Below are 1142058 nucleotides of genomic sequence, written 5' to 3' on the forward strand. Positions count from 1 at the left end.
GCTGACGGTTGCCATCTTCTGTTAGTATCAGCTTCCATTTTGATTTTTTAGTTTTGTTTTGTCTGTAATATATGAAGATATTGCTTTCATATATTTATGTTTTATGTATTGGATTCCACAGACAATGTTATTTTTATTAAAGATATTAATATTTCCCTTATAAAAATTATTTTTGAAAACCACTATTTCAGATGAGCCAAAGCTTCAATGTTCAGGAAAAGCTTAGGCTGCTTTTTTCTGGATCTTCTTGTCTTTTTCTTGACCCTCTCTATGTAGTCTCTTTCCCCCATTTCTACCTCCTATGACAGGCAGAAAGGCTTCTCTACATGTCATTTTCATAAGCATCATTTCTAATAACAGCACAGGCATAACAAAATTTAACTAACATTTCCTCTATTAGTAAATATTCACTTTGTTTTCAATATATCTTCATTACAATGAACAATATCTAAAGATGTTCAGGACTACAAACTATTTCCTTTTTTAGATTATTTTCTTATGACAGACACAAAGTAGTAAAGTATTGGATTAAAACTACTATTACCCATTTCTGAAAAGACTTTTAGCAAGACAGTTCAGTAGATAGTAAGAACCACATCAAATTAGAAAGCAAATGCTATCTTAAGTCATCTGCTCCAATCTAATTTGAGCAGAACCTCTGCCTTTTAAGTCATAGATATTAACCTGTTAAACGTTTGTGTTTCATTCTTTGCTTCAAGGAGTTTCCCTTACCACCCCCAAGGCTGGGGTTATGTTCCTTCCTGGGCGCCCTGAGGGGCCTCTTTGCTTTTTCCTGTCACAGCACTAACTGTTTCATAAATGCGCACTCATGTTTCCTCATCCCCAGACTATGTACGTGCCACCAGCAGATTTACCTTGTTCACTGATATATTCGCAGAACCTGAAACAGTGGCACACAACGAGGATGCTATAATTTTTGCTAAATTAATTCCTTATCTTTATTAAGGAAGAGACTACATACCCTTTTCCATCACCTTAAAATTCACAATTTGGTAGGACAATTTTGTCCTACCAGGTACAGCAGTGCTTAGCATACTTCATGGCACATAGACATACAAAAAAAAATAAGTTTTGAATGAATTATTTAACTAGTTCATTCACTTTTTAAAAGGACATGATATTCCAGAACAAACAAAATCTGAAAAGTGTACTGTATTAGGATTGGGGGATTAAAAAGAGATCTAGCAGTCAAGGTAAACATTTGCTTACTTGATGTGTCATTTGCATTTCAGACCTGAAACTACCATTGTCTATGTGTGACCTTAAGAAAGTCAACTATTCTTCTTAGTTTCAGCTTCCTCATGTATAAAATTATGTGGTTAGATCAGATAATTAGTATGAGTTCTTCTAGTTCATTCTAACTTTACTTTGGAAGGGAATTTATTGAGTTATAATTAAGATAATGTGACACACAGAACTCAATAACCCTGTGCTTTGTTTTTCTGGTTTGTTTTGTTTTACTGTAAGTTCTTAGTTACAACATTTCTTTGCAAAGATATAACTACTTGTGAAAGCCTCATAAAGTTAGATGATGGTCCACTGTTAAGAGACAGTAAATGTGGTGTACCCCTAATGGTCATCAGAGGTGTTATCTGGGCCATAAATGTTTGTTTTGATGAGCAGGTTGTTATTGTGGCTGTTGCATAATCAACTGACATTAAAGCTCAGTGTAGCTCTTTCAAGATTCTGGCAGGCTTTTCAGAGGCAGGACACACGGCACTGTATGTCAACTAACTTTAATTAAAAAATAAGGTAGGTTACTCTCCATACTCATCTCCTTTTGAAAGGTGTAAGACTAGATATCTTTGATGACTCCAGGGGTTAAATCAAATTATCTGGAAATCTAATAGTTTTGCTCCTACATTTTAATTGCCATTTCAATTGGCTCTAATTCCTCAGTAGACCAATAATTATATATCTGCACAACTGAATGTGCTAGTCTTGGGAATGGTAAAGGAATGACCATATCCCTCCATCTGCCCCCTGGTTTCTCATAGAGATAAGGCGCAAATACATCACTTGGAGTGCAAGTCAGTGATTAGCGATGCCAGAAGGAAGCCCACTGCAAAGTCAAGAGTGGTTGCACAGGTTTGTACACTAGATGAACACTCCGTAAAGGACACATGGAAGAAAGGGAGACAAGGCATTGTGCCTAACACAGGTTAGAGGGCAGCACCTCTGAAAAAGGAAAGGGGCGGGGGGAGGTCTAGCAAACTGAAAAAATATACATTTTTATTGTTATAATTTTATTACTATTATCATGTGCTTCTTGTTCAACAGCTTGAGGCTATGACTAAAATATATATGGTCAGATTATCTGCCATCTTCCTTTCCTCTCCTCTTTTACCTCCTCATCATCGTGTTTTTTTCCTTGCCTTTCAGGTACCTTCAGATTTATGAAGCTCAGTCTTTAGATTCATTTATGACTTTTTGACATTTTGTGTTCAGATTAAGACTTTGTTCAGTATGTATTGTCATATTTTCTTATATGTAATTGTTTTCCTAATTTTGGAAAATTTTTAAATATTTGAAATTGTTTTTATTGTAAGTAATTTAATGATATATCTAATCAGAAATTGCTTTAATAAAGGGAAAATTGTTCAAACTTCCTCACACTTGAAATGCATTAGTTCAGTTCAGTCGCTCAGTCGTGTCCGACTCTTTGCGACCCCATGAACCGCAGCTCGCCAGGTCTCCCTGTCCATCACCAACTCCCGGAGTTTACCTAAACTCATGTCCCTTGAGTTGGTGATGCCATCCAACCATCTCATCCTCTGTCGCCCCCTTCTCCTCTTGCCCTCAATCTTTCCCAGCATCAGGGTCTTTTCAAATAAGTCAGCTCTTCACATCAGGTGGCCAAAGGACTGGAGTTTCAGCTTCAACATCAGTCCTTACAGTGAACACCCAGGACTGATCTCCTTTAGGATGGACTGGTTGGACCTCCTTGCAGTCCAAGGGACTCTCAAGAGTCTTCTCCAACACCACAGTTCAAAAGCATCAATTCTTTGGCGCTCAGCTTTCTTGATAGTCAAACTCTCATATCCATACATGACCACTGGAAAAATGATAGCCTTGACTAGACAGACCTTTGTTGGCAAAGTAATGTCTCTGCTTTTTAATATGCCATCTAGGTTGGTCATAATTTTCCTTCCAAGGAGCAAGCATCCTTTAATTTCATGGCTGCAATCACCATCTGTAGTGATTTTGGAGCCCCCCAAAATAAAGTCAGCCACTGTTTCCACTGTTTTCCCATCTATTTCCCATGAAGTGATGGGACCAGATGCCATGATCTTAGTTTTCTGCATGTTGAGCTTTAAAGTCAACTTTTTCAGTCTCCTCTTTCACTTTCATCAAGAGGCTCTTTAGTTCTTCTTCACTTTCTGCCATAAGGGTGGTGTCATCTGCATAATACATCTTAAATGCTTTATTACCCCCAAGTTAACTCCTCAGAGACACATTTAGCATCTCAAATCATCTCTAAGTCTGGTCTGAGATGTCATTAAGAAGAGTTCTCTGGGGAAGGCAGATGGGTTCATGCTTAAAATCTATTCTTTTGGCGATGCTGGAAATTCAGATATGCTCCAGGTAAAATTTCTCCCATAGGAAGTCCTAATTCCAATGTCAAATTCTCAGAATTTCTAAAGCAGAATAACTGCATCCAAATCTCCTCTCTACTGAATCTCTATTATTTATTTCTTCACAATACTGACTTCTTAATCAAAGCCTTTCTTCTGTCAAATAAATCTGCCTAGAAAGTACTCAAATCTAAAGAAAACTTCTCAGTATATATATTGGTCAGGATGAGCTAGTCTACGCTGCAGCAACAGATAACCCTACTTTGTTTATAGCTCACATCAGGGTAAGCTGGTCAACTCTCCTCCAAAAGATGATTCATGGACTTTCATTAGGTACTCTATTAGGAATATATGAACTCTGTAGTCTCCACGAGGAGAGAGAGAATAAATGGAATAAAAGGTCAGACACAAAAATGACTTAAATCATTTCTGCCCTCATTCCACAGCCTCATCTTAACTGCAGGGGAGACTAAAAAATATAGCTCTCAAGTGGGTCCAGAAAGAGAAAATTATGTGGCATTGTCACTGCTACACACTATAATCATTGATCCCAAGAAGCAAACATGGAATTTCAGAACCACAGACTCTGTAATACATATAATTAAATTTTCCCTGACTCTGAAAAGATTCGATTTCCCAATGATTTTCCTGGAGCCTAGAAAGATAGAAAAAGCAATATATTGATTCATACTGATATACCTACCTACCTTTATTCATTCACCCGTACATTCACTCAACAGTATTTCTTTTATACAAGCAAAACCACATCTGATTTTCCATGTAATAATGCATCTTAAAGTCTGTCCCACATCCATGTTTATATACTGTATATAAATGGAGATGCACCTAGTATAGAACCATCTCAATCATTTTAATAATAATAGCTATTCACTGTACTTCCTATTAAAAGGCAAATTGTCTCCAAAGAACACACTTAAATAAGAACATTTTTTAACACATTTGCAATTATGTATACCCAATTCAGATTCCTAAAGGCAAACAAAATTGTTAGGACCCAAAGCCAAAAATTAATGTTAGCACATATATGTGATCATTAATTCAACCAAAATGACTGATATGTATTTTCTAACTAGCTTTGTTCTGTCCTAATTGTTTAACTTTAATTATCTTTTTGCATATGTATTTTATTATAAGAATTTATTGTATACTTAGCAGCTAGGGTACTGCTTATAGCAACCGTCAGGTCTAGAAGTAAAGATAAAAGCAAAGGCTGTAAGGAAAAGGAGAATGATTGAGAAGAACAAAAAAATTAGTTTCAAAAAGTGAGAGAGGAAAATAAGGATAAAATAAAGTTAGTAAAACAAAAAATACAGATAGACAAGTAGACATTCAGAGAAGCAGGTAGGAAGGAGCCTTTAGAAAACTGAATGATGTTTTCAAATTATGTTTCCAAGACCAGATTATCACTGAAATCAAAACCAAAAAAAAAACAAAAATAGAAAACTACAGACCACTCTCATTTGGGAAATTACTCCCCAAATCCTAAATGAAACACTGGCAAATAAAATAGGGCAATGTATTAAAGAATTATATTCCATAACCCAGTGAAACTCATGCCACAAAAAATCCAATATCTAGATTTCCTGAATACCTTAGTATCTCCAATACCTAGAAGAGTGCTTTACACTTCGAATAAACCTGTACTAAACTGATGAACAAATGTGTGAATAGTGAAAATCTTTGAATATAATTCATCATATTAACAGATTCAAGGAGAAAAATCATACAATCATCTCTGATGCCAAAGAGGCACTGATAAAATTCAGCATACATTCCTGATTAAAAAAAAAAAACAGGAACTCTTGATAAAATGAGATCCTGCCTTAACATTGTTATAGGTAGGTAGATTGAGAAGCAACTAAAAATTCATAAAAAGCAATAACAAAATTCATTAAGGTGATCCTACCACATTACTACATAAATCAATGGTTTTGATATATACAAATAATTACTTAAAAATATAATAGAAAAAGTATCTGATTTATAATAGCAATAAAAAGATATAATACTTAAGAACATCCTTAATAGATAATGTGAAAAGAAAGTGAAAGTCGCTCAGTCGTGTACGACTCTTTGCGACCCCATGGACTATACAGTCCATGGAATTCTCCAGGCCAAAATACTGGAGTGGATAGCCTTTCCCTTCTCCAGGGGATCTTCCCAACCCAGTAATTGAACCCAGGTCTCCTGCACTGCAGGTGGATTCTTTAACAGCTGAGCCACAAGGGAAGCCCCAAAATACTGGAGAGTGGGTAGCCTACCCCTTCTCCAGCCAATCTTCCAGACCCAGGAATTGAAATGGGGTCTCCTGCATTGCAGGCAGATTCTTTAACCAGGTATACTTATACTTAGGTATAAGTAGATTGCCCTGTGAACACTGCTATATGAGCCTCAGGAAAGTAGCCAGTGAGATTAAAATATATATATATATATATATATATATATATATAAATAGAAAATGTGTCACCACAGATTCAGCTTTGGAGTCAAACTCATAAGATCAAGAACTGGAGGTGCCTAGTTTTCTATTTGAATGGCATAGCTTTGTTAAATACTAATTAAATGTATTAATATCATTCTGTAGTGAGGTTCAGTCTGTATTTCAAACTTCCATAGTGATGCATAGGAGACTATCACAGTAGTGTTAACTTGCCACAAAATGTTTACCTAGAAATTCTAAGTGAGCCTTGATCCATTAACTATACAAGCTGGGAAATAAATTTCATAACATTGAGTCAGGTATCAAAGCATCATGGAATTTCAACAATAACTTTGTTACAAGAATATCAAACACACCTTAGTCTGTACATATACAATTATTTCAGTCATGAGGTCAATAAAAGCCATTTCTTCGGAAATCTTCTTGAAATGAGGAAGGGAATGAACCCCTCAGAAATTTTCAAAATCAGGACACCTCTCATAGCAGTATTCCTTCAGTCTTTACCACTGTCGCTATCTGGTCCAAGAGTTCTCTTTTCTGTATTGTCTGCTGTTGTATTCTGAGGCTGCATAAAGTGCTTGGCATATAGTAGGTAAAAAAAATCCCAAATCTTAGTCTACTGAAACTAGTTGGAATATGATGACAAAATTTTGCTTCCTCGAGGGCAAGTCTCATAAATCCATGATGTGCCATTGCCAGAAGTTATGCTAAGCACTTTATAGTCACTATACACATTCACACATTATTCTCTAAACCACCCTGAAAAGTAGTTATTATTACTTCCATCAGACAACTAAAAAAATCAGGCTTAAACAGGTTGAGTAACTTGCCCAAGGAGATCAATCCTGGGTGTTCACTGGAAGGACTCATGTTGAAGCTGAAACTCCAATACTTTGGCCACCTCATGCGAAGAGTTGACTCATTGGAAAAGATCCTAATGCTGGGTAGGATTGGGGGCAGGAAGAGAAGGGGACGACAGAGGATGAGATGGTTGGATGGCATCACTGACTCGATGGACATGGGTTTGGGTAGACTCCGGGAGTTGGTGATGGACAGAGAGGCCTGGCGTGCTGCAACTCATCGGGTCACAAAGAGTCGGACACGACTGAGCAACTGAACTGAACTGAACTGAACTTGCCCAAGGGCTTTCTCATTGGAAGAACTGATGCTGAAGCTGAGGCTCCAGTATTTTGGTCACTGGATGTGAACAGTCGACTCATTGGAAAAGTCTTTAATGCTGGGAAAGATTGAGGGCAGAAGGAGAAGAGGGCATCAGAGGATGAGATGGCTGGAAAGCATCACCACTCGGGCAAACTCCGGAATATGGTGAGGGACAGGGAGGCCTGGTGTGCTGCAGTCCATGGGGTTGCAAAAAGTCGGACACGACTGGGCAACTGAACAACAATTTACCCAAACATACACAATGAAAGAGACAAAATTTGAATTTCTGCTCAAACCCCTAGGCTGGTTCTCCACTCAGGTCTGTATAGGACTAATAGCTATCCATAATCTCACAGCCAACCTTTCCCACTTCAAGTACGTATATTAAAAAGAACAGGCAAGGTGACACACAAAAACTCATAGATAAGCCAATTTATATAAAAGAAATCTTTTGAATATTTATCAGGCCATTTAGAAATGCTGACAGTCCCATCCTAAGAATGCCTCTGGTATTCTCTTGCATCATTGCATTAATGATTAACTTTTACTTCTGAATTTCTACAGCAAGGAAATAAACAGGATGTCTCCAGACCCCTAGCATGAACATCACTCCCTGAAATTTCGTCCTAGAGGGAAAGGTCTGCAAGGGCAAACTGTATTCCAAAGGCTTATATGCTAGTCAGTTCTTATTTTATGGTCCTTATTATTTTCCTAAACTAGGTTATATAAGGAAAATTACAAAAATTGTTATCAAGTAACTCTAATATTCAGTTTTGCATTATTAAAGATCAAAGGCTTAAATAGCTACCTCTTAGTTTGTACATTTCATTTACTTCTTTAAAGAAGAAAGTCACAGAAAGAGGTTTCTGTCTCAGCATCCAGAGAGCAAGCTAATCAAGTCCAGGGAGGACTACAGTCAAAAAGATACACTCTCAGGTCTCACAGAAAGACAGTTTTCAGTGGTTAGATCCATTCTTCCACTAAGTTGTAATTTCACTTGTGTACTGTCTTCAAGTGTGTGGAAGAGTAGACAAGGACATCAGAAAAATGAGAATCTGAGGGGGCTGGTGCTTAACAAAGTTTTCTATCATTTGACTTAGTCTATAATAGCAATTAATCTTTTGCAAAAGGCCATTTCAATGCCTTCAATTCTGTTTCAGTGACAATATATTTGCACACACAGGTCTTTTAGTGTACATTTACTAACTGCGGTAAGGAGGTTTTAGAAAGAAAACACTTTTGTTTCGTTGTATATTAATAAAGGTTAATGCAAATCTCAACGTATTCCTGACTTTTATAACTAAAAGTGAACTTAAGTAGGCAGTATAGTTAAATCATCCACTGCCTTCAAGGGATATAAACATCAATTGCTGGCACCTCATATTTGCCAATGAAATTACATTAAATGGTGAAACACTAGCTCTTTTAGCTTTCACTTGCTTCCTCCAACGTCATGATAAAGTACTGTATCACTTAGTCTGCCCCTTCCTGCTGCCAAATTCATCTCTGAGTCTCCGGCAGGACTAAAAGAATGTACCTGAGGTGATTACTAATGCGATTAGATTATCAAAAATTAAACCTTCTGACATTCATTTTTCAGGACAACAGTCCAGAATCCCTGAGTTAAAGGCAACCCCTTGATCATCTTAACCTTGAACTGCTCATTCGGAAGACTGAAGACCTATCTCACAATCTGGGCATTTTAATAGTGATGTAAATTACTGACTTGAAAGAAATAGACAACTTCTAACAAGGGGCAGCTGACTACATCCTGGAATAAATTAGGCTCAATGTTAATCAAATAGAGAACCAATATGATTCAGAATTCACTCTCTGCATCACATGTATCTTCAGCAAAGGTGGTTTTTATCATGGTAATTGGCATGGATTGGGTGAATAGATTTTAGGCTGCTGCTGCTGCTGCTGCTAAGTCACTTCAGTTGTGCCTGACTCCATGTGACCCCATATACGGCAGCCCACCAGACTCCCCGATCCCTGGGATTATCCAGACAAGAATACTGGAGTGGGTTGCCGGTTCCTTCTCCAATGCATGAAAGTGAAAAATGAAAGCGAAGTCGCTCAGTCACGTCCGACTTGTAGCGACCCCATGGACTGCAGCCTACCAGGCTTCTCTGTCCATGGGATTTTCCAGGCAAGAGTACTGGAGTGAGGTGAGATTTTAGGCTAAATGGACAAAAACCTTAACAGAAATAACCACAAATAGCAAAGCCAACCTCAACATAAACGTCTGATATCTAATCTTTTGTGATGTCCTAGGAAAGGCAGGAGATTCCAAGATATTAATACATATTCAAAGATGTTTACTTTCTTCTCCTATATTCGTAGCAAGAGCTGGTGCTCAGATGATGTAGTAAAAATCATCAAACAAATTTTGACTTCTGTTCCGACACTGAGTGGCCTTGTGGGAAGTTACTTAAGCTCTCTCCCATAAGTCTATTTGGTTGTGAAATTATTCTACTTTACTATATCTTCTACTTTCCCTTACTGTTATAAAACTTCAAAATTCTGCAATAACTAATTATGAAGCATGTAATACAAGATCTTTGCTTCATTCACTGCTGAATTTGAGCACTTAGAATTGTACCCAGCACTCAGTAAATTCCCCATAACTATTTCTTGAAAGAGTATCAGCATACTTAAGTGTTTGTTGAATGAATGCATATATAAAGTACATATCATTTCAATTTCTTACTGGCTACTTTATTATTTACATACAGAGAATATGTTGTGAAGAATGTTTTTGAAAACTCCTGAAGTACAATAAGTTAAAGTTCATAGTATAAAAAAAAAGAAGTTAAAAAGTAAGGACAGTCCGTTGTCTAATTTTTTCACTCCACAAAATACCCAGAGATTAATAAGCCAGCGGCCACATGTAATATAACAGATCGAGATCAATTATATATAAGACCATGTAATACTATAAGACCAGATACCATAAAACTGAGAGAGGAAAACACAAGTAAATCATATTTTGACATAAATCCAAAAAAACATTTTTTGAATCTGTCTCCTAAAGCAAAGCAAATAAAAGCAAAAATAAACAAATGGTACCTAATTAAAAACTTTTGCACAGCAAGGAAACCATCAACAAAATGAACAGACAACCTACTGAATGGGAGAAAACATATGCAAATGATACGATTTATGAAAGATTAATATCCAACATATATAAACAGCTAATACAACTCAACATCAAAAAAAAAAAAAAAACCAGTCCAGTCAAAAAATGGACGAAGAACTGAACAGATAATCTGCCATAGAGGAAATGCAGATGGCCAACAGGCACACAAAAAGATACTCAATACTGCTAATCATCAGGGAAATGCAAATCAACACCACAAGATATCATCTCACACCTGTCAGGAAGGCTGTCATCAAAAAGAACACAAATGATAGATGTTGGAAAGGATATAGAGAAAAGGAAACTCCTGCGCTCTGTTAGTCAGAACGTGAGTTGGCACGGCCACTACAGAAAATAGTATGGAGGCTCAGACGGTAAAGCGTCTACCTGCAATGCAGGAGACCTGGGTTCCATCCCTGGGTCGGGAAGATCCCCTGGAGAAGGAAATGGCAACCCACTCCAATACTGTTGCCTAGAAAATTCCATGGATGGAGGAACTTGGTAGGCTACAGTCCATGGGGTTGCAAAGAGTCAGACACGACTGAGCAACTTCACTTTCGCTTTCTCAAAAAGTTAAAAATAGAGCCACCATATGACCCACCAACTACACTCCTCGGTATATAGCCAAAAGAAACCAAAAAAACAAAAGCACTAATTCAAAATGACATGCACTTCAATGTTCACAGCAGCATTATTTACAATTACCAAGACATGGAAGCAACGTAAGTGTGCATCAACAGACAGATTAAGAATATGTGTCATATATAGAAACACACACACACACACAACAGAATACTACTCAGCCATAAAAAAGAAATTTTGTCATTTGTGGCAACAATGGATGGAACTGGAAGGCATTATGCTTTAGTGAAATAAGTCAGATAGAGAAAGAAAAACTTTATGATATCACTTATATATGGAATCTTAAAAATACAGCAAACTAGTAAATATAACAAAAAAGCAGAAAATACACAGATACAGAGAACTAACTTGTGGTTACCAGGTAGGAGGAGGAAAAAGTAGGAGTATTATTAGGGTAGGGGAGTAAAAGGTAAAAACTATTAGGTATAAATAAGTTACAAGGATATATTGTACATGTGGGATATAAGCCAATAATTTATAATAACTACAAATGGAATATGACCTTTAAAAGTTATGATTCAATACAATGGAGAAAAGACAATCTCTTTAACAAATGGTGCTGGGAAAACTGGTCAACCACCTGGTAAAGGAATGAAACTAGAACACTTTATAACACCATACACAAAAATAAACTCAAAATGGATTACACATCTAAATGTAAGACTAGAAACTATAAAACTCCTAGAGGAAAACATAGGCAAAACACTCTCTGATGTAAATCACAGCAGGATCCTCTATGACTCACCTCCCAGAGTAATGGAAACAAAAGAAAAAAGAAACAAATGGGACCTAATTAAACTTAAAAGCTTTGGCACAACAAAGGAAACTATAAACAAGGTGAAAAGGCAGCCTTCAGAATGGGAGAAAATAATAAGCAAACGAAGCAACGGACAAAGAATTAATCTCAAAAATATACAAGCAGCTCATGCAGCTCAATACCAGAAAAATAAACGACCCAATCAAAAAACAGGCCAATGAACTAAACAGACATTTCTCCAAAGAAGACATACAGATGGCTAACAAACACTTGAAAAGATGCTCAGCGTCACTCATTATCAGACAAATGCAAATCAAAACCACAATGAGGTACCATCTGATGCCGGTCAGAATGGCTGCTATCAAAAAGTCTACAAACAATAAATGCTGGAGAGGGTGTGGAGAAAAGGGAACCCTCTTACACTTTTGGTGGGAATGCAAACTAGTACAGCCACTATGGAGAACAGTGGGGAGATTCCTTAAAACACTGGAAATAGAACTGCCATAAGACCCAGCAATCCCACTGCTGGGCATACACACCGAGGAAAGCAGAATTGAAAGAGACACCGACGTTCATCGGAGGACCATTTACAATAGTTAAGACATGGAAGCAACCTAGATATCCATCAGCAGATGAATGGATAAGAAAGCTGTGGTAACGTATACACAATGGAATATTACTCAGCAATTAAAAAGAATGTATCTGAATCAGTTCTAATGAGGTGGATAAAACTGGAACCTATTATACAGAGTGAAGTAAGTCAGAAAGAAAAACACCAATACAGTATACTAATGCATATATATGGAATTTAGAAAGATGGTAATGATGACCCTATATGCGAGACAGCAAAAGAGACACAGATATAAAGAATAGACTTTTGGACTTTGTGGGAGAAGGCGAGGGTGGGATGATTTGAGAGAATAGCATTGAAACATGCATATTACCATATGTGAACTAGATCATTATCCAAGTTCAATGCAAGAAACAGGGCACTCAAAGCCGATGCACTGGGATGACCCTGAGGGATGGGATGAGGAGGGAGGTGGGAGGGAGGTTCAGGATGGGGGACACATGTACACCCATGGCTGATTTATGTCAGTTCAGTTCAGTTCAGTCGCTCAGTCGTGTCCGACTCTTTGTGACCCCATGAACCACAGCACGCCAGGCCTCCCTGTCCATCACCAACTCCTGGAGCCTACCCAAACTCGTGTCTATTGAGTCGGTGATGCCATCCAACCATCTCATCCTCTGTCGTCCCCTTCTCCTCCTGCCCCAAATCTTTCCCAGCATCAGGGTCTTTTCAAATGAGTCAGCTCTTTGCATCAGGTGGCCAAAGTATTGGAGTTTCAGCTTCAACATCAGTCCTTCCAATGAACACCCAGGACTGATCTCCTTTAGGATGGACTGGTTGGATCTCCTTGCAGTCCAAGGGACTCTCAAGAGTCTTCTCCAACACCACAGTTCAAAAGCATCAATTCTTCGGCGCTCATCTTTCTTTATAGTCCAACTCTCACATCCACACATGACCACTGGAAAAACCATAGCCCTGACTAGACGGACAATGTATGGTGAAAACCACTACATAATTGTAAAGTAATTAGCCTGCAATTAAAATAAATTAATTTTTAAGTTATGATTCACTATATTGTATACCTATAACATATAATATTATATAGCAACTATACTTCAATTTTTAAAAGATCAATGAAAATTGGTGAGTGCTTGCGGAAAAGAAAAAAAGTATACAAAGATTTTTTTAAAAAAACCTTTGATTCTTTGGACAAATATTTCCCAGACTTCTAAGTTACAAAACATGAAATTCTAAAATTTTAAGACTAGATATTGAGACATCTAAACTGCAAAGGAATCTGACCATGGGCATGTCTGTTTGACTTCTACTATTCACATGCCTAAATATGTACTTCAGCTTGAAACTAGGACTACATGGTGACTGTAAGAGAAATACATCTTTTTCAAGCTGAATGAGTTAGTTTCTGGCTAAATGAGTTGATCTTTTGAGTTAAATCATTTGTATTTGTCTACCTAAAGACTGGAACATACATTCTAAATATTGGTTTAAGTAGAATTAATGCCAATCTTTTGTTGCTGGCAATATATAATTATACATTCGATTTCTACATAGAGCCATTTCTTGTTTGTGATCATTAATTGCATTAATCACAGTACTAAATTCATTTGCTATATTTCACAATACAGAATAAAAATTAGCTTAACATTCCTTTGAAAAACCTGTAATTTTTATTTCTAATTTGTCTTCTGTAATCTTATTTCCTTGCTTCCAAACAAGCTGAGGTCCATGGATGTTTCAAAGGGTTCTCCTTATGTGTCTTGTATCTCCCGTCTCTTCACTGTGGCAGCAACCCCTCTCTCTCCATTCCCTGCATCTGTTCACCTTCCTCACTCAGTTGCAGCTCACTGGCCTCCATGCTGTTCAGCAAGCACGCCAGGATGCTCCTGCCTGACGGTTTCACCTTTACCGTTTGACTTTTGCTTTTTCCCGGAATGATATTCTCACCAGATATCCACATGACTACCTCCCATCCTGCCTTTAAACCTTCTTCTTCAGTGGAAACTGCTCAATGGGACTTTGCTAAAAGCTACTTACTTTTGCAAACTGTTCCCTATATCCTACACTTACCCTGCTCTACTTTTTCAAAGCATCACATTCTAACAAACTAAATAATTTACTTTTTATTTTGTTACTTATATTTTCTCTCTGCTCCTCTACAATGAAAGCTCCATGAGGGCAGGGAGCTTTGTCTTACTTCCTGATATATTCCAAAAGCCTAAAACAGTGCCTGACATATAAAGTGAAAGTGAAAGTCGTTCAGTCATGTCTGACTCTTTGCCACCCAATGGACTATATCGTCCATGGCATTCTCCAGGCCAGAACACTGCAGTGGGTAGCCGTCCCCTTCTCCAGGGGATCTTCCTAACCCAAGGATCAAACCCAGGTCTCCCACGTTGCAAACAGATTCTTTACCAGCTGAACAGACTCTCAATAAATATTAGCTACACGAAAAAGCATCTCATTAAAATAAATTCTTAGAGTGAAACTTCTTAGTCAAAGAGTAGGCAAATCTAAAAATTCAGATGCTTATTAGTAAATTAATAAGTAAATTAAAATACTTCTTGTAAATATTGCCTAAGCCAATAAAAATGTATGGTCTTAAAATAGAAGTGCTTAGCACTCTGCAGAGGACTCACTTCCTCTCAACTGTTACTCCTCTTATGAACATCAGCTACAATAATGTACAAAACTCCATCACTGAGAAGCAGCAAACATCTTCCAACTTTCATCTACTCAACCAACAAAGGTGCTTAAAAATAAAAGGTAAGGACAGACCAGCACTGATCTGGGGCTTCCCGGGTGGCACTAGGCATAAAGAATCTGTCTGCCAATGGAGAAGACGCGAGAGACGTTGACTCAATCCCTGGGTGGGGAAGATCCCCTGGAGTAGGACAGGCAGTATTCTTGCCTGGAAAATTCCATGGACAGAGGAGCCTGGCAGGCTACAGTCTATGGGGCTGCAAAGAGTCGGACAGGACTGAGCACACACTGATACAGATGCAACAGTCATACCTCAGGTGTTTTATTCAATGGGCCTTCTCATATATGCAAAACCCAAAGAACATTGTCCTCACCTGCCCTTTCAGATTGTATTTATTGCTAGTTTAGACATACCTGGTTCCAAGCTAGGATCCTAAATCTTGTCTTGGAGCCAGCCCTCTGCTAACCCATCTGCCTTATCTGACGTGGAGGTCTCTTCTTGTCTTTTTTCTTCCATATTGTTCTGACAATGGAAACAGTGACAGACTTTATTTTCTTGGCCTCCAAAATCACTGCAGATGGTGACTGCGGCAATGAAATTAAAAGATGCTTGTTTCTTGGAAGAAAAGTTACAACAAACGTAGACAGCATGTTAAAAAGCAGAGACATTACTTTGCCAACAAAGCTATGGTTTTTCCAGGAGTCATGTATGGATGTGAGAGCTGGACTATAAAGAAAGCTGAGTGCCAAAGAATTGATGCTTTTGAACTGTGGTGTTGGAAAAGACTCTTGAGAGTCCCTTGGACTGCAAGGAGATCCAACTAGTCAATCCTAAAGGAAATCAGTCCTGAATATTCATTGGAAGGACTATGCTGAAGCTGAAACTCCAATAGTCTGGCCACCTGATACAAAGAGCTGACTCATTAGAAAAGATCCTGATGCTGGGAAAGACTGAAGGCAGGAGGAGAAGGGAACGACAGAGGTCAAGATGGTTGGGTGACATCACCAACTCAATGGACATGAGTTTGAGAAAGCTCTGGGAGTTGGTGATAGACAGGGAGGCCTGGCGTGCTGCAGCTCATGGGGTCGCAAAGAGTCAGACACAACTGAGCAACTGAACAACAGCAATAACAATTGCTCTGACACTCAGGAGGTGGGCCTGTAAATTCAGAGCACCCATGATCCCTCTTTCTATAGAATCCACATTCTATAATCTATCATGCTAGCTGACCTGCCCTCAACAATTATACTCCATATTCATGCAACTACAAATAAAATACAAATGGAAAAAATATATATATCTATGTAACACATAATTTATACATACCCCCAAACTGTATGTTTTCCTACTATCCTTCCCAGTCACAGTTATTAATACATGTATCTACATTTCCTTCTCCCATGTTCTTCCTAAGCCTGGTTCCCATTTGACATTCACTGCATATTTCAGATAGTCCTTTCTCTACTTTAGCATCTCTCTCATTACTGAGAAATGTCAAACTTGCCCTGAATTGTTATTTACTTGTTTTGACTCTTTGAATCAGTGAAGCAATGAAACTAAAACTCTACTCTCTTTTTCACATGCCAAGTGGTACTCCAGCTTTGCAAGCCTCCATACATTTTGTGTTCCAGCATGCAAGGCTGAGCTCAATGTGAGATGAACATTCATCTCACAAACATTCTAGTGACAGAGTCAGCATAACTGCCACATTAATCCAACCAGATGCACACAGATTCAAGTTACCATTAACTCCCTGATGTGCTACTATCCAGCACTGGCATATTTTTTCTCAAAGCATTATCCATACATTAGGTACCCTCTTTCACCATCCTACACTAACTCCATCACTGCAAATTCCATCCCAACCTCCCCTTTCTCCAAAAGAAAGCACAAATTGATACTGATTTAGTGGATTGGTTCAGATTCCCTTGCTTTTTTCACTTCTAAGTCTCCCTGAACATAAGTTCACTTGCCCTTGTCTTATACTTATGGCATCTCTGTTTTCTGTTAATTCCTGATCATCTTTTTACAAAAGGCCCACAGCCAGACTTAAGGGTGACAAGGCTGGTTTTCCTTGTTCCCCTTCCACTCACCTTCTCTGGCTTCCAGGCTGCACCCAGCTGCCTCAGGTAGCCCACCATTCTAGAACCTCCACTCACCCTTCTCACACCCATTCTAGGTGACACTATTTCTATAAAAGCCTTACGTCAAAGACCTCTGGCTACATCAGCACCACCATCAATCTGTGACCTATAACTCTTCTATGTAAGATTAGAAACTTCAGACAAGGAAAACAGATCACAAATTACCAACAAGCCAGGGCCTATTTGGGATAGGTGGGATAAATCATATCAGAAACAGACCCTCTGACTTGATAATATTCAAATTTGTTTTTTTTTCTTTACAGATATAGCCCAAGTCTCCCCACTCTCATCATTATATCTTAAAACTGAGATTTTGAATGCCAATAAATTATCTTTTCAAACTTTTCTCCTGGCTAACAATATGTGCTGCAGTGATTAGAATTTGATAACATCTACTTGGCACAGGCTTGCAGTCACTGGGTCCTAGTTTCACAGTTACTTAGTTTGCACGTGGAGAAGGCAATGGCACCCCACTCCAGTACTCTTGCCTGGAAAATCCCATGGACGGAGGAGCCTGGTAGGCTGCAGTCCATGGGGTCGCTGAGAGTCGGACACGACTGAGCGACTTCACTTTCACTTTTCCCTTTCATGCACTGGAGAAGGAAATGGCAACCCACTCCAGTATTCTTGCCTGGAGAATCCCAGGGATGGCGGAGCCTGGTGGGCTGCCGTCTATGGGGTCGCACAGAGTCAGACACGACTGAAGCGACTTAGCAGTAGCAGCAATAGCAGTAGCAGTAGTTTGCACGGCTCACTGGCTGTGAGAACTGCTGCAAGTTACCTAAGTGTTCTTAGACTTTCTTTCCTAGTGTAAAATGGAAATAATAATTGTAGCCTTTGGGGATCTGGTCACAGTTTAATAACAGAATTACTTATAAATGTGTAGGCAGAGTTTAGAGAATGCAATAAGGAAAGATGCAATTCCCAGGGTTACTAATGGCAGGAGTTACTATTCCTGGGCCCAAGAGGCAAAAGACAGAGCAACTACCAGAACCAGAGAGCTGAGGGAGATCTTGGTTAGAGAAAAGTAGCCAACCCAGTATAACAGAGCAGGCAGAGAGCTGGGCAGACAATACACTGACACCACTCTCCTTCCTTTTCCCAGATGCTACTGGCATCTTCCATTGGCTGAACTCAACTGGAAGCCAGAGGGTAAAGGAATCTAGTAGAAACATCCATGAGTCAGCCTCTGGAACACTGGAGTAGGAAGTAAAGGGTGAGGCATAGATCTGGAGGGGAAGCAGAAGAGATTCATCCCAGGACATATTTTCTCCTTATCATCCATTCTGACCATTTATCTGGGTGAAAAAAAAATCCATGTCCCTAATATAGATGACAAACCATTAGCTATTATATTATTGCCGAATGAGGCCAGACTCTCACCTAAAGTATAAAACATTAGCTTCTACCAGCACTCTAAATGGAAGAGTACAGAGGGAGGCAGGAAAAGAAAAAACTAATTAACATGAAATTTAGGTGCTATGGTCACTGCCTTTATAAATAGCCGTGAAGCTATTAATCACCACTTCCTTTTCCGCCACCAGTTTTGTTTAACTTACCTTCTCCAACACCCAGGGATAGAAAGTGTGACTCAAGCCTTCATTTATGAGTCCTAATTGGTCCACACCTATTGAGTTGTCACAGTTTTCCACTGACCATGACTACTGGGCAAAACGAGCACTAAAGGATGTCCAAGCAGACCCCCTAGGTTACAGAAACAGCCATCTTTGCCCTGATCACAGAGCTACATCCCACTTCTTCCTTGGTATTCGGGCTCATTCACTCTGGCAGGTACAGTGACCTCTTTTTCTGCCTGTTGCTCTGATGCCAGAGTATCCAGGGAGCTGAACTTGCAGTTCTTCAAGACTATGACTGGGTTCTCTGATGGAAGCATTTCTTCATTGGGCATTTCTCTCCTGGACTTCCAAATCCGTCAAGCCCAAAAATACGTACATGGGAAGAAAAAACAACTTTAGCATGCTGTTTGGTGTAAATGTGAGAAAGGTCACTCCAGCCTCCCAGAGCTTGCATTCCAGAGCCCCATATTCTGACTACAGAGACTAACATACATGGGCTAATGGTTCAAGATAAACACCACTATCTGTATGTATATATATATAGCACTGAACCTTACAGGGTGTTGTATTCGAGCTGGTAATGTTACTGCTCCTAGGTCATGAGGGTGAGAGATAAAATCAAAGAATTCTCTGGGCACAAACCCCTCCCTGCCCTTCCTCTGCTGTAAGGTATGCCCCAATGGTGGAGGAAATGTTTTGTGGAACAATGTGGTCATGGAAACAGCACTCTGTGAGTCTGTAACTGGTGATGCAGGTAGAGGCACTGTGGGCAGGGGGACAAATCTGTCCCAGTATATGTGTCTACTCTGATGGGATCAAAACACTGCCTCCTCAATGCTGAAAGAGGACTGACATAGTCAATGTATTGCCACATGACTGTAAGGTACACCTGGGGAATGATACCAAGTAAGGGATCAGCCCTGGTGAGGGAAAGACCATGTTTCTGAGCTCATGCAGAACTTCCAGTACGGCTACCATTGCCGTATTTGCACATAGATTCAACACAAGATGAAGGAAGAGGCAGATCGACAGCCATCTTGCTATGCTGGTTACTGAGGGCCTCCTCCACTGCAGATGCCCTCAGGTGGCACGGAAGGGAAGTACAAGGTCCCCGTGCTCAGTGCCTACTGTGAGAGAAGCATCATACACCTCGCTCTCACAACTCCTTCCTATCAGACTCCAGCTCTGACCCTGAACCATCTGCTCCATAACTACAGGGGAGGAGGAACTCTTCAAAGTGGCCACTGAGTCTGATTTTCCACTCATTTCAGAGTTCAGCATTCAAGTACTTCATTTTTCCCTTATCTCATTCCTTTGACAAGAAGTTTGTGAATATCCAATCTCAGAATCTCACTTTAAGAAGAATGAATTCTAGGGCTGCTCTCAATCCAACGACTTTATCAGTCAAGGCAGTCAAGCTGGGTAACTAAGGAGAATTAAAGAGATGCAGGGAGCGGCTTAAAGCAAGCAACAAGGAATGAATAAATACTAATATAATCAAAGGAGGTGGGATCCAGAAGGGATAGGAATCAGGGAACAACAAGAATACTTAAGGAAACCTATTATATACCAACCCCTTTATTTGTATCACCTTATATAATCCTCACAACACAAAGCAGACATCATTATTGTTTTGTAAGCGGGAGCCTCAGAGAGTCAAGAGGAGAAGGAAATGGCAACCCACTCTAGTACTCCTGCCTGAAAATCCCATGGACGGAGGAGCCTGGTAGGCTACAGTCCATGGGGTCACAAAGAGTCAGACAGGACTGAGTAACTTCACTTTCACTTTCAGAGAGTCAAGAAGCTGGCCCGAAGTCCACAGTTACTCAGCAAGAAAGCCAGAATGTGAGTCTAAGAATTTCTGACACCCCAGTTCCTGTCCTTTCCCCTGCCTCATCCCACAGCAGAAATGCTAGAATATCTTCCCTCCTGGTACAGACCCACTCCCTTTCTCCCTGTCTGGATTCTTTTCTGACCCTTTTCCCATTACTTAGTTGGTCCAATCTAAACTGCCCAGTTAAACACTAACAACTCAATTCCTTCCTTTCTGCTAATATTCTGCTTTGGCCTAGGCTTTGAAGAAGACCCAGAAAATAAAGTCTCAGATGGAGGCTTTTCTCATAAACATCTAAAAATCATATTAACATAACATTTAACAATATCTAACAATTGTATAAAGACCACACACATACACACACATTTACTTTGTCATTCATTGTGTCAAAATGCCTTAAGGTTCTACTATTGGCATGTATGTTTTGCGTAAAGGAGGATAAATTAGTGAATAAATCCCTGCCCTGGTGGGGTTTATATTCTATTAGGTGAGGGAGATGTTAGGGAGGAAGCAGACAATAAATAAAATAAACACAAGCAAACACATGGTGTGTTAGATGGTGATAAGAAGGAAAGACAGTGGGTGGGAGGAGAGAAGAGGGACAGCTGTGAGAAGGTGATGTTTCAACAAAGCATGAAAGGGAAGAGAGAGTCTTCATGTATTAAGGTGGGAAGAGCATTTGACGAGAGAGCAAATGCAGAGGTCCTAAGCAAGGAACGCACCAGACATCCACAGGAAATAGCAAGGAAGCTAGTGTGGCTGGAGAAGAGTGATTCAGTGAGGGCCTTGTGAGATAGTCAAAGAGGCAATAAAGGCCAGACTGTGCAATGCCTTACAGCATTAGGAGTTTGGCTTTCACTCTGAGACAGGCAGGCATAAAGGCTGAAACCAAAAAGAAACATGATCTGATTTCTTTTTTAAGAGAATCACTCTGGCTGTTTATTTAGAATGGATTGTAGGAGTACAAAGGCAGAAAGGGAAAGACCAGTTAAGAAGCCATTGAAAATACACACACACTCCAATCTACTGATAGGAATTTAATCATCTGTTCCTTTTCTCATTTAATAAATATTTATTTGTGGATTCATTATCTGCAAAGAACTATAACTGATATGATATAAACCTTCTAGCCCACTGCTACCCCTAACCAAGAAAAGGAGACTGCTATAGACTGAATATTTGCAGCCTCCCAAATTCTTATGTTGGAACTTTATCCCAGTATGATAGTATTTGGATGGGGCCTTTGACAGGTGACAGAGTCATAAGGACAAGAGCCCTCATGAATAGGATTACTGCCCTCATAAAAGAGGCCCCAAAGAGGTCCCCTGTCTCTTCCACCATGTGAAGACACAGCAAAAAGACAGCTCACCAGGAAGCAGCCCTTCACCAGACACCAGATCTACCAGAACCTTGATCTTGGATTTCACAGCCTTCAGAAATGTGAGAAATAAATTTGCTGTTTTATAAGTCACTCAGTCTTTGGTATCTGTTAGGTTAGTCCAAAGGGCCTACTATTTACAACTATTATAAAGCACACATCTTGCCTGCTAGGAAGACCTGACAAAGCCTTGAAAGAATTTTTGCCTCCTTAATGCTTATCAAAGTAAAGACACACAACAAAAGAGACCAACTTTCTGGATTGTCACACAATCAGTTTATTACATTTGATATTGTTCTCAAAACTGCTGCATGTTTCCGAAGTAAAACTGTAGCATTCATATAAATATGACTGCAGCCCTTAAAAAAGACACAGATAATATCAGCAATTATTTTTATTGAAAGAGGAGATTTCCACGGAATTCAAGAGAGAACTGCAGTCATTGTTGCTATTAGAAAATACACAGAAACATAATTCAACGTTTTTACATCTTAAGATTCCAGGAAAAGGAGTTTGTTTTTAAATACCACTAAGATGATCTGAAGGCTCAAAGCTCCACAGTAATCCTGATGCTGCCTAGGACTAAGGTTACACAATAAGAATTTCTAATTAGAAAGCAAGCAGAACAGAGAAGTGTGAGGCAGAGTCACCGGGTTTTTTAGCTTTGGCAGGTTTGTTGTCTTGAAGCATTGACTTTAGAAACTGCATACATGTTCACTGCTCCTGGGATCTTAAGATCATTTCTATTGTGGTGTCCTCTGGCTTGAGGTAAGAGGCTGTGGGAAGGGAAGAAATAAACAACATTCTGGGAAGAAGTATGATGCTGCAGGTTGAATACCATCTTTTCACATTGACGTCTTGTTAATGAAGTTTCCTTTCTCATCTCTCCTCAACCGGCTCGTGCTTCTTTATCCCTAAAGACTCCTCTTGGGCACATCTGCAGCAGTCTTCAGTGAACACTGAACCTCCTTGAACCTCTCTAGAATCTTGTGAGTCTATCTTATCACTTACCATAAACTGTATTTGTCTTGTCCATTAGCGTATAAGCCCCTTGATGAAAGGCACCCTGTCTTACTCATCTTTGTCCTCATAGAAGCCAGTCTGGTATTTAAAAAATAATGTGTTCAATAAATGTTTTGAATAGGATTAACAACTTAAACATAGGGATTGACACCATAAAACTCTCAGAAGAAAACATAGGGGAAAAAAAAGAAGAAAACATAAGAAAGAATCTTCTTGACACTGATCTTGGTAATGATGTTTTTTAGATGTGACATCAAAAAGCACAAGCAACAAAAGCAAAAATCAACAAATGGAACTACGTCAACTAAAAAGCTTCTGCACAGCAAAAGAAACAATCAATGCAATAAAAAGGCAACCTACAGAATGTGAAAAAATATTTCCAAATCATATATTGGATAAAGGGTTACTATCAAGAATATATAAAGAAATCATACAAGTCAATAATAACAAATTTAAAATCTAATGTAAAAATGGGCAGAGGAACTAAAGAAATACTTTTCCAAGGAAGATATCCAACAGATATGTGAAAAGATTTTCAACATCACTAGTCATCAGGAAAATGCAAATCCAAACCACAAAGAAATATTACCTCACATCCATTAGAATGGCTATTATTAAAGAGACAAGAGAGTGTGTGGAGAAAAAGAAATCTTTAGCCACTATTAGTGGGAATGTAAATTGGTTTAACAACTATGGAAAACAGTATACAGTTTCCTCAAAAAATTTAAATTAAAGTTACTATATGATCTAGCAGTTCTACTCAGGTATAAATCCAAATAAAATGAAAGCAGGATGTTGAACAGAGAAATGCACTCTCATGTTTATTTCAGCACTATTCACAATAACCAAGATGTGAAAAAGCTCGTGTCCATCAGTGAATGACTGGAAAAAGAATATGTGGTACATACATATGGAATATTATTCAGTCATGAGAAAGAATATTGTGCCATTTGAGATGACATGGATGGATCTTGAGGGCATTTTGCTAAGTGAAATAAGTCGGATAGAGAAAGAAAAATACTGTCTGATGTCACTTGTGTGTAGAATCTGAGAAAGCGTAACTTGAAAAAAGAGTAGAATGTTGGATGGGGATATTGGGAATGAGGGTTGGGGGAACTGGGAAGATATTGATTAAAGATATAAACTTACAACCACTAGATACTTAAGCCCTGGAGATCTAACAAACTGCATAGTGACTTTAGAGACAATACTGTATTATAACTGTCAAAGAAACTAGATCTCAATTGTTCCTGTCACACACACACAAAATGATAAGTATGTGATGTGACAAAAGTGTTATCGAAAGCTCCAGTGATAACCATATTGCAATATACAAATGGATCTAATCAACATATTGTATACTTAAACTTAATACAATGAAATATGTCAATTGTATCTCAAAAAATTAAATATTGATTAAGTTTCTAAACTGATATGACAGTGTTATTCTCCAATTGATACCCAGAGATATTCTAGTATCTCCTAATATGTATCCCAAAGATATTTATAATATTTTGCTCCTGGGCTCTCTATCCAATTATCCTTTCATTCCTCTTAGCAATAAACAAAATGTTTACCTCAGTTTGCCTTCCAAGCTGGCTGAATTATGCTATCTACATCATGATTTCCATCAACTGCATTTTCTACTACCAACTCAGTTGTACAAAAGTAACAGAAACTGCACATTCTATCAGTCTCAGCAAAGAACACTCAAATTCTGTCTTTTTTTGGTCTCTTTTTAACTTTCATTTTAATATATGGTCTTAAAATCAAAAATTTTAAAGCTATGAGAAAAGAGAAAGCTACCATTACGTTTAACATTGTTGTTTTATTTTATTGTGACCTCTTATGTGCCACTTTTCGTTATAATACCTCTCCCATCTCTCTTCAACTCCTCCTCAAGATTTCCAGTTCGATACATCTTCTAGTCTCCCAAGTCCTAAATCTAGAATCTGCCATTGACTTTTCCCTCTCCACAAAATATTTAATCAAGTTCCTATATCCTCCAATTCTCCCTTCACAGACTCGCTCATATCTGCCCTTTCCTTTCCACTGTAATTGCTCAACTCAGCTACTACAACAGCCCCCTGAAGAGTCTCCCTGATTTCGGCCTCTTCCTCTTCTGGGTAACAACAAGACCAACCTTCTTAAAAGATCATCAAGAGGATGTCACTTCTGTGTATTAAAGACTTCTTTGGGGTATTCCTTGGTGGCTTAGTAGTAAAGAATCCACCTGCCAATGCAGGAGACACGGGTTCAATCCCTGATCGGAGAAGATCCCACACGCCCTGGAGCAACTGAGCCTGTGCACCACAACTATTGATCCTGTGTTATAGCCCAGGAACTGCAACTTCTGAGCCCACGTGTCGCAATTACTGAAACTACATTCCTAGAGCCCGTGCTCTCCAACAGAAGCCACTGCAATGAGAAGCTCACCACAACTAGAGAAAGCCCATACGGTCAAATAAATAAATAAATAAAATATATATATTTTAAAAAAGACTTCTTTGGTTTCCTTGTCTGATATCCAATGCCTACATGATCTGTGTTGGTTCACAAAATGGAGACTTCTCCAGGTGAAATATGAAACTGGCCCCCTTGCACAGAATCTTACCGTGGGATTCTCTAGTCTATTTTCCTATCCAGTGTGACAAACTTTCTGTTGAGAAGTTTAAAACAACTTAAACCTCCTCCACTATTTGAAGGACAGCCGTCCATTTGCTATCCCAACAGATTTTGTATCAACAAGACAAAACCTTTTGTTGCACTAAAACTGGAATTTGGAGGATTGTTCATTACTACAGTTTAGTCTATCCTGACATACACAGAGTCAGAGGGTAGCTCAATTCCTGAGATGAGATAAGCAAGACTTCTAAGAAGGTAAGATGAATTCATAGACATCCGTTTCCAAGTTCCAGTTCCAAGTTCCAAGGAAGCTATATGCATTCAGGGTATGTGAACAGTCAGTCGCAGCATTGTGACCTCTGGAAAATAACTAGATATAAATATCTTGATTTATGCAACAAGGATTGACCTAGGTTATCTCCAAGGCTCTTGTTAGCTGTAAGGTTATCAGGAAAGTTTGAAATTTCACATTCTCTTTGAAGACTATTTCAAACAAAAGTATATGCAGACAATATTCAGTTAACTGGAATAATTCCTTTTTATTAAATTATTCGTGTAAGGTAAAGTCAGCCCTACAAGAACAGAGTCTTACATCTGTTCACTGAAAATCTCTTTTATTCCTATAAAATAGGAATGTCTCAATAAAGAGGCTAAAAGCTTTGCAATGTCAGAAGTCTTATCTGTGCCCTTTACATGAAATATTTGGGCTAAATACTGGTCTTTGGGTTAAAAAAATTAATCTAAGAATAATTATAAAATGACTCCTCTTAAAACCAATGACTCCCCTAGAATTATGTCTCTTATAAAAAGCCTTAGGGGAAAAAAAATACTATGTCCAGCTGAGCTAAAGGGTATCCCACCTTTCCTTCACATGTGTGGCCAGTCAGATATTTTCCTCTTAATGAGAAATTGCCTCAAAAGATATTTCTCAGAAGCCTTTTACAGTTTTAATCTCCACATAGCACTAAAGCTTTTAGCTGCATCTGACAAATTTACCTACAAATTTTTGTCATTGCAAAAAAATAGTGTACATATATTCTAAATTGGCTAAAACCCAACTGATTTTTTACAAAGTAATAACCACTTAATTTATTATATTTTTAATTCTTATTTAAACATTAATTTAAATCATTAAAGATTAACACAATGGCTCACTCCCTCATCTATTCAGGTCTTTATTCAAATGTCACCTTTTCAGTAAGTCTCTTCCTGAGTGCACTATTTAAAAATCAAATTCTCCCTACTCCAAGGATACACAATCTCCCTCTCCTGCTATATGTTCTTCCATAGCCTTTATCACGTTCTAACAATACACTATTTTACTTACTTATCACTTGTGTTGTCTCATTAGAATGTAAGTTCCTTGAGGATAGGAATCTCATGTCCATATCTGTATCTTAAGAACTCAGAAGAATATCTGGCACATAGTTCAGTTCAGTTCAGTCGCTCAGTCGTGTCCGATTCTTTGCGACACCATGTACACCAGGCTTCCCTGTCCATCACCAACTCCCGGGGTTTACTCAAACTCAAGTCCATTGAGTTGGTGATGCCATTCAACCATCTCATCCTCTGTTGTCCCCTTCTCCTCCCGCCTTCAATCATTCCCAGCAACTGGGTCTTTTCAAATGAGAGCTCTTTGCATCAGGTGGTCAAAGTATTGGAGTTTCAGCTTCAGCATCAGTCCTTCGAATGAATATTCAGGACTGGTTTCCTCTAGGATGGACTAGTTGGATCTCTTTGCTGTCCAAGGTGCTCTCAAGAGTCTTCTCCAACACCACAGTTCAAAAGCATCAATTCTTTGGTGCTTAGCTTTCTTTATAATCCAACTCTCACATCCATTCATGACTACTGGAAAAAGCAAAGCTTTGACTAGATGGACCTTTGCTGGCAAAGTACTGTCTCTGCTTTTTAATATACTGTCTAGGTTGGTCATAACTTTTCTTCCAAGGAGTAAGCGTCTTTAAATTTCAGTCACCATCTGCAGTGATTTTGGAGCCCAAAAAAATTAAGTCTGTCACTGCTTCCATTGTTTCCCCATCTATTTGCCATGAAGTGATGGGACCAGATGCCATGATCTTAGTTTTCTGAATGTTGAGTTTTAAGCCAACTTTTTCACTCTCCTCTTTCACTTTCATCAAGAGGCTCTTTAGTCCCTCTTCACTTTCTGCCATAAGTGTGGTGTCATCTGCATATCTGAGGTTATTGATATTTCTCCCAGCAATCTTGATTCTAGCTTGTGTCTCTTCCAGCCCAGCATTTCTCATGATGTACTCTGCATATAAGTTAAATAAGCAAGGTGACAATATACTTGATGTACTCGTTTCCCGATTTGGAACCAGTCTGTTGTTCCATGTCCAGTTCTAACTGTTGCTTCTTGACTTGCATACAGATTTCTCAGGAGGCAGGTCAAGTGGTCTGGTATTCCCATCCCTTTAAGAATTTTCCACAGTTTATTGTGATCCACACAGTCAAAGGCTTTGGCATAGTTAATAAAGCAGAAGTAGATGTTTTTCTGGAACTCTCTCACTAAAAAGTGAGATGATCCAACAGATGCTAGCAATTTGATTTTTGGTTCCTCTGCCTTTTCTAAATCCAGTTTGAACATCTGGAAGTTCACGGTTCACGTACTGTTGAAGCCTGGCTTGGAAAATTTTGAGCTTTACTTTGCTAGCATGTGAGATGAGTGCAATTGTGCGGTAGTTTGAACATTCTTTGGCACTGCCTTTCTTTGGGATTAGAATGAAAACTGACCTTTTCCAGTCCTGTGGTTACTGTTGAGTTTTCCAAAGTTGCTGGCATATTGAGTGAAGCACTTTCACATAGTAGATACTCAATAAATATTTCTTGAAATAATGAGTGAAAAAATGAACTCCCTTCCAGGAGACCTTTAAATACAGACCAGATAAACCACTGTGTAATAGAATCTTTGCTGTTGAATGATTCAAGCCCAGAAAATGAACTGGCTCTTCCACACAAATTCTAGCAGGAAACAGCACAGACACTAGTGAACCTAGGTTAATATTATCAGAGAATTGCTTCTATTTTACCTACAAATAGATCTTCTTAGAATAAGGGAAAGGATAGCAGGTTAGCCAAAGTCTTGTCGAACACTATAAACCTAGTAGCAACAACAAAACATTACCCAGAATTTGACAAGAGCACAGTGTTCACAGGCTGATATTTCTTTCTCAAAAGAACCATGTCTAACACTTTTTCAAATTGTACTTGGTATAAATTGTTTGCATAACCTAAAGTGTTAGTTGCTCAGTCATGTTCAACTTTTTGAAACCCCATGGACTACAGCCTGCCAGGCTTCTCTGTCCATGGAAATCTCCAGGCAAGAATACTGGAGTGGGTTGACATTCCCTTCTCCAGGGGATCTTTTTGACCCAGGGATCGAACCCAGGTCTCCAACATTGCAGGCAGATTCTTTACCATCTAAGCCACCATGAGGTAAACGTAATAGAACTGTCAATATTATAACAACTTAGAAGACACAATAAAAAAAAGTGACATGAGCATGGTTAAGCTTCCCAGGTGGCTCAGTGGGTAAAGAATCTGCCTGCAATGCAGGAAATGCAGGCAGACGGGAGTCCAATCCCTGGGTGGGGAAGTTTCCCTGGAGGAAGGCACGGCAACCCACTCCAGTATTCTTGTCCGGAGAATCCCATGGACAGAGGAGCCTGGTGGGCTACAGTCCATTAGGTTGCAAAGAGTTGGACACGACTGAGCTACTGAGCACGCACTCAAGCTTCCAACAGCAAGTTCTGCTTTACCAATCTCTAAAGATTTATTTTCAAGAACTAGAAAATCATTTGTAACAAAATGGGCTCTGTGAATTTGTCTGCTCTTACCTATTACCAATAATTAGCTTATAAAAGATTGATAACGTCCCAGGGTTTGGGTTATTGCTTTTAGAGGACTAGGAGAAGGAAAGTGGTTTAAGTCAAATATATTACTTAGAACTACGAGATTGCAAGTGTAAATCAAGTTCAAGCAACAAAGATATAATGCCTAAAACCAAATACAGAGACTTAATATAGAAACACTGAACTTTCAACAAGTAAAATTGGAATTTACAAAGCCTGTTTACAACCTTTCATTTATTTATTCATTCAAGTAGGTACTATATTTATTCATTATTTTATGTACTATGCACTGGTAGTGCAGTGGTGAACAAATCACCTGTTTCTTAAAGAATAATTCCAGACACTCCAAAAGCATAAGCAAAGAAAGAGGAAAGAGATTGTACAGCTCAAGGCAAACTTAAAACCTATAATCTTGTCTCTAAATCAAATAAAAATGATTCACAGAAAAAAGAATAAAAGAAGTATCGAAGGTACTGGGGAATAACACATCTTTCTTAAAGATTTTTGGGCCATTTTTAAAGTCTTTATTGAATTTGTTACAATATTGCTTCTGTTTTATGTGTTGGTTTTTTGGCTGTGAGGCATGTGGGATCTTAACTCCCTGACCAGAGATCAAACCGGCACACCCTGCACTCGAAGGCAACGTCTTAACCACTGGACCTGCCAGGAAAGTCCCCAGGGGTGTAACATGTCTTACCAAGCAAAAAAAAGAAAGACAGTTAGTACTGGTTTCATATAACAAGTACATTGTTTAATACAGTATCTCCCCTTAAGAATCCTTGACAGTATGTGTCTCAGCTTTTCTTTATCAGATCAAAACAAATACATTTTACCATACAAGAAATTTTAAAAAGTTACGTCTAGCTGTGAAACACTGCAGGGATCCTCAGACTTTTCTTATCCAACAATTCTCTTTTTTCATTGGCTGGTTCCAGATAGGAAAAGGAGTATGTCAAGGCTGTATATTGTCACCCTGCTTATTTAACTTATACGCAGAGTACATCATGAGAAACGCTGGGCTGGATGAAGCACCAGCTGGAATCAAGATTGCTGGGAGTAATAGCAATAACCTCAGATATGCAGATGACACCACCCTTATGCCTTATGGCAGAAAGTGAAGAAGAACTAAAGAGCTTCTTGATGAAGGTGAAAGTGGAGAGTGAAGAAGTTGGCTTAAAGCTCAACATTCAGAAAACTAAGATCATGACATCCAGTCCCATTACTTCATGGCAGATAGATGCGGAAACAGTGGAAACAGTGGCTGACTTTATTTTTCTGGGCTCCAAAATCATTGCATATGGTGACTGCAGCCATGAAATTAAAAGACGCTTACTCCTTGGAAGGAAAGTTATGACCAACCTAGATAGCATATTAAAAAGCAGAGACATTACTTTGCCAACAAAGGTGTCTAGTCAAGGCTATGGTTTTTCCAGTGATCATGTATGGATGTGAGAGTTGGACTATAAAGAAAGCTGAGTGCCGAAGAATTGATGCTTTTGAACTGTGGTGTTGGAGAAGACTCTTGAGAGTCCCTTGGACTGCAAGGAGATCCAACCAGTCCATCCTAAAGGAGATGAGTCCTGGGTGTTCATTGGAAGGACTGATGTTGAGGCTGAAGCTCCAATACTTTGGCCACCTGATGCGAAGAGCTGACTCATTGGAAAAGACCCCGATGCTGGGAAAGATTGAGGGCAGGAGGGAAGGGGATGACACAGGATGAGATGGCTGGATGGCATCATCTACTTGATGGGCATGGGTTTGTGTGGACTCAGGGAGTTGGTGATTGACAGGGAGGCCTGGCGTGCTGCAGTTCATGGGGTCGCAAAGAGTTGGACATGACTGAGCGACTGAACTGAACTGAACTGATATCACCTCATATTCTACCATACGCTATAACAGCAAAGAGCTCTGGACCAGAAATCATAATGTCTGGATTTTAGTTCTGGATCCATGTACACGTGCTCGGTCATTTCAATTGTGTCCAACTCTTTGCGACCCTATGTACTGTAACCCACTAGGCTCCTCCATACAGGATTCTCCAGGCAAGAATACTGGAGTGTGTTGCCACACCCTCCTCCAGGGGAGCTTCCCCACCCAGAGACTGAACTAGCATCTGCCTGCATCTCCTGAATTGCAGGTGGATTCTTTACCCACTGAGCCACCTGGGAAGCCCAGTTCCAGATCCATCAATCATTAATTATCTGTGTGAATTCTATGTGAACTGTGACAGGTTACTTAACATAGAACTAACCTCAATTTTCTCATCTGCAAAATAAAATAATATCTATCCTAACCTAACCCTCAAGTCAGTTATAAAGAACAAATGGCATAATGTATTCATTAATATCTCACTAAACCACTATGGGGCAAATATAAGTACAATATCCATGTTTTCCTTCAAAGGTATATTGACATTCAACCCTGTAAGCAACAGAAAGTGTGATTTTATATCACTGTATGTTAATCAGAATCTTAGTCATATCTTTTTATATATCATTATGGTAGATCTGAACAAAAGTATTTTTTCAGTTGACATTCAGTCAAGAACTCCCAAAGTTAAAAAAATTATTGGGTGTATAGTGAAGAAGCGGGAAGCCTGGCATGCTGCAGTCCATGGGGTTGCAAAGAGTCAGACACAACTTAAGTGACTGAACAACAACAATTATCTATCAAGTTATCTTTTTAAAAAAATCTCCATATTTTTGCAGTGCTAAATTAATTAAAGAAGATCATTAGACTGAGGTGGTTCCAATGACTTGGTAGCCTATGTATGCAAACCCAAAAACCTATAATGCCTCAAGGTTAAGAAACTGAAACCTGAGCAGTACAAACCACACACAGACAACCAGGCTTTCCCAAATAAGGCAACTACTTAAATTTCAACCAATTAAATCAGTTCCTTGCTCTGCTTTTAAATCTCCTTACAGAAGTCTCGCCCCTAGCTCCTGTCAATGAGGACTCCTAACCACATCTAATTTGGTGTTGCTCGATGCAAATAAATTTTTGTTCAAATAAACTTTTAACATCTTTAATATGCTTCAGTTTATCTTTAAACAACAGAATGCCTCACTTTAATACAGAAATCTAAGAATGTTCTTAGACACCTACCTCTCCCTTTCCATCCTGTCTCCCTCTTAATTCATCATCAAGTTCATTATTCTCAATATTTGTTTGTGCATGCGTGCACAGTCCCTAAGCTCTGTGTGACTCTGTGACCCCATGGACTGTAGCCTGTCAGGCTCCTCTGCCCATGGGACTTCCCAAGTAAGAATACTGCAGTGGGTAGAAGAATACTTCTCCAAGGGATCTTCTGGATGCAGGGATCAAACCCATGTCTCCTGCTTGGCAGGCATATCCTGCTTGGTAGGCAGATTCTTTATCACTGAGCCACCTGGAAAGTCCATTACTCTCCCCAAATCTTCATGTGTTCACTGATCAAGAAGCTGTCCAAACCCCCCTCTTCTGGGTTTTTATGGATGCATCATTACTAGGAATAATTGAATACATCATTAATCACTGGCAGCTGATCTAACCTCCAGCCCCTTTCCCCTCTTTAGAGATCAAGGAGTTAGGGACTGAAACTTCCAACTCTTTAACCATGTGATTGGCTCTCTCAGCAATCAGTCCTCCTCCTTAGGTACATCCAAAAATCACCCCATTAACATCAAAGACAGCTTTATTGGTCTCTTCACTTTGAAAATTCCAAGGGTTTAGAGAGCCTTGTGGCAGAAATAGTGACAAACTACCAAGTATACATATTTCATATTATAAATTACATCACACCCTCCATTCATTTTTCCTACTGCAGGCAGAGTGAGCTTTACCAAAGGCCTATGTTACTCTCTTGCATAAAACATTTGAGAGACAAGGACTTAAACTTACACATTACCATATGTAAAATAGATAGCCAGTGGGAGTTTGCTTCATGACACAGGGAACCCAAAGCCAGTGCTCTGTGATAACCTAAAGGGGTGAGATGGGGGTGGAGGTGGGAGGAAGGTTCAAGAGGGAGGGAACATATGTGTACCTATGGCCAATTCATGTTGATGTGTGGCAGAAACCATCACAATATTGTAAATTAATTATCCTCTAATTAAAAATAAAAAATTAAAATTAAAAAAAAACATGATGATGATCTTCCATTTATCATATGATAAATTACAAAGTGAACTTCCCTGGTGGCTTAACAGGAAAGACTCTTCCTGCCAATGAAGAAGATGTGGGTTCAATCCCTGTGTCAGGAAGATACCCTGGAGAAGGAAATGGCGACCCATTCCAGTATTCTTGCCTGGGAAATCCCATGGACAAAGGAGCCTGACTGTGTACAGTCCATGGGGTTGCAAAGAGTCAGAAATGACTGAGTACAGGACACACTAAGCATGATATAAAGTACGTCAAGGCCCTCAAAATCTGCCCTAGCTTCTCTCCAGTTTCCATCTGATGCCACTCTATCACTGTCTGCATGCCAGCCCATTTCCTTCAGTTCCTCCAATGCACCATATTCTTTTCAACCTTGGGACTTTCACACATGTTGTTTTCTTCTCTCTGGAGTATTTCCCCAGGACTATACTCCCCCTGCATTGCATATGAACTTTCTTCTCTGACCTCTCAGACTATGTGATATTCCTATAATTTAATCCTTCAACACATACTTCCTTTTCAAAGCATTAACCCAGATTATTATGAAATTATTAATCCTCCGCTTATACATTCGTCTATATGCTCTTCCAGAATATATGCTCAACAAGGCAGGAACTATACCTTTCCTGTCCATCACTATGCTTCAACACCTACTATGTCTTATGCAATAGGCCTTATCCAAGCTCCTGAGACTTGGGTATGATTTTTCATGGTATCCTGTCTACTAAAGCCCCTTCTCTCTACTCTATCTCATGCAATGTTTCCACCTGGGACACCCTCTATACTATTCAAGGTGAAACTCCTTGTAATATTTTACCCTATCACCAATAGGAAGAAATAACAAATTCCATTTTGCTGCCCAACAACTTTATACATAGCTTATTACAACAAGTGACAAATTCTATTTCAGGTATTTCTATGGGCCTTACTTTCCTATACAAGACTGTGAAATCCCTGAGTGCATTAATCATTGTTGAAGTCTTTCATTCTGTTCCTTAAATATTTGGTTTTCTCTTTCTGAGCATTTGGTTAAATTCCCCCACCCTCTCAGAGGTTAACTGTGATCATGTCACTTGCTTCAAACAATGGCATACAGGTGAACAAGATCTGTACTGCTTCCAGGCAGATGCTTACAGAGGTAACACACACTTTTTCTCTCTGCCATAGACTTAAAATACTCCAGTAGTGGCTATTATCCTGGCCTGAGTCTTAGAGTAAGGAATGAATGGAGCATAGCCCCAAGACAAGCCACAGCAGACATGTAGCGTGAGGAAGAAATAAACTTTGCTTCAAGTCACTGCTATTTGGAGGTTGTTTGTACTATAATCTATATAATCTAGCTTAATCTGACAGTTCACTTTTTTACATCATTATATATCCAGGACTCGGTCCAAAGCTCAATACACAGTGTTCAAAAATGTTTAATGAACTGACTTGAAATTGATCATGTATATACAGCATAGATTAATCACAGGCTTTACAACTGATTCCTCTTTTTCAGTTCTCAACACTGCCAGCAGTGGTGTTTAACTGAGCAGATCCAACACTATACAGTCAGACTAAATTAATTTATCTAAAAAGAAAGACATTTAGTTCAGTTTGTATTGATTAGTCAGTGATCTCATTCACTGCATTTCAACCCTTGATGTGCATTAGAATAACTTTACAGTGAATTTTCAAAACATAGATGCTTCAGTTCCATCCTCAGAGTCTGAACTGGAACATCTGGGCTGAGGGCTGGCCCTCTAAATTGAGAAAAACCTCCACAGGTGATTCTTATGCACATAATGATTGAACCATGGTTGTTATCTTTTGTTTAAAATCTGTCTGAACATAATGCAGACTTGGTTTTTTTCCCCCACATTTCTTTAACAGCAGAAAAAAGTTTCATAAGAGAACACAAAAAATAGATGAAACAGAAAGAGTGGTGGAAAAAACCTTAGCCAAAACTTATTAGTTAAAAATTCTAGTTTATGTATCTGGATAACATTTTCTCTTAGTTCATTTCCCAACTTCTCTTTCAAATCCCTTTGAGTACTTTAAATTACACAATTTTTATTAGAAAATAAAATTTTTGTTTAAATCTCCTGAGCCAAAATATCAGATGTTGGAAAGGATATGGAGCAACTGGAGTTCTCAGTTAGCAGTTACACCTGTCAGCAGTCTTGTAAATCAGTACTGCTGCTGCTGCTGCTGTTAAGTCGCTTCAGTCGTGTCGACTCTGTGCGACCCCATAGACGGCAGCCCACCAGGCTCCACCGTCCCTGGGATTCTCCAGGCAAGAACACTGGAGTGGGTTGCCATTTCCTTCTCCAATGCATCAAAGTGAACAGTGAAAGTGAAGTTGCTCAGTCGTGTCCGACTCTTCGCGACCCCATGGACTGCAGCCTACCAGGCTCCTCCATCCATGGGATTTTCCAGGCAAGAGTACTGGAGTGGGGTGCCATTGCCTTCTCCGGTAAATCAGTACAGTCACTTTGTAAAATGATTTGGTAGTATTTACAAAGGTGAATATATGACAGTTCAATGACTTGATAATTACACTCATGGATATATAGCAAAAATATCTGTACATTTATACTTTCAAAAAGACATGTTCTAGAATGTTCATAGCAACACTGTTAATAATAGCCAAATACTGGAAACTATCCAAATGTCCCTCAAGAACGGATAATGAATAAATCATAGTAAATTCACTCAAAGGAACACAGTAAGGGAATAAAATCTGCACTCTCACATACACAATATAAATGAAACTCACAAACAATATTGAGTAAGAAAAGTCAAATACACAAAAAGAACATTCTATAAGGTTGCTTTTAGATAAAAGTACAAAAATAAGGAAGTATACTGATAAAAGTCAACATAGACTTCTAGGATAATGACTAGGAAAAAGCACAACAGAGACTTTCCAGATATTAGTAGAATTCTGTTTCTTGATCTGAATACTATTTACTTGGATGTGTTTAACTTGTGAAAATTCACTGATTATTTATGATTCACTTACATGCAATTTTCTGTATTTAAACTATATTTCAAATTTTTAATTATTTTTAAATCCCACAATTAACAAAACTTAAAAGATAGCTCTAAAGATAAAACTGACAGAGTGTTGGGGATGAGACCCATACCAAGGAGAGGCAGAAGAAAAAAGGAAAATGAGAAAAGAAAAAGAGAAAAATCTATAAGTCTTAGATCTATTATCTCCCTGATTCATTCTCAAGTAATTCAAAATTACTCATTTAAGATTCATCATTTAACGTGCACCTCTTACACCACTTGTAAGAGGTATCCTCTGACACTCAACTCTATCACAAGACTGAATTAAGTCTTCTTTCATATTTCTGTAACACTTAATACATACCTTCTTTAATAAACTTATTGTACTGATTTTTAATCATATACTTATGTATCTGTTATCTCCATTAGACTACAAACATCTTAAAAGCGATCACCATGTTTTATTCATTTTTGTAACCTCAGAATCTAAAAACATTAGAGACTATTCCAAACATATTAAAGTATTATAAATGATCATTTGGAGGTTGTGTACTAGTAAGTGGTATTTATTCTCTATATTTGTTATATTTGCAGGTGTTTTACAAGTTATTTAAAAGTTTATTATTTAAAAAAAAAAAAACTATTGACCTGAATTTGTTGCATTTCCCTCATTGAGTATCATACCACTGAGGATAGAAAGACAATCTTAACTGTGACAGGCCCCTATCTATGTGAAAATAGAATACCTTATCAATAATTTTTCTCTTGGTTATCTTCTAAAAGAGAAAAAAACTATTGAGATAGTACTTGAGAAGCTTAATTTTTTTAACTTTATATTCCTTTCTCCCTTCCAAATAAAGGAAACTTTCTCACCTTAAAGGATGATTCAAGCATAAAAAGGCCTGCAAACTTTACTCACAGTCAGTAGTCAATAAAACCACCTAACAAAAATCTATTGAGACTATAACACCAGAAGACCAGTTAGAAAGGATTAGAGCCTCAATGAATGCTCCCACGGAAGTCATAATATATCTAGTTTCAGCTTAACGACTTTTCCAACAGTGGAACTTACCAGCTATTTTAGTGTTTTCCCAAGATCTCACAAAATGATCTAAATAGTAACATTCAATTCTAAAAGCTAGATGTTGAAAATTTTTAAAATAAGTCAAATTTTAGGGAACTTCCCTGGAAGTCCAGTGGTTATGAATTTGCCTTGCAATGCAGGTGATTTGGATTTGATTCCTGGTCAGAGAACTAAGATTCCACATGCCTGAAAGCAATAAAGTACAACTACTGGGCCCACGCTCCATAACTAGAGAGTCCATGCACCACAGCAAATGATCCCACATGAAGCAATAAAGATCCCACCTGCCACAACTAAGACCCAATGCAACCAAATAAATAAAGGTCAAATTTTAAAACTCATATGTCATAAACATCAATATCAAATGGGTATATCTGTGTAAAGATATTATTACTCCTTCATTTAATCATATTATTTATGTGGCCTAATATTATTTATATTACTTATTATTGCATTACATTATTTCATAGAAATATTTGAAAAATTTTAGTACTCCTGTTTTAAGAATAAGAAGAAACTTTCAAAAGTGTGAAAGGATTTTGAGGAGCATTACTGTGAAAGCCTAAGTTGCCTTGAACAGGCTATTAACAGAAATATGTATTTGAGAATGCTGCCAGTGTTATACCACCAGCCACCATGCAATAAGGAGGACAAGCAGCCACACAAGAGAATATTTAGAGGTGTCTTCTGACAACCCCAGCTGAGGTCCCAGCATGAATTGTTTCATTTTCAGTATGAAAGAGAATGAGAAAGCTTTCTTATGATTCCTGACCCCAGTTTTCAAGTTACTCACAGAGTTTTCCCACAGATTTCAGACATCACGGAGCACAGATAAGCCATTTCTGTTGTGCCCTTTCCAAATTCTTAATTCATGGAATTTGTGAGTATAATCAAGTGTTTGTCATTTTACTCCACTAAGTTTGGGGTGGTGAGTTATTAAGCAATAATAACTGGGACAGATCACATCAGTGAAAATTGCAATGGGATCAGAAGGTGATACTCAAAGATCAAGGACAAGAAGACATCTCAGTGAAGGTCACCCAGGAAACAGGACAGCATGTGCACCAGACACTTCTTGCCTGGTGCTATGATGTCATTTGCATAAGCTATAACCAGATGGCATCGCCACGAAATAAGAGGGAAAGTTCTTGAAAGGAAAAAACAGTCTTGATAGAAATGTGAATTTGGTTTTTTTTTTCTGATTCTCTTTATTTCTTTTCACTTTTTATTTTGTATTAGGGTAGAGCCAATTAACAATGTTGTCAGTTTCAGGTGAATAGCAAAGGGACTCAGACATACATATACATGTATCCATCCTCCCCCAAATTCCCCTTCCATCTGGGCTGCCACATAACATTGAGCCAAGTTCCATGTGCTGTACAGTAGGACCTTGGTTATCCATTTTACATACAGCAGTATGTACATGTCAATCCCAACTACCCTATCCCTTCTCCATAAAAAATGTGAATTTTGAACTGAATATAAATCTTTAATATAAATTAACTAAATGTTTATTTAAAATACTCTCTATGTTCTACATCAGGAATGACTGAGTTATCTGCAAGTGGCAAGATTGAGAATTTCAACTGTTTGTGAAAATGGGAATTCCAGAGCAAAATTGAGCTCAGTTATAAAAAAAAAAAACTTGCACTTATGAATTCTTGAGTTGTCTCTGTAAATTTTAAAACCCTCACACAATTATTTATTTAAGTATCTACTGACAATAAACCTTTCATACAACTGGGATCATGACTGTATTGCCCACTGTTATATACCCAGCTCAAAGCACAAGATTTATTATATAATAGAAGCTCAATAGATATGTGTTGAGTGAATGAATGAATAGAAATACATGCTAATGGACAGTCACAGGGATCACCATGGTAAAATTCTATCACCAAGCAATAAACAATTTTAGCAAGTATAAATCTTCTGTTCACAATAATAACATTATTTCCTCCAAATTAATTTAATCTCAGTTCTGAACTCCCTAGCTACTGGACTACGAAGAATATTGTCCTGGTCATTCCCAGGGCTTTCTCCCTCTTCTGGTGTCACACCGGCATATTTGGGTCCTGAAAGCAGGAGCAGGGCTTCTGGTCCTGAACCATCATGATGGCCACTGCCTTTCTCAGAGTCCAAGCTCTTGAAATCTGTCAGCTCTTTGATGTCTCTGTACCTCACTGTAAGCATGAGAATCTTAGGTGAAGCTGGACTGTGATGCCATTTCCCTGGATGCATTGTACAAACACTCCTGTCTGAATGCTGCCATTGTGATGAAACTAAATAAACTACTGGTTCTTTGACAAGGATCCTCAGGGGACTCCTCAGAGGCATGAGTTATAGAGGATGAAATGTAAGTAACTGAAAGCATTCAGGCTGGAAGCTTGGAGGGTCCAGACTACTTTTCCAAGATGCTCAGTACAAATTACCACAATACTTCTCAATTGAGGGCAAAATATCCAGCACTTTTGCAGTAAAGGCAATATTATCCTAATGACTACATAAATCCTCCCACAGCAACCTCATTACATTGTAGGTCAATTTTCTAGAGGTAATAAGTACACTCTGGAAAACCGCTGTACAATCCCCACACGGGAATGAATACTCATCCTTTACCAGCTACCTTGGTATATAAAGGGATACACCACCAACCATGCATGTCACAGTGACCAGAACAGCTTGTCTCAGGTCCTCATTTTGGTGATGCTGAATCAAGCAGGACCTGTGATTTAGCACGTGTTAGGGAACACACACTTCATGTTCTGCTAATTAAGAACAAAGCTATCAGGTATATCTGTTAGTGGAGTTCCCTCCACATGCCATACAGAGACCTAATTTAGTTAATTTAAAGATGCAATCTTTACCAAATGATAAGCAATTTAAACGAAATGGTTATGACTTTTATTATTAAAAATATTATGAATGTAAAATAATATCAGCTTCCATAAATATTTCACATGGATTCTTCTTTGTGGTTGTTTAACTGTAGTCAATATAACTAGCACACTTTCTGCTCCATCATCACCTGTAATTAAAAATTACAGATATGAGAAACAAAATTTTTTAACAAAAATCAAAGAGGAATCAAAAGAACCTCCCCAGGTTTACTGTCCTGGATTTATCTGCATTAAGACTAAACATCACTACAGAAAGAGGAAAATTCAGTTGCCTTTACATATAAAATTGACTACATTTTTTTCACTATTATCCATTTATTTGGCTCATGTATTTACTCTAGAAGCTGTCCTTTGAATACATAAAAACTGTATTTAAACAAAAATTTCATCTTAGTTTAAGGAAGATTAACACGACTATCCTCTAGTACCTTCCTATTTTCTGGTCTCAATAGGATGTTTTTAATGTATTTCAAAATAGATCACATTAATCCTAATAAAAATCCTTAAATTGATTTTTTTAATTGACTAATAAATGAATGAATAAATGAGGAGTGCCCAATAGCCAATATCCATAAGAAAGGAACAAGCCTGATGCAGTGTTAACAGCCTGGGACCGAGAGGGAAAAAAGGGTGGAAAAGAACATCTCATTAAATAAACATGAATAACTATTACCACTATCAACACTATTACCACTGTCACATGCATCCAGGTACTGAGTCTTTGCATTATAAGCTATGTGACTTCACTGTATTTCCAGGACTGAAAGGTTAAAATCATAATTTATGTGGGCAATGGACAACTAACCAACTTCAAACTTTTTCTTGGTGATCCCAAGGGTTTCTGCTATTAAAGCAAATTTCTCTGAATGCTAATGGGAGTAAGGGGACACATTCATGATTCTCTTACATTCCTGTATATCTGGCAAGTAAGGCACTGACTACCCTGTTACATACTTACCTTCCCCAAAATATTTGCAGAACTATAGAGATAGTGTCTCTCTGAAGCAAAGGGCACTATGCTTATTGTCTATCATAAAATACACAGATTCCTTAAGCTGAAAGCTCTTCTCCTAAAACACAACCACTGTACATACAGGCATCACCTGTAATTCTTGGCATCATAATGTGGAAACTGGGGCTCCAAAACTGTTGATTGATGCTCTAGCTATTGCTATTGCTGTTAGCAATAAATCGCCCTTTGTCTCTGACTCAGGACTCTCATGTCTTCCACCAACATCCATGAGATAGTGTGGCAGACAAACTTGTTAGCTATAAGTAGCGTAAAACCAGACTCATTGCAGATGCTGCAAATGAGATGTCCAAGAATAAAAGGAAATAGTCTCTGTACATTTTCGTAAAGTATCGCTAAAGATACAAGTGTGGCCGTATATGGTTTACTATACTAACTCTATTACCCTGTGATTCTTCCTTGTCTCAGGGAGAGTGATGAGTTAGCAGAAAGGCAGCTACTGCCTTTGAGTTTCAAAACCCAACACCTCATTTTCAAGGTTCTGAGTTTCTGAGGTCACAAAATCTGAGCTCTTAAAAATATAAAATATATGTTTTAAATAATAGATTGGAAAGAATGATGGAAAAGGCACATTATATCACCATACTAGACAAAGCCTCCCTTTGACAGTGGAGATGTGGAGAGGAACTTGACAACTGTGTCCTCTGCCTGCAGCACAGTAGGAACATAGTAGACAGAATGCCGTTGGGGTTTGCCTGGATGTGTGTGGGTGGGGTGGGGGGCGTTGCTCAGTCACTCAGTCACGTCTCACTCTTTGCGACCCCATGGACTGTAGCCTGCCAGGCTCCTCTGCCCATGGAACTTTCCAGGCAAGAATACTGGAGTGGGTTGTCATTTCCTACTCCAGGGGATCTTCCTGACCAAGGATCAAACCCATGACCCCTGCATCTCCTGCACTGGCAGGCAGATTCTTAACCACTAGCGCCACCTGGGAAGTCCTTGGGATTTGCCTAAAGGGGAGATTTTCCCTTTGCCACTGCAGTCCAGGAACAGAGCCAAAGGTGTTTTACATACAAAGTAGGATATTGAGACAGTAGAATGTAGTAGTGACACACATGGACCAGTTACTGAGAGTGGAAAAAATAATACACATCTCAGCTAGTGTCACAGTGGATGGTTGACAATAACCAAGAATGAGAAGTTTTCCCAGAGCCCTCCTAAGTCCTCTGGAACTTAGATACAATATGAGGTAAATGTGTAGGAGAGCAGGTACCCATAAAATGACTGAATTGACTAACAGTTAATCTCTACCAGCAGGCAGAAGAAGGGTTTACAAAATCACTATGAAAAAATTAGTGCTTTTTTATTTGTCTGTTTATTTTATACATTGTTTGTGGCCTGAAATCTGTGCTTGCTAAACCTGTATTCCTAAAACAATATATCTTAAGAATGCATTACTGTGTTCCTCATTTTTAAAAAAAAGTTTGGCAGAAACCAATACAATTTTGTAAAGCAATTATTGTTCAATCAAAAAATAAATTAAAAAAAAAAAGAAAAACTGTGTCTTCTTTTGTGTTCTTAGCCAGAGTCTCCAGAATTTCCAGTTTATCTATGAATTCCCAGAACTTCAGTGAGACTGAAACCATGATGCAGTCCACCTGACATTATTTCTACAGCAAAGGGATTTTTAAATTCTACCTCCAGCTAAGCAACTGGGAATCATACAAATAATGGAAACTGGGAATCATATAAATAATAGAAACTCTCTCCAGCCTCAACCTACCCTCCTCTGACTATTATTACTGATACTTTGAAGACACAGAGAATTGGCAATTTCAACTCAATCCACATTTCCTCAGCACAATTAAGAAAGCAAATGAAATTGTATTTACAAGAGTCTCAATTTCACATGTAAAATGTATACCTATATTGTATTACTCAGAGCCTGGAGAACTTGAAAATCCTACATATTTTTTGAATCTCTCTGCACTTGTTCAAAATTATATCTTACGGGGTCCATTTTTATTTCAATATATTGTGAAAATAGGAATGTTAAATGAAATTGAAAAACTAAATAAATTTGTAGTCTTCTCTAAAGCTTTTTCTTCTAGCAACATTTAATCAGTTTTTATAACAATAAAGCAGCAATTCCAAAGGTTAATCGTTTTCAAAGTTTCAACCAAGCCAAGACATGCTAAAGAGGTTACTTATTTAGCTATGTCCATAAAGGCTTCTCTGGTGGCTCAGACTATTGTCTGAGTCCACCTGCAATCTAGGAGACCCAGGTATGATCCCTGCATCAAGAAGATTCCCCTGGAAAAGGGAATGACAATCCACTCCAGTATTCTTGCCTGGAAAATTCCATAGACACAAGAGCCTGGAGAAAGCTGTTACTGTCCATGGGGTGGCAGACACAACTGAATGACTTTCACTTTTACCTTCTTTCATAATGGAACTCAAGGTGACAAGAGCAAAGGAGAGAAAAGTTATGATTTAACAAGGGTTTTTGATAGAAAGCAGTCACCAGTACTGGAGCTTCCCTGATGGCTCAGTGGGTAAGGAATCTTCCTCCAACACAGGAGACGTGGGTTTGATCTTTGGGTTTGGAAGATCCCCCGAAGGAGGAAATGGCAACCCAGTTCAGTATGCTTGCCTGGGAAATCCCATGGACAATGGAGCCTGGGGGGCTGCAGTCCAAGGAGTCACAAAGAGTAGGACACAATGGAGTTACTAAGCAAACAAGTCACCAACCCCAAGTAGAAGCTATGTTCCAGAGACAAAAATAGAGAATAAAATTGTATTTCCCCAGTGTAAACCTTCCACAAACCAGCCTGTACATGAACCTCTCACTCTAGTATCTATGATATTCCTGCATAATACTGACGTTGTAACTCTTCTATGAAATGTTCCCTAACTTGTGACCCCTCCTCTGACTCTGACTTTCTTTTCATGCATATATAAGTCTTAATCCCTTAGGATCTAATCCAAATACCTTTCTCTGTCTCACACACACACACACACACACACACATACACCCCTAAGCCCTGATACACAAAACACACACACATGCCCTTAAGCCCTAATTGATAGCTCCCCACTGAGAAACCCAAAAGACCTCTACAGCTCTCATTGCCAGACCAGTAACACCTTTTTGATCTTCCAATATGTCACTTATGTCTGGCCTGTCCAATGGACTTCGATGTTATTGAAGGGTTGGAAATGTGATTAAATATGTTTCTTATTCCCAAAAGAGCCAAGACCCCTGTTGGTACTCAATAAACCACTTGTTGAATTGAAGCAATTCTAAAAAGCTTCCAGAGCATAAAAATTAAATTCTTTGACTCTGCCAGGACAGTATCTTGCAATATTCTGCAAAAAAAAAAAAAAAAAAAAAATGTACCAGAATAATAACCCTAGTTTAAGTTGTTGACTATGGGAATTTTATATAGTAGCTAACTTGCAGAGAAACCCATAGATACCAGCTGCAACTTTTTGTTTACAGTTTTTGTACTATGATCTCCAAGTTTTTCATTATGAGAGGTAAAGCACAACTAAATTTAGCTCTTCTTGAAGCCCTCTGTAAATGAGTAAAGTGGAAATGAACCAGAAACAGATGTATAATATTTCTGTCAAATCAGACATGACTTTAGAAGTTTGAGACAAGATGACTTGGGGGGGAAAAAAAAGCATCACCCTGAGTATACTTTCCAGAAACTTTTACAAGATATCTTGATAGCACAAAGCCATGTAGATTTATCCATCAGTCCCTGACAAACAATACATAAATATAACCTGTAATATCTTTCTTCTTTGTTAGGTTCCAAGATATATTCCTCCTTCAGTAAATACACATTCTTCCCTTCTAATCTAATCTCTCCAACTTTTTCCCAATTGTCCATTTTTTGTACTTAGCATCATGACATTTTAGTAAGCAGCTTTACAGAACAAATAAAAGTTTTTTAAAAGCCAAAGATTTTTTTTCTTGCTTCATAATTTTATTTCAGTTGGAGCTCCGCACAAAAAACTGTGCACAAAGGTTAAATCAATAACCTAACCTTATTCTGACTCCAGTTTTCAGATTAAGGGGGAAAAAAAACTTATTTGTTTCCTAACATTTTAAAAAAATAAATCATTTACAGTAAAAATAATTATTTATTTTCCCTGAAAATTATGTTAAAAAATATTCTCATCTTAGGAAAAAACTTTTAGTGCAAACATGTTATTGAAACAACAACAACAAAAATGCTTACCCTACAATGATGGTGATGATTACACAGGATGTCAAAGACCAGGTTTCATATTCAAATTCCTCTATATACTAGTTTGGTAACCCTCAGCTAGTTACTTAGATTCTGAGTCCCAGTTTCTTCATCTTTTAAAATGCTGCTATAAGGATTAAATAAAATAGTATATGTGAAGCTCCTAATACAGAAGCAATGAATGCTAGTTTCCTTTAGTATGAGGCAGAGGTTTCTAGCAATCATATGTTACAACTGTCATGTTTTACTCAAGTGGGGGGTATTTTTATCATATAACAAGAAGACTGTAGGCAGTACTTAAGGAAGGCATCCAAGACCCAGGCTCCTTGTAGATCTAGCCACTTAGGCAAATGGCTTCATCTTTAAGTCAACAAGATGGCTGCTCTACTTCCAGACAACAGCTGGAATTCATGTTAGTACAGTATACCTTTTCCCAAACCTTTACTTTTAATCTTTCTGTGTCTTAATATTTAAAGTGGATTTCTTATAGACAATATTGTTGGATCAATTCTTTCAAATTTGTACCCAGAAGTAGGACTGCTGGATCATATGATAATTCTATTTTCAGTTTTTTGAGGAACCTCCATACTCTTTACCATAGCAGCTGCACCAACTTACATTCACACCAACAATGCACAAGTGTTCCAATTTCTTCAAATCCTTGTCATCACTTACCTTTGTTTACTTTTACTTTGATTTTGTTTTACATGATAGCCTTCAGACAAGTGTGAGGAGATATTCCAGTGTGTTTTTGTTTTGCATTCCCTCATGATTCGTGATGTCGAGTATCTCTGCATGTATCTGTTGGCCAGTTCTATATCTTCTTTAGGAAAATGTCTATTCAATTCCTTTGCCCACTTTTTAATCAGGTTATTTGCAGGGTTTTTTTGTTTGTTTGTTTGTTGCTATTGAGTTACAGAAGTTCCTTATATATTTGGGCATTAACTTCTCCTCATATATTTTCTCCTGTTCCATAGTTTGCCTTTGTATTTTGTTGTTTTCTTTGCTATGCAGAAGCATTTTGGTTTGATATAGTATCACATTATTTTTGTTTTTGTTGTTTGTGATTTTGATGTCATATCCGAGAAGTCTTCTCTAAGGCCAGTGTTACACAAAGTTTGTCTCCTATGTTTTCTTCTAAGGGTTTTCCAGGTGGTGCTAGCAGTCAAGAAGCTGCTGCCAGTGCAGGAGACATAAAAGATGTCAGTTCAATCCCTAGGTCAGGAAGATCCCCTGGAGGAGGGTATGGCAATCTACTCCAGTATTTTTGCCTGGAGAATCCCATGGACAAAGGAGCCTGGTGGGCTACAGTTCATAGGGTTGCAAAGAGTCAGACATGACTGAATGACTTAACATACACACACACAAGAACTTCATAATTTCAGGTCCTACACTGAAATCTCTAATCCGTTCTGATTTGATTTTTTTTATATAGTGTAAGAGAAGGGTCCAACTTTATTCTTTTAAAGATGGATAGACAGTTCTCTCAGCACCACTACATGTTCTTGACACTCTTGTCAAAGGTCAGTTCACCATGGATTTATTTCTGGGCTCTCCATTCTGTTCCAGTGGTCTATATGTTGTCTTTATGCCAGTACCTTACTGTTTTAGTTACTGTAGGCTTGTAATGTATTTTGAAACTAGAAAGTGTAATGCCTCCAGCTTTGATCTTAAGACTGCTTTGGCTATTCAAGGTAATTTGTGATACCATATGAGTTTTAGGACTGTATTTTCTATTTTGATAAAAATATATATATAATTAGGATTTTGATAGGGATTACATTGAATCTGTAGTCACTTTGAATAGTATAGACATTTTAATCATATTAAGTCTTTCAATTTGTGAACACAGGATGCCTTTCCACTTACTTGTGTCTTTTATTTTATTTAGCAATGTTTTGTGGTTCTCAGTGCATAAGTCTTTCACCTCCTTGGATAAGGTAATTTCTAAGTATTTTATAAGTTTAGCCATCCCTGCTTTATTTTGGTTACTTTTTGCATGAAATATCTTTCCCATCATTTTACTGTCAGCCTACTTGTTGTTGTTGTTCAGTACCTAAGTCAGGCCCAACGCTTCATGACTCCATGGACTACAGTATGCTAGGTTCCCCTGTCCTTCACTATCTCCCAGAGTTTGCTTAGATTCATGTCCATTGAGTCGGTGATGCTATCTAGCCATCTCATCCTCTGCTACCCCCTTCTCTTTTTCCCTTCAATCTTTCCCAGCATCAGAGTCTTTTCCAATGAGTTGGCTCTTCGAATCAAGTGGTCAAGGTACTGGAGCTTCAGCTTCAGCATCAGCATCGGTCCTTCCAATGAATATTCAGGGTTGATTTCCTTTAGGATTGACTGGTTTCACTGACTGTCCAAAGGACTCTCGAGAGTCTTCTCTAGCACCACAATTTGAAAGCATACATACTTCAGTGCTCAGCCTTCTTTATGACCCAACTCTCACACCTGTACATGACTACTTGAAAAACCATAGCTTTGACTATAGAGGCTTTTGTCAGCAAAGTGATGTCTCAGCCTATATGTATCCTTGTATCTACAGTGAGTCTCTTTAGGCAACATATAATTGGATCTTGGTTTGTTTTTAATCTAGTAGCCACTCTGTCTTTTGAAGAGTGTTTGTTTCTCCCTGCAAAAAAAAAATGTGTATGTTGAAATCCTAACCTCTAAAGGTATTAGTAGCTGGAGACTGGGGAAAGTGATTAGGTCATGAGGATGGAATCCTCATGAATATAATTAGTTTGCTTATAAAAGAGATTCTGCAGAGCTTCTACCCTCTTCCATCATATAATACAATGAGAAGTCTATACCAAAGAAGAAAGCTCTTACCAGAACACGCTGTCACCCTGCACTTGGACTTCTAGCATGCAGAACTGTAAGAAATTACTGAGTAGTTGTAAGCTACCCAGTCTGGCATTTTGTTATAGCAGCCTGAAAGGTCTAAGCTATGTCACGAAGATTCTTTCAAATTCTGGTTAGGTAATTCATATATTTCCATTTCTTTAGGGGAAGTTCTTGGAAATTTATTTTCTTTATGTCATGTTTTCCTGATTCTTCATGTTCTGTGATTTTTGTGTTGATATCTATGCATATCAGGGCTTCCCAGGTGGTTCAGTGGTTACGAATCTGGCTGCCAATGCAAGAGACGCAGGAAATGTGGGTTCAGTCCCTGGGTCGGGAATATCCCTTAGAGAAAGGAATAGCAACCCCTCCCAGTATTCTTGCCTGGAAAATCCCATGGACAGAGAAGCCTGGCGGGCTACAGTCCCCGGAGTCCCAAAGACTCAGACACAACTAGGCACACATGCATATACTATGCATTTAAAGAAACAGTTACCTCTTTCAGACTTTATGGACTGGTTTTGACTGGGAAAGCTCTTCAACTTGGCTAGACTCTGGGGCTTTGTACCTAGCTGCCCCAGGTGTCCGGTCTCTTTTTTTTTTTCATTAATTTTTTTTAAATTAGTTTATTTATCTATTTTTTAACTTTACAATATTGTATTTGTTTTGCCATACATTGACATGAATCTACCATGAGTGTACATGTTTTCCCCTTCCAGAAGCCCCAGTCTTTTTCTTTCTCTCTCTCATTCTCTCATTCTCTCTCTCCCCCTGCCCCTGTGTCTGTCTGTCTGTCTGTCTCTCTCTCTCTCAATGATCCTGTAGTCTATTGCTCCCTCTGGTGTCCAAGTATACTGCTACTAATTCTTCACAAATGAATTTCCTCAGTAATTCAATTACATTCTAACTTATACAGATAAACATCCAAGAAATGTGAGTGACCCTAAAGGAATTAGACTGAATCAAAGAGAATTTTGGTAATTCTGTCCTTGTTCCTTTTTGTTAATTCTTCAGTGTCTTTGACTATCTAGGCTTGCTCTATAGCCAAAGTCATAAACCCTGTCATTTGAGAGATAAGAAAATACACACATTTGATTACATATTAGAGACTGCTGACTATTCTTCACGTTTAGAGATAAATAAGCTATCTTTCATTTTTCTTGAAGTACATTAACTTTGGGGTATATTTTTCATTTTCCCACTTTTAGACATAATATAAAGAGTTGTCAACGGTGAGAAAACTGACTGTGCAAGTACAATGATAAATGGCTACAGGCGCTGGCAACTAGAACTGGAAAGCCAACTGTGAGTGCTTGTGTCTGTAATACATCGGAGAAAACAGCCTTATGTAGAGGGGATCCTACTACCCAGAGCTAGACACTGATTAACGTGCAGAAGTTCAGATCCAGTGTTGCCAGATTATGTTTAGGATCCAAGATGTTATATGAAATTTCCTGAGTTTTAACTGTTGGCTAAAAAAAAAAAAAAATAAACCTTAAGAACAATGTAGACATATCAGATTTGGATTATGATCTATGAGTTGGAAGTTTCTGCTATGGAGAATGGGCTTCCCAGATGGCATTAGTGGTAAAGAACCTGCCTGCCAATAAAGGAGACTTAAGAGACATGGGTTCAAGCCTTGGGCCGGGAAGATCCCCTGGAGGAGGGCACAGCAACCCACTCCAATATTCTTACCTGGAGAATCCCATGGAAAGAGGAACCTGGCGGGCTACAGTCCATGGAGTAGCAAAGAGGTGGATGTGACTGAAGCAACTTTGCACAGCACACAGCATAACTCTAGTGAAAAGCCCAGAAATCTTCCAAGACGCCAGGTCACTGGAAAGCAGTACAAGAACATCAGATGTTTGGACCTGGTGCAGAAAGAACATAGAACCAGTAGGCTAGATTTGAGGGAGAAGGGAAATAGAGATCACACATGATATTCCTTGATGTCATGAAGGTGTAATAGGTGCTTTAATTATATTTTGCAAAGACTGTAAAGACTGCTGCTGCTGCTAAGTCGCTTCAGTCATGTTCGGCTCTGTGCAACCCCATAGACGGCAGCCCACCAGGCTCCGCCATCCCTGGGATTCTCCACGCAAGAACACTGGAGTGAGTTGCCATTTACTTCTCCAATGCATGAAAGTGAAAAGTGAAAGTGAAGTCACCCAGTCATGTCCAACTCTTAGCAACCCCATGGACTGCAGCCCACCAGGCTCCTCTGTCCATGGGATTTTTCAGGCAGGAGTACTGGAGTGAGTTGCCATTGCCTTCTCCAGTACAGACTGCAGACCCATTTTAAGTACTTTTCAAATAATGATAGTAACCAATGCACTCAAATAATAGCAAGAGTGGCCAGAGTGGTTGATAACAGTAAATGCTAATTAGGGCCAATAACTGTTTTGCAGACAAAGTCTTCAGTCTTAACTTCTGATCTACAAAAGTCTCCAAGACTATATATTAAATAGGAGCAAAAAGATGTTTGTGTGGGGGTTGGGAGTAGAATAGAAAACTATTAATACAAGTTGGATAAATAAAATTTTGAACTGAACAGCAGGATGGTTTAAAAGATAGGCTTTGGAATCAAGCAGACCTGGTTTAAAAGCCAGGACTTGCCACTTTAATAGCTCAGTTGGTCAAGAATCCACGTGCAGTGCAGGAGACTCCATTTTGATTCCTGGGTTGGGAAGATCCGCTGGAGAAGGGATAGGCTACCCACGCCAGTATTCTTGGGCTTCCCTTGTGACTCAACTGGTAAAGAATCCGCCTGCTATGCCGGAGACCTCGGTTTGATCCCTGGGTTGAGAAGGTTCCCTGGAGAAGGGAAAGGCTACTCGCTCCAGTATTCTGGCCTGGAGAATTCCATGGACTGTATAGTCCATGGGGTCCCAAAAAGTAGAACACAACTGAGTAACTTTCACTTTTGCCACTTAATGTGTCTGCTCAGTTGCTCGGTCATGTCTGACTCTTTGCAACCCCATGGACTGTAGCCTGCTAGGCTCCTCTGTCCTTGAAATTTTCCAGGAAAGAATACTGGAGTGGGTTGCCATTCCTTTCTCCAGGGGATCTTCCCAACCCAGGGATTGACCCACATTTCTTGTTTCTCTTGCATTGGCAGAGGAATTCTTTACCACTGTACCACCTGGGAAGCCCCTTAATAGTTATGTATAATTTAATAAGATCTTTATATATTTTTTAATTTACTTCATGAAGCATCAATTTTCTCATCTGCAAAATCTTGCTAATGATAGTTCCTATTGTAAGGATTGCTCTGATGCTCAAGTTAATGCTTAGACAATATTATGTGAAGCACTTAGCAAAGTACCTGACAAAGATTAAGATCTTCAATCCCTCATACATAGACAGATGCTCTGAGGCTACGCGTATCTTCTATGTATATCTATATATACAATATTCAAGAAAGTCTCTATGTGCAAGGAAATTCCACCAATTTTACCAGTTCAAACTGAAGACTTGAAATGTTTATAGTATACTCATTCTGTAGCACTTGGTTTAACTGCAGGATATTGATTTAATATATGTTTCCTCTGGTTACCCCAGCATTATTTTAACTTAAGAAGAAAAACACATCTCCTAAAGAACAGCTTAAAGTTTTGCTGCGTTTTAACCACAGTCTCATTTTTGCATGGATTTAGCAAACCTGGGGCATTTTTCTTTCAAGGAAAAAGTGAGAAATTGAGTAACAGTGTGACAAATATGGTGTCAAATGCCCACTGACGCCTAGAAATCAATCGACCCTGTGTTTTTCTCACAGAACAACAGGAATAAGACAGCATGGCTGTGAGCACTGGTCTCCCCTTAGGGTTCTTTTGAGGACTGAAGAAAAGAGTATCACCTTAGTCATGACTTTCTGAAATCTCAGAAATTGCCTTTCAGTAGAAGACTCTGTTCCTTATAAAACTTTTATTTTTCCAGCATCACACAGGCAGGGACTTGTTCACAATTATATTCTATTAATGTCTTATACAGTAAGTGCTCACCAAGCATGTGTAGTGTGAATGAAGCAGAGTCCCATCCTTTTAGGTTGGTAACTCCCCTGGTAGACAAGAGAAAAACTGAAATGTCCAAAAGAGCACTTATTTGGACAATTAATCACTCATGTTAATTTTGAGTAAAGTATGCAAAGTCATTTCTTATGACTCTTTTTCCCTCACAACAATGAGCATATTCTAGATGTTCAATAAATATCCACTGAACTTCTAATCTTTTCTATTTTCTTTCAACAATGACTAGCAAAGTCAAAGGATACACAGCTTATTACTGAAAAGAAAATGACACTGTAATGAATTCATAGACTGAAAACCCACAAACCACAAGAGCAGAGTACAGGCTTTTAATAAAAGAGGCAGAGTACAAGTTTTGAGATGAGAGAGAATAAAACATTCTTATTCTAAATTAATACTAATTTTTCCTTGTTTATGAGGCATGCTGAAGACAGAAGACAATGAGCCCATTTGGTTTAAAGTCCAAAATCATTGGGTTAAATAAGGAATTCAGAATATTCTATGACTGCAAAACTCATTTGGTTACCTATTACAGCATTCAGTGGCGACCTAGTTTGAGTAACTTGAACAAGGGAATCAAGATTTCGTAGAGGAGAAAATAACAGCAATCCCAGTTACATAAATGTAACTAATTCAATAAAATAGAATTTTTCCCCTAGAATTTATTAGCATATCAAGTAGATTAAATGTCTATATACAGACAGTTCCCATTAGTAACCTCTCTAATAATAAAACAGATGGCATCATTCTGGATAATGAAAAACACTTGACTTTAAAAAGAACAGATGTGGCTACAAAATATTAAAGTACAACTAAACCAAATCCAAACTCTAAAATTTTAGGAAAGGCATTTTGTTGATTTATTAAGTACATCTCACCGATTCTTGTATATATATCTAAAACATTCCATTTATGCTTCAACTCACACTGAGTAGGAAGTTGGTTTTTGCCACATATATTTTCTACTTCACTTCTCTGTGAGGAATGTATAATGAAATTTGCCTTAGATATATCTATTTAAATTTACATTTAAAGTGTCTTAAATATTTTGCTTTGAATTTGTAGTGGGACAAACACACTTGAGAAAATGCATTAGGAAATTTATTCACTTCCTAAACCATGTGAATTCCTAAAGAGAAAATATTTTCTTATTTCTCAGAAGGTAAAGTTACATTAGAAAGTAGAGAAGGAAAGACATCTGTGTGATTAGATAACATGATGGTAGTGGTTTAGTCACTAAGGCGTGTCTAACTCTTGTGACACCATGGACCATAGCCCGCAAGGCTCCTCTATCCACGGGATTTCCCAGGCAAGAATACTGGAGTGGGTTGCCATTTTCTTCTCCAGGACATCTTCCTGACCCAGGGATGGAACCTATGGACCCATGTCTCCTGCACTGCAGGAGGATTCTTTTACTGCTGAGCCACCAGGGTGAAAGCCCAGATAACATAATAGAGACCAAAAGTTCACTGGAATATTCTGAAATCCTCCTTTTTGAATGTACATCTCTCCCTTCTTTGTCTCTATGAGAAATCATTAGAAAATATTTCACATATATCAAATGTTATAAATAGAATACTGGAGTGCATTGCCATTCCCTTCTCCAGGGGACTCTTCCCAGCCCAGAGATCAAACTCAGGTCTCCCTCATTGCAGGTAGATCCTTACGGTATGAGCCACTAGGGAAGCCCGTAAATAGAACCTAAATCTTAATAAGGAACCAGCTTTTGGCTTTTGTCGATCTGTTTCTGTTTCCTATTTCATTCATTTCTCTTTTTTGTTTTTCATCCATTTTTTCGCCTATTTGAGCTGATACTACAATAATTTGAATTATTTTCAAACTGAGTTATAAATGAACCTCCATGTGCTTTTTTTATCACAACTTCAAAGAGCAGAACTTTGTCATTAATTCTAAAAATTTACTGTAATTTTTCCACTGTGATCTCCCCTTTTTCTCATTCAGTAGTCCTTTTTTAGTTTACAAATCCATGGAGTCTTCCTAAGTAATTTTTTATTCTTCACTTTTAATTTAATATATTGTTTTCAGAGGACATACTCTGCTCTTCATTGAGGCTTCCTTTGAAAATAATACCTGTGCTTAATGCCAGTGTTTATAACTATTTTATGTATCCTTAAAAAGAGTATATATTTTCTACTTTAGGGTACAGATCAAGCTATTATTTTTGTTTAAGTTCATTACTTTTTACCTACTTGATCTATCAATTTCTGATAAAGCTTTGCTAAAAATCTCCAGTATCTTTGTGAAATCTGCCTTATAATTGTGTCAATTTTATATTCTGAGACAATGTTGGTTACTGAGAAGTTCATAATTTTTCTATCTTCTTAGGTAATTCTTCCTTTTTATTATGTAATAATCTTTGTCCCTGCTTAGGATTTTTGCCTCAGTTTCTATTAGTACTTTGTATGATTTTGCTTTGCCAACTTTTTTAATTATAATTTTCCTGATATATATTTTAATTATCCCTTTATTGTCTTTCTATTCGGTTTTGTTTCAGATTTGGCTCTTGGATACATCATATAACTGGAGTTTGTAATGTTTATCCAACCTAATCATGTCTTCAATAGTGAAGATTAATCAATACACATTTATTGAATCTTCGTATGTACTATCACACTGGTCATAGTCCTAACATTTTCTTTTTTGTTTTCATTTTTCTCCCTTTTGCTGCATTCTACTGGATTAATATTAACAGTTTTATATACAACAATAATGATGATGGTAAATAAATTTTAGCATTTAGTATAGGGTTATATTATAAGGGCTTTATGTGTGCAAATTAATTAAACCTTCACAACCACTGTATAAGGGAAGGACTATTAAGATCCCATCTTGCTTTTGAGGAACTTGAGGCCCCAGAGGCTAAGTTAACAAGCTCCAGGTCACCAGGCCAGTAGGAGATGGAGTGAGATTTGAATTTAACAAGTCAAGTTCCAGAAATCACACACATAGCATTCTTCTTAAGGTAACTTTTACAACGGTTTTTAAATTACTTTTTGGTCCCAGAAAAGATTTACACTTAAATCTGTAAGAATTTTCAAACTATGAACATTTTAGAGATTCTAACATCAACAATGGAAAATAAGTACAAACTTTCTGAAAAACTACTACAACGTTACCCTTCTATTCATTGCCTACAAGTGATAAACAGCAGAGAATCACCACATTGCCTCATGATTCTTTTAAATTGTATTTTCAAAGTCCAAACCATTAACAAATTAAATCCATTTAAAAAAAAAAAACAAAACTATCTTGACTTAGAGAATACAGAGCAAATGACGATCCAGTACTCCTTAGCCTAGGTTTTAAGGTCTAGCAGTTTCTGCTTTATGCTCTTTAGACCCTAAGTTGGTATGTAAGGAGTTAAGTAACTAGAGGGAGAGGACCTGAGGATGCAACACAATGTGGAACAAGGGCCACATGAAAAAGCACAAATGCCAGAGATGTGAGTGAAAAAGCCATTCTCAATATTCCAGTCTCCAGTAAGTCTAAGGCATCCCAGCTTAGGGACATCATGGAGGTGAGATAAACCATCCCCATTCTGCCTTGTCTACCATAAGAAATATTTAAATGATTGTTGTTTTAAAGCCACTCCACGTCTTTTATTTGCACATCAAACTTTCACACTGGTACATATGGTTGCTGAAGCTTATGTCACATGCCTTTGGTAGCTGTAACTGCTGTTGTTTAGTTGCTAAGTCGTGTCCAACTCTTTGCAACCCCATGGACTGTAGCCCACTAGCTCCTCTGTCCATGGGCTTTCCCAGGCAAGAATAGTGGGGTGGGTTGCCATTTCCTTCTCCAGGGGATCTTCCTGACCCAGGGATCAAACACGAGTCTCCCGTTCGGCAGGTGGATTCTTTACCACTAAGCCACTAAGGAGGTCCACTAATCTGTACCCTGACTCCAACATTAGTGGGTGGGAAATAACATGAAATTTTCCCTTGTGTATGAAAAGATAATGGCACCCATAAATAGTACAGATGAACACTACCCACACCTAATAGCCCTGATTCAGAAATGTGGCCAACTAAGCATGGATCCTGCAACAAACTCAGATGCTACTTGAGGGCAGGGACTTGATGTGCTGAATAGAGAGATCTGAAAAGAATCTAGCAAATTCACAGTAGACACTATTTGTTAAATAAATGACAGAATCATGACATGTTGATCATACTTTGCATATCTCTCATTTCAACAGATATTAATATGTCTTTCATGTTGAGAAGAGTTCCCTGTATATATATATATTTTTTTTTTTTGATGATTGCCATAAGGTAGGGATGGGGGAAGTGGAAGTAGTAACAGCTTCTAGGGACTATTAATGAAATTGTTTAAGTGGAAATGGACATAGAATAATTAACACAACCTAAGTAAAGACGTACAGACTTGTGGCTGTTGGTGGGTGCATGGGGGAGACTGGATGAGGGATGGATTGGGAGTTTGGGGTTAACAAATGTAAACTATTACATACAGAATGTATAAACAACAAGGTCCTACTGTATAGCACAAGGAACTATATTCAATATCCAGTAACAAACCATAATGGAAAAGAATGTGAAAAAGAATATATATATATATATGTCGCTTTGCCACACACCAGAAACTAACACAACATTGTAAATTAACTATACTTCAATAAAAAAATAAAAACATATACAACCTAGTTAAGCTATTGATTTCAAGGACAAAGAAATAATACTTCTGTCACTCAAGGAACAAAACACATGTGATAGTTAATTTTATGTGTCATATTGACTGGGCTACAGGGTAACCCAGGCATTTGGTCAAACATTACTCTGGGTGTGTCTGTGAGAGTATTTCTGAGTGAAATTAACATCTGAATTGGTAGACTAAGTAAAGTGAACTATCCTCTCTAACATGGCTGGGCCTCATCTAATCAACTGAAGACCTGAATAGAACAAAAAACTGAGTAAAAGGGAACTTTACCTGTCTAACTGATTGAGCTTAGGGACGTCAATTGGGACATCAATCTTTCACCCTCAGACTAGAACATGCATCAGCAGGCTCTCCTTGATTTTCAGGCCTCTAGACTCAGACTGAAACTACTCTACTAGCTCATTTCGGTTTTCAGTTTGTCAACTGCAGACCTTGGGACTTTTCAGCCTCCAAAATCATGATATATCTTTTTCTCTATATATAGATATATATCATGTTATATACATACAGTGGGCTTCCCTGGTGGCTCAGATGATAAAGAATTGGTCTACAACGCAGGAGACTCAAGTTCAATTCCTGGGTCAGGAAGATCCCCTGGAGAAGAGAACGGCTACCCACTCCATTATGCTTGCCTGGAGAATTCCATGGACAGAGGAGCCTGATGAGCTACAGTCCATGGGTTTGCAAAGAGTCAGATGAGACTGAGCGACTAAAACTAACACACACACACACACACACACTATTGGTTGTTTCTCTGGAGATCCCTACCACAAGTCACCTACAAAGAAAAAAAATCACTTGGCCTCAACAGTTCCATGATATTCAGTGCTAAAAAATAATAGAGAAAATTTCTGAAGGAAAGAAACCCCATGTTCACAGAATCTTGAGGAAAATATGTTCAAGAAGTTCATACATTGCCAAATTGTATGGAATACTTCAAACATAAAAGTAATAAATATTTTCACATATGCAAGATCTCAGGAACACATATCTATTTGCCTTCTTTGGACAGAAAATCTACTGGACAGTGAAATCCAACCAGCCAAGAGATGAATCAACATAAAGATTTTCCTAAATAGAGAAGCTGTGGTGAAACAAGTGATGGCAAGACCTGTGGTTCCAGAACAGCACTGAAATGTCATAAACTTAAAAACACGAAAATGACAACTTACCTAAGAAATCAGCAGCAGGAAGAAGGGATGGGAGTAAACATAAAAGCACAAATATTTTCATTTATCACAATAGTGAAATAGTAGATAACATTAAAAAAATACATCATGAAAAAATGGTTCCAAAGACTTCACTTTTTTCATAATCTTTTGCTATTAGCCTTAGAAGGATTCTTTACAAAGTAATATCTCTTTCCATGGATAAACAGTCATTTAAATTTAGCAATTCTTTCACCCATTTCTTTCCCTTCCTTGAAAATTACATGAATTTAATATCAACTTAAATTTTAAATGTTAAATATAAAAAGTAATAGATATAATCTTATTTTTAAAAATTATTTCTCTCTAACATCTATATACATGTGTACAATGGCAAAGATTAGGAAACATTTTGTATACTTCTGAGAAAAAGAAAACTTGCCCTAAGAACATTATATTCCACCAAAATGTTTTCCACATTAAAAGAGCAACAAACATTCTCAAGCATGAAAGAACCCTGGGAATATAACAAACTTGAGACTTTCCTGGGGGCTTTAATTATGTATGCTTTATGTACGCTTTTATTAATGTATGCTTTAATTAACTATATGTGTGTTCAGTTGTGTCTGACTCTGAGACCCCACGGACTACAGCCCACTAGGCCTCTGCCCATGGGATTCTCCAGGCAAAAATACTGGAGTAGGTTGCCATTTCCTCCTCCTGGGGATCTTCTCCACCCAGGGATGAAATCCACATCTCCTGCATCTCCTGCAACGGCAGGCAGATTTTTTACCACTGTGCCACCTGGGAAGCCCCTCTGATGGTGCCAATAAAATTAAACCAATATAATTCAAATTATTTCTATTTTAAAATAGAGTGGAATGCATCTTCATCCACACAGCTTAATGTCTACTTTCACACAACTTTATTATCCCACAGTCCTCATCAATATAACTTTACTATTCCAGGAAACTCTTGCCCAGAAAGATAAAAATAACTTTTTTGTTCATTCCAAGAATTTTATGAAATATTCACAAACTCTTCCATAAAAAAACCAAAATGACAGTTTACATCTCCAGACTCTGGACCCGGCACCTCAAAATACACCAGTTCTAAACTATTAGATCATGACTCTCAACCAATTCTAATTAAGCCCCTGCACTGGAAGTCCAGGCTTAAACAGGACTTTCAGGCTCTCATAAATATTCCCCTTTTGTCCTCCTACCTCTAAGATCCTAAGACACTCTCAATGCAGAGATCCCCTTACCACTGTTAAGAATAAATTCGTCTTTGTCTTCTCAGTGAGTTGTTTCGGTGGTATTTCAGGGTAGCCAGCATTCAACAAAAGTCACGACTAAAAGAGAAAGAACAACACAAACCAAGGTAAGAAAGTAATGACATGAAAATCCAGGCACACCTCAGAAGGTAAGTAGAGGAATGAGGAGGGGTGGGGTGCTTGAAAGCTGGAGGCGAGTAAGACCAAGATTCCTTAAGAAAGGTCTTTCTTATAAATGGGGTCTTAAAATAGCTGCCGCATTCCTTCTTGGGAGACTGAGGGAACAAAGACAAACGTAACACCTTTGCCTTCTGTCCTGAGCAGTATTCATCAAAAGTGTGGTTCGTGTACTGCCTACTTAGAATCATCCGTAGTGTTTGATAGCAATGCTTTCTTATAGACTCTATCAACATCTCTAGAAGGCGGCCTTGGAACTGGCACAAGAAATAAACTCTGTGCATTAACAAACTCTCACACCAATTAAAGAATCACTGAGGTAAAGGGTGGCTTCCCAGGTGGCACCAGTGGTAAAGAACCTGGCTGCCAATGCAAGAGATGTAAGAGACAACAGGTTCGGTCCCTGGGTCGGGAAGATCCCCTGGAGGAGGGCATGGCAACCCACCCCAGTATTCTTGCCTGGATAATCCCATGCACCAAAGAGCCTGGTGGGCTACAGTCCATGGGGTCGCACAGAGTCGGCCACGACTGAAGAGACTTAGCATGCACGCAAAGGGTACAACCGCCATATTTAAATTACCCTTTCCAGGGGCTCCGGAGGCGGCGGCGGTCGGTACTGCGGGAGCGGTGCGGCAGGGCGGAGGCGGAGGCGGAGGCGGGGACGGGGCGGAGGCGGTGTCGACCACGGACCAGGATCGGCGGAGATCCTGGCTGGAGGCACAGATAGACAGGACCATGAGAAGTTCGAGGCTAAGGCAGTGTCTGCTCACAGAGAGCTGGGCTACAGGTTTCCGTGGGCCGCAACCATAGACATTTCAAGACTCGCACCAGAAGCCACGGAAGGATGGGTACCACCGCTGCAGCGCACAGCGTCGCAGTTCTTCGATTGACACTTCCAAGTTCGGCGGATCACACTTCCAAGTTCCGCGGATCACTCCGCGCCCTGTGCAGCGTGCGATCCATGGTGATGAGATGTTGGATTCTCTTCCCATCACTGGGTGTGGTTTGATCCCTCATATCCACAAGTATTTGATTAAGGGACAGCAGAGATCTGCTTGAGAATTGTTTTAAACGACCCTCTTCCTCCCGCTGATTGCACTGTAACTGAGACAGAAGAAAAATGATGGGTGTATGTGGAATTTTTAAAACAATTAACTGGAAAGTCATAGTTAGCTGCTGTAGACTTGATAGAAGAAGCATTTGTAAGTTCTTAGACTCGAAGTCTGATTAAAAAAAAAAAAAAGTACCTCTTCGGGTGGCAACGGTTGTGTGTTCAATGACTAGGTTTCTTCCATGGGTTGTATACAAAAATGGAATTGATAAGCCATACTTTTAAAGTTACCCTTTCCAACATCACCTTTTATTAAAAGAGCTTTAGTTAAAACAGCTGAAAACTTTTGGATGGAATAGATAGTGGTAAGGTAACCTTCAACAAATCTCGTGGCTTAATACAGCTCCTTTCTCAACTCCAGACACTAGGGCTCTCCTCCCCTCCCTAAGGGTTGACTGATTTATGGAAGCCATTTTTGAGTAACTCTACAGCAACCTGACTTATTTGCCATTCCTTTCATTTTTTCAATTATTTGTTTTAAGTTTGTTTCTGGATGGTGATTTCTATGAGTATTAAGGAAAATTTATCTTATAGCTTGGCATTTTTAAAGAAAAAATTATTCATGACACTGGTTAAATAAAAGTAAGGCAGAATTTATTCAGGAGAACTATCATGATAGAGCTAGGGACCAAAGCAATGGGGTATTATAGGGCAGGAGAGAGACTGGACTCAACTCTGAATACAAGGGAAAAGTGGGAATTTATAGAAAAGGAGTGGGGCGCATGGGGGCAAGGGAGTCAGGAAATGGAAAATTACTAAAAGGAAATATCAGGGGTAAAAAGAATTCTAGCTAAAGTGATCTAACAGGATTCTTGCTGAAGGCAGTCTGGAGTGATAAGACATCACCTGGAGAATGGAGTATGAGGGACCCAATTGGGTACTGAAGTCAATCAAATAATAAAGATGGTATATTCTGGTTAAACTGATTTACCAGTGTTTTTGCTAAAATCTGGTAATACAGAGACCAAACAGAAATCCAAAGTCAAGGCCTAGTTGAAAAAGAGCTCAGAAGAGCCTGATTAGAATTTGGTTAAAGAAAGAATCTTTGTCACCATATCTCCATATCCTAGCTTTGTGCTCGTAGATGTTTAATGAATATTTGTTTATCTCCATACTGGACAATGTTGGTCAAATGCAATGATTTCAGTTTTGGTAGAATTAAGGGTTAGATAATCTTTCCAACAGTACTTGGTCAACAAGTTATATTGTTACTTATTATCATTCTTCATTTGTGATAATAAAATAAAGGATAACCAACAAGGACCAGGGAATTCAAGGAATACATATGTGTATAGCACAGGGAATTCTGCTCAATGTTATAAGCAGGGGCAGCCTGGATGGAATTTGGGGGAGAATGGATATGTGCATATGTATGGTTGAATCCCTTTGCTGTCCACCCAAAACCATCACAACATTGTTAATCAGCTATACTCCAATACAAAATATCAAAAAAGAAGCTAAATCTAAATACGTTTGAAAAAAAAAAAGAAATTAAGCTGTCCATATAAAAGTTCAAATTTGAAAAGGACCTAGTACAATGGAAAGATTAAAGTGTTTAGAATCTTACAAGAACTTTTAAAAATACAAAATAACACATTAGACCTCAGGCAGGTTATTAAACCTGTCTGAGACTCCAAGTATCTGTAAACTGATGGTTTACAGATAATAAACAGATAATAATACAGATAATAATAGCTACTTCACTTATCTGTGGGCTAGAAGGGTGACAAACTATAGTGCATGGGCCAGATATGGCCTTACAGCTTATTTTTGTACATTCTTGGAGAAAAGAATGGTTTTCACATTTTTAAATAGTTGAAAGGAAGAAGGGTGGGGAGACTAGGTTAGGTGTGGCCCACAAAATCTAAAATATTTACTATCTGGCCCTTTACAGAAACAATCTGCTAATCCCTGTGTTATGGTTAAATTTATGTGTCAACTGAATAGGACAAGGAGCACCCAGGTTAAATACTGTTTTGGGGTGCACCTGTAGGAGTATTTCTGGATGAAATTAGCATTTGAATCAGTGGATTCAGTGAGGTAGATTGCCCTCCCCAGTTTGAGTGGGACTCAGCCAGTCTTTCACAGCCTTCAAAAAGAATAAAATAAGGAAAAAAGGCAAAAGAAGGGGGACTTTGCTCCTTTTTGCTTCCTTCTCTGTCAGTCTGTTGAGCTGGGACAGTAGTCTTCTTCTACCCTTGGATTGGAACTTACACCATCAGCTCCCTTGGTTTTCAGTCCTTTTGACTCACACTAGAATTCCATTACCAGTTTACCTGCATCTCCAGCTTGCAAACAGCAGATTGTGGTACTACTTTGTCTTCATAATTATGTAAGCCAATTCTTCATAATAAATCTATTATATTTATGAAGGGGCTTACCTGTGGCTCAGACAGTAAAGAATCTGCCTGCAATGCAGGAGACCCAGGTTCAATCCTTGGATTGGGAAGATCCCCTGGAGAAGGAAATGGCTACCCACTCCAGTGTACTTGCCTGGAGAATTCCATGGACAGAAGAGCCTGGCAGGCTACAGTCCATGGGGTCGCAAAGAGTTGGACACAACTGAGCCACTAACACTTTCACTTTCATATATATGAAGAGAAAAAAACATTCACAGCCCAATTACCAGGTGCCAGAGGCTTTGAACCACATCCTTATATTATCTTCCCTATTTCTCTAGTGACCATTCCAACACTAATGTTCCACTCCAACACTAATGTTCCACCCCATCCCCAGCCCCAATGTGATCTCTGTGAGATCCTCCCTCAGTGCAGGGCCTGGAAAGATCATCAAGATATTGGGTACCAAGACTGCAAAAAATACTGTAAGAGCTCTAATCTTCTTTCTGATAACATTTAAGTGACAAGCAAAATTTTTGTAAAATGAAAGAAGTTCAAATGAAAGTCATTCACTTGAGAACAAGCTACTTGTAAACATTGTCAGTAAGAATTTGCAGCAGCCATGACTGAAGCCCCTGCCTGGTAAGTTTGGTGCCCTGATATACCCACAACATGTTCAAGCCCCAGCAATGGGTACTGCTTCTTAGCACTGTGTGTATTCACCTGGTTAGGTGGCTTTTCTTCTAAGAATGTATGAAAGATATACAGATCAAAAATTATAATTGGGATCAACTTCAGCAATGCCCAACCTTTTATTCCTTTCACTTTTTAATACCTATATTCTTCCCCTTCCTCACCTTTTTCAAAATTAACATCATCTCTATAACCTCTCCAGTAAAGTAGTAGAGAGTATGTTTTTTTCCAGAAGTACTGAGTTTCAAAGTCTGATGCTAATGTGAATTGTGAACCTTCATCTAGTTACTCTTCATCTCCAGATGCTATCAGTAAACTGGAGAAGTTAATTTAACAAAAATAAAAAAATGAATCAAGACTCTCCACACTTGTTTTCCAGTAATTGTTCTGTCAGTGGCTGGACCTTATGTTTCTGCTTTTCCTGATTCTTTTAACTGTAATCTTTTTTTGTTTTTTCCAATCAGTACTATATCCATCATAGTTAACTATTTTAGGGTCAAAACAAAAATAACCTGCCTTAGGCTTGATAGGAGGGAATTTGGGGGAGAATGGGCACATGTATATGTAGGGCTGAGTCCTGTCACTGTTCACCTGATACTATCACTACATCATTTCTCAGCTGTTGCTTCCTGGCTGGCTTGCTTGTTAGTTTCTCAGTCATGTTCGAATCTTTGCAACCCCATGGACTGTAGCCCACCAGGCTCCTCTGTCCATGGAATTCTCTAGGCAAGAATATTGGAGTGGGTTGCCATGCCCTCCTCCAAGGGATCTTCCCTACCCAGGGATCGAACCCAGGTCTCCCTCATTGCAGGCAGATTGTTTACCAGCTGAGCTACCCTTGTCAGCTATACCTCAATACAAAATTAAAAGTTTAAAAGATAAAAAAATTAATGACCTGCCTTTTCTGACTCTGATTTCATCTTGTAAGTTTTTGTCAGAACTTTATTGGTAAAGTATTCTTTGGGTTCAACATGGAAATATAAAACAAAAGACATGGACTCTTAGGATCTGAAATATTTACTTTAATATCCTACAGGCTTTTCAAGGTTGGTTCACCATGTTTCTCTACTAATTCGCTTACCTACCTAAAAATTGGGGAACATTTCCAGAGCATGGAGATCAAAAGTATGGCATTCAGTTGGGATCTGGCTTTTTCTTCCGCTCTCCTTTATTTTGGGACACTATTTTGGCTGCTATAAGAAAATACCATGAACTAGGTGGCTTAAACAACAAGCATTTATTTCTTACAGTTCTGGAGTCCAAGTTTAGGATGCCAGCATAGTCTGATAAAGGCCCTCTTCTGGATTGCAAACTGCTTATTTCTCCCTGTGTCCTCATATGGAGAATGAGTGAGCTAACTCTCTGCAGTCTCTTTAATGAAGGATATTAAATCATGATGTAATCGCCTCCCAACGGCTCCCCTCACCCCCCACCTCTTAACACCATCAACTTGAGGTTATGATTTCAACATATAAATTTTGGGAGGACACAAGCATTCAGACCATCATTAGGACAACAGCCAATTTATGTTCTGCATCATTTTCACTATGTCTTTCTTCTTCTGCTTCTGGAAGATCAACATTGCCCCAGAAAAATCACTTCTCTTGCCAAAAGAAAATTGGTTTAATGCTGCATACATTATTTCAACTCATAATTTCTTCAATAGATCATCCTAGGGAAATCATTCTTGAATATTCATTGGAAGGACTGATGTTGAAGCTGAAACTCCAATACTTTGGCCACCTGATAGGAAAAACCGGCTCATTGGAAAAGACTCTGGCGCTGGGAAAGATTGAAGGGGATGACAGAGGATGAGATGGCTGGATGGCATCACCGACTAGATGGACATGGGTTTGGATAAACTCTCCGGGAGTTGGTGATGGACAGGGAGGCCTGGCACGCTGCGATTCATGGAGTCGCAAAGAGTAGGACACGACTGAGGGACTGAACTGAACTAAACTGAGGACTGCAGCTCAGGAGGCAGCATCTCGGATAGCTCTGAGAGACTGCTCCAAAGCAGCAGTGGGGGAAAGACAATATATAAGGTTTTGATGAAGGGGTAGTTCAATACCATGAAGCACTCATTTTACAAAAGGCTTTTTGTTAGTCGTGAGGATCTGATATCACCATGAAGGGATTTAGTGCTTCTCTAGACATGAGGAGATGCAAGGATTGAGATCATAAAATGTGTTTCTAAAAACATCCAGCTATCTAAAGACCTGTCCCACCAGACTCCCTGGAGCACAGAGTGCCTCACTCCACCCTGAACTCCCTCAGGGGGTGTTGAAGTTCAACAGCTATAGCAGCATGGGGTTCAATCTCTGTAGAGGCAGATGGCAAACGCCTTTGTTGTTCAGTCATTGGCAGTGCTCTTGGTAAGTGCCAATTTGTAGTTGACACTGTCATCATGATGCTTTTAGCCCTCTCTTCTCCTGTGGCAGGGTAGCCCAAAGGCATCTCTCTTTTAACCAAAGGAGAGATTCTAAATACTTCCCTGCCACAATAACTTGGCTTGCTGCTGCTGCTGCTAAGTCGCTTCAGTTGTGTCCGACTCTTTGCGACCCCATAGACGGCAGCCCACCAGGCTCCGCCGTCCCTGGGATTCTCCAGGCAAGAATACTGGAGTGGGTTGCCATTTCCTTCTCCATAACTTGGCTTAGTAGTCTCCCAAATGCTCTCTTTTATGTACACAATAGGTGCCTTCTTTCATGTAAAAACAAGTAATTATTTTATGCATGTTAATGTGTACCTGTGTGCTCTAATTTCAGGGAGCAATGGAGTTCTTACAGACCCCAAGACTAAGAGCACCTAGGGAAGAGTCATGGCATTAAAAGTAATGGTTTGGGACCCACCAGTAGACTGTAGGTCCAAAAGGCTGTCCGTGTCCTGGCCCCTGCCAATGACTTCAGCCTTGTTTCCTGTTCCCCCCAACCCTTCCCTTCACATAAGTTCAAACCTGTGGCCATACAGTACATCATCTGTACCTCATCACACTTTAAGTTCAGGGTGTATTCTTGTTTCTTTCCTCTCCACTAGAACTCTTGAGGGGAAGGCTGCTAGAGTAATATCCCTTCTATCTAACAGTACATATCATAAGTATACAATGAATATAAATGAATGACTGAAACAGATGAACATTGCTCATCACATACTGGATTTATTTTAATTGTAGAATACTGACATTACCTTGTTTCCTGACAAATAGATATCTACTCACTTCCAACCATTGCCACCACCTAGCCCCCACTTCCATCATTACCACTGGACAATGAAGTCTTTGAAGATAAGAAAAACATAGCATTAGCTGTGTCACCTGAAACATATACCACATTGCTTGGAACAAAAGTAATATTTTGACTGAATTCACAATACTTTCTCAGGTAGGCTTTGCACTTTGTATGTTACTGAGTGGACACCACTTCTATCCTCCATGAAAGGCTTTAAAATGTATTTTATAGTCTTCTCACTTTATCTCACAAGGTTTACAGCAAAGAGAAGTCATTATGAGTGAGTCAACACACAATGGACACCATTTCTATCCTCCATGACAGGCTTTAAAAGGTATTTTATAGTCTTCTCACTTTATCTCACAAGGTTTACTGCAAAGGGAAGTCACAGTGAGTAAGTCAACACATCACTGAGCTATTACGAAGATTTCCGAATGCTTTAAAATTGTTAAACTTTTCTCCACTGCTCCTTGGAGAGGCTCAGGAAATCTTCCTCTTTTCCATCTCCCTGTGATTTTATTTTGTTTTGATTTCAAAATACTTTTGCAGGATATTAAAACAAACCACTGAGAAAAATCTATGGAGCATTTTAAATGAGTTGGGAGTTGTAAGAACGTTCCTTCTTCATCTGCGACCTCCAGAGACTAGTATAGGCAGCATTTTGCTCTTGGAATTAAATTCATTCTATCTTTTTTTTAGAAGCAATAGAAATTCAACTATCAGGGCTCATTATTTCAACTTCCATAAGAGGCTAAACACATCCAAAAACATGACTAGTATTGAGACGTCTGAGGAATAGGGAAATCCATGACATAACATTGAAGTTGAACATACAAATCTGATAGCCAAATAATTTATTGGGAAACTACTGGGTTTCATCAGTGATGGGGTTCAGTATTATACTGAAGAAACAATTCTTGTACAAAGGCCAGAAATGGCTGCTTTTCACTTTTTGTCCTCTCCTCCAATCTTATCAATTTCCTCAGATGGTATTTGGGTCCACTGTCAAATTACACCATATGTGGGTGGGCTTCCAGACCTGTCTACCAACAGTGGCAATGGGATATCTGCCTTGAAAGTGCCCAAAGAAATCAAATAACCTTAACATGATATAGAACTCAAGATTCTTAATCTATAAGAGTATTTCAATACTCTGTGCAGGGAGCTATATCATAAATTTAGCATCTATACTAAATATGCTTTATCTTTTCTGAAGTTAAAAAAAATTTTTAAGAAGTTGTGTTTGAAGAAATTTACTTTAATTTGCAAGTCCTAAAGAAAAAAGTTCACATCATAATAAAAATGAAAGCTCTCTTTTATTATACAACTAATTCACATCTCATAATGGTAATTTGATAATCAAACATTGTGAAAAATCAAATTGTTGGATTTCATTAAAGAACTAAGCATTTAAAATATAAGCAAACCATTTTGACTTAATTAAGGTAGAAAGTGCTACTGCTTTATTTTAGTTATCAAATGTGTCACATATTAAACCTTTTTTGAGAATTACTGCTCAAGTTAAGCAAATACAAAACTTCTAACACAAACCCAGAAGGACTCTCTTGAAAAAAATTCCAGGAGAGGCAGGTACTGTTACTTAACTGAAAGGAAGGAGAAGTTGCAAGGTTTAAAGCCAAATGATGTTTGTGGCACTGAATGTTTGAAAGTTAATGTAAACTCTTTCTTCTTTGTCCACCAGAGTTAACCATTCGCCTCACTCCCAAAGACTCAGTGTCAGCAGAAGCCTCTCTTCCTTGAGGAAGAGAAAAGGAATAAAAGAAACCAAATACTAAAATTATATCATTATTTTCAAAAGAAAAACGTTGACAGAATTTTCTCCAGCCAGTTTTCTGTTTGTTGTTTGGTCTTGTTTTAGGGAGTAGAAATGCAATCTCACCTTCAGGATCTAGTTTTTTTCAAGTGCACAACAATATATCTTGTGTTCTGAATTTTAAAAATCTTGGTAGAAACATAAAGAATCTTAGAGACAGCAATTCATCTGAAATATTCAGTGATTTTTCTTATTTGCATTTTGTGAAATCAGAAGAAATAAAGTTTATTATTTTGTAAAACTACTAGATTAGGGATAATCACCTACAGAATGTCTATAAAAAATTAGCTATCCAATTTTATATAAATATCTGTATAAAATTGACTTTCTCTGAAGTAGATCATTAATTTTTCTATCAGTGAGTCAAAAAGTGATGCTGAAGTTTATATGGCCTTTAGAAGGACATGAATCAACCTGAAATAGCAATTCAGGACCCAAGAACTCAGAAGTTTGCAAACATGAAATAAAAGAGAGTGAGCAACATGTTTCACATTTATGCTGCTCCTGAGTCTTTGTGATATTCTGGCTAACTGTAATCCCCACACCTGAAATTTAACTCATTAAATGTTTAGCATAAGAACCTGAAAAATATAACTGTGTGCTTTTATAAATATTCAATTAACACTCATTTCATCATTTTGAGATTTTTGCCACTAAATAAAGATGCTTAAGTGAAAGTGAAGTCGCTCAGTCGTGTCCGACTCTTTGTGACCCTGTGGACTGTAGCCCACCAGGCTCTTCCATTCATGGGATTCTCCATTTCCTTCTCCAGGGGATCTTCCCAACCCAGGGATTGAACCCAGGTCTCCCACATTGCAGGCAGACACTTTAACCTCTGAGCCACCAGGGAAGCCCATCCTGCAATAATTCTGTTTGGTCTACCCTTTTGCTTTAAAAAAAAAAAAAAAAAAAGGTTGCATCACAAAATGAAACATCAAAAAGAAATACTTTTGGAAGATGGTATTAACAGAAGAGAAATTCTCTAAACAGATAGTCTAAATAAATAGAGAAAAATTTATTATTTTTCTCTTCTTATTCACTGGAAAAGATCTACTCTCCAAAGAATCAGTTTTTGTTTATCAAGCAGACAAACAAAAGAATCCACAATTTATAATGTAATAATGATAATAAATTAAAGTGCCATCGTGTATATTCCCTGTGGCATTTTTTAACTAACAGCTGGCTCCTCTGTCTCTGGTAATACTCAAAAACAAAACTAAATCTGAACAGTCCTCTTATAAATTATGACATATTTCTGGGAAAATAGGAAAATCTTCAGTTACACTGCAAATGGTGTCCCACTAAATAGAGTGAAAAGCTTACGGTGTTTTTATTAATTTCCTTGTAAGTACGGGAATTAAGTCAAGTTTTTGTGAAAATTGGCCCCCCCAAATGTAATTATAAAATTACTAATTGAACAACTGATTATAAATTCTAATTTTTTCTAGTAATTTACTAATTTAAAAAATTTTATAATACTACTTTGCTGGGCATTAATAGAGACATTTTGTAGTGCTTAGTTAAGCACCTGATATACAGTTGATATTCAATAAATGTATTTTTTAAAATGAAAGAAGATATTCCTGATTCCTCTTTGTTGTCTACCTCCATGTTAAACAAAGCTGTGTTTTCCCCTGTTACCATAATATAATACTTGAATTTTAAATTTTTTTATCTGATTTTAACCATTAGCCCCACCTTAAAATAATCTGAATCTTTAAATTTAAATTGCCAGTGCAATTAAGCCAGATCCACTATATCCTTATTGAACACCAATCTTACAGAAAATACCACAGGGATATAACATGGCCAGTCAGCCACTGGCCCTGAAGAGCTTATAAAATAGTAGAGACAGCAAGTGCATTAATAATTACACAACAAGCGAAAACATAAGCATCAAAAGACAGGGGAACATACAAGTGTGAAACAGGGATCTCAGCCAAGATGGCATGGAAGAAGTAACATTTAAGATAAACTTTTGAAAAAAAAGTAACAAGTCTCTGACAGATGACATTAGAGAAATAGAGGCTTCCCAGGTGACTGAGTGGTAAAGAGTCTACCTCCCAATGCAGGAGACACAGGAGACCTGGATTTGATCCCTTGGTCTGGAAGATCCCCTGAAGAAAGGAGTGGCACCCCACTCCAGTATTCTTGCCTGGGAAATCTCGTGGACAGAGGAACCTGGCAGGGTACAGTCCACAGGGTCACAAACAGTCGGACAGGACTGAGCATGCATGTACAAGCAAAGAAAACACAGCAAGCTTTTTTAGGTCCATTCAGGGAGCTATGACTAACCCAGTTTTACTGGAGTGATGAGTCAATGTAAAAATAAAGTACAAGAGTAACCTGAGTGTTTACGTTCAGCTTGGGGTTGGAGGTGTGGGGTCTATACTTATTTTAATAGGTAATGGAAAGGCATTTAAGTTTTGTATTAGTCAGAGTCTAAAGCTAATAACACATTCAAATAGGTTCAGTGGGTGGAGTTTGATAAAGAGATGATTTACAAAAGGTACGGGCTGAGGAGTGGACATCAATAAGGGATGATGGACAATTTCCTGCCAGCAGCAATGGGAAGTATTGTCACCACCAGTATTGTCCCAGTGTTGTCACAGAGGAAGTAAAAGGAGATATTATTAGAACCTGCAGAGAAAAGTTATAATTTTAAGAGTGTATCTCCTGAACTGAGGCAAGACTCTCTGTGAAGGAGAACAGGCAACCCATAGCTGAGTAAGAAGAGCCAGGGGGATAAATACCCAACTTACCTCTCTGCTTGCTCCCTTCAGTCTCCTGCTAGTGCCCCCTATTGGATAAACCCAAGTGGAAGTCAGAAGGCAAGGGAGCCCATTGATTAGAGTCTATATAGGCCTTCCTCCCAGAGCACAGAGCAGAACAGAGAAAGAAAGGGAATGGATCTGAAGGGGGAAAAGGAAAACATAAGGCACAAGGCTTTTGAGCAAAACAGAGACATATCTCCTAGCAAAATTAATCCTACAGGTATAGGGATAATCAAGAGTTATATAGATGAAGAAACGAAGAATATAATAGAGAAGACTGTAAGGTCAGAAATAGGGTGATGGCAGTGGAACAAGAAGTAAAAAATTGCCTGTAAGAACTTGCAAGGCTACGAGTCAGCTCTTGGAATGGTGCCAGGCATGGATCCAACATGACTTTTGATGGCTTCTGGTGGACAGGTGCGTAGTAAAACGATGAGAACCACAGCTGGGGTCCTAAAGCGCAAATGTAATGCTGTATCTATGAGCAAATAGCCGCTAAGCAGAATTAGCTGGAAGTTAAAGGGATACTGGGTATATGTTTTTAGCTGTGGATGGCTTTCTTGAGCTGCAAATTTTGGAAACCTTTTATATAAAGGTGTGAAGAGAAGTGTTGGCTATAAGATAAGGAACTAAAAGTTTTAAGCAAAAGCAGATGTTCTGTTATCCTGAAGATTTCAAGGGCATTTTATGACAGCAGTCATGCATCTGAACAGTTGACAGACAGCTTTATGGATGCTCATGGGTTAGAAGAGCAGGCAAATTTAAATTTTAATAAATATTTATCAACAGAAAATTTGCCTGTAAGAAACACAAGAGTGATAAATTGTGGGGCTTCTAACAGATTAGACGGAGGGGAAAAGGAAAATTAGAAGTTCAAAGTTTTGTATCTTGGTTCCTAGGAGAACAAGATAATTATTTAAAACATAAAAATTAAGTGCTGGATTTTAGATTTAAATGGAAGGAATTTCTAAGTGCTGCTCACAGTAATGGGAAGGCCAGGGAAGTGCGTACTATGAGGGGTATCCTACAGGTCAGCACAGTCCAGGACAGGGTTCTACCCAAGGTCACAGCAAAAAGCGCAGCAAGAGGAAGAGTCCAGATGCATTTGGGGCCCCATAGCACCCTTATGGTGGTTTAGTCTCTAAGTCGTGTCCAACTCTTTGTGACCTCATGGACTGTAGCCTGCCAGGCTCCTCTGTCCATGGGATTTCCCAGGCAAGAATACTGGAGTGGTTTGCCATTTCCTTCTCCAGGGGATCTTCCCGACCCAGGAATTGAACCCCGGTCTCCTACATTGCAGGCAGATTCTTTACCAACTGAGCTACGAGGGAAACCCATAGCACAATTATACCCTTCATGAAAAATCTTCCCTAAAAAATAACACTGCTGAACTATCTCCCCCCAAAATATCATTCAAAATAACACAGGTCATAGGGGAAGACAGATGGGAAGTATTGAGAACAGAATGCAAACCAAACAATTGCAGTCACTATGGTTACAAAACAGACTGCAGAGTCATAATTCTTGAAAGAAAGGCTGCGTAAAGTAAAAAAATAGCCATTTGGCAATAAAACAAATTAAAGTCCAACCAAAGCATGGGTTAAGAGAGGCAGGAGCAAAGAAGTGTCAGTGTCAACAACTGAAGCAATGTGGTATTGGGGTAGAACTAAAGGACTGATGAAGAGACAAGAATGATGCACATGGACCAGGTACAGGAGTATTAGGAATTAGTACATGATACATATGTAGTTACTACTGGAGGGGGAGTAAAATTAGGAATTACTACGGGATACAAATGTATTTAAAGTTAAAGGAGGATACGGACTTTCCTGGTGGTACAGTGGCTTTGACTTTGCTCTCCCAACATAGGGGGCCTGGGTTCAATTCCTTATCAGGGAGCTAGAGTCCACGTTAGCAAATAAGCATTCACATGCCACAACAAAAGATCCCATGTGCCGCAACTAAGACCCAATGCAGCCAAATAAATAAATAAAAAAATATTTTTTAAAATTAAAAGGGGATAAAATGAACTTTGAATTCCCAATAAATTGCTTGGGAACAATTAACTAATCTTTTGGTAACTATTAATATGATTTGATACCATTTAGGAATGACTTCTTATGCAAATAGCAGAATCCCCAACTCACAGCTGCTTAAATAAGTTGGAGGTTTATATAGCTCGGCAACAAGAACTCTGGGGATAGCAGTTCAGGACTCATGACAGCTCAACGGCGTCATTAAAGACTCAAGTTGTTTCTCTTTTCACGCCACCATCATTACTGAGCAAGCTGTGGTCCTCAAGTTTGTCACCTCAGGATATAGATCCTGGACACCCCATGACCTCGGGCCTGCATTCTAGGCATGAAGAAAGTGGAAAGACAGGGTCAGAATGAGCAAACCAGTCATATATTCACCAAATCCTAATGGTGGCATCTGCAACTGGATTATTTTTATCTCTAGTTTTATTGTGTGATCTGAATTTTTCCAAAGATTGTGTATTGAATTGTGTCAGAAATAGATGAGGAACATATTTCCGTTTTGCAGAAAGATTAGTTAACAAAGAAACCATAAATCTCTTTCAAAATCAGTAAGCCTCAAAAAAAACAAAAACAAAATCAGTAAGCCTCCATTGCTCTATGAGCCTTAGTATCATCCTACATTTTATTTTTAGCACAGACCACTTTCTAGATTTCTTCTTATGGAAAATGAGCTGTGAAGAAAACTTACTTTTATGTTCCAAACCCCTGGGAACAAAAAAATTATGGGTTGTCTTTTAAATAATGCTCAATCTCTAAAAACGTTATTTAATGCATTTAGGTAAGCCGTGTATTTTCAAGCATCTAATTACAATTGCTGAGAATCATTCCCAGCATGATCTTCACAGAAAGAGAAAAAGGGGGGGTAGGGGGAGGGTGTGCTCAGAAGAGAAAAATCAACCAACAAAGAACTTTTCAATACTTACCACTATTTCCAGATTTTGCTTAAGTATTCTGTTCTACTCTAGGATGTTCTCATTTCTTTGGCCATACAGATTAATATAAGTTTTAAGAATTCAATACAGTTATAGAGTCCCAAAAAGGTTGCAGGATTTTGGATAAAACGAAATGTCTGTGCTTGAGTTAGAAATAAATCTTCACTCTCCCCTAAGCTTGAAAACAGTTCTTATGAAAAATAAAAACAAAAATTGTCCTTATGATTATGATATATGATACACTGAAGATTTTAAAGATTTTAGCGAAGTTAATTATTTCATAATGTGTAGACTAGACACACTAACATTGGTGGTAGAAAAGCATTTAAAATGCAAAAGAAGAAAATGGTATTTAATTTGGGGTGACAGATTTTTTTTCATTCATGGTTTTCAAAGAACTCAGGGGAGCAATTTTGCACATGCCATTTTCTAAGCGGTTAATACACAGTCCTTTAACAACCATCCTGCTCATCCTTTTAATTCCTAGGAATGATGAAGGGAACAGGCAACTAACCAGGCTACTCTCCAGCCCCTAGTCTGCAGCTCAATGTCATTTCTTGTAAATAGAAAGAGATTGAAAACCGCCATTTCATTTTCCCTTCATTCTTTTATCTGCCTATGTGATTGTATCAGATACATGAAAAAGTATAATTTGCTGCATTAACCAAAGCCAGTTCTGTTATCCCTCTAATAATAGTCTGAATCCTAGCCCTCTATTCAAGATATCTATGATTTTTAACAAAATATTTAGCATCTTTCACCCTCAGTTTCCTCACCTGTAAAATAGGTGGTATTGTGAAGATTAAGAAAGATTGTGTTCCATTAGTGCTCTGTGCATAATAACCATTCAACACATTTTAGCTGCAATATATTATATACTGGGCTTCCTAGGTGGCGCTAGTGGTAAAGAAGCCACCTACCATGCAGGAGACATAAGAGATGCAGGTTCGATCCCTGGGTAGAGAAGATTCCCTGGAGAAGGAAATGGCAACCCACTCCAGGATTCTTGCCTGGAGAATCTCATAAACAGGGGAGCCTGGCAGGCTACAGTCCATGGGGTCAGAAAGAGTCAGACACAACTGAAGTGACTTAGCACACATATTATATACTATGTTATATACTTAAAGTCCTATCCATTTTTCAAGACTCCTACATTCTTGCTCAGCTTTCACAGTGAAATTATCAGCCCTATAAGGTAGTCTAAGCAATCTGTCCTTGCCGTAAGACAGCAGTCCCCAACCTTTTTGGCACCAGGGACCAGTTTCAGGGAAGACAGATTTTCCATAGATATGAGGGAGGTGGTTTAGGGATGATTCTTACAAACACTGCGCAGTCTCATCCCTTGAATGCACAGTTCACGATAGGGTCTGAGCTCCTATGAGAACCTAATGCTGCTGCTGATCTGACAGGAGGCAGAACTCAGGCTGTAATGCGAGCATTGAAGAGCGGCTGTAAATACAGATTAAGCTTCATTTGCTCACCACTGCTCTCTTCCTGCTGTGCAGCTTGGTTGTTAACAGGCCATGGACTGGTACCCAGTCCATGACCCAGGAGTTAGGGAGCCCTGCTATAAGACATTATATATATTATTTGATAATTCAATTATATCGTGTTTTACAAGCCATTCTCTAGCTTTCCCATGTTCTTCCAAGAGGAAACTTGCTTCTAGAGAGTCTGATGTCTTACCCTAATCCTGATCAAAGTAGAATAAGTAAATGCTGCAATCCAGCAGCCTGTGTGCTCTGGTGTCCTTCTGGGCTCTATACCTTGTATAAATGGATAAGCTCCATCCATCCAACTTGCTTGTCCACTAAGCAGGTTTCCTTCTGGTTTAGGCCTCAGTTTTTTTGCCTGTAAACCAGGTGTCCAGATCCCAGCATCTTTACCTGAACCCAGGCTTCCTGGTTTGCATCTCTCATGATCTCTGGCCAGTCTTGTCCATCAAAAGGGATGAAGTTATTCCTGCTTCCTACCCTCACCCCTCAGTCACAGGTACAGATTATGTCAAAAATGTACTGATCCCTTAAGATCAAAATATATATCCAGCCATGCCTATTCAAGCTTTCCTTGGTTTCTAAATTCTCTTTGTCATATTCCATCCTCCAGATTGGGCATCCCTTGATATAGGTGCCCTGCGATTTCATCATCATAACCTTAAAGTGAAGTGAAGTGAAACTTGCTCAGTCGTGTTTGACTTTTTGGACCCCATAGACTTGAGTACTACCTATTTAACTTGACCACGTGCGCACATGAGACTAAGCCTCCAGCCTAATAAAAGATTGTGACCAAAAGAATTGAGATTATACAGACCCTTAAGGAGAAGTAACATAGTTTATACTTTATCATAATGAGAAGCCTTTGAGGGCTTTAGAAAAGGAAGTAGTGTGATAACATTTGCCTTTTAGGAAGATCGCTCTGAGTGCAGTGTGAAGACATCTGGATAATATCTCTTTATTATAAACATCAAACCTGTTATGAAAGGAAGGAAAAACTTTAAGAGCAGGAAGGCCCAAAGAGAATAAAAAAAATCTGATATTGGAAAGCAATGTGCAGGTGAAGAGAAGTGGACGAAGTGGAAGGAAGTTACAGAGGTAGAATCAACAGAATTTGATGATTATTTTGACTATGTTGTGGCATAAGAAAAATGAGAAAAGTTAAATAAGTTGCTTAAGGGCAAATATCATAGGTGTGTTTCTTGCCTCATCAATTTGATTGTATTTTTTTTTTTGATGGCAGGAACTATTCCAAATATTCTTATGCACATTTTGATGTCCAGTATGTGTTCAATTAACCAATACAGACTCAATAAATCTGTCATGTTATCTGTCACAAGACTTGTCTACAAGGAATTCTCTTATCAAAATCTAGAACCTAAGTTGTGATTTTAGTCATTTTTCCCAAGTCTGAATATAAAGAAACACTGACCAAAATTGCACAGGTGCCTGGAAACTAGGAAACCAATTCACTCATAGTTTGGAAGGTAAGATACTGACTTGATCTTTTTCTATGTTATTAATAATCATTAGAGTTCATTTGGATAGGTACTAGTTAAATTTACCTAATTTAAACCAAACTTCAATTATCTAATTTAAGACATCACAGTTCTCAAACTTTTGTGAGGATCCAAATCTCTTGGAAGGTTGTTTTTTTTTCTAAATAAGATTGAAAGACTCAGTGACTTCCCTGGTAGTCTGGTGGTAAAGAATCTGCCTTGTATTGCATGGGACACGATCCCTGATGGAGCAACTGAGATTCCACATGCCTTGGAGCAACTACTTAGTCCGCTGATCCAGAGCCCACATGCTGGAAGCCAATGCTCCACAACTAGAGAATCCGTGCTCCGCATAGAAATATCCCAGGTGCTGCAACTAAGACCCACTGCAACCAAATAAATAAATATTTTAAAGAGAAATATAATTGATTTAAAAAAAATGATTGCTAGCTCAGAGTTTTTGATTCAGTTAGTTAGAATGGAATCCAAAAAACACAAAATCACTTTGAGAAACACTGCAGTAAACCAATGTTCCCCAATTTTTTATTATAAAAATCACCTACAGTACTTATTAACAATAAAAATTCCCAAGCCCTCTCTGATCACCTCCAATTCAGACAGTTCAGGAAAGGTGAGCAGGGATGTGTATTTTTTTTAAGTGCTTCATGTGATTCTTATGGTCAGTAAAGTTGGGGAAGTGCTTCCTGAGAGCATCCTATGAGATAAGTACTATTATTAATCGTTTTTTATGGAGGGAGAAACAGAGGACTAGCAAAATTTAAATAAATGGCAAAGCTCTTAAGCATTCCTCCAGAAGACTTAAACCATCGTTCACTCTGAAATATAAAATGTTTCTTATATGAAGGTACTGTGAGCATCTTGGTGACAGTGACTTTAATCGTGTTTATTTTAGTATCGCTAAAACCTGACAAGAAGATCACTGGATGGATGGTTAGAACCAAGCCCTGTGAAATAATTCTACACCTAATAAAATTTAAAACAACAAAGCAGCTAACAACAAACAGACAAAAGTTCAGTCCAATGAAATGAAGGCAGAATCAAATGACCATGTAAATGAATTGACTAGTGGGACAGAGAAAGACAAATATCATGATATCACTTATATATGGAATGTAAAATATGATACAAATGAACTTATTTACAAAACAGAAACACACTCACAGATATAGTAAACAAACTTATGGTTACCAAAGAGGGAAAACGATAGAAGAAAGATAAATTAAGAGTTTAGGATTAACAGATACAAACTATATAAAACAGATAAAGTCCTACTGTATAGCACAAGGAACTATATTCAATATCCTGTAATGAACCATAATGCAGAAGAATATGAAAAAGAATATATATCTACTGTACACTAGAAATATATATATCTCTACTGTACTTAGAAAAAATGGAGTAGCCACCATAGTCAACAAGAGTCCGAAATTCAGTACTTGGATGCAATCTCAAAAATGACAGAATGATCTCTGTTCATTTCCAAGGCAAACCATTCAATATCATGGTAATCCAAGTCTATGCCCCAACCAGTAATGCCGAAGAAGTTAAAGTTGAATGATTCTCTGAAGACCTACAAGACCTTCGAGAACTAACACCCAAAAGAGATGTCCTTTTCATTATAGGGGACTGGAATGCAAAAGTAGGAAGTCAAGAAACACCTGGAGTAACAGGCAAATTTGGCCTTGGAATACAGAATGAAGCAGGGCAAAGGCTAATAGAGTTTTGCCAAGAGAACGCACTGGTCTTAGCAAACACCCTCTTCCAACAACACAAGAGAAGACTCTACACATGGACATCACCAGATGGTCAACACTGAAATCAGATTGATTATATTCTTTGCAGCCAAAGATGGAGAAGCTAAATACAGTCAGCAAAAACAAGACTGGGAGCAGACTATGGCTCAGATCATGAACTCCTTATTGCCAAATTCATACTTAAATTGAAGAAAGTAGGGAAAACCACTAGACCATTCAGGTATGACATAAAACAAATCCTTAACGATTTTACAGTGGAAGTGACAAATAGATTTAAGGGACTAGATCTGATAGACAGAGTGCCTGATGAACTATGGACAGAAGTTTGTGACATTGTACAGGAGACAGGGATCAAGACCATCCCCAAGAAAAAGAAATGCAAAAATGCAAAATGGCTGTCTGAGGAGGCCTTACAAATAGCTATGAAAAGAAGAGAAGCAAAAAGCAAAGGAGAAAAGGAAAGACATACCCATTTGAATGCAGAGTTCCAATGAATAGCAAGGAAAAATAAGAAAGCCTTCCTCAGTGATCAATGCAAAGAAAGAGAGGAAAACAACAAAATGGGAACGACTAGAGATCTCTTCAAGAAACTTAGAGATACCAAGGGAACATTTCATGCAAAGATGGGCTCAATAAAGGAGAGAAATGGTATGGACCTAACAGAAGTAGAAGATATTAAGAAGAGATGGCAAGAATACACAGAAGAACAGTACACAAAAGATCTTCAAGACCCTGATAATCATGATGGTGTGATCACTCACCTAGAGCCAGACATCCTGGAATGCGAAGTCAAGCGGGCCTTAGGAAGCATTACTACAAAAAAAGCTGGTGGAGGTGATGGAATTCCAGTTGAGCTATTTCAAATCCTAAAAGATAATGCTGTGAAAGTGCTGCATTCAACAGGCCAGCAAATCTGGAAAACTCAGCAGTGGCCATGGGACTGGAAAAAGTTAATTTTGATTCCAATACCAAAGAAAGGCAATGCCAAAGAATGCTCAAACTACCGCACAATTGCACTCATCTCACAGGCTAGTAAAATAATGCTCAAAATTCTCCAAGCCAGGCTTCAACAATATGTAAATCATGAACTTCAAGATGTTCAAGCTGGATTTATAAAAGACAGAGGAACCAGAGATCAAACTGCCAACATCCACTGGATCATCAAAAAAGCAAGAGAGTTCCAGAAAAACATCTGTTTCTGCTTTATTGATTATGCCAAAGCCTTTGACTGTGTGGATCACAATAAACTGTGGAAAATTCTGAAAGAGATGGGAATACCAGACCACCTGACCTGCCTCCTGAGAAAGCTGTCTGCAGGTCAAGAAGCAACAGTTAGAACTGGACATGGAACAACAGACTGGTTCCAAATGGGGAAAAGAGTACGTCAAGGGTGTATACTGTCACCCTGCTTGTTTAACTTATATGCAGAGTACATCATGAGAAACGCTGGGCTGGAAGAAGCACAAGCTGGAATCAAGATTTCCAGGAGAAATATCAATAACCTCACATATGCAGATGACACCACCCTTATGGCAGAAAGCGAAGAAGAACTAAAGAGCCTCTTGATGAAAGTGAAAAAAGAGAGTGAAAAATTTGGCTTAAAACTCAACATTCATAAAACTAAGATCATGGCATCTGGTCCTATCACTTCATGGCAGATAGATGGAGAAACAGTGGAAACAGTGGCTGACTTTATTTTTTTTGAGCTCCAAAATCACTGCAGATGGTGACTGTGGCCATGAAATTAAAAGACGCTTGCTCCTTGGAAGGAAAGTTATGACCAACCTAGACAGCATATTAAAAAACAGAGACATTACTTTGTCAACAAAGGTCCATCTAGTCAAGGCCATGGTTCTTTCAGTAGTCATGTATGGATATGAGAGTTGGACTATTAAGAAAGCTGAGTGCCCAAGAATTGATGCATTTGAACTGTGAAGTTGGAAAAGACTCTTGAGAGTCCCTTGGACTGCAAGGAGATCCAACTAGTCCATCCTAAAGGAAAATTAGTCCTGAATATTCATTGGAAGGACTGATGTTGAAGCTGAAACTCCAATACTTTGGCCACCTGATGAGAATATCTGACTAATTTGAAAAGACCCTGATGCTGGAAAAGATTAAAGGTGGGAGGAGAAGGGGACACAGATGATGAGATGGTTAGATGGCATCACTGAATAATGGACATGAGTCTGAGTAAACTCTGGGAGTTGGTGATGGACAGGGAGGCCTGGTGTGCTTCAGTCCATGGGGTTGCAAAGAGTCAGACACGACTGAGCAACTGAACTGACCTGAACTGAACTGTACCTTAGAAACTAACACAGTGTAAATCAACTATACTTCAATTTTAGAAATTGAAAAAAAAAAAATGAATTGACTAGAAGATTAAATCAAATTTCTCAACCCTATAACACTTGGTAGAGGAAATAATAATAATAGATACTGACTTTGATGCCAGAAACACATTTCCTACGTATTCTATGGACTTCCCTGGTGGTGCTAGTGGTAAAGAACCTGCCTGCCAATGCAGGAGACTTAAGAGATGTAGGTTCAATCCCTGGGTCGGGAAGGTCCCCTGGAGGAGGGAATGGCAACCCACTCCAGGATTCTTGCCTGCAGAATCCCATGGACAGAGGAGTCTGGCAAGCTACAGTCCATAGGGTTGCAAAGAGTTGGACAAGACTGAAGCAACTTAACACACACACACACAGTACACACTAACACACACACACAATACACACACAATACACACAAACACACACACACATTTTGTGTAACTGGTTTGATATTTATAATAAAAATTATTATCCCAATGTTAAAAGCTTGAAAGTGCCTTATAAATTGTTTTATTTGATTATTCCATGATATTCAGAAGATAATATTGATAACACTATTTTCAGCAGAACTACTACACATGCAAAGTGTCCTTGAAAATGTTTTCTCTGGGAACTTCCATGGCAGTCCTGTAATTAAGACTCTATACTTCCAGTGCAGGGGGTATGGATTTGACCCCTGGTTGAAGAATTAAGATTCCATATGCCACATGAGGCAGTCAAAATTTTTTTAAAAAATAGCTTTCTTTGAAATGTTCCACAATAACATTGAATGATTTTTTAAAATTTACAGTATTTAAAATTATTTGATTGTTCAGTTCAGTTCAGTCACTCAGTCATGTCCAACTCTTTGAGACACCATGAACCACAGCACACCAGGCCTCCCTGTATATAACCAACTCCGAGAGTATACCCAAACTCATGTCCATTGAGTCGGTGATGTTATCTAACCATCTCATCCTCTGTCGTCCCCTTCTCCTCCCACCTTCAATCTTTTCCAACATCAGGGTCTTTTCAAATGAGTCAGCTCTTCCCATCAGGTGGCCAAAATATTGGAGTTTCAGCTTCAGCATCCGTCCTCCCAATGAACACCCAGGACTGATTTCCTTTAGGATGGACTGGTTGGATCTCCTTGCGGATCAAGGGACTGTCAAGAGTCTTCAACACCACAGTTAAAACGCATCAATTCTTTGGCACTCAGCTCTCTTTATAGTCCAACTCTCACATCCATACATGACCACCTGAAAAACCATAGCTTTGACTAGACGGACTTTTGTTGACAAAGTAATATCTCTGCTTTTTAATATGCTATCTAGGTTGGTCATAACTTTCCTTCCAAGGAATAAGTGTCTCTTAATTTCATGGCCACAGTCACCATCTGCAGTGATTTTGGAGCTCAAAAAAAATAAAGTCAGCCACTGTTTCCACTGTTTCCCCATCTATTTGCCCTGAAGTGATAGGACCAGATGCCATGATCTTAGTTTTCTGAATGTTGAGCTTTAAACCAACTTTTCCACTCTCCTCTTTCACTTTAAGAGGTTCTTTAGTTCTTCTTCGCTTTCTGCCATAAGGTTGGTGTCATCTGCATATGTGAGGTTATTGATATTTCTCCTGGTAATCTTGACTCCAGCTTGTGCTTCCTCCAGCCCAGCGTTTCTCATGATGTACTCTGCATATAAGTTAAATAAGCATGGTGACAATATACTGCCTTGATGTACTCCTTTTCCTATTTGGAACCAGTCTGTTGTTCCATGTCCAGTTCTAACTGTTTCTTCCTGACCTGCATACAGGTTTCTCAAGAGGCCTGTCAGGTGGTCTGGTATTCCCATCTCTTTCAGAACTTTCCACAGTTTATTGTGATCCACACAGTCAAAGGCTTTGGCATAATCAATAAAGCAGAAATAGATGTTTTTCTGGAACGCTCTTGCTTTTTCGATGATCCAGCGTAAATACAACAATACAGCGTAATTAAAACACATGTTAATAATAATGGCTAACATTTACAAGTACTCTGTATCTTTTAACACATTTGATCCTCACAACAAACTTTTGAGGTAGATACCATTATTTTCAGGCTTCCCAGGTGGCGATACTGGTAAAGAACCTGCCTGTCAATGCAGGAGAGATAAGAGATGTGGGGTCTATCTGTGGGTTGGGAAGATCCCCTGAAAGAGGAAATGGCAACCCATTCCAGTATTGTTGCCCAGAAAATCCCATGGATAGAGGAACCTGTAGGGTTATAATCCATGGGGTCAGAAAGAGTCAGGAATGACCTAGTGCAACAACAGAACAACAACCACTATTTTCATCATTTACAGATAAGGAATTTAGGCTCAGAGTTCACTTAGCCAGCAGGCCAAGAAGCCAGGCAATAAATTCTGGTGTCTTAACCACACTGTTACGCCATCTCCTGTATTTTGATTGAAAAAGAGACATCCTCATTTCACTTACTTATTTGAATAACCGAAGCAGATTCTAAATGGAATTGCAACAATAAGGAATAAATAATAAGTTGAAGAATGATCTTCCAAAGGACGAGGTGCTTAGTTAGGGCCATGCCTCCACAGACAAAGAAGGAAAAGGATGTCATTGCACTTTTAGGGAAGAGAAAAATGGCTGCCCATTACTTTTCAAAAAGCGGTTCTACAAAAGCAAATGACTTCTGCCAAACCATTTTGAAAATTTTCTTAATACAGAACTTGCTGCACCTCGAAGATCTACTCCAAGGATAACATTACAGGTAGCTTGATGGATTCTAATCTGTGGTGTTCAGTCCCACATTCATCCTTTGGTTACAAAACTGCAATTTCAGCTGAAATCACCGCACCGCCTCTCAGAATTGGAGTGAAAATTTAAATGATTCAGATGAATCTGAGAAACAGATCTCCAAACCCATGTGAAAGCAGACCTTCCTCATCTCCCCTGTCCTGCCTGAAGATCTTAAAATAACCCACTTAGAAAATGCCAGTTCTTTTCAGTTTCTGATTTCCTGACTGAAAAAACAGAATATAGGTAGAGTAACACTTTAATAATAATAACAGTAATGATAATAAATTTTGTTAGCTTTATGACTCTAGATACACAGCATGTTCATAATCAATATTTATTGGATGAAGTGTTTAAAAGGCTTAAGGATTTCCCTCGTGGTCCAGTGGTTAAGAATCCACCTTGCAGTGCTGGAGGACGTGGGTTTCATCCCTGACCAGGGAACTAAGATCCCATACGCCAAGGGGCAACTAAACCCACATGCCACAGAGAAGACCCAATGCAGTCAAAGAAATTTTTTTAACTTTTAAAAGAGTTTTTAAAAGCCTTAGATGAGCCCATACAGTATCAAACTGCAGATTCCAGTGATGTATATCATAGCAAGAATCTAGTAGGCCCCAATGTTAACTTCCAAATCTTGTTTTTCTAAGTCCAATCTGGTTAAAGAGAAGATAATTAAACTAAATTTATAAATACTGAATGTCCTTTCTGAACAAAAATTTCTCCACCTCCTATTAATAAAAATAAGAATGAAGGACAGATGTTTATAACACAGAAAAGCTCTTCAGTAAAATTTATTAATTCTTCCCCCAAAAGCTTTTTATTTTTTCAAATTTTAAATTTTTATCAAAGCAATACTTAAATATAATTCAAAAATAAAATGGGATAAAAAAGACACATAAAGAAAAGCAATTATCTCTGCCTTGCCTCTTCCCCCCATATCTATCTTTCTCTAAGAGGAAACACTTGTTAAGTTCGTGCCCTATTTATTTTGGCAGTTCACATCGAATCTCAAAATATTATCTGCAGGCTGCCATTTCTTAATTACCTATTTTAAATTTACTTATGTACAACTATAATGTACAACTATTTAGTTCTCTTCTCCCACCCTCTATCTATTCTCCATCTTTTTCTCCCAACACAGTTATATAAAGTTTCACTGAAATCATTAACATCTGTTTACGCTTTTAGGAATTTTTGAAGCCAAGAACTTTACAGCGATTATATTTCCTTTCCTGTACTGATTTCCTGAGTTTCTCATTGTTTTTCTTTCCTTCATAAAATTTACTTTTAATAATAATTCTCCTGTTGTAAAATTCAATAGAGCAGATCCTCTATGTAACCTCTATTTTTCCGAAGACCTCCCTCTCAGAGTCTTCTATCTTCCTGCTGCAAGCCAGGCTGTTTCTCAGACTTATTTTATGATTATCATTCTAAGGATTGTCTCAGACTGCACTTACTGCATCCCATCCTTCCTCCCATTAGTTTATTTCTTCATTTTATTGGAGTATATTGAATCACAAGCTGGAATCAAGTTTTCCAAGAGAAATATCAGTAACCTCAGATAAGCAGGTGATACCACCCTAATGGCAGAAAGCAAAGAAGAACTAAAGAGCCTCTTGATGAAGGTGAAAGAGGAGAGTGAAAAAGCTGGCTTAAAACTCAACATTCAAAACCCTAAGATCATGGCATCCGGTCCCATCACTTCAGGGCAAATAGATGGAGAAACAGTGACAGACTTAATTTTCTTGGGCTCCAAAATCACTGCAGACGGTGACTACAGCCATGAAAATAAAAGATGATTGCTCCTTGGAAGAGAAGCTATGACAAACCTAGACAGCGTGTTAAAAAGCAGAGACATCACTTTGCCGACAAAGGTCCATATAGTCAAAGCTATGGTTTTTCCAGTAGTCATGTAAGGATGTGAGAATTGGGCCATAAAGAAGACTGAGTGTCAAAGAATTGATGCTTTCAAATTGTAGTGCTAGAGAAGACTCTTGAAAGTCCCTTGGTCTGCAAGGAGATCAAATTAGTTAATCTTAAAGGAAATCAATCCTGAGTATTCATTGGAAGGACCGATGTTGAAGCTGAAACGTCAATACTTTGGCCCTCTGATGCAAAGAGCCAACTCATTGGGAAAGACCCTAATGCTGGGAAAGATTGAAGGCAAGAGGAGAAGGGGGTGACAGAGGATGAGATGGTTGGATGATTGGATGACTCAACGGACATGAGTTTGAGCAAACTACAGGATATAGTGAGGAACAGAGAAGCCTGGCATGCTGCAGTCTATGGGGTTACAGAGAGTTGGACATGACCGAGTAACTGAACAATGATAATTGTCATCAAATTTCTTAAAGAAATAAATCTCACAGGGAAGATACATTTTTGCATACCTAAAAATATGTTTGATCCATTCCTCTGCTTGAATTACAGGATTACTGAGCATAGACACTTAGTTGAAAGTCATATTTTTTTCAAATCTCTGAAGATGATATCATTGCTATATCCCCAGCACCTCTTAGAATGATTTCTGGTACCTATTTGGATTCAGTAAAGATTTGTTGAATGCACGAATGGATGAATGTAATACTTTCTCAAAACTTTTAAACTGCCTTCTGTTTCCTGCCATGTTTCTGTCTTTACTTTTCTTTTTCATTGCTGAAGCCCCCCCCCCGCCCACCCAAATATATAGCAATTCTCTTTTGCATATTCACATGTAAGGAAAAGACTCTAAAAGCTGATTAAGAGTTCATGCTGCTGTTGTTTTTTAGTCTCTCAGTCGTGTCCAACTCTTTTGTGACTCCATCGATTGTAGCCTGCCAGGGTCCTCTGTCCATGGGATTTCTCAGGCAAGAATACTGGAATGGATTTCCATTTCCTTCTCCAGAGGATCTTCCCGACCCAGGGATCAAATCTACATCCCCTGCTTTGCAGGCAGGATCTTTACCAGTGAACCACCGGGGAAGCCCACTATCCACATGATTGATTCTCAAAATAAGGTTCTAGGCATTATCTGGGAACCTTTTAAAAAGGCAAGTTCCCTGGCTTCAACTCATATCTAGTGAAACAGAAATTCAAAAGATGAGTTGAAGCGACCGTGTTTTAATAAACCCTCCAAGTGATCCTAAAACGTTAAGAATCACATAGATAGGGCCAAGGCTGGCAAGCCACTGCTTTGGGGTTATCTAGAAGGGAGTGAACGTTTACACAGGAAGATCATTTCAATGCGACTGTTTAATTTCTTCAGGGAATAAATTTTAGGTCCCCTACACATACGATAGATACCTAATGGTGTACTCCTAGATGGTTGAGAGTGGGACACAATGACCCAAGCACCTCATATGACAAGATGAACAAAGTGATTCTTAGATCGGTAGAACTGCTGTAACTTCTGAACAGGAAGCCCTGGTTCCAACTCTCGAAGAGATAATGGCTGTTTGGACTACTAATTAAGTTTTCTGTATCTCCTTTCTTAGACATATATCCTTTTCAAAAACTCATCACCTGAGGCTGCCTGAGTGTGTCTCTGCCCTTACTATCTACAAGAATCTGACAAATGTAGTTTGAAATGACCAGTACTTTGTCATGACATGCACTCTTTGAATTACTTGCAACTCAAAAAACCAAGCAAGTGTATCGCAAAAGCTTGGGAAAAAAACAATAGTAATTTCCGCTCTTCACTGTAGAAAGTACATTTCCTGTATTTTCCTCAAAGACCACTAGGTGGCACTTTCGGCTCTATTTATAATCATTATTGACTGCTTTCCTTTGGGACAAACCTTTAATGGAGTTCCTTTTGGCATCTCCTCAAGATTTTGCCAGGCTTCCCAGGTGGCTCAGTGGTAAAGGATCTGCCTACCAAATAAGGAGACTGGGGAAGCCCTAGGAAGCCCTTTATAGTGCACAATGGGGTTCTGGTTAGATTCATTTGGAAAGCAATACAGGTTCTTAATTATTTAATCAGAATCCTTTAATGTTCATTTTTTTTCTTAAGAAGCCAGCAATCCAATTAATTTATGAAGTGTATTACAAAGTAACACTAGTTAAGGGATTTCTCTGCTGGTCCAGTGGCTAGGACTCTGAGCCTCCTTTGCAGGGGCCCAGGTTCAATCCCTGGTCAGGGAACTAGATCCCACATGCAATAACTAAGATCTGGTACAGCCAAATACATAAATAAATATTAAAAAGGAAAAAAAATGCAACACTGATTAATGTAGGGTGGGACAGACAAAAAAGACAAGTTTCTTGGAATGGTGGAAGTGGCCAGAAACAGACTTGGATTTGCCTAAGTGACAGGTTATTTGGTTGCTTCTTGTCCTCTAAAATGTCATGGGGTCTCTTAAAATAAACAAGCTTGGTGACTAGGGGTTTTTCCTTAAAACCCTCACCTTATGTCACTAATTCATATTTTACTTGAATGACATAATATTTTCATGATGAAGCATGGCAAAACACTCATACAGTTGCTACAGTTTTCCAAAAATCCAACAACATTGAAATCAGGCATACAAATTATCACACAGTGGCAGCTTCATAAGGTAAATATTACTGTGCTTCCTTTGAATTTCAGCAGATTATCTATAATTGGATTTGGGGATTTTAGCTATTTTTATGGAAATGTATAGAGACATTCCAAACAGAGATCTCAATAGAAAAAAGGAATTTTTTTAAACATCTCAGAGAATGAACTGTGAGCAAAACTGACCTAAAGATAAAATATTGTTAATAACCCCATCTGTGTCTTGTCAGATGAAAGATGTTGAGCCTGTCTAAAGAGATACTAAAGGAACATGAGACAGTAACCAGTCTTCTTGCTCCGCCAGAAAAACCCTGCTTTCTGTGTTTAAAAATGTGTGAAAGTGACCCAGAAAAGATTCTCTCACTGGAACATAGCCCAGTTTTCTGTCTCACTTGTGCCAGCTTCTAGGCGGCCTGACAGCAAGACTAGACAAGAACCAGAACTGAGTTGGGAAGAAAAGAGAATGAAGAATGTTAGTGATCAGGACTTTACTTCTGTTTATATGAAGCTTCCCTTCAGCAAATTCTTCTCAACAGTTTGTCTAGTATGAACCCAGGAAAAGTAAAACTGTATAAGACAAACTCCTTATATGGTTTCAATCGTATCTTCACTAAGAGGCATAACAGGCAGATTTACATGTCATTTTATTTCATTTCCCTGCCTTGTGTTGTTTGGAAGGGATGCAATGGACTGCATAATCCCCATTCTGGGATGGATCTTGGTCTCCTGAATGACAGCGAAACTGGTGTCTTTAAGTTGTAAAAGTCAGAAAGCTCATAAGCCATGGGTTCAAGTTCTGGTACTGACGTGACTCTGTGTGCTCATGCCCAGTCGTGTCCGACTCTTTGCAACCCCTTGGACTGTAGCCACCAGGCTCCTCTGTCCATGGGATTTTCCAGGCAAGAATACAGGAGTGGGTAGCCATTCCCTTCTCCAGGTGATCTTCCTGACCCAGGGATCAAACTTGAGTCTCCTGCATCTCCTGCTTTGGCAGGCAGATTCCTTACCACTGAACCGTGACACTGACATGATTTTGAGCCTTGGGCAAGTCATTCTATGAGTTTTGATCTCTCTTAAAATACTAATAATGGGGCAAAATATTTCACAGAACTACTGAGTGAGTCAGGAAAGGTAATAATAATAACAGCCAAACTTTGTGGTCTTGGAATAAATATCCAAAGAGCAATTGTTCATGGAGAGTTGGAATTACAGGCTGCACCAACTGCTTTAGTCAAAAAGACTCTTTGACAACACCTCTTTTCAGAGAATAGGAAAAAAAAAAGAGGAGAAAAGGAAAACACTTAACTGGATTCAGTTGTAAGTCTGTGCCCAAGAAAAAGTAAGCATATTCTGACAACAAAGTTCATAAAGATCCAGTGTGTTGTTAGGGAGAAATAAGATAAACTGAAAATGTGGGCTTTCTATTCAAATTGTATGCCATAAGGTATGCATTCCTGAAACCAGGCTTGTGAATTTTCTTCAAAATACCTTAAGTCTCACCCTCTAGTCACATCCATCACTCAGAGTGGGAAAAAATTAATCTTTTGCTTTGGATAATGTGTCAAAAATAGAACATTTATACCTATTCCTTCAAACTGCAGTGCACTAATACATGTAATAATGTTGACAGGCATTTAAAATGTTTTGTTATTTCATAACATTTTATTTGATAATCATAGTTATATTTTATTTTGGAAATCTATGTATGCAGATTTTCTCAAGTATACCCATTTTGACAATGACAGGAAACATCCCTGCCAGGTCCTCTGTTTTGGAACTAAGCCAATGAAGCAGACAGGAGTATATTTATTTTTTCCCTCAATACCATTTCACATCCTAATGTAAATAATTAAGTCTGACACTTCAACAGCCAATACAATCATTTCAGACAATGTGTGTTATTGGTGTGAAAATTCGAGAATGGAAAGGTTAAGCTCTGAAAACTCAGTTTACTTAACCTCTTGCAATGAGCAGAAATAATTCAGTTACTCCCAGCGTCATCTGTGTAAGGATTAGTTCAGAGTAGAGCTAAGGACCTCTGGGGCTTGAGTCATTTCTCTTCTCAGTATGACCTGAGGATACCTCTTTTCCACCATAAGAAATTGCAGTGCTGGCCACATGATATATACTAACAAGAGCTCCCCTCATTTTTAATTGTCCAAAATCTGTAACTGCATTCAAAGAGCAATTTTAAAATAACAATTATCCTTTTGAAGAAGGCTGTCCTCAAGCACTAGTTCAATTTACTATTGACAGAATTTAAGGAAAATTGAAATGTCACAAGAAACCTCTTTTTTAACATTAATTTTCATTATTGATGAAAAGTGAGGCATAAAGTGTTCAATGTTCACTAAAAAACAGCTTGAGTCACATAGAACAGTACATCACATATTCAGTAAAAATATATTCTTTAATAGACTATATTAGATGCAATGGTCCCAGTTACTTGCTACAATTCTGATATTTATTTGACATTTCAGTATATAGAATCTCTACAGTGATATAGCATTATAGAAACATGTGTGGTCTTTGTCTCTGGTTCTTGGCACACAGCCCTAAAACCTTTGGAACATCCTGATGAGAGTAATAGGTGTGGCTCTTGTTCTAATGAAGTAACTCTTGGCCCCTAAATAGCTTCAGAAGGGAGGCTGGTGGCCAAGAAGAAGAAGCCTTGATTAAAAGTTGAGAACTTTTAGCTGTATCTCCCAACTTCCTGGAAAAGGGGAGGGGCTAAAATTGAGTTAATTATCAATCACCAATGTAATGCAATTTTCATTAAAAACCCATGAACAACAGGGTTCAGAGAGCATCCAGATTGGTGATCGTACAGAGGTGCTGAGATACCTCTTCAGAGATGGCAGCCATTCACCCTCTGTACCTTGCCCTATACATCTCTTCTATTGACTATTCTGTGTTGCATCATTTTATAATAAACTCATGATAGTAAATGCCTTCCTGAGTTCTATGAGACGTTCTTGAAAATTATCAACTCTGAGGAGAAGGCCATGGGAATACTACTCAACAATGAAAAAAAAAAAAAGAATGAGTTACATATAGATACACATAACAATCTAGAAAGTCCTCAAGGACATTGTGCTGTAAAAAACAGTGGATTTCAGAAGGTTGTATTCTGTATGATAGCATTTGTATACGCTCTCGAAATGACAAAACTACAGCAATGGAGAACAGATGAGCAGTTTCTCAGGGGCAGGCAAATCCAAAGAAGTAGCATGATTGAGTTCTTCTGCAGTGATGGAACTGTGTATCTTAACTGTGGCTCCATGAATCTATACATGGGATTAAATTGCATAGAACTATACACACATGGGATTCCCTATTAGCTCAGTTGGTAAAGAATCCACCTGCAATGCAAGAGACCCCGGTTCGATTCCTGGGTCAGGAAGATCCACTGGAGAAGGGATAGGCTACCCAATCCAGTATTCTTGGGCTTCCCTTGGGGCTCAGCTGGTAAAGAATCCGCCCGCAATGAGGGAGACCTGGGTTCCATCCCTGGGTTGGGAAAATCCCCTGTAGAAGGGAAAGGCTACCCACTCCAGTATTCTGGCCTGGAGAATTCCATGGACTGTAAAGTCCATGGGGTTGCAAAGAGCTGGACACGGCTGAGCGACTTGCACTTTCACGTTCACTTCATATGCACGTAGGGCTTCCCCGGTAGTTCAGCGGTAAAGAAGCTGCCTGCAACGCAGGAGTCTCAGGAGACGCAGTTTCGATCCCTGGGTTGGGAAGATCCCCTGGAGGAGGGCATGGCAACCACTCCAGTCTTCTTGCCTGGAGAACATGGACAGAAGAGCCTGGCGGGCTACAGTCCTTAGGCCAGCAAAGAGTCAGACACGACTGAAGTGACTTAGCATGAGTGCATATACTCACACATGTATTCAAAGGAATGCAGGTTAAAAATTGGGGATAGCCTAATAAAGTCCATACTCTGGTAACAGTAATGTGCCAGTGTCCTGGCTTTGCTATTATACCATAGAAACATAAAGTGATGTCACTGAGGGAAACTAAGGAGAGGGTACATGAGACTCTGTACCATTTTATAACTTATGAGTGCATAGCCGCTCAGTTGTGTCCAACTCTTTGTATGAATCTATAATTATGTCAAAATACAAAGTCCAAAAATGTTTTTAAAATAGTTAAAATAACATTCATATCAACAGGGATTTAAATTTTTATCTTTAGTTTCTTTCTAACATTCTCTTTCAATTTTATTAATTTTTAAGAAAATAGAGTATTTTCCCCATGTTACCCCAAGATAACATATGTTATCTTTCCATGAACTATCTCTGATTTCACTTCATTCTGACATGAAAGTAGGAGTCAGCATTTCACTGACTCCTCCATTTAAAAAAAAAATAGTCCATTTCACAAGGCATTAGTGAACAATACGAATTTTACTAAAATGTTCGCATGTGAAACATTGCATAATACACCCAAGTATGTACATTCATATGTCATCTCAAATCTGTGTTCTCTGCTGTCCTTACCTGTTCACAGCCTCTTTTGTACCAGCGTCTCTTACCACTCTTACACCCATGACTGTGGCTTAGGCTTGGGTCAATATAAGTCAATACATACAAATAGTCTTTTTTTTTTTTCACAAGAAGTCCAATCACGTGAAATTTGTAATTTTCTTAAAGCTTAAAAGTTTGTAATTTTTATTAAAAAGTAAATCCTGGAAGGATAATTTTACATGGTACATTCATTTTTGGCCAATTCACTAGTTCTACTCCTCATATTTTTCTGCCTTCCAAAAGCCAAGATTCTCAATGTAGACCCTTGTCTGTAACTTGCAATAACCTGAGAAATCTTAATATAATCCAGTTATCTCTCTTAACCAAGCTCTAGTTACTTCTCTTTTGGGGAACAGCTCTGCCATTTTATGTGCTATCTCAGCCACTACTGAAATTAAGGACACCACACTTTCTCTGTCTCATTTCACACACAGAGGAGTTCTAATTTGCTGATTTATCAGCTTAATTTGACAAGAAATATCAAAGTCATAATCATCACATTTTATTATTTATCTTGCCGAATGTGTATATTCCAAAAGCTAAAATGCTGTATGTTATGTTACTACCTTAACTTTAAAAAAATGAGTGAAAAGAAATCATATATTGGAGAAAATAGCAGCTGTATTTACTGTACAGTGTAGGTTGTGTTATACACATTGATTCATTTGTCCAAAATCTCCTCTTTCTTGAGAAATGTTCTCTCATCCACATGGTTACTATGGGAACAGTCATTTTCAGAGCTGCTCCCTGTTATTGTGTGAAAGCTGATTGTTAGCCCCTCGTCCAAATCCACATTAGTGATATCCCATTGGGAGCTTGAAAATGGCCGTGATGAAAGTATTTACAACTCAAAAATGGCAATCACCACAAATTGGTCCCTCTGTCCGCCCAGGTTCCCACTTTCACACCCCTCAGCCCACCTCCCTCACTCCTGCCTTACTCTGAATTAGCATACCACTGCATTTAGTACACTGCGGTTCTGGTTTTGGCTACAGTTCATATGGAGGAGGACACCTGAATCCAGCTGAATCAATCGGTTCTTTTCCCATAACTTGTGAAACTGGAATTGAGAATAAAAGCTAATTTCTCTTCAGTGGCTGAAATAGTATAAGTAAATATTAGGAGAGAAAGGAGAGATGTTTATTGCTGTTTAGATCAGAAAACCAAAGACAAAAGGCCTACAAAAATAGAAAAAATTATGAATTATGCTTTACAGAGGTGAGCAGAAATGAGAAACGGTGAGATGATTTAGGAATATTTAAATCCTCCTACTTATTCCTTGAAAACATCTGCATTTCTATCCATGGGTTCCATTCAACACTTCATTTCTTTTATAACAAATTATTCTTTGTGTTAATTAAATTTTGATAAAATTTCTGATCTTTGCAATCCAGGAAAGTCCTAATTAACATGTGGACCCTCAATTATTTGCTGACTTAATCAGAAAAACCTCTCGAAGCCTCTCATTTAGTAGTAGCCGATATATAACCAAAATTAGAAGCATCAACCTGACACTAACCTTATTTAAAATTAGAAGGAATCAAAATGAAGTGATGTGTGATAAAAAGCATTGAAAAGATAGAAACTAATCCTTCCAATGTAAATATGGTATGAAATCCTGTGTGGGAATTCCCTGGCAATACAGTGGTTAGGACCCCATACTTCCACTGCTGGGGGTTGAATTTAATCCCTGGTAGTGGAACTAACTACTTTGCCACCTGATACGAAGAAACGACTCATTGGGAAAGACCCTGATGCTGGGAAAGATTGAAGATGGGAGGAGAAGGGGATGACAGAGGATGAGATAGTTGGATGGCATCACTGACACAATGGACATGAGTTTGAGTAGGCTCCGGGAGTTGGTGATGGACAGGGAAGCCTGGCGTGATGCAGTCCATGGGATCGCAGGGTCGGACAGAGCTGAGCCACTGAACTGACTGAGTGAAACTAAGATTCTGTAAGTTGCACAGTGCTGCCAAAAAAAGAAAAATTGTGCTGTGCCATTAATTACCATCTCTGAAAGTTAAAGTAAAGAAAGTTACAAGGTATTTATATTTCAGTAATTCACAAGAATATAATAACCAAAGAGAAACTTGGGAAATTATTCAGGTGAGGCAAAGCTACTTGCTCTGTTTATTATTATTGTGTTAATAGTTTTACCCATGTTTATTGATACTTAACGATAAGTTGGAAAACCTGCATAACTTTTTTAGCAGCAATTTTTTAATTTCCAAGAAATTTTACATCAATTTTGTTTCGTGGTTTCCCAAAAGCTTGTAAGATACATTTGTTAAAGTTAACTTCATTTGATTCATAATAAATGTTTATTATAGAAAATCAAATTCTCTTAATTTATAAATAAACTCACCATTTCATACCCGTTCTGTGAATTTCCTTGAAAATAGGAAATGTGTGACTTCATAGTCCACACTTTCTCTCTCTCACCAACTTAAAATGGGGAGGGAGTTGGAAGGGGGGATCTGGAAGGGGAAAACATGTACACTCATGGTGGATTCATGTCGACGTATGGCAAAACAAATACAATATTGTAAAGTTAAAAAATAGAAAATAAACTAATTAAAAAAATAAATAAATAAAAATTAAAAAAAGCACCACTAGGAAGTACTAATCCAAATAAAACTGGGAGCTTTGATCTACTTTCACGATTCTTAATTTCATCATTCATAGTTTAAAAAATTAGGTCTACCACTCTCTCACAAAGAATAGTGTTTAAGATCCCAGATTTTAGAGTCAGAGTGCCTGGTTTCAAATCCTAAATTCATGCTGACTGGATGTGTGGCTTTAAGCAAGTTACTTCACCTCTACATATCTCAGTTTTCATGTCTATATAATGAGAATAGACATATTGATAGCATTTATTTCTAGGGTAGTTGTGAAAATTAAATGAGTTAACATGTGCTAAGCTTTCAAAACAATCCCTGACACATCATAAGCTATATGAGAATTTGCCATTAGCTACTTATCCATCTTTAGACACTTTTGCATAAATAAGTTGCTGAAACTATGTTCACCTAAAATATTAATGAATATTTCTACTTGGTGAAGTATTCAGTGTTCTTTTTTTTCTTCTTTGTAACTTTTTATAATACCTTATTTTTATAGTATGTGTTTGCTGTTTATATAAATACAATAAAGCTTTATTTTATATATAAGTAATGTAAATAAATTCATCTGGAAAGAAACAGACACATTATGGCCAAGAATGTTTCTATTTTTAAGAAAAAAGTGATAGGGGAATGATTCTTCTGGACATAAAGATAAGCTATAAATTTGTACTACAAAAAGAAAATTAAACGTGTAAAAATAGATAAATAGATCAATGAAACAAAATAAATTGCCCAAAAATATTGACCTATCATATCAACTGGAAAAGAATAGCTATTCAACAAATGCTGTTAGACATCTTGAGGAAAAGACTGCCAGATTTCTATCTTACTTCAAACATAAACATAAAATTTTAAATTGATTACATTGGCATTTTACAAGCAAAAATATAAAAGTCCTAAAGAAGGAGATCATATTAGTTTCCTATTGCTCCTATAACAAATTTCCAAAACCTTACTGAATACAATATAAATTTATTCTGTAAAAGTTCTGGAGGTCAGAGTCTGAAGTGGGTCTCACTGGGCTAAAAATTAAGGGCCAAAGTCCCTTCTAAAGCTTCTAGGAAGGAATTCATTTTCTTGATTTTTCCTCCCTATAGAGGCTTCTGCACTCTTTGGCTCATGGCCTCCTTCCATGTTCAAAATCAGCAATTACCAGTCAAACCTTATCCCTCTGACACTCCCCCTCTTCTGCTTCCCTCTTTCATTTATGAGAATCCTTGCAATTACACCTTGAAATCCAGGATAATCTCCCCATTTTAAAGTCAGCAGTTTAGCAATCTTAGTTCCAACTACAATATAAGTTCTCATTTGTCATGTAACCTAACATATTCACAGGTTCTGGGGATTAGTAGATGGACATATTTGGGGGACTATTTACCAGCCTACCACAAAGATAAAGAAGAGTATTTTGGTAGTCTTACAAAAATTTTTTAGAAATAAAAATTTTCTAAACAAACAGAAACTCAAGATAACATAAAAATTTCAACAGGTATGACTTCATAAAAATTTGGAAACTTCAATGAGCAAAATGCCAGTTTGAAAAATAAATTAAATACCGTGATTAAATATTTTTTACTACATGGAAGAGAGAAAGAATTTATATACAAATATTTTTTAATTTATTTAAATTCTCTGATAGATTTTGTTTTCTAGTATTTTGTTGAGGATTTTTGCATATACATTCTTCAGTGATATTCATCTGTAAGTTTCTTTTTTTATGGTATCTATGTCTGGTTTTGGTATCAGGGTGATGGTCACCTCATAGAATGAACTTTGGAGTATTCCTTCATCTGTAGTTTTTTGGAAGATTTTGAGAAGGATAGGTATTAGCTCTTCTCTAAATATCTGATTGGAGAAGGCAATGGCACCCCACTCCAGTACTCTTGCCTGGAAAATCCCATGGATGGAGGAGCCTGGTAGGCCACAGTCCATGGGGTCGCTAAGAGTCGGACACGACTGAACGACTTCACTTTCACTTTTCCCTTTCATGCACTGGAGGAGGAAATGGCAACCCACTCCAGTATTCTTGCGTGGAGAATCCCAGGGACGTCCGAGCCCGGTGGCTGCCGTCTATGGGGTCGCACAGAGTCGGACACGACTGAAGCGACTTAGCAGCAGCAGCAGCAAATATCTGATAGAATTTGCCTGTGAAGTCATCTGGTCCTGGACTTTTGCTTGTTGGAAGATTTTTATTCACAATTTCAATTTCAGTACTTGTGATTGGTCTATTTATATTTTCTATTTCTTCCTGGTTCAGCCTTAAAAGTTTGTAGCTTTCTAAGATTTTGTTCATTTCTCTAGGGTTGTCCATTTTATGGGCATGTATTTGCTTGTGGTAGTCTCTTATGGGGCTTCCCTCATGGCTCAGATGATAAAGAATCCACCTACAATGCAGGAAACTTGGTCTCAACCCCTGGGTCAGAAAGATCCCCTGAAGAAGGGAATAGCTACCCTTTCCAATAATCTTGCCTGGAGAATTCCATGGACAGAGGAGCCTGGAGAACTACAGTTCATGGGTCACAGAGTCAGATAGAACTGAGCAACTAACACTTTCACTTTACTTTTTCAGTCGTCTCTTATGATGCTTTGTATTTCTGTAGTGTCAGTTATAACTTCTATATCATTTCTAATTTTATTGATTTGAGTCATCTGTCTTTTCTTGATGAGTCTGACTAAAGGTTTATCAATTTTGTTTATCTTCTCAAAGAACTAGCTTTTGGTTTCACTGATATTTGTTATTGCTTTCTTCACCTCTGGTGGTGGTTTAGTCACTAAATTGTATCCAACTCTTTGTAACCCTATAGACTGTAGCCCACCAGGCTCCTCTGTCATGGGATTCTCCAGGCAAGAATACTTCTCCAGGGGATCTTCCCAATCCAGAGTTTGAACCTGAGTCTCCTGCATTGCACATGGATTCTTTACCATCTAAGCCACCAGGAAAGCCCCATAACGTGACAGAAAAATATTAAATTCCAGATAAGACAAGATAAAGTTATAAAGATCTAATTTTCCCACAATAATCTTCAAAGTCAAAGCAATTCCAGTTAAAATCACAGGAAGATTTTTTTAGAGAATTTGATAAACTTATTGTAAAGTTGATATGGTAAAGAAAATGCATAATAATAAGATGAAGAATGGCTAAAATTTTTGAGTACTTAATATTTTCCATTCACTGAATTATAATCTTCATTGTAACACTATTAGCAGCATCACAAATGAGGAAATTGAGACTTAAAGAGGCTAAATGACTTGTCCAATATCACAAAATGAACAATAGGCAAAGCATTAGCGCTGATCCCAGCTGATCTGACCCAGAGTCTCTGCTTTTAGCCACTAAACTCTCCGGCTTCAAAAGACACATGTCAATAAATTCTTAAAAAGAAGAACAAAAATAAAGGACTTGGAATTATAATTCGATTGTTACAGTAATTAAACTAAATAGAGACACTTAACCCAACTCCCTATGTGGACTAGGCTACTAGGCCATTCTCCCTGAGCTCTTATGCTATGATTCATATCAACAGCATCATGAAGCAAGAGCAAGCTCCAATCTATGATCTATATCCAAATGAGGATGTGTCAATTTAGTGCCAAAGATTGGACTACTGGGAGCTATAAAGTTAATAACCTCCACAGATCATATTTCAGCATAGCAGCCAACTTAATTAACGTCCTCTGGTGCCAGCTTCCTTGTACAATGTTTGTGCATGTTTGGAGCATCAATCATTCTAGAGAGCTCTGGATACTTGATCTTTATTTTTAAATTCCAGGATTTAGTACCAGGATATCAGGTGACTATAGAGTGGTTGGAATGAAAATTATTTAGACAGAAGCTAAATCCTCCTGCAATGTCTTTGCCAAAATGCACATATTGATTTATTGCCATCATTTGATAATGGTTAGAACCATACTTGATTGCTGGTTGGCAAAATTGCCTAGGAATTGGGCTCAAAATTTCCAGATAATTTTATTTGACCTCTACAGTTTAGGTCCAAGAACTAGCTTGAAATCAGATGTACAGAAATAAAAATGACCTCGTTTGCATCATGAAAATAGTTAATTAGGAATTAAAGTCCGGAAGGTGTATCATTTTTACTTCATTATATTTTAAAGCAAAAAAGCATATAAAACAAATAATTTTCAAAGCAGAAATGGCAGATTTCCTTCCGAGGCCAGAGCTGGGCCCTTGGACTCAATTCCTTGGTATATGCCAGTTCTATCAGTGAGTAATCAATGGTCCATGGAGTCCATTTCTACCTATGAGAGAAGTGGATGCAGTTTTTCTATTATTCTCATCTTGTTCCTACAATTTTCTCACATTCCCCACCCTTTCTAGAGATTTTTCTTTTCTTAGATACCTGGATTTTGATTCTTACTATTGCCACGCAGGAAATCAATAGGTAAACTAATTCACATTAAGATATACAATACTAAAATACTTTATATTCTCTTCTCTCATACCCTTAATTTTGATTTTAGCATTGATGGCACTTCAATATGTTACATGCTACCTCTTTCCCTGTGTCTGTGTTTTCAAAGTCTCATTCTTTTATGATCGCTCTACTCTTCAATTCCTGGTATAGGGGAATAGCAGCATCATCTCATACAATTCTTTTTTCCTGCTCCACACTAATTTTAGGGTTGAATTTAGCCTGTTTCCTTGATTTTTATTGAGGCATTTCTTATATAGCAGAGTTTACCAAAGTTCAGGGAAATGCACAAGGTTTATGTTAGTGTAATGCAACATGAGTATACTAAAATTGAACATTAGGCTTACTTGTTTTGAAAAACAGTTCTTCAGCTTTTTTCCTACCAACCAGAGCTGCAACATTCAGTGTTTTCACTCAGTAGGTTTGCTTTCCCCTCTGTTACTCCCGGGGTTCCCAGGTGGTGCTAGGGGTAAAGAACCCACCTGTCAATGCAGTTGACATATGAGACATGGGTTCAATCCCTGGATCAGGAAGATCTCCTGGAGGAGGGCATGGCAGCTCACTGTAGTGTTCTTGCCTAGAGGATCTTGCCTAGACAGAGGAGCCTGGCAGGCTACAGTCCACAGGTTTCGAACAGAGTTGGGCACAACTGAAGCGACTTAACACGCACACCCATGCAAATATGCTCTTACTCCTGCTTGATTGCCACGGGCAATTCCTCAGTCTTGGGCAACCAAGTTTTTTTCTCTAGCCCCTGCACTAACTGAGGCCTCCCTTCTCATAACGCAAGGTTCAGTCATTCATAAGCCATTATCTCTCCTCCATCCATATCTGTAGGGAAAAGGGACCAACGTGGAGATTATTTCCCCACTGATCTGAAGCCTGTCATTGCTTTACTAGAGTCAGCTTCAGCTCCAAGTATCATTTTTTTTCTTCTGTAACTGTGTTCATCCTTTAAGACTTAGCACAAGTTTATCTCTCTTGGATAAACTTACCTGACTCTCAACCTCTAACCTCCCTGTGCCTCCACCCCTACTTCTATCAAAGTAATTTGTCTCTTCTCACAATGTACAGCTTCCCTGTAGCACAAACTGTAAAGAATATGCCTGCGATGCAGGAGACCTGGGTTCGATCCCTGGGTCAGGAAAAATCCTCTGGAGAAGGGAATGACCACTCCGATATTTTTGCCTGGAGAACAGAGGAGCCTGGCGGGCTATAGTCCATGGGGGCTCAAAGAGTCAGACACAACTGAGCAACTAACACTACTCCTCCTCCTCTCACAATGTATTAAAAATAAATATTTCATAAATTTTTTCTTCCCAAAGATGCAATGTATTCCTCAAGAAAAGAATCATGTCTTTTTTGTTGTCTTAATCCCCCATTTACTGGCGTGTTCTTAATGCATGTTTTCTAAACTTTTCAAATCTCAGAAGTATTTGCATGTTGAGAGGGCAATATTTAATCTCTTTTAAACCATAACTCCTAATTATTCATCAAATTTCATTCAAATGTTATCTCTTCTATGAAACTTTGAGTTTTCACAGTACTTTATTCACATTTTTATTATAACAATATAATCTTTTCACATAAGATTCTAGGTGTCTTTTTGCTAAATTAAACACTGGATTCCTTTGGAGAAGGAATGATTTCTACTTTATGACAATGTCTCAAGCTCCTCAACTTTTATGGTGTCTGGGTCATGAAAGGCATTTAGTAGATTAAAGGAAAAAAAAAAAAGATTACTAGAAGGTTAGAAATTCTCTGGGTTTTCCTGGTCCTCAGATGGTAAAGAATCTTCCTGCAATTCAGGGAGACCTGGGTTCTATCCCTGGGTCTGGAAGATCCCGTGGAGAAGGGAATGGCTCCATCCCAGTATTCTTGCCTGGAGAATCCCATGGACAGAGAGCCTGGTGGGCTACAGTCCATGGGGTCGCAAAGAGTCAGACATGACTGAGCAACTAACACTTTCACTTCACTTTAGAGATTATTTCCCCACCAATATGAAGGAGTCTTCCATCTGCTGGAGTCAGCTTCAGTTTAAGGGAAGGGAAGGAGGAGTGAAGGAAGGAGTTAAGAGGGTCCTTTCAGATAGCATTTGATCTAAAAGGTGTTTTCAGAAAGGCAGACTTTCCAGTGCTTTTCAAATGAAATCATACTGCTAACTACTAATAACATCTGTAAATGAAGTCAGTCCAGCAAGTTTATTATAAACTTAACTCAGCAGAAAAAATATCTTCTCTGATATCTTATGTATCTAACATGTATCTAACAGAAAATCTAGCCAAAAAATCAGCAACTATAACAACACATTGATATATCATGAAGTCTTCACAGCTATCTCCGAAATTTTTATTATTGAATAAATATTTTTATACCCCACCTGAAGATATATTCTACTATAATGATAGCTACTGGCTAGACCATTGAGTTAAGTGGGTAATAAAAAGCAGTGTACTGCCATGTACAAACTGATACAAGTAAAAGCTCGAATGGTAAAGTAGCATTAAGATGGCACCAAAGTAATGTCTCAGATTTCCTGGAACATATGAGAACCTCATTTCTTAAACATGTAAGCAAATCCAGTCAGGACCATTATCCATAGTTTGGCGAACTTTTTCTCTAAATAGTAAGATACTGAATATTTTAGGCTTTGTAGGCACAGGCCATGTGGAATCTGTCAGTTATTCAGCTCCACCACTATACTACAAAAGTAGCAATAGACAACAATAAATAACTGTGCATGACTATGTTCCAATTAAATCCCGGATATCATGTAACTTGTAAAAATGTTAGTATGAGTATCTAAAAGCATAAAGACTCATTTTTAAAAACATAGCTGTATTTTGCTAGTTGGTGGGTCAGGGGCTATTGTTTGCAGATTCATGCCATAACCTGTTCTGTTCAAACAACATCATTTTGAAAGTCATGAGTGCATAGTCCCATAAAGTTAAATAAATGCAAGTGAATCATATCAAGTGTGCCTTTAAACATTTCTGTGTTTAAAATTGTCCTGTGAATACAGTTCAGAATCACAAGACCTGATTCAGCCTCTGCTAATATGACTTTCTGCCTGAGTGCTTGCCGCTGTGATTCAGAACAGTACATGTCATGAGATAAGAGCAGGCTCTAATCTTTGGTCTATATTCCAAACAAAAATCTGTTGAGTCTCCTTAAAACAACAACTTACTTGAAGCTCAGTAGTCAGGGACCTGATGTGTTACCCAAAGTCAGTCTGGCCAATCACCACTCAAAAACCAATAAAGAGGCAAGGTTGGTGGAAAGGAAAGTTTGCTTTATTTCTGAGGCCAGCAAACGGGAGAAAGAAGGGCAGATTCATGTCCAAAGGCCAACTCCCCCCACACTGACAACCAGTGAACAAGACCTTTTAAAGTGGAGTTTCAAGGGTATATAGGTGGAGGGAGGGGACTAGATGCAGTAACAGCACAGTCAGCTCTGATAGTCATCTTGAAGTTGGTCATGTGTTGATCTGATCAACATCATCTTGATTGTTTTAAGTACAGTTAATCTTTAGTTCCAGGGTTGGCTTATTCCCATTTCTATGAGGTCAGTTCTCGGAATTACAGCAGCTTATGTCATGGCTACAATCTGGTCATTGTGTAGTTAACGTCTTCCATCTGGAGGGGTTTCAGTATTTACAAGACAGCTCAAAGGACATGGCTCAAAATATTACCGATAGCCCTTGTAGAAAAACTAAAAGCCTTTTGTTTACTGACTAATCTGTTATTATTCGGTCTTATTTTCCTTTGCTTTTGCCTTTTCTCACTTCTCTGATTATACTTAGTCTTTGGCTAAAGTTTTCCTACAGACAAAAGACAGATGGAGGACATGGGGGGAAGACCAGAGGATCCTGCTCCGTTTCAGCAGGGTATTTTATTTTAGCAAAGAGCGCAAGAAATTAATCCCTTAGTTGATAATTCAAATAGGGTTGAGAGTACAAAATGTCTGGAATCTATGTTCTTGATCTTCCTTTCAGAGAAACAGGATACAATACACAGATATAATGATTAAGCACTAGCTGTAGGGCATGCCCAGAGCATATAAAAATTACTTGGATAGAAGCTGAATTTTCACTTGACTCAATAGCTGAGAGTTGTTTACTACAATTTACTTATTTTATTCAAAAGCTGTTTTGGCTACCAATTTTTTGGTGTAAAGTTATTTTTCTTTAATGACAATATTGTCAAGTGGATGGATTCAGAAATTTTATTGACCAACACAATTTTAGCTTAAGAGCCAGTTCAAACAATTGCACAAAGCTAAACTATGCAATTTAAATGATTAAAGTAGTTGGATGAGGATCAACATTTCCAAAGGGATTCCATATTGATTTCTTCTTAAAGCACATTTCAAAGTAAACGAGGATTGAAAACAAATATTTCTGCTGGATGGTAATTGCAGTTTTCTGCAGAGGTTATTGCTGGGCCATCAGAGTCAATTGTCTTATGGCGCTGGTGGTAAAAACATGCCTGCCAATGCAAGAGATATAAGAGACATGGGTTTGATCCTAGATCCAGGAAGATCCCCTGGAGGAGGATCTTCATTCCAATGTTCTTGCCTGGAGAATTCCATGGACAGAGGAGCCTACAGTAGACTACAGTCACAAAGAGTTGGACTGAAATGACTTAGCACAGCACAGAATGAAATGAAGTGGAGACCAAAGGCCCAGAGAGCACCACATTTGAAGGAAGGGCTCTCTTTTACTACTCTCCTTCTAGCATTTTCTGTCTTCTCCTCAGAAACACACATGTCCCTTCTGGAGACTTTTCTTCCTCAGGGGCATCTGGAGCATTGACGTTGTCCAGAACCCTTACTCCTTGCTTAAAAGAATAAAGCACCTGAAAAAGTATTTCCAACAAAATACTGGTGACTAAATTTCATTGGCTTCCTTCTCCTTTTTTTACACAACCAATTCCAATTTTAACCCACATGTCAGCATATCCAACCTCCAGTCTAATCCTGGATCCCTCCTCCTCACGTCTATGCATTCCTACGGTTAACCCTCTATGTCTTAAAGTTTTCTTCCCAAGAGTTCTTCAATATCACCTCCCATGACTGAGGTGTTCCATCTTGTGGCACTTAGGTTTATTTCCTTATGTTTTGCAAAAGGGAAAACAGGAAAAGAACAAAACAGGCAAATTATTTGTGTCATAGCGTTTTGTGAAGACCTGGAGACAATGGACAAGGTTGTATAGCAGCAATACACACAAGCAGTTCAATATGATGTCCAGTGAGAATACCTTGGCAGTCCAGTGGGTAGGACTTCATGATTTCACAGCTAAGGATGCTGGTTCCATCTCTGGTTGGGGAAATTCCTACAAATTGCTCAGCATGGCAAAAAAAAAAAAAGTTGTCCACTAACTTTGATGAAAGCATCCTCTACTGTTGCTCAGCATTCTCCTTACCTCTTTACAAACACCAGCATTTCAAAGACACCAACTTTGGTTTTGATTTTTGTATCCAAAGACTCATCCATATGCTCTGATTAGACATGGGTCATTTTTTTTGAATCTAATTTTTCTCTCCATCTCACCAGTCTCTAAAGACAAAAGGGTCAAATGGAGATATATTTAACCAATGAAGTGAACTATGTCACACCCTCTACACTGTAGAATGGGCTAGGGCTCATTTTATTTTAAATAGCTATTATTTCATTCTATAACACTAGTCTTCCTTTCTTAGTGCAATGCATTAAAACAATCTCTTTGGATCTCTCTTTCCAAGAGACTATAAGCTTTTCTAAGTCAGGAATCAAGTCTAATTGTTTTGTTTTTACTGTTTATTATGAAAAATAGTTTCATGAACCCCTGGTACTCATCACCCAGCTTCATCAATAACCAGTTTATGACCAATCTGACCATCTATACCTTGCTCCCTTGCTCTTTCCAACATGATTTTAAAGAAAATCCCAGACACCATAAAAAAAATTTAAAGGTACCTTGTGCTTTTTTAAAAAAAATAGTTCTGCATTTTTTTATATATTTTATTTGTTTATTTTTGATTGCACTGGGCCTCCGTTGCTGCACACAGGCTTGCTCTAGTTGCGGTGAGAAAGGGCTAGCTACTCTTCATTGGGGAGCACAGACTTCTCATTGCGGTAGCTTCTCTTTTTGTGAGCACAGGCTCTAGTCACTCTGGCTTCAGGGATTGCAGCATGCAGGCTCAGTGACTGCGGCTCATGGGCTCGAGGCTATTGGGCTCAGTAGTTACGGTGAACAGGCTTAGTTGCTCTGAAGCATGTGGAATCTTCCTGGATCTGAGATCAAATCCATGTCTGTTGCATTGCAAGTGGATTCTTATCCACTGTATCACCAGGGAAGTCCAACCGTACATTCTATCCGTAAAAATTTTTGTATGGATCTCTTAAAGATAATAGAGAAAGAAATGGCAACCCACTCCAATATTCTTGCTGGGATAATCCTCTGGACAGAAGGAGCCTGGTGGGCTCTAGTCCATGGGGTCAGAAAGAGTCAGACATGACTGAGCAGCCGAACACTTACATAAAGACTTATTTTACAACACATAACCATAATGGCCCTCTCACAGAAATAAAAGCAATTGTTTTATTTAATCATGATTTGTTTTCTAAGCCTCCCTTCTATTACACAGCACCTGGCACATAGAAGTGCCCAACCACTGTTTCCTGAACTACTAAACTTTTAGAAATTTCCAGTTTTAAAAGTCAATGTTCAATCTCTCCTCTCTTCTCAGCTAGTTCTTGAAATAGCTCAAAACTCAAATTCAGTATTACCTTTTCTTTTTCAAAAATTATTTAACCTTTTAAGTAAATAATACTTAGAATATATATATATATAATATATATATGTATATATATAATTAAATAAATACACACACACATGCATATATATATACAATTACCTTCTCCATAAAAGCGTCCCTCATTCTGTGTTTGGGAGAACACAGTTAATCACCTCATCTCAAGAGTTCTCAAAAAACACCATCCATACCTCTAATATTATTATCTAAACATTATGTATTGTAGTTATTCATTTAGTTGTCTCTGTTCCCAAATTTAGGCATCCCTCAAGGCAACAACTGAGCTTTGCTGGTATCACGGTAACCTCAATGCCCAGAGTGCCAGGTTTTAAGAGGAATTTTATAAGTATTGAGGAAAAGAAGGAAGAGAGGAAGGACACAGAAGCTGGTCCTTAGTTGTGCTCCCTGTAGTAGGAAGTCCTCTAGAGCATCCCCACAGCCCCACCTAACCCCCACCCCACTGTGAAATAAACATAGATGTACAGAGATGCTTGTTTCTTTTAGATATTTTTCTATCTCTAGCATCTAAAATAGTACCTATAAAAGTTTAATACATCTTTTTTGAAATACATGAAGTAAAGGCCTTTGCCCTACACAAAAGATTGATGCGTTGATGTGCATTAAGTTGAAAAGTTTACTAAATTAACATTTTTCACGATTACCTGCTGCCACAATTTTTTTGATAAATCAAGCATTTCTATAAGAATGTGTCACTTATTTTCAAGCCAGGATTTATTCTCCTCAAAATATATATTATTCATTGCCTTAAAGGAAAGCCTACCTAATAACCAGTGACCTCCTAGGAATTTTATTTCAGTGTAAAAGCCACCAATGTAATCAGTGCCTTTGATTGCCAGATCCAAAAGTAGAGATATTTCTGATCTTTATGCAAAGGGCAACTCAACAAACAGAATTCTTATTCCTTCCTTCAAGAAATGCATTACCCAGATCTGGCATGGAGAGCAAGCATGTGGTAGACTGATCTGTATAAATTTACTGAGAAGGAAATTATATTCTCCTTATCCTTGGCTCAGGAGCTCAGTTTGATTTACTCCGACCTGGAGACATTATTTGTGTATTTGGCTGGTTGGCAATGAGCTTTGGGCAACTGAGTCAGAAACCTCTAATAAATTCTATTGATTTCCTTCATCTTGGCACCAGCTTAAACAGACACTCAAAGGCATATCACCTGTTTACCTTTTAAAAAGACAAATATCCCTAACTTTCTAGAGAAATTTCCAAGTTTCCATCATATCCAGATATTGAGCCCTCAGCTGTCAATTTCTTGGCACTTCTCAGTCTTAAGCAAAAGAAACACAAAGGGAACAAAATGTAAGAACAAGTATATGAGATTTCTGACAACCCCCTGCCTGTTTTTGTACCCTTTCCACATGGCCCACCCTCTTCTCGTCAGCTCTTCTTTGCTAAAATACTTCAAGTTTTGATTTGGTTAGATTCTGTTTTGTCATAGAGTGAAACAATCTGGTAAACAAATTCATGCCAAAATTTTCATGATATCCTCTTTATTCTACACACACATGCACATACATACTTTTTTAACCAGGGGCTTCCAATTCATCCTTCAATTCTGAACTCTATAATCATTTATCTGAGCTACCCATGACTGAATAAATCCCCATTATCACTAGACCCCACGGACTGTAGCCTGCCAAGCTCCTCTGTCCATGGAATTTTCCAGGCAAGAATACTGGAGTGGGTTGTCATTTCCAATTCTAGAGGATCTTCCTGACCCAGAGATCAAACCTGTGTCTCTTGTGTCTCTGCATTTAGGTTTCCCAGGTGGCACGGTGGTAAAGAATCCACCTGCCAATGCAGGAGAAGCAAGAGATGAAGTTTCCATCCTTGGGACAGTAAGATCCTCTACAGTAGGGAATGGCAACCCATTCCAGTATTCTTGCCTGGAAAATTCCATGGACAGAGGAGACTGGCAGGCTACAGTTCATGGGGTTGCAAAGAGTCAGACACACGTAAAGTAGGAAAACTATTTGCAAACTGCGTATCTTTTAATAGACCTATAACCAAAATATATTTTAAAAAAAACTCTTAAAATTCAATCATAAGTAAAAAACAACTCAGTTAAAAAATAAATAAAATATTTGAATCAATACTTCACCAAAGAAGATACAGAGATGCCAAATAAGAAAATGAAAATATTTCATCATTATTAAAAGTTAGGAAATGCAAATTAATACTATAATGAGGTACTACTCTACACCTGTTAGATTATCTAAAACTAAGAAGACTGACCATACAAAATGTTGGCAAGGATACAGAGCGGAACTCTCATATGCTGGTGGTAGGAAAGTAAAATGGTATAATCATTTTGAAAACAGTTTGGCAATTTCTTTAAAAAGTTTAACATATACTTGCCATACAACTCAAGGCATTTACTGCCTCCACAAAAAAAAGAAAGCATTATTTAAACAATTTTATTTATAATAGCCCCAAACTAATTATGCCAAGCAAAAGAAGCCAAACAAAAAGTACAGTCTGTCTATTTATATAAAAGTCTGAAAATTCGAGGTTAACTGTAGTGACTTAAAGCAGACCAGCAGTTATTTGGGGAAGGGGAAAAGAAAAAAGAAAACAGGAGGAATTATAAAGGAACACAGAAAATAAGTACGTTCATTATGTTAATTGCAGTGATGGATTTATAAGTGTCAAAACATGTCAAAAGTTGCCAATTGTACACTCTAGCTATTTGTGGTTTATTGTAAGTTCAATTAGGCCTCAATAGAGCTGTTCAAGCAAGAAATTTCCATGGTCCATTGCTTAAGAGTCCAGCTTCTGATGCAGTTGACGTGGGTTCAATACCTGGTCAGGGAACTAAGATCCCACATGCTGTGGGGCAATTTAGTCTGCACACCACAAAGAAGACTCTGTGTGCCACAATTCAGACCTGATGCAACTAAATAAACAAGTTAAAAAAAAAAAAAGCTATCTCTTTAGGGATGGGGCCAAATATTAACCACATTTGCATCCCTGTGTTCTGAATGCTGCCCTGGTACATCATAAGTACACAGCAGCACAACCAGAAATAGCAGTTGGTAAATGAGATAAGACAAGGATAGTGTCCAACTCCTGTGGTCATGTAGACTGACTTTGGACAAGTAAATTCATCATATCTCAGTTTCTGCAAGTGGCTATATAATATTTTTGCTGAAGCCTGGATCATGGGATTATTTTTAGTTTTTAATAAGTGTTTATAAAAGACTTAATATCATAAGTATCATTGTAATTCTTTGGGTAAAACTTTACAAGATTATTTCTTTTTTTTATTTATTTTTTATTTTTATTTTTATTTTAGTTGGGGGCTAATTACTTTACAATATTGTAATAGTTTTTGCCATACATTGACATGAATCAGCCATGGGTTTACATGTGTTCCCCTTCCTGGACCCCCCACCCAAGATTATTTCTATAATGAACTCTAGGTGTCCATTGCCTCTTGACCCACTCTTTATTCAGAGCAAAGGGGAAAACTATAATCTGTTAGTTATAAAGCATGAAAAGAAAGAAGAAAAGCAAAATTATTTTATCTATTTTATCTGCAATTAGAACATAATAGAATATAAAACCATAGTGTGTTTAAGCCCGATGGGAAGTAGTATTTTGCAATAGATGCAATACTGAATAATTCTGTCACTTCACAACACAAAAAGAAATAACTATGAAATATATCCATTTAACCTGGGTTAAAAATTTTATAATAAAAATGTAGACTATCAATGTGCTGAAGTTCACTCTTTGGCATCTCCATATTAAAAAAAATCATCTCACTCTACAAATCTATATCTATTGCTATTGAATATAGAATAATAATAATGCTATTAATTCAACAGAAACTCTCTGCCAAGCATTCCTCACCCAATAGGAAAGTGAGACAGAAAGTTGGTATAAAAGGAAATACAATGATTCAAATATATGAAAGATGTTCCCTAAATGCAAGTTAAAAGTATAATGAGATACCATTTTTCATCTATCAGATTGATAAAGACCAAACATTTGATAAATTCTTGTGTTGGCAATTGATAGGGAAAAAAACACTTTTATTCTTTGCTAGTAGGAGTGCAAAGTGACACACAACATCCATGGAGATATTGGGCAATATCTCTTAAAATTAAAAAGTACAAATCATTTAGTCTAGCTAATATATAGCCTGCTCAGTATAGTACTTTGATGTTCACTGGGAATAAATGTCAATTATGTACATATCCTTGTTCTTAATATATCATTTTCTATTAGTTTAATTGTAAGAATATAAGAGAGACTATCAAGGGCGTCCCTGGTGGCTCAATGGTAAAGAATCCACCTGCCAATTCAGGAGACATGAGTTTGACCCCTGATTTGGGAAGATCCCACATGGTAAGGAGCCACTAAGCCCACACACCACAACTATTGACCCTGTGCGGTAGAGCCTGAAGCCCACACTCCCTAGAGGTCATGTTCTGCAACACAAGAAGCCACTGCAATGAGAAGCCCGTGCACCACAACCATAGAGTAGACCCCTCCTGCCACAACTAGAGAAAAGCCCATGCAGTAATGAAGTCCCAGCACCATCAAAAATAAATAAATAAATAAGAGAGACCATACAATATAAAATTTAAACTATGATGTAGATGGCTGATTTTAATGTTTCCACATCATATTGTTTTTATTTAGTCTATAAATTTTCATCATGTGTCCATTTCTTTTTCTTACATGACCTGGCAAACTTAACTGAAAAACAGAGACATTATGTAGCCATAGTTACACAATACTGGACCCAAAATGTCTTATTTATCTTTACTCCTGTGCTTTGCACTGGCATTTCATAACACATCCAAGGATTTCATTACAGGTTTGTTAATCTCTAGTGTTGAGATTACAAGTTTGTTCATCTTTAATGTTTAGAAACACTAAAGAACTGATACTAATGTCAGGGAAATTTTAATCTCATGATATCAGTGATTTTACATAGAGGCAAAAGGGATCTCTTTTTGATTCAGAGTCCAAGCAGAATTTGCCAAAGCAAATTTAAAATAACCCTCCCCCAGAAAACAAAGCACATAAACAGAGCAGAAAACTATAACATCAGAAAGTTTTCTTTGTATATAATGCAAATAAATAAGCAGCCAGTAGCTTGCTGAACATCTTAAAAGAAAGCATATCCTTTTGCAAAATGCTGTTAATAAGAGCTTGATACTTAAAGACTGCACTTTGAGTAAATGCATGATCAAAGACTGGCTTTGTAATAATAGCCCTAAAGGAGAAAACTGACATATCATATTATGTGGGACAAAACCCACATGAGACATACAGAACAGAATAAAGATGAAACCAGAATGGAAACTATTTCTCAGCTATTAATACAATAGATAATGATGTCACTAGATTTTTAGAAAAGGGAACAGGGGGATTATTTCTGAAACCATTGAGAATCCTTTAAAAGCTGTTATACATAAACACATGAGGTAAAACATTTCTCGCTACAAAGTCTCGGCTAATTCACTCCCAACAATTCATTTTATTACCCTTGTTTAGTCTCCTACTGTAGATATCAAAGTAGTATAAGACTTCTGGCTTTGTAATTGTGATTAGGGATACCCTGCCTTGCAGAATTCTCTTGTGAGAATGAAGCCTATTTCAATCTTGAAAGGCAACACGTTATACTAATGTAGATTTTTGCAAAGTACATGCTCTGAAAAATTAGACATAGCTAATGCTCCTTAGTTTGGAGGGTAAAAAGTGAAGGGTCAAAGGAGAATATGGAATATGAATTCCGTGGTTCAAAAATGCTTGCTATAGACCTCTCTGGAAATTTGTAAAACACATTAGCTTTTTAAAGATGAAAAATTGTTGCAGTAAAGAAATCTCTTTAACATGAAACAAAATTAAATGTTCGTAGCTCCAACTCTTTGCAACCCCATGTTGTCTGAGCATAGCAACCAATTGCATCTACTTTTACTCTCAAAAGTGTTTCAACTTGGATAATAAATTGGGGACTTCCAATCTACTGAACACCTGCCATGTGCCAGGTATACTAAGAAGTCACACAAAAAAATTTTTTTTAATACAGCATGACCCTTGCCATCAAAAAAGTGAACAATCCCATTATAGGGACAAGAATTGTACATCTGAAACAATCTGAAAACAATAAAAGGTTTTCTAGCATAAGGTCAATATCTATATCTAATATAGTAGTTACCCTACCTATGAACCTTCAAGTTGTGAATTTTCAAAGATGCGAATGTATGTTCCATCAACGTCAGGCTTGAGTGAAATTGCAGCTTGCCCTCCATCTCCTGTTGCTGACGATCCTTCAGCTCCACCGCCCCCTCCACTCCCTCTCTGTCTTCCTGTCAGTAACTTTTCTTGCCTGTTCACTCAGTGCCAGCCCCTGTATGCCAGCTGTTGTACTGTACTACTGTACTTTTCAAGGTACTGTATTATAAGATTAAAAATGTTTTCTTTATTTTTGTGTTTGCTTTTATGTATTATTTGTGTGAAAAGTATTCTAAATCTATTACAGTACAGTACTATATAGCTGACTGTATTAGTTGGGTACCTAGGTTAGCTTTGGCGGACTTAGGAAAAAATTGGACTTTCGAACACTCTCGGAATGAAACTCATGTATAGGGGACTTACTGTACAAAAAACAAATTGCATAAGAGTAAGTTCCCTGGTGGCCTAGTGTTTGAATTAAGGGCTTTCAATGCTCTGGCCCAGGTTCAATCTCTGGTGGGGGAACTGAGATCCCACAAGCCATGCAGCATGCCAGCTCCCCCAAAAGAGGGTAAAATGCACAAGTATTGGGGAAGGTAGATGGATAAGCTGGTACCTGGAACTCAAGCTTGAATCCCTGTGTCCTTAGGTAGAAAAAGAACGCATACAGACATGACTGGCTCCAGCAAGGGACCTTCAGTTTGCCTCTCCTGCAGCAAGGGAACTAAGACTACATTCCTCAAGGAGTCTCAATTTTTTTAACCAATTTCTTCAGATTAAAAGATCAGACACTCCTTCCATATCAAATGTACTACCCCGAGCACAAATCAGGACTTTGTCCTCTATCTCATCCAGATCACAGGTACATCAAATTCTGAATTTTATGTATGACCCTTTCCAGAAAAGGACATGTTTTTGACATCCAGAAACCAAACTGTAGGACTGTTTTGCCCCCAGAACCCTTTCCATGTCTAGGGGAGCTTCTGGGTCTTGGCTTCTGCTTCATTTTTCACCATGTTAGCAGTCACTTGCTGAACATCAGCTTCTACGTTCAATTTAGTCCCAGTGCTCTCTGGAGTTAAATTATGCTAGTTTTCTAAAAAAGCTAATTCATTTGAACAAGTCTAACTTTTGAGTGGAGGCAGTTCTGTACTCATAAAAGCCATATTTACCTGACATTCTGTGAAATTTGGTGGCCTAGGAAGATAATGCATGCCAAGTATGGCACAGAACCCCACAGTATGTTTTCACAGGGAAAGAGATGAATGATGTGTTACAGTTACCCCTCTGCGAGCAGCAGACCTAATAAGAAAATATACCTTTCACGTGTGGGCTTCATAATACTTTTCATTGACTTCACACAGCAACTTCAAAGCCCTCCTCTGTCAAGAGTAATTATCTCCAATTTGCAAATCAGCACGCACAGTCTTTTCACAGATCATACAGTCGCCTTCAGCTCTCAAGCTGTCTGGATGTGGATGTTGGCTAGCACTTCATTTCTTGTACAGGAAACAAGATCCTGATTCAGACAAGAGGCTGAGAGAAGAGGGGGGAATACCTCCAGTTCAAGACTTTCCCAAAAACCAAGTCCTTGGCACTGGCAGACTACTCACAGTGATCCCAGAGCCCAAGCAAGTACAACTTGAAATTAAAAGACAGCCCTAATACTCAGATTACTCAAATGGGATCCTAGTGTATAGGGAACCTCTCGTGAACAAGTCAACCCCAATCTTACATAAGACAGAATAAAAAAATGGACAAAACAGTGACTTGTGCAACCTTCGCTTAGTCCCTCCAGTACTACTGTGTAACAAACCACTTGGTTCTTCATATAATCAATTTCTGGTTGTGAAACAAAATTCACAGCATTTTATTCAGAGCAGTTGACATTTCTTCCACATAAGATATTTTTTAAAAGAACAAATGATAAAATATAAAAGGATTTCTAGGATCCCATCTTGGTCTAATATGCCTTCTTTTACACAAGGATTTTGATCTCGGAGTGCATCCTGCTAAAAGGTATGAGAAGTGTGTGATGGCTCTTGACCATTATGAATTGACTTTCCTAGGATTTCTAGCTTCATTTTTAATTATCTAATTGCATTGAAATTGTAGGAATAATTGCTAAATTTCTACCACCATTTGTTTTGTTTGGAACAGATTTGAAACCAGCAGAAATTGACTCTACACAGACCCTTTTCCCCAAGACTGTTTAAATTAATTTAAATTTTCAATCAAAGCATCACAATGCTTTTTTCTCAATTTTCTCACTTACTTTATTGAAGATACATTTTTCAGTATCTTTCTGAGGAAGAATGTATAGGAGGTAAACGCTTGGGAGCTTCCGTGTATCTCAATAGCTTTGTTCCACTATAATACCTGATTGGTATGCTGTTATATATAAAATAAGTCTTTTAGCTTTTTATATTCCCACTGAGATGTCTGATGTTATTCTATTTTCTGATGCTATTCTTTGTAAATAAACTTTTTCTTTCTAGAAAATTTTGCAAGTTTTTTTTTTTCTGATATTTTAGTGTTTTTTTGCCCCTGAAGAAAGTATGTCACTAACCACACTGCGTAGCCCAGAGTATGACCAGAGGAGTGGTTTTCTAGTTAAGCAGAGACCTTTTGAGCTTTCACACGGAATTAGACTGATGCTAGAGAGGTTATGGTAATGGAAATCTTTGAAAATAGATAGAACATCTAATCCAGTTCTGCAAAGACTGACTTATACTTAAATCTCATGTTCTACTCTGAAAACTACTCGAAGCTCAGAAATGTTGGCCTCACAGCATGTAAATCATTTTGCCATAATTTTAGTTCCAGTTAACCACAAGACAAAGGAGAGAGAGACAGACAGAAGGACAGAGACAGAGAATAATACAGTTTAATAAAAGACGTCTCTCATGAAATGGAGCAATCATAGACCTCCATTCAAAGACAATTTACTTTTTTAATTTCTAAATAAATAATTGAAGAATGAGACAAGACCGTTGCTCATATGCAGCCTAAGGCCTAGTATAAAGAAATAAGATGCTTAGATCAAAAATATGGGCTCACAGAGGAGAGAAATTATTTCCAGCTAAAAATAACAGAGATGGCTTTATGGAGAGATGATTTGAGCTGGTGTGTAAAGGATGGGTTGCATTTTGATAGATGGTAGTAAAAACAAAGGACAGCAATTCTGATTTCAAAGAAAAGCAAGGCTTCTTACAACTTGAGACATTTCAATTTTAAGTTTCTCAATGTACTAAAAAATAAACAAAAAAATATAAGGTTGTAAAAACCTGGCACATAGGAGGGTTTTTCCTCCTATATCTTTAAGAAATGTTTAATCAATTTTTTTCAGGATAAAGAAAGCAAAGAAATATGACTTTTTAATGGCTTAAAAGCATTTACCTATCTCCTTCATGCATCACTCCCCTTGTCAGCTGCAGTAAAACTATCTCATATATTTTCTTCCACATCAGTTTTTATTTTCTAGCAAATGGAAAGACTATCAAAGCACAGCATGACTTTCCTTGAAGTAGCAGCCAGCTTGCACGGCATAAACACCAGATGATCTCTTCACCAAGGGTCAGATCGACAAGAGAAGAAACTGCTCTGCAGAGAAGCCACTCATCTTCAACAACAATAGCCTCCAATAAAAACCAGTGTCGATGCTAAAATTCACCAGCTCATAAAATCACTATTTCATATTTTATAAATGCTTTTGTTTTATGTACTATATTTCACACAAAACTTGCTTCCCCTGGCTTTTTACCTAGGAGTATTTTCCTGGGATTAATCATGGCATGGTAGATGATGTTGGTGAACAAATCAGAGTTTATCAGGCAGAGAAATTAGCAAATCTATGATTATTTCTCTAGATCTTAGAAGAGAATGGGTTGAAAAACAATAGACAAGAAACTATTGAAGGAACTAGAAATGGGCAAGGACCAACAAAGTCGCAACAAATAAGCTCCGAAATACATCAGATGATTTCCCAGGAGCAAAACAAATAAAAATGGAGACCCATGAGTCCTACATGATACCCATGTAACCAGGGTATTATTTGAAAGTAGAGGTGAAGAAATTATAAACAGTCTTTCTTTTGTTAGTTTAAATATCTAAGTATTATCTTTTTAAGTAATGCAAAATGAACTTGTTATTTGTTAGGTTTATAGAGAATGCACACTTAATCATCAGTCTTTTACAATATTTTTCTCCATTGATGGAGTGAACGTACTGTCATTGTTGATGATCCCTAATACTAGTATTTTTTTCGAAAATAAAATTTAAATTACATATTCACTTTATATGCGTTTCTTTTTGTGAACTTACCTGCTAGGCTTGTCTCTGCTAGAAAGATCTATTGGCTCTGCCTCTTCAGTGTATCTAAGAAGCACTACCATGCCAGAGGATGGTACCTGGTAGATTCCAGAGGAAGATATGTATGACTCAGAGGATGCTCAGACAACTCCCGCCATGATTGTGAGTTATTTATTGCAAAAAGGTCCCCAATGGTTTACCTCTTTCCAGTAGAAGTTCTCTTTGCAATGTGACTTTTAGCTTCTCCTAGAAAGACATGGAGTATATCTCCCTCCTCCTTGAATCTGGACTAGCCTTATGATTTGCTTGGGGCAACAGAATGCAGTAGAAGCAATGCCATGCAAGTTCCAGGCAAATATCTCAAGAGGCACTGCACATTTCCATCCTCATCTAGAATTATGCCAATGCCATGTTAGCAAGCCTGAACTAGCCTGGTGAAGGATAAGAGTCATTCAGGGAAGGTGGAACTAATGCTGGGTAGAAAATTAAACAGAAATATCCACAATATTGATCAAATTTGGGTTGAGAAAATGAAATAAAAAATTAAGGAAAAGTCAAGAAAATATAGCATATATATACTTTCTTGCAGTTATAGATCCTCCTCTTTGCCATTTTTATTTTGATATAATTTGTACAAAGGGGGTTAACATTTGAGATAATTATTTTTTGTAAATCAACTCAGCAGACTTTGTGAATATTTTATTTCATAAGTTCTTCATTTTTCCCCTTTTATTTATCAAATATTATCCCATAAAATAAACTATTTGGGTGAATAATTAAAAGAAGGGAGGAGGAAGAAGGGGGGAAAAAGTTTTCTTAAATAATCTCTCCTAGCAACTGAGAATGTACTTATCTAGAAACAAACTTATTGATCATATAATCTTATTACATGTATTTGCTGAGAACTTCAGTGAGACACATCTCGTCAGTGGGTTCTTCTGTCTGAAGTTGGGGGCTTTTTGGTTAGGGAGCGTCCTCAATCTTTTATGAGCCAATTGCAGTTTATTTTTTCTAATACTATTAATGAAGCTTTGGGCATCCTGGTAGCTCAGCTGGTATCATCCGCCTGCAGTGCATGAGACCCCAGTTCTATTCCTGGGTCGGGAAGATCCTCAGGAGAAAGGAATAGCTACCCACTCCAGTATTCTGGCCTGGAGAATTCCATGGACTGTATAGTCCATGGGGTTGCAAAGAGTCAGACACAATTGAGAGACTTTCACTTCACTGGACACCAGATCAGATGTTCTTGAAGATTTACCAAAAATTATCAATATGATAAGTTTTTTGGGGGGGAAGCAAAGAACCAAGGAAACACATTGTCACAATTTCTGGCAACTTTAAAAACATTACCAGTTTGAAAAAATGAAAAATCAGGATACAGAGTGATTTTGAAGTGTTGTTTGCAATAACAAAGCAAAAATGCAGTCAAATTTGGTTATAGCTTATTTGGGGTATGGAGTGACAAGAAAATGCTTCTCTCCTATAGATTTTTTCTGAGACTGGGAGTAAAAAATTTCACCCAATATCATTGCATACACAGGCTATACTGAGTTCAGAAACAAGAGCATGGATTAGGATGGAGCCAGGAAATGGGTTCTGGTCTTGGATCCACCATAACTGGCTGTGTGACCAGCTTCAAGTTCTTTCCAATACCTTGGAGACAATAATTACGCGTTTTCAATAATGAGTTTTTTATTTACTTTTTTGGCTGTGCTGGGTCTTGGTTACTGCATATGGGCTTTCTCTAGTTGCAATGCACAGGTTTCTCATTGCCATGGGTTCTCTTGCGGCAGACCCCGATCTCTAGGGCACACGGGCTTCAGTAGTTGTGGTGCATGGGCTTAATTGCCCTACAACATAGGGAGTCTTCCCAACCCAGAGATTGAACCTGTGTCCTTTGCATTGGCAGAGGGAGTCTTAACCACTGGACCACCAGGGAAGTCCAATAATGAGTTCTTATTTTAATTTTTTAAAGCAACAATATAAATCCAGTAATGACTATTAATATGTAGGGAGTGCTTAGTATATGTCAGGCACTGTGCTAAGCAGTTCACAGTATTCTACCTGTTACTGTTCAAAATAATCCAGAGACGTAGGTGCTATTATTATGTCTATTATTATATTATATCATGCTATTATTATATTATTATTATTTGCTTAAAGCCTCATGAGAAATAAAAACAGGATTCAAATTCCGGCTATGTGGTTCCAGAGTCCATACTTGTAAATTAATTCTATATTTGAAAAAAGTATGATCTATTCCAGAGATAATATGTGACTTATGAATTCTATTTCACAGTATTGCAAAATGTGTGGTCTTGCTAGTTAAAATAATTATATATCATAATAACTGTATCTAAACTGTGCTTGCCACAATTCTTCCCTTTCATTTTTTTGATAATACATCTTCTAGCAGATTAGTGAGTGTAACGGTGGAGGGATGTCTAGATCTAGAGGTTCTAATTTTTCTTTTCCATATGTATCTGTTTCTTCCATGAATTTGGGAATATGGTCTCTGGCTTTCAGGTTAAAGAATTAAGCTCATTGGTTCAGGTTAGTTATCTTCCACCAAAATGTGGGTACTGGTCTAAACCACATTGCTCCTTCCTACCACCAGGTAAGATCCAGCTCAATACTGGTCCTGGTTATTGTAGGTCCGAGGAGTAAGGAGGAATCCAGCAAGGTCTGAGGAAGATATAAAGATCCAGTTAACTAGGCTTTGACATGGGAGTAGAAAGGAAGCACTGTTGTAGACCATCACCCCAACTTCAGTGAGTGCTAACCTGTCTAAAACATAATTCATTTAACTCAGCAACCTGAAGACCGGAAGCCAGACTAGGGAGTACATAAATAGTCATAAAACTTTCCAGAAGAACCTGAAGATAAAACACACATCTCACCAATTAGTGAGATCCTTCAACTCTCCCCAAGCTCTTAACTTCTAGAATACTCCTAGAAAGGGGAGAACCTTCCAAATGTGTAGAAGTATCTAGGGTTACTCCAGACCATGACGTCTCCCTCCTGCTCAGGAAGAACTTTTATCTACAGGTGTAGATTATTTTAAAAATTGGAAACCAAGGCATTATCTCTACAAATTTTCTCTTATTTCATTATTAATTCTCATAAAATAAGAAAATATATGGTAAGTAGAATAATGACTCCTCCACCCCAAGATGTCCCTATCTTAAACCTCATAACCCATGAATATGTGATCTTACATGGTAAATGGAACTTTGCAGATATGATTAAGGTTAAGGGCCTTGAGATGGTAAATTACCTTGTATTACCCAAGTGAGGGCAATCTAATCAGATGAGTTCTTAAAAGTAGAGAATCTTTCCCCACTGGGTCAGAGAGGTGAAATGCAAAAAGAAGGAAAGATTCAAAGCATGAGAGGAACTCAACCCACTTGTTGCTGACTTTGAAGATGGAGAAAAGAGTCCATGAGACAACAAATGTGAAGAAGCTAGGAACAGCCCTCAGATGACAACCAGAAAAGAAATGAGGACCTTAGTCCTACAGCTAGAAGGACTGAATTCTCCCAACAACCTGAGTGAGAAAGAAAATGGATCCTGCCCTAGATCCTCCAGAAAGGAACACAGTCTAGCTGATAACAGTTTAATTTTAGTCCAATGAGACTCATGTCAGACTTCTAAACTTTGGAACTGTAAAACCATGAATTTGTATTGTTCAAGTTGCTACGTTTGTGGTAATTTGTTATAGTAGCAATAGAAAACTTATATAGAAGGGATCTTAGAGATTATTATTATTTTTTTTTTTTTTTAGCTCTATCCCTAATATTGACTGATGCTTCCTTCGTAGCTCAGTCGGTAAAGAATCTGTCTGCAATGCAGGAGTCCCAGTTTCAATCCCTGGGTCGGGAAGATTCCCCTGGAAAAGGAAATGGTAACCCATTCCAGTATTCTTGCCTGAAGAATTCCATGGACAGAGGAGCCTGGCAGGCTACAGTCCTTGGGGTCGCAAGAGTAGGACATGACTTAGCAACTAAACCACCACCACCCAATATTGACAGTGGTAAAACTGAGTTCTACCTGTGCTGTAAAACAGTCTTCCAATTCTGTCCATCCGGCTAACACCTCAGGATTCAACTTGGACTCCTTTTCTTCCAGGAAGTTTTCCCTGGCCCTCCAGGACACATAGCACCCTGTGCATAATTTAGCACACTGTCTACCTCTCAGTACTCCTACTACATTTTTGAGGTCAAGGACTTTGTTTTACTCAACATGCTGCTAGGGTATTCTGCTGAAAATGACCAAAGTGTGGCAAACAAATTGGTAGCCTTGAAGGGCAGTCTGTCTTATCTGTTAAAAGCATGGGCTTTAGAATCACACAAGCCAGGTTCATGTCCTGGCTCCAGTATCTATTAGCTGTTTGACCTTAAATTCTTTCTTTAATGTTTAATTTCCTTCACTGTTATTTTCTCATAAAAAGAAAGATAGTAGCAGCACCTTGCTCAAACAATTGTTATGAGAATTCACTGAAATAATGCTTGTAAAAATCTTAGCCAGATACCTGCTGCATATGAAGAGCTAAATAAATGTTGGTCATTATTATTATTAGGTATCTGTATTATCATTAGGTATCTCTGATGGTTAAGGGCTTCCCTGGTGGCTCAGTGGTAAAGAATCTGCCTGCAATGCAGGAGACATAGGAGGTGCGGGTTTGATCCCTGGGTTGGGAAGATCCCCTGGAGGAGGGCAACACAACTCACTCCAGTATTCTTGCCTGGAGAACCTCATGGACAGAGGAGCCTAGCAGGCTACAGCCCATAGGGTCACAAAGAGTCAGACACAGCTGAAGTGACTTAGCACGCACGTACAAGGTGGTCAATTTTGTGTTAACTTGGCTGGGCCACAGTGTCCAGATATTTGATCAAATATTATTCTGAATTTTTTGTGAGGGTATTATGGAAGAGATTGACATTTAAAGTGGTATGCTCTGAGTAAAGCAGATTACTCTTTATAATATGCATGGGGTGGGCCTCATCCAAACAGTTGAAGGCCTGAATAGAACAAACGACTGACCTCCTCCAAAAAAGAAAGATTAGCCAGCAGATGGCCTTTGAGTTGAATGGCAACATTGACTTTCCCTGAGCTATACACACATATGCACACATACACATTGCTTTCTTTGGAGAACACTCACTTATACAATATCAAATCTGTAACCTGCAAATATGGTAATATCACTATGTACAACATGTAAAAATAAAGATGTGAGGATAGGTAAGACTCACCTTACCCATTATAAGTAAATTTTCCTTCATTTTAATATCAGATGGTACTCTTTCAGTTAAGAGTGACAGTAAGAAGACAATGAAAGGGAAGCTGGCTTAATGCAAAAAAGGGATGGGGGAGGAAGGAGAGGAAGGTGGGAAGGAGGAAGAGGGAGTGGAGGAGGAGAAGAAATGGCTTGACTCCTGTGACTGATATGTACAAGCATAGGCCTAGCTTCTAGGATAACTGTATCCACATTTCAAAAATATTGGCATGGCTCAGTTTCTGTCCATCTCTCAGAGATGCCTTCTCCAGGGGGTTTCATTCTCAGATAGGTGTTCCCCTCAAGGTGGTGAGATGGGCTACAGCAGCTCCACATTACACACATCCAGGCTCAAGTCACAAGGAAACGAGAATGCATCTTTTCTGATAATTCCCATCAAGGTTCTGAGATCCATTCTAAGTCATCTTCCTTAGATCAAGTGTTCATCTGGAACCATCATTGTGGGCAGGAGACCAGATGTGTGCATTGGTTTAAATTAGTCCGTGCTCTCTTGCTAGAATTCCTCACTAAACCAGTTATCAATCATGGGGACAGGGAAGCTTTCCACAGGGTATATATTGCCTAAAGAAGTTTTTAATAGATAAATGCCAGGTAGTCAAAACCAAGAAGTGGCCACTCCAATTGCTTAACAAAATCACTCTTTACAATTGTGGTTATTTTGCCTTTTACAAAAACTATTTGATTTCTGAGAATCAAAAGCACAAGAGGATACCTGGCATTGAATATTTTTTAAACATCCATGCTATAAATTCATCCAACATGGAAAATTTGTAACAGTGAATTTCTTTTCTTGGTTCTTTAAAAACAAGAACAATTTCAAACTTTTCCACCACATTACAATTATCATTGTTGCCATTTGGTGATGGCTAAACTTCTAGGCTTACTTTATCTTTTCATAATATCCTGTTATCATTTGTATTAGCTATCACATATGGGTGAACCAGATCCTCTGGCATTTATGCAGTATTCAATTTTAAAAACAAAGAAAAAAACAAAAAATTATCACTCTAGTTGGTTGAAGCAGGCTGTGGCTAAGCTAAAATGAAAACTACATCCCCTCCTTCATACAACTAGGATAACAAGTCTGTTACTTAGTAACAACAGCAAAGTTTCTAAATCTAAACTACAACAGGAGTTAGGTGGTTAGTTTTTATCTGCCATTATTCCAATACTCAAAATACTAACTTAGAGAAAGAACCCAAAGGCATACACCCAGAAATTTTACAATGGTTATTACTGAGCCAAAGGGATAGCTAACAATTCCTGGGCACCTACTGTATATGTGTTTTACAAGCATTATTTAACCTCATTCTCATAACAACTCTATGAAGCAAACATTACTACTAATCTCCATTTTACTGATGAAGGCAAATATTGAATCTTAGAGTGTTTAAATAAGTTGTTCAAATCAAAGTAAAATAGCTGGTTAAACACCTGACCTTAGTTTTGAACTCAGAAAGTCTACTTTTTACTTTTCTATTATGGAAGCCTGTTTTTAAAAATTTCCTTTTCCCTCTAAAACCCTAAATTCATTAGAAAAAAATCATTTTTCCACAAAAGAAAAAATATTGTAGAAGGAAGGAGGAAGAAAGTAAGGAAAGAAGTCAGGCAACAATTTCATCATAGTGTAATAATCACATTATAGCTACGGGAGGCTTCCCAGGTGGCTCAGTGGTAAAGAATCCACCTGCCAGTGCAGGAATCGATGATTGGATCCCTGGGTCAGGAAGATCCCCTGGAGGAGGAAATGGCAACCTACTCCACTATTCTTGCTTGAGAAATCCCTTGGACAGAGGAGCCTGGCGGCTGCAGTCCATGAGTCACAAAAGAATCAGACACGACTGAGCAACTAAGCAACAACAACTTAACTTGGAGGTTGTTAGATATTAATGGAAGAAATTTTCAAATATTGAGTTGCAGGGAAGTCATTCTGGCTTCTATATGATTTAACTTGAATTTCATACTAACTAAAATAGCCTGTGTGTGGCCTATATATAATATATATAAAACATATATTGTACATCTGCTTTAGTCATTAAAGAAAAGGTATCGACCATAAGTAAAGAATGGCCCTGTTAAAAATCAAGATTAAATCCCTCCAGTCCTGGGACACCAGTGCTGGTACTCCTTCAGTGATGAGACCCTTCCCCAGGTGTCAAGGTCATACTGACTCACTGGGTACATGCTGATCGTTTATTTGCTTGTTTGTTTTTTGGAAATATTGAAGGAATGTATTGCTGACTTTTTTGATGCTCTTTGTCGTGACAACGTATAAAGCTGTGTGAAAACCATGCTTCCGTGGAGCACTTCCTCAGACTTATCTAAGAGGCTGTCTCGGAGGCTATAGTCCTCAATTTGGCTCAAATAAAACTCTTTTTTATTCATATTATAGTTTGGTTATTGATTAACTGCATCAAAAATGTAAATGGATGAGTCATGACGTTACTTGCAGTGGGTGTATAGTACCAGCCTATCCACCCTTGTCTATAGAACTGCCCTCTGTGGGGTAGAGCCACATAGGGTGGTTACCCAACACCCACTATCGCCCCCCATCAACTTCCCTGCCCCTTCCCATCCCCAGGCCACAACTAACGAATGAATAATACAGGACTATAAAACTCCAGACCCACATCTACAGGGCATTTATTTCAGAGAACTTCCCTTGAGGAGCTGGCCAAGGCAAGACTTTGCCAAACCCTTGTTCAAAATAAACTAAGGACTTACCTGGTGGTCCAGTGGTTAAGAGTTCGCCTGCCAACACAGAGGATACAGGTTTGATCCCTGCTCCGGGAGGATTCTACATGCCGCAGGGGAATGGAGCTCATGTGCCACAACTTTTGAGCCTGTACTCTAGAGGCAGAGAACCGCAACTACTGAGCTCACGTGCACAACTATTGAAGCCCAAGCGCCCTAGAGCCTGTGCTCCACAAAGGAAGCCACCACAGTGAGAAGCCCAAGCATCGCAACTAGAGAGTAGCCCCCACTAGCCACAACTAGAGAAAAGCCCATATAGCAAGGAAGACCCAGCAAAGTCTAAAACAAAATTTTATTATTAAAAAATTAAATATTATAAAATTAGTAATGAACTCAGAAATCTCTCATTCCCCAGTGCTGTGCTCTGTGTGTCCTATTACAGGCATACTACTCGAAAGACAGGAATATTTGCAGTATCTGACCATTCTCATGGGAACAAATTTAAATTGATTTTGTGAGCCATGTTGACATTTAATCAAGTGCAGTTATTAAAAAAAGAAATACCACAATCTGTTCTTCAACAAACCTTCAATTTCTATTCCAAAGCAATTACATTGCATAATTTCTTTCAAAGTTTGTAGTTGTATTATGAACCAAGTGGAATCAGAGTTTCTTTAGTTGTGATGAGAATTCTTTCTTAAATATTTATCTTTGGATAATTACTAAGAGAAGTTTTCCTATTTTTAATAATAAGACTTTTGTTATCCCTTGATGACTTTGGTTTAATCATGTTTGCCATATTTCTTATTTCTTTTGATACTGGCCTCCTAAGAGAGGTTTCTTATGAAGCATTTTTGTTCCCTTTCATGCATTTCTAAAGTGCGTTACAAGCTTTATTTCTTTTTCCCTGAAACTTTCTTTAGGTTCACCTGAGTAATTGATTGTATTATTTTTACTTTACAAAAACATAGGGTGTGAGATTTCTATCTTTGTGTAAAATCAATTTGAAGTTCCCAACTGTTTTCTGGCTCCTCTGTGGAATTCAGGTAATTGGTAATTTAAGGCTATGCTGTTGCTAAAAGGAATGTCTTAATTTTTTTAATGCCAGATTGCATTACTCTCTTATTTACCCCTCACATCTCAGAACTGGCCATCCTTGGCACAATATTCCAAAATAATGGACCATTTTATGATCCTTACCTATAATAGAATTCACTAAAAATCTAATGAAAATGTATGAGGCAGGATTGAATTTTGACTAATGTGCCTTATAAAGCAACTCCGAATATTTGTGTCCTAGAAGCCTGACCTCATCCAACCTGACCAGTACGTGGCTGTCTGGTTATGTTATAAAGCCAGATGTACTATGAAGTGGGGTGCAGTGTTTAAACACTGAGTCATCATCTCAGTGTGAACTGTGCTAATGGAGACATACTTGCAGATAACCAAAAGTGTAGATAAGCTTCTTAAACCCCAATAAATATAACGGTGCCTTCTCGGGCAGTAAAGGACAGTGCCTAGAACACGGTTTTGACAGTTAATTCTATACATCAACTTGTCTGAGCTATAATGCCCACTGTTTGGTTAAATGAATACTCATCCAGATGGTGCTGTGAAGATATTTCTTTAGTGATTAACACTTAAATCAGTAGCCTTTGAGTAAAGGAAACTAGTCTCTGTAATGTGGGGTAGCCCTGACTCTATCAGACAAAGACTAAGCAATTCTGCTTCAAAAAGAGTAACACAGAAACCTTGCCTGAGATTCTAACTTGCTGGCCTGCCCTGCAGATTTTGAACTTGAGATTGCAACAACTCTTAGATGAATCTCCAGCCTGCCCCACACACATTTCAGACTTACCATACCCCACCATCACATGATTAAATTTCTTGAGATAAATCTCTCTAAATCTCTCTCTCTACATATGCATGTGCGCACACACACACACACACACACACACAGTCGGTTCTGTTTCTCTGGAGAACTTTAATAAAATGGTAGTTACTTATTGCTAATCAGAAACTCCACGGGACTGAATATACAAATGGGCAAAGGATAGACCATATATAAAAACAGAACTTTGACCTACCATCTGCAGCAACCCCCTCAGAAACCAACTCCTTTTCTACAATAAACAACCTAGGAAGCCAGTTGCTATAAGTCAGATTTATAGGAAATCTGATTTCTATCTTGAGTGACAATCCAGGAAGCTAAACAATTCCTCCTGTAATAATTAGCCCCAAATGGTTAGGATTTGATTAATAACTGATTGCTTCCCTAATTTTTGTCCCTGCTTTTAACTGAGGACTAATCCTAGAAAGTCAAATATGCTCTCCATTCTTGCCTGGGAAATCCCATGGACAGAGCAGCCTGGGGGGCTACAGTTCATGCGGTCTCAAGAGGTGGACATCATTTAGCAACTAAACTACCACCACCACCCAATCACGCAGGATGCCCACGTTAAGTCAACCAGCCGAAGCTTTCCTAGGCCAGTAACCTCTAATCAGGGCACAAGTGAAGCCTTCTCTCTTTACACCACAAAGCTTTTCCATTCTTCTGTCTGCCTTTATTTTACTTAGCCGTTTTTTGTTTTTTTTTTTTTTTAATATTTATGACAATGATTTAATGTTATTCATTCAAAAGTTATCTATCAGTTTTAAACATAAAATTTGTTTCTTATCACAATAAACTGTGGAAAATTCTGAAAGAGATGGGAATACCAGACCATCTGACCTGTCTCTTGAGAAACCTGTATGCAGGTCAGGAAGCAACAGTTATAACTGGACATGGAACAACAGACTGGTTCCAAATAGGAAAAGGAGTACGTCAAGGCTGTGTATTGTCACCCTGCTTATTTAACTTATATGCAGAGTACATCATGAGAAACGCTGGGCTGGATAAAGCACAAGCTGGAATCAAGATTGCCAGGAGAAATATCAATAACCTCAGATATGCGGATGACACCACCCTTATGGCAGAGAGTGAAGAAGAACTAAAGAGCCTCTTGATGAAGGTGAAGGAGGAGAGTGAAAAAGTTGGCTTAAAGCTCAACGTTCAGAAAACTAAGATCATGGCATCTGGTCCCATCACTCCATGGGAAATAGATGGGGAAACAGTGGAAACAGTGTCAGACTTTATTTTTTGGGGCTCCAGAATCACTGCTGATGGTGACTGCAGCCATGAAATTAAAAGACGCTTACTCCTTGGAAGGAAGGTTATGGCCAACCTAGATAGCATATTTAAAAGCAGAGACATTACTTTGCCAACAAAAGTCCGTCTAGTCAAGGCTATGGTTTTTCCAGTGGTCATGTATGGATGTGAGAGTTGGACAGTGAAGAAAGCTGAGCGCTGCCGAATTGATGCTTTTGAACTGTGGTGTTGGAGAAGACTCTTGAGAGTCCCTTGGACTGCAAGGAGATCCAATCAATCCATCCTAAAAGAGATCAATCCTGGGTGTTCATTGGAAGGTCTGATGTTGAAGCTGAAACTCTAATACTTTGGCCACCTCATGCGAAGGGTTGACTCATTGGAAAAGACCCTAATGCTGGGTAGGATTGAGGGTGGGAGGAGAAGGGGACGACAGAGGATGAGATGGTTGGATGGCATCACCGACTCGATGAACATGGGTTTGGGTAGACTCCGGGAGTTGGTGATGGACAGGGAGGCCTGGCGTGCTGCAATTCATGGGGTCGCAGAGAGTCGGACACGACTGAGCGACTGAACTGAACTGAACTGATCCACATTAACAGATATTAACCTTTCTATAATTTCTATGCTCTGCCTTCCTTTGAGTCTGATAAAAAAAACAAGTGACAGTAACGGACTCCCTTGCAAGCTTAGAATAAAGAGCCTCTGCTTTTCTCATTCAAATGGTCATTTGTTTATCCCCACAGCCAGTAACGTACTGAAATAGAAAGAAGTTAATCTTCCAGAAACCACAGATGGATATAACCAGCCTCAAAATATTGCTACCTACAGAGACAGAATTTCCAGGTTCCATGTACATAATTTGGAATGTGCACAATACATAATATGTATACATATACATAATACATAATTTGGAATGTGCACCATACATAAAAATACATATTTTTATGTATTCTCCTATCCACCACTATTAATCAAGTTCAATAACAGGATTTTTTTTTTTTTTACTATGCTCTGTGGCATGTGGGAATCTCAGTTCCCTAACCAGGGATCGAACCCATGGCCCCTGCAATGAAAGCATGGAATCTTAATCACTGGACTGCCAAGGAAGTCTCAATGATAAGTTGTTTTTTTTTTTTTAATTGAAACAAATGGTGATAGCAAACATGACTGAAAGGCTTTAGTACAAACAATTTAAAAAATCCAATTATTTGACTTATGACTTATTGACAGTAACATCCTGATGATGCACCTAACTATGAAAGATTTTAAGTGTTTCTTATTTTAGCCTCAACAAATTAACTGTTTCAGATAAAATTTTCAGAAAAGGGTAATATTTCTCTATAAACGTGGCTTTTGACCTGCCATATATGAATTTTTTATAACTAATCTGCAAACACTAAGATTTGAGCATGATTGTTACACAATTAAACTTATAAGTTAAGTGGCTAAGATCTCTAAGAGTTGGGAATTAAAAGGGCCCAGGAATATAATCTAATGCCATATAATACAGAAATATCACAATGGGATGCATGTGGTAATTAGATTTATTCTTAAAAAAATTGTAAGTACAACCTTAAATCAGTAGAATTTCACACACTTTTCAGATATTTGATTTTTGGCTTATGATAATTAAGTGTAAACCATTGCTTTGCGTGCTATTTTTAACAATACAAAAATCACACTTGACTTAAGAACATTTATTCAATAATTTAAATTCATCAGAAAACATCAAAAATGAATTACCATGATATTGTAAACATGATCAGTATAAATCTTAAACTTGAAAAAAAGAACACAATCCCCAGTAGCAGCACAAATCTCACCTCCTTCAGAGGCACATGTATATCAAGATTAATTAAAAGATCTGAAATGAATTGACCTGTCAATTACAATAAGGTAAAGAGGAGATTTTTTAACAGGGATGATCCCAGGAAGGTTACAGCTGTGAAAGGTAATGAGGTGCCTTAAAATTTTCATTTGAAAATTCTGTGGAGGCTCATTAATGGTCCATTCAATTATTCAGATTTGATCGTCTCAGGAAGCAATCACCAACAGCAGTTCTGGGATGCTAGTTGCAACTTGCATTTGGAGGGTGCTGTATTAATGGTGCACAAGAAAAATATGTTATTAAACCTCCAGGCACAGACTTCACCTCCTCCAAGAATTCTTTTCTGACTACTACCTTCTTTTAAATCTGCACTTTGGACTGAGTCCCCTGCACGTTTACACATGCTATTGTAATAAGAGAAGAAAAAACCTTTACAGAGAACAGTGGGGCCACTCTATAAACATAGTGACTCCCCCCCGCCCCAAGATTAAGCACACACACGTATGCACACACAAACACACACATACTAAAACAAAACTTACAGCTGCCTTCAAAGCTTGATCTAGATCATCCAGTAGGTCTTGTTTATCCTCTAGGCCCACTGAGAGTCGAATAAGTGTGTCACTAATTCCAAGGACTTCTCTGTCGCTCTTAGGCACTGATGCATGGGTCATGATTGCCCTGGAAGAAAGAGTGAGCAAATTTCTGATCACTATATTGTAGCAGGGGAGGCATGTTTCTGTCTCATAAACTGCAATTATTTTCAAATTTTTTTCTATTCTAAATATCAAATCCTTCATACATACACCTGCAATGTTTTGTAAACAAAAGATTAAGGAATTGTGAAAATTATCTTTTCTAGTTACACTTTTAAATGAAAACCATGATCTTTTGTTGTTTTTTTACCATCAGTGAGGTATACTCAATCAGAAACTGAAAGTGCCAGTCAACTGCTAGCATACAGGAGGAAAAGACATAGCTTTCAGTGTGTGAATTTTAACACCTACCTGAATGAGGCCTTGGCCAGAAGTCAACACCCCATGACCATCTAGCTGTACTTATAAGAGGCCTATTGGACCAAGAGCTGGTCAGAATTAATTCTGTTTGGAGCAAAGGATCAGTCCAGAACTGGACCTTCTGAGGCAGATCAGGAAAAAGACAACCTAGGATTGCTAGTAGCAATCACTAAGCACTAGGAATTAATTTCAACTCACAATTCATGACACAGAGGCCTCAGAGGATATTTAAAACCATCTAGCAACTCACTGTCAACATCAACCTGTGTAAGGGTAGAGCACCTACAGTAAGGTCAGGCACTACAGTAAGAGCTGGGAAACCAAGAAGAAGGAGATATTATTTCTACTCTAGGTAACAAAGCAGAAGCTAAAGACTATGACAATTCACAAAACAGAACAGTCTACAGTGAATGTTAAACAAGTATGGACAACAAGGGTTGCTGGAATACAGTGGAGGCTAAATCTCTGTGGGCTGAGGCATCATGGAGGAGAGGCTTACAATCTTACTGAGCACTTGAGTACACTGCCCCCACACTCAACCCTCGCTTCCCACGTTTAGCAGAAGGAATTACTTTCTCCTACCCACTTCAGGCGGAGAAGGCAATGGCACCCCACTCCAGTACTCTTGCCTGGAAAATCCCATGGATGGAGGAGCCTGGTAGGCTACAGTCCATGGGGTCGCTAAGAGTCGGACACAACTGAGCGACTTCACTTTCACTTTTCCCTTTCATGCACTGGAGAAGGAAATGGCAATCCACTCCAGTATTCTTGCCTGGAGAATCCCAGGGACGGCGGAGCCTGATGGGCTGCCGTCTATGGGGTCGCACAGAGTCGGACACGACTGAAGCGACTTAGCAGCAGCAGCAGCAACCCACTTCAGGCCCATGGAAAGAAAATCTTAGTAAATGAATATTAAACGAATAACCTCTTTTATCACTCTAATGAAGTAATGCTCATAGTAAATGAATATCCTCTTCTATCATTCTAATGAAGTTTCACATGCAAACGTCCTCCTTAAAAATTTCTGCCTTTTTAGGTTTTTAATTCCCTGAAAGAGAGTGAATACTCAGAAACAAGAACTTAGGCCTCTGGGAGCAAGAGACTTGGGTATATGAATCTCAGCCCCTCCACATACTGGCTGTGTTGGACTTGTAAGTTACCAGTCCTCAAGTCAATTTCCTCATCTGGTACAGTGTTATTGACATTTTACAACCAAGGCAACTGAAATGGAGAGTGGATAAGTGAGTTTTCTAAGGCCACCGAGATAACACATGTTGTTAGGCTGAGAGACCGACCCAGTACCCGTTGGCTCTGCTTCTCTCTCACTGATTGCAATGCTTCACTGGTTGCAGCATTATTGGGAGACTCGAAATGAGGAGGACAGAACAGACAAGCTCTGACCTAAATTTATTCTTCCACTGGCATTGGGGTTACAGCCTAGCTGGAGTGCCCAACGGCTGAGCAACTTTAAACCAAATCCCTAAATAAATCAGGTGAGGTCTACTTTTAAGAGAGTCTTAAACTAATACACACTATATTACTAAGAAAAGTAAACCAATTTCATATGCTGAGTGTGCCCTCTTGTGCATCCAGACTTACTAGCAGGCATCTTCCTAAGAGACTAACAAAAACTTCTCTGTCTTATCTTAATTATTTGAATCATTATTTGGGCATCATCTTTTTAAGATTATGAAATTGCCTGACTCTCCCCGTGAACTGTAAACTACTATAACAGGACAGGAAATGTGCCTACATTCTTAATCCCTGACATTCCTCAACACATAGTTATTTCAGAAATGTTTATGAAAATTAAAACATAGAAATATACCATGCATCTAATACAGCCAAAAATTAATAAATAATGATACTGATTTATCCCTGCAATAATTATAATATACGGTCATAGAAACTTACCTCCCTGCTCACTGTTTTTGATGCAAAGCCTCAAGAGTGAAGTTGCTAACATATTTCTGTGTGACATTTGATCAATCGCAAAACTTTCTGAATCTTTCTTTCTTTGTCTGTAATGTAAGTTGCTGGACTCCTTGATCTTTAGGTTTCTGTGTTCTAACATCCTCTGGTGCTTTGATAAAATTAGATGAATTAGCTAGGTTAGATAGTGAAAGGCCAGGAATACTAAGTTAGATTTGAGGGTTTATCTTGTAGAGCCTTTTACCACAGAGAAAAGAAAATAAACGGACCTGATGGTAACTAGTAGGGCTCTCCTCTGACAAATAAGAAAGTGGAGGTATTTTATCAGAAACACATTCTCCATTTCCCTGGGAGCTTTGAAATCAGCCCTTCCAGTTCAAAGTCTTCAACCTCCCTTCTAGGGCAGAATCGGGTAGAATAAGTAGCCCTGTTTCAGAGGTCAGAGAACCACTGCTGAAATCTTTTTCAGGCAAACAGAGAAAAAAACCAAAACTTGGGAAAACACAGCTTACTGATCCCAGTAGATTTTTAACAGGGTCTCCATACTCTTGAGTTAAGAGTCCATTCCAACTGGACAATGCCATGCTGCCCTTATTGCTAAAGAACTTAAACAATCACTGATTTTATCCTATTCCTTTCTCAAACAATCATTACAGCTGAAATCAAAGTTAAAATACTGAGAAAAACAGAAATATACTTACGGAAGCTCAGCAAGACTTTCGTATCCTCCCAAGCTCTCAGCCAGAGTAAATAACTATGACAAAAAAATATATATATATATTATATATATATATATATATAAATTTAGATCTTCCACTAAAATAAAAATACTAAAAAAAAAAACTAAAAATAAATGTTTTTAATACAATGACCCTGCAATGCGAGATGGAAAATTGTGGCAATTATGAATAATTACTACAAAATAATTATTATAAAAACTACAAACTGGATAAAACCTTGGAGAAAAAATGAAAATAAAATCCATAACAATGAGGCCATTAACAATTGATCTCACCAATTAGACATACTGTGTGTTAACTTTTAAAACATTAAAAGTTGATCAAAGTGAATATTTTATACCTTCCTCATTTGACCTCATACAAAAGTAAACCTTAACATGAGCTCTCAAACCTCAGAATTATTACATTTGAGACCCAGCTCTGTGGTTACCCTTTATATAAAAATCTCTTAATGTCTATTAAGTTACTCATTAATATGTATCATTTATCAAATGAATATATCCATTTAACCCAATCTTGGAGTAGAAGGGAAAAAAACTCAGTCGTTGCATTTAGTGTTACTGTATGTTACAGAATTTTACAAACATGTTAAAAGTTTCACAACTGTATGTAATTAAATGTACACTACTATATTTCTGATTTTAGAAGTGGACAAATTTTAGAACCAGTAAGACTTTGACTAATCTGGCAGCATCTTTTTCTTTTCTTTAGATCTGTAGCATTTAAAACTCAGAGTCTTAAATACATGACTGCATGCGCTCAAAGTAAGCCCAAAGCATGGAGTTAAACAGGCCTCTCTCCCAGGGCTCTGGAGAGACTCCTGCCTCTGTGAACTTCAAACAAAGGCCGCCTTTCCCTCACTCTAGGCTGACACAGCCTGAGAGGCACAGGGTTCGGGAAGTCATTCCTAGGCTGGATTTCAGTACAGTTTTTCAGCAGTGCATTGACACAGTACTGAGGTTTTTCATAATATTTCATTTGAAAAGGCAGTTAGTTCACTATAAATTTAAAAACAAATGGTTTAGAACATTCTGTCTCTCTCAAAGGGATGAAAGCCTCTGCAGAGTTAAGAAAAGGAACATGTTCTATCTGCTATCGCATCACTCTTGCTTCAAGTGATTTTCTAACCCAATGGATTTCATGACAAAGAGGCTTGTGGGTGTAACCTGCAGATCAAACACATTAATCTGAGTTGGGTGGAAGTGAGAAATAATAAATATCATAACGCTATAAGAAGGCCTTAATGTCTATAAATTAAAAAACGATTTTGTAAAGTTACCTTTAGGTTCTTGAGGAAAGTTTCAGCATGTTGAAGAGAGCCCTTGATATAAAAGGTGATCATCCCCGGGCAACCTGTGCACTGACGCTTGGCCAGCTCATGCTGAGGATGAGAGGGCAGCCCTGCAGTCATAAGGTATAATGAATATCTTATTTCAGAGTCAAACATGTAATTTCAGGACAACAACAACAAAAAAATCACTGTTCATTTAAGTCAACTGCAAATAAAGCTAATAACAGGCTTTATGCCATGTTCACATCTGACCTCTTGTTCTGGCCCCTGTCTATCTTGTGAAAGTGGTTCAGTCTTGTCCAGCTCTTGGCAACTCCATGGACTATACAGTCCATGTTTTTTTCCAGGCCAGAACACTGGAGTGGGTAGCCTTTCTCTTCCCCAGGGGATCTTCCCAACCCAGGGATCGAATCCAGGTCTCCCGCTTGCAGGCAGATTCTTTACCAGCTGAGTCACAAGGGAAAACCAAACTGCCTTCATTTTGACCTATCTTTTCTAGTCTCTCCTCGCTCTAGCCATGCCAGATTTCTTTACACCAGTGGCACTGTACTCTTCTTTTATCTTGGGACTTTTGCACATGCTATCCCTTTCAGCTCAGCTCAGTTGCTCAGTCGTGTCCGACTCTGTGCGATCCCATGGACTGCAGCACACCAGGCTTCCCTGTCCATCACCAACTCCTGGAGCTTGCTCAAACTCATGTCCATCGAGTCAGTGATGCCATCCAACCATCTCATCCTCTGTTGTTCCAGCCTGGAACATTCTCCCGCTCCCTGTCCCCTTCCCTCTGTTAATTATACCCTCTAATTTCTTGTTTAATATCTGTCTTACCCATCAGGCTAGCTCCATGAAGAGAAAGCTATTTCTTTTGTTAATACTCGAATCCCAGATCCCAGTACAAAGCCTGACCCATGGTTCGCAATTGATAAACATTTATTGAAGAAATCTGAATTGCCTTGTCCAGGCCCTTTTAACAAATGCTAACCCATTTCCTCAGGGCACAGTCCAAAACTTTTCTCCCTCTCTCCATTCAAAATACACACCAGTCAACAGCTCTTTATCTAGTGTACATATTAGGGCATGTAGTCTCATTTGTAATTCTTCCGTGGCTTACCTAAATGCCTTAAAGGCAGGGATCAAACATAATTCTCCTTTACACTCAAGACTCCATGAATGCACACCTCAAAAGGGTTTAAAATAACTAGTTACTTATGACCACAACAATATAAAAGTCTGGTAAAATAAATTCAAAGAATAACATGTAAGTCTGCTAACTCACATTAGCACTTATAGATGTTATGAGAAGTGAAGGAATTCCAAAAATGGTAATAGAATTTCAGGGGAATTTTGGTATCAAGTTTTAACTTGATAAGTATGACGTCTCAATGTATATCAGATAAAAGTTAGAGCTAGTACAGAACAGCAGACTGATAAGATTATAAGCAAATCAACTGGAAAGTATAAGGTTGTAATCCTGGAATGTTGTTGTTCAGTCACTAAGTCGGGTCCAACTCTTTTCAAGCAGAGTCCAAGCATCCACTAGACTATTAGATAATGCGAGGCTAAAGAGCATATCTATCTTCTTTACCATTAGACCCACATACGGCAGCACTCAATGATAAGTGGACAACAAAAAAATACATGAAAGCACCTAACTTACAAATGTTACATAAACAGAATGCAAGGGATAACATGTAAAATCCTAGAGTAACCACATGTGCTTTGGAGAAGGCAATGGCACCCCACTCCAGTACTCTTGCCTAGAAAATCCCACGGACGGAGGAGCCTGGTAGGCTACAGTCCATGGGGTCGCTAAGAGTCGGACACGACTGAGCGACTTCACTTTCACTTTTCCCTTTCATGCACTGGAGAAGGAAATGGCAACCCACTCCAGTATTCTTGCCTGGAGAATCCTAGGGATGGCGGAGCCTGGTGAGCTGCCGTCTATGGGGTCGCACAGTCGGACACAACTGAAGCGACTTGGCAGCAACCACATGTGCCTAGAAAGCAGATTAACATACCAGGATAAATAACCTTTTCCACCCGAGGATTCGACTCCAAAAACTGAGCAACTGCCATTCCATTTTCGAAATGCTTCTCCATGCGGACTTGTAGAGTCTTCAGACCTCGATTGCAGAGGTAACAGTCAATAGGAGATGGAACTGCTCCAAGAGCTGCAAAACAAATATGTCCTGGGTTAGTTTGAAGGTGAAGACGGACCCAGAAAAGCCTCTCACCACTCTTTTTCATCATAGTGACTATGGGAAGCTAATGACAAAGCCCAATATTTGAGTTTTAGTGGGAAAAATTAATATATCAAATAAGAAGCATGAGAATGAGGCATAAAACATGCTTAGAGAAATGGGCTTTAAAATGAGAAGGGAAATGAATATCCTAAAAACGAAGTACAAACACAATCACATAAATTTTTCAAATAGGAGCATCGATAGTCCTTTCCATGATTTTAATCAAAGGACACATTGCACATAACTTAATCTTGTATTTCTTTGAAAGAGTATTAAACACACAGAGAAAATAGCGGTTCAGCCCCTATTATTCCTGGGTGTTCTACCAACATTCTATTAATATTTAGCTTCTGTCTAAGGCAGCCTGTGGTTTCCCAGGCCTCCAGGATATATGCCTCATTCCTTCTTTTTGTAAATGAAAGGAACTTAGCACACAATAAATTCTGGTTTCCTTCCTCAGTGCCCCCTTTTTCTGCTCTAACATTTATTCCCTATACGGGGATTTTTATTCCTAATTATACTGATCTCTGTCAAATCACATTGGTTAAAATCAAGTCTTTTTCAATAAACCCTTATCAACACCTGAGATACTAAACAATCAAAACAGAAAACAGATATTTCTGTTGAAAAATACAAGTGTATATCTTAAGGGCCATTTAAAATTAGATATTCCAGATATAAAAGGTATAGCATAAGAAAGCCATCATTCCAAATGTTTTTTAAAAAAAAATCCATTGTCTTAAAACTAAAAATTCACTTGGGCTTTACTAAATTGTGATCAAAATTGACATGGATTTGAAAAATAAGAAAACATCCATTGGCCATGTTGTAAACCTCTATTATGCTATAACTGCATTTTTATAACCCAATTTTTCTTTCCTCTAAAAAATCAGAATTTTCCTTCTATACCCCATTTCTTTGTAAATTATTGGAATGCTATCACTTCACAACACTTAGTGGAAATACAATATCAAATGTAGTCACTTTGAGAGCACGAGGGGAAATTCAAGCTTTTCAATACTTACAGTTTTGCAAGAAACGGAGCCTATTATGAAGGCTCTCAGAATTTAGCGACACTAAGCCCATTACAACATCACTGTGGCCTAAAAACAAAATCAAAAAGCTTTAAGTTAAAAAACAATGTATAAACATTATTCCTCGGCTTATAATTTCTAAAATTAGAATTTCACTTGAAAAAAATCTCTGGGAAAAAGCCTCATAGAATAAGTTTAAATATACTTTACTCAATTTGATAGTAGCAAAGGCTATATCTAAAATAATAAAATTAAAATTCTATAAAATATAAGTGTTTCTTTGTAAGCTGTCGGCAGGATAAAATCTTTTACAGTAAATTTTAATCCTTTGTTGATATATCATGAGCATAGTTTTGTCTGCTATAAATGAAGTCCTATATTTAATCTGTGTCTGAGAAAATCTGTATAATAGTAGAAGAAAAAGGATAAAAGGATAAAGCCTTATGCTATTATCATCTATCCATGGAAAAGAATGAAGTGTAGACTGTGCGTGTCTTACCATTCATGTATTTTGTTGCTGAATACATGCAAATATCAGCTCCCAGAGACAAAGGCCGCTAAAAGGAATAAAAAAAGGTTTTTATTTTAAATGGAAAATCACTTGAAAATATCTTGCATTATTTACCTATTTACTATTGTAAATTCCACCCCATTTTAATTTTTCAAAAATATGTATATCTTAAAACTTTCCAGGACCTCTATTATCTTTCCCTTGGTATCATCTTTCCCTTTCCTCCTCACACCAAATAAAACTGCAAACATATTGGATTTATTATTCAATCCAGAGGCAGACATTTTCTGGAAACAGCAGATAACTCAGGTCAACAGGCCTTCTGAACTTCTTTCTTTAGAGCAGTTGCTGACTAACCCTTAAATTTATTACCTACAGCAGACATGCTGGCATTTTATGACTCAGTAAATACACAGAAAGGTTGACACAAACATTTAGCAATTGTTATGTCAAGTAAATGTAAAACTAATTTGCTTAGGTTTTTAATCATTAAAACCTTACTGTGTATGCTGTGGTTATTCATCTGATTTGTCATGATCTTGACTCTTAATTACTCTTTTATTATACTAGTTTTGTCTAGTGTAAAATCACTTGTGCAGAAATTTGTTTAGATTGGTTTCCCTCACCCAATTTTCCTGCAAAGTAGTTCTTTAGTCCTAGATGTCTTTGTTTACAGTGAAAATTAATAACCAACTTATTCACTAAACAATATAATATCAACATCTTTTCATTTAAAATATCTCTAAAATAAAGTGTGTGTACGTGTAGGTGTGTGTATGTGTGTGTGTTTAACCTCACCACTTGGAGGCTGCGGGATTTTTCATTTAAGTTCTCAAAAATAGGACATTTTAAGTACAGTACTACTCAAAGCACTCTCTGCATATGTGTTTGTTCATCTCTAAAGTGATGGGTCAAATTAGACAATGTGTGAAGACTGTTCCAGTGCTGACATTCTGTAAACCCTATGGTCAAAAAGGAAAATAAAAGCCTGTAACTAACATCTGTTGATTTCATCATGCTCCAAAAATCATGTTAAATGTTTCACATAACTTAGTGACGCAGTGTTCAAAAATACTTCAACTAGGTAAAATCAGTATGTTTATGACTCTAATTGTACAGAGAAGGAAAAGGAACTGAGAAAAATAAAAGAGATCACTCAGATTTTAAAGACTGGTAAAGTCAGAACTCAGACTACCAGTAGAATCCAGAGATTCTACTCTGAAACTTTATGCTAGTATGTCCATTTTGCCTTTTGTGAGACTTACAGAAGATCAAGAAGACAAAAGGCAGGAAAAGAAAGAACATACCCAGTTTTGATGAGGGTAAAACAAAGAGAGGATCTCGTCAGAAGATTTGCTTTGTGGAACCAATGCATGCGGTTGCCAAGGGACAATGTGATTCTGATTAATTCAACTGGAATGAATCCAGATTGAAATGAAGCAAATTGCAGTCACTGGCAAATGGAATATGATGTGGGCTTCAGAAAAGTGGAAAAACTGGCTATTTTAGTGACAGTAATATTAGAAAAAGGGCCAGGCCTGATGAGTAACCTGGGCAGGCTCAAGCTGAAACAATTCATGCAATCTCTTTGAGAATACACAGGACTAATGATGACTCAGCCAGAGCAATCCTCTGCTGTATTAACTGCCCTACTCCAAGTGGAAGATGGAGTAAGGAGCGGGTATAAAACTCCCAGAGTGAAAATCATCTGGGACAAACAGATGATGCCAGGAGATTTTTACTTGGAAACAGACTGCTTTACTTGAGATAAGAGTCAGCTTTAGCTATATTACAAACCAAAGATAGACAGATGGCACATGAAACCATCTGAATACAATGTAACCAGGAAATGTGTTTCTGGAAAGAAAGATAAAACACAGTAGTGCCTTCTGAATGAAATGGGCTATGGTGAAAACAGCTTGGTGCAAACTCCCAGGGAGTCAGTCCCTCACATGGACGCAGCAGCCTGTGCCAACTTCAGGGACCCAGAACAGAAGAGGGGAATGTAAACTGCTGAGCTTGTGAACATCAGCCTGACTGAAGAGCTGAAGAAAATGAGCTGGGGTTTTAGGAACTCTACAGAATAAAAGTGAACTACAGGAAGTGCAATAAGAATGACCACAAGGTACAGACAGAAAGGAGAGAGCAGGGAGATGGTCACTCCTAATAAGGAAAGGAAATAGAGTTAAGTTACTTAGGGAAAGAGAAGAACATGTGGGGAAATGGCAGCAACTTGGCAATTACAGAAAGATTCCCAAGATAATCTACCAAAAGAAGCAAAACAGAAAGGAAAAAGAACCTGGAAAAAAGCACAAGGGAAAAAAGAAAGGGATTGAGGATGAATGGGAGGGTTTGAGTTGGGAAGAGATATATGAAGAGGGTTAGGTAGGAAAAGAGTTGAAAAGGAGCACTATAAAGGAGCTGCACTTACAGATACAAGGTGATACATAGAATAGGAATTTATGATACAAGCCAGGGAAAGATACAGAGGGCCAGGAATGGTCTATGAAACACCAAGAAAAGACAAACTAGAAAGAAGGAAGGGAAATGGAGAAATAGCATGTGTTTTACCTGGCTAGCCTTGCAAATAAAAGGAAAAGAAAAGCTATACTCAATGACTTCTCAGTATATGTTGGACATGTGCAGGACTTATAATGACATGTATGTATATATATATATTCACAAAACTGACTTAGAACCAACACATAAACATTGAAGTCCCTACTATGTGTAAGGCACTGACATATACAATCATATAATAAGGGCAGGTCTTCAGAGAGTTTACAGAGAACCTAAAAGCTTTAATGAAGATAATATTTAAAAAACACAAAGTCCCATACAATATACTAGCCTAGGGTTGAAAAAATATTAACTAATGGTAGGAAAGATCCAATTTTAATTCTTTGTCTAATCAATAATTGTGATTAGGTTTCATTTAACTTAATGTAAACAAGTCCTTCCTCTCCTAATTACAAGTACCTGTGTAGTCTACCAATTATGCCAAAAACATTACTTTCATTTACCTGGAAATATGCTGACATAAAAGTGTTATCCACAACCAAAATGATGTCTCCATGTTTATGGACAGTATGTGCACAGGCTTCAATGTCAATCATCTTCAAGCTAGGGTTTGTGGGGGTTTCAATCCAAACAAGCTGAAACAATTCAGTAAATGACAACCATTTGTAAAAATACACTGCACAAACATATATCTCATGCACTGTAACCATCTGGGAGGCTACATGGGAAGACCATGGAGGATAAAGTTTAAAGGTCTGAATCTGAATCCTAGCCCCATGAATTTCTGAGAGGTCATCACAGCTAAGTAACTAACCCTCTATGTTCTCCCAATTTTTCACCTATACAATAGGATTGATATCATTTACTTTATATGGTAGTCACAAGGATCAAATGAGATAACATACATACAAGCAGAAGAGCACTCAAGTTAATTACTATAATTATTTTCCATTAAAAAGAGGATGAATTCCAAAGACATACTTCAAAGTCTGGGAATTTTGCTCTTAAAGATAAACAAAAGATTGTGTAAGACTACATTCTGGAATTTTCAGTAGAAAGAACTATTTGATGCCAAAAATATTTTGACTAGCAACTTGAATAATGTCAGATGCACTAGAAACTACAAAATAAGTCCTCAGAACCTGAAGAAGAGCATGGGTTTTGGAGTGAGGAAGAGAACTGACACATACACAACAAAAAACCCAGCCACAGCTCACTTAAGAGATGGTATCATACTATCTGTCTATTCCAAAACCTAGCACAATCCCCACATCATGAATGTTTGATAGCTACTGAAAAGACCAAAGAACAGAATTCTGTTTGTTAAACAAGCTGCTACTATTTTGATTGGCATTATCTACCGTGCTTTGTTTTGCTTCATTGCTCAGTCGTGTCCAAAACTTGGCGACCCCATGGACTGTAGCCCGCCAGGCTCCTCTGTCCATGGGAATTCTCCAGGCAAGAATACTGGAGTGGGTTGCCATGCCCTCCTCCAGGGGATCTTCCCAACCCAGGGATCAAACTCAGGTCTCCCGCATTGCAGGCAGATTCTTTACTGTCTGAGCCACCAGGGAAGCCTGACATTATCTACAGCTTTCTTTTTAAAAGGGCTAATGATTTTTTCTTCACTGCCTATATAAATGAGCAAGTGATCTGGTTTAACACTCATCCTATTTTAGTTTTACTACAGAAAAGATAGGGTAGTTAAAATAATGCATATTCTACAAGAGCAGAATTACTTGAGAACCTATAAAAATTTATTCCTGGGTAAGAATTTATCATTTCCATTCATAATTTTAAAAAGTTAATTAAAATAAAATTAAGTAAATGAATACAAAGTAGGTTTTACCTAGACTTTAAAAATCTACTTCAAATGATGAGGCAGATATATCAGGGGGAAAAATGTATTAATTCAAGTTGGTAAGGAACCACTACATAAAGTTCTGCTGACAAGAATTAATATACACACAAATTGCTTTCCTCTCTTAGAAAGACTCAGACCATCTATTTTAATATCTTTTCTCCCAAGAAAAAAAAAGAAAGAAAATAAGTTCCTTTGAAAACAAACCTTAATCACTCAAAGAGCACCCCGGAGTTAATCTTCAAAGTAATTTGTATGAGAAAAAGTTTTCCCTTTTTTAGCATTCACAGCAACATAATCTTGAGTACAAAACTTTTAATCATTAGCAAAAAGTTGGGAAAGGCTGATACTTATAAAAGACGCTGGTCCTTCTTTTCCCCATGCAGAATTTCAATGAGGTTCCAAGAAAGAATATCACATATGCCACTCATTCCAGCACAAAACACCTTCCAGGGGCATACAAGCCTTCCCACGAGAGGCTAAGGATCGCTTGTTGCCCTTCTGTGCTTCTATTATTTTGCTGAAGTATCCTTCAGAACCCTTAAACCTATGCTTAGTAGGATTTGGGAGTTTACAAGCTTCCTTTCTGTAATCCAAACTCTGTGATGACTTCTGTTACCCAATACTAGCTTGGTAATGCAGTTAAGAATTGTCTGCTTTTGCTAACAAATTTTTTAACTGTCATCATGTATTGGGTACCATAATAAGGATTTCATATGCCTTATTATCTCTGGAGGAGGGCATGGCAACCCACTCCAGTATTCTTGCCTAGAGAACCCCATGGGCAAAGGATCCTGGTGGGCTACAGTCCATGGGGTCACAAAGAGCTGGAAACAACTGAGCAACTAAACACAGCACATGCCTTATCTTATTTAATTCACCCAACTACCTTTTAATAAAGCAGGTAAAATTACCCCTATTTAGTAAATGAAAGAAACGAGACTGTGATTAAATAATTTGCCCATGATAATACACCAACTATGATATAGAATTAGAATTTGAATCCCACTACCGAATGCATGTACCTAATCACTAGGCTATAGTACCCAACAGAAGTCAGACCTATCCTAATCTTGATGGCTTCCAATGGCTTCCAGGAAAATTGGTTATTCAGATTTAAACTATGCCCTCAAGTAAACAGAAATGATGAAAATTTAAAAATCACAAGGAAAACAGACAAACTGAAAACTAAGTTACCTTGGTTTCTGGTGTAATAGCTGCCTCTAGCAATTTGGTTTTGGAACAATCAACAAAAGAAATCTTTAATCCAAATTCAGTTGCCACCTGCCTGAAGTACCTGTTTGTACCTGAGGCAGAAGAGAATCAGATAAAATGAAAAAGAACATTGTATTCAGAAATATCCATTCCTTAAAAGTATAAACACTTTAAAAATATGAGGAAGTGTCAATCATCAATAAAGAAGCAACCAAAAGAAAGTCTACTTTATTTGAACAGCTGGACCTTCTTGTATGGTAAAGAATGTACTCAGTCGCTCAGTTGGGTCCATGCCACCCCAGGGACTGCAGCCCTCCAAGCTCCTATGCTCATGGGATTTTCCAGGCAAGAATATTGGAGTGGGTTGCCATTTTCTCCTCTAGTGGATCTTCCTGACCCAGGGATCGAACCTGCATCTTCTGCATTGGCAGGTAGATTCTTTACCACTGAACCACTTAAAGAATATAGGGCTTTGAGCAATACTAAAGAATATAGGGCTTAAATTTTAAATTAAAAGAGTCAAATAAACGCACTTGATACCCACACCAAGTGGCATGAAGCAGAAAATGTTTCTTAACAGTCTCTACTCTTCAAACATAAAGTGGCATGCTCCCTAAAACATCAAATCTTTTTCTAACAACTCCTTCCCAGTACTTAAATCTAAAATAAATGAACCAAAGTCAATGAAATGTTCAAAGTAAATTCTCAGACTGATTATACTTTGGTAATAGAAAAGAACAAGTTATTATCCTTTGTACTTTCTCAATCTTTTTGTTATGTGGTTCTGAAAGCTTTAATAGAAAAATGAGATCATTTAAACCAAACAACTAGAGTTTTATAGTGAAAGAAGATAAATCATTCAATTCAGAATAGTTAACTTTATAAATACTGGTCTGGATTTAAGGTTTATGTATGCAAAATTAAAGAAAAGTTTACCATTATTGACAGTAAACCAAAAAAGGAAAAAGAACTTTATCATCAAAGATTCACTAGACCTTTGCTAGACTGACCCTAGGTAATGTAAGATTGAAAAAAGAATGTAAAGAATTGTTAAAAAAAAAAAATCAACAGCAATTTTCAAGATTTTGTACCTAGGTTTATCAAGAGGTTTTAATAGTGCATTATAATAGCATCTAAAGGTTTGTTTTAGTTTCAATTCATCAAACTATCATAGACCTATGATAAAATAATACAGCATTTTACAAATTTCTGAGAGGGATAAAATGATTACTAAGAGTAAGTCTCTTCTTTCAAAGAACTTACAGATTTAACTTGTTCAAACAGGAGACAGATTAAGTGATAACATTCTAGAAGTGATCTTTTAATTATCTAGAAGCATTTGGAATATATATGTACACTTAAATTTTTTTTTTGCTGCTATTGTGAACACAAAAATCAGTCTTACTTAAAGATAAGGGAAACTTGTTTTCCTTACCTTCCCACTTATCACTTTATATAACTAGCATTTAAACAATTTGGAATAAAAGTTCTTAAATTTGTATGCACAGATAGGCTTCAAAGAGTAAGGCCCTTTGACCTTAAAATTAAAATGATAAATGTTGAGTATAGTCTTAAGCACATTTTTTGGAGAAAAAGGACCACAGCTTTCAACAGGTTTTCAAAAGGGTCCCTAAAAAAAAAAAAACAGGGGGCAGGGTGCTTAAGAGTTGGGTAGAGTTAAGCCCTTTGAGAATGATCTGGACTATAGACATTTTCACTGCAGGTAAAATTTTTAAATTATAGTAGAACACTATCACTCTAAATACTATCTTCTCTAGAGCAGAGTATGTCTCAAATAGGTTCATCCCAGCAGCTTAAATGGGCTTCCCAGGTGGCACAACAGTAAAGAATCCACCTGCCAGTACAGGAGATACAAAAGATGTGGGTTCGATCTCTGAGTAAGGAATTTCCCCTGGAGGAAGAAATGGCAACCCACTCCAGTATTATTGCCTGAAGAATCCCATGGAAAGAGGAGCCTGGCGGGGTACAGTCCATGGGATTGTAAAGAGTTGGACACAATTTAGTGACTGAGCATGCATGCAGCAGCTTAAATAAAATTGTTATTAAACAATCAGTCTTATAAGCAGTTCTAGAGCATAGACCCCAGGTGTTTCTGCTCCTCCTTTATCAAGAGTGGAGCAGCATGGAGGTGTTCATCATATTTTGAAAAGATAATCAATAATCCAAGTAGCAATGTTAATATAATTCAGGACCCATTTTATTGTCTTTAAAATAACAGCTGAAACAGCATGAATGAGAGAGGTCACCTACCTCCATACACATCATCCATACAAATAATTTGGTCTCCTGCTTTTAAGAGATGGGTAATAGTCACAGTGGCTGCTAAACCTGAAGCAAAGGCCAAACCTAAAATAAAAACCAAGCTAGAGTAAGCCAAAATGCCAGACCCATAGGTTAAAAACACCTACAGTATTTATTTGCATTACTTTATATCCCTCTCTCTGCTGACTGAAGGCCAACCATCACTACTGAGTCATCAGAAATCCCCTGATTAATACCATTACAAAATACTCCTTTCTATTTCAAAATAAAAAATATTTAATTCTGCTTTGGTTATAACAACAGCTCTCTGAAAAGCTTCAAAGAAATAATTATTTACAAAATTCTGAGTCAAACGATCAACTGCCAACTAAGTTACAGTTTAAAAAATCAAACTCTAAAAAAATTTCAAATTTTAGGAACAGAGCTAAGATATGATTCATCCATTAACTATACGATATTCAATTGAGCAAACATTTTAACAAAATTCAAAATCATACCTGAGATGTGTCTGATAAATTTAAATTTAAAAAAATTTTTTAATGTGGATTCTCTTCTAAACATACATGATCCGGAATCACATATTGAATAAAAATAGTGAAACTGAACAATAAAAAAAATAACTGGCATTGTACATTAGACACTGTGAAGGAAAACATCCTACAAAATATCAATATATCACCTTGATGATAAAAAATCACCTGTGACTGATAGATGGGATATCCAATTAACTTGGAAAATGTAATTATTGCAAAATTTTCTCAGAAAAGTTGAGGTTGGCATTGCAATTTTCTACTAGGCAGATTCACAGTCCAACCACAAATTCATATAGAAAGCTAACCTTGAAATCCAATTCAAAACAACCATGTTTTCTGGAGCCCACCTGCAAAGTGTCTAGCATACGAACCCTCAGCTTTTATACCCTCTGTGGGAACTGTTCCCCATACAGTATTAAATTTCAAAAGTTTGGTGTTTAAAACATTCTCTCATCCCCAAAAATAGAAACCCCAACAACTCATATTAATATTTCTAATTCCTACACTCTTGCTGTGAGAAAACTCCTAAGACTCTTATTTTCTAACTCGTTATTCTGCCCTCATTTAGTATCATTTGCATAAAAAATACAAAGATGGTTTAACAGCCATCCATTCTATTCACTGAAAGAATACAAGATCTGAGGAGTTAATCTGTAAATCTCTGAAAGCACAGTGTCAAGGGGACCTGGCTATTGCAGATGTTCCTTGGTCCTATTCTCGGGCCCCAGTAGCAGCTGACATGAGATTCCCTAGAACTTACTCATCAATTTCTCATATTTTTAAAAGCCATCTATACTTTTATTCCTATGGAATGACTATTCAAATCCTGTGTTAATATTTATATTGGTTGCCTTCTCATTAACGTGTAAGAGATTTTTATATATTGAAAAAGTAGCCCTCTGCTTAAGAAATACAACAACACAATAGCAGGTGAATGAACCAGAGCATTAAAAAGTTTATGTTCTCATGCATGGTGTTATAAAACTTGGTTAATTTTTATCTATTTATATTGACAGCTCCAGGTGAAGAGTGAATTTACATGAATGTTAAGTGACACATTCTGCCATTTTTGCCTCTATTCAGATTTACTTTCACTTTATAGCTACACATATACATATGAAGTCCACTGTGCAACCTTGGGCAAATAATTCAATGTCTTAGAAAAATAAGAGTTTTGAACTAGCTGATTTCCTTATTTCTTTCCAATTCTACATTCTGTGCCTCTATGATTTTCTCTATACAAGTAAGAATGAATTCTAGATTTTACAAATTTTGAAATGAAAATCACTTACTGTACTTAGCCCCATCTAGTGCCGCCACTGCTTTTTCCAAGCAATTCCGGGTGGGATTTCCAGAACGGCTATACTCAAAACCCTGAAGGAAAGAAGTCAGAGTTCACCCTAAGAGATTTAAATTTATTATCAGAGTCTTAACATGGACATCTCCACAACTACAGAGGCATCCTACCATAAGGATTTTCTGTTGTTTATCTATGACGTGTCTTGCCATTAGACACAAGAATGAGTGTTATGGCTGTAGTAGTAAGGAGAAGCTCTGACGTCAGCCAAACTGGATTAGAATTCCGTGTCTGCCACTTAGGAGCTATATGCAAATAGATAAGTTACTTAATATTTTCCAGAATCAATCTCTAGACCTGTAAAATGGGAATAAAATACAGGTATCTAGTTCATAAAATTGACGTGAAGATAAAATGAGATAATGTATAATAACTTCTCTGCATGATGCCTGGCATGTGCTAACCACTGGGATAAATGGTAGTTTTTATTATTAGCATTATTATTATGTTAGACTCACCTCTACCCATTAATCTAGGGGTATTAGGAAACAGGAATCACCTGAATCAACAAAGTAAACCTATTTCTAACCTGCATGTCATTTCCTAAAAAATAAGTGATGCAAGTTCTGTTTAGCATCCAGCAGGAAGATACGCTTACAAATGCCTGAAGTTCAGGTCTTAGTTCTACAAAAGTGACTCAGAAAAGGGAGTCATTCTTAGCAAAACAGCTCTACACAATCCTTTTTAAAAATTTGCATTATATTCCTTTTACACACATGGTACTATACTAGCTGAAGTCATCCAGTCATTTTATTTATTTTTTTTTATTGAGGTCTAGTCGATGTACAATATTACCTTGTTTCAGGTGTACAACATAGTGACTAACAATTTTTAAAGGTTATATTCCATTTATAGTCATTATAAAATATTGACTGTATTCCCCGTGTTGGTACTATGTATTCTTATAGCTTATTTATTTCATATCATAGTTTTTAACCTCTTAATCCCCTGCCCTAACTTCCCCGTCCCCTTTCCCTCTCCCCACTGGTAACCACAAGGTTCTCTATATCTGTGAGTATGGTTTTTTTCTTGTTGTTGCTATAGTGACTAGTTAGTTTTATTTTTTAGCTTTCACATGTAAGTGATACCATATAGTATTTGTCAGTCTCTGTCTGCATCCAGTCATTTTATTTAATCCTCACAACCTGCTCTGAAGAAACTAAAGCCAAATGTCACCAGGTATGTCAGAGTCAGAATTCAAAACCAGGATTTAAACACTGACTAAAAATCCTATACACACTTTTCTCCTCCTGCTTCATATAGCACATGACAAAACACAACCAGCTCTTTACACCTGTTTCTGATTCAGGAGCTCCCAGTACTAGTTACACACACATGTGCGTGCATGTGTGCTAAGTCACTTCAGTCACGCCTGACTCTTTGTGACCCCATGGACTGCAGCCCACCAGGCTCCTCTGTCCACGGGGATTTTCCAGGCAAGAATACTGGAGTGGTTTGCCATACTCTCCTCCTGAGGATCTTCCCAACAAACACACATATATTACATAAATGTATATGCTTTATACATACATATATATATATATATATAATCTGTGGCTTATTATTTAAGTTTTGCTGCCTTGTTTGTTGCCATGTTTTTGACAAACTGAACAGACATATTTTATAGGGCTCCAGGATATCCTCATCACTCTCCACCATCACCTCCTTGATGGGACCTGTAGCTGTACTCCAGATGCAAAAAAACTGTTTGGAATCATTTGGCTACTGCCACGGAAAGGTTGCCCATGTCTTCCTAAATATTCATGGCAGGGATTTAACTTTGTGGAGAGAAAAGAAGCATATTTCAGTGGCAAATTCTCACACTATCACTCATTCAATGGTTTTCCAAATGGAACTGAAGAATTAGATGCTTCTCATTTCAGTTCCTTGCATTCTCTTTAGTGCTCTTAACTGATATATTAAAGCCAGTAAGAGGAGTTTGGGGGGACTTCTCTGGTGTTTGAGTGGTTAGGACTCCCTGCTTCCACTGCAGGGGGCACAGGTTTTGTCCCTGGTTGGGGAACTATTAATAAGATCCCACAAGCAGCATGGCATGGCGGAAAAAAAAAAAGAGGAGTTTGTGGATTTTATCACCTGGTTGGCTCTCTGAAAACATTTAATTATTAATATCATAGCTAAATTATTAACTTTTGCATTAAATATTAAAACTTGGGCAGCTACACATTCATGAAGGCTTACACTGGGAAGGAACTTGAAAGACAGATGGTGTACACATTTTGATTACAAGTTACAGTAGCTCAAATATCCTAAACCAGTTGTAGAAATGCCCTTAGAACTCCACCTCACAAAACAAAGGGCCATGTCTAAAAGAATTTCCTCTACTTATATAACACACTAAAGAGAGGTTTGAAGTATTGATACAACCAAGGTTTTAGATCTACAAAGTTTATTTAGTTACATTTGACACCTGAACAACTCTTGAGTTAGGGTGCCAACCCTCTGCTCAGTGGAAAATCCATGTACAACTTACAGTCTGCCCTCCATGTCTGAGGTTCAGCCATATCTGTGCTTCTGCATCCCCAGATTCAACCAACCACAGGTTGTGCAGCACTGTAGTAGTTACAACTGAAAAATATCAACGTATATGTGGACCCACACAGTTCAAACCCCTGTTGTTCAAGGACCAACGGTAATTTCTTTTGGACCTCAGCAACTTTTAAATAATACAAGATCCATCAAGCACACTTCCGATAAAGAAAAAGCTATATGATTAACACAGAGGGCTTTCTCATCTATGACTCTGGGTAGGTTCCTTTTCTATTAAAAACTATACAATACCTGTCCTGCACTCTAACCTGGTTGTTAAGGATCAAACGGAAAAAATGTGAACACGGTGAAACTACTAAGCGATTATAATGTATCATACCATATAGCTTAACTTACATATCAACAACTTACATGGCATGTACTATTATTAAAACATTTATTTACACAGGATCAACCTGAGACCCAGATAAGTTAAATTACTTCCTCAAGATTGCCCAGCTCAGAAGAGGTGCTGTTAGAATTCAAACCTAGGGCCTCTGACTACATGATTTATGCTCTTAGTCACTAAGCCACACTGATGCAATGGGTTAGATGGTTGCTAACATAACTGTTAGTACAGCACAGTGTGGATTAAAGCCCAGGACTGGGTGGTGTTCTAAAGCAAGAATGAATCCCAGCTCCATTACAGTGGCCTTTGCAATAGATGCTTAACATCCCTAAACCTCAGGTTTTTCATGAGAGAAATGAGAACTTAGTTCAGAATAGAATTGCTATAACGATTATCTGAGGTAATATATGTAATACATATGATATAATGTAGGTATGTACTGATATCTGACATACAAGCAGTACTCAATATCTATTAATAACTATTGGAATAATATTGGGAATTAATAGCTATTGGGAAGGATCTTGATTTCAGGTGAGTTATGACTTAGTTTTTTAAGTTGACTTCTTACCATATCTGTATAATTTTTGTTGCTTACGGTAACTCAAGCAAGTTATGATAATTTTGACCTGCAAATCTGCCTTAATCACATGAATAGCAGTCCAAATCTATACAGCAAGTTAGACAAATGTTCCCTCCAGTCCTGCTTATCAAAAGAAATATGATCACTGAACCATCCAATACAAAGCTTTACTACAAGGAGGTTTACAGGTATCATTCTTACAGTAAACATCCTTCGTGATAATACACAAATTACACCTTACAAATTTCTTGCGTGTTTCTTAATTTATAAGCCATCTCTCTTTTACCGCCCAACACTGGACCGCCCCAGACAGACCCAGCTCACCGAGTGCTGGCCAGGAGCCCCTTGCTTGAACGTGGTGGACAGCGAGATGGGGGGCACTACAGCCTGGGAGGTCCATTGCTCCGGTTCTTGGCCCACGTGGATGGCCTGCGTAGCGAAATGCTGGAACTTAGGCAGGAAACCGTGTGGGGAGGCTTCATTTTCCTGCATGCTGAGCTGCGAAGAAAGGAAAGAGTAAAAGAGCGAGGAAGATAAAACTATGAAACTGATATGTCAGGACTTGAAAAGGACAGAAGAATCAGGTGAAAGGGCGGTAAAGGTACGCCAGAGGAACCAGCAGCCAGCGCACAAGAGCCGAACCCTACGCCTCTGTAGCTGGGACTTGATTAACCGGCCGGTAGCGTTGCTTCACCCTGGGGCGGAGCCAGCACGACCCAATGAGCGCAGGCCCCAAAGCGGCCCCCACTTCTCATTGGCTGGCAGCAGAGGCGTAGCCTGGAGCGTCACCGCCAAAGCTCTTGCCGGTGCAGGCTGTGCAGTGAGGCTGGAGTCACTGTTAGCCCTTTGGTGTTGGTTCCTGCGGGTGAAATTCCCGAGTCCTGACCCTGGGAAAACTTCCTTGCTGGCGCCTTGAGCCACCTGGGCGTCACTGTGACCTCAGACCGGAGGTTCACGGGAGACGAGGAGAAAAACTGGCTTGACATTGAAACCCAGTAACCTGAAAAGAGGCCACACAGATAGCCTCCTCTTAACAGCAGCCCTTGCCTGGACCCTTCCCCACCTCCACCAACCACCCTTTGTCCTGAGGGCGGTTTCGAAGGACGCAAGCGACAAAGTGGAGATCGGTGACGAAAACGGCGGCCCAAGCTGCCAAATGCGCAGCTTGCATTCTCGTTAACAGCGGGCAGCCTGCCTTTGAAAGTACGCTGAACTCGGTAATGACCCAGTACTTAACGTTGATTGAAATCGGAGTGTGAGTCGTATTTTTAAGTAATAGTAAAGCTACTGTAGAGAGGCTCTCTAAGGAAAACTCTGGCAGCTTTCTAAGAGCTATTCAAACATCATTATCTTTTGAAGTATCCAGAGAAACCTCTCTCTGATGAAATACAAAACACAGTGTGGCTTTGAAAAACTTATTGGAGCCTTAAATCCTTAGACAGAATGCCTTCATTGTTACACAGTTGACAGCAACATCCTGGTAGGAATGGAAGTTGTCCTGGGTAGCAATTTATTCACCTGTATCCACAGCCCTACTCTCACAAGGATCACGCCTCTAAAAAACAACAACAAAAGTCTCCTTGTTCCCTAAATAATACAGACTTGACCTATTTAGTGTGGCTACTATTTTCTAGGACTAGGGAATTTAGGAATACTTCTCTTCCTGCAAAGTATTAGCTAAATATCTGAAACTTTATTAAACTAATTAAGGAAGAAGAGAATACAGAATAGATGGCTCTTAACATTTTACTGAAAGGACTGAGGCAATTTGCTTTTCAGATTAACTACCGGGATACAGCCATTAAGCACTGGGGAGCAGTGCCTAAGGACCTGCAAACTTTTAGGAAACCAGGCAAATTTTTAGCCCTGGGGAAAAAATGAATGGACTTCAAAGCACTAATAAATATTAATGTACATTTAATCAACATTTTTCTGTTAAAAATATATCAACTGCAACTCATCTCAAGAGTTATATATAGCTGTATATGGGTATGTTTTTATGTGTTATGACGCTTAGGGACCAGGAGGGTCCTAATTAGCTTATCTCCTAAATGAGCTTACCTCCTAATGGCTGTGAACAAACACTGAGTTTCATAAATATGGATATTGTATTTAGTATTACCATAACAAAAGATTCTTTTTTAAATAACACTAATATAAATGCTCTAAATCAAGCCTTTTTCACTCTCATGAATTGAGAAAACTTTAATAGGCAGCAGCTCAGTATTATGTATCAAGGATTCCCATGACTTAGTAACTTCACTTGTAGGAATTTATTCTTCAAATGTATTCCCGTATATGTGTAAGGATGAATAAGAATGTTATTCATACCTATTTTTGCTATTTTAAAAGCAAAAGAATGGGAAACAGCTTATGTATCCATCCATAGGAGACTGATGTGTTAATGACACAATTCTGTGAGGGGTACGGTATAGTTGAGAAGCAGGAGATTGATCTGAGTTGGTATGTCATGATCTCTAACTTCTGAGACAGCAAAGCAAGGTGCAAAGCAATGTGTATGTTATGCTCCCACTTTTTCAAGAGAGTTTATACCATGATGCATTATTTTTAACAATCAAAAAATATGTAGGTTTAGAGGAGCATACATAATTTAATGGGCTTCCCAGGTGGCCCAATGGTAAAGAATCCACCTGCAGTGCAGGAGCCGCAGGAGATGAGGGTTCTATCCCTGGGTCAGGAGGATCCCCTGGGGGAGGGCATGGCAACCCACTCCAGTATACTTGCCTGGAGAATCCATGGACAGAAGAGCCTAGCGGGCTACAATCCATGGGGTCACAAAGACTCAGACGGGACTGAAGCGACTTAGTGTGTGATTTAATGTGTAAAAATCATTCTGGTAGTTTAAATCATGGATCTGCAGTAAAAAGGTAACTTTCTAAAGATAACGTTTTATTTGCTTTTGCGTTTAAGTTTTATACCATGGGCATATGCTACCTTTTAATAATAAAATTAATACCAGCCATCCTAATTTGAAAATAGCAGTTAAGCAAGTTATTTAGAAAAAAATTTCTTAAGTGAAAAGAAGACAGCTACTTTAAATATAGTAAATGCTATATAGTTTGGAGTGTGTGCTAATTTTTCATGTAAATTAGCTCATGAACAGCGAAACAGCATTATAACATTGAAAAAAAGATTAATTCCTCTTGGAGTGGGATTCTACATGAATGTGTTTTTTTGGAGGAAATGAGAGATTCTTTATTTTTTACATTTCTTTCATTACACAAAGTTCACTAATATTTTTATAATAAATACTTTTTACACACTATGAAAATAGCATTGTCATTAAAGTCAGGCTATGGATAAAGATCGGAGAAGGCAATGGCACCCCACTCCAGTACTCTTGCCTGGAAAATCCCATAGACGGAGGAGCCTGGTAGGCTACAGTCCATGGGGTCGCTAAGAGTCGGACACGATTGCGCGACTTCACTTTCACTTTTCCCTTTCATGCACTGGAGAAGGAAATGGCAACCCACTCCAGTATTCTTGCCTGGAGAATCCCAGGGACGGTGGAGCCTGGTGGGCTGCCGTCTCTGGGGTCGCACAGAGTCGGACACGACTGAAGCGACTTGGCAGTGGCATGGATAAAGATATTGTGACAGAAAAGCAAAAACAGTGAAGATCTGGGAGGGATGTTTCTGACTGTAAAGCATAAATATAGGCAGTGCTTAGATCTGTTTTGTTTTACCTCAAAGGAAACAAAATTGCTCTTCCTTGGCTTTTGACAATGAAGTTTATGAGAAGGCAATTTGGGGCTCAGGGAGAGGAGAAAGATATTACAACGCAAGTCCTTAATTTGGGTTTTGTAGATCACTACAGGGGGCCAAAGCCCTGAGGATATCACTTAAGACACCTACTTTTGTTTGCTAGTAAAATTGCTGTTTTCAAAATAGTAACAGAAAACCCCTTAATCTAGTTTTGATATGAAATAATTGAAAGTGATAAGTCTTGAGAGTGAAAGTCTAAATACTCTTGATAAAATTATTAAATTCGGTATAAACAGAAACACTAGAGATCGAGTTTCTAATACAATTTCTTTGTTTTAGTGATGAGATGAAAAAAGTTGTGGCTTGCTCTTGCTGACATGTACAGTGAATATCTAATCTGATAATAAACAGAGTCTCAGACATTTGGGACAATAAAGTAGCCCATAAATCATTAAGATGCATTCCATAATAATATAAAAGGAACAAAATATGACTGAAAAATGTAATGAAGTACCACCTGGCGTATTTTAACAGTGAAGCTCCTGAGTTTGGGAGTCAGAATGCTTGAGTGTGAAGCTCAGTTCTGGCACCTGCTATCTGTGTAACCTTGAGGAGTCAATTTACTGAACCTCTAAATCTCAGGCTCCTCCTCTGTAAAAATGAGAAAAATAATAATACTTCACAGTTTTCAAAAGTTAAGTCCTTAGAAGCTCATGGCAGACCAGGATAGAATGTGTGGCAAGAAGACCAAGTGGATAGCACTTAGGTCAGAAAGGTTTGATCTTTTGATATTACAGCTTCTTTGCAGAGGTATACTATACATAGGCCATGGAGAAAGTTGATGATGTCTTTCTGCACAGCTCACAGAGATAAGATAAGAGTGATAGGTGACTTGAACTATTCAAATGTGCTGAAGTCTTGTTCAACTGATAATACAGCAGTTGAAGAGCTCTTGACTTTCTTGTTAGCAATTTTATATCATAGGGAAAACATTTTAGGGGGAGTTCTTCAAGTTTCAGGACTGTGTGGCTCACCGCAGAGCGACTGACCTCCCTGGCGGCTGATGACACACTCCTACGTATTTCCACAGACTTCCAAACATGGAAAGACTAACCCCAGTTGAGAACTATGACTAGAGGAACTAAGGGAATTCTCTGAACATTATTGCACCAACAGGAGAATGGATTGGTAATGAAGACATACAGAGAACTTTGGGAGAAAATGACCTGTTATCCTGAAGATTCTGTTATCTAAGGAATGGAAAGCAAGATATTTAAGATATACTGCCTAGACCAAACCTCCCCAAACTATGTCCCTAAGAATGTCTATACAAAACAAATGGCTTGTGGCCAAAAAATGTTTTGGAAACACTACACACTTAATCAGCCATCTTTAGAGTTATAATACATACTATTAGCATAATAAAGGGTCAGAGAAATCTTAGAATAGGAAACCAAGTATCAAACATTTCAAAAAAGATGACTCTTCTCTATACATCTATTAGCATGATCTCTTCCTTTGGCATATCTTCCATTTCTACTGTAATAGTTTTCTCAACAGTAATTTTAAAAGATAAAAAAATAAAATTTTAAATTTAAAAATAAATAAGAGCTTCTCGGAATAGGCTTTAAACTACAGACATATCTCAGAGATACTGTGGGTTCAGTTCTAGATCACCAGGATAAAATGAATACCACAGTAAAGTAAGTCACACAAAATTTTTGGCTTCCTGATGCGTATAAAACTTTTACTTACACTATACTATAATCTATTACATGTGGAAGAGCATTATATCTAAAAAATAATGTACATACTTGAATTAAAATACCTTATTGCTAAAATACACTGATCATCATCCGAGCCTTCAACGAAATACAATCTTTTTGCTGGTGGAGGATCTTGTCTTGAGGTTGATGGCTGCCGACTAGTCATGGTGTGGGTTACTGAAGTTAGGATGGCTGTGGCAATTTCTTAAAATAAGACAGCAATGAAATTTGCTGTATCGATTAACCCTTCATTTTGTGAATGATTTCTCTGAAGCATACATGCTATTTGATAGCATCTTACCCACAGCAGAAATTCTTTCAAAACTGGAGCCAATCCCCTCAAACCCTGAGCAATCTCAAAGTCAACCATAAGAGTTGGAATCAACTTCTTTCAAAGTCCTGTTAATGTTTGCATTTTGACCCCTTCTCATGGATCATTAATATTGCTAATGACGTCCATTCTGGGACTTCCCTGGTGGTCCAGTGGCCAAGACCCATGCTTCCATTTCAGGGACACAGGTTTGATCCTTGGTCTGGGAACTAAGATCCTACATGCTATGCAATGTGGCCAAAAATAAATAAAATAATCTTTTTCAAAAAACTACATCCATTCTATACATAATAGTTTGCATATGCTAATCCAAAACTCCCAATCCATCTCTCCCCCAACTCCAACCCCTAGGCAACAACATGTCTGTCTTCTATGGTTCTGTTTCTTAAATAATAAGATTTTAAATACAAAATTACTCCTTGATCTGTGGGCTTCAGAAAGGATGCTGTGTTCAGTTCAGTTCAGTTCAGTCGCTCAGTCGTGTCCGACTCTTTGTGATCCAATGAGTTGCAGCACGCCAGGCCTCTCTGTCCATCACCAACTCCCAGAGTCTACCCAAACCCATGTCCATCGAGTCAGTGATGCCATCCAACCATCTCATCCTCTGTCGTCCCCTTCTCCTCCTGCCCCCAATCCTACCCAGCATTAAGGTCTTTTCCAATGAGTCAACTCTTCGCATGAGGTGGCCAAAGTATTGGAGTTTCAGCTTCAACATCACAAAACAACACAAATCTTGCTGTATATCTCCATCAGGGTTCTTAGATTACCAGGTGCATTGTCTATGAACTGCATTAGTTTGGAATAATCTTTTTTTTCCCTAAGCAGTAAGTCTCAAAAAGTAGGCTTAAAATATTCAGTAAACTATGTCATAAATAGATGTGCTAACCATCTAGGCTTTGTTCCATTTATAGAACACTGGGAGCAGATTTAACATAATTCTTATGGGCCTAGAATTTTTGGTAAATGAGCATCGACTTCAACTTCAAGTCACCAACTGCATAAGGCCCTAACAAGACTCAGCCCGATCTTTGAAGCTTTGCAGCCAGGCACTGATTTCTCCTCTTTACCTATGTAAAACCCCAGATGCCAACATCTTTCAATATAGGCTGTTTCAGTCTACATTGAAATATAAGGCTGTTTCATATACATTGAAAATCTGCTATTTAGTGTTGCCACTTTTATAGTTATTTTAGCTAGAGCTTCCAGATAACTTGTTGCAACTTCTACATCAGCACTTGTTGCTTCCCTTGCACTGTTATGTTATGGAGATGACTTTTTTCCTTAAACCCCATCAATTAACCTCTGAAAGCTTCAAACTTTTCCTCTTCAGCTTCCTCAGCTCTCTCAACCTTCACAGAATTGAAGAGAGTTAGGGTCTTCCCTAACTCTCAGGGAGAGTTAGGTGCCTCAGACATAAAGAATCTGCCTGCAATGCAGGAAACCTGGGTTTGATCCCTGGGTGGGGGAGATGTCCTGGAGAAGGGAATGGCTAACCATTCCAGTATTCTTGCCTGGAGAATTCCATGGACAGAGGAGCCTTGTGGGCTACAGTCTCTCTTCTGCATGCCCACTGCAGTATCCTTGATCAGGTGCTACTGCATGCTCCTGCCTGTTCCCTTTTCAGTTCACCTTGTACATTACAGGCAGAATTATTCTTCTAAAATGCAATTTTGATCATGTCAGAACTCTTAATCTACACTTTGTCCCTAGAGCTGTACATACATGTGTGACCGTGAACAACACTGAGCTATATTCATTCTTCGCTGATATATTCATTCAACAAACAACCATTCAGTGACAATTATGTGCAAGCATACTGATTTGTCTTTGCTCAAGTCTCTTATTATGTGTTACCTAGGCTATCTATTCTATACATTCTATCCTCCATTCTAGCAGGAATAACTTTGAAAATGAAGATGCAAAACTGATTATGATATGTCCTGACCAGAAAATGTTTAAACTCCTTCACCTGGCATCTATAACCCTTGTATCTTGCCAGTCCTTACCCCTCCTCAGCCACACCAAGCCACATCCAGCTCCTTGAATGTGCCAATACACTTTCGTGATTATGGGTCTTTATACATATTGTTTCTCTAGTTTCTCAGTTGGTAAAGAATCTGCCTGCAATGCAGGAGACCCGAGTTCCATCCCTGGGTCAGGAAGATCCCCTGGAGAAGGGAATGACTACCCACTCCAGTATTCTTGCCTGGAGAATTCCTTGGACAGAGCAGCCTGGTGAGCTACAGTCCATGGGGTCGCAAAGAGTCCGGCATGACTGAGCCACTAACACACACATACACACATTCCTATTGTTATCCTGAAATTATCTTCCCCCTTCTTCACCAGATGAGCTAGCTGCTTTAGGTTCTATAAATCTCAGCTCAAGCTTTCCCTCTTCTGGCAAGATTTATCTGAGGTTACTGTCCCCAGAGTTGGTTTTCATCTCACAGATGTGAGTTCTGTAACAATTCTTATTGTTTTTATTTGAAATTGCTTGTTTAAATGTCTTTTGCTGGGTTATATATTCTGGAAGGAAGGCAGCAGTATCATCATGTCACCAGCTCCTAGGTTTGAATCTGACATACAGAAAACATTCAATGAATATTTGTTAAGTGACTGAATCCCAAGATTTCATCTCCCTTTCAAGAGGTATAAAGAATATAAGTAGTGGAAACACATCAGTACTATCATACTATTTATTGTGTCATTCATTTGTTTCAAGTGAAGAGAACTTCTTTATAAAAGAACTTTGCTCCCAGATGAATTATTAACCAGTGTATTATAAGTAATCTATTGATATATCCATAAATCTCTTGAGGCCTACTACTGCAGTGATTTTTCTGAAGGATAAATCTGACCTTAGAAAGAAGTGAGTAAGAAGATGGAGGGATAGTTGTTAAGAAGTAAGGGAAAATGAAAGAGTAGGAAAAGGAAATTAACAGGTTAAGCTGTTTTGCCTATCGCTGCAGTTCAAGAAAAGGAGGAGAAAAACATAATATCAGCAGCTACTCCTAAGTCTTCTGTATTCAGATTTTTACTCATAAACAAGAAATACTTTGTCTTCTACATGACTACCTTATCTAATCATCAAAAATGAAATGATTCAACCTTTAAGATAGTTGGATAAATATATCCGATTATATGTAGGCACTGTTGAGCTCCTATTATAATACTTCTCATTAGAAATAGTCTTGAGGACCTCCCCGGAAGTCCAGTGGTTAAGATTCACCCCTGCCAATGGAAGGGGTACAGTTTGATCCCTGGTCAAGAGCTAAGATTTCACATGCTGCACAGTCAAAAGATAACATAAATAAGAAACAGGCCTGAAAGTCAAGGTCTCTTGTTTATAATTCCATGGTCAATTCAGTTCAGTTCAATCACTCAGTCATGTCGGATTTTTCTGACCCATGGACTGCAGCATGCCAGGCTTCCCTGTCCATCATCAACTCCCAGAGCTTCCTTAAACTCATGTCCATTGAGTCGGTGATGCCATCCAACCGTCTCGTCCTCTGTCTTCCCCGTCTCCTCCTACCTTCAATCTTTCCCAGCATCAGGGTCTTTTCAAATGAGTCAGTTCTTCACATCAGGTGGTCAAAGTACTGGAGTGTCAGCTTCAGCATCAGTCCTTCCAATGAATATCCAGGACTGATTTCCTTTAGGACTGACTGCTTTGATCTCCTTGCAGTCCAAGGGACTCTCAAGAGTCTTCTCCAACACCACAGTTCAAAAGCATCAATTCTTCTGCACTCAGCTTTCTTTATAGTCCAACTCTCACATCCATACGTGACTACTGGAAAAATCATAGCTTTGACTAGGTGGACATTTGTTAGCAAAATAATGTCTCTGCTTTCTAATATGCTGCCTAGGTTGGTCATAGCTTTTCTTCAAAAGAGCTAATGTCTTTTAATTTCATGGCTGCAGTCACCATTTGCAGTGGTTTTGGAGCCCAAGAAAATAAAGTTTCTCACTGTTTCTGCTGTTTCCCCATCTATTTGCCATGAAGTGATGGGACCAGATGCCATGATATTAGTTTTATGAATGTTGAGTTTTAAGCCAGCTTTTTCACTCTCCTCTTTCACTTTCATCAAGAGGTTCCTTAGTTCTTCTTTACTTTCTGCCATAAGGGTGGTGTCATCTTCATATCTGAAGTTATTGATATTTCTCCCGGCAATCTTGATTCCAACTGTGCTTCGTCCAGCCCAGCATTTCGCATGATGTACTCTGCATATAAGTTAAATAAGCAGGGTGACAATACACAGCCTCGATGTACTCCTTTCCCGATTTGGAACCAGTCTGTTGTTCCATGTCCAGTTCTAACTGTTGCTTCTTGACCTGCATACAGATTTCTCAGGAGGCAGGTCAGGGGGTCTGGTATTCCCATCCCTTTAAGAATTTTCCACAGTTTGTTGTGATCCACACAGTCAAGGGCTTTGGCATAATCAATGAGGCAGAAGTAGATATTTTTCCGGAACTCCCTCGCTTTTTCTATGATCCAGTGGATGTTGGAAATTTGATTTCTGGTTCCTCCATCTTTTCTAAATACAGCTTGAATATCTGGAAGTTCATCGCGCATGTACTGTTGAAGCCTGGCGTGGAGGAATTTGAGAATTACTTTGCTAGTGTGTGAGATGAGTGCAATTGTGCGGTAGTTTGAACATTCTTTGGCATTGCCTTTCTTTGGGATTGGAATGCAAACAGATCTTTTCCAGTCCTGTGGCCACTGCTGAGTTTTCCAAATTTTCTGGCATATTGAGGGCAGTATTTTCACATCATCATCATTTAGGATTTGAAATAGCTCAACTGGAATTCCATCGCCTCCACTAGCTTTGTTCATAGTGATATTTCCTAAGGCCCACTTGACTTTGCATTCCAGGATGTCTGGCTCTAGGTGAGTGATCACACCATCATGGTTATCTGGGTCATGAAGACCTTTTCTGTATAGTTCTTCTGTGTATTCTTGCCACCTCTTCTTAATATCTTCTGCTTCTGTTAGGTCCATACCATTTCTGTCCTTTATTGTGCCCATCTTTGCATGAAAATTTCCCTTGGTATCTCTAATTTTCTTGAAGAGATCTCTAGTCTTTCCCATTCTACTCTTTTCCTCTATTTCTTAGCAGTGATCACTGAGAAAGGCTTTCTTAACTCTCCTTGCTATTCTTTCAGTCCAATTCAGTTCATTCACTCAGTCGCGTCCGACTCTTTGCTACCCCATGGACTGCAGCACGCCAGGCCTCTCTGTCCATCACCAGCTCCCGGAATTTACTCAAACTCATATCCATTGAGTCAGTGATGCCATCCAACCTTCTCCTACCTTCAGTCTCCCCCAGCATCAGGATCTTTTCCAAGGATCTTTTCCAATGAGTCAGCTCTTTGTATCAGGTAGCCAAAATATTGGAGTTTCAGCTTCAGCATCAGCCCTTCTAATGAATATTCAGGACTCATTTTCCTTAGGATTGACTGATTGGAGCTCCTTGCAGTCCAAGGGACTCTCAAGAGTCTTCTCCAACACCACAGTTCAAAAGCATCAATTCTTCAGTGCTTAGCTTTCTTTATAGTCCAGCTCTCACATCCATACATTAGTACTTGGAACTCTGCATTGAGATGCTTATGTCTTTCCTTTTCTCCTTTGCCTTTAGCTTTTCTTCTTTTCTCAGCTATTTGTAAGGCCTCCTCAGACAACCATTTTGTCTTTTTGTGTTTCTTTTTCTTAGGGATAGTCTTGATCACTGCCTCTGTCCATAGTTCTTCAGGCATTCTGTCTATCAGATCTACCCCTTGAATCTGTTTGTCACTTACACTGTATAATCATAAGGAATTTGATTTAGGTCATACCTGAATGGTCTATTGGTTTTCCCCACTTTCTTAAGTTTAAGTCTGAATTTGGCAATAAGAAGTTCATGATTGGAGCCACAGTCAGCTCCCGGTCTTGTTTTTGCTGACTGTATAGAGCTTCTCCATCTTTGGCTGCAAAGAATATAATCAATCTGATTTAGGTATTAACCATCTGGTGATGTCCATGTGTAGAGTCTTCTCTTGTGTGGTTGGCAGACAGTGTTTCTATGACCAGTGCATTCTCTTGGCAAAACTCTATTAGCCTTTGATCTGCTTCATTCTGTACTCCAAGGCCAAATTAGCCTATTACTCCAGGTATCTCTTGACTTCCTACTTTTGTATTCCAGTCCCCTATAATGAAAAGGACATTGTGTTTTGGGTGTTAGTTCTAGAAGGTCTTGTAGGTCTTCATAGAACCATTCAACTTCAGCTTCTTCAGCATTACTAGTTGGGGCATAGACTTGTGGTTGAGAATCTGCCTCGCAATTTGGGGAGGGGGTCACGGGTTCCATCTGGGAAGATCCCACATGCTTCAGGGTAACTGGGCTCGTGCGCCACAACTACTGAGCCTGGGAACCCCAACAAGAGAAACCACTGCAATGAGAAGACCTTGCTCCCCGCAACTAGAGGAAAACCCTCGAGCAGCAGGGAAGACCCATAAATAAGTATTTGACTTCCCTGGTGGCTCAGATGGTAAAGTTTCTGCCTACAATGCGGGAGACCTGGGTTCACTCCCAGGGTCGGGAAGATCTCCTGGAGAAGGAAATGGCAACCCATTCCAGTATTCTTGCCTGGAAAATCCCTTGGACAGAGGAGCCTGGTAGGCTATAGTCCATGGGGTTGCAAAGAGTTGGAGACAACTGGGCAACTTCACTTTCACTTTCATAGACTTGGATTACTGTAATGTTGAATGTTTTGCCTTAGAAATGAACAGAGATCATTCTGTCATCTTTGAGATTGCATTAAGTTTTGTTAATGCAAATGAGGCTAAGTACTGCATTTCAGACTCTTTTGTTGACCATGAGGGCTACTCCATTTCTCCTAAGGGATTCTTGCCCACAGTAGCAGATATAATGGTCATCTGAGTTAAATTCACCCATTCCAGTCCATTTTAGTTCACTGATTCCTAAAATTGCGATGTTCACTCTTGCCATCTCCAGTTTGACCGCTTCCAATTAACCTTGATTCATGGACCTAACATTCCAGGTTCCTATGCAATATTGTTCTTTACAGCATCAGACTTTACTTCCATCACCAATCACATCCACAACTGGGTGTTGTGTTTGCTTTGGCTCTGTCTCTTCATTCTTTCTGGAGTTATTTCTCCACTCTTCTCCAGTAACATATTGAGCAGCTACCGACCTGGGGAGTTCATCTTTCAGTGTCCTATCTTTTTGCCTTTTCATACTTTTCATGGGGTTCTCAAGGCAAGAATACTGAAGTGGTTTGCCATTCCCTTCTTCAGTGGACCATATTCTGTCAAAACTGCCACAGTCAGTGCCCTCGACCCTGCACTCAGCCACTGCTGACCTACACCTCCACCAGAGACTGCTGGACACTCACAGGCAAGTCTGGGTCAGTCTCTTGTGGGGTCACTGCTCCTTTCTCCTGGGTCCTGGTGCACACAAGGTTCTGTTTGTGCCCTCCAAGAATCTGTTTACATGGTCACTGATTTAAAATTCCTTCAGTCTTTACAAAACATCTTCAAGACTAGATGCATCCTTTGAGATATTTCTTTCATAAGCAGAAATTCCAAGTTTACTTATTTTTTTCCTGCTAAATGTTCACTTACTAACAGAGCCTCAAGCAAAAGCTTTGAGTCACAATCATTAGAGTGAATAATATCACCATCTAGTCATTCATTGAATATCAGTTATTCAATGCCAACTGTGTCAAGCAGTGTGCTAGATGCTGCTTATATTAATAGACAGTGATAAATACAACATTTTCAAATAAGAGAACTGGACTTCTAGCAATGACAGAGTATTAACTGCTCCCTGACTTCCTCTCTTGATATAGCCAACTAAAAAACTGAACAAACTGTGATTTTTAAAAACTATTATCATATAACAGGCAATGCAGAACTATGATGTCTTGGAGAAAGGAAACAAACAAGATGAACTGCAATGTCATCCCAGCAGGAAACATGGAGGAACTTTTTGGACTAAAGAGAGAGGGATCTCAAGCAGAACATGATGACTTCATTTAGCTGAGAAGACAGAGGCTCAGAGGGCCAAGGCAAAGTGTTAGAGAGGGGAGGGAATTATTCAGGGAAAGAGCTTTAGAAATCTGTATGGGTCATTGCTTTGTGTCTTTGCATGAAAATTAAGCTACAAGTTTGTAAGTGAAATTCCACGAGACTGGGAAGAGTACAACTACTGAATAACTGAAAACAACAATTCCCAGAGTTCACATGAGGCTGGGAGACCTCAGGGTAGAACCACAGGGTAGAACTCAAAACTTCTGGGACATTCAATAGTGAATCTGTGAAAACCAGCCACAAAGTAAAGGATACTTTATGACCAACCTAACAAAGCTTAAAAACAAGCCTTTAAAGGGACAAGCTGAATCAGAGGTAATTTTATCATTTCCACAATAAACTTCAACATTCTCTAAAGGAAACAAAATCTAGATATTCAGCCACATCAAAATCCGCAGTGCTCAGAATCCAAGCCAAGCCAAGATATGTGGAGAAGATAATTGTGCAAGGAACTGAAAAGTATTACAATGACTGTTTATAATGACTGTTTTACTATAGATTTCCTGGAAACTAGAGAAAATAAAGATCCGTGTGAAAGGGCCATTTAACTCTTCATATCAGTTTAAATGAAATTTGTATGTTTCTTTTGATAGAACACACAAGTTTGGTAAAAAAAAAAAAAAAAAACCTTCTTTGATAGAAAAATTTTATTCTAGGCACTGAATTCTGGGAGATATTTATCCTATGGATTGTTTCATGTGAGCTACTAAGTATCATAATGTTAAATGCTAGATATCATGTTGTTAAATGTATACAACTTCAGAACATTAAGTTTTGAGAATCGAAAGCTTTCATTTAAAATTTTAAAATAGTCATTATTAGTTTCATAGATGACTCCTCACTTCTCTCCAGCTCTTTGAGGAGATGTCCTAGAAATCTATGCAAGATATAGTCAAAATCAACTGCTAGAACAGCAGCTAAAATAATAACAAAACAAAAACTACAATAATATGTACATCCATGTGTTTAAAACATCAACTCTTCTCCCCTTCCCCTCTTCCTGTGCATCCTCATTTCCCCTCCTCTTGTGAATTTCAGGGAACTTCTAAATGAAAATTGTATAATAAAAATTAAAGGACATAATTTAATTAAAATATCTGACATCTGAAAAGTTTTTGATTACTTGTATTGAAAGAATTTGAAAAATTAAACAGGGTAAGATCCTGGAAATCTGAGTGAGATTTCTTGACCTCCACTTCTGATCCTATCCACATTTCCCTCTTGAGCCTGGAAACAAAACAGGAGACAATATCAGCCCCTGGTGGGGATGCCTGGTCCTCCAGAGCTCTCTATCCTATGATAGGGTAAGTATGGAGAGATTAGGGATCATGGAAGGAGTAAGACCTCACTGTTACCCAGGAAACGGGGCTCACGTCTTAAAGGTATCAAGCCAAAATATGATGTGAAGGCAGGGCGCAACCTTTAAAAGAGTGACACAGCCATTGAGGAGACGACAAAAACTAGTTAGAACCAACTATACCCAAGATGGTGGAAGATTTGACTTCTTATAAACCTTGAGCCTCATTATAGTTTCATTGTAATAATTAGCATGGCAAATGACACACCCACAGGCATCATGACTATATAAAGACCCAAAAGTGGGCAGTGGCTCAATTCCTGTAAATCTCCACCCTTTCCCCAAAATAGTTGGAATAATCTTCCCACTTATTAGCTTGTGAAATTACTCCACCCCAAACCCTAGGGCCACTCTCACCTTCTGAGATAGTCTCCTTTCTGCCTATGGAATGTGTATCTCTCTAAAATAAACTTGCTTTCATTTTAGTATGGCTCACTTTTGAGTTCTTCCTTACATGAAGATAAAAACCCAAACATGGCAGCCCATCCAGGATTTAACCCAAGACCTGGGATGTGACCGTTTTCTCTCTCCTCCATTCTCTTGCAATAAATAGACACAACCAAGGCAAAAGCAGGAAAAGAAAGGATTTATAACTTGCAGCAAGTAAAGAGAACACTGGGGATTTTTCCCAAAGCAGGAAAAGGAAGGATTTATTACTTGCAGCAAGTAAAGAGAGCACTGAGGATTTTTCCCAAAACAGTGTCTCCCTGAACAGCAAAATTGGGAAAGTTTTAAGCTAAGGGCACATGCATACTCATGAAGGGGTTTGTGTGCATGTATGAGGGCTAAGTTGCTTTCTTTGCAGCCCTATGGATTGTAGCCCGCCAGACTCCTTTGCTTGTGGGATTCTGCAGGCAAGAATACTGGAGTGGGTTGCCATGTTCTCCTCCTTGGGAAAGGTGATCTTCCCAACCCAGGGACTGAACCAGGGCCTCTTAAGTCTCCTGCATTGGGAGGTAGAATCGTTACCACTAGCACCACCTGGGAAGCCCATGAAGGGGCTTCAGCAGAGGAGAGAATTTAGCATATAGTTGAGGCAAAGGTCCACAGAGTCCAAGCTTTAGTTGACTGAAGTCAGAATTAACATCAGTCTTCCATCCTTCACCTGAGTGAGAGCCTTAGGTCCTGCGGAACTAAAAGACATGTATCAAATTGTTACATATATTCCAAAACTAGGATTACTTCATCACCGAACTATTGTTTCTTGACTGTTTTTTCTTTACTCCTTCATTCCCTTGCCTCCCTTAAGATCATTAATCACTGAGACCTGTTCATGGACAAACATTGTGGCCAGGCTTAGATCATAAAATGGCTTGGCTAAAAATGACTTCTCTTAAGCCAACAAAGATATGCCTAGTTCTCTTCATTCCAGGGATCTCATACTCTATCTGCTTATACCATCATCGACTGGTGGATTACCTCTAGTTCGTGCAGGAAAAGAGAGAATTGCTTCCTTCATCTGCAGCACTGCCATAGCTCAGGCTGACATTACAACCAGACTTAAGACTCAAAAGCTGACAAAGGAAAATACAACACATTCAAGGGAATATGGTATGTCAGGTTCCCCTAGAAACAATCTTTGCAACTGTAAGATTTGTGTACAGCGAGGTTTTTAGGGACTGTTCTTGGGAACAATATTTATGATGGGTAAAGTAGAGAGAACTAGGCAGAAGGAAAATTTGTTCCTTGTGCAGTTGCAACAGAGGCTTTAGGAGTAACCATGGGGCACTTGGGACCTAGAATGAGCCTTCAGAATTTTCCTACCTTGAGGCCAGGGGGATGAGCAGTGAGGTGTGGGCTATCCTGAGTAAAGAGCTATATCCATGGGTAAGGTTATTAACTTTTGCGAAGACAATCCCCAGAAAGAGAGAGAATTGCAAGCAGCAGCCTCCAACATTCAAAGTGAAACCATCCACCTCATATTGGGACTCAAACCCAGCCAAAACTCAGTTTGGGACTTGAACCCTTGAGGAATGGACTTGAACTTCGACAGAACCCTGCCTGGGACTCTAACTCACATGACTGGGACTTGAACCCAGCCCAAACCCATGATTTTCCAACTGAAATCACAGACTTGGTTTCAGGACCGAATGAAGCTCAGATTCTTGATGTCTCATTGCAGAAAAAAACTCAGTGAGAGACAAAGTGACAGGTAAGAAATGGATTTATTAAAAAAAAAAAAAAGAAGAAGAAATGGATTTATTTAGACAGAAACATACTCTACAGATCTCAGAGGGTGAGTGTGGCCTTGGAAGAAACATACTCCACAGAGTGTGGGCCATGGCAGAAGACAAGAGCGGCCTCAAAATCTGGTGTGGTTAGCTTTTATGTGATGGGTAATTTCATATTCCAACTATCTGCGGGAAGAGCAGGAGATTTCCAGGAGTTGAGCCACTGTCCACTTTTTGTCTTTAATGATCAGCCTTGGAACAGTCTTGGCACCTCTGGGTGTGTCATTTAGTTTCCTGATGTGTTATAATGAGCATATATGGAGGATCAAGGTCTAGTCAAAGTTGACTTGTCTGCCATCTTGGACCCATTTGATTCTAATCAGTTTGCTATATCCTTAGGCTATGTCATCCTTTCAAAATTGTGCCCTGCTCCCTTCCTTCCTGTTTCAAAAGCAGCTGGGAGAATGAGTGCCTGAGAACTGGGAATCCAGGTGGCTTACTGCAGCATCCAACCAGGGCCTGGGAGTAAAAGACAGCAAAATTAGTCTGGTCAAATAGAATAACCACTCAGTGAAAAAGAACTGTTAGAGAAGCTGATGCCATAACTCAGGTGAGACTCAAACCAACAATTTTCCTATTGAAACTACACAGCTTGTCTCAGGACCTAATGAAGTTCATGTTCTTTTTGTTTGTTTGTTTTTTCAGAAGTTCATGTTCTTTATGTCTCAGTGCAGAAGGAATTCAGCAGGAAGGGAAGTGATAGGTAAGAAGCAGATTTATTAATATCTTTTGTAAAGAGGTTGCAGGGAAACAGGATTTGAGAGGATGATCCTGTCCCAGGTCTCAGGCAAATTCCTGAGACGGGCTACCAAGGGAGGGTCCTTGGTTCATGCAGGAAAATATTCAAGAGTAAGCCATAGTAAAGTGAAAGCAGAGATACACATTCCATAGGCTGAATGCAGGCCTTCTCAGAAGGTGAGAGCAGCTCTGGGGTACAGGGGTGGTTAGTGTTTTTGTGCTGAGTAATTTCATAGGCTAAAGAATGAGAGGATTATTCCAACTATTTTGAGGAAGGGGGGGGATTTCTAGGATTTGGGGCACTGCCCACTTTTTAGCCTTTTATGATCAACCTTGGAACTGCCATGGTGCCTGTGGGTGCATCATTTAGGTTGCTAATGTATTACGAGCATGCAATAAAGTACAAGGTCTACTGGAAGTTGAATCTTCCACCAACTTGGGCCTAATTGTTTCTAATCAGTTTATGTTGTATCCTCAACAGCTGTGGTTCTTTCATCAATTATACCCTGCCCCCTTCCCTCCTGTCTCCAAGCTAGACATCAGCTTAAATGACAGAGATATAACTACAAAGGTAAGAGATGTTAAAATAATTATGAAAATATTAACAGTAACTATGGAAACAGATTTGATAAGACAGAGGAAAAGGATAATATTCTAGCAAAATAAGCATTACCAAAATTGACTTAAGAAAGAGGGCAAATTAAATAGAGATTAGAAAAGTGACAAAGGTTTACCATCGAACTGATCACACACCTAACAGCTCAGATAATTTCAATATTACTTTAAACAATGCTTCTAAAACGTTAACATTTATAGGAAACTCCTGAAACTGAGAAGGACCCTGGTGGAGCTTCTGGGCACAGGAAATTTTCAAACAGTTGCTAATCAGGAAAGGGAAAAGACCCTGATGCCAGGAAAGATTGAAGGCAGGAGGAGAAGGGGAGGACGAAGGATGAGATGGTTGGATGGCATTGACAACTCAATGGATGAGAGTTTGAGCAAACTCCGGGAGATAGTGAAGGACAGGGAAGCCTAGTGTTCTATAGTTCATGAGATCACAAAGAGTCAGAAAGCACTGAATGAACAACAATCAGAGAAGGGAGGGGATGCAGAGACAAGGGAGGAGCAGTCAAGAAACAATAGTGCAACCCTAGGGCAGGGTCCTGGTTCCCCCTCAAGTTGTTCAGTCACTAAATCCTGTCCAGGTCTTCGCAATGCCATGGGCTGGAGCCTACCAGATTCCTTTGTCCATGGGATTTTCCAGGCAAGAATACTGCAGTGAGTTGCCATTTCCTTCTTCAGGGTATCCTGCCAACCCAGGGATCAAACACATATATCCTACATTGGCAGGTGAATTCTTTACCTGAGCTACATGGGAAGCCTCAAGGGATATACATAACAGTATCTTTGAGCTCTGAGCACTGAAGAATTGATGCTTTCAAACTGTGCGGCTGGAGAAGACTCTTGCGAGTCCCTTGGACAGCAACCAGATTGAACCGGTCAATTCTAAAGGAAATCAACCCTGAATATTTATTGGAAGGACTGATGCTGATGCTGAAGCTGAAGCTGAAGTTCCAATACTTTGGCCACCTGATGCAAAGAGCCAACTCATTGCAAAAGACCCTGATGCTGGGAAAGATTGAGGGCAGGAGAAGTGGGCAACAGAGAATGAGATAGTTGGATGACATCACCAACTCAATAGACACGAGTTTGAGCAAATTCTGGGAGACAGTGAAGGACAGGGAAGCCTGGGTGCTGCAGTCCATGGGGTCCCAAAGACTCAGATATGACGTAGTGACTAAATAACAACACCAAAGAAGTAATCTGTCATGTGGACCCTTTTCAGCCCCACTTCCTTCCCCAAGGGAAGAAAAGGAAATCTGTATGATAAAATCCTTGCATTTCCTTCCCCATCAAAAAAGATGTGCTAGCCCCAAATCACAGTTTCTTTTCTTCTTTTCTTTTCTGATCTTCCCACACCCTTCTTTTAAGACTTCCATTTTGTATCACTTCTTGCCTTTGTAGTTGCCAGATGGGATGCTGCCAGACTGATGAATCACCTAATAAAGCCAACTCAGTTCAGTTCAGTTCAGTTGCTCAGTCGTGTCCCACTCTTTGCGACCCCATGGACTGCAGTATGCCAGGCTTCCCTGTCCATCATCAACTCCCGGAGCTTATTCAAACTCATGTCCATTGAGTCGGTGATACCATCCAACCACCTCGTCCCTTTCTCCTTGCCTTCAATCTTTCCATCATCAGGGTCTTTTCCAATCAGTCAGTTCTTCGAATTAGGTGGCCAAAGTACTAGCTTTGGCTTCAGCATCAGCCCTTCCAATGAATATTCAAAACTGATTTCCTTTAGGATGGATTTGTCCGATCTCCTTGCAGTCCAAGGGACTCTCAAGAGTCTTCTCCAACACCACAGTTCAAAACATCAATTTTTTGGTGCTCAGTTTTCTTTATAGTCCAACTCTTACATCCATACCTGACTACTTGAGAAAAACCATAGCTTTGATTAGACGGACCTTTGTTGGCCAAGTAATGTCTCTGTTTTTAATATGCTATTTCATAGCTGCAGTCACCATCTGCAGTGATTTTGGAGCCCCCCAAAATAAAATCTCTCACTGTTTCCCCATCTATTCACCATGAAGTGATGGGACTGGATGCCATGATCTTAGTTTTCTGAATGTTGAGTTTTAAGCCAACTTTTTCACTCTTCTCTTTCACTTTCAACAAGAGATTCTTTAGTTCCTCTTCGCTTTCTGCCATAAGGGCTGTGTCATCTGCGTATCTGAGGTTATTGGTATTTCTCCCGTCAATTTTTTTTTCCAATTGTGCTTCATCCAGCCCAGCATTTTGCTTGATGTACTCTGCATGTAAGTTAAATAAGCAGGGTGACAATATACAGCCTTGACGTACTCCTTTCCCGGTTTGGAACCAGTCTGTTGTTCCATGTTCAGTTCTAACTGTTGCTTCCTGACATGCATACAGATTTCTCAGGAGGCAGGTCAGGTGTTCTGGTATTCCCATCTCTATCAGAATTTTCCACAGTTTGTTGTGATCCACACAGTCAAAGTCTTTGGCATAGTCAATAAAGCAGAAATAGATGTTTTTCTAGAACTATCTCGCTTTCATGATGATCCAATGGATGTTGGCCATTTGATTTCTGGTTCCTCCATCTTTTCTAAATACAGCTTGAACATCTGGAAGTTCATGGTTCATGTACTGTTGAATACTGGCTTGGAAAATTTTGAGCGTTACTTTGCTAGCATGTGAGATGAGTGCAATTGTGCAATAGTTTGAACATTCTTTGGCATTGCCTTTCTTTGGGATTGGAATGAAAACAGACCTTTTCCAGTCCCGTGGCCACTGCTGAGTTTTCCAAATTTTCTGGCATATTGAGGGCAGTACTTTCACAGCATCATTTTTTAGGATTTGAAATAGCTCAACTGAAATTCCATCACTTCCACTAGCTTTGTTCGTAGTGATGCTTCCTAAGGTCCACATGACTTCATATACCAGGATGTCTGGCTCTAGGTGAGTGATCACACCACTGTGGTTATCTGGGTCATGAAGATCTTTTTTATATGGTTCTTCTGTGTATTCTTGCCACCTCTTCTTAATATCTTCTGCTTCTGTTAGGTCCATACCATTTCTGTCCTTTATTGTGCCCACCTTTGCATGAAATGTTCCCTTGGTATCTCTAATTTTCTTGAAGAGATCTCTAGTCTTTCACATGCTATTGTTTTCCTCTATTTCTTTGCATTGATCACTGAGAAAGGCTTTCTTATCTCTCCTTGCTATTCTTTGGAACTCTGCATTCAGATGCTTATATCTTTCCTTCTCTCCTTTGCTTTTAGCTTCTCTTCTTTTCTCAGCTATTTGTAAGGCCTCCTCAGACAACCATTTTACCTTTTTGCATTTCTTTTTCTTGGGGATGGTCTTGATCACTGCCTCCTGTACAATGTCACAAACCTATGTCCATCATTCTTCAGGCACTCTGTCTATCAGATCTAATGCCTTGAATCTATTTGTCACTTCCACTGTACAATTGTAAGGGATTTAATTTAGGTTGTACCTGAATGATCTAGTGGTTTTCCCTAATTTCTTCAGTTTAAGTCTGAATTTGGCAATAAGTAGTTCATAATCTGAGCCACAGTCAGCCCCTGGTCTTGTTTTTGCTGACTGTATAGAGCTTCTCCACCTTTGGCTGCAAGAATATAATCAATCTGATTTAGGTATTTATCATCTGGTGATGTCCACGTGTAGAGTCCTCTCTTGAAAGATGGTTTGCTATGACCAGTGCATTCTCTTAGCAAAACATTGTTAGCCTTTGACCTGCTTCATTCTGTACTCCAAGGCCAAATTTGCCTGTTACTCCAGGTATTTCTTGACTTCCTACTTTTGCATTCCAGTCCCCTATAATGAAAAGGACATTGCTTTTGGGTTTTAGTTCTAGAAGGTCTTGTAGGTCTTCATAGAACCATTCAAATTCAGCTTCTTCAGCATTACTGGTTGGCGCATAGGCTTGGATTACTATGATATGGAACGGTTTGCCTTGGAAAAGAACAGAGATCTTTCTGTCTTTTTTTTTTTTTTTCATTCTGTCATTTTTGAGATTGCACCCAAGTACTGCATTTCAGACTCTTTTGTTGACCATGATTGTTACTCTATTTCTTCTAAGGGATTCTTGCTCACAGTAGTAGATATAATGGTCATCTGAGTTAAATTCACCCATTCCAGTCCATTTTAGTTCACTGATACCTAAAATGTTGATGTTCACTCATCTCCTGTTTGACCATTTCCAATTTACCTTGATTCATGGACCTAACATTCCAGGTTCCTATGCAATACTGTTCTTTACAGCATCAGACTTTACTTCCATCACCAATCACATCCACAACTGGGTGTTGTGTTTGCTTTGGCTCTGTCTCTTCATTCTTTCTGGAATTGTTTCTCCACTGTTCTCCAGTAGCATAGCATATTGGGCAGCTACTGACCTGGAGAGTTCATCTTTCAGTATTATGTCTGTATCAAGTCTTGACATCAGGTAGTTTTTCAATCCTATAATATCATACATATTCACTCTTTAATTCTCACAGTAACCATTGATATAGAAACTACTATAACTCCCACTAGATAAGAAACTGTTTGGTGATGTTACAACTGCCATTTATAGATAAGGAAACCAAAATACAAAAAGATCAAATAACTTGCCTTCAGGAAGTCATTTTGAGCCTGAGCCAGCTGACTTCAGTGCCATTGTTCACATGCAATTAACCATTCTGCTTTTTGAGATGATGCCATTTTGTTGTTACTGGATCAAGTCTGATACAAATATTAGAAACTTTCTAAGTCATATCAGAATAGTATTTATAACTCATTGTGTAGGGTTATTTAGAGAACATTTAAAGATTTTATTTACCAGAAGATGAGAGATCAACTTTTTAGTTAATTCTTACAGTGGGATAGTTGTTAATTCATTATTTTGGAAGAAATTTTTGAATTCTCTAAGTTGATTACTATGTATATGACCACCAGTATTGGGCAATTGCTGGATCCACCTTCTGCTTCGTTATAAAATATTACCCATGGAGTTTATCAGTCCATTTGATTCTGAGACAGAATCTTTTTTTTTTTTTTCTTCTGGAAACTTTTGGTCCACTGAGAGTTCCCTAGTCAAGGTAATGGTCTTTCCAGTTGTCATGTATGGATGTGAGAGCTGGACAATAAAGAAAGCAGAGTGCCAAAAAATTGATACTGAAGTGTGGTGCTGGAGAAGACTCTTGAGAGTCCCTTGGACAGCAAGGAGATCAAACCAGTCAATCCTAAAGGAAATCAACCCTGAATATTCTTGGAAAGACTGATGCTAAAGCTGAAGCTCCAATACTTTGGCCACCTGATTTGAAGAACTGACTCATTGGAAAAGCCCCTGATGCTGGGAAATATCGAAAGCAGAAGGAGAAGAAGGTGACAGAGGATAAGATGGTTGGATGGCGTCACTGATTTAATGGACATGAACTTGGACAAACTTCAGGAGATGGTGAGGGACAGGGAAGCCTGGCATGCTCTAGGCCACGGGGCCGCAAACAATCCGACGTGACTTGGTGACTGAACAACAATGAACAACAACAATGTATGTTGTATCTTGCTTATACTTAGAAAAAAGGGCCTGTCCATATTTTATAGACACATACTTAATGGAATAAATAAAATGTACCTATATATTAATGTTTTCTATTTATATTTAAGTCAATATAAATTAACATCTAATATTATGGTCACACAGTTTAAAAATGAGTTAATTTTTCTTTTTTCAGTATCATTACTGAGTTTCTAATGCTCAAATTGTTACATGTTGGTGGATGGAAATCCCTTTAAGATGGCACCTTTGTCCTTAAACCATGTCCCTGACATTCTTGAAATCATCCTCACTTTCTAATAATAACAATAGATAAATAAATAATAGATAAAATATTTTCAACTGCCCTCTATTCAATCTTATTTTTTCCTAAAATAACATTAGAGATAAAAATCTGGGCTGCTAGGATTGCCCGTGGCTTTTTGTGGCAGGCAAAAGTACTGCTACAACTATTGCTGCTGGATCATTTTTAGTATAGAACTAGAACCCAGTATTTCTTTGTAAGTTTATGAATTCACACTGATTTTTCTAACTCAATATTTTATGGTGTTGTATAGTACTTTTCTTACTGTATGAAGTTCCAGCAACCACCAAGCCTTCTAACTATGCACTAGCGCTCTGTAAATCTGTTTTCTCTACACCCTTATTTGCAAACTTGGTGTATTCAAAAATTTGTTTGAACAACAAAGAAAATAGGCATGTAAATGCCTAAACATGATTGGTAAACAGTAAACAAACACTCAACGTTGGCTATAGCTATAGATACAAAATTCATTACTATTTCCTCTTCCTTGGCAATTTTCTTCCATTGATCCATATAGGCTCTGCTGCAAGGCTGTCATGTTAGTTCAATTCAGTCTTAATACGTAACTATAGCTGTTTGATTTGGAGCTGACTCTTTGCAGGACTCTAGGTCAAATTCTCCTTTTCAGGCCTTAATTACTATTTTCTTTTCTCTTGAGAAATAATTGACATTAGTAGATTGTGAATGTTCTCTTTTCACCAAGGTAAATCACTTTAAGATGCGTGCACCTTCTCCTAAAGATAAAAAGCACATGTATTTGCCTTGGCTGCGGTTCCGCAGTGATCTAATACAGCTCATGGCAGAAACCCTGTCAGGGGTTTATACCAACCTACCAACAGACTTCCCTGGTAGCTCAGATGGTAAAGCATCTGCCTACAATGTGGGAGACCTGGGTTCAATCCCTGAGTCAGGAAGATCTCCTGGAGAAGGAAATGGTGACCCGTTCCAGTATTCTTGCCTGGAAATTTCATGGATGGAGGAGCCTGGTAGGCTACAGTCCATGGGTTGCAAAGAGTCAGACACAACTGAATGACTTCATTTTCTTTCTTTGTAAATTGTCCACAGCTGTTTCAGTCAGCCATGACTGAAGAGGTGGGGCAAATTCATGGAGGATAAAAACTGCCTTGTTTTGAGGAAAGGGCAGCTTCTTGAAGAAGAGGGGATAATTGTGTGTCAAGCAGGCAACCCCAAAGTGTCTAATAGTAGCTTACAAATGAGGAATTATTGGTATTCTAGAGCAAGACAGTTCAATAGTATTTTCTGTAAAGATGCAAATTTTGTCTGTACTTTTCCATACAGTAGCCACTAAGCAACTATATGTGGCTTTTCAGTACTTGAAATGTCACTAGTGCAACTGAAGAACTGAAAACATGAAGTTAATTTTATATAATTAAAATTAATTTAAATTTAAACAGTAACATGTGGGTAGCAACTGTTGTATTGGATGGCACCATTTTAGAATTGTCAGTGAAACCATACTTATTTATAACTTCAGAATTTGAAATCAGTCTTGGTTACAAATTTGGTCTTTGCCATTGATTATCAGAGTGAAATTAAGTAAATTATTTTACTTAGCCAAGTATTCTTTTTTAACAGAAAAGTGGAAATAATAATCCCTACTTTGTATAGGATGTGTTGTGCTGTACTCAGTCGCTTCAGTGATGTCTGACTCTTTGCAACCCTGTGGATTGTAGCCCACCAGGCTCTTCTGTCCATGAAATTCTCCAGGCAAGAATACTGGAGTGGGTTGCTATGCCCTTCTCCAGAGGATCTTCCCAACCCAGTGATTGAACCCTTGACTCATGAAGGATTTCCTTAAGACCCAATAGTTCTTAAATAATATTACAAATAACCATATAAATTTCAAATGCAGCAAAGGCTAACAACCTTTTTTTTCTCATTAATTCAGAAAATCTATGTCATTTATTTTTCTGTGTTTTTTTTAAGATTTTATTTTCAAGAGAACTTTGAGGTTCACAAAAAATTTAGAGGAAGATTCAGAGATTTCCTATTTACCTCCTGCACTACATGTGTGCAGCCTTCTCCAATGATCAACATCCTCACTAGAGTGGTGTGTTTGTTATGATTAAACCCATATTTTACATTAGCGTTCACTCTCAGTATTGCATATTCTATGGGTTTGGACAAATGCCTGACATCACTATAATACTGTACAGACTATTTTTATTACTCTAAAAATACTCTGTGCTTCACTTCAGTTAATAGTACAATACTCTTTTTACTCACTCAAATACAAATTTTCATTAAGCACTCAGAGTAACAAACTTTATTCCTTACATACATTTTTAATACATTCTTCAATCAAAAGTACAGTCAATCATTACAATGAATATATTGCTATTAACATATAGTGACTAATTTATTGTACCTTATGGCTGTTCAAGGAAAGAAAGACATAGGCCTGGACATAGATAGTGACAGAATCAATCAATGGGATTCTATTCTGAGCAACCCAAAGGAGAAATCCTTTCTATTACCTTGAAAGTGGAAATGTTAGCTGCTCAGTCATGTCCTACTCTTTGGGACTCCAAGGACTGTAGCCCACCAGGCTTTTCTGTCCATGGAATTCTCCAGGCTAGAATACTGGAGTGGGTTGCCATTGCCATCTCCAAGGGGTCTTCCTGACCTAGGGATCGAGCCTGGGTCTCCCCTGTTTTAGGCAGATTCTTTACCATCTGAGCCAACAGGGAAGCCCAAACATAGGGCTGTGAGTGTGTGCTCAGTCATGTCTGACTCTTTGGGACTGCATGGACTCCAGCCTGCCAGGCTCCTCCACCCATGGAATTTTCCAGGCAAGAATACTGGAGAGGGTTGCATTTCCCACTCTAACCTAGGTATCAAACCCACGACTCCTGTGTCTCCTGCATTAGCAGTCAGATTCTTTACCACTGAGTCACCTGGGAAGCCCAAGACTGACATTCACAAAAATAGCCATTCTTTCTACTGCATAAAGATACCATTCTAGACCCTTTACCTTCATCTTTGCAGTGAGTCTGCATCTCCTGTATTGTAGGTGGATTCTTTACTCCACAGCCACCAGGGAAACCCCTTTGTATAGGATGCTAAGCTGCTTCAGTCATATCCAACTCTTTACGATCCCATGGACTGTAGTCCCCCAGGATCCTTTGTCCATGAGATTCTCCAGGCAAGAATACTTGGGTGACGCCATTTCCTCCTTCAGGAGAGCTTCCTGACCTAGTGATTGAACCCATGTTTCTTATGTCACCTGCATTGGCAGACAGGTTCTTTACTGCTAGCACCACCTGGGGAGCCCCTATAGTGTAGGATAGCACTACTCCAAGTGTGGTCTTCATAGCAGTGTCTGTCAGCAGACTATTTGTTGCAGGTTAGACATGAAATGTGAGCAATAGAAACTACTATAAAAATTTGACAGAGTAAATTGATATCTTCTGACTATAACAAAATTTTGTATGACATTTAAAATTTTCTAACTATTTGTTTTTGTTATATTTTACAAAATACTAGTCTGCAACAGATTGGAAACAAAACAAAGTTGGTACATATATGCAAGGGAATATTCAGCTCAGTTCAGTCACTCAGTCGTGTCTGGCTCTCTGCGACCCCATGAACTGCAGTATGCCAGGTCTCTCTGTCCATCACCAACTCCCGGAGTCTACCCAAAGCCATGTCCATTGAGTCAGTGATGCCATCCAACTATCTCATCCTCTGTCGTCCCCTTCTCCTCCTGCCCCTAATCCTACCCAGCATTAGGGTCTTTTCCAATGAGTCAACTCTTCACATGAGGTGGCCAAAGTATTGGAGTTTCAGCTTCAACATCAGTCCTTCCAATGAACATCCAGGATAAATCTCCTTTAGGATGGATTGATTGGATCTCCTTGCAGTCCAAGGGACTCTCAAGAGTCTTCTCCAACACCACAGTTCAAAAGCATCAATTCTTTGGCGCTCATCTTTCTTCACCGTCCAACTCTCACATCCATACATGACCACTGGAAAAACCATAGCCTTGACTAGACGGACTTTTGTTGGCAAAGTAATGTCTCTGCTTTTAAATATGCTATCTAGGTTGGCCATAACCTTCCTTCCAAGGAGTAAGCGTCTTTTAATTTCATGGCTGCAGTCACCATCAGCAGTGATTTTGGAGCCACAGAAATAAAGTCCGACACTGTTTCCACTGTTTCCCCATCTATTTCCCATGAAGTGATGGGACCAGATGCCATGATCTTAGTTTTCTGAACGTTGAGCTTTAAGCCAACTTTTTCACTCTCCTCTTTCACTTTCATCAAGAGGCTCTTTAGTTCTTCTTCACTTTCTGCCATAAGGGTGGTGTCATCTGCATATCTGAGGTTATTGATATTTCTCCCGGCAATCTTGATTCCAACTTGTGTTTCTTCCAGCCCAGCGTTTCTCATGATGTACTCTGCATAGAAGTTAAATAAGCAGGGTGACAATATACAGCCTTGACATACTCCTTTTCCTATTTGGAACCAGTCTGTTGTTCCATGTCCAGTTCTAACTGTTGCTTAGCCATAAAAAGGAACACATTTGAGCCACTCCCAATGAGGTGGAAAAACCTAGAACCTGTTATACAGAGTGAAGTAAGTCAGAAAGAGAAAAACAAATATTGTATATTAATGTATATATATAGAATCTAGAAAAATGGTACTGATGAACCTATTTGCAGGGCAGGAATAGAGACACAGACATAGAGGACAGACTTATGGACACAGCAGGGGAAGGAGAGGGTGGAATGAATTGAGAGAATAACATTGAAACATATATATCACCATATATAAAATAGATAGGTAATGGAAAGTCGCTGTATAACACTGGAAGCTCAACCTGGTACTCTGTGACAATATAGAAGGATGGGATGGGGTAGGTCATGGGAGGGAGGTTCAAGAGGGAGGAGACATAGATATACTTATGGTTGATTCACATTGTTGTATGGCAGAAACCAACACAACATTGTAAAGCAATTATTCTCCCATTAAAAATAAATTGAAAGAAAAGCAAAAAAGCTAGATGGTGTTTAAAAATTAGAGACTGATTGATCAAAATGAAGCCATTCATATATCATAAGTGAAAGTAAGAGTGTTAGTCACTCAGTTGTGTCTGACTCTTTGTGACCCCATGGACTGTAGTAGCACTCTAGGCTCCTCTGTCCATGGAATTCTCTAGGCAATAATACTGGAGTGGGTTGCCATTCCCTTCTCCAGGGGATCTTCCCAACCCAGGGATCGAACCCAGGTGTCATGCATTGCAGGCAGATTCTTTACCATCTGAGCCAGATGCCATATATCATAACATTTTGTTTAAAGTTAATCTGGACAAGTTTCTTCTTCTCCTTATGCTTCCCTTCCTCCTCTTTTTTCTCTTTTCTGTCTTCCTCCTCTGCCTCCACTTCCTCCTCCTTTTAAAAATCATCTATGGTAATTTTAAAACAAATTAGAAAAGCTTTAAGAACTAAGTGTGCGTGCACGCATTCTAAGTTGCTTCAGTCATGTCCAACTCTTTGCGACCCTATGGGCTATAGCCTACAAGGCTCCTCTGTCCATGGGATTCTCCAGGCAAGAATACTGGAGTGAGTTGACATTTCCTACTCCAGGGAATCTTCCTGACCTAGGGATTGAACTTATATCTCTTATGTCTCCTGCTTGGCAGGCAGGTTCTTTACCACCAGTGCCACCTGGGAAGCCCAAGAACTAAAAGTAATTGTCCTATATTGTGTAGGTGTTTGTGTACACGTTCAGAAGGATAGTCTAAAAAGTCTAAGAAATATTTCAACTGATAAATCACATCCATTAGTATTATACCTAATCCTTATTTCCTGAGATGAAATATTAAAAATATTTGGCTTTTATGTGTTAACCTTATATAGAAACCATGATGAGGAGCCTCCTCCAGGAAGAAAAATCACAGTTACAAGTAAGCAGAGTTATTTTAAAGTTAAAATTCGAAATGATCACATAGTGAATTTGAGTAGAGATGTATAAAGTCAGGGAAAGAAACAATGGCTTCCAGGCTTATACTTGACAATGATCACAAAAAATGTTATAATATATATCCATAGAAAAAGTGACAAGGGGATGCATATGAGATCAGGGGATAGCAGTGTTAATCATTCAGAAATTCCAGGAAAAGAAAGGAATCACAAATGCATAAATTTGTATGGCAATCCAAGCATTGTGTGCTGGTGAGGCATGGGCTGGTGCTTCTCAGGTCACGTAAATCTCCATCTGCCTCACAGACAGAAATTTCATTCCTGCGGCACAGAACACAAAAGGCTCACAAAACACAATGCCAGTAAACATTAGAATCAAATAATTGGCTCCACTTATTCTGATTCCATGCTCACCAAGCAGCCTTCTGCTTCTTTGGCTTTGTATGAGATTTATCTACAGGGGGGTGTGCTGTTGAGTAATTCTAGCCCACTCCATCATTAATTTTAGATTGGAATTCTGATTTATCAGTCATTTATCTTCCGCTGTCTCAAGTTCATTCCTGCAAAATGGACTGACTGTCAAGAAGCTGACAAAAATAGGTTTCTTTACTTGTCATATTGGGGACCAGTTCATGGACTATGGTGAATCCGTTGTAGCATGTTCCACTATTGAAGGCTCTTGATTATCAGCCAACATTCTCCAAATGGTAACTCTTTGCATTCCCTGAGCCAAATGTTCGTAACAGTCAGGGAAGCATGGTAGGTTGGATTTTAGAAGTAGAGGATCCTCAATAATTATATAATCACTTGACTTAATTTTTTTCCATTGATATTGCCTCAAAACAATCCAGATGATATTATTTTAGAAGTATCAAGAATAGAATGTGAGGATAAAACTTAACTGAGTGTTGAAATTATGAAGTTTGAGGGATGGAAATAAATAAAGAGGGAGTAGTTAGAATAAAGATGGGACCCTTTAAAAAAAAAAAAATTTTGGCTGTGAAGCATGTGAGTGACATCTTAGTTCCCCACCAAGGATCAAACGCATACCCCCTGCATTGGAAGCACAGAGTCTTAATCACTGGAGCACCAGGGAAGTCCGAAGATGGCATCCTCCTGATACATACTGTTTCACATACTGTTTTTCCTTGCGCCAATTTCTCCCACTTCAATGCTTTCCCAATATCCACCTTTTTTTTCTATAAATGAGAATGGGAAAATGCTGAGGAGCAAAGACTCTAAGAAGTATCTTAAAATCAGAATTGAAGGAAGAGTACTAGTCAAATTAATAATTGTATCCAGAAAACAGATGATAGGAGAGAGAAAACTCAGAGAGGCAAATTTACATGGTAAAGGAAAATTGTATTATTTTATTAAGGTATAATGCATTGATTATTACACATGGTTAGGGGTTAGGAGCTCTTAGTAAATCACAATTTTTGTTAGCACATGGACTTTAAAGGAAATGAAGGAAAAGAGCAGACTGAGCAGAAGATATAGGTAACAACAAAATTTACACTAGATTTCATAAATGCAAGTAGTATAAATATATAATACCTATTGCATAATAGAATGCCTACTATATTCACTAAATTGAATGTAGAAGTATAAAAAGCAATTTTCAGAAACATCATATATGCCTAAGTGTAGTTTGTAGAAATTGATGAATGTTTATGATATGCTAATCCTAAACAGCAAAAGCAAAACCTAGTTTAGGTGACAGATGATATTGAAACCAAACTTTGCAATATGAATGACAGAAGAGAACTTTATTCCAGGTAATGATTTCCAATCTACACACCATGAGGTGGTAAGATTTTATGATTCCATCTAAATACTGAGTATAAATCAGGATTCATATTAAAGGTAAAATTATAGCATGCCTTGAAGTGAAAGTGAAAGTGAGAGTCGCTCAGTCGTGTTCAACTCTTTGAGACCCCACGGACTATACAGTCCATGGAATTCTTCACGCCAGAAGAATGTTAAATAAACCAGTCCATCATTCATTAATTAACTAATTCCTATTGCAAGTATTTTTTTTTCTCTATTGCAAGTATTTATTGAGGATTCATTAATACCAGGCTATGGATATTAGGGTGAACACAACACAGTCTGTACTTGTAGGAGTTTACATTCTATGGGATACATAGGGAAGTCAGTCAGCAATTACACTGTGATGTGACTAGATGGTAAGTGGTGGTAACAGTACTCAAAGCGCTGGAATTATTGCTTGGCCAAAAAGTTTGTTCTGGTTTTCTGTAACATCTTATGGAAAAACCCAAATAAAATTTTTGGCCAACTCAACACATAGAAGAAGAACCTAACCCAGACATAGATAAGGACATAGATAAGGTGTCAGAGAAGTTTCCCCAAAGATATTGATAATTAATTTGAGACTTAATGACAAGAGGATGAGGGTGGGGCTGAGTATCCTCTGAGAGGAAATACTGTGGACTAATTCTTGGACATCTTTTGCAGAAAATTGTTCAACATGACCAAACTGTTGAGTACAAGCTGGAAATGGTACAATTAGAGAGGTAAACAGGGTCAGTGGACCTGTGAAGGTGTTTGTAGTCCTTGTTCTGTTCTTTGGACTTTATCTAGAGGGCTATTAGAGATTTTTAAAGTATTTATTGCAAACATTTGAGACACACAAAGAAGCATAGTAATATAAAAAGTCTGCATTTGCACCATTCATGTATTATGAAACATAAATACTCTTAGAGAAAAACCCCAAAAGCAAAAATTTAAAAATATACTCAATATAAACACACATATGATAGAATTTCCTTCCGTATCCTTAATGGATGACATTTCCCTCTTCATACTCCATAGAAACTACTGTCCCAAATTTAGTGTTATTATTCTTACACATTTGGTTTCGTACTTTAGCTACATATATAACTCTCAACTACATGGTTGAGGGGTAAGTTGGTCCGATAAAATATAGTTAAGCTTGAATTTTAAATTAAAAAAATGTTTTTTAGTATAAGTATGTCTGAAATGTGGCTTCCCTGGTGGCTCAGACGGTAAAGCGTCTGTCTACAATGCGGGAGACCCGGGTTTGATCCCTGGGTGGGGAAGATCTCCTGGAAAAGGAAATGGCAACCCACTCCAGTATTCTTGCCTGGAAAATCCTATGGACAGAGGAGCCCGGTAGGCTACAGTCCATGGGGTCGCAGAGTCGGACACGACTGAGCGACTTCACTCACTCATGTCTGAAGTATTGAATGACTATTTGTAATACTTGCAACATTGTCCCATGCAATATTTGGGACATATTTATAGTAAAACTGTCTATCTGAAATTCAAATTTAACTGGGAGTCCTGTAATTTTATTTGATAAGTCTGGCAATCCAAGGGGTGAGTAGATGTGGGGTTGAGATGTGGGGTTCTGCATAAGCATGCACACAGGAGTAGGAACTGGGAGCCAGAGACAAAAGAATTTGGGAACAGTTCAAGTGAAAATGGCCTGAACCTAAGTTGGCCAGTGGAAAATCGAGAGAAATAGTTCAATTTTAGAGCTATATGGGAGATAGAAAAGTCAAGATTTGGTGACTGGCTGAATGTGTGAGTAAAGGAGAGGGAGGAGTTGAGGATAATAAAAGTGATATACAGGTTTGGCTAGTGGCATTGCTGACAGAGGTAAGTTCTATATTGGACATGTTGAGTTAGATGTTCTCTTGAGGAATATTTAGGCTAATTTATAACAGCATGTACTTGGATGTATCCCGGGGAAGTTAAGTAATTTAAAATAAAGCAGGACTATAAAACTATGCACACAAGTATATTCACCCTAATCTGTCTATTCCATTTAATATCTTACATATATACCTATTGTGTACACCGCTTCTTTTACTAAAATTCCTATTCATACCCTTGTTCTATCTCTTGTTCCAAGCCCACACTGGTGATCTAAAAATAATCTTGTTTATATATGGTGCACTTTATCTTCTCCATTTCATTTCATACTGACTTGCCCTCTCATTAAGGTCTTGGCATCTTTCCTCCCTGCTGTTCCCTGCCCCTCCTCCCTCAATAAAAAGTCTGTGTGTTTTACCTGTCTCAGAGGATTTGCTTCCTTCAAGAACTTCCACAGCTAGTGGCTCTGGTTTCCTTGGCAACCCTTGCCTCTCTTATTTTTTTCTGATTACTCAGATTTCTGATTTCTGAGAGAAATCTGACTAAATCACTGATAATCACTGACCATAAATAGTAGAAGGAATTAAAGTGCTCAGCACCTCTCTGAGAAAAGGAGTGGGCAAATTTAGAGGAAATAAAAATACTGAGACCCAAAGGGATGGGTGTAAAATGTGTGAAGGTATTGATTTACAAGGTTTGTTATTTTCATTGTGAGTGCGCTGTTTGGAGTGTTGTCGGGGCTGATCAAGACAATAACCTCAAGAGCTAGGCAGCTATACCATCTATCCAAGCAAAATTCTCCTAGGCCTGGGTAAACCAAAAAGGAGTGTAGGAAATCATATTCTAGGTTATTGTGGAAGTATAAAACACAAACCTTGAGAGGAGAAAAAAAAAGATGTAGACTAAACTTGCTCTAATGTTTACATTAGAAACTTATTAGTATACAATATAAAGAGGATTGCATAAGAGTTGTAATGATCAATCTTAATTTTAGGTTTGTTGAAGTGTTAATAAAATATAGCAGTGAGGTTTTGTTATTTTATACCGTATATTCTATATTCATACTCTGATAGTACTGCTTTTATTAAATAAAGATACCAGGATGGAGATTAGATGTTTGTCTAAAGCTAATACAGATACATAATTTTCCCCTAAAACTCAGAAATAAAAGTGTGGTTCAGCTTAGAACCACACTTAATCCTCCAGTTGTTGTTGGATGTTGGTGAACAATAAGCTATTTAATAAAATTTTCATTAGAAAAAGTTGGGACATCCAATTGTCAGAAGGTACTTCCTCCTTCTAGTCAAAGCAAATTGGTCATCATTTAGATTCTTAGCCATATCATGATGGAAATTAAGAAGTAATTAAAGAGTAAATCTAGTTTATGCAATAGTTAAGTTATACAATAGTAGAGTCGTTGGGTCGAATGCTCTCTCTGTGACATTTGAATAAAATGTAAATCTATTGTTTGATGGTGAAGTTATTTACTCATTATTTATTGCTATAATTGATAATCAATGTATTTCATCATATTTAGTCTTCACACTGTGGTAACAAGCCAGTCACTCCCCGCCCTATACACACACACACACACACACACACACACACACACACACACACACACACACACACACACACACACACACACACACACGAGACTCTGCCAACGGAAAAACCCCACTTTAAGCCCTCGGATGTAGCACTTTTCCAGACTGAGCTTGCATTTGTCTCCCCCGTCACCTTTCCTAACTCATTCTCATTATAAAATAGTTTTGCCGGTTGGAGTGCTTGCCCAGCCCCCAGCCCCACACTGTTCAGAGATGAAATCTGATTGGGCAAAACTGATCAGGGTAATGTCATTGGCCACAGGGCTTTATTGGGGGCCTGAGCCAATCAACACTCTCCAGGACATGAAGACTGGACAGGGTCATCTAAAGAATGCCGAGCACCAGAGTTGTGTGGTCCTGGGCCCTCCTTCCGGACCGGAAGGAGGAGGCAGGAGGCCAGTGTTATTGCTGACAGCCATCTTGGGTCCTTGAGGAAGCTGGCCTTTTGAGGACGTTCCTAACAGGGAGAAGGTGCCCTGAGTTACCGAGAAACTGACATGCAGTTTGGAAGGTCACCTCTTGAAGGCCTATCTCTGTACCTTTTTGTTATGTAAGTCAGTAAATCCCTTTAAGACCGTTCCAGTTGAATTTACTGTTATTTGGTAAAAAAAAAAAAAAAAAAAAAAAAAAAAAATCCAAAGTTATATTTATTTACTCTTGGGCCTTACATAAGAATCCAAGAAACTAGTAGTCAACTGAAGTGTAGTCAGGTTGGGATTATTTAATAAGTTTATTTAGCCTCTCATCACTTAGTTCTCTTGGTACATTTTATATACTTTGGGGTTTTATGTTCTGGCTGATTGATTCAACCACTGTTCATTATTAATATTAAGCATTCAATATTTCACTGTCAGGCACTGTGCATATAAGAATGATAAACAGTTTCAGTACTGAGAAAGGTCAAAGGATTAGTTGAAGAGGTGGGCAAGAATATCAAGGAGGCATGCAAAGTTAAAATGCGAAATCAGAAAGAAAGCAAAGAAGGGACACATATTCAGAGTGGTGTGGTGTTGGAGAGGAGAGGAGAGGGAAGGGTAGGTATCATTAGAAACTCCTAAGAAGGAGTTACCAACTTCTGTTTGTGCCCTGGACCTCTTTGGCAGTATGATGAAGCCTAGGCACCCATTTTCAGAACAATGTTTTTAAGTGTGTAAAAATACTTTGCATTAAGAAGGAAATTTAGAGTAATGAAATATCTATCAAAATATTTTTTAAAAATGTATGATATAGTAATATATGTGCTTCTTTATTAACTCACAGAAGAACAAAGTTTTTCAGTGGGCATAAATATTAACATAGTTTTGAGGTAGTGATGAATGTAAATGATATTTTGAGTTATCTGCAGCAGCTGTAATGTGATACAAAAATATCTCTGGTTTCTCTTGATTGTAAAGGCACAGGTACCTCTAGTACTGTTGTGGTTTGTGGCAGACATTCATAATAGAAGGATGTGCTGAATTTTATGTAGTAGTTTCATTCAATATAATTTCCTGGACCCCTGAATTCTATGCCAAGTTAAAAAAAAAAAAAACCTGTGCGAAGAAGAGATATAATTTGAACTAATTCTTTACAGATTGAATAAGGTATTTTGGTAAGTGAAATAGAAATGAATTCAGGGTATGTGGAAGAGCATATTCAAAGGCATAGAGGCATAAGAGCAGATAAGGACTGTCAACAGGTTGCTTTGGTTAGAGTTAAGAATTACTTTGGCATAGTGGGAGTAGGTTAAGCTGGAAAAATTGGTAAAATCCCCTATCTTTGGGATACTGGTTGACTGTACATTATAGTGTTAAGTGATTCTGACTTTAATGTGTTTGAAATCCTTTGCAAACTCTCTACTGCCTAGCATATATAGTCCAAGTTTCATATAGTTGCTCCTTGTAATCAAGTCTCAGCTTTCCTTTCTGGTGTCATTTACCACTTTTCCTGACATATTATGCTCCAATGATTCTCAAATATCATTTTATATTTACACATACTATTCTCTTTATTTCTATTTAGCATTTGGATCATCACTTCCTGTGCCTCAGTTGTTTCATTTGTAAAATAGGGACAGAAAGTACCTCATAGAATCGTTGTGGGGATTAAACAAAATAGTTATAGAACTTGTTTGGAACAATGCCTAACATGTTAAGCTCTCAATAAATGATAGCTATTATATTATTGTAACTTTTATTATTACGTATAATTTTTTCCTCTTGCCCAGTTGGGGAACTCCTATACAGTCTTTAAAACTTGGTCTGGACATTACTTCCTCCAGAAAGGTTTTCTGGTAATGCAACTTTAATATCCTCCAGATAGAATTAATAACTTCTTCTTCTGTCAATTCAGTTCAGTCACTCAGTCGTGTCTGACTCTTTGCAACCCCATGGACTGCAGCACGCCAGGCCTCCCTGTCCATCACCAACTCTTGGAGTTTACTCAAACTCATGTCCATTGAGTCGGTGATGCCATCCAACCATCTCATCCTCTGTCGTCCCCTTCTTCTCCCGCCTTCAATCTTTCCCAGCATCAGGGTCTTTCAAATGAGTCAGTTCTTCAAATCAGGTGGCCAAAGTATTGGAGTTTCAGCTTCAACATCAGTCCTTCCAATGACTATTCAGGACTGATTTCCTTTAGGATGGACTGGTTGGATCTCCCTTCAGTCCAAGGTACTCTCAAGAGTCTTCTCCAACACCACAGTTCAAAAGCATCAATTCTTCTGTGTTCAGCTTTCTTTATAGTCCAATTCTCACATCCATACATGACTACTGGAAAAACCGTAGCCTTGACTAGATGGACATTATCACATATAATTTTGATTCTTGTGTTTTGCATAATGTATTATGTAGGAGTTATTTTTGGCGGGGGTTGGGGGTGTTATGGAGGTAGTGATGAAGTTGGTTTAAGAAAGAAGACATTTGAGAGAAGCAGCTGTCAGGGTAAATGGGACCTTGGAGAGATAAAGTAAGATCTTTAGGACATTGCTAACTCCTCTCCCCTCCAGTTCCCTACAGCTTTAGTTATTTTGTCAAAGTCAGATTTATGTCCTTTAGAATTTGACACTAGGTCAAGGTTGGCCATGAATTAGTCCAGTGATATTTCAATTACACTAGTATTGTTTGCCATCCTTCAAGTTGCACTCCTCATGCTTTAACTCTGACGCTTGCTGGAAATTCATTCATCCAACAAATATTTGAGTGACCTACTCTCTCTGTCTGCTGAATAGCCTGTTTTCCAAGGTCAGTTTCTAAACTTTTGTGGTGATTTTACACTTCAGCATTAAAATTTGCCACTCCTGTTTTTTTTTTCGTTCATCCCAACTCTTTGCACCCACTTCATTCGCAGTTATACCTTGTGCTCAAGTGCTTGAGTATTTTTCCTCTTCTAATGACACATACACACACTAACACAATGTATGGCACGAAGTAGATGCTTAACAAATGCTTATTGAATTAATGTCCTGTTGTGCATTTCAGTGACATCATATCCTGTGTGCCTGGGTGTCAGTCTGCACTCATCTCCGGGAAGCCCGGAGGTCGCAGGGTTTAAGTCACTCTTTATAAGTGCATCGAATATCTCAAACACAGGCTCAGGTTGCAGACTTCCCACAAGAAGCGCAGCCATCGGGAGTGCTGGATCTTCTCTTCTGGTTCAGAGACTCCAGCTGGGGGCCGAAAACGGCTGCCTGGTAGGCGCCGGCGTTCCGCAACTCTGGGAATAGAACGTGCGAGGGCGGGAGCAGGCAGCTCACTTATCGCGTTGTTTCCTCCCTCCTCCCTCCCGGGGGAGTTCTCGCGAGAGAAGCCAGGGGAAGATGGCCGTGCCCTGTTTTTCGGAGTGAGGCAGTGGCGGTGGCTGCGGCGGTGGGGACAGGAATCCTAGTGTCGTGGGCACTTGAGCTGTAGCTCCCCCCAGCGAGCGCGCGTCCCTTCGTGCCTAGGCGAGAGCCGGCTCTTCTTCCTCCGGGAGATGCGTTTGTCCCGGGCTTGGGGGCGCTCTGGGAGTTCATGCTGCGCTGGAGTATCCTGGCCACCGCTCTAATCGCCTTGTGCCGCCGCAGCGCCAGCTTCATCGCCAGCGGTGAGCCTCCTGGATTCCCTCTCTGCCCGTGGCGGCGATGACCGGGGAGAAGATCCGCTCATTGCGGAGGGACCACAAGCCCAGCAAAGAAGAAGGGGACCTGCTGGAGCCCGGGGATGAGGAAGCGGCGGCTGCCCTCGGCGGCACCTTTACCGGAGGCAGGATTGGCAGTGGCGGCAGCGGCAAGAGCAGTAGAGCCTGTCATAAGATCTTCAGTAACCATCACCACCGGCTACAGTTGAAGGCAGCTCCGGCCTCCTCCAATCCCCCCGGCGCCCCGGCCCTGCCGCTGCACAATTCCTCCGCGACTCCCATCTCCCAGTCCCCGGCTCTTTTAGCGGGCACCAACCCCATTGCTGTCGTCGCAGGTGGAGGCAGTTGCCCTGCACACTACCCGGTGCACGAGTGCGTCTTCAAGGGGGATGTGAGGAGACTGTCCTCTCTCATCCGCACGCACAATATCGGGCAGAAAGATAATCACGGTGAGGAGTGCTCGCCCCTGTCCACCTTTCCTTCCTAGAGCCTAGGTTGCGCCTCCTCAGGCCTCTCAAATCCTAGGCTTCTATAAATCCTAGGCTTCCATCGGACTCTTCTTTCCTCTCCTTTGCCCATCATCCGAGCCAAATGCCCGTAAATCATGTAATAGCATGCCAGTGGTGTGGGGATTGGTTCTTGTGGGTGCAAAGGAATGTCTCTTCCTTGCCTTCTTCAAACTGTTAGAAGCTGTTTTATCTTTGAGTCAGGGCTTTAGTTGATTCTTGACACTAAGAAATTTTAGACTGCCTCTCATTCAGCCTGGTCGTCATCCTTGTTTATTGAATTGTATCTTCTTTTTCTACCCCCTTTTCACCTTTGGGATCTTGAATTTTGAACGTATAAATTGCCCACCTCCCTTTATTGTCCAGGTACAGAACCCAACCTGGCTGCAACTGGTTATGATTTCTACACTCCATCAGGCTGTCTGTTCTTTCTTTTTCCTTCCTCTTTTAGGAAGCTTAGTTTGGTACAAAATGTTTACACTTTTGCAAGTGTTTTGTTTTCTGAAAGCAACAGTACCAATTTGTTGGCATTTGATAACCTAGAGCAAGTAGTGACTTCCAGGTGGCTAAGATTTTGTTGAAGCAGAGCTTAGAGTTTTACACTTATTTCATATTGATAATTGCTGATAGTAATTCAAACATTACTTGATGACCTGTGATGAAAAATAGTACTATGATTTTTCATAGTAACTTCCTCATATCCTACATGACAACATGTAGTGTCATTTGTTATTCAAGGACTGTATTTCTACATTTTGCTTTAACTTATTAGCTGATTTTTTTCTGTTTCTTCTAAAAACATAATGTGATTGAGTTGACTGTGATAATGTGATTGACTGTATTTTACTGTGATTTAAGCCACAGTAAAATAAAGCTAATGTAAACACTGATATTTTCAGCATTTAATAGATAGGCCATTTTAAACTGGGTACTTGGCAAATATTGTTAATAGTTCAGCTTTTAACCGAACATGAGAACTGTATACATGCAATTAGAACACACTCAATTCTGTGCTCAAAATAGTATAACACATTAATGAAATACATGCCTGTTGAATAAGCTTCCTTAATTCCATTGGACTCTAGGCTTCTTATCTACAATTAGGGCAAAAACTGAGGTTAAAAAAAAAAGTAAGATTTCCACTGTTCGTATAATTCTCTGACAACTGCATTTGTATTCTGAATTCACAATATTGTAATATTACTGTCATTTATTTAAAATCAAACCCCTCAAAATGTTCCTAAAAGCTACACCCAGTTTTTCATTCTTAAGTTTATTTAATTACTTTACTATTGTTGCAACAGCATCATATTGTTTGTTGATAGTAATTATATTTTAACCCTTTGGGGAAACCATTTTTAGTGGGAGATCTATTGTAGCTTTGAATGTTTAGAATGTTTTTCAGATTTGATCTTCATAGTAGCTATATAAAAGGTTTATCTTATGGCCATTGCCTTTAAAATATTGCCATTTAAGTGTTCCATTATATTGAAATATACCTGAAAACAGTTGAAACTTTGTTTTTGAGGGATGATTCCCTTTGGAAGAATCGAGAGGTGACTATGACTAAGTATGATAGTATGATGTTAGAACTGATTTTCTTGATTGAGCGCAGAAGGTACTGAATTGCAGGATTATTGAGCTTGCATGTCTGTCATCTAGCAGATGAGAGCTGGTTGGTTAAAGTACAAATTCTGCTCAAAGTAATTAGAATCCTAAATACCTTTAAACTCTTTTCCATAGCCTACTGAAATTCTTTTTTAAAATCATTTTAATATACTAAATGCTTGCATTGTACTTAGCTGCCCTTACTTTGTTGATTTTTTTAAATTGAAGTATAGTTGACTTACAGTGTTCAGGTGTACAGCAGAGTGATTCAGTTTTATATACACACACACACACACGTATTTTAGATTTTTTTCAGATTCTTTCCTGTTTTAGATTATTATAAGATACTGAATATAGTTCCCTGTGCTGTACAGTTCAGTTCAGTTTAGTTCAGTTGCTCAGTTGTGTCCAGCTCTTTGCGACCTCGTGGACTGTAGCACGCCAGGCCTCCCTGTCCATCACCAACTGCCGGAGCTTGCTCAGACTCATGTCCATTGAGTCCGTGATGCCATCCAACCATCTCATCCTCTGTCATCCCCTTCTTCTGCCTTCAGTCTTGCCCAGCATCAGAGGAAAGTGCTATACAGTAGGTCCTTGTTATCTGTTTCATATGTAGTAGTGTGCATCTGTTTATCCGAGTTTTTACCCCCCCCTTCTCCTTTGGTAATCATAATTTTTTTTTTTATGTCTGAGTTTATTTCTGTTTTGTCAGTAAGTTCATTTGTATCACTTTATATTTATTTGAATTCATTAATTTTTGGCTGCACTAGGTCTTCATTGCTGTGCCTAGGCTTCTCATTGTAGTGGCTTCTTTTGTTATGGAGTACAGGCTCTAGAGCACTGGCTCAATAGTTGCGGTACACGGTCTTAGTTGCCCTGAGGAATGTAGAATCTTCCTGGACCAGGGATTGAGCCCATGTTCCCTGCATTAGCAGGTGGATTCTTAATCGCTGGAGCACCAGGGAGGTACATATCACTTTTTTAGGTTTCCCATATAAGTGCTGTCTTATGATACTTGTCTTTCTCTGACTTATTTCACTTAGACTGATAATCTCTGGGGTCATCTATGTTGCTGCAGATGGCATTATTTCAGTTTTTCTTATGGCTTAGTAATATTCCACCGTCTATATATACCACATCTTCTTTATTCATCTATCTATCCGTGGACATTTAAATTATTTCCATGTCTTGGTTATTGTAAATCATGCTGCTGTGAACTTTGGGGTGCATTTATCTTCAAATTATTGTTTTTGTCTTTTCTGGATATATACCCAGGAGTGGGATTGTTGGATCCTCTGTTAACTCTAGTTTTTTTAAGGACCCTTCATATGGTTCTCCTTAATGGCTGCACCAATTCACATTCCTACCAGCAGTGACATTGTTGATATTTTTCATGAATATAACCAGTGTTTCACATACTGGTGGAAAGTGTAATTGTTGTTTTCTGCAATATATGGGTACATTCTCCTCTCCTACAGTGAAGACTCCTAGAAAGAGTAGCTTCTATTTAATGTTGTTCTTGTTTAGTTGCTAAGTCATGTCCAACTCTTTGTGACCCCATGGACTATAACCCACCAGGCTCCTCTGTCCATTTGAGTTTCCAGGCAAGAATACTGGAGTGGGTTGCCATTTCCTTCTCCAGGGGATCTTCCCAACCCAGGGATCAAACCTGTGTTTCCTGCTCCACAGGTGGATTCTTTATCACTGAGCCTCCGGGGAAGCCCATTTCTGTTTAATATGCTACTTCTTCAATCTTTTCACTTATAGCTGCATAATTTCCCTACTATGTTTACATTACTTTTACTCTTGAGAGTTTACTAACCTGGATATTTCGTTAATTTTTTTTGGAATATTTTTCCTTTCAAATTACAGAAGATAAAGGCATTTTAAGTTGCCTAACAAAAACAAGCTATGTATTATATTTGGATTGTTAAAACATGATAAATACATAGCAGAATCATCTACTCATTCAGGTGCATAGCAGAGCCGTACAATTATACCACATCATATGACATAGTTGTATGTTCACTTGACATTCCTTCCATAATATAATGATGATGATGCTCATGATCATAGTTTATTGAACATGTCAGCACTATGCTAAGTGTTTACATACATTATCACATTTAATTCTCACAATAACCCTGCAAAGCAGATAGTTTTATTCTTGTTTTAGAGGAGGAAACTGAAGCCTCGAGGCACAAGAAAACTTTGCCAAAGTTGCATGCTTAGTATAAGTTCCAAAATGGGGAATTGAACTAACAGTGAGGGCTTCAAAGCCCATGATCAACCTCTGTAAATTTTCTGTTAATCAGGGCCCACTAATTTGCAAAGAAGTCAGTTTTAATAATGTGTATGTGGCATTTTATGGCAAAGTTCTTTGATATATATTTTCTCATTTAGTACCTATAGAAAGATAATGCTATTAAACAGCTCTCAGAGATTTTCCATACAGCCCAGATCTCTCTCTATTGTTTGTTATTTTTCTTTTTCATGTAATGGCACAGATAAATGCGCTGCCTTGTCCACATGATACCCCTTTAGATACTTGACAAGCAAGAGCTATCATGTTCTTCCTATCTTCAAGTTAAACATTTCTAACTTCTGTATCCATTCTTCATAGGACATGATTTACAAAGTGCTAAGAATGGTCCCTGAAACATAGTGAATACTATAAAACTGTATTAAATAAGTAAATGAAGATCTCAGTCATCTTTTAGTGAAACTCTAGTTGCTTAGTCTTTCCTTTGAGGATGGAAAGAACCAACCTCAGTGTTGAAGTTATAGTAGCCTCACAAACAAAGACAAAGAGATTATATTTATTGCTCTAAGTGATACACATTTAGTAATGTGCATTACTAAAGGGCACACATTAAATAATACAGTGAAATAATATGTGGATTTTTTAAAATGTTGTTTATTCTCAAGTGGTTGTCTTCCTATTCTAATCTCTTCATGTGCTTTTTTTTAAACCTCATAACAGAACTTTACATTTATTATTATTTATCTTGTTGGTCTTGATCCTTTATTCTATCTACCTTGAAAGCTTTTTGAATTCTAAAGAGAGTAAATAGTGCGTGGTCATCTGTGTCTGACTTTTTGTGACTCCATGGACTGTAGCCCACCAGGTTCCTCTGCCATGGAATTTTCCAGGCAAGAATACTGGAGTGGGTTGTCATTTCCTACTTCAGGGGATCTTTTCAACCCAGGGATTGAACCTGCATCTCTTGCGTCTTCTGCATTGACAGGCAGATTTACCACTGTGACACCCCTTATTGGATCCTAATTTGGTCACTGTTTAGCTCACTATTCATTAGCTCTTTCAGTTTGTAGTGATCTTGGAATTGAAACACTTCCTTTGGGGGGTGTGTGTGTGTGTATGTGTGTATTTATAAGTTATTGTCAAATTGAATAGGGGGAGGGATAGAGCTTTTTTTTTGTGGAAAAATGTTAGTTTAGTTTGAATTGCTTTTTCTGAGCCATCAGTTATACTAGGGAATATTGTATTTGGATCCAAACATATTGCTTGAAATATAAGTTAAATACAGTAACAGTCATAATATCATCTATATACTGTGTTCAGAAATGGCAATGATTTTGACTCATGGTATATTTAGTAACAGTTTTGTTTGAGTGGGGAAAAAGATACATTAAACATAGAAAAATTGATTCAACTCGATATCATTAGTGTATCTTTAGCTTTATACTACTTTTTAAGTATAGGATTAAAGTTTAAGTCTAAGCTTTTTTTTCACATTGAGTGTAAAGATTTTTCTGACTTTTTTTGCCATTAGTATTTAAAGAAAGCATCATGTTAATGTGCTTTTTTTTTTTTTTTACGGTTGGTGGTAATGATTTTTATTTCTTCTTTAGAACTGAGAATGATTGTGAAGTTTATAGAAGACTTTCTTGATTTTTGACTGCATTTCCTATTTGTTAAACTTGTAAATTTTTTTTCCCTTAATTGAGTTAAATATCTTTGGAAGTTAAGCACCTTATCTTGGAAACTAGTCAAAAGCTTTTAGGTGCTAAAGTGATGAAAATCCTTGATCTATGAATTGCTTAAACCAGCCTTTCCTGGATATGGAAAAATTTTGATCTATTCTGAGAGATTTGGCAGTTTGTACTGCCCTTAATTACATTATCTGGCATGGGACAAGCCATTTTCTCTATACACAGTTAATTTTCATTTTTTTACTGAGTTGTAATCTTCTTGAAGCTGTTTTACATAGTGATTAGAGATTTCAAATTCAAGATAAAATTCGTTTTGAGACTATTCCTACCAATGCAAGTGACTCAGTGAAGTGATAAAGAAACGGTCAGCTTGTGTCTGGTGGCTGGCAGGTTTCTTCAGACAGAAATTTTAAAATATCTTACATTCAGAAAGTTTAAAAATGTACACTTGAATATGGAGGCAATAGGATAGTCTGTTTGGTGCCCATGCAATATGTTTATTCTGGCTTATTCTGTATAAATTGATCTTCCTTTTGATACTCTTCTCTGTTGTTAGTCCCTAATATTCATGAGGGGTGATGCACAATAAGTTGCTTGTTTGAGAGGAGGCGACTATAAAGAGAAACTTTGCATGGCAAAAAAAATCTTGAAGTCTCAATTTAGTCAAGAGGCACATCTTTAAATGAACACTAGTGGTTTTGTATCTGTTCTCATGTTTTGTAGTCTTTTCTGAATTTTTTTTTTTGGAAGACATGCCTCCTTTTTCCTCAGATTAAAAAAAGTGGTTTCTGGAAGCCCAAGATAATCCATTAAAGTTTTCAGCACTAACACTGGGTATGAGGCTGATTTGGCTGTGAAATCTGTCACGCCACTGATCAGTGGAGTTGATTAATTGATCTTCATGATTATATAAATAATGACCATCCTCCTTTCACCTTTCCTGTGTGTATATATCCGACCAGATAGGACTGTCCTGGGGTTAAATGACTATGCTTCCCAATGCCATCATCATTAGCACTGTAGAATGTGAACTGCTGCTTAAAACTGGGATATGAACACATCTTCTGGAGACCTACTTTCACTGAACTACGGTAGAAGTAGGAAGGTCTGACCTTCCAACTTGGCAAAAAAGGAAGCAGAAATGAGCAGTTACTGATGATGATGTGTCCTGGGCATCAGCAATGAGGCAGGACAACTTGGAAGGACTTACTGGAGAACTGAGTATGTTGGTTCCAAGTTAATGACATTCTTAAGTCATAGAAATCTAGAGTACAAGGTCATTGTCAGGATGCTTTGTGTTCTAAACAGTGAGTGTAGTTTCTCAAAAATTGGTTGGGGGTTGAGCAGACAAAGAATATATTCCTGTTCATATTCATATGTCATCTGTTTTATCTGGAGGGAGATGGAAGGTCAGTTTTAGAGCAAGACAGAAGCGTGTCAAATGAGTAGGAAAAAGAGAAACAATCTCTTTTCTAACTGTTTCAAGATTATGAATACTGTTCGTTACCAGGATATGTGAGGTTTAACTCTGTGGTTGGTTGCCTTTCATCTGTTTTTGAGCCTGTTAGTCTTGTTGATATCCCAAAGATTATCTGCAAAACTAGAAGGCATTTTTTATGTATCAGATCTGAATTTGAGACCATGCTTCTCTACAAACTGGATTTTATGTAATTATACTATTTATTTACTGCTGAAATAAGTAGATATAATAATATCTATGTCTTGGGGCATTATTTTCTTATATGGGAGACTGTATTTGAACATAATGTTGAAGGCTCATATCACAGTAGTAGCAGTTAATATAAATAACCTTGCTCTCACATTTGCTATGACGTACCTTTCAGCAGAGGACACTCTAGTTTTTGGGGTTTAGATAGAGCTTCATTCAGTTGAGGTTTTATCTGATACTTGAATTTATACTGCCTATCAGTTTGCTACAAGGTTAGGTTTATTTGTCTCTCCTGTAAGTCATCTTTAGTCTACTACTGGTATAACTCGGTTCATGCCTGTCATATACTGTCATCACTTCTGTTTGTTTTGGGGTGTTTCTAATTTGGATTTTATTTTTCTGCATATATCTTTCAGTTGTTTCTGTCTTTCTCACTTTTTATCTTTTAGTTGAGATCCAAAAGAAGGGAAAATCTGAAGAAATAAATATACTTTAAAAAGAATTCACTAGATAAACTTTCTGAAGGGAGCAGTAGATAAAGTCAAACACCTAAATAAATGTTAAATTCAATATCAGGTTAGCGGTATATTCCAGTTTACAATAACTTCATATACCTTCCAGGTATATGAACAACAACAACAACAAATTGCATTTGGATTCTTGGGTGTAGATATCTGTCAGGTTTGTTAATTCATCCTCTCTTAATCAGCATAGTGCTGAACTCTATAAAGCCACCAGTGCTATGTTGCTCATCCTTTTGGACATTGGTTGGCTTTCATAGCGAATCATGTGGAGACTTGCATTGTCCTGGGTAAAATGCTTTTTGGAGAGTAAAAACAGATTTTAACACTATTCTGATGGTTCTTTATGGGAAGATCCCCTGGAGGAGAGCATGGCAACCCACTCCAGTATTCTTTCCTGGAGAATCTAATGGACAGAGGAGCCCAGTGGGTCCTTAGGGTCACAAAGAGTCGGACGTGACTGAAGCAACTTGGCTTGCTCGCTAATGGTTCTTTATAGTTTTTTTCCCCCCATTTTTTTGGTTCATTCATTCCTTCATTTAACTGATATATACTGAGCTCCTGATAATGTGAAAAACAGTGTTTTAGGTTCTGGGGTTAATTAGAGCAGTGAACAAAATGAACAAAGTCTCTGCTCTCAGGGAGCTTACATTCTAATGGGGCAAGATAAATAGTAAACAAACTAATAAATATATGGTAATATTCTTTGGTGTCTCAGATGGTAAAGAATCTGCCTGCATTGCAGGAGACCCAGGATCAATTCCTGGGTCGGGAATATCCCCTGGAGAAGGTAAGGGCTACCTACTCCAGTATTCTTGCCTGGAGAACTCCTTGGACAAAGGATCCTGGTGGGTTACAGTCCATGGGGTTGCAAAGAATTGGACACAACTGAGCGACTGACACAGCAACAACATGATGATAAATATTATAGCATAAAATAAAGCAGAGTGAAGAGGACAGAGAGTGCTGGCAGTATAGGGAGGGGAGGTTAGGGTCTGGGAAGACATCAGGGATGAGACAAATTAGAGCAGTTACTTAAAATTAGGGAGCTATTTTCTAGAAGAAACGAATTTCAGGCAGAGAATTACAAATAGAAAGGTACCATGTTCAAGGAATAGGAAGAAGGCAAGTATGACTGGAACAAGGCAGAGAGTGGTAGGAGATGGGAAGTTTTGAGATGTGGGGGTGGGAGACATAAGCATGCAGAACTTTTTGTAGACCGTTCATTGCTTTTACTTCACTCAACATAGGAAGTGATTTGAGGATTTTGAGCAGCCAGGTAACATGATCTGATTTTAAAAGGCTCTTTCTGGCTGTTATATGAAGCAAAAAAGAAACTTACATGGGCATGGATCAATTTAATATGCCATTGTAATAAATGGGGTAACTGGAAATAATGAGAAGGTAGACCTGGTTAAGAGTTGATGATATTTTGAAAGTAATCTACTTGTGAATTTTAGTAGTATAGTACCATTCATGAGAGAAAATACAAAAATTCTCCCTTTTTATTGCTTGCTTGGATGAGACTTGAAGGTATCTGTAGAAGCTGGAGCTTTGTTGGTTGTGTGTGTGTGTGTGTGTGTGTCTGTGTTAGTCACTGTCGTTTCTGACTCATTGAGACCCCATGCCAGGCTCCTCTGTCCGTGGGATTCTCCAGGCAAGAATACTGGAGTGGGTTGCCATTCCTTTCTCCAGGGGATCGTCCCAACATGTAATTTCCTGTTTTGCTCCCTAGTTAGGGGGCACATGAAGTCAGAACTATTTTTGTAATAATACAAAGTCATTGTTTGCCTTTTTTTCACTGCAGTGACATTTTCACTGATGGTACAAAAGCAGTGGTGGGTAAAATTGTTGGAATGTTAGCATGAATTAAGGCACTGAACTCCTAGTAGTCATTGTATTATTCACTGCCTGTACTTGAAGTGGGGTGGGGGTGGGGAAGCCAATTTCACAACATCTTTGCTGAAGCTGTAGAAATTGTTAATTTTTAAAGTCTTAATCTTGAGTACTGCTTTTTATATTCTTTGAGACATTATGTGGATTATGCATGCTTTTCTGCTACATACTGAAGAGAAAATAAGGGAAAACATCTGTGCATTTTGAGTTGTAAGCCAAACTGGCTGCTTTTGTCATGGAACACTATTTTTATTTGAAAAAACAGCTTACACACAAATTATGGTTATTCCAATTTGGATATTTGGGATACATTTTCTGGAAATTGGAAAAGTGAACCTGGGACCTCAAGGAAAACAATTGGTAGTCTTTGCTGCCAATGAAAGAAGTTCAATTTGAAATGAAAGAATTTGGGAAACTTGTCTTTGTCACTCTAAGCTTGACAGTTTCTTAGTATTTAAAGACTGTTTTGGTCATATTGGTAATATTACTAAATGTGATTTAAAAAATTTTGTATAGTGAAATGTGTTGACATATGGAAGATCTGAATGACTCAGTCAACCAGTATTTTTTAGACTGATCAGTCCATTATGTTACAGAATCATGCATCAGTAAAGATTCATTCAAAGTGCAAGTGAAACCAATGAATTTTGGTGTGCCACAAAACAAAAAATTTATTGATATGGTTTTAGATTTCACATGACAACAGTCCATTAAGAAATGACCACTTAATAAGTTTTGGTGTCGTATCACAGAATACACCTAATTATTTGAAAAGGCTGTTAAAATGCTCCTTTTTTTTTAATTGCACGTCATCTGAATCTGGATTTAGTTATAAAAACCCAGCTGTTTTTTATTAAGCCATTTAATTTACTTTAATTTTTAATTAAAGAATTTAAAATTGTACCACTCATCATTTTTTTTATTTGTTTTGGAAAATTGCAATTATGTTTTTCATAAAAAATTTATATTAGCATGTAATGAGTTTATTGTAATTTTAAAATTAGTAAGGAAAAATTTAAAACAATTTAATGTGGTCTTGAAACCAGAAAGTCTGAAATCTATTGGTATGGTAAAAAGAATACTGATTTTAGAGTCATGACTGTCATGATTTCTATATATGTAATTTTAGGAAATTAACTGTTATTAGATGTCTTTTTCTTATGACATGTGAAATAGGAATAATCTTTGTCTCATGGGGTTAGGGAGCAAATTAAATAAGATATCTAAAGTATACAGCATAGTGCTGGGTCTATACTAATATATGCCCTATAAATGCCAGCCATTTGGTTAATAATTTGTATACTTTTAACACTGCAGTGTTCTTAATGTTACTGGAATGTTTTTTTAATCATTTAGCAAAACAGAGTTCAGTTTTGTTTACCAAGTTAGAACCAAGGCATCCAATTTCAGGTTTAAAAGTTTATTTTGAAAAGTTAACAGAGTTATTTTTAGGATTTTTAGCATCCTTTGTGTAACAGATTAGCTTAAGCAGCAGATTGAGGACTTAGATAACTGAGGGGATAGTAGATAAAGGTTCAAACTAGGATGCTTGAGCACTTAGTTTCATGATACATTTGGTCATACGGTGTTGGGTAGAGAATGATGTTGACGAATATTTTGCATTTTAAGGTATTGAAATCATAGTGTGACATATGGCATTCTTGATTATAGGTAGTATGTATTTTTGCTCATGTTCCTGCCTGTGAAGTGAGAGGGATTGGATTGTTGAACTCAGAGTCATTTCTAGTTCATAAATCTTTTGAAATTGTGATTACTTTGGACTTGTAAAAGGAAGTTTCATTTGTAACTTCAGTAGGTACTAAGGTTTTACCTTTTCATCTATATGTTCTTGGAGGATTTAAGAAAACAGTAATTATCTAGGTGCATAAATGCCTTGATTTCTTCACCTTTGTGCTCTGTCTAGACTCTGGTGGGTCTTCCTTAATTTGTGTAATTTTTTGAACAGTTACTATGTTTCAGTTCAGTTCAGTCTCTCAGTCGTGTCCGACTCTTTGGGACCCCATGAATCGCAGCATGCCAGGCCTCTCTGTCCATCACCAACTCCCAGAGTCTACCCAAACCCATGTCCATCGAGGCAGTGATGCCATCCAACCATCTCATCCTCTGTCGTCCCCTTCTTCTGCCCCCAATCCTACCCAGCATTAGGGTCTTTTCCAATGAGTCAACTCTTCACATGAGGTGGCCAAAGTATTGGAGTTTCAGCTTCAACATCAGTCCTTCCAATGAACACCCAGGATTGATCTCCTTTAGGATGGATTGATTGGATCTCCTTGCAGTCCAAGGGACTCTCAAGAGTCTTCTCCAACACTACAGTTCAAAAGCATCAATTCTGCGGTGCTCAGCTTTCTTCACCATCCAACTCTCACATCCATACATGACCACTGGAAAAACCATAGCCTTAACTAGACGGACCTTTGTTGGCAAAGTAATGTCTCTGCTTTTAAATATGCTATCTAGGTTGGCCATAACCTTCCTTCCAAGGAGTAAGCGTCTTTTAATTTCATGGCTTCACTCACCATCAGCAGTGATTTTGGAGCCCCAAAAAATAAAGTCTGACACTGTTTCCACTGTTTCCCCATCTATTTCCCATGAAGTGATGGGACCAGATGCCATGATCTTAGTTTTCTGAATGTTGAGCTTTAAGCCAACTTTTTCACTCTCCTCTTTCACTTTCATCAAGAGGCTCTTTAGTTCTTCACTTTCTGCCATAAGGGTGGTGTCATCTGCATATGTGAGGTTATTGATATTTCTCCCCGCAATCTTGATTCCAGCTTGTGCTTCCTCCAGCCCAGCATTTCTCATGATGTACTCTGCATATAAGTTAAATAAGCAGGGTGACAATATGAGAGAGGGCAACAGGCAGGAAGGCCAGGGGTCTCCAAACGGAGGAAATAGGCTGCAAGTGTCAGACATTATATCTCTCTTAAGCGGCAGGAGGAAACAAACTAGCGATATTTTTTTCCCTTCTCTATACAAATTTGAAAGAGGTTTCTCTTTAAATACTGTGTTGCCATGACACCTGGTTTCACCTGAAGTTAACTATTCTCAAACTTTGAGTTAACCAATGCATTTTTCTTATGGAAATGTTTGTCTTAAGCTATGTTAATATACTGTGCATTTACCCCAAACGCTGTCTTCCACCTATTGGCTCAGAACTTACTTGACAAACCAGTATGTTATACTCAGACATTGTTCCCCTAATCTATGTAAATGAAACTATTTGCATAATCTGCCTTTCTGCAAAATTCAAGTCAATCGTTTTATGACCCGGAATGTCCAGTGCCCAGATTATTCCAAAATACATCTTATGGATGAGGGGTCTGGTGCCATTCTGAGTTTAAGACATTCCTTTCTTACATTAACAAACTGCTAGTGACTATATAACATCCAGCTGAAGACTAGCCGGGGGATGCTCTTTCTGCCCCCTTCTGATGCCTATGTCAGAAGCTTTCTCTATCTCCTTTATACTTTAATAAAACTTTATGACACCAAAGCTCTGAGCGATCCAGCCTCGTCTCTGGCCCAGGATTGAATTCTTCTCCTCCAGAGGCCAAGAATCCAGGCCGTTTTTCTGTGGCTCAGCAACAACCTTTCAAATATACAGCCTTGACGTACTCCTTTTCCTATTTGGAACCAGTCTGTTTTTCTATGTCCAGTTCTAACTGTTGCTTCCTGACCTGTATACAGGTTTCTCAAGAGACAGGTCAAATGGTCTGGTATTCCCATCTCTTTCAGAATTTTCCACAGTTTATTGTGGTCCACACAATCAAAGGCTTTACTATGTTTACATGCTACAAAACTGTAAAAAGATATACAAGGATATGATGTAAAAGTAAAGTTTCTCTCCCACCTATCTTTATCCACCCAGTTACCCTCTTTGCAGCAACTAGTGTTATCAGTTCCTTGTTTTCTTTGTCTGTTACCATTTAGAACATTAGAACTTTTTTTTTTTTTTCCTGAAAGAGAAGTGAAGAAAGAGAACTGTTGCTACCTTTTCTATTAGGACAAAAATAGATATTCAGAAATTTATTCGTTTGATTTTAAATGTCTTTCTCTTTTTTAAATTTTGAATTTATATCTCCAGTCTAGACTTCTTGGAGTTCCAGATATTATAATTATCTCCACTTGAGAATCTTAGAGATATCTCAAAATTTATTTGTCCAAAATGGAGTTATCATTTTCTGCCTTCCCCCTGGCCATCGCCTAAATCACATCATTAGATATCCAGTTCTCAGGTGTCAATCATTGAGATCATTCTTTGTCTCAGTTAAGTTCAGTCGCTCAGTCATGTCTGACTCTTTGTGACACCATGGACTGCAGCACACCAGGCTTCCCTGTCCATCACCAACTCCCAGAGCTTCCTCAAACTCATGTCCATTGAGTCGGTGATGCCATCCAACCATCTCATCCTCTGTCGTCCCCTTCTCCTCCCGCCTTCAATCTTTTCCAACGTTGGAACTTCTCCAGTGAGTCAGCTCTTCGCATCAGGTGGCCAAAGTATTGGCGCTTCAGCTTCAACGTCAGTCCTTCCAATGAATATTCAGGGATGATCTCCTTCTTTGTCTCACCCCCTCTTTTTATCCACACATATCTAATTAGCAAGTTATTTTGAATCAGTCTACTTTCTGTCTCCGGTCCACTTTGAGACCGACCAATTTTTATTATCTTTTCCCTGGAATACTGTACCAGATCTGCAACTAGTCTCCCTATGTTCCCCTCAATTCCATTCTCTGTGGGGTAAGAAAAGTGATCTTAAAATGTAAGTTGTATCATGTCATGTCCCTGTTCAAGATCCTTTAATGCCTTCTCCACTTCAAAAGAAGTTCATATGTTTTTAATCATAGTTAAAGAACCCTTCATGATCTAGCCCTTTCTTACTTCCCTGATATAATCTTGTACCAATCTTTCCTTTTTTACTGTGTCTGGCCATACTTGTTTTCTTTCACTTCTTGAATATGCTAGATTATTTCTGGCTTCTGTCTAGAATGCATTTCTTCTCATTCTTTCATTTCTTATTTCTTACTTAGCTTTTAGATCTCATTTTAAACATTATCTCTTTAGAGAGATTTTCCTAATTTAAATATCAAAAAGTATGCTTCTCATTATTTTCAGTCTTAGCCTTTTGTTTTTCTCAATACTTAAAAACTATGTTGTTTTATTTTATATTTCTCTTCCTTTTATGAATATAAACTCCATGAAGGCAAGAGTTTCTGGCTTACTAGCAGTTGAATCTCTAGTGTCTAGCACTATATGCTTAGTTCATAGTGATGCTCAGTAAATATTTATTGAATGAAAATGAATGAATTTTGCTTCTGGGTAAAATGTTAAAGAAATAACAGAACCTATGAACTCCTCTTCTAACTTTATATTAGGATACAATGGTGACGCTAGAATCAAGCAAACTAGATTATGAGAGAAATTTTTAATAACAGTAATGTAGTATGATTACATATAGAAATTATATTGATGAATGACAAGTGTTCTATCCTGGAAGCAATATAATGTGACATGAAACCCTTAGTATTTAGAGCATTGGTCTACAAATAATTTCATTATAGAACAAGATAAGTAAATATTACAGGCTTTGCAGGCTATACCATTTGTTACATGAAAGTAGCCATAGACAATTCATAAACAATCAGCATGTGGCTGGGTTCCAGTAAAACTTTATTTACGTCATGTCCCTGAATTAGAGGATAAAGAAGTTTCTAATATGGGACAAGATGGCAGGATCAAGTTTGTGCCAGAGCAAGCTTACCCCTTCTTCTTGCCTTCATTTATTGCTATCATTAAGACTCATAACAGTCGAAAAAAATAAAGCTTTTTTACAGTACCTTATTTTGAATAGAGAAATTCACACTGAAGAAGCAAGTGGGCAAGAAAGCTTATTTTAGTTGAGAGCTATACTAAGCTGGGTGTGATGGTTGTTAAGGTAAAATAAATCTGGTAAAAAGACCTTTTTAAGGAAGATTTTTTTAAAAAAATTATTTGAGTTAATAAGTTTTAACTTAACCCCCACTTCCTTATTCTTCTTTATTTATTTTTAAACAGTCCTATTCTGATATAATTCCTTTAGTGTACAATTGAACCATTTAAAATATACAGTTAAATGGTTTCTGGTAAATTCTAAGTTGTGCAGCTATCGCCACAATCAATTTGAGAATATTTTTATCACCTTAAAAAGAAATCATGTATTTTTTACCTTTCAATACTCCCCACTCCATTTCCTCCAGCCTGCTGCTGCTAAGTCACCTGAGTCATGTCCGACTGTATGTGACCCCATAGACGGCAACCCACCAGGCTCCCCCGTCCCTGGGATTCTCCAGGCAAGAACACTGGAGTGGGTTGCCATTTCCTTCTCCAAGGCATGAAAGTGAAAGTGAAGTCAAGTCTCTCAGTCGTGTCCTACTCTTAGCGACCCATGGACTGCAGCCTACCAGGCTGCTCTGTCCATGGGATTTTCCAGGCAAGAGTACTGGAGTGGAGTGTCATTGCCTTCTCCATCCTCCAGCCCTACACAATCACTGATCTACTGTCCCTTAAGATTTTATTATTCTAGACATTTCATATGAAAGAAAATGACACAATATGTGGTCTTTCACTTAGCACATTTTTTTAAAATTTGTGTTATAGCATGTATCAGTACTTGATTCCTTTTTATTAACAATTAAGATTACATTGTATGGGTATTTCTCATTTTATTTATACTCATCAATTAATGCAAATTTGAGTTGTTTCTACTTTTTGGTTATTTTGAGTAATGCTCATATGAGCACTTGTATAAGTTTAATGTGGAGATGTTTTCATTTTCTTGGGTGTATACCTTTTGCTGGGTCGTGTGTTAAGTCTGTGTTTACCATTTTGAGGAACTGCCAAACTATTTTCCAAAGTGGTTGCACTATTTCACTGGCCCAAGAACAGTGTTTGAAGATTTCAGTTTCTCCTCCTTGCCAACATTTGTTGTTACCTGTCTTTGGTAATAGGCATCCAAATGAGCATAAAGTTGTATCTGCTTGTGGTTTTAATTTGTACTTCCTTAGTAGCTAATGATATTGTGCATATTTTCATGTGCTTTGTGGCCATTTGTATATCTTCTTTGGAGAAATGGCTATTCATATATTCCCATTTTTAAATTGGGTTGTCTTTTTATTATTTAGTTGTAAGAGTTCTTTATATATTCTGGATACAAAACTCTTATCATGTATATGATTTGCAGAATATTTTCTTCCTTTGTGGGTTGTCTTTTCCTCTTCTTGATGGTATCCTTTATAACACAAAATGTTGTAATTTTGGTGAAATCCAATTTCTTTTCTTTTTGCTATGCTTTTGGTGTATCTTAGAAACCATTACCTAATTAAAGATCACAAAAATTTACTCCTTTGTTTTTTTCCCTAAGAACTTTAGAGTTTTAATCCTTACATTTAGATCTGTGATCTTTTTTTAAATTAATTTTTGATGGTGTGATTGAAATATACTTCTGTCCTTATGCAAGTACATACTATATTGATTATTGTGGTTTTGTAGTAAGTTTTGAAATTGGAAAGTATGAGTTCTTCAACTCTGTTGGTTTTTTCCCAAGATTGTTTTGAATATTTTGGGTCCCTTGATTTTTTGTATGAATTTTTGGGTCATCTTGTCAATTTTTTACAAAAAGCCAGCTGGGTTTTAATGGAGAGTGCTTTGAGTTTATGGACCAATTTAGGGAGCATTGTCATCTTAGCAATATTTAATCCATGAGTTTGGGGTATTTAGGTATTATTTAATTTTTTTCAATAGTATTTTCTAGTTTTTGGAGTAGAAGGCTTGTATCATTCTTCTTATCTTTTGAGTTACATGCAGCAACTCTTCAATCCCTCAGCTGTTTGATTTCTTTGTATTAGTTAGAGTGTTATAGGAAAGTACTTAAATATCAGTTTGTTCTTTTAGCTTCAGCGTGTAGAGGAGTTTCTGCTACTTTTTCTCTTGGACATTGAGAGAAAAGCAAGGGCAATATGCTTGCCCTTTCCCATACTAGACTGAATGAATCATTCCAGGATGGAAAAGCAGAAAAAAAAAAATCCATTTGAGAGTCTTTGAAAATGGTTATTATAAAAGAAGCATCAATATAAGTATCCTAAGTCTCTATTAAGAACTGTAAGAAATAGAAGTTTAGAAAAGAATTGCCTTGTTTTTTAGTAACACATAAAGCAGTTTGTTTTTATAAAACTGGTAAATCATGATGTGAAGAAAACAGTCCAAATTATCAAGATACTATGGAAATTAAAAAAAATATAGTCACTTCATTTTAAAATATCTAAATTAAATACAGTAAAAAAGACTTGACAGTAAAGGAAATTAAATGCTGTACAAAACTAATTTGAAAACAAAGACTGTAGAGGAAATGGAAACAGATTAAAAGAATGAAGGATGAGTTACAAATATGGAGTATATATGTATAGATTTTATGCTATGAATAATATGTATTTCCAGAGAATAAAACAGAAGAAATGGATCAGAGGCCATACTCAAAGCTATAAATAGAGAGGAAAAGAAGAAAACGTTTTACCTCTGCAATGTTAAAACATACTTGATAAACCATCTTATAATTGTAGAATTTTTTCTAGTCAAGTACTCATTTGTGAAAGCAGCAGTAACATTCTAAAAGATAGGCCAATCATCATGATACCATTCCTGAAAAATACTCAAAGAAGTATCCTACATCATAAGAGGTCAATTTACCTGGCGAATCCCAAAAAGGGGAAGTGTGTCAGAAAAGGGCTGACAGTGAACATTAAAACAAGTTAAATATACCATAGATAAGTCTAATAAAAACTATAGCATATATGATTATAATCTTGAGAGCAAGTTTCTAAAAAAAAACTTTTGTTTCAAATTTTGAGAAACATATAATCCATAATAGGTAAGGAAATGGCTTATAACCACTGAATAAATCAATGAAGCAAAAATGGACCTAAAGGAGAAATAAAAGTACTGACCTCTTTACAACTGCATCAAAAAGAATAAAATAGCTAGGAATAAGAGTTGCTTCCTTGGTACCTCAGACAGTAAAGAATCTACCTGCAGTGCAGGAGACCTGGATTTGATCCCTGGGTCTAGAAGATTCCTTGGAGAAGGAAAATGGCAGCCTACTCCAGTGGGCTTTCCTGGTAGCTCAGTCAGTAAAAAATCTGCCTGCAGTGTGAGAGACCCAGGTTCGATTCCTGGGTTGGGAAGATCCCCTGGAGAAGGCAATGGCAATCCACTCCAGTATTCTTTCCTGGAGAATTCCATGGCCAGAGGAGCCTGATGGGCTACAGGCCATGGGGTTGGAAAGAACTGGACACGACTGAGTGACTAACACACACACACCTAGGAATAAACCTACCTAAGGAGGTAAAAGACCTGCACTAGGAAAACCATAAGACACTGATGAAAGAAATTGAAGACTAAATAAACAGACAAAAAGATATACTGTGTTCATGGTTTGGAAGAATTAATATTGTTAAAATGGCTGTACCATCCAAAGAAGCCTACAGATTTGTTTCAATCCCTATCAAAACACCAAGAGTGTTTTCCATAGAACTAGAATGAATAATTCTAAAATTTGTATGGAAACACAAAAGACCCTGATTAGCAAAAGAAATCTTGAGAAAGAACAGAACTGGAGGGATCAAGCTTCCTGACTTCAGACTGCTATTAAAACTGCAGTAACCAAAACAGTATGATATTGGCACAAAAAGAGACATTTAGATCAATGGAACAGAACAGAAGGCTCAGAAATAAACCCATGCATGTTGGTCAATTAGTCTATGACAGAGGAGGCAAGAGTACACAATGGAGAAAAGACAGTCTCTTTAATAAGTGATGCTGGGAAAACTGGACAGCTTACATGTCAAAGAATGAGATTAGAACAGTTTCCAACACCATATATTTACTAAAATAAGCTCAAAATGAATTAAAGACCTAAATGTAAGACCGGTACTTCCTAGAAGAAAACATAGACAAAACACTCTTTGATGTAAATAGTAGCAGTATTTTTTTGATCTGTTGCCTAAGCAAAGGAAATAAAAATAAACAAATGGGACCTAGTTAAACCAGAAATCATTTGCATAGCAAAAGAAGCCATTGACAAAATGAGAAGACTACTTATGGAATGGGAGAAAATATTTGCACATGATCTGACCAACAAGGGGTTAATATCCAAAATACATAAACAGCTCATACAGCTCAACATCAAAAGAAAAAAAGCCCTAATTAAAAAGTGTGCAGAAGGACTGCATAAACAGTTTTCCAAAGAAGACATACAAATTGCTAAAAGGCATGTTAATTATCAGAGAAATGCAAATTAAAATCACAATCATCTCACACTTGTCAAAATGGCTGTCATCAAAAAGAACACAACTAGTAAATCAATTGCACTCTAATAAAAATTAATTTAAAAAACACGAATAATATGCTCACAAGGATATGGAGAAAAGGGAACCTACACTGTTGTTAGGAATGCAGATTGGTGCGGCTGCTATGGAAAACAGTAAGGAGGTTTCTCAAAAAAACTAAAAATAGAACCAGCAGTTTTACTCTTGGGTATTTATCTGAATGAAACTGAAAACACTTATTTGAAAAGATACATGCACCCCCAGTGTTCATAGCAGCATTCTTTACGATTGCCAAAATATGGAAGCAACCTAAGTGTCCATCAAATATGAATGGATGAAGATGTGATTTATATACAATGATAAAAAGTGATATTTTGTTATTTGTAGCAACATGGATGAACTTCAAGTGAAATAAGTCAGACGGAGACACATACTGTATTTTATTACTTATATGCGGATTCTAAAAAGTAAAATAGACCAGTGAATATAACAAAAAACAAACAGTCGCAGATACAGAGAAAAAGCTAATGGTTATCAATGGGGAGAAGCAAAAGGAGACAAGAGGAGGGTAGCAGAATAAGAGATACAAACCACTATGTACAAAATAAATAAGCTATAAGGGTATATAATATAATACAGGCAATATAGCCTATACTTTATAATAACTATAAATGGAATATAACCTTTAAAATTGTGAATCACTGTGTTATACACCTGAAACTTACATACTATTGTACATTAGCAGTTTTCTAATTGGGTATCAGACTAGTTGGGTTTGAGTCATGTGTTTTCCCTGGTTCATGTTCTTAAGGTATGGCATTTGTTACTAAGAAAACAGTAGTGAAGAAATTCCAAAAATAGTAACTGACATCTGGTAACTAAAGCAAAGAAAAGGACTTTCCTATATACATGGAGAATAGTGAAAATTGTAAGTTTTACTCTTGTGTTGGTGGTAAAGAAAAGAAAGCTATGACTATCAATTGCTTGATAAAATTGAGGTAAAGTGATTTAAAAGTGCTAAGAGAGTAATTATATTTTGATAGAAGGTATGATCATTAGCACTCATAAAGTTATTGCATCTTTATGCACTCATCAAAAAAGTATAAAAGAATAGCAAAGTATTAACGAAGATAGAGAAAAGTTAACAAAATCAAAGTAGGACTTCTGCCTCTAGTAATGATGAGCTAGATAATTAGGACCAGTCTTGTTTAGAAGTAAATAAGAATACAATTCCAGCAGAACTATTCAGATCCCTAAAGGATGATGCCATCAAGGTTTTACATTCATTATGTCAGCAAATCTGGAAGACCCAGCAGTGGCCACAAGACTGGAAACGGTCAATCCTCATCCCAATTCCCAAGAAGGGTAGTACCAACGAATGTGCTAAACATTGGACAGTTGCGCTTATTTCTCATGGTAGTAAGGTCATGCTTAAAATATTTCATGCTAAGCTTCAGCATTATGTGAACCAAGAACTTCCATATGTCCAGGCTGGGTTTAGAAAAGAAAGAGGAGCTAGAGTTCAAATTGGCAACATTTGCTGGATTATAGAGAAAGCAAGGGAATTTCAGAAAACATCTATCTCTGTTTCATTGACTACATTAAAGCCTTTGACTGTGGATCATGACAAGCTGGAAAGCTCTTAGAGAGATGAGAATACGACCATCTTACCTGTCTCCTGAGAAACCCGTGTGCAGGTCAAGAAGCAACAGTTAGAACTCTGTACGGAACACTGATTGGTTTAAGATCGAGAAAGGAGTATGGCAGGGCTGTCTGCTGTCATCGTGTTTGTTTAACCTATACACTGAGCACATCATGAGAAATGCTGGGCTGCGTGAGTTAAAAGCTGGAATCAAGATAGGTGGGAGAAATATCAACAATCTCATGTGCGAATGATACCACTCTAATGGCAGAAAGCAAAGAGAAACTAAAGAGCCTCTTGATGAGGGTGAAGGAGAATGAAAGAGCCGGCTTAACTAAATATTAAAAAAAACAGATCATGGCATCTGGACTCATTACTACATAGCAAACAGAAGGGGAGAAGGTGGAAGTAGTGACAGATTTCCTCTTCTTGGGCTCCAAAATCACTGTAGAAGGTGACTGCAGCCATGAACTCAGGTGATTGCTTCTTGGCAGGAAAGCGATGACAAACCTAGACAGTGTGTTGAAAAGCAGAGACATTACTCTGCCAACAAAGGTCCGTATAGTCAAGGTTATGGTCTTCGCAGTGGTCACGTGTGGTTATGAGAGCTGTACTGTAAAGAAGGCAGAGAATGCCAAAGAATTGATGCCATCGAACTGTGGTGCTGGAGAAGACTCCTGAAAGTCCCTTGGACAGCAAGGAGATCAAACTAGTCAATCTTAAGGGAGATCAACCCTGAATATTCACTGGAAGGACTGATGCTGAAGCTCCAGTATTTTGGTCATCTGATGCAAACAGATGACTCTTTGGAAAAGTTTGTGATGCTGGGAAAGATTGAGGGCAGGAGAAGAGGGTGTCAGAGGATGAGATGTATGGATGGCATCACCAATGCAATGAACATGAACTTGGGCAAACTCTGGGAGATGGTCAGCGACAGGGAGGCCTGGCATGTTGCAGTCCATGGGGTCACAAAGAGTAGGACACAACCTGGTGACTGAACAACAACAACAACAAAGAATAAAATATTCTGCTTTAAGAGCATTGAAGATCTAATGAGGTAGGAAGGAATGCTTGGTCCAAGATCTGGCAGAAGATGAAAACCCAAAGAAGTGAGCCTAACACTTCAGGTTATTTTTCCCCAGTAGCTTTTGTGAATCCTGAAGAAGTGGTTAAGAGGCTGAGTGGTATTTTTGACAGTTTCAGTGAGCTAAGAGGACAAAAGATGGAGATTGGGCTTCCCTGGGGGCTCGGTGGTAAAGAATCTGCCTGCAGTGCAGGAGACCTGGGTTTGATCCCTGGATTGGGAAGATCTCCTGGAAAAGGAAATTGCTATTCACTCCAGTGTTCTTGCCTGGGGAATTACATGGACAGAGTAGCCTGGAGTGCTACAATCCATAGAGTTGCGAAGAGTCGGACACGACTGAGCGACTTCACTTTCACTTTTCCCTTTCATGCACTGGAGAAGGAAAGGCAACCCACTCCAGTATTCTTGCCTGGAGAATCGTAGGGACGGCGGAGCCTGGTGGGCTGCCATCTATGGGGTTGCACAGAGTCGGACACGACTGAAGTGACTTAGCAGCAGCAGCAGCAGCAGCAGCAGCAGATAAATCAGCTCTGATACAGGGTGAATCATACTTTTGAGTCATTAGGGCCAGAAAAAAATGTCAGTCCCTGGGTTAGTCTAGTACCCCCAGCCATATGGCAGAAGCAAATGAAAATCTCTGAAGGATTTGTTTCTTAGGCTTCAAGATTTTTGCATAGGAGTTGGTTAAATATCACATTCAGCTTATAATTAAAGATGACCAGCATTACAGGGAAACTGGACAACATGAATGACAACCAGAGAGAAGCAATAAGAGAAACAATCATCAGAGCTTCATTTATTGTAGTTATTATTAGATAGAGACTATTTATTATTTAATAGAAGTATAGTTGATTTATAATGTTATATTAGTTTCTGGTGTATTGCAAACTGTTTCAATTATTGATATGCGTACTCTTTTTCAGATTTTTTTCCATTATAGTTTATTATAAGATACTGAATATAGCTCTCTGTGCTATTTACAGTAGGACCTTGTTGTTTATCTGTTTTATGTATAGTAGTTTGTATGGACAGAGACTTTAAATGACAATGTTTATGATTTTCTTGGAGGATGAGAGACAGGGATGAATATTTTAGTAGAGAACTGGAAACTGAAAATTGAAATAAACTATCTGGAAAAGAACTAAGTAGAAATTCTCAAATTAAAATGTATAATCCTGAATTAAAAACTAAATAAATGGGTTTAATAACTGTTTAGAACCTGAAGAAAATTGAACTTATGATCTTGGAAATATGTCAGAAGAAAATACAATGAAAAAGGAAAAGAAATTTTTTTAAAAATTAAAAAGGTAAGAGCAGTTCTATGTTAATTGAACACCAAGAGAGAGGATATGGGGCTAAAGGAATATTTGAGAAGACAATTGCTGAGAATTTTCAAAAATTGATGAAAGATACCAATTCAGAGATTTAAGAAGCCCAGTTCAGTTCAGTTCAGTCACTCAAGTTGTGTCTGACTCTTTGTGACCCCGTGGACTGGGATGCACGCCAGGCTTCCCTGTCCATCACCAGCTCCCAGAGCTTACACAAACTCATGTCCATAGAGGCTGTGATGCCATCCAACCATCCCATCCTCTGTTGTCCCCTTCTCCTCCCGCCTTCAATCTTTCCCAGTCTCAGGGTCTTTTCTAATGAGTCAGTTCTTCGCATCAGGTGGCCAAAGTATTGGAGTGTCAGCTTCAGCATCAGTCCTTCCAGTGAATATTCAGGACTGATTTCCTTTAGGATGGACTGGTTGGATCTCCTTGCAGTCCAAGGGACTCTCAAGAGTCTTCTCCAACACCAGAGTTCAAAAGCATCAATTCTTCAGCACTCAGTTTTTTTAATAGTCCAACTCTCACATCCCTACGTGACTACTGGAAAAGCCATAGCTTTGACTAGACAGACCTTTGTTGGCAAAGTAATGTCTCTGCTTTTTAATGTGCTATCTAGGTTGGTCATAGCTTTTCTTCCAAGGAGCAAGCGTCTTTTAATTTCATGGCTGCGGGCACCATCTGCTGTGATTTTGGAGCCCCCCCAAATAAAGTCGCTCACTGTTTCCATTGTTTTCCCATCTACTTGCCATGAAGTGATGGGACCAGATGTCATGATCTTAGTTTTCTGAATGTTGAATTTTAAGCCAACTTTTTCACTTTCCTCTTCACTTTCATCAAGAGGCTCTTTAGTTCTTCTTCACTTTCTGCCATAAGAGTAGTGTCATCTGGATACCTGAGGTTATTGATATTTCTCCCAGCAATCTTGATTCCAGCTTGTGCATCATCCATCCTGGCATTTTGCATGATGTACTCTGCATATAATTTAAATAAGCAGGGTGACAACATGCAGCCTTGATGTACTCTTTTTCCGATTTGGAACCAGTCTGTTGTTCCATGTCCAGTTCTAAATGTTGCTTCTTGACCTGCATACAGATTTCTCAGGAGGCAGGTCAGGTGGTCTGGTATTCCCATCTTTTTAAGAATTTTCCACAGTTTGTTGTGATCTACATAGTCAAAGGCTTTGGTGTAGTCAATAAAGCAGAAGTAGATGTTTTTCTGAAACTCTCTTGCTTTTTCGATGATCCAGCAGATGTTGGCAATTTGATCTCTTTCTTCTGCCTTTTCTAAATCCAGCTTGAACATCTGGAAGTTCATGGTTCATGTGCTGTTGAAGCCTGGCTTGGAGAATTTTGAGCATTACTTTACTAGCGTGTGAGATGAGTGCAATTGTGCAGTAGTTTGAACATTCTTTGGCATTGCCTTTCTTTGGCGTTGGAATGAAAACCGACCTTTTCCAGTCCTGTGGCCACTGCTGAGTTTTCCAAATTTGCTGGCATATTGAGTGCAGCACTTTCACAGCATAATCTTTTAAGATTTGAAGTAGCTCAACTGGAACTCCATCATCTCCACTAACTTTGTTCGTAGTGATGCTTCCTAAGGCCCTCCTGACTTCACATTCCAGGATGTCTGGCTGTAGGTGAGTGACCACGTCATTGTGGTTATCTGAGTCATGAAGATCTTTTTTTGTATGGTTCTTCTATGTATTTTTGCCACCTCTTCTTAATATCTTCTGCTTCTGTTAGGTCCATACCATTTCTGTCCTTTTGTGTCCATCTTTGCATGAAATGTTCCCTTGGTATCTCTAATTTTCTTGAAGCGCTCTCTAGTCTTTCCCATTCTGTTGTTTTCCTCTGTTTCTTTGCATTGATCATTCAGGAAGGCTTCTTATCTCTCCTTGCTATTCTTTGGAGCTCTGCATTCAAATGGGTTTATCTTTCCTTTTCTCCTTTGCCTTTTGCATCTTTTCTTTCTCAGCTATTTGTAAGGCCTCCTCAGACAACCATTTTGCCTTTTTGCATTTCTTTTTCTTAAGGATGGTCTTGATCACTGCCTCCTGTACAGTGTCACAAACCTCTGTCCATAGTTCTTCAGTCACTCTATCAGATCTAATCCCTTGAATCTATTTGTCACTTCTACTGTATAATCATAAGGGATTTGATTTAGGTCATACCTGAATGGTCTAGGGGTTTTCCCTACTTTCTTAAATTTAAGTCTGAATTTGGCAATAAGGAGTTCATGATCTGAGCCACAGTCAGCTCCCGGTCTTGTTTTTGCTGACTGTATAGAGCTTCTCCATCTTTGGCTGCAAAGAATATAATCAATCTGATTTCAGTGTTGACCATCTGGTGATGTCCATGTGTAGAGCCTTCTCTTGTGTTGTTGGAAGAGGCTATTTGCTATGACCAGTGTGTTCTCTTGGCAAAACCCAGAATAAAAAAAAAGAATTGCACATTGGAATGAGATGGCTGAAAAAAAACTTAAGTGCTGCCACTTTAGAAGGAACAGTAGAAATTCCTATAGCTGACTTCTCAACAAGAATGAAAACCGTAAGACCATATAGAATACTGAAGAAAATAACAGCTAATCAAGAATTATATACCCATTACAGTACCCTTTGAAGTTGAATAAACATTTACAAAGAAAACCTAAGAGAATTCACTTATCAGACCACCACCAAAAGAAAAACTGAAGGATGTATTTCAGATAGAATAAAAGTGATTCTGAAGTAGAAAGGAATGAAGAGCAACAAAAGTGGTAAGAAATCCTAAATGAATATTGACTGTAAGATTCAAATACAATCTCATGAGACTAGATAACAGCATGTAAGTCTGGTTGGAGGGAATGAAGCTAGTGTTCTAAGGTCATTGACTTGTTCTCAAGGGTAATGTGCCATTTACCATGAGAATTTGTTAAATCAAGGATGCATATTGTAAACTTTAGAGCTGTGCTATCTAATAGAAAGCCAGTGCAAGCCTCTCTTAAAACTAAATTTTCTATTAGCCTCATAAAATAGAAAGAAGTAGGTTAAATTAATTTTAGTACTATGTCTTATTTAACCCAAAATATATGAAACATTATTTTAATGTGATCAATATAAAACATTATTGAGATATTTTACATTCTTGTTTTTCATACTAAAGTCTTAAAAATCCCACTTATGACACATCTCAGTTCAGAGCAGCCACACTTCAAATACTCAGTAACCACATGTAGCTACCATCTAGGACAGTGCATGTCTCGGATAACCACTATAAAAATAGTAAAATAAATATATACCTTCCATCCACAGATAGAAAACCAAAATGGAAATATGAAAATAATTTAGAAAAAGGTAGGAAGATGAGAAAAATGTGGAACTGGCCAGATAACTATTGAGAGCACAATAGAAAGCACAATGCTGGATGATAGAGTTAAACTCCAGTAATATCCTTAGTGGCTCAGCTGGTAAAGAATCCACCTGCCATGTGGGTAGACCTGGGCTCCATCTCTGGGTTGGGAAGATGCCCTGGAGAAGGGGACGGCTACACTCCAGTATTCTGGCCTGGAGAATTCCAGGGACTGTATAGTTTGTGGGGTTGCAAAGAGTCGGACACGACTGAGCAACTTTCACTTCAATATGATTAAGCATAATATGTGAGACTGGATTAAATGCTCTAACAGTTAAATGATAAATACTGTCTTACTGTATGAAAAAACACCCAACTGCATACAGTTGGAAATACATCTGAAATACAACAACATATAAAAATTGAAAGTGAAAGGAGTGAAAAATATATTCCATGTAAATACCAGTCAAAAAATTGATATAGTTGTGTTAACATCATGTGGTTGTAGTTTAGTAACTAAGTCGTGTCTGACTCTTGCACCCCATGGACTGTAGCCTCCCAGGCTCCTCTGTCCATGGAATTCTCCAGGCAAGAATACAGGAGTGGGTTGCCGTTTCCTTCTCCAATATTAACATCATAGAATTTAAAGCAGAAAATACCTGAGATAAAGAGAGGTACTTCAACATGAAAAAATCATTCATTGAACCAGGAAAATATTTAAGGATTTGATTTGTAATTAATAACATAGGCTGAAAATATACCAAGCAAAAACTGCTAGAAATATAAGAAGATATAGAAATCCCCATTATAGTGGGAGATTTTAGCTTTCCTCTTTTTTTAGCAATAAACTGACAAGAAAAAACCAGTAAGGATACAAAAAGTATGAACAACACAAACTGGACCTAGTATGTTTATTTGAAATGTTGTACCCAAAACCCTCAGGTTACATGTTGTTTTCAAACATACAGAAAACATTTACAAAAATTGACTAAACTTGACCATAAAGCAACTTTCAACATGTTTCAGATTGAAATTATATGGAGTCTGTTCTCTGATCACATTGCAATTAAACTAGAGATTAGTAATCAAAAGATAAAGATATTAGGAAAAAGTGAAAAACCAAGCATCTAAGAATCCTTTTTGAGAAATTAGGAAAAGAACAACATAATTTACTTAATTTCCCAACTTAAGTTTATTTTACCCAAATAACAGAAGAAAAGAAATAATAAAAGCAACAGTTATTTAGAACAGACGTTAAGTAGCAACATGCCAAAACTTTGTTCTTTAAAAAGATGCGTAAAATTAATGAACCTCAGAGTGATCAAATAAGAAACACAAATAACAGATGTGAATGAAAAGGGGCATCTGCATAAATTTTAATGTCATTGATAAATCGTAGAAGGATGTTTATGAAAAAAATGTATGACAATAGATGACAATTTAGATGACATGGACAGAATCCTAGAAAAACATTGTCAAAATGTACATAAAAAGGAATTAGGAAACATCAGTACTCTTGTCATTATGAATCCATAAGGAAAATGTTCACTCTAAGGAAATTCAAGGGCTAAATGGTTTTATAAGCATATTCTTATAAACATTTAGAAAAAATAACATGAAAACTTCTACAGTTACATTACCCAATTATGGAAATATTTGAGTGTGCAACCCTTGCCTAAGGTAATGCCTGTTGCATTTTAGTGATATTTTTAGGGTTTGTTGCTATCTCTCAGAGCTTTTTCTCATGCCTTCATTCACTAATGCTTATTGACTGTATTTGGAATGTTATATGTGTATTGGAAGCATTACATATACATAAATGAATAAAATATGTATCTAGTTGTACTGAGGTTAATGTCTACTGAAGGGGACAGATGTTTCTACATAAAATAAAAAGTACAGTTTAGTGTGAAAAGTGCTTCAATAAAGAGATGGGCATAGAGGGCTCTGGGAGCAGTGCAGAGGGACATCTGATTGTCTAGAGAAGGCTTCAGTGGATAGATGATGTTTGAGCTAAGCCCTAAAAGGTGAGTATTAACTTGCTAGGCCAATGGGAAGGAATATTTAGGAAGAAATAACAAAATGTGTGTAAAGTATCAAGAATCTCAGCTATTGGAGAATTTATTGCATGCAATTCAGATGAAATATGGGGTAAGAAAGAAAATAGGAGAAGAAAGGAAGGTAAGGACTTATCTCAAGAACCTTTAATGCCATGTTAAAGATAAAATGGGGACCACGGCCAAGCCTTTTAAGTGAAACTACAACATGGTACGGTTTTTGTTTTAAAATTATTATTCCAATTTAGAGAGGAGATTGCAATGGGAATTAAGAATGAAAGTCCAAAGTAAAGGCTTTGGTTTTGGCCTAGTGTTGAGCTGTTTCTGGCATCAGTTTGTCAACAGGTTTTGTTTACTTTTTGTGACTACTTTTTGGTTTTGATAGAGATTGTCATAGAATGTGAATGCAACACATGAAATTAGTTCAATATTTAGAAAAGGTGGAAGACGATCTTATTCTAGACCAATCAAATTAGAAATTAATACTTGTATAGGTAGATTTCTTGTTCTCTGGAGCTGATCAGAAACAAATGTTTACAATAACAAGGTACTGATTTTAGCAAAACAGAAAATGTATCTTCTATAGACCCACCTAGATTTAGCATATTGAGACAGAGGAAATTGTTTACCTTTGCAGTATACTCTTTTTTTTTAATTGAAGTATAATTGATGTACAACATTTTATTACTTTCAGGTATATAACCTAATGTTTTCATGTTTGTATATAGTGAAATGATTACGACAAGAAGTCTGATTAATATACATCACCATACATAGTTCAAAATATATTTTTTCTTGTGATGATAGCTTTTAATATCTATGTTTAACAACTTTCAAATGCAATATAATAGTAACCATTGCCATATGTTACATCCCCATGACTTAATTTTTTAACTGAAAGTTTGTACCTTTTAATTTTCTTCACCCATTTCACCTACTCTCCCACTCTTCACCTTTGGCAATCACCAGTTTGTTCTCTGTGTATGTGTGTGTGTGTGTGTGTGTGTATACACATATATATATATGTATTTTTAAAAATTCCACATATAGGTGAGATTGTATGATATTTGTCTCTATCTGACTTATTTCACTTAGCATAATGCCCTCACGGTCCATCTATGTTGTTGCAGATGGCAAGATTTCATTCTTTTTTAATAGCCAAATAACATTCCATTGAATGTGTAATACATACAGACACACACATTTTATCCATTTGTCTGTCGATGGGCACCTAGGTTGTTTCCATATCTTGACTATTGTAAATAATGCTGCAGTGAACATGGGGGTGAATATATTTTTTCCAGTTAGTGTTTTCATTTTTCTTATATTTTTTAAAACTTGAGGACAGGATTGAATCTTACTGAGATAAGCAAGGATGAGTGTGTAGTAGGTATTTAAACTGTGTGCTGAATGAACAAAGGTTGATACAGAGAAATTAGCAGCAAAGGAATCTGACATCTATTTGAAGAAGTCCCAAAAGCAAAATGGATATTTTTCTTGGGAGGTAGGGGAAAGACAAGTAGGATATGCTGTGTTTAGAAACCATTGCATCCTCTGACCTTGACTTTACCACATAAACAGAATCATCTTGTAGTCACATTATGTTTGCTTAAAATTTGTCAGTGAACTTTCTGAAAGAGCTGAAACCATTTTAAAATAATTTTTCCAGTGTTTTTATACTAATTTGATTTGTTTTTGTTTCTGTTTTAGGAAACACTCCTTTACATCTTGCTGTGATGTTAGGAAATAAAGGTTAGTAAATATTTTCTTTTTTTTTGTTGTATAGTCATGTATAATCAGTTTTATTACTGCAGATGGTGACTGCAGCCATGAAATTAAAAGACGCTTACTCCTTGGAAGGAAAGTTATGACCAACCTAGACAGCATATTAAAAAGCAGAGACATTACTCTGCCAACAAAGGTCTGTCTAGTCAAGGCTATGGTTTTTCCAGTGATCATGTATGGATGTGAGAGTTGGACTATAAAGAAAGCTGAGCGCCAAAGAATTGATGCTTTTGAACAGTGGTATTGGAGAAGACTCTTAACAGTCCCTTGGACTGCAAGGAGATCCAATCAGCCCATCCTAAAGGAGATCAGTCCTAGGTGTTCATTGGAAGGACTGATGTTGAAGCTGAAACTCCAATACTTTGGCCACCTGATGCAAAGAGCTGACTCATTTGAAAAGACCCTGATGCTGGGAAAGATTGAGGGCAGGTGGAGAAGGGGATGACAGAGGATGAGATGGTTGGATGGCATCACTGACTCAATGGACATGAGTTTGAGTAAACTCTGGGAGTTGGCGATGGACGGGGGGCTTGGCTTGCTGCAGTCCATGGGGTCGCAAAGAGTCAGACACAAATGAGTGACTGAACTGAACTGAATCAGTTTTAAACTGACTTCACTCATGTATAGTCAGTTTTAAAATTTTAAGATGAATTTTATGTTTTGAATTTTAAAACATTCACCTGATTATTTGATTTGCTGATTGAATCTAGGATTCAGTGTATTGAAAAACAAATACTTTCTCATTTTTAATAGCACTTTTTTCAAAGAGTTAGTGGAAGTCTTATACTAACCTTTATGCCTTTTGAAACTTTTTCTGTTGTTTGGTTATTTTTCAAGTAAGTATAATATCAGGAGACTCTTGTTTCCAAATATTAAGTTTTATTAATTATTATAATATTTTTAATATTCAAGAGTTTTGTAAGATTCTTTAATATGGACTATTTTTTTATAAACTCATAAGTCTAGAATTATTATGATAGATAATAAAAAGTTAGTACTTGTTTATTCTTCAGAACAAAAAAACAGCACATAGATGATTTAAAAGATCTCCCCTTTTTTTTTTTAGTTATTTATTTATTTGGCTGTACCGGGTCTTAGTTGCAGGATGTGAGATCTTAGTTCCCCAACCAGGGATGGAATTTGTGCTCTCTGCAGGGGGAGCATGGAGTCTTAGCCACTAGACCACCAGGGAAGTCCCAGAAGATCTACTTTTTAAGCCTATTCCTAGATGCCATAATTATCTGGGTTCCCAGTTTTCTTGAAAAGTGAGGATTCTAGGTAGCCAATTGGCAACCTTCTGAGGGCTAGATTTTAAAATTTTGGATGTGTTTGATAAAAATCTTTGGAAAGCATATACTGTTGAATTTTTAAACAAGATAATTTTTTAACACTCTTCTGATGTTCTAACCATAACATGAATATCTGTTATTGTTATATACTATAAAATAGCTGTTGCTGTAAACGTTTGATCTGAAAGATATTACTAGAACTTGCTTTGTTGAAAAACAAAATTCTTTTGCTAGTTTAAGTTTATGTGCTTACGTGAAACATGACTTGTAGAAAATTTAATTTAGATTTTAATACTACATAAGTTGGCCACCTGATGGGAAGAGCTGACTCATTGAAAAAGACCCTGATGCTGGGAAAGGCTGAAAGTAAAAGGAAAAGAGGGCAGCAGAGGATGAGATGGTTAGATAGCACCACTGACTCAGTGGACATGGATTTGAGCAAACTCCAGAAGATAGTGAAGGACAGGGAAGCCTGGTGTGCTGCAGTCTTTGGGGTTGCAGAGAGTCGGACATAACTTAGGGACTGAACAGCAACAACAAAACTGGGGACTCAAATTTTTAGTTAGTTATGCTGTTTTTTTCCTCCTTACAGAGAAGAGACTCACTCAAGTAACTTTTAAGTAAAGAGAGATTCATTAAGAGGCTATATATTAAATTCAAGCTATGGGAACTCTCTGTGTCTCAGGAAGAGTAGTAACAAAGACACTTTGGGAGATCAGCTGTCATTTCCCCCTTCCTCCTGTCTCTCCCCTCCCTTCCTTCCTCCCTCCCTTCCTTCCTCTCTCTCTCTTCCCTTCCTTCCCTCCCTCCCCCCAACAAACTTCCTCCTTCCTTCCCTTCATATATGTATGTATATCTATCCATCTATATCAATCATCTTGTCTGTTTCTTATGGTGTATCTACTGTTCTTTATTTTATATATAATATTCTGTCTTTTCTTGATTGATTTTTCTCTGTTTATTGAAATTGACCATGACCCAAAATAACTGTTCTAAGTTCCTAAATCTTAAAGGCTTTCTGATTTCAGTGTTCTCCACCAAATAGTTCAATTTCTTAGGTTCCTGAATTTCTGAACAGAAAGTTTGATTGGGCTAGTTCATCTTCAGCCAAGTCACAGTGATGAGTGACTAGCGATCTCATGAATTGTGTTTGGGATATGTAGTTACTCATGTAAAATTAGCTTTAGTGAGACTGACTCTGGGAGAGAGTTGAGGTAGAAGAGAGTATCAAGAATATCGAGGAAGAATATTTAGCAGGACTATTGGTAGGGCAGACCATGTTAGTCATCTCTAGTATAGCTACCTTGGTGAAAAGAAAGACACAGTTAGCTAAATTTGACCAATAAAGGCTTATGCCTTCTTTTGAAGAACATTGGATCAGAACTTTAGAAAATAACTGAAATGTATTCATTTACAACGTGCTAGATGCTTTTTCAGTGCTTTGTACATGTTTACTCATTTAAGTAGCAACCATGTGAGGAAGATACTATCATTGTCCCCATTTTACAGATGAAAAAAGTTAGCTCTCAGATGTTAAGCAACTTTCCCAGGGAGAAGTAGCAGAGTTTTGACTTGAACTTGGTGTATCTTACGTCAGAGCCTGGATTCCTAATCATTATGGTGACCTGCATTACTCTCGTTTCACTGTGAATCATTTGAAAAGAAAATGGTCTAAATGAAAGTTGGCTAACATGTAGCCTGCTTCCCTCCTGTCTTTGTGATAGTCATAGTTAATTTGATGCTATGTCTGATTGCTATTCTAAATTTAACACTTTAATAGTAAATATAGATTTACCAGAATTTGAATGTGAAATGAAACATATTTACTGTCCTAGGTCCTAATTTTTGGTGGAGGAGGTTTTGCTATGTGTCATCATAGGATTGTATCAGCCTATCCAAAATTGCTTCTCAGAACATTTGTTTCATGGGAAATAATTTTTAGAGGAAAATAGTGATTTGGAAAATAGTGGCTTAATACAGATTAAGCAGGTTTTTTTTTTTTTTTTATTGTGGACCTTCTTAGCACTTTTGAGGTGCTAATTTTCATCATGACATTCTGAATTGGAGCCTTCTTTTATAGAGTCATTGTTCCCTGTAGTTATTTGGTATTTTATCTTTTTGACAAATATCTTGAGAAACTAGAGTTCTGTGGAACATATTTTGGAAAACACTTGGTTAGATTATTCATGATATGAAAATAATATCAGTTTTTGCTCTTCCTGAGTCCTTTTCATGTAGACTAGGTACAGCCATTAATATACCTATCATTTTATAATTTTCCATTTACATTTTTCCAGTTGTATATTCTTTTTCTACTTTTTCCTATTTGACCTTTTAATATTTTTGGTATTTGGTTGCATAGGCATGAGACTGAAATAGGTAGTGGAAGATAAAACATCTACCTTATATTTAATTCTGTACAGCAATTTTACATTCTACCACTGTTCAGTTTGTGCTACTCTGTTCTCTTTTATCTTCTCCTTTAGAGATATGCTGTGTCTTTAGTGACTTCATTGTTGAAGGGCACTTTTTATTTGTATAGGTATTTGTAAACACAATAAAAATTCCCAGGGCCTTCAAACATTTGTTGATTGAATTAGAGAGAGCAATGGCAACCCACTCCAGTGCTCTTGCTTGGAGAGTCCCATGGATGGAGGAGCCTGATGGGCTGCAGTCCGTGGGGTCGCTAGGAGTTGGACACGACTGAACGACTTCACTTTCACTTTTCACTTTCATGCATTGGAGGAGGAAATGGCAACCCACTTCAGTATTCTTGCCTGGAGAATCCCAGGGATGGGGGAGCCTGTTGGGCTGCCGTCTATGGGGTCGCACAGAGTCGGACACGACTGAAGCGACTTAGCAGCAGCAGCACCCTACAGCTTATACACTTGTATTTACTTCTTTCACTCATCTTAACCTACTGAATAATCTGTTTTTCACTAGTGAAGTCTTAATTTTTTCTGAATTTCTGATGGGTATATTGGCCATGTTGGCTAGGAAGATTTTCACTTACGGATTTGAGTTGAAATGGAAAAGAACATTATACTTAAAGGAGATTTCAGTGTACATATATTTTTATATACTACTAGCAGACTTTCTTAAACACCTTTGTGAAATTTCTGTATTTGTTTTACTTACTTAGTATAATTTCCTGCTCATGCAGATGTTTCTTCTATTACTAGGAATAGTGCTAATACCGTTCTTCCTCCACCTCAGCTCACTTGCATTACATTACAACTGTCATAACACTCTTATTTCCTTCAGAACACTTAACATTGTTTTTTTTATTTACTACTTTACTTAATTATATTTTAACATAATATGTGAGCTCTCTGATTATCTTTCTTCTCAGTGCTTGTATCTAGGACCTAGAACTTAGAAATGACATAATAGGCACTTGATAAATACATGCTAAAAGACTGATTGAATGAATGAATGATTCATTTAGGGAATTTAAGTTGGATAGCTATCTTAAATTTCCCATGAGCCTTGTTTCAGATGTTTTTCTGCCTGTTAGTATGCTTATTATTTTTAATTTAAGAAAAATTTCCTCAACCTATACAAAGGTCTATACCTTAGACTTTTTTTTCCTGTTGTAGAAAACTTTTATTCATGTTGTCATATATTATGTTAGTTTTTATTGTAAGACTTGCTTCAGATTACCACATATCCTCAATGTTAAATGTTGGAAATGCCCCAGCCACTGAGTTTGAAACAGCAAGTATTATATAGATAAAACAGTTGAAACCACAAAATCCATTGATGAAGTACTATGTAAATTAATTTTCCCATGAATAACTGGAAATGTTGACAGTGATGATTTAAAACCACCACCCCTGAACTTACCAGCTAAGATCTAAGAGGCTGAGATCCCTCAGTGCATCTTAAAATATCCAGTGTTGAGCATTCCCTGGTGGTCCAGTGGTTAGAACACCATGCTTCCATTGCAGGGGTGCAGGTTTTATCTTGGTTGGGGAACTAAGATCCTGAATGCCGTGTGACCAGTCCCCCCAAAATCCAGTGTTTTGGAAACTTTTGTTCTGATCATAGATTTTTTTAATGTAGTTATCCTGTCTCTTGTGGCAGTCTTCAGTGTTTCTCTTAAGTTTCAGCAGGCAACTATGCCTGGGCTGGATGGTGAGCCAAGTATACCTCTTTTTAAAATTACCTTTTTTGATTATTTTATTACCTTTTTTTTGATTACTAGAAAGACTGTCCAGATTTGTCCTTATAATCATAAACAAGTTTTTGTCCCCTTTGGGTATTTTTCTGAACTAAACAAGCTGTAAAATTTGAAAAATAAGAGCTTATGGAAACATCAGTGATTCTTTTTGCAAATACTTTTTTCCCCCTTGAAATAAATAATGAACTTTTCCATTTGACCTTGCAGACAGTCCTCTTCTGGGTCTTATTAGTTAGTAGAAGTTTTTATGTAAATTACTTTTGAGTTTCTTGGGTTATTTTTTATAATATGGAAACATTCTCAAAATATCCTTGGGAACAATTATTAGGGAACATAATATTTTCTTTGCAGAGAGATCCAATTTATTTTTAGGTACTAGAATAGATAATTCTTGAATCTAAGGATTTGAAATAACATGGTTAGATACATAGGAATTTAAAAAATTACTTAATTCTCTATAGTACAGTGCTTATTTCATAGATCTGTTTATATTAACTTGATACCTTGAATTTTTACATGATTTTTTAATTTAGAGATTCTGAAAATTACATGATGTTTGATATTATTATCGTTCTATGTTTCAGAATGTGCCCATTTACTTTTGGCTCACAATGCTCCAGTAAAGGTGAAAAATGCTCAGGGATGGAGCCCGCTGGCGGAAGCCATCAGTTATGGAGATAGACAGATGAGTAAGCAATATAAATTACTATTGTTATGTATTCTAAAAATATGAAATGATGCACTTGACATATTTTTCATTTGGTGTAACTTTCCATACTATGAAAAATTTGCAGCTACTTATAAACATGTATGAATTATTCTTGACTATATATTACCATATATATATAAATGTACCTAAATAAAATATTTAGACATACAAAATTATATTAGTTTCAGTTATGCAATATATTGATTATTTTTGTGTATTGCAAAATGATCACTGCAATAAATCTTGTTAATACCTGTCACCATACATAGTTACAGTACTTCTGTTTTTCTTGTGATGAGAGCTTTTAAGATCTACTCTTTTAGCAACTTTCGAATATGCAGTACAGTATTGTTAACTATAGTCATCATGCTGTATGTTATATCCCCATGAATTATTTATTGTATAACTAGATGTTGGTACCTTTTGATTCCCTTTATTTGTCTGTTCCCCGCACCCCATCCCTACTTTTGATGGCTCTAATTCTTAACTATATGGAGACCTAGTTGTCTTTTGTCTCTCCAGGAGTTACTCATGGTTTATACAGATATATATATATATCATTATGATATATTTGTGTAACAGTAGCTTTAGGATTCTGTTAGCCTCTATCTTATTTTTGTAGCACATCAAAAGTTAGTTTGGAGGGAAAGAGAGAGCAGTGTTTGTTGGTTTGCAGCCGTATCAGGAACTGATAGTTTTCATTTGGGTTTTAACTTTGTATTTTTTTTCCCCAGCTCATTAAGTCTTAACTTCTCTTACCTATTTTCAAAGTGGTCCACTCTTTTCCTTTGCAGTATTCAGCACACTTCTAAATAATGGTTCGGTTTTTTTTTAATTAATTAATTTATTTTAATTGGAGGCTAATTACTTTACAATATTGTAGTCGTTTTTGCCATACATTGACACGAATCAGCCACAGGTGTACATGTGTTCCCCATCCTGAACCCCCCTCCCTCCTCCCTCCCCATCCCATCCCTCAGGGTCATCCCAGTGCACCAGCCCTGAGCACCCTGTCTTATGCATAGAATCTGGACTGGCGATCTATTTCACATATCATAATATACATGTTTCAATGCTGTTCTCTCAAATCATCCCACCCTTGCCTTCTCCCACAGAGTCCAAAAGTCTGTTCTTTACATATGTGTCTCTTTTGCTGTCTCGCAATGTCTTTTCCTCATAGTATATCATATAAGCTTTGTGAAAACTCAAGTCATCAATATGTTTCTTATTCATCCTTTCATTTCTGGCTCCTAGAACAGTGCTTGGCACATGTATTTGTTCAGTGAATTAATGAAGAAAATTAAAACTGCAAGGAAGATTTGAGATTAATCAAGAATTAAAATTTTTCTGAAACATATTATATTAGATTTTTATTTATTATCACTCTCCTGAGATGCTCAAAACTTTAACATATTTTTTTTAAAGAAAGTAACGACATTTGTTGTAGAAAATTAGGAAATTAGTGAGGAAAAAAGCTGGTGACTTTTTGGTCACTTGGTGACTCAGTTGGTAAAGAATCCACCTGCAATTCAAGAGACCTGGGTTCAATCCTTGGGTCAGGAAGTTCTGGAGAAGGAAGTGGCAACCCATTCCAGTATTCTTGCCTGGAAGATCCCATGGACAGAGGAGCCTGGGGGTTGCAAAGAATTGGACATTACTCGATGACTAAATCATCACCAATGACATTTGTTGTAGAAAATTAGTAAATTATTAAGGAAAAAAGGGTAATAATTTCACCCAGTGATGACCATTGTTTATATGTTATTATATTTTCTTCTAGTTTATTTTTCTAGTCATGTTATTTTCCTATTTAAAACTCTTTTAAAAATTCTTATTCTTAGGATAGAGACCAAAATCTTTAACTTGGTTTATCAGATCCAGTGTGGTGGTGTCACTTTTTCATCTCCATCCTTATCTTGTTCTTTCCACATGGTTTCTGTATGTCAGTTACTGACTTTTCCGTTTCTCATGTTCATACATCCTTCCCCTTTTGCCCCAGCTCCTCATAATTCTTCAGATCTCAATTCAAATATAAGGAAGCCTTCTCTGCCTGTGTACTATGCCAAAACGCTACCTGTCTCTTCCATTCAGCAGTAAGCTTCATTAGAGTAGGGATTATCTGTTGTCTCTTAAGTACCTAATAGATGCATCAGATACGTGGTAGGGATGTGCAATTAACTTTAACGTTGATCTCATCTTCATTGATGGAGAGAGACCAATGAATATTGTGCAGCATTCTGAAGTATTCACAAAGTACTAGAGGGAAGCAGATGAGGGAGAAAGTAATTTTGGTTTTGGCAAGGTGTTTGGTTTATTTAAGCTGAGTCTCAAAGGATTTTAAGAGTTAATAAGGCAGATAAGGACATTCTAGGGCTTCCCTGGTGGCTCAGATGGTAAAGAATTTCCCTGCCAGTGCAGGAGACCTGGGTTCAATCCCTGGGTTGGGTAGATCCTTGGAGAAGGGAATGGCCACCCACCCCAGTATTCTTGCCTGGGAAATCCCATGGACAGAGGAGCCTGATGGTCTACAGTCCATGGAACCACAAAGAGTTGGACACAACTGAACGACTAACACTCATGCAAGAACATTCTAGCCTATGGGAGCAGAATGTGTATAAGGCATGGAAATGTAAAGAACAAGGCACATTTTAGGGCACAATGTATACTTCATTGTGGCTCCCTAAATGAGGCTGTATGACTACCATGGTGAAGGCTCCTTTACCATTAAAGGAGCCACACTGACTGAGATCTGCTTTATGTGCTTTTCAAGGTTTTAATGTCAATCTCCAGTCACTACAAAACCTCAGAAGACTTTAAAGCAGGATTGACATTATTAGATAAGCCTGAAGACTTTTTAATTGAATAGGGAGACAAGAGATTTTTAGGAAATCTTTAGAACAAATGTGGTAAACTTGACTTAAAGAAGAGACAGTGTTTAGAAAAGTAAGGGATAGATTAGAAAGACAAATGAAAGAATCAACAGTGGTTGATTGTCTCTTGGATATGAATAGTAATGGAAGGATTTGAAGTAATTCCAAAGCCTTGATCGTGGGTCAGTGGCTGTTTCATTAATTAACTGATATACAGAAAATAGGAAAAAGAACAATATGGGTTTTAATTAATTTGGGGTTAGGTTTGTTGAGTTTTCTGTAGTATATCCAGGGTGCTCTGCTGTGCTGAGTTGCTTCAGTTGTGTCTGATTCTTTGCAACACTCTGGACTGTAGTCTGCCAGGGTTCTTTGTCCATGGGATTCTCTAAGCAAGAATACTGGAGTGGGTTGCCTTGCCCTCCTCCAGGGGAATCTTCCCAACCCAGGGATCAAACCCATGTCTCCTATGGCTCCTGCATTGTAGGTGGATTCTTTACTGCTGAGCCACTGGGAAAGCCCAGTATATCCAGGTAGAACTGTTCAAATAAAAAGAGGGAAATAGTTAGACTGGAGCATAGAAGGAAGTGGAAGGCAGAAGATACACATTTAAGTGATACTCAGAGCTGTAGGATATAGCTCCAAAGGCTTTAGACACACCAACTGGAAAATTTAAAAGTACTTTGCATGAGGCAAGAAGGAAAGAGAAATTAATTGTGGTTTATTGGCATTCTTCATTTGAGTCTTTGTGTGAATTCTGTCTGTGTGTGTGTGCTCAGTCTTCAGTCATGTCCAACTCTTTGTGACCCTATGGGCTGTAGCCTGCCAAGCTCCTCTGTCCATGGGATTCTCCAGGCAAGAATACTGTAGTGGGTTGCCATGCCCTCCTCTAGGGGATCTTCCCAACCCAGGGATCAACCTGCGTCTCCCGTGGCTCCTGCATTGCAGGCAGATTCTTTACCGCTTAGCCACTGGGGAAGCCACATGAATTCTAATACCATCTAAATCCTCTAAAGTGGAGAAGCCACATGAATTCTAATACCATCTAAGTCCTCTAAAGTGGAGAAGCCACATGAATTCTAATACCATCTAAATCCTCTAAAGCTAATTATATTTTAATTGTCAATCACTGTTAATAAGATTCTTATAATATGGGAGTACAAATATTGACTCCCCCAGATATGCTAATAATTTTGTCTGATTGTGTTCTGAGCGTCTCCATAAGTTGATGTTAAATTTTAATGTGAAATCTCATAGAATAGGAATCTCTTTGCAAACATCACTATGTTATATGTAGTTGTTGTCACTACATTTTTAATAATATTTGGTCATTTTAATAATTTTCTGTGTATTGAATGTCTTCAGTCAGTTATAGTATATTTAATTGATGGAAACTGTATGGTTTCTGCTTTTAATTAAGATACCTTTTCTTTTTAGGAAATTAATTATTTTTGTTCTTTATGTGAATGGAGGTCTGTTTGAATTTGAAGGCAAGGTAGATTGAATAAACATTTATTAAACTATTTGCATTTATAGTGGAGAAGAATTATAGAAAGAATTCTACTACACTTAGGTAATATAGTTTTGATATTAAATTATAACAGACATGAAGGTTAGTCAGAGTCATATAAATTTGAATCTGTAAAGAATCCTAATTTATCTAGGTAATTGGTCCTTAGACTATTTGGATTTTATAGACCAGAAAAGAATTTTATTTGAGGATTGATATAGGTAGCTGAAGTTTTCATTAAAGCATCAGTTCAGTTCAGTCACTTAGTTGTGTCCGACTCTTTGTGACCCCATGAGCTGCAGCACGCCAGGCCTCCCTGTCCATCACCAACTCCTGGAGTCTACCCAAACCCATGTCCATTGAGCTGGTGATGCCATCCAACCATCTCATCCTCCATCGTCCCCTTCTCCTCCTGCCCTCAATCTTTCCCAGCATCAGGGTCTTTTCAAATGAGTCAGCTCTTCGCATCAGGTGGCCAAAGTATTGGAGTTTCAGCTTCAATATCAGTCCTTCCAATGAATACCCAGGACTGATCTCCTTTAGGATGGACTGGTTGGATCTTCTTGCAGTCCAAGGGACTCTCAAGAGTCTTCTGCAACACCACAGTTCAAAAGCATCAATTCTTCGGCTCTCAGCTTTCTTTATAGTCCAACTCTCACATCCATACATGACTACTGGAAAAACCATAGCCTTGACTAGATGGACCTTTGTTGGCAAAGTCATGTCTCTGCTTTTTAATACGCTGTCTAGGTTGGTCATAACTTTCCTTCCAAGGAGTAAGTGTCTTTTAATTTCATGGCTGCAATCACCATCTGCAGTGATTTTGGAGCCCCAAAAAATAAAGTCAGCCACTGTTTCCACTGTTTCCCCATCTATTTGCCATGAAGTGATGGGACTGGCTGCCATGATCTTAGTTTTCTGAATGTTGAGCTTTAAGCCAACTTTTTCACTCTCCTCTTTCACCATGTATTGATGTATACATTGTCCACCCCACTAATACATTTTTTATCTTATTTTATTCAAGGCTAATATTTTCCCTTATTTCAGTAAATGTGAGAGATTGATTGAGTTTGCTGGTATATTTTAGACCTTCATTCTAATAAACAAAACTTCTATTTACCTAATTACAGGCACAGTAGTAAGCAGTTTATATTAAGCCTCTGTAGTAACTCTTTATAGTGGATTTTACTTGAGAGTTACTATAGATTTTAATATAGATTTATTCTTACTTGGCAAATGAAAAAAAGAAACTGAAGTTTAGGGAAATTAATTAAGTATTCCATATTGACACAGCTAATAAGTAGTAAAGCTGTGGTTTGCACTTAAGCAATTTGTCTAAATATCTGTTAACTATTGAGAAGACTTTGTGGAAGGTTTCAGGTTTTTTTTTTTAGAGTCAGAAGTTCTTTTTACAGTTAGAATAGGATTCATTTTAGTGTTTTTTATGCTATGTTGGTAGTATGTGAGAGAAAGTACAGTCTCAAGTGAAAGAAGAACAGATGCAACTGGTAACATTTTGTAGATAATTACATTTTTAGAAAAATAATATCTAATATGATTTTTGAGATTTTCTGTCTTTGAGATCATCTTTTAGATCAGTGTTAACAACAGGACACTGCATCATCTGACTGAGGTTGGTAATCTTGACTCAGTCAGATGAAGCCTTGCTGATGATTAAAAACTACCAAAGCTAGTATGTCTGTAAGTTGATGTTGAGGTATCTCCTTTCAGTTTTTCTTGAGAATCATAACAGCTTTGCCAAATGTATTTTCTAACATATTCAAAATATCTGTATTATATCTGTGTGTAATAAGCCAGTGGTGTTTCTTAGCATGGTGACATTTTTTTTCACAATTTTTTTTTTTTGAGGTATAATTAGCAGTCTAACATGGCAAAATTTATTTTAAATTAAAATTTTTTTTAAAATTTAAATTTTAGTTACAGCTCTTTTAAGGAAGCTTAAGCAGCAATCCAGGGAAAGTGTTGAAGAAAAACGACCTCGATTATTAAAAGCCCTGAAAGAGGTAAGCTAAATTTCTTGACTGATTTTGTACCTAAACTGTAATTGCAAGTGTACTTTTAAGCATTTTAAAAATGCAGTTTAATTTTTTGCTAATTATTAAGGGTCAAGAAATAGTAAAAATCCTGCTTCAATTAAGCAATAATGACATTAAAAAATACTCTTATTATAGTGTGTAATCTTATGGGAAGCATTATTTGCTTTGAACTTAGAGGGTAGATAAAGAATTATTGCTTTCAATAAATTAGGTAACAGCTCTAAGAAAAAATAAGGTATGTGATAATTAATGGAAGTAATTTTCCTTTGTCCTTTGGATTCAAACGGAGAAGGCAATGGCAACCCACTCCAGTACTCTTGCCTGGGAAATCCCATGGACAGTGGAGCCTGATAGGCTGCAGTCCACTGGGTCGCTAAGAGTCGGACACAACTGAGCGACTTCACTTTCACTTTTCACCTTCATGCATTGGAGAAGGAAATGGCAACCCACTCCAGTGTTCTCGCCTGGAGAATCCCAGGGACCGGGGAGCCTGGTGGGCTGCCGTCTATGGGGTCGCACAGAGTCGGACACGACTGAATCAACTTAGCAGCAGTAGCAGTTGGATTAAAAAATTTTCTATGAGCAGAAGCCGCTACTGCTAGTAGGGGCAGTTTGCATTTTCTGTGTGTAACAAAACTTTTCATCTATCCTACTTCTTGATGGTAGAGCTGGGTGTAGTGGTACAGAAAGGGAGAGAAGTTTGTCTTCTGTTATTTTTTTCTCTTTATTTTGGATACCTGAAAAAACTGTGGGAGAAAGACCCATGACTATGTCTTCTTTTAGGTATGCTATATTTTGAAATCTCAAGGGATAAAATTTTTTGAGACTATTTGATTAATAGTTGCTTGAACAGTTATAGTTTTTATTGTTTAGCTTCTAATTTATGAAATAAAAACATTGTCTATAGATAATATGATGACATGTTTCAGATTTAGAAAACTTGTGTTATCACTTTATAGAAAAAAAGTTTCTGTTGCAGTGAATGATTTTATTAGATTATTATGAGCCTACACAATAATCATTTTAGAAGTTTTTTTTTGCAACACTTCTAAAGTTATTAACTATTTTCACAATACTACTCATTTGTTTTGGTTATACTGAGAAGTAGAATATTTATTGATGCAAATTTAAATAAATGCCTATCAGTTTTATGTGATTAAAATGTTCTTGTAAAATCTAGAGTAGTATGTATTTTCTTTTGTAGATAAGTGTAGTAACATCTGCTATTGTAATATTATTTTAAGTAATAACCATATATATATACTTTTGTTCTTTTTCCAACCCCATAATTGAAATTATTTCCTATTTCTGTCTATAGATCTTTAATAATAACAGATTTTTTTAAAGCAAAATGTTAAGTAGGTATAAAAGCTGTTAACTAAGGTATGCATTTACTAATTATGCATATTTCATTTCTCAGCTAGGTGACTTTTATCTTGAACTTCACTGGGATTTTCAAAGCTGGGGTAAGAATGTGCTGTGTTTTACTGTAGAATATGTAGGTATGCAAAAATGTAAGTGCAAAAATAACTATTATATAGAAATGTTAAAATAACCAATACTTGCTGTAAGGAAATTTAAATATTTTTCATCATTTTGAATATAACGGTTATAAAGCCCTGTGTGTGTGTGAGTTGCTCAGTTCTGTCTGACTCTTTGAGACCCCATGGACTATAGCTTGCTAGGCTCCTCTATCCATGGAATTCTTCAGGCAAGAATACTGGAGTGGGTTGCTATTCCTTTCTCCAGTGGATCTTCCCAAACCAGGGATTGAACCCAGGTCTCCCACAGTGCAGACAGATTGTTTACCATCTGAGCCACCAGGGAAGCCCATAAAGCCCTTTAATTATCCCATCCTGATTAGTAACTTACATAATTATTTTTTAAGGTAAATTTTATCTTTTTTAAAAATGAAATGCTGGATCAAATATAATAATTTAATGTAAGGAATTTTCAAAGAGAAGAGAAGAATAACTATGGGATTATTAGATTACCGAATTTAGGGAAATTTGACATAACAGTATTTAGATACCTAAATGTGAAGAATTTGGTTAACGTTAATGGATTTTGTATATTTTGTCATCTTTCAATCACTTTTGCTGCTTTTATTGCATACTTGATAGCCACTGTCTTAACACACTGTTTGGTTGCACACTATTCCACTTACTTATAAAAAGATATTAATTCCTAGATATTATATAGTCATTTTTGATTTACCTCGGTAAGGTAAGTTTTCTCTCTTCCTCATTTTAAACATGAGTCTACTTAGGAAACTTTTGTGTCCAAATAGGAAGTTTGATCATAGTGACCTATATTTTACTAAATAAATAACTATCCAAACAACTGACCTTTGGGTTAAACATTTTTTAATGTAGTCTATATATAAATTGGATATAGTGTGCTTAGGTGTGTTTTTTAAAGTATCTGAATTAATCTTTATGATATAAACATTTGAATGCTTGTTATCACCAAAATAATCATAAAAATAAATCATAAAATAATCACAACAATAAATCAGATATTGACAGAGACCACTCTAGAGACGACTATTAATGTTTCATATGAATATTTTCAAACTCTTTTCAATGCTTATGAACATGTGTTTGTACACACATATAAATATAAATGTATATATGTATATATAGCCTCAGCATTAGTTTTTTTAATGAAATCATACAATTATGCATTTTGTCATTTTTACTTAATCTATCATTAATATCTTACATTTTAGTTCATGAAGGAGTACTTCCTTTTTAAAAAAAACAGCAGCGTAATACTTTATGAGATGGGTTATTAAGATGTTTCTGGTTTGTTTAATCTCTAAATATAAAATTTTAATCCCTAAATGTATTCAGTTACAAATTTAGCTTATCAGGCTAGTTTTGGCTCCATCAAAATCACACATGCAGGAGTTCCCTGATGGTCTAGTGGTTAGGATTCTGGGCTTTCACTCCTGTTGTAGGTGTTGTTGTTGTTTAGTCACTAAGTCCCATCTGACTCTCTTGTGACCTCGTGGACTATAGTCCACTAGGATCATCTGTCCATGGAATTCTCCAGGCAAGAATACTGGAGTGGGTTGCCATTTCCTTTTCCAGGGGATCTTCCTGACCTAGGGGTTGAACTCTGTCACCAGCATTGTAAGTAGATTCTTTACCACTGACTCTGGCCCAGGTTCAATCCCTTGTGGAGAACTGAGATCCCACAAGTGCCATGGTGTGGCCAGAAAAACTCACCCAAGATTTTCTTATCTCTGATAATGCTTAATGCTCTATCATTCAGAAGTCCCAGTGGCCTAGAATACCAAAAGAAAAAGAGATGTAATAGCATTGTAATGCTATTAGGTGTAATAAAAGAGCTCTAAGTTAGATTGGTCTAAAGTCTGGATACTATTTTTTTCACTGTTTTATTTCTATCTATAAAGACCCCAGTCATTCTTGGTGATCCTTAAGTATACTGGCTCTTTAATTAACTGTCTTAGTAACTGTTAGTGTTTTGAATTCTAAAATTGTCACTTTGTCTTGCTGAGCAAAATATTCTAAAATATTTTTAAAGTGACATTTCAATTACATGAACAAATTGAAATGGATATAATTACTCCTGAAATTGCACATATTATCTGTAGTTGTAAACACATTGTTAACTTTTGCATAATCAACTTTAGTATGTAACCACTGAGGTACTTGTTTAAAGTATTGCTTCTGGGACTTCCCTGGTAGTCCAGTGGTTGAGACTCTGAGCATGGGGCATTGGGTTCAATCCCTGATTGGAGAACAGAGATCCTACATGCCCCATGACATGGTCAAAATATAGTAAAAATTATTTTTGAAAAAATGTACTGCTTCTCTGAGAACTTGACTTTGACATAAGAAAGTTAGCACATCTGGTTCATTGTTGATACAGGTTTTTTACTGATTTCATGTCGCATTATTAGCACCTGATGGTTGGATGTCATCTGTCATTCTAAAAACTAAACTCATTGGCTAGATTTAGTTTAGATGCTTTGGGTTAAAAAACATTGGATAATCTCTGTTATAAGATTTGATTATCAAGCTTTTTTTCTAGAGTTTAGGCATGCTTCCTCCCTTGTGAAAGCCCCTGATATAAAAAGAAAAGAAAAGAAAAAGGCAACCCAGAAATAAGGGCAAGTTAAGAAATACTGAGATCCAGGGCTAAGTCTAGTTTAGTGGTAGTGGAGCACAAAAACTCCACTTTCTCCTTCAGTGTTTGGCTGAAAATAGCCTCAAACTTAATAGCAAGTCTGAAGGCAGCTAAATTATTCCAGAGTGAGTTTTTAGGTATAGAAAAGCCTTAAAATGGAATCAGAAGTACTGGCTCTTGCTTGACATGGAAAATCACATATTTTTCCTGAGCTTCAGTTTTTTCATTTTAGAAGTGGGAGTAAGAATAAACACCCCACCTATTTTCAAGTCTTTGTTTTGGTGTAGATGAAATGAAATCATGTTTTTGAAGGAAGCACTTTAGATGCTATAAAGTGTTAAATAATTTATAGTATTATAATCACTACAAACTTAACATTATGTGTATGGCATGTTTCAACAGAAAAAGTAATAGTTTTTTTCTTTATCTCATAATCTACAGAATATCTGTCCTGTTTTTAGGACTTTTTTTTTTTGCATATTATAGGTGGAAAACATCAGGCCTAGACTCTTCTTAAAATCAGGGAGTAAGTGATAGCAAAGCCAGAATGAAAACTTAGAGACTATTCATTTTTCAGTTCAGTGGATTATACTGCCTTTGGAGTACTGTGTTAGACTCTCAGATAAAGTTGAAGTAACTTAAGATATAGAGAGCCTACTTGTTCAGTTTACATGGGGGAAGAAAAAGTCATCACAAAATTGGGAAAATGCAAATTGCTCTATTTTTGGAATGCATTGACTCTTTTTTTTTCTCTATGATATACCTTCTTTTTTTTAACTTTTGCTTTTCAATCTTCAAATTCTTTTTTTCTCTACATTCCCCCTTTCTTCCTTTTCTGATAAGTGGGCATTGGTGTGTGATTCTGAATTTTGCTTTTGTAGTTTACCATACTACTTTAAAAGATGTAATAAATTTAAATTAAGTTAGAGTGCTGGCTTCTTGTAATCATCTTTTTCTTACTATATCAAATATTTAAGAACAGAAAAATAGATCTCAATTAATAAGTAAGAAAGAGGAGCTTTGATCATTTATATAGATTTATGCCATTATTGGAGAAGGAAATGGCAGTCCACTCGAGTATTCCTGCCTGGAGAATCCCATGGACAGAGAAGCCTGTCAGGCTACAGTCCATGGGGTGGTAAAGAGTTGGACATGACTGAAGCAACTTAGCACACACACACATATGCTGTTATTACTCTTCTTAACTTCTGTTGTTTCGTATAAGGAAAAATTTGATTGGAAAATGACTTCTTATGTTCTTTGACAGGGTAACTTTTAGTTGATATTCCTTCTGGGCTATAAACTTTTCTTATTTTTATAAAATAAAAAGTCTAGAAAACTGTCTGTAATGATGTAATCATTTTAGATTGAATAACCTCTAAAGAATTAAAAAACTTTTAATGTTAATTAGAAAATATTCAAAAATTTAGAAAACTTTTGAAAAAGTTAACTAAAAACCTAGCCTTTAGTTTTCTCCAGGGTCTTTCTTTCTAACCAGGTTGATTTTTATCACCCATTTTTAAAACACTTGAGTTTTGTAAAATATACATGTAATACATCTTACACAGATAAACACACACACGCATACACCTGTACATGTGATGAGATCTTTAATTTTAAGAATTTTGAGTTTCACATTCTTTTCTTTTTTGGTGTATATGGTAGTTTAATTATATAGCCTGTTATATAGATTTATTTATCCATAGAATAACTCAGCTTTCCTCAAAATATAGCAAATAGTGAATAATAAAAAACTATAAGAATATAGCTTATGATATGAATGTGGCAACACTGGAATGTAGAAATGTATAAGTCAATAGTATGATTGCATTTTAAGAATTTTAAAACTAATGTACATTGAGCTTATTGAGTAATCAATATATTTAGGATTCAAACTCAAATTCAACTAGCTCTAAAAGTGTATTTTTTTCTATTACACATATTACTTTTCTGGTATTTTATGCAGTTATATATAAAGAATTAGATGGGATCCAGGTTTATCTGGTTACCCCTTCAGGAGGGTTTAGTTACCAAAAGGCCTTGTTTTCTCACTAATAGTAGCATCCTGCAATATGTACCAAGAATGGCATTGCATCAGTTCTGCTACTCTTATTTGTATTTGGTGGTGGGTGGTGGTGATGATAATTACAATTAAATAGAAGATATTTGCAGTTGCTCAAAATTGCTTTGTGTATTATTTTTCAGTGGAAAAATATTATTTTAAGGGAAATTATGACAATTTTGATAAAATAGTAAAATGTTACATTACTGTTCTTCTAATTAAAAAATTTATAATGTCTCAGAACTTTAGGTGGTTATTTCTCACCTTTTCTTTTTACAAATACAGTGCCTTTACTTTCCCGAATTCTGCCTTCTGATGCATGTAAAATATACAAGCAAGGTATCAATATCAGGTAAGGTGATTTGATTTTTCTCTGAGTAACAGATAACTGAGATTTAGAGGAAGCTTTTCTTTCTGTAGTAAAAGCTTATACATGGATGTAGTATTTTAAAACTTAAACATGTCATAATATATTCACAATGTTTTATCTCCTTTGAGGTACTAGAGATAAGTAACCAAAGGCGTAAAATCTTGACTAAAACAAAGGTATTATTGTTCAACTACAGACTATCTAGACGGCAAGTAGAATGAAGATCAGGATACAATACCAAGACGATTTAAGATGATCATGCCCCTCTTCCTAGCTTTTTAGGGAATAAGGAACACATAGAAGGACCCAACTCTTGTCCTTTTTTTACTGCATCCCTTTCCTACTGTTCCCTCCCCTATCTACCCACCCATGCTTCTAGCCATTCATCTATCCAATCTAGTGAATATTTTTTAAGGCTAATTTTAATTTTCTTCTGTTTTCTTTTTAAATTAAGATTGATATTTGGATCTCATGGAGAATCTATTTATTTTACTCATTTCAGAATTTTATCATTATTTCTTTATCTTTATATTAATATAGGTATATTTATAAATGATCACTTCTTTGGCACTCAGCCTTCTTTATCGTCCAACTCTCACATCTGTGCATGACTACTAGAAAAACTGTAGCTTTGAGTAGATGGACCTATGTTAGCAAAGTGATGTCTCTGGTTTTTAATACGCCATCTAAGTTTGCCATAGCTTTCCTCCAAGGAGCAAATGTCTTTTAATTTCATGGCTTCAGTCACCATCTGCAGTGATTTTGAAGCCCAAGAAAATGAAATCTGTCATTGCTTCCATTTTTTCCCCTTCTGTTTGCCTTGAAGTGATGGGATGACAATATGCCATGATCTTAGTGTTTTTTAATGTTGAGAGTCCCCTGGATAGCAAGGAGATCAAACAAGTCAGTCCTAAAGGAAATCAGCCCTGAACATTCATTGGAAGGACTGATGCTGAAGTTGAAGCTCCAAAACTTTGTCACCTGATACAAAGAGCTGAGTCATTGGAAAAGACCCTCATGCTTGGAAAGATTGAAGGCAAAAGAAGTGGGTGGCAGGATGAGGTGTGGTTAGTTAGCATCACTGACTGAATGGACATGAATTGGAGCAAATTCTGGGAGATAGTGGAGGACAGAGGTGTCTGGTGTGCCGCAGTCCATGGTGTTGCAGAGTTGGACACGACTTAGCATTGAACAACAAATTACACATATGATACCTATTTAAGCTATATAGAATGCTAGTGAATATGCCAACTTTTTTTTAACTGGCTGTGCTGTGCAGCTTGTGGGATTTTAGTTCCCCAACCAGGGATCAAACTTGGGCCCTGAGCAGTAAGAGCGCAGAGTCCTAACCACTAGACTGCCAGGAAATGTCCCTGTTTTAATATATTCATATTAGTATATTTACATATGGATGCATATAATTTTATATGCCTATGTTTATAAAAATTCACATTATTAATTTGAGTATGTAGAGGTCTAGAAGTAAAGATGTCTTAAAAAGTTATATAAACTCTTCACTTTATAGATTAGAAAGTCAGAAAGGTGAAGTGATTTTTATGAGCATATTGCAAATTAATGGCTGAGCCAGGACCTCTCTGATTTCCTGTCTTCTTATCATGACTTCTTATCATGTCACAAGACAGAAATTTAAAGAAAATCAGCTGTTTATGAGATTAATTATTAAGTATGATGAATTATAATGAAGAGATAACCTTTAATTAGAAGTAAGTTCTAGGGTAATTATTCTCAAGCAAAATTCTGTTGGTTAAGGTAGAGTTTTCTGTGTTTTTGTTTTTTAAAAATAACCTCCTCAGATATTGCTCATCATAAAAGTTCTCATGCACATTAAATTCATGGTCATTACAGAAACCTTGGAAAACACAGTAAAGTATAGATGAAAAACTATGAAAGGATTTGTTAATGATGTAGATTTAATTCAGTAGCCTATTGTTAGCAATATATTATGGATTTCAAAAACTTATTCATCAGTTTAAAAATTTTTAATATAGGTACTTGCCAAAGTTAGTAGATAACTTGGGAGAATAGTATTGTCTCCCATATGCTGTGTTAAAGGTTAGTTTTAGTTCCATTTGATTCTTAAATTTAGGAGAAAAGGAGCTTCTTTCTTTTAAAAAATTATTTCACATTTATATATACCTTTTAAAAGTAAATGACATGACACATATTACATAATAAATATAGATGATACAAAAAAACCCACAAAATGGCTAAGATAGACATATGAGAATAAGAGCCCGAGAGAATAATTGTGTCAAAGAATGTAGCTTAAGGGAAGCTACCGTAATTTAGTAAGACATTGAAACCTGGGGCTTACTAGCAGGTAAGCTCTTTACTGAGGTTAAAGGAGGGATAGGTTCAAAATGCTGGTTATCAAAGTTAGCTAGAGTAATGGAGAAGCTGCATTTTAGAATGTATGGTAAAGGTTTTTTGCATAGATGAAAAATTAGAAGAAAAACAAGTTTGTTAACATTAAAAGCATTCACATTTAAATATCATGAGATAATTAGTGCTTTTAAATATCACTTCAAATGACTTTTACTTGTATCTCATGACAGCAGTGTGATTATTTAAAGTATCTTCTTTGGGAATTCCTTGGCAGTCAAGTAGTTAGGACTCCATGCTTTCACTACCAAGAACACAGATTCCATCTCTGGTTGGGGAACTAGAATCCTGCAAGCTGTGTGGGCAAAAAACAACACAGTATCTTCTTTGGTGTCTAGGAGAAATTAATATTTTAGTACAAATAGTAATATGAACAACTTTATTGTTAAGAATACTAATAGATATTTTCACTATTAATAATTTTGAGATAATATATAACCATTGACCTAAATAATCTTTGTGAACTGTCTCATTTGAGCTCTTCCTATCTCAAGGGTAGGCCCTATTTTCTTTTCACTGTTACTTGGGCATTTATCAAGTTTTTATCTGTTAAAGAACATTTTCTATTTGAATCTTTGCATTTGTATGAAGAACTTTATGTCCTTCATGGTGAATTACATGGTAAAAATTAGAAGTATTTAGGCTCATTAAGCTGAAAGCCAAGGACTAGTTAATACATTAAAATATCACCATGCTAAATTATATCATTATGAGGCATGTTTGATACAGCTTACTGTGCCATCTAATATGTCTAATATCTAAGTTGTATTAGATAGTCTTTCAGTTGCAAATTATGAAAACATGAAAAACATAAAAATTGACAATGACTGATTTTAGGTGTGGCTAGATTTAAGGGCTCAAATGTTGCCAGTGTCAGTCTCTCTTTGTGTCTCTGTGCATCTCTTCTCTCACCCCCACCCCTTGCAACCCACTACTATTCTCACCCAGGATGGGCAAGAAGGAAGTGGAGGCAAAAGACTCTTCTGGCCCATGTCTTCTTTTTTTGAGGTGTATAGAGTTCCCTGGTAGCTGAAGTGTGGAGTCCAAATAGGCCACTCATAAAATGATCTGTCCCCTTTTTGAGACTTCAGTAGCCCACATCTTATAGAGGTAGGACATAAGCCCCTTTTATTGGCATCATTTTCTCTTGTGCCACATGTACAAGCAATAACAGAATATGTTTAGTAGTACAAGCACCAATAGTGCAGTAGCATGCCACTGAAAGTGGACCAGGAGCAACAATTCAACTATAAAGCAGCAGGTCGTGTTCACTCCTACAGTAGTTGGTGCCTTGCTATTTTTTTAGGATTTCTTATTTGACTCTGAGGGGTGTATATATTTTACATGGCTCAGAAAAGAGCTTCTTATACATAGGTTAATCATACTTCCCTGTTCATCTCTGTTGTCCTAGTAAAATTATTAATAGTGTCACCTTTACTTTTAAAAGTTACTAGTTTGGGTGATAAATTATATGTAACCTTGGTTACTCTTTTGATGCTGCATGTGAAATATGTTCCATTTTTCAGCTTTTACTATAAAGGGAAACTAGTAATGCCCACTCATTTGCCTTGTCTAAGGTGAGAATGGAAAATCCTATGAAGTAATGAGTTCTTATATTGTGTTAGAAACTCAGTAGCCAGGGTGGACCTCTCACAAAGACTTAAAGACATTTTCTTTTGGGTGTGATCAGCATTTCTTAGCTCCCTCAGATTGCCCTCAGGGCATTCAGGCCAAGTCCTTACCCTAAGCAGTACTGCCTGCTCCTCCCCATTCAGCCCCTGCTTGCTGGTGGCAGATGCTAGCGTCTGGGGTACTTCTCTGCTGGGAGTTGCCGTTAGGCACATAATCTGTGGGTTTTATTTATTTATTTTTCCTCCCAGTTATGTTGCCCTCTGAGATTCCAAAATTCCCCACCGACCTGCCGGTGAGAGGGTTTCCTGGTGTTTGGAAACTTCTCCTCTTTTAAGACTCCCTTCCTGAGACAGATCTCCATCCCTACCTCTTTTGTCTCTCTTTTTATCTTTTGTATTTTGTCCTACCTCCTTTGGAAGACAATGGGCTGCTTTTCTGGGTGCCTGATGTCCTCTGTCAGCGTTCAGAAGTTGTTTTGTGGAGTTTGCTCAGCGTTCAAATGTTCTTTCAATGAATTTGTGGGGGAGAAAGTGGTCTCCCCGTCCTATTCCTCTGCCATCTTAGGACCGCCCCTGATCAACATTTCTTAATAGCTGTGTGAACCTATTTCTTAGATTAAGGACTGTTTTGAGCTGGCAGTCAGAGAGGTCCTGATATGGTGATCTGGAGACTACAAAGCCTTGGGCAAGATTGAAGCACATCAGGGTACTTGTAAACTTTTCCACTTCATTATTCTCTCTAATTTCACCAAGTAGTGATTAGTAGAATTTATTTGAGACCAATCCATTGGATCTACCATGTCAGGTCTTGGATACAATGAACACAACAAACATACAGGTGTTTGAATACATGAATATTTGCCATAGGAAAGATCCATAATGTTTCAGGCTGTGGAGATGTTAGAAAAGAAAATGTTGGGAAAGAGAATGCTAATCTGAATCTGAGAAGTCAAACGAAAAGGCCAAGAATTTGGAGTAAATTAAATGGTTTATTGAGTTGAAGGATGAAGCAAGGTTTAGTACTGTATGATTAAGCATCAGCATCCATGCAGCTCACAAGGACAAGACTGTGGACACACAGTCCCTAATCTAAGAATGTGGTCCATCCATTGCTATACTCTTCATATATACAGCAGACCTTTGAACAACACTGGTTTGAACTACTTGGACCTTCTTATACACAGATCTTTTTTCAATAAATATATATTATAGTACTACATGATCCAAGATTGGTTGAATCTGAGAGTGTGGAAATGTACATATGGAGGGCCAACTGTAAAGTTATATATGGAGGGGATAGGAGTCAGTGCTCCAGACCCCTGTGGTCAAGGGTCAGCTGTACTCTGCTGAGCTAGCAACTTGGTCTTAAAGGGATCAAAAAATGTTAGACGGGTTTGCTTTCCTTTTCTGCCCTTCTTCCTTGAGGTAAATTTTATGGAGTAGCTATGGTAAGGGAAATAGAATGGGGTACAGGTAGAGAAATGCATCAGCAATGGGAAAACAACCTTTCTCCTGCTGGATTAATGAAGTTACATATTGAGGAAAATGAAATATAGGTAAAATTGAATATATATTTAAATATTCTTTTGGTGTTTTTTAATGAGATATTTTAAATTTAGCTCTTATCTATAAGTTTGGCTTTGAAATATCGTATTAGCCTCTTGGTTTGAGTTTAGGAAGAACAAAGCTTGTTTCATTAATATGGAATTTTACTGAAATTTTATTTGTCAGAATTTCTCATCTATCCATCTTTCACAGGCTTGACACTACTCTCATAGACTTTACTGACATGAAGTGCCAACGAGGGGATTTAAGCTTCATTTTCAATGGGGATGCGGCACCCTCTGAATCTTTTGTAGTATTAGACAATGAACAAAAAGTTTATCAGCGAATACACCATGAGGTGAGCATGTTGAGTAAATTCCTGTAAATGGTTTAAAAAAAATGTCTGTGTATTCAGCCAAGCCTCAGTGTAATTGTTTTGAAAGGCATAAGACATAATTATGAGATGGTTTATTCCTAAAGTTTCCATTTTCTTACCTCTAGTTTTTTAAAAAAATTTTTTATCATCTGTTCTTTATCCTGACTAAACTATTGAGTCTGTTTGCTCATAATTCACTGATGATCTCCTGGTTAAATAAACTCTAACTTCTTGTAGTTCTCATTTATTGAAGCTGTTCTGGCCCTACTTTGTTTTAGGGTTGTGAACCATATCTGTCTCTTTAGTATGAGCACCTCTTTTGGTTCTTTGTCTGTACACTTTTGCTTTTCCTAACTCTGTGGCTACCTTTCTTTTCTCTTTCTTTTCACTCTTAAAGTGTAAAATTATATTCCTTCTAAACACTGTATCTCCATATTGGTTTTGCCTCTACAACCACCTTTGAAAAACCATGTGCACCATTATCTTGATCCATTGTTCCCTGAAAGTTGCTTTCCCTCCTATAAACCAAAGAAACAGCTCTTATAGTATCTATATATATCATTGATAGCCCTACAGATATTCTTAGATCAACATTTTCTTTTATCACTGTTGCTTTTATTTTGTTTTTATTTTTATTTTATGCAGGCACACATAGTTGATAACAGAGAAAGATTCTTAAACAGCATATTGATATGATCAAAAAGTAATTTAAGTGAATTAATTTTACATAGTTCTTTGACTTTTCCTCCTTCCCTCTCTTCCTTCCTTAAACATTTATCAAGGACTTAATAAAATGTGTCCAGACACTGCTAGGTGCTATGTATGGGAAAAGGAAATGGCAACCCACTCCAATATTCTTGCCTGGAGAATCCTGTGGACAGAGGAGCCTGGAGGGCTGCTGTCCATAGGGTCGCACAGAGTCGTACATGATGGAAGCAACTTAGCATGCATGCATGCATTGGAGAAGGAAATGGCAACCTACTCCAGTATTCTTGCCTGGAGAATCCCAGGGACAGAGGAGCCTGATGGGCTGTCATCTATGGGGTTGCACAGAGTCAGACATGACTGAAACGACTTAGCAGCAGCAGCAGTAGCAGTAGCAGGTGCTATGTATAGTGGCATTGTATTAATAGTATACAGTTTGTCCCTTGGTATCTGCCAGGGAATGATTCTAGGAACCCTGAGGTTACCAAAGTCCACAGACGCACAATTCAATAGTTGTAAGCACAATGTAAATGCCTTGTAAATAGTTGACTGGACTTCGTGGCAAGTTTAAATTTTCGATTTTGGAACTTTCTGGCATCTTTTCCCCAAATATTTTTCATCCTTGATTGGTTGTATCTATAGATGTGAAACCTGCAAATATGGAAGGCCAACTGTATATCTATTACTATCATATATGAATTCAGAGTTGCAAAGAATAGCAAGGAGAAAGAAGAAAGCCTTTCTAACTGATCAATGCAAAGAAATAGAGGAAAACAATAGAATGGGAAAGACTAGAGATCTCTTCAAGAAAATGAGAGATACTAAGGGAACATTTCATGCAAAGATGTGCACAATAAAGGACAGAAATGGTATGGACCTAACAGAAGCAGAAGATATTAAGAAGAGGTGGCAAGAAGACACAGAAGAACTATACAAAAAGATGTTAATGACCAGATAAAATCCACAATGGTGTGATCACTCAGCTAGAGCTAGACATCCTGGAGTGCGAAGTCAAGTGGGTATTAATATGCATCACTACGAATAAAGCTAGCGGAGGTGATGGAATTCCAGTTGAGCTCTTTCAAATCCTAAAAGATGATGCTGTCAAAGTGCTGCACTCAACATGCCAGCAAATCTGGAAAACTCAACAGAGGTCACAGGACTGGAAAAGGTCAGTTTTCATTCTAATCCCAAAGAGTATGTCAAGGCTGTATATTGTCACCCTGCTTATTTAACTTATGTGCAAAGTACATCATGCACAGTGCTGGGCTGGATGAAGCACAAGCTGGAATCAAGATTGCCAGGAGAAATATTAGTAACCTCAGATATGCAGATGATCACCCTTATGGCAGAAAGCAAAGAGGAACTAAAGAGCCTCTTGATGGAAGAGAAGAGTGAAAAGGCTGGCTTAAAACTCGACATTCAGAAAGGTAAGATCATGGCATCTGGTTCTATCACTTCATGGCAAATAGATGGGGAAACAATGGAAACAGTGACTTTATTTTCTTGGGCTCAAAATCACTGCAGATAGTGACTGCAGCCATGAAATTAAAAGATATTTGCTCATTGGAAGAAAAACTGTGACAAACCTAGACAGCATATTAAAAAGCAGAGACATCTCTATGGACAAAGGTCCATCTAGTCAAAGCTATAGTTTTTCCAGTAGTCATGTATGGATGTGAGAGTTGGACCATAAAGAAAACTGAACGTCAAAGAGTTGATGCTTTTGAAATGTGGTGTTGGAGAACACTCTCTCTCTGAGTCCCTTGGACAGCAAGGAGATCAAACCACTCAATCCTAAAGGAAATCAATCCTGAATATTCCTTGGAAGGACTGATGCTGAAGCTGAAGCTCCAATACTTTGGCTATCTGATGGGAAGAGCTGACGCATTTGAAAAGACCTTGATGCTGGGAAAGATTGAAGGCGGGAGGAGAAGGGGACAACAGAGGATAATGAGATGGTTGGATGGCATCAACAACTCAATGGACATGAATTTGAGTAAGCTCTGGGAGTTGGTGATGGACAGGGAGGCCTGGTGTGCTGCAGTCTATGGGGTTGCAAAGAAATGGTCACGACTGAGTAACTGAACTGAACTGATGAAGCATTAAATGTCAGTATATCGGGACTGTAATCTAAATACTTTAAAGCTCTTCTCATTAAATCCTTAAATAACCTGTCTAAATAGTCTCATTTCTATTTTATAGACAAAAAAATTGAGGCTTATAAATGTTAAATGATATCTCTAAGGTCACACAGTGATTATGCCAGGTGGGTTAGAAAAGGAGAGAATGGAAGGGGGGAAAATATGTGTTTTTATGGTTATAGGCATACTTTATTGCATTTCACAGATACTGCATTTTTACAAATTGAAGGTTTGTGGCAGCTCTGTCGAGCAAGTCTATTGGTGCCGTTTTACCAACAGCATTTGCTTACTTCATGTCTCTGTGTAAAGTGAAGAAGAACTAAAGAGCCTCTTGATGAAAGTGAAAGAAGAAAGTGAAAAAGTTGTCTTAAAGCTCAACATTCAGAAAACTAAGATCATGGCATCTGGTCCCATCACTTCATGGGAAATAGATGGGGAAACAGTGGAAACAGTGGCTGACTTTATTTTGGGGGGCTCCAAAATCACTGCGGATGGTGATTGCAACCATAAAATTAAAAGACGCTTACTCCTTGGAAGGAAAATTATGACCAACCTAGACAGCGTATTAAAAAGCAGAGACATTACTTTGCCAACAAAGGTCCGTCTAGTCATGCCTATGGTTTTTCCAGTAGTCATGTGTGGATGTGAGAGTTGGACTGTAAAGAAAGCTGACGGCTGAAGAATTGATGCTTTTGAACTGTGGTGTTGGAGAAGACTCTTGAGAGTCCCTTGGATTGCAAGGAGATCCATCCAGTCCATCCTTAAGGAGATCAGTCCTGGGTGTTCATTAGGACTGATGTTGAAGCTGAAACTCCAATACTTTGGCCACCTGATGCGAAGAGCTGACTCATTTGAAAAGACCCTGATGCTGGGAAAGATTGAGGGCAAGAGGACAAGGGGACGACAGAGGATGAGATGGTTGGATGGCATCACTGACTCAATGGACATGAGTTTGGGTAAACTCTGGAAGTTTGTGATGGACAGGGAGGCCTGGCGTGCTGTAGTTCATGGGGTCGCAAAGAGTCGGACACGACTGAGCGACTGAACTGAAATATTTTGAAGCCTCACCAGCAAACAGATTATGACTCGCTGAAGGTTCAGATGATGGCTGGCATTTTTTAGCAATAAAGTATATTGATATTTTTAGATAAAGGTATGTACTTTGCTTTTTAAGCATGATGGTATTGCACACTGCACAGACTACAGAATAGCGTGCGTGATGGTGGTGTCAGTGATACATTGGAGATTTGGAAAAGGAAGTAGGGTTTGGGGTTTTAGATAATGTTCCTAATGAATACGTTGCTGATATCAGTGCACTTGTTTCAACCTTCTCTTTATATAGGCTTCTCTGAAGTGTTTTCTATTACTAGTAATTCAGTACTTAAAATTTCATTTCCTTGTGATTTGACTTTGGCTAATAGATGTTCTTTTTCCATGTTTCCGTCTTACTCTCTTTTGCCTCTTCCTTTTTCTCTGCTTCAGTTCAGTTCATTTCAGTTCACTCAGTCATGTCCAACTCTTTGTGACCCCATGAACTGCAGCACACCAGGCCTCTCTGTCCACCACCAACTCCCGGAGCCTCCCCAAAGTCATATCCATTGAGTCAGTGATGCCATCCAACCATCTCATCCTCTGTCGTCCTCTTCTCCTCCCACCTTCAATCTTTCCCAGCATCAGGGTCTTTTCAAATGAGTCAGCTCTTTGCATCAGGTGGCCAAAGTATTGGAGTTTCAGCTACAACATCAGTCCTTCCAATGAACACCCCGGACTGATCTCCTTTAGGATGGACTGGTTGGATCTCCTTGCAGTTCAAGGGACTCTTCAAGAGTCTTCTCCAACACCACAGTTCAAAAGCATCAATTCTTTGGCGCTCAGCTTTCTTTATAGTCCAACTCTCACATCCATACATGACTACTGGAAAAACCATAGCCTTGACTAGATGGACCTTTGTTGGCAAAGTCATGTCTCTGCTTTTTAATATGCTATCTAGGTTGGTCATAACTTTCCTTCCAAGGAGTAAGCGTCTTTTAATTTCATGGCTGCAATCACCATCCGCAGTGATTTTGGAGCCCCCCAAAATAAAGTCAGCCACTGTTTCCACTGTTTCCCCATCTATTTGCCATGATCTTAGTTTTCTGATTGTTGAGCTTTAAGCCAGCTTTTCCACTTTCCTCTTTCACTTTTGCGAAGTCCAGCTCCAGCAGCCAGGGAAACGCCCTGAAGGGATGAACGGGGGTCGGCGAACGAAAATGATGCAGTCTCTTGCTCAAAGCACTGGGCTGCATGTTTATTTTAAGCATCAGGTTTTCTTTTATACTTTTACAAAAGCATTAGGTCAGAGGTATGACATCTTCAGTTTCCCCTCACCCATATTTACTGTCTCCATAAAGCATTGTTGTCCTTCAGAGTTTCTTCTTAAGTGTCCTTGTGATAACATTGTAACTCAAGTTTGTCTCTGGTCTGTATATTACATTCCTCAGTTTATTTCTTATCTCTTTAAATCCTGCTATCCCCTAGTAACTTAAGCTCATCATCTCCTAAAAAGGCTTTTGGCTATTAGTATCTCTAAAATACCTAGTTTCCATAAGTTATAGTAAAATATGCCAACACTACAACATACCTTAAACCTTTAGCTTCTAACTATTCTTAATTATTCCTAACCCCTAAAATCAGCAAACTTCTTTTGCCATAAACATTCCCCTTACAGGCAGGTTTCAGATAACAATGTTTCCCATGATCTCAGGCTGCAGCCTATGTGCTCATCCTGGAGCATTGTAAAGATCCTTGAACAAATGTCAATAGTTAACGTTATGGATGATAACATTCTTTCCAGCCAACTCAACCGGAGGAAGGAAAGGACAAGTCAGAATCACAAGATCTAACTCCTTCATCCCGGGACCGTGCCTGCGGGATGAGAAGAGGGGGTTGGGCCATACCCCATTTTGTCAGTAATGCCTATCGCGGCTCCTGACACACTTTCATCAAGAGGCTCTTTCTCTGCTTATTTCTTGAATATTGATAGGCACTTGATGTTCCCATTTTTACAGATTGCCAGAATATCCCCACAGCTCTCACTACCTCTTATTGGTTGATAATTCACAAGTATTTATTTGTAACTCAGATCTTCTGAGTGTGGACCTGTTTAAATGCCTAATGAGTATCATATGTATCTCTTAAGTACCTCAAAATTCAGTTTATTGAAGACTTAACTCATTATTTTCCCTTCAGGATGCCTGTTCTCCCATTTTCTTTTTTTTGGTGATTGACATCATTTACTGTTTAATGAGAAAGCTTGGAGTGTTTTGGACGTGTTTTCTTGTACTCTCAGGTTTCCTAATTAGAGAACATGTGTGGTTATTCTTGTTTCCCTAATGCCTAATGGGTGCATGCATGCTAAATTGCTTCAGTCTTGTCCGACCCTGTGCAACTCCATGGACAGCAGCCCACCAGGCTCCTCTGTCTACAGGATTCTCCAGGCAATAATACTGGAGTGGGTTGCCATTTCCCTCTCCAAATGCCTTATGATTATCCCTTTTTCATTCATGCTGTTATTGCCATAATTTAGATAGTCACTATGTCAGCTGGACTGTCACACATGTCTCATAAATGATCTTCTTTGTCCCTTTCTTGTCTGCTTCTAAATTATCTCACATATTGGTGATAGGTTAAACATTGAAAACAAATTCATGAAACTTGTCTTCCTTAAAGACACTTTAAAAGTTCCTTATTGCCAAGAAGAATGAAATCCAAATTTCTCCTCATGGCATGGTTCCTTCATGACGTGGCTTTTGCTGACTTTTCCCATGTTTGCCTTACCTTGTTATCATAGCTATCCTCATGCTGAACTCTTTGCAGTTTTTTTTTTTCCAGGCTATTTAGTATTTCATTCCTTTGTTCATGTTGTTTCCACTTCCAGGAATTCACTTCTTACACTCTCACCCTGTGGGATACCTATTTAGTGTTGTTACTTCCTCCCCTCCTGGGTGACCATTCTTTTCTTGATGCTCCACTAAATCTGGTACTGTAGAGCTTCTAGTGCTATTTCTTTCTTTTTTTTTTTAATGTATATGGCATTCTTCTTTTGGGGGGCTAAGCTCCTCAAAGGTATGGGGTTCTTTTAGTTGTATTCTCTGGTACTTAATACAGCATTAGTGCACTCTAAGCCAGAGTTTGCCAAACTCTTTCTGTAAGGGAGAGAGTCAATATTTTAGATGTTTAAATGTATTTGTGGGTCATATGGTCTCTGTCACAGCTACTTACCTCTGCTGTTATTAACGTAAAAGTCACCTTAGACAATATATAAATGAATGAGTATGGCTGTGTTCTAACAAAATTTTACTTATAAAAACAGGTGGTGCACTGGATTTGACTGCTGTTCATAGTCTGCTGACCCTTACTCTAGACTCTCAGAAATATACTAAATAATTTGAATTCTTGTGTCTTAAATAACAATAGGATAACTAACGAGGCAATAGATGAGTTAGAAAGATGATACTAAAAGAGAAGCCAGAGATTAAGGCCAGTGGTATAAATATTAGCTGATGTATTTAGGGTATATTTTTTTACCAACTGAGCTACCAGGGAAGCCTTTCACTTTCACTTTCACTTTTCTCTTTCATGCACTGGAGAAGGAAATGGCAACCCACTCCAGTATTCTTGCCTGGAGAATCCCAGGGACAGCAGAGCCTGGTGAGCTACTGTCTATGGGGTCGCACACAGTTGGACACGACTGAAGCGACGTAGCAGCAGTAGCAGTTAGGGTATATGCGTGTGTATTTTATGTCTAAAAGAATATAGAAAAGTTAGATAGTGAGCAGTAATTCTCAAGGCAGGGAATGCTTTTTTTCTCCAATATGTATATATAAGTAATAACTTCATTAAATGTTTGCTGAATGAATGTAATTAATAACAGATCATTTTCAATGATGTGGTTAGAAGATAGTCAGTATACAATTTATAGAAGAGTTCTGTTTCAAATGTTTTTTGCGGGCTTCCCTCATGGCTCACTGCTAAAGAATCCGCCTGCCAGTGCAAGAGAGAGACATGGGTGTGATCCTTGGTTCAGGAATATCCCACATGTCAAGAAGCAACTAAGCCTGTGTGCCACAACTATTGAGCCTGCGCTCTGGAGCCTGTTCTGCAGCACGTGTTCTGCAACACGAGAAGCCACTGCAATGAGAATACTGTGCGCTGCAACTAGAGAGTAGCCCCCACGCACCTAAACTAGAGAAAAGCCCATGCAGCAACAAAGACCCAGCACAGCCAAAAATAAATCCATAAATAAAATTATATAAAAAAAGGTTTATTTGAAATGGGATGTTGAAACTTAATGCAAATTTCTTCATAGGTAGTGTTATATATAGTGTTGGTCCCAAGCTAATACATAAAATCCTAATTTATAACATATTTGCATCATGAGGATTAATTGTTCTATACAATCTATGCCAGCCAAAATTTTGCAGTTGTGTTCAGAATTAGTTTGGGTTACCAGGAATACATTTGTATCTGTTACAGCCTTAGCATTAATGTCAAGATTTTCCATTCCTCACTTGCAAGGGTAAAGTAAATCTGGGTGAAAGTTTGGTGGTGAAGAATAGAAAATGGGCCTCTTGGGAATCGAGAAATCAGGAGATATGGAAAATAGAGCCTCTAGTTATTGTAAACCCTATGAATGGTTCTCACTCTCCACTAAGGCTCTGGGTTCTTCCTTTTTTCTGCTCCTCTCGTTCGGATTCTGTGGTCCTAAGTATCAGGGAAACTCTCTTAGCCGATTAGAGAATAGAACCTCATTTATTACCTACTCAGTTACTTTTCTGTACTTGGTCATTTAGTTATGTTTCTGTACATTAAACAAGCGCAAAGCTTTCTCTTTTAAAAAATAATTATTGATCAATTATTATATGCCAGCACTGGGGAATATGTTGAAGCAAGGCTGCTAATTGAATTTGGAAACCATGGGATGATATTTATGGATTCCTTTTCTTTCTATGATGAGTATAGAGAAGATCCTATACTCCTTTCCTTTCTTTCTTTCCTTCTCTTCCCTTCCTTCCTTCCACTTAAAACTATTGGGAAAGAAGGGCTCAAATGATAGCAGTGGGTCTTCAGGTTAAAAAAACTAAAGTAAGATTCATCTGTATTTAAAGAAAACAAAACCTTTGTATAGGCATTTTGTCTCAGACCTGTCTACTTAATTCTTAAATCTTCTGTAATTACGTACTCTGTATTTATGTAATGGGTAATCTAGTATTATTTCCATTATATATTTCTGTGTGGGGTGAACTATTATTATTTTCATTACAAAGTACATTTTTCATGTGTCCTGTATTTTTAGATTCATAATTAGTTATAATTCTAACTTATTTAGATGAAAGTGAAAGTCACTCAGTCATGTCTGATTCTTTGCAACCCCATGGACTATCCAGTCCATGGAATTCTCTGGGCCAGAACACTGGGGTGGGTAGCCTTTCCCTTCAGGGGATCTTCCCAACCCAGGGATCGAACCCAGGTCTCCTACATTGCATGTGGATTCTTTACCAGCTGAGCCACAAGGGAAGCCCAACTTATTTAGATATATGAAGTTTAAACTTCTGTAATTGTTTTTAGAATCAGTCCTTTTTACTTTTTGAAATGTGTAACATTTTAATTGTTGATATTTTCATTTGTGGCACTAATAACCTTTTAAAACTTAGTCTCTTATATTTACCTTTTGCCTCCACCTCAGGAGTCAGAGATGGAAACAGAAGAAGAGGTTGACATTTTAATGAGTAGCGATATTTACTCTGCAACCTTATCAACCAAATCAATTTCTTTCACGCGTGCCCAAACTGGATGGCTTTTTCGGGAAGATAAAACAGTATGTGCAAATCGAGATTTTTTTACACTTTAAAAACAGTTCAGAATTTAATATTGCCAAAATAATGCGGTGGAAACGCATGTAGAACAAGTAGCTTAATTGTCAAGTCATGTATTCTTTTCTCCTTGAATCCAAATAGGGAATTATAATGGTTGGTTACAGAGTTGGAAGATCATCTTACAGAAGCCAGGAGAGAAAGCTCCAGGAGAGAAAGCTTAGTTCATTTGAATTTTATGTTGAAAAAATTCTTGTCAGTTGCCTTGTTGTTAAATAGGAAACAATGTCTTCACATGGGTCTGTTATATTTCTAATGGTTTAATTTTAAGAAGACCATAAAGAAGCTACACTTTTAAATTCATTTCCCTGGACCTTTTTTCTACTTTTTGACTTAAAACTATTTACTTACCCATTACCTATTCCTGAGTATTCCATATATTTGACTAAAGCTAATTAAGCTTACATTTCTACAGTACTTGTTAAATTAAATTTCAGTGGAGGTTTCTCCATTAGTAAATTGTAAATTCTTTCCATAATTCTTATTTCATCTGCTCAAAATATACTCACACATTTTTTAGCTGGATGTATGAAGAAGCATTTTATAAAATTTTAAAGAATAAATAACATTGGGTAAGGGCCAAGATTTTATGAATTTATCTTTTATTACACACAACAGAAATATATCCTTATTAGAAAGACAAAAGTAAATTAGTCAGGGTTCTCTGAGAAACAAAATCAATAGGAGATCTATATCTATCTGTATATATGTATATATCTATATATATATACACATATAGACAGAGGGAGAGAAGGATGAGGAAGAGGTTGATTTACTTTAAGGAATTAGCTTGTGTGAATGTAGGAGCTGGTAAGTCTGAAATTTGTAGAGCAGTCTAGCAGGCTGAAAATTCAGGAAAGAGTTGTATGGTTTTGAGTCTGAAATCTATAGATCAGAATCTCAGGTAAGGTTTCTGTGTTGCAGTCTTGAGGCAGAATTGCTTTTCCTTTGGGAAACCTTAGTCTTTGCTCTTCAGGCCTACATTTGATTGGAAGTGGCCTTCCCATGTTATGAGGGTAATCTGCTTGACTCCAAGTCTACAGAGTTAAATTTTAACTAATCTAAAAAGTGCCATCTTGGAATTCCTTGGCAGTCCAGTAATTAGGACATGGTTTCACCACCATGGCCTGGGTTCAGTCCCTTCTTGGAGAACTGAGATCCTGCAAGCTGTGTGGTGCACCCCCACAACATCCAATGTTGGCTTTGTAGCAACATCTTGGCTGGTGTTTGAACAGTTGGGCACCATAGTCTAGCCAAATTGACATAAAATTAACTACCACACAATCTTACATATAAAGCTGAGAAATCCCCCTTGACTACTGCTTATAGTCCCAGAGTCTTTTGCAGAAGATTATCCAGCCGTATATCTTCCTGACTTTTTTTATATTTTATGTACATTGTTGTTCAGTTGCTCAGTCATATCCAACTCATTGTACATAGATATATACCTATAATAATCAATATATCTCAATGTATATTGATATATATCTATAATAATATTTAGTTGTTGGTACAAATATTTTTTTCATAAAGTGTCATTGCATTGTATCTATGTTTTGCAACTCCTCCGACCCCCTGCCCAATTTTTAGTATGTCTTAGAAGTGTTTTCTTTTCAGTAGTACTACTTTATTCTTCTTAGCTACTGCATTGTATTCCATAGTATGGATATATTGTAATTTATTTACTCAGTCTCTTATTTTTGGATGTTTAGGTGGATACACATTTGTGTCCAGTTTTCTCCCACTATAAATGATGTTACATTTACCATCCTTTTATATCCCTTTGCATTTTCTTTTATAGCTAGCAAGAAATGGAATGGTTGTATTATGGGAAATATAAATTTAAATATTTTTATTGATATGACTTTTTTTTAATTTATTTTTAACAAATGCTTTTTCATTATAAGATTTCAGAAATTGATCATTATCACCTGAGTGTTTCCCAACCACAGAAAAATTCTCACTTTGAGATCTAGGTTCATCAGTTTTCATCTCTAAGCCCATTTGGCAACAAGTAACATTATAGGATTTCCAGATGTGAGATCCTATACTGCAATCCATTTGTTGGCCTGAGTCTTATTTGTTTGTACTCTGTTCTTCTGGACAGCATTAGAAGGACCACTTCAAGAGAAGATAAAAATTGAAGCTGCTGTTCATCTAGTACTACTGCTAAGCAGCTCAAAGCTCTTGAAGAGTGTCTAGGTGATCTTCTTAACTCTTTGACAGGTAAGGAGGGAGTCAGTAATTGCTTATAGTTCCCATTTTGTAGGTAGAAAGAGGTGCAGAATGCCTTCCTTTCTAACGATTGGTAAGGAAGCCACAAAGCAAAGTAGAAACAGAAGCCACTCTAAACACTTAGTTTTGGAATGCCAGAAAGCAGCAGCAAGAGAAGTGATTTGCATACAGGTAGAAATGGGAAGCCTGTTTTAGTAAGTTACTGATCATGTTTGAGGTAAGGTATTTCAAACTGACCACCTGTGGGTCTAAAAAAGTGAAGGTTAATGTTGAAGGAGGACTCTTCTTGATGTCCTTTTATTCCTTTTGAGTTCCCCATTCCCAATCCATAATATAAATATAAATTGTACTAGTGAGCAAGACTGCTTGGTTGTTCTCTTTTTGTTGAAAGAAGCAAGCAACTGTATCTTGGAAGTTTGGGCCTGTTAGAGAATATTGGAACGGGTAATTAATTTTAGTTGTACTAGAAGTTTTTATGTGACTTAGTTTATTTCTTTTTATTCTAGTTTTTATTTCTATCTATAAAATGGGAACATTATTTATCCCTGACCCCTCCTTATAACTCATGGTATTTGACTATTAGCTAAATTTAGTTTTCTGTAGATTTGTGCTACTTAGTAGATTCTAAAGGAATACTATGTGCTGTTTTTACTTAGTCTTAATTCATTGGAGATTAACTACCTGCATTTTATGTGTTTAAAAATTTTCCTTTACAAATTTAAAATGTGTAATGTTATGTATTTTTTAGCCTAATAGAATGTATAAGATAATTTGATAATTTTAAGTACCAGAGGAATATTTATTTTCATCTAAATGTTACATGTTTATGAAGAGACTGTATATTTTACTTTGAAACTTTAAAAAAAAATCTAAGGTAAACTTTATTTATTATTTTGAAATATTTGATTTTGTTTTAGGAAAGGGTAGGAAACTTTTTGGCCGACTTTTATCTGGTGAATGGACTTGTTTTAGAATCAAGAAAAAGAAGAGAACATCTCAGTGAAGAAGACATTCTTCGAAATAAGGCCATTATGGAGAGTTTGAGTAAAGGTGGAAACATAATGGAACAGAATTTTGAGGTATAATTTTACTTTTCTTTATTTATAATGTTCTAGGGGAGGGGGGTATACTTCATTCCTGGCATTCAGTGAGTTTATATAAGTATGCTCATAGATTTTGTTTACCATGTATCACCTTTTATTTTTCTGTGATGGTCTGGTGATTTTTTTGTGAATCTGTTGTTGGTTTTTGAGTCTTCACTAATAAATAGATTAAAATCATTTTGTAAGCATGAAACCAAAGCATGATCCCTTTTCATATATTTTTTTATACTTCATCAACTGAAACCTGCTGCTGCTTTGAAGGCCTTGCTAAAAATCTGCCTACTTTATGAAGTCATTTTTAGCCAATACCATCCCATAAATTTTTTATTCAGTATGTATTTATTGAAAACATGCTACCTGCAAAGCATTGTGTGACAGTTAGGAAAGGGGAGGGAAATCAAGGAAATACTTAGGTACAAGACACGATAACTTGCATCTGCAATCTTATTTCCTTAGTAAGATGAACTGGACGGGTTCTTAAGTGTTTTTTATTTTAACAATTTTAGATTTTAAAACTGGAAAAAAAAAAGATTCTCAAAGATTAACATTTTATGACATTTTTTATAGCAGTGTTTTCTAATTGTAGAATTGGGACCCTCTAGTGGATTATGAATTCAGTTTAGTGGGTTGTTATGACTCCTGCTTTTTTTTTTTCAAGTAGAATCTAAATTCAGATAATAAAAACTAGAGCACATAGTGTGTGTGTGCTCAGTCGCTCAGTCCTGTCCAACTCTGTGACCTTATGGACTTGTACCCTGCCACGTTCCTCAGTCCATGGGATTCTCCAGGCAAGAATACTGGAGTGGGTTGCCATATTTCCTCCTTCAAGAGATCTTCCCGTCCCGGGGATCAAATCCGTGTCTCCTGCATCTCCTGATGGGTCCTTACTGCTTTATCAATCAGTAGTTTCAGGGGTGTGTGTGTATGTTGTGTTTATGTGCATATGTGTAACTGCTCGGTTATAGTGTAAAACATGTCACAGTCATAAAAAGATCAAAGGCTACTATGAGACGTGAATTCCTTGAATGTTTAGTCTCTCCCCTGTGGTGTTGTGCCAAATTACATTTTCAGTTCACTTCAGTCACTCAGTCGTGTCCGACTCTTCGGAACCCCATGAACTGCAGCAAGCCAGGCCTCCCTGTTCATCACCAACTCCCAGAGTTTACCCACTCATGTCCATTGAGTCAGTGATGCCATCCAACCATCTCATCCTCTGTTGTCCCCTTTTCCGCCTGCCTTCAATCTTTCCCAACATCAGGATCTTTTCAAATGAGTATCAAGTGGTCAAAATATTGGAGTTTCAGCTTCAACATCAGTCCTTCCAGTGAACACCCAGGACTGATTTCCTTTAGGATGGACTGGTTGGATCTCCTTGCAGTCCAAGGGACTCTCAAGAGTCTTCTCCAACACCACAGTTCAAAAGCATCAATTCTTCTGCACTCAGCTTTCTTTATAGTCCAAGTCTCACATCCATACATGACTACTGGAAAAACCATAGCCTTGACTAGACGGACCTTTGTTGGTAAAGTAATGTCACTGCTTTTTAATATGCCATCTAGGTTGGTCATAACTTTCCTTCCAAGGAGTAAGTGTCTTTTAATTTCATGGCTGCAATCACCATCTGCAGTGATTTTGGAGCCCCCCCAAATAAAGTCAGCCACTGTTTCCACTGTTTCTGCATCTATTTCCCATGAAGTTATGGGACAGATGCCATGATCTTAGTTTTCTGAATGTTGAGCTTTAAGCCAACTTTTTCACTCTCCTCTTTCACTTTCATCAAGAGGCTCTTTAGTTCTTCTTCACTTTCTGCCAGAAGGGGGGTGTCATCTGCATATCTGAGGTTATTGATATTTCTCCCAGCAATCTTGATTCCAGCTTGTGCTTCATCCAGCCCAGCGTTTCTCATGATGTACTCTGCATATAAGTTAAATAAGCAGGGTGACAATATACAGCCTTGACATACTCGTTTTCCTATTTGGAACCAGTCTGTTGTTCCATGTCCAGTTCTAACTGTTGCTTCCTGACCTGCATACAGGTTTCTCAAGAGGCAGGTCAGGTGGTCTGGTATTCCCATCTCTTTCAGAATTTTTCACAGTTTATTGTGATCCACACAGTCAAAGGCTTTGGCATAGTCAATAAAGCAGAAATAGATGTTTTTCTGGAACTCTCTTGCTTTTTCGATGATCCAGCGAATGTTGGCAATTTGATCTCTGGTTCCTCTACCTTTTCTAAAACCAGCTTGAACATCTGGAATTTCACGGTTCACGTATTGCTGAAGCCTGGCCTGGAGAATTTTGAGCATTACTTTACTAGCGTGTGAGATGAGCGCAATTGTGCAGAAGTTTGAGCATTCTTTGTCATTGCCTTTCTTTGGGATTGGAATGAAAACTGACCTTTTCCAGTCCTGTGGCCACTTCTGAGTTTTCCAGATTTGCTGATATGTTGAGTGCAGCACTTTGATCACACCATCGTGATTATCTGGGTTGTAAAGATCTTTTTTGTATAGTTCTTCTGCGTATTCTTGCCACCTCTTCTTAATATCTTCTGCTTCTGTTAGGTCCATACCATTTCTGTCCTTTATTGAGCCCATCTTTGCATGAACTGTTCCCTGGGTACCTCTGATTTTCTTGAAGAGATCTCTAGTCTTTCCTATTCTGTTGTTTTCCTCTATTTCTTTGCATTGATCGCTGAGGAAGGCTTTCTTATTTCTCCTTGCTATTCTTTGGAACTCTGCATTCAGATGGGTATATCTTTCCTTTTCTCCTTTGCTTTTCGTTTCTCTTCTTTTCACAGCTATTTGTAAGGCCTCCTCAGACAGCCATTTTGCTTTTTTGCATTTCTTTTTCTTGGGGATGGTCTTGATCCCTGTCTCCTGTACAATGTCATGAACCTCCGTCCATAGTTCATCAGGTACTTGTCTATCAGATCTAGTCCCTTAAATCTATTTCTCACTTCCACTGTATAATCATAAGGGATTTGATTTAGGTCATACCTGAATGGTCTAGTGGTTTTCCCAACTTTCTTCAATTTAAGTCTGAATTTGGCAATAAAGAGTTCATGATCTGAGCCACAGCCAGCTCCTGGTCATGTTTTTGCTGACTGTATAGAGCTTCTCCGTCTTTGACTGCAAAGAATATAATCAGTCTGATTTCAGTGTTGACCATCTGATGATGTCCATGTGTAGAGTCTTCTTTTGTTTGAGGGATAGACAGACGGAGAATAGTATGCCAGGTTTCAACTAATTCATGATGATACTGTGTGTGTTTGGAAAATTATTTTAATGTTTAAGAAGTTTATATATTGAGCAAATCAGCCATTGTTTAATGAGTACAGGATGTAAAAGTACTTAAGAATCCACATTAAATGTTTAAGTTAAAATTGTGATCATATCAGTTTAGCATGATCCTATTCTCTTCCTGCCAGATCCTCTTTGCAGTCCTCATTTTTCTTTTGTCCTTGGAATAGAGCCTCACTAGACTTTATTTTACAGACACCACTTGGTATTTCTTGATCTCTTGATCAGTAGGAGATGTAGGATGTGTTATGTTCAGGTAATAGATGAATTGAGAGAGGGAATGATGAATTTAATCTTTGACGAAGCCATTACCCTTTTTCATTGTTAAACAGCCAAAAAAGACATTTCTTTGGACTTTCATTTTTATTTACATTTTATTACAGTTCTTTTTAAAAAGATGACATTGTTGTGCTTATTTCTTATTGCTTATAGGTGCCTACTGCTACCTTTGTTTAATTTTGGCAGCAAACCATTTTGAGATAAGTACCCAAGTTGTTTTCTTTAGGGCAGAATTTGTAACTTGATGCAATTGAATTGTTAAAGGGGTCTTTAATTGACATAAATTACAATTTTACACATTGAAATTAAAACTTAGTTTAATCCCAGTTGCCTATATAATAGAACAAAATAATGAGAGTTAAATAATTAAGCTTTTGACTTCTAATTAGGAATCAAAGGAAATGGTTCCTGGATATTATGTGAAGTATTTTTTCATATATTTTCTCATTTAGTTATTAATTATTACAATGACCTACTGAGATTGAAGGCAGGAGGAGAAGGGGATGACAGAGGATGGGATGGTTGGATGGCATCACCGACTCAATGGATATGAGTTTGCGTAAGCTCTGGGAGTTGGTGATGGACAGATAAGCCTGTCGTGCTGCATTCCATGGGGTTGCAAAGAGTTGGACATGACTGAGTGACTGAACTGAACTAAACTGAGATGACTATCATTATGCAATTTTATAGAAAGGAGAGTGAAGTTTAAAGAAATTAATATATCTGAAATCATAAAGCTATAATTAGCAAGATGGGTTTTGATTCTAGGACCCTTACCCCAGGTTCTTCTTCTTGTTTTAAGTATATTGCTTCCCAGTCTGCCTTTGTTATAGCCTTTTCTTTGTATGTATCCACATATTTAACTTATCTTAGCAATCCTTTCAGAATATTGTGAAGTTGAACCTGGAAAAGGAATAAGGGAAGTTTGCTATTGAAATGTGTACTAAAAATTAGTATTGTGGTGTTTTTTTCAGTGATGTGTCTAAAACATATTAGTAAAAGCCATTTTTTTGGCTTCAGAGCATTATTGAAATTTTTGCAAGCCTAGAAAACATGTATGACTATTTTTATTATGATTGTTTTCAAAAGACATGAAAATATTGTATATATACATATATATATATTTTTTTATTCATTTTTGGGTGGTATTGCATAGCTTGTGGGATCTTAGTTCCCTAACACAGGGATTGAACCTGTGCCCTCTGCAGTGAAAGCGTGGTATTGTAACTGCTGGGTTGCCAGGGAATTCCCGAAAATATATTTTAAAGCCACATTTTAATAAGATTTCAGTTCTTAAAAATAAATATGCTAGTGTTTTTCAGAATGAATTTATGTTCTTTATTCTAAATAATTAGCTTTTGAGTTTCTTCTTGTTTTTATAGCCAAATATTTTTTTTAATTTCTATAAGAAATAGCTTATAGGTAGCATTTAGGAGAAATTGCTGTTTAACTAACTTTGCCATGCCTACTTCTTCTTCTCCCCTCCTTTCCAGACATAGTTCTAATATTTAGTATATATTTTTAACAATATTTTTTATAATAAAATTTAAGTGTTCAGAAATTCTTAAGTCATGGCTACTTGCTCCTATACTTTTGGTGCTGCTTTCCACTTTGTTCTATCCAATTGGAGGGAGCAATGTCCTATTTATAGCTTAGACAGTCATTGATAAAAGTATTAATTGTATGCCAGCTAGATATATATATATATAGAATATTGAGTTAAACTCTGTTAGTGATTATATATTTTTTAATATATAAAATCAAAATGGGAACACATAGACATAAAATACATGAATGCCTTAAACTTCCAGAAATCTTTGCAACATAAAATACTAGAATTTAGCAAATCTAGCAATAAATTAAAACTCTTTTTTTATGCTTTAAGAAAAACAGGCATTAGAAGTTTGCATTTAATTATGTAGGAAAGGTTTGATGTCATTTCAGTTACAGAGCCTATTGACTTGGGGAAATAACAGAAAGCCATCTGGTGTCCTGTGGCAGCCTTCATGTCTTCTTGTTCCATTAAATAGTTGTGAGAACTGCATGGAGGGAACACGATGGGTTCCACTGCAAGTATCAGTATATAACAAAGGACAAGTTAGAATAAACTAAGTCAGAGCTTATTAAAATGTAAACAACTGATTTTCATAATGATGAGGTTAAGTGTTCAGTAAAAGGTTAAATTAGATTCATTACAGTCTCTACTAAGATGGGGGATGTATATTACATAGTTTAGAAAGAATTCTACTGGAAATAGTAGAAACTGCTTAGAGAAGTTTATTACCTGAAAAAAATACATGACATGCTACATTAATCATGCCAGGAAAATGAGTCTTCACTAAGATTTTGGGGTCGCACTGAGTCGGACACGACTGAAGCGACTTAGCAGCAGCAGCAACAGTTATAGCCAAATATATATACAAGTATTAAATATATATAGGTATTAAATAGACTGGTGGTTCAGTGGTAAAGAATCTGCCTGCAATGCAGGAAATGCAGGTTGGATCCCTGGGTTGGGAAGATCCCCTGAAGGAGGGCGTGGCAATTAATTAGAGGGAAAGGCCATGCCTGTTCTGTTTGAGAACCCACCTGCAAGTTGCACACATCACTGCTCAAATCCCATTAGTTAGAACTTAGTTACATGATAACATTTACTGGCTGTAAAGATGGCTAGAAAAGAAGTCTTTTATGGAGGAAGTAATGTGTCCAGTCAAAAATTGGTAGGAAGGTTCTTTTACAACAAAGAATAGGAAAGTAGATTATTGATTGAGTAGACATCTAGTATTCTCTAATGTCTCTTTGTTAGATACATAACTGATGCTTCAGTTACCACATAAATACTAGTAACTCTCACCCAATATATACCTTCAATTCTGACCTGACTTTTAATCACCAAATCTATAGTATTTTCCTTCCTCCACATGGATAAACATAGGTATCTAAAATTTAGTATGTTTAAATCTAATCAGACAATTCTTTTCCTTCTCTGTCTTGAGTGGTACCACCATTATCTGCTACCATTACCTAAGTCAGCACCCTGACATTTGTCCTTGAATTTTTTAACTTTCCTTACCTCTGTGTCTATAATTGATCACAAAATCCTAAAGATCTCATGAATCTCTCTTCTTCCACTTTGAAATAGCTCCCCTTATCATTTCTCATTTGAATTACTGAGATAGCTTCCTAACTTACTGCTACCAGAATGAGCTCTCTGAAACAGATTGAACTATGAAAAGCCTCAATAACTAAAATGTATAGAATATTTACTATTTGTTAGGCACTGTTTCACCCCACTCCAGTACTCTTGCTTGGAAAATCCCATGGACGGAGGAGCCTGGTAGGCTGCAGTCCATGGGGTCGCTAAGAGTCGGACATGACTGAGCGACTTCACTTTCACTTTTCCCTTTCATGCATTGGAGAAGGAAATGGCAACCCATTCCAGTGTTCTTGCCTAGAGAATCCCAGGGACGGCAGAGCCTGGTGGGCTGCCGTCTATGGGGTTGCACAGAGTTGGACACGACTGAAGCGACTTAGCAGCAGCAGCAGCAGGCCCTGTTTTAAGTATTTTAGGTTAACATGCCAGTTTTATCCTTACAACAACCCTGAGAGGTTATAGTTAACTAAACTTGAAACAAAAGAGGTTGAATAATTTTCCAAAATCAGCTAGTAATTGGCAAAGCCAGGATTTGGTCAGTCTGGCTCCAATGTTTGTGTTCTAAAAGCTGCATTATATTGCTCAAAATATTTGTCCATTGCTTTTTGAGTAAAATACAGTCTACTAACTGCATAAAACCCTTTCAAATTGCTTTTTCTCTTCTGTCTTGCCCTTTTACCCTGTATCTTGCTGTTTTTCGTTTCATGTATGCTACTTATGCCAACTAGACACACCACACTTGTAATTTCCTAGGACAGCATGCTTTTTCTCACCATTGTTTGTTCTTCAGTGTCCTGCAATTGGTTATTTTGTTCTCTTTCTTTCAGACTCTCCACTAGGAACCAGCTGTGCTCGCACATCTTTTTGGCTGCCTACCCCAGCCTGGGTCAGGCAGATCTCTTCTCTGTGCTCTTTATGCCATCCTCTTGATCTCTCTATTATAATAACCATCACCCTGGGTTATAATTATCCACTTCCTGTGTATCTCTTTTTTTTTTTTCAGATTTGTGTTTTTTTATTGTTTGTTTTTCTTTCCCAGTAAAAATTCCTATATATCCTAACTCTTCCCCTTACCTTTTATTTATTTTTTTTATTTTTATTTTTTATAAATTTATTTATTTTAGTTGGGGGCTAATTACTTTACAATATTGTAATAGTTTTTGCCATACATTGACATGAATCAGCCATGGGTTTACATGTGTTCCCCTTCCTGGACCCCCCACCCACCTCCCTCCCCATCCCATCCCTCTGGGTCATCCCATTGCCCCGGCCCTGAGCCCTTGTCTCATGCATCGAACATGGAATGGTGTTCTGTTTCACATATGATAATGTACATGTTTCAATGCTATTCTCCCAGAACGTCCCACCCTCACCTTCTCCCTCAGAGTCCATAAAATTGTTCTATGCATCTGTGTCTCTTATTCTGTCTCGCATATAGGGTTATCGTTACCATCTTTCAAATTCCATATATATGCATTAGTATACTGTATTGTTGTTTTTCTTTCTGGCTTACTTCACTCTGTATAATGGGCTCCAGTTTCATCCATCTCAGTAGAACCGATTCAAATGTATTTTTTTTAATGGCTGAGTAATATTCCATTGTGTATATGTACCACAGCTTCCTTATCCATTCGTCTGCTGATGGACATCTAGGTTGCTTCCATGTCCTGGCTATTGTAAACAGTGCTGCGATGAACATTGGGGTACACGCGTCTCTTTCAATTCTGGTTTCCTCGGTGTATATGCCCAGCAGTGGGATTGCTGGGTCATATGGCAGTTCTATTCCCAGTTTTTTAAGGAATCTCCACACTGTTCTCCATAGTGGCTGTACTAGTTTGCATTCCCACCAACAGTGTAAGAGGGTTCCCTTTTCTCCACACCCTCTCCAGCATTTATTGCTTGTAGACTTTTGGATAGCAGCCATTCTGACTGGTGTGAAATGGTACCTCATTGTGGTTTTGATTTGCATTTCTCTAATAATGAGTGATGTTGAGCATCTTTTCATGTGTTTGTTAGCCATCTGTATGTCTTCTTTGGAGAAATGTCTGTTTAGTTCTTTGGCCCATTTTTTGATTGGGTCATTTATTTTTCTGGAATTCAGCTGCAGAAGTTGCTTGTATATTTTTGAGATTAATTGTTTGTCTGTTGCTTCATTTGCTATTATTTTCTCCCATTCTGAAGGCTGTCTTTTCACCTTGCTTATAGTTTCCTTTGTTGTGCAAAAGCTTTTAATTTTAATTAAGTCCCATTTGTTTATTTTTGCTTTTATTTCCAATATTCTGGGAGGTGGGTCATGGAGGATCCTGATGTGATTTATGTCGGAGAGTGTTTTGCCTATGTTTTCCTCTAGGAGTTTTATAGTTTCTGGTCTTACATTTAGATCTTTAATCCATTTTGAGTTTATTTTTGTGTACGGTGTTAGGAAGTGTTCTAGTTTCATTCTTTTACAAGTGGTTGACCAGTTTTCCCAGCACCACTTGTTAAAGAGATTGTCTTTTCTCCATTGTATATTCTTGCCTCCTTTGTCGAAGATAAGGTGTCCATATGTGCGTGGGTTTATCTCTGGGCTTTCTATTTTGTTCCATTGATCTATATTTCTATCTTTGTGCCAGTACCATACTGTCTTGATGACTGTGGCATGATGACATGATCCTCTACATAGAAAACCCTAAAGACTCTACTAGAAAATTACTCGTGTTAATCAATGAATATAGTAAAGTTGAAGGATATAAAATTAACACACAGAAATCCCTTGCATTCCTATACTCCAATAATGAGAAAACAGAAAGAGAAATTAAGGAAACAATACCATTCACCATTGCAACAAAAAGAATAAAATACTTAGGAATATATCTACCTAAAGAAACAAAAGACTTATATATAGAAAACTATAAAACACTGATGAAAGAAATCAAAGAGGACACAAACAGATGGAGAAATATACCGTGTTCATGGATTGGAAGAATTAATATAGTGAAAATGAGTATACTACCCAAAGCAATCTATAGATTCAATGCAATCCCTATCAAGCTACCAATGGTATTTTTCACAGAACTAGAACAAATCATCTCACAATTTGTATGGAAATATAAGAAACCTCGAATAGCCAAAGCAATCTTGAGGAAGAAGAATGGAACTGGAGGAATCAACCTGCCTGACTTCAGGCTCTACTACAAAGCCACAGTCATCAAGACAGTATGGTACTGGCACAAAGATAGAAATATAGATCAATGGAACAAAATAGAAAGCCCAGAGATAAACCCACGCACATATGGACACCTTATCTTCGACAAAGGAGGCAAGAATATACAATGGAGAAAAGACAATCTCTTTAACAAGTGGTGCTGGGAAAACTGGTCAACCACTTGTAAAAGAATGAAACTAGAACACTTCCTAACACCGTACACAAAAATAAACTCAAAATGGATTAAAGATCTAAATGTAAGACCAGAAACTATAAAACTCCTAGAGGAAAACATAGGCAAAACACTCTCCGACATAAATCACAGCAGGATCCTCCATGACCCACCTCCCAGAATATTGGAAATAAAAGCAAAAATAAACAAATGGGACCTAATTAAAATTAAAAGCTTTTGCACAACAAAGGAAACTATAAGCAAGGTGAAAAGACAGCCTTCAGAATGGGAGAAAATAATAGCAAACGAAGCAACAGACAAACAATCTGTGTATCTCTTTATAAGCTTCTCAAGGGCAGAATTTTGTTTTTCATACTGCCCAATGCTCAAAAACTATGTTTCCTTTCGTCCCACATTCTTCTGCCGTTACTCAGGGATCATCAATGATTTCTAGCCAACAAAATCTATGGCCAGTTTTTCAGGCTTCTTTAAAGTCTTTGTGTTATGGTACTGAAACAGTCTTTTCACTTCCATGCTATCTTGGTACTGTTTTTTTTTTTCTTCTCCTTATTGATTAATATCTCCTTTAATTTTAAAGCCTTTTAAAGTCTTCTTTCTGTCATCTTCCTGCACTCCCCCTACCCCACCACCCCCAATCTGTGTGATTTTTAGGGCTCAGTCTCAGTCCTATTTTCTTACTCTTTATTTAGTCAGAGAATTCTTAACATTATTTCTAAATATGATTTCCTTCCTTCTTTCCTTCTCTTTTTGTAACTGCCCTCTAGGAACTTCCAGTATAAAATACTCACTATTATTTACTGAATCTTTTCTAATGTTCCAAGCATTAACCCTTTCTATACATTATCTCATTGAATTTTTAACTATGAGGTGATGGTCATATTCCATTTTGCAGGTGAGTTAAATTGACAGTTATATAAAGTTACTTGTCCCAGTTCACAGAACTACCAGCTAGTGGAGCTGGGTGGGATTCTGGCTCATTTTTGTGTCTTCAGAGTCCTTGGTTTAACATGCTGCCTACTAACATCTTAAACTCATTATATCCAAAACTATACTTCTCTGAATGGAACCTCTCCCAGTGGTACTGTTTTTTTTTTGTTGTTGTTATTTATAGCAGTCTTTCACTTATTACCCTTTTGCTGTATATAGTTTGTCTTGTTCATTTTTCCTTAGCAATTTCTACTCTACCCCCTTATTTCTTTATTGCCAGTTTATTGTTTAGTGATCCAAATTCTTAGTTAACAAAGACAAGGGGTAAGTTTTAAATCTGATATGACCCTTACCACTGTTGTTGATATTCCTTTTGAACTTTCCTCCCTAGTTCAATCAGTCTAGTATTTTCATTATTAATTCTGTCTAAAATATTCTTTTTATTTTATTTTCTTTTAAATTGGAGTGTTAATCTTCTAATCTCAATTTATTGTCTGTAGAAGACTGCCCTGTTTTCTGAACCCCTGTATTACCCAATTTTTTGTAAGCAAACTTTGTCTTTAATCATTTAATATTTTGTATTCCTGATTAACTGTTCATGTTTGTATATGTTTTTTCTTTCCAGCTCTGAACTCTGAGCCCCATGAAGTCAGGATTAGTTTTTATATTTCTCTGTAGTTCCCATGTTCAGCATCTAGCATAATGTCAGAAACATTTTAGATGATTAAAGCATTGAGTAGATTTTATCTCTTTGATACTTTTCTTATTTAAGATTTTAAAAATGATATTAATAATAAATATTACCAATGGAGCTTATATCATCATGGAACTCTCTCCGAATAACCTCTTAAAGCATTATATTGATGATATGAAGGAGATTGTAGTTTACTGTATGTTTTAATTTTATATTTTTTTAAAATCTGATAATTTTCTTCTCTCTCCCCCTCTTGGTCTCTCTTTTGTCTCTATTCCCCCCTCCTCTTTCTCCCTCTCTCTCCCCCGCTTACTCTTTCTTTGTTTTTTTTTGGCAGCCGATTCGAAGACAGTCCCTTACCCCTCCTCCTCAGAACACTATTACATGGGAAGAGTATATATCTGCTGAAAATGGAAAGTAAGTGTTGATCTTGTTGTGTTTATGTATTTTTTGGTTTATAGAAAAAGTTGTATAAAAATTTTCTACAGAGAATTCTCAGTACAGTTTTGTCTGAAGCACTTCTTTTTTCTTTTAAAAATGTGGAGGAAGTGTGATGAGGGAGAAGCATCCCCAGTGACATTCTCTCTCTGAGTAAACTGTAGAGCTGCAGTTCTACATCCCTCTTGCCAGTTTATATACTCCCAAAAACCCATACGACGTTATTCTAGGGAAACAGAATATGAAGACTGCCTAGTGAAATTGCTTGAGTTTTTTCACTGTAAGATGAACTTTATATTCTCTTATTATCCAGAGTCTTTTGCAAGGTGTGTAAGGCCACTCGTTGTTTATCTGCTTTTTACCTTTCCATGTCATCATCCCTTTGTTTCAGCCTCTGCCAGACTACTTCTTATTATCCTTACCCAAGACAACTGCTTAATGTTATATTGCTTATAATTAAAAGTACCTAGTACATAGTTTGTAGCCAGTAAATGTTGATTGAATAAAAGAATGATGAATGAATAGTTTATTTTGAATGAATAAATAAATAAATTTTTCTAGCTGACCATATCAAAGAAAGTACTGTCTTTCATAGAAAATGTTCTTTTGTTGGTGAATAAATATTACTTACCCTCATGCTTAGGAAGAAGTTGTCTTCTTTTTAATGTTGAAAGGTTTGTATACTTTTTAATTTTCTATAAAATGTTTCCTTCTTATAATACTTGATAATATAAAATTCTTTATTCTTTACCTTCTTATTGATCAGTGCTGAGAAACATAGTAAAAAGAGATTGAATTGAATAAGTGATTTAAAAGATATGGGATGATATTTTTAAAGTTTGTTTTTTTCTAGGATTTTGCTTTGTTACTAAAAATAGTGATTATTAAAATTATATTCAGTGTGAAATTAACTTTTTATACCTTCTTATTCTCCTTGTTACCCTTGTCTCAATTGTTATACATGTCTCATTCTCTTTTAGCATAATTTTATTTCTATGCTCAGACTAAGAATAGTTGAAATATTAATGAATGTCATTGGAAGATGACAGATTCTTCTTAGGACAATGATAGAGTGTGGAAAAAATTTCCTAATATTTTCTTTTTCAATTTAGAGCTCCTCATCTGGGTAGAGAACTGGTATGCAAAGAAAGTAAGAAAACGTTTAAAGCCACAATAGCCATGAGCCAGGAATTTCCCTTGGGAATTGAATCGTAAGTTTGTTACTAACTGCACAAGTTTATGAAAGAAACTATTAAAATCTTAAGGCTATATTAATGTTTGCATCTGAGTGGTAGATTTGAGGCCTTTGAAATGTAAAATAGCCTTTGCTTTGGCAGTGTCTGCACCCTTCGAGCAATTTTCCAGCTCTCAAAATATTAACATTTTAATTATTTCAACTAGATAAGATTTTGAATAATTTTTTTAAATTATAAAAATAATACATGAATACATGCTTATTGTAGAAAATCTAACAGTATGGAAGTTTATAGAATAAACATGGTAGTTTTCTTTGACCTTCCTAATAGTTGACAGGTAAAGAACTAATGTATTTTTGTCTAAATTTTGCTCTGTGTTATTTTAGCATTTTTTGTAAAAATGGGGGAATAGTCTGCATTTTATTCTGTTTCCTTTTTTCTTTTAAAAGTGAGTTATCTTGGAGTTCTTAAAATAATTACATTATCTTTTTTTTTTCTTTCCTTGGTATTTTATGGTATTAATGCCCCGCCATTTATTTTGTTATCCTCCTACCGATAAACATTTTAATTATTTGTAGTTTGTCACCATTACAAACAATATTCCCATGAATATCTTGAATATATCCTTCCAAACCTATATTCATCAGTTGCTCATTAAAAAAAAAAAACAACCAGTTTGGAGAGATGTGTGGAATGGGAGGTGAGTAGCTAGAGCCGATTCTGACAGAACTGTAAATTCAGGCTTCTCACTAAAGCAGGGGATGAGTTGAAGCCCTAGGCTTTCCTTCCTAGATCCTTCTACTTCCAGTCTGACCTAATACATTAAAAAAAATTTTTTTTTGGAATAGAGCAGGACCCTTATTTTTCTACAGATTCTATACACATCCTATAATCCTCAATAGCCAAGTTTTAGAAGAGTAGATAGAATTCCATATCTAGTCTTCAAGCTGTTGATCAAAGAAGAAAATAAATTAATAGTTCTTAGAAGATGTAGGAAGGGAATTAGCCATATATACAAGTCTGCAAAATTTATCTTACCTTGGACCCAAAATGACTCTAAGATACTCTGGATATATATTGTAAGGAAAAAGAAAAGTGTGGCAAATTATAAGATGCTATCAATTTTAGGAGTTATTCCAATTTTAGAGATGTTAATATGTGAATAAAAGTTAGATATCTTAGAATTTATAAAATATAGCAATTATAACCATTCCCCCTTAAAAAAGTAAAACAAGGAACATAGATAGTATATAAAAGCTAGACAAAGAACTCATTCTAGAATAAAATATAAGTCAAAATATAAGTCTTAGAAATACTTTAGGAGAGCATAAAAGAACATGATTGGTAAACTAGATCACTCTAAGATAAGACAATAGAATGAAATGAAAAGGAGATTATAAAGCTAAGGAAACAAAGTAAGCACTAAATAGCACTATTGAAAAACAAATACATTAGAGACAACAATGAACAGAACAGATGTGGCCAAAAATTAAATTTTGATAGCTTATAGTGAATCCAGTGAAAGAATTGCATGTGCGTGTTAAGTCTACTCAGTCGTGTCCGACTCTTTGCGACCCCATAGACTGTAGCCCACCAGGCTCCTCTGTCCATGGGATTCTCCAGGCAAAAATACTGGAGTGGGCTGCTGTGCTCTCCTCCAGGGGAATCTTCTGGACCCAGGGATCGAACCTGCATCTCTTGTGTCTCCTGCATTGGCAGACGGGTTCTTTACCACTAGTCCCACCTGGGAAGCCCAGTGAAAGAAGAGGCTAAAGGAATTTGAGAAGTAATATTAATAGAGGATAATAATATTCAGTCCTGAATATTCATTGGAATGACTGATATTGAAGCTGAAACTCCAATAGTTTGGCCACCTGATGTGAAGAACTGACTCATTGGAAAAGACCCTGATGCTGGGAATGATTGAAGGCAGGAGGAGAAGGGGACGACAGAGGATGAGATGGTTGGATGGCATCACCGACTCAATGGACATGAGTTTGAGTAAGCTCCGGAAGTTGGTGATGGACAGGGAAGCCTGGTGTGCTTCAGTCCGTGGGATCACAAAGAGTTGGACACAACTGAACAACTGAACTGAACTGATTTATGGAGGAGAGTGGTTCAATATAAGGATCATTGCTGTTCCACTTAAATAAAAAGCCTCCAAAATGTAAACAAAATAGTATTCAAAATATGATAGAAATTTTCTTGTGTGAAAGAATTAAGTCTATAGTCTGATTAGGCTCCAATAAAAATTAATAGACAAAAAGTAGTAACAGTGATTATCCTGATTAAACTATTGCATTTCAGTTGTTAATAGAGAACTCTCTAAAGGCATTCGGGAGAAAAAGTGTAAAAAAAAACAGCCTGACCTTACATTTTTTCACGTCTTGACATTGCTGAGGCAAAGAAAGTGTGATACCATAATTAGTTAAGATGTCATTTATATATCAAGGCCATTGAAAAGGACACAGAAGAATTCAGTCAATACAGCAGCCATGGGCCCTTTTTGAGAGAAAAATACTACTACTTGAAATCAAATTCATCCAACCAAAGGCTAAAAGGAGGAGTGCTTGCGAACTCTTAGCACTCGCTGAGACCTTGTGAAATTGTGTTAGTTAAGAGGGAAATAGTATAAACTGAAACTTTATGCCAGTCAGATTCCCCTTTCATATGCAAAAAAGAAACACTCATTTATCAAATCTGTAAGAAATCAAGGAATAATAAACACTTAAGAGCCCTCTCACACACAAAATTGACAGTGAAATTCAGGCATCCAAACAGTAGGCTAATTGAAGAACTTGGGAATGTATAGACTTTAGGAGGAGGACTGTTGTGAGCTTTGAGTCTGCTGAAATGTAGATCTAAGATCAAATAACTGTAGAAATTATGGCTGCACAATAAAATGTAAAAGTTATAGACTCTGACACAGTGAAAAGAATAATAAAACAAAAAAAATGAGGTAAAGGAGGTATCATTTTTTCATCTTTAATATCTGTTATTAAAGTTTGGAGCTGTGATACTATAAGTTTGGAGCATGTAGTTATAAAATATAAGGACACAATAAATGTGAAAATTTTTTTTCTCCTTCCACATTTCAGATTATTGAATGTTTTGGAAGTAATAGCTCCCTTCAAGCACTTTAATAAGCTTAGAGAATTTGTTCAAATGAAACTTCCTCCAGGCTTTCCTGTAAAACTAGGTAAGAGAAGAATTGTCATGTAAGTTTAATGTCTATTAGAAATATGGAGCTGTTTACTAACATTTAAAAAGAAATATTCTTTGAAGAAATATGGATTTCCTAGATTTCCTAGTTTATAATTTTATATGGTTTTTCTGTAATTATGTGCATTGATATTCATATTTTGTCAAATATATAAAATGCTTGATGAAAACTCTCCTTGATTTAAACCAAATGTAAGTGAGGGATATACAAATATTTCATTCAAGAGGGTGTGAGTGAACTTATGCATTGTGATAATATTTTAATGTGAAATCGAGAGACAGGATTTTACCCCATATTTTATGCAGATTCTGAGCTTCTGAACAGTGGGAATATTTATGGGGTCAACAGTCATTATTCAGGGATAAAGTAATACTTGTTACATTTTATTTTTCAGTCTTAAATATTTAAACTAAATTTCACATTAAACAATGATCTTTCAAAACAGTAAACTCATTTTGTATATATTTATCTTCTTAACTATATTAGAAAAGAGGAGTAAGAGACTATACAGGTTCTTCAGGAGTTGAGGCTTAGATTTAGCAGTGATTTAAGCTCCATGGGGGGCATCCCAGGTGGCTCAGATGGTAAAGTATCTGCCTGCAATGCAGGAGACCCGGGTTCAATCCTTGGGTTGGGAAGATCCCCTGGAGATGGAAATGGCAACCCACTCCAGTACTCTTGCCTGGAAAATTCCATGGATGGAGGAGCCTGGTAGGCTACAGTCCATGGGGTCACCAAGAGTCAGACACAACTGAGCAACTTCACTTCACTAAGATCCATGGAGGCCTTCAATACCACCCATCGATCCAGCCACCAAGTATTTAATCAGTGCTTACTGTGTGCTGAACCCTTTTCTAATGATGAGAGACAGTGAAAATCCCTGTCCTTTTGGTGTTTATATTCTGGATGGGGTTGGGGGTATTATAGAGTAAATATAACTTTTATATAATTACTCTGATATATTTATCTTGTTTCACTCAATATTACTGAAACCACATCTCAGAACAATTAGGGCAGGTGCTATACTTCCAGAAGTAATGCTTTTATTACTAAAAATTAATCCCAACCTTCTCAATTTTTCAAATTTGGGAATATGCATATTGTGAATTAAAATTGATTTTAAAACATATTCTCAACATGTCATTCTAGATTCCCTTTGTGATATAAAAGTGCTGAGAACCCAATATCTACTTGAGTAAACCAATGATAAGATTGTAGGCAGAAACTGTTAAAAACTAAAGCAAAGAAGAGCTGAGTGTTTGAGTTATGGATCATCACATAACTTTTTCTGCAGAAGCTTAAAATCCCACTGTCATTATCTATAGCCAGAAAATAGTTCAAGCATTGGACTCTCTTCTGTATATTGTATTTAAGAGGCACAGTGACAAACCTGAATAGAGGGCAGGAATTAAATATAATACAAGTTTTTGTGAAAAAGAAACACCTTGGTTATATGGAAAAAAAGGCTACAGCACTTTTTTGCACCCACTCCAGTGTTCTTGCCTGGAGAATCCCAGGGATGGAGGAGCCTGGTGGGCTGCCGTCTATGGGGTCTCACAGAGTCGGACACGACTGAAGCAACTTAGCAGCAGCAGCAGCTCTGACATAAAGCTTTATTGACAAGGGATTTATAATTTTTTGCTTATATACTTATAGGGAATTTGCTTAAGTATCTCTCTCATCTCTGTCCTTCTTTTACAATGACCCTATAAAATCTAGTCCTTGGTCAGTTTAATCTTCAGTCATTTCTGTTTCTATATTTAGGATAGAAGGTACAACTGAGGGGAGAAATTTGGAAATTGTTAACAAAACTGTGTTTTCAAAATGAGCCAGAGCTTTTTTTTTTTTTTTGGCTGAGCTGCACATGGACTGTTCTTGGCTGTGAATGGGGCTTCTGTAGTTGTTTCTCTTGTTGTGAAACATGGGTGTGGGCTTAGTTGCCCTGTGGCATGTGGGATCTTAGTTCCCTAACTCCAGGATCAAACCCATGTCCCCTACATTGGAAGGGGGACTCTTAACCACTGGTGTGCGTGCGTGCTAAGTCGCTTCAGTTGTGTATGACTCTGTGCAACCCTGTGGACTAGCCCACCAGACTCCTCTGTCCATGGGATTCTGCAGGCAAGAATACTGGAGTGGGTAGCCATGCCCTCCTCCAGGGGATCTTCCTGACCCAGGGAACGAACCTGTGTCTCTTACGTCTCCTGCATTGATAGGTGGATTCTTTACCACTAGTGCCACCTTCTCTGGACCACCAGGAAAGTCCTCAGCCAAAGCTTTAAATGCTAATTTTGAATGATCTTTTCTCTGATTTGCTGCTTCTCTCAGTCTGCTTTCAAAGGCTAAATTTGAGCCTCCTTCATCAGTCCCCATCCACATCCCCTCCATTACTTCCTCCCACAGTCTAAGCAGATGAGTTTTTTTTTGTTTTCTTAGTTACAAAAAGAGGCCATCAGAAATAATGAGACCTCCCTCATTACTCCCAACCTCTCATACAAACTTTTTTGCCCCAAGCCCTATCTTTTCCTCCAGCTTTTCTATCTCAGTGGAAGTGGTGTCCCTTTTCTTAGCTTGAGTAATTTCTTCATTTGTACTATGGATCTGTTCTTCTTCCCACTTTTTAAAAAAGCTTGCTCTGTTTTCCTACATTTCTCCTTTACCTCCCAACTGCTTTAGTACAGCCTTCTAGGGACGGCGGAGCCTGGTGGGCTGCCGTCTATGGGGTCGCACAGAGTTGGACACGACTGAAGTGACTTAGCAGCAGCAGCTTCTCTTAGCTGTTACGCTGTGTTCTGGTCTTCAAAGTTCAACCAGCCAAAGGTCTTTCTCCTTCTAAAATTCAACCAATCTAGGAAACTTCCTAGTGGCCTGGTGGTTAGGATTCTGGGCTTTCACTGCCATGGGCTGGGTTCAATCCCTGGTTTGAGAACTGAGATTCCACAAGCTGTATGGTGTGGCCAAAAAAAAAAAAAAAAAAAGTCAGGGTCAGGGAGGTGAGGGAAGATGGCCAAACTTTAGAGAAAAATTCAGACAATCTAATAAAACAATCCCTTTAGCTCCACCCTACCCAGCACTTGCCTTTAACCTTTGCTTTTCATAGCCAGGTTACTCCAAGTCTACTTTTCTCTCTCCATTCTTTCAGTTTATAGTTATATTATAAATAGGGGAAAGTGAAAAGGAGATAAAGGGAGGCAAGGTTTTTCTACATCACTTGAAGTGCTAAAATGACATCAGGAGCCAATGATAAATTAGTTATATATAATGTATACTTAGAGCAGCCACCAAAAAAGGTATACAAAGAGATATACTCAAAAATACTATAGATAAATACAAATAAAATTCTAAAATGTCATCATGTCAGGACTCTTTGGTGGTCCAGTGGTTAAGACTCCATCCTTCCACTGCAGAAGGTGTGGGGTTTGATCTCTGATTGGGGAAGTTCTGCATACTGCATGGCCTAGCCAAAAGTCAACAAATAAATAAATAGTATTCCTGTAATCTACAGGAAAGCAAGAAAAATACATGAAAAAAGAGACAACAAAAAAAGCAATGAAATAGCAGAATTGTCTTAGTATATAAATAATTCCATTAAAAGTAAACAGTCTAAACAGACCATTTAAAAGATAGATTGGAAAAACAGATTAAAAACTATGACTCAACTACATGCTCTCTTCAAGAAGCTCCCTTCAAATATGATTTTGGCAAGTTGAGAATGAAATGAATGGGTGGAAAAAGATGTATCATGCAAACATGAATCAGAGGGAAACAGGACTAGATATATTAATATTAGACAAAGTAGATTTCAGAGTAAAGAAAATTACGGGGAGGGGAGGGGTATTATATAACAATAAAGGTATCAATCCATGAAGAATAAAGCAATCTTAAATATGTAGACACCAAACAACAGAACTGCAGGATGGTGAAGCAAGAACTGAAAGAAATGAAAGGAAAAATAGATTTTCAATTATAATTAGAGTCTGCAACATCCTTCTCTCAACAGTTGACAGAACAACTAGAAAGAAAATCAGCAAGGATATTATAGAACAGCTCTGTAAGACCATAAACCAGAGCACCTTGTTGGCATTTATGGGAACACTTCACCCAACATCAGCAGAGTACACTTTTTTTTTAAATACTCATGGAACATATACCAAGATAGGCTGTATCTTGGGCTATAAAACAAACCTTAAGAATTGAAAAGGAATGGAAAACCAGTCACAGTGGAGTCAAACTAGAAATAATAACAGGAGAATCTCCAGTTGTGGTATTCTGTTATGCATTCTTCTAAATAATTTATGGGTCAGTGGTGAAATCTCAAGGGAAAAGAATATATTGAACTATATGAAAATAAAATTACAAACATTAAAATTTCGGATACAACTTGGCAACTGAAAAACAACAAAAAATTAAAACCACAGTGAAACAAATAAAGTGCAAGTTGGTCAGTCATGTCCAACTCTTTGCAACCCCATGGATAGTCCATGAAATTCTCCAGGCCAGAATACTGGAGTGGGTAGCCGTTTCCTTCTCCAGGGGATCTTCCCAACCCAAGGATCGAAACCAGGACTCCCATATTACAGGCAGATTCTTTACCAGCTAAACCACAAGGGAAGCCCAGGAATACTGAAGTGGGTACCCTATCCCTTCTTCAGAGGATCTTCGACCCAGGAATCGAAGCGGGGTCTCCTACATTGTAGGTGGATTCTTTAGCAGCTGAGGTACCAGGGAAGCCTAAAACCACAGTGAGATCATTATATACACCTAACAGAATGGCTAAAATAAAACATTGTGGGGCTTCCTTGATGGTCCAGTAGTTAAGAGTCTGTCTGCCAATGCAGGGGACACTAGTTCTATTCCTAGTCTGGGAAGATTCCACATGCCACAAAGAAACTAAGCATGTGCACCACAACTACTGAGCCTGCGCTCTGGAGCCCGCGAGTCAGAAGAAAAGCCACTGCAATGAGAAGTCTGTGCACCATAACTAGAGAGTAGCCCCTGCTTGCCACAACTGGATGAAAGTCCATGAGCACAACAAAGAGCCAACACAGCCAAAAATAAATAATACTATTTTAAAAAACCAGAACATTGTGACAACTCCAGATGTTAGTGCAGATGTGAAGAAACTGGATCGATCGCTCATACATTGCTGGTGGTTATGTAAAATGGTACAGCCACTCTAGAAAATGTTTTAGCTGTTTCTTTAAAAAAACAAAAAACATAAAAACTAACCATCCAGCATCCATGCAGTCAGGCAATTGCATTCCTAGCCTTTTGTCCCAAAAAAATGAAGATATACTCACATAAAAGCCTATATACAAAAATAAGTTTGTAACAGCCTTAAGCTAGAAACAGCCCAGCTTCTTGGTGCAGATTCTCTTCATCTCTTCCGATATAGAGTTCTCTCTCGATTTTCTTCCTACCGCCCTGACTGCTCCTTCTGGAACACATCTCCCCTGTTACTTTTGTCACCCTACATTATATTCTCATTCAGTTCAGTTCATTTCAGTCCCTCAGTCGTGTCTGACTCTTTGCGACCCCATGAACCAGGCCTCCCTGTCCATCACCAACTCCCGGAGTCCACCCAAACCCATGTCCATCGAGTCGATGATGCCATACAACCATCTCATCCTCTGTCGTCCCCTTCTCCTCCTGCCCCCAATCCTTCCCAGCATTAGGGTCTTTTCAAATGAGTCAGCTCTTCGCATGAACTGTACAAAGTATTGGAGTTTCAGCTTCAACATGAGCCTTCCAATGAACACCCAGGACTGATCTCCTTTAGGATGGACTGGTTGGATCTCCTTGCAGTCCAAGGGACTCTCAAGAGTCTTCTCCAACACCACAGTTCAAAAGCATCAAGTTTTCGGCACTCAGCTTTCTTTATAGTCCAACTCTCACATCCATACATGACCACTGGAAAAACCATAGCCTTGACTAGATGGCAAAAGTTGGCAAAGTAATGTCTCTGCTTTTTAATATGCTGTCTAGGTTGGTCATAACTTTCTCTGTCCAAACTTAATTCAAACGTGTTACTAGTATGCTCACAACCATCCATTGATTTCCATCTCATCCAGAGTAAAAGCCAAAGACTTCTCCTTGCCTTAAACCCCACTTGATCTGGCTGCCTACTTCTCCTCAGACCTCATCTTCTGCTCATCTGTCCCTTACTCATTTGGCTGTAGTCAAACCGATCTTCCACCTGTCCCCAGAATAAACCATACTGTTTGATTTTAGGGCTTTTTTTTTTTTTTTCACTTACTCCTTTTACTTAGAATTTTCTTCCTCTAGGCAACTGTATAGTTTCTTTTCTCAGGTCTTTGATGAAAGGTCACTTTATTGAGGTTTTCCTCTGAACCCTAATCAAGAACTCTTACCCTCAAAAATGAAATTGCCTATCCCCCAACTTGCTTTGTTTTTTTCTGGATCCTCACTCACAGTTACTCTTATTTGTTTGGATCTCTTAACCAGAATGTAATCTCCTTAAATGCATGATTTGTTTTCTCCTGTTTACTGGTGTATATCCAGTGCCTAAAAACAAGGGTCAGCAAACTTTTTCTGAAAGATAGTAAATATTTTAGACTTTGCAGACCATATGGTTTCCGTCACACTATTTATCTCTTATTAGAGAATGAAAACAGCCATAGATAGTAAGTAAACCATGTGTTCCAATAAAACTTTACTATGGACAGTGATGTTTGAATTTCATGTAACTTTATCTGCATAAAACATTTTTTTTAAATCATTAAAATATATAAAATCTTTTCTAGCTCATACACCTTGCAAGGCCCAGGCAACAGGCCTTAATTTGCTGACCTCTGAATCAGAGCAGAATCTTCACTAGTAGGCCCCAATGAATGATCTTTTCCTCAGAAATAACTGTAAAAACTCTGTCATCCTTATGTTTGTGTTTTTTTTTATGAGAATATTACTTTCTGCAATAAAATACTAGGTTTGTAACAGTCAGACTTAGTTTATGGTATGCCTTTATCCTAGACATTCATTCAACTTAGCTTTCATAAAATCGTTTCAGAATTTTAAGGCGGCTTTCAGGTTTATTTTGTAGATGGAATCCTTGAGCCTGACAAGTTAAACGACTGGTAGGAATCAACCCAGGTTTTATAATTTGTGTTCTTTCCAATAAATTGTGTTAGGAATAAAACTAAGCAGAGTGATCAAATTTTGAGTTTTTAATTTTTTTAAATAAATTTATTCATTTATCTATTTTTGGCTGTGCTGAGTCTTCGTTGTTTTTCGTGAGCTTTCTCTGGTTACTGTGAACTGGGACTACTCTTCGTTGCAGTGCAAGGGCTTCTCATTGCAGTGGTTTTCTTGTTGCAAAGCACAGATTCTAGGCGCGCAGGCTCAGTGATTGCAGCTCGTGGTCTCTAGAGCACAGGGCTCATTAGTTGCAGTGCACCCCTTTAGCTGCATGTGGAATCTTCCCAGATCAGTGATTGAACCTATATCCTCTGCTTTGGCAGGCAGTTTCTTATCCACTGTGCCACCAGGTCCCGTTTGGTCATTTTTGATGTTAGATTTAACTCACAATTTCATCTAGAAATGTGTATTATTTAGAAAAAATATTAGGCTGTGGTGGTATGATATTACTCCAATTTCGACAAGATTGTTTTTATCTCATATATTGAAGTGATAGATTGTTTTTAGTGTTTTAAAAACAAAAAAGGATGAATGCATTTCATGTGTTAAATGAAAAAAAAATCAGCTCAGATGCAGAATCTATACACTACATTCTACAGAAAATATATCAGAATGCAAAAAAGTACAAATGTAGCCAACCCTTTGCCCCATAGAAAGAAAAAATAGTCTAGTGGAATCTGCCATTATAGTTCTAAGATTGGGGAGCAGTGGGACCTTGATTTTTTGATGTAACTCTTGATGCCTTGGTGTCTTTCTTTCCTCATGATTAGCTAAACTTCTACCCCCATATCCCTCACCCCTGCCAAATACTCATATTAGACATGTATTAGGGTTTGTCTGGTCCCTGAATAATGCTTTTTTACATTTTAAGGAATATATATATTTCTCTCTCTTATAGTATTTCATTGTCTATGAATAAGTTACCATTTTACAGTGTTACCATTAATTGTCCTCTAGATATACCCGTGTTTCCTACGATCACAGCCACTGTGACTTTTCAGGAGTTTCGATATGATGAATTTGATGGCTCCATCTTCACCATACCTGAAGACTACAAGGAAGACCCAAGCCGTTTTCCTGATCTTTAACTGACACAGAAGATGATGCCATTCAACCAAGGAAAGCTAGAGAATGCAGAGACCCCAGAGTGAATCCAAATAGAAGGGACAAATGCTTTCATCGAGGAAAAGGGAATTATGTTGACTTGACACATCAGTGATATAATGAAATGGGCCTCTAATAAGAATTTCAGCAAGTTTCCTGATGTGCCATTTTCAGTCTTTTTAAAAATATACATATTATAAGTGTAATAGTTTGACACCTTAATGACCCAAGTCCTTCCTATGTAAAACAGCTATCAGTGCTGTGATTTGTTTTTAAAAATTTTTACACTTCTTGTTGAAATATATATGCATATATCTATATCTAAAACACTCCTGGACCATTAACATAAATTAAATGTCTTAAGAGATATGAAGCCCTTTTAAACTTGTCATCTTATATTCAAGGTGACCTTTATAAATATTCCTTCAAGCTTTGTTTTCATAAAATGTAAAGTATGTAACATTATGTATAGTTCAGTAATTTGAATGTTCGTTCAATATAATGAACTAGAAGGAATGCAGTTTTCTGTAGATGAATGAACCAAATGGTAACCATTAAACAGTTGCATTTATATGTTGCAATACATTTCAGAAGGAGCGTTCACTCTGCAGGGAATAAGGTACCTCCTTTAGCACCTTAGTGCAATTCATTGTGGTGCTATTTGTTTTTACCTGAATTCTTTCTTCAATGGAAAATGTTTGTTACTAATCTTCCTTTCATAGAACCTCGATTTTTTTTTTTCTAAACTTGAGTTTAAAAGTCCTTTTTTGTGTTCATGATAAGGTACAGTTAGCATGCTTAAAGATACTCTTCTTCCAAATCTGAGCACTTTAAAGAAATTCCAAATATTTAAACTTGCTTCCTAATAAGTGCACATCATTCTGATTATTTCGTTTGTTTTTAGTGGTATATGGATTCATTTGTGTCAGTTTTAAAAACAATCCACATATTTTGGACATCCCTACATATTTAATGCTTTCAAAATAAGGTAAAAACATTTTATATGCTAACAGAATATATTTGTTACAAGTTAAATTCCAGAAACGTACTCAAGACTGACAATTCCTACTGTTATTTTTTTAAGTCACAAGAAAATATTTATTGATTTTAATTACCTCCACAGTGTTTAAATCATGCATTATTCATTTTTGCACTTAAAATCTTTCATACTTATTCCAAGATGGTTTGAAGGTCCAAGAATGAAAATAAATTAGGGACAATAATGTATTAACAGTCATAAAATGTTATGTTACCTTAAAGAACTTAGCTGAAGAAATGTTTTTTAAATGTATCCTGAGAAATGTGTCAGAATGGATCTGTCAAGTTTTTTAGAATGATCAGTAATTTAAACTTTTTCCAGGATTTTAAGTAATTTGAATGACTTTAGAGACCTTTATTGAAGAGATGATTTATTTAAAAATCCAAAGCATCAACCATAAGAAAAATTTTATAATAAACATCTTTGAAGCTGCATCTTCCATGCTGATACCTACTACATTGCATATGTTGACAGTTTATTAAATACATTTTATATGATGAAAAATAATCATAGTTAAAAATTCAAAGACCAGTTACTACCTTATGTGGGTCTGTTGAATTCTGTGGAAAGAGTGGGTAAACCCATACTAGGTTTATTGAATAGAAGTTGATCCCTATTATTTTGGGAATGTTTGATCAAGTGACTTAGAGTCTATTATCCTGTCAATGATTATATGAGGTTTTGAGAGACTGAAAGGCAATGAATGATCACTGTTGCTTTTAGGCTCCCTTACTTTGTGCGAATATGGTATACTTTCAGGAATATACTGCAGATCTTTTTTGTACTGATTAGTTCAGTGGGGGTAAAAAATGGTACATTGCAGCTTAGGACTTATCAGTTCCCTACAAGCTGTGACTTTTGCCGGGGTACACTGGAGGTAGGAAGACTACTGAAAACTTTTGCACTTAGATTTTGTTTTTAACTTTCTCTCGTAAATAATAGTCGAAATTATCCATTCCAAAATGTCTTTTATCTGATCACAAAGGACAGGTAAATGTCAGTATCTCTTATGATGGTAAAAACAAGGAGCTATTTAATGCAAATAAACTTTTCACAATATTAGACTTTTCAAAATGTGCCTTTTAATCCAGCTAATGAGTGAAGCTATATGCTGTTTCAAGTAGATAAAAACTTTGTATTTTGATACTCTTACATGAAAATCTAAGTTTTATAATGCAGGTTCATAAAGTTCTCTGCACCTTCCATTTGTGATTAAAAAACTTGTTTAAAAATTGAACTATAAAATGGATAACCTTAAATGGCCACTTAAAAGGCTCAATATACCCTGCCACCACTATGGTTTCAAAAGAATATAGTCTTGTCTTAAAGAAAATTCCCTAAAGACAATTTGCCTCTCTCTGTAGACTAGACATTCATGTACAGAAAATCATGAAGCTTCATTAAGAGGGAGGCACAAAGCTGATGCTCTTATTTTGAGTCTAGCTACACACGATGGTCTGGAAATGGAACACATTTCAGAGAAGCTGGTAGACAACAGAAGCTGAAAAACTTTCTTTCTCCGACTGGGAACTGGTATTGAGCCCCACTCACACAAATAAAAAAAATCAGTGTTATTCATGCACAGCTTATCATTCACATCTTGAGGGAAGGGTGGTGAATAACAAGTGTTTTACTAAAGCTTCTCCCTAGTTTCCACTTAGCCTACAGCAGACAGAGCTTGTTTCGAGGCCACAAAGGACTAAAAGAAAATACTAAATTAGGGGGGTGCTTCCTTTTGTCCATTCATACAATTTTTTTATTTGCCAACATGGTTTCCCTGGTGGCTCAGATGGTAAAGAATCTGCCTGCAATGCAGAAGACCTGGTCAAAAGATCCTCTGGAAAAGAGAATGGTACCCACTGCACTACTCTTGCCTGAATTCCACGGACAGGAACCTGGTAGGCTACAGTCCATGGGGAGGCAAAGAGTCAGACATGACTGAGTGACCAGCACACAACATGATTGACAAACAGTTGTAAAAATCTAGGTGAATCAGAAGTCCTATTTGTTGTATGCTAACCTTTACTATTGAGCTGAATTACTGGTTAGTATGAACACAATATGCCTGTGTTGTTAGCTCCAGCAAAAGGTATCTTTAATGATCTTTTCCAAAATACCTAAATTTGGGAACTTTAGACAACTGACAGTGAAACTTTTTTGATATGACTTACTATCTGTGATGATCTTTAATTTTAATTGGAGGACAATTACTTCCCAATAATGTGATGGTTAATGCCATGAGGGGATACCTGTGATGATTTTTCAAAATTGTTATAGCTCATTTTAGAATAGTACTTCTGGCTATGGCATGTATGGTACGTAGACTTTTAGCCATTTTAATTCACCCTTGTGGGTTCCAGCTTGTGGTTTCAATTTAATCTCAACCCCTCCAACCAGCCTGCTTTTCTTGACTCCTGTGGGCTTGAGTCTCCAGCATCGGATGCATAATATAGACAATTTTGAGACCATTATACCAGCTCCCACAATTAAGGTCAAATCTCTGTAACAAATCTTTTGAGTCATTCTGCTCTCTGGATTGAATGCTGACTGAAAAAAAGAGCTCAACTATACGATGCTAACCTGACGCTTGTCTTCCAAAACCTGGTATTTAACACCTACTGTAAATTTTAAGTATATTCTTACGGATATCCCCACTGGTAAAGAATTAGCATGGTTCACATGTGAGTTATTTTGCTAAAGAATGTCTGAATGCAGTTTAGGTATTCTTTGATACTCAAATAGGAACAAAAATAGAACACTCAGAATCAACAACTCAATAGTCTCATTTAAAAACTACCTCTGTAACAGACATATTCTGAAAGTACCAATAGCATCTCCATTACATCCATATTTAAATACAACTACATGTACTTGATTAGAGAAGTATTTTCGATAGGAGTGAGATGCATTAGCTTAGACTTGAGGCAGAAGGAAAAGAATACTAACCTTAATCCCAGCACAGAACACTTCAAACAGCATAGACCACTTAATCAGGTGCCCAAGTGAAGAAAGTGGTATTACTCTATCAGAGGAAAAGCTGGCTTATGCAGGCTATATGGTAACAAGAGCAGAACCTGTTTTAAGATGCAGCTCCAACATAAATGTAAAATTAGTTTTCACTGTGCCCGGTGAGTTTTTCTTTCCCTTAAATGACTATAGTTTTTTCTACCTTCCACGCAGAAATCACTACCAGGAAGCTTATTATCCAAAATCTATATTCACAAAAACATAAAGCGCAACATAGCCATCACTGCGAGAAATTTATCCTTGTGCTTTTGCTAAACCATTACCCCAAACTAAAATTTTATATAGCTTTGAAAAGCGCCATAATAGTAGGTACCCAGGTGTATAGGGCTACATTTTCAACTACTTTACAAGGTAAATACTACTACCCATTTTACGAAGAGAAAAATGAGTAAGACAGACAGGTCTCCCCAGCTGTAACTGAAGCTGAAATTCATGACTGGACCCTTACATGGCCACTACCTTCATTCCCTCTTGAAGAATTTAAGCAAATAAATAGCACAAACATTTTTCTAACAAAACCACTTTTATTTTTAAATCATTTTTACTATCAAATACAGAACAAAACTCAGTGTGGAGGCAGTGTTCACTTGATTTTGACTCATCTGTATTAAAGGCTCATGTAACCTGCAACTCTACCTTTGTGCATAAATGTTCACTGAAAAATAACCTAAACATAGACTCCCTTCATGATAGCATCTTAAGTCAGTAGCACTCGTTAAGGCCAAAAATTTCTTAATCCCTTTTGAGAAATTAGCGTACTTTGTATTCAGAGACTAAAATTAGGCTTAACCAAGTGAAACTGCCAATATTTTACTTGTTTCTGACTTACAAAAGACAATATCATATGGTTCAACCTTTTAGATTTTTTTCTAATAAATTTTTTAAAGTTTAAAGAAATGTCATTTGCGTTCAACTTTGTGTTTAAAAATGCAGTGATTATTTGGACCACTACTACAATGTCTTACTATAGACAAAATTCCTTTCCATAAAATCTTTAAAAAGTTACTACAAACTGTAAAAACAATGGTGCTTTTCTATATGGCATTTCAATTTTAAAAGATTAAAAAAAAAAATCATACTCCAACTTGGATAAAAGCTACAATTCCAAGTCTCATTTTCCCCTTAATCCCGGCCACTCAAACACTACTCATTTCATAAATGAATAAATATACTATTTAGTACTGTACAGTAGATACATACCATTGAGTTTCTATACTATCCCAGAAAAGTTATGTTTATATATTCACCAAAAATATAAATTTACTAGATACAGGTGGGATCATTTGTTAATCCTAAAGTTCATTGCTTTACTCAATGCAAATCCTACACCCAAAATATGAGATAAAATTACACTTAAAAAGACTGTTTTAGAAATTAAACTAATTTTGACAATTCTGATGGCAACTAATCACTACCAATGGATTTCACCTTACTGCTATATTAAAATATGTGGTCTGCAAGGAGAAAGAACTTGATTTGTAAAATGAGTGAGGTAAATGCCATACATTCAACAATGTAAATAAATACAAATACGTTTTTACAGAACATAAACGTAAGTTTAAGGGTTTTATTATCAAAGTCATGTAAAACAATTTCAGAAACTGTACATCAACATGGCACAGACTGTAGCCTACTTTTGTTTTTACTGCACAAAAGTAAAGCTTGGAAACTCCTGTAAGAAAACAGTTGCCTAACTACTTTGCATTTAACATGGAATCACTGTGCATAAGATTACTACCGCAGTAACAGTAACACAAAATTTATTGGTTTTATACAACTTGAGATCAAATAAAAAGTACATTATCAAGTAGATTTGTCTTATTTTTAAAAGCATATGAAGGTCAATTTAAAATGCACTATCCCCCTTTTCCAACAATGAGATTAAAACAAATTAATAAAAGTGTGGAAAACAAACTCAGGACAAGAGCTAACTTTCTTTTACAGATGGACTTCAGGATAGGCAAACAGCTTTCACTGATGTAAATGTGGAATAAATTATTTTAGGAAAAAAAATTCCCAAACACCTTATGAAAAAGTATACAACTCTACTTCAAAATATGCTATTTACTTACTGCCAAAGACAGTTTCATTTGAAATCTTGTTTCTGTAATTAAAGCCTAATTATAGCCATCAAAAAAGGTTAGTGCATATATAACCTTTCAAAGTTAAACAAAAGCCACAAAAATTTAGCCACAAGGCTTAAAGGATTATCTATTTCAAATGCTCATTTCCAGATGTAACTATAAGGTTAATTTGTCATGTCAACAAACGACCATAAGTAGATCCATCATGTTGAAGGATTTTAATGACATTTAGGATATTCCTGCCACAATTAACATGCAATCAGTGCATTCCCTACATGGCTCTATTACGGCAATGAATCAAATTCTAGAAATACTATTAGTGAACTTACTTAATAAAGGAGATCATACAACATAAACAATCCATGCCTGCTGTAGATGCATGCAGCTTTTCATTTTTGTTATGAAGCAGCACCAGAATAGTAAAACTGCTTGGTTACTCAATCAGATTTCACCCTGTCACGAACTGGTTACCCCTGTATCATTTTCCTAAAAGCTTTTGGATGTAAATAACTAATATCAACATCAGGAGTTTTAAAACCATTTATGACTCAGAGCTGTATACATCTAGGTTTGAGATGAACAAACACAGCATTAAGAAATCACACAGAGGAATGACACTGATGCATGTACACAGTTAGCTTCCCACAGAGGCATGGTCAGTCACTCATATCCATGTCTTCTTCATGATGATCATCCCCATTCACTTTGGATTCTCTTAGTGAATCACCAGTTCCCTTTTCCACAGAACATTCTTTTGTTTTAGGAGAACCTGGTTCTGCTGGTTTCTTCTCCTCCTTTTTCTCCTTTTCGCTGTCATACCCCTGTTCCTCTTCATCGTAGTCCCGTGTAACCTGCTTTGCCAGGGAGAATAATAAAAGTAAACGTCTTCACAGGAAAATCACTTCTTTAAAGTACCAACACCAAACAAAACACAAAAATAAATTAGTTTGTAAACATACTTTTACATCTTTATCACTCTCTGATTTTCTTTCCCGTTCCTTTTCTTTATCTTTACTTTTTTTCTTCTTGCTTGTGGATCGCTCTCTTTCATCTCTGCTTCTTTCTTTGTCTTTATCTTTCTTCTTCTCCTTTTTATGTCTAGGATGACAGTAAAATGCTCACAAGATGCTGGAAACAAAATTCTCAAGAATTTTTGCCATTATTTAAATAGCAGTAAGTTTAAATTAGTTTAGATGGTAAGCTTGATGTAAATTCACTGCTACAAGGAGGTTAACAAAAATCCAATTTCAAATCACTGGACACAAGCTGTATACAAGTAACATAGGGAAGAAGACTGTAACTTGATTACAGGTCTAACATGCCCATAAATAGTGCTTATTATTAACAATCTCAAGTCATGAAGAGAATGTATCAGCACATTCTTAAGTATTTTAATTCCTGAGAAGAAAGAAAAATTCTAGGACAGTTCCTGAAACACAGGATAGATCTAATAAAAAATTAACACTTACCTCCTGGGGGATGGTGAGCGAGACAACTTTCTTTTGGGAGACCTAGGCTTTTTAGGAGATCTTGTGCCACTTCTACTTCGTCGTCGTCGTCTCTCTCTAGAACAAATGTGCAAACTAGACTTTAAAATAAGTGTTATTCAAAAAATGCAGGCACATCATAGCAGATGTGTCTACAATGGAGCTCCACTAGAAACAGAAAACTCCATTTTCAAATATTGTTTTGAGCTGAAGAAGCAAATGGGTAATAAAAGTTGGCAACTTTTTTGGGGCAAACTATGTGCCTTTTGTTTAACACCCTTAGGAAAACCCAAATTTCTAGCAATGCTTAAAGACATGACGTCATCAAAACATCAGAAATGTTAAGCTCAAGGAAAAACTGATTAACAAAGGTTCTAATTCAAGTCTGAAGTAAATTATTATTCAAAGAACCAGCTTTAGATTCAGTCAATGGACAGAACATGTAAAGGATTAATATGTTGTGTTATGGAAGACAGTTGCTAATAAAATTCAAAACTACTTCTAAATCATTAGGTAAAACTTAGACAACTGAGAACTAGAGTTAGTGGTGGTGGTGGTCGTTTAGTTGCCAAGTTTAGTCGGATTCTTTTGCAACCCCAAGCACTGTAAACCCACCAGGCTCCTCTATCCATGGGATTTCCCAGGCAAGAATACTGACGTGGGTTGCCATTTCCTTCTCCAAGGGATCTTCCCAATCCAGGGATCAAACCCACCTCTCCTGTACTGCAGGCCGATTCTTTACCACTGAGCCATCAGGAAACGGGGATCAAACTGACTTCCTGTTGTCCAGCAAACCACGCCCCTAATCCAATCCCTATTTTGAGCAATTAGCTTTTTAAGATATACCTCCTCCTCTGTAAACTGACTTAAAAAAAGTTGTGCTTCTACAATACAAAGAGATGGAAAGTTTTGCCATGTTTTTGGACTGGAAGCACCAATACTGTTAAAATGACTACACCACCCAAGGTAATCTATAGATTCAATGCAATCCATATCAAAATACCAATGGCATTTTCTGCAGAACTAGAACAAACGATTTTAAAATTTGGATGGAAACAAAACAACCTTGAATAGCCAAAACAATCTTGATAAAAAGAAACAAGAGCTGGAGGAATCACATTTCCTGGCTTCAGACTATACTACAAAGCTATAGTAATCAAAACAGTATGGTACAGGCACAAAAACAGACACATAAATCAATGAAACATAATTTAAGAGTCCAGAAATAAACCCACACACTTATGGTCAGGAGGCTAGAATATACAATGGAGAAAAGACAGTCCCTTCAGTAACTGGTGCTAGAAAAACCAGCTGCGTGTAAAGGAGAGAAATTACAACATTCTTTAATACCGTATCCAAAAATAAAGCGGATTAAAGACCGAAGTGTAAGACCAGATACTATAAAACCGGAGGAAAAGATAAATAGAACATTCTCTGACATAAATCACAGCAACATATTTTTTGTATCCATCTCTTAAAGTAAATAAAAGCAAGAAAACACAAATGGGATCTAATTAGAGATTTTGCACAGCAAAAGAACCATAAACAAAACAGACAACCTACAGAATTGGAGAAAATATTTTCAAACAATTTGACTGATAAGGCATTAATCCCCCAAATATACAAATAGCTCATACAGCTCAGTATCAAACAAACAAACTAATCAAAAATGGGCAGAAAACCTAAACAGACATTTCACCAAAGGAGACATATGGATGGCCAAAAGTGAAGATGTTCAACACAGTGCTAATTATTAAGAGAAATGCAAATCAAAACTACAATGCGTTATCTATCACCTCACAGTGGTCAGAACAGCCATCATCAAAAAGTGTACAAATAATAAATGCTGGAGAGGGTGTAAAGAAAAGGGAACCCTCCTACACTGCTGGGAGAAATGTAACCCCAATATTCACAGTACCATTTTTTAACAATTCTCAAGATATAGAAGTTATGTAAGTGTTCATCAACAGAAGAATGGATAAAGAAAATTGTTATTTTTTATACAACAGAATATTAGTAAGCCATAAAAAAGAATAAAATTGTGCCATTTGCAGCAACATGGATTGACATGGAGGGCATTTAACGAAAGTGAAATAAGTCAGACAGGGACTGACAAATACTGTAGGATATAACTTGTACGTGTAATCTAAAAAACACAAAAAAACTAGTGAATGTAACAAAAAAGCAGACTCAGAGATACAGAGAGAAAACTAGTGGTTACCACTGGAAAGCGGAAAGACAGGGGACATTATATGGGTAGAGAATTGAGAGACACAAACTATTAGGTATAAAATAAGCTACTAGAATATATTTTACAACGTAAGGAATATAGCCAATATTTTATAACAACAATAAAGAGAGCATAATCTTTAAAAATTGTGAATTGCTATACTGTATATCAATCATATTTAAAAACCCACCGAATGACAAGCAACTATTAAGACAGACTCAAGGATGTCATATACAACATGGGGAATAGAGTCAATATTCTGTAATAGCTATAAGGGGATAGTACACTTTAAAAATTGTATAATAATAAAAAAAACTGATTAAATGAAAAAAGTATATGATTTAGACACAAATAAAAAAAATTAAGCCCAATACGCTTTGTCTTCATTTCAGCTGCCAAATGAAGCTTTAAAGAACAAAAAACCACAAATTGTCTGTGACCCCTGTCCTGGAAACATTACACAGAACTTTTCCTTCATCAAATATTTATTAAGCTTGTCAGGGTTGTATACCTAACACTTTTTCATACTACTTTGTGTAACAAATATTCCATATTCCTTAGAAAAGATGGGCTTTAAAAAGTTATATTTCTGTGATCTATGGTAGACTGTACGACAGCTGCAAACATGTTAATACGTATTCAATAAAAATGTATAGAATATGCCATAATTTAAGAATGATTCAGGTTCCCTGGTGGTCCACTGGTTGGGAGTCTGCCTGCCAATGCAGGGAACATGGGTTCCATCCTGGTCTGGAAGAATTCCACATGCCACGGGGCAGCTGAGGCCTTGTGCCACAACAATGGAACCTGAGCTCTAGAGCCCACATGCCATCACAACTACTGAAGCCTGTGTGCCCCAGAGCCTGTGCTCTCCAAGATAAGAAGCCCACACAGAGCAACTAGAGTAGCTACTGCTCGCTGCATCCAAGAGAGCCTGTGCACAGCAATGAAGACCCAATGCAGCCAAAAATGATAAAAAAAGAATGATTCAATAATTAAGCAGAGTAAAGAAACAAATAATATACACCTCCAGTTTTTAAGGTAATAGAATACATATTGCACATCTCATCTTTTATGCCCCTTTGCTGCCTTAGACCTATTTTGGTATTCCTTTAGCACTTATTATGTAATTTCACTTTCTTTATATACACATAAAACTTTTAAAAAGACAATTTTCAATAACCCAAAGAGATCCCATGTCTTTAGCTATCATACTCCAACTACTAATCTACTTTATAGATTCATCCATTCTGTACATTTCATATTAATGAAATCATACAATGTGTGGTCTGCTGTGACTAGCTTCTTTAACATGGCATGTTTTCAATACTCATTCATATTGTACTATCATTACTTTGGTTCCTTTTTACAGATGAATAATAATCTATTGTAAAGAGTGTACAATTCTGTTTACCCGTGTTAAGTGGATATTTGGGTTGACTTCTTGGTTATGAATAATGCTGCCAAGAACATTCATGTGTAAGTTTTTGTGCAGACATGTTTTTGTTTCTCTTGGGCATATCACTAGGAACAAAACTATGTTAAAGAGCTCTTAAATTTAATTTCTTTAGGAACTGCCAACCTGTTTTTACAATGCAGCTGCACAATTTTACATTCTTTCTTTCTATGACTGAGTTTTAACAGTTTTTTTTAATATATTCTAGATAGAAGTCCATTATTGGAAACATTTTTCTAGCACTCTGAGGGCTGTTTTTAACAGTGTTCTTTGAAACAAAAAGTCTTCAGTTTGTATTATCCTCAAACTTGTCTATTTCTCTTTTGTTGCTTATGACTTTTGTCATATGTAGGGAACCACTGACAAATTCCTGGTCATGAAGGTTAACTTACATGTTTTTTTCTAAGAGCTTTTTAGTTTTGGCTTTTATGTTTAAGTGTTTTATCCATTTTAAGTTAATTTTTATAGACAGTTTGAGCCCTTAGGTGAATTTAAATAATCAAGATTAAGAAAACAAACACTGTAGTAAAATGTGTAAACAAGACAGGAAGAAAATGGAGTTACGTATGGCCAGTCCTTTCTACCATCACATCCATGTTTAAGTACGAAAAATACATTCTCTGAAACTTTACAACACTAAATTTTTACCACAGCAGGTTAACTACTCTAAGAATGACACAAATTAGAACTTGCCTTGCCTCCAATTATTTTATCAACAAACCATTATGTATGGGAAAAAAAACTATTTTGAGTATTAACATGTAATAAAATGAATCTAATATGATAACGCAGTATACTTTAGCCATTAAATGCTTAGGGGGAAAAAAACATACAAACAGTTCAAATTAGGATATGAAATGCATAGAGCAAACATAAAAACTGACCTTTGTTGAATTCTATGTTATTTTAAATGAACTCTATACCATAAAGTATTAATTGAAAACTTACTCTTCACAGATTGCCTTTAGAAAACTTCACCATTAAAGTATGTTGTTCTGTACTGGAAAACATTTCACGTTCATAGCCTAACGAGTCTTTGCAAACAAAGTTTAAAAAACAACGCCAAGAATTCATAATGCCACCCTACCTGCTAGCACTTCTGGAACGTCTGGCTGTGCTATAACTTTTTGGTGGCGTTTTGGAACGTTTCTTTTCTTTGTCTTCTTTCTTTTTGTCTCTAATAAATGAACACAAGTTATTAATGTGTTAGAAGATTCAGTTAATAGAAGATTCAGTTAAGTAAAAACAAAAGTACAATGAAATGGAATCTCATTCTTAAAGTATGTTATTCTGATAAAAACTTTAAGTTATTCTTTCAAAGCACACACCTGATGTAAACATCTATCATGAATGAAGCCAACCTTCTAACTGTTGCCCTGCTATTAGATATTCTGGGCTATTCAATACTATTAGAAAAAAAAATTCAAAATGGACTGGTACTACAACCATACCTCAACTCTTAAATCTTTTCACAGATTTTTCTAAGTTTACTTTTATTCCCCACAGCACTTTTTCTCATCATACATATATAATGTCTCTTATACCCTTATACTCATAAACACACACCTATTTTCAACTATTTCATTTTATAATTTTAGAGACTGAAGTATCTCTTTAGTTGTTCTAAACTAATTCCACCCTATATTCTCTATTTCATTCCCTCCCGTCTTTGCTCACTCTGCTCCATCAGTTATATTCTCTATTCAGTCAAGTCTTTATTATCTAATTCCAATATTACTTAAATGGTCCCTTAAGTGGTCCCAGTCATGTTTTTCACAAATTCACATTATACCCCTTTATCAGAAATCTTTCAAAGTACAAATCTGAAAATATTAATTCTCTGCTCATCACTTTTCAATTCATTCCCATTGACTTCAGTATCAGTTGTAAACTCCTTAGTGTGAACAATAAAGCCTTTTATGTGTGATCTGTCTCAACTGTCCAGACCTCATTTCCTGGTCCTTCTACACCAACATATTCCTTATTTCAAGAATTCATGCTAACTTTGTAAGTATTCTCTACCGGAAATCATGCTTTTGAGTCCAGTCAAATCTATCAGAATTTAATACTCAAGTCACTTCTCAATAAACCTCTTCCAACATCTCTAACAATGCCTCTTCCATGTAATTACATTCATTTCTCCCCTAGTATAAACAAAGTTCCTCAAGGGAAGGAATGCCTAATTGCTCTTTGTATAAGAGATGGTTCATTAAGTAAGCTTGTTTGATTGACTGAATTAAGAGATGACTAGCTGAATATGCAGTAAAGCTATCATAAAACCCAAGTCCCAAGTTGAGTTATATGCTTACCAAGAATAAATTTTGGAAAAAAAAAAATTTTGTTGCTTTTTGCTGTGATTCTTACCACTTTTAATCACATAATTAAATACATAAATGGGTAAAGTATAAAATATAGGGCTGTTTCTAGAAAATTAAGGCAAATATTTTAGGAAGAGATAAAAGACAGCAGTTTAAAAAAATAAGTGTTGCAAAATTATACTGTGTGACAGCTAAAAATGGAGGGAAAAATCTAAGTACTTTCAAGTAACAAGAGTTCTTGATACTTTAAAGGTGGTTTAAACAAAAAGAAAGTGATTTTCTATCTATTACTCAAGACTAGGCCTACTAATTTCAAACGGTTTGGCCCTGTATGAAAAACAAATTACTGAATGAATGTTTAAGTCAAAATACAATGTTAAGGTGTGGATGTTTTTGGTTTTTAGTGAATCCTCACTTTAATTCTTTATTGGCCTTCAAATCACGGGACTAGACTCTTAAGTATGGTTCAGTGTCAGGAATACAGCAATACTAATTCATACTTAAAAGCTGCTCATGATGAGATATATAAAGAATTAAGAAGGCATGATTGTCTGCCAAAAACTCTGGCATATCAAGAAGTTGCTGGGAACACAAAATTCTTAACCAATGGTTGAATGGAAAAGATGAAATGAAAAAAGGCAGTAGAAACAGCTAAGAATTCTTACTATAGAGAAATTTTACTCACTCATTGTTAATAGTTTTTTCTACTGTACCTGTTTTTTGACGTGCTCCTTGACCTTCTACCCCTCTCTCTGGAATGAGATCTTCTCCGTCTTGGACTTTTGGATCGCCGTCTACTCCTTGACTTAGAATGTGATCGCCTTCTTGATCTGCTTCTTGACCGCCTTATAATGTAAAAGGAAGCAGACATATGTATATAAACCTAAAAAGACTAGCTCTACTTTTGATTATTTCATATAAGTGTAGGACCAAAGATTCAGACATGTTGGCTAGCCATTAGTAAGTGAGGGTAATTTCCTGCCATTATTTATTTATTCCACACAACATCTGATAATCCCAGAAGTTAGAAAATACCTTTTAACACCTGGAATTCCTCACCTTTCAATCGTTTGTTCAACTTGTCAAACTAATCCTGCTTTGCCCACTGAAACTACAATTCCAAACTTAATTGCTAGAAAATGAAGGAAAATAAAAAATGATTCATTTGCATCACTTCATAATTACACAGCGTTTTAGAATGTACCTAATTTTATTCCTCACTATTACAAGTTAACTCCATTTACTACTTATCAAGTACTTACTTATGCCCATTACATGCTTTACCAATATTCACTCATTTACTTTCATAATAAACCTAGGAACAGTATATACTTTTATTATTCCCATTTTGGGCTTGCCAGGAGGCAACAGTGGTAAAAGAACTCACCTGCCAAAGCAGGAGACTTAAGAGTTGGGAAGATCCCTGGAGAATGGGCACAGTAACCCACTTCAGTATTTCAAAAGGAAACCACACAGTATATTGGTTTCTATGATTTCTAATTGCTATTCTCGGATACACATTCCTCTTCTTTAATTTCCAGTTTAAGAGAAATACAAGTCATGCAGGCCAGATACACATATATACAATTCAGTATAAACTGCCCTTTTTACTGTGTCCTCAATATTGTATGATCATCTCTTTCCTGCCATGTAAAACATGTTTCTCTGTGTCTACTGTATTATCACCTCCACTCCCCATGTTTTCTCTAAAAGGTTAAGTGCAATTAACCTTTTGGTGTTGTCATTGATCCTTTTCCCTATTTTACTCCTTCCTATTTTAAGAAAAACTGAAAGCAAATGGCAGTTCTTTGCTTAGACTTGGTCATTTACCTTTAATGAACCATTCAACCTCTTTCCATGTAAAACTTCAAATACAATTTAAACTTTTTGCTTTCATTATTTTCAGAGTGCCAAAGGATAGACGTTTTAGTAATGCAAAAGATTTGTGTTCAAATCTCCCTTTTAAAGTCAGTTAATAACAGTATTATTTAACCTGAGCCTATTATTTCAGAAAAAAAATAGCGCCTACATCACAGAATAGTTGTAATTAAAGCAAAATTATAAAATCCAGCTCCGCACCTTAGTGTAGTCATATAAATTAAATACTGACTCACTCTTCTCTTATTGCTGTGCTAACAGTGTTGCCATCATTCTCTAGCACAGCTGTTTCAAAACCCATTAGGAGTAATGTCTCATCAAATTCAGTAACTATATTTTGTACATCACTTATTTTTGACCATATATGAAACTAAACAATCCCACTCAATAACATGTCTATATCCCAGGAAATTTTCATGTAATGCTTACCTACCTTTCTTTAAGCTCCCTAAGGATAAAGGTATATATGTCTACCTTATTCACCAACTGTACCCTTGAGCAGCTACTACTATACTGTGTAATGAAAGGTACTACTAATGTATTTTGAGTGAAACACTGACCCTCTAGAACATCAGAACCATCACTTTCTTATGAAGAATTAAAAAAAAAAATTATGGAAAACCAAAATCGATGCTGTTTGAATCAGCTACTGTTCATCTTTTGAGAAATTTGGCTTTAAAAAAAATTAAACAACCATTTTAGCAAAACCATGTAACACATTTATCTTACCTCTGATGTATAAAAAAATGGCTGTAAAAAATTATAAATGCATTCTCGCATGTTTCCTTCTAAATGAAGTGATTACTATTAAGATTTAAAAAATCTAATAAGCAGAAGTATTACATCTATCAGTTTACTATAAGGTCCTGAACACAGTTATTTTTCAACAGCACTGCACTACAGTCACTTCAACATTCAGTTCATATAAGCTTTTAAAAATTAGAGAAATATCAAGATTACCATATATTTTATATAACAAAGCTAGTGGACGTGACGGAACTCCAGCTGAGATATTTCAAATCATAAAAGATACTGCTGTTAAAGTGCTGCACTCAGTATGCCATCAAATTTGGAAAACTCAGCAATGGTCGGTCACAGGACTGGAAAAGGCCAGTTTTCATTCCAATCCCAAAGAAGGGCAATGCCAAAATAAGTTCATACTAATGTACAACTGTGCTCATTTCACAAGCTAGCAGGGTAATGCTCACAATCCTTCAAGCCAGGCTTCAACAGTACATGAACCAAGAAATTTCAGATGTACAAGCTAGATTTAGAAAAGGCAGAGGAACAAGAGATGAAATGGCCAACATCCATAGATCACAGAAAAAGCAAGGGAATTCCAGAAAAATTACTAATTCTGCCTCATTGACAACGCTAAAGCCTCTGACTGTATGGATCACAACAAACTGGAAAATTCTTAAAGAGATGGGAATACCAGACCACCTTACCTGCTTCCCAAGAAACCTATATGTAGGTCAAGAAGGAACAGTTAGAAATGGACATGGAACAACAGACTGGCTGAACACTGGGTAAGTAGTACGTCAAGGCTGTATACTGTCACCTTGCTTATTTAACTTACATGCAGAGTACTTCATGCTGGGCTAGATGACTCTCACAAGCTGGAATCAAGATTGTCAGAAGTATCAAAAACCTCAGATTTGCAAGTGATACTACCCTAATGGCAGACAGTGAAGAGAAACTAAAGAGCCTCTTGATGAAGGTGCAAGAGGAGAGTGAAAAAGCTGGCTTAAAACTCAACACTCAAAAAAATGAAGATCATGGCATCTGGTGCCATCACTTCATGGCAAATAGATGGGGAAAATAGGGAAACAGTGGTAGATTTTATTTTCTTGAGCTCCAAAATCACTGTGGACAGTGACTGGAGCCATGAAAGGATGCTTGTTCCTTGGAAGAAAAGAAATGACAAATCATTGACTTCCCTGGTGCCTCAGATGGTAAAAGCATCTGCCTACAATGTGGGAGACCTGGATTCGATCCCTGGGTTGGGAAGATCCCCCTGGAGAAGGAAATGGCAACCCACTACAGTACCCTTGCCTGGAAAATCCCATGGATGGACAGAGGAGCCTGGTAGGCTATAGTCCATGGGGTCACAAAGAGTCAGACACGACTGAGCGACTTCACTTTCACTTTTTCAGACAGCGCATTCAAAAGCGGAGACATCACTTCACTGACAAAGGTCTGCATAGTCAAAGCTATGGTTTTTCCTGTAGACATGTATGCACGTGAGAGTTGGAGCATAAAGAAGGTTAAATGCCAAAGAATTGATGCTTTTGAACTGTGGTGCTGGACAAGACTCTTAAAGAGTCCCTTGGACTGCAAGGAAATCAAACTAGTCAGTCCCAAAGGAAATCAACCCTGAATATTCACTGGAAGGACTGATGCTGGAGCTTCAATACTTTTGCCAGTAGAAGAGAAGAGCTGACTCACTGGAAAAGACCCTGATGCTGGGAAAGATTGAGGGCAGGACGAGAAAGGGCCGACAGAGGATGAGATGGTTGGATGGCACCACGGACAACAGTCTGAGCACACTCTGGGAGATAGTGAGGGACAGGGAAAGCTTGTGTACTGTAATCCACGGGGTCACAGAGAGTTGCATACAACTGAGCAACTGAACAACAATTATTATTATATATTATTAATTATTATTTACATATAAGTAAAAAGTATATTGAAAGTAATGGTCATTTTATATGTCAAGATGCTTAAAATACTACAATTTATAATAACTTTCTGCTATGATGTGTTAATACAAGTGTTCCAAAGGACTTTTCTCTTATGGTCATAATTAAAATTAATATTTGAAAGCCTTAGCATGTAACTTGTATATACAAAAGATGTAAGTTCTCCTTTTTAAGTCTTTTTAAGTATTAAACAAAGCCATAAAAGTACTTGTCCTGGAAAGTTAGTACTCTTAAGTATAGGCATAGCTCACAGATATTGAGTTTGCTCCCAGACCACTGCAATAAACTGGATATCACAGTAATAGTATGTCACAATGAATTTTTGGTTTCCCAGTACATTGAAAGCTATGTTTACACTATAGTATAGTCTGTGAAGTATGCAATAGCATTATGGCTAAAAAACACTGTACATACATTAAAAAAATATTGTTGCTCAACTGCTAAACATCATCTGAGCCTTCAGTGAGCCATAATCTTTTTGCAACAGTAACATCAATGATCACTCATCACAGAGTACAATAACAAATATAATAACTAAGTCAGCAGTTTTGGAATGGCAAATGTTAAAATGTGGAAAGATTAAGAGAAAGTAAGGTTTTGTGTGTCATCTTATTAAGGCAACAGGGAACTTCTAAAGGTTCAATGGCACCCTCAGATGTTCTAGATTTGGGTTTTTGAAGAACAAAAATCTTAAAGCATGAAATGGGCTGGGATGAAGGTGGATGACACAGACACACCAGAGAGAACCACCCCGTAACATTCTGCTACAGACTGAAGCTTTGTGTTCTCCCAAAATTCTTACAGGAAACCAAATACCCAATGTGATGATGTTATGAGGTAGGAGCCTTTGGGGTGATTACGTTATAAAGGCCCAGCTTTCATGAATAGGATGAATGAGTTTATGAAAGACATCTCAGAGGGGGCTTCTCTGGTGGCTCAGTGGTAAAGAATCCACCTGCTAATGCAGGGAATATGGGTTCCATCCCTGGTCCATGAATATCACACATGCCACGGAGTAACTAAGCCCGTGAGCCACAACTACTGAGCCTGTGCTCTAGAGTCTGGGAGCCACTACTACTCAGCTCATGTGCCATGACTACTGAAGCCCCAGCATGCTAGAGCCTGTGCTCCATAGCAAGAAAAACCACTGCAATGAGAAGCCCACACACCGTTAACTACAGAGTAGCCCCACTCACTGCAACTAGCTAAAAGTCTGCGCAGAAACGAAGACCCAGCACACTCAAAAATAAATAAATATAATTATTAAAAAAAAAAAATCTCCACCCCTGGTCCATCCTTCCATGTGAGGACACAGTGAAGATATAGCACACTATCAATATAAATGAGGAAGTAGGTCCTCACCAGACAGCAAATTTTCTGACACCTTTATCTTGAACTTCCCAGCTTCCAGAACTGTGAGAAGTAAATTTCTACTGTTAATAAGCCACCCAGTCTATGGTATCCTGTTATAGCAGTCAAATGGACTAAGGCATAGTCTAAGAAATGACTTAACAATGCTATGGGAGCTATAAGGTCAATATTTCCCCCCACAGAATCATAACAAGGTAATACCTGCCTTTGCCACTTTGACATTTGCACCAATGGTGCAAAAGCATCTCCTTATTACAAATCAAGATAGTGGCAACTGAACCTGTTATTTACTGTATTCTTCACTGGCATTTGTTGTGAAGATTTTGTAGTGAAAATCCTGCCATTTTCACCAAGGACATCTTTGATAGAGCCAGTAAAAATTATTAATTTTATTAAACCTAGTTCGTTGAGGACTATTAAAGTAGTATCATTATTGACTAGAAATGTTAAATCTGGTCCCTTCAGCAACATTCTGTGCAATCAAATGAGCAGTATGCATAAATCATTTCTGATACTTTTAAGTTCAGTGACTGTCAAGGAAGACACTTGTGTGACTGAGTGTGAGCTTAGCTAATTGCTTTTGCCATGAAACATCTTTACTTGAAAGAACTGACAAACCATGGTTGTTCAGACTTGGGTATCTGCTAGACACTTTCATGAAAAATGAATTGTTTATCATTTCAAGGAAAAAAAATTGATGCCAAAAATCAAATCTCAGCTTTCAGGAGAAAATTAAACTTTGGAAAACTTAAACCCACCATTGTGAACCTGACAGCTTCCTAACATTTTAAAAGGGTTTACTGGTAAGATGTATGGTGATATTACCAAGTCATCTTTTGATATTGTGTAAAAAAGTGTCAACATTTGAAAACTTGCATATTGCAATCAATCAATCATTTTCCAAACCATTAATGTGTACTGTACAAAAGGATGCCTGGGGAAAGAGCCACTCAAAAGTATAATAAAAGATCAACAGATTTTACAAGTTTTGGTATTATATCAAAGAATACTACTCCCAATTACCCAAAAAGACTATAAAATTCCTTTTCCCTCTTCTCACTATATATTTGTGTAGTCAGATTTCCTATATATATTAACCAAAATATACTACAATAAGCTAAATGCAGAATCCTATACATCTTCTATTAAGCTAAATGTTAAAGAAATTTGCAAAGATGTAAGATGTAAACAAAACCATTCTTTTAATTTTTTGGGGAAAAGCTCTGTTTCAAAGCTAAGTTAATACGAATGGGTTTTAATATTCATTATTATTTCAAATGATGGTTTCAAATTTTACTATGGCCAACACTGATGCTATAAACCACATAAACAAAAGCTCATTGGAGTTCTTGTATTTTTTATGAGCATAGAGGTCCTAATACTAGCAAGTTTGAGTCATTGGTCTAGAAGGATCCTTACAAATCTACACAAGTATGTCATTTGAGGAAGAGAATACACTGGTCCTTTTACACTGCAGTCTTACTCTAGGTAGGATAAAGAATAATAGTTACCATCATGTAGTTTATCCAGTAATACAAAGAGCAATCTCAAAACACGTCATCTGCAAATATTCAAGCTTTAGATGGGTAAGCTAAAGTTGCATAACAACCCTCCATGTTGTAAGTCAGGAGTCTAGTGAAATGTCAGAACTAGAATTCAAGTCAAAAGCTTCAAGTTCAGTGTCCTTTTCAGAGTACTAATTCATCTCAGTGCTTGAATTCCAGTGGCTTCTTCCTATCCCTGGATTTTTTTTGGGAATTTTAAAGTATCTACCATCTTTTCTCTATTTATATACCTGTGAACAGTAATTTACATACTCTGCAAATAGCAGTAGTTATCAAAACCACTGTAGCCATGAGCTAATTAGGTTAACAGCAGATGTGACACAGGGAAATTATCTTTGTCTAAGGAAGAACTTACTGCCAAACAGCAATCAATCTAATTACCTGTGCCTAGAAGATGAGGGAGTCCTCCTCCTCCTAGAACGTGATCTTGACCTTGAGTGCCTTCGTTTTTCTTCTTTCTTATCTGGATTTAAGTGAAAAGGAATCTGGATTTAGAAATCATGAAGCAGAAATATTATTTCCATTTAGGAGTCACTCTAAGAGTTTATTACCCTTCCATTGAGGAGTCACTCTAAGAGTTTATTACCCTAATTTTCAGGTTTAATATATGATTTTTAAATTCAGGTATCTAAAGGTTTCTGAAGCTGTGACATGTCATCCATAAAACAATCTATGAAAATAATTATTTTCTCATTCTTTACTCTTTAGAGGTTTCTAAATCATGAGTCCTTTTTGCATACCTTGGGTTCTCCTACCCCAAACATAGCTACAATTCACCTAGATTAAAACTTTACTCTGTATATGTTCATGTATTAGTAACACCTCCCCAAACTGTACCTAAGTGTAAAATATTTATATTTATAATAAAAACATAAGAGAAACATTTAAAATTCTTGGACCAGCAAAATGTTCCTTTTTCAGTCATCACTTAGCTCTATGCTCCTTTCCTATATGTCTCATTCAATCACTCATTTCTATAATTCAGGGATAGAACTGGATTTTACTAAACCAGCTGTCTTTTAAATCTTTCTGTTCTGCTTTTGCACTCAGTTTCAACACTGTAAGTTTACAGAGCAGAGCAAGAATGATCTGTTACCATTTAGTAGTTTAAAATAACACATAAATTCCTTTAACTAAGGACTTAATGAAGGAGAAATGTAGCCATTGCATTCTTCATATATGGACTATCACTCAAAGTGAGAATGCTGCACCCCCTACCCCGCCTCCAGCAACTGAAGAGTAAAGAATTCATTTGCAATGCAGGAGCTGCATTGGGTCAGGAAGATCCCCTGGAGCAGGGTATGGCAACCCACTCCACTATTCTTGCCTGAAGAATCCCATGGACTGAGTATCCTGGTGAGCCATAGTCCATAGGGTTACAAGAGTCAGTCATGACTGAGGCGACTTAGCCTGCATGCACAAAGTGAGAATGAGTTCCTCTTCTACATTTCTATCATTTCATTAATAGAATTCAACTTATTGTGAATATCAAATTAACAAAAATTTGTGCAGCAAAAAAAATTTCATAAAGAAGTAAGTCGTTTTCAGTCATTTCAGTTATGAGTTTCCAATGAAAACAGAAATGGTGTTCTGTGTTTTGGAGTCATACAGGTCCAGTTATCTAAATAAACTGCTTGCCATGTGACCCTGGGTTAATTATTTCATAACCTGGTTAAATGAGATAATACACATAAAGCATTTGGTATTAATTTATCCATTATACTTTATAATTATTTGTCTAATACCATATATAATAAAAAACATCCCATTAAGAATTGGAATGAAGAAAATGAATAAAGCATTGTTTATGATGGAATAAAAAAAAATCAAGACCTAAGATCCAAATACATATATGCAGAAAATGGGACACTCATTCATCTCATCTCAAAAAGACAACCTGCAAAGAATAATATATTTACTTATATTTAAACAAATGGTGTAAATAGAAGAACCTTTATTAGGCTTTCTTGGGCAAATAAAGGACGATATATCAGGCTACCCCAAACAATTCAGTTCAGTCGCTCCGTCTGTCTGACTCTTTGCGACCCCATGAACCCCAGCACGCCAGGCCTCCCTGTCCATCACCGACTCTTGGAGTTTACTCAAACTCATGTCCATTGAGTCAGTGATGCCATCCAACCATCTCATCCTCTGTCGTCCCCTTCTCCTCCTGCCCTCAATCTTCCCAAGCATCAGGATCTTTTCAAATGAGTCAGCTCTTCGCATCAGGTGGCCAAAGTATTGGAGTTTCAGCTTCAACATCAGTCCTTCCACTGAACACCCAGGACTGATCTCCTTAGGATAGACTGATTGGCTCTCCTTGCAGTCCAAGGGACTCTCAAAAGTCTTCTCCAACACCACAGTTCAAAAGCATCAATTCTTCGGCGCTCAGCTTTCTTTAAGGTCCAACTCTCACATCCATACATGACCACTGGAAAAACCACAGCCTTGATGAGATGGACCTTTGTTGACAAAGTCATTCTCTGCTTTTTAATATGCTGTCTAGCTTGGTCATAACTTTCCTTCCAAGGAGTAAGTGTCTTTTCATTTCATGGCTGCAGCCACCATCTGCAGTGATTTTGGAGCCCCCCAAAATAAAGTCTGACACTGTTTTCACTGTTTCCCCATCTATTTGCCATGAAGTAATGGGACCAGATGCCATGATCTTAGTTTTCTGAATGTTGACCTTTAAGCCAGCTTTTTCACTCTCCTCTTTCACTTTCATCAAGAGGCTCTTTAGTTCTTCTTCACTTTCTGCCATAAAGGTGGTGTCATCTGCGTATCTGAGGTTATTGATATTTCTCCCGGCAATCTTGATTCCAGCTTGTGCTTCTTCCAGCCCAGCGTTTCTTGTGATGTACTCTGCATATAAGCTAAATAAGCAGGGTGACAATATACAGCCTTGACGTACTCCTTTTCCTAACTGGAACCAGTCTGTTGTTCCATGTCCAGTTCTAACTGTTGCTTCCTGACCTTCATACAGGTTTCTCAAGAGACAGGTCAGGTGGTCTGGTATTCCCATTTCTTTCAGAACTTTCCACAGTTTATTGTGATCCACACAGTCAAAGGCTTTGGCATAGTTAATAAAGCAGACATAGATGTTTTTCTGGAACTTTTGCGATGATCCAGTGAATGGTGGCAATTTGATCTCTGGTTCCTCTACCTTTTTTAAAACCAGCTTGAACATCTGGAAGTTCACGGTTCACGAATCCCGAAGCATAGCTTGGAGAAGTTTGAGCATTACTTTACTAGCATGTGAGGTGAGAGCAATCGTGCGATAGTTTGAGCATTCTTTGGCATTGCCTTTCTTTGGGATTGGAATGAAAACTGACCTTTTCCGTCCTGTGGCCACTGCTGAGTTTTCCAAATTTGCTGGCATATACAGTGCAGCACTTTCACAGCATCATCTTTTAGGATTTGAAAGAGCTCAACTGGAATTCCACCACCTCTCCACTAGCTTTGTTCGTAGTGATACTTCCTAAGGCCCACTTGACTTCACATTCCAGGATGTCTGGCTCTAGGTGAGTGATCACACCATCATGATTATCTGGGTCGTGAAGATCTTTTTGTACAGTTCTTCTGTGTATTCTTGCCACCTCTTCTTAATATCTTCTGCATCTGCTAGGTCCATACAATTTCTGTCCTTTATTGAGCCCATCTTTGCATGAAATGTTCCCTTGATATCTCTAATTTTCTTGAAGAGATCTCTAGTCTTTCCTATTCTATTGTTTCCCTCTATTTCTTTGCACTGATCGCTGAGGAAGGCTTTCTTATCTCTCCTTGCTATTGTTTGGAACTCTGCATTCAGATGGGAATATCTTTCCTTTTCTCCTCTGCTTTTCGTTTCTTTTCCCAGCTATGTGTAAGGCCTCCTCAGACAGCCATTTTGCTTTTTTGCATTTCTTTTTCTTGGGGATGGTCTTGATCCCTGTCTCCTGTACAATGTCACAAACCTCCATGCATAGTTCATCAAGCACTCTATCAGATCTAGTCCCTTAGATCTATTTCTTACTTCCACTGTATAATCATAAGGGATTTATGTCATACCTGAACTTAGGCAAACATAAATGACTAAAAACAATAGTAAAACCCCCCAAATTAAAAACAACCAAAATACCACATGAAATATTAGGTAATCCTAGGCACCAATGTTTCAGAATGAGTTGGGAGATGCCTGTCTTGAACACTAAGATGTTTAGCGTATCCCTGGCCCTCTACCCACCGGATGCAGTTTGTACCAGCATGACAACTAAGTTTCTCCAGGTATTTCCAAATATGCCTGGGTGACAACACTTACCCATACCACCCATCCCCCTCTGAATGAGAATCACTGCCCTAAATGATCTTTTATCAAAATATGGGGAAAAAATGACTGATGTATTATTCAACATATTTCCAAACATAATTGTATAAATCTATTTTACCTGGTTCTATAGCAGCAGAAATTAGGGACTGTGCTTCTCGTACTCTCTTCATGGCTTCCTCTATTTCTTTACTAGAGGTATCTGATTTCAGACTTGGTGAAACAAGACCAGCAGCGACATGATTCAATCTGGAATAGAATCAAGAATTGTATATGACATTTAAAAACACATTTATATATCCAACTAAATACACGTTTCCCATCATTTTACTAAGATACTCCTTGAAAAAAAGTGAGAAGACTTTATGATAACTCTGACACAATCATACACAATATAGTAAAATGGCACTATGCAAAATGGCACTTGCCATTTTAAAAGATGCAGATATGTCAAATAAGAAAAAAAACTAATTTTGCTGAACATCCATGAACTTTCCATATACTTTCTAAAACTGTTAGTAAATGAGAATATAATAATGCTAGTGATTTTTGATTAACAGAACTTTGCTTCACGTGATTTAAATAATTTTTCTACTTCATCCTAATTTTGTTGGGGAAGAGAATTACTTTTTAAGCTTGTAGATGACAAACTGAGGCAGAAGCCAATGACATACAAAGTTACTTATGAAATTCCTGACTGAAAAGGCTAAAGGGTTTAAAAAAGTGAGAAAAAACTATAGACACCAAGTTGAGGATGGTAGTTATTTGTGGGCAGTGTAAAATGTAAACAAGAATGGCTATGGGGAGGTTTTTTATTTTTTAACTCTATTAGTCATATTTTATTTAATAAGCTTCATGGTAGATACATGCTTGGATTTCACCTGGTCATTTTTAGAAAAAATGCCAGTAACTACTATAATCAAATGATTCTGTTCTGCCTCCCCCACATGCTCTCCTACTTACTGACAGTGACTTTCACCCAGTTAAAAAGAAAATCAGTTCTAATGAGGTGGATGAAACTGGACCCTATTATACAGAGTGAAGTAAGGCAGAAAGGAAAACACCAATATAGTATACTAATGCATATATATGGAATTTAGAAAGATGGTAACAATGACCCTATATGCGAGACAGCAAAAGAGACTCACATATATAGAACAATCTTTTGGACTCTGTGGGAGAAGGTGAGGGTGGGATGATTTGAGAGTATAGCACTGAAACATGTATATTATCATATGTGAAACAGATTGCCAGTCCAGGTTTGATGCATGAGACAGGGTGCTCAGGGCTGGTGCACTGGGATGACCCAGAGGAATGGGATGGGGAGGGAAGTAGGAGAGGGGTTCAGGATGGGGAACACATGTACACCCATGGCTGTTTCATGTCAATGTATGGCAAAAACCACTACAATATTGTAAAGTAATCAGCCTCCAGTTAAAATAAAAAGAAAAAAAATGAATTTAGCTCGGATTTAATACACTAAGGTGCTTCCCTTGTGGTTCAGCTGGTGAAGAATCCGCCTGCAATGCGGGAGACCTGGGTTGGGAAGATCCCCTGGAGAAGGGAAAGGCTACACACTCCACTATTCTGGCCTGGAGAATTTCATGAACTGTATACTCCATGGGGTCGCAAAGAGTCGAACACAACTGAGTGACTTTCGCTTAACACACTAAGAAATGACTAATGAAAACATCTCAAGAATCTGTGATATGTCAAGTAGGAAATATAAATGGCAGTGTGAATGAAATTTTTCAAAGCACCGAAATGACAGTGACTTTTAGTATGTGATGTATATTACTCTTCCTCTGGGCTAGTGCTTCCCTCACTCTGTCTTTCTCTTATTCATCTCCCAGGCTTCTCTGATCTTCAAGCCAAGTTCTTCTCCTTGTTATAACGTTCCCACAGCATTTCTGGACTTCCTCGAGTTGGATGCAGATGCTTCACTGTAGTTAAAGAATGTGTCCCTTCCCGAGTATAAATGCCATGAAGGTCAAGCTTATAGGAGGTAGTCAAAATAATTTTTTAAATGAACCAACTAAAGACAACATTTAGCTCTCTATTCGTCATCCTGAGAGAATCCTTAGGGTAATACTCATGAAGTAACTCTGAGAAACAGCTTGGCTTGCAGTAGAAAGGCAATCTTGATTCCAGCTTGTGTTTCATCCAGCCCTAGAAAGGCAATCTTGATTCCAGCTTGTGTTTCATCCAGCCCGGCATTTCTCATGATGTACTCTGCACGTAAGTTAAATAAACGGTGACAGTATACAGCTTTCACATACCCCTTTCCTAATTTTGAACCAGTCCATTGCTCCATGATCTGGCTCTAACTGTTGGTTCTTGACCTGCATACAGTTTCTCAGAGGCAGGTAAGGTGATCTGGTATTCCCATTTCTTGAAGAATTTTCTAGTTTGTTGTGATCCACAGTCAAAGGCTTTCATGTAGTCAATGAAGCAAATGTTTTTCTGGAATTTCCTTGCTTTTTCCAAGATCCAACGGATGTTGGCTATTTGATCTCTGGTTCCTCTGCCTTTTCTAAATCAGCTTTACATCTGGAGGTTTCTTGGTTCATGTACTGTTGAAGCCTGGCTTGAAGGACTGTGAACATTACCTTGCTAGCATGTGAAGTAAGTTTAACTGTACAGCAGGTGAACATTCTTTGGCACTCATCTTCTTTGGGATTGGAATGAAAACCTACTGTTTCCAGTCCTGTGGCCACTGATGAGTTTTCCAAATTTGAGGGCATATTGAGTGCAGTACTTTAATAGCATCATCTTTTAGGATTTGAAATAGCTCAACTGGAATTCCATCACCTCCACTAGCTTTGTTCGTAGTGATGCTTCCTAAAGCCCACTTGACTTCACATTCCATGATATGGGGCACTAGATAAGTAATCACACCATCATTTTTATCGATGGCCTTAAGACCTTTTTTGTACAGTTCACCTGTTTATTTTTGCCACCTCTTCCTAGTATCTTTTGCTTGTGTTATGTCCTTGCCTTTTCTGTCCTTTATTGTGCTGATCTTTGCATGAAATAATCCTTTAGTATCTGCAACTTTGCTGAAGAGATCTCTCTAGTCTTTCCCATTGTATTGTTCTCCTCTATTTCTTTGCACTGTTCACTTAGGAAGGCTTTCTTATCTAAGTAATCTTTGGAATTCTGCACTATTTTTCCTTTTCTCCTTTGACTTTCACTTCTCTTCTCAGCTATTTGTAAGGCCTCCTCAGACAACCATTTTGCCTTGCAGCATTTCTCTCGTAGATGGTTTTGGTCACTATGGTTTAAGCTATTTACGATGATCCTCAAAGATTAAAAATTACACCAAAAGAAAACCCTTTGTAGATGGGCTTACTTCTGGATTTTTCTTTCTAGAAAATGGAGTATGTATTGCATGCCTTGAGATAAATTTCATTTAGCTATCAAAAAATAACTGCTATCTATAGACACTGACATATTTCTATCATCAATGGAAAGAAGAAGAAAATAGTTCTTACTTGGGATCAACAGTACTCATAAGTTTCAGCAACTGATCTGCAGCGAGAGACTGGAAAATAAAAATATTAAAAATGAGAACACACAGAATAATACATGATTACTATTTTAATTTTTTTTAGTATGTTGAAATGTCCTAGAACAATTTGGCAAACCTATAGAAGCTAACATATCCCAAGCACCACAATTACCAACAGAAATATAATGCCAGCCAAATACGTCACAGTAAATTTTCTAGCTGCAAAAAAATTAATAGATGACAATAGTGACTACAGTACTGGATATCCAGTTGCTTTATCAAGTTAAATACAAAGATGATGAAGCCGAGAGTCCAGATTTTATAGATTAGCTCCTGCTTATTTAAAGATTTCCTGAGGATAAGTAACATTTTAAGCAAATATGTAAAACAAAAATTAAAGTGCTCAGTCAGTATAATAATCAAAAAGTTTTCATAAAGAACTTCAGAAGTTTATCTAAATTGCAATGAGGGAAAACAAAAATTTTCAAGTGAGTAAATGACAAGAGAACAAGTTATGAACACATTGCTATCTTTTCATGACTTGTATTCTGATTTTGCAACACTGATGTGGTAGTGGCTTCCTATAAAACTAGTCTTTACTTTGAACATCATAAAATAAGAAATTCTTTGATGGGCAAGGGGCTAATGCAGTGACCTTTTAAATCTCTCATTAACAAGTTTATGTAAGAAAAAATCACTACAATGTTAAGTCAGTTATCTCCTGCTGCTGAAATGCAAACTAAAATCTAATTAAACAAATTCTTTAATTACAAAAACAAGATCAGAGTTCAAGGATATTAAATTACCTGTGAGTTCAAGTTTGCTCCAGGAAGCCCAAGTGCAGCAAGGGCAGGATCAAGGGTAGGAGCTCCCAAAGCAGCCAATGGAACAGCGCCAATCTGTGAAATTTCAAATTGTATTTATTTAAAATTTTGTTTCTGTCTTATACTGTCAGGCTGGGAAAGTATGTCAACTTTTTTTTTTTTCCTCTAAAGGGTCAGATGATTACTAGTTTAAGTCTGTAAGCTGTGGGGGCTCCTCTCCCCAACTAAATGTGTATCTTAAGTTTATTCCTTAGGGCTTTCCTAGTGGATCACATGGTAAAGAATCTGCCTGCAATGTGGGAGATCTGGGTTCGATCCCTGGGGTGGGAAGATCCCCTGGAGAAGGGAATGGCAACCCACTCCAGTATTCCTGCCTAGAGAATCCCATGGACAGAGGAGCCTGGTGGGCTACAGTCCATGAGGTCACAAAGGATCTGACATGACTTGGCAACTAATACTTAGTTACATTTCTTAGCCACAGCAGTAGTGGCTCTTTCTGTACCTGAGATTCTTACATTCATTAAGAGTTCCCTAGTAATTTCCTGTTGTATGTTCTTAATCTCTCAGTCATGTCTGACTCTTTACAACCCCACGGAGCATAACCCGCCAGGCTCCTCTGTCCATGGGATTCTCCAGACAAGAATAGTGAAGTGGGTAGCCATTCCCTTCTCCAGGGGATCATCCCGACCCAGGGACTGAACCCAGGTCTCCTGCGTTGCAGGAGGACTCTCCCCTTTCTGAGCCACCAGGAATTCCTCATAATCAGTCAATTTAATGCACACAAACAGTGCAAAATCTTACAACTTTGCAGGCAGTTTGACCTTCACAAGTACTGTGCTTAAAGTTCTCCTAGTTTCATTATTACTTATTAAGTATAGGTAGCAAACATACTGTAATTTAACCGTTCACTGAGTTAAAATCCTGTTAATACAGTTGATCCTTGAGCAATATGGGGGCCAGGGGTGCTGACTCCTCATGTAGTCGAAAATAGACCTGTAACTTCAGTCAGCTCTCCATACCCACTGGCCCATATTTCGAATCAACCAATCTTGGGTTGTGTAGTACTATACGTACTCAAAGTGAAAGTGTTAGTCGCTCAGTTGCGTCCAACACTGCAAACTCATGGACTATAGCCCGCTATGCTCCTCTGTCCATGGAATTCTCCAGGCATGAATACTAGGGTGGACTGGGTAGCCATTCCCTTCTCCAGGGGATCTTGCTGACCTAGTGATCAAACCTGGATCTCTACACTGCAGGTAGATTCTTTACCATCCGAGCCACCAGGAAAGCCATGTAGTAGTTAAAAAGAAACCCACACATAAATGGAGCAAACAGTTTAAACTCATGTTGTTCAAGGGTCAACTATTATATAAAATTGGCTTATTTATTACACAATTTTATACATCAAAGGTATCTATGAATTAGCCAGATCTTCAAATTCATCTTCACGTCATCTACTTAACGTAAACCCCAAGACAAAAGATAAAAGGGTATGAGGAAAGAAAAAAAAGTCAACTTCACTTTAATTTTCTCAGTTCAAATGAACATACTATTTTAAACAACATGTGCAACAGAAATATGCCTCAGACAAAATGGTAAGATATATATTATTTTTGAGAATGTCCTTAAAATGTAAACTACCACTTTAATACTTATGATTACAATACAACAGCATTTTACAATACCCTGACCATGTGACAATAGTCTGTGAAGTGGAATCACACAGCACTCAAAAAAGGCACACATATATTGAGCTTTATCCACCATTCTGTGTTCCTTTCCATGCTTTAAGAATTCAATAGAACTAATACCTGGGTAAGTGGGTTAGGAGTAGGCAGGAGTCCACCACCAGGCAGAAGACCTGCCACTGCATTAGCTGGTGCCAACAGAGACAAAGCCTTAGTCTCATCAGGAATAACTCCTGCAGAGAAACACCCATGCATTAGAACACACTCTTCTCCAAGACAGAAAACACACAAAAACACCCAGAAAATGTCTCCCTGATACACCACCTGAGTTTGTTGAAAGTACTTATGTTCGCTAAAATATAAAGCTTGATTTCTATGATTATTTATCATTAATTTTATGTCAGAATGAAACTTCAATGTGTGAAAATTTGTTTCCTTTTTCTCTACAAATGGTTAAGTTTCTAGAGTAAAAAAAAAATAGCACAATACACACTACTTTTTTGTTAACACTGCCAAGATTTCATCACCTGTACTCGATTTTTAAGTCATGAACCAAACGTAAGCAAGCACAGTCGGTTCTCCAGGGGTGTGCTCTCAACTTTCAAAAGCTGTTTTATGAACAACGACTCGTGTCGGCTGCTTCACTATAAAGCACACAGAAAAATCAAGATACACAAGACAAAAAAAGTTTGATTTAGGGGTTAATAATATGGTACAGTTACTATGATTTTCTTTTACACCTACCATACAATTTTGTAAAAATTAAGAGAAAAAAGTATGTAAAGGAAATATTCTGTTGAATCAAGAGTAGGGCTTTTGCTGACTCATGAAAATGAATATGAATGTTTCTGAAGGTCTCTGAATACACACAGGATGTGTGTGGGAGTGAGTGAGAGGGAAAGAGAGAGAGAATAAGTAAAACATGGCACATTCCTTACCTGTACAGTAAAATGCTTTATGTTCCAATATGTGCCATGCTAACCATACCAAAAAATGCTGCTACATAGTGTCAGTTCAAAAGCTAACTTAGTCAAACTCCTAAAGCCAAAAACAACATGTGTGTCTGTTTTTAAAGCCTAATCTGTGTATTCAGATAAAATCTAAGGGTCCTGAGACAAATATTTATGTAGACAATTTAAATTCTATCCAACAGCAAAAGCCCTATACAGATGGATTAATCTGTTAATGTGCCCAAGCCCCCAAAATGAGAGTTCAATAATACAATTAAACTACATATTTGCAAATACCAGTAGTATTTCTGTAATACATATTAAGAAACTGCATCTCATCATAAAACATACAATATGTACAGGGCACTTAAGAGAAACTGGATAAGCTGCAGAAGAAAACTGTTGGGTGGTATTTTCAGCAGGGCCTGGTATATAGTTCAGGCTGAACCAGGGAAAAGAACTGTAAAACACAACAACAAAAAAGAAAAACCACTGTTAAATAAAGGTAATGGTTCCTTCCACCTAAACTGAGAAGTGCCGATAATATAAACAAATGTATACTACACAGCACTGTTATCTTGCTTGTGTCAGAGCTGTCATCAATTTAGATACCAAGAGTTATGGAGGGGGGGGAGAAGGGAGAAGATTTAGATATAGGGCATTAATGCATCATTATTAACAAACCTACAAAGATTATGGGATAATTTTGCATGCAAAATTATGTCTCAAGAGGATAATATTAAGTATCGACATCTTGCTAAAATTAGTGCATTTGCAACATTTCTGGCAAACTAAAATCCTCTTGAATTTATTGTGAGACACCGGATAGAAGATCTGCATCCATTAAAAAAAAAGTCATGCATCTGATCCTCTGATTAAAAAAAGACTATTTAAAAATAAAACTACAATTTAAAAATAGCAATGAGGCCCCTCACCAGTTAATTTTCATGCGTCAAGAGTATTTTTTTTACTGCTGCTTTGATAGAACCATGAAATACTGCATGAATGTGTAGAAACGAAAGAAAAAGAAACAGACAAAAGAAACAAACATTAACCAAGGAACCTAAATAGTCCCCAAATCCATTATTATTAAGAGTTCCTTCCAAATTCAGCTATCTCAGTTTTATCGGTTAAAGACTATTCCTTACCGTAGACTTTGTGTCTATTGTTCTAAAACACTGACCAAGAAGCAACGGCATAATGTAAGAGCTAAAACCAGGGTGAATGGTGACAAAAGGGTTGAGTACATCAGTTATTTAGTTGAGGCAACATTAATACAGCATACCATACCAGTAATTACCAGTAATATACTAACAGATTCTGTAACTAAATATTTCTGTAACTCTAATAATCTACTCCCTAAATATGTTTCAAAACAAATCCAAAAAAATTAGTATGGTCTAAAAATATTTCTGAAGTCTAGTTATATGATATACTGTATTATGTTCAGGGCTTGGGAACTATGACATAATATCTGGCCAAAAAGAATTTTTAAAATTATAAGGCTAACTAGTGCTTTGCAAATTACTCACATGATTTGACCCTTGTTCCAAAAGCTATGTTCTACATTTACTTATCCTAAATTTGAATTCTGTAAATTTTCTCTTGATGGTAAGTCATCCTACAACAGGCACACTGACAGAAAATGCTTAATCAAAACACACTAACTCACAAGTTTATCACTATATATATGTATATATATATGTATATATACTTTAAAACCTTAAAACTGGGCTCATACACTTTTAATATCACGGAGACAGATTTACTGTTACATAGCATGCCTTCATTTATCCATGAATGCAACTTAATTTCTTTAGAAAACCACAGAGGAAATTTTTCTAAGTTTTAAGGACTAAACATTTCACAATTTTTACAAGGAATGGTTTAAATGTTCACATCAGTATTCAAAGATAGCAACTAAAGTTAACAGTATCTAGATTCTGTTTCCACTGACCAGTTCACTAAGGAAGGGGAAAGCATTTATACCCTGGTCAGCATATATGTTAATAAAATCCAGTAATTTTAACATATTCCAGTGATTTCTTTGACTAAATTTATAGTTACCAAAAAGCAAATAAAGTAGCAGTACACTGGGAACAAGCTAAGTATAAAGTATGTCTTAGAAAATTTCACAAAGTGGAATAAAAAGTGTTGTCTTGTCACAGTGGCTTTTTAAGATCCAAAAACCCTGCTCATTATTTTTCTGCCAAATTACTTTAACAGCCTAAAATGTAAAAAGAGAGAAAATGTAGTTAACAAATGGTTACACCAGGAAAACACTTGGGGGACTTGAGTGCTTGCTGGCCTTTAGTTAATGTCTAGAATCCCCTGTAGCTGCAGAGGACCCACTGTTTTTCAGTCATCTGGAAGAGTTTTGCATTTGCCTTCTCCACTACAAAAATCACACACACAAATAACAGAGAGAAGAATTTATTATTTAGAGATATTCTAGAAAATATAGCAAGAATGAACAAGAAAATCTGGCATTAAACAAAACACCCAGTGCCCATTTGGCACCTAAGCTATAGGAAATATTGAACTTCATAAAAACCAAAACCGTTGCGACCCTTGGTATACTGAAATTCAATGTGGGATATATTTTTTAAAGTTATTGATAAGAAGAATCACTAAGAGGAATCACTATGGAAATAAAACCAACCTGGTCACATTTATTCAAAATAGAAACATCATCATGCATTTATTTGAAGGTTTCTGTGTAAATGTTCATGAAGTGAACTGTTCCCCTTCAGGACTTTTATATAAAACAATATTAAATTAACTAAGTAGATGTATCTTAAGGAATTACAATTAGGGAAATGGTTTTAATGAACTTAAGATGTTTTAAAGTAATGCAAAAGGTTAAATATCTTATAAAGACAAATCAGATTTTGAATTTTAAGTTAGAAAGCCTTCATGTAAAAAATATGGACCACAGTATAACAAGGGTTTCAAAATGTTAATAGCTTAGATTTTTTTTTAACATGCTACTAATGCTCACTCTAAAACTACACTGAGGTAAATGGTCATCATAGGATGCCCACATAGGTAGTTAAACAAAGCACAAACCTTCTGCATATGGTACGACTATCAAAGCTCTGTCAACGAATACAGTGTTTGTCAGATGCTGTGCCACAACTGCTGAGTCCGGATCATGGAACTTAACAAAGCAGACTCGGGAGGAGACTGGTAAAGGCGAATCACTAAAAAATACACAGATAACATAAGAGGAAATTATAAGCAAAAACACAAATGAATGACTCACAAATACCTGCATTCCAAAAGTATGAGAGGCAGAGAAATATATAACTGCACACATATTAACCAGTTCAAAAATACATGATGTTTTTCAATAAAGTACTATCCACAGAACTATAGAAAATTACACCCAGAACAATCACTGTTTAAATTCATAACGCATCAAGTTAAAAACAGTTTGAAATCAGTCTGAGTCTGAACAGATCACAAAAATGTCAACACTTATTTCATAATATCAATACCAGCCATTTTAAAATACAAATAGCAAGTAACTAATTTTGGCTTGGAAAACTTTTCATTATGGCTAACTTTTTAGAGTTAAAAACAAAAATTTTCCATTTCAGGGACAAAAGAATATTATGGTCAAGTACATCTATTTGACGATCAATGAGTTTTCTTGACCTGCCTACTAAATGCCCTGTCCTCTTTCATCTACAGCTTATTAAAACTCCCAGGCATTATATATAGTTAAGGGTCCCTCAGGGCACTTTCACACAGAGAAAAAAATTAAGCACTCATGGGACTAATACTACCCCCACCAACTATTACCCCAAATTCCAATTAACGAAAAGTCCCTTTCCTCGGCAACTTGTTTATGTAAAAAACAAGCTAAGGTACAAGCAACAGTCGCTCTAAGCAAGATAAGATTAGGAAGGGAGCAGAGTTGTGTTTCAAAAATGTAAGACAATTAAATTTCTGCCACTAAACTTTTTGTGGAAGGAAAGATTAAATAAAGTAGGGGTTTCTCTGCTCTCTAACACCAAACCAAAAGCTATTTGAAGATCAATGAACTAAAGCAATCACATTATCCCAGGTTTATATTAGAAGTGGGGGGAGGACTACAATTAAATCAATATCTCTGATGAAAGAAGTACTGAATGATGCCATCTTTAATTCTCCCTGATGATTTTAACATGCACCCAGTGTAAAGAACCACTGCTTTGTTTTAACAAGCCAATTATACCTTGAGACTCAATATTGAAGAGAGAAATCCTGTAATACTTTTGAATTATTAGAAAGGGGTAACTGTCAACTTTTCTAAGTAAATGAGATTTTCATGTATACATAAAAATTGGATTACATCAGATTGGTCACACTAAGTGTTTCAGATTAAGTGTTGTTGACAACAAACATTTTCTTAGAATTTGGGCACGATATGAAAATAAAAACTTCTTACCAACATCAATCTATAATCTGAGAACTCTAACCTCTTAGAATGTTAAGTATTCTTAAAGGCATTGCCCTTATTAGCACAGATGCTAATCTAGGTTCAAAGCAAAGCTGTCAATGTATGTACTGAAATGTATTTAAGCCATATTGCTATAGAAGTTTACTGGAAAATGGTTTTTTTTGAAAGGATGCAATTTTTTTTAAGTGAAGCATCACTATTCTGAAACTGAAAAATGCTGCACCCAGTACAGTGAAAATAATGCTTTTTCATCATTAGTACTAGAGCTACATAGCTCTTCCTATTTCTGACAGCCACATTTTTACAACTAAACTAAAAAGCTCTTTAAATGCTATCATTTTATGTTCTAAAGTGTAAGCACTTACATTTCTCAAAAAGTGACGCTACTATACATCTCTACCAATGACCCAATTTTGTTCCTACTTGCAGGGCAGGTATAGAGATGCAGACATAGGGAAGGGACATGCAGTGTAGACATGGGTGGGGACAGTGGGATCAACTGGGAGAGTATGATTAACACATATACACTACAGCTAGTAGGAAGCTGCTGCATAGCACAGGAGCTAAGTCCGGTGCTCTGTGACAACCCAGATGGGTGGGATGGAGATCCAAGGAGGAATGGGTGGGTATATGTATACACACAGTTGATTCACTGTTGTACAGCAGAAACTAACATGACACTGTGAAGCAATTATACTCCAATAAGAGAAAAAGGGACCTCTATTTGTTTGACACCATCTATTGTCATTTAACTGAAAGAAAATATGACTATCAAATATTAGATTAAAGAATATATACAATCAAGAGTTCTTTCTAAAAAATAAGGAAAGTATGCCTACGTGCTCCCAATATATTTCCATTTAGTGATCTTAAATGTTCACATTTTTTTCTACCCACTCATGTCTGTGCAGCATTATTTGACTATTCCATCATACCTGTAAGTGGTGGTAAGGTAAAGATAAAATATGAACAATTTAAATATTATGGGAAAGTACAATAAGAACTCAGAAGGGCAAATAATTCATCTCTCTCCACGTTAAATTGTCGTTTAAAACCACTGTCATTTGGCCCTGCAATTTATACTGTCACATTTTCTCAGTTAACATCAATAAAAGAGACGTTAAGAACTGACATCGGAAATGAATTTTCCCACCCTAGGGTCTTGTGCAAGTACCACTGCTAAAAATATGACTGTTGAGAATTAACATAGAATTATGTTTAAGAATTAAACATAATTTACCTTTAAGAATATCCTTACCTTTAAGAATTAATATAGAAGAGGCAGTGCAGTTGAAAAAACTGAGGAACAAGATAGGGAAAAGTAAGCCTTGTGTGATGCTTTCATCCTTTACCTAAGAGTGGTGGTGGTATTGTGTCTTGTCTAGTTTCTTACAGTGACCTCTGAGGCTTGTATTTCAGAATCTTCTGGGATGCACACATTAAAATTCAGATGACCGTTTTCCACCTCAAGCCCACTGAATGTGAGAATCATTTTCATAGGAAGGCTCTGATTCTTAACAAGATCCTTAGCTGATATTCATGACTGCTAAAGTAGAAATTCTGGTCTGGGTCAGTTCTTTCAACCTCACCTTAATATTGAGCTAACCATTTTGGAGCAGAGAATTTTGAGCTTATAAACAAAGTATCTCTTAAGCCCCACAAAACAGCAAGTCTGTGACAAAATTAACAACTCTGTTGACCTCACATCCTCATTCCCTCATGTGTTCTTATTTAGTTCTAAAAAAATACAGTAAATTGTTGCATTTAGTTTTAAATATAAATTTTATATTTTTAAATATTTTATATTTTTAAAGATAAATTATGTTCTCTCCCTTACCTAACTATATACTAAGTTACTTATATGATCATTAAAGTATGTCTTTTTGGTCTCTGAAAAGTCAGTAATGGATTTATCTGCAGTGTTACAGAAGTCTTCAGTTACTGAGTAACTGACATATGCTTCTCACCCATCGTTACCTGATAAGCACTCCAGTGACTTTCTCCACTGATACCCCACTAAAATCAAACATTTAAAGAATACCTATTAGGTGTAAAAGAATGATTCCACTCACAAGTTCCTTGGCTTTGAAGGAAATCATGATGAAGTGGTAGAAAAGAATCACATTAGGTTTCAAATACTAGTTCTGACACTGGTAGAAACATATGTGAATTTCAGTTCACTCATTTGTAAAACAGCATACTAGACTTAGTGCCTCTAAATATACAAGGCTATCATACTGAAAGAGGGATAAAATACTACTTGTTATGAAGACAGGTCATATCACTGCATGGAATTGTAAGTTAGCAATTTCTGGCTTAAAAGAACCAAGAAATAGGTGGATTTGATAATAAAATAAGGGAATACACCTTCTTGAGGTTCTCAGTGAAATGTCTGTGATCCTAGGAATTTTCCCCACAAACAGGAATTTGGGGCTAAAATTAGAATTTCAGTAGGTGTGGGTCGGAGCTCAGTCACATAATACTTAAAAACTGCCCCTCAAGTGATGTTGATGACCCCAAGGAACCTTATTCTAGAAGACAGAGGAGTTAAACTTGTCAGTTGGTGAACAGCTCTACAGAGAAAAGGCAATTAAATTGAATAGAGAAGGCAGGGAGCAGCTGCAATTTTTATATAGTGTGAATCGGTGACATTTGAACAACAAAGAAAGTAAGCATGTCAGAGTTCCAGGTGGATATGAACACCTTCTGGGAGAAACACACACCCATTAAAAAAAAAAAAAAAGAAAAAAAGAAAGCAGCAAATATATTTACAATCAATAGGATTTCAAGTAATAAGTCATTTAATCTTATTCTATGAGTAAGAGTAAATTTTTGGAGTACTTTTGGAAAGATGAACCCCTTTTAGACTATTAGGACTCCACAGCACATTATCTGCAACAAACTACTACTGAAAACTGTAGAGAGCTTAAAGAAACCGTCAATGAAGCATTTCCAAATTGTGCAGGTCGGATTAGCTATTAAGACTTAAATTAAAAAAAAAAGACTTAAATTAGTTAAAAAAACATATATATTCATACACACATATAATATTAACTGACCAAAAGGATTTACATTTATTCGAACTATTCAATTTGGAAAGGCCACTAAAGTAAAGTAAAATTCACTACATTATAACCTTACGTATTTTCAGAAAAGAAAATGATCTGTACATGGGCGCATACATGAAGGAGTCAGAGCAAAAATGTGTCAATATTTATTCTTCCCAATGTAGGAAAAAAATCCTCTTAATGCATAGCACCCCAAAGATCAAGTTACCTGGAACACACAACTCTCCCGGTTAAGATGGAAACACTCCATTGACTACAAATCAAAAAGCCAGTCTGTTCTATCATGACTCCCCCTTGAGACACAGACAAAGTAACATCCCACACTTCTGTCATCTTTTTATGAAAGTACCATAAAAACATTTTCACAAGAAAACCATTTTGTAGTCAGCAACTCTAAAAAAAAATTCTTAATGACTTGTGGGACTGGAAATAATTTTCTTATAAATAAGTCCAGCATCTCATATACTTTGAGAAATAACATGATTACAATCAAGTAATCAATAATAATCAGATGAGTCACTTTCACTTCTGTCATTGTACCATTTATTAATAATACTAACGATAACAGGAATGTTGGGAGAAAGTAACAGCAAAATATCCATTTCTGTAAGTTCTTATTATGAAAGCCATTTTCCTTCACTGTCAAAATAAATACCTGTTCAAAATAACTTCAACAAAAAGTTTGTTCCTAGAATTCTACACTTCATGTAAATTAACTCTAAACCCCCTCCATATGTATAGTACCCCCAAATTAAAGACAACACACACTTGAACACACTATTATCTGAAAATACTTTAAGGTAAACATGATGAAATACAGTAATAAATACCGACTGCAGTATGATCAACTTTCATTATTTTAGAGAAGCGCAAAGATTTATCATGCCCAAGTTATTAATGATTTATTACATCCACAACAGTGGATTCTTTGAGGATTCCAATCTCCTGTTTAGTACTTAAGTGGCATCATAAAAAACTTATGGTACAGCTGGAACTGAGTACCCACTGACAGTAAAATCTGAATTTTCACTCTTCCCTAGGAGCATTGGACTGTTTTATTATTTCAAATTTTTGCTCTAGTATTTATCACATCTTGTTATAGCTTCTTTTTTTTATATAATTATTGCACATTTAACACATCTGTGGTAAAAATAAATGTAAGACAACAGGATAAAAACAAAAACCCGTACACCCCAAATTAAAAAATTTAACATTCTAAAAAATTCCTTCTGAAGAACAATTCTAGAATATAAAAAATGTGTACGTTATTTAAACAAAGGAAAATATGAGATTTCAGCTGTAACTCTTCTCATTTTAAAAAGTACTCAGGCTCACTGAAAGTCTGTCAGAGTATTAACTGAATTATGTTCAAAGGGCCAGAATCCCTTAACAATATTTAGCAGGAAGTGAACAGTTTATAAAGTTTAATGTCTAAATAACACAGAAACGAAAATTTTGTTACTTTTCAAAGAATTCAAACGCTTGTTTTTTTTTTTGAGAGATTAACTTACACAAAATACATAAAATGGAGTTTGTCTTGCTTTTAAGGGCCCCAAGAACGACCACGCAGGCACCATTTAAAGAGAAAAAAAACCAACCAAGATTAGAAGCCAGTGTCTTCTAAACCCCCAAACCCTGGCCCTGCCTCTTTGCATCAATAGTAGGCATAATGCACAGATTTCTTTCATAAATAAACCCAACAGCCAACCTCAACTGAAGCAGCCTAGCCCAGGGAGGCATCGACAAGGGCCTGCAGGAAATGGTATGGGGTAGGCCCAGGCTGGGGAGGAGTTAGCAAAAACCGTGATGGTGGACGATACTCACTCCGGCGGGAAGAGGCGCAGTTCGTCGATCTTGCCTAGGAAACCGAAGAGGGTCCGCATCTGCTCTGAGCTAGCGCTCGGGGAGACATTAGTCACCTGGATTACCTCGGTGCCGCCGCCTCCGCCGCCGCCGCCTCCGCCCCCTGGCCCGCCGCTGGGGCCCGGGCCCGCAGTGCTGGGGACGATTGTAGTGTTGCTCATGGCGCTGCTCGCGTTCTCACTCCTGCTTTAACACACCAAACACACAACAAACAGTGAGAGGGAGGGGGAAGAGGAACCATTCGCCGGAAAAGGCACCGGACGGTGTCCGAAGCTACAGCTGCTCCTGCTGCCGTCGCCGCCGTTTCTCCGCCCCGCCGCTCGCCGCGGGCAAGGAAGAGAACGCGCGAGTTCGAGACCACGAGAAAACAAACGGCCGCCCCCACCTCGCCTCCAACCACCTCACTCGCGGCCCGAGCTTCCCACAATGCCTTGCGGCGCACGGGTGCGTCACCGTCGGCTCCGCCCCCTGCCGGCCCAGCAAGCCCTGCTCGCAACCGGAAAATACGCGAGAAGGGACTGCTCTCAAGTGAAAGGCCTTATCTCCATTCCTCTTCGCTCTTTTTTTTTCCACGAGGAGAAAGGTGGAAGGCATTAACTTTTTTCTTTCTTTTCTTTTTTTAAAGCACGCCTTCACTCTCCGGCAAAAACTGCACACTTAGGCAACTATTCTTATTTAAAATGCCCACGGTATTTCTTTGTAGAGTATCTTCTACACATCTGGTCAGTTACTAATGAAATTTAACCCTAGCTGTCAAGATTTTCTTCCCCACTACTATAAAATTTTCTCTTTACTATACACACATCCTTGTAATACTAAATTTGCAACGAATTTGCTTTGGCAGTAAAATCTTCAGAAATAATGTTACACTCACTAGTGCTTTAACAAATTCAACTTTTTTAAAGAATATTTTATAGAACCCAAATATGTTCAAGTATGTTATCTAAAATTTCTACAGAAAAACTTCCTTGACATGCATTTCTTGCTTAAAATAATTTTGACCATAAAAAGATCCTTGCCTAATTTTTCAACCTCATGTGAACTATTCTCCCACTTTCATCCAGTGTTATCTAAAGACTTGCAGCTCCCCAAACCTGACAAAGTCTTTTACTCTGCTGTGCCTTTCCACAAATTATTAATGACCTCCCTCATTTCATCTGTTATCCTTCATAAGGCTTTCCTCACCTCACTGCCACCACTTCCTCAAGCAGAGTTAGGGTTTCCTTCTCTCCACTCAAGGACAGAGGCATGTATTCCCCTGCCAAAAGCTCCCGAGTTTCCTGGGTCAGTTTAGGATCTAGCACAATGTCTGTCACACAGCCAATGCCCAATAAATGTGTTGAACACACGCACAGTTAAGTGTTAATTAAATAAGTGTCATTTATTCTGACAATTGTGAAATAATTACTTGATCCTAAATACTCCTGGAGGCCAAAATCTGAGCATTTACAGATTTTTGTTAGTAAATACTTCTATGGAATAATGCAATTGAGTGTGATTTGTGAGAGATTAGAAACTAAAGTTATTGAGATTTGGATGTAGAGCCAACTGGCTAGGTTTACTTACCAGTTAAGCCATTTCTCCTAGCTCTTATACAAAGGGAACGGTAAGTTGACCATAAGTCTGCCAAAATTACTAATTACAACTAATTGCATGTTATTCGTTAATGTCTATCTGTTAATATAAAACATGTCAAGTAATTTTCTTATTTTGAATAGTACATATGTAACTGCCAAATACAGATTCTTGTTTGATAAAGTTAATCAGTATATCAGTACCTACGAAATGGAGGCTGCCACAGTGACCTGGTCCGTGCAACAAATCTAAACCTAAGTCAGCCTGCACTTACAGGAAACACCTGTTAAGGAAAACTAACATACAAATTCGCAATCTTCCAACTCAGTTTTAGCTAGCTTTCTTCGTCCTAGAAAATAAGACCTGCTAGCTAGAAAATAAGACCTGCTAGCTTATAAGGTAATTCTCCACCTCTTGGCCAATGTCTCTTCTAATCTCTATAAAACTCCTTCTTGCCCAGAAGCCCTTGGGAAGAGTGCTCCATGCTTGTCAGGCACTGTATTCCCCCAATCCATGGATTGTTTTCCCTTGAATAAATGGCATTAAACTCCTTACTAAATTGTTTCAGTTTTGTCACCTGACAAGTTTAACTCTCATTACAAGGGGCTACCACGTACCAAAGACTTCCCTGGTGGCTCAGATGGTAAAACGTCTGCCTACAACGCGGGAGACCTGGGTTCGATCCCGGGCTTGGAAAGATCCTCTGGAGAAGGAAATGGCAACCCACTCCAGTACTCTTGCCTGGAAAATCCCATGGACGGAGGAGCGTGGTAGCTTACAGTCCATGGGGTCACAAAGAGTCAGACACGACTGAGCGACTTCACTTTCACCACGTACCAAGGCATGCTACAATGTTCTATGACAAAAGGACAAATAAATACAAGGGCTGGGTTCATGCTTGTCTTTTTTTTTTTTAAATGTTAACATCTTTCTATTCTTTGTGGTGGATACACAGAAATCTTTTTCTATTATTCCACAGTTTTCTGTATGTTTGACACATTATATAATAAAAATTACAAACTCAGGCCAAAAAAAAAAAACCCCCAAACCATATAGTTTTGTGATAAGATGAATCTCTTTAATCATCAGAAGCCAGGTTATGCATAAAAACTTACTGGACATACAGATAGATGGTTCTTCCAGATGGTGAAACAGAGTGACAAAAAAGAATCATTCTAATAAGGAGGATTCCTGAGTATTTTATTTTCGAATTATCTAGCAGCTAAAAACAATACTGGACTTAGAGCCAGAAGACTGGCTTAAGATAAAATACTACCTTGTTATTAATTAAGTGTGACTTGAGGAAATTTCACTTCACTTTTAAGAACCTACTTCAGTCAGAAGCTGAGTAAGGAGGTGAATTATAATTTTGAAGATCCTGTTAGGTCTAATAGATAGACTGAATAACTACGTAATTACCTTGTGTTATTATTGCCTGTTTCCCATAGAAATGAAATAGCTAAAGGCAAATAACTAATATATGAAAGCAAATAACAGATATATCCAATATATACTAATTTTAAATCACTTTATACTCATTTAGGCTTCCAATTAAACACAACTGCAGCTGGAAAAGAATCTGCCTGCAATGCAGGGGACCTGGGTTTGATCCCTGGGTTGGGAAGATCCCCTGGAGAAGGGAACAGGCTACCCACTCAAGTATTCTGGCCTCGAGAATTCGCAAAGAGTCGGACGCAACTGAGAGACTTTCACTTCAAAAAAAAGTACAGAACCTGGACACAGGTATTATGCCTGTCTTATTTACTTTAACCCAAGGATCATGAAAATGTTAACAAAAACAAACAAAAACCTCACAAATTCCTTCAAATATTATGTTTCAGGATTTTCCCAGACCCTAGAAATAAAGCAAGGAAAAAGTTAGGCAATGTTTCTGATCTCATGAAACTCCAGCTTCAGTATGGCAAACTCTCAATAAACAAAAACAAAGACGGAAGAGAGTAATGGGCTATGGTGAAAATAAACCAGGATAGGACTTCCCTGATGATTCAGTGGCTAAGACTCCACTCTTGTAATGCAGGGGGCCAGGGTTTGATCCCTGGCCAGGGAACTTGATCCCAGAAGCTGCAACTAGGAGTTCACCTGCCACAACTAAATCCTGCTTGTGGCAACAAAATCAAAGATCCTACATGCCGCAACTAAGACTCAGAGCAGAAAAATAAATAAAAAATAAATATATATTAAAAAAAAAAAAACCATGATGGAAGATGGGGGAGGTGTTATCTGAGCTGAGACTTTATTAAAATGAGGAAGCAAGCCATTTGAACTTCTGGGGGAAGAGCAATCTGAGCAAAGGAAATAGCCAATTAGAAACTTAATGGTGAGAACAAGTTTTAAGTTTTCAAGGAAAGTAGGAAGACCATTTTCCTTTGTTGATTAAATGCTTTACAACTTATATTTCACAGAGAGACCGGTAAAAAAGATCCTTTTGGCATCATGTGGGAACTGAAGTGAAAGAAGCATGAAGAGGGAAGAGCCACAGCTCCTTTTTGGGAATGAGTTTGAGAAGGCTTCCAGTTATATTTGATTGACGAATATGGCTCAAACAGTAAAAGAATCTGCCTGCAGTGCAGGAGACCTGGGTTCAATCCGTAAGTCGGGAAGATCCCCTGGAGAAGGAAATGGCAACCCACTCCAGTAATCTTGCCTGGAGAATTCCATGAACAGAGGAGCCTGTTGGGCTACAGTCCATGGGATCGCCAAGAGTCAGACACAACTGAGCTAACTTTCACTTTCACCAGTCTTACTAGTGGTTAATGCTATTTCTAATCCAAAGCAAAAAGCAACCTGTCCTTTTGGCCTTTCTAGTCATATTATGGCCTACTAGTCATGTTTGGCCTATACATGCATATTGCAGCACATGATTTCTGATATATTTTTGAAACATGAAAAATAAACTCCCGATAGTAGGGCCCTATTGCTCACAGGTGAGCAACTTCTACTACCATCACACCACTAGGACAAATTTACAGTGGTGCTTGATTTTGGAAAGAAAGTCTCTCAAAGAATATTATAAAATACTTTATGGAAATTCTCAAAAACAGTACCAATCCTCTCAGTCATAAAGAACAAGCTTTTAGTTCTTTCCAGTATCAAGGTTCTAAAAGAGCTCATGTATAAAAGAATGACACTAGACCCCTATCTATACCACTCACAAAAACTAACTTGAATGGACTAAAGGCTTAAATGTAACACCTGAAACAATGAAACTACTAGAAGAAAACACAGGAAAAAAAAATACCCTGATGTAGGTCTTAGGAATGATACTCTGGACATCTAAAGCATAAGCAACAAGATTAAAAATAAACAGGTGGGACTACATCAAACTCAAAAGCTTCTGTACAGCAAAAAAAAACTATCAATAAAATGAAGCGACAACCTACAGAATGGGAGAAAATATTTACAAACCGTATATCTGATAAAGGATTAATATCTAAAATAATACAGAGCACTCCAAAACACCTCATATCTGTTAAAATGACTAGCATCAAAAACGCAAAAGAGCAAAAATTAAAGAGGATGTGGCGAAACGGGGACTCTTATGCACTACTGGTAAGAATGTCAACTGTTGAAGCCACTATACATAAACACCATGTTGTGGTATCTGTATCCCCATGTTTATAGCAGCATTATATACGATAGACAAGACATGGAAAGTGCTCACTGATGGATGAATAGATAAACAAGTTATATCTAAAAAAACAAAGAAACAAAACCAAATTCATAAAAAAAAAATGAGATAAGATTTGTGGCTATCAAAGGTAGGAGTGAGAGGAAGAAGAATTGGAAAAAGGTGGTCAAGTGATAAAAACTCCCAGTTATAAGATAAATAACTACTAGGGATGTATGACATAAATATACTTAACAATGTTGTATGATATACATGAAAGTTGCTGAGAGAGTAAATTCTAAGCATTCTTATTACAAGGAAATTTTACTTCTATCTTCTATCTATATGAGATGATGGATATTAACCCACTTGTGGTAATCATTTCAAGATATATGTAAGTAAAACTTTTATGCTGTACACTTATACAGTGCTTATGTCAATTATACGGCAATAAAACTGGAAAAAAGAACAACTGCAGTAAAGATAGTTCAAAGGAAAAGACTTCATATGTTTAGACGGAAATTCTTTAATTAAAACATAGAATAGCCACAAATATGTATAATAACTTTATCCACTGGACACCATGCTCCCAGTTGGGGAAGTTACCTGTTACTACTAGCCACCTCTGTTTACACTATTGGAGAAGACTGTAGAGTCCTCCAAATTTGACATAATTTTGCAAATATGCACAAGCAACAGGTCTTTTACCAAATTAGTTGTTAAGCAGCTCTTTCCCTCTAGCAAATATACTTTTTTGAGGAGAGGGAAGACAATGTGTTTATCTCTGTGTTTCTGATATCCAGCAATATTTTACTGGAACAAAGTAAACATTTGACAAAAACTTACTGAGTATCGTCTATGTCCCCTGGACAACAAGGAGATCAAACCAGTCAATCCTAAAGGAAGTCAACCCTGAATACACATTGGAAGGACTGATGCTCCAATACTTTGGCTATCTGATGTGAATAGCTAACTCATTGGAAAAGACTCTGATGCTGGGAAAGACTGAAGGCAAAAGGTGAAGAGGGTGGCAGAGGATGAAATGATTGGATATGATCACCGATTGAATGGACATGAACTTGGGCAAATTCCGGGAGACAGAGAGGGACAGGGAGGCCTGGAGTGCTGCAGTCCATGGGGTCACAAAAAGCCAGACATGATTTGGCAACTGAACAACAAATGTGCTAGAAACTTTATGCCTTATATAATCCACTCAACAAAAGCTTGGTTGAGAAACTCAAACTATTTTGCTATACATTTTTCCTCTATAGCTACAGAAAGCAGTAAGAAAAACATAGGAAATAAATTGCTGCTTACAAACTAAAGTTAAAAAGTTAAAAAAACAAACAAACTTACCTACAGATCTATTTTGTTTTTCTGCTTCTAAAAATCATACAACTGAATTTTTCTATTTCTAATTCAATAAATTAGATAATTGTATAATGATTAATATCTATTTTCAAGTCAAAATTGTAAATCTCATGCTCCCTTTTCAGAGACTAAAGGACACGTTAGCATTAGGGACAGATGGACAGATGGATGGACAGACACACCAGAAAAGGAAAAGTCTACTTACTTCCAAATACTTGTTTTAATTTGTGTTGGCTGTCAATAGCAGACATTCCGTATCCACGTTATAAGACTGACAGAGTACTTCAAAAATGTAGGCAAAAATCTGTATTTTTCATTTCATTTTTCAAAGCTTTGTTTATGATTAACATAGAGGGAAGAGCAGTTAGAGCATTAAGATACTATTGCTTGTATCGATATGCACAGTACTCTTAGCTGTAGTCCATACACATTGTATGTTTTTGAACTGTGGTGTTGGAGAAGACCTTTGAGAGTCCCTTGGATTGCAAGGAGATCCAACCAGTCCATCCTAAAGATCAGTCCTGGGTGTTCATTGGAAGGATTGATGTTGAAGCTGAAACTCCAATAGTTTGGCCACCTGATGTGAAGAGCTGACTCATTTGAAAAGACCCTGATGCTGGGAAAGATTGGGGGCAGGAGGAGAGGGGGACAACAGAGGATGAGATGGTTGGATGGCATCATTGACTCAATGGACATGGGTTTGGGTGGACTCCGGGAGTTGGTGATGGACAGGGAGGCCTGGCATGCTTTCGGTTCATGGGGTTACAAAGAGTCGGACACCGCTGCGCAACTGAACTGAACTGATACACACTGTTTGGAAAAATCACAGTCAATTTATTTGTAACAGATTTGTTTGGCTTTTGGATTGAATGGGGTCAACAGAAATATTTGGAGGGTGAAGCTCTAGGTACTGACTACTCACTGCTATCCTCTATGTTTTATAAGATTTTTTAGAGTTGCAATTGAGAAAAAGGTGGTTTGAGGGACTACTACTTAACCTTAAAAAAAAAAAGAAAAGAAAAAAATGCAGTTATTTACATGTATCTTTATCTAATAAATAGTTTCAAGCATTTTAATATTAAAGAGTTTTCCCTGATTAAGGAATTAGAGATTTGGACCATCTGAGCTCTTTTCCCCCTTATGCTATAAAAATAAATTGTCTCTTCATAAAGAAAAATTATTTCTAAAAAATCTTAGGAAACTGATAAAACCCAAAATGTACTCAACTAAGTAATTTGAAGATCCACATTAACTGTATGCTTTTGAAATGCCCTTTAATCCTCACAACATTTAAAAGGTGCTACAGTGATTAACAATGCAGGCCCAGAGTCAAACCAAAGGAACTCTGCCACCAGTTAAGATATTGCAATCTTTGGCTTATTACTTTGTGCTTCAATTTCCTCATTTGAAAAATAGTGCCCACCTCACTGGGTTGTCTTCTGGATGAAATGAGAATATTAATACAAATGCTTAGAAAAAATATCAACTATTATTCCTACTCTACAATTTAAAAACTTTTTGTTTGAAAAATGGTAACCTCACCTGGGTTCTATTTTATACCACTCTATCTTAGGCTAGTACCTTGAACTATTTCTACTTCATCATTTACATGAAAGATATGAATCAGAAGAGTTAATTTATATAGCGGGAAGAGTTTCTTACTTAAGAGCTCACATTCTAATATAGGTTTTTGGTGGTATATTCTCCTTTTAAAAGATTATAAAGCATTATGGATATCAAACACATATCACAGTGCCCAGCACACAGGTACTCAACAAATGGAATATACCATCACAAAAAAGTCTGTGTTCAACTTCCTCTTCTTTTAACAGACGAATAATAACAGTAATACTTCTGTCTAACCTTTGAGCATTACTGTCAAATGCGAAAACACTTTGTAAGTGGTAGTAAACGTGAAGTACACTATTATTAGTTGTTCTTTCTCTCTTAAGAGGGTGCCACAAAGGAAACATGACAACAAATTTCAGCTTTTCATATTTATTTTGTTCCTAAAGTAGCACTTTACCAATAGCATGTGTAAATAGATGATAGCTAAACAGAACATTCTTTTTTTGATAAAATGCAAATGCTTCATGGAAAACTCCTTCTAGGAAGGGTTCAAATACTTGTCTCTATTTTTAGAGCAAGATCACTCACTATTCTAATTTTCAAAAGACAAACAACTCCACATACACTTGATCAGTTTTAAAAGTACACTGACATGGGTCGGAGCAACAGACTATCAAATCACCAAAGCATGGATTGGAAAAATAAAAAGGCAAACATTAGGAAAAACATAAAATAAACTGAATTTCTGACACATGCTAAAGCTAAAGACCACAAAGATTTTTTTCCTTCAATTTCCATCTCAGCTACTTTTAACTATGAACAACTATTAGTTTCAAGCCATAATTAGCTCATGTTGAAGTCTAAAGCACCTGGAGACATTGATCAAATTATTCTGAAGGAAGGAACAGATGGGGGAAAGATAACTTTTTAGGAAATGAGGAATCAAAAGAGAAGCAAAAAAATCAGCAGCTCTAAAATGGAAAAAAAACTAAAGCCGTATGTGTGTGTGTTAGCCACTCAGTCGTGTCTGACTCTTTGCGACCCCTTGGATTATAGCCCACCATGCTTCTCTGTCCATGGGATTCTCTAGGCAACGATACCGAGCGGGATGCCACTGCCTTCTTCTCTATTAAACGTCAGGTAAATTTATTGACAAGTGGAAAACATGTTATCTCTAGAAAGATGAAAGCAAAAGCTCTGGTTTCACAGATTTGTATTGTGAAAACCAAGTATTTAAATGTTCACTAGGATTTTACCACACCCTCCCTGGCAATAATAGTACCATTCAAATCACGTAAGTGTAAGGAACTGTGATATTTTAAAGGATGGAAAAAAATGATTAAAAAAAAGTAGTGGACAGTTGAACGTATTTTGAAAGTTAAGCTAGCATTTATCTGAATTGCAATTGTGAATATAAATATCCCTTCTGCAAATTCACCATCGAATTTTTAAATAAAAATCTATTAGTTGTGAATGTCAACAAACTATCAAATTAATATTTTCCCCCTTATCAACTTAAGTTGGTATTAAGAATAAAGTCTCAGGAGTCATATCTTGTTTTATTAAAGCTGTTGGGGACGTTTGCTCATACAGAACAACATTTACCATATATAATTATTGAGCAAATTTGTCTATTGGACAAATCTAATGTTGGCAGCGATGATATAAAGTCAAATATTAAAATAGTGGATTTTTATTAAAATGATTTTAAAGAAACATTTATTTGGTATTGATTTTGTGTTTGTTAACACAAAGAATGGTGTGAAGTACATTCTCAGGTTTAGTGTCCTAATTTTATCTCTATTATTACTTTACTACTTTAAGATAAAATCATAAAACCTATACAATTAATATTAAAATTAAGACTTTAAGTCACAATCATGGAAAAACAAGCAAGAAAACAGCTATTAAATGTTAGGAGTTAAGAATCTCTGGGGATAATGAATCCGCCTGCAATTCAGGAGACCTGGGTTCAATCCCTGGGCTGTGAAAATCCCCTGGAGAAGGGAAAGGCTACCCACTCCAGTATTCTGGCCTGGAGAATTTCATGGACTGTATAGTCCATGGGGTAGCAAAGAGTCAGACACTAGACTGAGTGACTTTCACTTTCACTTTTCAGGGATAATGGAAACATTTTCAGCTGATTTTAGAAAAAGAAATAATACCATAAATGCTTCTTATTTAAGGACATAAAGCAAGACTTCTTTAAAACCTCTGTTTTAACTTCTTTTCAAAAGATAGACTATAAGCAAAAAACACTAAAAATAATCGAAACATAAAAACTTAAAAAAAAAAACCCTACTTCCTCCACTTCATGTGAAAAACAGTAGCAATGTAAAAGCCTCTTTATAAGAGGAAAGTAAAAATATTTTCCTAAATCTAGTGGACTTTTACACTGAAAGTAGAGAGAAATAGAAGACAACATTTATATCAAATATTAAACCTCCTAGAACAAATTCACTGCTTCCTGATTCAAAACTAAGAAGAGAAACAAAGGGAGCATACAAAGGATATACAAATGAATAATCTAAGTAAAACGCACTGTTTTCAGAAAAAATTACCAAACACAGCTCCAGTAAAAATAAAATACAAGTCAAAGCCACATTTGAAACTGTGAATAAATATGCAAAATATGTACTGCCTTCAAGGAAATAGTATGTTTTCTACCAACTACTTTTAAAAGCTGGCAGTTGTAAGTTTAAATAGAAAACAAATGTGCAAAATGCAATTTTCAAAGGAAACTAAAGACATGTAACAAGCACCATTGAAGTTGAGTATTTAAAACATGATGAGTCCATGTGCAAAATAATTTGTTCTCCATTTTGACAATTTAAACCGATTTATTTATAGAGTAAGGACACACAGAAAGAGAATTCTGAATAATAAGTATATGAGAATATAAAACATTCAACTCAGAATATTTAATAAGCAATACCTGTTAGGTACAACAGTTTGTCAATAATGACTGTTAAAAAGTAGAATGTTCTTAATAAATAACTTTAGCATAAAATAGCAGTTCTCATAGATAAGGCAATATTCTGAAAGGTGAACATTATACTGATTCAATATAGGCTAAATCTAAATCTGCCATTTTACAGAAAAAGAAAACTTCCCAGACATTTCGCCTGCAAACAAATTCACTTAGCTCCTGATGACATTTAAAAAATTGTGCTTAAAAATGTGCACAAATTAATGCCATTTTCCTTTGTCACAATTTCTCAATCTGCCTCAATAAATTCATCTTATCAAATGTACCTTTCAACATTTAAAATATCTAACACAAAGTAATGTTCATAAGAATAACACAGCCATGTTTTAACATCTTATTAAATTTTAGTGGTAGTGACAAGCTGCTCTACCTTACTTTGATAAGTCTTACACAGAACATTATCTTTGGCTGATCTAATTCTTAAGCTCAATACATATTTGACTTCTTCATTTTCCGTTTTCATTTAGCAAAGCTAGAAGAGTGAAGCCTTCCATACTTAAATAAAATGAATATAATAAATTGTAGCTAGGGAAATTCTATTATAAAGGTAACTATGCAGTCTCTAGCCCTTATACAGGATATACATTTCACATTGTTTTAATAATCGATTTTTTTTTTAAAGCAAATACTTTAGCTTCATTGCCCATGTTGAAAAAGGATTGAGTTTTTTGTTTTAATGTATTCTTTCGGAAGCATTACAATTTATATACAGTGCTAATTCCCACAAATATAACTACACATAACTACACTTTCTCATCAAGTTCAAGTTGATAAACTTTCAGTTTGCATCAATTTGAGACAAAACCCATGATTTTCCTGACTGCATGAAGTAATAATTTTCACCTTTACTTTTTCAATCTGCACTTGCTACACAGGTATAATACATGGTGTATTATAGACATATACTTGTTAAATTTTTATACATGTCAATTTATATCTATTGAAGTTTACCACAAGTGTGCAGTCACATGGATTTTTCAGAATTACTCTGCCATTAGTTAGAATATGCTTCTCATACAAAATGCAACAGTTTCAATATAATACTATAATTAGATGTCAATAATGAAATATTTAACGTCAAGTAAAAGCACAATAAATCAAAAATCTATACCTTGCCTGTAATTAAAAAAAAATGCTGAGCTATAAAAGTTTTAAGGGGGAGAGGTGGCTACTGTAAATTTTTACATTCAAGCAATTAATCCTCCAAAGGTAGGCTTCTACACCCTAAAAAAGAGAAAATAAGAGTTTTTTCTAATAATTATCTCTTAAAACATAATTGAAGTCTTCCTAAAAATGGTTGGAGGACAAAAGCCAGTTGAAAATGATGAAATAAAAGCCACTAGGCAAATCATAATGATTAACAAGAAAGGTTAAGAGAGCTAGGTTCAAATGCTTGGTCACACCACTTATAGAAACTTGTGACCTTTGGCAAGTTTCTTAATCCCTTCCACTTTCAACTTATTGGGTGTTTATTAGCGATCTTGCAAAAACTACTATGTTCCTTGCTTCAAAGCCCACCTTTTCTTGCTTAGGAGTGTAATTACTAGTAGTGCTGCTCGCTTTCCATGCAAATGACTCCAGAGAATTAAGAGAAATAATCGAGGGGGTGGGGGACTAGAAGCCAAATTTTATGGGTGGCAAGAACCTAGACTCAGGAAAAACTGTGTGTGCTGCAGAATTCGTCAGCGGGCTCTCATATTACCTTTTAAATATCCTAAAGATCCCCAGCCTAGTTGAGGGGGCTTAGGAGAGTATTTCCTGGTGTATGCTTTTTAAGACAAAATTACTTTAGGCAAAAGAAAAATCTACCACCCAAGGCAATACTAAAGATGATGAGTTGTTAATTACATATTGAAAGACTCATTGAAGCTTTACATTTCAGATAGAAACTAACTTCCCAATTTAATCGACTTTGAACAAAATTTTCATCTTCCATTCGGAACTGGATGGAGTTCCTTTCCCCACCAAGCGCTCAATATTTAAAACTTTATTTTCACTTAATTATTTAAAAAACCGAATGAGAGATTAACCCTAAATTAATGAAGAAGGAGTTAACTTTAAAAGCTGTCAAGCAAACTGCCTAAAGTTACACAACTTGTAAGCTACAGAAGCAGCTGGGATTCGAACTCCTGTCTCTCGAGCTCCGAAGAGCAAGCTTTTCTCGCTACACTCAAGCTCGCGCTTACGCTGGGCACCTCTCAACTGTCTGGCAAAGACGACATTTATTATGAAGCTCTTTTTTTTTTTTTTCCTTCCCTTCACTGTGGCCAACCCTTCCCTTTCACACAGCCTCCTATGCTGGGCTACAAATTCCATGCAAAACAATCAAGGCGCACTAAGGCTAAGAGTCGGAGCAGAGATCAGAAGAACCTAAATCGGCTTTACTTCCTACGCGGAACAGAGATCTGGCGCCAGCACCACAGGCGACAAACACAGGCAGGGGTCCAGAGAGGCTGCAGACCGCGCCCAGGTCTCAAGTTTTAGTCAAGGCCCAACGTTCCAGCCAGGCGAGAGGCGCAGAGAAGGTTATCCTTTCCTGACACCCTCGCCGCCGCGGGAGCACAATAGAGTCGCAGATAATAGTGCACACAGTAAACTCAACACCGTTCTTCAGCCCGTTAAACGCACTTACTTGAGCGAAGTAATTCCAAGACACAAGGCCGGCACCGGCAACGGGTAGGGCTCCTCTGTCCTCCTGCCCCAGGCGCTGGCGATGACGACATCCGAGTCGCGCCGCCGAGAGCGAAGGCCCGGCGCACGCCGCGCGCGCTCCCGATAGAGGCGGGGCGTCCCAGCGGCGCCACCATTAAGCGTCACGGGCGGGGCTCTGCTGCGGAGCCCCGGGCTTTGAACATGTCGCGGCTGAAGGGGATAGCGGGGAGGGATACCCGAGCGGGTTTCCGAACTGAGAGCAGAGACTGCAGTGTCTGCGTAACCCAGGGACTCTTAAAGGCGGCGAGGAAGAGTGGCCAGTTAAATCTGTCAGGCCGCAACCTCAGCGAAGGTAAGATCCAGAGGTACGACCCATTTGTGCGACGTGGCACAAAGCACTTGCCCCTGGTAGCCTCTCTTTCCTCTGGCCTGGCTTTGGCTACCTTTGGCTCCGTATCCTAGCCAGGATCCCGGTGCTGGAATTAGGGCTTTTATCACATTTCCACTGGTTCGGTCAGCTCGTTCGGTTTCTACTTTTCGTTCTAGGAAATGTCTGTTGCAGGTAATGTGCTGGGGATATGGCCAAAATTTAAACGGGGCGCTTTCTGGGATTCCCACATTGTGTCGGATAAACAACATAATGTTTGACTAAATTAGCTGGCACATGATGGGCACATGTTTGTTTCGTTGGCCCTCTGTTCCTCTTAATTTAATCTCTTAATTTAACGTCAAAATTCTGTATTTGATCTGCTCCTTTGTGCGTTTAGAGTAAATGACACTGTTCTCTGTTCAAGTCCCTTTTCTGTCTGCATGTGGACAGAATCCTAAATACAAGGACTATTTAGCATTATTTCCTAAATTGAAGGTCAAGATGGATGCCACACAAACTGAATTTGGAGCCATCCTGAAAATCTAGTAAAGATCAAATGCACAAATCTGGATACCGTGAGTGAAATATAGTCAGATGCTCTTCTCATTTTCTGTTGTGTAAGGGAGGGTGTGGAAAGTGGGGAGAGAGAGATTATGGCATTATTCCTGTAATGTTTTCCTTTACTTATATTTAGGTTTTAGGCCATCTGGAATTAAAAGTTTCCATTTCCTTGTAATGATTGCTTTTTTGAAATTGTGCCATGTATAGAGTTGACCATTAAAACAAATACTTGCTGAGTGAAAGGATATATGATAAAATCTCGGCTCTACTTAGAAAAAGTTTTCATCAATGGAAACATAAATATTTTAAAATTATGGCTGTGCTTGTACACATGCTTATTCCAGAGCCTGGAACTATCTACATGATAACTGACTAGGGTTCACTTCTTGACTTCCTCAAGGACTCTGCGTACATAGGTCCTTCCTCACTACCCTATCTATAATAAATTCTCTTGCTACATTGTATTCTCTAACCTGTTTTTAATAGCATTTATTATTATCAGAATCTGTATTGTGTATTTATTTGTTTATTGTCTTCTCTGCCCTCTGCTAGAATATTAGTTGCATGTGGTCAGGGACCTTCATTTTGCTCATTGTGTCCTTAACACTCAAAGTCATGCTTGTTACATCAGTTCAGTTCAGTCGTTCAGTGTTGTCTGACTCTTTGCAATCCCATGAAGCGCAGCACACCAGTCCTCCCTGTCCATCACCAACTCCCAGAGTTTACCCAAACTCACGTCCATCGAGTCGGTGATGCTGTCCAGCCATCTCATCCTCTGTCGTCCCCTTCTCCTCCTGCCCTCAATCCTTCCCAGCATCAGGGTCTTTTCAAATGAGTCAGCTCTTTGCATCAGGTGGCCAAAGTTTTGGAGTTTCAGCTTCAACATCAGTCCTTCCAATGAACACCCAGGACTGATCTCCTTTAAGATGGACTGGTTGGGTCTCCTTGCAGTCCAAGGGACTCTCAAGAGTCTTCTCCAACACCACAATTCAAAAGCATCAATTCTTCTGCACTCAGCTTTCTTTATAGTCCACTCTCGCATCCATACATGACTACTGGAAAAACCATAGCCTTGACTAGATGGACCTTTGTTGACAAAGTAATGTCTCTGCTTTTTAATATGCTGTCTTGGTTGGTCATAACTTTCTTTCCAAGGAGTAAGCGTCTTAATTTCATGACTGCAGTCACCATCTGCAGTGATTTTTGGAGCCCCCCAAAATAAAGTCTGCTACTGTTTCCCCATCTATTTGCCATGAAGTGATGGGACTGGATGCCATGATCTCAGTTTTCTGAATGTTGACCTTTAAGCCAACTTTTTCACTCTCCTCTTTCACTTTCATCAAGAGGCTTTTTAGTTCTTCTTCACTTTCTCCCATAAGGGTGGTGTCATCTGCATATCTGAGGTTATTGATATTTCTCCTGGCAATCTTGATTCCAGGTTGTGCTTCTTCCAGCCCAGCGTTTCTCATGATGTACTCTGCATATAAGTTAAATAAGCAGGGTGACAATATACAGCCTTGACGTACTCCTTTTCCTGTTTGGAACCAGTCTGTTGTTCCATGTCCAGTTCCAACTGTTGCTTCCTGACCTCCATACAGGTTCCTCAAGAGACAGGTCAGGTGGTCTGATATTCCCATCTCTTTCAGAATTTTCCACAGTTTATTGTGATCCACACAGTCAAAGGCTTTGTCATAGTCAATAAAGCAGACATAGATGTTTTTCTGGAACTCTCTTGCTTTTTCGATGATCGAGCAGATGTTGGCAATTTGATCTCTGGTTCCTCTGCCTTTTCTAAAACCAGCTTGAACATCTGGAAGTTCATGGTTCACGTATTGCTGAAGCCTGGTAGATTCTTATTAAACATTTGTGGAAGGAATAAGTGAATGAATGAGTTATTGCCAAAAACTAAGTGTATGCTGGAATGTACTTATTGATTGGACCCAGATGGTTTAGTCTACTAAAGTTTCAGGGAGCAAATGAATTTTGATTGTCTAATGTTATAGCAGCCTTTCATTCCTGATAAAACTCATGCTTGGTCATGATGTTTAGATGTAGTTTTTGTTTTTGGAGTAACCCCCTGTTTTTAATGTCTCTGATTTTGTTATCAGAAGAATGCTGACTTCATAAAATGAGTTGGGAGTTTTTATTTCCTTTATTTTCTGAAAGGTTCTGTAGAATTGGTATTGTTTCTACTCTAAATGTCTGCTAGATTTCACCAATGAAGCCATCTGGTCCTAGAGTTTTCTTTGTGGGGTTGTTTTAAATAGCAAATTCAATTTCTTTCATAGATGTAACATGTGATAACACATTTGCTGTAGAACTGAAGCAAGTTAATATCTTCTAGAGCTTCGGTTTTATAGTCGTAAACCTGAACTCTTTCTGTTTAACTTGTACAGACTTATTTGCTATGTCAAAGGAATTGCAGTATTTGCTGCAACAAGAGTAACAATGTTGTGTTGTGTGTCAGATAAAATAGAGAGCAGCTACCGGAGTCATATATACCTTCGAAATATTCACTGAGAAGCAAGATAGTTTAGCTTTTCCAGGGTTTAATCTTATCTAGCTGTATGCTGCTGCTAAGTCACTTCAGTCGTGTCCGACTCTCTGTGACTCCAGAGACGGCAACCCACCAGGCTCCTCTGTCCCTAGGATTCTCCAGGCAAGAATACTGGAGTGGGTTGCCATTTCCTTCTCCAGTGCATGAGAGTGAAAAGTGAAAGTGAAGTCTCTCAGTCATGTCCAACTCTTAGCGACTTCATGGACTGTATAGCCTACCAGGCTCCTCCGTCCATGGGAGTTTCCCGGCAAGAGTACTGGAGTGGGGTGCCATTGCCTTCTCTGTATTCTAGCTGTATAACCCGGGGCAAATGATACATTCTCTCTGTGTCCCATTTCTCTCATTTATAAAGTGAGAATAGTCATAACATCTGCCTCATGGAGTTGTTATGAGCTACAGGAGTTTGTTCATTTGATTTCCGTATCTTCTCTGTTATGGTAGTATAAAGATAGAGCCCATTCTTTATTTGTCTTATATGTCCAACCACTATGTGCTATGTAGGAAATGTATATAGTAAATATAGTTGAATGAAGATAAAAGTGAGATCTAATATGAAAAATGCATATCCCCTATTCTGTTTTGGAATAAAATCAAACTTTCACTTTAATGTTGTAATTCATTGCTATTTGTTTGATTTACTTGAAAGTTTTTAATGTTTCAGAAATTTCATTAGATAACTTGAATAGCTGTTATCAACTTACGTACTTAGTATCTCACTTGTTTTTTCTTTCCTTGTTTTGGTGTGGTATGGTGGAAATAGTGCCTCAGTGTGTTTGGAGAATAAATGTGGATATTCCTGAGGAAGCTAATCAGAATCTTTCATTCAATGCCTCTGAGCGATGGTGGGAGCAGACGGATTTGACCAAACTAATCATATCAAATAATAAACTTCAGTCACTTACTGATGACCTCCGACTCCTTCCTGCACTGACTGTTCTTGATGTAAGTTGATTTATGAGTCTATTGTTTGAAAAAACTCTGAAGCTAAGTTTAGACTTTAAGAAGCAGAAAGCCCAATTGGTAGAGTGCAAGAAGAATAACAAATTATTGTGTTAGGCAAAGCATCATGGTTAAGAATGCAGAATCGGAACCTCAGACTTCCATTTCTGACTCTGCTGCTTGATAGCTGTGTGATCTTGGGACAGTTACCTCTCTGTGCTTCAGTTTCCATATCTATAGATGGAGACTGTTGGTACTGCCTATCTTTGAATTAAATGTGTTAACACATACAAACAGAATTAGAGTTAATGTTTAACCTAGTGGCTTCTGCTGCTCGTCCTTTTTTTATTGCTATTTTATGATCATTATTATTCTAGACATTAAAGCAAGTACTTAAGGTTATTATTATTTTGTTACTTATCTCCAATACTGACTTAAATTATTGGGCTTAAGTTTTTGTGGATTTATTCAGGAACTTTGTTTTTAGTCCCTAGTTGCTATGTCATGTGGTAAAGTGAAACATGAGTAGTTTATTTCACAATCCACAGACTTCTATATCACAATCCACTGTTTTACTTAGGATCACCAAAAATCTTCCAGTTTTTGTCTGAAAAAGTTGAATGTAGTCAGATTTCTAGAGAAGTTTTTATTTTCTTCATTTGTAAAGTGAATCAGTTGATGTAGGTGTTCTCTTGAAGGTTCCTTGTACCTTGAAAACAATATGATTCTATAAAAACATGAGAGAAGAAATCTGCCTCCTCGTTTATTTTTTGTAAATGTTGCCATAATCATACCAACAGAGGGCTATGCATTCTAACCCTCTCGTCTCTCATTTGAGATTGAAATTCCACCCAATGAGGTGAAATTTCCTTTTTTTTAACTGTAATATTTAAAATTAATGTCTTACCACTTCATGATCTCTGAACAGCAATGAGGTCAATTTCAAACTCCTTTTTCTCTTCTATGCTCAGAACAAATTACCAATAGTCCAACAGTACTATTGAATTAGAATAATTAGAGTATTGTCAGCAAACATTTTGCAGTGACAAAGTTTATGGTTATTTATGAGTAAGATATTGACTGTGTCTTTTAATAACTTTCAGATACATGATAATCAGCTGACATCCCTTCCTTCTGCTATAAGAGAGTTAGAAAATCTTCAGAAACTTAATGTCAGGTAAAATTTAAACTTATTTCAGTATTGCTAGTATAAAGGTATAAATCTAATATTCTTTAAAAAACTTTTTCTAACATTTTTTCTAGCATGTAAAAATACTTTTATATTATCTCAGAAAGTGATTAAACAGGATAAGAATTTTAAGCTTTAATTCTCTGATTATTTTATTTTTTGTTTTAGAATTGCCTACATGTTTTCTAGTTTTACAAATTTAAGACCAATTTTTTTTTTTAAAAAATGCTCTTTATATTTTCTGTGAAATAATTTTTAGTGGTTATTTTCAAAATCTTTGTTGACATCTCAAGTTTTATGTTACTTTGATAGTCTAAGATACATATGTGTGAAACAGTAGGAAGAAATTGAAAACAATTTTTTTCATCAGTGAGTAAAATTTCACGTTTTTAATATTAGTAGTTTTTAAACCTTTCTGAGGACTCCTGAGATTCCATGGGTGCCTCTGGTACTCTTCGATAGGTACATGGGAGGCCAGCTGGCTGAAACTCCAGCTACCTCTGTTTGCCCTTCAGTATGCATTCAGACTTTCAAAAAAATTACTGCCTTATATGTTATATATACACTGTGGAAAAGGGATTAGGGATGATTTAATTTAGGAGAAAAAATTAAAAGGGTTTAAGTGTTAAACATTGTTTGAAAAGCTGTGGCTTATAAAACAAGTATGGTTGTTGATCTGTCTAACATAGCATGATCAAGTCTCAGTTTTCTGAAGTTAACTAGTTTGAGGGAGAACACTTCCTCAAATAACAGTCTTTATTTGATGAAAAACTTAAAATTACCATAAATTAACAAAAATATGTGTACCCAGAATTGTTTAGGACAGTTAGTGAAGATACTTATTGTTTAGTTGTACATCAGAACCTCTTCCCATTGCAAGCCAACAGCATAGATATGCCCTGCGAAAAGAAGAGTGGGCAGGGTTGAGAGGAGAAGGAGTATGCAGCAGGTGTGGGTGGCTTTAGCTTTAGCTTCTAGCACTTAAGAGTATGAATGTTAGGATGGAGGGAATAGAATAAGAGAGGAAAAGAAGGAAATATATAGAAAAAATTACATTTTTGCCCAACTAGATTCCTGTCAGATATGCAAAGATTACAATTAAGTAACTGACAATGTCAACCAATTTTTAGTAGTTTTTGGTGGTTCATATTTTAGAAAACATTTTTTGGCATTTTTGTTCCAGCTAGTTTTATTATAATTTAAGATCATTGTTATATGCTTATATTTCCCATTTCCTGCCTGTTATTTGTGAAGAAACTGTATATGGCTAGACAGTAGAGTAGAATTCCCAAGCAAGTAGTTAGCAATCTAAGAACAAGTTAAATTATCTCTTAATTATCAGGGAATGTATTATTCTAAGTGACTTGGGACTTCTACACCAATAAACTGGAATCTCTGCAGGACTGAACTGAAAATAATGATTCAGTACAAATAAGATTGGAGTTGCATATTACACATTCAACTGAATATGCTATGCCCTCAAATAGAAATAGCTATTTTTGTCTTGAGTGCTAGATTGAAGCCTAATCCCCATGTAAAATGTGACTTCATTGTAGTGTGTGTATGTGTCTTTGTCAAAATCTTAAAACTCTGATAGAGTGTGAAAATTTAGAGTCCAATGTATTCTTTCACATTGCATGTAAAATGAAGTTGATTAAAAGGAACCAATCAAAATTTCACAAACTATCTTTGCTTCAAAATCTTTATTTCTTTGAAACACTCAATTTAATTACATTACTGTCATTTTAATGGGTGTATCCTTTTAGGATGTAAAGTTTGATAAGTACTTAAAATTAGAAACCTTCCTTGACTTTTTATAATGAGCCCAGGTAGTTGATTAGCAGAAACGCCTTGTTAAGTATTTATTTTGTTGTCACCAAATTATTTAGCATTTGTTTTATCAATCAATAGCCATAACAAGCTGAAAATACTCCCTGAAGAAATTACAAATCTACGAAATCTGAAGGGCCTGTATCTCCAGCATAATGAACTCACTTGCATACCAGAGGGGTTTGAACAACTTTCCAACTTAGAAGATTTAGTAAGTTTTGATTTTGCAATATTTGTATAATCTGGGGCTGGAGGGATTTTTCATTTGGCTGAGAAATTGGATATATGATACTAATCATGAATACATGGGCACCTGTTTGTATGACTACATTATCAGAACTATATATTACAATTAGATTGCTAAATTAATAATTGCAAATTTCTTTTCCTACGTTTTTCTTCTTTTTTCCTATGTTTTTCTTATGATAGAAATTACCTTAGATTTTAATTTCAGAATAGAGTTTTAGAAGGGGCCTGATGATGATGACTTTGCTATGCAGAGGCTTTTATGACTTAGCAAAATAGAGGAAAGGTGTTTTTAGCGTATACTTACTCCCTTTTTTTTTTTTTTAATATTTTTGGCTACACAGGGTCTTTGTTGCTGCATGCAGGCTTTCTCTAGTTGCCGTGCGTGAGGGCTACTCTCTAGTTGCGGTGACTGGGCTTCTCATTGAGGTGGCTTCTCTTGTTGAGGATTCCCATTACCTCCTTTTAAGCCCTTATGGTCCTTCTGTTCCCTAAGTGTCCAGATAATACCTTCAGGGCCTGCCTTTTCTTCCCTGTTTTCCAAAGAGGCCACATTTCTTGGTGAAATTTTCATTCCATCTGTTTCACATCTTAAATAGAGATAACCATGAAGCAGTACAAATATCGGAGAAGGCAATGGCACCCCACTCCAGTACTCTTGCCTGGAAAATCCCATGGACGGAGGAGCCTGGTAGGCTGCAGTCCTTGGGGTCGCGCAGAGTCGGACACGACTGAGCGACTTCACTTTCACTTTTCACTTTCATGCATTGGAGAAGGAAATGACAACCCACTCCAGTGTTCTTGCCTGGAGAATCCCAGGGATGGCGGAGCCTGGTGGGCTGCTGTCTATGGGGTCGCACAGAGTCGGACACGACTGAAGCGACTTGGCAGCAGCAGCAGCAGCAGCAGCAGCAGTACAAATATTATTTTAATCATATTATTAAGAATAATACAGACAATAGGCACTTTGCTTTACATATAGCTAAGTAGTTTCATCCTGTTACAGATTTTTAAAAAAATAACATCCAAAGTCATACAACTAATTAAGGAATTCAGGATTTTACTATCAGACAATTTGATTGCAAAGTATACACACCCCTCCGTCCCAAATTTACCACAGAAGGAGTAAGACTATACTATAAGCTATCCTATCTGAAAGACTTTAGCTGTATTAGATCACATGTTCCAATATAAATCTCTACTCCATGTACTTATTTCATAGTACATTCTTGTTCTGTTCACTATTACATGTTTTGAAAAACTCATTAGTGTCATTTTAGCCTTGCAGTTTATTTTTTATTGAAGGACAAATTACTTCTTTTACTTATTTTTTTCTTGATATTTTCCCCCATCTGCTCTAGTGGTTGAAATCAAAATTTATACTCTCTTCAACCATTTCTTTAGTATCTCTGTTTTTCAATCTGATCAGATTGGAAATAAATTTTGGAAAGTAAAATGTAGATGAAATGAATGGGAAGGAAGGGAGCCATCAGATTTTCTTATAAAATTTAGTGGTAAAAGATAGCAATTGATTAAAAAAAGAATCTAGTAGAAGGCTTAATGGAAACCTTACAGACTTTTGTTCTGGGTTCCCAGATATTCATTTTCTTAATAAAAGAATGTTTCAGTTGAGAACTGTGTTCTTAAGGACTAATTATCAGATAAATCATAAATGTGAGCAACAATAAATTAAAGCATTAAAAGTGTAAGATATGTAATAATTTAAGCTAACAATATTTCTTTTTTTTTTAATTTAGAAATTTATTCTGTTTAATCCATAAGCTTTATATAGCTATAGTTTAAAACAAAAACAGTGAAAATAAGACACTTTTTCAAATTCTGGGCCCTTCCAATTTTCCAAATACAAGAGCTCTGAAAGTTGTATATACCAGCTGAAACAAGACAAAATTATTAATGGAGTCACGACATTTCATGAAACAAAATTTTACATAACTGAAGGATCCTTCCTGGGACTAGATAATTGCCTTTACAAAAAAAAAAGGAAAGAAAAGAATGGGATTCCAGTGTTCTAAATCAACTTGTTACACATCAATATAAACCCACAGTGTCCTGGCAAACAACATACTTTCATTTTCTGTCTCATCCTAGAACTGGAATCCTAATTCATTTCAGCAGAGACTCCACAGGCAACAGGAAAGATTGTGGCATTAAAATATTAATTTATTCTTTTGTGGTAGCTCAACGGTGGTCTTATTTCTGGGCAAGAATTTAAGTGAGTAATATTTCTTAAGGTTACATAAAACTGCTTAGCACAGTGCTAAATAAATATTTATTGAAGAAATGTGTCACATAAATAATGATTAATTCATATGCACTGTACTTATTTTGTATCCAATTTAATCATTAACAGCAATAGTTTAATATTTAACTGTTAGTAATTCTGTTTCTTTAGGTTCTTTAAAATGTCTTAAAAATTTGTGAATTAATCTTCTTTATCAGAAACTTTTTATTTTTAGCTTTTGATATTGGAATAATTTTAGATTTATAGAGAAGTTGGAAAGATAGTACAGAGAGTGTCTGTATACCCTTCACCCATCCTAATGGGTGAACATTTTACATAACCATGGGATATTTGTAAAAACTAAGAAATTGACTTTGGTTCAATATTGCTAACTAAACTATAGATTTTACAATATTTTCCCACTGTTTTCACTAATGTCCTTTTCTTTTTGTTCCAGGATCCAATCCAGAATACTACATTGCATTTAGTGTCAGTAAATTGTGATATCGCAAAATATTTATTAGTAATCTGTTGATTCTTAGACCTTAGAGTATTTGAGTTGTAGAGTATTATGTTGTATGTTGTAGATTATGTTGTTATTATAATAACAGTAGTCTTCAGAGAACAGTTCCTTTAAGTCATTTTTTTCTTATTCACTGTTGCCATTGGCCCTACCTAATAGTTTAGTGATAGCTGGTGGAATACTTACATTTAATTTGAATATCATAAGAAGAATACCTGATAGCATTGTCTTTTAAAGGGAGTTGCAGAAAAATTCTCATAACTATTTAGAGAAAAAGCAAAGACTTATAATGCAAAAGTAAGCTAGAATCAAGATTGCTGGGAGAAATATCAATAACCTCAGATATGCAGATGACACCACCCTTATGACAGAAAGTGAAGAAGAACTAAAGAGCCTCTTGATGAAAGTGAAAGAGGAGAGTGAAAAAGTTGACTTAAAGCTCAACTTTCAGAAAAGAAAGATCATGACATCCGGTCCCATCACTTCATGGGAAATAGATGGGGAAACAGTGGAAACAGTGGCTGACTTTATTTTTCTGGGCTCCAAAATCACTGTGGATGGTGATTGCAGCCATGAAATTAAAAGACACTTGCTCTTCAGAAGGAAAGTTATGACCAACCTAGATAGCATATTAAAAAGCAGAGACATTACTTTGCCAAAAAGGTCCGTCTAGTCAAGGCTATGGTTTTTCCAGTAGTCATGTATGGATGTGAGAGTTAGATTACAAAGAAAGCTGAGCGCCGAAGAATTGATGCTTTTGAACTGTGGTGTTGGAAAAGACCCTTGAGAGTCCCTTGGACTGCAAGGAGATCCAACCAGTCCATCCTAAAGGAGATCAGTCCTGGGTGTTCATTGGAGGGACTGATGTGGAATCTGAAACTCCAATACTTTGGCCACCTGATTCAGAGAGCTGACTCATTTGAAAAGACCCTGATGCTGGGAAAGATTGAGGGCAGGAGGAGAAGGGGACGACAGAGGATAAGATGACTGTATGGCATCACCGACACAATGGGCATGAGTTTGGGTGGACTCAGGGAGTTGGTGATGGACAGGGAGGCCTGGCCTGCTGCTGTTCATGGGGTTGCAAAGAGTTGGATACGACTGAGCGACTGAACTGAACTGAAGGTATAGGGATTAATCAGGCAGGGTGAATGAGTGAAAACTAAACAGTAGACTTTTGTATTTAGTTAAAGCAGACTTACTGTGGTCACAGAAGAACCTAGAGGGAATATTTTTTCCTCCCAAATTAAAACGGCCATGTTTTTCAGCCTTACTTTTTCTCTTTCAAGCATTTTTCTTTTTTGCAAAGATGTTTTTCTTTTTATATTACAGTTTAACTATACATTTCGCCTGACGTATCATAGATACTCAACAAATATTGGATGAATAAATGGATTTTTTAAAAACACGATGCAAGATACAGCATGGCTTAGTACTAATAGAAACCTTTCTGTAAAATATTTTTAAAATCAATTCATTTTAATTTCTCTCTGCTACATTATTAGACATGTAGTAGGTCTGCAGAAAATATTGAGGCAATGAATGATGATCTGTGAAATTGTCAGTGAATGAGACTTACCGAGTGTATCTACTCTAAATAGTTTTTTTAAGTTTTGCAGTGCCCTTAAAATGCTAAACACCCCCCTTAGGGATCCTTCATTTATTTTTTTATTTACTTGTTCATCCATTCATTTTGTCTTTCTCTTTTTAAAGGATCTTTCAAATAATCGTCTTACAACTGTTCCTGCTAGTTTTTCTTTTCTATCCAGCCTGGTGCGTCTCAATCTTTCCAGTAATCAACTGAAGAGTTTGCCAGCAGAGCTAAGTGGAATGAAAAGTAAATCTTCTCTGTTTTAAAAATTGAATAAATTTGAAGTTTGTGTAACTTACATTTAGAAAAATAAATTTTTATGTAGTTACAGAGAAGTAAAACAATAGATTTTATCGTGGTAAATGCAAACAATAACAACTAGTCAGATTTTCTCTAGGGCATTATCGTCTAGCAACTTCATTAAGATTTACCACCAAAACAGTTCAGTTCAGCCTCTCAGTCGTGTCCGACTCTGTGACCCCAGGGACTGCAGCACGCCAGGCTTCCCTGTCCATCACCACCTCCCGGAGCTTGCTCAAGCTCATGTCCATTGATTCAGTGATGCCATGCAACCATCCCATCCCATCCTATACTATTCATACTACCAGAACAGTAGTTTGACTCATCAAAAAGATAAAAGAAAATAAGATTATAAATTGTGGGAAAATTATATACGTGAGAAATTGATTAAAGTTTTGAGCATGCTGTCTCTTTCTCATATTCAGCATTCACTGAGAGGTCATGCCCCTCTCCTAGGTGATTCCACCTATGATAGGTTATGTTGTATCTGTATCCTCCTTGAGGTCCGTAAGTAATAACGTCAAGAGATGTCTAGTTTTGCCCAAATTGTCAATCCTTTTTAAAAGCAAGTTAAATTTAGTGTTTCTATTTTATTAAAGTTTACCATTGAATCAGTACATTTGAAGTATTGTAGAACTAATATGAAGGATGAAAAAAATAGAAGGTACATTTCAGTAATTTTAAATAAGTATACTTGTTCATGTTAGAATTCTTGAGTCCAAAATCAATCAACTCTTTTTCACCTAAAGGCGAACTATGATTATTTCTTAGTTGATGATCACTATGTGTCAACTGTGGACTGTTTACCTCATCTACTTTTTTTGCTGATCATGTGTGAGCTCTTTCATTTTTTTTAAACCTCCCCTTTTTGGAGGAAATCATAGATGTGATTTTGAACACTTGGTTACAGATTATTTAGAGATGAGTTTGTAAAATTGTGCTGTTTGACATTTAAAAGAAATACTGTATAAGTGACTAACAATGTTATTAGTTTCAGGTGTGCAAAAATAAAACTGATATTTTTATACATTACAAATGATCACTGCTATTTTACTGTAGATTAATGGTTATTTGGGCTTCTGATTTGGTGCTAGTGGTAAAGAATCCGCCTGCCAGTGCAGAAGTTGCAAGAGATGTGGGTTTAATCTCTGGGTCAGGAAGATCCCCTAGAGTAGGAAATGGCACACTACTCCAGTATTCTTGCCTGGAAAATTCCATGGACAGAGGAGCCTGGTGGTGTACAGTCAATGGGGCTACAAAGAGTCGTACACAACTGAGCAACTGAGCACAGCACAATGGTTATTTGTCATTTATTACAGGAATGCATAAATTAAATGCCATAAACTGAATTGACATTTTAGGGGACCCTTTACTTGTGATACCAATAGTTAACTCTGCTTGTTTTTGCCATTTTTCAATAAAAGTATTAGAAAATAGAGCTGAACATAAAATATACCTGGAATGAGTAGGCAAGAAGCATGTGTTTTTTGTTTTTTTTTTAAACTGAGTAGAAATATTGAGAGATAAGAATAGATATTGAAATCAATAGAAAAATGCTTTAAACTTATAGCAGGTTTTCTAATATACTATATAATTTGTCTCAGGTATTTCTGTGCTTTAGCCATTACAAAGATACTTTTAAGCTATCACCAGTAGAACATTTAGTTTTTTTCACTATTCATGACCGAGATTCTACAGTTTCTAACATTTGTGTGGTTCTTTGTAATTCAAAATGCTTTAAAATATATTATTTTGCCATCACAATAGTTCTATAAGTTAATTGGGGGTGCATATTATTTACATTTTAAAGATTCAGGAACCTAGGTTTAGAAATTATACAGCAAATTGTAAAGCCAGGGTTTTCATTTTCTTACTTCATCCCTCTTGCTTTTTCTGCTACTTGCTGCTTGTATTCTCAACCAGGGCTCTTAAGTGCAAAAACTTGTGAAAACTAGTTTCCAGATGTAAAACAAACTTCTTTATAGAATTCACTGGATTTAGGGTGGATCGGATTATGATATTTTCCTCAGTGCCCTAGCCAAATAATACGTAAATTATCATATTATAAATTGAAAGTACTATTAAAGTTGTTTTGAAAAGCTGTTAGTTTCTGTAAACACTGAAAGTAGTCTAAATTCAGTCTTGAATTATGTTAAAATTGACAAGCTCAAAGTACATGAAAAATAGTTGTAAAATACATATTACCTATTCAAACTATAGGGTTGAGAATAGTGGAAAATATAAGTGGAAGAGGGCTTCCCTGATGGCTCAGTGGTAGAGCATCCACCTAATAGGATAGAAGGTGTAGGTTCGATCCCTCAGTTGGGAAGATCCCCTTGGAGAAAGAAATGGCTACCACTCCAGTATTCTTGCCTGGGAAATCCCATGGACGGAGGAGCCTGGTGGGCTGCAGTCAGTCCGTGGGGTCATAAAAGAGTCGGACACAACTTAGTGATTAAATCAACAACAACAGTAAGTGGAGAATCTGCGATATGGATTAGGGAGAAATTGCTTATTAAAGTCTTAAGAAAAAGAAGACCTTTACTTTTCTTCTGTTTTTGTTTTCCATTCTGCCTTTTATGAGATATTCAGGAGGTAAAAGAGAGATGCCGCAAGTGAGAACGTTCTTCTTATCAAGAGCATGAGCTAAGGTGTTAGAAAAAGCATGTAACTTAAAAAAAGTTAGAAAAAAGGAAGGAAAGAAGACAGGGAGAGAGGCACTGTGAGTGGCTGAAAGAGTAAGAGAGAATACATAGAAATCCATGGGTTTTTTGACAGAACAAATACGGGTGTGTAAGCTGCTACTGGCCAGAGTTACTTGACATTCGTTCATATGAGTAGTATGCATGTATATTTATGACTTTAATAATTTAAGGTTTTCTTTAAAGATGTATGATACTGAGGTAAATAATCTCATAGTTTATATATTTTAGAGTACTTTAAGGGAGTACTAGAGTATTTTGTTTTTTAAGTCTTTGCAAAGATGACCTGGACTGTTATTAAACATTGACTTTAGTATCATTGTTTTTCTTTAATTGTAACTAAATGTAAAAATGTTGTAGTTTACATTTATGTAATTCAGTAGTATTCTAGGATTATTGATTATTACAGCAGTGTAGAAAATCACAGTTTTGTGAGTCCTCGTGATTACATGAACATTCTTTGAACGTATATAGAATTGTAAACCAGTATTTTTCTCTATTAAAGTATCTTTGTGTTTCACTGAACATGTATTACAGGATTAAAGCATTTGGATTGTAATTCAAATCTCTTGGAAACTATTCCTCCTGAATTGGCCAACATGGAATCACTAGAATTGCTATATTTGCGAAGGAATAAATTACGTTTTCTACCAGAATTTCCTTCTTGTAAACTATTAAAGGTACTGTTTAGTTGTTTATTAAATATACATTTTCTGAAAGTTAATCATGAAAATGAAAATTTAAACTTATTTTACATTGAGAATATGTATTAGCTATGTGTTTTTTTCTTATAATTTTATTTTTCAAAATTTTATTATGATTGAATATATTAATGTTTTTGTTAATAACAGATTTTTTTAAAAAAAAATAATCGGTTTTAAAAATAAGAATTTGCCCATTTCATCTGGAAGGTAGTTTATAACTCAAGAAGTAGTATTAGGTTGGTGCAAAAGTAATTGTGGTTTTGCATTGTTGAACTTTGCCAGTTGGTATAGGAATACATTTTTAAATAAATGGTTATGTTATATATCATTTTAATGTACATTTCTTTATATTTTTGCCAGTGACATTGCTTGCTGTTTGTAATTATTTTAGACTATAGAAATGATGTTAGACAAAGAGCAAATTCAAGCAATTTTTTTGAGTTTAGAATGGGTTGGAAAGCAGCAAAAACAACTCGCCACATCAATATCAACAATGCATTTAGCCTAGGAACTGCTACCAAACGTACAGTACAGTGGTGGTTCAAGAAGTTTTGCAAAAGAGATGAGAGCCTTGAAGATGCAGAGCATAGTGGCCAGCCATCAGAAGGTGACAACAACCAACTGAGAGTATCATTAAAGCTGATCCTCTTAAAACTACATGAGAAGTTGCTGAAGAACTCATTGTTGACCATTCTATGGTTGTTTGGCATTTGAAGCAAATTGGAAAGGTGAGAAAGTTCAGTAAGTGGATGCCTTAGGAGCTGACTGAAAATCAAAAAAATCATCTTTTTGAAGTGTCTTCTCTTATTCTATGCGACAGTGAATCATTTCTTGATCAGATTGTGACTTCTGACAAAAAGTAGATTTTATACAACAACCAGCAATGACCAGCTCAGTGGTTGGACTGAGAAGAAGCTCCAAAGCACTTCCGAATCCAAACTTGAACCAGAAAAGGTCATGGTCACCATCTGGTGGTCTGTTGCCTGTCTGATCCACAACAGTTTTCTGAATCCCGGCAAAACCATTACGTCTGAGAAGTATGCTCAGCAGATCGATGAGATGCACTGAAAACTGCAGCACCTGCAGTTGGCATTGGTCAACAGAAAGTGCCCAATTCTCCATGATAGCGCCTGAATGCACGTCATACAACCAACACTTCAAAAGTTGAATGAATTGGGCTATGAAGTTTTGCCTTATTTACCATGTTCACCTGACCTCTTGCCAACCGACTACACTTCTTCAAGCATCTCGAAAACTTTTTGCAGGGAAAATGCTTCCATAACTAGCAAGATGCAGAAAATGCTTTCCAAGGGTTCATTGAATCCTGAAGCACAGATTTTTATGCTATAGAAATAAACTTATTTTTTCATTGGCAAAAATGTGTTGATTGTAATGGTCCTATTTTGGTTAATAAAGATGTGTTTGAGCCTGGTTATGAGTTAGACATGACTAAGCGACTGAACAACAGCAAAATAATGATTTAAAATTCACAATACAAAACCTCAATTACTTTTGTACCAACCTAATAGATGATGAAGCTAACAAAGTAAGTTGGGACCATAGTGTAGGAAGCCTGGAATACCAGGAAGAAATACGTGTCTAATTCTTTAAGTTGCCAATTCATATTTACCTCATCGTAAGATCTGTTTAAAATTAATAATTTTTTTTTGATATTAAGTATATAGCATTAACATTGTATTTAAATTTGCCATGCTTTGCTTTCCCTTATGTATACTTTTATGCATTAATATTGAAGTTTCTTTAAACAAAATGGTGACAATGATATAAATAACTGAAAAAATTATCATTTAATAAGATTAATTATCTGATAATCTTAGATTCTGCTAATGGGAAATCAGTATGTATTATAACAATATGTTATTAAAAACCATGGATACAAATTTTGAGTAACAAACATTTATTATAAATAACTTTTTAAACATATACTGATTTGTTTTAAAACTTTAATCTTTCATCAGTATAGCTCTTGGATTTGTATTCTATAAATGTAACTACTAAATCATTTCTCTACCTTGGTTTTTTAAAGTTTGAACTTTCTGCTGGATTAAGCCTTTAATTATTTTTAAGTTACTAGGAAATTCTTGAAAATTTTCTTTTTTGTTATTTTTCTGTAACTGTAAGATAGCTTAAATATAATTAAAAATTTAAGCAACTTAGTCATTAGAAAATTATGCTTTTTCCATGTGTTTTTCAGTGATTTGAAATTAAGATTTCAGTTTTACTTTCATTATCTAGTATAAAATTGAATTCAAGAATACACATGATTGATCTTTGGTTTTCTAGGAATTACATGTAGGAGAAAACCAGATTGAAATGTTAGGGGCAGAACATCTTAAGCATCTGAATTCTATCCTTGTGCTAGACCTGCGGGATAACAAGTTAAAATCTGTTCCAGATGAAATTACACTCCTGCAGTCTTTGGAAAGACTTGACCTAAGCAACAATGATATTAGTAGGTAAGTTTAAGAAGGAATGATATGAAATCATGTCTGTATTTGATTATAATTCATAGGTTAATACATGCAGAGATCTTTTTTATAAGTTGAATTCAATAAATGTGTATTTGGTAGGTGTCATGTGCAGACCTACAAAGGGTAATTAGATTTTGTTCTTGGCAGCAAGCTTAATATACTAATGCAATCAGTTATATTTACAAGTGACTCCTGCAGAGCTCAGTCGGTAAAGCATCTGCTTGCAATGCGGGAGACCTGGGTTCAATTCCTGGATCAGGAAATTCCCCTGGAGAAGGAAATGGCAACCCACTCCAGTATTCTTGCGTGGAGAATTCCATGGACAGAGAAGCCTGGATCGGCTACAGTACATGGGATTGTAAGAGTTGGACACAACTTAGTGCTATCTTTCTTTCTTTTTTTTCTAAGCCACTAGAACATGAACTCTAGGATGGGTAGGTTTTTATCTCTTTTTTTCACTGCTCTAACTTCTATGTCAGTGCCTGGGTTCATGGAAGCTGCCTGATAAATATTTGTTGAATTTGTTAAATAACTATAAAACCATGGGAAAGATATGAAATACTTTGGGGACTTAAAGAAGATACAGGGATCACAATTTATTGAGAAAAATCAAGGCAGACTTTGTGTAAGAAGTAAAATTTTTAGATGATGTTATAGAACTGGGACCAGAGTGAAGCAGGTTAATTGGCTAGAGCACAAAATTTAAAAATGTACTCACTGGGGTATGCCTCACTTTAGTCTCACCATGTGATCTTTCAAGGGTGACCACAGTTTTCAAGTGCATATGTAAAGAGGTCAGAATGACTCGCTTGGCAGGAGAAAACTGCACAAACAAAGCTCTGAAAGTTTAGAAAATAAATTACAGGTATATGTTCAGAGGACAGTGAGGAATCAGGTTTAGTAGGGTACATGTAGTGAGATATTTAGGTCTTGAAAGATAAACTGAGGCCATGTGAAAGAGGTCCTTGAAATCCCTATGAAGAGTCAGTTTTCATTGGTTAAGAGATGAGATAAAAAGCAAAACTAACTTGATTGTAACCTTGTAAGATGATGATAGTGGGTTGAATGGTTTGGATAGGAGTGGGTTTATAGATGAGAATTCTAAATAAGTTCCATTAGATTAATCTAGTAATAATTAACCTGAAAAGGCACACTTGCTATGTCCCGTTTACAGTGTTGACAGCTTTTTAGATTCCTCTCATGTAGTAAGGACCTAAACTGTAGTGACAATGAGAATGGAAAGACAAGAAAAAATGTGAGAGATGTGATGAGTTAGATTGAGTAGTATTTAGCAATTGATTGTGTTGGAGATGCAGAGGAAGAGGATAGTGAGCAGAGAATCATAAAAGCTTATAAAACCATAATATTTAGAGATGGAATTATTTTACAGATATATAAAAAATAACCAGTTAGGTGTCTGCAGTTTTGTGTTTGGATGTCAGAAACCTGGTTTGCTATTAACAGGGAAAAGTTTAAGCAAAGTAGACTTTGTTCTTCCAATGAATACTCAGGACTGATATCCTTTAGGATGAACTGATTGGATCTCCTTGCAGTCCAAGGGACTCTCAAGAGTCTTCTCCAGCACCACAATTCAAAAGCATCAATTCTTTGGCGCTCAGCTTTCTTTATTAGTCCAAATCTCACATCCATACATGACGACTGGAAAAACCATAGCTTTGACTAGACAGACCTTTGTTGGCAAAGTAGTGTGTCTGGTTTTTAAAATGCTGTCTAGCTTGGTCATAACTTTTCTTCCAAGAAGCAAGCGACTTTTAATTTCATGGCTGCAGTCACCATCTGCAGTGATTTTCAGTTCAGTCGCTCAGTCGTGTCTGACTCTTTGCGACCCCATGAATTGCAGCACGCCAGGCCTCTCTGTCCATCACCAACTCCCGGAGTCTACCCAAACCCATGTTCATCGAGTCGGTGATGCCATACAACCATTTCATCCTCTGTCGTCCCCTTCTTCTCCCGCCCCCAATCCTACCCAGCATTAGGGTCTTTTCCAATGAGTCAACCCTTCGCATGAGGTGGCCAAAGTATTGGAGTTTCAGCTTCAACATCAGACCTTCCAATGAACACCCAGGATTGATCTCTTTTAGGATGGATTGATTGGATCTCCTTGCAGTCCAAGGGACTCTCAAGAGTCTTCTCCAACACCACAGTTCAAAAGCATCAATTCTGCAGCGCTCAGCTTTCTTCACCGTCCAACTCTCACATCCATACATGACCACTGGAAAAACCATAGCCTTGACTAGACGGACTTTTGTTGGCAAAGTAATGTCTCTGCTTTTAAATATGCTATCTAGGTTTGCCATAACCTTCCTTCCAAGGAGTAAGCGTCTTTTAATTTCATGGTTGCAGTCACCATCAGCAGTGATTCTGGAGCCCAAAAAAATAAAGTCTGACACTGTTTCCACGTGTCCCCATCTACTTCCCATGGAGTGATGGGACCAGATGCCATGATCTTAGTTTTCTGAACGTTAAGCTTTAAGCCAACTTTTTCACTCTCCTCCTTCACCTTCATCAAGAGGCTCTTTAGTTCTTCTTCACTCTCTGCCATAAGGGTGGTGTCATCCACATATCTGAGGTTATTGATATTTCTCCCGGCAATCTTGATTCTAGCTTGTGTTTCTTCCAGCCCTGCGTTTCTCATGATGTACTCTGCATATAAGTTAAATAAGCAGGGTGACAATATACAGCCTTGACGTACTCCTTTTCCTATTTGGAACCAGTCTGTTGTTCTTGATTCCAGCTTGTGTTTCTTCCAGCCCTGCATTTCTCATGATGTACTCTGCATATAAGTTAAATAAGCAGGGTGACAGTATACAGCCTTGACGTACTCCTTTTCTTACTTGGAACCAGTCTGTTGTTCCATGTCCAGTTCTGACTGTTGCTTCCCGACCTGCATACAGGTTTCTCAAGAGACAGGTCAGGTGGTCTGGTATTCCCATCTCTTTCAGAATTTTCCACAGTTTATTGTGATCCACACAGTCAAAGGCTTTGGCATAGTCAATAAAGCAGAAATAGATGTTTTTCTGGAACTCTCTTGCTTTTTCAATGATCCAGCGGATATTGGCAATTTGATCTCTGGTTCCTCTGCCTTTTCTAAAACCAGCTTGAACATCTGGAAGTTCACGGTTCACGTATTGCTGAAGCCTGGCTTGCAGAATTTTGAGCATTACTTTACTAGCATGTGAGATGAGTGCAATTGTGCAGTGATTTTATAGCCCCGAAAAATGAAGTCTGTCACTGTTTCCATTGTTTCTCCATCTATTTGCCATGAAGTGATGGAACCAGATGCCATGATCTTAGTTTTCTGAATGTTGAGTTTTAAGCCAACTATTTTGCTCTCCTCTTTCACTTTCATCAAGAGGCTCTTTAGTTCTTCTTCACTTTCTGCCATAAGAGTGGCACTGTCTACAATTTAGGAAATGTTTTATAGCTCACATTCTTTTTCTAGTAATCACAATATGACAGTATTGAAACAAGTCTTATTTTTTTTTTTAAACATGTTTGGCATCTATCTCAAAAGGAAATATTTTAGGCCTAAATTACTTGGATTTTCTTTGACACTATTTTATGATGTATAACTTGTCATATGTTGTTTGTTTTATAATCAACTACTTTGTTGAATTATACTTATCCCTGATGTTTTCCTTGAAATGCATTTAATCTTTTATAGTCTGCCCTGTTCATTGGGAAGACTTCATTTGAAATTGCTGGCACTTGAAGGAAATCCTTTGAGAACCATTCGAAGAGAAATTATAAATGTAAGCATGTTTAGAATTCAGCTCTTGTTTTTAAATTTGATATTGAAACATACACATGATCTGTTAATATAAAACTGCAGTGTATGTCAGGTGAATATGTTTTTATCCCCCTCTTTTCAGAAAGGAACCCAAGAAGTCTTAAAATACCTACGAAGCAAGATTAAAGGTACTCTTCTATTTTCTCCCATATTTTGAAAGATAACATGAAAAGTGGTGAAGTGTTAATCGTATATAAATTTACATGTAATTAGTATAAATATTTAGAGGAAATGGCCCCTGATAGATGTGGCTCTAATCTGAATCCATGAGACCACAAATATGCTGAAATTATTCAAACACTCTTAAATTCACAGTAATACTGTTCTGTCCTTAATCTCTGAGTTGTGTTATAGGGTACCAGTTAGAAATTACAATAAAGATTCTGTCAGCACCTAATGCTTTACCTTTGTAAAAGAGCAAACCTTGACTATAAAATAAGGATTCTGTTGACTGGGAAGTATATTAACAGGTTTGAATAATGATGTTGAGCATCATTTGCTTATTAGCCATTTGTACACCTTTGGTGAAATATCTCAAGTTCTTTTGCCCAGTTTTTAATTTTTTAATTGTTGATGTAATAGTTCTTTATATTCTAGGTATAAGTCTCTTGTCAGATACATAATTTGGAAATGTTTTCTAGGCATCTGTGTGTTTATTGTCTTTTCATTTTTCTCAATAGTGTCCTTCAAAACACAATTTTTAAAAAAAATTTTAATGGTCATTTTCTTTTTTTGCTAATGCTTTTTGTTTCATATCTAAAATTTCTTTGCAAAATCCTGTTTTATGAAGATTTTCTACTTTTTTTCCTTCTAAGAGGTTTATACTTTTGCTCTTACACTCATGTCTTTGATCCACTGTGAGTTAATTTTTATAAATGCTATGAGATAAGGGTCCACTTTCATTCTTTTGCATGTGATTATGCAGTTTCTGTGTACCATTTGTTGAAAAGTCAGCTTTTCTCACTGAATGGTCTTGGCATTTCTTGTTGAATATCAGTTAACCATGAATGTAGGGTTCATTCTAGACTCACAAGTTTATTCCATTGATCTGTATTCCAATCCTGTGCCAGTACTACAGTATATTGGTTACCACTGCTTTGTAATAAATTTTGAAATTGGAAGGTGTATAAGTCCTCCTGCTTTATTCTTCTTTCAAAATAGTTTGTTTTGACTATTCTGGGTTTTTTTGCAATCTCATAAACATTTTAGAACCAGCTTGTTAATTTCTACAAAGGAGTAAGTTATCATTCTGATAGAGATTGCATTGAATCTAGATCCATTTATGGAATATTACCATCTTGGTTTTTTTAATCAAAAGGCAATAAATGTAAATGTACAAGAAAATATAGTGCAGAGTAAATCTGTTTCTCACAATAGTTCCCTGCCCCCCAAGAGACAATTGCCTTCCTTTTTACATTCTCTTTGATGCTTATTATTAAAAGTAGCTCTTTGGAAAGTATTGAGAATATTCTATTTTAATATATAATCATGCTAGTATAAATGTATATTTAAAAATAACGCTGGGTTTTGTTGCTGGTTTAATATTGTCTCTGCAGATGTAATTTGACAGTATATATTACATATTCTTTGAAGTGGCATAACCAAACCACTAGGGAACTTCTAAATAGCAAAGCATTTCACTTGAAATCAGTGTTTCCCTCTGTGTCGTTTATCTCTATTCGATAGTCAGTCGTTTATTATGTTACTTCTGTAAATAAAATATTTATATGGATGTATTTGTGTGGAAAAAATAGTTTAATAATTATTGACTAGTGAATATCTGATGAGCTTAAGGCAAGAGAAATATACTTAGTATCATTCAACAAGTTTCATTAAATGCCTGCTGGATTGAGGAAAGATCAGGGATACTACTAATTTTTTTTTAATGTTTTTTTGGCAAGCCTCTGTTCTTAATGTGACTATTAGGACTATTCCATCATTTTCACATTGCTAAAAATTGTCTTATTTTATTTATGTCTAAATGGCTGAAGTCTCTTTTGCAAAAAAAATCACAAAGCCGTTTCTTTTAATTGTGGATGATTTTTGTTTGTTTTGCTTTTTATGCTGTATGATGACAGTGTTAAACATTAAACAGTCTCTAGAGGTTGGTGAAGGAGTTGATTGTATGTAAATGTGAGTAGGTATGCGTGTTAGGAAATATCTATTGAAAATACAGTCTTACATTTGCTAAGAAAAAATCTTAATAAGTATAAGTAATGTACCAAAAGCTTACTAGGCTATGCAAATTGCCAGATTTTAAATGATTGGGGATAATCAGCTTCATTGTGTCCTAAACTGAAAAGATAGGCAGATGCCTGTTTGGTAGACATTTTTGGAAAATAGTACTTTTCCTTTGTTAACAAATTCCTTCATTGGAAGGAATACTGTATTATTTTTGCTTGTTATTGTTTCTTCTGAGACATTGTAGTTATTCTTTATCCTTTCCTACTCTTAAATTTTCTTATGGTAAGATTTATTAAAAGATTTTGAACCTTTTATCTTTTTTCTATTAAATAAAGATCAAACTCTATACCTAGATATGAGTTATTGGAAATAAAGCATATGAAAAGACATTTTCACCAATAATATCTAAAAATCATGTGTACCATTTTTAAGTATTTTCAGGAATTTTTAAATGACTTTATGTATAAATATTAGTTTTATATAACTTTTCTTTTGCCAGATGATGGACCAAGCCAAAATGATTCTGCTACTGAGACTGCCATGACACTGCCAAGTGAATCTAGAGTCAATGTGCATACCATCATCACATTAAAAATGTTAGACTATAGGTATGTAATTCATTTTCTTAAATGTTGTAAAACACATAGGTAACTTTCAGAAATAATTCTTCAGAAAAAAGGACAGTTGGTGAAGAATTCATCAGAGTGCATTAGTACTTAGAATAATAGCAATTGCAAAAAAAGTGATGAGATAAAAGCATATTAAAAGTACAATGAAGTTAAGCCCATTCCTTAGATGATTTGTGTTTATTATGCTTAAGGAGGTCGATATATGGTTATTAATGGTAAATTTTTTATAATAACATTTTATAATTGTAAAAAATGAGACGCAGTATTGTTTGGTAATAAAATTTTCTGACTTAGTAACCAGCATCCAGAGAGAATTTTATATTGGAGGGAGGTCATATATTGGTAACTAAGAAGTGTAAATATCATTTATTTAATGAATACCTCAAGCAGGCAAAGCTTGAGAGGTTGTACTCTGTATATATATCTGAATTCAAGTCATATAATATGTTATAATAATGTGCTCTGGTGGCACATATATTAAACCTGAAATAGTTACAATGTTGGTATGTAAACTGAGGCAGCAGCCTAATGATGTTTATATATTATGGGCATGTGTTTGACTGGAGAAAGAATATACGTATGCAGAAATCAGAAGTGGTTGTCAAGGATTTGTCAGTACTAAGGCAACAATGATAAAAACAGCCAGTACAGTCAGAAGTCTTTCAGTGATTAGCTCATGCTTTGGTATTGTAATGAAAAGAATACATTCTCAAGTCAGATAGTGACAAGGTTTATTCAGTTATCCACAGAACCATCATCAATTCCTGGCCTCTTTTCCTTAATGTGTAGTATCAGTGGGTACTACCTCCTCAGCAGTCAGGATACAGTCTCCATTTCATATTTGCTGTGTTTCATTCACATGCAAATCACTACTCTAAGCCTTCCTTCTTTGACACTGTAATACAAGATAGTACTCATCCATAGTTGTAGTTGTGTCCTTTTCATAGCATACTAGTGTAGTAATTTAGCATGTTTTATTTTACACAGAATATACCCATTTATTTAGTAGATATTTTTGGAACCCATAGGTATCAAATTCTATGTTAGGTTTTGTAATATACCAAATGTTCAGACAGACTTGATTCCTGTCTTGGAATTTCTTAGCTTAGAATTCCTTTTATCTCTGGCTTCCACTCCTTCTACTCTGCATGGATATGATTTATTGAGTTTCTCTTCTATGCTGAACACTGTGCTACTTTACACGTACTCTTCTTTTTAACTGTTTTAAGCAATCTATAAAGTAGTATTGATACTTTTTTTTAATTTTGGTTGGGTTAATCATTCCCATTCTTTAAAGGCACAGATATCACAAAAGCGTAATAAAGGTAGCACTTGAGACTATACATCTTAGATTGTTTTGATTCTAAGTTTATTGTAATTTGTTTTCCTTGGAAACTTGAATTGGACAGAAGTATTCTATTTAAAGTACAAATTATTTCCCAGTCTTAAGGCATAAATGCCTTCAACTGAAGTTTTTAAAATAGCATAACTCTTCAAACTCTAATTTGAATAAATCAGTTCTCTGTGACTTGAGCAATTCTGATTGAAAAGGTAAAAGTGCTCCATCCACACAGCAGATAATGGAACCCAAAAGCAAAAGTGGAAGCATAATAATGGCAAAATTTAGGCTTTTTATCTTGTATTATAGTACTTTTCTTATACAGTTCTCCAGTATCACACATTATATGTAATATTGTTTTCTTGTTCATACAGTCATTCATTTTTGGCATTCCTCTGAAGATTCTTTTTAGTGGATGAAGTTAGGAATTAAAAATTGTAAAAGAAGAACATAAGCATAATGCCTCATTATAACATCAAATTGTTAAATTTGCAAATGTCAGAGTTCTACTATACTTTCTTACTAAAATTATATTTTATTGAAAATATAACTGAAAATTTTAATGGAAAAGAAATGTAATGAAATTTAATGAAAAGAAAATGCCTTTAGATTCTAACTTCATAGAACTGAGGTTTAAAGAAGGTAAATTAACAAAGTGTATTAATGGAAGAACCAGAAATAGTTTAGTCCAAGGCCATAACCCTGTGGACTTTGTCACATGCTAAGTAAGGGAGAAACTGTTTCAGGTTATGAGAAAACTAGCTTAGTACAGTGTTGAACTTTTAAAAATTGATTGTTGTGTGCAGTTAACTCTGTATCCAGAGAAAGTTGACAGCTAAACTCTATTAAGAGATTTTTAAGAAAGGCGGCGAGATAGTCTTAAAATTAGAGATTAAGCTGTACTCTGCGGTACAGGAATCCCAATTGCTGTTCCTTTACTGCATGACTCTTGGACATCTTAGACTTTAAAGGTATCTGTTTTTATTCATATTGAGTTTATGACTGTGAGTTTATGTCACACCAAAGGTGTGACACAAGGTGTTATGACACAATGGGTTGTCTGAATTCCTAACATTTTGTGAGTTGGTATGTTTTTGTGGTATTCTTTATAGAACTTCATAATAAACTACCTTGAAAAATCTCCTTATGAAATCTTTAAAGGCCTTTAAAATGAACAGCAATAATCATGTCTTTCCAGATTGCTAAGAATGATGCACTTTAAAAAAAAAAAATTATTTGTTTGGCTACACCAGGTTTAGTTGAGGCTCTCTGGATCTTCAGTCTTAGTTGGGGCATGCGGGGCCTAGTTCCCTGACCAGGGCCCACTGCATTGGGAGCATGGAATCTTAGGCACTGGACCACCAGGGAAGTCCCAGAATGATGCATTTTTTAAACCATTTTTCATTTAGTGATAAACAGACAGCTTTGATTCCTGATGAAGTGTTTGATGCAGTAAAAAGTAACATTATCACTTCGATTAACTTCAGTAAGAATCAGCTATGTGAAATTCCCAAAAGGTAAGAACTGTTCATGATGCTATTTCTATTAAGCTGTGACTCATTCTCAGTTGTACTTGCATCTTAGTTGCAATAATAATTATTTTTCATAGTTTCTTAATTAGGAAGTATATGTAAAATACCTTACATTGTTAAATTTGAGGGATTTGGTAAAATTTACTTAAGTATTTCCTGAGACAGGAATTAATAAAATATTGCTTAGATTTTGGGGGGGAAGTACAGAGAGTCCATAATTAGTTTAAATATAAACTGAATGGTTTCTTAAACTTCAACATACATTTAAAGTCAAATAGAAATTCTGGGATAGATAATATTGCAGCTGTTTTTAAAAATCTGTTCTTATCAGTTACACATCCAAACTGACTGTGATTTTTTGTGAGAAAAGTAAAAGTTACAGAAAATTTTAACTAGCAAAAATAACAAGCTTTTTTTCTCTATGGTCAGCTTGTAGTTTTAAAGTTCTGACAGTGAATTCAAGTATTAATATTTAAAATTATTATTGTTTCAGGATTGTGGAACTGAAGGAAATGGTTTCTGATGTCAATCTCAGTTTTAATAAGCTTTCCTTTATATCCTTGGAATTATGTACACTTCAGAAATTGACTTTTTTAGATATCAGGTATTTACTGATACTATTGCTTCCCTTTTTTAATAATAATTTGTGTTTTACCCGGTTTTTGCCCTTTCCCTCATGTTTTCCTAAGAAACAAAATTGTCTTTATTAATAACACTTTAGGAGAAATCTAAAAGTAAGCATTGAGGAAATATTTTAATCAGATGTCATTTGAAGTTATGTGGTAAGACAATTATTTAAAATATTAGGAAATACTGACACTTTATTAGATTCATACTTAAGCAAAATTAAAATAGCACATGGAAAGTATTTGCTTCATATTGCTTTTTTCTTTTTTAACATAAAACTGTCCAAACGCTATGCTGGCACAATAGCTAGCATGACTTTATCATAAAAAGAACCTATTTGGTTTCAAAATATATTAACCACGCAAGGCAAGATAAAGAAAATACTGTGATTGACAGCAAAAATAAAGGAAACTATTTAAGGCTCTACAGAGGTAATAGGAAGTTTAATTTAAATATGTCCTAAGTTGAAGTGACAGGATCAAAAGTGTCACAGGGTTTTGAGGGTGATAATAGGTATTTCAGGGTCAGATAGTCGTTTATTTGCATAGGCTTTAAAACTTGATTTATAAAGTATATTTCTATTACCTGGGCTTCTTAACTGCTCATGTATGTTGTTTAGGTGTGGTTTTAGTTTATTAAAATATAACTGCTCTTTCTCCACTCACACAATAGTTAAATTACAGTAAGCTAATTATATCTGTTTGAAGATTTAGTCTTCATACAGAGACAAAAATTTTTTCCTTACACAGTTAAAACAAGTATACTAGCATGTATGCTCTTGCTAAATGTGGAATTATTTCTATTTTCCATGGGCAATTACACTGGCAAAACAGTTTAAAATCACATTTTAGCTCAGCATTAAATGGAACAGTGAGGATGAATTCCTGCTCCAGTGCTGCTGACTTTATTTCTTTTCATTCCATCCTAGTATGTGTGTGTGTCTATCTATGTGTGTGCCTCTGTCTATAACTATACCTGGACATTTCTAATTAAGTGACTAAAATATGCTTTTGTGTTTGATATCAATATGTATAAGACTCTAGGAGAAGATATTAACCAACAGCTGGTATTCAGCATGAATTAATAAAGACAATAAATAATGGAGAAAAATACAGAGAAAAGAAAAAAAGGGCATATGTTGAGTTGTAGAAAGTATGACATATTAATATATTAGGCTTCACTTCTGAATGCAAAGATAGGTTAGAGAAAATTACTCGGTGTGATAGATAACCATCTAGTTGGAGATAATTTTCTCACAAATGTTTTCTATTATTAGTAGTTTTGGGGCTTCTCTCTGGTGGCTCAGTGGTAGAGAATCCACCTGTGGATTCCACTGATGCAGGAGATGTGCATTCAGTCTCTGGCTTGGGAATATCCCCTGGAGAAAGAAATGGTAACCCACTCTAGTATTCTTACTTGGAAAATCCCATGGACAGAGAAGCCTGGTGAGCTACAGTCCATGGGGTCACAAAAAGAGTCGGACATAACTTAGCAAACAAACAGCAATGACAGTAGTAGTTGTATGGGCTCTAGAATACTTCTACCTTCTTGTTATCCTTCTAAATTTTTTCCCAGATCATTTCAGTGGTAAATGAGATTCCCTTTACTTCTGTGTTTTATTATAAGATCTTGAAAAGTTACACATTGTGCAAATTAAAATTCTGAACTTAAAGTAGAAATGGTCTTCCTTAATACTTATATAGTAGAAAACTCGAAGTTTCTAAGTATACAGAATCTCTTTACATTTCTGTTTCATCTTTTTCATGTGATTTTTCAATTATTCTTTGATTATTCTATATATGAAATATTTGTATTAATCAAATACTTAGAATACTTGTGATGTCAAATAATATAGTATTTATAGGCATGACCTAAAGGGTTCTTGACTGTGGAAAGTATTACTGATTGCAATTTGAAGTAGATAAGAGATTCGTTTACAGTGTTTACTCTGTTAAATCTATTATTAAAGAGTTGTTTGCATTACCAGTTGGTTGGACTTTGGTATTAGGATTAGGCCCATTGATCAAATACTAAAGCTGCTGACTGATTTAGAATTCTCAGGACATAGTCTTAATGAAATCAACAATTGACAAACTGAGCTATGTGAATTTTTGTCCAATCAATACTTTAATTATAAAGTTGGACAAATTTTCAAATTTTGTGAATCATCTTTTTCTTTCTAATTTAGGAATAATTTTTTAAATTCTTTGCCTGAAGAAATGGAATCATTGATAAGGCTACAAACAATCAACCTTTCCTTTAATAGGTAAGAAACATCTTACTCAGAATTATTCTGTAGAAAATTTGTAGATCTTACTGGAGAATAGTAGAGATTACTAGAGAATAAAGAGACTAACAAAAAGGCTATATGTTTTTTCGTTTAAATATCCAGGTTTATTGTCACTTAGTTCCACTTAGAGTTAAAAGTGATGTTGCCTTTTTAGAATTTTCACAACTGATTGTCCACATTTTTTTTGTTCTATTTTAAGAAACCTATATATAGCCTAGTAGGAAGACAAATATGCAAATAATAGTTCTCATTGCTATAGAGGAAGCACAGTGCATACATAGGTATTTCCAGAGATTACTTGAAGGTAGAGGAGGTAGCTTTGAAACTGAGGCTTGGAGCATGCAGGGACATGGCATCATATGTAGAGCAAGTAGCATGTATTAATGCCCAAGGATGTGAGAAAATGATATGTTTGGGACCCTTCAAGAAGTTTAATATGGCTCAGACCAAAAAGTGAGGTAGCAGGAGAGTAGAAGTAACAAATGAAATTGGGTGGGTAAGCAGTAGCCAGCCCTTTCAGAGCTTTTTATGCTAGTGAAATTTAGATTGTATTTTGTAAACACTAAGGTATTATAATAATTAGTGAAAGTCGCTCAGTTGTGTCCAACTCTTTGCGACCCCATGGATTATATAGTCCGTGGACTTCTCCAGGCCATAATACTGGAGTGGGTAGCCTTTTCCTTCTCCAGGGGATCTTCCGAAGCCAGGGATCGAACCCAGGTCCCCCGCATTACAGGCGGCTTCTTTACCAGCTGAGCCACAGGGGAAGCCCAGTGTAATAATTAAGAATAACTAATTTTTATTGGGAGCTTATTTATTAATATTTATTGTCTGCTGACACTGGACTAAGTACTTTACAGTATTACCTCATTTAATCTTCACAAAAGCCCTGCACGGTAGGTTCTATTACTATGTCCATTTCGAAATCGAGGAGTGTAGAGCTGGGATTTGAGCCCATGTGGTTTGACTCCAGAAATTGGGCTCTTAACAAGTATGTCATATTGTTTCCTATGATGAAAGTTGATTCTGGTAACAATTTAATATAAATAGTAGTGGCTAACATTTATTATATTACAGATACTGTCCCATGGCCTTCGTATACATTCATTTAATCCTTGTAACAAGTATATAATTTTAGTACTATTATTCATCCTCATTTACAGATAAAATCTAAGGCACAGTGATGTTAAAATACTGCCTATTAAATTTTTGTTCTGCCTACTCAGTTATTTGTGTTTTCTCAAGTATAGGTTATACCTTTGCTGTCATTGTTTAAAAATATAAGTACTTCTCAGATTCTTCTAATTTTTATTTGTGAATTGAACTATCAGTTCTCTATTGATATGAACTATCAGTTCTCTATTGAGTCGTCCATTGAGCTATCAGGGCCTTCCCTGGTAGCTAAGATATTAAGAATCTGCCTGCAATGCAGGAGACCCAGGTTCAGTCCCTGGGTTGAGAAGATCCCCTGGAGAAGGAAATGGCAACCCATTCCAGTATTCTTGCTTGGAGAATCCCATGCACAGTGGAGGCTGGAGGGCTACAGTCCACAGGGTCACCGAGTCCGACTCGACTGAAGTGACTAAGCATGCACTCACGCATTGAGCTATCAATTGCATTGTTAATTAATGTCTTTGGGGAGCTGGCAAAACCTAACCTTAACTTCTGTGTTAACTGGTTAGCGGCATCATTTTTAATTACCTTGTTCATGGTTTGTGGGAGAAGAAGTTGGAGGGACTACTCAAGATGATTTGGTCCATCTGTACTTCTGGTTATTGACTCTTCTGTCCCTCTCTAACTTCAGATCTTCCTTAATGAGTTTACCCTTCATTGTAGTTCATTTTTTTAACATCAAGGCAGCAAAGGAAGGGCAGTATGGGGAAGTGAAAAGGCTACCCCTATACAGTTCTCCTTCACCACATCCTTCTCTTTTCCAGTTGAGGCAGCAGTTTGCCTCACGGTAAAACAAAGCTAGTTTCTTTCCCCCCCACCCAGAGATCCTGAAGGATTTTGTGTTCCTGAGAATTGCTCTGAGAGCCATCAACTTTCCCATTTCTCTTGTGGCATCTTCAGGGTTACTTTGGATAAGAAGCCAGCAACCTAGAGTTGTTTTATAATGTTTTCAAAAACCAAAATGAATGTATTTTTGGTTGTTGGACTCAATGACTGAATTAGTCATTTTTGAAGCCTAAGTCAAAGCAAAGTATACATCTCTTTTTCTTTTAATATTGGCAGTAATTCTGTTTCATAAGAAATAAAAGTAAACTAAGGAAGAATACCTACATGGAGACATTTCAGGAAGATTTCCTTGTCTCCTGAAGGAGAAAAGAAAAACATGGGGGAATTTACTCCAAACTTCTGTTTGATTTTTTTGTATAGTAAATGGAAACTGCTACAAGTCTGTCCACTTAACATATATTTCAAGGTTTCCAAAGCTTATCCAGTTTTAAGAATTTTCTGAAAAATTTAAGTGCAGAACTTATACCAAAAAAACCCCAAAACCCTTACATTAAGAAAGCTTTATGTCATGAGATCAAACCTGCATCATCTTAGGGGATGATTTTGCCTCTGATTCCTGTTTGTTCTATTCATATTCTAATAGGTTCAAAATACTACCTGAAGTTCTGTATCGAATTCCCACACTTGAAACAATTTTGATTAGTAATAATCAGGTTGGATCTTTGGACCCTCAGAAAATGAAGACAATGGAAAATCTGATCACATTGGACCTTCAAAATAATGACCTCCTACAGATTCCACCAGAGCTCGGTAACTGTGTGAACTTGAGGTAAACGCACTGTTCTGCTAAGTTTTTCCGTTTATTCAGTTTGTGAAAGTGTTTTTGTTTCTTTTTGTTTGTTTGTTTTTTGAGGTACTCTTGCAGACAAGTTGAAATAAAAAATGTAATGTCCTGTTAACAGGTAACAAAAATCTGAATCCAAATTCTGTTTTCCGAATTTTACCAAATGTATTTTTTAGTTTAGCTTATATAGCATGATGTATGTGCAAATATAGTACACATATATCATACATGTTGATTATTTTTAGTGATACTTTTCTCATCCCTCTGTATGTGTATAACCTGAAACTACTGCATGAAAACATCAGGGAAATATCAACTCCTTAACTGTGCAGATAGGGATTTTTAAAATCTGATTATAGACTACTACCACTTGTTTCAAGCCCTGCATGGTCTTTCTTACTCTGTGTTTGCTATTCAGCCTCAAGTGCCTTTACCCTGCTTCTGTCAGTAATCAACCTAATTATCACCTTTGAAAACTTTTCCAAACTCCAGGCAGAGTTAGTCCCTCCTTAGATTTCCCATCCTGCTTTGTTAGGACTCGTTTATACCATTTCTTTGCCCTCCTGTACAAGAGTTATCCCAGTGCAAAGAAAGTGGTCAGTACCTAATGAGTGCTTGTTAAGTGAACATAAAGGGAATTTGAGACATGAACAGCAAGCCTAGTAGTTAAACAGAATGTGTCAGAAAAATTTAATTATTGAAAACTGCATATAATGGTTTAACATATTTTACTTTACTAGGACAGCACTGATATCTTTGGTACCTCAATTACTGAGTTATAGAAGGCAAGTGAGTTGATTCTGGTTATGTTCCATAAGTGTATTCTATAAAGTCTCTGTGAAAACCAACTTAGCGAATACTGAACCATTACTCCCTAGGGGAGGCACAGAGTTAGGCTCTTTCAAGCTTCTGGTCACATTTTCATCAACCAATCAACACATAATCTTGTGTTATGTGTGTTTCTGTATTAAGATGCCTATTTAATATTGTTGATTCATTCATATTGAATTGTGGCCAAACAGTTTTATGCCTGAATGAAGCTTATCTAACGTGTATATTTTCTCTGTAAGATACATGACATCCTTCGTGTACTTAGAAAAGCTAGAAATAGTAAGCGTTATGCTTGCAGGCTGTATTAAACAGCAAAATCACCAAGAAAAAATACAATAATACAAAATAAGTCACACTAAATAGACTATAGAAAGAACACTTGTTTATGGTATGAGAGCTGAAACAAGACAGAGCGTCACGTTTTTTGACCTCAGTGTCAAGTGACGCAAATTTTTTGCTGTTCTGTGCATGTCCAAAATGATCTTCAAAGTGCCACGTGTATTGATTTGGAGGTGACTAATAAATTTTAGTGAGCAGGCAAATTAGCAAATGTCTGAGTAATGAAGATTGACTGTAATTAACTTTTTTTCTATAAATTAAGAAAATCAGTCTTTAAAAGAATTCCCATGGCACACAAATATATTTGAAGATATAATTTAGATGTACTGTATAATATGTTGTGAATCCTTTGACATTTGTTTATGTAAACACTTAAGTTATTGAAAATTAAGAAAAAAATCTCTTATAGTTTATTTCAATAAATTAAGTAAGTAAATCAACCAGCCCTTAGATATTAAACTGCACTCATTTCAGAACATTTAAATAAATTTTATAAGTGCATCTGGTCAAGGGAGGAAGTACGAAGGCAGACATGTTAATGTTCCTGGTGTGGATAGGATATATTGACTATGTTATAGTTTTTGATATGAGTATTTGTCAGTTTGTTCATTCTAACACATGTCTAAATATAATTCAACCATTTAGTATATGGTCATTATAAGATTGAGGAGATGATAGGTAAAATAATGGTTCATATCGCAGCTCTTCTATTTAATAACCGTAATCTTGGACAAGTCTTTCTTATCTTTCTGAACTTGTGTTTCCTATTTATAAAATCAAAATATTAATGGTGCCTACATCATAGAATTGTTAAGATCATTAAGGGAGTCAGTGAATGTAAGTTACTTAGAACCATACCTTTCACGTAATGAGTATTCAATTAATGTTATTTCAGTCATTATTATAGTTACAGTTCTAACTGTTTAAATGCTTAGACTGAAAAGGGACAATTAAAAAAAAATACACATATTTTACTTATGAAATAGTAAATGAAATTAGAAGAAATGCCTCCCTGATGGAAAATGTTAAAATTCTGATTTCTCTTTTTTGTTTAGGACATTGCTGCTAGATGGAAATCCATTCCGTGTTCCTCGAGCAGCCATATTAATGAAAGGAACAGCTGCTATTTTGGAATATTTGAGAGACCGAATTCCTACTTAAATTGCAGTTATTACTTAATCTTGGTCATGTTAATTCTTAGACTTCTTAAATTGATAACTAACATTTTTCTAAGGTATTATCTTCATTTATGGTGGTGTAAACACGTATTGTGTTCATATATTTGTTCTAAATGTTTTGCATAAGATTTATGCAAAAAAAAATTCACTCATTTCCACATAGCAGTTTCTTCAAAAGTGAATTTTTATTTATTATAGTTAAATATTTTTATAATGATAAAGCATTTTTGTAGAGATGGATTTTTTTTTCCCATTTCTACTTGTGTTATGTATATTATGACCAACTGACTTGGATATGACCATCCAGTTTCTATCTTCTCTTTAAACTTTTTTTTAATTTCTATCTTTTCATTGACTATACAATTGAATTGAATTTTATTTAATACTGTTCTTTGTCATTTAAAAAAAATAAGGCTTTTCATTATCCATGATAAGACTTTTGCAATATGGTTGGTATCAGTATAAGTTTCAAATTAATATTTATTGTCTTGTTTTGTTTTAATATAGTTGAAATGTTTTTTCCTACTCTTTTTTCCATGTTTCATGAAATCATTTTACCAGGGTTTCTAATGTCACAGAAATGGTACACAAGATATAGTTATTGGTGGAGAAAATAGTAAAAGTGTTGTTTTAATTGCTGTCACAATTTTGAATTTAAAACTTGATTGGACTTTTTTTTTTTAAGATGCTTTAGTACTAAGTTTCCATACAACAACCTAGTATTTCTAGATTCAACACATTAAAAGAAATTAGATCTGCATATTTTTCCCTCAGAGTGTGAGCATTTAAACGATACCTTTTGTTCGTTAAAAAAAAATACTGAAATTTTATTAATTTTATAGATAACAGCAACAGAAAATAAGAGCATATACTGCATAGAAATCTTGAAATGTATTTTATTTAAATACTAAGCAGGTATTTGTATATAGAATTACTCTGTTGATGTGTTTGAATCCTTCCTTTTGCATTTTTTTTAATTTCCAAGGTCTTAATTTTTAAATTTGCTAGTAATGTTAATAAGACTAAATTTGTAGTCATGCGGTAATTTTCTAAAAAGTAATTTGTTATAGGTGAACTGGATTTAATAAAAATTAAATATAAACATTTGTATTTACACCAAAAATATCAGAAGTAGGCTAGTCAGTCATTATAAAATGTACTATGTGATTCTATTAAGTAACCAACTGATAGACGGTATTAACTAGTTTATATAAATAGATAGGTGGACAGGTAGGTAAGTAGGTAATGGATGGATAGATAGCTTTTGGGTGATTGAGACATACTCATATTATGAAAAAAATCATTGCTAATAAAGATAAATACTACATGTTCATTAAAAAGTTACATTTTTCAAATAATGATTACAATGTTTATGTTTTTGGTTTAAAAGAAACATTCCCTTTTCATACAACAACTCTGTTGCTGCCTAAGAAATCAGCTTCCATATTAAACAAAAGACACTTTACAATAAGGTGACATTTTATTATTTATACAGTAAAGAGACTTTTATGTTATTCAAAACACTTTTTTAAATACTGAAAAAGTTGAGTACATCAAAGCCGAAAAATGGCTTTGCTATACACTGCACAGCATTATTATAGTCCCTGTATTTTGTATCTGTACAGAAAGCATCTTCAAAATGCATTCTAATCACATTGTACACCTTTACTGTTCAGTGTCAATACATAAAATAAAACTGGAGAATACAGCTTGCATTTGCAAATTAACTGACAAAGTAATTTCATTGATTCAGTAAATTTAAAATATAGATCCATAGGAGTTCTTTGCACATAAAATGAAGCAGCTTTCAAGGTTGTCATGGTCTCATACAGCAAAAAAACCATTAACTACATTCACAATCTATGTTTATAAAGTAGTAAATATGTCTTCATTCAGTTTTTATTTACATCAATATGTAGTTCAACTAAAAAGTACTGTTAATTGTGATATAGTAGTTTTTTTAACACATACAAAAATGACAATTTTTATATATAATTTAAGCTCAAAATCACAATTATCTCAAAATATTAATTACAACACAGCCATTTCAATTAAACATGTCATGATTTAACTTTTTATAAAATGGTAAAATTTTTTATTAAAGTAAGCAATTTGTTTTGAATTGGCTAGAGTTCACCATGTAGAAAACCTTAAATGATAAGAGGTGTTTCCAGCCCCTCCCACCCAAATTTGTATACAGCCACCTAAGCTAGCAAAGAGACAGAAAAGGCCCCAATTTATAAAGATTAAGCCTCTTTTGCTATACTGCCGTGGCTTATAGTTTCTTCCATAAAAGCTTTACAAGGGGAGTGTCAATAAACTATGCAGTGAAATGCATGCATTAATATACAGTATGTCTATGTAAAATGTTAGCATTTAGTACACATTAAAATGTTCACAAAGACTGCAAAAGAAGTCATAAATAAAGAAGCACTTCTAAGATCTACCAGTTGCAAATTGTAAACTTGAAAAGTACTTAATAATATAATGGAATTTCTTTGAACACAGATCCCAATTCAAGTTCTTTCTCTGGCTAAAGGAGCTTTAGTTTCTTGGCCTTAAGATGTCAGTGTTGTGCTGCACATATGGTAGAGAATTCAGATGTCATAAAAGAGTATGAGTCTAGAGACCGTCTTCATTTTATTAAAACTGTAGCCCAATGTTGCATCTCTGCTTAGGATTTAGTTTTTAAACTTACAGAAGAGTGAAATATTTCACTAACTGAATTATATGACCTCAAATGAAAAGTGGAAAATGTGTATGTGTGCATGGGTTTAGCATATGGAAAAATATTAAATAAATAGGTGGAATTAGAGCTTCATTATACAATAATAAAAGGATTATGCCCCAAAATAACTGAGGTCAAAAGAAATCAACTATAAAATATTTTAGGAATGAAAGAGTTTTCATGGATACTTAAAAATCCTAAAAAAACATAGTATCTAGTATCCTTTTAATTCTTAACAAGCCAATTAAAATTTTGTCATCGTCTTTGTTTAGAATTGCTGTTGTTAATTTAAGATTTCTTCTCTGAATAGAAAGAGACTATAGTTCATATTATACTTTATTTTTATACAGCTGGGTGGGGGCGTGCCCTTAGGTGGTTATAAAGTGGGAAAAATAAAACTACAGTACCTGCAAATCTTACTTTTGCAAGGTTATTTTTGGTGTTCTTTAAAATTTATAAACAGAATTCAGTAGCTTTTTACCTCTCATTTTCAACTAGGAAAAAATTCCTATTTCATACGAAGACAGTGTCATTCTCCTTAAGCTTCCTTTAGTCCCTTCTATACCCTGAATACAGAGAGAAACTTGATTGGCTCTTGAGATTAAAAATATCTGGTTTATGTATCGCTTATTTTTTACATCAGTACTAAGGCTTGCGTTTTTGAGGAGGAAAACGTAGTTGAGGATGTTAACGAGAAATGCCTAAACATCATAAAGCAGTATTAAACATTTATTGCATTCCATTGACACTAGGTGTCATCAAAGCTAAAACCAAATTTTCTAAAGGAAGACTTAACATAAAACATTTCTTTCTGCCCTGAACAGATCCCTTTCCACGTTCAAGACCGATAAGAGTCCTCTGTGTGGAAAGACTGCAAGTATTGAAAATAAAACTTATTACAGCAGTACATTCTGAAAATAAATTACCATGGCTAATATGGGAACTGCTTTATATTCTATCTGCCTGAGAGTTTCATCTTGGTTTTCCTGTGGACTAATCAAAAATTACATAAGATTTCCTGACTAAATAAGGAAAGGGGAAGAGGGACAGAAAGACACAAAGAAATATAAGGTGATTTTTTTTTCCTCCATTCATCAAATACTCTTCCTAATCTAGCTAACATAATGGTCAGTTGACCTGCATACCTGGGTATTATTTAACTCATTACTTTACCTGTGCAAAACGAATGTGCAAAGAAAAACACCTATGTCTGTCTATACAGAGACATAAAACCTGAGTTTCAATAAAAAGTTTCTAATATAAGAAAACTTCTTAATGTAGGAAAATAACTTTTAAAGGGCAAAAAATACCTTTGTACAATATAATCTGCTAACTTTAAAATTTCAGTGTGCATAAGCATCACATATTTTATAGGACCCAACAAAAAAGCAACCATTTACAATTTTCTTAACTATAGCTTAGATACCCATATTTTAATTTCTAATGTCTATATTCATTCCCCTGAATTCATTAAGTTAAAAGCACATTCAGATATGAGGACTGTGATGAACAGTTCCTGCTTTTTTCTAAACATTGAGGACATAGGAGATTTGGGGTTGCTAGGCATATAACAATGCCAAGCCACAAAGGAATTCTAAAATTCAAAAGAAATATAATCTATTTTTAAAAGAAACTATTTGGAAAAATATTTTGTGGATAGAGTTGGGCCAAAGTCTGCAAGAAGCCATTCTTACCTGCAGGCTCCCTTTCTGCAAATGATTCACTCTTAAAAACTCCTTTCTCTACACTCCATGTCCTTAGCTTTCATTTTATTTCATTTCTTTAGCTTTCCATTCTTGAACCCTGAATTGTGCCAACTGAAGCTCCCCAGTTCATATTCAGCCACCAGGGACAATGTCCTCTTCATTTATCTACTTTATTATCTCTTTCTCTTCAGGAACTCAGTTTTCTGGGATGACTTGCTGGCCCCCTCTCACATACCACTTAACTACATATTGGGGGAAACTCGGTTTAAATGTCCCCACTTACCATGAGATACTGATTTAAGGCTATTTCAAGACCTACATAATCCCTGGGCTGTAAACATCTCAGAAGCACACAGAAAATTTTATAGAAAAATGAGTGCAAGTTGCTTCTCGACTTTGTCCCCAGATGACATTGTCATTAATTATGCATTCATGTCAGTTAAGTCACTGACATTTAAAAGAGGAAGCCACCTGAACCAAAAGATTTCAACCCTTGCATCTGTAGTTGAATATAAGGGCCCTTTGAATCCTTGTATTGACAGGTGAAGGGACTCTACACAGTTTTCTTGAGTGCTGACCTTCCTCTCTGGGGTCAGCAGGCCTGGTTTGGGGAAAAGGGTGGGAAATGCATATGGCAGGGTAAGGGATTAGAGGCATTAGCTTAGGGAACTGTGCTCTCTTGCTTCCTGTTTATATGACAGTTGCCTGAGGCTCACTAGAAAGATTTTGAATTTGTGCAGAAAGCTAGAATCAGAGTCACACTTTCTCTGCCAACAGACTTGTTACCATGGGAACCAATGCAGAAAATGAAACAAGCTGGGAATTAAATATGGAGAAAAACTGATAGAGAGTTGGTTTTTACATGGCAAATTGAGCACTTGAAATGTAAAGAAACAATATTCATTGTGTGGCCAAACAAATGAAAGCAGACAAAAGGACTTGTTGGTATCTGGTCCTGGAGACTTATCTGGGGATATAGGAAGAAAGCAGTAAATGTGTTGTAGTTTGGACAAGGGGGGCCTTGTAAAACCTCTGGTGATGTTGATGGACCTGATGATGAACAGCCCAAATGTTAACTTTATGATCAAAGGGAGCTTTCAAAAGGCGCATCCATGCTTAGCTTAATAAATGAAACCAGCTTGCTATAGCAAGTTTCACCTTTCCAAAGCCCCACACACTGCCTGGCAGGAGTATTGCACACCTAATATGTTATTGCTTGAAACATCTTTTCAAATACTAAAAAATTAACAACAGCAAAAACAGCTTTCAAATCGGTGGTTCCCCTTCCCCTCCACAAGACAGCTTTTGTAAGTAGAATTTAAGTTTGTTTTATTTAGGAAACAATTATTTTATCTGATACAAGTCCTCCTGTGTGCCCCCTTTTGTCATTCTGGATGGAGTTGATAAACTGATCAAACCAGAGTAGGATATCAGGACAATCTATAACAAGGACTTGGAGTTTCAACCTATCCTGAGAAAACAGACCTACATATTACACTTTCAGAGGCTCTAAGGAGACAGCTGTCCTATTCTCTAGTTGGGCTACTTTCTGAAATCCCATGATTAAATACCTCATGTTGTGACTTCAGCTTTTGGCCTGTGTTTTAAGTATAACTGCCCTAAGGAGAGGAGGGAAGGTCACACTATAGAGGAATTGATTTCACCTTTCATGGAGAGCTAGTTCTTAAATAGTAGTGAAACCCTTCACCTGACTCACCCTCCCAACATACGCAAAAGCTAAAAACAACGTTACCCAGGAAGTAGGAGACAAGCCACTATTGTACAGCAGTCTTTGGGCAGGGGGTGTGTGTGTGGGGGTACATCTAACTTCAAATGGTCTGAATAACATATGCTCTGTACAGTGCCAAAGTCCCCTGGACACAGATTTCACTAGAGATGCTTTTTTCTTTCTCACTAATGACTTGCTGTTCTAGTTGTTAGAATTTCTTACTGAAACCTTTGACAGTCTCAACAACGAGTTCTTGAAATGCCAGAAGCCCATTAAATTTCTGCTTTTCCAGGAGTGCCTACAGGGTTCTGGAATCCAGTTAAACACCTTATTTTCTACTATTTGCAGAGTTTGGAGGTGATCTTGATAATAAATTTGAGTACAGTGTTCTTGCTTATGCTAAGATAACTTTTTACATCAATATTTCAGTGAGTTTCAGGATTTGAGACATCCATGCTTGGGTTTTGCAGGTAGGAAGCATTAGAATAGACTGATGCAAGACTAATCTTTAAAGCTACATGAAGCAGTAAGGACAGTTCAGCAGATCTCTTTCTGAAATAGGCAAATAAAATATGCTAGGATCTTCACAAGCAGTTATACCTTTGAATTGACATACAAGAGACTGCTTCTTTTAATTTCTGTTGTCGTCTCTAAAATCAGTCAGCAGATGCCTAGAGGAAGACTAAATAGTCTGCCTTAAACTAAACAATGATTAGCTTTTTCTGCATCTTTTTATACTGACTGGACATACCTTGGACAACCTGAGCTCCTTCAGGCTGAGAGGCCACCTGATACTAATTAATAGTTCTACATCATCTGTTCATTCTTCAGATAAGAGTGTGAAACAGTTAACATCTCATGATGTACTGAGAATTTAAATTTGATTTCTTCATTTTTTTAAAACAATTTGATTTCTCAATTTCCTGAGGTTAAGTGACTCCCTGCTACATAATGTACCTTAAAGAGTTATAGACATAACTTTTACATAGTTTTCTCTAGTTTATCATACAGTTCAGCATATAGTTCACAAATAGCCAATCTTGCCAGTATTAGTACATTTTTTGCTCTCAGCTACCACATGCATTTGGAAATCAAGAAAAATTGAGTGGAATGATGGTGTCTGCATGGAAGGCATGTGATGAAAAGTCTAGAGATCTAATATGCATTGATGACTAGTTAACAGTATTGTACTGAACATTGGAAATTTGCTAAAAAGAGTATCTTTCAGGTGCTTTCCCCACACACAAAATGGCAACTATGGTGACCAAAGTGATGAGACGTTAATTAGACTGACTGTAGTAATTATTTCTCTATGTATTTGTACATCAAATCATATTGTACACCTTAAATATACATAATTTTTATGGAAAATACCCAAAACGTCACACGCCATTGCAGTTCTTTCTGGATTAAGGTGAGATGTTGGCTAAATAGTTCAATTTAATAAAGTAAAAAAAAATATATATATATATATGACCTCACATATGGACCATTGACATATGTAGTTACTGGGCTTTTTTCAATACCTTTTAACCTTGATCTTTAGTAATATGCCCAAAGTAATATCTGAAGGTCAAAATACCTCTGATTAATTTAATAAGCACAATCTTACTTTGAAATTCAAGCATGCCTCACAGTCCATTGCATAGTTTTAGTAACTCCTATTGTCTGAGTTGCTGCACAGAGACACTACATTGTTCAGAGATAAAACCCATCAGCCACTTCAGCCACAATAGCAGCTAATTTTCCAGACCATGGTTGAACTCATACTTTGAACCCACCCACCTTTATTATACCATTGCTGTCCCACCTCTAGGCTAATCCTAACCTGAATTTGAAAATCCTTGATTTTTCATCTCAAATAGCAAACAAAAACTCGGAAGTTTTGTTGCATAAAAAGCATATCTGTTATTTCTCTGGCCAATGTAATCTCTGAGGAGATTTTCCCCTCAGAATAACTAGAGGAAGTTTATATGACTTCCACTTCTTGGTGCTTAGGAGATGATGCCAGTGCAGTTGCAACGGTCGACACTGGGGGACCTTTAGAGAAGGGTGTGAGGACTGGCCACATAGGCATTTCAGCTGTCCATCTAAATGGTACATGTGAGATTTGGTCTATATCTCCATAGTTCTAGGCACTCTTTAGTCTACTTTCTAGAAAATTTTATCATAAGTACACTGCTCAAATGTATTTTTTTTTTTTTCTGAATTCTCATGGGCCCTGTTCTGTTCTTAAACACAAAGTATCTCCAACCAGTCCGTCCTAAAGGAAATCAGTCCTGAATATTCATTGGAAGGACTGATGCTGAAGCTGAAACTCCAATTGTTTGGCCACCTGATGCAAAGAACTGACTCATTTGAAAAGACCCTAATGCTGGGAAAGATTGAAGGCAGGAGGAGAAGGAGACAACAGAGGATGAGATGGCTGGATAGCATCACCAACTCAATGGACATGAGTTTGCGTAAACTCTGGGAGTTGGTGATGGACAGGGAGGCCTGGCGTGCTTGCAGTCCATGGGGTCGCAAAGAGTCGGACACAACTGAGCGACTGAACTGAACTGATCTTCCTAATATGAAGGTCTTTATTAATACAAAGAGTGTGATCTTTTCTTTCTGTATATGTGCATAAGTATTTAGAATATGCGAGTCCACTAGAAGTATGTACATTTTTAAAGGTGTTTAAAATACAAATTATTTTAAAGCAAAGATTTCAAGAGACCCTAAAGTTTAACTGTTTGATTCTTCCCTTTCTGAGATTGAGCTCTTCAAGTGGAACAGTAGGCGTTTGTTATCAGGCTTTGGCTCAGTGGTAAAGAATCCGCCTGCCGACGCAGGAGATGTGGGTTTGATCCCTAGGTCAGGAAGATCCCCTGGAGAAGGAAATGGCTCCCACTCCAGAATTCTTGTCTGGGAAATCCCATGGACAGAGGAGCCTGGTGGGCTATAGTCCATGGGATCGCAAAGAGTTGGACAGGACTTAGAGACTGAGCACGCATTGCACACATCCTGCAGTGAATTATTCTCCCTGTCACCTGAGACTTTGTCCTTTTTGAAAAAGAGCATGTATGAGGGACAGGAACCTTGCCTTCCTAAGGGAACTAAAAAATATTCTCTGTCCACATTAAAAAAAAAAACACAATAAAGCTGAAAGGAAGTGTTTGCATTTTTATTATCCTGGGAGAGAGAGTGATACTGCACTGTCCTCTGTTATCACCTTATATTTTGTACCTGAAGGCAATGGCACCCCACTCCAGTACTCTTGCCTGGAGAATCCCATGGACGGAGGAGCCTGGTAGGCTACAGTCCATGGGGTCGCTAAGAGTCGGACACGATTGAGCAACTTCACTTTCACTTTTCCCTTTCATACACTGGAGAAGGAAATGGCAACCCACTCCAGTATTCTTGCCTGGAGAATCCCGGGAATGGTGGAGCCTGATGGGCTGCCGTCTATAGGGTCGCACAGAGTCGGACACGACTGAAGCGACTTAGCAGCTTAGCAGTAGTATTTATTAGGCAGGTTATGTGTCTGTCTTTCCATTAGATTGAGCTTTTAAGAGGAAGGACCATGGAGTATTTATATTTTTATTTCCCACTCTTTTCAAAATCCTTTGCTCATTAACATATGTTTATTAAATGCACAGCAAAAGAGATAAGTTGTTTTAATCACTGATAATTTTTCTTAAAGGATAAACACATAGATTGGCTACAGGACAACTCTTAGGATGGCTCAGAGAAAGACTTGGGAGGTAATTATTTAATCACCTCTCTAAGCTATAGAACTATTCAAACGTACATATAGGCCTGGATGAATATTCTAAATATGAGTATATATTATATGGGAAGTTCAAAAAGAAAAGAACAAGAAGAAGACATAGTCCCTTACCTTTGAGTAGTTTATGATGATCTAGGTCATTTGGAGAAACATGTGAAAACCTAAAAAAAAAAAAGTAGTACCTGATGCTGTGTGTGTCTGTGTGCCTCTGTGTGTGAGAGAGACGCAGTGAGAGGAGAGAGAGAGATTGCAAAAGAGAGAAAGAGAGTCTTGAGTTTGAGTTTCTCTGAGAAGTGGTCACAAACAGATTGGTAACATCTGCTAGCAACATTCATGGTTTCATGAAGAACACAGAGTGATGGCCTGCTAGGGAATCTGTCTTGATCACAATAACACTGTGTGATTATATCAAATGTAAAACTTATTGCTAAATTGGACAACACCTTTAGTATGGCAAAAAAATTATGTCCAAAGGCTGGCTATCAGAGATAAAATAAATAGAAGGACAGCAAGTAAAGACAAATGTTGCAAGTCAGGAACACTGTGTATAATGATAACATAGAGGAAAAATCAAATTTGGAAAATGGATCTTGCCCACAACCTAACAACTCTCTTTTATGGGTGATTTCTGGCTTCGTGAACATCAACAGTGGTAAATGGAGTGTCAAATATATCCATCATTCACTTATTTTTCAGTGAGGTGACACAGCTGGACAATCGGCATCCTATATGTGGGGGGAGGCATGCAAGGAGTGTTTCAGAGGGTTGTAGGCATTTTAAGCAACCGTTCTTCACAACTTTGTTCTCTTCCCTCAACTGCTTAGGGCTCCACATCCAACTCAACCTTGGTGATTTTCCCATTTGTTTTAACTAAAACCAGAGCTTCTCAACCTCTTTACATCATGGCACTGATAGAAAATGGTTGCTTGTTCTGCATAATGGGGTATAGGTGGGTAAAACAGATAAGGTCTCTCCAGGCCCCAAGTGAAAGCAACACGTTACAAGTCCATGTACTCTCAGGGGATCAATATCTCAGTACTTGAGGGAACTAAACTGACTGCTGGATAGAAAGCCCTCACCTAGAGTTTCTTCCCAGGAATACAAAGTTAATACTCTGTGTGTGTGTGGATGCTCAATTGCTCAGTCATGTCTGACTCTGAGACCCCATGGACTATAGCTTGCCAGGCTCCTCAGTCCATGGGATTGTTCAGGCAAGAATATTGGAGTAGGTTGCCATTTCCTCATCTAGGGGATCTTCCTGACCCAGGGATCGAACCCACGTCTTCTGTGTCTCCTGCATTGGAGGCAGATTCTTTACCACTGAGCCACCAGGGAAGCCCTAAAACACTCTATACGTGAGAATACTTTAGGTGCTATTTGATATTAAAAATCTAGAAATTAAAAAGTACCACAAGCATTAATAAACAAGACAACCCCCACACACACTATTTAAGTACAGAAATAGCTTTCAAGTAACTTTTCTCTCATTCTCAGTACAAATTTCTCCTAATTTTTGTTCCAATATTTAGTTCAGATTTCACAGCCAAAACTGTCATGAAAAGCTCTTGAAAATCTAAGAAAAGAGGAAAAAAGATGATGAAATAGAAAATAAGGCAAATATAACGAGGCAAAAGCTGTATTAAAAAGAATGAAACCATGGTGAACATCTGTATTTTCCCTAAAATGTGTGGCCGTGTTGTGTACAATTTAAATTTGTTTAGGAGATATTTTTCTCTTCTGAAAAGAGAGAAAGCACACTTGGTGAGCAAACCCAAGACGGTGCTCTAAAATCAACATGCTTCGGGTCATAAAGAATTTATTGAGTTGGCCAGAAAATTCGTTTGGGTTTTTCCGTAACACCTTGTGGCAAAATCCAAGCAAACTTTTTGGCCAACCTAATATAAAGCACCGACCCCTAAAGAAGGTTGACTGAATTTGCTAAGAACAAACTGTATTAGTAGTGGGTTGATCATGTGGCCAGAAGGAAACTGTTTCTTTTGGAGGAAAACACCAGAGGATTAAATAGTTTTACATAGACTTCGGGAAAGAACACTATGTGTTCTTTCTACCTTTGCTTGGGTTTAGAAGAAACAAAGAGTAAATGGTTGGCAGAGAAATACCACAAACAGGAATAAATAGGCCTTTGGTGGAATTAGCACAGAGGAGGACCAAACAAGGACAATGGCTAAGCCATTGCTAAGCTGTGAGAGCGAGGATATAATTAGTTAGAAGAAGTAAACAGAAACATTCGGTTTTTAAAACAATGATCTAGCCAGTAGAGGCCCTTACATTCCAAATGTCTAAGAACCAAAATAGCTTGAGGACACGGGTCACCAAGGCTGCTAGGGGCTTTGTGCCTTCAACACCCAGACATTCTGGTTGAAAGAAGGGAGGTTGGGGGAGATTTTAAACCATCCCCTTGAATCTGATTATCAGTTTATGAGATGTATTTTGAAATACATTCTGTATTCAGTTTATAATACCTAATATTTGATGATGTGCTCAGTCGGATTCGACTCAGTCGGATTGACCACATGGACTAGAGCCCGCCAGGCTCCTCTGTCCATGGGATTTTCTCGGCAAGAATACTGGAGTGGGTTGCCATTTCCTCCCACAGGGGATCTTCCTTACCCAGGAATCGAACTCTTATCTCCGCGTGTCTCTTGTACTGCAGGCAGATTCTATACCACTGAGCCACCAGGAAAGCCCAAATCTGATTAGAATATTATGCTAATTTCTGTACGCATAGATAAAATGAAAAATTAAGATTTTATGCTGGATACCTTGTTACTACCAGGTGTCACTTGGAAATAAAGCTGTATACGTATATACACATATTTGTATTTGGACTAGTTTTATATTTACATAATCAAGATTATGCTCAGTTCAGTTCAGTTCAGTTGCTCAGTCATGTCTGACTCTTTGTGACCCCATGGACTGCAGCAGGCCAGGCCCGCATAGTTAATTCCTGATGTTTAAGTTTTGGAGAGGTCATCTAAAAATACTTTAAATAATTTGTGGTAAATACCTTCCCACATATTTGGAATGAGCATATCGGAAGGAAACTTGTTAAAATATCTCTATAAAATATTTGGAAAACCAAAGGAGGTTTAAGAACAATTAAACTGGCAGATGTCATAATTAAACTGAACTGGAATATCAGAATTTTGAATCACACACTCACTTGAGGTTGAGAGAGAGACTCGTTCTTTCTGTGATTGGGTGGTTGGTAAAACCTGAGAGGTGTAGTCAAAAATATAGAAACTGATTAAAATAAGCTTAAAAATTTTAATTTTTTGCTTGTATTGTTTAAATTTAGAGCATTATTTCAAACTAATTCTCTCAAAAGAGTATTAAAAAGGGTGTTAACAGTTTTATCAATAGTTTATTAACACTTACTTATTGTTATATCAGCAGGACCGGTATAAAAACGGACTGTCCAGAGTGTGGTCATCCAAGCTACAGACTTGTTGATTGCGATACATAAAATTGTACTATAGATATAAGGGCTCCATCTGGTGGCAACTCTTCAGAACTGCAGACGTATTCCTACGAAGTGCGGCTCTGTTCAACCATGTATGAGGATACTGTATGTTAGACGTGAATCCTAGTTTGTTACCCTCCGTAATTTAAAGGGAGGGTCTCAGTGGGATGAAACATATGATTTGTTTCCATATCAGGGTGGGCTACTGAGGGAAGCGGTAGCCTCCTCTTTGGAGGAATGAAATTCCTTGAAGGTCGATAGATGAACCATCCTCTCAAGGTCCTCTTCTGTCTGTGATAGAACAATAATTTTCCTCATTTCTTCGCTGAACTTTCACCTAGGGCTATATTGATATTGGCCTTTATTTCAGAAGAGGGCTCTGGTAATTTTTCTTTTTTTATGAGCTAACTTTTAGTGATTTTTTTTCCTTCCCTTACTGAGAAGTTAACATGACTAAAAAAATTATCCACCACATTACAAAAATAATTTGTTATAAATAATGATGAAATGAAACATATTTCTAATATATGCCTTATTTTTCATCACTTTCTGCCAGGAGAGAGGGAGGGAGAGGAAGGGAATTCCAGGGATGTCTGAAGGGGGCGTGGTCACCAGAAGATGAGGGTGTGTTTGAATATCAGTCTGATCTCTGCCATCCAGTTCCTTCCGTTCCTCTCTACCAGCCTTTCATCACCATTCGTTCCCCTTTCTCTTTCTTACTCCCCTAATAACATTAATTTCTCCCTTTCATCCAGCCCTTTATTACTCTTCCTCACTTTTCTAAAAACTCTTACTTAAAATAGGGTACTCCTACTCTTCTGAAATACTCTTATCCACTTGCTAGTCTAAAATAATGTTGCTCTCTCGATTAATACTACCCTTTTCATTTTCACTTCATTTTTGTTCAAACAGAAACTGGCATTCTTTTCCTCATGTAAATACATACACAGTGGGCTATAAGACCAAGCTGGACAGTTTGAGGCACCCTACTATCAAAGAAAATGATTTGAAATTTCCTTCAGGATATACTAATGGCTTCTAGATACAAAACTTCATTAAAAGAAGCCCTACGCAGCCTGTTAGCAAGTTCTACCCATACAAAGAAATTAAAAGGCAGAGACAAAAAAAAAAAAAAGGCAGAGGCAGATGGAATAATTAGTATTATTAGGATAAACACAATAGTAATGAGAAATGGATTTAATGTTTGAGATTGATTGAATTTTGTAATTCAATTTTCTATGAAACCCAAATGGGAAATACTGTTGAGAGAAAGCTAAGAAAGAAATGCTTTATTTGTAAGGAAAGCAAGATCCTATGAGGTAATAAAGGAACTCTGGTTAGGAGCTTATCAACCTAATGTTCTCCTAACTTAGACATTTTTTTTTTCCCCAGGGGTTGAGTTTCAATTTTTTTTTTTTTTGCCCCTACAAACAAAGTACCTAATGAAACTAATAGCAATGGCAATAGAAATACTTTTCTTTCTGCTTTGAGATCAACAGGCCAGATTCTGATCTCTATAAAAGTTTGGGAGGGGGCATGTGGTTTTATTAAGGTAATCAGCTTTTCTGTGATCTTTGTACACAGTTAATTATGTTAATTTTAAAGCTTTTGCAGTAGCCTGAGAATTCTGGAGTATATGACATTTTACTTTGAGGATGAAGATAATGGAATATCCCCATGAAAGGATCCAAAGTACAGTGTGAAAATATTGTTATGCTGAACTATAGCTAAAGGCTGTGGACAGATTTGTCTTTATTCTAGAACAGGCAGCATTAGGCAGTGGTTTCATTAAATTTTAGAGCTAAAATAGGGTTAGGGATTTGCTCTTCTCAACTACCTTTCCCTAGCCATCCCTATCACAACTTCTTTTACTACAGCCCACTCTCCAAACTGTAAAGCTTGATACAGTGATCTACCAAGTCACAGTGTATAGCTGGAATAACCCTAAATAGGGACCTAAAGCCAGTTCTAAGCATGCACTTTTGTCTCCTTGGTTCACAAAATCACTTGACCTCTCCAAGTCTTGGGCATCTGGTACAATGTGGAAACAGGGCTTGATTATCTCTAAGATCCTCTAAGACCAAGTCCGTGGCTCTATAAGCTCAACCTTATGCATTCATTTCTCTGGGAGATTTCTGGCATCCATCTGCGTGACTTCTTCCAAGAAGAGAAGACCCAAATGAATCAAAAGGATTGATATGATGTACTCCAATTAAACGAACAGAAGTAGTTTCTTAAACTTTTTGGATGTTGTCTAAGGTCCTTAGCTTCCCTGGTAGTTCAGCTGGGAAAGAATCCATCTGCAATGGTTTGATTCCGGGAAGATGATCCCCTGGAGAAGGGATAAGCTACTTCAGTATTCATGGGCTTCCCTGGTGGCTCAGACGGCAAAGAATCTGCCTGCACTGTGGGAGTTTGATCCCTGGGTTGGGGAGATCCTCTGGAGGAGGCCATGGCAACCCACTCCAGTATTCTTGCTGGAGAATCCCCATGGACAGAGGAGTCTGGCGGGCTACAGTCCATGGGATCAGAAAGAGTCAGATATGACTGAGCAACTAAGCACATCACAAGGTCCTTAGAAAATATAAAAGGGAAATCAAATACAGCTGTTAAAACACAGCACAAGAACCTAAAGGGTCTTAGAAGAAATACTGAGGAGGAGAGGAAGATTGGGTTAAAAGGAAGAATTGAAGAAAGAAAAGAATGAACTGAGAAAGTGACCGTTTCATGGTTTAAAGTTGTTATGCAAATTGAACATCAACTTCTTGTTTAATCCAGTAAATGTGTTTATGTGCCAGGCCTATCATCCACTTAATCACTGAACAAATATTTATTGAGCACCTGCTATGCTTCTGACACTCTACAGGCCCTAAGGATACATACAAAGCAAAACCAGATGTGCCTCCTTGAAGCTCTTCGGTCTAGAATGCCTCTTTTAAGTATTGTCTGATCCTCCCAAGAAGCATCCAGGTGATAAGAGAGGAAAGAACAAAGGTATATCAAACCTCTGTGACTGAAGGTAGAATGTAATAAGTACTATAAAACATACAAAAAGCAATATGATGGTATTAATATTAGGGAGAGAAACTTCTTCCAATTAATACTTGGGAAAATTTCATGGTGATAATCTTTGAACTGGATCCTGAAGGCTGCATATAATTTTGATACTTTAGAAAGAGAATGGGGAGAGGAAGACATTTCAACAGAGGGACCACTGTGGGCAAAGGCTGAGATCAGAAATTATTCAGTGAAAGGTAAAGATTTTAGGTGTCCAAAACACTGGGTATGGGGGCTTCCCTGGTGGTCTAGTGGTTAAGACTTTGTGCTCCCACTGCAGGGGGCGCAGGTTTGATCTCTGGTCTGGGAATTTACATCCCACATGCCACATGGTGCAGCCAAAAAAAAGAAAAAAAAAAGACAATAACAACAAAAAAACCAAAAACAAAAAAAAACTGGGGACAAATTCTACCTCAATAAAATTGTTTTAAAAAAAATAAAACACTGCATATGTACCGATTGAATGAAGAAAAACAAGTAATTCCTAGATTCAAATAATCAAACTTTTTTTGAAAGAATAAACAGATATCCACTATATGTGAATGTCTGATCCTACTTAATGCAAACAGTATTTTCATGGGCTAGTCTGAACAGCACTCAGTAAAATACTTTTCACCTCACTAAAGTAAGTGAGGTAAATAAACATGACATGCAGCCAGCTGAATGAATATTCAACTCATTGCATTTCTCCGTGGGTCATGAGTGATTCTAATATTGATCCTCTGGACTCACATGGTTTCTGATGGTCTGTAAGAAGCAGTGGTCATAGTAGGGATCCTTTGGGGACATTAAGCATAGAAGAATCTCTTCAATCAAACACATCAAGCCTTTAAAAATACAGCTTCTATCTCTTTCTTCCATCATGTCAGGGACATACAGGCACAGTGCAGAGCCAGGTTGAAGGATATCATTTTTTCTAGTAGTCTCTCTCTCCTTTGGAGCAAATTGGTAAAATTTTCTTTCATAGATTCAAAGGATTACAGTTGCTATTTATCTTGTCCAGTAAGGCATCCACTCTTGCCACTTCTAGCCTCTCAAATATTGTCCTAAATCTTGGGAAATACTCATACAGCCTCCCAAAGACCATAGAACCCAGTAGGAAGACCTATCTATAGCTTCAAATGTAACATGTTCAAACCTCAAAGAGATTTGACTAGATAAGGATGCTGCTTCCTTTTGTAATGCATGGGCTGAGGGCAGGGACACAGGGACTCACCATATGGCCTTGTACTCTCTTTGATCTGGAAGTTCTCCCATCTTTTCACTTGATTGTGAGATTCTGTGTAGAGGACACCATGTTACAGCCCTTGTAGTGCCTGGTATATAGCTGATGCTCAACAAATATTTGTTAACATCACATTTCATGTTTCTGTTATATTCTTCAATAAACTGTCCCCAAATGTTTTGAATTTATGAATGACATACCTTAGGCATCTGAGATTCAGCTACAGTTCTCCTATGGAGGAATTACAGAGTTTGATGGTGAAAGTAAGTCTCTATACTAAGATGTTTTTACTCTAGGTATAGAGTTACTTGACTATTTTTAGGCTGCTTACTCATCCTGTTATTTTAAAGAAGGGAAAAAAGAAAAACTGACACAAATAATACAATTGTGTAACAGGGATAGATTTGAGAAAAAATATACTTTTTCAAAAGTAGAGAAAAATTGGATGATTCATTTAACTTTTTTCCTCAACATCCTTTCCAACACACATTAAAAGTTACACTAGCTTAAAGAATGAAATTTTTTAAAAGCTTCCCCACCCACAAAAAAAGGGATAAGACTTTCACCCTCAGAGTCACAGGATTTCATTGCTTTCTACATAAACACTGCTTGAATTTCACAATCTTCTACTCTGAGGTGCTGCTATTAACAAAATACAAAATTAGGCCAAGAAAAGTGAGTTTTGCAGCCCAGGAAAATTGGGGGAGGTTGGTGTGGCTGTAGAGAGAACCTTCTCATCTGTGCCTGCCTTACATCCAGGTCTACTTCTTATCTTGTTCAGTGCCCGTTGGGTTGTTGCAAAGCAAGAGCTCACTGTTACACATCAAAATCCAACAGGGAAAAAGCTACCAGATAAAATAATGCTTCTAAAGATAGGGCGGGTGAATTATTTTCCTTCTCTGTTTTTCTCTCTTTACTTCCTATAGAACTGCTCTCAGAGAAGATTATGATAATCACATAGGTAAAAGCCCGAGGCATTAACAAAATTCCTAGGTTTTCACTTACCCTCTTTATTCAAAACTTAGAGCGGACTTTCCCCCTCAATTTATCAGAAATCTTTGAATTCTCCAAAGTTAAAATCATGGAGTTTATACTATCATAGGATAGTATTTCCCAATCATTCTCTTGCAGACAGTGTCAAAGGTGAGGACGATTGGAACCTGTCCCCATGACAATCAGCTGGGAGCCTCAGAGAGTGTCCTCAATGTAGTAAAATCCAGCGTTTCAAAAACAAAAGTGGAAACAGTTCTGTTGAAGCACTGCCAGCTTAACTCTTGCACACGAGCTTTGTTTGATGCTGTCAGAGACATGATACATGCTCCACCTTTGAGCCTTGGTTAATGCTACTACGCTAGGTTCCTCGATCACACAAGAAATTTCCTCCCAAACCGGAAGCTGGAACCATCAGTTGGTAATCAGGGGTCTCCAAACAGAACTCTAAGGGGACCTCTTATCCTTGTGTCAGCAGGACAGAAGCAGTCATCTGCCTTTGGAACGTCATGGGGAGTTGGAGGTATGGATCTATAGCAGCAACAGTAGTGAGGAAGAGAGGTCAGTTTTTCATTCTAGAACCAAAAACAACCCTAGAAGGTTCATAATATAACTAGAAAACTTGATTATATCTGCCTTAGTTTTGTATGGTAGAGTGTTTCAAAAAACATTCTCTGAAGAGTTTAGATCAAATGAGGTTGAAAGGATGCCTAGGAGAGGTGATGACCGGGATCTCCTATAATATTGACCTGCATGCTTGCTTTATTGCACATTTATTTTTCCACAGCCCACACTCTATTTTCTTGCTATAATGTGTACTTGGGGGATGGCTGTGCTGAGAGTGATGGGGGCAATACTCTGGACCAAGCCAGGATGCTTTTCTTAATGGAAGGTGTATTACTAGGGAAAAAAGTTCATGCAGATTGAAGATTTCCTCCCAATTCCCAGATGATCAGGCAACTCTAATACAACCAAAAGAGAGGGCACATCACCAACCCAGTGTTTGAACATTTTATTAAGCCTCAGAATGATTTAGCATTTCTGTGAGAGGAAAAGTCAACCTTGTTTTTCTTGATACTACATAAAGGACCTATCTTCTTAACTGATTAGATTTTATTATTTGCATAACTTTTTACTGACCCAGTGTTTCAAAAAAACCTGTTATTTGGTCAGCATATCAGGAATCAGCCAAAGATGTTGACTGAATTTACCAAAGACTTAGAGTGGTGGTCCTCTGCCAACATGGTTTTTTATCTGGTTATGTTGTGGTGCCCTTTGCTAGGTGTGAAGTTGTAAGAATAGACTCTTGATCTGTGTGCCAACAAGGGGCAGAAATTTACTGAGGACAGCATTAAAAGTCAATAGAAAGGCAAGTTGGCAAACACACACTGTTTTACAAGGTTTTAGATTGTGGTGGAGATATTAAATCGATTTTATGATTAAAAGTAAAATGTTTTCCTTCATCAGTCATTTTGCCAAATTCAGATACTATTCATGTAATGTATGAATATATAAAATTAACTTTTTCAAAGTTTTCCTTCCTTTGAATACTCCCTCTCTTTAGCTCACCTAGTAAAACATATCTCAGTCTTGCTTCTAATAAGTAATTATATTAGTGATACATGTGGAATCATCTTTAAGGTTAAGAACTAATCAATCCTGATTTGTCACTCTCTCTTTAAAACTGCTTTCCATCCTGAAAGTGGTAATCCAACATAAGGCCCAGATTGTTTGACATCTATGTAATTACAGTTCTTATTAATTAGGACACATATATTTGATAGATTTCAATGAGCAATAAATTATCATGATATAAATATTTGTATGTTATACTGACTTTCAATATTTCTTGTCAAAAAGATCCTTATATTTTGAAATTGTTATGTTTGTAGGTAGCTTGTGTTGTCTGGTAAGCTAGAATTATCATAAGAGAGCTTTGGTGACAATGTATGATAAGCCATGTAAATAGTAAAAAAAAAATGTCCACTAATATCTATTCGGCTTGCAAAATCTGCAACAATTCTACTAGTAATTTTCAGCGCTTATTCTTTTCACCTAATACTTTTCCCATTCCCTCCCATTATGTCTTACTCATGTCAGGTATAAGACAGCTTTCTCAGCAGAAAGATCCTAATAACAATCAGAGACCAAGGTGAGTCTATTGGAGTCATCATGAATTCCACTCCTTTTTGTGTAGCTGTTGATTTTTCTTTTTTAAAGGCACACCCTTAACTTTTACTTGTTCATTTTTTTTTTTAACATAAACCAGATGCTAATTCAAACAGCAAAACTAGTCCTTCCAAAAAAATCAGTACCACAAATTTGTGTATTATTGGTTTTGGTCACCCATGGAATCAATAAGACTCTTTTCCCCCTTAAGTGATCAATGATTTTTTTCAGTCAACCTAAAAAAAAAATACCTCTTTTCATTATTACCTGCCTTTTTTCAGTATGCAGCATGGCAGTACAATTGACAATGCTTTGCACATCAGCTTTCCTTTCCAGTTGGTCAGGGGTCCCTTTTCTCTTGTTCTCATTTCCTGAGAACAGGAAGGAGTAAAGCATGGCCCAAGACAATGTTGTCACATCAGGAGTGGCAGAGGGTTTACTAGATCATGGTTCTCTCTGCTTGGCCTCAGAAACATCTCCTGAGACCCTGTGTTTGATGTGGAAACCTGACATAAGAAAAAAAGACTTGGGAAGTCCTTTATCTGGCTCTTCTCCCAATTATCCCATGAAAGATTAAACAAAACGAATGGGATGACTGGAGCTGCTTCATGGCTACCAAACTACACCCATGAGTTTGTTTCTCCTTTAAGTGATCTTGGAAAGCCAGTGAGGGCCTCTATCTTGACTATTGATGATCATCCTAATATAGTAGCTGGTATGGTGGTTTGGTGTGAGTTTTTGGCAAAGAAAAAATTAGGCTTCGAAAGACATTTCTCATCAGAAATTGTCAATATATTAAAATGCATTTAAAAGTTACTTCTGGGAAGCATATTAAATAGGCCAATCACTTAATCATTTGCTAAATATCAAAGCCTATAAAATCATAGTATAATGTCACCCTGACATAAAGCAACATCAAAATTAGTGCATCATCTATAAAGTGAAGTATCATTTGCCTTCAAGTGACAAATTCTATTGCCAAAAAAATACCACTGTACTTCTAATAAGTGACACTCATTTTAATAGACCCTACAAAAATACAATATTTTCAATGTCCCCATAAAACAGTTAACTTACAAATATTACTCTCAGAGCTTTGGTGACATCAATATGTGATACTGTTGTGAAAATCTTAACAAAATACTTGGAACACATGCATGTAAAGTAAATTCATTATATATATTTTAAAAAAGAGAGCTATGTCAAAATATGAGAGAGAATGCATATAACCAACTCTGGGAAATTATTCTGGAATTTGAAATTAACAGTTTAATCAAATGAATGACTAATATATAAAAGAAACATTTTTAAAGGGTTATAAAATGAATTTTGATCATTTGTAAAGGAAAACAGTTCAAATGTAAAAATAACTAATTCTATATTAATGATGCTCATCTTTGTCTTCAGTGAGACAGAGTTTAAGATTATATGTACTTTGCAACTTTTGGGGGGAAAAAGATATTTTCTCTACTTTGCCCTCCAAGGTGGGCATGGAAATTAGTAATACAGATAGACCATGGCTCTGAGAAATTATATTTGAAGTTTCATATTTAAATACCAAAGTTTATATTATCACCCCCATAACTTTCTAACAATAGTCTTTCTTAATGATAAATTTTATCAATACCCCAAACTCATTTAAAATGATTCAAAAGTAGCAAATTGGATAAAGCAACACACAAATAAATTCCACATTTACAAGTAAAGAAATCACAGGGCTACAGTTTATAATCAACATAAACTTGAAAGAAATAAAGCAATACCTTGCTGCCACCCATCATTCACTGCTTACATTTGTGGTGAAAAAGATTTATCTAAAATGACCTTTAGTCTGTTTCTTAACTCTGTCTGTATTGTAATTAGCTAAAGGCATTGAACAAATTAGGTTGTTCTATCTTTTATTCAGGTCCCAGAGGTAAATGGCTAACTGATGAAATATTTCACTCTGTGTTATGAGAATTTAGTAAATGAATATGGAACCAAATATAAACACTTTATACCATATGTACAGTTACTTTCATAAGGCATTATCTTGTAATTTTTATTGAAAAAGATTCAATATAGTAAAGTCTTATTTTAAGATATATTTTCTTTCTCAATCCGAGATGTTTAATTTATGAAAATATTGTTTTTTTCTCTATATTCTTGTTGTTTATATGCCAACATATATTTTGTGCTAGAAATATTTTATGGGAATTACAATTCTTTATATTTGTATTTTCTATATAAAGGCATATACAACTTTGAGGCAGTGTTTCTGATGGAGAGCAGAATTCATAAAGAGCTTGTGTGTGCTTCCGTGCTCCGAAATTATATGAAATCCACTTTGAGAAGAAACTTATTCAATTTAAAAAAAAACAAAAAACAAAATCAAAACCAAAACTGCACCAATGCACAGCCAGAGGCTGACAATTAAAACTAATACATAACCACATGAACGTCATATTTATATAGTTAACATTTTTAAGGATGATCAGTGCTAACATTATAGTATTATACATTTGGCACTAATGTTTGCCATTGGTCCAGCAATTGGCAAAATTTGTTTCTATGTATAAATTTATTTGAACATTAGGTCTGGCTAGACGTATCTTCACTATTTATAAAAAATATTTAGACAGTAAGCTCACGTTGAATAACTAGGTCTACTGTGTTCTGGAAACTCTTCAGTAGTAATACAGCTTTTTCGTGTTCCATATGTACAAAACTATGTCCATTGGCCTGTAAACACACAAATAAAACAGTGTCATCAATGCAAGATACTTGTTTACCACATTGTTGTTGTCTCTGATGATAAGACTCAAGAGAGTATGAGCAACCAAAAGTCATATGTTTTTAAAATTCACACCAGAATTGCAACTATGGAAACAACTAATTAATTTCACCCAGCGTCAACTCAATTTATTAATTCAACAAATACTTATCAAGTATCTAGTATATCCTACTTAGGATTGTCCTAGGATAATGATAGCCACTATGTAAATCACAGAGAAACACTGGTAAGTACACTTGAAATATGATAGTTATTTTGTTCTTGTTCTGATTAATTTTGTTTTTGCAGCAACTCTGTTGACGTGGTTTGGAAGTATTCACAGGACCATTGCCTTTTTGTCATATAATCACTGATATAAAGAAAGCTGAGTGCTGAAGAATTGATGCCTTTGAACTGTGGTATTGGAGAAGACTCTTGAGAGTCCCTTGGACTGCAAGGAGATCCAACCAGTCCTTCCTAAAGGAAATCAGTCCTGAATATTCATTGGAAGGACTGATGCTGAAGGTGAAACTTCAATCCTTTGGCCACCTGATGCAAAGAAATGATTCATTTGAAAAGACCCTGATGCTGGGAAAGATGGAAGGCAAGAGGAGAAGGGGATGACAGAGGATGAGATGGTTGGATGGCATCACCGATTCAATGGATATGAGTTTGAGTAAACTCTGGGAGTTGATGATGGACAGGGAGGCCTAGGGTGCTGCAGTCCATGGGGTTGCAAAGATTCGGACACGACTGAGTGACTGAACTGACTGACTCACTTCATTTTAACCATAACAAAAATGTCTCCTCTTCACTTTTTGTGGCCTTTTCTGGGAAGAAATTGTAAAGAATTCAGAGAAATAAACATACTCAAACCCATTCTTAGTGACTCATGATAATAATTATGAATGTGAACACTTTGGAATAAAGCCAATTAGTTGCTTCCATGAAAGATATTCACTGAACTGAACTGATAAACCCACCAACTCTGTCAAATGTTTCACTTGTGCAAAACAAAATATATGGTATAGTTGAATCTTATTCTGACTCACTGAAAAGTTCTTAATTTAAACATTTTAATATTAAAAAGATAATTTCTATTCCCCTCATTGTTAAAGGCAAATATATTCATTATTTCTATCAGTGGTTCTCAATCCCACTCAGAAATGAATTAATTTCTGGGTGATCTAGGCTAGTTTTGTTATTTTTATAAATGAAAGAGTTATACCTGAGGTCACACAGCTAAGCTAGGGCTGAATCATCTGATACCATAATATTCCTTCTTATTATTTCTTGCAATACTTTACTGAAATAGTAACACTATAATTGCTCCCAGTGATTTGAACTGCTATTTCATTGATCATGATAAATTAATCAACATTTTATCCTTAAAATAGTTGCTATATTATCTCCTACTGCAATTTTTTTTACACCAATTTTCCACTTCTTTATTTTCAATTTATGCAGAATCTCAAATAAGAGAAGTGGCTTTGGCAAGGAAGGAATGTTGAAGTCAAGGGAAACTGTGGTGATGCCTAGTACATCATGGTTTCAAAGCTATAATTCTCATTCAGATTCCTAACAGGTTTAATTTAACTTGAGTACTTGTAAGAATAACACTTAGTCCTAAATTAGAATCCAAGGAAATGCTGAATCTCTCATTCTTATAGTTTTAATTTTTAACTCTAGCTTAATTGTTGTTGTTGTAGTTACATGTGAACCATCTCAAAAGTAGAAAGACTAAGTGAGACCGTCTGCTAGGGTGGTGAGACCTGAAAGGGAATGTTAAAAAGGAGAAAACTTTTAGGCATCTGATTGGATAAGGGCATAAGAAATATATGAAAAATCAAATTATGCTGTTAACAGAAAATGGAAATCTTGGAGAAGCAGCAGGCTTAGTCAGGAAAACAACGGAGTTTGTGGTACTGGCGACACATGCAAGGAAACATTGATCATACATTTAGTAATAAAGGACTGGAGTTCAGGAAGGAGGCCAGAGTGGCCCTTTAGCAACAGGCATTAGACTGGTATTCACCACATGGAATGCTGAGAGACTTGTCAGAAAATAAGTTTAAAAGGGAGCATTGTGAAAGAAGGAAAATCTAGGGAGGGGAGCAGTATTGGCCGTAGCTTTGGATTCGAGGAGCAGAACTGAAGGACGGTGTTTGCTGTTGAGTTTGTTGTTCTTGCTCTGTTGCTAAGTCATGTTCGACTCTTTGTGACCCCATGGACCTGGGCATCTAGGTAAATCTGTCTAAGTGAGGGAGGAAAAAGTGAAAGAGGGCCCAGTCTTTTCTGCCAGAGGATGACAGAAAGCTGACTCGGGCCTGGTGGCTGAACTAAAGGAAGAAGATACAGGTGCATTGAGTGGAGGGAACAGAAAAACTGGCAGGAGGAGAACTGGAAAGGGTTGTCCTGATGGGGATCAAGGTAGAGGGCTCATAATGGCAGCAGGAGATCCAAGGTGATCAGTATTTTCTAGTGGCTTCAGTTTTCTGCCTCACAGAGGAAACAGCAGGGAAAAAAACGTAGCTAGATGAACTCTGGTATGGAATCTGGGTCCGTTCCCAATAAATCAGGCTTCAAGATGTTCAGACCCACCATCCAGGTTCTGATTCAAGGCTAGAGAAATCCCTTGTATAAATTTAGCTTTTAATACTGCTTTAAAGCATCAGCTTTTAGTTTTCATGCTTTGTAAGTACAAAGTACATGGTTTGTAGTTACAAAGTACATGCTTTGTAACTATATAAATGATAGTTGTATAGTTGGAAACACAAAGAACTGATTTCCCAGAAGAAAATAAGCAAGTTGATAAATTAGATCATTGAGTCAAACAAACAGTAGGACTCTACCTGTAATTCTAGTCCCCAGAAATGTTTTGGCTCTAAGCCAGAACTTTGGTGAATCTCAAGGGGCCTATTTAAAAGACCACAGCTAGAGACTTCCTGGGAATGGCTTCAAATTACCAAAAGGATTCTGAAAGACCAGAAAGCAAACTATTTTAGAGAGTTTATTAAAGATTAAATGAGTTGATATATGTCAACTGCTTAGGGACAAGGCCCGGCACACTATAAACAATCAATAAATGTTAGCTACTACTATTAATATTGCTTCACTATTACTTTCTTGAATTTCAGAAATACAATTTTCATTAAGTAACAAGAATAGTAACAAGAACAGAAGGGCAAAATGTCAGAGGAAGGAACTATTTTAGTTAATCTTAGCAATTTTTAATTTTTATTTTGTTGTGTTTTTTTTTCTTAGCAATTTTTAGATGAAGATTGTGAAGATCAATGAGATTACATGAAATATCCAAGCTCACACAGCTAGTGTCTCGATGGGAATTTATGTCATGACTCTGTATCTTGACACAATTCATTTCAATGGGTGCTGTGAGGTTGAAACAAATGTTTTTAGGTTCATTAAGTGTCACAGACTCATTCAGTGAATTCACTTTTTAAGATTAATTGAGCTGTTTCTTGATATGGAACATTATGGTAGGCATGATGCCAGGAGAGGCAAGAATAGAGGGGTTTGAATGGAAGGAAAAGATACAATCTCAGTTGTAGAGAACTTTCTTCTCCCATTGTTAGAAGAGCCAAAAAAAATTTTATATTGTATGTGTTAAAGTGATTATGGCTATCTGGCTTATATCTTGGATGGTTCAGACAGGCAATCAGACAGTTATGTTACTACATGTATGTGGGACTTTTCCAATCCACATGAAGTTTAGAAAAATCACAATATTTCATTTAGAAAAGTTTTGTGGCTGTTTCATGTGTGTAATTAGAAGAAGATCCGAGGAAATAAAGGAGGATTCTATTCCATTTAATTGCAGAGTATAGATCTGATAATGCTTTGAAATGTAAATGCATATAATCTACATTTATGCATTTGATATTTTGAATATATATAATATATATATACAAAAGACAATTTGAAGAACAAATCCTGTTACTAAATTAATGAAGCTTTAAAATATGTTGTCAAATTTGGCTACATATACATTTTATATAAACACAGACTATCATGGATTATAATAAAATATGTCCAATTTTGAGGAAATTGCAGCTTAACTGAATGGTTTATTAAGTAAAAATGAAGTTAAAAAGAAAACAGTCTACAAAAGAAAAGATACTCTGAAAATTTTATGCTTCAAGAATACATAATTCATTGATTTCAGACTTTAGCTGATTTGAAGTATAAGGGGTCATTTTACTATAGTAATACTATTTCCAGAAGGTATCCTTCCTTATTTTAATTCCAGTTAACATCTGTGCCACAAAATGTTTTTAAATTGCTCCTTTGCATGATTTAGACATGAAAAGATGGAAGGTTAATGAACATAATATTTGCAATTCTAACAAAAAGTAGAGCTCGGCAATTACAGCTTATCAATTTACTGTAAAACATACTCAGTTTCTGGATTTCATCCTCTTGTTCCTTTCTGAATTTATCTTTGATTTCCTTCTGGTAAATGTTTTGCTAAGTGGCTAAATTATGGATGTTTATGCCATAGAAATTTTCCAGAGGGTGCTGTAATTCTCCATGAATTTCACTGTATTCTTATTATTCAAAGCTTTATATTTAAAAACTAGTTTCTGAGAAGGTTTGGCCACAAAACTGGTGGGATTAGCCAATAAGGAGGACAGCATGACTCTTCTTAGAATCCAAAGGAGAAAATGGGATTAGAGATTTGTTATGATTTCAAATTGATTTAAACTCCCCTTCAAGGGACAAACATTTAAAAGGCCAGTGCACATATATCTTACGTATTAGATCTACACTGCTGCTGTGCTCAGTCACTCAGTCGTGTCTGACTCTCTGTGACCCCAGGGACTGTAGCCCGCCAGGCACCTCTGTCCAGGGGGATTCTCCAAGCAAGAATACTGGAGTGGGTTGCCATGTCCTCCTCCAGGGGATCTTCCCAACCCAGAGATCAAACCCAGGTCTCCCACGTTGCAGGTGGATTCTTTACATTAATATAGTGTACTTGGAATGTGTATAACCTTTAGGATGAAGGAAAATGAAAATATACGGCAATCACTAGAGTTAATGGACTTCATGTTGTCTAATCCTGAGAGCCAGACATTAAGAGACAAAATAGTGGGTATCTTAAGTAGTTACAATTACGTTTCACATTAGCTACCTGAATTTATTTCCCATTGTAGAATTTTCATCTCATTAAATATTAGGATATATTTATGGCTGAGTATACTGTATAATCAATACTACATTGACTGTATGCCAAGTCATTTGAAAGATTTTCCTTTCTATCAAAAATCTGAACTACAGACCTTTAATTCTTAGAGAGTTCTAATGAAAATTTTACACTGCACTTTTTAAATGTGAGAAAGTTTGATGTCTCAGTGGCTTTTATTATAGTATAAAAATAGGTAATTTCGGACATGTCTACTTCCTGGGCAGAAACTTAGTTACAAATCCCTATTACATTGTTTACATTGTTTACATTGCTTGGCATGATATTTTGTACATCATCAACATTGAATGCATATTTTCCAAATCAGTAAGTAGCAAATGTGATGAACAGGTTGCTATCAGTAAAATTTGCTTCAGTAGAATCAGCATGGTATAATGGAAGAAGCTCTAAATGATTTAGCCTCTGTCAACAAAATTACCTTGCAGGGTGGTTGTGTGCTATAAATGACATAATATGGGTACCTAATTGATGCTATTTTCACTTTATTCAAATTATGGAAGTTAGAGCCAGCTTAATGAACTTAATTTGTCTTTATTGTTTTTTGTGTTTTACTTAGAACATAAAATCATTTTTTTGATTTGCAAAAAGTATTTACCCAATCTCTAATTAGTTATCTGTGCTGATCTATACAGATTATGAACAAAGCAAATGGATAAAGATATGCAGTGAAATTCTGGCATATAAAACCATATACATTTAAATAATTATTTTTGGTTGTCTTTTAACCAAAAAGTATTATAAAAAATGTTTTTCAAATGTATTTTATCATTCTCTGAACACTAAGCATTACATAATACTGAACCCACTCACCACCTACCCCCCTGCCCACCTTTCCCCAATCCTCTCTGATGTTTTGATTTTCAACCACCAAAAGAGATCAACTATAGAAAATGTTAACGGATTTAGCTTTGTTTGGAAATGCCTTAGTGAAATTTCCAAATACTTTATTTCTTTAAGGGTCCTATACTTCATGCAGATGGTGACTGCAGCCATGAAATTAAAAGACGCTTACTCCTTGCAAGAAAAGCTATGACCAACCTGGACGGCATATTAAAAAGCAGAGACATTACTTTGCCAATAAAGGTCCATCTAGTCAGAGCTGTGGTTTTTCCAGTAGAAATGTATGGATGTGAGAATTGGACTATAAAGAAAGCTGAGCGCCGAAAAATTTATGCTTTTGAACTGTGGTGTTGGAGAAGACTCTTGAGAGTCCCTTGGACTGCAAGAAGATCCAACCAGTCCATCCTAAAGGGCATCAGTCCTGAATATTCATTGGAAGGACTGATGCTGAAGCTGAAACTCCAATCCTTTGGCCACCTGATACAAAGAACTGATTCATTTGAAAAGACCCTGATGCTGGGAAAGATTGAAGGCGAGAGGAGAAGGGGACGACAGAGGATGAGATAGTTGGATAACATCACCGATTCAATGGATATGAGTTTGAGCAAACTCTGGGAGTTGGTGATGGACAGTGAGGCCTGGGGTGCTGCAGTCCATGGGGTCGCAAAGAGTCGGACATGACTGAGCGACTGAACTGACTGACTGACTTCGTTTTAACCATAACAAAAATGTCTCCTCTTTACTTTTTGTGGCCTTTTTGGGGAAGAAATTGTAAAGAATTCAGAGAAATAAATATACTCTAACCCATTCTTAGTGACTCATGATAATAATTATGAATGTGAACACTTTGGAATAAAGCCAATTAGTTGCTTCTATGAAAGACATTTCCCTAAGTGTATTCTGTGGAAATAGCTAATTGATGTTGCTGGTCAAGATGGCTGTATGGTTAAGTATGTTGGGAAATGTAAGATTTTTCAGGTTCTTAATATGCTTAGAACATTGTGAAATTCTGAAACAAAGGATAGACTCTGAAGTGGCTCTGAAATGTATTTGAGTAACGAACTCTTTTAAAAAAAATATTTTAAAAGATTCCACTGAGAAACAGTATTCTAAATTGAATAGCGCTTTTTGAATTTTGTTTCTTTCTTTTAAAAGATGTTTCTCTTTCTTCCTAGACAGCAAAGCTGTTGGTTATGACTTCTTGCTTCCTACAATGTGCCTGGATCCAGAGGCTTTCCCCTCGATGGTCTGGAAAACTAGACCAAAGACTCCAAGTAAGTCTCTCTTATGAGTAAAAGGCATGAGATTTAGTGCATGGAATTCGTGACAATAATATGGCTTCTCAAAAGAACTTTGTTTGAGGTTGTTGAGTAAGTAAACTCTGAGTAAGATAATACTGTTAGCAGCTAACTACACCTACTGGTCATTAAAAGAGGCATAAAACTTTCCCTCAGACAAGGAAGGTTTGACTCAGTGACTGTATATAGATATAGCACTGTATATCTGTATACAACTGACCAAGGCATTCATGGACATTAATTTCATTTAGATTTATGGGAAATCTAAACTTTCTTTTTCCATTTTGAACCTTGAAAGCTGTAACTCATCATCCTATCCTAACCCCCATTCTCACTCCAAGCCATGTCCATGTTTGAATTCTCCAACTCAGTGAGAAACTATAAAATCGGAGGGTTTTCTTTCTTCATGCTTGGGATCTCTCTCCTCTCTCACTGTACTCCACACTCACCCGTTCTGGCATAAGGCTTTCACCTCTGCTCCTGAAGACAGACACCAGTCTAGCCCATGGGTATTCTTCCCCTGGAGAAGGAAATGGCAACCCACTCCAGTATTCTTGCCTGGAGAATTCCATAGACAGAGGAGCCCAGCGGGCTACAGTCCACAGGGTCTCAAAGAGCTGGACATGGCTGAGAGACTAACACTCACTTTTATTCTTCCTTGTATTCATCCTCTTTTCTCCTCTCTGTTAAACCTGGAATAACTCCTGCTTCATCAAGATACCATATGCTCTGACCCAAACAGCTTAACAATAGCTAGTGAAACTTGACAGATACATTTGTTGAGAGTGGTTTTTCAACTTGTCTGTATGAATTGTAGGGACAAGGTGTTTCAAGTTTAGAAAAAAAGGGATATATCTGGTTTGTTTGAATTATCATCTCTTTGATTACTCTATATTGGTATCTCTGAGAGACAGCCATAGACCAGGAATATACTTTGGATTATAAATTTCAAAGCTATTAAAATTTTGGAAAAGTAGAACTAGATATCATAAACTAATTATAAATCATTTAATTTCCCTGCTCCTAATGAAGTTAGGCTCTTGTCTTGGGAAGGTGAGAGGGCAGGTGAATGAAGAGGATAGGAATTGACTACTGTGATAGACTAGGGTACAATGTACTTACAAGTGGCCTACAACTGTGAGTCATGTTATCAAGTACAATACATTTTTTTTGCAGTCTATTCATCTTTAGAACAGAGTAACTGTAATTAATGGATTTTCTATATTTAAATATATTTTAAATTGTAAAATGTATAATTAGGTTGACTTTTTTAATTGGAAAGAATATTATGAAAAAGAAACTTGATGTTAAATGAACAAAACTGTCACTTCAAAAATGGTCAAATATTGGCAAGTTCACATGGTTCAATTGAATAACATTTTTTATGGTCCATGTGCTTTCCCTTTATCTCTCTCACTCTTTTATAATTCGACTTCACAGAAGATAAAGCTGTAAGGGGTCAGTTCCCCTAGCAGAGTGCTCTTTCCTCATGCTACACTGTCTAAAAGCAAAATGACTTACTAAACTTTAGCCAGTTATTTGAATATTCTCATGAATTATAGTATCTATTCTAGGAAAATGAATAGTAAATGACAGAATAATCATGTGAATATGTTTTAATTAACATCATTTCTTAATGCATACATTTTCATGTAACTCAAATAACATGCTCATAATACAACAGCAGAATAAGAGAGTTGTGGGTAAAAAGAGTTACAGAAAAAGAAAGAGATAGCTCTTATTTAATAAATTCTGGGTTTGGGGGAGGTTTGGGAAAGGTACATCTCTTGCCATTTTATATATCTTTTGCTACTTGCTACTGATTTAGCTCAAACCCCAAACTGCCCTCACATTAAAGAGGAGCTCATTCATTAATTTTATTCTTTTCTTTTACCTTGATTTTCCAGGTTGTATGCGTTCATTAAGATTTATAAATAAATTTGCTCCAGTGAGGATATATTCTAATGATCTTGAAGTGACAGATTACTCAATGTTATAAGTTCATTTTTATCCCAGTGTTCTTTAAACTAAGAGCTACAGTATCATTAAGATATAAAAACATAATTTTCTCTCTTAACATCTGATGTTGGAATGATTCCAGTTTAGAATTAGTCATTTTTATTTCCTTCAGAAAATATAATTGGCCACTTGTGCTTTTTAACTAGCATGAATGAAACTGTAAATACAGCAATTTATTTGATGAAGGTCTATGTACATTTTTCTTTTACTGAAAATGGACTTTGATTTTATTGTACTAGACACAAATGAGTTCTACAGCAAAAATAAAACGTTACATCCTTGAGACTCCTCTGTGGAGAGAATAGACAACCCAGGGGCAGCTCTTCTGACTTTGATTCCACTTTCAATTCTTTTTTACTTCTTGTGTTAAGAATTTATTTCTCTGTGCACTTTGTGTTGCTGTATACTTCTCAGGGACTAGAAACACTTACTAAATTCTCATTTCCCCACATGAAACCATTCTAGAATTTCACAGCCAGGAGCATATTCTAAACCTGCAACTAGGTATCACCTTAATTCGCATTTCCTTCTGTAGGATATCTATATGTGTATCTCTCTATCTATAGAATATTTTAGTATCTATTTAAGTATATTTCTTTTCTCAGTTTGGAGAGAAAAAACTTTTGCCCCCCTCTGTCACAGATGAAGGCAAAATCTCCAAACTTGTTTCATGCTATGGGATAGTTCTCTATCCAGCCTGGCATTCTAATAGATCAGAGATCTGAGATGAGCTGGCTTCATTTTTTGCAGACTCTGACATCTGAAATAATTTGTTCAAAATTCAGTAGAGGAAAAGAACTAGCTATGTGCTTTGTTAAATAGCACCATGTACTAAATGTTAGGTAGTTACATTGTGAGTTTATTCATAGCTGTTTTCCATGGAAATTGATAAAATTAATGAACAGTTGAATTTTTGAGTTAGGGGACCTCAGCTGTAGTATAAACCACAGTTCATTTTACATATACTGAGTGTGAGTTCTATAGAGATGATATAAAATGCTGAAGACCAAAGGGCTAGCTATGCAATTAAAAAATAGAGGACTTTGATAATAAAATGGTAAAGAAAATATTTAGCTTTTATGTCTCTCTTTTGTTTCAATGTCTTGACTCAAAAGATCATCTACCGGTTTGGTCTTTTTTTTCACATAACATAACACAGTTTTATATATAAAATGTACAAGTATAATCACACAATATAGATCCAAGAGATGAACAGGTAGATACAAAAGTGTTCATATAACTCACTCTTATGTAAGCTACTTCTGCCACTCAAGAACATATCACTAACCTCTCTGCATAGATAAATAAAAATTTGGTTTGAATGATGGCTCTTAAACTCTATATACAGTGTTTCACAAAAGAAATGCCTTGTCATAAGCTACTGAACCTTCTTCATATTAACTGGATAGTCAGGGTGTTTTCTGTTTGCTATTATTATAAACAGCACTTTGATAGCCATCCCTGTACAAGCAAGTTTGAAAATCTGTTGGTTTGGTCTTCTGTCTACAAGAAATTGACATGGACCTTTTGGGTGGTATTTCTACTGTGACATTGCCAGAGGTTGGAGTGATTCATAGTCTTTTCAGATAATTATCATTTTTGAAAACTTAAGTTTTCATGATCTTTCTAGTTAGTTTTAAATATTTGTGAGAATAAGATTCCAAGACAATTTATCTATATAGAGTTTTTACTTTTCTGCAATTCTTTGACAGAGTTCAGTAAATAGAAGGTAGAGGATCACTTCTGAGCTGAGTTGAGTGGGGTCTTTCTATTTTGGTAACTATCTGAGCAGGGAAAGTAGAGAGAACTAACCATGTATTTCATACTATTAAAACAGTAACAAGATTATTGTTGAGAAATTAAATATGAACCAGTCCCTTCTCCCTCATCTAAAGTTACATCAATACCTTATTTGGGTGCTTCATTCTTCTTACCTATACTTGATAACTATGCATAGATTCTTGTATATATCAATTCTTACATTCCCAAAGTAACACCATTCATTTAAAAAAATATGCAGAACACTTGCCATGTGCCAGGTACTGAGAATATAGGATTCTACCAGGCTGAATTGGTTTCTGATTTGTCTCTCAACTCCAAAACAGTAAAGGCAAATAAGAAATGTAATAAAAACTTGTTTTCAATCATTTAACTCAAGTCACTTATTTGTTTCAATATTGGTCTTGAAAAGCATTGCTTTGTATCTGTCTTACCTGAAGGATTTTATCGCCAGGCTGTAGCAGGTTGGATGCTGGTCCATCAGGTTGAACCCTAGTAACAAAGATACCCTATAAGTCAGAAGTAACAGAGGTTAGGATTCTATTTTCAAGACCTAGACCTACTTAAAAACTTTTTCATTTACATAGAAAACAGTGAAAACATTAAAAATAGTTTACACATATAAGGTTCAAAGTTATTATGGTATTTTAAGCAAGGCACCTCTAAGTCAAGTTTAAGGAAAATGACATTTCTATTTGCATAAAAAGCTCATATTGTTTTTAAAGTGCAATTATGATTTATAAGTTAAATTCATGGCATATTCTTAATTTCTTCCTTAAATAATTTCATATATGGTACTAAATCATTTTTTGTGTAACTTCTAAAGTTGTCTAAAGTTGTTCCTCATTGAAAATGTCTCCTATTTGACAGGTTGTAAATTCAATATACACTTTAAAAACCTTACTAGAATTACATATAATACTGGTTTATTTTAATGAATATTGCTTCATATGTTACTGAGGATTTTAAAGTAAAATGAACAAATTAAACCTAAGAAAATTCCAACACGAATATTAAATACAAAGTTTGCATCTACATAGTTACAAAATTCCTAAATTGGTTTAGTTTTAAAAAAAGTCAAATTTCCAGTGATAACAGAACAGACTGTATGACTTCAAAACCTTTATACCATGAAATTTTTGCATCTTGTTCTATGTCCCTGGATATGTTCCAGTGTCTCTGGGTTTATGATCTACAGGAACTTGGATAGAATTTATCCCCTGCTGTTGTGTGAAAATTGTATAAATCTTAATTATGTTAAATTGGTTCATAGTGCTTTTCAAGCCTACCTGTGTCCTTCTACTCTTCTGTCTATTCATTTTATTAATTTTTGAGAGTTTGATATTGAAACTCCAACTAAAAATCTTAATTTACTTTAAAAATTATTGTAATATATAGTAGAACTATATGTAACTTTGCTCTGTATTTTTCAAGTTTTCTGTAAATGTTTTATCATATACTCATAATTTAAAAAATTAAAAAAATTAGACAGACTTTATCCAGTCAAGGGGAAAAAAATAGTTTTATTTATCACATACACAAAGCAAACATTTATTGCATTTTACCATATGTGAGGCCCTGATCACATGGACCACAGCCTTGTCTACCTCAATGAAACTATGAGCCATGTTGTGTAGGGCCACCTAAAATGGATGGGTCATGGTGGAGAGTTCTGACGAAACACGGTCCACTGGAAAAGGGAATGGCAAACCACTTCAGTATTCTTGCCTTGAGCATCCCATGAACAGTATGAAAAGGCAAAAAGATAGGACACTGAAAGATGAACTCCCTAGGTCAGTAGGTGCCCAATATGCTTTCTGGAGAACTAGCTCCAGAATGACTGAAGAGACAGAGCCAAAGCAAAAACAACACCCAGTTTGGGATGTGGCTGGTGATGAAAGTAAAGTCCGATGCTGTAAAGAGCAATATTGCATAGGAACCTGGAATGTTAGGTCCATGAATGAGGTAAACTGGAAGTGCTCAAACAGGAGATAGCAAGACTGAACATGGACATTTTAGGAATCAGAGAACTAAAATGGACTGGAATGGGTGAATTTAACTCAGATGACCATTATATCTACTACTGTGGGCAAGAATACCTTAGAAGAAATGGAGCAGTCATCATAGCCAACAAAAGAGTCTGAAATGCAGTACTTGGATGCAATCTCAAAAATGACAAAATGATCTCTGCTCATTTCCAAGGGAAACCATTGAATATCACGGTAATCCAAGTCTATGCCACAACCAGGAATGCTGAAAAAGCTGACATTGAATGGTTATATGAAGACCTACAAGACCTTCTAGAACTCACACCCAAAAAAGATGTAAAAAGATGTCCTTTTCATCATAGAGGACTGGAATCCAAAAGTAGGAAGTCAGGAGATACCTGGGTAACAAGCGAATTTGGCCTTGGAGTACAAAATGAAGCAGATCAAAGGCTAACAGAGTTTTGCCAAGAGAATGCACTGGTCATAGCAAACACTTCTTCCAAAACACAAGAAAAGACTCTACACATGGACATCACCAGATGATCAGTACCAAAATCAGACTAATATTCTTTGCAGCCAAAGATGGAGAAGTTCTAAACAGTCAGCAAAAACAAGACCTGGAGCTAACTGTGGCTCATATCATGAACTCCTTATTGCCAAATTAAGACTGAAATTGAAGAAAGTATGGAAAACCACTAGACCATTCAGGTATGCTGCTGCTGCTGCTGCTAAGTCGCGTCAGTCGTGTCCGAATCTGTGCTACCCCAGAGATGGCAGCCCACCAGACTCCTCCATCCCTGGGATTCTCCAGGCAAGAACACTGGAGTGGGTTGCCATTTCCTTCTCCAATGCATGAAAGTGAAAAGTGAAAGTGAAGTCCTTCAGTTGCGTCCGACTCTTGGCGATCCCATGGACTACAGCCTACCAGTCTCCTCCGTCTGTGTGATTTTCCAGGCAAGAGTACTGGAGTGAGTCGCCAGTGCCTTCTTGGATTCAGGTATGACCTAAATCAAATCCCTTATGATTATACAGTGGAAGTGACAAATAGGTTCAAGGGATTAGATCTTATAGACATAGTGCCTGAAGAACTATGGAACATTATACAGGAGGCAGTGATCAAGACCATCCCCAAGAAAAAGAAATGCAAATAGGTGAAATGGTGTCTGAGGTGGCCTTACAAATAGCTGAGAAAAGAAAAGACGCAAAAGGCAAAGGAGACAAGGAAAGATATACCCATTTGAATGCAGAGATCCAAAGAATAACAAGGAGAGATAAGAAAGCTTTCCTCAGTGATGAATGCAAAGAAATAGAGGAAAACAATATAATGGGAAAGACTAGAGATCTCTTCAAGAAAATTAGAGAGACCAAGGGAATGTTTCATGCAAAGATGGGCACAATAAAGGACAGAAATGGTATGGACCTAACAGAAGCAGAAGATATTAAGAAGAGGTGGAAAGAATATACAGAAGAACTATACAAAAAAGATCTTCATGACCCGGACAACCATGATGATGTGATCACTCACCTAGAGCCAGACATCCTAGAATGTGAAGTCAAGTGGGCCTTAGGAAGCATCACTCCGAACACAGCTAGTGGAGGTGATGGAATTCCAGTTGAGCTATTTCAAATCCTAAAAGATGATGCTGTAAAGTGCAGCACTCAATATGCCAGCAAATTTGGAAAACTCAGCAGTGGCCACAGGACTGGAAAAGGTCAGTTTTCATTCCAGTTCAAAAGAAAGGTAATGCCAAAAAATGTTCAAACTACCACATAACTGCACTCATCTCACATGCTAGCAAAGTAGCACTCAAAATTCTCCAAGTCAGGCTTCAACAATATGTGAACTATGAACTTCTAGATGTTCAAGCTGGATTTAGAAAAGACAGAGCAACCAGAGATCAAATTGCCAACATCCGTTGGATCATTGAAAAAGAATGAGAGTTCCAGAAAAACATCTACTTCTGCTTTATTGACTATGCCAAAGCCTTTGAATGTGTGGTTCACAACAAACTGTGGAAAATTCTTACAGAGATGGGAATATCAGATCTCCTGTCCTGCCTCCAGAGAAATCTGTATGCAGGTCAAGAAGCAACAGTTAGAACTGGACATAGAACAACAGACTGGTTCCAAGTCAGGAACGGAGTACATCAAAGGTGCATATTATCATCCTGCTTATTTAACTTATATGCTGAGTACATCATGCGAAATGCTGGGCTGGGTGAAGCACAAGCTGGAATCAAGATTGCTGCGAAAAATATCAATAACCTCAGATATGCAGATGACACCACCCTTATGGCAGAAAGTGAAGAACTAAAGAGCCTCTTGATGAAAGTGAAAGAGGAGAGTGAAAAAGTTGGCTTAACTCAACACTCTGAAAACTAAAATCATGCATCTGGTCCCATCACTCCATAGCAAATAGATAGGGAAACTTCGGAAACAGTGAGAGACTTTATTTTGGGGGGCTCCAAAATCACTGCTGATGGTGACTGCAGCCATGAAATTGAAAGATGCTTGCTCCTTGGAAGAAAAGTTATGACCAACCTAGACAGCATATTATAAAGCAGAGACATTACTTTGCCAATAAAGGTCCGTCTAGTCAAAGCTATGGTTTTTCCAGTAGTCATGGATGGATGTGAGAGTTGGACCATAAAGGAAGCTGAGAACTGAAGAATTGATGCTTTTGAACTATGGTGTTGGAGAAGACTCTTGAGAGTCCTTTGGACTGCAACGAGATCCAACCAGTCCATCCTAAAGAAATCAGTCCTGAATATTCATTGGAAGGACTGATGCTGAAGCTGATACTCCAATACTTTGGCACCTGATGCAAAGAACTGACTCACTGGAAAAGACCTTGATGCTGGAAAAGATTGAAAGCTGGAGGAAAAGGGGACAATAGAGTATGAGAAGGTTGGATGGCATCACTGACTTGATGGAAGTGAGTTTGAGTAAGCTCCGGGAATTGATGATGGACAGGGTAGCCTAGGGTGCTGCAGTCCATCAGGTCGCAAAGAGTTGGAGACGACTGAGCGAATGAACTGAACTGAACTGAGGCCTGATTGCTGGTATTATAAAGATATATGGAATATAATTTTTTGCCTGAATGAGCTCACTATTCAGTAGAAGAAAAGTTAAGAAAACCAGTGAGTATAAGCAGTGTGACAAGTGTTATGATAGAGGGATAATAGATTATTTAAATAGCTGAATCAGCTTATCCTGAGTGCGTTGGGGCTTCTAATTATGATAGAAATATAATAGATTATTTAAAATATTGCATTCATATCAACCTTAAAGTTTGGAGCTTTCAAGAAGAGGAGCTATCTGGCAACTGATCATAAAGGAAAATTAAAGGGTCCACACAGATAAGGAGAGGAAAGATATTCCACATAGAAGGGATAGTATATACAAAAGTGAGTGCCTTTTATATTGAGGAAGCTGCAAGTAGTTCTATTATGCCTGCAGTGGTTGTGGAAGGGTTCAAGTGGGTTGGGTTGGGAGTATTAGAGAAGAACCCATAAACCCCCAAATTAAGTAGGAGCCAGATCAAGACAGGCCTTTAATGGACATCTTTATCAGTTTGGGGAGCTAGTGAAGTATTTGAAGCACGATGATAAAATTTTAATTAATATCCTAAGAATGAGCATTTGTCCTAAGAATGGACAAGCAAAACGTGTGTATTCAGTGGAATATTATTCAACAATCGAAAGAAATGAAGTGCTGACATCAATGAACTTGAAAACAATGCTAAGTGAAATAAGCCATTCACAAAAGACCACCTATTGTATGATTCCATTTATATGAAATGTCAAGAAGTGGCAAATGCATAGAAATAGAAAGCAGATTAGTGTTTGTAGGGGGTTGGGAAGCAGGGGGCTAAGGAGCAACTCTTAATGTGTACAGATTTTTTTTAAGGTAATAAAAGGATTCTGAAATTAGATAAGTGGTGATGATTGCACAACTCTGTGATTATACTTATAAACCACTTGACTGTACATTTCAAAAGGGTGAATTTTATGGTATGTGAATTGTATATCATTATTGCTTATTATTTTTAAATTATTAAACATAATTCCTATTAAAATAAGTATTAATATAAGATAATATTATAATGGCTTTGCCTGTTATTCAGAAAATTATCTCTCTTGCTAATCTGTAGACTTAATGACTCACTTACACCCATAACTTTGTGTGTATGTGTGTATGTGAGTGGTTTAACAAGCAGACCCTAATTAAAATATTTCCATGTATTTTACTTTAGCAATTCAGATCTTTATGAGACATTAGGCTTTTGAATTATTTTTATCTTTCTGATTTTAACTCATTTTCTTTCCCATTCAAAGATGAAACTCTAGATAGGCATTACATTTTCGGAAAAGTGCATAACTTTAACCAGTAATTTGACTTCTAGAACACAGGCTAAGGAAATAACTGGATAAGTATTCAACAAGGATTTACCAATATGTTCATATGATATTATTTGTAATAATAAAATTAGAAACCACACCAAAATATCTAACAATAGGAGATCGATTAAATAAATTATGGTAAATCTATATAATAGAATGATATGTGGTCATTAAAAAAGAAGTCCTAGGTGACAGATATAGAAGTATACTGGTGCTTAGCAAAAACAAGCAAGCTATAAAACATGTGTGGCATAGTACTATTTTCAATAAAACATATTTAAATGTTTATTTTTGTGGGAAAGTGTCTGGAAGGATATACTCCTAAACTTAGCAGTGGTTGTATTGGGTAATGAGACATTGTATATATGTGTAAATATGTGTGTGTATACACATATATATGTATATTTATATATGATGTTACATTACCTAGTATAACCACTGTTAATGTTTAGGGGTATACCCTTACATATATATATATATTTCTCTTTATTTTTGCTTATCTGAACTTTGTAATTTTCTTATTTTTCTACAGTAATTAGACACTACTTATAAGAAAAATAAGGTACTACTATTTTAAGAAAATAGTAATAAAAACTTAAAAAATTTCAAGTTTATGGTGTCACAATTCGGTGTCATGTCCACACAGCTAGTGCTTTGGTCAGTTCAGTTATACAAATGCTCAGTTCACAAGGAAGAAGAAAACAGGTTGTTCGAAAGGGACAGTTAAATAAAACATAACAACTAATCCACTAGACCAGTGAATGGCATAGGCTGCGAAAACAAAGATAATCCTTACAGCCCTTTTCATACTGAGCACATAACGCTCATACTCCGTCAATCCAGGAGACTGTATGAGTACTCAGTTCCCTTGGTGGTCCCCTCTTTTTGCTGCTGAGGTCACTGTACAACAGACAGAATGACATTATTGCCCCAAATAAGGCACTGCATCTCTGGATGCTGAAGGTGAAGCTGTTTTTACTATTATATTTTGTCCCAGCAGTCAAAGTCTCTGCTCCCTAGTTAATTTTGACGGCCTTTTCCCAGCTCATTGTACAGGAACGGTTTTAATAATGTTTGTGTGAATCCAGACCGTAGGAGCGAAACTGTGACCATCATATCTGCAATGCTGGGAGGAACCAGCAACACCGCACAACCGGTCTGCCGGAAGAATACAAATGTCATGTCTGTGGCAAGTTTAATTTCATTCATCACAAAGCTCTGCAGAACTCAGCCACTGTTCTGAAGACTTGCTTTGAAGCTTACTCTTATGATGGCCTGAGTCTTCCTAAGTATTTATCGCTGTCTTCTAAAGCTCTAATAGTTCTTTTCAATCAATAATTTTTTTTTTACCAACTATGAAATTGCTACTCTCTTTGATATAGTTTCCTTTTTTCTGTATATACATATATCCTATCAGCCTGCATATTGCCTCATTAGTCAAAACAGATAGCAATGAGAGTCATGTTTGATAATGGTGTGTAGCATTCATTATTTTTGGAGGTGGACTGTTTCCCCAAAGACTGCTTGGAAAGGCCAATGCCCTGATTTTCCACTGTATTTACGTATATAAACACTGTCATATGAAAGAGACCAAATAATTCTGAGCTCATTTTATGGTCTCTGTTATGATGAATATAGATGAGAAATATGAAAACTTTGACACTTTTGAAAAAGTTCTTTATAGCAGTGTGCCACCCTTTCAACAAATTCATTATATTCTGAGATTTCAAAGAATACGTTGACACTGACAGATACCAGTGAGGAATCACCAAACTATTTGTATTCTTAAAATTAGAGCAAAAACTTCCCACTGACTGGTAAAGAGCCGTCTCCTAAATTCCAAGTGCAGTAAGCCATCCTGTATGTATCAAAGATCCAAATCATGGCATAAGACCAATTTTATAATTCTTTGGGCAAGATCTAAAAAAATTCATTTCTTGTAACACTTAGGAGAGTGCTAAATGTGGATCAGACTATCATGCAATACATCCAAACTAGTGAAACAACCTATATACCTAAGGCTATAGAAAATCCATTTTGCCCAAATAAGGAAAATATCTCAGTAACTGTTTTTCAATGAGTAGTGTGTATTAGGTTTTTTGCTGCTACTATAATAAGTTATCACAAACTTAGTGGCTTAAAACATCACAAATTTATTATCTGACAGTTCTTTAGGTTAGACAGTTAACTCAGTTCTCAATGGGCTGCAACAAAGGTGTTGGCTTGCAGGTGTGCGTGTTCAGTTGTGTCCAACTCTTAAAGTGCAATCCATAGCTGGCCAGGCTCCTCTGTCCATGGAATTCTCCAGGCAAGAATACTGGAGTGGGTAGCCATTCCTTTCTCCAGGGGATTTTCCCAAGCCAGGAATTGCACCCGGGTCTACTGCATTGCAGGCAGATTCTTTACTCTCTGGGCCACCAAGGAAGCCCGCAATAGTGGATTATACCTCATGGTTATTATATTAAGTGAGTGAATACATATAAAATACTTAGAGCAGTGGATGGCATTCAGTATGGGATCAATAAATGTTGCTATAATTATTGAAAATTTGAAGACTGAGCTACAATCCAATGTCTTTTTATCCAGCAAAGCCCACTTTAAGAGACTTCCGGGTCTCCCAACTGTACTAGATTTACTGACAGGAAATTCTTCTCTTTACTCTTAGTCTTGGAGTGTAATGAAAGACCAACATTTGTTATCTTTCCCTCAAATTCCCAACTGATAAGAGGGAATATAACAACATTTATTGACCTCATACTGAATGCCATCTTTATTTAGGGAAGGAGATGGCAAGAGGGCTGGAAAGTCTTTCCTATATCATCTGTGGTTTCCTAGTGGTGGCTCTCAGTGATAATGGCTCCAACTATTGTTTCATTCTTAATAGTGGACATAGGTCCCAACAAGAGGGTTTTCTGATAGTCCTGAAGAACGTTTAGAGGTTATCTCCTCTGGTCAGTCCAAGTCAGTAGAGCATCGGATCCACAACAATGGCAGAGTCTAGTTATTGGCTAATGGCTTATCTGAGTGTGTTTTTCTAATATTTTGCACCTCATGTTCAGCTCATGTTTTTTAGTGGCTTCAGCAGCACAGTGGTCCTCCCTCAGCACCACTTCTAGAGGGCAATTTGCAGCCGAGCAACAGTATTGCAGTCCTTTCCAAATAAGTCTTTTCTCCTATCAAACACCAATATCTAAATGTGTTTGAGACAGACACAGATCCAATGGACTCAGGAATCACAGAGGAGCTCCCACAGTTTTGAATCAAAGCTAATCTAGAGAGTGCTGGCCATGTGCTGCAAAATAGGCATGACCTGTTGCCATTTCATATTTCTACCCCAGTTTTTGAACCAGTTTTCATATAAGTTTATAAATGATTTTTTCCAAAAGTACCCATAATGGGCTTTTAGAAAGTTTTGCATTTCACAAGTAATTCTGAAGAAAGATGGGTATGGAAGGTTTTTCATAGTGTTAAGATCTGACCTTGTCTTATTGGTTACCTAGCCTGCACACCACTGGACATAAACCTTGAAGGACTCAGGAAGTGAGTCTACAACGCAAACATTTAATATTCTAATTTTAGAGGAGAAAGGAACTTTATATGACTGTTTAATGATGAAGGTGAATGACTGTGACAGTCTCAGCCATTGTAAATGTAGACACCAAAATAGAACTTGTCTTAAGGGAACTGCAATATCAGTTTGTGAAATATACTTTTCTTTAAAATTCTGAAAAAAACTTGGCTCTAGCTGATGCTAAGAAATTGGTTTCTAGGAAGGCCATATGTCAGATAAAAATTGCATACTATTGCAATTATAATTTAGAACATATTGGTTATATATTATAAAATATGATATTTTATGCTTTCATATAACTATAAAAGTTCAGAGAGTGTTTCTGGAGGAAAAAATTGACTCATAGAAATAGTAAACCCAGCCACTGATTCAATAGCTTGTAAGGTGTAACTTTTTGGGGGGTCAAATATTGGTAAATATTTTTTTCATAAATTGGGCAATATTAATATTAAGCTATGATGTGGCTCAAAGGAGCAGCATTACAAATGCGCAGTAGACTGCGTTTACTTAATCCCTGTGATTATTAGACCACTTGACATATCAACAATAAAGGTGTTATCAATAGTTTTACTCTATGAGTCAAAAGTGTGAAAACAAAATATTCTCAGGTTAATTGCTGAGAGTCAAATCTTGAGCTCTGAATAGTTTCCTAGCTTAATAATTGAAGACTTTATATGCAGCAAGAGAAGAGATTTATCCAGTGATCATTAGAAACTAAAGAAGAGGGGAGAGAAAGAGAAGAGAGGGAAGGAAAGGAGAGAAAAAAAAGAAAAAAGAGGGCATTGGCAGCTGAACATGATGCTTCAATGTATGACTGAACTTTAGCTGACAAAACAATGAATATGAAATCCATAAAAAATGAACAGAAAGAATTGCTTTAGAAACCTAAAATAATTGAGCCTCAAAAGACAGAGATTACAAATTATACAACTGACCAAAGTCCTCCAAAAATGTCACAAAAATCTTATCCACAGATTTTAAAGGAATTCAAAACTCTCTTTCATGAACTTTTATATAAAGAAATATTAAAATAAAAATCACATATTTATTAATAATCCATTGGAGCAACAGGAGACTATTAAAACCCATAGAAACTGGTTATGTGATTACAGATTTCTTAGTAACAATATAATGGAGCAATCCTAACAGAAAAAATACATTTGCATCATTCTTTTATGTCACTGTAAAGATTTATTTAGTAGCCAAAAAGAAAAATGTATATAGATATACAGTTTTCAAGATACTGCCCTTATGACTTGATAAAAGCAACCCAAAAGTTTATTTTCTTTTATCTGCGATTCCTGTTAGAAATGACAAATTGGCTACTAAAAAATTGAATTTTTTTTTTATAGTTTGATGCTGATTATCACACAATATTCTCTTTTGGGGAATCTGAATATAAGAGTTAAAGTTATGTTTGGCTTTGCCTACTTTATGTAGGCATACCTTGTTTTACTGTGCTTCACTTTACTGCACTTTGCAGATACTGCTTTTTTTTTTTTTTTAACAAATTGAAGGTCTGTGGCAACTTTCTGTCAAGCAAGTCTGTTGATGCCGTTTTTCCAACAGCATCTGCTTACTTCAATGTGTCACATTTTGGTAAGTCTCGCAATATTATTATTGTGTTTGTGGTCTGTGATCAGTGATCATTGATGTTACTCAATGAAGACTTAGATAATAGCATTTTTAACAATATTTTTAAATTTTTTGATTGAAGTACAGTTGATTTACAATGCTATGTTAATTTCTACCATACAGTAAAGTGATTCAGTTTATATATATATATATATATATATATACATATATATATATATATACTCTTTTTTAAAAATATGCTTTTCCATTATGATTTATCATGAGATAGTGAATATAGTTCCCTGTGCTATACAGCAGGACCTTGTTTATCCATTCTATACATAAAAGCTTGCATCTGCTAACTCCAACCTCCCACTCCATCTCTTCACTCACTATAAAAAAAAGGCAATAAAGTATTTTTACCATCTGAGCCACCAGAGAATCCCCTGGCAATAAAGTATTTTTGAATTAAGGCATCTATATTATTTTTAGACATAATGCTATTGCACACTTAATAAAATACATTATAGTATAAACGTAACTTTTAAAGGTATTGGGAAACCAAAAATTCTGTGAGGCTTGCTTCATTGCAATATTCATTTTATTGTGGTGGTCTGGAACCAAACTTTAATATCCTGGAGGTATTCCTGTAGGAATCGTAATTGTAATTTTTCTTTAATTGATTGTTACAGTATTCCAATTATTACCTAAAAATTAAAAATCTCTGGGAGTCTCTCTATTGTGACCTAAACTATCTTTTTATTTCTGTTTATTTCTTGGTAAAATTCTTAAGCTTAAAAAAAGAATCTTCTTTCATTTGATTTTCATATTTTCTTTTAAGAGATCACACTCCTTTTCATACTGTTTTTCCAGATTTCTTGCCTATTTGGGAAAAACAGGTGAAATATTTTCCATTTCTTTTATTTTATGACTTCTTTAAACTTTAAAGCCTGTATTTAATATGAGACCTTAACTTGTGGTGAATAGTTGAGTTGCTGAGTTTCATACAGTTTACTGATTCTATCAGAGCTCCTACTGGCTTTTCTTCTTTGCTTTATATACAGTATAAAATAGTAGAAGCCATTAAAACCAAGAGTGAGTAACTGTAGGTGGCTGTGGATTCTCCTTCCTAGTTATTCCTAAAATAGTATCAGTAATCAGCTTTCTGATTATCATCCCTGCAAGCTTCCCCAAAGCCCCTTCAATTGTCGAATTTTTTGACACTGTAGCATTTCAAAATAATGGATTGAGAAGTGAAAAATTCAGTGAAGTCTTTTTTGTCACTTATGCTAAAATAAGGTTTCTAAAGTGAAAAATTGTTCTCTCGTGAGCTACATTCAGTCAAACTATGATTCTTTCAGATAAAATATGGCTTTATGTAGAGTAGACCATGCTGGAGTATTGCTTAGAGCCGGCAGTGAAATCAGGAGGTCAAAAGGACAGCGACAAATATCTCGAAGGCTCTACAGTTGTGGATTTCTGATACACTGATTGACAAAGTGGCTCTTAGCCATGGCTGTGCGTTGGCAGTGTGAGGCAGAGAGAAAAGGAAGTTTCTTTTTTTTTAAATACTTTTTAGTCTCTATATTTCTATATTATTTAATTTTTATAGTGACAATGTTTTCATTTATTACCTGTCTAATCTTTCTGAGGTTTAAGTTAAAGAAAAAAGACTGCGGTTGTACACATCTGAGACTAAGACTGTATTTATTATTTTTAATGGAAAGAAAACACGTTTTAGTAATTATAAAATATGTACAAAACTTCAACATTCCCGAAAGATACAACTCAAGTCACAACTGAATTATAAATGTAATTGGATACTTTAATATAAAGGAAAAGACTGAGGGGCAGTGTGTACTTAGTTGTGTCCGACTCTGCAACCCCATGGATTGTAGCCTTCCAGGCTCCTCTGTCCATGGCATTTTCCAGGCAAAAATACTAGAGTGGGTTGCCATTTCCTTCTCCAGGAAAAGTCTAGTTGGTTTGCAAAAAGCATATATAAACCATAAAAGATAAAAATCATTTAAAAATATATAACAAATGCTTAAGAGCCTTTTTATTTCAAGTTATCCTGGTAATAAAGATCATGTAAAAATAACAAATGTGTGACATTTGAAGATTGTCTGTAATACGTGTTTCCTTTTTAAAAAAGTTCAAAGTTTACTGGTTAGAATTTTGTTGTATATTTTTAACTGAATTATGATTTAAAAGGATGACTATGTTGTCCAGAGTAAAAGCACTGAGAATGCCCTAGTTCACAATCAGTAGAGGATACCTAAGTGAAAGTGATTCTCAACTGTCTGTCTCTTTGGTGACCCTCACATTGTGGCTCAGAGACAGACACCGTCAGAGAATTGAAGCTGTTTCCAGCTGGTATGTGCAAATCACACAAAACCCAGCATACAATAGGGTCTCCTCGCAGTATAGGAATAAGCAAATCTTGTACCTTGGTGGAGGTATTCTACTAAATTAGTCTTTCAGAGTTGAGGTAGAAACCTTTTTTTAAAAGTAGAGAACAGGATGAATATATGATTTTTTTCTCAATAAACAAATAAATCTTGGTACAGCTCAATAAACAAAGAGAAACACAAATTTAAGATGTGATTCTTCTTTAATTATTTTAATGTATAGTCCAACACTTCCTGTTTTCTATTAATAACTATCCTTGGAGGTTAAATGATAGTGCCTTGTTATTGGAGTGTGGTTTGTATATGGTGATGGGGTTTGACCCAGTGGGCTTCAAATATGGGAAATAATTTCCACTCCTTTATATTTAAAAAATAGAATTGGTTACTAAGACCATGCATAGCTATGCTGATTATAAAGATGATAGACAATTAAATAAAATCTTACTTGCAATTTTGTATCTTATGCAGTAATCCTACTGTAGTAACAGTAATCCTGTTATTACGTGCTCACTGCTTAATGTAACTGTGGATTTACTAACGATTTATATATTTTGGGGGCTTCTCTGGTAGTCCAGTGGTTAAGAATCCACTTGTCAATGGAAGGGACACTGGTTCGATTCCTAGTCTGGGAAGATCCCACATGCCGCGGAGCAACTAAGCCGGTGAGACGCAACTACTGAGCCCACGCACTGCAACCACTGAAGCCCACATGTCTAGAGCCTGTGCTCTGCCATAAGAGAAGCTACTGCAATGAGAATCCTGAGCACTGCAACTAGAGAGTAGCCCCCGCTTGCAGCAACTAGAGAAAAGCCCTTGTGTAGTAATGAAGACCCACCACAGCCAAAAAACAAAAGCAATAAACCCCCCAAACCCCATAATATATATTTTGAAAATATACATACTTACATATATGTGTGTGTGTATATATATATATGTATATATATATATATAATGTATTTATATGTATACATTTTAAAATAACACAATCTAAAAATTCTGATCTAGTAGTCCAACTTTCCAGCAGAGTTCTGGGACCTTCAGGTTAACTTGGTGTCTGGAAATCTGTTCTCATCTCTTTATGGCTTTCCTTCAACTCATTCAAAAGATCTTAGGGAAAACTTAAGTTGGAACTTACAGCACTTAAGAATCAACTCTTTGTGTTCTCATGATTTTCTTTACACACCCAGAAGAGAAAAATGACCCAACAAAAGTGTCTTGCAGTTACTTGGGTTTTCTTTTTAGTTGTTTTAGATTTCTCTGATCGTACCTATTGCTACCTCATTTTTTCTTCCCACCTAAGTGTGCTCATGCCTAATTTCCCTGCTCCTTGTGATCAATATTATTTTGTGAACCACTTTCTTTAGCTATCAAAGAACAGAGATTTGGCTCAATTAGTGATTACTATCTCTTAGAGAGACTAAGACCATATTTGTGGGATATAGCAGTCTTTTTTGTTTAAGAGAAAGATTAATCAGAAAAATTACAAGGATTTAAAAGCAGATTTAATGGGTCTTGTTGAAAAAATAAAACACAACAAATTTCAGGATCCATACTGAAATATCAGTTGCTTTGGCAATCCCTCTCAGATGTCATGGTTGAAAGCACTCAGGCTCTAGGGAAGTAATTCTCACAGAGTAAAGCATGTCAGAATTACTGGTACTGAAGTACTTTCAGTTTGAAAGATAAAAAACATCCATTATTTTCATAATAGTATAATGGACACTTTTGGGGGCCTGCCCAGATTCCCTTGATCAGGTTGGTGCTCTCACTTTGCAGGTGCTGCTGACAGCTCACATCTAATACTTCTTTTGAAAATTACCCTCAGCCTGGAGCATCCTTACTGAGAAATGCTGGGTAGGTCATGCTCCTTCCCACGTAGTCAATGACTGATGATGCTGTTTAGTCACCAAGTTGTATTTGGCTCTTTTGCGACCCCATGGACGGTAGTCTGCCAGGCTCCTCTGTCCATAGGATTTCCCAGGCAAGAATACTGGAGTGGGTTGCCATTTCCTTCTCCCAACCCAGGGATCTTCTCGACCCAGGGATCAAACCCACATCTCTTGCATTGGCAGGCAGATTCTTTACCACTGAGCCATGTATGAAGCCCTCAATGACTGATACCAGGGTACAAAAGGCTGTTTCCTTCCTCAGGGTGAGACAACTCTGTGGTACCCTATTTTTTTAATTCAATTTTTAAAATTTAATTAAAATTTCCACTAAATCCATATCTTTGCCCAGTTTCTTCACCTGTTATACTGCATCCCTCATTCTCATATAGATTTCACCTAACAGCAATTCTTCAATTAACTTGCACAAAAATCTCCATCTCTGGTTCTGCATCTTGAGGATCTGATTTTAGAAAAATATAAACTACAAAAATTAAAGCTCTACAGTATCTTCTTGCCTGGAAGGTGTATGCAGATTCTATATTTTGCTTACTAGTGATTCTTTGGAAGCCAGTATCAGGCTCCCATGCATACAGCAACTTTGGAGGTGGATTGGAGGAAAAATGGGTAATACTGTTATTAAATACATGCTATTGAGATACATCTCAAATGTTAGATGGGTAAGTTTTTAAAAATTAAACAATATTGCTACAGGAAGAGACATGGAAGATTACTTTTTACTTTGTTTTTGTTTTATTTCTATTAATCTGACTTCATAATAGTTTCAAGATTCTAGTTAGTTATAACATCTTCAGGCAGAAATCAGAAATACTATGGGAGTCCCTGGAATACCATTTACAACTTGTGGTGTAAATTTATAAATGGAATATAAAAGATTTCACACATTTCTCAAAGATCTTTTGGACCCTCAGTAATAAGCCTTCTCTAATTGATGGACCTGTTAATTCTTATTAGTTATTACATAAGATATTATTTACTAACTAATTTTAAGTGTTTTCATATTTTGACTGAGAAGTCTCTGATGTTTTTCCAAAAATTGAAACAAACTTAAAAAGTCTCAAGTCCTTTCCCATACCATTTCTGCCTCCTTATTTAGTTTATTTTGTTCCATGCTAAATAGCTGACATTATGCAGCAGACAAAACATAGATAACATTTAACTATAGCAACTAATATAACTGGTTATGTATTTGGACTTCAACTTTATTGAAAAATGTTTTACTGATTGTTAAAAAATATCACAAAGTGTTATTCAAGTGTTTTTCTAAATATACTGTTGAATTAAAATGTCCCAATCAATGTTCTTATTTGAAATGGTTCTTTTAAATCACCTTATTTTTTCATATGTAAAATAGAATGATATTTTCTTAAAGAATCATGTCTGTGTTGTTATATTTTATTATATCCCTTTGCAAGCTGAAATCTTGTATCTCTTCTTTATAACATAATCTCTTGATATCAAAATCATCAAATTGGCTAAAGAACACTGCCACAACTTCTTGAGTGAGTGTTAGTCGTCCAGTTGTGTCCAACTCTTTGAGACCCCATGGGCTGTAGCCCACCAGACTCCTCTGTCCATGGAATTCTCCAGGCAAGAATACTGGAGTGGGTTGCCATTTCCTCCTCCAGGACATCTTCCTGACCCAGGGATCAAACTCAGGTCTCCTGCATTGCAGGCAGATTCTTTACTATCTGAGCCACCAGGAAAGCCTTGGAGCCTTCTTAAAACACTTCATATAGGTGATCATACTTGCAGAATTCTATTAAAAGGAGATTGCGAAGACTGCATTTCTATTAATATTTCTGAATAGATTTAGGGTCTTTTCAACATATAAGACAAAGAACAAAATAGGCAAAAATGCATTTTTATTAAAAAAAATCCTTGCTTTTAATGCCCTTCAACAACCAAACGGTATTCTAAACCTCAAACTGCAATGTGACTAAGATACAGCTGGAATAACCAAGTAGTACAATAATTTATGCTTGTTATTTGTTTTTAAAAATTCAACTTTATATAAAAATTGCACATATTTATATTTTATCTATTTCTTGCTTCTGAATGTTACTTTCACATAATTAATAGGTTCTCCACATTACTTTGCATTACATAAGCACTCAAAGTAGAATTAAGGATGGAACAGACATATAAGCTATATTATAAAATTAATTTAGAACTATATAAAATAAATCATCTTTAGGAATTATAAAAAATTAAGGAAATATTGCATGTAGTTTAATATTTATGCAGTAAATATAAATCATATGCTATGTGGAGTTCTAGATAAATGTGTTTGCTATTCTTGATTTTTATATCCATGGAGAATACATGACAGTAAATAGGTTTATGATATGTACTTTTTTCATAAGTTGAGAACAGATTTTTGCAACTTTTTGTTTGTGATCCACCAGTGTCATGAGACTGAACAAACCTGGAAAATTTTTCTTGTGTGTTTTCGAACTTGCTACTGCCAAGCACGCCTCTGAGTATTATTATCCCCAGTAAAGTTATCAAAGATATGCTTTGGATCCGCACAGCTAACTTTTCTTCTCTTCTTAATATTAATCATATAAAAAACCTTTATTTGATGCAATGCCCATCTGCATACAATTTTTTTCTAGGGGTGGAAGGTGGTGTGTAATTAAGAGGGACCTATATCCGGTTGCAGGCTGTTTGGCATCTGGAATTGATCTTTTAAAATTTATGTACAATTAAGCACAGTAATTTATTCTGAAATTCCAGACCATTTAGAGTTTATTGGTGATTATAGAATCTTACAGTTGACAAGCCTCTCATATTCTTCTTTGGCTTGGGATTTTCCCTAAACCATGGGCAAATTAAGGCATTTAAGAAAGAACATGAATTGTTTCTTCTATCACTTCTGTCTACACGCAGATTGTCCAAATTCATGGAAATATAAGTAAGGTCTCCGGCATCTGCTGAGCATGAGTGTTTATGATAAAACTGTGGAGAATAAGTGATTCTTTGGTCTCAATATCCTAGTATGTGTATTTCTTGCTATCATGTAATTTGAGGATATGCATAATGTAGCTTCCATTTGATCCTGTTTCTAGGTAATTGTTCATGGGATTATTCAGTGCTATACTTTTAGAGCATACAGAAAAAGGGGCTGTCATCTCCTTTAATATCTTTAAAATCCAGAAGCTTCTTAGCCCATCCTTCTCAAATGAAGCAAGGAGGGATATCAGTCCTTGAATGAGGAGTTATGTGAATGCAACATTAAAAATTTATTTTAAGAGTCTTGGGCTGCCTTATGAAGTCACACAACATGATATCAATCATCCATTAATCCAATCTCTTCCCAAGAACATCTCATAGAAACTGTATTGGTATCTTAAATTTTGCAATCATGAGTTATTATTTTATGAACACTTAAATAGGGAAAGATTATTGTGGTTTGTTCCATTGGCACAATCTCCACTGTAATAATACCTTAGTCCAAAAGTTATACAAATGCTTAGCAATCCAATGTGTACTGTATGCTTCTAATTATCTAAGTTCAATAGAGAAAATATGCTGACTTTCGAGGATTTGTTGAAGCAAATATCTAGGCTATAACTAATTAGAGTGTTCTGTAATACCTTCAATATTAGATTATTATATTAGTCTCAACTCTACAGGGTATAAATTTTTCATGTGGCTCTTCCGCTAAGCGGTATTTGCAGATAGAGGTGTGCATCACAGGGCTTATTAAGAGAAAAGGATTTGGAATCAGATCAATTTGGGTACAAATCTTGTCTGCCACAGATCAGCTAAATGACCCTGGGCAACTTAATTAACCCCTCTGGGCCTCAATAAAATGAGGAATAATAATATTCAACTAACATAAGTTGTTATGAAGATCAGATCAGTTCATGTATTTAAAGAGCCAAATATAGTGACTAACACATTACAGATACTCAATAAAAGTCTATATACTTTTATTATTATTATCAGATTTGTTACATCAAAATCTTTTATCTCTGTGGAGTATCTTGCCATCCTGATAGCAATGTTCCTCTATAATAATAAACCAGATAATGGCTCCATCCCCTTCACTGGGAGGGCAAAGGCAAGTATTACATAAGGTCATTTGTATCTGGTTTTCTACAGTTTTCTCTTTTCAAGTATGTAAAAGCAGCTTTCACCTGGCAGTGAACCTAAAATAATGAACTCTATGATGAGTGAGTTGGGTTGTTCAACTGTGAGTAGTTGTTCTGTTCACCACTGTTCTGACAACGATATGAACTGTAGGACTAATCATGCTCCATCCGTTTAATCCAAGGAGACCATGGTTGATTCAGACTACCTTGAGGTCTTTGAGAGGAGTTACATTTGCAAGACCAGATGCTGTTTTCACCTCTCAAAGTCTGGTATAATACAGTCTTCCTATCTGCCTTGATCCTCAATTCTCTCTAAAGCCTCAGTCAACTTTTGAGCTGTAGCAAGAGTTTTTCTGCAATATCTAAATTGGAACAGAATCTAAATTGGAACGTCTGACAGACTGAACAACACAACTCACTTTTGCCCCCGTTCCATCCTCTCAGCCCTTTGGGATGACTACTTCATGCTTTTCCTACCTGGCTGTATACCACGTAAACATTTTGGATGCTATTTCACTTTGGTCATTGGCATTTGGCTGAAACAGTGGTTCCTAGCAATTGTAATAAAGAGAATGGAACAATTCCATTGGCTGCTTTAGTACAGAAAGTCTTCAATGACTCTAAGACATTCATATATCTTGGATACTTAGAATTTTGAGTGACATTATAAAACACTTAAACATTTATAAATAGTAAGTAAAATTATACAGTGTGCTTGAAAGACCATTTTAAACCCATGAGCTGTTTATTAAAAGAGTTGTTTTTCAGTCACTAAGTTGTGTCCGACTCTTTGCGACTGCATGGACTGTAGCCCGCCAAGCTCCTCTACCTATGGACTTTTCCAGGCAAGAATACTGGAGTGGGTTGCCATTTCCTTCTCCAGGGGATCTTCCCAACCCAGGGATCAAACCCACATCTCTTGTGTCTCCTGCATTGGCAGGTGGTTTCTTTATCCTTGAGACATTAGGGAAGCTCTTATTGGAAGAAGGTATATATTATATTAAAGTTTAAGTTTTTTCCTAACATTACTAGAACTCCTTATAAAGAAAGCATCAACCTCTGATCCAGTTACTATCTGCTGAATTAAAACATCAGTTGAATTGGTTCTCCTCATCTCTCTTCACAGCTGCAAATTAACCAATTTATGACAAAACTTGTTCTTCAACATTGGAGAGAAGAGTATTTTATTTTGTCTGTGCCACATGGCTTGTGGGATCTTATTTCCCTGCCCAGAGATTGAACCTAGGGCCACAGCAGTGGAAGTGCCAAGTCCTAACCATTGGACCTCCAGGAAACTCTCAAGAAGAGTATTTTTAAGCTTGATTTTCATTTTCTTGCTGTTTGATGCTTTCAGGTTTTAGGCACTGGGTTGTACACTAAATTTTATGCAACCACTACAGGAATGGAGCACGGGGGATAAAGAAATGCAACTGAATTTTTTTGAGATTAATCCCTTTCCTTGTGAGAAGATTAAACTCTTATAGAAATTGCCCAGAGCTAGTGTCTTTAGATCTTCTTAACACTTTTTACTGAGTATTTACCATATGATTGATGTGGTCAATAAATTAAAAGCAATCTTAGAATCTTCTATAGATTTGGAACTGTAGAAGAAATTAAAATTAATTAATTTTTAATTAATCTGATCAATTTGCAGTAATAGAGACTTTTCAGATTTTAAATGTTTTAGAAAGTAATCAGGCAAAGAAATGCTTTTGAGGGGAAATCTTTCAGTGGATAGATTATATAAGATCATAGAAATAATTCAGCCTCACTAGAGTCATTAAAATATTACAAATGAGAAATTAAGTTAATAGTTATAAACTGCTCATATTTCCTCATAGAGGAAGAATCACAGGCAATGATTTGAAAGCCTCACATCTACTGTCCCCTTCAGTTGAAAAAAAAGCCAAAATGTAACAGCATTCTGACATCTTGACTACTTAGTAATTTGTTCATCCTTAATTGAAAAATATCCAGTACCCTGTGCTTTCCAAAAATATGGTGGAAAAGTGTACACAGTGGTGAGAAAGGAGAGGAAAACATGTCTTTTGAATTTCAACTGTCTTATGAATGATAAAGTTGTCAACTTTTCATTGAAAGAGCTCATGGAGGAGATGAAAACCAGAGACAAAAAGAAGGGCCAAGATGAATCAGAGAATGATTTGAGGCTTTTAAAAATATCATATGTTTCTGATGAGTTTGCATTTTCATGCTTTTTGTCTTAAGATATATTAACTTATTAAAATTCAGTAAACACTTGGTCCTACTAAGCCACAAATATTTAAATTCTACTAAATCAATGATTATCATTTCAAAAAGGAAACACAGCAATTATTTATACACAAACATTTTAAACTGGAATTCCCCTAATTATATAGGGCTGCTTGATATACATTCCTTATCTGGGAATACCTGTTCCAATCACTTAATCAAAGAAACTCTTATTTATGGGCACTGGGGATTTGTTTCTCTTCCATCCTAATACAATATGTACAGTAAGAATAATTCTTCCTCTTGGTCCAAACTCTTCCTTTCTTCTTCTTCAAAAAGAAAAAGAAGGGCATAATGGATGGTAGGAAACAAAAAGAGTGGGAAGAAGTGGAGGAAAATAAGGGATTAAAGGCTATGGAAATCTCCAGAGTAGGGGCATACAAGTTTTTTCAAAAATTGGTTTTTTGATCAGAAACTGATGTGTGGGTTACCTTTATAACAGTGACACATTGAAAAGGTCTGTACCAGCATGTGACTCAGAAGCAAGACAAGAGCCTGTGGAGGTTTTACTTATATCCAATTTGTCTTTCTTCATCACCCAAAGTTTTATGATGTCGCTTAATGCAGTTAAATTTGATGAGGTCAAAAGCAGACAGTTTCAATTACCATCAAATTATAATTACTAATTGTTTAGAAGCTGAGAGTATGAAAACACTGATGGCAGAGGGCAGATTATACAGCTCAGGGTACATTTTTTTGAATAAAAAAGTCAAGTGTTCTTCAGTGGGATCAGACAGGCAAATGTGAGCAAAAGCAGCATGGTGGATATCCGGCAACGGTTGAGGTTAGAGTTGGGGGAGGAGGTGAACCTTTATCCGCGGTTTGGCAAACAGGGGTGAGCATGAGAGGAGGACCCGATCCCTCTGCCATGGCTAACTGATGTTCTCACAGGATATTTCTTTTCTCTGGTCTTTCACGTCTACAATCCTATCAGTGAAATACTTTACAAATATGATGGATTAAATATAAAGATGTCAATTAACTGGCCCTGGTGTTGAATCAGTATTTATTCATTCTGTTACTATGAGAAAACATTTTCTCAAATTAGTGATCTACAACTTTTGGCAACAAATTGTTAAAAATTACCTGTGTAGCTTACTTTACAGATATATACAGCGGCGAACAAAACAAAAAGTAAAAAACAACTTCCTTTTCAAAGTGAACGCTTAAATTTATTTCTTCTTATTCATAGGATTTGTCAATCACTGCAGTGAATTCTTTTTTCCCCTTGCTGAGAAAGTTTCTAACTGGTTTCACAGTTAGCTAGCTTATTAAAGCACAGTAAAACCACAAAATTTTAAAAATCTTTTTTGCTACAGTACAGTGTTTTACTAATTAAAATTGTCAATAAGAAATTCACTTCTTACCTTGTCAGAAGGTTTAAATGGATTTCCTTGTCCACTAATTCCACCACTGATACTAAATCCAAGGCCCGGATTCTTTTCTATTCTCACACAAAACTATGTAAAAAAAAGATACAAAAAAGTAATCAAATACATGTAAAGCTAAATATCTTCAAATAATTGCATCCTACTAGAAAAGATTCAAATTTCACTTAAGTTTTCAGGGTTAGCCTATGTTAACTTGGTACACAAAAGACAGTATAAACTCTGACCAAATAGTATTTCTCTGGTGGTGATATTCAGTTGCTAAGTCATGTCTGACTCTGTGGGCCAAAAAACTGCAGCACACCAGGCTTTTCTGTCCTTCACTATCTCTTGGAGTTTGCTCAAATTCATGTCCATTGTGTTGGTGATGCTGTCTAAACATCTCATCCTCTGTTGTCCCCTTCTCCTTTTGCCTTCAATCTTTCCCAGCATCAGGGTCTTTTCCAGGGAGCTGGCTCTTTGCATCAGGTGGCCAAAGTATTGGAGTTTCAGCTTCAGCAACAGTGCTTCTATAGGCATCAACTATCATAGGAATGAACTTAAAATTACCTGAGCAAGCAGACATGATTAAGTATTCATTCATTACCATGTGCAGGACTAAATTTTGATTAGCAGTTTGTAAAACTTAAAAATCTGTTAACAGTAACAATTGCATTAATTATCTACTTTAAATGCACATATATTCTGACTAATTAGAAAGAGCTGTGTGACTAAGTGAAAGAAATTTTGCAAATGTAGAGTGAGGGAAAAGATGGCTATGTAATTTAAACTAGTTGCTATTGTTTTCTAGGTGAGTAGAACAATTCATCTCCTGGGTAGATAATTCTATTGTTTAGATACAGCAGAGGCTTTAATTTGAGAAAGGGGTGAAGTTTTAGCCACAGTTTGAGTGAAGGTGAAACAAAAGGGAAAAGAAAGACTCTGAAAAGAGTTCTGGGTTTTGGCAGCAGCTCCTGAAGAGACAGTTAACAGGTCTTAAAGGAAAGAGGAAAAGACTGAAAAAAGAAAGAGGTCAAAAATATGGAGGAACTGTTTGTGATAGAGAAGAGCCAGTAAATATTTAGGACTGTGAAGGCTAATATTCTAGTATTTTGTGCTCTGTTACCTCCCTAAGCCCCAAATCATAAATGAGATCTGTTAAACATCAGAGCCCTATGTTTTCCAATGAAATGATGGCATTAGAAATAGGTCCAGCTTGGGGTAAGGAGGTAGTAAAGGTAACAGCCATTATAAAAGTTGATGCAAAGATGCAGATCAAGAATTCAGTGGAAGGGACATCTGTGCCAACATTGAGCTAGAGCAGGGGTCCCCAACCTCCAGGATCTAATGCTTGATGATCTGAGGTATAACTGATTAAAATAATGGAAATAAGTGCATAAAAGTAATGCACTTAAATCATTCTTAAGTCATCTTGCCCTCCCTCCACCCTGTCTATGGAAAAACTGTCTTCCACAAAACCGGTTCCTGGTGTCAAAAAGATTAAAGACCACTGCCCCAGAGAAACTATAAAAAACCTAGGAATTCTTGATGATTCAGAGCTGGGGATGTGTGTGGGGGGACTGTGGGAAAATGTTAGTTTTCCATCTGAAGTGGGACAGGGTGACCCCAGATGACTGAAAGACTTGGGACTCCCAGAGGTAGCATATAATTTGATTACATAACAGGAAAAAACTTTTATAACTTTAATGTACTGAACGAGTACTGAAACTAGGATGAACCAAGTATTAACAGAGATTAGCAGGCAAACCGTTAATAAAGAGTTAAGAAAAAAAAATTAAAAATACATTAGCATATATTTTGTATTTATATAAATACATACTGGAAGGGCTTCCCTGGTGGCTCAGTGGTGAAGAATCTGCCTTCAGTGCAGGAGACCGCCTGCAATGCAGGTGACACAGGTTCGATTCCTGGCTTGGGAAGATCCCCTGGAGAAGGAAATGGCAACCCACTCCAGTATTCTTGCCTGGGAGATCCCATGGACAGAGGAGTCTGGCGGGCTACAGTCCATGGGGTTGTGAAAGAGTAGGACACGACTTATCTACTGAACCACAACCTCCATCATACTGGAAATGTTCTTTAAGGTGATTTGAAACATCAGCTTAACGTTTTCTCCAGCAACACTTTTAGCCTATTAATTTGCTTATGGGCAAATGCAAACGCCCAAAATGTTCTCTACATCTTTATTTTTAAGGTACATTCAATCCTTACCTCTTAGACAGTTCAAGGCAAACTTGAATTCTATTCCTGACTTAATTAGCATATATTGTGAGTTGATGGGAACTGGATCAATTTGTTCCCATCAAGTCTCATTAAATGGGAACTGACCATTTAATGAGACTATCCTTAATTCACTGTCATACTCTTTAATAGTAAATACAATGGTTAACTATTATATGCAGTTCACTTGCAGCACAAGAAAAAAAACCTATCCACTAATGTGATTTTTATGGTGAAGTCATTAATGAACAGTTTCTAAATGATGAGTAACTGCAATTGCCATAAGTACTCTGTTTTATTTTAAAGATACATTTAATTAAAACTCTTCCTTTAGTTGATCTAGATTTGTTAAAACTAGTTATCATATGGTGGTAAAAACTACGATTTTGAATAGTTTTGTATTTAAATGGCTCACTGTCTATGAATATGAACATATAACAGCTTGATGTAGCTTGAAGGAATATTTTAGCTTTATTCAACATACCATTTCACCTAGTAGTCCTTTTTTGTTATTTGTCATTAATTAGAAAATGAGAAGAAAGGAACTAAACATAACTTAAATATTTTACCTTTATATTTTCCAGTATATCTGTGCATTTCCAATTAAATTATTTAAAATTTGGGTTGTATTTTTCGAATGTGAAAATTTTATATTTTACAATGTAATATGTGGAAGGTATGCATACTTCCAGCTTTCTCCAGGCCACTATAAAAACTGAAAGGAAACATATGCAACAGATTTTACTTACAAAGTAAACTGCTGAGAACACTTTTCAGCTATTCTCCCGTAGTGACTATATCTATTTTATAATATTGTCAATTTGGACGGAACTAAAAATCTAAGGAAAACAAATTTCATATGTGCCAGGTATATGAAGAACTGCTTCAATATATTTTTTAAATAATAGAAATAATAAAGATGACACTGTGGTTTTATAAATGTGACAAACAGCCATACATTCTGATCTGAAGCTAGACTCCTCTTGGGCATGCTATGGTATGGTTAATAGGTTGTGTTGCGGCTGTTGTGTCCCATAAAGCATGTCAGAGACAGTACTCATCTCATATATAAGGAGTTTCACCTGTCTGCTAAGGCCCAAAGGGGCCATGAAATATAAGAGCAGAGAATACTTCAAGAAGCGGTCTGAAAGTAAAGAAGTTTGCCAAGAGGAAATGCAGTGTTCTAGCAAAAGGTCAGATCTAGGAGGCTAATAAATAGCTTATTTAGTGAAAATCAGCTTTTCTATTTTCTATCAAGTTACTGATATCAATGAGTAAAATTTCTGACTGAAGATATTGGCAACAGTTTGGCAATAAATGGTGCATTTGCTTCTTGTGGAATCTGCTTCTATCATGACTACTTGATAATTCTGGTTTATATTGATCTTGTTCCAATTAAAATACTGGGTCATAACTTGGAGAGGCCTGTGACAAAATGGATTGTTATGTAGCAGTGAGGCTCTGTGAATCATAATCTATAATCTCTGGAAGGCAGTGATCTGATTTGGTCTTGAAGTGCTCTAAAACCTAGTAACAAGAATAAAGGAAATTGTTGCACCTTGTGTGTATATATATATGAACAACATGTGTGTGTACGTGCACATGCATGGATGTGTGTGAGGTGTAATTCAGGATTAGAGAGTTGTATTACAGAAAGGTACCTGGTGATGCTGTAGTTAACTTGCTTACTGTGCTTTGTTCTAGGGACCATTCCCTTTCCTGCTGCTAAGTCGAGTCAGTTGTGTCCGACTCTGTACGACCCCATAGACGGCAGCCTACCAGGCTCCGCTGTCCCTGGAATTCTCCAGGCAAGAACACTGGAGTGGGTTGCCCTTTCCTTCTCCAATGCATGAAAGGGAAAAGTGAAAGTGAAGTCGCTCAGTCGTGTCGGACTCTTAGTGACCCCATGGACTGCAGCCCACCAGGCTCCTCCGTCCATGGGATTCTCCAGGCAAGAGTACTGGAGTGGGGTGCCATTGCCTTCTCCGATTCCCTTTCCTAGTAGTGTGTATTTGTGAAGCTTTCAGTGGATACCTGCTGTTTTTGCTGCTCAAGAGCCATTCATTCTTTGTCTGGCAGCTATCATTTCCAATTCTCTTTGAAAACCACCCACTTCTCTATTCTTAGCCTCTATGCTTTCAGTGAATCATGTTATCTAGACCTAAAACAAAGCTCTGTATCCCCTAAAAATATCATTTATTATAGGATGGGCAGGTAACCTGGTCAAATAGGAGTAATGAGAAGCCTATTGGGATTTTCAGGAAAGAGAATCTTGCTCTGTCTTGCTAGTTTTAAGTCTGAGAGAGTCTGAAGCTCTTGAGCTATCTTTCTACCAATAAAGAAATAAAAAAAGAGTGGCTAGCCTCTTCACTGTACAGCAGAAACTAGCCATTCTTTCTTGATTTCTTTATTGGCTCCCCTTCTGTTCATGACCTTTAAATGATAGAGTGATTCAGTGCTCAGACTTTGACCCCATTCTCTTTTGTATCCATACACACTTGGATGGTATCATCGACTGAATGGACAAGAGTCTGAGCAAACTCCGGGAGATAGGGAAGAACAGGGAAGCCTGGAGTGCTGCAGTCCATGGGGTTGCAAAGAGTCAGACACAACTGAGTGACTGAACAACAACAACACACACCTATGTGGTTTCATTCAGCTCCAGGATGGATGACTCCAAAATTTATATATCTCTACCCCTGGCCTCTCCTCTGTACTTTAGATGTTTATATTCAATTACCCACTTGTTGATGTCTCAGTCTGAATGTCTAGTGAATTTCTGAAACTTGTTTAATTGCTAAGTCGTGTCTGACTCTTTTTCAATCCCGTGGACTGTAGGCCACCAGGCTCTTCTGTCTTTGGTGGTTTAGTCGTTAAGTCGTGTCTGACTCTTGTGACCCCATGGACCGTAGCCTGCCGGGGCTCCTTTGTTCATGGGATTCTCCAAGCAAGAATACTGGAGTGGGTTGCCATTTTCTTTTCCAGGGGATCTTCCTGACCCAGGAATAGAACCCAGGTCTCCTGCATTGCGGGCAATTTCTTTATTGACTGAGCTACAAGGATTCTTAAATTTAGCATGGTCAAAAGAAATTGTAAAGCAACTATATCCCCCAAAAAGAACAAAGAAATTTGGCTCAGAGAACCCACTCTTGAGTGAAACATCTTAATGGAAAAAAAAAGGAAAGGCTAGTGTGGAAAGAGGAAAACCAGTAGAATAGTGATAGCCAAGTGAAGAAAATTTAAAGAAAGAGGTGAAGCCACATGCTGAGAGATGATGATGGGGATCTGACTTTGGGACTTGACAAAAGTAGAGAGAATCCTTTCTTGGTACTGAAATTAAGCTTGGAATTAAATTTGCTGCTACTTTTACTTTTAGTACCTGGTATTATGGGTTATTATATAACAGGGCTTGTGTGATAAAGAACTCTATACAATTATGAGGTATTATAATTTTTGTTGTAACTTACGCTATGTGCATAGCACAGCCAATATAAAATCTACATAAAACTCTGCATTTCCGGAATTTCTAAGAAGCCTATGTAATAGGCTCAAAAAAGTATAATAATTAGAAAATATATAAATATTTAAGAACAATTACTATTTTTGATCCTTCTATTTTCATATTTTTTTCTGTTGTGAATTAGAGATGCAAGCCCAACTAAATTGCTAATTAAATCTTTTGAAGAAACATCCTAATAGAGAGATTGATGAGTAGGGGCTTTCCTGGTGGCTCAGGGGTAAAGAATCCAACTGCCAGTTCAGGAGACACTGATCCCTGATCCGGGAGGATACTGCATGCCTCAGAGAAATTAAGCCTGGGCACCACAACTATGGGGCTCGTGCTTTAGAGCCCAGGAACCACAACTACTGAGGCCACGTGCAGCAACTACTGAAGCCTGTGCTCTGCAACAAGAGAAACCACTGCAGTGAGAAACCTGTGCGCTGCAACTAGAGAGTAGTCCCTGCTCATCACAACTTAGAGAAAAACCCACGCAGCAATGAAGACCCAGCACAGCCAAAAATAGATAAATAAATAACATTAATTTTTTAAAAAAGAGAAATTGATGAATAAAATCCTTCTAGTAGCATTTTCTAGATTTTCAGGAAAAAAATTGCCAACTCTATATGTTTCTAGAAAATAGAAACTCAAATTTTTTTAGTATGTAAATGAATTTAAAAGGTTATTCACTTCATTTCCTTCATTTTACACTTATGCAAACCAAGACCATACACATATTTAGTGGAACACTGAGAGAGGCCTTCTGATTCCTACTACAGTGTTTACTGAATCCCACTATCTATAATAACTGCATAAAATTCATGTCAATTTGTAGAATTTGTTGTGATGAGTTAGACATTATTTGTGTTGCACTAGGATTTGTAATTTCAGAATTGCAGTACCAAGGTTACTGAAGAATAAAATTCTATAAGGAAAATATGAATTAATAGCTGTATTTTAAGTGGAGCAGGATGAGGTATGGGATGTCCCTGAAATCATTTGAGTAAATTATATACATTAAAACCATCTTAATATATATTTTCTATAATCTTTATTAAATTATTGCCTTTTAATTTAAAGATTCATAAATAAAACCCCCAAATATTTCCAAGTTTTTCTTCTTATATTAAACTATTAAGCATTCAGAATATCGGTTTTTTTCTTCACTTGGTCCTGATAGATGAAAGCCTCATCTGGAAACCCTGTGACCCCTTCAAGCAGCTGATCAGAGTATCTAAAGAAATGTCTGAAATCATGTCTTAGCCAATTGCTTCATGAATTATTATATGCTCCACATATTATTAAGTATTAAAAATGATTTCTTCCAGGGTACACTACAGCATCTCCTTCAGGGAGGGTTTCTGAGCTTTGTTTTTTTTTTATCCTTGAATATGATGGATGTGAACTGCTTTGTATAACCCACAGGGCTTATTCTAATGTAATTCTAATGTAATGTTACACGTCCTCTTTCAGGCACAAATTTAGTTTGAATGTATACTTCCGGTAGGAGACAGCTCTGCAGCACTGGCCATCCTGATGTGTTAGGTTCATTAGCAGATATGTCCTCTTTCTTGTCTGGGGCAGACAGGAACTCTAGGGTGTATTTTTTATATTTTTATTCTTCCAGTGTGAGCTTACTCTTGACCCCTGTGTTTGGCCATAGTGCAGCAGGCTGTAGCTTATATGTGGTAGACTCATGAAATTGGATTTTAATTCTAGTTCTGCTTCTTCAAATCTTAGGCTTCTAGTCAATAAACCGGAGAAGGCAATGGCACCCCACTCCAGTACTCTTGCCTGGAAAATCCCATGGACGGAGGAGCCTAGTAGGCTGCAGTCTATGGGGTCGCTAGGGGTCGGACACGACTGAGCGGCTTCACTTTCACTTTTCACTTTCATGCATTGGAGAAGGAAATGGCAGCCCACTCCAGTACTCTTGCCTGGAAAATCCCATGGACGGAGGAGTCTGGTAGGCTACAGTCCATGGGGTCACTAAGAGTCGGACACGACTGAGCGACTTCACTTTCACTTTTCCCTTTCATGCACTGGAGAAGGAAATGGCAACCCACTCTAGCATTCTTGCCTGGAGAATCCCAGGGACGGTGGAGCCTGGTGGGCTGCCGTCTATGGGGTCACACAGAGTCAGACACGACTGAAGTGACTTAGCAGCAGCAGCAGCAGAATATCTCAAGTATCACTTCTCAGCCTTAGCTACACAATAGAATCACCTGGGGAGTTTCAAAAATTCCCATCACTCAGCTCACATTCAGACTAATGAAATCAATTTCTTTGGGAATGAGGCCGGGACATTAGTGTTTTTCAAAGCTCCTGAACAACCTCCCTCCAGAAGTATGGAGGTTCCTCAAAAAACTAAAATACAACTATCATATGTGTGTTAGTCACTCAGTCCTGTCCTATTCTTTGTGACCCCATGGACTGTAGCCCACCAGCTTCCTCTGTCCATGGGATTCTCCAGGAAAGAATACTGTAGTGGGTTGCTAGGCCCTTCTCCAGGGGATCTTCCCAATCCAGGGATCAAACCCAGGTTTCCAGCATTGCAGGCAGATTCTTTTACCATCTGAGCCACCAGGGAAGCCTAGAACTATCATATGATCTAGCAATTCCACTCCGGGGCCTATATCCAGGAAAAATGAAATCACTAATTCAGAAAGATGCATGCACTGCTTCTTCACAGAAGCACTATTTACCCATATCCAAGACTTGGAAATGACCCAGGTGCCCATAAACAGACAAATGGATAAAGAAGACGTAGCAAATATAAACGATATAAAAGGCCATATAAAAGGATAGAATTTTGCTATTTGCAACAACATGAATGGGCTTAGAGGGTATTATGCTAAATGAAATAAGTGAGCTAGATAAATACTGTAGGATATCACTGACATGTGGAATCTAAAAAATAATACAAACGAATATATATGCAACACAGAAACAGACTCACAGACATGGAAAACAAACTTGTGGTTACCAAAGGGAAGAGGGGAGGGGATACAGATAAATTATAGGTATGGGATTAACAGAAACAGACCATTATGTATAAAATAAATAAACAACAAGGATATATCATATAGTATGGGAAATTGTAGCCAATATATTACAATAACTTATAATGAAATATAATCTGCAAAAATACTGAATCACTATGCTGTATACCTGAGACTAAAATAATATTGTTAATCAACTATACTTCAATAAAAAAGTTGAGAAGATTCTAAAGTACAGCTGAGATTGAGAAAAACTGATGTAAAGTATTATTTTACTGAGAAGAAGAGGATAAGGTAAATAATCAGTTGGACTGGGAAACAAAGGGAGGAGCTGAGAAAATGGATATGATGGCTAAGAGTTTTCATGTGGAATGCGAAGGAGTCAAGTCTTCACTCTCTGGTTTTCTTCAACTCACTGTTTAATACAATTCTATGATTCTCTATTATATTTGTCAATAATCAAAATAGTTTATGCATTATAATCCCTTATGTTTTCTTTTTTAAAATTATTTTTTGTTGGAATAATTGCTTTACTATGATGTGTAGTTTCTACTGTACAGCAAAGTGGACCAGCCATGCATATACATATATCCCTTTCCTTTGGGATTTCCTTCCCATTCAGACCATCACAATGCATTAAATAGAGTTCCCTGTGCTATACAGTTGTTCTCATTAGCTCTTTATCTTATACACAGTATCAATAGTATATATGTATCAATCCCAATCTCCCAATTCCTTCATTCCTTCTTTTCTCTCTTGGTATCTATTTATTTATTCTCTATCTCTGTGTCTCTATTTCTTCTTTGCAAATAAGGTCATCTATATCATTTTTATAGATTCCAACCTAAATATGCATCAACAGAGGAATGGATAAAGATATGATACATATATACAATGGAATATTTATTACTCAGCCATAAAAAAGAGCAAAATTGGGGAATTTGTATAATCCCTTTTCTAAGTGGAGTTCCCTGATAATGAATTTCAAGTGACATGCACACAAGTTTGTTGAAGGTAATTTGTTAAAAAAGATATCCATTATTATACATCAGATTTCTAGTTTATAGAAACTAATACCTTGAATCTGGATAGTACTTTGTACTTTAAAGATCACTTTCATATATTTTATGTTAATTATAGAGTTGAAAACAGACTTTCTACTTAATTTCTATGAAAAATGAATATGTAAAAATAAGTGTATTAAATTAGAATTCTTTGATATTTTGCCTTGTCTTATTGTGATGGGTAGTTTGAAAGTTGAGATAGTTTCATCATTCAGGAGGAACATCAAAATTTACTAAGTTTACTTTATGGTTAAAAAAAGTTAAGTGTGCTGGCTAGCTACAAAATGACATTCATTTAAATCCATTCAATGTCATTGGTAGTAGAATTTATTATGTATTTTCAGGGGTATATGGAACTCATTAGTTCTTTAGGCCACACTAAGGGATACAGAGGTAAATTTTTGTTGATAATAAAACTTTCCATTTGTTGAGTATTTTTGCTTTTCAAAGGATTGGACATGTTCATGTGAGTTCCAGTCAGTATCTGTTCCATCTACAGCAGTTCTAAAACTCTGAACTGTAGTTGAAACAGGTTCAATTAATATTATTTGACAGAAGGGGACACTGAGGCCACAGCAAGTGTCTGATTCATATGGTTAATTTAACAGTAAAACTGGCACACAGCACCTGGGTTCTCTCTCACAAATTATTTTCTTTGTGCCTTGGTTTCTTCATTTATAAAAAGGAAGTAACATTATTGTGAGGACTAAGTGCTAGAGTATGTGTAAGCAGGACAAGCTATATAATTAGTGTGGCCTGATGCAAAATGAAAACGTGAGGGTCCTTGTTTAATGATTATTGAGAATTACAAGTTGGTGACTGCAGAGCATTAAACCAAATGCAGGGCCCATCCAAGGGCAGGACTTTGTGCCGCTGTACAGATCACACATCCTGAAGCCAGGCCTGTGTGCAAGGTACCTGGTATATATAGCACAGATACACTATATGTAATATAAATAGCATAGTAGGCACTTAATGTATGGCAACTGTTGTCCCTTCTTTTCCTATTTTCATTCAGACTTTTCTTCCCTGAATTAAAAAAAAAAATGTAGATTCATTGTAATTGGTTCTGTCGTTTACACCTATAGCATTCCAATAAGTGATTACTTTTTAAATAAGTTTTGTTTATTCATTTATTTATGGCTGTGCTGGGTCTATGTTGTTTTGTCTGGCCTTTCTCTAGTTGTGGCTAGCAGGGTCACTCTCCATTGCGGCGGCTTTTCTTGTGCAGCACCAGCTCTAGGTATGTGGGCTTCAGGAGTTGGGGCTCACAGGCTTAGTTGCTCTGCAGCATGAAGAATCTTCCCAGACAGGGATTGAACCCATGTCCCCTGCATTGGCAGGTGGATGATTATTAAGAATTATAATCTTAATGAAGAATTATAATTAAGCATTATCCACTGCTCAACCAGGGATATCCCAAGTGATTATTTTATAATAGTAAAAATCTCCAAACTTTAATAGAAATTACCGTACTTTATTATGCTATACCTAGCGTATTTATTGGTACTATGTTTATGATGTTTCCTTGCACTTAAAAATTATGAATGACTTAGGTTTTTTCTATACAGTACTTGATCAAATTTTACACTGTGGCTGTAATCACTTAAGAAAACTGTTTTACCCTTAATGGTCTTTTTAATGCACCACTAGAAATGTCTTACGAAGATACAGTATTTTGATTTATATGTCTAAAACCCAAATTGTCAGTTACTTTCTGGGTCTTTGCACTTCAATCATTGCTGTATAATTTTCATGTGAAACTATATAGATCTTAAATGTTTTAAATATTCTTTTCCATTTTTTCTTGCTAAATACGGAAAACATCTTGCTTTTAATGCATACACACATAGAGAGGTCTGAGTATTCAAAAAAAAAAGACTTAGGAATGTAAAAAATACATAAAGTATTTTTATTACAAGAGTGAATTACATAACCTCCTCAGTCTCTTTTTGTTTGTTTTCTATCTGTATAGGGAGGTTGGTACTGATAATCATTAAGCAACATCTAGTATTTTAATTCTTAAAATCTTGTATTTCTATTCCTTTTGTTTCCAATTTCTTTAGTGCCAAACTTATTTTGCATGTGCATGTGTATGTGTAAAATTGTATCATTTGACTGTTCCAAAAACTTTTTGAATGTTGTTGGTGGGTGGTAATGTTCTCATTTTATAAGGAGAAAAACAGAACCTCATGAAAAAGTTCAAGCCTTGGCCAGAGTCACACACTTGAATAAAAGGAAACATTAAACTCAAACTCCAAATTCTGAGACCTATTCCTAGGATCTAGCATTCGTTGAATGCTGTAGAGCAGGAAGTCCCCAGCCCCTGGGCCATGGACTGGTTCTGGTCTGTGGCCTGTTGGGAACTGGGCTGCACAGCACGAGGTGAGTGGCAGGTGAACAAGTGAAGATTCATCTGTATTTACAACCACTCCCCATTGCTCACATTTCCACCTGAGCTCCGTCTCCTGTCAGATCAGCTTTGGCATCAGATTATCACAGGAGTGTGAACTCTACTGTGCTCAAATCATCCCCAAACCATCCCCCAGCCTAGGTCTGTGGAAAAACTGTCTTCCATGAAACCAATCCCTGGTGCCAAAAAGTTGGGGACCCCTGTTGTAGAGCTAAACAAAGAAGTGGAGAGGTTAGAAAAAGACAGATATGAAAGAAAACGGTGTAGTAGTTGGTGGTGTGCTGGAAAATGTTTAAGAGCTGGCTGGGGGAAGGTGAGGGCCTTGGTGTGTAGTGTTCGCTGATTTCCCTAGTGTAATTATCCTCACAATTTCAATTTATCAGTGTGATGTCACCGAAGGTAGAGTTGGGAAGAGATGCACATTGTAATGAGCCAGGATGAGTATGGGTCAGCCTGCCACTAGCAGTGGATAATTATTAATCTGAATCATGAAAAATGTTCTGAGAAACTGTCTCTGGATTTGTAACTCAGGGAAGTGGGGAGCATCGTTTGGGGACTAGTACTATTTGTTTAAAGTCTCCTTAGACTTTCTCATGTACACTCCAAAGTTTTTATCTCAGGATTCCAAACCATTTCAGCCTGAAACCAAGGCAGAAAAAAAACTGGGACTTTAAAAAGTAATTACACTTAAGTACTTTTGGCATCTGGTCCCATCATTTCATGGGAAATAGATGGGGAAACAGTGGAAAGAGTGTCAGACTTTATATTTTAGGGCTCCAAAATCACTGCTGATAGTGATTGCAGCCATGAAATTAAAAGATGCTTACTCCTTGGAAGGAAGGTTATGACCAACCTAGATAGCATATTTAAAATCAGAGACATTACTTTGCCAACAAAGGTCCGTCTAGTCAAGGCTATGGTTTTTCCAGTGGTCATGTATGGATGTGAGAGTTGGACGGTGAAGAAAGCTGAGCACTGAAGAATTGATGCTTTTGAACTGTGGTGTTGGAGAAGACTCTTGAGAGTCCCTTGGACTGCAAGGAGATCCAGCCAGTCCATCCTAAAAGAGATCAGTCCTGGGTGTTCATTGGAAGGACTGATGTTGAAGCTGGAACTCCAATACTTTGGCCACCTCATGCGAAGAGTTGACTCATTGGAAAAGTCCCTAATGCTGGGAAGGATTAGGGGCAGGAGGAGAAGGGGATGACAGAGGATGAGATGGTTTGATGGCATCACTGACTCGGTGGACATGGGTTTGGGTAAACTCCGGGAGTTGGTGATGGACAGGGAGGCCTGGCCTGCTGCGATTCATGGTGTCGCAAAGAGTCGGACATGACAGAGCGACTGAACTGAACTTTCCTTAATGTAAACATTGAATGTTTAAGTTTTCACCTCTCAGTTTGAAAGACAACTCATGCTTTTAGAGCTGCAAAACACTTGCAATGACTATAAATGCATTCTCTATGATGTTTTAAATTTAATAAGTATGTGAATTACAACTTAGCAATCCTCTCATTAAGTCAAGCTATACAATTTATGTATTTTTGGAGAAATAATGTTAAAAGGCCTTTTAATTTAGAGTGTTCAGAATAATTGCATACTAATACTAACCATTGGGGAAGGAGATGGCAATCCACTCCAGTATTCTTGCCTGGAAAATCCCATGGACAGAGGAGCCTGGTGGTCTATAGTCCATGGGGTCCCAAAAGAGTCAGACAGGACTTAGCAACTAAACAACAAATAACAATACTAACCCTATCACTAAAAGAAGGTGAAACAGAGGGCATTGATCTCAGTGGATTTAAATGTGCTGATTCTGGGAGAAAGATCTTTTGTAATAACTTATTTTATTAATTATGCCTGCTAACAACAGGAATAATTAAATCAGAGAATTAGATTGAAGATACAATATTTGTAGTGAAGAGGGTATGAACAATTTTTATCCTAAGATGCCTGTGGTAAAGCATAATTTAAAACTTTATTAACTTTTAAAAATCTCTAGATAATTAAAAACCTCAGCTCATTACCTGATTAAAGACATCTGTCTGCTTTATTTTACCTTAAATCTAACACTTGGCCTAGATCAAGGCAAGATAGGAAGAAAATTATCATAGAAAACCCATGATTCTGAGAATGATGAATATATAATCTCAGGTTCAAGAAGGGTATTAGGAAACACAGGAGATTTCTAGAGCAGCTGGGATCCAAATAATAAATGACTCTTAATAGCATAAAGGAAAAAGCTGGACAACGAAGATAATCTTATTTGATATGTTTAGCAAACGAGAAGGGTGATTTGTGAAGATTTGAGTAAGCAATAATAAAGTGAAACCTTTACAAACCATATTAAGGGGTTAGTGAAGTCAGTAGGAGCTTTGCCTTATTATCTGCAGAATGAAATAAGGGAAATTAATTTTCTGAGAGTATTAAGATCTCGATGTCTTACTTTCTAAGCTTAATATGACTCAAAAGATGAGAGCCTATTCAATGTTCTAGCCTTAAGGAAGAAAATAAGATTTTACAATGGAAAACAAAATCCTAATTTTAGGTAGGTCAAAAGAGCAGCAATTTTTTTTTTTTTTACTACATGGTATTTATCAATAGCTTTTGGAACATTTCAGGAATGTTTCCCTCCTAACTGCTTTATCATTTTGATCATGGCAAAGATTTATCTCTGTGTTATTCAACAATCAGAAGATAAAACTTTAAAAAAAAAATGTTCCCATAATTAGAAGGGAATATACAGTTTACTTTATGCATTGTTAATTTCACCAAAGTCCTTGGTAAATACATCTAATTCATTAAAGCACTTTGTAATGTTCAAAAGCTGTGCTGAAAAGCTAAATCAGGGTTAAGAGTAGGTAGAAGAAGGTGCAGGATACACCAGAAAAACTATCCCAATTCATCAATTTTTCTCTATGTGAAATGGGCATTTTAACCAACCATCAATTACTATATGTTGTAGATCTTAACCGCTGAAAATCACCGTAAAATCGCTACAAAGAGGGCTTCAATCCATGCAACATGGTGACGCGTTACCGTGTCTCAAGCTACATTAACGAGGGAAGGCAACCCACGGACTGCTGAGACTTATCCAAACATTTCCTAAAAATTCATCAGCTATAAGAACTCCTCTCACCTGCTCTGGATATCCGTCCATACTCCTTTGCCCTTTAGTTTGAATTAAGCACCGTCCAGGCTGAGGCCCCCGAGTGGCCTGTGAAGAGGGGATCTGAATGGGCAGTGGTGACTGGAATTGCTGGATGGTCACTTTGTTTATGTTTCCCTCGTATGGCTGCTGCTCCCGGCTACGATGCTGGAGGCTTTGGGAGCCCATCAAGGTCTGGATGTGGCTGCCTGCCTGTGGAGAAGATAATCTGTCAGAAGATTTGTTGTGTTGAAAGGATATGATTAAAGTAGAGGGGGGAAGAAAAGCACAGAGTCAGTAAAGTGGCATCATTTGGGCTTTCAGCCATGGCTGGAAAGGATAATGAAAAAACAGTAAGGGTCTGCCTACTGTGGTCTGTGAGAATGTTAATGTCAGAGCAAGGTCACATTAAATACATTCATAGTCATCTGATGGCTTATCAAAGGTAATTTTAACCCCCATTTTAAGGGAACAAAGTTCAGTCTGAAAAATTTCAAGAAGAAAAAGTCACAACTGAAAAAATAAAGAGGTGAACCATCTGGCATTTCATTTTGAATAATGGCAGGGAGAGAAATGTAATAGGTGAAACATTGGGGGAACTGATAGAAACTAATTCCTAATTCTGAATCAAAAGAATTGAATTCCATATTTGTCTTTATGCCACACATATGTATAGGAAGCTTGTTTTGGTGAGTATAATCGATATTTATTAATTTACTCTATTATTAAACCAAGAATACTTTTTTGGGAATCTTTAAATTCCATTAAAATTAATCACGTGAAATTCTTGTGTCTAGCCTGTAGAGGCACCAGTTATGCAAGTGGAGTGAAAGTCGTTCAGTCCTGTCGATTCTTTGTGATCCCATGAACTAAACAGTCCATGGACTTCACCAGGCCAGAATACCGGAGTGGGTAGCCGTTCCCTTCTCCAGGGGATCTTCCCAACCCAGGGACTGAACCAAGGTCTCCCGCATTGCAGGCGGATTCTTTACCAGCTGAGCCAGGAGGGAAGCCCAGTTATGCAAAGGTCTTTAAAATGAGCTCTGCAGGCAGATCTTAACATGAGCTTTCAGAGATTCATCAGTACCACATTTAAAGCAACAGCGATCATTTATCAATCCACGTGTGGTTGCTTTCCCGGGTAGCTCAGCTGGTAAAGAATCCACCTGCAATTCGGGAGACCCCAGTTTGATTCCTGGGTTGGGAAGATCCACTGGAGAAGGGATAGGTTACCCACTCCAGTATTCTTGGGGTTCCCTGGTGGCTTAGCTGGTAAAGAATCTGCCTGAAAAATGCGGGAGTCCTGGTTCGATCCCTGGGTTGGGAAGATCCCCTGGAGATGGGAATGTCTACCCACTCCAGTATTCTGGCCTGGAGAATTCCATGGACTGTATAGGCCTTGGGGTCACAAAGAGTTGGACACGACTGAGCAACTTTAACAAGGGTAGTTGCTAGAGGAGAAGGGGCATGGGAAAGTTTGGTCTCCAATCTTTACATGAAACAATATCTAATCCAGTTCCTTGTTAACTCCATTTTCTCACCTTCATTCTAGCATGGGTTTCTTGAGTCATCCTACCTGACATCTTTTCTTGCAAGGAGGCAGTTCTGTTTGTGAGTTGATAACCAGATCATGCCTTTTATTTATTGATTGATTGATTTGGCTGCACCAGGCATCTTGTGGGGACCTTAGTTCCCTAACCAGAGATCAAACCCATGCCCCCTGCAATGGAAGGGCAGAGTCCTAACCACTAGACCATCAGGGAAGTCCCCTAGAACATGCCTTTTAAAATTAAGTATGGTTTAACATGGAGGTCTAACTTGGGAAATGAATGTCATCCTTAATACTTTTGAAACTATATTTTAATGTTGTGCTTGGGACTACACTATCATTATGAAAGGATCTGAGGGATTACTTTCTGAATTCATTGTCTTTCTTATTGATGTTTTAAGCATAGGCAATTTGGAATTTAAAAGTAAATTTCACCTAAGAATTCATTAGTTATGAAAGTTTGTGAATTTTCCTGACTAATCAAGATTTTTGATTACTATAAAAAAGTCAGATTGGAGGAACAAGGAAAATTTATTTAACAAGTATTCAAGGAAAAGATGACTTCATTACTTTAAAATTCTTAAAGAAGAGCAACATAAGGGATATAAGGAGATGATAGTGATCATTGGAAAATCATTTGGAGAGGGAAGGCATGTTGTTTGATTTCAAACAACAGGTATTTCAGCTAAGAAAATATTAAAAATTACTATTTGGCAATATGTAAGGCAAAGTAAAATATCATTTGATTATATTTTAGATATCCAACTGATTGTCTTATCATGTACAATTTTTTTACATTCAAAAAAGTAAAGATAGTTCAGTCACGATAAATTGGAGAAAAAGATGCAAAAAGAAGTTTCAGGCACAATATCAAACACAGCACAATATCACAACAATTATACCAATACTGTCTAATGTAACCAGGGATCACAAAACTATGACATCATAAGCACAACTAAGATAAACTCATAATAGACAAATGTGTATTTCTCTAATATATCTCTTTCCTTCTCAGAAATCTAAAGGAAAGATGTCACAACTTTCTCATCCATTCTAGAAGACTCAACACACTTTTGGTCAAGTATTTCCTTTTTGCAAATTCCATTCTCTCGTACCTCCATGGAGTTTCATGTTCTCTTGTTAGGTAGGAGAGGAAAGCCATGATAAGCCCAGTATCACATTTTGAGCTACTGTACTCTGAATGAACTCACTGGCCTGCTGAGTTACTTAGAGAAAATGGTTTCCTGGACTTAGAGGAGCTGGAGATATAGGCTGACTAAGACTGACTGGCTTGACTTCTAAAAAATCAGTTGACTTTATATCCGCTTCTTGTCTCCATTGATGTAGTATCTATGGGTCTTCAGTTACTGCTTGAGCCAGTGGGAAAGAGGAAGACTAGCTGTTTAATTGAAAGTGACAGACAAGCAAAGAATTTTTATACCCCCCAAATTTAGAGCAGGAGGAGAAGGGGACGACAGAGGATGAGATGGTTGGATGGCATCAACGACTTGATGGACATGGGTTTGGGTAAACTCCGGAAGTTGGTGATGGACAGGGAGGCCTGGCGTGCTGTGATTCATGGGGTCGCAAAGAGTTGGACACGACTGAGCGACTGAATTGAACTGAACTGAAATTTAGAGGGGTCCAGAACATAGCTTGAGTCCCATGAGCATAATTCACATGAGATAATCAATAATGATTGCTTAGCCATAATTTCATTGATTAGAATATTCTGATAATGGTCTATTCCAGGGTAAAAAACTGTATGCTATAGTTTTAAAACATATTATAGCCTTTAAAATTATTTTTATGGTTTATTTTTTCCTTCTAATTGGAAAGTTTGAGCTTTAATTATGTTTTGATTTGAAACCTTTGAGGGCAAGCACCATACCATACTTAACATCGTTAATAACTGGCACTGTAACTTACATTTAATAAACAATGGCTACCATCCAAACACTACGTGCCAGACAATGTGCTAAAACTTACTTTATACATATTATCTCCTTTAACCCTTACAATAGTATTAAGGGATTAATTATTATTAGCTGTCATTATTTAATTTTACTGAGGAGGAAACTATGGCTTGGAGAGGTTAAGTAACTGTTCCAAGTAATTTGCACAACTGGGAAACTGGCTGGACCAGGATTTGAACCAAGGCTGACAATCAGAGTTCATGTTCTTAAATGCAAAATTATAGTGCAACAACCTTTTCCCCCAAATTGTGTCTCTCCCTCCAATAGTTGAACTATCAAATGAAAGGGAATCACAGAAAGGAACAAAAGTACCACGTTGTTGAGGAAGGGTATATCAAATTTCTTTAGCAGTTCTTTAATTTGCTAAAGAGCCATTCCTACTGTTTGAATTAGGTCTATTATCTGTTTTTAGATCCTATGTATGTGATGTAGAACTTTATACTTAAGCAAATAGGAGGATGCTCTGTGTATTTAGTAATCTTTTCATGATTATAAAATAATAATGCTCATGTTCTCAGATGGCTTGGCAAAACATAAAGTGGGCATGGAAGGAACATTCTGTAAAATGATTCTGCTCATATCAGCAGCAGTTCTTTCACCCTCTGTTGGGGCTACAGGGCACAATAAATGGGGATGGGTAAAGGCATCTATAGAAAGCAAAGAATTAACACTAAATTTTATGTGAAGTTCACCAAACATAAATGACACAACACATCTAATGGAACAATTATGGTGTGGAGGGACTAGAAAGAGGAAGTTTTTTTGACTAGCACAGAGGCTTGAGAAAAGTAATAAGGATGCTCATGAAGAAGTATAAAGGACGGATGAAAATGTAGAAAATGTCAAGAGACTGGATTTGTTCAAGTAGAGGGTTAGCTATGAGAACATTGACTCATACTGAAGGAGAATTTGAACATGAAGGTTTCTATAAAGGTTGAGTTGCACATTTTGAATGATAAAAAGAAATAGAGAAGATTTGACATTTGTTTTGAACTTTCCAGGGGAGGTTGAACAGAATAACATGTACTTGAGGAGAACAGTACGGAATATGATGTTTTCAAGTTGACCCAAAAACATACTGTCAAGGTTTACAGAGAAAAACTCCAAACGTCCCAAGGAAATATTTATGTCAAAGCCACAGGAAAAAAATGTGATTTGATACCAAATGGCACTGTTCATATGCAATTTGTCCCACAGCTCATTATTCTGTGGAAATCTGAAGTGTTTGGGGGTTTTGTATGATATAAAATAGATGATTTTTTTCACTACAACAAGTTGTGGTTCACACTATTTTCTTGGAAAAGACTGACAAGTGTATTACTCAATTTGGCTATCTGTTTTACTACTCATCTTGGCTCTTGGACCACTTGTAATTGCTTCCAAAAATTAAACACAGCCTCAAAGGATGACAATTTATGCCACTGAGAATATTCAAATGGATACAATTTATTGTCTAAAATTAAGTTCAAAAGAGTTATAAAGATATTTGGGAGCAATGTCAACAACACAGAAACATCTACAAGGAATAATTAAGCAACTGATTTCAAGGAAACAGCAGTACTCATTTAAATGAGTCGGTTTCAATAATTTTGTAAAACAACAACAAAACAGTTCTATCAGTTACTATCTATACCATATACTCTGCAGTACCTTTTTTAAAATTTTTACATGTAGGGTTAAGTGTTAGAAATCAGGACAATAGGATTTCTACTTCAAGTAGATGGAGTAGACACACTTTTCCCTATTCCCTCCATTAAGAACAATGAAAATCTCTGGACATTATAAATAAACAAATATAGGAAAACTCTGGAATGTAGACTGAAGAGGCTAAGGACCAACTAACAACATGGTGGTAAATTTCTCAGGTTTTATTTTTGTGTCATATATCCCAGACTAGAAGTTGAAAAAGTGGACACCCCCCAAATGCCAACTAGTATAGATGAGGAAAGCCCCAACAAAAGCCTATTCTCTCTAGCCAAAGGACAAGGAAAAAAGGGCATCCTAGCAAGACAGAAAACTTTTAGATAACAGTTGCTCTACTATAGCCAAGCACCATGGAAAGGACTGTGGTCCCACCATGACAATGCCAGCAAAGACCAAGTGGGAAGAGGAGACGTCTACCCTTATAAGGATTTAACAAAGCACAACACTTCTGCTGGGGTGGTGTCAGAGAAGGCCAAGTGAGGTGTTAGTGAATGCATTCTCACTGGCCAGTAGTAAGCCACTTGCCACCCAATGGTGTCAGCAGAGACCACGCAAGGAGCATGGACTCACATCCCAACCCAGCAGTAATGAGGCACTCATCTACCTTCACGTTAGGGTGGTTAGAGAGGTCTTAGTAGACAGTCAAGATTTTCTCCATCATTTAAGTACAACGAGGCTACTCCCACTTAGGTATCAGTGGAGACCTTCTGGGAGCCGGAACTTCAATCCCCTAACGACAATGAGGAGACTTTGCCTCAAGTGTCACTGGATTCTAAATGAAAAAATTGAACTTGTACCCCAACTTGGCCAAAATGAGGCAACTGGAGTGGTGTCAGAGAAGATTAGCTACAACAGATGATTTAAATATAATTTAGAGTTTTGCAACATAGTATGAAAATGTCTAGGTTTTAACCATACCAAGAACAAGGAAGATCTCAAACAATGAAAAAAAAAAAACCCACAATAGATACTAACACTGAGATGACAGAAATTAGAACTAGCTGACAAAGATTTTTAAGACAACAATAAAAAAATGCTTCAGTGATCAATTACATACATGCTTGAGACAAATAAAAGAACAGAAACCCACCAAAGGAGTATAATGTCTTAGTAAAGAAACAGAAGATGTAAAGAAGAAACACATGGAAATTTTACAGTTAGAAAATATAATAACTGAAAAGCTCTGTGTATGGGCTTAACATCAGAATGTAGAGAACAAAGAAAAAAAAAACAACTGAAAGGATGGAAATTATCCAGTCTGTAACAAAGAGAAAACACACAGAAAAAAAATGAACAGAGTCTCAGAGACTCTGTTCAAAGGTTCCAACACTAATATTGTCAAAACAGATGAGAAAGAAATCAGGCTGAAAAATTAAAAGAAATAATGGCAGAAAAATTCTGAAATTTGGGAAAAGAAAAGTCCTATAGATTTAAGAAGCAGAGAGAAATCCCATACAGGGTAAACACAAAGAAATCAATGCACAGACACAGGATAATTAAACTTCTGAAAACTAAAGAGAAGGAAAAACATCTCAAAAGCAGCTTGAGAAACATGACATTCTTACCTATAGAGGAAAAACAATTTGAATTACACTGGATATCTCATCAAAGACCATGGAGGACAAAAGAAAGTGCCACAATATTTTTCAGTTGCTGAAGAAAAAGAACTGTCAACTCAACATCCTACACTCCTGAAAAATATTCTTCAGCAATCAAAGAAAAACTGAAATATTCTCAGATGAGGAAAATGAGGAGAATTTGTCACCACTAGATTATCCTAAAATAATGGTTAAAGGAATTTTCTAAACAAAAAAGTGATAAAAGAAGAAACCTGGAACATTAGGAAAGGAAAAAGAACATGACAAGCAAATATATGGGTAAATAAAATGAGCTTTCTTTCTCTTCTTGAATTTTCAAAATTATGTTTGATGATGAAGTAAAATGATGGTACTGAGGCAATTCTAAATGTATGTAGAGGAAATATTTAAGGCAATTGTAAGTAGAGGAGGGTGAAGGGACATAAAAGAGGCAAGGTTTCTTACCTACTTCACTTGAGCTGCTAAATGATGATGCTAATGGACTATTGTAAGTTATGTTTGCAGAATGCAATACCAAGAACAATCACTAAAAAAGCTACACAAAAAGGCATACTAAAAACACTGTAGATAAATAAAAATTAAATTCTAAAAAATATTCAAATAACTCAGAAGAAGAAGGAAAAAGAAAACAGAGAAGCACTAAAAGAGAACAAACAGAAAGCAAAAACTTAAATTAAAACTTAAACCTTAATGTGTCAAGTTAAATGCAAAGATATTAAATATGCAAATTAGAAGACAGATCTTGGAAGGGTAGATTAAAAAACATTACTCAATTATATGCAGACTATAAGAAATAACTTCAAATATAATGACATAGGCAGGTAGATATTAAAAGGGTTGAAAGTAAATGTCATGCAAGTATGAATTAATGGAAATGAGATGTGGCTGCATTAATACCAGATAAGGTATATATCAGAACAAAGAAAATACACTAGGAATAGAGAGGAATCTTATGTGATGAAAGAAGAGTCAATAGACCAAGGAAACATAGCAATCCTAAATGTATACACAACAAAAAAAACAGAGGTGCAAAGGTGTAAAACAAAATTGATGAACTAAGAAAATAGACATTCATTATTGTTACAGTTGGAAATTTCAACATGCTTCTCTCAATAACTGATAGAAGAACTAGACTGAAAATTATGAAGAAAAAGAAAAATTCAACAATATATCAACCAACCAGATCTAATCATCAGTTATAAACATTCTTCCTGATAGGAGCATGATACACATTCTTTTCAAATTCCCACAGTATATTCACTGAGATAGACTATATCCTGATTTGGAAAACAAATTGCAACAAATTTAAAAGAGCTGAAATTACACAAAATGTGTTCTCCAATCACAATAAATCAAACTAGGAATGAATGATAGAAAGATAAAAAGAAAATATTTAAACACTTGGTAGCTAAAAATGTAGTTCTAAATAACTCATGGATCAAAGAAGAAGTCTCAGGGGAAATAAAATATTGGACTGAATGTAAATGAAAATTCGTGAAACAAAGCTAAAGTGCATATACTAGAAAAGAAAACACTTTAAGTCAATAATTGAGATACTACCTCAATAGCTTATAAAAATAGGAGTCAAATTAACCAAAGCAAGCAGAAGGAAATATTAAAAGCATAGAAATTAATGGAACTTAAAATTAACTACAAAATAAAATAAATAGATGTTTTTTAAAAGATCAATAAAATTGACATACATCTAGCAAGATTGAAAAAGAAAAAAAAAGACAAATTACCATAATCAGGAATGAAGGGGATATCACTACAGACTCTGCAGATATCATGAAGATAATACAGTAACACTACAAATAACTCTACAAAAAATTTGACAAATCATATGAAATGGACCACTTTCTTTTTTTTTTTAATGTCTATACTTTTTGTAAAAAATTTTAATTGGAGGTTAATTACTTTACAATATTGTGGTGGTTTTTGCCATACGTTCACGAATCAGCCATAGGTGTACATGTGTTCATAACTCACACGATATAGATTAAATAATTTGAATAGCCCTGAATCTATCAAGGTTAGCACCGGTAATTTAAAAATTCCCAGGAAAAAAATCTCTAGGCCCATATCGTTATACTGGATAATGTTATGTGATGAATCTTATTTATTCTATCAAATGTGTAAATAAGAGTTAACAGTAATTCTATACATTATGTTCCAGATAACAGAAGAGGAGGAAAAGCTTCCCATTTTATGAACAAACCACAAAAGGACAGTACAAACAAACAAAAAGCAGAATGAAAAAAGAAAGGAAGAAAGAAAAAGAAAACTATAGACCAATATCCTTTAGAATACAGATGCAAAAAATCCATAACAAAACAATGGCAAAATAGAATTAAGCAATATATAGAAAGAATTAAACATCATGACTACATGGGGTTTATTTGAATAATAAAAAGCTCACTCAATATTTGAAAATCAACCAATGCATCATATTAATGGCTACAGAAGAAAAATCATGTGATCATATCAAAGGAAGCAGAATAAGCTTGTTGTGAAGATGAGTGTATTTATGTCAAGCACCTTAGTACCATACCTAATATACTGTAGATACTATTTCATGATTATGATAACCAAACTATCTTATTTTATTTCTGTTCAGCTAGGGGTAATTTTGATGCCAAAAATCTATGTTCTCTCATTTGTGTGTTAGAGGACAAACTCGTACAAAGTCATGGAAGGGAGCCCTGAAGGTTGAAAGAGAGGTGGCAGGAGGTTGTGTCTCTTGCCCTCAGGACATGGTGACAGCGCATTCTGCTGACACAATGCAGTATTATGTGGAGGATTAAAATCTGCTGGACTTAAATTTTTAGAGTCGAATACTGGTGGTATACTCCAGTACTTCAAATGACAGATAAAAAGGTGAGGCAAAAGGGCCTTTCCTTTCAGTTCATAAGCCTTAGGATGGCAGCTGACTGATATGGCTTATTGAATCTCTATAAGCATATTCTTCTGTGATTAAAGGTCAACTTACAAAACACAGCTCTGTAATTGGAAATTATTAACCACAATAAAAAAAAAAGAGGATCCATAATAGTAAAAGTGATGAAATTAGAGCTAAGTCAACACTTTCGACCTAAAATTTGTTCTATGATGATGTTGACTTTAACATGCCTGAAATAAATGAACAGGAAGATGTTAGCAATAACAGTAAAAGTTTGATAATCATTTATTTCACCCTTAAGATTTCTAGGAACCTATAGGTGATGGACCTAACCTAGAAGCAGAAGATATTAAGAAGAGGTGGCAAGAATACACAGAAGAACTATACAAAAAAGATCTTCATGACCCAGATAATCACAATGGTGTGATCACTCACCTAGAGCCAGACATCCTGGAATGTGAAGTCAAGTGGGCCTTAGGAACCATCACTACAAACAAAGCTAGTGGAGGTGATGGAATTCCAGTTGAGCTATTTCAAATCCTAAAAGATGATGCTGTAAAAGTGCTGCACTCAATATACCAGCAAATTTGGAAAACTCAGCAGTGGCTACAGGACTGGAAAAGTCAGTTTTCATTCCAATCCTAAAGAAAGGCAATGCCAAAGAATGCTCAAACTACCGCACAATTGCACTCATCTTACATGCAAGTAAAGAAATGCTCAAAATTCTCCAAGCCAGGCTTCAACAATACGTGAACCATGAACTTCCAGATGTTAAAGCTGGTTTTAGAAAAGGCAGAGGAACCAGAGATCAAATTGCCAACATCTGCTGGATCATCAAAAAAGCAAGAGAGTTCCAGGAAAACATTTATTTCTGCTTTATTGACTATGCCAAAGCCTTTGACTGTGTGGATCACAATACACTGCAGAAAATTCTTCAAGAGATGTGCATACCAGACCACCTGACCTGCCTCTTGAGAAGCCTGTATGCAGGTCAGGAAGCAACAGTTAGAACTGGACATGGAACAGCAGACTGTTTCCAAATAGGAAAAGGAGTACATCAAGGCTGTATATTGTCACCGTGTTTATTTAACTTATATGCAGAGTACTTCATGAGAAATGCTGGGCTGGAGGAAGCACAAGCTGGAATCAAGATTGCTGGGAGAAATATCAATAACCTCAGATATGCGGATGACACCACCCTTATGGCAGAAAGTGAAGAAGAACTAAAGAGCCTCTTGATGAAAGTGAAAGAGGACAGTGAAAAAGTTGGCTTAAAGAAAACATTCAGAAAACTAACATCATGGCATCTGGTCCCATCACTTCATGGCAAATAGATGGGAAACAGTGCAAACAGTGGCAAATTTTATTTTTTTGGGCTCCAAAATCACTGCAGCTGGTGACTGCAGCCATGAATTTAAAAGACGCTTACTTCTCGGAAGAAAAGTTATGACCAAGCTAGACAGCATATTAAAAAGCAGAGACATTACTTTGCCAATAAAATTCCATCTAGTCAAGGCTATGATTTTTCCAGTAGTCATGTATGGCTGTGAGATTTGGACCATAAAGAAAGCTGAGCGCCGAAGAATTGATGCTTTTGAACTGTGGTGTTGGAGAAGACTCTTGAGAGTCCCTTGGATTGCAAGGAGATCCAATCAGTCCATCCTAAAGGAAATCAGTCCTGAATATTCATTGGAAGGACTGATGTTGAAGCTGAACCTCCAATACTTTGGCCACCTGATGGCGAAGAGCTGACTCATTTGAAGAGACCCTGATGCTAGGAAAGATTGAAGGCAAGAGGAGAATGAGACGACAGAGGATGAGATGGTTGGATAGTATCACCGACTCAATGGACATAAGTTTGAGTAAGCTCCGGGAGTTGGTGATGGACAGGGAGGCCTGGCATGCTGCGGTCCGTGGGGTCGCAAAGAGTTGGATACGAGTGAGCGACCGAACTGAACTGTTAGGTAGTGGAGTAATCAGATAAAAATCAAATGGCACGAAATGGAATCTTATCATTTTGATAGTCTCTATTGGGTAGCAATCCTTAATCACCTGCCAGTTATCACGTTGTTTAGGTCTTCAAACTACATATTCAATCACAGACATTTTCATTGCAATGTATCAATTTCACATTTTCTTTTTGCTCTTAAATTTCTTCTGAAATGAAGATAGTATAAATATTATTGTTATCTCCATTTTTGAAGTCAACTGTTTGTTTTAAGGGACGAACATTAAGAATTGATGAAAAAAGTAGTTTTAATCTTCCACTGTTTCTATTGCTATAATCTGTGACGAATTTTTTTACCTCTCATTTAAGAACCATTTGATAGACACTCTTTGGGCTTTCACTTTTATTAAGGAAGTAATTTAGAATCAGTCTGGATGAGAACATTCTCCAGATTTTATGACAGTGATGTCCCTTACTGTTGGATACAGCTATATTTTTTTGCACTGGCATTAGGAGATAAAGTAATGTGCTTTATAAGTTAAAGAATTAATGCTGTATTAAGTAAGAAAGTCTAATACAAAAAAAACTGTGGAACTACCAATACTTTATTCACCTGTCACTATTCCTGTAAGTTAGACAAGAAATTTTCCATTGACATTTCTACAACTTCCTACCTGCATTATTTTTGAGAACAAATTTAATTGTGTAATAGAAGTAGAATAGGTTTTAAATAAACCTATGACTGAAATAATACTAAAGTTAACTGATTAAAATATATCATCCTGGCTGTTCAGATTAACAAAAGAAGTATTTGAAATGGATCATTAAACAGAGGAATTATTTCATTGATTTCTTCAAGCTTTTCTTCCTGATTCAGCTACTAAGTGTGTGAAACTGCCTCTGAAGGACCCCATTTTCATGGAAATTTTGACTTCCTACCAGCCATGTACTCTTACTTTGGCAATTAATTCTCATTTAGCAAGGAAGTCTTTATATATTTTCAGCCTTCTCTCTCATATAAATAATTACCAATTATAGGGAGATTTGAATCTAACTGGATACATTCATTCTTATTCCTCTAGTATAGCAAAAGGCATGGCTGCATAGACTCACTGGAACAGGTAACATGATAATCAATTAATGACGTTGTTTTAAAAGTGTACATTCAGTTCATCTGAATAATAGTTCTGATCCTAGTAGCCTGAAAGAAGTGCAGTTTAAAATTCTCAAGGCTAAATTTGAACCCTTAGTTTATAATTCCTATAATCATTCTTTGGATTATTTGACATATTTTAATTTGTAGAACTTTAAACAGTGCATTTTTATCCTATTCTAGAACAATAATATATTTATTCCATAAAGACCATGCTGAGGCTAGCCTAATAGAGACAGAAGCATGTATTTGTTAGGGAGGGGGAATTAGTGGATATTTCTTAATATATAGTCACTAAATATAAGCCTCAAGAATTTCAGTGAGCTCTCAACAGGTGTTTGATGTATGCTCGGTCACTCAGGCATGTCTAACTCTTTGCGACCCCATGGACTATCGCCCACCAGGCTCCTCTCTCCATGGTATTTTCCTGGCAAGAATACTGGAGTGGGTTGTCATTTTTCTCCTCCAGGGGATCATTCTGACTGAGGAATCAAATCTGCCTTTCCTACATTTCCACTGAGCCGTCTGGTGTTTAATGTATGCTTAAAAATATCATCAATAGTTGATCCTTAACCACAAAAGTCTTATAAGATATAATTTTCACCTACTTACTTCTATTCTTAACCCTTCCTAATCTGTGATAATTATGACAGCCCTTCAGGCAACTGATGCGTTTGGAACTGTTGCTTAAAACTCCTTTTTTAACCGACGTGTGAAATTAAGGTGTGAATACATGCTATTCACACAGATATTCAGTTCTAGATTATTTCTGAAAACCCAAACTCCAAGAAAAGTAGAGTTGTGTTATCATAGATCTAGAGAGCCATATTCAAATTTCTGTTAGGAATAGAGGTTCTTTTTCATTTGGACCCATTTGGTATCTTGCCATGGTTACACTTTCCTTTTTAAACTTAAGTTCCTGGGAAAAAGTGGCTTTTGGTCAAGAGAACAATTCTGAATATATCTGTGTAAGAAATGTCACTCTGGGGGCAACAGATAGGTCAAAAAATTTTTGTTTATCTGCTTTTAATAATTAAAGAAATCTATAATTGTCAATAAAGGGCAGAAATGGTATGGACCTGACAGAAACAGAAGATATTAAGAAGAGGTGGCAAGAATACACAGAAGAACTATACAAAAAAGATCTTCATGACCCAGATAATCACGATGGTGTGATCCTCATCTTGAGCCAGACATCCTGGAATGTGAAGTTAAGTGGGCCTTAGGAAGCATCACTATGAACAAAGCTAGTGGAGGTGATGGAATTCCAGTTGAGCTATTTCGAATACTAACAGATGACGCTGTGAAAGTGCTGCACTCAATATGCCAGCAAATTTGGAAAACTCAGCAGTGGCCACAGGACTGGAAAAGGTCAGTTTTCATTCCAATTACAAAGAAAGGTAATGCCAAAGAATGCTCAAATTTGGAACAATTGCACTCATCTCACACACTAGTAAAGTAATGCTTAAGATTCTCCAAGACAGGCTTCAGCAATACACGAACCGTGAACTTCCAGATGTTCAAGCTGGCTTTAGAAAAGGCAGGGGAACCAGAGATCAAATTGCCAACATCTGATGGATCATCGAAAAAGCAAGAGAGTTCCAGGAAAACGTCTACCTCTGCTTTATTGACTGTGTCAAAGCCATTGACTATGTGGATAACAATAAACTGGAAAATTCTTCAAGAGATGTGCATACCAGATCAACTGACCTGCCTCCTGAGAAACCTGTATGCAGGTCAGGAAGCAAGTTAGAACTGGACATGGAACAACAGACTGGTTCCAAATAGGAAAAGGAGTACGTCAAGGCTGTATATTGTCACCCTGCTTGTTTAACTTATATGCAGAATACTTCATGAGAAATGCTGGGCTGGAGGAAGCACAAGCTGGAATCAAGATCGCTGGGAGAAATATCGGTAACCTCAGATATGCAGATGACACCACCCTTATGGCAGAAAGTGAAGAAGAACTAAAGAGCCTCCTGATGAAAGTGAAAGAGGAGAGTGAAAAAGTTGGCTTAAAGCTCAACATTCAGAAAACTAACATCATGGGATCCAGTCCCATCACTTCATGGCAGATACATGGGGAAACAGTGGAAACCGCGGCTGACTTTATTTTTCTGGGCTCCAAAATCACTGCAGATGGTGATTGCAACAATGAAATTAAAAGACGCTTACTCCTTGGAAGGAAAGTTATGACCAACCTAGACAGCATATTTAAAAGCAGAGACATTATTTTGCCAACAAAGGTCCGTCTAGTCAAGGCTATCGTTTTCCAGTGGTCATGTATGGATGTGAGAGTTTGACTAGAAAGAAATCTGAGCGCCGAAGAATTGATGCTTTTGAACTGTGGTGTTGGAGAAGACTCTTGAGCATCCCTTGGACTCCAAGCAGATTCACCCAGTCCATCCTAAAGGAGATCAGTCCTGGGTGTTCGTTGGAAGGACTGATGTTGAAGCTGAAATTCCAATCCTTTGGCCACCTGATGCGAAGAGCTGACTTATTTGAAAAGACCCTGAGGCTGGGAAAGATTGAGGGCAGGAGGAGAAGGGGACGACAGAGGATGAGATGGTTGGATGGCATCATCGACTTGATGGACATGGGTTTGGGTGGACTCTGGGAGTTGGTGATGGACAGGGAGGCTTGGCGTGCTGCGGTTCACGGGGTCGCAAAGAGTCGGACACGACTGAGAGACTGAACTGAACTGAACTGATAATTGTATGACTTCATCAATCTACCCTTTCACTGACTCTCTTCTCATTTTGGTGGCAGAGCTTACTGACAGCCAATGTATTCAACTGCTATTTTTTCTAGAAGTCCAGAAGCCTCAGTATAAGTGATACCAACATGAGTATGAGTGACAAGAAGAGGATGGTTGAAGGAAGCAAAGAGAATCTCAACCTACCAACTGACTCAAAAAGATCTCCTTTCCGACTCCCCAGTGAGCTCATTGGGGCTCACAATGACTCTATATAAGAATTCCAATCTGTTGCTGAGTTTCTGTGATGACTGAGTCTACCAGATGACCAAATCTACCAGAAGAAAAATATACTCCAACCAGTGCAAAATTTGCTTCTGTCAGAGGAGAAAAATGAGGCTTGGGAAAGAAACAGAAAAGAGGAAGCCAGAATTGTGCTTGGCATTACTCACAGTAATAGAGAACATTGTTTTCATTTGCTTATGGACTGATGAAGTCAAGACATTACTCCTGGGTATTCTTCAAAGTTAATAATGTATATTGCTTTAGGGGGGAAAAAATACAAAGCCTCAGGCAGAACTTACACTACTTGACACATTTCTTTCTGTACAAAAGGAGAGTTTAGCTATAGCATTAACATTCACTAAAGTTTCAGAATTTTTTAAATTTCAATTTTACTTTAAACTAGAACAGATACTCTTGACTCTTATGTTTGTGACAGAAATAGGAAGCATTTCTATTTCCCTGTCTCTTATCTCTCCTATGTAAGGTTTACTCAGTTGATTTTCCTATCTGCTTCATCCACATCTGTCTCGCTCTCTTATAGCCTCAAAATTTATTCTACATACTGCCATCCTTATGTTTTCCAATATTTAAATCTTCACTTCTCTTTCTTATCTATTCCAGACTTTCTCTATTTCTATGTACGTGAGCTACATCCACCCTCCACCCCTACCCCACTTCCTGCCTTTGATATAAAGGATTCCAACAGCAACATTGCCCACTCTCAGCTAAACTGATAAAGCCAGGAACTGTGGTTGCGTTTATTTCAGTTCTATATTTATATAGACTACTGATAGCAATATCTGTTTTTAAAGGCAAAAGTTTTGGAGAAAATTACTTTTCAATGACTACAACTTTAAAGATTATATATTTTAGATAAGATTTTTTATGTGTGTGTGTGTGTTTTTCACTCAGTCATGTCTGACTCTTTGTGATCCCATGGACAATAGCCTGCCAGGCTCCTCTGTCCATGGAGTTTTTCAGGCAAGGATACTGGAGTGGGTTGCCATTTCCTTCCCCAGGGGACATTCCCAACCCAGGGATTGAACCCAGGTCTCCTGCAATGCAGGAGACAGATGCTTTACCATCTGATCTACTAGGGAAGCCCCAAGACTTTTTATAGCACAGCAATAAAATTATTTTATTTAAATTACTAAATGTATGGGTGAAGTTGATTTTCTTTTAAACATCTACTTCTTATTTAAAAAAATGACATAAATCTATTTTTACCCTGTGAAAAATTCTACAACAGACGGATTTTCATTACGAAGTGAAAAATTAATCCCAGTAGTAATTTGATTTGGTTGTTTTAAACACAGACAATGATGTGGTTGCATGGTATTCAACAGTAAAACAATTTAAGATTTTCAAAATATATTTTAGACATTTTCTAAATAAGTATAAAAAGAAACATACGTTATACTAAGTAAAATGCATTATACTAAGAAATATGACAAATGGCACGATTATAATAAGGAGTGAATATTAATGAATTAAACAAATTTTAATATTAATACTTTATACAGTCTGAAAAGCAAAAATTCTGATTTGGGGGTCTATGAAAGAAAGGATTAAAAGAACACAAAAATGACCAAACCTCGCATAAGTGAAAGTGAAAGTGGCTCAGTCGTGTCCGACTCTTTGAAACCCATGGACTATACAGTCCGTGGAGTTCTCCAGGCCAGAATACTGGAGTAGATAGCCTTTCCCTTCTCCAGGGGATCTTCCCAACCCAGGGATCGAACCCAGGGATTGAATCGCCTGGCTGATTCTTTACCAGCTGGGCCACAAGGGAAGCCTAAACCCCACATTATTTCTTTCAAATTTCTTTTAGTTTCTTCTAATGAGTTTCTGGGCATGCCTCAGAGATGATGAGCATCTGGAAATCTTGAAGCTCTGAATGGTTGAGCAGGCATTGTAGATTTGGGAAAAGCATGCACAAGCTCAACTGAACTCATCTGTGAGCCAAGACTTAATTAGCTGCATTTTTATACCTTTTTCTTCAATTATGTTCATCCTGATGTTGACCTTGAAATCCAGCTTTATTACTCTAACTGCCAAGTCATTATGCCCTTAGAACAAAAGACACTTGAAAGTGGGCAGATTCACTAATTCTGCAAGAGATTTGAATGTCTAGTCTTTACATATTAATAACTTTCAGATTTAATATCACTGAAATTTTAAAGTTTCTTGGTTTACTCTTTCAAGAAGTGAAATAATTTAAGTTTCATTTGTTTTAAAGAATGCTTCTGCAATGCAGGAGACCTGAATTCAATCCCTGGGTCAGGAAGATCCCTTAGAGTAGGAAATGGCAACCCACTCCAGTGTTCTTGCTGGGAAAATCTCATGCACAGAGGAGCCTGTCGAGCTATAGTCCATCGGGTCACAAAGAGTCGGACAGGACTGAGCATGCATGTGTGTGATCTTGGCAAGTGACTTAACCTAAACTCCAAGTCTCTAACTGAGAAAGTCTAAACTCAGTTTCTTCTTTCATTAAAGTGGACAAAAATAATAGTGCTTACCTCATATGATTGCTGTGAGGATAAGATGAACAAATACATTCAGGTATTTAGCACAATGCCTGACATGGTACCTCATAGCTCTTCCCAAGGTGACTGCAATATAATCCGACAGACTGAAGCAGTAAAAGCAATGACGTGATACGACGACTAAAATACAAATACTCCTTCTGAGAGCACTGTTGTTTTCAGTCACCACCAAAGTTTTCAACTAATTCTCAAAGTGCTCAAGTAGTACTGCCTGGAATTCGAGGAGTGGGGGTGGATTTACCTCACTGTGACATCTTCTAGCAGTGATTCACAGACTTTTTGAAATAATGGATATCAGAATTTAAGATTTTGGAGACTGACATAGCAAGAGAGAATTTAAACTACCTCCTATGATTACACCACTAAAAAACAGGCTAAGATTTAATACCCTCAACACTTTGCTATATATTATCCACTCTCAGATATATAGAACAAGACAGTAGATGCAGGAGCAAAATTCTTTCTGATAGATGAACACATTTTGTTTATTTTATATATCTAAATCTCTGGATCCACAACTTGGTGGGTACCCACAATTTGTTCTCCTATAATGCTTGGAGTACTGCTAGGCATAGCTATGCTTGTGTGCTAAGTTGCTTCAGTCATGTCCAATTCTGTGACCCTATGGACTGTAGTACTCCAGGCTCCACTGTCCATGGGATTCTCCAGGCAGGAATACTGGAGTGGGTTGCCATGCCCTCCTTCATGGGATCTTTCTGACCCAGGGATCAAACCCGTGTCGCCTGCGGCTCCTGCACTGCAGGTGGATTCTTTACTGCTAGCCACTGGGGAAGCTCTGCATAGCCATAGGTATCACCAAAATTAGTTCAAAAGCTACAGTAGCTACAATCGAGAGTCAAAGGTTCAATCCAAGTCTTCCTAAAATGGATTCCCCACTGAATCTCTGCAGTATCGCAGTAGTTTCTGATCACAGTAGTATCAAAGTATTAATGGTACATAGTAGGATTATCACAGTAGAAGCATCACAGTAGTATCTCTTGACATAGAGATGAAATTGAAAAAAATCTTCTACAGAGACTTTGAGAAATGCACTCAAATGGGGTACTGGCTAAGACTTCACCAATTAATATCCATTGATTCCCATTCCACTTGTAGTTTAATTTCTGATTCTTCATTCTCATCCTATTCGGGCTTCCCTGGTGGCTCAGACAGTAAAGAATCTGATGGCAATGCAGGAGACCTGGTTTCAATTCCCTGGATTGGAAAGATTCCCTAGAGAAGAGAATGGCTACCTACTCCAATATTCTTGCCTGGAGAATTCCCTGTACAGAGGAGTCTGGCGGGCTATAGTCTATGGGGTTGCAAAGAGTCGGACACAACTGAGCTACTAACACTTTCACACTTTCATTCTACCCAGCCTAATGACTACTCATTTCAGGACAACTGTAAAAATAACTCTGACTTTAAAAAACATTAACTGTAGAATAAAATATAACCTCAAATAATAATAGTATCATCTCACACCTGTTTCAGTCAATCTGGAAGCCCAGGCTAATAATCCCATTATCATTTTCATTTCTTTAGGTTGATTCTCACTAGAATCTTAACTTGATATCCTCAATTAATATATAATAAAAAACTAAAATTGAACATTTAAAGGAATCATTATTCTCTTTACTTTGTGAGGTAATAGCAAACATATCCATTTTAGGTTCTGAAATTTCAGATTTTAGGCAAAAGTGCTATACAATAAAGGGTAGTCAGAAAATGCTTATGATAGTAGGAAGAAGATATAAATGAGTTTACACATGAAAGATACAGAAAGTTAAAAGACATATTACATTATTTTATAAAATGATTAATAAAGTTTTCAGATAGATTAAACAATTATTTAGCTATTAATAAGAGGGACTAGCTCACAAATGTTTAATCAATAAGTAATTGCATGGGATTCTCAAAGCAAGGAGAGAAACAAGCAAATGATCATCATGAGTTGTACTGGTGATATGATTAAATATAATATCATGGACTTTGAAAATAGATTTCATGTAAAATGGATGTATGTATGGATAATGTAAATATCTATTCATTCCATTTAGAGTAATAAATGAATAAAACTTTTCCTTTTATGGGAAAAATATTGAAGTCCTTTGCAACCAAGTAAGTGATATGGTTCTTTTCTTTGGTCAGGTTATTTAAGGATCCCTTGGCTCTGATAGATATTTCTTCAATTTCTCCTCTTTCTTCATAAAGAAGTAATTTTCCTACTTTTCTGAGATCTTTCGACTTCCTCTTCACCAATCATTACTCACCAGCCTTTAAATATAACCAGGTGTTTGCCATCTTAAATATCACTTCTGTCTTTCTCATACCCTCTTCCAGAGTCTACCATAATTCCTTTTTTAAAAGGAAACTACTTTTTGAGTTTTCTAAGTTTCTATCTCTATTTCTTAACTATTTCTTATCTCTATTTCTTCTCTATTTCTTGGTTAGTATGGATTCAGCCCCATTGATTAAATAAATTACTTTTGCCAAGACAACCAATAACCTTTTTTTGCTAAAGTCAAAAAGTCTTTAGTCATACCTTGCTTGATGTTTTTGGCACCACGTGATACTGTTGACCCTTCCTTTTAACATTTTTTTTTTTCTATTTGAGTTCCAAGGTGCCATCACTTTTCTTTGTTTTTTTCCTTCTACAGCTTTTTACTTGTCATTGGAGTGGAAAGCCCCATCTATTCTACTCCAAATGACCAGTCAAAGCCAATCATATAGTTTTATTCATCTTGCTAGGGGTGAGAAATCCTTACCTATTTTGGATCAGTAGGTGTAAAAAGAGGCTTGTTGGGAGATTTAGGGAAGAAAGGCTTTGCTTGTAAGAGACAGCTACTGGAAACTTGGTTTTCTCTCCTTATAAACTTGAAAGAGGAAGCTTGTTATCTTCAATTGTCATAGGTAGCCATCTGATAATTATGAGAGGAACCAATTTTAGGATAGAGCCAACAATATGAATGGAAGAGTGGAGAGGGGAAAAGCCCCAAGTATTTAAAATTATCTTTGTTGTTCAGTTGTCAAGTCCAGCTCTTAGCAACCCCATGGACTGCAGCATGCCACGCTCCTCTGTCCTCTACTATCTCCTAGAGTTTGCTGAAGTTCATGTCCATTGAATTGGTGATGCTATCTAATGATCTCATCCCCTTCTGCCCTCTTTTCCTTTTGCCTTCAAGCTTTCCCAGCATCAGGGGCTTTTCCAATTATCTAACTGAAGATTAATCTGAGGCTCAGCCTAGATTTTGTCTACTTATGTTAGCTAAATATTTCTTTAGTGTTCAAGACTAAAATTTTCTATGGCTTGTGGTAGAAAAAACCTTATTGATAAAATCTTTAGCCATTTCTTCTCTGTAATTATAAGAACATGTCACATGTTGGTGTTCTGTGGCACTCCGTGTCTTCTGTCTTATTCATGACTCAGTTATGACTTATGTTTTAATTATTTCTAAATTTGTATCATCAACTAAGATTTCTCTCCTGAACTCCTGAAAAATATGTCTAAATAGCCACTAAAAATTTCCACTCAGATTTTCTAGAAGATACCTCAAATCAACATTTTAACTTTTTTTGTTGCACAGCATAGTATGTGGACTCTTAGTTCCCTGAGCAGGGATTGAACTCCTGCCTCCTGCTTTGGAAGCATGGTATCTTAAGCATTGGCCTTCCAGGGAAGTCTTAAATCAACATATTAAAACTTAAACTCCCTCCCTCTCTTCCACTTCCACTTGTTACTCTTTTTGCCACCTCCCTCAGTGAATGGCACATCATGACTCATACAAATTAGAAACCTGGTTATCACTCTTAGAACTATTATCTGTCTTTTACGCCCTATGTACAGTCAATCACAAGGTCATGTTGGTTCTATCTTTTAAGAATATACCAAATCTTTGCATTTTCTCTCTACCACTCATTGCTTCCATCCACTCTACCTTGGATTATAAGAGAAGCTTTGTAACTTGTTCCATGGCCTCAAATCTTTCTCCTTTCCAATTCTTTCTCAGAAAACCTGTCAAAGTGCTCTTTGGATAAAAATTTAATGATAGCTCTCCCCTGTTTAAAACACTTCTCCCCATTTCTTTCAGGATAAAGCTCAGCATGGTCTGGTTTATGCTTATACTCCTGGCCTTATTTTTCATACCATCCTTCTCTCTTAACTTTCTTCAATTCCTTTACTAAATAGATGTCCTTTCCAGGTGCTCTCCGAGCCCTGTATTCCATCCTCTCAGGACTGTATTTATCTGCAGTGCTGGATATTGCTCAACAGGCAGATTAATAACATGTATAACACCTGTAAACCAGGATATTAACAATTATTTTGGGTAAAAAAATTTGACATTTAATGTATATTTTTAAAAAAGTACTGAAGCATTCATCGAGGGGAAAAAATCACGTAAGTTACAAAGAAAGTATGTGATTGTGTAGCGTATATGTTATGAAGCACAATTACAAAATGAACATTCATGAGCTTAAGAACTAGAGTGTAAATTTCACAATTCAGCTGAAGAAACAAAATACTACTACTACTACTACTATCAGCTTCCTCCCTGACCATCCTATCCCTAGATCCTATCTCTTTAGAGACAACCATAATCCTAAATTTTATGCTAACCATTCCCTTATAAAAAGTTTTCTCACCATATACTTACGCCTAAATGATATATTTTAGTTTTACTTGTTTTTGAAACTTATAAATATGGAACTCTTTAATTGATTCAGTTGCATTTGCTTTATTTTTTGCTCTTGATGTGTGCCATCACCTGAAACTTGTTCCTCACTCAAACTATGCTTCTAAAGTTTATACATGTTATCCCAATTATAGCTAACAAGTGTTCATTGCTGCAAAATATTCCTTTGTGTAAATAACAGAATTTATTGTCTCATATTCCTTGTAATAGACAGGTTTACCCATTTTCCTACCATTGTAAACTTTACAAGTATCTTGAATGACATACACAAGAGTTTTGCTAGGATATCTTAGGAGGGCAATTGTTGGAATGTTGGATATATTCATATTCAGCTTTTATAAGATAGTTTATTGTCAATATTATTGTGCTTTATACTCTTTCAAGAAGTATAAAGGAGCACCCACTACTCTTATACTTGGAAACAACTTATATTTTCATACTTCTTAATTTTTGATAGTCTAATAGGTTTAAAATAACATTTTTGCTTTTTCCTGATTGATAAAAAGTTCAGTTTTAATATTAATTTACTCTCCCGATTGCTTTTATTTTACCATACTTTTGGTATTGTGTTATCCATCTTTGCATATTTTTTGCAGGAGTTTTAAAAAATATATTCTGGAATATTAGTCTCTCGTCCTTCATATATGTTGCAGTTGTCTTCTCGGTTAGAGTTTTCTTTTTACTACTTTTATGGTGATTTAACATGAAGTATGATAATCACCTACTTATCACTCAGCCTATCTCACCAGACTAACAGGTTCTAGAGGTAAGCCACCATACTATATCTTATTCATTTTTGTCTCCCAACATCCAGCGAGTACTCAACACATAGTAGTGCTGCTTCATACATACAGTTGCTCATTAAGTGTTTAATGAATGGATGACAGGATGAGTGAGTTGCTATGATTTTACAGGTGGTGAATCAATCTTTTGGTGGTCAAATTTGATTTTATACAAATTGGTTACACTATGCTGCTGAATCAGATTTCAGAAAGTATACACTACACAATTTCCTGTACTTGTACTTCAAAGGTGGGTGTCAGGCATTAATACGAGGTGATAAATTTTCAGAGAGGTGGCAGGATGTTGTTCATAAAAATTCATTACCAGCTATGAACACTTGGCAATATTCACTTTTCATATTTTTCAACACACTTACAGTTAGTCAAACTCCCTATTGTGGGATAGTATTTAGCCTAAATTTATCACAAAGTTAGAAATGATGTTAAGACACAAGATATGGATTACATATTACAATGGATATGCAAGGTTCATGGTTTGTGTCATTAATTTGAAATTGGTTACCTTTTTAGTAATGGTGTCCGGAGGTACATCCCGCCTCCCAAGAGGATAAGGATTCCATTGGCCACTAGGAGATACATCTTCTTGTCCATTGTCTAAAATGTTGCTTTGCTGGGACGGGGTCTATTGCAAAAATGGTATGGCATTCTTTAGTGATGTAATAGAAGTTTATCATAGTTTTCTGAAAAGAGTCCCTAATGATTATGGTAAAATTACTTTTTTTTAATTGCAGAAAAACATATATCCTAAACTGGAGGTACTTTTATACACTATTTACTTGGTAAGAATTGTAAATTAATAGCTTTTTGGAAGCAATGAGAAATTCAATTAAAATAACCATCTTAGAGTTATTTATTGCATTTTAAAGAGAAGTTTAAATTTGCGGTAGTGGAATAAAAATAATCAGAATAAAATTAACCAATTGTTACAAACCACATTTAAAAGTTGCTTTAGTTGCTTCTTTAGTATGATCTTAGCATTTAGAATATAAAGTGAAACCATATAATACACAGTATGTAACTTCTAATATTCCAAACCATAATCTAAAACAAATTTTATAAAGGTGTACTGATTCTGGGAGAATGTGTCTTGCACTAATCTACAATGATGTTAACACTAGCACAGTGTGGGATTCATGGTACTATGACATTATCTATAGATCACTTAGAGGAAAAACTAACACATCAAAAAGTATTGGGCTGTTAGATTTTTGGTTTAAATAAATCATAATTGTTTTGATTCCAAATTTATTTGCATAGATCATTTATATATTAAAGATTAAACTCTTCATATATATTTTATTTTTGGCAGGTTTACTGCTTACTATTTTTTAACAAATAACATAACTCCTGTCTCTGTTATTATTACTACTAGATATTTTGGGAGGCATTTGTAATCTGATCTAAGTAACAGAGGGTAATCATACACCAAGAGAAAGACAGCCTCCTATGGAGAGCTACAGTAGTGGGATATTTTTCCTGTCAAAGCAGATTAACTTTTTGCATAGACTTTTTTCTCCTCTAGCCTATAGGATATACAAGTACTGCCTGATTTTCTGGGGAATTCTTATGTGGTGAGATATTATAGTCAGTGTTTCTTATGCCATTTACCTCTCATATTTTGGAGGATCCCTATGGATAGAGAAAGTCTGGTTAGAGTGTCCTCCAACCCTGGAATGAGAGAACTGGGCCATTCTGCTCATAATATGGTGCAGATGCACTGCTTGCCAGGCTTCATCCAGTTATATTGAGTGGTCCTAACTGTTCTCCTTTACAAAACAATTATATAATGATCCTATCTGCATTTTGATTACATGCACTTTTTTTTTTTTTTTTTTTAATTTTAGTTGGGGGCCAATCACTTCACAACATTGCAATAGTTTTTGCCATACATTGACATGAATCAGCCATGGGTTTACATGTGTTCCCCCTCCTGGACCCCCCACCCACCTCCCTCCCCATCCCATCCTTCTGGATCATCCCATTGCCCCGGCCCTGAGCCCTTGTCTCATGCATCGAATCGAACATGGAATGGTAAAAACCATTGCTTGGAAGTGTTAAAAATAATACTTATTATGACAAAATTAATTAAAATTAGGTGAAATTTTTCTGGGGTCTAATGGATATATATAGTGAAAGTAAGGAAATAATTCAGTTTTCTTCTTGTATTTTGACTGTGTGAATTTCTTTTTCCTAAGTATCAGAAAGTATGAAAAAAGAGGAAAAAGGTATTGAATTGAGGCTCCTGGGTTAGTTAGGAATGAATTTACCTGTGTTTGCTTGAAAATCAGATATAGGTTAACATATTTAAGAGGACTTCCCTGGTAGCTCAGACGTTAAAGCATCTCCCTACAATGCGGGAGATCCAGGTTTGATCCCTGGGTTGGGAAGATCCCCTGGAAAAGAAAATGGCAACCCACTCCAGTATTCTTGCCTGGAAAACCCCATGGACGGAGGAGCCTGGTAGGCTACAGTCCATGGGGTCGCAAAGAGTTGGACACGACTGAGTGACTTCACTTTAACATATGTAAAGTACATATTACTTGAAAATAACCAGACAGCTTTTCAGTGACCATATGCCTGATTTCAAGCATTAGTTTTCTAATCTTCATCTTTTAGAGATTAATGTTTGTACATGCCCACAAATAATTTTTCTAGCTATTATTATGACAAGTAAAATTCTTAAAATTAAGCAATTAAAATACAATTATGCAGAGTGGGCACTACTGGACAGTTTTCTTTTTGAATTTTTAGTATGCATGTCGTTGCTGGCTTGATTTCTTTGCCAGTAAAGTGGGATTACAAATATGCTCAACTTGCTTGGTCTGTGGAACACAGAGTTTTGCAAAGTGGCCAGAATTAAAGCACAAATAATCCTTTTTGCCTCCATTTCATCCCTATCTTTATCACTATTTTCTCCATTAAACTTTCTTCAGCTGCCCTGACATGACTCTTAGTCACAGAGAACAACTGAAATTGCAAGATTCTTTTTAATGTTAAAAAAAAAGGCTAAAACCCTTAGTCAAAATCCTAAGATCATGATGAGATAGATTCTTCATCCATTTACCAACTAATCTTTCTCTTTTTAAAATTAGAACAACTGCACCAATTTCTGTATGTTACAGGGGCCAAAGAGAACATAAATACACAGACACATGAAAAAAAAATACTTTGACTAGACAATGAGAGTAAAGGAATTTCCTGAAAGCAATTTCCTTTATTCATTTCCAGAATGCTCTGGCTTCTTTGTTTCTCTTAAGTGAGACACCCAAGGAGTGATTTCAGTTTTCAAACGTGGAAATACTGTGAAAACATTTATTTATGTTTGGGAGGGAGGTACCCCACAGAGAATTATGTAGTGGGTTCACATTCTTTCTCAAAAGGAATGAGTATAGCTATTTACCAAAAAAACACTTTTCAATAAAGTGCTCCTGAACTGTCCAAAAATGCAGTTGTTTAGTTGTTAAAATTTTATGAAACGTTAAAAGGAGCAACCAAATAGTGTAAAAAGAATAATGAAGCTATCATTTATTATTTCAAAGAACATAACCAATTGAGTTCAGTTTTCATTCAATTATTTTTAGTATCACATTCGAGTTATTTTCTTTAGCTACTCTAAAAGATTAAGAATTAGTCTTATTTTCCTCACCACATATAACCAATTAAACATAAAATATGTGGAAAATCATCACAATATAGCATTTCTTCAGCTTCTAAATTCTGCAGATCCTTAATATTTCAAAATAAAAGAGAAAATGGTCAGTGTGATTTACTTAAAAGTCAGAAATTACTCTTGTTAAGAAATTCAGTAATGTAGAAGAAGTTTTGCTGAACAGACACTAGTCTGAAAAATGACTGCGAACATTTGCAGATTTAACATTTGTGATTTTGACTACTGCGAATGATCACAAGCATCCACTGGAAGAAGTAATTTCTGATTTTGCTGAGACATAAATGTACATGAATATACGTGTCTGTGTGTCTATATATCTGCGTATGTATGAGCATGTATATGAGTGTATGCATGCATGTGTGCATACATGTGCCTCTATGTGAGTATATGTGTATGTACAGGATTTGCATATAAGAGTAAATGGGCTTAACTGATCCAGAAGGTTTTCTCTTTACTGGGACAAGCTTGGGAAATTAACTTATGGCAATTAGCTGGAAGAATTATATCAGAGTAGTAGAATCTGGCACTTTGCAAAGGTCTTAGGATATATTACTTAAGAACTCAAGGATTATTTTGCTTAGTAATTGGCACATAGTTCATAAAGGCACACAGTTAAAAAATGTGTTGAAAACAACTTTCGCCGAAGTATTTTCAGTGAAATTATTGTTATATTATTCTTTCTCTGAAAAAAAGTAGGTCATAAAGACAAATATACATCAAGCTTGAATCTATATCATTATGATTTCACAGATCTCAATCTGAAGATGGTAATGTAATATCCAGATGAGCTTTAAGCTATTGTTTCTTTATAATGGTGAGGAAGCATATGTATGAGTACAAGATTCTTTTGGTAATTTTAGTCACTGTCTGTGAGGAATTATGTGGATTTACAGACTGAAGGATTTTTTCATAATTAGAAAGATAAGTGAATCCTTCCCTGAGCGATAGGTAGCCAATAATAGATGCAGCAAACTCAAGAGAAACTATAGGCATAAATTACCCCAAGGTTCTACATAAATCTTGCTTTGCTTTCAGCAAACAAAACAGAACTGGAATTAAATAAATAACCCTTGGAACTCGGGTGAATGAATACATGTTGGATACTGGAACTATCTGATCCTGAGTAATCTGCATATATCTATAAGAAAGGACATTAGAAATTTAAAGAGTTCACGTGCAAACATTGCCTAATTCAATGATAGTTGAATGAGTATCAACTAATGAAACAGTGAGGTCATCTTCTTCCAGGCAAAATTATATTAAAATATTATTTAATACATGTTTCCATAATTTCAACTTCTTTTCCCCTGAAATTATAATTTATATTAGTGTCTGCTTCAATAGCCAATAAGTAGTAGGAGCTATGGAATAATATTATGGTGGTAGAAGTTAAAAAAAGGAACAAGAAAAAAATTATCAATTTCTCCAGTGCAGAAGAGACCACACTATTTATATTGGCAGCCAGACACCTGCAGATAGGGTGTTGGAAAAGGTAAGTGATTTCTTTCCTATGCTTGCACATCTCTGGAGTAGAAGTAGCATGGATGATTAGCTTGCAATTTTCTTAGGTTCACAACCTTTGGTCTTTTATTGCTACCAAACATATTTCTTGATGATACTGAGTGCTCAGGAAATGCAAACATGTGTTGAGGAGTGAAAGGTAACTAGTAGCATTTGCTAAACTCAGCTAAATAAGCAAGGACAGTTTCTATAGCCCGTAGGGGGTGATTTGGGCTGTGGTATATTTCGGATTAGTTAATACATTCTATTTGTGTATTCGTTTGTGTTTCCTATTCTATACAATGGTGATAACACTTCCATTTAGGGTTTTTGGTGAGGGCTGTGTGAAAAAATATATTTAAAGTATCTCATGGTACTAGGTACATAGTAGATTTTCAATAAGTCCTAGTCTTTATTCTTCTCCTGCCAAGATATCTATTTTTCCCACCATTAATGTGGATAATAAAAATGACAGTTTGAGCTGCCATTTAACAATATTATATTTCTTTTGATAACATAAAATTTCAAGACATTAGCTAAGCTCATTTACAACAGAGCACATCCAAAGAAGCACACTGAACCATCAACAAAGTCATAGAAAGCTACCTTAAATGCTTTTTGGAGAGGCAGTTATAAATGAAAAATGAATAAATGAATGAATAAATGAATAAACAAAGACAGAATACTAATAATTTATAATTCAATAGCACACGTGTATGTCTTACATGTTCTGGTAATAAATACTATTAAATCTTTTAGGAAATTAGAATAAGCATCAAAAAAATGAAAATAATAAAAAACAAATTAAATTTATCAAACTAATTTTTGTGGTTTTTATTTGCATTCTGTTAATATCAAGAGATTCTATAAAGTTACCATAGAAACTGTAATTTACTATTTACAGTACAGAAAGCCTATATTTAGCTTGTAATCCATGAAAAATGTATAATACTAGACTTGGAATATAATAAATATAAAAAAATAGAAATACTCAAAACACATATCAAAATCTGGGAGAACCTTTTCTTTTTGTCCACATAAATATTCATTGTTTAAATGCTTTATCAAGTGCAGAGTTCTTTACTCTTCATCAAAAGACAGTTATATCCTCTAACTAGTTTATTACAAGTTAGCTTAAAAGAAAATTTGGAAAAAAAGAATTAGACACATTTTGGTAGCCTTAAAAAAAAAAACAACAGCAAATCGAAAAAACCAAATAAATTGCTGGGTCAGGACTTCAGGTAGTATTAATACAAATAGCGCCTTTTTGTCAATTACCATGAGGAAATGGAGAGGTAGCAATCACACAAAGGGGCTCTTTCTGGGTACATAACTTGCAAAAAGACAATTTCAGTGTAACAGATAAAACACAAAAGGATTCTCCTTTCTCCCAATTACAAGAAGTTAAGTCTTGTCAGCAGAGAGTGTGGGGAAAGGGCCTGGGTTTCAGCTTCTGAATATTCCCTGGCAAAGGCACCATCTATAAAAAATGGAAGCTGCAATTCCCTATCCAGTGCTTAATTGGCGATATATGAAAGCGTTCATTTCAGTTCCTTAGGATACTTCATTCATTCTTTGTAGGACAACTCAGGGTCATTTACCATAGCACATAAATAGAGAGGCAGTGTTATCATTCAGGAATTTTATGAATAAAAAGACAGCTCCAGTATTTTCAAGGGGGAATGAACAGTTTTGTTAATTTTGCCTATTGAAAATGTTTATATTTTGATCTTACTTTATATTTTAGTGCAATTCTCATGGCTAACAGTCATTTAGAGGCTCTCATGATATTTAAATAGCTGATGCTAATATTAATTATCTTAAGTGGTAAGGTGAAAGTGTCGTAATAGGTTTTTATATATTTGTAAATCAAAGGGAAATAATTTTTGCCTATCTCCTTTCCTGGTGAGAAGAGTTCCAGGAAATTGAGCTTCAGTTATAGGACTGATTATCAATGGATCAGTGGAGCCAGAAGGGAGACTCTGAGAGGTTATACCTTAAGAAAGGTTAACCCTAAAGTTTCTCAGGAAAACCAAACAAATTTTATAATTAAGAAGCTCTGTGGGAAAGATGTATCTGAGCACAAAGGCAAAAGGGCAGAGACCTAGGTTGGAAAGAAAGGAGTCCCTGGAGTAATTCTGAAACTGATTAAGCATCCAGTGCATACACCTGATAATGTTTTTGCAATAGCAGCAGGAGAGGAAAGTTGTCCAGATGCCTAAATACCTACATTTTATAGGCCTTAAAGTGATCATTTGGGTCATATAATAGTTTGGGGGCAATGGAGTAGTAACCCTGTTTCTTTTCCATCCTTGCCTTCTCTCTTCTCCTGTTGTTGTTTTTGGTATGAATGAAAAGTGTTAGTTGCTCAGTCATGTCTGACCTTTTGTGACCCCATGGACTGTAGCCCACCAGCTACTCTGTCCATGGGATTTCCCAGGTAAGAATACGGGAATGGGTAGCCATTTCCTTCTCCAGGGAAACTTCCCAACCCAGGGATCGAACCTGGGTCTCCCTCATTGCAAGCGGTTCTTTACCATCTGAGCCACCGAATAATACAATATTAGTGATAATTCATTTTGAGATAGGCTATTTCAATACTTGATATTCTTTTTTTGATGTGAAGCTGGATGGCAGCATAATAATTTATTTATATTGAAGTATAGTTGATTTGGGGCTTCCCAGGTGGTAAACAACCTGCCTGCCAATGCAGAAGACATAAGAGATGTGGGTTCGATCCCTGGGTTGGGAAGATCCCCTGGACAAGGGCATGGTAACCCACTGTATTGTTCTTTCCTGGAGAATCCCATGGACACAGAAGCCTGGCAGGCTATAATCCACAGGGTCCTAGGTTGGACATGACTAAAGTGACTTAGAACACAGGCACCATAGTTGATTTACAATATTACGTTAGTTTCAGCTGTATGCAAAGTGATTCACACACATATGTGTGTGTGTCTACATACATATATTTTCAGTTTCTTTTCCATACTTTTTTATTCTTGTTTTGCAATTTCATACAGTTTCCAAAGAGAATTCCTTTAGATCATCTCTTTGCCCAATTGGGAAGTTTGCAATATCTCCAAGTATTATAATTCTGAAACATTTCTGTTATAGATCATCTTGTTGCTGTTTAGTTTTTAAGTAATGTCTACTTCTTTTGTGACTCCATGGATTGTAGCCCTCCAGGCTCCTCTGTCCATGGAATTTCCCAGGCAGGAATACTGGAGTGGGTTGCCATTTGCTTCTCCACAGGATCTTCCTGACCCAGGGATCAAACCCACATCTCCTGCATTGGCAGGTGGATTCTTTATCACTGCGCCACCAGGGAAGATCTGCGCCACCCATAGATAATCTTAGAGCTACAGTAGAATGGGAAAGACTAGAGATCTCTTCAAGAAAATTAGAGATACCAAGGCAATATTTTATGCAAAGATGGGCACAATAAAGGACAGAAGTGGTATGGACCTAACAGAAGCAGGAGATATTAAGAAGAGGTGGCAAGAATACACAGAAGAACTATACAAAAAAGGTCTTTATGACCTGGATAACCATGATGGTGTGATTACTCACCTAGAGCCAGACATCCTGGAGGGTGAAGGCAAGTGGGCTTGAGAAAGCATTATTACAAACAAAGCTAGTGGAGGTGATAGAATTCCAGCTGAGCTATTTCAAATCCTAAAAGATGATGATGTAAAAGTGCTGCACTCAATATGTCAGTGAATTTGGAAAACTCAGCAGTGGCCACAGGCCTGGAAAAGGTCAAAGAAGGGTAATACCAAAGAATGTTCAATTGTACAGTTGCATTCATTTCACATACCAGCTAAGTAATGCTCAAAATCCTTCAAGCTAGGCTTCAACAGTACATGAACTGAGAACTTCCAGATGTTCCAATTGGATTTAGAAAAGGCAGAAAAACCAGAGATCATGCTGCCAACATCCATTGGAACAAAGAAAAAGCAAGGGAATTCCAGAAAAACCTCTGCTTCATTGACTACACGAAAGCCTTTGACTGTGTGGATTACAACAAACTGTGGAAAATTCTTAAAGAGTTGGAAATACCAGACCACCTTACCTGACTCCTGAGAAACCTGTATGCAGGTCAAGAAGCAATAGTTAGAACTGGACAGGAAAAATGGACTGGTTCCAAATTGGGAAAGAGTACATTAAGGCTGTATATTGTCACCTGGCTTATTCAACTTATATGCAGAGTACATCATGTGAAATACTGGGCTGGATGAAGCACAAGCTGGAATCAATATTGCTGCAAGAAATATCAATAATCTCAAACATGCAGATGACACCACTATAATGGCAGAAAGCAAAGAGGAACTAAAGAGTCCCTTGATGAAAGTGAAAGAGGAGAGTGAAAAGCTGGCTTCAAACTCAACATTCTAAAATCTAAGATCATGGTATCTGGTCCCATCACTTCAAGGCTAATAGATGGGGGAAACAATGGAAGTGACAGACTTTATTTTCTTGGGCTCCAAAATCACTGAGGACAGTGACTGCAGCCATGAAAGTAAAAGACGCTTTTTCCTTGGAGGAAAAGCTATGATGAACCTAGACAGCATATTAAAAAGAAGAGACATCATGTTGCTGACAAAAGTCTGTATAATCAAAGCTATTGTTTTTCCAGTAGTCACATATGAATGTGAGAGTTGGACCATAAGGAATGCTGAGTGCTGAAGAATTGATGCTTTGGAACTGTGGTGTTGGAGAAGACTCTTGAGAGTCGTTTGGACTGCAAGGAGATCAAACCACTCTATAATAAAGGAAATCAACGCTGAATATCGATTGGAGGGACTGATGCTGAAACTGAAGCTCCAATACCTCAGCCACCTGAAACAAAGAGCCAATTCATTGGAAAAGAACCTGATGCTGGGAAAGATTGAAGGCAGGAGGAGAAGGGGATGACAGAGGATGAGATGGTTGGATGGCATCACTGATTCTATGGACATGAGTTTGAGCAAACTCCGGGAGATGGTGAAGGACAGGGAGGCCTGGTGTGCTGCAGTCCATGGGTTTGCAAAGAGTCAGACACAACTGAGCAACTGAACAGCAAGAATAGTTAATGAGTCCATTCTATAGGGTACCCCAAACAACATCATCAAATTAATATAGCAGCAAAGAGATACTTAATTTATATCTGGAGAATAATGTACACAATGAGAAACAGTGCTTCAAGTATATTACCATTTTTCAGTCACTGAAATGAAAGTCTCTCAGTCACGTCCGACTCTTTGTGACCCCATGGACTATACAATCTGTGGAATTCTCCAGGCCAGAATACCGGAGCGGGTAGCCTTCCTCTTTTCCAGGGGATCTTCCCAACCCAGGGATCAAACTCATGTCTCCTGCATTGCTGGTGGATTCTTTGCCAGCTGAGCCACAAGGGAAGCCCTTTCAGGCACTGAATATGTGTATATTATTCTATAGATTGACAAGAAAACCGGGCAAAAAACTAAGTCAAATAATTTTAAGGAGTTCAAGTGATAGCTTCTTTCATACCAAGACCTCTCTAATCTGTTCTTTGCATTCTGAAATTCTGTCATTGTAACTTAGGGGCTTGATTTCTTTTTAATTGACAAGCCCTGCAGGAAAGCTGTCTGTTTAAGTTGGTGATAGCTTGTCTGTTCCTTAGTGCAAATGAGTTTAAAGGCCCTTATGAACTTTGGTTATTTTTTTAGGGCAGAGAATGAGCCCTGGGCATCTAAGAGGACATGAAGAACAGACTCCATTTAATGGAGAGGCTCCAATTTAAAGGAGAGGCTCCGGTGAAAAGGATCTTACTGATAGTAGTGTGCTGGAGCCAACTACACTCGGTCTCAATTCTGAGTTCAGTGATGTCAAGTTACCACTTTGAAATTGCTCAGAGAGCGAGTGCTCTGTCACTGACATAGGCACTGACCAGAGATCAGGCATTTTTCTTCCTGGAGAGACTTTTGCATACAATACTGGCTCTGCAACAGGAGACTGAGGACAGAGAAAATAACTTACAGAAATTCTCAATTAAGTCAGTTTTTTTTAAGTGATCATGGGTGATAAAAAAAAAAAAAGCTATGAATAGAAATGTCTCATTGATTTTATTACTCTCCTCAGAGTAGGAAGCAAAGTATCCAGAGTTAGGGACTGTTATTAAGACTAATTTGACAATAAAACATGGTTGAGGTCTTATGACATTCATTTTGCTGGGAGGGTAGTTTGTTCCATATGTTCATTAATTGATTAAGAGAAGAGGGTTTGGAGGCTACATCATTCTATTATCCTTACTTTGGCATTGCTTTTTTTTTTTTTTAATAAAAACTTACTAGGTTAATGACTACATTAATAATATAGTCATAATGGCATATTGTGTGAAAATGACTCATTAGTCTCCATTGAAATGCAACTAAGACAGATTGCATTAGTCAATTTAAACAGGTAAAATGGACATTTTCTGTTTTGCCTGAATAAAACAAGCTGAAATGGTCCTCGGACAATGGAAATATTTTCTCTTATCGTATATGCCCTTTCAAATGAGTCCACATTTTCATTTAAAACCATGTCAACTTGCTACTTTCCCGTTAACCTAGGATGAGTAAAAATTTGCTAGTTAAGCCACAAATTTGTTTCCCATGTTTTACTTCTGTGTAATATTTCCCACAAAAAAAATGGGCTAAAGAAGCTTTTAGAAGTGCTAATGACTTAATTGTCATTCTAACCTAGGACTTTTCCAACTAAAATCCAATCATAATTTCTATTTCTGTTCTCAGAATGCATCAGTAAGAGAATATGACTGTCTCCAAAAAAGTAAAATAAAAATTTCAACATATGTATATATACATATACACACACATGAAAGAAAGAAAAGCAAACAATAGAAGAAAAAGAAAATGAATAATAAGAAAAATGAGTCTTAAAGCAACACAAGAAGCCATGTACCTGCTCAATCCAAAAAGCAAAGCTATTAAGTAGGAACCTGATAATCAGTCTAGCTATCAATATTCATTTAGCAGCTAAGAGTATGGGCTCTACATTATTTACCCTTATGCTTTTTGGACTCCTGAGAGTCTGTAAGCAGGATTGTACATACAGCCTAAACACATTATGTGAACAAACAACATTAATTGGCTTTGGTATGCTGACACATGTAGGGCAGTCCATACTTACTTTCTGAAGAGGTAGTTCTTGTAGATCAAATTTAGACTTAGTCTGCAAGTTTAAAGTCATGCTTCTGCCTGCATGCATTGCTGAAATACCTCCATAGGGCAGCATGCCAAGGTTAACTGTGTTGTGTTTGTAAGCAGCATTCTGAGTAGAGGAAATAATCATGTGACAGGATGTGAACACATGCTCAACAAACTGATTATTACATGAACATGTTTAAATTTATAACATTTAACTTTATGCAGGCAAACGGTAACTTTCTTTTTTAAACATGCACTTGATCAGACAGAAGCATACAGTCAACAGTGTTAGTTATGAACATAATGAGTACCATCCAAAACTACAGAAAAGACAGAAAGCAAAGATAACATTCTGTTTTACATTTGTTGCTATCTCATAGGCATAGAACCTATCTTTTACATATCATGATTGTGGTGACTGGACAAATGTTTATCGGTGGTGATTTATTAATTCAAAAATTTCAAACAGTGAGGTCTTAAATTTTGTCAGCTGAAAATCTCATGGTCTCTTTCACATTGTGAGATTAGCATACACAAAAGACAAATACTAGCTTCTAATTCTGCCTTAAAACTAATGCCCTGCGAAGTTAAAGTGAAAATCAGTCGCTTTTATTTCTGTCTTATAGGCATAATCATGGCAACTCAGAAAAAGAGCTGGTCAAAAAGTCATTCAATCTCACCAGTGGATGATTGAATTTATTAATTTAGTTAAACTACTCATTTTGTATGTGAATCCAAATATCTTCTTTTGTTCTTTCTTAAAAATTACATTTTAAACTGATGAAATTTCATAATGAAACTAAAGGAACTATGCTTTGAATTATTAATGCTATTTATCTGACATACCTAAACATTTATAGAATATTCTAGTGATATCTGCACTGTGGCTACCCTTCAGTAAGTGCATCTGAAGTTATTCCAAGTGGTTCAGTTTTTTCTACAGAACTTCATTTAAAAATTAAGTCATTTTGCATATCTTGTCATCAGATGGTTTTCATCAGTATAATCTCTACTTTCCACCTATCATGAAAATACAATAACTGACAGCACTTGGCCCTTTTAATTAATATAAAAAAATCTATAGAAGTTAACTTAATACACTTTTAAAAACCAAATGTTATTGAACATTAACAGGAGACAGTTATTCTATTCTGAGGGCATTATTTGCAAATAAATGATTATTAGGATCAGAATTTCATTAACTGAAAGATGATTACACTCCTGATGGTGTGCTGTCAACTCATCATATTTGTTATGGATCCCTGATTATTTCATTCAGAGGATTTTTTTCATTGTCACCATGCCAAAGTTGAGAAGGACATTGAGCATTTCAAGTTAGCACCTGAAGGATTCCTTAAGGTTTAAAATGACTTCAGTCTAGTGCTTTCTCAGCAGCTATGGAAGAGTAGCAGTCTTAGACATACGGGTTCACGTTTTACTATCTCTCAGTCAAGTGGGGTTCTGTAGTGGAAGCATGAGCCTTAAGGTCAAACCAAAGGAGAAAACAAGCACCTTTAATCTATGGTAGTACTCAGAGCTGCCTCTCCAAGGTTAACACCAAGCAAGGTCTTGAACCAACATTATGTAGAGCTGTTAAGCTTATCCAATGTCCAGGCTTCTAGGCAGTTCTCTTTTATAAGGGATGGACAAAGATCTTGTAGTTTCCAGTGTAACTATTTGATTCCTAGAGTTCAAATCACTCAACTAAATTTTACTGGGAAGGAAGCAAGCTGTGCCTGGTGCAATCTCATTTTGGGCAGAATGTGAAATACCACAATACAGAACTATTTTTACATAATAAAGCTGTGCTCCAGTACCCTGATTTATGTTGTATGTAAGTTTTAAGTAAGATACAACCTGAATAACTCAGCAACTCGACTGAGAGGGGGAAGAAGTTACTCAGAGAAAGGAGTAAGAGCTTTCAGGATTTGATGGCTTGAAGCAGTATTCTAAGGTAATTTACTTTCTTTGAATTAAATGAGAAGCTATTGAACATACATTGAAATTGCTCTGAAAAATGAAAGACAAACTGAGGAAGTTATAAACAGACAGGGCATATGTGAAGACTAATTAAAAAGGGAGGTGCTGTCACAACAAGGGAAAATACATACAAATTTACTTTTAGTTATCTGCATCTGGGATGGGAAGGGTCTCTAGAATTCTGCTGATCTAAATCCCCCTCCTCCAGTCCTATTTTCCTCCCTCCGAATTCCTGCTCCAACTAGGGGAGACTCCTACTTTTCAGCAGCTCTGATCAAGAGAAATGAAACATTTATCTGGGAAACTAGTGAATAAATGATAGTACCAAATACTTAAAATTTCATCTTTTTTTTTCATTATCTATTTTCATTCACTCCTTGTTGCCTCAATTTACTAGTCATTGTATATATGCTCCAAAAAGCTTCTGATAACCTTTCTCAGCTAGTTCACCTTACCCTGTTATGTATGGTCGTGTCTACATGAGGCCAGAGTTCCCAAACTGTACTGTTTATTTGGCCCCAAATATTTTCACCCTCCAAGTTATCTGTCTACATGGAGGGTAAAACTTGAAGTAAGGCATGGTGACAACCGACCGGGTGTCTCCCACTGACAGCCAGTCATGAGGCTTTGATAAGGCTCCCTTCAATGGGACTGAGCACACCTATTTGAAACAGACATTCTGATGAAATATTTTGCAAGGCAGAACCAGTTTCCACATTGAGAAACTAACACCCACACACACATTTATTAGTTCACTCTTTCCCTATTAATAATTGTTTTTCTTGTCATGTAGACACGACCTACAAACAATATAATTATTTTAAAAGAGTACACCTGAAAACATAAAACTCACCACTAAGAAAATATATAATAAATGCAATGACCTATGCTTTTAATAGTTTTAACTAAAACTATTGAGTGAAACATTCTAATGGTATATTATTACCCAGATTACCAATTTATGCTGAGCATTGAAACCTAGAAAATCAGAACAAAAAGCCCTATTTTCACAAACTAGAGTTTTAAGATTGTAAGGTCAATGCAGAGTATACAGAGTCCTCTACACCAAAGCTACAAAGTACACTCAGTGGTGATGGTCAATTGATCATAGTTCTAGAAAATGAAATACCAGATTTGTCTTAGATATAAATAGCAACAAAAATATAATTCAGGCCTTACAGAAAGTTTTTTTACTCTCTTCAATTACTATGCATTCTATGATTTATTGTGATTCAATTTTAACTGAATTGGGCTTATTTTCCTCTTTTTTTCTGCAATATACACACACTAATTTGTATGTTTATAGTCTTCATAAAGACATCATCTATTTTTGTTGTCTGTAGCATGATTAGAATTTAAACATTTCTTTCTATATGAAAACCAACATTCTAAATGGCAGGATTTTCATTAAACAAAGTAATGTGTGGGAGGGCATTCAATCTCTGCTTATTTTATTTTTCTGTTTCTTGCTGGGAAGATTATTGCTCATTAGAAGTAACAACTTTAGGAGTCCCATAGCAGTAACTATATGCAGATTTTATAAACAAATTAGGTCTGACTTCAGTATATGTGAGTCTGTGCAGAAAGGAGCAGAATACTCACTTTCTATAGATTCAATAAAGATCATTTTCTCTAGGTCACTAGAGAACAGTTTCGTGTCCTAGGAGAGGCATTTTGCCTTCATGGCTAGAAAGCAATTGAAGCACCATCCCATATAATAGAATTGAATTCTTTCTCACTAACCACTTTTAGGATAGTTTTGATAAATAATTGACCTACAAGTTATGAACTCTCGAAGAGCATTAAATAGTATCCACGAAAAACTATTATGATCAATTTCCCCACATATAAAGATAAATAAAATGCTCATCATCTATTCATTCATGTAGTTCATGCTTCACTACATGTGCTCAGAAATGCCAATAAAGTAAAACTAAAGGCAGGAGGGATATTCTTACAGAGAAATGCCAAACATACCCTGTCTAACCTTCTAGCTTCTATATGTCTAAGCAGCTGTTGTCTCCAGTCTGCAGGCATTTTACCACAGCTCTCCTCTCCCTTGACAGGAGTGGGCCTCGTCTTTATATCACTGTTATCTGATGGCTTGTCACCATAGTTACCCAAGTTATAGTCAGATGGTATTTTTTCCAAAAGAGCTGCCATAGTAGGCCTAGCTGAAACTGGCCTGGTTTGGGAGGCACCGTAACTCTCTGTACTGTAGCTTCTTGCAGACAATGGCCTCCTTTGGGTAAGGTTTTTAACTGGAAAACTTCCCGCCTGAGCTTTCACTTCTTGATATGAAGGGTGTTCATCTTCATACCTGCCATTCCTTTTCAGGAACTGGGACTCAGTCACTGAAACGCTGCTTTGGCGATCCAGACCACCCCTATACGGAGGTCGGCCATACCTATCACTCGGAGTTAGCTCATGAGGTTCACTGACCCTTCTAAACATGGCCATTTCTGTAGAGCTTGCCAGGGAGTCAGCTCTTCTCAAGAAGCCTGCCCTGGCGCCTTGACTTGCAAACTGGGCGTTGACCACAGCATCTTCGTTAACAGATGGCTGAGAAAATGAAAATATTTGCTCCACTGGTGGGTATCCTCGGTAAGCTCGAGGGCTAACCAAATCCTTGGCGATGTTTTTCCCGGGTTGTTGCACATACTCAGAATTGTGTTGAAAAGGGGGCGGTATCCTCTTTTCAGCTTTAACTTCCACCGCTCCTTGGGGATTGAAGCTTTGGTCAAACTGATAGACTTTTTTGGTCATGGATGCTTTCTGTTGTTGAGGCCCTTTACTGCTTCCGTAGGTGAGCATCTCATCATCCAGCATTGGGACTGACTGGCTTCGAGACATACTGGACATACCATGCTCTGGTCCCAACATTTTGTCAGGTCGTTCATGACTTCCTAAGTGGTCACTTCCAGTAGCATAGTTTTCTAATGGTATATTATAAACCTTGTATGTACCAATGTCAATCTCATCAATACTCTGTGACTTTTTGAATTTATTGGACTTGATATCTTTCATTAGTGGGGAAAGCCTCTCTGTGCTTTTGCTAATCGAAATAACACCTTTAGAAGAGTCTGGGCGGCAGTGGATTTGAGAAAAGACATTACTGAGACTCCTGTTGGGATTAGAATCGTGATACTCCCATGGTACTCCTGGAGAAAAAGGACTAGGTATTTCAGTAGATTCTTTTATATGTTCTTTCCTTTCAGGCAATGGGCTGGTGGTAGGGGTTGTCTCTAATTTGGAAGGGAAAGCAGTCCTGTCTTCAAAAGGACTAGGGGTTCTGGTCCAATTCTGCCAAGGATTGGAAGGAGGCACTTCTGTTTCTGGTGTGTGTCTGTGTGTAGACTGCTCAAGTTCCAGGGGAACACCAACAATCCTATCCTGCCTAATCAAAGGCCTGCGTCCATGAGAAGATGTGCTTCTAGCTTTCGAACTCAGGAGGGGATTATTGTTGGCATTCTCGCCTGTGGTCTCCTCGGCAACGAACCCCGTGTTATCATAATGGGAGCCATCGGTCCAGTTGTCTGTGAACGCTTCACTCATTGGCAGCCGGTCAGGACGCTGTGGTAGGTTCCCTGGGGGGACAGCCTCCCGCTGGCTGAGTAATGGCTTTGCATCAAGAGGCTGTGGGAAAGATTGTGCAATCCTGTGAACACAACGGGAAGAAGAAACATGAAAATGAGGAAGAGCTGGGTCTTTGCCACAAAGAGAACAAGCAGGCAGGAATACCCGCATCCTTTGTTCAACTGATCATTCAGCCACACCTCACTTATGATTAAGAATAGCATTATTATTTCATGTTCAAAAAAATTCACCCCTTTACCCTGATCTAACTTTTATTTCTTTTCAGTAACCACCTTCCAGTACATATAGTTTACTTACCTATTATACTTATTGCACATTGCCTTGTGTCCTCTGCAGGATGTAAACTCATGAGGGCAGAGGTTTTTTTCTCTTCATGCCTAACATAGTGCTTGGCACATAGCAGGTAGTAAGTACATATTTGTCAGATGAACGAATGAATGAATAAATGAGTGAATGAAGAAATACAGAGATTTTCAGTAATGGTCCTGAAACCTGTCTGATAATTAGAACTACCTGATTCTTGGCCTCCATCTCTGGAATTTCTGATTCAGTACACTTCCAAACTATTGGCTGAGGGTAACTTTCTTATCAATTTCTGATATGTCAAATAAATTCAAATTGTCTTCAAATAATATATTTGAGGGGCAGGTATTGGAAGACATTAAATCCATTGTATAGTGAATGCATTCACATATCTTTTTCTAGAAGGTAAATTAAATTATGAGTTTTGGTCATTGGTATGTTTATTCCAGTGACCACAGTATCTCTAGATGATGCCCATTTTTCTAAGTTTATTTTAAACCATTTGCATACTAATCATATCAAATTATATATCTTTTATTACAGCCTTTTAAGTGCTTTCACTAACTGAAAAAAAAAGTGCATTTAGAAGGTATTTTCCAAAAGTATCTAAATCAGTCTCGGCTTGTATGACAAATAATAAATTTATGAACTGAAAGAGTTAAATTTTTATCATGGGCATCAATGAGTAGAAATAGTCGTTCATTAATTACCAAAGAATATATAGCAAATGGTATTGATATTATCAGTAAAATCTGCGTGGAAGTCATTGATTATCTATGTCATATGACAATTTTTATTTGCTATTTGTAGTGTGAAATATAGCAACAAGCTATAAAACAAAGGAATCAGAACTGGGCAAATACTACTTCTCCGAGTCACTTTGTTGCCCTCTATGGCTTTTGATCTTAATATATCTGTAACAATGAAAGTAATACAGAGTAGAAGCCATTTTGGAAAGATTAAATACTTTTACTTACATTCTAACTTTCCCATGTGGTGATAAAATGATGATGATGAAGAGGCTGATGACAAATTTACTGAGTATTCACTTCGTACTCGGCACTTAGTGCTTTCCAAGCATTTTACTTTCGTTTGTAACACCATTTGGGATGGTGAACGCCCAAATGTGTCACAATTATGTAATGATGGAAACACAACTTTTGACTAATTATTTTTGGTTCTATCCTTTCAATCTTTTAATCTCTTACCATCTCTACCATAAACAATGGTTTTGCTTCACAAAATGGATTCATCCGCTCTTGGAAATCCCAATGGGACTACATTTGCTTACCTGCCCCTTAGGTCTTCTATGCCACTCATGTGCTGAACATAATTCCCAAATTAGGAAGATTCCATTTTTTAAAAAGTTGCTGAAAATAAGCATTTGGGGACAGAAAAGAGGGAATTCTAAACACACCTGTTACCCCACAAAGAATTATGTACTGCATCTTTAGCTGTTGTCTGCAAGGACCCCACTTTAACCCGGGTGTTAGAGGATCCTGAGGAAGCCTGGGAAGGTGAGTAGTCTGAGTAAGTGCCTGAGGAAACACTGTTATTCAGACAGTGAGTTTTGTCAACTTCAGACTCATCAGTTGATTCTGAAATGCAAAGGGAAAAATATTATAATGCTATGAACATTGCCAAGTATAAACAGAAAAGCAAGTATGAAAAATAGCATACCAATGAATGTTAGAAATACATATTTATAAAATATTTCTATAGACTATGGTGTATCATAATTTACAACTGGTGATTCATCATGCACATGCATTTGTGGCATATTTTCCACACCAGGTTCACAATGTTACCTTTTTTGTCCTTCCCTAGCAGAACAAGTTTGGGTGGGTACAGAGGGGTCTCAGCTAATGAAGGGTGAAGTTCCCCAATCCTCATTTCATTAGCTGGATGAACAAAAGAATCCTGAGAGATATAATAATACAGGACAAGGAAAGTAAACATTTAAATACTGGTTAACCAAGAAGGCAATATTTTTATTTGGCTCAAATATAATGGGAATCTAGAATCTAGTTCACTGTGGCATGCTAGGAGAAGTGAATCATATGTATCTCTGAGGTAAGCACTAAAATGTTTTGTTTTTCTAATTTGAATGAGTCCATTTATCCCTCATTTTTTGAAAGCTATTTATATGTCTGGCACTGTGCGAAGAACTGTGGAGTTTCCAAAGAAAGACAAAATGTCACCCATGCCCTGTGGGGATTTACAGTCTAGTTAGGGAGTTAGATATAACTCATAAAACAGGATTGAATTATGATAAGTAATACATAAGTAATATAGTACATAATATATGAGATAGAAGCATGTAAGAGTTCTAAGGGGTGAACTCTTTTAGAGTTCTAAGCGGAAAGTATACACTGACAAACTAGATTTTTTTTTGATAGTTAACAAAGGTGATGCACAATAGGGCCTATTTTAACCACCACTCTCTCTCTCAATGCCTACTGTTTTCCAAGTGATCATCTCAGTTTCTTTAGTTCTGTCATGCTTTCTTCCTGAGATTTCTGGTTTTCTCATGATCAATCTAACCTGCTAAATCTTCACTCTAAATCCATTCACTGAGTGTAATGAACAACACTGGTATAAGAATATAACTTTATGACAAATAATCATATTAAAAAACCAATGGATTTTAAACTTCTGTAGCAAATTTGGAAAACTCAGCAGTGGCCACAGGACTGGAAAAGGTCAGTTTTCATTCCATTTCAAAAGAAAGGCAATGCCAAAGAATGTTCAAACTACCACACAATTGCATTCATCTTACATGCTAGCAAAGTAAAGCTCAAAATTCCCTAAGCCAGGATTCAACAGTAAATGAACCATGAGCTTCCAGATGTTCAAGCTGGATTTAGAAAAGGCAGAGGAACCAGAGATCAAATTGGCAACATCCATTGGATCATTCAAAAAGCAAGAGAGTTCCAGGAAAACATCTACTTCTGCTTTATTGACTACGCCAAAGCCTTTGACTGTGGATCACAATAAACTGTGGAAAATTCTTAAAGAGATGGGAATCCCTGACTACCTGACCTGCCGTCTGAGAAATCTAGGCAGGTCAAGAAACAACAGTTAGAACTGAACATGGAACAACTGACTGGTTCCAAATAGGAAAAGGAGTACGTCAAGGCTGTATATTGTCACCTTACTTAACTCAGCTTATATGCAGAGCACAGCATGAGAAACACTGGGCCGGATGAAGCACAAGCTGGAATCAAGATTGCTGGGAGAAATATCAATTATCTCAGATATGCAGATGACACCACCCTTATGGCAGAAAGTGAAGAACTAAAGAGCCTCTTGATGAAAGTGAAAGAGGAGAGTGAAAAAGTTGGCTTAAAACTCAACATTCAAAAAACTAAGATCATGGCATCTGGTCCCATCACTTCATGGCAAATAGGTAAAAAATGGGAACAGTGAAAGATTTTATTTTTGGGCTCCAAAATCACTGCAGATGGTGACTGCAGCCATGAAATTAAAAGATGCTTACTCCTTGGAAGAAAAGGTATGATCAACCTAGATAGCATATTAAAAAGCCTCAGAGACATTACTTTGCTGACAAAGGTCCACCTAGTCAAATGTATGGTTTTTCCAGTAGCCATGTATGGATGTGAGAGTGGGACCATAAAGAAAGCTGAGCGCCAAAGAACGGATGCTTTTGAACTGTGGTGTTGGAGAAGACTCTTGAGAGTCCCTTGAACTGCAAGGAGATCCAACCATTCCATCCTAAAGGAAATCAGTCCTGAAGATTCACTGGAAAGACTGATGCTGAAGTTGAAACTCCGATACTTTGGCCACCTGATGCGAAGAGCTGACTCATTGGAAAAGACTCTGATGCTGGGAAGGATTGAAGGTAGGAGGAGAAGGAGACGACAAAGAATGAGATGGCTGGATGGCATCAATGACTTGATGGACATGAGTTTGAGTAAACTCTGGGAGTTGATGATGGACCAGGAAGCCTGTCCATGGGGTTGCAAAGAGTCAGAAACGACTGAGCAACTGAACTGAACTGAATTCAATTTATTATTTCCAATTAACCAGGTAGCAGGAGAACATTAAGAAATGCAAAAATACTAAATTTTCATTTTTCTAGGTATAAAAATGGCTTGTTTATTCTCACGAGTAAGTAGTGATATAAATTTATGCACAATAGTTCTCTTTATGTCTGCTACCCTAGGTAGCTCTCAGTTTCAAAATTCGATTGCACACTTCTTTTGATTAATAATCTTCGTGAGTTGGGTATTTGTTGCTTGCTGTGATCAAAAAATCAAGTGCCACCCAAAAATCAATGTGAAACAGAATTTAGAATTGTGGTATCCAACATAATTCCAAGGTTTGAGATGGTAGGTGGTGCCTAAAAGGTGCACACATTTCGTTAGTAAGTAGTTTGGTTATTTAAGAGTGAAAACTGTTATTTTTTCTTTCAGTTTATGCATGTTGTTTTTCAGTCACTAAGTCATGTCTGATTCTTTGCGACCCCATGGACTGCAACATGCCAGGCTTGCCTGTCTTTACTGTCTCTCAGAGTTTGCTCCAACTCATGTCCATTGAGTTGGTTTTGTATACTGTTTCTCAAATAACCACTAAATGGGGCATAAATATTTACTAAGTTGTTCAGACCTAACACTAATAAATGGAACTGTTAGGTATTTCTTGGCTGTAATAGTTCACTAACCACTGATACTTTTGAGCCTTTGAAATTTTAAGTCTCTTAGGCTTTGATTTTTATATATAAATAAAATCTGGTTTCCTTAAAGACTGTTTCTAAGTCACCCAGTTTATGGTATTCTGTTTAGCAGTCCCAACAGACTAAGATGCTAGGGGAAAAACAAATGTAATCTTCGCAAGGCATGTATAAAGGGAAATCAGGGCAGAGGAGAACCTTCATATCTCTCTGACCTCTTTGTTCTTATGGCTTTCTTGGCCATAGTCTCAGTCTAGATTTAGGTTAAAACTATTGGCATAGGGCTGCAAATAGAAAGTGATCAATAATTATATTGATATATCTTTCCTTCTTCTTCTTTCTCTGTTGCTTTTACCCTGTTTTTTCTTTCTGTTTTCTGATTCTGCCTACCTCTATTTGCTTTTTTTGTGGTTTTCCATATTTAACAACACAGATAAATATATCATGCAGTGTGTGATACCCTCTTCCACATTCTTGGCAGTATGACCTAAATAATGATGATTCAAAAATTGCATACACAGGCAAAACATAAAATAAAAATGCATAATATACACTGACCAGCTAGACACTTGGTTATTTGTATTTATTATATCTGAAAGTAGAATAGATAGAGTGCGTGGGTGCTTAGCTTCTCAGTCATGTCTGACTCTTTGTGACCCCATGGACTATAACCCAGCCAGGCTCCTCTGTCCATAGAATTCTCCAAGCAAGAATACTGGAGTATGGCCCCTTAATTTGGGTGTGGTAATTTGAAAAGGGAGGATGATACGGACAGCAACATCTTCTCATTTTAGGATGTCTAACAATTGAGGAAAGATCTAGAATCTTGATTTCAGGAAAAATGTTGATATTATCAGTGAAATTTCAAGAGGAAAAGGCTTGTAGAAGAAGAAAACTAAGCAAGAGTGGGGCAAATCACAGAAATAAATATGAAGCTGAAAGCTGAGCTTCAGTCTCATTTAGTTTGTCTACAATAGCTAATTAGGAAGTTCAGATAGCCAGTACCAAGTCACTGTAGTGTTTTTTTTAAGGATAGCAGGATTAGACTTGTGTTTTATAAAGATCATAAGCAAGGCAATGAGGGAGCTTGGGACCAAGTAAGCCAAGAAATTGACAATTTTTACAGAAATGCAGGACAGAGTTCAAGACCTGAGGAGTGTTAGGAGACACACTCAGATGAAAACATATAGGTGTTGGTGATTGTTTGGAAGGGGCATAGAGAAGGGATAAAGAAGGAAAAAGAAATCAAAATACCTTCCAAATGTCTAGCTTGAGTGAACTGGTAAATAATGGTACCAGCTGAGATCAAGACCAATTATACAGAAGGAGAAATAAATCTGAAGTGAAAACATTAAAAATTTTTTTGGATTTGTTAAGTTTGAAGTCCTTGTGGGACAATTTTAAGATTTTTTTCTCTACTATAAGGTTATTATTAAATTCATGATCAAAGCTACTTTCTCCTTGCCTCATGTCTCCCTCCCAGGTATAAAGCAATTTTAGGATCTATGTATTTTGCTATAATTATTCAGCTTATGGATTATCATGACCTTACAGTTATGTGATGACAGGAGAGCTAAATATAAAGTGTATGTGTACTTAATGTGTACCCACTAACTGTTGATTTTTCTCCTTTTTATATTATTGCAGTATCTTAGAGATAAAAGTCTGTTGCTTTATTATAAAATATCTGTAATATTTTAGAAATGAAAAAGTACATTAACATGGCTTTTGTAGGCAAAATAAAGAAGTGGTGAAAATGAATATTTACTTAAATTTTCTTCCCTAGATATCCAGCTATATATATTCTTCTTTTCTGGGACAGGTTTGTATCGATACTTCAACTGGCAGATGTGCACACCATGCTTATTTTTGCTTATGCCTTTTTTTTCTCTTTGCCAAGAATGCCTTCCTCTGTTTTTGACTTTAAAAGAGTTACCCAATCTTGAACATGGAATTCAACCTTAAACACTTCGTGTAACTTTTAAAGTGACTGGCAATGATTGTGTATGTCTCCAGTTTCTTAGAGTACTATACTCTCCATCACACAGACAATCATGTTATCACACTTCATATAATATGTTCTCTAGTTGCTTCATCTGTCTTAAATTTACCTGGTTAGTCTCTAAATTATTTGAGGACTATTAATACATTTTATATTTCTTTCCTTTCTCTCACAGTGTTTAGCACAGTGCTAAATATACAGTTGGTGTTCAATCAGTGCAACAAACTGATGCTTTGAAATGCAGATTTGTAAAAGAGTTTTGTCAACCTATATATTTAAGCAGCAGGTATAGGAATTTCTAGATATACTCATGTCCGTTATGTTTCTAATGAAGATAAAAAGATGATAATAAAATTAATTGAAGAGTAGATGAGATAGTACAGAGGTGGCATAAATGTAGTTGAATTCTTTTCAGACCCCACAAATTGCTAAGGATGAATATCTAATTCATTCTAAAATACAGGAATTAAGCTTCATATCAGATTCCATAAAGCTAAATTTCAAAGTTATTGCCCCTTTTTTGCTGCTTATAATAGTGTTTCCTATAGAGGGTGAAACCCAAACACAAAAATATTTTTAAAAATTGGCCCTAAATCTGATCAAGAATTTTACTAAGATCTGCAGAATAATAATAAAAACTTCATTTATACTTTTCTAATGACTCATACAATAAAAGTTAGGGATAGTCAAAGGAATATTGTGAAAATGGTTTAACTTACTGACCAGGAATAGCCAAGTGAGAAAACTATTTCTTCTGTGTGTTGGAACTTTCGAAGCTGTATTAATGGTTTAATGCCATGAAGGTGTCATTTATTAAATGCAACCCTCAGAGTTAAAAAGAGTAGACAGATTTATTTATATATCAGGAAAAAATGCACTTAATGAAGATCTGCTCAGTTAAAAAAAATGTCATTTAGTAATTTCAAAAAATCCAAACCACACTGGCAATTACCAATAACCTTGAAATACCTCCACTGTAATCTCCTTTGGGGCTACAGGCCACTTGTGTTCATATTTTTCTTTCACAGTTTGTTCCGTGTTAGCAGTTGGATTTGAATTCTCAACACGCACTCCATGGCTTGGTTTACCCACCAGATTTTGAACAGATTTTACCATATTCTTTAAATCCTCTGGATAAGGAGTTGGATATCGTTTTAGGTTTATTTCAACCTAGAAGTTTATAAAAAGAAATTTAACATAAAAATACCTTCAGCAAGCATGTTCATAAAACTACTCCATTTTATGTGCAGTAGTATAACCAAATGCAATATAGTGAGTGTTGAGCTGGCTAAAAAACTGTGCTGTAGAGTAGAACACAGTGTTCTTTATACATTCTGCCTCCTAGGACTTCTCTCCACCCCTGGTCACCCTTCTAGATTAAAAACAATTTTTAGATTTTATCCTATGTTTAGACCTACTCTATAAATAGTTGAAATAGCAGTAGGTCAAACACTTAAGTGATTGGTAATCTCTGAAAAATTTAATCAGGTTACTATCAGCTGTATTTATACTTTAGAGGCTATTCTCTGCACTATCTTAATTATTTATAAATAACCATTTTGACATTAGAAATATCTTTGAAATATCAATGCAGGTGATGCAATGAGACGCTAAAAGATTTACAAGTAGAGTTATCATTTATTGAAAAAAATGGGGTGTTGACAGTATCTATTAGTATCATCAAATATGCACCAGCTCTATGTTAATCAGCATGTTACATCAAAAGATAGGGTAGCTAATTCTTGTTAATAACTTAAAGAAACACCTTTAGAGAGGTTTTTATGTTAGTTTTTACCCTAATAAAGTAACATGCATTATAGGTTACATCTTAAAATAAAGAGAAAAAAACTGAGACCTTTGTCTAAGATATTCTAGGTAAATATGTAAACTTTGGCTGCTATTTATTGAGAGATTTATTTCCATTCTTGAATTTATTTTTGGCATATGAATCTCACTTTAGGGAATATATGTATATTAATTATTCTTCTTCACATTTAATTTAGAGAGAGAAAATATGAGACATTCCATATAGAATATTCTACCATCAGAGTGCTTAAAATATATTTAGAATGTCATAGATATAAATTATCCAGGCTGATTAAAATGGAGTAGGAGGAAAAATAGGGGCATATTTACTTGGCTTGGTTTATTCTAATAGCCATGTCTTTTTGCATCTGAGTAGAATCAACTTTACAAAATGGAATGATTTATGTGACTGTGGTGAGTATGTGTTGTGGAAAATGCGTGTGAGGGAGGTTTAGAAGTGGGCAAGAACCAACTTTACAAAATGGAATGATTTATGTGACTGTGGTGAGTATGTGTTGTGAAAAATATGTGTGCGAGTGGTTTAGAAGTGAGCAGAGGTGGAAGAGAAGCTGAAAGAGGAAGAAGAGAGGGAATGAGAGATTACAAGAGGAAAAGGGTGGGGCACACACATCCCCCCCATACCTATGTAACACATGGAATGTAAGAAACTATGATAGTGGTATAGATCTGAGGGTTATAAATATGAATTCAAACACTTTTGCTCATCTGCAGTTTAGCATATCCACCAACTTTGTTATTCTAGTATATTTTCCTGTGGCTCACTGTCCATATCAAATATTGGGATTAGACTTCATTAGATGATTTTTAACATTCGCTTCAGTACTAAAATTAAATTATTTTTTTCAATTAACTTTTGGAAAGCTTATGAAAAACCAGATAATTTTGTTAGCGTAAATATCATTGAAATGTGATTTAATCCTTAATATGCTGAAACAAGGATGAAGTTAATAATATAAGAAATAAATCTACAAAAATATAACCCATGAAAAAAGTTAGACTTTACCAAAAAAAGTATAAGCTGTTAGAGTGTAATATAAGTATATCTCAGGGTACTTTATAATGCATTCTTAAATAAACATAAAAAGAATGATAGCCATGCTAGACAAAGTCTATTGGGATGCATGCATTCTTGGATCTGCTGTTTAAACTGGTATTAGAAATATTAATCACAAATTCAATCTAAGTTTTAAATTATATTATTGAACTTGTTTAAAAGTACTTGATATCAGAGGACTAAAAGTCAAAAAACTACATTTAGAAAATGTAAATTGTAAAATGGTATGCCTAGTATACCAATTAAGAACACCTTTTAATTTTTAATAAGTGGTGGTATATGAATGAAAAGTAATTTTCAAATAGGGCATTAAATTAAAATTCTACACATCTTAAAATATCTTCAATGTAAAATTACATTTATAAATTGAATCAAAGGCAAAAATGGGATGGGACATTTTCCTTCTTAATTGAATTAAATACTTCATTGAATTATGTAATCTAATTTTTGAAGATGCTGTGTATCTGCTGACACGATTAGATGACGGTTTTCTTATGACCATGGTGCTGAAAATTACTGGTTATTTTATAAGCAAGTTAATGTTATATTTTGGTCACATCACTGAATATATATGGGTACTTTATCTCTGTAAAAATATTTAAATGTAGAAATAGAGTAGATTTGCCATGAAGCCAAAGAAGCTTAAGTTTTAGGGTATATCACCTTCATGGGCTGTTTCAAAGCCTTATAAGGGGCCCTACTTATTTATTTACATGGTCATTTTATATTCTTTTCCTTAAAGAGGCTCTTCTCCAAATTGTGGAAAGTCATGAAATCTGGAATTGTTCCACCTATACAATAAGTTCCTTGCTTCCCATATGCTAGTCTACCAGCAGAATTGACTTGAAGACCTAAATTTTACCGCCAACTAGTTGTGAGCCACAAATATGACTAGTTTCTATTTGTGTAAAATAAGTAGATGGAATGATAATATTTAGGGTTAATTCAGAACTCAAATAAGATAAATGTGAAAGTTCTTTGAAAATATACAATTTCTATGCAGAGATTAGATACTATTTCTAGTATCAGATTCTACTTAGGTATTTTTAAAATCTGGAGTCTTTCGGCAATTTAGATCTATTATACATATATGTCTAACCGTAATATCTATAACTGGATCTTTTTCACGTTGTATGCACCAACTATTATTTATTCAGTATTTGCCATGTGCCAGGCACTATGCAAAGTGTTTTATAAGGATAGATAATTTATTATTAGTTATTATTTTTATATAAGTAATAAACAACTTATTATTTACCAAATAGATTTTAATATAAATAATAGTCATAATTAATAACATTAATTAAAATCTATAATAAATTACATTTCATAACCCATTGTAGTATCTGCTCCCATTTTACAGAAGGAAAACAGGACTTCAGATGGTGTAAGTTGAAGGTCATACAGCTTTAGGTATCAATGCCCAGATTCAAGCTCAGGTTTTTGACTCCAAAGCTTATGCTTCACAAGTGTTACTTGGCTCAGAGCTATTCTCTGATATAGGTGCAGCACATATTTGTACAATCTTGTGGAAGAAATAGTGTAAATCTAAAATGTGGATTTTATTGAGTTAAATAAGATAATGTCAATATTTAAAACATGAAGTTAATATATTAAACATGAAAACAGTATTTTATAATTCTGTTATGTTGATAACCTCTCTAAAAGCATGTTTTATACCCTTTTACAGATTGTTTTGCCTATTTTCCAACTTATGTGTGATGTGCTTCTGAAATGAATAAACATGACCATAAATACAATTATATTTATAGTTCAGTAAAGCTCAAATACAAAAGTAGTTTCTTTATATTTCTAAATATATAAGCTATAAATATTCCCTTATTCTAATATGGGGCATATATAATATGGTAAAAATTTGTCAGTTACGTTCTTAGTAAAATATTGTGTTTATCACTCACCATAAAGTATTTGCTCATTTTACATATACATTTTATTAAAATGCAAGATTTTTACTGAAATGTTATTTTATCTTAATTTTGAAAAATAGAAGTGTTTCACAACATTATATATATCTTAGACCTTAAAAAAGTGCAGTAAATGCAAATAGTAGCTGCAAGATGTTGGAGACTCCCAAAGATTTGGCAATGAAGAATTAATGTTAACAGCTAAGGGATTTAGAAATGATATCGCGAATTCACATAGAAGTATGCTTTTCTTATATAATGATTAAAATATAATTTGATTTGATTGTAAATTCCAGTAAGAGAAATAATAGTTAATGCTTTGGTTGTTAGTTGTTAAATATCTTATTCTAGGAATTAATTGGAACATTTTATAGAAAGGAAACCTATAGCAGTTTCAGTTAGGATTCTCAGCTTGCCTTATGTTGTAGAAAGAATATAAGCCACAGAATAAGAATCTAGTCCACTATATGTGGATGATAAAGTTTATAAAAAATAGTGCTCTTCTACATCCCATTAAGATTTTCTTTTTCATTAAATTCTTAAACATCCCACCCACTGAGATAAGAAAGTCCTATTTGCCAGAATTCCCAGGCCAATCTTCTCTTACAGGAATTCTCACTATCTGTGCCTTCAAATTAAAGGGAAATTGATGCTTTTCAATAGATGTCCATCTTTGTGCTCAAAATCCACTCTCAGCAAATTTCAACTGCAATCTCATGCTGTTTTAAGAATCTAGCTTTAGTTATTCAGTCTCTCCTAGAATTGATATTACAGAAAAATGTGTGTATGTCTGGGGACAATTTAGATTGCATCAGTAGTGTCATCAACATTCTGCCCAACTATTGGTATTCCCACACTTTAAGATAAAAACCTTGAAAATAAAAACATAAACAAAAATGAAGTACCCAACTCAAAAACCATGCCAGCTATCCCACCAGTAGGTATCTCATATTGATGTTCCCTCCCCCTCTGACTCAGTTCTTCCCTCCCCATTGCCAATGTCAATGAACAAAAGTTAAATTGGGATCAAACACTGGCAATTGAAAGGTTTCTAGATGATCAACATTTCTTACCCCACATCATGCAGAACATACCCCATAAACCACTGTTCCAAGGTTGCTTCTACATAGGGGATTCTCCTACCCCAAACACCTAGGCCTACCTGTCTGCCACTTAGAGAGGGAAGAGTGGTGGATTGTGCTGCAACTGGCAATGGAGTACACATGCTCCTTTCCTGCTGGAGGCCACTTATACAACCCCATGCCAGCTGTGGGTCATTCTGGGGGACAGGCATTTCTTGGATCTGCTGATCACACCTGGCCCATGGTGTGCAGCAATCGCCAGACAGTCTGGCAGGTTGGAGAGTAATCCCACGCTGGCCCCTTTCCCAGGGGGCTTGGCAAGAGTGATCCTGTGGGAGAAGGAATCTCCATTTTCTGGGAGAAAGAGGAGCACTGTAGCAAAACTTTCACTTTATCATTTTTCTATTCTTGATTTTTTTTTTTTTTTTCATTATGGGTAATGCATTTAAAACAACCATGAGAAAATTAGTTTTAACTCTGTGTGATAAAACAGTACCAGTGTCACACGAAATCACAGGGTCTCAATTTCTTCACACAATGCAGCATTCATACTACACTAAACACACTGTAAGTAGGGCATTATACTCTAGTCCATTTGGAAGTTAATGCCATAGGTCAGCAGTTCCTTTTAAAATTTTATGTAAATTAAGGGTAAAATGAAAATGGTGCTAAATTTAATGTATATGTAATGAGCCAGAAAAGTATAATTTCATGTGAGATTTCAGCATATTCCATTCATCATGTTTCCATAATGATTTATTTAGACGTTTGCTTGTATTCTAATTTGTCCAATAACCAATGGCATTGGAAATACTCAAATTAGTCAAAACCAAGTAGTCTGAGATTTTGGAAACATGTATTATTTCCCCAATATATAAAATAAATCAAATATAAATAAACATAGAGAAAATGTACTCTAAAGTATAATGAGCCTACTCTCATTATAATCAAACCTGGTCATATAACACACAAACAGGGCTTCTAAATGTCTGTTTGCATTTACTATATTTTATGTTTTCATTGACACATATACCAAAGTATATTAAGTGTACTCTTTTCTTCTTAGAGCCTTTGAATTAGGTTTTTTTTTCTTTTTTTAAGGAAGAATTATGTAGTTTTTGACATTCAATGAAGTAAAAGAATGAATCAGAGGTCCAGGATAGAATGCATCATCCATTGGTTCCGGATTTAACGTATAAAATCCTTACAAGAAGAACTGAAATATTCTAAAGTTCTTTTTCCTTGTTTTAGTTAAAAATGTCTCTTTGGTTATTAGACAGCACTAATCAACCATTCAGAAACATTTTTTTAAGCCCAAATCTTTAACACAATTGTTATTTTGATTTGGGAATCTATTTTGAGTTCTTCACAATGATAGAGGTAGGCTTTGTCAATCACAGTAAGGTTCTAGGGTGTGCTGGTTCAAGGCAAAAGTTTAGAAAATGTGGGAAGGAGGAGACAGAGAAGAACATATCACACAATCCAGATCTATTAATAGGATGCATATACAATTACTTAGGTAATTAGTCACCAAGGGTGAGAGCTGTTAGTACCCGTGATGGAAAAAGTGCAAAAATAATATAAAAATGATGAGAGAGTCAAGATGTTGCCATGATGATAACATGAAGACTTGATGTTAATATAATCCATATAAATTCTGACATTTTCAAATTTATATAATAGAAAAATACATATTTTAAAATTCTGACATTGTTACTTAGATTAGTGCCAATAAAGGATTTTTAAAAATATGCTTTAGGGTGAAAATTTTTAAGTAATTTTCCTTAAGGGATACCACCTGCTATCAAGCACTCACCTAAGTTTAAATGAAAAACTTGTTCTCACACTTAAGAAAATTCACAATGTCTTCTCAAACATTCCAGAGATGTAGAATCCTTCCAAAATTTTAATGATGCAATGTAATATATCAACCCACTGGCTCTTTCATATATGTTTCAAAGATGTAGAAAGGTATTAGGTAAAGCCCATTACCCAGGCTTTTTGTTACTGGTTTGTTTTTTTTTTTTGCTTTCTCTCAGCTTGAATCTCTCATGTTGCTATTCTGTAAGATGGGGTGGTTTATGAAATTTGCTCAGTCAGGATGTTCGCCTTATTCTGAAGCACAGCAGTGCTTCCAAAATCACATCCTGCTGTAAGGAAAAGTACCGCCATGAGACTTGAAGATGTATCTGACCTTCTAGCAGAGGTCAGTCAGTGAGTCCCAAAGTCTATCTGAATAATAACAATGAACAAACAAAAATAATGAGAAGAAAGAGGAAACAAAAATTAAAAGGTTCACCTTAACTTTCCCAGCATCTTCGTCATCTTCCTTTTTTTCCTCAAACTCAAAGGCAACGGTCATGCGTTGTTGTCTCTGTTCTTCCCACAGTGTAGGGTTAAAGCTGTCACTGTCTGACTGGAAATCTACGGTTAGATTCCAAAGTGTTACTGTTTTGTTTTTTTTTACATACATTGTTATTTAATAGAACTTAGTATACCATGCAAAAAAATGGTGATAGGTACTAAAAACAAACACAAAAATAAAAAAAAGAAAAGAAAAAATAAAGGGATAGAAAGAAAGAAGCAAGGAAAGAAAGAAGGAAAGAAAAAAAGGGAAAAATTCTCTTGATATTTGTTATATAGTCTTTTAACATCGTAACTCAAATTCAGCTTTGCTAAGTGTACATTAATTATATCTTGGGGTTGAGAAGTTTTCCAGTGTAGAGAATGGGCATAGCGTAATCGTGATACAAGTGAGAGCTAGATTAAGTATTTTAAACTATTATCTCCTTTAATTTGCAAAACAGCATAATGGTAGTACTAATATAATCCTCAATTTAATAATGAGAAAACTATCGCTGAATTCTGAGAGACTTGTTCAAAGTTGTGCAGCTTTTCCATGGCCAATGCTGGATTCTATTCCATGTCCTGTAACTACAGAGTCCATAAATGTAATCAGTAATCTGTATTAGGGTGTTACAAAAGATACTATGTAACGCTGCTTTGCAATAAATGGTCCAAGATTTCAAACTTTTTTGTTGTAGTTTTGTGTGTCTAGTTGGGGGGTAATGTAGTGGTGCTAGGTTTTACCATGCTAGGTACATGGTAAAAACATGTGGAAAATGAAGTCTTTAACATTTGGGCCTCAGTTAGTTTAAATATGCCTCAAATTAACAGGGAAAAGAAATGGCTTATCAATCTTTAATTTACATGCTGGTTAATAGACATTAAAAGGCAATAAAAGCACTTTTGTTCTGTTGCTAAGTCATATCCTACCCTTTGTGACCCCACGCAGTATAGCACTCAGCCTCCTCTGTCCTCCACTGTCTCCCACAGTTTGCTCAAATTCACATCCAATAAAAGCACTTAGTTTAGGCTAAATTCTTTCCCAATGCATGAACTTTATTATATATAAAAATTTATTACAAGGAGTTCTGAAAGTTGGTTTTCTGTATGAAAAGTGAAAAAAGTGACTTGCTTAAAATTCAAGAAAAGTTTTCTGTCACCAGCTCTGCTCTCCTCAAAGGAAAACAAAACAAAACAAATTAGGTTAATTTCTTAACATCCCATCTTACCTAATTAGGTCTATCCCACTCCCTGGAACAAATTAGGGATTTAATCTTTGAGGCTAGATCTCAGAAATAACTGGCAAATATGAGACACACTTTTCATTTTCTGCTATATCCTTTCAAAATGAAATATTTTGTTAATCTAGGGATGTTAAAAAAGAAATGTAGGTAAAATTGCATGAATAAAACATAATCTTTACTTAAGATTCTTCTTATAACCTATGTAAACATAGTGGATTTTCTTTCATAAATTCTAAAAGATCAATTTTACTGAAGCCTGAAAAATATATATGAAACAAGCTTTTCTTTTCCTACTTCTGTAGATCAAAATTTGAAGAAAAATATCCACAAATGATTCACTTTCCTTTTTAACTAAAACAAACAAACAAAAAACCTAACAACATTTATTGTAATTATTCTGTAAATAAGAACTCCACAAAAAAAATTTTCTCTTAAAAATGGATCTTTTAAATGGGCTGGGTGGATTTAACCCTTCGGTGGATTAAAGTGAGTTTACTCTTTCAACGTTAGGTCCATGAATCAAGGCAAATTGGAAGCAGTCAAACAGGAGATGGCATGAGTGAACATCGACATTTTAGGACTCACTGAACTAAAATGGACTGGAATGGGTGAATTTAACTCAGATGACCATTATATCTACTACTGTGGGCAGGATTCCCATAGAAGAAATGGAGTAGCCATCATGGTCAGCAAAAGAGTCTGAAATGCAGTATTGGATGCAATCTCAAAAACAGCAGAATGACCTCTGTTCATTTCCAAGGCAAACCATTCAATATCACGGTAATCCAAGTCTATGCCCTGACCAGTAATGCTGAAGAAGCTGAAGTTGAATGGTTCTATGAAGACCTACAAGACCTTTTAGAACTAACACCCAAAAAAGATGTCCTTTTCATCATAGGGGACTGGAAGGTGAAAGTAGGAAGTCAAGAGATACCTGGAGTAACAGGCAAGTTTGGCTTTGGAGTACAAAATGAAGCAGGGCAAATGCTAACAGAGTTTTGGCATGAGAATGCACTGGTCATAGCAAAAACCCTTTTGCAACAACACAAGAGAAGACTCTACACGTGAACATCACCAGATGGTCAATACCAAAATCAGACTGGTTATATTCTTTGCAGCCAGTGATGGAGAAGCTCTATAGTCAGCAAAAACAAGACCAGGAGCTGACTGTGGCTAAGATCATGAACTCCTCATTGCAAAATTCAGACGTAAATTGAAGAAAGTAGGGAAAACCACTGGACCATTCAGGTATGACCTAAGTCAAATCCCTTATGTTTATACAGTGGAAGTGAAAAATAGATTCAAGACAAACACTGTCTACCAGGCATTCTGTCTATCAGGAACATTTCATGCAAAGATGAGCTCATTAAAGGACAGAAGTGGTATGGACCTAACAGAAGCAGAGGATATTAAGAAGAGGTGGCAAGAATACACAGAAGAACTATACAAAAAAGATATTCACGACCCAGATAATCACGATGGTATGATCACTCACCTAGAGCCAGACATCCTGGAATGCGAAGTCAAGTGGGCCTTAGGAAGCATCACTACGAACAAAGCTAGTGAAGGTGATGGAATTTCAGTTGGGCTATTTCAAATCCTAAAAGATGATGCTGTGAAAATGCCAGCAAATTTGGAAAACTCAACAGTGGCCACAGGACTGGAAAAGTTAAGTTTTCATTCCAATCCCAAAGAAAGGCAATGCCAAAGAATTCTCAAACTACCACAGAATTGCACTCATCTCATATGCTAGCAAAGGAATGCTCAAAACTTTCCAAGCCAGACTTCAATAGTATGTGAACTATGAACTTTCAGATGTTCAAGCTGGTTTTAGAAAAGGCAGAGGAACCAGAAATCAAATTGCCAACATCCATAGGATGATCGAAAAAGCAAGAGTTCCAGAAAAACATCTATTTCTGCTTTACTGACTATGCCTAGAGCCTTTGACTGTGTGGATCACAATAAACTGTGGAAAATTCTTCAAGAGATGGGAATACCAGACCACCTGACCTGCCTCCTGAGAAATCTGTATGCAGATCAGGAAGCACCAGTTCTAATTGGACATGGAACAACAGGCTGGTTCCAAATAGGAAAAGGAGTACATCAAAGCTGTATATTGTCACCCTGCTTATTTAACTTATATGCAGAGTACATCGGAGAAGGCAATGGCACCCCACTCCAGTACTCTTGCCTGGAAAATCCCATGGATGGAGGAGCCTGGTGGGCTACAGTCCATGGGGTCGCTAAGAGTCGGACACGACTGAGCGACTTCACTTTAACTTTTCCCTTTCATGCACTGGAGAAGGAAATGGCAACCCACTCCAGTATTCTTGCCTGGAGAATCCCAGGGACGGTGGAGCCTGGTGGGCTGCCGTCTATAGGGTCGCACAGAGTCGGACATGACTGAAGCGACTTAGCAGCAGCAGCAGAGTAAATCATGAGAAACGCTGGGCTGGATGAAGCACAAGCTGGAATCAAGATTGCCAGGAGAAATATCAATAACTTCAGATATGCAGATGATACCACTCTTATGGCAGAAAGCGAAGAACTAAAGAGCCTCTTGATGAAAGTGAAAGATGAGAGTGAAAAAGTTGGCTTAAAGCTCAACATTGAGAAAACTAAGATCATGGCATCTGGTCCCATCACTTCGTGGCAATAGATGGGGAAACAGTGGAAGCTGTGACAGACTTTATTTTTTGGGGCTCCAAAGTTCCTGCAGATGGTGACTGCAGCCCTGAAATTAACAGACACTTACTCCTTGGAAGGAAAGTTATGACCAACCTAGATGGCATATTAAAAAGCAGAGACATTGCTTTGCCAACAAAGGTCCATCTAGTCAAGGCTATGGTTTTTCCAGTGGTCATGTATGGATGTGAGAGTTGGACTGTGAAGAAAGCTGAGTGCCGAAGAATTGATGCTTTTGAATTGTGGTGTTGGAGAAGACTCTTGAGAGTCCCTTGGACTTCAAGGAGATCCAACCAGTCCATCCTAAAGGAAATCAGTCCTGAATATTCATTGGAAAGACTGATGTTGAAGCTGAAACTCCAATACTTTGGCCACCTGTTGCAAAGAACTGACTCATTGGAAAAGACCCTGATGCTGGGAAAGATTGAAGGTGGAAGGAGAAGGGGACAACAGAGTATGAGATGGTTGGAGGGCATCACCGACTCAATGGACATGAATTTGAGTAAACTCCAGGAGTTGGTGATGGACAGGGAGGCCTGGCGTGCTGCAGTCCATGGGGTCGCAAATAGTCTAACATGATTGAGCAACTGAACTGAACTGAATGTTTAGTTAAGAAGTCTAGTGCCTTTCAATTCACCAAGATAAGATATTGCTCCTAAAAGTCAACGTTATTTTCATGATAAATATAAAGAGGAAGAGTTTTGTTTTTGAGTTTCACTTATTAATAAAATATTATAGTATGGAAGATAAGATTTGTGCTTGGAGTTAGCTCCCAAATGATTTATGTGACATGCCCATGTATTGGCCAGAATTAGAATAAAATTAATCCCTTTTATCCATAATCATACAAGTATAGGAGAAATTTCTACTGAATGTTTACCTTCATCACCACGAGGTTGCTGGGGAAACATGTAGTTAGTCAATACTCTTTGCTTTGTTTCTGGATGGGCTTCAGTTTGTAAAGGGATAAGGGCTTTGGACTGGAAGCAAAGGATATAAACTAGATTAATAATATTAGAAATATAAAGAATATTTCTTTCATATAAGATAAAGGTCAACAGTCTGGCTTCATTGTGTTGAATGAACAATTAAAAGAAAAGTAAGGAAAAAATAGCAAAAAAATAAAATATAAGATAAAATAAGACTACTGTAGAGGAATATTTTGAAATTATAAGGGTTTCATAGTGAGATTTTCTTTTTCTTTATTATATTCTTTTTCAAAACCTATTCAATTGATTGAACAATGCCTGTTTTTACCTTGAAGAGACCAAAATGTGTCAAACTGTTTCAACTAAGTAAACTTTTGGTATAGTTCTATATGTTCATGAACTGTTGCCTTAAAAAGGCAAATGGAATTTGCTATTAAGTTCATACTATACAAGATCACCTATGAATTCAATTAAGTTAAAACGTAAGCATTTACTTTTAAGAGATTTTTGTAACCAGAGTCTACATATACGTAAGCAACTGTCCTTGTATCTGATATATCACAAAGAATTTACCTATGGATAATAATATTTAATTCTCTATATTAATTTTATTTCAGAAATACAATTTTTGAAGGTTTTTAGAACTTTGATTTTAAATACAATATATAAACATTGAGAATAATCATATTCTTTAATAGTTTATGCTTATTTCATGACACTTATTAATAAGAGTAAGTACAATGGCAATTTGGGATGCCAACTTGTCTCATGAAACTGAGTCAGAAACACATTAACTCACTGTTCTAAATAAAAGGTAAATGATGCAGCCACTGTTCTGTTCATTCTCCCATAAGAATAATAAATCCTGATATTATGGGACTTTTTTTTTACAGTGTAAGACTGTAGAAAAGACTGTTCCATTAGCATAGTTTGTACTGATTCCAGAAATGATTTATTTTATAATGGTATATTGATGATTTGAAAAATCTACAGCTCATTGATGACTTGAATTTGAATGACAATCTAATTTTTTACTTAGTACATGGAAAGAAAGTGCTGTAATGACTGTAGGAATATAAACATTATTCTCACACTTACATTTAACATTTTGCAGAGGTTTAATTTTTTACAAAAATTGCCCAATACTTATGTCTGAACAATTCATTTACTGGTAATGCCACTTTTATGCTCAGAAAATAATCATAACAAACTAAATCCAAGATGATTTGTTTTCATTTGGTAATTTGTATTGTGGGGTTGGATATTTTAAAATTTTAAGATTACAAAAAAAAAAAGCCAAAAGAAAACAAAGTATGTCAAAATGGTCTATCACTAGTTTTTGTGGTGGCAAATCAGATGCCTTTGACTATTTTTATTTTCCAGTTAATAAAATTATTCATTAACACTCAATTACTGATTCAATTATAATCTAATTTCATAAGTGTAAGAATTAATATCATAGCAATTTCACAGAAAATATTGATAAGAGCAACAAAAGGTATCACAATATTTTTCAATACATTTTTAGAATTAAGTTGATTATAATTAAAAGCATGGAAAAAAAGGAACATGGAGGATAGTAACTCCCTCTGATGGGGATTGTAGTAATGATTTCTTATTCTTTACCTTCAGAGGTATAATTAAAGTACATCCTCTAAGGACATGTATGTATCACCTAGAAAAATAATCATTTTGTATATTAGATTTCTGAGAAAGAAGTAGATACTAAATTTAAGTATTTTAAAGAGATGAGAATTATAATACTGTTTGTCCATAGCAATGGAATACTTATTTGAGTTGCTACCCTTATAAAAATCTCTCCTCCAGGGGATAAAGAATCTATATTTTGTAGTAATTGTCAAAGGTATCTATTGAGAATAAATTAGTAATTAAACATTTCAATTATAGTTCCTTTTAATAAACAAAATAAATCAGGTAATAAAAAATTTTACCTGATTGTCAGAAAGCCACAAAGCTGCAAGCTCTTTCAGTTTGGTAAAGGAGAATGGTAAATTCTTCAATCTGCAAAAACAAGAAATTTCTAATAGCATGGGTGAAGATGGATAAAGATCATTTAATGAAGAGTATTTTACTTAAAATACTATAACTTATTTATTTCATTATTCTCTTCACTTCTTTCTCCACTGAGTAGCCTGAGCAATCATTTAAAAGTGAAAATCTTGAGTCTACAACTCTTCAAATGATAGGCTAAAACCCAAAAGTGTTACCATGCCTCGTCAGACCCTCTAAGATCTGGTCCCCTCAAACCTCTCCACAGCTTCTTTGCTACTCTTTTCCTGACAGCCCTGTCAGTGCTACTGGCCTTCAAACAGCCTACTCCCAGGAATAGCCAAACTCCTTTCTCTGCCTGGAATACTCTTTCTTCCATACTTCACTTAACTAAAATTCCACAGATTCTCTAGCTTTCAGTTGAAATGCCAGTTTCTGCAAGAAGCTTTTCTTGACTCCTCACTTAAATTTCTTTCCCCAATCTAGTCTCAAAGCACTTTTACTTCATGGACATATCTCAGTTTGAAATTATCTACAATATTTATTTTTGTAGTTGTTTTTTTTTTTACTGTTACTGTTTAATATCTCTTTAAAGCTGTAGACTCTATGAGGGCAAGAGCCATTTCCATCTCATTTCTAAATGAATTTACAGCTCTGAATTTTACATTGATTCTTGAAAGTGTGTCCTTTTGTTCTTCCACCCTGTATACATTGTGTAATAGATATTCAAAGAGGCAATCTTTAAACATAGCATTTTTAGTTATGTGAAATTGTATTCAATCAAAATTATCTATTAAGCTTTGGCTTCAGCCTGTGGAGGGTCAAATCACCAATTGTGTACTTCAACATATATATGATATACCTGAATTGTGCATTATCAATATATTGTTATTACATGAACTACCATCATAGCTAGCCAGCACAGTGAATAATACAAACAAGGCACACCAGTGAATTTATTGCTACTTTCTGCATGTTCACTTTTGAATACACACAAACATTTTAGATATGACTTGGAATGAAAATTTCTGTTAAATCTTTAATATGTTGGAATTCTATCAACCAAATGATGAATAAATATGTTTTGTGAACGGAGGTGGAAAATATCACAATAATGAATAAGGATTTTGGAAGTAGTTAATTATATCTCCAAAGGCACTATTAAATAATTTAACAAACATGACAAGATATTGACAAGCCTATAAACATATCAACAGAGTGTGCATTGGCTAGGAAACTTTAGGAAGGATATGATGACCTTGCTGAGCTAATAGGTACTTGTAAAACATAAGAATATAAAGAATAAGAGATCAAATTATATCACAATTATTTTTTAATAGAATTATTATACTAGCGTTTATAATATTAAACCAAACTGCCCATAAAAGCTGTTTCTAATTTTAGTTATTTAGTTTAATTTGGAAATTATAAAGTAAGATGCTATGAGAAGTTTTTATATCATGTGGAGATGAATTAAAAGTAAAATATCAATTCTGCCCCATCAAAATTACATGAGGGGATAACTCTCCAGAATCATTTACAATATCGACGATAAATCATCAGGCAAATCATAAAAGTAGAATATGGAAAGAAACTGTCAGAGAAGATGTTACCTGTATTTTTTTTCCCTCTTCCTATGACCACCATTGAAAATGAGGCTTTATTTAGTATTGTAACTGTCCAGTAAATTGATCACAGGAGCAATCCTACAGTTGACGGTATAAAGGAATCATTGTACCTTAACTCTAATGACAAACTTCTAAAATTTAGTGTATTGAGAATATAAAATTGGAATAATCATGACTTTTAAATAACATGTAATATTTAATCTTTTATTCAAGCAGTTTATTCTCTGATAGTGATATTCAACTTTTGCCTCAGCTTTGACTGAATATTGATTTTAATCTCAGGTTAAGATTCATTTATTGCACAACATTGTAAAGCGACTATACTCTTCAAAATTTAAAAAAAATTCACTGATTAATTCATCAATTTAAAAATATTAGTTTGGTTCTATATTATGTTCCAATCACTGCATTAGGAGATAGATGAGCTTATATTTCTGACCTGATGAAGTACTAAAGTTCCTAGTATTATGAGATTCTCAATGTCTTATTAATATCTTTTGCACTAGCTTTTAGCAATGTACTGTCCCATGGTAAGCACTCACATATGCTATATTTGTTGGATAAATAATTGCATTAGTAGTCCTAACTATGGGTCACTTAAATATTTTATAAGCATATTTTCCATATTGTGTGAATTATTAATGTATAAAATTAAAGTGGACCAAGAATTTAGGAAAAACTTCCAGCTCATCATGAAAACTCTTCCTCCAGTTTGACAATAATGGAATTTTGTTCTAATGGGGATGGTAATTGAATCCACTGGAACCCGTCTTCTTAAGATATCTCTATGATTGTATTTCTAATATTGTTCACAAGAATATAGTTAGAAAATTCTGAAAAATGTCTTACTGAAAGTTGGGCACAATATTTAATGCATCTCCTTCATTTTCTTGTCAAAGAGTCAAAACAAGAAATGGGTTGATTTGAAATGAATTACTCGTGTTGCAGCAAGCTATGAAGCTTCTTAGTCACCTTGAATTTAAAAATAAAATTCCAAAGCTTTTAAAAAATGTTTAATTCTTTACATGAAAATATTGTTGAGCTGCTGCTGCTGCTGCTAAGTCGCTTCAGTCGTGTCTGACTCTGTGCCACCCCATAGACGGCAGCCCACCAGGCTCCTCTGTCCCTGGGATTCTCCAGGCAAGAATACTGGAGTGGGTTGCCATTTCCTTCTCCAATTATTTAGCTACTAAGTGCATTATTAGTTCTTTCTCCTCAGACCAACAAATAACAACTCCCACACTCACTGAAACTTCAGAATCTAAACATTCTCCATGATTCCATAAAAGCTAATCTTTGATAGTTTTGTTGCAGTCTCAGCTTCTCATATTATCATTTGTCTGACTGAAACTTAATGAAAACACAGAGTTCAAGTAGTCTGTTCTGTTCCATAACCACTTTATCTTTTTAGCAGTTATTTTTAGTCAATATTGATTTTTGTCCTTTCCTATTTGAGAACATTTGTGGTAGAGATAAAGATGAATTGCATCCCACCTTTTCTTTCTGCCCGTTCAACAATGTAACACTTTAGTCACAAGAAGAGAACCTATTCTTTCTTTGTCCCTTCTGTTCTGAACATGGCTAAATAACCATTTGGTTGTCCTTACTATAATGCACAAACCTTATGACTCTTTAGTATTAGGTTCTTGGCATTATTCTTACCAGTGGTTTGGTAGTGTGGACAGTATACACATAGCTCAGTTAATTTACTGGAGACATAAATGTATACATGAAAACATATATGTGCATACATACATACCTATGAATATATTTTTATTATCACATTTTATAGATTTTTATTATAATTATTTTCCATGTCTTCATAATATTATGCTTTATGCCTATGGGAGGGTTTTGGCATATAATTTTTGAAATATAAGTTTAAAAATAATTTAGCTTCTTCTATTTTCTAAATGAATATTTGCATATTTATATAAATTTTTGCATCCCATATATATCATAAGACATAGAAAAATTTTTCAAAATTATTGATAAAAAGGAATAATTTGCTTTTAGAAAATAATGTGATTGTGAAATGTTTCAAAAATACCTGTTGTCACTCAGATTTAAGACTCTTAGTTTCTGCATCTGTCCAATCTCTTCAGGAAGAAATTCCAGTTTATTGGAGCGTAGAGACATGACCGTTACATTCTTACAGCTTCCAATCTATAGGCAACAAAAAAGTAAAGGATCACAGTGTAAACTATTCTATATTAATATTTATAATTTATAAAGTGATTTCATTGATTTATAGATTTCCTTATCACTTCTAAGACTCAATATGTGCATTGTTTAATATTTTATAATATGTGTATCTTTAAAATATGTTTATATAATATATTCCTTTAGATATTAAGGCAATGTGTATCTCATATTCTTATACACGTTACAAAGGAAAAATTTTCCTTTAAATTTTATGATTAGAATACTTGTCAGCTTCATTGTTTTCATAAATCCCTTTTTTGTCTATCCAAATAAGCAATAATATTGTTTATAAAAGATCTTATATACTCAAAAATGAAATCTTATTGACATTTTCTTTGCAAAATTAGTTTAACTTCACATTACAATGGTACTTCCGCTTTTATTTATAACTTTTGTCTCTAAGACAATGATATATGGATTACTGCTCCTGATTATGAAAGCATTTAATAGAAAATATTAAATTTAAAATATGCTTCACAGTTTTTTCTTGACATGAATAAATGAAAGTCCCTTTTGGAGATGAATGCTAATGAACCCTTTTGGTGGATCCTGAAGTTAAAATAATATTATGCAACACGATACTTTAAAAAACTTATATACATTAAAACTTTCACTTAGAAATGAAAATATAATTATCTCCAAATTTACTTAATAACTGTTCTTAAAAGCAAAATATATAAATTGTTTGCATGAATTTATTTTATTACTATTTTCGGCAAGCAATGTTTAAGTCAAATGCATTTCCTTGGTCAAATATAAGAACTTAACCATTGTTATTTTAAAAAGAATGATTAACAAATATATAACTCCTATATGCATTCGCAGCTTAACTCACGAAGCTACACTGCTAATGCACCTGTTAAAATTTATATCCAAAACAGAGTCACTAAAAATTAATTAATAGAAACAAGTTTATTCCTCACTTCTCTGGGCAATTCTGGAAGGAAGTTCTCATCGACTGCTAATGTTCGAAGACTGTGAAGGTAGCCAATAGTAGAAGGTAGAGACTCCAGTTCATTACAGCTACAGTCAAATTCTTCTAATAAAGATAAACTGAAAAGTTAAATACATAAGTTAGACATTCTAAAAGGTCAGATGGCAAAAAAATTTTGAAAAGGCCACATATTAAAATTCACCAACAAAAGTTATTTATGTAGTGACTGCTTAATATTATGTAAGTTAATTTATCAGTTCAGCCAAATGTTTCAATATCACTTAATAAGTGGTTCAATTTGGTAAAATAAATATAGTTCATTTCTCTCCTTTCTTAATTCACTTGTCATATAACTGAGCCTGAGAATGACAAAAAGTTTTGTCTGCTTTTATACAACTTAGGTGTCTCTTATAGTCAGATGCTCATAATGTATATCCTTAGAATGAATGCATGTAGGTACATGGGCAGGTAAAAGGTATAGATGGCAGGTACAAGAAAGAGAAGATAAGGGGGACAAAATATTAACAACAAAACTACTGATTAAATGCAAAGAATTTTACTAAGCATTTTAGAGATAAAAGTAACTATTTTCCTAAGAAACTCTATCAGATATCTATTGTTTTAAACCTCTCTTACATACAAGGGAATAGAGGCGTAAAGAGGCTAAGCAACTAGCCCAAGGCCACACAAAAGTAGGAAAGCTAGTACCTAAATGCAGACAGTGTGGCTCCACTGTATCTTCTTGCCTCTCTGCCTGTGCCTTTCAGTAGCAGATGCTACAGACAGGGCACATTTCTGCATGCAGATGTGTATTGGTTGCTTTACAAAGTATTTTAAAAAGTGGTAAACTCTATATAATGACCCAGACTTTTGGTGTCTTTTGAAAAATAAGGATGATCTGCCAGTACTAGACCTTTATTCCCCCATGACAAGTAAAGAAACCAGTGTAACAGCAGCTGCCTTCAAATAATCACAGTTCTCCAATTTGCCAAGGTCCCCACCACTCCAAAATTAGTGCACTTTACCCCAAATCTACACAAAGGAATCCTATGATTACACATTCAAGCTATCACAAGGGAACAAGACATTTCATTGCTTGGTTTGAGACAGCTGGGAAAGAAAGAGGGCCTGGCACAGAGTAAGCACTAGCTATACCTAAGTTTCCTTTGATGGTAATATTATTACACTGTTACTACCATTCATATCATTGCTTTGCTGTAATAGGAAGGAACCCTCAAGGGTAATGATCTCACCACTGTAAGGGGAAGAATGAATTAGAAGTACTTGGAGTAAGGTTGTAGAATCCTCTTCCTTTTTCTTTATCTTGGAACTAGCTGGCTTGAAAGTAATTTATTCCCATCATTTAGTTAACGATTGGACACAGAAATTAAGCATTTGAGTTTTAAGTTAGAATGGATTTGTGTCCCAGCTCTGTCACTTATTAGATGTATGATCTTGGATATCAAAAAATAAAACAAGGATCAGAGCTCAAAAATCAAAGCTGATTTTATTTATTGCCAGGCAAGGGAATATTCCCTGCTTACACTCAGAAGAAATTCACTTAGTAGTGCACTGAGGTGAGGGAAGTCAGTGCCAAAAGGGGGTGGCAACAGGGCATCATGATGATCATGTTCATTAAAGATGAAAAATTTGCATTACGGAGAGGGTAGAATAAGTTCACAAGTCTGTGTACAATTGGGTAAATCAAGTCCTATTATTCATGGGAAGGGAAGAATCTAATTCAGTCAAGTCCAGTCTGACCCTGATCAGGGTAACTCATGATTCATGGTTCTTAACAGCTTCAACTGGTTAGAACCCAGAAGTGGGGAAGCACAGCATTCAGCTGTGAATAATAGCTTTGGTGTGCATGCTCAGTCCTGTCCAATGCATGCTCAGTTCAGTTCAGTCACTCAGCTGTGTCTGACTCTTTGAAACCCCATGGACTGTAGCACACCAGGCTTCCCTGTCCATCACCAACTCCTGGAGCTTGCTCAAACTCATGTCCATTGAGTCAGTGATGCCATCCAACCATCTCATCCTCTGTCATCTCCTTCTCCTCCTGCCTTCAATCTTTCCCAGCATCAGGGTCTTTTCTAATAAGTCAGTTCTTTGAATCAAGTGGCCAAAGTATTGGAGTTTCAACTTCAACATCAGTCCTTCCAATGAATATTCAGGACTGATTTCCTTTAGGATGGACTGGTTGGATCTCCTTGCAGTCCAAGGGACTCTCAAGAGTCTTCTCCAACACCTCAGTGAAAAAGCACATCAATTCTTCGGCACTCAGCTTTCTTTATAATCCAACTCTCACATCCATACATGACTACTGGAAAAGCCATAGCTTTGACTAGACAGACCTTTGTTGGCAAGGTAATGTCTCTGCTTTCTAATATACTGTCTAGGTTGGTTATGACTTTTCTTCTAAGGAGAATGTGTCTTTTAATGTTATGGCTGCAATCACCATCTGCAGTGATTTTGGAGCCCAAAAAATAAAGTCTCTCAATGTTTCCATTGTTTTCCCATCATTTGCCATGAAGTGATGGGAGCAGATGACAGGATCTTAGTTTTCTGGATGTTGAATTTTAAGACAACTTTTCCCTCTCCTCTTTAACTTTCATGAAGAGCCTCTTTAGTTCTTCTTTGCTTTCTGCCATAAGGGTGGTGTCATCTGTGTATCTGAGGTTAGTGATATCTCTCCCAGCTTTTGTTAATTCAGCTTGTGCTTCATCCAGCTTGGAATTTTGGATGATGTATTCTGAATACTAGTTAAATAAGCAGGGTGACAATATAGAGCCTTGAGGTACTCCTTTCCCAATTTGGAATCACTCTGTTGTTCCATGTCTGGTTCTGACTGTTGCTTCTTGATGTGCATACAGATTTCTCAGGAGGCAGGTAAGGTGGTGGATCATGTACTGGTGAAGCCTGGCTTGGAGAATTTGAGCATTACTTTAAATTTTGTAGCATTACTTAAATTGAAGAAAATAGGGAAAACCACTAGACCATTCAGGTATGACCTAAATCAAATCCCTTATGATTATACAGTGAAAGTGACAAATAGATTCAAGGGATTAGCTCTGATAAACAGAGTGCCTGAAAAACTATGGACGGAGGTTTATGACATTGTACAGGAGGCAGTGATCAAGACCATCCTCAAGAAACAGAAATGCAAAAAGGTAAAATGGTTGTCTGAGGAGGCCTTACAAATAGCTGAGAAAAGAAGAGAAGTGAAAGGCAAAGGAGAATAGGGAAGATATACCCGTCTGAATGCAGAGTTCCAGAGAATAGTAAGGCGAGATAAGAAAGCCTTCCTCAGTGATCAGTGCAAAGAAATAGAGGAAAACAGTAGATCGGGAAAGATTAGAGATCTCTTGGATAAAATCAGAAATACCAAGGGAACATTTCATGCAAAGATGGGCACAATAATGGACAACAATGGTATGGACCTAAAAGAAGCAGAATATATTAAGAAGAGGTGTCAAGAATACACAGAAGAACTATACAGAAAAGATCTTCATGACCCAGATAACCATGATGGTGTGATCACTCACCTGGAGCCCAGCATCTTGGAATGTGAAGTCAAGTGTGTCTTAGGAAGAGTCACTACGAACAAAGCTAGTGGAGGTGATGGAATTCCAGTTGAGCTATTTCAAATCCTAAAAGATGATGCTGTGAAAGTGCTCCACTCAATATGCCAGCCAATTTGGAAAACTCAGCAGTGGCCACAGGACTGAAAAGGTCAGTTTTCATTCCAATCCCAAAGAAAGGCAATGCCAAAGAATGTTCAAACTACTGCACAATTGCACTCATCTCACACACTAGCAAAGTAATGCTCAGGATTTGTTAAATAGCATTAGTCTTCCAACAACACGGCTCAAATTCCAATTACCTTGGGATATTAGTTGTCAAAGTGTTAGATGCTCAGTTGTGTCTGACCCTTTGCGACTCCATGGAGTTTAGCTCATGGACTGTAGCCCATGGACTATAGCCTTCCAGACATGGAATTTTCCAGGCAAGAATACTAGAGTGGGTAGCCATTCCCTTATCCAGGAGATCTTCGTGAACCAGGGATTAAACTTGGATCTTCTGCATTGCAGGCAGATTCTTTACCATCTGAGACACTAGGGAAGGTCTATATTAACTGTGAATAACTACATGAAGTAAAAGTTTTGTTGCTAACACTTCAGCCCACAGATCACAATGTAAATAACAGATGTGCATCATGATCAGTGATGAGTCTCATTACTCTTTTCAGTCTGTCATTGATCAGCCTCTGCACATCTGCTGTTCAGTTCACATATGGACAGTAAATCCTGTAGTTGTGTTGTCTTCTTGTGAATCAGCTGTAAAGAGATACTATTGGCACCAAAATTTAACATTTAAAGCACTACTCCTGTTGGGTAATGCTCTTGGTCATCCTAATTCTCTTGGGGATTTAAATGAAAATATGAAAACTTTCTTTCTATCACCAAGAACAGCTTCATTAACTCAACTGGTGGATCAAGTATCTATTTCAATTTTGAAAGCCTATTATCTTACACACATTTTGGAATAAATTCTGATGCTACAACTGGAGATCAGACAGTTTCCTTGACTGAGTTTTAGAAGAAATATGACATAAAGCATTCAACTGAAAATGTACAAGCATCATGGCAGGAAGTAACAACAAGTAATATGGATGCAATATAGCAGAAATTTTCAGCACAATGTGCAAATAACACTGTAGGATTTGAAGTGGACATATGTGAGATTATAGAAGAAACAGCTGACTATGAGAATGTTGCTTGCCATTATTCAAGAGCCCGTAGATCTACTGCCAGAGGAACTTAGTGAAGGAAAACTTGCTGACATCAAGGAGGAAAGTGGTTGTAATGAAAAGGATGATGTCCCAGAGGAAGTGACCCTGGCAATAAACTTTACATTAAAGAAACTCTTAGAGATATTTCATGGCGTTGAAAGCACAAAGGATAGAAGTTTGGAAGCTGCTCCAAGCTTAAAAAGAGGATGACATTTCACTGATGCTTACAAAGGATGTCCACTCTGAATTATGACTCACACAATGAAAACAAGGCAAGTACTCTTCAAAGTAATTTTGATAGGTTTTTTCACCAAAACCCACTTAAATTCTTAATGCTCCTAATGTTTACAATGATGGTACATTAAATACATGTTGGTTTTATTATTTTTCCATTTTCCAATACATTTATAACCAACAGTAACAGTATTTGATGTTTTGAAAAGGTTTAAAGATCCTTCATGAAAACTATCATAATTTTCCCCATTGATTAAAAAGATTATTTTGTACAGTTTCAGTGTGCATGGTTGTTTTCATAGTCCCCACTACAATGTAAAGTGAGAACTTCCTGAAATAAAAAGGTAACTTTTTTACTAGATTATGGACTATGTTGAATTAATAATTTATACCCTGAAAGTATTTTACACCTTTGTGTTACAAAGAAAACTATTAGGTGCAAAACACACATCCTTCAATTATCTTTGAAATTCAAAGGATGCAAACTCAAAATATAACATTTCAAATGACTTTATTGATGGCTGTCTTGCTATAAATCACCTAAAATATTTTATTACAGGATCCTGAGTACAGTTGTACCATATTACTTACATTATCACTGGTGTCCAAAGGATAGACCAAAATAAGTGAAATAAGTCTAACAGAGAAAGACAAAGATTGTATGATTGTACTTGTATGTGAAATTGAAAAATAAGTTAAAAAATAACCAAGCTCATACATACAGTGAGCAAATTGGTGTTTACCAGAGGTGGGGTTAGGCAAGCGGGAAAAATGGGTGAAAGATATCAAAAGGAACCAACTTTGAGTTATAAAATAAATAAGTCATGACGAGGTAATACAGCATTGTGCTGTTGGTTAGTTGCTAAGTGATATCTGACTCTTTTGTGCCCCCATGGACTGTAACCTGCCAGGTTCCTCTGTCCATGGGATTCTCCGGGCAAGAATACTGGAGTGCGTTCCCATCCTCTCCTCTGAGGGATCTTCCGGACCCAGGGATTGAACCTGCGCCTCCTATGGCTCCTGCATTGCAGGCAGATTCTTTACTGTTGAGCCACCAGGGATTTGTAACTATATATGGTGACAAATGTTAACTAGACTTATTGTGGTAACCATTATGCAGTATATACAAATATCAAATCATCCTATAGCACACCAAAACTGCATTATCTTTTGTGCATAAAAAAGACAAAAATCTATCTTTTTAAAGAAGTTTTTTCTATTGTCTATAATAGTGCACATTAAAAGTAAAAACAAGCTACAAAGAAGTGTAGAGTACTTTAAAAAAGTGCTTTCCAGGGAATTCCCTGGTAGTCCAGTGGTTAGGACTCCATGTTTTCACTGCAAGGGTACGGGTTCAACCCCTGATTGGGGAACCAAGATTCCAGAAACAGCGTGACCGAAAAACCCAAAGAAACAAAATACAAAGCAGTACTTCCCAATCTTTTCCGTGTATATGGATCCCCAGGCGAACTTGTTAAAATGCAGATTCAGATGTAATGATTTGGAATGGGGCCTAGATTCTGTGTTTGTAACAAGCTCCTGGGTAACACAGAAGCTGCTGGTCCTGGGACCACACATTTTTAAAGTCCTTTGCTAATATTTCAAGGATAACATGAAATACACACACAAAATATGTCAGTGACAGCTAAAATCCATGTATACATATTACAAGAGTTGCGTCAGTAAAATTTTGCCTTAAACCACATGTCAGTACTAGTGACACTATTGGAGGTAGTAACGCTTGATGTTAAACAACAACAACAACAATATTGACTTAGTTTTCTAAAGCTATTCTCTACATTGTTCTCTAGTTCAGTCTCCATGAATTAGTCTTGGATGAGAAAATATTGCCCTTCTCAGGGTATCATTTGAGGTTATTATTAACTCTCAATTACTGAGCTAATGAGGAAGAGGGATTGTGAATATATTACATAGGTAATGTATAATTTCACTTTAACTTCATGTATGACCATTAGAAACCATTAGATGCCATTAAATCTTCTGTTATGTAGGTGGTAATAAACATAAAAGTAAATGACTTTGGGCTTCACTTTCTCAGTTCACTTTTAACTCAATAGAAGTAATGCTGGTAATGTGAAAAATGTTGAGACGGGCTTGCATAGTCGCTTAATAGTTGAGTGCACTTCATCTACTTATTAATCCCTGTGTTCTCATCTATAAAATTGGTTTATAATGCCTGCTGTATGGAGTATCAGGGACAATTCAAGGTATGCTACCTTGCTAGCATGGGGCTGCCAAGGTGGTGCTAGTGGTAAAGAACCTGCCTGCCAATGCAGGAGACATAAGACACACGGGTTCAATCCCTGGGTTGGAAAGATACCCTGGAAGAGGGCACGACAACCCACTCTAGTATTCTTGCCTGGAGAATCCCATGGTCAGAGGAGCCTGGCAGGCTACAGCCCATAGGTTGCAAGTAGTCGGACACGATTGAAGCGACTCAGCATGCATGCACCTTGCTAGCATACTGATTTTGGACTTCTCAGCTTTCAGAACTTAGAGGAATAATTGTCTGCTGTTTTAGCCACTCATGTATGGTTATTTTGTTATGGCAGTCTGAGCAGAATAATGCATTATTCCATCATTATATATATTATTATATATAATATATATTTATATATAATTATATATAATATATATTTTTATATATAATGGCATGCATTATTATATTTTGTACATAAGTATTTAACATTTTCTTTTTAAGAACTGGATGTTTCACTCATGTTATATTACTAATCCTCACACAGATAAACATAAGCAAGAATCAATAAAGAAATGTCTTTTTGCTTATTATTGTTGATGACTATTATGATCTGTTGAAGGCTATCTAACATTAAGTCTGACAATAACCTCTGAGATGTATTATTACTTCCCTTTTACAGATGAGAAAACTGCAGCTCTGAGATGCGATTTGACATGCCCAAGGTCAATTAGTTAATGAATGGAGAAGCCAGTCTAGTTCCAAGGTTTGCAAATATTTCCCCGTGAAGGGATTAAACATGTTCAAGACATGTTATCAACCATTAAGGAGCGCATATTCTAGTTGGGAAGGCATGATATTATAATTGAAAAGTTAAATGATGTACAAAAGATAAATAAGGGACCAACATAAGAAATGGAAAAATACCACATCAAAGTGTTCTCTAACTTGTGTAAAAAGTTCCCTAAACTTATTTGTCCATGAAGCTTATTTTTATGTCATACCTATTAAAATCTCAAGTAATGACTATTTTGAGGAATTAAATTTGGAAAATGCTGGTTCATTTAGTAGGTATACTGAGCTTTGAATTTAGAGGAAGCTGCAGTGGTCTGGGTGGGCAGAAGGAGAAGAATTAAGTAGCAAAACAAGTAAACATATTTTTTGAATCCAAATACCCTCAATTTGATTTGTCAATAACTCTTTACCTTATTAGATTTTATTTTTAAGAAGCATTTATTGAACATGTGAGTACTTTCCATTTAATTCTCACAACATTCTCATGAGGTAGGCATTATTATGATTTACGTTTTACTGAGGAGGAATCTAAGGCTATCTACTCAATAGTACATTGAAAAGCCAGATTTTGGACCCAAAAGGTCTGGCTCCAGAGCCAAAGCAGCCAACCATTATGTAAGCTTTTTTAAGGGAGCTTTGTTTTAAACCATCATCTCAAGTAATTCTGGTAAGACAGTTTTCTGATAGCTGTTTAAGAAGCTGAATCCAGATATTGGTTCTTAAACTTTAGCGTGCATCAGAATCCCTGGAACGTCTTGTTAACACACAGATTGCTGGTCTGATGTCCAAAGTTTCTGATTCAATAGATCTAAGATTGTCTCTGAGAATTTGCACTTCTAACAAGTTCCCAGTTGGAGTTGATGATGTTGGTCAGGGGACCACATGTTGAGAATCACCAGTCTATACTAGACTATGGAAAGAATTGAATATTAGTGTGAAGGAATTTGTGTTTTATCAAATGAAGTATGTGTGTGTGTGTGTGTGTGTGTGTATGCTGTCTAAGTTTTTGACTAGAATAACTTTATATGTTAAGAAGTACACTGGGGATACAGTAAAAGGAAATCTCCTATTGAGTCTATTGCCCAGCCCCCAAGTTCTCCTCCCAAAGTCACATACATTTCTAGTTCCTTGCGTATCTTTCTATGATTAAAGAATAGAGGGAGGCACAGTTTTTAGCATTCAGGCACCCAGAATGCTTATTTTCTTGTCATTATAGCAGTCTAGTAAGTGGACTACTGAAAGTTACCATCTAGGGTATTAATGTTATATAAACTAACCATCTAGATCAAATAATTAGAATTTTAGACATAGGCGGAAACTACAAATGAAGAAACTAAGCCACTGAGAATTTAAATAACTTGTCCAAGTTCACATAGTTAAGTGGTGTAGCGAGGGATCACACCCATGCTGTTGGACTCCAAAGCCAGTGCTCCGTGTATTATCCCTCAGCAGTCAGAGGCCAACAGGAAAGAAGTGATTTATCCAGCTTTGCATAGTTATTAAATTTTCTGATTCCAGTCTTTCTCTTTGGCCATACGCTATGATGGAGTGACTTTTTAAAATATCCATTCAAATTTTTGAGCTTTCATTGCTTTTCTCCAAAACTATGAAGCTAACAGAGAGAAGGCTTAGTGTAGTTTCTCTTCCTATGGAAGATCCTTTAGAGTAATGGAGCTCTTAAATGACCAAATATTGCAAAATATGTGACTCAAGAAGCATTATAGCTCAATTAACAGTTTAGCTTTGAGATCTGATAACTTCTCTCAGCCTTTGTTTCTGCATTTGTTAATGGGGAGAAAATAATACACACTGAATAGCGTTGATGGGGTCTTTAAATAAGAATACATGTAAAGCACCAAACATGGTATCTGGCACAATGTGAACACAAACAAAAAGTTGTTTATTACTATTTTCATTGCACATTCAGTTCTTAGAATGGCTGGAACTCCTAGGCACAACTTAAGATTTGACAACAAAAACAACCAATTTTACAAGTCATTTGGCACAAAAGTCATGGAAACTATTTCAGCTGTAAAAGACAGCTGAATTCTTTCAGCAATTTTTACTAGTTGGACTATTAAAAATTACCAAAGATAAGTTTAATCTATGAAACATTCTATATGCAGAATGAGAATATTTTTGCTCACTGCAGCTGATCTTAACATTTTGGTGAGCAGAGTTCTAGATAGAATGTCTCATAATAAAATACAGACTATTCCACTGATGCTGAAACTGAAACTCTAACCCTTTGACCACCTGATGCAAAGGGGTGATGGCCATCTGAGGCTGACTCATTGGAAAAGACCCTGATGCTGGGAAAGATTGAAGGCAGGAGGAGAAGGGGATGCCAGAAGATGAGATGATTGGATGGCATCACCGACTCAATGGACATGAGTTTGAGCAAACTCCCAGAGATAGTGAAGGACAGGGAAGACTGGTGTGATGCAGTCCATAGGTTGCAAAGAGTCAGACACAACTGAGCGACTGAACAATTACAACAATAACTATTCCACCACTTACAAAACACTTTCTGCATGTGACCTGGGGTGACATTAAATAGTATTCTAATCAAATTTATCCCTAGCCTTGAGCTAAACCTCTGATCTATAAGTTCTGAATTCCCTAAGGAAAGCAAAGCCATTGTATCATTATTATTTTTACTTCATAAAGATTGTTTATCAAGGTGTACTATAAAAGTTTAGATTTAGCTTACTTTTTGCACAAGTGCTCCATTGAAGTGAGAATGTAAGTGAGAAAATGGCTGTCATAATTTTACCAACCAAAAAATGTATTGTAGAACTGAAATCTTTGAAATTTTTCATTTTAGGACTACTTTACACTCTTAATCATTGGTAACCGTAAAGTACTTTTGTTTATATGGTTTATATCTATTGGTATCTATCATATTATAAATTTAAAAAGGCATTTAAAAATAATTATTTATTATTCAGTCTTAAATAACAATAATAAACCCATGACATGTTAATGTAGGTAACATATTTTTATAAAAGTATCTATATTTCCAAAACCAAAACATTTAGTGAGAAGAGTGACATTGCTTTATTTTTTCAAATCTCTCCAATGTTTAGATTAATAGAAGGTAACTGGATTCTCATATCTGCTTTTGTATTCAATATGCTGTTGTATATTATTCTGGTTAAGTTATATATATATATATAATCCAATATCACACAGATATGTTGTTGGAAAAGGGAGGGAGGAGTATTTTTACAGTTTTTTTGGATAATTGTGACTATTCTTTGATACTACACCAAAACTCAACAAATGATGGTTTTTTAGGGGATACAGTAATTGCAATATGGAATCTGAAATATATCCGTGAACTTTTCTTACTCTTCATACCAATACATTAACACCAACTAATCCTCTTGCACTTTGAATGAGTCTATTTCTCATGTGTGATTTTGTAGTTCATGCATTGGTCATGGAAAATGTTGCTTTACAAAATTAAACAGATTTTCCAAATGTTGATGCATTTCATAGACAACCTCAATAAATCACATTCATTATCACACCAGTGATATCAGAAAAGCCTTTAAATGTATGGAAGCCATCAAATTTATAGTGGCAGATACAAATTTTCCTAAATTCCAACTTTTGCTTGATAGCTCAAATTTCACTGTTGGCAACAAATACTGTCAGTTGTTGTCCTCAAAGTAACAAAGCTCACTTGGTTCATTTCTGAGAAAATGTCTGCCACATACCCAAGTCTGACTAACCACAGTTTGTCAATCATTCTTCCTCTTTTTAAAATAGGCTTTAGTTTTATAGCCATTTTAGGTTCACAGCAAAACTGAGCAGAAGGTAGAGATTTCTCATATACTGCCTACTGCTTTTTTTATTCTTTTTATTGCAATAAAACATAGTATTATAGTCCATTTCCCTAACACTTCCATTCATGGCTTTATATGAATGTCAAAACATCAAATTGTAGACTTTAAATATGTGCAGTTTATTGTACATCAATCATGTCTAATAAAACCGTTTTTTAAAAAAGCTTTCTCCCCACCCCAAGTATACCCAAATCTGTTAAAATGTGGATTTATATAATTCTTCACTTGAAATGTGGGACAAGATTCCTATAAAATGGCCTTACATAATTTTAGAATGAAGACAGCTTATGGATTTCTCACTTTACATAAGTTATAAACAAAATAATTCCAATGAAACATTGATAATGGCATACATACATTTCTTAAAGAACCGTAAGTCAAACATTAATGACAACATAAAATTAGAAATAAATCACTTTCCGATAAATGGAATATATCTTTTTCTTAGAAGGCAACAATGATCTTTTACCTTGAAGCTTTTTATGCAAGCTAAAACATGTTTATTTCCTTAAGAAATACATTAAGTTTCTATAAATATCAAATTTTACTAACAGTGTAATGGTAATATATACTTAATGCAGTTCTTATAAAAATTGATTTGATTTTGTAAGACATTCAAGTGAATTTGGAGCTGCTACTCAGTCAAAAGTATCTGGAAAATTACAGGCAATGATATAATTGAAGGTCTGGGTAATCATTTTGCTTGTGAAAGGGTAATGGTCAAGTATTTCTTATCCTATTATATAGTTGGGTGTCAATGTAATGTTCACATATAAAACTAAATTGATATACACAACTACATAAGTAAATAAAATGTGGTCTAAAACAAGTTTAAATATGAACAAAATTGTTGAGATCTCCAGTGGAAAATGTGTTAAAGTAGAAAACTCAATATATTCTTTTGTCTCTGGCTTTAGAGAAGCAGACTGGTATGAAACTTTGGCACTTACTTTCCGAGTGTATTGGGTAGCATCGTAAGTTGATTGTCATCTACTTTTAGAGTAGTTAGCTTTTTCAACAACCCTAAAACAGAGAACATGTATTAATACACAAGAACAGATTAGTGATAGAAAATACAATATACATCACAATATAATTGGGATGAATGTTTGTCATGCTAATTGGCTCCACTCTGCTTATATCAACCTACAAACATATTCGCATGTCTAGTTCTGACCTTCCAGTTGCAAAAACTTCACTTACATCAGTGGGAGTTCAAGTACAATGATGGAGAAAATTAAGAAAATATAGGGTTCCATAGAAACCTGAGTTGGTGATACTACTACCACATTTTCCTTTTCTATTATATAGCAAATGGACAAGATGAAATTTTTCAAGCCAGCTGTGATTCAATATTTAATTAACTCATAAGCACTAATAACTAACATTCCTGTTGTGATACAAATTGAAAACAAATCTGAATTAAGCCTAATAACCAACAAATGGGTACTGAAGTACTGCAGTGTAGTTGTTATAATTATGGACTTGGAAAGTTACAACATATAACTTCATACTCTTTCAGTTATCATAAATCCTTGACTGGGATCAGTAGTAAATACAAAAACCCTCAGTTTTTAATATATCAAGTAGAACTGGCTAATAACTGACATTCCAACTATTCATATTTCACTAATTTATGCCCTTCATAAACTTCCTGTTTTATCTACTCCTATTCTCAGGGTATTAATGAGCAAAAACTGCAGAGTAATAGAAGAACAGCTTCCTTTACCCAGCCATAACAGAACCTAGAGTATCAGTATGGCCTAAATAGCCAAAATTCAAGACAAAGCATTAACAGTGGCTGATTTTGGTTTTACATATGTTTTGCAGAAAACTTGTTCTGACAGATATCGTAGGTTCCATGGTCAAATGTGTTTGGGAAATGCTAAATTAAACAAAATCAACCAGATTTCTTTAGTGAAAAATGTTAAGGAACTTTTAATATACTAATGTAGCAGGATAACTCCAAAGTTATTGTAGAACTTCTGTGTGTGTGCAAGAGTATCTTGTACAGTGGTGTTTCACAAACATGCTCTGAGAAGTGCTGTTACAGCTCATACCTACCCACCTCAAGTATTTTGAGCATAGCTTAAAGGCAAAATGTAAGTCACTGCTGCTGCTGCTAAGTCACTTCAGTCGTGTCCGACTCTGTGAGACCCCATAGACGGCAGCCCACCAGGCTCCGCCATTCCTGAGATTCTCCAGGCAAAAATACTGGAGTGGGTTGCCATTTCCTTCTCCAGTGCATGAGAGGGAAAAGTGAAAGTGAAGTCGCTCAGTCGTGTCTGACTCTTAGCTACCCCATGGACTGAAGCCTGCCAGGCTCCCCTGTCCATGGGATTCCCAAGGCAAAAGAGTACTGAAGTGGGGTGCCATTACCTTCTCTGCAAGTAAGTCACAAGAAGTCAGAAATAAAGCTGTTGTTGCATTTGAAGTTTCAGTATGCTCATTACATAGTCTACCAAAGCACGCAGAATCTCTAGTGAAGAGAAATGTCATCACTATCAGACTGCTGTGAGAAAATACCTACAATATTTGGAGATTAATACATCAGTTTGTGCCCATATGATACACGGCTGAAAACAGTAGCACCTGGGAAAGAGGACAATTCTCACTGGGGTAATTCATCTCTGAAAAGTGAACACCCACTGCCTATTCATCTATGTTCAAAGGGTGACTGAATCACTTTAGCTTCTCTACTGTATATGTAAAAAACCATCAACCTTGGAAATATAAAAGAACTCTTGAGCTTCCTCATCAATTGTGAAAAGAATACACAAGAATCATGAATTACAACTAAATTTTTTATGAGCTGTAGTTGTGATCAGTCCCTGCCCACAGGTGGAGTCAGAGGAGGGCTGACAGTTTCCACATCACTCGGCTGGGTTATGAGAAGTTTGGGGTTGGGTTACAGAGGTGAGAAGTTTGGGGTTGGGTTACAGAGGGCTGTGCAAACATCTTGAAGCCAGGTTGCCAAGCAGTCTTTAAGAGAATCACAGTCCCCAGGTCTGAAGTAGTGGTGTGAAGATCTTGAGGCAGGATAGCGATTAAGGTCAAAAGAGTGATGCAACAGATTTTTTTGAAATAATGTCTCTTTGACAGCAGCTTCTACAACTTTTGCCAACCCACTACAGTACTCTTGCCTGGAAAATCCCATGGACAGAGGAGCCTAGTAGGCTAGAGTTTATGGGGTCGCAGAGAGTCAGGTACGACTGAACAACTTCATTTTCTTTCTACAGCTCTAAATGCTGAAGCAAGTTAGGGCTCCCTCCTTTGTTCCACATATGTGAACTAAAGGGATCATCATTCATTTGAGCTATGGCTACTTTGTTATTCACATATTCCATACAAGGGTGTGCTCTCTGGACAGATTCCAGAACTTCTGTAGCAATCTGGTTGTTCTTGGAATAGAAATAGGCCATCAACCTCAGCTCTGTTACTCATGACTCCTGCTGACAGATATTTCCTTTACTGTCTAGCTATTGATATATCTGTTTGGACTGTCTTCTACCCTCAGGAACCAAAGGTATTTTATACTATTTCTTCCTCAATTCTCCACCTCTTTATCTTATATTCCCAACTCAGATATACTGAAGAGAAAGGAAAAGGAGGTTTTTTACTACGATTCTGGCTACTACATATAAATATATAATAAGCAGCAATATGATAAACATTAATATAATTTGCTATCAAAATAGCTAATATTTATATGACATTTACACTATATATTAGAATTTTGAAAGCCAAATCGCTGTGTACTCATCAAATCTAAGATTATAATAATTATTATACTATCATAGTACCTAACATTGATTGAACATTTACTATACACTGAGTTCTGTTCTAAGCAATTTTACATATATTAATTCATTATTTCTCAAAATAATTCCCTGATGCAGGTACTATTACTTTCCCATTTAAAAGATGATAAAACTGAGGCACACAGAGATTAAGTAGCTTGCATAAAGTCAAACAGCTAGTAAGGTAGAAAACTGGACTCTGAATTCAGGCAACTTGATTGCAAAACCTGTGTCTTCACCCAGTAAGTGAATAGGATAAATTATTTAAATTATTTTGGAAAGTAAATATATATATTCTCCTTTATTGAGTTTCTCCACTGTCCAAAGAAGCTGATTATGAAAATTCTACCTAGAAAACATAAAGCCCTCTTCATTTTCCCTGGAACCAGCACACTGAAAGAGACTCAGCATACAGGGTTGTTTGTTGAGTACATAACTCCATTCAAATATCCCACAGCTAAAATAGGTGTAAACGAACTAAAGATTTTTAGTTTCTATTTCCTTTTATTATTAATAATACTATGACGTTTCTTGTATTTTATTCATTTAAATGTTGGTAGTCCAATAGACAACTCAGGTTCAAATAAAGAATACAAGGTGTAATTTACCATCAAATCAGAATCAGTAAATTATTTTAGGACCTTTGAACAGAGTTCCCAGGTATTTCTCTTGACCAAGAGAAAATTTTTCAAGGAAAGCCAGCCTTTCTGCATATACAATCAGGTACTCTAGCAACTCTGCAGATGGATAAATGTAATTTTCCCTAAAAGGTCAATAGGGTCCAAAGATAGTTCCAGCAGGAAGCTACTGACAAAGTTACCTTCTTAATTTAAGGATCACTCAGCTTCCCAGGTGGCGCTAGTGGTAAAGAAACCATTTGCCAAAGCAGGAGATATAGATGTGGGTTTGATCCCTGAGTTGGGAAGATCCCCTGGAAGAAGGCATGGTAGCCCACTCCAGTATTCTTGCCTGGAGTATCCCATGGACAGAGGAACCTGGTGGGCTACAGTCCATGGGGTCGCAAAGACTCGGACATGACTGAAGCGACTTAGCACACATGCATGCACAGATTCTAAACGAAGATATCAAATACATAATAAAACTTGCCTGTGCTGGTCTGCTTAATGCCAGCCAAGCATCTAATCTGGTATTTTCTATCATCTGTACAGGCTATTTCCCCCAGACCAGAAGGTTAACTCCCTAGTCCACTTTCTTAACAGAGGATATTTTAAACAAATAATTACATCATCTTTTATTTCACTATGTGACCTTTTCATTTCCAGAATTTCTAATTGGTTCTTTTTTTTATAGCCACCTGTTCTTAGTCATCACGCCTGTTTTGTAAGTTCTTATTATTTTTATAAATATTCTTCTTCCTTTTATTTATTTGAGAATCTACACATACTTACAATAATTTTTTAACTTGCTTGATAACTTTGGTTTCCCTTGGGGTAAAATTTCTATTGTTTGAGTTGTTTTAAAATTAGTTTTCCTTTAAAGTATTTGTTTTCATGCCCATTTGTGTCAGTGGATATTTTCTTACCTATGTTCACTCCTCCATGTCTGACACTGGTTACTTCCATCTGACCCTCAAGTTTCTGGGGTTTAGAACCAAATCTTAAATTAGCAACTTAGCGCTCTCATTCAACCTGGATATTGCAAATTCAGTCCAAAGCAGCTGGTATGTGTTGTAATTTTCAGTAGTGAATCTGTATCTGTTCTCTCCTTTCACTCTAGCTCTAGGTTCTTCAGTCTCTCTTAGCAGAAAAGCGTTTCCGTCCCCAATCCCTGTAAATTTGTATTCTCCTGTTATGCTGAAGGTGTTTTTTTTTTTTTTTTAACCACTCAGTATCAGAATTTGTGGCTACCACTTCTGTTTGTGGTCTGGAGCCCATCATGTCTGTAGGCATTATTGTGTTTCCATTATATCTCAGTTCCAGGTATATGCTCATTCTCTTTAAGCAGAGCTAAATTATGTCATTGACTCAATACTTAAGGAGTACTTACCATATACCACCCATAATTCTTTGTATGGAGAAGACAGTAATGAAGAAAATTATGTTCTTCTAATATAAATAGCTTTTTTATTTTCATTATGCATTTGAAGATATGGAGTGGTTTTTGAGTAAGGAGAGTAAGAAATGTATTTTGACCGGATGGCTATCTTGACCAGATGATCATCTCTAGCATCTTGATCAGAGGATGCTCTTTTACACCATTATATTTCCTTACTTTCTACAACATAAAATAGTACTTTCTAAGCTTATCTGATCATAAGTTTCATCTAAGATAATTAATAAGAATACAGAACAGAGGGCTTATTACATACTTATGGGGTCAGAATTTTCACAGAAAGAGCCTGGAAATGTGGAAGTGTTTAATTGAGCTTAAGATAAGTCTTATAGAGGAGTAAGTTGAAAAAACACTCTTACAAAAATATATAACTATGTAAATAAAAACATCATCAAATCTATAAAGAAAGTAAAACTAATCTGTTCTGTTAAAAGTAATATTCTCTATTAACCTAAAAGAATAGTGAAAATGGAAGCAACAAAATATTGGAGAACAATTTTGGCTTGTGATTCAATTTTCAGAAGCATTAATACGTTCCAGAACATATGACACATCTAATTCAAGGAATGTTAAAAACTATATTCCAAAATTAAGCAGTTTGATGATTACTCTCCTATCTGTGTCCTCTCATAAATAATAACAGTAGGATATCTATACAAAGGTTTACTCATTATTTATATTCTTTCATTGTTATGCAGATAAAAATTTATGACAAAAAAGGATTGAGTAGTTAATATACAAATTTCTACTCTTATGACTCTTGACAGCATGCAAAAGATGAGATGTCATTTTTAAATAATAGAACTATGAAGATATTTTATATATTTTTTGTGTTATTCTTAAATTAGAGCAAGGTTACAATAAACTTAAAGTAGAATAGAGCAACACTGTGGATAGAAAGTGTTAGTTGCTCAGTCATATCTGACTCTTTAGGACCCTATGGACTGTATCCTGCCAGGCTCCTCTGTCCATGGGATTCTCTAGGCAAGAATACTGGAGTGGGTAGCCATTCCCTTCACCAGAGGATCTTGCCAACCCAGGGATCGAACCAGGCTCTCCTGCATTGCAGGCAGATTCTTTACCATCTGCGCCACCAAGGAAGCCCATGTTACTGGTAATTCTATAGTGACAAAAGAAGACATACATAGTCATCCAACTACTTAAATCTAAGATAAATCCTCCTTTTAATAACACTTTAAACTTAGTAGATCTAAAATTATTTAAAGTATGTCAATTTAGTAAGATCATTTTAATAGGAGAGTATTTTGACAGCTAGAGTTACCATTTCATTCTAAAATATTGGTAAAATAATTTTTCATATTGGATAATGATTATGCTAATTTATTAATATCAGGCTAACAGTATATTCCCTACATCTGCAAACAAACTATACTGCTAAAAATGAAAACAGTATATTTGACATAAACATTGATAACAAAATATTATGTTCTCACCTATAGAGTCAGGCAACTGTTGCAACATATTGGATGACAGTAAGAGGTCCTCCAGGGCTTCACATCCAGAAATGTCCATGTCAACGGTTTCTATTCTGTTTTTTGACATATCCAGGTATACCAACATCTTTAACTTCCCTATAGACTTGATGACATTGAGTAAACTCAGGGTTAGTGAGAAACTTTCAGGAAATATTTTAAAGTTGTAAAAACCACAACACTGTAAAATTAATTTCAAAAGCAAATGCAACAGTAATAAGTATTGGTGAGAATGTGGAGAAACTATAACCCTCATACATTTCTAGTAGGAATGTAAAATTATGCAGCCACTTCGGAAAACAGTTTGGCCATTCCTCAAAATGTTAAACAGAATTTCCATATGACTTATCAATCCCTAGGTACATGCTCAAGAATGAAACATTTGTCCACACAGAAACACAAATATTCAAAGCAGTGTTATTCACAACATTCAAAATGTGGAAACAACCCAAATGTCCATAAACTGATGAATAGATAAACAAAATGTGATATATCAATAAGCTGGAATATTATTTGGTAATAAAAAGCAATAAAGTACCAATGCATGCTACAAAAATGGATGAACCTTGAAACAAATGCAGTGAAAGATGCCAGTCACAAAAGATCACCTATTGTAAGATTTTACTTATATGAATTGTCCAGAATAGATAAATCTATGGAATCAGAAAGTAGACCAGGGTTGCTAGAGGCTGGGAGATCAGGGGGAAGGAAATAACTGCTAATGGCGTTCAGGGTTTCTTTCAGTGGTAATGGAAATGTTCTAAAATTAGATTGTGGTGATGTTTGTTCAATTATGTGAGTACTCTAAAAACCATCAAACTGTATACTTCAAATAGATGAATTTTATGATATGGGAATATATCTTGCAACATAGATATGTTAAAAGATAACAACAACAATCTCAACGTTGCCAAAGACTTAAATGAATATAGAAAAAAAAGGAAGGGAGGATGGAAGAGAAAGTTGTCACCCAAACAACATATGCTGACATAATGATTCTTATAATTTCAAATGCATGAGAAAGGTATTAAATCATGATTTGAACTTTACTCTACTAAGGAGAATCAATATTTTGTTCATTCAACAGTCCTTTTTGAGGATCTACTACATACCAGAGCTTGTATTATATACTGGAGAACAATCATGAATATCTTAGCTAAGTATGGGGAGAGACTTGTCATGATAACAGACAAAGTCTTTATCTTTAAGGTGCTCATACAGTGAAGGAAACTGTCCAATAAACAAATAATTATAAAACCCCATGATATGTGCAATAAAAAAAAAAAGCCTATAGAGAATGCCATAGAAACTGCAAGGCTGCAAATTGCCTGGAAGGCACTGCTTGTCCAGAAAAAGAGAACTTGTACCAGGAAGAGAGAAGAGTGCAGAGAAGTGTGAAAAAGGGAGTATGTTTGAGGAAGAGTGGGAAATTCAAAGTTACTGAATATAGTGATGAAGTTAAGCATTAGAGGAAGTCATCTGCTAAAAAGCCTTACTTTTTATGTGGGGGTTATTTGAACTCTATCTTATTGGCAAGGAGAGCTATTCAAGGCTTTTAAGATGGTGAACAACATTATTAGATATTTGAAACTGAAATAATAATCTCAGGGAAATGTGAAGGGAAGATTCGTGACTAGAGTTAGAGTAGAATTGAAAGGATCAGAAGGATCTGGAAGCTGTTTAGCTAACGAGATGAAAGGGACCCGAGTTAAGGCAGTAGAAGTGAGGATGAAGTGGGGATGGCTCAAGAAAAATTTAGAAGTGGAATGACTGGATTAATAACTGATTTCTGAGGACAGGGGTGGAATCAGATCATATGGTGGGCAAGGGATGAACAATGGTTATTTAGCTTGGACATGAATTATGGGACCTAGAGCAAGATGAAATTCTTCATTTTCCTTTTCTTTAAGGGCATGCTTTGCAAATAAATGTCCCACCCCTATCTGTGTTCAATGGTTCATCTGCTTGTTTGTCTACCTGTAACACTTTGCTATATTGTCTCTAGTTATTTGACAGAGTATAAGCAAATAAACACAACATCAACAAATTAATTACACAAGCACATACTTGGCACTATGCTAAGTACCTTATACATATTACTTGATGCAATACTTTATGTTCTTGTTGCTCAGAATGTGTTTTACACAGCAGCCGTATCAGCACCACCTGGGAGCTTGTCAGAAATGTGGAATCAAGATCCACTCCAGACCCACTGAATTGGAATCTGTACTTTAACACACACTAAAGCTTAGAGGTTAACTAATATCACACTGGGTTCCCTGAGAAATGGAGATAAAGAGAAATTTTTGAGAGAGAGTCTAGGGATTAATACCAGTGAAAAGAAAGAAGGAAGGAAGGAAGAAGGACTGGGCAGGTGAAGGTAGGCTGTGATGGTTCTGAGGAATTACTCAGCTGACTCTTCAAGTAGTACTGCAGTTGTCTTGAGTAGCAGTGAAGGGGCCAGAGCTTCATACTCTTGCACTGATTGATCACTGAATTGGTGGTCTCCTGGAATACAGTTATAACCCTACGTGAGAAAGTTCTCTCCAGCTGAGGAAAGTCCTGAAGAGGGTGGAGAGTTGCAAGCAGTATTCCCAGAGGTTGAGGGAATAGAATAAGCTCTTCATTCCAGGAGGATGACACATGACTGGATCCACCACAAGTAACATTCCAACATTGCCCCATAATAAGGAGTGGAGCTAAAATTTCACACTCGATTTTATCGGATTATAGACTATAAAGCCTATTGATTAGATTAGCAGTTCCTGACCTCTAAATTGCTTATTAACCCAGCTCATATCTCTAGCCCTGCTTCTTTGCTTCCCTTGTAGGCAGAGTCTGAACACAGTTAGGGTAGGTGAACAGTTGCTAGGCTAGGAACTGGGTGCTCTGGATGAATCAGGCCAGAGGGCTGAGTTTCTTCTCATGCCTAGAAATACGTCAGTTGGAAAAATACTGTCACACTTCTTAGAGCTGTCCACTCCAAGGAACTATTATACTAACTTAGCTCATCTCTTCTGATGAGCACACAAAGAATAATATATGTGTTTACGTTTGTATGTGTGTGTGTGAGGATTTCTTTTTTTCGTTCCTTTATCATGAGAAAATTTCTTTTCTCTTTGAAGCTTCTTGAATTGCTATCTGTAGCACAACTCAATATGTTCGTGTGAAGTTTCTAAACATCTTTTTTTGGAAGCAAAATAACACTTCGGTGTTTATTTTTGAGTCTTTCTAAACCCTCACTTTGAAGCGCCTTATAAAGGCAATAATAGCCTGGAGTGATAAAGGCCTTTGTAGCCCAATGACTCAAGAGTTCTTGAGGATATTAAATGTTACTCCAACATCCAGACATAGAGGGATCTACAGATGAGCAGAGGGAAACAAATTAAAAAAGGGGAAGCCACTACAAGAAAAAGGAGATATTGGAGTTTGCTGTTCAATTATATTTTTATTGACTGATCTTAGAGTGATGGTTGTAAGACAGAGCTATGTAGCAAACAAATTTTTGATCATTATTTATTTGCTTCTCTGATTTGTGAAAAGTAAAGTGGAAAAATGATAATCCAGGCTTCTAAAAGTATTTAAAAATATATTAGCTTAATGTATTATGGTATGTGAACTAAAAACAAAAGGAATGTGCTTTTTTCTCCTGTATCTTATGACACTAAATATTTAGAATTAATCCTTCTGTGAAACTGATAGACACGGGCTGAAGACTGCATTCAAGCTTAGCCTTTCAAGGGCAAATGTTTCTAGGTAATTGTCTAACAACTTTTTGCCAGTCTTAGGCATTCAAAAAACCACACCTGTTTACAGGCGGGAGGTGTAGGAGTATCCCATAAGTATTCCCATAAGGAGAGTCACAAAATTTGGAATTCAAGTGTACTAAGTAAAGCAAGAAACCCACTTAAAGATGGTGTATACAAGAAAAAACTACTTTGTAACGGACAAATTAGACAGCACTATCTGTTTTACAGACGACTGAATCACTATCTTGACATTTAAATAATACATTGACTATGGAATTCATCCATCTTCCCTCATAATTCAGTTGGTAAATCATCTGCCTGCAATGCAGGAGATCCGGGTTTGATTCCTGGGTCAGGAAAATCCCCTGGAGAAGGAAATGGCAGCCCACTCCAGTATTCTTGCCTGGAGAATCCCATGGACAGAGGAGCCTGGCGGGCTACAATCCATTGGATCGCAAGAGTTGGACACGACTTAGTGACTAAACCACCACCATGGAATTCATCTGCAAGGTTGGATTTTGGGAACAGAACAAGTGTGAAAAGTAGGATAAGCCCAATTTTCATTTATACCTTCTACTGATTCCCATAGCAACAGCATTTGGAGCATCAGAGTGAGCAAGAGCCTCTGAAGCTGGTTTGAATGACAGGTCCACCATTTACTGACTGTATGACCTTGGCCCAGGTACTTACTCTTTCTGTTTCAGTTCCCTCATCTATAACATGGGGTTGGTAATAAATTCTGCTTCACAGGGTTGCTCCGAGAATTTGGTGAGTCACTTGTAAAATGTCTAGATAGTGCCTAGCCCCTGATAAACGCTATGTAAGTAGTTTTGAATAAATAAATACACTGCAGGTATAAAATTTTCCCACTAGACATGTATTCTGATTTCCACCAACATGATGGACATGAGTTTGAGTAGGCTCCGGGAGTTAGTGATTGACAGGGAAGCCTGGCGTGCTGCAGTCCACAGGGTCACAGAGAGTGGGACACCACTGAGCGACTGAACGGAACTGAACTGATATACACCTTGAATATGGCTATGTGTAGTAGAATATAGATTTGTCTCTTCTGTTATATGCAAACCCCTCAAACAAATATGTTCAAGGTCATTGAATATATTATTTTTGTAACTTTGACATAAGCATGGTTTCTAATTCATAGAGGTATATTTGTATATGGTTTTTAATAAATCAATAAACAGAAACTATGCATGCTTTTCTGTTTTGTATCTGTGAGGATAGTAGAAATGTATTCTTTTGGTGAGAGAAGAAAGTATACGTTTCCTAATCTTTTGTCAGATTTTCTTCTTTATGTGGTCCCATACTTATTCAAAAGAGAATAGCTTCCTCTTCTTGCTTTTGCAATCATTTTAAGAAATGTTTAATGTCAATTCAAGCAAAGAATCAAGTCTGGCTTTCGGAACACACATTTAAATCTCAGTGGCTGAAGAATTATTCCACAACCAACTGCCCTGGCTACTTAACCCCACGCAAGGAGTTTAGAGTGGCTTTCACCACTGAGACCTTCTAGTTGTTTTGTGTGTGTGTTGTTTAGTTTCTAAGTTGTGTTCAACTCTTTTGTCAGGCTCCTCTGTCCATGGGATTTCCCAGGCAAGGATACTGGAGTGGGTTGTCATTTCCCCCTCCAGGGGATCTTCCCAACCCAGGGACTGAACCCATGTCTCCTGCATTGCAGGTAGATTCTTTACCATTGAGCCACTTGGGAAGCCCTATGTATGTGTGTACATGCTTATACTTGAGTGCACGTGTCATGAGTGGCAACGAACAGTGTTATATGGAAAGCCATTCTTTCACTGGATGGAAAATGAATGGTCACACTCAGTGAGGTGACTAGTGCACCTATGATTCAGGAGATGTTACTGAATTTTCTGTTAAAGAAAGATAATTTGACTTTAACTTCCTATTTTTAACAAGTTATGTTCCTTGCGTTTTTCAAAAAATCAAATAGATCTACTGGAAATCATCTGAACTGAGAGAGAAATTTTTATCTTGTGGAAGAGCTCAAACAATATGAACAGAAACCATTATCTAATTACCTATAAGAAGAAAATTGATTTTGTAAAACTAAGGCTTGGTATTATGTATAGCATTTTTTTCATATAACAATATAAATTTGTTCAGATTTGAAAAACAGTAAGTACAGAAGGAGATGAAATGTACTTCTAAGAGTATAAGAAAAATCTTTCATATATGTTACATACTCATTTTACACACCTATAACACACATAACACTAGTAACACTCAATATTAAAAAACAAACTAGTGAAAAACACTTGATGGAATACTATTATCAAATGTTTAACTTTGAAATGAAAACACTGAGTTTTAAGATGTTAAGATTAACCATTATCAGTTACAATTAATATACAACATAGATGCTAGACGACATGGCATAATAAAAACTTACATACCCCAGGTAGCACTTGCAATGCATTATTATCCATCCACAACTCCCTTAAATTTTGTATTTGATCCAGAACTTCAGGCTGGGGGAGAAGTAGGGAGAAAAGAGAGAGGAAAAGACAACTAAATTAGTCTTTTCTTGTCACAGTATAAGATGTAATTTATTGGATCTGAAACTTTTATTTGGGAATCCAGTGTTAATCCTCTAAGAAATTCCAAGCTTAACGTATCTCTTCTAGAAAAACTGGTATTCCCTGAGGTAGCCAACCTATAGTTGATGTGGGAACCATTAGAACAAGAATAATAAAAGTTAAAATCTGTTACTCTCCCTTAACACGCAATAACTATTCTCTGCAATATTTATCAATGTCTTCTTCACTAGAGTATAATTTTTTGAAGAGCAGAGTAATATTCAGTTTTTAATCCCTGTGTCCTCAGATCCTCATTGTTTGCCATGGTACTTGGTAAATAGTAGGTTTTTATCATAACACCATACACACAAACATCTTCTGCTCCATGATGTAATAATAGTATAGGAGCTTCCCAAGTGGCACAATAGTAAAGAATCTGCCTGCCAATACAGGAGACACCCTGAGTCAGGAAGAGCCCCTGGAGAAGGAAGTGGCAACCCATTCCAGTATTCTTGCCTGGAAATTTCATGGACAGAGGAGCCTGGTGGGCTACAGTCCATGGGGTTGCAAGGAATTTGACACAAGTGACTGAACGAACACACACACACACAATAATAGTATAAGACCCACTCATTTCTTATCCTTTCATTTACTCAACAAAAATTATTTGTTGAATAATGGGGAGGCCTACTATGCAAAACATACAATGCAGGATCCACAGTTATTCAAAGCTAGTCCCTGCCTTGAAGTAGCTGATGAGCTAATTGGGGAACTAAATGTATATAAGTAACAAAAACACAAGGCATCACATGGGAGAAAAGAATAATGTAGAGAAGTTCAGAGAAGAAAAGTTCAGAGAATATGAATATGATCAAGGGATAACATACTATGCATAATAAATACTTTAATTCCAAAATTAGAAGCTGTCTCTAAATTCTGTCTCCTAGGAAGCAGACTATTCAGTTCTTGATTTATGATGACCTCTTCCTGATTTCTTTCCAGAAATTATCTCCCCTGTCCCCACTCTAAGGCCACCTGCTTCCCTTGAAGTTGATTCCTTTTTTTTTTTACCACTCCAGGGAATTGACAATGGCCTAAATTAACTACTGCATTATATTCACCTGCCCACAGGGTTTGGCTCAAGGAACCATTCAGAGCGGATAAGAAACAATGATTCTCTGACTGAGTTTGGTCTTTGTTTAGTTACTAAGCTGTATCCGACTCTCCTGTGATCCCATGGACTGTAGTCTGCCAGACTCCTCTGTCCATGGAATTCTCCAGGTAAGAATACTGGAGGGTTGCCATTTCCTTTTCCTGGGGATCTTCCTGACCCAGGAATCGAACCCATGTCTCCTGAATTGACAGGTGGATTCTTTACCACTGAGCCACCAGGGAAGACGTCTCTGACTGGGACTTGGGGAAAAGACTCTTGCTCTTGTCTGCTGGATTTGAAACTGGAAGGGTTCAGTTCTGGGGGCTTCAGGCACGAGGTAAGAAGGAGAGCCTGTTTGAATTAAAAGATGGATCCTGATGGCATTATTTAAGCTTAGAATTAAGCCACACCTTGTTGTTAGTCACTCAGTTGTGTCCGACTCTTTCTGACTCCATGGACTACAGCCTGCCAAGCTCCTTTGTCCACGGAGTTCTCCAGGCAAGCAAGAATGCTAGAGAGGGTTGTCATTCCATTCTCCAGGGGATTTTCCTGGCCCAGGGATCAATCCCTGGTCTCTTGTATTGCAGGCAGATTCTTTACTGTCTGAGCCATCACCTTAAGTCAGATTTTTTTTTTTTTTGTCTCCAACTAAAAAAATTATCACTGAAATAAGATATAACTATAGTTCAGTAAAATTTGAGACCTAATGAGGAAAGCTAGTATATTTGATAGGATATCCAGTGGAAAAGAATGGAATGGTATCAATGTTACTACTGGACTATTGATAACTGTGGGTCAGTACAATACACTTCAGAGACTTCTGGACTACTTTGGAGATAAGTTTCTGATGCCTTTAGCCTGCAAATGCAATGGAACATGGTGCTATTCCTGAGAGAAGTTTCACTTGTAACAAGGATCAAAATCTAAAGTTTCAACTTGGAAAATAGTTAGGACTACATGAGCAAGGTGGGGGGTGGATTTTTGTATAGGAAAATGTTCCCACTATTGCTTAGCTCCTGGGGAACAGGGAGTGAACTACTCTATTGGAAAACTCTGTCTCTGTATCAGTCATACGGCATAATTTTTCTAAGCTCAGGCATCATGCAGACTTTAGGGGAAGAGAAAAAGTTGCATACCTAAATTCAACGCAAGTTTATGGAATAAGACAGAGGCTAGTGTATAAACTTGAAACAATGAGCATTATTCAGGAAGTCTAGCTGTGCTGTGGTAACAGTTTAATCCTGAAATCTCAGTGGCTTAACAAACAGGATTACTTATTCTTACTTCATGTTCACTGTGGGTTTCTGCCCCCCACCAACTGGTCTTGTGTTACCACCAAATCAAAAGACTTTCAGAAGAGTCAAAGCAGAGAGAGAGAGTATGGAAAACTAGCCACTGCTCTTACAAATCTCAGACTGGAAGTGACATTTAATCACTCCTTTTTATAGCTCGTTGTCTAGAATTGTTTATACAGCCTGGACCTAAGTTTAGGGAAGGCTGGGGAATGTGGGAGGAATTCAAGGAATATTGGGTGACTACTAAAAAGAGTCAGACACAACTTAGCGACTAAACAACAACAACTGCCCCTCCCACACAGTGACACCCTATGAAAAAAAAGCATGACCAGAATGAAGATACAGTACTTTCATAATTTAGTTATCCCTTAATTTTATAAGTACTTATTAAACAGCTTCTAAGTCCAGGGACTTCAGTAGAGTCATAAAGTGTGCTATGATCTCTACCCTCAAGGAACCCATGGTCTATTTCTTGAGCAAACATATAAAGAGCAATTCCATGACATTATGGGAATACACGGAGAAGGCAATGGCACCCCACTCCAGTACTCTTGCCTGGAAAATCCTGTGGACGGAGGAGCCTGGTAGCCTACAGTCCATGGGGTCGCTAAGAGTCAGACACGACTGAGCGACTTCACTTTCACTTTTCCCTTTCATGCCCTGGAGAAGGAAATGGCAACCCACTCCAGTGTTCTGGCCTGGAGAATCCCAGGGATGGTGGAGCCTGGTGGGCTGCCATCTATGGGGTAGCACAGAGTCGAACACGACTGACGCGACTTAGCAGTAACAGCAGCAGCATGGGAATACAAAGAAGGAGGGGTCTATAATGCTTTAGTATCAAGGGAAACCAGACATGGTTTCCTGAAGCTGAGATGAGAAGGAACTGGTCAGAAGAAAGGAGAGGAGAGGAAGCATATTTTAACCAGAATCACAGTGGTGAGAAACAGCATTATGTATGCAGGGGAACCATAGGCAGTTTGCTTTACTGAATTGTCAAGTTTAAGATGGAGTAACTAGTGTAAGCAGCAGAAAATGAGGCTAACAAAAGAGGGTAGGGTCTGTCAAGGCCTAACCTTTTGTTAGGGAGACAGGAATTTATCTTATGGGTCAAGGAGCATCACTAAAGATTTTCTAAGAGGAAGCTATATTTTATATTTATCACTCTGCATGCATGCTAAGTCACTTCAGTAGTGTCCGACTCTGTGCAACCCTATGGACAATAGCCCAACAGGCTCCTCTGTCCATGGATTCTCCAGGCAAGAATACTGGAGTGGGTTGCCATGCCCTCCTCCAGGGGATCTTCCTGACCCAGGGATCAAACTCCTGTCTCTTACATCTTCCACATTAGCAGGCAAGTTCTTTATCACTAGTGCCAACATCCTTTTGAAAAAGGAAAGAAGCCAGAAAAGTTTATTAGGACTAGTAATAAAGAAATAATGAGAAATAAAGAGAAGTTGGATTTAGGAAACCTTTGGAAGATGCATGTCCCTCAGTTACACAGCATATGCTACTGACGACTATGGAGGTGCAGAATATGGAGGTAGGAGTAGATTTATGAAAGGGATTGGATTCATTGTTGTTTTTTTTTTAAATTTATTTATTTTTAAATGGAAGATAATTGCTTTATAATATTGTATTGGTTTCTGCCATACATCAACACAAATCAGTCACAAGCACACATATATCCCCTTCCTTTTGTATCTCCTTCCCACTTTCCCCTCTGGAACCTCCCTCCAATCTCCCACCCCTCTAGGTTATCACAGAGCACTTAATTCAGTTTTGATCACGATTAGCTTTAGGTTCCTGTGAGACACAGATGGACACATCCAGAAATCAGTTGGCTATTAAAATCTGAAGCTTACGGGATAGGTCTGAGCTAAGGATGTTCAACTTAGGTATTTTGTGGACATAGAACTCTTGTAGATGAGCTCCCTATGGGGAATGTGAAGAAAATCAGAGGTACAGGTGACCGAGGAAGGAACACTGTGGATACCAACACTTGAGAGTTGAAAACAGAAAGTGTCACCAGCAGAGCCCACTAAAAATTTCCAAGAAATAAAAGTAGAATCTGGGTAATAAAATAGAACCTTTTTTTTCCCTTTGAACTTCATCTAGTTACACTTCTCATAGGGTGCCATCTACAGAAGCCTTGCCCCAGGCACTTCAGAACAGAGTTGTCTAGTGTAAAATGGCTGTACCAGTTATGCTGAACACCTCATCTTGGGGCATGTGCAGAGACACTGCACCTGGCACTGTGATATGGAGCCTATGCAGCACATCTGTGCCCTCTAGAGCATGTGCTCTAGAGTGTGAGCTCCACCTCTTCATTCCCCGATCAAAGAATAAAACTTTCCTTTGCTCCTGAGCTGAACTCAGTCTTGTTCTATTGGCTGGAAGGACACCAGGCTGGAGGACCCTTATTGGGGTCCAACTGGAAAGGGTCAGTAACAGAAGGGCAAAATACAGAAGAAGGCAAGAAGAAATGGAGTCCAAGGAAGTAAGGGCTTATTAAAGTCCAATGAACAGAGTTGTATTAAAATAAGGAAGTAAAGAAGAGTATTATACACTGGAGAGGTGTCCGGTAAAATAAAAGATGAAGAGGGGCACTCAGTTTTGGAAATAGTAACATACTGGTAAACTGGGTGATAGTAATTTCATGAGATAACTATATTACAGTGGGTTGAAGATAACTAATAGGCAAATAAATGGGGACAATACAGATAGAATATTCTTTGTAAAGTCTGGGTGAAATGAGAGGAGAGAAATTGAGGAGCTAGGAAGAAGTTGAAGAAGCTGAGGAAAAAGAGGAAGCTGACAGGAAGATACTAAATGAGAATGGTTCATACTGGAATCGTCTGAGGGGAATCAAAGAAGAAACTGAGGGGACTCGAAAGAGCTCTATCAATGACAACTGTTATTTGAACTTTTGGGGGAGCCAGGTGGGAGACTGACAATCTAGGAAAAAACAGAATAAGAGATTTCAGGTTTCCATGAGGCCAGAGAGAAGTGTAGTAGGAGTGAGGGATTGAGAGAAGTAAAAGGATAAAAAATTAGAATGGGAGAGCAGAAGTTAGGAGATCAAGATTTCTGAAGTTTTTTCAGGCAATGACAAAATTCAAGCTGTAACCCTGGGTATTATGACACCTTGGTGTGTGTGGGCAAGGGAGGATGCTGTGGAAACATAAGACCTTGAGTGATCTCTAAGGATCTGTGTAACCTTTGGTGGACTCCATAGCTTGCTCCCTTGGCTGTGTCAGGTAAGGTGAAAGTGAAAGTGTTAGCTGCTCAGTCATGTCAGACTCTTTGCAACCCACAGACTGTAGCCTGACAGGTTCCTCTGCCCATGGTATTTCCCAGGCAAGAATACTGGAGTGGGTAGTCATTCCCTTCTCATATAGGTTCTTCCCAACCTGGGAATGGAATCCAGATCTCCTGCAGTACAGGTGGATTCTTTACCATCTGAGCCACCATCAGGTAAAGTGGCAGATAAACTTGACCAATAATACTTCTAAAATATCTCTCATGCTGGGTTCTTCTGGGGACTCTAGGCATCTAAGACAACTTGGAGAGGGATTACTGATGCTAACCTATATTTCTACTTTATTTCGAAAGTTCTCATTTAATCAACTTAAAAACATAATAAGGTAACAGTAGTCCTACTTTACAGATGGAGACTCTGAAAATCATTTTCTGGGGAAAATAAGAATAGGTGGATAAGGGTTGTGTAACTGCAGCTGGGATCATTGCTCAGGTCTCCTGACTCCAAAGATGACATCATGTTACAGCTTAAAACCGAAATTCTGAAATAATGAAGAATGCTGGTGATCACAAATGCCCAATAAAGAAAGTAAAGCATATGCTGGATTTCTAAAAAACAGATAATGTTTTCATTACTGGATGTTATAATAAAATGTGTCACAGAGGAAATCTCAACAACTTCCTAATAAAAGAAGAGACCAAATATATTTAGCAGATCAATATATAACCTTGCTGAAACAACATAAAGATGGAATATCTCATGATCAATAGACAATTTTGAAATGGATCTTGGAATTAAACTAAATGGCTTACACCCAACCTAACACATAAATTGCCTTTTATTCATACCACTTGATTTCATTCTCAAAGTCAATTGTTTCCATTAAAAATGAGCGAATTAACTGAAGAATGGCTTGGCATACTTCATGCTCATGAAGGTATTGTGAACTGGACACTCACATAAACTCCTTTAATGATTATAAATTAGTGTAGTATTTTAGGAAAACATTTTCAAATATGTATCTCATGTTATGAAAATATTCACATTGGTTGTAGGACAGTTATCGTACTGAAATTAACTGAAACATAGAAAAATCTTATTGCAGAAAATTTTTATTATAGGATAATTAATAATATTAAAAACTTAGTCACACTTTAAATAAACAACAGCATAAGAAAAGAGATAACCAAATTACGATAAAATCATAAGTTGGTACAGTGTAAAACTAAGATCATGGCATTGGTCCCATCACTTCATGGCAAATAGATGGGGAAACAGTGGAAACAGTGGCTGACTTTATTTTTTTGGGCTCCAAAATCACTGCAGATGCTGATTGCTGCCATGAAATTAAAAAACACTTACTCCTTGGAAGGAAAGTTATGACCAACCTAGACAGCATATTAAAAAACAGAGACATTACTTTGCCAACAAAGGTCCATCTATTCAAGGCTATGGTTTTTCCAACGGTCATGTATGGATGTGAGAGTTCAACTATAAAGAAAGCTGAGAGCCAAAGAATTGATGCTTTGAACTGTGGTGTTGGAGAAGACTCTTGAGAGTCCCTTGGACGGCAAAGAGATTCAACCAGTCCATCCTAAAAGAGATCAGTCCTGGGTGTTCACTGGAAGGACTGATGTTGAAGCTGAAACTCCAATACTTTGGCCACCTGATGCGAAGAGCTGACTCATTGGAAAAGACTCTGATGCTGGGAACGACTGAGGGCAGGAGGAGAAGGGGACGACAGAGGATGAGATGGTTGGATGGCATCACCGACTCAATGGGCATGGGTTTGGGTAGACTCCAGGAGTTGGTGATGGACAGGGAGGCCTGGCGTGCTGCAGTTCATGGGGTCGCAAAGAGTCGGACATGACTGAGCGACTGAACTGAACTGTACTGAACAACAATGAGAATGAATTATCCTTATTTTTATGTAAGATATACCTTGCAAATAATATTGAATGAAAAAGCAAGTATGGAAAATTTGTATAACAGAAATTAGCATAGATTTTAAAGTATTACATATTTATATATACATATACATACAATAAAAATAGTAATATTGAGTAGATACACATAAAATTAAAAATAGTAATTGTCCTAGAATTGGAGTAGGACTAGGAGGGTGACTTTTACTTGGGGTCTGTTGTTGTTGTTCAGTCATTCAGTCATGTCTGATTCTGTGACCCCATTGACTGCAGTATGTCAGGCTTCTCTGTCCTTCACTATCTTCCAAAGTTTACTCAAGCTCATGTCCGGGAGCCGGTGATGGACAGGGAGGCCTGGCAAGCTGCAGTCTATGGGGTCGCAAAGGGTCAGACACGACTGGGCGAGTGAACTGAACTGAACTAAACTGATGTCCATTGAGTCAGTGATGCCATCCAACCATCTCACCACTGTTGTCATTCTCCTCTTGCCCTCAATCTTTGCCGGCATCAAGGTCTTTTCCAATGAATTGGTCCTTGGCAAAAGAACCTTCAGGTGGCCAATGTATTGGAGATTTAGCCATCTGAAGGTGGCCAAAGTCGGAGAAGGCAATGGCAACCCACTCCAGTACTCTTGCCTGGAAAATCCCATGGATGGAGGAGCCTGGTGGGCTGTAGCCCATGGAGTCGCTAAGAGTCGGACACGACTGAGTGACTTCACTTTCCCTTTTCACTTTCATGCATTGGAGAAGGAAATGGCAACCCATTCCAGTGTTCTTGCCTGGAGAATCCCAGGGACAGCGGAGCCTGGTGGGCTGCTGTCTGTGGGGCTGCATAGAGTCGGACACGACTGAAGCGACTTAGCAGCAGCAGCAGCAGCAGCAGCAGCAGATGGCCAAAGTATTGGAGATTTAGCTTCAACATCAGTCCTTCCAATGACTATTCAGGGTTGATTTCCTTTAGGATTGACTGGTTTGATCTCCTTGTTGTCTGAAGGACTCTCAAGAGTCTTCCCTAGTACCACAATTCAAAAGCATTAATTCTTTAACACTCAGCTTTCTTTATGGTCCAACTGCTACATCCATGCATGACTACTGAAAAAACCATAGCTTAGACTATATGGACCTTTGTCAGCAAAGTTATGTCTCTTTTTAATTCGCTCTTTAGATTGATCACAGCTTTTCCTCCAAGGGGCAAGCATTTTTTCCTTTTACCAAGGAGCAAGCATTTTGTGGCTGCAGCCACCATCCACAGTGATTTTGGAGCCCAAGAAAATGAAATCTTTCACTGTTTCCACTTTTCCCACTATTTCCCATGAAGTAATAGGAGCAGTTCAGTTCAGTTCAATTGCTCAGTTGTGTCTGACTCTTTGTGACCCCATGGACTGCAGCATGCCTGGCCTCCCTGTCCATCACCAACTCCCAGAGTTTACTCAAACTCATGTCCATTGAACGATGATGCCATCCAACCATCTCATCCTCTGTCATCCCCTTCTCCTCCTGCCTTCAATCTTTCCCAGCATCAGAGTCTTTTCCAATGAGTCAGCTCTTCGCATCAGGTGGCCAAAGTATTGGAGTTTCAGCTTCAACATCAGTCCTTCCATGAATATTCAGGGTTGATTTCCTTTAGGGTGAACTGGTTGGATCTCCTTGCAGTCCAAGGGACTCTCAAGAGTCTTCTCCAACACCACAGTTCAAAAGCATCAATTCTTTGGCTCTCAGCTTTCTTTATAGTCCAACTCTCACATCCATACATGACTACTGGAAAAACCATAGCGTTGACTAGATGAACCTTTGTTGGCAATGTAATGTCTCTGTTTTTTAATATGCTGTCTAGGTTGGTCATAACTTTCCTTCCAAGGAGTAAGCATCTTTTAATTTCATGGCTGCAGTCACCATCTGCTGTGATTTTGGAGCCCCCCAAAATAAAGTCTGACACTGTTTCCCCATTTATTTGCCATGACGTGATGGGACTGGATGCCATGATCTTAGTTTTCTGAATGTTAAGTTTTAAGTCAGCTTTTTCATTCTCCTCCTTCACCCGCATCAGGAGGCTCTTTAGTTCCTCTTTACTTTCTGCCACAAGAGGGGTGTCATCTGCATACCTGAGGTTTTTTATATTTCTTCCATCAATCTTAATTCCAGCTTCTTGGTCTATAGTGTTTTATTTCTTTCCCTCCCAAATCTAACTCAGATACAAAAATTAGTTAACAATTGTTCCTTTTAGTTGGCAGTTATTTGATATATTACTTTGAAATTTTTATATTTTTATATTTGCTTTCATTTTTTAAAACACTAGAAACAATATGATAAAATAAAATTTTTTTCTTCATAGGCATTATTTCTGTGTTTTCCAAATCCTATAGTATATTGTTGTTTTTCAGTTGCTAAGTCATGTCTGACTCTTTGTGATATAGGCATTAATTTAATACAAATATTAGAGAATATTTCAGTGTCTTGGCTTACATTTATACTTACCTATACCACTATAGTATTATCTTAAGTGATCTTATTTTTATTAGTTGAAGTGATCTAAGAAAATGGTTACATCAGTTTTAACATAAATAAAGCATACGGTTTCCGTTACTACAACAAATTCCAAAAACTCCTGTCATGTACATGCAGCTTACTCTGTTCTCTTTATTTGACTATATGTGTTACTTTTATTCCACTAATTTGGATACTAGAGTTTGATTATATATTTATACCTCTATTAGATGTTTTCTTCCAATAAGGCTAAGAGAAATGTTCACTAAAAAATATAACATCTGACATTTTTCTAATTTTGCCAAAATTAAACTAGGGAACTTTAAAATTTAAAAAAGAACTTTGCATTTGAAATGTCTTAAAATTATTGAGGTTATCTAGCAGATACTGTAGCTAACAAAAAATTGTTATTCTCAGAAATAATGCAGAACTGGAAGGCAACATGGAACCTGGTTCAAAATGCTGTTAATACACAAGAAAGTGGTTTCTCAAATCAGTATATGTAAAATATCCAATGCAAATTGAAAAAATTATATTCTCTAACCAAAGTGACCCAATTATGACATTTTGTTGAGTTATCTGTTATTACATTCTTTCTAAATTTTGAGATCAATATTTCAAAGTATCATTTATTTATTTTTTACTTTATCATTTTTGCTTGATAATGTTAGAGCTTGCAATTTGCCAAGGAAGCAGGGCTTCCCAGGTGGCTCAGGTAATAAAAAATCCACCTGCCAATGCAGGATCCCTGGGTTGGGAATATCCCTGAAGATGGCAATGGCAACCCACTCCAGTATGGCAACCTGCTCCATGGGCAGTCCATGGGGTTGCAAAAAGTTGGACACAACTGAGCACACATGCCCCTCCAAGGAAACACGACTGCATTTTAAGAAACTTTTCCTCATTTTCCTTCATATTTTAATTTCACAACACACTTAGCTTCCCTGGTGGCTCAGGTGGTTCTGCCTGCAATGTAGGAGATCCTGGTTCAATCCCTGGGTCAGGAAGATCCCCTTGAGAATGGAATGGCTACCCACTCCAGTATTCTTGCCTGGAGAATTCCATGGACAGAGGAGCCTGGAGGGCTACAGTCCATGGGGTTGTAAAGAGTCAGACATAACTGAGTGACTAACACTTTCACTTTAGCTTATTACCAGCTCTATAGTTCTCACAACTAGGAAATCTTTTATTTATGAATTCCATGATGCACTGTTGAAACTCTTTCTGATACACAAAACTGAATAACTAAAATTGTTCAGCTCTTGATGACAAACCTGCTTGTTCATTCTCTCAATAGTCCTGTCGAACATGCCTTTAGACTGTTTAACTTCTTCAGTTAATTTCTTTTGAGATAAAAAGGTTAGCTCCATATGGTTGAGCATATTTACAGTTTATGTTAGTTTCATGTTTCTCAATTTCACTTCAGATGCCACTCCTACTAATATGTTCATAAATTTTAAAGTTTTGGTTTCAATTTAACTACTACAGTTAGGTAACATGTAGAAAATATTTTTATATTTTAGAAATTATTGAATGAATAAATACATAGGCATTCTTAACAACAATAATAAAAATGCATGGCTGAGAAAATAAGATTAATTTATAATTAATTAAAACATTTTCAGCCATAAACTATTAGGTTTATTATACCAAATATATGAGTGTAATACATTTCATTTAAATATTCAAATCAATATATTACTGTCACACAGGAAGTAATCCACAGATGACATGATGTTGAGAGGAGACAATGCATTAAATGACTGAATTAGTTTCCAAAATAATCTGAAATATTAGAAGACTCATTAATTCATTTGTTTATAAATATATCCACTCAATCAAGAAATGTTACCTACCCCATGATAAGAAGGCATTTTATAAAGGTCTTTGGGATTACAATACAGACTGTTACAGGATTGTTTCTCCATCTTCTTTATCAATGTCCTGTTCCAAATGCAACATATGTTGGTTTTTCCCCTCTAAGTTACTAAACATTAAGTGTCTTCAACAAAGAGGAATTTATTCAGAATATCTGGAAACCATTCCATGGGAGAAATGGTTAAAATGCCTCAAACTGTTGGACTGAAGATATAGGTGTTAAAGATTCCCATCTTTGAGGATTATTATAAGGAAGAGGGGCTGGGTTTATCCTCTCTTTATCCCCAGATCAGAACTAGAATCCATGAGGAAAGTTGCAGGAAAGTGGATGTAAGTAAGCATTATACAGGAGTGATTTTTTCCAATTCGATCTGTCTAAAATGAAATCATCTAATTTCCTTTAGGAGATAGTGACTCTTCTCTCAAAGGAACACTTAGCTCCCTGAGAAGATATAAATAAAAAAGAACAAAACAATAACAACGACAAAAGCTCATTTCTATTGATCACTTGGGACAGTAAGGCACTTTTAAAAATGCTTTTACATAGATTATTCTCCTTGAAACTTCACAGTTATTATTGGACAGGTGGTACTATCATTGGACAGGCAATAAGCAGAATGATTAAGAACATACATGGTTTCAGGAGCTAGACAGAGTCCAGATCCAGGCTTTGTCACTTAACTTGCTTTCAAATATTTGCTCATGTTCCTCTTCTGCAATAGGTAGAAAACAGTAGTAGTCCCCATATAGGGTGATAATGAGTAATAGCTGTGATAAAACATTTCAAATACATAGAACAGTGCCTGGTTCTAAGTGTTAGAGCTCAGTGCTCAGTTAGTGTTAGCTCTTATTCCTATTTAAAGACAAGGAAATTTGGGTATAAAAAAGCAAATTACTGTGTCCAGAATTAAATGACTAATATACAGCGAAGGCAAGAGCATAATCTTGAAGTAAGATACGATAAATATGGTTCAAAAGGAGATGAGTACTCCGGAGAAAAGGTATGGTTTTCAACTACTTGGCTTTAGAATGAAGGTGCCAAAGGAGATTAGATGCTTAAGACAGACTTATTTGATAATTTAATTTAATAAATTAATGTAATAGTTTAACTTCATAATTTTACTCAGAAAATGTTTATTAAGAGTCTATTATGAGCCCAGCACTGGAGAAAGAGTAGTAAACAAAACAACCAAGTCCTCATGAAGATTACATTCTGATGTTTCATGTTTACTAGGCTGGGTCCTACAAAATGTTAACAACTGGGCATGACAAACAATTCTGGTTTCATGACTTCCAATTTAATGCACTGCCCATTACCTAGATTGCAAACCTTAGTGACCTTGTCTAAGCCTAAATTTAAGAGTGAAAACTGAATAACACGCATTCTTGTCTCATAATTCAAATTTATTTTCTTGTTTTCTTTCTCCAAAAGACTTCCTCCATCCTCTATCTACAATGCAGCCAGTAGGCCATTTCATTGTGTCCCCTTTTGCAAGGCCCACATACCTTGACTGTATCAGACAAAATGACTCTCATCTGACCTTGTTTACTTCTCAGGCTTTTCTTTCACAGTACTTTCAGTTAAAGTGAGCCTCAAGGAAAACTCAACTCTTTGCTCTTCTCAAAGGCATCAAGATTTAGTTTATAATTGCTCTTTGCAAATGTTGTTCTTTAAGCCTGTTCATCTGATCCCTGAATGGGTTAAGTCCTTCCTTCAATGTTGGTAAGCCTATTGTAGCACTTTGTAAATTACAGTGTGAGCTCTTGTTCACCTCTGCATCTTCAATTCCTTTCATGGTAATCTGTGTAAGGTAGTGCTTCAGAAAGGAGTATATCAAGGCTGTATATTATCACCCTGCTTATTTAACTTACATACAGAGTACATCATGCAAAATACCAGGCTGGATGAATCATAAGTAGGAATCAAGATTGCCAGGAGAAATATCAACAGGGGAGAAATATCAACAAACTTAGATATGCAGATAATACCACCCTAATGGCAGAAAGCAAAGAGGAACTAAAGATCCTGTTGATGAAAGTGAAGAGGATAGTGAAAAAGCTTGCTTAAAACTAAACATTCAAAAAACTAAAATAATGGCATCTGGTCCCATTTCTTCATGGAAAATAGATGGGGAAAAATGTAAACAGTGGCAGATTTTATTTTCTTGGGCTCCAAAATCACTGTGGATGGTGACTGCAGCCATGAAATTAAAAAATGCTTGGTCCTTGGAAGAAAAGCTATGAGAAACCTAGATTGCATATTAAAATGCAGAGACATCACTTTGCCAGCAAAGGTCCATAAAATCAAAGCTATGGTTTTTCCAATAGTCATGTATGGATGTGAGAGTTGGACCATAAAGAAAGCTGAGCTCCAAAGAATTGATGCTTTTGAGCTGTGGTGTTGGAGAAGACTCTTAAGAGTCCCTTGGTCAGCAGGGAGATCAAACTAGTCAATCCTAAAGGAAATCAACCCTGAATATTCACTGGAAGGACTGATGCTGAAACTGAAACTCCAATACTTTGGTCATCTGATGGGAAGAGCCAACTCATTGGAAGAGACCCTGATGCTGGGAAAGATTGAAGGCAGAAGGAGAAGGGAACAACAGAGGATGAGGTGGTTGGATGGCATCACTGACTCAATGGGCATGCATTTTAGCAACCCCTGGGAGATGGTGGAGGACAGGGAAGCCTGGCGTGCTGTAGTCCATGGGGTTGCACAGAGTCAGACATGAGAGTGACTGAACAACAACAACTTTCTATGCTTCTAGTTTACTTATTCCAACACCCTAGAACTCCCCAACAGCAGTAATTGATAGGTCACTGATATTCTAAATTTAACCATTATTTGTCTATGTTTCCTTATCACACTGAGATTCATGATAAATGTTCCATCATTATAAACAGTTTTTTTCTCACAAACATCACTTGGCAAATATGTCCTCTTTCTTTTTGTCACGTTTAGCTAAATGAACTTAATGTTCATTGCATCCAACTTTCTGCTTTTTCTGCTACTGTACCAAGATTAGTTGGAGAAAATCACACTTTGTTTGATTGGTTTTACTTTAACTTTATGACAAGTACCTGATATGTGAACCACATACTGATAGGCGACCCTATTTCTTTTCACTGAGAAGTTACTTTTCATCTCTCTGAAACTATTTCATAGTTCTTCAATCTTACATCCTTCTCATACCCCAGCTCATAACACCCTGTTGTTCTCTGAAACAAATGAACAAACATGTGATCTGAGGTGGATTTATTTCAAAGGCAATGAAGCTTTTGTTTCAGGCCTCCCACACACATAATTAGAAAAATTTGCAGAGGAATATATTTTTAAAACAATTAGCTAAGATTCCTGTTATTTGCTACATAGATTTTCCCTCTATCATACTTCCTAGGGTGTAACATGGCACAATTGGGCTTGGGTTTAGTTGAAGTTAAGTTTGGGATACATTTACTTTGGATTTAGTGCAATATGTTTCTGTGTTTTGTAGTCATTTCTGGAGTTTTCTTTCACTAAGCACCTCTGGCTCTTCCAAATTTGTGACTCCCTTTGTCCTTGTGATCTCTGGATTATATATCTTTTCCACTTTTTTTTGTGTGTGTGTGTGTCTTTTCAGGGATCTAGGCCTAGAGTAATCTTTTCTCCTCCTACACAACATGAATTTTTCTGTCTCTATTAGGTGACTTCCAGCAGCATTCAAATATGCTTTAGTTTGTCTCATCATTTAAAAAAAATACTATTTTCATTGCCTCCATGGTCTCTTTCATCTATTTTCCATTTGTTTGCTTTTCTTCACAGAGACACTTTAGAAAAAGTTTGGCTACTCTTTTTACCTTTGCTTTCTTATCTCCCATTTACCCTTGAAGCCACTGTGGTGTGTTACTGAAAATCACTCTTGTGCCAGTCATCATGAGCTGCATTTTGGGACTGGGGTCCCTAAATTACAGCTACATGATTGTGACTATGTATTTAGCTACTAGAGTCAGAAAATAAAGGAAAAGTAGAAAATCAGGGAAGAAAAACAATATTAAATGTAGAAATGAAAAACTTATATTAAAGGGACAATTGATTAAAGAAAATTTTATACTTGTAAGTATTTTCAATATACATAAAAAATTTGCAGCTGCCAATGCAGTTGAAAATTCCAGAATAGTTGGGTGATATTTGAGTTTTCATTAATAGAAATTGTAATTATGGTAAACTATATAATTTCTATGTTATACTTATGTTCTCTATGTCTTGTTAGTGTTTGAAATGCTGAAAATATGAACATATACTTTAGACACATCATATTTTATAATTCATATATTCCTATGAGATAATCTATGAAAATATCTAAAATTGTTTTCTTTCTTCTGTATTGGATAAATATTTTTTTCCAATATAGTTGTTTCACTGAATGAAAAACAATTCCGAATACTATTTTTTATTTATCACTGTTAGTCAACTCCCCAATGTGGATTAATTTACAAGCAGTGAGAAAGAAATGTTTTTAATGAAACTGCTAAGATGTACATAAGAATCTATGTATAGCATTAGTCTTATTTTCTATAGATACTGGGAAAATTCTTTATATGTTACTACTTGATGATAACATTATTGGATTTTACTTATTTAATACCGTGAAAGTTAGTTTATTTGGCAAATCAATAACCTGAAATCTGTTTACACTGTTAGTTCCACACTTATTATTGTGAGCTTCTGGAGCAGGGCTTACATCTCTGAATTCCTAACACTTATTATGTGATTAGTCACTCAGTCTTGTACGACTCTCTGCGACCTCATGGACTATAGCATCCCCACCCTCCAACCAGGCTCCTCCATCAATGGGATTCTCCAGGCAAGAATACTGGAGTAGGTTGCCATTTCTTGCTCCAAACACTTATCATAGCAGTGTGCTTCTTGCATAAATATCAGCAATGACCCTTGAAGGTCATAAAGTTGTACTGCAAAACTGATGTACCTTCTGAATCATAAACGTCTACTTCTATTCAGAGTAATTTAAATGTAATTAAGAATTTAAATTCTTTGAAAATCAGTAATCAGTATTTAGTATATAATATAATTACCTTTCTATTAAACTTTATAAAACCCAATTACTTGAACAGAAAATAGAGAAATGTCACCGGTCTGCTAAACAGTAAGAAATGCATCTATTAAGAAACTAGATTGTCAAGTATGCATGTCTATTTTTTCTGCCCAAAAGCCAATAAGTGATAAGGCAGATCATTATTTTTACATCACTTGAAGTGAGAACCTATATTAAAAACTCTAAATTTTTCCATGTGAAGATACTTTTGTTAAGTGTTTCATAGCCAGAGTAGCTCATTAGAGGTAGACAAGAAGAGTCAAGAAAATACCCATTCATAGTTGGGTTCCAAAGTTATCCTGATTTCAAGCTGTAGTAACTATGAAATGTTAAAAGTCCATTATCACCATTATATTCTTACCACGTAGGTTTCTGCTTAATAAATATTTGTTAAATTAAAAAAGAAAAAAATAGTGTTACCTATCAGTAGAATTAAGAGAGTCAATTCCTAGGCAGGCTGATAAGAAGTCCGGGGGTCCCCAAAGAGAGAGGAGTCTGAGGTTCTGGAGGAGGAGATAGGGGTCTGGAATTCTCAAGGAGGAGGAAAGGACAAACTTTTTTTTTTCTTCTCTACATTCCTTAGTCTTAGTCACATAAAACCATTTTTTTCTTTAAGCCCAGAACTGATGATTACATAACTCAATTTAAACTCTGTACTAGGGATTATATAACAACAATGTCTTCTGCTTGAGGACAGTTTCTCCTTCCTGAAAACCTTCTGGCTAATCCTGTTATCTTAAAGTGTAAATTATGGGAGTGGGTCTAGTAAAATCTTTACAATCTTGAGACATTCTTTTGATTTATTGTAATAACTAATTAAAAAAAGTATATAACTCCCTTGCTAAAAACTAGTGAGGGGGGCACTCTCCATCCTCCTCCTGGTTTCTGTGTCAGAAGCTTTCTCTGTCCCTTTTCATATTTTAATAAAACTCTGCTATACAAAAGCTCTTGAGTGATCAAGCCTGGTCCCTGGCCCCGAAGTTAATCTGACACCTTTCACTGTAAGCTATCATTTTGTGGGCCCATCCGGGATCTTCAGGACAAGGTAAGAACACTCAGAGCTCTAGCCTCTCTGGTTTCTCAGTACCAACATTTTCTGCTTTACTTTATTAACTCGATAGTATGCTTGTGTGAATGCATGACACGCCCTGAGTGAAGCAAGTGAGGAGCCCTGCTCTGTGGTTTCATGGTGCTTCATAATGACTGAGTTCACTTCAGTCACTCAGTCGTGTCTGACTCTTTGCGACCCCATGAATTGCAGCACGCCAGGCCTCCTTGTCCGTCACCAACTCCCAGAGTTTACTCAAACTCATGTCCATTGAGTCGGTAATATCATCCAACCATCTCCTCCTCTGTCGTTCCCTTCTCCTCCCACCTTCAATCTTTCCCAGCATCATGGTCTTTTACAATGAGTCAGCTCTTCTCAACAGGTGGCCAAAGTATTGGAACTTCAGCTTCAGCATCAGTCCTTCCAATGAATACGCAGGACTGAATATGCCAAAGCCTTTGACTGTGTGGATCACAATAAACTGTGGAAAATTCTGAAAGAGATGGGAATACCAGACCACCTGAACTGTCTCTGGAGAAACCTGTATGCAGGTCAGGAAGCAACAGTTAGAACTGGACATGGAAAAACAGACTGGTTCCAAATAGGAAGAGGAGTACGTTGAGGCTGTAAATTGTCACCTTGTTTATTTAACTTATATGCAGAGTATATCATGAGAAACACTGGGCTGGAAGGAGCACAAGCTGGAATCAAGATTGCCAGGAGAAATATCAATAACCTCAGATATGCAGATGACATCACCCTTATGGCAGAAAGTGAAGAGGAACTAAAAAGCCTCTTGATGAAAGTGAAAGAGGAGAGTGAAAAAGTTGGCTTAAAACTCAACATTCAGAAAACTAAGATCGTGGCATCTGGTCCCATCACTTCATGGGAAATAGATGGGGAAACAGTGGAAACAGTGTCAGACTATTTTTTTGGGCTCCAAAATCACTCTAGATGGTGACTGCAGCCATGAAATAAAAAGATGTTTACTCCTTGGAAGGAAAGTTATGACCAACCTAGATAGCATTTTAAAAAGCAGAGACATTACTTTGCCAACAAAGTTCTGTTTAGTCAAGGCTATGGTTTTTCCAGTAGTCATGTATGGATGTGAGAGTTGGACTGTGAAGAAAGCTGAGCGCTGAAGAATTGATGCTTTTGAACTGTCAAAGAACTGATGCTTTTGAACGTGGTGTTGGAGAAGACCCTTGAGAGCCCCTTGGACTGCAAGGAGATCCAACCAGTCCATCCTAAAGGAGATCAGTCGTGCGTGTTCATTGGAAGGACTGATGTTGAAGCTGAAACTCCAATACTTTGGCCACCTCATGCGAAGAGTTGACTCACTGGAAAAGACCCTGATGCTGGGAAGGATTTGGGGCAGGAGGAGAAGGGGACAACAGAGGATGAGATGGCTGGATGGCATTACCGACTCGATGGACATGAGTTTGCACGGACTCCGGGATTTTGGTGATGGATAGGGAGGTCTGGCGTGCTGTGATTCATGGGGTCACAAAGAATCGGACACGAGTGAGTGACTGAACTGACTGACTGACTGATTTCCTTTAGGATAGACTGGTTGGATCTCCTTGAAGTCTAAGGGACTCTCAAGAGTCTTCTCCAACACCACAGTTCAGCAGGCAGGTCACGTGGTCTGGTATTCCCATCTTTTTCAGAATTTCCCACAGTTTGTTGTGATCCACAGTCAACGGCTTTGGCATAGTCAATAAAACAGAAATAGATGTTTTTCTGGAACTCTCTCGCTTTTTTAATGATCCAATGATCCGGATGTTGGCAGTTTGATCTCTGCTTTCTCTGCCTTTTCTAAATCCAGCTTGAACATCTGGAAGTTCACAATTCATGTACTGTTGAAGCCTGGCTTGGAGAACTTTGAGTGTTACCTTGCTAGCATGTGAGATGAGTGCAGTTGTGCAGTAGTTTGAACATTCTTTGGCATTGCCTTTCTTTTGGACTGGAATGAAAAGTGACCTTTTCCAGTCCTGTGGCCACTGCTGAGTTTTCCAAATTTGCTAGTATATTGAGTGCAGCACTTTTATAGTATCATCTTTTAGGATTTGAAATAGCTCAACTGGAATTCCATCACCTCCACTAGCTTTGTCCATAGTGATGCGTCCTAAAGCCCACTTGACTTCGCGTTCCAGGATGTCTGAATCCTGGAATGACTGAAGGCAGCTCCAAAAAGGGGAGCCTTGTTGGAGGTTTATACTGACCTGCCAATGCCAGAGACACCCAACATACCTGCGAGGGGAGTGGCCAGAGATGGGCAAAGTATGTGGGCCGAAGTTTCCTTTCTCGGTCACCTTTTCCTGGTCTTTTTGACCATTTCATAATTGCATGGGAAATTAGAACTACTCCCCTAATCTGTCGGATCATAGATTTTCAATGGACTTGTGATTCATACCGTTACTATGTACTTTGACTTAGACTCCAAGCTTGGAGTCATGGGAACCCAGACTTGCTAGGAACCTGTTTAGGAACTAAGGGGAACTAGTGAGTCCTTGTCGTAGCTGTGCCTCCAAACTATATGGATGGAAGTGCTGCTAGTGAGCATGAGGTTTCTAAGAACATGGGTCAGGAATCCCAGTTTGGGAGTATAGTGGGCTTTTCCTTTGGTAGTACTAGCTCTTAGTGGACTAGATAAAGCTCTCCAGTGGCTTACTGATGTGGCAATGATTCATCGCTTCTACTGCGGTCAGGACTGTACTCAGGAATGCGAACAGGCACACGTAAGATGGATGCTTCCCCTAGTACTAGTACTAGTACTAGTATTAGTACTAGCTTGGGAAACATTCTGGGAAACTACTCTGGCAAGTCAAACAAATGTCTTAATGGTGAGGAATTGGACATTAATTTGGGATGCCATCAGGTCTACCCTTGGTGCATCTCCACCCCACCTCAGTGATAGAACCAGGAGGAATGACTAAGACGCCTGCATCAGTAAGGGACAGACTAAGTCTGACCAGGGAAGGAAAGCTTCAGTGGAGAGTCTGTCTATACTCCCATCTAGAACATGGAAAGACCCTTCCAGTAGAAAAAAGCCACAGCTATGAACGCTGCTTTTTTTCTTTCTTACAGATGGGAGCTAGCAGTTCCAGAACCACTTCTTTAAAATGTATTTTAAAAAACCCTTAGAATTAACTATGTGATTCAGCTTTCAGCCTTTTCAACAGACATTGCTGCTGCTGCTGCTGCTGCTAAGTCAACAGACATTACTGGGAGGTTAACTCTTGACCCAGCTTTTGTGTCAAACAAGCTGGTGTTTGAGCCAGGAACTGAGAAGAGCCTGAGAATCTAGGTGAGCTTGCTTCTGCTGACTCCAAAAATCCTGAGTCTGCCTTTGACCCTCAAGACAACGCCTTCCTGTCCTAGACTTATTCCTACACTGCATTCCACAATTGGTCTAATTGCTGGGTCTGTGGAGCTCTCTCCTCCTCATCAACTGAAGACTTCCCATGGTGGGTTTCTCTGCTTCAAGCAAAGGACTATCTTCAATTCTGTGATATATCTGACAACCCTAAAATGGACTGGTGCAACACTTTGTACGTTAACTATGGACATAATGTGACTTTTAATTTTGATTATACATTGTCTTGGTTTAATGACTATTTTGCCTTACATCTGTAACTGTGTAACTGGATTTGTTTCTAGCTGTTTGAAAGCTTTTAAGTTACAGATGGTTGTCCAGTCTCCTATGAGTGCCACAGCCTCCTCCAACTATTACTTGGGGCCCCCGGATCAGAGACCCTCAATATGAGGGTTAGGAGAATATGCTGTCTCAACAATTTAGGTACAGCGCCTCATCACAGCAGGAAGTATTTATGAGATGAAAACAATGCCCCTTTCCCTTGGCAACATAATTCTCCTAAAATAAAAGGGGGGGAATGAGAGAGTCAATTCCTAGGCAGGTTGATAAGTCAGGGGGTCCCCAAGGAGAGAGGGGTCTGAGGTTCTCGAGGAGGAGATGGGGATCTGGAATTCTCAAGGAGGAGGAAAGGACAAACTTTTTTTTCTTTTCTACATTCCTTAATCTTAGTCACATAAAAGGTTTTTTTTTCTTTAAGCCCACTGATGATTACACAACAAACAACTCAGTTTAAACTCTGCACTAGGGATTATATAACAACAGTGTCTCTTGCTTGAGGACAGTTTCTCCTTCCTGAAAACTTTCCGGCTAAATCTGTTATCTTAAAATGTAAATTATGGGAGTGGGTCTAGTAAGATCTTTACAATCTTGAGACATTCTTTTGATTTATTATAATAACTAAGTTAAAAAAGTATATAACTCCCTTGCTAACACTGGCAAGGTGTCACTCTCCGTCCCCCTTCTGATGTCTATGTTAGAAGCTTTCTCTGTCCCTTTTTATACTTTAATAAAACTGTGCTACACAAAAGCCCTTGAGTGATCAAGCCTGGTCCCTGGTCCTGAAATTATATCTTCTTTGGAGATCGCGAATCTGACATCGTTTGCCGTATGTTATGCAGTGAAGTAAAGTAGGATAAGTATAAGTGTTTCCATTTCTCTAGTGGGAAAACTAAAGTGTCACAAGGTTAAATCTATTTATTTGTAAATATTCTAACTGGCCACCTCTGAAGATTTAACAAGCACTTTCTGAGCACCACCCTCACGTCCAGCTCTCTGTGATGGGATTTAGGTGTATGTGTACAGGGCAGAGGGAAAACTCCAGAGGATCCTAATATGATTTTAACATTGCATTGTTTCCATATTTGCTTTAAGACACTTTAAAATGCTTGGTTTTATTTTTCTCTGCACAAATTCTATCACGTGAACTATACCAACAAATTATACATATGTTTAATAGTTTCATAAAATAATTGAATGAGCTGTTCACTAGGGTGCATTAATCTGTCAGTAGAGTTCTACATCAGTACACCCAAATTATTCTTATGGTTCTGTGTTGATTCCTTTATTAACCCCCATTGGAGGGCTAATTGCTGCTATGTACATAATTTAGCAAAATTATAATATTTATTGGGGCAATCTACAAGGATCAAAGTTATGTAATTTGAAGTTACATGCTCAATTGTTTTGCTTGTCACTATAAAAATTTTGGTATGTTTTATCAGACAAATTTTTCTATTACAAAGGAGCAATGAATTTTGAGGTTATAACTCAAATCAATTTATATTATACCAACTTTAAGCAAGAAACTTTCTTATCTATATAATCTAGCCTAGTATTTGTAATTCTGTAACTCCCTGAGTTGTCCTCACATACTTATACCTTACTTACCCAGCTTTCTACCCACATTTTTGTGACTCTGTCTCAATCTATGTTGCAGTCACTCCCCATGCTCCATTCTACTCCTCTTTCTGCCCAAAGTGCTTTTCCTTCTTTTCTTCACCTGGCTAATTTCCAGTCATCCCTTAGATTTCAGCTCAAGATCGCTCCTTGAGAAAAATGTTTGTATGGCCAAACTCCATTAGGTGATCCTCAACACTCACCATGGCTGGAATTTTACATTTCTGAGTGCACTAGATTAATACTTGCTTTCCTCGTTACATTATCAACTTCACCAGGTTGGAACTCTCTCTCTTTTCACTTTATTTTGGATACTGGGAGTCTGACATAGTGCTCAATAAATGTATTCATCCACCACATTTTATTCACCACTTAACGTACTTCAAGCATTGTGGTTAGTGTGTGGGATATGACAGAGAATAAAACAAAGTCATAGAGCTATACTCATTCATCCAAGAGTTATTGCATAAAAGGATGAATAATGACTTGTTGATACTAATTATTCCGTATCAACCTTTCTTCCATATAAGAATGAACCTTTGTCTCATGCACATGCTTTACCATTAACATTTTTTTTTTTTTATGCAAGTTTATGTCCTTTATTCACAGGATAATCTCTTTAGAAGCAGAAGCCCACAGGTTTATAAAGTTCAGTTCAGTTCAGTCACTCAGGCGTGTCTGACTCTTTTGCAACCCCATGGACTGCAGCAGCCCAGTCCTCCCTGTCCATCACTAACTTCTGGAGTTTATTCAAACTTATGTCCATTGAGTCGGTGATGCCATCCAACCATCTCATCCTCTGTCATCCCCTTCTCCTCCTGCCTTCAATCTTTCCCAGCATCAGGGTCCTTCCAATGAATATTCAGGACTGATCTCCTTTAGGACAGACTGGTTGGATCTCCTTGCAGTCCAAGGGACTCTCAAGAGTCTTCTCCAACACCATAGTTAAAAAGCGTCAATTCTTCGGTGCTCAGCTTTCTTTATAGTCCAACTTTCATATCCATACATGACTACTGGAAAAATCATAGCCTTGACTAGATGGACCTTTGTTGGCAAAGTAATGTCTCTGCTTTTTAATATGCTGTTTAGTTTGGTCATAACTTTCTTTCCAAGGGGTAAACATCTTTTAATTTCATGGCTGCAATCATCATCTGCAGTGATTTTGGAGCCCCCAAAAATAAAATCTGACACTGTTTCCACAGTTTCCCCATCTATTTGCCATGAAGTGATGGGACCAGATGCGATGACCTTAGTTTTTTTTTTTTTTTTTATAAATTTATTTATTTTAGTTGGGGGCCAATCACTTCACAACATTGCAATAGTTTTTGCCATACATTGACATGAATCAGCCATGGGTTTACATGTGTTCCCCCTCCTGGACCCCCCACCCACCTCCCTCCCCATCCCATCCTTCTGGATCATCCCATTGCCCCGGCCCTGAGCCCTTGTCTCATGCATCGAACATGGAATAAACCCACGCACCTATGGACACCTTATCTTCGACAAAGGAGGCAAGAATATTCAATGGAGAAAAGACAATCTCTTTAACAAGTGGTGCTGGGAAAACTGGTCAACCACTTGTAAAAGAATGAAACTAGAACATTTCCTAACACCGTACACAAAAATAAACTCAAAATGGATTAAAGATCTAAATGTAAGACCAGAAACAATAAAACTCCTAGAGGAAAACATAGGCAAAACACTCTCCGACATAAATCACAGCAGGATCCTCCATGACCCACCTCCTAGAATATTGGAAATAAAAGCAAAAATAAACAAATGGGACCTAATTAAAATTAAAAGCTTTTGCACAACAAAGGAAACTATAAACAAGGTGAAAAGACAGCCTTCAGAATGGGAGAAAATAATAGCAAATGAAGCAACAGACAAACAATTAATATCAAAAATATACAAGCAACTTCTGCAGCTGAATTCCAGAAAAATAAACGACCCAATCAAAAAATGGGCCAAAGAACTAAACAGACATTTCTCCAAAGAAGACATACAGATGGCTAACAAACACATGAAAAGATGCTCAACATCACTCATTATTAGAGAAATGCAAATCAAAACCACAATGAGGTATCATTTCACACCAGTCAGAATGGCTGCTATCCAAAAGTCTACAAGCAATAAATGCTGGAGAGGGTGTGGAGAAAAGGGAACCCTCTTACACTGTTGGTGGGAATGCAAACTAGTACAGCCACTATGGAGAACAGTGTGGAGATTCCTTAAAAAACTGGGAATAGAACTGCCATATGACCCAGCAATCCCACTGCTGGGCATATACACCGAGGAAACCAGAATTGAAAGAGACGCGTGTACCCCAATGTTCATCGCAGCACTGTTTACAATAGCCAGGACATGGAAGCTACCATTAACATTTTATGTGCAGTGCTTTGCAAGTAGTAGATTGCTAATAACCATTTACCAGCTTGATGAGTAATCTAATGTCCCACTGGATTAATTACGATGTATAGGTTAATGCTGTCTATGTCACAGGAACAAAGGACTATATTTTAACTGCAAATTCATTATCCTTTTTGTAACAAGTTATTCTCTTCATGTGTGAACATAAATATTTTTAATAATTTTTAATAATAGCCTATCACTATTATGGTTATTTAATATTCTAATTCATATTAGGAAGTCAATAAGGAATATTGCTAAAATGTAAATTCTGACAAATATTATGTGAAAAAAAGGTTTCCCAGGCTTCAACTTGTAACATATGCTATGGTCTATTTTTTTCTTTTTCATATGGAGTTGTGAACAGATGCTTGGGCAGGTTAATTCTGTACTAAATCTTTTACTTCTACACGTGCATGGAGGTGGATGCTCGCCAAGTCAGCACTGTAGCTCCCTTGTTGGTCATTAATCACATCAAAACCACTTATTTTTGCTATTATTAAATTAAAATGAAAATGAGAGTTCTGCTAACAAAGGCTTATTTTATATGGTGGGGAGGCAGCCTTATCTCTCATTCCTCTGCCACGAGAACCTTTGCTCTTGTTACACTAATCTAATAATCAACCCTCAGCGTGCTTGCACTTCCTCATCTCTATCTATTCTTGTGATCATATCAATTTCTTGGCCAGGTCGCTCTCTCCCCTCCCCACTCATCCAAAACCAGCTCATTATTCATGGCCCAGCAAACCCTATGCCTTAGGAAAAGCTTTTAAAAATTATAGTAGTTATCAGTCAACCCATGAATATACATCAATTACACAGTTTTTGAGATTCTATTGTGTTCAAATAAACCAGCCATATACTTAGGGGAAATGTGAAGATTATGTAGTCACATGTCTTTCCCCTATGATGCTATATAGTTTAAGAGAGAAAAAAAGTTAGCATTCATCCAAAAAATACTTGTTAACTGGTGACCACTTTAAAATTTATGGTGGATAAGAATCATCTGGAGAGTTTGATACAGTGTAGATTCTTGGGCTCCACATGAAACCCACTCAGTCAGAATTTCTGAGAGTGTGACCCAAAAGTAAAAATGTTGATGGTAATTTGAGCATGCTTCTCTAATATACAATTCTTGGACAGATGAATGCACAGATTCTCTGCCCCTAAGGAGCTCACAGTCTAGTTAGGGCAAGTGGGTTAATCACAATGCAAATCAAATATTATGTAATTATTACATCAAAAATAGAACAGGCTTGTGAGATAGTTTTAGGGACCCTAGGGGGTGGAAAGAATCAATAGTACTGGATACACTAAAACTACAAATTAGCCTCATTGGGTTCTGAGGGATTAAAATCCTTTTGAAGACAATATTCACCAAGCAGTGGAGGAGGCAGAAGGAAGGGTGGTATTCTGGAGCGTGCATCTACATGGATGGGGACAACTATGACATAAGAAAGTAATGAATGCAGTGGAGATCTCCTTAGAGAGGGATTTATAGGAGGGAGAGATTATTTCTTGCTAGTAACATCAGGAAATTTCTGAGGAGGTGCTGCATTGGAACTGGGCCTTGAGGAAGAGTAAGATTTACAAACGATAATATACACATGACCATGAAGGGAAAGCAATATATGCCAGAAGGAAAAATCAGTACAAGCAAGGACACAGAAGCAGAAAAGCAAGCCGCATGCAAGGAGAATAGCAAGCAGTTTAATTTGGCTTGGAAAGGGTAGAAGAAGGTTAATTTTCTTGTAGTTGTAGATTTAGGGAAATACTTTAGGAAGGTAAATTAGACTAGATCTTAGGGGACTTTGAGTATTAGACTCCAGAGTAGCATTTATTCCTTGGATGACTTATTTGACATTTAATATAATATATATTGTATATGCAAGCTAAGTCACTTCAGTCACATCCAACTCTTTGTGACCGTTTGCATTGTAGCCCACCAGGCTCCTCTGTCCATGGGATTCTCCAGGCAAGAATACTGGTTCAGTTCAGTTCAGTTCAGTTGCTCAGTCGTGTCTGACTCTTTGTGACCCCATGGATTGCAGCACACCAGGCTTCCCTGTCCATCACCAACTCTCAGAGTTTACTCAAACTCATGTCCATCGAGTCAGTGATGCCATCCAACCATCTTATCCTCTGTTGTCCCTTTCTCCTCCTGCCTTCAGTCTTTCCCAGAATCAGGGTGTTTTCCAGTGAGGCAGTTCTTCACATCAGGTGGCCAAAGTACTGGAGTTTCAGCTTCAGCATCAGTCCTTCTGATGAATATTCAGGACTGATTTCCTTTAGGATCGACTGGTTGGATCTCCTTGCAGTCCAAGGGACTCTCAAGAATACTGAAGTGGGTTGCCATGCCCACCTCCAGGGGATCTTCCCAACCCAGGGATAGGACTCATGTTTCTTATGTCTCCTGCATTCGCACGCAGGTTCTTTACCACTAATGCTACCTGGGAAGCCCAAAATACACATTAGGGCATCCCCAATGCCTCAATGATAAAGAATCAGCCTTCCAGTGCAGGGGACACAGGTTTGAATCCTGGGTTGGGAAAATCCCCTGGAGTAAGAAAAGCTATAACCCACGCCAGTATTCTTGCCTGAAGAATAGGCAAGAACAGAAGAGCCTGGCAGGCTACAGTCCATCGAGTCGCAAAGAGTCGGCATGACTAAGCAAGCAAGTATATATATATACGGAGAAGGCAATGGCACCCCACTCCAGTGCTCTTGCCAGGAAAATCCCATGGACGGAGGAGTCTGGTAGGCTACAGTCCATGGGGTCGCTAAGAGTCGGACACGACTGAGCGACTTCACTTTCACCTTTCCCTTTCATGCACTGGAGAAGGAAATGGCAACCCACTCCAGTATTCTTGCCTGGAAAATCCCAGGAACGGCGGAGCCTGGTGGGCTGCCATCTATGGGGTCGCACAGAGTCGGACACGACTGAAGCGACTTAGCAGCATATATATATACAAGCAAGTGTATATATATACAAGCAAGTGTGTATATATGTATATATATATATATATATATATATATATATATATATATTCCATTTTATAACTTGTCTGCCCAATAAACCTATTTTTTCCTTGAAGGCTGGGACATGTTTCACACTTTCTTTGAAATCCCTCAAAATGTAGGACAATGACAGCACACAGCAGGAGTTCAAAATATTTCTGTTGGCTGATTAAGAGATTGGTTTTGTTCTCAGAAGGAAAGATTTCATAATGTACAGGAGAGCCATACACCATTGACAAAACTTCACTCTGTTGGCTCCATGTTAAGCATATTAGAAAATTTTCACCATTGATAATCACAGAGGTCAGGCCATGAATATGTGGAGGTATTTAAAAATGCAATTTTAGCCCATTGGGAACTGTATTACTGATACATACTTCTTTTTCATTTTCTGCACAGTAACTAATAATATTTTCTTAAATTTGTATTTCTGTCTTATTAACATAAATAAAAATGTGCACTTGGAATGGAAATATATAGTAATGACTACTCTGTAAAACAACAGTTTTGAATATTTAAAATGTAATGACTGATTGCTGTAGTTTTATTTGGGTTACAAATTTAAGCAAAAAACCTTTTGTATTGCTTTGTTTCATTGTTTTTGTTTTTTTTTTTTTTAGAGTTAAAGAACTCACCCTCAGATTCTTTATGGATTGAAGAATGGTCATGAGTTGAAGAAAAATCATGATTTCTAATTCACCTCCATAACAAATATATGCCTAAGACTTTGAATAAATACATCAAGACAAAAAAATAAATATCTATTGAAATCTATTACATGTTTGAAAATACTCTAGGTTCTGGCATAGGCTTTGTAAAACTTAAATTCTAATAAGACCCAGTAGTTTGGTTGAATTGTTCCAATAACAACAATAGCAATAGTAATAATAATAATTAATTATATTGTACAGTATTTCAAAGTTTGTAAAACATTTACATATTTGTTGTGTTATTTTTTCACAACTGTCTTTCTTTTGGATTTTTCAAACAGTTTTATTTTTATCCATTTCCATAGGGTCTACTATGTCAATGATTCTCAAATCTCTATTGCTAGCTCAGACACACTTACTAAATTCCAGATCTATATTTCTAACTATTTTTCAGGCACCTCTACCTATGTGTTCCAAAGGTAATTCACACTCAATGTGCTCAGAATTTCCATCTTCTACTCAATTTCCTCCTCTTCCTATTTTCCTCTTATTTCAATTAACACCAACATAACCCACCAAATCACCCCAATTACAACTACACACAACAAATCTGATTCTTCTCCATTTTATCTACTGCCCCCTATCTGTGAATTCTTTATTTCCTGCATCCATGAACTTTTTCTTCATTTCTTCTGTCTCCATCTCTTACTTCTGGCTATTTAATTTGTTTACTAAACTATTTTAGTAATCTTTCACTTATCACAGTTTTTAATTTGTTCTTATTGAAGTTCTGGCTCCTATCACAATTTCTAAAACATAGTAGGTTACAAATTGAAAAAAAATGTTGATAGTGATTAATTCATCCGTCAGATCAAGGGTGAAATTTAAAATGTAGACTTGAACATATCTCCTACTTAAAAACTTCCAGGCTGTCATTCATGAGATAAATAACAAATTCTTAGCATGACAATTCAGAATCTAACGCTTTAACTTCAGTTCATTTTTCTAATCTTGCTGCCTTTTATCCTACAAAAGTATCTGTATGCCAGTTATATCTAACCACTTAAAACTCTCCAAGCCTCTTCTGTTTCACCCATCCATAACTTCCATGAGCTGTTTTCTCTCCCCTACTTACCTTTCAAGTCTTTCTTTACCTTGAACCTCTCTGTCTTTCCCTCTGAAAGTCACTCTTCAGTTTTATTTTATTTTCTATCTATTTAAGCATCTACCTTTTGTCTCTTAATTGTGGTGCTATCATTTGCATTTTTCTTATTAGGCTTGAATTTCTAAAAGGCAAAATTTATGTTTTATTCATCTTTGTATTCTCAGTCTTTGCAGAGTACCTGCATAAATAGTATAAACATAATGTGAATGAATAAACAGCAAGTGGATTCAAATGTCAAAATGGGTTTATCTCTCATTTTTTCCCAAGTTCCACTGAAGAAAAAAAACAAAAACAGAAGAGAAAAAATGCTGCTGCTAGTAAACAGGAAATGGTAAAACTAAGAAGCCAGAAACTTAGAAAATTCTGTGGAGGATACAAAATAGACTCAATTATATTAAAAAAAAAATCAATGCCAATCACCTGTCACTTAATACAAACCAAAAAATGTCCCTTTGGGAAGTCAGAATTGCTTGGTTTCTCTAATGAGTTCCAAAAGTTTGTGCGAATTAGTTCTGGTTTTGAGAGAGAAAACTTGCAGCATCTATTAAAATGAAATATGTATAGCTAGTGATCCAACGTTTCTGCCTCTAAGAAACCATTCTTTGCAAGTATTTGCATTTATATGTGAAGAGTTGGTCACTACATCTTTAAAATAGCAAAATATTGGAAACAACATACATGTCCATCTATAGATTACAGATTAAATAAGTAATGTTCACCCACTATAGGAAACCACATATAACTTTTAGAAAAGAATAAAAGATATACAATGGTTGTGATATATTCTTAAGTGAAAAATATGCATATGCATGTGCATATTTGTAAATGCATAAAAAAAATGTGAGATGACAGATATTAAATAGCACCTCCTTCTAGGGAGTGGGATTGGAATTTGCTAAGGGGGATTTTTCTCTTTTTCTTTTTTAACTTCTATATTATAATCACTTTTATAACTTGCTGGGAGTATCAACTGATACAGCCACTATGGAAAACAATATGGAGTTTCTTTTAAAAAATTAGAAATAGAATTATCATATGACCCAGCAATCCCATTATTGGGTATATACCCAGAGAAATCCATAATTCAAAAAGATACATGCACCCCAATGTTCACAGCAGCACTATTTGCAACAGTCAGTACATGGAAGCAACATAAATGTCCATCAATAGAAAATTGATAAAGAAGATGTGGTATATACACACACACACATACACATACACAATGGGATACTACTCAGCCATAAAAAATGAAAAACTGGGTCATTTATAGACACATGGATGGACCTAGAGAGTGTCATGTACAGTGAAGTAAGTCAAAAAGAGAAAAATAAATATCCTATATTAATGCATATATGTGGAATCTAGAAAAATGATAGAGACAACTCTATTTGCGAAACAGAGATGCAAATGTAGAGAACAAATGTATGGCTACCAGAGGGGAAAGGGAGGAATTGGGAGATTGGAAATGACACATATACACTATTGATACTATGTATGGAACAGAGAACCAATGAGAACATACTATACAGCACAGGGAACTCTACTTAATGCACTGTGGTGACCTGAGCGGGAAGGAAATCCAAAACGAAGAGGATATAAGTATATATATATATGTATATATATATATACACATATATATATATGGCTGATTCATTTTTCTAACAACTATGCTTCAATAAAAATTAGTTTTAAAAAGAGCAATATAAGCAGTTTAACAATTTAAACAAAGAAAATTTTCAGACATGGAATAGGAGGGGCTAAGAGCAAAATAGGCCATAGTTAGTCCATAAAGAACAATTAAAGGATTTCTAGGATAGTTAAGGATTAGTACTTGAGTTATTTCACTATCTGGTTATTTCAATATCTAGTTATTTCACTGTCTGCTCACTACAGATCTGCCCCATTGGTTCTAACATGACGGGCAGGGTCAGATAGAGGAGACAGTATTCCAGCTAACTTCAGTTTGGCACAATAAAAGCAGCTATAAAGTTCCACTATGGTTTATCCTCATTAGTAATTCTTCCTCAACATTTTGCTAGCAAGTACAGTTTTAGCCCCTAGGAATCCCCTAACCATGGTTAGAAGAGATGGTGGGTTGACAGAACTCAACTAGACTGCCTCACAGCAGGTAGCTGACCACAGCATTGATTATCCAGGCAGGGACTGTAAAATGAAGATATGTCACCTACATGAGGCCCCTCTGCTGCCATCCACCTTTCTTGAAGGCTCCAAATGATGCCTACCTGCTCACTCACTCATAAGAGTCAATACATAGTATTTGCTTATGCGGAGTGAAGTAGGAAAAGGGAAACAGGATGGTATGAGATAGAATTATTTTATAGTTGGAGTGGTTCAGGGCCATACTTATCTTTGGAGTTGATAAGTCTGGCACTGACTCTTGCTGAGATAAGGGCAGTGGGCTAATTAATAATTTATACTGAACTAAAGTTTGAAATTCCCCTAGTAGTACTCATGGCTAATTTGCTTATTGGGACTTATATCTTGCATCATAGGATGAATAGCCTAGCTTGGCTATGTGTACAGAAGGGCATGAAAGATCCCACTAGAGACTTCTAGGGAGGCCTCTCAAAAATAAGGTTTATCATATAAATCTTGGTGGTTTTATCCAGAGATGCAGGATGTCTTGTGTGAATAATAAAGACTTTGGGAAGCTGTACTGGGAAGGCTCTTGGGTCCCTGATGTTTGGCTGCATTCTATTTTTACTGTCCTACTGCATAATTTGCCTTTATTGAAAATCTTATATGAGAAAGCTCTGTGGAGTCTCGCAAATATTTTCAATTATCTGTGTTGTAATTTTTGTAAGAATCATGAATAAAATATAGCTGTATTAGTTTTTTAGCGCTGCATAACAAATTACTGACTCGTAGCTTAAAGTTACAATACTTTGGTTACCTGATGTGAAGAGCTGATTCATTGGAAAAGACTGATGCTGGGAAAGATTGAGGGCAAGAGGAGAAGGGGGCAACAGAGGATAAGATGGTTGGATGGCTTCACTGACTCAGTGGACATGAGTTTGAGTAAACTCTGGGAAATAGTGAAAGACAGGGAAGCCTGACATGCTGCATTCCATGGTGTTGCAGAGTCAGACATGACTTAGAAACTGAACAGTAACAGCAGCAGCTTAAATCCATATTCACTTATTACTTCACAGGTTGTATATCAGATATCAGGGCATGATGTACCTGGATTCTCTGCTTAGGATCTCAAAAGGCTAAAAGGGTGGTATTATCATCTTGAGCTTGGCATTCTCTTGCAAACTCATGCAGATGTGGCAGGATTCAATTCTTTGGAGTTGTATGAGGGAAGTCCCTGTTTTCTTGTTGCTGTCAGCTACTTTCTTGTTGGGGTCACTCTCAGGTCTAATGAATCCTATATTCCTTGAACATGGCTCCTTCCAAGAGCCCTCTTACACTTTCAATCTGTTTAATTAACAAGAGTCCATTCCCTTTTTGGGGATAACCCAATTAGGTCAGATTCACTCAAGATAATCTCTTTATTTAAGGTCATCTGATTTGGGACTTTAATTACATCTGCAAAATCCCAGTAGCACTTATATCAGTGTTTGATTGAATAACTGAGAGAAGAAGTCTGTATTCCAGATGGTGTGGATCTTGGGGGCCATCTTAGAATTCTGCCTTTCTCAACAGCCCCCAATTGCTAATTGAGCCTGGTAATACAGATCAGAGAATCATGTTCTGTGGAGGCACAGGAAGCAGAAGAAGATTGATGGATGTGGGAGCCCTCCCTCATTTTACCAGAGCAATCCCGTTTTTATCTATTATACACAATTATAGTCTGTAGATTTGATGAAGGTGAAAGAGGAGAATGAAAAAGCTGGCTTAAAACTCAACATTCAAAAAACTAAGATCATGGCATCTGGTCCCATCACTTCATGGGAAATAGATGGGGAAAAAATGTAAACAATGACAGACTTTTTATTTTCTTAGGCTCCAAAATCACTGTGGATGGTGACTGCAGCCATGAAATTAAAAGATGCTTGCTCCTAGGAAGAAAAGCTACGACAAACCTAGATAGCATATTAAAAAGCAGAGATAATACTTCGCCGACAAAGGTCTGTCTTGTCAAAGCTATGATTTTTCCAGCAGTCATTTACTGATATGAGAGTTGGACCATAAAGATGGTTGAACACAGAAGAACTGATGCTTTTGAACTGTGGTGTTGAAGAAGATTCTTGAGAGTCCCTTGGACTGCAAAGAGATCAAACCACTCAATCCTAAAGGAAATCAACCCTGAATATTCATTGGAAGGATTGATGCTGAAGCTGAAGCTCCAATACTGTGGCCACCTGATTGATACAAAGAGCTGACTCACTGGAAAAGACCCTGATTCTGGGAAAGATTGAAGGCACGAAGAGAAGGGAATGACACAGAATGAGATGGCTGGATGGCATCACCAACTCAATGGGCATGAATTTGAGCAAACTGGCAGATGGTGAAGGACAGGAAAGTCTGGCGTGCTGTAGTCCATGGGGTCACAAAGCGTCAGGTATGACTGAGCAACTGAACAACAACAATAGTCTGTAGAAATTATAGCTATTGTATTTTGTTTATACTCTTTCTTTTGGTAATCACATCTAGCCTCATAGTTTTAAAATGTACATATATACTGGTATTTATTAAAGTTATTGATCTGCCCTGAACTTCTGCCTAGACTCACAGTGAATATCTTTCTTGATATCTTCATTTGGAAATACAAGGCATATCAAACTTAAGATTTTCAGAATAAAACTAATATTTCCCTCTAAAATTACATCTGCTGTCCCCAGAATCTCTAGTTGGCTGACTGGTGAAGATCTTCCCCTATACAAAGCTAGTCTATACAATGGGAAAGGTAGGTGTTTTTCCAATGTGCAGACACCAAAACAAAGTGTCATAGAATGTTAAGAAACAGGGAAATATGGCTTGAAGAAAGGACCAAAATAAATCTCAAAAAACCAACACTAAAGAATTCAAAATAAATGTCATAAAAATGTTCAATGAACTTGGAAAAATGATACATGACAAATGAGTAAAAAGTTTTTTAAAGCAGAATCAGATAATAAAAAAAGCAGAAATTTTTGAGCTGAAAAATATAGTAGCTGAACTGCAAAATTCACTGTTCAACAACAGACTTGATCAAGCAGAAGAAATGATGAGACATTTAGAACTACATAATCAGAGGAACAAAAGGAAAAAGAATGAAAAGAGAGTGAAGAAAGCTCAAGGAGCTTATGGGATACTGTTAAATGTATCCAAATATGCACTATTAAAATGCTAGAATAAGAAGAGAGAGATAAAGGCAGAAAGTCTACTTAAAGAAATAATGGCTGATCATAAAAGTCTACACAAAACAAATGCTGGAGAGAGTGTGGAGAAAAGGGAACCCCCCTACACTGTGGGTGGGAATATAACTTGGTACAGCCACTTTGGAGAACAGTATGGAGGTTCCTTAAGAAACTAAAAATAGAGCTACCACAGCAATCCCACTACTGGGAAGATATGCAGACAAAAATATAATTCAAAAATATATATGCACCCCTATGTTCATAGAAGCACTGTTCACAGCAGCCAAACCATGGAAACAATCTAAATGTCCATTGATAGATGAATGGATAAACAAGATGTGGTACATATATACAGTGGAATACTACTTAGCCATAAAAAGAATGGAATAATGGCATTTGCAGCAACACAGATGCAACTAGAGATCATCATACCAAGCGAAGTAAGTCATAAAGAGAAAGGCAAATACTATACGATATCACTTATATGTGTAATCTAAAATATAGCACAAATGAACCTACCTACAAAACAGAAGCAGGCTCATAGACATAAAGAACAAACTTGTGGTTGTCAAGGGCAGCGGGACAGGAGTGAACTGGGAGTGTGGGGTTGGTAGATGTAAACTATTACCTCTAGAATGGATAAAAAGCAAGGTACTAATGTATAACACAGGGAAGTATACATAATATCCTGTGATAAACCATAACAGAAAAGAATATTAAAAAAGAATGTATGCGTGTGTGTAATTGAGTCACTTTGCTCTATAGCAGAAACTGGCACAACACTGTAAGTCAACTATGCTTCAATGAAAAATAATATTAAATAAAAAACAAAGAAAAAAAAAAAATAATGGCTGAAAACTTCCCAAATCTGGGGAAGGAAGCGGACATTCAAAAGTTGAAGAAGGCTATAGTTAAAGATACTGTACTGAATACTTAAAAATTTAAAAGATTTAGTCTAACGTTATGCACTTTCTTTTTTTTTTTAACCACAATCAATCAAACAAACAAAACCCTTGCATCTTATGTAGTATTCTACTCAGAAGTAGAAATGTCATCTTTTAGTTGCTTAGTCTCAAATCTTAAACTCATCCTTAACTGCTCTCCCTTTCACTCCTGACATCCCATCTGTCAACAAATCCTATTGCTTCTACAGAGAGGCAGGTTTACTTTAAACTTAATGAAGTTCAAACTTTCAGGCCTCTTACTTTCATGAACTCCTTTCCAGATCATGGGAGGCAGCCTGGCAAAGTGTTCACATGGCCATATGTTTTCATGCAACTTGCACAGATCTTTTTTTAGATTAAAAAATTAAAAAATAATTCACATACCATACACTTTACCCTTTTAGAATGTAAAACTGAATGATTTTTAGAATATTTAAAAAGTTGTACAACTACCTTAACTATATAATTCTAGATCACTTTCATCATCCCCCTCTTCCAAAAAAAGCCACATTCAGTCTTTTCATTCTTCCCCCCTCCCCGGATCCTGGCAACTACTTATCTACTTTCTGTCATTGTGAATTTGTCTATTTTGAGCAGTTCATATAGCTGGGCTTTTGGCCTTTTGCTTTTAGCTTCTTTCTTTTAGCATGATGTTTTCAAAGTTCATCATTATCAGTCCTTAATTCTTTGTTATTTCCAAATATTATTTCATTGTATGGATATACTGTATCACGTTTATCAATTTATAAATTAGTAGACATTTGGATTTTTTCCATTTTTAGACTATTATGAATATGCTGCTATGAATACTCATGTACATGTTTTTGTGTGGATATATGGTTTCAATTCTCTTGGGAAGTGTGGTAGGGTGAATAATAACTCCCCACAGAGGCACACATCCTACTTCCAGGGGCCTCTGAATATATTACTTTATATGGAGAAGGAGACTTTGCAGATCCAATTAACATAAGGACCTTGATATGAAGAGATCATCTGATTGGCCCAATGTAATCACAAGTGTCCTTATAAGAGGAAGATAGGAAGATCAGGGAAGGTAGAGGAGGAGACAACACCTACAGAACTTTAAAATAATAATTTTGTGCTGTATTGTATTATATGTGTTGCTTTAAATCACCACCCTGTCATAATTTGTTACAGTTCCACAATCGGAATTAATTTTGGAATTCTGAAGTGGGTTGGAACAAATACCTAAAAATGCAGATGTGGCTTTGGAACTGGGTAGTGAACAGAGCTGGAAAAATTCTAGCTAAAAATTCATTATCGAGAAAGCCTAGACTGCCTTGGACATGGTGCTAATAGAAATATGGATGATAAAGAATTCTGCCAAGGAGGACTTAGAACAAAGTGAAGAGCATGGTACAGAAAATCTGTATCTTCTTAGAGTTACAGCTAAATTATCATGAAAAGACTGCTGGTAGCAACGTGGATTATAAGGACACTACTAAGGAGGGCTCAAAAGGAAATGAACATGTTGACATGAAAAATGGAGTAAAGGGAGTCTTTGTTATATAGTAGCTGAACTGTGTCATATACTCATGAGGAAAGCATAACTTGTAGGAGATAAATTTGATATTTAGCTGAAGAGATTTTCAACAAAATTTTGAAGGTGTGGCTTGATCTCTACTTGCTTATGGTACTAGAATACAAGAGAAAAGAGTAAGCTGAAAGAGTTATTAAGCAAAAAGAAACCAGGACTTGACTTGGTAAATACTCATCCTATTCAGACTACAAAAAATGCTAAAATGAGGAGAGTCACTGCCAGGAACAGTGCTTTGGAAATAAAGTTGGGGTGTATGGGGGCAAATTTTTACTAGTTCCTTGTAAGGATTAAAGTGCTTAGATAAGTGTTTCATGGAACCTGACAGACATCTTAGCAGAAGCCAAGAATAAAGATGAGATTATCCCGGAATTATCTGTAAAGAACCTCTTGCACACTGGAAGACTCCTCAAGATATAAATGGGAGACCCATAGGCTCTTTAGACTGTTGTATCAACAGAAACACAGCCAGCATGGACTGAAAGGAACAGAGAGAGGACAAAATGAAAGAAGACTGTCAGACTCATAAAATTTTATAGGTAGTAGTCTGATAAAGCTACTGCAAATCCTTGCTTTCCTTTCAGAAAAAAGAACAGTGATGCAGAGGGTAAAGCTACAGGCACAGAAAAATGAGTCTTGAACTGCAGAGGTTATTCTCAGGCCTTGAAACCTCATGGAGTTTGCCTGGGTGAATTTTGAAACTGATTTTGAATGTAGACTCTTTCTGTGCCTCCATTTTCTGCCCCCACTTTTTTTTGCATGAAGATATCTATAACTGTTATCCTTTGCCTATCACATGGTCATATTTTGGAAGCAGATTACCTATTTTCTAGTTTTATAGGTCTACAGATGGAAAGGGATTTAGACCTAGGATAGATTATACCCAGAACCTTACCTGTGTCTAACTTCTTGTTCAGTCACTAAATTGTGTCTGACTCTGTAACCCTCTGGACTGCATCATGCCAGGCTTCCCTGTCCTTATTCTAATAAGGATGGAATTTGGAACTTTTGAGCTGATGAGATTTAGATGAGATTTTTATACATGGGTTGATTTTGTAATAGTGAGAATTTTGGAGAACTTGAGTTGGGATGGGTGCATTTTCATGTGGTTAGACATGAATCTTTGGGGATAGAGACCTTACTGGTAGGCTGAACAACGGACTTTCAAAGATGTCCATGTCCTGATCCCCTGACGCTGTGAATAGGTTACCTTACAGGATAAAAGTTAATTTGTAGATATGATTAATTTAAAAGATACTGAGAAAGAGATTATCCTGAATTATCTGAGTGGTCCCAAAGTAATCACACAGGTACTTAGATGAGGAAGGCAGAGGAGTGGGAGAAGAGAAAGAAAGAGATGTAATAATAGAAGTAAAATCAGAGTAGGAGACATGATGACAGATACAAAGATTGAAGTAATGTGAGAAAGGGATCACTAGCGACCGGACGAGGTAGCCTCCAGGACCTAGAAAAGATAAGGAACAGATTCTCTCATGAAGTCTCTAGAAGGATCAAAACCCTGACGACACTTTAATTAGGACCTCTGACCTCCAGGACTGTAAGATAGTAACTTTGCATTGTTTTAAGTCACTTAAGTCTGGGGTTATTTGATCAACAATAAGAAAAGAACACAAGGATGTGCCTAGGCCTGAAATGCTGGGGAAAAGTGAAACCTTATAATTATAATTTCTAATCTGACTTCCTTTGTGTTGCAATTTCTCTCATGACATGTGCTGATGAAATGCCCACAGGCATTTTATGGAGATATTAATAGATAAATAATAATAGATTAATAGATAGAATAATAGATAAGAAGAGAAGCAAAAAGCAAAGGAGAAAAGGAAAGATATACCCATTTGAATGCAGAGTTCCAAAGAATAGCAAGGAGAGATAAGAAAGCCTTCCTCAGTGATCAATGTAAAGAAATAGAGGAAAACAATAGAATGGGAAAGACTAGATATCTCTTCAAAAAAATTAGAGATACCAAGGGAAGATTTCATGCAAAGATGGGCTCAATAAAGGACAGAAATGGTATGGACCTAACAGAAGCAGAAGATATTAAGAAGAGGTGAAAAGAATACACAGAAGAACTGTATAAAAAAGATCTTCATGACTCAGATAATCACGATGGTATGATCACTCACCTAGAGCCAGACATCTTGGAATTTGAGGTCAAGTGGGCCTTAGGAAGCATCACTATGAATAAAGCTAGTGGAGGTGATTGAATTCCAGTTGAGCGATTTCAAATCCTAAAAGATGATCCTGTGAAAGTACTGCACTCAATATGCCAGCAAATTTGGAAAACTCAGCAGTGGCCACAGGACTGGAAAAGGTCAGTTTTCATCCCAATACCAAAGAAAGGCAATGCCAAAGAATGCTCAAACTACTGCACAATTGTACTCATCTCACACGCTAGTAAAGCAATGCTCAAAATTTTCCAAGCCAGACTTCAACAATACATGAACCATGAACTTCCAGATGTTCAAGCTGGATTTAGAAAAGGCAGAGGAACCAGAGATCAAATTGCCAATATCCGCTGGATCATCGAAAAAGCAAGAGAGTTCCAGAAAAGCATCTATTTCTGCTTTATTGACTATGCCAAGGCCTTTGACTGTGTGGATCACAATAAACTGTGGAAAATTCTGAAAGAGATGGGAATACCAGACCATCTGACCTGTCTCTTGAGAAACCTGTATGCAGGTCAGCAAGCAACAGTTAGAACTGGACATTGAACAACAGACTGGTTCCAAATAGGAAAAGGAGTACTTCAAGGCTGTATATTGTCACCCTGCTTATTTAACTTATATGCAGAGTACATCATGAGAAACGCTGGGCTAGAAGAAACACAAGCTGGAATCAAGATTGCTGGGAGAAATATAAATAACCTCAGATATGCAGATGACACCACCCTTATGGCAGAAAGTGAAGAAGAACTAAAGAGCCTCTTGATGAAAGTGAAAGAGGAGAGTGAAAAAGTTGGCTTAAAGCTCAACATTCAGAAAACTAAGATCATGGCATCCGGTCCCATTACTTCATAGCAAACAGGTGGAGAAACAGTGGAAACAGTGGCAGATTTTATTTTTGGGGGCTCTAAAATCACTGCAGATGGTGACTGCAGCCATGAAATAAAAAGATGCTTACTCCTTGGAAGAAAAGTTATGACCAACATAGACAGCATATTTAAAAGCAGAGACATTACTTTGCCAACAAAGGTCTGTCTAGTCAAGGCTATGGTTTTTCCAGTAGTCATGTATGGATGTGAGAGTTGGACTATAAAGAAAGCTGAGCCCTGAAGAATTGATGCTTTTGAACTGTTCTTTTGGAAAAGACTCTTGCGAGTCCCTTGGACTGCAGGAGATCCAACCAGTCCACCCAAAAGGAAATCAGTCCTGAATGTTCATTGGAAGGAATGATGCTGAAGCTGAAACTCCAATATTTTTGCCACCTCATGCGAAGAGCTGACTCATTTGAAAAGGCCCTGATGCTAGGAAAGATTGAAGGTGAGAGGAGAAGGGGATGACAGAGCATGAAATGGTTGGATGGCATCACCAACTCAATGGACATGAGTTTGAGTAAACTCAGGGAGTTAGTGATGGACAGGGAGGCCTGGCGTGCTGCAGTCCATGGGTTTGCAAAGAGTCAGACACGACTGAGCTACTGAACTGACTGAACCTGACTTCCTTTGTGTTGCAATTTCTCTCATGACATGTTCTTACGAAATGACCACAGGCATTTTAGGGAGATATTAACAGATAAAAGGAAGTTACATGGGAATACGTTTAGTATACATTTCATGGAATATATTTATGTAGTTTGCAATCAAGTCTCTATATAGTTAACCTGTTGTTAGCCATCTAGAGTAGAAATATCTTCCAGAAATACTCTGACTGTGTTTATTGTTCAACTCCCCTGACCCTCGTGACATTAAGGTACAAGGCCAAGGAAAGTATTGGAATATGAATACGTTCTTTGGTTCTCAGTACCAGATATATAAGTGAAGGAAGAAAAATGAGGCTTTAACTATAGGGAGTCAGAGGTTTTCCCAAATTTGACAGTCCTAAAATTTTACAAGGTGTACCAATTGAAAATTATAAAGATGAAACAAATGTTTCCAAGTTATCAGTAGTAAAAACTATGGTAGAGATAAGCCTGGGTTAGTTTTCTATTATCACAATAGAAAATAATATTACAAAATATTTGTCATGTGAAAAGACTGTTAAAGAGCATGAGACCATCATATAGAGGTGAAAAGGAGTATTGTAGATGTGTGCATTATTTTATTTTTCTGGATTTAATGATATTTATGACATTTATCAGCTTTTCAAAATTGTATTCTGTTAATTTTAATTTGTAATGTAAAATTCATAGTTTTTTTTCATCATAAGTAAACATTAACTTTTATACTTAATTATCTATTCCTAATTTTGTATCAGTTTTTGAAAGAAGGTGTTCCTAATTTCCCTGTAGGAAGGCATGGCAACCCACTCCAATATTCTTGCCTGGAGAATCCCATAGACAGAGAAGCCTGGAAGGCTACAGTCCATAGGGCCGCAAAGAGTCAGACACAACTGAAGTGACTGAGCACGCACATCCCTGATTTACAAGTTCAGATCCTCCTTCTAGCTATATCTTTAACATTTACCCAGAAATCAACTCCTTCTTACCACCTCCACTGTTACTACCTCATTCCAGGTCACTAGCATTTCTTGCCTATATTATTGCAATAACTTCCTAACTGGTCTCTTGGACTACACCTTGCCCCACTTTCCATGATACTCAACACAGCAATCAAATTATCCTGGTGTGATATAATGCAGTGTAATTAATGTAACATACTGTAACCTAATGTAACATAATATGACATGACAATATAAATTGGACCATGGGTTCTACTTGTTCAAAACCTTCCAAAGGGCTTCTACTTTACTCACAGCAAAAGCCAAAAGCCTTGAAATGTCTTCCAGGATTCCACCTCTCCCTGTGCATCTACCTTCAAATTCCCTCAATTAACTCATCACCTACTCTTCTCACTTACCCTGCTCCAGGCCTTCTAGTCTTCCTGCTGTCCACAAGTCAGGCTTGCTTTCATCTCAGGTGTTTATACTTCCTGTTCCCCCTGTCTAGAATGATCATACACCCAGATATTAGCATGATTCATCCCCTCATCTTCTTTAGGTTTTTTTACTAATATGTCACCTTCTGTGTAAAGCTTCCCTGGCCACCTTATCTAATAATCATACTCTCCAGGCATGTATACACACACACCCAGACCCACACAACCACACACATACTCTCTCTTTCCACTCCTCTTCCTTTATATTTCTCATTAGTATTTTCATTGTCTTCTAGTTTCAGTTGGTTGTGAAGCTTGAAATCAAATAAATTTTTGATTCAATTTCAGAAAATACAACCTGATATTCAATATACAAACATAGAAGATGGCATTTTGAATTTAATTATTTTAAATACAGTTTTTGTTAGTTTTTGGGTTATTTGAGATCCCTATTCACAACTCAAGAATATTCTTGTGGGTTTATTACATAATTGCACAATACTCCTATTTTTTGGTAAAGTGGTGACTATAGATTTGTATTCTTTTTTCACATAATTTATATTGGTTCAGTCAGCGAGCATTTTTTTTTTTTTCTTTAACTCTCTGGTTGAAACTACTGACAGAATCATCAGGGCACTTGATTATACTTAGATACATGCCACTCAGAAAAAGTTATTTATGGAAAGGAAAACAGAGCTATCAACAACCTTAGATATGCAGATGATACCACTCTAATGGCAGAAAGCAAAGAGGAACTAAAGAGCTTCCTGATGAAGGTGAAAGAGGAGAGTGAAAAAGCTGGCTTAAAACTCAATATCAAAAAAACTAAGATCATCACTTTGCCTATCACTTCATGGCAAATAGACGGGGAAACAATGGAAACAGTAACAGACTTTATTTTCTTGGGCTCCAAAATCACTGCAGATGGTAACTGCAGACATGAAATTAAAACATGCTTCTTTCTTGGAAGAAAAGCTATGACAAACCTAGACAGCATATGAAAAAGCAGAGACATTACTTTGCTGACAAATGTCCATAAAGTCAGAGCTATGGTTTTTCCAGTAGTCATGTATGGATGTGAGAATTGGACCATAATGAAAGCTGAGTGCTGAAGAATTAATGCTTTTGAACTGTGGTGTTGGAGAAGACTCCTGATAGTCCCTTGGACAGCAAGGAGATCAAACGAGTCAATCCGAAAACAAACCCTGAATATTCACTGGAAGGACTGAAGCTGAAGCTGCAATACTTTGACCACCTGATGCAAAGAGCCAACTCATTGGAAATGACCCTGATGCTGGGAAAAATTGAAGGCAAAAGGAGAAGAGGGTGATAGAGGATGAAATGGTTGGATGGTATCACTGACTCAGTGGACCTGAGTTTGAGCGAACTCCAGGAGATAGTGAAGGACAGGGAAGGCCCATGTGCTACGGTTCATGGAGTTAAAAGAGTTGGACAGGACTTAGCGACTGAACAACAACAAATAGTGCTAGTTAATTCCATTTATAGTGCCCAGTCTTATTGCAATAATGAGAAATGGCAATGAGGGGAAAGCTTCTTCCTCTGAAAACAGAGTCAAAGATAACTTATTTTATTGTTAGGAAAAAGAAAGTTTAAAGTGAAAGAAATGAGGTTTGTATGTGCAGCATTGTAGATTGCTCCTTAAAGTTCTAGATCAACAGATGTTGCACTTATAAAAATGGACACCCCAATTTGATCCTCCTATTGAAAAAAAAGAGCCATAATTATGTTCAGTTCAGTTCAGTCGCTCAGTCGTGTCCAACTCTTTGTGACCCCATGAACTGCAGCACTCCAGGCCTCCCTGTCCATCACCAACTCCCGGAGTCCACCCAAACCCATGTCCATCGAGTCAATGATGCCATCCAACCGTCTCATCCTCTGTCATCTCCTTCTTCTCCTGCCCTCAATCTTTCCCAGCATCAGGGTCTTTTCCAATGAGTCAGCTCTTCGCATCAGGTGGCCAAAGTATTGGAGTTTCAGCTTCTACATCAGTCCTTCCAATGAACACCCAGGACTGATCTCCTTTAGGATGGACTGGTTGGATCTCCTTGCAGTCCAAGGGACTCTCAAGAGTCTTCTCCAACACCACAGTTCAAAAGCAACAATTCTTTGGTGCTCAGCTTTCTTTGTAGTCCAACTCTCACATCCATACATGAAGTGAAATTCTGAGTTAAATTTTTTTTTGACAGGTGGCTCTGAATCAGGCACTGGCAACTGGTTATAGGAGACAGACTAGGAGGTTAGAGGAGGAAGAAGGGACTTACTTGCTCTTTTTACTTAATGGCTGGACAGTTAGCATCTCAACAGTAACACTGCTCCCTGCAGTGACACTAAAATTCAGCAACAGCAATTGTTTACAGCTTGCAGTTGTTCCACACAACTAGAACTAGCCTTATTAGCCCCTTGAAGACATCAGGACCAGCTCACTGGTGACCCACTTTATAGGCCTGAGTCTCAGCTTTAAGTTTACATAATTCCTTAGACTATTGTCTTCCCTTTGTCCTCTCCATTAGAGGTGGTAGCTGCTTCCTAGAGTTATTACATCTCTGGTCGTTCAGAGTCCCCCTTCTGTCCTTCAGTTTTCTAATATGATTGCCCATTGTTTATATTAAACTTTCTTTGTTAAATGCTTGATATAGTTTCCATCCCTTGTTTGAACATTTACTGGTACAGAAATTGACGTGCCTCCAATAATTTTAAAACTTGAGTTACATTTCTCAACTTTCTCTTGATATATTAATAAACTCTGGCAATGTTTGTGATATATATAAATTTATATGTGTACACACACACAAAATCTATGGCATCAATCGTTTTACAAATACAGGAAATGGAAGAGTTAATAATTAGGATGTTTTAAATATTTTTCCCTGAAAATGGGATTACTGGTTATATGATGACAAATCATATTTTTATTACTTTTTTCTTTCTTATAAGTTTTACTTGAGGAATAATTAGCAAAATTTTATTAGTAGGTGTGGCAAACCTGGGACTTCCCAAGGCACTAGATGTAAAGAACCTGCTTGCCACAGCAACAGATGTGAGAGATGCGGGTTTGATCCCTGAGTTGGGAAGATCCCCTGGGGGAGAGCATGGCAACTCTGTTCTCTCCTTGCCTGGAGAATCTCATGGACAGAGAAGCTGAGTGGGCTACAGTCCATAGGGTCCTGAAGAGTCGGATGCAACTGAAGTGAGTTAGCATGACATGGCATGTGGAAAACCTATGTTGTAATTATCTATAAAGGAAATTGCTGGATATGTAAATATAATGCTTGCCTCATGTATACATGCATCCTAGGTAATTAAAAATGAGCATACTTTGGGCAAACTATGCAGGTGAACTCATTGGCCATTAAGGTAAAGCTTAATTAAATTCTAATCAATTTAAATGACAAGTTAAAACCGCATTCAACTGCCTCAAATTTCTATGAAAACACATTCATATTATTTTTAAAGCCAAACGATCTATAAAACTATTGGCATTTCTTCTACATTATTTTGCTCAGAGTGTTTCCATTCTTCATTTGATTTATCCATTTGAAAGTTTTGTTTGATTCCATGACATAAAGTGAAAAAATTCAAAAGAAACAAATTCAGTTTGAATACTGAGACTAGAAATTCTTGTTTATTGTGATCTGTAGCCTTACTAAGTATTTAAAATGGTGACTTGTAAAGTGCAGACTAGTTTTGCTTTTCCACAAAGAAGTTTAATATAATATAAATACTCTAATACAGTCCACTGTTGTTGTTTATTCACTAAGTCATGTCTGACTCTTTGTGATCCCATGGATTGTAGCCTGACAGGCTCCTCTGTCCATGGAATTCTCCAGGCAAGAATACTGGGGTGGGCTGCCATTCCCCTCTCCAGGGGATCTTACCAACCCAGGGACTGAACGTGGGTCTCCTACATTACAGACACATTCTTTCCATCTAATCCACCTGGGAAGCCCTAATACAGTGTATGGATGGCCAAATTTATGAAATCTATAAAGACTACTTGACATACTGTTTCAAATATTATACAGTTAAAACAATGCAAACAATGCTAATTTCCCGATGAATCCTCTGAATCTTTAAAAGCAATTCATCCTTGCTGTTTAAAGAATTGTTTTCTTATAAAAAAATTTTTTTACACTATAAATATTTTTGTTGCTGTTGTTTAGGTGTTTTGTTTTTTAAAATGCATGTTTTGTTCTTGTATCCTGAATTTGAATCACCTGTAGTTTAGAACTATCTCTGTCACTAACTGGTACATTAAACTGCTCAAAGAGTTGAACATACTCTTAAAATGATTTCATCATCATGCCTTAAACTCTGGAGAAAGAATACTGGCTAATTTTAGGTACAGTGGCAGAAAGACTTTCTTTAAGGACACGAAATACACATTTTAGAATTACCCTTTATCTGATTACTTTTCCAGAAAAAAAGCTTACAAAATAATTAATAAAATGGTTATTCAAAATCACTTACTTCAAAATCACTCATATACATATTTAAGCCAGATTTTAGCAGAAGAGACATAAGATAAAGATAAAAGGCAACATTTGAGGAGATAAAGACTGTTAATCTTCCGAAATGGGTGAAAAAAATGAACCCACAGATAAAGTACACAAGAAAAATGTATACCAACCTCATGCATGAGCGTAGATGTAAAAACAATTCTCAAGATTGAACTGAATATAGTTTATACAGAAGGTCATGATCGTGTTGGATGTATTTCAGAGATGCAAAGGCGGTTTTCACTAGAAATTCTATGTAATTTATGGCATTAACAGTTTAAAGGAGAAACAATATTATTTGAATAAATTCAAAAAGAGCATTTTATAGAGTTTGGCATAGCCTAATAATAAATTCTCTTAGAAATAGGAAGATATGTTTGAACCTAATAGAGTATCTATCTAAAACTAATATTAAAGAGCATTTTTAATAATAAACACTAAATGTATTTCAATTAAAATCAAGAATCAATGACACTTTCTTCTATTCAACTATTCACATTAGTGACTAAACCATCACTAAAGAAATCTACAGCCAAATTAGAAATCACTTTAGAAATCTCTAAAGAATCTACAAATTATTCATATTTTTGAGAGAGTTTGGCAAGTACCTAGATATAAGTAAAAATGCAAGAATCAAATGGATTACTACATGCTGCAACACAATAGTTGGAGACTATATATTTTTTTAAAGTGCATTTATAACTACAACAAAAAAATAAGGCATAAAGGAGTAAGCTAAGTAGAAATACATAAAAACTTGTTAAAAAAATTACAAAATTATACTGAAAGATACAAAAATAGATAAATGAGTGGAGATATGTCATGTTGATGCAAAAAATTTCAGTATCATAAAATATCAATTTTCTATTTTTAGTCCAATCAAAATTGATTTATAGACTCCATTTCTAATCAAATTCTAACTATGTTTTTTCCCTTTTGAGAAACCTGAAAAACTCTTTCTAAAATTCAAGTATCTAAAATGTCCAAGTGCCTAAGTTGGAGACCCTTGTCTTATTAGATATCAAAAATTTATTGTTTGTGCTAATTAAGACACTGGTTTTAGCATGCATGCACATGCAATGATAGCTGGGTGATTGCACTTTCAGCAAGAGGGAGATGGCCAATGCTACCAGGCGGGTACTGCCTGAGCCCAAAGAACTGATTGCAGGTTCAGAACTGCAGACTGGACATAGAAGGTAGTATCAGCTGCAGACATCAGCCTCAGAGGCCAACACTTTTGAAAACCAGTCTGAGACCAAGGGGTCTCTTTCCCTCAAGTTAGAAAGACATGTACCTCCCTTTGCACTCACCCAAATTCCATCTTAAGGAGACATGCAGAGAAAGGCAAGAGATGACAGAGCATTTCTTTGCAAGAAAGATGAACACAACCTAAAGGGACCATGTAACTCCTAAAATTAGATTAAACTTCTAATCACAGAGGAATAAAAGTCAGTTTTTAGCCTCAATAAACTGGTTAAAGGCTGGGATAATGACCAAATTAGTTATGGTCAAAGTTTAGTTCAGTTGCTCAGTCGTGTCTGACTCTGCAACCCCATGGACTGCAGCACACCAGGCCTCCCTATCCATCACCAACTCCCGGAGTTTACCCAAACTCATGTCCATTGAGTCAGTGATCTCATTCTCTGTCATCCCCTTTTCTCGTCTTCAATCTTTCCCAGCATCAGGGTGTTTAAAATGAGTCAGCTCTTTGCATCAGGTGGCCAAAGTATTGGAGTTTCAGCTTCAACATCAGTCCTTCCAATGAACACCCAGGACTGATCTCCTAATTTAGGATTGACTGGTTGGCTCTCCTTGCAGTCCAAGGGACTCTCAAGAGTCTTCTCCAACACCACAGTTCAAAAGCATCAATTCTTCGGCGCTCAGCTTTCTTTATAGTCCAATTCTTCCATCCATATGTGACTACTGGAAAAGCCATAGCTTTGACTAGACGGACCTATGTTGGTAAAGTAATGTCTATGCTTTTTAACATGCTGTCTAGGTTGGTCATAACTTTCCTTCCAAGGAGTAAGTGTCTTTTAATTTCATGGCTGCAATCACCATCTGCAGTGATTTTGGAGCCCCCCAAAATAAAATCTGTCACTCTTTCCATTGTTCCCCTATTTATTTGCCATGAAGTGACGGGATCGGATGTCATGATCTTAGTTTTCTGAATGTTGAGCTTTAAGCCAACTTTTTCACTCTCCTCTTTCTCTTTCATCAAGAAGCTCTTTAGTTCTTCTTCACTTTCTGCCATAAGGGTGGTGTCATCTGCATATCTGAGGTTATTGATATTTCTCCCAGCAATCTTGATTCCAGCTTGTGCTTCATCCAGCCCAGCATTTTGCATGATATACTCTGCATATAAGTTAAATAAGCAGGCTGACAATAGTACTCCTTTCCCTATTTGGAACCAGTCTGTTGTTCCATGTCCAGTTCTAACTGTTGCTTCCTGACCTGCATACAGATTTCTCAGGAGGCAGGTCAGGTGGTCTAGTATTCCCATCTCTTTCAGAATTTTCCACAGTTTGTTGTGATCCACATAGTCAAAGGCTTTGACATAGTTAATAAAGCAAAAGTAGTATGTTTTTCTGCAACTCTCTTGCTTTTTCAATGATCCAACAGATATTGGCAGTTTGATCTCTGGTTCCTCTGCCTTTTCTAAATCCAGCTTAAACATCTGGAGGTTCACGGTTCACATACTGTTGAACTCTGGCTTGGAGAATTTTGGGCATTACTTTGCTAGCATGTGAGATGAGTGCAATTGTGCAGTAGTTTGAACATTTTTTGGCATTGCCTTTCTTTGGGATTGGAATAAAAACTTACTTTGCTAGACCTGTGTCCACTGCTGAGTTTTCCAAATTTGCTGGCATATTGAGTGCAGCACTATCATAGCATCATCTTTTAGGATTTGAAATAGCTCGGATAGAATTCCATCGCCTCCACTAGCTTTGTTTGTATTGATGCTTCCTAAGGCTCACTTAACTTCACATTCCAGGGTATCTGGAATCCAGGCCACAGAATCCAGAATATCTGGAATCCAGGCCAGAAACTGGCTTGGGTAGCCTTTCCCTTCTCTAGGGGATTTTCCCAATCCAGGGATGGAACCCAGGTCTCCCGCATTGCAGGCAGATTCTTTACCAGCTGAGCCACAAGGGAAGCCCCAGAATACTGGATTGGGTAGCCTATCCCTTCTCCAGTGAATCTTCCTGACCCAGGAATCAAACTGGGGTCTCCTGCATTGCAGGCGGATTCTTTATCAACTGAGCTATGAGGGAAGCCCTGTTCAACCACATAAAAGATATGTAAATCAGTGACCACTTTCAGCTTGTTTCTATAAAGTTAATATGGTAACATGGCAAATCAGGATTAAATGAAGCAACATATGTAACACACTGAACATGGTGCCTGCTACATAGCTGGTGCTCAAAACTGACAATTTGCATCTGCCTATCTACTTACCCCACCCTTTTTAAAAAAGTTAATCCTAATATTATTCTGTTACCTGTAGTTTACTATATAGCTAAACAATCACTTTAATTTCAGATTTTATTTTGTTTTTATATTTAGCAAATGTAAATGTGTACTCGATTTAATACCTGGGGTTCCAAAGAGCAACAGAAATAATCTTCTGGTGTATATTGGTCATGTTTAGAAAATGCATTCACTTACCAGCTCACTGAATTCATTATTGCCTAGGTCAAGTCTTTCCAACTGGGCCAGTTTGTGCATTGACCTATAACAGATGGAGAAAAATCATATTGTGAGGCAGTGTATGACAAATTTCTCCAAAAGACATTCTAGCCACCTTCTTGTCAGATTTATCTGGGTATGTTATGTACAGATATGTTGGGTATTTTTCAGGGAGAAGTAAATTTCAAATATACAGAAATATGTTCAAACTGTTGCCTGAAATCCTTTAGTAGCTTACCATGTTTCCAAATGCCAGTCTGTTGATGGAGTACAGGCCTGACTGCTTAATGAAAGTCTGAGAAGCTTGTTAAATATCTGTACCAATACAAGGTACCAGTTGAGGCTCTAACATCCATACAGGTTTGGGAACCAACGGATAAACTCAGCTCTTGGTGAAGCATTTTAAAATTCCACAGTATGGCCACAATTTCATCATTAATCTTGTCAATTTTTACTTTCTTAAATGAATTTCTGTTATAGACAAACTTTTTTCTTTTTTATTCAGGTATAGTTGATTTATAATATCATGTAAGTGTCAGATGGACAAGGCTGTTATTCACAATTTTTAAAGGTTATATTTCATTTATAGCTATTATAAAATATTGGTTATATTCCTTGAGATGTACTATATACCCTGGTAGCTTATTTTATACATAGCAGCTTGTACTAAAATCCCCTACTCCTAACTTTCGTATTCATCATCTCCTAAGCATATTGGCTTGATGATGTTACAGCTTTGAATAACTATAATCCTTGGGCAAGAGTTGGTCCCAAAGATTAGAAGTAGTCATGCGCATTACATACATAATCAGTATTTATCAAGCCATTTTCAAGTATAACAAACAATATAGGAAAAGGTAGTAGCATTCTTCTGATTTTCAAGTTTTTTATCTCCCCACTAAACAGAATGCTATCTTCACGTCTTGACTACATACAGAAACTCTGGAGGCATTGTTGACTCAAATCTTAAAAAAATTTAGTTCTTTCATCTTTAAAATTCATGTAGCCATTATCTTATAGGGCTTTTATAAGCAGCAAATGAAATACTACTATAATTCAGACTATTAGGCACTCAGAAATGCAAAAAAAAAAAAAATCTGTGTACTGTTTCTCTACTCAGAAACTGTTTTTGAAAGATTATTCTGTGCTGGAGAGTCTTCTGGGGCCTGGGGAATAGCACTGTATGAAAAGAAAGAAAAATTACTCCTTGAAAGAACTCTACTTCCAGTGCAGATGATAATGACAATAAATAAAATGATTAAGTAAAATAAAATACTAGAAGGTTGTAAGTGCTATGAAGAACACTTAAGCAGAGGAGGAAGATAAGAAGAATTCTTATAACAGGATTGCAGTTTCTAACAGGGTAATCAGGTCTCATGGAGAAGAAATGTGAGTGTACTCATTAGACTGTACACCTTTGTCCTTATGGTAAACACACGTGGGCCTGGGGTCTATTTCCCTGTCTCCGCACAGGGATCTAACTGGTATGACTTCCCCTTACAAATGACTGGCCTAGAAGGCATGATCACAACCATAGGTCAGGGAGAAAACATCAGGACTTGGTTATACAGTTTGGGTCTCATTCTCCATCAGTTATGCTGACAATTTCATCATCACTTGTCTGAACCAAGTAACTTGCTGATTATTCAGATTCATTTGTAATGCTCACCTAGTTATCTGAAGTTCTAATGAGCAAGTTCTAATGAAATTGGTACTCAATTGTGTTAAATGATGTTTACCAACCTATGTTCATATTATATACGTAAAAGTGGTAGAAATGTGTAAAATATCCATGACTGTTACTTTTATCATTGCTACTTCTCCTGCCTATAACATTCTACCCATAAATCTTTGCAAAGCTGGCTCCTTTTCAACTCAGCTCATATGTTGCCTCCTCATATCCCCAAATTAAATCTCCCTTCCCATCTTCACTCTGTACATTGCCCTGTTTCATTTTCTTAACACTTACCATTGAAAGTATTTAACATTTTTATTTTAATATTCAATACTGAAAATTAAAATACTTTTTGTTTACTTACTAATTATTTCCCCCCTGCTAGATTCAAGCTTCATGAGAGCAAGTAAATTGTCAGTCATACAAACAGCTTCTCAGTCAGTGTTTGTTTAGTGAAGATATTCATATGTGCATGAGTGAATGATTCTTCACTAGTGAGATGTTTGAATTCTAGAAATATTTACAAAGAAAAACTATTCAATTTTTACCAGGCATCTACAATTAATTAACAGTTGCCAAAGAGATATCCTAATAGGCCTGATTTAATGAATATTGTAATGAATATACATTGGCTTACTTATTAAGAATTATGCATAATGTTAAAGGCAGATAAGGCTGAAGTTCATCCATTTTAGAGTATCTATATCTTGTGTTAAGTTTACTCTTGACATTTCAACTAGTAGGTTTTAAAAATTTCAAATAATAAAAAATACTAAGTGAAATATTTAGTTGAGTTTCTCTTTTTTTTTTGATATTTCAAACATAGCCACAAAACTCTAAAAGGAAAGCAGTTTAGGACACAGAATCAGTTCAGACAACCTGGGCCTAAATCCCAATCCTACCTCTCACTAGCTGTTTGACTTTAAACCAACAAGAATATCTTTGCTTCTCATCTGTAATATGGGAATGCTAATAAGCATCCTTACATTATAGGGTTATTCTGATAATTAAAATAAATTAATAAGTTAAAGCACATAAATAGTGCCTGACATATGGTAGGTGCTCTTTAAGAGTTAGGTATTGAAAAACTTAGGGAAGAATTTCAGAGTTGGAAATATTTTAAGAAATTATTGAGGTCAGATTTTCCTGAAGTTTTCCTAAGGACTTATGTGCTGCATGATTTTAAAAGAATTCAGATGGCCAGTACATTTTGCAAATCTTGCTTAAAAAATGTCAGATAGGTTTCTTATCAGCAGGCTTTCTCATAAAATATACAAATGCTTGTTATGATTATTTAATAGATTCATTTTGACTATTTCCCATATATATGATCAGAAACATTTCTCTTTTCTACAGGACATTTCTTAGGCTAGGAGAACACTTTAAATGATTTTTTGCAGATGATGAAATTGTGTTCTTCTCCATCCTAGTCCATGAAATCAGAGACATATACTTAGTGCATGAAAACACGAGCCTGTGTGTTTTCCGATCATGAGTACAGGATTTAAATTTGAGCAAATCGGCCTCATTTGTCTGCTTGAAACTCTGACCAATCAGGCTCTGCCTCTCAGCTCCCAATATTCACTTCAGGCTCTCCTTGTATTTATAACTATTTTAGACCCTGGTTTGATTTTCACATTCTTCTTTAAAAGACCATGTTGATTTTTGCCATTTGCTCTTATGCACTGCAACCTCAGGAAAAAGGAACGTTTCCTTGTCCTCGCTAGAGGAGGCTTGGTGACTTGGTTAAGGTCACATGGAAAGTTAGTGTCAGGGCTGACACAGGACCTCTTTTTCCAGCAGTGGCGAGTCATCTAAATCTGGCCTGAATTATTTGGCTTGACCATTGCTTAAATATGAATGTTTTTAAGAAAAGTATATGCTCTAAAGCTGACTGTAGTCTACGCCAGGGATCAACAAACGTTTTTCTATTTAAGGCTAGATAAGAAGTGTTTTATGTTCTGTGGGCCATATTGTCTCTGTCTCCATTACTCAATTCTGCCATTGTAGTGCAATGCCACATATGACATGTTAACACATGGAGATGTTTGTTTTCCAATAAAGTTTTATTTACTAAAAAGGGGTCACCAAATTTGGAACACAAGCCATAATTTTCCAACCCCTGATCTACATCAGTCTAGATAGCTCCATGCGTTTATGAGATAAGCCTGGTCCCTAAGAAATATCTAACTCTTCAAAACTTGATATAACAGATAAATTAAGGACTGGAAATATTTATCATTAGATAATTGCCACTAGATAACTATATTTATATACTATTTGAAATTCTTATTCTTAGGGTACATGTTACTGGAATCTAGGGGCATTTGTTCTTAATAGTGTCATTTGGTTGCACTTATGAAAATTAAATCCTTACTAGAATGCTACTACTTTATAGCATTTATCCAATTGCAAATCTGGTAAAAGATTCCAGTTAGAGCAATTATGGGAAATAATTCAATATCTTGGTACATCTGTCACTTTGATAAAATTGTATAATCTGTGATTTGCTTTTTATCAGATTCAGAGGTTTTATCTATTTAAGTGTACAATTACTTCTGAAGCCACATTAAGTTGGCAGGATTTTTGTTTCTCCATAAATTCCCAGTGCAGTAACTTGGGTTTGCTGACTCTTGCAAGATTCTGCAAAGTTTTGGCATGGGTTTATTCATTCCAGCTTTTAACTTGCCTTTCAAATGTTCTCAGACACTCTCTAATTAGTGGCTATTCATGTCACAAGGATAAGAGAACTCCCCTCAGTTCCTACTGTCTGATGTTTCTCTCTCACTGGAACTTAGGGAAAGAATATACCATCTTTCCACTTTACCTAATCCATCTCGTATGTTAAATGGACATTTGCATTTTATACTTTGGACATGCCACACTATTGGGTCCTTCTCTTGTCCACAATCTTTCTTTAAATGAACCTTATATTATACATTTTGAGATAAATCATTTCTTATGACACATGTACTGAGGACAAGAAGGCCCAGAATTGATATTCTTTAAAAATGCAACACTGGCATACCTCATTTATTTTGAAGAAATGTACATTCATTATCTTTACACACCAGAAAAAAATGTAAAATCTAGTATCCAATAACATAATTTCGATGATAAAATATTTTCTATAAAAATTCTCCCTTAATGGCCTGTGTAGGAAAAGAATCTTAAAAAAAGAATGGATATATGCTTATGTATAACTGATTCACTATGCTGTATACCTGATACTAACACAACATTGTAAATCAACTATATTCCAATAAAAACTGAAAAAATTCTTCCTTGATTATTGCTAAATCTTAAGCCAATGTTAAAGTTACAATATTTATGTACTCTCCATCAAATCCATTCAATTCTTCCTAAGAAGAGCAACAAAAAGCTAAACTGGCTCCTTGGATGTCCCAGAAGGACATGTAACCACACAAAACATCTATTATTTTGTTGAAGAATGTTGAGAAGACTTAATTTTTAATTCTAATTAAGCAATTTGTGAATGCTTCTAATTAAGATATTTCTCCTTATAGTATTTAAAATATTAGAAAAATATTTAAAATATATAACTTACATCAAACTGTCACATATTTTCAGTGTGTCCTTAGGAAATATTTTTTTCCTTTTAAATATTCAACATTTAAAAGTTTAAGCTAATTTCTAGATGTCATATTGAAAAATTTTTCTTTCCTATAACTACATATCTCTAATTTAATGCATAGCATGAAAAAATATTCTGTATGAAGAAATAAACTCACAGGTAACTTCTAAAGATGACCTCTAGTTCATATAGTAAGATAAACTTCTCCAATGAAGTGTAAAATAGTACCTTGTGAACAGCAACCAGATATAAGACAATTTCTGCACTGCTCTAATTAGATTGAGGAGAAAGCCGAATTTCATTTACTCTCTCTCTAGTCTTCTTGGGTTTATGACCAGAACCAATCATTCATTCACTCTGAACATGAATTTTCCCACTGACCAAAAATTTTTGTGCATTTCTAACTCATGACAATGCAACAAAGAAAAAATTGTACAAGACTTTTTGAACACTTTCTGGAGGGACGGTGACATATGAGCAGAAACTACAACAATTATCTCTGTAGATGACCACACTGGAGAAACTGAAGCTCCTAACTTGCACTGAAGCAGTCCAATCAAGAGGTTATGGGAAATACAGTCAACTATGAAGATGTTCATCTGCACTAGAATATGCTGCAACCTACACTGTATGCTCTTGAACAGGTTTCAAATCTACTGAAAAAACACTCAGCCAAAGCCTTTGACTGTATGGATCACAATAAACTGTGGAAAATTCTGAAAGAGATGGGCATACCAGACCACCTGACCTGCCTCTTGAGAAACCTGTACGCAGGTCAGGAAGCAACAGTTAGAACTGGACATGGAACAACAGACTGGTTCCAAATAGGAAAAGGAGTATGTCAAGGCTGTATATTGTCACCATGCTTATTTAACTTATATGCAGAGTACATCATGAGAAACGCTGGCCTGGAAGAAGCACAAGCTGGAATCAAGATTGCTGGGAGAAATATAAATAACCTCAGATAGGCAGATGACACCACCCTTATGGCAGAAAGTGAAGAAGAACTAAAGAGCCTCTTGATGAAAGTGAAAGAGGAGAGTGAAAAAGTTGGCTTAAAGCTCAACATCCAGAAAACTAAGATCATGGCATCTGGTCCCATCACTTCATGGCAAATAGATAGGGAAACACTGGAAAAAGTGGCTGACTATTTTTCTGGGCTCCAAAATCACTGCAGATGGTGATTGCAGCCATGAAATTAAAAGACACTTACTCCTTGGAAGGAAAGTTATGACCAACCTAGATAGCATATTAAAAAGCAGAGACATTCCTTTGCCAACATAGGTCCATCTAGTCAAGGCTATGGTTTTTCCAGTGGTCATGTATGGATGTGAGAGTTGGACCATAAAGAAACCTGAGTGCAGAAGAATTGATGCTTTTGAACTGTAGTGTTGGAGAAGACTGGGGTTTTTTTTGTTTGTTTGTTTTTTACTTTACAATATTGTATTGGTTTTGCCATACATTGACATGAATCTGCCATGGGTGTACATGTGCTCCCCATCCAGAACCCCCCTCCCACCTCCCTCTCTATCCTATCCCTCTGCATCATCCCAGTGCACCAGCCCCGAGCACCCTATATCATGCACGGAACCTGGACTGGCGATTCGTTTCACATATAATAATTTACACGCTTCAGTGGCATTCTCCCATATCATCCCACCCTCACCCTCTCCCATAGAGTCCAAAAGACTGTCCTATACATCTGTGTCTCTTTTGCTATCTCTTTTACAAGGTTATCATTACCATCTTTCTAAATTCCATATATATGCGTTAGTATACTGTATTGGTGTTTTTCTTTCTGGCTTACTTTATTCTGCATAATAGGCTCCAGTTTCATCCACCTCTTTAGAACTGATTTGAATGTATTCTTTTTAATGGCTGAGTAATAGTCCATTGCGTATATGTACCACAGCTTCCTTATCCATTCGTCTGCTGATGGACATCTAGGTTGCTTCCATGTCCTGGCTATTATAAACAGTGCTGCGATGAACACTAGGGTACACGTGTCTCTTTCAGTTCTGGTTTCCTCAGTGTGTATGCCCAGCAGTGGGATTGCTGGGTCATATGGCAGTTCTATTTCCAGTTTTTTAAAGAATCTCCACATTGTTCTCCATAGTGGCTGTACTAGTTTGCATTCCCACCAACAGTGTAAGATGGTTCCCTTTTCTCCACACCCTCTCCAGCATTTATTGCTTGTAGACTTTTGGATAGCAGCCATTCTGACTGGTGTGAAATGGTACCTCATTGTGGTTTTGATTTGCATTTCTCTGATAATGAGTGATGTTGAGCATCTTTTCATGTGTTTGTTAGCCATCTGTATTGAAGAAGACTCTTGAGAGTCTCTTGGACTGCAAGGAGATCTAACCAGTCCCTCCTAAAGATCAGTCCTGGGTGTTCATTGGAAGGACTGATGTTGAAGCTGAAACTCCAATACTTTGGCCACCTGATGTGAAGAGCTGACTCATTGGAAAAGACCCTGATGCTGGGAAAGATTGAAGGCAGTAGAAGAAGCGGATGACAGAGGATGAGATGGTTGGATGGCATCACCAACTCAATGGACATGGGTTTGGGTGGACTCTGGGAGTTGGTGATGGACAGGGAGGCCTGGCGTGCTGCGGTTCATGGGTCGCAAAGAGTCGGACACGACTGAGTGACTGAACTGAAAGCTATTTTAAAACTCCTATAGTTTTAAACTGAGCAGGGACCCTGTGTGTTTTATTAGACCCTTTTCACATACAGACACACACATGCACACAGATACACAGGCTAATTGTTTCAGGCTCATTATTTCTTCCTATTCTTTGGTGAAAAAATTATAACTTGCCACATTGGGCTTTCTAAATATTCATGTACTTTTAGATAGATCTGGCTTTAGAGTGTTGATACGCTGACTGATATATAATACAGAAACAACCCTGTGACTAAGATGTCATAGAATTTGAACTTTAGCAGATAAAGACCTTTGAAAATAATCTGCCAAGGTAGCCATGGCTGGTTTCCCAGGCAACTGTCATTTCCTTTCTCTTTCTTCCTTGCCAGCGGTATCAGCCTGCATCAGAAACTGGAAATGCCAAAGAGTTATTAGGCAAACCTCCTCTGCAGCTAGAATATAAGCATATGACTCAGTTCTGGTTACTAGAACAGAAAGAGGAGGAAAAGAGATTCTGAGGGAGATCCTAAGAAAAATTTTCCCCTTGATTTATAAAGAGGGAGAAAGGCATGAGAACTTTCCCCCATCCCTCTTTCTCCTCTTTTTCTCATGTTTGAATAAAAATGTGAGGTCTGGACACTGTGAAACCATGAGGCAACAAACACAAGGATGAGAACCAACATGCTGGGAATAGCATATAGAAAAATCAAAAAAGCTTTTAGTAAAATCATTAAGCCACTGAAACCAACTCTGGAACTGCTTATCTCAAGGCTTTGTTATGGACAACAAGGTACCTATTACTTAAAAAGCCACTTTTACTCAGAATTCTGTTTCTTACTGCCAAAAGCATATTTCTAAATACACTCCTTCTACCAAGCTATTAAGTACCTCTAAGAGTGTCACATGGCTTGTTGGTGGCAGATCTAAAGTAAAAATAGAGATCTTTTAAATCACAGAAGTGTCTGATATCCCACTCATTTAAAAAAAATCCTAAAAAAATCCTGATTTATTAATTTGAGTTTTAAGCAAAAGTATAAAAGAAATAGTCTTAGCACTTTTGTTCTTGATTAGAAAAGACATTTTTTGACAATACTAAGCTAGTGCAGAAATGAATATTTTACTACTTAAATTAAGTACAAAGGCACTTTTGGGACTTTTAGAGATAATATGCAATTTAGATAATTTAAAAAGAAATAGAAAATATGTATAAAATTATTTGTGTAACTTTTGCAGCTTCAATTGATTTTATTTTTTGGTCCACTTTTATTGAGCTATAATTGAAATACAGCACTGTATAAGTTTAAAGATATACAGCAAGATGATTTGACTTATTTATATCATGAAATGATTACCACAATAGGTTTAGTGAACATCCATCATTTCATACAGATAACAAAAGAAAAGAAACAGAAAAAAAAAATGTTTTTCCTATGATGAGAGCTCATACATATAGTATGTATCTTTCTCTGTCTGACTTATTTCATTTATTAATAACATAATACTTCAAGGTCCAACAATGTTATAAGTAGTTTATGTTTTATCCTTCCTGAATTTGACTTATCAAAATTCTAGTTTTTTATTCTGACAATTTCATTTTCATCAACTATTCTGTGGGTTTTGGTATGATTTCTGATGTTTACAATTTCAACTTTTCAGAAACAATGACTGTAGGTCTATATATATTCTGTTTCATTTACTTTTTATTACTTTATAGTTTCAGAAATAAGGTAAAGATAATATTTTTCAAATCTGCATATCTCTTCATTTTTATATTTGTTATATATTCACAATTTTTTTTCTAAATTCAGCTTCTTCTTAAAATATTTGCCTCAGACTCAACTTGATTTTTTTCTTCTATGTATTTACTATGAGAGATTCTTCCCTTAATATTTGAATGCTAAAACCTACATTACTGGTGTTTTTTTTATGGTGTCTATCAACACATAGAAATAACATTTGATTTTATTTAATAATTGGAATGATATATTCTTTCAGCTGTATATGATCATTAAAATAGCCATTTAAGAACAAATTCACTTAGGATAACTTTTTGATTGGCCTTAAACAGGACTAATTTTTCCCCCATGGATATAATTTGGCATAAAGTCTATCATGCTAAAATATAACAATCAGTAGTCAGAAGTTGTGAAATAAAATACAATACAATAGCTACCAGAAATAATGGACTGTACAAGAGAAACCAAATAGAACAATGGGTAACAAATAAACTCCAGATGAGACCATTGTGAAATGTGCCTCATAATGAAGACTCATTTCAATCAAAGAACTGCTGCTGCTGCTGCTGCTAAGTTGCTTCAGTCATGTCCGACTCTGTGCGACCCCATAGACGGCAGCCCACCAGGCTCTCCCGTCCCTGGGATTCTCCAGGCAAGAACACTGGAGTGGGTTGCCATTTCCTTCTCCAATGCATGAAAGTGAAAAGTGAAAGGGAAGTTGCTCAGTCATGTCCGACTCTTTGCAACACCATGGACTGCAGCCTACCAGGCTCTTCTGTCCATGGGATTTTCCAGGCAAGAGTACTGGAGTGGGGTGCCATTGCCTTCTCCGCAAAGAACTGCTAAAGACACTAAGTTCTAATACCACTATTTCTTATGGGTGATTATATAAAATCAGTCTTGCTTTTAAAAAGTCATAAGTTCAAACAGTGCTTCTCAACATACTGTCAAAAATTATGTTTTTGAACCTAAATTTTACTGAGGAAAGATTCACTTTTTGTCAGTGTTACAATACACTTAGCTAAGTGCCCAAAGAGAAAGAAAGGTCTGATACTTCATATCATCACTGTCATTGTAGACAAAGTAACAAGTTGATTATCTCTCTTTTGTACTACCCTGAAACTTCACAAATTCCTTGTAAATTAAGCCTTTTAAATTTATTAAACAAACAATTATTTCATTAATGTAACACACATCTATTGAACACACATCAGATGCCAGGCTAAGGGCTGGGACTAACATGTGGTCACTTCCTTCAGGTACCTCACAACTTAGTGAAATGGATGTAAAAACTTAAAATTGACAATAATAATGGATAACTGGAGGTTTTTCTTATGTGTTTAATAGTAATTCAAGGATTTATACAACACACATAGTCCCTGCTCTGATGGAGTTTATAGTCTAACAGAAAATTCAGAAGTTCAATGATTTTGAAATTAATGTGTTAATTTATTATGCCTGGGTCTCATGTTGCCCAGAAAATGTCAGTGTTGTGAGAACTTGTAATTCAGGAACTGACCCAGAGTTGGCTTCATATCAGATAATATTGGAATTGGGGCTAATGAGATGAAGAGTTCACAGGACAAAGAAGGCAGAAAGGAAATTGCAAGCAAGGAAAAGGACACAAGCACCAGCATTCTCCTAGGTATTGAAGTATTTGACATGTTTGGGAAATAGAGAAGTGTTTTCTCAATAAAATTCTTGGCAACAAGAAGGGACTCCAAGGAGCTCTTTGTCTCCTTCACGTTAAAGCCCGAGGAAGACACAGAAAGTTCTTTCTCAAAGCAGTTCACTCATGGGGAAGACTGGTTCAGAGAATTAACTCCCTGTGAGGCCACAGTGGGTCATGTTCCCAGAGTCAAAATGGACCTTCACACTCTGAGTAGGTCTTGGGGATGGAGAACCGTCAGTGCCAAAATAAGAAGATGTAGCCCACAACACTTTAAGAAAAGGAAGGAATGATTGTCCCAGTAAAGCTGCTATAAAGAACTTGCCTCCAGTGTCTCTATCTCCTATTTTGATAAATGGAAGGACTACCTTCCTTGTAGTCTAAAATAGAAACCTGGAAGCTACTCCTAACTTTTCTTCCTCTATCACCCTCCAAATCAGTCAATTTCAAGCATCTGTTTATTCTATCTCTATTATATGTCTTGAATATATGTTCTCTTTTCATCCTCTCTGCCTGACCCAGAAAAGGCTTCACATCAGATAACATGCTGACAAAGGTCTGTTCAGTCAAAGCTATGTTTTTTCCCAGTATTCATGTGAGAACTGGACCATTAGGAAGGCTGAGTGCTAAAGAACTGATTCTTTTGAATTGTGGTGCTGGAGAAGACTCTTGAGAGTCCCTTGGACTGGAGAAGGAAATGGCAACCCACTCCAGTATTCTTGCCTGGAGAATCCCATGGACCGAGGAGCCTGGTGGGCTGCAGTCCATGGGGTCGCAAAGAGTCGGACACGACTGAGCGACTTGACTTGACTTGATTTGAACTGGAGATCAAAGGAGATTAAAGTAGTCAATCCTGAAGGAAATCAACACTGAATGTTCATTGGAAGGCCCGATGCTGAAACTGAAGCTCCAATACTTCTACCACCTGATGTGAAGAGCTGATTCATTGGGCAAGACCCTGATGCTGGGAAAGACTGAAGGTAAAAGGAGAAGGGGGTGGCAAAGGATGAGATGGTTAGATAGCATCACCGACCCAACGGACATGAATTTGAATAAACTCTGGGAGATAGTGGAGGACAGAGGAGCCTGGTGTACTGCAGTCCACGGGGTCACAAAGAGCTGGACATGACTTAGAGACTGAACAACAATAACATCAGATGATATTAGAATTAGGGTTTAAAAGATGAAGAATCCTTTAGCTGCTTTCACTTGTTAGTTTACTTACTTCTTGGTTTAGCCCCTCTTACTTCATGGGCTATGGTGACCCAGGACTTTGTAACAGCCTCTTTGCTAGTCTGCCTACCTTCAGCTTTCAGCTTTCTCTAATCCATATTTATCACTGTCACAAGAGTAATCCCCCAATTCATGTCATTTCTGGGCACAGAAATCAAATTATTTCAGGAAAAGGTCCAAATTCCTCAACACTGTATTCAAGAAAATTATAATTTGACACCAGTCTACCTTTCTGGTTTTACTGCCTATAATCCCCCTATAGATATTATTATCTACAGCCATTTATAGTATCCTAAATTAGCTACATTCTCTAATGGGAGACATTCTCTGGTAGATTTAGCTTTGGAGGTCATGAGACTAAATTGAACCCCTTTAAATATGTCTCAGAAGACTCTGCAGATTAAAAAATCAATTGACAAGAACTGCATTTTTATGAAAGGAAATTATTAGTGAAAATATCATTATGGTTTTGCCTCTTGAAAAGTATTATGCTATCAAAGGAAAATTATAAGAAAAACTGCCATAATTTTTGTAGATTGGAAAATAAAACCCCATCAAACCATTTTGGTTTGTATGCAACCTGTATGTAGTCTCTTATGAGAAGCTGAGCAATAGAAAATAATATTTTAAAATCTATGTAAGAGGTGTAATATATAACATGATGACTATAAGGGAACACTGCTATATGCTATATATGAAAGTAGTTGAGAGGAAATCCTAAGAGTTCTTGTCATAAGGAAACAAATTTCTTCTATTTTTACTTTTTATTTTTATACCTCTAAATGAGATGGTAGATGCTAACTAAACTTACTGGAGAAATAACTTCAGTATATACATATTATGTATATATATACATATATATGTTGTTGTTCATACCCTCAATCTTTCCCATATTGTCCTTTTTCCAATATGTCAGCTCTTCACATCAGAATGGCCAAAGTATTGGAGCTTCAGCTTCAGCATCAGTCCTTGCAATGAATATTCAGGGTTGACTTCCTTTAGGATTGACTGGTTTGATCTCCTTGCTGTTCAAGGGACTATCAAGAGTCTCTTCCAGCACCATAATTCAAAAGCATTAATTCTTCAGTGCTCAGCTTTCCTTAAGGTCCAACACTCACACCCATACCTGACTACTGGAAAAGCTATGGCTTTGACTATGAGGGTCCTCTTGTGGAACAGAATTGACCGATACCTTGATCTTGGTCCTCCAACTTCTGTAACTATGAGAAATAAATTCCTGTTGCTCAAATCATTCAGTCACAGCAACCTGAGCTGACTAATAATATTTGGAAATTACAGGCTTGGTAATTTTTTAAATTGGATGCCCAACATCTGGCATTTTGGTAATTTCCACTTTAGGAATCTTGGTAGGAGGCAAAGCTTACCTATTGAGAAAGGAACAGCAGGCCTGACAGCTGACAGCTGGTAGCTAGCCTGGATCTTACCACCAAACCATGATATTTCCCTGCTGATCATAAGCAATTTCACAAAATTATCAGTTGAGGACTCTTCAGACAATGATACAATAAAACAGAAATAAGTTGACTACAAAATCAGACCCAGATAGAGACAAAAGCAGACTCGTGCTTCTATTACTATGAGGTATTATTATCTCTCCCATGACAACTCCAATTCCTTTCCATTCTCCTGGTCAAACAGGTTAAAAAATGCCCAAATCTCCAATAACCAAGTGTCCCACTTTCAGAGAACATCTGATCCAGAAAAGACAAACATGTACTCAAACCTTCCCCAAAATCACCTAGAAGTCTGTCCTAACTCCCTCTTACTGAGATACTCCATGGTTCTCCATGGTATGCAGCTTCCCATGCTGCAGCAATTATAAACCTAATGTTGATGAGTAAGTATACATGGTGGTTTTTGGCTGTTGGGGATCAACATCCCTTTTAGAAGCCAGGTATCTTGTTTTCAAGTTTCTCTGGCTGGCATCAGTGAATTGGGTACAGGGGCTTTACGTCAGACACGTGCTCCTTCTTGCCACAGAAGCTAACCGTGGAGAATTCTTTATGGTTTAAGGAGCAACAGCAGCAAAAGTAACACTGCAAGGCGATGGTTCAATATGGGTGGTCAGAACCCAGTGCTGGCAGGGTGCCGGGACAAACAGTGGCATTCAGCATTCAGTGGTGGCAATAATGGTATTACACCACAGTGTTCTTTTTAACATTGCTTTTGCCTTTTTTCTAAGTTTTACGTGTTATATCGTCTGTTCTTTCATTTATCCAGTGTCCTATCACTAAAGTCTTTTTCAGCTTCAATCACACAGAGTGGGCTTCTCTGATGGCTTGCAGGAAAGAATCTGCCTGCCAACCCAGGAGACACAGGTTTGATCCCTGTTTGGGAAAGACCCCATATTCCACGGAGCAGACTAAACCTGTGTGCCACACCTAGTGAGCCTGGGCTCTACAGACTGGGAGACACAACCCTTGAGGCCCGTGCTTGGCAACAAGAGAAGCGATTGCAATGAGAAGCCTGCACACTATAGCTAGAGAGCAGCCTCTGTGAGCAGAAACTAGAGAAAAAGACCTGCTTGGTAACGAAGACCCAGCACAGCCAAAAATAAATAAATAAATGAACAAAATTTTTAAATCATACCGAGGTGGTCAAGAATCTGTTGATACTGGAACAATATTCTACACAGTATCCCCCTATGCAAACTCAAACATTTGATGACTGAAATGTGACTATCTAATCACAGATGCTCCTAAGTTCCAGGTCTAAATTTTTATTTTTTATTTTTTACTGAACACTCCAGTTGAGCTATTTCAAAACCTGAAAGATGATGCTGTGAAAATGCTGCACTCAATATGCCAGCAAATATGGAAAACTCAGCAGTGGCCACAGGACTGGAAAAGGTCAGTTTTCATTCCAATTCCAAAGAAAGGCAATGACAAAGAATGCTCAAACTACTGTACAATTGCACTCATCTCACACGTTAGTAAAGTAATGCTTAAAATTCTCCAAGCCAGGCTTCAGCAATACGTGAACCGTGAAATTCCAGGTGTTCAAGCTGGTTTTAGAAAAGACAGAGGAACCAGAGATCAAATTGCCAACATCCGCTGGATCATCGAAAAAGCAAGAGAGTACCAGAAAAACATCAATTTCTGCTTTATTCACTATGCCAAAGCCTTTGACTGTGAGGATCACAACAAACCGTGGAAAATTCTGAAAGAGATGGGCATACCAGACCACCTGACCTGCCTCTTGAGAAACCTGTATGCAGGTCAGGAAGCAACAGTTAGAACTGGACATGGAACAACAGACTGGTTCCAAATAGGAAAAGGAGTATGTCAAGGCTGTATATTGTCACCATGCTTATTTAACTTATATGCAGAGTACATCATGAGAAACGCTGGGCTGGATGAAGCACAAGCTGGAATCAAGATTGCTGGGAGAAATATCAATAACCTCAGATAGGCAGATGACACTGCCCTTATGGCAGAAAGTGAAGAAGAACTAAAGAGCCTCTTGATGAAAGTGAAAGAGGAGAGTGAAAAAGTTGGCTTAAAGCTCAACATTCAGAAAACTAAGATCCTGGCATCCGGTTCCATCACTTCATGGCAAACAGATGGGGAATCAGTGGAAACAGTGGCTGACTTTATTTTTCTGGGCTCCAAAATCACTGCAGATGGTGATTGCAGCCATGAAATTGAAAGACGCTTACTCCTTGGAAGAAAAAGTACGATCAACCTAGATAGCATATTAAAAAGCAGAGACATTACTTTGTCAACAAAGGTCTGTCTAGTCAAGGCTATGGTTTTTCCAGTGGTCATGTATGGATGTGAGAGTTGGACTATAAAGAAAGCTGAGTGCCGAAGAATTGATGCTTCTGAACTGTGGTGTTGGAGAAGACTCTTGAGAGTCCCTTGGACTGCAAGGAGATCCAACCAGTCCATTCTAAAGGAGATCAGCCCTGGGTGTTCATTGGAAGGATTGATGTTGAAGCTGAAACTCCAATACTTTGGCCACCTGATGCGAAGAGCTGACTCATTGGAAAAGACCCTGATGCTGGGAAAGATTGAGGGCAGGAGGAGATGGGGACGACAGAGGATGAGATGGCTGGATGGCATCATTGACTCGATGGACATGGGTTTGGGTGGACTCAGGGAGTTGGTGATGGACAGGGAGGCCTGGCGTGCTGTGGTTCATGGGGTCGCAAAGAGTCAGACACCACTGAGTGACTGAACTGATCTGAACTTGGCTACATCATTTGCACTTCCAATTTATCATGTTGAAAACACAGTTAGTCATCTTCCCAGACCTCCTCTCTTTCCTGAATATGAGTTGATACTACTTAAATCAGAAACCCATAACTAATTAGTCACAAGTCCTATGGATTCTACTCTCTGAAACCTGTTTCTTCTCATCTCTATTTTCACCATCATAGCTCTAGTTCAAATCATTGTTTGTCCCATGAATTACTTCCATGGCGTTGTCAACTGGTTATTGTGTCCACTATAATACACTCTCCACTTAGAAGCTGCAGGTTCCTTTTAAAAATGCAAAAATTATAATGATGTCAAATAAAACTTTTCTTTTGGCTTCCATTGCCAGAACAAAGTTGCTTCCACAATAAAAATTCACATGATACTGGCATGTTCAGAAATGCTCTTGAGTTACTATTTCCAGGATATGTTCAATTGTGCTTCATGGAATGTGTAATGATGTCTCATAGTGACTCTTTTTGGTCTCTATTCTGAACAGGAAGTGATTCTGCTAAAGAAGTTTTTAGAAACCTTTGCCAACTCTGTAAGCATCAAAGCATCACAGTATAAATTGATCCTATGAAGCATTTATTTGTTCATTTAATATTTATTAAGCATCTACTATGTATTAGGACTTAATCTGCGATAAAAGAATGTAGATAAAAGTAAAACAGATAAAGTCTCTGCCCTGTGGAGCTACCATTTTAGTGGGAGAGATGTATGAGAAGGAAATAAACATAAGTATACAATACAGCTGGTGTCCCTGGTGGTCCTAGTGGTAAAGAATCTGCCTGACAGTGCAGGAGACCTAAGAGACATGGGTTCGATCCCTGGGTCGGGAAGATCCCCTGGAGTATGGCATGGCAACCCACTCTAGTATTCTTGCTTGAGAATCCCGATGGACAGAGGAGCCTGGAGGGTTACAGTCCATAGGGTCTCAGAGTCGACACGACTGAAGGGACTTAGCACACATGCATACAACATACCAGAGTGCTATGAAGAAAGTAAAGCAGTGTGAGAATGATTGAGAGTATTTGGAGAGTTGCTATTTCATATAAAATTGTCAGAGAAAGCCACTGTGTAAAGCTAACATTTTATCAAAGTTCTGAAAGACATAAAGAAATGCAGTGACATAATGTGGTAGATATAAAAACACAGAATACTATACTGTATAAATCATGACTTCTGTAGTTAAGACTGTCCAAGATCAAATTTGAGCTCTGTCACTTATAAGACTTATAATTTAGGGCAAGATATTGAGTATCCCTGTGCCTCAGTTTTCCCATAAAATGGGAACTATATGAGTATCTATATTATTGGGTTGTACCTCTTAAATAAGTTAATAGCTGTAAAGTGCTGAAAGCACATGGTAAACACTCAATGACAGAAGTTATTATTGTTTTGAAAAATGCATGCTAAAACAAATAACTGAGGTTATGAAGAAAAAATATCACACAATACAATCCATAATTTATAGACATAATTTAATCCATATTTATAGAAATAAAATATTGGGGGAAGCCAAACCTTCAGTAGAAACTAAATAATGAAGACTCAGAGGCTAGACTGTGAGCAGACGCATAGGAAACCACAAAGAAAAATTTCATATCATTCATCCAAGTATTTATCAAATACTTACTACATTTCAAGCACCATGCCAGATAATGGACATGGAGGTAAGAAAGTTAGACATTATCTCTTTTTTTACAGAAATTTTATAGTATAATAAGAAGACATAAAGTAAAATAGAGTAATCACAGTAAAAGGTATAAATGTAATGGTATAGAACATCCAGAGAGGATACTCAGTTCAGTTCAGTCGCTCAGTTGTGTCCGACTCTTTGCCACCCCATGAATTGCAGCACGCCAGGCCTCTCTGTCCACCACCAACTCCTGGAGTCTACCCAAACCCATGTCTATCGAGTCGGTGATGCCATCCAACCATCTCATCCTCTGTCATCCCCTTCTCCTCCTGCCCCCAATCCTACCCAGCATTAGGGTCTTTTCCAATGAGGATACTACAGGAATATATAACCAGAATAGCGCAATAAAAAGTATACATGCCAGATAACATATAGAAAATCATCTAGACGGAACCAAAACATTTCATTATCCTCACTTTTATTTTAACTGCTAATCACAGTGTAAGATACCTATAAAAGAGCACATATCAGATGTATAATGAATTTTCATATACTGAACTGACTCTCACGTAATCAATATCAAGATGAAGAAATAAAATGCTTTCAGAGTCCAAAACCAGCAGTCTCCCTCATGCACCCTTTTAGTCATTAACTTACCTCCCAAAAGATAACCACTATTATAATTTCTGATAAATTTTGAAGCAAGACTAGTTTTGCTTCATGTTGTAGCCTACATAAATTAAAACAAAAATATTTCTTGTGCCTGACTTCTTTCCTTTAACATTCATACAGAGACTTGTACCTGACTATTTATAGCAGCCTACTTGTAACAAAAGCAGCCTGCTTAGAGCAAAAAACTGGGAAAACCTTTCAACTCAAATATCCACCAAGAGGTGAAGATAAAGAAACTGTGCTATATTTACACAATGTATACTTTCAGCAACAAAATTTGATAACCTTTAAAATGTAGACAAAACAGTAATGATCAATGATTCAAGAAGTCAGACCAAACAAGAAAATATGTTCTAAGATCACATTTTCATAAAATTCTGGAAAATTCAAATAAATCTGTAGTGATAGAAAGCAGAAGAGTATTTGCCTGGGTGGGGAGTGGGTAAGCAGTGTCATGAGGAAAACATTTTTGATGATGGACATGATCATTATCTTGACTGTGGTGATGTTTTTATTGGTGTATATATGTCTCAAAATCCATCAAATTGTTACTTTCAATATGTGCAACTAGATCTCAATTATACTTAAATAAGGGCTTCCTAGGTGCTCCCAGGTGTAGTGATAAAAAAAAAAAAATCTGCCTGCCAATGCAGGAGGTACAAGAGACACAGTTTCAATCCCTTGGTTGGGAAGATCCCCTGGAGTAGGAAATGGCAACCCACTCCAGTATTCTTGTCTGGAGAATTCCATCGACAGAGGAGCCCGGCAGGCTTACAGTCCATGGGGTCGCAGAGTTGGATGCGACTAAGCACACATACCACACGCACGCACACAAAAATACTCAAATAAAACTGTTTTTATTTATTTATTTATTTTTTAATATTTGGATACTTTGCTAACAAATGTAAAGCTTTCCTGAACTCAATATGCATTTAAACCTACAAATATATCATCAGATACCCTCAGAACTTCAATCCAGTTTGAGTGGACTCTACCTTGCTGAGCCATGGTAATTAAGAACAAGGCTTCTGAGTCAGGCTGAAAGGGTTAGAATCCTTCCACCTCACCTTACCAACTTTGTGACATTGGGTAAGTGATTTCTTTATGTGCCCTTACTTATAAAACAAGGATAGTACTAATACTTCAGAGAATTAATGTGAAGATCATATGAGTTAATATAGGTGAACTCAATAAATATTAGCAATTATCGGAGAAGGCAATGGCAGCCCACTCCAGTACTCTTGCCTGGAAAATCCCATGGACAGAAGAGCCTGGTAGGCTGCAGTCCATGGGGTCGCTAGGAGTCGGACATGACTGAGCGACTTCACTTTCACTTTTCATTTTCATGCATTGGAGAAGGAAATGGCAACCCACTCCAGTATTCTTGCCTGGAGAATCCCAGGGATGGGGGAGCCTGGTGGGCTGCTGTCTATGAGGTCTCACAGAGTCGGACACGACTGAAGCGACTTAGCAGCAGCAGCAGCAGCAGCAGCAGCATACTACTTATGAGTTAAATTTTTGTGCCTATATTAGGTAAAATTAAATGTCCAGTATTCCTTGAAAAATTGACTGAATTAAACTTATTTCTCTTTATTTATATAACCATTATACTGGCATAGAAAACTTGATTTGAATAGGCTCTACCCTACCTTTCAAACCCAATCTTTTGCTATGCACAAGTCAATACATCCAACACAAATGAATCTCCCAGTATTTTGCATAATTTATCCATTTTCTCAGCTTTAGCATATGAGTTTCCTTGGCTAGAATACCTTTTCTATGGAACCAAAAGCTCAATAAAAGGACTCAACATATCTTTTTGAAATTCTCAACACATAGTACAGTACTCAATACATTATGCTGGGCAAGTTTTCCTTGATTCTAATTTTCATTCTCTTACTGAGTTTTCTGTCACTAGTGTTAAATACATTTACTTCTTGTTCCTTAAGCTTGGTATTAATGGAATATACTCTTTTGCTCTTCTGTTAGCATTACTAAGGGACAAAATTAGAATGATTTATAGATTGTCATCTCAATGTATCCACATTTATTGCTGCTTTTTAATCCTCCTTATTTTCAAGACTTTTTTTTTTTTTACAATTGTAGATGTCCAAACCTGTTGATCTAGAGAAGACTGATGAGAATTACATACTTTTGCTTTTCCTAAAAACTTTCCACTTTCTATTTGTTTTCCTAAAGAGTAAATTGTATATCAATTATGTATATCACAGAAATAAGTTTGATTTCAAGCATGATAAATATTACATTAAAAAGTAAATTTAGAAATATCTTAAAGTAACAAATATTTTAATATTAAAAGCTGCAGTTTCTATATTTACTTACATCAAGGAATACTGAAAGCACATTGTTCAGTAATTACTATAGAAACATCTTGGACTACTTAACTGTGTTTCACAGTAATTACTGTAGAAAAAATTTATATCTCAAAGTTTCACCAATTTTTGCAAAGTCCTGCAAAGCATCAACTTGTAACGAAAATTACAATTCTAAACATTTGTCCTCAAGGAGAAATATAATATAGAATTGATGTATATTGTGTTCTGTGTGATTAGTCGCTCAGTCATGTCCGACTCTTGCGACCCCATAGACTGCAGCCTGCCAGTCTCCTCTGTCCATGGGGTTCTCCAAGCAAGAATACTGGAGTGGGTTGTCATTTGCTTCTCCAGGGGATCTTCCTGACTCTTTACCAACTGAGCTATGAGGGAAGCCCTAATAAACAGCATAAAATTGACACAAAAATCAGTTCATTGCCTGTGGTACAAATAATATTATTTATATGGTAGCAAATAACATTAAAGTTCTTATTACCTGAATGAAAAATATCTTTTATGTTTTCCTTACCAGGTTAATGTGCAGATCAAAAAATTACCATTGAAAGTTTTGAAAACTGTAATGTATGTTGACTGTGTGAGGTATTGGTACTTTTACAGTCTCTTATGTTAGGAAATGCTAAAGAAGAAATCAGCTTGGTTTTAACAGGTTGGAAAGGTAAAACTGATAAAGACAGTGAGCCATAAATTTAAAGGAGGAACAAAACCTTACATAATTACAAATAAACTAATACTCTTACAGTCTTTGAAACTCATTGATCATCTGCTTAATTTGTCGTTATGAGGACTGAATGGTTAATCCGTGACATCAGAACCCAAAATGTATCCTGATGTATTTTTTAAAATGAAAAACACCTCTAAATAGTAGCAATTCTTGTAATATGTGATGCATATCTATAATACAGAAGAGGCATTAATAGGATATGATATTTAATCAAGTGCCTTGAAGATAAGTCAATTAAGAACAACATCAGCATAAATAATTTGAAGTTGCTAAAAGTATAATTTAAACAGAGCTATAATCTGTAGGCAAAACAGTGAAGTCAGTACATTATGGATTACTAGAAAAAGAAATGGGTTTGAATTCAAGTTCTGCCACTTTCTGCTTAATTTCTGAGATGCAGTTTCCCAGTTGGTTAAGAAAAGTGACAACACATACCTTACACTGTTAAAAGGTTTAATGAAATAATGTTTGTGGATAAAAGAGCCTGATGTATCCACTAAATAAATATTAATTCCCTTTCACTGTCAATGAATATAAGATCACCTACAGTTTGAATCAGTTTTGTCTAGATTATTGTCTTATTGGAGGGAAAGACAGACAAAGACTAAGTTGTTAAGCATATGACTTTATCTATCTTCAGGTCTATCATAGTGCCAGCCGCTCAGAAGAGACTTAAAAATGTGCATAGCACTGTGCTTAAGTACATCATATGCTTTATTTATGGAAGGTTGCTCTAACATTCATTTTCTTACTTAAGTTTTTAACTCCTCTCTTAAATACCAGCTCTTCCTTGTTGCTCACATAATCAAAAATTTTTAGTAGTCACTAGTTAGCCAGGTCCACCTCAAACCACCTTTCTACTTTTACTTCCACTACTCATCTTAACTTATCCAACTGTCAGCAAAATTAGGACATTCCATAACTATGCTTTGTACTTTCTGACGTCCTTCATTTCCTCTGCAAATATACCACTGCTTTCTTCCCAGTAGCTGAAATATAACTTCCCCTTTAAACCCTAGGTCAAATGTTCTCAAGTACGATCTTACCTCTCAACTAGAAGTAATCTTATTTTCTCTAAGTATGGGGGGGAATTACTTTTTTTTCTCTTTCTTTTTCATTAGCTATGCATACCAATTGTAAGCCACTATTTTAGCTACTCTGGAGAGGTGATAAGCAACATACACATCTTCAGGAAACCTACAATTTAGAAAAATACAAAAAGTACATCAATAAATAAGACAGAGAGATAGACATGTAGGCCTGAAAAAGTGGAAGATTAAAGGATGGATAGTAAGAAATCAATCAAGTAGGTGAAGATAGATGAGAAAGGTCAGAATCATTGCTTGATTTAAAAGATATTTGCTAAATTTTAGAATGATTATACTTTAGTAATTCAAATGGAAGTGACATTTATATAAGTACTCAGTAATAATCTAGTAGCTTGAATAACAGACTAGGAGCATGTAAATATGTTGATTTCACTGGAAGTTCGATTAGCATAGTTCTTGCAACAATTTCACAATTTCTGGATAGAGACTGCCTTTAGAATTTGTGTTGTTTTTATTACACATAATAGTACTTAGACACTAAGCAGAAAATTATATGGATGAGATGGTTGGATGGCATCATCGACTCAATGGACATGAGTTTGAGTAAGCTCTGGGAGTTGGTGATGGACAGGGAGGCCTGGCATGCTGCAGTCCATGGGGCTGCAAAGGGTTGGACATGACTGAGCAACTGAATTTAACTGAACAAAAAATTATAATTCCTTCAACTGCCATATCTTCTCTGTTCATTCAACAAATCTAACTTCGGACAAAGTACTAGTTACTGGAGATGCAATGGTGAAGAAGATAAAGATGTAGTATTGTCTTCAAAGAGCTCAAGGAAACAGACCTTCAAACAACTAATTATTACGATTTTTTAGCAATACTGTAATCAAAGTCCACATGTATTTGTGGTAGAGTTATTATGGATGGGCAACCATAATTTTCACAGAGGTATTAACTTTCGGGGGCTTCCCTGGTGGCTCAGCAGTAAAGAATCTGCCTGTAGTGCAGGAGACACAGGTTCAATCCCTGGGTCAGGAAGATTCTCCTGGAGAAGGCACTGGCAACCCACTCCAGTATTCTTGCCTGGAAAACAGTCCATGGGGTCGCAAGAGCCAGACACGACTTAACGACTAAGTCACCAGCACTGACATTTGGACTGGACCTTAGTTAAGTACTATATGGAAGAAGAGCTATAGTCAATCAAAAAGTGTTAATGTCTTATGTTTGGCTTTACAGATTTGTTATTAGTTGTATTTGAACATGCCTATGCCTGTTGTATGGAAAATCTTTTTCAAATCGAATCATAAAGCCACAAAGTGAAACCCTGATTTAAGGAGTAAACTGAAAAAGCAGTTTGTTTTTGTCAACTTTTTCCCATTTTCCTTATACATATCAAGAGTAAACACTCTGATGAAAGTCCTTTGGATTTCACTTCCAAAAGTGCTTCTCAATTTTACTTACTTTTCTTGGCCCTATTGTCATTGCATTCACCTTCTCTTTGCCAGATTATAGCAACTGGTCTCCCTGCTATCTGTATTCACTCTTATAATACTGTTGTAAAGGATGTTCAAAGAAACACATCTTCTAAATAGAAGCTTCTTTCCTCGAGTTATTTGATGGATAAGAGAATCATGCTGTGAGCTTGTTTCATGTGTTGGTATGGGTGTGTGCTCAATCGTGCCTGACCCTTTGTGACCGCATGGACTGTAGCCTGTCAGGCTCCTCTGTCCATGGAATTTTCCAGGCAACAATACTGGAGTAGATTGAAATTTCCTCCTCTAGGGGATCTTCCCGACCCAGGGATTGAACATGCATCTCTTGTGTCTCTTGCATTGGCAAGCAGATACTTTACCACTGAACCACCCGGGAAGCCAAAATTTGTTTCACAGTATTTCTTATCGATATTTTCTATTTAACCCTATATGACACCAACTCCTAAGAAAAGCTTACTCTCTTATCCTTTGTAAAATCTTCCTCTTATTTCTGTTATCATGTTCACCTCATCTTGTACCTTTGATCATACCTTTCTCAGTTCAGTTCAGTCTCTTCAGTCCTGTCTGACTCTTTGCAACTCCATGGACTGCAGCATACCAGGCTTCCCTGTCCCTCACCAACTCCCAGACCTTGCTCAAACTCATGTCCATCGAGTCAGTGATGCCATCCAACCATCTCATTCTCTGTTGTCCCCTTCTCCTCCTGCCTTCAATCTTGCTCAACATCAGTGTCTTTTCCAATGAGTTAGCTCTTTGCATCAGGTGGCCAAAGTATTGGAGTTTCAGCTTCAGCATCAGTCCTTCCAATGAATATTCAGACTGATTTCCTTTAGGATTGACTGGTTTGATCTCCTTGCACTCAAGAGTTTTCTCCAACACCACAGTTCAAAAGCATCAGTTCTTCAGTGCTCAGCTTTCTTTACAGTCCAATTCTCACATCCATACATGACTACTGGAAAACCCATAGCTTTGACTAGATGGATATACACTCTTTCTCAGTTCTGGATAAAAGTCTCACAGTGTGTACTCCTGATGTGTCATGTCCCCTCACCGCTAGCTTCTACATGAGGCCCAGATGAGAGTACGATTCTTCTCTTTTGACAACTTTTCTTTAAAAGAATCTTCCAGTGGTTTATCTTTTCTCCTCTCAATATACAGATGTGGGGGAAGAAAACTAAGTGGGTAAAGAGAGAGGAAAAATACAAAAACCTCTATCTTATCCAAGTTTGTTTTAATGTCTCTTTTCCTCCCCCCACACAAAGTATGCGGATACTTCTCCTGTGTCTGGACATCTCATTGAGAAATAGCAACTTCTCATGATATAAGGGTATTAGTACTGGTTTCACTCTCTTCTCTTTTCAAGACCAGAGTTTCCATTCTGCAGCTGGTGGATACCCGTTATTACTCTAACAAAAGCAAACAGGCCACACCAACATTCAGGTTCTGGATTTGTCCTGCCCACTCTGGGCTACATCAGGGCACCCTAAGACTGTGGCTTTGGAACTGAGTTCTAGTCCTTACCTGAAATGACTGCAGAAGGACTCTAACTAGGACTGAGCAAAGTCTCTCTTTGCCTCCTTAGGTCACACTATACCACAAGGTCCTTTAGTGGGTGAGCGGCGGCAAATTCACGTCTAGCTTCCCTGGCAATGGAGCCAGGGTTTCTGGGGATGAAGTTCTCTTGATAGGGCCTTGGGAAACCAGAAGAGCTGTTGTGCTCTGAGGCTCTGATATTCATTTATCTGGTTCTTGGACTGAAGTCAGTCAAGACATTAAACCTGGAAATCTTTGTCAGGCTCTCTTACTTGGTTACTTCTTTGTTTCTGAGCTTGCCCTTCTAGTACACTCAAGTGGTGGGCTACTTCAGTCAGCACTTAAGTCTTTTTATTTCATCAGCTACACCGTTAATCTTCTTATTTTTCTAATACTAGTAGTCCAGCAGGGGAGGCCTTCTCAGCTATTAAGGTGGAGCTTCAAAATAGATCCAGAGAATGTGCCAGTAGCCTTCTCTTCCTGAAGAAAGAATTTTATTTATGACTTCAGTGGCTTTATAATGAACACAAATTCATAAACCAACCCTGCATACTTAAAAAAGTGTAGTTTTAGTGCCCATTATAAACCTTTAAAGAGGGGAGGAAACAGCAGTTCAAGATTTAGTCTTCAATAAATTTAATTAAAATATCTTGACTTTTTTTGTTTCTACTTTCATGTTATTCTACACTTCTGACTCTTCCACTCTGATTGAACTCTCTTTACGTGCCATCCTGTCTCACACTGTTGGTCCCCTTGTATCCCTCACACTTTGGACAGGTTCACAAAACACCCTTCTCATATGTCTTGCTTCTGCCATAGTCACAATCTTTTGAGAAGTGAAATACTTCTGTTCTGTTTGTCTCACAATAATCTGCCAGAAACCTCAAAACATGATGCTAAGTGAAAGAAGTCAGACATAAAACATTACATATTGTGTGATTCCATTTACATGGAATGTTGAGAAAAGACAGATTTATACAGACAGAAAACAGAATGGTGATTGCCATAGGGCTGGAGTGAAAACTGAGATCAGATGGAAGCTTGACCGGGAATGCCACATGGGACTTTGGAAAGAGACAGAAATGTTGAAAACTGCATTGTGGTGATGATTACACAGCTCTATAAATTTACCCAAAATCATTAACTTGTGTACTTTAATGGGTAGATTTTATGTTGTGTAATATACACCTCAATAAAGCTGTTAAAAAATACACTGAGTGGCTTTCACTCTCTGCTTCCTTAGTGAAGAAGTCACCTATAAAACTTTACAAATTTTATCCCATAACTCACAAATTCATCATTCTTCAACTTAAAGCCCTTTCACTGAAATCTCAGGGTTACCCACAAATGAAGTCCAACCGTGGCACATAGGCCCTTCATGAGATCTTCTCTATTTACTTCCTGGCTAGTCCTCCCTCACACATGTGATTTTACATGTTCAATTCCTTGTTCCATGTTTCCTCTTTAAGCAAACTACTCCTTCTGCCCACTTGTTACTGATTGATTCAAATTTATTGTTCAAAAGACTCTTTGAGCTTCACCTCTTTTGTACGTTTTTACCTGGACTTTGCTGATAGGATTAAGCATTACTCTATTCATCACGTTTTTATAATCTTATGCAAATGCTGCATAGCTTGTAATGCTTTACTTGTCTATATTCCTTACCAAAACATGATCTGCCTAATTGCAGGGGCTCTATTGTACTTGGTGTCTCTGATGTTAATCACAGTGCTCGACAAATGTTTACTGAGCTGGACTGAATTAAAGGTTTGTATTCTCTCCAAAATTTGCCCAAGCACAAGAGATGACTGAGTCCTGTTTTAAATGGTATATAATCCCACCCTTATGCATCATATAGCTGCAATCAAAGCAGTTGTATGTGTTGAGTGAGGGGTAAGGGGAATTACTGGATTTACAGAAGATTTTACTTCACTAAGATTTTGAGCAACTGTGTAGTTTCCACATCCTCAGGCTCTTCTAACCTCTTCTGTCCTGAACCTGTTACTTTTACTGTAATGACATCAATATGCTATATCTTTGCCCTATTAATATTTTCTGGGTTTATGCTAATAAATACACATAGACTATTGGTCTTTACCTAATTTGTATTGGTTGCTGTGGCAGAAGCAACTAACATGAAGTAAAACTGACAACACATAATGTAACTTTGCTATGTTTTGTTTATGACTAAAATTTGTAAAATAATTGTATTCTTTGGTGAGAAAATTTGAGGAAGGAAATGGCAACCCACTCCAATATTCTTGCTTGGAGAATCCCATGGACAGAGGAGCCTGGTGGGCTAAAGTCCTTGGGGTCACAAAGAGTTGGACATGACTGAGTGACTTACATACTTTTAGATCTGCTAGCTTTGTTCCAGAGAAAGTTGACTTGATTTAAAATAGAATACAAAATGGCAGAAATCGTAGTTGGTAAAATTTGATGCAAAAAAAATATAGGAATGGGAGAGTATATGATATTCTTAATAAACATGGAGGAACCTATAATTTCTAAGAAATATAAGGCGATGTATTCTATTTTCTAAGATACTGCTGCTGCTGTTTAGTTACTAAGCCATGTTCGACTCTTCTGCGACCCCATGGACTGTAGCCCACCGGGATAGGATCACGTGTCCATGGGGTTTCCCAGGCAAGAATACTGGAGTGAGGTGCCATTTTCTTCTCTGGGGATCTTTCTGACTCAGAAATCAAATCTGCATTGGCAAGTGGATTCATTATCACTGAACCAGCAAGGAAGGCCTTACACACTGCTAAGAGCCATTAAAAATTGACTTTTCTTCATGAAATGTCAATAAGATGTTGAAAGGCAATTCAATATATTGCTCACATGATGGCCAGGTTCCCAGGAGGGATACTTATCTTACAAGGTAGGAAGGGGTTCTGTCGTACAATACTTGGTATCCTAGACAATGGGTAAGCACATATTGTGTTGCCTTCTTCTTAAGAATTATTTTTCATTTTAATTTTTATTGTATATTTAGTCAAATTCTGGTTTAATAAGCATATCCCACCACCCATGAAAATGTAATCAACTGAATATATTTCTAAATGTTAGCTCAATGAGATTACTGTGATTTCAAGAATAACAAATGCTTATGAACACATTCTTTTAACAATTTATCTAATTTAAATAATATATATCTAGAGGCTAAAAAATATGTAACTTTATAAAATAAATACATTTAATATTTTTGTTAAATTGACACATGTGATTCCTCTTAGCATAAACGATTAGAGTGCCATAAATATTGTCAAGGAATTTACAATCAGTCCCACTTGTTGGAACACTACAGTGAAGTAGCATTAACGGTTGACAAAAATGAATCAAGTATCATATTCAGTGGTATATAATTTAAATTTTTACTTCTGCAATCACTTCTACTGATGCAGTTTTAAACCATTCCAACTAGACAACGATTCTTTGTTACTTGTTAATGTCTTTTCATTAAGAGAACTTTCCTTTATCCTATACATATAAGCTCTCAATTGTATTTAATATGCTATCATAAGACCAGAAATGCAACATGGTTCAGCAAAATAATTATCCAACAGAACCACTGCATGTTGTTGCCGAGTTTAACTGCAGTTCTGTAAGACTTCTCAAATTTAACAATAGAAAATTCAGTTCCTTACTTGGAACATGACAGAGGCAGAAATATTTAAATACTTTAATGCTATTTTCATGCAGAATGTTTTAAATAATCTTTAAAATGGTATTTGAAGGACACGGTGGGAGCATATTATAAAACTACACTAAAATAGCACAATTTGTTCTAAAGCAGAGTCAGACATTTATGTTCTTAGGAAAGCAACATACGTTTCAAAACACAGTTTCTAGAGATATGTGCAGTATATGTGAAAATGACAGAAGTCAATACGTATATGCCACACAGCTGAAAACAATGTTGTACAAACTCAATTAAGTAGGTTTATGAAACTTCACATAAGATCTTCATAAGTACACATGGAAGAATCCATATTTACACAATTTGAACTAAAAGAACATCCACTTTCAAATATATACGTGCTTTTTACAAAAGGCTATACATTTAGGGTCATTATTTTATAAATCATGTAATTAAAATGCATTAAAAACAGAATAGAAATATTCAGAAAATTACATTTCAATTCCATAGTGTAGATTTTACAAAAAGTGACAATTTGTAATTTCCTAAGAAAATAAAATAGAAGCAAATGACAATAAAAAACAAAAACACTATTAAGCTCAACGTATCTATACTGCTTATATTTGGTTTATGAAAAGAACCTTCAAATTATATTCAATCAAGCAATAGTTCCAATAGAACTGGTATAAATTCTTTGTATCTTGTCTTGTTCCAAAAAGAAGTGAAGACCAGGTGAAGAATGAATATGTGGTACTGTACCAAGATGAAGATCTCTGGATGCTGAATTTCAAACTCTTCAAAATTTCACTATGAAATATATCTTACTCTTTGAAGTCAAATGTATAAAGTGTTAAAAGCAAATGCACCCATTATGTCAATTGTTATTTATTTTGCAAAGACATCATTACAGAGATTCATTTTATATGCAAATTGAAATGTTATAAGTCATTGAACTGCATAGATAAAGCTAATGTGGTTAATTAACAAATGTGTTTTATAGCTACAAAATAACTGTATCACATTAAATTACATAAAATGTAAGGAAACATAAAACCAGTCAGTCACTGGTTTTTCATATTTTAATAAGGGCCATCTGGGAATAGTCATTCACTTTGCAAAGTAAGTTCACAATAGAACATAACTAGGGGGTAATGACAGATAAACTGGGCAACCCTATTCAGCCTCTGAAGTATGTAAATGGATAGAGAAATTCTCTTGTTTACTGCTTTTGGATGCTTTCTAAATGATGGTTTATTTTGATCTATTCAAAAATATTTATACAAAAATTATATGTGACAGCAGCTTTATATCAACTAAGTGAAATAAATTGGACAAAAATATGTGTTAATGTTTTTCTAAGACTGATAAAATTTCATATTAATTGGAAATTAAGGCAACTGAACACACTTGGGAAAAAATCAGGTTGCTTTATATTAGCCAGAAATGTCATTGTTAAATTTTAACAAAGACCAAACATTTTGCATTACACTAGGCAGTAAGAAGGCAGCCCCCATCATCAGGTAGCACACCAAAAATGTTTGGTTTCATAATACAGTTTGGGAGAACTACCTCTACAAAGTCTATTCGTGCTGATGCTCCTGATGCTGCCATTTCTGGAGCCCGAAAAGCTGCTGCCTCCACATCCTCTGTTGTAGGTGTCACTGTATAGTCTCAGGCGATTGGGCAAGGGGCACACTCTGGATCTTCAGATGCTAAGATAAGAAAAATCAATTTCAATGCCCAAAAGATGGAATTCCTAATGCAGAAGGTGATTAATATAGCTATTTCAATTGGTCTATATTACAGGGAGGTGCAATGTTTGCTTGTTTCAATATAATTGCATATAAGTAGGTTATAAACAAGAGTTTTGTAAAGCGGTACAGTTCTAGGATTAGACAAATACTAGATAGGATAGAAGCAGAAAATCAAACTGAGTGGTATTGGACAAGATGACTAAAAAAATGCATACTTCCTAACAGAAGAAAGCAAAACACTCATATAAGAATCATTGAGCAACAGAGCAGTCTCATGAAAATAACTTGCTTAAACTTTTATTTTCAAGGTTATTTCTACTCATTTAAATTAATTCTACAATAACAAGCATTATTGATGCATGATGTTCAAGGCAGAACACAAATGAACCCATTAGTATTTTACTCTGATTTTTCAGTGTCCCTTTCCCTCTGAAAATAACAAAATTTGGTTTATTAAAGTTTTCTGTTAAGAAAAATTTTCTTCTCAAATTTATCAGTTTACATTATATGTAGAATAATTCAGCTTAATCTATAGTGTTTGACAAAAGCTCTTATGGGGACAACAACACTGAAGAAATCAGTGAGCTACAGAAGGGAACATACTGTAAAAGAGTGTGTTTTATTATATTCAAAGAATTTTGAGTAGAATCATGTTTTGGGTTATAAAAAATAATCATTCAATTTATTTTTTACTAAATATCTAACAACAACTTTTACCGAATGTCTTCATGTTTTAACAAAATATTTGTAATTTGTATCTTGAAACATATTTTTTTTAAATTGATTTGATTTTTAAATTATATATATGCATATATGAGAACAAAATCATTTACAAAGTAAATATTTACTGGAAACACATAAGTAGCTCAAATTAATATACAATGACTATTTTAAATTAAATCAGTTAAACAACCATCTTTTTTATTTTAAAAATTGTCATATTTAGGACAATCATTTATACAGCTTGTGAACCTGAATCCATTATATTTGATTTACTGTAAAGTGACAAATGATCACAAATTATAATGACAGACTCTTATTGAATAATTTTTCAGCAGGAGGCCTCCTGAATCAATTAACCACACTATTAATTTACTTTAATTCTGCTTTTCTTTTTTTCCAGAAAAGTCACCAATTGCATGTTTCAATTAATGACTTATACGTATTTCACTTACAACTTTGATGTACATTTTATTCAAATTAGTTAAATGCTCTATTTTATTAACATATGATTTAAAAATTGGATATGCTTAAATAGCAAAACAAAGCAAATTACAGTTTTTCAGATAAATGCAATTATGGTTATACAAAATATTAAATAATGATTAAATACCTTATCTTCATTAGAAATGTCTCTTTGCTCCAGTTAGGGATTTACATTTTCAATTAAAAACAGAAACATTATCTTATGTTACAATATTTTTGCATACAACTGAAATTAATGCACATTAATCTTCAAGCATTTTTGCAGTAGAAAGCAAGAACAAGAGTCTTTAAATCTATATGATTATTAATCACAGTGTAACTTTGGAAATGCCCTAAATGTTGAACTCAATACTTACATAAGGTGGATTAAAAATGCACATAGACCATTTGAGCAAAAATTGCCTATAGGCAAACTTAATGTACAGGCAATACATACGCAGATTATCTGTGAGGATTCTTTGTCTCAAATTTTGCTCGAATTTTAGTTTCATTTATTTTCTTGGTATAATATTAAATAGTTATTTAGAGAGGTGTTTATGGACAAATTGATATAGCTATTTCACAACATTATCTTAATTCTCCCAATATATGTTTATTAAATTCACATTCTTAGTATAAGGGAATATATTGGCATGTGCAAAATGTTACAAAGAATATTATATTTCTTATTTTATATGTATGACTGTAATTTATAATTTAGATGAGGATAATGCTATACAGCTCAAGTTGAATATAATTGTTCACTTTGTGTATTTTTCTAGATAATCTGAAATATGCAACTGGATATCTGCCAAACTCAAAGCAATGAAATCTTACTGCTTTGTTTCAGATCTTTCTGCCTTATCATTTGACCTTCTCGTAGGGCATACAGATTATTCAAGAATGAATTTGTCTACAGAATAGTAATACAGCAGTCAGTAATCTCATCCCACTATTGAACTAGCCAAAATTCAACACTGAAAGCTTAAAGTGTTACAGCACACAATTTGACTTTGAAGTGAGGGCACAAGAACATATCATTTTATTTAAACATGACAGTGAGCAATATGTAAATTTTTATAATGGCAAGTAACACTTCATTCTTTAAATACATTGCAAAATATTTTCCAACCTATGTGTCATTTGCAGTGAGACTATTAAAACTCAATGAATTAAAACTTATGAATGTGCTTCTATGACAAAATACAGTCATCTGACAGAGTAGTCTTTAGCTAACTAGTAAGAAAATGTAAAACATTATTTTGTATATAAAAGGTTGAATTAATAAATACGATGTGTCAAAGCTAAATCAATTTATGAAATTCCTTTGCTTTGAAACACATTGTATAATGTTTTGAAATATTTTGTTGATATGCTAAGGTATTTCATTTCATAAGGTATTTCATTTATTTACTTAATAAATAAATGTAAGAGTGTTTTATCTATGGCCTTCAAGTCACTACAGGAGTGCATGAATAGGTAGAAAAAAGAAGGAATGACAGATTCTGTTGAGAGAATTGAACAAAAAATTTGAAGGGATAACCTGTGATCAGAGCCATTATGTTGCAATAAGAGACTGCCATACAGTGAAAAAGAGGGAAATCTAGGCAGAGGTCATTACAGATATGAATTTATTACTTGGAAATGGTGAGACAGTCTTTCTTGAGGGAGCTTAATATGGAGAAAATTGTTAAAAGATGAAGCAACTTGTCCTTACACATTTATTTCTCTACTTTGCTTTTATTCTCCAACCTTAAAAAAGCAGTTTCAGGTGAAATTCTTACTTGTGCACTTGATCTGGAACTCTATCAACCGTTTCTAGGAAGCATCTGGTTTAAGCTTTCCTCCCTTTCTTCTTTGTGTTACCCTCTCTACTTTTTCCCCCCTTGGGCTGCGTGCCACCTACATCTCTGCTGCCTCCACTTCCATGTATACCATATGCCTAGCTCAAGTCAATATTTCTTTCTTGTTCACTGAACTAAAATTTATTGACCATCTACTGTGTTCCAGGCAATGTACTAAAGAAACGAGAGCAAGACGAGCTGACCTCCTTTCTTCTCTTCTGGAAAGGGTACTCTATCTTACTTACTCATCTAATATTCACTCATCAACCCACTGCTCTGTGGAATTCTAGTCCTTCCAACTTAATAAAACTGCCTCTCTTTTAGGAAGTTAGTATTACTAGCAGTTAATCATGCCAATTTGGGTGACACAGAAAGAAATCTAAAGCTGACTTCCACTGATCTTGGGTTGTCCGTTGACCTTAAGACAGTTATTTGACCTAAGACACTGCTTTCTTATTATATAAAACAAACATAATGCTCCTTTCCTCAGTCTTAAGTGAAGCTCAAAATGAAGTATGATTATATGCTTTATAATGCTTCACCCAGTGCCTTGCACATAGAAGTTCAAGGAGCTTGTTAAGTGTCCATGTCCAAAGTCCTTGTAATCCCAAATCCAACTAATACTTCCCCATTTTTGTCTTTGGGATCCCTTTGCTCTCTTTGACTTTTTGATTATTCCCTTCATCAAACCTCTCTATTTCCTTAGGTTCCATGATGAGGCACTCTTCTGCTTTACCTCATACTTTCGTTTCTCCATCATGGATTCACTACCTGACTAGTCTGTAAATGTTGGTTTTCTGTTTTAAGTCTATTGCTTTCATCACTCAGATTCACTGATTTGTTCTCACTGTTTCAAATAACATCTCTACTAATGATGCCCAAATCCAGATTTATAGCCCAGCTATTTGTCTTTGAGCTTCAAACTCCCATATTTAACTCTATACTAGGTATAGAATTGAATGCCTCAAAATTGAATTCATTGTTTCCCCTCTAGACTAGCTTATCTTTAGGGAAATATTATTATTATATTTATTTTAAATTCATTTATTTACATTCACTGTTCTATACAACATCACGATTTCTGGCCTGGATAATTAAATCAGTCTGTTCATCCATCTATTCTCCCTCAAATTCATATTCCACATGGTTGCCAAAGAAATTTAACCATATCACTCTCTGTTATGTACTAAATTGTGTCTCTCCTTCCTCCAAATTCATGTGTTGATGTCTTTAACACCTAGTACCTCAGAATATGACTATATTTAGAAATAGGGCATGTAAACTGGTAATTAAGTTAAATTGAAGTCACTAGGGTGGACTTTAATCCAATAAGGACACAAATAACTGCTTTCCTTAAAAGAAGAGGAGAGATGGGCACAGATTCACAGAGGAAAGACCGTGTGAAGACTTAGAAGTTGGCGATGTACAAGTCAAGTTGAGAGACCTTGAAGAAATCAGCCATGCTGACACCTTGCTCTTAGACTGCTAACCTCTAAAACTGAGAAAAGAAAATTTTATTGTTTAAGCAATTCAGTCTGAAATACTCTGTTATGGTGACCTTAGCAAATAAATGCACTACCTTGGGCAATACACAGTTGCCCAGAGTGCATCGGATAGAATCTCAAGGTCTCACAGGGCTACCACACATCCCTATCTAGCTTCCTTGCTGACCACTCTATACTATCATGCTATGTTTTAACAATCCTCAACTGTTTGCAGATCCCTGTATACACTGTATTCCTTACCTATGTACCTCTACTGCTGCTACTACTGCTATCTCTATTACTACTAGAGGATCTTTATCTGATTAATTCCTATCTAGTCCTTTGTTGGGAGAAGGCAATGGCACCCCACTCCAGTACTCTTGCCTGGAAAATCCCATGAACGGAGGAGCCTGGCGGGCTGCAGTCCATGGGGTCACTGAGTCGGACACGACTGAGCGACTCCACTTTCACTTTTCACTTTCATGCCCTGGAGAAGGAAATGGCAACCCACTCCAGTATTCTTGCCTGGAGAATCCCAGGGATGGGGGAGCCTGGTGGGCTGCCGTCTATGGGGTCGCACAGAGTCGGACACGACTGACGCGACTTAGCAGCAGCAGCAGCAGTCCTTTGTTGTTTAGCCGCTAAGTTGTGTATGACTCTTAGGGACCCCCTGGACTGCAGCATGCCAGACTTCCTTGTCCTTCACTAGATCCCAGAGTTTGCTCAATTCATGTCCATTGAGTCAGTGATGCTATCTAGTCATCTTATCCTCTGCCATTTCCTTCTCCTTTTGCCTTCAGTCTTTCCCAGCATCATTGTCATTTCCAAAGAGTCAGCTCTTTCGCATCTGGTGGCCAAAGTACTGAAGTTTCAGCTTCAGCTTCAGTCCTTCCAACTAATATTCAGGATTGATTTCCTTTATGATTGACTGGTTTGATCTCTTTGCTGTCCAAGGGACTCTCAAGAATCTTCTCCAGCACCACAATTAGAAAGCATCCATTCTTTGGTGCTCAACCTTCTTTATGGTTCAATTCTCACTTCCACATGTGGTTACTGGAAAAACCACAGCTTTGACTATATACACCTTTGTTGGCAAAGTGATATCTAGTCCTTTAGAATCAACTTAATGACTATCTTTTCAGGAACCATCCCTTACCCTAAAGTGATTTTTGAGTAATGCACATAGAAATCTTATAAAATATAAATAAACAGAAAAATGAGGAAAAGTCACCATAAATGTTTAACCCTAGTATGACCATTGTAACTCTAATGATTTTCTTTCCAGTCTTTTTAGGTTAGTTTTTACACAATTGAGATTTTACTGCACAAGCAATTTTGCTTACTGTTTTTATTTGATGTTATATTGTTATTTGAGCATTTTCCTATTAAAACATGATTTTAATAACTTCATATTTCACCAGGTTGACTTATCTCAATTAATCTAATCATTCTCCTAGAATTAGAAATTTAGAAGTTATCAGTGATTGCCATAAGCTTAATAATCTGTCCATCAATTGGACCTCATCATCAGAGCATCTCACTAAAACTTAACCAGTCCAAACTAAATCAACATTTCTAACTAGGATCTGTCCTATCCCTTCCTTCTCTCCAAAACTTATGTATCTGTTTATAGCACAAAAATTCAACAAGTCTGTTAAACCAGCAACAGTGGTTCATCCTGATGTCTCATTTCCTTCAAAACTTCCCAACTCAAATTCAATCATTAAAGTGTTTCTGACTCTGTCTTTTAACTATATTTTGTGTCTTTCCTCTCCACTCCATTGTTACTCATTTAAACTAGTTCACATGATCTCTATGCTATTCAAATGTTCTCTCAATCTATCTCTCTATCTCCAGACACCTCAACTCCATCTTCTAAAAATTTGCTTCATTACTGCTAATATACCTATTAAAGATTCAAACTGATGTCACTCCTTAGCTTACTGGACTTAAATGCATCATTGAATCTTTCAATACCATGTTTTGACCCTTTAAATGGTTTTGTGCTTAGTGTGTTTTATGTATTACTCAATCCTTCTTGCACTCTTCTGAGGGAATCAGTTGACTTTTCCATTCTTAAAGAAGTTTGTTTTGACTGTCTACTTATGTGTCTGTTCTCAGACTGGGAACTTAGAAGAAGCAGCTATAAAACTAAAAAAAAATTGCTAACAGGTCTAAATATTTATGTTGATACAATCTTCATGTAGGCTCAAGGTAGGAAGGATATTAAAAGAGAAAGCAGAATAAAATATAAGAAACTTGTAATAGAATCACCACCAGAACTGAAATAATTTTTTTTTTTTTTACATTTCTAAGTTCCTCTGACATGGAAATGTATAATTTTGTAACAGAGCCTTTACTAATGTATTTATACCAGAATCCCTAAGGGCCTGAAAAAAAATATGACATAGTACACCTACTGTGAGTTTAAATTTTATATACAGATATACACACTTTTTATTTTACACGTATATGAATATGTATGTATCATACATATTTACGTATACTTTTCAAACTTTAGTAGATTCACAAATCTTGGAAAAACAGTAAACATATTGCTAAAAACATTGTTATTCTAAGAATAACTCAATAAATCACAAGTAGTAATCAACAGAGTTACACATTCATTATTTTAAACATGGAAACGTAATGGAGCGTTGATAGTAAGCAATAATTACCAAAGGAGCACTAATGCAGAATTGATATTCAGTGCTAGCAAATTAATTTTGAAGCTAATTGAAAAGAAACTTTGTTTTAAATAACACCACTATAAGTAATGGTTATTATTATGATTTTTAAGAATGTTCTGATGTATGCCTTATATGGGAAACCAGGTAATACATATATTCTTAAGGCAGGATAATAGTAAGATGCTTTAAAAATAGAAAATGGTAAGTAATCCTTGAAGACAGAAGGTCTGTGTTCTAAAAAGTCTGGAAGCCATCAGATCCTAACCTCTAAATGCTCTTTAATTTTACTTTGGGGAGACGAAAAGATATACCATTCTACCATTGAGCCTGTTACTGTGAGCCACACAGTGTTGGTTTATCACATTCTCTTTAGCTTTACGGTTATTTTCAAATCCTGTAGCTTCCCCACTCCTGGCACAGCAATCCTGTCTCCCTTGAAAACCACATATCCCATAAAGAATAATTAGTTTTATTGGTGGGCTGCTGTCCATAGGGTTGCACAGAGTCGGTCACGACTGAAGTGACTTAGCATGCATGCATGCATTGGAGAAGGAAATGGCAACCCACTCCAGTATTCTTGCCTGGAGAATCCCAGGGACGGAGGAGCCTGGTGGGCTGCCGTCTATGGGGTCGCACAGAGTCGGACACGACTGAAGCGACTTAGCAGCAGCAGCAGCAGCAGTTTTATTGGAGAGGAAGTAAGGTGAAGATTCTACTTTCTCTTATTTTTACCATCTATTTGTTTCAGACCTAGTGACTTACACACACACACACAAACACACAAATCCCAAATCTCCTTTTTCTATTAGAAGATTCACTCATCTCCCTTTCCAATGTTTCAATGCTAGAAATAGTAACAGACTTACAGGAAAAACATCTTGTTGACTGTATCTTAGGTTTCATTCCATTGCCATTTGAGAATTTGCTACCTTGACAGATACAAATAAACTCATGATTAAGTATTAGATGAGATGTACTAGTTGCTATTCAGTCGCTAAGTCATGTCCAACTCTTTGTGACACCCTGGACTGCAGCACACCAGGCTCCTCTGTCCTACACTATCTCCAGGACTTTGCTCAAATTCATGTCCATTGAGTCAGTGATGGTATCTACCCATCGCACTCTCCATCACTGCTTTCTCCTTTACCTTCAATCCTTCCCAGCATCAAGATTTTTTCTAATGAGTTGGTTCTTTGCATCAGATGGCCAAAGTATTGGAGCTTCAGTTTCAGCATCAGTCATTTCAATGAATATTCAGGGCTGATTTCCTTTAGGACTGAATGGTTTGATCTTTTTGCAGTGCAAGGGACTCTCAAGAGTCTTCTCCAATACGGCAATTTGAAAGCATCAATTCTTTGGCCTTCTTTATGGTCTATTACACATCTGTAAATGACTCCTGGAAGACTGTTGCTGGCAGAGTCAACAAAAGAAGATGTCTCTTCTTTTTAATATGGTGTCTAGGTTTGTCATAAATTTCATTCCAAGGAGAAAGCATCTTTTAATTTCATGATTGCAGTCACCATCTGCATTGATTTGGGAGCCCAAGAAAATAAAATCTGTCATTGCTTCCACTTTTCCCCCTTCTACTTGCCATGAGGTGGTGGGACCAGAAGTCATGATCTTAGTTTTTTTAATGTTGAATTTTCATCCAACTTTTTCACTCTCTTCTTTCACCCTCATCAAGACGCTCTTTAATTCCTCTTCACTTTCTGCAGTTAGAGTGCTATCATCTGCATATCTGAATTTCATATTAACAAATATCATTGTTGATATTTCTCCTGGAAATATTGATTCCAGCTTGTGATTCACCCAGCCAGGCATTTTACATGATGTACTCTGAATATAAGATAAATAAGCAGTGTGATAATATACAGCCTTGTTATCCTCCTTTCCCAATTTGGAACCAGTCAATTGTTTCATGCCTGGTTCTAATTGTAGCCTCTTGACCTGTATACAGGTTTCTCAAGAGTCAGGTCAGGTGGTCTGGTACTCCAATCTCTTTAAGAATGTTCCACACTTTGTTGTGATACACAAAATCAAAGGCTTTAGCATAGTCAATGAAGCAGAAACATGTTTTCCTGGGACTCCCTGCTTTCTTCATGATTCAACAAATGCTGGCAATTTGACCTTTGGTTTCTCTGCCTTTTCTAAACCCAGCTTGTACATCTGGAAGTCCTCAGTTCACATACTGTTGAAGCCTAGCTTGAAGGACTTTGAGCATTACCTTGCTAGCATGTAAAATGAGTACAACTGTACTATAGTTTGAATGTTCTTTGGAATTCCCTTTCTTTGGAATTGGAATGAAAATTTACGTTTTCCAGTTGCGGTCATTTCTGAGTTTTCCAAATTTGCTAACATATTGAGTGCAGTACTTTAACAGTATCCTCTTTTAGGTTTTGAAATAGCTCAACTGAATTTCATCATCTCCACCAGCTTTTTTCATGGTAATGTTTCCTAAGGCCCACTTCATTTCACACTCCAGGATGTATAGCCCTAGGTTAGTGACCACATCATGTTGGTTATCCAGATCATTAAGATCTTTCTTGGATAGTTCTTCTGTGTATTACTGCCACCTCTTTTTAATCTCTTCTGCTTATGTTAAGTCCTTACAGCTTCTATACTCTATCATGCTCATCCTTGCATGAAAGGTTCCCATGGTATCTCCAATTTCCTTGAAGAAATCTCTAGTCTTCCTCATTCTATTGTTTTCCTCTATTTCTTTGCATTGTTTAAGAAGGCCTTCTTATCAATCCTTGCTTTTTCTGGGATTCTCCATTCAGTTGGGTATATCTTTCCTTTCTCCCTTGCCTTTTGCTTTTCTTCTTTTCTCAGCTATTTGTTAAACCTCTTCAGACCACCACTTTGCCTTAGTGCATTTCTTTTTCTTTCGGATGGTTTTGGTCACTGCTTTATGTACAGTATTATGAACCTCCATCCATAGTTCTTCAGGCACTCTGTTTATCATCTCTAATTCCTTGAATCTGTCACTTTTCACTGTATAATCAATAAATATTTGATTTAGGTCATACCTGATGCTGGGAAAGATTGAGGGCAGGAGGAGAAGCGGACGACAGAGGATGAGATGGCTGGATGGCATCACCGACTTGATGGACATGAGTTTGGGTAAACTTCGGGAGTTGATGATGGACAGGGAGGCCTGGCATCCTGCTATTCATGGGGTTGCAAAGAGTCGGACACGAATGAGCGACTGAACTGAACTGAACTGAACCCTATTTTTATACTTGTGGTTGATACTCATTCTATCTCTAATGGCAAACTGCAACAGGCAACTTTCTGTTGCAAACAGATGCTGAGAGTTTCTCAAGGACCAGCTTATCTTTGAGTCCTCATGTTTTTCTTCACTAGAAAAAAAAATAACTTCAGTTGCAAAGCAGTTTTTGCCATATAGTACTTAGTAAGTCTATATCTGTATTATATTTTATTTGTTTAAATATTCAAGTTTCTCTAACATATGATATGGTATTAGCTCCATGATTCCACATATCCAGTGACAAAAAGATTGTCACCCCACCTTTTTCTTCTTTGGTTACAGAGTTCCCACTGAAGTCTAGAGGTTTTTTTAATATGTTTTGAGCTCAGTGTTCATATCCTTTGTTTAAGTTTGTGTTTTGTCAGTAGAATAAATCTTACAAACTGTCCTTTAATTGTGTGAAATGCTGGGCAGGATGAAGCACAAGCTGGAATCAAGATTACCAGGAGAAATATCAATAACCTCAGATATGCAGATGAGACCACCCTTATGGCAGAAAGTGAAGAGGAACTAAAGAGTCTCTTGGTGAAAGTGAAAGAGGAAAGTAAAAAAGCTGGATTAAAACTCAACATTCAAAAAACAAAGATCACGGCATCTGGTCTCATCACTTCATGGCAAATAGATGGGGAGACAATGGAAACAGTGACAGACTTTTTTTATTGGGTTCCCAAATCACTGCAGATGGTGACTGCAGCCATGAAATTAAAAGATACTTGGTCTTTGGAAGAAAAGCTTTGACAAACCTAGACAACATATTAAAAAGCAGAGACATTACTTTGCCACCAAAGGTCCATATAGTCAAAGCTATGTTTTTTCCAGTAGTCATGTATAGATGTGAGAGTTGGACCACAAATATAATCAATCAAGAATTGATTCTTTTGAACTGAGGTGTTGGAGAAGACTCTTGAGAGTCCCTTGGACTGCAAGGAGATCAAACCAGTCAATCCTAAAGGAAATCAACCCTGAATATTCATTGGAAGGACTGATGCTGAAGCTGAAGCTCTAATACTTTGGCCACCTTGATGTGAAGAACTGACTCATTTGAAAAGACTCTGAAGCTGGGAAAGATTAAAGGCAAGAAGGGAGGCAGACAACAGAGGATGGGATGGTTGGATGGCATCACCGACTCAATGGACATGAGTTTGAGTAAACTTCGGGAGTTGGTGAAGGACAGGGAACCCTGGCATGTTGCAGATCACGGGGTCACAAACAGTCAGACATGACTGAGCAACTGAACTGAACTGATAATTGCTATGTTGCCTTATCTTCCAACACTTCAACATTGGGTTCTGGATAGTTAATATTCTTTTCTTAACAACAACTAACATGAAATATATTTAGTGACAAATTACTGAGTGCTACCCTCCACAGTGCTGAAAGATTCATAATGGGCTTCTTCACCAGCCTTTGGTTCTGGCCAGTATGTTTTAAAATACATTCTTAGCAGCATATGTTTGAAGTTTTGTTGAATATCATCTTAGAGTTTTATTTTTAATTTTGTCAAGAGAACTCATCCATACGTTCATCCATCCTACCAACCTTCTTTCCATTTATTGTACACACTTGTTACTGCTCTGGCAACGGAGATAGAAATAGTAAAGACAGTCTGCCATAATGGAAACTGTTGGCCTGCAAGGGAAACAAGCAAGTAAATAAACAGTTATAGCACAACAGGATAATTTTTTTTTTCTAAGAGAGCACAGAAAAGGAATGGCTGTGCCAGTCTGACTGAGTTTATAAAAGGCTCTCTGGAGGAGTTTATCTCCCCTGAATTATAAAGAATATGTGAATTACTTACTCAAAGAGTAGGGAAACACGTGCAAGGCGGAAGGAATAAAATACATAAAGGCCTAGAGATAAGGGTGTAATTCAGGGTGAATCAAGCATAGAGTGTGAGGAGGGAAAAAAGAGACAGTTAAAGGGCAGGTCATAAAGGGTCATTATCTTAAGGAGCTTAGATATTTGCTCTTGAAGGTCATTGAAGTTGTTAAGGATTTTAATGTAGAAAATGACTTAAAATTTGCACTTTAGTTTTGGGAGAACAGAGTGGAGGGTGCAAGACTGGAGGCAGGGAAAAATGTTAATAGCTGAAGCACGAGACAATGATAGCTTGAACTAAAGCAAGAGTAATGGAAATAAAGGGAAGGGAAAACAGATGAAAATCACTACTTATAGTTGCCACTTTACATTTATTTATGTGACTGTTTGATTAGTATATATCTCTTTTATTAAATATAAGTTCCATGAGTACAAACATAGGATTCTGTCTGCCATCAGATTTCCTGTGCCTAACACAGTGACTGGCACACAAGTGCTTAATAAGTATCTGTTGAGTGAATTCAATAATGAATGAATTTTAGAAGTACATTCATATTAAATGTATACTATGAACTGGACAGGATACAAGGCAGTGAGGACTCAGTGATGAATAAGCTAGGCAAGATTCCTGCTTTCAAGGAGAAATTTTAGAAAGGGAGAAACAAGTAATAAGAGAATCTGTGATAGTAATCAGTGTTACAAAGAAATTAAAATAGGGTTTTAGGGACGTGCTGGAGTGGAGAGCTGACTTTAGATGGAAGGGTCATCAAAGAGTTCTAGGGCAAGTGACATGTGATTTAAGATACAGATGATAAGAGAGGAGCCAGCCATGGGTGGATCTGGGGGCAGAAAGTTCCAGACAGAAGGAAATGAATAAGCAAATTAGACAGGTTTGACAGAACTTGTTGACTGATTGGATGTGGGAGTAAGAAATAGGGCTAGGATGATTCACAGGATCCAGAAAATGTTATTTCTATTGTTTCTAAATGAGCTTGGGGATACTGGTTAAAGTACCGATAGTGACGTAAATGTTCAGTTCAGTGATGGAACTGTAGATTTTAAGGTACTTGAGATGCACTGAAATAGGTAGATGGTAATTTCTCTCCAAGAAATTTATAAGAACAGAAAGAGTAGAGGCTGCAACTCTAAAGGACTGTTAGGGTTCTTCAGATTAAACTTCTATGCTGACAATATTGTCAGTTGACTACATGTGCTGAAAGTCTTCCCAATACCTCCTACTCTTCAGGACCAGTCAACCAGGTTCTGTTTAGGATTCTCTAACATGAACATCCAAACACAACATGACTATTAGTTACTGGTAGTCTTTAGACAGGACTAATTATTTCCAGGCAGAAATCTGGAAATACAGACTCTTCTACTGCACTCTTCAATACAATGCTTCAATACGATTTTAATCTTTGCTTTCTTATAAAAATAGTTTTCACTTCTATTGAAAGATGGCCAAGGTTTGAAGGATCTCATCCACTAGTTTTGCCTAAATGTCATACATAAAAACCTAATACTATTTTTTTTCCTGTTCAACCTACTCTTGGTGATTAGGTTCACATAGATGTGAACCTAATTACAAATGTTTCAGTACTAACTTGGGCCATAGACAGTTCCCTTTAGGCCTTTGATGAGAAGGGAGAAAATAAAATTTCTTTACTGAGGATATTTTTGTGGTTAATTTCATAAGGTGTTATAATGACTAAAGACCATTCCATGTAATAAGTGTCCTGTGTGTACAGACATAGCAGAGACTGTCTTACTACATACACAGCTGCTGCAACTTCACAATGAAATATTATCTAAAAAGAGAAGGCCCAACTACAAGGAATTTGACCCGATAAACCTGTCCTATTGTTCAGATAACTTTTAAAAAGTACCAGAAAGCTAGACTTTAGCAACTGATTTTATCAAGTGTGGGTAAGATCTGGCAGCCTCTTGTCTTTGAACTGCTAACACCACAATTTCTAGCTCTGCCACACATAGACACTGCATGATATAAGGCATAAAGCAAATGGATTCTGGGCTAGAATTAAGATTCTTGATTAGCTTCTTCTGCCATTGCTATATGAGTTGGACACTTTCACTGATAGCTGGATCCTGCCCAGTTTAACACTTCGTTTTCTTCAGCTTAATTTTCTACCTTCTTGGATGTTCAGTTCCATTCAGTTTAGTCACTCAGTCATGTCCAACTCTTTGTGACCCCATGGACTGCAGCATGCCAGGCTTCCCTGTCCATCACAAATTCCCGGAGCTTGCTCAAACTCAAGTCCATCGAGTCAGCGATGCCATCCAACCATCTTATCCTCTGTCATCCCTTCTCCTGCCTTCGATCTTTCCCAGCATCAGGGTTCTTTCCAGTGAGTCGGTTCTTTGCATCAGGTGGCCAAAGTAGAGTTTCAGCTTCAGTGTCAGAATCAGTCCTTCCAATGAATATTCAGGGTTGATTTCCTTTAGGATTGACTGGTTTGATCTTGGATGTACCTAGCTTTTATCAAACCTGTTTTCTAGGCTCCTCCTTTTTAGTCTGATTATTACTCTTAGCTTTCTGTAAACTCAATTGGGTAAATTGCTTGTCATGTCCAGCAGGCATACTGTAGATTGAATCTATTACATTTTAGGAGTCAAAATCCGGTAAAGAAAATTTGCAATTTTCATGTTCTCACTGCTAGATTTTTAATGATACTCTCATTTTTCTAAAGCAATATGTTGCCACAAAGTCATAGCAAGTTATGTCCATTAAATATTGTTTAAGAATCCCATTTACTGAATTTATTCAAAGAACATTATGTATGACCCTAGAGAAATATCAATATGGTTGAAGATGTGGCAGATTATAATGCAAAGAGTTGCAAATTGCTGATAGCAATTGAAGTAATTAATTTGTAGTTCTTTTCAACTTGTTTTATATTTGAAATGCTTTATATATATACATAAAATAAAATATCACTTTCTTAAATGTATAAATATGATCATGTCATATATAGTCTTTTTCAGTGCAGTTTTTTTTTTTTTTAATTCATCTGTATTTGTTACAACTTTTTAAAGCAGAATGTGACTTGAGCGCTACATTTCCATTCACAAAACTTGCTCCAAGTTACTTTTCCAGCGGCTTTACAACATGCCTGGGCAGGCTTATAATTTTGCTACTCTAAACAATATTTTTCTTTGGAAAACAAGCCCTATGTACGGACAATGACTCCAATCAAGCTGGTTCAGCTTAACACACTAACTTCTAGAGGCCTGGCACATGCAGTCGTAACTACAGGGGATGGAAGTTTTAAAAAGTATATCCCAGAAGATGAAAACTTGCTTTAACAACTATTTCTTTTAAACATCAAGGTATATACTTCAGAACACTTCAGTGACAGAAAATTTTGGTCTACTGAAGAATCCGCTTGATAGCTAAACACTTCAGACCACAAAGTTAACACAGGTTACATATACACCTTACAACAAACGTAACTACTTCCACCTGTTAAAATAAGCCAACATGAAACTAGGAAAAAACAACTAGCTTTGCTTTAGTGCTATAAGTATCACAGTATCACACTTAGTAGAAAGAAATCTTATCTTCCCCTTATGCAGTTGTCATGCCATACAGATTCTTAAATGTTAACAAAAATAAAGAAACACTTGAAAACGTATTAGAGGGCACGGAGGCCGAGAGCCGAACACACAGCCAAGCGACCCCCAGGCAGCGCTTAGTCTACTTCCTCCATGCGGGACGTGTCATCATCCCCTTCCAGGGGTGGCATTTCCTCCGTGACAGCAGCACTGCTGTCATCAGCAGTGGGGTCATCCTCGTCAATTCCGAGACCCAGTTTGATCATCCTGTAGATCCTGTTGGCATGTGTCTGGGGATCCTCCAGACTGAAGCCAGAAGACAGGAGAGCTGTTTCGTACAGCAAGATGAGCAGATCCTTCACAGACTTGTCATTCTTGTCAGCCTCTGCCTTTTGCCTCAAGGTCTCAATGATGGAATGGTCAGGGTTGATCTCCAGGTGCTTCTTGGCTGCCATGTAACCCATTGTTGAGTTGTCTCTCAGGGCTTGAGCCTTCATGATCTGTTCCATGTTTGCTGTCCATCAGTGCAGTTTTAATTGAATTTATTTATTTATTTTTTTACTTTGTGTGTCTTTTCCTTCTTCCTTTTAACTGTTTTACTCATTTCTCATCTTAACTCCAGTCTCAGGTGACCCAAATATATAACCTAGTATGCAGCCTATATTTTTCTTGATGCTTATATAATTAGATACAAATACATACAAATATAAAGAGTGTTGGCATTGTTATAAAATAATTAAATTACACTATATGCCATCTTCTGAATCTTTCTTTCTTTATTCAATAATAACTTGTAGAAGTCATTTAAATGACTTTATCAACTCATTGTACTATTATTTTAGTTTGCCTTCATTCTGTTAATTTTTATTTTTCCAAGTTTTTTTTGGTTAGTGCAAACAATGCTGCCATAAACCTTGTAAGTTAAGTAATCACCAACAATCTTAGATACTAAATAGATACAGAGTCTAATTCCATTTTATTTCAAATGAATTATCAATTGTACCAATAGTATTTATTAAGTAATATATCATCTTCCACTGCTTTAAAATACCCATTTTGTCATATTTAAAATTGTTATAGATACTGAGATCTAATTCTACCTTGCATTTATACATTGACTTGCTTTTTATTTTGACACTATTTGATAAGAATGATCTTGGCCAGGCAGCAGTGAGTGGTGGTATGAAGCAAGATCTTAATTCCCTGCCCAGAAATTGAACCTGAGTAACCTGTATGAAAACCAAGAATCCTGGCTACCAGGCCAGCAAGGGTTAGTGTTTAGAAGCTATTTATCCCTGGATCTTTGCCACCAGTGAAAAATGCACTTATCACAGTGACAGAAACTATAAATGCTGGTACAAAGTTTATTATTGGAGCCATAGCATAACAACAAGTGGGAGAGCTCACAAAGAAATGGTTTGTTTAGTTAAGACCGAAGGAAGGCAGAGATGCACACCCGGAGAGAAAGGGTGTGGGCGTCCCCCTTAGTGAGGAGGAATGCAGTAATGAAGTGGTTAAGTCATTTATATAGGTCAGTTCTTCCAGGTCTTTGTCTTCCTTCAGGCCAATTATCTGACTTCTTTTCCCACATCTGCTGTCCCCTGGGACCCTACCCTAAGTGTACACGCACCTCTCAGCCAAGATGAATTTTGAAGTGAAGGCTTCTGGAAGGAACAGACTCATATGGCCTGGCATTATCCCCTGACTTTTGATCCACAAGGAATCCTTCTGTGCATGTGTAATGTCTCTCTTGTCCCAAGAAAAGGGGGATGGAGATTTCTTAATCTTTCACTCAAACAGGGTTTGGCCCCTCTTTGTCTTTGCCATGATTATTACCTTGACTATTCCCATGACTATTACCTTAGGGTGTTTACAAGAGACAAAGACTGGGTGGGTACTCACTCTGGTTCTGTTGTTACTTCCATTTCAGAGGGGAAACAGGAAACTTATTATAAATGCCTTAACTGGAGCCTATCTATCTCTTGCCTTGGGAAATGCTAAAAGTTATAAGAATCCAGTCTGAAACCCACTTCTTTGTGCTCCCTGAAATACAAACAGGAGGCCAGTTGTAGACATCTAACCTGGAGCCCATCTACCTCCTGCCTCAAGAATAGTTACTACTATATTCTGATATTTGACAAGGCAAGTTCTTCTATCATTAATACCTTTTGTTATACATTCTTGACCATTATACATAATCCCTTTTTCTCATATAAATTTTAAGATTATTTTATCCAATTAAAAGCTTTTGGAATTGTAAGAGAAGATGAGTTAAATATGAAACTTCGTTAGTAGTAATTTGAGAGAAATAATATTTTTATGATATTAAACTTCCCATATAAAATATTTTTTGTTTTCATCCATTCAGATCTACTTTTATACCTTTCAATAAGAATTTACAGTTTTCTTTATAAGCATTATGACTTTCTTGTTAAATTTATTCCAAAATATTTGACTTATTAATAAAGAAAGATTAATGCAGTTTTTTCAAATATTAATACATCTTATTGAAATCAAACTAACTGGAGTAAATTCTCTAGGAAACTTTTTTGTTTATTTAAAAACAGGTCAAAATGAACATATATTTTGTCAGTTTAAAAAAACTTCCACAGTTTTGGATTTTTTACTCCTTTCTCAACTTTGCAAGTTCTTAATAAAAGCATTTTATGTAGAAAAAGATTGACACTTAAAATTTTATAATTTAGCTAAAAAAAGCTTCGCCCAAAGTTATTAATTTACACTTGTCAAAAGAAAGAGATTTAACATCAGAATTCATTAACCCTAACTGACATCAGAGCAAAATCAAAGGGAATAAAAATTCCCTTATAATAAACTCAACTTTAGTATAAGCTTTACTAACCAAAATGGTAGACAAGATATTCAGATTTAGTTCAGTTCAGTTTAGTCACTCAGCTGTGTCTGACTCTTTGCAACCCCATGGACTGCAGCATGCCAGGCTTCCCTGTCCATCACCAACTCCCAGAGTTTACCCAAACTCATGTCCATTGAGTTGGTGATGCCATCCAGCCATCTCATGCTCTGTAGTCCCCTTCTCCTCTCTCCTTCAATCTTTCCCAGCATCAGGGTCTTTTCAAATGAGTCAGCTCTTCGTATCAGGTGGCCAAAGTATTGGAGTTTCAGCTTCAACATCAGTCCTTCCAATGAACACCCAGGACTGATCTCCTTTAGGATGGACTGGTTGGATCTCCTTGCAGTCCAAGGGACTCTCAAGAGTCTTCTCCAACACCACAGTTCAAAAGCATCAATTCTTCGGCTTTCAGCTTTCTTTATAGTCCAACTCTCACATCCATGCATGGCTATTGGAAAAACCATAGCCTTGACTAGATGGACCTTTGTTGGCAAAGTAATGTCTCTGCTTTTTAATATGCTCTCTAGGTTGGTCATAACTTTCCTGCTAAGGAGTAAGCGTCTTTTTATTTCATGGCTGCAATCACCACCTGCAGTGATTTTGGAGCCCCCAAAAACAAAATCTGCCACTGCTAATACTCAGATTAGCTGCCTGGTATAGTGTGTTGAATTTGGGAAGCATAATTGATACAATAATGATAGTTTTGATAATGTATATAGTAAATATGCTATATAGGTATGTGATACTAACATGACATGTTAGCTACTGAATAAACAATCTGAATAATGAAAGACTGATAATGCATGTTTTCATTGTCTGAAAATTTAAAAAAATTATTGTCTTCATCTTGTTGCTGGAAATTATCAAAACTCTCTAATTGAGAATCACATTTATTAATGTGAACCTTATATATACAGAGAGTACAAACTGAGCCACTCTCAGCAGAAGTATGCAATGTTATGGGTTGATGTGAAGCAGTGTATTTGAGTTTGAGTTGATCTGGGGAAACTCCTTTGGGGGAAGGGGTGGGAGCTTATTTTTGTTTGTGAATAATGACATTGATTTCCCGATCAGGGTTAAGAGTAGCAATTTATATTTGTAAAACCCATTTCCTTCCACTTAACTCTTTCCAGATAATTATATAAAGTTTTTCCTTAATTGCCTCATTAGTCTCATTTTTCTATTAAACACCTTATTACAATATGAATACAATCCAAATTTTATCCTTCTTATTTCTATGTAAAGAGGCTCCTTGTTGCATGTCAACACAGAAGAGCAACTAAACTCTGTTTTTTTGATTATGAAAATTGTAGTCTTCCTATAAAAAACAACAGTAAGTTATCTCGTCCCTTCAAAACTATGTGGAGTAGGGTCATCATTCAAATAACTCTATTCTTTCTATATCACAGAATTAGGAAAAAGAATCTTCACTAAATATTTTTCTTATCACCAGTGAATATCTATTGAACTTGCTTAACAGGAAGAATCACCAGAAAATGAGAAGAACTGGATTATTAAATCAAATCAAACATATAAAACTACTCCCAAAGTTTTCATAAATTCAAGTGGGTGATTTTAAGCAGAAGTTCTTACAATTTTTGTGTGTCCTCTCTAGGTTTTCTCATACTATAAGTTGTAGAGGCAAACTTTGAATGTATTAAAGGATTCATGGCAACATTAAACAAGTCAACAATAAATAATGCAATGCAATGGCTATGAGAGTAAAACAATCTAACACAATATTTATGAAAGCACCCAGAATGTTCAACTATTCCTGCTCATTCTTATGTTACTGTTTGGCTGTTTGAATAATACTGCTCACTGCCTTTATCTGAACCAGAACTTGTTACAGCAGATTATGGACCTAAGCAAGGCATAGCAAAAATAACATCTAAATGTCAACTGGAATATGGCATGAGTGTAAAGTGTTGATGGGGTTCTCTACAACTTTTAAAAATTGGCTAGAAATAATTCTAAAGGTTTTGAATTTATCTTCATATGATCTTCATGGATATTCAGGCAATTATTACTTTTATTTAAGACAAAAACTTTTTGGAAACATAATAGATCTTACTATATTTACTATCAGGTAAGTATGGAAATACAAGGAAATTTGAATACTTGACTTTAAAAGTGTCATAAATGTATAAATATTAGCAAATAACCAAAATATACATATGCTCATTATTCACTGTGTGAACAAAAATAATAATTTGAAATGTTTCTAAGATTGTTTCTGTAAATAAACACATCTTTCTTCAGTCACATTAATGATCCATGTGTCTACTCAAGGCTTTGATTAACTGTTTTGAATTGAATAAATCTGCCAGATTTCAGCATATGAACATGAGACACATAATATCTGAATTGGAATGTGGTATATAGTGGTGCACATACAATATTACGTATTGCAATTAGCTACAGGTGTATTGCCTTCTGGTTATGTCTTCTGATTCCAAGATAAATATGCATTCTCTGAAAACAAATATTTATTTCTTCATTGATTGAATAATAATTGATTGACTGTTTAAATTTGTGTAACGTAGGATGCTAGGCATTGAGGAGGTTACTATGATAAAGAGGACAGTTCTCAGGAACTAGAGGTCAGATCACTCAGGAAATGCAAAATGGGCACTTTCACTATGGCATTTTAGTGCAAACATGTTATGACTCAAGGTTTAGTGGGCCAGAGGGGTGATTCTAATATCAGTATTTTGGCTTCCTGGATCCTGCTTTATAATTGCAAGTGTGCGGTACAGCGGAAAAAGCCGGAGCAGAATTGGTAAACTTGGAACCCAGGGGCCCTCTCAAAATTTTCAATTCAAAGGTTGAAAGAAAAAAGAGAAAAGGGAACACTCAGAGAATGGTACTTCTAGTATGAAAAGTATGGTAATACTGTGTAGCATACTTGGGTATAGCCCCCTTTCCTATGAATTTCTTTTTATCTTGACCAAGGACTACTGCATATTTGAATCCCTCTGAGAAGCTTCTCTTGGCTTCTTTTTTATTTCCTCCCCCTGCAAGCTTAAGAACCATTTATCATGCATCTGCTTCATGCAAACACTATTAGGTATAATACATACATACATATATACACATAGTCTATAGTGCCTAAATATATGATACAAGTGGGAAATAAGTTTAAAGAGGATAAATCAACTGCTCCAAGGCACACATTATTAAGGGGTGAAAGAAATTTCAATTCATATTTGTCTATTCTAAAGTCCAAGCCCCCTTCTCTTGGCATGATGGTTTCCTGCTCCTGATGCAGGCAGGGAATCACAGGTTGAGTTAACAAAATGCATTCCAGATTTTACTTTGTGAACTCCAAAACAATCACATTGATATATTATGGAAATTTGAATTGGATTTTAAAGGAAGATTTTTGAATTTTACTATTAAACTGCTGGAATAGCTCATCTAACAGCTGCTTTTTTTCCCCCAAAACAATATTTATTTTTTATTACATAATTTTCAAGCAGTAGCTTCCTTATGTATGAAATTAATAATGATTTCTGGATTTCCTTTGCATCAGGCCACCCCAAGTATGATGATTAAAAAATAGTTGATGATATACCAAAAATTCTATTCCTGTTTAATTTTACTTGTTTAGTAGTAACAGAGGGAAAATCAGTATGGACTTTTGTAAGAAAATGCAAATAAAGAAAACAGAAAAATGCTTTTTTTAGAAGAAATTTTTAGGAAGTCAGTTATCCCTGTTATTATTACATTCAAAGTTTTAACTTAAAAATAACATAGATTTACTTATTTAATACTTATTTTCCAGGCAGAACAAGAATAGCAAACACAATCAGCTTGTTAAATGGGATTTTGTATCATCTATCCAAAACATTATAAATGGAATGTCTGCCGGATTTTATAAGGGAGTAAATTTTAATCATGAACCAATATTGAATGGTAGCCATTGTAGTTAATAGAAAAAAATATTGGGTAAGTTACTGAGTTACAACTGAAGAAAGAATTTCAGGTTTCTCACTGTTACTATAAAAGGTAACAGTTATCCATTGTCCAAATCAATTGAGTTCATATTTCTCCTCTACTTTCTCCCACACTTTGCTGGGTTTCAGTTTTGCGTTAATTTTGGATTGGATTCTTTCAACATACTTCCTCCTATGATGGCCCAAATACTTTTAAATGAAAAATTAACTATCATGAATTATATCCAAAAGGAAGAAATAAAAGGTGCTAAATTTCTTAACGATAATTCAAGTAGGGCAGAATTCTATTAAAATGTGGCTTATTTTAAAATTTAAGATAGGTCACAAATCACTCAATAGTGGTTCCTTCACTACAACAATGAAACACGTTGTGTATCATCTAGTGTTCTTTCTTTGTTTTGTTTTACTGTTCATATCAAGGGGATATGTGGTAGTTGCATATGGGTATCAGGAATAATTTAAAGATTTTGTAAACATTTCCAAGCAGAATGAATTTAATAAGTTTTATAAACTTCAGTAAAATATGTCTATAGAAAATTATAATTGCTTTATGGATATTCTGATACTTAGTGTTTTAAATGGTTTGCCTCCCAGGCAACATTTGGCACTCTAGAAGAGGCCATATTGTCTCACAGTACACTGTTTCTTTGTTATCTCTTTCTTTAGAACACATTTTCATTTTACATAATGCTATGGAAACTTATTCCATATAAAAATTATAATAATAAATTTCCTTACAAGGAAACATAATCAAAGAATATATCCAGAGATGAATTTTTTAAATTAAAATATTAACACACAGATTAGTCCAAAAAAGTAAATAAAGTTATAACTAATTTTATTAGTTTAAGCCAAATTTTTATATTGTTAAAATTTTTTTAAATTGAAATATAGTTGATTTACAATGTTGTGTTAAGTTCTGCTGTAGTGCAAAGTGATTCAGTTATGCATTCTTTTTTTTCGGCACGGCATGTAGGATCTTAGTTCCCTGACTAGATCCCTGAAGCTGTGCCCCTGCAGTGGAAGTGCACAGTCTTAACAATTGGAGTGCCAGGGAAGTCCCCCGATACATTCTTTTTTATTATCTTTTCTATTATGGTTTATCACAGGATATCAAATATAGTCCTCTATGCTACAGTAGGACCTTGTTATTTATTCATTCTATATATACTAATTTGCATCTGCTAACTCCAAATCATACCTGCTTCCTGAGAAACCTGTAAGCAGGTCAAGAAGCAACAATTGGAACCAGTCATGGAATAACAGACTGGTTCCAAATAGGGAAAGGAGTATGTCAGAGCTGTATATTGTCACCCTGCTTATTTAACTTATATGCAGAGTACATCATGTGAAATGCAGGGCCGGATGAAGCACAGGCTGGAATCAAGATTGCACGGAGAAATATCAATAACCTCACATATGCAGATGACACCACTTTTATGGCAGAAAGTGAAGAGGAACTAGAGAGCCTCTTGATGAAGGTGAAAAAGGATAGTGAAAAAGCTGGATTAAAACTAAATATTCAAAAAATGAAGATCATGGCAACTGGTCACATCACTTCATGGCAATAGATGGGGAAACAGTGGAAACAGTGACAGACTTTTTTCCTGGACTCCAAAATCACTGCAGATGGTGACTGCAACCATGAAATTAAAAGATGCTTGCTCCTTGGAAGAAAACCTATGACAAACCTAGACAGCATATTAAAAAGCAGAGACATCACTTTGCTGACAAAGGTCCATATAGTCAAAGCTATGGTATTTCCAGTAGTCATGTATGGGTGTGAGAGTTGAATCATAAAAGAGGCTGAGCACCAAAGAATTGATGCTTGTGAACTGTGGTGCTGGAGAAGACTCTTGAGTCCCTTGGACAGCAAAGAGATCAAATCACTGAATCCTAAAGGAAGTCAACCCTGAATATTCATTGAAAGGACTGATGCTGAAGCTGAAGTTCCAATACTCGGGCCATCTGATGCGAAGAGCCGACTCATTGGAAAAGACCCTGATGCTGGGAAAGGTTGAGGGCAGGAGAAGAAGGAGGCACCAAAGGATTAGATGGTTGAAAGTCATCACCGACTCAATGGACATGAAATGAAATGAAAGTCGTTCAGTTGTTTTGATCCTTTGTGACCCCATGGACTATACAGTCCATGGAATTCTCCTGACCAGAATACTGGAGTGGGTTGCCATTTCCATTCCCAGGAGATCTTCCTGACCCAGGGATTGAACCCAGGTCTACCACATTTCAGACTGATTCTTAACCAGCTGAGCCACCAGGGAAGCCCCAATGGACATGATTTTGAGCAAACTCAGGGAGATACTGAAGGACAGGGAAACCTGTCGTGCTGCAGTCCATGGCGTCACAAAGAGTTGGACGTGACTGAACAATTGAACAACAATATCAAAAACTCCAAACTCTCCCTCCGTCCCTTCCCTGTCCCCTCCTTAGCAACCACGTTGCTAATTTATTTTTTAAAAAACAAAATACAGCAACACCAACTTGATATCTTAATATACTCTCTTCAAAGCTAATGGTCAGTGGGGTGACTAAAATGTATGCAAGGGAAATTAAAATAAAGAAATACAATGTGCCTTATGCCTGAGTTAATTTTTAATAATCAAGAGCCAGCTGCAGTGGACAAAATATTTAATGAGAAAATAACACATAGTTTAACTTTCTATTCAATTCTGGTTTTTTCAATCCATCAGGTTTTCACCAGGTGCTCACCAAATGCTTGGCAATGTTTAAGGAAAGGAAAAACTTCTTTCCGCACTACACTGCCTGCATTCATTCATCAAATGTTCTTTGAAAGCCTTTCTTATACCTCATTTTTTTGCCAATAAAAAGATTAATAAATAAGATATAATTCTTTCCTTTAAAAATTTACAGTCTTCTTGGGGATATACTGATAGGCAACAAATCCAATATAATGTGATAAAGACTATCATAGAGGAATGTACAAAATGCTGTGGTAGCAAAGTGGAAGGAATAATTACTTGTATCTGCAGAGTCAGCAAACACTTTATAGAGAAGTGGCATTTGGACTGTACTTTAAAGATTCATAGTATATCAAAAAAGAGAGAAGGTCAAATAAAACATTTCTTCCTGACCCTTTCACATCCTCAATTACTTCCATCTCCCATTTGGATTCTGTAGCCCCAGATCCCAGCCACTCTTCTGCCAACATCCTAAATTCCCTTGCCCCTCTCCTCCTCCATCTGGTATGCCTGGCCAAACCCAGCCAGCTGTCTCCTAAGCCTGCAGCAAAGTAACTGACTTTCTGAAGTCTGCTCAACGTTGCTGAATGGATTTCTTTCACATGTATAACCTTAAATTTCAAATGGGGAGTCAACACTGCCAGAGGATTCTATGACACTGACCTAGTGTATTCACTTTCCCATTTTCTAAGAGAACTTATTTCTCTTTCACACTTTCTCTGATCTCCTCAAATCTCCATTATCCCCTACTCCCTCTCAGGTGATGACTCTTCTTCATGCCTCATAGAGAAAATTAAAGCAGTTAGTTGAAAACATTCTTATCTTTCCACTTTCAAGGCACCAATCTATGTATCTACCTTAAAATCCATTTTCTCTAGAAGCCTTATGTTTCTGTGTGAGAAGCATCCTTGTATTTCTACAGCCACTTCCTCCACTTGTGCTCTGCAGCCCATTCCCTCATGGCCTCGTAATTATTTTCCTTCTCTCCTGCATCATTAATTCTTTCGTTTCTATTGTATCATTTCTATCAACTTGTAAATACGCTTTAACATTATTCTTCTTAACAAAATCTTTTTCCTAGCACCATACCCCCATCCAGTTACTGCTACCTTTTTGCTGTTCATTCTGCACCTAAACTCCTTGAAGGAACCCTCTGTACTTGCTCTCCTCTTTTGCTAATCTCTGCTCTTTCCTCAACCCCTCCAATGAGACAACAGATAATGCATTACTGAAATAGCTCTTACCAAGCTCCCATCAATGCCCTAGATCTTGCTCAGTTTTCTGTTGCCATCATACTTGACCTCCAACTAGTGTTTGGTACAACTGACTCCTCCCTTTCTCTTTTATTCTTCCTGCAATTGGTTTCCTTCTTAACTCTCTGGTTATTCATCCTGAGGATCTTCTGTAGGATCCTCTCTTCCATACTTAAACTATAAATATTAAAGTGTCCTAGACTTAACTCTGGGTTCTCATCCCTTCTCTATTTATACTCTCAATTGGTTACCTCGACCAATCTCTTATTTTTAAATATCATCTATAGAGTGATAACTCTTATATCTGTATCTCTATATTCCTGAGCATATCATTTATTCAAATGCCTACACTTCATTATCTAATAGGCATCTCCAACTTTTTATTGCCAAGATCAAATTTATAATTCCTGTATCTGTTCTTCAGATTTTTTCCATATGAGGAAATTATGCCACTGGCCATTTTGTTAGTCAAATGTAATCTTTGGGAATTCTCTTTGATTTCTTTTTATATCCTTATCTACTCCTCTCACCACAAATTCATCAGCAAGGTTCTACCTCCAAATGGATCCCAAATCTGACCACTTACCATCTCCAGAGTACTATCCTAGACAAAGCTACCATAATTTCTTATCTGCACTATCACAGTTACTTCCTAATTGATATTCTTTCAGTTTTGTCCACCAGAACCCCTTCACTGTGAAGTGGCCAGACAGATCTTTGAAAAGCTTTGGTGAAATCACACATCATCCTTGCTCAAATCTTCAAATGATTTTCATTATAGTTAGACTATATCCTAATTTCTAAACATGGCTCACAAGACACTTCATCATTTTGCCCCACCTGTCTCTCCACTTAGTGTTCATTATGTCTGGCTACACTGGCCTTTTTGCTCCTGACATATCAGGCTTTGCTCCCATCACAAGTGTTTATACTCCTGCTGTTCCTTTTTGGTTTTTGCTGTTCCTCTAGAACTTTGTATTACTTTCATCATTTAAATCATGCAAAGGCCATGTTTACACAAAGGTCTTTTCTGGCCAGTCTGGCCAAAAAATAATTTAAAAAATCCAGAAAACCATTAACCAATTAAACAACTACTCCAAACTCAATCACTTCCTATAATGTCATCCTGTTTTCTTTATAGCAGTTACTTGTCTCATTCACTTATTTATTTATGTGTTTGTTGTCTGTCTCCCTCAACTACACTTGAATAGTTGTAGTTTTTGAATAAAAGAGAATCCATCTTTATAGTTCATTGTCATATTGTCATATTGTCATATCCTCTAACACATAGAATAGTGTCTGACATGTGCTAGGTATATACTAAAAGTTATTTTTAAACTGACTTGTTCATTATATGAACTGAGAATTTACTGCCAAATGTACAGAGGCACACACTTGCATGTTATTTTTAGGGGAGTAACTGGGGGGGGGAACGTAGGGAGTCAGAATGTGAATGGTCTTGAATTCTATGTTTAGTGGTTTGGATGTTATTGTAAAATCAATGGAAAGTCAAAGATTTAAAACTTAGTATTCTCTCTTAAAGTCTGTAGTTATGAGATCTTTCTTTTATAAAACTAAAGTATGTAAGTATATTTTAAAATTATTTCTACTAAGTTAGGTTTAATATTTAAAGAGATGCCTTTAAGAGTCTATTTAGTATAAGCAATGTTTTTGCGTTTGAAAATTTCATGAAATATTTAATCAAAATAAAGCTTTTGCCTCCAGAAATCTGTTTAATTTAGAAATGTTTTACTAAATCAGAAGAGTCAATAGCTTTAATGTAATTAAATCACATAATTTATTTATCTAAGTTGCAACTTAACATGTCTTAATAGAGAATGTGTTATTATTACTTTTTAACCACTCCATTTGGTTCATTTTCTACCCCATTGTCTTAGAACAATCCTAAATCTGAACACCTAAGGCTTGGTAAGAATCATAGTGCTTTAATCTGATTAATTTTATTTTTAATCTTACTTATAAAATTATACAGTATTTACTTTATAACTAGAAAAGTTATTATGTTATGTTGTACTACAGGTTAACTGAAGTTCTTTTAATATACTGAAATAAATTTAACTACAAAAGAAAATGAATAGAAACACAATATAGCTAGGTAAAAGTTTGGTATCATTTTGAGCATAAATAATGTAAAACTAAACGTAATGAAATAGGAAGTTTGGCAAGGAAGAATTCACAATTTTTAAAAGCCATAAAAGGGCAAATAAAATCTTGTGTTATTAAAAGGAAGTATAAAATATACATCCAAGGAAATTAATGTCAGGAAGTTAATATCTTCTGTGAATTTTTACTTTTAATATTGCTCAGGCACTGATCTTAAATGTCACAGAAACTGTGGAAAACTATAGCAATTTAGAAATATTTCCCTTGTGTCTGTTCAGCAGAAAATCAAGTTTTTTTAGGATCTACTTTGCATATTGAAAGACCTGAATTAACCTCAACCTGAGTAGAGAGAAAAGTGGAGACATGAAGAAAGCAGGAAATCTCTGGAAGTTAGATATATTTCACTTGTTTTCATGTGTCCTATTGAGCCAATTATCAGTAATAGCTTGTTGTTTACTCATCATGAGTCCTTTTTAAAAGTGAAAATCAAAACATGGGTGGCAGGGAAATCTTTTAAAATGCTGGAATAAAGCATATTTCCCAGCAATCAGTTTTTTTTTTTTTCCCCTGCACTTTTCAAAAAACCAGAGGAGGACCCTAGTGAAAATCATTTTACCAATTTCTCTTGCATGTGCAATGCTGCTGAGACTGTGTCATCCTAAAGTTAGTAACTGGAAAGGAAAAAGCATACTGCTCAGCAGTTGCTTCCTTGAGAGTTGGACTGTAGAGTTGGGGCTTCAAATGACATACTCAAGATGACAAAAAGTTTCCCACAAAATGAAGCTTATTAGAATTCTGAGTCAGACTATAATCAGATCAAAATTCCTGTGAAAACTTAGCCTTGAAAAAACTCTAGCAGATTTTTAAAGCTACCAGTATGGATGCAGAATTCATGGCTAATTTCACAGGACAAGTGATGGGAACATTAAGGGATGACTTGGAGTTTTTCAGAGAGAAAAAGGGAAGATTCCAAGAAAGATGCTTGGAGATACAAAGGTGAATTGTAAACTGTTTTCACCTGAGATTCCCTGTGGGACAGTGAATATTGAAAGATGATGACACTGGAAATGTTGGCTCCCAGTTATGTAGGGTCTGGACATATTTGTCTTCTGCAAGCTGAGAGTAGTCACCATGAGCTTTTACATTGACGTATGTCATGGTGTATTTTGGTAAGAAGCTCTGACAATAATAAGGAGATGGATTCCAGTGGAAGAGATAGGATGAAGGAGGAGTTTATGGTATTGAAGACCACAAGCAGGGCAATGACAGAAGAAAGAGAAGAGTGACATAAGTTGATGGACATAAGTGGATTTGTGGGTAGTAGGAGAGGAAAATAATGTTGAGATTTCTAATTTCTGTAATTAGGTGGATGGTACTGTCACTAAAGAGTATATAATAAGATGCCTAGAATTTCTGTTTGGTTTGGTTTTGCTTGGAGTGGTGAGCAAAGGGGTATGAAGATGATTTCAATTTTGATACGTGGTGAACATTCCATCTGAGATCCAGCTATTAGAAAATGGAATTGGAAATCAGATAGATGTTTGCAACACATCATATCTGAAATCACAGGAGTAAATCTGTTAGCTAAGTCCTTTGTGTCTTTGTATATTTTTCTGGGCCAAGGCTCTGAGACCAAGATCGATACTAATGTAAAGTTCAGAATATATCTTTAATGAAGACACTACATTTTTCCATAAAGGGGAGAGCAATCATCCACATTAAATTGTCTGAATTTGCAAATCTGCAAATGGTGGGTATGTTCCTTTTGGTTCTAAGATAGAAAGCAGGAGAAGAAGGGGATGACAGAGGACGAGACAGTTGGATGGCATTACTGACTCAATGGATATGAGTTTGAGCAAGCTACAGGAGACGGTGAAGGACAGGGAAGCCTGGCATGCTGCAGTCCATGGGGTCATAAAGAGTTGGACATGACTGAGCAACTGAACAACAAAGAGTTTTTATTTATTTTTTATCATGCCTTATTATATGAGTTCCATTCACTCAAAGAAACTACAAATCTTAAAAAGAAAATAGTCATTAATAGTTGATTAGTAGATATTTAAAGTTTTTATATACTTTACTGAGATTGAGAGACAATCATTTATACAAATTCTTGTTACAGTACTATTTGAAAAATACGAAAGACATATTAGCATTAAACACTATTTTAAAGATTTCAATATTACAGAAAATACAAAAAAACCTTCTTTTTCCTTTCTAATAAAGATATTTTTTCAGATAAAAAGAAAAAATATTTAATTCATTCCAGTCTTTTCTTGAACCCTCTTAAGTTGTCTGAGTACCATAGTATACTACTTTCGCTTAAACAGTTTTCTGGTTCTAAATGATCACAAGACTCATTTTCATCAACAATTACCAAAAGTATATTTCACAGTTTAAAGAAGGCAATGACCACCCAATATTCTTTTAAAATAATGACACTGAAGTTCATAGAAGCTAAATAATTCATAAACAAGAAGCAAGGTCCTGGATACAAATCCAAGTCTGCTTGCAAAGCAAATCCTTATTTAAGTACATTCTGGCTCTTCTCAGGTAAAATAAAACAAGGTACAGGCTAATTGTTCCATGAGAGTCTAAGTCTTGAGATCTTATGAAACTGAAGCACTTTTAACCTTGCTATTATATCAGGCAGTTTTCAATCTTTTGGTAAATTTAATCATCAGGGATCAGAGTGGCTATTGATTTGAAATCCTCTGAAAACAGCGATTTGATCCCACGGTTTTTGTGGCTTTTGTGCCCTCCCCCTAGCTCCTCACTGGACTTGACACAACACTTCCTAACCTTAATACTCTCAATCTTAATCTTATGTTGAAAATATAAGGCTAAGAAGAAATATAATCAGTTCACAAGACAGAGACCTCACACTCTTGCGAATTGTCGGAAAGCATGCCGTGCCCTGCCAGTGCTAAGTCTCTTCAGCTGTGTCCGTCTTTTTTAGACCCTATGGACTGTAACCTGCCAGGCTCCTCTGCTCATGGGATTTTTCCAGGCAAGAATACTGGAGTGGGTTGCCATGCTGTCCTCCAGGGGATCTTCCCAACCCAGGGATAGAAACCATGTCTCCTGAGGCTCCCGCATCGTAGGCAGATTCTTACTGCTGAGTCTCTGGGGTGAAGCCCGTGGGAAAGCATATGTTTGATATTTTCAAAGGGAATCTAAAATAATTACATTGTTAGGATGCATTATAATTTATAGAATGTTTTTAAAATCTTAAATGTCATAATTATCACTTCTTTCAGTTGAATTTAAAATATAAGACCGTGTGATAAGAAGTAAAAAAAAGTCCTAATTCTAAGTGCAATTCTCTAAAACCAGAGGGGATTAATATGGTTACCCTTGAGTAGGTACTTGTTACATTGTCACTTTTGATAAAAATAACCCAGAATGGGATGGAATCATGGGTTTAACAAAACATCAAGCCTTATAAATTGATAAAAGTATAATTGGTAAGATATATGTATGTAGTTTGCTTCAAAAATAGGGTTGTTTTTTTTTTTTTTGCAAGTTAATAGTGGGTTATGAAAATGAAAGTTAAAGGTGTAATAGAGGACTTGAAGAAAAAGGAAAGAAGAGAAAAAAAATTGTTTTTTTAATTAAAAAAAAATTAAAAAAAAAAAATAATAGTAAAAAATATATATATCCCGGACTTTCTCTGAAGCTGTTGTGAGCAGTGTGGGATCTGCTCAGTTTTAGATAGATCCTTATTCCTGCTTATACTTTTCAAGATCTATGGGACCTTTTTAATGCAATCGGTATTAACTACAGGGATCTTAATCTGTTGGCCTGTCCCTTCCAACAGTATAAGGTGATACAATTATAAAAACACATTGTATCCAATATTGTATTATTGTCACAAAACTAGTTAATAGAAACATCAAAAAGCTATTCTGTAAGCTGTGCCTGAATATAGAATTTTTTTGTTATAATAGCCCCAAGGAACCTATTGATGTATTTCATTGTAGTAACTAGTACAGTAATGCCAAATGAGATAAATTCATTAATAGGACACTGAAATGAGACTAGAAAATGACTTAGTCACACCTGTACAGTTCAGAATACATATTATTTTATGGACTTTTCTTCATTATGCTGATAATAATTGGTAGGAAATAAATAACAAAGGAAGAGAGGCTTTTAAAAAGAAAGCATGTCAAATACATTACATTTTTGTTAAGTCTGACTAAAGAGTAACCTTATTTTAAAAGAATAAATGAATTTATATGAAAACTAAAAATGTAATTTGCAAATAAATAGAAATTTGAGTGAAAATTATGAATATGGAGTGTTTATTGCCATTCAGGTTAGGAAAAGTCATATATATATATTCATATATGTAAAATCTCTATCACTAAAATTCTTATTTTTACGAAGTTATGCATTTTAGTACATAAATACATATTCTTCCCTTGTACACTATAACTGCAAATATTTCAGACATGAAACTGATAATTTTCTGTGTTGATACTGACTTTTTTAATTTTTAAAGAGCTTCTTTGAAAATAGTTTTTTTTTTAAATAATTTTTTATGTTGAAACAATACAAAAACTTACAAAAAAATTCAAAGTATCATACAAATAACTTTTCTGAACTGCTTGATAGTAAATTCAGAACTGGTGCGCCAACATTTCCCAATACTTTAGTGTGTATTTCCTATAAATTAGAACATTTTCTTAACAAACCAAAACACAACCATCCAATTAACATTTATACATTGTTACTATTTAATTCTCAGACACCATGCAAGTTTTGCCCTTGTTTTGCCAAGAGTCCCAATAGTGTTGTTTTGTTTTTAATAGCAAAAGCACCAATTCAGAATCACTGCTTTTAGTTATAATGTCTCTTTACTCTTCTTCAATCTGAAACATTCTCTCCATCTTTTCTTGACTTCCATGATCTAGTGTCTTGTTTCAATTTATATTTATAATTCAATTTATATTTTTTCTTAGAGTACATCCAGATAAGGTATAATGTTTCTGCACCTTCTGTGAATGTATGTGTGTGTCTTTAGGCATTCACAGTAGAGTTTCTGAACCTTTGTTTTTAGGTGGAGGAAATACTTTAAAAAAGTAATGGTGCTCAAGGAATAAAGTCATGTAAATAATAGATGCATCATTTATTAGTTTTCAAGCATATATATTCTAGTAGTTTCAAAGCATCATTCATGCTTGTACTAGGGAAAGTTTTCTTTTCAATTTTTCCCTAATGAGTTTTTTCTATGGAGAGTTCAAAAATTGTCATAGAAGATAGTGAAATAGAATGATATTTTAACAACTCCAAGGAAAATTTGCTCAGTAAAATATTATCTTTTGAGTGAATATGCTAGAAGCAGTTACACAATTAAAATAATCCATCAACAAATTTGATCCTTTAAAATTGAGAGGGTCCCCTTTTTGATGCTCTGTCATAGTATACTAGGTATTTTGGTATGGCTTATTTTACATAAATGCCAAATAATGTGCTTCTAGGTAAAAATAAAAATGTGAAAACTCACAATGGGCCATGAATATATTGAAAATAGAGACAATTTGGCTTTTACAATTAATAAGCGTCTGGATCCCATAGCTTTTGTCAGCTTCACAGACGAGTCCAGGATCTAAAAGTTGTCCCTACTTCAGACATCATTTCTCTAACCTGAATCCCTTCCTTCAACAACTCTTAAAGATTCTTATCCACCAAATTCATTCATTTTTCCTTTTGTGGATTTGTTTACTAGGGTTTACTTATTTATTGATATTGCCCCAGCAATTCTACTGGAACATGTTTGAAATATTCCTCTCTTAGTTGCTGTATTATGACCGCAGACCAAGGAATCACACTTTACGCCTTGTGTACTCAAGTGGCAGGGCAAAAAAAAAATTAATATTGGCTTAAATTGTGTTTCCTTTTCTTCAAACTATTTCATATTTTAATCATTATCACAGACACATTTATACAACATCATATTTTAGTTCAAGCTGAAACAGTCATAGTCATAATAAATTATCAATGGACAGGCCATATTTTAACTTTAAGGTTTTAGAAAAATTCTCATAAAATGGAAAATTTTTGTTTAAAGATAAAACTCACCAGTATTAGTGACCATTTGTATGCTGTTAAATTACTTTCATGGAAATGGTTCCTAAATTTCATTTAAAATAATTGTCTTATTTCTTGTTTTTATCTTGACAGATGTTTCTTAGCTAAATGTATCACTTTTTAATGACAAAAAAATAAGTTATACTACTTTTGGATATTCTTCAGTTATAAATATTAATGCCTTAATTTGAAATTATTTTCTTCCCTTGTCATGCCTTGCCTGTTATATTTAACTTGAAAGCACCTGAAGTAATGTGTTTGTGTGTGTGTGTGTGTGTGTAGGTTTAAAATTCAAGGCTCACCTATCAGCCACTGAGAACTCACTAACCATTTATCCTTTTTTGCTTTCTTGATGCTCGTCAAAGACTCATTTTAATATTTGGTATCCCATATTATTTTCTATGGGAAAAAATACAAGTGACACAAAATGTTCAGGTCATATGACAGATATTTCTCTCTGTGAATCTATGTATCAGCTTTCTTGTTTATTCATTAAGTGGTCCCTATGCACTGGGCACTGTTTTAGGCACTGGAGATTCAGCAGTGACAAAACAGAGAAAAACCTTTTTCTTAACAGAACCTAATGTTCTCCTGAGGAGATCATTTCCAAGCAAACAGAGTCAATACAATTCAGAGAACCATAAGTGAGAAAATCAAATGTAATAGTGAGATGATATAAAGGCAATGAGGGAGCAACATTATATGATGTGATCAGGGATAACCTCTGAGGAGGCACCATTTGAAGAAAGATAGGAATCCTAAGGAAGATCTAACCTGCAAAGATTTGAGGTAAGAGAATTCCAAAGAAAATAGCTAGTGCAAAAGCTCCGAAATGGGAACATACTCATTTTTGGACTACTCTTCAAAAATATAATTAAGAGGATAATTCTGCTATGAGGAAAAATTTTATCATAGAATTTAAAGTTTTTTTCTTTATGGTTATATAGTTTTTTTCCAGATGTTCAATGTCCTCAATTATTACACATAATCAAAACTGAGTGTGTCAATGATTTTTCAGCAAATGTGTACCTGAGGAATTTAATTTTCTCTCTCATTGATATATCTAGATATGTGATTGTAAAGAAATGGTGTGAAAAAATTTATAATGCTAAATCCTAATTAATAATAGAATTTGTTCTAGAATCTGCACATATCAAGATGTCTCTATCAGTTTACTTTAAAAAGTCATATTTTAATTCTCTACATTTTTACATTTTTTACACCTTGTTAGGCATGTGGGCTTTAAGACAAAAAGAAGAAAAAAGTCACTGAGGACCTGCTAAAGACCTGACATCATGTTTGTGTCCATGGAAAAATCATGAGCTATCTGTTCTTGCAGTAATTATTTAAAAATTAACTTTCTTCCTAAAACTCTCTTCCTTTATTTTCAATGAAGTGCAAAATAAAGGACAGTAGAAAGCTCTCACATATCTCTCCATTAGAGGCCTAGACTGGTGATCAGAAAGCACTATGGATAAGGCATATTGGAAGCACAGTTTACTTTTTTTCAAGACAGAACTTTTTGCAACTCTAATGTTTATAGACATCAAAATAGGATAAAGTTCTCCATATATTATGCATGTCCTTGGTTCTGTTGATTTTTGTTTATAAAGTAAAAATTAAGCACACTAGATTGAAAATAACTGAAGATATTTTAAATGTAAAAACTGTAACAGCTATACTAATGGTACAAATGCTAACAGTCTACCAAGAAGACCCAGTTTCATTTCTACACATCTTTACACTTTTTAAATGACAAAGTTAAATGCCTATTATTCTACTTGCTTGAGTTTTGTTTGATACTGATACACAGTCTCACAGTCTACAGAATACCCATGTACCAATTATGAGCATTGTTATTCACTACTCTGAAATTTCCACACACCTATCTTATATAAAGACTGTATTAACAATCTATAGTCAAGCTTTAATTTATATTTAAAATGTATATTTAAAACATACATATTTGAAAACCTGTGTAATATTTATTTATTATTTTATGTCAAAATTTTTATTTAAGAGCAGAAGGGAAGGGAGTCTTTTCTACACCATCAATATTTTCTCCTTAACTCAAATGTTTATATTTAGAGGAAGGAGACAACTGCTGTTTCACCAGAGTTTAGCTTGTACTTAGCCTTGTTTCCACTCTACTTTAAATGTAGACATTGAAAACATGGGGGATAGAAATGAATTTGCAGTAGATAGATGCTGAATAAGTAACACTCAATCATACTCACATTTCTGTTTGTGCCCCCAACGTGGAAGAGGGGCCTTCCATTAGACCTATGTATAACGCTTTGGCTTAGAGAAAAATCACTCAAAAATGCAGGGTGTCCAGATACAGAGATATCTCCTACTTTTCATGTTCTCCCCTTGTCTACCACTTATGGAGGAATGAATAAATGTTTAATCTCTATGTATATATTTAAATGAAATTCATATAATTATTGGAAGTTTTATATTGTACTGATAGAATTTTCATACATATTTATGTATCAAAATGTATTTGAGAGTATTTTATTGCTATATTGTCTGAAAAAAATCAATGAAATTCAGTGTAGTTTGCATAGAGAAAGAATATAAAAAGAGGAAAATAAAATTAAGTTTTGGTTCAGCAGATGAAACATCGGTAAATCTTGCTGATATGCTTGAAGAATTAACCACTGCACTCAATGTTTTTCTGCAATACTACAGGAGGGTTAAAACAGCAAGATAGTACTTTCAATATTTTAACTGTAACATATAGAAATCATAATAATTTATCTGAGTAAAAAAAATCCCCACTTTAAATAAATTTTGACTTTCAAAAATATTTTTTCTATATAGCACACATTCTATTATTAGGTATAAATAAGGCAAAACAGGATGGAACAAACAATTCTATTAAACTAAACATTGTATAAAATTTGGTGATTGTTTTATATAAAAATATTCTGTGTTTGTATACAAAGCATAGTTTACATAGACTATTATATACAGGTACAGTTTGAAGAATGTATAAATACAAATTTTCTGCCAAGTCATTACAGGATCTCTAGAAAAACTTTAATCATTTTTATGAAGTATCTTTGTATATTTTTTATTTAAAAACTGAAAACTATCACAATCCATAAATTAGCTTGAAAAGTTAAGCATTTGAAACTAGTGATTGTTCGAGGGTAATAGAAATGCCAGTTTCAGTTACTTCCTGGTATGTATGTTCAGCTATGACAAGAATCTTAAATGGATTCTTCCCATTTTTACTTGCAATTATACAATTTTATAAAGCAGGATACATTCTTACTTAATATGACTCTCATATAGTATACTGTACTTTTCAGCCCCTAGAAAAATATTGTAGAAAAATATTGTAGAAAAATTAACTCAATCATAATGACAAAACATAGCTAAAATAAAAATAGTCCTTTTTCTTCCTACTAGTGAAAAATCACAATTAAAATTTCAAAAATATTCAGTCACTTACTTTGGTAGAGTTTTCAAGTGATTTTCTCTCAACTCCAATATCCGCAATTTGGCAAGTCTGTAGAAATGAATTTAAAAATTTGTTTCTTGATATTCCTCTATAAAAAATTATTTTTATGGTAAACCAAATTGTTACTGTGTTAACCAAATGACTATGTACAAACATTAAAAACCATGGTTATAGATCTTTAAGAATTATTCAAATTGATTATGAGTAGGGTTGCATCAATACTGGAGAATGATAAATACCACTTTCCTAAACTTTCCTAAAAATAAAATCTTTCAAAGGTATCACTGTCTTAGTCATCTAAATTTTCTGCTTTATAAAAATACATTCACTGTTGTTTAATCATCTGCATTCAAATTATTGAACATTTACTAAATATGAAGTACTGAGTTCACTGAAACATGGTAATAATTTCCCTCAAGAGATGACAAATGAATTTTTAAAGCAAATGATAAAGCAAAGTGGTTAAAAGCTTGAGCTTTGTGGTCAGATATATCTGGGTGAAATCCAGACTCTATATTCTATCCCTATGACACTGGGCAAGTTAATTAACCCCTCCTAACTCCAGTTTCTTCATCTGTAATGAGTATGTAGTAAGAGTACAAAATTTATATGGTTTTGAATGTTAAATGATTTCATCATACATGTAAAACCATACTTGGCACACCGTAAGTTTTAGTGAGTGTTACTTATTACTGTGGAGCCCTATACCAAGGTCACAGTTGTAAAGTCTTGTTACCAAGGCCACAGATCTGGAACTCCGTACCAAGGTTATCTGCAGAACTGACTGAGCTCTAGTTTCAGACACCGACTGTTGCTATGAGCTGCACTGATATAAACTGGCTAACTCCTTGAGCCCATAATTAGGTAAAAATATCCACCTTCGTACTCACCCTATAGCACCCTAACCAATCACCTAATGCCAGTCTTCCAGTAAGAATTTTCTTTGTCTTGAGACTATAAAAATTGGCTACTAAACCATGAAAGGGGTTGGCTCTCCCTTGAGCCAGCTTTCTGTTCTAACAGCATCTCCCGCTCTAATAAACTCTGTTCTACTGTCATTCTGCCTTGTGTCTGGAAATTCTTTTCAACCTGCGCAAAGACCATGACAATTACTATTACCTTTAATTAAAAACTGGGAAACGTGTCATATATATAGCATAATATACCATATTTAATTGACTCTGAGCCTGAGATGTGAACATATCAAATAGATGCACATTTAAAATCCTGTCGTATCATCTGTCCTGTGATAGTACTGGAGTTGGGAAACTAATGTGAAGTGGATGAGAGTGCTTACATTTTCTGATGCTTGCAAAATACTTGGGTGATTAGGAATGCATTTCACACTTAACTACTTGTTAATGTTTGCAATCTGGGACAGTGTTGTTACTAATGTCTATGTTGTGTTGTGGTTAGTCGCTCAGTCGTGTCCAACTCTTTGTGACCCCGCGGTCTCTAGCCCACCAGGCTCCTCTGTCCATGGGGATTCTTCAGGCAAGAATACTGGAGTGGGTTGCTATGCCCTCCTCCAGGGGATCTTTCCAACCCAGGAATCTAACCAGGGTGTCCTGCATTGCAGGTGGATTCTTTACCAGCTGAACCACCAGGGAAGCCTACTAATGTCTATAGTGAGTTTTACAATTTACTCAGTTGGGGTTATTTTAGGACAAATATTAATTGACTTATCCAAATTCTCAGTGTTGTGGGAATATTTCACTATTTGAACTATTTCACTTACAATGTCCCATATTTACTGTGCTTTTAGGTATTCAACTAGTTCTCTTCCCGTTTCCTTTTTGTTTTGAGTTCTATCAAGTTTCCAATTTAACTTTAATCTTATAACTCTTAATCTGTATTTGAAACAAATTGTCTCAGTTCTTCAGAGCATGGGATATCACTAGTAAAAGATGTTTCTTAAACATTTGTATATCTCAAATCTTAGCATCTGTACTAGAGTAATAATATTTTATGACGTAGTTTGGCCTTTAGGGATACTAAATCTTAGGTTTTTATAAAGTATATTAAACATTCTTTGTCAAAGTATCAAGCTGAAGGGTAAAAAGCATTTTAGATTACAATAATAAAATAGAGCATTTTTTGGCAGATAATTTACATAAAATTGAAATCTAATTCCAAGTGGTTTGGGTTTTAGTATTATGTTATATATTTGCCCAGATTTCTTCCCTTATATTAGGACTAGTAACGAGAACTAACAAAATGCTAAAGTAAACAATGTATTTTAGGGAGATAATGAAACATTTTATGATTTAATAAACCAAAAGTATACTTGTGGTTGTGGCCAGTACCAACAGGAAAATCTACTTTATATGAACAAACGGTGAAATATTAATTCATTTAGAAACTAGACATACACTCTTGTGAATATCTGTGAATTTTCAAAACTGTCTGAATGTATGGTATTCATAGGTATTATGAAATCATGATCCACAAAAGTAAGAGAATTTGGAAAAAACTTTTGAGGTCATTTCTGTATGCAAATAGAGGCTGCTACCTGTTAAAGGACTTCATTATTTCACTGAGTTCTTCTTCTTAATGTCATGTATTAACTTCTGCCCAGAGGTGGAGGTTGAGGTATACTCAATTGGTTAGCTGAACAATTTGAGATGATCACTTAGAAAAAGGCAGTTAACAAAAAACTTAAAATATCTTAACTTTTAAGGTATATCTTTTATGTTTAAAATAGCCTTGATATGGAAATCAAGTTTCCATTGATACATGAATGGATACAGAAATCCTGTGTGTGTGTGTGATGGAATATTATCAGTCATGAAAAGAAGAATATCCTGCCATTTGTAATGACATGGATGGACCTTAAAGGCATTATGCTAAGTGAAATAAGTTGGGCAGGGAAAGACAAATACTCTATGATCTCACATATGAAATCTAGGAATAAAAAAACTACAGAAAAGAGGTCATATTTGTGGTTATCAGAGGTGGAGGTAGGGGAAGAGGAAATGGTTGATTGTGGCCAAAAGACACAACTTATGCTTATAAAATAAATAAGTACTGGAGATGTAATGCACAGCATGATTGCTATAGCTAATACTGCTATATGGTGTCCAATATATCTCAAAGTAACTAAGAGTAAATTCTAAAAATTTTCATTGCAAGGAAATGTTTTTTCATAATTATATAAAGTAATGGATGTTAACTAAATTTAATGTGCTAATCATTTTGTGATAAATTTGTCATTATTATGTTGTATACCTTAAGTTCATACAGTGCTATATATCAATTATATCTCAATAAAGATGAAAAAAGTTCACTCTAGAACACCTAGAAAATATTGAAAATTTAAGATGAAAATAAAAACCTTCCATAATTTCCATTCGAAGGAAATTGTCTTTTATTTCTTGCATATTCATATTCGTATGGGAAACAAAGTTTATATATAGTTATGATAAGCTTTAAACATAACATCATAGGAATTAAAAGATATGTCTATAGTCAAGATTATAAATTGCTACATTGTCATATGGATGTACCATAATATATTCAAGCAATCTCCTAGATGGATGTGTGCTTCCATAATTTTCACATTGTAAATAATGATAAACATCTTTGTCCATAAATCCTAGTGTGATATATGATGGTACATTTCTAGAAATGTATTACAAAGGCAGTGGTTATAAATATTTTCAAATCTTTTAAAGCACACTCTCCTGCACAGAGTACATGACATTCTGCAATTTCATCAGCAGTGTGAAGTTATCTCTTTCCTCACACTCTAAACAGTTTTACAGTTTCTGTGATATGCTTAGAGCACAAAGGCCCTTTATTCACATATTAATTTGTATTATTTTATTATTTATGATGATAAACACTCTTTGTGCTTTCAACTTGTACACTTATTATGAACTGCTTGCACATGTTATTTACCCATTTTTTCTAATGAGATCTTAACTTTATGCTCCTTTGAAAGAATTCTTTATAAGTTAAGGATCTAATTTGCCTTCCATATATGGTAGAAATATTTTCCTATTTATTATCTTAATATTTAAAATATTTTCTAATGTTATTTTATTTTAAAGGCATGTATGTATTCAAATATATCCATTTATGGTATTTTCCTTTTTTTCTATGCTATAAAAGTATTATCTAATCCAAGTGTCAAAAATATACATATGTATATTTTTCCAGATCATTTCTGATTTTATTTTTTTTAATATTTAACTCTTTAACACATCTGGAATCTGATTATTAATGACATGTAAAAACCTAACTTTACTTATTTTTTTCAAAATGTTTCATTAATTGGCATGGTCTCATTTATTGGATAAAAGTGAGGGTATCTTTAATTACAGGGGTCACTTTTGAAGCCTCACCTACTGATGGTGGTTAAGTACTTACCTAAAGTGAAATAAAATTGTATCATTTAAATTTCTTATTCTTACCTTCCAAAATTGGCTGGAAGAAATTCAAGAAAGGCATCATTCAGGTAGAGCTGGGTCAGATTTAGAAGCTGCGTGAAGCCATCAGGGAGTCTAGAAAGGAGTTAAAGGTTTAGTCATTGCGTAGATGTTGCCATAGAAACAGAACAAAAATATGTATCTCTAAGGAGAAAAAATAGAAGTGTAATACATTTTTCAACTCTCTTTTGGTATCACAGTAATGGAAGAATTTATTGAGCATGTTGTTACAGCTTGAAACTTTTGCCTGTTATTAAAATAAATGGCATTCACCCCTCCACACTGCTCTCCTATGCTGAGATTTATGTCACTGCCAAAGTCAGCAGCATCATTTCTTACTGTTACCCTAGCCTTATACACACCAGTGAGATGTTTTTATGGAAATTTCAAGATGTAAGCTATCTTTTATAATTTCAAATTTAATGTTTTTCTCAATAGAAAATTCACCTGTATAGTCAGGCAAGGTTATCTACTCTTTCACTTAATCATTAGAAGTTGTGTGCAGTTTGTGACCTGATGGCTAAAGGTGCCCAATATGAGAAGAGAAAGAGTGTTGTGTCCCTTAATTGATAATTTCCTTAATGCATGCCCAACAGATATGTGTGTTATAATTCAAACTGACCTGATTCATGCACACTAAAAATGAACAAGAACATTAAAATAATAAACCGAATTCTAAAGACTTTAAGAGTCATTTAAAAGTTGAGAAAATATCCTTTGGGAAAAACCTTATCAGTGAGATAAAGTAATTACTTGAAGTGTTTAAATCATTTTTACCAAAATGATTTTACTCAAGGATTTTTCTTAAAAGGATATTGATTTTTTAATAATTAAATTTCTATTTAAACATTTTAATGCCTTTATCTACACTTTAGACAAGACTATGCTCTTTCACAGAATATTTTTAAACAGTGTCCAAATTTGCCTTCTCCTCAAGTTACAACCTATGACCTTCCTTGTATTTACTGACAAAATTATTTAAAAAGCTGCCTCCACTGACTACTTTTTACTACTCCTCAAGATATTGCTTTCTGGCATCTACTCCAACTCTATTACTGAAACTGCACTCGCCAAAGCCTCTGCTGCTGCTGCTGCCAAGTCGCGTCAGTCGTGTCCGACTCTGTGCGACCCCATAGACGGCAGCCCACCAGGCTCCCCCGTCCCTGGGATTCTCCAGGCAAGAGTACTGGAGTGGGTTGCCATTTCCTTCTCCAGGGCATGAAAGTGAAAAGTGAAAGTGGAGTCACTCAGTCGAGTCCGACTCAGTGACCCCATGGACTGCAGCCAGCCAGGCACCTCCGTCCATGGGATTTTCCAGGCAAGAGTACTGGAGTGGGGTGCCATTGCCTTCTCCGCGCCAAAGCCTCTGATGACCTCTAAATCCCAATTTCATTAACTTGATTTTATTTCATAACCCACACTGCCCAGCAACAGTTGTCATCACTGATTGTCCTCTCCTTCTGGGCTTCTACTATACCACTTTCCCTGCTCTTTTTCCTACTCCTGGAACACTAGATCTGAGTTTCATTCCATGGTTTCTCTTCCTCCAACCAATCTTTTATAATGAAATGTTTTATGTATATAAAAGAGTATATGCGAACCCACAATATAATTTAACAAATAGAACCAGTATCTTTAAAACCCTCTGGCTGTCCCTCCCTGACAACATCTTTCTATTTGCTCCACAAATTCCTAAATGATGGTTACTTTTTTGTTTTTTAAGGAGTTTTACCACACCTATTTAAATCCCTGAAAAAAAGTCATGTGGTTTGGTTTTTTAATATTATCTCAATCAAATCATACTATGAATATTTTTATGGAACTTACAATAATTCACATTATTAAATAATTCATTAGTTAAGTGAAATTCATTCATTTTGATGTAGATGACTGATCACCATACCATGGTATTCCATTGTACGAAAATATCATAATTTATTAATCATTCTTCATCTAATTGAACATTATAGCTGTTCCTAGTTTTTGTTTGTATTTCTATTATGTATTCTATTTGTTTTTGAACATATATTCTGGTGTACAAGAGATTACTTGAGTTATATTGCTGCTTAGAAGAGATTAATATCCTTATGAATAGCTCTCAGTGTGTGGATCACAATAAACTGTGGAAAATTCTGAAAGAGATGGGAATAGCAGATCATCTGACCTGTCTCTTGAGAAACCTGTATGCAGGTCAGGAAGCAACAGTTAGAACTGGATATGGAACAACAGACTGGTTCCAAATAGGAAAAGGAGTATGTCAAGGCTGTATATTGTCACCCTGCTTATTTAACTTATATGCAGAGTACATCATGAGAAACGCTGGGCTGGAAGAAACACAAGCTGGAATCAAGATTGCTGGGAGAAATATCAATAACCTCAGACAGGCAGATGACACCACCCTTATGGCAGAAAGTGAAGAAGAACTAAAGAGCCTCTTGATGAAAGTGAAAGAGGAGAGTAAAAAGTTGGCTTAAAGCTCAACGTTCAGAAAACTAAGATTCATGGCATTTGGTCCCATCACTTCATGGGAAATAGATGGGGAAACGTGGAAACAGTGTCAGACTTTATTTTTTGGGGCTCCAAAATCACTGCTGATGGTGATTGCAGCCATGAAATTAAAAGATACTTACTCCTTGGAAGGAAGGTTATGGCCAACCTAGATAGCATATTTAAAAGCAGAGACATTACTTTGCCAACAAAAGTCTGTCTAGTCAAGGCTATGGTTTTTCCAGTGGTCATGTATGGATGTGAGAGTTGGATGGTGAAGAAAGCTGAGCACCGCAGAACTGATGCTTTTGAACTGTAGTGTTGGAGAAGACTCTTGAGAGTCCCTTGGACTGCAAGGAGATCCAGTCAATCCACCCTAAAGGAGATCAATCCTGGGTGTTCATTGGAAGGACTGATGTTGAAGCTGAAACTCCAATACTTTGGCCACCTCATGCGAAGGGTTGACTCGTTGGAAAAGACCCTAATGCTGGGTAGGATTGGGGGCAGGAGGAGAAGGGGACGACAGAGGATGAGATGGTTGGATGGCATCACTGACTCGATGGACATGGGTTTGGGTAGACTCTGGGAGTTGGTGATGGACAGAGAGGCCTGGCGTGCTGCAGTTCATGGGGTCGCAAAGAGTCGGACACGACTGAGTGACTGAACTGAACGAATGATTAGCAGGAGTATAAATACCTCAGCTCTCTCCCTCAAATCTGTGATGTGTGTTTAAACTCTTTCCCAGAGTTCCCCAGAAAGCTTACGGTCCAGTGTCCATACTAGTAAATAGCTTGTTAACATATCCTTAATTGATATTTCCTGATATCATTTTCTAAATATATTGCTTGAATTCTTTTCTAAAATTTTCTCTGAAGAAACCAAACTAAACACAATGAATATTTTTATATCAATTCATTAGGAACTGATTATATGCTCTTAAGACATTGATCTTATAAGGGTTTTTTTTTTGCTACAAACATGTTGCTTCACTTTGTATTTTGGAGCTGGATTGTTTGTATATGACCTCATAGAGGATGCTTCCATAAATTTGCTTCCAAAGGGAGGTAGGATTCATAAAAGCAGAAAAGAGGGAAAAAGGAGATTGGGGAAAGTGAGAGCTACAATGAAGAGGTAAAAATTCACCAGAGATGGGTTACAAAGAGAACACGGGCTCTAGAGAGACTATTTTATGAATAAGAATATTAGTAGTTAATATTTGAGAGTATCAGTAGGGGACAGATTTTAGAGAATATTTAATGCTTGATTCATAGGTATACACTTTATTTTATAAAAGTAAAAAAGAATCTACTGGAGATCTTTATTTTTCTCTATGTCTTTCTTCCTTAACTACTTTAGAGCTCATATCCTGGCAGTATAATAGTTTTCACGAAAATGGCATAGATGATCAACAGATTACAGTTCAATTTAACTACTATTTTACTTTGATATTCTTTTGGTTCCTATACTCATTCAAGAAAAGAATTTATTTATGATTTCTCAAAAAAGAATATTAATATGTGTAAAATGAGAAGAATGCTAAAACCTTTGATCTAAAATTTTATATTAACATCATAACTATTAGTAAATAAAAATCCTTTAAAAATACAAATTTTTTAGTTATAAGGACAGCTTGAACTACCCAGCTTACCTTAGTCTATTATTCTACCCATGTATGCACTAAATGATATTACTTTATACTACTTATTTTGATGACAAATATATTTCTTTATGCTGCTTCTCTGAGAAAGTTTATGATGCAGAAAAATCTGTCTGTTACATAGAACACTTCTCTAAGGATTTAAGAATTGACTACATTGGGAAGATTCCAACTGCAAGACTGGACTGCCAAGACTAAGTTATATGAAAAAACTAGAATGAGATGTAAGATAGTTTTTTCAGTTGGCTTATAAACAGAGATGTGCTGACATTTTATGTCAAATCTTTCTTTTTTAAAAATGCAGGAATAAGGGGTATATTTATACAGTAGGCCTTGTTTAATAGCATGTGTATTTTTTAATTTCAATTTACTTAAATAAGAATTTGTTGAATGGTCACTCTGCACTAAGATTCAAAATGAATGCCTTCTTCCTCACCTTCTCCACAGCATTACATTCATAGATTTAGCAAAGGTGACTGCAGCCATGAAATTAAAAGACGCTTACTCCTTGGAAGGAAAGTTATGACCAACCTAGATAGCATATTAAAAAGCAGAGACATTATTTTGCCAACAAAGGCCCATCTAGTCAAGGCTATGGTTTTTCCAGTGGTCATGTATGGATGTGAGAGTTGGACTATAAAGAAAGCTGAGTGCCGAAGAATTGACACTTTTGAACTGTGGTGTTGGAGAAGACTCTTGAGAGTCCCTTGGACTACAAGGACATCCAATCAGTCCATCCTAAAAGAGATCAGTCCTGGATGTTCATTGGAAGGACTGATGTTGAAGCTGAAACTCCGATACTTTGGCCACCTGATGTGAAGAGCTGACTCATTGGAGAAGACCCTGATTCTGGGAAAGATTGAGGGCAGGAGGAAAAGGGGACAACAGAGGATGAGATGGCTGGATGGCATCACTGATTCGATGGACAAGGATTTGGGTGGACTCAGGGAGGTGGTGATGGACAGGGAGGCCTGACGTGCTGCGGTTCATGGGGCCGCAGAGTCGGACATGACTGAGCAACTGAAATGAACTGAACTGAATGACAATTATGTTTACACAAGTGTTAAGAATTTTTTATTCCTGAACTAAATTACACATTCTTTGAGGCGAAGGAATTTTTTTAATCTCCTCGATGACCTAGTATTGTACTTTGAAAACATATTATTTGAAAAATATATAGTCAGTAGATATGCTAAAAAATATTCAACTTTTTTTATTATTAACTTTATGGTATGGTTTTGTAGCTTTAATGGTCTCATTTGTCAATATCACCATGTCTAGAGGAACACACGAGAACCTGTGAGGAAGAAGATGTTCTTTAGCAAGCTGGGTTAAACTTAAAGAAGATGAAAACCACGGGCTGTCTTTATCCCCCTCCAAGATATTCAATGAAATCCAACAGTTTACACTAAGTAAGTGAACTCTAATGAAATACTTTCATGTTCCTAGAGTAACTGGTAGTTTCCCATAGTTGACAGATTTATTTCAAAATTCAAAGCATTTAAAAAATGTATATACTGATAAATAATTCTCTCTCTAAGGAAATGTTTTCATTTTATTAATGGCTTAAATTAAAAGTGGCATATTCAAATTACAATAAATAAACGATACTAGAATCAGACATCCCAAATATTTAGTGCTTGAGCACGTGGACATTGATGTCAGAAGATCTAAGTCTGAATCACAGTTCTTTGAATTGTTCATTTCTGTGACTTTTAGAAATTACTTAATCTCTGTAAGACTCAGTTTCCTTTTTTTTGGTAAAATGATCAAACTAATATCCTCTTTCAGAGTTGCTCCAAAGAGTTAAATGAATATCTGCCCCATATTAAAGCCTCACTATATAGGAGTGATTGTATTACTTTTGTTTTTATTGTTTTTATTCTAATTTTTCAATATTAACTAGAATACTAATTTAAATACTTTTGTCAGTGCTAAATTTATTGTTGGAATAGACAAATTAAGATTGGCTGCAGACATCCTTGTTTCAATATTTTTCTTTTCTAAATGTGTTTACTTTAGAAGTTTAATGAAAACATATTACAGGCATTTGACCTCCATTAGAATGTTAAACCAAATTAAAATTTTAGGAGCTATAAGTTGTGATTAAGAAGCCAATGTAAAATCTTCTGTTCTAATTGGAAAGGTATTTTGCATCTAAAGATTTTAATTTATAACCTTAAAATTATAAAATTAACATAACATTATCAGAGAACATTTAAACTATTATTTTCATTTAATGCATTTGTTTTTTATCTAATTTCCAATTAATTATTTTAGCATCACTGCAAACTTCTATCATGATTTCTCCCTTTACTTTGTAATTATCTTTCAATTTTGCTGTAAATCAGAGTGACTATAATCTATCAGTCAAACTAGGACATTTTTGAGAGTTTAGAGGGAACTATTATTAATCATGCCACATCTTGAGGTATAAACTGGGAAGACTTGAGCAGAGACATATAATCACCCTATATACAATCTTCATATCCATGTGGAAGATGTATTGTAATTTATTAGCAATTTCCTTATTGCTGAGCATTAAGAATGTTCAATTTTTTCAAAATGTATCTTTTAATTTTTTTTTTTTAATAAATTTATTTATTTTAGTTGGGGGCTAATTACTTTACAATATTGTAATAGTTTTTGCCATACATTGACATGAATCAATTTAAGCAAAAATCAAACTGTTCCCCCAGCATTTGTGAAATATAATAAAAGGAACTCAGGAATTTATACTATCTTTGTGTATTTCCATATGTAAAAAGGAATGTAGATAATATTTTTCTACTTTATATTTTCTGTGAAGATAAAAATGAAACAGTGTATCTAAAAGCGTGAGATATGCTAGTTTCTCAATAAATGATGGTCCTTAACTTTTTCATTGAGAAGTTGTTATTTTTAATTTTACTATAATAATTTTCACCACTGACTCAGTTAAGGCATTCAGACTATACGATAAAGTTCACATCTAAAACTAAACCTAGAAATATAACACGTAAAACTGTAACTTCCATATTCTAGGATTTTCATGACTTAACTACTTTGTAGATTTCTTGTATCTAAAAAAACAAACAGAAAGCATGAAAGAAAAATGAAACTCAAATCTATTTTTAATAGAGCAAACTAATAAATCTCTAGTATAACTGATCAAATAAAAATGAAAAAAGACACAAAACAGAGAGCATCACTAGAGAACTTATAGAATTAAAGGACTAATAAAATAATATTATAGAAAATAAGATGCCAGTAAGTTTGAAAATGTATGAAATGTACATATTCCTAAAAACACAAACTACCAGAAATGATTCAAGGAAAAGTAGATAATTTGAATAACACCATAGCTATTATGGAAATTAAATTTGTAATTAAAACTTTCCCATAAAGAAAACCTCAGGCTCGAAAGCTCCACTTGCAAATTCTATCAATATTTAGGGAAGAAATAATTCCAATACTATACAGCTTCTTACAGGAAATAGAAGACAGCATTTCCCAACTATTTTAATGAGGCCAGTTTTATCTTGATTCCAAAACCAGACAAAGAAATTATAAGAAAAAAATTTCAGACTAATATGCCTCATGAATATAGATGGGAAAATCCTTAGAAGATACTATCAAATCAGAGGCATTCATGTATAAAATGCATAATATTTCATGACCAGGTAAGTTTATTTATATCATTGTGGCAATAGATAATATTTAAAAAAAAAAACCAAAACTTTGACAAAACTCAACATCTATTGACAACAAAAAGTCTGAGTAAAACAGATACTAAAGATCGGCTATATTCTAAGGTGGCCCCCAAGATCTCTTCTAGAAGTTTGCTGCTGTTGCTGCTTAGTTGCTAGTCATGTGGGACTCTCTGCAGCCCTATGGACAGTAGCCCGCTGGGTTTTCCTGCCCGAGGAATTTTTCTGGCAAGAATACTGGAGTGTGGTGCCATTTCCTACTCCTGGAGATCTTTCTGACCCAGTTCAGTTCAGTTCAGTTCAGTCGCTCAGTCGTGTCCAACTCTTTGTGACCCCATGGACTGCAGCACACTGGAATTCTCTATCCATCACCAACTCCCAGAGCTTACTCAAACTCTTGTCTATCAAGTCGGTGATGCCATCCAAAAATCTCATCCTCTGTTATCCCCTTCTCCTCCTGCCTTCAATCTTTCCCAGCATTAGGGTCTTTTCAAAAGAGTCAATTCTTCCCATCAGGTGGGCAAAGTATTGGAGTTTCAGCTTCAGCATCAGTCCTTCCAATGAATATTCAGAATTGATTTCCTTACAATTGACTGGTTTGATCTCCTTGCAGTCCAAGGGACTCTCAAGAGTCTTCTCCTACACCACAGTTCAAAAGCATCAATTCTGCGGTGCTCAGCTTTCTTTATAGTCCAACTCTCACATCCATACATGACTACTGGAAAAACCAGAGCTTTGATTAGACGGACTTTTGTTGTCAAATTAATGTCTCTGCTTTTTAATATATTGTCTAGGTTGGTCATAGCTTTCCTTCCAAGGAGTAAGCATCTTTTACTTTCATGGCTGCAGTCACCATCTGCAATGATTTCAGAGCCACCCAAAAATAAAGTCTCTCACTGTTTCTATTGTTTCCCCCTCTATTTGCCATGAAGTGATGGGACTGGATGCCAGTCTTAGTTTTCTGAATGTTGAGTTTTAAGCCAACGTTTTCACTCTCCTCTTTCAGTTTCATCAAGAGGCTCTTTCATTCTTCTTTGCTTTCTGCCATAAGGGTGGTGTCATTTGCATATCTGAGGTTATTGATATTTCTCCTGGCAATCTTGATTCCAGCTTGTGCTTCATCCAGGCCAGCATTTTTCATGATGTACTCTGCATATAAGTTAAAGAAGCAAGGTGAGAATATATAGCCGTGACACACTCCTTTCACAATTTGGAACCAGTCTGTTGTTCCATGTCCAGTTCTAACTGTTGCTTGTTGACCTGCATACAGATTTCTCAGGAGGCAGGTCAGGTGGTCTGGTAGTCCCATCTCTTTCAGAATTTTCCACAGTTTGTTGTGATCCACACAGTCAAAGGCTTTGGCAGAGTCAACAAAGCAGAAGTAGAAGTTTTTCTGGAACTCTCTTGCTTTTTTGATGATCCAGCGGATGTTGGCAATTTGATCTCTGGTTCCTTTGCCTTTTCTAAATCCAGCTTGAACATCTGCAAGTTCACGCTTCATGTTCTGTTGAAGCCTGGCTTGGAGAATTTTGAGCATTACTTTGCCAGCGTGTGAGATGAGTTCAATTGTGTGGTAGTTTGAACATTCTTTGGCATTGCCTTTCTTTGGGATTGGAATGAAAAGTGACCTTTTCCAGTCCTGTGGCCACTGCTGAGTTTTCCAAATTTGCTGGCATATTGAGTGCAGCACTTTCACAGCATCAGCTTTTAGGATTTTAAATAGCTCAGCTAGAATTCCATCACCTCCACTAGCTTTGTTTGTAGTGATGCTTCCTAAGGCCAACTTGACTTCACATTATGGGATGTCTGACTCTGGGTGAGTAATCACCCAGATGTGGGATCCTGACCCAGACATGGGATCAAACCCACATCTCCTGTGTCTCTTGCATTGGCTGGCAGATTCTTTACCACTAGTGCCACCTGGGAAGCCCCTATAAGTTTCGTTGTTGTTCAGTCTCTCATTTGTGTCCCACTCCTTGCGACCCCATCGACTGGAGCATGCCAGACTTCCTTGTCCTTCACCATCTCCTGGAGCTTGCTCAAACTAATGTCCATTGAGTTGGTGATGCCATCCAACCATCTCGTCTTCTGTCATCCCCTTCTCTTCCTTCAATCTTTCCCAGCATAAGGATCTTTTCCAATGTGTCAGCTCTTTGCATCAGGTTGCCAAAGTATTGGAGTTTCAGCCTCAGCATCAGTCCCTTAAATGAATATTCAGGATTGATTCCTTTTAGGATTGACTGATTTTATCTCCTTGCAGTACAAGGGACTCTCAAGAGTCTTCTCCAACACCACAGTTCAAATGCATCAATTCTTCAGCACTCAGCCTTCTTTATGTTCCAATTCTCACATCCATACATAACTATTGGAAAAACTATAGCTTTGACTATATGGACTTTTGCTGGCAAAGCAATGTCTCTACTTTTTAATATGCTGTCTATGTTTGTCATAGTTTTTCTTCCAAGGAGCAAGCGTCTTTAATTTCATGGCTGCAGTCACTATCTGCAGTGATTTTGGAGCCATAGAAGTTTATGCCCTTGCAAAATCTTCTCCTCTTGAGTACTGGTAGGACTTGTTATTTGCTTCTGATTAATGGACTGTGGCAAATAGAATGTCATTCTCTAAACTATAGTACATTATACACCTCTATCTTACTAGGATGCTTACTCTACTCATCTGCTGGCCCTGAAGAAACAAGATGCTGTGTTGTGAGCTACATATGGCGAGGGTCACCTGACTGGGGATTGCACCAGAATTTAGGATTCAAGAATGGCCTCTAGCTGTCAGCCAGAAAAATGCTGGGGATCACAGGTTTATGACAGCAAGGAAATGAATTCTGCCAATAAGCTGAGTGAGGTTGAAAATGGATTTTTTTCCAGTTGGGCCTCCAGATGAGACTACAGCTTGACTGTTGCTTTGATAGTAGCCTGGTGAACATCTCAAAAAGGGAACCCAGCTATAGCATGCCTAGATTACTGACTCCCATAAACTAAAAAATAACAAATATATATTGCTTTAAATCACTAAGTGTGTGGTAATTTCCTGTACAGAATTATAAAACTACACTGATTTTGGTATCTGAAATTGGGATTCTGCTGTAATAAATTCCTAAATAGTGTGGAGTGGCTTTGGAGTCAGGAAGTGGTCAGAGACTGCACAACTATGGAAAAGCATTATAGAGAAAGCTTAGATTCTCTTGAAAAGTTTGAAAGTAGGAACCTAAGCTTTGAGACCCTGTTGGTAAGAGCTTAAAGGAAGTGAAAAATAGGTTATTTAAAATTTCCTCAGCCTGATAAAGGGAATGTATTAAAAAAATATGTAACTATCATACATAATGTAGAAAATCTGAATGCTTTCTCCTTAAGACTGAACACAAGGCAATGGTGTCTGTTTTCACCTCTTCTATTCAACGTTATACAGGAGGTCCTAGCCAGGACAATAATGTTAAATAAATAAATTAATGAATTATAGATTGGGAAGAATGAAATAAAACTGTCTTTATTCCCAGGTGACATGATGACCTACTAGAAAATTGCATGCTTTCTCCCACAAATCTACAATATATTTATTAGTACCATTAAATGGATCTATTCAAGTTGTGGGATTTAAGATCAACATACAACAATCAAGTGTATTTTTGTGATAGATAAATCATTTATAATTACCCCCAAACATGAAATACTTGGAGTAAAATAGATGTGCACTATGTTTAGGGAAAGGAATACTCAATATTTTTGACATGTCAATTCTGCCCAAATTTATCTACAGATTCAATACAACCATTATCAAAATTCCATAAGGTTTTCATATTTTTGTAGAAACTGGCAAGCTGATTAAAAAAATATATGGGAAAGCAAAGGGAATAGAAGAGCCCAAATAATTTGATTAAGTAGAAAGTGGTTGAAGGACTCACATTTCCTGACTGTGTGAATTATTACAAAGCTACAGTAATTGAGATAGTATAAAATCGGTATTAGGCGAGGCACATAGATTAACATAAAAATAGAGAATCCAGAAATGGATCCAAACACATATGATCAACTGACTTACAAAACAGATACTTGGATAATTTTATTTACAAAAAAGGATAAAATTTTCAACAAATGGTACTGGAACAAATAAAATGCAATAAATAAAGAAAAAAAGAAGCACAACACACACACACCATACATATAAACAAAAAGCAACTTTAAATGGATCATAAACCTAATTGTAAAATCAAAAATACAACAGTTTCAAAGGAAAGCTTAGGGGAAAATCTTTATAACTATGATTTATCAATAGTAAAGATCTCCTAGATAGGGACAAGAAGAATAAATAATAAAAATTTATAAATAGGGCCTTATCAAAATGAAAATCTTTTGATCTTTGAAAGTCACTGTTCAGGAAGTGCAAAGATAAGTCATAAGAGCAAATATTTGCAGTTTTAAAATCAAATTAAATTCTGACTAAAAGTATCTGATTTTTAGCCAGAATTTATAAAGAATTTCTATAATTCAATATTAAAGAGAATTCAATAAATATGAAAAAAACACCTGAACTTTTCTCAAAGAAGCAATCATATTTTAAAGAAATACAAGGAAAGATGCTAATTTGATTTTAAAACTGTAAATTAAAACTTCAGTGAGTTATAACAGAGATACTGTATCTACTAGAATGGCTAATATAGAAAAAAAAAATTAAACAACTGATAGTATCAAATCCTGACAATAATAAGGAATAATGGAAAATCTAATAGATTGCTGATGGGAATGCACAATGAAATAGCTATTTTGAAAACAGTTTGGAAGTTTCTTATAAAGTGATACATACACGTACCTCACTACACAGAAAACTACTCCTAGGTGTTCACTAGTAGAAGTGAAAACAGATGCCTACACAAACACCTGTACAGAAATGTTTATAGCTACTTTATTCATAATAGCTCCAAACTAGAAACAACTTAAATATCTATCAACTGAGGAATATATAAACAACTTGTGCTATATTCATACAAAGGAATTCTACCTAGAAATAAATGGGAATGTAGTACAATTCTTGAAATGGAAGGAATAAATCTTAAAATCACTGTGTTAAGTAAAAACACACAAAGTATGGCACTATTTATATGATATTTTGATAAAGGCAAAACCATGGGAATTTGATTTTTATTTTGAGTAATTTTTCTTTTCCTAAACTGACTTTTCTTTTGAGTAATTTTTTAATGAATTCTCAAACTTGCTTTTAGTGTTAGACATTTTATGATGAAATTGGTTATATTCATTTATCTTTTGAAAAGTTAAATATATGAAAGGAATTCAGAGACATAGTCAATAAAACTATAGATTTTAAGCTTTTGTAATTTATTATCTGACTTCCACCCCCAAAGACCTGATGATGATTCCTAAATACAGTGAGCTATTAGAATTTAAGAACTAGAAATCAAAACAATTCGTCATCTGCCCCGGATTATGACTTAAGTCAAGGCCATATTTATAGTCTTGTTGTGATAAGTCAGCAATATTTATTTCTTTTATGAGAAAGTTGCATTTTGGTCTAAATTTTTGGAGGAATACTTTTCACATTTTTTTCTCCACCATATTTTACATTTGAGGTAGAAAATTTGTATCTTTCAATCATAGTTTGTTCCTTAATGCTCCATACTTTCTACTAAAGGCCTCAAATTGTTTCACAAACCATTCACTGTGAAGAGCCTCATCTAAACTTATCCTTTTACATTCTATTTCATTTCTAGTCTCACTTATATCCTCTTTTTATGATCTATAGAGAAACCATCCCCACTACTATCTCTCCTCAACCCTACTGTAGAAAAATTTCCCGTTAAATGCCTTTTGATACACTTCTTTTGTCTTCTTCTGGAAACACTAGGTTGATTAATTGAACTTTATAGTTTCTCCCTGTCTCCCTTTCTCTATGTGGACAAAGGACTGAAGGAATTGTCTCAAATCCTTCTGTCAGTCTTTGTATAATTAAAATACCAGTCTTACTTTGCAACTCATTACCTGCATCTCAACACCACCAAATAAATTCAACCACTTCCAAATATTACTACACCTTTCAATAGACTTTCTAGATTTTACATTCACTTTCATCGTTAAGTAACTTTAATATTCAGGTTCATGACTCACTGAAGCCATTCATGTCTTAGTTTCTTGACCTATTTGATTCCACAGTACACTCTATCACTATGACATAATTGTAATTTGAAACATGGTCACATGCTGAATTTCACTTTCCCATCACATTGCTCTACTAACAGATTGTAACACACAAATATACTACTTCTGGTCACAGCATCTTTACCATCCATGTCTTCCATTTGGCTATCCTCATAGAATTATATTTTTCCCTCTTCATGTAATCACTGGTCACTAAATAGTCCCTTTTTCTGATCATACTTAATTCATTTTCCAGCTTGAACCACATTATCAACTAATTTCATGCACTTTATATTCTTTACTTTCTTGAACTTTCATCAGAACCTTGATGCTAATTTTTCAGCATGACCACAACTAATAACTGTTTTCTTAGTTTTGGTGCTTTTCCATGGAATGTCATTTGAGAGCCACAAAAAAATGATATAGTTTGCTGTAAAGTAATGCCTTCTTGTGCCAATTAGGCCTTCATTGTTACTCAGCAATGCTTTAATCATCTTTTGTTGAACTATTCTGATTTGATTATTCCTTTACCAATATTCTATTGAATTTTAAACACGGCATTTAAAATTCATTTACTATGTGAGCTTCTTTTATCTTTTATCTTTATTCTTTTATCCCTGGAAACACAAAGATAAATAAAATGTGATGACTCATACTCACTTAGAAATGGGATTGACACTGGCTTCAATAATTGTTAAACACTTACAGCACTTTATATTTTCTGGAAATTCTTGTACACCTAAAATTAGAAAAAGAGTACATGAAAATATACTAAACGATAGTTTAATATTAAGAATAAATAAATACATAGTGTAAATACCATATGGATAATCATTAAGTAAGAATAAAAACTTAATAATACATTAGTGTCATATAGTACACGTATACATTTTAAAAATAAAATGTGAACACTATTATATTTTATGAAGTAATAATTGGAAATTAGACAAAAACTGAGAAAAATTAGTATAAGATAGATCTTGGCTATTTACTAGTCTAAAAAAAATAGTTGGGCTTATTTAGTTATCATAGAAACTAACAAAAGGAAGGGGAAACCAGCGGATATAAGAAAACAAAATAAAATCTTTGCTTGCTCCCTTCATTTTATAAGATTGGGAAGACTGAACATGCACAATGGAAAGACAACTAAGGAAAAATTATAAATCAATAGATATCCCCAAACTATTAAGAAGCCCTAACACATTTTATGCAACTCTTCCTTGTTGGCACACAGTGCAGCTCTGCATCTGCCTGAGAGGGTGACTAGGTGAGCAGCCCTTTCTGGGATCCTCTCTGGAGTCTCTGAGGTAGCCAGCTGGCTGATTGCCCTTGGAGAGCTGCTCATCTGCTGTCACAGCTGTGCTGTTGGCTTTGTGACAGAAAAACACTAATTTCTCTTCCTTAAAATCAGTAAGCCACAACTTAATCCATAAATGTGATAGTCAGAGGAATAAAAGATGTGGTGGATGTTACAATCAGTTGATAAAAATGAGTTAAACAAATAGTTGGCCTCCATAACCATGAGTTCCACATTGACGGATTAACAAAGAGCAGGTAGGAAATTTTTTTTTTAATAAAACCTCAGAAATTTCCAGAAAGCAAAACTCAAATTTGCTACACACTGGCAATTATTTACATAGCCTTTATATATCATTAAGTATTATAAGTAATCTAGAGATGACTTTAAGTACACAGGTGGATGTATATAGGTTCAGTTCAGTTCAGTTGCTCAGTCGTGTCCAACTCTTTGCGACACTATGGACTGCAGCATGCCCAGCCTCCCTGTCTATCACCAACTCCTGAAGTTTAGTAAAACACATGTCCATTGAGTAGGTGATGCCACCCAACCATCTCATCCTCTGTCTTCCCCTTCTCCTCTCATCTTCAATCTTGCCCAGCATCAGGGTCTTTGCGAATGAGTCACTTCTTTGCATCAGGTGGTGAAAGTATTGGAGTTTCACCTTTAGCATCAGTCCTTTCAGAGAATATTCAGGACTGATTTCCTTTAGGATTGACTGGTTGGATCTCCTTGCAGTCCAAGGGACTCTCAAGAGCCTTCTCCAACACTACAGTTCAAAAGCATCAGTTCTTTGGCACTCAGCTCTCTTTATAGTCCAACTTTCACATCCATACATAATTACTGGAAAAACCATAGCTTTGACTAGATGGAATGTTGTCAAAGTAATGTCTCTGCTTTTTAATATGCTGTCTATGTGGGTCATAATTTTTCTTCCAAGGAGCAAGCATCTTTTAATTTCATGGCTGCAGTCACCATCTGCAGTGATGTGGAGCCAAAAAAAATAAAGTCTGCCACTGTTTCCCCATCTGTTTGCCATGAAGTGATGGGACCATATGCCATGATCTTAGTTTTTTGAATGCTGAGTTTTAAACCAACTTTTTCACTCTCCTCTTTCACTTTCATCAAGAGGTTCTTTAGTTTTTCTTCACATAAGGGTGGTGTTATTTGCATATCTGAGGTTATTGATATTTCTCCCAGCAATCTTGATTCCAGCTTTTCCTTCATCCAGCCCAGTGTTCCTCATGAAGTACTCTGCATATAAGTTAAATAAGCAGGGTGAGAATATACAGCCTTGACATACTCCTTTCCCTATTTGGAATCAGTCTGTTGTTCCATGTCTAGTTCTAAACTGTTGCTTCCTGATCTGCATACAGGTTTCTCAAGAGGCAGGTCAGGTGGTCTGGTATGCCCATCTCTTTCAGAATTTTCCACAGTTTATTGTGATCCACACAGTCAAAGGCTTTGGCATAGTCAATAAAGCAGAAATAGATGTTTTTCTGGAACTTTCTTGCTTTTTCTATGATCCAGCACATGTTGGCAATTTGATCTCTGATTCCTCTGCCTTTTCTAAATCCAGCTTGAACATCTGGAAGTTCATGGTTCACATATTGTTGAAGCCTGGCTTGGAAAATTTTGAGCATTACTTTTTTAGCGTGTTAGATGAGTGCAATTGTGCAGTAGTTTGAGCATTCCTTGGCATTGCCTTTCTCTGGGATTGGAATGAAAACTGACCTTTTCCAGTTCTGTGGCCACTGCTGAGTTTTCCAAATTTGCTGGCATATCGAGTGCAGCACTTTCACAGCATTATCTTTTAGGATTTGAAATAGCTCAACTAGAATTCCATCACCTCCACTAGCTTTGTTCATAGTGGTGCTTCCTAAGACCCACTTGACTTTTCATTCCAGGATGTCTGTCTCTAGGTAGGTGATCACACCATCATGATTATCTGGGTCATGAAGATCTTTTTTGTATTGTTCTTCTGTGTATTCTTGCCACATCCTCTTAATATTTTCTGCTTCTGTTACATAGGTTATATGTAAATATCTCACCATTTTACATATGGAGCTTGAGCACCTGTGGATTTTGGTATCCACAGGGCCTCAAGAACTCATCCTTCATGCTTACTGAAGAATGACTGTAAGAAGCCCTACAAAAGTTAGAAGAGAAAATGGCTCTATGAAGCCGTTGCTATATCCCTGCAGTGCTGATTGGTCTCCAGTTTTGAAACTGCTGGGCTTCCTCAGTGATTCAGCAGTAAAGAATCTGCCTGGAATGCAGGAGATGCAGGAGACGTGGGTTCCATCCCTGGGTTGGGAAGATCCCCTGGAAGAGGAAATGGCAACTCACTCCAGTCTTCTTCCCTGGAGAATCCCATGGACAGAGGAGCCTGAAGGGCTATAGTCTATTGAGTCACAAAGAGTTGGACATGACTGAGCAACTAACACTTTCACTTTGAAAATATTATTAAGCATGAAGCACTAGTCCTGCCAAGTACTTCATATCTGACAGAAGGATAAGGAACAGTTTGTGGCAGGATTTAGTGGAATTTTTTGATGATAGATAATCAGGAAAGAAAATCCTTCACCTTCCTAGATTCTGTTGATCTAGACCACCATGCTCATAGGATCTTGAGGTCGAGCAAAGCAGCAGGAGGATAACCAAACCAAACAGGTCATTTACCACTGAAAAGTAAGGGTATGAAAGTGTTGTGGGGATGTTTCTCAGCCACTTCTTTCTGTGTGAAAATCCATCAGAGACTATGCTGTTCTAAAATTACTGCTGAAGTGTCTGGTTTCTTAATGAAAACTCAAGAAGTCTTAGGAGTGCCATTATGTATGAATTGGATGAGAAAAGAAATTCTCTTTTTTGGAAAGGTCATAACACCCAGTGCTGCCCTTATTAACTAGATGTTAACAAAATGGCACCGAAATCAATAAGGTAACCTTTGAACTATCCCCAACATTTCTCCTGAGTATCCATAGTCACTCAGGATAGCTGCAACCAAAAAGGGTACAAGGCTTTTTCTTTTCTCCCTTTAGCTTTTTCTGTTCAGTCACCAGTCTGGGCTCATTACAAGCTGCTGTGATGATGCCTTATCTCCACAGGTGCCTGCCTTAGGCTTATATTGGCTGAAATTATGTGTAAACCAAGATATAGAGGCAGAAGCAAACTAAAGTAGGATTTTAAAGAAAAGACTGTATCTCTTTATCTTCTGCTGAAAATGGAATCCTCTGATGTGGTGAAATGTTGCCACGTTATTTGTTAAAAACTTGTATTATGTTGTTTACAGTTTAAACATAAAAAACCATTCAGAGTCTAATCTGTTGCATTAAAGTGGAATCCCATAAGTGAGTTAGAAGATAGAAAGCTGGAAATAATTGAAGCATGGAAGAATAAGAAAAAAGAATGAAAAGAAATGAGAACAGTCTCAGAGACCATGGAGACAACATTATGTACACCAATATTTGAATTACAGGGATCCCAGAAGAAGAAGAGAAAAAGAAATGGTATGAGAAAATATTTCAGGAGATTATAATCTAAAACTTTCTTAACATGGGGAAGGAAATAGTTACCAAAATCCAGGAAGCCCACAGGGTCCCATACAGGAAAATGCAAAGAGAAACACACCAAGATAGATATTAATCAAACTAACAAAAATGAAACACAAACAAAAGTATTAGAAGCAGTGAGGGAAAAGCAACAAACAGCATATAAAGGATTCCTTTCTTTCAGGAGAAACTCTACAGGCAAGAAGGGAGTGGCAGGATATACTTAGAGCAATGAAAAGAAAAAAAACCAACAACCAAGATTACTGTACCCAGTAAGGATTTTATTCAGATTCTAAGGAGACATTGAAAGCTTTACAGATAAGCAAAAGTTAAGAGAATTCAGCACCACCAAACCAGCTTTACAACTTCTAAACTTTACAACTTCCTTCCTTTACAGCTAAAGGAACTTATCTAGACAGGAAACACAGAAAGAAAAGGCCTACAAAAACAAATCCAAGACAATAAAGTAAGTGGTAATAGGATCATACATAGCAATAATTACCATAAATGTAAAAGAATTAAGTGATCCAACCAAAAGACACAGATTGGCTGAGTGGATACAAAAACAAGATCGTTATATATGTTCTCTACAAGAGATCCACTTCAGACCTAGGGACACATAAAGATCAATGTGAGGGGCTGGAAAAAGATATTCCATGCAAATGGAAATCAAAAGAAAGTGGAAGTAGCAATACTCACATCAGGTAAAATAGACTTTAAAATAAAGACAGTTATAATAGACAAGGAAGAACACTATGCAATCATCAAAGGATCAATCCAGGAAGAAAATATAACAATTATAAATATATATGCACCAAACATAGGAGGACCTCAATACATATGGCAAATGCTAACAAATATAAAAGGGAAAATCGATAGTTACACAGCAATAATGGGAGACTTTTAACACCACACTCACACCAATGGACAGATCATCCAGACAAATTAAAATTAATAAGGAAACATAAGCCTTAAATGACACATAAAATCAGATGGACCTTAACTGATGTCTATAGGACATTCCATCCCAAAACATTAGAATACACCTTTTTCCCAAATACACACAGAACATTCTCCAGGATAGATCACATCTTGGGTCACAAATTAAGCCTTGGTAAAATTTAAAAAAATGAAATTGTATCAAACATTCTTTCTGACCACAATACTATAAGATTAGATATCAATTACAAAGAGAAAAAAACTATAAACAACACAAGCACAAGGAGGCTATACAATATGCTTCTAAATAACCAAGAGGTCACTGAATAAATCGAAGAGGAAATTAAAAAAACCTAGAGACAAATGACAATGAAAACAAGACAATTCAAAACCTATGGGATACAGTAAAAGCAGAGCTAAGAGGGATGTTTATGGTAATACAAGTCTACCTCAAGAAATGAGAAAAACATCAAACAAATAACCTAACCTTACACTTAAAGGAACTAAAAGAAGAAGAAGGAAAAAATTGCCTAAGTTAGTAGAAGGAAAGAAATTGTAAAGATCAGAGTAGAAATAAATGAATAGAAAATGAAGGAAGCAATAGCAAAGATCAATAACTAAAAGCTGGTCCTTTGAGAAGATAAACAAAATTGACAAGCCATTAACTAGACTCATTAAGAAAAAGAGGGAGAAGATTCAAATCAATAAAATTAGAAATGAAAAAGAAGTTACAACAAACAACACAGAAATACCAAGGATTATAAGACACTACTAATAATATGAGCAACTATATACTAATTAAATGGACAACCTGGAAGAAATGGACAAATTCCTAGAAAAGTACAGCCTTTCAAGAATAAACCAGGAAGAAATAGAAAATATGTACAGACCAATCATAAGCACTGAAATAAAAACTGTGATCAAAAATATTCCAACAAACAAAAGCTCAGGGCCAGACAACTTCATACATGAATTCTACCAAATGTTTAGAGAAGAGCTAACACTATCCTGCACAAACTTTTCCAAAAAATTGCAGAGGGAGGAAAACTTATGAATTCTATGGGGCCACCATCACACTGATACCAAAACTAGACAAAGGTATCACAAAAAAAGAAAATTACAAGCCAACATCACTGATGAACATAAATGCAAAAATCCTCAACAAAATTCTAGCAAACAGAATCCAACAACACATTAAAAGAATCATACACTATGATCAAGTGGGGTTTATCTCAGGGATGCAAAGATTCTTTAACATATACAAATCAATCAATGTGATACGCCATATCAAAAACTGAAAGATAAAAATATCATCTCAATAGATGCAGAGAAACATTATGAAAAAATTCAACACCCATTTATGATAAAAACTCTCCAGGAAATGGGCATAAAAGGAATCTATCTCAACATAATAAACATATGTGATAAATCCATGGCAAACACTGTTCACAATGGCGAAAAACTGAAAGCATTTCCTCTAAGATCAGAAACAAGACAAGGGTGCCCACTCTTATCACAATTATTCAATACAGTTTTGAAAGTCCTAACCATGGTACTAAGAGAAGAAAAAGAAATAAAAGGAATCCAGAATGGAAAAGAAGCAAAACTCTTAATGTGTGCAGACAACATTATACCATATATAGAATACCCTAAAGATGCTACCAGAAAATCACTAGAGCTAATCAATGAATTTAGTAAAGTTGCAGGATAAAAAATTAATACACAGATATCTCTTGCATTCCTATGCACTAACAATGAAAAATCAGAAAGATAAATTAAGAAGCAATTCCACTCACCATTGGAACAAAAAGAATAAAATACCTAGGAATAAACCTACCTAAAGAGACAAAAAACCTGTATGCAGAAAACTGTAAGACATTAATGAAAGAAACCAAAGTCAACAGAAATAGATGGAGAGGCATACCATGTTCTTGGATGGGAAGAATCAATACTGTGAAAATGACCATACTACCCAAAGCAATCTACAGATTCAATGCACTCCCTATCAAACTACCAAATGGGACTTGTCACAGAACTAGAAAATGTTTTTTACTATTTGTACAGAAATACAAAAGAACCTGAATAACCAAAGCAATCTTGGAGGAAAAAAAAAATGGAGCTGTTGAAATCAACCATCCTGACTCCAGACTATACTACAAAGCTACAGTCATCAAGATAGTATGGTACTGGCACAAAACAGAAATACAGGCCAATGGAACAAGAGAGAGAGGCCAGAGATAAACCCACACACATATGGGCACCTCATCTTTGACAAAGGAGGAAAAACATACAATTGTGGAAAGATGGTCTCCTTAATAAGTGGTGCTGGGGAAACTGGACAGCTACATATAAAAGAATGAAATTAGAACACATCCTAACACCATACACAAAAATAAACTCAAATGGATTAAAGACTTAAATATAGGGCCAGAAATTATAAATCTCTTAGAGGAAAACATAGGAAGTATATTCTTTCGCATAAATCACAGAAAGATCCTCTATAACTCACCTCCTAACTTAATGGGTAAAAGAACAAAAATAAACAAATGAGACCCAATTAACTTAAAACCTTTTGCAAAGTAAAGGAGATATAAATAAGATGAAAAGACAATCCTCAGGATGGGAGAAAATAATTGCAAATGAAGCAACTGACAAAGAATTAATATCCAAAATATATAAACAGCTCATACACCTCAATATCAGAAAAACAACACAATAAAAACGTGCAGAAGATTTAAATAAACATTTCTCCAAAAAAGATATACAGACTGCTAATAAATACATGAAAAGATGCTCATTATTAGAAAAATGCAAGTCAAAACTATAATCAGGTATCATCTCACACCAATCAGAATGGCCATCATCAAAACTTCTACAAACAATAAATGCTGGAGAAGATGTGTAGAAAAGAAAACCATCTTGCACTGTTGGTGAGAATGTAAATTGATATAGCCACTATGGTGAACAGTAGGGAGGTTTCTTAAAAAACTAGGAATAAATCTAGCACTTGTTGTTGTTCAGTGGTGAATTCATGTCTGACTATTTCCAACTGCATGAACAGCAGCACGTCAGTTTCCCTGTCCTTCTCTATCTCCCTATTTGCTCAAACTCATGTTCATTGAGTTAGTGATGCCATCCAACCATCTCATCCTCTGTCGCCTGCTTCTCCTCTTGCTGTCAATCTTTCGCAGCATCAGGGTCTTTTCCAATGAGTTGGCTCTTTGCACCAAGTGGCCAAAGTATTGGAACTTCAGCTTCAGCCCAGTCCTTCCAATAAATATTCAGGGTTTATTTCCTTTAGGATTGACTGCTTTGATTTCCTTACTGTCCAAGGTACTCTCAAGAGTCTTCTCCAGCAGCACAGTTTGAAAGCATCTAGCATCTAAACCAGTAATCCCACCACTGGGCATATACCCCTAGAAAACCACAATTCAAAAAGACACATGCAGCCCAATGTTCACTGCAGCACTATTTACAATAGCCAGGACATAGAAGGGACCAGGTGTCATTTACAGATGAATGGATAAAGAAGATGTGGTACATATATACAAAGGAATATTACTCAGTTATAAAAAGGAACCTGACCGAGTCAGTTGTAGAGAGGTGTATGAACCTAGAGCCTGTTATACAGAGTGAAGTAAGTCAGAGAGAGAAAAACAAATATCATATATATATATATGTATATATATATATATATATATCATATGTATAGAAGCTAGAAAAATGGTACTGATGAACACATTCACAGGTAAGTAATAGAGACACATACGTAGAGAATAAACATGTGGACATAGTGAGGAAAGGAGAGGGTGAAGGTGGGACTAATTTCTCCCTGAGCTGGGAGAAGGTAGCATTGATATATGTACATCATCATGTGTAAAACAGCTATTGGGAAGCTGCTACATAACAGAGGGGGCCCAGTCTGGTGCTCTGTGATCACCAAGAGGGATGGGGCATGGGGAAAAAGTAGGCTCAAGACAGAGGTGGTATATAAAACTGTGGAAGATTCTTAAAGTTTGGGAATACCAGACCACCTGACCTGACTCCTGAGAAATATGTATGCGGGTCAAGGAGCAACAGTTAGAACTGGACAACGAACAGCAAATTGGTTCCAAACTGGGAAAGTACGTCAAGGCTGTATATTGTCACTCTGCTTATTTAACTTATATGCAGAGTACATCATGAGAAACACTGGGCTGCATGAAGCACAAGCTGGAATCAAGATTGCGGGGAGAAATATCAATAACCTCAGATATGCAGATGACATCACCCTTATGTAGAAAATGAAGAACTAAAGAGCATCTTGATGAAAGTGAAAGAGGAGAGTGAAAAAGTTGGCTTAAAGCTCAACATTCAGAAAACTAAGATCATAGCATCTGGTCACATCACTTCAAGGCAAATAGATGGGGAAACAATGGAAACAGTGAGAGACTTTATTTTGGGGGAGGGGCTCCAAAATCACTGCAGATGGTGACTGCAGCTATGAAATAAAAAGATGCTTGCTCCTTGGAAGAAAAGTTATGACCAACATAGACAGCATATTAAAAAGCAGAGACATTACCAACAAAGGTCCGTCTAGTCAAAGCTATGGGTTTTCCAGTAGTCATGTATGGATGTGAGAGTTGGACTATAAAAAAAGCTAAGCGCAGAAGAATTGATGCTTTTGAATTGTGGTATTGGAGAAGACGCTTGAGAGTCCCTCGGACTGCAAAGAGATCCAATCAATCAATCTTAAAGGAAATCAGTCCTGAATATTCATTGGAAGGATTGATGCTGAAGCTGAAGCTCCAATTCTTTGGTCACCTGATGTGAAGAACCGACTCACTGGAAAAGACCCTGATGCTGGGAAAGATTGAAGGGAGGAGGAGAAAGGGAAGAGGATGAGATGGTTGGATGGCATCACTGACACGACGGACATGAGTTTGTGTAAGCTCCAGGAGCTGGTAATGGACAGAGAAGCCTGGCATGCTGCAGTCCATCGGGTTGCAAAAAGTCACACATAACTGAGCAGATGAACTGAACTGATATGTGTGTGTGTGTGCACATGCACACGTGCACGTGCATGTGTGTAGTTGCGCAGTCGTGTCCAACTCTTTGCGACCGCATGGACTGTAACCCACCAGGCTCCTCTGTCCATGGGGATTCTCTAGGCCTGAATATTGGTGTGGGTTGCCATGCCCTCCTCCAGGGGATTTTCTCAACCCAGGGATCGAACCCAGGTCTCCCACATTTCAGGCAGATTCTTCACTGACCGAGTCACAAGGGATTCACATTGTTGTAGGGCAGAAACCGACACAACATTGCAAGCAACTTTCCTCCAGTTAAAAAAAATGAATTAAAAATTTGAATCCCACTTTACTAACTACTTGTTGGGTAACTCCAGGCAAGTCATTTAAATGTTTGATGTTTTAGTTTCCTGCTCTGCAATATGATTATTATATGAATGGTTTCATCAGAGAGTTGCAGTAAGGATTGAAGGAGATAAAGTAGGTGAAGTAACTGGAACAAAGTGTTGCATATATGTTGTATGTAGTCATTTGAAACTGAAGCAGAGGGTGTACGTCAATCAAGGGGCCAACCATCATGTTGAAATAATCTGACTTGTATAAGTTTGTAAAGTTTATCTACCTAAGAGTATAGCAAAGAGAAAGAAATTAGTGTGCTGAAAGAATACCTCAATTTCTTATCAATATAATAGCTCAGATAAATGTTCTCAGAGATGGGAAGTAAATAATAAATTCATATATTCATAAACATGTATTTATAAATTATAGTGTAAATATATAAATAAACATATATAACTAGCCTATGCTGAACAATATTTTTGTATTTTTGTGGATTTTTCATAGCTATTTCAATTTGCTTGTGAAAGTCAGAACACATTTGGAAAAACAGGTTGCCAGGAGAACTTTACTATATATGCTAATATATGTCCCTTAGACTTTAGGAAAAGATTCTAGAGCATACCTTCAACTCATGAAAAAAGTGAAAAAGTGAAAGTGTTAGTCACTCAGTCGTGTCTGACTCTTTGTGACCCCATGGACTTTAGCCAACCAGGCTCTTCTGTCCTTGGAATTCTCCAGGCAAGAATACTAGAGTGGGTAGCCATTCCCTTCTCCAGGGGATCTTCTTGACCCAGGGATCAAGCCCCTGTATTGCAGACAAATTCTTTACTGTTTGAGCCACCAGGTAGTAAAGTATTGTAGTTAAAAGCACAGGTTGGAAAGATGACTGAATCTCAGTATTATCAAGTAGCCATGTAATCTTAGACTGACATTATAATATTTGAACATAAGGTTCTCATTTCTGGTCTAGTTCAAAGAGTTGTTCTGAGTACTAGATAGTATGTTGTAAAGCACTTAGTATCATGTCAGGCACTTAATAAGTACCTAATAAATACTAGATAAAATTTATGTATTAATAAGAGGAAAGTTAACTCGCACTTTATGCCACTGTGTAAAATAATTTAATCCCTTTAATAATCTTGTGAGGAAGATGTATTAGGCAATATTATTTTCATTTTGCAGATGAAGATACACACATTCACAAAGATTGGGTGACTTATTGAAGTACCTACTGGGTGTTTATAGATAGAAACAGATATACGTGGGGTTTGATTAAATTTTTTAACACCGTATCTACTGTTTCTCTTTATTATGTTACTTATTAGAATTGGGTGGTATTTTATCATAGAGCCCATATTTTTTTAAGCATCTTGTTTCTTTATTTTTAAATTTTGGGTCGGCCAGGTGGCTTGTGAGATCTGACCAGGGATCAAACCTGTGACTTTGGCGGTGATAGCATGGAGTCCTAACCACTAAACCGCCAGGTAATTCCCTGTAGAATCCTCATTTTTATTAACCAGTTTTTGAGATTGGCCTGTTTGGTCCTCTGAGATACAGTATGTTTGATTTTAAAAATGTTATATATTAATATGTAGACATATCTAAATATATACACACATAGACTCCTTAATTATAAAAAAGTTCATACACACTTAAGATTAACTTTGCTTTGATTTGAAGTTACCCAGAAATAGGACTTCACTTTTACAATGTAACTTATTCTAGCCATTTTTTTTTGTGATTATTATAAAAAACAGATTCAAACATTTGTAGATGTGTAACTCAAGTTTTAAACTCAATTTTTCAGTTGAGACATCACATAAACTTTCTAACACAAGCTTATAAAGAACTCTTTTCTAAAGGCACTACAATTTTAATTCTTTTGGGAATTCCTGGATAGTCAGGCTCATTATACTGATATTTAGCTTAGATGTGAACCTAAACTGAACAACCAGTAAGGACTCTGCTCTGAAAAAATTACATGGGAAGTACTGTGTTTAATAAGCAAACTGATATATTTAGCTTTAAAAATGGACAATTGCCTTATTCACAAATTATCAGATGACAGAAAAAAATGTTTACCCTTCCAATTAGGACACTGTGGTAATATTTTCCCCAAATGTTCACTTCAGAAACTATGCCATAAAACTATTTTTAATATGTGCACAAAAGTACTGTCAAATGAGAAATAACATTTCTGCCATTTGATCTTAAAACACCTTGGAAACAAAGCTTTTAATGCAATGGAGTTATGCAAAATTGCATTCAGTTCAGTCACTCAGTCATGTTAAACTCAAGATATTAATATCTTGAGGAAGAAAAGATGTAAAAGCCTACTTTATCTGATTGTTTTCTTTGTTCTTTCTCTTAAAAAAAGAGGTTGAAGAAGCTCCTGCTTGCTCAACTTATCGTTGTTCAAGAACTAATCTACTTTTTGGGATTTTTATCCTCCTGCCTCCATCTGACCATTGACTGCTCAGCCATTCTTCCACCAGAGAAAGGAAAAGGGAGAATTCTGAAATCATCCAATGTGGCTCTTTCCTTCCTAGCATGGGAGTAGTTGAAAGTCACAGATAAATTTAGGTTAAATATTTTTATTTGGACACTTTCCATGTCTTGACAGAAGACTCTTAAATCTATAATTAATATCAGTTAAGTTCAGTAGCTCAGTCGTGTCCAACTCTTGGTGACCTGACTGCAGCACACCAGGCTTCCCTGTCCATCACCAATTCCTCGAGCTTGTTCAAACTCATGTCCATCAAGTTGGTGATGCCATCCAACCATCTCATCCACTGTCGTCCCCTTCTCCTCCTGCCCTTAGTCTTTCCCAGCATCAGGGTCTTTTCTAATGCTGGGAAACTTCTTCAGTTCTTCACATCAGGTGGCCAAAGTATTGGAGATTCAGCATCAGTCCTTCCAATGAATATTCAGGACTGATTTCCTTTAGGATTGATTGGTTGGATCTCCTTGCTGTCCAAGTGACTCTCAAGAGTCTTCTCCAATACCACAGTTCAAAAGCATCAGTTCTTCAGTGCTCAGCTTTCTTTATGGTCTAACTCTCACATTCATACATGACTACTGAAACAACCATAACTATGACTGATGGATCTTCGTCGGCAAAGTAATGTCTCTGCTTTTTAATATGCTGTCTAGGTTGGTCACAGCGTTTCTTCCAAGGAGTGAGCATCTTTTAATTTTGTTAAATTATATAATATTTAATTATGTAAATATATAAAATATAACATATTAATATAGCTTTACAATTTATTTTATTATAAAACATTATTGATGTCAAAATGAAAACCAAAACTAAATGTCATTAAAATTGTGTTAGACTTTAAGTTGGTTTTAAGCTAGTTGTTGTTATTTAGTCATTAGGTGTCATCTGATTCTTTTGCAGCCTCATGGACTCTGTCCCTGGGATTTTGAAGGCAAGAATACTAGAGTGGGTTCCCATTTCCTTCTCCAGGGCATCTTCCCAACCCAGGGATTGAACTCACATCTCCTGCCCTGGCAGGTAGATTCTTTACCACTGAGGCACCAGGAAAGCCCTTTAAGCTGTAATTAAAGTATAAATGCAAAATTTTTTTCCAGTGCAATAGATAAGTATGGAATCTAAACATAGCAAACAATTTTGTGATTATTAAATAAAGAATCTACCAATAGCAATAGCAACATTTGTTCCTATGTCATGAATGGAAGATCTCTGAAACATAAAACTGGGTGTAAGACATTTCTAGAACACATATTTATTTTTAATATCACTTTCTGAATACAGTTATGTTACCTATCCCCACCCACTTTTTCATCCAAATCCTCAGTCTAAATTTATCCATATAAATACATTTAAATTCTATCATCTGCATGAAAGTTTATTCAACTATTTTAGTCCATATGACTTCCTCTTCCATGATTTTAGATTGTATTCCTTCTGAAATGAAATAATGAAAAATAGCAAGATGAGGTATATGGTTATAAAGTGAGGAATCATTGTTTTATCATCATGTATTATATGATTCTCTGATATTTTAATTGTAAGATATCCAAAAAGAAAGTAATTTATACATTCAAAAAATATTTATTGAGTTCTTACTCTGTATTAGGAATTGTATCAAACATTGTTGATACAGTGTGAGAAAGATGGATACATTCCCTTCATTTGTGAAGCTTATATTCTGGCAAAGCAACACATACAATAAACCATAGATATAATTGGCATATTATGAAATATAAAAAATTAAATTGCATTTAATTTTTGAGACATGCTACAGAAAATCTAATTAGAACAAAATCAAGATGGATCACGAATGCCTGATGATTTCAAACTTAACTAGAGTGATTAAGGTAAACCTTATTTATTCCATAAGGTATTTCCAAACCTTATGGAAGTTGAGAAATTACTTAAAGAAGATGAGAATGACAGAAATATAGATATCTGGCATCCGAGGGTGGAAAGTAAGAATTTCAAGCAGAAGGAATAGACACTGAAGATGCTATAGAGATGAATTATTCTTGGCATATTCTAGGAATAGCAAGGAGGCCAGTATGGATAGAACACAGTGAGGAAGAGAAGAGCGGCAAAAAATTAGTTTTTGAGAAGTAATAAGGGTATGTATGGTGGGGAGATGGAGGGGGGGGTCAACTCCTATAGGCCCCTCAGGCCATCACAAGCATTTTGCTTTTTACTCTGAATGACAAAGACAGATATAGAAACACATAAGTGTGATACAATCTGATACATAATTAGAGAGGATCACGGGCTTCCCAGATGGCACTAGTGGTAAAGAACACCTCTGCCAATGCAGGAGATGTTAAGAGATGAAGCTTCAGTCCCGAGGTTGGGAAGATCACCTGGAGAGGGGAATGGCTACCCCCTCCAGTATTCTTGCCTGGAGAATCCCATAGACAAAGAAGCCTGGCAGGCTAGAGGCCATAGGGTTGCAAAGACTTGGACATGACAGAAGCAACTTAGCATGCATGCATGTGAGCACTGGCTCCTGAGTAGTGCAGTGGTCCTGAGAGGGAGGTCAATCACAGGCTATTGATAATAAACCGTAAAGAGAGTTGATGTTGGCCTGCATCAGGGTAGGAACAATGAGCAAGAAGGAAGTGAATGGAATTAGGACGTTCTTTGAACATAAGACCAATAGAATATACTGATGGATTGGATGTAGAATATGAGACGAAAAAGGAAATCAAGGATAACTCCATGCTTTTTTCCCCCTGAGTGACTTGAATAAAAGGTTTGTCTTGAATTTAGATGGGAAAAACAGTATGTGAAATAGGTTTTGCAGAGAAGATAAAAATTTCACTTTTGGACATGTGTAATATGAGATGTCTGTTAATTTCAGTTCAGTTCAGTTCAGTCATGTCCAACTCTTTGTGACCGCATGGACCCCAGCATGCAAGGCCTCCCTGTCCATCACCAACTCCCGGACTGTACTCAGACTCATGTCCATTGAGTTAGTGATGCCATCCAACCATCTCATCCTCTGTCATCCCCTTCTCCTCCTGCCTTCAATCTTTCCCAGCATCAGGGTCTTTTCCAATGAGTCAGTTCTTCCCATAAAGTGGCCACAGTATTGAAGTTTAGCTTCAACATCAGTCCTTACAATGAATATTGAGGACTGATTTCTTTTAGAATGGACTGGTTGGATCTCCTTGCAGTCCAAGGGACTCTCAAGAGTCTTCTCCAACAACACAGTTCAAAAGCATCTTTTCTTCAAGCTCAGCTTTCTTTATAGTCTAACTCTCACATCCATACCTGACTACTGGAAAAACCATAGCCTTGACTAGGCAGACCTTTGTTGGTAATATCTCTGCTGTCTAGGTTGATCATAACTTTTATTCCAAGAAGTAAGCGTCTTTTAATGATATGGCTGCAGTCACCATCTGCAGTGCTTTTGGAGCCCCAAAAAATAAAGTCTGACACTGTTTCCATTGTTTCCCCATCTATTTCCCATGAAGTGATGGGACCAGATGCCATGATCTAAGTTTTCAAAATGTTGAGTTTTAAGCCAACTTTTTCACTCTCCTCTTTCACTTTCATCAAGAGGCTCTTTGGTTCTTCTTCACTTTCTGCCATAAGGGTGGTGTCATCCGCATATCTGAGGTTATTGATATTTCTCCCGGCAATCTTGATTCCAGCTTGTGTTTCTTCTAGCCCAGCGTTTCTCATGATGTACTCTGCATATAAGTTAGATAAGCAGGGTGACAATATACAGCCTTGATGTACTCCTTTCCCTATTTGGAATCAGTCTGTTGTTCCATGCCCAGTTCTAACTGTTGCTTCCTGACCTGCATACCGATTTCTCAAGAAGCAGCTCAGGTGGTCTGGTATTCCCATCTCTTCCAGAATTTTCCACAGTTTATTGTGATCCACACAGTCAAAGGCTTTGGCATAGTCAATAAAGCAGAAGTAGATGTTTTTCTGGAACTCTCTTGCTTTTTCTATGATCCAATGGATGTTGGCAATTTGATCTCTGGTTCCTCTGCCTTTTCTAAATCCAGCTTGAATATTTGCAAGTTCGTGGTTCACGTATTGTTGAAGCCAGACTTGGAAAATTTTGAGCATTATCTTTTTAATGTGTGAGATATGTGCAATTGTGTGGTAGTTTGAACATCCTTTGGCATTGCCTTTCTCTGGAATTGGAATGAAAACTGACCTTTTCCAATCATGTGGCAACTGCTGAGTTTTCCAAATTTACTGGCATATTGAGTGCAGCACTTTCACAGCATCATCTTTTAGGATTTAAAATAGCTCAACTGGAATTCCATCACCTCCACTAGCTTTGTTCACAGTGATGCTTCCTAAGGCCCACTTGACTTCACAACCAGGATGTCTGGCTCTAGGTGAGTGATCGCACCATCATAGTTATCTGGGTCATGAAGATCTTTTTTGGATAGTTCTTTTGTGTCTTCTTGCCGCCTCTTCTTAATATCTTCTGCTTCTGTCAGGTCCATACCATTTCTGTCCTTTATTGAGCCCATCTTTGCATGAAATGTTCCCTTCGTATCTCTAATTTTCTTGAAGAGATCTCTAGTCTTTCCCATACTATTGTTTTCCTCTATTTCTTTGCACTGATCACTGAGGAAAGTTTTCTTATGTCTCCTTGCTATTCTTTGGAACTCTGCATTCAAATGAGTATATCTTTCCTTTTCTCCTTTGCCTTTCACTTTTCTTCTTTTCACAGCTAATTGTAAGGCCTGCTCAGATAGCCATTTTGCTTTTTTCATTTCTTTTTCTTGGGGATGGTCTTGATCCCTGTCTCCTGTACAATGCCATGAACCTCCATCCATAGTTCTTCAGGCACTCTGTTTATCAGATCCAGTCCCTTGAATCTATTTGTCACTTCTACTGTATAATCATAAGGGATTTGATTTAGGTCATACCTGAATGGTCTAGTGGTTTTCCCTACTTTCTTCAATTTCAGCCTGACTTTGGCAGTAAGGAGTTCATGATCTGAGCCACAGTCAGCTCCTAGGTTGTTTTGCGGACTGTATAGAGCTTCTCCACCTTTGGCTGCAAAGAATAATATAATCAATCTGATTCCGGTATTGACCATCTGGTGATGTCCATGTGTAGAGTCTTCTCTTGTGTTGTTGGAAGAGGGTGTTTGCTATGACCTGTGTGTTCTCTTGGCAAAACACTATTAGCCTTTGCCCTGCTTCATTCTGTACTCCAAGGCCAAATTTGCCTGTTACTCCAGGTGTTTCTTGACTTCCTACGTTCACATTCCAGTCCTCTATAATGAAATAGACATCTTTTTGGGGTGTTAGTTCTAGAAGGTCTTGTAGGTCTTCATAGAACTGTTTAACTTCAGCTTCTTCAGCATTACTGGTCAGGGCATAGACTTGGATTATTGTGATATTGAATGGTTTGCCTTGGAAATGAACAGAGATCATCTGTCATTTTTGAGATTGCATCCAAGTATTGCATTTTGGACTCTTTTTTTGACTATGATGGTTACTCTATTTCTTCTACGAGATTCTTGCCCACAGTAGTAGATGTAATGGTCATCTGAGTTAAATTCACCCATTCTAGTCCATTTGAGTTCGCTGATTCCTAAAATGTTGGCATTCACTCTTGCCACTCCTGTTTGACCACTTCCAATTTGCCTTGATTCATGGACCTAACATTCCAGGTTCCTATGCAGTATTGCTCTTTACAGCATCAGACCTTGCTTCCATTACTGGTCACATCCACAACTGGGTGTTGTTTTGCTTTGGCTCCATCTCCTTATTCTGTCTGGAGTTATTTCTCCACTCTTCTCCAGTAGCATATTGGGCACCTACTGACCTGGGGAGTTCATCTTTCAGTGTCCTATCTCTTTGCCTTTTCATACTGTTCATGGGGTTCTCAAGGCAGGAAGACTGAAATGGTTTGCTATTCCCTTCTCAGTGGACCACGTTTTTTCAGAACTCTCCACCATGACCCAGATGTCTTGGGTGGCCCTACATGGCATGGCTCATAGTTTCATTGAGTTAGACAAGGGTGTGGTCCACGTGATCAAATTGGTTACTTTTCTGTTATTGTAGTTTTCAGTCTGTCTGCCCTCTTATGAGAAGGATAAGAGGCTTAAGGAAACTTTGTGATGGGAGAGACTGACTGAGGGGGAAACTGGGTCTTGTTTTGTCAGGGCCATGCTCAGTTCAGTTTAGTTTAGTTCAGTCACTCAGTCATGTCCGACTCTTTGTGACCACATGGGCTGCAGCGTGCCAGGCCTCCCTGTCCATCACCAACATCTGGAGTTTACTCAAACTCATGTCCATTGAGACAATGATGCCATCCAACTATCTCATCCTCTGTCATCCCCTTCTCCTCTTGCCTTCAATCTTTCCCAGCATCAGGGTCTTTTCCAATGAGTCTGTTCTTCACATCAGGTGACCAATGAATTGGAGTTTCAGCTTTAGCATCAGTCCTTCCAATGAACATTCAGGACTGATTTCCTTTACAGTGGACTGGTTGGATCTCCTTGCAGTCCAGGGGACTCTCAAGAGTCTACTCCAACACCACAGTTCAAAAGCATCAATTCTTCAGCGCTCAGCTTTCTTTATAGTCCAACTCTCACATCCATGCATGACTACTGGAAAAACCATAGCCTTGACTAGACAGACCTTTGTTGGCAAAGTAATGTCTCTGATTTTTAATATGCTGTCTAGGTTGGTCATAACTTTTCTTCCATGGAGTAAGCCATGCTCAGTAAATCTTTAATCCAATTTTCTGTCAATGGGTGGAGTTGTGTTCCCTCCCTGCTATTTACCTGGAGCCAAACTATGGTGGAGGTAAAAGAGAAAACGTCAGACAGGTTTAGGAGAGAGGTCTAGACTGTACATTTCAAAATGTAGGATTCATTATCATTTATATAGTATTTAAACCATGAGAAAAAAATGTGAGCACCAATGGTGTAAATGTAGATAATGAACCAAAAAGGACCATGGACTGAACCATGAAGTACTCCAAAATGAAGATGAGGAGGAGAATCAACATAAGAGACTGAACAAGATAAATCAGTGAGATGGGAGGAAAAATAAGAGTATTGAATCCTAGAAGTCAAATGAAGAAAATATATAGGCAGGAAAAAGTGTTCACATGTTTCAAATGATGTTACTTTGTCAAGTAAAGTGTGGGTGTTAGTTGCTCAGTTGTGTCCAACTCTTTGTGACCTCCATGGACGGTAGCACACCAGGCTCCTCTGTCAATGGAATTCTTTAGGTAAGATTACTGAGTGGGTTGCTGTTCCTTCTCTAGGCTATCCTGTCCACCCAGGGAATGAACCCAGGACTTCTACATTGAAAGCAGATTCAAGTAATGTGTCAAGTAAATCAATGCTCTAAAACTGCCTTTGACTTTAGTAGTGAGGATATCTGTATGACCTTAACCGAAATTACTTTGGAGTAAGAGTAGGACACGACTGAGTGACTTCACTTTCACTTTTCCCTTTCATGCATTGGAGAAGGAAATGGCAACCCACTCCAGTGTTCTTGCCTGGAGAATCCCAGGGACGGAAGAGCCTGGTGGGCTGCCGTCTATGGGGTCGCACAGAGTTGGGCATGACTGAAGAGACTTAGCAGCAGCAGCAGAGGATTTAAAGACTGGGGTGGGTTTAAGAGAGGATGAGAGGAAAGGAATTGTAGATAGAGGATATAAACAACTAGATATCTAGAACTTTTGCTACAAGGCGGTAAGAGAGTATTAAGGGAAGAAGATCTAACAAGTATTCTTAGAATAGAAAAAAATATATCATATGTTTAAACTGATTAGAATGAACAAGTAGAGAGGAAAATCTTGATCATGTGGTAGAGACTGAGAAGTGCTCCAGTGATATCCATGGGTGGGCAAGAGAGGATGGTTATCCAGTGGAGACACAGGTTTAAAGAGAGACAGTAGCTCATCTGTACTAACAGGGAGAAAGGAGAGAATATGGGTGCAGATGCTGGTAGAAAAGACAGGATGCTGACAGTCTGGAAATTATCTTTTGAAAGCTTTAATTTTCTCAGTGGAGTGGGACAAATAACTATGAACATGAGAGAGGTGTGAGAGGTTTGAAGACAGAAGAGAACATGTGAAACAGTCACCAGAAGAGAAGGAGAGTCAATAGATAAAGAAGGAACACCATGATTATTGGGAAGCATTAAGGCTACACCTCAGAATAGCAATCATGAATTTAAAGTCATATCAGTCAGTGTGACGGAGTGGTTTTTTTTTTTTTTTTTTCAGATCTCTTCAGCCATAGGTAGAGAGTTATGATTCAGTCACACTTGTAATTTTACTGAGTGTATGTAGATAAATGAGAGAGAAGCAAAGATGTAAAAGGGGTCATCTGATGACTGGCCATAAAATTCAAGCCATCCAAAAAGGGCAGAGCAAACATCAAGGTTGAGAGAATTCATGAAAAAATGGTGGTACTTATAGACTGGTGGGTCTGACGGGGTCAAAGCAAAGTTGGGGTGCTATAAGAGGGAGTGTTCTGGTAAGACAGGAGGATGGAGTCAGTGGCATTCAATTTAATATTCCCAACAATACCTAGATCAGACCTAGGAAAGCAACAGAAACTCAGGAAGTGTCAGTTAAATTGGATCTAACTATATTTTTGTATCAATATCCTGAAACAATGAAGCAAAACACTTGACAAACATGGAAAGAAACACAGGCTCTTAAGTATAGATGCTTTAGATTCAAATTACCTTTTCCAAATGAAAAAGGTAACTTTTCCACACAAAATTATAAAAAGGACTTCCTACAAATACCAAATTTGGAATGCTTCAGTGTTCTCTCAAATGCATTAAAGTTTATGTTTATTACTTAAATTTTTAATATAAATCTGTATACTTGATAATAGTTATGGATAGTGCATTTTGAAATGTTTCTATGAGTTCCTTGAATTTCAGAGGTATCATCAGCTCAAATGATTTGCTCCATGATGCAAATGCCACAGGCTGAATAATGATTAAAACCTTAATGCTATATAAGAAGAAGGATATATATTTACAACACTTTAAAATTTTCACCTGTATGCAGAGAAACCTGTATGCAGGTCAGGAAGCAACAGTTAGAACTGGACATGGAACAACAGACTGGTTCCAAATAGGAAAAGGAGGACGTCAAGGATGTATATTGTCACCTTGCTTATTTAATTTATATGTAGAGCACATCATGAGAAATGCTGGGCTGGAAGAAACACAAGCTGGAATCAAGATTGCCGGGAGAAATATCAATAACCTCAGAAAGGCAGATGACACCACCCTTATGGCAGAAAGTGAGGAAGAACTAAAGAGCCTCTTGATGAAAGTGAAAGAGGAGAGTGAAGAAGTTGGCTTAAAGCTCAACGTTCAGAAAACTAAGATCATGGCATCTGGTCCCATCACTTCATGGGAAATAGATGGGGAAACAGTGGAAACAGTGTCAGACTTTATTTTTTGGGGCTCCAAAATCACTGCTGATGGTGATTGCAGCCATGAAATTAAAAGATACTTACTCCTTGGAAGGAAGGTTATGGTCAACCTAGATAGCATATTTAAAAGCAGAGACATTACTTTGTCAACAAAAGTCCGTCTAGTCAAGGCTATGGTTTTTCCAGTGGTCATGTATGGATATGAGAGTTGGACGGTGAAGAAAGCTGAGTGCCGCAGAATTGATGCTTTTGAACTGTGGTGTTGGAGAAGACTCTTGAGAGTCCCTTGGACTGCAAGGAGATCCAATCAATCCATCCTAAAGGAGATCAATCCTGGGTGTTCATTGGAAGGACTGATGTTGAAGCTGAAACTCTAATACATGGGCCACCTCATGCGAAGAGTTGACTCATTGGAAAAGACCCTAATGCTGGGTAGGATTGGGGGCGGGAGGAGAAGGGGACGACAGAGGATGAGATGGTTGGATCGCGTCACAGACTCGATGGACATGGGTTTGGGTAGACTCCGGGAGTTGGTGATGGACAGAGAGGCCTGGTGTGCTGCCATTCATGGGGTTGCAAATAGTCGGACATGACTGAGCGACTGAACTGAACTGAGCTGAAAATTTTCACCTGATATTTTAAATGTGATAGCAATTTTTATATTTCTTTTTTTAAGTTTTGAGAAAGCGGGCAGGTTTTTGGATATCTAATAAATTGGATTAGATTTAGGAGCAGAAAGAACGGAATTTATTGAGGAAACATTATAAGCACTTTGCTTTATTTCATCTTCACAACAATTTTATAAAATGATTTATTATTGCTACTTAACTAATGAAGAAATTGAGGCTCTGAGGCTAGCTGGGATTTGAAACCAGGCCAAGTTTATTCCAAACACTATCACATTTTATGTTTATTAAGCTAACTCCATCAAATCCAGGATTTAAACTATTTGGGGTTATAAATTTTAGCTACTCAAAATAGAAAATGCAACATTTATAACAGAGCACAATATATTGGATTTGTTCCATACATATTTTCCAGGTCAAATACAAACAACCCCAACTTTTTGGAACTCTGAGTTTAATGCACACTCAGGATTTACCATGTGGCATTCATACAGGGGCATTGCAAACTGCATTTGTTCTGTGATTATCTTAGATCAAATTTCAATCAGTATTAATAGTATCAACTTTCTGGAACTTTGAGTACATTGCTCAGGTCATAAAGTTCTTCATTTTGTTGTTGTTTAACTTCTCAGTCACGTCTGATTCTTTTGTGACCCCATCGACTGTAGCCTGGCAGGCTCCTCTGTCCATGGGATTTTCCAGGCAAGAATACTGGAGTGGGTTGTCATTTCCTTTAGTTCTGACTTTAACATACTACAAGTGCTATAAGATTAGTTCAGAATCTTTGTCCTTTTTATATATAGTTATACCAATTGCTATTAGAAGGAACAAATAGGAAAAGGATACTCAAAATAGGTAGAATGTCAGTCTGAAAACATGATAACATGGTCTGATAGAAAAGGTAGTGATGGGGAAAAGTACAACATTAACACTAGAACTCTTTTTATTAAAAAGATTATTTGATGTGGATCATTTTTAAAGTCTTTATTGAATTTGTTAGAATATTGTTTCTGTTTTATGTTCGGGTTTTTTTTGGCCACGAGGCATGTAGGATCTTAGCTTCTCTAACAGGGATCAAACCGTCACCCCCCTACACTGGAAGACGAAGTCTTACCTACTTGATTGCCAGAGAAGTTCCAGCACCAGAACTCTTAAAGTCTAATATTATCATTTTGTCTAGAAGCAAGCAGCTACAAATACTAAAAAAAAAAAAAAATTCAATGACACAACCGTAATGAACTCAAGTCAAATTGGAAAGGTTAAAGTGCATCATTATGGTCACATAAAAAAAAAACATAATAGGAAATATTTTTGGAATATTTTCCATTCAGCATGATTCACATAAGATTTATAAATTTGATATATAAAGGGATAAATTGTACATATTTGTGGGAAAATTATTTTGTGTATAAACCCACATTCCTGAAGGATATCTGGTAAATGAGGCAATACTCTATTAAAAATGGAAGTATGGACTAGAATTAGATTTCAGAGACACAACCTATTGTGTGGGAGAAAGTAAAAGCATCTAGCAATTAGGTTCATAAATTTGGGAGAAACTGTGCAGGTCGGTTATATTTTAAAGAGAGAGAGAGAGAACAAACTGACTGGAATGAATTGCTTTACCTACTATCCTTCAAATGAAGGGAGCTAAGAACTCAGTAGGAACCCAAGCAAGAAGACAGACTCCTGCAAGACTTGGCCTCTTTTAGTGGCACTATAAAGAGAAAAGCTAAATCGGGTAAAATAATCAGCGCTTTGAGACAGTTGTGCAACTGATTCTGCCTTCAGGACATGTCTGTCTAGAGAAAATTTTGAGAAATCTTTATGACCTTGACCAACAATGAGTTCTTTCACAGAGAAATGAATCTTAGTCAAAATGAATTAAAATGACTCCTACCCTTCCTCACCACCTTCTCTTTGCCCCAACAACAAACACATGGAATCACTATTTTATGAAATAGGCTTCCCAGGTGGTGCTAGTGATAAAGAATCTGCCTGCTAGTGCAGAAGATGCAAGAGACATGGGTTCAGTCCCTAGGTTGGGAAGATCCCTTGAGGTAGGGAGTGGCATCCCACTCTGATATTCCTGCCTAGAAAGTTCCACGGACAGAGGAGCCTGGTGGGCTACAGCCCACAGAGTTGCAAAGTTGGACATGACTGAGTGACTGAGCTCACATTATGTGAAATGATCCTATTTAATAATCTTACTTCATATTTGACTAATGATTTGTTTCTTTCATTATCAATTAACCACTTTATTGAACATTTAATATGCCTGCTCTTTGATAGTGGCTATTGTGGATCTAGAAACAATGTAAAGTGCAGCAGTTTTTATTTTCAAGGAGTTTATACTGAAGCTGAGAGTGTGGCCTAGCAGAGAGAATGCTCACGAAGTTCCATTACCAGTTCAATTTGGTTATTTTACAATCTCTAGGAATTACAGAGACACACAAATAAGCCAGAAGCCAGGTTAATCAATCAGCCTATAAAAGACTTTGCTGACTCCAGGAAAATTTATTGGTCTAGGTGAACACCACCTTCAGAAGGATGACGAGGTGAAACCAGTTCCTTTTCCCCTAAAATTTAGATCTATTACCAGATCAGAATTTCTACCCCCATGGAGTAAGTGTTGGTACTTACATGGTAACACACAGAAAAATTATTTGTTGACTTTACTTCCTGATGAAGACATTAGAAAGAGTTAAAAATCCTGGCATCCAGCTAAGAAGGTGGCAGGAGAATAGATCTGGCTTTTGTTGCCATCATATTCTTTAATGGAAATAGAGGAGTCAGTCCTCTATTTAAACATTATAATCTTGAACATTAACATTAACATTAACATTATAATCAGAAGTAGACGCTAAAGAAAGGAAAGTAGTCCTACAGTGATGGAAGTGCTAATGATTTTTAGATAAATAGAACATCAAGTGTTGAAAGTGAGGTATTTAAGAGAACAAAATAATAAGCTTTACTCTAAACAAATGGCCTAATGATTTGCCAAACATCAAAGAGCATATTTACTGCTAACTGAGAACAACTGCATGGTGACATTTTATCCCCAACTCACATAAGTCATTCCAAAATAGATTTCCTTGAGAATATATCTGTATAACCAGAGTCTCTATTCTTCTGTTAACAGGCTCAAAATTTTAAAGATTTTCATCCTTTAACTGGTTCCTCATATTTTCTTTCCCTAGTGTGTTCGAGAGAAACTCTTCCTCTTCACTGAAAACTGAGGATATTGTTGTCTTCAGTGTTTCACATGCATTTTGGGGGAAGGGGTGGAATAATTGGCAAGTCAGTAAAACACATAATAATGCCTTCAACTCTGATTGCCTTTCATTATAACTAACAACAGTGATTTTGCCCACTATGATGCTGTTCAAATCCATTTTTGTATAGAAATAAGTTTGAGAGGATGAGAGAAAAATCACTTAATTGCTGAAGTATTAGGAAGAGTTTTCACATTAAATCATTTTCATTAACGTCCTTAAATTAGAGTGTCACAGTCTCTGTGAAGCTATGACAAATCAACAATCAGACTTAAAACTGAATCAATGCCTAATTAAACCTTATCATTCATTATCCTGCTTTATTATATAAAACAATTTACTCCATTATGACCATGTATCAGCTCTGCCAACAGGCATAGACTATCTATTGAAACACCACGCTATCATACAATGCATTTATCTCTGATGGACTAGGATTTTAATTTTACTGTTGGATTAAGATCTGAGGAAGAAAAGATAAAAGATCCATTGGCATGGAAAGTCAATGCATTTACCCATGGATTGCTGTATATAATTTTGGGGGAATTTCCTTCGAGAGGAAGAGTGATTTATACACAGCATGAATATTTATTTACATTTCTCTCTCTTTCTCCTCAAGGAATATAGAAGTTAAAGTACTTTTAAAAAAAAAAAAAAGAATAGAATTTTTATTGAACACAAGAGGGTTTGGACTCTGTGGGAGAAGGTGAGCGTGGGACCATCTGAGAGAATAGCATTGAAACATGTATATTATCATATGTGAAACAGAACGCCAGTCCAGGTTCGATGCATGAGACAAATGCTCAGGACTGGTGCAATGGGATGACCCAGAGGGATGGGATGGGGAGGGAGGAGGGAGAGGGGTTCAGGATGGGGAACACATGTAAACCCATGGCTGATTCATGTCAATGTATGGCAAAAACCACTACAATATTGTAAAGTAATTAGCCTCCAACTAAAACAAATAAATTAAAAAAATAAAAAAAGAATAGAATTTTTATTGAACACAAGAGGTTAAAATCTCATTTCCAATTAATTTTATTCCAGTTCATTAGATGTGTTCAATGTTCCAAGTAGGTAAATGTTCTAAACATTGGGTGCTCTCAATGTCCAGGCATATAGAAATCGCTAAGATATTGTATTTGTCCTAGAAAAGCCTATAATACAGTGAAGAATAAAGTGTATTATTAGATGATACACTATACTCAATGATCTGAGAATATGTATTTTTCTCACAAACAATGAATATATTTTAAACATTGATCATATCCTAGGCCACTATGTGAAAGTTAATGAATAAGAGAAATTATCCAGATTATGTAATCTGCAACATGCTTCAATAAAAATAATATAACTAAAAAAGCTGCAAGTATATTGGAATACTAAAAACCAATACATAAACTAAAAAAGTAGGAGGGGCAAAATGAAAAATCTGCAGTATAAAATAGAAAAGTAAAAACTAATGATTGGCAAAAAAGACAACCACCCAGCCAAACAATATTGAGACTAGTAAGTAAAAACAGTATTACTAGAAAGATTAGTAAAGTAGAAAAATCTCTGGCAGTATGGAAGATAAAAATGTACAAGATAGATGGAATGATTAAACAACGTTAAGAATACAAAGAAACAGCCACAGATATGGTAGAGATTTATAAAACACCTTAAAGAAGCCTATGGACAATCTTTTACAATAAAATTGAACATCTGGGTGATGGAATAGATTATTTTTCAGAAAATTATATCTTATAAAAAAGTAACTCACGAAGATATAAAGGTGTAAGAATAGAAAGAAAAATACAATTGCTGTATGCAGATGATATGATTTTATACCCAAATAATTCAAAAGGGTCTACTGGTAATATATATTCAGCACCATGATTGAATGTAAGATTTAGATATCAAAATGAGCAATGTGTTTATACATAGCATCAATTGAAACATTTAAAATTTTAAAAAGGAATACAAGAGTTCCCTGGTCCACTGGTTAGGACTCTGTGCTTCCACTGCAGGGGACATGGGTTTGATCCCTGGTTGGGGAATTAAGATCCCTCATGCTGCATAGTGAAGCCACAAAAAAAATAAAATAAAAGGAATACAGTTTATAAAACTAACAACCTCAGCTACTTAGAGATAACTCTAATGAAAAGTGTGCAGATCTTTTTTGAAAGAAATAACAAAACTTAATTGAAAGACAAAATAAGATCTAAATAAAGGTGAATACAATGTGCATTGAATACAATACTAACTATTATAAAGATATCAGTTATCTCAAATTAATCTTTAAATTCAAACCAATTAAAAAATTCCAATAGATTGTTTGTGAACTTCAACAAGTTAACCTAAAATTTATATAAAGAATTGAGTACCAAGAACAGTGAGACACACTTTAAAACCCTCTTACACTGTTGGTGGGAATGCAAACTAGTACAGCCACTATGGAGAACAGCAGGGAGATTCCTTAAAAAACTGGAAATAGAACTTCCATATGACCCAGCAATCCCACTGCTGGGCATACACACCGAGGAAACCAGAATTGAAAGAAACATATGTACCTCAATATTCATCACAGCACTGCTTACAATAGCCAGGACATGGAAGCAACCTAGATGTCCATCGGCAGACGAATGGATAAGAACACTGTGGTACCTATACACAATGGAATATCACTCAGCCATTAAAAAGAATGCATTTGAATCAGTTCTAATGAGGTGGATGAAACTGGAGCCTATTATACAGAGTGAAGTAAGTCAGAAAGAAAAACACCAATACAGTATACTAATACGTTTATATGGAATTTAGAAAGACGATAATGATGACCCTATATGCGAGACAGCAAAAGAAACACAGATGTAAAGAATGGTCTTTTGGACTCTGTGGGAGAAGGTAAGGGTGGGATGATTTGAGAGAGTAGCGTTGAAATGTGTATATTATCATATATCAAGTGGATCGCCCAATACACGAGACAGGGTGCTCAGAGCTGGTGCACTAGGATGACCCTGGGGGATGAGATGGGGAGGGAGATCGGAGGTGGGGTTCTGGATGGGGAACACATGTGCACCAGTGGCTTATTCATGTCAATGTTTGGCAAAAACCACTACAATATTGTAAGGTTATTAGCCTCCAATTAAAATAAATTAATTAATTTAAAAAAACAAAAAGAAAAGTATTTAATAATACTTTTATTATTTAATAATAATACTTTAAAAAGAATATTATTAAATATTAAAACTTAACATTAAGTTAGAATGATTAGAACGATGTGATATTTGTGTAAGAATAGGCAAGTAAGCTGATGGAGCAAAAAGGAAAGTTTGGAAAAAATTGTCTTTTATATGTAAAAAGGATATAACTATAACTATAAATTAGTGAGAAAATGAGATTATTTAATAAGTGGTAGAATATTAATCATTTGTTTATATGGCAAAATAGATTTTGATGATACATAGTACAAAAGGTAAGTTGCAAATGAGTTGAAGGCATAAATGTGAAAAGAAAAACTAATAATTTTGGAAGAAAATATAGACAAATAGTTTATAATATTAGTATACAAAAGGGTTTCCTAGATTAACTGTAAAAATACAGCCCCAAAAGAGAACAATGGTAAATTTTAGTACATTACCATTGACAACTCTCTATGACAAATGGCACCCCAAGCAAAGTAAAAGGACAAACCACAAACTGGGAGATGATATTTGTAACCCATTTAACCAACAAGGCATTAGTGTTCACAGTATATAAGTCTTTCAAATCGCCTAAAACCTAACAGACAAGTGATCCAAACTAAAAATGGACCAAAAATGTCAACTTGTAGAGAAAGATACTCTACGCTTGCTAATAAAAAGAAATGAAAAAATGCCAACCTCAGTGGTGATTAACGGAATACAAATTAAAATACTGAGCTATCCTTATATATCCATCTGATTGTCCAACATTTAAAATATCATGAATAACTCCAAGTATTAGTAAGGAAATAGAGTAGCAGGGACTTTTGTACTCTGCTGGTACAATTAGATTCACATTGATCATTAAGGATAAATTTCAGAAATATAATGTAGAATGAAAACTTGCAGAATAACATACACAGTGTGTTAGCACTTCATTGAAATTTTAAATACACTAAGAAGGAAAAAGGAAGGAGATAAGAAGTTATAAGTTTCAGTAATGTTTTATTCATTAAAAAATGCTATATTGTTATATTTTTAATAAATGCTAACACTTTCTTGATGGGCAAACTGTTATCCATACTATTTCCTTCATGCTTAAAACATTTAATCACTAAAAAATTAAAAGCTACATAAATATTTTAATATAACTGTCAACAGTTTTTAATACTAAATTGAATTTTGAATAAGTAAGATTGAAACAGGTGAAAAGAGGTGTGAAAGATAATTTAGGCAGAGGAAATTATACAGATAGAGTCACAGAGATAGTGCAACAGCATTAAACATTTGAAGCAGCTCTTCAACATCTAAACCATGAAGTTAAAAAAATACAAATCATCTTTGGTGAGATGAGCAGATGGAATGGAAATGTAGGTAGTCAATTGTAGGGACTTTTAATGTTGTTGGACTTCCCTGTTGGCTAAGATGGTAAAGCATTCGCCTGCAATGCAGAAGACCTGGGTTCCCTGGGTCAGGAAGATCCCCTGGAAAAGGGAATGGCAATCCACTCCAGTATTGTTGCCTGGAGAATCCCACGGACAGAGGAGACTGGTGGGCTACAGCCCATGGGATCCCAAAGAGTCAGACACGACTGAGTGACTGACACTTTCATTTCACTTTAATGCTGTTAGGGAGCCTACACTCTATCCTAGGTCAACTGAAGTATCTTAAGTAGGAGAGTAACCTAGTCATATTTGCAACTTAGAAAGTGATGAAGCTACTTAACGAAGGACAGGTTTGGAGATGCTGGTGGCAACAATGGGGTGGCTGTTGTTCAGTCACTAAGTTGTGTTCAACTCTTTGCGACCCCATGGACTGCAGCAAGCAAAGCTCCACTGCTCTCCACTATCTCCTGGAGTCTGCTCAAATTCATGTCTATTGAGTCAGACATGACCATTTCATCCTCTATTGTCCCCTTCTCCTTTTGCCTTCAGTCTTACGCAGCATCAGGGTCTTTTCCAATGAGCTGGCTCTTTGCATCAGGTGGGCAAAGTACTGGAGGTTCAGCTTCAGCATTAATCCTTTCAATTCAACATTGATTTCCTTTAGGATTGACTGGTTTGATCTTGCAGTTGAAGGGACTCTCAAGAGTCTTCGCCAGCATTACAATTCAAAAGAATCAATTCTTTGAAGCTCAGTCTTCCTTATGGTCCAACTCTCACACCCATACATGACTACTGGAAAAATCATAGTTTTGACTATGTGGACCTTTGTTGGCAAAGTGATGTCTCTGCTTTTTAATATGCTGTCTGAGTTTGTTATAGACTTTTTTCCAAGGAGCAAGTGTCTTTTAATTTCATGACTGCAGTCACCATCTGCAGTGATTTTGGAGCCCACAAAAAAAAAATCTGTCACACCTTCTACTTTTTCCCCTTCTATTTGCCATGAAGTAAGACCTGTATGCAGGTCAGGAAGCAACAGTTAGAACTGGACATGGGAACAACAGACTGGTTCCAAATAGACAAAGGAGTACATCAAGACTATATATTGTCACCCTGCTTATTTAACTTATATGCAGAGTACATCATGAGAAACGCTTGGCTGGATGAAGCACAAGCTGGAATCAAGATTTCTGGGAGAAATATCAATAACCTCAGATATGCAAATGACACCACTCTGACGGCAGAAAGCGAAGAAGAACTAAAGAGTCTCTTGATGAAAGTGAAAGAGGAGAGTAAAAAAGTTGGCTTAAAGCTCAACATTCAGAAAACTAAGATCATGGCATCTGGTCCCATCACTTCATGGCAAATAGATGGGAAAACAGTGGAAACAGTGGCTGACTTTATTTTTCTGGGCTCCAAAATCACTGCAGATGGTGATTGCAGCCATGAAATTAAAAGATGCTTACTCCTTGGAAGGAAAGTTATGACCAAACTAGACAGCATATTAAAAAGCAGAGACATTACTTTGCCAAAAAAGGTCCATCTAGTCAAGGCTATGGTTTTTCCAGTAGTCATGTACGGATGTGAGAGTTGGACTATAAAGAAAGCTGAGTGCTGAAGAATTGATGCTTTTGAACTGTGTTGTTGGAGAAGACTCTTGAGAGTCCCTTCGACTGCAAGAGATCCAACCAGCCCATGCTAAAGGAGATCAGTCCTGGGTGTTCATTGGAAGGACTGATGTTGAAGCTGAAACTCCAATACTTTGGCCACCTGATGCGAAGAGTTGACTCATTGGAAAAGACCCTGATGCTGGGAAAGATTTGGGGCAGGAGGAGAAGGGGATGACAGAGAATGAGATGGCTGGATGGCATCACCAACTCAATGGACATGAGTCTGAGTAAAGTCCAGGAGTTGGTGATGGACAGGGAGGCCTGGCGTGCTGCAGTTCATGGGGTCACAAAGAGTTGGACATAACTGAGCGACTGAACTGAACTGAACTGAAGTGAAGCTTCCGTTGTGGCACATGTGGTAAAGAATATGCCTGCAATGTGGAAGACCTGGCTTTGACCCCTGGGTCAGGAAGATCCCATGGAGAAGGAAATGGCAACCCATTCCAGTATTCTTGTCAGGGAAATCCCATGGACAGAAGAGCCCTGTGGGCCCCAGTCCATGGGGTCACAAAGAGTGGGATATGACTGAGCAACTAACAATGGGACTGGAAGCCATGATCTTAGTTTTTGAATACTGAGTTTCAAGCCAGTTTTTTCACTCTCTCTTGCACCTTCATCAAGATAATGAGGAGGGGGGCAATTAAGAGACTATACCGAGTGGTCTTGGAAACAGACAAGTCACAAAGTTAAGATGGTAACAGTGGGAACTGTGAGAAAGAAACAGATTTGACATACATTTAAGATGTAAAATGGGCAGGATTTGGTGATTTAACGTATATTGGAGTTAAAGAAAGGGTAGATTTTTGCATTGTATGCCTGTGTGGGGTTTCCCTGTTAGCTCAATTGGTAAGGAATCCACCTGCAATGCAGGAGACCCCGGTTTGATTCCTGGGTCGGGAAGATTCGCTAGAGAAGGGGTAGGCTACCTACTCCAGTATTCTGGCCTGGAGAATTCCATGGACTAGTCCATGGGGTCACAAAGAGTTGGACATGACTGAGTGACTTTTTCACTGGGATGTAAAATGGGCAGGATTTGGTGATTCAATGTATATTGGAGTTAAGAAAAGGATGGATTTTTGCACTGTACGCCTGTGTGGATAATAGTAACATTAACAGAGAACTGGATATAATGGAGGAAAAACAGACTGGTGTGGATGCTTAGTTTGGTTTTAAACACATTATTTTTGGAGGTGCTTGTGGAACATATCTTAGCTATGTCCAGTCTGTAGTTGGCTAAACCAGTCTGAAGCTCAAGGGAGAGGTCAAAGATTAATGTGAAGTAGTCATTATCCTATGAACAAGACTATCAAATATATTACTATATGGCAGGTTGGAGCTGATTTTAGGGGTTACTCATCATTTATTGCAGTATCATTCCTATTTTTTAGCACTCAGTTGCAATATTTAACACATCCCAGTATAATAGGTGGGGATGTTATCCTTTGTAGGGCCCCTCATGTAATATAATATAAATACATGTTATATATTTTAAAGAATGCTAAAGTATAAAGTTTATTTATCTTCCAAACATTTATGGAGCACCTGCCATTTATGGGTGTTGGGTTAGTTGTTCCAAATAGAGCCATGAACGAGATAGTCCCTGATTTCAAGAGTTTTACAATCTACTCGATACATAAGTATAAACAGAAATCAAAATACAAAGTGAGATATGTTCATAGCAAAAACACTTAAGATGTATAAACATATAACAGAGAAAGGAGCAACTAATTCTCTTTGTCTACAGGATATCAGGAATGTTTCTCAGAATAAATGACATCAGAAATGCCTTTTTAAATGTGAAAAGGACTCTGGTTGATGGGGACAACAGTGAGAGGAAGGAATATTTTGCGTAGAGAAATAGTATCATTTCTTTTGTCACAGTAACCAGCCTGATGCATTTGAAAGTGACAGTTTGGCATTACCTGGGAATGCAATGGAAGGTAGATGGGTTGGTTGGCAGTACGGTTAGAGAGGTAGTGATAGTTATTCACACAAAATTTCTAGACCCATTCCTCTGCACAACAGTTCACTTATCTAAAGGTTTTAATATAAAATAATATTTTTAAATTGTGGGAAAAAAAAGAGTGCATTTGGATAAGAAGTGGAAGAATTAGACCCAAAAAGTAAAGATTGGAGGCACAGGAACAACCAGGATCAGATTTCACCTCCACCTCCAAGTGAATTAATTTCCTCATAAGGGGTCACTCATCAAATTCCAACACAATTAAGGCAAGTATTTGTCAAGATCGACTAGCACTTGAATGAGTCCTTGGCTCAAAATACACATTCATTTTCAGTCCCTTAATACCAATACTGATTATATTCTCTCACGTCTTGACTCTTTTCCAACAGGACAATTCCAACCTTGTCAAACTGTGATGCTGACACTGCACTTATTTTCTGTTATCTGCTCTTTTTTCCAGCAGCTGCGACGGCTTGGCGCAGAAGCGAGGTGGCCGCGACGGCTCGGCGCAGAAGCGTGGCCGAGAGGAGCTAGGCCGGGCCGGGGGCTGGGAGCTGGGGACGGCGGCCGAGAGGGCCTAGGCCGGGCCGGGGCCCCATTCCCAAAGGATATATTATGCTCCTTAAGTAACAGTCTAGGTCTCTACCACGAAATTCAATGACAGCTTTTTAGGTATAACTTTGTGAAAGGATTGATGTGTTGAAATCTTCAAATATTTGTGTCACTTCTAGCTGATATATCATCATGCTCATCAAACCTTTTGTACTATACTAACCTTGCAGAATGATTTTCCATGCTTTGCTTGGCTTTTTGCATAAATATTTCCACAATATAACCATCATAAGCACAGCTAAAAGTTCCTAAATTCTACTTACTAGGACTTCTAATTATGTTCACAGACTTATTTCTTAGTAGAACCATAACTTGCAGTTTACATCCTGGCAACAAAAATTTTGTGATGCAAGAAAACTGGTAGGAGATGATTACAGCGCTCATAAAAATGTCGTATTTCTTAGAAGTTTCGTGTCTGTATTTGGTGATGAATTTTCTTCTGATTCTCTTTAAGAATAAGATAGATTTTTATTTATTTGAACTATCTAGTTAAATCTGACCTGCCTGAAGACCAAGGGATTGTTATGTTTGGTTATAAGATATTTCTCAGAAATGGTAATTTGAAAACAGAATTTCATGTGTGAATGTATATAAACATATAAACAGTATTGTTAATAAAGTACAGAAATATCAACCCATAAAAATATGTGGCCTGTAAGTCTATTTTTAAAAGAATAAAGGTAGACCTCACATCATCTTTCAATTGGCCTAAATCTAATTGCTGTTCACTAAGTTGGCAAATGATCCTTTTAGGACTGTCTTCCTGAAAACCCTCTAAGTGGTAAGTCAAGTTGGTATAGAAATATGTGTGTCCTTCATTTGTACTCCATTGTTTCCTTCAAATGAAATGCTCTCCTTTATTCAGATGTTACTGTGCTTCAAGGAATTCCTCAAGCTATATTCTTTATCTTAACTCTTCCCTAATCATAAATCAGTCTCTATTAATCTTATTCTCTAAGAATTTACAACTGTAACTTGTGCCATTAGTTAGGGATTCCCAGGTGGCCTTCAGCAGTAAAGAATCTTCCTGCGGTGCAGGAGAGGTGAGCTGGATTTCTGGGTTGGGAAGATACCCTGAAAGAGGTATGGAAATCCACTCCAGTATTCTTGCCTGGAGAATCCCAGGGACAGAGGAGTTTGGCGGGGCTATAGTCCATAGGGTCGCAAAGAGTTGGACATAACTGAAGCGATTTCACCTCAGTCGTGTCTGACTCTTTGTGACCCTATGGACTGTTAGTTAGTCTTCTGTTAGGTTAGTCTTCTCTCCCCAGTGAGAATGTAAACTTTTCTATGACTCTCATAGTCTTGAAGACTGTTAGTTACTTAAACTCGTATATTTTAACAAGTGTTCCATGTCCAGAAGGACCATTCATTCATGAATTCATCCAGTAAATTGTACTGAACTCCTACAATGTGCCATACATTGTTTTATGCAATAGAGATGTATCAGTGAACAAGACAATGATAAAAAGTTAGAACATCACTGAACTTTTTAGTTAGGGGAATCTAAAAAATATATAGGGCTTCCCTGGTAGCTCAACTGGTAAAGAGTCTGCCTGCAATGCAAGAGACCCTGGTTCAATTCCTTGGTGAGGAAGATCTGCTACAGAAGGGATAGGCTACCCACTCCAGCATTCTTGAGCTTCCCTGTGGCTCAGACAGTAAAGAATCCACCTGCAATGCAGGAGAACTGGGTTCAATCCCTGGGTTTGGAAGATCCCCTGGAGGAGGGCATGGCAACCAACCCACTCCAGCATTCTTGCCTGGAAGATCCCCATGGACAAAGGAGCATAGCAGGCTATAGTCCATGGGGTGGTAAAGAATCGGACATGACTGAATGACTAAGCAGAGCACAGACAATACATAAACAAGTTAAAATACACTATGTCAGTTACTCATAAAGACTATTAAGAAAATCAAATCAGGAAGGACATCGGGATAACACCAGTTACTCTGAAGTGCACCATACTGTAATTTTAACTATGGGCATGATGTTGGATGGTGAATCTCTAGAATTTATTCACCCAGCACAAATGAAACTTTATACCTGCTGAATAACAACTCTTATTTGTCATGGCTGTATTTAGTTATTATTTCTTAGGGTAACTTTATCTAACTACACTGACTGGATTATGTCCTACTAGTATGCATGTCCTTCACTTCCAATGTATCTTTAACTCAATTTTTACTTAATCACTGATAATTATTTCAGTTCAGTTCAGTTTAGTTGCTCAGTCATGTCCAACTCTTTGTGACCCCATGGACTGCAGCACACCGGGTGTCCGTGTCCATCACCAACTCCTGGTGTTTACGCAAACTCAGGCCAATTGAGTTGGGGATGCCATCCAACCATCTCATCCTCTATCGTCCCCATCTCCTACCGCCTTCAGTCTTTCCCAGCATCACAGTCATTTCCAATGAGTCAGCTTTTCACATAAGGTGGCCAAAGTATTGGAGTTTCAGCTTTAGTGTCAGTCCTTCCAATGAATATTCAGGACTGACTTCCTTTAGGATGGACTGGTTGGATCTCCTTGCAGTCCAAGGGACTCTCAAGAATCTTCTCCAACAACACAGTTCAAAAGCATCAATTTTTCAGCACTCAGCTTTCTTTATAGTCCAACTCTCACATCCATATGTGACTACTGGAAAAACCATAGCCTTGACTAGATGGCCACAGCTGAGTATTCCAAATTTGCTGGCATATTGAGTGCAGCACTTTCACAGCATCATCTTTTAGGATTTAAAATAGCTCAACTGGAATTCCATCACCTCCACTAGCTTTGTTCATAGTGATGCTTCCTAAGGCCCACTTGACTTCACATTCCAGCATGTCTGGCTCTAGGTTAGGGATCACACCATCATGGTTATCTGGATCGTGAAGATCTTTTTTGTATAGTTTTTCTGTGTATTCTTGCCACCTCTTCTTAATATCTTCTGCCTCTGTTAGGTCCATACCATTTCTGTCCTTTATTTTGCCCATCTTTGCATGAAATATTCCCTTGGCATCTCTAATTTTCTTGAAGAGATCTCTAGTCTTTCCCATTCTATTGTCTTCCTCTATTTCTTTGCTTTCATCACTGAGGAACGCTTTCTTATCTCTCCTTGCTATTCTTTGGAACTCTGCATTCAAATGGGTATCTCTTTCCTTTTAATTATTTATTTAATATCTAATGCATGTTCTAAAATGTAAGTTTCATGAAGGCAAGGATCTGTTTTTTTCATGTCTATTTCTTTGGCCCCAATAATAATGCCTTAAGTTAACAAAGCAATATATACATACACACACAAAGTTTAATCAACTAGCTTAATGACAGAGGAGTCCTGTTTTATATCCTCATAATGCTTAGACATAACCTTTTTTGACTGATCCTTGCTTTATTCTAATAAAATGGAGGGCCATGTTCATTTGGAAGAAAATGAGGATTTAATGAACATATGAGAACACAGGAGACTCCCAAAAACGTTAAGAAGAAAACATCAACACGAATATCAGCAAAATCACCAGATATAATGTTTGGTCAAAATTATAACAAATACTACTGAGCACTTATTATTCACCAGGTATTGGTCTAAACATCTGAGATATGTCAGTGACCAAAACAGAGTAATAGCCCTCCTGTCACATAATGTAGTTTATATTTTGGGGCAAGAGAGGGGAGACAAAACCATAAAAAATAAGTAAATTATATGTATTGAGAAGATGGTCACTGCTATGGGAGAAAAAGGAGCAGAAACAGGGAGATTGGGTGTTCCAATTCCAAAAAGGGTGAATGGGTAGGCCTTGTTGAGCAGGTGATATCTGAAACACGTTGGAAAAAGTTTTACTCAAAAGAATGAGGAAAATATACAATGTAAAGTCACTAAAATCATCTCAGAAAGGTTATATCATGTATCTGAATGCAAGGAGAAATAAGGCCTGAGTGAGTCAAGGACATTAATAAGAGGAGGAGAGAGAAGTTTTCTGTCTTCAGTTTTATAATTCAGGATTTAGCTTTTCAACAAACATTAAGTTAGAGTTGTAACAAAATCAAGGAAAAGGTGTTATATCATTTTCTAAGAGAAAACATTAAAGCATATTTTCAGTTAAAAATTCAAGTTATTTAGAGATGAACTGAAAATCTTACCATTTTTACTGATGTCGAGTTCTTTAAGGTTTACTAAACTAGCGATAGTGGTTGGCAGATTTGAAAGGTCATTGTCAGGAATACTTAGCTTTTTTAGAGCTTGACAGTTGAACAATTGCTGTGAAAAAAAAAATAATTAATGAGATCTTAATTTGGTTAAATACATTTATATATAAACTTAGAAGCAACATTCAATTCACCATCTTTACCAATGTGGTAGCAAAAGGACCAATATAAAAGTCGTACTTTCTTCCACACCCTTCCAGAGAATCCTCTGGAATCTTTTCAGAATTTTTTCACATTCCATCCCCATATTAGTCCCTCTCTATTCTCTGCTACCTAGATTCACCACCCAAGGTATTCAACATTTCCCCCTTCGGTTTAACATGAATGTTTAATTTGCCAGTGAACCAATCGATTTTTTTTTCTTTGAAATAATTTCTCGAGTAGCCACTTCCTTTTTATTCCCACAGCTACCAGGATTACCTCAATTCTCTTCCACCACAACCACAAATCACTTCCATTTAATCATGTCAACAGCTGTTTGTCAGACATGCAAGAAATGCAATACAGTTGAATACATGTATTCACATTTATTTTGTGTACCCCACACTGCTTTATAAATATCTAGCAAATGAAACATTTAATCTCTGATATTTAATGAAAAATGACCACTAGTAGTTGGTTCAATTCTGCCACTAATCCAAAAGTACTAGATGGGGACGAGTCAAGTAGTGATGCAATGGTTCTCAAATCCAGCATGGTTTCAATCACTGGTGGGTGGAGGCACTTGTTAAAATGTGGGTCCTTGGGCTTTGCCCAACGAAATACTGATGTGATGGGTCTGGGATGAAGATAAAGATCGTCGTTTTTAATAAGTTAGTTCCAAATTAGTCACTTGTTAGTTAGTTAGTTAGTTCTCAAGTTCCAAGTTAGTCGCTCAGTCATGCCTGACTCTGCAATCCCGTGGACCGCAACTTGCCAGGGATTTCCCAGGCAAGAATACTGGAATGGGTAGCCAGTCACTTCTCCAAGGGATATTCCTTACCCAGGGACTGAATCTGATCTCCCGCATTGCAGGTAGATTCTTTATCATTTGAGCCACCAGGGAAACCCAATAAATAATAATGATATGGTTATTTTTTATGTAGGTGTTTCCAGTATCATGTTTCTGGAAATAATGGAGTTAGATTTTTTTTGCTATGTCCATCTCACCTTGACTACTCAAGATTTGAACAGCTGGGACTGAAATTTCTTATTCATTTCTGAAAGAATTATCTTAATGAGATCTTTTCTGTTTAACATTTCTAATTCTGTTTTGCTGAATGTCCACAATTGAAGTCTCTGGTATCCATGACTATGCAATTGGCAAACAGTATATTTAACTATTGCTTGTTCTCACACATAATCCATAATTTATATAGTACATGGTTGTTATTTAACTCAGTTTTTTTAAAAATAGACTGTGTTCATTATTATTTAGGATAAATATGTTTGTCATTTTTGGCTCCTTACAAAGCTCATTTGCAATACCTCATGTAGTGCTAGAATTTCAATATTCTCCATAGAAATGTTGCTACTTACTTTTATAAAATCTATAAAAGAGAACTTCAATGGACAATTTCCACTAACTACTAATTTTCCCTTAAAATATAGGGGAAAAAATGTCTACACTCATGGCCAAAGTTAACTTAAATTTTTGTCCAGTCTCTATCATTCTATTAAGACCATTGTACTACATGCAACGTGGTTAGTTATAGCTGCATAGATATATATTTTTAAATCAACCCTATCAACCTTGGCTGATACTGGTAAGATGTATTAGTTACTCCTTAGTATATTATAACCATTTTATGCAAAATTCAGATTAATTATTTTCAAAACATTCTTTTTTTTTCAATCTGTAAATTCAAATCTTATTTTCTCAACTAAATTCTCAGCTTATCTCAAGAATTAATAGAGGCTACATTCTTCAATTTTAAATGAAGCCACATCAGGAAGAAAAGGTTTGGGAATTTCTGAATACCCTATTACATAAGAGATCCAAGATAGTTATGGTACAGTGGTTAAGATCATGGCATTGGAATCAGACTGATGTGGATTCAGTCCCCACTTATCTACTTACTAGCTGTATGATCTTGGGAAAGTTACCTGACATCTCTGAATTCTATCAATTTCCTCATCTGTAAAATGGGGATAATAACATTACCTTACTTGAAGGATTGTTGAGAGAATTAAATAAGTTACTTTGTGTGTGTGTGCATGCTAAATCACTTCAGTCATGCCCAACTCTTCGTGACCCTTTGGACTGTAGCATGCCAGGTTCCTCTGTCCATGGGATTCTCCAGGCAATAATACTGGAGTTGGTTGCAATGCCCTCCTCCAGGTGATCTTCCTTAAACAGGGATCGAATGTGCATCTCTTATGTCTCCTGCATTGGCAGGCAGGTTCTTTACCTCTAATGCCTGTCATTAATTTTAAGTCTTGCACTTTTTCACATATTAACATCTTTGATATTTGAGATTCATCTCCCAATCTAGATTGTTATATTTTTAAAGCAGTGTTTTTTCCCTTCGTAGTACTATAATAATGGTAATGCTGTGTCTTATAATCAATAACCTTGGATTTGTAAAATGAATTACTTGTAAAAATGTAAAACTACATTTGGTACATAGTAAGAGCTTGATAACCATTAGCCTTTACTAATATTTACATGTTAATACAGAAATATATATATACTTGCATAATAATCTATTCCTTACTTTTCTAGATGATGAGGTCTCTGAAGGCAGGAGTCACGTCTGATTCATCTTGGTGTCAATTTATTTCACCTTTGTATATAACAAAGTGACTGACATAGTGCCCTACACATACTGTATGTTGAATAAATATATTTGAAAGTATACTTAGATAAGTAAAGTGAAAATGAGAAAAGCGCTAATTTCCACCTTAACTTGTACATCACTGGTTTGGAAGTTTCAGATGGACAAACAGTCTCAATGAAATCTAAATTTAATAAACAAAGCAGTGAACACCAGAATATGATCATGATGTCTATAAGGTGGCAAAGAAATTAAGGCATCTTAAAGATTATTTGAATATTCAAACTTTGAATGAAAATGAGGTAAAGAATTATCATAAATTCTTCAATATAGTATAAAACAGCAATTATAATTAATAGTTAATTAAAGTAAGACTCTTAATGATTATGGTTATTCTGCCTTTAATTTACTAATGATATTTCCCATTTTAAAAAATTGTTTTGAGTCTGAAAATATTTGAGTACTAAAGTGTTCTTTTTCTTGGACTGAAGGAAGCAAATTGACTCTAACAGAAACTGGTTTAAGAAGACTATGTAATTTAAATTACTGACTCCAAAAAGGAATTGTTAGGTGTTTGTAAGGGAGCTGATACAAAAGAGAAAGGCCTAACTGTTGAAAATAAAACACGTTTGAGACCAAAAATGCACATTCTAAAAAGTGTTATTCATTAATTTATGTAAAACCATTCATTGCTATCTGCCACAAAACTGAACAATATGCTAAGTGCAAGGGACATAAAATGAATAAGACACAGTAATTGAGCTCAGTAGATCAGCTTATAGTGTAATATTTAGATATTAAATACCATGTGAAAAAACTATACTAAGGTAAATATCAGATGTAATGAAAACACACTGGTAGAAGTCTACTCGAATTTACATTGACGATAGTGATGAGGTTGACTCATGAAAGTATATCTGGAAGAGATAATTAAAAAATGTGTATCACCTAAGAGCCAGCACGAGATAGCCAGATAAAGGCTAAAGAGGGATAATATATTTGTAGTATCTAAAGATACTCCAAATTCAAAGACTGTGTACTCAAACTAGTTTCAAATATATGCTTGAAAGCATGAGGATATTAGGATTGTGGAGGGAATTCTCTAAGTCTACAACATCTATATGCATTTAAAATATGTTTATTGAACACCTATTATATGATATGGTCTATTTCAACACTGAGCATAAGGACATGAGATTCCTATCAATTCCTATTTTCAGCATGGTAGATTAAATATTCAAGGGAAAACTTTTTAGTGCAATGAATTACACACACACACACACACACACACACATACACACACACTCCTTTAATACGTAGCTGAGCCCTGGCTGAAAAATACTAGAATTTCTCAAATTCCAGAATAACAAGAAAATGTTACTACCCAGCATTGAGTGGGTCTGTATTTAGCTTCTGCTCTGGTGGTATCTGTTGGTCTCTGGTGGCTGAAGACTAGGGTTGCTTTTTGTTTTGTTTTTTTTGCCAGTGGAAGATAAAAGACTGTTTGGAGTATGAACAGAGGTTGGAGACTGGTTGAAAGACCACTCTGTACACAGCTGTGTTCTCCTATGGGTGATACCTCAGTAAGGGAAGGAAAAAATCTGGGTTCTTCAAAAAGAATCAGTGGTGAATATATGACTTTCTCAGTCTTGAGTGAGGTGAGAAGGAAGGAAGGGAGAAAGGAGGGAAGGAAAGAGGGAGGGAAGGAAGGAAGGCAAAAAGGGAAAAGAGAGAGGGAGAAAGGGAGGAAGGAAGAAGAGAATGAAGAAAAAAGATAGGGAGAAAAAAAGACACAGAGAGAATAAAACAAAAACAAAATGTCTACTTGTGGAATTAAAAAATCAGTGTAGGTCAAAATAGAAAAAAGTATGGTAGTGGCATAAAAATAGATATGTAGATGAATGGAATAGAATTGAGAGCCCAGAAATGAACCCACTCATGTATGGTCACGGAAAAGGCAGTGGCAACCCACTCCAGTACTCTTGCTTGGAAAATCCCATGGACGGAGGAGCCTGGTAGGCTGCAGTCCATGGGGTTGCGAAGAGTTGGACACGACTGAGCGACTTCACTTTCACTTTTCACTTTCATGCACTGGAGAAGGAAATGGCAACCCACTCTAGTGTTCTTGCCTGGAGAATCCCAGGGACAGTGGAGCCTGGTGGGCTGCCATCTATGGGGTCTCACAGAGTCGGACATGACTGAAGTGACTTAGCAGCAGCAGCAGCATGTATGGTCAATTAATATTTGACAAGGGAGCCAAAAAGATGCAATGTGGAAAGGATAGGCTCTTCAATAAATGGTGTTGGGAAAACTGGATAACTGCAAGTGGAAGAATGAAATTGTACTCCTATCTTATACCAATCACAGAAATAACTCAAAATGAATTAGTGCCTTAAATATAAGACCTGAAACTGTAGAATTTCTAGAAGAAAAGATAGGGGAAAAGCTCCTTGACATTGGTATTGGCAAAGATTTTTTGTGTATGACACCAAAAGCACAGGCAACAAAAGCAAAAATAAACAAGTAGGACTACATGAAACCAAAAAGTTTGTGCAGAGCAAAAGAAGTGATTAGCAGAAATAAAACATACAGAATGGGAGAAAATACCTGCAAACCTTTATCTGAAATGGGGTTAATATCCAAAATATACATGAAACTCATGCAACTCAATAGTAAAAAATTTAATTAAAAAATTGGCAAAATATTTGAATATACACTTTTCCAAAGAAAACATACAGATGGCCAACAGGTACATGAACCGAAGCTTGTCATTACCAGTCATCAGGGAAATGCAAATCCAAACCACAATGAGATAAGAACTCACACTTGTTATCATTAAAAAGACAAGACACAACAAATGATGGCAAAGATGTAGAGAAAAGGGAAACTGTGTACCTTGTTGGTGGGAATGTAAATTGGCAGAGTCATCATGAAAACCAGCATGGAGGAGCCTCAAGATATTAAAAATAGAACTACCATATGATAGAGTAATCCCATTTCTGGGTATATATACAAAGGAAATAAAAACACTATCTTGAAGATGTGTTTGCACCCCCATGTTCCCTGTAGACAAGACATAGAAAAACCAGTGTTATAAGCAGATGAATGGATAAAGATGTGAGATCTATACACACACACACATATACAATATGTGCTACAGAATCCATGATTGGTTGAATCCTCACATATGGAACCGTGGATCTGGAGAGCCAACTATGGAATTTGAGCATCCACAGATTTTAGTATCTGTGGCAAGTCTGAAACCAATCCCACATAGATACAAATGGAGGACAATATACAGATTTACAACTGTGTGGGGGTCTGTACCCATAATTGCTATGCTGTTCAAGAGTCAACTATATACACAATGGAATATTATTCATCCATAAAAAAGATAAAGTCCCATCTTTTGTGACAAAAATGGATGGAACCTGAAGGCATTATGCAAAGTGAAATAAGTCAGGGAGAGAAAGATAAATATTTTCTGTATGATTTCACTTGTATGTGGGATCTAAAAAAGTTGATCTCATAGAAATAGAGAGAAGAATGGTGGGAGAAATGGGAAGATGTTGGTTAATGGGTGCAAATACTATTTTGGACGAAAATGAAAGAGTTAAATAAGCATGCAGCTTAAAAAGACAGAAAAATATTAACAGAATGTAGTACCGGTATCAGTTCAGTCACTTAGTCATGTCCAACTAAGTAGGAAAAATAAAGAAACAAGTCCCTTACAACCCACAGTGGTCTATGAAGCAGGAAACAAGCCCCAGACTGGGAGCTCCTCAAACAGAGGAACCACATCATTTCCAGGTCATTGCATGTATCTTATAATGGTCTTTAGCTTTAAAATTTTTTTTTACTGTGAAACCTATATACACAGGAATGTATGTAATACATATTTTTAATTATGATGATAAAACAAGGAGCCATATTCCTCAAACCATTTTAAGAAAGCTACTTTATTCTCCTCCAAACCATGTCCCTTGTCACCTACCTAATCCACCAAAAGTAACCAATTTCTCATTCTCACTCCTTTTACCACAGGTCTAGTAATCCTAAACATAGATACTGTTAAGATTTGTCTGTTAATCTTTATACTAGTAATCCTAAAATTATATACTGCTTAGATTTGTCTGTTAATCTTTATGTAAATGAAATAATGGGGGTATGCTTTCTTCTGCAGCTTGATCTTTTCATTCAATACTGTGTTTTAACATTATTCCATGTTAATGTATATAATCCATTCATTCATCTTTACTATTTTATGCTTCATATAACACAATCTTCTCATATATTCTACTGTTCATAGCCTTTTGAGTTATTTCCAATTTTTTGAACAATGTTGCTAAGTGTGTATATATATCTCCTAGTGCACATATACAAATGTTTCTCTGAGGCGGTAGGCATACATTCACATATACTAATAATAGAATTTTGTTATTCCAATGTGACTGTAACAATTTAAAGTCCTATTAACATGGATAAGAATTCGCATTTCCTCACATTATTTCCAGAATTTGACATTTTTAGACTATTTTTTCCAATATGTGGTATGTAAAATGGTAACACATTTTATCTATTACTAAAAAAACTGAACACTGTTTCGTGTTTTATTCATTTGAAAGAGTTTATCATATATTCTGAATATGAATTTTTGACAGTTCTCTCAATATATGGCTCATTATTCCATTCTTTTTATGGTAGTTTTTAACAAAAAGACATTTACAATAGACAAATTTATCTCTCAGTTTTAGTGTGTGCAGATGGTCTCCTATTTTTTCCCTCCTAAAAGTTTTAATGCTTTGATTTGACTCATGTGGGATTTATTTTTGAGAATGATGTGAAGTAAGAATCCATTCTTTTCTCTTTATAGATGACCAGTTGTTCCATTTTAAAAATAGGGCATTATTTTTTCCACTGATTTGCAACACAAATTCTGTTGGATTTCCAACAGAGCTTCAGATTTTCTATCTGTAGTCCACTGGTCTATTTGTCTATCTCTCATTCTAGCTTTGTGATAGGAACTCTATGACTCTGACTTGTGCTTATGCTAGAGAAGAATGGGGAAGAGATAGAGAGAATTTCTAGAGAAGAAAGAAACAGTCCATCCAAGCTTTGAGAGAGGAGAGGTTCTGTGAGCAGAAGGCAGGGTGGGGAAGTGGGGGTAGATTGGGAAGAGCAGGGCTGTTCAGGAAGCTGTAATAGGAGGAAAGGCCTAGAGGTATGTTAGGAATGGCAAAAAATTAAAAGTGACTCTTTTCTAAGCTTTGTGAAGGTGGATAGGAAATGTAGATTTTAATCAGAACATGAAATGCTCCATGGTGACCTAAATGGAAAGGAAATTCAAAAAAGAGGGACTATAATAGTATGTATGTGTATATAGATATATATACACACACACATACACATATCTATGTATACATATGACTGATTCACTTTTCTATACAGCAGAAGATAACACAACATTGTAAAGCAGTTCAGTTCAGTTCAGTTTCTCAGTCGTATCCAACTCTTTGAGATCCCATGGACTGCAGTACCCTAGGCTTCCCTGTCCATCACGAACTCCCGGAGCTGTACTCCAATAAAAATTAAAAACTAAAAGCAGTCAGGGCTTTATCCCACAGGAGGTGTTCAGATGGTGATCTTTAATCATTTTTGAGTCAACCGTACTGATACTCTTTCTAGAAACACACACACACACACACACACACACACACAAACATACACATTTGCAGCCAATTTCAAGAAGGCTGCAAATCACCGGAAGCCCATGTGTGGCTTTATGGACCAGGTTAAGGACCTCTGTGATAGGTCATGCCATGCTACTTCTGAAAAAGCAATTGTGAGCAAGTCCATCTCTTGCTTGTACTGTATTCAGTGGCTCTCTCCTCTCTTTGGGACAGTCCAAGTTTCTCAATACAGCTTTCAATGCCCTTTACCTCTCTAGAGTCCCATCTCGTCATTCCCCTGTCTCTTGTTTCTTTCTCATACCTTCCCTCCCGCCATCCTGTGGGACCACATCTTCAGCTACACTGAGCAGCGTCAGATTCTGTATCCACCTGCTCTCCTTCACTTTTGTAAATACCAGGTCTCCAGCTGAAGCTTCTTCCACCCTCCCCTCCCCCACCTCCCCTCAACCCTCTTCTTCAAGCTCAGGCCCTCTCACCTTTCTGGTTACAGCTTAAGACTGGTTTACATGCCCTATTTGTGGATACTTTCACAACATTCTGTATTAATATCTACTGAAGCCTGGATGCCTCTGTTTTGGGATTACTAGACCGTAAGCTTCTTTGGTTTCTGCAGCATCTGCAGTGTATAATGCAATGCCTGACACATGGTATTTTCTTAGTAAATAGTTGTTCTTTCATGAAAATTCTGAGGCAGAGGGTGGGCAGCAAATAATAAGATAGTGCCATTTCTTGAGTGCTTATTATACAGGTGCAAGGCCCTAATCTAGATTTTAAAGTATACGAATCTCCTCCTTGCAACAATGTTGCGAGGAAGGTGTTATTATCCCTGCTTTGTAGATGAGAAAATTTAGGAGGTTAACTTTTACAAGGTCATATATACAGGAAGTGCCAGAACCAGCATTCAAATTCAGTTTTATCTGGCACAAAGCTATTTCTACTGCAGCATATTGTTCCCACTGTACCATCAGATCTGTGCAAGGGAAAGACAATAGTGATAACTGACAGCTGGTGGCTGTCTGGGAGGGGAAAGTGAATGAAAGAGGAGGAACCTCCAGCCCATCATAATGATCCTACCGGGGTTAGGGAAGAAGAGTTGGATTCAGTGACTATCTTTTGACAGCAAGGACCTGAATTTGAGTAAATCTGAGTACATGTTATAGCACTTTGGGAACCCTGAACTGCTACATAAATGCAACATACTATAATTTGGATTAACATTTAATTATCACCTGTATGCTCAGGCTTGAAAAATTTAAGGACACAGTGATGACATCATGAATCTGAATGGTTAGATCTCAAAATGTAATTCCTTAGAAAGAATAAGGTGTTTTATCTTTTTCTATTACAGATGTTAAAAGTATGAGTTGCCTGTGAATTGTGAAAAGAAAAACCCTTTTCCTGAGAAGTTTGATGTAAGGTCACTGATGTACAATAAGAGTGTTATTAATGCCCTATGTTGGCACAAGTAGATTCCATCAGGGAAAAGAAGTGATTGTCTAATGAGTTGGTGTTACTGAATGGCTGGTTTCTTAGAAGTTCTTGCTTTGAATCCCCCTGAAGGTGTTCAGGCTGTAGCATTTCCAAACTCATTTGGAGTTTGGAAATGAAAGTTGTTTCAAATAAATAATTATTTTGTGCACATTACAATAAAATGCTTTAAAAATTATTTAGTTTAATAGGTGTTAATAATTATCTTTAGCTAGAAAAGAGCTAATTAAAAAATAATAGAATAAAAATCATTCTAATGTAGGCACTTGGTGAAATTATAGGCTTCCAATTACGATATTCATTCTCTTCTTTCTTTACTTTCTCCCTCCCTCCTCTTTCCTTCCTTCCCTCTCTCCTTCCTTTTTATCCCTTCCCATTTCCCTTCCAGACTGCTTATATTCAATGAGCATCTCTTGAACCTCTATGTATGTGTGTGTTAGTCATTCAGCTGTGTCCAACTCTTTGCGACCCCATGGACTATAGCCCTCCAGGCTCCTCTGTCCATGGAATTCTCCGGGAAAGAATACTGGAGTGGGTAGCCATGCCCTCCTGCAGGGGAATCTTCCTGACCCAGGGACAAAACCCTGATCTCCTGCATTCAGTCAGATTCTTTACCATCTGAGCCACCAGGGAAGCCCTCTTGAACATCAACTCAGTGACAAACACAATGTTAGAACCCAAAGAGGAATAACAAAGTATCCCTTTCCTCAAGTATACAGTCAACTACATGTGTGAAAGCCGCTCAGTCATGTCTGACTCTTTGCAACCCCACTGACTGTAGCCCACCAGGATCCTCTGTCCATGGGATTCTCCAGGTAAAATATTGGAGTGGGTAGCCATTCCCTTCTCCAGGGGATCTTCCTGACCCAGGGATTGAAATGGACCTCTGCATTGCGGGCAAATTCTTAACTATCTGAGCCACCAGGGAAGCTCATACAGGCAACTAGTAGTTATAAGTACACACACAAAATAAAATGCAATGTAGTAAAAATAAATGGGGCTTCTCTGGTGGCTCAGTCAGTAAAGAACCTGCCTGACAATGCAGGAGACACAATAGATGCTGGTTCCATCACTGGGTCAGGAAGATTCCCTGGAGAAGGAAATGGCAACCCACTCTAGTATTCTTGCCTGGGAAATCCCACGGACAGAGGAGCCTGGTGGGCTTCAGTTCAAAGGGTTACAAAGAGTCAGACGCGGCTGAGAGACTAAACCACCCCAAAACAGATAAACACTACAGCAGAACAAGGGCCTTGCAAAGTACATTTTATTCCAAGAGAAACATTCCTCGACTTTGCCCTTGTCCTAGAAAATATGGGATGCTGGGATTTGTGTGCCTTTTTAAATAATTCTACACTAATCCCTCACATTATAATCCATCCCTTAGATGTTCATAATCAGGGAGGGACTAACTCAGATTTTTGTTTTTTGAGAAACTAGCCCCTCTGACCAGAGAAGCAGGCAGAAGGACAATGAGAAAATATCTAGGTGAAAAATAATGAGAGTTTTAGTCAAGGCACTGTGAGGAAGAGTTAGGAGGGAGACACATTGGGTAGAGGACTCATTAAGACTTGGTGCCAGTCATACACGGGCAGTCAAAGAAGCGGGGATTTTATGATCCAACAACACTTTAAGGTCTCTAGCAGAAATGGAGCTGTGGGCTGGTGTGAGAGGTATGGAGATGGTAAATGCTGCTAGTATCAAATAAGATTGAGGCTGTAGGGTAGGAGAAAACTTATAATCCCTTCCAGTACATTTTAGCAAAATTGAATGTATTATACAGAAGTGCTCTTTGCTTTCCCGTGGAAAGACGGCAACTACAATAAATACTCAGTCATTTTATCCTCAGGTCAGTTCAGTTCAGTCACTTAGTTGTGTCCGACTCTTTGTGACCCGATGGTCACAGCATGCCAGGCTTCCCTGTCCATCACCAACTCCCAGAGCTTACTCAAACTCATGTCCATTGATTTGGTAATACCATCCAACCATCTCATCCTCTGTCAGCCCCTTCTTCACCTGACTTCAATATTTCCCAGAATCAGGGTCTTTTCCAGTGAGTCAGTTCTTTGCATCAAGTGGCCAAAGTATTGGAGCTTCAGCTTCAGCATCAGTCCTTCCAATGAATATTCAGGACTAATTTCCTTTAGGATGGACTGGTTGGATCTCCTTGCAGTCCAAGGGACTCTTAAGAGTCTTCTCCAACAACACAGTTCAAAAGCATCAATTCTTCAGCACTCAGCTTTCTTTATACTCCAACTCTCATATCCATACATGACTACTGGAAAAACTATAGCTTTGACTAGGCAGACCTTTGTTGGCAAAGTAATGTCTCTGCTTTTTAATATGCTGTCTATGTTGGTCATAACGTTTCTTCTAAGGAGCAAGTGTCTTTTAATTTCATGGCTGCAGTCACCAGCTGCAGTGATTTTGGAGCCTTCCAAAACAAAATCTCTCACTGTTTTCATTGTTTCCCCATCTATTTGCCATGAAGTGATGGGACCAGATGCCATGATCTTAGTTTTCTGAATGTTGAGCTTTAAGCCAACTTTTTCACTCTCCTCTTTCACTTCCATCAAGAGGCTCTTTAGTTCTTCTTCACTTTCTGCCATAAGGGTGGTGCCATCTGCATATCTGAGGTTACTGATATTTCTCCAGGCAATCTTGATTCCAGCTTGTGCTTCATCCAGCCTGGCATTTCACTTGATGTACTCTGCTTTTACGTTAAATAAGCAGGATGACAATATACAGCCTCAACGTACTCCTTTATCATTGCGGCTGTTTTTAAAATACAGATTTTTCAGCAACAATTTTTCCAATTGTTGAATCATTTCTCCCTTTGGGACAACAAGTTTATTTTAGCATTTTTCACTGTCTTAGAAGGAAGGGAATCTATCTCTTTTACTGGAATAAGAGCTGTCTGTTAAAATATATAAGATATAGAAGCTTGCTATGGCCATTCTACTTGATAACAAACTTCATTAAGATTTTTTAAATGAACATATTCTTTAACTTACATATTCATGATTACTTTACTTGATGGTAGCAAGTTAATAGCACCAAGAAACAAATAGGAAAAATGAAAAGTTGAATATAAACAGCACCACTTTAAATGGTCTTGATTTTGACCTAGCTTAACTGTTGTTAGGCATTTGGGGCAAATCCCCATATCTCTACATTACTTAAGGTAAGTGGTGTGTGTGTGTGGGTAGGGGTGTGTGCATGAATTTTCTTTTGTTGCTTTTTAAATAACTTGTTTTGTTGTTTAGTCATGTTTGACTCTTTTGCGACCCCATGGACTATAGCCTGCCGGGCTCCTCTGTCCCTGGGATTTCCCAGGCAGGCAAGTATACTGGAGTGGGTTGCCATTTCCTTCTCCAGAGGGTCTTCTCCACCCAGGAAATGAATCCACATCTCCTGCATTGCAGGTGGATTCTTTACCTGTGAGCCACTGAGAAAATAACTATCAGTTGTTAAAATAAATTTGGTCAATTAATATTTATAAAATTATTGGCTTTATCTCTAGAGATTAATCAATATGATATGTGAACTGGGTTGAATGACATTAATTTTGACTTTCATATTAGTATAAGTTTGTATATATGTATATGTGCACATACATATTAGTATAAGCTAGTTTATATATGTAAGTTAATTTTTTACTATCAATGCCTTAATCAGTTCTAGGTACTAAAAACCCAGTCTGTACTGACTAGCTCTGCCTAGGTCAGTAAACCAGAGTGAAGGTGGCTCATAGTATAGCTGGAGTCTCTGTTTCACTTATAGTCATAATGGAAAGATTATACATTTTGGAGGCAAACAGACATAGATTTGAATTCTGATTTCATGCGTAAAAAGTCACATGCTATTGAGCAAATTTTATACATCTAAGGCTCAGTTTATCATTTAAAAAATGCAACTTAATTGTATCCTAATCTTATCTTTAACAATGCATTTCTGCCAAGCAGACCGCCTTGACCCTACAGCAGAGCAGGATTAGTTGTCTCTCTATTCTGGTTTTATATAATCTTGCAGACACATTTCTACAATCCACTTTTGCAAAATCATAATTATTTATGTATCAAATATTCACTGAGATCCTAACTTTGAACCAAACACTGATGAAAGATTAAATAGACATAGTTTCATAATTTGGGGTATTTCTTCTTGAATTCTATTTCCCCAGAATAGAGTAGGTATTCAGTAAATATGTATTGAATGAATAACTACAAGTTTGGGTAAGTGTAATTGTGGAATTGTACACGTAGTAAATAGATAGACACAGAGGAGAGTTAAACAACAATTCCAGCAAGAATTGCTGAAGAATGAAGATTGTAGGAGAAGGTGACAACTGAGATGAATTCTGAAGTAGCATGTGAAGCAGAAGAAACAGGATGAGTTGAGAGGCAAGAAAGAGCTTTATGTGTCAAGAACACTTCCTTTCAGAGCAGAAGTAAGGGATTGGAGAGGTAAGCTGTAGCTGGACCGTGGGAGGACTCCTATTAGCATTATATGCTTGGTTGCATAATTTTCCTCTGTAAGCTACAGAGAAAACAGGAAACAGACTTAAACTTGGTGGCAGCCCAGTCATATTTACGTTTGCATCTACCACTGTCGGCTGTGTGAAAAGTACATTGGGAAAAAAGGAAAATCAGGTTTAATATATATCAATTAAGGAGACTGCATCATTAGTCCATTGAGAGATCATGAGGGCCTGACAAAGGTTCTGTTGATAGGGTGAAGAGATTAAATTTAAGAAATATTTAGGTGGCAAAATTGGTAGATCTTGGCCATTGATGTCATGTGGAAGGTGAATAAGTAGGAAGAGTAAAGGATGACAGCATCCTGGCATTGGGACTGAATGGATAGTCACCAACTAAGAAAGAGAATATAGACAGGAGACAGGTTTCAGGAGAGGGGGTGCGGAATCAGACTAGCTGAGCGTGAATATTCAGGTAAGCCCAAAAAGCACATATCAATCTGAGGATGGAGGGACGGGGCTTAGCTGGCACAAGAGATGTGTGAGTCTTCGGTGCCGTGGTTGAAAACTTGAGGAGGGATGAATGTGATTACCTAGAGAAAATGGGAAGATCAAGAAGCTCCCTCCTCCTCTCCCCTAAAGTTGTTATTGTAAAAGTCACAAATGAAACTTTATAGCCCTGTTTAACGGATTATCTAGTTTTTGCCTTACTTCACCTTCCTACTCTATTTGACTATGTCATCACTCCGTCCCTAGAAGCTGTCACTCCCTCAGTTTCTGTGACTGTTCTTCTAAACAGAGTTCCAACTGTCAGCATCCACCCCCACCCCCACACCCTGCTGCACTGGCCTTGGCCCCACTCCAGTTCTCCCGAGAGACAGTATCCCTGCAGGTGGGTGGCAGTGTTTCACTGGCAATGAAGAAGCAGCCATCATTAATGTTAATGAGTAAATTCATGTGGTGAACGTATATTACAAGCTTTTTGTGTAGTCAGTTCTTAATTATTTAGAACAAAGAAAGAGAACCTTTATTCACATTAAAGGCCACTGACAGAAAAGAGACAATTGAAAGCCATGGGAGTTATATTCAGCACAATCTTTTTTACCACCTCAAAAAAGAGAACAAATCTTTATCATCCAATCATCCACTTAAAATTTAAAGAAAACAGAAAACTTAACTCTCTGGGAAATCATACAGCACAGACATGCATATACACATGCCAAAATGAAAAATCAACAGCAAGGTTACATTGTTACCAGAAAATCAAGAAGCCACAAAAAAGGTTATAAAGAGAGAGAGAGACAGACTCAGAAAAAGAGAGAGAGAACTATTGGTATTTCCTATAATCTCTAGTCAGTATTCATCTATTTATTGCTGTTTTGGGTTCATTTCAGAAACTACAAACCATCTCTGAATAGAAAGAATAAATATCTCTAGGATTTTGTTAAAAATTAATTTTCACATACATTTTGAAAGAACAGATTTTTTCAAAGATTTTCTTCCCTTTCATATCACTATTAATTTAGAAAAGAAAATAACTTTCATTTTAAAAGTGGTACTATCATTTCTTATTTTATGAAACAAGTCAGCTTTTTGGTGTTCTTTATGTTAATGGAGCTAATAAATTTGCCACCATTTGTTGAAGGTTTTATGCTTTGCCAGAGCCCATACTCACACTTCACACATGTTACTTAATCTATAACACTGAAGAAAAATAACCACAAGATCAGTAGTTGACAGAAATAAGATGTAGGTAAAACAATCCAACAAGGCAAATGGTATCTCCTACATGGGGGAGAAACAGATTGAAAACCTTTCCCAAACTTAAATTCAAATCTGCCTGATTCTAAAGCTCTATAGCTTTCCACCATACCAGACATTTCACTCCTGCCCTTCATCTCAGCAACTAGAGGTTCTAATGAAACTTGAGAGCTGACTTTTGAAATTAAATAATGTGATCCAGCAGGTAAAAACTGTGAGCTTATATTATTCATATCCTTTGCTTCTCTTCTTTCCCATTATCACTCAGCACCCGAGGAGCTGTTCACTATCTATGGAGTCCAGTCAAGGACCTCTTTACCTTCCACCACAGCACCTCTAACAACAGAATATAGCCAACATGATTTTTTTTCTTTATAATTCAGATGATTTTTTTTGTTTTTGAATCCATAACATATTCTCTCTTAGAAATCTTTTAATTAATTTTCAACCTAGAAAAATGCACCACATGCATGCTATGGTAGATACTAACATATCTATACTAAATTTTGGAAGTAAATGTTCACATAGTGATTTTTACATATGATAGGTCAGCTATAGATCAGTTTTATGGAAGGTCAACCTTATCGTAATCACACAGACATAATGCCATGTTTCTATAACAAGCTGAGCGTAGCTTGGCTTCCCAGAAGTCCCTGGTCAAGAATTGGATGATGAAATCGTTCTAAGTCTCATAAATACTTTAGGGAAATTATTTCTCCAGAAATTTAGAGGATAAATGTATAGAAAACCAAGCAAATAAAAATGAAGCAACTTCAGGCAAAAAAAATTAATACTCTAGAGAAATAAACCTCCATCAATTTCCTAAATGCTGATTTCATTCTGGAAGTGAGTCCAAACTGCTACATTAGTAGAATATGGTCTGTGATTTACTACTACTTCATATACTGAGGATGGAACTAGGAAATGAATAACACTAAAATTCATAATAATCAGTTAATTATTATGTGAACCATTGAAAAGACTAGATAGCAGATATTGATCCTCCTTTATAAATTTATATTTTTCAATTTTAATATCATTTAATTTGCTCAAATGATACCTTATGATTTATTTGAGCATCAGACATTTATATTTATCAATGTGTCCTATGGATCATTTTCAAAGGAAATTACCATAATATGATCAGATTTGGTCACAGCTACCAAAAGGTTAACTCCTGGTGCTTCTTCTATTCCAGCACAATTCTCTTTTTTCTCTTTATTTTTTTGAAATTAATATCTATTTTTATAAAAGCATTATATCAATTCATTGTTCTCTCATTTGCATCTTATCATCCCTTTTCTAAAAATAGTTCAACTTTTAAAGCTATAGTTTCTTGTATTTCCTTCTATATTTCTAGAGAATACACTGCATTTTAACTTCTTGTTTATCAAGTGTAGATATTGCCTATTTATTTCACACATTGCAACTGAAAAGTCATATCAGTTTGCCCCACCACAACCACCATCCTTCTCTTTCTGTTTCCTCATCTTCCCAATATACTCACATCTGAATTTTTGGCTAAATCAATAATATTTGTCTGCACATTGTGTTTGTTTTATACTGTTGACATTGTATTTGTATAAAAGTTTTCTTTTTTCCCTGAAGTTTCTTCACTTTTTGTTTGCTTGGTTTTCTGTGCATATATCTTTAACTATTTCCAAATATGCAAAAAACTCTGTCAAATGCACAACAGTTATATTTCAAAATGCTAAAGCTCATCATATTTTGCTACGTCCACATTATATTCTGGAGGACCTCACTCCTGCACCCAGAACAGCCAGCTCCAGTGTGGGTAGATTGCTCTGTCACTGTGATACACACATGACTTCCACAGAGACTAAGTTGCTACTTTGCTAAGTTGGGTTCTGGTTCTCTGGATCTCAGACCTTCCTTCTTTGCCTTTACTACCACATCTTCTAATGGAAATCTAGGAGTTACCAGGTTTTTTGCTTCCTACCCAGAAATCAAGAGATCAAAGACATGACCAACTTCAGGAAAGTTTGCCTCCCCGAACATTCTCCAATCTGTATTCTTTGTGTAATTGTCAGGGCCACTACCCTGGGCCAGGCTATGGTCATCTTTCACAGATTTCTCTATAAGCTCTGCCTAACTGGTCTCCTTGCCTGTGGATTTAACCCTTGAACTCTATTCTTAGTGCAGCTAGAACTATCTTTCTAGACAGATAGCTAGAACTATCTTTCTAAAATACATATTTGATCTTCCTGCTACCCAGATAAAACTTTAAATCAATTTCCATATATTTCAGGATAAAATTCAAACCATGTATCTTGGCATGGAAGGCCTTTATAATTTCTCCAGCCTCATTTCTCCCATGGTTTCTTTTGCACTATGTATTTAAGAAACACTTTACTTCCAGCTTCTGACTTATCAGTGTCTTAGTTGTAATATTATTCAGGGGAAACACCCCACTGAATGTTTCTTCACCCACTATAATAGACAGCATACACAATATTTGATATAATCACATGTTCAGCATTTGTTTTTCTTGCTAAATGTGCATAATTCTGTCCAATCATTATTTTCCCAGTCACTAGCAAGTATCTGGCACATAGTGGATATTTTTTCATGAAGAAATGAATAAATACAGAGGTTGATCAAAATGTTTATTTGGGTTTTTCTATAACATTACAGAAGAACCCAAATGAACATTTTGGCTAATGCAATATATATTAGGTTGCAAACTCAATTTCCTAGAGGAGCTAGATGGGTAACTTCATTGCTAGGGGCAGGCTGGGTGGGATCTGTGGCAACCTAGGTCTGCTTCCTCAAAGGAGTACAGGGACACAAAATACTAAGTGCCACCTAATTGTTACCAACTGAGCATACAGGCAGCACCAGATCTTCCTTTTTTTAAAATGGAAGCAAAGGTTCTGGACTTTTTTGTAAAAGTTAATATTCTACAAGTTGGCTCTAACTCATTTTCAAAAATAGGCCAGACAAAACCTGGCTACTTATTTCTGATGTCTGGTTGAAAGATGGGTCTGTATTTCCAGTCGTGCTCTGATGAGGCTCAGTTGTGGACCTCTCTTTTGGCATCTTTATGAGAATGCTCAGCTGATAGCTCACATTTTTCATTTAAAACAGAATCTGTCATGTTTTTGTACGCAACAGCCCCTTCCAACATATTTTAATAGTATAATTTTTCTGGTTTTCAAGGATAAAAATATTATCATCCTTGATTTCTCCTTCCTGTTTATCCTCCACTCTAGTCAAATGCTAGGAAGGCAGGTCTAAGAAGAAAGGTCTTCTTTCAGATTAGTCAAGTGGGAAGGACTTTGGATTTGGAGTAACACGAGCCTAAGTTTCTACTCTATGGACTTGGCCATTTTCTTGTTTTGTATACCTTTAGTAAAATCTTCTAATTTCTTTGTACTTCAGTATCCTTGGACTTAAAGTGAGGATAACAAAACCTATTTCTCAGTGTTACCCTAAAGGACAAAAGAGCTACTGCATATGAAAAGCCTAGCACACAGTAGATGCTCAATAAATGTTGCATTTCCTGTCTTCTGCTCTTTCCTTAGCTCTTCCATCTGTCTTTTTTAATCCACTGGTCCAGGCATGTGAGCTAATAAGTGTTTAGAAGAACTTGGCTTTGGCATCTGTTTCTCAACTACCTGCTACTTCAAGAAAAACTTCACAAAATACAGGTAATTTATACATTTAAGAACCTTAATTCTTTTGTAAATTATATTCCTCTACAACCCTAAGCTTTATACATCTTATCCTTCCCTCTCAGTTCACAACAAGATTGCTATTTAACATTTTCTTGACTCATAGATTCCAGTGTTTCTTTAATATATTGCGGCCACTATCATTTAAAGATTTCTTTATCTATCTTGCCCCTTAAGTCCTATCAACCATCATCATCTGTACCCATATTTTCTTTCTTTTCTCTTATTAAAATAAATGTAACGCTCCTATTCCTCTCAAAGGGGACCCTTTTATGCATTCTGTGAATTCTGTGTCCTATTGCCTTCAGGACTTTGCTCATATAATTATCCCATCAATTTCTTCCATTTAGTTTCTCCCTCTTACTTCTAATTTATTCTCATTAGTGTATGGTTCAGTTCAGTTCAGTCGCTCAGTCGAGTCCACCTCTTTGCGACCCCATGGACTGCAGCACGCCAGGCCTCCCTGTCCATCACCAACTCCCGGAGTTTACCCAAACTTATGTCCATTGAGTCGGTGATGCCATCTAACCATCTTATCCTCTGTTGTCCCCTTCTCCTCCTGCCCTCAATATTTCTCAGCATCAGGGTCTTTTCAAATGAGTCAGCTCTTCGCATCAGGTGGCCAAAGTATTGGAGTTTCAGCTTCAACATCAGTCCTTCCAACGAACACCCAGGAGTGATCTCCTTTAGGATGGACTGGTTGGATCTCCTTGCAGTCTAAGAGACTCTCAAGAGTCTTCTCCAACACCACAGTTCAAAAGCATCAATTCTTCTGTGCTCAGTTTTCTTTATAGTCCAACTCACACATCCATACACGACCACTGGAAAAACAATAGCCTTGACTAGACAGACCTTTGTTGCAAAGTAATGTCTCTGCTTTTTAATATGCTGTCTAGGTTGGTCATAACTTTCCTTCCAAGGAGTAAGCGTCTTTTAATTTCATGGCTGCAATCACCATCTGCAGTGATTTTGGAGCTCAGAAAAATAAAGTCAGCCACTGTTTCCACTGTTTCTCCATCTATCTGCCAGGAAGTGATGGGACCAGATGCCATGATCTTAGTTTTCTGAATGTTGAGCTTTAAGTCAACTTTTTCACTCATTAGTGTACAAACGTGCTTTAATACAACTGATTGTAAAAAAATAAACAAAAACTTATTTTGACCTCAAACTTCTCTCTAGCTTGTCTCATTCCTCTGCTTTCCCTCACTGCAAAACCTCATAGAACAGTATGTGTATATATACACACACATCATTGTTTCTTCAATCCACTTCACTGGGTTTCCACCCATATCAAGGTTGCCAATTACTCATATACTAGCAAATACAACAGCCCTTCTTCTGTCACCTCTTAAAACAACTTCTGTCATTAGCTTCCATGACAATAGCATATGGTTTCTTCCAGTATCCATAGCAACATTTTCTCTCCTTGCTTTCCTAATTTATCAATGGTAACTCTTTCTAAATCCCTTTTTAGGCTTTACTCTCTTATCTCCCAAACCAATTCTGTTAGCAAACTCTATTAACTTTACCTAAAGAGCATAATCTGAAATGCTTTGCTTTTTCTTCACTAACGCTAGTTGCTCAGTCATGTGTGACTCTGTTGTGACCCCATGGACTGTAACCATCAGACTCCTCTGTCCATGGGATTTTCCAGGCAAGAATACTGGAGTGGGTTGCCATTTGCTCCTTCAGGGGATCTTCCCGACCCAGGGTTCAAACCCATGTCTCCAGTGACTCCTGCACTGGCAGGTGGGTTCTTTACCATTGTGCCACCTGGGAAGCCCTCACTTATTTCTTCCTTGGTGTATTTCCTCTGTCTGGAAGGCTCTACCTAAAGTCTACTCGGTTGATTCTTCACTGTCATCTGAGAGGCATTACTGTCCTCTTAACCTAAAGAGTCTTCCAGCAATTTTTCTTCTTTATTTTCATCATGATACCTGCCATTATCTAACATTTTCTCTTAAAAATTATTTTTATTCTCTTTTTGCAGCAAAGGAAGTTTTGTGACAAGACTGACTATTTTCACCCTATTTATTTAACTTACATGCAGAGTATATCATGCAAAATGCCAGGTTAGATGAATGGCAAGTTGGAATCAAGATCACTGGGGGAAATATCAACAACCTCAGATAAGCAGATGAGACCACTCCGATGGCAGACAGTGAAGAGAGGAACTAAAGAGCCTCTTGATGAGGGTGTAAGGGGCGAGTAAGAAGGCTGACTTGAAACTCAGTGTTATAAAAACTAAGATCATGGCATCCAGTCTCATCACTTCATGGCAAATAAATGGGGAAAAAATGGAAACAGTGGCAGATTTTATTTTCTTGGGCTCAAAAATCACTGTGGACTGTGACTGCAGCCACAAAATTAAAAGACGCTTGCTCCTTGGAAGAAAAGTTATGACAAACCTTGAGAGTGTATTAAAAAGCAGAGACATTGCAGACAAAGGTCTGTCTAGTCAAAGCTATAGTTTTTCCAGTAGTCATGTATGGATGTGAGAGTTGAACCAAAAAGAAGGCTAAGCACTGAAGAATGGATGCTATACAATTGTGAGGCTGGAGAAGACTCTCAAGGGTCCCTTGGATTGCAAGATCAAACCAGTCAATTCTAAGGGAAATCAACCCTGAATAGTCATTGGAAGGACAGATGCTGAAGCTGAAGTTCCAATGTTTTGGCCACCTGATGTGAAGAGTCAACTTATTGGAAAAGACCCTGATGCTGGGAAAGACTGAAGGCAAAAGATAAAGGGGGCAACAGAGGATGAGATGGTTAGACAGCATCACCAGCTCAGTGGACATGAATGTGAGCAAACTTCAAAAGACAGTGAAGAATAGAGGAGCCTGGTAAGCTGCAGTCCATGGGGTCACAAAGAGTTGGACACAATTTAGCCACTGAACAACAACAAAGGTTTTGTGAGAATAGGAACTTATTGGTCTTCCTCAATAATGTATCTCCAGCTTCTATAACAGTTGTCTGCATGTAGTTGGCGGAGAAGGCAATGGCACCCCACTCCAGTACTCTTGCCTGGAAAATCCCATGGACGGAGAAGCCTGGTAGGCTACAGTCCATGGGGTCGCTAAGAGTCGGACACGACTGAAGCGACTTAGCAGCAGCAGCAGCAGTATGTAGTTGGTACTCACGAAATGTTTGCTGAGTACATGAACTAATCAATGCTTATATTTTACCTAGAATTTGTTTTTTATACCATTTCCCAAAAATTTTCAGTAAAAATCAATAAAAGTTTTCAATTGCATTGAAATTTCAGTGTGATCTGATATTTGTGTAAAGATTACCAATAAATGATGGGATGAGTAAGTTTCCAGTTACAGGATAAAACATTTCAAAAACTGACTGGAGTACTACAGAAGACCCAGTTTCTCACTAACACACATAATAGTGGGTTGCTAAGACTATACACTGTTGAAACAATAAAACATTTTAAACAAAAGTAGAAATCTGAGTAAGAAAAAATTATCTAAAATTTTCCACATATACACAGGGCTTTGTTTTGTTTTGTTTTTTTACAAATTTATCCTTTGTCTTGCTTTCTTTTGGGCCCCATAAGAGTCCATCTATGTTGTTTATTTATTGAAAGAAAAAGCCAATGCATTTGAATGCTAAAGTAATTGTAGGTGAAAGAATAGATTTGGATAAAGATGCTTCAGGCAAGAGATTAAACAGATTCAAACTTTGATTATTTATGTACCACTCATGTGACAGTTTTATTTTGGATATGGCTTTATTGTATTCAGATAAATTCTGTACCTTTGGTACTGGCAGACAGAATAACACACACTATGCACACTGAGTATCTTTAAGGGGGTGAGAGAGTTGAAAAAGGTCATTTTTTTTGTTTCATTTTAATTGAATTTTCAGAGAGCCCTCCATAAATACAAGTGGTGCTACTTATATAACATGCCACAGTTATAGATTATCTGTGTTTCTGCAAGACAAACACTTAAGGAATTATCTGTTACTGTGAAATTTTTTTAAAAAACGAGGCAATTTATTAAACAAGTAGCAGTTTTTATATCATACATGTGTAAATTTAGCTTGTGCTTGATCTAGAGCAAAGCTTTTCACATTTTTACACATGATAATTCCTTAACAACTATACTGAAACAAGTAGTTGTTTTTTTTCTTTTTTTACTTTGAAAGAGTCCTCTTGAGTTGAAGAAAAAAAATCAATGATCATTCAAGTTTTGATAAAAAATCATAATTAAGAACAAACAATTCAGAATTTGTCCCCCTAAAATATGTCTTCTCTGGCTCCTTTGGTGTCATTAGACTTCTCACAAAATAAGCTAGTGCCCTTGATTTTAAACAATTTTATTTAAAGGACTAAGAAAAACATGGTTTCAGACTCCCAAATTCTAATTAGCACATATGAGTGAATTAAAAGAAGAATCAATAAAATTGCAGATATATGATATGTAGAATATTAGAGGACACTTTTTTTGCTTATCCAAAATCCATTCTTTTCCCACTAGAACCTCAACCTTCTTTTTCAAGGCATCTTTCACTGTATAATATTTTTGGAGGCATCTGGAATTTGAATCTTGACATGTCAAATTCTTAAGAGATGTATGTCACAGTTGTATGGGGGTGTTTGAAGGTACAGTTCTCACAAAAGCAGCAGTGTATGGTCTGTATTGTCAATGCACTGTGAATTCTGTGCAGAAATTCAGAATTCCCTTGGTTTCTACCGTTTTTTGTTGTTTTTTTTTTATGTAAAGTTCTTCAGGCTCTTATTGATTTGGGACCTGAGATACATTTTGAATGGACTTTCATCTTTACCTAAAATGACCAGTTGTTTTTTATGGCCTAAAATTTAAAAAAAAGACAACAAAAACTGACACAACTGTATATACATACCAAGTAGTAAATGCATAGTCATTTGTTGAATAAATTTTTTTGTTATCATAGTCTAAATCAACTTCATTAAACATATGCTCTTTCTTATCAAAATTAGCCATTGCTCTTAGCTCAAGAGTTATATATCACTTTGCTGTTCTTATAGTGCTTTCATGTACTTGATAGTATTTGGTGCTTACTGCAATCCCAGGAGATAGGCAGAAACAAGTTTGTTAGAATCTAATGCAGATGAAGAAGCTAAGATTCAAAGAGGTTAAGTAAGATGCTCAAAGTCACCTGATGTATTTCTGTCAGAACTTGTGTTAAAACTAGGTCTTCCCTATTCAGAACTCTACATTTACTGTCTTACTTCTGTGATAACAGTCAGTAACTACAGACACTACTCTATTTGTCAGAATACTTCCTTCCGTTGTTTATCATTTTAATCTATTTCAAAGGAATCTCAAATGAGTGAATCATAGAAGGTTGAGTTTGAAAAGGATTTTAGAGAAACTATTCCACCCTCTACTGCCATAGATGTTAAAGTTGATCCCTTGACATTGCTCCTGTAACACTTTGAGAGTCAGAGAGCAGTTTTATTAAGTTGAGAAAATATTATGTGAAAGTTCTATTTTACATGGATGAAGTACTTAGAGTTTGAGAGTAAAAATAAATGCAGAGTGTACTGTATTAGGTAGTGGATTATGGAGGAGCCTCGAAAATTATCCTACCTCACTTCAACCTCCTGAGTCAGCATTAAAAATTAAAAAAACAACAACCAACAAATTCAATGAGAGAGTTTTATTTTCTATGTTCTATGCAGATACGTGCCAACATTTCCGGTCCTCACCTCTGGCTGCTGTCAAAGGTCTTACTCTTTGCAAGATAATATATATTGTTTCAGAGGAAGCTATGGGGACTTTTTACAACAATGATACAGTATTTTAGCAGTGTTTTGCTACTGGTTAACAGGATTGTACTGTACTAGAAATCTTCTAGAGATACAATTAAGCCTAACATTTTGTTGAGGGAAGTAAGCCGTGGTGGTGGGCATTGTTATTTTGTCTAAGAATAACATGGGTAAAGAAGAATAGCATGGGTAAAGATTCTCTGGTAAGGTGATGCTTGAGCACAGACCTGACGGAAATGAAGCAGCAGGCCATGAGGAAGAGCAGCCCTGGCCGAGGAAAGAGAAGGGGCCGTCTCTGAGCAGAGAGCTTGCCTGACTTTTATGTGTAGGCTCAGCCGAAACAGTTCCAGCACTGTTGTCAGAACCCATTCTTTGGTCATTCACTTGTAGCTCTATTTTACCTGCTGGCATGATTCAGGTGTGTTTTTGTTGCACATTTATTTTTTTTTTAAGAGTCAGTGAAGATTTCTTCCATGTCATGGCCAGTGACTGAATCCAAGCTATGCCAAAATTTTCACCTGTCTAAAACATCCCTGTTTTATCAACTCTTGCCTGCTTTATACTGTATAATCAATTTCTCAGCCTTATAGCCTTGCATGAGTGACCAAGATAGAATAATGAGCACCATCCATCTGTTTATTGGTAGCCCTTGCCTGACACCTGGCTTCCCAATGTCTGTTTCCTTCCCAGAAGAAGCAACTGTTGATATGGAAATGCTTTTTCCCCCTAGCATCTCTCAGCTTATGAACAATATTCTGAATACAGTGGATGTCACATCATTAAGATGATGAAGCATCTGGGAAGCACGTCCTTGAAAAGTGGTTTGAGAAACTTGGAAATTCATCTTGGAAAACAGAACTCTAAACCAATGGATACAAAATCCTTTAAAATGTTTGGAAGATCAAGGCAGTAATTCCAGAAGCATAGTTCTTTATCTAGAGAAGGTATTCCTTCATAATGTTAGCAGCACTCTGAGTGCCTAGCCAAGTTTTAGATGGATAGACTGGTGAATGGCTCTACATCATTAACATATTGCAGAACTTGCAAATAACCAGACCTTTCCAATAATATAATGGTCTGCTTCTTAAGTGAGTGGCTTCTTCCACCATAGAAAGGTTCATTAAGACATTGAATGACTGTTCTAAAAAAAATAATATACATTTCTGCACTGTGTGGAAAATTGGACTAGTTATTAGCTATATGTTCTCAGAGATTAGCGGTCCCTGCCAACACAACATGGGGCATGAAGAAAAACTTCAGTTATACATTTTTGACTTGTTACTATAGCATAACCTATTCTATTTTAACTATAGCATAGTCTTTGATTTTAATTTTGGATAGAAATTTAACATCCCATGTGGCCTAAGAGAAGTTAATTACCTTTTCTGACCTTGATCTGCTTATTATAATAATTAAGGGCTTAAATAAAATAATTTTCAAAGTTGCATTTACTGCAAAATGTCATAACATGATTTTGTGAGTCAAGGAAATTCTCTGGGGAACTGGTGGTATTGTCTATTACACAGGCTCTTGGTGTAGCTGTTTGGGTAAATAACCTATCACTCATTATGGACAGAGGATGCAATGGTCAGGCGGCATCACTAACTCAATGGGCATGAGTTTGAGAAAACTCCGGGAGATAGTGAAGGACAGGGAAGCCTGGTATGCTGCAGTTCATGGGGTCACAAAGAATTGAGCACGACTTAGCAATTGAACACCACTATGGACAGAGGATTGTTTTTCTAGAAGCTGTCTTTGGAGATTTCAGTTAGAAATGAAGACATGCCACAAAATTTTTTGATGGAGAGTTTAATACGCAGAACTATCTTGAAATCTTACAAAATCTTACTATTCTACCCAGGGTAATTAATACGGAAAATTTCCTTTCTCTGTGGTATGCTGCTGCTGCTGCTGCTAAATTGCTTCAGTTGCATCTGACTCTGTGCGATCCCATAGAACGATAAATGCCAATTATTGATTTTTTTTTATTCCAGGTGCTCCATAAACATTATCACACCAAGCACCCTACCTACTTATGTATCTACCTATGTACATGTGTATATATATATGTATGTATCTGTCTGTTCAACCTAGGAATTGGTGCTGTTATTTTCCCAGTCTTGCTAATGAAGAAACTGAGGTTTTCAGAAAATGAAATACCTTCTCAACCAATTAGCAGTGCTAGGTTCTGATACCAGGTTTGTCTGAGTTCAAGGCCAAGGTTCTTAATCTCTAAAATATTTCTGGATAGTTTAAATGGAGAAAATTTTGTAAGTACAGTATTTCAAATTTAGTCCCATCCTCTTGCATATAAAGGCTTCCCTAGTAGCTCAGCTGATAAAGAATCCACCTGCAATGCAGGAGACCCTGGTCAATCCTGGGTCTGGAAGATCCCCTAGAGAAGGGATAGGCTACCCACTCTAGTACTCTTAGGCTTTATTGGTGGTTCAACTGGTAAAGGATCCGCCTGCATGCAGGACACCTGGGTTCAATCCCTGGGTTGGGAAGATGCCCTGGAGAAGAGAAAGGCTTCCCACTCCAGTATTCTGGCCTGGAGAATTCCATGGAATATAAAGTCCATGGGGTCACAAAGAGTCAGACACGACTGAGCACCTTTCACATTCACTTTTCTTTCATATAAAGATAAATTGACCTCTTCTACCAAATTCACTCTGTGTCTTTCAATTTTGGTTCATATTGACTTTACAAAAATTATTTCTATTATCTTTTTTAAAGTTTCTCTTCAATTTCAAGAAATTTCTTTGTAGTTTTTCTCTTTATTGCACTTTTTTCACATTTGCCTTTCCACGCTACTTCATTTATAATATACATCTGTGATGTTCTTTTACTTTGTATAATTTTAAGTTTCCAATTCCAAATAACAAGTAAAGGAGCACTAAATGATAAGCTGTGTGGGTTTCTATCACTGTGTGAAAGGCATGTCATTTTTGTATTTTTACCTTTCAAGCAACACAGATTGAACTATTCCTAATCAAAAGACTTCCTGTTCTTTCATATCTATTTTTGCATCTTTTCTGACACACTCTTGACATTCTTTTCCTAATGCCATTAACCTTGACTCTGTTCTCTACCTGTTGCATAAGAACTTAGATATTCATGGTCAGCTAGAACATTCCCAGTATAAAATATCAGAATAAAGATAATAAAAGAATTATAAAAAGTAATGTTGCCATAATGTAATATCGAGAATACAAACGGTTACCTCATTACTCAACAAATCTGAAATCATAATGGTAACAATGTCAAAATAGTACCAAAAAACAGTAAAATAAGAGAGCAAGCAAAAAATGCTATATTTAATCTAAGTTTGAAAACTTTAAATCTCCTAAGGACTCAATATTTTGCCTACAAGTCCTTACGAACTTTGATGAAGATGAACTATTCCTCATAAAGTGATGTTATAGCATTTTGTTTGTAGTGTACTTTGTGGTAATCTCCCCTCCAGTCCTCCTACCTCGTTCCCTTGTATTGCTGTCAGTAACCAAAACTCCACAGAGGTGGCCCATCACTGTTGAACCCAATCAGAGTAATCCTATTTTTCTTGCATAGTGGATGCCATGGCAAAAGGACTGGATCAACAATGAACATGTGACACAATTAAGTCCAGTGAGATCTAAGGACAAGGTAACCAAGGAATTCCGGAGGAGACACTTCTTGTCCTTCTTAGGAAAAGAGAAAGTTTTCAGAAGCCAAATATTTCTATTTTTGGAGGATGTGGAAGTGAACACTAGAATCACTGTAGCCATCCTGCCCCCTGAGAGAAAGCCAGCCTCAGGAAAAGTTATTCCCACATAAGCAAATAGTAACATACCAAGTCTGGAGTGTGTCCTGAAATGCATTTTCCACTTATGTGAGCCAATCAAGCCTATTTCTTATTAAGTAAGTTTGGATTGTGGTCTCTATTAATTAAAACACACATAAGGTGGTTCAGACAGTAAACAATCTGCCTGCAACGTGGGAGACCTGGGTTTGATTCCCGGGTCAGGAAGATCCCCTGGGGAAGGAAGTGGCAACCCACTCCAGCATTCTTGCTTGGAGAATTCCATGGACAGAGGAGCCTGGCGGGCTATGGTCCATGGGGTCGCAAAGAGTCTGATACAACTGAATGACTAACACTTTTACTTTTTCAGTGGGCCCTAATTGATATGTCAGCCCTTTTGTTTCTTAATTTACCTATTTTTTCAATAATATAGAAATATATACAGGTATTATTATGATCAAATTGTGAAATCAAATAATTTAGATCATATCTCAATATTAGATGCTTTAGAAGAAACTAATCTACAGGGTGGTTTTAGGAAAGTAATAATATTGAACTTTGAGAGCCAAAGAAACTCTGAAAGATTATGTGTAAAATATTTGAAATATATAAAGCATACTAATAACAAAAGATAACCATTTCTCCTAAATTCAAATACAGCAGAAAAGTGTTATTAAGTTCTTGACTCACTTGTATTATTTTTCCTTATTGTTAATCCAAGCTCTCCTCATTAAGCTCCTAGTGACTTGATATGTAAAACTCTCCAACGGCATTATCTGTCTGATGTATGAAGTCAAACCCTGCTGTGTGACTCTCAAGACCTTTCATAATCTGAGTTCTTTCTGCTCTCCTGCTCTACCTGCATATGTCAGCACTCTCCCACCTGTACCTGCAGCTCCAGACCCTTGACAGTTTTGCTGCTCCTCTCCTCCCCTTCTCCACATATTCCATCTTAGTTTTTGCTTCTGTGCTTTTTGGTCAAGGCCTCCCCTGCCCCCTCCAAAAGCAGTACTCTTCTCTGTACCTAAGCTCTACTACAGGACTTGGTTCTTTGGCTCTGATTATACGTCATTGTGCATTCACCTCTAAAGCTTCAGTTTTCTTCGTGATTAGGTTGTCAGATCCTTGAGAGCAAGGAATGAGACTGATTTCTCTTGTAATTCACTAAAGCTTCAACTACTGTGTAGTTGAGTAGATATTAAATCAGTGAGTATTTGATCAATTGACCTTGTGCTTGTTATTTGTCTTACAGACTGTTGCACGGATCTAGAAAAAGATTTTAAATATCTGGATTGCCTTAGAACTGCCAGATATGGCAAATAAATATACAGGGTGGCCAGTTAAATTTTACTTCAAAATAAATAACAAACTATTTAGTTTTAGCATAAGTATATCCAATGCAATATTTGGGGGTATAATTATACTAAAAAATGGCTTGTTTAGTAGTTTAAAATTTAAATTTTACTGGATGTCCTTTATTTTATCTGGAAATTCTAAATAGACCTGACCTAAAAAAAAAACCAAAACTTTGTGTTTCTTAAATTAGAGCTAAATACCACATTTATGAATTGTTTAACCTTGTATAGTTTTGCCAATCAAGTCTTATAGCACATGAAGTTCTCGGCATCATTGCATCTAGCAGTGACAACACATATATTGTGTATTCATTATGTAAAAGTCACCATGCATCCTTCTGTACAGGAAGCAAAAATGAATAAGATGCTTCCTCTGCCCTCAAGTAGTTTATAGCCTGGTGGAAGATACAGCTCATTTTAGTCCTATCTCTACTTATGTGCAATGTGGATGTTAATCCATATGGCCAAAATTTTTTTAGGCCTGACCCAGCCCTCCTGGGCAAAGATTCAAGATGACACTATACATTTAGGTTATCAAAAATGAAGAATATTTGCTTTGAAGTATATATTAAATAGCTCCTGTCTCTGAAGCATTATATAAACACCATAATTCATCATCCTAAACGAAGATAATTTTCAAAAATTCTTTTGATCAGAACACTTTATTCTGCTTTTGATAATTAAGTTAGCTTTTATGATGCAGGGCTTCTCTGATAGCTCAGAGAATCTGCCTGGTAGAGAATCTGCCTGGTAAAGAATCTGCCTGCAATGTGGGAGACCTGGGTTCAATCCCTGGGTTGGGAAGATTCCCTGGAGAATGGAAAGGCTACCCACTCCAGTATTCTGGCCTGGAGAATTCCATGGACTGTATAGTCCATGGGGTCTCAAAGAGTCAGAAATGACTGAGCAACTTTCACTTTTTGATGGAGGATTTTTTTTCTGGTTCTTGGATATTTAATATGCATTTTTTAGCATAAGCAACAGAAATGTATTGCATGACATTTTTTCCCTCTGAGCTATCACATAAGTTCTTCACAGGTAAATGCCATGCCAACTACTTAATCTGAGTTACTTATTTAGGTGAACAATAGGATCCAATGATTTAGATTTTATCTTTCTGCTGTGTGGCCTTGTCTGCTTTAGCTAATGTCTCCAGTCTTTTCTGGTCATAGGCAGTGTGTGTTTATGTGTGTGCAAAATTTGATATTAGTTAAAATTTTTAGCTACACGATATTTATAAGTTGTATGCCGTATAAACTCAGTGATATTTGTTATAATCAAAGATTTCAAATTCCAGAAACAACAGCATGTTTTTCATAACAGTATTCTTGATTTTTTGTGTGTATGTATATGTATAAAAGCATTTCTTAGACTTAACATATAATTCAAGGCTTTAAAACAATGTTATCTTAACATACAACATACGAATTTTCAGTTCTGGAATAGAGAGTACTATATTTTCCCTTTCTTTTCTAAATATAAGCTATTGATCTCAACTCACCAATCTGCATTTTCTTGAAGATCATCTTAAATTAAAATAAAAATGCATATCCCATAAAGTAATGATTTCCATGGTTATTAACATATCACAAGAAGTTGCAAATGGAGTGGCATTAAAAGGTGATGAAACTATTGGGAGAAGTTATGCTAACTTGAAGGATTTGTCAATTACCTAGATAGAAGGCTATAGTTAGCATTATCATTATGCCAAGTCTTTGGAGCTATGAAATACTCATTTAAAGTATGTGTTTCAGGTTGTCAAAAATTACCTTTGGTAGCTCTTCAATTTGATTGGCATCTAGGTAAAGCTCCTCTAATGTCCGTTCAAAGTTAAAGACCTCCTTTGGCACCTGCTGAAGGCTGCAGTGGGAGTAATCTAAAACTGAGATGATTTCTTCTTCACCTCGGAAACATCGGCACGGCACCAAACGGCCAATGATTTTCCGCTTGGTGGTCATCTCCAGGCACTGCACTAGAGAAAAACAGAAAAAAACCCAACTGCTTAACCACCAACCTTGGAAGGTATTCTTAAAATATTTAAAGCTTAGAAATTTAATTATGACATATATTTTATAATTATATAATGCTTTAAAAATTTTACATAAGACATGCATATGCATTATATCATTTAATCCGTAAACAGCTCTCAAAGGTATGTAAGACAGACTTTTATTACCATTTAACAAAGAAATGGATGCAGAAAGGGGCAGATAGTTCCCATTGTCACACAGATTTGGAATGGCAGAAGTGGACCAGAACACAATCTTGACTTAGTGCAAGGCTTACACTCACATTTGAAACATAGATCTATAATACAGATTTTTAAAATTTTAATACTAATTGCAATACAGGATAGAAACCTCCAGATTTGTTGGAAAAAATATATTTCCCTCATTTCTCCAAAATATTAATAGTCAAGTTTTACCCATAAGGTTTATGATATCCTCTTTTTGACTCAAATTTATTTCATTAATCAATAATTATCTATTGAACAGTTAATGTGCTCTAGACATTCAACTAGGTACTGGGGAGAGAGACATAAATTGAACAAAATCCCTGTTGGAGCTACAGCTGTATTGGTTATTCACTTCAGAATAAGAATCTGTACTTATGAATCCTTTTATTTTAATGGGAAAAAACAGTCATGGCAGAAATTTCTGTGCTGTCCCTGACATGTCTTTCGCTAGATTAGCACCAACCAAATGCTATGAAAACTTGCACAAATCGGTATCATGGCATCTACCACACTTCATTAAAGTTACTGTTTTTCATGTCATTTTTTTCCTAGACTCTAAGCCTCTCGAGGGTAGAAACTATTTTGTTCATTTTTACGTTTGTCTTGGTGCTTGACATACAGTAGACAATCAATAACCAATGTAAACTAAACAAATCAATTCATGAATGAACAGATGGATACATTTGAGAGTCTGTCCCCAACCACCATCAGATACTGGTGATTAGCTTGAACATCTTCTCATTCTAACTAAAAGGTCACTATCTCTGGAATGTCTCAAGATAAATGAATAGCATCTTCCTCGGAGCTACCAGGCACTAATCTCATTGCTTCCTAATCATGTGTACTATTTTCTCATGTACAAGGTGGGTTCTTGAAGGAAAGGATTTTGTCTTTTTCATCTTTGAATTCATAGTAACAGTACAGTTTGCCATCTGCAGAAACAATATTGAATGAGCATCAATTTGAAACTTGCATTTTATTCACTGATTTATTTTTACTTATCAACATAAACCTATTGCAGAAAAAGAAAGTAGCAATAGTTGACAAAAACAATGCAGGATTTTGTTTTGAAATGGCTTAGATTAAATCAAATTTGGAGGCAGAGGCAGATGAATACAATATGTTTAAGAGATGGTGAAACTTCAGCCCAAAGCCACCTTTATTCTTGCTTTAACTTATGAAATTTATAAAATTATATTTTGGGACAGGTTCATGAGTCAGCTCTTACATATGGTTATTTGTACATGGTAATTTGTAGAAGGTTTATCTAAAAACATTAAAAAGATGACCTTTCTTCTCCATTAGTTTCTGTCTCTCAAAATCCTACATTTCTCATTTCTGGGAGCTTGAATCACAAGGTTTTGGCATTGTTATTTTACCTGACCTTACTTGAAAGCTCTGATTACAGGCTGATCTCTACATAGGATCTAGCACACATTAACAGCCAGTAAATGCATCTAATATCTGACATATACTAGGCACCTAGCAAATGTTTGTTGAGGTTATTGTAGTTGTAAAAGGTAAGTGATGATGGCTCAGACTATGAGAGTAGCAGTAAGAATGGGAAGAAGTGATGGACTGGCAAGGTATTTAAGAAGCAGAATCCCTAGTGTGGGTGATGGATTAAATGAGAGGTGGAAAAGGTACTGTGGGGAGTAGTCTTGAAAAATTCCCATGTTTTTAATTTAAGTCTCTAGTAGCCACGTGACTACTCAGCTGTGATGCCATAAAGCTGACTCAAGGCCTTTATCCTGTCTATCTCTATGATTCATAGCTGAAGAATCAATTGTTCATACATTGTTTTCATTCAGTACCTTACACTCACCCTTTTGTGCCAAACCATATGGCTATTTCTTGATACCTATCTGTTGTTTCAACTGCAATTTTTTTATTATGAAGAGAAAAAAGAGAACATCCAAGCCTGTACCTGAACCATTTGGTCAGAGTGTCCACCGTCCAGGAAGGCTTTTGCAACTTAATGCACTTTTAGTACTGCTTTCCCTTTCGTTGAAAGCATTGTTCCTCTGATAATCTCATTGCCTGCCAGTAACCTCTTTCTTTAGTTCAGTTCAGTTCAATAACTCAGTCATGTTTGATTCTTTGTTACCCCACGGATTGCAGCATATCAGGCTTCCCTGTTCATCACCAACTCCTGGAGCTTGCTCAAACTCATGTCCATCGAGTCGGTGATGCATCCAACCATCTCATCCTCTGTTGTCCCCTTCTCCTCTTGCCTTCAATCTTGCCCAGCATCAGAGTCTTTTCTAATGAGTTCCTTCTTCGCAACAGGTGGCCAAAGTATTGGAGTTTCAGCTTCAGCATCAGTCATACCAATGAATACTCAGTACTGATATCTTTAAGGATTGACTAGTTTGATCTCTTTGCTGTCAAAGGGACTCTCAAACGTCTTCTCCAACACCACAGTTCAAAAGCATCAATTCTTCAGCACTCAGCATTGTTATGGTCCAACTCTCACATACATACATGACTACTGGAAAAACCATAGCTCTGACTTGATGGACATTTGTCAGCAAAGTAATGTCTCTGATTTTTAATATGCTATCTAGGTTTGTCATAGCTTTTCTTCCAAGGAACAAGTGTCTTTTAATTTTGTGGCTGCAGTAACCATCTGCAGTGATTTTGGAGCCCAAGAAAATAAAGTCTGTCACTGTTTCCACTGTTTTCCCATCCATTTGCCATGAAGTGAGGGGACTAGATGCCATGATCTTTGTTTTTTGAAAGCTGAGTTTGAAGCCAGGCTTTTCACTCTCCTCTTTCACTTTCATCATGAGGCTCTTTAGTTCTTCTTTGCTTCCTGCCATAAGGGTAGTGTCATCTGCATATGTGAGGTTATTGATATTTCTCCAGGTAAACTTGATTCCAGCTTGTGCTTCATCCAACCCAGCATGTTGCATGATGTACTCTGCATATAAGTTAAATAAGCAGGGTGACAGTAAACAGCCTTGACGTAATCCTTTCCCAATTTGGAACCAGTCCATTGTTCCACGTCCAGTTCTAACTACTGCTTCTTGACTTGCATATGGGTTTCACAGGAGGCAGGTAAGGTTGTCTGGTATCCCCACCACTTTAAGAATTTTCCACAGTTTGTTGTGATCCACACATTCTAAGGCTTTAGCATAGTCAATGAAGCAGTAGTAGATGTTTATCTGGAATTCTCTTGCTTTTTCTATGATCCAATGGATGTGGGCAATTTGATTTCTGGTTCCACTGCCTTTTCTAAATCCAGCTTGGACATCTGGAAGTTCTCGTACTGTTGAAGCCTGGCTTGCAGAATTTTGAGCAGTACTGTGTTAGCATGTGAGATGAGTGCAATTGTGCAGTAGTTTGAATATTCTTTGGCATTGCCTTTCTTTGGCAATGAAAACTGACCTTTTCCAGTCCTGTGGCCAATGTTGAGTTTTCCAAATTTGCTGGCATATTGAGTGCAGCACTTTCACAGCATCATCTTTTAGGATTTGAAATAGCTCAGCCAGAACTCCATCACCTCCACTAGCTTTGTTTTTAGTGATGCTTCCTAAGACCCACTTAACTTTGCACTCCAGGATGTCTGGATCTAGATAAGTGATCACGCTATTGTGGTTATCTGTGTGATTAAGACCTTCTTTGTATAGCTTTTCTGTGTATTCTTGCTACCTCTTCGAAATACCTTCTGCTTCTGTTAGGTCCGTACCATTTCTGTCCTTTATTGTACCCATCTTTGCCTGAAATGTTCCCTTGGCATCTCTAATTTTCTTGAAGAAATCTCTAGTCTTTCCCATTCTATCATTTTCCTCTATTTCCTTTGCACTGATCACTTAGGAAGACTTTCTTATCTCTCCTTGCTATTCTTTGGAAATCTGCATTCAGATGGATATATCTTTCCTTTTCTCCTTTGCCTTTCCTTCTCTTCTTTTCTCAACTATTTGAAAGGCCTCCTCAGACAACCATTTTGCCTTTCTTTTTCTTGGGGATGGTTCTACTCTTTCTCATTTCAGTTCACTACCTCTAGAACCCATTGATGACTTTGGCATCTAATTTATGGAGTATCTATCCATTGTAACTCCTTCCATTCCTGATTTATACTCCTTAGACATAATAGCTTTCAACTTTTTCCACCCTAAATTTCTAAGAAACTTAATTGTAATGCCGTGGTTTTTCTCCATGATTTTTCCCTTATAGATTTTTGCTATATAACATGGTGGTTTACCTTTGTCCTAACAAATTCTCACACACTTATAACCAACAAAAATATACATAGCAATTTTGTTTTAAATTAATAATACTTATTTTACTATAGCTATAAATATTACTATAATTCAATTACATTTTATCTCTTCTGCATCTTTTTATTTCTTTAAAAATTGCTTTATGTTTTTCTTTTTTGTTTTTTTTTTAAATGTATCTTTCACTCATTCAAGTTGCTAACTATCTCCTCTTCTCTTGGTATAATGAAAAACATGTAATCTATCATTTACCCCCCAGGATAATCCTTCAGGAGCACGATACCTTCCTGCTTCTGTCTGGAGTGGTTCCTTTTCTAGATCTTATATATATATATCTATATACACACACACATATATAAGTGTGTGTCTGTGTATGTGTATGTGTGCGTTTGATCCTGGAATATCTCTTCATTGTCATTCTGTAAATTTTACTTTTCTTTCTTTTGTTTTATTCTTATTTCCTGGACCCCATGTCTTTTTCTTTCTAGACCTTTTGGACTATAACATCCAATGGTGAAATATAACATCCAGTAACTCATGAGAGAGAATATATACCAGGAACATATTTTAGACTTCTGCATACATGATCATGGTTTCACTTCACCTACAAATAAATTTAAAGTTTGGTTGGATATACACTTCTAGGTCAGAAGTAATTTTCTTTACAAATTTGAAGTCATTTTTAATATATTATTTTCTAGCTTTCAAGGTTGTTGTCAGGAAATCTAGCTCCATTACTACTCAAATTCCTGTTTTACTCCCAGTTTCCCCTCTGCCAGAACATTTTAGAACTTTTATCTTATTCTTAGTCTTTTGAAATTTCATGACGATGTGCTTTGGTATGTTTTTATTCATTTGCTGGGTACTCATTGGGCCCTTTCACTTTGAAAGCATTTATCCTTCACTTGCTAAATTTTCTAATTTTTTTTAATTGAGAATTTCCTCCTCTTCATCATTTTTATTTTCTTTTTATGCCATTTTGATTAATTGGACTTACTTCTTAGAATTACCTGGTAATTCAATTTTTTTTTTCTTTTGTAATTTTCGTGCCTTTGTCTTTTTATTTTATTTTCTGAGAAACTGTCTCAACTTCATCTTCTAAATCCATCTCCTGCATTATCTTTTATCAGGTAACATATTCATACTGTCCAAAAATTATTTGTTCCTTCCTAAATCATGCTCCTTTTTCACAGTATCATGATTCTATTTCAGGGTGCCATATCACTTTCATTTCTCTCAGAAGATATTGTTGTTAAGTTGCTAAGTCAAGTCTGAATCTTTGAAACCCCATGGACTGCAGAATGCCAGGCTTCTCTGTCCTTCACTATCTCCTGAAGTTTGCTCAAATATCATGTTCACTGAGTTGGTGATGCTATCTAATCATCTCATCCTCTGTCTCTCTATCCTCCTCCTGTCCTCAGTCATTCCCAGCATCAGGGTCTTTTCCAATGATTTGGCTCTTTGCATCAGGTACTCAAAGTATTGGAGCTTCAGCTTCAGCATCAGTCCTTTCCATGAATATTCAGGGTTGGTTTCTTTCAGGATTGATTGGCTTGATCTTGCAGTTGAAGGGACGCTCAAGAGTCTTCTCCAGCACTACAAGTTGATAGACCTTTTTTGTGTGTGAGCCTTTTCCCCCTTGCTCCTTGCATTTACTCTGAGTTCTATTTTCTGTTTGTTTCTTTTGGTCTTTATCTTTCATGATAGAGGTTTTTCACAAGTATCTGGTGATCCCTGGCTGTCCTTCAATTTTGAAGAGTGACTCCCTACAGAGCTAATTGGAAGCTTTGTATGCATAATAGGTTTCACTGCAGGATGACTGGCAGTAAGTCAAAGAATGTTCTGGTCTTCTGCCTGAGGCATAACTGTGCAGTTTTGTAAATAAGGATCTAAGTCAGTTTTTCTATTTTCACCACTAAGTTTTTCCAGTTCTTTGTCTGGTACTTGTCTCCAAGACTTTCAAGGAGGGCTATGAAGCAAATCCACTTTTGTATCCCTTTGTGGGTATATTATAACGTAGCTGACAATGTACTTTTTATACAGATAAATATAAACTACATCGTCTTTTAATGTCTTCCTAAAATCTGTTGAAATCTCTTATCTCCTGGTGTCTTTTCTTCAATTTTCTCTCTCCTTGTGAGTATCTGCATTTAAAATTTTCTTTTAGTTTGGTGGAATTTTGGTTCAGCTCAATAAGGTAGGTGGGAGATTAACTTCCATGTTTAAAAGAAAGTTTTCCTTTCTTTAATCCCCTGCATAGTTTTAATCCCTTCTTATCTGACCTACTAGGAGCATTAGACTAGAACCACATTTTTCTTTCACAAACACTCTTTTCCTTTCGCTCCCCTGACTTCACACTCTTCTGACATTTATCCTTCTGCTTCAGTTCTGCAATTTCAATCTTTTAAGAAGATCCATCTTCTCTTCCAAACATTGACATTTAAAATATTAGAGTTATTCCCTGGCTAGTCTTGTTGCCCTTTTTACTGTATGCTCTCTCCCTTTCAATCTTTACAATCTCACTCACCTTTCCCAACTCTTTTTGTTTAACTTTGATGAGTGATGGCTATGAAGTTTTTCAAATTTCTATTCAGATTTATTTCCCTCATCATTTCGACTTTGTGTTTTACGAACATCTCAAACATAACAATGTTCAAAATTGAAGTGATGCTTTTCAAAGGTATGGAGTCCATCATCATGGTCAAGAATTTAGACTCTGAAGCCAATTCCTTGGCTGTATGACTCTCAGCACATATGTAACCTCTATCTGTTTAGTCATCTCTAAAATCAGAGTACATACCAAGCTTGTAGAATTGCATCATCTAGTTTTAAGTATTCACTAAGTGTTCTGCCCAAACCTCCTCTTCCTGTGTTCTCAGGCTCAGAGAACAGCCACACAGTTCACCTAGTTTCTCAAGATAGAAAGCTTAGCAATCTTCTTGACTCCTCTCATTCTCTCACTTTCCACACCCAACAATCACCAAGTCCTAATCCTTCAATAGCCGAAACTTATCTTGATTCAGGAATATTTTTCTTCATTTCAACTTGCCAGCAATGTTGTTCAATGATTATCTCCTGCCTATGTACCCGTCTCTCTCACTCTATTTTTCTCCCACCACAGTGAAGTGGGGTGACTTTTTAAAAACACAAATATTATGTCACCTTCTTACTTCAAATACTTCAGTGTCTCCTCTCTGCCTTCCAGACAAAGTCAAAAGTTTTTTATTGTGGCTTGCAAGTATGATATCGTCCTCTGGACTGACGGCTGCCTTCCTCACTCAGATCCAGGGCTCTGTTCTGTCTGGCTAGGTGCCACTCTTCTCCTTGTTTTTGGTGCTCTTTGTAATCGTGGCTTCTTTTGCACGATCAGGACTACCTGATCTTTTTTTTCTATGAGGGTCTTCATAAATAGCTCTGTTTTTGCACAGGGCACATTTCCTTGCTCTTTTCTAAAAATTTAGATTAGAAGGGAAAATAGTTTCTCTTTATTCAATATGTTCCAACTGTGTCCTCTTCTCTATATGTTCCAGTTGTATGCTGCAACACCCTTTGATCCCATTTTGATTACTTATTCAAATAAATCTTGTTCACTAGACTGACACCTCTTGAGGAGAGGGACCATGCCTAGCCTTTCAACAACATATATTTTTAGTAACTTTAGTACTGAATATCTGGTTCAGAGTAGGTACTTTAAAAATATTAACTGTATTAGTGAATGAACATAAGAACTAAAGATGATTATAATGACTTTTATTTATATAGTTTTGGAAATTTTTCAAACAATTCACAATCTATTATCTTCTTTTATCAAGACAAATAGACATACATATATTATTGTATTTCAACAATAAACTAATTAAGGTTTAGTGAATTTGTGATGTGCATAAGGTCACACACAGAGTAATTAGTAGACTGAGATTAGACCTCATTTTTCCTGACCCCAAAGCCATCATTTTTTTCCCATTAGCAGACAATCATTACATTTACAGTGATATTTAGAAAGCAATATTTGAGAATTTATCAAACATGAATTTATCAGTAGTTTTACCACACACACACACACACACAAACATTTGATGGTTATTTACACACAGAATACTTCATAGGTACAAATAGAATGAAGGGGTAACAGTGAGGGAAATAGCTTAGCATTGCTCTCTTACCTGGTGATAAAGAGTTAAAGCTTTTTTGAATGTTGAAAGTATGGAAATATCATAAGGTAGGATGAAAACAGTGTTTCAAGAATTGAGTAGGCCATAACACACAAGAAAGCACATAAATGTTACATACATGGTATACAGAAGCATCATTTGCTTTTTTCCTGAAACACAACCATTGCCTGGGATACTGTAGAAGTGTGCAGCTTCACATCTACTGTATGGACTTTGACTCAGAAGCAACCTGATTTCCTGTTTTATTACATACCCTTAGCAAATATCCCAAAGAGGGATTTTTATATTTTCAGGTTTTCAAAGGGACTTAAAAAGGCAAGAAAAAAATATTCATCTCTTCCTGTTAATATCCTTCCAATAAATTCCATAAATGAAAGTTGATAGTATTATTTTTTGGATTCTCACTGCATAGATTCTCTTCTCTCTTGAACCTTATATTTAAAAATCTAAATTGAAGAGCTAAAGGGAATTTTTCTACAACCAAATCATACAGCCAAGAGTCTCCCTATCAACACTCTCTGAATCAAATGCATTTAAATAGCAGTGCTCACTAACACAGCCTAAACTAGCTGAAGAAGCAGAAAAACTCATCTTGATATATTCCTCAAATCCTTCTCTATTCATAATTTAAACCATAGAGAATTTCAACCACTTGAGAATTATGCCTGCAGAGGTTGACTCAAGCAATAAGAATATGTGTATCAAAACATCTGATTTTCAGTACCTTTGCATTCTCTAGGATTTTTAGACCCATTATGCCAATTTTATCCTTGCCTAATATTTCATCCCTGGAAAGTTAAAAGGACAATGGAAAGTTCAATCTTTCCAAGATTTCTTGTGATAAATACTCGGGCTGTCCTCATCAGTTGGCACAGTCTTACATTTTTCAAATGACAAATGTTTCTAATTTATTCACTGAGAAACCCTTTGCCACAGGAATATGGAAACCTGCCAACCTCTCTCCATGTCCTACTTCAAGAAACATCTTTAAAACAATTACTTCACCTGAAGTAGTCTCTGAAACTCCCTCATCAAGATAGCATACATGGTGATTCTTGGACTCCAAGTGGAGCATCTGAGGCTTGTTTGTTTTTTGATTGTTCACACACTCACATTTCAAAAATTCTCAGATTGCAAGGGTTTGTTTTCATCTTATCATTACAATATCTGAAAGCCTACAAGAGTTATCCACAATTCGATTTGCTATCATTACAAGGAAACCAGTTTGTCTTCAAGATCAAAGGACTGTTGTTAGGATAAACACGTTTATGGTCTTTGGTGTTGATATTACCGTATCAGCAATCAAAACAAGAAATCAAGAAGGAAAGGATGGTGCCTGGTACCAAGAAAAGGCTTTTTAAAATATTTCTAATTCAGCTTTTAGGCAAGTGACTTGTTTTAAGACTAGCAGTGCTTCCATTCTCTTTCCTCACATATTTCCCAGAAATTTTCATCCACTGATCAGAATGTCTCTTTCTACAAATGATTCTTAATATATACCATCATCTCTGATTTAGTTTCTAACTTCTAAATGAGTCATCTATCTTTAAATACAATTCAACTGTTCTAAAGCAGAACCTGAAAATATTTGCTAAGCTCCTACTCTGTACCATATATTGTGCTTTACTTCTTGATTTCTTGCTTTGGTTAGTTGTGTTTTAATTCTCTTAATGCTGTTCCTTGGAGTCATCTTTTACTTCTCCTTTCTTTCCTTCTATAGTAGACATTCAATGTCTTCCCTTTCCTTTCTTTACCATTCAGTTGATCACAATAAACTGTGGAAAATTCTGAAAGAGATGGGAATACCAGACTACCTGATCTGTCTCTTGAGAAACTTGTATGCAGGTCAGGAAGCAACAGTTAGAACTGAACACGGAACAACAGACTGGTTCCAAATAGGAAAAGGAGTACATCAAGGCTGTATATTGTCACCCTACTTATTTCACTTATATGCAGAGTACATCATGAGAAATGCTGGGCTGGAAGAAGCACAAGCTGGAATCAAGATTGCCAGGAGAGAGGAGAGAAGGAAGTCCCAGTCAGGAGAATGACTTCAGCAAAGGCTCAGCTTGGCATGTTGAGAGTTAGACAATTTTTTTTTTTTTAATTTCAGCTACCAAATTTAACTAGAACAACCTAAAATAAAAATAATTGGAGCGGGGCTAAGATGGCAGAGGAATAGGACAGGGAGACCACTCTCTCCCCCACAAATTTATCGAAAGAACATCTGAACGCTGAGCAAACTTCACAAAACAACTTCTGAACGCTGGCAGAGGACATCAGGCATCCAGAAAAACAGCGCATTATTTTCGAAAGAAGGTAGGAGAAAATATAAAAGATTAAAAGAGAGACAAAAGAGTTAGGGATGGAGACCCGTCCCTGGGAGGGAGTCGTGAAAGAGGAGAAGTTTCCAAACACCAGGAAACCCTCTCACCGGCGGGTTGGGGGAAGATTTCGAATCTCTGAGGGCAACATAACCGGGAGAAAATATAAATAAAACCCACAGATTACGTGCCTAAAGGCAACTCCCAGCAAAGAACCCCAGATGCTCACATCTGCCACCAGCAAGTGGGGGCTGAACGGAGAGGAGCAGGTGGCACTGCTTAGGGTAAGGACCAGGCCGAATGCCCTGAGGGCAATCTGAGGGAGCTAACGTGAGATAGCAACCTAAACTGTGGGACAGCCAGAGAGAGAGAACTATCCCGGGAAAAGCCCAAATCTAAGGCACTGCCGGCCCGCTCACAGAACAAAGGACTGAGCAATACCAGAGGAGAGCTAGCCGGCTGCGGACTGCCCCATCCCCCGCCGGACACAGCGGGCAGGCAGGGCCAGCCAGAGCCGGAAGGGGGAAATTCGGCCCCAGAGAGGGCACCCCCTACCAAACTGCAAACAGGCTCCCAGTTTCAAAGCAAAGACTGCCTGAGATCCCGGAGGGTCGACAGCCTCCGGGAGGGTCGCAGCCAGAGACCAGCTCCCCAGAACTAACACAAAGCACACCGGAGCCGGGCGCGCCTGTAAACCGAGGTGGGGATCAGGGAGGTGATAAGCCACACGGCCCCAACAGGGGAGAGTGCGCTCGCCAAACTCCTGGCTGCCTGAGCTGCTCCAATCAGGAACGGCACATGGCACAAACCACGGGTCCAACCGAGTCTGCGCCTTTGTGGAGTACCCAGGAACCTGAACCTGAGCGGCTTAGGCCTGAAGTGCACGCATCTCAGGGCCCACTCCTCGGCCGAGTAACCTGAAGCCGGAGCAGGGTAGACTGGGAAAGCACACACGCCGTGAGCGGGGGCGAACCCAGTGCGGCCGAGACTGCAAGCTCTCCACACACACGCCAGTGATATTGGTTTGCAGTGTTCCTCCCTCCCCACAGCACGACTGAACAAGCGAACCTAAAGAGACCACCTCCGCCCCTTTGTGGCAGGGCGGAAATTAGACGCTGAAGAAACCTGCAAACAGAAGCCAAATAAACAGAGGGAAGCGCTTTGGAAGTGACAGGCCAACAGATTAAAATCCCTGTAGTTATCACTGACTGCATTGAAAGAGGCCTATAGATCTTGAAAAATATAAGCAAGAACAAGAATCTATCTGAAACTGAACAGACCCCACACTGCTCACAACAGCTCCAGAGAAAGTCCTGGATATATTTTTACTATTATCATTTTTTTCTTTTTAATTAAAAAAATTTTTTTTTTACTTTTTTCTTTAAGTCCTCCATTACACCTTTAATTTTCATTTTTATAACCCACTATTACCTTGCAAAAAAAAAACCACCTATTTTTAAAGCAAACTGCATACATATATCTTATACTTTTTGTGATTTTGTTTTCTTTTTTCTTTTTTTATATTGTATTTTTTTAAGAGTCTAACCTCTACTCTAGATTTTTAATCTTTGTTTTACATATTTTATATCAATTTTGCACATTTAAGAACCCAATCTTTAGTACCCATTTTTACTCAGGAGTGGGATTAATGGCTTGATTACTCTCTCCCCCTATTGACGCTCTTTCTTCTCTCCCAAGGAACCTCTATCTCCCACCCTCCTCCTTCTCTTCTCAACCCAATTCTGTGAATCTCTGAGGGTGTTCTGGGCACCGGAGAACACTTTGGGAACAGAATACTGCCAAGAGGCAGAGAGAGATCTCCTCTCTCCCCTCTTGATTCCTCGCTTTCTACTCATGCTCACCTCTATTACCTTCCTCCCCCTCTCTATGTATCTCTGTGAAGCTCTCTGAGGGTTACAGACTGTGGAGAGCACAGAGGGAAGGGCTTACTGGCTAGACTGCTCACTCCACATTTGAGTCCCCCTCTTCTCCTCCTGGTCACCTCAACCCCCCCTCCCTTCACCTCTCCATGTAACTCAGTGAACCTCTCTGGGTATCCCTCACTGTGGAGAATCTTTTCACCATTAACCTAAAAGTTTTATTATTGATGCTGTATGGATGGAGAAGTCTTGAGGCTACTGCAAGAATAAGACTGAAAGCCAGAGGAAACATTAATTAATAAGAGATCATCCAAAAGCCTCCACATATACACTGAAACCAAGCTCCACCCAAGAGGCAATAAGTTCCAGAGCAAGACATACCATGCAAATTCTCCAGCAATGCAGGAACATAGCCCTGAGCATCAATATACAGGCTGTCCAGAGGCATACCAAATCCATAGACATCTCAAAACTCAATACTGGACACTCCATTGCACTCTAGACAGAAGAGATCCAGCTCCACCCACCAGAACACTGACACAAGCTCCCCCAACCAGGAAACCTTGACAAGCCACCCGTCCTACCCCACCCACAGTGAGGAACCTCCACAATAAAGAGGAACTTCAATCTACCAGAATACAGAAAGGCCACGCCAAACACAGCAATCTAAACAAGATGAAAAGGCAGAGAAATACTCAGCAAGTAAAGGAAAATGAGAAATGCCCACCAAACCAAACAAAAGAGGAGGAGATAGGGAATCTATCTGAAAAAGAATTTAGAATAATGGTAATAAAAATGATCCAAAATCTTGAAAACAAAATGGAGCTACAGATAAATAGCCTGGAGACAAGGATTGAGAAGATGCAAGAAATGTTTATCAAGGACCTAGAAGAGATAAAAAGGAGTCAATATATAATGAATAATGAAATAAAGGAGATAAAAGACACTCTGGAGGGAACCAACAGTAGAATAACGGAGGCAGAAGATAGGATAAGTGAGGTAGAAGATAGAATGATGGAAATAAACGAAGCAGAGAGGAAAAAAGAAAAAAGGATCAAAAGAAATGAGGAAAACCTCAGGGACCTCTGGGACAATATGAAATGCCCCAACATTTGAATCATAGGAGTCCCAGAAGAAGAAGATGAAAGGAAGGCCATGAAAAAATACTCGAGGAGATAATAGTTGAAAATTTCCCTAAAATGGGGAAGGAAATAGTCACAGAAGTCCAAGAAACCCAGAGAGTCCCAAACAGGATAAACCTAAGGTGAAACACCCCAAGACACATATTAATCATATTAACAAAGATCAAACACAAAGAACAAATATTAAAAGCAGCAAGGGAAAAACAACAAATAACACACAAGGGGATCCCCATAAGGATAACAGCTGATCTTTCAATAGAAACCCTTCAGGCTAGAAGGGAATGGCAGGACATACTTAAAGTAATGAAAGAGAATAATCTACAACCCAGATTACTGTGCCCAGCAAGGATCGCATTCAGATATGCGATATATTCAGAATTCAAAAGCTTTACAGACAAGCAAGAGCTGAGGGAATTCAGCATCACCAAACCAGCTCTCCAGCAAATGCTAAAGGATCTTCTCTAAACAGGAAACACAGAAAGGATGTTTCAACACGAACTCAAAACAACAAAGTAAATGGCAAAGGGACCATACTTATCAATAATTACCTTAAATGTAAATGGGCTGAATGCCCCAACCAAAAGACAAAGACTGGCTGAATGGATACAAAAACAAGACCCCTATATATAGTGTGTATAAGAGACCCACCTCAAAACTAGGGACACATACAGACTGAAAGTGAAGGGATGGAAAAACATATTTCATGCAAATGGATACCAAAAGAAAGCAGGAGTCGCAATACTCATTTCAGATAAAATAGACTTTAAAATAAAGGCTGTGAAAAGAGACAAAGAAGGACACTATATCATGATCAAAGGATCAATCCAAGAAGAAGATATAACAATTATATATGCACCCAACATAGGAGCACCACAATATATAAGGCAAATACTAACAAGTATGAAAGGGGAAATTAACAATAACACAGTAATAGTGGGAGACTTTAATACTCCACTCACACATATGGATAGATCAACTAAACAGAAAATTAACAAGGAAACACAAACTTTAAATGATACAATAGACAAATTAGATTTAATTGATATTTACAGGACTTTCCACCCCAAAACAATCAATTTCACCTTTTTCTCAAGTGCACACGGAACTTTCTCCAGGATAGATCACATACTGGGCCATAAATCTAGCCTTGGTAATTCAAAAAAATTGAAATCATCCCAGTTATCTTCTCTGACCACAATGCAGTAAGATTAGACCTCAATTACAGGAAAAAAACTATTAAAAATTCCAACATATGGAGGCTAAACAACACGCTTCTGAATAACCAACAAATCACAGAAGAAATCAAAAACGAAATCAAAATATGCATAGAAATGAATGAAAATGGAAACACAACAACCCAAATCCTATGGGACACTGTAAAAGCAATGCTAAGGGCAAGGTTCTTAGCAATAAAGGCGTACCTCAAGAAACAAGAAAAAAATCAAATAAATAACCTAACTCTACACCTAAAGCAACTAGAGAAGGAAGAAATGAAGAACCCCAGGGTTAGTAGAAGGAAAGAAATCTTCAAAATTAGGGCAGAAATAAATGCAAAAGAAACAAAAGAGACGATAGCAAAAAAAACAAAACTAAAAGCTGGTTTTTTGAGAAGATAAATAAAATTGACAAACCATTAGCTAGACTCATCAAGAAAAAAAGGGAGGAGAATCAGATCAACAAAATTAGAAATGAAAATGGAGAGATCACAACAGACTCCACAGAAATACAAAGGATCATAAGAGACTACTACCAACAGCTATATGCCAATAAAATGGACAACTTGGAAGAAATGGACAAATTCTTAGAAAAGTATAACTTTCCAAAACTGAACCAGGAAGAAACAGAAGATCTTAACAGACCCATCACAAGCACGGAAATTGAAACTGTAATCAGAAATCTTCCAGCAAACAAAAGCCCAGGACCAGACGGCTTCACAGTGGAATTCTACCAAAAACTTAGAGAAGAGGTAACACCTATCCTACTCAAACTCTTCCAGAAAATTGCAGAAGATGGTAAACTTCCAAACTCATTCTATGAGGCCACCATCACCCTAATTCCAAAACCAGACAAAGATGCCACAAAAAAAGAAAACTACAGGCCAATATCACTGATGAACATAGATGCAAAAATCCTTAATAAAGTTCTAGCAAACAGAATCCAACATCATATTAAAAAGATCATACATCATGACCAAGTGGGCTTTATCCCAGGAATGCAAAGTTTCTTTAACATCCGCAAATCAATCAATGTAATACACCACATTAACAAACTGAAAGATAAAAACCATATGATTATCTCAATAGATGCAGAAAAACCCTTTGACAAAATTCAACATCCATTTATGATAAAAACCCTCCAGAAAGCAGGAATAGAAGGAACATACCTCAACATAATAAAAGCTATATATGACAAACCCACAGCAAACATTATCCTCAATGGTGAAAAATTGAAAGCATTTCCCCTAAAGTCAGGAACAAGGCAAGGATGCCCACTTTCACCACTACTATTCAACATAGTTTTGGAAGTTTTGGCCACAGCAATCAAAGCTGAAAAAGAAATAAAAGGAATACAGATAGGAAAAGAAGAAGTAAAACTCTCACTGTTTGCAGATGACATGATCCTCTACATAGAAAACCCTAAAGATTCTACCAGAAAATTACTAGAGCTAATCAATGAATATAGTAAATTTTCAGGATATAAAATTAACACACAGAAATCCCTTGCATTCCTATACTCCAATAATGAGAAAACAGAAAAGAAATTAAGGAAACAATACCATTCACCATTGCATCAAAAAGAATAAAATACTTAGGAATATATCTACCTAAAGAAACAAAAGACTTATATATAGAAAACTATAAAACACTGATGAAAGAAATCAAAGAGGACACAAACAGATGGAGAAATATATCGTGTTCATGGATTGGAAGAATTAATATAGTGAAAATGAGTATACTACCCAAAGCAATCTATAGATTCAATGCAATCCCTATCAAGCTACCAACGGTATTTTTCACAGAACTAGAACAAATCATTTCACAATTTCTATGGAAATACAAGAAATCTCGAATAGCCAAAGCAATCTTGAGAAAGAAGAATGGAACTGGAGGAATCAACCTGCCTGACTTCAGGCTCTACTACAAAGCCACAGTCATCAAGACAGTATGGTACTGGCACAAAGATAGAAATATAGATCAATGGAACAAAATAGAAAGCCCAGAGATAAATCCACACACATGTGGACACCTTATTTTCAACAAAGGAGGCAAGAATATACAATGGAGAAAAGACAATCTCTTTAACAAGTGGTGCTGGGAAAACTGGTCAACCACTTGTAAAAGAATGAAACTAGAACACTTTCTAACACCATACACAAAAATAAACTCAAAATGGATTAAAGATCTAAACGTAAGACCAGAAACTATAAAACTCCTAGAGGAAAACATAGGCAAAACCCTCTCCGACATAAATCACAGCAGGATCCTCCATGACCCACCTCCCAGAATATTGGAAATAAAATCAAAAATAAACAAATGGGACCTAATTAAAATTAAAAGCTTTTGCACAACAAAGGAAACTATAAGCAAGGTGAAAAGACAGCCTTCAGAATGGGAGAAAATAATACCAAACGAAGCAACAAACAATTAATCTCAAAAATATATAAGCAACTCCTGCAGCTGAATTCCAGAAAAATAAATGACCCAATCAAAAAATGGGCCAAAGAACTAAACAGACATTTCTCCAAAGAAGACATACAGATGGCTAACAAACACATGAAAAGACGCTCAACATCACTCATTATTAGAGAAATGCAAATCAAAACCACAGTGAGGTACCATTTCACACCTGTTAGAATGGCTGCTATCCAAAAGTCTACAAGCAATAAATGCTGGAGAGGGTGTGGAGAAAAGGGAACCCTCTTACACTGTTGGTGGGAATGCAAACTAGTACAGCCACTATGGAGAACAGTGTGGAGATTCCTTAAAAAACTGGGAATAGAACTGCCATATGACCCAGCAATCCCACTGCTGGGCATACACACTGAGGAAACCAGAATTGAAAGAGACGCGTGTACCCCAATGTTCATCGCAGCACTGTTTACAATAGCCAGGACATGGAAGCAACCTAGATGTCCATCAGCAGACGAATGGATAAGGAAGCATGTGTACATATACACAATGGAATATTACTCAGCCATTAAAAAGAATACATTTGAATCAGTTCTATTGAGATGGATGAAACTGGAGCCCACTATACAGAGTGAAGTAAGCCAGAAAGAAAAACAACAATACAGTATACTAATGCATATATATGGAATTTGAAAGATGGTAATGATAACCCTATATGCAAGACAAAATAAGAGACACAGATGCATAGAACAGTCTTATGGACTCTGAGGGAGAAGGTGAGGGTGGGACGTCCTGGGAGAATAGCACTGAAACTTGTACATTATCATATGTGAAACAGAACACCATTCCAAGTTCAATGCATGAGACAAATGCTCAGGGCTGGGGCAATGGGATGACCCAGAGGGATGGGATGGGGAGGGAGATGGGAAGGGGGTTCAGGATGGGGAACACATGTAAACCCATGGCTGATTCATGTCAATGTATGGCAAAAACCACTACAATATTGTAAAGTAATTAGCCCCCAACTAAAATAAATAAATTTATCAAAAAAATAAAATAAAAATAATTATAAAATTAAAAAAAAAAAAAGATTGCCAGGAGAAATATCAACAACCTCAGATATGCAGATGACACCACCCTTATGGCAGAAAGTGAAGAGGAACTAAAAAGCCTCTTGAAGAAAGTGAAAGAGGAGAGTGAAAATGTTGGCTTAAAGCTCAACATTCAGAAAACTAAGATCATGGCATCTGGTCCCATCACTTCATGGGAAATAGATGGGGAAACAGTGCAAACAGTGTCAGACTTTATTTTTTTGGACTCCATAATCACTGCTGATGGTGATTGCAGCCATGAAATTAAAAGAGGCTTACTCCTTGGAAGGAAAGTTATGACCAACTGAGATAGCATATTAAAAAGCAGAGACATTATTCTGCCAACAAAGGTCCATCTAGTCAAGGCTATGGTTTTCCCAGTAGTCATGTATGGATGTGAGAGTTGGACTGTGAAGAAAGCTGAGCGCTGAAGAATTGATGCTTTTAAACTGTGGTGTTGGAGAAGACTCTTGAGAGTCCCTTGGACTGCAAGAAGATCCAACCAGTCCATCCTAAAGGAGATCAATCCTGGGTGTTCATTGGAAGGACTGATGTTGAAGCTGAAACTCCAATACTTTGGCCATCTCATGCGGAGACCCGACTCACTGGAAAAGACCCTGATGCTGGGAAGGATTGGGGGCAGGCAGCGAAGGGGAAAACAGAGGATGAGATGGCTGGATGGCATCACCGACTCGATGGACATGAGTTTGAGTAAACTCCAGGAGTTGGTGATGGACAGGGAGGCCTGGCATGCTGCAGTTCATGGGGTCACAAAGAGTCGGACACGACTGAGTGACTGAACTGAACTGAATTGAACTGAGTTCAGACTCAGCATCTCTTGTAGTACTGCCCAAACTCGTATGGTACAAAAGTATACTATTTCTAGACATCCTTCCTTTACAATAATTTATTCAGCAAATTAAATGTGTTGGGTACTGGGTTATATGATGGGAAGAATCAGTGAGCAAAAGAGCTACGTTCCCTGCTGTAATGAATTTTCTGGATAGTGAGAGAGATGAATATTGAACAAAAAATTGAGCAAATAAATCTATATTTGTACATTGTTATAATTGCTATAAAAGAATATATTAGAGATTTATCCATTTTATATATTTATACATAACATAGCTTGATTAATCCCCTAAAATGCATGTCCATTCCCCAGTTCTAAAAGCTTCACTGAGTGTGCATTTTTAAATAGAATTATTTCCCATTTCATATTCCTAGGTCATATCTTCTAAGACATAAGCAAGCTGTGTTAGCAAATTGAGGCCTAAGAGTTATTCAGGATAAATAGATAAGCTTCTTTTTGTTCAGTGTTTCCTAAATTGCTTAAAATTTAAAACATATAAAATGTTACAGTTTATCACCATAATTAGTCTTCTAAATCACACATTTTAGGAAAGGCTGTTCTACAAGATTCTTTAGCTTGATAGTCAGGCTCTTAATCTAACTTTTCAGCTATTTTATCTAGTACTTACAAGTTTATGTTCTATCTTACACCATCATTCAGTTCAGTCTCTCAGTCATGTCCAACTCTTTGTGACCCCATGGACTGCAGCATGCCATGCTTCCACGTCCATCACCAACTCTTGGAGCTTACTAAAACCCATGTCCATCAAGTCACTGATTTCATCCAACCACCTCATCCTCTGTTGTCCTCTTCTCCTCTGCCTTCAATCTTTCTCAGCATCAGGATCTTTTCAAAGGAGTCAGTTCTTCACGTCAGGTGGCCTAAGTATTGAGTTTCAGCTTCAGCATCAGTCCTTCCAATGAATATTCAGGACTGATTTACTTTAGGACTGACTGGTTGGATCTCCTTGCAGTCCAAGGGACTCTCGAGTCTCCCAACACCACAGTTCAAAAGCATCAATTCTTCAGCGCTCAGTTTCTTTATATTCCAACTCTCACGTCCACACGTGACTACTGGAATAACCATAACTTTGACTAGACGGACCTTTTTTGGCAAATTAACGTTTCTGCTTTTTAAAATGCTGTCTAGGTTGGTCATAACTTTTCTTCCAAGGAGCAAGCGTCTTTTAATTTCATGGCTGCAGTCACCATCTGCAGTAATTGTGGAGCCCCCCAAAATAAAGTCTCTCACTATTTCCATTGCTTCTCCATTTTCCATGAAGTGATGGGACGGGATGCCATGATCTTAGTTTACTGAATGTCGAGTTTTAAGCAACTTTTTCACTCTCCTCTTTCACTTTCATCAAGAGGATCTTTAGTTCTTCTTCACTTTCTGCCATAAGGGTAGTGTCATCTGCATATCTGAGGTTATTGATATTTCTCCCAGCAATTTTGATTCCAGCTTGTGCTTCATCCAGACCAGCATTTCACATGATACACTCTGCATGTAAGTGAAATAAGCTGGGTGACAATATACAGCCTTGACATACTCTTTTCCTGATTTGGAACCAGTCTGTTGTTCCATGTCCAGTTCTAACTGTTGCTTCTTGACCTGCATACAGATTTCTCAGGAGGCAGGTAAGGTGGTCTGGTATTCCAATCATTTTAAGAATTTTCCACAGTTTGTTGTGATCCACACAGTCAAAGGCTTTGGCATAGTCAATAAAGCAGAAATAGATGTTTATGGTATTACCATAAAGTAGCAGGATTGATACACTGATCCATTTTCTTCTATATCAATTCTGCCACTCTATGGTAATACCATAAACATCTATTTTATTATTGGTTATTTTATAATATGTTTGCAGGTCTTTCAACATCACAGTAGTTTATTTCTCCATCTGCTAACAGACATTGCTTGTGCTCTGATAGAAAAGAGATCCTCAGATATTGAATTTGGATCACTTATGAAGCTCAAATTTTTCTTTTTAAAGTCTTCTCTAACTGTTCCAGACTATAAATAATGCCGCTTGCCTTGTCTTCCTCCTCCTCCTTACTATTATTATTATCATCTTAGCACTAACTAAAGAATCTCACCATAAGGATTACAGAATCAACCCTTAAAAAATCTCAAGAGGAGATTTGTACTGAGTAGTGGCAGTTATGAGCTTATTCATAAATCTCTCTTTGGAACTTCCCTGGTGGTTTAGTAGTTAAGAGTTGGGAACTAGTTCCCTGACCATGGAACTAGATCCAAATAAGTTAACAACAACCAGAACAAAAAAACCCAACATTCTCCATATTGCATCACATAGGTGAATAACAATATTTTAATAATTCTGTCCTTCTTCCATACATCCTTTCCTAGAATGTTTATCTACAGATTTATCTAAATATGTAAATATGACTATAGAGGACAGTAGAAATCAAACTTCAATGTTAGCTTAAAATAACCCAAGTTCCTGAAAAAGTTCTAATTCTGTAATAAAATGTTACAGTTATGTTTCTTGAAGAACTTTGCTTTGAGGCAAATTTTCAACATTTGCTCTAACTATCCTGAACCATGTGACCTGAGCCATGAGCAGTATGAAGTAACAAATTTCTAAGTATTAAGGTATTCTCAAAGATTCAACTTTCAAAAGGTAGTAATATAAAGTAATAAGTCTGTGGAATAACATCTGAAGCCTTGTTTATATAGAGATACAGAATAAGAAAATGGAAGAGAAATAGTCAGGTATAGACAATTCAATTAATAGTATCTTAGGTTTGGTTGCAACCTTAGCCTAATCACTTATCTCATCCTTGAATAAATTACTTAGATGATAGTCTTACATCTTGATATCTCTTGAGATATTTTTATTATATGGTAAAAGATAATCACTTATGTTCCTGATGACTGAGTAATTATGAAAAAGATCAATTATTCAGCATGATTTATTGAGAAGCCAGAGATACATATAGTACATTTAGAAGTAGTTTAATCAAATATTTTATTTAATAAAAATTGGGGAACATCATGCTTAATATTTATTTTTGTAAACATTTCACCTTATGTGAAACATTGTATTCTACACCTTCTTCCAAAGATTTGAGTAGGAGCTTCAGAGGGAGCCAGTAAGAAAGCATTTTCCATGCAGCTGTCTCAGCTAAGGGATCTCTTGCCTTTTGTGAAGTGGCACAATGTCAGTATGGTGCCCTTCACAAGACATGATGAAACACCCATCTTTTCAATCTGATATAAACAACTTTGAGAAAGCATTTTTAAATGGTATTTCATGCTGCTTTATAGTCATTCTTTAATCACAAGTATAGATAATTTCTGATATTATCTGTTTATTAATATTTTAATTAATGTTCATGATGGTGGTACTTGTGCCTTTAGGATAGTTAGAGCAAATGTTGAAAACTTGAACCAAATAAGCAGGGCTTCTGGTAATAATCTTTTAATCAATTAAGTTTCCTTGGATTTAAATTTAGGCAGTTACTTTATAATTGGAAAGATTTTAAGAGACTCATGAAACATGTAAGCCTGCTTGAGGTCACCCTTGGGCTGAAAGAAGTGTTAAAATAAAAGAAAATTAATTTAAAAAGCTTTCTGCAAGGAAGTTACTGGCATGTGAGAATGCACTCATAGATTTAATAATTAAATGACAAACTTATGGAAGCTTAATATGGAAGAATCAGAGGCTCATTTTAAAACTGAAATATTTTGTTATGATTCTGAATTATTTTCATCATTTGTTTCTGATATGAGATTAAAAGAATAATTTCAAACAAGAATTCAAAACATCCTGAGTATTTAAATACTTATCTTTATTCATTTTATAAGTAATAAATATTATCTATGAAATTTTTTGGTTTATATTCTTACTGAATTTAATAATTTAGCAGACAATGAAAGGCAACAGGTTTTGAGAGAATTAAGAGAATAAAATCAGCAGCAAAGTTTTGGAAATAGAATTGGAAGAAGCCTAAAGAAGGCAGATGAGATCTCTGAATGAATAGAGCATGCTAAATTAATAGGGTCCTGCTGGTAGATAGAATGAAGTTCAAAAGGACCACATGTTACCAGAGTAATCACTACTAAAATTCAAATCTGAACATGTGTAAAACTCTTTTCAGGCTTCCTGCTACCTCACCATGAATTCTATATTTGCAAGCTGGGTGTATATTCCTCTGCCAAGACCTCAGTCTCCTCCTGGACCACACTCGTACCTTATCTTACATGTCTTCTTGTCTTTGCCTTTCCTGATCTTTTCATGAACCATCTTGCCTGCTTATCTCTCCTCATTACCCTTCCTTATCCTTTTTCAACTAAATTCAAGGATTATCCTTGTAGAAAACTGTTCCTCACTATCCCTATTACAGCTGAATTGTGTCCTTCGCAAATTCATGTTCTGAAGTTCTAACAATTAGTGCCTCAGAATGTGAACCCTTCGAACACAGAGCTGCTGCAGTATAATTAGTTAAGATGAAGTCCGACCATTGCAGGGTAGGGCCCTACTCCAGTATGACTAGTATTCTTAGAAGAATAATGCACGTGAAGAAAGAGACACATATAGAGGGAAAATGTAGAGAGACAGGGAGAAGATGTCCATCTATAAGCCAAGGAAAGAGTCCTGGAACAGGTCTTCTCTCACAGTCCTCAGAAGGAACCTTTAGACCTCCTACTCTCCAGCATTATGAGACAATGAATTCCTGCTGGGTGGGCCACCTAATTTGTGATCTTTGTTATAGCAGCCTTAGCAAACTAATACAACCTCTTTCTTCAGCTTCCAAGCAAAAGTTAAGTATCTCTTCCTCAGCAACTATAAAACCCAGGATCCAATTTGGCAAAGACTTAAAATTGTTTCTTTGTGAATCTCTTGAGGTAGTATTAACTAGTCCATGGACTCTCTCTTATTCTGTTTGTTCTCTTAGTCTAAGGCAGACATGCAATGTGAAATTCCCTTTTGTACAGATTAATGAATAGAGGGAAATATGGAAATTTTGTTTGGCCTTAGATTCACCAACTTGTTTGAAAAGTGAAAGCTGCTCCATCGTCTCTGACTCTTTGCGACCCTATGAACTATATGGTCCATGGAATTCTCCAGGCCAGAATACTGGAGTGGGTAGCCTTCTAGATTCCCTTCTCCAGGGGATCTTCCCAACCCAGGGATTGAATCAGGTCTCCCACTTTGCAGGCAGATTCTTTACCAGCTGAGCTAACAGGGGAGCCTTGAAGATTTAAAACTGCAATTTTAGATGCAGATAAAAAGTATAAATTAGATATTCTGAAGAACAATATGTGTGGTATTCTAGAATGAATAAAATGAGTAGGCAATCCCTTTCTTTCTTAGAAATAAACATCCTGGAAAATGAACGACTCTCAACGTCTTTAATCCAGCTTCCCAGGTGGTGCTAGTGGTAAAGAATCTGTCTGCCAATGCAGGAGAAAGAAGAGAGGCGGATTGGACTCCTGGCTCAGGAAGATCACTTGAAAAGAGAATGGCAACCCACTCCAGTATTCTTGCCTGTAAAATCCCATGGACAGAGGAGCATGGCAGGCTATGAACAATTTAACCCAAAGAGTTAAAGATTTCAAAAGTGTCTTGAAAAATTGATATGATGATATATGTAAATAATGGGTATATCTTGCTTAGAAGAAGCGGTTCTAAACGAAAAAAAGAGACTGCTCTATGTCAGTTCAGTTCAGTTCAGTCGCTCAGTCGTGTCTGACTCTTTGCGACCCCATGAATCGCAGCATGCCAGGCCTCCCTGTCCATCACCAACTCCCAGAGCCTACTCAAACTCATGTCCATCAAGTCGGTGATGCCATCCAGCCATCTCATCCTCTGTTGTCCCCTTCTCCGCCTGCCCCCAATCCTTCCCAGCATCAGGGTCTGTTCCAATGAGTCAGCTCTTTGCATGAGGTGGCCAAAGTATTGGAGTTTCAGCTTCAACATCAGTCCTTCCAGTGAACACCCAGGACTGATCTCCTTTAGGATGGACTGGTTGGATCTCCTTGCAGTTCTCCTTGCAGAGTCCCCTGGACTCTCAGGAGTCTTCTCCAACACCACAGTTTAAAAGCATCAATTCTTCGGTGCTCAGCTTTCTTCACAGTCCAACTCTCACATCCATACATGACTACTGGAGAAACCATAGCCTTGACTAGACGGACCTTTGTTGGCAAAGGTCAACTTCGCCATCCATACTCTATGTCAGTATGGATATCATAAATGGATAGTTGAAGCAAACTGAAGAACATTTGAGAGAAGATAAAAAAAGAAATTATATTACCTTAGAAAATATCCTATTAACCTTCAGATCATGTGAAATATATATGAATGATGCTTTTCTAATGAACATTATCACACCGGCACCAAGAGAAAAATAGAAGTAAAAATAGAAAAGCTGTTTAGATATGTTGGACACATAATTCTCCTCAATCAAAATTCTGCTATTTAAAATTCTTGTTATTTTCTTCAGAACATAAAAGCAATGTCTATATCTTATAAAAAATTTGGAAAATATAGAAAAGTATAACAGAAAAATAAAACTCACCGTATTTCTATCATCCAGAAATAAAGTACTATTAACATAGTGGAGTATTTTCTATCATTCATTTAAGGTTGCAATTCTAAATACACACATACAGACAAATACACATGCACACACATACAACATATATATATATATATATATTACTAAGATTAAATACATTGCTTTGTGTCATGCTTTTTCACTTAGTGTTATACTATAAATATTTTCTCATATCATAAAACATTCCTAAAAGTATACTTTTGAAGACTATGAAATATTGTTGTGAGTAGGTCTACCAATTTTACCAATCTTCTTATCCTAGAAATTTATATAGTTTGCTATTTTCCCAAATTATAACTAATACCTTGATAAACAACCTCAAATATAAGTTCTTCTGGATTTACTAGGTGAAATGAATCTGAAAACTTTTATTCTTTTTGATAAATACTGCCAAATTGCTCAATTATGTGTGCCAATTCATACTGTCCAGAGTATTACACTTGGATATCCATTTCCTTGCACCACTTCCAGTAGATGTCATCAGTTTATTCACAACTTTGTCAGTTTGAGAGATAATGTTTAATTTAAAGTGTTTCTAATCTCTTCCTTTATTTGCTCCTCCTTTGCTTTTAAAATCAGTTTCCTGAATGTACTTGACTAAATAATTATAAATTGTTGTTGTTCAACATGCTCAGTCATGTCCAACTCTTTTGGACTATACGGATTGAAGCATTCAAGGCTTCTCTGTCCTTCACTATCTCCTGGAGTTTGCACAAACTCATGTCAATTGAGTCGTTGATACCATCCAACCATCTCACCCTCTGTCGCCCCTTCTTCTCCTGTCTTCAATCTTTCCCAGGATCAGGGTCCTCAGTTCAGTTCAGTTCAGTTGCTCAGTCATGTCCAACTCTTTGCAACCACATGGACTGCAGCACGCCAGGCTTCCCTTTCCATCACCACTCCCAGAGCTTACTCAAATATGTCAATCGAGACACTGATTCCATCCAACCATCTCACCCTCTGTCATTCCCTTCTTCTCCCGCCTTCAATCTTTCCCAGCATCAGGGTCTTTTCCAATAAGTCAGTTCTTCTCATCAGGTGGCCAAAGTATTGGAGTTTCAGCTTCAGCATCAGTCCTTCCAATGAATATTCAGGACTGATTTCCTTTAGGATGGACTGGTTGGATCTCCTTGCTGTCCAAGGGACTCTCAAGAGTCTTCTCCAACATCACATTTCAAAAGTATCAATTCTTCAGCGCTCAGCTTTCTTTATGGTCCAACTCTCACATCCATACATGAATACTGGAAAAACCATAGCTTTGACTAGATGGACCTTTGTTGGCAAATTAACATCTCTGCTTTCTAATATGCTCCCTAGGTTGGTAATAGCTTTTCTTCCAAGGAGCAAGCATCTTCTAATTTCATGGCTGTAGTCACAATCTTCAGGAACTTTGGAGCCCCCCAAAATAAAGTCTCTCACTGTTTCCATTGTTTCCCCATCTATTTGCCATGACATGATGGGACCAGAGGCCATGTTCTTTGTTTCCTGAATGTTGAGTTTTAAGCCAACATTTTCACTCTACTCTTTCACTTTCATCAAGAGGCTCTTTAGTTCTTCTTTGTTTTCTGCCATAAGGTTGTTCTCATTTGCATATCTGAGGTTATTGATATTTTCCCGGCAATCTTGATTCCAGTTTGTGCTTCATCCAGACCAGTATTTTGCATGATGTACTCTGCATTTAAGTTAAATAAATAAGGTGACAGTATACAGCCTTAACATATTCCTTTCCCAATTTGCAACCAGTCTGTTGTTCCATGTGCAGTTCTAACTGTTGCTTCTTGACCTGATTACAGTTTCTCAGGAGGCAGGTCAGGTGGTCTGGTATTCCCATCTCTTTCAGAATTTTCCACAGGTTCTTGTGATCCACACAGTCAAGGGCTTTGTTGGAGCTAATGAAGCAGAGTAGATGTTTTTCTGGAACTCTCTTGTTTTTTCGATGATCCAACGGATATTGGCAATTTGATCTTTAGTTCCTCTGCCTTTTCTAAATCCAGCTTGAGCATCTGGAAGTTCACGGTTCACATACTATTGAAGCCTGGCTTGGAGAATTTTGCGCATTACTTTGCTGGCGTGTGAGAAGAATGGAACTGAGCAGTAGTTTGAACATTCTTTGGCATTGCCTTTCTTTGGGACTGGAATCAAAAGTGACTTTTTCCAGTCCCGTGGCCACTGCTGAGTTTTCCAAATTTGCTAGCATATTGAGTGCAGCACTTTAACAGCATCATCTTTAGGATGTGAAATAGCTCAGCTGGAATTATATCACCTCCACTAGCCTTGTTCACAGTGATGCTTCCTAAGGTCCAGTTGACTTTGCATTCCAGGATGCCTGGCTCTAGGTGAGTGATCACACCATCATGGTTATCTTGGTTATGAAGATCATTTTGCATCATTCTTCTCAGTATTGTTGCCACCTCTTCTTAATATCTTCTACTTTGTTTAGGTCCATACCATTTCTGTCTTTATTGTGCCCATCTTTGCATGAAATGTTGCTTTGGTATCTCTAATTTTCTTGAAGAGATCTCTAGTCTTTCCCATTCTATTGTTTTCCTCTATTTCTTTCAACTGATCATTGAGGACAGCTGTCTTATCTCTCCTTGCTATTCTTTGGAATTCTGCATTCAAGTGGGAATATCTTTCCTTTTCTCCTTTACCTTTAGCTTCTCTTCTTTTCTCAGCTATTTGTAAGGCCTCCTCAGACAGCCATTTTGTCTTTTTTGCATTTCTTTTTCTTGGAGATGGTCTTGATCACTGCCTTATGTACAATGTCACGAACCTCCTTTCATACTTCTTCAGGCACTCTGTCTATCAGATCTAATCCCTTGAATCTGTTTGGCACTTCCACTGTATAATCATAAGGTATTTGATTTAAGTCATACCTGAATGGTCTAGTGGTTTTCCCCACTTTCTTCAATCTAAGTCTGAATTTGTCAATAAGGAGTTCATGATCTGAGCTACTGTCAGCTCCCCATCTTTTTTTTCTGGACTATATAGAGCTTCTCCATTTTTGGCTCCTTAAAATACATAGTGGATATAATGGTTACGAGTTAAATTCACCCATTCCAGTCCATTTTAGTTCACTGATTCCTAAAATGCTGATGTTCACTCTTCCCATCTCCTGTTTGACCACTTCCAATTTGCCTTGATTCATGGACCTAACATTCCAGATTCCTATGCAATATTGCTCTTTACAGCATTGGACTTCCATCATCAGTCACGTCCACAACTGGGTGTTGCTTTTGCTTTGGCTCCATCTTTTCATTCATTCTGGGGTTATTTCTTCACTATTCTCCAGTAGCATATTGGGCACCTACTGACCTGGGGAGTTCATCTTTCAATGTCCTATCTTTTTGCCTTTTCATACTGTTCATGGGTCTCTCAAGGCAAGAATACTGAAGTGGTTTGCCATTCCCTTCTCCAGTGGACCACGTTTTGTCAGAACTCCCCACCATGACCCGTTTGTCTTTCATGGCCAGCCCTACATGGCATGGCTCATAGTTTCATTGAGTTAGACAAGGCTGAGGTCCATGTGATCAGTTTGATTAGTTTTCTGTGATTGTGGTTTTCATTCTGATAAAGATAAGAGGCTTATAGAAGCTTCCTGATGGAAGAGACTGACTGAGGGGGAAAGTGGGTCTTGTTCTGATCAGTAAATCTTCAATCTAATTTTCTGTTGATGGGGAGGGCTGTGTTCCCTCCCTGTTGTTTGACTTGAGGCCAAATTATGATGGAGGTAATGAAGATAATGGTGACCTCCTTGAAAAGGTCCCTTGCAGGTACTGCCACTTTCAGTGCCCCCAACCATGCAGCAGGCCACCACCAACCCACACCTCTGCCTGAGACTCCTGGACACTCACAGGCAAGTCTGGGTCAGTCACTTGTGGCGTCACTTCTCCTTTCTCCTGGGTCCTGGCACGCACAAGATTTTGTTTGTGCCCTCCATGAGTCTGTTTCCCCATTCCTGTGCAACTTCTGGCAGCTCTATGGTGGGGTTAAAGGCAACCTCCTCCAAGAAGGCTTATGCTATACCCAGGTGTGCTGCACCCAGAGCCCCTGCCCCTGTGGTAGGCCACTGCTGACCCGTACCTCCGCAGGAGACACTCAAACACTCAAAGGCAGGTTTGGCTCAGTCTCTGTGGGGTCTCCTGGTGCACACAAGGTTTTGTTTGAGCCTTCAGAGCATCTCTGGTGGGTATGGGGTTTGATTCTAGGTCAGGGTTCTAGCTCTTCACATCAGGTGGCCAAAGAATAGGAGCTTCAGCTTCAGCATCAGTTTCCAAGGAATATTCAGGGTTAATATTCCTTTAAGATTGACTGGTTTGATCTCCTTGCTGTCCAAGGGACTTTCAAGAGTCTTCTCCAGGATTATAAAAAGAAAACACTTTATTTTTTTTTATCAGTCATTGCTTTTAAATATCATCTTTGGGAATACTTTTCTCTCCTCCTGGACAAAAACTTTTGTCAATCCCATACCTTTCTAAATTTTCAGTTCTATGAGGAGTCTCATTTAGATAATTAGACTTTTTCTCAGGTAAAGTTCTAATATAGTGTGTGAATAATCCAAATATTTTTGGAAATTTTCTATTGGCCATGGTTTTTATGCAGATGGGTCCATTATAAGAGAACCAGGTAGTGATTATACAAAGAGTACATCTTTATATGTGAAAAATTGATAGAACTTAATCTTTCACTTGGTTGTGTGTTTACATGAATAAATGGGGAAAATATTTCTAAGATTTTGTTCTCCTTTGTCACTAACAGACTCTTTCAAATGGAAATGCCTCTTGATGGCTCTTCTGTTAACTGACCTTGAAATCTAAATATTCTAAGCCTTAGGTTAAGGATTTTATTTTTCTTACTGACACAGGATGTCACAGACCAAATAATTCTTTTACTAATATAAATTTAATATTTTACTTTGTTTGCAAACCCAGTTAGAGCTCAGTCCACCTCTAACAATTATAGTGAGATTAACATATGAATGCTGTCAGAACAAATCTTCTTTCTAATTCACATTTTCTAGATGTACATACAACAAAACAAGGTACAGAAATGAACATCAATGGAGACAAAATGCACCTGGTTTCTCATTAAGTAGCAACAACTGTCTTCCTAGGTTGGCTCTGAAATAAGGGCTAAATCTAATCTGAAAGAGAAAAGTAACATAATTTCATCATTCTCCTGGGCTTAGGTTTTAAAGATAGTAGAAAATAATTCATTAAAAGAGTTTATAAGCATTGTGCCACTTTGTTTGTATGTGTGTATGGGGTTTGAGAGCAAGCTGTGTCAAAAATAGGGGAAAAGATGAACACTTTGAGATAAGTGAGTATATTAAATAATTAATCTTTTTGGCTTTTTAGTTTATGCTGCAAAAATGCTTTGAGCTATAATAAGGGACTAAATGAATACATATTTAGGATAATTAATTTTTTTCTTCCTATCTCAGAGTTGTCAGTATTGGTGGTCTGTTTGCAAAGATTATATTAGATATAACTGGGTAGAGTATAGAAACTAAATGGAATTTTACCATATTTTTTAGGACATTTTCCACTTAGAGTAAATATGTTCAATCATACAACCAAGATATCAGAGCAAGAGACAAAATTTTTTTTTTTCCTTGTTAAAAGTTTATACTTCAGGTGAATCTCACAGATTCTTTTCCCCAGTGAATTTCTTCCCTGTACAGATTCTATTGTTGACTACTACTCTCTGCTGCTATTGCTACTGCTGCTGCTATTTAGTCACCAAGTTAAGTCTGACTCTTTGCGACCCCATGGATTGTAGCCAGCTAGGCTCCTCTGTCCATGGAATTTTCCAGACAAGAATGCTGGGGTGTGTTGCCATTTCCTTCTCCAGCAGATCTTCCTCATACAGGATCAAAACCACTTCTCTTGTGTCTCCTGAATTGGCAAGTGGATTCTTTACTCCTATGTCACCTGGGAAGCCCCCAATGTTTAACACAAGCTCTTATTAATTTTTTATCTTCTGAATCGGACCTTAATGTGCTGTCATCTTTCAGTTAACGGGTCAACACTCATCCAGTTTCCTAAGCTACACCTTTGGAACTATCCTTCATGCTACATTTTCTATCGTTATACATTTTCAATATCACAGATGAGTCAGAACTTTCAAAGTCATCCCCCACTCCCCGTAACTATTGCTGGTATGTTAGATCCTTTTGCCTTTACTTCCTCTGACTTCTTAAACAATTTTCTAGTTGATTCCACATAGCCTACCGTGTAAATGCTGTCCTCTTATTCCACTTAACACACATCCACAATGCCTCTGCATACTGTGATGCTTTTGCAAATGTGTTTCTCTGCCAGTAATGATCTTTACTCTTTTTTTTAACTTGAAGAAATCTCCATCATTCATCCTGAAGATAGCTCACATGACTCTCCTTCTGCACATCTTTTCCAATTTCCATAGCATGTAAGTTGCATTCCTTCTTTTGTCCTTAGAATACATCCTAGCATTTATTCTGGTAAATTTGCCAAAGCTCATTCGTGGATTATAATGACCCAACCTGCACATCCCTGCTTGAGATAGACAATTTCAGAATTCTTTACCTTAAAAGTATCCATCTCTAGCCAGCTGAAGATTCAAATTTCTTTTTTAAATTTCAAAAGAAAATCAAAGCACTTTCATGCTTTACTGGACATCACATATGGGTGACATCTGAATGATGAATCATCTTCCTTATGAAATGGCTTCTATAGTCACATTTATGTTCAAAATAACACCTTGGTAGGTTATAACAAATATAACCAGATGCCAACTCTGTTTTCTTTCAAAATAAAATTTTTTTTTTCCTTTAGTAAATTTATGGCTCAGAAATTCTAGTCTGCCTCAAGTACAAAATAATATGCATCAATTTTTAAAAAGCACTGATCCGTTATAGATTATAATTATGTTCTTTAAACAATAAGAAAATTAGTAACAAAGTTGAAAGCACATATAATTATATTTTCTCTCATAAAGATTTAAGATAACAGAGGTCTATCTATGGCATATCTCTGTGAAATAACAGTGACCCTATTTTCCTGCTTTAATCTGAAAATGATTGACCATGCCACTGCAGAATTTCATAAACATTATTAAATAGATGGGTCTCATAACCCCAAATTATTCACAACAACTGCTGTGATATCTCACAATATTTATACTCACACACAGATACACACATACACACACATACATAAACACTTTCTAATGCCATATAATTTGAAGACATTAAGCATACTCAAAATAAAATATATAAGGTAATATAAAATTATTTTAGTCATAAAAATATATTTCCTTTAAAATTACGGAAATATTTTCATTGGGACTATTTTGCCAGTTGTTTACATGTAACTTATACAAAGTAGCAGGATTATATCAAGATATCAAGAAACCTGTATCATAGTCCTAATTCTGATACAAACCAATATGTGTTTTAGACTATTTGATGTTCAGTTTTTCACAAGTAAATAATAATTTTAGACTGAAATAGCACAGATCTTTACCAAAAGTAATACCTTATGATTTGAATTATTTCATATACTTAGCCGTGTTTTATTCAATTTAGAATACATGAGAATTTTAGGCAGTCTTTTTCTTCCGAGATTTTGTGTTACATAATTTGCATATACACATACACAAATGTAGTTTTTAGATTTCTGCTCTTGTTTTTTAAAAATTATATTCAACTCTTCATCACGTTTTAAATTTTCACTTTCTGGATAAAGTATCACTTTCTGAATAATTTGTGTTGGCTTAAACAAATAAAAGTTTATCTTTAAGTGTCCTGAGGGTTCTAAAGGGGGAAAAGATTAGATCAGATCTGCATTTGTATCTTGCTCCCCAGTGAAGAATAGTGGGAGGAAGACTGGGAAACCAATCAGGAGGTTCTTGAGGAAGTTGTGGCCAGCATGGAGGTAGAGATGTGAGAAGTCAACACAATAAAATATTTAGTAAATAAATTATAGTTACAGTTGGCAAGACTGGTGATTATCTGGTCATGGTTAGTAAGTCTCCTGTAGCTTGTTCCTTTGGAGGATGGTAGAATTTGGTTATTTCTTCCATCTCCCCCACATGGATGTCTCTTGTCTCTATTTTTTTTGGCTAATCATTGTCAGATGTCTGCTTCTCACCACTGGTTCTCATCTACACTGCATTTTGGTCATCTCTAATTCACTCCTGGTGTCTAGCATTTTTCTCTTGTGTGAGGTTCTCTTCAGCTTTCCTATTCTTTTCCTGCTCTTACTCATTCCCTCAGGCCTTGGGTTGCATGTCACCTTTGTGGAGTTTTCCTGATCTTCCTGGATTGAATTATAAAGTTGTCAGATTTAAGAAACAAACAAAAATGAGGAAGCAGACAACAACAATAAAAAATCAGGATACCTAGTTAAATTTAAAATTTGGATAAGCAATGAATAGTATAAGTATGTCCCATGCAATAGGTGGGACATGTTTATACCAAAAATTATTTGAGATGCAGATTTAACTGGGAATTCTATATTTAATCTAGCAAGATTAGATTGAGAGCTCTTGTTAAATGCTCGTACATAGTTCACTCAGTGAATTCAGCACTTTTGCCTAACGTAACCTAATTGTTTAAATGCCTCCCTTCCTCATTAACCTGCAGAATAAGATCTAAGTCTGCCTTTCCTTATTGTAATTCCTTTGGTGACCACTAGTGAGTGCCTGGAAAATCGTTCAGTTGTGACCGCATGGACTGGACCACACCAGGCTCCTCTGTTCTCCAATAATTCTCGGAGTTTGCTCCAATTCATGTCCATTGAGTTGGTGATGCTATCTAACCATCTCATTCTCTGCAGCCCCTTTCTCTTTTTGCCTTCAATCTTTCCCAGCATCAGGATCTTTTCCAGTGAGTTAGCTCTTTATATCACATAGCCAAAGTATTGGAGCTTCAACTTCAGCATCAGTACTTCCAAAGAATATTCAGGGTTTATTTCTTTTAGGACTGACTGGTTTGATCTCATTGCTGTCTAAGGGACTCAGAGTCTTCTCCAGCACCACAATTCAAAAGCATCAACTCTTCAGGGCTCAGCCTTCTATATGATCCAACTCTCACATCCGTATAAGATTACTAGAAAAACCGTAGCTTTAACTATACAGACTTTTGTTGGCAAAGTGATGTCTCTGCTTTTTAATATGCTGTCTAGGTTTGTCATAGCTTTCTTTCCAAGGAGCAAGTGTCTTTCAATCTCGCAGCTGCTGTTACCATCCACAGTAATTTTTGGAACCCAAGAAAATAAAATCTGTCACACAGTAGGTAATTAATAAAAATAGGTCATGTGTAAATTTATTTATGGTTACTTCTACTAATCTGTTCTGTTTGGGGGTTGGCAGTTGCTATGGACAGAACTGTAATTCCCCAAAATTCATAGGTTGAAGCCCTAACCTCAAATATGACTGTGTTTAGAGAGGGTCTTTTATAGATTAAACAAAGTCAAGAAGAGTAGGCTCCAATCCAATAGGACTGGTGTCTATTTAAGAAGATGAAGACATACCAGGGATATGCACACACAAAGAAAAGGCCTCTGTGAAGACATAACAAGAAATCAGCTGCCTGCAAGCCCAAAAGGGAAACCTCTGGAGAAACCAACTCTACCAGCACCTTGATCTTGGACTTCTAGCTTCCAGAATTGTTAGAAAATTAATTTCTATTGTTTAAGCCACCCGGTCTGTGATATTTTGTTATGTTAGCCCAATCAGACTAATGCAGCAATCCTGGTGTATGTTGCTATCATTAATCAATACATATCTTCCTTTAAATTTAGAAAACTGACCAATCATACAATAGAGCCCATATGCTCTCATTTCTTGTTCATTTTGCCCATTTGTTTGTTCTCTACCTTAGAGAATTTTTCTGATATTCCTCATAGCTGTGAATGATGGTAGTTATGAAAGCAGATTCTGACTAATAGATGACAAAAGCATTGTTTTAACTGTAAACTTTTAAATGAATTCAGTCTGACTAATGATTTAATAGCTTACACCAGCAGCTAGTTTCTCCTCTGGTGATTGGCATCTTGAAAATTCAGATTTATAGCCACCATTACACACAAATTAAACTTCTTTTTGGCAAAGTATGACTTTATATCTTTAACAACTAATCCCTCAAAAAATGAGATATAAATTATCTAGCACAGTTAACCAGTAAATAGCCTGCTTTTCCTTTGATGATAAAAATGTAACATTCAGAGCAACTGGAAAAAAAAAAAGGGACACAAAGGTCTATAGCCAGATCACTTAACTTTCTAAAAGTGTGCTCCCAATCTTATTTTAATCTTGTGTTTTCTCATCCTGTATTCATTCTGACACTGTCCAGTTTAAACATCCTGTAGCTGCTAAGCAGTCTTGATGGTAGAAAGATGGTCTCAAGCCATCCTGATCCTTGGTGGATTGGGAGTATTCCTTCTCTCTTGCTGGGTTTACAGTGGACCTGCTGAAAGCCCATGGCTGTATCACACTATGACTAACACCTTTAATTACTATGCCTACCCTTAGCTCAGCCTGCCTTTTGCTGGCTCCAGCAAAGCCAAGGAAAACTATATAACATGATACTTCCTAGCTAGTGCCTAGGCTTCTCTAGTAGCTTAGATGGTAAAGAATCTGCCTGCAGTGCGGGAGACCTGGGTTTGATCCCTGTGTTGGGAAGATCCCCTGGAGGAGGACATGGCAACCCACTCCAGTAATCTTGCCTGGAGAATTCCATGGACAGAGGAGGAGCCTGGTGGGCTACAGTCCATGGGATGACAAGGAGTCAGACATGACTGAGCAACTAGGCACATAGCACAGCTAGTGTCTATCCCACCACCTTTTCTTTTCTGAGTCAGAAAGGAATAGATGGAAAAAGCAACTTGGTTTCCTTTCCCTATGGCCTTTATATACAAATTCAACCTAATCTTAATCTTTCCCAGTGACATCATTTCACCTCTGTTAACATAGTGACCAGTTATTGCTATTTTGCTTTTAGTCAGGTCTCTCAAACTCTCTTTATTGTTCAATACAAGAATTTGCATTATACCCAGTAACCTAAAAACTGCTCTTTGGGGTATAATTACAGTCTGTTTTTTCTCTCTAAGGAATTTCTCACTTGGCCATCTTTTTCCAGGTCCTGTTTGTTTCCAAGCTATTAAAAGTCCTCCATGAATTTCCTCCTGCATATTTACTTTTTACTGACTCTCCAGGGTTCACTTAAGTTTTTTTCTTTTCAAGATGCCAAGAAAGAGTCAGATTTGTAATTCCTGATAGTTTATTAAGTAAAGCAATTTAGCTCTTTCTGTGTCTTATTTCTCTCACATAAACTACCCCTGGGGGGGCCTTGCCTTTTACAACTAACAGATCCATCAGTGTGTTTTTGGAAAAAAAAAAAAAAAAAAAGCCTTTTTTCTTTCTCTCTCAGAGGGATACTATTCAATATTTCTAAGCAATGGGCTCAAAAAGCAGCATACTGATAAACTAAAACTATGTATAATAAGAAAAACACATAATGGCAATTTTTAAAAAGTAGGCTTTTTGTTTTAAAGAGTTCCATATTTCAATTTTATAAAATACTCAATGAACTGACAATAGAGAAAAATAAAGAAGTAAAAACTGGCAGAAAAAAAGTTTTTAAAAAGGTTTATATCATTCATAGAGCCTAGAAAATACTCAATTATGGATTCGTATCAACTCTGGGACAGGTGAAGCAGAATGATGAGAGGGTAAAACCAGGACTTAGGAAATCAGATGATCAACAACATTCAAATTTCAGCTCTACTCATTACTAGTGCTATCATGTCAGTTACCTTCCCAATAAAAGAGGAATATTTCTTTCTAAATAGGACTCAGTGAAGTAATCAACGCAAAACTTCTTATTAGGTCTCAGTACATTTTTCTTCTTCTATGATCTCTATGAGGCAAGTAATTCAGCTATCACTTGGCACCCAAAATAGTTGTCAGTAAACCAGAGATCAATTTGCCAATATTGCTTGTATCATGGAGAAAGAAAGGGAGTTCTAGAAAAACATCTACCTCTGCTTCATTGACTATGCTAAAGCCTTTTAACTGTTTGGGTCACAACAAACTGTGGAAAATTCTTAAAGAGATGGAAGTACCAGACCACCTCACCTGTCTCCTGAGAAACCTGTATGCAGGTCGAGAAGCAGCCGCTAGAACTAGACATGGAACAACTGACTGGTTCAAAATGGGAGAGGAGTATGTCAAGCCTATATATTGGCACCCTGCTTATTTAACTTTTATGCAAAATGCCAGGCTGAATGAAGCACAGCTGGAATCAAGATTGCTAGGAGAAATGTCAGCAACCTCAAATATGCACATGATATCACTTAAATGGCAGAAAGTGAAGAAGAACTAAAGAGCCTCTTGATGAGGGTGAAAGAGGAAAGTGAAAAAGCTGGTTTGAAACTCAACATTATAAAAACTAAGATCATGGAATCTGGTCCCATCATTTCATGGCAAATAGAAGGGGAAAATGTGGAAGCAATGAGATATTTTATTTTACTGGGCTCCAAAACACTGGGGACGGTGACTGCAGCCATGAAATGAAAAGACACTTGCTCCTTAGAAGGAAAACTACGACAAACCTAGACAGCGTATTAAAAAGCAGAGACATCGCTTTGTCAACAAAGGTCTGTATAGTCAAAGTTACAGTTTTTCCAATAGTCACATATGGATGTGAGAGTTGGCCTATACAAAAAGCTAAGCGCCAAGAATTGATGCTTTCAAATTGTGGTGCTGTAATAGACTCTTTAGAGTTCCCTGGACTGCAAGAAGATCAAACCAGTCAATCCTAAAGGAAATCAATCCTGAATACTCACTGGAAGGACTGATGCTGAAGCTGAAACTCCAATACTTTGGCCACCTGATGTGAAGAGCCAACTCATTGGAATTGACAATGATGCTGGGAAAGATTGAAGGCAACAGGAGAAGGGGGACATAGAGGATGAGATGGTTAGATAGCATCACCAACTCAATGGACATGAATTGGAGCAAACTCTGGAGGTGGAGGACACAGAAGTCTGGTGTGCTACAGTCCATGGGGTTGCAAAGAGTCAGCCACAACTTAGCAACTGAACAATAAACACCACAACAGCCCAGACAGGATAAGTTTTCCCTCTGGAATAAAATAAAGTGGTTTCTGCTCCAGACAGACTCCTCTGTTGAACAACTGCAATGTGAGCCCACAATCAAATTTCCTGGCTTGAAACTGTGAAATAAATTCAACAAAAGCCCTTTCTTCCTCTTCCGTCTTGTCACAAAAAAAGGAGAAGAGTATCCCTAGCATAATATTAATATTTATTAAAAGACTCAGCTCCTTGGTCTTTGATCCAAAACTCAAGTATAAGACCAGTAAGTTGAAGGATATCAGGGCTGATCAAAGGGGAGACACAACCAGTAGACGGCAGTATTTCACAGCAAGATTTGTTGGTGGCACTTGGCCAAGCTTCCAAGAGAGCTCTGGGAAGTGCCTCACAGTGGGACTATACCTTCCAGAAGAGGACTAGGACAAGGGAAAGGAATTGGAGAAGGGACTTATATGCCCAGGTAATGATGTCCATCAGCAATAGGATGGGGAGTCTTTGAATTAGAGGGCTGCTAAGCGTAATAGCCTCTTTTGTAGCCATAGGGTTTATCTTATCCATGGCTAGCAACTATTGGGTGCAGTTTTGTGGGGCATGCAAAGGCTCCAAACGACTAAAATTATGTTTTGGCAATGAATTAGACATGAAAGAATTTGCATTTGGCTCTGATAGACTTTGAGCTAACAGTCTTAGCCCACAGTGAAGAAAAACTCTAGGGGCCAATACACAAAGGTCACACTTGCAGAACCTTGGTTTACAACTTTATTTTCTCCAATCAATTCAAGGGCTGATAAATATCAAAGGTAATGTAAAGATAATGATGGTGATAATAATAATCATGATGTCTACATTAATTAGATGACAGCCTACTCTGAACCTCTTAACCAGGAGAAAAAGCTGGTAGTTTTATTCCCTTTATACAGATAAGGAGACTATGTCCCAAATTAGTGAATGCATCAAGATTCAATCACAGGGCAGTTTACAAAAACTGTATTTATCCTCTATACAAACTCCCTTCTTATCATGTGAATGCATCTTTCTATTAAAATAAACCCAAATTTTCTGCAACTTTTGAGATAGAAATTTTTATCTTTCAGAAGATGTTCTGTTTTTCTGAAAGAGAATCATAACATATTCACAAACACTAATGAGGTATTTTTGAAAATCAGTTTTTGATGGTCTAAAATGTCTCATTGTCATTCAAATACTATTGGATTATGTTAAAATATGAAGAAAATATTCAGCAATTTTTATTTCTGTAAAAAGCTAAAAGTAGAAAACTAGAATTGTAAATAAAGTTGTTTGTTTTTTTCTCAAAGAGGTGAAGATACAGCAAAGTGACTTGGCAAGTGTTTGCATATTAAACACTGTAGCATTGTTAAATAAATTAATAATTATCTATTCTTAGTGAATCAGTTAAAATGGTAATTAAATCTTATTCCTATAAAGATAGGATGTCCTATAAAAAGCAAGCTATATAACACTGTTTCTGTAACGCTTAGTCCTGCGAATTCTAAATGTCATTTTGGATATAGAAAATTGTGAAATAATTTCACCACATATCATGGAGACTTACAGAAAAGCAGCATTATTTTCAAAATAATGGAACAATGTTAATGTTACTAAATATATTCACTTTCCCAAGCGCTAAATTCTGAGCATTTTTTATCAGCAAAATGAACTAGATTTACAATTAAGTTTCCACTGCTTTCACTGAATTTAACAAAAATATTTGAATTAAAAACAAATTCATGAGTCTAAAATGCTGTGAGAGAGAGATCAAGAAAGGAACTTCTTGAAAGAATATTAAAACAGTGTAGAAAAATGATAGAATGCCCATTTGGTATTCGCTAATGGCAGTTCTAGATGTCCAAGCTGGGTTTAGAAAAGGAGGAATCATATCAAACTGCCAACACTGGCTGGATCATAGAGAAAGTTAGGGAATTCCAGAAAAGCATCTACCTATGTTTCATCAACTACACCAAAGCCTTTGACTATGTGGATCATGATAAACTGTGGAAAGCTCTTAAAGAGATGGGAATACCAGACCATCTTACCTGTCTCTTGAGAAACCTGTATACAGGTCAAGAAGCAACAGTTACAACCCTGTATGGAACAACCGTTTGGTTCAAGATTGAGAAAATAGTATGACAGGGCTGTCTGCTGTCACCCTGTTTGTTTAGCTTATACACTGAGCACATCATGAAAAATGCCAGGCTGGTGAGTTACAAGTTGGAATTAAGATAGGTGGGAAAAACATCATCACCTTAGATATGCACATGATATCACTCTAGTGGCAGATCGCAAAGAGGAACTAAAGAGCCTCTTGATGAGGGTTAAGGAGGAGAGTGAAAGAGCCGGCTTAAAATTAATATTAAATAAACTAAGACCATGGCATCCGGCCCCATTACTTTATGGCAAATGAGGAAAAGGTGGAAGTAGTGACAGATTTCCTCTTCTTGGACTCTAAAATCACTGCGGATGGTGATTGCATCCATGAAATCAGAAGACATTTGCTTTTTTGCAGGAGAGCTATGACAAACTTAAGCAGTATGTTGAAAAGCAGAGACATTACTCTGCAGACAAATGTCCATATAGTCAAGGCTGTGGTCTTCCCAGTGGTCTCGTTCGGTCATGAGAGCTGAATCGAAAAGAAGGTGGAGTGCTGAAGAACTGATGCCTTCCAACTGTGGTGCTGGAGAAAAGTCCTGAGAATCCCTTGTTTGACAAGGATATCAAACCAGTAAATCTTAAGGAAAATAAACCCTGAATATTCATTGGAAGGACTGATGCTGAAGCTGATACTCCAGTATTTTGGTCATCTGATGTGAACAGCTGACTCATTAGAAAAGTCCCTGATGCTGGGAAAGACTGAGGACAGAAGAAGAAGAGGGTGTCAGAGGATGAGATGGCTGGATGGCATAACCAATGCAATGGACATGAACTTGGGCAAACTTCAGGAGATGTTGAGGGACGGGGGGCCTGGTATGCTGCAGTCCGTGGGGTCGCCAAGAGTCGAACACGACTGAGTGACTGAGCAACAACAATGGCAATTTAGTAAGGCATCATCAATAAATGCTAAAACTATTGGGTAAAAAGTTAAGAGTCAGTATATATTCACAGCTTTCAAAACCCACACATTATTTACCAATTACAAAGGAGAAAATGTACAGTGGAGGGATTTGGCACCACCTCAATTAAGTGGTCAAATTCCTTGTTACTGCTATTGTTCAGTGGCTAAGCCACATCAGAGTCTGCAGTGACCTCATGGAGTGTAGCACTCCAGGCTCCCCTATCCTTCACTACTTTCCAGAGTTTGCTCAGATTCATGTCCATTGAGTCAGTGATGCTATCTAATCATCTCATCATCTGTTTCCCCCTTCTTCTTTTCCCTTCAACCTTTCCCAGCATCAGAGTCTTTTCCAATAAGTTGGCTCTTGCTTCAGCATCAGTCCTTCCAATGAATATTCAGGGTTGATTTCCTTTAGGATTGACTAGTTTGATCTTGCAGTCCAAAGAATTCTTTAGCATCATCAATTGAAGGACAAACTGACCTTATACACCTTCCAATGTGATCAGAAGCAATTAGTACCAACAATCTAGTAGTTATCCAAAGATACTATGATTAACAAATCCAGTATCTAAGACATCTTTAAAAAGATGACTGAGTATGACTTTTAAAAAAATTAATGTCATGTAAATGTTATTAGGACTAAAGGAATACAACAACCAAAATATATGAACATTGATTGAAATAAAAACAAAACAGCCATAAATGGCATTTGGGGGGCAATATGAGAAATTTAAACATGGAACACATAGTGGATTATATAATGGAGTAACTGCAGGTATTTTAGGTCTGACAATGGTGTTGTACTTATGGAAACGATTGTCTTTACTTTAGGAGCTATAGAGTATAATCTTTAAAGGTAAAATATCATAATGTGTGAAACCACAGAGAAAGAGATAAAGCTAATCTTTCTCTGTAAATTGAATAAATGTGGCTAAATGCTGACAACTGGTAAATCTAGGGAGAACATATGAAGGTACTTGTGTAATTTTTATAGATATGGAGGTTTTTGAAATTGGAAAAGATTTTTTACTCTTTTCATGATGTTTCTTTGTATATAGCCATTGGATAAGGAAGCTGTTTATCCACACAACTTTTAAAAATTATTTATCAGCCATTTTGTCCATAGTGCAATAAAACTGAATTAAAAAAATATGCCTCAAGCCAAAAAAAAAATAGAATTACCAGTAGGATAAGGAATAAAAAGTGAAGAATTCAAAATTGTTATTCAGAATTTTTATTTGAACAATAATTCTACCCTTAAAAATCTACCCAGAATTGTTTATAAAAGCAAAGAAAATTAAAAATAACTTAAAATATAGTCACAAACAATTGGTTAAATAAACATAGAATGTACTTATAGTAGAATACTATGCACCCTTTAAAAATGATGTAAATGAATAATGTTCACATTGGTTATATTATCTTACTCTGGTTCATATAGCTCTCATTCATTCAGAGATAATATTAATGTAAAATCCACATAATTACTATTTTAAATTCAAAATTGATTGTATTTAATGAGAAAATCTTTGCCATATATTGATAAGAGCAAAAAAGCTTAAAAAGTCACTTTTTGGGAATTATTCCTTTTCATATATGTGAGTTTTTTTGTGTGCTTATGTATTAAGTGCTTTCAGAAGCTAAACAGGGGTTATCTCTGATGGCTTATGGATACTTCCAATTTTCTTTGTTTTGACTATATGTATTGTCTAGTTTTTCTACAGTCACTCTGTTTTACTCTAATAATCAGATAAAATATTAATATAAAGCAAAATAAAATTAAGCAGGATCTTAGATTCTTGATAAATATATGTGACACTCTCAATCTGATACTTATGCTATTTTGTGTGATGCTCTAAATTTTGTGAAGTACCTACTTACAAATAAGAGTACCACATCATCAACTCAAACTCCTGTTTATGATCACCTGAAGACTGCAACAGGAGACAGTATGCCTAACTGAGCTGCTTATGGTAGCTAGTGCAATTACAATGATAAGAAAGCCCGATGGATGACTTCCAAGATGGAAAATTTCTGCTTGTATAGATGCATAACCTGATACAATTAAATGCCTTTGGAAAAATAATTACAGTTTTAGCAAAGACACTATTTCTCTGCATAAAAAAGATTCTGTGATGAGAAATCAATGAAAGAAATGTTTAGTGCTACTAAAAAAAAATGCTTTGATAGCTTAAAGAAGTGAAAAGTTGAGAATGACATATAACTATCAAAGCTCAGGAGAAGAGAGCAAAATTTGATGTGGGAGGTCCCAGTTTGCAGCAAATTTCCCACTATTATTCAGAAATAAAATTAAAAATAAATTAGGAGTTGCTTGAACCTAAGAGAGATGTCAGGTACTTCAGTTAATGCAAATAAGGAAACCTAAGCAGAAAATAACAAATAATCAAATCATGTTATTATCCTTGTTTTCTAGATAACTTAAATAAAATTACTTCACAGACTCAATTTTCACACTCTCTTCTCTGTCCCTGGGTGAATAGTGTGCCCTTTCATAGAATCTGAAGAAAGTCATGTTCACAGAGAAGTGGAACAAGGGCCAATTATAAGCTTAATTGCATGTCTAACAGGGAACATCAAGTATCCTCAGAAACCTTGCCAGAGTTCTACAGGGCTTTGGATTAATAGTTAGGAGACCTGAATGCTAGTCCCAGTTCTGCAATTAAGTAGCCACATGAGGTGAATCAAATCACCATTTTTTTTTTCCTCCCCTCATCTATAAACAGAGTATACTGGGACCCATTTCTATGATTCTCTAACTTTATCTTGTCTTAAACAGATAAGAAAATATACATTCCATGTATTTTTTTTTTCAATTATGTTTTCTACAAAAACCCATCTAGATCTCTTCCTACCCTGGAATCTCCCCTGGGAATGAGATATTTTTTTTAAATCTATCCAGTACAGAGCCTCTGGATCAATTTTGGAGCTGCTGATGAACTACTGTTTCAGGAATGTATGGAGGCCCTATTAACTATTAAATGTTTTATGTCTAAGGTGATTTACTACAAAAGGAGTAAAAAAGTGATTTACTACAAGAGTATACTTTGGCAAAAGTATAATATGTTCAAAGGAGCATGTAGGTTACAATCCAGTCTGCATTCACATCTAATTTTCTAGTTTAAATAAGAAAATTAAGTATTTTTGTTTATAAAAAGGTGATAGAGCCAAGTCTTCATTCATTTTGTCAAAACTTAGGGTCAAAGTATTGCAAGTGTATATTAAGTAGAAGTGAGCATTGCAGAAAATTCTCTAGCTCTTCTTCAGTAGAGAGGTGCCATAATTACATTTAATAAAATAGGATATTTCTCCAGATTTTTGTCCCTGTTTGTCAATATGAAATATTTTTATTTCATTCCCAAACAACAGAGTGTTAACACATAGAACATTAAAATAATTACTATTTTACAGTTTCTAAATTTGAACAAGATATTTCATTTATTTCTAAATTTTTAGGTGTCTTTTTTAATTGAACAAGACTTTGAATTTATCAGTGATTGCCTATTTAGTCATAATGGTGTGTATCTTCCTTTGGACAATTAGCTACATAAGTTTGCGATTTTTCATTAGATTGTATAACACTACCCAATTTTCCAAAACTATAAGAAACCTTTAAAATTTTATTTGAAATAATGTTAAATGTTTCCTTCATTAAAAAAATACCTTTTTTTCTTGAAGTTACGTTTCAGGTCTCTATTTTTAAAATCAGCTGATTGGCAATGCCAAAGAATGTTCAAACTACTGCACAATTGCACTCATCTCACACGCTAGTAAAGTAATACTCAAAATTCTGCAAGCCAGGCTTCAGCAGAACGTGAACTGTGAACTTCCAGATGCTCAAGCTGGATTTAGAAAAGGCAGAGGAATCAGAGATCAAATTGCCAACATCCAGTGGATCACTGAAAAGCAAGAGAGTTCCAGAAAAACATCTACCTCTGCTTCAGCTTTATCAACTCTGCCAAAGCCTTTGACTATGTGGATCACAATAAACTGTGGAAAATTCTGAAAGAGATGGAATACCAGACAACTTGACCGGCCTCCTGAGAAATCTGTATGCAGGTCAAAAAGCAACAGTTAGAACTGGACATGGAACAACAGACTGGTTGCAAATTGGGAAAGGAGTACGTCAAAGCTGTATATTGTCACCCTGCTTATTTAACTTATATGCAGAGTGCATCATGCGAAATGCTGGTGTAGGTGAAGCACAAGCTGGAATCAAGATTGCCAGGAGAAATATCAATAACCTCAGATACTCAGATGACACCACCCTTATGGCAGAAAGTGAAGAGGAACTAAAGAGCCTCTTGATGAAAGTGAAAGAGGAGGGTGAAAAAGTTGGCTTAAAACTCAGCATTCAGAAAACTAAGACCATGGCATTTGGTCCCATCACTTCATGGCAAATAGATGGGGAAACAATGGAAACCGTGAGAGACTTTATTTTGGGGGGCTCCAAAATCACTGCATATGGTGACTGCAGCCATGAAATTAAAAGACGCTTGCTCCTTGGAAGAAAAGCTATGACAACCCTAGACAGCAAATTAAAAAGCAGAGACTTTGCCAACAAAGGTCCATCTAGTCAAGGCTATGGTTTTTCCAGGAGTCTCGTATGTATGTGAGATTTGGACTATAAAGAAAGTTGAGCACTGAAGAATTGATGCTTTTGAACTGTGGTGTTGGAGAAGACTCTTGAGAGTCCCTTGGACTACAAGGAGATCCAACCGGTCCATTCTAAGGAAATCAGTCATGAATATTCACTGGAAGAACTGACGCTGAAGCTGAAACCAATACTTTAGCCATCTGATGAGAAGAACTGACTCATTGGAAAAGAACCTGTTGCTGGGAAAAATTGAAGGTAAGAGGAGAAGCAGACACCAGAGGATGAGACGGTTGGATGGCATCACCGATGCGATGGACATGAGTTTGTGTAGGCTCCGGGAGTTGGACAGGGAAGCCTGGTGCAGTTCATGGGGTCACAAAGAGTTGGACATGGCTGAGCGACTGAACTGAACTGAACTAAATTAGAATTACTTTTGCAACTTGCAATACATTTTTATTGAGAGACTTTTTCTAGTTTATTAGATTTTCTAGGAAATAAGAGGGTTAGATGCATAGTTCCACAGTTTGTATAAAACAAATCAAGTAAAAGACTCTGTCTGGTATTTTCAAATAAATTATCTAGGTAGCCATCAAAATGTCATGTTTCTCTATATAGTGAGTAAAATTAGGACAATATAAAGGAAATTTTCGTACTTTAGCTGAAAATTCCAAATAATAACTTATTACTGATAACAAGCAAGATCTTTTAACATTGTCACTCCTTTTCCAGAAGAACTTATAAACTGCTCAGAACATCTAATGTTACTCTTTCACCTTCAAAATGCATCAGTAGAGAATCATTGGATGATTTGCTAACAAATCACAGATAGAGACCAATAAGCTTAGCATTGAACATTTTGTTTCAGATAGGTTTTTCCCAATTTGCTGTTTGACAGAGAAGTGAACACTTTTCACCATTACTACCTGTGGAAAAATGTACTTTGGAAGAGGGTATCGAAATGCTTTGTCTTTTTTTTTTTCCCAGAAGATTGAGTTAGATGCAATTTATATTCTGTTAGCTCCTCCAAATGGATCTTATTTTCTTGTGCCACTTACACATTTTGGTGAAATAATAGTGAATTTATATAATTGCCCAATAGCTAGTCTATCAGGGTACCCTTTGACAATTTGCTCCTCTCCCTTAGGCATAGCTGCAAAACTGTTAGGCAAAGTTCACTTCTTTCAATTGCCAAATTGGTAATAATATTAATGGAACATCAGTTTCCTTGCTTGCAAATAAAAATTGTGGTTTTTTTTTCCCCTAGTTGAAAAAGTTGATCTGCTTTCTTAAAATGAAAGGAAATGTAATCAATTTTCACATTTCCTTGGCTAATGATCATGGAAAGAGCTGGAATCTGGAATCCGGTGTTCCCTTTCCAATTCTTTTACACTCCGCAATGGCAGATATTTTCATGTGGCAATAACTACCTCATCTGTCTTGTTCACAAGGAGAGCTCTGCCCAGTAGGTGAAGCCAATGAACTGCAGGATGGCTTTATCCTTCTTTTCCTTGCTGCATATTTTATGGCCTTTAATGTAGCTTCATTCCTTGTTAAATGTATTCTCTAGGCAATTTGACAGATGGGACTGATTTTTTTTTTTTTTTTTTTGGTGTTTATGTGGTATTTTCAAAGCAAGAACAAATCTGCCTTTTTCAGACAGTCTCCGGTTATAACTCCATAAGGCTGTACATAATTCTGGATTTTTTTTTGGGGGGGGTTGTTGGTTATGTGGGGATTTAGTATATTAGAACTTCAATCAGTTTCCTAAAGAACTGTCAATACATCTTAGACATTAAACTATTCCATTGATAATTTAAAAAGAGAAATAAAAATAGTCTTCTATTTTATGTGACTAAGCGTACACACACACACACACACACACACACACACATATTCTGTAAAAAGTAATAAAACTGTCAGTAAATACACATTCCAGCTGACTGCTACAGATGGTTGACGTTGCATTAAGTACCTACAGAGTGATAAAAGTGGCTGGCATGATGATATAAGTGTGTATCAACTCAAAGCCCTCCTGGGAAGTATTTTTACACTATCCTCATACTCAACGCTGTCATAAATTAATAATCACCAAGATGATGAAAAGCTATATTTAACTTTTTTCTATATTCATGAACATGTGACTATGGTAAGATTTCTTATTTGTAATTGTACAGCCTGTTTACTTGGTGTCTTCTAAGGAAATGGAAAGCCCCACATGAAATATGTAAGACTAGACTGTTCAATGCAGTCAGAGCCTTACAGTGATAAACCATCTCTTGGTTTGTAATTTCTTAATTCCTTAACTTAGACCAACCATGGAAAGCCTCTTTTCTATTGGTAATTGATTTAGGAAAAACAACTCTGTAAAATATGGTTATTTTTCACATAATACATGCTAATGGCAATGGCCATGGAAATCCACTTAGGTTCACAGCTGCATCTATGGTATAAGATAAGGGAAGAGTAACAATTAATGAAGAACAGTGAAGGAAAAGAGAGCTACTTAATTGGAGGCCATGTAAGTAGATGAAGCATCTACCTAAGAAGAAAATCTGGCAGTGAAGGAGGGAGCTGGCAAGAAGATGGTGGGGAAGAATTTGGAAGATAGGATTATTGGTTGCAATAATATCTCTTACCTCAAAGTATTTAAAATGATAGCCTGCCCTTCCCAATCATTGACCCCACTCTCTCCTGGGATGCTGTGAGGTGCTGCCAAACCGAGATCTCCTGCAGGCTGGAACCATTCGCTCTTCTAGCTGCTAGAAGGTTGCCTACTAATGGCTCACAGGCGCATCTCTCTCTGGGCACTGTCTTTTTCTGAAGGCAATTACCTCCTCCAGTTACACTCCTCCAAAGACTGGTTGATGCTCGTTTAAAAGCTTCACTTCGGCATAATTCTGAAGGGCTTCCCCAGCTCCAGTGCTCTCTGTAGGGTCTATTGAGGCCTCCTTTGTAATGTCATCAATAGTTTAATTTCTCTCTCTATCCAGCATTCTCAAATAATCCTTATCTTTATCTTGGAGCTTGTTTCCAAGGGACTCAATTGAAGACACATTCAGTTCCTTACCCCACACTATTATGGACTTCTTCCACAGTTACCTTACAGCATCTTAACCACCAGATTCCATAAACCTTTAGGTTTCTTTGCAGCTTTTATTTAACTCTGTTGACTACTTCTTCCCCTTAGCACTCTCCTTTTTTGCTTCCATGAACTTGCTTAACCCTGTCCTTTCCTTACCTCTCTAAGCGCTTTTGCTATTGTTTTGTTTTTTGTCTTGTTCTTTAGCTCAGGTTTTGCGCTTGGTTCTTATTCTGATTTCTACTTCTTCTTGGGACATCTCATTTATACCCTTAGCTTTAGTTATCATCTTCATGGTAAAACCTCCTGAATCTACATTTTTAGCTCAGATCTGTCCTATGTTTCAAAAACCTACTTCATATTTTTCCCTGGATATTTCATGGCTGCTCCTGAACTGTCATTCTGTCTACCTCCTATCATGATCTTCATAAATCTACCCTTTATCCTATGGTCAGAGGCTTCATACTCGATGCATCAATACTGACAGCTATTGTCATTGTTCCATTGTTATTGCTTTAAGAAGGCATTGTTCAATTTCTATTTCATAGATATATGGCTCTAGAGTTTTATAATGCTGGTTAAATTTTATGTTCTCTCCTTCCAGTTTTTCTCATGCAAACTCTCTTCTCTTGGCAATAGAGTAGAAAGAGAATAATTCTTCAAGTCATATAGAAATAGATTATAAGATTGATTTTCCTTTAGTAGCTGTGTGTGCATGCATGTTCAGTTGCTCAGTCACGTCCAGCTCTTGTAGCTGTAGTAACAATGGAAAAGTCATTTAACTAGCTTCTCTGCAGCTCAGTTTTTTTCTGTCTCATTTAGAGATATTATGAGGGCTAAATGAGAAAATGTGTGTATAAATGAAATTGGACTACATAAAATTACTCAATAAATGTCAATTTCCCTCCCTTCTGCCCTTCTTTTCCTCTCCAAGTTTATGGTTCCAGCTATGGTTTAAAGAACTATCAGTTCCTAGATTCCAGCCATAAAGTTCTCAACCAGGCTATTGATAGGAACTGGGCTCTTTCTTCAGCAAAGGTAGGAATAAATTCAGATAGATGCCGCAGCATCAGGAACTCATTCACCTAGCATCAGAACACCTCAGGACACAGAAGCCAAGATGCAGGCTTATGCAGAGATTCCCAGAGGAGCACAGGTCTGGCGAGGAGCCTGAAGTGTGCAGCTGGTAGTGGTCTCTCTCTGCCCATCATGGCTTGAGAGTCAAGTACAGTCTGTGTTAACTTCCCTCCTAACGACTAGCTTTCCTTTCATATGATCACTACTTTGAGGCTCACCCACAATTACTTTCTTATCTATCACAATAGACACCTAAGTTGCATATGGGCATTCTGTTGAAAGTGAAAGTATTTCTTTCTCAGTCATGCCTGATTCTTTGCAACCCCATGGACTGTAGATCACCAGGTCCTCTGTCCATGGAATTCTCCAGGCAAGAATACTGGAGTGGATAGCCATTCCCTTCTCTAGGGATCTTCCTGACCCAGGGATCAGACCTGGGTCTCCTGCATTGCAGGCAGATTCTTAACCACCTGAGTCACCAGGGAAGTCCATATGGGCATTACAGGATCTGAAGAACCACGTAACCAATTTCATTCTTTAAATACTGAATTTCTGTCCATATAGATGCCACACCTATAACAACTGGTTATCAATTTTAGGTTATTTTTCACGGAAAATATTGTATATTTTTATTTCTCTCTGAGTATCTAGAAACAAAATGACTGAGGCACCCTCAGTAAGATATGTACTTGGAGGTGTTTTTTTTTTAAATAAATAGTATATGCACATCCTTCTGAAAAAATATATCATACAAAAACAAGCATTACTGCCATGTTGTTAATGTCAGTCAGTAGACTTGTCAACCTGGATTGTGTACCACAGTGACTCATTATTCCCCTCTAACAATTAAGCCTTAGTATTCTTTGCTATTTCATCAATTTGTCCAGTTATGATGCTAGCCAAAAGAGGAGCACGTGCCACCTTTTGAACTGCAGCCTTTCCCTAAAGCTCATGACAAATGTCTTCAGCAACAGGCAGAATCAACTCTTCATCAGAAGTAAAGGACTTCTTAACTTTAGCAATGTGGTTAGCCACTAAGAATGATGCTCTCGGTGCAGACACATTTGATGAAATAGTGACCTTCGATAACTGCTTCTGTTCTCTTTGTATTTACATTTTTCTTTTAAAAAACTCCAAAGACTTGTCTTTTAATGCAGGGTGGTTGGCCTCTCTGTGGTGAAGCAGTTTTGAAAGTTTCACGGCTTCACTGGAGAGCCAGTCACCACATATCATACAAAGCAAGTGGCCCTGGAGAATGTGAATCACCTGTTGCAACAAATCCATAATTTAAGTAGGACTCCTCATATTTTCTTTCAAATGCACCTTATTTTTGTTTGCAGTCTTACAGTCTTCTGCTGTCTCATCATTGAATCTTTCCCCTTTTTCAAAGAAGCTCTCCAGCGGCATTTGTATTTTACTCATTTTGGCTAGGGCTAGTTTGTGGGCTTACCAAAACTGTGATTGAGACAAGTATGCAGTGCAGGAAAGAGGCACGGATGAAAGTGGTAAATAAAATAATGGGCAGGCCACTCATTGACTAAAATAAGTGTTGGTTTCTGACTTAAAGCCTGCCACCAGATGCAGCCTGTACAACTGAAGTACATCAACTCACCTGTTACTATAAAGCCTGAAACCAGATGCAGCTTAATTGTCACTTGCCTCTCATTGATAGGATTTTGCTGTGAGTCTGCAAACAATTGATTTATTATGGTCTCTGTGCAGTCAAACCTCTATGCTAATGATAATCTTTATTTGCAGCCACTGCCCGGCACTAGTATCATTACTTCAGCTCCACCTCAGATCATCAGGCATTAGATTTTCATAAGGAGCTCACAACCTAGATCCCTCACATGTGCAATTCATGGTAGGGTTCATGCTCCTATGAGAATCTAATGCCATCGCTGATCTGACGGGAGGCAGAGCTGAGGCAGTAACATAGCAATGGAGAGTGACTGTAAATATAGATGAAGGTTTGCTCTCTCACCCATGGCTCACTTCCTACTACATGGCTGGTTCCTAAACGGCCCTGAGCCAGTACTGGTCTATGGCCCAGGGGTTGGGGACTCCTACTGTAAACATACTTTCTTTTGAAATAAATCTGTCCATTTTGATTTGTATTTCTTGAGTCTTAAAAAAATCATTATAAGTAACGCTTATTGTGTGCTCACTACGTGCCATGTGACCTGTTGCTTCTTATTCTGATTCATTTCTCACACTGTTCTCAGATACATATTTCATATGAAGATCCCCAAATACTTCATTTATGAATTTACGGATTTTGCCATTTTTGTTTGCTGATTTCTTTACAACACCTGAACAATCTTATAAGACAAGTACAATGCAACCGTTTTACAGATGAAGAAACAGGAATGAGAATGAGCGGCTTCCTTGGTGGCTCAGACGGTAAAGAATCTGCCTGCCATGCAGGAGACTCGGGTTCGATCCCTCGGTTGGGAAGATTCCCTGGAGAAGGGAATAGCTACTCCAGTATGCTTGCCTGGAGAATCGCATGGATATAGGAACCTGGTGGGCTACCATCCATGGGGTTGCAAAGAGTCAGACATGACTGAGCTACCAACACACACACACACACACACACACACAAACACAATGAAACTCACTTTACAGATGAGGAAACAGAGGGAATGAAAGGTTAAGGAATGCATTCAATTTTACACAGCATTAAATGGTACTGCTGGATTTTAACCTAGATGATTTAACCCCAGAACATGCATTTTAACCATTAGACTCTATTAACCTCATGACATATGTATCCTTGCTACCCGTCATGCTCAACTAACACTATAATTTGTAAAGCAGAGAGGATCTCTATCATGTGAGATGAATAGTAATAGAAGTAAAAGTTTTAATTTCCAGATACTCACACAAATAATTTGTGGGAATTATCCAGTAAACATGGAGGTAAGTAAGAAATAACCCAAGAGGACTTCTGGCAACTTTTTTAGTACCAGAAAAAACAAAACAAAACACCAGTATTCTTCTCCCCTTCCTGGCATTTTGAGATAATCTTTTTCTCTTAATCCAGTAAGTCTAAATTGAGGTTTACTCTCTCTTATTTACTGACATTTCTTCTCTATGAAATAATAGTAATACTTTCAGGATAGCTGCATAAAGTGTGAAACCATCTCTTCATTTAACATTAAAGACAAAACATTCCATAATTGTAAAAACTAACTCTTTCACAATCATAAATGAATTAAGATTAAAATAATGAAATAATTTAAGAAAACAGACTTCGTGTCATCATAATCTCTAAGAACGACACAACTCCTTCCAGAGAATTAATTACTAATATAAATTATATACAGAAGAGTCACAGCAAAAACTAGCTAATTTTATTACAACAAGAAAAGATCTGTTTTGGCTCATATAGCTAAAAAATGACAAAAACTAACACATGCAAAATAAAATTTTAGCTAGGTAGAATATTTATAATATATTTGAAAGAAAAAAGGGTTGGTATATGTATTAACATACAAAGTATAGTTACAAAGTAATTTAAAAAAAACAACAAAAAAGCAGGCAATAAAAGCAATAATATGCAATTTATAGAAGAGCATATGACTAACAGATATGAAACAATGCTGAATCTCTCTGATTGTCAAGGAAATGCAACTTTGAAGTAATTCAGATATTACTTTACATATTCAGCACAATGAGACTCAGAATAAGAAAATAATCATTACAATCTACTTCTAGGTGGCAATGTGAGGATGGGATGTTTACATATAATCCTGTGGCAATCTAAGCCATCACAGCTTTTGAGTACAATATTCATCTATTAAAGTTAGAAAGTCATATTCATCACATTGGGGGCTTCCCAGGTGGCACTAGTGGTAAAGAGCCTGCCTGCCAATGTAGGAGATATAATAGATGCAAATTCAGTCCTTGGGTTGAGAAGATCCCCTGGAGGATGGCATGGCAACCTACTCCAGTATTCTTGCCTGGAGAATCCCATGAACAGAGGAGCCTGGCAGGGTGCAGTCCATAGGGTTGCACAGAGACAGACACGACTGGAAGCAACATGGATGCATTCACCATATTATAGATAATGGTAAAAATTGGAATAAGTTCTATGAGGGAGAATTTTACAGACTCAACCAAAATGACATATCATAATATATAACAATTCAATTTCTCCTATTAATATAATATGTTTGCATGTATGCAAAGAAATTTACGAGTTATATATGGTTACTTAGAGCAGCACTACTTGTGACAGCAAAGACTGGAAATGATATACATCTATACAATGTACTATTAAAGAGTTTTAAAAAATAAAAATAGGAAAATTCTTCATAAACAGATATCAAATTATCTCCTGTATTTTCTACTATGTGGAAAAAGCAATTTTTCAAATAGTGTCTAAAAATGCTATCTATGGAGAAGGGGAAAAAATGTGTGTCCATAGGTTTATATATTGGAAAAATATCTCTGGAAATTTATATAAGAAATTGATAATAGCAGCTACCTTCCTCTAAAGAGGGAGATTGGTTGACTGTGTACAGAGTTGAAAAATACTTCTTCTTCAATTCATATCATTTGGAAGTTTTCATTTTTGAACTATTTAACTTATTACCAATTAACATTGACAATGATAATAATATTTGGCATAAGAATGTTCATGAACTTAGTGCCACAAAACTCTATACTTAAGAAGGGTGGCAAGAATACACAGAAGAACTGTACAAAAAAGACCTTCATGACCCAGATAATCACGGTGGTGTGATCACTCATCTACAGCCAGACATCCTGGAATGGGAAGTCAAGTGGGCCTTAGGAAGCATCACTATGAACAAAGCTAGTGGAGGTGATGGAATTCCAGTTGAGCTATTTCAGATCCTGAAAGATGATGATGTGAAGTGCTGCACTCAATATGCCAGCAAATTTGGAAAACGCAGCAGTGGACACAGGACTGGAAAAGGTCAGTTGTCATGCCAATCCCAAAGAAAGGCAATGCCAAAGAATGCTCAAACTACTGCACAATTGCACTCATCTCACACGCTAGTAAAGTGATGCTTAAAATTCTCCAAAACAGGCTTCAGCGATATGTGAACTGTGAACTTCCAGACATTCAAGCTGGTTTTAGAAAAGGCAGAGAAACCAGAGATCAAATTGCCAACATCCGCTGGATCATCGAAAAAGCAAGAGAGTTCCAGAAAAACATCTTTATTGACTATGCCAAAGCATCCACTGTGTGGATCACAATAAACTGTGGAAAATTCTGAAAGAGATGGGAATACCAGACCACCTGACCTGCCTACTGAGAAACTTGTATGCAGGTCAGGAAGCAACAGTTAGAACTGGACATGGAACAACAGACTGGTTTCAAATAGGAAAAGGAGTACGTCAAGGCTGTATATTGTCACCCTGCTTTTTTAACTTATATGCAGAGTACATCATGAGACACACTGGGCTGGATGAAGCACAAGCTAGAATCAAAATTGCCAGGAGAAATATCAATAACCTCAGATATGCAGATGACGCCACCCTTATGGCAGAAAGTGAAGAGGAACTAAAGAGCCTCTTGATGAAAGTGAGAGAGGAGAGTGAAAAAGTTGGCTTAAAGCTCAACATTCAGAAAACTAAGATCATGGCATCCGGTCCCATCACTTCATGGGAAATAGATAGGGAAACAGTGGAAACAGTGGCTGACTTTATTTTTCTGGGCTCCAAAATCACTGCAGATGGTGATTGCAGCCATGAAATTAAAAGACACTTACTCCTTGGAAGGAAAGTTATCGCCAGTCTAGACAGCATATTAAAAAGCAGAGATATTACTTTGGCAACAAAGGTCCATCTAGTCAAGGCTATAGTTTTTCCAGTGGTCATATATGTATGTGAGAGTTGGACCATAAAGAAAGCTGAGCACCGAAGAACTGATGCTTTTGAACTGTGGTGTTGGAGAAGACTCTTGAGAGTCCCTTGGATTGCAAGGAGATCCAACCAGTCCATCCTAAAAGAGATCCATACTAGGTGTTCACTGGAAGGACTGATGTTGAAGCTGAAACTCCAATTCTTTGGCCACTTGATGCGAAGAACTGACTCATTGGAAAAAACCCTGATGCTGGGAAAGAATGAGGGCAGGAAGAGAAGGGGATGACAGAGGATGAGATGGTTGGATGGCATTCCCAACTCAGTGGACATGGGTTTAGGTGGACTCTGGGAGTTGGTGATGGACAGGGAGGCCTGGCGTGCTGTGGTTCATGGGGTCACAAGGAGTCAGACACGACTGAGCGACTGAACTGAACTAAAATGTCAAATTTTATTTTATGTATATTTTACCATAATAAAGTGACTTTTAATTATATATACATATACATATATATATGTATCTGACTATATGTGTGTCCGAATCTTTGCACCCCCATGGACTGTAGCTTGCCAGGCTCCTCCGTCCATGGATTTTCCAGGCAATAATACTGGAGTGGATTGCCATTCCCTTCTCCAGAGGAGAAGATTCTCCAGAAGAGAATCTTTCTGACTCAGGAACCAAACCTGGGTTTCCTGCATTGCAGGCAGATTCTCTACCATCTGAGCCACCAGGAAAGTCCCCTAGGATGGCTACTAATAAAAACAACCCACAAGATAGTGAGTGTTGACTAGGATGCGGAAAACTCATTTGCTTGTGGCTTGTTCACCATTGGTGGGAATATAAAATTTTGCAACCACTACAGAAAACAGTATGGCAATTCCTCAAAAAACTAAAAAGAAAATTATCATACGATCCAGGAATTCTACTTCTGGATACGTACCCAAAAGAGTTGAAAGCAGAGGTTTGAAGAGATATTTGTATAGCCATGTTTATAGCAGCATTATTCACAATAGGCAAAAGGAGGAAGCAACCCAGGTATCTATCCATAGATGAATGATAAAACAATAAGGGATATATACTTAAAATGGAATATTATTCCATGTGAAAGAAAAGGAATTCTGACACATGCTGCAACAGGGATGAGCGTAGAAGATATTATGCTAAGTGAAATAAGTTGGTAGCACAAGGACAAATACTCTATTATTCACCTATATGAGATCCCTCGAGTAGCAAAATTCATAGAGACGGAAAGCAGAATGGTGGCTTCCAGGGTCTAGGGGGAAGGAGACTGAGGAGTTATTTTTTAATGGGTACAGTTTCAGTATTATTGGGTTGGCCAAAAAGTTCATTTTGGTTTTTCCTATGGACTTTCCAGTTTTTCCTACAGACCAGAACAAACTTTTTGGCCAACCCAGTAAAAACCCAACTGTATCAGCAATTATATAAATGTAAATGGCCTAAATACTCCTAGTAAGTATCAGTATTATCAGACTAGATTTTTTTAATGGTTACTATATGATGCTTCCAAGAAATCATATATGTAGGAACACAAGTTTAGAAGTAGAAGGATGCAAAAAGAAATACCATGCAAATATTAACTAAAAGAAAAACGGCAGTGTTTGTACTAAAGATAGAAAGTAGATTTTTAAAACAAGAATAATCAATAGAGATAAAAAAGGACATTTCACAATGATAAAGTGGTCAACCCATAAAGAATGTAAATGCTAACTGTGGTTTTATCAACTGAGTGGTTTTTGAAGCAACTTTTACTTTCTTTATCATATACTCACATTGTTTGAAGTTTTCACAATGACCATGGATTATTTAGATAACCTGAAATATAACAATAAAGCTACTTTTATGTGGACAAAGACAAGAATAAAAACAATACAAAGATTTAAGTGTATTTGTTTTCTAAATTAAAAGTTAGAAAAATGTCTTGGTTATTAGGCTCTAATGACAACTATAATAACAAAGAATATAGTGACAGGACATAAAATGTAGCACTAATGAGAATCAGGTAGAAAAATCTCCCACAAAAGTGTTACTAATCCCCTTTTCCTTAGTCTTATTTGTTTATTTAAGGATTTAAAGATAGTCAAATAATTCTGAGTGTATTTTTTGCAAGAAGAGGATAATGGTACTTTAAAAAGAATGTGGAGATAATCCAGAGGGAGAAGAACACCGATTCATTTGCGCATTCAATAATTACTTATAAGTAATTATAATTAAGTAGGTACTCTGTGCCAGGTACTAGTTGAAATTATTACTTATGAGGCTATGGGCTTCCTTGGGGGCTCAGATGATAAAGAATCTGACAGCAATGCAGGAGACCTGGGTTCAATTCCTGGGTCGGGAAGATTCCCTAGAGAAGGGAATGGCAACCCACTCCAGTATTCTTGCCTGGAGAATTCCATGGGCAGAGGAGCCTGGTGGGCTTCAGCCTATTGGGTTGCACAGAGTCAGACATGATTGAGCAACTAACACTTTCCTTCATAGGTCTCTACCTCCAGTTCTTGATATAGGGCTCCTGAAATCCCTTATAAATTTCTAAGTGGTAAGAGCACAGGAAACATCTCTTATTCTAATATTTGGTCTTTGAATCTGGTTCCTGACACCCTACTTCTAAATCTCTTGGGAGTTTCCTGAGTGATAGGAATGTCTTTTGTTCTAGTGAAGTGACTTTGAGTGAGCTCCTAGATGGCTCCTGAGTTGGGGCTGGTCCCCAGAAAGACCATGATTAGAAGCCTGGAATTTTCAGCCCCATCTCCCATTCTCTAGAAAAGGGAGAGGGGCTAAAAATGGTGTTAATACGTGATCATACCTACATGAGGATGCTTCCATAAAATCCCAATAGTGTGGGGTTCAGAGTGCTTCCAGATGGTGAATGCATCCATCCACTTGGAGAGTAATACACTATAACTCCAGAGAGACAGAAGCTCCTGCTCTCAGAACCTTCCCAGACCATGCTATATGCATCTTTTCACCTGGAGGTTCATCTGTATGCTTTATCATACCCTTTTAAAAACTGGTTCATATAAATGTTTCCCTGAGTTCTGTAAGCTATTCTAGCAAACAACTGAATCCAAAGGGAGTACATCTTGGGATCTGCCAATTTGTAGCTTAGTCAGACAGAAAGTGTGAAAGTGAAAGTCGCTCAGTTGTGTCCAACTCTTTGCGACCCCATGGACTATTTGGTCCATGGAATTCTCCAGGCCAGAATACTGGACTAGGTAGCCTTTTGTCAGACAGAAGTTGTAGATAACTTCTAGGACCTACTACTTGCAGTTGTCACCTAAAGTGTGCGTGTCAGGGGGCAGTCTTTGAGAGTGAGTCCTTAACCTGTGGGATCTGAGAGTATCTTCAGGTAAATGGTGTCACAGTTGACTTAAATTATGACACCCAGATGGTATCACATAAAATTGCTTGCTGTGGGAAAAAAATCCTCATACATTGGTGTCAGAAGTGTTGCGACTGTGATAGTAGTAGGAGAACTGCAGGAGGACTGGTTTTTCCCAACCCAGAGGGAAATAGAATATTTGTCAGCCTATTGTGGAAAATCGTCTATGAGGTTACTAAATGAAATAATAATAAGTTATTTATATTTGATAGAATTACCCAGTAATAAAGATTCCCTTAGCCAAACTATGTTAAATTGAGTTAGCTCTTCAAATTATGGGATGTTTTAAGGGAAGATTCCCTGGAGGAGGGCATGGCAACCCACTCCAGTATTCTTGCCTGGAAAATCCCATGGACAGAGGAGTCTAGCAGGCTGCAATCCATAGGGTCGGACACGCCTGAAGCGACTTAGCACTCATGCATGCAAGGTATCTTTAACTGAATTATATTCTGAGATTAAGTAAATCTGAGTGAATAAAATAAAACTACCTAGAGATAAATCTTAAAAACATAATACTATTATTGGGATTGACACAGGGAGGTGATAAGGTAGAGAACAAAGGCTTTATTATATTGGAAATGATTTGTAAATCCATCTGACTGTTGAAGTTGGATTATCTCCATTAGAGCTCCCAATAACTGACTAATAGTGATATCTAAAAGCTTTTTCTCCCTAGGTTGTCTTCTTCTGAACACTTTTCAGCACCACTTAAGTGCAGTTAACCTTTTTGACTCTCTCTGCTTCTTTGGTTCCTTTAAAACAAAACAAAAACATCTGAAATCAGTTTTTCTCTTATTTTTGACTAGAGCTCAGTTTTTGTTGCCAATTCTTCTTCCTCTATGCAGAATTTTGACAACTTAATATTGATGATCCTAGGAACTCTACTGGAGCAATGTTTCCTTTTCACTCTGTATGTTTTCTGCCTGCCTGGTCAAATTCTGGTGGCTTCAATTCATACAAATCCCAAAGAAAGGCAATGCCAAAGAATGCTCAAACTACCTCACAGTTGAACTCATCTCACATGCTAGTAAAGTAATGCTCAAATTTCTCCAAGCCAGGCTTCAACAGTATGTGAACCGTGAACTTGCAGATGTTCAAGCTAGATTTAGAAAAGGCAGTGGAACCAGAGATCAAATTGTCAACATACATTGGATTATTGAAAAAGCAAAAGAGTTCCAGAAAAATATCTACTTCTGCTTTATTGACTATGCCAAAGCCTTTGACTGTGTGGACCACAACACACTGTGTAAAATTCTTCAAGAGATGGGAATACCAGACCACCTGACCTGCCTCCTGAGAAATCTGTATGCAGGTCAGGAAGCAACAATTAGAACTGTACAAGGGACAACAGACTGGTTCCAAATAGGGAAAGGAGTACGTCAAGGCTGTATATTGTCACCCTGCTTATTTAACTTATATGCAGAGTACATCATGAGAAACGCTGGGCTAGATGAAGCACAAGCTGGAATCAAGATTGCCAGGAGAAATATCAATAACCTCAGATATGCAGAAGACATCACCCTTATGGCAGAAAGCAAAGAAGAACTAAAGAGCCTCTTGATGAAAGTGAAAGACGAGAATGAAAAAGTTGGCTTAAACTCAACATTCAGAAAACTAAGACCATGGCATCTGGACCCACCACTTCATGGCAAATAGATGGGGAAACAGTGGAAACAGTGACAGACTTTATCTTTTTGGGCTCCAAAATCACTGTAGATGGTGATTGCAGCCATGAAATTAAAAGACGCTTGCTCCTTGGAAGAAAAGTTATGACCACCCTAGACAGCATATTAAAAAGCAGAGACATTACTTTGCCAACAAAGGTCCATCTCGTCAAAGCTATGGTTTTTCCAGTAGTCATGTGTGGATGTGAGAGTTGAACTATAAAGAAAGCCAAGCGCTGAAGAATTGATGCTTTTGAACTGTGGTGCTGGAGAATTCTTGAGAGTCCCTTGGACTGCAAGGAGATCCAACCAGTCCATCCTAAAGGAAATCAGTCTTTAATATTCATTGGAAGGATTGATGCTGAAGCTGAAACTCCAATACTTTGGCCACCTGATGTGAGGAGCTGACTCATTTGAAAAGACCCTGATGCCGGGAAAGATTGAAGACGGGCGGAGAAGGGAAAGACAGAAGATGAGATGGTTGGATGGCACCACGGACTCAATGGACAGGGGTTTGAGTAAACTCCAGAAGTTGTTGATGCACAGGGAGGCCTGGCATGTTGCAGTCCATGGGGTCGCAAAGTGTCGGACACGACTGAGCAACTGAACTGAACTGAGGAACTGTACTGGTGCAATGTTTCCTTTTCACTCTGTATGTTTTCTGCCTGGTTAAATTCTGGTGGGTTCAACCAGTATCCCTACTCAGTTAAATCAAGTCAATGTCTTCTAGTTCTAGAGCTCTAGTTCTGCATTTCCACCAACCCTGTGATATTCCTATTTTACTATGCTAGAGGCACATGAATTTCACATTAAAATTAAAGTTACCTTAAAGAGGATTTTAACCTCCTTTACTAAAAGTAAACTGTGCTTCTTTTTAAAAATATATTTATTTTTCTGGCTGTGTCAGGTCTTAGTTGGGGCCCGTGCGATTTTCATTGCAGCACAAGGACTCTAGTTGTGGCTTGCGACCTTAGTTTCTCCATGACATGTGGGATCTTAGTTCCCAATCAAGGATGGAACCTGAGTGCCCTTTACTGCAAGGTGGATTCTTAACCACTGGACCACCAAAAAAGTCTCTGCTCTTTTTTTAATGGTCCAGATCTTATATAATGGGTTTACTCTTCCTCCAAACCAGGTTCCTATAGAATCCGCTGAAAAAGATATTTCTTTCATCAAAATCCTCCTACTGCAGCCACATAGTTTGGCTCCTAAGTTTCCCCCCCTGGGTTATTCCAATCATCAGTTTCTTTGTGTACAGACTCTCTCTCAACAGTATAGCAGATGTTTTTTCCTTTGTAAGTTCCTGAATATCTTCAAAGTTATGGTCTTCTTCATTTCTTTCTGAGTTAAATTTGTAAATACACTATTACAAGTGTATTTCTAAACATATTTTCACAATGTTCTCTCCTTTAGTACCAAGATAGCATAACTGAACTATTTAAAAAAGGACCTGAAAAAAAAAAATAAATGTGTATATATATAACTGAATCACTTTGCTGAAATGAACAGAATATCATAAATCAACTATGCTTATTTTTAAAAATTTTAAAATTTTGAAGGTTCTTTCCTTTCTACCACTTTATAGTGTAAGCTTGTATCACTGTATGAAAATCCATGATAAAAAGTCTAAATTTATAAACCCAATACATTAAGGACTAATAATTTACATTATAATGATGTTTTTCATTTCTACTGAGTCACTGCATAGCATTTTTCTTTTCAAAATAAATGGCTCAAATTGTATAAATATTTGATAACGTTTAAACATAAGGTGTTTATCATCCATGATTTGCCATTTATAAAGCCTTAAAATAGATTGAAAGAGAAGAAACTTCTGTTGGTTTATATAATTATTTAGGAATCTTTATTGTTAAGAAATTAAGACACAATTTTAAACATTTTTTATAATTATAAAAATTTCTACTATGGCATTTAAATATAAGAATATTTATGGACAATTTCTGAAATATTTTCGTTGTGAATACCGCTATCATTTCTTATATATGTATCTTTGCAAATATATTTTAATCACCATTAAAAAGTATCTGTTGAATTAAGAACTTTATTAATTTTATCTTAAAGTATATGTATATTATGTTGTGTTGTTTTTCAGTCACTAAGTCATGTCTGATTCTTTGTGATCCCATGAACTACAGCACGCCAGGTTTCTTTGTACTTCACTATCTCCCATATGTATATGTATGTATGTAAAGGTATTTAAGTGATATATGTGTAATTTTAGCATATAAAATCAATTCCTACTTGCAATCTTCGTTCCTTAATCCATATCAGTGAAAGAGTTGATGTAAATACTTTCTAAAATCCTTTTAGCTTTAACATTTTCTGACTCTACTACAATCTTCAAGATACATTTGAGGAGAAAGAATCAACTCTCTCCGCTTTAATTTGGAACAATGAGACTTTCAAAGATTCTTCTTGCCATTGAAATAATCTTATTTACTCCTTCCTACATTGCTTGTCTTTATCATTGAACCTCCTATTTCATTTCTTGCACATGTCACTGAGTTCTAATAAGTGGAAAGCTCCTGCTCTGTGCCTGGATTTTATTTGATATAACCTTGAATTTTTAAAATGTAACCTTCAGAACTGAATGTAATTCCACTCTAGTTCTTAAAAGCATGATTATAATATAATTTCTGTTAATGATTAAGAGAGGAATTCACACATTTATATAGTGGTTAAGTATGTCATAAGGCAAAGGTAGCTCTTATTCTTTACAAAGGAATAGATTGTTGAATTAGGGTGCTGAAAATAAGACCTGAGAGAGAATACAACAAGATCATATCATTATTATTGACAGAAAATTAGTTTCCTGAAATCCATAGTTGTAATTTTTCTTCCTAGCTATTTTTGTGATGTCATATACTTAACAAAAATAATACTAAGTATAAATTTAAAATTATGACTATTTGATCATTATAGAGTAAAATTCCCAAAATACTACTTAATTCTATATACTTAATCATAGTAAAATAACATAGTATCTACTTGCTAGTTATTCCTGTCTCTGCAGACTTCTAGGTTGTGACCACTTTGACTTGCATTTTTTTTCATGTAGCGGGCTCCTTTAAAAAAAAAGAAAATGTAAAAAATTTTGATTAACTCTTCTTATAAATTGACAAATGCATCTAAATAAACATAAAAAGCAAGACTGGGTTGTGAAGAGCGTAATCAGATGCTTTTCTAATTGTCAGGTTACACATCCTATTAGTATATATACACAGACACTACCACTTTATATGCTGTGACTATCTAAATTCAGTGGGGAACAAAATGATGATACTATTCTTCAATATCCCCCTTTAAAGTAACACTTCAGTAGCTTCAAGGAAAATTCTTTACATAAGCATGTTACTCCTTGCCTGTTTTACATCTAGTAAGTAAATAATAAATCTCTTATTGAAATTAGGACAGTAAAGGATATTCTAGGAAACACTAACTACAGTGAAAATACATAAACAGCAGTCAAAATGTTGGAGATTATATTTATTTAATTGATGCAATTCTTTCTGTCTATAAAATGTACAATCATATAATAAAGTTTAGCAAACCACGTATTTAGGCTGAAGTAATTTCCTGAAACTCCAATACTTTGGGCACCTCATGCGAAGGGTTGACTCATTGGAAAAGACCCTAATGCTGGGTAGGATTGGGGGCGGGAGGAGAAGGGGACGACAGAGGATGAGATGGTTGGATGGCATCACCGACTCGATGGACATGGGTTTGGGTAGACTCCGGGAGTTGGTGATGGACAGAGAGGCCTGGCGTGCTGCAATTCATGGGGTCGCAAAGAGTCGGACACAACTGAGTGACTGAACTGAACTGAACTGAATTTTCTGATTATAAAGGCATTATTAAAATAAAATAGAAATTAACAAATTCTGTAGTTATAATTATTGTTAATAATTTTACCTTTTAACTTTTATATGAAAATTAAAAGTGATTTACATACCACCATTATAGTGTTACATTATGAAATCCTTACAGTCTGCAATATATTATCCTGAATTTTATAGAAACACAAATATACAGTCTGATTAAATACTATTTAATACAGTCTAGGCCTACATATTTGAAAAATTGAATCATCTATTTTAACTTTTTTATCTGTAAAATGGCCATAGTAACTAAACTTTTGTTGTTTAGTTGCTAAATTGTGTTCAACTCTTTTGCAACCCCATGAACTATAGCCCACCAATCTCTTCTGTCCATGGGATATCCTAGGCAAGAATACCGGAGTGAGTTAACATTTCCTTCTCCAGGGGATCTTTCCAAACCAGGAATTGAACCTGTGTCTCCTGCTTGGCAGGCGGATTCTTTACTGAGCCGCCTGGGAGCCTCAATAATTAACCTTATTGTAGTGAAAGTCGCTCAGTTGTATCCAACTCTTTGCGACCCCACGGATGAGCCTGCCAGGCTCCTCTGTCCATGGAATTCTCCAGGCAAGAATACTAGTGTGGGTAGCAATTCCCTTCTCCAGGGGATGTTCCCAATCCAGGGATCAAACCCAGGTCTCCCACATTGCAGGAGGATTCTTTACCGTCTGAGCCACCAGGGAAGCCCTTGACTAACCTTAAGTGTTCCTTAAAGCTTTTTTTTTAATTGTATAAATTCTTAATAGTTAAGCACTCTCCTTAGGAGAAATGTACTTGTTATTATTTTCTTTTATTATAGCAAGTAAAATTATAAGCTCAAAATTTACTATTCAAGTATCCAAGAAAGTGATATATACTTAAAAATAAATCTATTATATTCTTATTTTCTGTTATCTTGTTGCTACTTGTTGAAGACAAAAATTGCTGCTCCACTTTCAGGCAGATTCATCATTCACTATAATGAGAGAAATATATGTTTTCTTAACATATTTATATATAGAACAATAAATTTTTATTATTATAACTATATTATAGTATTATACAAACGATACTATACTATAGTACAATATACATACTATTATAGCAATTATAATATTATAATTATACTATTATATATTAATATAATATGGTTGGACCAAAAGAAGGTTGTGTGCTAAAGAATTGACGTTTTCCAACTGTGGTGCTGGAGAAGATTCTTGAGAGTTCCTTGGACTGCAAGGAGATCAAACTAGTCAATCGTAAAGGAAATCAACTCTCAATATTCACTGGAAGGACTGACACTGAAGTTGAAGCTCCAATACTTTGGCTACCTGATGCATAGAGCTGACTCATTGGAAAAGGTCTTGATACTGGGAAAGATAGAGGGCAGGAAGAGAATGGCACAACAGAGGATGAGATAATTGGATGGCATCACTGACTCAATGGACATGAGTTTGAGCAATCTCTGGGAAATAGTGAAGGACAGGGAAACATGGTGTTCTGCAGTCCATGGGGGTTACAAAGAGTCGGACACGACTTAGCAACTGAACAACAACAATATATAGTTATGTTGGGCTTCCTTGGTGGCTCAGTGGTAAAGAATCTGCCTGCCACTACCGGAGATGGGCATTCATTCCCTGGGTCAGGAAGAGCCTCTGGAGAAGGAAATGGCAACCCACTCCAGTATTCCTACCTGGGAAATCCCATGGACAAAGGAGTCTGGTGGGCTACAGGCCATGAGAGCTCAAGGGTCAGACATGACTTAGTGACTAAAGAACAACAACAAGAAGATAGACTTGCTTTTGTTCTCTGCAAATCACTGGAACTGGGTCCTGCCATAGCTGGTGTAAATACACACTTTTCAGAAAAGGTTTTAGGATATTAGGAAGATACATACTGTTAAATACAATACTTTAATTTTGCAAGAGACCTAGTATTCTTGGTTACAAGTAAGATCACATTTTTTTTTTTTGAGTAACATCACATTTTTTGGGGTAGCATCATGTTTTTAAGGCCAATGTTGAAGTGCAAGAAAAAGAACCTTTGATGATGCTAGAGACCAGCATACCAGTCTTAATGATTTCTTTTTGACAAATTTAAGATCTTAAAAAATAAATTTTCTAGTTTTTTTTTTTTTTTTTTTCAGTGCTATCACTGTCCTGGTTGGTCCAGAGTACCCTTAGTTAAGTGCCTGAGCCTCGGGGTTAAAGTGATTTTAAAAGACTTAGTGGGTTATATGTGGAAATATTGTTTGAAAGCTTTTTGAAAAGTTCCTTGCTTTGGGCTAACCTCCTTTTGTGTATTCCTGGCTTCCAGGTTTTAGTTAACATTCTTGAAATATAACCTCACTCAGTGCCTTAATTGTATTTAAATGATGAGACCAAGAGAAGAAAAAAAAAACAAACATTCATTGTGTGCATTAGGTGGATGCTAATTATCACTTGCCTGTGCTCATTTCATAGTCCTTTCCTTCCTGCACTTTGGGTACTTTTTCAACTGCCTGAGCTGCATCCAGCTGCCTCTTTTTCCTGCTACTCAAAAGTAGAAAGTACACATAAAAAGTCCTTAAGTTACAAGTTCTTACTTAAAATATAGTCTCCTGGGGATAAGACCTTGTTCAGTTATGCGTCTAATCAGTGTTTATCACCCTGTAGACACTGCAATATTTAACAAGTGTGGGTAGGGTACTTAAGCTGTGACTGAACAATAAATAGGCCAGACCTGGATGCCAAGCACTACAACTTCCAGCTTCACATTTCAATTATACTTAAATGAGACTGCTAATGAAAGTGTTTAAATGTTCATTAAAATTAACCTTTCAAATTCAGAGTGCCAGTGGGCACTCCTGATAACACTAAAGTTTGAGATTTAGGTTTCCAACCACTACTGCATAAATGAAACATTCAGGCGGGTTGAAATGTCAAGAATGCTTTGAAATAAACATTAAATTGACTAAGAACTTTAACTCTACCTCAAGGTTCATGTTCTCTTAGTTCTTTGTGATGTGGTTACTAATAGTCATCATTTAATGCAATAATGTTCTTAAATCTAATGAAGAACAGGCGGCATATCAAATAAATTCAATAATTGTAACCCAAGGAAGAATTATGGTAGAGAATATTGAAGGAAAGTTACATGGCTCAAAATAGCCTGGAGTTAAAACTCCCTGTCCAGGTCTTCCCCACCATTCTATGCAAAACAAAGAACTCTTTCACTGGAAGGAAAAAAAAAAGGACATTAAGGTTGATTACGCCCAGCTTCTAGCTGGGCCAGCCTCTGGCCATCTCCAGAATTCCTTGCCCCAGCCATTTAAGAGATAACTACTCCGAACAACCTTGGAGAAGAACAGGCAGCCTTAAGACGGTAGTTTTCCACATATATGCGTATATATACTTACTCTTTCCTTGGGTTAGTGCAGCAGCTCACTAATCTGACTGCTGCCCCTTCTCACTTTTCGCCTCATTAAAAGTGATCTGTTCCTGTAAAGTGCTGGTCTCATTCTTTTTCTGAATCTCACCTTCTCTAACTCCCTTACCCTACAAATGTTGTATGTTTAGTTGAATTATAAGCTTGAGAGACACTTTAAATAGCCATAGTCCATTCAGTATTTGGGGAAGAATTTCACCACAGCTGTCCTTAGCAAGTGAGAATCGACTGCATTTTAAACGTCACCAATATTTTCAGAAAATTCATTAAGATGTGTTGTTACATTTGGCAGGTTTCAACCTATGAGAATTAAGAGTAAGGGGTTCTCCAGAAAGCACGAGGCTGTACACTCAACACTAGATTTGTGAGATTTAGGTGGGGCAAAGGATGTCTTAGCAGTAGCACTGCAAATCACTTGAATTTAAAGGCAAAGCTTTGAAGTCCAGGTATGAAGCCTTTTCAGAAACTAGAAGGCAATCCAGAATTCTTTATGCAAGAGTAAAGCCTGTGTGGGTTCTGGGATAAATTATGAATAAACTCCTACATGAGCTTATTGTTGAAGGGCAACGACCCAAAACATGTAAATATAATCTAAGATGTGATAGGACAGAAGAGTGCATATTGTACTGGGGAGCCTGGAGGAAGGGCACTCAGCACAGTCTAGGGGTTCATGGAACTTCTGATGCAGTGATTAGTCAGTGCCTTGGATGTCCCCAAGCATTTTATATACTTTATTAAATTTTAATTGAAGATCAGTCAATAAACCCAAGATTTCTTAAGTTTCTTCCATGCATATGTTTTACCTTTAAGGCCAGTAAAAAAGACAGAAAAAGATGGCAGAGTCTCATGAATCACTATAAGGTGTTCATTCATTGTTCCTTTTTCATTCACTCCCCTCTCTAAATCCTTTCAACTCTACAGGGATGGGGAGGAGTACACATTTATAGAACTGCTCTATTCGGGTAGTGGGGCCAAGAGAAGGAAGCCCCGTGGCTTTACACAAGATTCTGGGCTAGATGGTGCCATCCTTTCTGCCTCTTTCTGCTTTAAGTCTCTCATCTTGACTTTTTTTTTTTTAGAACATATTCTCTCAACCATTATCTTAAGAAGTGAAACTTAAAGTCTTGCTTCATACATCCACATACATATTTGCACGTATCAATAATTTTTCTTTATTTTATCACAGATAGTAATTCATACACTACAACATTTTTGAAGCATTTCTTTTTTTTTGATGTTTTAAGTTTTTATTAATACAGTTGGATTAACATCTACCATATTTGTTAATGTTTTCAGTTTGTTACCCTTGTTTTTTTTGTCCCTATTTTTGTCTTCCACTGCTTTTCATCCCTATTTTTGTCTTCCTTTGGTTTTCTTCCATTTGTGGTTGTATGTGATTACTTTATATGACTTGATTTTCTCTCCTTTTTTTAGCATCTCCGTTAAACTAAATTTTTTACTTTTTTAAATTAATTTATTTTTTAATTGAAGGATAATTGCTTAACAGAGTTTTGTTGTTTTCTGAACCATTTCTAAAACAAAAGTGAGGTCATAAAACCAAGACAGACCCATGGAAAGTAAATCTTTCCATAAAAAAACTCTCTTTCATAAAGATTACTTTGTTAATTTTATAATGATTCTGTTAGGTATATATTATTATTCTCTTTTCATAAATGAAAAAAACTGACTTCAGAATCAGTTCATTATTGTAGCTGTTCATTCATTCACTGAACAAGTGATGAGCTTCTACTTGCCAGGCTTTATGGTACCAGAGACACATCTTGCCATCAAAGACCCCACAATCTAGTGGAAAAAAAGTTGCATGTTCATCACACCATTTTAATTTCCTGAATAGCAAGAAGACTGGATTTCTCTTCCTCCTACCTCGTACTATAGCAGTACTGGGGCCATATCATTGAGTTTTGGCCAGTGGGGGGTAAAAGTGCCTGTGTGTGTGCTAAGTCGCTTCAGTCGTGTCTGACCCTTTGCAACCCTATGGATGGCAGCCCCCCAGGCTCCTCTGTTCATAAGATTCTCCAGGCAAGTATACTGGAGTGGGTTGCCATGCCCTCCTCCAGGGGATTTTCCTGACCCAGGGATCAAACCCACATCTCTTATGTCTCCTGCTTTGACAACTGGGTTTTTTACCACTAGTGACACTGAGTAAAAGTAATAGAAGCCATTTCTTGGCCTGGTCCTGGAAAGAATCTTCTCATTTGATCTTTTGGTCCTCTCCTGGATGGGCTGCACAAGCTCAGTCAACATAGCTATTATACAAGGGAGCAGTGCTTCTTAATTTGCATTTAACTGTGATATAAGGAATAAATAAATTTTCATTGTGTGAAACTTGATATTTGGGCTTTAATTTGTTACCATAGATAGCCTATGTTTTCTTTCTTGTCTAATACAAAATTTCATGGGGGGAGACAGTCATTAAACAATTGAATACCAAAAACAAAATTGTGTGGAAGGAAATAAAATGAGTACTTTGAACTGGAATAACAAAGGAAACCTTTTGTGATAGATTGGATAATGGTTCAGAAATATTCCCATCCCAATCGCCATGTTTCCAAGGGTACCACTGATGTTGGGTTTGGCTCTGTGACTTGTTTTGGCCAACAAAAGAGGACGAAATAATAATGGACCAGTTCCCTGGTAGCTCAGCTGGTAAAGAATCTGCCTGCAATGCAGAGACACCAGTTTGATTCCTGGGTCAGGAAGATCCCCTGGAGAAGAGATAGGCTACCCACTCCAGTATTCTTGGGCTTCTTTGGTGGCTCAGCTGGTGAAGAATCCACCTGCAATGTGGGAGACCTGGGTTTGATCCCTGGGTTGGGAAGACACCCTGGAGAAGGGAAAGGTTACCCACTCCAGTATTCTGGCCTGGAGAATTACACGGATTGTATAGTCCATGGGGTCACAAAAGAGTCAGACATAACTGAGTGATAGTCCCCACTCTGGGTCCAGGTCTTAAAAATCCTTGTGTGTTTCTCTTCATACTGTTATACCTGTATCATGGGTAAAGGTTATGAAATGAACATGTACAGATTAGCCTACTGGTCCTAGGAAAAAAAATGAGAGATAAATGAAGCAGATACCTTCAAGTAATAGCTTCATCACTGATTTCTTGGACTCTTAACTTTAGCTACCTCCAATATTATAATATAATCTAGAGATAATTTCCTAAAACATTTCATCATATATGTTTTACTCAGGGACACTAAGAGTAAAGAAAAGAAGAACTAACATTTACTGAGTGCATGTGCTATTCCAAACATTATCCTAGGTAATTAGAGATGATATTCTTTCAGATTGGGTTCCCCTGGCAGCACACTGCCTAACACAAAGATTTGAGAATAAATACTTTATTTGGGAGGTAACCTTCAAAAACACCAGTAGAAAGGAAGTGAAACGGGGAACAGAGGGAAGCCAGTAATCAGTACATAATGAAGCGATTGCCACTCTGAGCAACAAAGGCTCATCCATGTGGAATATACCTCAGGTGAGTCATCAGAGGGTGAGAAACGTGGACTGTTGATTCTCCAGCTCTCATCGGTGAATGACTGAAGGCTGCACCTGGAGCCATTAATCCCTCTGTACTTCCCAGCTTCACTGGACACAAACTGAAAGGAGGGTTTCAATAAAATTCAACAGTACTTGCACTTAGATGCCATGAGCACACGCGTGCATGCATGCTCACTTGCTTCAGTCATGTCCAACTCCGTGCAAACCTATGGACTGCAGCCTGCCAGGCTCCTCTGTCCATGGGATTCTCCAAGGTAAGAATACTGGAGTGGATTTCCCCGCCCTCCTCCAGCCATGAGTACATAGTAGAATGTGAATATTCAGGAGGGCTTGAGAGGGCTTCAAACAGCTACAGAACCTTTTTTTTTTTTCATTTATTCCTTGTAAATATTACCACTTTAGAGAAGTTTTCCCTAATCACTGAAGGACACATACCCCAGTTTTCTATCACTTGTTCCTCTCCTTCTGAGCCCTTATCACAATTGTTCACGATTACTTTCTCCTTTTCTTGTATTTCTATATTTGTTTCTAGACTGTGAACATAATGAAGCCAAGAACCAAGTTTATTTCATTCAACACCACCTAGTACAAAGTAGGAACCCAATATTTGCGGAATCAATTATTGAAAGACAGTGCTATAAGCTAGATAGTATACTCTTCTTTACTGGATAGGAATACAAAGGCCATACTGGTAGTGACGGAATTTTAATCCAGGAAGGGCTGACCTAAAATCCCATACTTTTTACCACACTGTGATAATGATATCATGCTGTTTTCCTATTTCCTGCCTCAGAAAACTCAATTATTTCCTATTTCCTACATCATTAAATCTAAATTCTTCTGCATAACTTCCAATTCCTTCTATAACCTGGCTAGTAAATGCATCTAAAAAAAAATCAGGGCACAAACACATTATAGAATGAATGAAATGTTGCTTACAACCATATGTAAAAATGACTTGCAGGGTGCTTATTGTCAAAAATTAATGTCGTATGAGAAAAGAGCATGACATGGCTTCTAAAAAGTCCAAAGTAAAAGGCTAAATGAATGTAAATGTAATTTCTAGAGCAGTCAGAGGGGTGGGTGTTGATGGTGGTGCACGTAAGACAGTTTCTGAGGCCAAAAAATGACTAGAACTCAGAAAAACTGATGACAGGACAGCAAAATTCCTTTTATCCATGCATGATGAGTGATTTTGCTTTATATGTTGGGCCTGAACAAAAAACACTCTACCACACAAGCAACATGGAACTAGGAAAAATGAGGTAGGAAACAAGAGAGCAAGAAAATAAAGTATTTCTACTTATATTTGCTAAGAATATGTAGATTCTTTCATTTACATTATTTCATTTAAACCTTAGGACCACGTCATTAGCATGACTGTAGGACCCAACAAAAGCAGGAAACTAATTTAGCATTCAGTCATGCAGTACCTCATTTCTCTTCAAGAAAATTAGAGACACCAAGGGAACATTTCATGCAAACATGGGCTCGATAAAGGACAGAAATGGTATGGACCTAACAGAAGCAGAAGATATTAAGAAGAGGTGGCAAGAATACACAGAAGAACTGTACTAAAATGACCTTCACGACCCAGATAATCAAGATGGTGTGATCATTCACCTAGAGCCAGACATCCTGGAATGTGAAGTCAAGTGGGCCTTAGAAAGCATCACTACTAACAAAGCTAGTGGAGGTGATGGAATTCCAGTCGAGCTATTTCAAATCCTGAAAGATGATGCTGTGAAAGTGCTGTACTCAATATGTTAGCAAATCTGGAAAACTCAGCAGTGGCCATAGGACTGGAAAAGGTCAGTTTTCATGCCAATCCCAAAGAAAGGCAATGCCAAAGAATGCTCAAACTACCGCACAATTGCACTCATCTCACACGCTAGTAAAGTAATGCTCAAAATTCTCCAAGCCAGGCTTCAGCAATATGTGAACCATGAACTTTCAGATGTTCAAGCTGGTTTTAGAAAAGGCAGAGGAACCAGAGATCAAGTTGCTAACATCCACTGGATCATCAAAAAAGCAAGAGAGCTCCAGAAAAACATCTATTTCTGTTTTATTGACTATGCCAAAGTCTTTGACTGTGTGGATCACAATAAACTGTGGATAATTCTGAAAGAGATGGGAATACCAGACCATCCGACCTGTCTCTTGAGAAACCTGTTTGCAGGTCAGGAAGCAACAGTTAGAACTGGACATGGAACAACAGACTGGTTCCAAATAGGAAAAGGAGTACATCATGGCTGTATATTGTCACCCTGCTTATTTAACTTATATGCAGAGTACATCATGAGAAACACTGGGCTGGAAGAAACACAAGCTGGGATCAAGATTGCTGGGAGAAATATGAATAACCTCAGATATGCAGATGACACCACCCTTTCGGCAGAAAGTGAAGAAGAACTAAACAGCCTCTTGATGAAAGTGAAAGAGGAGAGTGAAAAAGTTGGCTTAAAGCTCAACGATCAGAAAACTAAGATCATGGCATCTGGTCCCATCACTTCATGACAAATAGATAGGGAAACAGTGAAACAGTGTCAGACTTTATATTTTGAGCTCCAAAATCACTGCAGATGGTGATTGCAGCCATGAAATTAAAAGACACTTACTCCTTGGAAGGAAAGTTATGACCAACCTAGATAGCATATTTAAAAGCAGAGACATTACTTTGCCAACAAAGGTCTATCTAGTAAGGCTATGGTTTTTCCAGTGGTCATGTATGGATGCGAGAGTTGGATGGTGAAGAAAGCTGAGCGCTGAAGAATTGATGCTTTTGAACTGTGGTGTTGGAGAAGACTCTTGAGAGTCCCTTGGACTGCAAGGAGATCCAACCAGTCCATCCTAAATGAGATCAGTCCTGGGTGTTCATTGGAAGGACTGATGTTGAAGCTGAAACTCCAATATTTTGGCCACGTGATGCGAAGAGTTGACTCAGTGGAAAATATCCTAATGCTGGGAAGGATTGGAGGCAGAAGGAGAAGGGGATGACAGAGGATGAGATGGCTGGATGGCATCACTGACTTGATGGACATGGGTTTGGGTAGACTCCAGGAGTTGGTGATGGACAGGGAGGCCAGGCGTGCTGCAATTCATGGGGTCGCAAAGAGTTGGACACGACTGAGTGACTGAACTGAACTGAACATGCAGTAACAAAATTACTGAAAGAAGAGAGTTGCAGCCTGAATACTGACAGTGAAAATTCACTTTCGAAATAATTAGGTAATAATATGACTTTTTTTTTTCTTTCTCTTTTTTAGAAGAGAAATGTGGTAGAATGTATTGACTGATCAAATATATATGAAACATTTCCATATGCTACTGCTCCTCTTCATTGGTACCTCTTCTGATGGGAGGATCATACTTCCTGCGCAGTGATAGTGGCCTAGGTCATGTGACTTACTTAGGCTAATGGAATACAAGGCCAAGGGGAAGCTCTAAGCCAGCCTGCCTGTGCTCTTTGCTGTCTGTGGCAAATCGTAGCTATTGGCTCCATTTTCTCTCTAGATCTGGAACAAAAATATGATGGGAGTGGAGCCCCAGCCAATACACAATCAACATGTAATGGTGGTGAAAAATAAATCTTAGTTGCTGTAAAAGCAAAGGTTTAAGGTTGTTTGTTATTACAATGATAAAATTTGTGTTTGAAGAAGTAGGTAAAAGTGTCTTTCTAATTCTGGGAAAGCTTACAATTAAAAATTGAGATCTTGAGGAAAACCACTTTCCATTCAAAACTCGTAATGTTTAATGTTAAGAAAAATTTATAAATGGTGTGTATAATACTGAAAAGACTTTGACAGGTTAGAGCATAAGGGCACATAATTTCAAATGAAAAGATAAATTATTTATTGAGTTGCAACATTTATTTGAAATGTGCTGGAGAATTTTATTGGTTAGTAATACTATTGTAACCCTTACAAATGCCTGAAATTTACTATATTTATACACTTAATTGATAAGATTTGCAAGAGTGGTCTAAATCTTTAGGGAGGTTTTGCTTGTTATAGCAGGGTTTGAAAAACTTCATAAAGAAGATAAATGTATTCGATTTCTGAGGAAAATATTTAACAAAAAATTTAAATAAATGTTTTAAAGTGATTGTTCAAACTTAACAAATTTATAAATAGAGTAAGATTTGTATGTTTTCTTAAAAATATTTAAAAACTAGGTTTCAGTTAAAAACTTTCACTTTTATAAAATAAAAATTAAAAATTGTAAATAGACATAGATAATCTTCACTGTGCACAAAAGTCATCCTATAACATTTAAAAATCAACAGCAACAAAAGTCACTATGAAGTGGTAAAATATTTCCCATTTTATAAATAAAGAAATGAAGGCTTAGAGAAATTAAAGTTGCCTCAAATCAAAATTATGGTAATACTACAGTTTCTACAATGGCTTTCAAATGCTTCATAAAATGCACTTTATTGTCTTCTTTTTGCATTTAAAATGTTAATGCATGTTCACTTATAAAAGCTTTCTAAATCATTGTATAAAGTCTTAGCTATTACAGGTATTTGTATATTGAAAAAAATTATTCTCTGATTTTTCTTTTGAAATTTTTTTGCTTCCCCACCTGAACGGATTATTCCTTAAGAAGAGAAGAGAGTTTTCCTACCTGAAGTAACTAAAAAAAACAAACAAACAAACTGTACATAGCAAGTTCTTGGTAAATGCTCACTGAACTAATAAAGATGTTGCAAAAAAAATAAGCATTTTCTTTTATTATTACCTTATTTCTTTTTATCTCCTTCATAAAAGAATTTGAGGAGGCTTATAATAAAAGATAGATATAATCTAGGTTTAAGTAAAAAAATATTAGAACCATAAAAAAAGGAAAAGAAAGTAAAGATCTCATTTTCAGTTCAGTTCAGTTGCTCAGTTGTGTGTGACTCTTTGCGACCCCATGGACTGCAGCACGCCAGGCCTCCCTGCCCATCACCAACTCCCAGAGTTTACTCAAACTCATGTCCATTGAGTTGGTGATGCCATCCAACCATCTCATCTTCTGTTGTCCCCTTCTCCCATCTTCAATCTTTTCCAGCATCAGGGTCTTTTCAAATGAGTCAGCTCTTCGCATCAGGTGGCCAAAGTATTGGAGTTTCAGCTTCAGCTTCAATCCTTCCAATGAATATTCAGGACTGATTTCCTTCAGGATGGACTGATTGGATCTCCTTGCAGTCCAAGTGACTCTCAAGAGTCTTCTCCAACACCACAGTTCAAAAGCGTCAATTCTTCGGCGCTCCGCTTTCTTTATAGTCCAACTCTCACATCCGTACATGACTACTGGAAAAACCATAGCTTTGACTAGACGAACTTTTGTTGGCAAAGTAATGTCTCTGCTTTTTAATATGCTGTCTAGGTTGGTCATAACTTTTCTTCCAAGGAGCAAGCGTCTTTTAATTTCATGGCTGCAGTCACCATCTGCAGGAACTTTGGAGCCCCCAAAAATAAAGCCTGTCACTGTTTCCACTGCTTCCTCATCTATTTGCCATGAAGTGATGGGACCGGATGCCATAATCTTAGTTTACTGAATGCTGAGTTTTAAGCCAAATATTTCACTCTCCTTTTTCACTTTCATCAAGAGGATCTTTAGTTCTTCACTTTTTGCCATAAGGGTGGTGTCATCTGCATATCTGAGGTTGATATTTCTCCTGGCAATCTTGATTCCAGCTTCTGCTTCATCCACACCAACATTCCACATGATATACTCTGCATGTAACTTAAATAAGCAGGGTGACAATATACAGACTTGACGTACTCCTTTCCTGATTTGGAACCAGTCTGTTGTTCCATATCCAGTTCTAACTGCTGTTTCTTGACCTGCATACAGATTTCTCAAGAGGCAGGTCAGGTGGTCTGGTGTTCCCATCTCTTGAAGAATTTTCCACAGTTTGTTGTGATCTGCACAGTCGAAGTCTTTGGCATAGTCAATAAAGCAGAAATAGATGTTTTTCTGGAACTCTCTTGCTTTTTCGATGATTCAGTGGATGTTAGCAATTTGATCTCTGGTTCCTCTGCCTTTTCTAAATCCAGCTTGAAGATGTGGATGTTCATGGCTCGGTGAAACTATGAACGATGCTGTGTAGGGCTACCCAGGATGGACAGGTCACGGTGGAGAGTTCTGACAAAACGTGGTCCACTGGAGAAGGGAATGGCAAATCACTTCAGTATTCTTGCCTTGAGAACGCCATGAACAATATGAAAAGGTCTCATTTTAGGACTAACATTTACTGTGATTTAGTGTGGGATATATCTCTTTGCTTCCCTGGAAAGGTGGCAACAGGACAAAAGTAGAGGTCACACATACTCGTAATTTGTTTAAGCGAAGCACATTAAGTTTGATAAAGAACTCTTGTGCGTGCTAAGTCACGACAGTTGTGTTCAACTCTTTGTGCCCTTATGGACTGCAGCTCTCCAGGCTTCTTTGTCCATGGAATTCTCCAGGCAAGACTACTGGGAGGGGTTGCCATTTCCTTCTCCAGGGAATCTTTCCAATCCAGGGATCGATCCCAAGTTTCTTATGCCTCCTGCGCTGGAAGGGTGGTTCCTCACCACCCTTCTAGGGCCACCTGGAAAGCCTGAAGAATTCTTAACGGGGGTTAATTTGTTGATTCACATAATGTACAACCTAAAATACCTGTACATTTTATCAGTGACCAAATTCTATACTTTTCCAAGTTTAGAAAAGAAACAAAAGACCTTTCAATAAATAAAGAATAATGATTAAATCAAAAGCATGATTATCATCTATCTATCTATATTTCTTGGAGAAGGCAATGGCATCCCACTCCAGTACTCTTGCCTGGAAAATTCCATGGACGGAGGAGCATGGTAGGCTACAGTCCATGGGGTTGCTAAGAGTCAGACATGACTGAAGCGACTTAGCAGCAGCAGCAGCAGCATCTATATTTCTATATTAATAGCCTTTTACTATTGAGTGTTTTTATGCTATTTCAAAGGTACATCTCAAAATTAAGTTATTATATGTTAACACACACATTATACAAATGATATATATGTGTACATACACACAAAAACATTTGTGTAATTTTGGGAATTTGAAGCAATAGTTTATATAATCTTTTGGAATCCTAAAGATCAGAGATTTGAATTTATTATTGGAATAGATATGTAGATATGTAATGAGTGATATATCTTTTAAGAACTTTAAGGTTATGCCATCCTTAGACAAACTAGTGTGTGTGTGCTCAGTCATGTCTGACTCTTTGCAACCCCATGGACTATAGCCCACCAAGCTCCTCTGTCCATGTGATTTCCCAGGCAAGAATACTGGAGTGGGTTGCCATTTCCTTCTCCAGGGGATCTTCCTGACCCAGGGATCGAACCTGCAACTCTTCAGTCTCCTGCACGGTTAGGCAAATTCTTTACCACTGTGCCATCTGGGAAGCCCATGGAGAAACTAGAGTTAGTACAATTCAAGACTGAAATATAACCTCCTCTTAAATCCACACAGTCTTATCTAAAAGTTTATCAAAAACACTTAGAATTTATAGTGAAACAGAAAAATTGAGAAACAACTTTTTGAAACAAAGTGAAATGAGATTTTTTTTTATTTGAAGCATTAAACAATTAGAGAAAGTAAATAATTTATTTTTTAACCACTTATAATCTTAATAAGTAATTCCAGAGAGATTCATTTCCATGAGAGTTTTCAAAATAAAGCAAATCAGGACAGGTAAAAGTGAAAGGCAGTTTGTGAATCAGAGGTAAAATTTATTCAAAAGCTTTGGTGTTTTCAGATTCAGGTTATCACAAGAACTGAAAGCACTACATAATTGAAGGCTGAAGTCTGTGCAGATGTATCATTGAGATTGGAACAAGCCACCTCATGAACTTTGCTTAATGATGGTGTGGATAATACATGGTACTAGAAATACAAGTTACATTTATGTAATAAACATTGCAGTTGGTCCTAGGAGAGGAAAACATGTCTGGATAATGACTGGTCATAAAACTACTCACCCTTTTCTGACTGTCACTGATTTTTTCTTAAACAGAAAAAAGTCATTATGGCTATTAAGCACATATTATAATATTCCTAGAATACTGCCTATATTCTGTAAATCATCAGAAATATTCATGTTATTCATATGCTCTCCAAGTGCTATAATTACATATTCAATCAAAACTCACTTTTTCATCCTTTATATATTTTGAAGTTCACCTCTCAATTATAATCAGCCTTTAAGTCAAGAATTAGAGTGAGCCTTTAACAGTCTCTTTTTTCTTTTTCCCCTTCCCAGTTAATTTTATAACAAGTTTAGTTAAGTGTTTGGCCTGACGGGAGAAAAAAAACCTGAAAAACAAAAAAGCCTTGAAAAAAGCTTAGAAATCATTTTGCAGTCAATGATGCAGGAACCATTGTTCCAACGTGGATTATTCCTAGTAATACTGTCTAGGCACAGAATTATTAATAACAGGATGCCAGCAAAAATGTTGCTGATCACAAAAGCTGTCATGTTTACTGTCATCTGTAGTGCTTGACTTTAAAAGAGAGCAATAAGAACTGATGTCCTTTATGATGTGCTCTATCTTGCCTGACAGTAAACTGATGGGCACGTGACATGTCAAATGCTACAAGTGAAAATTGGTTCTTGATTAAACATGGTATGTGAAGACCTGTAAGCAGATAGGTAACATTATTCAATCTTCAGGCACGCAGCCAAATGGCACAAAAAGTCACATATACTTCTGCTTTTAAAATTAAAAAGGAAGGACTTCCCTGGTGGTTCAGTGGGTAAGTCTCAGCACTCCCAATGCCAGGGACCTGGGTTTGATCCCTGGTTTAGGAACTGGATCCCACATGCCATAACTAAGAGTTTGCAGGCCCCAACTAAAGACCCCACATGCTGCAACTAAAACCTGGCACAGACAAATACATACATACATACATGTTAAAAAAAATTAAAAAGGAAGTGTTTAGTTTTGGAGTTTCACTGGTGGCTCAGTGGTAAAAGAATTTGCCTGCCAATGCAGGAGTCCTGGGTTTGATCACTTGGTTGGGAAGATTCCCTGGAGAAGGAAATGGCAACCCACTCTAGTATTCTTACCTGGGAAATCCTATAGAGAGAGGAGCCTGGCAGGCTATAGTCCATGGGGTCACCAAAGAGTCGGACATGACTTAGCAAATGAGCATGAATGCATTTAGCTTTGGTCTTGATGACAGGAGTTTCAAATTCACACAAAATGAAACAACACAATGCCTGATTTTTGTATGTGAATGAATTTAGAAAGTGTTGATGTGAAAATTTTCTTCCCTTTATATCATATGGACACACTGTCAATTCAAATAATTGAAACATGTAAAATGTAATCTTTCCTTTGGCCTCTCCAGTAATGGAGATACCATTTAAAAATCTTTGAGTACAAATACTCTTTGTGTACAATGAAAATAAATTAAGATAACTCTTTCTAAGATAGCATGCTCCAATTAAATAGTTATGTTTTCTTTAAACTAATAAAATCAGAGAATTTCCAAGGGGGCAAATATACATTCTTTGCTTTTAGAACTTTTATTTTGTAAAAACACTTACTTATTCCTTATATAGAACAATATCATATGGATCAGAGGTAGTAAACTTGTCACTCAGATGTAGGCAGCTTGGCTCCAGAACCTGTGTTCTGAACTACACCTACCTGATCTATGCAGCTAAGCTTATGCTCTGTGATTTTTGGATACTCTCTCCTTCCAGTCAGATCAATGATTTATTATAAAAAGTATTAGTGCACTGAAAGAGAAGGAGACGTTGTGAAGGAATTTCTTTGGAGAGGTTATTGCCATTGTGTGAGTACCTTCCCATCCCAATAAGGATGCTCTCTTGGCACTGGCCTTTCATTCTGAAACAGGAGTTCTAGATACTGAAGAGCAGTCACATCACAGTAGAGATAACCCATAAGAGCATCTGCCAGAAGTGGTTCATGGTTGTTGAGTGCCACAGGAGTGCTATAGGAGGAAACAGACATATTGCCCGCTTCGAAGGATAACATGAGGAGTCATTTGCTCTAAACTTCCTGAGCTCTTGCCCCATTGTCTCCTTTCCAGGGATATGGACGGGGTTATCTGATTGGTAGGTTCTGAAGAAGACATTTTGGGTCCACACCGCCTCCCACTGACCGGCTGCTGGGGTCATCCCTTCTCATCACCCTGAGTGGCTGTCTGCATCTGGACTCCCTGGGGAGCTGACTCCCATGTCTACTGACGGAGGCGGCAGGTGGATGGCCAGGGGGCACTCAGAGGGACCCCCGGCTCTCAGGAAGATGGCTCTGGGAGCCCAGGTCTATGGCTCGAGGCCAGGAAGCCTTGAACTTGGGCCTGCTTGGTCAGGATCCATGTTCTCTCCCCAGATGACCCCCCCTGCTGCAATGTTCTCTAGGTCTGCCCATGAGAGCAGGTCAGGCTGGTCCCCCACAGAGCAGGAATCCAGCACCCATTCACGTGTGGCCTTGGAGCCGTGTGCAGAGCTGGCGTACCTGGGTGTGTGTCTGCTTTTGCAGCCAAAAGTGTCCTGAGCAAGAGCCTGCTTTGGTAGACAGCTCTGTGGTTTTAGAGGGCTTCCCAGGTGGTGCTAGTGGTAAAGAGCCCACCTGCCAGTGCAGGAGACCTAAGAGATGTGGGTTTGATCCCTGGGTCAGGAAAATCCCCTGGAGGAGGGCATGGCACCCCACTCCAGTATTCTTGCCTAGAGAATCCCATGGACAGAGGAGCCTGGCAGATTGCAGATCATGGGGTCACAAAGAGTCAGACATGACTGAAGCACCTTAACACACACTGAAGAAGAAATGGGCACAGATGCTGTGTTCAGACCCCTCTCCTCCCTCCTGGCACCTGCCTAGGACATCTGGTTTTGCCCTGCAAGTTTTCAGCTGTACAGCAATATGCCCCATGGAATGAAGTTACATGAGCTAATTTTTAGGAAGATCATAGGAGCCAGGCACATCAGCCACATCCTCCAATGTCAGTTTTATCAGTAATAAACATAAGTAGGCAAAAAGTAAATTTTGTGATGCAAATGGCACTTGGAAAAGTTTTTGGCGGGACCAGGGCATGGAGTCATGGTCTTTCAGTATTAGCAAGTAGGATATGCAAGATTTGATCGGGGGTTTATTGCAACTCACAGCACTCTTATTCCCAAGCAAATGGTTATTTTTGTGTAGACGGGGCTGTTTTATCAACACTACATTGACCTTGCTGATTGTATTGGGCACTGGCCACAGTGTTTAAGCTGTTGCAGTTAGACCTCAAGCTCTGGACTTGATCCTCACATAAGCACTGTCCATGGCCTTACAAATCAGAGAATTCTCAAAGTGGATGTTCCCACAGAACAGTAGTGAATTTGATTAGCAAACAAATGAAAAGTAACAGGGAGTCCTTATAATGAAGAGAATCTGTCCTCTCCTAGGCGGAATTGAGAAAGATAACAAACATGTTATTGAAATGATTGCATTTTTAATGGCCACAAACAGAAATAATAAAGTCAGTTTGGAGCACTTGGTCTGTAAGAATTGAGTTTGTTAGGGTATCCAGGGGGAATTGGAATGGTATGAAAAGGAGCATGCTTTAGCTTTATTATTATAACAGAAGCAGTACAAAAATAAAAATAAAATAAAGGAAAACTGGCTAATTACATTGGAAGAACAGAGAGCTTTCCTTAGGAGAAATATTGAGATTTTATAGGATATATTAGATATATAGGAGGAAGAAAATGGGAACTTTCAGGCCAAGAGAAACAAATATTAAGAAGAAACGGATAGACCCAGCTCCGGTGAATTTTAAAGGAGAAAGTAGAAAAGCAAGAGATGTTTCAGTTGTACTAAGTCAAACAGTTATGACTGTAGCCTAAAGAAATCTAACCAAAGCAGAGAGATGGAATTTCAGAGAGCAATCTGGAATGAATCGCCAAGAGATGGCAGGGTCTGGGAAACTACAGAGGATATGGCCTTTCAAAGCTGTAGGTAAAAACTCCAGAATGACAGCAACTGGGAACTACATCTCAAAGAAAGAGGACACAATACCAAAGCATCCACAAAATCTGGACAAATTTAAGGATAGAAATAGTATATTTAAAGCATTATTAGGTGAGTTTCAAAATAACAAAATCATTATAGGTGAGGGTACAGGCATTGTCTTACCCTAAGGAAACACTCCAGAAATTTATACAGCTATCTGTTTAAAGGAAGATCCAGGGCTTCCCTGGTAGCTCAGGCTGTAAAGAACCCATCTGCAATGACGGAGATTTGGGTTCAATCCCTGGGTTGGGAACATCCCCTGGAGGAGGGATCAGCTACCCACTCCAGTATTCTTGCCTGGAGAATTCCATGGACAGAGGAGCCTGGCAGACTACACTCCATAGGATCGCAGAGTCAGATACGATTGAGCGACTTTCACTTTAACTTCTTTTCAAAGGAGACATATTGCAGGAAAAGGCAGGCAGAACAATAAGAGATGAAGTCTAGACTTGATTTTGATCCTGATTTCATGGGAAATTTCTCCCTCAGCGTGATTATCCAACCCAGACAAGTGAGGATGAATGTGATTTCTTTGGATAGTGAATTCTTTTGAAAGACTCAGAATTTATTGATTTAATAGCTCTCATATAGAAGATCTCATGAGACAAAGTTTAGGAAAATATATTACAAAAAATATATTTAAGTTCAAAAGTAGTGAAAACCTAAAAACCAAAGTACTAGGAAATAGTTGTAGTTTTACATTATTAAAGAAAGAAATAGATCAACATTGGAATAATTTAAATTCTTAGAAACTCAGTTCAGACCCCTGAAATAGAGTTGCCAGATTTATAAATAAAAATAAAAGACACTGTAACAGTTAATTTTTCAGGTCAAACTGATTGGGCCACAATGCCTAAATATGTGGTCCGACATTATTCCGGAGGCTTCTGTGAGGGTATTTTTGGTTCAGATTGATATTTAAATTAGTAGAATTTGAGTAAAACCAATTACCCTCCACAATGAGCGTGTGTGTGTGTGTGTGTGTGTGTGCACGCGCATGCACATGTGCACCCTCATATCCGACTCTTTGCAACCCATGGACCATGGCTTGCCAGACTCTTCTGTTCATGGAACTTTCCAGGCAAGAATCCTGGAGCGGATTGTCATTTCCTACTCCCCATATCTTCCCGACCCAGGGACTGAATCTATGTCTCTTGTGCCTCCTGCACTGGCAGGCAGATTCCTTACCTCTGGCACCACCTGGGAAGCCATAATGAGTGTGAGCCTCATCCAATTAGTTGAAGTTATTTCTAGAAAAAGTCTGACTTTTCCAAAGAAAGAAGGAATTCTGCTAACACATGGACTTTTAGATTTACATATCAGTTTCTTCTTGGTTCTTCAGCCTGCAGATTTTGGACTTGCCAGCCACAATAATCAGGTGAGTCAATTCCTTTAAAATACACACACACACACACACACACACACACACACACACATATACATGCTATTGTTTCTGTTTTTCTGTAGAATCCAAACACCCTTATCTGAGTTTCAGATAAAGAATAATATTTTAATTTTAAATGTGCTCTAAATGTTAAATAAGATATAAAAATGTATTTGTTGTATATATGAATTCAAATTTATCTGGGTGTCTTGTATTCTATCTGGCAACACTAATCAGTAGAACAACAGAAAGAGATGAAGCACTACATGCCTACTTTACTTCTGTGAAAAAGATAATACAGAGATTCTACTCAAGGCCTGCCCAGAACAATCCAATGTTGAAAAAAGAAAGTTTCTTGAAAGAACAGACACTTAGCCTCATTAAGTCCCTAGAGGCACACATTTCTGAAGAAACAACAGCTGATTTAGGCCAGGAACATGCTGAGGTTAATTTTCCAGATGAAACAGATGACAATGACAGCAGTTATAAAGGTCTAAGCAATTCCATGGGATTCCTGGTGGTTCAAATGGTAAAGAATCTGCCTGCAAAGCAGGAGACGTGTGTTCAATCCCTGAGTCGGGAAGATCCCCTGGAGAAGGGAATGGGTACCCACTCCAGTATTCTTGCCTGGAGAATCCCATGGACAGAGGAGCCTGTTAGGCTACAGTCCATCGAGTCCTAAGAGTCAGACATGACTGAGCAACTACCAACTACAAGCAATTCCACAGCAGTACACACGTCAAAGGGCACTAGGACTCCAGGACTAAATACACTTGCTCATCAGACTTTGTAGAAACCATGCATTTAGTCAGACTCACATTCAGCCCATATCTGGCACTCAAAAAGGCAACCATTTTTAAAGGTTTGAAAATATTGCATGGGAAAAAAAGTTTAAAGTGTTAGTCACTCAGTTATGCCCAACTATGCATGATGCCAAAATTAACCTCTGGATGGGAGAGTTCTTCCAGTTAAGTTTAAATGCAGGAGTCATAGAGTTTAAATTTTGTAAACTGGTGTGGCTAACTCCTTCATCTCTTTATTCATATTCCATCTTTTGTGAAATTCTACATATTCTGGTCTTCCTACTTAGAAGTGCCCTCAAATATCTATCTAATCATAACCCCCTTAACTTTGCTCTTTGTTCCAAAATATGAATCACCTTCTCTGGATTATAACCTACTTATTTTGTTTAATGTCTATTTTCCCTAACAAGAGCATAACTTTGTTGAGACTAGAAATGTTTGCCTTTTTTGATTTTTAAATTTTTTCTCACTATGTATCACAAACACCCAGAACAGGGAGAGAGGCACACATGTGCCCTCAAACAGTAGATATTTGTTGTATAAATGAATGTAGTTTAATCATATTGCAGAAACCTTGCTATGTAGAGCATTATTTGGATAATAAGTAGAACATGAAGTGTTAAGACTTTGGTTTACAGTGGTCTTGGAGTTAAATCTACACTGCTTCACCTCTCTGCCCCCAATGATACCAGAAGAGTTCATGAAAGAATAGCAGTTTATATCTGGGAGCTACTGCTGCTGCTGCTAAGTCGCTTCAGTCGTGTCCGACTCTGTGCAACCCCATAGACGGCAGCCCACCAGGCTCCTCCGTCCCTGGGATTCTCCAGGCAAGAACACTGGAGTGGGTTGCCATTTCCTTCTCTAATGCATGAAAGGGAAAAGTGAAAGTGAAGTCGCTCAGTCGTGTCCGACTCTTCGCGACCCCATGGACTGCAGCCTACCAGGCTCCTCCATCCATGGGATTGTCCAGGCAAGAGTACTGGAGTGGGGTGCTATTGCCTTCTCCGATATCTGGGAGAGACTGCCCTAATTAATTCCCCTCTAGTTGTCTAAGGGCTTACTGTTTAAGCTCTGTAGTTTAAGACATAAAAATTATAAGCAACATTGCAAGCGGAGCTGTTTCTCCACTCACTTATTTTCTGTGTAGAGAGATTTTCCCTACACTATAGATCTCTTATCTCTTTCCTAACTCTTACTAGGAAATGCAGTGATTTACTTTATTTGTAAATTTTGAAGAATTTGACATGTGTAGGCCAGTCCCTTCCTCCATCTTTCTTTGGGGCAAACCTGCTTTAGAGAAGACAAGGTACACTGATCTGTTTCTCAATGCCATACATTTTGTAGGAGGAATTCCCCACATGAGCAGGCCCGTGGTTTTTCTGAACTGCTGTGGCTGAGTGAGTTAAGAATGCATTTGTAGTGAGAAGTTGATTGTTGTCAAACATCTCAGCTATGTCCTCCTATCCAGCTTTTAAAAGTAATGAAATCGATGCTTGATCTCTAACTTCCTGACATCTTATCAATACCTTAATTGGTTCCAAAATTATTCTGGAAAATGGAAGTTATTTATTGGATTCCTTTGAACTCCAACAGGGGCTTCCCAGGTGGTGCCAGTGGTAAAGAACCTGCCTACTTTTGCAGGAGACATAAGAGACGTGGGTTGATCCCTGGGTCAGGAAGATCCCCTGGAGGAGGGCATGGCAATCCACTCCAGTATTCTTGCCTGGCACATCCCCATGGACAGAGGAACCTGATGGGCTACAGTCCATAAGGTCACAAAAACTTGGACACAATTGAAGCTACTTAGCACACACAGGCACAGACTCCAATAAATATCATGGCATGAATCGTTTCATCATTTACAGTTTGTTAATTTAGGGGGGTAAAGTTTTATTAGAGTGATAATTGTATGTCAAATATTATGCCTAATGCTAGTGGTAGATAAATGAGTAAGATGTATCTGTCTGCTCTTAAGCAACTTAGAACCCAACTAAGAGGAAATAAACATGCAAGCAAATGATAAAATACTGTGCTGTAAGTACTGCATTATTAATCTGTGCAAAGTGTTTCAGGGACCAATAGGAGGGCGTTCCTTCCTGCCATCTGCCAAGGAAAGAAGGAGAACCTTTCATAAGGAAGGAATAAATTAGTACGGTAGTTACTACTGAAATAAATGGAAGAATGTAGAAAGGGCTGAAATTTTATGTGAACATATCTTTCACCAGATAACAGAACCAACTCTTAGCACAAATATGCAGCAAGTGAATTCGTTTTTAAAGTCCTCACCTATATAACCATTTTTTGACCTTTCCTTTTTCTTTCTGAGCATCCAAAGTTCTCTCGAGATTTGATTCTTTGCTGAGATTAGTGATCTAAAATCACTTTTATGTTAGAGAGTCTTAAGATTTGACTAGTGTTACCCTTGAAGGAATTTGCATTTTACAAAAGTCCAGTGATGATTCAAGCCCTAATTCAAATGAATGGCTTGCTAAGCCAGATGTGCCAGTAAAATTAGTGCTAGTGGAGTTTTTCTAAAATTATATCTTACATAGAGTCTTGGGACAAATATAACTGCTGATAACTGAGAAAGCTGGTTTAATCCTGTGGATATTCCAGAGAAGAATTCAAGACATATTTTTGCCTGAATTTCTGTTACCACCTTGAATGGAAAAGTTATCTAAAATATACCAATTTTGTATTAAGCTTGCATGAGCTTGATTTCAATTTTTTAATTAGTCTAAGAATGTTCAGGCTATGTATGAATCTAATTTAATCTAATTTCCCTTTAATCTTATCTTTACAATACATCATGCCCAAACTATTAGTGAGTAACATGTATTAATTTCAGACGTGCTGGTAAAATTCAACTTAAAAATGCAACTTTGTTTTTTTGTTATGACACTGTATAGTCACAGTCTAAGATATTAATAAAAAGTTCAAACAAATAATAAGATTTTCAAGCTAATAAGAAATCACTGACCATTTGTTTCTTTTGAGTCCCCTGGTACAAAACTCATGTACATTATTACTTTGACTTTGTTGAAATGGTCGCTGACTTAAGAAATGGTCGCTGTATAGAAAGACCTCAGAAATGAGAAGTAGGAAAGACTAGTTTTCTAGAATGTATATGCCAAACTAAAGAGATAAACAGAGTTGAGTAGGAATCTGTAATTCAGCAACTCTAATGTTTTAGATACATGAGTGCTAGTTGCTAACTCTTGAAGCTATACACACATGTTATATACCTTTCTTTGTATGATAATTTATGCTTAAAAATTTTAAAGAATTAAGCAGGAAGTGAATCCTGGAGAGCTACAATGAGGGCATAGAATACTGTGTGTAGGCATATAACATGGAACAGTAGGAATAAGATAGGTTCTGGAGTCAGACTTAACATTTGCATCCCAACTTTGGCGCTGACTGGTTGTGTGACACTACATGAATTATTTAACATGTCTGAGATCCGATAGCCTCATCTATGTACATGTGGGCTAAGTCAGTTCAGTTGTGTCTGACTCTTTGCGACCCTATGGACTGTAGCCCTCCAGGCTCCTCTGTCCATGGGATTCTCCAGGCAAGAATCCTGGAGTGGGTTGCCATGCCCTTCTCCAGCGAAACTTCCAGACCCAGGAATTGAACCTGCATCTTCTGCAGCTCCTGCATTGCAGGTGGATTTTTTACCACTGAGCCACTGGGGAAGCCTCAGCCTCATCTATACAATATGGCCAATAATTAAGCTTGACAGAAAGGAGGGCTGGCCCTAGAATGGAAGGGAGATGTAGAGGAAATGAGTTTCATTCCAAATAAGAAGGAAACTGTATTTTAAGAAAAGCTAACAGAGCAACTGAAGATAAGGGAAACACAACTGACCACAAATTATAGGGCTTAGATAGGAAAAGAGGGCTCTGCATGATAAATAGAGGCCAAGAAGTCACTTTAACATCATTGCGGGCTTCCCTAATGGCTCAGATGGTAAAGAATCTATCTGCAATGCAGGAAAACTGTGTTCAATCCCTGGGTCAGGGAGATCCCCTGGAGAAGGGAATGACTATCCACTCCAATATTCTTGCCTAGAGAATTTTATGGACAGTGGAGCCTGGCAGGCTACAGTTCTTGGGGTCCAAAGAGTCAGACATGACTAAGCAACTAACACTTTCACTTTCAGATTCTTGATCTCCCAAGTACCACCTCTTCTGTTTCTATGTTCCCATTCTCATCTCTAAAACAATTTGGGATAGCTAAGTGTTCTTGCCTGGAGAATCCCAGGGATGGGGGAGCCTGGTGGGCTGCTGTCTATGGGGTCACACAGAGTCAGACATGACTGAAGCGACTTAGCAGCAGCAGCAGCGGCAAGTATACATAGACATATATATATATATACTATAAGCAATAGTATGGGATATAATGTTGAGTAACTTTACCTTTTCCATTTTACTAGGCCAAATGGCAAATACATTACCTTACTTTCATTACCTTACATTATCTAGGATTACTTTTAATACTAAAACAACTCTTAAATGTGATTGGTCCAGTATAATAGGCTTAAGCCAATGAGTACATAGCATTCTTATGGTGTATAGTGATGATACAGGAATAGGGATTTATCCCAATTTAGGCTAATGAAAGATAGAGTATTTTCTAGAGGCATCTAGGAAGTTTCCTAGCATAAACAGAAGTCCGGGAAAAGACAGTAACTCTTTCTCTGCACACTGACATTGTTACGCACATGTATGAGGTCTATAACTACACAGCACAGTGCTACCATCATAAAGGGTTACTTCAAATGTCCTTAGCAAATATGAACCCTCCCCCACCCCCACTGCCAAAGAGCCCTAAGTGAGTGAGATGACAGTAACACCAGGTCATCCACACCATACTGGAATCACTGGGACATAATTTGAAACATGGTAAAGAATCCAAGTATCCAGAGACCCATCACAAATTTGAGATGAAGGCAGTGAGAAGAAGGGTAGACTTAGGATCTTTTAAATTAATGTACTCCACTTCTTATATTGCATTTAGTATTGCCTACTTCTGTATCCTGTTCACTGTAAATCATCCAAGGGCTTGACTGGTTTTCAAGCCTTGATTCATTGACACATATTTAGTGTGAAATTCTTAATAAGGATGGTTTCTGAAAAATAACAAAATAGGAAACAGAATCCCAAAAGAAGGGGTAAATAGATAAAAAGCAAGAGCAATCACGGCAAATGTAAAAGGTGACAACCTGATATGGAGGGACGCCCAGATAGAATTCTAGATAGGAAGGGGCATTTACAAAACTGTCCTTGAGCCATCAGGGAAAATGAACATTAAATGAACATTAAATCATGTTCAATAACTTCTAATATGAAGGCAAGAACTTGACTAATTATCATGATTTTTACCAAACTGGTTAACACAAGAATATTTTGACATTTTGTATAAATAATGAAGTAAGCAACCATATTGAGAATGTACATATACCAAGGAACTGCAGGAGATCTCTAGATCCTAAATGTGGCCCTCAGCTAGACTCTTGGTCATAAAAAAAATCTAGACTCTTGGTCACAGAGCCACAAGAAAGCAAATCCTGCCAACAGCCTAAGTAAGCTTAGAAGTGGCCTCTTCCCCAGCTGAGTTCATGATGAAACTTCAGCCTGGTGAAACTCTGAGGCAGAGAACCTAGCTAAGCCCCACCTGGATTCTTGATCCAAAGAAATTGAGATAAACTGTTTTTTAAGACAGTAAATTTGTGGTAATTTATTACCAAGCAATATAAAATTAATACAGCATCATAAAGAGATTATGGCTGGTCTGAATAAAAGCTGTCTCAGCAGAGTGATTGAATAGGAGCCAGACTGCATTGATTTGGAGGAGTGAGAGGAGGCTAAGTGGAGTGAGCACAGATGACTCTAAGAGGTTTGCCTGGGGACAGAAGGAGAATGTAGGGCTGTAGCTGAATGGTGCTTTGGTTTTGAGGACAAAGTTTTTATTGTTGTTTTTTATGGGAAGTAACTTGAGCATATTTAAAAGTCTGTCTTTTTGAAGGATCAATTTTTACTTGATTCTTGAAAATTTGCTTGGCTATGCTAAATGCAGCATAGCTAGATAAAACTTACATGAAATAACTGGTTAAAACCGATATGTCTGGTGACCTAATATCAATATTAACATTGAAAACATTGTAAATGATTATAAAAGAAAGTAGTATAAATTCTGTTATTCAGCTAAACCCTCTTGTTTGCAAATCTCCAAATGAAAGAGGGCTTCCTTGCATTTGTAGGATCCTATCAACTGAGAGACAGCACACACACACACACACACACACACACACATTGCCAGAGTCAAGTTCCACTATTCTTTCAATTCTCAGCAAAGGGAAGCCACTATTATTTGACTTTCTGTGATGATTTTCTAAGGTGGCAGCTTTCCACAGGAGCTGACCCGTAAGTCTTGATCTAGATCCCATGTTGAATTTGTAGAATTATGAGGAAAGAACTTGTGTGAAATTAATTATGTGAGGCAAATTACCATCTAACACAAATTACTATCTAGCACTGCTGCAAGAATTCCAGCTTTGTGTCATTTGTTTACAACCCGTTCCTTGCTATATATTATCATTTCTAAAAATAGTAGTTATAATTTCCCTACATTTTCATTTCTATGATAAAAACATGCTTTGCTATCCTCAAATGGTTAGCTGAAAATAAGCATTGCAATAATAGATGAAGAGGAAGAAAGCAAGAAGAAAACTTGCCACATCCCAAGTTCTATACCAGGTACTTAATATAAATCATCCTTAATTCTCCAAACAAAATTTTAAGAAAGACTCTTTAATTATCCTCATTTTTCAAATAAGCAGACTGAATCATTTAGATTAAGAAAATAATACCCAGGGTCCTGCATCTGATCATACTGTGTCACATTAAAGAATAAATCCCTGTGTGTAACTTTAAAGTTAATGTCTTAATTAACTACTGTATTGCTCTCATTCTAGAAAAGAGGATTCTTTCTTAGGGAATTAACAGCAGTCAGTACAAGACAAGAACTATGTATTAAACTAACAAGGAATAATGCCAGAGAATATTACTTTGTATGTTTCTCATTTCTTATTATGTCCTTCCATGTTCAACAACAGAGTCAATCCAGTTGAGCTCCTGTAGTGATATTTCAAAAATTGTCCTGACTGCTATGATCCAGTTGTTGAGAATTTGCTCGTTATAACAGAATAAATATTTTTTTCAATGTATCTTACATTAGACAACAATAAGACTTAACTCTGGAATATGTCTATTATTATTAGTCTTTTGTAACCATGGTAATTTAATGTCATCTTGCAGTCAGTCACTTGACTTAGGCTAGTGGTTTTTAGGTTTGAGCTTGCATCAGAATCTCCTGTAGGGTTTCTTCAAAATACACAGATTATAGGACTTGACTCTCAGATGTTTGGATTCAGTAGATGTTGGTTGTAGACCTTAAAATTTGTGTTTCAACAGCACATTCCCAAGTGCTTTTGCTGGTCTGGAGACCACACTTTGAGACCCACTGGCCTAGACCAGGATTTTAAAACCTTTTTCTGTAAAGAATCAGGTAAATACTTTTGGCTTTGTGGACCATATAGTTTCTGTAACAACTGCTCAACTTTTCATTTGTTGTGGAAAGCAGCTATACATAATTCCTAAATGAACAGAGATGTCTGTGTTTCAATAAAATTTTATTACAGAAAGAGGTGTCAGGATGTATTTGGACTGTAGCTGGTCAACCTCTGGGTTAGACCAACTCAGTATAAGAGGCCTGAAAAACGACTTTATATATACTAAATGTACTCTGTGACTCCAAGAGAATCAGCTCTAGCTTTATTCACAAAATCCCCTTCTAAGTTTCTAAATAAAACCTGCAGAACTATAACAGAGACTAAGTTGATTGTGTTAAACCATCACAGAGGAGAAATCCCAGTGAACCCAATAAAGAAGCAATAGTTTTATGCACGAGTCTGCATTTTACAAACAGTTTTTGTTTTAACATGCCCATTAACTATATCTTCATTTTCAAATTTTAGTTTTACTTGGATATTGTTTATAATGTTGGAAGTTATAAATATACCAAATGAAACACTATATCGAATGACATAGATGCCAACCCAATCAGATTATCTATTGACTTTCTATAAACTGAAAGAAAGCAAAAATACACTGCTTGCCATGAGTGTGCCCAGATTTAATATATTTGGTCTTCACCCAGGATAGTGTACTTCAAACTAATTTAAAATACCAATATAACTTTAAAAGTCTACTAAAGTGTTTATGCCAATGAATCCACTGCATTAACTCTATCCTTAACACAATGTAAATTCCTGTAAAAATATATCATTCAGATAAATTTTTGTCATAATGAATTGCTTTTTAATTCCCTGAAAATAACCAGATGCAAATGCCATGAGGAAAGCTAGTATTATGGGTCATCATATAAACTTTAAATGCAAATATTATGATAAAAACGTCTCCAACAATGCTATAGACTAGAAACAGTTAGATAAAAACTCTGCAATTATATATTGTAACATTTTGATAACTTAAAGATGGATTAAAATGGCTTAATGAGGGAATACACCACTCCTCATTCAAAATCTGTTCCTAAATTCAATTAACTCAAATGTTTCATTTTGATCAATGGATTTACATTTGCCACTAGACATTTATTCTTTAGGTTAATGCAGTGGTTTTCAAAGAGTCCTTGGTTTGTTGTTGTTTTGTTTTTTAAAGGTTGAAAGAGTACTGTGGTCAAATGAAACTGGAAAATGTTCATTCAAAACAAACTTAAAAATTTTTTAACTTCTTCGGAAGCAATATTCATGGTGCATATGTCTAGGAAAGATGTGGTAAACTTTGCGGCCTTTTCCAATCTCATTTGAACACAGAACCAAATTATCAGTAGAGCATTTTGAAGTACACAAGAAACAATAAAGAAAACAATGTTCTTAATGCCTAAACCCAGGTACCATATGATATTTTTTACAGTAAATTCAATTAGATTTAACAAATATTTGTCAAATACCTCTATTATTTGATTGATCACTTAAAGGTTAACATTTTAGTTTTGTTATGCTACTCACCTAAGTCTATCTAGAACAAAGTTAATCCTATTAAACATACTTACACTCCTCTTCAGGCCTCTTCCGCAGTGCTGCACGAACTTCTTTACAAGGACTTCTCTGATATTGCGGGGGATTCCTTCCCCGTATTAAGTTCTCCATCCTATAGGAGGAAATTAAAAGAGTAGTTTAATATAAAAATCTTGATATATTTTGAAAAATTAAATGATTTAGATCAAGAGTCAACGATTCAGGTATATAGAGACGCTTAGTAGACCACATCCTTAAGAGTACTGAGCAAGGGGCAGGACAGTCGGGAGTGGCAGGGACTGTAGTAAACTGTAGAGGGCTTGACTTTTCTAAGGCATTCCAATTTTAAAAATATAGAAACCCATGTGGATGAAACTCATATACACATTCTCCAATTAGAGACTCTTATGGGCTGAATGTTTGTGTCCCTACTCCCCCCACTCCTCCCACCTCCTACCTTCACAGGTTGAAACTCTAACCCTTAAAGTAACAGTATCTTGATGTGGAACCCTTGAGAAGTAACTAGATTAGCTGAAGTCATGAGGGTGGGGCATACATATTGGGATTGGTGTTTTTATAAAATGAGGAAGACAGACTAGAGCTCCCTCTCCCCTGCGTAGGAGGATACCGTGAAAAGGCAGTCATCTACAAACCAGGAAGAGAGCTCCTGCCAGGTACCAAGTCTGCTGGTGCCTCTATATTAGACTTCCAAGACTCCAAAACTGTGAGAAATAAAGTTCTGTAGCTTAGGTCACCCAGTCTGTGGTATTTTGTTATAGTTACCCAAACTGGGTAAGTCAGAGACCCATTGACTAAAAAAGTGATTACTTACGAAGCAAACACATTTATTAAAACTCAGGTTACACTTTAGAAAGAAAGAACTTTTCACCAGCATTCTGAATACAAGTTTTCCAGAGTTTACTTGCTGATTTTCTCTGTGCCAATGATTAAATTGAGAAGGGTTTTCTAATTCTAATTAATTGTGACTCCTTGAAAATATGGTTAATATAAAGTGCACTTCTCAGTTACTTTCAAGGCTGACAATCAGAAAATAATAATAAATGGACCAAATGCAACTTGAGTTGAAATATTAAACAGAATATACTCTGTGATTAGTATTTTCTGGTCTCAGTAAAACTTACAGTTTTGTGCCACTGTTGTACATGCTACTTATTTTGAAAACATTAAGCAACTATTGAGTGTTCAAGATTTGAAAATTCAGAACAAAACAGTGATATGTTAAAAACATAAACTTATAAGAATCTGCTATATAACCCAGGGAACTCTACTCAATATTTTGTAATGGCCTACATGGGAAAAGAATATAAAAAAAGAAAAGAAAATATAAACATAGCTTCTTAACATCTAGATAATTATTCTAATGGAATACCACTGGTTTTAACAACTGTGCTGGCTGATAGCATATATTGAAAACAGCATGGTTGTCATGGGTTATAGTGGTGGAAGATCTCCTAAGGTTAGTGGTACAGAGACATATTTCTAGTGTCTAGAGAGGAATTTGAGAAAGGATGATCCAATAAAAGCAATATATAAAATGGCATGAAGTATGCAATGGCACCCCACTCCAGTACTCTTGCCTGGAGAATCCCATGGATGGAGGAGCCTGGTGGGCTGCAGTCCACGGAGTCGCTAAGAGTCAGACACGACTGGGCGACTTCACTTTCACTTTTCCCTTTCATGCATTGGAGAAGGTAATGGCAACCCACTCCAGTATTCTTGCCTGGAGAATGCCAGGGACGGGGGAGCCTGGTGGGCTGCTGTCTATGAGGTTGCACAGAGTTGGACACGACTGAAGCGACTTAGCAGCAGCAGCAGTAAAGAACCTGCCGCCATTGCAGGAGACATCAGAAACTTGGGTTCAGTCCCTGGGTTGGGAAGATCCCCAGGAGGAGAGCATGGCAACCCACTCCAGTATTCTTGCCTGGAGAATCTCATGGACAGAGGAGCCTAGTGGGCTACAGTCCATAGGGTTGCAAACATCTGGACATGACTGAAGCGATTTAGCATGCATGCAGTAACATAACACTATTCCTATGAGAGGCTGTCATTGCTTCTAAAAAACACTTTTCCAAATATACTTACTGAAACCAATCTATTCATAGGTAAGGACTACTTTGTGTGTGTGTGTGTGTGTGTGTGTGTACTCACTCATATGCCCATGCTATGTATATAAAGTACAAGAAAATATTTCTCAATGTGTGATAACTTGAAACAATTTCACTCAAAGCTCAAGTGAGAAAAAAGCTTATCATTGTATGATAATACATTGTATGATAATACAATGACAGGTAAACAAATGAAAATCTCAAGAGTTTAAGACATAATTTGCTTTAATGTTATATATGAGGGATGGAGTCTGAGCTTCCAGGACCAAATCTGCAGTTTCAGTATAAACCAGGCAAATTATACAAAATGTTCTAGATTCTGACTCTTGAATTAATTCAATGCAGAATTTTGATTACATGTTTCAGCAAATGCATGAATTTTCATGATGATATAATAACAATTCAAGTGAACTTATAATTAACCACTAGTATTCACAAGCTCAAGACAGTAAACTACAACAAACATAACCTACAAATGCAAGTATCTACACAAAATTGTGATTTAATTTTAAAAACCAATTTTTAGTCATCATGATTATACTAATGAAGGATGAAAACTTAGCCTGGTTGGAAATCTATGTAAACCAGTCTCTTAGATGGGTTATTAATTTTCTTTTTATGTATCTGACTATTGAATATATGAAAACGAAAGTGGTCTAATTGATTTCCATGTAACTACACTTGAGGGTATGCTAGAAAAATTGAATGTATGTTAGAAAGTACTGCTAAGGATTCCAGGAAAGTTTCACTTACAATGGTTGCTAATTGGCATCAAAGATCATGAAGAATCATGGTGGCCAAATGTTTCATTATGGGAATGCTCACAAGTAGGTATGCAAGAGATTATGCAGTATTAGCAAAGAAGTATGGTTTAAATGTGATGAGCCCAGGTTCTGGAATTGGACTGCCTGGGCTAAACTCCCATTCTGTCTCTTAAAGAAATATTTTAGGGAAAGATACTTAGTTATTTTGGGGCTTCTCAGGTAGCACTAATGGTAAAGAACCCTCCTCCCAAAGCAGGAGACACAAGAGACATGGGTTTGATCCCTGGGTTGGGAGGATTCCCTGGAGAAGGGCATGGCAACCCACTCCAAAATTCTTGATTGGAGAATCCCATGGAGAGAGGAGCCTGGCAGGCTACAGTCCATGGAGCAGCTAAGAGTTGGACACAACTAAAGTGACTTAGCACACACTCATGCATACTCATATATAAAAAGAATATGTTATATGTAAATATAATATTATACAAATATATATTTGTAAAAATGTTTATCTGCTAGTTAACATGTTGATTTTTTTTTATCAATTAGTTATTTTAGAAATGGTTGCTTTCATTTGTGATATTTTAAATTTTTAGAACCAAGAAAAAGATAACTGGGGTCAAGGAAACTCACTATAAACTATATATACAACACAGTAATAGATGAATATAAATTAAAATAGCATTAAAAGTTGTCAGAATGCTAAGTGTTATTATACCCAGTGGGAAATATACTTTGAATCAAATTAAATGTGGAACACAGCAGTGTTCATGTCCAAGCTAATATAACTGTGAGATTTCCACTGTCTTGAGATTATATTTCTGGCTACTTGAACTCTTCTACCAGATGACCAATGTCATCTATGATCTACAGTTTGCATTAAATGGTCAGACAAAAGGACCAAGAATGAAGCCTTGGAGCACAGCCAGGACACAGCAAAGATGCTTTTCTAGCTACTCTCAAGCTTGGCATGTCACCAGAGGGAGTGTGTTAACAGTGTCAGCAAGGAGAGATTATGTGTGATGACCACAGGCAAGACAGATGCTCTAACAACTCATTGAAGAGCTCTGGAAAGTGCAGCCTACATGTCAACTGCTGGGAAGAAATAGGGGCAGCCAGATTGATATCAAACAGCATGAAAGAGCAATCAGAGGTCATGAGCAACCATGTCCACAACTCTCTTGGCAAAACATAGGTCACAAAATTACCTGAGCAACTTTATATAATACAGATCACCCCATTTTCAGTACTAAAGATTTCCATTCAGTAAGCTGGGGTCAGGTCCAGGTGGATATATATATTTTTTAACATTAATTAAGTGAGTACGTCAAGGTTGCATATTGTCATCCTGCTTATTTAACTTATATGCAGAGTACATCATGCAAAATGACAGGCTGGATGAAGCACAAACTGGAATCAAGTTTGCCAGGAGAAATATCAATAACCTCAGAAATACAGACGATACCACCCTTATGGCAGAAAGCGAAAAGAACTAAAGAGCCTCTTGATGAAAGTGAAAGAGGAGGGTGAAAAAGCTGGTTTAAAGCTCAAAATTCCAAAACCGAAAATCACAGCATCTGGTCCCATCACTTCATGGCAAATAGATGGGGAAACAATGGAAACAGTAACAGACTTTCTTTTCTTGGGCTCCAAAATCACTGCAGATAATGACTGCAGTCATGAAATTAAAAGATGCTTGCTCCTTGGAAGAAAAGCTATGACAAACCTAGACAACACCCTAAAAAGCAGAGACATTACTTTCCAAACAAAGGTCTATATGGTCAAAGTTATGATTTTTCTAGTAGTCTTGTTTGAACGTGAGAGTTGGACTATAAAGAAGACTGAGTGCCGAATAATTGATGCTTTTGAATTGTGTTGTTGGGAAAGACTCTTGAGAGTGCCTTGGCCTGCAAGATCAAACCAGTCAATCCTAAAGGAAATCAGTTCTGAATATTCATTGGAAGGATTGATGCTGAAGCTGAAGCTCCAATACTTTGGCACCTGACGCGAAGAGCTGACTCATTAGAAAAGACTCTGATGCTGGGAAAGATTGAAGCCAGGAGGAGAAGGGGAAGACAGAGGATGAGATGGTTGGATGGCATCACGAACTCAATGGACATGAGTTTGAGCAAGCTCTAGGAGATGGTGAAGGACAGAGAAGTCTGGCATGCTGCAGTCCATGGGGTTGCAAAGAGTCGGAGATGACTGAGTGACTGAACAACAACAAAAAGTGCTTCTAAAACAGCCTTACGCTAGTTGTAATACTGGCTTTGGGAACCCTTTTAAATAAAAATATGTATACTTGAAGATGTAGGAAGAAGTTCAGTGAGATCATTCTACTGGTTCAGAGGTAAGGTGAGGTCTGGTGAGAAGACTGCAGTTAGGACAGGTACTATCAAAAATGAGAAGAGTGGCCAAAGCAACAAAGTCAAAGGCTTGCCATGTCAGTAAGTTTAAAGTGTCTACCACACAATACAAGTCAAACATCTTTTTCTTTCCATAGCTATTCCATCTTTCTTGATATTCCTTCCAGGGCCTAGATTATGGTCAATAGGCCATAAGTATTTAATAAATGATTCAATGGATAGATGAAGTCTGCTCTATCCTGGCAGAAACATTTGGAATATTCTCCTTTTTTATTCCAAATTTTACCCATCCTTGAAGATCTATTTTTAACTTCTGATTACACTCAGAAACTAATTCAACCACTTCAAATATACTCAGTTCTTGCCTTCTGACTCTTCTCTATGATATCTACTAAATGTTTGGAAGTGTAACCAAAGATTTTCCAGCTAGTATTATCCTTCTTTTCAATGTTTGGATCCTTTACTCATATAGATTCTAGACCATTTGAGGGCTTTGACATAACACATTACATTTGTCAAAATACTGTCATATAATTTGTTTCATTTTCTTGCCAATTCTGAAGTATATATCAGTGCATTACTATTTACAGATGAGACAACAGGAAGTCTAAGCAATTAAGTAACATATGCAAGGCAACACAGGAGGGCCAGAGGAAGGACTTGAACTCAGGTCCTTTGACTCCCAAAATGTAATCTTCATCTCACAATGCATAGAAGGTTGTCAATCTTTTCTTTTTTCTAATGTTTAGTGTCTCATAAAGTAGTTTTCTTATTGAGTTGTAGATGTTCACTAAATGTTAAAATACGGAATATTTATCAGTTATTGTAACTTTAACTTAGGCTTCTATTAAGTTTAAAAACTAAATAGAAATAATTCATGGTAAAATATAGTAAATAAAAGTAATAAGAATTTAAAACATGAAAATGTACTTATGCCTGAACATAGAAAAAGGAAGAAAAATATTGCTATATAATTTTTGAAAATAATGATTGGTAGTCTGTTCTGTCAAGGGAAAGAGAGTAATAAGAAAGCAGCATGTTGTGACTATCCATCCATACAAAGTTCTAAGGTCATGTGACCACTCAGCTTTTCAGAAATCCTTTGTTGGCTTTGAATTTAAGAAAAACAGAGGAAAGAGTTATTAATAAAAAGGCAGTGGAAAGTGTTCTTGCTTTATCTCTGAGCTGTTGGTTTTCTTTTTATGGAAAGTGAGGTCTGAATTCAGCACTCCAAACCAAACTGGAGCCAAACTAGAACTATGAACACATATTAAGAATAAAGTAGCCGTTTATCAAGATCCAATTTGAACTCCAAATGACAGTGCAAAAATAGTCAATACACAATTATCTCAGTCAAATATTTTTAATTGATATTTAATAAAGACAAACTGGATAAAGTTAAATAGAAAGACTGTTGTGAAAAATATCACATCTTAACTACCCTTAAACTGCTCAGGCAGAGAGTGAAATGCCTAACATAATATAAAGATAGATAAAGCACTGTTTAGTTGGAAAAGAGACAGATGTGTGACTTATAAAGCCAGTGATGATGATTTACCAGACATTCAAGGATCATCGATTGTCTCAAGGAGAAACTGGCTTTATACTGCCATGTCATACATTTACGGAAGCTAGAAAATTATCAAAACCTCAGATATGCAAATAATGCCACTCTAACATTGAAAGTGAAGAGGAACTAAAGAATCTCTTGATGAGGATAAAGAGAATAGTGAAAAAGCTGGCTTAAAACTCAAAAAGATGATGATCATGACATCCAGTTTCATCAGTTCAGTTCAGTTCAATTCAGTTCAGTCCCTAAGTCATGTCCAACTCTTTGCGACCCCATGAACCGCAGCACGCCCAGCCTCCCTGTCCATCACCAACTCCCGGAGTTCACCCAAACTCGTGTCCATTGAGTTCATGATGCCATCCAACCATCTCATCCTCTGGCATCCCCTTCTCCTCCTGCCCTCAATCTTTCCCAGCATCAGGGTCTTTTCAAATGAGTCAGTTCTTCCCATCAGGTGGCCAAAGTATTGGAGTTTCAGCTCCAGCAACAATACTTTCAGTGAATATTCAGGATTGATTTCCTTTAGGATGGACTGGTAGGATCTCCTTGCAGTCCAAGGGACTCTCAAGAATCTTCTCCAACACCACAGTTTGAAAGCATTAATTCTTCTGTGCTCAGCTTTCTTGATAGTCCAACTCTCACATCCATACATGACTACTGGAAAAACCATAGCCTTGACTAGACAGACCTTTGTTGGCAAAGTAATATCTCTGCTTTTTAATATGCTATCTAGGTTGGTCATAACTTTCTTTCCAAGGAGTAAGTGTCTTTTAACCTCATGGCTGCAATCACCATCTGCAGTGATTTTGGAGCCCAGAAAAATAAAGTCAGCCACTGTTTCCACTGTATCCCAATCTATTTGCCATGAAGTGATGGGACCGGATGCCATGATCTTAGTTTTCTGAATGTTGAGCTTAAGCCAACCTTTTCACTCTCCTCTTTCACTTTCATCAAGAGGCTCTTTAGTTCTTCTTCACTTTCTGCCATAAGGGTGGTGTCATCTGCATATCTGAGGTTATTGATATTTCTCCCGGCAATCTTGATTCCAGCTTGTGCTTCTTCCAGCCCAGCATTTCTCATGATGCACTCTGCATATAAGTTAAATAAGCAGGGTGACAATATACAGCCTTGTCATACTCCTTTTCCTATTTGGAACCAGTCTGCTGTTCCATGTCCAGTTCTAACTGTTGCTTCCTGACCTGCATACGGGTTTCTCAAGAGGCATGTCAGGTGGTCTGGTATTCCCATCTCTTTCAGAATTTTCCACAGTTTATTGTGATCCACTCAGTCAAAGGCTTTGGCATAGTCAATAAAGCAGAAATAGATGTTTTTCTAGAACTCTCTTGCTTTTTCTATGATCCAGCAGATGTTGGCAATTTGATCTCTGGTTCCTTTGCCTTTTCTAAATCCAGCTTGAACATGTGGAGGTTCACAGTTTATGTATTGCTGAAGACTGGAGTAGAGAATTTTGAGCATTACGTTACTAGCGTGTGAGATGAGTCCAATTGTGCAGCAGTTTGAGCATTCTTTGGCATTGCCTTTCTTTGGGATTGGAATGAAAACTGACGTTTTCCAGTGTTCTGGCCACTGCTGAGTTTTCCACGTTTGCTTACATGTTGAGTGCAGCACTTTCACAGCATCGTTTAGGATTTGAAATAGCTCAACTGGAATTCCATCACTTCCACTAGCTTTGTTTGTAGTGATGTTTCCTAAGCCCACTGACTTTGCATTCCAGGATGTCTGGCTTTAGGTGAGTGATCACACCATTGTGATTACCTGGGTCGTGAAGATCTTTTTTGTACAGTTCTTCTGTGTATTCTTGCCACCTCTTCTTAATATCTTCTGCTTCTGTTAGGTCCATACAATTTCTGTCCTTTATTGAGCCCATCTTTGCATGAAATGTTCCCTTGGTATTTCAAATTTTCTTGAAGAGATCTCCAGTTTTCCCCATTCTATTGTTTTCCTCTATTTCTTTGCATTGATCACTGAGAAAGGCTTTCTTATCCCTCCTTGCTGTTCTTTGGAAATCTGCATTCAGATGCTTAGATGCTCAGTGATCCAGTTCCATCACTTCATGGCAAATAGATGGGGAAAAAGTGGAAACAGTCAAAGATATTATTTTCCTGGACTCCAAAATCACTGCAGATGGTGACTGCAATCATGTAATTACAAGATGTTTGCTCCTTGGAAGAAAAGCTATGACAAACCTAGACAGCGTATTAAAAAGCAGAGACATCATTTTGCTGACAAAAGTCCATATAGTCAAAACTGTGGTTTTTCCAGTAGTCAGCTATGGATTGAGAGTTGGACCATAAAGAAGTCTGATCACCAAAGAATTGATGCTTTTGAATTGCAGTCCTAGTAAAGATTCTTGAGTCCCTTGGACAGCAAGGAGATAAAACCAGTGAATGCTAAGGAAATCAACTCTGAATACTCTTTGGAATGACTGATCCTGAAACTAAAGCTCCAATACTTTGGCCACCTGATGAGAAGAGCTCACTCACTGGAAAAGAGTCTGATGCTGGGAAAGATTTAGCTTAGGAGGAGAAGGGGGAAATAGAGGATAAGATGGTTGGATGGCATCACCAGCTCAATGGACATGAGTTTGAGCAAACTCCAGGAGCCAGTGAAGGACAGAGAAACCTGAAGTCCATGGAGTGGCAAAGAGTTGGACATGACTTTGTGACTGAACAACAACAACAACATTTAGGGAATGATACATATAATAGTGTGGCTTCCCTAGTAGCTCAGATGGTAAAATATCCACCTGCAATGCAGGAGATCCAGGTTCAATCCTTGGGTTGGGAAGATCCCCTGGAGAAAGCAATGGCAACCCACTTCAGTATTCTTGCCTGGAGAATTCCATAGACAGAGGAGCCTGGCAGGCTACAGTCCATGGGACTGCAAAGAGTTGGAAATGACTGAGCAACTAACAAATACATGTAATAGTATTGCTTTTCACCTCTTTTCTAGAAAATTGAATTCGAAATAGCTGGCCATCATTATGGACTTCTTGAAAATGTAGATTCTACCCTTTCTAAACAACAAATCAAAACTGGAATGTGCATGTGCAAAGTCACTTCAGTCATGTCCAACTCTTTGTGACCCTATGGACTGTAGCCCTCCAGGCTCCTCTGTCTATGGGATTCTCCAGGCAAGAAATCCGGAATGGGGTGCCAGTTCCTCCTCCAGGGGATCTTCCCAACCCAGGGATCAAACCTGCGTCTGTTACACCTCCTGCTTTAGCAGGCGGGTTCTTTACTACTAGCATTACCTGGGAAGCCTTTGGCATCCAAACAATAAATCAAAACTGGAATGTGAATGGTATATAATTCACTCTACAGAGCTTGTAGCAAACAACTGTTTCATTAAAAAATCTATGAAATTATTAAGAGCATGCATAGCAATGGGGATAAAAATCCAGCTCTTCATAAATTCAGAAAGCATCCTATTCACAAAGTTCTAGATTTAAACTGATTTATTTTCCTATTAAAAAAAAATCTTTGTGCTTTTTACTTACACACAAAGTAATACTGTATCAGAAGCTGCTATTTTTATGAAGGTATTTTACTAACAAATTGAATTGGTATTAGGAATAACAATCTTCCCTCATTGTGAAGCTCCTTACAGAAATAATTATGTGAAATATTTAGGATACGTTCATTGCTGAAATATCTCTCTCACTCTCTCACACACACACACACACACACACAAAGGTTAAATTCACTAAAATCAGAGTTACTCAAAAAAATAAGTTCCTTAAAGCTACAGAAATTAATTGGTTGAATTAATAAAACATTTGCCTATAAAAATTAATGACATTCAAAGATGGAAAAAATGCAAAGAAGGCATAATAAGAAATAAATCAACACATCTAAAATATCTAAAAGATGTATACTTTATTGTTAATAGCAAAAACAGAGTTGGCAATGTAGAAGAACTGTATCAATTTAAAAAATGGTGAGAATTTGAAGAAGTTCTAGTGTTGGATCAACATAATTATGCAAAGATAAAACTGATGCTAAAAAATACAGAAAAAAATGCTAGGTGCTTTAACAAGATTATTACTGCTAAGGTAATAATGGTGGTGGTTTAGCTGCTAAGTTGTGCTCGACTCTTGCAACCCCACGGACTGTAGCCTGCCAGGCTTCTCTGTCCATGGGATTCTCCAGGCCTGCCAGGCTCCTCTGTCCATGGGATTCTCAAGGTGAGAATAATGGAGTGGGTTGCCATTTCCTTCTCCAGGGGATCTCCCCAACCCAAGAATTGAACCCAGGTCTCCTGCATTGCAGGCAGATTCTTTACCAACTGAGCTATGATACTATTACCACATTTACGAAGGCTGAATTCTAAAGAATTGATGCTTTCAAATTGTGGTGCTGGAGAAGACTCTTGAGAGTCCCTCAGACTACAAGGAGATCAAATCAGTCAGTCCTAACGGAAATCAAACCTTAATATTCATTGGAAGGACTGATGTTGAAGCTGAAGCTCCAATACATTGGGACCTGATGTGAAGAGCCAACTCATTGGAAAAGATCCTGATGCTGGGAAAGATTGAGGGCAGGAGAAGAGGATGACAGAGAATGAGATGGTTGGATGGCATCTCTGACTCAGTGGACATGATTTTGAGCAAACTCCGGGAGATAGTGAAGGACAGGAAAGCCTGGTGTGCTACATTTTATGGGGTTGCAAAAAGGCAGAGACAACTGAGCGACTGGACAGCAAACATATCTGAACTATCCATAATTTTTTAAATTTACAAGCATATGGAAACTATTTAAGATATGTATTTTGAATAAGGAAAAATAAAGAGATACAATATATTTACCTACTATTTAGAAATTAACACAATACATATTTATTTATTGATGTTATTCAGTTGCTAAGTCATGTTCAACTCTTTTGGGCTCCATGGACTGTGGCTTGCCAGGCTCCTCTGTCTATGGGATTTCCCAGCTAAGAATACTGGTTGTTGTTCAGTTGCTTAGTCATGTCAGACTCTTTGTGACCCCATGGACTGCAGCACACCAGGCTTCCCTGACCTTCACTATCTCCAGGTGTTTGCTCAAACTCATGTCCACTGAGTCAGTGATGTCATCCAACCATCTCATCCTCTGTTGCTCCCTTTTCCTTCTGCCTTCAGTCTTTCCCAGCATCAAGGTCTTTTCCAGTGAGTCAGCTTTTCTCATCCTGTGGCCAAAGTATTGCAGCTTAATCCCTTGCAATGAATATTTAGGGTTGATCTCCTTTAGGATTGACTGGTTTCATCTTCTTGCTTTCCAAGAACACTGGAGTGGGTTGCCATTTCCTTGCCATTTCCTAGGGATCTTCTTGGACCAAGGATGGAACCAGCATCTCCTGCATTGGCAGGTGATTCCTTATTACTGAGCCTCTTGAGAAGCCCAATACATATTTATAAACCCAGTCTGATCTTTTCTCCATTCTTTCTTTCCTTCCCCTACATACTTTGATTTCAAAGATTGAGGAAAACATTTGTGTTAACATTTGGGTTTCATGATTTTCAGTCAACATTTACTGAGTGAGAATACTAATTCCACTGAAATACAGAATCATCTCTCCTCTTGAAAGTGTTCTACGATTTCAACCACATCCCCAACTATCTTCTGTCTCTCTGTCCTATTATAGGATCCTCCACATACATCGAAGCACCCCAATCTCCACTAAAATTCCTTGAGGACAGAAGTTGTATCATTTCTGTGGATTGAGCACAATTTGAAGAGCATAGAAGAAACTGAATATTCATTTTTAAATGACTGAATGAATGATTGGTGTGAGAAATAAATGTATGCCCTGTACAGCTTTAATGTGATCTACGGTTATACAACCTCTTCTTATGTATTATTTATTCCTCATAAAGAGCCTATGGGCTTAATATTTTACAAATGATGAAATTGAGACTCCCTTGCCCAAGGTCAGCAGCAAAGCCAATCTAATGCCTGGATTTTCTGCTTCCTGCTGATCTTTGTACATGAGCACAGCTGCCTAAATGAAGGAATTATTCTGCTCATTTCCAGGTGATTCCTGGAGCCTCATTAAGTCTCAGAGGAAGGACTGCTACCATATATGCAGTTGTTTAGATGCAGAAAAAATGTGTGCAGATGGACCTAATTATTTTGCAAGAAAAGCATATATTCCTTTCTGCAAGTGAAATACAGAGAGTTGGCAAATATAAAATAATATTATCTTCCAAATGTGCGTAAATATCTAAACATGTACTATGCTGCTGCTGCTGCTAAGTCGCTTCAGTCGTGTCTGACTCTGTGCAACCCCATAGATGGCAGCCCACCGGTCTCCCCTGTCCCTGGGATTCTCCAGGCAAGAACACTGGAGTGGGTTGCCATTTCCTTCTCCAATGCATGAAAGTGAAAAGTGAAAGTGAAGTCACTCAGTCGTGTCTGACTCTTAGCAACCCCATGGACTGCAGCCTACCAGGCTCCTCTGTTCATGGGATTTTCCAGGCAAGACTACTGGAGTGGGGTGCCATTGCCTTCTCCAAAACATATACTATAATGTATAATATAAATGATATCACAGTCTTTATAATCAAGGGATGTAAACATCAAGTTCTTCCCTGGAGTTCTGCCTTCAGCCTGCTCTCCTACATCCTATCCCTGAATAATCTCTTTGCTACAGCCCACGAGCCAATGACTCTGCCACCAGATTGAGATTATTGAATGTTAGGACAACGTTCCCCTGGTGAATTCTCTAGTATTGTTGCATATGGCTCTGAGACACAGAAGATATTCAGCATTTTCTTTAAATAAATAAACTGTTATGACTGAGTACTGTTGATGGCTATTGCTCTTATTTATGAGAAAAAAAACTACATAATTGAAATCATATTTGTATTTTCTAGGATATTTTAAAGTACAAATACTTTCAACGTCTTAGTATCTCAGATGAGAAAAATGGAACATGCTGTATCTTTTACTAAGGAAAGAAAGGACAAGATGATTCATTGACTTTGAAAGGATTTCTGGGAAAAACCCAATTAAGCTTCTATTTGAGACTGAGTACCTGAACAGCCTGAACTACTCAGATGGACCTCATGTAACTATGTACTAATTCTAGGAGCATTTAAAAAAATCTTTTGGCTTTACCTAAAACTTCATGGGGTGACAACGAAGAATCACATCCCATGGAACTTAACAATCTTATCTGGCATTTCATTCTCAGGTCCTTCTCTCTCCATGGCTGGAAGGGTTTGCTTTTCTTTGTTTCCTTTTCACTTATCCTCTACTGACTTCTTTTGTGAGTCCGTTAAAGGAAAGTTAGAGCATATTCACAGTCTGTCATACGACCCTTGCTTCTCTGTGGTCTATTTTCAATTTAGCAGCCAGGGAGTCTTTCAAAGTCATGAGTCAGATTTCAAAATCAAGAGTCAGATTATATCACTGCATTGAGCTCAGTACGCTGAGGATTTCCCTTCCACTCAGAGCAAAAGTCAAAGTCCTTACAGTGGCCTATGAGGTCCTTTGTGTTCTGCTGCCTGTAACTTCTCCTCACATCCTCTCCTTCCTGTTTTAATACGTCCCAATAGTTCATTCCTCCATGAACACTCTTTTTCTTCCTTGTCCTGTTCTATTTTTTTCTTTAACCTTGGGTTTATCAACATCTAAAATAAATTTTTAATCTACTTATCTGCAGAGTTTATTGACTGTAAAAGTCTGTATGTGCTTTGAAAAGAATGTATATAATTCAAAGGTTGATTTTTGTTTCTGATATATCTACTAATTAGTGAGAGATGTGTGAATGCCTTCCCCAATTTGATGGTGAATTTATTTATCCTTGTATTTCTGTCATTTTTTGTTTTATACAATTTTTAAAAAATTATATATATATATCTTGTGAGGTTTTTTTTTTTTTGGCGTTACTACATCATGCAGGATCTTAGTCCACTGATCAGGGATCAAACCCGTGCACCCTGCAGTGAAACCACAGAGTCTTAACCACTGGACACCCCCGTGAAGTCCTTGTTTTCTATCTTGATGCTCTATTTTTGAGTATACAGAAGCCGTAACATCCTGACAAATTGACCCTTCTATCATTATGTAGTGATCTTAAGATCTAATAAGACTGTCTGCCTTAAATTCTGTTTACCTGTTAATAGCATAGTTTTCAAGGGCTCTCATTGATAGTTATTGCCTGGAATATCATTTTCCATACTTTGGATTAAGCCTATTTTGGTCTTCTATTTAAGATATGTCTCTTGGAAAGAATATTGTTGGGCATTTTAAATCCACCTTTTTAAAAATTCAGTTTATAATCAGAATTTTTGTTATAAGAATGTTATATTTGTTTATCTGATTTCACTAATAATAATTACATTTACTTTTGATTTCTTATTTTGTGCTTTCTATTTATGCAGATTTTCTATTTTCTTTTTCTTTCATTCTTTTAAATTAAGGTTTTATTTCCCCTGCTTTCATTTTATTTTTGTTTTCTACTTTGGAAATTATGATTTCTATGCTTAGATATACCATGTAATTAATATTTGCTTATTATTCTTTATTGTATCTCAGACCTTCCACCTTTGATCACTCTCCTTCTTCCCAAAGTTCATCCTTTAAAATTGTCTTTAAAGTGAGTCAGATTTTAAACCTCTAAGTTGTTCATTTGAAGATGTCTACACCTTACACCTCTTCTTGAGAGACAGCTTTGAAGTATTAAATGCTAGCTCATTGAAGGTGTTATTTTCAATTTACAGCCCCGTTGTGGTCGAGAAATCAATAATGATGTCTTTTGGAACTAATCTTTCTTTTCTGTCTAGCTGATTTTAAGATCTTTTCATTGTCTTTGGTGCTCAGTTTCACTATGACATTGTCTATTTGTGAATATCTTTTTAAACGGGGTTTGCTTTTTGATCTGAGAGGTATTGTCTTTCAGGAATTCTGGAAAATTATCAACCATTTCACCTCTGAACATTTGCTTTCCCTCCTCGCCCCTCTTTTTAAAAAAATAACCCTGTTTAAGTGTAAGTTGGTGGCAGTAGTGATAAAGAATCTGCCTGCCAATGCAGGAGAAGTAAGAGACAGAGGTTTGATCCCTGAGTTGGGAAGATCCCCTGGAGGAGGTCATGGCAACCCACTCCAGTATTCTTGCCTGGAGAATGCCATGGACAGAGGAGCCTGGTGGGCTACAGTCCATGGGGTCACAAAGAGTCAGACACAACTGAGTGACTAACACTTTCTCTTTTCACTCTATACTTAATGTCTCATACTCTTCTGCTGGTAATTCTCTCTTTTGTCCCTGTAACCCTCCCTTCTCCACTCTGCTCTGTGTCCTGGTATACTAACCTCTATGTCATGTATCACCAAAGTTCCCTTGCCTCTGGTATTTAGGTGTGGTTTGGTCAGTGAAAGGTACAACAGGTGTGGGAGGAGAGAGGTCGGAATATTTATTTCCCCGTCTGCATACTTAGTGGGTTGTGGGTCAGCATTAGCTGCATTCTACCAAATTTTGCTCAGTGGTAAAGAATCTGCCTACGAATGCAGGACACGCAGGAGATGTGGATTCAATCTCTGGGTCAGAAAGATCCTCTCGAGGAGGAAATGGCAACACACTCCAGTATTCTTGCCTGGGAAATCCCAGGGACAGAGGAGCCTGGTGAGATACAATCCTTGGAGTCTCAAGAGTCAGGCATGATTTAGCATGCAGGCCTCTACCAAAGCTTGTAATTTCTCTCAGATAACCCTTTGCTCTAGCTACAGTTACAGCTTTCTCCAGTTTCTTGCAACCTCTGTTTCTATGCACCCTTACACACAGGGCTGAAAATGACTCTTGTTAATCCTAGATGCTTCATCATACCTTTCTGGTTTCTCTCATTCTGACTGTCCAGTTTTTATAAATCCACCTGGTTATTTTGATAGACTCCTGTTCTTTTTTCACATTTACATTCTTTATTTCTTAATGAACATACATTTGAAAATTCCAATATCTGAAGACTTTGTAATCTGATTCTTGTTTCTGCTGACCCTAATTTATAGTGCTATGCTTCTTACAGTTCCTTTTTGTGTTTTGTGGTTTTATACAATGAACTCATTTTTCTTGGATATTTTATCTTTAAGAATTCTTTGAATTCCCGACTGAAATGTGTTTACTCCAGAGAATACCTAAGTTTTCTTTCCTGACTGCCTGGCCATTTCCAGAAACAAAAACAGAAGTTCAAGATTTCTAAAGTTTAGCAGATGCTCTTAGGACAAAATCTAGCTTTAATTCTTACCTACCTTCCAGGGTTTCTCCTTGGTTTAAACATTTGCCTACTTCTTTATTTGCTAACCAGCTGAGCTATTCATTTAAAGAAATGCATGGAGGAGGAAATGGCAACCCACTCCAGTATTTTTGCCTGGGAAATCCCATGGACAGATGAGCATGGCAGACTACAGCCCATGGGATTGCAAAGAGTTGGACACGACTTAGTATATAAACAGCAACAACAACAATTTACATTTTATCCAGATTTTTAAGTTGTTTTCATGGGAAGGTATTTTCAGGGTATATAGTGTTTCATGCTGATAGTAGTAGAAGTTACATTTTTTCAAAAAAACAAATTCAGTTGTCATGATAATATATTTTGGAAGGGATAGAAACAAACTAATAGGAATTACTTAAAATATTGCCAATATATTAAACATATGAGGATACTGAGCCTTAGAAATGCTAAGTATGTAAGCTGAAGAATAAGAAGTAGGAAAGATAGAATTCAATTTTAAAGTTCTTTGATTTCAGACTCTCTATGCTATAAGAGGAGAAGGCAATGGCACCCCACTCCAGTAGTCTTGCCTGGAAAATCCCATGAACGGAGGAGCCTGGTGGGCTGCAGTCCATGGGGTCACTGAGTCGGACACGACTGAGCGACTCCACTTTCACTTTTCACTTTCATGCCCTGGAGAAGGAAATGGCAACCCACTCCAGTATTCTTGTCTGGAGAATCCCAGGGACGGGGGAGCCTGGTGGGCTGCCGTCTATGGGGTCGCACAGAGTCGGACACGACTGACGCGACTTAGCAGCAGCAGCAGCATGCTATAAGACCTCTGTTAACCCTGGTTTTTTTGTATATATCAGAATAATACTGCTAAGAATATACAAAATTACTTTAGGCTCAAGTAAGAGCCATTAAATGCCCATGCTATCAGTTTAAAAGTGATGAGTTTAAAAATAGATGCTATAAGGTACAATAGAGAGAATCAATAAAATGGTATACAGATTTTAATAGATTCATCATTTTTAATATTAAAAAACCAAATGAATTTATCTCACTAGGCAAAAATGTTCTCTGAAGAAGGATAAGGATAAATAAATCCATGTATACTTAGTGAAGAACTTAAAATAAATGGATGATGACCTGAAAGATAACATGATAAAAATAGGTGATTTCTGTCTATTTCCAGACAAAATTTTTTAATAGGAAAAAATTCATCTGCATGAGCCTTCAAATCTATTTTTGTTCATTTTCCTCACTTCCCATGCTTTCTCTGCTTTTATTTTACCTAGTTTCTCTGAAGATCTGGGTAAGTCAGTAATAGCTTACAGTGGATTTATTCAATATTGCCTTTTACAATATTTTATATGTAGAAGATACACAAGGCAAAAAATAATATGGATGCATTTTACTTACGGTGGTTCAGATGTATAATACCTGGTTAAAGCAGAGCCTTGGGAGTACTTTTCAAATTGAACAATATAGGTAACTTTCTAATCTGGTTCTATATATGGTTCTATTCTTATTCTGAAGTAATTTTCTCTATAAGAAATATCCTTAAGTATTGGTAATCCTTTACATAAAATCATCTACTTAAGATAGTGCATTAAGATTTCAATAAACAGTTGTTTCAAACAAATAATTTTAATGTTCTTGACTAGTTATTACACTTTAAAAATATTATTATGCTTTTGGCATTTCTGATTAATCATAGTGTAACAATATTTCAGGAATATTTCTCACTATTAGAAACATACAAGCACTGGTGAGAAATCAGGTCAGTGTGAATATGGGTCAGTTACCAATACCTCCTCACACACACACAGACTCACAGCGCAAGTGTCTAATTAGGGGTCTACAACCAACTATGATTTTGTTTTTAATTGAATATTTATGACTTCTATTTTCCTTTTCTTTACCTTTTGTAACTATAAAGTAATTAAAGATTATAGTAGTTATTTCTTGATGCTTTCCATTATATTGTCACTAAAATGATTTATCAGGGGCTTCCCTGATAGCTCAGTTGGTAAAGAATCCACCTGCAATGCAGGAAACCCTGGTTTGATTCATGGGTGGGGAAGATCCGCTGGAGAAGGGATAGGCTACCCACTCCAGTATTCCTGGGCTTCCCTTGTGGCTCAGCTGGTAAAGAATCCACCTGCAGTTCGGGAGACCTGGGTTCGATCTCTGGGTTGGGAAGATCCTCTGGAGAAGGGAAAGGCTACTTACTCCAGTATTCTGGCCTGGAGAATTCCATGGACTGTATAGTTTATGGGGTCGCAAAGAACTGGACACGACTGAAAGACTTTCACTTAAGAAAGAAAAATAATTTATCTCTACTATCATTAATATCACAGACATTTATCAGCATTTCATCAATCTTTAGGATCTAAAGGTTCTAATTAATGGAAACACATTTGAAAATCTACTTTTTATATAGAGGGAGATGTTTGTACTACAAGATATGTTAAATAACTTGAGAATCTTGATAGGAACTAAAGCCACAAGTGGATGACTTCATAATTTTTTTAAAAAAATACTCTTTCTCATATATCTATTATTACACATGAAATAAGCTAAATGTCATTCTTTTAAATGTTACACAGCAACAATCCTTTTGATGTTTTAATTAGAAACTCAGTAATATGTTGAGAAGGGATGTATTATTTCACACATAGATTTTTAATTAGTCCTTTGATGTTTATGACCTTTATTTTCCTCTGTTCTGCTTTCTGGCTTAGTGGTTCTCAAATTTTGCACCTTGGATGACAAAATTTTCAATAGGGAAATGAAAAAAGTAAGGAATGTTTTGAGATTTCTTTAAGCAGTCTTTTTGGTAATAAAATGTTCTCATAAAATGATGATGATAATCAGTGATAACTTTATCCTTATTATTCTAACAAAATGTTCCAATTTAAAAACTAGCATTGCTCCATGAAATTCCAGTGTCGGGGAACTACTGAATTACATGATCTTGAGGAAGGTCTTTTGGGAAAGCATAACATTGCTGAAGAATTGATGCTTTTAAACTGTGGTGTGGGAGAAGACTCTTGAGAGTCCCTTGAACTGCAAGGAGATCCAACCAGTCCATCCTAAAGGAGATAAGTCCTGGATGTTCATTGGAAGGACTGATGTTGAAGCTGAAACTACTCCAACAGTTTGGCCACCTCATGCGAAGAGTTGACTCACTGGAAAAGCCCCTGATATTGGGAAGGATTGGGGGCAGGAGGAGACGGGGACGACAGAGGATGAGATGGCTGGATGGCATCACCGACTTGAGGGACATAAGTTTGGGTAAACTCCAGGAGTTGGTGATGGACAGGGAGGCCTGGCGTGCTGCAATTCATGGGGTCACAAACAGTCGGACATGACTGAGTGACTGGACTGAATGGAACTGAACATTCTTGATCAACTTAGTAAGCTGGATGTTGATGATACCCTTGCTTAAAAAAATAAAAAAGCATGGGGAAGTGTTTAGCACTGTTGCATAAAATATATACATAGCACTATTGTATAACATACATACATATTGATGCTATGTATAAAATAGATATATAGCATCAATAATGTATATAATAGAAGTCAAGTGGGTCTTAGGAAACATCACTATTAACAAAACTAGTGGAGGTGATGGAATTCCAGCTGAGCTCTTTCAAATCCTAAAAGATGATGCTGTTAAAGTGTTCCACTCAATATGCCAGCAAATTTGGAAAACTCAGCAGTGGCCACAGGACTGGAAAAGGTCAGTTTTCATTCCAGTCCCAAAGAACGTTCAACTACCACACAATTGCACTGATTTCACATGCTAGGAAAGAAATACTCAAAATTCTTCATACCAGGCTTCAACAGTACATGAGTCGAGAACTTTCAGATGTACAAGATGGATTTAGAAAAGGCAGAGGAACCAGAGATTAAAAGGCCAACAGCCATTGGATCATAGAAAAAGCAAGAGAAGTCCAGAAAAACATCTACTTATGCTTCATTAACTACACTAAAGCCTTTGTGTGGATCACACAAACTGGAAAATTCTTAAAGAAATGAGAATCCCAGACTATCTTAACTGCCTCCTAAAAAACCTGTATGCAGGTCAAGAAGCAACAGTTAGAATGGACATGGAGCAAAAGATGGGTTCCAAATTGAGAAAAGAGTACATCAAGGGTAAATATTGTCACCCTGATTCTTTAACTTATATGTAGAGTACATCATGAGAAATGCCAGGCCGGATAAAGCACAAGCTAGAATCAAGATTGCCGGGAGGAATATCAATAACCTCAGATATGCAGAAGATACCACCCTTACAGCAGAAAGTGAAGAGGAAATAAAGAGCTTTTTGATGAAGCTGAAAGAGGAGAGTGAAAGAGCTGTCTTAAAACTCAATATTCAAAAAAAAAAAAATATCATGGCATCTGGTCCCATCACTTCATGGCAAATAGATGGGGAAACAATGGAAACAGTGACAGAATTTATTTTCTTGGGCTCCAAAATCACTGTAGATGGTGACTGCAGCCATGAGACTAAAAGATTCTTGTTCCTTGGAAGAAAAGCTATGACAAACATAGACAGTGTATTAAAAAGCAGAGACATTACTTTTCCAACAAAGGTCTGTCTAGTCAAAGCTATGGTTTTCCAGTAGTCATATAGGATGTGAGAACTGGACCATAAAGAAGGCTAAGCACTGAAGAATTGATGCTTTTGAACTGTGGTGTTGGAGAAGACTCTTGAGAGTCCCTTGGACTGCAAAGAAATCAAATCAGTCATTCCTAAAGGAAATGAATCCTGAATATTCATTGGAAGGTCCATGCAAAAGCTGAAGCTCCAATACTTTGGCCACCTGATGGGAAGTGCCGACTCATTAGAAAAGATATTGATGCTAGGAAAAATTGTAGGCAGGAGGAGAAGAGGACAACAGAGGATGAGATGGTTGGATGGCATCATTGACTCAATGGACATGAGTTTGACCAAGCAGTCCATGGGGTCACAAAGAATTGGACATGACTGAGTGACTGAACAACAAGAACATAAAACAGATAACTAATAAGAAACTACTGTATAGCTCAGGGAACCTACTCAGTGCTCTGTGGTGACCTAAATGGGAAAGACATCTAAAAAAGAGAGGATGTATATATGTACATATATATATATATATGATTCACTTTGATATACAGTAGAATCCAAGACAACATTGTAAAGCAATTATACGCCAATAAAAATTAATTTAAAAATAAACAAAAAATACTACCTGAGTGAATGTTAAGTGAACTAAAGTACAATTGTAAATATGAAAGTGAAAGTTGCTCAGTCGTGTCCAACTCTTTGCGACTCCATGGACTATACAGTCCATGGAATTCTCCAGGCCAGAAAACTGGAGTGGGGAGCCTTTCCCTTCTCCAGGGGATCTTCCCAATCCAGGGATCAAACCTAGGTCTCCCAAATTGCAGGTGAATTCTTTACCAACTGAGCTATCAAGGAAGCCAATTGTAAATATGGATGGAAATATTTGAATATGTGTTGCCCAGTCAGAAGTTTATTCTTTCCTGGCAGCACTGTAACAGTAAGCACTGTAGTATGTACCAGTGAATGTGGAACCAAACAAATGCCAATAATTGATCCACATCATGGGTGACCCAATGGTAAAGTATCGGTCTGCCAATGCAGGAGGTGTATGTCTGATCCCTTGGTCAGGAAGATTCCCTGGAGAATGAAATGGCAACCCACTCCAGCATTCTTGCCAGGAAAATTCCATGGACAGACAACACTGGTGGGATACAGTCCATGGGGTCTCAAAAGTGTTGGACAATACTTAGTGACTAAAACAACAGCAACAATAGATACTCTTAACCAAAATCCATCTTAAGACCTAGGAGAGAAACAAAAACATTTGTAACTCCAGCTCAATTCCAGGGGGAAAATTCAGGCGCTAAAAATAACAGATAAAACTATCTTTTCTTGAATGTACTGTCCTTTGTACAAAATTTATTTTCTCATTCTTTTATCAATCTTATATTACATAGGCATTTCTAAAAATGATTATTCAGCAGCTATTTTGCTAGTATTGAATAAAAGCTATATTTGCTGGTATTGAATAATTTAATTTCTAAATCTTTGACCTAGAGTGGCATTTCCTTCTACACTGGCTAGCATTATTTAAATAGGCATTGTTTATTTTTACCAAAGTTAGATAAACATATGCAATAATAAGACATTATACGTCAGTTTCATTATCTATTCTGAAATAACTATCATCACTAAAACTAAGATTTTATTAGATGTTACCTTCTGTGTTTATTAAAATAATAAGCACATTCTTGATCAGAAAATCATGACATGTTGCTACAACATGAAAAAATATATCATTTCATATTACTATTTATTTTGTGCATTTTAGTTGAAGTCTAATGTCTAGTAACCTTCAACTAAAATGCACAAAATAAATAGTAATATGAAATGATATATTTTTTCATGTTGTAGTGACATGTCTAGTAACCGGAGAAGGCAATGGCACCCCACTCCAGTACTCTTGCCTGGAAACTCCCGTGGACGGAGGAGCCTGGTAGGCTGCAGTCCATGGGGTCTCGAAGAGTCAGACACGACTGAGCGACTTCACTCTCACTTTTCACTTTCATGCACTGAAGAAGGAAATGGCAACCCACTCCAGTGTTCTTGCCTGAAGAATGCCAGGGACGGGGAAGCCTGGTATGCTGCCGTCTTTGCGGTCGCACAGAGTCGGACACGACTGAAGCGACTTAGCAGCAGCAGCAGTCTAGTAACCAGGAGGTATGGAAGAAAAGTGATCTCTAAATATATTGTGTTATGGCCTGAACTGTGTCCCTCCCCAAATCCATATGTTAAAGTCCTAACTCCCAGTACTTCAGAATGTAACTATACTTGGAAATGGGCCTTTAAAGAGATGACTAAGTTAAAATCAGGCTGTTAGGGTGGGCATTAGTCCAAACTGACTGATGTCCCTATAAAAAGAGAAGATCTAGACACACAGAGACCAGGGGTATGCACACAGAGAGAAGACCAGGTGAGGACACACTGCAGTGGTGGCCATCTGCAAGGGAAGAAGAGACGGTTCAGAAGAAATCAAACCCACCGCTCCCTTGACCTTGGACTTCTAGCCTCCAGACTGTGAGAAAATAAATTTCTGTTGTTTAAGCCATCTAGTCTGTGATATTTTATCATGGCATTCTTAGCAAAATAATACAGATTGCATGTCTATCAATATTTTGTGATAAAGGTTATTGGTTATTTAATTAACTAAGGTTTTAGATCTGAGTACTTCCAAATGAGAAACTCTTTCCTGAGCTTGCCTCAGTTTCTTTGGATTGAGATAGGAGAGAGAGTGACTCTACAGTATGAATATAAGTCAAGATTTAAAAACTGAGAATCTTGTTTTAATATAAAAGCTTAACTCAATATCTTTTATAATTTTGGAATTTTATGTTGATAGTAAATGATTTTCTTTGAGTGGGATTTTTTAAAATCAAGTATTTCATGGTCAATCATAATTTTTCCAAATGCCAAGAACATTTCTTAGTAGAGAGTAAGTCAAATAGCTACAGCTGGTGTGGGAGTGGAGATAACTTTTTAGGTCGGATTCATAGTGACCCTTTACATTGAGCCAAATTAAAAAGGGGGTCCTTTTTGTCTTGGGAAAAAAATTGAGTAACACTGATCTAGAATGGTACTGTGAGCTTAACATTGCAAAGTACTAAAAATGTGCAAACACTTTGCAAAGTGTTCATTGCAAAGTACTAAAAATATTCATATTTACTTATCTTGTGATTCAGTTATTGAGAACCCTCAACTGTCTGAATTATAGCTGAGACTATGAAAGGAAGTCAATAACAAAATGAAAATAAAACCTGTAAATCTTACAACAACAAACTTTGTTCTGAGACTCAAATAAGATTATATGTGTAAAATGCTTACAGGAGTACTTGATGTTCAGTAAGGAATCAATAAATTCAAGCTATTTTTATTGCAGTATAATATCAACATTTGTAATAGCAACCTTTATATGAGGACAGGTTTAAATTATATTTATTCTATTTTATTGACAAAGGCAAAGAAAAGTGATTATAGCAGTTAAGAAAATGCCATCAATTACTGTCCAACAAAATGGATGCTGAGGCTTAAAAATCCAGCATCAATTAATAAGCTAATAACCAAACTGTGTTGAGAATGTATGATTACAGGAATTACATAACTCATTTTCTCTTCACAGGAACCCTGTGAGTTCAGCATTTCATGAAGAAGGTCGTTCACAGCTGGAAAGTGGTGGAGTCAGAATTTGAATTCAAGTCATTTGGCTCTATTCTAGAGATCAAACTTTTAACCAAGAGAATTGGACAATATTTCTTTTAACTAAAATTTATGAAAAACTTTAAACTAAAATTTATTGTACCTACATAATGCCTTTATGTTCCTATTTAACTTTCCAAACACTATTACTGGGTAATATTTTTTTGCTTGAGAAAAACATTTCCCAATTATTCTGGAAATGTGAAAAGTACAAGTGGTTTATCTGGAGTCTTCCCATTATAACAACCTGGGGGAGGGCATCTTTCACTTAGAATACAATGTTAATGGTGACCTGTGGAGTTCTGGATCCTGGCAACCATGGGTTACCACAGGCATTGTTAGACCAGACTATCAACTCCGGAAAGCAGAAACTGAGCCATGTTCATTGCTGCTGCTGCTGCTGCTGCTAAGTCGCTTCAGTCGTGTCCGACTCTGTGCGACCCCATGGACGGCAGCCCACCAGGCTCCCCCGTCCCTGGGATTCTCCAGGCAAGAATACTGGAGTGGGTTGCTATTTCCTTCTCCAGTGCATGAAAGGGAAAAGTGAAAGTGAAGTTGCTCAGTCGTGTCCGACTCTTAGCAACCCCATGGACTGTAGCCTACCAGGCTCCTCAGTCCATGGGATTTTCCAGGCAAGAGTACTGGAGTGGGGTGCCATTGCCTTCTCCTATGCTCAATGTCAATCAAAGTGGTTAGGATAAATAGGCACTTACGCTGATGAGCTGGCCCAAGGTTTTCATAACACAAGACCTAATGTTTAAACTACAATGTATTATTTCAGAAGTATGACCTGGAAATATGAGTCAGTCAATAAGGAAAAGTTACCAATCCATATAATGCAAATTAAACCAATCACGACATTGTTTCAAATAGCATTAGTCAGCCCTAGTCCTGAAAGCTCTTATAAAAAAATGTTATATAACATTTTCTATTTCCAGGACAACTCATCAGGCCTTGTTAACATTATTGAAATACCTGCAGCTTTGTTCATGTTATTGCATAGTTTATTATTATTACAAAAGCCGTTAGGCCAACCTGATAGTTAACATTTGCTATTGTTTAGTCCCTCAGTCGTGTCTGACTTTTTGTGACCCCGCGGACTGTAGTTCATCAGGCTCCTCTGTCCATGGGATTCTCCAGGCAAGAATACTGGACTGGGTTGCCATTTTTTTCTCTAGGGAATCTTCCCGACCCAGCAATAGAACTCATGTCTCATTCATTGGCAGGGGAATTCTTTACCACTGAGCCATTGGGCAAGCCCTCATAGTTAATATGGTGGTGGTTTAGTCTCTAAGTCATGTCCGACTCTTGCAGCCCCATGGACTGTAGCCTACCAGGCTCCTCCGTCCATGGGATTCTCCAGGCAAGAATACTGGAGTGGGTTTCCATTTCCTTCTTCAGATAGTTAATTCCCCATTTCATAAATTGAAGAACTCAAATTTCAGCAATCCTTAGAGCAATGTTTGAGAGTAAAATGTTTCTATTTGGTGGTTATCGTACTGTGAGTTCTTCAAATTATTGGAAGCATTCTAATAAATGACTGTGTGCCCTTCCTGCCCCAATTCCTCTCATGGTGGTAGGTTGCAAACTCCTTTGACTCTAGGGGTGGCTGTGTGACCAATCCAGCCTGAAGTTCTGTAAGCCAAGTCACTAGGGACTTCTGGTAAAGCTCTTTGAAAGAGAGAGGCTCGGCTAGGCTTTGTCTCTGTGTTTCTTCTCTTTGCCCTTTCTCTTCCTCCTGATTGTAACATGGGTATGATGGTAGAGATGGCCCATGCAAACATGCAGGAAATAAGCAGAGAAAAAGCTACAAGGTTGGATAGACAGCTGGAAAAATCTAGGCTTTCTGGTGGCATCTCCTAGCTACTTCACTGGACTGATCTTACTGCTTATAGTAGAGATAAGTATAGAAAAATGAAATAAATGCTGGTTTAAGTCAGTGTGGGGGGTCAATTTTACTAGCAATTGAATGTAATTCATAACTCGTACAAATGCCTTTTAGTAATAAATGCATTCAGGCATATAGATAAAATCTGTGAATTATTTAACTCCATTAAATATTTATTGAACAGAAATTTATCACAGAAATCTGAGCAAGTCATGGCTTTCTCAATGTGCCTAATGCCTAACTTACTCCAGGGATTCATTTGCTTATAGGCTTGATGAGACCAATTAGCTATGAAACATGCAATATTGCACCATCTTAGAAGAAAATCTCAATTATGATGAATGGCAATAGGGTGCACAAACTGAAGCCTATCTGTTTGAAATACTGGCCAGCATATTTGGTATGGGTAATTCTGATAATTTATTCTCAAAATGTGTATTTTTTATTAATTGCATCTCAAGAAGTGTAGCCCATTTTTGTTATTAAAACAATTTATCACTTAATAATAGTGAATAAATGGCAGGCAAGCTGCCATATTTGCTATTAACTTGTCCTAACTTTTCTCTCACTTGTTTGCAGAAGAAAATTAAGTGCAGCTTCTCTTGTAGCCTAATAGTAGCTATTGTCTATATAAAAATGAACCTACAAGTCTGCATCTCTCTTCCTGCCCTGCAGATAGGTTCATCAGTACAATGTTTTTCTAGATCCCATATATATGCATTAATATATGATATTTTCCATATATAAGACAGATAGCTAATGGGAAGTTGCTGTATAAGACAGTGCAGTCAGCGTACTACTCTGTGACAACCTAGAGGAGTGGGATGGGGTGGGGGGCGGGGGAAGGTTCAAGAGGATGGGGACATATGTATACTTATGACTGATTCATGTTGTTGTATGGCAGAAGGCAACACAATATTGTAGAGCAATTATCCTCCAATTAAAAACAAATTAAAAAAAAATAAGGGAAAAATGAACCTATAATGCATAGAAAAGTATTGGACAAGGGTTCAGAAGTGACTTTTTAAAATTAAAAAGCTAGATTCTCTGTGTTAAGGATGGTAACTTTGCTTTTTAGCCTAGCATCACTTTAATAGTGCTCTGTTGGAAGGCTTCTTAAGGTCTATTTGGCACATACTTAGTTTGGCAACTTAAATAAGGGTTGCTGTTTCTTCTTAACTCTTATTTTGGAAGCAAGTATCTATTAGGTATTCATATTGGAATAATCACAATTAAGATATACCTTTTTTTTCATCTGGATTTGTTTAAATAAAAGGGAAAGAGTTCAGCAGTTTTCATTTTAATATTTCACCTGAAACTGATTTTTAAATTTATACAGTTTTTGTTGTTGCTGCTGTTAAGACAAAGAAAGAGATGCACTAAAAGAGATCTGAATTAACAACCTAAATAAACTCGTGACTTAAATTTAAAGCTTCCACATTTGGGAGATATTTTTCTGAAGTTTCTTATCCTGCTGTATTTTGATATTTTTATCCTGCTTCTAAGATAAATATAGGGTTCTCAGGATCATGTCTTTGCTTTCCCCACTGTGCTTTTGACTTTTAAATAAATTACCCAGTTTATTTTATCTGCTGCTGCTCTTTAAAATAGCTCTAACAGATATGAGGTAAAATAGTCTTTGCATTGACAGATGCTCTTGGATTTCCAAAATTCCATTGTGACCAAAAAGGTGCATAACTTGGACTCAACTACAAAGAAAGTTAGAGGTAAGTTTCTTTCAAACTTTAATATTTTTTTTCTAAATAACTATTGCTAATTTGTAAACTAGGTAAAACTTGCCTGGAAAAAAATTTTAAGTGTTTCTATTTCTTTAAATAGATTTATACATTTGAAATTATATGTGAACAATATGAATACAATACTAAAAAATTATCATTATTTATGTCTAATTTCGTTGCAAAACTTAGTTATATTCAGGTGGTACCTCTGGCTTGTCAATCAATTAGAAAGAGTTGACATCCATCACTTATTTTTATGAATTTAGATGTGCCAAACTGTGTTGGCAGATGATCTAGCTGGAGGCCTCAGTCCATAATTCTTGAATTGATATCTATACTTGTCATCACAGCTGTAATTGTCGTATGAGGATAGCATTCCTATCTGTGGCAGCTATCATCTAATGAAAAATGTGCTAAAATATACCCATTAAATTAGGTAAGCTGTTGACAGGGCCAAAGAAATGATGCTTGCAATATGCTCCCAAATTTGACCAAAGTGTGTTTGCAAATTTGAAACACTCAAAGTGCATTTAAGAAGAAAGAATTAAATATTTCAGATTATAAAATATTGCACACTATATTTCATTCAAAATGGGTGGTTTAGAAATACTAATAGAGTGCAAAGCTTACAGGCATTGCAAGAATCAAACAAAGACTTCACAGACAGCCCACAATGGGTACCTAATGAATATTTCCTCTGTATATGAAAGGATGTATTCATTTGTAACAAATGACATAGCTGCTTAGGCTTTTTATTAGGAAGTTTTTGGGAATATGCAAATTTAAAACATAAACTTGCTCTCTTTCTGTGAGGAAAAAACAGACGTAATAGTAAGGTAGAATTTGCCTTGACGGGAAAAAAAAGGCAAACCACAAAATAAAGATGCATGATTTTTACTGTTGTGCTATATATCCTTGAATTTCCTTAGCAGACAGTCACACTGACTTTAATATTTTGTTAGAGAATACTGATAGATTTTTTTATTGTATTTTGTAATCTGTTATTGCATGCTTGCCTTTTATCATTTGCAAAGGATTCATATGGGTACTGAGGTTAAACTTCTTTGAGGAGTGAGCCTCATCTACATATGACTATCATTGAAGCCTAAGAATTAACCCAGGAGGGAGTCTCTTGAAATCTATCTTATTCCTTAAATCATTCTTACCAGCCATTCTCAGGCCCCAGGTCAATCTAGAGCTGTCTGCAGTGTAAACGACAGTTTGTTAATTGCATAATGGACTCTGGATTAGGAAGTCTGTTAACCAAACCATATGTTCCTGCCTGGAGTCACTCCTGCATGGAGGAAGGGGTGCCATATGACACACAAAGGTGCCAGACACACCAACATCTGTTCCAGAGGGTTTCTAGAGCTTTGAGAATTTCTCCTAGTCTCTACCCTTACCTCCCTCCAATCCCATTATCTAAAGGTATCAGAGGTTATGCTCTTAAAAAGATAATTATAGAAAGATAAATATAACTATCTCTCTTAACAGTTTTATGGTTCCTCATATAGTAAATATTTAAATTGTGTATGTCATACAAGGTTCTTAGAAATCTGAAGCCAATCAACTCTTCTCGCATTTACTTCCACTCTTCCATAGCCCTGCAAGTCTGCTTAGGGTCTAAGTTAGGCAAAGCAAATGGACCATTCCTCACTTCTTGGAGAAAAAAAAATAATTTCTTCACCTTCAAAATTGGGAAATAATAACAACTAACAATTTCAGAGTGTCCATTGTGTCTGGGCACCATTCTAAGCACTTTACAAGGTAGTTACTATTATTATTTCCATTTTACAGATGAGTAAATGGAAGCACAGAGAAGCAAAGTAACTTATACAACATCATGGAACTAATAAGTGGTGGAGCCAGCATTTGAAGACTGCAGAGAGTGATACTCAGAATCTGTAAGTTCGTATTCCAAAAAAAATAACCTCTTAGAAAACTGAAAATCTTAAAAAACTTCAACTTAACACTATTCATAAATTTTTACTTCTATGTTAGCACACAATTATTTTCTTGAAATAATAATATTATATTCTCAACATTTTCTGGTGGTTTTCCATAATCCATAGAAACATTATTTCCTTCAAATATATACTTTGTGCTGTCTAGAACATGTCTCATCACCTAGTTTTATCCAGTATCTCAAAAAAAAAAAAAAAAACCACTTCAAATGTTTATAACAGAGAGAACTGAACGCAGGGACATTAGTGACACAGGAGGTGGAAGAATTGACGCCAAACAGGGGACAGAGATTAGCACAGCAGGTAGGAATCCACTATCAGCACTAGTTCATAGAAACTGAGGCAGGAGGCATGTTTCTCAAGCCTGAGTATCAATTCACCTGGCAGAAACTTTTCCATGGTACACCTATCTGGGAGGAGCCAAAAGCAAGGTGGAGATGTAACCCCTGTGAGTTTAGCCCCTTGTGGCAAAGAAGTGGAAGAGAACTACTTTGTTTTCTCTCTTTCTCTGTCAACTACAAATTGGCACTTGCCATGGGCACTTGCCAGCTTCCTCTACAGAGATTAAATCATGTACTGCTGCAGCTGCTGATTTTTAACACCCCTTGAAAGGAGTTCAGGATGAAGAGTAGAAATGAGGCACTTGGTGCTCCTCCGGGAAAAACTGGCAGAACAGGTCTTTGGATCGCTAGATATTTTCGGGAGCAAACTTATGAGCCCAATTCTTTTATCTCCTCATATCTAGAAAAGCACTAAAATCCTTCACAGTGACAAATGCTCCTTGTGACTAGCAATAACCTTCTGAAAAAACTATGTGCTTGATTGCATGTATTCCCCTTTTGACCAAAATCACGTATATACAGACCTTCCCCTCTACCTGGAGCAGTTTCTAAGAGCTATCTGAAATGCTGTCTCCCAGACTGTTGTCCTCATTTTGCCCCAAATAAAACTTAACTCTCAGTTCTCACATTGTGCATTTCTTTTTAAGTCGGCATCTCCAGCCAGAATCTTCCACCACTAGTTCCAGCCAGAAACCAACTAACAGAGCATGGGCAAGAGAGGGAGGCAGGCAGAGGAGGGCAGGAACTGGCCCTGAAGCAGAGTCTCAGGCCCTGCTCATCTGGTGAATGCCTCATTCTCAGCCCTTCTTCACAAAGATCTCCCTGTACCACTTAGATTCTCCCAAAGAACCATACAATTAATTTCTTTTAATACCTAAGTATGATACAAATGCACTTATTTACAAAACAAAACTAGACTCACAGACTTAGAACAAATTAATGGTTGCCAGGTGGAAGAGTGAGGGGGAGGGGTAGATTGGGAGTTTAGGATGGACATGTACACAATGCTTTATTTAAAACAGATAACCAACAAGGACCTATTGTATAGCACAGGGAATTCTGCTCAATACTCTGCAATAACCCAAATGGGAAAATAATTTGAAAAAGAATAGATACATGTATATGTGTAACTGAATCACTTTGCTGTGCAGCTGAAACTAACACAACATTGTTAATCAACAAAATGTCTGCAAACCAAAAAATGGCATAATTTCACTCCAAAAGAGTGATAAAGGAAATTGTAGAATGAAAAAAATTTAGTGTTCAAAAATATAAAGGAAAAAAATATACTCCAGAAGCAAGAATTTGTGTGTGTATTTAAAATATATCTAGTTAACTAGCTAGCTATCTCAAGCAAATGTGAAAATTAAATATATAGTCTCTGAAAGACAAAAAAGCATCAATGGAAAGGTTAAACAGCAGAATAAAACCAGTGGAAGAAAAAACTAGTTCATTATAAGACTGTCCTGAAAAATCACCCCACGTGCAACACGAAGACTAAAGTAGGTGTGAAATATGAAATAAATATTAAAAAGTACAAATGATTATGTATAGCTAACACACATATAATGGAATTTTTAAAAGGAGAGAATAAAGTAGAAATAATATCCAAAGAATTGACAGAAACTTTTCCAAAAGTAAATAAACATGTAAGTTTCAAATGGAAGGAGACCATAAGATCTGAGCAAAATAAAAACAAATCTACACCGAAATAAATTGTAGTGTCAATACAAATCATTAAACAAAAAGATAATGTCTTAAAAGAGACAGCTGGAATGGTAGCAGACTTCTCATGTACAAAAGTGGTAGCCAGAACTAAAATATCTTCAGTGTTGAAAAAACAGGTGAAAACTTAAAATTTTTTTGTGTACACTATCCTTACACTCAAGACTGAGAGCAGAAAAAAGACATTTCATTAAAAAATTGAGATTCTTCCACTTTACAGAATCTTTTAAGGATGGACTATAAGAAAAAAGCTAAATTTGGTAGGGGTTGTAGGAAGGAAAAACACTGGTTAGCAATGAAATTAGTAAAATATATTGGCAAATCTGAACTAGTATTGATCTTAAAAATTAAGTAAGACCACATTGACAGCCTTTAAAGTTAATAATGAAACTAAAACAGTAGAAAGTAGCAGAATGGGAAAGTAGACAACAATTATTCTCTTGTTTTTTCATCTCATTCAAGTTCTACCCTGTAGTGCTGTTCCTCCATTCTTACAGGCCATAACTCTTCAATCAGTATTTGCCAACAATTTCTAACTCATGTTTCAATCTTTCTTTGTCTTCGTAGCTAATTTATCATATGCTTCAGGAGACTACATCAAGGACTACTGGTTAGATTAGAAAATGCTGACATTCAAATTGGAACTCAACACTTAACTTTCATTATGCCTGAAGACTACAAAGCCAAACGTGGGTAATTCTCTTGTCTCGTGTTTTTCTATGAGTGCTATTCTAATGTCACATATGTACCACATGCTACTACAGCTGTGTGAATTATAATGAATTTGCTAATTCACACAATTTTATTGCTTTATTCCAAAATTATGAAGAAAAATGTGAAACAATGGCTCAAGTGAAAATCTATGCAAAAATACTCAACATACCCTCAAATCATTTTAAAAATACTGCTTAGCAAATAGCCTTAGAAAAAAAGAATAAAGTAAAATAAATAAATAAGGATTTATCACTTTTGTAGCAATTCTAAGTTATTGCTATAGTTAAAAAAATGAAATTAAAAACATGACATGTATCATCTGCACTTCTCTGTTTTATAAAAGGGAATAGAACTGCCAGCCTAATTTTAAGTATGCTGTCCAATTAACCATTGTGTATATTTTAAATCATTCATATAAATAATATACTGTCAATGATCTATGAATGTCAGTGATGCATAATTCATAATAAACTGTTATAAATTGTCCACTCTACACTCTGAAACTTAACAGAACATGGACTGTGATCTTGAGGATTTTGCAATCTGGGATAAAACTCTACTGGAAAAGTCGGGCACCAAGATTTATCACAGTTCTAAATTTAAAACAGCTGGGACATTCTTATAGTGCGATTTTTATAAAACCTGATATTTAATTCAAATATGGCATTATAAGGGCTTCCCTTGTGGCTCAGCTGGTAAAGAATCTGCCTGCAATGCGGGATACCTGGGTTCGATCCCTGGGTTGGAAAGATCCCCTGGAAAAGGGAAAGGCTACCCACTCCAGTATTCTGGCCTGGAGAATTCCATGGACTGTATAGTCAATGGGGTCGCAAGAGTTGGACACGACTGAGCTTAGTGGTTATGGCATTATAAATGCATAGCAATAACTTTTTGTTATTTATATTCTTTATGAGACACCATTCTTCATTAAACATCAAGTTATTACAAGCATATTTTCTAAGAGAGGTAGTAGTGTGTAGTGGCTAAGGTCAAGTGCTCTGAAGTCAGATGACCAGGTTGCTTTCAAATAGCAATTTAAGTACCAATTAGTTGAATGATCTGGATTATTACTTTTTCTTTTTTTCTTTCTCTGGATGATGACTTGTTCTCTGTACCTTTCTTTCCTGATCTATCCAATGAACAATGATGTGAAACAAGGAGAAAATTTCATGAGAGATGAAGTAGAGAAAAGAAAATTAGGGATATCAATTTTGAGGATTAAGTATCTTCACTTATTGAAATTCCAAAAAGAACACAAAAATGGAGAAAAATTATGCAAAGACAAGGCAATTTTCAAGAACTGAAGACCCGAGCTTCTATATCATAAAAGCCCACCATATGACTAAATATTTTACAATGTTTAATGCTTTATATAGTAACTATAATTTTAAAAACTGCATTTTGGAAAGTTTTGTTGTATAAAAATGAAATTGATTTTTGCATGTTGAATTTATATATTTTGAAAGGGACAGCAGAAGACGAGATGGTTAGATAACATCACTGACTCAATGGACATGAATTTGAGCAAACTCTGGGAGATAGTGGAGGACAGAGGAACCTGGTTTGCTACAGTCCATTGGATCACAAAGAGTTGGACATGACTTAATGACTGAACAACAACAATAACAACATTACTTACTCCTTGTAGTTATTTTATACATTCCTTTGGGTTTTCTGTAAAATCAACCATGTCATCTGAGAATTAAAAAATGATTTTACTTCTTTTCTAAGCTTTTGCCTTAACCTCCAGTTGCTAGAACCTCCAGTACTATGTCAAATGTAAGTCATGGGAGTAGATATTCTTGCTTTGTTCCTTGTCTCAGGGGACTACGTTCAATTAATTATTAAGTAAAATGTTAACTGTGAATTTTCATAGGTACTCTTATTAAGTGAAGAAAGTTCCTTTCTATTCCAGAAATTGCTAAAGATTTTTATGATTAAAGCATATTGCATTTTGTCAAACACATTTTCTGCACCTATTGTGATGGTCATATGAATTCTCTTCTTTATTCTGTTAATATGGTGATTTACATTAATTTGTGAATGTTAAGCCTCAGATAAACCTCATTCATTCATGATGTATTCTTATTTTTTATATTGCCAGGTTCAATTTGCTAACACTTTGTTATCAGTAAGAACATGGAAGATATGAGTATCACTTTTAATCATCTTAATCTTACTGACATTCATGGACTACTTTACCCAGCAACTGCAGAATACATATTTTTTCAGGTACACATGAGACATTGTTGTTGTTTAGTTGCTAAACCATGTCCAACTCTTTGTTGGACAGTCCCCATGGTCTGTAGCCTGCCAGGCTCCTCTGTCCATGGGATTTCTCAGGTAAGAATACTGGAGTAGACTGTCATTTCCTTCTCCAGGGGATCTTCCTGACCCAGGGATCAAACTCGTGTCTCTTGCTTGCATTTGGCAGGTGGATCCTTTATGGCTGAGCCACCAGGGAAGCCCTCATTAGACATATTCCAAGATAAACCAAATAAAGGCAATGAATGAATAAAATCTTTTAAAGTTAAAAATTTTGCTCTTAGCATTATTCTAACTGCTTCTTATAAATTTTGGTATTTTTTTAAATTCAGTTTGAAATATTTTCTAAAATTTGTGATTTCTTTTTCACCCATGGGCTACTTTTAAATGTGTTTTATAAATTTAAAACATTTAGAGATTTTCTAGTTTTTTGAAAAATCAATCTCTTATTTAATTCCATTGTAATCAGAGACTATACCCCAGGGGTGTGTGTATGTATATATATATATATATATATATATATATATATATATATAGAGAGAGAGAGAGAGAGAGAGAGAGAGAGAGAGAATATACCCAGGAGTCAACAAAGGTGTTACATGGCTTTCTTCCTAAACCAAGGGGAGGCTTAAAAAACAATTGGACAGTTTTGAGATTTTTGTAAAATGTTTATATTAATCTGACATTAATCCTTCCACCTTTTAAGTAAAGAAAGCAATAATCTGAGAGTAATGGAAGAATAGAGAGAGAGAGAGAGTTTGGGGTAGTTTAGAGGCATCTCCCACTTGGCCTAGCAAGGAACAAGCTATGGTTAGTCAATCATGAAGACAGACCACTCATCATTAGGAAAGAGAACTTGAATCACAAAAGAATGTGGGTTGTATCTTTGAGAAAACAGCTAAAGGAATCCGGAAGAGAAACAGTTGGACAGGCATTTCTATTATACAAGAGTAGAGGCATTAAGGACCCACTTCTGCAGGCTCCTTTGCAGATATTAGTACCTACGCTTCAAAAGAAAGGTAGAAATCAGTATCCTTTACCCAGAGAGCACTGATGTAAGATGGCATGTTCTAACAGGCAACTCAGGTCTTTGATAAGGATCAGATCAGCACCTGTCCTTTATCTCTCTCTTCCAGGACTAACATGGGAGAGGAGAGAAGGAAGAGGAAAGGAGCAGATCATTCCTCTTACACACTGAACCTGATGACTTGCTTGGCTTCTGAAAGGAAGAGAAGCATTGGCCTTGTGATTGAAGTTTCAATCTAGACTGAACATTGAAATATTAAAAACTGATCAGAAGATTATGGAATCAGCCTAAAGTGTTTTTAAGTGAGAGGAAAGGCAGGGTGTTGTTGAAGATAGTGATTAACGGGAGAAAACTACCTCAGAACTGATGCTTGAATCTCACTGAATTAGGAAAGTTCATAAGTAGGATTAATTATAAAACAAAGTTTAATATAAAAGCCATGAAACGGATAGGAAAATGGTATGGGAATGCAAGAGGTTTCCTAGGTGGCATTAGTGGTAAAGACTCCGCCTGCCAAAGCAAGTGACTGAACAATACTATGTTATGGCTGCAAGTAGTAAGATATGGGATTCCCAGGTGGTGCTAGTGGTAAAGCACAAGCCTGCTGATGCAGGAGACATGAGACGCTGGTTCGATCCCTGTGTCAGGAAGATCTTCTGCAGGAGGGCATGGCAACCCACACCAATATCCTTGCCTGGAAAATCCCATGGACAGTGGTGCCTGGTGGGCTACAGTTCACAGGGTCTCAAAGAGTCAGACATGACTGAAGTGACTTAGCATGCCTGCACACATGGGAATACAAACAGAGAAAAGATCAATTTCCATTTGACTGATAGGAAAATAATATATACTATTATAAACACATAATCACATGACCCATTGAGAAAACAAATAGCTAAATCATTCCTGTTTTTATACACGGCATTTCACTTTGGAATTTTATAGATACTCTCCCATGTAATTTTCAGCAACCTTGTTTTACTCATTGAACAGAGGAAGAAATAAAAGCTTAGAAAGCTGAAGTAATGAAGTAATTATGACTTTTACAAAACTGAGATTTGGATGCTTTTGGGACAGATTTTACACTTTGCCTCTTGTCATTGTATATTATTTCTACAAACAATTTAGAAAGACATGTTCCAAATTAAGTTTTATATGTCCTTAACCACTCAGTTATTTAATTTGTGGGTATTTCTAGTACAGATAATGAACCAAGGTAGACATTGTGTCTTACACAGAAGATTTACCTTTTTATATTATAGAGATTATATATATGATATATTGCTCTCTATTTTGAGGGCTGATTAAAATTTTGTCATCTTTAACTGAATTGGAAACTCACCATTTAAGGGTTATCCTAGCTAACAGTCAATAGTCAGTTTAAAATGAAACCTCTTGAGGGCTCATTCTGGAGTGGTGTTAAAAGGCAAAGGACTAATTTAGCATAAGTGGTGGCACTGTTGGTTCAGCATATCAATTAGCGGCAAATGCTAAGCAAGTAAGCAAACTCTCCAGTGAGTTATCATCATTGCGATTAACAAAATAAATCTAATGTGATCTACTGCAAAAGGCACCATACTGTTTACCATTTCATATATCAAGTTCTTGATTTATAGGTTGAGACTTGCCACTTAAAACATGCATTTTCAATAATTAATAAACATTTAAAGCATTAAATAAACATTAATTTCACAGTATGTTAAACTCAGAGAAGATATTTTTATTTGAAAAAGTATGTGATTCATGAAATAGTGAATAATTTTCCTTACTAAGAAAGAAATGATACAGACAATTCAAAAGTCATTGAGATTTAAATTAAGATTACATTAAATTTTCTTTTAACAGACTTGTCTTCTAATGTAAATATACTTACATTAGTGTTAAGAATAAAAATCAACATGACTTTCTATCTCTGTGTTTAATAATCCTGGGTGCAAGCATTTCTTTCTGGCCCAGGGTTAAACAACAGTGAAAACAGCAACAATATCTTGTTACAGGAAATAGTTGTTATTATAAAAGGAGACTATGAACTAACTACAATTAAAGTAGTTTTAGTGTTTTACTAAAATTAACTAGTAAAATAAAATAGTTTATATAGCAAGCCTATCAACTTACTCACCAAGATCAATATAAGAAAGTGCTCAATAATGTGAAGCTATTGTTATAAACTATCCAAAACTCAATCAGGTCCCTACCTTGCAAGATTCACCTTAAAGTTTTCCAACTAAAGCCCTAAGATTCAGTCGTGATATCCCAGCAGATGTGGCTCAAAATCTTTACATGGATGAGGCTCTCCCTTGTATTTCTTTGGATCACCCACTGAGGAATGTCTCCAATTGTGACCGTGAGGAAGGTTCTTCATTGGTTTTGAGCTCTGATTTCTTTTTAAAAGCTCCCAAATGCTAAATTTCTTTTGGTCTAGGAACGTTCTGGTTATCTGTTTAGATTTTAAAATGGTTATCTTTGGTGGAAAAGATAACACAATTAACAATTCAACCGATAGTCTCTTTAGCTATCCTTGTCACTTTCCATGGTCAGTCTCTAAAACACAATCTATTGAAAGAAAATTGCTTTAGGTTTGACAAGCCCAACCTAGGTCTATGCTAGAGTCTCAGAATAGCCAAGTTTAGAGGAATTGTCAAACAGGCTCTTTTTGAAATTACTTTGCCTTGTTTTGTACTGTTTACAAATGTTCTTCTCCCATGGCAAACATGGATTGCATCTTTAAAGATTCACTGTCTGCTATGCCTAAATAAAGGATTTCAGTCTCTACCATTATGATATTGTTTCCGGAGATTTCATCAACTGGAAAAGACATCAGAAAAAAATTTCCATTAAAACAACTGAAGGGAATTATCAGCTGTTAACAACGAATACAATAGTAAAAGACGAGATTGTTGTTCCTCACATCTATATTCTCCTGAAGACCTCAAGCTGAAGACTTTAAGGAATCCTTAAGAAGCAGACAAACTTTGAGAGTATGACAAAGTGTTTGCAACGACTTTCAGAGCAAGTAGACAACTGTACAAAGTAGAAAGCTTCCATCATCACAACACCTTCAGATAAAGATGGCACGTGCATGAAGCAGAAAGCAAACCACAAAGCAAAATCCTAGAGTCACAGACTCACAGTCTTACCTCAATCTCCATGTGTTTTGATTTTTAATTTTTCATAGCTATTTTATTTTCTTTTTACTGTTTTGAAATTCTATATTATTAAGAGATACTTATTTTTCACTTAGTAATTATGATACCTCAAAGTCTCTATCTTTAATAGTTTTTTTGCCTTCTTAGGCCTTGGTATAAGTCAAACATCAGACAATAATTAACCTATTTGTGTTAGACTAAAACAACTGACCAATCCAACTGCTGTATTCATATTCACTTATAGTTCAATTCCGTCCAGCTTCCTATGATACCAGTTTAAAATAATAAAAAAGTTGTCTCCCAGGTAGTTGGATTGAAATACTAAGGCATTGCAAACAATGCAATAAGACAGAAACCAGGAATCTAAAACACCTTCAAGGATGCACCTTTATGGGAAGGTTCTTGTTTTCACAGAATCAACATCTGAGTCCTTTCATAAGGGTCTGTTTTGGTGGCAAAATTTTCACAGAAATAAAACCTGGCATAAAAGCTAAATAAGTACTGGCATATAGTCTGAGGTTGACTTTTATAATAGAAATGATAAGAAAACCACCTCACTTAGACTCAGATCTTAACTCCTGCTTTATGTATATCAGATGATCTCTACATTAGAAGTGTCACTCTCTGGTTCATTGGTGATTATTGATGAATGATGGCAGAATGTTTACATGCTATTCAATAATACCGTTTGATTATTTCAGCTGAAACAGATCATTGAGAGAACTAAAAATATTATTATTGGATTTGGGGCACAAAAATCTATTGGTTACTATCTATAATTTAAATATGATATTTTACCTCAATAAACTAATACTTGCAATCAATATGGTCTCTGATATTATCCAGAGTCCAGTTTGGACCATTAACTGTTCCCCTTTGAAGGAAAATAGACACTTTGATCCAAGAAAGATAAAAGAGGATCTCAGTCTGAGTTCAAAACTTTAACCCCTGAAGGAGAACTTTTGATTCCTTTCTTCATCCTCCAAACCTATTTACTTCACATTACATAAGAGACCTGAAAGGGCTTCCTAGGTGGCTTAGAGTTAAAGAATCCACCTGCCAATGCAGGAGACATGGGGTGTTTGATCCCTGTCTGATCCCTGTTTGATCAGGAAGATCCTCTGGAGAAGAAAATGACAACCCACTCCAGTATTATTGCCTGGAGAATCCCATGGACAGAGGAGACCGGCAGGCTACAGTCTATCAGGTCACAAAAGAGTCAAACATGACTTAGTGACTAAACCAAAACAACAAAGAGACCTGACAACTGGGTCAAAAACACCTACTTGCTTTAGCACAGGGAATAGTAGGATAACTAGACCATAAGACAGAACTTCTCACCCAAGAAATTCATAAAGTTGGACAGGTGATGGTTCAAAGTAGAATTCGTTTATATATAATTCTGACAACTTTTGGTGGAACATGTGTTTTCTTAGGTGAAGAATGTTGTACTTATATTCTGACACATCTCCATGGTTCCAGGAAAAAAATGATTTCAGAAAAGAAATAAATAATACAATTAGGCAAAGAGTGACTCACTGGAAAAGACCCTGATGCTAGGAAAGATTGAAGGCATGAGGATAAGGGGATGACAGAGGATGAGATGGTTGAATGGTATCACTGAGTCGATGGACATGAGTTTGAGCAAACTCCAGGAGATAGTGAGTAACAGGGAGGCCTGGCGTGCTGCAGTCGATGGAGGTGCATACAGACACGAATGAGCGACTAAACAACAAAAGTTTCCATATCAGTTCTACAGAATCTTTAGTGTGGATAGGTTTTGGTCTCTTGACTTAATTCATGCTCTTAATTTGGAAGCAGACTAAAAACTGTTTATAATACTTCTGCTTTTGTATGTGTTGCATCAAATTTTTGATTTTCAGAGTTCCAAATGCTGCCATACAATGACTGTTGCATCTCAATAAATGATGCAACAAATGATCTCCCAACAAAAAGAACAAGAATATACGCCACTTACAAAAAATGAAATGACTGCCATCAGATGTACACATAATCATGACATATCAAACCCAAGTTTGAGTCTGTATTAATCATTGTCATATCATAATGGTCTATATCACAGTGTCTGATTAGAAATTACCAAAAGAATATCACTGAAAACTGCAATAAATAAATATCCTTGACACTGTGTTGAAAGATGATGAGTGCAGGATTACTTTCCTGTACCTAAATTAAGCAATGCTGAGACAGTGCATACTTTCCAGTCCAATGTTACTACTGAGAACAAACAAAATAAACTTGGTTATAGTTCTAGGAAATACTTGCTTATGAAAGATAATTCTGTGAACTATCTAGAAATTTTATTTGCCAAGATGAATATATTACTTACCAAAACTTATTTCATTATATCCTCCATGCCAACCTATTCTTCTCCCTGCAGAGCTTGCCTTAAAATCTCAGACAAGACTCTTAAACCCTAAAAAAGATCTTACCCTGACCTCCTTGTTCTAGACACTGCTGCTGCTGCTGCTGCTAAGTTGCTTCAGTCGTGTCCGACTCTGTGCGACCCCATAGACGGCAGCCCACCAGGCTCTGCCGTCCCTGGGATTCTCCAGGCAAGAATACTGGAGTGGGCTGCCATTTCCTTCTCCAGTGCACGAAAGTGAAAAGTGAAAGTGAAGTCGCTCAGTCGTGTCCAACTCTTCGCGACCCCATGGACTTCAGCCTACCAGGCTCCTCCGTCCATGGGATTTTCCAGGCAAGCGTACTGGAGCGGGGTGCCATTGCCTTCTCCAACACTAATAAGATCCTATCTAGGTCATGTTTTATCTTAATGCACTGGGCTTAAGGAACTTCGCTGTGTTTCATCAATACATCTCTTTTGTTGTTGTTGTTCAGTTGCTATGTCATGTCTAATTCTTTTGCGACCCCATGGACTGTAGCCTGCAAGGCTTCTCTGTCCATGGGATTTCCCAGGCAAGAATACTGGAATGAGGTGTCATCTTCCTGACCTAAGTATCAAATCTGAGTCTCCTGCATTGGCAGGCAAATGCTTTATCACTGAGCCATCAGGGAAGCCCATAGATGTCTTTGCTTATCCTTTAAGAAACTTTTTGTTAATCTTTTAGAAAATCAACCATCAGCATATTAAAATTATTCTATATAATTAAGTATGGATCATACAAGAAGAAATTAATATACCAGGAAATATGTGATCTTAGGGAAAGGGATTACATAAGGTTAAGAAATCACTGAAGGTAATTCACATAGTAGATATCTACAAATAGTCATAAAAAGGAAGAGAGAAATAGAACTAATATATATTTGAAAACTCCTTTTGAGAAGAGGTTTAACATTTTACATATACTGTCTCATTTGATTATCAAAACAATTCTATCAATTCTCCAAAATTCTAAGCAAGGTGAATTGATGCAATAAAACGTTTTGCCTAAGCCATGTGTATTTAGTAACAGAGATGTGATGATAAAATCGGGTTTTCTAACTACTAGTCATATAGTAACTGTATTACTATTTTCCTGCTCCGTTCTGTAATACTGAATTATTTACTTAGAAATAACCTCAAGACTATGAACAATATTAGTCTTTTAAATCTGAAATGCAAAAGAAAGGACCATTTTAATAGAAAATATAATCAACTACAGCAGACTCAAGGAAGAATTAGAAAACCTAAATTTATTTAGGACTATTAAAGACATTCAACCAGTAGTCTGAAATCTACTCCCATGCCACAATATGAATCAAAAAGACACTGCGACAAAAACTCCCAAGTCTAGATGGTTTGAATAACCTAAATCTACCTAACACAAATGATTCTAGAGAAATGAAAGAAAGGAAAAGAAAGAGAAATAAGTGAATTGGTAGGGAATGTGGAAGAGAAACAGGGCAGAAGAAGGAAGAGAAAAGAAAGAGAATGTTCCCCAAGTAATATGAAGTTACTGTAACCTTTATGTCAAAGAATAAGACAAGGGCAATATAAGAGAAGAAAACTGAAATTGAATTTCATTCATAAACATAGTTGAAATATCATGAATAAAATATTAGCGAGCTAAATCCAGTCAGCAGTGGCCACAGGACTGGAAAAGGTCAGTTTTCGTTCCAATCCCAAAGAAAGGCAATGCCAAAGAATGCTCAAACTACTGCACAATTGCACTCATCTCACATGCTAGTAAAGTAATGCTCAAAATTCTCCAAGCCAGGCTTCAGCAATACGTGAACCATGAACTTCCAGATGTTCAAGCTGGTTTTAGAAAAGGCAGAGGAACCAGAGATCAAATTGCCAATATCCGATGGATCATCGAAAAAGCAAGAGAGTTCCAGAAAAACATCTATTTCTGCTTTATTGACTATGCCAAAGCCTTTGACTGTGTGGATCACAATAAACTGTGGAAAATTCTGAAAGAGATGGGAATACCAGACCACCTGACCTGCCTCTTGAGAAACCTGTATGCAGGTCAGGAAGCAACAGTTAGAACTGGACATGGAACAACAGACTGGTTCCAAATAGGAAAAGGAGTACGTCAAGGCTGTATATTGTCACCCTGCTTATTTAACTTATATGCAGAGTACATCATGAGAAATGCTGGGCTGGAAGAAACACAAGCTGGAATCAAGATTGCTGGGAGAAATATCAATAACCTCAGATATGCAGATGACACCACCCTTATGGCAGAAAGTGAAGAAGAACAAAGAGCCTCTTGATGAAAGTGAAAGAGGAGAGTGAAAAAGTTGGCTTGAAGCTCAACGTTCAGAAAACTAAGATCATGGCATCTGGTCACATCACTTCTTGGGAAATAGATGGGGAAACAGTGGAAACAGTGTCAGACTTTATTTTTGGGGGCTCCAAAATCACTGCTGATGGTTGTTGCAGCCATGAAATTAAAAGACGCTTACTCCTTGGAAGGAAGGTTATGGCCAACCTAGATAGCATATTTAAAAGCAGAGACATTACTTTGCCAACAAAAGTCCATCTAGTCAAGGCTATGGGTTTTCCAGTGGTCATGTATGGATGTGAGAGTTGGACGGTGAAGAAAGCTGAGCACCAAAGAATTGATGCTTTTGAACTGTGGTGTTGGAGAAGACTCTTGAGAGTCCCTTGGACTGCAAGGAGATCCAATCAATCCATCCTAAAGGAGATCAGTCCTGGGTGTTCATTGGAAGGACTGATGTTGAAGCTGAAACTCCAATACTTTGGCCACCTCATGCGAAGAGTTGACTCATTGGAAAAGACCCTAATGCTGGGTAGGATTGGGGGCAGGAGGAAAAGGGGACAACAGAGGATGAGATGGTTGGATGGCATCACTGACTCGATGGACATGGGTTTGGGTAGACTCCAGTAGTTGGTGATGGACAGAGAAGCCTGGCATGCTGCAATTCATGGGGTCGCAAAGAGTCAGACACGACTGAGAGACTGAACTGAACTGAAATCCAGTCAACATAAATATTTATGTATTCTTGATCAATACACACTCATTCCAAGAATGCATGTTTGGTTTAACTTTAATCAATCTATTACTGTAAATTCCCTAATAAACCTATTAAAGGAGAAAGACCATATGACTACTTCAATAGGTGCAAAAACTTTTAGATGAATTTCAAAGTTTAGATTTTCATGTCAACAAAACATTTTAAATACCAAAATTTCTTTAACCTGAATAAAGTACCTACCCAATACCTTCAGCAAACATCATACTTTACAATAAAATTAAACATTAGAAATAGTTTCTCTATATTCAGAGACAAACAAAAAATACATCCATTGTCAACATTTGTATTTAACATTGTACCAGAGCACCTAAGAAGCCCATAATAAGGAAACAAATAACTGAAAGATCCTACAAGTTCATTGAGCTTCCCAGATGATGTAGTGGTAAAGAGTCTGCCTGCCAGTGCAGGAGATGTAGAAGACATAGGTTCTATCTCTGGGTTGGGAAGATCCCCTGGAGCAGGAAATGGCAACCCGCTCTAGTATTCTTGCTTGGATAATTCCACAGACAGAGGAGCCTCGTGGACTACAGTCCTTGGGGTCACAAAGAGTCAGACACGAGTGAGTGACTGAACACAGCACAGAAATTCTTTAGATTATCACAGCCTTTCTTCTTCCTACAAAAGTTATTTTTATAGGAAGATATATACATGTATATATCTGAACTGAACTGAACTGAATATACATGTATACATCACTTATGTATACATATATGTATATTTATATGTGTGCATGTTCATGGGTAATATTAGTTATTTAAGGAGCAGATATTCTAAAGTTTAACTGAACTTTACTCTCTCTCCTTTTGCCTCTGTAAAAAAAAAAAAAAAAAAAAGCAAGCTTACTACCAGAAAAACTGTCATATACCAGGAACAGAAAAGTAATCAATAGATTCAGAGTATAAGATAATTAAATAGAATCATATACTTGGTTGCACGGCCTGAAAACATGAAGCTGGTCATTTTTTTCCCCCAAGAAATGCATAACTGTACACTTTTCCTGGGTAGTACTGAATGGATGCACAGTAGATTCTTTCAAACTAGTAAGCTCAGCATGTACTCATTTATTCAATCACTCAACAAATACGTCTTAAAGAAAGCCTACCACTTAAAGTGATTAATTAACCCCATATACTAGGGAACTTGTTTTAATCTATTTTCTAATATCTATTTTCTAATATTGCATGGTTTGTGGAGATCCAATGATCTCTAAAATTTATTCATCTTCTAACTGCAAACTTGTACCATATGACCAACATCTCCCCAATTTCTCCACCTTCCAGTCCCTGGTAATTACCGTTGTACAATGCTTTTGTGGTTCACCTATATTAGATTCCACATATAAGCAATTTCATATAGCGTTTGTTGTTCTCTGTCTGACTTACCTAACTTTGCCACAAGTGGCAGGATTTCTTTCTTTCTTATTGTTGATAAATATTATATATATGATATATAAATTGTATATATATATTTCTTTACCCATTCATTCATTGACATATCTTGGTTTCATTCATTGGCTTCATTCATTCATCGACATATCTTAGGTTGTTTTCATATCTTGGCTATTGTAAATAATCTGTTAGAATGGTTACCATCAAGAAGACTAGAGATAGGTAGTGGTGAGAACATTAAGAACAGGGAACCCTTATACACTGGGTTAGTGGGAAGGTAAGTTGATTTAACCACTATGGAAAACAGTATGGGGGTTCCTCAAAATACTAAAAATAGAATTATCATATCATATATATATACACTTCTAGGTATATATCCACAATAAATAAAAACAGGGTACTGAAAAGCTATCTGCACTCCCATGTTTATTACAACATTATTCATAATAGCCAAGATATGACATACTATTTTTAAAATAAATATGAATAATGTGTGATGCATATTTTATCTTTTATTTCTTTAATTACATTAGTTTGATAGGTAATAGATGGGTATTGCTAATTTTCACACAAACTCTTTGGTTGTTTTCCTTGAGCAAACATTGTACTTTCACTTTGGGTTATCTTAAAAATATAAAAGTAGAAAAACTATTACATTACAATGTTGCCTGTAAAATAAGTTCCAGTAGAAAAATTCCAATTATTTTCATTACACAAGTATTTCAGTTTGTGGACAAAAAGATAAAAAATTTACTCATCATTTTTGTCAAAAATACAAAGTTATTTAATTTTTTTCAAGTAAAGTTGGGTAAATTTTAATGCATATCATAATTCACAACAGATTTAGTATCTCACTTAAGTTGCATGAATATTTCTTCATCTGAAACAGCTTAAATATTATCTAGAGTTGCTCTTCAGGAGGATTTGTTCATAACAACTAACAATACAGTTAATTTTGTAGACAAGGTAGTCATTTCTGCTAGATGCTCATCTTTCCCAGCATTGCTGACTTGGCCAGCAGGCTGTCTTGTTTTTTTCCTGTATGCAACTGAGTATCTGCAGGAACACTGTGAACCTCAGGACTCCCTTCTAGTGGGCCAACAAAGTTACTTAATTTAAAAATATACAAAGTTACATTACTTGGCTGGGCTCAGTCTGTCCAACTCTTTGTGACCCCATGCATTGTAACCCACCAGGCTCCTCTGTCCCTGGGGATTCTCCAGGCAAAAATACTGGAGTAGGTTGCCATGCCCTCCTCTAGGGGATCTTCCCAACCCAGGGATTGAACATAGGTCTCCCACATTGCAGGTGGATTCTTTACCATCTGAGCCCACATTACTTGGCTACACATACCATTTATGCTATTATCTCTGATTTCTCCTTTTTTGATCTTATCGTTATTATTTATTTTAGATTCCTATAATTACTACTTTGTCTCATCAATTCAATGCACCAATTATTATTTTCATAATAGATTCCATAATTATTTAAAAGTAGTTTCAATATCATTCTCTTTCATGTAGTCTTTTAGTAAAGATTAAGCATATTCACTAAGCTTAAAGCAAACACTAAAGTTATTTAAGATGGTGAATGTCAGACACTTCCCACTCTACATTCCTCAATTTTACTTCTCCAGTCAGCTTTTCTTTTACATTTACTTCAATCTTCAGTTAAGTGTCTGCCTATATTGTTAGATCTATTGGACTCCTGTGATCATACTTAAACTTAAAAAAATCTGTCTTGCTTCTAGGGTCTCAGATGTCAGTGGCTGCACTGTAACAATTCCAAAGTATCCTGAGAGAGGTGATCACAGCAATTGCAGCCATAAAGTTAAAAGAGGAAAAGTGTAATTTGAATTCTATGGACACAAAGGAATAAGAATGTACAATAGATAATAGAATTCTTAGGTTGGCAGAGAGTGAGCCTTTCCTTCACCCTTCACCCAGAAAATATAAAATGATACATAGTTTCAACAGAACCACAAATTAAGCATGTAGAGCAATGTTATTCCAGAATTTTATGATTCAGAGTATAGATGAAAACTACCACAACAGGCGGACTATGTGTAAAAACACATACTTACAACAACTTGAAATGACCATCTCAAAGATCTTTGTAGACCATACAATGAATACGTAAGACTATCTAGTTTTCAAAATCAGCATAAAACTAGCTGACAATAAAGCTTGGTTGTTAACACAGGCTTTATGGCCAGACTGTTTAGGTACACTTCCTGGCTCTTCTCCATTTTACCCCTGTACCCATAGTAAGTCACTTAGAATCACTATGTATATCAGTTTCCAGATCTGCAAAATATGTATATTAGTACCACTGACCTGACAGGGCTGTTATAAGAATTAAATGTGTTACTAAATAAAAATATTTAAAATAGTACTTGACACGTAAGTATCTCTAAAAGGTTAACTATTACAAACGTTAGTTTTTATGTCACTAAGTATAAATGAGTTAAATCCTCTTGTACTGCAAAGACTCTCAGACTTGACTGTTAAACAAAGTCAAAATATAAGTTAATTTATAAGAACTGCATTCAAAAAAATGACAGGAAAGGATTAAAAGTAAAGTGTTAGTCAGAAATAAACCAGCAAACATGAACCAAAAAAAAAAGATATTAAAATTTTTATTTATTTATTTTGTGGCCATGCAGCTTGCAGGATGCCAGTTCCCCAACCAGGGATCAAACCCTCGCCCCCTGCAGTGGAAGTGAAGAGTCCTAAACACTGGACTGCCAGAGAATTCCCCTAAAAATCATTTTAAAACAAGTAGCTTTAAATTGGACAGATATGGCGATTTAACTTTGACAAAAGGTATAATGCATAATCATAAAGCTTTATGTAATAAAAAATAGGGTATTAAAATATGCAGAAATGTTAAAAATACAAAAATAAAATAATGGAATCATAATAAATGATGTAACCCAATTTTAGAAAATTATTCCAAAATAAAGTTAAAAAAAGTCATAAAATTTGAACACTAAGTTCTTGTTGATTTAATAGCTGCAAGTCAAACTCAGTAAATTATGGAAACTCCATGCTTAAATAACTATAGAGGTTTTAATAAACTATCAGACATTATCCCACAAAGACAACCGTAACAAGTTATTAGAAGAGCAAATTGTAAACGCTCTATCTCTGTGATTTCATTGCATGAAAACTGTAAAGCAATAATACAAATAAGAAAGAAAAGCTCTCTATTTGGAAATTACAAAAACACCCTACTTAACTCTTAGGTTAGAGAGAACATTACGATAGGAACTTGAAACTACTTAATAAAATTAAAGCCTTAAAATTATGTATTTATTCATTAATTTCATATATATTCACTATTCAAGTCACTGAGTTTCCAGTGATAAACAAGAAAAACAGTTCTTGCTTAGCTGGCTTGCAGTTTCGTTGGGGAAGGGAAAGAAGCACTTACTCATTAACTCACTCACTCAATAAATCAGTAAGTTATCAAATAACCAAAATGGGGAAAACCCTGAGACAAGCAAGAACAAAATATAATAATAAATAAAAACGTAATTTGGAGTGCCAAAAGTTATAAAAGAGAAAAATAAATGTAAAACAGTTTCTTGAAAAAAAAATTAGTGAAGTGGAATTTCACATAGTAATCATGTAAAAAAGATTAATCAAAAGTATGCAAAGTTAAGAATGAATGATATAGAAAATTTAAAATGTTATAAGGGAATACTTGGCCCTCAATTATTAATTCAACAAATATTTACAGACTATAGACTACATCTCAGGTACTGTGCTAGAGTTGAGGATAAAATGGTGAGCAAAACTGCCTTCTTTCCTCACATAGCTCAAAGTCTAGTGTGGGGTCTACAAAAAGTATCCAGGTAAGTAAAATATAATGTAATAACTGCTTGCACGCTAAGTCACTTCAGCCGTGTCCCATTCTTTTGCAACCCCAGGAACAGTAGCCTACTGGGCTTCTCTGTCCATGGGATTCTCCAGTCAAGAATACAGGAGTGGATTGCCATGCCCTCCTCCAAGGGATCATCTAGACCCAGGGATCGAACTCACACTTGTTATGTTTCCTGCATTGGCAGGTAAGCACTTTACTGCTAGCACAACCTGGAAAGCCCAATGTAATATGTACTGGAGGGATAACCACCTAAGAACGGCCACTCACCTCATCTTTGAAATTCAAGGTAGCATTACAGGAAGAAATGCATGAGGTTCTGCCAGAGGTAAAAGCTTGCAGAAAGTATGTAAGGTCAGAGAGAACATATTTTATTAGATAATCTAAACAAGATTATGACTTCCTGGTGCAGAGAGAAGAAAAATATTAAGAAAGAAAAAAGAGGTTTTATTGAAAGCAGAGGTGAACCAAAAGGTCTGTGGAAGCCACAGCAGGGGTTAAAATTCAAAACCTTTGCTGTGGCTTCCACAGACCTTTTGATTCAACAAATTGTAGGTCAACAGGGAGCATCTGGAGTGACTTGAGTAAGAGGCAGATACGATCTGATCTAAGATTAAGACGACCACACAGGCCAGCTATAGAGTCAAAAACAGATTGTGAACACACTGAGAATGCTGATTATTGGGTTGAGGCTCTTTATCAAGCAACCAGCCAGAGTGTAGTAAGACAACAAAAGTAAAGACTGGGATTTTAGGGGAAAGAGTAGGAGTCTAAACAACATACTGTTACCTAACTTAACAGCATTTTATTAAGTTAGCTGAAACCAGCTGAGTTTGGATAAAAAAAAAAATGGCATCTTCTCTCCCCTTTCTGGTTATTGCTCTTGGTCAAAAGCTATTTCAGGGTTATGGAAAGAGGAAAGAAGGGAGACTGGCAGACAGGTTCCTGGTGTTCCTTGGTCCCTGGTCAAAATGATACTAAACAGACTAGAACATCATGCTATTCCAAAATTATCAAAGATATGTCAAACTCAGAGATAATTATTATTGCTACAAAGCATATTGAATGTAAAATGAGGAGGGATGAGTTCCTATGGCAAAACTCTGAGGGACATCAACAATGAAGAAATCTGAAAAAAAGGAAATCTGAGTTAAAGAGGAGTAGACTGAAAGGTAAGTCAGAAAGCAAGGAGCAAACAAAATGAGTGAGGCATGGTATCATGTAAAACAGCAGAAAAGAGGATTTCATGGAAGCTGTGGTCCCAGTGGTTATTAGTGTCCTTGGCAAGAGCAGGTTCAGTGCAGTGATGAAGACAGAAATCACACTGCAACAGATTAACTTGTATAACAGGGTTTTGAGAAGTGCAGGCAATCAACATAGACAATTTCCTCAGAGGGAGTGATTTTTGAAGCATGGACCCAGGAGCCAGAAAGAAAATTATTAAAAGAGTGACAGATTTGGCTACAGAGCTATCAAGTCTAAGTTAGAAGACAAAAGGGAAAAATAGTTACAATACATATTTATAAGTTTATAAGAGGAAATAATTTATAAGGGCTTCCCAGGTGGTTCAGTGGTAAAGAATCCACCTGCCAGTGCAAGAGACACAAGAAACGTGGGTTCGATCCCTGGGTCAAGGAGATCAATCCCCTGGAGAAGGAAATGGCAACCCACTCCAGTATTCTTGCCTGGAAAATTCCATGGATAGAGGAACTTTGGGGGCTACAGCCCATGGAGCCACAGAGAATCAGACATGACTGAGCACACACACGGGGATAAATTTATAAATAGCTCATAGAAATATAAAGATAAAAGCTTAAAAGATACAAACATGCAATTAGTAGAAAAAGAAATAGCCAATGAATATTTGAGAAGATGCTAATATTACTGAAAAAAAGCAATGATGTACAATATTAAACTTTTAGATTATCCAAAATTAATTATATATGGTAAAGGTGACAAGTATAGGTAAATGAAACTATGGATAGGTTGTTAATTGTTAAACACATTTTTTGTAAGGCAACTTAGCACTATAAAATCCATGACATATCAACAGCAATCCTGTAAATCTACTCTACAGACATAGGTGTCAATTTCACTATAATCTGGAATAGCACAATACTGAACAGTCCTCTTTAGCAAAGGTACAACCCTTTTAAGAAGGTTTGCTGTGAACAGGAGGAAAGAAATGAATGGTAGAGAGAAGAGATAAGAGATAAAGTAGGAAAGGGCAAGTTGTTTGTTTTTAATGGGAGATAGATGTGGAAGATTAAATGAGAAAGAAAAGGAATAAGTAAAAATAGATATGTTAAAATACAGAGATAGTGGATAATGGATAGTTGGTGGTAGAAGACATTGTAATCCCAAGCAAGAGAAGTGAATAAGAACCATGAAACAGGAGGAAGAAAAGAGGACAGGGACTCACACCAGTATGATTACAGATTTCGTGACAAGAGATTGAAAAATTCACATAGGACAGTGTCTATATTCTCTTCAATTTAAGAAGCAAAGCTTAGTTGTTGCAAGTTGTAGATGTTTTCAAATTAGATTTTGGGGATGTGAAAAAGATCGAAGTAGGCATGTATACAATGATAACAAAAAACCAATAAAATACATAAACATTAACTCTGATGACATCGACCTCTGGGGTTACTTACTTTGTCAATAATCAATAAAGGCAGAAAGAGAATTTGTCAGTGAGTAAGAAAGAAAAAAGAAAGGAATAGAGGATATACTGGAGACACAGTGGTTAAAGATACATTAAGAAATCAAAACTACATCAAAATGGAAATAAAACAGAATCAATAGAAAGTGTAGAGCTGTTATGGAATGGGGTCTCAGAGTGTTTGAAGAATAGGTGATAGGCTGAACGCCTGAGTGTGGAGAGGTGCAGGTTGCAGAGAGTGAGATGCTTAAAGAGTTAGTATTTCCAGCTAAAAATCAAGGTATGAATAACATGTTCCTCAAAGAAAATACTATACTAAATAAATCAAACTGTCAACCAATCTTAATTTACAGTTTTATTTGCAGTTTAAACAAAATCCCTAGACAACTGAAAATATTGTCAAAGTGGTTATTATAATGCTTTTTAAAAAGAGCCAATATATTTTTAATAGGTTTTATATTTTTAAGAAATCTTTGGTTTACAGCAAAACTAAAAGGAAAGTACAATTTCCATATACTCTTTGGCCCCTGCTAGCCCACGGACCCTCCACCCATCCACATCCACACCGGAATAGTATATTGGTCACAACTGATAAGTCATTATATGGTTCACTGTTGTTATTGCACAGTGTATAGGCTTTTGACATATATATATAAATCACATTCAGTTCAGTTCAGTTTAGTTCAGTACCTCAGTCGTGTCTGACTCTTTGCGACCCCATGAATTGCAGCACGCCAGGCCTCCCTGTCCATCACCAACTCTCGAAGTCTACCCAAACTCAAGTCCATTGAGTCGGTAATGTCATCCAACCAACTCATCCTCTGTCATCCCCTTCTCCTCCTGCCTTCAATCTTTCCCAGCATTAGGGTCTTTTCCAATGAGTCAGTTCTTCACATCAGGTGGCCAAAGTATTGGAGTTTCAATGAAACTTCATTAATTTCCAATGAATATTCAGGACTGATTTCCCTTAGGATGGACTGGTTGGATCTCCTTGCAGTCCAAGGGACTCTCAAGAGTCTTCTCCAACACCACAGTTCAAAAGCATCAATTCTTCATCGCTCAGCTTTCTTTATAGTCCAACTCTCACATCTATACATGACTACTAGAAAAACCACAGCTTTGACTAGACGGACCTTTGCTGGCAAAGTAATGTTCCTTCTTTTTAATATGCTGTCTAGGTTGGTATTAACTTTTCTTCCAAGGAGCAAGTGTCTTTTAATCTCATGGCTGCGGTCACCATCTGCAGTGATTTTAAAACCCCCCAAAATAAAGTCTGTCACTGTTTCCATTGCTTCCCCATCTATTTGCCATGAAGTGATGGGACCAGATGCCATGATCTTAGTTTTCTGAATGTTGAGCTTTAAGTCAACTTTTCCAGTCTCCTCTTTCACTTTCATCAAAGGCTCTTTAGTTCTTCTTCACTTTCTGCCATAAGGGTGGTGTCATCTGCCTATCTGAGGTTATTGTTATTTCTCCCAGCATTCTCGATTGCAGCTTATGCTTCCTCCAGCCCAGCATTTTGCATGATGTACTCTGCATATAAGTTAAATAAGCAGGGTGACAATATACAGCCTTGACATACTCCTTTCCTGATTTGGAACCAGTCTGTTGTTCCATGTCCAGTTCTAATTGTTGCTTCCTGACTTGCATACAGGTTTCTCAAGAGGCAGGTTAGCTGGTCTGGTATTCCCATCTCTTTCAGAATTTTCCACAGTTTATTGTGATCCACACAGTCAAAGGCTTTGGCATAGTCAGTAAAGTAGAAGTAGATGTTTTTCTGGAACTCTCTTGCTTTTTCGATATCCAATGGATGTTGGCAATTTGATCTCTGGTTCCTCTGCCTTATCAGAAAAACCTTCAAGCTCATAGCAACACAAGCAAGTTTTCCAAAATGCTAATTTTCACTTGAAACCTTTAATTTTACCAATTGCCCCTACAATTATTGTCCTTGAAATAATTGGTTCACTTTGTTAACTTTTGAGGAAATTTCTGCCAAATAACCAGTCTGAATAGTCTGTTCTTTCAAGAAGAAATAGTATTAAAAAAAAAAAGACAAGTTCAGTTTGAAACTCAAAATATAGAACAAAGACTTTCCAACATAACAACCATTTTACTTTTATTTGCAGCAGAAATGCTTTATGCATAATTCCCAATTCTTTATGAAGAATCAAAAAAGATCTGCACTCAAAAGTTAGGATTTGGGCTTCCCTGGTGCTCCAATGGTTAAGAATCAGCCTACCAATGCAGGGGACACAGGTTCCATCCCTGGTCTGGGGAGATCCCACATGCCATTGGGCAACTAAGTCCATGTGCCACAGCTACTGAACCTGTACCTAGAGCTCATGCTCCACAACAAGGGAAGCCACCACAATGAGGAGAGTGCACACCTCAGTGAATAGTAGCCCCTGCTCACCACAACTAGAGACAAGCCTGCGAGCAGCAATGAAGACCCAGAACAGCCAAAAATAAAATAAATACATAAATATTTTTAAAGTATTATTTATTAAAATAATTAATTTTACTTCATCAAGGACATTCTTAATAGAAACTGATGATATTTTGATTGCAAGTGAGTGGCAGTGAAGAAGAGAGTACTATTTCAGTTTGATGACACGGCTTGGATTCACATGAAGGCATAAGCAGTTTTACTCAATATTGTTTTTTTTACCATCAGTGCCAACACATTGAAAAAGACATATACTTTTCATTAGTTACTAAGAAAAAGTTTGACCTTACTGGCAGCCCAACCCAAAGGTCCATGGACCACATTTTGAGAACTGTTGAATTAGAAGTGAAAGTGAAAGTCACTCAGTCGTGTCCGACTCTTTGCAACCCCATGGACTATACAGTCCATGGAATTTTCCAGGCCAGAATACTGGAGTGGGTAGCCATTTCCTTCTCCAGGGGATCTTCCCAACTCAGGGTTTGAACCGAGTTCTCCTGCATCACAGGTGGATTTTTTACCAGATAAGTCACCGGGAAGCCCTGGTAGTAACAGATAAACTGGTAGCCACAGCTAGTCACAGCTTAACTGTGAATTAGAAGTAGTCACAGATAAACAGGACAGGGGTCTCTGAAGCACTGGAGCAGAGCCTGCACACATGTCAAACCCTCCGCCAGAGAGTTACATTGGGCTGTGACATGAGTCATGCATGAGTAATGCATTGTTCAAGCTACTCGATGCTGAGGTTGTTTGTTTCAGCAAAAAATATCTCAACTTAGAAAGTGATATTTTGAAGTCTGGTGTTACCATGACAAAAACTCAAATATGGACATTATGTGAATGCAAGATGCGTGGGCTATAGAGGAGACAGAAGCTGTAAGGCTGAAAAGTCCTATTCTGCCTTTTAAAACATTTGGTAGAACTATCTCTAGCGAAAGCTTGGAAGAGGTACCTGCTCACAGAGTTCATAGCTCTAGAGGAAACAATGAACGTGATCATATGTATTGGATGCTACTGCTGTTTTCAGCAGAATATTAATGAGAAAGAGATGAACTTAAACAAGAATTGATAGATTTTTTAGCAGAAATGATAGGGAAGAGAGAGCCCATAAATTTGAGGTCTTGAAGGAATGCTAGAGACAACAACTTCTAGACTCCGAGCAATAGGAAATAAGATCCCTAAAATTTGCCTCTCAAAGACTGACTAAGTCTTAGCCATTATAGCAAAGGTCAGATTCAGGATACCACCTTCCCAGACACATTTGATGGTCTAGTGTGTAGATACCATTAAGTAGAGTCAGACTGGCATACACAGGAAAGAACTTAGGGTATAGTTACTAACATAGAGTTGACTTAAATAGATCAAAAGCTTAGTAAGTTTTCAAGAAAATTTTATGGCCAAAAAAATCAGGAGTCTGAAATTATTTGATATTTAAAATGACTCTCTGGCCCCAACATCTGCATGCGCCAGAAGTAAGTTGTGAATATTGGGCCTCCACTAAGATAGACATACGCCCCAATTCTCACATCAGATCTGCTGATGGAGGCTATTAGAAAAGGAAGAACTTCCTAGACAGAGCCTAGAGCCAGGGAACTTAAAAAAAAAAAAGGGACAAATGTGTTCTTATTAGAACTGGAGTCTAATTAAGGAACATCCCTCCTACCTCCATCACAGCAGGAATCTTCACATCCTGCCTCGTTGTCTTGTTTCATAAATGTTACAGACCAATGTCTTCCTCTACCTAAAAACAAGTTTCAATTATGTTTTCGTTTTTTTTTTTATTATGCTCCACATTGAATATTACTGCTATGTGTGGGGTTGTGAATTTTTCTTTTAGTTTTTAGGATGCTGGCCCACAAAGAACCACATTCAGATCTCATGAAGAGGACTGCCTATCACCCAAGTACTGTCCCTCTGCTTTGACCTGGATCCAGGGACTACATGGAATTTTGGGTTGTCTTTCTGGCGGAGAAATGAATCTGTCCCATGCATGGGAAGAAGAGTGAAACAAGTATGTGATGTTCCAAAGAGTAGACTGTAAATGACAAGGCAGGTCCTCACCAGTTTCCATGTTCTCCCCTTCTTCCTGAGCAAAGTAAGAATACATTTTCCACACCTCTTTGGCGTGGGCTTGTGACTTATTTTTGGACAATGGAATGTGAGTGGAAGTGATGTGAGCCAATTTCTGAGTATATAAATACTTCATTTTTCCATTTTCTTCCTTCAGCTTCTGGCTGATGATGAAAATTCCAAAGATTTAAAGAACTAAATGGATCTCTGAAGCCTCAATCTCTGGACAACTGCTTATGCAGAGTGTACTGAGTTAATTTGCACTAGACTTTGAGCAAAAATGTGACGTAAGCTTTTTATTACAATGTTTGCTGAGATTTAGGGGTGTTTGCTTGTTTTGTTTTATACCAGTCATCTACCTTGATCATAATGCTTGAGATGTTGAGTCCTACAGAAAAAAATCATTTCCTCCACTTGTAGACCCACAAGCAGACTGAGTATTTCTGAGTTTTGACTCAGCTCACAAAGATTTTTACTCCATACTCTATCCTTGCTGCTAATGTGTTCTTATATATAACACTGCCAAGATAATTGTGACCTTTTTATTTTAAAGTGGAGATTCCATAACTATTAATTGGGAATCTACCATGTGCCAAGCATTGTAGTAGGTGACGGTGAGACAATGATCAGCTAATCAGGCATGATCCCTGATCCCTCACCTTATATTAATAGGCTTGTTTCTGTTAACTCATTTGCATTTGACTTATATCCTCTTGATTTATGTTAGATGTCATCCTAGACTTGCCTAGAGCTGAATTCTAATCTCTAGCTGCTGCCACCCATATTCCAAGGTAATTAGGACATTCATTCAAGTATCACAGCTGTGAGTGAAATGTATGAAAAAGAGAAAGGCAATGAAACTGGCCACCAGACAAATGCTGGTTTTGTTACTGATTAAAAATTTAATGTCTTTGTCATGTAACTTGCGACAAATAGATGTAGGATTAAAATGCAAATGCAATATGGAAATTAAATTATTCTCAAAGCACAATGAATGACCTTCAAGTTCTCTGACAGAATATCTACAAGAACACATTTCTCTCACTTGCCTGCAGTATAGTCTAAACCTGGAAGTTTCCTTGGGTTGGAGAAGTACTTTATTACAGACAATTAGTCAATTAAACTTATTGTTCCTACTCTGGCCTATGCCTTGTCATTATGAATGTGCCCTTTCCACTTTGAAATACAGGCTATTTAGTTTCTCTGGAAACTTGGTAAAGCTAACACTTTTGACAATAGAATCCAAACTAACCTTAGTCATTCATTAGCAAGTACTTCAAGTGATATTTATTTTTCAATTAGGCTTTCTAGGCTTCAGATTATTATTTTCCCTCATCATAAAGTCCATGAACATGTCAAATCATTGAGGCTTTAGAAAAGACTTTTCCATTAAGTTTTCTGTATTACAATAATGATAAATTTAAATAAAATATTGCTAAATTAATTGAGGGAGAAAACACATGGGACTTGAAGGCTTCAATTTTTTTTTTTTACCGAACATTTGATTATGAGAGTTCTGTTTGGATGTATATATAACATGGTACTACTAAATACCTTTATTATAACAGAATTATTGATCTATTAATATTTTAGAATGTAAGTACAGAAAGTATTTACATTTTGTTACAAAGAGATGCTTTTTTTACAGTAACCAAGAGAATCTGGATTTTGCTAATAAATACTCACTTTCTAGGTATTTAAAACTGACATTAAATTCTATTTGCATAAAAATTATTTATTACACCATGAAGCTTGAGGTTTTAAAAACTATATTCAATGTTTCTTGTAATCTTCTTAAAGAGGCTGATATTAAGAATCATATTTTTTTGTATACCTTGCAGTGCTAGCACAGCACTGATATAAAAAATGTACTTGAGAAATAGTTATGATTGTCCTTGGACAACCATTTAAATTTTGCTTTACTTTTAAATTACAGTAAATTAATAATTTCATTAATAGTAATCTTGATAATATTAATATATACTTAGTGATTAAGTCCCATCCTCTAACCACTCCACTCCATGAAGGGAGCTAAAAATTTTTGTTTTCTTTGTTACCAAGTCCAAACTCCTTCTGCTGGCTGCATGACAGGCCAATAAATCCAAGAGACTAGGTGTTGAGGCAAAGAATATGACTTTATTCAGAAACCTGGCTGATCAAGAAGATAGCAGACTAATGTCTCAAAATAGCCATTTTATGGGGTCTGGATGACAGGTTCTTTTACAGAACAGAGAGGAGGAGGAGGTGAAGAAGTAAAGTAAAAAGGCCATTAACCTTGCAAATATCTCTCCTGGAATGGGGGGGAGGGAGAGGGATGTGTTAATTTCTTCCTTCCTGTAGGCATCCACAGGTGGACAGGGTCCTGAACAAAGGCATTTTGATTTAACATTCAGGCAGAGGGGCAAGGTTCCCAAGAAAGGCCATTATGTATGGACAGTATCCTTTCAGGGAACAAAAACAATGGGAAGCCAAGGTTAAAGCAAAAGAAACAGATCCAACATGGAGTCAAAATTGGCTCTTCCCTATAACATTCTTTGTGTTGAGGGTGGTAGGGGCAGGGTGGGGATATGAGTAAGTGATTGCTTCCTGATCATTGGGGATTTTCTCACTTCAGAGAAATAATGATTTTGCTAGAATAATAATTTCCATTAAGCTGATAGTAACATGAAACTGCAACTGATCTTTTGCACCTCCCTCAAATATCTTACTTCATTAACATACATATATGCATATATATACAATTACTTGTATATTTATAGCCTCTTATCTTATCTCAAGAATGTGTTTGCTTAAAATCAATCCACTTATAGAAGTTTAAATAAAGGTTTATTTTTCTTCACATTATTAGAATGATGAAAGCAGGAAGCTGTTGACACTGATTTAATAGCTCAACAAATCATCTCCTTATTCTTTATATTATTTAGACATTTTTCTCAAGACAGATACTGCAGATTTCTTTCAACTTGATAAGCTTCTGCTTCTTTCACTAGAAAAGCAAAATCATTTCAAGAAGACCCCAGTAGTCATCGTGAATACTTCACTGACCAGAACTATTGTTATAAGACCAAGCCTAGCTGCAAGGGAGGCTAGAGAAATGAGGATTTTTTTTTTTTTTTTTTTTTTTAGCTCCTATATATGCAAGTGGCAAGAGAGAAGGAAATTAAGAGTGTTTGGTACAAAAAATATTTATAAGTTCTTTATAAAAGGGATTACATAGTTGATGAAGTCTAACAAATAATTTTAAAGTAGAAAGAGTAATTATATGCATATTCCAGCATATTTATATTTAATCTGAGTGTCTTATGCCAAATATTTGGCCAAAAGGAAAGAAGAAGAAAGCTATGCCAGGCTCTTATAAAGACATAAAAACAATATACCTATGCTAGCTTTTATCCTATGCAGTGGAATACACTGTGGAAGTATCTATATGTTATACTAATAAACATTTTATAAAACCTATGTCCTGCTTCCAAGTTTGTGGCAAATTGTTTCTAGTCATTCAAGTAATTAGAGTTGCCTGATGTTATTACAAATTCCACTCATTGCCACAGTAAGTAGATTAGTTGCATTTCACAAATGAGATAGATCACACAAGTTGTTAAATTTCTGTATCCCTCAAGTCACACAGAAGTTAATAGGAGAGCCAAGATAAGTAATCAGTGCCAAGAAAGGGAACATGAATGAGACAATGAAAGTTGCCTAAGGGTGATTTAAATTGCTCCTGTTCCTTTCTGCACAAAAGAACACAGCCCAAATTTGTGTTTGTTCGGTGATATTAACATACCACAGAGGCCAGGACAAACAGAGCTTTATCTGCCTACAATGCTGATAGGTAAAAATGAACACCTTCCCTAGCTGATTTGCTTTCAGTTTTAGTGGTACATAGTTATACAGTGAGTGATAAAGAGTATTACACAGTTATCAAATACTCCAGGGTTATATTCCAATTGTATTTAATATTACTTGAAATATGCTGCCAATGGGATTGGGTATGGAAATTGTTACAATGAACAGTTTATTATTATGCTCTTAAGTGTTTGTCTTAACAATAAAGTTATCTGAGAAGAAAAACTGTCTGTCACATTCATTTTTTGTTGGTGTTATTGCCATGTGCCACTTCAAGCACAAACATGATTAACAAATGCTTTTGATACTGTAAGTAAATTAATAATTTTTTCCAGTGGAGAGTTTGTGTCTATATATATATATATGATATAGCCATGAATATTTTATATATATATATATATGATATAGCCATGAATATTTTCTAATATGAGAAAAAGTGAACTGGTTTGTCAAGAACAGAGATATTAGATGTAGAGTTAGATGAATGGTTTCTAATTGCTGAAATTCTATGAATGATAATATTGAGTTCTCACAATTTTATGCTCGATAAATATTCTTATATTTTTCTCATTAGTTATTACTCTTTTCTAGGCTATTAATGAAAATCCATAATTGCTTCTCATATCTCTTCTCCTTGGATATATATTTTTCCCTGCCATTTATCTTGTGAGTATATTTAATAACACTAGGAAGACATATCAATAACCTTAGATATGCAAATGACACCACCCTTACGGCAGAAAGCAAAGAGGAATTAAAGAGCCTCTTGATGAAGGTGAAAGAAGAAAGTGAAAAAGCTGGCTTGAAACAATAATCAAAAAACAAAGATCATGGCATCCGGTACCATCACTTCATGGCAAATAGATGGAGAATCAGGGGAAAGAGTGGAAACAGTGGCAACAGTGGCTGACTTTATTTTTCTGGGCTCCAAAATCCTTGCAGATGGTGACTGAAGCCATGAAATTAAAAGACGTTTACTCCTTGGAAGGAAAGTTATGACCAACCTAGATAACATATTAAAAAGCAGAGACATCACATTGCCAACAAAGGTACTAGTCAAGGCTATGGTTTTTCCAGTGATCATGTATGGATGTGAGAGTTGGACTATAAAGAAAGCTGAGCACTGAAGAACTGATGATTTTAAACTGTGGTGTTGCAGAAGTCTCTTGAGAGTCCCTTGGACTGCAAGGAGATCCAACCAGTCCATCCTAAAGGAGATCACTCCTGGATGTTCATTGGAAGGACTGATGTTGAAGCTGAAACTCCAATACATTGGCCACCTGATGCGAAGAACTGACTCATTGGAAAAGACCCTGATGCTGGGAAAGATTGAAGGCAGGAGGAGAAGGGGATGACAGAGGATGAGATGGTTGGATGGCATCATCAACTCGATGGACATGGGTTTGGCTGGACTCCAGGAGTTGGTGATGGACAGGGAGGCCTGGCGTGCTGTGGTTCATGGGGTCGCAAAGAGTCAGACATGACTGAGCGACTGAACTGAACTGAACTGAATGGAAACAGTGACAGACTTTATTTTCTTGGGCTCCAAAATCAGTGTGGATGGTGACTGCAGCCATGAAATTAAAAGAGGCTTGCTCCTTGGAAGAAAAGCTATGACCAATCTAGACAGCATATTAAAAAACAGAGACATTATTTTGCTTATAAAAGTCCATATCGTCAAAGCTATGGTTTTTCCAGTAGTCATGTCCAGATGTGAGAGCTAGACAATAAAAAAGGCTGAGTGCTGAAGAATTGATGGTGCTATAGGGCTGGAGAAGACTCTTGAGAGTCCCTTGGACAGCAAGGTGATCAAAGCAGTCAATCCTGAAGGAAATCAACCCTGAATATTCACTGGAAGGACTGATGCTGAAGCTGAAGCTCCAATACTTTGGCCACCCAACGCAAAGAACTGACTCATTGGAAAAGACCCTGATGCTGGGAAAGATTGAAGGCAGGAGGAGAAGGAGACGACAGAGATGAGATGGTTGGATGGCATCACCGACTTCAACAGACATGAGTTTAAGCAAGCTCTGGGACTTGCTGATGAACAGGGAAGCCTGGTGTGCTGCAGTCCATGTAGTCGCAAAGAATCAGACGTGACTGAACAACAGCAACAATAGGAAGACATTCTTCTAGAGTAATTCCTCTAGATGGGGAATTCCTCAAATAAATGGGGTTTCAGGAATTTATCATCTCAGAAGTTATCAAAATGCTTACATTTGCCTAATCTAGAAACGTTACTTTGCTCAATATTTGTAAATATATATTCACTTAAGCAGCAAATATTTCAAATCTAATGGGCTACAGTACACTAGTCAGTGTGCTAGAGGCTAAGAATACAACAGTGAACAATTCATACTCCCTGATCACACTCATTGTACATACAAGCAAAAAAGGCAGCAAATATAATACACTGTGATCCACATCAACAGGGCTGCACTTAATGTTCACACATGGAGGTCCCAGTCTGGAAGATGATGCCTGGGGTGAAAACTGCAGGCTGAGTGAAAGTTCACTGAGTAAAGGTGCTAAGGGAAGGTAGATGGTTTTAGGTAGAAGAAGTAGCATAAGAACAGGCCAAGAAGTGAGGAAAAATAGTCCAAATTAGAGAACCAGAAGTTGTTTAATGTACCTACAGCTTAGAGTGTGAGGAATGAAAAAAAGCACTTGCTTTAGTGCTTCATTGTTATGTGATCTGGAGAAGGCAGTGGCACCCCACTCCAGTACTCTTGCCTGGAAAATCCCATGGACGGAGGAGCCTGGTAGGCTACAGTCCATGGGGTCGCTAAGAGTTGGACACGACTGAGCGACTTCACTTTCACTTTTCACTTTCCTGCATTGGAGAAGGAAATGGCAACCCACTCCAGTGTTCTTGCCTGGAGAATCCCAGGGACGGGGGAGCCTGGTGGGCTGCCGTCTCTGGGGTCGCACAGAGTCAGACATGACTGAAGTGACTTAGCAGCAGCAGTTATGTGATCTTGGGAAAGTTTCCTGACTTGGGTGAGTTATTTAAACCCCTGAACCTCAGTGTCCTCATATTTACAGTAGAGATAATAATACTTTCAATGAAAAGTTGTAAAAATGACTATATGTGTACATACAATTTACAAAATGAAGTTCAAAACATCAAGAAGTTTTAGGTAAATTACATCATCTAGTATTAAATACACAAACTAATGTAAAGAATCAGTTCCTCACACCAACACTTTAAAATTCCCAATATGTTCCTTCACCATTATGGGTGTTCTCTCAAGTCAAAGGAAAGCTTCCGTGTCAGTGACAAGAGTTTTAGAATGAACCTAATTATTCTCATTAAGAGTATTTCCTAAAAACTTACTTAAACCAAGCTATGACTACTTTCTGTTGATTAAAACCTATATAGCAGAATGCCCAAAAACTTAATTCTTAAATTGCTCACAGATTTAATTTACATGTATTGAGATGTTTCTCAGGTATTAGAATACTAATGCCAAGAAAACAGTAAACTACATAAAATAAAATTATTATTGATTGGAGAAAAGCAGAACTGATGATTTTATATTTGAAATCTTAGATCAAGTTTTAACTTAGTCACTTTACCTGATTCCTTAAAAAACTGGGAATAGAACTGCCATATGACCCAGCAACCCCACTGCTGGGCATACACACCGAGGAAACCAGAATTGAAAGAGACACGTGTACCCCAATGTTCATCGCAGCACTGTTTACAATAGCCAGGACATGGAAGCAACCTAGATGTCCATCAGCAGACGAATGGATAAGGAAGCTGTGGTACATATACACAATGGAATACTACTCAGCCATTAAAAAGAATACATTTGAATCAGTTCTACTGAGATGGATGAAACTGGAGCCCACTATACAGAGTGAAGTAAGCCAGAAAGAAAAACACCAATACAGTATACTAATGCATATATATGGAATTTGAAAGATGGTAACGATAACCCTATATGCGAGACAGAATAAGAGACACAGATGCATAGAACAGTCTTATGGACACTGGGGGACAAGGTGAGGGTGGGACGTTCTGGGACAATTGCATTGAAACATGTATATTATCATATGTGAAACAGAACACCATTCCAGGTTCGATGCATGAGACAAATGTTCAGGGCTGGGGCAATGGGATGACCCAGAGGGATGGGATGGGGAGGAAGGTGGGAGGGGGGTTCAGGATGGGAACACATGTAAACCCATGGCTGATTCATGTCAATGTACGGCAAAAACCACTATAATATTGTAAAGTAATTAGCCCCCAACTAAAATAAATAAATTTATTAAAATAAATAAAATAAATAAATTCTTAAAAAATCTGTAGTATACTATTTTATGTCAGAAAACTCTGGTTTGGCATATTATTGTCACTGTAGTTTACTGAAATATATACATTTATTTTTAATTTAATATAGGGCAACAACATTAGGCCATAATAGGAAGTATTCAAAGACATAATTAAAATGTCAATGGCACAGAAAAGCAAAGAAAAAAAATCAAAAGTCAATATTCATTATTTGAAGATTCTGAATTTATGAAGCTGCCTTTTCAAAAAAAATTATCTGTAAACTGCAATCTTTACAGCATGCAATATTTACAGCAATATTTACAGCTGAAATATTTACAGCTGCAATATTTACAGCATGTTTGTGGTCATGTATGGCCACATGCATACACAGAGCAGCAAAAATTTGAATTGTTCCATGTGCGCACTTCCAGCCGAGGATTGAATGCATATTGTTTTGCCTTCTTCTTTCATCATTCATGCCTCAAATAAGTGTCCTCTTGTGGTCTTCAGCACCATGTATTTGCATTTTTTTGTTGGTGGTTTTGCTCTTAAAGTGTCCCCAGAACATGGTATTGAGGTGCTATCTAGGGTTCCTAAGCATAAGAAGGCTATCATACACCTTATGGAAGAAATATCTTGATAAGTTTTGTTCAGGCATGAGTTATAGTGCTATTTGGCCATTAGCTCATTATTAATGAATCAACAATACATATTACATAAGGTGTCTTCAGATAGAAGACACATAAGGCAAGGTTATGTATTCTTTGGTTAACAAAAGCCTCGTGACTAGAGGCTTGCAGAAATCTAACCTTGTATCTCTCCTAGGAGCCATGATTTGCTATTTCAGTGTTAGCAGCAAATTTATAAGAACACAGTTACTATGGATAACCAAAGTCAATTTCCTGACATACTTTACCTCATAAAAAATTTTAAATGCTACAAATCTAAAATAACATCAATATGGTGAAAGTTAAATGACAACCTAGGAAAAAAACATGCAGCACTTGACAGCAAAGGGCTAGTATCAATAATATATGAGAAAACAAACAGAAAAATTGTGAAAATAAAATATATTAAGAGTCAGTTGTCTTTAATTCCACTTTTGTTAAAACTGCAGTTAAAATCATTGGTCACAAATTTGAAAAGTATTAATGAAGAATGTGAAGTAAAAAAAGAAGCTGTTGACATAAGAGTTTTGACACTTAGTACTTAAAATTACTAAGTTATTCATTACCTTGTTTGGAAGAAAATTAAGCCACGTACATTTGTCAAAATACTTTAACCAAATTTATACCTAGTGTGTATCTTTTCAGTGTAAAGTTGAATTTTTGCCTAACTGTATTTAATTAAGAGCAATGATCTTTCTTATTATAAATAGATCTAATAAAAAATTCAAAAACTGTTTTTGTGGAACTGTGAGCCTGAAGATGTCTGCAATAAGAAATTGTATTTGGTCAAATATTTTGTGTAGAAAACTGTGCTTTTCCTTAAATTTGTGAAATTTTTTTTCCTTGGAGATTGAATATATTCACCAGTCTTGTAACAGCTTAATCATTATGTGTCAGTTAAACTAGTATATACAAAATGTGTTTCCTTCTTAGATTAAAAACTTTTTATAAAGGACTGTCTTTTAAAAATGTGCTATGTAAAAAATTAAACCTATCCCTAATCTAATTATATGGAAAACCAAAACCTTATTCTTCTTCCACAATAGCAAATAGTACAAGGAACAAAAGAAAAAAATTCACACTTTTTATAGACTCATAAATTTATCTAATCTTTTGATTTCATAGAGTAAAATTTTTTCTTCAACTAAGAAAAGAAAAATGTAAATATTAACATATTAAATCATTTCTACTATTGCTCTGTCTAATCATCTTTATGAATATATAAAAGTGGGTTAGATTTGAATATTCAGAGGATAAAATATCATTTTACCTGGATGAATGTACAGTATAAAAGCTACATTCTAAGAATTGTGAGAAAACAAGGCTGACCCAAGTTTAAATTGTGAAGCCCATGGTCTTCCTCCATTCTCCTTTCTCTTTTTACAGACTAGCTTTTTCCCTTCCTAAATAAAAACCTTAATGTTTTCATGCTCTCTCTACTAATTGTCAAATATCACATTATTTTGAAATGTTTCCTATGGAGAAATGCCAGTTTTACAAATATCATGATGTATTAGAGTACTTGTTATTGTTCAGTCACTAAGTCATGTCTGACTCTCTGCGACCCAATGGACTGCAGCATGCCAGGCTTCCATTCCTTCACTATCTCCTGGAGTTTGCTCGAAGTCTGTTGTATAGATGATGCCATCCAGCCATCTCATCGTCTGTCATCCCCTTCTCCTACTGCCTTCTATCTTTGCCAGCATCAGGGTCTTTTCCAATGAGTCAGTTCTTCACATTGGGTGGACAAGGTTAAGGAGCTTCAGCTTCAGCATCAGTCTTCCAGGGTTGAATATGCAGAGTTGATTTCCTTTAGGATTGACTGCTTTGATCTCTTTGCTGTCAAAGGGACTCTCAAGAGCCTTCTTCAACACCACAGTTCCAAAGCATCAATTTTTCAGTGCTCAGCTTTCTTTATGGTCCAACACTCACATCCATACATGACTACTAGAAAAACCATAGCTTTGACTAGAGAGACCTTTGTCGGCAAAATGGTGTCTTTGCTTTTTAATATGCTGTCTAGGTTTGTCATAGATTTCCTTCCAAGAAGCAATCATCTTTTAATTTAATGGTTACAGGCACCATCTGCAGTGAGTGGAGATGCTTGGGCCCTTTTCTTGGAACACAAGAAAATAAAATGTCACAGTTTCCATTTTTTCCTCATCTATTTGCCATGAAGTGATGGAACCAGATTCCATGATCTCAGTTTTTTTGAATGTTGAGTTTCAAGCCAGCTTTTACACTTTCCTCTTTCAGCCTCATCACTTCAGTTCAGTTCAGTCGCTCATTCATGTCCAACTCTTTGAGACTTCATGGACTGCAGCAAGCCAGGCCTCCCTGTCCATCACCAACTCCCGGAATTCACCCAAACTCATGTCCACTGAATCGGTGATGCCATCCAACCATCTCATCCTCTATCGTCCCCTTCTCCTCCCACCTTCAATCTTTCCCAGCATCAGGGTCTTTTCCAATGAGTCAGTTCTTCACATCAGGTGGCCAAAATATTGAAGTTTCAGCTTCAGCATCAGTCCTTCCAATGAATATTCAGGACTGATCTCCTTTAGGATGGACTGGTTGGATATCCTTGCATTCCAAGGGACTCTCAAGAGTCTTCTGCAACACCACAGTTTAGAAGTATCAATTCTTCAGTGCTCAGCTTTCTTTATAGTCCAACTCTCACATCCATACATGACTACTGGAAAAACCATAGCTTTGACTAGACAGACCTTTGTTGGCAAAGTAATGTCTCTACTTTTTAATATGCTGTCTAGATTAATCATAACGTTTCTTCCAAGGAGCAAGCATCTTTTAATCTCATGGCTGCAGTCACCATCTGCAGTGATTTTGGAGCTCCAAAAAATAAAATCTGTCACTGTTTCCCCATCTATTTGCCATGAAGTGATGGGACCAGATGCCACGATCTCAGTTTTCTGAATGTTGACTTTTAAGCCAACTTCTTCACTCTCCTCTTTCACTTTCATCAAGAGGCTCTTTAGTTCTTCTTCACTTTCTGCCATGAGTGTGGTCTCATCTGCATATCTGAGGTTATTGATATTTCTCTCAGCAATCTTGACTCTAGCTTTTGCTTCATCCAGTCCAGCATTTCTCATAATGTACTCTGTATATAAGTTAAATAAGCAGGGTGACAATACACAGCCTTAACATATCCTTTTCCCGATTTGGAAGCAGTCTGTTGTTCCATGTCCAGTTCTAACTGCTGCTTCTTGACCTGCATACATATTTCTCAGGAGGCAGGTCAGGTGGTGTGGTATTCCCATCTCTTTAAGAATTTTCCACAGTTTGTTCACAACCCAGATAATCATGATGGTGTGATCACTCACCTAGAGCTAGACATCCTGGAATGTGAAGTCAAGTGGGCCTTAGGAAGCATCACTACAAACAAAGCTAATTTTAGGTGATGGAATTCCAGTTGAGCTATTTCAAATCCTAAATGATGATGCTGTTAAAGTGCTGCACTCAACATGCCAGCAAATTTAGAAAACTCAGCAGTGGCCACAGGACTGGAAAAGGTCATTTTTCATTCCAATTCCAAAGAAACGCAATGCCAAAGAGTGTTAAAACTACTGCACAATTGTGCTCATCTCACACGCTAGCACAGTAATGCTCAAAATTCTCCAAGCCAGGCTTCAACAGTACATGAACTGTTAACTTCCAGATGTTCAATCTAGATTTAGAAAAGGCAGAGGAACCAGAGATCAAATTGCCAACATCCGTTGGATCATCAAAAAAGTGAGTTCACCCTCATAAAGAGGTTCTTTAGTTTCTCTTCACTTTCTGCAATTAGTTTGGTAACATATCTGCATACCTGAGGTTGCTGATATTTCTCCAAGCAATCTTTATTGCAGCTTGTGATTCATCCAGCCCAGCATTTTCCATAATATACTCTGCATATATGTTAAATAAGCGAGGAGACAATATACAGCCTTAACATACTCCTTTCTGAATTTTGAACGAGTCTGTTGTTCCATGTCTGATCCTAACTGTTCCTTCTTGACTTGCATACAGATTTCTCATGAGGCAAATAATGTTATCTGGTATTCAATTATAGTAAAAACATACAACTGTACTTAAGTTTTAGGATCAATTTAATCTTTTAATTATGTTTGGGCATCTTCATTTTTTTAATGTCAGAGATATGATAATAAATGATTTTTGAAGATGGATGGAGGAGTTTTTGAAACTCCTTACCACAGTATCTGAGTAAAATATCTCCTTGATATTCAGAGTAGGATCCACCCTATGTTGCTTGTGAATGCCTTATACCACTGTCGTATTTAATTTCTCAAATATAGTTGTCCCTTGAACAAAATGAAGTCCACCAGGCTATAATTTATAGTCTTCCCTCTTTATCCAGAGTTCTTCCACATCCACAGATTCAATGAACCAGGAATAGCGTAGTTCTATAGTATTTACCTCAGAAAGATAGGAGAAGGCGATGGCACCCCACTCCAGTACTCTTGCCTGGAAACTCCCATGGACTGAGGAGCCTGGTAGGCTGCAGTCCATGGGGTCGCTAAGAGTCGGACATGACTGAACGACTTCACTTCACTTTTCACTTTCATGCGCTGGAGAAGGAAATGGCAACCCGCTCCAGTGTTCTTGCCTGGAGAATTCCAGGGACGGGGGAGCCTGGTGGGCTGCCGTCTATGGGGTCACGCAGAGTCGGCCATGACTGATGCGACTTAGCAGCAGCAGCAGCAGCAGAAAGATATCAGCAAATAAGTAGTCCAGTGCAGTTCAAACTGAACTTGTTCAAAGGTCAACTGCAAAATGTGTTTGAGATCATGATTAGAGAATTGATGGTTCCTTAAGATCAGGAATGAGATAAGTGACTAGATCTGAATTAGTTCTAAATGTACCTTAATTAAAGCGATGCCTCAGTAAAATCACAAATGTTAAATGTGTAAATTCCAAGGGCATTTTGTACTTGCTTTATACAAAACTTTTCATCAACCACATGAGAGGGAATTTTTTCAGTTCAGAAATCTGAGTACTATATACACAAATGTATACATATATTTCAGTTTTTAAAGCAACTGTAGTTTGCCCCTTTAAAAAGAAGATTCTTTATAAAGTAAAATAGTAACTTTGAGTTTAATTTACAGTTTAATTTTTAGAGACTATTACTCTAGCTCTTTGGCTTAGCATTGAGATATTTCCCTACATCTGGCACACTGAGTTTTTCAGTCATAACTCTCAGTGAACCCCAAATCTTTGTCAAAGTCAATTCTTATTCTAAATAAATAAATAAGAACTCATGCCCTCCTACTTGTTACGTGTGTTTTTCCATACCACATCTTTACCTTATCTTGGACAACTGAAATTCTTTTCATCTTTCAAGACTCACATCAAATGCAAGCTTTTCTATGGACTGTCCCTACAGTATCCAGAGTCAGGGACCAGCTGATGTCCCTACCTAAACTGAACTAGAGTCATGTGGCAAACAAACTACTTACCTCAGTTACAATTATCATTCCACCCCCTGTGCCACGCGTGCTTAGTTGCTCCATCATGTCTGCCTCTTTGAAGCTCCATGGACTGTAGCCCGCCAGGCTCCTCTGTCCATGGGGATTCTCTAAGCAATAATACTGGAGTTGGTTGTCATGCCCTCCTCCAGGGCATCTTCCCAACCCAGGGATCAAACCCAGGTCTCTTGCATTGAAGGAGGATTCTTTACCATCTGAGCCACCAAGGAAGCCCAGGAATACTGGAGTGGGTAGCCTATACCTTCTCCAGGGGATCTTCCCTACCCAGGAATCAAACCAGGGTCTCCTGCATTGCAGGTGGATTCTTTACCAGCTGAGCTACAAGGGAAGCCCTTTCACCCCCAATAGATCTAACTCCTTCTAAAGGAGGCATTTTGCCTTATTAATTTTGGCATATGGTCAAGTACCTTGCATATAGCAAGTTGTCAATAACTTTGCTGAATGCATTTTATATATTCAATAGAACAGTCAATTTCTATCATTTTGACTAAGTAAGAGGACACCTGCCTAGCCAGGGAATCACTATGGTGTCTAATGCAGCAACGTATGTCAAAACCAGATTGTTCTCCCATATTTGATGAATGATTAATTTTTAATATTTTTCCTATATATACATGATGCTGTTTTTCCTACCTCATTAACATAATACCATGAATAGTAAATAATTTAATTTTCTTTTACACAATAGAAACTTTTTAATTTGTATTATTTTAATTCCAAGATCCTAAAGTGGTAGGAAATTTCTCAGAGCTGCCCTAATACCTGCTACCTCACCTAATGCCAGCAAACCCTAGGGACTGTGATAAAACTGTTGGTAGATTCACATCTACTTACAAAATAATTACAGAAAAACCATAAAACAATAAAAAGTGATCCCTAAGACATCACAGTCCTTCACTAAAACCTAATCTATCAGGCACATTATTCTCTTGGGGTCTTACTCTCTGCTAGAGCTAATTCAATAAACCAAATCACTAAATCAAGTTAAGATATTAATGACTTAATGTTTTTCTAGCTCCAAATGGCATCTCAATAGACTACTTCTATAATTTATCTTTTCTCCAATCAAGAGGATTATTTAGGGGCTTTACAAGTTGTGAATTATTCTAAATGGCCAATACAGAATATCCCATAATTTTTCATTGACATTTAACTTTTTTAAAAAAATGCTTTGTTTTGAAGACAAAAAATAAAACTGCAGTATTTACTTCTGTGGGCTAGGATCAAATCTGGAAAGTCTCTGACAAATAAAATAAAATTGTTGTTCAGACTTTCAGTCCTGTCTGACTCTTTGCGACCCCATGGACTGCAGCATGCCAGGCTTCCCTATTTCTCACTATTTCCCAGAGTTTGCTCAACCTCATGTCCACTGAGTCAGTAACTCCATCCAACCATCTCATCCTCTGTCACCCCCTTTTCCTCCTGTCCTCTGTTTTTCCCTACATAAAAGTCTTTTCCAATGAGTTGGCTCTTCACATCAGGTGGCCAAAGTATTGGAACTTCAGCTTCAGCATCAGTCCTTCCAATGAATATTCAGGGTTGATTTCCTTTAGGATTGATTGGTTTGATCTCCTTGCTGTCCAAGACACTCTCAAGAGTCTTCTCCAGCACCACAATTCTTTGATATTCAGCCTTCTTTATGGTCCAACTGTCACATTTATACATGATTACTGGAAAAACAGTATCTTTGACTACATGCACCATTGTTGGCTAAGTGATGTCTCTGCTTTTCAATATGCTGTCTAGGTTTGTCATAGCTTTTCTTTCCAAGCAGCAAGCATCTTTTACTTTCGTGGCTGCAGTAACCACCCACAATGATTTTGGAGCCCAAGAAAATACTTTGCCAGTCTCCAGTTTTTCCCTTTTTATTTGCCATGAAGTGATGGGTCTGGATGCCATGATCTTAGTTATTTGAAAGTTGAGTTTCACACCAGTTTTTTCACTCTCCTCTTTCACTTTCATCAAGAGGCTCTTTAGTCCCTCTTCACTTTCTGCCTTAGGGGGGCGTCACCTATATATCTGAGATTATTTATATTTCTCCCAGAAATCTTGATTCCAGCTTGGGATTCATCCAGCCCAGCATTTTGCATGATGTACTCTGCATATAAGTTAAATAAGCAGGGTGACAATATACAGCCTTAATATACATCTTTCCCCATTTTGAACCACTCCATTGTTTAATTTCTGGTTCTAACTCTTGCTTCTTGACCTGCATACACATTACTCAGGAGGCAGTAAGGTGGTCTGGTATTCCCATCTCTTTCATTATTTTCCACCATTCACTGTGATCCACACAGTCAAAGGCTTTAGTGTAGTCAATGAAGCAGAAGTGGATATCTTTCTGGAATTCTCTTCCTTTTTCTATGGTCCAGTGGATATTGGCAATTTGATCTCTGGTTCCTCTGCCTTTTCTAAATTCAACTCGTACATCTGGAAGTTCTTGGTTTATGTACTGTTGAAGCCTAGCTTGAAAAATTTTGAGCATTATTTTGCTAGCATGTGAAATGGGTGCAATTGTGTGGCAGTTTGAACATTCTTTGGCATTGGAATGAAAATTGACCTTTTCCAGTCCTGTGGCCACTGCTGCATTTTCCAAATTTGCTGGCATACTAAGTGCAGCACTTTAACAGCATCATCTTTTAAATTTGAAACAGCTCAGCTGGAATTCTATTACCTCCACTAGCTTTGTTTGTACTAATGCTTCCTAAGGCCCACTTGACTTAACACTCCAGGATGTCTGGCTCTATATGAGTAATCACACCATCGTGGTTATCCAGGTCTTTAAGATGTTTTTTGTATAGTTCTTCTGTGTATTCTTGCCACCACTTCTTAATCTCTTCTGCTTCTGCTAGATCCTTACCATTTCTGTCCTTTATTGTGCCCTCCTTTGCATTAAATGTTCCCTTCGTATCTCCAATTTTCTTAGAGAGATCGCTAGTCTTTCCCATTCTATTGTTTTCCTCTGTTTCTTTGAATTATTCACTTAAGAAGGCTTTCTTGTCTCTCCTTGCTATTCTTTGGAACTCTGCATTCAGACTGGTATATCTTTCCCATTCTCCTTTGCCTTTTGCTTCTCTTCTTTTCTTCTCTTGTATAAATTTTGAGGGGCTTAGTATTTTAGACTTTGAATTTGAAAATAGCATATCCATCTATGTAAAGTCCCAGAAAAAGCAACAAGAAAGTCATAATTTGTCTTCTAAAAAAGTTTTAGATATATATTTTGCTTCCCCAGGTCCAAAGAAAAGAAAAAAATCAAGAACTTGATAACATTTTTAAAAAAGTAATTTATAAAGCTGATGCAAATAAACTTAAAAGTTTACACTGTTCATATTTTTGAAAAATGATCCATTTATTTTCTAACCAAATATTTGAGAATTAACTCAAGCTAATAAGGATACAGAAGGAAAAAGGCACAAGCAGAGTGATTACAGGGAGACTGGTTACTATCTTCCTAATTTGTCATCCACATTCTGGTACCCCAAAGAATACACAATAAATATAAACATAACCAGATAATTGGAGAGTATTAAATACATACTATATAAGAGTAAAAGGATTTCACAGTGTTTTGATTCAAAACATCTAGTTCTTGGGATCAAAAAAGCAATAAATGAAACCAAACTTTCAACTTATTTTTTCCTTAAAAATACTTCCATTTGCTTTTTGAATTAAAATATTAGTCAAACAGAGGTTTTACTGTGTAGAAAACATCTGGTAACAAGTTATTTCAGTAATGAAACACAACTAATATGGATTACAATAAATGTAGGAGCTACATTTTTATGTAATGAAAATAATTACAAAGTATAATTACTATAACATATCAAATTATGTTCAACACACTTTAAGCTGTTTTCCTAACAAGTAAGGGTGCCCTTCCATTTATCACACCCATCATTGGCTTTACCAGGTTTCACCAGGATCATATAACACAATTTATTATTGATTCTAAAACATGTGAATTTTACTATATAAGTTGCCTACTGGTAGCAGACTGAATAGTGGCCTCAAAAACGTATGTTCAAGTCCTAAACTCTGATACCTGTGAATGTGATCTTATTTGGAAATAGAGTCTTTGAATCTTGATATAAGATTATGCAAATTTAGGGTGGACCCTGCATCCAGTCATGAGTGTCCATACAAGAGAGGCAGAAAAAGAGAACAGATTCTGACATGTGAAGCCAGTTAAATATTGGAGCAACGCGTGTATAAGCCAAAGACTGCCAAGAGCTGCCTGAGCTGAAGCGATCAGATTCTAGAAAAGAGGCATGAGACAGACTGATTTTTCCCTCTAGGCCTCCAGAAGGAATTAACCCTAACATCTTGGTTTCACACTTCTGGTTTCCAGAACTGTGAAGGAATACATTTCTGTTGTTTTTAAGCCACCCCGTTTATGATAATTTTTACAGTAGTCCTAAGAAACTAATATAATACAATAGAACAAGAGTGGAAAAATAAAAATATCAATGATTTAAAAATTAATTTTAATTTGCTTTACCAAAATCCATTCATTTGAAAATTTCCATTTTAAAGCTTTGTAAAAGTCAGATATATAATAAAATATGTATAATAACATCTAACTATATACCACTCATAAGAATCACTGGTCTATGTCAAAGAACATTTATTCTCTTGGTAGTTTACTTTGCATACAATATTCTAATTATTAAGCATTATGGTCAATCTTGCACTGCTGGTTAGAAATATTGTTTTTGTCATTTAGTACCATCAACTAATTATGAAACTGTAAAAAAAAAATAGAGTAAATCCAATTGGAAATGACCAAAAAAAAACTGTTAAAACTAAATCTATAATTGAACAGGGAGACAGAAGATCTGGGTTCTATTCCTTGCTTTGCCATTTGAAAGTCATATGAACATGGGACTAACTAAATCTCAATTTATTTGTAAAGTAAACCCAACAAAATTTGCCCATCTACCTTCTTAATATTCTCTTTGAAAACATCAAATATTATATGAAAATGTTTTACACATTACTGTGATTAGATACTGCAAAATTTTTTTTAAAATAATGTTTTTTAAACATAAAACTGCAAAGAAAGTATATGTGTGAACCAGTATAAGTACCTTTACAAAATTTGAATACGGCTGTCAAAAGCAATGGCTTCTTCAAAAGAAAAACAAAACAAAACCAGCAGCTTCTTCTAAAGGTGAAAAGGTAATACTTTGATTCACAAATTTTAAATCTGGAAATCATTTGGGCCTCAAACAAATGTATGTTCACCTTATTCTTGTCAATAAATGAAAAAAGAAATTATGAAAAGGCTGGAGCATTACATGATGTCTTTATTTTTTTCATGTTGACCTGGTAAAAGTTTCATATATTGATATTTGTGTAAAATATTTATCTTTAACAATTTGAAGATTATGCTGTTATGCTAAAAATTACCATATGGGCAGAGTAAAATGGTGTTAATGTAAGTAAACAAAAGGATCCACTAAAGGCAAAAGTAACTGCATGTAAGTACCATTCTCTAGCTCATAAGTTGTTTCCCACAAGGAAATGACTTAACTTTCTGAAACTACTAGGTGTGTATAGTGGGACTGAACAACTAAGCAAATGGATAGCAAACTGTGGAAAGTAGGTTCTTACTATTGGGATGGGTGGTTACAAAGAAACAAGAGGAGGGGAATAGAATAATCCAGTTGTAATGGATGAAAGTTGGACAGTGTACAAACTCATGTTTAGTTTAACACAGATATGGAGAGTTACAGATAGAAATACTTTGGGGCATGTATAGATATACATTAGTGTACACACATATATTTTCTTGTTCTGTCAGCTGAGAGGGCCTGGAGGCAATGACATCCCAGTAGCAGTAACACATTTGGTGGCTTGATTTTGGTCTCTAACACCACTCTTTTTTAAAAGGATCTTGCAGGGATGGCTGATTCTAAGACTTGGACAGGAAATATACAAGATGAGCCAGGAGTATCTTGTAGCATGACAGAGTAAGGAAGTAATGCAAAACTACAGATGTATATCAAAGGAACACAGAAAGCAATAATAGAGCACTAATAATGGTTAAAACTGGAAGAATCTGAACAACAAAATAAAGTTGTATTGGATTATAACCCAAAGTATAAAATAAACGTCCATGAGTCACTATTGGCACTTTAGCACTGTGTTCTTCCTCCCCAAATCCTTTAGCCCTAGTCTATTCATAAGAAAAACATAACACAAGTCTCAGTAGAGGGATATTCTAAAAAATACCTGACCAGTATGCTTCAAAACTGTAAAGGTCATCAAAAACAAGGAAAATCAAAAAAATTAACAGTCAAGAGTAGCCAGGGAGACAGGATGACTGAATGTAATGTCATATCCTGGATGACAGGAGTAGAAAAGGATATCAGGTTAAAAACTAAGAAAAATATGAATAAAGTATGGACTTTAATGAACAATATATCAATATTTGCTAACTAATGGTGACAAATGTACCATGCTAACATAAGATACTGGAGAAGGAAATGGCAACCCACTCCTGGGAAATCCCATGGACAGAGGAGACTGGCAGGCTATAGTCCAAGTGGTCACAAAGAGTCAGACACCACTTAGCAATTAAATAACAACAAAAGGTAACATAATAAAGGGGAAACTTGGCATGAAGGTATATGGGAACACCCTGTAATATCTTGCAATTTTTCTATAAATACTTGTATTACTTCTAAAAAAGTTTTAAAAAATGATCATAGTCATGGTATTCTAGAGAAAGAAGAAGACTATTCCCTTGTTTCAATGACCTCATCTTACATATGAAACTAAGATATGTACTTGCTCAAGGTCACAAAGTTACTGAATGAACTAAACTGAAAACTGTACTATGAATGTATTGTCCTCTATACTATGATATCAATTTATTACTAAAGACAAATATAAATTTCATGGTTTTATTTTTCTATTACTTGTTGATGATGCCATTTTAGTAGACCCTATACATAATTCAATGATACTTTATCTGTATGGTATTATTTCAGTGGGGTTCATAGTAATGGAAATACTAGTAGATTCAACTGAAAAATACTATGTATCACTTATATAATATCATATTGTACAGTTTACCTTTTTAATTAGAATATATTGAATATGACCTTTTCTAAACATCATAAATATGCTTTTCTATAGTACAGTGATTCCCTAAGGTTACTTTAGATGTGTATTTTTTGCTTGCCTTACAGTTCTAAACTTGGTCCTTGCAATCACTTTGTGGAGCTCACTTATCTCCTTCCTCTATGACCATATTTCTAGTTTCAGCTTTGTTATATACTGTGCAAGTCTTTAGCAGCCAGTTCCCTTCTTCAATTCTGTTACTTCTGGGAAGCCTGCTATGTTGTATGAAACAGAGCACCAAAAAAACAGAACTTTGGGGTTCTGCTACTTTTTACCAATGCAATTTGAAATAAAATTTGTAACCTTCGTGAGCTTTTATGGATTGTATAGAAATGCAATGAGATATATGCTAAAGTCTAGATATGTCTTAATTTTGTTTTCCATAGGAAATGAAAGTAAGTAACTAAGCTTATAGGAAGGTTTTTGAAACAAAAATAGTTACAGTAGAAATAAATAGCATGACAACCAATAAACATTTATTGATAATTAAACTTTAGAGCCTATAAGATATCCAGCACAATACTAAAATGCTTTATATCCATTATTATATTAAATCTCTATATTTACTATCATTTCCTTTGACACTTAAGGGAATCAAGCCCCAGAGAGGTTAAGTAACTTGAACACCTGAGTTTTAGTGCTGAAATTTTCAGGGTATTATTTTTTTCAACTTAGAGTAGTTTATTTTTGCTAAATTTTAATTTTTCTAGTATGTATAAGAAGGGACATAAACAAAAATAATCCCCTCCTGACCAGAAAAAAAAAGACAATGAAACAAGGCTCATAGAATCACCACTAATAAGACACTGTCTCTTCCTCATTAAAAGTAAACTGTATAATTTAGGATGCACTTGGCTGAAAGTAATAGAAAACCTGTCTAACACTGGCTTAAACAATAAAAAGTAGTGTTTTAGCTGGACATAAAAGATAAAGCCTAGAGGTAGAGTAGCTCTAGACTTAATCTAATCAGTGTCTCAAAGTGTCACATGGAACTGAGGAGCTTCCATCTCCCTCTCTATTCTGCCAACTCTTGAATCAGATTCATTCTAAATCTGGCTAATTTTGTGGTCAAATGTAAATGCATTGGTGTCAGGTATAATATAAGTAAGAAAAAAATATGTATAGGAATAAAAGGAGTTTAATCTCTTTGTATCTTCTTAGGGGTGAGGAAACTTTTACGGAACTCCTTTCATATTTCATTGGCCAGAAGTGGGTCTAAACCAATCATTGACAAAGGATTGGAATGGCCATGATCAGGCTAGACCAATCATGACTTACCCTGCAAATGAAAATAGATATATCCTTCCCTGAGACTTGTGGGGGAGAAAAAGATCCAAATAAAATTAAGGTTCTGTCAGCAAGCAAGAAAAAGAGGCTGGATGTCAAGTAGATAACTAGTCATATCTGCTGCCATCCCATAATCAAAACATTGATGGGGCCAAGACTGAAAACTACAGGCTCCAACTCCTACTATTTCATTTGCATTATGTTATTTCTGGTTTATCAGATGTGACTTTCCAATGAATGGAATATTGTTTTCCAAAGTTTATTAAAGGTCTTATCATAGTTCTAGTGTACTGAGTTTTTTTAAAAAATGACAACTTACAACATGGTTTAGAATGTAAAGACTGGAGTTTATCCTATATTATTTCTAGTCTACTGTTGTAAGTTACATAAATTATCTCATGAGAATAGATGGTCTCGAGCAGAGTAGGGAAGTTCCCAGAGAATATATAGGCTGCATATATCCTCATCCTAAAGGAAATCATATATACTCAGTCCTAAAGGAAATCAGGAGAAGGCAATGGCACCCCACTCCAGTACTCTTGCCTGGGAAACCCCATGGACAGAGGAGCCTGGTAGGCTGCAGCCCATGGGGTAGCGAAGAGTCGGACACGACTGAGCGACTTCACTTTCACTTTTCACTTTCATGCACTGGAGAAGGAAATGGCAACCTACTCCACTATTCTTGCCTGGAGAATCCCAGGGACGGAGGAGCCTGGTGGGCTGCCGTCTATGGGGTCTCACAGAGTCAGACACAACTGAAGCGACTTAGCAGCAGCAGCAGCAGCAAAGGAAATCAACCCTGAATATTCATTGGGAGGACTGATATTGAAGCTTAAGCTCCAATACTTTGGCCATTTGATGCAAAGAGTCGACTCATTAGAAAAGACCCTGATGCTGGGAAAAAATCGAAGGCAAAAGGAAAAGGGGGAGCAAAGGAAGAGATGGTGAAATAGCACCACTGACTCAATGGGTATTTGAATTTGAGCAAACTCTGGGAGATAGCAGAGGACAAGGGAGCGTGGAGTCCATGGGGTTGCAAAGAAACATGACTTAGTGACTAAACAACAATATTCTCACAGAGTAAGAAGTACTGTAACAAGATAAATGATCAAGAAAGTTGTCAGTCTGCTTCCTCAGGTTTCTACAAAAATCCTTTGTAAATGTAGCAAATTGAAAAAAAAAATCAGGTATACCAAAAAGAAATTAACGTGAGCACCATATGCACAGAGTTCTATTTGTGTGATCCTAGGCAAATTACTTACCCTCTCTGGTCTTTTGATTCTTCATTTGTAAAACTAAGGTCCTTTCTACCTCACTTTTATGTGGTACCCATTAGTGAAATGTATGAGATGAGTAACGCACACTGTTTTTCTTCTTTATACTTCTATAGAGATTCTTCTTAGAGCTTCAGGCATATTTGAGGTACTTATTATGTATCATTTGCTATGCCAAGTCAGGTAAGAAAAGTGTGTGAACCAAATGGGAAGCCCTTTGTAAAAATTACTAGTCCTAAACTATACTCCTGTGTTTGCTCAAGATATTTGGCATCACTATTGAATACATATTTCAAATTATTTAAACTGGATCAAAACATGCTGCCTGATATTTCCGCATAGATTACATCCTTGAAAGTTTAGTCTCTGGATCATGGGTAAATGAAGCTTAGTGTGTGAACCATGGTGACTCTGAAAAGTCTGAAAAACATGTATATAAAAGAAAGAGAGAAAAAGGCTCAAATAGGATCAGAGTTAATAATATTCAGTAGAAATACCTGGAATGTGAAATCTGTAGAATTGGATCATTGACTCTGCTGACAGCATCCATGACTTAACTAATTGCATCCAATATCTCTCTGTGAACGTTGGCTAGTAAAACCTTGGTATGTATTATGGTTAATTTTATGTATGAACTTGGCTGGGCTATAGTGCCAGATATTTGGTCAAACATTATACTGGATGTTTCCGTGAAGGTGTTTTTTGGATGAGATGAACATTTAAACTGGTAGACTTTGAAGAAGCAGACTACCCTCTGTAATGTGGGCAGACCTCTTGCAATAGCTGAAAACCTTATTAGAAAAAGACTGACCTCCCTTCCTCTTTGCCTTTATCTGTCCCCCACCCCAACTCCCCACAAGGCAAGAGTGAATTCTGCCAGGAACTACCTTTGGACTCAAACTGAAACTTCTATGAGTCTCCAGCCTGCTGGCCTGCCCTATGTGATTTCCGATTCATCAAACCAGAATCACGTAAGTCAATTCACCAGTTCCTTAAAACACACACACACTCACTAATACTCAGTTGCTTCAGTTGTCTCTGACTCTTTGTGACCCTATGGACTATAGCCCACCAGGCTCCTCTGTCCGTGGAATTCTCCAGGCAAGAATATTGGGGTGGGTTGCATGCCCTCCTCCCGGGGATCCTCCCAACCCAGTGATCAAATGCACATCTCCTGCATTACAAGCAAATTTTTTACCCATTGAGCCACCTGAGGAGCCTATATATATATGTATATATGTGATATATCCCACTGGTTCTGTTTCTCTGGAGAATCCTAAGAGAGTATGTATCCTGAGCCTCACAATGTAGTAGGAAGACACAATGAAAACAGAAGACTTCCTTTCAGCTGGAATCAGCCTTTTTCTAATTCTTTGCTAAGTTTCCTTGGTTGCCCCTTATTTGCTCTACTCCTGTGGGCTTCCATTTTCTGTATTTAGTATATGGTGGTAATCACATCTCCCTTACAAGATAGCTATAGATGTCAACATATGTGAAAGTAATTTTCTAATTGCAAAGTATATTTGTTATCATAGTTATTCTTACCATGTTAAGCATCTGTATTCATATGCTTTTTAGAAAAAAATCAGTTGCTCCATGGAGACAAAGTGGCCTCTCCCTAGAGAAACATAGCCTATGCCTCAAAAATCTAAACCTGTCTTTTGGGAAATGTCTAGGAAAAAAATTCTAATATAAGGAAATAACTCATAAGTTCTGACAATAACAAGTCTGCCCTCATGTCAACCATACATCAATTTACTGTTCAAGAAAGCTTTTGTGAAAGATTAAAAAAAAAAGAATATGCTCAGTTGTGTCTGACTCTTTGTGACTCCAAGGACTGTAGCCTGCCAGGCTCCTCTGTCCATGGAATTCTCCAGGCAAGAATACTGGAGTGTGTTGCTTCTCCAGGAGATCTTCCCGATCCAGGGATTGCAGGCAGATTCTTTACCCTCTGAGCCACCAGGGGAAGCCCTTTGTAAAAATTACCAGTCCTAAACTATACTACTGTGTTTGCTCAAGATATTTGGCATCACTATTGAATACATATTTCAAATTATTTAAACTGGATCAAAACATGCTTCCTGATATTTCCCCATAGATTACATCCTTGAAAGTTTAGTCTCTGGATCATGGGTAAATGAAGCTTAGTAACCTGACACTGAATAGCAACTGAGTAGGAAAAACTCACACTTCATTAAAAAGCTGCAATTTAGTTAACTGTTACTAAACACATCTTTCCGGGTATGCATAAGTAGAAGGGACAACACATTCAGATTTAAATCTATTCAAGTAATACATTAACAGAATTTTGCTCCTTAAATCAATTTACCTCACACATAAAAATTTCATTTAGTAGTTGTGAACATTCCCTCACAGAATATTCTATTGTGATTTTTTTTTCTGTCAAGTCTTCCTTGCTTGTTCTCTCCCTATTTCTATGACTGTGATATAAATAAGTTCACTGAGTCACAAAAGTATTAATATTTGCAAAGGTGCAAATTACAAAGAAAGTGATCACACTGCTTTACAGTAATATGTGATATTGTTTGATTTAATATCCTAGTAGTGTATGTTGAAGTTAGAGGTAAATGGACATCATCGAAATAGGTAAGTCAGTCTAGCAGACTGTCTGCCAGACATCTCTTAGCATCATCCCTCACTCTCTCTAAAATCCAGCCACTTGAAGATTTCAAGTCCATAACCTTTATTCAGTCAATAGCAATTTACTATTTACCGACTACAGGTAAGGCATTTTCCTAGATGCTGGAGACATTGTGCTTGATGCTGGGATTCAAATTAAATCTTGAAGATATATTATTTAAATTATACTTAGTGGAACCAGTTTCACTTAATGAACATTTTTATTTATGGTGGAAGGAGACAAAGGATAGAAGAGGTGGGAAAGACAGTAAGTTGTTTTTCCTTCTAAAGACTCAGAGAACCAAACTATTTAGTTTAGAAAATCAATTGTACTCTGCAATCTCTACACCTTTGCAAGTGAATTTTTTGAAATTTTAAACCTTAAAAACAATGTATGTTTTTCAAACTTATGACCATGTCTTCAAAACATATTTACTGAGTAAATAAATCAGTTAAGCCATAATCAGTACAGAAATTACAAATCCTTTCCTTAAATCTAATGACCTTCATGTCTCAATCCCTTTCATTCTTTCATTTATTCATTCAACAGTTATGTATTAAGCATCTACACCTGTATCTTGAAACTAGAATTAAATTCTCAACTTATTCTCCTTATGAAAATATGTCTGGGTATGAATTAATTAATGAACAAGGTCATCAATACCTGATATTGAAATGCTTATTATTTTCAATATACTCTATAAATAACTTAGCTTTTAAATACTCATCATATATCACCTATTTACCTCCTCCACCCCCTATCTAGTGTATAAGCCCCATGAAGACAGAGACTTCTTACTATTTTGCTCAGTGTTTATCCTAAGTTCTTAACATAGATCTGGTATACAAAAATAACTTAATATATATTTGTTGCATAAATAAAATAATAAATTAATGGACATACAGTAGAAAAAACTCTGGTTTGCAGGTTAAAGCCCTGGATTCAAGTCCAGGCTGAGAAACTCTGATAGTGCCACTCCACAGAGTTTTGCAAATATTAAATAAGGCAACGTTTGTATAAGCAAATTAGGAAACATTGACCAAGTGTAATGAATTATCAGTTAATATTTAATCAGGAAAACACACTATTTTAATAAGGCTGATAAAAGATAACAGTAGTATTTATTGCATTTTATTTTTGTTTTATAAGATAGTCAATGAAAATTGAAATCAATTTCTGAAATTAATCTGCCTGCCTTACCAACACACCAAGGGACTAAGAGCAGACTGTTGTTCCCAATCCAGACACTAGAACCAGTTCTGTGCAGTTCGTGTGCAGCTCTTACACCAGTGAAAGGCGGGAAGAGAAGGAGCACTGGTCACGGTCTAACCACACACTCCGCAGCCTAATTCAAAGATGTTTTTGTGGGTGAATTCCATTTCTGTTCTCCAAATCAGTATGAGGAAAAAATTTTAAAGTAAGTTGTAATTCCAGATGAGAATATAAGTGGTTCAGCTTTTAGCTAAACCCGGTGACAATTTCCCCACAAATCAAAAGATTGACTTCCTGTTCATCTGAGTTAAAAGGTTTGTTCCAATTAAAGCTGTAAATGTAGGTACAGCCACCACTTAGTTATAAAACAGGTTATCTTTCTGAGACAATTTACTAGATCCTATTGTTTTCATCCATGTGTTTATCTCCAGTGACTAACAGTAAGGGCTCTAGAATCAAATGGCTGGAGTTTTTGTTCTGTTTTCACCATTTAATATGCTGTGTAGTCCTGAGCAAGTTACTTAACCTCTCTGGTTTTTTTGTTTTGAAATTCCTAATTGGTACTAACACTGGCATTGCTGTGAAGAGTAAATATAAGAATCCTAATAAAGTAGTTAGAATAATGCTTGACACAAATGTGCAGTGCAGTGTGGTGGTTGCGATGCGTGTGTGCTCAGTCGTGTCCAACTCTTTAGGTCTCCAGGGACTGTAGCTCGCCAGGCACAAATGAAGTGCTCTTATTATGAAAAAGGACTTGCCTCAGAAAAGAAAACAAAAAGTCCTTGCCTTAAAGTCCTGGATAGTCCTTCTCTTACAGACAGACCCACAGGTATTATTGTTCATTTATGTGTGATTTAGGATAATTACCTAGAAGAGTCAAGTACAAGGTAAATTAAATCACATAATCTCCTCTATATGAGACAGTTTAATAGCCTGAGTAGGCAATCACTTATTGAATATATTATTAAATATATATTTTAAGTAAAAGTGTGCTCAGCAGCAAGTTAAAGAAAATTTACTGGAAACTTAAGTGGTATAATTGTAGCTAAAGATTTCCAAAATGGGGAAACGATGGGATGTTTGTACAAATTTCATAATATACCAAAGATATGATAAAAGTGCCATGTAGTAGAGTTAATTGCTATTGGAATGAGTAATGTGACACATCATTTCACCACACCTGGCAAGGAGTGAAGCCAGCACAGGTTAAACTTTCCTATGAAGGTAATGCCTGGTACACCATTAGAGCAAGAACACTAAGGTAAGGAAAATAATGTAAAGTTGGTAGCTGCAGTAGAGCAATTGTTATTGTTGTTTAGTCACTAAATCACGTCTGACTCTTTTGTGAGCCCATGGACTGTAGCCTGCCATACTCCTCCCTCCATGGGATTTCCCAGGCAAGAATCTAGAGTGGGTTGCCATTTCCTTCTCCAGTGGATCATTCCCACCCAGGGATAGAACCACATCCTTTACCACTTGAGCCACTTGGGAAGCCCAGCAGAGTTATTACCACTGAAAAAAAAAAAAAAAAGAATTACCAGGTAGCTATTGGTCTAATAGTGGTTGCAATCCCTAGTTCAGGAAGATCCACTGGAGGAGGTCATGGCAACCCACTTCAGTATTCTTGCCTGGAGAATCCCATGGGCAGAGCAGCCTGGTGGGCTACAGCCCATATGGTCACAAAACAGTCAGACACTGAAGCGACTTAGCACGTACTTACACACAAAAGCCAGACTTCCCCACCTTGAAATCGACTCCTATTCATGACCATGTGTAGATTTTGGTAAGTTACTTAACTTTCTTAGGCTTTATTTTCCTCGTTAGCAAAATGGACACTATGATGGTACCTCTTTCATAAGACAGTTGTGAGGTTTAAATGAATTAATTCATGTGACATGTTTAAAATAGTGCCTGATATATGGTAAATACTCAAAAAAGTAACAACAATCATTTTTACAAAACTCTTTTTATGTACAGTGACATCATTTTCTATGCATGTTGATATCAAAAGGGAACGATGTTAAGATTCTTTTTCACTATTTAGAATAGTTTAGGTAACACTTCCTCCAGGCTAAGTAGGAGTTAGCCAGGCAAATGGGTAACAAAAGCACTGAGGAGAGAAGAACATAAAGAATGGAAAGCAGGATTTGACCAGAACTAGGTACTGGAGGCAACCCACTTCAGTCTCTTGTCTGGAAAATCCCATGAACAGAGGAGCCTGGTGGGCTACAGTCCACAGAGTCACAAAGAGTTGGACACTACTGAAGCAACTGAGCACACACACACACACACACACACACACACACACACACAAACACTTAGATTTTGAAAAGATACCAGTTAGCACCAGAGACTATGACTCACAGGGATAAAATATGGGTGGAGTGAGACCAGTTAAAATGCAACTGGAATATTTTAGGCAAGAGATTTTGAGGATATGGACTAGGGCATTGATAATAAGAAGAGAAAAATCACAAGTGAGCATGAAAGTCTGTATATATAGAGTATGGACAGGACTTAGGAAGTTAAGAAGACGGAGAATTCAATACCAAGCTCTGAGAGGTGGGTTATAAAAGTAATTCCCAAGGCATTTCAGAACCATTAGGAACCATAATTGAATTGTTAGCACCAGAACAAAGCCTTCCTGGGGGTTACTTTGAAGAAAAGAGTGCAATTGCACTTATGTTACCGTTTATATTCTGGAATGCTTGCCAAATAAAATTGGTCACAGTCAGCACAAAAATTACTATAATTCTTTTGGAAAATAATTTGATGGAATGCATAAAGAGGCAAATAACTTCACAATTAATCATACAAGAATTTTACTTTTAATAAATTATTCCAATATATTTAGAAAATAAGGGGATAAAGAGCCATGTACACAAAAGTGTAACTTAGACATTTTTGATAATAGGAAAACATGTCGGCAGAGCCTGAATGACCTTCAGAAGAAGGCGAGTTATATAGTATATCAACTTCATCGAATGTTGAAGACAATAAGAATTATACATTTTAATAACTTCTACCACTTACTGAGTTCACTGTACTAGAAACTCTCTCTGTTATTTCATTTAACCATCATAATTCTCAACAGTAAGTACCCTTATCCTTATTTTACAAGCAAAAAAATATGAGTGCAGAAAAATTAAGACAATTTTCCAAGGTCACCCAGCTAATGAGTGGCAAAGGGGCTGGAGAAGCTGCCTGTGGATAGGACCTGCTAAGGGATTAGGTCAATTTCTGGGTTCATGGCTGTAGGAAGTTCCCCTCAGCCTCAGTTTCCCCAACAAGACAAATGATTTAGGCTCATATCAAGTTCATCTGGCTACAAAGCCTGTGTTCTGAATACCAACTTTAAAGTCATGTTTAAACAAGAAGAACTGAACATCAATGGTTTCTACTGTAAAAGGTGTACACCAAAAAGGTAAAGAAAAGAAGTCTATAGGAAAAATGGGAACCATTGTATTGTGAAAGTTTAAATTTCATTAGCTATTGCTGCAGTTTGGTTTCACAAAGAAAGAACATTAATAACAAGAAGGTATTTAAGTTTAAAAAAATCGTTTATATTTCACCCATGTAAGTCTCTTGCTGATATCTTAAACTGTCAGTATGTTTTTAAATCAAAGCATATTTGTTGAATATCTACTATTTGCTTAAAATAAATGTGAAATATTTCTATAACTACCTATGAATTGGTTCTAAAAGCAAAAGAATATAAAAAGTATAAAGCATGTGTCAAATGTTCAAATATAGTTTTATTATTATGAAAACCACTCAGATTCTACTGTGGATTTTTCATGAACTTACATTATTTTTACTTAATTTGCTTATAATAGAATGTGATTCCTTTCTCAATTATTCTAAGAATAATCAAATTTCTAAATACAGAATTTTAATTTTATATTCTCCATTACTCACACCCCCTTCCATGCTACATACTTCAAAATCAAACAAATTTAATCTTCTGAAAAATTTTTTGAGAATATGCAGAATAAAACAACATATTAATTAGAAATATTTATGTAAAAATAAAAAACAAAAACCTTTATGAGGCATTAAAAGGTAAGCATTTAAATATCAGGATTTCCAGGTTTAGATCCTAACTCCGTCTCTTAGGACCTTGAGAAAAATCATTCATCCTTTCCAGTTGTGCATTATGTTTTTCCTATTTGTAAAATTAGGAAGATAAAATTTCTTTTCTCCCAGAGATGTTTTGAAGCTTAAAAACAAAACAGACATTCATGAAAGCATGCCTGATACATGAAAATATAAAAATAAGATGTTTGTCATTTCTACCACCAATATAAGTTCTTAAATTTTCAGTGCTCCCTAAATGCTCAGTTAGCTTTAGCCAAAATCTTAGTAGAGGAAAAAAAAAAAAAACCTACCATAAATTTAGTCCTGACCTCATAGTCCTGACCTCTTCACTCTCTATATAGAAAATTTACATTGGCATTTGGCTAACATTAGATACTTTATAATGTAATGACCTAAAACTCAAAAGTTATGAAAATGTTCAAGTGTTTCCATAAAGGCAGCATTTTTTGTGCAAAAAAACAAAACTGCTCTCACTCTCCTTTTTATCCTTTTTATTCTTTTCTTGGGAATAAAATACAATCTCTATAAATTTTTGATCCTTGATTGCTTTCAGGTGATGTCCTTATGTTCTTTTGAATCAGCAGATTTTATACAATAATTTAATTTCATTTAAAACTTTAATTAAGTTGGAACATCTGTTCTTTTTACAGACTGAGGGGATAAGGAATGTGTTGGCTTGTGTGTGCGTGTGTGTGTGTGTGTGTGTGTGTGTGTGTGTGTGTGTGTGTATATGTTTTTAAGGGGATAGGAGAGAGGAAAAAGAATTTGAGGTAGGCAAGATAACCTACAGGCTTCCCAGGTGGTGACAGTGGTAAAGAACCCGCCTGCCAATGCAGGAGAGACTTAAGAGATCTGGGTTTGACCCCTGGGTTTGGACAATCCCATGGAGGAGGAAATGGCAACCCACTCCGGTATTCTTGCCTGGAGAATCCCACAGACAGAGGGGCCTGGTGGGCTACAGTCCAGGTCACAAAGAGTCAGACATGACTGAAGCAACTTAGCATGCAACCATACAAGATAACCTACATTGCCCTTTTGTAGCATGGGGCACAGTATTCTCCTTGAGACTATAAAGTGTTTAAGAGTAGGAATTAAGTCCATCCGCAGCACTTGACATAGTGCCTTGCACATAGGGAATATAATTAGATTAACACTTAGATTACTATACTATAATTAGATTAATCTAATTAATAATTAATAATTAGATTAATACTTTTAATAAGTGTTCACAGGGAAAGAAGGAGAAAAAAATAAAAGAGGAAATACATGGAGGAATGAGAATTGTGAGAGATGAGGAAAGTTTTTGCATTACTGAAATAAGATGGTAGACCTACCTTTAAAGAGCTATTACATAGATAGATGTGTTAAATTTAATAATGTTTCACTAATAAGAATTTTTAAATGTTCATTTCTTGATTGATCTGATTCCTGTTTATTCTAGTTGGATGAAGAAATGGATAGTTAATTACCCACTTGATCATAAATCCTGAATCACAGATTAGATTTCTGATGATTTTTCAGAGTACGGAAAAAGAAAAAATACTTACCTTGGTGATATTGGGTTATAAAATATTGTGGAATCAGAGGGAGTTGTCAAAATACTAAAGATCAGATTTATAAATGTCCATAGAATATAAATCCATCATAGAAGCTATTGTTTTCATTATGCTTTTCTATAGGGAGATTATCAGAGGACCATATGGTTTTACTTCAAAGCATGTATAACTGTTTGCTGGGCAGAGATTTTTCCTCTCGACATCTGTGAGGAACTACTATTTTGCCAAGTAGCTTCTTATTCCCCGCCCTTTTTATGAAGTGGCAACATAAAATGTTCCCAACAATATTAGAAAGTAGCATGAACAAATGGAACTAAATATATGTGAAGTGGAAGTCCTTTCATGGTAATTTCAAAAGCTGGACATTAAGCATCAAGTATCAAGCTAGGAAAAAAAGGGCACAGATTGTGACTTTCAGTCACAGAGTACAAACAAGTGCTTGGTGACTTAATATCTGACTTCTTACCCCAAAATAAACAGGGTGAAATCACCCTGTAGGAAGAGGAAATGATTCAAAGTGAACAGAATTACAGCATGGATTAAAACCTCAGTGTGAAACATCCAAAAGGCTCTAATGGCTTCTCGTCTGGAAATACTATAACCCTGAAAGTCTACAAGCCTCTCAAAATACCTTGGATTCACAGCTGCCATCTAAGGAACAGACTGGGGAGATCTCTACAGATGTGGGGTGAAGGAACACCTCATAGAAGTTCTTCATATCCCAGTAAAAGATGAAAGAGTCTAAACTAAATGTTTCCGAGGTGAGCATGAAGCACTAATGGGACAAAAGTATATAAAAGGATGGGGAGCTGAGACGAGAATATAAAATACAGATACCCGAGCGATTGATAGGATATACAGAAATGTATGGGCTTCGCTGGTAGCTCAGCTGGTAAAGAATCTGCCTGCAATGCAGGAGACCCAGGTTCGATTCCTGGGTTGGGAAGATCCACTGGAGAAGGAATAGGCTACCCACTCCAGTATTCTTGGGCTTCCCAGGTGGCTCATTCAGTAAAGAATCCTCCTGAAATGCGGGAGACCTGGGTTCAATCCCTGGGTTGGGAAGATCCCCTGGAGAAAGGAACTGCTACCCACTCCAGTATACTGGCCTGAAAAACTCCATGAACTGTATCCATGGGGTCACAAAGAGTTGGACACAACTGAGCAACTTTCACTTTTACTTTCAAGGGTAGCAGTAGTGAGGACTGGCTGATCCAGAGGTTGAAAACCTGAGCAGAGGAAGAGGGTGGCATGGGAGAGAGGTACCACTCCCCCTACTCCTATCTCCCTCGCACTCATACACACACACACACACACACGCACACACACACATGTACTAACAGTAGCACCAGCATGAAAAAGAGAAAGAAGAATATACTGTTTTAGATAAAAAGTGACATATTTGTCAAGAAAATATAAATTTATTTAGTACATACTGAGAGCTTGTGAGATGCTTTGATATCAGTTATTTATACACTTTAAGAGGGGCATTTTGGAACTTCAGAGTTTGTGACTCTAATTTTAAACCTACTAAAATATTAAATTAATATTTTAATAGTTTTTAGTAACTTACAGAACCTTTCCACACATTTGGCTTTACTACTTTATAAAACATTTCCATTTATTTATCTTATTTGATTCTCATGGCCAAACAGTGAGGTAAATATAAATATTATTTTCTTTACCTAGATGTAAAAAACCAATCCTTAGAAAAATTATGCAGCCTCTTCCAAATTTCCTAGTTATTACTTGGTAAAGCTAGAACTCAAATCTAGGTGTGATAATGCCAAAGCTTATACTTTCTTCGCCTTCATGAATCGTCTTTATTTTATTTAATGTTGATATACTCAATTTAGAAAATTAAACGTTTAGAATCTTCTTTCATCTGTATCAAACAACAAGAAGAAACACACAATTTAGAGCATAGGCCTGATCACATTAGGCCTGATGGAATTAGCTATATGTACACACAAATTTGTTGTCAATTTTTATTGTTCATTTACTCATTCTTCATTTATTCCTCAAATATTTATTGCATAGGTACTGCTTGCTAAGAGATGGGTATAAGAATTTGATATGGGTATAAGCATTTGATGCCATGATGCTCATTCTAGCAGAAAAGACACATAAACAATTAAAATATAGTTAGCTTTCTGAAGCTGAAACTCCAATACTTTGGCCTCCTGATGCAAAGAACTGATTCATTTGAAAAGACCCTGATGCTGGGAAAGATTGAAGGCAGGAGGAGAAGGGGACAACAGAGGATGAGATGGTTGAATGGCATCACCGACTCAATGGACATGAGTTTGAGTAAACTCCGGGAGGTGGTGATGGACAGGGACGACTGGTGTGCTGTAGTCCATGGGGTTGCAAAGAGTCAGACATGACTGAGTGACTGAACTGAACTGAACTGAGAGGTAAATGCAAATTACTCTCAAAACACAGAAGAAAAGCCACTAACTTTCTCTGGACTAGAACGAGAAGAAAGGTTATAGAAAGACTTCATGGAGAAAGTAATATTTGCTAGTAAAAGCTAAAGAATGAGTAAAAGCTTGCCAGTATTTCTGGCACACAACATGGCTTGGAGCAAGGCAGGGTATATTTTGGGGTCTTCTAGCAGTGCAATATGGTCAGAATATTAAAGGCATCTAGGAGGAGAATTTAGAGCAGAAGTCACTGTATGTATATATAATCCATGTCAAAGAGTTTGAACACAGGGAGTCAGGGATGGCTTTCAATCAGGAGAACTATCCTAAGTAGAACTACTGTCTTTCACAAACTCTTGAGGTAGAGAGCCTCACAGGGTTTGGACTAGAGGAAGAAGAGTCCAGAGGAAATAAGAGCCAGTCAGGGGCTATAGCAGTAGGGTAGAAGAATTATAAAGGGGTCCTGAATTGAAGGAGCAGTAGCAATATCAATAAGGGTAAAGGGATTTGAAAACTATTTGGAATCAGAGCTCAGAAAACATAAGAAAAAGCATAAGTTGATAATGGAGAAAAGAAGTATGAGATTTTAAATTTGGGTGACTGAGTAAGTACTATAAGCAATAATCAAAGACAAGTGATTTAAGAAGGAAGATTCTATTAGTAAAGTACTCTATGATATTATACCATGTTTTAATACATGTCTACTTAAAAATATCCCAATAGTCATCTATTAATAAGTACAGTGAATCATCTATATATGAACCTTCAACCTTCGAATTTTCAAAGAATGTGCTTTGCATCAACCTCAGGCGTGAGTGAAACTGCAACTTGCCCTCCGTCTCCTATTTCTGACATCCTTCAGCTCTATCATCTCCCACCTCCTCTCCCTCCTCCCATCAGTAAATCTTCTTACCGGTTCACTTGATGCCAGCCCCTGTATGCCAGCTGTTGTACTGCACTACTGTGCTTCTCAAGACACTATACTGTAAGATTAAAAATGTTTTCTTTACTTTCTCTGTTGATTTGCTTTTATGTTATTATTTGTTCATAAAGTATTATAAACCTATTATAGTGCAGTACTACATAGCTGATTGTGTTAGTTGAGTACCTAGGCTAACTTTGTTGGACTTACATGTACAATATATTTCATCAGGTAAATACATTAAAGGCAAGAAAACAGTATTTCCTACAAATGGCATCGTTTGGGTTCAGTTGTGAAAAGGACTAGAGGATGTTAGGAGTTACTAGAATCACTTGGATTCTATTTTGTTCCTCAGAATTCAGAATACAGTAACTCCAAGGTCTAACACTAAATGGGATTCCTTAGAATCTTTGATTTTGTTGCTTCAGTACAGTTCAGTCACTCAGTCGTGTCCGACTCTTTGAGATCCCTTGAATTGCAGCACACCAGGCCTCTCTGTCCATCACCAACTCCCAGAGTCTACCCAAACCCATGTCCATCGAGTCGGTGATGCCATCCAACCATCTCATCCTCTGTCATCCCCTTCTCCTCCTGCCCCCAATCCTACCCGGCATTAGGGTCTTTTCCAATGAGTCAACTCTTCGCATGAGGTGGCCAAAGTATTGGAGTTTCAGCTTCAACATCAGTCCTTCCAATGAACACCCAGGATTGATCTCCTTTAGGATGGACTGGTTGGCTCTCCTTGCAGTCCAAGGGACTCTCAAGAGTCTTCTCCAACACCACAGTTCAAAAGCATCAATTCTGGGGCGCTCAGTTTTCTTCACCATCCAACTCTCACATCCATACATGACCACTGGAAAAACCATAGCCTTGACTAGACAGACTTTTGTTGGCAAAGTAATGTCTCTTCTTTTAAATATGCTATCTAGGTTGGCAATAACCTTCCTTCCAAGGAATAAGCGTCTTTTAATTTCATGGCTGCAGTCACCATCAGCAGTGATTTTGGAGCCCAAAAAAATAAAATCTGACACTGTTTCCCCATCTATTTCCCAAGAAGTGATGGGACCAGATGCCATGATCTTAGTTTTCTGAACGTTGAGCTTTAAGCCAACTTTTTCCCTCTCCTCTTTCACTTTCATCAAGAAGCTCTTTAGTTCTTCACTTTCTGCCATAAGGGTGGTGTCATCTGCATATCTGAGGTTATTGATATTTCTCCCAGCAATCTTGATTCCAGCTTGTGTTTCTTCCAGCCCAGCGTTTCTCATGATGTACTCTGCATATAAGTTAAATAAGCAGGGTGACAATATACAGCCTTGACGTACTCCTTTTCCTATTTGTAACCAGTCTGTTGTTCCACATCCAGTTCTAACTGTTGCTTCCTGACCTGCATACAGGTTAGTAATGGACAAAAGAAAGTATTTTGGAGAAATAAAGAACAAGTATTTAGGTAATGCTCATTAAATTGTTAAATAAACTTGAAATGCCAAGAATAAAGTCAGCTAAAAATGCCTTTTAAAAATTGTTTGATTTAAAAAAAACTACATTGCCATTTACTTAACTGAAAAGACTTATTTTTCAATTAAAATTAAAATAAATAACACTTATCAAGAGTTACTGAAATTATTTTAGTTAATGGCATGCATTAAGTCATCTAATTCTCCCCTGATACCCTGTCAGAACAGGATTACCTAGCATATTTTTTTCCTAAAGATTTTTTTGATGTGGACCATCTTTGAAGTCTTTATTGAGTTTATTACAATATTCAGTTCAGTTCAGTCACTCAATTGTGTCTGATTCTTTGTGATCCCATGGACTGTAGCACGCCAGGCTTCCCTGTCCATCACCAACTCCCAGAGCTTGCTCAAACTCATGATCATTGAGTCGGTGATGCCATCCAACCATCTCATCCTCTGTCGTCCTGTCCCCTTCTCCTCCTGCCTTCAATCTTTCCCAGGATCAGGGTCTTTTCCAATGAGTCAGTTCTTCACATCAGGTGGCCAAAATATTGGAGTTTCAGCTTCAGCATCAGTCCTTCCAATGAATATTCAGGACTGATTTCCTTTAGGATTGACTGGTTTGATCTCCTTGCTATCCAAGGGTTTCTCAAGAGTCTTCTCCAACACCACAATTCAAATGCATCAATTCTTTGGTTCTCAGCTTTCATTATGGTCCAACTCACACATTCATACATGACTACTGGAAAACGCATAGCTTTTACTAGATGGACCTTTGTCCATAAATATTACAATATTGCTTCTGTTTTTATGTTTTGGTCTTTTGACTGTGAGGCACAGGGGATCCCAGCTCCCCAACCAGAGATCAAATCCACATACCCCTGAACTGGAAGGTGAAATCCCAACTTCTGGATTGCAGCCAGGGAAGTTCCTCCTCAACAGATGTTACATATCAGAACCCAAGAATCTGGGAGACTAAACTATCTATGGTCCCACAGCTGGAAAAAACACAGCACTAGAGCCTTCATTCCAGGCCAGATGAAGCTGAACCCCTTGCTCCTGACTACAAATGCTACATGATCTCCCTGCATGTTCTGTCTTTGTAATCAACTGGACTTATATTTTCACTGTAACCTTGAGCAATTCATTAGTGCTTTTAGGGGAAGCATTGACTCAATAAAGCAACTGGTATAAGGACTAGCATTTATAAAGCCTCAGTTAGTAGTGTTAGGCTCTTGTTGCTTTGTATCTATTATCCTATGTAATACTCAAACCATTCCTTTGATGGAGCTAACAATTATTATTTCAATTATCCCCACTGTACAGAGGGATAAACTGAAGATCAGTGGGGTATAGAGGAAAGGTTAGGCATGCAAAGGTGTGCAGTTTACTGGAAAAGAGTAATGGGAATACAAATGGCTCAAGTGTGGCTCAGTGGCAAAGAAACCGCCTGCCAAGCAGGAGATGGGGGTTTGATTCCTGGGTTGGTATGATCTCCTGGAGAAGGAAATGGCAACTCACTCTAGTATTCTTGCCTGTAAAATTCTATGGACAGAAGAGCCTGGTGGGCTATAATCCATGGGGTCACAAAGAGTGGGACATGACTGAGTAACTGAGCACAATAGAAATACTTGGGAGCCCTTATCATTCCACCATAATGCCTCCTCCTTGAAGGCATATATAAGGTCTCTTTGGAGACTTCAGCTTAGTTTAAAGAGAGGAATGTAAATAAAGAGAAAGAGCAGAGAATAAGTTTAAGAAAGCTGTAAGTGAAATTTGAAAGCTTGTGAGCTTCAGCTTAAGAAATAGACTTTTATAAGCAGTGGGGAATTATTGGAGATCTCCCAGAAGGAAAATTAATTTTGCAGGAAAGATCTTCACAAAGATTAATTTGACAGATGGGGGAGGGAGACTAAAGTCAGAAAAACCAATTAAAATAATATGTTAAATTCTTACATGTAGAGAAAAAGATAAGAGGAAATAAACATTTTTAAATGGGTCAATATTTTAAATTGACAAACATTTAATTTTATTTTGAAATTCTGGATTATCATATAATGTAACTGGAGACAATAAGCCTGGCTGAGTGTCAGATCAGCTCTTAGTACCCCTACTTTTTAACAACAGTAGATTTAATTCTACAAAAACCATCCACACTCCTTCCATTTTAAGAATCATTTTTTGTAAGCAAAGATTTTTATTTGTTGACATTCACCATTTTTATGGTATAAATGAACCAAAAGCATTATCTTTTAAAATATATAAGATAAACAATGGAACAGTCTGCTAATTAAAAATTTTATAAAGATATATATTTTTGGTAATAGTTAATATAGTTCTGAATTCACCAGTGGCTGGCAGCGTCACCCTGACAAGGTCAGCGGCCCTAACTTAACTGGGTGCAAGCATTTTATCACATATTGCATTTCTAAGAACGTTTACTGTGAATGCCCACAATTTATTCTTGGCATCTGTAGGCTCTTTCAAAACTTCTTTTTGTGTTTAAAGCGAAAATGAGTATCAACATCATAGATACTTCTATGTGTGATGGCAATTAATTTCATAATAGCAATTTAATTTACAAATATATAAACAATGTATAAGATATAGACTACTATTTTTTCAAAGGCTTTACATTTTATCTAGCCTGATATGTGCAAATGGTAAATATATCCCTGAGGAAAAAAAAGAATTACAATATTCTACACCATGAACTTTTCCTTATACAATAAAACTTTCCTGTAACTATCTTTTCAACAAAAGGGAAAAGTACTTTTTAGTCTATAAATTGTGCACACTTCCCTTTCTCCTTTTAATTTGACCTTTAATGAATATATATGTAATATACTATTATATATAACACTATTTATTTCTTAAAAATCATATTTTCTCACAGAGTCAGTAATAAGGAAAAAGTATAGCATGTGTAGATGAGTTTATGAAATGACAGTAGGTCTCTAATAAGTATTAGCTTTTTAATTTTCTTTTTATTCCATTTGTATGTAAATTCATTTTCAATCATTTTAATGAAGTCCAAGAGAAAACAGTTTGAAGGACCAGAAAGATGAAATTGTACATGAGTATAGCAGCTCACAGTCAATAAACACGTATGGAACACTTTGTATGGCATTGCACTACATGTACAGTGCCAAAAGAGAATGTGATGGCAGAGGTCTTCCCCAGGAAGTGATCACTCTTTTGAAACAGGAACATAGACTAGGAATTAACCAGGTGAAGAGAGCAGTTAGTGAAAAACAGTATAGGAAATGGCCCTAAGATTAAAGGAAACAAGTCTCTTCAGGGCAAAGAAAGAGGGCCTACATTTTTGGACGTGTAGGAAGTCAAGTTGCAGTGTGAATAACAGACTTGAGGGACTTGTAGAAAAAACTCTGAATTTTGGTCTTTATCCCAAAACAAATGGCAAATCAATAAATTATTTTCATTGGAGAGGAGATAAGGTGACTCAATTTGCATGTCCAAAGTGTCACTGAGACAACAGTGTGCTAGATACTTTTTCTTACATGAACTGTTTAATCATCACAGCATTTATGTGAAATGAGCAACATTATGTTTGTTTCAGGGCTTCCCTGGTGGCTCAGTTGGTAAAGAATCCGCCTGCAATGCAGGAGACTGTGTTTCAATCCCTGGGTTGGGAATATTCCCTGGAGGATGGCATGGCAACCCACTTGGGTGTTCTTGCCTGGAGAATCTCCACAGACAGAGAAGCCTGGGGGGGGGGGGTGGCTACAGTCCATGGGGTCACAAAGAGTCAGACACAATTGAGCGACTTTCACAGTACCGAATGGTATGTTTGTTTCAAGTGTGAGTAAACTATGAAGTAGAGCATTAAAATTAACTTTCTTAAGGTCACCCAGCAAAAAAGTAACAGAAACAAATTTAAACCCACATTTTCGCCTGACTACAATTCAACTACGTATATCACTAAACCACAGAGGCCAGCAAAATAAAATTTTGACAGATATTTGAAAAAGTAAAAATTTCAAGGCCAGGATGACAGACGGCAAGAGAGTAATACGGGTTAACCAACAAAGGTAATAAGAACTCCATGTCTTCTCAAATAGAAACCTCCCCCAAATACTCTCAAATATTTCTGCCACATAGTATAATAGAGAAATGAAATTCTGAGGAAATAATCATTCTATCCGCCTTTGCTTCTGAAGCTCTTTTTTGCTGATCTGCTTGGAGTTGACTTTCACAAAAACTGCAACCAGTCTCAACAGGATGTTTGGGATGAGGGAAGTAAGTGATCTTAACCTCTGACAAAATCAAAAACCAAAGCTAAAGCCAAAACTAATGAACTATATTCAGCAAAATGAGTCTTTCTGACTGCCTCCGATTATCCTAGAGTTGTGTCTTCACTACCATTTTACTTATTTGGCTGAGTACAGAAGATACTCATTAAGAGGCAACAGTGGCAGTTCCAAATACCTTTCTGTCCTGCAGAGGTCTTGAATATACACTGATAATTTGATATGATAAAGTGAAACCCTCTAGGAGTCATTGTGCAGATATTGCCCTCCGTCAATCAGAGGAAAAAGGAAAAGGAAGAGCTAATGCAATGCAATCCTGTTTGGAGCATAAGACAATTCAAATAACTTTTCTCAATGCAAATTCTGTTGGTAACCTGTAACTGAAAAGAAATAATGTCTATATTTTCTTCAAATTTCCCCAATTGAGGGTAAAATCTTTTTTCTGTTAAAACACAAGAAACTATAAAATAACTATATTTTGATTTGATAATTCTTGAATATAAAACAGTGATTTTCAAACACAGCAAACTTACCTGCCTCTGTTTTATACATTGGAGTTTTTTTATACTATTTTACTTGATAAAATCTTTCCACGATTACAGAAATGTTTGAAAACCACTGATCTAGTGGTGATTGTGTTGTTATTCAAAGTAGAAGTTCAAGTGGTTTCAAAAGGACACCAAAGAAGGTAAAATGTAAATGCTCTTATATATTTACTTTTGAAGAGTTTAGTTATAAATACTTCCAATTCCATGTAATAGAAAAAAAATTAAATTTTCTTTGTGAAAATATGATTCATGAATAAATAATGGTTATAAATCAAAGTTCTAGATAAAATGTTTTGTTGTTCAGTCTCTACGTCATGTCTACCTCTTTGCAACCCCACGGACTATAGCCCGCCAGGCTCCTCTGTCCATGGGATTTTCCAGGCAAGAATACTGGAGTGGGTTGCCATTTCCTTCTCCAGGGGATCTTCCCATCCCAGGTATCGAACCTAGGTCTTTTGTATTGGGACGCAGATTCTTTACCACCGAGCACCTGGGAAGCCCTAGATAAAGTAGACCTGAATATAAATAAAATATGTAAGGTTTTGAAACTTTAAAGGGAATTTCAGATTATAGTTTTGTCAATTGATATTTAAGCATCAGTTATCTGAGAGTTCCAAAGTATATCTATACTTAAAATCTAAATCACTCCACAGATCCTTCAGATTTTCATAAAAGAATAAAATTTTACTTCATAGCTAAAGCTTCAGTGTTTGAAAAAATAAGAAATTCTGTTTATCCAAACTAAAACTGAATTATTATTAATCTAAACTTCAAGATGATTGTTATTTTATTCAAGTGCCTCATGGTAGAGTAATAGCTACGTTATGGAAATAGTAGGGCATAGCTCAAGTAATGTATTTTAGAAATCTATAAAATACATTTAAACTCAAAAAAGAAAAAATCAAAATACATTCGCAAGTACTACTGTATCAAACATATCTGTAGGCTGGCTAGGAAAAAAGGAGAGAAAAAATAAAGAAGAGACCTTAAAGAACTCACAATTGATATCCACTGCTTCTATTAGGTGCCAATACACTTGAAGGCAGCTGTCTTATGGAAGAATAGTCTTTTCAAGTATAAATGCTAAGAATGTTACCCAAGCCGTAAGCAATGATTTGGAAAGAGTCAGAGTTCCTAAAAGCATTACTGAGCCTTGATTACAGTTACATGGCCTGCTTTAGCCAATGGAATGTGAATGAATATAAAATGTGCTGTGTGAACAGAAGCTTTCATTGAATTTGAATGGGTCAGTTTGGCCTCTTTCTCCTCACCTCCACCAGGAGAACAATACCCTGTCAGCCTGGATGCTGGAATGAGAAGACTGAGTGGACAGAGCCAAGCAGAGTTGCTGCTGCTCCACACTTCTGTTAAGTGAGAAATAGATACATGTAGTTGTAAGCCACTGAAATGTTTTGGGATTTTTAGTTACCACTGCAAATGCTAACTAGAAGAAGGGGTAAAATAATATTTTATTCAGTTAAGCTATAAATTGTTGGTTACTTGCAGCTGGACACATTCCTAAATAATATATCCATAATAGGTACATAAATGAAAGATTAACATTTTACTTATATATGCACTCTCTGGGCAGCAATTTACAGTGTGTCTGAACTAACAGAGCTTAGCATCAGAAAATTACAAATGTGGAAGGCTCAAGGAAAGAGACAGCTCAGGTAATAATCTGCAGATATGTGTGGCCTTCCCCAAAGAACTTCACAGTATGGATACTTGGGTAGCTACAGGGCTACAAGAGGGCAGGAAGTTCTTCAGATGGGTTGCTTAAAATAATGTATACCAGCGGTTAACAGCCTTCTGTTCATCTCAGACAACCCAATATAAAAGGACCAGGGGTAAATTGTTCTTCTCAAACATTAAAGCATAACAGAAAGAGGTGGAAGAAATTGGTATTCAGAAGGAATGGATATACATTTGTGTTTTCTTTTCATGCCAGAGAATAATTAGAAGGAAACCAAGAGAGCAATATCAAGTGAGTCATTCTAATGCATACCCAATTATCATTTATTTGAAAAATATTTTTCTTAAAAAGAGGTTTTAATTATTTTCCCTACAAAAGTATTCACTACATTTCCAGTAATTTTATGTAGGGATGTTTATGTTTACAAATTGACATGCTGATTCATGCTTCCTCACTATGTCAGTCAGTTATTCAGGTTCCGTAATATTAGTGTCAATGTTCTAGTTATGCCTGAATAGATTAGCTCCTTATGTAGGATTCTTCAGATAATAAAATACATCTCTATGTGTCCAGTTATTCCTATCATAAATTTTGGAATAATCCTCAGTTCCGTACTTTTTCTCTCTAGCTCTCTCCTACTATCAATTTAGCAAAGAATACAAGAGCTTCTATATGGCATACTTCACTTTTCTATCCACCTCTCTCCATTTTCGTGACTAAAATCCTAGCACAAGAGACCTTAATCTCTTGCCCAATCTGCTGTAAATATCTCCTAATTTATAAATCCCTACTTCCTCTCTGACTTTCTTGTAATGAGTTTAAAAGCAGCAACAAGAGATCACTTAAAAAAATCACTAAGTTCAGATCACTCTTCTGTTTAAAAATGTTTAATGACTCACACTGGATATAGAATAAAAATTTTAAATTCTTAACCAGGTCAATAAATTCTGAGATGATCTCGTTCATGCCTACCTCATATTACAGGGCTTCCCTGATAGCCCAGTTGGTAAACAATCCACCTGCAATGCAGGAGACCCCGGTTCAATTCCTGGATCAGGAAGATCCACTGGGGAAGGGATAGGCTACCCACTCCAGTATTCTTGAGCTTCCCTTGTGGCTCAGCTGGTAAAGAATCCGCCTGCGATGCAGGAGAGCTGGGTTCAACCCCTGGGTTGGGAAGATCCCCTGGAGAAGGGAAAGGCTATCCATTCTAGTATTCTGGCCTGGAGAATTCCATGGACTGTATAGACCATGGGGTCCCAAAGAGTTGGACAGGACTTTCACTTTCACTTTTCACCTCATATTATGCCAATCTCCCCCTGTTCCCTAACATTCAGCCACACTGCATACTGCCCTCCAATGAGCCACCTTCTTCAGCTGTAGAGTCTTTGCATACACCATTTACCTTAGAATTCTCTTTCTCCCTCTCGCCTGGCTAACTCCTATCATCTTAGACATCTCATTTAAATATCCGTTCATCAGAAATTCTCTTTCTCCTGCTCAGATCCCTATTATATTCACTCCCAGTATTTTGGTCTTTTTTCTTCTTAGCTCTTATCATAACTTGAAGTTGTATATTTCCAGAACGGTTAGTTTTTCAATATCTGTTTAACCCATTTGGCTGTAAGTGCCATCAAAACAGGAGTCACACCTGTAATCAGTCTTGCCAAGCACTGGGCATGGCGTGGAGTAACAGCACAATAAATATTTAGAATAGATGAATGAATAGACACATGGACTTGGGTAAAATGTACACAGATTCTAGTAGATATGGTAGAGTTTTTTCAATTACAAGTGTTCTGCCAACAAGCTATAGAATGAACACGTGTATATCTTTCTGGTTTCTTCAATTTGTTATGAATAGAGGAGCTGCTGCTGTGTTGTACAAGGATGATATCAGAGTTCTTAGACTTTAGGTGTAGCAAAATATGTAAGTACATAAAATTATAAACTGAGAAAGTCAAAGTGCTTTAAGCATATAAAAATGTCTCAAGTAGATTGATTTTGTATCTTTTAAATATAGTTTTTAATTACCATAATTTTAATCAATCATAAAATAGAATACATTGTTATATTAAAATGTAAACTAGAGGCATGTCCATATAACAGCCCGGTAATTGTGATACCATAAAATGGACATCAGGATTCTTTTGATAGAATTTCACTCAATGAATTTGAAAGGAAGGAAAGGCTAGGTTAAATTTAGTAACAAACAACTCCCCTACACCTTAACAGAAGAACACATTCACTCTTGTTCATGCTACATATTAAAAGGGATGACTTTACTTAGTGGAGTTGTTCAGAGACCAGGCTGACGGAGGCCCCATCTTGACACATGTATCTATAATTGCTATTTGAGGAGAAGAGCAAATAGTACACTAGGTCATAAATACTTCTACTCCAAAAAGGTACTCCTCAATTTTAGCTCCTGGGGCATTGGCCTAAGTAAGTCACATGACAGCCTAACTACAGAGAGGGACTGTTAAATTAAATCCTATGATAGTCTCAAAAAGGAAAGAGAAGAAACTCAGAGGAACCACACTACAGGCTGCAAGAGTCAGAGACATTCAGAGGCATAAGTGAAACCCTTCATTCACACAACATGCATTTTTTTCTGTACTATGCCGTGAACTAGTTTGCTGGGAATAAAAAATCAAGTGTGCTAGTTCTGGAGACAGCCACTTGAACAATTACTTAACAAAGCTAAGAATGGTGCATATTAACATTTTGAAGAATCCCTGAAAGACCAGTTTAGAGTGATCTTGGGTGATCTCACAAATCACGTAAGTTAAAGGTTTGATCTTTTTTTAAAAAAAAAAAGATTACCAAAGAACTCTAAAGTTTCATTATTGTCTATATATTTTCATTTAACTAGGCCCAATAAAAATGAAGGTACCAACTTAACAGTAATCTTTACTCAGCTTGAGGATAAATTTCTCACTTGTCTCAGATCCAGAAGAGTATAAAACCTTTTAAGTAACATCATAGAGTTTTTCTTGTCTTCCTTTTCAGTGTGGCTCAAACAGTAAAGCGTCTGCCTACAATGCGGGAGACCCGGGTTCAATTCCCAGGTCGGGAAGCTTTCCTGGAGAAGGAAATGGCAACCCACTGCAGTATTCTTGCCTGGAAAATCCCATAGACGGAGAAGCCTGGTAGGCTACAGTGCATGGGGTCGCAAAGAGCGGGACACGACTGAGCGACTTCACTTTCACTTTTTCAGTGTGAATACTGGAAACTATTATATTACTTTTATACTATGAGCCCACTAGACTATAATTCTTGACTCATTAAAATGTTCTACTTTTATACCAAAATATACCATTTTATCTATTATTAAACAATATTAAAAACATTAAGTGACATTTAAGGCAAGAAAATATTCATCCATATACCTAGAATCCAAATTCAAGTTTCTTTTTTTGGCCTTCCTATTTATTTTCACACATTATCTTACAAAGAAATTCTACCTGAAAAAAGTAGAAGATTAAAAATATATTCCATTCTAAAAATCATGGATAAATTTACATGTGCAAAGAAGACATGTACCCTTGAGGTTTGGGGCCGTCTTAGTCACATGCAGAGCCAAAAGGGGTAACAAGTATATCCTCAAGACTGACTGCAAAGGGACTGATATTATTCCATTCATAGTCGGCATTACACCATGTATTCACAGCTGAATTTATACTAATTAATAAATAGTAGAGAAGATATATGGGATTCTTAGGTGGCTCCATGGTAAAGAATCCACTTGCCAATGCAGGAGACGCAGGAGACATGGGTTTGATCCCTGGTTCAGGAAGATCTCCTGCAGAAGGAAATTGCAACCTACTCCAATATTCTTGCCTGAATAATTCCATGGACAGAGGAGTCTGGTGGGCTACAGTCTATGGGGTCACAAAGAGTCAGACATGACTGAGTGACTGAGCACACTGGGCTTGGCTCAGGGAGTGTATTTAGAATGGGATGCATATAGAGTGTACTGAGGACTAAGAGTTTGATATATATACAATTGTATTTAGAAAAAACAAACATTAAACACTTCATACAAACAATGCTCTTTTTACTCACTAGCACATTTTAGACTTTAAGACAAATGCATCCTCAATCACATATCTTCTTAGTTTTTCCAATATATTTTTGTAAATGAGCATGCACCCATTTGCTAATTAATATATTTATTAACTATTAATAACTATTTAGTAACTATATTAATAAACATTGATAAAGCTTATTTTCTTCATAATTTTTATACAGAAAATAAATATGTGTTGCAATTCTAGTAGTTTCTTTTTATACCAAAGTACAAAAATACATCACCTTTGCACCTCTTCCCTTGTTCATTTCCCACTTTGGCTTACTATGTTTGTTTCAGCAGCTTGCTTTTTGTCTGCAGAAAGCAAACCTTAGTTTTATCGAGATAGAAAAAACAAGCAAGTAAGAAAATAAGCAAGCTAGCAAGCAAAGAAGCAAACACAAAACACCTTCACTCCTTCTAGTACCTGTCTAAATAACATCTCTTTAAATAGCATTGGATATTTTGTAAGATAAAACATGTATTAATATGGAGGTAGTTCAAACCCTGGATGGATAAAGGTTGACATCTTGTCTTATCTTTAACACTCAGTCTTAGGACATTCAGATATTGTCATGTAAAATGTTGTGTGGGATTATATTCACAGATACAGAAATATGTTCCGTTCTATCACACCCACGAGTCCCAGAACAGTACACTGAAAGCTGGCATGAATAAGATCCATTCCACAAATGAAAAGCATAGCTAATCTGCTGATAGGTAATGAACTACTTTAGTCACTAATTTTTTCTTCAATTTTAAATACTATTGCTATACTAAGAAATTTCATTTGTCTTTTAAAAATGGTTATTAGATGTGGCTATTAGGTACATCTTGCTAAATAAATATGTTTGTTTGTAGATATTTCTATATGCCTTTATATAAGCCAAATACATATTTTAAGAGCAAGTGTTAGTCACTCAGTCATGCCCAACTCTGTGATCCCATGGACTGCTGCCCACCAGGTTCCTCTGTCTATGGGATTTTCCAGGCAAGGATACTGGAGTGGTTTGCAATTTCCTTCTCCAAGGGATCTTCCTGACCCAGGGATTGAACCCGGGTCTCCTGCACTGCAGGCAAGTTCTTTACCGACTGAGTTACCAGGAAAGGCTGTACATCATAATTTAAAAAATATTTTATAGTTGCTGTTAATATGCTTTGTAGCAGGTTCAAAAACATCTTGCCTTAAGTTTCCCAATAACTGAAGATTCTGGATAAAATAGATTCAGAATTTTAGCATCAGAGAAAGAATTAAACAAGAACATTTGTTTCAAATTTGTCTCATGAAAGAACAAAGAATTCTTTTCTTTAAAGTCATAACAGTCATAATATAATAGATAAACAGATATTTAGCAGCAAGAGGGAACTTATTATTTCAAAGGGCCCTTCAAAATATAACTTTGTAATGCAAAAATATTAATAGAAATGAGTATGCTTTTAAATGTTCCAGCTGTATCATATTTTGCTTTCCTGAATAAAAATCTTTCCTAATCAATATTCAAGGCAATGTTTTACAGAAATGCCTAACCTCATTTTAAGGAATTCTTGATTTTTGGTAAGAAAAATATTCGATTAATGCTTTAATGTAATTAGCAAATTTAGAAGGAAATTAATTCATTTAAAAGGAATTGAACTTTTTCCATCATCTGACATTTAGTTGTCATTATTCTAAATAGATCAGTAATTTTAAAGAACATTTTAAATTTCATTAAAAAGAATATAGTATCAAAACTTAGAACTCTTTAATATTAGTGAAATTAATTCCATATTTCTTAAATAATGGTACCTTTTTAAAAATAGAATACTTCATAGATGTTAAATGTATAGAATTAAGCTGCCTAGACAGTCAAATCAAAGTGGAAAGATAAGGCAATTGTCCAAAACACTTAGGCCAAATAAAACCTCAGGCCAAAATAAAATGAGAAAGAAGTGTATTTTGGGTGGGTCATCCTGTTGGCTGACTTCATTAACCTAATTTATTGGATTAAGGCTCTTTTCCCTATTTTCCTTTGCTAAGGTGTAAAAACTTCAGAGGTTCCAAGGGTATGGTTTTAGTGGCAGAGGTTGGGAGTGAAGATCTCTGGTTCTATTTATGTTTCTCTCACCAACATATATGTAACCTTGTACAAGAAAGCAAATTTATCTGGACTTATCTGGACTTAGTTTCCTCTTTTGTAAAATAAGACTTGATCTCTTCAAGAAAATTAGAGACACCAAGGGAACATTTCATGCAAAGATGGGCTCAATAAAGGACAGAAATGGTATGGACCTAACAGAAGCAGAAGATATTAAGAAGAGGTAGCAAGAATATACACAGAAGAACTATACAAAAAAGATCTTCACGACCCAGACAATCACAATGGTGTGATCACTCACCTAGAGCCAGACATCCTGGAATAGGAAGTCAAGTGGGCCTTAGGAAGCATCACTAAGAACAAAGCTAGTGGAGGTTGTGGAATTCCAGTTGAGCTATTTCAAATCCTGAAAGATGATGCTGTGAAAGTGCTGCACCCAATATGCAGGAAATATGGAAAACTCAGCAGTGGCCACAGGGCTGGAAAAGGTCAGTTTTCATTCCAATCCCAAAGAAAGGCGATGCCAAAGAATGCTCAAATTACTGCACAATTGCACTCATCTCACACGCGAGTAAAGTAATGCTTAAAATTCTCCAAGCCAGGCTTCAGCAATACGTGAACCATGAACTTCCAGATGTTCAAGCCGGTTTTAGAAAAGGCAGAGGAACCAGAGATCAAATTGCCAATATCCGATGGATCATCGAAAAAGCAAGAGAGTTCCAGACAAATATCTATTTCTGCTTTATTGACTATGCCAAAGCCTTTGACTGTGTGGATCACAATAAACTGTGGAAAATTCTGAAAGAGATGGGAATACCAGACCACCTGACCTGCCTCTTGAGAAACCTGTATGCAGGTCAGGAAGTAACAGTTAGAACTGGACATGGAACAACAGACTGGTTCTAAATAGGAAAAGGAGTACGTCAAGGCTGTATATTGTCACCCTGCTTATTTAACTTATATGCAGAGTACATCATGAGAAACGCTGGGCTAGAGGAAGCACAAACTGGAAACAAGATTGCCGGGAGAAATATAAATAACCTCAGATATGCAGATGACACCACGCTTATGGCAGAAAGTGAAGAAGAACTAAAGAGCCTCTTGAAGAAAGTGAAAGAGGAGAGTGAAAAAGTTGGTTTAAAGCTCAACATTCAGAAAACTAAGATCATGGCATCCAGTCCCATCACTTCATGGCAGATAGATGGGGAAACAGTGGAAACAGTGGCTGACTTTATTTTTCTGGGCTCCAAAATCACTGCAGATGGTGACTGCAGCCATGAAATTAAAAGATGCTTCTTCCTTGGAAGGAAAGTTATGACCAACCTAGACACCATATTAAAAAGCAGAGACATTACTTTGCCAACAAAGGTCCATCTAGTCAAGGCTATCGTTTTTCCAGTGGTCATGTATGGATGTGAGAGTTAGACTATAAAGAATGCTGAGCGCCGAAAAATTGATGCTTTTGAACTGTGGTGTTGGAGAAGACTCTTGAGAGTCTCTTGGACTGCAAGGAGATCCAACCAGTCCATCCTAAAGGAGATCTGTCCTGGGTGTTCATTGTAAGGACTGAGGTTGAAGCTGAAACTCCGATACATTGGCCACCTGATGCGAAGAGTTGACTCACTGGAAAAGACCCTGATGTTGGGAAAGATTGAGGGCAGGAGGAGAAGGGGACAACAGAGGATGAGATGGCTGGATGGCATCACCGACTCGATGGACATGGGTTTGGGTGGACTCAGGGAGTTGATGATGGACAGGGAGGCCTGGCATGCTGGGATTCATGGGGTCGCAAAGAGTCGGACATGACTGAGCTACTGAACTGAACTGAAAGTCTTTTCCATCTCTGAAAAGTTATGAACTCATGAGATAGTAAGATGACAGCTATGTGAGAGTGCGTAGTATAAAATAGTGCAATTACAGCTATATGTGTATGTGCGTGGTATGCTCGATGTTCAACAATATAATATTACCCTAAGGACATTGCTAATATTTAACAATCATGGAAGTTGAAATAGGTATTTGATTTAATTACAATAGCTTTTATAATTGTCTTAAGAAATTAATTACACTTGAAGTAGGGAAGAAAATTTTTTTCACGCCTTGAGTTACATCAACTCAGAATAACACTGGAGTAAATATTCAAGGTGATGTCAGTGCTAAAGACTATGAGGTTTGAGATACATCTCCTTTCTTCACAACTCTGTAGGTTGCCTACTCATGGTAAGAACTGCAATGGTGAATTACTGGATCCAGAACACTTAATCAGTTAACACTTAAGAAGTCTATTATTTGCACTGTTAAATTATTTTAGCTACACCATTTGTGTTACATTAATTCTTCAAATTCAGCTGACACATTTTAGCTTTGTGTTCATTACTCACCTTTTTAGTGCAACAAATACCCTCATAACATTTAGGCACTATTTCAGTAAGGTTCATTCCCTGCCTTTCCTTCCATTAGCGAATAATTTGATAATGCAGACAGACATCTATAAAATATTTTTCCACTACACAAATATATCTTTATATCTTTCAATATGATAATAGCATAAAAGCCTATCTTTTTTTCTTAGGGAATTAAGTCAAATAGCTTTCTTAGACTGTTTTTCACATCTTTTTTCTCTGTTAACTCTATATTCCACAGTACAACTTCCTTCTCTTTCTCCCTGTGAAAATCTCATAATGATTGTACTTACACTATCAGTATTTTTCTTTTCAGGTCACCTACCACATCTGTATTGTATAATTGAAACCTATAGCTTCTCACTTCTTCTCATACTATCTTACTTCTTGAAGAGCACAAAATTTAATTCTCCCTCTCTGAATACACACACACACACACACACGTATCCTGAAATTCCCTTGTTCTTAACAAATTTGTTATTCTATCACCTTGGGCCCGGTATCACTATTACCTAAAGATGCTCTCAAAGTACTGAACTTCATGTACAGCAAAAATATACTGATGTAACTGAAGAAACTGCTTCACTAAGAAGGAAGTAAATGAAGTCTTTAAACAATGTTAAGCATCTATTCTAGTATTAAAATATTTAAACAGATCATGCCAATGCTAATATAAATTTTAATACTTCATCTCTGGTAACAACTATTGCTTCCATGTTTATTAAAGTAAAAGAATATTTTTGTACAGAGATTTTAAGTAATTTATCAAGCAGTAAACCATATAATGAAAGGGAGTATATGCAGGAAATCCTTTGGGTTATTAAATTTATTTAATAATTTTCCATGTGTCATTGAATGACGAATGATAATTTTTCTGTTATGGTTAATAATTTAAATAGCATACATGATACCTCTCTAGGGGTTTATATATCAAATATATCATCACTGTTTCAAAGTAGATACGACAGCTATTGACCCAAAATTGCTTTATTGAAAACTTCCTTAATGTGCTTTTATATGACAGGCTCTAACAGTTTATTAAGTGTTTCTGTCATGAGTTAATTACGCCAGGAAGACAAGCGGCAGTGTTTTCTATACCAATATTAAAAGGTGGCCACGAAAGTAATGTGGTGCATTATTGCCAAATATGTTGATAATTTTGAAAAGTTGTTTCAAAATATTGTTTTTTTTATTCATTAAGAAATAATTCAATGATCTACAGATTTCAGTTATTTAACAAGTACCAATTTTTGCCTATGAGGGAGAAGACATGGTATGGAGGAAAAGGTACAGGAGACAAATCTGAATTTAAATCTTCATCATCTTCTATTTAATAGCTTTGTGACATGGACGTATCACTTCTGTCTTTGAATCTAAACATTCTAATTTTTCAAATGGTGATAATATTGTTTCTTTAAAGATTATTTGGAAATAAGCACCTGACTTAGGAACTGGTAGCTCTTACTGTAATTAATGCACTATGTTAAGAGAAGCCAGATGATCAGGGTTGGCTCTTGGACACAAAACCTCATGAATTTTAAGCACTTCAATTAATTCCAAATTTCCTATTTAAATAGCATGCCTTAAAAGCATATTCCATCACTACATATAACCACATATACACACACACATTACTATGGAAAACCTGATTTATACCAAAAAGTTGATGTTGCACTCCTCTAAAATGTACCATTTGTCTTATTATTTGCCATGTATTAGAGTTATACATTAGGAAGTATTACTACTTCTATTTTCAGCATTAAAGGAGATTTCGCTTGTATTACCAAATCACATGTTAATTCTGGAAGTATAATAATTTTCGTTTTCTTAATTTTCTTTCACTATCTCAGGATAATTCATTAGAGTATTTTCTATAAAAACATGAATATTTCTAATGATTAAAGCCTGATTCACAAAACATGGCTAAAAACTTTGTAAAGGAAAAATATTACTGATTTGTGGCCATCATTTTCCAAATATTGTTGACTTATGGTACCACTTTTAAATTTGAGTTTTCATTGACAATTCACGAATCAATATTTTAACATATGTACAAAACCTATCATCTAGGAATCTCTTTTCTGATTTTGTAGGCCCTCAGAGTATAATTTAATAGCAACACTATATGGTCAAACTGCTCTTTCATATTAAAATTCCAATTTTTAATCCTGAGGCATTAAAAATCCTCCATTGAATACTGATGTAGTAAAGAGCTTCAAAGAGAAACATGTCAGGGTTCTCGGAAGATCCCAGAATCATCTTCAGTATGTTCTTCCTTGGAGATATGAATCACTTACTGGTCAGTTGGCTTGGCACAAACTGAAGTTCTATTCTTTGTCATAGATATGAATTAATGTTTCCCCCAAAGTCATCTTGCAAATTCACGTGACTGACTAGACCCAGTCAAAAAGAAATGTGGATGATACTCTACAAAGCAGCCGTTGTTACTGGAGAGAACCAAACAAGTAATGTCTTTTATTAATTATTATACTCAACAAATAGCACATGTTCTCTAAATGAGAAATTTTCCAAAAAATATGAAATAATTTATGTGAAGGAAAAAAGGGAACAAGGATCCAGAAATAACTCAGATGGTAATTTATCAGGAGTTGGTTACTGTTTGTGTACTCTGTTAATCTGGGTATGAAATGAAATGATAATATCATGGAATGAGGGAGCCACTCATATTGAAGCAAAAGGCATCAAAGATAAAATTATAGTAAAAATAGGTGTAATTTTGATACATCAACCAACTTATCTTCAAATTTTCAAGTATTTTAAAAAGGTGAATATTTTAAGTCATTTAAAGAAACTAGGTTTTTGTATCAAGTATTACCATGGACTACAAACTGCAAATAAGAAAGATCTAAGAAATGCCCTGAGAATTAACACTATGTGGATAATACTGCCATTTAATGATTTTATAATTGCTAAAGATTCAGTGATATTAATTTCCATCTTTGCAATTTTTAAAAAATAAAAAGCACACCAAAATACAGACACACAAAACACTTTAAGCTATGTTTTGAATTTTATAGAGGAAGCAGAAGAATTTAAAGCTTATAAACAGCAGTGAAATGGGATTTTAATTAAGAAAATTTTAATGCCAGCCTAAAGCAGCCCTAAAATTCAGAATAAAACATGGCTACTGTAACAGAAACAGGTTTATTTCTTTAGGAAGTGGTTTCTAATTCTGAAGCTGCAAATGTGCAGGCACACGTGATGGGGAATGTAAGGGTTGCCATGGTAAGTACACATCTTTTCTTGGACAGTCAAGTATTTTTAAAAATGTATAAAGAACTTTCACTTCATAATATGTCATGGAAACTGACTCTGCTTTCCTTACCAACATATTAGTATGATGCAATGCAACACAGTACAGAAATAACCCACATTTTAAAAAACTTCGGCCCATTAAGATCGCTTCTAAAACATGAAGTGAAAAATGAAATGAGAAATCTCCAAGTCGGAGAACTAATTAAATGATGGGTCTAGAACAAATTCTACTTCCATTAAATTAATAAATAATCACACCTCAGGACATTCCACAGGCCTGATACACTCCCTGGGCGTCCAGATGCAAACATCACTAAACATCACTCTCAACATACTTTGGTCATATGCTTTATTTTTAAAGAAAAATAAAATCATTCCTACATTCCTACTTTCTCATTCTTTCCCCGTGAGACCAACGGTTTTCAAGAAGCAGGGATTTGACTCTGCTCTACTGTCTTTTGCACAAAATCTCCTGGAGGTGTTCTTAAGAGTCTGTGAAGTCAGCTCAAGACGCCTGGATGGAGGCGTGACACTTGGACTGGGGAGGTGGCAGAATCTGTTGAGAAACGCAGCAGGTTCTGAGGCGCTAGAGAACCCACGTGTACAGGGGCTGGGGAACTTTTCTGCCACGTCTCCAGCAAGGAAGGTCTCACTTTTAAATAGAGGGCTAGAGGCGGCGAGGAGCTGGGTGCGTGGAAGGTGGGCAGTAAAACAGGAGAGGTGGCGGCCAAGCAGAAGGTTCAAACCCTTCACAGGTATCTACTTGTGCTTCCCCACATTCTAGTCTCTCCCTCATCAACTTTATTATTTTTCCGTCTTACAGGAGCGTTTAAGCAACAGGGATGCTGAGCATCTCATAGGCTCAGCCTGGAACAAAGAAAATCGAGTTCCTAATACTGGATCTCTCCCGTTGGAGATCACGTGTCCTGCTTTCGCTGGAATGCACTCTTCTCGCCCACGCTATAAAATCTCTATTGTGCTTAGAAATTTTACCCAGGTTAAAATATGCTCACTTATGAATTGTTTTTTATCTACCAAGAGAACCACATTTCAACGTACACAGGTACACATTTACGTGGTGACCCAGTTACCACTGCAGGTGAATTCGATGTGTTGAAAGTGTATTGGGAAAGTAATGGAAAAGAGCAGGTGGAGGATCTTCATGTCTCACTGAGCGCACCCTCCCCTCCCCCGTTTTCTAATTTCTTTTGAAGAAGTTCGAAAGGAACGTGGGAGTCGTGGGAGTCGCAGATGGTTCCTTTTTGAAGCAGATTCCTGGGAGTTGTGAAAGTGACCCCTTCCCTTCTCTGCCTGGCACTGCGCCCTCTCGCCCAGCCCTCTCGCTTTGTGACTTGATGGGGAGGAGACAGTAAGGGAGAGGGCGGAGGCGGGTCCTTTATGCAGCCCTGATGGCCAAGAAGTAGTATAATGAAGCAATTTTGCAGCCATCTCCGTTATCATGAAGTCATACTATTTTTAAAGACACTCTGTAAAAGTCCTATCCCCATATTCCCATTCTTGACTCTGCAAACTGTAAAGACAGGAGACCCTTTGGCACCCAATTTAATTGTCCGTGAGCTAAGGTGCTATGCTTATCCTGATGCTAATGTGCTTTCCTCCCTCTTTCCACGTAGGACCCAAAACTAGTCCTGCATCCTTAATGACTCTGAAAGGAGGATGCAAGATGCTGAAGGGGGGGCCAGCACTGGGATTGGGAATAGTGCTGCTTCACCAGCTTCTCCGAGCAACACAAAGGAGATGTGTGGGCTGGAGTTTTCTAGCTTAGGCGAAAGGAGACATCGCTTTCCCTGACTCCCGGTAAGAAGGGCTGCGTTCCATCGCTCCCCCACTTCTTTTGGTCCTCCAGTCTTTTATACTCTTTCTTCCCCTTCATACCCCCCCAAAACCCCACCCTATCCCTTCAGTTCCCAATGGCATAAAGGTCTTCTAATTGTATTTTTCAAACAAATAGGCATCACACAGCAATACTACAGCTTCTAAGATAAAGGGACAAACGTGATCTGCCACAAGTGTGTGTGTGTGTGTGTGTGTGTGTGTGTGTGTGTGAGGGGGTGGGGAGAGAGAGAGAGAACGAATATCAAACGAGCGCTTCATCCTTCAGACACCTCCGGAAAAAGCTGACTGGAGATATTCAAGATAATAAAGAACTATGAGCAACCTCAGCTCAACCGTCGGTCTCAGCACCAGCACCCAAAATCGCTCTTTGCCTTCCTTTTCGCAATATGTAACCCTTTAAGCTCACCCGCCAGCCCAGGCCACTCGGCACTCCCCAGCACCCGCAACAGTAAGCACGCGATTCTAAATGCCCCGCAATCTACCACATCCTCGCCACCTCCACGGGCCACCGGGCGAGCAGCTCCCAGGGAGCGCTGAAGGCTCGGGTTTTCCTACCCCCTCCCCGTTCCGTCGTCCACCTGGATCCCTCACCTAGGGCGCTCACTGTCGCTGCGGCCACAAGCGGCGAGGCCCCCGCGACCCCCTTGGCCCCGGAGCAATAGTATCCTACTCACATAGCCGGCGGGAGAAACTGCCCATGAGGTTCCGGAGAAAGTGAATCGTGCAGCTGCCGAGGGTTATTCCTTAAAGTGTCCGGGGGTCCGCAGTAGAGTGGGCACGAGGGTCCTCGGAGGAGAGGAGGGGTGAAGGAGGAGCAGAGAAGGAGAAAGAGGGGATTCCAAGCAGCTGCCACGTTAGACCATGATGCCGGTGCCCTTCAGGTGGACAGCTGGAGAGGTTTCCGCGGGAAGCGGCCGAGGGGAAGCCCGAAGCGCTGGCGGGGGAGGCAGGAGCGCATCCACTCCCCAGCTTCCGCCTGCCTTGCGCTCCGCGCAAGCGACCGCAGCAGCAGAGGCGGCAGCGGCGGTGGCGGAGGCGCAGCTCCCTCCCCACCCCAGAAGGCTCCACAGACAATAAATCCTGGGAGGAGAAGAGACGAGCCGAAAAGGCGAATCTTGCACCCAACTCCGTAACACCCCGTGCCCGCTGCCGCACCTCTCCGGGGCGAGAATCCCCGGGGGACCCGGGAAGCAGCGGGCGGTTCAGAGGGGCCGTGCGCTCCCGCGGCTGCAGGCGACGGTGGAGTGGGCGGTTGCAGGTCCCTCCGGTGAGAACTCGCTGCCCAGGGGCTGACTGTCCGTGTCTTCAAGCCCGGGGTTCTCCCGGAGTGGGGTCCTCCTCGGTGCAGTGGCTTGGTGCACAGGTGCCTGGATTGGCAGGCGAGGAGGCGCTGCTCCTGCTCCTGGCTCTCGGCTGTGTCTCCCTGCTCTCCCCGCCCCCTCTCTTATTTTTCCCACCCCCTTTTCCGACGACACCAGCTGCAGCAGCCTCAAAGTGCTAAAACATGTCAAGGAGATTTTCCAGCAATAGGGGAGGGGGTGACCACTTTCACAGCACTCGGCTCCTTTTCGAGATCCTCGCCTGCCCCTCTGACCTCTACTCGGGCTCCCCCAAATTGTGAGAAGCAAATTCCCAGTCCGGCGGAATACTGAAATGGTCGCCTTTTCCCGGCTCTGGCTGTTTTTTGTAAAGAATGGGACGACTGGCCGAGCTCTCCGGGTTCTTTCAATCGCCCGCTGGGCTCCAAGCAGGTGCTGGAGGCACGGCGCCGCCGGGCAGCGCGCGGCCGCCGGCTCTTCCTGCTGCTCGACCGGTCCGTGGCGCTCCGGCGGCCCCGGCGCGGCGTCCTGCAGCGCGGGCGACTCCGCCGCACCAGTGCCTCAGGGCCTCTGCGCCTTCCCGAGCGCCCCGCACCCGCACCGGCTAGGTGACGCTGCGCCCGTGGCTCCGCAGGCTGCCGCTCCTGCTATCTCAGCAAAGAGGCGGCCGGGAGCGCCTCCTCGGGGTTTCCTCCCCCGCCCGCCTTCCCCGCTGCAGGTTGTTGGCTGCCAAGGAGAAAAGTCTCTGCTAGCGGTTCAGTCTCTTCACATTAGTCAAGGCAACGACCTTTGTGCCTGCTCTCGCGTTCCCTTCTCCTCCTAGGGCCGGGGTGGCTGCCCTGGGTGTGCGCAAAATTAGAAGGGGTTTTCCAACCACCCTTCACGCTTCCACCCCCTCTCCCCCGGCCAGGAACACACATTCTCACACTCACACACACTCATCTCCTCTCTCACGTAAAGACACACACAGACATATAAAGTCTCACACGTCTTTAAACTCCCCGAAGCAGCAATATGTTAAGAAACCTATTGACGAGGCCGGTGCTATATTTAGACTTCTCTTTTATTCTCTAAACCCAACGGGTCAATTCTCTCTTTAAAATAAGATTTAACATCCTGAAATCATTTTTATTTTTTTTGTTTTCGTGGAATACAGGCTATAAGCTTTTCGTTTCCTCATGATAAGTGAGAATTTCCCTTCATCTCTCTACATCGCTCATACAGTATACGTCATGATGTTCAGATGCCACTCCGGTGGATGCAAATTCACAGTTTACTAAAAAGAAAATGCATTTGCTCATATTCTTGGATTTGCAATGCTAAAATCTTCAAGGTCAAAAATCATCTTTTCTGGCTGCTCTGGGTTGTCTAGGAAGAGACTTTGGAGATTGACACCTAATCAGCTGAGTACCAAGAATGATTATTTTCCACTTTATCTGGGCCATGAAAGAGGGGTGACTTTTAAGGATAACTTTCCAGTGTATCATATTATTTGCATGTAAAAGGAAAAAGGAGTAAGAGCATATTTTCAAAAGCCAGGTCATTTTAAAAGTGTGTTATAAAACACCACCAAGAAAGGGTTCTGAAAGGTCAAGGAAACAAAAAAATTTTAAGGGCAAATATTTGAATTGAGCTCTCTGGGGCTCTGCTTTTTCACCCACAGTTTTATCCTTATAAACATTTGCCACATCTTAGTGTTTCAGCTGGACAGAGTGATATGAAAATTTTTAGGTTGCAATTGAAAATCTAAAATAAATAACCTCATACCACAATTATACAGTTGTAGCAATACTTTTATAGGCCTCCAGTTCTTTTGGATACAGTTTGCAAAATAACTTTCACATACATTCATTATTTAATCATTTCCTGAAACTATTTAGTGGACAATATTTTCCCACACTTATTGGAAGGGCACAAGGCTCATCTCAGAAATGAACAAAATTGCCCTGCACCTGAACTCAGAATTTCTTATTTTAACTCCAGGATTTAACTCCCTTTTACCAAAATATTTGACAAAAAAATTCTGTATGTAAAATCACAGCCAATTATGAGGAAACTTACGATCATTGCAAACAGGTAACATACCTACCAATGAACTTATATCCCATGTGTTAAGTGAAACTGTTTTCCTAAATAAAAACGAAATTGTTCCCTTCTAATGGGGAGAAGGACTTCCCAGGTGGCGCTAGTGGTTAAGAACCCACCTGCCAATGCAGGAGACATAAGAGACTCGGGTTCCATCTCTGGGTCAGGAAGATCCACTGAAGAAAGTAATGGCAAACCACTCCAGTATTCTTGCCTAGAGAATCGCCATGGACAGAGAAGCCAGGTGGGCTACAGTCCATAGGGTCTCAAAGAGTAGGACATGACTGAAGCAATTTAGCATGCATGCAATGGGGAGAAAGATATTTTTGGAACCCCAAACTAAAAATTGATGATACCTCTGTAATATATTTTAAGCCATATGTACTCCTTTCCTCTTTGTCTTATCATAGAACCTTGATTTCAGACTCTAGAGAGAGGTTCAGATGGATAAATCATTTTAAATGTGAGCAGGTGGCCTATGGGTTTTAACAAACACGATTTTAGCATTAAAAAAAAAATAAGAAGGAAGTATTCTCTGTAGAATGAGCCTTGCATACCGTGGTTCAACTTTTTTCTAAGACTTATGAATCTTGAACAAATTTTGGCCACCTTCACTATTTAAACAATGAAGCATACTGAGGAGATTACAATAGTTCCATAGAATTATGGAACTATTGAAATGCAAATGCAGATGCTGTCTTTAAACTCCAAGTTGCCCTGTCATCAACCCTCTGGAAATGCAGATGACTGAAAACTAGAGAAAGATGAATGCTGAATATCCTTAGGCTGTTGCTCAAGCAGAGGTCCAATTCCAAAACATTAACAACTCTAAAAATTAGATCAAAGCAGTTTTAATAGATTAGCTATTCAGATTACATCTATCAATGGCTAAATATTAAATCCATAAAATTTCATAAATTGTTAATCAACTCCTTTGATTCATACTACTAAAATTTCTGAGATGATAATCTGTTTCCAGGAAAAGCAGGACCAACTTTATTTGAAAATAAAAGACATATGGTGATATTAACTGTCAGGTGTCAACTATCTTTCTAATAACTTTCTTTAGAAGCCTAGTTTTAGAGAAGTTGCTTTGGCAATTCCTGATTTAAACAAAAACCACTTATGTATCTTAATATCTTATCTAATATCTAACTTAATTAGATATTGGTTCTTAAGGAAATAAAAAAATGTTAAATTTTTATGTATGGGGATGTAGATCTGAAGAGCTCAGAGTTCGTGGAGCTTGGTATGACAGGATCAACATCAGTGGGGTACCATATGGGTATGGAGGGCTGTTAGTTTTTGAAAAACAGGGAGAAGCACTGAGCAGGAAGTGAGAGTCATTAGATTCTTCAAATTCATTTGTTAGATGGCCTTTACTGTGAAACTAATCTCTCAGATTAACAGTCTATTCTAGCTAAAGAGAAGGGTTGTTGTTACATTTAATTCATTTGGATAATTACTTTTTATTTTAAACATTAATTGACATATTTATGATATACAAACTACAGTGAACACTGATGTATGAATCATGCATCTCTTTTAAGAAGGAAAACATGATTGATTAAGACTAAAGCTTCCTCTGCCATTCCTTTACCTCTTCTTCCCTCACCCCACAGAGGCAACCTCATTCCTAAATTTTTGTATTTATTTGTACATTAATATGGAGAAGGCAATGGCAACCCACTCCAGTACTCTTGCCTGGAAAATCCCATGGATGGAGGAGCCTAGTAGGCTGCAGTCCATGAGGTCGCCAGGAGTCGGACATGACTGAGCGACTTCACTTTCACTTTTCACTTTCATGCATTGGAGAAGGAAAGGGCAACCCACTCCAGTGTTCTTGCCTGGAGAATCCCAGGGACGGTGGAGCCTGGTGGGCTGCCATCTATGGGATCGCACAGAGTTGGACACAACTGAAGCAACTTAGCAGCAGCAGCAGTACATTAATAAATTTCATGCACTTTCAGTAAGAATATTTTTATGTTGCTCTGGTAATTTAACTTTTACAAAAATGATATAATGCAGTTTGAATTCTTCTGCCACTTGCTTTGGATTTTTAAGAAAACAACATTATGTCTATGAGAATGAATCATGTTGGTATATGTTACTCTGGTTCACTAATTTTTATTGCTGTGTGATAGTGGACATGAATTTATCATTTTCACCTTCTGATGACAATTTTTACTTTTATAAGTAATGCTGTTATGAATATGTCTGTTTATGTAAGTGGATGAGTGCTTTTCTATTTTATATACTATCTAGAAGTGGAATTCCTGAGTTGTAGTACATATTTAATACTAAATTGTTTTCAAACAGTTTTACATTCCTGCTATCATTTATAACAGTTTTCTTTGATTCACATCCTGGCAGTACCTGATATTATTAGGTACTTTCAGGTTGTCCAGTCAAATCCAAGGGGTATAAAATAACATTTTTTCATAGTTTAAATGTGCATTTTCCTGCTTAACTATGAGATTGAGCACCATTTTATTAATTTATTTTTTTATTGAAAGATAATTGCTTTACAGAATTTTGTTGTTTTCTGTCAAACCTCAATATGAATCAGCCATAGGTATCCATATATTCCCCTCCCTTTTGAACCTCCCTCCCATCTCCCACCCCATCCCACTCCTCTAGGTTGATACAGAGCCCCTGTTTGAGTTTCCTGAGCCATACAGCAAATTCCCATTGGCTATCTATTTTACATATGGTAATCTAAGTTACTCTTTCCGTGTAATTCTTTCCCTACATCTCACCCTCTCCTCCCCTCTTCCCATGTCTATAAGTCTATTGTCTATGTCTGTTTCTCCATTGCTGCCCTCTAAAAAAATTCTTCAGTACCATTTTTCTAGATTCCGTATATATGCGTTAGAACACGATATTTATCTTTCTCTTTCTGACTCAGTTCACTCTGTTAATAGGATCTAGGTTCATCCACCTCATCAGAACTGACTCAAATGTGTTCCTTTTTTATGGCTGAGTAATATTCCATTGTGTATATGTACCACAACTTCTTTATCCATTCATTTGTTGATGGACATCAAGGTTGCTTTCATGTTCTAGCTACTGTAAATAGTGCTGCAGTTTACAATGGGATACATGTGTCTTTTTCAATTTTGGTTTCCTCAGTATATGCCTAGGAATGGGATTTCTGGGTCATATAGTGGTTTTATTCCTAGTTTTAAAAGGAATCTCCATACAGGCTTCCATAGTGGCTGCATCAATTTACATTCCCACCAACAGTGCAAGAGTGTTCCCTTTTCTCCATGCCCTCTCCAGCATTTATTGTTTGTAGGCTTTTTGATGATGGTCATTCTGACTGGTATGAGGTGATATCTCATTGTAGTTTTGATTTGCATTCTTCTAATAATGAGAGATGTTGAGCATCTTTTCATGTGTTTGTTATCCGTCTGTGTGTCTTCTTTGGAGAAATCTCTGTTTAGGTCGTTTTCCCACTTTTTGAGTGGGTTGTTTGTTTTTCTGACATTGAGTTGCATGAGCTGCTTGTATAGTTTGGAAATTAATAATTTGTCAATTGTTTCATTTGCTATTATTTTCTCCCATTCTGAGGGTTGTCTTTTCACCTTGCTTATAGTTTCCTTTGCTGTGCAAAAGCTTTTCAGTTTAATCAGGTCCCAATTTTTTACTTTTGTTTTTACTTCCATTACTCTAGGAGATGGGTCATAAAGGATCTTGCTTTGATTTATGTCATCGAGTGTTCTGCCTGTTTTCCTCTGAGAGTTTTGTAGTTTCTGGTCTTATATTTAGGTCTTTAATCCATTGCAAATTAATCTTTGTGTATGGTGTTAGGAAGTGTTCTTATTTCATTCTTTTACATGTAGCTGTCCAGTTTTCCCCGGAGAAGGCAATGGCACCCCACTCCAGTACTCTTGCCTGGAAAATCCCATGGACGGAGGAGCCTGGTAGGCTACAGTCCATGGGGTCGCTAAGAGTCGGACACGACTGAGTGACTTCACTTTCACTTTTCCCTTTCATGCACTGGAGAAGGAAATGGCAATCCACTCCAGTATTCTTGCCTGGAGAACTCAAGGACGGGGGAGCCTGATGGGCTGCCGTCTATGGGGTCGCACAGAGTCGGACACGACTGAAGCGACTTAGCAGCAGCAGTCCAGTTTTCCCAGCACCATTTATTGAAGAGGCTTTCTCTGCCCCATTGTATATTCTTGCCTCCTTTGTCAAAAATAAGATACCATTTGTGCATGGGTTTATTTCTGGGCCTTCTATCTTGTTCCACTGGTCTATATTTCTGTTTTTGTGCCAGTACCATACTGTCTTGATGACTGTAGCTTTGTAGTATAATCTGAAGTCAGGAAGATTGATTCCTCCAGCTCCATTCTTCTTTCTCAAGACTGCTTTGGCTATTCAGAATCTTTTGTGTTTCCATGTGAATTGTGAATTTTTTTGTTCTAGTTGTGTGAAAAATGCCATTGGTAATTTGATAGAGATCACATTGAATCTGTAGATTGCATTTAGTAGTGTAGTCATTTTCACAATATTGATTCTTCCTACTCAGGAACATGTAATATTCTCCATCTGTTTATGTTGTCTTTGATTTCTTTCATCAGTGTCTTATAATTTTCTATGTACAGTTCTTTTGTCTCCTTATGTAAGTTTATTCCTAGATATTTAATTCTTTTTGTTGCAATGATGAATGGGATTGATTCCTTAATTTCTCTTTCTGATTTTTCATTGATAGTATATAGAAAAGCAAGTGATTCCTGTGTATTGATTTTGTATCTTGCAACTTTGCTAAATTCACTGATTAACTCTAGTAATTTTTTGATACTATCTTTAGGGTTTTCTATGTACAGTATCATGTCATCTGCAAACAGTGAGAGCTTTACTTCTCCTTTTCCAGTCTGGATTCCTTTTATTTCTTTTTCTTCTCTGATTGCTGTAACTAGGACTTCCAGAACTATGTTGAATAATAGTGATGAAAGTGGATACCCTTCTCTTGTTCCTGATCTTAGGGGGAATGCTTTCAGTTTTTCACCATTGAGAATAATGTTTGCTGTAGGCTTATGATATATGGTCTTTGCTGTGTTGAGGTAGATTCCCTCTATGCCCATTTTTTGAAGAGTTTTAATTATAAATGGGTGCTGAATTTTGTCAAAGGCTTTTTCTGCATCTATTGAGATTATCATATGGTTTTTATCTTTCAATTTGTTAATATAGTGTATCACATTGATTAATTTGCATATATTGAAGAATCCTTGCATCCCTGAAATAAATCCAACTTGATCATGGTGTGTGAGCTTTTTGATGTGTTGCTGAATTCTGTTTGCTAAAATTTTGTTGAGGACTTTTGCATCTATATTTATCAGTGATACTGGCCTGTAGTTTCTTTTTTTGTGTTGTCTTTGTCTGGTTTTGGTGTCAGGATGATGGTGGCCTCGTAAAATGAGTTTGGAAGAGTTCCTGCCTCCGCAATTTTTTGAAAGAGGTTTAGAAGGATAGGCATTAGCTCTTCTCTAAATGTTTCATAGAATTCTCCTGTGAAGCCATCTGGTCATGGGCTCTTGTTTTTTGGGAGAATTTCATCACAGCTTCCATTTCAGTGCTTGTAATTGTGTTGTCAATAATATCTATTTCTTCCTAGTTCAGTCTTGGAAGATTGAACTTTTTTAAGAATCTGTCTATTTCTTCCAGGTTATCTATTTTATTGCCATATAGTTGTTCATGATAGTCTCTTATAATCCTTTGTATTTCTGCATTGTCTGTTGTAACTTCTCCTTTTTCACTTCTAATTTTGTTGATTTGATTCTTCTCTCTTCTTTTCTTGATGAGTCTGGCTAAAGGCTTGTCAATTTTATTTATCTTCTCAAAGAACCAGCTTTTAGTTTTATTAATCTTTACTATTGTTTCTTTCATTTCTTTTTCATTTATTCTTCTCAGATCTTTATGATTTCTTTCCTTCTGCTAATTTTGAGGGGTTTTTTGTTCTTCTTTTTCCAGCTGTTTTAGGTGTAAAGTTAGGTTGTCTATTCAATGTTTTACTTGTTTCTTGAGGTAGGATTGTATTGCTATAACTTTGATCTTAAAACTGCTTTTGCTGCGTCCCATAGGTTTTGAGTTGTTGTGTTTTCATTGTCATTTGTTTCTAGAAACTTTTTGATTTCCGTTTTTGATTTTTTCAGTAACCTGTTGGTTATTTAGAAACGTGTTATTTAATCTCCATGCATTTGTGTTTCTTACAGTTTTTTTTTCTCTTGTAATTGATATCTAGTCGCATAGCATTGTGGTTGGAGAAGATGCTTGATACAATTTCAGTTTTCTTAAATTTACTGAGGTTTGATTTGTGACCTAAAATTTGGTCTATCCTGGAGAATGTTCCATGTGCACTGGAGAAGAAGGTGTATTCTTCTGCATTTGGATGGAATGTCCTAAAGATATCAATGAGATCTATTTCATCTAATGTATCATTTAAGGGTTGTGTTTCCTTATTAATTTTCTATTTTGATGATCTGTCCATTAGTGTTAGTCAAGTGTTAAAGTCTCCTACTATTATTGTGTTACTGTCAATTTCTCCATTTATGTCTGTTAATGTTTGTCATATGTATTGAGGTGCTCCTATGTTGGGTGCATAGATATTTACAATTGTTATGTTTTCCTCTTAGATTGATCCATTGATCATTATGTAGTGTCCTTCCTTATCTCTTGTAATATTCTTTATTTTAAGATCTATTTTGTCTGATATGAACATTGCTACTCCAGTTTTCTTTTGCTTCCAATTTGCATGGAATATATTTTTCCATCCTCTCACTTTCAGTCTATATGTGTCTTTAGGTCTGAAGTGGGTTTCTTGTAGACAGCATATATATGGGTCTTGTTTTTGTACCCCTCCAGCCAGTCTGTGTCTTTTGGTCGGAGTATTTAATCCGTTTACTTTTAAAGTAATTAATGATATATATGTTCCTATTGCCATTTTCTTAATTGTTTGGGGTTGATTTTGTAGGTCTTTTTTCTTCTCCTGTTTTTCTTGACTCTATAAATCCCTTTAACATTTGTTGTAAAGCTGGCTTGGTGGTACTAAATTCTCTTAACTTTTGCTTTTCTGAAAAGCTTTTTATTTCTCCATCAATTTTGAATGAGATCCTTGTCGGGTACAATAATCTTGGTTGTAGATTTTTTCCTTTCAATACTTTAAATATAGCCTACCATTCCCTTCTGGCCTTAAGAGTTTCTTTTAAAAGATCAGCTGTTAAGCATATGGGGTTTCCCTTGTATGTTACCTGTTGCTTCTCCCTTACTGCTTTTAATATTCTTTCTTTGTGTTTAGTCTTTGTTAGTTTAATGAGTATGTGTCTTGGCATGTTTTCCCTTGGTTTTATCCTGTATGGGACTCTGTGCCTCTTGGACTTGATCGACTATTTCCTTTTCCATATTGGGGAAATTTTCAGCTATAATGTCTTCAAAGTTTTTCTCATACACTTTCTCTTTCTCTTCTTCTTCTGGGACCCCTATAATTCAAATATTGGTGTGTTTGAAATTGTCCCAGATGTCTCTGAGACTATCCTTAGTTCTTATTCATTCTTTTTACTTTGCTCTTCAGAAGTTATTTCCACCATTTTATCTTCCAACTCACTGATTTGTTCTTCTGCTTCAGATATTCTGCTATTGATTCCTTCTAGAGTATTGTTAATTTCAGTAATTGTTTTGTTTGTCTCTGTATGTTTGTTCTTTAATTCTTCTAGTTCTTTGTTAATTGATTCTTGCATTTTCTCCATTTTGTTTTCAAAGTTTTTGATCATCTTTACAATCATTATTCTGAATTATTTTTCAGGTAATTTGCCTATTTCCCCTTCATTTATTTGGACTTCTGTGTTTTTAGTTTGTTCCCTCATTTGTGTAGTATTTCTTTGCCTTTTCATTTTTTTTTTTTTTTTAACTTATTGTGTTTGAGGTCTCCTTTTCCCAGGCTTCAAGGTTGAATTCTTTCTTCCTTTTGGTTTCTGCCCTCCTAAGATTGGTCCAGTGATTTGTGTAAGCTTCGTTTAGGGTGAGGTTTGTGCTGAGTTTTGTTTGTTTCTTTGTTTTTCCTCTGATAAGCAAGGCTGTGAGGTGGTAATCCTGTCTGCTGATGAATGGGTTTGTATTTTGTTGTTGTTGTTGTTTAGATGAGGCATCCTGTACAGGGTGTTACTGGTGGTTGGGTGACGCCAGGTCTTGTATTCAAGTGGTTTCCTTTGTGTGAGTTCTCACTACTTGATACTCCCTAGGGTTAGTTCTCTGGTAATCTAGTGTCTTGGAGTCAGTGCTCCCACTCCAAAGGCTCAAGGCTTGATCTCTGGTCAGGAATGAAGATTCCACAAGTGATTTGTTATGGCATTAACTGAGATTAAAAAAAATATCCAAAAATGAGAAACCAAAGTTGAACCCCAGACAAATGGCAGTTACAAAATCAGGCAAATAATAATTAAAATAATGGAATAGACACACATACATATACATCCATGAGTAAAATCAAAACAGTCCAACAAAAATAAAGTAAAAAAGATTAACCTGGTGAACAAAGGAAGTCAAAAATTATATCTTCCAGAACAAAACTAACTAAAGCACAAACTGGAAAATAAAAGTAAAGCAAGGTGCCAAGTGGGGAATAGAACAATGAAAACAAAACTAACAAATATGTTGAGAGGAAAGGAAAGAAAGAATAGATATGCAAAATTAAATAGAATATTCATATACATTAAAGATTAACTGCAAGGAGAAAAGAACAGTAGGAAAAGCAAACAAAAGAATAAATATAGAAAAAAATAATAGGCTTAAAAAATTAAAAATAAAAAAAGAGGAAAGAAAAAAAAAGGCAGGGGGCGGGGGGGATACTCCACAGAACTGCAAAAGCCCAGTGTAGAGGCAGAGGTTTAGAACAAAAATAAAAAATTTGACAAAGAGGAAAAAAAAGCTCAAAAGCATAATTAGACTTCACAGTGCCAGTAAAATTGACAACTACAATGGGGGGGCGGGGGGGGAGAGGAAAAAAAAGAAAAACAATCCAAAAGAATCTATAGAACAAGTCAAAACATAAAAATAATAAATGTTTTTCTTGAATCACTGCTGTCAGAGTCCTTTCCCTCACTGGGAGTCACAGTCCACATATCACCTCCCTAGGATGCCCTCCAACACTGTGCTGAGCTCTGGACCTGCTGTGGGAGCAGCTCAGATTCTAATCTGGTACTACTCCTGTGTGTTCTTGCCTCCAATGTGCACAGCTATCAGAACTAATGCATTTTCTTTTGTAGGAGCTCTCAGTGACCTTTCATATGTTCCATAGACACACAGTCTGGCTAGTTAATCATGCAGATTTAATCTGCAGCTTGTACAGCTGGTGGGAAGGTTTTGGGTCTTCTTCCTTAGCCACAATGGCCCTGAGTTTCAATTGTGGTTTTATTTCCACCTCTGCATTTGGGTTGTCCACTGGGGTTTGCTCCTGGGGCCGTCCTGGAGGACTTGGGTTTGCCCCTATGAGGGCCAAGTGTGGAGGTGTTGCAACTGCTTGGGTCGCAGGGGTTCTGGCAGCACCAGGTACTCAGGGGAATTGGTGGCTAGGGCAGCAGGAAATGTAGTGTTCTATGAGGGTATGGAAACCAGTATTGGCCAATATGCTCCCGTATTCTTGCCTGGAGAACCCCCCTCTGTGACAGAGAAGCTGGGCAGGTCACAGTCTACACGGTCCCAAAGAGTCAGACACTACCAAAATGACCCTGCGCGCATAGACACAAGATTTTTTGCCTGTGGCAGCTCTGCCCCAGTGAGAGCTGAGTATGAAGGAGGTGCAGCTGCTTGGCCTGTGGGGACTGGCGATGCCAAGTGTGCAGGGACCCGGACTGCCTCTGCCACAGGCGTTATGGCCCTATCAGAGTCTTTTTTCAAGCCTCTTGTAGCTGGGGATCAAAAGACCTCTTTGGCCAGTCTTTCTCCATAGTTCTGCCACATTCAGACACTTAGAGGGATCCCTTGCCTGGGGTCCTTCTCTGTTGTTCTGCGCATCAGGCACATAGAGGGGCCCCCTTGGCTGGGGTCCTACTCTGAGATAGACGCATTAGTTACTTAAAGGGGCAAGCTGGATGGGGTCCTACTCTGTAGTTCAGTGCGTCAGGCATTTGGTGGGCCAGCCTCTCTATTGTTCAGCTGCTGGCGCTGGCGTGTGGGGAGAGAGGCTATGGTGATGGTTTCACCCCCTATGCATGACTCAGTAGTATCTCCTTGCTTCCATGGCTGTCCAGCTTTCCTCCAGAGGCATTTCCCACCACAATCTCCTTCCTCACATCCCCTCTATCTGTCTCTCCACAGTCAACAGCAGTCCTCGCCCTAGGATTGCTCCAAAATCTCTAAGCTCCAGCTCCCCACTGTGTCTCCCAGAGGACCTGAGTCCCTGTCCAGGTTACGTATGGCTGCGGCAAGGACTGTCTGATTCTCGTTCCATTTTGGCTGCCACAGATCAGCTGTTTCATTCTCTGCCTTAAATATTTCTCCTCTGACTCAGGCAATTGCCCCAATGTGGGGATCATACCCCTGCTTCAGTTCCCCCACCAGCCGAGGGCAGGTCCAGTACTACTAACACTCCTGTTTTTCCCCCTAGTTCCTTTGTCCTACCGAATTTTGTGTGGTTCTGTATGTTCTTTTCCTATGGTCAGGTACTCCTGTCCACTCTCAGCTGGTGTTCTGCATGCACTTCTGTGTCTGAAGGTATATTCCTGATGTATCAGTAGAGAGAGATGTACTCTACATCCACCTACTCCTCAGCCATCTTGTTCTCCATCCAAGATTGAGCACCTTTTTATGTTTATTAACAATCTAGATTTCCAATATGAATTGCTTAGTTTATATATTTTGTGCATTTTTCAATTGGGTTTTCTTGATATATGTGTGTTTGTGTGTGTGTGTGTGTGTTTGTGTCTGTGCATCCTGGATTCTAATCCTTTGTCAATTATATATCATCTCTAATTTTCACTCTTAATATGATTTATTTTTACAAAAATGTTTTAATTTAATTTTGTTAACTTTATCAGTACTGTCCTTTATGATATATGCTTTGTATCTAGTTTAAGAAAATCTTTACTATCTCAAGATTACAAATACATTTTCCTATATTGTATGCTAAAATCTTTATAATTTGATTGTTTTAGCTATCTGAAATTGACTAGATAGAATAAGGTCTTATGATTTCACAGTCTGTTTTCAAGAGATCAGCAGTGTGAGAAAAAAAAAAAAGAAGCTCTCATGGATCCACCCTTTGCTTAAGAATTAATAGCCCAAAAAGAAAGGATAAAGAAAAGTTAAAGACAATTTGAAAAAGAATAAGATGAGGTATCTTTTTAATATTGATTATGAAATCTTTTTGAAATCTTATTGATTATGAAATCTTTTCCTTGCTGGCCAATGCATCATAAGAATTGTATATTTAATACTTCTTACCACTGTGGTTTCTTATTTTATCAATTGTTTGGATTCCAAGAATTAATTTTCTTTCTTATAAGTTAATTGTCCCCCCAAAAAGCAAAGAAAGAGTAGTTTGTTGTTTTTATTCAGTATTTCTAGATGTTTTGTCCTAGAAGAATTTCGGTGACATTTAGACTGCCATATTTCGGAAGTGGAACTAATTTATCTATTATATCACAACCTTAAGGTGATATTTTTCAGTGTCAAACTGTTGAAGTTACTTAAGTTAAATAGCATTTGTATATTTCCTTTCTGCGAAGCATGCTGTCATTAGAGGTGACAGTGGAAATGAGCCTTGTCACCATAATGATGTTACAAAGGACTTTACTGACCGATAGCTTCTAAGTGAAGCAAACAGAAACATACTTGATTATTATTTTTGATGACCATGTTATATTATCAGGATCAGTGTAGGCAAAAATCTCTTTTAATACCAGTTATCTCCATCAGTTAGATAATGAACATATTCCTCTGGGTTATTTTTTATTATAGGACACACTAGCAGATAGCATTAATGATTATTATTTGATGAAAATCTTCTCTCCTGATAGCAGTATGCACAAATAACTTGAGTCATGAATGGTGTTCCAAACATCAGTCTAACTATTAAGAATTTATGCATGAGACATAAAAGGAAGAAAACCAATCAAATTTAGCTCCTTTGGAAATATATGGATTCTTTGATAAAGGTATAATAGAATTAAATAATCTAGAAAATTATGAAGAAAAAAAAACTAGGAGCAATATAGCATTGTGACAGAAAAAATATATTAAAAATTACCAAAATATTTCTGACAGGCAATTTGTATATACATTTTTTGGATCACAGAAGTAATTTATGTTTTTTGTTGAAATCTCAAGCAATGTAGATTTTATAAAGTACCAAAGTATTCTTTATTTTTTCCTTCTAAATGACCATAGCTATGGGGTCGCACAGAGTTGGACATGACTGAAGCGATTTAGCAGCAGCAGCAGCAGCAGTAACCTAATTAAAAGAGTGATAGCTCATTGCCTTATTTACAGTGGCTTCTCTATGTACCAAAAACCGTATTAAAATAGTATGTAAGAAGCTAGGAGTGTTGAGAATGAATAGACAATATGAAAGTCATTATGATTCAATTTATTTACAGTATAAAATAGTGAAGGTGGTTTTTGCTTTCATCATATGAATAGATACTGGATAAGAATGCAAACATTATCTTCCTCTAAATCTAACAAATTATTTTATAATGTTAAATGTGTATCTAAAATAAATGAGAAGATTTTTAACATTGCTATCCAATCTTTGTGTATTGTATATTTCTAAAACATGTCAAGATATATTCCTGTTTCTCTAAAGAATGCACTTGGTTAATTGAAGAATTCCTTGCTTATACTAACTAACATTAAATTTAAAGAGATTATTTTACTTCTCTGGAAGTGAAATTTTCTATAGGTAGCAAAGTTATTATATAAAAATTGAATTTAAAATTGAACTGCCTCCTTATATTACCCACAATGTGTTTAAATATCTTTATGACTGCAATATACACCAAAATGATTTAAGTAAAAGTTCACTTTTATTTATACTTTACCACTGTTTTATCCATCCCCATTAATGTGCCTGATTTTTTAAATCACCTAGAGCCAGGCATCCTGGAATGTGAAGTTAAGTGGGCCTTAGCAAGCATCACTATGAACAAAGCTAGTGGAGGTGATGGAATTCCAGTTGAGCTATTTCAAATCCTAAAAGATGATGCTGTGAAAGTGCTGCACTCAATATACCAGCAAACTGGAAAACTCAGCAGTGGCCACAGGACTGGAAAAGGTCAGTTTTCATTCCAATCCCAAAGAAAGGCAATGACAAAGAATGTTCAACCTACCACACAATTGCACTCATCTCACGTGCTGGCAAAGTAATGCTCAAATTTCTTCAAGCCAGGCTTCAACAGTACGTGAACTGTGGACTTCCAGATGTTCAAGCTGGAAGAAACAGACATCAAATTGCCAACATCTGTTGGATCATTGAAAAAGTGAGAGAGTTCCAGAAAAACATCTACTTCTGCTTTTTTGACTATGCCAAAGCCTTTGACTGTGTGGATCACAACAAACTGTGGAAAATTCTTTAACAGATGGGAATACCAGACCACCTGAACTGCCTCCTGAGAAATCTGTATGCAGGTCAAGAAGCAACAGTTAGAACTGGACATGGAACAACAGACTGGTTCCAAATTGGGAAAGGAGTACATCAAGGCTGTATATTGTCACCCTGCTTCTTTAACTTATATGAAGAATATATCATGAGAAATGTTTGACTGGATGAAGCACAAGCTGGAATCAAGATTGCTGGGAGAAACATCAAGAACCTTCGATATGCAGATGACACCACCCTTTTGGCAGAAAGTAAAGAGGAACTAAAGAGCCTCTTGGTGAAAGTGAAAGAGGAGAGTGAAAAAGTTGGCTTAAAGCTCAACATTCAGAAAACTAAGATCATGGCATCTGGTCCCATCACTTCATGGCAAATAGATGGGGAAACAGTGGAAACAGTGACAGACTTTGTTTTTTTGGGCTCCAAAATCACTGCAGATGGTGACTGCAGCCATGAAATTAAAATACAGTTGCTCCTTGGAAGAAAAGTTATGACCAACCTAGACAGCATATTAAAAAGCAGAGACATTACTTTGCCAACAAAGGTCCGTCTAGTCAAAGCTATGGTTTTTCTAGTTGTCATGTATGGATGCGTGAGTTGAACTGTAAAGAAAGTTGAGCACCAAAGAATTGATGCTTTTGAATTGTGGTGTTGGAGAAGACTCTTGAGAGTCCCTTGGACTGCCAGGAGATCCAACCAGTCCATCCTAAAAGAAATCAATCCTGAATATTCATTAGAAGGACTGATGCTGAAGCTGAAACTCCAATACTCTGGCCACCTGATGGGAAGAACTGACTCACTGGAAAAGACACTGTTGCTGGGAAAGATTGAAGGCGGGAGGAGAAGGGGACAACAGAGGATGAGATGGTTGGATGGCATCACTGACTCAATGGACATGAGTTTGAGTAAGCTCCAGGAGTTTGTGATGGACAGGGAGGCCTGGTGTGCTGCAGTCCATGGGGTCACAAAAAGTCCAACATGACTGAATGATTGAACTGAAGTAACTATAAAAATTGAATTACTAATAACTGATTGATATATTCAATAATGAAATCCTTATGTGATCTCCCATTATCATTTAACCTCATTCTCTACTTTCTACTCCCATCTCCTCTAGTCACATGGGCCCCCTCACTGTTCCTTCAGCCTTCTAAACACAGTTTCTTTTCAGAAAATTTTGTATTCTCTCTTCTCTCTGCCTAGATTGCATCTTTACCAGATTTTCCTACAGCTCAACTTCTTACTTACAGGTTATTAATCAAAATTTCTTTCATGATGAGACTTCTCATAGTCACCCTCTGTAAATTTTAGCCACACACGCAAATGTCATATCATTCTTTTCTGTTTAATTTTTTCTCTTGAGCACTTAACTGTAAGTATGATATATCTTACTTATCTTGTTCATTGTTGGTTTTATCCCATTATAAAATAAACTCCAAGAGATATTTTTGTTTCTTTCTTAACTTGTCCCTGTCCAGTGCCTGGAAAAATGCTGGTACATGACAGGTGATTAATAAATTTTTATTGGATTAAAGAATGAATAAACTAATAGTTATTTAAGTCTTTATACTTCAGAAGGGGCCCTCACAAATATTTTTTGTTTTCCTCTTCCTAAGGATTCTGTGTAGATGGTATTACTTTTAGCAGAGGAACCACTTGAAGACTTCTTAGAAGAGATGGCACTTGACTAAGATCTTAAAGCTTGAGGAGGAGAATTGGAGAATAATAAAGAAAATACTACCTTTTCAAAAAATACTACATTTCAAATTAAATATATATATATATAAGAATTTTTATTAGCCCTACTATTTGATTAAAAAGAAATAGTATTTTTGTGAAATAATATCTATATCCATTGTTCAGATGTGCTTTTCATGCATGTGTGCTTGCAATTCTCTAACTTTCTCCATGAGCAGCTGACATCACAAATGGCTCTGATCATCCTTTCCGTGACTTTCTTCTTCCAAACATTTTCCTCCAGACCGTTTATTCTCTGCCTGGCTTTTTAACAGGAAAGTATTATAGAGCCTTGATTTATAAAGAAAATAATTTCATTATGTTCAAATTGTGTTTTAAATACTCAAAAATATTGTCCAGAGAATATTATGAGTAAGTGATCTGCCACATTAGGAACTAGTGTCACCTGTTAAAAAATCAGAATCAAGTTTGAAATGTGATGAAACAGTTTTACTGTACTATGAGCTCCTTGAGATCACAAACTTTATCTCTCCATTTCCAGGCACGTAGCATGTGCTCTCTCAATTTTGTTTAATGGATATTTTCTCCATTAATATAAATCATTCACTCATTAGTTGAGAATATAGAAATTAAAATTCAGTAGGGTTATGAATTCATTCACTTATCTCTTCAACAAAAACGAATTAAGTTCTAACGATATTTAAGGAACTATTCTTGGTACTGGAGATGTAATCAACTAGCGGATTTGGACTGTGCCTTCAAGGAGACTCCAAGATAGTAGGAAGGGTAGACATCAGCCATAACTGAATTCTTCTTGTGCTAAGTGTTTGAAGGAGAAAGCACTCTGAGAGCAAATAACAAGACAGGATGTTCCTGATTGTAACACTACCACTATAACTTAAAAAATTTTGAGTTTTTCTCCTAAATATGATAAAGAAGATGTTCATTGTAGAACAGTGAGCAGACATGCGGACTAAACAACACAAAGAACTTCAACAGGAAAATTAATATGAAAAGGTCCTTCTTTTTTCTGATAAGTTTTAAACAAGCTGTTTTAATACTCTGGAAACATAAACAAACAGAATTGGGAAATGGGGCAGGTAATTAACAGAATGGATCTGGTTCTATACATCACCATATTCTCAAATCACTACACTTTACATGTACTATGTGCTCAATAAGTGCTAATTGACTAAATCAATTAATTTATGAAACTAACACAGACAATGGGCTAAAAGGTACTTAGAATTAAGAGGCTATAAAAGTTGAATTTTATTTGGGGACTGGAAGTGAAATTTAGAAAGAAATAATATGAACTTGTACAAAGGAATGTGTATTTTTTAAAATCTTCTTCAGTGCCCCAATTTGTTTAAACTTTGCTTCTAAGGTATTCTTAGCTCACTTACATGGTTGTCCTAAGAACCAGAGCTGGTCCAGAGGAGTATTTTTAAAAATTTAAAAACCTGTCTCTCCACATGATGTTGCTGCTGTTTTGTCCCTAAGTCATGTCCAACTCTTTGCGACTCCATGACAGTAGCCTGCCAGTCTCCTCTGTCCATGAGATTTCCCAGGTAAAAATACTGGAGTGGGCTGCTATTTTCTACTCCTGGGGATCTTCCCAACCCAGGGATCAAACCCAAGTCTCCTGCCTAGCAGGTGGATTCTTTACCACTGAGGTACCAGGAAAGTCCATTCTCTCCACCTACTCTCTATGTATCAATCTATCTATTTATCTATCTATCATCAATTCATTATCAATGTAGGTTACAACTGTACCGCTTTTTATTAAAACTCTCATTTTGATATTATGTCATTTCTAATTTTCAAAGTTAAAATATCACTCTTTTAAGAAATATACATTGTTTGTTAAATCGTAAAGTGTTAGGTGGCATCACCTACTTGATGGACATGAATTTGAGCAGGCTCTGGGAGTTGGAGATGGACAGGGAAGCCTGGCATGCTGCAGTCCATTGGATCACAAAGAGTCAGACACAACTGAGTGACTGAACTGAAAGTGTTAGGTGAACCGGATTAGGTCATCTTTCCTATCACGAGTGACTGGTTTGTAGACACGAATGTTCATACCAGTTCTTTCCCTCTCATCTTGGTTTGTACTGACAGTCTGCTTGTCTTCTGAGTTAGGTGAAAACAACTCTGATTATCCAAAGTGGTAAGTGGTAGATTTTGGTGAGAGTTGAGTTGTTTAGAAGAAACAGGGTTAAATTACATCTCATTTAGAAGATAGTAAGGGACATGCCATTACTGCATGGCAAATAGAAGGGGAAAAGGTGGAAGTAGTGACAGATTTCCTCTTTTTAGGCTCCAACATCACTGCAGATGGTGACTGCAGCCATAAAATCATAAAACAATCACTTCTTGGCAGGAAAGAGATGACAAATCTAGACAGTGTGTTGAAAAGCAGAGACAAAAGTCTGACAGAAGTCCATATGGTCAAGGCAATGGTCTGGACATAGTATTTTGATCACAAGTAAAGATTATATACAAAATATTCATAGTATACATTTTTAATAAAACAGTAACATTCTTGGATATTCATCAATATAATACTTGGTTTGGTATAATATTACTCTCAAATAAGTTCTCAAAAGTACTGAAAAGATAAGAAAGCATTGGTTAAGCACTAGCAATTATATTTAAACAACATATCTGTTAGTGTAGCATCAAAAATTTTTATTGTTATGAGAAATATAAAGTCAAAGTTTTAAAAGACCTTACCTGAGACCTGAATCAATCAGCCAAATTGTGGGAGATTGTTCTAGACAAATGGAAGAGTGGGAACAACTGTTGCCCTGGAAATTACTCCCTACAGCAAGAAAGCCACAGATGAGGGTCAAAAGCCTATGAAATCCTACTCAATGAGAAGCTTGATAATAAAAAGTAGCTTTCTTATTGCACTTAGGATGTTTTTGGCTACAGAGATCAGAAAATATGAGTCAAATTAATTTAACTAGAATGGAAAGCCATTGGTTTAAATAATATAAACTCCAGACAGAGAGAAGTCCATCAGTTCCAGACAAGGAGGAATGGGATTCTTAAAACAATCAGAGCTATTCCAGAGCCTAGAGATGAGGCATGTATCCTGAGTCATGTGAGCTGCATGGGAATGGAAATTATACCTGATTTAAAGTGAAGCTCTGATAAGAAGACAGAAAAAATAGATGGGTGAGAATAAACAACAGAAGAGGCCAATTGCTTCTTATTCTAAGAGCCTACTATACTCAGACTTGGTAGTAATAACACATGTAATACATCATTATTATATTATCTACACAAGATCGTGAACCTCATGGTAGACACTATTAATGACCTAGTATATACATTAGATTTGCTAAGTTATGCTGAGGTAACAGATTTCAGTATCTTGCAAAAACAGTGCTGTATTTCTTGCTCATGTTACATGGTCCAAGCAGCTTTATACCATGTTTTCCTCTTTCTAGGACGTGGGCTGAAGGCATATCCTTGTACATGACCTGTGTCCTTGCAGCAAAGAGACAAGGGTAATATCAGAACCTCATAGTGTCAAAAAAGAACTTCTTATAAGAAGTGGCTTATGTCACTGCTACTCAGACTTAATCAAGCAAAATAAATTTTGCTGATGCCATTGAGTCAAGGAAGTCAAATCCTCTCACAGGTAACTGATAACTGGGAACAATAATACACTGTGCCACCTCTAACTGAAATCCATTTCCTCCTCCTTCCTCACTCCTAACGTGCCTAACTGGTGGGACCAGGATTTGAATATTGGTCTGTTTACCTCCTTTCACCTCTAACCAGTGGTCTAAGGGACTATACAAGAATACAGAATTAATTACTTTTAGATGTATTTTAAAATAAATATTTAAATTATTTTATCAATTTAGAGAATAGGTGGTATTCTTAAAAATAATTCCATGGCAGTATTTGCAGCTTAAGATACATGTCACTACAGCTATAGTCCATGAATATTTTGGTCTCAGGGCTTCTTTACACTCTTAAACATTGTTAAGGACCATAAAGAGTTCTCATAATGTAGGTTATTCCTATCTATATTTACCAAAGTAGAAATTAAAACTAAAAAAATTTGTAAAATTTATTCATTAATTCCTTTAAAATGAGCAATAGCAAGAAATGGCAACCCACTCCAGTGTTCTTGGCTGGAGGCATGGGCAGAGGAGCCTGGCAGGTTATAGTCCATGGAGTTGCAAAGAAGTGGACCTGACTGAGCAACTATCACTCACTCACTCAAGCTCATTACCTAGGGTTTGCCTGGCGGCTCAGGCAAAGAATCTGTCAGTGCAGGAGATGTGGGGACAATTCCTGGATTGGGAAGATCTTGGAGAAAGAAATGGCAATCCACTCTAGTATTCTTGCCTGGGAAATCCCATGGACAGAGGAGCCTGGTGGGCTACAGTCCATAGAGTCACAAAAGAGCCTGACATATTTTAGTGACTAAACAACAACAAACTCATTGCATATTAACATAAATAAAATATCTTGTTAAAATAATTATATACTTCAAAATTTAAAATTCAGTGAGAAGAGAGGCATTGTTATGCATTATTACAAATTTCTGTGATGTCTGATTTAATAGACAGCTTATTTTATATGCTACATCTTTCATATATATATACATTTTTTTGGTTGAAGTATATGAAGAAAGTTCTTAAATAAATAGGGAGAGAAAGGAGGAGAGCTTTTATACGATTTTGGATATTCTTCTTTGAAACTGCACCAAAACTTAGCAGGTGATTTCCTCATTAAAGTTAGTTTCAAACAGAATCTGAAACTGTATCAGTAAACTTTCTGTATTTTGTTACAACAAAATCCTTTGGCTTCTTCTGCATTTTGAATGGATCTTTTATCTATGCATGATTTTGTGCCATCAACCACTTTCACTTAAAAGTATTGGTTCACCCTTGTTCTGTATTTTAGAAGTATCCTGTAAATGTGTTATCACATTTCATAATTAAAAAAATAAAAATAAAAATGTAAAAAAAATATGACAAAAATATTGGTTCACTAATTTATGCAGATCTTTCTGCATATTTATGTTGCAAAATATATTGATGTATTTCATTGCACAGTGAAAATCATATTTATAAATACTGACAGTGATCTCATCAGAAAAGGTTTTTAAGTATTGGGAAGCTGTCAAGCTTATGGTTTCAGACATGTTTTCCAAAATTCTAATTTTTTGCTCGAAAGCTCAAATTTTACCACTGACAACAATACTATCAGCTGTTGTCTTTGAGATGGTAGGCTCACTAGTTGATTTTTTGAAAAAAATGTTTGCAAAATACTCAGGTAGCTTATCTGTCATTCTTTCAAACAAAAATGGTGTTTTGTGAGGGGAAAAAAGTGATTATTTTAGCTTCCACTTTAAACAATTACACAAGTACTTTTATTGATGCAAATACAATTTTTGTATTATTCAGAAATACTGTGGCATTCTTCCCATTTTTGTCACAATGAATATACTTAAACAAAGTATATTCAAAGGTACAGCTTTAATAGAATCAATAATTTTTATTTCTTTATCAAGAACATTAAGTAAAACTGCCACTTTTATTAGTTATTATTTTGTTATTATTTTTCACGAGAGTGTATGGTGAAATATAGTTGGTGCCACTGCCTTGATTTTTATTAAAAAGGCAACAATCAAACTCATCATTTCTTTTGCACCATCAGTGTAAATTTCAATATAGTGAATAAAGCAAATAATGTCCCGGCATTATTATGAATATAGTTTTGGCTTTGTGGATTCCTTGGCAGTGCTTTGAGTTTATTCAGGCATCCACAGACCAGCCTGAGAACTACTGCTCTATAAAAATCTTGTGAAGTTCATCCAGTTTAACTTCTATGTTCAGCCTGCATGCTCAGTCACTTCAGTCATGTCCAACTCTTTGTGACCCTATGGACTGTAGCCTGCCAGACTCGTCTGTCCATGGGATTCTCCAGGCAGGAATTCTGCAGTGGGTTGCCATGCACTCCTTCAGGGGATCTTCCTGACCCAGGGATGGAACCTGCATCTCCTGCATTGGCAGGTGGGTTCTTTACCATTAGTGCCAACTGGGAAGCCCATATTCAGCTTAGTTTAACAAAAAATCACAAGTTTGTTCTCTTCTTAGCACTGTGATAGGTGCTAGAGTTAAAAAGATGTGATGTTCATACTTTCAAAAAGCAGTAACATTGAAAAAACATTACTCCACCATAAAAAAGAATGAGATAACATCATTTGTAGCAACATGGATGGACCTAGAGATTATCATACTATGTCAAGTAAGTCAGACAGAGAAAGAAAAATATCATATGATATCACTTTTATGTAGAATCTAAAAAATTATACAAATGAACTTATTTACAAAATGGAAACAGACTCAGAAACTTGAAAACAACCTTGTGATTACCAAAGAGGAAAAGTTGGGGAATAAATTAGGAGGTTGGTATTAACATATACACACGCTACTATATATAAAAGAGATAAGCAACAAGGACCAGGAACTCAAAGCTCTGTAATAACCTATGTGGGGAACGGATCTGAAAAAGAATAGATACATGTATATTACAACTAAATCACCTAGCTGTACTCCTGAAATTAACACAAAATTGTAAATCTATTATGCTGGACTTCCCTGGTGGCTCAGAGGTTAAAGCGTCTGCCTCCAATGCGGGAGACCTGGGTTCTATCCCTGGGTCGGGAAGATCCCCTGGAGAAGGAAATGGCAAACCACTCCAGTGTTGTTGCCTGGAGAATCCCATGGACGGAGGAGCCTGGCAGGCTACAGTCCACGGGGTCGCAAAGAGTCGGACACGACTGAGCGACTTTCCTTTCCTAAAATAAAAATCTTAAAAAAGATTCAATTAGAAAGAAATAGGTAGCCAATAAGAACCTTCTGTATTACAAGAAACTATACTCAATATCTTGTAATAACCTATAATGGGAAAGAATCTAAAAAAGAAAGTGCACACGGACACATATAACTGATAATAACATATATTGCTGTACACCTGAAACTAACACAATATTGTAAATCGACTTTACATCAATAAAATTTTTTAAAAAAGAATCATTCTAGGCCCAGGAATGGAATTATGAGCAGATTAACTGCCTCTTAGTGTCAGAAGTGTTCTAATAGAGAAGCAGAAGGAATGATTGGAATAGGGAGTGCCCCTAGTTAAGTCTGCTGACTTAGGTAACAATGTTCAGAGCTAAAAAATTTAGCCAGGTGAATAAATGGGTTATAGGATAGTGTTCCAGCCAAAAAGGAACTCTGAAAAAAGTGCAAAAGACTTACATGTAGTTCAATATCTCAAACATGAAGTTAGGACCAAGAATATTTGAGTAAGTTTTAGATGGCTTAGGTCTTTGTATGTTTAGCTAAGTAGTTAATCCTTTAAAGTGCTGGGATTAAAATAGAAAGATGAGAGGATGGCTTAGGCATAAGTAATGCTGAAATAAGATTTGGGGGAAGTGGTGTGTGTGGAAAGGGGGTAGTTGTAAGAGTTTAAATTGGAAGTTCTCGGGTTTGTATTTATGAACACAAAATGAACTGATGCTGCTAGATTATGATTACAAGTACCTGAAGCTTAAAGAAGATATTGTAAGTAGGGGTATAGAGGTGCTTCATTAGTGTATGGAAGGCACTAAAAATTGTGATTGGATGAGACTGCTAAAAAAATATAAAAAGAAAGTAATGAATCAAGAATCAGTCCTTGGAAATGGATTTTAGCAGAGGGAAAAGAACATATGAAGAGCATTACAAACAAAAACGTAGAGAGAAAGGTAGGAAATTGTTTTGGGATGAGATCAGCACTTAAATCAATGAATACAAGTAAGCTGATTGTTCTCCATAATGTAAGTAGTCTCACCCAATCAGCTGAATATCTAAACAGACTAAAAGTCAGATTCCTCCAGCAAGGGTGTTTCTCTAGCAGACAGCTTTTGAACTTCATTTGCACCCTCAGCTCCCTGGGGTCTCTGACCCCCAGTCACACAGCAGATTTGGACTTGGCAGCCTCAATAATTGCATGAGAGAAATTTTTATAATAAATGATATACATATATGATTATATATGATATTTATACTTATAAGTGTATGTATATTTGCATATCTTTATCTATCTATATCTATATCATTTTCTCTCTGTATATCCCCTATTGGTTCTGTTTCTCTGGAGAATCTTAAATATAGAGATACTAAAAATGTATGATCATGAAACAAAATTATAATGCAGACAGTAACCAAATATGTTCTCTAGGATGTATTTTCCGTGCATGGTAACAGGCACAAAAAACCCTTTGTTGTAATGTATCTGAGAATTCCTTTATGCCTTTTACAATGCACTCACAATATGACCCACAAAAGTATAAAATGTGTAACATATAAATGTGTCAAATCTAAAGAAGAACTAAAGAGCCTCTTGGTGAAAGTGAAAGAAGAGACTGAAAAAGCTGGCTTAAAACTCAACATTCAGAAAACAAAGAACATGACATTCGGTCCCATCACTTCATGGCAAATAGATGGGGAAGCAATGGAAACAGTGAGGGACTTTATTTTGCGGGGCTCCAAAATCACTGCAGATGGTGACTGCAGCCATGAAATCAAAAGACACTTGCCCCTTGGAAGAAAAGCTATGACCAACCTAGACAGCATATTAAAAAGCAGAGATTACTTTACCAACAAAGGTCCATCTAGTCAAAGCTATTGTTTTTCCAGTGGTCATGTATGGATGTGAGAGCTGGACTATTAAAAAAAGGTGAGTGCTGAAGAATTGATGCTTTTGAACTGTGGTGTTGGAGAAGACTCTTGAGAGTCCCTTGGACTGCAAGGAGATCCAACCAGTCCATCTTAAAGAAAATCAGTCTTGAATATTCATTGGAAGGACTGATGCTGAAGCTGAAACTCCAATTCTTTGGCCAACTAATGTGAAGAACTGACTAATTGGAAAGGACCCTGATGCTGGGAAAGATTGAAGGCAGGAAGAGAAGGGGATGACAGAGGATGAGATGGTTGGATGGCATCACCGACTCAATGGACATGAGTTTGAGCAAGCTCTGGGAGCTGGTGATGGCCAGGGAAGCCTGGCGTGCTGCAATCTATGGAGTCGCAAAAAGTTGGACACAACTGAGTGGCTGAACTAAACTGAATCTTTCTCACTCATCCTCATTCTTCTGAGTAGCCAGGAGGCTGGCTTTTTGTTGTTGTTTTAATCAAGAAAACTACTTTAAATTTTAAAAGATAACCTGTTTATAATAATTTTCAGCTTAAGTTAGTCCTTTACTGGTAAAGGCTCAGTTTCTCATAGTTTTACACCCTTCCTCTCAACTGTCATTTACACTTCTAGGGGAAATTACTGTGCCCTTGTGGGGTTACCAGTGATAGCAAAGTTACTTAGTAGCTATGGAGTCATAAGGTGTGTTTTTGGACTCAGTAATGATTATTCCCTTGTCCATTTGGTCATTGTTCTTGTAGATGACATTCGGTGTCCAAGTTGGAAGCGTGTGAGCTTATGTTTTTCCTGAGCTTTGTCAGGGGTCTTTTGTCCTGCTGATAACCTGGCCCCACCTTTGTCCTCACCAGCACTTGAAGTTTGGATGTGCCCCCTAACTGAAGCATAATCTATAGCTAGAGTTCCTTTCCCCTGGCCCAGCAAACCCTCTAGCAAGCTCTTTAGCCAACTGCTTCCTGTACCTACTGCAGGGCACCTGGGAAGGTCTGGACACCTGCCCAAACACAGGACACCCTGGCACTGACTTGTGGGCAAGTAACTCTGATTAAGTTAGCCTTTGTCCAAACACAAGATGCCACCACCTCTATGTTGTTTAAGATGGTTGCCTCTGGTTGTGCAGAATCATTCTGCAGGGGGCTCACCTCACAAATACTAGGAAGGGGTAGCCTCTGTGCTCCAGAATTGCCCCTCATCTGTGTAGCAAGTAGCCCTTCCTTAAGGCTGGAGATGAAAGATTAGAACATACATATTCCCTGCATAACCTAATTCTTCAACTTCAAGATTTCTTCATATTCTCAACACTCATTGGCATTGTCAGAAAAGGTCTGATTTTCCCTTTCTTCATTTTATTTTCCTCTCTATTGATTTGAACTTTATATACTACACATTTATTGTTTAAGTAAATACTTGATTTAATAAAGTCAATTCTTATTACATATTTCTGTCTTATTCCAGAAAACTATAGGAAACTTGCAGCATTAAAACTCCCCTTCTCATCTCTATCTGATGTCCTGTATTTTAGTTTCAACCTGATTATATACTCGTTAGTCACTATCATCATAATTGTTTTCTACAATTGATACTTATTTAGGTTTGCCAATATCAACTACTATGCTAATCATATTTCTTATATTCTTGCCTTCTGGATTTAAAAATCTCCACAGCAAAATGTAGGCTTTAGTGGTTATTTCAAACAGTCTGTGCTTTCCAGGTGGCACTAGTGGTTAAGAAAATGCCTGCCAATCCAGGAGACACTAGAGCTTCAGGCTCAACCCCTGGGTTGGAAAGATCCCCTGGAGAAGGGAATGGCAACCCACTCAAGTAATCTTGCCTAGAAAATTCCATGGGCAGAGAAGCCTGGCAGACTATAGTGCATGGCGTGGTAAAGAGTTGGACATGACTGAGCACAGCACATACCTTCATGTCTAAACAGACTATGAATTACAAACTGTCTTAGGTATTGTCTAAAATTTGTTTGTTTTCACTCCCGAGTCACAATTTATTGAGAATAGAATTTTAGATTGAGGTTATTTTTCTATACCATTTTGAAGAACATATTCCATATTTTTCTGTCTCCATGACTGTTCTATTATTGCTATGTGCCTAAATATCATTCTTTCTAGACAAACTGTGTTTTTGTTTTAAGCTTTTTTTATGTTATATGTGCAATTTTAAAAATTAAGTAAGAATGTATATAAAGCAAGGAGGAAAGAGCAGGGCACATAGCAAATACAAAGTAAATCTTAATCACGGTTGTTACTTTTAAACACACACATTTTCTTTTGCAAGTTTCCTTATTTCAAATTCTTGAGTTGGTTTTTTGTTTATATTTTCTGCTAACTCTCTCTCATCGTGAATTGTTTCCTTACATGGTAGTGGTTTTCCAGGTTTTGTTCATGTGTTTGTTTCTGTTTGTACTTTTGTTTTGGGTACGGAGGGTATGACTTTAACCATTTCCCTGTGGGAGCTCCCAAAAGTGGTCAATGTTTGTTTTATTTACTTTTACTTTTTACTGAGTTATATTTGACATACCACATTCCGTTAAGTTTATATATACAACATATTGATTTTATACATTTATATTACAGTAGGACTGCCACAATAGCCTTAGCTATCATGTCACAGTTTTCATTTCTTCTAGAGTTGGGAACAATAAAATCTAGTCTTTTAGCAATCAGTGTTTATAGTAAAATATTATTGTCTATAATCATCGTACTGTGTATTAGGTCTCCAGGATTTATTTATCTACTAATCACAAATATATATCTAAAACAACATCTCTACCATTCCCCCATCCCCAGCTCCTGGTAGCCATCATTTTACTCTCTGCTTTTATAATTTCAGTTTTCTTTTTTTTAAGATTCCATGTATAAGAGATATCATACAGCATTTGTCTTTGTGTGACTTATCTCACTCTGCTTAATGTCCTCAAAGTCTTTCAGTGTTGTGGCAAATGGCAGGATTCTCTTCTTTCTCGTGGCTGAATAATATTACATTGTGTACATATATGGCTTCTTCATCCATTCATGTATGTGTGTGTGTGTGTGTGTGTGTGCATGTGTGTGTATGTGTTCAGTCATGTCCAACTCTTTGTGGCCCTATGTACTATAGCCTCTTCTGTCCACAGAATTTTCCAGGCAAGAATACTGGAGTGGGTGCCATTTCCTACCCCAGGGGATCTTCTTGACCCAGGGATTGTACCCGTGTGTTTTGTGTCTCCTGTATTGACAGGTGTATTCTTTACCACTAGTGCCACCACGAAGCCCTCATCCATTCATCTATCAGTGGATATTTAGGATGTTTCTGTACCTTGGTTATTGTGAATAATGCAATGAACATGGGACTTCATATGTCTCTTTAGTAACCTGTTTTCACTGTCTTTGCATATAAGTTAGAAGTAGAATTGACAGATTCTATAGTAGTTCCATTTTTAAGTTTTTAAGGAACTTTCATACTGTTCTCCATTATGAATGACTGGACCAGTTGACACAGGATATGTGTGCTCATTACCACCAGTTTTTGGTTTTATTATTGTGCATCTGGGTGAGATACGTCATTTATTGAATTTATTTACTGAGAAGATCATACAAGTTTAGCTTATTAGAGACTTTGTAACAACATCATCCTTATCATTTTGTAAGCAGCATCCTCATTCTCTTTTTACAAAAAAGAAAACCAAAGATGAGGTTAAACAAATTACCCACAGGCAACAGATACAATCAGTATGCTTATCTAAGACATTAATTTTAAATACAGAGTTCTTTCCTTAGTAAGTTTGCTTATACGTGTAGGTGAAACTGTCCAGACCACGTGAGTGCCATTCTATGTAAAGAAAGTTTAAATCCTTACCCTCAATGAGTATTATAAAATATCAAATGTCGTACAGATATAAGTAAGAATTTTTGTCAGTATTTTGTGTGCTGTGTCTGTTTTGCCTTCCGTGAAATTTAAAATGTGACTAAAGCCCTTGGGTCAAGGTGAATATATGACAAACAACTATTTTCACAAGAATTATGCAGGTGAAAATGGAAAATTAATGTGTGATAATTTTATGTTCTGTGTCAAAAAGTTAAAGCTACTTTTCCTTTTAAATTGACTTGACTCAAAGAAGGGCAAAATAATGGGATTTAAAAAAATATAGCTATCATATTTCTTTTTAGAACACTAGTAAAACTATGTTTTTAAAAGATTTACTCCAAACTTGCCTATGGAAATTTAGCTTGCAGTTATTTGTCTCAGATAGGAAAGCTTATTCATTTAATTAAAACATTATCTAAAATAGTATGCATGTATGTGGACGTATGCATGCATACATATATATTATAATTATAAATATTTTAGTGTAAAAATTCAGATTCCTTGGACTTTATAATATAAACACTTTAGCTTCATATGGTAAGAAAGTGTAGGAAATACATTTTAAAGATGTTCTGTCACTTTTCTATCTATGAATGTAAGAGCTTGAAGCAAATTTAGAGATAATCTAATTCTCCCTTTTTCTTTCAAAGACAAAATAACGTCAAAACATAGAGTCAAGATTAAAACCCTACTTTTGGCCTCATTCAAATGTTATGATTCTTCTCAATATACTGAAATTTAGAGGGTAAAGTAATGGAATTTAGCAAAATAAAGTTCTTACTTTACTTATTTTAAATTGAGATGAATAAAATTTCCATTACTGCTGACATTCATTTATTCTGTCTTTTACCAGATCAAATTAAATCTATTTCAACAGCAGAATTGGTTTATTTGAAAATTAATAGTTTTTAATGTGGCTGCTTTACATGGTGAAATCAATTGAGTCAATGATACGAAGCTCATAATAAAATATTTTTTAAATATTAGATCTAGCACTTTTGCTTTAATGTTTTTCACTAGAGTTGAAGTCAGAGACTCCACCAATATTATCTTCTTCCAGTAATAACTGTCTTGAAATTAAAAAAAAAAATAGCAATACAATAGTTCACAGCTTTCTACTGGCACAGTGGTTTTTCAGTTTATAAACTGGATTCAATACTGGGCAAGTTACTTAACCTTTTTGCACCTCTGTTCCATCTGAAGAATGGGGATCATGATACCATTGTGAGAATGAAATGTGTTGAATATGTAAAGCACTTAGAAGAATGGTTGTTGCATAGTTAATAACGAGTGAGTCAGCCATTACTCTTTTTGTAGGTAGTGGTATTATTTTTAATTCATTTATTTTATTTTGTTAGGAGCACTTAACATGACATCTACCCTCTTAGCAAATTTCTAAATGCACCGTGCATTATTGTTGACTATATGTACAATGTTGTACAACAGCTCTGTAGAGCTTAATCATTTTGTTTAACTGAAACTTCAAGCCCATTGATAAGTAACTCTTCATTTCTCTTCCCTCCAGCTCCCAGCAACCACCATTCCACTCTTGGAACCTATTCTTTTGACTATTAGTTTTTATTACCACTATAATAACTCTGATAGTTGGGAGTCTTCAAAATAGCTTCAGTCAGTTCAGTTCAGTCACTCCGTCTTGTCTGACTCTTTATGATCCCATGGATTGTAGCATGCCAGGCTTCCCTGTCCATCACCAACTCCTGTAGCTTGCTTAAACTCATGTCCGTGGTGCCATCTAACCATCTCATCCAAAATAGCTTAGACTACCGGATGAACTGGAGTAGAAAGATGTCTATTGAATTGTTTAGGTGACTAAGATTTATAGGGTAACTATAGAATTTAATTACCCTAACAAAATGTGCTGTTTACAGATGGATATTTAGTTCCTGGTCAAGAACAGGAGTTTGATTCCAGATGATCTGAAGCTTTTTTCACTCTAGATTTGTGTTTAGCATGGTTCTCAACATCTAAAAGAGGGCTTACTAAATATATAATTAAAGATAATATTACTATTTCAGACTACTCTTAAACTTGAATATTTAGTAAGACCAAAGGTGAACAGTATAATCAAAGATTATTAGTTTAAAGATAGTATAACTAAGATAAACTGAGATTTACTAAGTCAGCCTTCTCTGTTCATGCATGTGCTTCAGTTGTGCTGGACTCTTTGAAATCCATGGACTGTAGTCCACCAGGCTCCTCTGTCCATGGGATTCTCCAGGCAAGAATACTGGAATCGGTTACCATTCCCTCCTCCAGGGGATCTTCCCAAACCAGGAATTGAACCCACATCTCTTATGCCTCTTGCATTGGCAAGTGGGTTCTTTACCACTAGTGCCACCTGGGTAAACTTCTCTGAGGTATTGCCTAATTCATCTGTTAAGTATGAATGATAACTCTTTATTTAAATTATTAGATCAGATTAAACTCTTCTTAATTTATTTTCTCATTTTTCTGCACATGTTCCTGTCTGCCCAGCAAAAGAGAAAGACATTCATAATTGGCAACTGAAAGACTAGTAATTCTCCTGATGTTTATCCACTTTTTCTTCTTTCAAAACAGTGTAATGGACTATACTGTGATGCTTTGGCTTATATTTGATTATATTTACTATGAAGTCATAGGTTTAGGTTTGAAAACAACTTTTAGACCATAGAGTTGTATTTGTAATAAATATTGTGCTTGCTTTGCCAGGATCTGTTTTTACCTCTTTCCCATTTTGTTGTCATCATGTGGAATTTTGACTACCCTATGAGCAACAGTTGAGTTGAAGCAATCAAGAAAATTCCTTGTTTCTTGTCTCAGTTAATGGTTTAGGGATGAGCACATGATCCAGGCTTAAGTCATATGATGCAAGATATTCTTTTGATCACTGTGAATGTAACCAAAGTTACTTCATTTATAGGGGATCTTAGGACATTATTGGCAATGATTAGAGAAAAAGAAGGCCTTTTCTCCTGGATGTTATCAAAGAAGCGTTAAGCATTTGTTTTTCGGTCATGAGAAAAATAAGTTGAAGATGCAGCTAGTCCGTGATGGTGACAGAATTGAGAGAATTAAAAAAAATGTAGCTGCAAAGAAATGTAAATGAATTTTTGAGGACATTTGCTCTTTAAAGAAAAAATTTCCCAGCAAATCCTTTGACTCTACATGTAAAACACATTCAGGATCTGACCAGCTTGCACATTTATTGCCATGCCCTAGTCCAAGACACCTCAACTCCAGCTTGCCTTATTGTAATAGCCTTTGAACTGGCCTCCTTGCTTTTATGCTTGCCTAGTCTCAGAACAGCAGTCAAGTATGATCTTGCCCTTACTCTGCTCATTATCCCCTGATAATTCCCCATCTCATTCAGAGTCAAATCTAAGTTTCTTATAATAGCCTAAAGTATTCTGTGTGCTATGAACAGTCTTTGTCTCTGAACCCATCTTTCTCCACCTTCACTCCGCTTCACTCTGCTCAGACCTAAGCAACTTCCTTTCCGCGTCTCAGCATTCCAGGCAAACTCCCACTTGAGGTTCTTTCACTATTAATTTCCTTTTTACTGGAATGCTCTACCCCTTGATTTTCTCATGGACCCCTCCCTTCTTGTGTTAAGGTCTTTATTCAAATGTTACTTTCTCAGTGAGACATTTCCAGACCAAACTACACATACAAACACCACCCCTTTACACACACACACACACCAACTCTACTTGATTTCTTTTTAGCTTTATTTTTGCTCTATAGTCCTTAATCATCATCTAATATTTTACTTGTTAATTTTACTCATTTTTGTCTTCTTGTAATTAAATACAAGTTCCAGGAATTTTTCTGTTTGGTTTGCTGTTACATCTCCAAAACATTTCCTGGCATAGAGTTGGCACTTGCCTTACAATAAGGAAGAAACTTGTTGAATGACTCATGAATCACTGAATGAAATTGTTCCTAAAGTCAATCTCTTTTTAAATTTTTAATTTACATAAAGAATACATTCTTTTTATTATTTAAATCAATCTAATTTGAACTATCTTTTCCTTGCTGCTAAAAGCATTGTAACTGAGACAGTAATTAAATATTTGATGGACAGGATGAGCTTGCCAGAAGTAAACCTTGAGATGAGAATTCAAATGAAAGTTATTTATTAGAAAAATATTTCTTATGGGTTGAATTGTGTCCTGCCAAAAGATGGTTTAGTTGCTAAGTTGTGTATGACTCTCTGCAATCCCATGGACTGTAGTCTGCCAGGATCTTCTATCCGTGGGATTTCCCAGGCAAGGATACTTGAGTGAGCTGCCATTTCCTTCTACCTGCCAGAAGATGCTGAAGTCCTAACCTAACTCTCAATACCTGAGAACGTGACCTTATTTAGAAATAAGGTCTTTGTGTATATAATGGCATATGTAATTAGTTAAGATGAGGTCATACTGGAGTAGGGTGGGCTCTTAATCCAATATGACTGGTTTCTTTATAAAAAGGAGAAACTTAGACATAGCCATGAACGCAAGGAGAAGGCCATGTAAACATGAAGGCAAAGGTTAGGTTAGTCAAACGAATGCAAAGATTGCCAGCATACCACTAGAAGCTAGGTCAGAAGACGAAACAGATTCTCTCTCACAGCTTTCAAATGGAAGTAATCCTGCCAACACACTAAGCTCAAGCTTCTAACCTCTAGAGCCGGGGGACAAGTTCCACCCGGTTGTGGTACTTTTTTTATGGCAACCCCAGGAAACAAATACAGACCGCTAGAGGATTTAGGAAGTGGGACCAGAAGAAGAATAAACACAAGCAAAAGGGCAAAGTTCCATAAAAGGAAACTTTGGTTCAATCTCATAGAATGAAGCGACTTAGCAGCAGCAGCAGCAGCAGCATAGAACTCTTTGAACAGTGCAAGTACTGCTTCTGTGTTATCCTTGTCATGGCCAGGAAAATAGGAATTTTAGAACTTCAGTACAGAGCAGCCATTGGTTAGGGGTGTCCACTGGGTCTGGATGGATAGAGGGATTCTTCTGTGTTTCCTTGTGCTGGTTCCAGCAAACAGAGGCCAGCCTGTGAAACACCCTCATCCAAGGGTGTTAACTGTCAGGTCTTGGGAGGAAAAGAACAACAGTGGGCTATATGGGGAAAATTAGCAAAGGGTTGGGGACTATGGCAAAGCCCTGACAGCATCTGCCAGAATGGGTTGGGAAGCAATTAAAGAACATCGAATATCTGCAGAAAAGGGGTAAGTAAATCAGACATACAATCCATTGCTTTCCTGTCTAGTGAGGTTCTTCTGGTGGTTATATTTATTTACCTTTATTTCCTATTTTCTTTGAGTTAGTAAACTTGGAAAAGACTCCTATTGTAAATATGTGTGCTGAGTATCTGTAAATAATCTCCCAATATTTAAAACCATATTTGACTTGAGAAAAGCAAAAATGGAAACAAATGAGAAGGTCAAATATTAAGATGTACAAATAAAAAAAGGCACAATTGTCTTTTAAAAAATATGTGTGTGAAAGAGAGAATTGGGGGAATTCATATTTAATTTGTCTGCAGAGCTGTAGAAATACAGGAAAAGCAGAAAAGGACCTAATAATCAGCACTCTTTTAATCAAGTATACATGTTCTGTTTCCAGGTACAGAGGCAGTTTCATTTTGAGATATTTTCTTGCCTGCCTGCAACTGAAAGATGGAGGGATTGGTTTCTAGAAGTCAGACAAGAATATCTTGATTCCACTGCTTATTAAAAAAGAATGTGTCTGTATGTATACCTAGCTCCAGTAAGGTTAAAGAATTGTAGCAATAAAAGATATTGTCACCAACTATATGGTTGATCTTTTCTGTGCAGAAATCCACTGTCTTTCCTACTATTCACAGGTCAAGATTGCATTTTAGTTTTCATTTGTGACTTTTCTTTAGAAGGCTCTTCATTTCTTGCAGGTCATTATTTTTGATACATCTGATTGAATCCATGAACTATCTGTGCTCTTGCTCAGTCGTTTCTGGCTCTTTGTGACCCCATGGGACTGTGTCTGTGGGAATTCTCCAGGCAAGAATACTGGAGTGGGTTGCCATGCCCTCCTCCAGGGAATTTTCCCAATCCAGGGATTGAACCCAGGCCTCCTGCATTGCAGGCAGATTCTTTACCATCTGAACCACCAAGGAAGCCCATGAGTACTGTAGTGGGTAGCCTAACCGTTCTTGAGGGGATCTTCCCAACCCAGGAATTGAACCAGGGTCTCCTGCCCTGCAGGCAGGTTCTTTACCAGCTGGGCTACCAGGGAAGCCCCATGAGCTATCTGACTCAGGATTATTTACAAAAAGTAAGGTTTTGTAGTCATAGATCATTGCATTATACTTTTTTTTTTACTGTAAAGTATCATGTATATAATTGGCACAGTAAGACTTTTATTTTGGAAGATTTTATTAGTGACTTATCCAACAGCTGTTTATTTCTTCCTGTTGCAATAAAACCAAAATTTCATTCAAGAAACAAAGTATCTGGCCACATAGAAGAATCAACATTTGTTAAAGCCCACCAGTAAGTTGAACAGTTCCATTCGTCCTAGTCAGTTACTGTTTTGACCAATGGAATGCAATCATCTGTGAGGATACTTCTGGAAAATATTTTTCTTTCTAGTAAAGACACACAAGGGAGATAGAGAAAATCCACCCCTCTTCCCCATTTATACACTTGTGACCCTGAGGTAACAAGCCAGGGACAAGAAGCCAGCAAGATGCTGAGAGGAAGCATTGAAAAACACCTGGGATTTTAACAAGTTGAACTACTAGAAACAAACTTGGAAACATTGACTTCTAGTTTTGTTAATAAACACAGAGTAGCTATATAGTATAAGCTACTATTATTCATGTCTCCTTTTATTTGGTATCTAATGCAACCTAGCTGAATCATTCACCTCTTGCATACTTGTCATGTGTTTGTCTAAAGAATTTCTTTATTTCTGATATCCGAACATGAAGCTTGTGCATCTGTGTTTGCTATTTCCTAATATCCTGGTTGTTATTCCTTGATGTCATGCTTTTGTGATGCATGTGTAATCATCATATCAAATTTTTTCACATATAGTCTTTCTATATTAGTTCAAGTTCCAACCATGTCATTTTATTGATCTTCATTCAGCATAAATGTAGAGTCCTTGAGTTAGACAAAGTTAATTTCAGCCCCTATTGTGCCATTTAATATTGGTGTCAAATTAATCAAGGTGCTTAATCTCTCTGAGACTTCTGTTTTCTCATCTGTAAAATTAGGGGACCAATATAACTTCATTTTTTTTATTATAAGGATTAAATAAACGCTTAGTAAAAACCAACAATGATGCTTATAAAAACAATGTTTCTTCCCTAATGCTTATTTGCCAACGGACTGAGTTCCTTGAAAACAGGACTTTTTTTTTTTTTTCTAGTGTCTTAAATAGTGCCTCGAACAGTTATAGGTATTTGATAAATATTTGTTAAATATTTGTTGAGTGGATTAAGTCACCTTGATTGTGGTGGTCTTGTAATCTAGGGCTTATAGTCTTAGAGAAAATTGCAAAGTGAAACAATTCATCTATTTAATAGCACTGATATACGATATTGTGCAAAGAAATCTGAAGATTTGACTACATGCTGGATCTGAGAGACAAGTTCTTTTTAATGTTTATTTTTCTTTAGAAAATGGTTCATGTTATTTTCAATTAGTTGTCAAACAAATTTTTAAAAAAGAAAGTCTACATAAAATTAGTTTCTTTTTGTAAACTGAGGATTTTAAATCACTATGTAACAGTCAGCTGAAACTGAGTAGTAGCTGCCTGCTTTACCTTGTGCAGGCTCTCAGAATCCCTGCACTCCTATTTCCTGACACGATTATCACTGCTCAGTACACTTGCACTGTATTTTTTTGTTTTGTTTTTTAATTTTCAACTTTATTGAGGTAAAATTGATTAAAAAATTGTAAGATATTTCAAGTGCACATTGTAGTATATTGGTGATTTGATATATTAATACATAAACATTGTGAAAGGATTTCTCCATCAGTTAGTTAGCATATCCTTGCCTCACATATTTCTTTAAGTTATTTATTTATACTTTTTTGGGGGGATGAGAATTGCACCATAGTTTTTGTCAGGGTAACCTACTTTATGTGTTACCCTACTTCATAGCTGTCTGGTTCTTGTGGGCATTTGAGCCTGACTTTTGCAGATCTGACCCTGGATCTTACCTGAAGTTTGCTGCTTATATAATTTCCAAGACTTCCTTTATCAAGAAATTTGACAAAAAAATACTCGGGATTATAATCTATTATTTGACTTATATGGTGGGTCTTATTACTTTTCCTCTTCTTTAGAAAAATTAACCTTCATTTTTAGTCCAAATTAAAAATGCACAGTTCAAAAAATAGCACCGAAGAGCTAATGCAGCAGAATAATATAATGTAACATTTTTTGCTGTTTTATCTGATGCTCAGAGGCCAAGAATAAAACAATTGCAACCAAATACCCCTTTATTCTGAAGCTGAGTGCTTACAGATCTGTGTCGTACAAACTAGCCAATAGTGGAACTGATTCTCCCAGCTTTGATGACCCTCCACCGCCTCCAACAGGGCTTTCCAGTTGGCTCAGCTGTAAAAAATCTGCCTGCCAATGCAGGAGACATGGGTTTGATCCCTGGGTTGGGAAGATCCCCTAGAGAAGGAAATGGCAGCCCACTCAAGTATTCTTGCCTGGAAAATTCCATGGACAGAGGAGCCTCGCAGGCTACAGTTCATAGGATCACAAAAGTAGATCGCAACTTAGCAACTAAACCACCACCACCACATCCTGCAGTAAAAAGGGAGGCTGAGGAATTGGAAAAGAGGATTCTTGGAGATTACTGTCATGTGCTGTGTGATTTTTACCTCTATAAGGTGGAGGGGATGGGGTGCTTTCCACTCATCTCAAGATGCATGAGAGGGTCCTTGAAAGGATCATTCTGATTATTTTAAAGGGACATAAGCTCTGGTAACTGACCATATCTGGGAAGGCTAAAGGTGAAATTTAGTAGGTGGAGTTGCTCTGGCAGCAGAGCAAACAGAGGAGGCTTTATCCAATATTTTCATTCCTTGCAAGAGAGCTACATTTCCATTTTGTCTGGTAAGAATGTGAGACTTTCCTATGAGCCTTGTGGACCCAGAAGGTGTATATGGTCCAAAATCAAGTTAAAATAGTACATTTTAAAGGCTGAAAGTGTTATTTGGTACAGAAACTGAATGTATCATCCTAAGAGAACAAGTAATAATAGAGACCCATTACTGTTCACAGCAAAAGTTTAGGGGAGCCCCAGAAAAAATACCCCTGGGAAACTCACAAAAATATCACTACCCACAAGATGAAAAATCATAGAGTGAGGGAAAAGGAAAAACATTAAACAGAGAAGCCTTCCATTCTCTCCCATCACCACTCCCAACCTTCACTGCAGGCTCCCAGCCTAAAACAATCCTGAAGATTGAGAATAGGTTTAAAATGGGAAAAACTGTGGAGCTCTGAAAATATGACCTGAGTCTGGACTAGGTAGTTACTATGCTTAGATCTAAAAATGATCAGAGGACATTTTACTGTTTGAAAATAACCTAAAATACTAATTGGAACTGTTAGAAATTTTACCCAAGGGATAGAGGAAAAAAGATACTGCAGATTGCGTTTGAAAGAGCAGTGGAGGCATCATTTTCTACTTGCACCTTATTGACTCCTGCCCATATGATAAGATGCATGTTTGCTCAGTCGCTTAGTCATGTCTGACTCTTTGAGACCCCATGGAATGTAGCCCACCAGGTTCCTCCGTCCATGGAATTTCCCAGGCAAGAATACTGGAGTGGGTTGCCATTTCCTCCTCCAGAGGGTCTTCCCAACCCAGGGATGAAACCCAAGTCTCCGGTATCTACTGCATTGGCAAATGGATTTTTACCACTGAGGCACCTGGGAAGCCCCCATATAATAAAGTTGTAAGCATTATATTAAAAAATATCTTTATCCAGCATCTCTTCTCCATTGCATGCTTTCTAAAGGTGGCTGTTCTTGAAATTTTTAGCTACTTTCCTCATATTTACATCCATACTTCTAAAGTCTGTGCATATTAAGATTTCTCTTGATTGATTAATTTTGACAGAATCTATTAAACTTTCCAGGGGCTTCCCCGGTGACTCAGCGATAAAGAACCCAGTTGCACAGCAGGAGACATGGAGACATGGGTTCGCCCTGAGTTGGGAAGATCCCCTGGAGGAGAAAGTGGCAACCCACTCCAGTAATCTTGCCCGGCAAATCCCATGGACAAAGGAGCCTGGTGGACTACAGTTGATGGGGTTGAAAAAGAGTGGACATGACCGAGTGACTAAACAGCCAACAGCAATCAAGCTTTTGATTATAGCAGGTAAGATTTGGATGAGCTAACAATCCTTCCTCTTATCTTCCCAGTATAATTATATCATGCTGCTAAGTCGCTTTAGTCGTGTCCGACTCTGTGCGACCCCATAGACGGCAGCCCACCAGGCTCCTTCATCCCTGGGATTCTCCAGGCAAGAATACTGGAGTGGGTTGCCATTTCCTTCTCCAGTGCATGAAAGTGAAAAGTGAAAGTGAAGTCGCTCAGTCGTGTCTGACTCTTCGCGACCCCATGGGCTGTAGCCTACCAGGCTCCTCCATCCATGCGGTTTCCCAGGCAAGAGTACTGGAGTGGGGTGCCATTGCCTTCTCTGTAATTATATCATAATTCCTGGTAAAAGCATTAGTATTTACATTACTAGGATTATGCAAATTACTGAGGCCTGTAGTATACTATGAAACTACTTCTTTTTTTTTAAAAAAAGCATACATTTAATTTTACCTACAGCTGATTATTGTCTAATTTTTATTCTTTTGCTTAGTATACCAATTGCTATATTTTTCCCCTAAATATTATAACAGGCCAGCCAAATTTACAGTAATGTTAACAGATACTGCCAAAGACCAGATGATTTATCATTTCTATGCTTTTATTTTCTTCTCCTTTCTCTTCCTTTTCCTGCCTACTAGTTTTTCTTCATACATTGTTGTTTTTTTTTTCCTGCTCCAGTAGAACAGATTTCTTTCTCACTCTGATGAATAAACTGTCACTCAGAGAACTTCCTTCACTTTTACTTTAGAAATTCCCCTTGCTTGTCTTCTATGCTGCTCAGATTTTTATTTCTTTGTTTATCTCCTTGTTTTACTGAGATACATTATTCCTTATTCTCTTCAGAAGGTGCATGAGGTGTAAATTTTTTTATTCCTGTAAGAAAAATTTGCCCTCACAAATGATTGAGAATTTGATTAAATATAATATTTTAATTTAGAACTTGGGACTTCCCTGACAGTCCATTGTTTAAGACTCTGCTGCTACAATGCAAGGGAGTGTGGGTTCAATCACTTATTGGGGGAAATAAGATCCCACATGCTGCGTGATGCAGCCAAAATTTTTTTTTAAAATTTGGAATTCATTTCCTCTAAATGTTTTGAAGAATTTGCTGATTGTTTTCTAGTAGCTGAAGTTGCTGTTGAGAAGCCCAAAGCCATGTTTTCTTCTTTTTCCTTCATATCTGATTTGTTTTTCCTGTTGGAAGGTTTTTAGAATATTCTTGGTATCCACATTGTTCTGATATTTTGTAATGCTGCATTGGTAAGGATAATTTTTATTCAATATGTAGGATACTTGGTGGCTCTTATCAATATGAAATCAAGTTCTTTGTAGTGGGAAATCTTTTTAAAGGAATTCTTTGGAAATATTCCTCTTTCTCTATTTTTTCAAGAATTTCTATTGTTCAAATTGACTTTAATTTTCCATACATTGACTTTAATTTTCCATACATTGACTTTAATTTTGTCTTTCCTCCCTATTTTTGATATATTTGTCTTTCCGTTTTCCTCCTAGATGATGCAATTCCTAAGCATTTGAATTTTTCTTGAATATGTTAGCCATCATATTTCTTATTTTCAAGCATTCTCCTGTTTCATTTTTATAGAATTCTTTTTTATCAATGCAATGTTTTATATTTCTGATAATATCAATTATAGTTTTTCACTACTTTTTTCAAAACAAAATGATCAGGAGATGTAAATTAGAAGTGATTTTTCACTGTGATTATTTCTTGACTACTATACTTTGGGGCTTCCCTTATGGTTCAGATGGTAAAGAATCTGCCTGCAATGCAGGAGACCTGTGTTAGATCCCTGGGCTGGGGAGATACCTGGAGAAGGGAATGGCAGCCCACTCCAGTGCTCTTGCCTGGAGAATTCCATGGACAGAGGAGCCTGGTGGACTCCAGTCCACAGGGTTGCTAAGAGTCAGACATGACAGAGAGACTAACACTTTCACTTTTCACATTTTCATACTTTAAAGTTTTTATTTTAAAAAAAATTATGAAAACTTGCCTGATAGTTAAAAAGTCTGCTTCTTTCATCCTACTGTTCAACTATGACTATTCATTATTAAACAATGTAAGTAATACAACAGTATTTTAGCCACTTCGTACACTAGAAATTATTTCTTCCATATGCATTTATAGTGTTTGTGGATGATATTCTAGTCACAAAACTACTATTTTATTAAGTCAAGAAAGACATTTAAGTTTCATTCAAAATCTGTATTTCAGTGTCGCTGATAATATAGGGTAAAATATTTTGCAGAATAACATTGTATAGAATTATTGAAATTAATGTCCCATTAATTTAAAAAGTCACTACAGTTGTAATAAATAGTACTTGGTTTTTGTGTTTTTATTGCAGTATATTACATACTAATTTGAGGACCATACTTTCATGAAAAAATATGTCATAGTTTCCTCTTGGATTGAGGAGCAGCATGTATTTACAATTTGCTGCAGTCTGCTGAAAGTCTGCAGCAGTTTGTGCCAAATGCATTGCAGATGCTGCAGCAGCAATAATGTATTCATGACGTGTACAACTACCTTTTGACAGGAGCAGTTTCTAGATGTGTTTAGTCAGCTTCTGGCCTTTGCAAGGAACATAAATATAGATTGCTTCATATTCTATGCATATCCATCATATCTGAAACAGCATAGACCCTTATAAATGGGAATATAAAAATCCATGAAGGTGATGGAGACTAAAGTAATAAAAATTTTATTTAATATAATTTGCAATGTGACGGGTAGCCTATAAAGTATTTGTGTTTGGATGTAGAGTGTCTACTTAATTCATGCTACAATCTATTAGTCAAGTAATTGAACAAGTCAAAGACCTAACATAATACCTAAATTAAATATAATGAAAGATGGAGTTAGCACCACTCAAAGATAAATGTGTTTAGATGGTTAGTAGAATTGAAATTTATATATCAGTAGAGCTTTAACTGTGCTATAGTTGATAGATTTTTGTTATTAAAATTATGAATATTTTCTTTTTAGAAAGTATGGTATGTATTTCTCATTTCCTCTCACAGTGAATTTTCCCTCTTCCAGAGAAATGCATTTTAGCTAGGTAGAATGCAACTCACAATAAAGATTACACTTCCAAACTTTGATTTGCAGCTAAATAGCCCACATGACTAAAAGTCTGACCAGTGGAATGAAGTGTAAGTGATGTGTGTGATTTTCAAGTCTCATCCTTATTAAGAAGAGATAATACCCTTTACCTTTCTTTTCCTCTGCTAGCTGCAATATCAACATAGTGGTGAGACATCTTATACTACTCAGACAAGGGCAGAGCTTCTCCAGTGATGGCTGCTTTGTTGAAGTCACATGGAGGGTCAACAAACAAGCTCACACTGCTTCATAAACAAGAAATAAACCCCTTCCTGTAAAGTCTTTCACAGAATCTTGCCTGATTCACCAGGTAAGATTTAATCTTTCCCATTCCAATAGGACCCTTCTTCTGTTTTCATCTTATTCTATTTTGGATTGCTTTTTAATGTGTGTTTATTATTCTTACCATGACACAGTGATGATTTTTCTTCTCTCAGTTCCACCAGGAACCACCAGCATGCTACCCTCCAGTACCACTGAATTCCTTGAACAGGGTAAAAGTAATTTTCTCTCAGGGTCTTCAAACTTGCTATTCCCACTGCCCTGGGATACTAGTCTCACAGATCTATTATGTTATATAATATTATATAAGATAATATGACTCATTTCGCTCAGCTCTCTATTGAAATGCTACCTCTCCCAAAACCACTTCTTCCCTTATCCTATTTCACTTTAATCCTTTACTCTGCTAATAAGCAGTCAGCAAGGATACTTTGGCAGAAATCTTGATGAACTGCTGTGATAGAATTTAGGGAATATCAGGGAAAGAATCCTCAGGTGATGGGGGTGATTTTGGGAAACTGAGCTTGGAGAACAAAGGTAGAAGTGGAGAGAAGCAGAATGTTAGGGTCATCTCCTGGTGAGCTGCATTTGGAGCAGCTGAGGGATTGTCCCTTGTGTTTCTTACGGTTGACTGAATAATGAGTAGTTGGAGTATTTGCCCACCATTCTAAAGAAGTGGTGGCTCAGATGGTAAAGAATCTGCCTGCAATGCAGGAGACCTAGGTTCTGATCCCTGGGTTGGGATCAGAGAAGGCATGGCTACCCACTCCAGTATTCTTGCCTGAAGAATTCCATGGACAGAGGAGACTGGCAGGCTACAGTCCATGGGGTCACCAAGAGTCAGACACAACTGAGTGACTAGCACTTTTATTTCACTTTTAAAGGAGTAAAAGTGTACATTGAAATCTGGTAAACAGTGTACCTACATTAACGAATAACCTAAACTGGAGTTTGACATCAACTGGTTTGCCAAACCCAACTAATTTGGCACCCAGACTCCAAAGATGAGGCCGACCCTGCCAGTGTTCCATAACAAGCACCACAGGCAAAGAGAGGATCTCAAGACACATATGAGAAGATAAACAAGAATTGTTGACTGTTCAAGAAAACTGACACCATGAAAGAGACACCAAACTCAACAAAAATATTAATAAACAAAAGAAGTAATATTTATGAGTATTTCTGAGCCTACTAATGAATAATTGGAAACAGAGAAATACTGGAAATTAGAGCAAAGGCAGGTACTGACTAGAACAAAAAAATTCATTGCTCAGTTTTGAGTTTCAAAAGAAAGATTTAAATTCCAAGATTGGGACAGTGGTTTGAAAGCCAAACAAATTTGACTTTAGTTAAAAGGGAAGGTTGTCCTTGTTTTCATAAATTGATTTATTACTAAAGAGAAAAGCATGGAGACCTAAACCATGATTGTGTACATGTAGTCCTGTCTGACTCTTTGTGGCCCCATGGACTGTAGCTTGCCAGGCTGCTCTGTCCATGGGATTTTCCAGGCAAGAATACTGGAGTGCGTTGCCATTTCCTACTCCACAGAATCTTCCTAATCCAGGGATTGAACCTGCATCTCTGCGTCTCCTGCGATGGCAGTTGGATTCTTTACCACTAACGCAGAACCATAGAAAAAGGAAGCTCAGCGGTGAGAAGCCTGGTGCTCTTTAGCTGGCAAATTCCTAAGAAGTTGTTATTTCTACATTACCTTCTACACATCAAAAACTCTGATGTGCATGCATATGTGTATGTGGGCACATGTGTATTCAAGAAAGATAACTTTCTCTCAGAGACCTCCCAAAATGTACTTATACAGTATACCAGTGATTTGGCTTCATACTTCCAAATCCAGAGAGCGTCCAACTTCTTACAGATACCCACTACTGGGGAGAAATGTGTCTAGACTGATAATCTGGAGACAACGGCTAATAGGTGAAGACAAATATCTAAAAATTTAGAACTCCCACCCTCACCTCCTTTACCATCAGCAGTACTGGAGGTGCAGAGATATTGAGAGGGCAAAGGCAGAGGAAGTAGAGTCTATGGAACATGGAAGAAGAGCTCAAGTGACACCAGATAACAGCAGCTGACGCTAGTGCAGAGTGAGATCCAAGGCTAGGTGTAACCATACACATGACGATCAGTGGAGATCAGTAGGTAAGATCGCTCTTCCCTGACATCAGGATTATACATGCCTAGGAAAAAATTTTTACTTCTATATCAGAAACTCCTCTAGCTGGTTTAAGAAGAAGGGGAAATTACATTTACACTCTATTTTACAGCCACAACTGTGATAGACACTAGTATTTAGCACTTTCCATGTGATGCAGTGGGGAAGGATTCCCCTGCCAATGCAGAAGACAAAAGAGATGCGGGTTCAATCACTGGGTCAGGAAGATCCCCTGGAGTAAGAAATGGCAACCCACTCTAGTATTCTTGCCTGGAAAATTTCATGGACACAGGGGCCTGGTGAGCTATAGTCCATGGGGTCACAACAAGTTGGACATGACTGAGCGACTGAGCACAGACACACATACACACACACACATTTGTATTTACCTCTGAATTGAAATGTAATTATGCATAAGTAAATACTTTATGGTTAAAATATACATAACATTTCTTAAATTAATATTTTGTCAGTCATTTATTTTCATAATTTTGCTATGAAAATTCTTTGATTAATCTTTCGTTTGACTTGATCACTTCAAACAAAAATTTTAAAATGATACATGGGTGATGTATTTGAAAATTTCTTTTTATTGTTAGCACGTGTGAATGATGATCTGCAATTTTGACCTGTACTTATCCCTCAGCTTTGGACACTGCCCCACTGTCAACAGCTTAGTTGCCAAAGAGAATTGGGAGGTAAACATATTTGTTTCTTTGTTTGTTTTCCTTTATAGGAGATCTAGTTCTTGTAGCTGAAAACTTCTTAAGTAAGCTAAGTATAACATTTGTGACAAATAGAATTTATGATTGTCAATCCTTGCTTTTGTTTTTACTTGCTTGTTTGTATTTTTCTAACAAGCAGATCTCAGTGAATACTTTGGAGATGCAGATTTATTTCATTTCAAGAGAATTTTCTTTTAATTATATTTGAATTTTTTTTCTTGTTTACTAGCTCAGCCTTCCTCGCTAGGCATAACAATAATCTTTGTGTTGGATAGTTTTTTTCTCCCTTTTATTACCTTTTTGAATACTCATTGGAAGGACTAGTGCTGAAGCTGAAGCTCCAATACTCTGGCAACCTGATTAGAAGAGTCAGCTCGTTGGAAAAGACCCTGATGTTGGGAAAGATTGAAGGCAAAAGGAGAAGAGGACAGCAGAAGAGGAGATAGTTAGATAGCATCACCAACTCAATGAACATTAATCTGAGCAAACTCCAAGAGACAATGGAAGACAAAGAAACCTTGCGTGCTGCAGTCCATGGGGTTGCAAAGAATTGAACACGACTAAGCAACTGAACAACAACAATTACATTTTTTACAACTGCTTTTCTATGTATTATGTGTAATTTTCTGAAATCTCTACCCCATGCCATTGATTTGATCTTCTGAAAAGTAGACTGAATTCTTTCTTTTCTGGGCTTGTTTGTAAGTTTTACTCCATATTTACTTTTCTTTTTAATTTATTTCCCTATTCTGTTACAATCTCTTTCATTTATTGTCATAACTTCTATTTCATAAGAGTTATGTTTCCCTCCATGTCTTTAATTGTATAAGTATTTCCCTGTTTTATCTTTTGTCAAATTTTTCTGAAGCCCTATTTCCTCTGTTTACTTATGTTTTAAGTAGGGTAAGTTCTATTTAAGTCCATATGTCACAGAGTGCTGTAAGTAGAACGTCCTCCTCGACTTTCTTTAATGTTCATCTGTGCAGTCAATGCATATATATTTACGGAGTCTATGCTCTGTGTCAAGCACTATTTTTGGCCCTGGACATGTAAAGGTTAATAAGACAACCAGCCAGCTCTCTAGGAGAGCCACAAAGACATACATAGGATACTATTAAACATTTTCTCATTTCTATGGAGAAAATGACATGTGGGAATGCAGTAAGCGTGAATTTAGGGCTGATGTATATTTAATTAGTGTTAGGTAAGGTTTTCCTGATGATGCTAGAAACTAATGTTACAAATTCAATGTTTAGGACCATGGTTGATGAATGGGGCCCAAAGAGCTGGGACCCTGAGCAATGCAGTCCAAGTTATCTTTTTTTTTTCCCTATCATATTTTTCATTAGACTAAGAATACGTTTTGACCTGGGCTTCCCTGGTGGCTCAGCGGTAAAGAATCCACATGCCAATGCAGCAGATGCAGGTTCAATCTCTGGGTGGGGAATATCCCCTGGAGAAGGGAATGGAGGCCCATTCCAGTTTTCTTTCCTGGGAAATCACATGGCGGTCTATGGTCCATGGGGTCGCAAAAGAGTCGGACATTACTTAGCAACTAAACAATAACGTTTTGTTCCATTGATGGTAAGTTTTCTTAGAATTCAGCTTCTTCTTTCTATTTGAGTGGGTCATTTATCTTGCTGAAAATTTATGTTAGATGCCACATAATTGCTAACGCAGTTTATAGAGTAGCCCAAATATTACTTATCTCCATATAGTTTTTTCTAGCTCTTCCTTTTTCTTATGAAAAGTCCAGGTTAGATGGTGACTGTTCTAGCCCTGCCTATACTGATGACTTGAGAAAGTATGTATTTTTCATTTTACCTTTTATTTTTAGCTTTTATCTATCAGAACCTAGACATCCCAGTAGAACTTTCTCACTTACACCTAATACAACTATAATATACATTGGTTACCAGCATCCTTCCTTAAGTTGGCCCAGAACTGTTTTGCATCACATAAGTTTTCACCAGAATCTTTGGCAGGAGGTTGACCTCTCTGGTTTTGGAGTAAATAGTATTTTTTAATCTTTATTTGGACTTCTTGTTGCTGTTAAATTATTTTTAAAGGGGGTTATTTGTGAACATGTACTTGTTCTAAAAATTTTACCATATTTGTTGGAAGTCCTCCTTCACAGTGTTTTTCATTGTACATTTAGGATATTTGTTATTGACTATTGTGTCCTATGTACAAAACATTATTTCTAATATTTACTGACTAAAATATATCTGTTGGTCCCATAAGAAGAAATATAATGCAGCATTGTCCTGTCTTAATGAACCTTCCTAGATTTATTTGTTCTGAACTGTTTGATAAGCCGTAGAAAAAATAAACAGAAGACATAAATATTTTATGATAAACATATTTATTTCAGTAAGTCCTTATCATCTTTCAGTAGTACTGAATATTTAAATATACATGTATGTATTCCATGAGCAACTTACAATTCTCAATCACTAAATATTTTGCAGGGAGATATAATGATGATAGTGTAAGGGAAGATTGGTTAAGAGAATTAAAAAAGTACATTTTAGTTTTCTGCACTCAGCACTACTGTACTTATCACACACATTTTAAAAATAATGAACACAACCAAGATTCTTCACATTTCTCTTGCCTCTAGAAACTGGTTAAGTTTCCACTATTAATAATATGGAAACAGTTCTCTAGAGAATCATGATATGTTCTGACTAACTCTGTGAGACTATCACTTATGTTATTTAGTCCTTTGTAATATTTCAGGGCAGTGATTTAAGGGCCAAAAAAAGTGAACTCCAAAGTGATACTAAAGCAAAAGGAAAAAATCCTTTAAATAACCTTCTCTTCATTTACAAAGTTAAAGTGAAAAGAAAGTGAAAGTGAAGTCGCTCAGTCGTGTCCAACTCTTTGTGACCCCATGGACTGTAGCCCACCAGGCTCCTCCATCCATGGGATGCTCCAGGCAAGAGTACTGGAGTGGGTTGCCATTTCCTTCTCCAGGGGATCTTCCCAACTCAGGGATCAAACCCGAGTCTCCCGCATCATAGGCAGACGCTATACCGTCTGAGCCACCAGGGAAAACGTCGTTTACAAAGGTTATCATCAAATTGCAAATGCTTGCATCTTAAGTGTGTATACAAGATGATCCATTGTGGTGCAGAAATAAAAATTTTAAATCCCTCATTATATTTATCTTTATTTTATACTTTAAAATTGTGTGTGACTTGCATATGTTTTTCATAATAAGTATATGAGAACACATCTAATGTATAAACAATGAAATGAGTACACAAATCTCAGAGGTGCATGGCCAGACATTTTAAAATTAATTTTTATTGGAGTACAGTTGGTTTACAATGTTGTGTTAGTTTCTGCTGCATAGCAAAGTTAATCAGCCATACATATACATATATCCACATTTTTTGGGGGGTTTCCTTCCTGTTTAGGTCACAACAGAGCATTGAATAGACTTTCCTGTGCTATACAGTACGTTCTCATTAGTTATCTATTTTATGTGTGTGTGTGTGGCGGGGCTCAGTCACTCAGTTATGTCCAACTTTTTGAGACCCAGTAGCCTGCTAGGCTCCTCTGTCCCTGGAATTTTCCAGGCAAGAATACTGGAGTGGTTGCCATATCCTACTCCAGGGGATCTTTCAGCATAGTATCAATAGTATATACATGTCAATCCCAATCTCCCAACTCATCCCACCCCACCCTATCCCCTTGATATCCATACTGTTGATCTCTACATCTGTGTCTCTATTTCTGCCTTTCAACTAAGATCATCTATACCATTTTTCTAGATTCCACTTATATGCATTAATATACAATATTTGTTTTTCTCTTTATGACTTACTTCACTCTGTATCACACTTTCTAGGCCCATCCATGTGTCTGAAAATGACACAACTTCATTCCTTTATATGGCTGAGTAATATTTCATATATATATATATATACTTCATTTTATTTATCCATTCTTCTGTAGGACATTTTCTTTACTAATTAAGTGCATAATTAAGAAAAAATTAGTATCTCTGGATGTAAATAAACTTCCCTGTCATCATCCATTGAATTGCTTTTGCATTTTCATAAAAAAATCAATTTACTGTATTTGAATGGGCCTATTTTTAGATTTTTCTATGTGTTCTATAGATCCAGGTGTCTATTCCTTCATTAATACAACATTGTCCTTATCAGTGTAACCATATAATAGGCCTTAATATCAGAAAGAGTGATTTGACCCACTTTATTATACTTTGTTAATATTGGGTTAGCTGGAGTGTGTACCCTGTCATAATAATTTTCAGATAAGCTCCTGTATGTATACAAAAATCTTACCATTATTTTGGTAAAAATTGCTTTACATCTGTCCTAAACTTGGAAAGAATTGGTCTTCTTTTATGGGGTTATGCTGTATAACAGATCTCTAGGAATTACTCCTTTTTTTGTAACTAAATTTTTCTACATTGTGGATATTACTCCCTATTCTGCTTTACCTCCAGCCTACGAAAACTACTACTATGCTCTCTGCCTCTATGAGTCTATTTCTGATCCTCATATTAGTGGTATCATATAATATTTGGCTTTTTGTTTTGTGCTTATATCACTTAGCATAATGTCCTTTGGATTTATCCATGTTTTTATAAATGACAGGATTTCCTTCCTTTTGAAGGCTCAATAATATAAAACTGTATGTATATATCACCTTTTCTTTATTTATTCATCCAACCATGAATATTTAGGTTTCTTCCACATCTTGGAAATAATAACAATGCCAAGAATAATGCTGAATGAGAATAACGCTGCAATGAACTTGGGAGTATAGATATCTCTTTGAAATCCTTGTATCAGTTCCATTGGGTATTTAATACTCAGAGGTGGGATTGCTCAACTGGAGGTTAGTTCCATTTATAATTTTTGAGAAATCTCCATAATGTTTTTGTAGTAACTGCTCCAAATTACATTCTCACTAACAGTGTCCAAGGGTTCTCTTTTCTATGTATCTCTCAACACTTAACTTAAAAAGTCAACACTTAACTTTTTTTCTTTTTCATAAATAATGGTCATTCCAACAGGTGAGAGGTGATGTCTTATTTTGGTTTTGACTTCCATTCAGCTGATGGAAAGTGATGTTGAGCACTTTTTCAAGTACTTTTTGGCCATTTGTATGCCTTCTTTAGAGAAATGTCTATTTAGTTTCTTTGTACATTTAACAATTGGGATTATTTGTTTCTTGCTATTGAGTTGTAAAAGGTCCTTATACTTTTGGACACTAATCCTCTATAAAATGCATCGTTTGCAAATACCTTGTTCCATTCTGTATGTTGCCTTTCATTTTCTTGATTATTTCCCTCACTGTGGTGAAGCTTTTCAGTTTCATGTAATCCCAGTAGTCTATTTTTGCTTTTGCTATCTGTGATTTTGGTGTTCTTTCCAAGAAATCATTGCTGTAGCCAATGTCAAAAAGATTTTTCCTTTCATTTTTTTAAAGGAATTTCATGGTCTTAGGTCCTACATTTAAGATTTTAATCCATTTCGAGTTGATTTTTGTGTATGGTGTAAAGTAAATATCCAATTGTATTCTTTTGCATGTAGATACCCTGTTTTCTTAACATCATTTATTGAAGAGAGTATGCTTTCCCCAGTGTGTATTCTTTGCAATCATTGAAAATCAGTTAACTGGGTAATTTTCAGTTTTTTCCTGCCTTATTGCAATGGTTATTTTTAATTTCTTAAGTGTTTTATTATAAATGAGTGTAAGTTTCTGTGAAATGCTTTCTTCTGCATCAATTAATACCATATGATATTTTTTATTTCATCTCTTGATATTTTCAATTATACTTACTGATTTATTTTCAAGTATTTAATCAGAGTTGCATACTTGGAATAAAAAAAAAACAAACCTGTATTTGTGGTATACAGTCTTTTTTTATACATTGTTGGAATCCTCTGCTAAAATTTTCAGTATTTTTGCATCTATGTCGTTGAGTAATATTCATTTCAGTTCAGTTTAGTCACTCAGTTGTGTTTAACTCTTTGCCACCCCATTGCTGCAGCATGCCAAGCTTCCCTCTCCATCACCAAATCCCGGAGCTTGCTCAAACTCATGTCCATTGAGTTGGTAATGTCATCCAACTATCTCATCCTCTGGTGTCCCCTTCCTCCTCCTGCCTTCAATCTTTCCCAGCATGAGGGTCTTTTCCAATGAGTCTACTGTTCATATCAGATGGCCAAAGTATTGGAGTTTCAGCATCAGTCCTTCCAATGAATATTCAGGACTGATTTCCTTTAGGTTGGACTTGGTGGATCTCCTTGCAGTCCAAGGGACTCTCAAGAGTCTTCTCCAACACCACAGTTCAAAAGCATCAATTCTTCGACGTTCAGCTTTCTTTATGGTCCAACTCACATCTATACATGACTAATGGAAAAACCATAGCCTTGACTAGACAGACCTTTGTTGGCAAAGTAATGTCTCTGCTTTTTAACATGCTGTCTAGGTTGATCATAGCTTTTCTTCCAGAGAGCAAGCATCTGTTAATTTCATGGCTGCAGTCACCATCTGCAGTGATTTTGGAGGCCAAGAAAATGAGGTCTGAGTAATATTGGTCTGTAGTTTTCTTTGTTGGACTCTCTTTTCCTGGTTTTAATATCAGGATGATGCCAAGTTCATAATATGAATTGGGAATTTTCCTCTCCTAATCAATTTTCTTCAAGAAATGGAGTAAATTTCGTCTTAGACTCTTCTTTAAAATTTTATAGAATTCTCCAGTAAAACCATCTTGACCTCAAGATATCTCTTTTAGAAACTTTAAAATTACATTTAAAGTTCTTTAATTTCTTAAAATTCAAATTCTTTAACGATTATAGGACTATTCAGGTTGTATCTTTCACCTAGGTTGAGTTTTAGTGGTTTGTGATATTGGTCTGTTTCTTTCATGTTGTCAGATTTACAAGGATGTAGATGTTCCTAGTATTCTCCAGAACATGTAGTGAGGAGTGATATTCCTAGTTTCATTTCTAAAGTTGGTGATTTGTATATCCTATTTATTTTTTCCAGTCTTCCTATTAGTTGATCAATTTAATTGATTTTTTTAAATTTAATTGATTTTTAAAAAATAATCAGAATCAAATCTTTGTTTTATTGATTTTCTCTGTTTTTTTCCTGCTCTAATTTCATTGATTTTTTTTTTCTGTTATCTTCATTGTTTCTTTTCTTCTGTTTTCTTTGGGCTTAGTTTGCTCTCTTATTTCTAATTATTTGACAGAAAGAAAAAAGGTGAGGTGTTGATCAATGTTGCACTGCCTTGTCTAAGGCTGTGTCAATAGAATTATACCAAATAAAAGTAAAACATGTATTTTATTTATATTCAAAGTTGAAGTCTCCTATCTAAATTTTGGTAAATAACTGAATGGTCTAGAGGAACTGTACAGTTAATGTCCTGAAATATGACAAGTCCTGGGAAAATTCACTTTCTCTGATAAAAATATGCTAAAGTTGAATTGTTGACTTTGGCTGATATTGTGATGTTTCTCTCTCATCCAAGCAGACTGAATGTTTGACCTTAATCTGGATGCATGAAACAGCCTAAGTGGAGTGAATGCTACTTGATTATGACAAAATTGAAGCAGTGAGCAAGGCTTTTTTATATCCTTTTTTTAGACAAACTTTTAACTAAAACAAATATAACCCATTATAAAATATGTGAAACTTTTTGTCTGCAAGTATTCCAGCAGTAACCAAACATCTTTATATTGCATCAGAGACCCTTACATATTGGGTCAGAGAAACATTAAAACAAATCTTTGAATAAAGATAAAAATTTTAGCCAGATACAAGATACTATAACTAATATTTTCTATTAATTTATCTGAAAATACTACATTTTACTCTAAGTTAAACCTTAAAATAATAATAAAATTTTAAATGATTCTTGAGAAGTGCAACCATGAAGCACAGAGTATTGAGTAGGTGTTCGACGTAAGATTTTAAAGATTGAATAATTATTTTCATAAAAACTCTAAAAACTTTTGGTAAGTGTGTAAACTTGACTTTCATCTGAATGACCTTTATGATTTTATACCCCTTAAAACTCATTTGTCCCTGATTAAAGACATTTTGCCTTTTTGTATTTTTTTTCTATTTCTATTCACTTTCATTTCACTTTCTTCCTTGTTTTCTTTCGTGCCTTCCTAATTTCCAAGTATTAATCTAATCTAACACAGATATTTTAAAATATCTTTTCTCTGTCACCACCTGCACAGTTGCTTCAGTAATGTCCAAGTCTTTGGACCCTATGACTGTAGCCTGCCAGGCTCCTCTGTTCATGGGATTCTCCAGGCAAGAATACTGAGTGGGTTGCCATTTCTTCTTCCAGGGGATCTTCTCGACCCAGGGATTGAACCCAGGTCTCCTGCATCGCAGGCAGATTCTTTACCATCTGAGCCACAAGGGTAGCTCCTCTGTCACCACATCTCCACTGAATTCAGTTTATCACCTGTTACCCACAAAACTGCAATTTTCTTCAATTTCCCTGCCATATGGCTTCCAAACACTAGATTACCTTGAGGTAAAGAAATTTTGTGTAAATTATCAAAAAGTGCCAAGCCTTAGAAATAGCTCAATTTTATATATATATATATATATATATATATATATATATATATATATACACATATATATAGAGAGAGAGAGAGAAAGAGAGATTTTATATGGGTGATATATATGATTTTAAATATAGGATAGGTTATGAATATTTTAACTATGGCTGCATTGCAATTTGTCCTGAGGGACAGGATGAGCAATAGAGGGCAGTTTGACTACTCTGAATGCTGATCTTTAAGTTTGATGTTTATATGTTTTTTCTTTGCCATTTTTCTTTAAATTCTTTGTTTCACTCTTAAGCTTACAGCTCTTAAGTTTCTACTCTGCCTCTAAGAAAATAATACATATTATTTCCCTCAAAGAGAAATAGCATATTGTAGCACAGTAAAAATTTTGGCTCGGGATTCAGCCAAAAAGTAACCCAGACTTCTCAGAACACAGCACAGAGATCCTTCGCTTGCACTGTCTACACACTTAGTTTCATACCTGACCATTTGGGTTCTTTTTTTCCTGTACTCTTTTCCCTGTAAAGGGAAAGAACAGGGCGGGGTAGGGGGGCGGGGCGGCAAGATTTGCAGAACAAAAGCTACTCAATAAAAAGCACTGGTCTCTGGAGCAATACCTTGTGAAGAACAACAGGAGCCAGAATGTACAAGAAAACAATTATCTTTCTTTCACAACCCAACCAAGATACAGAGTATCAACCAACTCACTGCCTAGAAGTGGAATGCAGTTTTTAACAGCTATTCTGAAAACGGTGTTTGCTTAGATATTGGCAGAGAGCAAAGTATGAAGAAAAGACAAGCCTTAAATCCTAAATCTGTCATTCCACTGAGATTTCCAAGTTACTTGAAATATTAAACCCTTGGTTTATCATTGATACAGCTGGACTTACAATACCTTTGGTTTCAGAGGTTATTAGTAATGACAACAATAATAAAAGATGTTTGTTTACTGTATATTTTGTGTTAGGATAATAGTGCTTTGCACTCATTACTTCATCCAGTTACACTCATCAGTAGCTTTTGTAATTATCAAAATGAGGAAATTTAGTTATACTTTGCCTATGTAGACTTACACAAAAATTATTAAGCAAGCAATTCAAATCTAAGACTGCCTGATTCTGGAACATGATTTTCACTCTCATACAATACTGCATTGGATTAAATGAAAATATATATGGGAATGAAACTGATACATAACTTGTGGTAACTAAATACATGTAAGTTCTTTCTCTATATATATTTAGAATATTAACATCTAAAGAATGAAATAATATTGGTTTTGCTTTACAGAGTCATATATCAACATGTCTTAAAGTTTTAAAATAGTTTAAAAATATTTAAAATAAAATACAAGGATATAGAGAATATACAAGGAAAATCTTGTGGAGAAGGTCCAATATAAAAATAACCTTAAAATAGATGATGGTACATATTGATCAAAAGGAGGGAAGTAGGAAGGTACTTTGCCCTATCTACATACATTTTTGTTGTTGCTATTTAGTCGCTCAATTGTGTTGACTCTTTGCAACCTAGTAGACTGTAGCCCACCAGGCTCCTCTGTTCATGGGATTTCCCAGGCAAGAATACTGGAGTGGACTGCCATTTCCTTCTCCAGGGGATCTTCCTGACCCCGGGATGGAACCTGCATCTCCTGTACTGCAGGCAGGTTCTTTACTACTGTGCTACCAGGAAAGCCTATATATATATATATATAGGCATACACACACACACACACACACACACACACACACACACACACACATATATACATATATATGCACAAACACACACACATATACATATAATATTATTTTAAATGGTCTTAGTTGTATTTTTAAATTGATTTTACAAAGTCCCTATTACAATTTTTTTCATTTGCCAATGGAAGTTTAGTGCCTATTTCCCAATAAAATTGACTTTGAGTTGTAATGACTTATTTTATCTCTATAAGCCATAATCCTAGGAACTCTGTAGATGTTAGTGTATTCAGTTCTTCATTAACATCTTGATTTACATGTCCCTAGTGCTGCTACAGCTGCTTTATTCAGCACAGTATCATTATTGGAAATGCTTTGATGGAATCAGAGGCAAATGTTCTCTTGCTTTGCTGGATATATGCTGAACAATCAGACGTTTTCATAAGCCAGGAAAAAATGCTTAATAAGTAAAACAAAGGTAACGAAACTAGACAGTCACAGATTTATTTTTGGCAGAGACAATACATGCCTTTGAGGCTATTTACCAAATTAAGTGAATAGAATTTGATTTATGATCATTTTCATTAACTTGCTACTTATGAGTAGTTTTACTTGGTCTGGGCCCACATACATAAATTTGTTGCACTTGGTAAAATAACAGATTAATCTCCATCCATATGTAGACATGAGTGTTTGTGTGTAGACTCCAAATTAAAGTTCTTCATACACTTATAGCATGTGGTATGGCATCATCTTATCACAAGAATAGCTTAGTAAAACACCAGGTTAAACACTTGTACTTGCAGAGTGTTCCTGAAATGTTGGTGGAGATATATTAATAATCATCAAGGAATCCAATTTTACTGTATGTTTATAAATAAAAATCCAAGGTGCTTCCACTTAAAAGTTAATACACTCTAAGGAATGAATGAAATTATTCCTGAAAAAGGTAATTAATGGAAATAATGATTAGTAATAATACTAATACTGTGTTAGGTGCTGTGATGGAGACTGCAATTCTCTTCTAGGATCCGTTTTCCTCTTATTTCTTTTGGTGTTGTCACTCAGTCATGTCCGACTCTGTGACCCAGTGGACTGTAGCTCACCAGGCTCCTCTGTCTATGGAATTCTCCAGGCAAGAATACTGGAGTGGGTAGTCATTCTCTTCTCCAGGGCATCTTCCTGACCCAGGGATGGAACCCAGGTCTCCTGCATTGCAGGCAGATTCTTTACCATCTGAGCCACCAGAGAAGCCTATTTCTTTTGGTGCTAGGCCCCAAAACTCCAAAGTTAAGGCTGAGAAATAGGCTGGCCTGCCAGAGACTACTGTTGTCCCTGTGGAAGTTTAAATAACTTGTACAATATGTTTCAAATCTTAAAGACAAGCTATCAGTCCTAGATTTCCTCTCTTTTTTGAACCAAACAGGAATGCAGGCATGGAGGTCGGTCAGCTTCAAGCTTTGAGAAAACACTAAGATGGAAACAAAGTAAGTCCCTGAATTACTTTGCAAAGCAGGGCTCACCCACCCACCTTGACTGTTAAGTGGCAGAGAAATAAACTTCTTTTTGAAGTAATTATAATTTTAAGTCATTTTGTTATAGTATTAGCCTATACCCAGTATAATAAATGGGCTTTACATATCTCTCCTCATTTAATCTTTAAAACAACTGGATGACTGGGTATTATTGCATACTTGCTGAGTCATGGAGCCATATCCAACTCTTTGTGATTCTTTGGGCTGTAGCCCACCAGGCACCTCTGTCCATGGGATTTCTCAGGCAAGAATTCTAGAGTGGGTTGCCGTTTTCTCTTCCAAGGGATCTTCCTGACCCAGTGGTCAAATCTGCATGTCTTTCTTCTCCTGCATTTTTATCTCTATGTTAGTGTCTGAGAAAGTGGGCTATTTAACAATCAGGTCTTCAGTTCATAAGTAGTGGAGAAAGGATCCAAATACATAACTCATGCCTTTTAAACAGTCATATGATTCACATATATTTTCTGGTGAATGTCTTACTCTCCTCTGCTTCTAGGTGTCTAGCTCCTTTATGATTTCCCTGGTGTTGTCTTGCTACATCAGCTGCTGCTGCTGCTGCTGCTAAGTCGCTTCAGTCGTGTCCGACTCTGTGCGACCCCATAGACAGCAGTCTACCAGGCTCCCCTGTCCCTGGGATTTTCCAGGCAAGAGTACTGGAGCGGGTTGCCATTGCCTTCTCTGTGCTACATCAGCAGCTCTTCTCAATCGTTTTTGGATTCAACAGTTCCCAGAACTGCAGTGATAAGGTGTTTTGGTTTGTAATGCAGACGTTTTCAGGATATATAATTGAAAAACTGCATTGAAAAAGTTCCATTTTTCACAAGATCATGTAAACCAAAGAGAAATAAATCTGATTGCATTAAAAAGAACAGTTCAATGAAATAAATATACTGTATTCCTTGTAGGTGTAGTCACTGAAATCTGTTTTACTACACACTTTGAAAACTGTTCCTGGCTGACATTCTTCCTCTCCCTCACACATAGTGACTTGCATATCAACGATCTCTACGGGAACTAGAATCTCAGTTCTTTCCTTTCCACCTCCAATGACTATTTCTTCCACTTCATCTCAGCCATCTGCTCTTCTGGATACACATTGGATGTCATCATCATCAGAAACTCAGTCTTCTATTAGACCAGAATTTCCAACATTCCAATAATTAACCTTAACTTTCTATACTTCTTAGACATTTACTCTAGAACCACTTTAATTCTTCAGCTTCCTTGAGACATGACTCCAACTTCTTTCACTGTCTCTTTACCTAGTCCTTCTCATCTTTCCTGAAATCCTTGTTGAAGTTTAGTTTCCTAGTCTGTAATTATAATCACACCTTGGCAAGCATCCTTAATTCACTTATTTCTCTCTCCCTCTGTTATCATCTGATATGCTATCTTCAACCCTAGAGAAATCAAATTATTTTCTCCCGTCTGCCTAAAACTGAGGAAATGAAGATTACCAGAGAAAAATCACATAGCACTTTTTTCACTTAAAATTCATAATTACAAATGTCAAACAAGTTTCTGATTCTGCACGTCAGTTCTGCTGTGTTTTCCCATAAAATTAATTTCTCACTCTCTGAAATAATTATTTCACACCTTGTTCCAGCTGCTCCTGTTTCCTTCTGTTTTAGTAAATAAAGTCTCCTTTTCTCTCTGTTTTCTATATTCCCTCCTTCTCATCTCAAGGAATTAGTTATTTCTTTTATCACCCCAGCTTTCCATCACTCACTTCCCTTGTTTTATCTCTACCTCAGTCAGACAGAGGGATGTTCTGATGATAACCTCCTTTTCTGTATCATCATTTTCTACTTTTGTGTTGTGTATCATTCCATTAAGTATATAACTTGCCAGAGCATTTCCCATCTTACCAAAAAATCTGCCCTTGATCCTGTATATGCTCATTATTTTCTCTATATTTCTTTGTTCCCCTTTATGGTAAAATATTTTGAGACAATCTCCTAATGTCTTCATTTTTTCAAACACTTTTTATTCTGCTAACCTTTCTAACTGGTAAGACCACTGAAATTGCAATTTTCTATGCCTCTCTTATTGGACATTGAAGCATCTTTCAGCACAGTTGACCACTCTCTTTTTGAATAAATCTTTTTTAATTTTTATAACACTATGCTCTACTGGTTTTCTTCCAAAGGTTTTAACAATTATTTTTATTATGCACGTATTAAAATTCTTTGCAGAGCTTAGTTCTTGGTCCTCATCTTTATATTTTCTTGCTAGATGAGCTCATCCATTCCTATGACTTTAAAATCATTTTTATGTTGTTAACTCCCATATTTACACCCACCAGCATGATGATCAAACCAGTCAATCCTAAAGGAAATCAATGCTGAATACTCACTGGAAGGATTGATGTTGAAGCTGAAACTCCAATACTTCATCTACCTGATGCAAAGAGCCAACTTACTGGAAAAGACTCTGATGCTGGTAAAGGTTGAGGGCAAAGAAGAAGGGGGCAACAGAGGATGAGATGGTTGGATGGCACCACTGACTCAACGGACATGAATTTGAGCAAATTCTGGAAGATAGTAAAGGATAGGGAAGCCTGGCATGCCACAGTTCATGAGGTCGCAAAGAGCTGGACATGACTTATGAACAATTTATATATTTTTACTTCTACAACTGAAGTAATACTTGACTTTCTCATTACATATTTCATAAGCATTGCAGAGTTCATATATCCCCAAATAAAACTATTGTGTTTTCCCCAAATCTTTTATGCCCTAATCTTCTCCTGTCCACTAAATGCCATTAAAATAGAATCAGCTGCTCAATTTAGAAATTTGATAGTTTTTCCTGATATCTCCATCTCTTTTAGGTTGCATAGCTTATCCATCTCCAGTTCCGTTGGTTCTGCTTTTTAAAAAATTATCTATGTATTTCAAACACATCTGCTCCATTCCATCATCATTGCTTCTACCTTAGTGTAAGCAACCACAGTCTTCAATTTGAATTATCTCCTAACTTGACCCAATTGTTTCACTAAGCACACTAACAATCTATATTCACTAACCTTGTGTAAGATCAAAATATTTTCTAATGTAAAAGTCTTCTATACCTTCCCATTGTCCTCGGAAAGAAGTCTTTTTTTTCTTTTTTTATCACAGCATACACTCCCTGCCTATAGGGATGCACTGTTGCTTGTCTACCCTTTACACTCATACTGTATCCCTCTTCCTCTTGCTTCACTTCTGCACTTCAACCACGTCCATCTTCTGAAAGTCCTTTGTATGTGCTAAGCTCTTTTGTATCTCAGGTCTGCACTTCTCTTTTCCTGCACTTCATGCACTTCATATTCCTGGAGCTTCTTGAAATCTTGCTTCTTCTTATATTTTAGGTTCAAGTTTAAATATCTTTAGAAGTAACTTTTTTCTATTTGTTAACTTCCTGTAAAACATTTAGCAGGAGGTTTTGTTGTTGTTGCTAATGCACATCAGCCTGCCCAAGTTACCTTCAAGGTACATAGCATTTAATATAAGAAGTATTATAGAATTTGCTCTGTTTTCAAAATAATTTACTAGGAGAAGTGCTAATGAAGAAAAGACTATATGGATGGACAATTTCTCTGATAGTAAAATTTCATCTGAAAATTATTGCAAAGGTTTTTTTCTTCTGATTATTCAGGTCACAGTCAAGTTGCTGCAGTTTTTGCTTAGCTGTGAAATAGCAACAAAATCCAGCCTGTCTGTGGTTTGCATAGTACTTTTAGATACTGTACTGAGCTGTTTATCTATTCATTACAATTTCTCACTTCAGATTTAATCCTGCAAAGAACCCTAGGGAACAGGATTAAAGCCAGTATGGATTAAGGTCTTTAGAAAACTATTCATGACACAGAGTATATAGTCAAGTGTGTATTCTACACAAAACAGTCTTAAAAATTCAATTTAATTGATTATATGTGTTACTGAATGTTATATTGGGATGGTGTTGCTCTTGTGATAGTAATTAAATTTCTGCCTTGCCTTTATAAAACCTTTATAATTTGATTGAAAAGAACCGTCTAAAGATGAAACTGTACTCAGCAGGATTATAATTTTATTTCACTACCTTTCAAAAATAGAGTCAGTTTTGTGAAAAAGTGTAAACAATATAGATTTTAATGTCTCAAGTGTTATCTTTAACTAGAGGAGTCTTGCTTAAATTTGGGTTTATCTTTGTATAGTGATACTGACCATCAAATGTTTAGAATTACACATTCTTACTGAAGCTCATTATGAGTAAGCCACACATTATAAGTTACTTAGAAACTTCTTGTTCCTTCCCTCTTAACTTTCTTCTTACTTATACCTTATAAGACTCTCATGTTTTGGAAAGAAATTCTATGAATTCCATTCCTTAAGGGCTATAATGTATACTATCAACTAATTCAACATTAAGGACTTCCCAGATGGTGCTAGTGGTAAAGAATCTGCCTGTCAATGCAGGAGACATTAACCCACGGTTTCCATCCCTGGGTTGGGTTGGGAAGAACCCCTAGAGGAGGGCATGGCAAACCCACTCCAGTACTCTTGCCTGGAAAATTTCATGGACTGAGGAGCATGGCGGGCCACAGTCCATGGAGTGTTAACCACTCACTCATGTCTGATTCTTTGCGATCCCATGGACTGCAGCCTGCTAGACTCCTCTGTCCATGGAATTCTCCAAGCAAGAATACTGGAGTGGGTTGCCATTCCCTTCTCCAGGGGATCTTCCTGACCCAGAAATTGAACCCATCTCCTGCACTGCAGGCAGATTCATTACCATCTGAGCCACTAGGGTCACATCAAGACTGAAGTGACTTCGTGTGCATGCAATTCAACATTAAATAATAAAAATATCATTGTCATATTTAATTGCTTTTAGTCACCCCAGCTTCTACTCAAGGCTCATTTTTACAAAGTAGTTTTGAAAAAGCAGCTTCCATAATTTGATTTTCTCTTTCTGAAAGAGCAATGCTAAATGACTAATCTTAAATAAAATAATGTAAATTTTAACTTAAACATAAAAGCAGTTTTTATTCCTTTTATTTGTAAATGTACTAACACATGTAAAAATATAAACGTTAAAATGATCATGGTATATACTGTACTAATCAACAATGAATGCCTACTGAATTCTAAACATTATGCCATGTTCAGAAGCCACACACATGATTGTAAAGATAATCATATCAACAATTACAGATGACCACAAAATTTTTTTAAATTTTTCCTATTGAGTACGCCAAAGCCTTTGACTGTGTGGATCACCATAAACTGTGGAAAATTCTGAAAGAGATGGGAATACCAGACCACCTTAGTGCCTCCTGAGGAACCTGTATGCAGGTCAGGAAGCAATAGTTAGAACTGGACATGGAACAACAGACTGGTTCCAAATAGGAAAAGGAGTACGTCAAGGCTGTATATTGTCACCCTGCTTTTTTAACTTCTATGCAGAGTGCATCATGAGAAACACTGGGCTGGAAGAAGCACAAGCTGGGATCAACATTGCTGGGAGAAATATCAATAACCTCAGATATGCAGATGACACCATCCTTACAGCAGAAAGTGAAGAAGAACTAAAGAACCTCTTGATGAAAGTGAAAGAGGAGAGTGAAAACGTTGGCTTAAAGCTCAACATTCAGAAAACTAGGATCATGGCATCCGGTCTCATCACTTCATGGCAGATAGATGGGCAAACAGTGGAAACAGTGGCTGACTTTATTTTGGGGGGCTCCAAAATCACTGCAGATGATGATTGCAGCCATGAAATTAAAAGACGCTTACTCCTTAGCAGGAAAGTTATGACCAACCTAGACAGCATATTAAAAAGCAGAGACATTACTTTGCCCACAAAGGTCCGTCTAGTCAAGGCTATGGTTTTTCCAGTGGTCATGTATGGATGTGAGAGTTGGACGGTGAAGAAAGCTGAGCACCGCAGAATTGATGCTTTTGAACTGTGGTGTTGGAGAAGACTCTTGAGAGTCCCTTGAACTGCAAGGAGATCCATGCAGTCCATCCTAAAGGAGATCAGTCCTGGGTGTTCATTGGAAGGACAGATGTTGAAGCTGAAACTCCAGTCCTTTGGCCACCTGATGTGAAGAGCTGACTCATTTGAAAAGACCCTGATGCTGGGAAAGATTGAGGGCAGGAGGAGAAGGGAAGGGCAGGAGGAGAAGGGGAGGACAGAGGATGAGATGGTTGGATGGCATCATCAACGTGATGGACATGAGTTTGGGTAAACTCCAGGAGTTGGTGATGGACAGGGAGACCTGGCATGCTGCGGTTCATGGGATTGCAAAGAGTCAGCCATGACTGAGCTCCTGAACTGAACTGAATTGAGTATTCTGTGTGAGATAAATAACTGCTTTTACTGGTAGAATAAACTAGAAATGATATTGTACCAATTTCTGAATACATACCCCCAAACTGACCCAACCATTGCGCTATCTGCCACTTGCTGCACTTTGGTTGCCCTGCATCTTCTTTCTCTTGAGACTTTGTCACCATGCTGTGAAGAAGTCCAAATGGTCTCATGGAGAAGCCCAGGTAATAGCGAGTACCAGCCTGTCAGCTGTGGTAGTCAGCCGCTAAAGTGGCTCACAAGGATCCCTGACTTTTGGTGTTCATGACCTTGTGTAATCCCCTCCCACACTAAATAAAGCTAAATACATGACCAATAAGATATTGTAGAAACAGCAATACTTGACTTGTTAAGCTAAGTATAAAAAGCCATTGCAGCTTCTGTTTTCTCTTCCTTGGATTCCTCAGGGGAAAGCTAGCTGCCATTTCATAATGTCACTGAAGCAGTTCTAAGGAGATTCCCAAAGATGAGGAACTGGTTTTCTGCCAATAGCCAGTACTAAATCATCTACCTGAGTGAACCATCTTGGAAGAAGATTCCGCAGCCTCAGTCTAGCCTTCATATGACTTCAGCCCTAGTCAGTGTTTTGACAGCAGTGTCATGAACCTGTGGCTCTACAGTGAGCAGAACCATTCAGGTAATTCTCAAACTCCTAATCCACAGAAATTATGTGAAAAAAAAAACATAATTGCTGTTGCCTTTCTAAGCTGATAAAATTTGAGTTAAATTGTTACACAATACTAGATAACTAATATGCTAGCCATTCAATGAAGCCATCTCGAAACAGATTTTCTAGTCCTAGTTCAGCTACCCCATTGCTACTGTGGGAACAAAGACAAACCATCCATGCTAAGTCCTGTCTGAATGGCAGATTTGTGAACAAAATAAATGACTGTTGCTTCAAGCCACAAATTCTTGGAGTCATTTGTTGTGCAGCAATCAATAACTGGAACATATCATGATCAAGTAATATATGTTTCTACTACCAGAGAGTTTACTGTACAGAGGCAGATAAATAAATTCACAAAAGTATTATAATGGAGTGATAAATCAGGCCATCAGTGCACAGAGGAAGAATGTCTAAACTAGACATAAAGCTAGGAATTCTGAGAAGGCTTCCTAGAGTAAATAATATCTGAGTCTTGCAAGATAAGATTTTGTTATGATACTTAGGAAAGTGGTGTGCCCATATGAATATTAATTACTTTATTCTTCACTGCCCTTGAAATCCAAATTTTCAGTCTTCTATAAATATTGATAATAATGATAACTATCTCAACATCAGCGCTGTTCTAAAACTGGTCATTATTATACAAAAATTAAAGCCAATGTTTGATAGGAACAAGCACATTTAATATCTCTGGTTAACTTAAGATTTGTATTCTAGCTCTAATTAACCATCATCATTTCTGTGGAGACAACAGTCAGTCCCACCACCATCAAAACAAAGACATTTTATGTTGATTACAGATCTGGTATCAGAATGTTTGGTTTTGGAATATTTATTAAAACATTAAGGTTTCCTTATTAAACTGTTAAGATTTTTGTCTCTCCATCTTACTCCCTTTTGCTTCCTCTGGGCCATTCCAATAATCCTGGTTGCTAGTGATAAGTGTGTGGTAACAAACTAAGTATCAAGTTTCAAGTATCAATAATCATTCTGCAGCTTATATTGATCATCAAGAAAAAGAACTTACACTATTTTCAGATGAAGAGTTCTTCAAGACGGTGATATCAATAGTTGAATTGGTGATATGTGAGTATGCAACTACATACACACTATGTACACTAACTCTTAGCAAACTCATAGGGAAAAACAGGTGTGCCATTCACAAAAGATTTTTCAAGCACAGGTTCAAGTTAAGCATTGGTGATACAGTTAAAAATCCTTCATTCAAGACCTTAGTGTCCATTGATGGTACAAATACCTGTATCTACTTATTCTAACATGGTGCTACTTAGGCAATGTGTGACTTGTTCTATTCCTAATTTACTTCATTTGCATGCAAAGTTATTCATCATCATGGCATTACTGTAGAGAAGAAGTCCTTCTGATGGGAAAACTAGGAGGCGGAAATATTCACATGGCCTTAACCACTATCTTAACCGTACTTGGAGAAACCTTCACTTTGTTGTTTATTTGCTTAATTTTTGTGATTTGAGAACACATAAACTTTGTGCAGTTTTCCCTTTCTTTTTTGTCTATTTCTTACAACAGTTTGGAGAAGTATGCCTTTGCTAAAAAACTTTCAAAACTAAACCATTTCATTTCATCTGATTGCCTTTGATGTTTTCCTTCCACCTATTAGCAGAATCTCCTCCTCATTAATGCTATTTATGTTTGTTAAAATATCTTTTTGGCTGTTCTACTGAAGACAAACTAACATTGGTTTAAATAGCATAGAAATTTCATGCAAGAAGATGACCATAAACAGTTTAGATCTTAAATGGAGGGTCCATAATATCAGAGACCACTGTAATCATAGTGTGACTACCATGTCATAATCTAAGATGATTGCTTTTATTATGGCTACATTCCAGATAATGGGAGAGATATAAGGGGGAGTAGAGAGCATGCCTTTTTACTTCAAAACCCCAAAGTTGAAGTTGCACATGTCACTGTCAATCAAAACTAGAACCAGTCATATATCTCCCCTTGGCTGCAAGGGATACTAAGAGATACAGAACTTTATCGGATACATGATATACTAAAACTTGGGGGTTCTACTGCAAAATAGAAAGAAAGAAATAGCAATGGAAGGTATCTAATTCTATGAAGAAAAATTACAGAAATATTGTATACTCTTTCTAACTGTAAGTAGATCCCTCTTCTCTATTCTCCCCTTGAAAATGGCAAACATAGCATTGCAATTAAATTTATGGGAGCTTTTTTTCATAAGAGTTTATTTTCAAAGGCTGTAGCCTTCAGACAGGCTTTCCAGGTGGTACAGTGGTAAAGAATCCGCCTATGAATTCAGGAGACACAATAGACATGGGTTCAGTGCCTGGGTAGAGAAGATCCCCTGGAGAAGGAAATGGAAACTCACTCCAGTATTCTTACCTGGGAAATCCCATGGACAGAAGAGCCCGGTGAGCTATAGCGCATGGGGTCTCAAAAAGAGTCAGACAAGACTTAGTGACTAAAGAGCATCTAAAAGTGAAAGTAAAAGTCGCTCATTGGTGTCCGTGTTTTTGTAACCCCATAGACTACACAGTCCATGGAATTCTCCAGGCCAGAATACTGGAGTGGGTAGGCTTTCCCTTCTCCAGGTGATCTTCCCAATCTGGGGATAGAACCCAGGTCTCCCACATTGCAGGCGGATTCTTTACCAGCTGAACCAACAGAGAAGCCCAAGAATATTGGAGTGGGTAGTCTATCCCTTCTCCAGTGGATCTACCCGACCCAGGAATCGACCGGGGTCTCCTGCACTGCAGGCAGATTCTTTACCAACTGCGCTATCAGGGAAGCCCAAACAGCATCTGGGACAAATTCCAATCAAGCTAAACAAAGTACATTTGAATGACATCACTCAACATCCTGTTAATAAATGTCCCTTGCATGTGGATGTGTTCAGTCATGTCTGATTCTTTGGGACCCTATGGACTATAGCCCCCAGGCTTCTCTGTTAGTGGAATTTTCTGAGCAAGAATACTGAAGTGGGTTGCCATTTCCTTCTCCAGGAGATGTCCCTTGCCACCAAGAAAAGGAGCTATTAAAATGTGTTAGGTGTGCTTCAACTCTGAGCTTTAGTTAAGTGGCTGTTTATCCACACTGGGAATAGCTCTGTACTTTCCACCTTTTTTTTTTTTTTTTTTTAGTTTTTATCCTGGTGTCCTAGAACTCAACATCTTTAGTTCTGGAATCTTTTTTCAAACATTAATGATCCTTTGGGCTGCTGGATTCCTGTAGAGATGGAAAATTTCTTTCAAGAGGCTTTTATTTTTCACTGCCCTAGCCAAGCTATTGGTGTTGGTTACATAGGTTAACTTCAAACCATCAAAGTCTCACAGGGCCTTGCAAACTCCCCAAATGCATGAAGGGGAGTAACTCCCCATTATATGAAGATCAAACATTACCAGTTTTGTCAGTTCTCAATCCCATTGCTTCCTATCTCTCCACATTAACATTATGGTTCTACTGTATAGCACATGGAACTCTGCTCAATGCTATGTGGCAGCCTGGATGGAGGAGAGTTTTGGGGACAATGAATACAAGTATATATATATATTACTTGCTGTTCACCTAAAACTAATGCTACATTGTTAATCAGCTGTATCCCCGCACAAAATAAAAGTTTTTAAAAAAGTATCATGGTTCAGTAAGACTTTGGTAACCTCTCATGTTAGTCCATACTTTCTTGTCCTTTGATATAGTTGATTGTTACAAGAGATGTCAAACAAAGTGTAAACTGAGGCATGAAGAGGCTAAGTAACTAGCCTAGGCAATAGATTAAGTATTGGAATTGAGAGAGAGTGTTCTCCATCTCCTCATGTTGGCTGTATGCATAGTCCCAGAATAGTTCTTAGATATATGTGGGGAAGGTAAGTAAGAATCGAAGGTACAAAGGTACAAAGTGTACAAAGCATAGTGAATTCATGTATATGAATGACACAACTCAACATCTCATTAATAAATATCCTTTGTCACCAAGCAAACACACACTCACACACAACCAACAACAATATGCTCCTTCACTTTGATGGATAATGTTAAGTCATTTTAAGACTTACTAGGAGATTGTTTCTAGTTAGACAGACAGTAATGCACTGAATAGTCTATAACTGAAGAAAAATAAACTAGAATCCAGAGACTACTCTTCACTCTTGTCATTTCTCGAGAAAATGGTGGATCATTTACTAGAAGAGTAGTTTGTCAACTTAATGAGAAAAATATAGATAACCAATTAGTGGTTGATAATATAATATTTCAATTGCTTATCATTTTTGGAAGTAAAATTGTAATTGTATCTTGGTCAACATTTAACATCAAGTGAAATGAACAAACAATGAAATAATGCTTGATTTAAATGAAATAATGTTGATTTAAAATCCAATGAAATAAGTTGATTTGAAACCCATTATTTAATGATATCCTCCTTTCAGGTGAGACACAGATCTAAACAAATTAGTTATCACTAGGTCAATGTGCTCTAAATTTAAAAAAATCATTAGTATTACTTTTGACAACTTTTACACTTACAATTTTGGTACTTTGACATAACATTGCATAGTTTGTGCTACTTTTAAGTAGTAAAATTTGTGTTTTAAGGTAGTTTTAAGTTCATAAGAAAATTGAGTGTTTCAATATAATCATCCCCATGTATGCACCATTTACCACCCTATTGACATCCTCATCAACATGGTATATTCATTTCAATTGAGGAACCTACATGGACACACCAATATCAGCTAAATTCTAAGGTTTATATTAGAGTATTTAACTTCTATGCAGAGTACATCTTGAGAAACGCTGGGCTGGAAGAAACACAAGCTGGAATCAAGATTGCTGGGAGAAATATCAATAACCTCAGATATGCAGATGACACCACCCTTATGGCAGAAAGTGAAGAAGAGCTAAAGAGCCTCTTGATGAAAGTGAAAGAGGAGAGTGAAAACGTTGGCTTAAAGCTCAGTGTTCAGAAAACTAAGATCATGGCATCTGGCCCCATCACTTCATGGGAAGTAGATGGGGAAACAGTGGAAACAGTGTCAGACTTTATTTTTTGGGCTCCAAAATCACTGCTGATGGTGATTGCAGCCATGAAATTAAAAGACACTTACTCCTTGGAAGGAAGGTTATGACCAACCTAGATAGCATATTTAAAAGCAGAGACATTACTTTGCCAACAAAAGTTCATCTAGTCAAGGCTATGGTTTTTCCAGTGGTCATGTAAGGATGTGAGAGTTGGACGGTGAAGAAAGCTGAGCACCGAAGAATTGATGCTTTTGAACTGTGGTGTTGGAGAAGACTCTTGAGAGTCCCTTGGACTGCAAGGAGATCCAACCAGTCCATCCTAAAGGAGATCAGTCCTGGGTGTTCATTGGAAGGACTAATGTTGAAGCTGAAACTCCAATACTTTGGCCACCGATGCGAAGAGCTGACTCATTAGAAAAGACCCTTATGCTGGGAAGGATTGGGTGCAGGAGGAGAAGGGGGTGACAGGATGAGATGGCTTGATGGCATCACCAACTCGATGGACATGGGTTTGGGTAGACTCCGGGAGTTGGTGATGGACAGGGAGGCCTGGCCTGTGCGATTCATGGGGTCGCAAAGAGTCAGACACGACTGAGCAACTGAACTGAACTGATATTAGAGTTTATCACTGTGTTATGTATTTGATAGGTTTGCTGCTTCCACTTAGTCGCTCAGTCATGTCTGACTCTTTGCCACCCTGTGGACTGTAGCCCACCAGGCAGCTCTGTCCATGGGGATTCTCCAGGCAAGAATACTGGAATGGGTTGCCATGCCCTCCTCCAGGGGATCTTCCCTACCCAGGGATCTAACCCAGGTCTCTTTCTTTGCAGGCAGATTCTTTACCATCTGAGCCACCAGGGAAACCCAAGAATACTGGAGTGGGTAGCCTATCCATTCTCCAGGGGATCTTCCCTACTCAGGAATTGAACCAGGGTCCCCTGAAACGCAGGCAGATTCTTTACCACCTGAGTTACCAGGGAAGCCCATTGATAGGTTTAAGCCAATGTAAAATGACATGTATCCATTGTATACAAAATAGTTTTACTACCCTAAGATAGTCAAAGTGTATGGACAAAAAGTTGTGCATCTTGCTCTCCAGTGGAAAAAAACAAAGATCAATTACAGATCGCTTTCTACGAGCTCAAAAAAAGTCACTAAGCTAGTTTCTCCTATGTTTTATAGGTGTAAAAATAGGGTGGTGAGTTCTTTTTTGTGTTTAAGTACACTGATGACAATATCTGATCAATGAGGGTCACTTCCATGCTCTGGAAAAATATCAGGAAATCATAAGATGAATTTCCTGAGACTTACCAAGTTTTGTAGCAAAATTAGCCTTTGGCAGAGAACCTTAGTAGGTTTTCAATAAATAATTATGAATTTGATTTAAGCAGATAGAAAAATCTAGAAATATTGTTTAATCTATATTAGAATCATTTCTAAGTTTTAAAACTGTAGGTACCTGGGCTCTGCCTCATTAAAATTTCTGATTATGCAGATCTGTAGTAGAATTTAGATATATGGACTTCAAGAAATCTGAGCATATATTATGGAAGCAGATGAACTAGGCCAACTTGACCAGATAGAATGCAGATGCTATTTATTGGGGCAGCTTCCTGTCTTGCTCAGGGACTACCTCTTGTCTTGTTCAGTAATAACATGGACTATGTAAAGATAGAACCACAATTGACATGTCTCTGATAATTTGACAGTACAGAATTAGTAAGGGCTTTGAAGTCAGTTTGACCTGGATTTTAATCCTAGCTAGGCTATTTACTTAATTTCCTTCCTTATAAAAAGTAACTATAAATACCTATAGGTCTTTGTAATGATTAAATAGTCATGCAATAATACTGACCCAATACCTGACAAAGACTTCCCTCATAGCTCAGTCAGTAAAGAATCTGCCTGCAATGAAGGAGACTCGGGGTTGATTCCTAGGTGGGGAAGATCCCCTGGAGAAGGAAATAGCAACCCACTCCAGTAATCTTGCCTGGAGAATCCCATGGACAAAGGAGCCTGGCGGCTCCAGTCCATGAGGTTGCAAGAGTCGGACACAATTGAGTGACTTTTACTCATTAATACCTGAAAAAGAGTTAAAGCTGAATAAATATTTCTCTCATGCACTACCTGATATCTGTACATTCACAATAGGACACATGTAATTGACCACAACTAAGAACGGTGGCACCTGCCCAACACATAAATATGCAAATTCAACTGGTTATATCTAGAGCAATGGACTTGCCCAGATTTATAAAGAGAAATTGGTTGTATTATTTTAGTAAAATGGTTGGTCACACAATTGCTATGAATAGACTATCCCTAAACAAAAGAGCAGGCTTTCATTTTAAAATTCTCTATTGTCAGTATCTGCTATTTTACTGCATGAAAAAAAAAATGCATGTGTTTGTGAATATAAAGGTGGATGGTCTTATACAGAGAAATACCTTTACGTTTTTCTCCTTAATCTAGATAGAACATGCCCTGATGCAGACATCATTTTCCTTTACCTATGTTCTTTTATTTTCTGAACTTCATTCTTTCCAGGATCAGGTTGTGAAGTTTTACTAAATTTTCCCTCTGAGAAAATGATTTTAAACTTGTCAATCCATCAGGCATGATGATTGGGAAATCTTTGAAAGAAGATACTAAATGTACTTACCAGGAAGCTGAAACTAAAAAGCAGTGTTTTCTACTTGTCAGTGTAAAAGAGCACGACAAATTCATCGTTGTTCTGACTTCACAGTTGTCAGCTATTCTACACACAGTGGTCACATAACCTCTATGGTTGTCACAAGCAGTAGAATTGGAAGTATCTTTACAAAAATACCAAAATCACTGCACTAGCAGGGAAAGCGAAATTTCCATTATTCCTAGTAAAACAAGGGATATCAAAAGGTCTTTGATTTGTTCTTTATGCGGTTGGACAACTTTGGCAGTGAGCCTAATTGTGTTGTTTTAATAGGTATTCGAGGCAGGTAAGTTTGCTTTTTTTTGTTTTCATCCCACTTTCTAGCTAGTTTTTCTATAAATGTATGCAGTTACTTATTTAAAAAGATCATATTGAAGAGCATTGATTAATTATCGAAGTAGAGGACAAGAAAAATAAAATTTTCAGAGAGACTACCACATGCTATGGGCATCCCTGGTGGCTCAGTGGTAAAGAATCTGCCTGCCAATACAGGAAATGTGATTTGATCCCTGGGTCAGGAAGATCCCCGGGTGTGGAAGATCCCCTGGGAAAGGAAATGGCAACCCACTCCAGTATTCTTTCCTGGAAAATCCCATGGACAGAGGAGCCTGGTGAGTTACAGTCCACGAAGTCACAAAGTGTCATGCCTGACATAGCAAAAAACAACAAAAACTACATGCTATGCATTGTGTAAAAATGTGGGGATACATGTGGAAGTCACTTAGTTGTGTCTGACTCTTTGTGACCCCATGGATTATACAGTCCGTGGAATTCTCCAGGCCAGAATACTGGAATGGGTAGCCTTTCCTTTCTCCAGGGGATCTTCCCAACCCAGGGATTGAACTCAGGTCTCCTGCATTGCAGGCGGATTCTTTACCAGCTGAACCACAAGGGAAGCCCGGGGATACATGGGTGACTACATAAAATCCTCATTTTTAAAATACAGTTGCTCCTTCAACAACATAGATTTGAACAACACAGATTCACTGTATGTGGATTTTTTTTCAATATATAGCTTGGAAATTTTCTTTGAGATGTGCAAAAACTTGAAAAAAACTTGTAGATAAACTATATAGTCCAGAAACGTTGAAAAATACAATAAAAAGTAAAGTATGTTATTAATGCATAAAATATATATAGATACTAGTCTAGTTTATTGTTTGCTACCACAAAATATACACAAATCTATTTTAAAAAGTCTAAATTTATCAAAACTCACCCACACAAACACAGACACTCACAGATCATATGCAGGCCAGAGAAATGTAAACAAATATAAAGATGCAGTATTAAATCGTAACTGCATAACGTTTCCTGCAGTATGTACTTTCAGTTCAGTTCAGTTGCTCAGCCATGTCTGACTCTTTGCGACCCCATGAATCCCAGCACGCCAGGCCTCCTTGTCCATCACCAACTCCTGAAGTTAACCCAAACTCATGTCCATCGAGTCGGTGATGCCATCCAGCCATCTCATCCTCTGTTGTCCCCTTCTCCTCCTGCCCCCAATTTTTCCCAGCATCAAGGTCTTTTCCAATGAGTCAACTCTTCGCATGAAGTGGCCAGAGTATTGGAGTTTCAGCCTCAACATCAGTCCTTCCAATGAACACCCAGGACTGATCTCCTTTGGGATGGACTGGTTGGATCTCCTTGCAGTCCAAGGGACTCTCAACAGTCTTCTCCAACACCACAGTTCAAAACCATCAATTCTGCGGCGCTAGGCTTTCTTCACAGTCCAACTCTGACATCCATACATGACTACTGGAAAAACCATAGCCTTGACTAGATGGACTTTTGTTGGCAAAGTAATGTCTCTGCTATTTAATATGCTACCTAGGTTGGTCATAACTTTCCTTCCAAGGAGTAAGCGTCTTTTAATTTCATGGCTGCAATCGCCATCAGCAGTGATTTTGGAGCCCAAAAAAATAAAGTCTGACACTGTTTCCCCATCTATTTCCCATGAAGTGATGGGACCAGATGCCATGATCTTAGTTTTCTGAATGTTGAGCTTTAAGCCAACGTTTTCACTCTCCTCTTTCACTTTCATCAAGAGGCTCTTTTGTTCTTCTTCATTTTCTGCCATAAGGGTGGTGTCATCTGCATATCTGAGGTTATTGATATTTCTCCCGGCAATCTTGATTCCAGCTTGTGCCTCTTCCAGGCCAGCGTTTCTCATGATGTACTCTGCATATGAGTTAAATAAGCAGGGTGACAATATACAGCCTTGACGTACTCCTTTTCCTATTTGGAACCAGTATGTTGTTCCATGTCCAGATGTAATAATTTAATTGCCACTTCCTGCTACTATTCTGAGCTCAAGAGTTTTAAGCATCTGCTTAAAATGTCCTGGGACCCTATCCATCTCTGAGTGAGCAGTTCCTCTCCCATAAATTGCATATCGAAGTAAAAGAGATCCCTTGTGTTTCTCCCCTGTTTTGCATGGTGCTTAGCCCAATACCATAAACCTTGAGTAACACCAGGGACCTATATGAAGTCCCACTAGTGATGATGGATGTACCCCAAAGAAAAGAAAACGCATGACACTACAAGAAAAAGTTGAATTGCTTGATGTGTACCCTTCATTGTACTCATTTTAGGCAAAAGGAATTGCTGGCACAAAATCGCAGAGGTAAGAATGAATGTGGGGTTTTGGGGAGCTGGTGGTTCAGTGTGGCTGGAATTTTGAGTGGGGTCAGTCATGACAACAGATGTTGCAGGTAAGTCAGAAAGGAACCAGATCAGGAATATTCTAAATACCACAAAGAAGACTATATTTTACCCTCAGATTTACATGATATCCATATAAAGGCAATGAACATATTTGCAGAGAAGTTTTGTAGCTGCATGGAAAATAGAATGGGAATATTAAATTAAATCCCTTTGGTTAAGTGCTGTAATACTGTTACTCAGCTTTTACTCCCTCAGAGTGATTCCTACAAGTGTTGCAGGAAGAGGATGCTAAATTACACAGAACAGATCATCACTATTTCTGTAACCAAGGACAAAAAATACAACTCTCAAAAGCAAGCACGATTCATGTCTGCCTCCAGGGACACTTCTCACTAGATAAGGACAGCATGGTTATAGCATTTATAGGACCGAAAACCAGGCTGCATGGGAGGACTTGTGGTGGAAAGGCATTTCAGCAGTTAAAGAACAGAGTATGTCTTCAGCTGTTTGACCCGGGAATATAGTCCCAGGTGCTGCCAAGAAAAGCCTTCTGGCAGTCTATGGGTAAGGCCTCTGATGACTGTCTCTTACTTCAAAGATGTCCACCGTTATCTGAAGCTCACATATCTGCTCCAATTCAGACAAAATCAAGAAGTAAACTAGTCCAGTAAATTGCAGAAAATTGCTCTTAATATATTTAAGGCTTTGGGTTTTAGAGGTCCCTGAAAATGATCAAATGTGGCTTGAAGCCACTTAGAAACTACCAATATGATTTTTATATTTTTAATAAGTTAATTAGTTTTAACTTCAATAATTATCTTAATACTTGGAGGTTTGTGTTTTAGAAAAGGAAACGGACTTATTACATAAGATTTTAAAAGACAGATCTAGAATTTGTTGGGGGAAATGATAGGGAAACAGACTTTTATTTCAAAATAATAAAAACATTTCAAAAAATTCAGAGCTTCCTCATTTTAAAAAGCACTAAGTTTTTTTGTGGCTGGAGGTGTTTAGGTGTTCTGTCAGTCTAAGAACTGGCTTTAGTCTGCAAAGTTTTTTTTTTTAATTTTGGATAATTTTTGTTTTATTGAGGCAAAGTGAACATATCCATGTAACTAATACTCAGTTGGTAATAAAATATTGTGTGATAAGGATAAAAATGAAAAAAAAATGTAATGACTTTTCTACACAGTTAAATGTATCCAGTGAAAAGTGTGTCTTATCCTGAGATGATTTCTTTTCTTTTTTTTTGATGTTTCTACTGAGGAATGATATTTGTAGATCTTAGACTTTCTTGGTTGATGTTTTATTGTTTTTAACTAGACAAGATAAAGTTATTAAGGCAACATTGGCTTCCCTGGATACCTCTTGAAATGCACGTCTTTCATTAGCTATTAAACCTACATAGCTAACTGCCTATAAGAGATGATGGAAAGGGTATTCGTTCATTGGATAGATGAAGGATAGAACATCTTAAAAAGTGCGTCTTTTTTGTTGTTTTTCAACCTGGAAATCAAACCAATTAAATAAAATTTTATTTCAGAAGCTAAAGGATCCTTTTTTTTCTGTACTTCTTTGGCTCATTTGAAAAAAAAATGTTTTTTCTCTCTGTTTCTCTGAAAGTGAGTAGATCTAAAATATACATTTGTTTTTATTTTAATTTTTATTTAACAAATGTGTTTTCTTATCTTCACAAATTTTAGCATACTTCTCAGTAGCTCAAGAGATGTTAGAATCCTTAATGGTAAGTAACTTATGATTACACATTTCAAAAAAAAAGCAACAATTACAAGCAAATTCATTTTTGTCTTGAATAAACTATGCTTCTAAATTTAATTAAGCAACCATAGTGATTTTTATGAGAAAATCAAAACATCTATTTTATGCTTTTAAATTACTTTAGAGCTAGAAAACATTTTAAATAGTATTATATATTGTAATGAGAAATTTTTTCCTAAAACTATTATTAATAACAGTAAGCTGATTTTCCATGATTCTATCTTGTCCAGAAATTTTGCAATACAGGAAAGGGTCATTGCAAATTGATTGCTACTCCCAGAAAAGCAACTCAAAACCACATTACTGATGACATGTTGGCTACATTATCTTTGCTTTCAGAAAGATAGGAGTTAAGAGAATGATGGTTGAGCTGAACTGTTTTTCCAATCAAGATTCAGGCTGACATGCTTTATCTAGCAGCCTTGAGTAATGTCCTCATTTTTTAAAACTCTGTTATTATGTGTCTGCTAAAGTCCAGGAATACAGTTATGTCCCCTTTGCCAGTTTGCTACAGATAAAAAGAAAAATTTACCAATATAAGTCTAGATAACAGATTTATAACTTATGAATCTATTATTTCTCATGATGGCAAAATAGATCAGAATGAGACATCCAGGAAAGGAGGATATTGGACATATGGTAAGTGGTTTAAACAGATAAGCCACAATTTTGTACCACTTGCAACTACAGCCTTTGCAGTGTTATTCGAAGAGTGATTAAAATTACTGAAAAATGAAAGAAATAGTGATATTTAATAAATTCTTAGTGAGCACATCTTATGTCTTGGACATTATGTAAAATTCTGAAAAGAATACAAGAAAAAGTATACCACAAACAACTGGAGAAATGGACTAATTTATCGTTATAATTATGATCACTTGGGCCTTCCTTGTGGCTCAGCTGGTAAAGAATCCACCTGCAATGCAGGAGACCTGGGTTCAATCCCTGGGTTGGGAAGATCCCTTGGAGAAGGGAAAGGCTACCCACTCCAGTATTCTGGTCTGGAGAATTCCATGGACTACAGTCCACAGGGTCACAAAGAGTCGGACATGACTAAGCAACTTTCACTCATATGAGCATTTACCTAGTAGCTCAACTGACATGCAGTCTTTGAAATTGCTGCTTCCCAAATATAACACAATTTTAAATTTTCAAGTGATCAGAGAGAATACAAACTGAAATAAGATGTATCATTTATAATTATTAAATCATCGAAAATTAAATATTTTAAAATTCTTCAATCTTGGAAAGCTTGTAATAAAACTATAGCAATTATACATTATAAGTGGTGGTGTAAATTGGCACAAATATGTTTTAAAGATTATCGAGATATGTCTTTAATGAGTGGTACATTGCAAATATCACTTGAAACATTAATGGACTATTTGTTCCTGAGAATTCATTTTGAAAACAACTTACTGGGAAAAAGAACTATATTGAAATTAGATGCCCACTACAGGACAGTTTTAAATGAGATCATTGCTAATGTTGTGAGATGAAGTTACAGAACTCAATGAAATATAATGTGATCATAAACATTTATTGTAAAAATAATTTAGAAAAGTTATAGAATAATTTTTATAAGTCAGGGGAAAAAAAAACAACAAACCTCCATAAGAATCATGATGAAGATATTAGAGTTTCTAAGGTAGTCAGAACTTGAGAGACCACATGAAAGGGAGCAGGGAAATTCATCAAGATGGGCCCAAATTTTCTGCATGCTGTTTTTTCTCTAAAGGCATTTGCTCATTTTCAGTAAAACTCAGGAATCTTAAAGGCTTAGAAAGTTGCTAGAGTAGATGCTGTCAAAGAACTGGTAGAGTTTCAAGGCAATCTCTTTAGACTGGGAAGATAAAATTTGAGTTTGAGACTTCCAAAGCACCTAGATGTGAAAGTTCAAGATCTCAGTGAGTGAAAAAGTGCAAATAAGTCACCCTGATGCGGGTGTAACCCTCAAATATTTTCTATTTCAGTTGCATATGACAAAAACTTAGAAATCAAGCAGAAAGTTACTGTGAACTAGAGTAAAACTTTCGGCAATTTTCTGGTGCTGATAAAAATGGAGTTTAGAAGTTAACAAGAATAAGGGCTTTAAAATATAACTCATACTGTCAACAGGGACTGCAGGATCATGGGCAAAAAAAGAGAAAGTTGGATCCTAATACAAACTGAAAATCGACCTGAAGTCTGTTCTGTCCATGAGTAGATGGAGGTGACATGCCTTTTGCTGTCTATCAGAGAATAGTGAATACTGGCTATCTCTAAAGGGAGATAACACTATGCCAGCCCAAAACTCTCAGATATAACACCTGGCATTAAAAAATGTATTTTTGAAACATCAGGAAACAAGATCCAAAGAAAGAACAGGCAATCCAAACAAATGCAAATTCTTCAAGAGACTATAAGAAAATCCAGAGATGTAAACATAATGTTCACAATGTCCACAATGTTACCAAAATAAAAAAGCCCAGGAAACATGATCTATTTTCCAGAGAAAAGACAAAATGAAAGCTATCCTCAAGATCTATATTTGAAATTACTTTTCAAGGATTTCATACTAAATGTAGAACTGTGGTCAATGTTGAAAAAGAAAATCACTGAGTTCTCATTAAAAACAATGGAGTCAAGAAGACAAGTAAATAACATTTTAAAGTGTTAAAAAATTTCAACCCAGAATTCTATATGTAATGAAAATATTCTGTGATATAGGAGGCAAAATGAAGATAATTTTGTGATAATGATAGCTACAATAATTTATTGCTGGCAGATCTGTGCTTCAAGGATTGTTAAAAAAAAAAAGTCCTTCAGATTGAAGAGAAATGATACCAGGTAGGAATTTACCTCACGAGAAGAAAATAAGTAGCATCAAAATTTGTTAAATATCTGGATGATTGTAAATATCTTCTTCTAATTGCTTTAAAATACATGTACAATTTAAAGCAAAATTATTTTTTCTTGTGAAGTTTTTATGTTTGTTAGGTATGTTACATAACTAACTTAAATGAAGGGTGATAAATGGACCATCTTGGTGGTAGGGTTTCTAATTTTATTCTTAAATAGTACAATATTAACTCTAGCTATACCATTAAACATTATGTATGTATATTTAAATATCTTGAGCAACAACCAAAGAAAAAAAAAGACCAGGAAAGTATAACTAAAATACCAATAGAGTCATTAAAATGTAATCCTAAAACTTCACATAATCAAAAAGAAGTCAAGAAAGAAGGAATAGATACCAAAAACACAGACTGAGGGGTAGTGTCAAAAAGCAAATGAATAAAAGCATCAGGTCTAATTTCAACCTAAAATTGTAAACCATATTAATAACTGTATTGAAGTTTCATGTAGCAGAGAACTAATTAAAGGTCAGAGATTGTCAGATTTTAAAAAGAAAAAAGAAAATATTTGTGGTCACGGGGATATACTTTAAATAAATAGACAGAAGTTGAAAGCAAATAGAAAAAAATACAAGATCAAAACAAGCATAAGAAATTGAGAATCATTTTATTAATATCAAATGAAACGGATTTCAGAATAAAGAATAAAGGATGTTACCAGAGTTACAGAACACTTCACAATGATAAAAGAGTCAAAACATAAGAAAGAACTAAAAATCAGATATGTGTATGTACCTAATGTCAGAATCTCAAAATACTCAACACAAAGTTGATAAACTTAGAGAGGTAGATAATTCCACATAGTTAAAGACTTTTTCTTTTCTCTTTTGGCAATTAATAGAACAACTAGAAACAAAACTCAGTAAAGGCATAGGTGATCTGAATGGCTCTATCAGCCCTCTTGACCTAATTAATACTTACACAATCCTGTATACAGCGATCTTAGAATACACAACTTTTCAAGTACACATTGTATGTCCATCAATACAGATATATGTTAAACTATAAAGCAAATCTAAATACATTTTTCAACATTCAAATAATACAGAGTAAATTCTCTGACCACAATGGAAACTAGGAGCTATAAGATAATAGTATGATATCAGCTCAGTTCAGTTCAGTCGCTCGGTCGTGTCCAACTCTTTGTGACCCCATGAATAGCAGCGCGCCAGGCCTCCCTGTCCATCACCAACTCCCAGAGTTTACACAAACCCATGTCCATAGAGTCAGTGATGCCATCCAACCATCTCATCCTCTGTCGTCCCCTTCTCCTCCTGCCCCCAATCCTACCCAGCATTAGGGTCTTTTCAAATGAGTCAACTCGCCAAAGTATTGGAGTTTCAGCTTCAACATCAGTACTTCCAATGAACACCCAGGAGTGATCTCCTTTAGGATGGATTGATTGGATCTCCCTGCAGTCCAAGGGACTCTCAACAGTCTTCTCCAACACCACAGTTCAAAACCATCAATTCTGCGGCGCTCAGCTTTCTTCACCGTCCAACTCTCACATCCTTACATGACCACTGGAAAAACCATAGCCTTGACTAGACGGACGTTTGTTGGCAAAGTAATGTCTCTGCTTTTAAATATGCTATCTAGGTTGGTCATAACCTTCCTTCCAAGGAGTAGGCGTCTTTTAATTTCATGGCTGCAATCACCATCTGCAGTGATTTTGGAGCCCCCAAAAACAAAGTCTGACACTGTTTCCACTGTTTCTCCATCTATTTCCCATGAAGTGATGGGACCAGATGCCATGATCTTAGTTTTCTGAACGTTGAGCTTTAAGCCTCAAGGAAAACATAAAACACTTGGAAATTAAACTACAAACTACTAAGTAATTCATAGGTCAGAAAAGAAACTACAAGTGAAATTATTAAATATTTCCAACTAAATGATAAGGAAAATTAAGCTCACTAAAATGTATGTGATGAAAATAAACTAGTGCTTAGACAGAAATATATGGCTTTAGATACATTAGGAAAGAAAGAGATTTAAAATTAATGACTTAGGTTTCCATCTCAAGAAGTTAGAAAAACAGAATAGCTTAAAGCCAGAGTAAGTAACAAGAATGAAATAAGGAGGATAATAATGGAAATCAATGAAAGAGAAACAATACAGAAAATTAAAAACAAACTAGACTTAGCAATACTGACAAAATATAAAACAGAGAAAATGGACTCCCAATATCAAAAATAAAAGAGATTATCATTTTGAATTCCATGGATATTAAAAAACAATAAGATAATTTGATGACCAATTTTATGCAAGAAATTTATCAACTTAGATAAAAAAATGAATATTTCAAAAATATGCATAGTCCAAATTGATCAAGATAAAGCAGAAAAAATATGTTTAGCCCTACACATTTTAAAGATGATAAACCTGTTTTCCAAAATCTGTAGGCACTCCAGGCTCACATGATCTCTTTCAAAAAATTCTCTCAAATATTTAAAGAAAAAATATCACCAGTCTCAAGCTAGACAAAAAACAACAGGGAAAATTTACCAAGTTATTGTTACAAAGCCTAATATTACAATATTACAATTCTAATATTAAAATCTTACAAGGAGAGTACAAAAAATTGCATCCCTCCAAATCCTTTCAAGTATTGGAAAAGATATTACTAAAATAATAGCAAATCAAACACAGCAGTATATCAGGAGAATACTACATCAAAATTAAGTAATGTTAATATGGAAAAATTAATTTTATTTTTATGTGCCAGTGGCAAAACATTAGAAAATGAAATTTAAAAATTCGCTTCATCATAGCAACAAAAGCTTCTAACTAAGTAGTAAATTAAACAAAAGATAAGTAAGACTTCTATCCTGAAAACTGAAAAACTGAGAAAATTTTAAGTTCTAAATAGACAATTCATGTATTCCACTGATTGGAAAAATTTTAATTATATGCAGAAATGCAAAAGATTGACTCTAAAGCTACATTGAAAAAATACAAAATTTAAGTAGAAGACTTACACTCTCTGACTTCAAGATTTACTGCCAGTCAAAACATTGTGGTACTGTATAAGGGTTGATAGAATAAAGAGCTCCCAAATAGATCCTCATTTTCAACAAAGATGCCAAATCCAACGGAGAAAGGAAAACTTTTCAACTAAAGATTAGTTGTATACATATATACAAATATGTGTTGTGTTTCTATGTGATTCAGTTATATATATATATGTATATGTATACATATATATTTTTTCAGATTATTTTCCATTATAGTTTATTACAAGATATTGATGTAGTTCCTTCTTGTTGTTTAGTTATTAAGTCATGTCCAAATCTTTTGTAATGATGATACCAGGCTCCTCTGTCCATGGGATTTTCAAGGCAAAAATACTGGCATGAGTTGCATTTCCTTCTTCAGGGGATCTTCCTGACCCAGGGATCAAATCCACATCTTCTGCATTGGCAGGCAGATTCTTTACCATTGAGCCACCAAAGAAATCCATAGGACCCTGTGCTATACAATAAACTGTCATCTATTTTCTTATATATTCTATGTATGTGTGATATGCTGTGCTTAGTGGCTCAGTCGTGTCTGACTCTTTGCATAGTTTATATACATTAATCCTCTACTCCTGATTTATCCCCCTCTTAAACTCTTTGGTAACCATAAGTTTGTTTTCTATGTCTGTGACTCTTGTGCTTTTTTTTTTTTAATATAGATTCGTTTGTACTATTTTTAGATTCCACACATAAACACATAAGTCATATCTTGTCATATTTGTCTTTCTCTGTCTTACTTCACTTAGTATGTTATTCTCCAGGTCCTCCCATGTTGCTGCAAATGGAAATATCTCATTTATTTTTATGGATGTATAATATCTATCATGTGTGGGATGTTATATATATATGCCACATCTTATATATCAATTATCCATTGATGGGCACTTGGATTGTTTTTATGTCTTGGATATTCTAAATAGGGCTGTTATGAACTTTCCGGTGCATGTAATTTTTCAAATTAGAGTTTTCATCTTTTCTGTATATGCCCAGGAGTGGGATTGCTAGATCTTATGGTGGCTCTATCTCCAGTTTTTAAGGAACCTCCAGACTGTTTTCCACAGTGGCTATAGTAATTTACATTCTCACCAACAGTGTAAGAAAATATATAACTTTACTTATCTTAATCTCAATTTCTTCATCTGAAAAATGATATTTATAAGGATTAATTCATTATAACATATAAATCATAATTTATATACAAATATTAATTACCAACATAAATGAATTTTATGAAGCTTACATGAGATAATGAATACCATCTACACAGTGTATTGTTCATGGTAGATTCTATTATTGCTTTGATTATATTAAAACTCAGATTTAAATTGGAAGGGTTAGAGCCACAGCTTAAAAAATCTATTATGCCACAAAAGGACTTTAGGTCTCATACATGGTAGACAATAGAAAGTTGTTGAAAATCTTATCCAGAAGGATACAATGATACACCTTGCATTTTTAAAGAGTTGATTCTGCTTGCAGTATATAGGCAAATTGGAGGGCACAGTAAGGAAAACTTGTTATAACACTATTTCATTGGTCCATGAGAGAAATTAAAGATTTGAACCAAATCAACCACAGAAACAGAAAAAGATAAGTATGAGCTGGAACTAATAGAGCATGGTTACTAATATAATGTGGCACAATGGAAGAGAAAGAATCAAGAATGACACCCAGCCTTCAGTAGGGTGATGACTTCATCAAGATAGCAAGTCCAGGTAAGAAGTTAAGTGGTAGGAGGGTAGGACTAGATTAATAAGATTGGTCTTGAAGAAGTAGAGTTTGAATTGGCCATAGGACATAAATGCTTAGAGCTCTATCACACAGTTGGTTATATTGGCTTCAACTGGTAGTTGAAGACACTTGTGGGCTTCCTACATATAATAATTAGTTGAAGTTATGAGACCATATGTGACTGATTATAGATATTAGAGTGATGAGATAAGAGTTATGGATTAAACTTTTGAAAATATAAAAATACGAAACATATATATAGAGACCAAAAACACACAGCCATACAGTACAAGGGAAATCAGGAGATACTCATGCTAAGCAGTCAAAATGGAAGTGTATCAAGAAAGAGGAAGTGGTCAATGTGACCAAATGTTGCAAGAAGTAAACTAAGATTAGGAGAGAAGAAATACCGTATGATATGACCATAACTGGGTTGCTTGTGATATTTACAAAGGAGTTTCACTGCAATGGTGAAGACTGTAGTCATTCTGTAGAAAGTTGAAGTATGAATGAAACATTCTAGTAGATGTTTTTTCCAAAAGGGAGCACAGTGATATTTCTGATATCAAGTTTTTTTCCAGAATTTTGCTACACCCTAGCAAGGGTGGAGTCTATTTCTTATTTCTTTGAACTGAGATAGGCAATGTCACCCCACTCCAGTACTCTTGCCTGGAAAATCCCATGGACGGAGGAGCCTGGTAGGCTGCAGACCATGGGGTCGCTAAGAGTCGGAAACGACTCAGCGACTTCACTTTCCCTTTTCACTTTCATACATTGGAGAAGGAAATGGCAACCCACTCCAGTATTCTTGCATGAAGAATCCCAGGGACGGTGGAGCCTGGTGGGCTGCCGTCTATGGGGTTGCACAGAGTCGGACATGACTGAAGCGACTTAGAAGTAGCAAGAATGTTTGGAAATTTTTAATTTTGTCGTTAATTAGGGTCATCTAAAGAGGAATCAAGATAGTGGAATAGGAGGACATGGAACTCACCTCCCACCCATAAATGCATGAAAAATAAAACTGAATGTGGAACAATCCTCACTGGAAACTAAATGGAGACAATCAGAATGACTCCTATACAGCCAAGGCTAAAGGAAAGGGAAGAGAAGAAATCAGACTGGGACCCTGTGGGAGGGGACTCAGAGGAAAAGGGAAATTACATAGACAGAAATCCTACAATGGGGAGTGAGCAGTCCCAGCCACATATAGGGCACTCAAGTCCTAGGGTCCAATGAATGGACTACAAATCCCCTTCTCTGGTTAGAGAGCTGGTGGGACCAACAGGAGGGCTGTGTGAAGCCCAGACTCCACTTGTGAGGAGCATGTGAATGCTTACTTGCTCCCAAAGCAGTGTGAAGAGAGTGGAGAAGGTGAAAATGCACAGGTGGCTGACATTTCCCACAGTCACTCTTTTCAGCATGCACCCTAACCTGAGCTGACGGAAGTCTCCAGCACCACTTGTCTCACGTCACAGCTTCACAAAGGAGCAACAGAGAGCTGCCACAACCAGGGAAGAAAACCCAAAATGTCATGAGACAGTGAGACAGCTCTAGCCCTAAGTGCCATCTGAATAGAGAGGCTGCTAAGTCGCTTCAGACATGTATGACTCTGTGCAACCCCATAGAGGGCAGCCCACCAGGCTCCGCTGTCCCTGGGATTCTCCAGGCAAGAACACTGGAGTGGGTTGCTCTTTCCTTCTCCAATGCATGAAAGTGAAAAGAGAAAGTGAAGTCGCTCAGTCGTGTCCAACTCTTCGAGACCCCATGGACTGCAGCCTACCAGGCTCCTCCGTTCATGGGATTTTCCAGGCAAGAGTACTGGAGTGGGTTGCCATTATTGGTGATTGCATAGGCGATGCATCAGAAGCAGCCCAGACCTGTAACATTGAGCAGACCACCACAGCCTGCACCCCAGTCCTCTTTGAATACTTATACCTATCCCTCTTGCTGCATACTGTTCCTCTCTGAGGCAAGGTTTGGTGGTGTTAGGGAGGGGAAGAGCACACACTTAAAGGGAAGTGAGCCACCTCAGAACCAAGCCTCAGGGCTTCTCCTCGAGTGCCTTGGGATCTGACACTGCCCTCCGTAGGGCAGTGACAGCCACTGAGCTGAAGGGGAGCCCTGCCTCACACCTGACTCCAGCCCTTCCTTCTTCAACCTCACCTCCACCAGCACATCCTGAAGAAAGACATGGCTTCTGATCATCTCTAATCCAGTTCTCCCATCAAAGCCAATCAGATAGCAAATAGAAAAAAAAAAAAAAAGAAAACAGTTGAGGAGATCTTTGGGATCAGTTCAGTTCAGTTCAGTCGCTCAGTCATGTCCGACTCTTTGCGACCCCATGAATTGCAGCACGCCAGGCCTCCCTGTCCATCACCAACTCCCGGAGTTTACCCAAACCCATGTCCATCAAGTCGGTGATGCCATCCAACCATCTCATCCTCTGTCATCCCCTTCTCCTCCTGCCCTCAATCCTTCCCAGCATTAGGGTCTTTTCCAGTGAGTCAACTCTTCACATGAGGTGGCCAAAGTATTGGAGTTTCAGCTTCAACATCAGTCCTTCCAATGAATACCCAGGACTGATCTCCTTTAGGATGGACTGGTTGGATCTTCTTGCAGTCCAAGGGACTCTCAAGAGTCTTCTCCAACACCACAGTTCAAAAGCATCATTTCTGCGGTGCTCAGCTTTCTTCACCGTCCAACTATCACATCCATACATGACCACTGGAAAAACCATAGCCTTGACTAGACGGACATTTGTTGGCAAAGTAATGTCTCTCCTTTTCAATATGCTATCTAGGTTGGTCATAACCTTCCTTCCAAGGAGTAAGTGTCTTTTAATTTCATGGCTGCAGTCACCATCTGCAGTGATTTTGGAGCCCCCAAAAAATAAAGTCTGACACTGTTTCCACTGTTTCCCCATCTACTTCCCATGAAGTGATGGGACCAGATGCCATGATCTTAGTTTTCTGAACGTTGAGCTTTAAGCCAACTTTTTCACTCTCCTCTTTCACTTTCATCAAGAGGCTCTTTAGTTCTTCGCTTTCTGCCATAAGGATAATATCAAGCATATCAACATTCACATTATGGGGATCCCTAGAAGGATAAGAGAGAAAGCAGGGAGCTGAAAATGTATTTAATGAAATCGTGGCTAATAATTCCCCAAGCTTTAAAAAAAGAAAGATATTCAGGTACAGGAAGAACAGAGGATCCCAAACAAGATGAACCCAAACAGACCCACACCAAGACATATAGTAATGAAAATAGCAAGAGTTAATGATTAAGAGAACTCTAATGGCACAAGAAACAAAACAAAACAAAACAAGAATCATACATAAAGGGATCCACACAAGACTATCAGATGATATTTTTGCAGAAACTTCACAGGTTAGAGGGGATGTTACATTTAAAGTATTGAATGGGAAAACCTGCAACCTATTTACATGGCAACCCACTCGAGTATTCTTGCCTGGAGAATCCCATGTATAGAAGAGCCTGGTGGGCTACAGTCCATAGGGTCACAAAGAGTCAGACAAGACTGAAGTGACTTAGCTCGCAGGCAGGATACTCTACCCAAGATTGTCATTTGGAATTTCAGGAGAGATAGGGAACTTTCAGATAAGCAAAAAGTAAAAGTCCATCAATACTAAACCGACCCTAAAAGACATATTAAAAGGTTTTCTCTAAGTGGAAAAGGCTATGAAAAGAAGTAAGTAACTATAGGAAAGGAAAAATTCCACTGGAGAAGACATATATATATATATACAAAAGAGTGAGGATTAACTGTTTAAATAAGCTAGTACAAAGTTTAAAAGATAAAAAATTAAAAATCAGTTTTAATTGCAACAATCCATGAACAGATAAGCATGAAGACATAAAGAGTGATATCAAAAATGTAAAGTGTGGGAGAAGGGAGTAAAAACGAAGATCTTTCAGAACATGTTTGAACTTAAAGGACTCCCTGTTTACAACAAATAAATACAGTTATAGGTCAATATATATGAACACCACAAATTTAAAACCTACCATAGAAACATAAAAGCAAGAAAGAAAGGAAAACAAGTATGCCACTAAAGAAAACCATGAAACCGTGACGAAAGAAATTAAAATCCAAAAAGAACAGGGAGTATCACAATAACTACAGGATGTTCTCTGAATGAGCTTTGATTTTTAATCCAGATATTATTTGTATCTTGTTTACTTTTCTCTTGGATTTATATAGACAAGAGAGAGTTGAATTCCACTTCTTTTTAGTTCCATAACTTCTATTCAAAGGAAATTTAATTGTTACCCAGTATTTTATCATATTTTAGGCAGTAGATCTAAATCCTAGAAAAAGTGAGATGTGAAAGAGAGGGTCTTTCCATTTTCATGATAGTTAATGCTGGAAATCTTGGATTTTTCTTGACAATATTTTGATGTTTTTCCATCCTTTTTAATGAAGCAATGAGTGATGCATCAGTACCTGATGCACTGTAAAGATAGTTTTCTTAAGTAGCTAAATAAAGGCGTGAAAGTTTTCAAGATAACAATTACAGGGTCATGAAATTCAATTAGTTTGCTCCCGCAGAAGACAGACTCACAGCAAGCTTCTTGCACAGAGGCAGAAAAACACTTCATTTTCTCTTCAAAATGAAGGTGTTGGAATGATTTAAAAATATACACATGGCTAGGGAAAACATATTTATGCTCTCTGTAGGACGTTCCGTTTCATTTTGACAGCAAAACCAGATGCAAGTAGATACAATAAGAAATCACTGTAAATTTTCTTCTGACCGTTCCTATAACTGCAGAGGTGGTTCAAGGGCCGAGGTTCAGTTTGGAGATATGCGTGTACCTGCATGGGAAGTACTAAATTATATAAATGTTTATTTCCTATTTGTCCTATTTAATACATATATAAAGAAACTTCTCCATACTTTGTTCTTGATTAGGTAAATGAGTCCATAATCAGTCTTTTTACAGTTAAAGTGAGCAGGAAGAGAAAAATTCCATTAAAATTTGTCCTGCATTATGTTCTGTTTTTCTAGTTCAGCACTGGAGCTTTTCCTGTGTTTGATAATCTCTTATGTAGTTATCGTTATTGCTAACATTTCTTGTTTCTCTAGCCTCAGTGATAAAAGCATACATACTTCATAATTTTTAGCCCATTTTTAAAGAAATAAGTAGATTATTTTCATTATGAACATAGATGAATGAGTTAATCTCATTGAACTTCAGTTTGTTTCTTTGTAACATGAAACAATGATGAGAACCTCATGGATTTTGGTTAAGCACAAAAGATACCCTGGTGACTGAGATGACAAAGAATCTGCCTGCAATGCAGAAGACTAGCGGTCGATCCCTGGGTCGGGAAGATCCTCTGGAGAAGGGAATGGCTACCCACTCCAGTATTCTTGCCTGGAGAATTCCTGGCAGGCTACAGTCCATGACGTTGCAAAGAGTCATACATGACTGAGGAATGAATGCATACACACCAAAGATACACAATTATTGATGTGTAAATCTGTAAGCTATGAATTTTTCTCCCTGACAGTCTCTTCTTAGAAGAGATTCTTGTTTAAAGGCTATTTTTATGCTGAAAGAACTGAAAATATTTACGATATTTAAAAATATTTGGAAACTCTAAATTTTTTAGTAGTAAGAAGACATATCCCATTAGTTTCTCATCTTCATCTATAAAAATGAGAATAGTAATATCCAACTCATAGGACTGTTGTAGGAGTTCAGTGAAAAAATTGCATACTAATCCCTAAGAAGAGCACAGGGCATATGGCAAGCACATAGTAAATACATTGTTATTATCAATGTTGCATAACCAAGTCTACAAGCAAACATTTGGAGGCAACAGGGACTAATATGGAAAATAATCTGTTGTTCTCATTACATGAATTTAGTTGATTTTCTCCAGTGAATATGTCCCAAGATACTGGATGTGAACAGAGGCTGAAGATTTTTGCCAGCATATATAAGGACGTATTCCTCTTCTTTTGCTCTCTATATACCCCATAAACACATTTTGTGAATTTCCCAAACATGTTATTTGTTAAGTGTCAGCCCAGTCAGCTTGAATTTGTAAGAAAAATGGATTTTTTGATTGAAAGAAGACAGTTCCTCAAGTAGGAGACCCAAGAAAGATAAGAACTGTGAGGATAATTTATTTATACAGTGAGATGCTGTTTCCTATGTGCTATACATTGTTCTAAGTACTTTAACAATATTAACTAATTTAGAAATCATTATATATGATTGTGTTAGCCTCTATTACTATTTCCATATTTCTTGTAGGAAAATTGAGACACAAAGCATTAAGCAAAATTTTCAAGATTATACTGCTAATAATTGGAGTTGATTTGAACACATGTAAGGGCTTCCCTGGTGGCTCAGATGGTAAAGAATCTGCCTGCAATGAGGGAGACCTGGGTTCGATCTCTGGGTCAGGAAGATCCCCTGGAGAAGGGGATGGCAACCCACTTCAGTATTCTGGCCTGGAGAATTTCATGAACAGAGGAACCTGGCTGGCTACAGTTCATGGGATAGCAAAGAGTAGGTTACAACTGAGCGACAAACGCTAACTTACCTAGTCTGAGTCCAGAGCCCTGCTATTAAACACTGCATAGGCTCTTTCTAGAAACTTTTTGTGCCCTCTATAATACAGATTTTTTTGTTGTTGCGTTCTGGTCACTATTTCACCTTTTGGCTTCTTGCTGTACTGGGCTATTGACTCAGCCTCCATGTAAGAATGTTAACTTTACTCTTATCATTACTTGGCCAAGCAAGTGTGGTTATTAGAGAACACTCAGGACTGAGAATGGAAATTTAGGTACTGTTTTCTTTTCTGTGTGAATTCTGCTTCTTCCACCATCTTGCATAATACGTTACTATTTGTCTGAACTTCATAAAGGAGGAACAAAGGCTAAAGAAACTTAAATAGAAATCTTAATTCACAGATTCCCAGAAAATTGATATTCTGGAATTCTTCATAGAGGGATATAAGAAAAATTATTTTACAAACTCATTTTTATTGAAAGTTTTTTTTTGTACAGATGATCTCATAATCTCATACCACTAACACTTTGAAGAAAACATTCGGGAAATGCTTTGTTACTTACTTTAATTCTGAAACAAATTTTCTTTTTTTATGAAGAAGAGGTTATTTTTTATGATTTTAACTAGACAAAAATCCCTTAATTATGAAAAAGAAAAGAGAAAATCAATTGTGTTTATAGCCACTCTGATTCATCACTATGTTTTCATGGAAAATTTGATCAGATATCTGGAAAATTCCTTCCTTGGGAAGCTAGCATATAAGTTAAAACCAGGATGGAATTCATACTCAAGCTAATAGTAAATCAGTGCATCTTTTTGCAATTTGGGTCTCATTTCTTAATGGCAGGAAATCTATATATTACTAATTTCTGTATCCCCTTTGCCTAGCAGAGTTCTTTGCACAGAATAGCTCTGAATAGTATGAAACTAGTATAACAAGCTTTTTCCAGAAAATTCCAAGTAGGAACATCCATTAAGAGTGCCATTAAGACTTGTTTTCAGTAACTTTACAATGTCTTTGTAATACAAAATATGTACTCAATTCCAAGGAAAACCTTTTTGTTAACCAAATATAGAAAAATACAAATATTCTCACTGATAAGTAGAAAACAACTTCAGAAGATCTGAACAGAAGTATTTAAATTAAGTGTTTTTAGTTTGTCATATCCTATGTTTTCCTAAAGTTACAAATAATTTCTATTCAAAAATGATTTTTATAATAAGTCAATTCTCTCACTGTAGTGTGATAATTTTTACACCTGAAATGTCTCTTGATATCCAAGAACTTTTTCAGTTCATGGTGCTCAGTGCTTTATAATGAATTTCTTTAAACAACATCAAAGGTTTATTTAATAAGACATTACATGTCTTCTCTGTACTCATTCACTTTCACTCACCAAAGTTCAATATTTTATAGGTCCTAGAGTTAGCAATCAAAATCCTGATGCCCAATCATGTTAATTTAGACCCTTACAGACAGAATTTCAGGTTTTGTAAAAATTCTGCTCTTTTTTTGGGGGGGGGCATAGAAAGAGACAGAACATTAATTTTATTGATACTATACCATTGTGTAATTAACACTATTGCTACTAAAATTATGGAGAGCCCTAGATATCTTAAAGCCACATGGGTTAATGTCTAGTGTCTAGGAACTGAGACATTTGGGGCAGTGGCAAAGGAGACAGTAGGTGTCAAAGCACATAAGTGGTCCCAAAGTGAATCAACCCAGGCTGACAGTGCTGCTTATGAAAAGTGCTGCTCATCTATATTCACAGGAGGTGAAGATAAAGAACCAGAACACAGGAAGAAAATACCTTGTTCCAGACTCAAATTTGGTCTACCTCTGTTGCTTGCTAACAATAGAAGGCCCAAGCACTTCTATTTTAATACCCTGTGTTCAGCATGCTGAATTGTTCTGCTAAATTTAGATGTGACTGATATAAATATAACTCTTCCACAATGGTGGAATATTAAATTCACTGAAAATATTGTATCTTGTTATATATTCTTTTCTTCTTTCTCTCTCTCCTCACAGTCATAGTCATGTACCTACACAGCAGTTTAAGAAATTTTTCTCCACAAATATTTTTCAGTATATAATTTTCTGACTTAAAAAAATAGGTGATGATGATATACACTCAGACTTTAAATATCTAGCTCTGACCTATGTATTACCGTTTTAACAAAGTCTGTAAAAATTTCAAATGCCTGGCAGGTTTTTCTTTATTTCAATACCAATTATTAGATTCAAAAAAATAATTGTTGGTTCTATATTTATATCATGAATGCCTCAGGGAAAATGCAAATCTTTTCCAAATGCAACCTAATTCCTTAATAAAGATATTTATTTGAGATTGAATCCCTTAGAGCCTTTGATTCCTGTAGAGCCTTTCAAAAAGTACATGTCATGAACTTTTACACAGAAACTTAGGAAATGTCAAAACAATAAATCCAATAATGAATATATGGTGATTTAAATAGTGACTTTAATTATACACTTTAATTCTAAAATTGTACTCTGTCATGAGATACACATACCAAAATATCCTTACATATTAGATAAAACTTTATTCTTCTTAGATATAGAATTTTGACTTTATTTTGAAAGTAATTAAAAAGTAAAAAATAAAACAATAAAAAAAGCCAAGGTAGATACTGTAATTAATCTATGCAGATTCTGATATTAAATCAATGTCTGTCAACATTTAATGCTGCTGCTGCTGCTAAGTTGCTTCAGTCGAGTCCACTTCTGTGTGACCCCATAGATGGCAGCCCACCAGGCTCCCCTGGCCCTGGGATTCTCCAGGCAAGAACACTGGAGTGGGTTGCCATTTCCTTCTCCAATGCATGTAAGTGAAAATTGAAAGTGAAGTTGCTCGTGTCCAACTCTTCGAGACCCCATGGACTGCAGCCTACCAGGCTCCTCCGTCCATGGGATTTTCCAGGCAAGAGTACTGGAGTGGATTGCCATTGACATTATTGAAACAGCACCAAATGGCAAAGAAAGTCTGCAATAGAAATGGACCTACATATAATCCAGATATTTTGGTAACAGGACATGGACATAAAATAATCATGGATATTTTCATAGAAATGGAAATGTCAAGAGAGAGAGGGAACTGGTCTGTGTAAAAAAGACAAAAGGATCATATGTATGTACTAATGGAAATAAATAACTTGATAGATTAGATATAGCAACAAATTAGACTTTCAAAGAGAGGAACAGCAAATTAGAGGACAGAGCGATAAAATTTTCCCAAATCAATACACAGAGAAAAAATAAATGTTGAAAATACCAAAAGGAATGAAAGGGCATAGTGAAAAGATTTAATACGAAATATAATTGAAATTACAGAGGAGGAAAAAGGAGTGGAGTAAAAATATTATTTGAAAAGATAGTTGAGAATTTTCTAAAAATGAAAGTATCATTCAGTGTGATTCAGTGATTTCTATGAACCTAAGAGGAAATAAAATATCACTCCTAGGCACATAACAATAAAATCTACTTCAAAAAAGAAAAGAACATTGAAAACCATAAAACTAACCAGAGAAAAAGCACATTGTTTTCAAGGGAACATCAATGAAAATGACAGCTGACTCATTAACAGAAATGATAAAACCAGACACAACAAATTGCATGGTTAAAGTGCTGAGAAGTAGCTGCCAACCTCAGATTCTACACAGAGTAAAGGTATTCATTAGTAAGTAATGCAAAATAAATCATTGTTAGATGAAGGTTGAGATAATTTATTGTCAACAGCCATGCACTTCAAAAAATACTAAAGGGTGTTCTTCAGACAGAATCTCAGATGGAATCACAGAAATGAAGAAAGAAATAAAGAGCACCAGACAGGGTAAATAATCAAAAACACTACTATTAATAGAAATCTGAGTATACTGGTTAGCATCTCAATTTGTAAAGAATCCGCCTGCAATGAAGGAGACCCTGGCTTGATTCTTGGGTTGGGAATATTCCCTGGAGAAAGGAAAGCCTACCCACTTCAGTATTCTGGCCTGGAGAATTCCATGGACTGTATAGTCCATGGGGTCACAAAGCGACAGACAGGACTGAGCAACTTTCACTTTCTAACCAGGAGACAGAACCAAGTCAGTTGTTAGAATAGAGCAAATTTAATGTAAAGATTTGTTCACTAGTCAAAGAAATCAGACTATTATTAATAAAAAGGAGTAAAAGAAGACTCTAAGCAGATTATTTAATTTCTGTGCAGAGTACATCATGAGAAATTCTGTATTAGATAAAACTCAAGCTGGACTCAAGATTGCTGGGAGAAATAGTAACACTTTCAGATATGCAGATGATGCCACTCTAATGGCAGAAAGCAAAGAGGAACTAAAGAGCCTCTTCAAAACAGTGAAAGAGGACAGTGAAAAACCTGGCTTAAAACAACATTCAAAAAATGAAGATCTTGGCATCTGGTCCCATTACTTCATGGCAAGTAGATGGGGGAAAGTGGAAAGAGTGATAGATTCTATTTTCTTGGGCTCCAAAATCACTGCAGATGGCAGCAGCCACAAAATTAAGATGCTTGTTCCTTGAAAGAAAAACTATGACAAATCTAGACAGCATATTAGAAGGCAGAGACATCACTTTACTGACAAAGGTCTGTAGAGTCAAAGCTATAGTCAGGTAGTCATGTAAGGATGTGAGAGTTGGACCATAAAGAAGGCTGAGCGCCAGAGAATTGATGCTTTCAAATTGTGGTGTTGGAAAAGACTCTGGAAAGTCCCTTGAACAGCAAAGAGATCAAACCAGTCAATCTGGCAGTAAGTCAACCATGAATATTCTCTGAAAGGACTGATGCTAAAGTTGAACTTCCAATATTTTGACCACCTGATGCGAATTGCTGACTCATTGGAAAAGACCCTGATGCTGGGAAAGATTGAGGGCAAGAGGAGAAGGGTTTGATAGAGGATGAGATGGTTGGAGGGCATCACTGACTCAATGGACATGAGTTTGAGCAAACTCTGGGAGATAGTGAAGGACAGGGAAGCCTGGTGTGCTGCAGTCCATGAGGTCGCAAAGAGTCAGACACGACTTAGTGACTAAACAACAACAACGAGCAGCCCATCAGCAGCATGTGCAAACAAACAACAATGGAAAATACTCGGCTGTTATTTATAGGCAGAGAGAAAATTAAAACTGAGAACTCAAGATAATCCTTCCCCACTCTCCCCCTGCCTCATCTCAGAGATGAGACTCTGACTTCTTTAAAGAAGGCATGACTTCCATAGGAGCACACTGCCTCAGATGGAGAAGACTCTTGAGAGTCCCTTGGACTGCAAGGAGATCCAACCAGTCCATCCTAAAGGAGATCAGTCCTGGTGTTCATTGGAAGGACTGATGCTGAAGCTGAAACTCCAATACTTTGGCCACCTGATGCAAAGAACTGACTCATTGGAAAAGACCCTGATGCTGAGAAAGATTGAAGGCAGGAGGAGAAGGGGACGACAGAGGATGAGATGGTTGGATGGCATCACCGACTCAATGGACATGAGTTTGAGTAAGCTATGGGAGTTGGTGATGGACAGGAAGGCCTGGCGTGCTGTGGTCCACGAGGTCGCAAAGAGTCGGACACAACTGAGTGACTGAACTGAACCTCATAGGATAAAGAAAAATTCCAGAAGGCACAGGCCAGGACTGGTCTTTAGAAATGACTGGCTGTGGCTAGAAACTGTGGGCAGGCTGGAGCTGATTTAAGGAAATAGCTCTCAATCTGGGAAACAGTTCCCTGAGGATGTGACCAAAGCTGCTGTGCAAGCAGCCCACTAGAGCTTCTTAGAAGCAATTGTTGGGGGACTTCACTGGTGATCCAGTGGTTAAGACTCTGCCCTTTCCTTTCAGTTCAGGGGAGGCAGGTTTGATTCCTGGTCCAAGTTCTAAGATTCCACATGATGCAAGCTATGGCAAAAAAAAGCAGCCATTGGGTAGGTAGAAATAAAGCCTTGGGTCAGCCAGGTTTACGATAAAAGCACAAAAAGAGCTCATGGGAATGACCACTGGGATGGGAGAGGAAGGCCTGAGGATGCAGAGGAAAGCAATCTGTGAGGTCTGCAGGGCACCCATGCTAAATCAAAAGGAGGTCCTTCACATGGAAGAAAAGTGTGTTCTGGCTGCTTTGCCTTCTTTTGTCACTACAGCACTCCAGAATTCTTGGCTGGAAAAACCCTTGGACAGAGGTACCTGGCAGGCTACAGTCCATGGGGTCACAAAAAAAGTTGGATGCTACTGAGCACTCATGTATAAACCTTGCTTTATATAGCAGAAGAAATTTTCAGAGGGTTTGGCCTGAATATCACAAAGGAGGCAAAGAAGGATGGATTTGTTGGTGAGAACAATTATTTGATACTGGTTCACTAATAATGTGTCTCATGTGGTTTAATAATATGTATAATTGCAATGCATGTTAATATTAGCATAAAACTGAGAATTAGGTGATAGCTATTTTTCTAGGGTCTTACGCATATCTAGCACAAGCTGAAATCAAGATCACTGGGAGAAATATCAATAACTTCATATATGCAGATGACACCACCCTTACAGCAGAAAGTGAAGAAGAACTAAAGAGCCTCTTGATGAAAGTGAAAGAGGAGAGTGAAAAAGTTGGCTTAAGGCTCAACATTCAAAAAACTAAGATCATGGCATCTGGTCCCATCACTTCACAGCAAATAGATGGGGAAAAAGTGGAAACAATGGCTGACTTTATTTTTGGGGCTCCAAAATCACTGCAGATGGTGACAGCAGCCATGAAATTAAAAGACACTTGCTCCTTGGGAGGAAAGTTATGACCAAACTAGACAGCATATTAAAGAGTAGAGACATTACTTTGCTGACAAAGATCCATCTAGTCAAATCTATGGTTTTTCCAGTAGTCATGTAAGGATGTGAGAGCTGGACTATAAAGAAAGCTGAGTGCTGAAGAATTGATGCTTTTGAACTGTAGTGTTGGAGAAGACTCTTGAGAGTCCCTTGGACAGCAAGGAGATTAAACCAGTCTATCCTAAGGGAAATCAGTCCTGGATATTCATTGGAAGGACTGATGCTGAAGCTGAAGCTCCAATACTTTGGCCATCTGATGCGAAGAACTGACTCATTGGAAAAGACCCTGATGCTGGGAAAGATTGAAGGCAGGAGGAGAAAGGGACAAGAGATGATGAGATGGTTGGATGGCATCACCAACTCAATGGACATGAGTTAGAGCAAGCTCCAGGAGTTGGTGAAAGACAGGGAAGCCTGGCGTGCTGCAGTACATGGGGTCGCAAAGAGTCAGACAGGACTGAATGACTGAACTGAACTGAACTGAAGCATATGTACAAATGGAAAATATACTAATTTAAAGTAGACTCTATCAAGTCAAAGATATTTGTTGATATCTCTAAGGAATCTATTAAAAGAATAGTGGAAGACAATATGACTAATAATCTCAATAGGGAAACAAATAGAATCATGAAACATGCTTGATTCAACAAATAGAATATGAAAAAGGGAATAGAAAAAATTATAATACAAAGAGCAAAGAATAATAAGGTTGATAAAACTCAAATAAGTATGGGTATAAGCTAAATTCACAGAGTAAAAAAAAAAAAGAGTTTAAAACTGGAATTAAAAAATACAAAGACAGATTCAGACTAAAAGTAAAATGGTAAAATAAGAAAACTGTAAGTAGAAGAAAGCCAGAAAAACTATGTAACAGACAGCTCAGACTTGGGGGCATGAAATGGTACCAAGAAAAAAAGTTAATTTGACAGAAACATAATAATACTCCATAATATATGAAATTTTATAATGTAATTCACTACATATACATACATATATATGTATGTATGTGTATATATATATATATATATATAAAATATCCACAGAATACTCTGGCAGGATTACAGGAGAAATAATTATAGCTTGAGAATTTATCATACCTTTGTCACTGAGAAAAAAACACAGACTAAAATTTAGTAAAGAATAGAAGATTTAGACATCATGATTAACAAAATGTCCTAATTTACATGTTTAGCATGACATCAACAAATTTGGAAAACATTTTATATTCAAGTACACATGGAACATTTACCAAAATTGACCAATTATTATGCCATAAAGCAAGCCTTATCATGATTCAGAGGATTTGATGACCACAGAGAGCTTAAGCTAGTATTCAGTAATTAAAAAAAAAAAACTAGAAAATTCACAAATGTCTGAAATTATGTCACACACTTGTAAATAACCCATGGGTTATTTCAAAATGAATATTAGAATATATTTTGAATAAATTATATTAAAATACTATATATCAAAATGTGGGGAGCAGATAAAGTGACATGTTTAGACATAAATTCATAAATTAAAATACAGAAATGCTGAAAATTAGCAATTATAAGCACCTATTTAAAAAACCTATAAGAAAGAACAGCAAATTATTCCCAAAATACAGAAAAAAGGAAATAATGATAGTATGAGCAGAATTTCATGAAATAAAGGCAGACATGCAGTTGACAAGGGCAGAAAATCAAAAAGTTGACTGTTAAAGCAAATTAAATTGTTTGTTCCTCATCAAGACTGATCAAAAAAGAAAAAGAGAGAGAATGAACAAAAAACCAATTTCAGGGATAAAATGAAGGACATAATCACATATCCTACAGATATTACACAAGTAATAAGAGAATATTATGAAAACTAAGCCAACAAAATTAAAATATAAATAAAATGGAAATATATAGAAAATATTTAACAAAAGTAAAGAGTAAAAATCTTAATGATCTTATGTTCATTAAAGACATTTAATCCATATCTAAAACTTTCCCATAAAGAAAACTCCAGAACCAGATTGCCTTAACAGTAAATGAAATCAATTTTTTCATTTGTAATGTAGCACACTTATACAACTCTTTCAGAGGGTAGAAAAAGTGGTCACATTTCCCAAACTGTTTTATAATATCAGTATTATGTTGAGACAAGAGTTGAAAATTGCATTACTAAGAAAAATAAATTATAAAACAATTGCAAAATGCTGAACATAATATCAGCAAATGTAATTTAACAATATATAAAAAGGACTCCTCATCATGACTAAGTGGAGTTACCCCCAAGAATGCATGTTTGATTTTGCATTAGACAATCAATCCAAGTAATTCACCATATTAGCAAAATTAAGGAGAAAAATCACAGGATCATATTAACAAATATAGCAAAATCACTTGGTAACATGCAAAACTCATGATAAAAAACCATTGGCAATCTAAGAATAGGTTGGAATGCTCTTAACTTAATAACCGATAAAATAATCTTTGGCAAAAAATGATATTTAATGATGACTTATCAAGTTTCTTTTGTATATAAACAAAATATGATGACAAAGTACTACCATAAATTTTATTTAATGTTGACCTGGAAAACAGGCTATTCCAATAAGGTAAGAAACATAAAAAGTATAAAGCTTAAAAAGAAAGCAGTAAATTTTCATGATTCATAAAAGATTTGATTATGGATATAGAAAAACCCTGGATATGGATATAGACTTCCCTGGTGGCTCAGACGATAAAGTGGCTGCCTACAATGCGGGAGACCCGGGTTCAATCCCTGGGTCAGGAAGATCTCCTGGAGAAGGAAATGGCAACCCACTCCAGTATTCTTGCCTTTAAAATCCCATGGATGGAGAAGCCGTCCATGCGCTACAGTCCATGGGGTTGCAAAGAGGTGGACACGACTGAGCGACTTCACTTTCACTTTCATAGAAAATCCAAAATAAACTGCAAATAAACTATTAGAATTAGTGAACGAACTTAGCGAGGTCACCAGATACAAAGTCAAAATAAATCATTTGCATTCTAATTATTACCAATAAATTAGAAAATGGAACAGAAAAAAAAATCTTTGAAAATAGGTATTAAAATTTCATTTAACTGAGAATACACCTAAAGCAGGTGCTTCCCAGGTCGCTCAGTGGTAAAGAATCCGCCTGCCAATGTAGAAGCCGTAGGAGATACAAGTTTGATCTCTGGGTCAGGGATTTTCTGGAGGAGGAAATAGCAACCCACTTCAAGATTCTTGCCTGTGAAATTCCATGGACAGAGGAGCCTGGTGGGCGACAGTGCGTGGGGTCACAAAGAGCCAGACAGAACATGGATTGGTACACTCAGTGTTATAAAGATGTTATTTCTTACCAATGAATCTACAAATTCAGTACAATCTCAATTAAAATTCCAAGAGTTTTTTTTTTTTGGTTTGTTTGGTTGGTTGTTTTGGGGAGGGGGCAAGAAAGAGGGGTAGAAAGTGATAAGCCAGTTTTAAAATGTTTATGGAAATCTAAAAGGACAAGAATAATGAAAACAAGAAATTAGAATAAACAAAATGCTGCTTTAGGCAGAAACAGGAAGAAATCACAGATATAATATAAAAAAGAGGAAGTCAAACACAGAAGGGTACATATATGTTTTTCTAGTCATGTAAAATACAGAAAAAATAGACAAAATTAAAAACTAATTGATGTTGACAGAAGTGAAAATATCTTTTCCTTAAAGATAGTTATGTTTGGATGGAGGCTTTAGTAAGAAAAAAAAAAAAGAAAAGAAAAGAACAAAGTTGACTGAAGACTTGTGCAAGAAAAACAGACAATGACAGATAACCAGTTAGTCCAAAAACAAACCCATGTATAGGTGTCATTTTACAACAGAGGTAACAGAACGATGCGCTGAGAAAAGATGATGTTTTAAATAACTGATGCTGTGTTGACATGTGTAATTATCAGAAAAACATGCACCTTCACCTCTAATTCTCACATATAAATATAATTTTTACCTACTTTGTAGATATAAATGTGAAATTTAAAACTATCAACCTTCTAGAAGATAACATAAGAGAATATCATTGTGGCTTTGAGACGCAAATTTTTTAAAAAATTAGAAAACACAGAACATCTATCATAAAGGAAAAGATGGAAGTTAAACTTTCTCAAAATAAAAAAATCTTTTCATCAAAAATTTCTTTAATAGCCCATTATACAGAGTGAAGTAAGCCAGAAAGAAAAACAACAATACAGTATACTAATGCATATATATGGAATTTGAAAGATGGTAACGATAACCCTATATGCGAGACAGAATAAGAGACACAGATGCATGGAACAATTTTATGGACTCTGAGGGAGAAGGTGAGGGTGGGACGTTCTGGGAGAATAGCACTGAAACATGTATATTATCATATGTGAAACAGAACACCATTCCATGTTCGATGCATGAGACAAGGGCTCAGGGCCGGGGCAATGGGATGACCCAGAGGGATGGGATGGGGAGGGAGGTGGGTGGGGGGTCCAGGAAGGGGAACACATGTAAACCCATGGCTGATTCATGTCAATGTATGGCAAAAACTATTACAATATTGTAAAGTAATTAGCCCCCAACTAAAATAAATAAATTAAAAAAAAAATTTCTTTAATAGAGTGAAAACCCCAACCACACAGTAGATAACAATATTTAAAATGCAGATATTTTTACAAAGAACTCACATCCAGAGGATACACAAAATTTATATTGTCATAAAAAAGGGACAGGTGGCACAACAGAAATATTAGCAAAAATTTTGAACAAAAAGAATAGATCAAATTGACTATAAGTACATTAAAAGCTGGGTTTCCCAGGTGACTCAGTGGTAAAGAATCCATCTGCCAATGCTGAAGACTTGGGTTCGATCTCTGGATCAGGAAGATCCCCTGGAGGAGGAAATGGCAACCCACTCCAGTATTCTTGCCTGGGAAATCCCATGGACAGAGGAGCCTTGTGGACTACCATCCATAGGGTTGCAGAAGAGTTGGACGTGACTTAGCGACTAAACAATAACAACAATATTAAAAGATGTTGAATGTCATTCAGTTCATTCAGTTTAGTCACTATGTCGTGTCCGACTCTGCAACCCCATGGATGGTAGCCCACCAGCTCTTCTCTCCATGGGATTCTCCAGGCAAGAATACTGTAATGGATTGTCATTTCCTTCTCCAGGGAATCTTCCCAACCCAGGAACTGAACCCAGGTCTTCTGCATCGTAGGCAAATTCTTTACCAACTGAGCTACAAAGGAAGCCCAAGGATATTTATTAATAATGCTAATAAGGAATTGATTCTAGAAAGATTCAACAACTTCCTTGTCAGTGGCAGAGTTGCGATTAAAACTGAGGTCTGCTAACTTCAGAAGATGTGCTCTTAATCACTCTATGGTACCTTCACAAATACATTAAATTATATTGTATACATTGAAGGAACCAGCTACAGGCTGAAGTTCTGTCTTAGTAGAAAAGATACAAATGAAAAGTGTGATAAAACATTTAGGCTAGAATGACCGAATACCACTTGGAACATAATTGCTGCAATCAAGTTATGAAAGAAACCCTGCAACATTGGCAGAATTATCCTTTTGACTCTGTAGAACTGAGGTCTGAAAGAGTGTGCCAATGATTGTCTAAAATATCAGCTGGTCACAAGCACCAACCAAAAGCATTCAAAATCATGACAAGCAGGTTAATTCAAGAGGATTAATGAATCCTCTTGAAAAGAAAGATTCAGTGAATATTAATGAAACATTATCAGATAACACAGGGACAGAGTAAGGTAGATTGCTTTCATCTTCTTATAGCACCTATTCATTTTCCACATGGTCCAGAGAGTACCCAGTGTTTTGATGGAAAGTCAGGAAATAAAGAATGTGGCTTGAAAATCTTAAAGTCTTAAAATCTTAAAAAAAAAAAACAACCCTACAACCATAAAAATCACTCTGATCCATTTAGTAAAATTAATAATTTTTTTAATCTGATTCTTAGACTTCAAATGAAATGCAATATATCCGCATCTCAAACTTTAATACTTTCAGTGACCAAATATAGTGAAGTCAAAACCCCCAGGGTTTTTGGCAAACAGCACGAATTTGCTGAAGCAAGCATAATATTTCCTCAAAACTTGCTGTTTTATCTTAAAACTTCATGCTGATTTTACAGTCTACTTTACAATATACCTATATTTGACTTGAATTGAAATCATGTTTCACATTATTTAGAATAAAATTGGTCTTCGAGGAAGCTTTGTCAACTCCTTTCATACTTACATACCTTCATGAAAAAAAATAGTGAAAGTGTTCATCGCTCAATTGTGTCTGACTCTTTGCTACCCCATGGATTGAAGTCCTCTGTCCATGGAATTCTCCAGGCAAGAATAATGAAGAAGGTAGCCATTCTCTTCTCCAGGGGATCTTTCCGCCCAGGGTTTGAATCCTGGTCTCCTGCATTGCAGGTGGATTCTTTACCATCTGAGCCACCATCTGAAGACATTCCCATGGTAAATGCCCATGTAAATCTGAGAAAAAGAATTTAAAATAAGTAAAAGCGTGAAAGTAAGAGACAGACTTTAAAGCTATTAACTGGAAAAAACTGTGAACGTATTATTTGCCATCTTTATTATTTTTTATCAGATGACCACTACTTTGGTAAGAAAATGAGCTAGGAAGCAAATATGTAGTTGTCTTTTCCAGGGGAGAGCTGATTTAGTGGGTATATGCAGTGTGATGACGGCTGACTGCATGCTTCATGGTTAGGCCATCCTAGGGTTTCTGTCCTGCTTCCCTTCCCAGGGATTAGCATCAATCCAACCCTAACAGCTGGGTCCCTGATAATATGGGTTTCTGCCCATTAAACACTGTTTCAATAAATCACTGAACACAGAGTTTCTATGAAAACCCAGAATGTCAGACACTACTTGACAATTTAATTGCATACATACCTGTCATGAGTTATTTACCTACCTATTGATCAATAGGTCCTGAATATTCATTGGAAGGACTGATGCTGAAGCTGAAACTCTAATACTTTGGCCACCTGATGCGAAGAACTGACTCATTTGAAAAGACCCTGATGCTGGGAAAGATTGAAGGCAGGAGGAGAAGGGGACGACAGAGATAAGAGGAGATGGTTGGATGGCGTCACGGACTCTATGGACATGAGTTTAACTAAGCTCTGGGAGTTGGTGAAGGACAAGGAAGGGTGATGTGCTGCAGTCCATGGGGTTGCAGAGTCGGACACAATTGAGCGACTGAACTGAACTATTATAAGAAAAAGAGAAACTAATTAAAAATCTACTTACATGTGAATCAATAATCCTTCCAATACATGATTTGTGAAAAGAGAACTAGATGATTAATAAATCAATTACATGTAGATTTAGGGTCTCTTTTCTAACCTGGAGCTCAGTAAAAATAAGAGATTGTTTTGCAATATGAAATGGGTAATGTCTTGTGACTTATGGGCATTTCAAGTCTTTAACTGGCTGGAAGAAAGCATTTTAAATATTTAGTGACTCTGTTATGGCTTCCACTGAAAATTTAAAATAGACCACTGGACAAAAGGAAAAAATGTGCTAGATCAGAAAGTCCTATGTACAACAGTTAATTTAAGATCACACTGTCATCAGATGGTCCTGGTACAACTTTCAACCTTATCACTTGCTAGCTGTGTGAATTTGGGGAAATAACTTCGTCTGAGAGCCTTGGTTTCCTCATTTGTAAAATGGAGACCATACATCCCTCACATGGTTTTTCTAAAGATCAAATATGATAATGTTTGTAAAATGCTTGGGGCCCATGCGTTTGCATATGATAAGTAGGGAATGCAGTCTATTATTGTAAACATAGGTACAGGAGACATATAGACTAAGACTTAAGTCTGGACTCTTCTATTTCCTAGATGTGTCATCTTAGGCACATTTCTTGAACTTTCTGAGTCTCAGTTTCCTTATTTCTAAAACAGGAGTAATAAAACCTACACCCTGAATCAATAGATAGTATAGTGCCTGACATGTAAGCATTTCATAAAAAAAGCTGACATGATACACGTGCAGGCTCAGTCATGTCCGACTCTTTACAACCCCATGGACTGCAACCCACCAGGCTACTCTGTCCATGGAATTTTCCAGGCAAGAATACTGTAGTGGGTTGCCATTTCCTACTCCAGGGAGTCTTCTCCACCCAGGGATCGAATCTGCACGTTGTGCCTCTCCTGCATCGACAGGCAGATTCTTTACCACTGGGCCACCTGGGAAGCCCCAAATGAAGCTACTTGTATTATATTCTGATTTTTTCCCAAATTTTCTGAATCTGCATACATTTTAATAGAATGTGACTAGCAAATATATTCATTCTGCTCTTGATTATGCCTAATTATTATTGAATTGTTACACACACCTATTATAATAACTTAGCATTGAAAAGAGTGTGAACAAGAATGTCATCTTACTGTCAATGCAGTAGCTAATAGTAAGTAATTGTTTTGGGCAAGGCTCCATGCAAAGTGCTCTAAGGAGCTGGTATAGAACATGTAGAGGTAACAGGTGCCTGCCTCCATGGAGCTAATAATGCATTGTATGAAATAAGCCATGGCTATATATAAATAAGAGAGAAAGTTTATTATAGTGAATGATCTCATAGAAAATAAAAAAAAAATTGATCTGACTTAGAGAATAAGGGATAGCTTAATGGGGCAGTAGCATTTAAATGAGGCATTCAAAGTTAATCGAATTTCAGAAAACAGTGAAAGTTGGTTAAGTGCATCCTAAGTGGAAGAGACAATGAGAGCAAGAAGCAAATAAAAGAAACTATAGACACACACACACACACACACACACACACACACAAACACACATAAGCTCTTCAAACTTCAGAAATATGGAATTGGTGGTTCTCATATGTCAACCATTTATCATTATTTGCACTTGAAGAATGGTAATCTATCTTTTGGCCCAAAGATAAATTGTCTTCTAAAATCTTTAGGTGGTCTCAGTTTAGTCTTGTTGGAGCCCAGTGTGATGTGTTTTTGTGTGTAAGTGAGAACTGGAGCTGAAAAAGGGAGAAAATATTATGGGGGGCTTACTACAGACTAAGGGATTTTAGCCTTTAAAAATAGGTAGCAAGGAGTTTTTGAGATATTTTTTACCAAAAGTATGAAAAAAAAAAGGATTTTTATTCAACATAAAAAATACTACTCTACATTTATGCATCTGGTATTGTACTAGACAATAGGGATACAAAGCAAACTAAGACCTAAACCTTATATTCATTGTGCTTACAATGTAATAATGGAAACAGATGTAGTAACAATAACAATAATAGAAATGTGTGCAAGTGTCAGAGACTTCATTGATCAAGAGAAGCCATTAATTATATTGGGAATATGTGTATGTATGTGTATGGGGGGAGTTTAAAAGACAACAGTGCTCACTAGGCTGATAAGGTGATGAGGTAAAATAGGACATACTAGGTACTGAGGAAGTATACGCAAGAGAATTTAAGTGATGATCAATGGGTTGCATTATAAGAACCACTAGGTCCATATTTATAAAGCTTGAAGAGCTTGTGTGTGTGTGTGTGTGTGTGTGTGTGTGTGTGTACATGTGTGTGTGGTGTGCACACATGTGAATATCCATCAGCATGTGAGGACATATGAATATTCACATATATTGGGGAAGTTCAGCAAATGTGTGAGAGAGGAGACTGGGGAGTGTTTGAGAATCCGTACTGTGCACTGACTTATATAAACTGAATTCAAGAATTATAAAATTTTAACTTCATAGGTAGCACAACATCTTGGTTAAGAGCATGCTTTCTGGAGTCAGATTGCTTAATTCAGTAAATCCAGTTCTAGCACTTATTACCTCTGTGATTTTGAGTTACTTAACCTTTATTTACTCCAGTTCTCATCTGTAACATGGATGTAATAACAGTATCAGTTTCATAAAGTACATATGTAGATTAATGGTTTAATAGTTTTATTTGTTAGATGAAAAAAATTAGATAATTTGTACTTGAATATAGAAAATCTACCATCCCCTGGAGAAGGGAATGGCTACTTACTCCAGTATTCTTGCCTGGAGAATTCCATGGACAGAAGGGCCTGACAGGCTACAGTCCATAGGGTCGAAAAGAGTAGGACATGACTTGGCAACTAACACACACACACATACCAGGTTGGTAGAATAAGTAATCTGACTTAATCATTGATATTGACCTGCCTACCAAAAACAGTTATGAACAGCAGAGAGATGGTCAGCAAAGACAGAGTCCAGAGAAGCAGTGAGGATTGACCTTTATTGGTTGTTGAAGTTGGCAGAATCCCAGTAAGAGGAGGATCCATGCAACCCACTCTGAAACAAATGCCTGTGCTTGGGTGTATTGAAAGTCTCTAGACTTCTATTTTCTAAACATATCTCTGAATTAGAGGAAACTTGTTGGGAAAACAAATCAACAAAAATAAATGCTGTGGAAGACACATTCTAGAGACTGTGGGAGGCACTCAACTGAGATGATGGGAGAATGTAGAAGCTATTCTTATGGCAATGGCAGCAGCAGTAATTCCAGTAACGCCCATTTCAAGTAGTGCCTCTAGAAATGGCAAAGATAAGTGAGAGCCACTGCACTCCTGCTAAATAACAGAGATGGCAGTTTGAGGAATATTAACTATGTGTGAACTATAGATTCCTGAAGAGTAATGATGACTTCCTACAGTTCTTAATCTGAGAGTAATAGCACAAACCATTTTGTTCCTTCAGACCTTTCAACATTTTTATATCTAATATCCTGAATTAAATTTCTGATACTTCAAAATCCTTGAGCTGTTTCTGTTTTTCTGATTTGATGCTTTATCTAGCACCAACAATTTTAGACTTTGGGTAGCCTGGGTGTTCATTGGAAGGACTGATGTTGAAGCTGAAACTCCAATACTTTGGCCACCTCATACGAAGAGCTGACTCGTTTGAAAAGACCCTGATGCTGGGAAAGATTGAGGGCAGGAGGAGAAGGGGGCGACAGAGGATGAGACGGTTGGACGGCATCACCGACTCTATGGACATGGGTTTGGGTGGACTCTGGGAGTTGGCGATGGACAGGGAGGCCTGGCATACTGCAGTTCATGGGGTTGCAAAGAGTCAGACATGACTGAACAATTGAACTGAACTGAACTGAGTCAAGGTTTCTGTGTTTTATCCCACTTTCTCAAGCAGTGGCTATGAAGAAGGATTTCTTGAGAGGCTGAATAGCCCCTACACTGGGAATGTTAAAGAGTTTTATATAGGTTATAGAGTTACAACATAATTTGAATTCAGCCTTGTCATGTCTATGATATTAATGCAATGACTGAAGAAGTGGAACCTTAACAATGAGGAAAAACAATTCAGAAAATCAGCCCTGAATATTCATTCAAAGGACTGATGCTGAGGCTGAAGCTCCAATACTTTGGCCACCTGATGCGAAGAGCCAACTCAGTGGAAAAGACCCTGATGCTGGGAAAGATAGAAGGCAGGAGGAGAAGGGGACGACAGAGGATGAGATGATTGGATGGCTTCACCAACTCAACAGTCATGAGATTGAGCAAACTCCGGGAGATGGTGAAGGACAGGGAAGCCTGGCATGCTGCAGTCCATGGGGTCAGAAAGAGTTAGACATGACTTAGTGACTTGAAAACAACAACAATAATGAGAACAGTTGCACTGTGGTGGATTTGGATGAATCTGAGAACCTTGAACTTCTATATTACCATGAGCTTCCCTTGAAGATAGAAGTATCCCTTTCTTTCTATTTGAAGAAAGTAGGCATCTCTTGCTTGAAGAACATCAATGATCTTTTCTAACAATGTCTATTTTTTTCAGTTTCCATCCCACTAACCTCCATTTCTATTTGACTAAAATAAAAAACCCCTGATATATGCCAGTGGAACGAGAGTAAAATCTTACTATGGAGGAGAGGCTCACCCATTAATAAATATTGTGAGATTTTTATTTCCATCAGAGACTGGGAAATATTTTTGAGAATGTATGTTGTGCTAGATACAGGAGGATGGAATCACATTACACTGGGATGATTTTACTGATGTGGCTGCATTTAACCAACTATTATGGACTGAACTTCCCTCTCCCTCAGTGTCTCAGAGTACAACTATATTTTGAGATAGACTCTTTAAAGATGTAAAGTTATATGAGATCGTTGGGTAGATTGTAGTCCATGTAACCATAGTTGAAGGTAGTACCTTCAAAGAATTGACTGATTTCAAATGAGGCCATTAGGGCCAGGGTCTAAGTCGGTATGACTGGTGTCTTTGTAAGAAGGAGAGACAAGAGGGATGAACATGAAAAGGCCATATGAGGGACGCATTGAGAAGGCCATCTGCAAGCCAAGGAGAGAATTCTCAGGAGAAACCAAACCTGTCAACAGCTTGATCTTAAGACTTCTGGTCTCCAAAACTATAAGGAATAAAATCTGGTTATTTAGCCACCTTCGGTTCAGTTCAGTTGCTCAGTTGTGTCTAACACTTTGTGATCTCATGGAATGCAGTATGCAAGATCTTCCTTGTCCATCACCAACTCTTGGAGCTTGCTCTAACTCATGTCCATTGAGTTGGTGATGTCATCCAACCATCTCGTCCTCTGTCGTCCCTTTCTCCTCCTGCCTTCAATCTTTCCCAGCATCAGGATCTTTTGCAATGAGTCAGTTCTTGGCATCAAGTGGGCAAAGTATTGGAGTTTCAGCTTCAACATCAGTCCTTCCAATGAATATTCAGGACTGATTTCTTTTAGAATTGACTGATTTGATCTCCTTGCAGTCCAAGGGACTCTCAAGAGTCTTTTCCAACATCACAGTTCAAAAGCATCAATTCTTCAGCACTCAGCTTTCTTTATAGTCCAACTCTCACATCCATACATAACTACTGGAAAAACCATAGCTTTGACTAGACTGACCTTTGTTGGTAAAGTAATGTCTCTGCTTTTTAATATGATGTCTAGGTTGGTCATAGCTTTTCTTCCAAGGAGCAAGTATCTTTTAATTTCATGGCTGCAGTCACCATCTGCAGTGATTTTGGAGTTGAAGAAAATAAAGTCTGTCACTGTTTCCATTGTTTCCCCATCTATTTGCCATGAAGTGATGGGATAAGCCACCTTATCTGTGGTCTTTTTGTCATGGCAGCCCTAGCCAACAGTGATATTCACCAGAAGCCAGAGGTGGATCGCAGTTCATTTGATTGATTTCAAACCTTTGAACTCATTTGATACCTCAACTCAGTGAAGGCTAACATTCAATATTAGAATTTACCTGGAATAATGGAAAATGGTGGTGCTCAAGGGGTGCAAATGAGAATCACCTGGAAGCCTTGTTACAACAGATTACTGGACCCCACTCCCCAAATTTCTGATTTAGTCAGTCTTGGTTGAGGGAAGAAAATTTGCATTTTTAGCACTTTCCCAAGAGGTCCAGGGATCACAGTTTGAGAATCACAAAGGCAAGAACACAGGTTCTCTTTGCACCGAGGAACTTCTCAATACCTTGGTAAAGGGAGCACCATCATCCATTAAAAGCTTCCAAGTGGGTTTCCTTGAAAATCAGGAATAAATGATTGTAAAACAGGGGTGCTAATAAGATGCTGGAGTGGGGAAGTCCTGATGATGATACTTAAAACACCAGATACAAGATAGAATAGAGTTAACAGACAGCAAAGCCAGAGAACAAATAAAATATTTGACCCACAGAGTTTCAGTGGTGGCTAAGTTTTCACTTGTTCCTTGGAATGGAAGAGATGGGTAGTCTACTAAAATATTACTTGATCTAAATAACATAAAAACAAAATTCTGGGTCTGGCAGCTAGAACTTTAGCTTGAATTGTAACAAAAGTTTTTTTCTAATTCATAGATCAAGAGTCACTTTATTCAAGGGGGGGTGGGTCAAGTTTTCTTGCACTGTCACAAGTAGTACTGTAAATCTTCAAAATTTTACTAAAGGAAATGGAAGGAAATAGACTTGGGGAAGAGTTTTAAGCAATGGCTCAGATTTGACACTAATCCTCAGAGACCTAAGATAACACTGTGCTCCAATGATCCAAGTAGAGGCTTGTACAGGTCAGATGCTAAATTAAATTTTGGTTTTAGACTTTCTCAAAATGAGCACCAGTGACTAGACAGACATAATCAGTTACTGAAAGTACAGCTGAAATGATATTTTTTGGCAACTAGTAAAATCCCACATTGACTTCCTGACCCATACAGTAAGGTCTGTTATTAGGAATGGGCAAGTAGAAGCCACTGAAATGTCAGTAACAACCAAAATAGAAAATCAGATGTAATACTGCATTTGGGGACATTTCAGAAAACAATTTCACTATCAAAGATTTGAAAGATACAAGGTAGTGATTCTTAGGGCATCTTCACTTAATTTGTTTTTTTATTTTAAATGAGACCAGTAGATCCTAGAGAAAGACTGTGCATTGTCATAAACCTAACCAGGTGGTTACTCCAATAATTGCAGCTTCTGTTACAGATTGATCTCTTAATTGAAATAAATAAGCATAGTCTCTGGCATTTGGTATAGTTATCAAGCTAAAAAAAATGCTGTTTTTATACTGTTTACTAAGAGCCATGATAAATATTTCTATTTCATTTGACAATGACAACTGTATACCTTTACTGTGTTAACCCAGGGCTATATTAGCCCTAGGTTTTCTTGACATGACCTAAGTTATAGGAACGTTGATTATTCTGCCTTTACACAAGTATTGCACTAGTCCTCTGGGTTGATGACATTATGCTATTTGCACACTATAGCAAGAAGTGTTCTAACTGACTTTGTAAGATTCAAAAATCCCAGTGCAAAAGATACATTCATGAAAACTAAGGGGCAGCTAATAAAGATTCTTTGAAAATAGGTGATCTGGGACATGAAAACATGGAAATTTCTGAATTTCAATTTTTGAATTGAAGAAAAAATTGAAATTCTGTCCATATACAACCTACTACTAAGGAAGAGGCACAAAGCTTATTGGACTTATTTGGATTTTAGAAACAATACATAGCCACACTTATGGATGGTTCTCTGGTTCATTTACTAAATAAATCATAAACATTGCTGTTTGGACAGGTGCCTAGAGTAAGAGGAAAATTTACAACAAATCCAATATGTAATTAAGCTTTCCTCCTCTTGATCCATATGACCCAATATATTAGATGATGCTGAAAGTATGTAGGATTGATAGAGATCCTATTGATACATGTCTAGATGGGGTGAATCACAATGTTTAGGGAATAAAGTCCCAAATCCTCCTTAGAAAATAGCTACGCTCTTTTAGAAGAACAGCACCTTTTCCTTACTATTGGCAGCAAGTAATGTCTGAATCCCAGACTATGGTACAGAAAGTGACAAATGAACTTCAGTAAACTCTGGGAGATGATGAAGGGCAGAGGGGACTGGTCCATGGGTTCACAAAGAGTTGGACATAACTTAGCGACTGAACAACAACACAACGTATGAATTCTAGACTATGAGACAGGAAGTGACAAAATTGGGCTCATCTGATCCATCAAGCCAGTGAATACGTACATCAAGTAGAAGTGAAAAATACAAGGTTGGGCTTGATCAGGTATTGAGGGCTCAAGAAAATTGCACGGTCTTGGATCATTAGAGTAACTATATTGTTACTCTCTTTAAACTCATTTTTGTGACTCTGTAGAGCAGATGTTGGCAAGCTTTCTTTTTGTAAAGGGCTAGATAGTAAATATTTTAGGCTTTGTAGGCCTTATGGTTGTGATCACACCTACTCAGCTCTGCCATTATAGAGTATAAGTAAAGGAATGAGATTATGTTTACATAAAACTTTATAAAAGCAGGTTAGATTTGACCCATGAGTCATAGTTTGCAACCCCTGTTATACAGAGTTCCTTACAGTTAGTTTACTGAAGGAGGAAAATATTATGCCTGCACCTAGTAACCACTTGGTATGATATGCTGGGACCAGTCACAAGAAAACTATTGCAACATTACAAGGTGTACCCAAGGAAAGTCCTGAATGATAAAAGGGTAAGGAATTCTCTCAAAGAGCAGAAATTCAAACAGTGTATCTAACTGACACTTTATTAGAGAGATGATGGGACTACAATATATGTATCTACACTGATTTATGGAACATAGCTAACAGTTTGGCCAGGTAGTCATGACTTGGAGAGAAAAAGTTTAGCAAACTGTTAAGAAAATGATATATAGATGAGGTATGTGAATAGATAGCTTAACCACAGGCACAGATATATGTGATGATATGTGTTTTCCAAGTGAATAACCAAGAGAAGACATTCAGAGCAGAAAAGATATCTCAATCATCAAAGGAGATAAGATAGATTTTGTTGTGGTCAAGTTCAGTCAACCTCTTTTTTCAGCCTACTGTGTGTAGTGGGCTAAATTGTGTCCTGCAAAGATATGTCCAAATCTAAGTCCCTGATACTTAAGAATATGACCTTATTTGGAAATAGATAATAGTCTTTATAAATACAATTAAGTCAAGAATCTTGAGATAATGTCACCCTGAATTTAGAGTGATCTCTATATCCAATGATCAGTATCCTTATAAGACAAAGGAGAAGAAGATCTGAGACACAGAGACACATAGGGAAGAAAACCATGTAAATAGGGAGGTAGAGACAGAGTTTTTGCTAAATGTTGCTGGCAGCCATCAGAAGTAGGAGAAAGGTATGAAATAGATTTTTCCTTAGGGCCTCCAGCAGGAATTAACCCTGCTAACCTTGATTTCAGACTTCTGGCCCCCAGCACTATGAGAGGATAAATGTTTATTGTGTTATGCCATCCAGTTTGTGATGTTTCAGCAATGCTAGGAAACTTATATATGATTTTCGCTTAATGAAAAAGTGGACTTGGCATCAAGTGTCGAAGGCTACACTCATGCTCAATCACCAAGACTGATATGACTGTTTCCCATGCAGTGTTCCCAGCCTGTCGACAATGAGATCAGTGTTGAGTGTATAGAACACAGTACCATTTTGCAGTGAGATCAAGCCACCAAGTAGCAGATTCATTATATTGAACCCTTTCCCTCACAGACTGGGGAGTGATTTATCTACACTTCTTGATATGAATAATGCCTTTCATACTTGCAATACTTTCACATGTGAGCTCATAGAATGCTTAGTTTACGGTCACAGTATTCCACAAAATAGTACTCCTGACCAAATAATGAATTTTGCATCTAAATAAATATAGTAATTGGGCTTCCCTTGTGGCTCAGCTGGTAAAGAATCCACCTGCAATGCAGGAGACCTAGGTTCGATCCCTTGGTTGGGAAGATACCCTGGAGAAGGGAACAGCTACCCTCTTCAGTATTCTGGCCTGGAGAATTCCATGGACTGTATTGGACGGAAACGACTGAGTGACTTCCACTTTCAAATACAGTAATAGCTTAAAACTATAGAATTTATTGTTTTTCTGTTATCTTGTTTCAGATGGCCTTATAAGATGTAAGGACGGCCTTTAACTAATCAGTTATAGTGCCCCATGGGAGGCAAAACTTTGAGAAGTTAAGATACTGTTCTATAAGATTGGGAATATATGTAAGACATGCTGTTGCTTCTTCCATGGCCATAACTGAAATTCAAAAAGAGTTGACAAAGGAGGTAGAAGAATCAAAGTTGGCCAAAATTCTGTGAGGTGGGATAGCATGTATTGAAAGTGAAAGTGAAGTCGTTCAGTCGTGTCCGACTCTTTGCGACCCCATAGACTGTAGCCTACCAGGCTCCTCCCTCCATGGGGTTCTCCAGGCAAGAACACTGGAGTGGGTTGCCATTTCCTTCTCCAGGGGATCTTCCAGACCTAGGGATCAAACCCGGGTCTCCCGCATTGCAGGCAGACGCTTTAACCTCTGAGCCACGAGGGAAGCATGTATTGAGAAGGGTAAAATTTGATTTCAGCACATTTGTTCACGGGAAATTTCACAGGAATACTTGTCTTTAAAAAAAGTAATCTTGTTTTTCCATAGGTGGATAGCTAAAGTAATTAAACACTTTCAAAAAATTAGCATAATGGGGTAGAACAGGAGTACTATTTTTACCAGCAGATATAAATCCCCTGTAATGTAAATTTATAGGTATTCCAATATTAATAGCTATGTGAAAGTAACAGGGTGTTTTATTTTAGTTAAGAACGAATGATTGGAAAATATTGCATTAGAAATCCTCTGTTCCAATGATAGATTTTTGGTGTTTCTACTCCAACCCCTGGTACCACTATTCTTTTTATAGTTAAATTTTAATTGTTGATGGTTTTCTATTTTCTTCCCTTGATACTATTACTTTTTTATGTTAGCCCACTGTCATAAAATTGGAGTTGGCATATTTTATTTTCTGGTTTTATGTTTAATTTTTGTTGTGCACTCTATCCTCATTATTACAAATGTAGCTTATCTCTGTTCTTTAGACAATGATAGCTCAGCTAGAGAATGATGAAGCACACACATTACCCACTGTAAATATCACTTTCAAAAAGTCATTGTGTTACATTGAACATCAAAGTGCTTCTAATCACAACTATAAATCTTAAGAATATGATTAGAATATACAAGCCAGAAATAATGAGTGCCATAATGTGCCTAGAATTGGAACATAATGAAACTTTCAATTTGTAAACTTATAAAACCTAAACATTCTGGTAGCATATAGTAGAATTTCAAGCCAATGAACAATGCCATGTTTAAATGATGTTTTTAAAATAAATATATTGCATACCGCCTTGTATAGCCATACCTCAGATACATTACAGTTTGTATTCCAGACCACTGTAATAAAGCAGCTGTCGCAGGAAAGGTAGTCACATGAATATTTTGGTTTTATAGTGCATTTAAAAGTTTTGTTTATACTATTCTGTGGTCTATTAAGTGTGCAACAGCATATGTCTAAAAAAAAGTGTACATAGCTCAATTAAAGACACTTTATTGCTAAAAAAAATGTTAACCATCATCTGAATCTTTACCTAGTCATAATCTTTTTGTCAGGCGTGTCTAGCCTCAATGATGGCTGTTGACCAATCAGGGTTTTGATTGCTGAAGGTTGGAGTGGTTGTGACAGTTTCTTAAAATAACACAATGAAATTTGCCATATTGATCGACTTTTCCTTTCATGAACAATTTCTCTGAAGCATGCAATGTTGTTTGACAGTATTTTATGCACAGAACATCTTTCAAAATTGGAGTCAGTCTTCCCAAACTCTTCCACTGCCTTATCGACTAAGTTCACATACTATTCTAAATCCTTTTGTGTCATTTCAACAATCTTCATAGCATCTTCATCAAGCGTAGTTTCCATCTCTTTGTCCACGACTAAAGTAACTTATGCAGAAACCACTTTCTTTGTCCATCCTTAAGAGGCAACTCCTCATCTGTTCAAGTTTTATTGCAGCAATTCAGTTGCATCTCCAGGCTCCATTTTAAATTCTAGTTCTCTTGCAATTAATATTTCTACTACAATTGAGTTCCTTCCTCCACTGGAGTCTTGAACCCCTCAAAGTCATCCATGAGGGTTGGAATCTTCTTCCAAAGTCCCATTAATGTTTATATTTTGACCTGTTCCCATGAATTACAAGTATTCTTAACTACAGTTCACGGGGTCCTAAAGAGTCGGACACGACTGAGTGACTAACACTTTAATGCATATAGAATAATGAATCCTTTTCCAAAGGTGTTTAGTTTACTTTGCTCAGATTCATCAGAGGAATCACTATGGCAGCTGTGGACTTACAAAATGTATTTCTTAAAATAATAAGGCTTGAAATTACTTCTTGATACATTAGTTATAGAATAGATGTGTTAGCAGGCATGAAAACAACGTAAATCTCATTGTACGTCCCCATCAGAGCTCATGGGTCACCAGGTGCACTGTCAATAAGGAGTAATATTTTGAAAAGAATCTCTTTCTGAGCAGTGGGTTCAAAATTTTCAGCAAATCAGGTTGTAAATAGATGTCTTGCCATTCAGATTTTGTTGATCTGTTTATGGTACATAGTCAGAGTAAATTTAACATAATTCTTAAGGGCCCAAGGATTTTCAGAATGGTAAATTAACATTCTCTCCATTTTAAAGTTACCAGCTGCATAACCCCTAACAAGAGAGTCAGCTTGTCCTTTGATCTCTGAAGCCAAGCCATAGCTACTCCTCTCCAGCTACAAAATTCCTAAATGACATGTGTGCATGCTAAGTCATTTTAGTTGTATCTGACTCTTCGAGACCCTGTGGACTGTAGCCTGCCAGACCCCCCTGTCCATGGGATTCTCCAGGCAATAATACTGGAGTGGGATGCCATTTCCTCCTCCCGAGGATCTATCTTCTAGACTGGGCGTGGAACTCATGTCTCCTGCATTGTCAGGCGGATTCTTTACCACTGAGCAACCAGGGAAGCCCTGTAAAGCTTTTTAATCTACATTAAAAACAAAAACAAAAACACATTATTTCGAGGTTCCACCTTCATTAATTATCTTACTTTCTGCATCACTTGCTGTAGCTTCTACATCATCACCTGCTTCTTTACCTTGAACTTTCATGTTACAGAGATGGTTGCTTTCCTTAAACCTTATGAACCAACCTCTGATAGCTTCAAACTTTTCTTCTATAGTTTTCTCACCTATCTCAGCCTTCAGAGAACTGAAAAGAGTTTGGGCTTTGCTCTAACTTAGGCTTTGGCTCAAAGAAAGATTGTGACTGGTTTATTCTACTATCCAGGTCACCAAAACTTTCTCCTTATCAGCAGTAAGGCTGTTTTACTTTCTTATCATTCATTTGTTCACTGGAGTAGCAATTTTAATTTTCTTCAAGAAAGTTGCATTCACAACCTGGTTAACTGTCTGGCATAAGAGATAAAGTTTTTGGCCTATCTCAACTTCCACTTGCCTTCCTCACTAAGCATAGCAATTTCTAGCTTTTGATTTAAAGCGAGAGACATGTCATTCTTCCTTTCACTTGAACACTTAGACACCATCGTATGGTTCAACTGGCCTAATTTCACTATTGCTGTGTCTCAGGGATTAGGGAGGGCTGAAGAGAGGGAGAGAGAGATAGGGGAATGGCTGGTTGGTAGAGCAGTCAAAACACACAAAATTTATTGATTAAGCTTGTGGCTCCTCAAAACAATTACAACAGTAACATCGGAGGTCACTGATCACAGATATCATAACAAATTTAGAAATATTGGGAGAATTACCAAAATGAGACACAGAGACAAGAAGTGGGCAAATGCTGTTATAAAAATGGTACTGATAGATCTGCTTCAGGCAGGGTTGCCACAAACTGTCAATTTGTGAAAAACACAGTATTTGTGAAGTACAATAAAGTGAAGCACAATAAAATGAAGTACACTTGTATAGTGATGCTTCAACTGGATAGAAAACTCTAATGAGAATCATGCACTTGAAAGAAAAATACATCAGTCATGTAAATAGAGCTGCCTAAAATTCTACCATCCACCCAAAATCTCTCAGTGCCCATACCTATATGTCAGCGCCCAGTTGAACATTAATAATTTTTTGAAAGCCAGGATAACATTCGTATTAAAAATCTCTTTTATTTATTTATTTTGCATTTTTCTCTCTGAAAATCCTGGAGGACAATCCCCAGCAACTGAAGTGCTTAATACCAGGTGATGCAGGTATAAATTATCCTGAAGAATATCTCTCTGATGGTTCGAAGACAGAAATTATGTTAGTGAGCAGTGCATTTGGAGAAGAAGAAAGCCATGATTTACCCATCTCTTGATCTACCATTATGTTTGGTGTATGGGATAAAAGTGAGATGAGTATGTGGCCACGACTGTACAGTTAGGTAGGGAATCTCTTTCTTGAACCCAGCTGAATCTTGGGAGGAATTGTTAAGTCCAGGTTGTTCCATGTTCCAATGCCTGCTTAAGCTCTCAAGGCTTGTTTAAGCTCAGTGGCCTAGGGAAAAGAGAGAAGCCTGGTTACAAATTGGTCAAGTCACATTAGTGAGCATTTTGCCTCGATTGGTCAGTGGGAACAAAGAGTGTTGCTAATCACTATGAGAAAATAACAGAGATTTGGAGAGTCTGTGTCTGGCTTTGTCATAAAAAAACAAAGCGGTCTTCTGGGAGCCTTAACTGAATCATACAGGGAAGAATGGTTCTTTGCAGTAAACCATTTCCTGAAAGACAAAACGGTAATGGAATCTCTTAACCTTTGTTGTTTTCCAGAAGCACAGGCCTCAAGTAAAGTTCAGCACTCTCAGCCCTTTAAGTGGCTATCTCAGCAATATCTCCTCTAAGTGAAACAGTAAAATGTTGGCAGTAATACTAATTCCTCTTTGAATGTCACTCTATTTTGCAAAACTATGGATTATCTGTTCCCATGGCCAAGTGAATTGCACCAGTTCCAGCATCTAGGAAATGTGTGTGGTCCTTAGAGAATTCCACCCTTAGGCAAAGTTACTAACAGTTCAAATGATAGATACTTGGTTTATTCCAACATTGCATTTAATAGGGAATAAAGGAAAAGTGAAACCTCTTTTTACCTTCTATCTCTTGAGTATGTCATAATTTCTGTTTCAACGAAATTAAATAATCAAATAAATGGAATAGAGTTTTCGCTTTTGTCAGGTGTTTCTAACATAAGTTTAATAATGTTTTATTTCTCAGTCTTGTTGAAAATTTAGAAATAATATTTAATGAGGCCAGGTAAGAGTAGAAACCTCATGGAGGAAATACTTTTTCATATTGAAGTGACCTAAATCTTTAAATAATCCCAAATAATTGATTTCCTAACACTTATTATTTTCTTCTTTCAACCAATGAACTTTATTGAGCATCTAGTATGTGCCAGGCCTTGGATAATGGTAATGAAGGGGATGCTTTCCTGTTGGCATGCCTTTATAGTCTAGGAGAGATGTCTAAAATTTGCTTATAACCCAATGCCATGAGTACAAGCAGAGATTCATACAGGATCTTGATAAAAAGCAGGAAAAGATGTAACTAAAATCCCCCTGAGAGAACTCAAGGATCTCCTCACACAGAAGTGACATCTGAATGAAATGATGAAAGATGAATGAAGATTAGCCAGACAGAAGATGAGGAAGGACTTTTCAGGAAATAGAAATAGTAGCTGTACAGGCAAAAAGGCATATAAGCCATGTAATGTTTGAAGATCACTGGTCATGTAAGGAGGACAGAGGTAGGGGGAGTGGAGAAATGGTTGGCTATGGGCTAACAGAGCAGAGTATTTCTCAAAAGATGATCTCAAGAACCCTGCATCTGAATGTCCTGGCCCAACCGTACAAAAATAAGACTTACGGTCTTTAATTGATACACCATTTGAGACTTGCCCATGAAGTAAGAACCTAAAACCGGCATTTTCAACAAACATCCCAGGAGACTCTGATCCACTCTGAAGTTTGATCTTCACTGCTGTAGAGAATGAAAATTTGGAGGATGAGGTTCATATCTACTAAGTAATAGAGATTAAACTTTATAGGTATTTGCATAAAAATGAGAGTTTTAAAGTTGGAGTTAGACTGATCACATTTCCCATACAGCAAGATCACTGAGTGCAGTGTAGGTGACACATAGGGAAGTGCGGAGGAGGATGACATACAATAGTAATAAATTACGAGTTAACACCTAGTTGCTGAAAAGTCCCAGCAGGAGATGTTATTGTTAAGGGTTTAAACTAAGGTGGAAAAATATTTGAAAGATATTTAAAAGGTATAATTGGGTAAATTTCATGAGCTTCCCTGGTAGTTCAATCAGTAAAGACTCTGCCTACAATGCTGGAGACCTGTGTTCAATTCCTGGGTCGGGAAGATCCCCTTGAGAAGGAAATGGCTACCCACTCCAGTATTCTTGCCTGGAGAATCCCATGGACAGAGAAGCCTGGTGGGCTACAGTCCATGGGGTTGCAAAGAGTCAGTCACGACTGAGCAGCTAAAACTTTCTTCTCTTCTGTGAGCAATTAGGTATAGAATATAAAGTGGAAGAAGAAGCTTGGAATGACTGTGAGCTTTCTTGCTTTGGTGATGAGTATTGCTTAAAAGTGTGTGTGTTATTCGCAAACAAAGCAACTGATGAGGGAATAGGCTCTTAAATTTACAGATAGCTCATGCAGCTCAATATTAAAAAAAAAAAAAAACCAATCAAAAAGTGGGTGGAAGATTTAAATAGACATTTTTCCAAAGAAGATATACAGACGGCTAAAATGCACATGAGAAAATAATTAACATCACTAGTTATTATAAAAATACAAATCAGAACTACAGTGAGGTATCACCTCACACAGAATGACCATTATCAAAAAATCTACAAACAATAAATGCTGGAGAGGGTTTGGAGAAATGGAAACCCTCCTACACAGTTGGTAGGAATGTAAACTGGTATAGCCTCTATGGAAAACAATATAGAGATTCCTTAAAAAACTAAAAATAGACCTACTATATGACCCAGCAATCCCACTCTTGGCATATATCTGGAGAAAACCATAATTTCAAAAAATACATATACTCCAATATTCCTTGCAGCAGTAGTTACAATAGCTAGGATATGAAAGTAACCTAAATCTCCAACAGAGGAATGGATAAAGAAGATGTGGTACACATATACAATAGAATATTAACCATAAAAAAGAATGAAGTTATGCCATTTGCAGTAACATGGATGGGCCTAGAGATTATCATACTGAGTGAAGTAAGTCGGACAGAGAAAGACAAATACTATAGGATATCACTTATATGTGAAATCTAAAAGAAAAGAAAAGGTACAAATAAACTATCTACAAAACACAAATAAAGTTACAGAGGTAGAAAACAAACATCCATATGATTAATAGGGTTATGGTTACCAGAGAGTAATGTGGGGGAGGGATAAATTGGAAGATCAAGGTTGATATATACATACTACTTTATATAAAATAGATAGTTAATAAGGACCTACTGTATAACACAAGGAACTCTACTCAATAGTCTGTAATGGCCTATATTGGGGTCTCCAGCCTCTGGGATCTAATGCCTAATAATCTGAAGTGGAGCTGATGCAATAATAACAGAAATGAAATGCACAATAAATGCAGGGCACTTGAATCATCCCAAAACCATCACCAAAAACCCCACCCATCATCTGTGGAAAAAAAATGTCTTCTACAAAACCAGTCCCTGGTGTCAAAAAGATTGGGGACCACTGGCCTATATGGGAAAAGAATCTAAAAAAAGAATGGATATATGTATATATATATAACTGATTCACTTTGCTGTATACCTGAAACTAATACAACATTGTAAATCAACTCTACTCCAATAAATTTTTTTTAAAGTGTATGTTAAACGCTTTACAACATTGCTGTATTCATACTTTCAACAACTCTTGAAAGAGCCAAGATATTTGTCTTTATTTTATTTCTCTGTTACAGTTGGTGAGACAGGGTCTTAGAAATGTGAGTCAAGTTGTCCTCAGTCCCAGAGTGCATGGCAATTAAATTACCAGTGGCAAGATTCGTTGGTGAGACAGGGTCTTAGAAATGTGAGTCAAGTTGTCCTCAGTCCCAGAGTGCATGGCAATTAAATTACCAGTGGCAAGATTCAAATGCAGGCAGGTTGGGTCTAGACTTCACAATTTTACTCTCTTTATCTACTGCATTTCTCCATATTAACCTAAACATTGCTTAGGAAGGGAGGGTTGCTATGGTTTCACTCTTGCATATTTCACTGAAGATCTAGTTTATGGTGTCCTGGGTAGATTATTAAACTAGTACTAATAGTACTAGTACTAGCATTATTATTAAACTAGTACTAATCAAGATTGCCGGGAGAAATATCAATAGCCTCAGATATGCAGATGACACCACCCTTATGGCAGAAAGTGAAGAAGAACTAAAGAGCCTCTTGATGAAAGTGAAAGAGGAGAGTGAAAAAGTTGGCTTAAAACTCAACATACAGAAAACTAAGATCATGGCATCCGGTCCCATCACTTCATGGAAAATAGATGGGGAAACAGTGGCAGACTTTATTTTTCTGGGCTCCAAAATCCTGCAGATGGTGACTGCAGCCATGAAATTAAAAGATGCTTACTCCTTGGAAGGAAAGTTATGACCAACCTAGACAGCATATTAAAAAACAGAGACATTACTTTGCCACCAAAGGTCCGTCTAGTCAAGGCTATAGTTTTTCCAGTAGTCATGTGTGGATGTGAGAGTTGGACGGTGAAGAAAGCTGAGTGCCGAAGAATTGATGCTTTTGAACTGTGGTGTTGCAGAAGAGTCTTGAGAATGCCTTGGACTGCAAGGAGATCCAGCCTAAAGGAGATCAGTCCTGGGTGTTCATTGGAAGGACTGATGTTGAAGCTGAAACTCCAATACTTTGGCCACCTGTTGCGAAGAACTGACTCATTGGAAAAGACCCTGATGCTGGGAAGGATTGGGGGCAGGAGGAGAAGGGGACGACAGAGGATGAGATGGTTGGATGGCATCACCGACTCTATGGACATGGGTTTGGGTAAACTCTGGGAATTGGTGATGGACAGGGAGGCCTGGTGTGCTGCGGTTCATGGGGTCACAAAGAGTCGGACACAACTGAGCAAATGAACTGAACTGAACTGAATGAGAGTGTTTCTCTGTGTACTGTACTCTTCACTTTGCTTCAGTATTAGTCACACAGTTCTCTTTTATGAGGGTAAGATCTGAGAATTAGAGTTGGTCTTCCTTTAAATAGCATGGTGCTCAGTCACTCAATCATGTCTGACTCTTTGCGACCCCATGGACTCTAGAACACCAGGTTCCTCTGTCCCTGGGATTCCCCAGGCAAGAATACTGGAGTGGGTTGTCATTTCCTTCTCCATTTAAATAGCATAGTACCAAACAAATTGCTCTATTTAGAATCACGATATTGGCCACCACTTCTGCCCCCAAAGGAATGCACCATTTTTTTCTTAGTAGATGATCTTTCATTTAATAAGTATCTTCATAGGCTTTTGAGAGTAGAGAGGATGAAATGTTTCTTATCTCCCTGTACTCATGGTAGGATAGTAGGAAATAGTGAAATATGCTTTGCATAAAAAATTGAGGAGAGATGGGGAGCTGGAAAGAAAGAAGACAGGGAAAGAGGGGACATGAAGGGACAAGTGAGTCTATCAGGAAACCCTTCCTGGTGGTAAAGGTGGCCAAAGGAAGCTAAGTGCTATAGATCCAATTTTATCATTGCTGAATGATGCTATGATGTAATCTCTACCCTGTCAGGCCAATGTTTCTTACCAGTGATGCTGTGAATAAATAAAGAGGAGTCATGTCCTATGTATGAGTCAGTGTATATCAGAGAGTGTATTACTCTGCAAGAGTGATCACATTCTCGTAAACCTGTACAATTTTTAAATAAAATATCACCAAGCAGGTCTTGGAAATTTACATGAAATTAATGAGAAATACCAATCTTACATCCAGTAAGAAATCGACGGCCAACTTAATGACTTTATTTTTTAAACTGAATAACAAAAGAAAAGGGTGAGGGGAAAGAGATAGAGAAGAGACAATAAAAGGGAGGGGAGTGAAGAATTTAGGGGCAGGGGGTTAGGACCTGAAAGGATAGGGGGAATGGCAGGTTGTAGGAGAGGTTTGAGCAGGCGATACAGGAAGAAATGTTGCTGGTTGTCATGAATTAAACCTCTCCTAAGTTTTATTGAGAATAAAAAGTAGCATGCTGATTTAATTTTGCAAGCAGCAACATCCTTCTAAGATTTCTTCTGTTTCACAGTGGCTGGATATTAGGAATCACAGTCTCCAGGTTCTCTTTACTCCAGGCTTGGAATACAATTGAGGTTCTACTAGAAGGGACATTTGAGCAGGATTTGGAAGATGGAGGGAAGGCACAGCCAAATTTTTTTTTTTCCCTTGGCAGTGATAAGTAAATGCGTGGGCTTTAGCTGATGTGAGGTTTTCTAGAGGGTTTGCTGTGATCATCAAGAACAGCGTCCTACAGTTTTCTGTTCTGGTTGGAAGAACCAGGTTACCACCTGGTTCTCCACACTCCACCTGTAGTGGTAACCTGAAAGCTAGTGGAAATTTCTCCTCATATTTGCATATTTAGTCCTTCCAATGGTTTTGCAAGCAACTGATTCCTTGTATTAAGCCCGCTTTTGCTAAAACTTCTTAGAGTGATTTCTGTGTCCTGACAGAATCTTGGATTTGGAATTGATGATGTTGAACATTACGTGAGCCCCGCAAACACAAAATACTGATAATTCTGAAATAGCCCCTTCCTTTTGTTGTGAGTGTCTTGCCTGCGAATATTCCAAAACCTTACTCCACCATTTTTCATAACTCCCGCACCACTGCAATGACTTCCTATGTACCAGGCCCCATTCTTTTCTTTGAGACATTATTCTTTAATAAACGTTCTCCCTATTAACAATAGCTTAAATGCAATCATATTGATTGTTGGTGATTTTGTCTTTCATGGCATCAAGCTTTGTTAATATGACTCTGCATGGAAACTACTTGTGTCAGGGTTTCATAAGTGCTATGTCAGCAATTTTTTCAAGATCCATGGGTAGATAAAGCTTTTCATTGCTTTCTATTGTTCTCCTTAGGCATATTAGCTTAAAGAAATTTCCTAACACCCAGTTGTCATTGTGGATTCAAATGACATCCTGATTAAGAATTTATTGCAACTTACTCTAATATACTTACTAGAGTCTTACTTATATCTTCAGTTTTTAAAAAGTGCCCATTGTTTTAAAATTGCATTTTGGCTATGAGGAAGGAGATTGTTAAAACACAATCTTTTCCAGGATCAAGTGTGTATGTCACATCGTATTTATGTCTGAGAGCAGGTTGCTTATCTCTAAAGTCTAGATCCTCTGTAAAAGAAAATAATTAATTGAAATTTTATGATAATATATGGCAAAGATAGCACTCTTCTTTAGAAAGGTATGATAATATATTTGTGTATTAATATAAATTTCTGCCATGAGCACACTTATTTAATAAAAACCCAGATTTTAAATAGAAAAGTTTACCTTTCTAATCACAGCCTAAAGCCCAAACCTTTTTTTTTTTTAGTTGCATTCATCTTGTCTTTATTTTATAAAGAATTGTCAAAATAAACAAAAAATAATAATCCATAGGAATTTGAGACTGTAGGGTAACACTCATGGCATTTTACACTTAAAATAAAGTTAAATACCTTCTTCTTTTCTCTAGAAGTTTATTCCGCAATGCCCCTATGTTTTCACTATAGAAGCCTTTCTCCGTATCCAATTCATAATAGCTAATTTTCCCCATCAATGATTCCATCTTCCTTTCACATGTGCATAAATTATAGCTGATGTTCTAAGCAGTGGGTGACAAGAATTGTGATGCAAAGAAAATTGAGAAATGAAAAACTGTAGAGATTTTGTGTTATTAAACACATCCAGGCTTGCTGAGTGAAAAGAAAAGTACCATTAGCTAAAGCAGACTGTGCTAACAAATAACTCAAATTCTCTGTGATTTGAATGTCATGCTTTTTTTTTTTCCTTGTTCATTGTAGGCCAATAGGGAGTTCTCTTCATCTTAATGACCCAGGGACCCAGAAGATTGAGCAGCAGCATCTCAAATGCAATAAGTTATTATACCAGAGTGAAAGGGTGACTGAAAGTCCCACAAAAGCCATTAAATGCTGAACTTGTAGATGTCATTTTCATTCAAAACCATTCATTAAGAATAATCACATGGCTCCACTCAATCACAAATGGTGCCTAGAGAGTTGATGGAAGAAAGCCAGAAATATTTGGTACACAGCATCATTAATAACTGCCACAGAAACTGAGGCAGATAATTAATAAGATTTTTATGAATGGCATTATTTGGGTTGAACTATCTGGGTCATGCTCATATGGGATACTGAGTTATACCTATATGAAGCAATTTAGAGAACTTGGCATTTTTATGTGGGAGATGATCAATGTCTACAGGAATAGCTATTGTATCCAATGCTCTTTACATTATAAGATCATTTATATATTTACAGAATATCCAGTATATATAAGGCACTCAGAAAATATGAAGATGAATCATCATGCACTGTATACTCAGGGAACTTAAATTGTACAACAGAGATAAAATATATGTATATTATTATAGAATTTATAAAATAATAAATACGAGAATTCGAATCAAGGAAAGACTACTTTGGGCTGGGCAGGGAAATGAGAATGGGAGAGATCATATTTTTGTTGGATCTTTTATCAGTTGAATACTTGTAGAGAAAAGTGAGCATTGTAGAGAAAACAATGTTATGAACAAAGCAATGGTGGTAGAACATTAGGGTCTGTGTGAGAAACAGAAGATATCAGCAAAAAATATATGAAGTGAAGAAGAGAGAATATTGCAAGTTTTGTAAAAAGCATGGCAATAAAGCAGATAATTTAATTGCAAACATCAGCAAAGACTTTCATCTGATATCGTATCAAATGTCATAAAGTTTAGAAAATGATCTTGGGAATCTCAGGTAGGCCAAAAGATGAAATAATATCTCTATTTCATGACATGACATTGAGGAAATTAGGAAATATTCCTGTGAATGCATTTTGAAACAGCATTCTCAGGGAAAAAGTTCCACATGATTTAAGATTAACTCTAGAATATTTAACACGTGGAGCTGACACAGTTGATTACTAGGTAGGACCAAGACTATAGAGAAAGCAGTAATATAAATTCACTCATCCATTCACACATTTATTATTTTAGCAAGCACTTAAGAAACTCTGTTGATGTACCAGACACTGATTTACAGGCTAATGATATCTGTGAGCAAAGAAGACTTTGAGTCTAATGGGGAAGACTTGACTTCACAAATGATGATGATAAAATGGGATACCTGTTATGACCCATTATAGAAACATTTTGGGTACTTAACCTAATCTAAGAGTCAGAGGAAGTCTTTCTAGAGAGAAATGAATATAAATATTTTACATCTACTCTAATGTCATTGTTTGCATCGAAGTTTAATGATTATCACCTTATCTCTATCTTCAATGGTGAGGGAAGGCAGGAGAGGTGTAGGTTAGCTAGAATACTAGAAAACTTTTTATTTTACTAAGTATATCAGTTAGGGTTCTGATTACACAAAATAGAAACCAAGTCTGATTGATTAAAGCATAAGATGAATATTAGAAAGTGTTCTGATAATTCACAAAATCACTAGGCGTATATTAATAGACCAGAGAAATAAGTAGATAAAATGAACAAAAACTAGAGAGGTTTTGTAGTGAAAGCCGCAGCCCAAATAACACTGTAGAGCATTTTGTTAACAACACTGCTGGCCCTGCTGATAAGCACAAGTATCAGTAATGATCCCAGGGCTTCCCCAGTGGCTCAGCAGTAAAGAATGCTCCTGCAATGCAGGAGACTTGGGAGACGCAGGTTCGATCCCTGGGTTGGAAAGATCCTCTGGAGAAGGAAATGGAAACCCACTCCAGTATTCTTTCCTGGAAAATTCCATGTACAGCGGAGCCTGGAGGGCTGAAGTTCATGGAGTCACAAAGAATTGGACACAACTTAACTACTGAGCACGTACAGTAATGAACCTACCAAAACCACCTGTATTGGATCCTGCAGACTGCTTCAGACACAGCTACTACCACCACAACTTACTCCAAAACAAGGTCACTGCAAACAAGATCACTGCTCTCCCCAATTCTTTATGGCACCATTCCCCAATTTAAAGAACAGATGTATCTGACTGCGCAGACAGACTTGAACGTGGCTTCCACAATCCCTCATGGTGTTCACACCTTTGTGTGATGCCCTTTCCTTCAGCATGAGTGGGATCTGAGAATTCATAATAAGCAATAGTGTAGACAAAAATGACAGAGTGTATGTGATTATGTTTCATGAAAGTATAATACCCACTTTCCAAAGAGATGCCCTTCCTGGCTAACTTTGAGGAAACAGGTAGCCATATTGGAAAGGGGAACATAGAATGGATGACCTCCAGTTGACAGCAAGCAAGAAACTAAAGCCCTTAGTCCAAGAAACCAGAAGAAACTGAATGCTGCCAATATTCACATAAGCCTGGAAGTAGATCCAACTTCAGCTGTGATTCAGATAACAGTACACACTGGCTAACAACTTGAGGTGTTGTGAGACCCAGAAACAGAGGACTGAGCTAAGCATTGCCCAGTCTACTGAACCACAGAAATCATGAAATCACACATGTGCATTGTCTTAAGCCACTAATTGTTGGTAATTGTTAAACACAATAGATAAGAAATTCAGTGGCTGAACCTGGACCTTAGGCCTGAGTGCTGTCTATAAGGGAAGTTGGAAAAACGAGCATTTGAAATTGTTAGTTTCTCAAACACAGGAGACAGTCTCAGAAGTTGAGAACATGTCTACATGTTTCCTAATATGGATGCAACAAATTACCACAACCATGGATACGTAAAACAAAAGCAATTTATTCTCCAATAGTTTTAGGGGTCAGAAGTCCAAAATAAAGGGGTTTCCTGGACAAAACTTCCTCCAAAGGGACAAATCTGCTCTGCTGTTGTCAGCTTCCTCCGGTAACTTTTGGCATTCATTGGCTTGTGGCACCAGCTTTAATCTCTGTCTCTGTTTTCAAATCACCTTCTTTTTTGTGTCTCTACGTGCCTTTTTCTGTGTTTCATAAGCCCACTCTCATTAAATTTAAGGCCTCCCTAATTCAGTAACGACATCATTTCAATCCTTACCTTAATTACTGTCACACTAGATTTCCACAAACATAGATGTGCTTCCTGAGCAGGAAGAAGTTCTCCAAAAGAATTGCCACATGATTAAAGTACTTTATCTTGATTTATCTAGTAAATGTTGACCTAGCCAGGCCATTTTCTTCAGAATGGCTTGAACTATTTATTTATAATTCAATACTTAAAACACACCTTTTGGGAAGATTTCATCTTTGCAGGAGAAAATACCTTAGCATTTAATACCAAACCAATGATTTCTCTATTTTAAGTTCCTGTCCTTGCTCTGTGCTGTGCTTATACATGAAGCAAGAGTTCACATGCAAGTCCACTGAAATAAAGAGAGAACAGCTATGTATTTGTAGCATTGACGCTCTGAGTAGAAGAAGGAAATCGAAGATTTTTCTTTGAGTAGGAACTTGTTTGAGCTCTGAGGGTATTTCCACTTGTCCTTTATTCAACTTCAAAGGCAAAAAGTTTTGCCAGAGCATTTTGAAGTCATGATTCTTTGCTCGTGAATTACAGCCAGTGAGGTCATGTTTATTGTTTTAAAGGTTCTGTATATATTCCAATAGTGAGCCCTAATACAGAACCCTCCATAAATTTTCTTCTGAATTTCTACATGCTCAGCAGGATTGAGTTCTGATGTCAGGATGAGAGTTTATAAATGAAAAACATTATTTTTGATATGATTTACTATAAGACACAATAGGCATTTCTGTGATTCAAAATAAAACCAGTTTCAGAAATTCTATGTAAAGTTTTATAAGGATTCAGATATGAATCCAACCTGTAGGTTGATTTTACTAGATGCTGAAGATTGATATAAGCAGTCCTCAAACTGCCAGCTATACACTCTGCAGCATCTTTTTATCAACCATGTTTTCTATATCCCTTCATTATCTGAAGTCAGGTATTCTCTTCTGCTTATGTAACAAACTCTTAAAGTAATACTGATTTGAGGTTTTTAAATGTCAATCCTTCTACTTCATTTGTTGATTGATTCTCTGCTTTTCAAGCATTAAATTAAGAAATACTTTATACTGTCAGTCATCATCATGCTATAGTTTATGGTATTAAATAGAATCATGTATAGCATTAGCCTTGACAAATGCAATTTTTATTTCCTCTAAAATGTTGAAAGTTGTTAGTATGTTCTCCTATCTATTGAGTAAGCTCTTAAGCAATGCACAAATAAAGAAGGAATGTAATCTTAAATCATAGAATTCAAAAGTTTTATTGGCAATCTTCTAAACAATCTTCTAATTGTTAAATTATGTCAGCTTCAAATTTGAATATATTTGTCACTTACTAATCACCAAGGTTGATTTAGTATCAAATTCGAGTTCAAGGTAGAGAAACCAAATCCAAGATGCTATCTCCATCATTTGGTTCATGTACAGACATAATTATAACCTACAAATATATATTTGGATTGTTATCAAATGTTCTTTAATTGACAACTTTTTTTCTGATGGCAAGAGAAGATAACCAACAGGGTTCTTTAAAGATATATACTTAATCAGTCAACCCAACAGAAACTTAACACCATTCAAAGGAGTTTCTTAGAAGTACAAATATCTTATTCATTCATTCATTTAAAAATGTTTATTAATCTGCCACTCCGGATTGGCCCTGTGATAGGTGTTTTTATCCTGCATCAGGTGTTTAGTTGGCCTTCATCCTCAAAATTCTCCAGAATAGCTGGTATTTTCTTCATTTTGCAGATTAAAAAAAGTGAGAATCAGAAAGGTTATATGAATTTAGCAAATAAATTACTTGGCTTTAACCAAACACAGTCTATAAATTTATGTACAGTCAGGATTTACATAAAGTAGATAAACACAATATGCTAATCAGGAACATTTTTTTTTTCTAACAGCAAATAAACTAAAATTGTATTAAGCAATTTGAGGTTACTTTTATCATATGTCAGATACCTGAAAATTTCTTCTGATATTGGTTCCATGGTTCAAATATGTAGAAACCAATATTTCTGAAATATTCTTGAAGTTTCTGAAATCCCCTACCCTACACTCCTGCCTCAGCTATAAGAATTATCATATCCACATTCCAGGAAGAAGAAAAGAGGAAGAAAGTGGTCTCTATGATACTGATTCAGTTCTTCTAACCTAGAAAGCAAAAGCTTTCCCAGGAGCCATTCTAGCACATTTCCAACTATACACTAAGATCTGTATAGCATGACCACTCACTTCTTGCAGAAGAATATAAGAAAGTGAATATTTATTCTTTCAGCCTCTGTGATTGGAATAGCAAAGGGAAAGGGGTAGGAAATGAGTGTTAGATTTCCCATACAATGCAACCATAAATCATCACAATACTTGTCTAAAAATACTGCCCATATTTCATGGTAGGAAAGAAAAAATCCACAAGCAATAACAAAACAAACAGTAAGTCAATTCAGAAAAGAGATGTGCTGAAGTGTGTGTACACATGTTTATTTACCTGTGTACCTGTATGTGTATGGGAAGGGTAAGTGAAATATAAAAATCAACATCTGGAACCTACATAAGAGATATAGACATGGGAAACAGGACCAAGGAAGAACAGTAAGGGTTAGTTTTTTTTTTAATTAATTAATTTTTTATTGGAAGATAATTGCTTCACAGAATTTTGCTGTTTTCTGTCAAACCTCAACATAAATCAGCCATAGGTATACATATATCCCCTCCCTTTTGAAACTCTCTCCCATCTCCCTCCCCATCCCACCCCTCTAGGTTGACACAGAGCCCCTGTTTGAGTTTCCTGAGCCATACAGCAAATTCCCATTGGCTATCTATTTTACATATGGTAATGTAAATTTCCATGTTACACTTTCCATACATCTCACCCTCTCCTCCCGTCTCCCCATGTCCACAAATCTATTCTCTATGTCTGTTTCTCCATTGTTGCCCTGTAAATAAATTCTTCAGTACCATTTTTCTAGATTCCATATATATGTGTTAGAATACAGTATTTATCTTTCTCTTTCTGACTCACTTCACTCTGTATAATAGGTCCTAGGTTCATCCACCTCATTAGAACTGACTCAAATGTGTTCCATTTTAAGGCTGAGTAATATTCCATTGTGTATATATACCACAGGTTATTTTGGGTTAGTTTTAATATATAACCGCTGATCCGTAATCCAGGAAAAGTTGCAGAAAACACACTCATATTATCATTTCCTCAATGGCTTCAATCAGTTTTGGTAGATCCTCCTAGTTTGATCTTTAAGGTCCTTCAGTAAATGGCTTCTGATCCATTTTTACTTTACTTCTACTCTTAAAAATTCTGCATTACAGCCACTCAGGTAAAACCTATTCCTTGAATATTCTCTACATTTTTTCAACTTACTCATGATATCCTTCACCATAATAACTTTTAGTATTTATATTTTCTTGTTTTTAATCATAATATCTGCTATCCATTTCTCACACATCCTTTCAGCATATCTTAGGTGACAACATCTCCATGAAAACTTTTAATTTCTCCAGATGAATGTGAACATTCAGACAACTGAACCTTCATAACTCTTTAACATTTTTCCTTATATGATGTTTGATGCTTGCCATGCATTTGTTTCATTTAATTCTGTACTTGTTTTCCTTTCATAAGAATATATATTTTTTAACTTTTTGCTACCTTTAGCAGTGAGTCCAGCACCTTGGATAGAAAAAAAGACTGAATGAAAAAAAAATGTGTTGAAATTTAATGAACAACCCAGAATTTTCTACTGATGATTTTTCTTAATGTTTACTTACATATCATCATACCAGATAAGATTATGAGGAATCCTTAGTCAAGGCAAATATTCACAGGTGCCAGATGATCTATATAAATACATTGAAATGGAATAATATGTTATGAGGATAAGATTTGGTGCAATGGGTCTATTAGAAATGTAAGTGCCCATTTATAAGCATCAATTTGTAGAAAAATATCTGTAGCATCCCTTCTCCCTTCCCTTCTAAATACTCTGTGTTATATATAAATTCAAAATGACTTTAAAGTCTGAATTCTATGGCATGAGACCAACTGTTGGATATAAAGGAAACAGGGATACAATTTCAATAATGTTTTTCTTATAAAACAAAGGATTTTTGTTAGGTTCTGGAAGGTATTTGTTTCAGAAGATAAAAATCTTTCAGCTTATTTAATCACTAAAGGTCAATTTTATATAAGATTTATGTCTCATGAGCATGGAATCCATGGTTTCTGTGTTACTTGTTGGTCTTGTAGAAAATCCAGCTGCTATCTTTAGGCCAAGATTGAGGTAGTGTCAATTACTTATTAAACATATTACTCTTGAAATATAGCATCGACATCTGGAGCGTGCTCACTGGAAGAGTCAATTACTCTAATATTCTTGATATTGAACCAGTACACGTGATCCTTCCTCAACAACAGCAGCTCAAATTGGATCTCATCTTAATTAAAGTAGCTCATTTTTGATCTGTACTGATTGCTTGGCATTAAGCATATCAATTATACTTCAGAATTTATTATATGCTTCTGAAGCTCATACAATATTGAGTGTAATATGATTACATGGTTACTCTGTGAGGCTACCAAAGACAATAAATAGGATGGAATTGTGGCAGAGTGGAGAATATTGATTGACATAGCTCATTGGGTATCACAGCATCCATAATTCTTCTCAATGTGGGGAGCACTAATATCATAAACAGAAAATTAAAAATCAGCTCTTTTGTAGGAAAAGTAAAGTTGCCTCCTGTTGTGGCAGTTTGTGTAGAAGACAGAGGCAACTGGAAGACAAATACACATACACAAAAACGGTGCTGAAAGGCATAGCAGGGTATATGCAAAGCATTTTAAAGGAAAGCAAATATCAAGACTAGTATCTGAAATATTTACCAAGGAATTTTTCTCAGATCTTCTTTTACCCTTTGCACTTCCCCCTTTGGAGGGACACTGTAGCATAAAACGATTAAAATAAAAAACTAAATCACTTAGGATTACAAAAGTCTAGTCTTTAAAGAACTCTGATATAACATGCCATAAATGATAACTTTGAAAGAAAAGATGAAGAAATAGACTACCCACCTCATCTCTCTCTCCAGAATAGAAGTAAATGAGAGAAAGACCACAGAGAAAAGCAAACAACTTAACCTATGATATTTACCTAAGAAGTGGATTTATGCCTTGCCCCTGCCCCACCACATGCAGAGCTCTTAGGGAAGGATGGGGGAGAATATTCTGGATATATTTGGAGATCTATGAGCAGAGGGGAATAGCAACCTTGTCCCCAGAGTAGAGCCTAGTGTAATCATACAATAAGCATGTTGCTAGAGCAAAAGCCAAAGCAAGAAGTAAGCCAATACCCTTCAAAAAGAAAGTACAAAAAGTACCGTTAGTCTGATGGGTTCAGAATTAGCAGAAAGCATCTTGTGTACATGGAGAGCAGTGTGGCCATGCCAGAGGGATTAATGCCCTGAATTTACAGCAAAGAGGGTGAGCAGCTCCTTGGGTGAATCTTTGATTATAAGGGAGAAGGGAACAAGCAATGACTGTTAGAGTGGATAAATGAAAATGGAGATTTTATTGCACTATTCCACTATTAACATGGCAAGACCAGAGTGCTACATAATCTTCCCTTCATATAGAATTTGGATGTAACCCCTCAGAAAAGATAGTGAGACTCCAAGTTAACTGAACATAAATTGCCAATTTCTGGAGGAATGTGAATTTTAAATAATGTCCATTAATAGAAAGAAAAACACCCCACTTCTCACACACTTCAATTTATGGCTTGACCAATATATACAACATATCACTGATAAAGACTTCATGCTCTACCTGAATTTAAAAGGAAAATATTATTTTTATACATAACGTTAAAACCAAACACAAGATGTAAACATTAAATTCTAGTGGATTTAAATAAGAGCGCTCCATGATTCAGAATATAGATCACATAGGCAGAAGAAGAGTGGAGAGTAGAAGAGGATCAGAATAGAAATTAATTCTTAAGGATATAGAATTTAATTTTTTCTTAATAGAGAGAAATTTCAATTTTTTTTTATTGTAACCCAACTTTATATTATTAAGGATAAATAGGGGCTTCTCTGGTGGCCCAGTGGTAAAGAATTGACCCGCCAATGCAGGAGACATGGGTTTGATCCCTGATACACGAAGATCCCACATGTCGCAAAGCAGCTAAGCCTGTGTGCCACAACTACTGAGACTGTGCTCTAGAGCCCAGGAGCCGCAACTACCGAGCCTGAGCACCCTAGAGCCTGTATTCCACAAAAAGAGAAGCCCCTGCAATGAGAAGTCCACACACCCCACCTAGAGAATTTACCCTGATCTCTGCAAGTGGAACAAAGCCCACAGAGAAATGAAGACCCAGCAAAGTCAAATAAATTTTTTTTTTAAAAAAGAGTAAATAGTATATAATTACATATAGTGAAATAAATTGACTTCTGTTTCTACATTATGGATTTAGTCATTCTTAACAAATCCTTTTGTCTTCACATGTCCTGAGATTAAGAACATCTTTCAGACATTGTCACAGGTAGATATTTGACCGAAGTATCTCCCATCTGCCTTTTATAATTAGGAAAGCCCTGGGTGAACAAAATAAGTTAATTATACACCTTATGTAATGTTCTTTATCAAGATTCCTTTCCTTCTAGAATTGCTGAATGCTAAACATCCAGTTTAGAGTCCTTGAATTTGGCTTGTTTGACCTAGATATTACAATAGCTTGGCATTCTAATTATAATAGATGCAATTTTCCCTAAATCTTTATTAAGTAAATATTTGAAAATAAGCAGATTTCATAGGTCTTGAAAAATTGCATTAATGTGCCATCTCCCATCATCTTTACTAATATTTTGGAAAAAAAAGTATTTTGATACGTAACCTAGATTCTTCATGTGGAAGGTAATTAGAGTTAGATGAAGTTATGAGGATGGTGCCCTCAAGATGGTATTAGTGACCTTTAAGAAGAGCCATCAGAAAACTCATTCTGGTGAGCAAAAGGAAGAGTTCATGTGAGCACAGGATGAGATGGCCCTTATCTGCAATCCAGGAAAAGAGCAGTCACCAGAACCTGACCAAGCTGGCACCCTGAGGTCAGGCATCCAGTCTCTAGAACTATGAGAAAACACATTATGGTATTTTGTTATGGCACCCCCCTATTATAGTATTTTAAGTAACAAGTAGGATCAGAGTCTGCGGAGGTCAAGAGACGGAGGGGGAGATTTCAGCAATGACTTCCTGTGTTGTCCACACCTACAAATCTTCTTACTCCTGGGGCTCCTACACAATTACCTCTTTTATTTCCTCCTGAAGGCCTCCTGCCCTTCTCTTTTATTTCATAACTTTTGGCTTCTGATCTCCTTTGACAACAGTAAGCAATAGGGTTATTTTTTCCTTCTACTTTTAGTATTGTTACCTGTGTCCCTGAGACCTAAGGTCTACTCTACTGTAGATGACATAGCCATCTGCCTACTGTTAGTTTAATGAAGAAGCAGATGGGGCTTTTGAGTGTTTAGAGTGAGGTTGGAAGTAAGATGAAGAGATAGAGGAAAGAAGTAGAAATTGTCAATTTACTGTGTGAGATGACAAAAGGAAATTGAAAAAGGGTATGCTACCCTTTTGTTGTTGTTCAGTGGCTAAGTCACATCAACTCTTTGTGACTCCATGAAATGCAGCATGTCAGGCTTCCCTGTCCTCCACTGTCTCCCAGAGTTAGCTCAAGTTCATGTCCATTGAGTTGGTGATGCCATCTAACCATCTCATCCTTTGCTGTCCTCTTCTCCTTTTGCCTTCAATCTTTCCCAGCATCAGGGTCCTTTCCAATGAGTTGGCTCTTCACACCAGAGGGATGATTTAATAGGGAATAAACAAACAAACAAAAACAGCTGCAATTGTTACACAGCCTAGAATACTGTTAAGAGCTAACTTGAATACCAGGAGTTTGATGGTTTGTCCCCTTTTCAGAGGTGTGAACTTGGTATAATCTTAGGTAGGTCACATCAATTCTCTGAGCCTCAGTTTCCTCACTGGTAAAATTAGAAGTTTGGATCAGATGAATTCTAGGCTTGCTTTCAGATCTTTTTGGACTAGGATGCTTTTATTTTTGCTTTGAATTCTGTCAGACAGAATTTCTATTACAAAAATAATATAGGTCACCTTTATTCATTTTTTCTTTTGGTACCAGTTGATCTTTACATCAGAAACCCTGCAAGAGGGAATCTTAGACTGTAGGTTCAAAGGGAGTTTAGGTCATGTAGTCCATTTTACTCAATGCAGCTAACACAAACAATGCCATCTTGATGTTCAGTAGAGATTTGATAGGCTCCCAATTAGCTCTCCTAGAAAATGTTCATAAATAGTTTAGAAAAAATAAATGGATTTTGTTGAACAAATCAAGATCTTAAATATGTCTTCTAAATAGTAATTTGTATTCAGTGTCTACCAATTGGTACCAGTTCATTGCTGCTGCTAAGTCGCTTCAGTCGTGTCCGACTCTGTGCGACCCCATAGGCGGCAGCCCACCAGACTCCCCCGTCCCTGGGATTCTCTAGGCAAGAACACTGGAGTGGGTTGCCATTTCCTTCTCCAGCTCATTAGTGAACACTAAATATGCTTGATTTCCACTTGGTTAAATGTCCTTCATTTCTTGAGTCATTCCTCATCACATGGGTTCTAGATCCCTCAGAACCATGTCAAAATTGCTATAAAAATATTCTGTTCTTGAAACCTATTTCTGATTAATTGGATGGTTTATGGTTAGGTTGAGTGCTTGTGCCAAAATTCATGACACCCTATAGTCAACAGAGAGCCTAGAAGATTCATTCACTTTGTAAATCTAGGACATGCCACCATTGGTTACAATGCAGGAGACCATTGTCATAAAGAAACCATGACAAGGTTTGGGAGATTGTAAAGCAAAAACTCTGAAGTTTGTGAAGTAAAGGGGGAAGTGGCCTCATTATGGTTGAATATATGATACACTAAAACTCTGAGAGAAATGACATTCTTTGCAGTTAAAATGAGGGATAATTAGGGGGGAAATTTTTCTTAATTTGTAGTTTTTAAAAAAGCTGTCACAGATGCAACACTGATGAGACACTTGCCTTAAATCTGCAAGGCATAAATAAATACAAACATGAGTCCATTTACACATTGTTCTTGACATAAAGGGGAGAAAGCTTGTAATTTCTAAAACATCAAACAGTCCTTAACGAATATTTCCAACCAAAGGCAAATTCCAAGATGATAGGATCTTCACATCTGTAGAACCACTCACTGACAAGAAACGCAGTCTCTTTGCCCATTTTATAGTGATATTTTTTTCATTTTCTGAATTATGCCTCATTTCACACACAAGTTTTTTTTAAGTTCTACATTACAGTGACAGAAGCTTTTCCTTTAGGCATTTCTTGAACTTTGCCATTTTTAAAACTATGTAAGTTTTTCTGTGATTTCCCATTGCCTATGGAATACCCCATTTCTTATCCTAAATATAAGGTGCTACAATTTCAGTACACTTTCTTCCTCTCCCCTTCCACCTCCCAAGGTGACTAAGGGTCTCATCCCATTACAGCATCAGTTCAAAGTCCAAAATTCCATCATCAAAGCTTCTAAATAAGGTTCCAAAGAGTAATCTGTTAGACAAAACTTTTGGACAAAATTCTTCTCTATCCCTGGATTTTTCAAACTAATGAAACAAGTTATCTGCTCCCCAACCATCCCAACATATAATTACGGTGCAAGAGTAGGATATAAACATTATTTAAAAAAAAAAAGGGGGGGGGTGGAAAACAGAAGGTAAAACAGAATCATGAGTCTAATGTAATTTTGAAATCCAGCTGGATGTAATACAACCAGAGTCCTTTGATTAGGTTTCAAGGTCTGGAAACAGTTCTCTGTGGTCTGTCTGCGGACTTCCTTATAGCTGCTGGCCCTTGGTTCTGCCTTCTGAATCATCATTCCCTTTTCATGAAAAGTAGCAAGTGTTTGGGGTTGAGTATTTTTATCAGAATTTTAGGAGTTAGCAACAAGGAGCTTGTTTTAATTTCACACTCTCTGTTTCTTGTAGTCCAAGCTGGAAGTGTTTCTGCTGACATCATTTCCTCAAGAATCTTGTGGGTCCATTGTGAATTTCACAGGGTCTCATTCCATCAGACAAAAACTACATGCACAGATTTTTAAGATAATGCTTTCTCTAGCCCAAACTCCTGTTGAGGTGGCTTAGAGAAAATTTTCTCAAGCTTCCTAGAGGCCTTCTGGTTTGACTGAGAGCATCTATAAGCACACCCTTAAGCTCTCATGAACGAATCATCTGATTTTTTTTTTTTTTTTATCTTTTTAAGGTTTCAGCAAAGGACTATAGAGCCATGCCCTCAGCTTTTTCTCCAGAGTTTGCTTTCCAGACAGTTAGTCTCTTGGTTAAATAGTTCTTTCCTCAATCTTTTTCCTATCCCATTTTACCATTAATATAAGCAACAAGAAGAGCCCAGGCTCAGCTTTCAAATCTTTGCTTAGAAATCTCCTTTGCAATACACCCAGATTTATCACTTAGGAGTTCTGCTTTCCACATAACTAGAGGACACAGTTTCTGCCATTATGTAATAAAGATCCATCCCTTTTGCTCTGATTTCCAATAATGAAGTCCTCACTTCCTCCTGAGACCCCCTCAACAGCATTTTCAACATCTATGTTTTTCTTACCAGTCTACTTAAGGTCATTTATGACTTCTCTAACATGCTCTTCACTGTTCTCTTTAAATTTCTCCCAGCTTTTGTTCACTGCTCAGTTTCAAAGCTATTCCATTTATAAATGTTTGTTACAGTAGCACCCCACTTTCAGGTCCAAAAATCTCTATTAGTTTTCTATTCTTATGTAATAAATTATAATTTAGCATCTTAAAACAACATCCACTTTTAATTCATGCAGTTATGTAGGTCAGAAATCTGGGTGTGGCATGCTGGGTTCTCTGTTCAAGGTAGCACAAGCCAGAAAAACAGATCTCTGCTGGGGCTGCAGTTCTCATCTGTGACTTGAGATCCTCCAAACTCACTGACTTTTAGAAAAATTCACTGCCCAAGGATTGTAGGCCTGGGGTCCCCCTTTCCTTGCTGGCTGTCAGCAGGGCAACCGTCAACCCCCTGAGGTCACTCCTTTACATGAGCAGTTCAACAACATGGATGTCTGCCTTCCTCTAGCCAGAATGCATCTCTCTAACAACCTGTTCTGTGACCAGTCAGAGAAAACTCTACTTCTAGAGGCCTCATATGATTATGTCAGGCCCATCTGGATAATCTCCCTTTTCTAAAGTCAACTGGGCTATATGACATAACCTAATCACAGGAATAAAATCTATTATCTTCACTGCATGCGTGTGTGCTTAGTGACTTCAGTTATGTCTGACTGTTTGTGACCCCGTGGGTTGTGACCCCGTGGGTTTTAACCCATCAGGCTCCTCTGTCCATGGGATTTCCCCGGCAAGAATACTGGAATGGGTTGCCACTTCCTACTCCAGGAATTCTTTCTACCACTATGATAATATGTTAAATAATTTTGAACAATGTCATCTAGCCAGAAGTCTGTTTCCAAAAGCCTACATAAATCAGCTCAATTATTTTTTCTTATTCAGCTATAATATTAAAAAGATTAGTTCCTCAGATTGCTATAAGTTTTACTATTTTAAGTAGCACTTAAGGAATCCCAGTGAAATCTAACTGACTCTTTGCAATCCTTTGGACAGTAGCCTGCCAGGTTCCTCTGTCCATGGGATTCTCCAGGCAAGAATACTGGAGTAGGTTGCTAGGCCCTCCTCCAGGGGATCTTTCTGACCCAGGAATTGAACCCATGTCTCCTGAGTCTCCTGAACTGCATGTGGATTCTTCACCTGCTGAGCCATCAGAGAAGCCCCATATTAAAATTCCAAGACTCAAATTACTAGATAGATATAACAGAAACCTAAATTTTATATATAATCATATATGAAGAAAAAAAGTTTTTAAGGATAAGTAATTCAATTTGTACTTAAAAATCAATCATCTTCTTTCCTTACAAAATTGAGCTTATAGAAATCTTTATGGAAAGTGTAAACAGTTGTATATGTTCACACATTATGCATATTTGTATATCAATAAATATATATGTTGAGTATCAAATGGGGAAAATAGCTTTGCATGTATAAATGCAACTGAGAAAGACTTCGAGGACTTTGTGTGGTAGTTCTCAATCTTGGCTGCCAAAAAGAACCCAAGAAGATTGGAAAAAACAAAATTCTAGGTAGGTCCTATCACTAAAGATTCTAATTCACTTGCAGGGTGTGGCCTATTGATTCTTACAAATGGTCCTAGTTGGGGTCCTCAGAGAGTTAACATTTTATAGTGAGAAAAAAGGCACTACAAATGTTAGCTGTTTTCACCAAGGATATACTTTTAAAAATTAAATTTTAATATAGAGAAAAATACAAGGTCACAAGTGTATAGCTCAATGAATGATCACAAAGAAATGCATCTATATAATGCCCACTGATGTCAAGAACAAAGAACCAGAACCCTGTTCATAACACTTCCAAAGTATTTAAATCTCCTTACCAAGAATAACCATTTTCTTGAATTTTAACACCATATATTAATTTTGCCTATTTTGAATTTCATACAAATTAAACAATAAAAATGCTTAAATAGGAATTGTCTCACTCAATATTATGTGTGTGAGATTCACAAATGCTGCTATATGTAGCAGATATTTGTTTTCTTCCATGCTCTATACTTATTGAACTGTATAAATAAATATATTGCAATTTGTTTATTTCTCAGCTGATGGACATTTGGGTTATTTCCCCGTTTGGGACAATTATAATGCTGGGATAAACAGTCTTGACTTATATATACATGTCTTTCAGGGCACATATATACACTCATAGGACTGGGATTGCTGGGCCATAAAATCACTTTAATAGTTATTTCCATGTAGTTTTCTTAGAGTAATTATACCAATTAATACCCCCACCACCATGTGTGATAGCTCTCATTGCTCCACATCTTTGCCAACAGGACTATTGTCAATCTTCTCAGTTTTTAGCTGTTACACTACTGTGCAGTGATAGCTCATCACACTTTTATTTTTCATTTCTTTCCATTTCTATGATGATGGCAATTTGGAAATTCTCTCAAATGAAGTGCCTCTTTAAGTCTTTTTGCCCAGTTTTCTATTGCGCTGTCTGATTTTTCTTATTGGTTTGTAGAAATTCATTATATAATTTGGCCACAAGTCCCTATTTAAGCGTGTTTTGCAAATGTCAAAGCTACATGAATTGGTTTTGCCCTCTTTTAAGGGTTTCTTTTGTTTAAGAGAAATTTTAGTTTTAGTATAGTCAAAGATGTCCTCCTGGAAAGTTATTGCTTCTGCTTTATATTCTATAAGCCAGATTGTTTGCCTTTCACTTGAAGCTTTATGAAACATAGTTTTATGTATAGATAATTAAGTAAAGATCTAGTCATTGTTTTTCTGTACAGATATCCAATTAACCCAGCACCACTGACTGAAAATATTAGACAAAATTTTCTAGAGACAATTTGAGGTTCTAAATAATGTCATCTTATAAGAGTGGGGTTGTAGACTTTCTTTAAAGCCTAAGTTAAAGGCATTTAACGTTAATGGAAACAGGGATTTAGAAAATTTGAAGCCCTAGGAGGGCTGATGCATTTGTTTCACCCTTATTTCTGGGATGTAAGTTTCTAGTGTTCCATTTTGGGACCCCTCCATTCTTGGTAGACTCTGATTTGTTTCCCCATGTAGTGAGTCTGCCTAAAGTTCTGTTCACTTTCCTATCTCTCAGTTGATGCTGCTGCTGCTGCTAAGTCACATCAATCATGTCAGACTCTGTGCGACCCCATAGACGGCAGTCCACCAGCTACTATTTTCAAATCAGCAAGTGCTTTGAGAGCAAAGTTGTCCTAAGTGTCGGGGTTCACATTTCTATGTTTTATTCATCTTTGGGATCTTAGTCTGATGAACCTTACTCCTTTGGTAGCTTACAAACAAGGCTTATGCACAGATCTTGTTATTTTGTCTAAACATTTTTCTACATGATCTAAGTAGGAAAGTTGGTTCAAAATAAACCAGTCTACATTGTCTAAAACAAAACTTTCAAAAATGTAATTTAATGTCCCTAATGGCTATTTAATTTCTTAAAAGAGACAAGAACTGTGAATTTCTGTTCTTCTGACTTCTCTTGATCTGGAATAACACGTATGCTTAATTTATTGTAAGTGCTAGCTTTTTAAAAAGAGGTTAATGTGGAGTCAATTCATGACAAGTTAGAGAAAGAAATACATTTTTTTGGCCTGAGGAGTCCTTTAGGCAGGTTTCCAGTGATAACTCAGAGGTACATGCTAATCCCATCTCTGTAAAGGCTCTCCTGGTAATAGGAGTAGTAGATATTCTCTGTGTTTGCAATAGTGGAGTCTAGAAACTAACGACAACACCTGTTTCTATTGCACAATGACACATATGGCTCAGCAACTAGTTTTGGGAGAGCAGAAATACTGTGATATCCTTTCACATTTTCATTTTCTTCCATTTATTGCTTTGTCCTAAATATTTGTATTGATTAAGAGAAACACAGGTTATGTCTGAAACTTTAGCTAAATGGTTAGGGAGAATCCACAGCCAGGGGGGTTGTCTAGCTGATTCCAGCCAAAACAAAAGTTAATTTGGTCTAGATCCCCCTCTGTTTTCTCTCTTGGTCTTTCTATTCACATTTAAGCCTTAACTATGTTTAAGTATATGATATTATGATGATTATTAGGTCATTAGACTCTTTATTTACTGGCATGTTAATGTTTCATCCCTTGCTTTACTTTTGATAAATTTTTGCTAAAATAATGGGGAGGAAAAGGACACTCTGAATCCATATATTTCTCTCAGGGTTTTCATATTTGATAATTTTCAAACATTAGAGAAAAAAAATTTAGTACAGTTCCTTCTTTCCTGACCATTAGTAGTATACTAAATAACTCTAAAGTATACAGTATAGAAAACGTAGAAGTTTCTGAAAATATGGCCCACAGAGAACTTGCAGAGGGTCTGAGGGTCTGTGCATGTTCGATATATATATATATTTGTAATTTCACCCCAGATCTAAGTCTGAATTTCTAGAAAAGGGTCCAGGAGCTGGAATTTTAACACGTTTCCTATCCAAATATGATTCTTATACACATTATTTAACATCTACAGTGGGAAATTTTGTCACAGACATTACCTCACAGAGACTCCTAGATAGGAAGGATTATCTCCAATTTCCTAGTGAGGAAACTGAGACACAGAGAATTAAACCACAGGAACAAGCTCACATGCAAACTGAGCTGGCACGCCACCCAGTTCTCCTGTCATCAAGTTCAGTGCTGTCTCACTACATCAGCTTTACTCCCCACAAAGGATTGATATCTTAGAAAGCAGATTTTCTTGTGAACTTCCCTGGTGGTCCAGTGGCTAAGACTCTGTGCTCCCAATGTAGGGGGTCCAGGTTTGATCCCTGGTTGGTGAACTAGATCTTGCACGCCACAACTAAGAGTTTACATGCTGCAACGAAAGACCCCACATGTCACAATGAAGACCCAGCCCAGCCAAATAAATATTGTTTTTTAAAAAATGTTCTCTCTAAAAAGGAGAGAGACTTTTTCCCACATACAGCTTTTTTTCCAGCTGCATAAGTCCAAAACAGCCTCATTTTGCTCTTTGGTAGCAATTATTGTGATAGTGTATTATTAACAACTTTCAGTGCACACACTGGGGTTTTCAGTTGCAGAGTGCCCAATTTTGTCAAGGCATTTCAGCGCTTGCTTGAAGGTTCTGTGTGTAAAAGCCGTGCCCTGGAGAGAGAGCTTTTAACACCCGTGAGCAGCAGTGCAACGCGAGGTCACCAGGAGCAGGAATGCTGCCACTGTTAGAGCAGATATAGATGACTTCTAACAGCCTTTGATGAATGACTCAGCCTCAGCTCCACAGAGGTGACGCTCGTCAGATCCACTCGGAATTACCTTCTGAAACAAACAAGAAAAAGTGGCATTTCCTATCTGAGAAAAGGAAATTGGCCAGCAAAGAGGTTACTGATAAAGAATACTGAACAAATTACTGATAGAATACTACTAATTTTACTGGCTGGACTGACTGGAATTTGGGGTATTTTTTTGTTTGTTTGTTTATCCCATCAAGCAAACACATGAAGAAAACAAGCATGGCCACTATAGACAGCTACTGATATTGAATACTCACCATAGGACACAACCTCAGCCTAGAGTTTTACAACAACTGCCTTCCCTTACTAATCATAACAAACTTAATGCTTGTTTTCATAAAAGAAAACTAAAAGCTAGAGAAGTCAAGTAATTTGCTGATGGCCACTTTGCCCAGTAAATCTTTGTCTATCTGGTTCTAAAGCCCATTAATTTAACCACTTCACTACACTTCCTTTCTTGATGTATCGAAGATTTATTTTCATAAGATGTAGATGTGTCATAATTTAAAACAAGAGAAAAGACTGTGGAAGCATCTGTTTTGTTTCTCTCACTGATTGAGTTTTTCTAATAGTATACTGCCACAAGAATGTTCTTCTAACACACAAGGGATTAGAAGATGGGGAGCCTAGTATTTATTCTTCTTCCCACTTTTCATTCCTGAGCATTTTAACTTTTAAAGGAACTTCATATTGCATCCAAAGTGACTGGACCAATTTACATTCCCACCAACAGTGTATCAGGGTGCGCTTTTCACGACATCCTCACAAGAACCTGTTATTTTTGTCTTGTTAATGAAAGCCATTCTAATGGAGCATGACTTTTTAAGTATGAATTTGATTAATTGGCCGTACAGGCTAATGGTAAATGGTAGCCAGTAATTGGTTTGTGTATCTATCAGGGCAGCTGGTCAGTGGGACAGCTAGAATTTTAACATGGTTGAAAAGGCAAGGGGTTTTAAAGGTTAAAGGGGACAAACAGAGATCTTTACATGCCCGAAGAAAAAGCATATTTCTGAGCGTGTTTGTGTATGCTAAGTTACTTCAGTATTGTCTGACGCTTTGTGATGCTCTATACCGTAGCCTGCCAGGCTCATGTCTGTATGATTCTCAGGCAAGAATACTGGGAGTGTGTTGCATGCCCTCCTCCAGGGACTCTTCCTGACCCAGAGATCAAATCCATGTCTCCTATGTCTCCTGCATTGGCAGGCAGGTTCTTTACCACTAGTGCCACGTGGGAAGACCCACTTTTTAGAATATTTGCCACTAAATTTGGAGCTTCCCTAGTGGCACAATAGTGGTAAAGAACCTGTCTACCAATGCAGGAGACATTAGAGACATGGTTCTTATCCCTGGGTTTGGAAGATTCCCCTGGAGGGGGGCGTGGGAACACACTTCAGTATTTTTGCATGGAGAATCCCATGGACAGAGGAGCCTGGCAGGTCCATAGGGTCACAAAGAGTAGGACACAACTGAAGCAACTTAGAAAACACACATGCCACTAAATTCAAGACCAAATGGAACAGAGGACAGTTGGGTCCTGCATAACTGAATTTAACTCTCAGATGTACAAAGTACAAAGGAATAAGAAATACACAAGTGAAAAAAAAAAAAATGAAAAAAAGAAAAAAAAAAAAGAAATACACAAGTGTAGTCCAGGAAATAATAGCAATAGCAACAGAAGGATTCTCTTGAGAGTTTTCCAAATCTGCATTAGTAGGGAGAGCCATGTCCTTAGAGGATATTAGTTACAATTTAGGAGCTACAATCCCTTGGATGACTCTGATTCAAACATGCAGAACAATTTTGCAGCCCTTCTGGGTGGAAGGAAGTTTTATTATTGCACAGCATGGTTCTCTGAAGTTATATACATTGCCTGTTTAATAATGTTATTGGTATCCACACTTTCTTTTTCCTTAGTCCACAAGGACTTCTGTATCACTTATTCTCAGATAATGTATATAATTATGTTCTCTGTATTTCATATCCATGAATATTCAAGAATATTTATAGTTTTCCAGATAGGAAATTTAAATAGCTTAAATGCTAACCATTATAAATCCCAAATGACTGAGCAAGCTGAAGGATAAAATTTCTTAAAAATAAATACAGCTAAAATATTTCATATTGGCACTGGACCATTACTACTGGGGATAATGCGCTCAGGCATTACCAAAGAATATCAATGTATCAGTTAGCCATTGGTAACCACCCCAGAATTTAGTAGATTAAAAATGACTTTTATATCTTCATGGTTTTGTGGATGGGCTAGGTAATTTTTCAGGGATAGGTTCACTCACACAACTACATACAACTGGTGGGATTGCAGGGGGACTGGGCATCCAGCAGGGAGGGCTGGAAAGCTGGACCTCTTTTTCCTTTTAGTGATTCATCTGCCAGGGAACTAGACTGGGTTTCTTCCTATGCAGTTCCAGGCATTATTACAAGACTGCAATTCTCAGTGCCTTTCAAACCAGTACTACATTTAATTTGTCCATTGGACAAAGAAAAATGATGTGGCCAAGCCCTGTGTCAAGGTCCAATGGGGCTACGTGAAGGTGTGAATACCAGATATAATTCACTGGGGGCCTTCAGCATAACAACCTAACACCATCTAGTTCCCCTTCTTGCTGATTGCACATGAAGGGTATTAACCAAGCATTTCTACCTCGCATTCCTGAATAAGTGAGGCCAAAGGACAGGTAAGTAGAAAAGATAAACAACCTGTGGTTGAAGCAAAAGTTTCCTCACTTATCATGATTCCTCCTGATTTTTTTTGTCTCCACTCCAGTGAGTCTGTCTCCTTGCTTACTCTCCCTCCCACTGACTTATCATTTGCCTGCCTACCTGACTTGCATGTATGTTTGGTTATATCTGACTCTTTGTGACCACATGGAATGTAGCCCACCAGTCTTCTCTGTTCATGGAATTTTCCAGGCAAGAATACTAATGCGGGTTGCCATTTCCTACTCCAGGGGATCTTCCTGACCCAGGGATTGAACCCACGTCTCTTGTCCTGCATCTCCTACACTGGCAGGTGAATTTTTTTTTTTTTTTAACCACTGTGTCCCCTGGAAGCCCTTTATCATTTGCTGTGGACATCATTTCCTCTGTTGTCTTCTTTAATAATTGTATCAGTCAAGAATCAACCAGAGAAACAGGACCAAGAGGTGACAGGTGTTAAAAATGTATTGTCAGTTTCATGTTGATCATTAAAACTGGTTAGGAAAAGTACAAAATTCATAGCACAGGGCGTGAGGAAGGTCAAGTTGCTGTGCATAGATGGAGTTTCTTCTTCAGGACAACTTATCTAGGATAATCTCCCTCCTTGATTAAGGACTTTAATCACATCTACAAAATACCTTCACAGAAATATGTAGATTGTCATTTGATTGAATAACTGGGGACTGTAGTCTAGCCAAGCTGACACTTCCACAGGCCAGCACAGAACTCTTCAATACTTGCCATACAGTATCAAATTTGAAGTCTCTTAGGCATTGTCAACTTGACTAGTCACCCCTGCAATTTTTTTTCCAGAATACTGAGTTCTTTTCTACAAATTTTAGTCTGACTGCCTAACTCTGATTCATAGTATCTATATAATCTTATGTTCCTGTAATGTTTTATTCTCTCAGACTTTGGGGCAGACACTGGTCATGGAAGCTTCTAATTTTCAGTTTACCTCACTGTTTTCTTTCTAACCAGTTTCCCAGCAACTCTGAGTGATCACATCCATGTAATTGATTCCCTACATGAAATACCTGACATGTTGCTGTTTTAATGACACGACCCTGAGTGATGCAGTACATAAAGTATAATATAACACCTAGTTCATTATAGTAACTCAATACATATCGGTTATTTAATAAAAGAAAAAATATGTATATGAGCAGCTGGATTTTGGTGCAGCCTTAGTTATATGTGTATGTTTCCATTTTTCTTCCATCCATTGCTATCTTTCTATTGATTTATCCTTTCATCTACCCATCATTTGATTATTCCTAAAGACCCTGATCTACCACAGTCTTTACCATCTCTGTTCATAACTCATACATCTTTCCAGTAACTTAGGTCAAAACCTGGGGTGAATCTAGACTCTCATATTTCATATCCCATATGTCTGTGAATCCTGTTGGTCTCCTTTTAAAATATTTGCACTTCTTAATGTGTGTTGTGTCACTGCCTTGGTCTAAGCCTCTTTCATTGTAACTCTTGACTGGGCACTGCTTGCTAACAGTGGCCATAATACTCTTCCAGAAATGATTAAAAGATGCTATAAAATGTATACTAAAATGTGACTTTTTTTTTTGGTACCTACTGGATTTGCTTTTCCTTCTCTCTAGAATGTTCTATCCTGAATCCTCCAGGTTTATTTGTACAATTCCTGGAGGTTGTTACTCAAAACTCTACTTCTTATTTCAGCTTCTTTGGACCACGATGTCCCACGTCTTATATTTCAACCAACGCTCATTTTCTGCTTTATTTTTCTCTTTAGCATTTTCTTCTTTTTATCTATATTCCCCTCAAATAGCAAGCCAACTTCTTCAGGGGATAATTATTCTCTGTTTTGTTCCCTGCTATATTCTCCAAGTCTAGAACAGTGCCTGGTATGGAGCAGATACATAAATTTTTTGTTGAATAAATGAAAGAATGAATGAATGAATATTATTTAATTGATGCGATGAGTCTGGGAGGATGACTACATAATTAAGAAAAACAACATCAACCAGAAAACACTTAGCCAATATATACCAAAGTATATGAAAAATCATTAGGGTGTTTTTCAGCTTTCTGAAAATTAGAGAATGTTTTTCCTTAATTATAAATAGCTACGCTAAAATATTATAGCGCCTCAGAAGGAGAAAAATAAAGTGAAATATAGAAACAGAATATTAAGGAATATATTTAATAACAAAGAATAGGTTTTGCATATTCAACACATAAAATTGAATACAAATTTTGTAGTTAATAGGAGGGATAATTTTCAGTATTGATGTAATATTTAAGATCTTCTCTCTCCACAGAGTTCAGAGAGGCTAGAAAGATCTAATGTTAAGAAGGAAATTAGGATGGCTTCCCATCCTAAATTGCACTAAGGGACATCTTGATTTTCTTGAAACAACTTCCATATTGATAAATGCCCAAGCAATCTTCCACCAATTGGAGATATCTCCAAATTGTCATATATATGCTGATCTTAAAAACTTGCAGGGAGTATGCCAGGAACTGGCAGCAACAAGGGTTCATAGAAATGCACTAAGAGTCTTAATAAGGGGCTAATATTTCAAAACTCTAAGTCCATATCTAAGACCTGGAAAGGAGTGGGATTTAGTGAAGTTACTGTAATTTGGGTTAGTGTAATTTTCTAAAGGATTTATCTGGGATGTAGTATGGAGCTGTACATTCTCTAATTCTTCAAGATAAATGAGATTTAGGACATCAGTTGTGATGTCAAAGTCACAGTTAAGTAGAATCATCTAAGGCAATATAATGGATATGAGAACCAGGACCCAGCTCCAGAAATCAAAACTGGATGTCATTCATCAGTGAGTCAAGTGTCTGCCAAACAGCTTTGGGTTTAGAAAGAAGTAATTCAGGAAAAAAATATGTATGTATGTATCAGAGAGTTATCAATAGATCAGGGAGATAAATTTGTAAGGAACAAGGAAGTTCTTGCCTAGTCTTTTTCTTGGAGACTCAAAAATTACATTTTCCACAGTCACTTAGCCAACTGGATGGAGGAAAAGCAGGTATAGAACTCCTGGGATCTCTTTCAGTCTCCCTATTTGTGCCTCAGTGTCTAGGTGAGACAGAACCCAGGTCACCAGCTGTAGTTTTTGGGAAAAATCAGTAAAGAGGTATTGATACTAAAGTCAGGCTCCTTTATAAGATATAAATTTTGGTTTTAGAGTGACAATAAAGTCAATGCCTCAGAAGACAAAAATTAAAAGAGCAATATAGTATTGTTCAAAAGGTAAGAATATTTTTGCAAACCTTATATATAGAGGATATGAGAGGGACTTGCAAAATATACTGTAAAACATTAACAGGGTTACTTCTGAGTGAAGAAATTTTGTATGAATTTATATTTTATTTATCTAGTCCTCCTTTGGACTTTGCTAGTATTTTATAGCTGTATATTTATTACTTCTCTTTTTTAAAAATTTGAATCTGAACTTGGTCTAGTAGGGATCCAATGTCACACATTTGCTGTTAGTTTCATAAATGTTAAGCAGAGATCTTGTTCTAAACCAAAACGTAAATATAATCACCAATAAAAACTGAGTTTTTACTAATTATGGAAACCAGTCCTAAAGCCATGAAAAGTTAAGCAGTAAGGGAGAAACAAATGAATGGATGGATGAATAAATGAATAAATTAGTAAGTGTATGTATGCATACAAGCATATGTACAAAATTTCTATCAGGGAATACACAGTTAATAGATAAATGAAAAGGACATATGTTATATCAGCAAATTAGGTGACAATGACACAAAATAGCAGAATTATCTGTCATGTAAATTGACCTATAAAATACATTAATCCTGTGTATCAACTTCAAGCTTTAAAAAGAAAATGTACCCTGAATAGTACATTTCCTAGATATAATAATTCTACTCTGTTGGTACTGTTGTTGTTTCTGTAGGTAGAATAAATAAGGAATGACATAAAATAAATGTTTTCTAGTCAATCCAGCATTTGACTTTGAGGTAGTATGGCATAGTGAAAAGAATTCAATCTAAAACAATCTACATTTTGAAAGGTTTCTTCTCTTTTTTTTTAACCATTTGTCAAATAGGCTCTTTTAGGAAAAATCTTGAACTTTCTGAGCCTTACTCCCCTCATCTACAAAATAGGGATATTCTACCTAATCAGTGCTGAGTACAAATGCAAAGAGTTGGATACTAAATTACTCTATAGCTCAGTGGTTTTAAGGATAATATTTCATTATATCTCATGCTGTTGGGAATCACTAATTTGAACATGGCTCAGCTGGACAATTTCTCTGCTCCATGTCAATTGAGGTCACACATATATTATTCATTTGGGAGACTGTCTGACCTGGAGGATCCTAGATGATTCCCCTTCCCCCACCTGCCTTGTATGGTGCCTTGTGTGTGGGACATTTAAACTCAGCTAGGGTTAGATGATTGTCACACCTGTGTGTGGGGTCTCTAAAATGATACCCTCAGGATAACTAGATTTCTTCATGTGGCTTAGGACTTCAGAAAGAGGTTTTATTTTTTATTTATTTATTTGACCCACCAGGTCTTAATTGCAGCATGCAGGACTCTAGTTCCTGGACCAGGGATCGAATCCAGGTCCACTACATTGCAAGTGCTGAGTTTTAACCACTCGACCACTAGGGAAAATGTTTGAGAGAGGTTTTAAGGGAAAGAAAATCAAAGCCTTTATCAGTCTCTTAAGGCCTGAGTCCTAGAAACTGTTAGTGCATCACTTCTGCTGTGGTTTTTTCATTAGAGAAATAACAGAGACAACCTATATTCAAGATGAAGACACACAGACTCCATCTCTTGATGAAAGGAATGTCAGAGAGTTTATGGCCATCTTTTGCCTTCTTCAAGGAATAATATTTCCTACCTCAATATAATTATTATGAGAGTTAAATAAAATTTAAACTATATGAATTAGGCTTATAGAAATACTTGAAAAAGTTAGACAGCAAACATGCAGCATGATTCTCTCTCAACAATTGCTCCAACAAAGTACTTTTTTTGCTAGGATTTGTTTATCTCCAATCCTGCATAAAATCTCAGCAAATATCATAAAACAATGAGTCATCATTAGGTATTCAGAGGATATATTCTTTTCCCAGATTTTAATAATAGAGCATTCCATAAGCATTTGAATCATTGAATTCTGACTCAATTAAAAACTTTTCTTTTCCTTTTTCTTCTACTGGGGAGAGGCTGGGAATGCTTTCATTCTTATTTTCACATCACATCTTCCAATGCCAGAGAGTTGTTCTGTGATACAGTAGAAGAAAGGCATGGGGCATAGGAGGTCTTACTTGTACTTTTAATCGTTCAGTGACATCCAGTAGATGTGGTGGGTATCCTAAGCCATTTATTTACTTCCTTTGTCACTTCTATGGATCTCTGACTTCAGATCATTGGTGCATGTGACAATCTCCAGTTGACCACATCCATTCCCTTCTGGTTTTTGCCTCTAACACCTCTAACTTCTTTATGTCAAGGTTGTCAAGGCTATGGTTTTTCCAGTGGTCATGTATGGATGTGAGAGTTGGACGGTGAAGAAAGCTGAGCGCCGAAGAATTGATGCTTTTGAACTGTGGTGTTGGAGAAGACTCTTGAGAGTCCCTTGGACTGCAAGGAGATCCAATCAATCCATCCTAAAAGAGATCAATCCTGGGTGTTCATTGGAAGGTCTGATGTTGAAGCTGAAACTCCAATACTTTGGCCACCTCATGCAAAGGGTTGACTCATTGGAAAAGACCCTAATGCTGGGTAGGATTGGGGGCAGGAGGAGAAGGGGACGACAGAGGATGAGATGGTTGGATGGCATCACCGACTTGATGGACATGGGTTTGGGTAGATTCCGGGAGTTGGTGATGGACAGAGAGGCCTGGAGTGCTACAATTCATGGGGTCGCAAAGAGTCGGACACGACTGAGTGACTGAACTGAACTGTCCTGGTCTTTGGAGGAAGGCAACTGACTTAGAGTCATTTTTCAAAACAATTCATGGCTATCCTCTTTCTGACACATGGAAATTGCACAGGAGAACTCTGAAAGTCTGGCTTGTTTTCAGTGAAGACTATTTTGTTCTGCTGTTCTAGGTGACTTCAGCTAGTCAAAGCTGCTATCCTTTAGATGTCTTGGGCATGAATCAGATAGTAGTAACTGCATCCTTCAAATTGCAGAAGATGTATATAAAATTCTCCAAATTCTTAAAGCATCTCTTCCTCTCAGGCAGGAATCTCCTCTTATCCCCTGTTTTTCACAGTGGTTGACATCAGATAGTGGAATGCAGGACCTACTGACAATTTTTCCAAAGCATTCCTAATGTTTGGTAATTCCTCACATATGTTATTTATCCCTGAAAAGGATGATAAGCTAAGAATTTCAGTACTATTTTTACAATTTTAAGCATGCCATGCCTAGGCAATCTGATGTTTTGGCTTTTTTAAAACATGGCACCAAAAATTTTGATGGTCACTGAAAGAGGATCTGTGTCTCTATCTGTTGAATGCAGGCAGGTTTTGATCAATAAAATATGGTGATAGTGACACCGTGTAACTTTCAATACTGCATTATAAAAGATGATGTCGCTTTTGCCTTGCTTCCTGAAACACCTGCATTGGAGTACCTGAGCCTCCATGTTAGTAGTGAAAATATCCCAAGGTAGCCATCCCATGAGGAAACCAAGTCACCTAGAGAGGGCACGCTTAGCAATTTCAGTTTGCAATTCTAACATTTGAGTCTTCCCAGACCAAGTGCCAGATGTGTGTAAATGAGTCTTTAGAAGATTTTGACTCACAGTTTTTGTGTCACCCCCAGCCCCAGAGTCGGCTGATTAACAATATGTTGTATGGAAATTTCTGATCCACAGCATCTGTGAGCATGATAAGATAGTTGTCTTGTGCTTCTAAATTTTGGCTTAGTCGCCCTACTAGCTCAGTTGGTAAAGAATCCATCTGCAGTGCAGGAGACCTCGGTTCGATTCCTGGGTCAGGAAGATCCCATGGAGAAGGGATAGGCTACCTACTCTAGCATTCTTGGGCTTCCCTGATGGCTCAGATGGTAAAGAATCAGCCTGCAATGCAGGAGACTTGGGTTCAGTCCCTGGGTTGGGAAGATCCCCTGGAGGAGGGCATGGCAACCCACTCTAATATTCTTGCCTGAGAATCCACATGGAGAGAAGAGCCTGGTCAGCTACAGTCTATGGGATTGCAAAGAGTTGGACGCAACTGAGTGACTAAACACAGCACATACAAAGCACAGCACAGTCACCCAGAAGTAACTGGAACAAGTACTGGTTGTGTGTGTGTGTGTGTGTGTGTGTGCATGAAACCATGAATCTCAACCAAATCTGAGTAAAAAAGAACCCCATATTAATTTATGATTACATGAAGCACTTGGAATAGAACATGTATTAGATAAATAAAAAATAGTTGTTATTCTTCTTGACTAATACAAGAAACAGAATCTCTGCAGGACTGCTTTTCTCTCAATATAGCAAGATCCAGGAGTTTTTAAAAACATTTTTCTAAACATGCCAGTGGGAATAAGAAAGGGCTACCCAAACAATCTGTACCATTCCATGCTTTGTCAAAGCATTTATTTATTTGCCTGTCACCATACTGCACTGTTCATATGACATGTGATCTGTCATATGACAAAAATCACTACTTCTACCATACATAGCCTGTTAAATGTAGATGATGGGGTTTGGGAGAAAGCCACAGGGCTACATCCAAAGTAAATACAGGAAACTCTCATTTGATCAGAAAGCAAAATGCCAAAAGTGAACAAACTGCTTGAACATCTGCCTACACCCACTACTTCTATCTTACATTGAGTCTAAGAATAATGAAATCTTGGGGATCTCTGGGGAGATAAGTGTGGCCCTTCATGAGAGTTTTTCAGGTCTTCAGACCTGGTGCATGAACTCATATGCATCAAAGGGACTCATCTGTATGAGAAATGCATCTTGCTTAAGTAGCTAATTTACTCCTGATATAATGATTTACTTACATTAAGCAAATGGAAATTTTATAAATGTTGAATATACTCAAAGAGCACACTCGTCCAAGAAACATTTGTGCTAAAATCAACTGAAGAATTTCAGCACTTTGATGAGCCTATTTTTTTGTACTAAAGTCCAAATTCCTCAATACCCTCTTATCTTGTAATGGATACTTACAGAAGTATTTGCTTAGCCCTTTGCCTTATCCTGAAAGAGATCTTTTTACAGTCATCATAGTGATATGTTGGTCCCATATCAACCAAATCTGAGTAATCTCAACTTAAGAGACTAGCCAGGAAAATATTCTTATTGTATTATCTTGTGCCAGCTGTTCATTTCTTTATCAATCCATTAAGTACTAAGTGACGAATGGGGACCACCATGACAACTGTGGAAGGAATTCTATCAGTATAATAACAGGGACTAAGCAAAAACTTCAAGTATCCACTCTGAGAATCAGAGAAGGACAAAAGTATAGCCTATAAATTAGAGACAATGTTAGCAGTGAGAATGGATAATGAAGTCAACCCAGAGGGTAGAGCAAAGACAAATGATAAGAAGGGAATCCTAATACCATTTGAGTTCTGAATTCCCTTCCTTCTTGATACCAAAGAGTTTCTTGACATGTGGGTTCATGAGCTACATATTAGGCTTAAATATAATCCTTCCTTGATTCAATCAAGCTAGAAACAGTGAGTCTCTGCACCTGGCTCCATAAACATCCTAATACACTTATATCCTCATATTTTAACATTTTAACGTCTCTCTTCACACTCTGAACTTAAGCCACAAAAGTGTCTCTTAGATCCCTGAAAATTCTCTTTCCTCTTGCAAAGTATTTACACATATTGTTCTTTCTGACTTCTCCCTTCCTTTTCCTTCTCCTGAGCTTGCCTGGTTTATTCTTATCTTTGCTCTGTGGTTCAACTTAGAAATCACTGTTTTGGAAGCTCTTTTTAAAAAGAGCCCCCACATTAGATTTAAGTTATCCTCAATGCTTCCACAGTTCCAAGTATACCTCCTATCATAGAAGATACTTTCCTATATTTCTATGTCTTCCAGTAGACTGTAGGATATTTAAGATACAAGGACCTGGGTCATTCTTACCATTGCCCTATCTCCAGGTCCTGCAAAACTGTCTGGCATATGTAAGTATTCAATAGCCATGTCTCAAATAAATGTATAGCTTTACTTAAAAACAAGCACTCTCTGGCTCTTTTTTGCTCTTTCTCTTTCTCTCTCTCCATATATATGTGTTTGTATACGAGACTAAAGATATATAAATCACATTGGTTATAAGTGTAATGCATACAGAAACTGTGAAGTAAACAAGTATTTGGCAAAAAACTGTGAAGTCAACAGTATTTTAATCTGAATAAAATATGCTTCTCTGTTCTTATTAGCTTAATTTCCTTCTTTTCTAGCTGAAATGCTTTTGTTTTGCTTTTTACTGAATATTCCCTTCTTGAATGGCTTCTTATATTCAGGGCCCTTTTATTTTCCTCTTTTCCAGCAAAATGCAACAATTTTTGTGACCTGTTTTTACATCCTTCTTGGGCCAGAACACTCAGTGACACATTAGCACTGTAACCATCGTTAGCATGCCTTTCTGGTCAGTTCATGTGCATGGTGAGTGACTTTTTGAAGGAAATGACTCAATCAAAAAATATAACTTGCCTCATAAGAAATCCAAGTATCGGGTCTTTGTTATATTGATTTTGAATACTCAGTACCTGGTACTCTTGCACTCAGTAAAGATTCATGGGAAAACAAAGAAAATTAATTCTACATATTATTATTTATATGGATTCTTTAATGACATATAAAGTCTAGAATTCAAATGATCTTTATTACTTCTCTTAAATTGTTCCTTCTGAAGATGCCATAGCTTGTTAACTAGGGTTCTATCAATTACTATTCAGAAAGGGGTGAGCATGCATACCTCACCTGTTTATGTTAAGAAATAAAGGCAAGTGGTATGATTTTCCCACTTTCTTCCAACTGTGTATATGCTTATTTCTATGATTTCTGCTTACACTCTTGGGGCTTCCTGGAGACTGCTATCTGCAAATGTAGTATATTAGCGTTGTTTAATTAAGGAAGATTTCTCTGCAAGATAAAAGAATTCTCTTATACAGTATGGCTGATAGAATGGAGATACAAAATTACTTAGGAGATGATTTTATTAATAATAACCCAGTTGAATGAAAAACTAAGACTATCTAAACCTGGGATGAAGAGAAAGAAGCATTATAAGACAGTCTGTTGGAAATAGTAATTACCTAGCATTCAAAGATCTCATTTCATAATGATACATGCAACATGAATGAATCTCAAATAAAGGCTTAGCAAAAGCAGCTAGACACAAAAATATACATACAGCATGATTTCATTTATATGAAATTTTAGAAAAAGCTGAAGCAATCTTTAGGGCCTGAAAACATATCAGAGATTGTCTAGGGACATATCTGGTTGTGATGGGGAACTGATTGCAAAGAAGCACAAAGAACTTACTAAGTTGATGTCAATGTTGTGTATCTTGATTTTGGTGATGTTTTCAGAGGAGGGTATGAAATTCTGAAAAAAATCACCATAAGGTATACTTCAAATGAACGAATTGTATTCTTTATAAATTCAGCTCAGTTCAGTTCAGTTCAGTTCAGTTGCTCAGTCGTGTCCGACTCTTTGCAACCTCAGGGACTGCAGCACGCCAGGCCTCCCTGTCCATCACCAACTTCTGGAGTTTACTCAAACTCATGCCCATTGAGTTGGTGATGCCATCTAACCATCCCATCCTCTGTCTCCCTTCTCCTCCCAACTTCAATATTTCCCAGCATTAAGGTCTTTTCAAATGAGTGAGTTCTTCACATCAGGTGGCCAAAGTATTGGAGTTTCAGCTTCAATATCAGTCCTTCCAATGAATATTCAGGACTGATTTCCTTTAGGATGGACTGGTTGGATCTCCTTGCAGTCCAAGGGACTCTCAAGAGTCTTCTCCAACACCGCAGTTCAAAAGCATCAATTCTTCTGTGCACAGCTTTATTTATAGTCCAACTCACATCCATAAAGGACTACTGGAAAAACCATAGCCTTGACTAGATGGACCTTTGTTGGCAAAGTAATGTCTCTGCTTTTTAATACGCTGTCAGTTTGGTCATAAATTTTCTTCCAAGAAGTAAGCGTCTTTTAATTTCATGGATGCAGTCATCATGATTTTGGAGCCCCCTAAAATAAAATCTACCACTGTTTCCACTGTTTTTCCATCAATCTGACATGAAGAGATGGGACCAGATGCCATGATATTTGTTTTCTGAATGTTGAGCTATAAGCCAACTTTTTCACTCTCTTCTTTTACTTTCATCAAAAGGCTCTTTTGTTCTTCTTCACTTTCTACCATAAGGGTGGTGTCATCTGCATGTCTGAGGTTATTGATATTTCTCCCAGCAATTCTGATTCCAGCTTGTGCTTCATCCACACCAGCATTTCTCATGATGTACTCTGCATATGAGTTAAATAAGCAGGGTGACAATATGCAGCCTTGACATAGTGTTTTTCCTATTTGGAACCAGTCTGTTTTTCCATGTCCAGTTCTAACTGTTGCTTCCTGACCTGCATACAGATTTCTCAGGAAGCAGGTCAGGTGGTCTGGTATTCCCATCTCTTTCAGAATTTTCCACAGTTTATTGTGATCCACACAGTCAAAGACTTTGGCATAGTCAAGAAAGCAGAAATAGATGTTTTTTCAAGAGCTATCTTGTTTTTTCGATGATCCAACGGATGTTGGCAACTTGATCTCTGGTTCCTCTGCCTTTTCTAAAACCAGTTTGAACATCTGAAATTTCACGGTTCACGTACTGTTGAAGCCTGGCTTGGAGAATTTTGAACATTACTTTACTAGCATATGAGATGAGTGCAATTGTGCAGTAGTTTGAGCATTCTTTGGCATTGCCTTTGTTTGGGATTTGTATGAAAACTGACCTTTTCCAGTCCTGTGGCCACTGCTGAGTTTTCCAAATTTGCTGGCATATTGAGTTCAGCACTTTCACAGCATCATCTTTTAGGATTTGAAATAGCTCAACTACAATTCCATCACCCTCACTAGTTTTGTTCATAGTGATACTTCCTAAGGCCCACTTGACTTCCCATTCCAGGATGTCTGGCTCTAGGTGAGTGATCACACCATCATGATTATCTGGGTTGTGAAGATCTTTTTTGTACAGTTCTTCTGTGTATTCTTGCTACCTCTTCTTCATATCTTCTGTTTCTGTTAGGTACATGCCATTTCTCTCATTAATTGTGCCCATCTTTCCATGAAATGTTCCCTTGGTACCTCTAATTTTCTTGAAGAGATCCTAGTCTTTAGCATTCTATTGTTTTCCTCTATTTCTTTGCATTGATCACTGAGGAAGGCTTTCTTATCTCTCCTTGCTATTCTTTGGAACTCTGTATTTAAATGGGTGTATCTTTCCTTTTCTCCTTTGCTTTTTGCTTCTCTTTTTTTCACAGCTATTTGTAAGGCCTCCTCAGACAGCTATTTTGCTTTTCTACAATCTTTTTCTTGGGGATGATCTTGATCCCTGTCTCCTGTACAATGTCACGAACCTCCATCCATAGTTCATCAGGCACTCTGTCTATCAGATCTATTCCCTTAAATCTATTTCTCGCTTCCACTGTATAATCATTAGGGATTTGATTTAGGTCATACCTGAGTGGTCTAGTGGTTTTCCCTACTTTCTTAATTTCTCTACTTTATAAATTATACCTCAATAAAGATAATTTAAGAGATAAAAAACTCTCAATTCCTAATTGGTTCTAATATTAAGCAACAGGGCTTCCTACGTGGCACTAGTGGTAAAGAACCTGCCTGCCAATGTAGGAGACTTTTAAGAGCCATGGGTTTGATCCCTGTGTCAGGAAGAGCCCCTAGAGGAGAAAATACCACTCCAGTATTCTTGCCTGGAGAATCCCAATAGACAGAGGAGCCTGGCAGATTACAGTCCGTAGGATCACAAAGTCGGACAGAATGGAAGTGACTTAGCATGTACTAAGTAACAAGAGACTTTAATAAACCCAGTATATCCTTTGAGCCTCATTTTCAGCAACAGCATGATAGAAATAATAAATAACACTACTCCAGCCTACCTAACAAGCTTGCTTGCCAAGCTAAAACAAAATGTATAATGGATACCAAAGCACTTTTTAACCACTACAGCATAAGCTTAGAGATGTTATCGTTGGAGGAAATTTGAAGAACAGGATGCTATTTTGTTTTTATAAAGGGTCTGGGATTAGGTGTATTACACAGGGCTGGTGAAATGTTTATCTACAAACTCTAAGTCAGAAACCACTGCTCTTGATTCAAGATTGAATCAAAATTAGCCTGGCCAATGTTTTAAAGAGATAAAATTGTGCAAAATGTTATTAATTTTTCTCAATTTTGGCCACAGAAGAAAATAATGAAAAGATATATTTTATATATTAGCATATTCTAGTTAAAATAACTTTGTTTCATCATTATCAAGGAGCATTTATAAGCCATTTACTATTCATGAAGCTGTGTGTTTAAAAAAGAAATATGACGTTTTAAGTTTAAATTAAATTTCACTTTAAAGTATTCATGATTTAATGTTAAAGATACCATAGAGAAGAATGCAGGGTCCCAAATCTAGAATAATAAGTTCTGTAGAATATATAATATAGCATGTAAGCCCTATCTTAGGATAGCATGAAGAATTTGGACTAGATTTCAATATACTTGTACAATAAAATAAAGGAGTTAGGACATAGCTTTAAAACTCCATAAGTTCAGATGAAATGTGTAAAGAAGTATAATAGGAACTTTAGGAGTCATGTTTTTGTGTTTCTGGAAAAGTATAAGTTGTTGTAAGAAACAAAAACAAGACTTCCCTGATGGCTCTGTGGATAAGAATCCACCTGCCAACAAGGGGACATGGGTTCGAGCCCTGATCTGGGAAGATTTCACTTGCCACCAAACAACTAAACCCCTATGATACGACTACTGAGTCGGTGTTCTAAAGCCAGGAAATTACTGAGCCTATGAGCCTAGAGCCTGTGCTCCACAGCAAGAGAAGTCACTGCAATGAGAAACCCAAATACCACAATGAAGATACAGTGCAACCAAAAATAAAATAAATTTTAAAAAATTAGAAAAAGAAAAAACACAAACTATCACAAATTGCACATTATTAAATAAATCATTTAGGAAAATGGTTTAACTAAATGTAAAGTAAAATCTTTAACTGTACTTGTGGTCTTGTAATGTCTGGTTCATACCTGTTTCCTATGGAAAGGTGTGTTCATTATCTGAGGCGAGGCAGCACAGGTTGGCAATGGTAAATTTTCCATAGTTCAGGCCATAACCCTCAGTGTTTACAGTCTCAAAATTTGGTTTTATAAACCTAACAAAAAGCGGTATATTTTGTAGCAACAGATCCCCATAAAGTGAGTTTAAGAGTGAAGAATAGAGCAAGTATACCAATAGCATAGTTTGTTATAACTACTGCAAGAAAACAGATGATAGGTGAACATCACCTTTCCATTTCCTCTAAAACGTAGTCAGAATATCACTTGTTGGGCCTGAAAGTATAATAAGAAGAACTGGAGTAAAATGAAAATAATGTCATGTCCATGTAATAATGAGATAGAAACTAGAAGTACTATAAGGTCCTTTACAGAGGCTCCTCCAGGGTGGCCAGAGTCTTGGTAAAATGGACAATCTTGCCTTTGAGACTCTTCCTTTATCATTTGACTGTGGTAACCCAATCCCTCATCACTTTCAATTGATGGACTCTTTCTTTATAATTACTAATATATTCAATTAGATAACTTTGAATATGAATACCCTGAATCATGATATATTGGACTTTACAGATACTTCTTGCCTTCTTAGAGGGCAGTCATGTTTGTGTCAGTTTCAATTTCTTTATTTTCTTAAAAATGACAAGAATAATAGATTTTTTAGGGAATAAGTTTTGTCATTTTTGTATCTCTTATCTCTAAAACTCTAAAGTTCAAGTCACATTCTTGAAACATAATTATTAATTGACTTATCAGCATGGTCCAAAGTGAATTCATTCTTTATCAGTTCAAATATTATTCATATATTCAACATGGTGGTTGATTAAAAATAAATATATATGTAAATAAATGTTTCCTGGTGGTGGTGGTGTTTTAGTTACTAAGTTGTGTCCAACTCTTGGGACCCCATGGACTATAGCCAGCCAGCTCCTCTGTCCATAGGATTTCCCAGCCAGGATTACTGGAGTGGGTTGCCATTTCCTTCTCCAGGGGGCCTTCCCAACCCAGGGATAGAACCCATGTCTCTGCATTGCAGGTGGTTTCCTGAATTGCAGGTGGATTCTTTACTACTGAGCCACCAGAGAAACCCTAATGTTTCCCGAGTAAACATTTATTCATATTCAATCCTGATGTTATACCAAAAAACTCATCTCAGTCTTTTCCTCTAGCATGAAATATCTATTCTGTTTGTATCAGTCAAGGATCTGTTGCAAGTATCAGATAAGTAGAAAATAAGCGGTGTACTAAGGACTTTATTGGAAGGACTACAAGACCAGCTATAGGTTGAGCACTAATTACTTCCAAAACATTGTCATAGAATGGTTATTAGGGGAGCAGCTGCTCCAATCAGGAAGCCTAAAAGTCAGGGAACTGCTCCTATAACTCCTTGCTCCAGTATCAGTCTAACTCTGCTCAAGTCTGGAAGTCAAGATATTTTCACCAAACTCTTAGCTCTAAGATCTGACCACATCAGATCTAGATATGGAATAAACAAGCAACATCCCAAATACTAGCTTCAGGAGCACATTATTCAAGCTATGTTTCATGCCAGTAAAAATGGATCTTTTGCAGGTTCCTTGCATTCTCCCCCTAAATGCCTACAAGTGTGAGAGACAGTTACTAGAACTTCTGATAAAGCTAATAAGGAAAACCCACACTCCTTCTCTTCCTTGAAGGCCGTTAGAAACAGAAGAATTCCCAGGAGAAGGGCTCTGCATCACTTGTTACTTCCAAATCTCATAAAAGTGTATGCATGTGAGTTTTATCCCTGGGTTGGAAAGATCCTCTAGAGAACAACAACAACACAATAGTCACACAAAACCAGCATGTGTGCTTTTGGCTGCTACAATTTCAAATGATTTGACCTCACAAAGAAATGAAAATCCAACACCCTTTCTTCATTTTAAATAAAAAGACCACTGTTATCACCTGTAAGATATTCAAAAGAAAACCAAATGCATTGAGACCATAACATTCAGTAATCTTCTTAATTTATCACATTATCAAGAATCATAGTAGCCATAAAAATATGGTTCTGATCAATTGGATTCATGGTAAAAAATGACTTTTTGTTATTCTATATAGCATATCATTTTTTTATATAGGAAATAAAATATTTCATAATTTAGAGTCACTATCCCCTACATGAAATGTCAAAAAAAATTAAAACCATGATTCAGTCTTTGTGCTTAGTAAGAGAAAACATGATCAGAAGATATTGCTGCAAAATTCCATAGATAAATAATCCCAGATATGTACATGTTACTGAAAGATTCTTGAAGTGCTTTTCCCTTTTAACAAAGAATACTCAGAGAATTTACCTAGGATGATAATAACTTTTAATAGAGGAGACAGAATCAAGTCTATTTGCCTCTAAAGTAATTTCTCAGCTGATTTATTTGTGAAAGCAGAGATGCATACTCAAGAGGACAATTTCTCTTAATAAGACACTAACAAGACAAAAAAATGTATGTAACACAGTGTGAGTACATTCCAATGGCAAAGGTAAAGTGAGGAAGGAATAAGGATCTGTCAGACAGGTGAGGGTGAGAATTGAAGTTTTAAGTGGGGTACCTGGGGAAAGCATTACTGAGAATAGGGTTTTCTAGTAATAATCCAAAAATGAAGAAGAAAAGTGTAATTCATGTAGATATTTTGGGAGAAGGGTAGAGGATTCAACAAGAAAAAGCACTGAAGTAGAACCATTCTGGAGCTGTAGGAGGAAAAGGGGTTCTGTGGGCCTGGAGTGGTGGGTAGGAGCAAGGTAGGAAATGAGACAGAAGAGATAAGAGAGAGCTGGGTCATGTAAGGCTTTGGTTCTGCCCATTTGCAAAGACTAAGTTCAGTTCAGCTCAGTCACACAGTCGTGTCTGACTCTTTGTGATCCCATGGACTGCAGCACGCCAGGCTTCCCTGCCCATCACCAACTCCCAGATCTTGCTCAAACTCATGTTCATCGAGTCAGTGATGCCATCCAACCATCTCATCCTCTGTCGTCCCCTTCTCCTCCTGTCTTCAATCTTGCAAAGACTAGTCATTTTAAAAAACATCCATTTGACCCCAAAATGAATAAATCAAAAAACATAAAAAAATAGAACCAGAAACTTCTCTAAGGAGATATAGGAGACCTTCAAAAACATCTAGAGCACATAGTATACATAACGATAAAGACGTGAAATCATTCTCCTTACCATCAGAACAAATCAACAATGCCCACTCTCACATTCTCACTATTTTTCCTGAAGGCTGCACTGGAGGTCCAGTCAAAACAGTTAAAGGAAAAAAAAGAAGCAAAAGTATAATAATTAGAAGGAAAAAACAAAGATCACTATTTCCAACATTACAGATGACAATTACTATTAAAAATAATTAATGAATCTACAGATAAAA

The 1142058-nt window shown here is 36.9% G+C and overlaps 5 protein-coding genes, 5 long non-coding RNA genes and 1 pseudogene across 36 annotated transcripts; 7 read left to right on the forward strand and 4 right to left on the reverse strand.

Moving 5' to 3' along the window:
* The first annotated feature begins 40030 nt into the window (after nucleotides 1–40030).
* Nucleotides 40031–43693, forward strand: LOC145506325 (uncharacterized). Its single transcript, XR_014053755.1, has 2 exons — nucleotides 40031–40082; nucleotides 43179–43693. It is a non-coding gene; the product is annotated as an uncharacterized LOC145506325 (long non-coding RNA).
* An 87251-nt stretch (nucleotides 43694–130944) lies between these two features.
* Nucleotides 130945–153914, reverse strand: CTH (cystathionine gamma-lyase). Of its 3 annotated transcripts, none has more exons than XR_014053762.1 (13): nucleotides 153586–153914; nucleotides 149718–149799; nucleotides 147881–147976; nucleotides 145592–145701; nucleotides 143037–143168; nucleotides 140002–140059; nucleotides 139494–139571; nucleotides 138244–138396; nucleotides 136214–136335; nucleotides 134896–134948; nucleotides 134177–134345; nucleotides 131789–131927; nucleotides 130945–131513 (listed from the first exon to the last, which is right to left on the reverse strand). XR_014053762.1 is itself a non-coding variant. In XM_081490685.1 (12 exons), exons 1-12 carry the CDS (start codon nucleotides 153751–153753, stop codon nucleotides 131487–131489), a joined length of 1218 nt encoding a protein of 405 aa, XP_081346811.1. In that variant the 5' UTR covers nucleotides 153754–153914; the 3' UTR covers nucleotides 130945–131486. The 3 variants fall into 3 exon arrangements, 1 of the variants encoding a protein (XP_081346811.1); XR_014053763.1 differs by having other exon boundaries at nucleotides 134177–134369; XM_081490685.1 differs by lacking the exon at nucleotides 134177–134345.
* Nucleotides 153915–154060: 146 nt separating this feature from the next.
* Nucleotides 154061–186438, forward strand: LOC145506332 (uncharacterized). The gene is made up of 5 exons (XR_014053765.1): nucleotides 154061–154478; nucleotides 171409–171466; nucleotides 171983–172072; nucleotides 183829–183875; nucleotides 186370–186438. It is a non-coding gene; the product is annotated as an uncharacterized LOC145506332 (long non-coding RNA).
* Nucleotides 186439–192918: 6480 nt separating this feature from the next.
* Nucleotides 192919–290200, forward strand: ANKRD13C (ankyrin repeat domain 13C). 2 transcript variants are annotated; one of them, XM_081490668.1, is made up of 13 exons: nucleotides 192919–193684; nucleotides 224916–224957; nucleotides 231047–231151; nucleotides 237487–237572; nucleotides 239026–239071; nucleotides 244111–244177; nucleotides 249988–250132; nucleotides 259724–259855; nucleotides 263063–263224; nucleotides 275312–275391; nucleotides 276525–276623; nucleotides 279707–279807; nucleotides 287941–290200. In XM_081490668.1, the coding sequence occupies exons 1-13, from the start codon at nucleotides 193240–193242 to the stop codon at nucleotides 288069–288071; spliced, it is 1641 nt and encodes a 546-aa protein (XP_081346794.1). In that variant the 5' UTR covers nucleotides 192919–193239; the 3' UTR covers nucleotides 288072–290200. The 2 variants fall into 2 exon arrangements, with proteins under 2 accessions (XP_081346794.1, XP_081346795.1); XM_081490669.1 differs by lacking the exon at nucleotides 231047–231151.
* A 2457-nt stretch (nucleotides 290201–292657) lies between these two features.
* On the reverse strand, nucleotides 292658–343727 carry SRSF11 (serine and arginine rich splicing factor 11). Of its 13 annotated transcripts, none has more exons than XM_081490683.1 (14): nucleotides 343663–343727; nucleotides 329860–330081; nucleotides 323590–323723; nucleotides 320098–320980; nucleotides 319694–319803; nucleotides 317865–317957; nucleotides 317042–317091; nucleotides 313669–313796; nucleotides 309626–309707; nucleotides 302442–302573; nucleotides 300498–300587; nucleotides 295707–295802; nucleotides 295197–295335; nucleotides 292658–295088 (listed from the first exon to the last, which is right to left on the reverse strand). In XM_081490683.1, the coding sequence occupies exons 7-14, from the start codon at nucleotides 317059–317061 to the stop codon at nucleotides 294894–294896; spliced, it is 882 nt and encodes a 293-aa protein (XP_081346809.1). In that variant the 5' UTR covers nucleotides 317062–317091; nucleotides 317865–317957; nucleotides 319694–319803; nucleotides 320098–320980; nucleotides 323590–323723; nucleotides 329860–330081; nucleotides 343663–343727; the 3' UTR covers nucleotides 292658–294893. The 13 variants fall into 13 exon arrangements, with proteins under 13 accessions (XP_081346809.1, XP_081346807.1, XP_081346803.1 ...); XM_081490681.1 differs by having other exon boundaries at nucleotides 292658–295091; XM_081490677.1 differs by lacking the exon at nucleotides 320098–320980.
* Nucleotides 330375–337498, forward strand: LOC145506333 (uncharacterized). Its single transcript, XR_014053766.1, has 4 exons — nucleotides 330375–331504; nucleotides 333017–333216; nucleotides 333897–335258; nucleotides 337109–337498. It is a non-coding gene; the product is annotated as an uncharacterized LOC145506333 (long non-coding RNA).
* Nucleotides 343728–343862: 135 nt separating the features above from the next.
* On the forward strand, nucleotides 343863–383159 carry LRRC40 (leucine rich repeat containing 40). 4 transcript variants are annotated; one of them, XR_014053760.1, is made up of 16 exons: nucleotides 343863–344034; nucleotides 347931–348112; nucleotides 349213–349286; nucleotides 351210–351339; nucleotides 355853–355976; nucleotides 359270–359412; nucleotides 361741–361913; nucleotides 365614–365701; nucleotides 365822–365867; nucleotides 368423–368531; nucleotides 371301–371408; nucleotides 371917–372027; nucleotides 374239–374316; nucleotides 376943–377128; nucleotides 379369–379547; nucleotides 383044–383159. XR_014053760.1 is itself a non-coding variant. In XM_081490666.1 (15 exons), exons 1-15 carry the CDS (start codon nucleotides 343884–343886, stop codon nucleotides 379472–379474), a joined length of 1809 nt encoding a protein of 602 aa, XP_081346792.1. In that variant the 5' UTR covers nucleotides 343863–343883; the 3' UTR covers nucleotides 379475–380846. The 4 variants fall into 4 exon arrangements, 2 of the variants coding, with proteins under 2 accessions (XP_081346792.1, XP_081346793.1); XR_014053761.1 differs by lacking the exon at nucleotides 374239–374316; XM_081490666.1 differs by lacking the exon at nucleotides 383044–383159 and having other exon boundaries at nucleotides 379369–380846.
* A 9684-nt stretch (nucleotides 383160–392843) lies between these two features.
* On the forward strand, nucleotides 392844–403982 carry LOC145506334 (uncharacterized). The gene is made up of 4 exons (XR_014053767.1): nucleotides 392844–393002; nucleotides 398661–398705; nucleotides 400283–400334; nucleotides 403413–403982. It is a non-coding gene; the product is annotated as an uncharacterized LOC145506334 (long non-coding RNA).
* On the reverse strand, nucleotides 400493–974965 carry LRRC7 (leucine rich repeat containing 7). 8 transcript variants are annotated; one of them, XM_081490660.1, is made up of 28 exons: nucleotides 973590–974965; nucleotides 856378–856475; nucleotides 759989–760191; nucleotides 727390–727507; nucleotides 688211–688289; nucleotides 673545–673634; nucleotides 669121–669177; nucleotides 599112–599175; nucleotides 547291–547365; nucleotides 541071–541215; nucleotides 534694–534766; nucleotides 521840–521969; nucleotides 520762–520877; nucleotides 517026–517095; nucleotides 515025–515124; nucleotides 510169–510293; nucleotides 507950–508198; nucleotides 502951–503151; nucleotides 497095–497206; nucleotides 496704–496884; nucleotides 493364–495044; nucleotides 489390–489530; nucleotides 477570–477689; nucleotides 453209–453430; nucleotides 437854–437946; nucleotides 414695–414769; nucleotides 402982–403072; nucleotides 400493–400857 (listed from the first exon to the last, which is right to left on the reverse strand). In XM_081490660.1, coding segments are annotated over exons 1-28 (4773 nt in total). In that variant the 5' UTR covers nucleotides 973592–974965; the 3' UTR covers nucleotides 400493–400795. The 8 variants fall into 8 exon arrangements, 5 of the variants coding, with proteins under 5 accessions (XP_081346786.1, XP_081346788.1, XP_081346787.1 ...); XR_014053757.1 differs by lacking the exons at nucleotides 400493–400857; nucleotides 402982–403072; nucleotides 414695–414769; ... (6 more) ...; nucleotides 497095–497206; nucleotides 507950–508198 and adding an exon at nucleotides 543518–543617 and having other exon boundaries at nucleotides 503010–503151; XR_014053759.1 differs by lacking the exons at nucleotides 400493–400857; nucleotides 402982–403072; nucleotides 414695–414769; ... (14 more) ...; nucleotides 534694–534766; nucleotides 541071–541215 and adding exons at nucleotides 539365–540609; nucleotides 825198–825274 and having other exon boundaries at nucleotides 546480–547365.
* Nucleotides 646081–649668, reverse strand: LOC145506331 (heat shock protein HSP 90-alpha pseudogene; annotated as a pseudogene). The gene has a single exon (XR_014053764.1). The product of XR_014053764.1 is annotated as a heat shock protein HSP 90-alpha pseudogene (transcript).
* A 57632-nt stretch (nucleotides 974966–1032597) lies between the features above and the next one.
* On the forward strand, nucleotides 1032598–1039963 carry LOC145504562 (uncharacterized). Its single transcript, XR_014052301.1, has 2 exons — nucleotides 1032598–1032664; nucleotides 1038145–1039963. It is a non-coding gene; the product is annotated as an uncharacterized LOC145504562 (long non-coding RNA).
* The last annotated feature ends 102095 nt before the right edge of the window (nucleotides 1039964–1142058 follow it).

Source organism: Giraffa tippelskirchi, chromosome 5 (assembly GCF_054371585.1).
Source record: "Giraffa tippelskirchi isolate mGirTip1 chromosome 5, T2T-mGirTip1v1.2.pri, whole genome shotgun sequence".
In the NCBI taxonomy this organism is placed as follows: domain Eukaryota; kingdom Metazoa; phylum Chordata; class Mammalia; order Artiodactyla; family Giraffidae; genus Giraffa; species Giraffa tippelskirchi.

What these genes read in the sequence shown, in the direction of transcription:
- ANKRD13C (XM_081490668.1), top strand. Translation starts at nt 193,240, where the DNA reads ATGACCGGGGAGAAGATCCGCTCATTGCGGAGGGACCACAAGCCCAGC. An exon ending in TGTGATGTTAGGAAATAAAG is followed by an intron (nt 224,958 to 231,046) that starts GTTAGTAAATAT and finishes TCTATGTTTCAG; the next exon opens with AATGTGCCCATTTACTTTTG. An exon ending in AGGCTTTCCTGTAAAACTAG is followed by an intron (nt 279,808 to 287,940) that starts GTAAGAGAAGAA and finishes ATTGTCCTCTAG; the next exon opens with ATATACCCGTGTTTCCTACG.
- LRRC7 (XM_081490660.1), bottom strand. An exon ending in CCTCTCTAAGTGGCAGACAG is followed by an intron (nt 503,152 to 507,949) that starts GTAGGCCTAGGT and finishes ATAAACTTCTAG; the next exon opens with GTTGAAATAAACCTAAAACG. An exon ending in AGTAGACCTAGTTATTCAAC is followed by an intron (nt 400,858 to 402,981) that starts GTGAGCTTACTG and finishes TTCTTATGTCAG; the next exon opens with GTTTCCACATCAAACACAGG.
- CTH (XM_081490685.1), bottom strand. Translation starts at nt 153,753, where the DNA reads ATGCAGGAAAATGAAGCCTCCCCACACGGTTTCCTGCCTAAGTTCCAG. An exon ending in CTATTACACCAGAAACCAAG is followed by an intron (nt 143,169 to 145,591) that starts GTAACTTAGTTT and finishes GAATTGTTTCAG; the next exon opens with CTTGTTTGGATTGAAACCCC. An exon ending in GAAAGTCTTGCTGAGCTTCC is followed by an intron (nt 131,928 to 134,895) that starts GTAAGTATATTT and finishes TCTTTCTTCCAG; the next exon opens with GGCAATCATGACCCATGCAT.
- LRRC40 (XM_081490666.1), top strand. Translation starts at nt 343,884, where the DNA reads ATGTCGCGGCTGAAGGGGATAGCGGGGAGGGATACCCGAGCGGGTTTC. An exon ending in AGGCCGCAACCTCAGCGAAG is followed by an intron (nt 344,035 to 347,930) that starts GTAAGATCCAGA and finishes TGGTGGAAATAG; the next exon opens with TGCCTCAGTGTGTTTGGAGA. An exon ending in GGTAACTGTGTGAACTTGAG is followed by an intron (nt 377,129 to 379,368) that starts GTAAACGCACTG and finishes TTTTTTGTTTAG; the next exon opens with GACATTGCTGCTAGATGGAA.
- SRSF11 (XM_081490670.1), bottom strand. Translation starts at nt 330,059, where the DNA reads ATGAGCAACACTACAATCGTCCCCAGCACTGCGGGCCCGGGCCCCAGC. An exon ending in CTCCTAACCCACTTACCCAG is followed by an intron (nt 317,958 to 319,693) that starts GTATTAGTTCTA and finishes GAAATTTCACAG; the next exon opens with ATTGGCGCTGTTCCATTGGC. An exon ending in CGTTCCAGAAGTGCTAGCAG is followed by an intron (nt 295,821 to 300,497) that starts GTAGGGTGGCAT and finishes TTTAAAGTCTAG; the next exon opens with TTTGCACATTTGTTCTAGAG.